The sequence below is a fragment of the Lissotriton helveticus genome, chromosome 5_1 (genome assembly GCF_964261635.1).
Source record: "Lissotriton helveticus chromosome 5_1, aLisHel1.1, whole genome shotgun sequence".
Taxonomy (NCBI): domain Eukaryota; kingdom Metazoa; phylum Chordata; class Amphibia; order Caudata; family Salamandridae; genus Lissotriton; species Lissotriton helveticus.
In genome coordinates this window covers 1,101,005,963-1,102,159,395 of record NC_136065.1, presented here as the reverse complement: position 1 = coordinate 1,102,159,395, position 1,153,433 = coordinate 1,101,005,963, and the positions used below count along the sequence as shown (strand labels likewise).

At 45.5% G+C, this 1,153,433-nt stretch overlaps 1 protein-coding gene and 1 long non-coding RNA gene across 2 annotated transcripts; one reads left to right on the top strand and one right to left on the bottom strand.

Moving 5' to 3' along the window:
- Positions 1-389,759: 389,759 nt before the first annotated feature.
- Positions 389,760-1,092,024, bottom strand: CFAP58 (cilia and flagella associated protein 58). The gene is made up of 18 exons (XM_078641175.1): positions 1,091,857-1,092,024; positions 999,853-1,000,143; positions 947,585-947,733; positions 898,287-898,443; positions 865,879-866,073; positions 841,944-842,081; positions 836,988-837,147; positions 829,301-829,383; positions 804,361-804,552; positions 802,922-803,083; positions 787,926-788,072; positions 721,968-722,108; positions 713,330-713,553; positions 626,766-626,877; positions 594,856-594,960; positions 421,236-421,355; positions 392,884-393,017; positions 389,760-390,292 (listed from the first exon to the last, which is right to left on the bottom strand). The coding sequence occupies exons 1-18, from the start codon at positions 1,091,863-1,091,865 to the stop codon at positions 390,172-390,174; spliced, it is 2,640 nt and encodes an 879-aa protein (XP_078497301.1). The 5' UTR covers positions 1,091,866-1,092,024; the 3' UTR covers positions 389,760-390,171.
- LOC144753511 (uncharacterized) lies at positions 652,283-799,064 on the top strand. The gene is made up of 3 exons (XR_013594393.1): positions 652,283-652,390; positions 790,641-790,838; positions 798,818-799,064. It is a non-coding gene; the product is annotated as an uncharacterized LOC144753511 (long non-coding RNA).
- Positions 1,092,025-1,153,433: the final 61,409 nt, after the last annotated feature.

The window sequence follows — 1,153,433 nt, the reverse complement described above, 5'->3', positions numbered from 1 at the left end:
TAAGCCAGGCAGAGACCACCAGTCTAGTCAGGGCAAGGGAGATACACACTGATGATAATCCCTCCTCACCCCTTGGTAGATTGCCTCTGGGATAAGCCTAACTGCTCGTGCCAAAGTGTTAAGCGTTTGCGCAACACACTCACACAGCAGCAACACACTCGGCACACCACAAAAGAAACTCCACACAAGGTTATATAAAAATAGCCTTTGTATTATCCAAAACACATTAGAACCATAATCACACATATACACTGTGCCAACTGGCCCTAGGCAATATACACAGGACAGAGACAATTGGGCCACTGTCAGAACCTTTAGAAAGCACGAGTAACACATGTAAAACACAACCAGTAACTACTGGCAGAATACTGTACTCAGTATTAGCATGGGCAACATGAACACATTATGTCTGCATCACAATTAGGCATAAAACACATTGTGCATAAACCTCCTAAGCATAAACACATTGTGCATAAACCTCCTAAGCATAAACACATTACGCAGTAGGCATGATCAGCAGCCTAAACACCTTATGTCCTAGGCATCACATAACTCACACTAGGGCCTTGCGCCCTACCAACCTACAACTGACCCCAGGCCAACTGGAATTCTCTGGGGCTCAAAATGCCCTTTGTCCCGCAAAGTCAGGGCTCAAAATGAGGCCTCTCAAATGGCCCCCTGGCTGCCTCGGCAGCGAAAACACAGTGCACAGATGTGCTGGGGCGTGGGGTGCAACTCACCCCTTCCTCAATAAAACATTGCAGCTATCCACGCTCTCGCAGTGCATCTGGGATCAACACTGGCACTCACTGTGCCCTGAGAAGAACTACAAATGCTCAAATTGGAGCCCCATTCACTGGGCTCATCTAACTGCGGGGGGAAGGCACCAACAATGCGCCCCGGCAACCCCCCCACAGGCTCACACCTCAGGTTCCGACAATGTGCCTCAAAAAAGCCCCCACTCACCGGGGCTTTGCGCGTAGGCTCCTCCGGTCTCCTTCTCTGGTCGGAGAAAGGGGCACCGGCACGGTGCCTTGTCCAGCTCTGCACGCAGCTAGGCTTCCCCTGGCTTCCAGGGGCTCGATTCCGGCCCCTCCAACCTGGCGTCGATCTCCAGGGAACACGCGGGGCTCTCCGACCGCTACTTCGGGCCCGGGACGGCCTGGGAGGCGGGGTAGGCTCCCGTCCTCCTTCCGACACCACTCTTCCGTCCGCAACTCCGCCCACAACCAGGCACTGGTGCCTGACTTCCAGGCCGTGGCGGTGAAGAACACAAGCCGATGCTCGTGCTCACAGTGGCGGCTCCTTCTACCGAGGCATTAATGCGGGGTGGGCTCCTGCTCCAAAGGGGCACAAAAATGCGGGGTAGGCTCCTGCTAGAAAGTGGCAGGAATGCGAGGTGGGCAACAGCTAAATAAACAGCCCAAATGCGGGGTGGGCTCCCGCTTGGCCCCACAGCAGCATGGGCGGTCCCCACGAGGGATTCCCCTAGCAGTCTTTGCAGCGGCACGCTGCCAGGCACCAGTGCTCCTCTTGGGCTGGAAATAAAAAGATAGTGCTCATGAGGTGCTAGAGTCCTTAAAAGTCAGGGGGCACAGTTGGGCCCAGGCAGGCCAGCACACAGGGCACTCCAGCAGGGAGGCAGCCCTTCGTGGCGGTTCCATCTCGGGCCCAGCAGCAGCATGTCCTCCAGTAAGCACAAGAACAGCACATATTTCATGGGGTCACAGCCCCAATATTTATATCAACATTTGATTTGCCTGCCCTGGCACAGGGCTTGGGGGAACCAGCCTAAACTGGTTCTGGGGGGTTTTGGAGCACTTTGTTGACAAGACTCCTGTTCCCCTTTGTCAGGTGGGGGCTCATCATCAGACACACCACAGGGGGGCAGAGCCAGCATTCACCTAGGCAGGCACAGAGCTATTCACGGTCAGGGTACTACTCCTCCCACTACTCCAAATGCAAATCCCCTATTCAACCTAGCGCTGACTCACCCTGCCCTCCCTGGAGCCACATACACCTCACCAGCCCCTGCCACTCCAAAGCCAGACAGGCAATCCACATCAGGCAGGCAGACACATAGCACACAGAAATGCCAACTTCTAAAAGTGGCATTTCTAAAATAGGTATAATAAATCTGTGCACAATCGCGTAGCATTTTTTATCAGTATTCCAAATACACCAAACTTGACCACGCTGCTCCTCTCATATCAGGAATTGCCACTGAAACACTTATCAGGGAATCACCAATGCATTCCTATAGGAGGGCAGCCTCACAACAGTGAGAAACCAAAATGGCTGTTTGTCACTACCAGGACATGGCGCACACTAAAGGTACCTGTCCTACCTTTTAGAATCAATCATTTTTATTATGCGGGACAAGCACTGTACACAGCCCAGCTGCCTACATCAACTAGCCGGCAGGGCGCAATCATAAAGATTCCACACGACGTCTGGGCCTACATCCTGGAGGTCGACCCCGCGAAATGATATGAGTCAAGACCACCGCCCCGCCTATGCAGTGGTTACCGCTTTTCAAAACGGAACAAATGAAACAACAAGGAACACCAGTCTCCCCTCCCACCCTTCCCAGTTCTCCACTCACGCACATAAGCATACACACCCCAGGCCCAGACTCGCCCCCCACCTCAGCCCACCCACCTCCGAGTCAGCCTATCGCAGGGTTATCACTGATGGTAGCCCAGCTCGGCCGGAAGAGTCATACATCTGGGACGGCTCTGGCCGGCGCTAAGGGGATAAGTTGTAGAATCTGTAGGTATTTCGGGCAAGTTACTTCTCTCAGGTCTTTAGACAGCAATCGTAAGAACGGGTCCCACAACTTAGCATACTCCGTGCCTTTCCCGCCTATCCCCATCGAGAGTCTCTCCATCGCTAAAATAAGCCATAGCCTTTGGAACCAGTCTCTAGGATCAGGCACCATCTGCGAGCACCAGTTGGCCAGCAATACCTGCCTTGCAGCCAAGAGCGCCAGCGCAATCTGCTTACCCCTCAGCAAGCGCAGTGGGAAATACTTGGGATGCGGAAGCCCCAGCAAGGTATGCTCCGGTAAACGGGGAAGTGTGATCTGAAACGCCTCATCTATCTCATCTAAAACCATAAGCCAATACCTCCCCAGCTTTGGGCAGTGCCATAACAAGTGTGCCAAGGTCCCTGTTAGACCACAACTCCTCCAGCAAAGACCCGATTTATTGGCGTCCCAGGCAGGTTGGCGTGCTGGGGTGTAATACCAATAGGCCGCTACTTTGTACGCTGATTCAGCTCCTGCGGTATTGATGGCCGTGTGTTGCGCGCGGTAATACACATGTTCCCACTCTTACTTTGAGAGCAGACACCCCAGCTCTGTCTCCCATCGGACCTGCCCCAGGGTACACTGCTTCCGAGAGTGGCTGAGAATCATAGCGTATAACTCTGATATGAGCCACCGCTCGTCCTTCTTGCAGACCAGCCATCTTTCGAACTTGGTCAACTGTCGGGACATATCAGCCATGTTGGCGGGCTGGGTAACCCAGTGAGCTACCTGCGCGTAGGCAAAGGCATCGCCTCAGGCAGCTGGAAGAACTCCTGTCACAGCAGGGAGAACGGCATGAGACCATCCAGGTCGAGGAGGCAACCCACCCTCTTACAGCCTTCCTCATGCCAACGGTGGAAGACCGGGGACGCGCGGCCCGGGGGGAAGTCTGGATTATCGACAATGGGTGTCATCGGTGAGGGAAACGTAGTCCACCCCTTACGGGACGCCAGTTGATCCCATGCCTTAAGGGTCGGTGCCGTCACAGGAGACAAATAGAGCCCCCACGGTAAGCATGGTAAGCATGGGCGGATCTAGCGTATCTCGCGTACGCGAATTTGCGTATTTACGGATTCGCAATACGCAAAATCTCGCGGATTAGCGGATTTTTAAGTTTTTTGTGTTGGCGAGCGTTCGCGAGGATTTGTGGACCATTTCGCAATTGCGAACTTACTTTTTGGCTCGCAACGGCCACGACTATGTTGTTTCTACGTCTGGTTTATCATCACAGGTTCACAGCACCCTCTGTTTCACCACTGCCACCCTCTGGTACACCCATGCCACCCTCTGGTACATCCTCACTGCCACCCATTAGGTTTGTTTATCACTGTAGATTATGGGGGTGAAAAAAAGCAAGCACACCTACCCTGCTTCAACTGCCATGAATTAATTTGGGGTTGATTAATGTGTCACTTATTTTTAAACTTCCAGTCTGGCTGGCACCTGCTTCCTTCCTTATCTGTAATTTGCTTTCTGTTGCAGTGAAAGCAAGCACACCTGCCCTTCTTCTAATGCCATGAATTAATTAGGGGTGATTAATGTGTCAGTAATTTTGAAACTTCCAGTCTGGCTGGCACCTGCTTCCTTCCTTATCTGTAATTTGCTTTCTGTTGCAGTGCAAATTTTTTTCACAGGACCTTTATGGTCTACTTGTAGCTATTCTATGAGCCTGCTGTTTGGGTCATAGCAGGGTCATGGAATAGTTGCAAATAGGCAACTGAACTCTGGAGGGGCCCCTCAGGCAGCACTAGAGTGAATGGAACTTTTGCACCTGCTGATTGCTTTCAGTTTAGCAAAAATCGTTTTTCTGCAATTTCGCGCGATTTGCTGGGCGCGAATCCGTGCGAGATCGATTTCGGAAGCCGCGAATGCGTGCGAATACACTATTTTTTTTTGCGGCATGTATGTTCGCGTGATTTTTTGCGTGTTCGCAAGGCGCTTGTAGCTATACGTTTGCGAAGTTACCCTAGCGGTCGTACACGGGCGCGGCCATCTTGTTTGCGTGACGTAATTCCGTTTCCGGCCGCTATGTGTAATCTCGCAAAGTGTGCTGCTCGCTAGTACAATTTCGCGCGTGATCGCGAGGAAAATCTCGCGCGAACTTACCCACGCGGTCGTGAATGGGCGCGGCCATCTTGTTTCTCATTCATTGCTATGGTTCTGGGCATGCTTTCTGTATCCTCTCTGAATCTCTGCCATCCTTTGCTTGTTTGAAGTTTATTTGATCTATTTTACTTATTATCTATCCCTCTATTTTTCTAGGTCTATATTTTTGTGTTTTCTGCTACTTTTAGTTAATTTTAAACTACTCTTTTAAACTCTTTTCTTTTCTTCTTCCCTATTCTATTTCTTCTTTGTCCTTTAACTTCATTTCTGCCCAGACCATGGTAAAGGGATCCGGGAAGCACCCTGAGAAGGGGAAGGGTCCCGCACCCCGTGCCCGGCTCCCGTGCGGGCGTTTGAGGGGGGAGCAAGTGATGCCACGGGAGATCTTTAGCGCGGAGGAGGTGGGCGCACTAATCTTCTACGTCCAGCGCCGCCTCCCCAAGACCATCCTGGGAGGCGGCAAGATCGCAACCGGCTATGGCATCCGGGAGCGCCGGAAGCGGTGGGAGAAGGTGTGCCGGGCCATGTTTAAGCTCTCTGGGGTCCGGCGCACCTATAACCAGGCCACCCACCGCTGGACGGATGTCATGGACCGGGAACGGGACTTGCTGGACGCGCTCGGCGTAGAGGTCCCCGGGCTTGGTGAGTAGTAGTAGCTATTTCTAGCTATTTCATCACTACTCTGTTTTATCCGGCTCTGTTATTTGCAAATCTTTGTTCTTTACCAAGAGCAATAATGCTGCCGATTACATTGTAGGTAAATTATATTTCAAAATCTTCTATGCATTTCAGGTGCACTGCTCTCCTTCTCAGTAGCCTTGCTTGCTACTATGCTTATTTGTTTTGTATTTTGTGTTCATTTCATTGGCCTGAGAAATTATGTATGAGTGTAGTGTAAAGAACTGCGTAATGCTAGACACTAAAGGTCATATTTTCAATTACCGGCGCATCCCTGCAAAGTAGCAGGGATGCGGCAGTAATTGTGCGCCATGCCACCACCACCACCCATGGGCCCAAAACGTCACAGAAGCCTTACGCATCTGTGCCGTAAAGGCGGCGCATTTCTGGAGTTGCGTGCCAACGATGGCGCAGCTCCAGCAATGCTCTGGGGTGCCCTATCTCCCCAATGCTGCATCAAGCCGTACGTCGGCTTCAAGCAGGCGCAGGGTTTCAATCACGCATCATTGTCCTAAAAGTGACTGATTGACATCTTGTAGATTTCCCTCAGCCACTTTTAGGATTCGTTCCTGCGCAGGAACGCCCTCCCTTGCGCCGGAGGAATGGAGGAATGTGAGCCGCAAGGGACTTCTAAATCAGCCCCAACAGACTGAAGTCCAGTACTTCCTTTTAGACACATGGCTATAAGAAGAAATAGTGGTGGTGGTCGGTGGGTTGATAGTTTGAGTATTCACTGATCTGCAAGCAGGATGGACTTTGTCTGTCACTTCGCGTGCTGCGGACTGCTGCCTGCCAGGCCTAGGCAAACCTTTTTAGTAGTCTGTTTAGTGAGTTACATAGGAACTTTCAAAGTCAACGGTCCGCAAATCAGGCAATACGAATAACGTAGTATACCACATGAGATAGGTCAATATATCCCGTGGAATAGTTGTCTATCTATTTGCTATTTCTCCAAAATATTTTGTTATTGTTCTTTTGAAATGTTTGATTTGGTTGACAAATCTCATCCATGTTTTCTGGTCTTTCTTTCTTTCATGTTGTACATCAGCTCCCCCCAAGGGCAAGAGGACACAGGAGGAGGAGGAGGAGGGTGCTGTTCAGGAGGATGCAGGCCAGGATCGGGCAGGCGAGGGCTCCTTTGCTGGCCCCAGTAAGTTTTAATTTTAATATAGAGTACCTATTTTTTCCTAGCGTTCCTCATTCGATTTTTTCTAAATCGTCTTTGATCTTCTTGTAGACTGGATCTAAATTCTTATCCTGCCTCGACTATGACTCCCTGTGGTATTACTAGATTATTCTTATTAGTCTGTCTGTGTAGCTAACTAAGATTGCACATTTGGCAATTCCATTGGACTCCCATTCTAGTCAGCAATAGCTCTATGCACTGAGTGCAGTCCTCTGGGATTGTCCATAATGTCTTTTCAAGTCTTCTAAATGTTTATGCTTTGACAATTGCCAACAATAAAAAGGTGAATGACCACCAAGAAAGAATAAGATACTACTTTACTTTTGGTTTGGATAGGAGGACAATCCATTCTACTACTGTTGCAGGGACAAATCTGCACAAACCGAACTATGAACACTAAATAGTGCATTGTTTATCAATTATAATAGGCGCAGGTAGACTTTCTTTCCACATACCTCAGTGATATCAGACTTTGAAGAACCCCCAATCTCCTTACTGACTAGATAGTGTGGCAGAGTCATTTAGCTCCCAAAGTCACCGATGATTGATCCCCAATGATCATTAGATTATCCAACGCAGGACAAGAGTACGGAGTCAGAGTCAAGAAGTGCCAGAGGCACTCATGCTTGCAAAAATTCCAAAACCTTTAGCTCATCCACTCTAGTCTGGAGGACCAAAAACCACAGAGTCTATTTAAGTTTAAAAGCTTTATTAAAAGTAAACACATTTATTAAAATCAAATTTGTCATAAAAGTAAACGTTTAACTGAAAATGGAAAAGTGCTTAGTGCTAACGATTAATTGGACACATTTCTTGTGGAAAAAGGGACATTTTTACTTTAGAGTAGACAGTTACAAATTATTACATTGTATTTCGTTTTTTTAACATTTGTTTATTCCTCCTAGACCAAATATTATATAGTAGTGAGTGGTGTATTCTAACATTCTTAAATGTACTTTGTAGGTGGAACATCTGGTGGCGGGGCCAGCGCGGAGGTGGTGGTGTTGGGCGAGGACTCTGGGGAGGAGGCGGTGCAAGTGCCGGACGTTCCTGTGAGGGTTCGCACGGTGGTGGCGGGAAGAGGTAAGCTATATATTCCTTACTTATTGAGATTGCAGACTGCATAGTGTGCTTTCTGCACGGGTGTATTATAAATCAACCAGGTAGTAGCCTCCTCTAAATGTACTTCGACTTAGCTGTGCAGTTTTTGGTGAGAAGAATCCCAATAAGATCTTAGATGAACTTGATGGATGGGATGAACGAAAAGCGAAAGAAGGGTGTAAGTAAGTGTGGAAGGACGAGAAATGTTATGATGGCTTGCAAAGAAGAATGATATGTGTTTGCTTGGCCCCCGAGGTGGCTGGGAAGGAAAGAATATGGTATTGTGCATGGCTGGGTCAATGATGAAGCAAGGATAGGTGGAAGGACAACAGCCTGGGTGAGTGAAACAGAAATTGTATGTGTGCATATACTTTGAATGGATGGATGCCTGGAGCATGGTATTATCTGACTCTTAGATAGCACATGTGTATCTAGAGAGAGTAGATGGTCACTGGATGAACTAAGTGTTACCTTGAAGAGCATGTAACACCGCACCTGCACGTCCGTTCCAGTGTAGGGAAGGCAAGGAAAAGAAATTGTAAATTTGTCCAATACTACCATGAATAGTAGCAGTAGTTTGTATTGCAACTGCAAGCACAGCATATATCCGGTTATTACGGTGGACACTCCGTACCTCTCTTAATAACTTTAGTTTAGTAGTAGTACGTCATTCATGTGTGGGTGTATCACTGTTCACTCAATAATAAGCAAAGCATCTAAAGTCATCCCATATGTCATCAAATACATCCCATGTGAAGTGATAGATAATCAAATTATTTAGCTTCTTAATTTTCCATTTCTAGTACTCATTTGCACAGTAGGGTGAAAGGTAAATTAATTAAGCAGTAGCCCTTTTAACAGAGTATTCTCAGTGCCACCCGTAATAGAAAAGTAATAGCTTCACCACCTGCATGTACTGGACCGGTACAGTAACGCAAGTCTGTCTCACTCATCATGGTGTGCGTCTGTTTTTCTCGGGTGCAAGTTCACTGCGCTGGCATTCTGCCGGCTTGCATAAGATAACGTACCAATTTTCCTAAACAAGAGAGAAGAAGAAGAATAAGACTGGTGTACTGTCATAGTCTACTGTAATGGAAGTCCATAGTGGTCGTATAATTTGTTCATTAAACTCCCACTAATGTTAGAGCACGGATGCAGAAGTGGGAGGTTAGATAGATACTGTCCTCAATAGTTATGTACTGTGCTTTCAATTTGCTACTTGTACTGTGACACAACTTTCGGCTCAATCACTTTGTGTTATTAATGTTAAGGAGCATTGGTTACAGACTATGTCTTTCTTTCTTCATATAGTTGCTCCTTCCAAATCGACATCACGGAGGGAGCAGGCTCGAATGGCCCGGCAACGGAGGCTGGATGCCACTGTCGCCGAATATCGGCGGCTGGTGGCCCTGGAGGAGGAGGACACGCAGTCAACCGGTGGAACCACAACATCCTCCACTGGGACAGCTGCATCCTCCTCCGTGCCCCCACGGGCTGCCAGCCAGCGCAGTGCTCCAGCGGTACGGAGCCGGGCTAACAAAGCCAACCGCCACCGCCAAGCAGCAAAAAGACCAGCTGCCCCCCACAGGAGTTGCAAGGCACGCCAGCGCCGCTTAGGACACAGAGTGTCGTACCTGGAGCAGGAGGTCCATAACTATAAGAACTTGGTGGAGGGCCTCCGCTTCGACCATGCCACCCTCCGCAAGGAGTATGATGCCCTGGCCGCAAAATTCACCAGCACCCTCCAGTAGTGGAGTGTCCCTTGCCCTTTTTTTAGAGACTTTTGGGGGGTGGGATTTGGGAGTTGGGTTCTTTTTGGGACTTTTGAAAGACAATCGTTGGGGTTAGGGAGGGTCTTGAGGGAGATTATTTTGTTAGGGCTACATAAATATACTTTTTTAAACTTTATCTGACCATACCTGTTTTTTACTGCTTTTCAGTCTGGTGGGTGGGGGTTTAACAGTAAGTTTGTTTTCCTGAAGAGTCCTAGGACTTTAGTAGTACTACCGTCAATCTCTCGTCTAGTCCTAATACTCCATTATACTACCTCCCACCAAACGCTTATCTTACCTGTAATTTGTGTTAGAAATTAGGGCTAGGCCCAGGGCTGGCTCCACGGGAAATGGGGATTAAGGTTGGCAATCCTGGGCGGATGAAATTTCCTCGTTGCGGTGGTACTAGTGGTGTGACACAGTGGCAGTTGCATGCCTATGGAAAAAAAGAAAACGAAACCTGGTTTGTCCTTACTGTAGCATTACAACGGTTACGGTACGATAGAGAATATAGCAGGTGACAGTACACTAGAACAGTGCCACAATGTAGCCTAACAAATGGTAAAGTATTGCAAGTATAACTAGTACTTGCGTTGAATTTATTTGACATTGGCTCCTACTACTACAAGAAATAGTACTGAAGCTGAGTAAGTCTAGAATATATCCTCGTATTCCTTCACCAGCCTGTTGCTATGACCTTATCCTCCCCAGCAAGTGTGTGGAATTATTGTCATTTAGTCAGACATCAAGCAAAACCACACAGCCCGAGGGAAGAGGGTTAGGGTTTGGAAGATGGATGGGAATGGGGGTTTCTTTTTGGGTAGGTTTTGTTGAGAGAAGAAAAAAAAAGCACAGTATGGACAAACAATAATTGAAGATAAAGAAATCTTTGGGTACAAACTAAAGCTAACCACATGCAGTCACACTCATAGAAGAAAACAATGGATACTGTATCTGTATTCTGTATGTTGTTGGAGTTGTCCTGTTGAATTTGGTAAGTAAGTTGCATGCAGCAAACAATTCCTCTTATTAGCGGCACTCCTCCATTCCAGCTAACGCTTCGTCCATCAATGTTGGTGACCAGTGACCACTGACAGAAGACACCCTGTCCACTGCCTGCCTGGCGGATGTTGACTGAAACCCGGCCTGTAATTATTGAACGGAAAACAGGAAGTGCTATTACAATACCACTGATAAATAAATATAAGGTATGTACGCTGTGTGGTGCAAAAAGTCACACTTTGATTTTCCTAATAGACAGTACAATATTTTTGATATTGCGTAATCTGCCTGAGTCACCTTTTTAAGGATAAATAAGTATGGCCAAATTAATTTAGCGGATCTTTCCCCTCAAGCTAGGTGTACTGTAAACTGTGTTTTAGAACAAAATTAGACCTTCCCAGCAATGCTCCCACCAAGACCCTTACTAAAGCCAGCCGCAAAAATGTAGAAGACCCCCAATCAGATCTCAAAAAACGAGGCCTAGCAGAAAAATGGTGACAAAACGTACTTTGAAAGTAAAAGTAGGCCCAAATACACCCTTACCCACCGTGGATTGTATTCAAACCACTTGCAAGCAAGCAAAAGTATCCATAGCCAGCATCGCTCCAAGAGTGCTCTAAGACCCCAGAACTCAGTTGCAAAAATCTAGAACACCTCGAAACACATGCAATCCTTCTGCTAGGGCTAACCCTAACGAACCCTAAGTTACAAAAAGTGCCAAAAGGCTTTTCCTTATGGATTTTGTCCAAACCACTCTATCCGGTATTAGACCTTCCCAGGAATGCCCCAAGAGACCCGCCAACCCACCCGCAAAAAAGCACGCGACAACACCCCCAAACAGCCAAAAAGCAAAATCTCATACTTACAATATCTCTCGGCCTTCGGTCCAAAAGCGCTGTGCAGCTAGGTCATCATCATAACTCCTGTTTTCCACCACGGATTTCCTGAAAAGCAAATGCAATCAAGATTAGACTGTCGCAGCAGTGCTCCCAGACCCCAAAACTCACCCACAAACACCCGGAACCCCGCCAAAGAGCACCTCAAAGGCAAGCAAGTCAGCAAAAATGGCAAGAAATTTCCGCCTCATATTTGGTCCAAAACACTTTTATCCGTTATTAGAGCTTCACAGCAATGGGCCCAGAGCCGTCAACTCACCCGCAAAGAAGTAGAACACCCCCACAAGTGCTGAGTCTTTCTTCATTGGGCGTAATCCAGCCCTCTGCTTTGAGGGAAATAGGAGGAGGAGGATAGAGGAGCATGTTCTTCTGAACTTGTGAACCTGAGGAATGTAGACTGCGGCACCTTCAAATCAATAAGCAAACAAGTGAAGACAGTTCTGCTGATGGGCTTGTTTTTGTGATTAGGTGATTAAAGTTTGAATTAAATTAACTGTGCAAAACAAAGAAAGACAGACACACAGGAATAAAAGTGAATAAGTACGAAAAAGAAAGTTATTGATTCATTGTCTCATTTTCAGTGCTCGGTGTCAGGGAATAAGAAGAAGATTTCGTCATCATACTCTGCGAATTCAGGCAGGATGAGGTCAGCGTCACCGAACAGAGAACAAATCCCCTCATCTACGTTGCCGTCCTCCTCGTCTTCATGCGGCGTGCTTTCTCGTGTTTTGTAATCTGGTGGTATGAGGTGCTGATTCATCTTGATCATTGTTAGCCTCTCCACATTTTTGGGCGAGAGGCGGCTCCGTTTGGGAGTTACAATGCCACCAGCAGCACTGAAAACACGTTCAGAAGACACACTTGCGAGTGGGCAAGACAAATAGTTTATAGCCAGGTTGGAGAGCTGTGGCCACAATTGTTTTTTCCCATGCCAATACTGCAATGGCTCATCATTAAGAAAGACCTCTGTTGAGTCATTCAGATAGTCCTGCACCATCGACTCAAGGTCCTCAACGGTTCCTCCACTTTGCTTACTTTTTGCTGTGCCTGTGACCTTTTTTTGAGAACCATACCCAAGCAAAGTTAGCCAATCCGCTTCAGCAGCCACTGTTACTCTTGTGTGTGGTGCAGATGATCCGGTTGCCAGTGTCTTTAACGGCTGAGAGGTCACTTGTACCACAGCCACAGGTGCAGAAGTGGATTCTTTTGACTGGGGATGGCCTGCTGATGCTGATGCTGATGTACTGCCTTCTCCTTCAATATCCTGCCGTTCTTTTTCAAACCTCTTGGCTGACCAGGCTAGCCAACGTTTGTACTTTTTAACATCTTCATCAGCAAAAGGAAAGAATGCTTGGCCTGCCAGCGCCTTTTTGTAGCGTGGATCCAGAATAGTAGCACAAATGTAATGCTGTTCTGAGTTGATCTTTTTAAGACGTTCATCACCACGTAGGCGCTCTAATAATTTCTCCGACAAAAGAAAAGGGTCTTTGTTTTTTTCATCTTTTTGTAACTCAGAAGACACCGCCTTCAGTTGGTGCTCCAGCATGCACAACAATGGGATAGCTTTTCCCAAATTACAGTCCTCCTGGCTGACTGCACGCGTGAAGAACTCAAAAGGACGAAGCATGTCTGTCAGGCTTTTAACTATGTCCCATTGCGCCGCACCCATCCGCAGGTCCTTCTGAGCTGTACCCTCTTTTAAGAAATAGTGATCGAGTACCGTATACTGCTCATACAGACGCTCAAGCATGTAGAAGGTTGAGTTCCAACGTGTTGCCACCTCCTGGATGAGTGCTTTCACTGGCATTCGACGTTCAAGTAGCAGGCTCCTCAGATGCTTCCGGACCTTAAAAGAATGGCTGAAATGGTTGCACATTTTGCGGCAGGTGGCCATTACCTCGCACGCTGGACTGTCTTTATCACTCAAGAATTTTTGAACTACCAGGTTGATACAGTGCGCCAAACACGGCACTCTGAAATAGTGACCCAGCGCCATGGCCTTAACTACATTGGCGCCATTATCCGTGGAAACATAACCAATCTTGCGTTTTTTTGGGGACAGCCAGTGAAAGACCTTTTTGTTAAACTCATCCAAAATGTTTTGTGATGTGTGACTTTTCTCCAAGCCAAACATGGCTAGTGTTGCATGTTTACGAGCAGCTTTAAAAACTTGGTCCGGGTCAACACCTGCGTTTAGCTTTGCTTTAACACCTGAAAAAGAGACCCAGTGTGCAGTGATGCACATGTAATCAGCGCCTGCGCCACTGGTCCACATGTCTGTTGTCAGATGTATTGTGTGAACAGCACTCTTCTGCAAAGCTGCCCCAATCGCCTCCAGCACATCTTCATGTAGTGCTGGAACCGCAACTCTGGCAAAATAGAACCGGCTAGGAACCTTCCATTTAGGGCAGAGCGTTGCCACTAATTCTAGAAAACCTACCGCTTCTACAAAAGAAAAAGGGAGAAGGTCCACAGCTAGCATTTTAGCCAGCTTAGTGTTATACAGACGCGTCAGTGGGTGGTTGCGTTCATATGGCGCGTCTGAAGAAAACATGGTTCTAATGTTGCCCTGGACCAAGCATTTACGGGATGATAATGACTTCGTTGACTTAATTATGCTCGCTGGTGAACTTTTGCGCGTTGGTGTCTCACTCGCTCCAACACTCTTAGTGTGCCTCACATGGGGTGTGCTGCTGACAGGGGTACTGGGTGTAAGTGAAGTGTTTGACACGTCTTCTCCCTCCTTGTCATCATCAGATGCAACATCAATGTTTTCTTGACTTCCAATTCGGGCTTCCTTGATCGCATTTAGGTGCGCAAACCATAGGACAGTGTGCTGTCTCTCAAGATGACCTCTCTGGCCTCCGGTACCATAGTTGGTACCTGACATACCACGACTAACTGCAAGCTTACAAAGGGTACAAATGGCGAACTTTTCCCTTTTTGGGCAAACAGTAAAGAAGTCCCAAACTGGTGACTTGAAGTGTCTGTGGGGCCTGGAGGAGGCGGCGATACTGGTGGTGGTGGTCATGCTGCTAATGCCAGATGAAGTGGAGGATCTGGAATGCCCAACTTTTGTACGTTGTGCACTTTCACCGCCACTAATTAAGGTCGAGGTGGATGGAGGTCCCTTCTTGTGAGAAAGAAATATGGAAGCGGTACGAGTTGGTGTACTTAACACCAATGATTGTGGTGTTTCCACTGCCTCCTCGTCGACAACATCATCATCATCACGCTCAGCAGCTTTTCGGGCTAGGGTCAAAATGTCTGTTTGCTGCATGCCCGCTGGGGCTGCAGTGACCTTTATGATGACTGGGTCGTCGTTGTCAGAGTCTTCATCAGCAGCAGTATCCGCCACTTCTTGTTGAGCCTCATCATCACACTCCATAACTCTGAGACTTTGGACGAGCTTCCTTTTACGCTTAACTACCTTTGTCAGATCATGTGCCTCACTCTCAGACGGAAGTGGTGCTGGTTCCCAATTTTGATCCGTATCATCAGAAGGAGATGTGCTTGAAGAAGATGTAGACACCACCCTTGATCTCTTCCTTGCTAGGGGTGTGGAAGACAATGAATGATCATCAGGAGGAGTGTCTTCCTCAAATGATACCTCGCCTTGATTGTCGATTTCCTGATGTGCCCCTACTTTGGGAGGAACAACTATTGTGGGCACTTGTGACCCTCCATGCACCTCTGCTTGCGCATCTCCTTGCGCTGCCTCTCCTTCCACATGTACTTGGGCTTGTACTTGCACATGTGGTTTTTGTTGCGGCTGTGGTTGTTCAACACTCGTCAGATGAGTTACAACAACCTGTGTTGATTGAGGGACATTGCTGCTACTTTCTTGCGATGAGCCAACATCACTGGTCGATGGTGATTGAACAACTATACTAAGTGCCTCTGCAGCACTGAAGGGCTTGGACTTAAGGTGGCGTGGTGGTGGTGGTGGCACTGAGCCCAATGGAGCGGGGGTGCTGCTCCCAGCTTGGTCCCCAGCAGATCCCGCTGCTGCTGCAGGCATACTTTTTTTTTTACTCCCAAAAAAAGGGGCGGCCGGCACACCAGTCTCCTTGGTAACTTGCTTCTTCTGCTCCTTACTGGCAACTTTCTTGCTAGAGGAGCTACGGGTAACTTTTTTTGGGGCCATCTTCTTCAGAACAGCAGGCAGCAGTTGCATGAGTTGCAGAGTTGTCTGTGTCCAGACATGACGTCGCGTGACGTTATGCTGCACACACACACCGCTGCAGGACTTCTTCCTGGCACTGGTGGTTCTCTAGAGTCTTGTGCACCTAAAAGCAATGGAAGACAGAGGAACATCAGTTCAGTTATACACCCCAAAAAATGGAAAAACACAGAAAAATAAGCACAATCCCATGCCATCCATGATGTTTACATTCAAGACACCACACAGAAAGACTAGGCCCATGCAACACTCACTACCCCTGATGATAATGGATGAAAAGTAGGCTAAATAAGTGCAGGCGTCAGACACTGCCTCTCTTCAAAATGGCCCCTTGCACCCTAAGCACATGTTGCCTGTACCAGCCAGCCCTCAAGATGGCCCCCACCACCACCCACATGGCCAGTCCACATCAACAGTACACCCCAAAAAAACAGAAAAACACCCAAAAATCACCACAATCCAATGCCATACAGGATGTTTACCTTAAAGAGAGTGAGACCCCACAGGCACACTCAGTCCATGCACCACTACCCCTGGGCAAAAGGCCACACCAGCAGCCCCAAAAAAACGACAAAAAACACAAAAAACAGCACAATCCCAGCCCATCCATGGCCTCAATGGTGTTTAAATTCAAGAGTACACCCCACAGAAAGACTGGGCCCAAGCAACACTCACCACCGCTGGGCAAAGGGCCCCACCAGTAGCCCCAAAAAACGACAAAAACCACAAAAATCAGCACAATCCTAGCCCATCCATGCCCTCAATGGTGTTTAAATTCAAGAAGACACCCCACAGAAAGACTAGGCCCATGCAACACTCACTACCCCTGGGGATAATGGATGAAAAGTAGGCTAAATAAGTGCAGGCATCAGACACTGCCTCTCTTCAAAATGGCCCCTTGCACCCCAAGCACATGTTGCCTGTACCAGCCAGCACTCAAGATGGCCACCACCACCACCCACATGGCCAGTCCACATCAACAGTACACCCCAAAAAAACAGAAAAACACCCAAAAATCACCACAATCCAATGCTATCCAGGATGTTTACCTTAAAGAGAGTGAGACTCCACAGGCACACTCAGTCCATGCACCACTACCCCTGGGCAAAAGTCCACACCAGCAGCCCCAAAAAAACGACAAAAAACAGCACAATCCCAGCCCATCCATGGCCTCAATTGTGTTTAAATTCAAGAGGACACCCCACAGAAAGACTGGGCCCATGCAACACTCACCACCCCTGGGCAAAGGGCCCCACCAGCAGCCCCAAAAAACGACAAAAACCACCGACAAAAACCACAAAAATCAGCACAATCCAAGCCCATCCATGGCCTCAATGGTGTTTAAATTCAACAAAACAGTTGTATCATGCACCCATAACCAACACTGGTCCTACTGGATACTGTGGCTACCCACAATATATTTTATTTAATGTTCTGAAAAAGTTCCAAAATTGTAGTTGCAGCAACTGTAATGCCCCAAACAAACTTACTTGTGAAAGTTGATTTCTAATCCAAAAGTGATCCAAAGAAAGTCAAAAAGGCCTCAAATCCAAATATCCAGCAGCACCCACAAAAAGTAATCCTTCCAGGTCAAGGTCCAAATGAAAGTGACCAGCACATGAAGAAAGCACTGGGAGGAGCCTGCTGGACAGGAACAGGAAGTTGGAGACTGTGGGGCACTTCCTTCCTCCCCCCCCAAAAATGGACTCCTTGCAAAAAAAAAGGCCATGCAAATGTCAACCTGAGGAGTGATTCTGATAAAAATCATCATTTTCTGAAGGTTTATCCTGTTTGCTGGTGGATTTCTTGTGCAGAAATGCTAAATCTCTATTTCGCGAGTGCGAGATTGTTCCTTTCCCCCGCAACTACGTGTTCGCAATTGCGAACTCTCGCGAGGCGTGCTGTGCAAGGTGGCAAGCCGCGATTACGTATTCGCGGGCGCCAAACTCCCGCGGGATCCCGCGGCAAGATCCAAAATGGCGCAGCACTCGCACAATATGATCGAGAAAAACAACTCGGCAAACGCTGAATGACGGAAAGTGAACGCCGTGAACCACGCCGCGCGCCGCAATATTGTATCACCAAGCAAAAAATCCGCCGCGAGCGAATTCACGGATTTTCGACAAATTCGCGAGAGTTCGCGGATTGCGAATTTGCCGAAAATCCGAAAAATCTGCGAGCGGAACGGATTTTACACCCATGCTTACGCCCTGTGCTTGCGAGGCAGCTAGAGCTCTCGCCAGATGTTACAGCCCGCCACCGTTTGATCCATGAAATTCCAATGTTTACTGGACATGGGCCTGTCCAATTCCACTATACATCTCAGGACAGAGGCCTGATAATAGGCAGAGAGAAGGGGAAAACCCAGTCCTCCAGCCGCCCTCGCGGCAGTCGTCATGGCCAACGCCAGCCGCAGCTTTTTATTGTCCCACAGGAATTTGGTAAGGGATCCCTGTAGTTTTCTGAGGGCGCCGGGGCCAAGGGCAGCATCGGAAACAAATATAGTATGTGGGGAAGTACATTCATCTTCAGGGCAGCCAATCTCCCGAACCACGATAGCTTGAGGAGGGACCAATCATTGAGGACCTCACCGACCTGTTCCACCAGTATCTTGTAGTTAAGGGATACAGTTTTAGTGATGGACGGTGCTAGCCGAATACCCAGATACTGGATGTCGGCGTGCTCCCAGTGAAAGTCAAAGTCCTGTTGCAAGTCCAGGACGCTTTCCTCCGGAACAGACAGTTTGAGGATATGCGACTTAGTGTAATTAACCTTGAAGCCCGCCACCGCTTGGAACTCCCTGCGTTCTCGGATAAGGCCCCGTAGTGAAGAGTGCGGGTGAGTGAGTGAGAGGATGACATCGTCTGCATAGAGACTGATCTTATGCGTGTCCACCCCGAACTTGATCCCCGAGATGTTGACATTGGCCCGGACCCGTTGGGCAAATGGTTCCATATAGAGCGCGAAAAGTAACGGGGACAGGGGGCAGCCCTGCCGCAATCCTCTTGCTATTGGAAAGAGAGCCGATTTACATCCATTGACACGCACCACCGCCTTGAGGGCCACATATAGGCACTTAATCCACTGAATGTAATTATTCCCCAGTCCGAACTGCCGCAACACAGCAAACATGTAATCCCAGTCCACACGGTCGAAGGCCTTCTCCGCGTCAATCGAGAGCAGGAAGGCCCGCGACCGCTATCGGTGGACGAGGTCCATGAGGTGGAGCAATCGTTTGGTATTGTCTCCTCCCTGCCACGTAGGGATAAAGCCCGCCTGATCTGGCTCAATACGGCCGTCCATCAAGGGGCTGAACCGAGCCGCCAGCACCCCCGCGAACAACTTGGCATCAAGGTTGAGGAGCGAGATCGGTCTATAGGATCCGCATTCCTTGGGCTCCTTCCCGGGTTTAAGAATGACCGTAATGGCCGCTTCCATCATAGATGGGGCTACAACCCCGGTGTCCAAGAAGGAGTTGAAAAGGCGAGTCAGGAGCGGGGCCAACTCCTTGCAGTATGTTTTATAAAAAATTGCCGAGAAGCCATCCGGCCCCGGCGATTTTGTTACCTTCAACCTTCAAATGGCTGAGATGACCTCTTCGAAACGAATAGGCATGTCGAGGGCCTCCGCTGAGCATTTGAAGAGGGGTGTACATTGCAAGACTCGAGATATTCTGCTATCCCGGCGGAGGGCGCGCCCTCTTTGCTATAAAGGTTCTGGTAGAACCGCCGAAAGGTATCCACAATAGCGGAGTCCGTAGTGTGCTCTGCCACGCCGCGGTCTCGAATCACCTGAACGGCTTGCATATGAGAGCCCGCCCTTAGCCTGTGGGCTAGCATCCGACCGGCCTTATCTCTGCAAAGATAAAACTTGTGTCGCAGGCGCAAAAGGGCATGCATAGCTCTGTCCGTGTCCTGATGCTTCAACATGCGTCTTTTTGTCTCCTGTTCCCGCCAGATTCTCGGCGCCCCAGTCCGCTTGTGGATCGCCTTAAGGCCACTAATGTCGCCTTCCAGCTCTGTCCGTTTTTCCCTGTGCAATCGAGAATACGTCGCCGCCAGAGCAATAAATTCGCCTCGCGCCACCAACTTCAGAGCCTCCCATACCGCTACCAGAGGAGTACCCTCCACCTCATTCTCAGCCAAGTAATGGACTATCGTCTCTCTGATCTTCGCGATCACCGGCTCGGAATGCAGCAGGGAATGCCTAAGGTGCCATCCCGCTGCCGGCGGTCGAGTGCCGGTAGAAGCGAAGGTCACCGAGATGAGCGCGTGGTCCGATAAGGAGCGCTGGAAAATATCCGACTCTGCTAAGTGGGGCAAGATGGAGGTGGAAGCCAAAAAGTGGTCTAATCACGCATAGGTCTTGTGAGCTGCCGAGTAGTAGGTATAATCGCGCTGCTGGGGATGGTGAACGTGCCAAACATCATGCAAACCCCCATCTATCAACCACTGTTTCCCTCCCTGGGACAAACCTCCTGAGTGGTACACCCTCTGGCCTGTCCGATCCATCTCCGCCTCCATCACTACATTTAAGTCACCTCCCACCAGTATCTGGGGATCCGGCGTGGCCAAAACCTACGCAAGCGCCGACTGCAGAAAAGGTTCCTGATTAGCGTTCGGCGCATAAATGGTTCCCACTGTGAACTGAGTGTCCCCCCATTGTACCCGCACAGCTAGGAGTCGCCCTTTGATATCTGCCACCTGGGCTATGATTTTGCACTGCGCCCGCGCACTAAAGAGGATAGCCACCCCATTTTTCTTGGTGGACCCTGAGGACCAAAGCTGTAGCGGGAAGCGCTTATCTGCCATACGTCTCGTATCTTTGGAAAGGAGGTGGGTCTCTTGCAACAGACAAATAGCTCCTTCTGAGCTCCCTAGTAGGGACAAAATGGCGGCATGCTTTATCGGGCTATTTAGGCCACGGACATTTAGGCTCACTATTTTCAATTCCCTACGTTGCATGCAGGTAGACAGAGAAACTCTGAGCACCTTATTCCGCTGCATGCTCTATAGGCCTCCCTGCCCCACCACCCCTCCCCCCGGCTGACTCAGAGAACCCCTCGCCCCCAGTCCCCGTCCCTCCTCCCCCCATTCACACAGCACTCATCCAGCCTAACTGTAACAAACAAGAGAAAAGAGATAAATAAACGACAGTTCGTCAAACAGGCCCCAAGAGCTGGGGAACATGGCACCAACCATCCAAGGAACCAGTCCTTACTGTAGAATTCAGGTCTCGTCGAGGACATAAGAAGAGCTACAGCAAAGTCTCACGGACAGTTCCCTCCAGCGCCATCGGCTATTCCTAGAAGTGCCATCTAGAAACTGCCCCGCTCAGGAGCCCCCAGGCGCCTCTGTCACCAGCGCCACTGAAGCAACCGCCGCTCCCCTCTCAAGGCGACTCGTGGAAAGATCTGGTTTTGCTGTAGGGGTTAGCTTCCGACCTTTTGCCATTCGGATGAGCGCCTACGCCGTCTGGTGGGAGACCCCGAGCCATTGGGCGAGAGAGTAGCCTTCTCTAGCCACAGGAGTTCAAGGGCCGATGTTAGGGAGCGGGTCTGGATTGGCTTACCATTGAGCTTAAAGATTAGCCTGAACGGGTGCCCCCAAGAGTAGGGGGTGCCCTGCTCTTTCAAATAAGCGGTGACAGGTTTGAACTCTCTGCGCTTGGTCAGGGTAGATGCTGCCAGGTCCTGGAAAAGCAGCGGACGGTGTTCTCGAAACTGGAGGGGGTTAATGTCATGAGCCTTCCGTAGAATCCGCTCTTTTAGCTGGAAAGACCCCCCTGCCGGGGGGGCTTTAGGTCCCCTCGGCAGGCCCACTCGATGCACTCTGTCCAGTTTAATGTCCGGTAGGTCTTCCTCATCCAGCACTTGTCTGAAGAGAGCTCCCACATACTCCCGCAAGTCGGCCCCCTCACCTTTCCAAGGCACCGCCCGAATCTGGATGTTAATCCTGCGTGATCTATTCTCCAGATCCTCAGCATGTGCCTGAAGGTCTAGATTCTGTTCAGTCAACCTGAGCACGTCCTGCTGAAGGCGATGTATGTCTCCCGCCCTCTCCAAGTCATGCTCTTCCAGCGTAGCCACCCTCTCTCCGATCGCATCCACATCTCTCCGTACCTCCCGCAAATCAGAGGCCAACTGGGAGCGCAACTCTGAAATGTCTTCCTTAATGGCCGTAAATAACTCCACCATGAAGGCCTTGGTAGCCGGTGCATCGCTGTCCTCAGACTTTGGCGACTTCTCCACCGTGTTTGGGGTGGCCTGCCCTGCCAGCAACGCTGGTGCGTCTTTCGGAGGTTTATCTTTCCTGTTCCTGTTCATCGTCATCCTGCCTCAGCCGAAGGCAATGGTACTGCTGTTGGCCAATGCGAACACCACGGCCAGGCAGATCATGCTAGCCTACACTGATGCTCCCTGCAGCCTCACGGTGATAAGTCTCTACAGGTGATGATGAATAGGGTTGGGGAGCGTAAGGGCCGCAATCCTCCTCAGAAGAGGAGATTAGGGGGGATGGCGGCTCTTCGTCACTAGCGCTCCCCCAAAAGCTACTCCAGGACCTCTTTGTAGCCACGAGCACAAGGCACAGGCCAACAAGCTCAGGGAGGGGGCCCTGACAGCACCCCTCTATTGTGAATGACAGGCCAAGCTTCAGCCTCTCTGGACCATCTTAGGCCTGCCGTCCGCTGCCCCGACTACATAGCCACTCCTACGCTGTCCGCCGAGCTACGGACCGACCCACCATGCTCTGCTGTCGACAGCCTCCGCTCTCCTCAACTCAGTGTTCCCCCGGGCCGCTGTCCACCGAGGCGCGGGTCGAAAACCTCCCCGATCACCACTGTTCCAAAAAGGCGGGCCTTACATGCACCTTCATTCCCCCGGGCTTTCCCTGCCCATCGAGTGTCGAGTGGAATCAGGCACTCCCTGGGGTCCGTGTGTGAGACTCCTCGCACTGCCGCCAAAGCTGGGGGGGGAGCGTGCTTCACACCGCCACCGGGCCCTGTCCCCGGCGGCAGCCGCACAGGCCCTCACTGCCGTCCAGTGCTAGGCCTAAATTAGGCCACGATCACGCTCCACGGGGGGAGGGGCAGAGCCTCTCCGAGAGCTACCCTCTCCTCCCGCCGAGCCGGGGGTCGATGCTGAATTCCGTGGGCAGTCGACGCCGTTGGGGGGGTCCCTGCAGTCACTAACCTCCGCTGTAGGGCCGGGAGAGGTCCCACCTTGCCCATCGAGCCACGGGCCGAAAAAGCAGTGCGGCGGCCCGCCGCTGGTCCTCCCCCTCCACCGGACCTCGGCTAATGGCGTCTGATCACGGAACGTCTCCTGCAATCACGATGTCGTCTCAGGAGAGTCAGGCCCCCGACCGGCGGCAGCCCAATGCGTTGCCTCCACCGCACGTAGCTCCGACACCGGGCAAACGGTGCTCAGGCCTCAGCACTGTCCCCTTGCGAGCCTCCGTACATGCGCCCGGGCAGCTCCGGGAGCTCCGAGGAGGCACCGCAGCGGAAGGGCAATCGCCTGCAGCCCGAATCATACCCAGGAGACTCCTGAGCACACTTTTAGCAGCATGGCCGGGCACCAGGTACGGCTAAAAACAATGCTATTAAACAGGCGGCACCGGAGGGACTGCAATGCACGTCCTACTCCGCCGCCATCTTGGCCACGCCCCCCTTGTCCTACCTTTTACCTACTATGCACCCTGCCAATAGGGCTAACTAGGGCCTACCTTAGGGGTGTCTGACATGCAGTAAAACGGGGGTCACAGCCATGGCACACACTTTAGGTGCCATGTCACAGTGGTAGTAACACTGCGGACACAGGCCCAGCAATGGCAGAGGCCTGAGATAGGTTTGAAAGGCTACTTTGGTGGGTGGCGCAACTAGCGCTGCAAGCCCACTAGTAGCATTTAATTTACTGGCCCTGGGTATCTGAGATTCCACATTACAAGGGACTGACAGGTAAATTAAATGTGCCAAACAGGTGTAGACCAATCTTACCATATTTACCACAAGAGCACACGCATTTTACACTGGACAGCAGTGCTGAAGTGCTCAGACTCCTAGAACCACCAACACCATGTCACAAACAAGGCTAGGAGGAAGGCAAAAAGTACAGGGATGACCCTGCAAAAAGGGCCAAGTCCAACAAACCATGTCTGAACATACACATTTCTCACCCCTTGCGTGGAATGTGCGATTTGGCAGAGAAGTCCATACTCGTTAATGCATATACATCTGCCAGGAATCGCTCTTAGTTCATGGCAGCTGTGTGCAAAAGTTAAATTCGGCCATAAACATACATTTCTGCCTAAACATACCTTTGTGAATCAGACCCATAGTTCAGCTGTAGCATGGTTACATTAAAAAAGAAAACATGAATCTAAGAATTTCTCAAATTGGTTAACATTCTCCCTAATGCCAATGTTTACTTAAAATATACCATAAAATTATTACATATGTTTAATTTGTGTGCAAATCATGAACGTCATCCCCACAAAGAATGCAGGTGAACTGAAACATTTTATAAATAAAACGCTGAAATGAGACAAACAGGACACTAAACTTACTTAATATGTAAAAGGCATGGTGACATTTCTATTTATTGGATCTGAGGGGTTACCTCCTTTATTAGTTGCCTTGAACTTTCCCTCTGTCCAAGCCTGCTCTTCCTGGTTCCAATTTCTAATGCAACTTAAGTCCTCTGGGGAGCTATAATGTTGCAGGACGGGTTGACCAGCTGGGGCTAAAATCTGCCATCACCAACCAAAAAAAATAACACTGTCACTGCCAATGATAGCATGAGACCGAAACATTTTCTCTCTTACATCTACAACTGCAAAGAGAAAACAGGTCAGATAAACTCATATTGGCCTCTTTTCAATTGTTGATTTACCACCGAAGCCCAGTAGGCCTCTGCACATCTCCAAACCTATTGGAGCACAAACACACATCGTTGCATTGCCCCACCTCTGCCCTCAAACAGCACAAGCAAATATGAAGGCTGCAATTCAATAGATAGGCCAATACAATGCAGCCTACATTTTACATCTGACTGCCATTTGCCACCTAGTTAGGGAGAATGAGGTTTTTGGAATGTTGAGTGTTTTGTGATGACTGGGAAATAAAAATGAAGGGAGAAGAATGATGGATTATGAATGACAGATGACAGACTGTGGATGATGAATGAGGGGTGATATAGAAAGGATGAGAGATGAGGGATTATGAATGATGAACAGGCTTATTGATGAGGGATTATGGCTAAGGAATTAGGGGCTGGGAGTGATGGATGGGAAACAATGAATGAAGGATGAGAAGCCTGGTTTAGAAGCCAGGAATGAGCGATGAGAAGTGTGGAATGAGGGATCACGTGAGGGATGAGGCATGATGCATGGGGTATAACAAATAGTGAGGAGAAGTGAGGCATAAGTGATGAGGAGTGATGGAGGGTGCATGAGGGATGAAACTTGAGGGATCGTGTATGTGAGGTGAGAGATGAGAGAGGGATGTAAACAAAGAATGGAAGCTAGGAATGAGTAATGAGGAGTGAGTAATAAGAGATGAAGCGGGAGGAATCAGAGCTAAGGATGAGAATTGAGTAAAGAGGGATGAGAAGTAAGGCATGATGGACCATGGATGAAGGATGAGAGGTAGGGCTGAAAAATGAGACTTGATGGGTGAAGGATGATGGATACTGGATAAGGGATGAACAGTGAGGAATGAGAATGCCTTGAAGTGGATGGCTTCTGCATAGGAATCTAAGGCAGTGGGGCCTATTAGCAAACTGCATTTTGTAGTACATTTTATAGGACATTACATGCTAGAAAATGTAATTCACAAACCTATGTTCAGAGTTTCCGCCTTCACCACTCCTATCTTTTCCTGTGCAGAGATCTCTGCTCCTAGTGCAGCATCTCTGGACATTTCAGTATATGTTTTTGCAGAAAATGCGGGAGGAATAGTAATGAGTGATCGGACAATGAGAAATACTACTAAAGAGAAGGAAAATAGAGAAGAATAAGGAGGGTTGAAGGAAGGGTCAGGGAGGAGTTTAGGTAGGGACGTGTACCCACCCACAAAAGAGTAAGTCCATAGCTGTTTGCAAAGGGCACAACCATAGTTAATACAGGCAAAAGGAGACCCAAAGCTCTCAAAGACTCCCTCCAATAGAAATCATTGGAGGTAGGAACTTAAAATAAAAAAAAGGAAATAATTTTAAAATACATTACAAATATTTAAATAAAATATAAACAAATTTAATTAAATGCTTAAATATTTTCGGAAAATAATACTTGTCGTTAATAGAGTTATTTAATAACATGTTTATTATGAAATAAATGTAACAGTTTTTAAGAAATATACTTAAATATTATTTCTAGACATCACTTTTAATCATTAATAAGGCATAATAAATGATTGCAAGTTGATTCCTTAAGGTTTTCTTTTTTTATTTAAATTTGAGAAAAAGATTTGTTTAAATTTAATGTAAATATTTTAAATAAATATTTAATTACAAATTATTTTAATGGTGCTGTAGCATTTGTTCAGCCGTTGTACATGTAAAATTGATATATAAAATAATTTATATTGATATTTATCATTAAAAAAAATTACGAGTTTAATAAAAGTATTTAATTTTCCCTATATTTTACCATAAGGAGACTCTGCAGTAGCGGGAAGAAATCTTTTGTAAGGTAAAGTATAGAAAAAAGTAAAAAAGTTCATGACTCTTGTTTATTGTAAAATATTTTATATATTTATTTTAAATGTAGGAATAAAGAAAAGCAAATAGGGAGACTCTGTGGAAATGTGTATTTGTACAGATTTGCTATTGTTCCTTACAACCAAATGCTTGACAAGTAAATTACAAGGATTAGAACACTGATAATAAAATGAGTGATTGTTCTGAACTCCATCATTCATCTCCAGATGAAACTCATGTCATCATGTAGAGGGTCGTTGCCAAGTACCCTCAACTTTATGTGGGTCTGCAGTTGAGCAAAGCACTGCACGCCCAAATCTGGCAGGACATCTCCATGTGCTGCAGTGCAGTGGGTAGCCACACCTTGTAGTGGAAGTTGTGCATAAGTACTAGGAGAATATTTTATTGCTGGCCTCATATTAAGGCCCATGATATAATGCGCTTCTTCTCCAAGCCACATACACATCATCCTTGTATGACAGCTCTGTACCAGTGAGCCCTGAAAGCTGCCTGGCCAACTCTCCATGCTCAGTGGGAAGAGTTTTGATCAGCAGAGGGACAGTAAGCACATGTATGTTGGTATTTGGCACATAGGTGCACATGAGTTTTGAGAGTGCTGACGTTTCATGTTTTGACTGTTAACTTTGTCATAAAATTCTATTTAACATTTTGGTGATGTATGAAAGTTTTGAAAGTTCACATTTAATAACATGTAAGCTTACTGTTTGCTTTCTTTGCCTTGACTACAAACCTGTTTTGACATGGAAATTATGAGATTGTGTACCTTTACCGTACTTCCTATCCACCATACATATGCAATGTTTCACTTTCTAAGTTCACTCAATTACAGAATAGTGTGCTGAATGTTTGATGTCCAAAAATAACCAGTTTAATCTCCTTTAAAATTCTTTATAGGAAGATGGGAAACATGTCTCCTAAAAAAACAATGTGTGGAACCTGTTGTGAACTCAGATTTTAATAAGTGAGAATTGTTTTTGCCATAACCCAACAAGTAGCAACCCATTCAGCGTCTTTGACTGGCTGACTCCACAGTTATATTGTGAAGTATCAATTTTAAGGTCAAATTCTGATGTTACCATTAAAGTAAAGGATAATGAGACGTTTTGTAATGTCTCAACATTGTTACCTAAAATGTTGTTGATAAGTATTATTGACCTAATATTCCAACAAAGTCTCTTTTGTCAACCTTTTCAGGTGACTGAGCTGTCCAACAAAGACTAGAGCAGGAGCAGGGGCAAGAACAGACATTTTCTGCTCAGAGTTCCACACGACCACTTGACACCACCAGTGGGGAGGAGGAACCCACCGCACGCGGAGTAGTGCACCCACCCAGAGAGTTACTAGATCTGCCTCCAAGAGACTCCGGTGCAGGCTGAACAGTTGCCTGGGGAGGCAGTGGCTGTGGGCATCATCAGCCAGTTGCAGAACGTTGTTGGTTCTCCAGCTCATGGCCTTGAGCAAGAACTATCTATTGGGCCCCAAAGGCAGGGACCTACTCCATCTGAAAAGCCCAAACCCTCCATAATGCATAAGGTCTCCATTCCATCTGGGCCTTCAGCTGCACCCCTTGAATGCTCTCCTCGTCCCAATGCCTACCTAATGCCCATCCAGAAGAACTTGTGTGAGGGACACTTCTGCCCCCAACAGTCCACATTCCTCATGTGCTGCCAATCCCTTTCCTCAGATTCCTTGTCATTGAGTAAATTGAAGAGTATCATGATGCTAATTGTAGAGGCTCAGGGAGTGCTCTCTCCAGATATCCAGACTTAATTGGAGAGGTCTGAATGCTCCAAGAGACAATCTTTGTGCTGCTACAACATTTAAGTGGTGCAATGTCTAGTCTGCCTCCACAACCTGCACAACCTCCTGCAGTCCTATACCCCAGTTTATCTTTCATCACTGTTTCTCCTGCTACCCCACAGTTTCTTTCTTCTCATGGGGTGTCAGGCCTGCCAAAGCAAGTCAATGTACATGTTTCAGAGGGAGATCTAACATCATTATGAAAACCAAGAGTGAGGATGGCCTGTGACCTTTGTCCACAAGCCACCGATCTGAGTTGGGTACATTCTCTGGCTTGGGGGTTTGACTTTATTTTAATTTTTGACAGTGGACTCTTGTTTTTGTACTCTTTATAAACTATTGGCCTTTTTCCCCCCTTTTCATTTAGACTAGTTTCCTTGAAACTTCTTAGTGTGTTTTAATATTTACCCAAACCCCCTCAAGTTAGCAGTTCCTCTCTGAATTAAGACTACCTCTTCTTTCCTTGTGGCCCCTACCCAAGGACAGATTTGACAGATTTCTTTACCCCACAATATATGTTTTTGTGTAAAAAAATATTGAATATATATATAAAATATATATATATTTATATCTCAAATATAAATATCTTTACACTGAAAACATACATACAACTGTGATAAACATACATACCACTGTGATATCTGGTAAATGCAGCAGAAAACATTCAACACAGATAAAAGGTTGACACAAGTTTGTGGTGTAAAAAGTGCGCGAATTTCTATTAAGTAAAGATGTTGACAATAATACATGAACACACTTATTACAAAGGTTTTCTTTTATTACTCCCCTTACCCAGCGTTGGTGATGATTCAGACTGTACACATGTTCAGGGTGGTTTTGCAAGTGAGTGTGCAGCTGGTGCAGAAGGGTGGATGTGGTGCATGTGGTGTAGGTGTCTGTTATAATCTCCTGCATGCATTGTCCATGAAGTTGGACATTGGCATTTGTTACTCTTCTTCATGACCAAGTCATAGTATCTCACGCTCTATCTTCCTTACACTCTTACAGGCTATTAGATGGTCTTGGTGCATCTTTGGTATGTCTTGGTAACATTGTGTAACATTATTTAAGGCACAGGTCTGCCTCTCAATCTTTTGAGGGAGTTTTTTTCAGTGAGTCTGCTGTCTCACACAGAGTAGGCCAGATATTGCACAGCACATGACTCTGTTGCCTGGTAAAACTATACAAAAATTAAACGGGGTTAGAGAGGTAGGAGAAATAGGTTCACTTAGCCTCCCAACTTAAAACACATAATCTAAGAAAGTGAACCTAGGCACAAAAAACAGAATGTTGAAAAAAGTATGTAGAGGACTTCTTTCAAGACCCTCATCCAAGTGTTCAACCTCAAAGTGATATGTTTTTCCCCGCTAGGGTTGATTTCATGGGTAGCATCTGCAGTCCATCAGTCTTCTTCACTTCTGTGTCCCGTTCTCCAAATGAAGGAATGTTGTCCTTCCTGGAGGTCAGCTGTCTGCTTGGAGGCAGTGGTGAAGTTTGAGGTAAATTTAAAATAATCTTCTATCCCAGATGAAAACTAGTTTTAATTTTGAAAACAAAATAACGTGAGATAAGGTTAAAAGCAAGAAGCAATGGTGTTAGGCAGAATTACTTATCCCATACATCTGAGGTGTGAGGTCTGGCAGATATGTTTCAGCCATGAATAGGCTTGGTGGATATGTGGCTTTCATCCGGACCGGGTGAAATGGGAGCCCTCAGATTCTGAAGGAACCTATGAAAGTGGCTTTCCCTTACATGTATCTTTGTCCACAGAATTGCTAATAAATGGACATGTTGAAAATGTAAACCCAAAAGTGGCCGAAATAAGATAAAACACAAACACGATAAGGAGAGCACAAAAAGTGACAGGAGGGAATGCATTGTGCATGAAATACCAAATCCCCAAAAAAAGAAAATCCTGACTGGTGTGTTCTTAAAACAACCCAGTGACATGATGGTAGAATGATGGTAGAATGTAGAATGTACCTTTAATAAAGTGCAGATATTACTTGTTAATCCTTGTGCATTAACAAAGAAAAATTATGATAAGATGCAAATTTTGTCTTCCTAATCCCTTTATCTTAAAAAACATAGTAATGATACGAGGAATTGTAGCTAACATAATCACACTGTGGAACCGTGTTTTTAAGGTGAAAAATAGTGCATTGAAAAACATATGTGAGAAGAAAAAATATCCATGATTAAAAAGTACCTTTTTAAAAGAGAGGATATTGCCTCATGGGGTAGGGGAGGACCTATGGGTCCATTCACATCTGAATTGTAAAAAAAAAGGGGATAGGCAAGGTTTCATTACCAAGGAAAACCGAGAGCTGGATAATCAAGGGGAACAATGTGCTTGTATCAAGGCTGGTGGGCATGGAGCTTATCAAGGAAAAGCAAGGTGCTTATCTTGATGCTGGTGGACATGGCACTTACTTCCTGGATGGGTAGTGAGAATTGGATGGCGGGGCTTTATATATCTCTCAGAGACTGAATAATTTAGAGAGGATCGAGTTCAGCTGCAAGGAATGCAGGCTGCCTTCACTGCATAGAAAAGGGGCTAAATGTTTTATAATCCTTAGAACGGATTTAGGGGAAACGCTGTTGCCTGGCTGTGAAGTGGCATTCTTTAAGGTTTTATGTGTGGGGGCAACAATGCCTTCCTCTTCCTTCGGGTCCCTCTCCTCCTCCTTGACCTAGAAAAGCTCAGTCCTCCTCTTCTTCCTGGTAAGCTGTGATGGCCACATATATTGTTGATTGCAGGTGGATCAGATTTTCTCCTCGGATTGCCCAACATCCTCTGCTTGTAGATGGTTCACCATCATTATCCCACTCAATGTCCCCAGTACTTGGAAGAAGATTTCAACAGAGGAAGTACATCCCATCCAGCTTCGTTCAAATTCTCAACACAGTACTTTAAGTAATTTAGACATTGTTTTGCAAATAAAGAATAAAGTTAAAGTGCCATGTGTGCTTAAGACAATGTCTACTATTAATGGCTGATCCATGGATGAGAGTGTTATATATCAACAAAGTAAACTCATCAGCTGCAGCCCCAGAGATGACTGTTTTAAAGATCCCTGTGAGGTCAATTGCTGAATCTGGGCCCTTGTAGAGGGTGTTTCCAAAATATGTCCAGATGCAGCAGCTATATAGTAAGATGTAGTGAGATATTTAAAAAATTTGGGCAACCCAGGGCAGCAGGCGAAGTTGCTGTGGCACGTTGCTTGAGAGCAAAATAACAGAAAAGTACCATATCTACTAAGATATGGCACATTTCTGCTGTCTCGTAGTGCGGGCGCTCTGTGTGCTGCATTGTGCCAATACAGTCAACTCTACACCATAAATCCCAAGTTTACTCACATTAGTAAATATGTAATTGTGTCAAATTCTATGGGTGGATGCATAGGAACACCCATGCTCCACTCATCAAACACCTCCCTAACGTAAAGTAATGCTAACCAGCGCTATGCACCGTGTTGCAGTACTTTATGTTTACTAAACTATGCAGAGCCACACAAAGTGGCTTTGCATGGCTTAGCAAATATAAAATAATTTTGAGTAGGGGGTGCACCACAATAGTGACACAACTCCAAAGCAAAATCTTAGTAGTTCTGGCACGTAGGTTCAGTTAATATTGTCAGTCTAACCCAGTCATCATGACCACAAATCCAGATACATTAGAGAGACTTAAAGGAGCTTAAACACCACCATGAATTAAATGAGTAAATGTAATATAGTAACAAATAAGATAAAAAAGAGTGTGCAAATGATGAGATACAGAAGTTCTGATCATAGCTTTCCATAATTATCTGATGGATGGATGGTAGAGGGCCTAGTTGCTGCTGCTAGAATATCCCCCGGTTTCCGAGATGAGGAAGGTTTGAAGTTGATACCAGGGGCTGTTATATGGCAGAAGCTGACAGGAGAGACATAGAGAGAGAGAGAAAGATAGAAAGAGAGAGAGAGAGAGAGAGAGAGAGAGAGAAAAGGAGAGAGAGAGAGAGAGAGAGAGAGAGAGAGAGAGAGAGAGAGAGAGAGGGGCATACATGGGGATTAGGTCATTGAAATCAAAGAAGGATATGGTAGGTGCATGTTTTCACTACTCGTCATTGTTTTTGTGCTAGGTAGAACAAGGCCTAACTTATCATAGTGCTAGCCTTACATTATTATATTCCAGTGCCAATTTGGATGTCATTAATTTCTTTTTTAAGGAATATGCTAACTTATTGAGGAGAATATCAACAGAGATGTATAAGAAAAGATATATGGCTACCCTGCTAGTTATAACTAAAAATATTGGTGCTTCATGAAAAAGAGAAGATATTCAATTCACCAGAATGCACCATTCGTCTGCTTTGTGTCGCCAGTTCCAGATTCACAGCACTTTTAGGAGCAGAAGTCATGTTGTGGCAGATAATGGGAAGGAGAGCCTTAGAAAAATATTATATATTAGTGTACCTGTGTACATGAGAAGGTGAGATTTGAGTACAATTAAAAGACATGCCCAAACGCATATTTCCATTTCTGTTTTGGATACAAAAAAAATAAGTGAAACCAACCCTATATAGGCTATTGTTAAAAGACATAGCAAAAACATGTTGACACTTTAGTTTTGCATACAAAAACAGTGAGAACAATTCTCTATTGCAGGGTTTTCCAACCTTTTCTGTACTGAAGGCTACTTCTGGCACCGAAAAGCAAACTGAGCTAACGCCTAATATATGGGTGTTAAACAAATGCACATAAAGTTCACATACCTAAAAAACTGTCCCTAGAGTATACCAGTCCTGCTCCAGTAAGCACACAGCATTAATGAAAGGTGAGCTCTATAGCAAATGTCAACTTTAGAGGTCCACAGGGATCAGTTGTGTCCTTTGTTTATGAATCACACTGAGAAATTAGAGTCTAATTTAGATTTGGTTTCTAATTGGCATGCAATACATAAGAGGACACTGCCTTGTGAGTCAGGGCATGAGGGCCACTAAAAATAATACATTTTGTTAGGCCGATGCAGACTTCATAGGTATCCACAAGTAAGCATACATTGGCAATGACAGCACAAAATACAACACCTAGTCAATAATCACGCACACATTAATGAATGAAGAGATTGCTTTAGGAAGCTAGGCACTCTTTAAACACACGAGGAAAGAAAACAGGAAAGAAAGAAAGAAAGAAATGAAGAATGGAAAGATGGAGAGAAAGCCAGAGAAAGAAAGTAAAGTATACAAAATAGAAAAGTAGTAAGAATGGGGTGCTATTGAAAAAGTTAGATGAAGGGAGAGAAAGGTGGGCATAGCATGAAAGAGGGAAGGAGAAAGAAGAAGAGAGAATAAAAGAAAAAGGAGATGAAGAAAGAAGACAACAAGAGAAACAAACAAAAAGGAGGGACAACAAGGGAAAGCAGAAGAACAAAGAAAGAACGAGAATAAAAAAGAAGCTATACAAAGGAGATAAATTAAATAAAGGAGAAAAGGAAAAAGGATTAAAAGAAAGAAACAGTAAGAAGTGAAAGGATAGGTAGCAAAAGAAGACTAAATCAAGAAAGGGGAAGCCAGAAAGAAAAAAGGGTGAAGAAAAGAAATAAAAAATGAGAGCAAGTAGAGTACAAGTCAAGATACAAATACAGGGACAAAAAAGTCGAACAAGAAAATAACAAATTGAAAGAAAAAGAACTGGTAAAGATGATAAAGAGGAAAAGAAGGAGGAATGCGATGAAGAACAAAAAAGAAAGTAACAAAGAAAAAAGGAAGAGAAGTAAAAGAAAGGCTAAAGGGAAGAAGAGAGAAGTTGAGAATGAAAGAAGAGAGAGAAAGTGGTGAGAAACAAGAATAAAAAAATGGAGATAGGACATCAAAAGGAAGTGAAAGAAGAAGGAACTAACGAAACAGAAAGATGGACAGAAGAAAAAGAGTAAATAGCCAAAGAATCAAACAAAGAAGTAGCAAAGAAAGCAAATGAAAGAAAAAAGATAAAAAACAAACATAGAAATAATTTTTCAGAAGAGTGTGGGCTACATGGTCCTACATTTTCAGCTTCCCAGGCCTTACCGAAAGTGGTGCACTGTTTTTTAAAATGATTCCTTATCATTTGGGCAGTTGCAGATTGTCGTAGCAGCTGACAGGTAATTATCATTCGCAAGCTACGCAGACGTACTACTGGTAAGTCGCTATCGACCTGTTGCAGACCCCTGCTCTATAGACTGTTATTAAAAGACATGGCAATACACATATTGACATTTCTGTTTTGGATACAAAAAACTAATGAGAACAATCCTCTTTAGTCTGTTATTAAAAGACGTGGCAAAACACATATTGACATTTCTGTTTTGGATACTATAAACAAGTGAAAACAATCCTTTATAGTGCGTTAATCAACTTGTTTGCAGAGGGACATTCCTGTCTGTGTAGGTAGTTTGCATTGTAAGGTCTGCTCTGTCTGTTGCCCTTCTGCAGTGGCACTTACTTGTGCTCCAGCTAAAGCAATCAATCCGGCCTTACAAAAAGTGATAAAATAAACATGAACACAACAAGTATACATTTTAGGACTAGTATTTCCTGGCATTTTAGAGGGGTATATATGTGGTGTATAATTAACAAGGCAGATATCAGCAAAAGACAGATATAGTGGAGACCATGTAGGTTTGCAGTTACAGAATTAGAGAGAGTTATTGCTGGCACATTTTCCAGATCCATGCCCAATGAACTAGGACAGTGGCAGTGATTCTTTTAGAACTCTGTGACTTTTAGTCTTATTTAGCCCAGCATAATCCCAGTCCTATTATTCAAAGAAAAACTGATACTACCTTATCTTGTCACAAATGGAACTGGAAAATTTGCCCGTTATGGAGAGTAGGGGATTGTGAAGGTGGGGGTGGTTATGATTGTATCTGCCACTAAACTACTTTTTAATCAAAGAACTTTTAGGAAGAGAGATGGATACAGAGGTATCCAAAGAATTAAATGATTGTGTAAAATACGCTTGTTTGTTGCAACTAGGTTCATGAGATATGTCACCCTTTAAGACATCCCCACATTCATCTCACCATTGCAAATATAACCCTATTTAACTGATCATACAGTACTTCACTTTCCTTCGCAAACATCACCCAAGTATATTCATTTCAACATGAAGCACACACCAACACTGAGCTGAATGCTAACCCATGTCTATTACATACAGGGAAGGATGCCCCTGTGCAAGGCTTTCACATAGGGAAATAAATTGCAACGTTTGGTCCTTTTTCATTTTCATTGACGGCAGGCGGAACACGCACACTTTCACCTACCAAAATCTATAATAATGCTATGATGGCTGGTCACATCCTTCTGGGGAGGATAAACTTGAGTTTTAAGGGCAGACAGAAAACGGTAAGTCACGCTTCAAGAGAGCACCCATTACAAACTTGTTATACCTGATATCAGCAGGACCATAACCAGTGACAGAGATGGTGGCATGGTACTAGATGTGAATAACTAAATGACACATCATATCCTGCTTGTGAACAATAGCTACATGATTGCAAGCATTCACATTGATAATTGCAGTTTATCTTCACATGGCAATCAATAGATACAACGTCACAAGACACTGTGTATGTTAATCGGCCTGTACACCGCCCTGTTGCTCCAGATACATTACCTCCAATTTTTTTTTTTTTTATGTAAGAAGTTTCTCTGGCTGTATTGTAGGATATGTAATCAGGTGTCCGGGATGGATTTAATCCATCCCTAGACATGAGGTTTGGGCACACAATTGATATTTCTGGATTCTCCATCAAGAAATAAAACTTTGAAAATGACAACTCACAAGTGGTTGAAGCATTGGCCCCTGAGAAATTGTAAAGTTACTTACTGGTGAATGGCTAATGCCCTGAAGAAGTCTGTACACAAAACGTGTTGACTGTAACACCTGCATTATGGAAATAAGAGGACATGTTGGAAAATATAAATAACGGAAAAAATACAGAAAATTCAAGGACTTCAGTGGACCTTGTTTCATTTGGATATTGATTTATTTTGGGTGCACCACTATAACTATATTATTACATTACCTATGATGTTAGAAAAGTGCATGTATACACATTAATACCTACGTAATTAAGAGACTGAGATCAGCTCATTTTAACTATGAACATCGTTATGCATTGTTTTATTGAACTTTACTGACTCAGGTTTAAAAAAGATAACATGAGAAAATGGAGAATATTTTATCGGTATTGCATGCGTAAGTGTTTGACCTAGCAACCTTGGTGTGGTTTCCCGTGACTTTTTACCTTCAGACCCCGCTGTTTTTATTGTTTTTTGCTGATCTCGTTTTCTGGCTTTAAGAATCTGCACACTTTACTACTGCAAATCAGTAGTAGAGTGCATGAGCTCTATACTTGAAAACATGGTAACATTGGCTTATCACAATTGGCATATATAATTTACTTATAAGTCTCTAGTAAAGTGCACTACATGTGTGCAGTGTCTGTACATCTAATGCTTCTAGTGGGACTGCAGCACTGATTGTGCCACCCCCTTAAGTAGCTCTTTAAACATGTCTCAGGTCTGCCCCTAAAGAGCCTGTGTGTGCAGTTTTAAACTGCCATGTCAACCTGGCAAGTTAACTCACTTGCCAGGCCCACACTTTCCTTTTTATTAAACATAGGTCACCCCTAAGGTAGGCCATGGACAGCCCATGAGGGTGCAGTGTACTTTTAGGATTCACATGTCCTGGTAGTAAAATACTCTCAATTCATTTTTCACTACTGCAAGGCCTATGTTTCCCATTGGATAACATTAGGATTACCTTATTACATTTTAAAAGTGTATTTTCAAATTGGGAAGAGATGGGAATGCCCAAATGTGGTGTATCTGTAATCACAATTTAAAAATACAACTTATGGTGAAATTGAATTTTAAATTGCAAAACTCAAAATGCCACTTTTAGAAAGTTGGCATTTTCTTACTGTAACCATTTGGTGCCTTCTCCCTGCCTCTGATTACATGCCCGGAAGGTTACAGCTGGCTTTCTGCATTCCCTCTAGACATTCACTCACAAAGGGAACTTAGGTGTAACTGATGGGCCATCCACATCTTGATGAGCTATCCTGGGCAGGACGGAAGTGAGCAACAGACAGACCTGAAAGGGCTGTGCCCTGTCCCCACACAAAAGGGGTCCATACTCCCCTGTGGTGAGTCTGGAGCCAGGGCAGGAAAGGCAGGTACTTGTGCACTTCAAAGACATCTCTTTGAAGTCTCCCCACTTCAAAGGTCTCAAAGGGTATAAGTACTGGACATCTGACATCACCAACTCAGAACACTTCTGGAACTGAGTACATTCTACCAGGAAGTAGCATGGCTGTGCTGCTGGAGGGAATGCCATTCTGCTAGACTGCTTTGTTGTGCTGGCCTGCTAACTGCTGCCCTCTTTCCTGGAAGTGAGAAGGACTGGACCTTCATTTCTACATCCTAGACCCTAAGTATCTCCAAGGGCTTGTTGGCTTGCCCACTGTTCTGAAGTCTCAAAGATATCAACAACATCTCTTCAAATCACAAACAGCACCTGGACTTTGCTGGCTACAAGTCTTGCTCTTACAAGTAGTGTCAACCCAGTCCTGGCCCCTTGGAAGTGAGTATAAAGTGCTGCAACTGCCAGAACCCATGCATCGACAACGCTGCACAGATTGGAACTGCCATACCACCACCTTTGCAGGAACCAGATTGGCACATCACACTTCGCTGCATCATCACCAGAACTGCCACTTCGGAACCGACGCATCATCGCCACCTCATAGAGAAGATCCACTTATCGCCTCTAGAGCCTGGAGAAACCTGATGCATCACATTCAGCACTGTTGCACCTAGGAACTAGAAATGTACTGATGGAACCATCACATCATCACCACTGCATGGAGAAATCCAGCAAATCACTCCAACTGCAGGGGGACCACGAGTGCATTGCTCAGCTGCACCCCCCCATCTCATTGTTGGGGACCAGAACCAAGATATTTTTGCTCAGTGGGCCCTGCAGGGTCCTTCATCCAGTTTTTCTCCATTGTGGTCGGCCTGAACTCTTTACTTTTTCCCGGTTCAGCGCAACCAATAAACTCTTTAAGCACGTACTGCTTGATTGCTCTATTTTTGCATTTCATCTTAAAAAATTCATATCTCAACTTCTACTGATGGGTTTTATGTTGTTTTGGTCTTGTTTTATTTATAAAATCATCCACTATGTGTCTAATCTGGTGTGGAGTATTTTTGGGGCATTTTCACTGTGTTACTGTTTAATGTGTAGCAGAAATACACATTGCCTTTTACGTTAAGCTTGACTACTCTGGGCCAAGCTACCAGAAGGTGAGCACAGGATCATTTGGAGTGTGTTGTGACTTACTGTGACTAGGATTGTGGTTCCTGCTTGGACAGGGTGCATACCTCTGCCAACCAGAAACCCAGGGCCAGATGTACAACCCAATTTTGCACAGTCGCAAAACACTCGCAATTTACCGCCCTCTTCAAGAGGGTGGTAAAGCACTTGCAAAAGTGATGGGTCCCCAGGGGACCCCTTCCCCTTTGTGAATGCAGGGGAAAATATTTTTTTAGGGCAGGCTTCTGTCTCAGGGAACACTACCTGTCCTTAAAAAATTAAACAAAAAAGTTTAATTGTTCTTTTTTTTTAATGCATCCTGTTTTCCTTTAAAAAAAACTGCTTTATTGAAAAGCAGTTCCAGACATGGAGTTCTGCTGAGCCCAGCAGGTCACCATACCTGGGAGGACCAGCCATTCCCAAGGGTGTCGCAAATTGCGAGTGCCTCATGAATATTGATGAGGCATGCAATTTGCGACCCCAAGGGGAATCACAAACAGTGTCTCAGACACTGTTGTACATGGCGTTTTGCGACTTGCAAATTGCGACTTACAATTGAGCGCAATTTGCGAGTCACAAAATGCCATTGTCGTACATCAGGCCCCCAGTTTCTAACAGTAAAGGCATGACATGATGAATGCTAAATGAATAGAGACATTGCTTTCTTTTGATACTCTCTGACCAAGGTCCAATATGGGTTCAAAATGCTTCTGGGGCACAGATAAATGAATAAACTTTGATACACCAATGAAAGAAGCATGTACATGACCAATTGTGAGAAAAAAGATTTATGGAAAACCAATGTTATAGCTAGTAAACCTTATAAGAACTGTGAGTAAACGGGAAACCTGAAAAGGTACTGCACAAGCATTGCTCCACAGGAGACACAGTACTAATTCCTGCATGTGCATTGACTTACGAAATTGGCTCCCAAAAACAGACGGTGACAGAGAGTGAGACACAAGATACACACCAATAAACAAACAAATATTTATATACTCAAGAGTAGGAGAATTACAGAGAGTGGGCAGGCTCCCCAAGAAAGATTTCTGAATTTACTGATCAACAGTTCTGCTGCACCATCAAAAGAATGTTATTTGTTGAAATTTGAAATATCGAAAAAACAATGATTACATTGGCTTCACAGCTGAAGAAGCCAAACAAATATACTAATTGATACAATAAACCAAGGAAATCACAAATAGTTCTGGAACTATAGAGAGCAATGTCAAATGGCTTACTAATCTAACAAAAAGAGAGATTAACTAACGGTTACACACCACAGCACTCATCAGGTACCAGAAGGCTAAACAAATGCCAAGGGGTTTGTAAATTTCATTAAAGTCTCTCCAGATTTCCCTCGCTGACGCTGTTCTCCGGATCAGCTGATCAGAGGGTCAGGGGGGCGGGGAACTCTCTGGTGATTGGGCAGGCGGGCGGGCTTATCAGCAGATTTAAGCCCTCGCTGACGCGACCGCGCAGCACTGACTTCTGGGCTGGGTTATGTTCAATACCCGCCAGGTCTATCATGCTACACATCTTTGTTTGTTTCTATGCTACCACTGTGTTGCCTCGGATTTTAATATTGTCGCATTGTTTGTTTTAAAACTTTAACGTTCTTACCGGGGTTCACTGCGGAACTCAACCCTCCAGATTTCCCTCGCTGATGCCATTCACCGGATTAGCTGATTGGAGGGGTAGGGGGGCGGGGAACTCTCTGGTGATTAGGCGGGCCGCCAGGCTTGGCAGCAGATTTAAACACTCGATGGCGTGACCGAGCTGCTGGCGCACCGTAGGCGCACCTAAGGCAAGCCCGTCTGTACCCATCCGCGCTCGGACCGGGCTTAGAGCCAGTCCTCCTGGTTCATTCAGGTCAGACGCTCTAACTTATTCGTCCAACGTGCTTAGAAGTCTGGATCTAGTAAGCGGAAATGCCCACTGCCCTAGATTTTTGCCCAGTACAAGTCCGGGAGATTCAAAAATGGTTTGCAGTCAGTGCCACCATTCCCTCCCACATATTTTGGCTCTTTCCAGCAATTATCCTTTTAAAAAGGTGGAGAACCCTGTGAAGCTTTGCCCAGCTGCCCACCTTAAGTGCCTTCTGTTAAATGCCAGGTGGCTGGTTAAACATAGACTGGTATGCAATCTATTTATTGAAGATCACCAGATTATGATGGCATTTATAACGGAGGCCTGGACTGACAACACCTCAGGTCCTGATATTGTTAAGGCCTGCCTACGAACTTTATGTGCTATACTCTTGACAGACCTTTAAGAAGAGAAGGGGGGTTGGCCGTCATATATCATAGTAGTCTAGAACCCACCTTCCCAATCGCCTCAAATCAATCCATTAAGGTACGTCTCTCCCCCAAGACACATTTAAAGCACTGCTAATCGATCGTCCTCCAGGGAGTAGGTGCATATTTTTGGACCTGATTGGAGCTCTTTTAGAGGAGGGGCTGTGTGCGAAGTCCTTTACAGTTATGGGAGACTTTGATTTTCATTTAGAGAATGTATTAGACCTAGATAATAGAAGACTTATGGAAATCATGAGTGAAAGGGGCTTAGAACAATGTGTAGTGGGCCCTTCACATGTTGCGGGCCACTCCTTGGATGCCATTTTTTCTAATAATAACGATCTGGCCATATCTGAAATTGTGCCGGTCCCATGGTTGGACCATGCGGATATTATCTTTATACTCCGTCAAACCCCTCTAAACCTGTCTAATCAAAAGCCCAGGGAAAGTATCTCTATCCAGGCCTGGAAAAACATAGACAGCACGGAGATAGGGAATTTTCTGTCTTCGCCAGTTCTTCCAGCAAATGTTGACACAGCAACGGACCTGTACTCTAGGTAGATTAAGAGAACATGTGACAAATGTGCCCCAATTAAGCTTCTTACGCCCCAGGAGAGCCCAGCCCTCGGCACCTTGGTTCTCAGTGAAACTGCAAGAGCATAAAACAGAGTGCAAAAGGCTTGAAAGGGCTTGGAGGAAAGGGTATAGCATTAATAATAGAGAAAAGTATAAAGAAAGCCTCAGCAGCTACAAGAAACTACTCCTAGAGACCAAGAAAGTGTATTTTGTGGAGCAGATAAAGGAGACCAACTCATCCTTCAAAGATTTGTTTAGGACCATCTCCAATCTGACTTAGCCTACCAAACCCACTTCACATAGTAGCCCAGCACTTTGTGAATCCATTGCCTCTTTTTTCAGAATAAGGTGGAGGCTATCTTCTCTTCCTTTTCTAAGGGTGAAGGGGCGATGGGCGAGGCAGCAGCTAGCCTTGTCTCAGGGGTGATATCGGTGTCTGATAGATTGGAGGGTTTTAATCCGCTTCAGATCTCAGAGGTTACAAGCCTTCTCTGGGCATCGGGGTCTGGTTCGCCCAAGGACCCCTGCCCAGCTGCGGTACTTAAAAATATTCATGAGGTTGTGGCTTCCAGCCTTATGCCCTTGTTTAATACCATCATAGACGTGGGCGAATACCCTAGGCTTTGGAAATCCGCCTCAATACTCCCGCTATTAAAAAAATCTAATTTGGATAAAGACAATCCCAATAATTACAGACCCATATCTCGTCTCCCGCTGCCAGCCAAGTTGCTGGAGAAAGCCATTAACAGGCAGCTCAGCTCTGTCTTTCAAAGCACTAAAGCGCTCGACCCCACGCAGTTTGGGTTTCGTGCAGAGCACAGCACGGAGCTGGCCCTGATCAGGGCCACTGAGGAGGTAAGAGCGGCGGTTGATCAGGGAGGTTGTCCTGATCCTTCTGGATCTTTCCGCGGCCTTCGATACGGTCCCTCACCTTGTGGTGATGGACCGTTTGTCGGAGGTAAGGGTGGAAGGGATGGCCTGGCACCTCCTGAAATCGTTCTTGGCGGTCAGAATCCAAACAGTTGAGATGGGGCAGGACAAATCCAAGCTGTTTACCCTCCCATGCAGGGTGCCGCAGGGTTCCTCCCTGAGCCCCACGCTTTTTCATGTCGATGCCAGTCTGTTTGGGCTGAAATTAACATCTTAGGCAAATGAAACACAAATGTGCTGTCCATCCAACAAGGGACCAAAGACATGATGGCAGCAGGATGTCATGACTGTCATGTCATGACTGTCTGAAAGGTATCTCTGGCTGGATGGCCTCTAATTGCCTGATATTGAATGCAGGCAAGACCGAGGTCATTATAACTGGGATCAATCCCCACATCTGGTCTCCTGACATGTGGCCTGAGGTTATGGGAAATCTACCAGCTCTCGCAGATAAAGCCAAAGATTTGGGTGTGATCTTGGATCATAAACTCGATTTTGGGGATCAGTTCAGAGGAGTGGTATCTACCTGCTTCTATCTCCTTAGGACACTGAGAAAAAATCAATTTCTCCTTCCAGTAGATGGTTTCAGGACAGCAGTTTTGTCACGCCTTGATTACTGTAATAGTCTGTATCTGAAAATGGAAAAAAAAACATCTGGTCAGACTACAGTACAAAATGCAGCGGCGAGACTGCTAACTGGGATACCTAGATTTGCTTCTGCTCGAGATGGGCTCCGGCAACTGCACTGGCTACCAGTTACAAAACGATCACAATTCAAGGTACTGAGTGGCAATGGCCCGGAATTTCTGACTAGCTGCTTTGAATGGTATGTTCTGGGTGGAGCGCTGCGCTCCACCGATTAGACTAGTGGCCTCCCCTGAATAAAGAAGGCCAGTTGGGGAGGCAAAGGTTTTTCCTATTGTGCGGCGAAAGCCTGGAACAGCTTGCCAGTACATCTAAGGAATGCCTCTGATCTCCTTTCCTTCAGAAAGGGGCTGAAGACTTGGCCTAACTTCGAGGCTCTATGTGAAGTATTTATGCCACACACAAACAATAATAAAGTGAAAAAACAACACGCACAAAAGTCCCAAAATACATTTGAAAATCAAAGTAGATTTTAATTAGTAAAATGATACCAGAACAACAAAAATTCTGTAGAACTGGAGAGATGCACTTTAAATATTTTAGGTCAGTATAGACCCTAAAAGCAGGTCATCTGATCATGCTAGACCAGGGGAAAGTCACAAGTTTACGCTGACCATGAAGCAAGATATAGGGACCAGGTTAGTCCCACTGAAAAATCTTACTTCTCAAAGTTCGGCATGAAGAATCCAGAACTTCAGGATTTCTCCTTTCCTTGTAGAGGAGTGCACTTTGATGCCAACCAAGGGGCCAGGCTCTAGAGAGGCACCTCTTGAGGATCAGGGACTTACTCTAGCAGGGACAGCAGGGCTCAGGCAGGTCCAATTGCAGCACCACACATGTCCAGTTGCAGCAGGTCAGCTGGGCAGTTGCAGTGAGGCATCTGGAGCTTGTTGTGTCACTGTAACTCAGAACAGGTGGTCAGCCAGCTAAATCTTGGAGTCCCTTATATAGCCTAGCATGAAGGGGCAGGTCCAGTCTTCTTTCACAGAGAGCATGGCAGAACTCAAGCAGCAGGGCAGTTCTCTGGGAAACAAGGCAAGCATTAAGCAGCAGGGTAGTCCTCTGTGGAACAAGTCAGTCCTTCTCCTGTAATATCTACAGGTTCAGGAGTGTACTGAGGAAGTCCAATCTTCATGCCTCGTGCCTTCTTTGAAATGGAGGATTTTTCTAGGCTACCCTCACATCTGCTTATGGAAAGTTCTTCTCCTATCTAGGCTCAAATAGGTTTATGGTCACAAAAGACTAGTGTAAGGATGCTTTATGTGTGCTAAAGGCAAGCCCTTTGAAACGTAAATGGGGCCAGGAACAGCTTCACCCCTAGTCATCCTGTATTCTGCCCACATCTAGTCCACTATTTTTTACTGTCTGGGCATAGTTAGCATACTAAATGTGGGAGTCATTAACTTGCCAAGGAAGCTGGCAAATTCTAGAAGGTCTCAAAAGAATTTGGGCAGGAAAACACCAACTTTCTAAAAGTCCAATTTTCATAATCTGTATATGAAATCAGACTTAAACATTATAGATGATTTTAAATTACCATTCATTTGACCCCAAACATGATGTTTCTACCTGCTCCCAATTAAACATTAGTACTTATAAAATGTAATAAGTTAACCCAATGTCATCCAATGGAGGAGGTGGGCCTTACAGTAAGGAAAAAAAATTAGGAGTTTGTTTTAATTAAAATGCAACGGTCCTATGGGCTTTGGGGGCCTACCTTAAGAGTGACTTGTATGTATTAAAAAAGAAAGGCGTATGCCTGGCAAAAGGTTTATTTTGCCAGTTTGAATTGGCAGTTAAACATCTCACCAAGCTGGAAAGACAGACCTGAGACTTAATGAGTGCTGCAGGCCCACTAGTAGCATTTAATGTACAAGCCCTGTGAACATGTAGTGCATTATACTAGGGAATTATAAGTAAATGAATGGGCCAATCAGGTGTAAGCCAATTTAACCACGTTTTAGGGAGAGAGCACCAGCACTTTGGCGCTGGTTAGCAGTGGTAAAGTGCACAGATCCTAGTATCAAAAGAAAGAATTCAGAAAACGGGAGAGGTGAAGGTAAAAATGTTCGGTGCGACCCTGCATAGAAACTGAGTCTAACAGATCTATTTAAAAAAATCAGAAATCAATTAAATCAAAAGAATGGTATTCGCTCCGCAATTATTCTGCCAACAGCCCATAGATAAAGAAGATAATATTTGAATGTTAGATGAACCAGATCTAAACCAGACTATCAAGAAATGTATAGTACACCACATTGTTTGCGAAAACCTTAAATAATAATTGAAGGGCGATAAACATACTTCTAAGACAGACTACAAAGAAACGAGAAACCCTATTACAATTGTAAGAACATCATAAGAATCACAGAAATCATGCATACGCTGAAGGGAACTAAAACTAAAATCAATACCACAGCTTCCTGTGACTCACAGAATCGTGTTTATGTGGCCAAACTGAAAGAAATATCAAAATCTGACTGCTAGAGCACCAAAGCACTATTAGAACAAGGAATGAAAAGTCCTGGATAGCAGTGCATTTCAATGAGTGGAAACACAACATCAGTCAGTTGTGAGTCACCATTCTAGAAATCGTTGAATGAAGAAAAGGTATTGATGAGAAAGAACTTTTAAAAACAGAATTTTTGGGGAGAAAGAAACTGAATACGCTCAACGTTAAATATTACTTCTCACCAAAAAATAAAGATCAAATTGAAAACATTTCCCGAAATCATTTGTACTAGCAGTAAAAAAGAAAGTTTTCTAATGCTTTTTGGAAAATTGCTAAAATACTTTAATCTGATCGACACATCAATCATTTTGCGTGAAACAAACAAAGAACAACATTTATAATAATAAAGTACATTACTTGTGAAATATTAATATACTATTACTAATAGCACAGTATTTTCCAAACAGAAAAAAGTCGTAAATGTCAGAAAACTGGGAAAGTTACTGGACACACTGAGGCGGGCAGATCTGCTATGCCCTACTCTACCATGTGCCAACTCGGGGAAGGTTCTGGAAACTGTGAGGGGGCAGATTTACTATACCCAACTCCGCCCAGGGCTAACTCAGAGAACGCTCTGGACACTGGGGCAGGACAGATTTACTATTCCTAACTCCACCCTGTGCAAACTTGGGAAAGATACAAAAACACAACATAAAAGATTTACAAATTAGTTGTTCATGTGTTGTCATCTACGTCTAAAAAGTAGTATTTCCAATTTAGTAATTCTTTTTTCAAACCTGAAATTTAAAAAAAATAACAACCATCCCACGTTTGAACACAACCTGTGTGGGGATCTAAAAGTGGTTAAAAGTAACATTTCATACATGTAAACACCATTTAACATCAACCTACCTTATGGTTTAAACTGTGTCTGGAAAGTGCATGTAGCACTAGTTTTTGGCCAGAAAAAGCGATTTGTTTAAGTGCGCAAAAAGCATCATTTTGTGTTACCTTAGGCCTTACCTGCAATGCTATAGAGGAACTACAAAGTATGGATTGAGTCTGTCTGTATTCAAGGAGATTCTGATTTCAGGAGAACGTCCGTGCCTCTTGCCCACCAGTTTGTTTTTAAGGTCACATGCCCCTTTTATGAGTTTTTACTGTTTGATGCAACTGTGCTATGATTGGTTCCTATGGCTTCGATTGGAGTTAGGACTTAGGGATAGAGTTCTGACTGGCTGATAGGTCTGGGGTTCTGATTGGTTCCTAAAGCTTGGGGCTCTATTGGCTATGGAGCTTAGGGTTTAGCTTTTGATTGGTTGTTAGTGCTAGGGCTATGATTGGTTGAAAGGGCCAGGTCTACCATTAGACCTAGACCTTACAGCTAGGGCTCTGATTGGTTAGGGTTAGGACTCCCATTAGCTGAAGGTCACCTGACCTAGGGCTATTTACCCTTAGTGCTCAGGGCATCTCAGCCTAGTGTCTGACCTAATGGTGGAGATGACAAGGGCAGTTGCCTGTTTTGGCCTGTTTGGGCAAGGTCAGGTCTAGGTCAGGAATGCTGCCCTTTGCTGCATTCATCAGCCACCATCTTCACTCATCAAGACCCTCAAAAATATTAACACACTCATAGCAAATGCACTCTACTCATGTATTACAAACAAATGCTATTCACCCTTTAATGTCTCAACAAGTACTACAAAACCCAGAACCCACCCCTATACATCCTTCTACCCCAACTATCACATAATGTCACCTTCATTCTCACACAAAACACCACTGTGTCCTATACCACTAACACATCCACACTTCACCAACATTACACAAAATCACATTATACATAACTTCAATCCATCTAGACAAACACTCCCTGTTCTTTTTTTATTTTTATTTTTTTATTTGACAGACAAGACCAAAATATACAATACATATTCTTAAACAAACAGATAAAGAAATTAATTTTTAAATCATTTCAGGGACAGATCATTATTCAGCATGTACAACAATAAAAAAAAAGTTAATCCACATAAGTTTATATTTTTGTATACGCAAGATATACAGCTTAGACCCTTTATAAATTATACAAAATTAACCCATATCTTTTCAGTTTTAACTACAGCATTTAAGCTTCTGCCCTTTGCAAGAGCCTTTTCCATAGTATATATTTCATGTAACAAATTCCACCACTCGATCGTATGCGGGGGATTTTGCGATATCCAGGCTCTGGCTACGACCAGTCTAGCACAGGACAAAGCTATGTTTAGCCAACTCCTATTGTTAATACCCGGAGGGTGTAACGATAGTAATACCATAGGTGCAGTGATTGAAGTATTAATCATATGTTTTTGAAGTAAAGCTTTTTCTATTTCTTGCCAATATTTAGTAAGCATAGGGCATGAATAGATCATATGTATGAGATCTGCTGCCACCAGATCGCATTTAGGGCATTTTGTACGATCACTGCTTAAAATATTCTGTGACCATTTAGATGTTTTTAATGGCGTATGGTATATTTGGCTAACCGTCCTGTATAATTGTAGCTTCAAACTAGAGGAATGGACTAATTTATTAATATTAACAAAAGCATTTGAAATATTCTGTGATGTCACAATAATTCCTAAATCAACCGTCCATTTTAGCTACAGTCTTGGGCAGTCATCCGCTTTGTATTGTCCAAGACAATTATAACCCATGCTAATTAGAGACGTCTTGTTCGTACTGTATAAACAGCTCCAAATGTCTGAGCTGTTTATATTTTTCAACTTCATTTTCCGTATCAGATAGTCCTTGATTTGCATATATTTGTATGTCATTACTACGGGCAAGTTATACAAAATTTGTAAAGTTGAAAACTGTAAGAAGCCCTCTGGACCGTACAGATCCCCTAAAGTCTTGATTCCGTAATTAGCCCAGTCCCTCCCCGTCTTATCACTAAAAATATCAGGAAGCCCAGGATTGTCCCAAATTGGCAGTTCAGTATGAAAAAAAGAAGTATCACAATAATTCAAAATCAAATTGTAAATACATACAGCATCTCTTGCGGTCTTAAATTTTACCCGCTTAAAAAAGTTAGGATTTTGAACTCTTGCTAAAAATTGATTTGAATTTGTACCAAGCATAAACTGGTAGATAAATATTGTTTTTTATCTAGCAAACTCCTAAGCCGGCCTAGAAATTATGCAAAAAAGTAGGCTTTAAAGTCCGGGAAGTCCAAACCCCCTCTTTCTGGTGGTAATTTTAGTATAGCCATGGGCCTTCTAGCTTTTTTGTAGCTCCAGATAAAACTGCTACAAATTCCGTCTAGTTTTTTAAAGAATAAATTGTTAACTCGCAAAGGAATGGAACGAAAAAGGTATAAAAATTTAGGCAAAATATTCATTTTAATCAAATTAATTCGACACAGTAAATTGAGTGGAATTTTGTGCCATTTTTTTTAGCAATATAGTCACTTCTTTTAGTAAGGGGTCATAGTTTAATCTATTTATTTCATTAGTCTTTGAAGAGATTTTCACCCCCAAATACACGGCCGATTTGCAAATTCCTGGTACTCTATAGTTAGTTTGATAATTCGTAATGATTTGTGTTTTGTTAAGGTTTAATTTGTATCCTGAAATGGCTCAACATTTTTTTGCTTCTTCTTTAATTCCAATTAGTGCATCTGTCACATTTGTGGTATAAATCGCTAAATCATCCGCGTATGCAGTTATTTTAAGAATTTTATGTTCATGTTGTACCGGTATTATCTTAACTTGGGTTTGCAGGGCATTGATAAAGGGTTCCATAGAGAGAGCAAAAAGCAGGAGTGAAAGCGGACACCCCTGCCTGGTCCCCCTTAAAATTGCAAACGTTGGTGAAAGTGACCCGGCATAGCTAATTTTAGCATTGGGATCTCTGTATGAGGCCTGTATGCTTCTAAGAAACCGCTCTTTAATACCAAACTGCATCAAAACTGTCCACAGGTAATCCCACCCCACTCGATCAAACGCTTTTTCTGCGTCTAGAAGTATCATCCGAGTGGGGTGAGATTGGTCGCTGCCACATCAAAAGCCGTAATGGCCATGTTAACGTGAGTAGTAGTATCCCTTCCGACTACAAAACCATGTTGTTGGTCATTAACTAAATATGGCATAAGGGGTGCCAGTCGTATAGATAGCAACTTTGAGTAAGCCTTAGCATCAGTATTTATTCAAGATATTGGTCTGTACGACCCGCATTCTGTAGGTGTTTTTTTTTCAGAAAAAACATGATTTTACCAGTTTTCCAGGATTCCGGAGCCTTGCCGGTAATATTAATTGAATTAACTACTAAACAAAAGAGGGGTAAAATTTCTTCCGCACAGATTTTATAAAGTTCGACTGGAAGTGTGTCTTCTCCCGCCGCCTTGTTTGATGGAAGGGAAAACACTGCTAAGCGTAATTCTTCTAGAGTGTAATTCTCTTCCAGTTTATCAAGGTTTTCTGATCTAAGTATTGTTTTGCTGGGAGTTTATCGTTTATGTATGATTGTATCTGATCTTCAGTATTCCTGCTCTCTGGAGTATATAATTTTTCATAGTAGGAAGCAAATTGTTCCATAATTTGTATAGGCTGCGAATATAGAATGTCATTAAAGCCTTTTATAGATTTGATTAACGTTGATGCTCGGTCGTCAGCAACTTTGTAGGCCAAAAGCTTCCCTACTCTATCCCCACATTCGTATTGAAAAAGTTTATATTTTAGTATTTTACAGCTATTTTTTTCCCTAAGTGAGCTTTTGATAATGGAACGCAAAGTCAGAAGTTTATTTTCCAACTGGGCAATGTCTGGCCTACTCAGCACCTCAGCTTTAAGATTATCAGCTAGCTGTTTCTCAATATGTGAAATGTTGGCCGTCACTATCTTTGTCTCCTTCTTTCTTATTGCATTTTGTTTAAATATATATTGTTGTGCTATTCCTCTAATAGAGGCCTTACATGCATCCCATACTGATAGAACATTGGCAGTGTCAATATTATTTGTGATAAAATCCTTTATATGTTTCTTAAGAGATGTTACAAAAACCTCGTCCGATAATAAATATCTTGGGAATGTGAAAGGGCGTACTTCTTTTGGCCTTGGGGCTAAACCAAATGTAAAAATAATAGGATTATGGTCAGAAGAAATTTTTGGCATAATCTGCATGTATCCTGAATTCATGAGTACATCTGAGGCCCAAGCTAAGTCTATCCTAGAGCATAATTTATGAGGGGATGAATAGTAAGTATATCCTGGTATACCTGGATAGAGGCTGCGCCATATGTCTTTTACGTTATGAATCTTTGCTAGTTCCAGTATTGCTACTCTTGTTTTACGCATGCGTGGGCATATCCCTTTCTTCGTCACATCCTGATCGTAATTTAGTACACAATTAAAATCCTCCATCAGAATAAGTTCTCCCTCCCAAGATAGTAATTCTACATTCAACCAGTCATATATACGTGGCTCATCTCTATTTGGCCCATATATAGCACAGAAAACATAGATACATTTTCCTATCCGCATTTGCATAATTGCCCATCGCCCCCCATTATCTGCCGCAGTTTTAATAACTTCTCCCCGCAATTGTCTCTTCTTTAATATTGCGACTCCTCTTATTGGAGCATTTAGTGTTGTGCAGACCACTAGTTCGTACCCTAATTGATTAAAAAAAAATTGTCTTTAAAGCAAATATGTGTTTCTATTAACATAACCACCTGTGCATCATACATTTTCAATTCTTCTTAAACTAAATTTCTTTTAATCTTATTATTCAAGCCTGATACATTCCAAGCTAAACAACTACAATACGCCATTTCGAATGTAAATGAAATCATAAATCTCTGTCCCTTTCTTATCGTTCCTATAAACTTTACATCTTAGTTCCAATTTGTCCTCACTTTGGCTTATCATGTCTTTTTTTGTTTTTGCCCCCCCATTCCCCTCTCCCACTCCCTCCCCCTGTCCCCCCCTACTCTGGTCCCCTCCCCCCGTACCATAGGGAAATACCCCCCTTTTATACCTACTGCCGTTGGTTGGGCAGGCTCTTGAGGGTGCAGCTATCCGCGTGCCCCTCCCCTACTTTATTAAGTATGCCACTCTACACCCCCCTAAAACAAAATCTATTTGTTATTTTGTCAGACCTAGTAAAATAAGTTTCTAACAATATCATCTATCGTACGTCTTGTACCTTAAGCATTGGTAAGTTTTGCTAAGACCAACTCCGCCTCTTTAAACTGAGTAAGAAAATACGTGTCACCAGCTTTAATAACTTTTAAGCAAGCAGGTTCCTGAAGAAAAACCTGAGCCCCTGTTGCTTTAAAAGAATCAATTAACTGTCGTAAGTTCCATCGTCTCTCCATAGTAGTCTTGCAAAGGTCTGACCTAACAAAAAAAGTCACATCTTCTGTAACAATAGGGGAGTTCGGTTTCGCTTTTAGAGAAAACGCCTGCCTCAATAGATAGTTCCCCAAAAAATCAAGAACGGACGAGGAAATTTGTTTCCTTTATTTCTGTTGACTAGCGGTAGTCTGTGAACTCTTTGTAGCTGAGAGTCCCAATCCCAGTCCGCCAGATCCGGGAATGCCCGTTGGAAAAGTTTGACAATATATGCGCGAGGGTCTGAACCTTCCGATCCTTCTGGAATCCCAAAAAGTCTAAGATTCTGTCTTCTTTGTCTATTTTCCATATCCTCGATTTTATATTGTAGGGCCCGAATCTCTTCGTCATGACGAGTATTTTTTTGCTCACTTTTTACCGATTGTTCTTCAATTTGCACAACCCTCTGTTGTAACTCTTCTACTTCTTGGGTTATAGTACTCATTTTACTATTAACTTCAAGTAAGTAATTTTGTGTCTTTGTTTTGTCCTCTTTCAATTGCAAAAAATATTGCTGTGCTTCATGTCGTTGTTCGGTCAACGTATTTAGGATTAAGGCCAGAGAGGGGATCTCCTCCAATGGTGTATCAGGTAGAATAACCCCCTGAAAAGTTGTTTTCGGGGATAGGTTTGGAGAAATTTGGGCCTCCTTTTCAGAATAGTCAGTTCCCTCACCCATGTCAGTAAGATTGAGAGCCTTTCCAATAATCTTTTCTCTGCCATCAATGGCTTCATGAAAGCTCTCTTTCCCGATAGATTTGTCCAATATTGGTTGATTTAAGGGAATAGAAGGAGTTACATTATCTAGCTCTTCTTTTGATAGAATTGGCAGTCCCGTGGAGCTATTTCCTGATAATCGTGAAGTCATTGATTTTACTCCTCCTTTAGCTTGCATCCACTTACGCAATGGGCTCTCATCTATAATTGGTTTGCCTCTCGTGTTTGCATATGTTATTGCCGAGGAGAGAGTGGATGGGTTAGTATTTTTCTTGTTCTTTAATTTGTTTTTAGCCTTCCCTCTCCCTTTTTTTCGAGCCAATATTTTCCAAACATCCTGAGAGGGGTCCACCCCAGCGTTCTCTTCATCATCATTCAGTTCCTCATATTCATCATTAGACTCATCCTGTTTCTCATTATTTTCCAGTATAGAGTCCCCATGGGACCCAGTTGCTTCACGTCCTTGAATAGTGTTATGCGCCTCTTCCTCCCGAATACCCACATTGGTTTCCAGAGTCTCGTAATTCAGATTGCTAGGTATAATGTTTGATTCAGCACCACTTAAATCTGACTCCACATCCATTGTCTCTATTATCTCCCTATCCTCTACGTCAAGAACATGTAGCGGTGACTGTACTGCATCTTTATCAACCTTATCTGCCCTATCTGCCTCTGACAATTCTATAGCCTTTTCCATAGCCTTTTCAGCAATGTCAGCTTCTTCATTTCTCTCCATGTCTTTAGTCTTATCCTTATCCGTTAGCGCTATAGCATCGGTGTTTATAGAAGGAGCAGGAGCAGTGGCAATATTAGTCCCTTTCATTTTTGTGACATTGCTTTTTTCACCACCAGTAAACAAAAAAAAAGATGGCGGATTGAAGACGCCGCCCGGAGCAGCCTGAGTCCATAGCTCTCCCCGTTTCAACAAAAACGAATGAGAAACGGCACAACTGCCCTAATGCCAAATTGAGAAAGTAATGACCGCAACTTTATTTTCTTCAAAAGAATATAAAACTTTTTTATGCTGATATACCTTGGCCTTGTAAGAAGAACGGATGCGGCTTTTGCTCGCGGGAGGACACGCCGGCCGAGATCTGTGGGCGGAGGCGGGCTGGGCTCGCTGGGCTCGCTGGAGGCTGTTGTCTCGGCTCGGCTCTTCACGTCTGGGCTGTGGCTTTTCCCCCCGCTCCTGCTCCGACGCCTATGGTGATTTCTCCCTGGTAGCTGGTGGTCCGGCGAATAGCTCGGCATGTGCAATGGCTCCGAAAAACCCGCCATGGAGCACAAGGACTGCGAAGGGTGCATCGGCTGCAGAAGAGAACTGCAGTCAGGGAACCGCCGCGGCGGCTGCTGCTTCTGCAAACAATGCCGCTACCGAGAAAAGAATGATGGCCGAAAAACAAAAGACTCCAGCCAAGTCTCTCGGGAAAGAAGGAGCTGGATTGAGCTCACAGAACTTATTTGTGACTGGGAAACAAGATAAGGCTGCAATAATTGCTGGTAAGCAACAGATTATACAAACACTCCCTGTTCATACAAAATACTAACTCTACCTCTACTTGCCCCTAACAGACCCCTTTCTGTCACCACCAAACCTATACTCAGCCCTCCATCATATTATCAACACCTTCCTCTTCTTTTTATAAAAACACACAGACAATCGTTACACCCCACCACACATATTATCTCTTCCAACTACCAAATCTAACACAAACACTCTTGTCCATCCATTTCACACACCACATACACTCTTTTCCAAAACACAAGACCACTCTCTTTACCATTCAACTTCCGCTTACCAACACTACTTTACATGCATATACTTCACAGAAAACCACTACATCAATATTTCCTCCCAAAACTCCACAAAAACAATACATAACACCCACACCAGCACATCAAAATCTTACACATACACAATTTTAAAATACATTCAGTAACACATTAGAAACATACACCAATTCCCGCCCTCATGACTACACAAATAATACACATTTTAAACTATCTTTACTACCACATTCTCTCTCTATACCAACACCTACCACAAATACACAAACGTGACAACTCTCATTCATCTGCCTCTCATCCATTGTACAATTTAGAGCCTTAAAACATAGCCCACATGCTCCACAAACACCCCTAACCCATACACCTTCCAACCTAAACAGAAGCAAACAAACTAAGCAACATGCCACTCTTGACAACTTTGGCACTCCAATCTATTACACAACAAGACTGCTCTACAAAAGCAACACAGCTCACCAACTCACTCTCAACCACCATCTTTAACAGCTACACAAGCAGACCCAACAAAATGCCTTCTAAGCCTGTTGGATGAGGAATACGATATCGGAAAAGAAGACTATTGCTATCCTTGTAGAGTTAATACCAGCACTAATTACACACCTGCTACAAGTTCAAAAAGGTTTGCACACTCTTTTAGGAAGCAAAGCAAGCAATTATGTGAATTATTACCTCAGTGTTAATACACTTCTCCGCCCAATACTATATCCCTTGCATTCTATCCCTTAAACCTATTACTCTTAATTTATAGCATGTATATATATATATTTTTTAATCAAATAATACTTTTATATAAATATATTTTTTTTTAAATCAATACCCAAGTATTTAAATTAATACCTGTTAGACCAGACCTCCTTGGAGTGGTTCCCCCCTAACTTTTTGCCTTCAGACCTCCTGTTTGGCTGACTGCGTTTTTGCTGGCCTTAGGACTATGGGCCAGATGTACGACTCACCAATTTGTGACCCGAAAATTGTGCCGCATTTGTGACTTGCAATTTGCGACTCGCAAATTGGGATGTATAACAGTGTTTCAGACACTGTTAGCGATTCCTAATGGGGTCGCAAATTGCATGCCTCAAGAATATTAATGAGGCTGTTGCAATTTGGGACCCCATTAGGAATGGCTAGCACTCCCATGGATGATGGCCTGCTGGGGTCAGCAGACCATCATGTCTGGGACTGCTTTTAAATAAAGCAGTCTTTTTTTTTTAGATGCAGCTCGTTTTCCTTAAAGGAAAACAGGATGCATTTAAAAAAGAAAAATTTAACTTTTCAGTTTTATTTTTTAAAGGACAGGCAGTGGCCCCTGTAAACACTGTCTGCTCTTAAATATATTTTCTCATCAACTCACAAAAGGGAAAGGGACCTCCCTTCCATTTGCGGCCGCAAAAAATGGTTGTACATCTGACCCTATGTGTTTTAAAGAGACAAGGGAACACTAAGGTACTTAAGGGACCTTGGGTGTAAGTGTTTCAAAGCAACAGGGGTCCCTCACTGTAAGATAACATAAAACACATGCCATAGAAGTATAATGAAATCTAATTCAAGCTGCCAAATGGAATTTCAAATGCATTTATTAAAACTTATCACGCATAAATGAAGTGGGGAGCAACAACAGAAGGAAAGAACTTCAAGGCTCAGACATTTTTTATTTGACTATAGTAAAGGCAAGAAAATCATGTCACGTATCACCTAAAGTGTCAATGCTCACATATCTTATTTACATAACAATTGAAGAAGTCATGGTACTGTTTGTCGATTATGTTTCGATCCTTTCATAAAATGTGGGGACAATCATTAGGACATAAGAGATTATGCCTGAGATGAAAATGTCTGGGTGAAATTACCCAATTGGGTAGTTCAATTTCACTATAGGGTGGGAGCCTATCTATCCTGAAAAAGGGACACTGTGGTTATTCCATTAAGGCACTTGACATAGACTTCATATTATCTCTATGAAATATATTTTATGTTATCTTACAGTAAGTGGCCCTTGTTCCTTTGGAAGGTCATCCGCCTCTGAGCACTTTACCACTACTAACCTACATTGAAGTGCAAGTGCTGTCTGCTTAAAACACGATGGAATTGGTTTATACCTAACTGGCATACTTAATTTACTTATAGGTCCCTATTAAAGTTGTACAATATGTACCCAGGGCATGTAAATTAAATGCTACTAGTGGACCTGCAACTAAATATCTGTATTTTGTGGGTAATCCAATATGCCCACAGGACATGGGTAAATATATTGATCAATTTGCAGAAAAAGTGATGTGGGACTCATAGAGATCTAGAGGACTCATCTAAAGGTAAGAGGGCTCTGTAGTACACTTAATCACATTCAGTACAAATGTAAATCTCTAGGAACATTACAGTAGGCAATAATTAATAATAATGTGGTGGGCAAAGTAAGAATTTCCATAATACATCTATTGTATTCATACATATACAAACATGAAGTGTAAATATGTATAAGTAGTTCATACAACACAGAGCTCATGTGGTGATTAAATAAACAACATACAAAACACAAGGTCACTGTACAATCCCTAATGGTTGTTTCCAAGTTCAAGTAAATATGCGGAAGCTGCCATACAATTAGCAAGCCCTTCATGTTAATTGTAGATGTCAATCAATTGGGAGAGGGGGGTTGTTGATGTTTTGACCCCAATTTATTGAGAACAGTGTCATCCACCTACCACACCTATATGTGTATGGAACAGAGAATGGAACAACCTACATTTCCGGCACTAACCACAATAAAGTTTAAAGAAATTAAACAAACTGGGTGGTAGCCACCACCACAACCGTTACTCACCACCTTGGTGTAGATACTGCCAACAACCTGTCCGTCAATCATTCTAGGATAGACTCAAAGAGGTCAAGTGCCTTGCCTTAGTGGTACATAACCAAATGTCCCAACTTCATGTATTCCCTACTGTGAATATAAATCGAGCCAATGGTAACTACACCTGTGTATGTCCTCAGAGAAGTGGAACACAAAGATTCTTGAACGAGCATTGCGCTGCAGTGACTACTACCCTGCAGCCAAGCTGAAGCTCAGAGCCAAGCAAAACACTTATTATGAGGCCAGAGCCCAGACTAAAAGGGAGTTCTTCATTGCTCGTATTAACTCTGCTAAAAATAATGCTAAAACAATTACCTCAATAGTGCAGAGCTTCACATCACCTTTAGTCCAGGCGAGGGCATCTCCATCTTCAGTCGCCTGGTGCGAGACTCTCTCTACATTTCGTCTAGACAAAAACTGCACGATTCAGGCGTCTTCTTTACCAGGCGCTAACAAAACTGAGGCTCTGTCCCCGACTCTTCTGGCGGGTTCTATTCACTGCTTGGATGCCTTTAGTCCAGTGAACTTGGTGGACTCACTTAAAATCCTGAAGAGTCTTAAATCTGGCTCTCCTACTGATCCTTGTCGGCCAGGCTGCTAGCAGCAGCCGCCGAGACGATTAATCCTGAGGTGAATAGCATTGTCAATCTGTCCCTCCTCACAGCTAGCGTTCCTGGATCCTGAAAACAGGCCAAGAGTTTACCACTCATAAAAAAGCCATCATTAGACACTCGCAGTCCAAGGAACTACAGGCCTATCGCTCTATTACCTGGTCTGGCCAATGTGTGTGAGAAGGTTGTCACCAAACAACTCACGGAGTTTGTCAAAGGAGAGGGTCTGCTGCATCCCGCTCAGTCAGGGTTCCGAGCAGCTCATAGCACGGAATCTGTGCTGGTGGAGGTGGTGGAGGCCATTCGGGAGTGTTTGGACGCCGGCGGGAGGGCTGCTCTGATTTTACTTGATCTCTAGGCGGCGTTCGACACGGTTCCCCACTCTCTTCTCCTCTCAAGTCTGGCCAGTATAGGTGTGTCGGGGACGGCCTTGAATTGGCTTAGGTCCTTTCTTAAAGGTTGGGCCCAGCAGATCTGGCTGCCTCTATCTGCCTCTCTTCATCAGGATGTGACGACGGGAGTCCCTCAGGGGTCCTCCCTCAGTCCCCTTCTCTTTAACATTTATGTGACCCCCCTGGCCTATCTGGCTGAGAGTTTGGGAGTGAAGGTGATGGCTTATGCCGATGACACACAGCTGCTATCCACCTGGGAAAGTGACGACAATTCTGTCACCGTAGTTCAGCACTGTCTTTCCTCCATTTTCAGGTGGCTCGCGGGTGCTCAGCTAAAAATGCAAGGAGGAGAAATCCGAGATTTTGCTGTTTGGAAAATTCCCTCACAGGTTCCGGGAAGCTCTGTAGCCACTTGACTTTCCCCTGCCCTCCTCTGAAGGGAAGCCGGCGAAGAACCTGGGGGTTTGGTTGGACAAGATTCTTTCTTTCTCTTCTCACATCATGAAGCTTGCTGGCTGCTTTGGCCTTCTCAAGACATTAAGAAAATTCTTCCCTCTCCTGCCTCAAGCAGCTAGAGAAACCTTCACTTGCGCCCTCATTCTGTCACGGCTGGACTATGCCAATGCACTTCACATCGGCATTCCGGGCTACCTGATTAAAAAGCTGCAGGTTGTCCAGAATTAAGCAGCCAGACTTCTGTTGGGCATCTCCAACAGACATAGCGTGCGGCACCACCTGCGCTCCCTTCACTGGCTTCCCATAGCAGAACGGGTAATGTTTAATTCGCTGGACCTAGCCCATCGTGCCCTTTACGGCATTGGCCCATCGTATTTGCAAAAGCGTTTTACCTTCTATGTGTCCTCAAGACGGTTGAGATCGGCTTCCCTCCGATTCGCAATGGTTCCCCGATTTCAGTTTCAGAGGTTGGGAGGAAGGTCTCTGTCTTTGAGGGCAACAGCAGCATGCTCTTCCCCTGGTCCTACGCAGTATTGAAGACCTCTCAGCTTTGAAGAAAAATCTTAAATCGTATCTTTTCATCTGCTAGTCTCCTGCTCCCCTTCAGACTTCGCGCCGGGACACTCATGAGTAGCCGTGCGCGCTATAAATCCAAATAACATAACATACCATGTCACTCAGAGGGCCAAATTTTGGTGAACATATACACTCTACCAAACATCCACTATTGGGGTGTATTAGGCCTCTTAGGTGTTCTGTACATAAATAATGAAGTCCAATTTCAAGTGCATGCTGAATTCACTAATGCCTACGTGCTAACTATGGCCACATTCCACATAGGACCCAGATAAACAATGATGATTAAAAACCAACGTGACAATACTCATAAATACACCATGGTGCGATTCATTTTTTTCACCCTTGAAAATACTCTGCCGTTATGTAAAAAAGCGTGCAATTCCAAGGTTATTGTGGTATTGACAATACACCATTGTCGCATTAGTGTCACTGTTTCGTCATAGCTGTGAATGAGAACAAGTGAGATCAATCTCAAATCTAATCTCAACAAAATCTCTGATTTGAAAAAGGAGCACCCATCATACAATTACTTGTGGGAGGGAGACCTTTGTGCTCCTCGCTCAACCATTTTACTTGTGCAACCGATGCAGAATGAGGACACAACAGATGCTGCCCTACTCTCACAGTTTGTGTCAGGCCAAATCCTAAAGCACTGAATTTGCGACCCCCATCTTGAACTTCCAAATAAGCGGCCACCCAGAAAAGTCAGTTGGGATGTAACTCAGTCTTCAATACTCAGCCTTATAGACATGCAGGAAACCTTATTAGGATGAGAATTTCACGGCTATTATGCTGACCACTAGCAATATAGTGAAATCCAAATTACTCTGCAGTACTGCAAAAAATACACAAGAAACTAATGTTCCTCAATGTGGAAGTAAATGCACTGAATCTAAAATATTGTCACCAATCAATTAAGCCCCGGCCCTGCACCCTGCAAGACCAAATCAGCAACGGTGCTACATAAGACGCCACTATTAATCAGGCAACAACTGGGCCAGTCAACATGCATGATGAATCCAGTGAAATTGTAAACCGGTGTATGTGAAAGGAGAATGTTGTCTAGGTGGAGGACGCTGCATTAATCCACAGAAACATGCGGTGATGATGAGGATATTCAGCAGAAGTTAATAAATTAGCAGACTTTTTTGCATATTTGTCACATTTTAAGAAGATGAATAATAAGGATCAAATCACACAGTATGCCGTGGTGATAGTATGGTATAATACAATACATAAATAAATATTGCAAAGTCACAAGGCACATAGACAATGTGATCAACTGCATTTGAACAAACGTTTCTACCTCAGATTACATCAAAACTAAACAGAAGACAATCTGCACATCATTGATATAATCCCACTCCTTATTAGTGCTATACAAGAGATCCATCCATCCATGCATGCCCTTATGTTTAGTTGATTTTGGATATCACCTCCTCTGCTGGACAAGGTGATCACCTCCATCACATTCCAGTAGATGTAATCAGTGATGTGGCCTTGTGCAATGAAGTGTCATACCAAAGGGGCACCTTCTGTTTCACATCTTATCTGGCTTCTATGTTGTGAAATGCATTTGTGTCATTTTGTCTACATAGAATTTTATTTAATTATATAAATCACAATTGGAGAATGATCGTACGTTGAATTCCCTGTTGGTAGTACTGAGACTTAGGGCCTGATTTAGATATCAGTAGATGAAATACTCCACCACAAACTTGTTGGACATCCCCTCCACCGTATTACAATCTTCATAAGATATCATTGGATTGTAATACGGTGGACAGGATCTCCATCATGTTTATGATAGAATATTCCCCTCTGCCAAGATCTAAATTAGGCCCTTAGTATTCCCAGTGAATGTACATACTACAAATCCCCCACATCTGTAATGTTTTACTAGACCTGGGATGTCCTGTAGTATCTGATATCACCTTTGCTTGTGAGTTCCTTAATAAGTCTTTACCACAAAATCTCTGATTTTTTAATTCCTCTTGAAGGCAAATAAAGGGGCTTCCTCACAGGTATCACTGAACATAGGACCAGTGTTTGCTGATGATAGTCTTGGCTTCATGACTTACTGGGAGAGTATGCTGAACATTACAATTCTAATATGTTGCTCAACTCTTGGTTTGGGAGTAAGTAGACTTTCTCTAGGGCAGAACCATGCTCTCTTGATTGCTCTAGAGATGATTTTTGTGGGGTCCCTCCTCTCAAAACGTTTCTGTCTCAGTGTTTCTCCCTCTTTGAAATAATCATTTTTGTGTGTGCAGCTCCTATATAAACGCAGGAACTACCCATAGGGTATATTAACCTTCAGCACTCTAGGATGGTGGCTTTTGTAATGCAGTAGATATTTGATGTCTATGGGTTTTTTATACAATGTGGTGTACAATTTCACATGTATATGTCTAATCCATAGATCTAGGTAATCGATCTCCTGATTACTATGATGCATAGTGAGTTGCAGATCCTGGCTTTGGTCATTTAACCATGTCACAAAAGCTTTAGGTTCATGTTCATCACCATTGCCAACTGGACCTGCAGCACATCTTGAACCCAGGACCCCAGAGTGACTCATAGGGCTAATCTGCTGGCCTCTTTATCTGATCCTCAGGGACATAAAATACTCCACAACGGCCCCTAGACCTGTCTCCTTCATGTTCCTGGCTCTCAAGGGGGGCCCCTCAGGTCCTGGACTCTTGGGGTGGCTCAGTCAAGCTTTTGGGCTCTTCACAAACATGAATGCGCCTGTTTGCATTGAAACTGTGCTGCTTGTGCCAAAACTCAGTGCAAGCTGCCACCAGCCCGTCTCTTTGCACAGCAGCATAGACATTTCACAACCGCAAGCACAAAGCATCAGCCCGCCCATCCGCGAAGCCCGCCAGCTCCACATGATCACCATCTGCAACACTCTTCTTGCTCCTCACAACCCCGTCCAATTAGAATGGGACTCTTGGCAATCGCGGTGGGCTTGAACTTTTGACTCTGACCCAGTTCAACAAGACCAGATATCCCTAGTTGGCTCCTTTTGCCTTTTGTTTCTATTTTACTGTTTATTTTTAAAAATTCATAACTCCGGGTACTACTGCTTGGATTTTTTTCCATTTTGGCATTGTTTTATTTATAAAGGTTTGCTCTATGTATCTAACTTGGTGTGGGATATCTTTGTGTGTTGTTTTTACTGTTTTACTGGTTGAAGTGTTGCACAAATACCCTAAACATTGCCCCTAATTTAAGCCTTATTGCTCTGTGCCCAGCTACCAGGTGGTGGAGCAAAGGTTAATTTGGGATCGCTTGTGTCGTACCCCAATTAGGATTGTGGTTGCAGCTTGACCAGGGCTCACATCCCAGGTGACCTGTAACCCACTTTCTAACATTGATGGCAACAGTAGGGTAAGACTTGTATTTGTGCAGTTCCATACAGTGTTTTAGCATACACTACCATCCCAAAGCTAAGACCAATTTGAGCTTGAAATTCTCCCTGATTGGCATCTTTGCTTATTTTAAATCCACCCTTACGCTTCCTAACTGATTGCGTCTGTGACCTCATGTGGTAAAACTTTGAGCTTGCTAAGCTGGAGGGCCATACTGTGATTGAGCGCAAGGAATTTTGCCAGGTGAAGGCATTGACCACCAAGATGGGTACCAAGAAGGAGGAATTTCAAAAGGCCTTGAAGGCATGGGCAGAAACCCGCCAGTTGCCAGTCACAACTGATGACCAGTAGGAAGAGGTGGATGAAGAAGGATCAGAACAGGACCCATAGGAGGGTCTTGGGATGCAACCTGTTGAGGGACGGGCAGACGCGGCCCATGGAGGGAGTTCCGTGGGGCAGAAAGGCGGGGCAGGGGAGGGGCAGGGTTTCTCGAAATGCGATGCAGGGTGCGCTACGAAATTCGTTGTATTTATTAAATTGTTTACTTACCTCACATTAACCATACCTCGGTGTTTAGCACCCCCCACTCTGCCCCTCCCCCGCTTTGCCTTTCTGCCCCAGGAAACTCCCTCCACGGGCCGTGGCTGGGGAAGGGGGATAACCTACTCCCATAATGGGAAGTTCCCTCCATACAGGGAGCAGTGTGCCCTCTTGTAGCCTGTCCCTAGTGGAGCTAAAGATGGCCAAGATCAGGGTGGAGGAAAAGAAACTGGCAATTGAGGCGAAACAAAGAAAACTTGCCTTAGAAAGAGAGAAGGCTGAAAGGACCTTGGCAAGGGAGAAGGCTGAGGCTGAGAGAGCCTTGAAGGAAAAGAGATTAGCCATGGAGGAGAGGATAATGGCCCATGAGCTACGTCTCAGAGAGCAGGGCATCAGAGCAAAGCAGGTATAGTCCAGCAGCAATGGTATCAGCAGTGCCCTCCGGAAACAAGAGGTTCCAAATTCCTAAAGGTCTGGTGCCTGACTTTGATGTGGAGGACGATACTGACAAGTGGTTTGAGGCTTATGAAATTGCCTCACACATGCACAAGATCCCTGAGGAGGGTTGGGGGCTTGGATTCAGGGACATAGCGAAGGTATTGACACCGTACCAGTCCGAGAGAAGGAGGACAGAATAAGGTATCCCCCATGAAGGAAGCCCTTGTCAGGAAGCATGGACTGACTCCAGAAAAGTACAGACAGACGTTTATGGACAGCCAGACCGCCGGTGGGCAGTCTCTGGAGTTGGCTAGTGCAGCGCTTGGGGAGGAGTTTGTCCCAGATAGTGTGAGGAACATAGTAGAGGTTACCCTAGTGTACCTGGGTGATGTAGAGATGATGCAGAGAACTCACATGTCTAGTAATGCTAGGAAGTAAAGGCAGTGTGTCTCCATCAAAGGGCAAGAGGTGGAGGCTCCGAGAGACACTGAAGCCAGTAAGACAACTGTCAGGTGTCACCTGGTGACCTTAGAGCAGGTAGTCCCTAATACATTCCACCAAGTTGTTACTGCTGATAACCATGAGAGTCACTATTCAGTTTCTCTGGTTCCATTTGAGTGAATGGTGGTACCAGGTTCCTGGAGGATCAATGTGAGTCCGTCCATGCCTGGTGATTGTCTGCTTGGAAATGACCTGGAGCACACCAACTGGAAGGAAGTGGAGCTGAGGTCCCACTTGGAGATGTTAGGGTTGCCTGCATGGGTGTGCCTTACCACATGGTCCATGGCAGCTCAGGAGCGCAGTTAGTGGGACCTGGATCCTTGAAGAATGGCCCAGGTGACTGCCAAAAAGAGGAATGCAAGTGGTGCAGGTAACCCTCTCCTGAAACTCCTGCAGTCCAGGAGGAGGCTGACCCTGAGGGGGACGCCCCGGAGCCTACAGGAGAGGAGATTGCAGACTTCAGGAAGTTACCTGAGCTGGCCATCTGGCAGAAGGAAGGGGGTCCCACCAGGGTGGAGTTCTACAAGGCACAGAGGGGATGCTCTGCCCACGTGGGCCTTTGGCAGCATGCCAAGGAGCAGGCAGCAGGTGACTCCTCTGGTGATCACCTACTTTACTGGGAGAATGATCTCCTATATAATGAGCCCAAGGTTCCTGAGCCTGGTGCAACTTGTGTGTTGGTGGTCCCCCAGTGCTACAAGACCTTCCTATAGCACCCCGGCTATTTGCCTACAGGGAGGTACCACAGAAGGGGTTGGCTTCAGCTCCTTTAAACTTCTGTATGGGAACCCTATGAGAGAAACTTTCAGTCTGGTAAAGGAGGGTTGGGAGCAAGCTCCCAGGAAGGCCCCCAGGATGTGGTCAGTTTATGTGCTGGCACTCCATAACCAGATGAAGCGCTTCTAGAAGCAGGCAAAGGAGAGTCTAGAAGCCAGTCAGGAGGACATAAACGTAGGTGGGACCAGGATGTCACTTTAGTTGAGTTATAACACGGTCAAAAAGAGTGGGCTTTGGTGCCAGTGGAGTCAAGGGCACTATAAAACTGCTAGTCTGGGCCTTATGATTTGAAAGAGCATAAGAGTGATGTCACCCACCATGTGGACCTCAAGACTCCAAGGAACCCTTTAAAGCTCCTGCATGACAATCGCCTCAAACGCCACTTTGAGAGGTTTGAGTTAACCATACTCTTAGTCATGGATGATGGTGTGGAAGAGGATTTTGAGCAGCTCCCTGGCATCCTATCTTCAAAGAAGCAGAATGGGTCAGTGGAGGGTGTTAGCCTCTCTCCTACACTGACTCTAGAACAACAGTGAGAGAGCGGCCAGGTACTGGGGCAGTTTCCCTCTTTATTCTCCTTTACCCCAGAACTCACTATATGGTATACCCATGATATTAATCCTGGAGTGCGCATGCCTGTCAAGAGAAAAATCTACAGATTGTCTAATAAGGTGTGAACAAAGAAAAACCAAAGGTGGTGAAGGACGGAGCGTTGACAATACAAACACTCACCCCCAGTCAACTGATCTGGGTTTAATCCATCACCGTTCTTTAGCTCACTCCGCCACCCGAGTTCAGACATGGCCATATGCAAATCAGTCTGACCCTGTGCCTCATGGGAACAGTCCAGCCCGAACTGCCAAGCCATGTCTTCCCTGGACCGGAATCAAGCTTCCCAGGACCGGTTTCTGGCATTACAGCCGTCTTCAGCCGGGCTTGCTTGACTCCAGTGGCAAAGTGAGCAAGGGACTCACGTCTGAGCATACCCTGCCAAATTAGGGCGAACAAAGAAAAACCAAAGGTGGTGATGGACGGAGCGTTGACAATACAAACACTCACCCCCAGTCAACTGATCTGGGTTTAATCCATCACCGTTCTTTAGCTCACTCCGCCACCCCAGTTCAGACATGGCCATATGCAAATCAGTCTGACCCTGTGCCTCATGGGAACAGTCCAGCCCGAACTGCCAAGCCATGTCTTCCCTGGACCGGAATCAAGCTTCCCAGGACCGGTTTCTGGCATTACAGCCGTCTTCAGCCAGGCTTGCTTGACTCCAGTGGCAAAGTGAGCAAGGGACTCACGTCTGAGCATACCCTGCCAACTTAGGGCGAACAAAGAAAAACCAAAGGTGGTGATGGACGGAGCGTTGACAACACAAACACTCACCCCCAGGCAACTGATCTGGGTTTAATCCATCACCGTTCTTTAGCTCACTCCGCCACCCCAGTTCAGACATGGCCATATGCAAATCAGTCTGACCCTGTGCCTCATGGGAACAGTCCAGCCCGAACTGCCAAGCCATGTCTTCCCTGGACCGGAATCAAGCTTCCCAGGACCGGTTTCTGGCATTACAGCCGTCTTCAGCCGGGCTTGCTTGACTCCAGTGGCAAAGTGAGCAAGGGACTCACGTCTGAGCATACCCTGCCAACTTAGGGCGAACAAAGAAAAACTAAAGGTGGTGATGGACGGAGCGTTGACAATACAAACACTCACCCCCAGTCAACTGATCTGGGTTTAATCCATCACCGTTCTTTAGCTCACTCCGCCACCCCAGTTCAGACATGGCCATATGCAAATCAGTCTGACCCTGTGCCTCATGGGAACAGTCCAGCCCGAACTGCCAAGCCATGTCTTCCCTGGACCGGAATCAAGCTTCCCAGGACCGGTTTCTGGCATTACAGCCGTCTTCAGCCGGGCTTGCTTGACTCCAGTGGCAAAGTGAGCAAGGGACTCACGTCTGAGCATACCCTGCCAACTTAGGGCGAACAAAGAAAAACCAAAGGTGGTGATGGACGGAGCGTTGACAATACAAACACTCACCCCCAGTCAATTGATCTGGGTTTAATCCATCACCGTTCTTTAGCTCACTCCGCCACCCCAGTTCAGACATGGCCATATGCAAATCAGTCTGACCCTGTGCCTCATGGGAACAGTCCAGCCCGAACTGCCAAACCATGTCTTCTCTGGACCGGAATCAAGCTTCCCAGGACCCGTTTCTGGCATTATAGCCGTCTTCAGCCGGGCTTGCTTGACTCCAGTGGCAAAGTGAGCAAGGGACTCACGTCTGAGCATACCCTGCCAACTTAGGGCGAACAAAGAAAAACCAAAGGTGGTGATGGACGAAGCGTTGACAATACAAACACTCACCCCCAGTCAACTGATCTGGGTTTAATCCATCACCGTTCTTTAGCTCACTCCGCCACCCCAGTGCAGACATGGCCATATGCAAATCAGTCTGACCCTGTGCCTCATGGGAACAGTCCAGCCCGAACTGCCAAGCCATGTCTTCCCTGGACCGGAATCAAGCTTCCCAGGACCGGTTTCTGGCATTACAGCCGTCTTCAGCTGGGCTTGCTTGCCTCCAGTGGCAAAGTGAGCAAGGGACTCACGTCTGAGCATACCCTGCCAACTTAGGGCGAACAAAGAAAAACCAAAGGTGGTGATGGACGGAGCGTTGACAATACAAACACTCACCCCCAGTCAACTGATCTGGGTTTAATCCATCACCGTTCTTTAGCTCACTCCGCCACCCCAGTTCAGACATGCCCATATGCAAATCAGTCTGACCCTGTGCCTCATGGGAACAGTCCAGCCCGAACTGCCAAGCCATGTCTTCCCTGGACCGGAATCAAGCTTCCCAGGACCGGTTTCTGGCATTACAGCCGTCTTCAGCCGGGCTTGCTTGACTCCAGTGGCAAAGTGAGCAAGGGACTCACGTCTGAGCATACCCTGCCAACTTAGGGCGAACAAAGAAAAACCAAAGGTGGTGATGGACGGAGCGTTGACAATACAAACACTCACCCCCAGTCAACTGATCTGGGTTTATTCCATCACCGTTCTTTAGCTCACTCCGCCACCCCAGTGCAGACATGGCCATATGCAAATCAGTCTGACCCTGTGCCTCATGGGAACAGTCCAGCCCGAACTGCCAAGCCATGTCTTCCCTGGACCGGAATCAAGCTTACCAGGACCGGTTTCTGGCATTACAGCCGTCTTCAGCCGGGCTTGCTTGACTCCAGTGGCAAAGTGAGCAAGGTACTCACGTCTGAGCATACCCTGCCAACTTAGGGCGAACAAAGAAAAACCAAAGGTGGTGATGGACGGAGCGTTGACAATACAAACACTCATCCCCAGTCAACTGATCTGGGTTTAATCCATCACCGTTCTTTAGCTCACTCCGCCACCCCAGTTCAGACATGGCCATATGCAAATCAGTCTGACCCTGTGCCTCATGGGAACAGTCCAGCCCGAACTGCCAAGCCATGTCTTCCCTGGACCGGAATCAAGCTTCCCAGGACCGGTTTCTGGCATTACAGCCGTCTTCAGCCGGGCTTGCTTGACTCCAGTGGCAAAGTGAGCAAGGGACTCACGTCTGAGCATACCCTGCCAACTTAGGGCGAACAAAGAAAAACCAAAGGTGGTGATGGACGGAGCGTTGACAATACAAACACTCACCCCCAGTCAACTGATCTGGGTTTAATCCATCACCGTTCTTTAGCTCACTCCGCCACCCCAGTTCAGACATGGCCATATGCAAATCAGTCTGACCCTGTGCCTCATGGGAACAGTCCAGCCCGAACTGCCAAGCCATGTCTTCCCTGGACCGGAATCAAGCTTCCCAGGACCGGTTTCTGGCAATACAGCCGTCTTCAGCCGGGCTTGCTTGACTCCAGTGGCAAAGTGAGCAAGGGACTCACGTCTGAGCATACCCTGCCAACTTAGGCCGAACAAAGAGGCACAGGGTCAAGACTGATTTGCATAAGGCCATGTCTGACCTGGGGTGGCTTGGTGAGCAAAATAACGATGGATTAAACCCAGATCTGTAAAAACCACCGCAATGGAGCGCACACCGCTAGCCCCTCCTCCGGATCGCCCCTCGGGATTCTGGTACTTGTAGTTCAGTAGTGGATCACCCAGGTGGGTGCAAGTCGGTACTTGTTGGACTGATGAATCTCTAGACCCGATACATGTCCCGGGTTTTTGGGTATCGCCCGAGACATGGCTCGGGTTTCGGGATAACTTCCCTCATCAGTAGAGAAAATGGTTTAGGGGTGGAGGAGAAGGCCGCCAAACAACAGTCAATGGCCTCGATGCCCGAACCGGCACGCAGGGCAGCATCCAGGAGCCCGTCGGCTCAAAGCTCAAGGGAGCCAATTAGTAAAAACCACCGCAATGGAGCGCACACCGCTAGCCCCTCCTCCGGATCGCCCCTCGGGATTCTGGTACTTGTAGTTCAGTAGTGGATCACCCAGGTGGGTGCAAGTCGGTACTTGTTGGACTGATGAATCTCTAGACCCGATACATGTCCCGGGTTTTTGGGTATCGCCCGAGACATGGCTCGGGTTTCGGGATAACTTCCCTCATCAGTAGAGAAAATGGTTTAGGGGTGGAGGAGAAGGCCGCCAAACAACAGTCAATGGCCTCGATGCCCGAACCGGCACGCAGGGCAGCATCCAGGAGCCCGTCGGCTCAAAGCTCAAGGGAGCCAATTAGTAAAAACCACCGCAATGGAGCGCACACCGCTAGCCCCTCCTCCGGATCGCCCCTCGGGATTCTGGTACTTGTAGTTCAGTAGTGGATCACCCAGGTGGGTGCAAGTCGGTACTTGTTGGACTGATGAATCTCTAGACCCGATACATGTCCCGGGTTTTTGGGTATCGCCCGAGACATGGCTCGGGTTTCGGGATAACTTCCCTCATCAGTAGAGAAAATGGTTTAGGGGTGGAGGAGAAGGCCGCCAAACAACAGTCAATGGCCTCGATGCCCGAACCGGCACGCAGGGCAGCATCCAGGAGCCCGTCGGCTCAAAGCTCAAGGGAGCCAATTAGTAAAAACCACCGCAATGGAGCGCACACCGCTAGCCCCTCCTCCGGATCGCCCCTCGGGATTCTGGTACTTGTAGTTCAGTAGTGGATCACCCAGGTGGGTGCAAGTCGGTACTTGTTGGACTGATGAATAAACCCAGATCTGTGACTGGGGGTGAATGTTTTGCCATTGTGCTACATTCCGTCCATCATCTTGTATGTTTTGCTGTTCACCCTATGTGGGAAGGGTATGCCCAGACGTGGGTCCCGTGCTCACTAAGCCACTGGAGTCAAGCTATCCTGGCTGAAGACGGCTGATAGCCAGAAACTGGTCCTAGGATGCTTGATTCCGGTCCAGGGAAAACATGGCTTGGCAGTTCGGGCTGGACTGTTCCCATGAGGCACAGGGTCAAGACTGATTTGCATAAGGCCATGTCTGACCTGGGGTGGCTTGGTGAGTAAAATAACGATGGATTAAACTCAGATCTGTGACTGGGGGTGAATGTTTTGCCATTGTGCAACATTCCGTCCATCATCTTGTGTGTTTTGCTGTTCACCCTATGTGGGAAGGGTATGCCCAGACGTGGGTCCCGTGCTCACTAAGCCACTGGAGTCAAGCTATCCTGGCTGAAGACAGCTGATAGCCAGAAACCGGTCCTAGGATGCTTGATTCCGGTCCAGGGAAAACATGGCTTGGCAGTTCGGGCTGGACTGTTCCCATGAGGCACAGGGTCAAGACTGATTTGCATAAGGCCATGTCTGACCTGGGGTGGCTTGGTGAGCAAAATAACAATGGATTAAACCCAGATCTGTGACTGGGGGTGAATGTTTTGCCATTGTGCAACATTCCATCCATCATCTTGTGTGTATTGCTGTTCACCCTAATAAGGTGTGAGCCAGAATTACAGAGGAGGTCTTCAAGATGCGGGAGTTAAGGGTTATTGACCCCTCAAAAAGTCCTTGTCCCAGCCCAGTGGTGTTGGTTCCCAAGGCTGCCCCTCCAGGTGTCCCTTCAGTACCTAGGTTCTGTGTGGACTACAGTGAGCTCAATGCAGTCACCAAGACTGTTGCACACCCCATTCCCCGAGCTGATGAGCTCATAGATCAGCTTAGGGCTGCCAAGTTCCTTGCCACATTTGGTTTAACATCTGGGTACTGGCAGAATGCCTACAGTGGGGGCCAAAGAAAGGTTTGCATTCTCTACCCCAGACTTTGTGGTCTAGTTCAAACCCTTCAGGTTGAAAGATGCCCCATCTACTTTCTAGAGGTTGGTCAACCAGGTCCTGGTTGGATCAAATCTTCAGTGCTGTCTAGCTGAACCGCATTGCGGTCTTCAGTTCCAGCTGTGAGGACCACATGGGCCACCTCAGAGAAGTTCTTTGGGTTCTGCAGAGGGCAGGTCTCACTATCAAGGTAAGTAAGTGCCAGATAGGACAGGGGTCTGTGGTCTACTTGGGTTACCAAGTTAGAGAAGGCAAGGTGCAGCCCTCCAGGCCAAGATTAAAAGCATTCTGCCTTGGGAACCCCTAAGACCCAGACAGAGGTCAGTGCTTACTTGGGCATCACTGGCTACTACAGGAGATGTGTCAGGGGGTATGGCACCATTGCTTCCCCTTGACAGTGCTGACTTCCAAGTAGCCACATCAGGTGACCTGGAAAGAGTTGTGGCAGAAGGTGAAGGAGGCCATGTGCACCGCACTGTGCTGTGCTCAAGGCCCCTGATTTCCCCCAAGAATTCATTGTGCAGACAGACACCTGGCATAGTGGCTGTGCTCTCACAGCTAAATGAAGAAGGGCTGATTTAACCTGTAGCCTTCATCAGTAAGGGGAGGTTACATCCCAGGGAAAAGAGGTGACATGCAATAGTGAGGTAAGCCTTTTCTGTGGTCTCGGTATTGAAGAAGCTGAGACTATACATATTTGGTGCTCACTTCTGGGTTCAGTAAAGGCTTACAGGAGTGTGACCCATATACCTGATTAGGACTGGGTAAGGAAGGTATATTAAAAAAACAATGTCCCAATAGGTGAAAATATACAGGTAATTAATTAAGCATGCACATCGCATTGCTAGCAATGAGTGTTCTCCTTTCTCCTTGCTAGCAATGCGATGCGCATGCTTAATTAATTGACTGTATATTTTCACCTATTGGGACATCACTTCTGGGTTCAGACAGACCATAGACCCCTCAAATGTTTAATGCAGATGAGGAGTGAGAATCCCAAAACTGTTGAGGTGGTCCATCTCCCTACTGGGTATGGACTTTGCAGTGGAACACTATCCTGGAACAGAGAACACCAATGCTAATGGTCTATCCAGGTTCTTCCGCCTTAGTGAAGATTACTCCCAAGGGGTTAGGTAGTACTCCCTACTTTCAGATGGGGGGACATGTGATAGACTTGGCTTATACCCAATTGGCCTACTTAATGTTCTTATATGTTCCTATTAAGGCAGCACTATGTATGCCCAGGGCCTGTAAATTAAATATTACCGGAAGATCTGTAGCACAAATTGTGCTACACACTTAAGTAGCCCTTTTAACATGTTTCAGGCCTGCAATTTCAGAGTTTGTGTGTGTTGCTTTAAACAGCCATATCAACCTGGCAAAATAAACCTTTTGCAAAGCACAAACCTTCGCTTTTTATACATATAAGTCACCCCTATGGTATATCCTGACAGCCCTGAGAGCAAGGTGTAGTATATTTGAAAGGTAGGATATTTACTTTAGGTTTTGCATGTTGTCATATTGATAAACTCTTAAATTCATGTTTCACTACTGCAAGGCCGATCCATCCTTTAGGATAACATTGGATTTACCGTATTACTTTCTCTAAGTGTAATTTCCAAATAGAAAGACATAACCCCTTCAGGTTCGGTGTCTCTGGAATGACAAGTTAAAATCCTAATTTAAGATGAAGTCGGATTTTATTTCCAATTTTGAAAATGCCACTTTTAGAAAATTGCCATTTTCTTGCCTTAACCATTTAGTGCCTGCCTCTATTTAGATGACTGGGTGGGGAGGCAGTTGGGCTTTGTGTATTCCACCTAGACAGCCACAAGAAATGGGAGATTATGTGTGACTGGATGGGCCATTATTGGCTGGATGGGAGGGAGGAGCTGGGCCCAACCTTACTTACACTTGTATAGGCTGTGTCCTGTCTCCACAGAAAGGGCTTAACAGCCGTGCATTGTCACTTCAGCCAGATTGGAGACAGGGTATTGGAGTTAGCGAATCCCATGCACTTCAAAGACACTGTCTAGAATCTTCTCCCACCTTACAGAACTAGGGCACCAGTGTATAAAAGACTATCGTCAGATACCACTATTTCTGTACACTTCTGTACTTGTGGATACTTTGCCAGGAAGACAGACTGTTGCACTGATGAAAGGACTGTCACTCTGATGGACTGCTACTCTGAAGGAGTTGCTGCCTTGCTGTGCTCAATTTCTGCTTGGTGACCTATGGTCAGGGTTGGAAGAACTGGACCTGCAACCCATCTTGAACCCATGGCCTCAGAGTGATTCAAACGACTAGCCTGCTGGCCTCCTGATCTGTGCCTGAGGGACATAAAAGTCTCCTCCACATCTCCTGGACCTGTCTTCAGGATCCCCCTGTCCCCTAAGGGGTGCCCCGCAGGTCCTGGACCCTTGGTGTGGCTCACTGGGCTCTAAATGTAATCTTTTGGGCTCTTCATGACCGCGAATGGGCCCATTTGCACTGGAACCACACTGCTTGTGCCACAAATCAGCGCGAGCTGCCATCAGCACATCTCTTTGCACAGCAACATCAACCACTTCTGGGGACCCCCAGCGCTAAGCACCAGCCTGCCCATCCACCACACACAGCCTGCTCCTCGTGCCACACCGATCACCACCTGTGACGCTCTCCCTGCTCCTTGGGATACCCTCCAATACAAACAGGACTCTTCACACAAAACTAATCTTGGACTGTAACTGACCTGCGATCCAATCACAATAGACTTGAACATTTGACTTTGACCAGGTCGTACATGACCAGATATCCCCGGTTGGCGCTTTATGCTTTTAGAGGCTATTTTACAGTTTATTCCTTGAAATCCATAACTCCAGTTTTACTGATTGGACTTTTTTCATGTTGGTCTTGTTTTATTTATTACATGTTGCTCTATTTTTCTAACCTGGTGTGGGATCTTTTTCAGTGGTGTTTCACTGTTTTACTGTTTGACACATTGCACAAATAACTTACACATTGCCCCTAAATTTAGTCTGATAACTCTGTGCCAAGCTACAAGGGAGTTGAGCACTGGTTAAATTAGGGTTGCTTGTGCCTTACCCTGACTAGGATTATGATTGCTGCTTGACCAGGGCTCACACCCCAGTCAACCAGTAACCCAAAGTATAACTATACCTGAGTTTTAATACATGTCAACACACAATATCTCCAAATCCCTTGCATTCTATCCCTAAAATATATTACTTTTAAGTTAAAAAAAATGTACAACTCGTATTTAACATTGTATCTGTATATATAAAAAATAACAAATGTTATGTTTATAAAACTTCTAAAATGACTTAACTATACTTACCATTAGGCATGGTAAAGGCATGTGTGGCAAAGGCAGGCACGGTTGTGGCAAAGGCAGGCACGGTAAAACCATGCACATTAAAAACATGTGTGGCAAATACATGTGTGGTAAACAAACATGTGTTATTAATGATTGTATAGTAAGGCCTTCCATTGTGAAGAGTCTGTGGTAAAGGCTGTTTCCCGATAACCAATTGTGAGTTGAGGATTTGTTGAAAACCAATAATATAACTGTTAAGCTTCATAAGAACTGCGAATGAACAGGTACTCCATTAGTAGTGCCCCACAGGATTCACGGTCCTAATTCGGACATGTACACTTACTTATGAAATTGGCATCCAAGATAAGAAGGTGACACCCGAGAAGCACACCAATAAAAAAAACAATCTTTGTACAATCAGGAGTAATAGAATACCAGAGAGTGCACAAGCTCCCAAAAAGAGATTACTACTGTTGTCATGAAGTGGAAGCCCATAGAGCAGGTAAGAGTGCTTGGTAGGGATGACATCCTTCTTGATACTGGTGAGACGGAGGTGGGCTCCAATTGGTACTCCGTGAAGACCTTGGGCCAGCTGAATCTTGGAGAAATTTTAATTCTATGGCAGGACAGGAGGCTCAGATTATGCTTTCTCGATTTCTTTACTACAAACAGCAGCCAATAGGAACACAGTAAAGAAACGAAAAACTACAGCTCCCATGAGCACTTAGGTAACCATAGAGAACATATCCCTTTATAAAGAACCATAGAGGGCAAGACTTCCTCTTTCTTTGCTGCTTCGCAGCCAGTTAAGTCATTTTTCATTACTGCTTCTTGTGCTTGTAGCGTTACTTGCTTTGTATTTGCATTGTACGCGCTCATTGCGCTTGCCTGCTTGCTGAGTGTGTTATTTTGCAGTCTTCGGCGTCTGCTTTATATTTGCACTGTGCGCGCTCATTGCGCTTGCCTGCTTGCAGCGTGTGTCCTTTGCAGGTGTCCCTGCTGCGCTCGTGGCGCTGTGTGTTTTTTCGGCTTGTCTTCTCGCCGTCTGTTGGGAGAGCGCGGATTCGCCTCTCTTTCGGCTCGGGCGCCTTTGTGCCTGCGTCGCTGGTGGAGTGGGACTGGGGACAAGAGCGGTCGCGCGTTTCAGTCGCGCGCCGCTCTATATCCGCATTTGCCGGCAGGCGGGCATCTGCGCATGCGCGACGGCCCATTTGTTTACTTTTCCGTGTGCCTCACGGATTCCCTGACACGCTGACGGCGGCGTTATTTACAGCCTGTGCCCACAGCCTGCCGGAGCGCTCCCCGCTTGACACCCTTTCTTCTTTAGAGTTGGGGTTGGATAATTTATAGAGGCTTTTGCCTAGAGTGGCTTTCTGCAAGCCTCTCCCTCCACTTTTCAATTTCTTTGCGTGGGGAGTGTGTAGCTCTCCATTGTTGGCTTGCAGAGGGGTTGTCACTCCCCCTGACTGGGTCACTTCGGTGTCCTGTTCCATTTTCTGTGTGGGCTTCTTGTCTGTCTATCCTTTTTCAGCCTTGCTATTGTTATCATTGCTGGTTATGAGGAAGACGACTCTTATTCTTACGACGCGGAGCCTGGGGACTCCTTTGAATCCAATTTGGTCGAGGCCCTTGATCAAGGGGTGCAACATTCTGTTACTTCTGCGCTAGTCCGTGCCATTGGGCCTTTGAAGCGTCACCTGACGGACTATGCTAAACAGCAGGGCTGGGTTCCTACTTCTGCGTCTGCTACACGTTCTTCTAAGTCCCCGGGGAATCCACACAAATCGGATTTTGTAAAATTGGCCAAATCTTTGTCAAGCTCCAAGAGTTCTAAAATGGCTATGCCCTCTACCCCAGATACTGATGATGCCTCTTCCTCGTCCTCCTCTTCTGGTCCCTCTGCTCCTCCGGCTAAGAAATCGAGGAAAGAGCATTTTGTTGACGCATCGGCGCATCCTCCGGTGCTTACCTTTGAGCCTACAGACATAATCCATCCGAGTTCGAAGTCTTGGCTCCCGGCTCCTGAGGTCGCAGAGTACGTCCAAGCCCATATTCGGGACTCCTTTGACCAGGAGGTGCGTTCTCGTCTGCGGTCCGAATGTCCTCGCCCGGATTTGGCGGACAAACTCGCAGAAACACCTGAGGTGGATCCCACAATCCTTACCTACCTTAGGAAGTTCACCAAGGATCCCAAGAAGGGCATTGATAGATCCTGGCGTCTATGCCAGGATAAATTGTTAGATCTCCTTGGACCACTCACTAAGATCCTGGACATAGGATACCAGGCTCAAGGGTCTGCTTCTGGCATCGACCCGGATGAGCTGATTCGTTGGGCCCAACGGGCTATTTGCCAGTTGGGCAATGCGAATTGTGCTCTTTCTACGGAGCGCCGCCGCTCCATTCTTCTTAAGATGGACCCACGTTTAACGAACTAGCTTCTTCGGAATCTGGGCCCCTTGCCCAGGGTCTTTTATTTGGTCAACCGTTCCTCAAGGAGCTGACGAAGTTCGTCTCTCCATTTAGTGGTCTGGATAAGGCGCAATCTCAGCTACGCAGGGCGTTCCGCCCGGTTTTTGGCAGGGCCGGACGCTCCCAGGGACGTTCGTTCGGCCGTGGTTCAGGCCAACAACGTGGCACTCAGTCCCAGCAGGGTAGAGGTCAGCAGTCTTCCTATTCCGGTTCCAAAGCCAATTTCTACCCCTCCCGCAAAGGCCGTGGGCAGGCCTCTAAAGGCGGTTATGGCGGACAACAGGGAGGACTTCAAGATTTCGCAAACACAGGTGAGCCTAATTCCTTACGATTCAGTTGTCCTGGGGGGCAGGGTGCAATATTTCCTCCCCAATTGGCGTACAATCTCCAGCGATGCTTGGGTCTTACAGACAGTTCAAGGTTACCACATAGAGTTTTACCATCCTCCCCATCAACCTCTCGCCCCTTCTCCCCTTGTTTTTTCCCAACGAGATCAGGCCGTCATCTCCACGGAAATCGAGTCCCTTCTGACAAAGGGAGCCATTGTGCGGACTTCTCTGCATCCGCAGGGCTTCGTCAGCAATGTGTTCCTGGTGGAGAAGAAGGGGGGAGGTTCTCGCCTGGTGCTCAACCTCAAAGAGTTCAACAACGGAGTGGTCTATCGCCACTTCAAGATGGAGGGCATCCATCTTCTCAGGGATCTCCTTCGCAAGGGCGACTGGATGGTTCGCCTAGATTTGAAGGACGCTTACTTGTCCATCCCCATCTTTCCGCCTCATCACCGTTTCCTTCAATTCCAATGGTTAGGGACGTGGTTCGAGTACACGGTTCTCCCGTTCGGTCTCTCGTCCGCTCCGTGGTGCTTCACAAAGCTCCTGAGACCTGTCATGGAATCGCTGAGGGCGCGCGGGGTGCGTCTGATCGTATATCTAGATGACATTTTGTTGATGGCTCAGTGTCCTGTCCAACTGCAGACCCATTTGGCATGGACGGTCGAACTGTTGCAGTCTCTCGGGTTTCTAGTGAATCCTCAAAAGTCTCTTTTAAATCCCTCTCAGTCGATCGAGTTCCTGGGTTTCCTAGTCGACTCGGTCTCTTGTCAACTGCTCTTGCCCTCCCAGAAAGTCAGGTCTATCAAGAGAGAGTTGAGGTTACTGTTGTCCAAACAGAGTGTCTCCTTACGATCGATCGCTCGGATTGGCGGACTGTTGGCTTCATCCATTCAAGCGATCTTTCCGGGTCCCTTGCATTATCGGGCCCTGCAACGTCTCAAGATCAGGCACTTGCAGAAGGGTCTTCGCTATTCCGATCTTGTTCCTCTGTCACCAGACGCAAAGTCGGAGATGATGTGGTGGCTCAACCACATGGAGGCTTGGAACGGGAAAGCCCTGTTCGGCTCGACTCCGGATGTGGTGCTGGAATCGGATGAGAGTCTTTGGGGCTGGGGAGCCCGGTGCGGGTCTGTGACAACGGGCGGCCGTTGGTCACAGGACGAACTGAGTCTTCACATCAATTGTCTGGAGCTCCTGGCGGGATCGTTTGCGATCCGCAGCCTTGCTCCTCAGGCCACCAGCTGTTGCATTCTGCTCCGCATGGACAACATCTCTGCGGTGAGATATGTGAACAAATTGGGAGGGACGAGGTCGAAGCTCTTGGCCGAGATTGCAAAGGACTTCTGGCACTTCTGCCTTCAGAGGCAGATCACTCTTATTGCAGAGTATCTCCCGGGTCGCCAGAATCAGGTGGCCGATTGGAACTCTCGCCATCTGCAGGATTTCAGCGATTGGCGGCTTCATCCCCGTGTGTTTCGGCACCTGTCTCGCCTGTGGGGTCGGCCTTGGATCGATCTTTTCGCCTCTCGCCTCAATGCACAGTTGACCAGGTTTTACAGCTGGCGTCAGGATCCTGAGGCTCTGGCCACAGATGCCTTTCTCCAGACTTGGCCCCCTCAACTTTGCTATGCGTTTCCCCTATTCACGATGATTCCGCGAGTCTTGGCACGAACAAAGCACTTCCAGTCGGAGGTCATTCTGATAGCTCCTCTTTGGAGGGCTCAGGCGTGGTTTCTGGATCTTCTGGAGATGAGTTGCTCGACGCCGTTCCTGCTTCCACAGAAGTGGAACTTATTGTTAGATCCTCTTCTCCACCCACATCCTCTGGTTCTGTCGGGTCAGCTCCGGCTGGTTGCGTGGCGTCTTTCGGGGAACGCTGGAAAGTCCCTGGCTTATCTGGAGACGCTACACGATTTATCGGTGAGGCTTGGGCCCCCAACACGCACAAGCATTATGCATCAGCTTGGCGACGATGGAGTGGTTGGTGTTCTGAAAGGAACTTGGATCCCGCTTCAGCGGATGTTACTTTAGTAGTTAATTTTCTTGCCTCCATAGCGTCTTCTGGTTCTGCTTATAGGACAGTCAATTCTTTTCGCTCCGCTGTTTCTGCGGGCCACGATTTTGTTGACGGGAAGCCTATTGGAGAGCATCCCTTGATTTCTAAATTACTTCGTGGCATTCGGCTGGTTAAACCGCCTTGTCCAAAGTATGTGGCCCTTTGGGATGTCTCCATTGTCTTACGTTTTCTGGAGGCTTGGCCTCCCAACACTTCCTTGTCTCGTAAACAACTTTCAGCGAAGCTGACGATGCTACTTTGTTTGGTGTCTTGTAAACGCATTTCGGATGTGCAAGCGGTGGACCTCGCGGGGCGTTCGTTTTCTCCGGACGGGGTCACTTTTACAGTTTCCCGGCGCACCAAAAGTAACATGTCTTCTGTGACATATCCAGTTTTTCATCAGAATCCTCAGTTATGTGTGGTCCAATGCATAAAGGATTATGAGGTAAGTACTGCTCCTTTTCGACAAGATTTGTCTGGTCAGTTGCTGATTGCTTTGCAGAAGCCTTTTAAGCCTGTGGCGCCGGCTACCCTGGCCCGTTGGGTACGATGGCTTATGTCTGAGGCTGGAATTGATGTCTCCATTTTCGGAGCTCATTCCGCTCAGGGTGCCATGGCCTCTAAGGCTTTTACTGTTGGTGTGAGTTTGACGGACATTATGAAGGCCGCTGATTGGTCTTCCGATACTGTGTTTAAAACGTATTATATCAAACCCATTGTGGATATTGCTTCTGTGGTGGTGAACCAGCTTTGAACAAGCATAATCTGAGCCTCCTGTCCTGCCATAGAATTAAAAATTTGCAAACATTCGTGACAAGAATTTTCAATTCTATTAAGGACACGGAGGCGAGGATTATCCCACCCAAATGTAGTTTACTGCATGTATCATGTATTTTCTCATTGCTATGGCATTGTGACATGTTTTTCTTGCACTGTTTCCCTACCCTTTGTATTTGACCTTATGGTACTGGGATGGTGTATTACGGCTCTGGTTTTCTTTTAGGTTCTGACCTGAAGTGAGATCCTTCCGTTTTCTCCTGCCTTGGTTCCGTTTCGGATTCTGGACCTGTGGAGTTCTGCCTGCTCCAGTCGTCTGCTCCTTGGTTTTCTTGGAAGGTCACCTGATGATCGTTCTCCTGTTGCCTACGGATGTTTCCTCCAGGCTGTTCTTCGGTTCCACGTGAATTGACTTTTTCATTGACTTATTTGTTTATTTTACTGACCAAAGAAAGAGGAAGTCTTGCCCTCTATGGTTCTTTATAAAGGGATATGTTCTCTATGGTTACCTAAGTGCTCATGGGAGCTGTAGTTTTTCGTTTCTTTACTGTGTTCCTATTGGCTGCTGTTTGTAGTAAAGAAATCGAGAAAGCATAATCCTCGCCTCCGTTTCCTTAATAGAATTGAAAATTCTTGTCACGAATGTTTGCAAATTTTCAATTCACCTGTCTCATCTTGTCACACCAGTTTTTCTACACCTCCTCCCTCAATTCATTGACAGAGTTAGTGACCTCCTACCATAAGACTGACTTCTGGATTCCACTGACAAGAGAATAGGAGGCAGCCTATTTGATTGTGTGTAGTATTTAATCATAAGTGAAACTACAAGGGATGTCTCCTCCTCAGTGAAATTTCTCTTCCTCTACAATACAGCCTGTATTTTGGATTTTCGAAGATGCAGAGGTGGTCACATTACTCCAAAGTTGGAGAGGGAAGAAACAGATGCTAAAGAGTGGGTAGTATTTATGTGGTTTTAGAATGTGTGTCAGGTGTTTCTGATTTCATTCAGGCACATATCCTTTTGATATTAACTGCCATGCAGAGGCGTGCTATTAACTGTCATGTACATGTCTCTGCCCCGTGAGCGGAGATTCTGCCCTGTCTCACGTGAACTCGTATTCACTACCATCGGTAATCTCTGCTCTCGGAGCACAGACTCCGATACAAGTGTGGCGATTCCATCAGACAAAAAAGTTACCTGGTAACTTTATGATTACAATAATTTATAATTATTTTGATCCCACCCTCTAAACTGAGGGGTTGGAGACACCTAAGTCTACCCTTTTGAGGAAAGTAACACTCCAATTTTGTGAAAAGCCAAAAGAAGTAAATTTATGCAAAAGTGTATTACACATGTAAATTTACTCGCAAGTGTAGGGTACCATTAGGAATAGCCTTGCATGTTTCTAACACCTCTCACCTTTTGGCGCAAATTGTTCAACGGTGCAGGATTAAAGTGGAAAGTGAAAATATCACATGCTTTGATTCAATTGTACAAACTTTCAACAGCAGATTTGCTTTCAGAAGCATGTCAGAAACTGCTAAGTTTGCCCAGGTTGCTTTACAAGCCTTTGAGATAATATTTATCAGAACTTTGACTATCATTCTTTACATTTCTTTTATTTCTTGGAGTGCTATGTACATGCCAACTACAGAATATTCTCTCCAAGAGTATGTTCTGTGATTGAAAGCCGGCCTCAAGAGCCTGAGTTCCAGCTTTCATTTCTGAGTATATGTACAGGAGAAACAAAATCAATCACTACTGAGGGTGACACCCAATAATCATATTGTCCTCAAAGTGTTGCCCATCACATAGGACCAGGTGTATCAACGAGCCATATTGCCGCCGGGAAGCTTACCTGATAGACGCTCTTCTGCCTTCCTGCCCCTGGGTTCCTGACGCTGTGGGTCTCGCCGCCGCCGCGTTCTCCATTCCTCGCGGCTGGTGGCGGCTGGAGACTACAGCTCCCAGAGGGCAGTGCGACCACTTCCGGCCACTTCCTGCCGCTGCGCGCCTGGAGGCGCTACTTCAGCAGGACGCTCCCTCGGTGGAGCGGGGAAAACGAGCCATATTGCCGCCGGGAAGCTTACCTGATAGACGCTCTTCTGCCTTCCTGCCCCTGGGTTCCTGACGCTGTGGGTCTCGCCGCCGCCGCGTTCTCCATTCCTCGCGGCTGGTGGCGGCTGGAGACTACAGCTCCCAGAGGGCAGTGCGACCACTTCCGGCCACTTCCTGCCGCTGCGCGCCTGGAGGCGCTACTTCAGCAGGACGCTCCCTCGGTGGAGCGGGGAAAACGAGCCATATTGCCGCCGGGAAGCTTACCTGATAGACGCTCTTCTGCCTTCCTGCCCCTGGGTTCCTGACGCTGTGGGTCTCGCCGCCGCCGCGTTCTCCATTCCTCGCGGCTGGTGGCGGCTGGAGACTACAGCTCCCAGAGGGCAGTGCGACCACTTCCGGCCACTTCCTGCCGCTGCGCGCCTGGAGGCGCTACTTCAGCAGGACGCTCCCTCGGTGGAGCGGGGAAAACGAGCCATATTGCCGCCGGGAAGCTTACCTGATAGACGCTCTTCTGCCTTCCTGCCCCTGGGTTCCTGACGCTGTGGGTCTCGCCGCCGCCGCGTTCTCCATTCCTCGCGGCTGGTGGCGGCTGGAGACTACAGCTCCCAGAGGGCAGTGCGACCACTTCCGGCCACTTCCTGCCGCTGCGCGCCTGGAGGCGCTACTTCAGCAGGACGCTCCCTCGGTGGAGCGGGGAAAACGAGCCATATTGCCGCCGGGAAGCTTACCTGATAGACGCTCTTCTGCCTTCCTGCCCCTGGGTTCCTGACGCTGTGGGTCTCGCCGCCGCCGCGTTCTCCATTCCTCGCGGCTGGTGGCGGCTGGAGACTACAGCTCCCAGAGGGCAGTGCGACCACTTCCGGCCACTTCCTGCCGCTGCGCGCCTGGAGGCGCTACTTCAGCAGGACGCTCCCTCCGCGTCGCGGACGCGCGCGGACGTCGCCGGGCTAAGCCCGGGCAAAGGGCGGGCCCTCTGAGGCCCTCAGAGGTCGAAGTGGTCGGGCGGGCCACCCCACCAACATTTTTGAAAAAGGTTAGTCCTTAAATAGGTCTCCCATAATGGCTGACTGTACTGCTACATGCATAAATGTTGACATTCTTACTCAAGATGCAGAGTCCCCGGTAACATTGTTAACGTCGTTTGAGGCATTGATAGACACTGCATTCAACGAGATTGTTGAGACTGAAAGGAGATTTTCTATGGGTCCATTGAGCACAAATCAACCACATGCCGTGAGCAGTATCAATGGCAATACCCACACCCATATAAATCCTGAGATAATCGTCGTAAAATCCTCACATCCTATTGTTGAAATACCAATTGTCTTAGACGATGAGGATACCGTCACGTATATAGCACCAGAGGTGACTCTTGGCCATGCCCCAGAAATACCATCTATTGAGGCTGCTAATAAGGTACCTGGTAATGTTGCAGCAAAGAGAAAGAGGGGCCCTGCTAAAATAACCTATAATAAACGGAAGCTGTCACTAAGGACTGTCAACCAACCAACTCCACAAAGCATGTGGAATAAGGGGAAGAGACAGAAGTTGGTCCAACATATAGCACCTACACAGGATCAACCGTATCTGGGTGATATGGTCATTATAAATAATGAAGGGTCAAATCATATATCTATCTCCACCCAGACTGAGCCTCCCCACGGAACTGACAAATCTAGTCATTATGCTAAATCAGAGGGGAACCTTATTGAGACTATTGCAGAGACAATTTTTAAAAATTTGGAAGGTCAAATGATCAAACAATTTAATAATATTTTTAAAAGACTTGATAAATTGGAGAATTTAATCAAAAACGAGGATGCAAAGAGAAAAGGCATAGCAAACTTGGACAAAATGAGAGTAGAACGTCTGTTAAAAGACCTTGAATCCACTACTCGTGTCACCACCACTGGTGACCATGGTAATATCAGGACAGTGGAACAACAACCCATTTCTAATCCCATACAGTCTGTTACACCTAAGGCGTCCAACAATAGGGGTACAACTGGCAGTAATCTGCCTGATCGTCAAACCAACATTCCCTTATTACCATGTAACCCTATACATGGGAACGTCACTTCATCTAAACCCTCTGTCTCCACTAATGATACAAGCGGAGTATTTATTAATTCCACAAAAAAGGGCATTACAGTGAAACAGACCACACTAGTACAGAAGGGTCCTGTTAACTCCAGCCAGCACGATAGAAAGATCACGCATGAGGACAATAGACCTAATAAACATCAAGGCCCGGCCCTACATCTTCCACCTGAGGCCTGTCCTTATGTCTTAGTTCTGGCTGGTATCCCACCGCTTAAGGAAGATCAAGGAGAATCATGGGTTCAACTCCACAATAAGTGTATAGACTGGTTAACGAAGCACAAGGGAGTGGGGTATGATATCTCAAAAGAAATCATAACCACACGGCGTGTAACCTGGATCGGTCCCCTTTACAAAAATATCAACGGGGACTGTATTGTAATCAATTTTAGAAATCCGGGCACTGCAAAATTCCTGCTGAACTATAATCCTGGTCGACACGGCCCATCCACTGTGGTGACACCACTACCATTAAAATATTTCTACCGTCCTCCACACAAGATGATGCAACCCCCCCCTGTTTTCCCATTGCAGAATAGGTTTGGAATTTTCCAGGACCTGGATACATTGGACTGACTGCCCACTAAAAAGACCAAACTACTTTCCGTGTGCCCTGAGGCAGTCCAGTTAAAGGAACCATCTCGAGAAGCGGAACCGTTAACACAGGAGATTTCTCCATCTAGTCCATTATGTGTTCAACAGGGATATGTTACATCTAAATCCGCTTCAAGCACTTACCAGGGTCTCAGTCCGAGGAACAATAAAGATAATAACTTAAGTATCCTCAGTTGGAATATTGCGGGCCTGAAGTCCAAGTTGGGAATTGCTTCATGGAGGGATTGTGTCAATTGTTATGATATATTGATGTTTCAAGAAACTTGGTGTGTGGAGGATCTACTGCTTGAGGGGTATAGTTGTCATAACAGGACTGTCCCGGTCCCTTTGGTTGGTCGTCCTAGTGGTGGATTGTCCATTTGGATAAAAATATGTGCTGGAACTAAAATTGACGCGCTACAAACAAATTGCCCTAGTTTTATGGCACTCTCGTATACCGAGCGGATAAAACTGTGTTTAATCAATTTCTATAATAATGATTTTTTGTCTCAACCTAACCGAAATTTTATTCTCTTATTTGATTTTATTAATGAAATCATGGATGGACAGGTATATGGGAAATTTGATGGCATTTGTTTAGGGGGGGATTTTAATGCACATGTACATCTAAGGAATCCCCCATGTAAAAGAGGAAAAGAACTGTTAGATTTCCTTGCTACTAGTGAACTTGTCAATTGCATGGAACATGTAGGTATGGAAGACTATGCATCCCCATTCCCTACTTTTATTGGACATGGGGGTGGAACCACAATTGATTATGTTTTCGTTTCACATGCCATTGCAAATTCACTAGAAAGGGCTGAGGTAGTGTGTGAAATTCACAGTGACCACTATCCAATTGCCATCCATTTATCATTGCCGAAGGGTAAATGCCCAAGACGTGAAATAGGCGCAATGGGTTTGGAAGTTTCTACAGATAAGTTAAGGGTAATCTGGAAGGGAGTGGACAATAAGGGAATCCTGGCAGGGGTATGTAAAAAATACCCAAGTTTGATCAAAGATTGTCTAAGCACAGAGGACCATGGGACCGACGTGGTTAAAGCGTTCTCTGAACTCTGCACCACAATTAAAGACGAAATTTCCAGACCAGCCTCTAGTAAGGCTGTGGATTCACCTAGATGGTTTGATGGCCCATGCTCTAAAGCAAATAGGATGCTTAGAGCTGCCTTAAAAGCTGAACCGAGGGATATACCACTGGTAAGGTTGCTCAGAGCAGAGTATAAGCGTGCTTTACGTACTAGATCAAACGATCTACTGAAAACCCACTGGGATTCCCTGGTACGATCTGCTGACCTAAAAGATACCACTGGGTTCTGGAAGGAGGTAAAGGAAATAAGATCTATCGGTTCGACTCTGACCGAAATTAATTGTAATATTACTGGTCCCATCTGGGTTGCACATTTTGGTAAAATCTATGCAACACCAGACAATCCTCCTTTACTGTTACCCCCCCCACACTCAATGTCTATTTCTATATCTGAGGTATTTGATGCCATTTTAGAAAGTGCCGGGAATAAAGCGCCTGGATCCGATGGGCTCTCTATAGACCAGTTAAAATGTGAGCCAGATTTTTGGGCTCCATTGCTGTGCAATGTTTTTAACAATTTAACTGAAGGGGAGATCCCAGAAACATGGTCACGTAGTATTATTGTTCCTATTTTTAAAAAGGGCGATAGGCTGGACCCTGGGTGTTACCGCCCAATTTCTTTAATAGATAACACTTTAAAGGTATTGGGGCGGATTTTATTTAAAAGGATAAGAACATGGACCGATGAGAATAACATCCTCCATCCGAGCCAGTTCGGGTTCCGTAGTAGTGTCGGAACGGTGGAGCAATGTCTGAATCTGAACCTGATCATGGCAAAATACAATATCGCAAAGAAATCCCCTTTATATTTTGGTTTCATGGACCTGAGCTCGGCTTTTGATTTTGTTAATCGCTCCCGGCTTTGGTTTACCCTTCTTGAATATGGTTTAGATGCCCATCTGGTACATTTTTTAGCTTTTTTACATCATGATCTTAAAGCCTGTGTACGTGTGAATCAAATGGGTGAAGTTTCTGATGATATTAGCATTGGTAGGGGGGTCAGACAAGGGTGTGTGCTGGCCCCTCTCCTGTTTATTTTGTATATCAATAAGCTAAGCAGCACTTTGAGCACCTTAACTAGTGATGTGCCTTACATTAATGGAGTCCCTATACCCACACTTCTTTATGCGGATGATGCGGTTCTGATGGGCCGCACTCCCAAGGCACTCCGTATTTTAATTTCAGGTTTTGTCCTTTTTATGGCCGATTTAGGCCTAACAACTAATTTTAAAAAATCTTTAATCATGAGCTGTGGCCCAAAAAATCACAAAATCCCCCAGATCATTTCAGGGTCAAATGTTTTAAAAAGCACTAGCACTTTTCCCTATTTAGGGTTGCTATTTTCAAATAGTGGTACGTGGCATGCACATGTTTCTTATGCCAGGAACAAGTTGGGCAAGTCTATTAATTGTGTAACCTCTTTGAGACAGCCCAACCAAGCTGATGTAATAACTTCCCTGGTCAAGATATACCAAACCCAATGTATGCCAACTGGCACTTACGGCGCTGAGGTTTGGGGTTATACCAACTGCTCCCCTATTCAAATAGAAGAGAATAGATTTTGTCGTAAGGTATTGGGGGGGGTTATCTGTTCTTCAACCTATGTATGCCATAATGAATTAAATATCCCTTACATTGAAGATTTCGTGAAGTCCAGACCAGCTCTATTCTGGATAAAGATCTGGAATAACACGGCTGCTGCATTAACCCGTGAAATTATTTTGGATTGTTTAAAGTGTGATAGGGGACACCATATACCATGGCTGAAAGCAGTAAAAGAGTGCCTTGTAAGTGTGGGTTTGGCTTCTCTGTTCACATCACCAAACCTAATAAACCGCTCCCATAAAACCATCATTTCAAGGGCATTGTATGACTTATATAGAGAAGAGCGTGACAGGAAGAACCTGACTAAATGCACGGTTGTAAAATATCTGGCCTATTCTGAACCACACGTCAAAAAACCTGGCCCACCGTATAGATACTTGTGTTTGCATCTTGGTAGATGGGTAAGGGGTTTACTGTTTCGCTTCCGAGACGGGAGTATAGTCAATCTATTGAACTTCCCGATGGGATATAATAAACATCTCGAAACCTTAAATTGCCCCTGTAACCCTGACCTGAAGCAAAGTCTTATGCATTTCTTGTTCTTTTGTGGTTTTTATAAAAAATTCACTGCACATTTTCTTATGCCCTATTGCAAGAAAAACGGATTAACTAACTTTAAATTGGCACTCCGGTCCTTTTTGATATTGGGATCAGATGAAGTCATTTTTAGGATAAGTTGTTTTCTGAAAGCTGCTGTTAGATCGAGAATCACCCTTAATATTGATGTTTAACTACTGCACACTGCACTTTCTATTTTGATACTCTTTTCATAATGGTTTAATATTGGTTTTAATGATTTTAATAATGTTTTTATACAGTGTTTTTAAATAATATTGTAAGATATTCTCTTCTTTTACAAAAAATTAAATGATTTACTATCACGAAGGGACATATGTTGTATAGCTGGGACATTGTAAATGGATTCCGATTTTGCTCGTTTGTTCCCGGATAATTCTCCAATTGCAATTACTGATGAATGTTTAAAAATGTATTGTGTTTTTTCTGTTTTGTACTTTTATGGATGTTCTTTTACTCCGAATAAAGATCTTTTGACTTGACTTGACAGGTGTATCAAATGGTTTTACCCATCAAGTGTCTATGGGAACATGTTATCTGTGTTCCTACATATGCCCCATACTTTGTAATTCAGTGTCTCATGAGTTCTCTGTCTGGTGACATTAGATGTCTGGAGCTGGCAATTTGGAAGTGGCTGTCATTTTGAAATTAGTTAATCACTTTACAAACTTAAATGTGTGTTCAAATAAATTGAACTCGATAAATTACAGGGTTCATATCACTTTTGCTGATTTCATTTAGGTTGTGTTGATGATTGGGGCGTAAAAAGGCATGTGTAGATTGAAGGTGGTTCAGAAATCCGAGAAATGAGGAGCTGTGATCAATCTGCTTAGATCCTGTCCAGAGTCTTCTATGTCTATCTACATGTACATGCATATTTTGTGCAACTCGCTGGCATTTATACACTCCTTCGGCTAAAACTGTGTCCCCATAAAATCAGGAACAATATGGTCTTCATGGCATTATTGCATGCTCTGTGGTAAAAAGTCATATCAAAACCAGATATTCTTGCACATAGGCTGGTGTAGGAGAATAGAATATGATGTTAAGAACCCTGCTACTTATGTAATTCAATCAATGATAATATATAAGAAATGTATATATGGACTCTTCTGGCAACATCATAGTAGAACCCTAGCATCTTAGAGGTAGGACACCCTATGCAGTTGACTTGGGTGAGAGAGCAGGACTGCTCAAAGTGTGTGTCATCCCTGTGGGAACTCCCTTACCCACTTTCAAGCTCACACCATTTACTGCAAAATCAAGGTTTGACCTGGAGAAGGTATCTATTGTAACCCATTGTTCTGAACCAGCAGGCTGAGTCAGGGCTAGATTAAGACATTTAGAGGCCATAAACACTTAAAAGATTTGGGTTCCCCAGACATATATCATTCAAAATATAAATAATAACAAACTATAAAATAAAATGCGATTTTACAAAATGAAACAAAACGATGGAAAATAATGTTTTTTGGTAAACATCCACTTTATTTATAGATTCAGCTGCATCATTTGCAGTTTTGCACTATATAGGCCACGGTAAAACCGGCAATGGAAAGTTTCTGTAATGCCCCCTTCCCTGGATGCCCTAGGCACGTGCTTATTTTGCTTAATGGTTAATCCAGCCCTGGACTGAGTATTACAGCATGTACAGTACAACGGAAGGCCTCTAAGGAATAATTTACATGCATGCTCTGGAAAGGCAGCTCATGGATTGGTGAGTGAATATACATCACAGTGTGAAACCTGAGGTATTCTTGGTGGCTCTTGGGTATCACATGATATCAGTAGCTGTCATTATCTCATGCAGTTTTTGTCTGGATTGAGAGTAAATGAAAATTAGTAAAATACACGTATCTATAAACTGCTATGTAGAAAAGCAACTTTGAACACAGTGCTGTAGTCATAAGCAGTTTGGCCAGAGCAGATTCAAAACAGCTAGGTCAGGCCTCTGCTCTCTTATCCTATACCCCGTGGCTTTTGGGATTGTCTTTGATGGTGTGGCCTCGTCGCCAAACACTGCTAACTTGAAGATTAGTATTTTTCATCCTGGGTGCCTCTCCTCGACTCCCATTTCTGACCTTCCCTTTGTGATCGTTACAAGTCCTACACAGAGGACAAGCTTCCAGTGCACTGTACGTCAGCCCCCATCTACCACCCCTGTGTCCAAGTATTTTGCTCCACCCAGGTCAATTATCGTGACGAGCCCACAGCTACCACTCCCCTTTGCTAACTCTCTTCCTACCTGCCAATTACCATATTTTCCTCCCCCTCCTCTTCCTGTAGATTTGGCTCTTGTCTGGCTAGTGAATGTGGGGTTTGAGTGATGGGTCAGGTACAGTGCAACACCCTGCCGGAAACCAAGTCGATCTGGAGAAAAAAGAATCTGTTGAAGTGACAATACCTTCAATCACAGTCACCCTCTATTCTACGTCACTAAAAGGCAGGTACAGGCAAAAATAGCAAAGCAAAAGACGGTTTTTAAAAAAGAGGCCTTCAATACCCGGTGCAGAAAGACCCATCTTGGATAACGTCATGTTGTCATGAAAGACTCAGTTTTACTTGTCTTTAGAAAACTCATTCAGTTTCTGACTTCAAGTGCCACCTCTTGAATTGCTTTCAGACTGCAGCGCTTTTTGACGTGATTCCAGAAGCCAAATTACAGAGGCGTACACCGTGGGTCTGTTGAAATGTCCTTTCTTCTCATATCATTTGCCCAGTGACACAATTACCGCTTCCGTTCTATCTTTGTCTGGAACACTGAAGAGCCAGCACCAGGCAGAGCTCGTCACTCAAGGAGATGGTTCAGATTAAATACACTTGCCTGGACAATCAGCAGAAATCAGCCACTCATTAGAATGTGAATGACACTCCCCCCCCCCCCCCCCCCGTTCCTTAACTCTGTTCTCTATCCCTTAACAGTTTCACAAATGAGATATAAAGACCAACATTAGCACCTGTTTTGTGCGTGCTCATCTGTAAGGTGATCGGAGCTGGAATAGGAAATGAAAGAAAAACCTGCAAAAAAATCTTAAATTAGCCCCACATCACGCCGAGCCAGTACTGAGAGCAGGCTTAGCACTCTTGTGCCTGTATTTCGTAGAGGGGTTGTCCCTTCAGAGAAATGCAGTTAAATTGTGTTCGACAGGCCAGTATGAAGGAGAGCTAATGGAATATTGCAATATTTCTGTAATGGGACACAGTAGCACTGCTTCTCCATGGCAGTATTGGGGATCAGCAGACGAATATCTTTCTTCCATGTTTAAAGGAGTGTCTGTCTCACACACTGAGGGTCAAATTTACAAGCCCCTATCGCTACCACAACATCACTTTTTCGGGACATTGTGGAGGCGATAGGGGCTTCGCTGTATTTACGCTGCCTTGTAAATAAGCTACAGTTTCACACTATATTTAGCTTGAAAGTGGAGGGCAATGGGTGTTGCGGTGGGCTTTCTACCACAACATCCATTGATTTTGACACTGCCCCATATTTACAAGGGATAATAAACTTGGGGCAGCACTAAAATGAAGGCATGGTAAAACCTGGTCTTACCCTGGCGCAACAAGGAGAAATGTTTAATTTCTCCTCATTTCTGCTGTTTCCATATGTGCCGCGTTGTGCAGCACGGATGGAAACAGCTAAATGCCACTTATTGTTTATGTGCAGGAAGGTGTTCCTTCCTGTACATAAACACCATTTAAGGATTGTGGCGGAGCGCGGCATCAAGCCAAGGAGGCTAACGCCATCCTCCGCCACTTCTATTGTAAATATGGCCCTGACAGTTCAATATCACGAAAAATTCATATAACACCAGCACAGAATATGTAATATTTACAAGGAGGTAATGCCACCAGAATGTCACTTTTTTCTGATGTTGTGGTGGAATTAACACCAGACTTAAGCCCCCTCATAAATGATGTCCATATTCACACAGCACTTAGTGCAATGGGTGTTGCAGTAGGCGTTACACCGCAACACGCATTGCTTTTTGATGCTGCCCCATATTTACAAGGTATTGGGCAGCACCAAAAATACAGCCAGGTAATACCTGGTCTTACAGAAAGGATCACAACACCGATAATACACCAATAACACCCGTGAGGACAATTTGTGTATTAAGGAAGCCAGGCCAAATCAAGGCTCAAGAGCGTATGGAGAAAATGATTCCCATCAGAAGCCACACCAATAACGGGTGTTATTGGTGTATTATCGGTGTTGTGATCCTTTCTGTTTGACTTATGATTTTGACCCCCAGGTATTCCCGTGTTGTGATAGTAATGTTTGGGGCCTGTACCTGGTTGGTCGTTAAACCTGCCCTGAGACCCTCCACCAAGTATTTGTTGTGTATATAATACCTGGTCTTAAGCAGGCGATGCGAGGAGAAATGTTTTATTTCTCCTCGTATTTTGTGTTTTCCACGTAAATAGAGCAAATGACCTGTAAAGATTGTTTATGTGTTGGAAGGTGTCCCTTCCTGCACAGAAATAATTGTCCCAGCAGCACAGGCACACTAGCGAAATGGCTCTAGGGTGCCAGCGCTGGTGCGTTTTTAGCCCCAGCGCCATGGGTAACACATGGGTGCACCGCATTCTTGAGAATAAGGCGCATCTGTGCGCTTTGAAACTGTATAAGCGTGGTGTTACCAATTTTGGCGTAACACCACGCTCCGTCAGTTTTTGGAAATTATGCCCCATTTATGCCCATCAATAGCTCATCCAAATGTAGCTGGTAGAATAAAAAATAGTACTGGAATGTGCTTCATTATATGCCAGGGCACCACCACCATCATATTCTATGTTCACATCCAAAAAACTGAGTGCTGCTCTAATATTCCTGCTTGCTGATCACATATATTTGGGAGAGCTGCTAAAACGGTTGTGAGTGCCCAGAATGACAGTATGCTCAATGTGTAAGCCTGCCAAGATTACATGCCAAAGTAGTGCTCAGTTTGCCATCCTGTCTGGGGTGATCACTGATGGTCCAACGGGTGTGAGCTCCGTGTTGTGCGAGAGGTTTGCTCACAGTGCTAAGGCAACAGGATGCTCAGAGCTGTGGATACCATCACTCAGCTCAGCTTACTTCCTATATTATAGGCTTAAGAATAAGGCAATTCAATTATCGATTAGGTTAGAGCAGGGTTCACCAATGTAGGTCCTGGAGGGCCGGATCCATGCCGGAGTTTTAGCATATCCACATTTAGATAAATGTAGTTATTTTAAAATCTGGCATGAATACGGCCCTCGAAGATGTACATTGGAGAACTCTGAGTTAGAGGCACTGTTTTGCTTGCTAATGTACAGAAGTCTCCGGCATTCCAGTATCAGCACACAATCCTATTTCAAAGCCCTGATAAACATTTTGAAAACGGGTCTGCAAAAGTTCACATGTGACAAAATGTGAGACCCTATACTGCTCTATTTTTATTTATTGGTGCTAAATTAGGCATCATATGATACTGCATGGTGTATGAGAGGGCCAAGTAATGCATGGTACAAGCGATAAAGGAATGGGGTAGAAGATAGCTAGTGAGGAAAAAATAAGCAACAATCACATTGCCTGGACAGTTGCATTGCAGATTGTGGCATATTTTTCCTGATTCATAGTTTTAAGATGGTCCACTTTAACACTGGGCACTAGGCACTGGGTACATGGGAGGCTTTAGGTAAGAGAAGTCAACATTTTTCTGAATGGCCAGGGCAGGCACTGTGATAAACCGAGGCTTTAACAATGATTTTAGTTTTTAAATCAGCTGCCAAGTAAAGTATACAAGAGGCCAGATAAGGTTTTGTGGTTACTCACCATTTTGTTAACTGAATTCAATCACATCGGATCTTTTTTGCCTCTGATAACCATATGCTGAATTACACTTTTTTTGTCGGACTCTTGCCTCCTTCAGTATCACTTCAAGTCGATATTACACATTGTTTCTTCTTCTTCAATCCAGATTTCCAGCAGTGGCATTCTGTGTAAATATCTGGGTGAATTACGTATTTACAAACTGGGGATGAGGTTTGAGATTTATTTGTTTGACCAAGACCAAAACATCAAAGGTTCGTCTGTTCCTTTGACCCTTTTCTTGAAAACTGTTCAGGTGTGCCTCAGTTTCATCACTTGGTTTTTGAGTTGCATGTTTATTAGAGAATGGCCCACATAATATTGAGATGTGAAGGGTAAATCTTCAAGGTACAGTCCAACGTGGAACTGTAGGTTTAGTGTTGAACTGACTACCCCTGTAGGTATGTAAATTAGTTGTTCGAATCCCAATGTGAGCATGTTCATAATAAGAACTGGCCTTTTTAATAGATAATCAATCCATACATTAAAGACACCAAATAATAGGACCCTATTCGATGTTAACAGTAGAAGTCAGGCAATGTTTAACAATTCACCCAAAATTTTTAATCCTAGCAGGCCAGAAAACATTTAGGGCCACATATATGAAAGAATGTAGCATTTGCAAATGCAATTCCAGTCCGTTAAGCAATGCTAAACTGCCTTTCCAAATGTACAAAGGCAGATAGGGAATCGCAAAATGCGATTTCTACCCAAATCACATTTTGCAATTCCCTATATAGAAAATTGCAAATAGGGATTTCCTATTTGCGATTTCTTAAGCCCGTGTACAAAGCATCTCCTAAATGCGAAATGGGAATCTAGGAAATGCTATTACCAATGATTTCTGGTCAATGATAACCATGTGTAATTTTAAAATATGCTTCCAAAAAGCATTTTTTAAAGTGGCATATATTGCACACATCCCCCAAGGGCATTTGTGCGCTTTACATTTGCATCACTTTTTTGGGGGGTGCATCAATGGGGGCCTTTGGCCCATAGGCACCCATGGATTTCCATTTCCTATTTTGTGATTTCCTATTAGGAAATTACAAATTCGTACTTATGCTCCTTTAGGCCCATAGGAATGAATGGTTTAGCATTTCCTAAATTGCGATTTCCTAATAAAAATTCCTACTCTGTAGCAATCTCTATTAGGAAATCTCTATTTTTGTACATTCCATGTTGCATTTCCTAAAAAGCAATTTATTTGGATTCACAATTTAGGAAATAGAAAATGGGAATTTCATACATATAACCCTTAGTGTGCAGAAGGAGGTATTGTTATCCATTGGGCATTTTGTCATCAGTAGCTCAAATGTAGTCACCTCTTTCTTAAGTATTTCTGAGCAGAATAGCTTCTTTGAATATACCAGAGCTGTTTCTCTACCTGCTTTATTTTTGGAAGGTAACATGAAGTCATATGCAGTGGCAGCTGGTAATTTTACCAGGAAGGAGTGCAGGGGGCCACACAAGCACATACGCACACACATCCATTCACAACACTCACTCACAAATACACATTCATTCATACATACACACACTAAAAAAAAAACACATAAAACTTACCTTCACTGCAGCACTCCGAGAGGGAAGCCTCTGAGGTCCCAGGAGGGTTGGGACTGCTGTCTTCTCTCATTAGCTAACTTAGGTCAGCCAATGTGGGAAAGCTGAAGTCCCTCACTCGTCACAGAGTGGAATAGGTTCTGTGAGACTGCTGACCCCACCCCACTCTGTGAGGAGCTGTCAATGATTGACACTCAGACCCGGACACTTCAGGACTTAAAATTGAAATGTCCAGGTCCGAGGCAATCAGTGACCCTCCCCCTCATCATCGCTGTGAAATTCTCAGCCTGGCAAAGTTCATCTAAGGCAGCCAGGAGCATGTGATGTTAGCTCATGTCCATTTCCTAGGTGCCTGACTTGAACATGAAGACTGTGTGTCAGCAGGCCTTTGTTCAGCCTGACAGACACTCTTCTTGACTTGAAAAAGGTGAGGGGAGTTGCCCCTCAGACCACATGGACGGATGGATGGATTCAACCCTGACATACAGGCGTGTGATGTAGACACCAATGCACAGTGCCTCGGGTAGGGCTAGCAGATCAAAATTGTGAACAATAATTGTATCTAAGATATTGGCTAAACCATTCACTGCAGGCTCTTTTAGGGAGTGCATTTTTCCCAGTGAGTCAGCAATAGTTGACAAGTCGTGCTGTTTCAAACAGTTAGCTTGAATTTTCATCAGAATGTGGCATTGCCCCTTTTTAGGTTTGACAGTAATCCTAGTAATGCGGACCTTAGCCTAGAGCAATGTTGCATTTCTATAAGCAACATGGTTGTCAGCATTAGATGCTCTATTATTAGTGGTAATTTTAAGCTTCATGTTGTACGCTTGGTTCTTCAGCCTGCATGGAAGACACTTATAACCCCTGGAAATAAAGTTATTTACATGAAAAGGGATGGGCGTAATCCGATAGTTTGGTAGACAGCTCCTTGCACTAACATAGGGAGGTGTGTGCTGTGCTATGCTTCCATAATGAGCTCCCTCAGTGAGTCTGAGCCTTTTTCCCAGCTGTAGATTCAGCCGTGATTATTTTTTCTTCGCTTAAATTGGCTCTCCTGATCTACCATGTAGGGTTGATGTTCGAACCCTTATTTGGGATTGATGAGTTGTGATTCCAGGAGAAAGGCTGTTCCAGACAAATCTGCAGATGGATCTGAAAGTTTCGCCCTGAGTTAAATGTCCTTTGAGAAGTAGTATGATTGGTGGTAAATTTGTATCAAGTTTTGAGGTGTGTCAAATTGTGAATAAAAAAATTCCGGCACCAATCATCAATGTTGCTCATAACTGCCCCATTGTTGTAGATACTAAGGGGGGTAATTACTTACAATTCACTCAACACAGTGCAGCAAGGTAAGTCCTGTTAACGCGGGGTTTCTGGTCACTAGTTATCTTACCAGATCCCTAATCATGTCGACTGAATCGTTGGTACCTGTCATTGAGTAAAAGACAATCTACTACTAGGTTAGTCAATTAGGAACTTAGACCACTCTAAAGAACCACTTACCACTGGGAAAGGTTAAAAAGTTTTAATTCAAAGCCAAAAGTATCTGGAGATACAAACATCTCAGAATAAGATTCAAAAGATACACAGGTATTAGTACAAAAAGGTACTCTCTAAATATTCTCAATCGACAAAAGGAAATTATCAAAACTATTTCAAAGAGCATAAGCGTTGCAAGAATCGCTGTGAGTTGCAACCTGAGAGTCATTTACAGAAAGGAAAAGTACAAGTTAAATCTGTCCCTACACTAGACTAAGTGACATCCCTACTTAACAAGATCTTTACCTAAAAAAGGTGTCAGCCGTGGTGACTTCCAAAGAAGATCACACACTTCCCTTAGTCTTTGTCTCAAAATTGAAGTCTGTTAGTTCTCTATCTGCCTACCCATCCGCTCTCTTAGGTTCCTCAGATCATCTGCTCTAACTCCTCCCCGGGGTGCTATCCCTAATACCAAATCACATTTCCAATAGGAACGCCCATGTCGACGCCTCTCACGTGGTACAGTTTTGAGCGGCAAACTCCGTACTGGTGCTCCTCTGGACTCTTCATTAAAGTTGACCTTGCTTCCCAGGCTTCTCTCCGTCCAAGCAGTACCCCCTAAAATTCCTGAAGACTCCTACAGGCCTGTGCCTGGCACTTCTGAACAAGGGCCTATTCATTATTTCTGATTTAAGTCCCCCTTGCACCTGCAAACAGACACTCTCTCGGTAGGCCTCAAATTCCAGTCTCTATCATATCTCGGACTATAAAACATGTATAAGAATTCTCAGTTAGTGCCTAGCACATCTTTCCCCTAACGAGCACATTTTAGATCAAAGAGAATGACTTGGTCTTTTCAGGCCTAATTGATTTACATAAAGCAGGTCTCTGCCCTCTAAAACATTTCCTTTCTTTGGTTTAAACAGTATTTTAACTAACACGTATTACTATAATATAATGCAACACATCTATATAAAACACATAATTTTAATACTATGCCTAATAATACATTTGCACTCAAATGACATTAGAATCCACGTCACTAAAAGTGTAGCAGCATCTTTCGTTTCCTGTGAAATGCCATGTGGCCTACACATTTTCATGGTTTGCAGAATTACATTTCGTTTCACTTAGTCATCTAACGTGTGACTCCAACATCATTTTAACATTTCTACAACCTCTACATTAGTTTTCCACACTTATATATGCATCTATTCTAATTAAAACAAACACTCATATATTTTCTCTATATAAATTGACACTCTTGTATATTCCACACTAAGCTAATACTACGTGCTTGCAAATATGGTGTACTTATACATTTTTCAGATTTGTGCTCTCTCAGTCCCCCCTTTGATGACTTTCAGGAGTCATCACCATCAAAACAACATCCCTAAAATGTAGAATCTTTCAGATTGAAGTTGTTGCAATACCCCCTCGTTTCATTGTCTCTAGAGCCTTCAGACTCTTGTATTGAGTATCCTGCATCGCAGTCAGTCTTTTCTCCTGTTCCCTCATGGATCTCTGCAACCTGTTTGCTCTATACCATTGGTACAGTCGCACCAATCCCCACAAAGTGATTACACAAATCACAATTATGATGATGGGTTTCAATATGTACCAAACGATACCCCTTCCTAGGTTGGCAAACCAACCTCCAACTTTACCCATTCCTTGGCCTACTTTTTCCCACACATTTATCTTTGTCAGATCCTCAATTTCATGATGAATCGCAGTAATATTTCGTATGTAATTCTCTAAAGGTTTTGAATTGTCTGGAATGTAAGTGCAACATTCCTGGACCTTCAAGGCCTTACAAACTCCGCCCTCTTTGGCTAACAGAACATCTAAAGCAAGTCGGTTCTGAAGAACCATTGCTCTTATCGATTGCATCTCTCCCTCCACCAGCATTAAGGATCTAGCAGTACTGGCAGATAACCTATCTACGACTGTAGCCAATCTTCTAATTTTGATGTCATTCAGTATCAATCCCAAGAGAGGGAATGCAGCACCAAATACATCCCCAATTACCTCTTCAGCACCTAGACCTCTCCTCTCTCTTGTTGGTATTGCTCTCTTTGTCGTTTCTAAATTCTCAACATGGTATATTTTGGGGAAGACAATTGCTAAATAGCATGATCCGTACCAATTATCTGGTAGCTTCACATATGCATTTCTTCCACATACAAAATATACATTTGGGATTGCTTGCATCTCCTTTAAAAAATCCTTGGAGTAGTACTCCAATTGGAAAGCATGTTCACAACTGACTTGACCTACATACAGATTCTCATAATAGGAGTAACTTCTGTGAATGCACAGTTTCCCCCGTTTCTCCTTGTCTAAAGCAATTGGACCAAAGCTACCCTTTCTTTGCTGTATCCTTTCTTCCTTGGTCCAATCTGTTTCCCATTGTCCTGAAGCTTTTAGAATCTTCTGCCTCCTGTATCTAGTATCCACCTGCCCTATAAACTTTTTCTCAATTTCTGACACTTGACAAGTCAGATTATTTCTTCGGGCATGTGAAGTATCTAACGTTTTCCATGGAATGAAAAATTTCTGTAACCTGTCTTCGCTCTTGTAATAGTCCCACTTATTCAGATGCTTATAATTTGGGACCTCTGGCAATGTCGAGTCAAAATTCGAGAAATAATACTCGAATCCATCTCGTCCATAGAATATGCTCAACAACAAACTACATGTGATTCCATACGTCAATGGAAGATGATGGTATCTGATATCCTCATCCACAGAAGCTGGTAATTGTATACAAACGTAGCAATTCTTCGCCTCCATGACATCAATGTATTCGTAAAGCAACTTGGCATAAGCATTTGACCTAAAGTTCCCCTTTGATTCGTCAACATGTAATCTTTTGATCTCAGCATCTAACAAAGCCTTTTCTTTCTCAGTGTTTTCTCCTTTTACCGCAGCAACAGTGATAGGCTTTTGTGTTGATGCTTTCTTTGTTTCTAATCTTGCCTTTGTTTCATTTTCATGTCCCACTATATATGATACAGTAACTACTAAAACTATAAGAGAAATCACTACCACTAAAAGTGTGCCTATTATGCATTTTGCCCTGCGGTTCGGGTTGCCAGTCTCCATGATCTCAAACAGTGTAGCTCTGGTCGTCGTTCCCAGCAAAGTCTCTTACTTCTTCTCAATGTCCTTTTTGCTTTGCACAAAGACTCTCTTCATTTGAACCACAATGTCTTTCTTTGAACCACACTTGGAAGCTGACAATTCTCTCCCGCAAGAACAGTCATTAAGTTCTGTAACAATAGACAACCCTAGCCCTTCTCCATCCACTAAAAGGAAAGTCCCTAATTCTTTCTTCTTCCACTCGGCGCTAGGTTATCTTCCAATCAATATTTACAAAGTTCTTTACAAAGTCTTTTTAGCAATCTGAAACTATGCGTGGTCCCAGAAGTTCCACCACTAGCTCAAATATTTCCATACGGAGAAGGACTCCCTCCAGTATTGGACTCCTTGAACAGCAACACGGAAACTCAACAGTCTCAAATATCAATTTTCTTATTCCACTCAGGAGAGGAGGATAGACGATGTTGAGTGTCAGCAGTCTTTCAACCTCCAATCCTGGCAACAGAAATCTTATTTCCACTGTGATGATTGGGTCAGTTCTGGTCAGGGTCACTTCCCTCACCCTCCCAGCTCTGCGTCCCTCGGACATCTGCAGCGAGGTAGGTCCACTCAGGTGTAGAGTATCTTCTGCTAGGCACTCGTACTCTCCTTGATCTCCTTAGACCCTCCTGCTCTTGGTCCGATACTTCTTCTTCCAGATCCGAGTCTTCGGATATAGGAGCAAGAGTTTCTTCTCGAGCTAGCTTCAGGCTCGGCCTCCTTCTTCTTTCAGGCCAAGTAGCTGCCCCACTTCTTGTTCTCCTATTGCTTTCCCTCCTACTCGGTTCCTGATCACTCTGTTCCTGATCTGTTTCCAAATCACATTCACAACTGCTCTCTCCTTCTGTTGCAGCTTCAGTTTCGCTACCGCCTTGCCCTTCTTCTTCTGGATCTGCAACGCTCCCAACTTCTTCAGACACCCCCACAGCTTGACTGATCCACTCTAATGGTTCACCGTCTTCAGCTGGATTCTCATCTGTGAGAGGAGCTGTTTCTTCCAGGGGTGCTGGAACTCTTCGGGTGTGGGAAGCGTGTATCCAATTCGGCAGGCCTCCACACTTGACAGCCGTATTTGTGGTCAGTATGACCTGAAAAGGTCCTCTCCAGCGCACGTCTAGGCAGTTTTTCCGGACGTGTTTCTTCACCAGCACCCACTCTCCTGGGCACAGGTCATGACACAACTCTCTTGAAGATGGGACCTCAGCAGCCTGCACCTGGAAGGACACAGAATGAATGGCGTCAGACAGTCCTTTGCAGTAATCCAGGATCAGGTCATCTGTAATGTTTAATAGTGTCGCAGTTGGTACAGAAGGAAGCCTCATTGCCCTCCCCATCAGCACCTCGTGTGGAGAGAGACCTGTCCTCCGGTCGGGTGTGCTGCGCATGCTCATCAACACTAAAGGCAAAGCATCTGGCCAACTCAAGGAAGTTGAAGAACACACTTTGGCAATTCGACACTTTAGTGTCCCATTTATCTGCTCCACAATTCCTGAAGCCTCTGGTCGATAGCTACAGTGCAACTTCTGATCAATGTTCAATGCGGCACAGAGCATCTTCACAATTTCACTGTTAAAATGTGTTCCTCGATCAGATTCCAGAGAGCCTGGCACCCCGTAGCGCGGGATCAATTCTCTAAGTAACAGTTTTGCTACGGTGAGTGTATCGCACCTACGTGTAGGTTATGCTTCGACCCATCTGGAAAATATGCATACAACCACCAACACATACCTAAGGCGGTTGACTCTAGGCATTTCAATGAAATCTAATTGCATTCTGTTGAAAGGCCCCCCAGACCTCCCAATGTGACTCATGGTAACTGGTGTTCTTTTCCCTACATTCAGTTGCTGACATGTGACACATCTCCTACAGACTGCTTCTGCTGCAATCCTGAATTTTGGGCAATACCAAGTTTGCCTAAATACTCTCAGCATGGCATCCCTTCCTAAGTGTGTTGGACCATGTATTTGTCGTGCCATTGGATTCACTAATTCCTCCGGTAACACTGCTCTTCCATCTGCTGAAACCCAAAAATCCATTTCACTTCTCTCACAACCTGCTACTTCCCAGGACTTTTTCTCTGACTCAGGTGCATTTTCTTGCATTTGTTTCAGATCTTCCCATGTATCTACGGTCTCTAACATCATCTGGACTTCTGTTTTTTCTTTTGCCCCACCTACTTCCACCTCCATGAAAGTATACCCTTGCTCCGCACAATAGCGGGCAACTTCATCAGCATATCTGTTTCCTTGTGACACAAAATCTGTATTTTTAGTGTGAGCTGTACACTTGACCACTGCAATTTCAGCTGGACCTTGCAATGCTTCTAACAGTTGTCGTACAAATTCCCCATTTCTGATTGGCGAACCAGAGGAGGTCATGTAACCCCTCTGAGACCACAATTGCCCGAAATCATGAACTACACCGAAACCATATTGGCTATCGGTATAGATGGTGACTCTCTTTTTGCTACCTGCTATACAGGCACGTGTTAATGCAATGATTTCTGCTACCTGAGCGGAGTGTACTCCTTCCAGGCAAGCGGCTTCCACAACTCCAGTAATGGTGCAAACAGCATAAGCTGCTCTCAACCGACCAGTATCGTCTCTTAAACATGAGCCATCAACAAAGTAAATTTCATCAGGGTCGATCAATGGCTCATCCACAATATCTGGTCTGGGCTTCGTGCATAGTTCAGTCACATCTAGGCAATCGTGATCTTCACATTCTTCGCCTTCTATATCATTAGGAAGTGGCATCAATGTAGCAGGATTCAAGACCGAGCACCTCTTAAGGGTCACGTTCTCTGCAGCAAGAATAACTTGCTCATAGCGCGTGAGCCTACTATTGGTTAAGTGCTGCGTCTTGGTCCTAGTCATTAACAATTCTACAGAATGCGGTACATACACCACTAATTGATGTCCCATGACTATGTTCTCACACCTCTCAATGCTGACACCTGTTGCAGCAACGGATTTGAGACATCCGGGCAACGCTGCGGCTACCGGATCTAATGTAGCCGAAAAATATGCAACTGGTCTACGGGCATTTCCGTGTACTTGCACCAACACTGATAACGCACATCCTTCTCTTTCACAGCAGTATAATGAAAAAATCCTCTCATAATCTGGCATTCCCAAAGCCGGAGCACGACACAAGTCCTCTCTCAGTTGTAGGAACGCCATTAGGCACTCGTTGTCCCATGGTACCGGATCACTCACCTCCTTGTGCGTCAGTTTCTGTAAAGGTTTTGCTTTCAGTGAAAAGTTAGCTATCCACTGTCGGCAGTAACCAACCATTCCTAAGAACATCCTAACTTCTCTCTGTGTCGTTGGCGCATTCATTTTCATGATGGCCTCTATCCTGTCTGGAGACACCTTGCGCTTCCCCTTCTCTATTCGGTGACCCAGATACTGTACTTCTGTCAGACAGTACTGTAATTTGTTTGGAGATACCTTATGTCCATTCTCAGCTAAATGATTCAGTAAAGCAATGGTGTCTTCCTTACAAGCTTCCTCTGTTTCTGACGCAACAAGTAGGTCGTCTATGTACTGGACCAGAACCGAGTTCTGTGGCAATACCAGACTTTCAAGGTTCTTCTTCAACAGCTGACTGAAGATCGAAGGGCTATCTGAGAACCCTTGTGGAATTCGACACCATGTTAAGGCGCGATCTTCCATTTTAAATGCGAAAAGATACTGGCTGTCCGCATCTAATGGGATGGAAAAGAAGGCTTGACAAAGGTCTATCACTGTAAACCACTCAGCTTGGAATGGTATTTGAAACAGTATCACTGATGGATTCGGTACCACTGGACAACATTAAACCACAATGTTGTTAATCTTTCGAAGGTCCTGAACTATTCTGAACTTCCCACTAGGTTTCTGCAAACCCATAATCGGGGAGTTACATGGACTACCCACGATTTCTTTCAGTATTCCCTGTTGAATCATTGAATCAATCACAGGTTTTATTCCTGCAATCGTTTCTTGGGACAGTTTATACTGAGGCGTTCTTGGAAATTCAGCGTTTGGTTTTATCATGATCTTCACTGGTTCCACCCCTTTGATCAGTCCTATCTCTTCCCCAGTAAAATCCCATACTTCAGCTGAGACAACATCTCTTAGGTCCCAAGGAAGGTCTTCCACAGTCAGAGTAGGATACAGTTCTATACATGTTTTCTCATTGGCAATCTTAAAGGTAGCATCATCATCTGCGGTCTGTACCTCCACACCCTGAGGTGTGCAGTATATGGTGCAATTCAATTTGCACAACAAGTCCCTCCCTAACAGACATACAGGACTAGAATCACATACCACAAACTGATGTTCATTTGTGTAATTCCCTATTTTCACTGACACTGGTTCTGTCAAAGGACTAGTCATTCTTCTATTTGCGACTCCAACCACCTGAATTGTTTCCCCCGACATTGGTAGGTCAGGAAACACTGCTGATCTCAGAGTTGATCGAGTAGCTCCAGTATCCACCAAGAATGTCATCGGGCACCCTGCTACCTCTGCCTCAACAAATGGCCCTCTCTGATCTACTTCTAGAACTGCCCCGAGGGTACAGTCCTCTTCTCTGTTCACACGTTGACCGGTCATTGGGTATGTAATAACATTTTTCTTCTTCAATAAAAAGAGGCATTTGTTTATAGACTTTTCCCCCTGTCGCAATCTTCGGTGGCTGTAGAAACTGAGCTCGTGGAGCCGAAGTCCCCCCTTTGACCACCTTGCTTCCTGGGACTGTCGCCCTTTGAACTGGAACCTCCTGAACTTCCTGTTCTAATTCTAGTTCTCCACTTTCAGGGTTAAAGGGACACTCGCGTCTCCAATGTCCCACCTGGTGACACTGGTGGCACTTTGTCGTTTTCTTTAAAGTGGCAAAATCTATTCTAGGTCTCTGACTTTCTTCACTATCCTTGTTCTGACCATTCGACTTCCGTCCCATTGTCCCCGTTCCCTGTTTCTGCTGTCCGCCCTTTCCGGCTGACTGCATCTGTACCACCATCAGCTTCTCCTTCATTTTCTTTGTCTTGGAATCTATCTCATCGCTACAGTATCTGGCATACCTTAAAATTTCATCTAGTGGTTTGTTTTGCCAACAAATTAAATGTTGCTGAATCATCAAACAAATATCAGGTCTCAACCCCAAAACAAACTTTGACACAAACTGTCCTATATCTTTGGGATCCATTACATCGAGTCCACTGTATTGTTTGAATGTTTTCAACAACCTTTCATAGAACTCATGAACTGTCTCCTTTGGTTCTTGTCTTGTTCGGTCAATTTTTACCCAATCTATGTCCTGGGGTGGTACCTTATCTTTCAGCCAAGTTATTACCCTTTCATACTTTTGCATGACAATTTCAGACGGTCCATTTGTCCGAGCATCCCTCACTGGTTCAGTAGTTGGCCATTCAACACTAGTCTTGCACGATGTCCACAAGTCAGATGGGACCACAATGTCAAACAAAGTGTTCAAATCAATCCACAATACTTTCGAGATCTTTACAAACCTTTCTACCTGCTTATACCACTCTACTGGATTGTCCCTTAACTTCGGAAATGAGTTGATAAATGCAGCTAAATCTCCTCTACTCCAGGGTACATGTACATAATTCCCATTCGATATTTCTCGCAAAGGGAATGCCTCCATCTGCATTACCCTTCCTTCCGGAGACATCACACTCGTGCTCCTCCTGACAGTACCCCTTTTGGACCATCTCTCTTCCCATTTGTCCAGATCTCTCCACACTCTTATCCCTGCTATCAACTCCCTAATGTGTGTTTTTAACCCTGTAGTTCTCTTCTCATCGAAGTCTTGATCTGAATACTGCAACCTATGGTTACTCTGTAATGTTCTCGTTTTGGACAAGTCTACCATGTACTTGTCTGCCAGTCCAGACAGTTTCTCATGAATTGCCCTTGCCTTTCGGGTAACATCCTTTGCTATGAACAGTAACTCATCCTGTTCATACAAGTCAATCGTTTCTAAGGGCAACGTCCCATCTATTATCTCATCCAGGTCAGATTTTAAGCTAGTGACATCGAGTCTTTTGGCCTTTATTGCAGCTCTCAGTATACTAGTTCTAGGGGGTCCATTCACATCTCTCCCATCCCAGCTCCGAGTCCTACGTCTAGGCTCAGGCGAGTTATGGGGAGTCCTCCCTTGTTCCCATCTCTCCAGGTCCCATGCAGTTCCATCCTCTCTGGGTGTATAGTGAAACACTTTCCCATTTCTCGTAGTCCCACCAGTCCCATCCTGCATGATTTCCCTAGATGCATGGTAAGACCTTCTATTTATCCCCCTGTCCTCGTCATTTGCCGGTGGTCCCTGATCTCTCGACCCATGGCAAGATCCTTCACTGTTCCCCGTGCTCCCGCGACTCCAGTGCTGTATACTCTCATTAGGTGCATGGTGCGTACATCTAAACCTCTCTCTGTATTCTTGAGTCCGCTGATCTCCCTCGCTTTGGATGAGACGAGGTGTCTCTCCACATCTTGTACTCCTCTCCCTGCTCTCTTGCTCATTCCCACCGTCAGTATGACGTATAACCCCTCTACTCTCCGGCCTGTTACCTTCACACTCTTGACTACTTGCACTAGCCCCGCAGTGAGACAATGTTCCGTTGCCTCGGCTTCCCCATTCTGCTTCTGTCCTAGGTCTGCTGGTTGGTGCTTCTGTGGACCCCTCCCATTCTCTCAAATCGACTCTCAGCTCCTTAAAGGATTGCGGACGTGGTCCCCTTAGGTCCATCGGTCCTCTTTGACCCCCCTGCTCTGTTGCGGGACTCACTGTCGGTTCGAATGGGGTGTTCCACGTTACCGGTCCTGGCAATTGCTTCCAGGCATTTGTCATGTCATTCCTCCTTTCCATCTCAACCCTTTCACTGTCTAACCGTATCTGTTCTTCCTCTCTCCCATTCTCTGGGTTGTAAATCGATACTATGGGTCCTATGGTAACGGGTACTTGGAGAGCATCTGGCAATCTACAAGGTTCCGCCCTCTCTGCGGTTGGCGTTTTCTGTACCACAAACCTTCCGACTACACTCTGTGCTGTACTATGTTGAGGTGTCTCCCCACCTTTGATAGGTGTCCATTCCGATATAGGAAGTGGTACATACCCCTCTATGGCAGCCCCATCTTCCCTTGCGAGTCCTCTACTTTCTATCTCCCCAACTCTCGGAGGCGGTCTATCTATCAATAATCTATTTATCAAGTTGTCCTCCGAGTCGCTCTCCTCATCTTCTTCCATGAGTGTCTTTTCACCTGCCACCTCTCTCACTGTGTACAACTTATCCACCTCAGTAGCCTGTACCCTCCACCTCTTGGCGTCCTCATCCCATTTGGAATCTCGCACTGCTCTTACTGATCGCGTCAGCCTTTCTTGACGCCTATTCAGATTCCTATCATGCGCCGCCCTAATCCATGCGTTAAGGGCCTCAAATTGGGTCGGTCTAGGCGGGGGTTTCAATGCGGACATGGTTGCTTTTAGCCGATGTAACACCTCTAGCTTAAACGTCCCATACTTTGGGAACGACATTTCCTCATTCCCTTCCGTAAGCTTGTTCCAGTACCCAATCCATAATATCGTATGCAGCCCAACATTCGCTGCCATATAATGAGCTGGTGTACCCTCTGGCGGTGCCTCTTGCCCGTAAAAAGACTCTCTCCTTTTTCTTTTAAAAATATCCTTCAAACATTTTCAATCTACTAGTTTCTGTTTTCTCCGGTTTGTTTACTTCCTGATGACAATCCACCAATCTCAGCTCTGTTCTCGCCAACTGGCCTATCAGAACGCACCTTCTCACTGACGTCGCACCAGCCGCCCAATCCCGTCGCGGCTCTTGCCGACGTCACACCAACCGTCCTATCGCGTCGCGGCTCTTCACTCGCCACCCTATCTCAGCGCGGCTCTTGCTGACGTCACTCGTCCCCCTTCGCAGCAGTTCCCCTCCTTTTTCAGCTCGTCTCCGCGTTTATGCATGCGTCCCATTCATACTTCGAAAAAATGATTACTTCCGTCCAAGCGATCACTTTTCTTTGACTGTACGCCCACAGTCAATCTGTAATTGTCACCTTAACTGGCGAAATGTCTTTCCGTTTACGTCCAGACAATCGCCTTCTCTGATAGGTTACTTACACACAGTAACTTTCGACCAGCGTCCGTTACTCACACACTCACTCACGCGTTCCCCCTATCTCGGTTCCACGGACGATCAATGGTACCTCATGACCCCCGTACTATGGTTGACAACTACTCTGGATGTTCGATACACCCGAACCACTTCAGCTCTACCTTGAACTTAAGATTTTTACCAGGTTGCGCGTGCTCACAACCTTCTCACAATCACACTACAGGCATTCAACTCCGCAAGACATTACAATACAAATACAACACAAAACACCGCAATCTGTTCACGCATGACCCTTGTTATATTCACTCTCCTCCGATACTGCTGCTTTTCTCGCACCGTCAGCACCCTCTTCGGCACGCGATTCTTCCGCTGCTCATCTCTCGATGTCTAGCTCTAGGGGCCTTGGGGTAAGCTAACCTAGTCTAGATTACCTTCCTCAAGAAGATAACCATCCTAAACTGCTACCAACTGTTAACGCGGGGTTTCTGGTCACTAGTTATCCTACCAGATCCCTAATCATGTCGACTGAATCGTTGGTACCTGTCATTGAGTAAAAGACAATCGACTACTAGGTTAGTCAATTAGGAACTTAGACCACTCTAAAGAACCACTTACCACTGGGAAAGGTTAAAAAGTTTTAATTCAAAGCCAAAAGTATCTGGAGATACAAACATCTCAGAATAAGATTCAAAAGGTACACAGGTATTAGTACAAAAAGGTACTCTCTAAATATTCTCATTCGACAAAAGGAAATTATCAAAACTATTTCAAAGAGCATAAGCGTTGCAAGAATCGCTGTAAGTTGCAACCTGAGAGTCATATACAGAAAGGAAAAGTACAAGTTAAATCTGTCCCTACACTAGACTAAGTGACATCCCTACTTAACAAGATCTTTACCTAAAAAAGGTGTCAGCCGTGGTGACTTCCAAAGAAGATCACACACTTCCCTTAGTCTTTGTCTCAAAATTGAAGTCTGTTAGTTCTCTATCTGCCTACCCATCCGCTCTCTTAGGTTCCTCAGATCATCTGCTCTAACTCCTCCCCGGGGTGCTATCCCTAATACCAAATCACATTTCCAATAGGAACGCCCATGTCGACGCCTCTCACGTGGTACAGTTTTGAGCGGCAAACTCCGTACTGGTGCTCCTCTGGACTCTTCATTAAAGTTGACCTTGCTTCCCAGGCTTCTCTCCGTCCAAGCAGTACCCCCTAAAATTCCTGAAGACTCCTACAGGCCTGTGCCTGGCACTTCTGAACAAGGGCCTATTCATTATTTCTGATTTAAGTCCCCCTTGCACCTGCAAACAGACACTCTCTCGGTAGGCCCCAAATTCCAGTCTCTATCATATCTCGGACTATAAAACATGTATAAGAATTCTCAGTTAGTGCCTAGCACATCTTTCCCCTAACGAGCACACTTTAGATCAAAGAGAATGACTTGGTCTTTTCAGGCCTAATTGATTTACATAAAGCAGGTCTCTGCCCTCTAAAACATTTCCTTTCTTTGGTTTAAACAGTATTTTAACTAACACGTATTACTATAATATAATGCAACACATCTATATAAAACACATAATTTTAATACTATGCCTAATAATACATTTGCACTCAAATGACATTAGAATCCACGTCACTAAAAGTGTAGCAGCATCTTTCGTTTCCTGTGAAATGCCATGTGGCCTACACATTTTCATGGTTTGCAGAATTACATTTCGTTTCACTTAGTCATCTAACGTGTGACTCCAACATCATTTTAACATTTCTACAACCTCTACATTAGTTTTCCACACTTATATATGCATCTATTCTAATTAAAACAAACACTCATATATTTTCTCTATATAAAGCGACACTCTTGTATATTCCACACTAAGCTAATACTACGTGCTTGTAAATATGGTGTACTTATACATTTTTCAGATTTGTGCTCTCTCAGTCGCTGTCCTGTGTTGTGCGAATGGGAGCGAGCCGCAAAGAGTTATATCACCTAAGATATGGAGTTTTCGGCTCTCTCCCTGCGCTGGCTCACTTGTGGCTGCCTAGCGGCAAAGCAGGCACCCTTGCACCATGGTCTTTGTAAATCTGAGAATGCTTGGATGGATGCATGCGAACGTCTATGCTCTATCAATGGAATGCCTCCCTAATGCAAAGCAATTCTATTTACAATGAACCTGACTCAGTGCTATCATACACTCCTATAACTCGTGGAGTAACGAACAGTCTATTCTTTTCTCTGTTCGAATGGAATTTTTATTAAGCCCTTCCTGTTTTTTAATAGTCAGAATCATTTTTTTTTAAGACTGGAAAATAAATCATATACCACAAATTAACAAATAAACTGTCACATATACAAAACACAATTCACAATCGCCTATACCCAAAGACAAAACTGCACATACACATTATAAAACATTAATAAATGCGAACTACAGACATGACAAAATAAACAAAATAATTCATACAATAACCAGATACAAAACCCTGTTTTTGAAAAATTTGCATCATATACAAAATCAATATTTTTCATGAAAAATGTCCAATTTTATGAACCACACATGCTATAACAACTGCAATCTCTACGGAGTGTCTGGATAATGTATCAATCCGTATCCAATTTCCTTCAACACTCTACATATTCAGAATTAACTAAATGCCTCTCGAATTGCCTCTGGGCACAGTCTCACACTTACACCTGAATGGTCTATGTCCTGTCCCCACATAAAATACTGCTTAACCCCCTGTAGTTAGCCTGATGCCCGGGCAGGAAGGGAGGATCTCTGTGCACTTTAAAGTCCCTCTTTAAAGTCTCCCACAATTCAATGGTTACAACTGGGTTTAAGTACTGGACCTCTGACACCACCAACTCAGTACACTTCTGGACCTGTGGATACTCAGCCAGAAGGAAGTACTACTTTGCTGCTGAAGGACTGCCACTCTGCTGGACTGCTGCTCTGGAAGAACTGCTTTTCTGCTGTGCTGACCTGCCTGCTGCCCTCCTTGCCTGTGTGAGATGGACTGGACCCTCATTACTTGAACCCAGAATCAGAGTGACTCCAATGGCTTTCTGGCTTACCTCATAATTGAAGTCTCAGGGACATAAGAGACTTCCAACTCACCTGCTATAGCACCTGGACTATGGCATGTTAGAGCCTTACCCTGCCAAATGGTGCCAATCCAGTCCTGCACCCTAGGAAGTAGTAAAAGGTGCTGCTCCAGTTAAAATCCATGCATCACTGCCCTTCCAACTCTCGGAATCAGTGCATCTCCATCTGCACAGAAGCATTGCCACTGCTGGGAGGATCAAGTGCATTGCATCTCCAGCAATGCAGACATATCACCGTTGCTGTGAGGATCGATGACATTTCATTACCAGCCGGGCAGCGCATTGCCTCTATTTATGATACATCACCAGCATCCTATGGATCGAAGTCGATGCATCGCTTCCTTTGCTCCTCAGATCTCATCCTCAGCGCAACTGTGAACCAAGGTGTTGTTTCAGCGGGCCAAGGCTGGTTTCTGTATCCAACCCACGTTCTATTGTGGTTAGCCTGAACCTTTGGATGTGACCCGGTCTAGCGCGATCAGATAGCCCCGGTTGGCGCTATATGCTTTAAAGCACTACATTTCAAGATATTCTTTAAAAAATTCATAACTCCGGTTCTACTTACTGGATCTTTGTCATTTTGGTCTTGTTTTGTTGAATAAATTAAGCTCTATTTTCCTGCACAAGAGGGTATATTTTTGTGTGGTGTTTTCAGACTGTTTTACTGTTTGAAGTGTTGCACAAATACTTTCCTCATTGCCTCTTAAGTTAAGTCTGACTGTTCTGTGTTTATTTTTCAGGGGTGATCATAGGTTAATTTAAGGTGTGTATCTGATTTACCCTGACTACAACTGTAGTTCCTCTTTGTACAGGGTGCATACTTCTGCCAACCAGTAACCCAATTTCTAACAGTCCCTATGCTCTCAGGTGCACCCTCAAACTACGGTGCTAGCATCAGGCTGTGTCTTCTACACTTAGAGGTCAGATTGTAACAGTCCCAGCCTTTTATTCTCTTTGCATGCTCTAATCTTTCAGAAAAAAACTTACCAGTTCTATATGGGGCTGAAGAGTTGGAGTTTCTAGGGATTGGCAGTATAAGAAGCATGAATAAGAACCATTTACAAAAGGGATATATTAATACATCTGGCCTAGACTCACAAAGGTCTACTCCTGCTTCTGGTCTTCTTCCTTAACTTCCAGGTTCTTTTGTGCCTTGAGGCTTTGGCTTTCCTCCTAGTCCTTTTACAAGTCATCCTTTTTTGCATTGTTTTGGTTCTTTTGATCCTCATCACGGTCCTGGTCTAACTAGTTCTGGTCACCCTGGCACTTGTTTCCTGAATCTGGGGTCCTGGTTGTTGTCTTTCCTGACTGTGGTCTTTCTGGCCCTGCTTCTGGCTCATCCTTGTATTAGACCTTCCTGGGCCTCCGGATCCTGGTACTGCTGATCCACACCCTGATCCTGCTGGTTTGTTGGGTCCTTATCCATTTAGCCCTGTTCTCCTAGTTCTCCTACGGCTAGCACTCCTAATCTTCCTGGGTTTGGGTCATCCTGATTCTCCTTGCCCTGGTATTTGTGGTCCACTGGTACTGCCTCCACTGGTCCTGGTCATGCTAAATAGGTCCTCTTGAACCAGGCCTGGTCATTTTAGTCTTGGTCTGGTCCCATTGGTCCTCATGGTTCTGTTTGTCTTGGCTCCCTTGATAATTTGCCACCCTGATCCTAATAATCTGGCTCCTAGTACTCCTGCTCTACTTGGAATTGCAGGTCCTGGTCCATTGGTTCTGCCTCTCTGGTCCTCCTAGCCTGTCTACCTGCTCCTCCTCATCTGCTCCCTGTCTTAATGACCTTAGTACACCTACTCCTGGCCTCACTAGTTCTCCGGGTCCTCCTCCAACATGTGAAGATACTCTTGGCCCAGGTTCTCCTGCTCGTTTTCATCTGGGGCAAAGTTGTCCACTTTATCCTGGTACTCCTTGTTCAGAGCATTCTGTTCTCAGTCACCAAATTATTTTATTTATTTATAAAGTTTTATATAGCGCAAACTTGACCCAAGAGGGTATCAGAGCACTTTACATTTAGGATTGTTGCGTTTAAAGTTTCATCAGTTACAAGAGCATAGTAAGGTACAGTACACATAGACAATGTTGCAAGAATTCGTAGGAGGGAGGGGAGGAAGGAGTAATAGTGGGGAGACGAGGAGGAACTGTGCCCAATACCCGGCTGGGTAGGTGATGGTCAAGGGAGAAACCAGGGCCAATCTCCTCATTAGCTGTCAAGCAGCTCCACCGGGCATCAGCCATGTTGCTCAGGTCTCAGCGTGCAGGAAAACCAGTTTTGAGTTTACTCGATTTGAGAAATGTATATAGCGCTGGCTAGACCCAGAGGTATCAGAGCACTTAACCAGAGGATCGTTGCATTACAAGGTACATCTAAAAAGGTTTATATAGCGCTGGCTAAACCCGGAGGTATCAGTGAGCTATACCAGAGGAACATGGCGTTACAAGTTGCATTAGTTACAATAGCGTAGTAAGGTACAGTAAACAAACAACGAGGTTGAGAGAATTTGTAGGAAAGGAGGGGAGGAAGGAGCCATGGCAGGGAGACGATGAAGAACTGTGACCAATGTCCGGCTGGGTAGGTGACGGTCGAGGGGGGAAACCAGTGCCAATCTCCTCATTAGCTGTCCAGCAACTCCACCGGGCATCAGCCATGTTGCTCAGGTCTTAGTGTTTGGGGAAAAACATTTTGAATAGATACATAGGCTACAGTAACAGAGTCAAGTAGCGGAAGAGCATGTCCCCACTAGAGGATTGAGGTAAAAGAAGGAGGTTGGGGGGAGGGAGTAAAAACAAACCAAAGGAGAAGCTGGGGCTGCTTTTCAGGCCAATGGGGGATGTGTTCAAGGTCTGGTCGGAGTCCGGTGGTAGGGAAAACTGTGGCAGCCATCTTGGGGTCAGGTAAGGGATTCAGACTCTACATCTGATGTGTATTATCCCTGTGCCAAGGTTTGCTGGATTCCGTGTGGGGACAAGTTGAGTTTGCGTGTGCATCACCTTTAATTTATTGCTTTGTCCCTTCACTTGCTGTAATTGGCTCCGTGAACTGTAGGAGCGTAACAACCGGGCACCATCTTAGGGTCAGGCAACTGGCTTCCCCAAGTCGGACCTCTACTACTTGGGCCCCCATGCTGGATTATCTTGCTCTGATCAGGTATTTTGTGCCCGTTTCAGTGTGGGCATACCCAGGGTCGTCGCCTGGCTCTCGGGCTGGATCCCCTGCTTTATTCTCTATGTGGGCACCTTAAGGACTCAACGTGCGGCTCATACTCATCTCCGTACCAGCCGGATGGGCCCACATTATTGTCTGTTAGTCTTTGTGCGGGAGTGGAGGCTCTCGCGTACCCGGCTCCTCACCCTGCTCAGGGCTCCTCTTTCGCCTCGGTCTAACCGCCAAGGCCGCAGGCATCTTTCCGCGCCTCAACCAGGCTGCTCCCGATTCTTCGTGATCGGGTGCAATCAGTTCTTCTCTCTTCACTTCTGATTGACAATTTCAACTCTCCCCAAGCGCTAGCCGTGCACCAACACGGTTCCTCCACAGAGATCAGCAGCCGTCTGCCTCAACCGGACCTCAGAATCAGAGTGGGTAAATGAAATTACACAATGTGGCAAAATCTCCCCAGCTGGGTCAGCTGGCACTTCGAGATGAGGGCTGAGGGGAGGGGGCATTGATTGTAGGATAGAATGGAGGTCAGCGGCATTACGGTGCACTACATTCGGCACCGGGGCGTTCTCACAGCTCCCCACACGCCATCTTAGAATATTCAACGGCGGGGACGTCACAGCTGATATCTCAGCGATGCTCTATCTGAGAAGGGCGATAATGCACTCCAGGTGAACCACCAGCATTCCGGTGGCGGAATAATTGTTTTGGGTGGGAGAACAGTGCGGCAGAATGCCGCTCAGGAAACTGGAAGACGGGTTCACCACGGAGCATCAGCTCTGAGTGGCCATGATGGTGGCAGGCTCCACCAACTTGGTCATCATGGCCCCTGTCATCCTGACCTTCCTTGTCCTGGTCCCCCTTTTCCTGCTCATCCTGGGCTTGGTTGTCTTATTATTTATTTATTTATTTATTTATTTAAAACACTTGTATAGCGCGGCTGTCACCTTGCAGGTATCCTGGCGCTGGAGAATACTCCTAAATGCGGCGTACCAAGATTGATTGGCAGGTAGATAGGATTAGGGGAAAAAACAGGTTTTGAGACGTTTTCGGAAAGGAAGCAGTTGAGGTGTTTGGCGGATGTCAAGGGGCAGATTGTTCCACAGTTTTGCAGCTGCGACTCTGAAGGATCTACCCCCAGTCCTGACCTTGTTGAATCTAGGAACTGTGACAAGGCAGGCGTGGGCAGAGCGGAGCGCTCTGGTGGGGGTGTACCAGGAGAACATGGCTTGCAAAGGTCTGGGTCCAATTCCGTGCAAAGCCTTAAAGACGAGGCAAAGGGCTTTGAAGGCCACTCGTTGTTTGAGAGGGAGCCAGTGCTACTCGGCCAAGGCCGCTGTGGCAGAGGACCTCCTGGTCCAGCCCAGAGCTAGCTTGGCGGCAGCCGACTGAACTCTTTGGAGTCGGTCCAGCAGCACGACTGGGGACTCAAGTAATAGTGCGTTACAGTAGTCCAGGCGACTGAGAATGGTACACCGGACTATTAACGCTCGAGCTTGTGCGGGGAGGAGTGGCATGATCTTGCGCAAAGAGCGCAGTAGGGCTGAGCAGATCCCCACTGTTTTGCAACCTGGGATTCCATACTCAGCTTGTTATTCATCGTGACACCCAGGTTGCGAACCATGGTGACTGGCTGTGGTTTTTCTGGTGCTTCCGGGGGCCAAAATTCGGTAGGGAATAGGCATGGGATTCAGCTTCCAGCGCAAAACAAAACCTCAGTTTTGGAGGAGTTGAATTGCAGGGAGTTAATATGCAGCCAGCCAGCCGTCTCTCCTAGGCAGTCGTGAAATGATGTTAGAGAGATGGATTCATCTCCCTCCCAGGAGAGAATGAGCTGGGTGTCGTCCGCATAGTTGATGGCTTTTACCCTATGAGACTTTATTAACGTGATCAGGGGCTTAAGGTACACGTTAAAAAGAATGGGGCACCCCGTGGGGCACTGAGGTAGAGGCGGATTGGAAAGGGGGAAGGGACACAGCCTGCTTCCTGTCCCGTAGATATGAGTGGAACCATAGCAGTGCCGTACCATCCACTCCCGCCTCCCAGAGTCTCTTCAGCAGAATCCCATGGTTAACCGTGTCGAATGCGGCAGACAGGTCCAGTAAGATCAAGGCTACTGCCTGGCCCCTGTCTGCACGCATACGGAGATCTTCCAAGGCTGTCAGGACAGCCGTTTCGGTGCCATGCGCTGGACGGAAACCGAATTGGACATCGTCCAGGATGTGATTCTGCTCCAGGTGTTGAGAGAGACAGGAGCTCACCCATCGTTCGGTAATCTTTGCCGGGAATGGCAAGAGGGAAATAGGCCGATAGTTCGACAGGCACTCAGGGTTTAAGGAAGGTTTTTTCAGCAGCGGGGTGACAAGAGCATGTTTCCAAGGGGTTGGAACAAATCCGCAACCCAAAGATTCGTTGCAAATCCTGCGCAGGGTGCCGAAGAGTTCTGTTCCAAAACTTTTCCAGATTTTTGGAGGCAGAGGGTCGAGAGGGGAGCCCGAAGTGATCCCAAGCGCCAAACTGTCAAAGTCAGTTTCTGAAATGGGGGGAAATTCCCGTAATCTTTCTATGGGGAGGTGCCCGGTGTGAATCTGGTCAGGAACGGTGATGCCGGTTCCGGGGCCAGCATGGTTGGAACTGTCCAATGGTAGGGACGTGTTCAGGTTGTGGATGATGGTCTCAATGTTATTTTTTAAAAATAATGCGAGATTGTCGCAGAGTGCTTGTGTGGGTGGGGTAGTATTTTTGGCACTGTCAGGTTGGGTAAGATTATTGAGAATCTGAAAGATACTCTTCGAGCCATTGGTAGCGTTAGCTATGGTGGAACAAAAGTAGTTAGCCTTACTATGATCAATAGCAGTTTTATATGCCCGGAGTTTGTTTTTCCAGAGTGACTTATTGCTGTCGGAGTATCCTTGCCTCCATTTCCTCTCTGCTTGTTTGCATGCTAATTTGAGGACTTTCAAGGCGTCGTTAAACCAGGGGACTGGTGCTCTGCTCTTAGGTTTGCATTTTTTCTCGGGGGCAAAGGAGTCAGAAGTAGAGGATAGCTTTGTACAGAAGGCTTTGTAGTTGTCCTCCACCGAATTAGTGGGGGAGAAACTGTTTTCCACAATAAATACGGGGCCGGCTGATCTTAATTTATCCAGAGCTTTCCAGTCTCTGTACAGAAATTCGGGAGAGGCACTATATGGCGGCCTTTTGGCATCATTGCTGGTTATGAAAAATGTAATGAGCGCGTGATCGGTCCAGCACATAGGCAGGATGTCTATCAGGTGTACCAACTGAGGGGAGGAAAAAATTAAGTCAAGTTGGTGCCCTGCTGTGTGGGTGGGTTTGTTAACCTGTTGAGAAAGTCCTACGCTCTCACACGAGAGTACCAGATTGTGCAGTGCAGTGTCCAGGCTGCCGTTTGGCCAAAGGTTGAAATCACCTAGAACGATCAGTTTGCTATGAGAAGTGGCCATATTAGAAAGGCAGGTGAGTAGCGACTGTTGTTGTTGGGAATTAAAAGCTCCCGGGGGGCGATAGCAGACGATAGCCGTGAAGGCGGCTCCGGGGTGGCATTTTATGGAGAGGCCAAGGAGTTCGGTCCCGGCAACTGGGTCCATGTCTAAGGTGTTTATAGACCAAGAGGCTCTATAGATAATGCCAACCCCACCACCACGGCCTTTGGGTCTAGGTAGATGTAATATTTTGAAATCTAGGGGGCAGGCCCAGTCGAGTTCAATATTACAGTCGGCGTGGGTCCACGTCTCGGTAAGGAAGAGTGCATCTAGGTGGTGAGTATCAATAAGTAGTTGGATTTCATTGGCGTGCTTTGGCAATGATCTAACATTAAGCAGGCCTCCCATGAACAAACCCCTAATAGTGAAATCATGCAGAGGATAGGCAGTGTCTGTAAAACATGGGTGACCTTCATGTGCAAATTCTCTAAGATGGAGCAGGGACTCGCGAGTTAGATGCAAAAGGGGGGAGGTGGGCAGCGTGGGAGTCACGGCAGAGTGGCCTGCGCTAGTCGCGTCCGAGGCGCGGACGAGCGCAGACGAGCTTGCCTTATGCGCGCCTTCGGCGCGCAATCGTCGCGCCCGCTGCGCTCGTCCGCTGCGCTTCCGGCAGAGACTCATATTATATAGTGGAGCTCTGTGCGTAGGAGGGGGGGCGTGGCCAGCCGCGGTGGGCGTGTCTGACAGCTCCCTCGAGCAAAGGAATGGCGGCAAGACGAGAGACCAGGGCGAAGCAGCAAGCACTCTGCTGCTCAGCCTAGTGCAGGTAATGCCAGGCAAATAGTGCAAGAGTCTTTAAAAACACAGATTATACAATGTTTTAAAAAGTGATTAGCGTTCTAAAATAACAGCTCCCGGCTATCCGCCTCAGGAGTATCTCAGGATGTAAATGCAGCGCTAGCCTTCAGCGCGCCTTTATTTGTACCTGGGAGAGGGGGGGCGTGGCCAGCCGCGGTGGGCGTGTCTGACGACTCCCTCGAGCAAAGGAATGGCGGCAAGACGAGAGACCAGGGCGAAGCAGCAAGCACTCTGCTGCTCAGCCTAGTGCAGGTAATGCCAGGCAAATAGTGCAAGAGTCTTTAAAAACACAGATTATACAATGTTTTAAAAAGTGATTAGCGTTCTAAAATAACAGCTCCCGGCTATCCGCCTCAGGAGTATCTCAGGATGTAAATATGTAAATAATATGTCAGGTCCTCATACTCTGGGTTCTGTGTGGTCTACTAGTCATTATTCATCCTCGCTCTCAGTCTGGTTTGCCTAGCAACGTTTTTCCTATTCCTAATCCTCACAGTCCATGTACTCTTACTAGTTTTGTGTCCACTGGACTCGATACTTTTGTTTCTGGTCATCCTTGATTGGGTCTTTAAATGCTTAATCCTCTTAGTTCTGGGCCTTCTAGCCACCCAGGGCATTTTGGCTTTCTTCTCCTAGCTCTTTCTTTTCTTTCCCATTCCTCTTGACCCTCTACCATTTAACCTGGTTCTTCTGATCCTTCTCACCCTATTCGTCTGTTACCCAGTATATCAGTTCCTGGTCCTGCCGGTTCCCTCAATCCACCTGGCCTCTTGTGTCCCAGCCGTTCCCTCTTAGTGCTTGTCTTGCTGTGTTTGCTCATCTTTGTCCTCCTGGCCCAGTCACTTGTCTCCATAGTCCTTCTGGCTCTGCACCCAATGGTCTGGGACCTCTTGGTCCTAGTTATTTGTTTAGGTCCTTCTAAGCTTCGTAATTTTTGGTCCTGGTCTTCATGGACATCCAGGTCCAGTCCCTTAGTATTCATGGCTCTGGCTAATCTGGTCCTCCTCATCTTCCTCACCCTGGCCCTGGTGGTCTTTCTGCTCCACTTGGTACTCTGGGCCCTAGTCCTCTGGGCATGGTCCCCCTGGCAGTCCCAGGCCCGTTCCTGGTCCTATTGGTGCTGATCCTTCTAATCCTCTTTGCTCTCATCCTGGTACACCTGGCTCTGGTGGCCCTGGTATTCTGGGTACTTACCCCCCTTATATTCCTTGCTTATTCTGGCCCCTGGTTCTATTGGTCTGGATCTTGCCTTCCTGGATCAAGTCCTGAACCTCTTGGACCTGGTCTTTTGCTGCTTGCCCTCGTCCTGCTACACAAACTCATTGTGGTACTCCTTTATTTGATCCTCCTGGGCCTGGCCATATTTTTGCTCATCTTCATGGCCATCCTGTTCCTAGCTGTGGGGCCTAGACCTCCAGGCTTTGTTCATTCTGGCCTTGAAGTCCCTGGTACTGATCCTTATTTTCCTCATGTTCCTCCACACCCTGGTCCTTCTTGTCCTACCACTGAAGGTCATGTTCCTCTATGCCCTCATACCTCTGGCCCTCTTAGTCCTTTGATTCCTGGTTCTTTTAGAACATTTCCTTCTAACTCTGGCTACCTGTGTCCCTGGCCTCAGTTACCTAGCACTCCTGTGCAAGGTCATGTTATTCTTGTTTTTCATAGTCCTTCTCCTTCTCAAGATTATGTGCCCATTGTTACTGATCCTCTTGGCCCAGTTCCTTATAGCTTGGGTTCTCCTAAACCTGCCCCCCCTGCTGCCTTAATTGTGGTCTCCTTGGTCCTGGTTGTCCTGGTCCATCTTGTCCTATTGTGCTTGTTATCATAAAGTTTGCCTTTTGACCATTATGGCCCTTCCTGGTTCCCCCAATCTTGGGGCATATGGCCTTGTTCCTTTGCGATCCTCTTGATTCTAGTCACCTTGTCCTGGTTCTCCTCACTGTCAACCTCCGATCCCTTGAACCGCATATCATGGCCCATCATGTTTCTTGTGTTTCCTGTGTCTTCGTCCTCCGGTTTGAGTTGTCCTTGTTCTTCTGGATCTGATCCTTTTAGTCCTACTAGTACTGCAAACATTGATCCAGGTCCTGTTGGTCCAGGTTTTCCTTGTTTGGGTCCACTTGTCCACTACTGTCCATTCTACTTGGTCTTCCAGATACTGGTTGGCCTTCTTACCTCAGATCCCCCTCTCCCTGGTCATGCTAATTGTAATGATTTCTCTGCCTCACTTGGTAATCCAAGCAGTGGTCGCCTAGGTCCTTGTCTTCATGACCCTCTTATCCCTGTTTCGAGTCCTTCTAGTAATGATCCTTTTAGTTTGTCTAGACATCTTACTCTGGTCTTTTGGGTGTCCTTGGTACTGCCCTCCTCAGTCTTCCTAATGCCTGTCCTGCATATCCTAGTATCCTGTACATACTGGCCAGTGCCCTTCAGGTCCTGATCCTCTTGGTTCTCTTCAATCTGGTCCTGATCCTCCTGGGCCCCGTCCTCCTGATTCTTGCCCGCATGGCTCTGCAATAATTTGTCCTGTCACAGATAACATTAGCCTTTCCTAGTTCTGATATTCCTTGACCTTTGGTTCACACTAGTCTAAGAGCTTCCTGGTCCTGGTTTGATTGGTTGCCATTCCCATGTACTCCTGCCCTAGACTATTGGATCTTGGGTCTCCTGTTTTACAGGCTACCGGTCCTGGAATATTTCATCTGCCTCACCCTAATTCTCATCCATCACTCCTACTGGTCTGGCACCCATGGTTTATCTAGTTCCCTTGTTTGTCTGTTCTTAATCCTTCTGACCCTGGTCACCTTGATTCATGTGGTCCTCGTCTTAGTTCTGGTGCTCCTTTGTCTGACCCTCATATATTGGGTCTTTTGATGCTAGTTCCACTGGCCGTGGTTTCCATAGACCTTCTAGTCACTGTTCCTCCTGGCCCATCCTACTTCTACTAGTCCTCACGGTCTCCTGGTTTGCCTATTTACCATGTTATTGTCCATCTGACCATAGGCCCTTCTATCATGGTCCTCCAAATAAAAGCCCTATTGAGGCAGGTCTTCCTCATCCCTCTGGCACTGATCCTCCTGGTTCCTATGCTGTTGGTCACCCTGGTTCAAGCAGTTCTTGTCACCTTGGTTTAGGATCCCCCTGGGTCTGACACGCCTGGACCTTCTGATCCTGGTCCCATTGAAACAAGGCTTTCTCTTCCTTTATAGCCACCGTGTTATTGAAATCTAGGGTCTCCAGGTCCTGCTAGCCCTGGTCCTTTCCAGTTGTGATCTTTCTGGTCTGGCCCATTTGCTTCTGGCCCCTTGGTCCTCCTAGATCTCATGCCTGGGGCCTTTGCTTTCCTGTCACTGGTCCATCTCCCCATTTATCTTCTGGTCCTCTTTGGTCTGTTTACTTGGGTCTGCAATGCCTGGACCTGGTTGTCCTCTTCACTCTGGTTGGTATGCATAGGTCCTCATAGCCCTTCTTGTCATTATGGGCCAGAGCTGTTTGTTCCTTCTACCTCTGGTACTTCTGTTATTTCAGGCCTTTTCCCCCAAGTTCCACATTCTCCTGGCCCACATGATCCTTCTCATCAGAATCCTAGTACCCTTTGTCCTGTTCCTCATCATCTCTGATCCCCTCTGGAATTGGTAACCCTGGTCCTCATAGATTAGGTTTCCCTGGGCCTGGTTCTTCTTGTCCTGGTCCTTTCAGGCTCTGGCTGTCCTAGCCCTCCTAGTGGTCCAGCTCTTTGCTCTTATTCTCCTACTTTCAATCCTTCCCCTATTACTACTGCTTCCTTCCCTAGGACTGCCTCCACAATGACTTTAGTCAGGTACAGCCTCAAACCATGTGACACAGATTATCTTTTTTCGGTTTGGCTTACAGATTTCTTTTGTTAAGACAGCACTGTCAAGTAAAGAAAATGAGGGCCCAGTTAAGACAGAACCTTGCCCATTTAAAACGCTGCTTAATATTGTAAAAATAAAAACTAACATTTACAAGCTGCATTGTGCTGGTGACTAAAATGTCAGTGTGGCATGTGGTGACATGTGACCAATAACAATCAATGACCTAAACTTACTCTGCTGGGTGAATAGTATGAATAGGTGTGTTCATTCATAGGCAGCAGAGTAAACTCCTATTCTTAATTCCCCATATGCTGTCTTCTGCTTTCACTTCCCCATTCCACAGAAGCCCCATCACATCACAGTGTCTCATTCAATGTGCATCCTGCATGTGCCTCAAAGTACTCTGCCCCTAAATACCAGTTAGCTACTGTACGTGTACCTTCCTCTGTTTTCTGTTGTTTGTTGACTGCTGCTGTGTTGTTGGATTTGATATACTAAGCAGGTGATATATACAAATGAGATGTACAAAAATAGGGGCTGATAAGAATATAAATTTCAACGCCACTCAGAGTATGCTGTGCCACATCATAAGTAAAATTAGTTCTCTAGTACATTTGTCAACATTTCAACCATATGAAGCTTAATGTGTGAGGGTCAACATCAGGACAAAAATTAGTCCTAAAGTAGCACTAACAAGAGGTGATAGATCCAGATGTATGAGTTTCTCAACCACTTAACACTTTTGCATTGTTCTTGTATTCTTATCAGTCCCTAGTTTTGTACATATGATTTGTAAATAGCACATGTGCACTTTAGTTCACTCATTCACCTTCACTGCGTTGGTTTTGTGGGAACACTTTTATTGTGATACAATGTTTTCTTAAAATATTGTCATGATGTTTGAATCACTGACAGAATATCGAAGGTCAGAATATTGACCTACAGTAAAATCTATGCAAGAATATCGATGTCAAGAAAATCGACATCCTATCTACATTATGGTAAGTACAAAAATATCTGAGAAAAAATATCAATGTCAAAAATATGGATGTTAAAAATATTGTATTTTATTTAAGTAATGTAAAATAAAGTAAATAATACATATAATTAAAAAAACATAGTTAAATGTATTTTAAAATGTTTTAAAATTATAAGAAATATATATAACGTCGAAATAAATTAAACATATACATATAATATATATTATATATATGTACTTATTTTTTTATAAAACATTTAATACATATATTTAAAAATAATAAAAATACATTACAATTTTTTTTAAACATGCATACTAAACTACATAACACTAATATAAATATCGATATTATTAACAGATATTTTTGCAACAATATTAATTACTTCGATATTACTTACTTCGATATAAAAAAATACAATAATATTTACCTTAAGGTCGATATTCTGGTCACCAATATTCTTAAAATCGATATTCTGTCCCTACGATATTAAACACTCAATATTAGTGTAGATCGATATAAAAAAAACAATATTTTGACTGCGCACTTATGATATTTATATAAAAGACAATTTTCATTTGACTCCATGTAAAACCAATCTGTTGATTGGTTGAAGCTTACACTTTCCCCAAGAAGACCAGTTTTTCACTTCATTACTGATTTGCCCAGTTCCAGGGTTATAGGGCTGCCTCTTTATTAAGCAAGCATAGTAAATAGCAGATATTTTGTACCATTTGGTCAGCAGCCGGGTAAATTGACACTCCCTTTCTACATACGACAACTGTGAGAAATTGGGTTGTTGGTTGACTGAGGTTTGAGCCCTGGTCAAGCAACAGCCAAACTCCCTTTCAAAATGAGCTACAAAAAGTCACTAAATTAGCCTGTGCTTAACCCTGGGTAGCTTGGCACAAAAAACTGTCAGGCTTCATTTAGAGGCAATGTGTAAATTATGTATGCAGCACACAAACAGTAATAAAGTGAAAACACAACACAAGAAAAATCTCAAACTAATTTCGAAAAATGCAGTGCATTGTAATTAATTATTTGACACCAAAATGACAAAACTCCAATCCGTAGAAATGAAGTTATGAATATTTTCAATTTTTAGTCAAAACTAGTGCTTATAAAATCAAAGTTCCACTGCTAACCACAGACACATATCCGGATCAAAACTGGGCCAGAGTCAAAAACTATGACTGACCGTGATGTGGCAGGATTCGTATAGAGAAAGTGGATTGGGCCTGGTACTTTGAATTTAGAAGAAACTCTGACAAAAAGTGCCTGAGATTGTCATTGGGGCAAGGCTGCAGGAGGTGTCCGAGGAGGGAGCGTCTTTGTCAGTTGGCCTTTGGTCAAAGCAACGTTGAAGATTCTACGTTCAGACTTAGTTGCCGAAACGGAAATTGAAAATCCCCAGCAGGACAAGGCAGAGGGCTGTAGCCAAAGATAATTCCACGAGGTCAGGTAACACTGGCCAAGGACAGCGGAAAAGGATTTAGTGCTATGGATAAGATTGTAGCGGGAGAAGCTGCAAAGTCAATGTGACCAGCGATGTTCCTTGGGAGGATAGGCAAGCAGGTTGGCCCAGGCTCCTCCTTGTTCTCAGGGTACTTTTTAGCCAAACATTTTCTTCCAAGCCCTCACTTTTGGATTTTAGGTATCTGGATACTTTTAGCACCACTTCCAAGGTTCCAGGACAGAAGGGGCACCACGTGAAGGATCAAGACTCACTCAAGCTGGGTCCAGATGTGGGTTCAAGATGGAGAAAGTGTAGTAATTCAATCCAAATCCAGTTTTACAAAAAGAGGATTTATTCAGGAGAACACAGTACAGCAACTGCTCAGTTCAGCAGATCCATGAAGTCTGTTGCATGGAACACAGAATCCCTTTAACCATGGCAATAGATCACTCACCAGCTTTAAGTATAAACCTCTAATATGATTACATTAAAGAGACAGTATGAATTACTGCTATGTACAATATAATGAAAATGCAACACATCTTATCCCTTAAAAAAAAACAGAATATAACAAAAACAAATAACATGAAACAAAATACAACACATCTCTAAAAGGAAACAAAAGATATTAATCTCTAAATCTTGCTGGAGTTTTAATAAATCTTCTGTCATATTTAACTCTTGACGAAACTGAATCTTTAACTTTTGACAAAACTGCATCTTCATCATACCCAATATTAGGATGACCATTCCCATTCCCATTAAAAGAGATGGCATTCTTGGGAATATTGTGACATTTGACAACCCGTCTGACATTCCAGACTTTCCCATCATTAGTCACAATACTGTTGAGATTGACTTTCACAACTTTCCGAATGGGCTCAAACTTCGAGGAACCTTTAATCAGAAAGCCAGGTGTGCATATCTTCACAAGATCTCCAACTACAAAGTCAGGAATTCTTACATTATATTTAGTCTCATGATACGCGTTCATCCTATCCTGATGATGTTTCACCCTAAGTGAAGTCCTATGAACATCAACAGGAGTAGAAGAACTACATTTCTATTTCATCCTCCAAGGACACAACTTTGACACTGGCTCTCTTCCTCTCAGCAAATGGAACGGACTAAGTTCAGTGACAGAATGAGGAGTACTCCTGTACATCCACAATCTTTCACGAAGTATACTTTTCCACACATTGGGAGTCTTCCTGGCCCATTCTACAAAATCTTTTAACACACAGTTAAATCTCTCCACCTGTCCATTTCCTTGTGGTTCATATAAAGGAGTGATAATATGTTTAATTACACAATAACTAAGAACATCTTCTACCTCCTTGGATATTACCTGCATTCCATTGTCTGTAATAAGTATTTCTGGACTTCCCTCACGAGCAAACACCTCTTTGAAAAATTCCACAACAACTTGTGAAGTGGCACATGAAACAAATCTAACTTCGGGCCATTTTGAATGATAATCTATCAAAACTAACGCAAACCGGGCATCTTGAGGCAAACCACTAAAAGGACCTCAAATATCGAATGCTAATTTCCTCCGTGGATTTTGGGCCAAGTAATAGGTATAAGCGGAGCAGGATGAGTCCTCAACATTTTATTACTATCAATGCAAATAGGACACTCTCTAACTACTCTATCAATCATTTTGTCCATCCCAGGCCACCAAAAACTAGTCCTTACCAACATTTTCATAGAAGACATGCCTAAATGGCTTTCATGAGCAAGCTTTATGATTTACTCCTGCATCTCTTCTGGAGGTACACATTTACCACTCTTAAAGATAAGATCACTATCTACTTCCAACTCACTTAACACTTGATGAAACGACTTCAACTCTTAGGACACCATATTACTTCTGGGCCAACCTTTTAAAATATAATCCTTTAACACATCCCAACTCTTATCTCGACTGACACAATCCTTCCAAGCATTTTCAGAAATCACAGAAAACTCACTAGCTACAAAATCCCCAAGCGAAGCAACAATTTCCACTTCATCCTCTCCTTCCTCCATCTTTCCAGAATTGAAATCACACGGTAATCTGGACAAACAATCAGCTGTCACATTGTTCCTTCCTGGAAAGTACTCAATGTCAACACTGTACTCTTGCAATCTGGACATCAATGTACCAATGCGTGCAGTAGCATTCCGACCACCACCAGGAGATAATATAGAGACCAATGGTTTATGATCCCTCCCTAAAAGAAACCGACTTTCCCATAAAAAATTACGGAAGTGTTCAACACCCCACACACATCCCAAAAGTCCTTTTTCAATGACAGAGTACTTTCTGTCTGTTTCACTCAACGTCCTAGAGGCAAATGCCACACACCATTCATCTTTGCCACATTTCTGATACAAAACTCCCCCTAATCCATACTCACTAGCATCCACAGTAACAACACATACAAAATGGCTTCAATGTTGGAGCATTGGCAATTTCATGCTTAATAATCTGGAACGCAGACTCTTGTTTCTCCCCCCATTGAAATTCAACTTGCTGTCTAGTTAGCTCTCTTAAGGGTTCCATTTTAGTCGCAAAACCCTTAATGAACTTACTGTAGTACTCACATAAGCCATTGAAAGATAAACGTTTTTCTCTGTTATCAGGACATGGAGCCTTAACAATTGCTTCTAGAAGAGACTTTTTGGGAACAACACCATCTCCCGATAGAGTATGCCCCAAATACTCTACAGACTCTCGAAACATTTTGCACTTATTATCTTTGAGAGTGAGGCCATGTAATTCCAGACGTTTGCATACTTCTATTACATGTTCCTTATGAGAAACATCATTGGGAGAAAACACAAGAATATCGTCTTGAAAGCACCTGACAAAACCTTGAAGATCTTTAAAAATATGATGCATTGTGCGTTGAAATACAGATGCCGCAGAGGCTAGCCCAAATGGCATCCTTTTATACTGCTAAAGACCCTCAGGTGTAAGAAAGGCAGTTAATTGTTTGGATTCCTCAGCAAACACAATTTGGTGATATGCTGAACGCAAATCAAATGTGGAAAAAATATTTGCCCCTTCCAACATGCATACCACCTCGTTTATGTTTGGCAAGGGATGACAATCCACAATGAGATTGGGATTGAAGGCTCTCAAATCCACACATAATCTCAGGCTTTGATCCGACTTGCGAGCCAAAACAATGGGCGAAACTCATTCTGAGGACTCAATTTCCTCAATAATATCTTCATCTATGAGACCTTTCAACAACGCTTTAAGATCTTCCCTGACATTAATAGGAACATTCTCTAGTTTCTATCTGACAGGAACAGTTCCATCTCTAAGTTTAATCTTGTGTTGAAAGTTATGTAATTTCCCTAAATTTTTAGAAAATACTTTAGGAAAAGAATTGACAATTTCATGAATGTACTCACCAGCATTAATTGTACTACTGACTGTTTGATTGTGATCCAGCTCATCATTTACAACAACAACAGGGTCAGATTTCCTAGGATTGAGACTTATTTTAAGACGCCACTGGTCTCTCCACCCAAGCACATTCACACCTTTAATTACTACATAGATTTTCACAAATGCAACATGACCTCTAACATGCATTTCAACACCCAAATAACCATCCATCTCAATAATCGATCCATCAAATGCTTTGGCAATTATATCTGATTTCTTAAGATCTTTAAGTGTAGCTATACCTTCAAATGCTTCATTGAAATATTCCCTAGTAATTATGGTCCAAGGTGACCCTGAATCTGCCATTAATTTGTGAGAAATTCCAAGGACTTGTACATGGCACTCAGGTTGCTTAAGAGAAAATTGAGAGTTATTTTCCCAAGAACCAGTTATGGATACAACTATTCCTCTTTCACAAACATCCTCATCACAACTTGCACTGTTTTCATATTCTTCCCCATTGTTTACATATGAAACTCTACTTCTACTGCCATTCCCTGTGGACAAATTGCCTCCCATATTGGTTTTACATACATTACTAAAATGTCCACGTCTACCGCATTTTTTACATTCCTTCCCAATGGCTGGACACCTAGAAAAAGAAGCAGCATGGTTAGTTCTACTCCATCTGAAACAGTGAAAATCCTTGTATTTTTTTTTTGAAGTTCCATTGAGAATTGTTATTACGTTGTATATTGTTGGTAGTAGAAGTATTAGGAACAGAATCTGTCTTTACAGCACAAACTTCATCAGTTTTATCCTTCGATTTATTATCTAGAGATTTCATCCATGGATCTGACTGTTTCATAGCTTTTGCTGTAACAATAACATCCTTTAAATCTGGGTCACCCATAATCCACAATTGTTCTTGTATCTTTTTACTTTTGGTATGGACTATAATTTGATCTTTGATCATCTCCTCAGTTATAGGACCAAAGTTACAATTTGTAGAAAGATAACGTAAACCAGTCAGAAAATCATCAAATGTTTCAGACTCTTCTTGAGCCCTTGTATAAAAATGTTATCGATTTAAAGCAACACTAAACGTAGGTTTGAATCTAGCTTCCAAACGAACCATGGCTTCTTAAAAAACATTTCTGTCTCCTCCTCCCTCATGTAGTGGAAGAGTTCTGAAAATAACTTGTCCTTCAGAACCCAATGAATGTAGAAGAATATTTTTTTTCCTTTCCGCTGAAAATCTATCGCTATCAATTGCTTGGAATTAAGTTAGAAACTCCTCTTTCCAGCGATTCCATGGAATAGGAGGTTCTCCTTTATTTTGCAAAAATTTAGATGGTGGATCAAACTGCGTTTTTGAAAATAAATGTGCTTGTACTTCTTATTTTATATATAAATAGAGGCACAAAGAAATGGAATCAACAAAAATAGTCCAAATATCCAATGAAAATGGTAAAAACTGAGAATTATAATGAAGGAGAAATAAATACATGAACATTAAATAAAAAAAAAATATATAAAAAAAATTGGTCAAACCTCAACCAAAGTGTAGCCACAGCAATCCAAGTTCCATAGTTCAAATACCTTTAACACTCGTCAGCCGATAAAATGTAACCCGATTAAATTGGCTCTCTACGTATGCGTGATTACTCAGCACACTAAGTGCACCATAGAAACAGGAAGCAAGAGTGTCTACGTGACAATAGACATCAGAGTCTAGAGTGTCAAAGAAGATGCAGGGTAAAGCGCAAGGCTCAACGCTCATTAAAACTTCAAGAGCGCGAGGCTGCAGCAGGTCGAAAGTAAACAAAGCGCGTTCAATGAGGAGGAAAAGCGCGAGTTGCAGTTTTCAAAATAGCCACATAAGCGATCCAAAATAACCAACAAGGCAGAAAGAACTTCGAAATGTGGCTAAAAAATCAATCGCTATGGAAAGGTTGACAACAAGCACAATAAAACTGTTCATGAAATAAGAATTAAAAAAAATAAAACTTCTCTCCTTGAATATTTCTGAATAAATAAGAAATACTTGCAGTATCAAAAAGGGTCCAGAAAGTAAAAGAATGAATCCAGAAGCAAGTTATTTTGAAGAAAATTCCTTTGTAGCCAAGTAAATCTTGCGTAGGTTCATGTTTCCTGGTCGCTCCTGTGTTCCATATGTAGCAGACCAGGAAAATCGTCACCAATTTTGTAGTAATTCAATCCAAATCCAGTTTTAAAAAAGAGGATTTATTCAGGAGAACACAGTACAGCAACTGCTCAGTTAAGCAGGTCCATGAAGTCTGTTGCATGGAACACAGAATCCCCTTAACCATGGCAACAGATCACTCATCAGCTTTAAGTATAAACCTCTAATATGATTACATTAAAGATACAGTATGAATTACTGCTATGCGCAATATAATGAAACTGCAACAGAAAGCCTTTTCTGCCCCTTTGGCTCTGAACAGGAGTACAGCAAACTAGTCAAATCACTCTGGTGGTCTTGGGACCGATATAGATTTAGTCCTTGTACCCTGGCAGAAGGCAGCAGGTTAGCAGGGCAAAGGGCAGTAATCCAGCAGGACAGCAGTCTTCCAGAGCATCAGTCAAGTATAGTAGCTGTCCTTCCAGCAGCACAGCAGTCCTTCTTCCATAGGTCCAGAAGTGTACTGAAAAGTGGGAATAAAAGTCTTATATTTATACAATGGTGCTCTTCTTCTGGGAGGTGGGAGAAGCTTCTGGAAAGGTTCTTTGAAGTACAAGGAATTTCCTGCCTTCCCTGCCCTGGCTTCAACCTGACAATGTGGGATCGATAGGCCCTTTTTGTGAAGGCAGAGCACAGGCTAGTCAGTTGCAAGTGAGGCTGTGCTCATCTCTGCCCCACCCCCCATCCTGCCAGAAGTTGGCCCATTCCAGCACAACTAATCCCTCTACTGTAAAAACACCAACATTCTAAAAGTGGTATTTTCAAAATTGTAATGAAAAATCTGACTTTACCAATAAAGAGGGTTTATCATTACAATTTCATAGATACCAAACATAGAGTGAGAAAGAAACTCCTCACAAAGATGTGCGCTCAATCACACATGGAACCGATTGTTCCTTTAAATTTCACAACTGATTGTAATCCAAAACATCATTCAACTTTATTGATGATTTAAGCGTTCACGGAGACGCTCTGTTCCTTGTCTTCAAACCCCTGAGGAAGGGTCCTTTTTCTTTGACCCGAAATGCATTGGGTGTTGTTGGAAGATTGAGAAATGAATTAAAAGATGAAAATACTATAAGATGAATGCAATGAATATCAGAAAGATGACAATAAACGCTTAAATCATCAAAAAAGTTGAATGATGTTTTGGATTACAATCAGTTGTGAAATTTAAAGGAACAATCAGTTCCATGTGTGATTGAGTGCACATATTTGTGAGGAGTTTCTTTCTCACTCTACGTTACTGTTGTTTCAAGGCACAGATTGATGACGTGCAACAGATGTAGCGCCAACCAGAGCGTTTGAACAAATCCTTAAGTATAACGTTTAACGAGTGCAGAGGGATAACACAGATTTATAGATACAAAACATGGCATAGTTATCTGCTCCCAATTGAAAATTGCAGCTTATTAAATGAAATAAAGGATTGCCAGTGTTATTATATGAGCAGGGTAGGTCTCACAGTAGTGAAAAACTAATTTAGGAGTTTTTCACTACCTGGACTTGTAAACCTTAATGTACATGTCCAACCTTTTAATTACACAGCACCCTGCCCTATGGGCTACCTAGGGTCTACTTTAGGGGTGACATATGAAATAAAAGGGAAGTTTAAGGCTTAGCAAAAGTGGCTTAAATGCCAGTTGACATAGCAGTTTAAAACTTCATTCAAGGATGCAATGGCAGGCCTGGAATATGCGTTCAGGTGTGTTAAAACTGGGACTCCTGGTTGGCTAAGGTATGCACCCAGGCCAGCTGAAAGAACCACTCTAATCATGGAAAGCTAGATACACACTAAGGGGCTTATTTACAAGACCCTTGCAACACCCATATGTCACTTTTTCCCATGTCAAAAGTGATGCACCGGCAGCACAAGGGGCTTGTTTATAAGCCCCTAAAATATAACCTGTGTGAAGCCTCTGGTGTCTTGGCACAGAGCAGGACAAATTCTCAACAAAAATTCCGCAGCCACGCAGTCAAAATGTACCACGTAACCACTGGATTATTATTCCAAACAATTCTATCATTTATTTTTAAAGTTTTTCAATTTTCAAACAAAAGCACAAACAAAATGACCATCAGAACAGTGGGTTTTCATATGCACAGTATCTACAAACATACAATATATACAATATTTACAACAATCGAATTAAGCGACACACATAGTGAGACACCAAAACAAATAAGCGTATATTGATTCAACTCAATTGTGATTATATACAGTGCATTAAAAAATATGAGAATAAACAAAGAACCAGTCCTTAAAGTGATGAGACCAAGGGACAGGCGGGATTAAGGTGGAGAAAGGTGCCTGCCTGTCTACCATAACCTGTGGTCAAGTCTTTTTTAGGGGTTGCACTGCTAGGGTCCGGCACACTCAAACTTGTTGTGTCCTAGCGGCACCCTTTAGGATTACCACAGGGTGGAAGTGTCGACGCGTTTAGAACCCGGATGTTATGGGTTCTCTTCAGGACAGGGACTGGGGACAGTGGATCTGAAAAAACATACGGAGTAGGTGTCAATTATCTGTCTCATGATACTGTAGAAGTCTACTCTGGCTCCAAAGAAAAAGAGGGGAGAATAATTACCTGCACAAGGCCACAGACGTTGCCGTAGTGTAGGTTAGTCGCAAAAGATATTCAAGGCTGAAAAAACATGTACACAAATATATATATATATACACTTAGCACGATCAGTTGCATCTAGGGTAGTTAACACTGCAATGGATTGGCGTGAAGCCTTTACGGAAGTGCATCGTACCTGTTATTTTCACACTGTTCAACTGAAAGCGTGGTTTCCGCGACGCGGAACACACTCAGGGCTGATGGACCACTATCTTTTTTCAGCGCGGATGGTAGTAACTAAAAAATAGTAAAACAGGATTGCACACATAAATTGTAGGTCACTGGTTGCTAAGATTGTCCGTTTACACAAGAACACGAGTGCGGTCAAGCCGTCAACAGTGAGGAGCTTCCTACCTGAACTCCAAACATGCAGCGCGTTAAGCGGCGCCCAATGCAGGCCAGCCAGCGGTATCGATTTCACCGTGTCTCGCTACAAGGGAAGGACACAATCTGCGCATTAGTCTCCTGGTCGAAAAGCCAGAGAAACTCATCGTGTATGAAGTTGCTTTTAAATCGCGCCGTCCACTTACTCGTTTGGAATGAATCAATCTCACTTCCTCGCGGAGTTCAGTCTAAGGGTAGCTCGCGGTTCCTTCTAGTGGTATTTAGGACTGCCGGGTCGGAAGATTAGTGGGAGTGGCTAGTGGGGCTCCTATGGAATGCTGGAGATTGTAGTTCAAGTGACCCATGATCACAGGGAAACCCGGGAACGCATCACTTCTTCTAGCGTTTTTCATACAATACAGAGTCCACATCACGAGGAATACAATCTTATGTATCAACAATAGCAACATTTTTCATACAAAGTCCACATCGCGAGGAATACAGTCTTATGTTTCAAAAATAGCAACATTACTGTTGGGCACCGCAAATGTGGGACATGTTCCGTTTGTGATCTCACAATAGAAGGCTCATTGTTCACTGATGGTAATAAATTCTGACGCCACAATGAACATATGAATTGTAAGACCAAATACACGGTGTATGCCATACAATGCCCGTGTAAGAAGCTGTACATCGGGAAAACCACGCAGGAGGTCCGGCAAAGAATCATTCAACACCGGTCAAGGATCAACAATAAAAATATGACAGCACCTTTGGTCCCGCATTTCTTGCAACAAAAACATTCAAGTCTTGACATCAGATGGACTGTCCTAGCGGTCATCAGGGGTGGTACGGGTGACCCTGATCTTCGCCTTTCCCAGAAGGAGGCTTACCTTATACTGAAATTTGATACATCGAACTCCGGTCTGAATGAAATGTCTGAGACCGCTAGTCTGTGAATTCCTTCAGATCTGCGAAGTTGAGGTTGGCTGTGCTGCTGTTTTTGAATTGAATTGAATTGAAATTGCACTTGTATAGCGCCATCTACCCGGAGGCCTCGTAGCGCTTATGACTAAAGCTAGCTTAGCACAGGCTCGGGCAGATTAGCGGGATGTGGCAAACAAGTGGGTTTTCAGGGCTTTTCTGAAGGAAAGATGATCGGTGGTTCCTCGAAGGGAAAGGGGGAGGGTGTTCCAAAACTTGGCAGCAGTGTATGAAAAGGAACGGCCTCCCCAACGGGCTTTCCTCACTCTGATAGAGGAGGCCAGCTGGAGGGTACTAGAACGGAGGGAACGTGAGGGAACATAGGGGGTGATCAGGGGTTGCAGAATTGCAGGACCAAGATGGTGGAAGGCTTTATGTAGAGTACACATAGCTTTAAATTGTACTCTGGCGGCTATGGGGAGCCAGTGAAGTTCCACGATGGCGGTCCTTGCTGACTCCCAGCGAGGGAGATTGTAGAGCAGACGGGCCGCACTGTTCTGGGTGACTTGAAGTTTCTGAATGACATAGGAAGGGGCTCCCATATAGAGGACATTACCATAGTCCAGGCGGGATAGTATAAGGGCCTGGACTAGAATCCTCCTGGCCTGGAATGGGAGCAGAGGGAGCACCTTCCGTAGCATCCTCATCAAGCCAAAACAGGTGGCTGCGGTCTTTGTGGCTTGGGCTGAGAAGTTCAATGCGGTGTCCAACCAAACCCCCAGGCTTTTTATTTGGGGTTTGGGAGCAGGAGGCGGGCCCAGACATGGAGGCCAGATGGATGAAAAGACAGAGGGCGAGGGGTTGCCCAATAAGATGACATCTGTCTTCTCCCCGTTAAGTTTTAAACGGGAGGATTGCATCCATCTGGCAACAGCCTCTAGACAGGGACCTAGGGTGTTGGACGATACCTCTGAGTGGTCCAAAGAGACCACCAGTTGGGTATCGTCCGCGTAGGTGACAATACGCACACCGAAGGGCTGGACAATCCTGTCTAGAGGTTCCATGTAGGCATTAAACAGGGTGGGGCTCAGGGAGGAGCCCTGAGGAACCCCACACCTAAGAGGATGTTTGGGTGACACCGCCTCGCCCTCAAAGACCTGAAAGAAACGGTCAGCCAGAAAGGATGTCAGCCAGTCCAGCGCCGGGCCCGACACGCCCATGTCTGCCAGACGTTGTAATAGCATGACATGGTTCACCGTGTCGAACGCGGCGCTGAGGTCTAACAGGATGATTGCCACTTTGCCGCCCCGGTCCAGCACTGCTCTAGCTTCCTCAGTTACGGCCAGAAGGGCTGTTTCGGTCCCATGTAGGGGCTTTCTTATGAATTTTAATCCTATTTGTGTTATTACATTATGAGTGCCCCACACGATCATAGAACCGGATTTGGGATAATATAGCTGCCTTTGCTGTTTGTAAATATGTGCCTGTCACGCTGTCAATTTGTGTTCATGTGCTCTTGTCCAACCATGCAATAGGGGTATTGTCGAAACATCTAACTACAATTCCTGTTGTGCATATGCTGCCTTGTATGAAAAACGCTGTATGATCACATATCAGGGTATGGCATCACAGAGTAGTCTCCACTGTGGGTGGTCCTTTGCATTATGTTGAAAATTAGGGCTATGAGCTGGTTCAAACAAGTAATGTTGCTATTTTTGAAACATAAGACTGTATTCCTCGCGATGTGGACTTTGTATGAAAAATGTTGCTATTGTTGATACATAAGATTGTATTCCTCGTGATGTGGACTCTGTATTGTATGAAAAACGCTAGAAGAAGTGATGCGTTCCCGGGTTTCCCTGTGATCATGGGTCACTCGAACTACAATCTCCAGCATTCCATAGGAGCCCCACTAGCCACTCCCACTAATCTTCCGACCCGGCAGTCCTAAATACCACTAGAAGGAACCGCGAGCTACCCTTAGACTGAACTCCGCGAGGAAGTGAGATTGATTCATTCCAAACGAGTAAGTGGACGGCGCGATTTAAAAGCAACTTCATACGCGATGAGTTTCTCTGGCTTTTCGACCAGGAGACTAATGCGCAGATTGTGTCCTTCCCTTGTAGCGAGACACAGTGAAATCGATACCGCTGGCTGGCCTGCATTGGGCGCCGCTTAACGCGCTGCATGTTTGGAGTTCAGGTAGGAAGCTCCTCACTGTTGACGGCTTGACCGCACTCGTGTTCTTGTGTAAACGGACAATCTTAGCAACCAGTGACCTACAATTTATGTGTGCAATCCTGTTTTATTATTTTTTAGTTACTACCATCCGCGCTGAAAAAAGATAGTGGTCCATCACCCCTGAGTGTGTTCCGCGTCGCGGAAACCACGCTTTCAGTTGAACAGTGTGAAAATAACAGGTACGATGCACTTCCGTAAAGGCTTCACGCCAATCCATTGCAGTGTTAACTACCCTAGATGCAACTGATCGTGCTAAGTGTATATATATATATATTTGTGTACATGTTTTTTCAGCCTTGAATATCTTTTGCGACTAACCTACACTACGGCAACGTCTGTGGCCTTGTGCAGGTAATTATTCTCCCCTCTTTTTCTTTGGAGCCAGAGTAGACTTCTACAGTATCATGAGACAGATAATTGACACCTACTCCGTATGTTTTTTCAGATCCACTGTCCCCAGTCCCTGTCCTGAAGAGAACCCATAACATCCGGGTTTGAAACGCGTCGACACTTCCACCCTGTGGTAATCCTAAAGGGTGCTGCTAGGACACAACAAGTTTGAGTGTGCCGGACCCTAGCAGTGCAACCCCTAAAAAAGACTTGACCACAGGTTATGGTAGACAGGCAGGCACCTTTCTCCACCTTAATCCCGCCTGTCCCTTGGTCTCATCACTTTAAGGACTGGTTCTTTGTTTATTCTCATATTTTTTAATGCACTGTATATAATCACAATTGAGTTGAATCAATATACGCTTATTTGTTTTGGTGTCTCACTATGTGTGTCGCTTAATTCGATTGTTGTAAATATTGTATATATTGTATGTTTGTAGATACTGTGCATATGAAAACCCACTGTTCTGATGGTCATTTTGTTTGTGCTTTTGTTTGAAAATTGAAAAACTTTAAAAATAAATGGTAGAATTGTTTGGAATAATAATCCAGTGGTTACGTGGTACATTTTGACTGCGTGGCTGCGGAATTTTTGTTGAGAATTTGTCCTGTCCAGCCAACTGTTTCTGTTTTTCCCATTGTTGAGATCCGGGCTGGGTAGATGTAGGATCCAAAACCTCCATTGTTTCACTGTTTGGCACAGAGCAGTCAGGCTTCTCTAAAGAGGCAATTTTTAAAGTATTTGTGTATCACACACACACACAGTAACACAATGAATACACCACAAAGAAGTCTTCACATAGGTTTAGAAAAATAGATTATTAAATTCTATAAAGAACAAGACCAATATGACAAACATCCAATGAGTAGAAGTCAAGATATACATTTTGAAAGATTAAATGCAAAAACAGTGCTTAGAAGTCCCTAGTGGTCAAAAAGCCACCTGAGGTCATGAGGAACCGGTGCAAATCCAAAGTTCAGGCTGACTGTGATGGAGGGCAGGCCAGCTACAGGACCCCTGCAGGGTCCGCTGAGAAAGTACCTTGGATGGAGCAAAGTGTTGACGCTGAGGGCATGATGCATCCATCTTTTCTATGCATTTGGGTCACAACGTCGTCATCAAGCTTTGCTGAAGTGAAGGCAATGCGTTGTCATCGAGCCACACAGAGCATCTTCACTGGGTGACGTAGGCTGTAGAGCCACTGTCATCGAACAGCCTCTGCTTTGGCGTTGAAGGGAGATGCGTAGTTTCGGATCAGCGCAGTGGTGACAATGCATCTATTTTGTGGCAAAACAGCTGCAGAATCTACTTCTGAGGCCTAAAACTTGGAAAGGGCACCTCAGGCAAGGGTAAGATTTACAGAAAGAATAGTCCAGCGGCACCAGCAGCATTTCTGTAAGTCTTTTGTGTCCTTTAGGCTTCATAAAACAAGAAGCAAGCCCTTGTAGATCACTTTGCGGGAATGCAGAGTCCAGCTCCCCTCAGCAGAGTCTTGGAGCAGTAGGCAGCAGGACAACAAGCACAAAAGCAGTTCTTCCAAAAAGGCATTCCAGTCGAGTCCTTTAAGCAGCACAGCAGGCCAGAGGTTCACTTCAAGATTTAGAAGTGTCTGATTTTAGGGGGTCAGAGACCCAGTAATTATTATTTCCAAAAGTGACTTTGACATGGGGTAGGACTTCAAAGCAGCTCTTTGAAGTGCATAAGTATCCCTTTCAACCCAGTCCTGTCTGGCAATCTATCTGTCCTTTGTGTGGAGAGAGGACACGCCTATTCAAGTGAAGTGTTAGCCCCTCCCTTCCATCCTGCCCAGGTACTGCCATCAGAATGCAGATGTATATATATGGGTACTCAGACACACCAATCCTGCCTGTGTCGTGGCTGTCTAAAGAGAATGCACAAAGTGTAGCTGTCACCCACTCCCAATGTGCATTGGAGATAGGCTGTCAAGTACACAGAGTTATAAGCAAAAACAGTAGTGTTAAATCCAACTACACCAGTAAGGAGGATTTGTAATTACCATTACATAGACATGAAACATGAAAAATGAAAAAGCTACTCCTCTCTAATCAGGAATTAGAGCTTGAAAGTGTTTTCAGGAATTTCCAATGCTTACCTATGAGAGGAGTATGCCTCACAACACTTAAAAGTTAAATAGGCTGTTTGTCACTACCAGGACATGCAAAACATAAAAGTACATTTGTACTGACATAGCATCCTGCCATTAGGACCATCAAGGGCCTTCCTTAGTGGTGACCAATATTTAATGAAAGGGAAATGTAGGTCTTGCAAATTAGTTTTGAAATGTCGAGTCGAAGTGGCAGTAACTGCACACACAGCCCCTGCAGTAGCAGGCATGAGACTGGTTTTAAAGGCTAATCCTGTGGGTGGCACAATCAGTGCTACAGGCCTGCATTCTGTCCATCAACTGTGTTTTTTGCAATTTTCACCCCGAGTGGGCTGGGTATGCTCAGACGTGAGTCCCAGGCTCTCCACACCACTGGAGTCAAGCTATCCAGGCTGAATGAAGGCTGATAGCCAGAAACCGATCCTTGGATGCTTGATTCCGGTCTGGGAAAGACATGGCTTGGTAGTTCGGACTGGACTGTACCCATGAGGCACAGGGTCAGAGCTGATTTCCATATAGCCAGTGTCTAACCCAGGGTGGTGTGGAGTGCAAAAAAAGGATGGATTCAGGCCCAGATCCTTGTACTGGGGTGAATGTATGTCATTGTTCTACATTCTGTCCATCAACTGTGTTTTTTGAAATTTTCACCCCGAGTGGGCTGGGTATGCTCAGACGTGAGTCCCAGGCTCTCCACACCACTGGAGTCAAGCTATCCAGGCTGAATGAAGGCTGATAGCCAGAAACCGGTCCTTAGATGCTTGATTCCGGTCTGGGAAAGACATGGCTTGGTAGTTCGGACTGGACTGTTCCCATTAGGCACAGGGTCAGAGCTGATTTGCATATAGCCAGTGTCTAACCCAGGGTGGTGTGGAGTGCAAAAAAACTATGGATTTAGGCCCAGATCCTTGTACTGGGGTGAATGTATGACATTGTTCTACATTCTGTCCATCAACTGTGTTTTTGCAACAGGCCCACTAACAGCATTTAATTTACAGGCCCTGAATTTATGGTACGCCAATTTACAAGGGACTTCCAAGTAAATTAAATATGACAAACAGATATAAACCAATGATACCATGTTTAGAGGAGAGAGCGCATGAACTTTAGCACTGGTCAGCAGTGGTAAAGTGAACAGAGTCATACAGACAACAAGAAGAAGGTCATAAAAAGAAGAGGAGGAAGGCAAAAAGTTTGGGGTGACCCTTCAGAGAGGGTGAGTTTCCAAGAAGGTGCTACTTTAGTGGGTGGCACAAAAAGTGCTGCAGGCCCACTGGTAGCATTTTATGTACAGGCCCTGTGTAAAAGTAAATTAAATATGGCAATTAGGTGTATGACAATCAAACCATGTTTAGGGGAGGGGGCATGGCGTTGCCGAGCTGCAGTATGGCCACCTTCTAGATGGGCTCTGCATGTCAGGCTAAAGTATCCTAAGATATCGCCATCCTTACTTGGAATCCACAGCCGCAAAATACTGGCAATAATTTTAAAATACCACCTGCTTTATTTGTGCAACTTTGCAGATGAGAAAGCGGGCCGGGTTTACAGTATCAGACCCGATGTGCTGTGGCCTGGCTTGAGGGGTAACTTAGCCACCGAGATTTTATGAGGATGGCGAAAAGAACCGGGTCCATTTCCTCTTCACACTGGGTTGTGGTGTTCCAGTGGACAGTGCTTGGGAGCCAGATCGCCGGCGGATGCGGGCTACTGGCCCCAGCGGTGGGTTGACTGTTGTGTGTGGGGTGGAGGCACCGGTACTGCTGCCTGGATCTGGAGAATACCGGGAAGTGGCAGCAAGATGCCGGAGCTTGGGTGAGAGAGCCCCCTGCCAGGCTAACTCTGACAGGCATATGCAAGTGAACCAGCAACATAGTGGTGTGCCAACTGCTGATCGACCGGCTTTCGGAGGGAACTGCAGCAGAACAGCGGAGCTGCTTGCTGTAGTGAGTACAGGCGTGGGTCGGGGTGCGTGGCCGTGCACGCTTGCCAACTGGACCCATGCCCCATTTGGTACCCGGTGGCTGCTGGGGCTGGGTTCAAGTTTGTGGGAAGTGTGCTTGGGCTCATGCTCTGCCGTACTCCGTCCGATCCCCTGGGCTAGAGTAGAGCTGTACACAAGAGTCTCCCCATGAGAGTAGTGGGCCTGCAAGCGGGCTTCTGTTCCCCTCCTGCGCTGTGTAAATAGTGTGGGGGATTGAAGTTAGGGGTGCGGGTGCTGCTCCTACTACACCTGCTCGGGGACCCACTCGCATGAAAGACCCCCCCCATGGCTCTACTGGTGCATGTTCCCCTTCAGCAACAGGCCTTGGTGCTCTTTGATTCTCCAGGGTGTGGAGTACCAACACCTGGGGCGTGGTACTAGCTCACAAACAACGACAGAGGTGGCACCCAGGTCACAGTAGTGCCTGATTGCACTGTATGGGCCCGCTGAGTCTGTAAATCCACATTGCCCTGTGCTGCTCTTGAGCCGCCTGGTACAATGGGTTAGACTGACCCCAGACAATCTAAACTCCCATTCGAAAACAAGCTCCAAAACCTGCACGACTGACGCATAGTGCTTGATATGCGCTCGAGCATTAAAACCATTGACAATAAGACAGATGTGCTTACCTCGAGCCTAGACAAGGTTAAGCGGGGGTAGACGCTCATGAAGTCCACCTAGATACCCTGGAGAACAGAATTTCAGACACCCAAGATTTCCAAGCTGAATCTAGGGTACAACTACTCAATATGAAAAAGGTACTGGAGGTAATTAAAGCAAAGAACGAGGGCTTGGAAGCGACCTCAAGGTGCAACTACCTCAGAATTATTGGTCTGCCAGAGTCTACCGCCATCCCAAAAATGGAACCATATATAGAAAACCTACTACACAACTGGTTGGGCCGGCACATTCTATGATCGTTGAATGTGACCACCGCTCACTGGGCCCCAGACCACCAGTGGGTACTGCACCACGTCCCATAATCACGAGCCTTCTGAATTATAGAGACAAAGACACGATTCTCAGAGCAGCCAGAGATAAAAGCCCTATAAACCACCAGGTGAACTCCCTCTCCTTTTTCCCAGATTACACTCCATCTGTGCAAGCCACATGTAGAGGAAGCGCACCGGCAAAATGCAACCTACAAAATTCCTCTTTTCCCTATGCCATGCTATGCTTGGCCAAGCTCAAACTAACACACGTAGGGCAATCGCATTTCTTCACTGACGTTAAGGCAGCCCTAAAGTACACCAAGCATGTCTGCACCAAAAAGTCACCTCCTCGCTCCTCCCAGCAAACTGAATCAGTACAGAACCTGAGCGAAAATGACTGACATGCTTATCCTGTTTTTGTGAGTTGCGCTACTAAGCCTTGTATGCAATTTTACATAGTATAACACTCCTGGTTGAAAGGACTGCCAAAGTCAGAGGTTATTTACTTCCTCTGGCTCTATAATGACACAAGTTTCACATCTGGTGGATTCCTTACAAACTGGTACAGCCTGGCCACCCTGCCACCAGGTGTCCCAAGCCCCACAGGGAGATCTCCCACTTGTTTTTGCTTTCTTGTAATAGGGGGACTGCGGGGATGGTGGGGGGTAACATGCCCACCAACCTAATTGGCACGTTGGTGTGGGTGGGCTAGAGTGTTCACAGCATTCTCAGACACACAGTTGTTAACTACACTGAATTTGCTTACGGTGGATCGCAACTTGTTTTATTCAATAGCCAAGTTAAAAACCTGTTTGAAATCCAAGGTTAGACTAGTAGAATCATCTGTCTGTTTTTTTGCTCCAATGTGCACTTTTTCTACACAAGTAACACACTATATAACATACCAGTTGTAACATGACTGAGGCTAAATTCCCTACCTGGAACATCAGAGGGCTTAATGATTTTAGAAAATCAAGATTAATGCACACATACTTAATCAGGCACTGCATAGATGTGTGTTTCCTGCCAGAGACTCCCTTGAAATGTGGCACAGACCCCAAACTCCACAACCGATACTGGGGAGAGATACACTCGGCCCCGTACTCCAATTATGCGAGAGGAGTTTCGGTGCTGATCAGGCGTGGGCAGGGCGGGTCAACTATTCACACGCAGATCGACCCATATAGGCGCTATGTTATTTTAAATGGTACACTAATGTCCACACAGGTTACCTTAGTGGCTATATATGTGGATTACCCACGATTTTTTCTCACCGTGTGGGCTAGGGTACTGGCAATGGGAGGCGACACGGTCATTTGGGGCGGGGATTTTAATGCAACGCTAAAAAATGAATGGGACAGGGTAGAGGCCACTCGCAGCTCACATACAAGGGCAGCTCAGCAACTAAACATCATTATACAGGACCACAGTCTTATTGATATCTGACGTAGCAGAAATCGAGAAGCCATGGAGGGCACATGCATCCCTTCACTTCACAGTGCCTGGTCCAGGATTATTGGCTTGTAGTATGTGACATTGCATCCTGGACCATAGACATGCTGCACCTGCTGCGCACGGTATCTGACCATGCCCGGTCATATTGCGTTGGGCGATACCACAAACATTGCCCCGCGTGTTCAGCTGGCACCACCTACCACACGTTCTTTTAGATGCTGCATTTAGAGAGGAGATCAGAATAGAAATCAGCCAGTTTGTTTCCACAAATAAAGGGTTGGTGGACTCTCTCTCCACCTTGTGGGAGACCTTTAAGGCAGTTATAAGAGGTGCATGTATCTCTAAGCAATCAGGGGTTTTGAAGTCTATAAGAGCAACATTATCAAATGCTGGAACATGACATTAGATCCACAGAACTGCTGTTCTATCAGTCAGGGGCATCCATACACCTTGCATCCTTACAGGAGAACATTTCAGAATTCGGGGTCGAGGCAGAGAGAGAGACCCGCTTCCTGTGGAAAAACAAGAGAGCACGCAGCTATGGCGAAGGCGACAGGCCGGGCAAAACTGTCGCTAATGCACTCAAACAACACACACTGGACGAAGATTTAACTCCCATCAGAGGACAACAAGCCACACATATACATCTCACCAGATTCTAGTCCTCATTATACTCGGCCACGCAAAGCGCACCTCACCCGGAGGTAGGTGCATATTTAGACTTCATTGAATTGCTTTGGCTCAGCGAAGCCCATAGGGCCTATCTAGACAAACCTTTTTTCAGTGGAAGACCTAACATAGGTCATATGTAGCTTGCCAGTTGAGAAGGACCCTGGCCTGCATGGGTTGACGACCTCAATTTATAAGACATATGCAGAAGAGCTGTTGCCCCAAATACTAGAAGTATACCAAGAATCGTTAGAGTATGGATCCCTGCCAACAACTATGCGGGAAGCAGTGATCTTCTCTCTACTAAAACCTGACAAGAAAATAAATATTTGTAACTCATACCGACCTCGCTCTTTAATTAACGTTGATGTAAAAATTCTCGCCAAACTGATTGCTAATAGGTTACAGCCACTCCTACCGCTTATAGCCAGGCCAGACCAGTCTGGATTTATTCCAGGCAGATCAACAGCCCATAATCTACGTACCTTTTTTGGCACTGTTCACCAGATCAATCCTCAATTGCGAGCCATTGCAGCATTTCTTGACGCCACCAAGGCATTCGACTCTCTGGAGTGGCCTTTCTTATTTACCATACTACCTAGGCTGGATTTAGTCCCAATTTCATCAAGCTTATCCAGTCCAATCCAAACAAGCTTTATTCAACAAATAGTCATAAAAGCATATTTACAATAAAAATGGCAAACACAGTTATAAACAATAAGCTTGTCCGGCCGATGGACAAATGCAAGTATTTTGTGAGCCAACAGTGATTCATGGTTTCCTGAAGCATTCTCCACTTTAACAGTGAATCAAGCCTAACACGGACATCTCATTTCCTAAAACAGAATATAATAGGATTCCTAAAAAACACTATACATAGGAATTCATACTACTAGGGAACACTGTGATGTAGGAATGGATATGGTTTTTAAAAAAACATTTAACCAGAGAAATATTTTAACACAATTTTACATACCCATTTTAACAAGAGTTACATTTCGACCTGATTATCCACATCCACCCTAGATATTTAGAGACTGCTAAAAATATAGGAGATGAGGAATTCGTACGCAGGATTCTTTCATCTGCCAAACTGCTTCTTGTCGCATGAGTTTACATATGGGCCTCAGTCATACCCTGAGAAGGGTTTCATAGGCTGGGCAGGCGAATAACATGTTCACAACTGATTCATAGCAGGCCAAGCAACTAGGACACTTGCATTCACATACTTTATTCCACCTTGATGTGAAGGACCTCAAGGACAGCATGCCCGCTCTCAGCTGAAAGTAGAGCTTCCTATCTAGTGGTTTTGTGACAGTGTCCCAGTATGGTTCATAACTCGGGGTGAGTTTGAATTTCAAAAATAATCCTGTTAGTGAGGATGCATCGCTGATACTAAGGGCATTGAGTGTAACCATCTCCCAGTACTTTTCTTTTACAACCTTCTTAGTGGGAAAACGAGCTGTAGTGGGTTCATCCCATTGCCTTGACATTCCAATTATAGCTAGGATTAGGTTAGGAATACGGTCGAGACTCTGCGATGGGCTTGGAGGGTCTAAGGAAACGTGTCAGGACCTCATTGCTATACGCACCCTCTAACCCACTTGCACATCATCCACTTTTCCCTTTTCTCCATGATAATAGCACCATAGCACATGCATGTATCATGGGCCTTCCACGCTAGGCGACCTATACCCACAGGATACATTCCTTGAGACGCCGAAAACCAAGAAGGTAATCCAATACCTATCCTGGAATTACTTCTATACTACCAGCTCAGAGTGGCTTGCAAAACACTGCACCCCTCCTTCCTATCATCTCCTGCTACCATGACACCACTAGAGCACTTACTAATCACCCCATCTCCTCTAAAAAAGGATCACCAGGCTATACAACCTCAAGCAGGCAAACACCCCATTTGTCACCTGAAGGCTCTGACCCAGTGGAAGACCTGAACGAACTGCCTATAAATGAACAATGCTAATTCTGTTGCGCCCAGCTTAGACACCTATCCCCAAACTACAGGTTGAGACTTATTCATTTTAAATTTATACATAGGGTGTATCGCACCCCCTTGCAATTACAAAAATTAGGGCTACGTCCAGACGCGAGATGCTGGAAATGCAAGCAAGATAATACAACATTTCTGCACGTTGCATGGGACTGCCCATCCATAGCCGGATTCTGGGGGCAGGTTTATGCAACTATACATGTGGTCACAGGGATATCCCTGGAATGCACGCTGCAGGTAGCCCTGCTAGGTTACATAGAAGAGGCCCTGCCTGAGAAACATCAACTCATAGCTATGATGTTACTACTTGCAAAACGTAGACTGGCCATACACTGGGGCACCCCTAGAACCCCACGAATAGATACTTTGGTGCAGGACATCGCGTATTGTTAAGAGCAACTAGCTGCATTCTGAGACCTTATGTCCTTGGCATCACGCCTGAAAGATATTTAGAAACCCTTCACGACCTGGCTTAGAGAAAAAGACGAGACAATCCCAGATGACTCAGCGCCAACCACAGACATATAATCGCCAGCATTGCCCCACTCGCCGACCTGATACACGCCATCTTATACACACTATTCTCCCATGGGTTGGTTAGCATACTCTGTAATATTTATGAGACTATAAATATTGACACTTTTTTGAATGTGTTAAAGGATTTGCCAATCAAAACTATAGGATTTAAAGGTCAACCTCCAGTCATTATATCCTATGGACTTGGTTTTTCAGACAATAAAACTAGGTCTCCCTGTTTTCAGTTTTTACTGATTTTTACAGATTAATTTAGACAGAAAATATTTATTTTCTTGTCAGTATTTATTTTTAAATGTGGATTAAAACGGAAATTGGGTTGCTTTTTGAATAATTGTAAATACTGTCTGCCATGACTGCCAGGTGATGTACAGATTGATATATAAGGGGTTTAAAAAAGAAAGGAATTTTAGTAAAGAGGCTTTTACAGCAGTAGATATGCACAAGGTTAATACTGAAATTTGCATATTTTCATAGAAGTGCACTGATTTATCGTCTGCGGGTGTAGACAGCACTGAAACATGGTGGACTTTTAAGCATGAGTGCATATTTATCAGTTAAATAAATGTGGAAATATACTAATTTCAGCTTCATTTTTCCACAGAACCCCAAATAAATATGAATAAATACATATAAAATTAGCGAAAAATAAAAATGGATAAATACAGACGGAAATGGCAAAAAAGAAAAAAGGCCATAAAACCGGGAGCCATAAATATAACATACATTAAACAGGAGCTGTAATAGTTAAAGTGATGTAACATGATCTTATTTTGTACTGGTCCACCAATAATCAATGTAGAGTTACAATCCTGTAAAGAAGCTGTGTGGTTTGATACTACACATTTGTTTGTACCATGTTTATGCCTGAATAAAACTTCAATCAATAAAAAATAAAAACATGTTTAGGGGAGCGAGCACAAGCACTTTAGCACTGGTTAGCAGTGGTAAAGTGCACAGCGTCCTGACATCAGCAAAAACGAATTTCAGCACCAAAATGGAGGTAAGTAGTCAAAAGGTTTTGGGAAGACCACCCTAAGGCTGACAGTTATAACCACATCTAAGCCTGCCATGGTGAAAATAGCTTTTAGGGCCTTGTCACTATACGTGCATGGTGACATTAATTTTTGTACATGTCCAACTTTTAAATTCCTCCGAAGACCCACAGTGTCTACTCCTCAGAGCACCACCCGCAAACCACTAGGCCACAAACTCTATTTGCAGTGATGGAAATGCTCAAGTAACAGAGAAGCAGTTACCTTGTGGATTCTCTCCATGAAAAAGAAAATAATTTTAACACATGCCTCACTCCAAAGATGGCACTCGCTCCTCATCAACGGAAGACTTTCGAGTGTGGATCTGCAAATGTTTAAACTGCTTAAGTATTACGGCTGCAGTTGTCGAGGACTATGAGAACGTTTCTGCTAAAATAGTGTATAATGCAAAACGTGAAGCAGCCCCATTGACCATTAGACAAAAATTATCAGATTTGCCTTTAGCACAAAGGCAGTGAAGTTGCCCACAATAACATCACAGGTCTATACTTGAATCAGAGGAGATACTTAAGTTTCTCGACATCCCAAACCTCAGCTAAAACCAAAAACAGAATAAGAATGATCTTATAGAGAGAAGAAGAGAAAACCATTCAGGAAAGGGCAGTGGCAGATACTTCACTGGAAATGTAAATCCCAATGCGAGGTATTGTTCTGTGGGGGTTACAAATCAACGGGTTGGAAAACACTGACCACAGCTGTTCCCAGTTATCACACCATCAAGGCATGGCAGATGCTCAGATAAATACACCAGGCAGAAACGAAGTGGCAGATTTACAAGCCCCGTACGCCACATTTGCGCCACCGTTGCATCACTTTTGTGACGCAGCGGCGGCGCAAAGCAAGCACCATACTGCGGGGTATTTACAACGTGAAATATCTAGGAAGATGTGTTACGTTGTAAAGCCCTGCGCCACATGTGTGCGTTCCGGCACAGGGGGGGCATTCTGGCGCAGGAACGCCTCCTAAAAGTGGCTGAGTGAAATCTACAAGATTTCACTCAGTCACTTTTACGGCCATGCTGCATCAAAACCCTGCGCCTGCTTGAAGCAGGCGTAAGGATTGACACAGCATGTTAGGCATAGGGGCACCCGAGCCTTGCTGGAGCTGCGTCACGCTTGCGACGCAACTCCAGCAATGCATCAACTTTACGGCAGCAGATGCGTAACGCATCTGTTTATTCTTGCCCCATGGTGGCACAAGAGGTGTCTGCCGTGACACAAAATAACTGGCACATCCCTGCTGATATGCAGGGATGCGCCAGTTATTGTAAATCTGTCCCGAAGTGACCAAGCAGACTACCCCGAGAGTGAATATTCTTCAGAAGTGGAACAAGCCAGTCAACTAACCCAAAATCTACCTGCAATAGGAAAGAGAAGGAATGAGTTTGCAACTCATTTTAAAAAGAAGAAAGTAGTCATAGTCACAAAGAAAAAGAACAAAAGATAAGACAAGACAAGACAAGTGCAACAATGCAACCGGACAAGTCAACAGAAATGACCATAGACCACAAGAATCATTAGCCCTTTTGGAAAACGACCCCAGACAATAAATGTAAATAGATAGAAGCTCTTGATGGGTGTGTAGAAGAACTATATCAGTATATTTTTAGGATTGAAGCTAATTAGACAGAAATGCCTAGTGCAAATTAAGTTGCTCTCCAATTGTAGGCACTGATAGCCCCAAAACAGCACAATAATAACTACAAGTTTGAAGAGCTTTGCTTTAAATCCTGAATGTGTTTGCCTGTTGCGAAGTGAGGGGCAATTAAGAGCCCTCCACTCTTAAATTTAGAACCACTAAATGTCCAGCAGTCACTTAGTAACTTTTATTAGAAGTGTGCTTGCATTTAAAAGAACAGAAAATTCTACATATTGGTACCACTAATTAACGTGGTTGACATGTTTTCACTGCACAACATGCACTATAGAAGTTCTTCGGCCATTCATTCATTCATTCCGAGAATTAACATGCAGAATAAGACCTAACAATAATGTTTTATTTAACAAAATAGGACTTTCCAACCATTAAACAGCAGGAGCATAGCCATTAATAGGGCAGCCGGTGGTGCCCATCAATATGTGAGGCACTGCACGTCTATTATAACAGTTTTTACTACTGATAGTAGAGTAAAGAAGCACATTTTCTTTGTTTCCACTAGGGTCCCTTGGCATCATTGATATGCCACTCACTACTAGCCATGGGGCTGTAGGGTGTCAGTGGGGATAAAGAATGAGGAGGGTCGCCCAACAGCTACTCAAGGGTTGCAGCAAAGGAAAGTGGTGTAGTTTCACGAGTTAGGTGAGCTATTTGTGTAAAAATAGAGGAAATAAAATAAGAAAAATACGTTTTGATGTTAGCGGGGGTTCCAATACAGAGAGGCAAGGCTGTCAAAAGAAAGTGGGTAGCGAAGCACAGTAGCAGATGGGCAAACAAATGCTGGATATGGGTAGATAATTAAGAATTACATATTGGATTGTGATGGGGCTATTGCACAGCTATAAGGAACGAAGGACAGTTATGCGGGTTCTCCGGGTGTCTAATACAGATATGAGGGAGACTCCGGTTCCCCACTGCTCCCAGAGACATTTAAACACTTGCTGCACAAGCCATGTGGCAAGCTCTAAATTATATTAAATAAAAGCCAGATTGGTAAAATGATCAAATTTGCACTTTCCAGTGGCACTTCTAAAATGTTGTGGGATATCAACCAATCACCCATGTAAAATAGTATTTTGGATGTAAGCACGCAATTGAAGCAAACCTGAAAGGCTGATTACTTGAGGGTCACTAAATCTGTCCCAAAGGTCAAAGGGACATCCATGAATCAATGCTTAGAAAAACTGTCTTCCTTGCTGTAACCCCACTCGCAGTTTCTCCATTAAGGCGCAGATGTTTTATGGTGTGCACACAACACATATTATTACAACTGCTCAGATAGAAAAAAAACGTAATTAAAAGGTTTGACGTCTCAGGAAACAAATAAGTTCAAATCGTTGCAAAATGTTGTTGCTGCGAGAATGCTGCTTCTAATGACAATATCGGCCGATAGAGTAAGCGGCCAGCAATGTTATCCTAACTCCATCCCCCGTGCCCCGCCTCTCTCCCCCCGCTGTTGTTGATGCAGCTGTAAACATCAAGTAAGGCAATGGAATATCTCAGGATTTCAGGCTCCCTTAAGGGTAATTTATCTGAGAGCTGCATTAAACTAATAGCTCCATAAAAAGACTATTGTGAGATGTAATTGGTCTGCGGGACTTTCCTATTAAAATAATACAAGGAGCGCCAGAGGCCATCTCCAAAGGTCAGGTGCGTTTGTGTTGCCTCAGCTGAATGCGGGTCGGAGTTCCCGCTTATAGGGGAGTTAATCAAAGCCGCAGCACACTTCTGACATCATCAGCGAGTGCAAATGGAATATTCAAAAGCTGTTCCGGGGTGAGAGATGAACCGGACCGGTTGTTGCCTTTTGCATTTAACAAGCAGCAGGCATAGCTCCAGTCAGTGTGTAAATATAACCAGAATAATAGATGGGTAAGTGCGAATAACGAGGGGTCTGAATGACATCAAATAGACAACAAGAGTGAAGCTCGAGTTTTATGTAAAGCACTCAGAATCCCTCAGTGAAAAACATCCCTGTTATTCAATGCTGAGAGAGCGCAAATTAAGAAAATATAGAAGTGCACCATATTTACAAGCACGTTGTATTAGTTTAGTAAACATTTTATAAGAGTGTCGAATTTATAGAGAGAATATATATAAGAGTGTTTAATTAAAAATAGACTACTTATATCAAGTGTGAAGAACTAATGTAGATGTTTGTAGAGATGTTAAAATGACATTGAAATTCCATGTTATGTGGCTGTTGTAGGGGAAAAAGTAATTCTGCTAAATGTAGAAATGTGTAGGCCACATGGCAGTTCACATAGAGTACAAGATGCTGTTACACTCTCATGCGATGGTGGATTTTAATGTTGTTATAATTCAAAGTATTACTGATCATAGAACTGAAATATATGTTTTATAGACGTTTATATAATCATTGTGTGAAATAAGTTAGAATACTGTTTAAACTAAGAAATTAAAGGTTTGCAGAGTGCATAGGTTCGTTTCATGTAATTCTAATAGGCCTGAATAGACAAAAGTCGTTTCTTTGATCTACATGTGCTCGTTAGAGAAAGGTCGTGTTAAACACAAACTGTGGAGCCTGCTCGATGGTTTACGACTTAGAAGATATGGTGGAGGTCGGAATTTGGGGCCCACAGTACAAGTGTCTGTTTGCAGGTGCGAGGAGGTTCCAATCAAGGGAGTGATGAATAGACTTTTGTTCAAGAGAGCCAGGCACAGGTCTGGAGGAGTCTTCAGGAATTTCCTGGAGGGTATCGTCCTGCCGGAGAGGAGCCTGGGAAGCAAGGTCAACTTTAACGATGGGCCCAGAGGAGTATCAGCATGGAAAATACCAGAACCAACACCACGTGAGGGGCGTCTCTAAAGGGCGTTTCTATTGTAAATGTGATTTTGTATTAGGGACAGCACCCCGGGGTGGAGTTAAGGCAGATGGTCCGAGGAACCTAAGAGAGCGGATGGGTAGGCAGATAGGGAACTGCAAGGCATCGTTTTGCAACAAAGACTAAGGGAAGTGTGTGATCTTCTTTGGAAGTCACCACTGCTGACACCTTTTTAGGTTAAGATCTGGTTAAGTAGGGATGTCACTTAGTCCAGTCTAGGGATAGTCTAATCAAAATCTTTCCTTTCTGTAAATGACTCACAAGCTACAGCTTGTGTCCATTCTTGCAACTTTGGTGATTCTTGAATTGGTTTTGGTAATATTCTTCTGCCGACTAAGAGCATTTAGAAAATTCATGTTTGTATTGATACCCGTATATCTTTTGAACCTTATTTTGAGATGTTTGTATCTCCAGTTAACTTTGGCTTTGAAATAAACTTTTAATCTTATTAAGAGTAAGTGGTTCTTTAGAGTGGTGTAAGTCTTTAACTGATTGACCTAGTAGTGGATTGCCTTTTACTCCATGACAGGTACCAACGGTTCAGTTGACCTGAGTTGGGATCTAGATCTATAACAATAGACCAGAAATCCCGCGTTAACAGTTGGTAGCAGAGTGAGGATGGTTACCTTCTTGAGGAAGGTGATCTAGACTAGGTTAAGTTTACCCCAAGGTCCCTAGAGATCGAGAGGTGGCCTGCCGAAGAGGGTGCTGACGGTGCGAGAGAAAAGCAGCAGAATCGGACGAGAGTGAGTATAACAAGGGTCATGCGTGGACAGATTGCGGTGTTTTGTGTTGTATCGGTATTGTAATGTCATGCGGAGTTGAATGCCTGTAGTGTGAATGAGAGAGGGTTGTGAGCGCGCGCAACCTGGCAAAATCTTAAGTTCGGGCAAGAGCTTAAGTGGTTCGGGTGTATCGAACATCCAGAGTAGTTGTCGACCAGAGAAAAGGGGGTCATGAGGTACCATTGATCGCCAGCAGGACCGAGATAGGGGGAATGCAAGAGTGAGTGTGTGGGTAACGGACGCAGGTCGAAAGTTACCGTGTGCAAGTAACCTATCAGAGAAGGCGATTGTCTGGACGTACACGGAAAGACATTTCGTCAGTTAAGGTGACAATTACAGTTAGACTGTGGACGTACAGTCAAGGAAAGTGATCGCTTGGTCGGAAGTAATCATTTTTCAGAGTATGAATGGGACGCATGCATGACCGGGAAATGAGCGGAGAAAGGAGGGGAACTGCTGCGAAGGGGAGACGAGTGACGTCAGCAAGAGCCACGCTGTGATAGGGCGGTTGGTGTAGAGCCGCGCTGGGATAGGGCGGTTGGTGTGAAGCCGCGCTGTGATAGGGCAGTTGGTGTGACGTCAGCGAAGAGCCACGCAGTGATAGGCCAGTTAGCGAAAAACGCATTGAGATTGGTGGATTGTCATCAGGAAGTAAACGAACGCGGAGAAAATAGAAATTTTGTAGATTTTGAACATGAAGTGTTTTAAATGTTTGAGAGGGATTTTTAAGAGAAAAAGAAGAGAATCTTATTACGGGGAAGAAGCACCGCCGGAGGGTACCCCAGCTCACTATATGGCAATGAATGTTGGGTTGCATACTATACTGTGGCTTGATGCTTGGAGTAAGATTACAGAGGGGAATGAGGAACTGACTTTTCCGAAACAGGGAACGTTTAGACTAGAAGTGTTGCATCAGCTGAAAGCAGTTATGTCCTCATTGAGGCCTTTGCCTAGACCAACACAGTTTGAGGCCCTTAATGCGTGGATTAGGGCGGCGCACGACAGGAGTCAGAACAGACGCCAGGAAAGGGTACGGCGATCAGTAAGGGCAGTGCAAGATGCCAAATGGGATGCAGAAGCCAAGAAATGGAGGGTACAGACGATTGAAGTGGATAAGTTGTATCCAATGAGAGAGGTTACAGGAAAGAAATCCATGGAAGAGGATGAAGAGAGCGAGTCGGAGGATGGCCTCATGAATAGGTTATTGATAGATAGACCGCCCCCGGACTATAGGGAGATAGAAGGTACTGAACTGCCAAAGGGAGATAGGGTTGACATGGAAGGAAATAGGCCACTCCCTATTGCGGATTGGGTACCTATCAAAGGTGAGGAGATACCTCAACATAGCCCTGTACAAAGAGTAGTCGGAAAGGTGGTGGTGCAGAAGATGCCAGCAACAGAGAGGGTTGAGTCTTATGGATTGCCAGACGCTCTTCAAGTACCCGTTACCATAGGTCCTATAGTGTCGGTTTATAACCCAGAGAAAGGGAGAGAGGAAGAACAGGTACGGCTAGAGAGAGAGAGAGTTGAGATGGAAAGGAGGAATAACACGACAAATGCCTGGAGACAATTACCAGGACCGATAACGTGGAGCACACCATTGGATTCAGCAGTGGGTCCCGTAACAGAGCAAGGAGGTCAGAGAGGACCGATGGACCTGAGGGGACCACGGCCAAAATCCTATAAAGAGTTGAGGGCTGGCTTGAGAGAATGGGATAGGTCCACAGAAGCAACGAGCAACAGGGCAAGAGCAGAAGGAGAATGGGGAAGTTGAGGAAAAGGGACATTATCTCACTGCGGGGCCGCAAAAGCAGTCAGGAGTGGGACGGTAAAAGTCAGGAGAGTAGAGGAGTTACATGTCATATTGACGGAGGAAATGGGCAGGAGCAAAGAGGCAGAAGTACGGAGTGTGGGGAGACATCTTGTTTCATACAAAGTGAGGGAGACCAAAAGACCCGAGAATACAGGGAAGGGTTTAGGTGCACTCACCACGCACCTAATGATAACATACAGCACTGAAATCGTGGGAACACTGGGAACAGTGAAGGATCTTGCCAGGTGTCGAATGATCAGAGACCACCGGCAAATGGTGAAGAAATGGGGAATAGCGGAATGTCTTACCATGCACCTAGAGAAACCAGGCGGATTGGGAAATGTGGGACTATGGGAAATAGAGGAGTGTTTCACTATACACCCAGAGAAGATGGAACTGCATGGGACCTGGAGAGATGGGAGCATGGGAGGACTCCCCATAACTCGCCTGAGCCCAGACGAAGGACTCAGTGCTGTGATGGGAGAGATGTAAATAGACTCTCTATAGATGGCATACTGAAAGCTGCAATAAAAGCTAAAAGACTCGATGTGACCAGCTTAAGATCTGACCTGGACGACATAATAGAGGGTGCGCTGCCTATAGAAAGGATTGAGATGTACAAACAAGATGAGTTGCTGTTTATAGCAAAGGACATCACTCGAAAGGCCAGAGCAACTCATGAGAAACTGTCTGAACTGGCAGACAAGTATATGGTAGATCTGTCCAGAACCAAGGCATTACAGGGTAACCATAGGTTGCATTATTCAGATCAGGACCTAGATGAGAGAAGGACAACTGGATGAAAAACACACATAAGGGAACTGATCACAGGAATAAGAGCTTGGAGAGATCTGGACAAATGGGAAGAGAGGTGGTCCAAAAAGGGAACTGTTAGGCGGAGTGCGAATGTGATGTCTCCGGAGGGAAGGCTAATGCAGATGGAGGCATTCCCTTTGCGAGAAATAGCTAATGGAAGTTATGTGCACGTACCCTGGAGCAGGGGAGATTTGGCTGCATTTACAAACTCATTTCCGAAGTTAAGGGAGAACCCCGTAGAATGGTACAAGCAGGTAGAGAGGTTTGTCAAGATCTCAAAAGTATTGTGGATTGATTTGAACACCTTGTTTGACATTGTGGTCCCAGGAGACTTGTGGATAGCATGCAAGGTTAGTGTCGAATGGCCAACTGCGGAACCAGAAAGGGATACTCGTACTAATGGACCGTCAGAAAGTGTAATGGTAAAATATGAAAGGGTGATGACATGGCTGAAGGATAAGGTGCCACCGCAAGATATAGATTGGGTAAAAATAGACCGAACAAGACAGGAACCCAAGGAGACAGTTCATGAGTTCTATGAGCGATTGCTGAAAACGTTCAAACAATATAATGGACTAGATGTAATGGATCCCAAAGATATAGGACAGTTTGTATCGAAGTTCGTTTTGGGGTTGAGACCTGATATTTGTTTGATGATTCAGCAACACTTAATTTGTTGGCAAAACAAACCATTGGATGAGATTTTGAGATACGCAAGGTATTGCAGTGATGAAATAGAGTCCAAAGCAAAGAAACTAAAGGAGAAACTGATGATGGTGCAAATGCAGTCAGCTGGAAAGGGAGGGCAGCAACAACAGGGAACAGGGACAATGGGACGGAAATTGAATAGTCAGAATAAGGACAACGAGGAAAATCCGAGACCTAGAATAGACTTTGCTACATTGAAAAAAACGACAAAGTGCCACCAGTGTCACCAGGTGGGACATTGGAGACGTGAGTGTCCCTATAACCCTGAAAACGGAGAACTAGAAGTTCTAGAGGAGGAAGTTCAGGAAGTTCCAGTCCAAAGGGTGACCGTGACAAAGGGTAAGGTGGCCAAAGGGGGGACTTCAGCTCCACGAGCTCAGTTCCCACAGCCACCAAAGATTTCGACAGGAGGAAAGGTCTATAGACAAATGCCTCTTTTCACAGGTGAAGAAGAGCGTTACTACGTTGATCCATTGACGGGACGACGTGTAAGTAGACAGGAGGACTGTACTCTTGGGGCAGTTCTAGAGGTGGATCAAAGAGGACCGTTTGTTGAGGCTGAGGTGGCAGGGTGTCCTACAACATTCTTGGTGGACACTGGAGCTACTCGATCAACTTTGAGATCGGCAGTGGTTCCAGATCTACCAATGTCGGGGGAAACGATTCAGGTGGTAGGAGTTGCAAATAGGAGAATGAATAGACCTTTGCCGGAACCAGTATCAGTGAAAATAGGAAACTACACTGATGAACATCAGTTTGTGGTGTGTGATTCTAGTCCTGTGTGTCTGTTAGGAAGGGACTTATTGTGCAAACTGAACTGCACAATATACTGCACACCTCAGGGAGTGGAGGTACAGACTACAGACGATGATGCTGCTTTTAAAGTTACAAATTCAAGAACATGTATAGAACTGTATCCTACCCTGACAGTGGAGGAGCTCCCATGGGATTTACGAGATGCAGTGTCATCAGAGGTATGGGATTTTACTGGAGAAGAGATAGGACTGATCAAAGGAGTAGAACCAGTGAAGATTATGGTAAAACCAAATGCTGAATATCCAAGAACGCCCCAATATAAATTGACCCCGGAGACGATTGCAGGAATAAAACCCGTAATCGACTCTATGATTCAACAGGGAATACTGAAAGAAATCGTGGGTAGTCCATGCAACTCCCCGATTATGGGTTTGCAGAAACCTAGTGGGAAATTTAGAATAGTACAAGATCTTCGAAAGATTAATAACATAGTTGTTTCATGTTGTCCAGTAGGACCGAATCCATCAGTGATATTGTTTCAGATACCATTCCAAGCTGAGTGGTTCACAGTGATAGATCTTTGTCAGGCTTTCTTTTTAATTCCATTAGATGAGGAGAGCCAGTACCTTTTTGCTTTTAAACTGGAAAATCGTGTTCTAACATGGTGTCGTATCCCACAAGGGTACACAGAAAGCCCATCAATTTTCAACCAGCTGTTGAAGAAAAATCTTGAAAGTCTAGTACTGCCACAGAACTCGGTTCTGGTTCAGTACATAGACGACCTCCTTGTTGCGTCAGGAACTGAAGAAGCTTGCAAGACAGATACCATTGCCTTGCTGAACCATTTAGCTGAAAATGGACACAAGGTATCTCCGAATAAATTGCAGTACTGTTTGACAGAAGTACAGTACTTGGGTCACCGGATAGAAAAAGGAAAGCGCAAGGTGTCACCCGATAGGATAGAGGCGATAATGAAGATGAACGCGACTACGACACAGAGAGAAGTCAGGATGTTCTTAGGAATGGTTGGTTATTGTCGACAGTGGATAGCTAACTTTTCACTGAAAGCAAAACCTTTACAAAAACTGACGCACAAGGAGGTGAGTGATCCGGTACCATGGGACAAGGATTGTTTGATGGCGTTTCTACAGCTGAGAGAGGACTTGTGTCGTGCTCCGGCTTTGGGGATGCCTGACTATGAAAAACCATTTTCACTTTTCTGCTGCGAGAGAGAGGGTTGTGCGTTGTCAGTTTTGGTACAGATTCATGGAAATGCCCGTAGGCCAGTTGCATACTTTTCGGCTACTTTAGATCCGGTAGCCGCAGCGTTGCCCGGATGTCTCAAATCCGTTGCTGCAACAGGTGTCAGCATTGAGCAGTGTGAAAATATTGTCATGGGACACCAGTTAGTGGTATATGTACCTCATTCTGTAGAACTGTTAATGACCAGGACCAAGACATAGCACTTGACCAATAGTAGGCTCACGCGCTACGAGCAAGTTATTCTCGCTGCGGAGAACGTGACCCTTAAGAGGTGCTCTGTTTTGAATCCTGCTACATTGATGCCACTTCCTAATGATATAGAAGGCGAAGAATGTGAAGATCACGATTGCCTTGATGTGACTGAACTATGCACGAAGCCAAGACCAGATATTGTGGATGAGCCGTTGATCGACCCTGATGAAATTTTCTTTGTTGATGGCTCATGTTTAAGAGATGATACTGGTCGGTTGAGAGCAGCTTATGCTGTTTGCACCATTACTGGAGTTGTGGAAGCCGCTTGCCTGGAAGGAGTACACTCCGCTCAGGTAGCAGAAATCATTGCATTGACGCGTGCCTGTGTAGCAGGTAGCAAAATTAGAGTCACCATTTATACCGATAGCCAATATGGTTTCGGTGTAGTTCATGATTTTGGGCAATTGTGGTCTCAGAGAGGTTACATGACCTCCTCTGGTTCGCCTATTCGAAATGGGGAATTTGTGCGACTGCTGTTAGAAGCATTACAAGGTCCAGCTGCAATTGCTATTGTTAAATGCGTAGCCCACACCAAAAATACAGATTTTGTGTCACAAGGTAATAGATACGCAGACGAAGTTGCCCGCTATTGTGCGGAGCAAGGATATTCTTTCACGGAGGTGGAAGTAGGTGGGGCTCAGGAAAGGACAGAGTTAAACATGATGTTAGAAACAGTAGATACTTGGGAGGATTTGAAAAACATGCAAGAAAATGCACCTGAGTCGGAGAAAAAGGCCTGGGAAACAGCAGGTTGTGTGAAAAGTGAAATGGATTTCTGGGTTTCAGCAGATGGAAGGGCAGTATTACCTGAGGAATTAGTGAGTCCAATGGCACGACAGATACATGGTCCAGTACACTTAGGAAGAGATGCCATGCTGAGGGTATTTAGGCAGACTTGGTATTGTCCTAAATTTAGGATTGCAGCAGAAGCAGTGTGTAAGAGATGCGTTACTTGTCAGCAGCTGAACGTAGGGAAAAGAACACCAGTTACAATGAGTCACATTGGGAGGTCTGGGGGGCCTTTCAACAGAATGCAATTAGATTTTATTGAGATGCCAAAAAGCAACCGCCTCAGATATGTTCTGGTGGTTGTATGCGTATTTTCCAGATGGGTCGAAGCATACCCTACACGCAGGTGCGATACACTCACGGTAGCAAAGTTGTTGCTTAGAGAATTGATCCCGCGCTTCGGGGTGCCGACCTCTCTGGAATCAGATCGAGGAACTCATTTCAACAGTGAAGTTGTGAAGAAGCTTTGCTCTGCATTGAACATTGATCAGAAGTTGCACTGTAGCTATCGACCAGAGGCTTCAGGTATCGTGGAGCAGGTCAATGGCACTTTGAAGTCCCGAATAGCCAAAGTATGTTCATCGACTTCCTTAAGTTGGCCTGATGCTCTGCCCTTGGTACTCATGAGTATGCGTAGCACACCAGACAGGAGGACAGGTCTCTCTCCACACGAAGTTTTAATGGGGAGGGCAATGAGACTTCCGTCTGTACCAACTACAGCTTTGTTGAATATTACAGATGATCTGATCCTGGATTACTGCAAGGGTCTGTCTGACGCCATTCATTCTATGTCTCTTCAGGTGCAGGCTGCTGTAGTTCCATCTTCAAGAGATCTGTGTCACGACTTGTGCCCAGGTGACTGGATCCTACTGAAGAAGCATGTCTGGAAAAACTGCCTAGACGTGCGTTGGAAGGGGCCCTACCAAGTCATATTGACAACAAATACCGCTGTGAAGTGTGGAGGGCTGCCAAACTGGATCCACGCTTCTCATACTCGAAGAGTTCCAGCACCCCTGGAAGAAACAGCTCCTCTCGCAGATGAAAATTCAGCTGTGGACGGTGAACCACTAGAGAGGATCAGTCAAGCTGTGGGGGTGTCTGAAGAAGTTGGGAGCGCTACAGATCCAGAAGAAGAAAGACAGGACGACAGTGAAACTGAAATTGCTACAGAAGGAGAAAGTTGCTGTGAATACGGCTCAGACTCAGATCGAGTCCAGAGTGATCAAGAACTGAGTGAGAGAACAAGATACCGGAGAACAAGGCGTGGAGAAGCTAGTTGGCCTGAAGGAGGAAAGAGGCCGAGCTTGAATTCAACTCCGGAGAGAACTCTTGCTCCTATATCTGAAGACTCGGATCTGGACGAAAGTGCACAAGGACAGGAACAGGAAGGTCCGAGAAGATCGAGGAGGGTGCGAGTGCCTTGCAGAAGATACGCTACTCCTGAGTGGACCTACCTCGCTGCAGATGTCCAGTGTACAGGGATCTGGGAGGGTAAGGGAAGTGACCCTAACCAGTACTGACCCCATCATAACAGTGGAAATTGTGTTGCTGATACCAGGAGTGGAGGTTGAAGGGTTGCTGACACTCAATATCCCCTATCCTCCTTACCTGAGCGGAATAAGAGACATGATTTTTAACAGACTAGATTTCCCGACTTGTTGTCCAAGGAGGTCAATACTTGGGGAGATCCTTCTTCGTTTGGAAATATTAGAATGCGTGACTAGAGTTGCTGGATCACGTATAATTCTGGATTGCTAAAAGACTTTATAAAGACTTTGTAAATAAACAGATGGAGAGATAACCTAGTGCCGAGTGGAAGAAGAGATTTAGTGACTTCCATATAGTGGATGGAGAAGAGCTAGGGTTGTCTGTTGCTATGGAATTCAAAGACTGATCTTGCAGAAGGGATTTTCAGCTTCCAGGTGTGGTTCGAAAGAAACATTGTGCTGCGAAAGAAAACTGGAACTACACTGTTTGAGATCATGGAGGTTGGCAACCCGAACCGCAGGACAAAATGTATAGTAGGCACACTTTTAGTGGGAGTGATTTTTCTTATAGTTTTAGTAGTTACTATATCTTATGTAGTGGGACATGAAAATGAAGGGAAAACAACAAAAGAAGTGGAGATTGCATCGATACAGAAACCTACTACTACTGGTCAAAAGGGGAACAATACAGAGAAAGACAAAGCTCTACTAGCAGCTGAGACTCGTAGGTTACATGTAGATGAATCACAAGGAAATTTTAAATCAAATGCATATGCTAAATTGCTTTATGAATACATCGATGCCATGGAGGCTAAGGATTGTTATGTGTGTATGAAATTGCCAGCTTCTGTAGACGAAGGTATTAGATATCATCATCTTCCATTGAATTATGGAATCACATGTAGTTTGTTGCTGAGCATATTTTATGAACGCAATGGTTTTGAGTACTATTTTTCAAACTTTGATGCAGTGTTACCAGAAGTGCCAAACTACAAGCATTTAAATAGGTGGGATTATTATAAGAGTGAAGACAGATTACAGAAATTTTTCCTTCCCTGGAAAACATTAGATACTTCACATGCCCGAAGAAATAATTTGACTTGTAAAGTGTCAGAAATAGAGAAAAGGTTTGTAGGGCAGGTGGATGATCGATACAGGAGACAGAAGATTTTGAAAGCTTCAGGTCAATGGAAAACAGATTGGACCAAGGAAGAAAGGTCACACCAAAGAAAGGGTAGTAATGGTCCAATAGCTCTAGACCGAGAGAAAAAGGGGAAACTGTGTATATATAGGGGTGAAACCTATTACGAGAATGTGTTTGTGGGAGAAGTAAGTTGTGAACATGCTTTCCAACTAGAATATTACTCTAAGGACTTCTTGAAGGAAATGCAGGTGATCCCAAATGTATATTTTGTTTGTGGAAGGAATGCATACGTGAAACTACCAGATAATTGGTATGGATCATGTTATTTGGCAATTGTCTTCCCCAAAATATACCATGCTAAAGATTTAGAAATCATAGAGGGAGGAAAACAAGCCAGAGGAAGAAGGGATGTAAGCAATGAGGAGGTAGTTGGAGACGTATTTGGCGCTGCATTTCCTCTTTTGGGGGTAATACTGAATGACATCAAGATCTGAAGATTGGCAACAGTTGTAGATAGGTTGTCCGCCAGTACTGCTAGATCACTAATGCTGGTGGAAGGAGAAATGCAATCGATAAGGGCGATGGTTCTTCAGAATCGACTTGCTCTAGACGTTCTGTTAGCCAAAGAGGGAGGAGTCTGTAAGGCTTTGAAGGTCCAGAAATGTTGCACTTATATTCCAGACAATTCAAAACCTTTAGAGAAGTACATACGGAACATTACTGAAATACATCATGAGATTGAGGATTTGACAAAGGTAAATGTTTGGGAGAAAGTAGGTCAAGGAATGGGTAAAGTTGGAGGTTGGTTTGCCAACCTAGGAAAAAGTTTTATTTGGTACATACTGAAACCTATTATCATAATAGTGGTTTGTATAATCACCTTGTGGGGATTGGTGCGGCTGTACCAATGGTATAGATCAAACAGGTTGCAGAGATCCCTGAGAAAGCAGGAGAGGAGATTAACTGCGATACAGGATAATCAGTACAGGAGTCTGAAGGCTCTAGAGGGGATGAAACGAGGGGGTACTGCAACGACTTCAGTTTGACTCAATTCATACCTTGTGGAGGGTGTTGTGATGATGATGACTACTGAAAGTCATCAAAGGGGGGATTGAGAGAGCGCAAATTAAGAAAATATAGAAGTGCACCATATTTACAAGCATGTTGTATTAGTTTAGTAAACATTTTATAAGAGTGTCGAATTTATAGAGAGAATATATATAAGAGTGTTTAATTAAAAATAGACTACTTATATCAAGTGTGAAGAACTAATGTAGATGTTTGTAGAGATGTTAAAATGACGTTGAAATTCCATGTTATGTGGCTGTTGTAGGGGAAAAAGTAATTCTGCTAAATGTAGAAATGTGTAGGCCACATGGCAGTTCACATAGAGTACAAGATGCTGTTACACTCTCATGCGATGGTGGATTTTAATGTTGTTATAATTCAAAGTATTACTGATCATAGAACTGAAATATATGTTTTATAGACGTTTATATAATCATTGTGTGAAATAAGTTAGAATACTGTTTAAACTAAGAAATTAAAGGTTTGCAGAGTGCATAGGTTCGTTTCATGTAATTCTAATAGGCCTGAATAGACAAAAGTCGTTTCTTTGATCTACATGTGCTCGTTAGAGAAAGGTCGTGTTAAACACAAACTGTGGAGCCTGCTCGATGGTTTACGACTTAGAAGATATGGTGGAGGTCGGAATTTGGGGCCCACAGTACAAGTGTCTGTTTGCAGGTGCGAGGAGGTTCCAATCAAGGGAGTGATGAATAGACTTTTGTTCAAGAGAGCCAGGCACAGGTCTGGAGGAGTCTTCAGGAATTTCCTGGAGGGTATCGTCCTGCCGGAGAGGAGCCTGGGAAGCAAGGTCAACTTTAACGATGGGCCCAGAGGAGTATCAGCATGGAAAATACCAGAACCAACACCACGTGAGGGGCGTCTCTAAAGGGCGTTTCTATTGTAAATGTGATTTTGTATTAGGGACAGCACCCCGGGGTGGAGTTAAGGCAGATCGTCCGAGGAACCTAAGAGAGCGGATGGGTAGGCAGATAGGGAACTGCAAGACATCGTTTTGCAACAAAGACTAAGGGAAGTGTGTGATCTTCTTTGGAAGTCACCACTGCTGACACCTTTTTAGGTTAAGATCTGGTTAAGTAGGGATGTCACTTAGTCCAGTGTAGGGATAGTCTAATCAAAATCTTTCCTTTCTGTAAATGACTCACAAGCTACAGCTTGTGTCCATTCTTGCAACTTTGGTGATTCTTGAATTGGTTTTGGTAATATTCTTCTGCCGACTAAGAGCATTTAGAAAATTCATGTTTGTATTGATACCCGTATATCTTTTGAACCTTATTTTGAGATGTTTGTATCTCCAGTTAACTTTGGCTTTGAAATAAACTTTTAATCTTATTAAGAGTAAGTGGTTCTTTAGGGTGGTGTAAGTCTTTACCTGATTGACATAGTAGTGGATTGCCTTTTACTCTATGACAGGTACCAACGGTTCAGTCGACCTGAGTTGGGATCTAGATCTATAACAATAGACCAGAAATCCCGCGTTAACAATGCTTTCAATGGGCTGGTACTCACCAGTAGTGTGTACCAGCACTTTTAAATTGTCTACTCTTGAGTACCGGAACTTCTCCTCAGACATACACAGGGGGCCAGCATCAGCACAGATGCTCTGCTGCACATTCCCTCATACCTGACTGAACCACATCTTCTGAGTGGCTAACAGCAGCACATTTCAGCCAATCAGAGAGCAGTATGAACATATAGGTAAGGTTATGATTGTGCTCATGCTTCATAAATCCTGGTCTTGAAGCCAGCCTACCTATCTGAAGGACTTTCAATTGTCTGGTTTGGTGCCACCGGGTCTATGTGTTGCCGAGTCAGCCTCTGTCTGTTCGGTAACAGACTGTCCTCGTGCCATCCAGCCTGGCCTAGGAGAACGTAACCAGGTGCATGTTACCTGGCTGAAGGACCGCGTCCTGGTCCCGAGTGCCACGGCTCCAGTACTCTGGATCGAAACCCAGAAGGAGACAGAAGGATTAATATCGCAGTCAGCTTCCAGAAAACTAAGGACCACAGCTAGTAAAGCAATACACTTTCTTAATTGCAGGAATTCTGGCTATATTCAGCAGGCCCCCATAGACTCTAATTCTTTCAACAAGAACAATTGAAGCTAACTCTGTAGATGTGTATTTGTGTGCGAAAAAGAAAGCATGAATAAGGGCATATGAGAGACAAAGTAAAAGCCAAAAATATGAAAGTGAGTATGAAGTAATAAAAAAAGAAGTGAAGAGTAACATGTAGGACTGTCAGGTTTTGCGGCTCGCAAATTGCAATTTTTAGCGACTCGCAATTTGAGATTCGCAAAACGTGATGTACAACAGTGTCTCAGACACTGCTTGCGATTCCCAAATGGGTTGCAAGGGACCTGCCTCATTAATATTCATGAGGCAGGTCGCAATTTACAATCCATAAGGAATGGCCAGCACACACAGGGATGGTGGCCTGCTGGAGTCAGCAGACCACTATGTCTATTTAAATAAAGCAGTTTGTGTTCTTTTTAAATGCAGCCTGCTTTTCTTAGAGGAAACAGGATGCATTTCAAAAGTTAAAATGCAAGTTTTCTTTTTATTTTTTTGCAGTGGGCAGTGATCTGTGGGGCCTTGCCTGCTCTGAAAAAATGTTGGCACCCCCATTAACAAAGGGGGAGGGGTCCCTTGGGGATCCCTTCCCTTTTGCAAATGCTTACCATCAACTTGAAATTGGTGTTAATTTGTGAATGTTTTGCAACCACACTCCCTGTGGCAAAACATTCATACATACCATTGAAACTCGATATTAGGAATGGCCGCCCTTTACATGCCCCTTCCTAATAATGACTCGCAAACCCTAATTTTCAAGTTGGTAATAGACTACCAACTCGCAAAATGGGGTTGGTACATAGGAAAACGGTCGAGAATTTTTTAAAGTACTAAAGCTAAAGGGGAGTTTAAATGAATGAAGAGGTGTATTTGAATGTGTTTAGGCTCACAAGTGAAAGATGGAGGCTGTATTTTGGCATGCACGAGTGAGAGAGTACACACAAGTCTTTAACAGTCCATCTCTTCCATTTCCAGACCAGCCAAGTTACAATCTTCCAGTATTCCGCATAAATAATTAACCAAGCAGTGTAGATTAGAAATGAGGTGTTTGCAGCAACATTTCAGATGCTACAAAACTCGAAGCCTGGGTGCAGAAAATGCTTTTTCCCTTTTCTTTGCAGCGGACATTTAATTGACTGTTGGAATTATTGACATTTCATGTGAATTTCAGTAACACAATGTTGGCTTTGTGAACAAATGATGCAGCATGTTTACCATAGTAGAGTCAACGGTATTTTAACAAGCATTTGCAATGCAATAGGTCTCGCATTATGAAAGTTTGAGCTATTGGTCTTGTAAATGACAATTTTTTTATTTATGTGTTGATTTTGAAAATAGCTAAATTAATAGCTTTGTCATTTTCAATGCCAATAGTTATAACTTTCGCACATGTGACGACTATAGCATTTGTAATGCAACATGTTTTGCATTTACGTGACTTAGATGTATTGATATTACAAATAGCAACGGCTTTTATTTTTTTTAAATAATTAATACTTAAATAAAAGTGATTGTAATTTATATTGGCAATAGCTTAAACTTTTGTAAATAACGTTTGTGAAGATTATGTTCAGTGTATTTTATTGTGATGAAAATCCAAGAACAGAAGTGAAATAACATCTTTTTGTGACATTTGTAATAAAGCTTGAAACATTGAGAGAACATAATTGAACCAGTTGTTGTTGAATGGTTGCACAGATTGATGCTGTGGTGGTGGTGCTGCTGAGTTTTCTCTGAATCTGCACCCACAATCTGCACCCACAATCTGCACTCACAATCTGCACCCACAATCTGCACTCTGAATCTGCACTCTGAATCTGCACTCTGAATCTGCACCCTGAATCTGCACCCACAATCTGCACCCACAATCTGCACTCACAATCTGCACCCACAATCTGCACTCTGAATCTGCACTCTGAATCTGCACCCACAATCTGCACTCACAATCTGCACTCACAATCTGCACTCTGAATCTGCACCCACAATCTGCACCCACAATCTGCACCCTGAATCTGCACTCTGAATCTGCACCCTGAATCTGCACTCTGAATCTGCACCCACAATCTGCACCCACAATCTGCACCCACAATCTGCACTCTGAATCTGCACTCTGAATCTGCACTCTGAATCTGCACCCACAATCTGCACCCACAATCTGCACCCACAATCTGCACTCTGAATCTGCACCCACAATCTGCACCCACAATCTGCACCCACAATCTGCACTCACAATCTGCACTCACAATCTGCACTCTGAATCTGCACTCTGAATCTGCACCCACAATCTGCACCCACAATCTGCACCCACAATCTGCACCCACAATCTGCACTCTGAATCTGCACCCACAATCTGCACTCTGAATCTGCACCCACAATCTGCACCCACAATCTGCATCCACAATCTGCACCCACAATCTGCACTCTGAATCTGCACTCTGAATCTGCACCCACAATCTGCACTCTGAATCTGCACCCACAATCTGCACCCACAATCTGCACCCTGAATCTGCACCCACAATCTGCACCCACAATCTGCACTCTGAATCTGCACCCACAATCTGCACCCACAATCTGCACCCACAATCTGCACCCACAATCTGCACTCTGAATCTGCACTCTGAATCTGCACTCTGAATCTGCACCCACAATCTGCACCCACAATCTGCACCCACAATCTGCACTCTGAATCTGCACTCTGAATCTGCACTCTGAATCTGCACTCTGAATCTGCACCCACAATCTGCACCCACAATCTGCACCCACAATCTGCACCCACAATCTGCACCCACAATCTGCACTCTGAATCTGCACTCTGAATCTGCACTCTGAATCTGCACCCACAATCTGCACCCACAATCTGCACCCACAATCTGCACACACAATCTGCACCCACAATCTGCACCCACAAGCTGCACCCTGAATCTGCACCCTGAATCTGCACTCTGAATCTGCACCCTGAATCTGCACCCTGAATCTGCACCCTGAATCTGCACCCTGAATCTGCACTCTGAATCTGCACTCTGAATCTGCACTCTGAATCTGCACTCTGAATCTGCACCCACAATCTGCACCCACAATCTGCACCCTGAATCTGCACTCTGAATCTGCACCCTGAATCTGCACTCTGAATCTGCACCCTGAATCTGCACTCTGAATCTGCACCCACAATCTGCACCCACAATCTGCACCCACAATCTGCACCCACAATCTGCACTCTGAATCTGCACCCACAATCTGCACCCACAATCTGCACTCTGAATCTGCACCCACAATCTGCACCCACAATCTGCACTCTGAATCTGCACCCACAATCTGCACCCACAATCTGCACTCTGAATCTGCACTCTGAATCTGCACCCACAATCTGCACCCACAATCTGCACCCACAATCTGCACTCACAATCTGCACTCTGAATCTGCACTCTGAATCTGCACCCACAATCTGCACCCACAATCTGCACCCACAATCTGCACTCTGAATCTGCACTCTGAATCTGCACTCTGAATCTGCACTCTGAATCTGCACTCTAAATCTGCACCCACAATCTGCACCCACAATCTGCACCCACAATCTGCACCCACAATCTGCACCCTGAATCTGCACCCTGAATCTGCACCCTGAATCTGCACCCTGAATCTGCACCCTGAATCTGCACCCTGAATCTGCACTCTGAATCTGCACTCTGAATCTGCACTCTGAATCTGCACCCACAATCTGCACCCACAATCTGCACCCTGAATCTGCACTCTGAATCTGCACCCTGAATCTGCACCCTGAATCTGCACTCTGAATCTGCACTCTGAATCTGCACTCTGAATCTGCACCCACAATCTGCACCCACAATCTGGACCCACAATCTGCACTCACAATCTGCACCCTGAATCTGCACCCTGAATCTGCACCCTGAATCTGCACCCACAATCTGCACTCTGAATCTGCACCCTGAATCTGCACCCTGAATCTGCACCCACAATCTGCACCCACAATCTGCACCCACAATCTGCACCCACAATCTGCACCCACAATCTGCACTCAGAATCTGCACTCAGAATCTGCACTCAGAATCTGCACCCAAAATCTGCACCCACAATCTGCACCCACAATCTGCACCCACAATCTGCACCCACAATCTGCACTCTGAATCTGCACCCACAATCTGCACCCACAATCTGCACCCACAATCTGCACCCACAATCTGCACTCTGACTCTGCACCCACAAGCTGCACCCACAATCTGCACCCACAATCTGCACCCACAATCTGTACCAACAATCTGCACCCACAATCTGCACCCACAATCTGCACTCTGAATCTGCACCCACAATCTGCACCCACAATCTGCACCCACAATCTGCACTCTGAATCTGCACCCACAATCTGCACCCACAATCTGCACCCACAATCTGCACCCTGAATCTGCACTCTGAATCTGCACTCTGAATCTGCACCCACAATCTGCACCCACAATCTGCACCCACAATCTGCACCCACAATCTGCACTCTGAATCTGCACCCACAATCTGCACCCACAATCTGCACCCACAATCTGCACCCACAATCTGCACCCTGAATCTGCACCCTGAATCTGCACCCTGAATCTGCACTCTGAATCTGCACCCACAATCTGCATTCACAATCTGCACCCACAATCTGCACCCACAATCTGCACCCACAATCTGCACTCTGAATCTGCACCCACAATCTGCACCCACAATCTGCACTCTGAATCTGCACCCACAATCTGCACCCACAATCTGCACCCACAATCTGCACCCACAATCTGCACCCACAATCTGTACCCTGAATCTGCACTCTGAATCTGCACCCACAATCTGCACCCACAATCTGCACCCACAATCTGCACCCACAATCTGCACTCTGAATCTGCACCCACAATCTGCACCCACAATCTGCACCCACAATCTGCACCCACAATCTGCACCCTGAATCTGCACCCTGAATCTGCACTCTGAATCTGCACCCACAATCTGCACCCACAATCTGCACCCACAATCTGCACCCACAATCTGCACCTACAATGTGCACCCACAATCTGCACCCACAATCTGCACTCTGAATATGCATCCACAATCTGCACCCACAATCTGCACCCACAATCTGCACTCTGAATCTGCACCCACAATCTGCACCCACAATCTGCACCCACAATCTGTACCCACAATCTGCACCCACAATCTGCACCCACAATCTGCACCCTGAATCTGCACCCACAATCTGCACCCACAATCTGCACCCACAATCTGCACTCTGAATCTGCACCCACAATCTGCACCCACAATCTGCACCCACAATCTGCACCCTGAATCTGCACTCTGAATCTGCACCCACAATCTGCACCCACAATCTGCACCCACAATCTGCACCCACAATCTAAACCCGCAATCTGCACTCTGAATCTGCACCCACAATCTGCACCCACAATCTGCACCCACAATCTGCACCCACAATCTGCACTCTGACTCTGCACCCACAAGCTGCACCCACAATCTGCACCCACAATCTGCACCCACAATCTGTACCAACAATCTGCACCCACAATCTGCACCCACAATCTGCACTCTGAATCTGCACCCACAATCTGCACCCACAATCTGCACCCACAATCTGCACCCTGAATCTGCACTCTGAATCTGCACTCTGAATCTGCACCCACAATCTGCACCCACAATCTGCACCCACAATCTGCACCCACAATCTGCACTCTGAATCTGCACCCACAATCTGCACCCACAATCTGCACCCACAATCTGCACCCACAATCTGCACCCTGAATCTGCACCCACAATCTGCACCCACAATCTGCACCCTGAATCTGCACTCTGAATCTGCACTCTGAATCTGCACCCACAATCTGCACCCACAATCTGCACCCACAATCTGCACCCACAATCTGCACTCTGAATCTGCACCCACAATCTGCACCCACAATCTGCACCCACAATCTGCACCCACAATCTGCACCCTGAATCTGCACCCTGAATCTGCACCCTGAATCTGCACTCTGAATCTGCACCCACAATCTGCATTCACAATCTGCACCCACAATCTGCACCCACAATCTGCACCCACAATCTGCACTCTGAATCTGCACCCACAATCTGCACCCACAATCTGCACTCTGAATCTGCACCCACAATCTGCACCCACAATCTGCACCCACAATCTGCACCCACAATCTGTACCCTGAATCTGCACTCTGAATCTGCACCCACAATCTGCACCCACAATCTGCACCCACAATCTGCACCCACAATCTGCACTCTGAATCTGCACCCACAATCTGCACCCACAATCTGCACCCACAATCTGCACCCACAATCTGCACCCTGAATCTGCACCCTGAATCTGCACTCTGAATCTGCACCCACAATCTGCACCCACAATCTGCACCCACAATCTGCACCCACAATCTGCACCTACAATGTGCACCCACAATCTGCACCCACAATCTGCACTCTGAATATGCATCCACAATCTGCACCCACAATCTGCACCCACAATCTGCACTCTGAATCTGCACCCACAATCTGCACCCACAATCTGCACCCACAATCTGTACCCACAATCTGCACCCACAATCTGCACCCACAATCTGCAACCTGAATCTGCACCCACAATCTGCACCCACAATCTGCACCCACAATCTGCACTCTGAATCTGCACCCACAATCTGCACCCACAATCTGCACCCACAATCTGCACCCTGAATCTGCACTCTGAATCTGCACCCACAATCTGCACCCACAATCTGCACCCACAATCTGCACCCACAATCTAAACCCGCAATCTGCACTCTGAATCTGCACCCACAATCTGCACCCACAATCTGCACCCACAATCTGCACCCACAATCTGCACCCACAATCTGCACCCTGAATCTGCACCCTGAATCTGCACTCTGAATCTGCACCCACAATCTGCACCCACAATCTGCACTCTGAATCTGCACCCTGAATCTGCACTCTGAATCTGCACCCACAATCTGCACCCACAATCTGCACCCACAATCTGCACTCTGCACTCTACATATGGTATGTTATGCTTACATACGTTCCATATATTATCCATGTATATGCCACATTTAGTTAAGAATATATGTTCTGTTTAGTTACATTACTTTGTTTGTATACCCTTTTATGCTGCTCTAAAGTTATTTAAATGGGTGAAATGCGGAGCCTGGGTAGCAGGAAGGAGAAGAAAACAGTACAACTTAACAATACTAAATATATTGTAAAAAACACAAAACGCTCGATTTCAAAGTGCTGTTGTTTCAGCTGCTGTATTGTAATTGTTGTTGATAGTTTAAGAATCTTCTAATAAACGACTAACGACCAAGTAAAACGGTTAAAAGGAAATGTAAAGAAAAAGAAAATAAAGGGAAAACAAGGCAGTGCTGGGAGGGGGGCTGCGCACCAACTGAAGTGCTCTAGTTGCACGGCCTGCGGCCGTGTGAAGTGATAAGCCTTTGAAGTATGTCACGGCGCCTGAGGGGAGAGCAGAGTTCTGACGGCAAAGTTAGGGGAGGAGAAGTAAAGGCTGTGTTTGCGAGGGGAGGTGCTGGTGTGGGAGGAGTGCTGCTAGGGCCTGGGGGAAGCTGGCTATACAAGTTTATGGCCCAAAAGCGCGTGCCTGTGGCCACGTGAACTTCATGAAAACGCCAGCAAAAAGCTGGTGGTTTCATGAGGATTTTGAGCACTTGAATTCTCGATCCCTCAATGCGCTTGCGCGCATTGTAGGTCACGAGACCTAAAAATGGGCACTTCTGAGGCCAACACCAGTTTTATTAATCAAGAAGGTCCACAATGAGTGTTGAAAATGGTAAAAATTATTTTGTGAACCCATAAATCGGGACTAGCAGTTCGCCGCAGAAAGCGGATAAACTCACAAAGAGTGGAGTCTGACACTCAACTTATAAATTCTTGTTTGTAAACTCAGCCCCAAATAAATTGGTGATAAGGACAAATGTGCGAGTAAATATTCATTAGGATGAATTCAGGAATTTGGTTACTCTCTAAGCTTCTAGCATCATTATGGGGTTATCAAATTGTTTTCAAGAATGCTTTATTAGCTATGGAATCACCACCGAACCCAGATATTGAGTTTGTGTGTCTGAATGGAGGGAGTCAGTCATATATATTATTTGTTAGAATTGCTGAGATGATTCTTCCTTTTCCACATCTCATGCAAAATTCTTACAAAGCATTCAGATTTCTTGCATTCAAAGCTTGGAGAAGATGAAATACCTAACCCCCCCCCCCTTGCCCCTCCAACTAGTCCACGCTCTATTTAGTGAGTACCTGCACTTATTTTTTTCCATTTAAAGCACTGCTGTTATTCATATTTCACCCACCTATAATGTCGTGCTTTATGTGCTGTCCCACCCCCTAATCACCTACCCCTGTTTCCAACGTATACAAAGGGGCAGAAAAGTAACAGTGGAGCAGCAATATTTTTAAAGAAAATTTAAAAATCCTAGCTTATTGCCGACGAACCCCACCAGCCTCTGAAAAAAACCTCCCCTTCTCAAATACAAAAAGATACCTGGGGCCATATTACGTATCGGCAGTGTTTTTGCCCGGCGCTCCTTTGAAATGGTGCACCAGGCGCAAACAATGCCAATGCGCCCCATTATGGTGAATGCGCTGCCCACAGGGCAGCCCCGAACTCACGTTGCCCCCAGGGCAACGCATTCATGTGAAAACACAGAGCAGCCGCTCCGTGTTTTTACAGTGCAGGCAGCATCTGCCTCCACTTTTAAAGGGGTTTAGAGATCCCCTTGCAGGTGGGTGCAGTCAGTGACTGCACCCGCCTGCATGGGGATGTCTGGGGCATCCATGGGACCCCTTTACCCCCTAAAGCATGCTGCTGTAAGGAGGAACATTTACAGTGCATCACCTTTTAAATGGTGCACTGTCAGTGCGCCTCCTGAGGGCTTCTTTGACTCTGTGCCTGTGTCTGTAATATGGCGTGGGTGCAGAGTCAAAGGAATGCCCTCATTTGCATAGGGCACACCCCTATGCAAAAGAGGGAACACCCTCTGTTGAAAGCGCTGGTGCTTTAAGTGCACCAGCGCTATTGGTATTATAGAAGGGGACGCACAAGAGTCTGAACCCCCTTCTATAATTCCACAGTGCCCCGGGGTGTGGAAAATGGGCGCGAACGCCAGTTGCGCCCCTGGGGCACTTTATGTAATACGGCCCCTGGTCATCTGCCAATCTGTATATACTGCTTTCATTTACCCTCTGCTCTTCCTTCCCCCACCCAACTGGGAAAAAACATGGCCTCTTGATACCCATCCCACTAACCTCGGCACCATCCAACCCCTTCAACCTAAAGCCACGCTCGCTACTCTCAAATTGAGAGTGGAGACTTGGCACTGCACTGAGAGCTTCTCGACTTGAGCGGAGGAGCGTTGCCCCACAAGCCCCAGAGCTGAGAAAATAAAATGGTAATAATTTTTATTTATTACTGTTTTATTTTTCAGCAACCTGTCCTGAACTGAGTGAGGACAGGGCTGGACTATTGTTGCTGAGTGGCAGCATAGAGCTATGCGCTTTAAAATGCACATGAATCTTTGGCCAGCCGCCTTGGGCCCGCCAGCCAGGAATGCACATTTAATGTTCTCTAGCCCAGCTGTCTTAACAGCTGGGTTAGAGAAAGCACAGGCCTCCAGGACTCATAGGAACGCTGAGAGAGTCTGCTCTATCCAATCCTGACGCTGCTTTCATGCTGTGAAAGCAGCACCAGGATTAGGTAGTGCAGTTTCCTCTTTCCGGGACTTACAGAAGACGCCAGTGGGAGGAGGAACCAGTGGGAGGAGGACATCAAAGAAAGGAAGGTAAATATATTTTATCATTTTTTGGCTGCCCCCCGCCCCCACACCCTTCCACCCTCGGTACATGTCAGCCACCACTGGAGCTGCTCTGTGACAGATGCTTGTCGAACACATTTTGAGAACTCACTCATGAGGGGTAAGAGAAGAAGCTTAGATTGGGCACAGAAGGAGTAGTGGCAGGTCATGGCAAAGGGAAACTTCTGCACCGACACAGAGTATGTAAAATGTACTTTAGGAACCCAGTCCTATCACATCTATACTAGTATTGCCAACATGTTTCCATACAGTCAATGTTACGACACTACAGCTCTTAGCTGGTTGCTATGCTACTCTTGTTCTTAACAATACTAGGAAATCTCCGCTGTGCAGCTTTACTTCCAGTAGGAAAGTGAGCGGCTGAGCAGGGCTCACTATGAGTATTGGGCTTTGCAGCTCTTTTCAGAAATGCTCCTAAACTCTTAGCTGGACTGTGCCTGCACTTCTGAACTTGGCTGGTGTACACAGCGGTGGCCAGCATAGGTAAACGCAGTGGGGTGGTGGGCAGGGCATGGATCGGCAGAGAGGAGGCTGACAGATGACAGAATAGGTGTTATTTATTTATTTATGCCTATTCCGTCGTCTGTCAACCTCACCCACACCCCGCCCACCGCACCATGTTTAACCTGTGCAGGCCACCTCTGGGTGTACACCTAGGCCCTCATTGCCAGGTGTCCCTGAATTAGAGGGGATATACTGGGAACAAAGTGAACGATTCCAACAGGGCCTGAATGGAAATCAAAAGCAACCCTGTCAAAAACTTTAAACCAGAGCTGTTCCACTCCTCCTCGCCCTCGCCCTCTCACCACTCTCTCTCTCTCTAATCTCTTTCTCTACTGAAGCCCCACACATGCCTGCTGTAATTAACAGAGGAAGGTACAGAAAGTGACAGAGGTAGAGGCTCAGTGGCGTAAGGGCTCAATGCCCCCCCCCCCGAACGGTTGGGCACCTGCTCTATAAAGTAGAGTGGCTTTTCCGAGCGTTATTCAATGCTATGGCATGCATTCTTCAGGGCACGCAATAGAGGTTGAGAGTGTCCCCTTGAACAGAAGAAATCCTGAGGTCCCCCACATCGCCGGCGCTGCAGGACCTCCGTTGGGCTCCTGCTTTGCCCTAAAAACCATTCTCCAAAGGCTGCAACCCACCAGGAAAATGCCAGATGGAAAAAAACAGGCAGTTCCAGTTAAGGCACGGATTCTAGTCAGTTTCACCCACCCATCTACCAGGCTTTGCATATTTCAGCCCCCGAATGAGGAGTACACTTTTCACACCAACTTTTCAGGAAGTGCACGTGGCAGACAGAGTCGGATTGTGACAGAAAATAGGCCCAAGCACCAAGCTAAATGTGTCCGCCCAGGCCCGGACTGGCCATAGTGGGCACCGGGCAATCCCCCGGTGCGCCGCACAGGTGGGGGCCGGTTTTTGTTACAGGGCCGTTTTTGCAAACCAAAGAGCTCGGCGGCACCTCCAACACCCCCCTGAGGGGGTGGGGGGGGGAGGCGGTCGAGCACTTTGCCAGGGCCGGTTCGGTTCTCAGTCCGGCCCTGTGTCCGCCATCATGAGTAAGAGATGTAAAAACGTGGCCCGTGTTTGCATAGAAGGGCCGTTTTAAACTTGTAAAGTTTAAACAATGCAATGGTCTCGGCATTGTTAAAGTTAGAGCCATTGGCATTGCTAATGACATTATTTTTATTTATATTTTTGTTTTGAAAACATAAATAAATGACATTGTCATTTACAATGCCAATAGCTTAATCGCTCGCAAATGCGAGACCTATTGCATTTGCACCCACACAGAGCCACCCACACAAAGCCACCCACACACACATACAGAGCCGCCAACACAGAGTCATTCACATAGAGCCACCCACACACACAGAGCCACCCACACAGAGACACCTACACAGACAGAGCCACCCTTGCACACACAGACAGACAGAGCCACCCATGCGCACACAGACATAGCCACCCACGCACACACAGACAGACAGAGCCACCCACGCGCACACAGACAGACAGAGCTACCCACGCGCACACAGACAGAGCCACCCACGCGCACACAGACAGACAGAGCCACCCACACGCACACAGACAGAGCCACCCACGCGAACACAGACAGAGCCACCCACGCGCACACAGTAGCAAGTAAACAAGAGTGCCAAAAAAGCCAACCAGATGTAAGCAATGGGCTGGCTCCAAGTCTAAGCCCATTTAAAGTTGTCGGACCGAACGTGGAAAGCAAAGCAAGACTTCATGCTATCTGTTCGGCAAGACTTAGCCCGAGGGAATTCCAAATCTAAACTGAGGATCACCAGCATGGAGCGAACGAAGCAATGCGGAAGAAGAGTAGTCCGTGTAAATGCAAGCTCCATGGAAACATGACAGAAACAATGCAAAAACCAAACACAAAATACACTGGTTTTAACCGCTTGTCAATTAGACGGTACTCACAGTGGCAGGGCATGAGGTAACAGCAACAAACAAAAGCAGCAACAGCACCAAGACATTTTCTGCCACAAATCAGATATCTATTTATCAAAATAGTACGGTCTGTAAAACTGTTCTCTTAATGCATGTTGAACCCTCCATTCACGCTATACTCAATGCAAAGAAGCAAATTACTTACTACACAGTAGGCTTTTTCTCATTAAAATAATCTTTACTCCTGCGTACATAGTTAGTTTTGAAGCACAATCTCTGCTGCACATATTATCCTCGTTTATACTATATCACTATTCAAATAGTTATGTGAGTAAAGCAAACCCTGTAAATCTGTAACTTAATGCTAAGCTAACAACTGCTTATCATCTCAAAGATTCGGGCCAGGATAGGAGCGGGTACGTTTAAAATGATTCAAACAGTCAACTGCACGATACAACTATCAGAAGGCTCTGGCGGGCGATTTTAGGTCATTATAATATCATAGTAAAATGTAAATTCTTATCGCGTTGGTCAGGCTACAAAAACATCTGTCTCTTCTCAGGCCTGTGAGGGTAGCGTTCAGTGTCTTTCAGATGACCAGAAGCATGAGAAAGGCCTCTCTTCCGTGAAGCACGACAAGAGAGGCCATTATTCAGAGCAGCCCTTCTCTTCTAACCCCAGGGTTATGGCGTGTTTGCCAAAAAGGAGTAACTGCAAACGTAGGTTTTATTTGGGTCTTGCAGTGGCCCGCCTTGGACGCAAACTCAATGTTTCTGTCACCCCCGGTCTAATATCCAATGAAAGAGCCGGCAAAGATTTAATATATGAGGAAGGAAAGTGAGTGTCGGTATGAAATGAAGAAAGAGTGGCTTCGAGGTGCCCAGGGGAAAAGAAAAATATAAACATTTTTTTGGGAAGGTGGAAAAAACGGAGCTGGCGCTGCAAAATGCGTCCAGAGCTCATGAAGAAAAAAAACCCCACCAAAAAAACAAAGTTCAAACACTGGCCAGGAGGGTGGGGAAGACACGATTTAAAAGGAACTTGGGGAAAAGATACGAGTGAGGGAAAAAGCAAAACGTTTGGCCACGTCTTCAGATCTTCTCGTATAATGCCAGGAGGGGAAGCTTAGGGAGTATTTTTATGTGTAAGGGGAAAAGAATGCACCTCGTTCAGAAATGAAGTAATGTATACAATGACCCATGCAACAGCACTGCTGATGAATTCTAATTGAACAGCTTATGGCAGTCAAAGATTCAAGATGACTTAAAAAAAAACAAGCACAACGAACGCGGGGGTCGGGCAGCACAACCAAACGAGGGAGAAGGGACAGCAAGCACAACGAACGTGTGGGGTGGGGTGGTGGGCAGCACAACCAAACAAGGGAGAAGGGACAGCAAGCACAACGAACGTGCGGGGGGGCGGGCAGCACAAGTAAACGATGGAGAAGGGACAGCAAGCACTCACCTTGTCATACTCCCGCTGAGCGCCGCTGACATGCATGGAACTACATCTCCCAGAATTCCAAGAGGAAGCAGGAAGTGATAAAGGAGACCTGCAACCTGTAGAGGGCGTCGGATATTCGTGGTTCTTCCAGGATTGTTGTTGCTTGCCTGTGGATGTTCCTGTTTTCCTGCCGATCCGCCTAGTTCACATCTGTTGTGTAATCAGACGGCTGTCTGATTAATTTTGGCATCTCTGAATTGCCCTCCGTTGGAGAGTCGGCTTGGCTCATGCGGAGGACGATTGTTTTGTTTGGAGAAGGGTTAGATCCTTAACCCGTTTGGTACCGCTGTGTGTTACGCGTCTCTGTTTCCTTGGAGAGCGCGAGTTAACCCGTTTGGAAACCGCTGTGTGTGAAGCGCCTCTGCTTCTGTTGGGAGCGCGAGCCGTGGTACTCACCTGCAAGTGGGCTGTTGCTTCTTTTGCCCTCCGTTGGAGAGCCGCTTTCCACGGCTCATGCGGAGGACGAAACCTCTACAAATACCCACCATCGTTACCAGGCTTGGTAACCATCCTGTCATTTGTTTGGAAACTTGGCGTCTTGCCACCCCGGCTGGGGTTTCTTCATTGGGTTTATCTGGAGAACAGATTGAGAAGTCAAGTGGGTGAAAAAACGATCACTGTTCAGTTCTTAGTGCCTCAGGCTCAGAGAATCCACAAGGTACTGTGTCATAGAGTTTATTCAGGGTGACGTTAACCCAGCATTATGTGTTTTATACGCAGACATTAATCTTGGCTACGCCCCACAATCAAGAAGCCCCTTTTACGTTCTGTCTAATGAGAAGGGGGTACGTACGCAATCTGTATATGTGTTGGTTAATTTAATCACTGGTATATGAGTGTATTCAAGAAAAGTGTGTTTGTGTTCACAGGTGTGGTTGGCGTGGTCCCTATATATACTGAAGTGGATAAGGGTGAAGAGACTTATCTTCACATGAGACCTGATGATGTTTATTATTTACAGGTATATAGACATATGGTCAGAGTATCTAACATTTAGTGTTTTGGTTATTGTGTATGAAACAAAACAGAAGAAGGGGTTCTTACCTTCCTTTTCTTTTGTCGTTTCAGATCTCCCTCCCTGCTGTTCCCTCCCCTTCCCCGCGGGCTTTATTGCCCCCGTCTGATCCTTCTGTAACCTTTGGCTATTTTAGCATTCAGGGTTTGGATAGATCAGGAGGTGGCCTATCTTTTGCATCACGCTGATCCTGAGGACGAATCCGGATAACACACCTGAGGACGACTTCTTCCGGCGGCGGTCGGGGGAAATGGCAAAACAAAAGCGCCGCAAAAAAAAAGTAAACGCCCACCTCGGAATGATGAAAAAAGGGGCAGGGTTTTAAAAAAAGCAAGAAACGCCCACGAATCTGCTCGAGCCGGGGACAGAAGTGAGTGACACACATCTCTTCCAATGGCTAGCCTTGATTTATGAAGCTAGCCAATGGAAGAGAAGGCGGGTTCAAGCCCCAGTACTGGGGAACATAAGATCTCGGCTGCGCAACACTGCTGCGCAGTGTACACTAGGCCGAGCCCTAAAAACGTGGCCCGTGTTTGCATAGAAGGGCCGTTTTAAACTTGTAAAGACACGTTGTGTAGGTGTTTTGCAGGCTGTGAGAGATTGTATGCACTTCTGCTTGCTACAGGCAATGTTTGTGGTAAAATCAGACACATCAACAGCAAAAAACGGCTCACCAGACAATAAAAGTGTCCCACCAGCAATCAGAAATACAGCCCATACACTGATCAGTCAGACCAGCCCTTTGGGCGCTGTCTGATTGCCCTATAGGCCAGTTCGACCCTGGTGGCCAACAACTTTTAATAATGGTTAGTCACCTGTGGGGGGTGTGTTATTTTATTTTATTTTTTTAATCTTTTTTATTGTTTTACCCCCCTTTTTTTCCTTTATAAACTCCCCAGGCACATAGGTAACAGAACATACAATTTGAAATGAATGTGATATACTTTAAACCTAACAAAGAAAGCAGCAAAAAAAATATAAAAACACAATAAAAGGGAAAATACAGACCTGTTAAAGAAGGAAGTTAAACAATCACAGTACAAAATACAAGCAGATATGCCTCAGACCCCATTTAAATCTACATGTATCCTTTGAACCTGTACTGTACTTAGCTTACTCATCGCCATTCGGCCCACCGGGCCCCCCCAGCATCCAATCACGGATGGGCTCCCAGATTTTAGCCCCTATTCTTCTCTTCCTTCTCCCTTTGATTCTATAAATTGATTCTTCAAAGCTATACATAGCCAACAATCTAGCTCTGTAATTCAAGAATGTTGGAGGCTCAGAACTAATCCACTCGCTAGTGATACATGCTCTGACTGCTGCCATCATAATAAACAGTGTGTTATAATAATTTCTTTTATACTTGTTAGATGTCTGCCTTGGTGATGTGAACCCATCAGGTGATTCAGGTGTGAGGATAGTGACAAGGAAGAGGAGGGCTTGGTGTTAGAAAATCGGCAAATGGCACATGTATTTCGTCTCCATAATTGAATATTATGGAAGGGAAATTAGCAATATAGGAATTTAAATAATTCAAATCGTGCATGTGTCTCTGGGCCTGATTACGAGTTTGGCAGTCCTTGAGTCGACCACCAAGGCAGGGACACGCTCCAACGCCGCCAAATCCATATTCAGACTGTCCATCAGATTAGGATTTCTCTACTGTTCTGGTAGGTGGTCCTTTGGCATTCCCATGGTGGTGCCTATTAAAAAGGCACAGCAATAGGAACCCCAAAGCCTTTTCTAGCATGGCATGGACTGTAAAGTCCATGCCGTACTGGAACAAGGGGTGAATGCAGACAGGGGGCACATCATGTGCCCCCCTGTAAGCACCCCTTGGCCATAAGGCAACAGAGATCCCTGTAGGGCCCCCTTTGTTTCCTCACCACCACACTTTTTATGGCAGCCTCACCGCCATCAAAGTTACGGCAGTGAGGAAACTCTAAATAGACATGGCGGTGCAGCATCAGCACCACCATGCATATTAGAGCCTCTGACCATCGCGTCATCACCAGGGATTGAGACCCTTTCGGGTGAGTAGCTACGCTTTATAAACCCCTCATTGATCCCACAGTGTCTGTGGTCTTGTGGAGGTGACGCTGCCACACTCAGAACGCAGCAGTCGGACCACCAGTATGGCGGTTCCCGCCACTCCACTGCCAGTACGGCGGTCCTATTGACCACGGTACTAGTAATCAGGGTCTCAGTGAAGAGTGGTATGCAGGCTGAATGTCAGCCATAATGGCAGACCCTTAGAGGCCTGTGGCCTTATAAAGAAAGCAATAGAAGCCTTCTGCCTACCCTATACTTCTGGTATGACCTAATCTTGCTTCACTACCAGAATAATCTTCCATTTGGGTCAAGCTGCGTTCTCATAACCAGAAGTCCCCTTTCTCAAGGTTCTGTAAATATCTGCTGTACTTTTAAGTCATCTGCCCATACCTTTTGGCAGCACCTCAGTTTACCAAAATCATTAATGAACCCTAAGTCAGAGCTTAATATGGCTCTATATATGTCTAGCAAAAACTGATCCAGCCTTCACTGCACTTCGAGAACTGATCAAATGATGCATTGCTGATTACTAGTGATATGTGTGGTACTGTTTTTAATCCTGTGAAGACGTCTGGCTATGGTAGGCTAGGCACCAGAGGAGCAAAGTATTACTAGAGCAACATAGATTGGTGTAGAGTCCAGTTCTGTACATGCACTTAAGTGTGCGCAGCACAACCACTCGTGACACAACTTCTACTTTTGTTGTCATAATCTTGTGAATTTCCAAAGAACGGATTGACAGTAGGAATGTACACTTACTTACATATCAGTCCGCTGCAATCCCACAGCAGCCGTCTACACTTGGAGAAGAGTTAAATGTAATACATATCTGAGCAGCATGAGCTACATTAGGGATAGTAAACAACATTCACAATGTACAAATTAGTCAGGTGGCCGTGCCGAACCCCAGGGCATTCAAAGACACATTGCAAGGAGTTGGTCTAACCATAGTGCTCTGTGATGTGGACTCTGCAGGCAGTCAGCAGATAGGTAATTAGTGAACAGTGGTCTAAGAGAACATACCATTGTGGGTGCGGGGAACCCTTAAAAAGTACATTCCAAAATATTTCCTCAACAGCACACCCACGGATGAATGAATCGGAGACGTTGTCAAAATCTCAAATTTTATGAGGCAACCTTACAGCACCTCAAACTTACAGTCAATTAAGTAAGCATTGACTCAATATCTCAGATCTAAGGCAAAGCTACATTTTAAGGATTTATTAGAAAAATTCTAAAGGTGCAGTATTGAACTAATGAATGTAAATACATAATATAATTGCCATAAAGGCTATCTGTAACTAAGCCATACAGAATAAAGTGCAGAATTAGAAATATCCCAAGAGAGCAGGAAACTCAATAGAGAATCGGAGAGCATCTTTAGTGGCATTCAGGAAAGCTCTTTTAATAGCACTTGCTCATCCCCCAAATCAGGGGTTTTATATAATTCTCTTGCGTAGAATATCATACATTTCAGCTAAATCGTCATGGTGTGAACAAAATAACTACATTCTCAGTAATTCAGATCACAGTTTTATTGAACATCATATGGCTTTTGCATTTAAGCACTATCTCACTAAAATTAATATTTATTCTGACCACTCTATGCTAATCTCACCTGGAGATGGCAGGAAAAACCTAGATACATGAACAACAGTAAACTGTTAAGAATGCGTAGGGTACAGAGATCTAGTGGAAGTGCCTTGAGGAAATAAACATTATAGTAACCACACTGGAAAGTTTTCTTCGAGAACAGCAAGAACAATGTCAATGGAAATAAACAAACATGATTCGGCTTGACTGTGTGCTGCACAAATAATGAACAGCATACATATAGGAGGAGACATTCTTTCTAAACAAGATGGCGTCAGCGCCTAAATTGAGGCCTTGTTAACATGAACTAGAAACACACACTTCTATAAATCATAGCAAACCTGGTTGAAATGCATTAGCACCAAGTCAGTGTGTACATTTAAATCAAGAGTAAATCCACATTCTGCATGTTGTTAATAATGCACAAAAATGTAAATATACAATACCTTCAACACCAAAGGGGAAGATATGAGTCCTAGGCAAAACTTCCATTACGTAGTCTTAATCTCACATAATTTTATACATTTTGTGTTACACTTGCTGTACAAAATTCCTGAAAGACACAATCATGCCATGTGGCCACATTTTAGCATGGAAACAACGCAATGACCAGAACGTGAGTGGCTGTTGTTTGCAGCACTCGAGTTTTTACAATTTCTTAATTGTAAATACTCTGTTATGTTCGAAATTTGCACGAGTTCACATTATGAGCAAATATATATCGCTAAAGGCTGGTTTTGCATTTCATGTTCTTGCTATTTTGTACTAGTTTTGGTGTGATTATATGGGTATATGCAACACAAGGACAGCTGTGGCGTGCCGCATGCAACTGCAGAGTGAATTAATTGATTTACACAAAGTCAGATTTTTTAAATGCGTTGGATTATTATTGCTCATGAGGCTTTGCTTGAGTGGCTATCTGTGTGAGGAAGCGCCCAACTTCACCAACATTGCTGCGGTACAAGTATACAATTGTGTAATAACATCATACACTTATTAGAGGAAAATCTAATTGGATCCTCAACACTTTAAGCACAGCAGCCTTAATGCCGTATGGGCGGAGCGGAAGCCGCATGACAGAACCACGCCGTCATGAGCACACACCGCCCGTGACTCATGATGGCGTGGTTCCGTCATAAGCATGCAACGGGTTAACATGGGGAAAATGGAATGAAGGCTTGGATGCTTACATAAAAGCTATAGGTGGGGATATATTTGTAGCAAAAAGCAAACTAGCAATTTAAAAACACTGTTTAGGAGCTGAATGTAGGACCATTTTTAAAACATCTTCCTTCTGTACAAAATAATGATGAGTATTGTAACAAAGATGAATTGGATGAATATGAAGAGGCAATAATGAAACTTGTTACAAAATATGTGAAAAAGAAAAATGATGTAGTTGAAAGACATAGGTTCCTGAGTAGAGGTCAAATGTCGGGTGAGTCAATTGATCACTTCATAGCTGCATTGAGAGCATTGGCTGCAGCACATAATTATAGAACTTTTTTTAAAGAAATGCTAAAAGATGAGATTGTCCATAACATTGCCAAAAAATGAACACAAGAAAAGTTATTGTTGTCAAAGTAACTAATATTAGAAAAACTATTAAAATAGTGAAGAGCCTTAAAATACATGTCACATGATATTAGACAACTAGGAACATGTGTAGGTGATCACATGTCCATTCAAGAAATTAAGTTAAATTAATGTCAGCTCAGAAACATATACAAACCTAGTATGAACAAATGGACTACTTTAAATGGTAAATAGTTTGGGAATGAAGATGAAAGAGAACATAGATGTAGTGTGTTATAGATGTGGTGTTAAGGGATATTTATTTGACACAGTAAAAGGGTGTCCAGCATACAGTAAAACAAGCAGAAAATGTAATGCTCAAGGACATTATGCTCAAAGGTGTTGTGGAAACAAAGTCAAAACATATAATAGGGGAAACAATTTGGTTTCAGACCTCAAGGAAGTAATTGAAGAAAAGTATCCTGAAGAGGATTTTACACTGCAGATTTGTGAGATGGGAGGTGATAATGATGTGCCATCCTGTAAGATCAACGTAAATGGAAAACCATTTAATGTGATGGCAGATTTGGGTGCATGATACACTGTAACTGGAACTGATATGTTATATGTATATCAGGATGAAGCGTGAAAAACATCTGATGTTCAGTTGGTTGTGAATGGAAGTAGAGAAATTGACATTAGGTGTCTTGATGCTGAGATTGACTTCAAGGATAGGTGTCTATGAAGCCGAATGTTTATGTAGCCACAGATGGAGAATGTTTGTTGGGGAGGCCTCAACAGAGAGGACTTGGCATTACACTAGATTCTAATAATATGTATAAAGTTTTATGTATATAGTAACTTTCTGCTGGAGAGACTCTGAACAAGATATGGGAATCACAGTATCTGGAAGTTTTTTCAAATAATCTGGGATTATTGAAAGGATTTAAGCATCAGATATTTTTTAGTGAGGGTGTAGTGCCCAAGGTGTATAAGGTTAGAACAGTGTCCTTATCCTTAAGACCTGAACTTAAATAAGAATTGTGCAAAGATGGGACCATACAATCTATTGACACCTCTGAATGGTTCTCCTCAATTGTTTTGGTGAAGAAACAAGGAGAAAAAATTAGGATGTGTGTAGTTCTAAGAGACTTGAAAAAATGTATCTGGATAGATCGTGTTCCTTTGCCTAACATAAATGAAATGCTTGGAACATTAAAGGGAGCAACAGTATTCTCAACACCAGATATCTCTTCAGCCTACAATCAAGTAGCTGTTGAAGAAACCTCTAAGCCATTAACATCATTCATAATACCTGAGGGGGAATTTAGGTTTTGCAGAATGTCCTTTGGACTAGCCTCAGCATCTGTGGTGTTCCAAAGAGCCATGCAACAACTATTGGCAAAATGAAAAATGTCACATATTTTTATGATGATATCTTGATTGATAGCATGGCTAAACAAGAACACGACAAAGTTTTGGAACAAGTGTTGGACATTTTGAAGATGGTTTGACTACTAAGTTAGAAAAGTGTAAAATTGAAATGACTAGTGTATATTATTTGGGTCATCACATAGATTGCAATGGAATCAGACTCAAATCTAATCTTGTAGAGGCAATTCAAAAGGCTCACCGTCCACAAAACAAAGAACAGTCACGCTCCTTTTTAAGTTTCAGCAGATTACTATGAAAAATACATAGTAAATGTTGCTGACAAGACTGTCAGTATGAGGAAGCTTCTAAAGAAGGACATAAAATGAGTGGAATGAAGAGGGTAAAGCAGAATTTGCTACCTTGAAGCAAGAAATATGTAGAGTGCTGTATATTGAACCATTTGATACCAAGTACCATTATATAATTGTTACTAGAGTCTTTGGAACCTTGTGCCACTTACTGGAGGTGATTTTTGGGTGCATTGTGTTGTCCTGCCCAGCGGAGATGCCTCTTTCCCGCCGACCACCGCCGAGAGAGTCATTTGGCCACCCTCCTCGTGCCGGGACAATACACATTTCAGAGTCCCTAGCGGCACCACCGGGGAGCGCCTCACTAGTCACGCTATTGCGCCAGGGGGCGCTTTTAAGCGAAGCAGGGCTCCCGCAGGGCTCCCGCAGCGCGGGAGTCTTTGGTACATTGTGCCACTTACTGGAGGTGATTTTTGGGCGCATTGTGTTGCCCTGCCCAGTGGAGACGCCGGTTTCTCGCCGACCATCGCCAAGAGAGTCATTTGGCCACCCTCATCGTGCCGGGACTACACATCCCAGAGTCCCTAGCGGCACCACGCGGGAGTGCCTCACACGGCACGCTATTGTGCCAGGAGGCACTTTTAAGCGAAGCAGGGCTCCCACAGCGCGGGAGTCTTTGGAACCTTGTGCCACTTACTGGAGGTGATTTTCGGGTGCATTTTGTTGTCCTGCCCAGCGGAGACGCCGCTTTCTCGCCGACCACCGCCGAGAGAGTCATTTGGCCACCCTCCTCATGTCGGGACTACATATCCCAGAGTCCCGAGCGGCACCACTGGGGAGCGCCTCACACGTCACACTATTGCGCCAGGAGGAGCTTTTAAGCGAAGCAGGGCTCCCGCAGCACGGGAGTCTTTGGAACCTTGTGCCACTTACTGGAGGTGATTTTTGGGTGCATTGTGTTGTCCTGCCCAGCGGAGACGCTGCTTTCTCGCCGACAACTGCCGAGAGAGTCATTTGGCTACCCTCCTCATGCCGGGACTACACATCCCAGAGTCCCTAGCGGCACCACCGGGGAGCGCATCACACATCAGGCTATTGTGCCAGGAGGCGCTTTTAAGCGGAGAAGGGCTCCCGCAGCTCAGTTCGCGCGTGGGCGCTGCCCGGGCCAGATGTGGGCCTGTCCGCACCCGTCGAAGCCAGGAGGAGACAGGACATGGCCACCCCCTTTTCCGCTGGACATTGGATGCAATTAATGAACTTGGTCAGTGTTTTTTGGACTATAAATATATTTGCTGTTCATTTGTTAATTTAGCCGTCGTCCCAGTATTCCCTTTTAGTTACTAATCATGAGTAAGGGCAGTCGAAAGGGGGTAGGGGGGCAAGGTGTTGTAGGCACACTCAACGCATTTTTATTGAGGGCCGAATCTGTCCTCATACACGAAATTGAGCTTACACAAAAGAGATTCTCTCTAGAGCCTCCCCGAACCTCCTCTGAAGCTCTTCCTGCTGGCCCCCTGTTAATCACTTACCCATCTCCTGATCCTGCGCCTCCGCAGGGCACTTTATCCCCAACACTTTCGCTTGCTGACCCCCCACTCCAGTTAGTGTGCTTTCTCCCACTCCCCCACCCCCAGCCAAGATCCTTACTCGCAACCAGCGAACATCTCACGCAAAGTGCAGGGAAGGTGCCATAACAGTTGCTGCAAAGAAAAGGAAAGCGGGTGGTTTGTCACTTACTACTATCCAGGCTAACAAAGTGGCAAAAACCAGAGGGGTGGCACGTGGCAATAAAGGTAACTCCCAAGGAATCCAAGATACCAGTATACTTAGTACACCAGAGACCAGTGCACAGGCCCCACCTAGCGAGGCGTCAGGTGATCTGGAAGCCCGCTTTTTGGCTAAAATCGGAAAAAAACTAACAGCTTTGCTCAATCCTCTACTCACTAAGTTGTCTGATATTAAGCTAAGACTGGATAAAATTGAGCAACAACTTCTTCTTCCAAAACCTGCTTCCTCTGAAGTAGTTAGTAACTACACTATTGATCCCATTAGAGCTCTATCTTTGCCAACAAATCCATCTAATAAGGTAGATGGCCCTGGAACCAATCCAGCAGTTCCACCCTTGCTTGTAAACTCTAGCACTATATCCCCCAGTATCCCAACGACTGCCCCCATGAGGGAACAAATCGAGGGCATTAAATAGGGTAGAAGGGGCTGGAGTGGCTAACCCAAAAGACTATCTTAATCTACCTCCTGCTGCCACGCCCTACACTATTATATTATCTAACATACCCCCATTACAACTGGGAAATGGGGAACACTCGGTGTCTTACACTTTCTAAATAACAAAACCGGGTTGGGCAGTCATTTATTCCATGAATTTAAAATGATTCGTAGAATCTCATGGATTGGGAGATCGCCAAAACATGTAGAGGGGATTGTGTGGTGTTGAATTGTGGGTCCCCCTTATTAGTGAAAACCATTTTAGATAGGGCAGGGTCAAGGCATTTGAGCGAGGAAGACATTAGCATTCTACCATTGGGGTTCTTCTACCAAAACCCTCCAACACTGTCTACTGGGGTGGGTGACTATCGAGCTATACCCCATCCCCATGGATTTTATGAATATAACGTACCTATCCACAATAGTTTTAATTTGCTTTCCAATTTGGAAGAAATTGATTGACTGGGTCATCTGCCTTCCTGCGATAAGATTCCATCTTCTGTGGCTGTCTTGAGCTCGGGTGACCTAGTTCTGTCCCCCTCACGGACAGACCTTTCTTTTTCCCATGCTATTTACGGCCCATTACAGCGTAATAATTTTGGATCACCTGGACAAAGTAGGGCATCAGATTGTGGCTCACCCCCAATTATTAATCATATTCCAAACACTGTCGACCCCCCTGTGACTAGAAGTGGTCCATCCCCACATCCAAAAATCAGAGACCTCACGCACAATTGTGCTGGTTTAAAAATTATATCGTGGAACATAGCGGACTAATAAGCAAAACTGCCTCACTTGATTGGTCATATTTTATTGAGGAACAAGATATGTTGCCCTTCCAAGAGACTTGGGCGGTGGATCAGGTATTTCGCCCAGGTTATATTAATTTTTATAAAAGTGCAGAGAAGGGTGAAAGGGGAAGGCCCAAAGGGGGTCTGATAATTTGGGTTAGGCAGTGTTTGCAGTACAGGATAGAGGAAATCTATATTGACTCCAGGGATATTCTTATCATCAGGTTTGATCAGGGTAATTTTTCTGCAAGGTGGGAAATCCTCAGAAACCCCTCAGAAACCATAGCATTGCTCGATGCTTTTTTAACCAATCAAAGAGGCCAAAGCAACATAATAATAGCCGGAGATTTCAACTGTACTTTCGAACCGCTTGATTTCCATGATATGAATTTTAGTGTTGAGGAGGATGTTAAATGGTCGATCCCTTCTCTTGACTAAGTGTGGGCGCAAAATCAGTTCCGCTCGCGGGTTTTCGGCAATTTCGCGATCCGCGAATCGTGCGAAATTGCCGAAAAATCTGCCCGCGTGCGGATTTGCAGATTTTTTATTTCTTATTTTTTTCAGTAGAGGGTGGCATCTTCGTGGATAAATATGCAGGCAGGACTCTGGCACGATGCTCCTGTCACAAAAATTAAACCTCAACAGGAAGCACTTACAGATATACATAAAGCAGGTGCTCGAGTTGAAGCTCAAATTCAGTCACGCATTATAATCAGCCCAAACAACTAGTGAGCATGGTCGAGACTAGGCAGGTGTGCTTCCTCCCCATATCTACCGCCTACAATTAGATGTAATCCTTGATGGAGGTCTATGCATCCACAAGTTTCTCGAGCGCAATCCCTGTGTACTTCCTGTGACCCGGAGGCTGCTTCCTTCTCATCTGCTGATCTGATCGGTCTCTGACCCTTCAAACAAGAGGCATGTGAACTCGCATGGAAGCCCCGCCCATTTGGCCCCACACACACTAGGGTATGCAACGTCTTCGCGCCCTTTCCTCACAATGGTGGACAGCTCACTCTTGGGACCTCTGTGCCTTTCGGCACGGTGGCAAAATTACAGACACATGTGGTCACTGGAGACAACTCTTCTGGCCCTTTATGCAGCAGTAGTGTAGCAAAAGTACTTTACATTTACCCAACGAGGTAGCACTTACTTATTAGACAGTAGAAAGTACTCCAGTTGAGTAGAGGTATGGCACGACACGGTGGCATCTTCGTGGATAAATATGCAGGCAGGACTCATTCTGGCACGATGCTCCTGTGCTCGCGTGGAAGCTCAAATTCAGTAACGCATTATAATCAGCCCAAACAACCAGTGAGCATGGTCGAGACTAGGCAGGTGTGCTTCCTCCCCATATCAACCGCCTACAATTTGATGTCATCCTTGATGGAGGTCTTTGCTTCCACGAGTTTCTCGAGCACAATCCCCTTGTACTTCCTGTGACCAGGAGGCTGCTTCCTTCTCATCTGCTGCTCTGATCGGTCTCTGACCCTTTAAACAAGAGGCATGTGAACTTGCATGGAAGCCCCGCCCATTTTCCCCCACACACACTAGTGTATGCAACGTCTTTGCGCCCTTTCCTCACAATGATGGACAGCTCACTCGAGGGACCTCTGCGCCCTTTGGCGCGGTGGCAAAATTACAGACACACGTGGTCACTGGAGACAACTCTTCTGGCCCTTTACGCAGCTGTAGTGTAGAAAAAGCACTTTACATTCACCCAATGAGGTAGCTCTTACTTATTAGACAGTAGAAAGTACTCCAGATGAGTAGAGGTATGGCACAACACGGTGGCATCTTCGTGGATAAATATGCAGGCAGGACTCATTCTGACACTATGTTCCTGTGCCCGCGTGGAAGCTCAAATTCAGTAACGAATTATAATCAGCCCAAACAACTAGTGAGCATGGTCGAGACTAGGCAGGTGTGCTTCCTCCCCATATCTTCCGCCTACAATTAGATGTCATCCTTGATGGAGGTCTTTGCATCCACGAGTTTCTCGAGCGCAATCCCCGTGTACTTCCTGTGACCAGGAGGCTGCTTCCTTCTCATCTGCTGCTCTGATCGGTCTCTGACCCTTTTAACAAGAGGCATGTGAACTCGCATGGAAGCCCCGCCCATTTGGCCCCACACACACTAGTGTATGCAACGTGTTCGCGCCCTTTTCTCACAATGATGGACAGCTCACTCGAGGGTCCTCTGCGCCTTTCGGCGCGGTGGCAAAATTACAGACACACCTGTTCACTGGAGACAACTCTTCTGGCCCTTTACACAGCTGTAGTGCAGCAAAAGCACTTTACATTTACCCAACGAGGTAGCACGTACTTATTAGACAGTAGAAAGTACTCCAGTTGAGTAGAGGTATTGCACAACACGGTGGCATGTTCGTGGACAAATATGCAGGCAGGACTCATTCTGGCACGATGCTCCTGTGCCCGCGTTCAAGCTCAAAGTCAGTAACGCATTATAATCAGCCCAAACAACTAGTGAGCGTGGTCGAGACTAGGCAGGTGTGCTTCCTCCCCATATCTACCGCCTACAATTAGATGTCATCCTTGATGGAGGTCTTTGCATCCACGAGTTGATAGATCGCAATCCCCTTGTACTTTCTGTGACCAGGAGGCTGCTGTCTTCTCATCTGCTGCTCTGACCCTTTATAAACAAGAGGCATGTGAACTCGCATGGAAGCCCCACCTGTTTGGCTCTGCCACACACACACTAGGGTACACGAAATCAGATTATTGCAAATGGCAAAAAAATCTGTGAGTTCGTGGGAAAATCCGCGAATTCGCAGATTTTTTTGCCATTTCGCGCGAATTCGCGGACCGCGGATCCGCAAAATTCCCCCATACCTACTCTTGACCTCACGCCAATAAAGAAATGGACAAGCTCAGCACTTCAATTAAAAGTATTCTCTTTGGAACATGGGATAAGAGCTGTAAATGGGCGTACTATATCAGATAAAAATGGGTCGCCGACCTATGTTAGTGGCCAACATACTAGTCGCATAGACTATATTTTTATTAACAAGGAGCTTTGGACCTACCTGCTAGACATGAATGTACACTCTAGCTCGGAAAGTGACCACAATCCTTTGCTTCTTTCCTTATGGGACCGGTACCCAAATCAGGAAGGAGGGGGGATACCATCTGTCAAATGTGTGGAAACTTTCACAGCAAATGACACACGGCGCCTTAAATGGTCAAATGTGGCGAATAAGGTTGAACATTTGAGCCAAATGAGCATACTAGTAACTAATGCTATAGCTTCCCTTCAGCTTGATGCTGAACATGATGAATTCTCCTCCAGAGCCACACAGGTTCACGAACAGCTTTTTAACGGTCGGAAAAGTTTTTTTATCGCCAAACCCAGAAAATTTGCTATATAACCATGCCAGAAATCTGCTCCATGGTACAATTCCTCCTGTCGCGCAGCTTACAGATCTTTAGTGGCTGCCATCAGGAGCAAGGATGGTGGCTTGATTAAAGTAAAAAGGTCAGCCTATAATGAAGCCCAGTCCCAGGCTAAAAAGGACTGGAATGAAGAACACTGGGCTCACCTACTTAATGCATGTAGCAGGAAAGATATGACTGCTTTCTGGCACTTGGTGAAGTGAGGGAGTGGGGATCTAAGCAAAATTCCAATGAATTATGTGGCGCCTTAAGATTGGGTTCTCCATTACAAAGACCAGTTTGCATGTGGTTCAGTAGCTCAAGATATTTTTGTAATACCGTCCTCTATCCCCGCTATACACATAACCAAAAAAGAAGTGGAAAAGGCTCTCCTCCAAAGTACCGAAAGGCCTGGCTCCCGGGCTAGATTGCATCCCTGCAGACTTGTTTTTACAAGAACTTGATTCCTGGGCACTGTGTATCCAAAGTTTGTTGAATGCCATCGCTAAAGGGGCATCGCTGCCCAGCTCTTGGCAGGAGCAGTAATTATTCCGATTCACAAAAAAGGTGATTGTTCGTTACCAGGTAATTACAGGTCCATAAGCCTGATTGACTGCATCCAAAAAGTCTTTGACCAGGTGTTGTTATGCAGAATTCAGGCATGGATGGAGGACTGCCACATCCTTTCTGACTTGCAAGCGGGGTTCCGGCAACACATCAGCAGAGTGGATCAGGTTTTAAAGTTTATTCTTATATATTGGCGGACGGTAACTTTGAGGAGAGGCACCATTTATGCTGCCTTCGTAGATTTGAAACAACAAAGAAACAATTGACCAGATAGGTTATTTATACAGCGAAGTCTGGTACCACTTACCAAATTAATCTAAGTGGACACACTTGTGGTTTAGTATTTTTACTTATTTTTCAGTTTTTAGCACTTCATTTCGTAAATGGCTGAAGAAGGGTACATTAAGTGACAACAAAAATGCACATAAAATGTATGCTCATTAAACATAAACTGTACAATCACCATAAGTGAGACATATTTACAAATATACATTAATACAAACCAAACAGTATAAAATGAGAAATGCCTCTCCTCATTAAATGTTCAAGGCACCAGTCCTAACCTACAAGCCAGCAGGAGGCTTTTTTGATGTAGTTATTAGCCCGCTAGCTTGCCTATACTGGAATGCACAACTTTCTAGGGTCAAAAAATCAGGTTAAATAAATCTTGAATCACACTCCTGATATGCCCTTTGTGTAAATTCTTCCAGTATGGTGCCAACGCGTTTCGGACCCACACGATAATCTTGGGTACTCCTCAGGACCTGGACTGGAAACTTGTCCTGTACTGTAAAGTGTAAAAAATATCGTGTAAGACGCTGACCTCCTCTTAGTTTTCCCATCAAAAAGAATCTCAAAATATGTACCTGAACTGTGGCGTGTTTAGCACTGTGTTCCTTCTTGTCAGGGAAATTACGAATCTGTGGATGTACAAAGAATCGTTTCAGCGCCACCCTACTTGGCCACAATAATTTCAAGTGAGCAGCACGGGCAAAACAACATGGGGAATTCAACAGAATCCTACCTGTAGGCGGGATTTTCAGTATTCACCCTTGTAATGTCTGTAACAAGAATGGAAGCCACTTTTAGTATGTCCATGTACTAGGCGAGCTCACTACCTAATACATCCAGCATTCCATGTGTTCACATGCACATACCTCCTCGCTGAGATCGCTCGCGTTTTACTCGGCGGTGTCTCTTCAGCGTCTGCCTTTCGGATCTTCAATCTTCGCCTCTGTCTCACGATCAGCTTGCAATTCGGCGTCTGACGTCAGTTAGTGTGGGCGGGCGAGCCGTTGTGCTTCTTACTCGCGTTGCTACTGCCGGGCCGTCTGGTCCTTGTAGTTCACTCTTATTAGCAAGATGTTTTTGTACATTTGCGACAGGCAGGGATATAGATTGTTACAGCGATGATCTTATATGGAGGTCAGGTGAAAGCACATTCTCCATGTAAACATCAGATTATAGTTAGTTTGTCAGGAAGGTGAAAACATCCGCGCTACCTTTCGCTCAAGTTATTCAGCTCTGACATTTCATTCAGGCCAGTGCCAGTGCCTTGGGCGATCTTGATCGATGATAGAACAGTCCATTTGAAGTCGTTCGGGCCGTGCTTTTGTTCCGTGTAATGGGGCACCAGGGGGGCCGACATGACTTTGTTTTTAATCCTGGAGCGATGCTGTATGATTCTCTGTCTCACCTCCTGCGTAGTCTTCCCGATATATATCAGTTGGCATGGACACTTGATGGCATACACCACGTATTTCGATTTGCAGTTTGTAAACACATTGTGTCTCCAGTAGATTTTTCCATCGCTGAACAGTGTACCTTCTTCAGTTGTCTCACAGACTGAACACGTCCCACATTTGTGATGTCCCATTACTGGCCCTGCCCCCAAGATTGTGCTTTGGACTGTTTTTTTCACCACCGATCTCGTTGACACTATTTGTTGACCAATGCTCCGGTTCTTTTTGAGCGCGAAAAGTGGTTTGCCCACCTCTGGAAGGACATCTTCCACCAAGTGCCAGTGGTTGCGAATGATTTTCTGGACGGACGGAGTGTGGGGTCCGAACGTGGACACACAAACCAGTCGTTCCATCGGTGGTTTGACTTTCTTTTGTAGCAGATGTTCCCTGGGTGTCCATCGAGCCCTCTTCATTGAGTGCCTCACCAATTTCCGTGGGTAGCCTCTTTCTTGAAGTTTTTGACACAAAGCTTCCCCATGTAATTCAAAGTCTGCCACCCTCGAGCAGTTCCGTCTCACCCTCAGGAACTGTCCGTAGGGGAGATTGTTTCTTAGATTTCTCGGGTAGTAGCTGCGGTAATGCAAGGCGTTGTTCTTGTCTGTTTTTTTCAGATACAAAGAGGACATCAATCCTTCAGGAGTGTGCTTTATTTCAACATCAAGGAACGGGAGGGATTTGCAGTCATATGTGAGGCTGAACTTGATGTCAGGACTGCGATTGTTTAACCATTGGTGAAAACTTTCCAATGACGTGGGTGTACCTTCCCATATACACCACACGTCATCGATATATCTCAGCCATTGCTTAATCTGGTGCCGATATGGATTATTATTGTACACGAACATATCCTCGTATTGCGCCATGTACAAAATCGCCATTTCCGGCGCAAATGGACATCCCATCGCCGTGCCTTTGATTTGTAAAAACAAATCGTCCTCAAATCGAAAAAAAATCCTTTTCAGTGCCAGCGCCGCCAGATTGAGAATTAGGTCGGTAGGTACCCGATGTGGGCGAGGTCTCCTCTCCAGAAAAATTTCCATGGCATCCAGTCCGTCCTGTTGAGGTATCTGGGTATAAAGTGATGATACATCCATTGTTGCTAGAATCTGTGTTGTTGGATCAAACGGAAAACCCTCCACTCGATTTAGGAATTCCATTGTGTCCCGTAGATGTGCTGGGACACCCGATATGCAAGGTTTTAGAAAAACATCTACAAACTTAGAGATAGGTTCGAGAATTGAATCACATCCCGACACGATAGGTCGGCCAGGGGGAGTTGTTGCATCCTTATGGACTTTAGGAAGAAAATATAGATGAGGTGTGCGAGGGTGTTTCTTCACAAGGTATTCTGCTTCCTTTTTTCCTAGTATTCCTTTGTCCTTCGCAGCATCCACTATCCTTATGATTTCTTGTAGGATCTGTGTTGTAGGATCGATTGAAATTGGACGATACCATTCCGGGTTACCTACATGCTTGGCCCCTTCAGATTTATACAAATCTTTTGACCACAGGACCACTGCTCCACCTTTATCTGCGGGACGGATCACTGCTTCCCGTTGATTTCTTAGTTTGTCAATAGCCTCCCTTTGTTTCTTGGTGATGTTTACTGGCACAAAAGCACGTTTTCTTTCAGAAGCATTGAGGGCTGATAGTACGGTATGCTCGAAGGTTGTTATTTCTTTGGGCATGTTGTAGTTGGAGGGGCAGAACACTGATTTGTTTCTTAGTCCTGATGCCTCCGCAGAAGTCTTTTCTACAGAGTCTTTGAAGAACCACCTTAGCCTAACTTTCCGGAAGAATTCGATAACTTCCATCTTGACTTTAGTGAAGTCCATCATAGTGCCGGGTACGAACGAGAGCCCTAGTTCAAGGACCTCCATCTCGGCTTTGCTGAGTACCATATCCGAGATGTTGATGATTGGGGATTTGTTCACGATTTGTAATGTTGTTTCCGTGTTGTCATTTCCCATTGTGGTTTGAACCTCGTACGCGGTTGTTGCTGGCCCTGGCCTAAAAAAGGCCGCTTTTGTTGCTGATTTCTGTTGGAGGATCCTTCGCCCGGATCAGAATCACTTGTAGTGCCAGAGGATGAAGTATCAGAGAATGTCAAGAACTTTTTCTTTGATCTCCCCTGGTATGCACCAAGAAACCTTGTGCAATCAGATCGTGTATAGAACTCGTCTTTTAGATAGGGATAGACAGTCTCTAAATTGAAGTTTTTTTTATCTTTTTCAAATTTTGTAGTTTTAAAATTTATTGTTTGATCTTTGAATGTTGCAAGTTCTTTTTCAATTTTTTCTAAAAGGATTTTGGCTTCAGACTCCGTGTGACTTTCCTTAATCGCCTTCAGTTGTTCCTCAATCTCCTCCTGTTCTTTCTTGCAAATTCGTTGGGCAGTTTCAATTGTATGCACCATAAGGTCCCTACTGCATTTGGTGCTGATGCAGCTAAAACCTTTCCGATATACAGGGTCGTCCGTGAAAATCACTGGCACGTTTTTCACCTGCAAACCCCAGGGGATCACCCCTGCTCTGAGGTTCGCTAAGAGGAAGTGGCCGTGCAATTCAGTGCGCACGTTTTTCTTTTGTAGCCTTAAGAGCTTGTCACTAGTGTTTTGTTGTTTTGCCGTGTTGCTCAAATTGATAGAGGAAAAGAGTGTAGAATCAGCTATTAGTTTCTGTATGTGGCACTATGATGGACTTCACTAAAGTCAAGATGGAAGTTATCGAATTCTTCCGGAAAGTTAGGCTAAGGTGGTTCTTCAAAGACTCTGTAGAAAAGACTTCTGCGGAGGCATCAGGACTAAGAAACAAATCAGTGTTCTGCCCCTCCAACTACAACATGCCCAAAGAAATAACAACCTTCGAGCATACCGTACTATCAGCCCTCAATGCTTCTGAAAGAAAACGTGCTTTTGTGCCAGTAAACATCACCAAGAAACAAAGGGAGGCTATTGACAAACTAAGAAATCAACGGGAAGCAGTGATCCGTCCCGCAGATAAAGGTGGAGCAGTGGTCCTGTGGTCAAAAGATTTGTATAAATCTGAAGGGGCCAAGCATGTAGGTAACCCGGAATGGTATCGTCCAATTTCAATCGATCCTACAACACAGATCCTACAAGAAATCATAAGGATCGTGGATGCTGCGAAGGACAAAGGAATACTAGGAAAAAAGGAAGCAGAATACCTTGTGAAGAAACACCCTCGCACACCTCATCTATATTTTCTTCCTAAAGTCCATAAGGATGCAACAACTCCCCCTGGCCGACCTATCGTGTCGGGATGTGATTCAATTCTCGAACCTATCTCTAAGTTTGTAGATGTTTTTCTAAAACCTTGCATATCGGGTGTCCCAGCACATCTACGGGACACAATGGAATTCCTAAATCGAGTGGAGGGTTTTCCGTTTGATCCAACAACACAGATTCTAGCAACAATGGATGTATCATCACTTTATACCCAGATACCTCAACAGGACGGACTGGATGCCATGGAAATTTTTCTGGAGAGGAGACCTCGCCCACATCGGGTACCTACCGACCTAATTCTCAATCTGGCGGCGCTGGCACTGAAAAGGAATTTTTTTCGATTTGAGGACGATTTGTTTTTACAAATCAAAGGCACGGCGATGGGATGTCCATTTGCGCCGGAAATGGCGATTTTGTACATGGCGCAATACGAGGATATGTTCGTGTACAATAATAATCCATATCGGCACCAGATTAAGCAATGGCTGAGATATATCGATGACGTGTGGTGTATATGGGAAGGTACACCCACGTCATTGGAAAGTTTTCACCAATGGTTAAACAATCGCAGTCCTGACATCAAGTTCAGCCTCACATATGACTGCAAATCCCTCCCGTTCCTTGATGTTGAAATAAAGCACACTCCTGAAGGATTGATGTCCTCTTTGTATCTGAAAAAAACAGACAAGAACAACGCCTTGCATTACCGCAGCTACCACCCGAGAAATCTAAGAAACAATCTCCCCTACGGACAGTTCCTGAGGGCGAGACGGAACTGCTCGAGGGTGGCAGACTTTGAATTACATGGGGAAGCTTTGTGTCAAAAACTTCAAGAAAGAGGCTACCCACGGAAATTGGTGAGGCACTCAATGAAGAGGGCTCGATGGACACCCAGGGAACATCTGCTACAAAAGAAAGTCAAACCACCGATGGAACGACTGGTTTGTGTGTCCACGTTCGGACCCCACACTCCGTCCATCCAGAAAATCATTCGCAACCACTGGCACTTGGTGGAAGATGTCCTTCCAGAGGTGGGCAAACCACTTTTCGCGCTCAAAAAGAACCGGAGCATTGGTCAACAAATAGTGTCAACGAGACCGGTGGTGAAAAAAACAGTCCAAAGCACAATCTTGGGGGCAGGGCCAGTAATGGGACATCACAAATGTGGGACGTGTTCAGTCTGTGAGACAACTGAAGAAGGTACACTGTTCAGCGATGGAAAAATCTACTGGAGACACAATGTGTTTACAAACTGCAAATCGAAATACGTGGTGTATGCCATCAAGTGTCCATGCCAACTGATATATATCGGGAAGACCACGCAGGAGGTGAGACAGAGAATCATACAGCATCGCTCCAGGATTAAAAACAAAGTCATGTCGGCCCCCCTGGTGCCCCATTACACGGAACAAAAGCACGGCCCGAACGACTTCAAATGGACTGTTCTATCATCGATCAAGATCGCCCAAGGCACTGGAGGTGATCCGGATTTGCAACTATCACGTAGAGAGGCCCTCCTTATCCTGAAATTCAACACGACGAGCACTGGCCTGAATGAAATGTCAGAGCTGAATAACTTGAGCGAAAGGTAGCGCGGATGTTTTCACCTTCCTGACAAACTAACTATAATCTGATGTTTACATGGAGAATGTGCTTTCACCTGACCTCCATATAAGATCATCGCTGTAACAATCTATATCCCTGCCTGTCGCAAATGTACAAAAACATCTTGCTAATAAGAGTGAACTACAAGGACCAGACGCCCCGGCAGTAGCAACGCGAGTAAGAAGCACAACGGCTCGTCCGCCCACACTAACTGACGTCAGACGCCGAATTGCAAGCTGATCGTGAGACAGAGGCGAAGATTGAAGATCCGAAAGGCAGACGCTGAAGAGACACCGCCGAGTAAAACGCGAGCGATCTCAGCGAGGAGGTATGTGCATGTGAACACATGGAATGCTGGATGTATTAGGTAGTGAGCTCGCCTAGTACATGGACATACTAAAAGTGGCTTCCATTCTTGTTACAGACATTACAAGGGTGAATACTGAAAATCCCGCCTACAGGTAGGATTCTGTTGAATTCCCCATGTTGTTTTGCCCGTGCTGCTCACTTGAAATTATTGTGGCCAAGTAGGGTGGCGCTGAAACGATTCTTTGTACATCCACAGATTCGTAATTTCCCTGACAAGAAGGAACACAGTGCTAAACACGCCACAGTTCAGGTACATATTTTGAGATTCTTTTTGATGGGAAAACTAAGAGGAGGTCAGCGTCTTACACGATATTTTTTACACTTTACAGTACAGGACAAGTTTCCAGTCCAGGTCCTGAGGAGTACCCAAGATTATCGTGTGGGTCCGAAACGCGTTGGCACCATACTGGAAGAATTTACACAAAGGGCATATCAGGAGTGTGATTCAAGATTTATTTAACCTGATTTTTTGACCCTAGAAAGTTGTGCATTCCAGTATAGGCAAGCTAGCGGGCTAATAACTACATCAAAAAAGCCTCCTGCTGGCTTGTAGGTTAGGACTGGTGCCTTGAACATTTAATGAGGAGAGGCATTTCTCGTTTTATACTGTTTGGTTTGTATTAATGTATATTTGTAAATATGTCTCACTTATGGTGATTGTACAGTTTATGTTTAATGAGCATACATTTTATGTGCATGTTTGTTGTCACTTAATGTACCCTTCTTCAGCCATTTACGAAATGAAGTGCTAAAAACTGAAAAATAAGTAAAAATACTAAACCACAAGTGTGTCCACTTAGATTAATTTGGTAAGTGGTACCAGACTTCGCTGTATAAATAACCTATCTGGTCAATTGTTTCTTTGTTGTTTCAGTTAGAGTGGTCTAGGCCAGATAGCGTAAAGACCCAAGCCTCATTTGTTTCTCCTGTTCGTAGATTTGAGTCAGCTTTTGATTTGGTTCCACGCCCTAAGCTGTGGCAAACCCTGCTAAAGCTGGGCATGCCGCCCAAACTTTTAGCTCTTGTGGTTAAGTTAACTTCACCCAGGTTAGATGGGACACGGCAGGTGGTATTACGGAAAAATTCCCTGTCAAAAAGGGTGTAAGACAGGGATGTGTCCTAGCTAGTTAACTATTTTGAAGATTTCCCCACAGATGCCCCGGTTTTAGCTGGGGTCAAGACCCTATTGCTAATGTTCGCCGATGACACTCTCATCCTCTCGAAGACAAGACAGGGACTTCAATGTGCCCTTTCAAGATTCGAAGAGTTTTGTGCAGACCACGACCGTATAGTAAATGTCGACAAAACAAATTATATGGTCTTGCACAATTATAAAAAAGTCATCGGCGATGTCAGAATTAATGAAGGGTTACTGGAGCAAACAGAGACCTTTGCGTACCTGGGGTATTTCATTGATAGAAAGTTGACCTGGAAGCCGCAATTAGACTGTCTGTCTGTAAAACACGCACAACTTTCTGGTGCATTGTTTAAGGAGCACAGACGCTCTCATACTAAACCTATAGCTCCTGTGCTCCAGATCTACAACGCAACAATTGATGCATCAATCCTGTATGGGGTGGAGTTGTGGGGACATGCCAACTTGGAAACTCTAATGGTGGGGCAGAGTAAATTCTTAAGGTCCCTAATCGGCCTCCCCCAAACCACTCCTTTAGTTCCTCTTCTTCTGGATTTGGGATGCCATTCAGTGAGAGATGTGGCACATTACAGGCTTTTAGCTTATTGGAGGAGGCTTTGGGTGACTCCAGAGCTCACACATTACGCTCAGGCCCTGTTAGAATTGAGGGACTTGGATGTCAACTGGAAAATTGGGTGGTTTAATTGTGTTAAAAACTTATTATGTGAGCTGGTTATGGCTCATTTATGGTCCGCCCCAGCAGGAAGTGCATTCCCTAGCAAATTGGAGCTAAAGGCAGCTTACTGGAACTTAACTAATATGAAACGTTTTGTATCTGTATCTTGTTCTAGGGGCCTCTTGTCCAAAGCTTTTCTTGAAACAAAATACGAGCCCAAGTATGAGGGGTACTGGGACCTGATCACGTCAACACGGGATAGGAAATTATTCAATCAGTTCAGGGCGGGATCTTTGCCTACACATTCTTTTATCTCTAAATGGAGAATTGCAAATAGCAGAACGTGTCCTTTCTGCCCAGATATGATTGAAACGTTGCCTCACTTTCTTTTTGTATGCCAAGCATACATTAAACCAAGACAGATTTGGTTGAAACCTGTTTGCTCTAATCTGGGCACTAGGTCCAGTAGCGAGGCCTTCCGAATCTTAAAAACCTCAGTGGAAGGCCCGACTGTGGTTGCAATAGCAAAGTTTCTGGGCTGGGAGTGGGTGATTAGATGGAATAAAACTAGATGCTCTAACTGATTATGTGCTTCATATCTATGTAACTTGACTATAGTATTATTTACGTTTTTTGTACAATCAAATTTATTGTAAATATACATTTTTAAATAGGGCCTTTTAAACTATGGGTTTGTTTTAAAACTTTTAATTGTATTTATTAACTGTTTTATGTAGAACATCCAGGGTGTTAGCTTTATACATGAGAAGTCTCCTGTCAATGAATTATGCTGTACTGTTTAATAGGCTCCATGTTCATGCTGCTTCAACTTTTATGATTGTTTTTAACAAATCGAAATAAAGTTCATAAACAAGCATAAAACATAATTGTGACTGATGCAAGTAGTTATGCAATAGGATCAGTTTTGTTATGGGTTAGACATGAGCCTGAAGTTGAAGTGGTCTATGCGTCAAGGACATTAAAACCATCTGAGAATAGACACTCGCTAATTGAAAAGGAAGCATTGGCATGCATGCTGGGAACTGAATATTTCCATCACTATGTATGGGGTACAAGATTTTTGACCCAAGAACCTATCATAAACCCTTGATTGAGTTTTTCATGAATAAGGGTGCAGGTAGAGCAAGAACTTGTATTGCCAGGTGGAAGTTCAGATTTCTAGAGTATGATTTGGAAGTGCAGTACATGGCAGGAATCAGGAATGTCACTGCAGATTGTATCTCTAACCTGCCTGTTGACACCCATGAAATGGTAGATGAAGAAGAGCAATGTATGGTTGCTATGGTGAGGGAAGTTACAACAAGGTGTGTGTCACAGCAAGAATGGAGGGAAATGGTTCAAGAACAGGATATATTGTGACACATTTTGCAGCATATTGTAGAGTGTTGGCCCAATAAACAGGGTTTACCAAATGAGGTGAGTTTTAGAAATGTAGATATGGAATTATCTCATCAGGATGGAATTTTGAGAAGAAGGGAGATTGTGTTGTTTCTAAAGGTTTAAGGGCCAGGATTGTGCATTTTCTGCATGAAAGTCACAATGGTATGAGTGATATGAAGAGGAAAATACGTGCAGATTTCTTGTGGCCTACCCTAGACAAGAATGTTGAAGATATTGTAAGATCCTGCATCCATTTTGAGAGGAGTAATAAATCCCAGAGGTTGACTAATCTTCCATTAAAGCATGAAGAGAGGCCGGATGGTCCATGGATGAAAATTGGGAGTAACAACCCTTACAACGCAACTATTACAACGCACACCGTTACAACGCACACCATTACAACGCAGGATCCGTTACAACGCATGCCTTTACAACGCATGACATTACATAGCAGATGCTATTACAACGCATGCCATTACAACGTAAGTATTGGTAAGTATGTTATTTTTTTTAATCATTTTTTTTAAATGTAAATTAAATAAATTAATTTAAGTAATAGTATATATTTAGTTTTGGGTTATGGGGTACAGGGTTTTTTTTAGGTTTCAGGGCTAGGTTTGGGTTTTGGGGTACAGGGGTATTTTTAGGTTTCAGGGCTAGGTATGGGTTTTGGGGTACATGGGTATTTTTAGGTTTCAGGGTTAGGTTTGGGTTTTGGGGTGCAGGGGTATTTTTAGGTTTCAGGGCTAAGTTTGGGTTTTGGGGTACAGGGGTATTTTTAGGTTTCAGGGTTAGGTTTGGGTTTTGGGGTACAGGGGTATTTTTAGGTTTCAGGGCTAAGTTTGGGTTTTGGGGTACAGGGGTATTTTTAGGTTTCAGGGCTAGTTATGGGTTTTGGGGCACAGGGGTATTTTTAGGTTTCAGGGCTAGGTATGGGTTTTGGGGTACAGGGGTATTTTTAGGTTTCAGGGCTAGGTATGGGTTTTGGGGTACAGGGGTATTTTTAGGTTTCAGGGCTAGGTTTGGGTTTTGGGGTACAGGGGTATTTTTAGGTTTCAGGGCTAGGTTTGGGTTTTGGGGTACAGGGGTATTTTTAGGTTTCAGGGCTAGGTATGGGTTTTGGGGTACAGGGGTATTTTTAGGTTTCAGGGTTAGGTTTGGGTTTTGGGGTACAGGGGTATTTTTAGGTTTCAGGGCTAAGTTTGGGTTTTGGGGTACAGGGGTATTTTTAGGTTTCATGGCTAGGTATGGGTTTTGGAGTACAGGGGTATTTTTAGGTTTCAGGGCTAGGTAAGGGTTTTGGGGTACAGGGGTATTTTTAGGTTTCAGGGTTAGGTTTGGGTTTTGGGGTACAGGGGTATTTTTAGGTTTCAGGGCTAGGTTTGGGTTTTGGGGTACAGGGGTATTTTTAGGTTTCAGGGCTAGGTTTGGGTTTTGGGGTACAGGGGTATTTTTAGGTTTCAGGGTTAGGTTTGGGTTTTGGGGTACAGGGGTATTTTTAGGTTTCAGAGCTAAGTTTGGGTTTTGGGGTACAGGGGTATTTTTAGGTTTCAGGGCTAGGTTTGGGTTTTGGGGTACAGGGGTATTTTTAGGTTTCAGGGCTAGGTATGGGTTATGGGGTACAGGGGTATTTTAAGGGTTCAGGGTAACGGGTATTTTTAGGGTTCAGTTTTTAAATAAATAATTTTAAATAATTTAAATAATTAATTTTAATAATTGTATTATTTTTTAATATTAGTTCTTTAATAATAATTGTTCTTTTTAAGATATAATATTTTTTAAAGTATATATATTTACAAATTAATTATTAAAAAATAATTTAATTTATTAAAATAATTAAATTTTAACAAATTACATTAAAAAAAATAATAATATACTTACCTATACTTACGTTGTAATGGCATGTGTTGTAATAGCATCTGCTATGTAATGTCATGCGTTGTAAAAGCATTCGTTGTAAATGTATCTGCGTTGTAAAAATTGCATTGTAACGGTGTGCGTTGTAAAAGTTCGCGATGTAACGTCATACATCCATGAAAATTGCCTTAGGCATAAATGGAATGTTAGGTTCAGGCATGACGTATGCTTAAGTAATTATTGTTTTTTATTCACGATGCCCAGAAGTAGTGACATTTTTGGAAGAGGTGTTTGGCACAGAAGGGGTACCTGCAGAACTGGATACGGACAATGGGGCACAATTGATGTCAAGGTAAATGAAGGACGTCTTAGGAGGATTAGGTGTTCAGCACATGACAATGTCACTTTATGATCCCCAAGGAAATGGATTGGTTGAGAGATGGAATAGGGTATGATAAGAATGCATTCAAGTCAGGAATAACTTTATTCGGGTCAAAGAATTGACCATAAAAGTATAATGTACATACAAAAAGAAATGAATAAAATTTGCATATTACATTTGCTCATCAATACATCATATGACTCAAATACTACATAGTGAGTTTTTTTCTTTATTTTAAAAGATTCAAGGTTAAAATTATTAAAAAAGGCAAACAGTCATTTCATTTACATTTCATACCATTTCCTTATTAAAAATGCAATTCTAATAAAATGTAATACTGTAGCGCAAATAATTTCAGAGGACAAAAGAAAATAAAGTGCAGGGTGCTTTGTTGTGCTAATACCGTCACAGGGGCAAGGAGTAAGGTTATTGCACCAGCCAGCCTGTTTAGAAAAGGCCACTAAAAAGTGCAATGTGCAAAGCCGAAACCTAGTCAATAAAAATCTGTGCTGCGAGTTCGTAGTAAAGGACAAGTAAAATTGTTGTTGAAAAAGGTGCCGATCTTGGAGGGGGTGCGGCCCTAGTTGCTGCTGGGGGTTGTTATGCTCAGCAAAATATGCATTTTTTATGATGAGTTTCATATTAGTGTCGATGCTCGATGGGTTATCGTAGTATTGCCCTAGGCCTATTTCATAAAATTTTCATTTTACGTAGCAAAGCCATGAAATGGCCTCAGCATTATCCAGCGTCATACAATCCTTAATGATCGCTCTTGTGAGATTATAATCTTCTGACAACCAGACTTTGGCCCAAAGCATCAATGGGGCAATGTTAATCACATCTGAAATGAAGCCCATGCCTACCTCAAGATGACTAAATGCTGACGGTGCACTTTTTGGGACCATCAACAATCTTTAAAAAAATGTATTTTCTAATTTTTGCAGTTGAGTACTTTTGTAGTCTCCCTATGCTCCCACCCCGTAGGTAGCAGTGGACAAACATTTGGCTTTATATAAGGTGATCAGTTCCATTATTGGTTTGTGGCCTAATTTACATGCAAAACTAAAAAGGCCTTCCATGGTACGGCTCGTAATCAGCATTCGTGGTGTGAGAAGAGTGTCCCCGTTCAGTTTATTTTTAAAAACATTCCCCAAATAAGTAAAATTAGAGACCTTATCAATTGTCTTGCACTTTACAGAAAATTTTCTATATTTGGTGTGTTTTCGACAGCAGACCATAACATAAGATTTAGTGAAGTTTACTTTTGGGTCCAGGGCTGGCATAAAACCAGTAAAAGCATTCAAGGAACTCTGTAAGCTATTTGCAGTTAAAGCCATTAAAACCATGTCGTCCGCCTATGAAAACAATGAGACCGGGTTGCCACCAAGTTTTTGGAAAGTCTATTTTCTGGTCTATCAGGGCTGATTATAGACCATTCGTATACACGAGAAAAAGAAAGGGGGCCAATATGCACTCCTGTCGGACTCCCTCAGTGGAAACAATGGGTCTAGTCCTCTTTCCCCCTGGACCATATCGTATGGCTACTGTAGTGAATGCATGCAACCTACGCAGGAGGGTGATGAAAGGTTCCTCAAAGCCCATTTCACCCATCATGGACCACAGCTTTCCCCTGTTAACTGTATCGAAGGCGGTGGACGAGTCCATGTAGGCAAGGTGGATTGATCCCTTCCTAGCCTTCATGTACTTGCCCATAATCAAGGCCAAGTTGAGACACTGTTCGTTTGTCGCCATGCCTCTCCTAAATCGGTATTGGGTGTGTGATATTAGCCCAGTTGCATCTGCCCAGGATTCCAGTCGTGCTAAAATGACCCTCCCAATCACCTTGACCGTAGCATCGATCAAGGAGATGGGACTATAGTAGGCCGGGTCTTCCTTATTACCCTTTTTGTATACAGGTACCACTATAGCCTCCTTCTATGAGATTGGGATGGGGCCAATGATTGCCGCCCTAAAGATACTTGATAGGAAGGGTGACCACAATTGCATATTGCTCTTAAAAAAATCAAGAGGTACCCCATTCGGCCCTGCACTTTGAATTGTATACCTTTCATAAGGGCATCCTCAACCTCACTTACAGTTAGGGAAGAGCTCAAGTGGTGGGCAGTTACTGGATTTAATGGGACTACTAGACTTAATTCCTTGCCAGTGATACCCTTGGGGTTAAATATGTTTGTAAAGTGTGATTCACATACTTGGACTGGTATCAGTGAATCCATCCCCCTTGAATCCATTGTGAATAGGGGGCAGTTTATTACCTCCCAAAAACTCCTAGCTCCTAGAGTCCTTTAGCGCACTCGCCCTCTCTAAGTCAGCCCAGGCCAGCTTTTTCGGTTCATTCTTCCGCTTAACCACTGCACTCTTGTAAACCTGTCTTGCACTCTTGATTAAGGATTTATCTCTGGGGCCTATATGTAGTGCATTTTGATATCTGCCACAATAGCGCCTACTCTGACAGAAAGCATAAGGTTTTTAAAGCTACAAAGGGGATTGTTAACGAGTTTGGTTTAGTAGATGTTTGGTGGCTGAAAAATCCAGGCGCTCCCGGCTATACTTTTTACTCGGCCCCTTATCAAAAGCATGTTCGTATTGATTACTTTTTTGCCCCCACAGAACTACTAACCAATGCTAAAATTGACATCTATCCTAAGATAATTTCTTACCACAATCCAGTCATTCTTGAATTAGTAAGTGACACTGTCCCATACTCCAATAGGAGTTCATGGCCTTTTATCGTCAGCTACTGGTGGACCAGGCGTACGTACAGCACATGGTCAAATGGATACCAGACTTTTTCGAGTTCAACTTAAGATCAGCTCCGATTGGCATTGTTTGGGATGCTTTTAAAGCCGGGGTGCGGGGGGAAACGCTAAGTTTCAATAAACAACGCAGTATTAGGACTAAACAAGCCACGGAATTGATTAAATTACGTTCTTTAGAACTGGCCTTGGTGCAAGCCATTAATTCAAACCCGCTATATGAACAAAAACTGAAGGAGTTGGCAATTCAAAGAATCAACATTTATGAAGCTTTTGTTGAGAAATTGTCGGCTCAAATAGCAATCCATCGATCTGATATGTATGAGGTTAGTGAAAATTCAGGCCGTGTATTAGCCAAGCGGTTAAGACAGAAAGCAGTGGCCAGGAAAGTGGAGGCTATACAGGATTTTAATGGTGTAATTCATACCGAACCGGGACAAATCTTAGAAACATTTAGAGAATTCTACACTAATCTATACTTAAACGAAGACTCTCTATACATTGTAGAGTAGGTAGCCGAATTTATTGGTGACCAAGAATTCCCTAAACGTACTAATATCCAGAGAGAAGTGTTAGAGGAGGAGTTTACAGCAAAGGAGCTTGAAGTGGCGATCTCTTCTTTGGCCATGGGGAAAGGAGTAGGTCCTGACGGGATCCCCTTGGAATTTTTTTCGTACGTTTTTCTCAATGCTGAAGGATCATATGCTGGAAATCTTTGTCACGGCACAAAGAGGCACATCTCCCGCTTCCTGGCAGAAATCTACAATTACGATGTATTTAAAGAAAGATAAACCTCCCTTGCTCCCATCCTCATACAGACCAATATCTTTAATCAATGCTGATAGTAAGCTTTATTCCAAAATTATAGCCACTTGACTCTCTTCTTTGATCTCCTCTTTGTATCCCATCTACAACATGGGTTTATCCCCGGCCGTGACACGACAGATCATGTGCGTCATGTTATCGCCCTAATGGACTGGGCAGGGATGACTAAAATAGCTATAGGTGTGACCCTGTTGGATGTCGAGAAGGCATTCGACAGGGTCGCCTGGCCCTATCTCTGAAAGGGTTCGGGCCACGAATTATTCAGGCAGGTAAGATCCTGTATTCGGCACCTAAATTTCAAGTCCAATTTTGGCATGCAAAAGAAGGACTTTTTCAAGTTCTTACAAATTCGTAGTTATTATGGACAACTGGGTCAATACGATGTACGGTTTAAGGTTTTTTTTCTTTGAAAGAGGGGCTGGGAAAGGGGCTCTCAATTGGTTTTTTTTATTCTCAATTAATTTCCCTACTCCCAGACGATTTGGAGCAACTTCAAGAGAAATGGAAAACCAAACTTAGGGGTCGATTAGGATCGCGGACAGACTTGAGTCCGTCCGCGACCCCAGAGTAGGAGGTAACGTCCGCCTGGGCTGCGGCGTTCCCTCCGTGCAGATTAGGATGTGACCGCCAGGGTGGCGGTCACATCCTCCATCTTTAACATTGCGGCGGGTGCAGCTTCAAGCAGCACCCGCCGCAATGTTAAAGATGCATGCATCGCATTTGCGTGCACAAAGCGGCAGGCACCGTGCGGTGCCTGCTGCTTTGTTCACGCAAATGCAGGGGGGTACTATAGGTACCCCCCATGTGCATCCCCCAACCCCCTTCACCCAGGGGGCCTGCAACAGGCCCCCGAAGTGAAGGTCCGTAGTCTTTTCCACGGCAGAAAAGCCGCCGTGGAAAAGCATACATCTTACACCATCCTAATATGGCTGGCGGTGTCTGATAGACACCGCCAGCCATGTTAAAGCTTTTCCGCCGCGGTCGGAAGGCGACCGCGGCGGAAAAGCTGCGGACGGAATGCAAGACCCACCAGCCATCCTAATATGGCGGTGGGTCTTTCTAGGCTCCGCTGCGGTTTTCCCGCATCCTCCCGGCCGGCGGTGGCTTCTGCCGGCCCGGAGGATGTGGGAAAACCGCAATCGTAATAGGCCCCCTAATGTTCAGATAACTGAACTTCACTTCTCGATCTTGTTAGCTAATGATGTACTGATCTCAGGTAGAATGAGGGCTCAACATTATATGGTTCTCTACGATATGTACTACTCCCCAAGGAAAGTGTCTAAATGGAGCACTGGCACCGGAACCAGTTGTAGTAGATGTGGCTGTTATGCTGCAGATACGCAACAATTGTTTTTCTCATGTTCTAAGTTGGTTGGTTTATTAACGTCTATTCGAGAGTTTTTGAAAGAAATAATTGATCCCTCACTTGTTATCTCAGTGGAGCTGGTTCTGTTCAGCACAGACTCCGAAGTTCTGTCTAGATCGGAGGAACGCTCTGCCTTTTTATTTATATGTATGGCCGTGCTCCGTGCTTGTATTTCTAAAGAAGCATGGGCGGATTTTGCGGATTGGCAATCCGCGAACTTGCGTATTTACGGATTGGCAATCCGCAAAATCCGCGAACTCCCGCGAATTTGCGGATTTTTTATTTTTATTTTTTTGTTCGCAAGGGTTTCTGCCAGTTCGCGAGGTTTGTGTACCAGTTCGCAATTGCGAACCTACTTGTCGGCTCGCAACGGCCGCAACTATGTTGTTTCTACGTCTGGTTCATCATCACAGGTTTGCGAAGTTACCCTAGCGGTCGTACATGGGCGCGGCCATCTTGTTTGCGTGACGTAATTCCGTTTCCGGGCGCTATGTGTAATCTCGCAAAGTGTGCAGCTTGCTAGTACAATTTCGCGTGTGCTCGCGAGGAAAATCTCGCGCGAACTTACCCACGCGGTCGTGAACGGGCGCGGCCATCTTGTTTCTCATTCATTCCTATGGTTCTGGGCATGCTTTCTGAATCTGTATCCTCTCTGAATCTCTGCCATCCTTTGCTTGTTTGAAGTTTTTTTTAATCTATTTTACTTATTATCTATCCCTCTATTTTTCTAGCTCTATATTTTTGTGTTTTCTGCACATTTTTGTTAATTTTAAACTACTTTTTTAAACTCTTTTCTTTTCTTCTTCCCTATTCTATTTCTTCTTTAATATTTAGCTTCCTTTCTGCCCAGACCATGGTAAAGGGAGTCGGGAAGCAGCCCGCGAAGGGGAAGGGTCCCGCACCCCGTGCCCGGCTCCCGTGCGGGCGTTTGAGGGGGGAGAATGTCGCGCCCCGGGAGATCTTTAGCGCAGAGGAGGTGGCCGCACTAGTTTTTTATGTTCAGCGCCGCCTCCCCAGGACCATCATGGCAGGCGGCAAGATCGCTAGCGGTTACGGGCTCCGGGAGCGCCGGAAGCGTTGGGAGAAGGTGTGCCGGTGGGATTTGGGAGTTGGGTTCTTTTTGGGACTTTTGAAGGACAATCGTTGGGGTTAGGGAGGGTCTTGCGGGAGATTATTTTGTTAGGGCTATACAAATATACTTTTTGAAACTTTATCTGAGCATACCTGTTTTTTACTGCTTTTGAGTCTGGTGGGTGGGGGTTTAACAGTAAGTTTGTTTTCCTGAAACTTAAGTCTGTGTCATTTTCTTCCTTTAAGTGTAAATGGCTAAATGTTTTCAACACTAAGTGCCTCTCACAGAGTAAGTGATCCCCCCTTTCCCACCATGGATTTTCTTCAAATCACTTGCAACCAAAATTACACATTCCCACGAGTGCTCTAAGACCCCAGAACTCAGTTGCAAAAATCAACAACACCCCGAAACACATGCAATCCTGCTGCTAGGGCTAACCCTAACGAACCCTAAGTTACAAATAGTGCCAAAAGGCTTTCCCGCATGGATGTTGTCCAAACCAGTTTTATCCGGTATTAGACCTTCCCAGCAATGGCCCCAGAGCCGTCAACCCAGGCGAAAACAAGTAGAAGACCCCCAAACAGCCAAAAAGCAAAAGTACCAAAATGTGGACTTAGTCACTTTTCTGAAAATTTCCAAAATCACTCAGTGCGCGCTCTGCAGCTAAGCCCTAACTCCCCTCTGCCTTCATGAATTTCCTTCAAACCTCTTGCTATCAAAAGTATCCATACCCAGCGTTGCTCCCAGACCCCGAAACCCACCCACAAACACCGGGAAGCCCCCCAAACAGGCCCCCGAAAACGCTACATTGAGCAAAATGTCAGAAAATGCAAAAACTTTTTCCTCATGGATGTTGTCCAAACCAGTTTTATCCGGTATTAGACCTTCCCAGCAATGGCCCCAGAGCCGTCAACCCAGGCGAAAACAAGTAGAAGACCCCCAAACAGCCAAAAAGCAAAAGTACCAAAATGTGGACTTAATCACTTTCCTGAAAATTTCCAAAATCACTCAGTGCCCGCTCTGCAGCTAGGCCCTAACTCCCCTCTGCCTTCATGGATTTCCTTCAAACCTCTTGCTATCAAAAGTATCCATACCCAGCGTTGCTCCCAGACCCCCGAAACCCACCCACAAACACCAGGAAGCCCCCCAAACAGGCCCCCGAAAACGCTACATTGAGCGAAATGTCAGAAAATGCAAAAACTTTTTCCTCATGGATGTTGTCCAAACCAGTTTTATCCGGTATTAGACCTTCCCAACAATGGCCCCAGAGCCGTCAACCCAGGCGAAAACTAGTAGAAGACCCCCAAACAGCCAAAAAGCAAAAGTACAAAAATGTGGACTTAGTCACTTTCCTGAAAATTTCCAAAATCACTCAGTGCGCGCTCTGCAGCTAGGCCCTAACTCCCCTCTGCCTTCATGGATTTCCTTCAAACCTCTTGCTATCAAAAGTATCCATACCCAGCGTTGCTCCCAGACCCCAAAACCCACCCACAAACACCAGGAAGCCCCCCAAACAGGCCCCCGAAAACGCTACATTGAGCGAAATGTCAGAAAATGTAAAAACTTTTTCCTCATGGATGTTGTCCAAACCAGTTTTATCCGGTATTAGACCTTCCCAGCAATGGCCCCAGAGCCGTCAACCCAGGCGAAAACAAGTAGAAGACCCCCAAACAGCCAAAAAGCAAAAGTACAGGTGATTAAAGTTTTAATTATATTAACTGTGCAAAACACAGAAAGACAGAAACACAGGAATAAAAGTGAATAAGTACGAAAAAGAAAATTTATGATTCATTGGCTCATTTTCAGGGCTCGGTGTCAGGGAAGAAGAGTTCATCCTCATACTCTGCAAATTCAGACAGGAGTAGGTCAGTGTCACCTAACACAGAAGAAATTCCCTCATCTAAGTTGCTGTCCTCCTCGTCTTCTCCCGTCGTGCACTCTGGTACTTTGTAATCTGGTGGTATGAGGTGCTCATTCATCTTGATCATTGTTAACCTCTCCACATTTTTGGGCGAGAGGCGGGTCCGTTTGCAAGTTACAATGCCACCAGCAGCACTGAAAACACGTTCAGAAGACACACTTGCAAGTGGGCAAGACAAGTAATGTATAGCCAGGTTGGTGATCTCTGGCCACAATTGTTTTTTCCCATGCCAATACGTCAATGGGTCAGCATAGACCTCTGTTGAGTCATTCAGATAGTCCTGCACCATCGACTCAAGGTTCTCCACGTTTCGTCCACTTTGATTACTCTTTGCTCTGACCTTTTGAGAACCAAACCCAAGCTCAGCTAGCCAATCCTCTTCATCACTCGATATTTCTGTTGTGTCTGGTGCAGATGATCCGGTTGCCGGTGTCTTTAACGGCTGAGAGGTCACTTCTGCCACAGACACAGGTGCAGAAGTGGAGTCTTTTGACTGGGGATGGCCTGCTGATGCTGATGTACTGCCTCTTCCTTGAATTTGCTGCCGTTCTCTTTCAAACCTCATGGCTGACAAGGCTAGCCAATGTTTGTACTTTGTAACATCTTCATCACCAAAAGGAAATAATGCACTGCCTGCCAGCGCCTTTTTGTAGCGTGGATGCAGAATAGTAGCACAAATGTAATGCTGTTCTGAGTGGATATTTTGAAGACAATCATCGCCAAGTAGGCGCTCTAATAATTTCTCCGCCAAAACAAAAGCTGCTTGCTTTTCTTCATCTTTTTGAAACTTAGAAGAGGCCGCCTTCAGTTTGTGCTCCAGCATGCGCAACAATGGGATAGCTTTTCCCAAATTACAGTCCTCCCTGCTGACTGCACGCGTGAAGACCTCAAAAGGACGAAGCATGTCTGTCAGGCTTTTAACTAGCTCCCATTGCTCCGCATCTAGCCTCAGGTCCTTCTGAGCTGTACCCAGTGTTAAGAAATACTGATCGAGTACCGTAAACTGCTCATACAGACGCTCAAGCATGTAGAAGGTTGAGTTCCAACGTGTTGGCACCTCCTGGATGAGTGCTTTCACTGGCATTCGACGTTCATGTAGTAGGCGCCTCAGATGCTTCCGGGCCTTAAAAGAATGGCTGAAATGGTTGCACATTTTTCGGCAGCTGACCACTAACTCGCATGCTGGACTGTCTTTATCCAAGAATTTTCTAACAACCAGGTTTATACAGTGCGCCCAACACGGCACTCTGAAATAGTTACCCAGATCCATAGCCTTAACTACATTGGCGCCATTATCCGTGGAAACATAACCAATCTCGCGTTTTTTTGGGGACAGCCAGTCAAAGACCTTTGTGTTAAACTCATTCAAAATGTTTTCTGCTGTATGACGTTTCTCCAAGCCAAACATGGCTAGTGTTGCATGTTTCCGAGCAGCTTTAAAAACTTGGTCCAGGTCAGCACCCACGTTTAGCTTTGCTTTAACCCCTGAAAAAGAGACCCAGTGTGCAGTGATGCACATGTAATCAGTGCCTGCGCCACTGGTCCACATGTCTGTTGTCAGATGTATAGTGTGAACAGCACTCTTCTGCAAAGCTGCCCCAATCACCTTCAGCACATCTTCATGTAGTGCTGGAACCGCAACTCGGGCAAAATAGAACTGGCTAGGAACCTTCCATTTAGGGCAGAGCGCTGCCACTAATTCTAGAATACCAACCCCTTCTACAAAAGAAAAAGGGAGAAGATCCAGCGCTAGCATTTTAGCCAGCTTAGTGTTATACAGACGCGCCGTTGGGTGGTTGCGTTCATATGGCGCGTCTGAAAACAACATGGTTCTAATGTTGCCCTGGACCATTTTACGGGATGATGATGATGACTTCTTCGACCCAGTTACGCTCGCTGATGAACTTTTTCGCATTGGTGTCTCACTCTGTCCCACACTCTTAGTGTCGCTCACAGGGGGTGTGCTGACAGGGGTACTGGGTGTAAGTGAAGCATGTGACGCTTCTTCCTCCTCGTCATCATCAGATGGAACATCAACGTTTTCTCGACTTGCAATTCGGGCTTTCTTGATCTCCTCTAGGTGCGCAAACCATTGGACAGTGTGCTGTCTCTCAAGATGACCTCTCTGACCTCCAGTCCCATAGTTGGTACCAAGCTTACCACGACTAACTGCAAGCGTACAAATGCTACAAATGGCTTGGTTTTCCTTTTTTGTGCAAATACTAAAGAAGTCCCAAACTGCGGACTTGAAATGTCTGGGGGGCCAGAGGAGGCGATACTGGTGTTGGTCATGCTGCTAATGCCAGATGAAGTGGAGGATGCGTATTGCTGAACTTTACTACGTTGTGCACTTTGCCCACCACTAATTGAGGTCGAGGTGGATGGAGGTCCCTTCTGGCGAGGAAGAAATATGGAAGCGGTAGGTGGTGGTGTACTAGTTAACTTCAATGATTGTGGTGTTCCCATTGCCTCCTCGTCGACTTCATCATCACGCTCAGCAGCTTGTCGGGCTAGGGTCAAAATGTCTGTTTGCTGCATAGCCGCTGGGGCTTCAGTGACGTTAGTGATGACTGCGTCGTCGTCGTGAGAGTCTTCAGCAGCAGGAGTATACGCCACTTCTTGTTGAGCGTCATCACACTCCATAACTATGAGAGTTTCGACGACCTTCCTTTTACGCTTAGCTACCTTTGCCAGATCATGGTGTGCCTCAGCCTCACTCTCAGACGCAGTGGTGCTGGTTCCCAAGTAAGATCCATATCATCAGAAGGAGGTGGGCTTGAAGAAGATGTAGACACCACCACCCTTGATCTTTTCCTTGCTCGGGATGTGGAAGACAATGAATGATCATCAGGAGGAGTGGCTTCCTCGAATGATACCTCGGCTTGATTGTCGATTTCCAGATGTGCCCCAACTTCGGGAGGAACAACTATTGTGGGCACTTGTGCCGCTCCATGCACCTCTGCTTGCTCCTCTCCTTGCGCCGCCTCTCCTTCCACATGTACTTGAGCTTGTACTTGCACATGTGGTTGTTGTTGCGGCTGTGGTTGTTCAACACTAATCAGATGAGTTACAACAACCTGTGTTGATTGAGGGACATTGCTGCTACTTTCTTGCGATGAGCCAACATCACTGGTCGATGGTGATTGAACAAGTAGACTGGCTGCCTCTGCAGCACTCAAGGGCTTGGACTTAAGTTGGCGTGGGGGTGGTGGCACTGAGCCCAATGGAGCGGGGGTGCTGCTCCCAGCTTGGTCCCCAGCAGATCCCGCTGCTGCTGCAGGCGTACTTTTTTTTTATTCCCAAAAAATGTGGCGGGCGGCACACCAGTTTGCTTGGTAACTTGCTTCTTCTGCTCCTTTCTGGCATCTTTCTTGCTAGAGGAGCTACGGGGAACTTTGTTTGGGGCCATCTTCTTCAGATGTCACTCAGAACAGCAGGCCGCAGTTGCACAAGTTGCAGAGTTGTCTGTGGCCACACGTGACGTTGTGCTGCACACACCGCAGCAGGACTTCTTCCTGGCACTGGTGGTTCTCTTGTGCACCTAAAAGCAATGGGAGACAGAGGAATATCAGTTATACAACCCAAAAAATCGACAAAACCCACAAAATTCAGCACAATCCCAGCCCACCCATGCCCTCAATGATGTTTAAATTCAAGAAGACACCCCACAGAAAGACTAGGCCCATGCACCACTCACTACCCCTGGGCATAATGGATGAAAGTTATGCAAAATGGGTGCACCCCAAGCACATGTTGCCTGTACCAGCACTCAAGATGGCCACCACCACCCACATGGCCAGTCCACATCAACAGTACACCCCAAAAAAAATGAAAAACACACAAAAATCACCACAATCCAATGCCATCCAGGATGTTCACATTAAAGAGAGTGAGAGCCCACAGGCAGACTCAGTCCATGCACCACTCACTACCCCTGGGCAAAAGGCCCCACCAGCAGCCCCAAAAAATCGACAAAAAACACAAAATTCAGCACAATCCCAGCCCACCCATGGCCTCAATGATGTTTAAATTCAAGAAGACACCCCACAGAAAGACTAGGCCCATGCACCACTCACTACCCCTGGGCATAATATATGAAAGCTAGGCAAAATGGGTGCACCCCAAGCACATGTTGCCTGTACCAGCACTCAAGATGGCCACCACCACCCACATGGCCAGTCCACATCAACAGTACACCCCAAAAAAAACGAAAAACACACAAAAATCACCACAATCCAATGCCATTCAGGATGTTTACATTAAAGAGAGTGAAAGGCCACAGGCAGACTCAGTCCATGCACCACTCACTACCCCTGGGCAATCCCAGCCCACCCATGGCCTCAATGATGTTTAAATTCAAGAAGACACCCAACAGAAAGACTAGGCCCAGGCACCACTCACTACCCCTGGGCATAATGGATGAAAGCTAGGCAAAATGGGTGCAGGCCTCAGACACTGCCTGTCTACAAAATGGCCCCTTGCACCCCAAGCAAATGTGGAGGGCCTGCCTGTACAAGCACTCAAAATGGCCACCACCACCCACATGGCCAGTCCACATCAACAGAACACCCCAAATAAAACGAAAAACACACAAAAATCACCACAATCCAATGCCATGCAGGATGTTTACATTAAAGAGATCCCACAGGCAGACTCAGTCCATGCACCACTCACTACCCCTGGGCAAAAGGTCACAACTAAGCATGAGCGCAAAATCCGTTACGCTCGCGGATTTTGCGAATTTTCGGTAAATTCGCGATCCGCGAACTCCCGCGAATTTACCGCGAATTCGCAAACCCGCGAGCGGCGGATTCCGGGGGCAAAAGTTCAAGCCTTGCTGGCCTGTTGTAACTAATTTACGATGGCGCCGGCAAGCTGCCAGTGCCATCCTAAAATAGTTACTAAATTAGCTTCAACAGGAAGCTCTAATAGATAAAATAAAGCAGGTGCTCGAGCGCCTGCTTTATCTTATCTATTAGAGCTTCCTGTTGAAGCTAATTTAGTAACTATTTTAGGATGGCGCTGGCAGCTTGCCGGCGCCATCGTAAAATAGTTACAACAGGCACAAAACGGTGGCGTCTTCTTGAATAAATATGAAGGGCAGGGTTCATTCTGGCACGACGGTCCTGGCACAAAAATTAAACCTCAAGCGCAAGCACTTACAGAGATCAATTAATCATGTGCCCTAGTTGAAGCTTAAATTCAGTGACTCATTCATCGGCCCAAAAAACAATCGTGAGCGTTGTCAAGGCTGGGCAGATGTGCCTTCTTCCCAAATATACAATCGAAAATCAGCTGTGATGCTGGACAGAGGCCTTTGCATCCTTCACTTTCACGAGCGCAATCCTCGTGCTGTTCCTGTGGCCAGGAGCTTCTGTATCTTCATCTGCTGCTCTGATCGGTCTCTGACCTTTTATACACACAAGAGGCATGTGCACTCGCATGGAAGCCCCGTCCGTTTGGCCCCGCCCACACACTCGTGGTGTGCACCGTCTTCCCGCCATTTACCCACTATGATAGCTCACTCAAGGGACCCCTGCGCCCTTCGGCGCGATTGCATAGTAACACACACCTGGTCGCTGTAGACAACTCTCTGGCACTTTAGGTAGCTGTAGTGTAGTAAAAGCACTATACATTTACCCAACGAGGTAGCACTTACTGATTATCCAGTAGAAAGTACTCCAGTTGAGTAGAGGTATGGCACAAAACGGTGGCGTCTTCTTGAATAAATATGAAGGGCAGGGTTCATTCTGGCACGACGGTCCTAGCATGGAAGCCCCGCCCCAAATCCGCCGATCCGCAAAATCCGCGGATTTTGCGGATCCACGATCCGTGAATACGCAAATCCGTGAATCGTGGATCCGCCCATGCTTAGTCACAACAGCAGCCCCCAAAAAATCGACAAAAAACACAAACTTCAGCACAATCCCAGCCCATCCATGGCCTCAATGATGTTTAAATTCAACAAAACAGTTGTATCATGCACCCATAACTAACCCTGGTCCTACTGGATACTGTGGCTACCCACAATATATTTTATTTAATGTTCTGAAAAAGTTCCAAAATTGTAGTTGCAGCAACTGTAATGCCCCAAACAAACTTACTTGTGAAAGTTGATTTCTAATCCAAAAGTGATCCAAAGAAAGTCAAAAAGGCCTTAAATCCAAATATCCAGCAGCATCCACAAAGAGTAATCCTTCCAGGTCAAGGTCCATATGAAAGTGACCAGCACATGAAGAAAGCACTGGGAGGAGCCTGCTGTACAGGAACAGGAAGTTGGAGACTGTGGGGCACTTCCTTCCAAAATGGACTCCTTGCTAAAAAAAGTGCAGGCAAATGTCAACCTGAGGAGTGATTCTGATCAAAATCATCATTTTCTGAAGGTTTATGCTGTTTGCTGGTGGATTTTTTGTGCGAAATTGCAAAATCTGTATTTCGCGAGTGCGAGATTTTTGCTGCCCGCCGCACCTACGTGTTCGCAATTGCGAACTCTCCCGATGCATGCTGTGCAAGGTGGCAAGGCGCGATGACGTAATCGCGGTCGACAAACTCCCGCGGGATCCTGCAGCAAGATCCAAAATGGCGCAGCACTAGCAAAATATCGAGAAAAACAACTCGGCAAACGCTGAATGACGGTAAGTGAACGCCGCTCGCCGCAAAATTGTATCACCAAGAAAAAAAATCCGCCGCGTGCGAATTTACGGATTTTCGGCAAATTCGCTAGAGTTCGCGGATTGCGAATTTGCCGAAAATCCGCAAATTCCGCGAGCGGAACGGATTTTACGCCCATGCTTACTCCTGATCCCCCGCTATTTTCTACTTGTAGGGCTCAGTTGTTATCTATGTATAATCTTGAAGTTGCTATATTTAAAACGAAGACCATTCGTAAAAGGAGTAGAGGGTTAAAAATATGGGCCACTATATTCGACTGGATTTAATCAATGAAATCTTGTTGCCTTGTTTTCCTTTTTCCATTGTAGAGTATTATTTAGGACTCGCTGTGTTTATATTGTCTTTTTTCTTCTCTTCATTTTTTTCGAATATATTTGATTGTATTATATACATGCTTTGTTCACTGATTACTTTTTTGTATTTTTCTCTCTGTATCCTGCTTGTTCCTTGCATAAAATCAATAAATTAAAAAAAATATATATATGTATATATATATATATATATATATATATATATATATATATATATATATATATATATATATATATATATATATATATATGTAGTGCATTTTTCAAATCCTTTTGGGCCCCTGTGCACTCTGTGTTGAACTATTTAGGCTCCCTGGGTTCTCCTTGATACTATTGGGGATGTCAGGTTTTCAAACACATTCCTACAGATTCCCTCAAATCCCTGCATAACCATTTCTGGGGGGGAATCATGGTCTAAGCATTGCAGTATGGAGCTTAGGTTTGCTTCAACGATGCTCTCCTCAAATTGTTCCATTTGATTCTCACCCCCTTATTTCGATTATACTGGAGGGTGCGACCATCACCTATCTCCTTTTGTGCAGTTATGTATAAGGAGGCAGTGATGGGATTATGATCGCTGGTGTTGTTGGGCTCCACTTTAAAACTGTCCACCAGGAAACTAAATTTACTGGATATTAGCATGAAGTCAATAACACTTCCACTCCTTCTGCCCATGAAGGTAGGATATTGGGTCATGTGTTACTGACTAAAGAGTCAACAAAAAGTAAATCATTCACAATAATTATTTCTTTTAAGGCATCTCCCTGTGGTGTGTGTACGAAATGTGTCAGGGGTTGGTCCTTGGGGTCCGTTAGCCTGCATGCTCCATTTGTGCTATGCCGACATAGGGAGCAATTAAAGTCCCCCACCCAATAGATACACAGGGGCTGCCACTTCCCCGCAATCTTGTCAATTTCCACTTTAAGATTTACAATAATGTCACTACTATTTGAGTCAAAAACAATGTAGTACCAATTAATTAAAAGAGCCTTGACCTGAAACAAGTTAGAAATTAAAATGAATTGATACCAGGGTGAGACTTTAACGGAATTCGCTTTGATTGACCCATACTTAACGGATATCAATGTTGCTAATCCTCCTTTCGCTCTCCCTGCTGGTGAGGCAAAAGCATGAACATTAAGGGATCAGAATCCATCTAGTTCGATATTCTCCCTGGTCCATGTTTCCTGAATGCAGATAATATCAAAAGTATTTATATAGTCTAACCACTTTTCGTCTTCTAGTTTCAATTGGATACCTGCAATGTTCCAGGAGAGAATACTGAAAGGACAAGTTTTATTTGCACTTGCACCTGTGTTCTTCCTCTTGCTAACAATCATGAGGTTTAAACCGGACCCCGCGTCCCTGGACTGTGTGTTGTCGAAGGACTAGATATAATGTCCACAGCCTCCCCCTCCTCGTTGCCAATATGAGTATCAGGTAATTTAACTGTAGAGTAGTCTGAATTTATCATCACCCGACTGTTACCTTCTAGTCTACCCTCTCGGAGAAGGTTATCCCTAGTTACCCCCCCCATCCAGCTTGAGCTATATGGGTCCCAGGGTAGTCAGTCAATTTCTGATAATCAAGATAATGCCTCAAAACGGTTGGGGTGGAACCATGTGAGGGGGCCAAGGGAAAGGGGGTGGGTTTCTATTCTGGGGACGCAAATGAGGCATAATGCCCCCTTGATAGGGAGGTTAGAAAAAACCCAGTGGGCGGGCCTGTATGTGCTCGAGAGGGGAGTCTCCAAGATGGCATAGGGCAAAGTCCACCCACCTTTCTTCGTTAAAATTCGGGACCACACAATCTCCCTCTCTGTGTTTATATGTTTTCCCAAACCAACTTACCTGCCTTGCCATTATAATGTGGTTACGCCACTTTACCTGGGATCCGATTTTACTGGTGCACCAGTAGGCGAATTTATTAATGAGGCTCTGACAGCTTTCGTGATGAACAGGTGATACGTGTGGAACCCCTGTCAGGACTAATGTGTACGGGGTTCACTCCGGAGGAAGATTTAATATGATGTTTTCGTCCTGCCTTGTAGACTCAGAGCCCCTGTTTAGCCTTTTCCTGTTCCCTGAGCTCACTCTACGATCACTTTCAGTGCTCAGTGAATAGGATTCCTTGTGTTCCATCAGACTACTAGGAGCCCTCCTCTCTTCACCCCTTGCCTGGGTTTGTGGCTCTATTTCAGGATGTATGCAGATGGCCCTATCCCAGGATAGATCTAATGTGTTGGCCTCTGCACCTCTATTTAAGGGACCCTCTACGGGTAACCTCCCACTTTTTGGAGGCCCTGGGGTGGCCTGAACACCCCTCTCTCGCAATCCTTTTCCCAGGGGACATCCATCAATGAGACCACTTTGCTTGGATGTGTTCTCCTGAGAAGACAAGAGTTGGGCCAGTTGCTCCTCCATGCTGGACAGCCGAGATAAAATAGGTTCCAGGGAGTTTGACACTAATTTACCAAAATGCACTGACATCATGTCCAAATCAGAGAAAGTCTTTGTTGTTGCAGGACCTCCTCCCCAACGGGGTTTCCCCCCCCTAAGGTAGGGTTTTTTTGCTTAGTTCTCTTTGTCTTTGGCATGAGACCCTGTGTCCGTTGATCAGTCCTGTTTACATTCCGGTGACTGAGCTTCCTTTTCCCCCCGCCACATTGTGGTCCTCCGTGGTTGTTGGGGTTACAACTCCCCTACCTTTTGGCTCTCCATCCATAACTCCTTGGATCAAGATAATAATGGTGGGTGAAAGGGCGATTGGTTGTCCCTCCTGGGGGGTATGTGAGGATACAGGTATTATTCGATTAGAGTCCTCTGCAGTTGTTAGGAAGACAGACTGAGCAGAGCACGTATTCATGACTGGGAATGGGGATGATGGACCTAGCGAAAGCCTGCGCTCTGCCAGTTCAATTTCCTTATTCAGGGCCCCCACAGCCTTCTGAAGGAAGCCATCTAGAGTGGCTTCAGTACCCTTAGGCATGGGCATTGGTTTCTTCCTTCCCATCCTAGTTTATCTCATAAGTTCTCGTGGTATACAGTACCAAATACAGTGCATGTGAGGGTTAATATTCCCCACCACCCCAGTCCCACTCCTAACTTTTGGCGCTTTTATGTCTCCGAATAATGAAACCAGGAGATGTGGCCCAGCCCAGCCTTCTCTGGCCGCGGACGGGCTCAGACGGGCCCGCCCTTGGCCCGGGAGCAGCCCAGGCAGGCCCGCGCGCGTCCCGCACTGCAGGTGTGCAGCACAGCTTATACGCACCTCCAGGCACTTTTGCGACACATTGGCGGCCCTTCCTGCTGCTGGGACCGATGGATGTTGCAGTTCTCTGCCTACGTTCTCCTAGCGTTCTCCCCCAACCAGTTTGTATGCCCCTTTAAGCCTAAAGATCCTTGCCCCTTTAAGCAAAGACCTTGCTGGTAGACGGGGCTTGGACATTGCAGTTGGGCCAAGTCCGCGTTTCAGATGACCCAACTTCCTCCCGCTGGATGTTACAAGAGGCGCACCCAGGGCACAGTCGCCGTCTTCCCCCAGGTATGGTGGTTGCCCAGCACCTCTAGCCTCACTAAATCACAGGCAGCGAGATCCCCAGTCGTGCAGCTGCCCGCTCCAACTTGTGCTCAAACGGCCTATGCCTCGCTGATTCTGCTCCCACAATACGGCGTTCATCCTCCCGCCATGCAGCGTGCCTAGCTACACGCCCCTGCCTCAGTTGACGGGGTTCTCTTCTCACTGCCTGATGGAAGTGCCTCGAATCTCCGCGTCCTGTCCAAGGTGCTACAATTCTGTCAGGATGGGGGTTTTATTCTGAAAGACCCACCAAGTCTCTTGACCCGCTCTGCGGGTCTGTGCTCCCCAAAGGTCCTGCAGTGGGCGCCTAGTCTCTGCTGGAGTTGTGCGCACACCGCTGAAGTAAATCATGGGCCCGGTCCACACCTATGCCCCTGTGCATACAGGACCCCTGCAACAATGGTGGGGGCCCAGCAAACACACACTCTGTGGCACTGATGGGGAGGGGCACCCCCAGCATCGTGATGGAAGCCCAATTTGGGGAAAGCGGTCCCAGTCCTGCTCCTCACCTCGCAACGCTGGTGTGTATGCCTGGGGGGGAGGGAGGAGAGACAAGGGCCCCCACGGCTTCTCCAGTGCTTGGGCGCAAACTTACTGCCTCGAGTGATGGCGTCCTATTCCACACTGCATTCATTCGCACTGGAGCCCAACTGGTTCAGCGCCACCCCCAGCAGCCAGCACATCCCCCAAACAACACCAGGGACACCTCTTGTGTCGTGGCAGCTCCCCCGGTGCCAAGGAAAAGCCGCACCAAAGGCCGAGAGCCACCCCGCACCAAGGCCCGATCAAAGTAGCGGCCTTTGAGTTAATCGGCTCCGGACTCCATCACGGCCAGCGCATCCTCACAGCCGTGGTCCGGAGCTGTAGTATCGTAACTTCAGACCGGAGGATCCAAATTTTGCAGCATGTTGTAGAGTGTTGGCCCAAGAAACAGGGTTTACCAAATGAGATGAGTTTTTAAAATGTTGAGATGGAATTATCTTATCAGGATGGAATTTTAAGAAGGGAGATGTTGGTGTTTCTAAACGCTTAAGGGCCAGGATTGTGTAATTTCTGCATGAAGGTCACAATGGTATGAGTGATATGAAGAGGAAAATACTTGCAGATTTCTAGTGGCCTACCCTAGACAAGAATGTTGAAGATATGCTAAGATCCTGCATCCATTTTGAATGGAGTAATAAATACCAGAGGTTGACTAATCTTCCATTAAAGCATGAAAAGAGGTTGGATGGTCCACGGATGAAAATTGCTTTAGACATAAATGGATCTTTTCATACGTTAGGCTCAGGCATGACTTATGCTTAAGTAATTATTGGTTATTATTTAAGATGCCCAGAGGTGGTGACATTTCTGGAAGAGGTGTTTGGAAAAGAAGGGGTACCTGCAGAACTAGCTACGGACAATGGGGCACAATTGATGTCAAGGTAAATGAAGGACGTCTTAGGAGGATTAGGTGTTCAGCACATGAGAATGTCACTTTATGATTCCCAAGGAAATGGATTGGTTGAGAGATGGAATAGGGTACAATAAGAATGCATTTCATTGGCACTAAGTTGTGGTGAGAATCGGAAGGTTACTACTAGGAAGTTGGTATAGGCACTGCACCCAATGTGGCCAAAGGTAAACACCTTACAAATTGATGTGAGGTACAGATTTATGCACTGAACTTAACTCCCCCCCCAGTGCTGCCGTCAGCCAAGGCCGACGCAGCCCCGCCCACCCTTTAGAACGCCCGTACCGCGGCGGAAAGTTAAGGCGTTAAGCAAAGAAGGTTTATGATTTTAAAGGCTATCTCCAACACAAAATAGTCTTCTGAAGATATGGGAAGGACATTTGGGGTTAATTGTGGAAAAATGGGTGTGTGTAAACTGTGGTACAAAGGCGAAGAAGGGTTTGTTTCTTTTCTCGACACCCATACAGATGGTTAGAGTGGGATCACGAGTTCTGAAATTGTCTAATGGAAATGTGTGGAATATGAGGAATGTAGGTCATGTTTCGTAGGGGTAGATGTTAAGTAAGAGGGTGTTGCAGGAAGGTGGAGAGAAAAATAGTGTTGTAAATGTTACACCGAATTGGATAGAAGACACTGGGCCCGATTCACAGAATGAACTTAAGACTCAATCCTAAACTTACTACTATTTTGGTATTCACAGAATGCACTTACTACTTTTGGTATTCACAGAAGTTAGGATTTTGTCTTAAGTTTCGCTTAAGACAAACTTAAGACAGACTTAAGACAGACTTAACACAAAATCCTAACTTCTGTGAATACCAAAAGTAGTAAGTTCATTCTGTGAATGCCAAAAGTAGTAAGTGCATGCTGTGAATACCAAAATAGTAGTAAGTTTAGGATTGAGTCTTAAATTCATTCTGTGAATCGGGCCCTATGTAACTTATAAAGGTTAAGGGGCCAAACTTATCAAAGACTTGCATTGCTCTTATGCCACATACTGGGGCGCAAGAGTGACACAACTCTCAAGTTATATTTACTGGGTGTTCCCAAACACCCACCCATATATTTTGGCACATTCACAGAGTTACCATTACTGGCAGATCTGGAAATGCATCAAAATGCTATTGTCTCCCAAGGTGAGGTGTAACAAGTAGAAATATCTTTATTTCTCCATGTTACTCCTCTTTCCAGGTGCCCTTAATTCTGCAGCACAAATGATGCAGGGCTGCCTCTGTTGGCGCTAGGCAGCACATTGTGTGTCAGAGCAGGGAAAAAACAGGAATGTGCTGTATAATGTTACACACTGCACATTCCTGCCCTTTCCCTATCATGTAGCACAGCAAAGAGACTTACTGCACTGCTGAGTTCTTAATAAATATGCCCAAATACCTGTAGGTAATTGACTAATTTGGGAATTAACATTGCATGAATATTGTTTAGCCATTATCACTATACTAGCAGCCCGTCCCGACGTTGTCCAGGAGCAACAGGCTTCCCCGACCCCCGCCTGCCCCGACATTGTCCAGCAGCCCGGCCCCCGCCCGGCCCGTCCCCCGCCTGCCCCGACCCCCGCCTGCCCCGACCCCCGCCTGCCCCGACATGGGTCCTCTCTGCCCCGGCATGGGTCCCCTTACCTCAGCCGCCGCTCATCCCGCCTGTCCGCTGCTCGCACCGCCGCTGGCCTGTCCGCTGCTCCTCACGTCAGCGCTCCTCCCCCGCGCCATGTCCGCCGCTCCCTTACCTCAGCCGCCGCTCCTCCATCCTGTCCACTGCTCGCAACGCCACTGGCCTGTCCGCTGCTCCTCATGTCACCGCTCCTTCCCCACGCCATGTCCGCCGCTCCTCGTCGCGCTCCTGGACGCCGCTCCTCCCCGCGCTCCTGACGTGAGCACGCACGTCGCGGCCAGCGCTACTTCGGACGACTACTTTTTTTTTTACTGTAAATTTTTTAAATAACGTTTTTTAAAAAATTTATATAGCCTATAACCATCTACACACCCTGACGATTCCAGCGGTGTATCGGGTGTGTGGATTGGCGCTGTGGTTCCCGAGTTTACCCGCCTCAAAGGCTGAAAGTTCTTCCTTTATTATAGTAGTATAGATTATTGTATTGCTAATTATCTTTATTTATTCATTTGTTATTAATGTATTTACTTATTATTTTCCTTTTTTTTTTTATTTTTTTAGTCAGGTATATTTATTCCCAATATGTTTTCATCTGTTATTTTAAAGGCAGAGCTGACTAACATTTGAAAAATGCATTTGCCACTCATAGGGGTAACTTCTGTTTTTATATAAACACAAATGTATCATTAACTTGACTGTGCCTAGCCTATGCAGGATCTTCTCACTGCTTATAGCTTGTAGAGCCAAAGGGATTTGCATCCCTAAAACATACTCTTCTGCTAGGTGACACAAATTTGCAATCAGACTGGAGTGGAACACAAACTTTGGAAAGAATGATGGACCAACAATCAGCAAGCCCAGAAGACATGAAACAGATGGTGGGTAGGAAATGTAAAGGCAAAACATAACAGGATTTCTAAATACAAATCACTAGCGTCTACCACAGATAAGCTTTTCAATAAATCATAAGCAGCAGTGATGGCCTTAGACCTGCCACAAGTTATTTATCTTCCTCTGGAGTATGTGGCTTCCAACAAATAATGGATTGTGCGCCCCTGATACCTCTCATCATCACAAAGGCTTATTTTGATAAAAGAAAATCAGTGTCTGTATTGGAGAGCCACAACGGCATCGATGTCATCTACTGTGCCAGGCATGCATAAAGCAGCTCAGACGATGATAAGCTGTCACACCGTATTGTGCTTAAGTGACATCTCTCCTGCTCGGCTGCAGCTGTTTGGCACGACCTAAGAGTCGTCTGCTCTCAGGAGAAGGCTTTTCTAAACATACTGCGCTTTTGTAAATTAGGTGGAAGGAAACGTTGACATATAAGAAAACCCTTCATTAAACTTATATGAAACCATCTATTGAACTTTATTTTCCAGCCAAGAGTTGGCATGATCAGTAATGTTTCCCAAATCTGATTACATCCCCATATGTTTTGTAGCTTTTTCTTTCTCCTTCCGGGTAGTGTTTATTTGTGTCGCATCTACTTTGGCTGTGCGAAACTTGTATTAAAAGGTGTTCTTAGCCAAAAACAACAGGTAGCACAGGATGAGGAAAACACACAGTTAGTGCTAACAGTTCTTTGGTTAGGATAGTTAAAGTCTAAACAGGAAAAACCTGTCAAAGGAATCAGAGTACGTGAGTCTTTTTAAAGAATGGGATTCAATCAATATGGAGGTGAGAGATGGTACAAGACGAGACAATATTTCACGCGGACATATGAACTTCCAGCTGATACCTCATTGTCTTCAAGACATAAAACTGGGCTGGAAAACTATTTTTCCAGGTATACTGTTATATGTCCCATGCATGACCATTGTCCTTTTCACTATGTTAGCATGAGCACGTTTCAAGCTGCTCTCTGCTTTGCTCATGTTACTATACAAACGTATTTTGCTTTGTGCCACACTGTACTTTCACACAGAATCTGCTGTTGTTTTTGTGTTCTCTTCTTTACTGGGATATAGTCTGAACACCGTAGACAAGGTCAAACAACAATGCCCCTTGTTATCCTGTTTTGGCCAGGCTCTAGGACGTAGACAAAACACACAAATGCAGCTGTTGTTTGGAACACATACTTTTTGTCATATAGATATGCACAGACATGCAAATATACACTTGGAGAGAGTTTTTACATGGAAGAGATCGTGAATACACCTGAGATGTAGAACTTTTATCTGTGCATCCTCAGGTACGGGGTCCACTGCAAACACACTGAGATCTTTTGATATATAATCACCTTGCTTCCATAAAAGGGGAGGAGGGTTAATCACCTTGCTTCTATAAAAGGGGAGGAGGATTAGTTTACCCTTTCTAATACCATGACAGCTTCATTTATGATTTATGGATTACTTACTATGCTGATCGTATTTGTGTTAGGCATCTTCTTGCTGATTGTGGCACGTATACTGCATACTAGAGCACGATAGTTAAAATAAATATTTTAAACCTTTCTCGTGTCTCCGTCACATCTTATTGTGGACAAGTACGAGTGTGAGAGCAAAAGGGTGTGTTGTGTCACCGTGATTCCTGAGAGAGTTGGGATTGTTGTGTTCTCGAGGGTCTAATCACTTTTTCCCTTGTGAGTGAGTAGGAGGGCAAGTGAGACAATAAAGCTAGTCGGTCCCGGGTTCATTGGTACTAAGGTGGTAGGATACCAGTCCCTGCATACTAAGGTTCTATCAGCCTGATTCATCATTCTCCCGTTTTGCGAGCCCCTAATAGCGATTCATAAGGAATCGCTATTAAGGACTTGCAAAACGGGATTCATGTAGAAATTGCATAAAGAATTGCGATTCCTACACATTCCTTATTTGCGATTAGCAAATTGCTAATCGCAAATAAGGAATAACTGAATGGGGAGTATTCCTTATTTGCGATTAGCAATTAGCTAATCGCAAATAAGATAGCGATTTAAAGGGTGCCAGGGGTGTCCAAAGGACACCCTGTAGCACCCCTTAAATGCAAATTGAAACAGGTGTTGCGCACACACATGTCCAAAGGACATGTGTGTGTGCAACATGCAACTTAGAAAAATGCTTTTAAAAGCATTTTTCTAAGTTTTCGCTATTTACCACGAGGTTTGACCTCGCGGTAAATAGCGGGCCAAAATTGCGAATTCGCAATTTTTAAATGGATGATGAATTGCATTTAAGGAATCTCAAATAGAGATTCCTTAAATGTAATTCCTCGCAAAATAGCGAAATCGCTATTACCGATTTTTGCATTTGGGATGATAAATCCCAAATGCAAAAATAGCGCTCGCAAAGGGCCAGATTCTCAGAATCTGGCCCTTTGCGAGCCGATTTCGGCTTGATGAATCAGGCTGTAAGTTCGCAAGCACTGATCTCTGATTTTGCAGAATCCCTGCAACATGGCGCCACAAACGTTTGGTATGGTACTTATTTGCTGGACCCCTGAGTAGTGCTTGTGCCTGTCCACAATCCCTCACACCATTCCCCAGAGACGTCCGTGGTGTGGTGGCTTAGCCTTCTCAGTTTGTAGGGATTTCCTCTTGTTGTCGGGTTTTCAAGCTTGAATTTTAAAAGGTTTTTGTCCTCTTTTGTGCTACCATTTGCATCCCTTTCTTTTCATTTCAGTTCAGTTCAGTCATCTTGATTTTGGTTTAAAAAAACCATACAAGATATACATACATACATTATAAAAACACTTCAAAATGTATCGATTGTCCACTACTTTACCAATGGAAATACATTCCCAAAAAAGACCTTTCTTGGCAATTAAAAATAATAAATATGTATTAATTAATTTAAAAACGCTGAAGAGCAACAGTAGAACACATACACATTAGAATAAAAAAGAGTGCAAATAATAATATATACAAAATCCACTGTGCAATTAATTCATTTTCCTCTAATAAAATATAGAAATCAGTCTATATGGTATTATGAATGAATTCCATATAAACAACTTAAAGTGCAGTGCAAGACTAAGAGTAATTGGTATACTTTCCATTAAATTTTCATGCCTTCCTTTTCCTTAAATTCACACCAAACAAATACCTACTCAAACTAAAAACTAAAGGTTGGGATATCTCTGAACTCAATATTCTCTCTGCCTCAATACAGGATCTTGTACCCAATAATCGGCAAATGGGTTTGATCCATTTCCTTCTACATTTTTGATACGCTGGGCAGCAGAATAGTAGATGTAATTCATTTTCTTTTACACCCATGGTACACCGATCACAACATTCAGAACTTGCATTTTAATTTTTTTTTGACCCATTTCAATCTGTTGGCATTTATCTGTAACACACCATATCGAAATTTAAGATATAATGATTTTGCTAACTGTGGCTGGACACCATCTAGAAATTGCTGAAAGTTCCAATATGGTTTCATTAAAAGAAACTGCATTGTCAAGGTACCTGGCACTGAACTATGTGATAGGCCATCTTCAATAGAAGCCCAAAATTCTGCTCCATATAAACACGCCGATTGTACCCTATATTTTTACACCTCAAGGGCCGGGGAGAGTGCTTTGGATATAGAGCTCTCATGTTTCTTAGCAATTGGTATAGCATTTTGATATAGAATAGCCCTGCTTTTCTACAACTGTGTTTTCCAATTCATTCTAGTATCCAGGGTAATACCTAAATAGCTAAAAGTATAAACATATTCCAATATCTGTTTTTTAACAGTTAAAATCTTTTTTAAAGTTTTATGCGGATTTATTGCCATATATTTAGTTTTACTCGAGTTTATCTCCAGGCCTTTAGACTCACAGTAAGTCACAAAGGTATCTTATAAACTTTGCAAACCTTTGGGAGTTTTGAAATTAAAATAGTATCGTCAGCAAATAAAAGAGCCGGTACTGGCACACCACACAATTTGGGAGAATCGTGTTCGGAGCCCAACAAATATTCTAGAATATCATTAACATATAATGAAAAGAAGGTGGGTGCCAGTACACATCCCTGCCTTACACCCCTGCTGATCTTAATGGGATCCATAAGTTCATCCCCCGGTCCCTATCTGACCCTTGCAAAGTTATCCTCATTCAGTCTTATTATCTGCAAGAGTATTTCTCCCGGTACTCCTTGTTCCTTAAGGTAGTTCCACCGGAGATTTCTGGGGATGAGGTTGAAGGCGGCCTTTAAATCAACAAAGGCAATGTACAAGTGTCCCTCCTTAAATATTGTGTAATTCCAATTTACACAAAGGAATCTAAAAACCTGGTCAATAGTACTCGTTTTAGCTCTAAAGCCTGCCTGATACCTTGATAAAATGCTATTCTCCTCAATCCAATCATTCACTTTACTTAAAATTTGACAAGCATATATTTTCTGTAAAATATCTATTAAGCAAATCGGTCGGTAGTTTGAGGGTTCGTATCGGTTACCTTTTTTAAAAATAGTTGTAATCTCAGTTCCTAGGAGCTACATTAGTTACATCCATTTCAGTCGTAGCATCTGCATTTTTTACACCCCCTTGGACAGGGAACGGCAGTACACCCTCAGTTTGCGTGACAAGGGAAATACACCTCAAAATGTCACACTTTCCATTGTTCACACAGTGAGCGCAATTAGACCCCATAAGTCCCTTAAAAGGTTTTTTATTTTGCACAGCAGTTCACGTTTCCATTTTGTCACGGGTTCTATCATTGGCTTCTTAGTGACGCGGTTCTTGGAGGTTTGTGTCTTTGTAGTCCTAGTAGACCTACTGGGCTTATCTATCGGAACAGGAGCTTGAACTTTTAAGGTTGGTATCGGGGATTTAGAGGATTCAAAAGAGGAAAAATGGTTAGTGAAGCATTCGTTAAGTCCACAGGCAAGGGCGCTTGTACTAGGTCCCCCAAGCCAGTCTGATGATTGTCTAACGATAAGCGCTTGGAAAAAGTGGCCGGATCCAAAGAAAGGTGCCGCTCTGTCAGCTGTATTTCATGGGTCAGTAACGATTCTGCTCTCACTAGGAATGCATCCAGTGTTCCTGCCACTCCCTTTCGTTTATCCATTTAGTCTCTCTTGTATCAACTAGAACGATAATAAGTATTTAACGTATTGTATACAGTACCTTTCCATGCGATGGAAGAGTTCCAGTTGCACCTCATGGAAGATTGATTCTCAGGGGGGTGGCTGAGCCCAGACTCTTCCTGTCTCTGAAGGGCTCGGACGAGCCCGCCCTCGGTCCGGGCTTCACTTGCGCGCAGCACGGGCACGCCCGTGCACGTCCCGCACTGCGGGAGACCTAGCCCCCTTTTAAGCGCCTCCTGGCGCGTTGGTCATGGAATGCGGTGTGCGCACCGCAAGGGGTGATGGTAAACGTAGTTCCTTGGTCGTTAACGGCACTTTACCCTGGTCAGCCCGGTCAGCGGCAAGTATCCCTGGTTCTCTGTGGGTCTCAGCGGCAACAGCAACCCGGCACTCACTCCTCAGGGTCTCCTTCCCATGGGCTCGGTCTCACAGCTTTGCTATGCTCCCCTCTCTTCGTTCTTCCTTCTTCTTCTTGGCGGGCGACACAGGAAGCAGCACTGGAGCCAAAAAGCAAGCCCAACCGCCAACGAAAACATGAACTGATCCTTTCTTTTCCATGTGGCTCAACCGGTTGCGATTCCAGCTCATTGCGGTGCAGCAGTTACTCAACACTTGTTGCAGCATGTAGTCCCCAATGCTGGGGTCTCCTGTTATATTTGTGGTCAAAGCCTATCCTGCATACCGCTTCAAGGTGTTTTACTCCTGGGTTACATTCCCAGCTGTTGATGCGTATGATAATACTTTTCATTCTTATTCTGTGGCCAATGTTCCTGCTGCTTATAGCCCTTATGTGGTCATTGAGCTTCCTCAATGGGCCCCTTAAGTATTGACTGGGCCACATGGCCTGTCTTGGCCGGTTTTACTCCGTATCCACATAATCCCACTGCTACTGTGGTGGATGTGCGTTTGTTGTATGCTCAAGTAATACATCTGTATAGACACTTGATTCAATTTGTTACTCATGCCTTTCTGGCAGCTCCACCTGGGATAGCGCCTCCTTTGCAAACTCCACACAGTGGTGGGCTTGTTATAAGCTCTGTTATTATCAACTCTGTTATGGGTAAACGTCCTCTTAGCTATGAGGACTTTCCGGTTTTGGATTGCTCAAAAAATTTATTAGCTTGATGCTGTTTTCCCTCTTTCGGGCCTCTGGAAAAGCAATGAATTCTTACCATGTGTTTACTTAGTGGTCTAATCCCCCCCTTGACCGACGGCAACACCTGAAGGACAGAGTTTGCTACAGTGTATAAACTTTGTTATGGTCCCCCCTTGATGAGCGTTCTTCCAAACATTCTCAAACATGTACACAATGAACATGGGGCTGGTCTTACCCTAGATTTGGGGATGAGGCTACTCAGTAACTTTCCGGTAGTGTCCGAAATTATTCTTTCTAATGTTAAAGGTGGGGTAGTGTCCTTGATTATACCCAGCAACTTTCTGCTGTGGCAGTTGTCGACAGAGTGCATGAGTTTGCAGTTATTATCTCTGATGCTTAGACATCCTTGGGTCATAATAGTTTGGGGTCCAGACTATCTGCGTAATCTCTGGGCAAACCTCCTCCTGAAAAGGATAGTTGGCCGTTTTTTCCTAAGAAGTCTTGGGATAAATCTAAGCAACAACAACAGAAGCGTAGGTCTTGTGGTGGGTCACCGCTGCCAGACGCTTCTGAACGATGATCTGATTTGCGTGGTCGCTCTAAAATTAAGACTCCAGAGCATTTTCAGGTTCCTGATCCTCGTTCCCCCGTTCTTTTTAGGAATCATCTAATCAACAGTATGACAAAGGCGGACATCAGGTTCACAGACAAGGAGAGTCCGGGCAGCCCAAACAGGACAAGCAATGCTCTTTTGATGCAAAAGTAAAGCGAGAGGAACCGCCTCCATATAGAGCCCCCTTCCAAAAGAAGAATATTGCTGCTTTAACAGCGAAATATGCCCCAGACAGTGAGAACCCTTCTCCTGGACAAAAGGTGGGCGGTAACTCTCCTCGACAGAGCAGCGGAATTCACTATAGTGCACTAGACACACTGTCAGTTTTTGGTGTCAAGAGCAACTGACACCCTTGTTACAGTTGAGACCGCGGACACCCATGTTGCTCCGCCTGATCACCTTTATCATTTAGATTTTGAGATTGAAGTTGATTTTAAATGAACAATTTATGCTATTTTCTGGGATAATTTGACTTCTTCCTATAACATTTTACTGCGGAGGTCGATTGGGCTCCTGCTTTTGTTTTCGCTTGTCCTCATGGTGAAGATGTAATCGTCCCTTCCTTTTTGCATCTCGTCCCTGATGAGATGAAGCCTGCTTATGCTTCTGAGTGGGCCCTGGGTTTGGCCCCTTCCTTACAACCAGGCTGGTTGGTATAAGGACTCTCCACTACATGTTATTCCAATACGTTCCACCCCTCAACCGCAACCTCAATATCCAATTAAACATGATGCAAAGTGTCTGTTAAAGACATTCTTACTCAGCTGGAGTATCAGGGTGTAATTGAACCTTGTGTCTCACCTATGAACAATCTTATTTTTTGTGATTTTCAAACCTCACAGCTCGTATTGCATATTCTTGGATTACAGCCATACACACACCTTTGCGGTGCAGACATGCACCTTACAGCTCTGACTAATAATATCGTCCCTAAAAAATGTGAAACTACCCTTGATATTTTTTTTATGTTTTTTTCAGTCACAACCTGCCTCCTGAGAGCTGTGATTGGTCTGAGTTCACCGCCTTTGGCTTCCAGAGGCAATACACCCATTAACCTATTTATTTATTTATTTTTTTATTTATTTTTAATATTTCTTAAGCGCGAACAATTGCCCGCAGGCATCTCGGCGCTGTAATGTCAACAACTCTCCTGAGGTAAGCAGTGGGTTCTAAAGGTTAAACAGCCACGTTTTCAACTTCTTTCGGAAAACAAGCAGGTTTGGACTAGATCTGATAGATTGAGGAAGTGTGTTCCATAGCCTTGGAGCCGCAACCAGGAAAAGTCTGTCTCCCCAGTTGACTAACTTGGTCCGTGGAACAATCAGATCATTCTGTTTAGCTGAACGGAGTGGGCGAGAAGGAATATATGGAACCAAATGGTTTCTCAGAAATTGAGGTGCTTGGTGATGTAGTGATTTATAGACAATACACAAGGTTTTGAATTTAATTCGATTTCTGATTGGCAGCCAATGATAGCTTCTCAGGACTTCAGTTATTGGTTCAAACTTGGGAATGTTAGCAAGAAGTCTTGCTGCAGCGTTCTGAACTGTCTGCATTTTCTTGATGACTCTGATTTGAGTATTGGCGAACAGGCCATTACAATAGTCCAATGCTGACAGGACAAGAGCGCTGACTAATGTCTTACCGACATTTTTAGGGAGGAAAGGCAGAACCTTCTTTACCAAGCGTAGTTTATAAAATGCTGTTGCAGCTATTTGGTTGGCATGTGCCATGAAGTTCAGGCTATCATCGAAGATGACGCCCAAATTTCTCACCTTCGTAGAGGGTTTCGGCAAAGTTCCAAAAGATGATGGCCACCACACCTGAGACCAGGTGGGACTGAGGTGGCCAAAGGTTACCACCTCGGTTTTCTCGGAGTTCAATTTTAAGCAGTTTGCCGACATCCACTGTCCGATAGCCAACATACCTGTCCTAAAATTCTCCGCTACTCTATCCCCATCGTCTCTGACGGCCAGGACCAACTGAGTGTCATCCGCATATGAGGTAAGGTTCATCCCATGTGCTTTGATGGTCTTAGCAAGGTCCGACACATAGATATTGAATAGTGTCGGACTCAGGGATGAACCTTGAGGTACCCCACATGGCAAGGACAACTCAGCTGATTCAAATTGTCCTAAGATGACCGCCTGAGATCTGTCCGTCAGAAAAGATGCCAGTAATTTTTTAGCTAAACCTTGCACACCCATCTCCTCGACACGGTTGACCAAGATCTTATGGTCAACCGTGTCGAAGGCAGCCGACAAGTCTAGTAGCACCAGCAGTGCTGCACCTCCTTGATCCCGGATTAGACGGATGTCATCTGCCGCTTTAATGAGAGCCGTCTCTGTTCCATGAAACTTGCGGAATCCAAACTGGGTTTCATCGAGCAGCTGGTATTGCTCGATGAATTCCGCAAGTTGATTATTCATGGCCTTTTCAGCTATTTTGGCCAAGAGTGGAAGATTGGCTATGGGTCTGTAGTTTTTCAACTCCGTTTTATCTAATCCTGTTTTTTTTAAAAGAGGCTTTAATAGGGTTTTTTTAAAAAGGCTGGGGAAAATTCCTGTGCGGAACATTGAATTACAAATTTGTGTTATAACAGGAATCACAGTGTCCATCAATGGACGGAGGGTTTGCAGAGGACACGGGTCTAGTGCTGAACCGGATTTAATAACTTTGAGAATGTCGTGAGTTTGAGTCTCTGTGATTTCTAAAAATTGGGAAAAAATATTATTATCTGAACGGGGCATTGTCGTGTCCTCAGTGTCTAGATTATCTGCAGCAGTAAATGCAGAGAAAATATCGTTCACTTTAGTGAAGAAAAAGGATGCTAGTGAATCACAGAAACTTTGCGAACATGGAGGGTTCAGATCGGGAACGTCTCCTGCAAGCTGTCTTGTTATATCAAAAAGTTTTTTAGAGTTTTTTGCACTTTCAATTTGTTCGCAATAATATCTTTTTTTTGCCTCCATGATCATAAGTTTATATTGGTTCTGGAGCTCCTTGTATTTATTTTTACTTTCATCATCATAATTCTTCCTCCAGTGCCTTTCTTTGTTCCTACATATCTGCTTCTGTTTCCTAAGTTGTTCCGTATACCAGGGTGCTGATGGAGAACTTCTATTCCTAGACATTCTTTTGACAGGTACCAGTTCATTAGTGGCTTGTTCTAGCCAAATTTGATATTGTTCTGTTGCTATTTCCGGATCGTTGGACCATGTAGGATTGGAAGCGTCTAATGCAGCTTTGAGATTAGGGATATTGATGTCTTTCCACACCTTAAATGACTCCTGCTTAAGGGTAGGCGTTTTATCCGTGTGGAACTTAATGATTTCTATCATACCTAGTACCAGATAATGGTCCGTCCAAGTCATTGGCAAGACCTCCGTGACTAGCAGATTATTTAGATTAGAAAATATGCCGTCTAATGTGTGTCCTCCATTATGAGTGGGACCTGTCACTAGTTGTGATAAGCCAAATACTTCCATTTCTGACTGTAAGGACAAGGTATCTTTATCCTGAATACAATCTAAATGGAAGTTGAAGTCTCCTAAGATTGTCATGGCTTTCTCTGTAGCAAAATCTTCTAAAATGGTGGCAATTTCTAGAAGAAATCCCGACCGACTTTCAGGCCGTCTATACAATAGTATGCCTTTGAAATTATACGAAGGAGACAGATAGATGTCAAATTGGAGCGCTTCGCACGCAGTAGTTGGTATTGCCTTGATGCGGATTTTAAAAGTGTCTCGAGCAATAATAGCAATCCCACCTCCTCTTTTGCCTATTCTATCCAGTCTGTAGGCTTTAAACCCATTTGGTATGGCTATGACCAGGTCTGGGTCTGATGCTTTGTCCATCCATGTTTCTGTCAGGAACATTATATCAATGTTCCTGTCTTGAATTAGATCGGCGATTTCTTGCCTGTGTTTAACCAAGGAACGAACGTTAATGAGAGCTGTAATAAATTTTTGTGTTTTCTGATTTTCATTATTATTGCCGATAGGCTTATTAAGTAGAGCAACGGTGGTCTGGCAGTGATTACATTTTAAGGTGGTGAGAGAGGAAACTAAGTCCGGACTATGTCTGGTGCATTCTTCCCTTACCTGTGGACGCAGGCTGGTGAGCATCGAGTTAGAGTACAATAGGGGGCGAATGCTGTTTGTAGAGCCAGGGGTAGTGGCCCTAGGCCCGTGTCCGGCGCGGACGGGCGCAGACGGGCTGGGGCCCTATGGGGTATAAGAACAACCCCGGTGTCTTTGCGGCATGTATTGTGTCCCATTTACATGACATTGATTCTGACGTTTTGTCCTCTGTTGATGACATATAGCTTACTGATGATGAATTAAATCCCCATCTCGAGAGAGTAGATCACATCATAACGTGATTCTCTGAATTTGGTTACAAATTACATTTTCAAAGTCTCACATTGCCTTTCTTGCAGTTAGTTTTCATGGTTATGAATTAACCAATGAGGGAAGGGGTTTGGTTCCCCATTTTTTGAGAAATGTGCACAATTGCAATTCCCTTCTACCCTCAAGAAATTGCAGTCTCTGCTTGTTTTTTTTAAAATTTCAGCAGAACTTACATTCCTGATTATGCTCAGCAAATTAAATCCCTTTATGGCTTGATTCAACAACTTTTTCCGCTTCCACATGGGTTCCGGAACATACTGCAGTCTTACGCGATTTACAGTCTGATCTACTTACTACTCAGTTCTCACAGACCAGGCTTAATACCACTAATTTGGTCATCTGGAGAGTATCGGGTGCAATTGGTTTTACTTATGTCACTTTCAATGAGGGTGACACTGTTTCCATTGCTTACAAATCGCATTTATACACTCCTGCTGACATGCTTTTTTCTTCCACTGAAAATATTTTGACAGCAGTGCAGATGGCTATCCTTTAAGAATGGCCTCTCGCTCAAGGTAAAACATCTTTGTCATTTCCCCTGTGCCTGCTTTAGATGCAGTCACAAAGGCTAGCATTCACAATTCTAAAGCCCTTCACCCACGTTGGATTCAATGGGCTAAATTTTTAACACCTTTTGATGTTTCCTTTGTTTTTGAACCTTCCTTGCAAAAGCAAGAGATTCTTCAATATGAACATGTTCATCCTCTGCCATCTTTTCTTCTTCCTCTTGATCAGAATAAATGTATCATTTACACTGATGGTTCGGCACAACCGTCAATTGGTTCTAAGCAGACTTATTCTGCAGCTTATGCTATTGTTGTAGGCACTATGATCAACATAGTTTTCCACTCCTCCTTGATTCATACTCAGTCCCGTGGTGACTGTATGGCACAGTTGGCCCAGCTGAAAGCACTGATTTTGGCTCTCGAGCATTCTGATCCTGAGTCGCTCACACTCTTGGTGTGTGATTCTTTGTACTGTGTACAATTCTTTAATGACAATTTACATTTTTGGAAACAAAATGACTTTTTGGTTTCTAAAGGTAGCACAATAAAGCATAAAATGCTTTGGGTTAAAGTGGCGGGCCTCAAAGATTGCCTGCCACTTACACATGTTGTACATACATTAGGGCATCAGCGTGCGGGAGTGCACGCTGTTGGTAATTCAAAGGTGGATGAAGCAGCAAAATCTGTAGTAGCCACAACTAAGGTAGCTGTGTAACACATTCTGTGACTAGGATTGATGATGATATTCTAGCTGCCATCACCGCATCTCAGGATGGTACTTCCTTTCCTCAAAGATTTCCTTCCAAATATACTTATCAATGAACAGTTGGCAAAGTTCCCTTTGTATCAGTCCCAGGGGTTGGTGATAGTCTGATACCCAACCTTGATGGCAGACACTCTTTGATAGTGGCCACCCATGAAGGTATTGTTTTCAGGAAATGAAGAAGTAGCTGCCACTGTTTCCCTCTTACAACGTTATTGGTGGCTCAGCTTATACCAGCATCCTCGCCGTTATGTCCTATGTTGTGACATTTGTCAACAAATTAGGAGTTGTACTGTGTTCCGTACACCTGAGAAACACATATATTTCAAATCAGTCCTTTGGCTGTATTTATCTGGATCATTGTGGTCCACTTCTTTCTGATAATGCATTCAAATATATTTTGGTTGCCGTGGACTCTGGGTCTGGCCACAGCGCTTGGCTGACGCTCAAACTGATTTCCATGTCTTTGTTGGGACTTATGGCTGTGGCGCTTTCCATTCAGACCTCTGAGGTCCATGATTCAATGACATCCATGGGGGTGCAGTTGTATTTCTCGTTTCCATGTAGCCCCGAGGGCAAATCTATTGTGGAGTGGATGAACCGAGACTTAAAGCAGTCTTTAACAGTGAGAGTATCAGGTAACTCATCTTTATGTGGTTCAACGAAAGATGATGCATCGCGAACACTTTACTACATTGATCAGAGTCCTTAGGGGCCACACCGCCGGTGTGTGAGTAGTGTGCGACCCCACCCCCATTTGAAACTTTAAAGCTCCCGTGAGCAGTGGGCTGACGAGCCTGGGATACCGCACCTACGCGCCTGAGTGGTACTATACCTGGCAGATATTGGCAGCCATCGGCAACCCCAGTACACGGCCTATACCTGCTGACGAGAGGTGATACCCCGAAACACGTGTCCAGGGATGGCGAAGACAGCGAAGATAGCAGAAGATCGAAAGATGATGCATCACGAACACTTTACTACATTGATCAGAGTCCTTAGGGGCCACACCGCCGGTGTGTGAGTAGTGTGCGACCCCACCCCCATTTGGTTCAACAAGCACTTAATAATCTCCCTAAGAGATCTCTGGGTGGGTGGGCAATGTATGAAATGCTCCTTGGCATCAAGATGTATGTTCTTGACCTTGATGGTCCATGCGCTGTGGTGGCAGCCGCAACGTTTGACGTAGATAACCACTGTGCTGTCTTACAGGATCTACAAAAATGCTGTGATGCGCTGGTTAACAGTCATTTGCCTATGACTCACTCATTGGATGCAGCTGTTCAGATTCCTGTTTCCGGCTGGCTTCCTAAAGTAGGTGATTTGGTTCGAGAAAAGGTGGCAATCAGGAAAGAATTCAGTCCCTACTACTGTGCTCATGTTCCAGTGCTATGTGTTCAGGGAACCCAAACCGTGATTTTACCTCTACTTCCAGGATACAAAGAAAAATGCTAAATTTTCATTGAATATGTCAAGTTACACCATATTGCCAATCCTAAATAGTATACCTCAAGGTGTTCCCACGCAGAGTATTGCTTTCCAGCCTGTGAACACCATCCTTGGTGATTCTCCCCGGCTGCAGCAGGGGAATATCAAGTCTTCTGTTGACCTGGTACCGGTTACACTTTCTTCACACTCCATTAAGGAAATTCTTTATTCTGATGCTCCAGTTGAGGCCCCATCTGCGTTACCAGAACCGAGTATCCATTCAGAATCGCAGCCTCCTTTATTCCAGCTGAGTTTATCTGGTTACTATATTGTTCAAGATAACTTTTCTTTGGACAGATCTTTGTTGTCTTCTGTTTTGCCCGCACCACCAGCGTGGATTTGTGTTTTCATCGCCTGGTTTAAATGCACTTATCTGGTTCCACCGTGGATATATAACTGGATCGTGTTTTCAATGGTATTTTTGTTCATGAGGATTGGTTTTGTGACTTTTTCTTTCCTTTTGATCAGTGGCCATTACCTCCCAGAATGTTCTGCAGTAGAACAGGTTGACAGGGTGCTGGACCCACATTCTTTCTCACATAAAATGAAAAGAGGCCAGTCCCTTGTTAACATTTCTATGGAGACCCTGTAGATACCATATGTGTTCTGAGTTTCCAAGGGTGATATCATAGTACCTGGGTTGGATTCAGATGATTGGGATGTTGATACTGTGAATTCCATGTTTTCTGAATTGCAACATTAAACTGTCTTTGAGTCTGAGGATTTATATTTAATTTCGGCTAACTAAGCTGATTTGTTCTGTTATCAACATTATGGACATACTGTTTTTTACTAATGGACAGCATCAGCAATATAATTATACTCAATGGGAGCATTGCCCAACTCCACTTCAGAGTAGCTCTAAAACACAAAAAATGAAGTGCACATATGTCACCAAATATAAAGCTTCCGACCCAAAATCATAGTATTTTAAATTGGTTCCTACTACCTGAAATAAATATATGCTTACTCAAACCAAGCTAATGTATACAGCGTCCTTCATTGAGGAACTAGCCCTAAAGGGCTATGATTATTGGAAAGAAAATATTGACATTAAGTCAATTTAGGGCACTATGTCCTGGCAAGTCCAAGGTATAGAGTCTCTATTTAGTGCATATCTCATACCTACATAAATAGGTTTTCTACATGACACAATCCAACAGATTACTGGTCTGGGACTGGCTAAAATTAAGGAATTGAATACTCCAGCTATTCCATATGTTGCCTCTTTTGATGATTGGTAATCTTATACAAATTATACTGAAGACCAACTAAATAGTATGAAACAAAAGGGTACATTCAATTCTTCAGTTATGGCTCCAGTGGGTGATTACTATGGGCGGTAGACACTAATGTTGCAAAGCTAGTTTTTTAAACTTCACATCTGAGTTCAAATCAAATAGACCTGATCCCTGACATCGACAATCCACGCACCATTAACACTGTTACTACTTACTCCGTGGGTAAATTGTGCCAACAATGGTTAGAACATTCCATATTGGCTGCAGTGAAATAACAGCTTTCCCTCCTATCCGAAGATAAAAACCTGTCTGATTTCCTTTTGGGTCCAAAACCTCCCCATTCAAAATGATTTGTTTATGCTGCTTATAATGGAATTTGGAAATTGACGCAATTGGAAGCTGCAGTATGTTTACGCCAAATCAATCAAGATAATTTAGATAAAGTGCTTGCTGTGGTAGACAGCAGTACTGATACTTTGTCATCTCATATTTATAGTTTAGATAATATTGTATAGTCTGTAATTGATATTGTGCAAAGTGATGTATCTACATTGTATCATGGTCAGACTCATCTTAGATCAATTATTCAATTTAGCTGGACACTCCAAACTCTTAAGAACTGGCGTGTTCCAAGGCATTACCTTAATTCTATTGCTTTGTTTTACCCTTTAATTTAACAAATAAACAGCAATCAATGGTTATGTAAGATGCTAGTTACATGATGTTACACATGGAGAAACTTGAACAACTTCCCTTCACTATAGCGGAAACACCTTCACCAGTCTGGTTAATGCACTGGGTTATTTCTTTGCCCATCTCTATACCTTTCAGTTCACTGCCTGCATGAAACATTTCCCAGTTGTTAGATACAATACGAATCCCTTGGGAGCACCTACATACATAAATTGTGGTCTCTGCTCTTCACACATCATTGTAAACGGGCTGAGATAGATGTTTTTCTTACAGATAGGCACAACAGCCCAGCACGGAGGTTTCCATGAAAAGAGAAGATTACATTGCAGGAGGCAGAACGGCCAACCCACCCCAAAGTTGAAGAGTTCCATCTACCTGTGCCGGTTTGAGTGAAAAGATTGGAGAATCTGCACCTCAGCCGAGATGCTCGCTTGATGCCTGTGCCACTGACATCATAGGTACTGCTGGAGGGCCTTCATCTTCCATTTAATGTGCAGCTTCAACAGAATACAAAAGTCTATGAGTCCAAGCAGATGCAAGAACAGCAACAATGGGAGTCATGTCAAATTCAGAAATCTCAAAAGAATAGCCTGAATATTCATGATCCTCTGAGAAAGGGGGAAAGCATTCATGCAGTTTCTGTGCAGCACAGCTTTTATGTAGGTTAACCTCTGCAATTAACTGAGGTGGGAAATGTGCACAATGGCAATAAAACTTAAGTTGTGGAAAAGGAGGAGAAACATTGTGAGATGAATGTGTTCCTTGGCCATCATTGGGGATTCTGCTTTAACTAGTTAGTCGTTCAAGTATATAAATATATGACAGTCCTGACTGTCAGATTGAAGCTGTCAGAACGTTTTTTGCAAATGCATTGTGCTCTTGTCAGCCTGAATATCAAGATTGTGAACTGAAAGTGTGGGGACCTCCCAGCAAACCACCTGGAAACATCTGTAATCAGAGAGAGTAGGAAGAAGAATATAGGTAGCCTAAGGATCCAGGGACACAAGCAATTTCCTACATTCAGGGCGGTAATACTTATCTCAGGGACATCATCTTGAACTGGTCCTGCTGAAGGAAGAAGTTCAGAAGGTGGATATCTAGAGTGGATATGAGACTTCTGTTCTTCTTGGGTACCTAGAGGCAAAGGGAATAGAACCATAGGAGTAAATCACCTCAAAGGCCCTTTTCTTCATCAGGGCAAGAACATCTGCCTCCAAAATGTAAGTGTTTGCTGCAGACTACATCCTGGTATATAAAGGGCAGTCCAGAGGGAGGGACAGGTAGGGTATAGCATAACCCTTTTGGATTATCTAGGTTACCTATAGATCCTGGCAAAATGGGGGATCCACTCCTCAACCAAAAATGGTGATGTAAAGGGAGAGGCACTAAAAGTGTAGAGGCAGCAAAGCCAGAAGAGCATGGTGGAGATTGGATCTACAGTAGATGATGGTGGTGTCATCACCTAAACCCATACCTGCTCCTAAAGATGTGTTACATGTGATGTTGCAATAGGAAAGGCATTTGGATTTTGCTTTGATGAAGAAGCTTGAACTAGGAGACTTTCTTGTGACGGGTCAGAGGACAAAAGGTCTAATCACCAGGAGCAGGCCTTGGTGCCTAGCTATTTATCAGTGGTCTTCTGGGCACAAAAATGTTTTGCCCTTGCATCCATGTCAAGAACCAATAGAGCCTCCTCATAAAATGGAATAAATGGCACCCCCACTGAGGATGGGGTGTGTAGGAAGACAGTCATACAGTAAAAACTTGCCTCTGCAAAGGACGGCAATTCAGCTCCTTTTTTCACCAAAGTGGAAAAAGAGACTTCATCTAAAGGAGAGCCAGATGAATATCATATTTTTCCTTCTAGTAAAGTATCCAGGACACCTGAATTTTGTAAATCAAGGTACAAGCTGAAATCAGTGCTATAGCAGTGCAGCAGGCTATTGGCCTCTGAATCATCATGTTGTATTCGTCCATAATCCATAGCAGGCATATTAAGGGCTTTCGACTAGGAACCAAACAATGCTGTTATGATGGCAAATCTTGAAGCCTTAGAAGACTTTCCACCAAGGGTTCATTGTTAAAGTGCACCCTATATTTATTAGCTGACTTTCAATACTTCAAGGACTGCATTATAGATGCCTCTGAGGGCACTGGCGGTAAAGGAAGCTGAACAGGGGCAGCACCTGGAAATGCTCTGACTTCTTATCATCTGGAGGCTGTGAAAGTGCAGTGCTGGAAGGCATCAGAGTCATAGCCGTCATCCCCAGAAGAGTATGCCCACCCAGAATATACAGAAGAGATCATCAATAATTCTAACACTGCCAGTTGTCAGGCTTCAGCCTGCGAGGAGTCAGCTGATAGAGTCAGGTTTGTTAGTCCCACTTTTTTTAACATGAAGTCTTGTCTGATGATGAGTCTAATGTTGAGGAATGGTTTTGAGATACTGAACCATCCTGGAAACTCTAAGAGGAAATTTCTTTCCTATAGTGCTTTTTGCAGGAAGATCTTTTGGGAAATCTTTTCCTGCCTGAAGAGTTAGGTGGAAGGTAAGTGGATTGCCTCAGCATATCCTTGCGTGACATGTACATAAATAGCTTTCAAGTATATTGATGTGTATGAGCTGTAGTACGCGGTAAGGTGATCCAAGCCTAAAGATGAATCGTAGATGTCATGTGGGTGTGGGTGTGACAAACATATTTTCTTAAACATCTCTGACAGTTTTTAAGCCTTGAGAACTTTACAGGAGACATTTGACCTAGCTGTTGTCAAAAAGTGACGAAATGTAAATTGCTGAAGGACCAAGAGTATTCCAGACTGCATCAATTAGGCACAGAAAAACAGAAACTGGCATAATTGGTGCTTTTGATGTGATACATTCTCAAATACCATCATCTCTGGAGAAGGGAGTCACACATGAAGCCACATGGTGCCACCTGAAGCACTGAAGGTCTTTGCTAGAAGAAAAAGTTGCCAGACCATTTTAACACCTGGAGTGATATTCTTAAGGTGAGTAATATGCAGGAGGAAGAATGGCCTCTGATAAAAGTAGCTTCCATGGGGTAGTTGTATGTCAAAATACCAGAAATGAGGCCATGGCTGTGGACACTTTTTGTATTTTTACTGAACAGACATGTTTGGCCTTTTGGTTAAATTTAGGTCTCCATAAAAGGCAGATGGAGTCATTTGATATATGACTCTAGAAATGGTGACAAAATCGCTTCTGTGTCACCCATGGTTTACTTCAGCAATTTTAACCGATGCTAATTTAGTGATAGTGACAGTTGGGTTGAGGTGGGTTGAGGTGGGGTTATCACTGATTCAATAACACTTTACTGACTTGGGGTAGGTAGAAACAGTCTAACTTTAACTTTGTCCTGGTGTCAAGTCAAAAGAAATTTACGATAACAACTTAGGGGTATATTTACAAGCCTCTATCACCACAGGAACATTACTTTTAGTGACGTTCCTGTGGCTATAAATCCTTTCATTATTTACAAGGTGGCATTAAGCCAATTAACATGGCTTAGCGCCGCCTTGTAAATAAGGCCCCCTTTCATGCTACACTTATCATGAAAGGGGCGTGTAATGGGTGTTAAGGTGGGTGTCCGCCTCAACACCTATTGATATTGACCCTGCCCCCTATTTACAAGGGTGGCATAAATAGGAGACAGTGCCAAAATGAAGGCTAGGGAAAACCTGATCTTAACTTGGCGAAATGGGGAGAAATGCTGTATTTCTCCTCGTTTTTGCTGTTTCTAGGTGTCCCTTCCTGCACATAAATAATAATAAAAAAATTATGGTTTGCAACTTCTACATGTACTGCACAATGCAGCACAGATAGAAGTTGCAAATTGCCATTCTGGATTGTTTTTGTGCCAGAAGGGACACCTTCCTGCACATAAACAATCATTTCGTCAAAGCAGGCACCCTTGCACCATGCTGCAAGGGTGTCTGCGTTGGTGCTAGACAGCTGAATTTAGCGCCAGCGCAGGAGAAATGCAAGGGTTTACCGTATTATTGTAAATACGGAGCATCCCTGCGTTTCTAAAGTGAGTGTGACGTTGGCAATTTTGGAGCTAACCAGTGCTCAGTAACTTTCTAATACATATGTCCCTTAGTTTTCACCTTCTCAAATACCTTGCCACACTGTGGAAAAATCTAGAGAAACTTTTACATAATTACTTAAGTGTGAAGAATCTTCATTGTAATCTGGGAATTGCATGCTTCTTTACAGCTTTATATGGGTAAGTGCAGTGGTGGTAATTCTGCTGAAAGAGTGTGGAATCTGATCTACAAATAGAGCAGCCTAACTTCCCTATTGGTAGTTCCTTTGAGGAACAATGTCTCTGCTATGTCTGCCAAGATATGGTGGTAGCTCTACTAGAAATGGTAGAGCAAATGCCCAACATAAAATACTGGTCCATCAATTTGCAGTCTATGAAAGGCTGACTAGAAAGTGTGGTAACTTTCAACATGTATTGGGTCATTAATATTCTTGGAACCCTCTACCCAACCATGATCGGGAGACTGGATATATGCAGATAGCAACAGAGTATCTGTACCTTTGGGTACATTTCCAGTTTCTACAAATGGGGAATGGCATTCTGCAAAATCTACTCAGGTATTTCAGTCAACTCCACCCAGATCACAGACAGCCATTTTGGTGGAGAAACCTCCACCAACTGTAATTTGGCCAAAATATTGAGTTGTAAACATTGGGATACATAAATATCGGCAAACAAAATTGTGATACAAGAATATCGTAATGCAGAAATGTCATTGTCAAGAATCCACATTTTTCAGATAAGTAATATTGTTGTTAAGGATATTGTTGTTTTTAATATTGTTTTCAATAAAATAGTTGTAAAAATATTATTTTTAATGATCCTAATGTGTTTTAACTCATATATTAATTTTATGTGTTATTATTGTTTATACAATTGTTAATTATATGTTTAAATAAAGTTTTTTAATTTAAGTGATTTATAATTTTTTATTTAATTGCTAATAGTAATTTATAGTGTTGTGGTAGGTTCTTAGGTTTGTAGGGGTATAGGATAGGAAGTTAATTAAGTAATAATGTATTAAGTATTAATGATTTAATTCATTTTAAATTATGTAAATTGTGTAATCATTACATTTTTTGCTATAATTTTGGTGTGTACTGCTGGGTTTGTAAGGGTATATGGGGGAAGTTAATTAATTTATAATTAATTGTAAATTAATACATTATTGATATATTAATTATTTAATTGATTATAAATCATGTAAATTGTGTAATAACTTTATTAGTTATATTTTCGCTGTGGGCTATTGGGTTTGTAGGGATGTATGATGAGAAGTTAATTAAGGAATAAGTAATCATCAATTACTTAATATTTATTATTATGTAATGTATGTATTGTTGATTTATTTTAGTTATATTTTAGTTGCGGGTTGCTAGGTTTGTAGGGCTATAGGGTGGGATGTTAATTAAGTAAAACTAATTAACAAATAAGTATTAATTGTTAATTAGTTAACAATTATGTAAATCGTGTAATATTTATTTTAGTTATATTTTAGGTGTGGACTCCAAGGTTTTTGCGGGCATAGTATGGGAAGTTAATTTAGTAAAAAATAGATTAAAAATAAAATGAATAATTAATTAACTAATTTCTTCACCACTCTGCAAATGTGCCTCCTGGCTCCAGTGGGGCCACAAAGCCCTCATGGTACCTCCTGTAAGTCCTACACAGCGTAATTCCTTTGAGGTGGTCGGTGGTCTGCCCCCTTTCTGCTCTACTCTACAAACATGATTACTACCTTAAAAACCATGGAAAATCACTGAAAAAAACTAAAGGTTACAGGGACGTTATAGTTAGGAAATAGCATTTAAAAAACCTTAGAAATTTACTGAAAAAACTAACGTTACAGGGGCATTATAGTTAAGAACTGGAATTAAAAAAACCTTAGAAATTCACTTTAAACAACAAAGATTACAGGAACGTTACAGTGATATCATCAGTGATATCATCAGTAGTGTCACTGACCATGTCATGAGTGATATAATATGTGAGGTCATAAGCAGTGCATTGTGGGGGTGCGAGTATAGTTAGCTCAGCTAACAATAACTGCTGAATTTCTCTGGTTTTGTACAAGTGAAATGTCAGCCTATCAGCCTAACTATAATGTCCCTGTAACCTTTTTTTTTCAGTGAATTTCTAAAGGTTTTTAATTCCATTTCCTAACTATAACGCCCCTGTAACCTTTCTTTTTTTAGTGAATTTTCATATATATATATATATATATATATATATATATATACATACACACACACTCGCACATACATGTCATATATGTGTGTGCGTGTGTTGAACCAAGCTTGTGTATGTAGCTGAAACGTGTCAGGACTATGTTGGGAAAGACACATTTTGCCACTTTTTATTGAGGGGAACTAACAGAGTTATTCCAAAGATTTTGCTTCTGCCTTCCTTCTGATTGATGTCACTACAGGCTACCCTGTAAGATCTATGGCTCCTGTAACAGATAAACGATGCATGCTTTGATATATACAGCACCAGTAGGTATTTATAGTTAGAACCTACTTTCCCTAGGGAAAGCATTTTTGACTGGTCTATAACTTTGTTGTCGTTTGACTGATCTTTATGATGTTTTCCCAAAAAAGTGTCAAAGTAGGTTCTGGTTCTCATTGAAAGTTTGGGGGTGATCTGTGCAGTGGGGAATCGAGAAATAGGGGTGCAAAAAAGGGTGCATTTGGAATACTAATTCCCATTGTGATGCGTTGTTGAACCTACAGCTCGAACCGCTGTACAAAATTACACCAAATTTGGCAGAAAGGTAGATGTTGTTACGCAGATTGTGCTTTTTGCTTTTGTTACAAATCTGTCCAGTAGTTGTGGAGAAATGTAAGCTGAAAATTATAGCTATTTCTCTGGCCATGGATATTTCGTGACGATTTCGTGATTAATCGCGAATGTGCGCCCCAACAGAAATGCTCTGATTGGCTGGACACAACCTTAACAGAAAGTTGCAGATGCCATTTTATCATTTAGGTAAAGTTCCCGGGGCTGAACATTTGTGTGAAAGCTAACATAAGGGGTCAGAGTGAACTGACACAAGTTATGTGTCCAAATTAGATTTTTTTAATCATGCGCGATAGTCGCAACAACATCGTGACTGCCTGCATGGTACATTGGGACATCGCGACTTTCATGTTGTCAGCTCGAATCTAGGTGAAAATATATAAAAAATACACATTTGTACACACTCGCCAGTCACTGTCACACACATGTACGCACTTACAAACTCACTTAGACTCATATACACCTATTCACATATCCACTCATACATCCAGTCACTTACCCACTCAGATACGGATGCACTCACACACATACCAATTCAGGTTCCTATGCACCAACATACATACTCACTTGGAGAGTCACAACCCCATGTACAGACCCACTCAGAGACACATGCACCTACTTAGAGACTCAGTCATAGACTCAAGTTTACAGTCTCATACCTAGTTAGAGACTGTTACACCCACTCACAGACCCAGTAACTCAGACACTCAGTCACAGACACTCTCAGAGACATATGGACTTAAAACACACTCACTCATACACTCAGAAACTCAAACCCCGCTCACAAACTCACTCAGATATACATGCACCCACTCACCCAGTCAAGGCTTAAGCATTCACTCACAGGCCCACCAAGACACTCACCCTCTCAGTCACAGACCCACTCAGACACTGATGCATGCACCCATTTGCTCACCTACTCAGCAGACTTATGCTCTCACTCACAGACCCATTTAGACACTAATACACCCACTCACAAATCCACTCTGACAGTCAAACATCCACTCATGGACCCGCTCAGACACTCACCCACCCATGAGGTCACACACAGCCACTCATTCACCCACTCATAGACTTATGCACCCAGTTAGTGTACACTCAGAGACTCATGTACCCATGGACAGTCACAATCACAGACCCACGCACCCACTGACAGAATCACTCAGATACTCATGCTACCAGTCACAGACTCAGTGAGAGATTATTGCACTCACTCATAGATCCACTCAGACACTCATGCACCACTCACTCACCCATTCAGACACCCCCTTAGACACTCATGTATCCACTCACAGATCCAGTCAGAGAGTCATATACTTACTTACAAATGCACAAAGGCACTCATGCACCTACTCACAGATTAACTGAGAGACTTACACGATCAATCTGAGGCCCATTGTGACACTGATGCACCTGCTCATAGATGCACTGAGGCAGTTACACAGTTCTTTACAGAAGCTGATAGAATGGATGCACCGTCTTGCAGATTCACTCAAATACTTATATAGTGAGTGAGAGACTTACTGATACAGTGATGCATGCAGCTATAGATTACACTGAAAAAATGATGCACTGTGATATAGAGATATTAAGGGAGTTGTACATACTATTATACAGTCATTTAAAAAATAATGCTTATTTATGTGCCCCAGGTGACACTTTTGTGCCTCTGTTGTGTAACTTTCTGTGTCACAATGGGGGCGTAAACAATGCTCCACGTTGCACCATATTTACAAGGGGACACATCTAGGCAGATGCTGCACCTTGTAAAACCCAGCGCCACATTATATCTGAGTCAGGTATAATGGATGCAGGGTGGGCGTTCCCACGCAACTAAGCAGTGGAGCAGTGAAATCTATCAGATTTTACTGTGCCACTTCTAGCACGCCACTGGGTCAAAACCTTACGCCTGCCTCATATGGGGCATAAGGGTCACGCAATGCTATGTGTGTTGTGTCATGCATGTGACACAACTCTAGCAATGAGTGACGTTTGCGCCAACAGAAAGGTCAGGATTCCTGGTGCATCTGTCACACCTTGCAACATGGAGTGCTGTATAGTAAATACAAAAAGAACAATTGATGGACAGAATGCAGAACAACGTCATACATCCACCCCAGTACAGAGATCTGGGCCTAAATCCATCTTTTTTTGCTCACCATGCCACTCCAGATTCAACCCAGCAATATGCAAATCAGTCTTGACCCTGTGGCCAATGGGAACAGTCCGGCCCGAACTGCCAGGCCAGGTCCTCCCTGGACTGGAAACAAGCATCCTAGGACCGGTTTTGGGTTTTAACCGCACATCAGCTAGTAAAATAGGCAGGGGCCGCATGGACACACCCATGCCATGGGGACCACCACCTCCCCAGGGCTAAAAACAAAGAAATAGGGTGCCTCACAGACCCCCCCCTCCAGGCCACGGCCCACCACTTCTCCAGGACAAGTAACTTAAAAAAGTGGGGCCTCACATCCTTCCTCCTGGGCCACATACAGCTCCAGGGATCCCTGCCTCCCCAGGACCAGGCAGTGCAACCCGAAGGAGGGAAGCTCTTGATATGTTCTGGGGTGCCCACCACCCAGACATAGCTGTTTGCTTTTGCTTGTTGGAAGCGGAGAGCTCCCACCAAGTAAAAGAAAACACTCAGGTGCCAGCAGGCGGGAGCTGTCATAGTGCTCCAGCCTGCTGAAAGCAGACATGTGGGCAAGAAAAGAGATGGAACTTTTGCTCTGCCACACAGGGTGCTGCATTTCCAGCAGCTCCCTCTATGCAATTACAATGCCATTCCCACAGGAGGTGGGGAACCAGCTGGGACTGCAGTGGCCTTGAGGCTCCCCCATGACCCTGATCCTGCACACTGGGTACCTTGGGTGAGCTTCCGGGCACCCAGGAGACATGGCGAGGCCCTGGGGGTGGGGACCCTTGGAGGCCAAAATCGGCCCAGAGACGGTGGCTGTGCAGCCCTCCTCTACTTCACATTTTGGCATGGCCGCGGGGATCATATCCCTGTGTCTGAAATTGACCCAGGGACAGGGGCCCTGTGGACCCTCCCCTTTTGACTATATGTATATTAAGGCCGGGCCAGGGGATCGGGTCACTTGGGCCAAAATCGGCACAGGAAGGGAGGTCATAAAGCCCCCTTCCCCATTGTATTTTGGCTGGGGACTGGGGGATGGAGTTCCTGGGGTCATAATCGGCCTGGGGTGGGTTCTGCGTGCCCCCTCCATATCATGTTTCAGGCAGGCCTCTGGCGATGGAGTCTTTGGGGCCAAAATCGCCCGGGGAGAGGGTCATTCCAGCCCCCCTCCCCTAATCAATTATGAGGATTCATGTTATCACATTTTTCTCGATAAAGACACACCAGAAACAATCACATTGCCTATACGCATATACTGTCACTGGTGACATATCCCAGTGCTCCTTTATGCTGCCATTGTGTAGAATACTTTCTGGACATTTACCCAAGGAGGTAGCACTTAATAATTAACCAATAGAAGGTAGTCCAGTTGGGTAGATATTTTGTGTGAAACTGTGGACTCTTAATGATGAAAAGGGCAGGTGCAGGCCCTTTGTGGCTGAGCCACTCACACAGCTACTGACACACCCACACATTCACTTAGACACCCACTCAAACACTCAGGCAGTCACACACCACTGACAGACCCACTCACACTGATACACCCACTCACAGACTCACTCAGACACTCACACACCACTCACAGATTTACTTAGAAACTCATGCTCCTACTGACTGACCCATACAGCCACTCACAGACCCACTCAGACACTCATGCACCCACTCACAGACCCACACAGCCACTCACAGGCCCATTCATAGACTCATAAACCCACTCACAGACCTACTTAGACACTAATGCACCCACTCACAGACCCATTAAGACACTCATGCTCTCACTCACAGACCTACTGAGACACTCTATCAGACACTCATGCACCCCCCTTAGACACCCACTCAGACACGCACGCACTCAGGCACTCACGCACCCAGTGAAACACTCACGCACTCCTTCACACACCCACTGCGACACTCATACACTCACTCACACACTCACTCTCAAATGGTACAGGTTACAGTTAGGAATCAAAATTTAAAAACTTAGAAATTCACCTAAAAACTCAAAGGTTACAGGGATATTATAGTTAAGAAACAACATTAAAGAAACCTTAGAAATTTTCGGTTAAAACCAAAGGTTACACGGACGTCATAGTAAGGCTCACATTTCACTCATGCAAAACTAGTGAAATTCAGCAGTCAGAGTTACCTGAGCTAACTACAGCGTACACCCTCGCAATACACTGCTTATAACCTCACATATTACGTTACTCAAGAGATGGACAGTGGCATCACTCATGACAACACTGATAACATCTCAGATGACATCACTGATTACATCAGCCAGTAATTGTGAGTGTTTTCTAAACGGTACTGAGTGTTAAACATATATACTAAGGTAAGTGACTGTGGGACATTCTATATGTGTGAGTGAGTGGGTGTATAAGTAGTGTATACAAGAGTGAGTGGGTATGTGAGAGACTGGTTGTTTCAGTGGGTGTATGAGTACGTGTGTGGCTGTGTGAGTATGTGTATGGAGGAGTGAGTTGATGTTTAAGTGGGTGTAATGGTGAACGAGAGGATGAATGAGTGGCTGTATAGGTGAGGGTACAGGTGTGTCAGTGGCTGTAAATAGTGAACAAGAGAGTGCATGAGTAGCTGAATGGGAGACTAAGAAGGTACGAAAACGTTTGTAAGGGTGAGTGGCAGGGTACATAAGTGACTGTATGGGTGCATGAATGGGTGTGTAAGAGGGTATATGGGTGAGTATGTGATTAGATGTATGGGTGAGTGATTGGGTGTGTGAGTGGCTGTATCTGTGAGTAAGCGAGTGTGAGAGAGGTTGTATGGGAGAGTATGTACTTGTCTCAGTGACTGTATAGCTGAGTGAGTAGATGTGTTAGTATATCTATGAGTAAGTGAGATGATATGGAGTAACTACGGGTGAGTGATTGGATGTGTGAGTAACTGTATGGGTGAGTGAGTAGGTATGTGAGTACTTGTATAGGTCACTGAGTATGAAAATGGCTGTATGGGTGGGTGTGTAAGTGTTTGTATATCTGTATGGCGGATGTATGAATCGCTTTATTGGTCAGTGAGTAGGAGCATGATTGGCTGTATATATGAGTTAGTGGTTGCGTTAGTTGCTCTATGGTGTGTTGATGTGTGAGTGGCTCTAGGAATCAGTGTGTAGGTGTGTTAGTACGGATGATGTCATCAGTGATGTAATTTGAGACGTCATCAATGATGTCATGAGTGATGTCACTGACTATGTGATGAGTGATGTAATATGTGAAGTCATAACTAACTATAACTGCTGTATTTCTCTAGTTTTGTACGAGTGAAATGTCAGTCTAACTATAAAGACCCTGTAACCTTTAGTTTTTCTGTGAATTTCGAAGTTTTTTAAAATTCTATTTCTTATTTATATTGTCCGTGTTACCTTTGTTTTTTTCTGTGAATTTCTATGGTTTTTTAACTAGGAATCGCATTTGCAGAGTGGTGAAGAAAGGGGGCGGGCCTCTGACCAGCTGCGCCGGACTTACTAGTGGCAACAGGAGGGCTTCTTGGCCTCTAAGGACCATCAGCTTTCAAAAGCATTTGCAGAAGTGTGGAGAAACGGGGCGTGGCCTTGAAGACCTATCAGCAATCCTGCTGTGTGGGGCTTACTGGAGGTAACAGGAGCTTTTGTTGGCCACCAAGGACCCTCTGGAGCCAAAGGGACTTCATCTCTCAACATGCAGTGCACCAGGAGGTGCTTTTACAGAGTGGTGGAAGTAGGGGGGATGGTGTCCCAAAAACCTCTCAGCAGTCCTGTTGTCTAGTGCTTACTGAGGGTAACAGAAGGGTTTCCTGGCCCTCAAGGACCATAAGCATCCAAGGGGACTTCGTCCCCCAACCAGCAGTGTACCAGGAAGCACATTTGCAGAGTAGTGGAGAAAGGGGGCAGCCTCCGGGGATTTGCTGCTACTGCATTCTATTTTTTTTTAAATTGTTTACAGAGCAGGCTGCATGGCCTCCCTTCCCTGGACTGTTTTGGGCCCGAGGACCCCATCTCCCAGGGCCCAGCCATTTTTTAAAAAGTATTTATTTACAATTGAAGGGAGTTGGGCTGCACAGGCCCCTTCCTGGGCGATTTAAGCCCAGGGGGCCAATCTTGCCGGGCCTGGCCTCAATTGTGGGTGACCTAGTCCCACCCCAGTCTTACTATATAGACCCTGTAACCTTTGGTTTTCAGTGAATTTCGAAGTTTTTTTAAATTCTATTTCTTATTTATATTGTCCGTGTTACCTTTGTTTTTTTCTGTGAATTTCTATGTTTTTTTTAACTAGGAATCGCATTTGTAGAGTGGTGGAGAAAGGGGGCGGGCCTCCGACCAGCTGCGCCAGACTTACTAGAGGCAACAGGAGGGCTTCTTGGCCACTATGGACCCTCTGCTTTCAAAAGCATTTGCAGAGTGGTGGAGAAACAGGGCGTGGCCTCGAAGACCTATCAGCAATCCTGCTGTGTGGAGATTACTGGAGGTAACAGGAGGTTTTGTTGGCCACCAAGGACCCTCTGGAGCCAAAGGGACTTCATCTCTCAACCAGCTGTGCACCAGGAGGTGCTTTTGCAGAGTGGTGGAAAAAGGGGGCATGGTGTCACAAAAACCTCTCAGCAGTCCTGTTGTCTAGGGCTTACTGAGGGTAACAGAAGGGGTTCCTGGCCCTCAAGGACCCTAAGCATCCAAGGGGACTTCATCCCCCAACCAGCAGTGCACCAGGAAGCACATTTGCAGAGTAGTGGAGAAAGGGGGCAGCCTCCGGGGACTTGCTGCTACTGCATTCTAAATTTTAATTTTTTTAAATTGTTTACAGAGCAGGCTGCATGGCCTCCCTTCCCTGGACTGTTTTGGGCCCGAGTACCCCATCTCCCAGGGCACAGCCTTTTTTTTAAACATATTTATTTACAATTGAAGGGAGTTGGGCTGCACAGGCCCCTTCCCAGGCGATTTAAGCCCAGGGGGCCCATTTTGCCGGACCTGGCCTCAATTGTGGGTGATCTAGTCCCACCCCAGGGCACCCACAGCCAATGTTGGGGACTGTGGGGGGTGCCTGAAGGCCCCTGCAGTCCCTCCCGGCTCCCCGCCTCCTGCGAGAGCCAAAATTGCATTGACACTGAGGGAGCTGCTAACATGCAGCTCCCTTTGTGGCAAAGCAATTGTGATCTGCCTGGAGCAAGCAAGAGCAAAATGCACTCATTTGCACAAAGCGGAGCACCGCTTGCTATGGATTGGTGAGAGTGGTAATGTTCCAGCCAAGACATAGCACCCCGGGACACAGCAGGAGCCAGCCCGGTGGGTGGCGGGTCACAGGGCCATCTATGGCACCATCAGAGAGGCCACGGGGCCACCCCTTCTTTTGAGAATTTGCCACGGGGAGGTGGTGATCCTTGGAGCTACAGGGGGCTGCACAGCTCCCGCATTTAATTTGGCAAAAGCCATAAAGCCATGATGGAGGCAGTGGTCCGGGGGTTGGGTATCTGCATGTCCCCCCCCCCCCCCCGGCAATTTTCAAAATTGAAGCCCTAGGGAGGTGGCCACCCCCAGGGCTGTAGGAGCGTGTCCATGCGCCCTCCTGCTTCGATTAAAAGATAAAGCCCTGGGGAGGTGGCGGTCTCTGTGACTGGGGGGATCCACGAAGCCTCCCATTTACAAAAAAAATAAGCCCCTGAGAAGTGGCAGTACTCCGCATTTATTTGAAAAGAAGCACAGGGAGGTGGTGGTTCCTGGGGCAATAATGAGCCCCTATGAGGGGAGGGCTGTGCATCCCCCCTCCTTTATTACAATGCTCCAGGACCTGGCCCATCTGGGGGCCAATTAAAAATGAAGTACAGGAGCCTGCAGTTAATTTGTTTACAATTTTTGGTAGGATCTTGTGGGACCGCGCCAAGAGGCCTTGGGGGTCAGGGCATTTCTACCCTGCCCCCATTTGTTTATTTTTACATTTTTTGTGGAACTTGGCTTCAACCTAAGTTCCAAGATGGATGCCAACACTTTCTGGTTGAAGTGTTGGCAGCCAATCAAATTTCAGTAGGATTTAAGGCTTCCAGATATCTATATTTCCTAAACTTAAATATCTCTTAAACTACTGAATGGATTTATAGCAAATCACTAAACTTAGGCTTTCTGAATCAACATCTAGCTTTCTGCCAAATTTGGTGTAATTTTGTTCAGCGGTTCGGCCTGTAGTTTTGTTTAAAAAAATGAAATATCCCCATAGATATAACATGGGAAAAAGATGTTTTGGGACCCCCTTTTTTCTCAGCCCCTGATTGACGGATTACCACAAAGCTTTCAACTCGGCAGATGATCCCGAAACGGTACTTTTTTTGAAAATTTCATGAAAATTCGTCAAGCGGCGCGAAAGTTATTGTCAAAACAAAAATCCTGTACCTACAGCCAGTAGGTAGTTTTAGTTAGGACCAAAGTTTCTATAGGAAAAGCGTATTTTGTTTTGACAATAACTTTGGCGCCACTTGACGAATCTTCACTAAATTTTCCAAAACGTTCCCTTTTTGGATCAGCTGCTGTGTTGAAAACTTTGGGGTGATCAGTCAACAGGGGCTGGTACATATATATCCAAATAACAATGTACTCCTTCCGGATCCCTCGGCCAGTAGGAAGCTGGTGCGCTGAGCTGGCGGAGCCTGCCGGTCCTAAATGTCACACAGATAGTCCAAATGAAGCACACACTCAAGGAGTAACAAGTAGTGCAGGTTTATTTAGTCCAGTTACACGTTTCAACATCAAGCTGTCTTGCTCACACAAATACTAAAGGGTAAGGGTTCAATGCATAGCCTTATCCTGACATAGAAGAGGACTGCAGCTGGAAACTGCAGAGTATCAACACAGATAATGTTGGTCATCTTGTAACATGCTAACAGTACAATGGATCGATAGGTGACAATCTCACTGACATCTTGTTTGCTCAAATGCATTTAAACAAAGTGAAGTACTGTTAAGAACACAAGGCTCAGATTATATAAATTGATATATACTGTATTGCGATGTCCTGGATGCACGATTGCATATGTAATTAATGATTCCTGTCCAAGAGCAGAACACACGTGGCTGCAAAAAAGTATTCAACCCAACATGTCACAATTGGAGAACGAAGATCATAGAGGTGAGACCCGCACAATTCATCCCATAGTGGGTTCAAATAGCAGGCCTAAACTCAAAGAAACTCAATGTTCGAGATAATTAGCCAGCAGTCCGAATATGGTTCAAAATTCATGAGCCAAGTGGCAGATGAAAAATTGACTATCAAACACAGCCCTAGTGGGAATAACATGCAGGATAAGCATGAAACCTAATAATTACATAGAAAACACAGTGCAACGTAATGTAATGCGACAACCACACACAAGAAGACAGACATACTGCATATGCCTGGTATACAAATTGGCCCTTATCAGCTTTGGTGCCAATTTTGAAAATGTTCAACAGTGCCTATCGAAAGGGCAATCACCAGAGAAATGTCAGTGTACAGAGCCAAACAATCTGGTGTCCTTTTTAGGGAACCAGGATTTGCTCCAGAGATGAGGTCCAGCATCAAGCAATGGTAATGCGTGGGTCCTACAAGGATTGGGAGCAAGGCCATTTCTGAAAGGAAGAAGACCTCTCTTTCCTATGGCATTTTTCTGTGCTTCTGATAGCAGGCTTCATTAGGGGACCACTCCTTATCAAGTAATTTGTCTGAAGGAGAGGAAAGGGAACAACTAGGAATATCCTTAAAAGCCCTCGCAAAAAATGGTTTGCCTTTCCACTTCCGTATTGCCATCAGGTACATGAAGAAGCAAAAGTTTCAGGCTTAGGTGTCATGGTTGGATGCCAGGGATCACATGGAGAAGCCATGTGGACCTGGTAAGGACAAATCTTATAACGCCGTTGCAAGGGTTTAAACCCTGAGACCTTGAGAGAGGGCATGTGAACATCTTGCTATTAAATTTACTGAGGAATTGTATCAGTAGACACTAAAGAAGAACTCTGGACCTGCGGCGACAAAGCATGGGAAAACAGGTCCTGATCACAGAAAGGCAATTAACACCATATACAAGCCAACATCACAATGGAATCATGTGGCACAGCTTGACAGCACTGGTGAACTGGGAGGGTTCCTTTTATAGCGTGGCATTTGGGGGGTATTCATGCGATGAGGAATCTGCATGAAGCACTATCCATGCAAAACAGTTTAGAGCCAAAACAATTCTGTCTTATTCAATGAAGCAGTGGTGTGTTGGGATGCACTGCTGGACAATTGGAGTACCCTAAACTTTAGTGGCCAATATCTTGAAATATACTGGTAGCTGTCAAAAGGTTCTAGTGGGAGAGGGACACCCACGGGGGGCACCCATGATACTGTTACACCCACGGGGACTAAGTGCTCTTTTATAATTGCTTCAGAATTTACTTCTAGCGTTGGTTGATGTTAGTGCAGGCTAATCAGATCACCAATGACAGAAAACGTTGCATCTAAATGACCCATACAACGCAGTTCTTTAATTGCCTTTCTACTGAACAGTTGGGTAGAAAAGTCCTCTGACTCCTACGAGGCCTCAGTCTGATAAGCCATTTTCTGGAAACAGATTGCTACCTGGCAAGCACTGTGCACCTCTTTGTCTCTCCTTCGGTCACAGCAACAAAGCTTCACATATAATTCCCAGTCCAAAGGGAGATTAGCAGCCCATGTGGCTCTAAACCTAATTCAATGTTCTTACCAACCCTACTCTCGCAGGCCTTGTCAGTATTCAGGCAATCTATGAAATGGTGGCTCAGGAGGGTCAGGATTTTTCATTCTCTGGTGTGCAAGGTGCGAAGCCAGATCTAAAGAGAAGTCTGCTTTATTCAAAAGCTCAAACAATCATCCGGTCTTTACAGATATCGAACAGTAGGTGGTAAAAGTGTCATCTTTTCTTTTTCCTTACACTTAGACGTTGTTGTCGAAAGAAAGGCAAGGACTTCAGTCCTGATGAAAGCCTAACTGACTCTTTAGGCGCTGAAGAGAGGCTGAAACATGTCAACCATTTAGGAGAGTGGGGAAGACATCATACTAATATCAACAGTTAGCCTCGAATGGCACATTGGAAAAACAACTGGTCTATACTTGCCCAAGACTTCACTGCGGGTAATATACCTGAGAATTGGACAAAATTGGTTCCGGAGTTGTATCATCTCCTTTCAGGCAAAGAACCAAACCTTCAGTCCATATGTGGAGAAAGGGTATGCTGCCAATTTCAACCTAGGTGTAAAAGAATAGAACTAAGCAAGCGGGTCTTGAGGCAAGCCAATCGCAATCACACGCGACTGAGAGACGAACGAACACTCCAAAATTTGCTGACAGCGAGGAAATTACACAGAAAAAATGTACGGGACCATAAAAGGCAACAGCAAGACTCCCAGTGGTTGCACACTTTCAGTCTGTTAACCCCAAGCAGACAGGCGGAATTCTGGCTATATATTAATATGTTATCCGCGCATGGCCATGACCGGCACAACGGGGTCGCCAGTGACACATGGATTATACATGTGAACTCATTGTACTGCTTAACTTCCAACTATATCCTGTCACACCACCAATGCCCATTTAGAAGTACAAGCACGTTTAATGCCGATCATGCAATCACCGAAGAAACAACTGAAATTATTGATGTGGCCAAACGCGTGGCATTAAGAATGAAGAACATCAGAAGAGACGGGGCTCCGAGCCCCAATGGTCTACCGGGACACCTTTTAAAAGAAGACCACAAATTCTGGGGAACTATATTCACTCCGCTGTACCAGTTCTGTATGGCTCACTCAACGATTCCTGAAGCTTGGAAAGGCTCCCTGTTACAACCAATTCACAAAAAAATTGATACCTGAGAGCCAACCAATTACAGGTTAATAGCCCTCCTGGATACCAAGGCAAAGGGATATGCAAGCCTCCTCCAGCAAGATAGGCAAAACTGGGCTAACGACAATGACATCCTACCAGTCTATCAATTTGGCTTTAGAGCAGGAGCGTCAACATTGGATAACATCTTAGCCCTTGAATACCTGGTAGAAGAGTCTGTTCAGGAAAAACTGCGCCCGCTCTTCTCTTGTTTTGTTGACTACTCTGCGGCATTTGATTGTGTTAACAGGAACCTACTTTGGCAGAAACCACAAAAGTGGGGGGTCCCAACTATGCTGCTAAAATCCATCATTTCCCTCTACACCGAAACTTGGGTACGGGTGAAATTATCTTCGAGCACAGCCACAAAAGAAATCTATACGAATCGAGGGCTGTAACAAGGCTGTGTATTGGCGCCCTTGCTTTTTAACTTATATACTGCAGACCATGGCAAGACAATATCTAAAGCCAACTTGCTAGCTCCCACAATTGGGTCAATGAAACTGTTTTTATTGCAGTATGCAGATGACATGGTGCTAATGGATCATACCAAGATGGGCACGCAAAGAGCACTGGACGCATTAAACATCTACAATAATGGAAATGATTTAACAGAAAACGCAGGCAAACCGAAGGTAGTCATTTTTGGAAAGCACCCTAATAAACTCAAAGAACAATGGTGATTAGGCAATTTGAAAATAGCAAAAACAGCTAAATACAATTATCTGGGGGTTTGGATCATGAGTAATGGTAAGCCCACAGCACACACTGCTTCTTTAGAATCAAAAGCTAAGGCGGTGAAGTATGCCCTATGTAAATTATACTCCAAAGTGTGCAGCTCGACAACTGAACCCATACGAAAGTTCATAAGAGCCAAGTTACTTCCTTCAATCACACATGGCCAACTAGCATTTCCTGTGGTATTAATTAACACCGTGGAGCTCGACAACTGCCGTGCACTCAAACGGATTTTCCAGAAACCTGCCCATGCCCGGAATGCCTTGGCATGGCTGGAATTCAGGCTAAATAATCTATCCTACGAACATTGGGCATTGATCATAGGGTATTACCGAGGGGTCTGTGCAGCACCACCAAATACGATAAAAGAAATTTTAAAGGAAATTTTCACTAAAGGTAAAAGTTCCTGGGCTAATGGCCTTCTTACCACCTGCAATAAACTGCATCTTGACCTGTCCAACTGGCAGGATTGTATCTACCAACCAGGACTTTTCAAATCTATTTTGAAGAAACAAGCTAGACTATTATCTAAAGAAAATGACATGAAGGTAATAGAGACCTCTAAGAGCAATATTGGGTTCTTAGTTAATTCCTTTCGGGATAAACTGAGACAGCCATACCATGACTCAGCCTTGAATAAAACAATTTTAAAGCAAATCCTGTCAGTCAGACTCATGGTACTGCCAATAAAAGACATAAATATTCACTGCAAAATACTAGAGGCGGTTACCACGTGCAGACTGTCTCACCAGCACGAGGAATCTATGGCTCATTTGGTTTGCATCTGCCATCGACTGAACCATGCACGTCACACTTTACTGAAACCTCTGTTTTGAAAATACAGGACACGGACCTGCACAGATGCAATGAAAGTTCTCTTTAATTTGGAGATTTCAATGGAACTGGCTAGCCTACCGAAATTTGCACACCATTTAAAAGAACTTATAAGTAAAGACTCAGCCAAGAATTTGAGTTTTAAAACAGTTTATAAATTAGTGAATATACATTTATTCAACTGTTTTTTTTCTCCTTGTAAGGGGTTGGGTAAGGGCACCTGACTGGAGCTGGAAGTTACTAGCGCTGGTACTGGAATTAAGGTGGATTCAATGGAAGGAGAGGCGACATACGTTTGTATCCTTTTCAAGGACGGTTTTATTTTTATGGGTACAGTATAGGTTTTCCGTCGGCGGCTGGTAAGTCGCTCCCTCGCAAAAGCGGCAGGGTCATAGGTAGTCCGGGGAGTATCCAGGGTGCCTGGGTCAGAGGTCTGATCTTCTCCCACAGTCAGCTCCGTCGATACCGAGGAAGGAACGGAAACCGGAAGTTAGGAGCATATAGTGTACGTTTCTCAGGGACCGGGGGGGTGAGGGTAACCAGTGCACAAGTGTCTCGTTAACCTAAAGGCGAGTAAGTGCCTAGCGTGCTCGTGGTGGTGGGGGAGGGTTTTGCAGGAGGACGGGCACACGTGCTGTACAACTAATCACAGGGGGGTAGGGTACGTTGTCCCAGCCAACCCGCCATACGGCCCCGTACCTGTTTGAGCCACACACCTCCCGTGGGCGTGTGGCGGGGCGATTCGTTTTTCCTCGGCTCTCCTGGCCGCTGTCTCTCCTCTCCTGGGCTCCTTGAGGTCTCGTCTTGTGGGCTCGTCAGGAAGGCGACTGCTGGGCACGTCCGTGATTCTTCTCCACCGGGGCAACGCCTGGAACACCTCTCTCGTCCACTCGACTCGGGGCTCGCGTTGTCCGTCTCTTCCTCTTCGCTCAGTCCTTTTGACGTCGTCGCTTTCCCGATAGGGGGCGGGGCTTCCACGGATGTTTCCCAGTCCTTAAAGGCGTAGTGTTCCGTCTCCCGGTTCGTAGGCCACCAGTACTCCGGATCGCCCTTCATCCACTCCTCTGGGTCAGGACAGTCCCGGGGCTGCATGGAGGCAAGGGAGGCACGTAAGTCAGGGGCGGCTGCCCACCACAGGGTATTCCGATCTCCTGCCTCGGTGTCTCGCACGCCCACCCCGTCACACTCCTGTACTATAGATTGGTTAAAAGAAATTATAGAATTACGTTTTTTCCCTGGTCCTTGTAATAATTTTAACCAATTGACTCATTTTGCAGTTCATTGTAACAATTTTAATTAATTGAAACAATAAAATAAATTCATTAATTTATTTACTCAGTTTCGTTTTGCTTTTAACCTGATATAGAGAAGTGTGGCTCACTGGTTAGAGGCGGCAGACCCTGAAGCAGAGGTCAGACCCGGGACCAGGGTTCAATTCCTGACGTGGCAGGGTCTTGAGCCCAAATATCCACGGACTCAATAATTCTCGCTTCGGTGCCTACTCGAGTCACAGGTTCACGCTCTGGGCATTAGCTTGCTTAATCTCCACTACGGCCCCCCCGCGGCTGGATGCCTGGCTTTCACCTTGGAGATGCCCAGTACAGGTATCTCACAGGGAAAAACCAGGATGGGTTCCCAAGGCAAGCACCGAGATGCCTACGGGTAATCGAACGCTTAATAATATAGGACAGGCATAATTTGAATAAAGCTTACAGAAAGCGTTGTTCGTATGTAATTTTAACTTCCAGATACTCACTCACAAGCATTAGCTAAACTTTTTGCCAAAAAAGAGCTCACGGTGAAACCTCCAAGCACCAATCTGGTGCCTGCGAAAAAAGAGGGCCCCATGGAGACCATGAATAAGTGAGGGGTTCCATCCTGTACAGTTTTACCTTGCTAGAAACAGTCGGATGATGATGGAGGGATAATATATTGATGAGGGTCCTGGGCCATTTTATTGTGTTTATAGATTGATGATAGGGAGGCACTCACTACAAGGTTAACTCCTAAATACAGCCCTCTTTGTTCGTCTGAACAGTCAGTCTGCAATGCCTACAGATAAAGCCAGAAGAACAGTATGCTAAGCATTCCACATTTTAGGGGTTTGGCCATGTGGGAGAGGTGCAGAAATAAATCGATCTTCAAGAATCATTCAAAATTGCATCATGTTGGTTTTCTAACAACAAAGAAAAAACTGTAAAGGCTACACTTTTTGTATATATATAACTGGCAATGCAATGTGAGACGAATGGATGGGAGGAAGAAACGTATGATATTTAAAAACTGGCTTTTCTCCAGAACTGGAGGACAACCAAAGTACCAGCCTACCAAGAATGGCATAAAGAAATGATTGGAACAAGAAATTTTGAAGAGGGTTATTCTAGAAGAGTGGGTGCCATTAAAGGATACACTTCTGTATGGTAATACATGGACGAGGTAGAAAACAGGTGTTGTGTAATATGTGGTATCCCCTTGGGATCGTGTATCCCCTTGCTTTGGCAGACTCCGTAGACCCTGCCTATTGGACACTTTGGATGAGCCCCCAAGCAGCCCCGCCCGCCTCAGGAGAAGGCAGCCTCGACTCTAGCAGACAGAAGCAGCAGCGCACCGAGCCGAGCAGCTGTCAGTAATATGCATATCTATCAGCTTTCAGGCTTACTGGGGCACTCGAAAAGGGTGTCAATATATAACATAACTCTTTCATTTCTTTACTCCGCCGTGACCTCTGTCTGACTATTTGAACGGACACCCTCCAGATATTAACTACTTGTAAAACAAAGGAGAAAAATAACAGGATAGCTCGAATGCAAAACGAAACGAAAACATTACTTTAAGGAAATGGAATGAAATCAATATGAGTTAAACATAATTAAAAGGGAGATGACAGTTTCACAGTAATGGGAAATCACGGAAATAATGCAAACATTAAACAGGGAACAAGGAATAATTTCAGGATTGGAAAAGAACAGAGAGAATGCATGACAGGAAAATAGAGAAAAAAAGATTTTGGCTTTTTAATAAAAAACATACTCAAAGCCTTAAAGATAATATATGGAAAGAAGAGCCTGGGCATGAGCTGGACCTAGAAAATTGTACGCTTTGACATTAATAGGTCACATGACAGCGCTGCACTGAGAGGTACTTCTTAAAAGTGATGGGGCAGATTTACAAGCCCCTTGCGCCTCTTTTACGTCGCCGTTGCTTCACTTTTGTGATGCAGCGATGGCGCAAAAGATGCGCCATGCTGCGGGGTATTTACAACGTGACGCATCTGGGAGATGCGTCACGTTGTAAAGCCCTGCGCCAGAAGTAGGGGTCCCTGCGCAGGGGGGGGGGGGGGCGTTCCGGCGCAAGAACGCCTTCCAAAAGTGGCTGAGTGAAATCTAAAAGATTTCACTCAGTCACTTTTGAGCCCATGCTGCGTCAAAACCCTGCGCCTGCTTGAAGCAGGCGTAAAGCTTGACGCGCATTGTAAAGATAGGGACCCCCAGAGCATTGCTGGAGCTGCAACTCAACTCCAGCAATGCGCCGCCTTTACGGCACATATGCGTCATGCATCTGTGCCGTTTTTTCCCCATGGTGCGCCGCATTGTAAATGCGGTGCATCCATGGCGGCGGAGCCGTGGCGCACAATAGCTGGCACATCCCTGTTGATATGCAGGGATGCACCAGTTATTGTAAATCTGCCCCCCCCCCATTCGTTCAACATAGATTTAGAACCATTTCTCTCCACTCTTAACCTGGTGACAGTGCCATGAGTAAAATAAGAGGCAGGGTAGTTTTTATATGAATCCTGTCTGTGTCCTAGATCACTATCAAGTAGCATTATGGTCTATTAAATCAATCACAGTAGGCTTTTGTGCAGTTAGTATTCTGAAATCATATATTTGAAAGTGCTATGCCTAAGATCACAACATTTAAGCAAGTAAACTGTGAGTTATCCAGGCTTTCTGGTTTCACTTTGTGAAAATCAGTCACTAAATGGGTATAATTTTGTCCTTTGTTTTGACCTCTTTGTACAATTTTCTGCAATTTTTATATAACGCAAACTCAACCCCTAAGATATTATAGCACTTTATATCAGCAATAATTACATTAAACATGGTCACGTTTCTTTTGACATGGGTAGGTTAAGTGATTTGCCTAGAAGCAGGTGTTGAGACTTGAACCTGGTTACTCAGTTCCAATGCCGACAGCTCTGGCCGTAAATGTCAGGGTAGAGCAGAGATGAGCAGAAGGGTAGAGCATTTGGGGCCTGCTGCCTGTGCCCTGGGTCAAGCATAGCCGTCAAGGTTTCAGATTGCGTATGTGTGACATTATCATAATTTCCGTGTAATTATGAGTGACATTCAACAACCATGAGTGACACTTTCTCACGAGCAAAATCAAGCAATGAAAATGAGGGAAACATTTTTAAATAAATGGAAAGACACCAATGGGGGCGTGGCTTGGCCGGCTGCAAGATGGCCACACTCTAAGTGGGTTCTGCCGGCCAAGCCCAAGATCTGTTAAAATCCTGCAGACGACGGCCTTCTCAATAGTTGCAACTGGTGCACCCTGTTAGATCCTCACCAGCGGCATCGCTTAGAGCTGTTTTCGCCTCCCGAGATCGTTCACGGACTGGGAGCTGCTGCCCGTTTGAGGTGCTGGGATTACACCTCATGGGCCTTTGGGGGCCCGACCACTCCGCTTCTGCTGTCAGCGGGGCTACCTGGGGCTCCGTGCAGCCGGAGGGTCGATGGTGGGTTTTCGCTGCCATCCGGTGAGTGTTGCCGGGACCGGGGGCTCTCTGTGGCAGGGCTGAAGGCGCACGCGCTGAACTGCCTTGCCCGGGCCTAGGGTGCTCCGGCGCCATATTCCACCCTCGCTCCTGCTTGGCGCCACCCCTGCACGCTCTCAGTGCCCGGGCCTGGTAACGCGAGTGGTGTGCCCCCGCGCCTCCCTGTCGCATTTGCCCCCGGTTGTGTGCGCTCCTTGCCCCACTGCTGCGGTGCTGTGCAGGGATCTCTGGTCCCGCTCTCACCTCTGCGGCCTCTCTCGGCGGATTGTAACGCCGCCGCCCCCACCACACACGACATCAGGGGCCTAGCCTCACAGTGGCCTATTCTGTCTCCCCGCGCCCAACCTGTGCCCTGACGCTGCACGCTGGATCTGTGCATCCTGTAGATGGGCCTGCCCAATCCGCCACATCTGCTGCTGCTGATATTGGAGGTGGGGTGTGCCCGCTCCCCTAGGCCTCTGCCCGGGCAATTGGTGCTGCTCCCGCCGTTGGCAGTGCTAGGCCCCGCGCCTAAGCTGCTGCTGGGGGCCTGCCTTTTAGCTGGGTCTTGTATCGCCACAGTACCGCTGCAGAGCTGCTTTCTGGTGCCTCTTGAGACTGGTCCATCACACCCCTGCTGAGGTGCCGCATTTGTACTCCTGGCATTGAGGTGGCCTCTTTCCTATTGGGCCCATCTCGGTGGAGGCTTCATCTGTAGGGCCTGGGCGCAGTGTGGCGCACGTCTTGATCTCTGGGCCCCCGTCGAGCTGGGTCACTGTGCTTCCTTCTTGGGGACCTATGGATCCTTCAAATCTTCCACCTGCTGTCTGCCTGCCCATTTGTCTTTCTCCGAGGTTTTTGTTCGCTGAAGAGTCGCGACGGTGGCGCCCTTTCCAGCTGGGCTGCCACCCTGAGGTCCACCCTGCAGGCTGTTCTCCTCTGTCTAGGTGCCCTCTGTTCCGGTCACTGTGTGTGCTCGGAGTTGGGATAACGGTTCCTCCTGGCGCCAACTCTGCTCATCTTGGGCGCTCTGTTGCTCCCTCATCTCTTGGTGGCGCCTGCTGTGAGACTCCTCTGCCATGGGGAAGGTCAACCCCAAACAGCCCAAAATTGCATTAAAAAATCTCAGGTCGACCCGCCAGGACGGCGCTGGCTTGGGCGGTGGTGACCCCGCAGCAACTATGGACACGCCCCCCTCCCGCGATGATGACCTAAAAGCTATCATGTTGGATGTCAAATCGACAGTCACAGGAATAGCGACTCAACGGTACCAGCTTTCTGCCTGGCTGGACTCTGTGAAGGCCTGTGTTGACTCCCACGACAATCGTCTCCTCCACGTCAAATCCAGAGTCTCGGACTCTGAGTATGCAGCCACGCAGGATCATCAGAAGCTGCTACAGATTGACAAAATTCTTGCTCTTATCCAGGAGAAAAACGAGGACTTGGAGGCGCGCTCCCGTCGGAGTAACCTCCGCATAACTGTCTTTCCAGAGTCCACCAACATAGCCCGTATGGAGGACTTCGTGGAGCAACTGATCAAGGAACTCTTCAGTGATGTGCTCTCCTCAGTTTTTATTGTTGAATGCGCACACCGCTCCCTTGGTCCACGCCCTGGTCCCGGACTACCTCCTCGCCCTATCATCGCAAAAATACTAAATTTCCGAGACTGTGATGCCATTCTCCATGCGGTGCGGGACATGGGCAAAATAAATCATCAAGGCAATATGCTCTCTTTCTTTCCAGACTACACTCTCACTGTTCAGGCTGCCAGATGTAAATTCCTTCATGCAAAGCGGATTTTGAAATATCATGCGGTCTCCTACTCATTGGCATACCCAGCAAAGTTGAGAGTTCGGCAGGGCGTAAAAACGCTTATTTTCCCGGATCCCAGAGATGCCCTTGCCTTTGCAAAGAAACTTGACAAATCAACACGCCCCTCTTCATCCAGCTCCCAGCCCGCTGGGGATGATCGCCTTAGCAACAATGACTGACTGGTTGTACTTTCTAGGTTTACTAATCACTGATTGTTGTCTGATGCTCTGGTAGCTTGGCCACCCTGCAAAACTGCAGGTGTGTACGCCAAGCTCTGCCATGCCCTCACAGGATAATTCCCTTTCTCCTTATGGTTTCCCTCCTGCCAAGTTGTGGGTTCCTGGGGTGGGAAGGGGTGGTGTCTCAGCCTCATTGGGGGGTTGGAGTGGGTGTGGGGGTGGTGGGTCTTCTGGGGTCTGATTTGGGGGCGGGAGTGGGGGTGGGGCTTGGGGTCCTTTTGATGCTGCTGTTTGGTTTGTTAGGGTGGGATTGCGGGGTGGTGGTTGAGACATTTGAAAAGCATCTGGGATTGTTTTTTTAGTTGCTGTCGTGGGAGGATTAGCTGAGTGGGGGGGTTTTGGTATGTTACCTTTCGTTTAATTTTTATTGGTTCTGTGTGGTCGGATCGCTTCACTGTACTGTATCCGATTTGCCTTGCCTCTTGATGTGGGTGCCTTCCTTGCTCACTTGTCGGTGGGTGATCCCGCACGGCTGCACTCTATTTAGTTCTGTACGATGTCAGTCCTACTTGCACTGCGCCGCTTTTCATTCAGATATAGTATGACATTACTGACACCATGTTTTGGACCTGGAACGTCCGCGGTCTGAATGATCAACGAAAAGCAAGGCTCATTCCCTCTCACTTGCAGCGACAGAGGGTAGACATATGTTTCCTACAGGAGATGCACCTCTTGCCTGAGTCTGCCTCCAGACTCTGGTCGCGTTACTGGGGAGAATCACATTCCTTGTTTTATTCTTCTTACGCAAGGGGGGTCTCCATTTTGGTATGCAGGGGTCTCCTCTGGCAAACTACTCAGGCAAATACGAACCCTGATGGTAGATATGTAATTCTACATGGCTCCTTGTTGACTCAACCCATGACGATCGCTGCTGTGTACAACCCTAACTCAGACAATCCCGATTTCTTTACTCAGATTTGGCATCTTATCTCTTCCTTTGGCCTGGCGGTTTTACTCTGGGGGGGTGGATTTTTATGTTACTCTTTCAGTGGAAATGGACTGCCTGGTCCCCATTCATCCCATCCACGTGCTACCACTTTACTACAGTCCATACCTACTGACAACTTGCTTTATGATGCCTGGCGTCATATGTGGTCCAACACCCGCGAGGGAACTTGCATCTCGGGGGTTCGGGGTAGCTGGTCATGCATTGATTTTTGGCTCGCCTCCAGGAATGTCTTTACCTGGCTTAACTCTGCCACTCATATGGCGTGTACCTTCTCGGATCATGCACCAGTTCAAATCGGTCTTCGTCTCCCTCACTCCCCACAGCGAGCATTCACATGTTCACTCCCTCCGAATGTGCACTGCGACACAGTCTTCAGCGATGAGATCCAAACAGCCATCACCAATTATTTCGATCTAAATGTGGGTTCGGTAGACTCTCCTTCCGTACTTTGGGAATGCTTCAAAACAGTAATAACGGGCAAGTGTATTTCTAAACAGGCCGATGTCCTCCGTTCAATCCGTAACACTCTGGCAAAGTTGGAAACTGAAATTAGGACTCTGGAGGCCGCTCAGGGTGCACACCCCAGGCCTGAGACCCTCGCACTTCTAAGACAAAAACACACTGAATTTACGAAGAGGCTGATAGAGAGCTTTCCTTCCTGGGCAGAGAGGCCCCAGCCCGTTGCTTCGGGGAGGGTGATCGGCCTGGAAAGACCTTAGCCAACCTCTTACACCCTTCTCGTGCTGCGTCGTATATTACGGCTCTTAGTGATGAGGGTCCCACTAGAACCACCTCTCCTGAAACAATTAAGGCCCGTTTCAAGAATTTTTACTCGCAGCTCTATACTGCTGCCCCCCCCCCCCTTCGTGCGAGGCCTTCAAACAATATTTTTAGACTATCGCGCTGGTATGGCTGGAGGATTATCATCGGAAATTCTTAGATGAGCCTTTCACTAAGGAGGAGATACTTGCTGCCATAAATAGCTTGCCTGGCGACAAGGCTCCCGGTCTGGATGGTCTTCCAGCTTCTTTTTATAAAAATGTATGCATCGCTTTTAGAACCACATTTGGCATCTATGTACAGCGATTCTTTTGATAATGGACTCTTTCCTCAGTCCCTACTTGAGGCCATGATAACGCTGTTACTCAAGCCAGACAAGCCAGTCGACTGTCGCGACTCCTTTTGCCCCCTCTCTCTTATTAATACTGACAATAACATTTTCACTAAATTAATTGCCTCTCGCCTTCTACTACTTATGCCTCTCATTGCTCTCCCTGATCAGTTTGGTTTAATTCCTGGCTGGGACACCTCGCACAACCTCTGGAACATTTTTTCAGTGCTTCACCAGATCAACCCTAGTCTCCTCGCAGTTGCCGCTCTTCTAGACGCCACTAAGGCGTTCGACACGCTTGAATGGCCCTTTTTATTTTTTCTCCTACCTCGCATCGGTTGTAGCAATATGTTTATATGAAAGACATCTCTTCTTTCTACTTGCCCCTCGGCTGGTCTCCGAATTAATGGGCAGATATGGGATCCCATCTGCATTGAACGCAGCACCGGGCAGGGGTGTCCACTATCACCTAATCTCTTCGCCATCGTGATCGAGCCTCTGGCGGCCAGACTCCGGCAGCATCACACTCAGAGGGGCATAGGTTTCTCGGTCCGCTCCCTCCTGGTCTCTATGTATGCGGACTACATCACTCTGTATGTTCGCCACCCCAAGACAATCTTAGCCCTCTTGTACGTGAGATAATACTCTTTGGTGGATTGTCTGGCATACAGGTGAATTGGAGCAAGTCTTTGCTGTTTCCCCTTACAAATGCCACCAGACCATTAATGCCAGACTTTCCCTTTATTTGGGCCTCCGGCCCCACCCACTACCTGGGTATCTGGCTGAGTAGGGACTTGGACGACCTTTGGAGGTCTAACTTCGGGCGTGCGGTGGATTGGTTGAAATCCAAAATTCCACATTGGAGTCGGCTTCCATTGTCTCTTGCCGGTTGCATAGCCATTGCTAAGATGGTCGTTCTGCCGAAATTCCTTTACCTTTTTTTGAATATCCCTATCCTCCTCACTGCTCATTTCTTTCGCAAACTATGTCCTTTGATCATCTCACTCGTCTGGGCCGGTAAACAACCTAGAGTCACGTATGATATTCTCACTCTTCCTATGTCGGTAGGGGGTATGGGTGCTCCTAATTTTAAGCTATACGCCCTATGCGGTCAGGCCAGTTTTCTGCATTTCTGGATCCATCCCTCTCCTTATCAACCGCACGTGGCTGTGGAGACTGACATCGTGTCCCCCTGGCCGTTGGCCACGGCCTTATTTTCCCTGGCGAGTCGCCCGCATGCGGATGTAGACACGGTTGAGACATTGTGTTGGGCCTGGTCCGGACTACGCCGACTCTCCAACTTCCCGTTACTATCGGCTAATGCCATGCCGATTGTGCGTCATCCTGATTTTCCCCCTATTCAGCCATCTGGCATGTCTAAACATGCATCACACTTGTCGACCTGGCGACTTTGGCAGATCTATATCTCGGAGACACCTTCTATTCTCTTCCCGCCGCTTCTGGTCCGCTGGACACTCTATTGTTCTATCATGTCTATATGCCGGGAGTTACATCCTACGTTCCCCCAGCCTCCACTCACGATGCCTGCCCTTGATTTCATATACACATCCCCGACTCCTCACAAAATAGTCACTAAATTATATGCCTTCACGTAGTCGTCCACTTCCATCTCCACAGAACGGGCGCGCGTGGCGTGGGGTGAGGACTTGGGCATGGACATCGCCCAGCTGACTGGCTCTACTGCTGCAATCAGACGAAGAAACCGTCACCCAACTACTGGCTTCGTCTTGTTCATTTCAAGTATTTACAAAGGTTATATCGCACTCCTGCCCAGCTTCACAAATTAGGACTCATACCCAGTGATAGTTGCATGCGCTGCGCTGCCCCAGCTGCAGACTTTGCTCATCTAGAATGGCTGCGCCCCAAGGTGTCGGAGTTCTGGCAGGCGGTATGCACCACTATCTCTGAGATTACCTCCGTGCCGGTGCAGCCTGACCCTACGTTGAGTCTGCTGGGCTTTGTAAAATTCTGCCCGGATGCTTCTTACCGACTGATTGCAATGCTGCTTGTCTAGGCTAGGCGTAGGGTGGCCATGTGCTGGGGTCACAGACAAGTGCCCAGGTTTGCTCACTGGCTTGAGAATGCCTCAAGATGCCAGACCTTGCTAACTGAATTCTGGGACTTACACCCTGCGAGGTCTCGCCCAATTGACATATGGGGACCTTTGGTGAAATACCTTCAGTCCTGAAATCCTTTGAGCCTTGCTGCCTCTCCTGTGCTCCCCGCCGGCACCCCGCCCGCGACGGCCGCCGGTGCTGGTCAGTAACTGTCTCCCTCTATCCCTCTGTCTCCCTGTTCGCTGCACTCATCACCATCACTGCGGCTGTGCCACGCCTCCTTTAGGGTGGGAATTATCATGTTAATTTTGGTACCATGGCAGTGCCTCATGGAATTTGTCTCTTGCATGTTGGGAATGTCTTTACATTTTCGTTATTCGACTCAAAATGTGCTGTGTTTGTTGTTCGGATCTGATGCAAACTGTATTTTGACTGCATTGAAGTTGTCAATAAAGGTTTTGAAAATAAAAAAAATTAAAAAAGAAATGATTTCGATTACCTTTGGGAGCTTGCTGCACACATGTGAAGGTCGGGGAGTTAGACCTGAGCTGATGGCGATAAAGCAACATTAAGTTGTGCCAAGGCAGGTGAACTGCTTTGCAAAAGTAGCCTTATAATGTGTTTTCAGCCATTTATGACAATTCTTATCCAATATAAAATTGCATTCTAGGACATGTAGCATAAATTTTCTTTGAACTGTTGACTATAAAGCCAGACCTTCCTGAATATGTTTGATATGACAGATTATGCAATAATAAATACAAGTTGTTTTAAAGACAAGAAGATATGGAATGTATTCCGTTATTGAAACATGGTGCTCCGCATATTGTGTACTCATGAGAGAGCCCATTTGTACATGTTGCTGACACCACAGCTTTGAGGACACATCTTTGGTTCTTTAAAGCATGCATATGCTTTATTCTGAGAAAGAATTAACTCAGCATGTTCTTATTGCCTGTGCATGGCCCCTTATTACCTAATTATCTCCCACTAGGTCTCCCGATTATTAATTAGAGTACGCCGTTCTCCCTTCCTGCACATATAACATCACAGACAGGTCACTGCCCTTATATATAGGGGCTACTGCTTGAAACCCTTGCTACATCTGTGGCATCTCTCACCTTTCTGGGGGTTGCAGAGGGATCCTGTTGCTGGGGGCATACACATGTGTATGGACTGGCCCAGAGTTCTGCTGACAGCTTCGGCCAGGTGGAGCCAGCCGCGGGGGATCGATTGCTCCACAGTGGCGGTTCTCCCCTGTCCGAGTCGAGCAAGTGTTCCTCTAGACCATCCAATGGCACCAGACAAGGCTGCAGGATCATGCACTCTGCCCCCGCAGTACCTACTCCAAAAGAATGAGGAGGTGCTACATTACACCGGGGATTCAGAATTAGAGGTCGAACGCACTGCTCCCCCTCCCAAGGATCTCCTGTCACTGGCTCCTTCTTCTTCTGGGCTCACCGCGAGGCCTCTGCAGTGTATTGTATCAACATAGTGACCAAAATGACATCAGGGAGCATTCCCTAAAGGAATTGGTAGTTTATGAAAGACACAGGACCTTGTACCTTGATATCAGAGGAAGAGATATGAATTACAAAAGGAATGACATTACAGAAAGCTGCCAGGCTCTGAAGCTGTGAAAATCACAAACCTGGGGGCGAGGTTGCAGTGATAAGGCACCAGAGCACCACTCCAGCAGCGGCCGCAAGTACGCTGGGGGGGGGGGGCAATCCGGGTGTTCATTACGCTGCTGGGTCTCGTACGGCCCAAGAGATACAATGCGGTAGGAGTTACAGCACTGGCAGCAGGCTCCCAGTTGTGCTGTCAGGTTTCCAAAGTTAAACTATGCTACACCTGCGGCCTACAAGTCTGGGTATCACAAAGTGCACCCTGCAAGGCTTTCTCAGCAGTAGCGATTGTGCAATGGCACTCATGACATCCTGAGTTAATCGGAAGTGCTGCGCCAGAGTGTCAGTTGAATATCATGTTATACTTTGTAGGCATCTGAGCGAGTTGTTGACTTTGACCCCAAGCCTGCCAAAAGCAGTGCAGACATGCAGCTGCCAGCTAACAGGCTTTACTCTGTCAGTGTGGTTTAATTAGCAGCGCTCAGCTCCAGCGCTGGACACTCACTATAAACAAGTCCTTGAGGAGAAAAAACTGGTTTTCTCCTCAAAAAAGACCTAGCAAAGAACAAAAATAAGGACATTTTCAGAATTGTCAGTGAATTCTCCTCTCCTATAGCGGTGGCCAAGTCATTTATCCCTACTGAGGCATGGACGGACAGTTTGGCCACCTATTTCCATGACAAGATTAAAAATATTCAGGAGACCTTCCCGCTGAGCGACAGTGGAGAGTCAGACTTCTCCTTAACTCATGTGAGAGAACCATCTTTGAATCAGTTGCTATTGGTTCCCTTGGAGAAATCATTAGAAATCATGAAAGTCCTTAAATCCAGCTCTCCCTCTGACCCATGCCCGGCCAGCATTATAGCATCAATAGTGGAGATTATCAATCCTGCGGTTAACCGGATCCTTAACCTGTCTTTGCAGATGGGGGTCTGGTCCCCGATAGTTGGTAAAGGGCGAAAATGATTCCCCTATTAAAAAAAACAACTTTGGGCCCAGAATTGGCCTCTAATTACAGGCCAATATCTTTGCTTCTTTTTTTTTTCTAAGGTCTTAGAAAAAGTCGAGAACCAGGTCACTGCCACTTTTGTTGAAACAAATTCAATTCTCCACCAGAGTCAGTCTGGTTTCCGGGTGAATCTAACCCCTGAACAGCACTGCTGGTAGTGTCAGAAGCCATAAAGAAAGTTTTGGATAAAGGCGGCAAGGCTGCATTGATATTATTGGACTTATCTGCGGCCTTTGAACCGTCCCCCATTACCAACTCCTGGGGAGACATAAAGGAATGCGGTTTGGGGGGTACGGTACTCAACTGGTTTGACTCCTTTCTAAAAGACCGCAATCAAATAGTTTGGTCCCCGCCTTTTGGGGCCCCCACCCCCACTATGGTGGCGGGAGTTCCACAGGGCTCAATGTTGAACCCCACCCTTTTTAATATATATGGCACCACTAGCATCTTTAGCCGAGGCTCATGGAGCAGAATTTGTGTTGTATGCGGATGACACACAGCTTCTCTTCACCTGCGATAAAGACTCAGATGTTATATGAGATAGGATTAACTCCTGTCTGACTGAAGTGTTCTCCTGGCTACATGCTAATCAGTTTAAATGTAATCCCGAAAAGTCAGAGATCATTTTCTTCGGCCACCCCCCAGCAATGTATGGCGCATTTGGTGGCCAGCTGATATGTCTCCCCCTTCCACTTCCGTCATAACAGTGAAAAATCTAGGGGTGACGCTGGACGAGAACTTCTCTATGCAGGCCCAGGTTCAGGCAGTGGTTGGCTCTTGCTTTGCCATGTTGAAGATGCTAAAGCAGTTCCTGCCTCTCCTGCCTATCATTCATAGAAAAACGGTAGTCCAAGATATGATAGTCTATAGGTTGGACTACGTGAACATAATGTACTTAGGTTTCCCGGAGTATCTATTGTCAAGGCTGCAAGTGGCCCAGAATGTGGCAGCCAGAGCAATACTCATGCTGGGCCCAAGAGCACGGACGTCCACATGCAAGAGGATCCATTTTAAGGCCATGGTCCTGGCTTTTTAAGCCATTTTAAGGCCATGGTCCTGGACTCTCTTCATGATGTACCCGGCACCTATGCCGGGTACATCATGAAGAGAGTACAGTTCTATTCCCCCTGCCGTACATTAAGGTCCTCAACACTTCAGTCGGCACGTGCCCCTAAATACCACGAGCGCGGATAGGGGGGGCGCTCCTTCCAGGTTCAGGCGGTGCAACTGTGGCACAATCTACCGGTTGAATTAAGTCTGACACAAGATCTCCTAGCGTTAAGGGAATCACTGAAAACCTGGCTATTCCAGCAATAACCATGGTTGTCACACTACATAGTAAACTGTTTATTCTCACGCCTCAGTGCTGTGACACTCTATTGAGTAGCTGTGTGCTTATAAGTACCCATTTAACTTAACATAACATAAGGAGGCGCTATAAATGCATGACAATGCATTTTAGTGCAGAGATGTGGACCACCACACTGAAATGCTTTAATCTACTGCATTATGAGTGGTACTTGGCTGGGCTGGTCACATGACTGTGATTTACTTGCTGTTGGTCTTTGTGTATTCCTCTCAGTGAGAAAAAAGGGGATTAGTTGTTGGCAGACTTGGCCAGCCTGTCAGGATGGCTGGGGGCAGAGCTGTCCCCTGCCCACCTACAGTTCAAAGGGCTGTCTCCAGCACACACACACTAAGGAACCTGGTACTGGCCTTTTTTCACCCCAGACTTCTGGGAGCCTTGGTAGGTTAAGCGAAGAACGTTCCAGAACCAGATGTGGGGATAGCTTGGGAAATTCCCCCACTTCAAAGGCTGGCACTAAGTATAAATATTGAACCCCCACAATAGCTCTTCAGGACATTTCTGACCTTGTGGAAGACTTCAGAAGGACTTCCTGGACACCTAGTGGACCACCCTGTTGCTATAGGCCTGCCTTGGTTCCGGAGGTCTGCACTGCTTGCTACTAGAGGACTGCTCTGCTGCTTGAGGACCTTGCTTCCCAGAGGACATCCCTGCTGCTAGAGGCCTACCTTGATGCTTGAAGAAGAACTGGACCATCTCCATGAATACAGGACCACCAAACATGAGTGCAAGGGATAGTTGGCTAGCCTCTGTGTGAGCTACAGGTGCATAACAAGCTCCAGAGACCTTGAAATCTATACCTCATCTCTGCTGGACTGAGTGTTAATCCCCACCCCACCAAATGGTGTCTTCCAGGTCTTGCACTCTTGGAAGTGGTATTAGAGGTCCTGCTCCTGCCTAGCCCTAAACGTGAGACTTCTAAGAAGTTTCACTGAAAGTACTAGAAGAACTGATAGAAGACTAGGTGCTACCTGACAGTGGATCCACGCAAGGTGAATTGCCAGTTGGTCTGACTGTGCAGTAGCTCCTGCTACGTTATTCTATGCAGCAGCAAATCCTGCTCACCAGGACCTCTCAGTGATAGTGTCTGGCCTCATGGAGCCCTCTTCTGTTACAGATTGTAGCTGTGTCACGCTGGATGTTTCGGTCTTCCAAAATGTTGTCTAAGTCTGAAGGTAAACATTTTCATTGGGCCCGATGGTGACCAGCTCCCAATTGATGATGACTGTAGGAAGCTGGCTCTGTATATATTATACCAAAGTGAGGTATAGTGTGCACAGAGTCCAGTGGATCCCCAAAGATAGGCAGAGGTAAAAGTAGATAGTACCTCACTCTCTTTTTGCGGTTGTGTTGTCGAGCAGTAAGGCCTTATCAGAGGGTAGTGTTAAGCATTTATTGTACACACTCAGGCAAGGAATGATTTCACACACTCAAGGACTGAACTCAGACCAATTTGTTTGTATAAAAATAATATTTAGTTGTGGTTTATTTTTCTAGAACCAAGCCAGGCCTGGTACAGGTATGTATAGCAATACTTTGAAGAAATATATGCAATCAAATGACAGTACAAATGCAGTGAATCAATATACAGTTTGATTACTTTTTAATTACTTTTCCTGCTCAGTCAGGTATTGCAAGATACCAGGCTGGTAAATTTCCTGGGGGAAGGAAGAACATGGTCAATGTTTCTGCAAATTGTGTCAGTTTTTATAATGTACTCATGAGCAAATATTTAGTTCTCTGAAAGCAGAACTGGGGTTTACGGGTCCATGGGTAAGAGTAGGTTCACAGTGTGGCAGCAAGTTGCCCCACCAGCGGCACTGAGGCGACCAGGTGCAGAGTGCCCGGTCCGTATGTTAGCCAATGGGCTAGCATGGCTGTGGGAGTGGTGGACTGCGGCAAGCAGGCCACCAAGTTGGATAAATGAGGACTCCTGGGCTTAGGGACAACACAGAAGCAAAATGGCCCACACAAGAACTACACCACCAGTGGCACAGAGGCGGCTGGGTGTAGTATGCAGTCCCGGCTGTGGTTGCAGACATCGGTCAAGGATTCCTCTGAATCGGTCAGTGGCTGAGGGCGAATGAGATCTTTAGGCGTTGCTGCTTTTGGGCCTGCTTCGTTCGATGACGGAATCAGTCGGACAGTTGTGGCTGGTTCCTCTGGACTGCTTCGACTCAGAGTCGTTTGGTGTGTTTGCCTTCGGTTGAGGGGAGATCCTCAGTTGACGACTGCGTGTTGGGTTTTAGGAGCTTGATTGTCGGGCGTCACTATGATCCAGGCTTGGATCACTGGTAGGACCTCCTTGAGAGTTTGATTCACTCCTGCTCGGGTTGTCAGGTACAGAGTGGAGGTGACCCACGGAGTCGGCCAGAGTCAATGTTGGCTTGGCTTGAGCAAGTCCGATGCTCACAGTTGACAAAAGTCCTTTTAGAATTTGAAGGCAGGGTGAGTTCTCTGGGTTTTTGAGGACTGCCAACTGCAGGACACACCAAAGTTCTTTTGGAGGAGTCTGAGGTTGGGAAAGGCCGGTAGGGCTGGGGCCAAGTCAGTAGTTGTCCTCCTCTTTGCATGGCTTTTCGGTCCTTCTCCTTCTTTTCTCCTATTCGGCTCTGGTCTGAGGAGGCAAAGTTTGGTGTTGCCCCTAACTACTAAATTTTTGGGTGTTACTGGTAGGGACAGGTCGAGGCCAATGGGCCCATTCCTTGGGGTGGGTACAACCTCTATTGTGCCACCCTCCAGTGCGAGTGGGACCCAGGCCTCTTTCTGGTTGGGGGGTTCCCCATCTGCAAGATGGCGGGGACTTAAAGTTGTGCTTCACCTCGCCTACCCCCCCGAGGGGTGGCATTGGCAAAGTTAGTCACACCTCTGTTCCTGTCTTGGTTTTCCCACCAACTCTCCCGCACAGAGTGGGGGTCAGAACCGATGGGGGCCATTTGCTGAAAGCAGCAAATGGCTGGGGTAGCCCACCAAAGGCGGCAGGCCTTTGAAGATTCCCCTTCGTGGACCCAGCCGTTCTTTGGGGTAGGAGGCTTGGTACCTTGTCCTAGGATGGCTTTGTTTCAGGACCCAGAGAGTTGTAGGCTCTTGAACCAGGGGTCCAGAAACATGTCTGGTGGTGGCAGCTGGCAAACAGCCACTCAGCCAGGACACTCGAGTTAGGTTGTTTTTAGGGGCCACCTCTAAGATGCCTTCTGAGTGCATTTCATATTAAATCCTACACTGGCATCAGTATGGGTTTAATGTGCTGAGAAGTTCGATACCGAACTTCCCAATTTTCGGTAAGACCCTTATGGCGCTGTGGAGTTCGTAATGACGACCTCCCATACCATATACACTTAATGGCATTACTGCACTTACAATGCCCAAGAATGGACTTGGACACTGTAGGGGTACAGGGCTCATGAACACGTACCCTTACCACTGGCACAGTGCACCCAGCTAGAGGGGTGGCTTGCCTGGGCCGTCGTTTGTAGGCATGACTCACAGGGATGTGGGCCATGCCAACTCTTCTCTTTTGCTCTGCACCAAAACATGGAGCCTGCAATGGCAGTGTCAGAGTGTAAAGGCACAGGGCCTCTAAATATGGCACAATAAGTGCTGCAGCCCCAGAGGCTTTCCCTGATCACAGTGCCCTTGGTACCTTGAGTGCCTTTAACAAGGGACCCACATGTGGCCAGAGAGCGGTCAATTGGGTTTGGTGACATCATTTTTTAGGGAAAGAACGTAGGACCTGGGTATCTATATAAGTTATCAATGGAGGAACAGGTGAAGACGTAGTCAGGCACCTGTTTCGGAACAATGCGGATGCTTAGAAAGCTCTTCCCTTGAATTCCACTTTCAGCAAGAAAACCCCTCTTTCAGTCGCTCTTGGTTAGTCGACTGGATTATTGCAACTCTGTGCTGGTTGGAATAAGGAAAGACTTATTATCAAAACTAAAGGGGGTGCAAAACACAGCAGCCAGCCTCGTCCTCAACAAACCGGCGCGCACCCCTTCTTTACCTCTCCTACGCCAACTATATTGGCTTCCTATTCGGAAATGAGCCATTTTCAAGCTGCTATGTATGGTCTTCAAGTCTCTGCAGGGGAATGGCCCAGCCTATTTGAAACGAAACTGTCCCAGTATCGACCCGTGCGTCAGTTAAGATCCAGTAATAGCAATCTGCTTTGCACGCGGAGAATAAACAAGGTTAAAATGGGTGGTCAAGCTTTTTCTCATCTAGCCCCCAGCCACTGGAACAGTCTCCCTGAGGAGATCCGGGCCTGTTCCGATCTGTCTCGATTTAAGAAAATGCTCAAGAAATTGATGTTTTAGGATTATTCTGCTCATTAGTGTTCTCTTCTCTGGCGCCGAGAGATCCCCCTGGGGATGATTCCCAGCGCCCTACAAATGAGTATAATAATAATAATAATCAGGTGGCAGGAACCCAGAGCACACTCGGTCAAAGCACATCAAAATTGGCAAAAAGGGGGGGGGGGGGCAACCATGCAAAACAAGGGCACTTTCCTACAACGACAAACATCTTGCTTCTTCTGCTCAGAGCTTTTTCCTGCCATTGTCAATGGCTTTATCGAGTCTTTGTCCAGTGCTCCCTGGTGACAACTCTCTTTGGATGCAGCCTGCTGCCTTGCCCTGGTGAACTCTACCTTCTCCTGGACTTTTTCTTCAAAATGTAATCTCAGTCTGAAGCTCAGCCAAACCCAGGCCTAATCCACCTTGAGTATCTGACTTGTGCTCCATTGTGGTCAACCTTAACTTTTGACTTTGTCTCGGTCTCACGCAACAAGAAACGCGTGGTTGGCATGTTGGCCTTTTAGGTGCTAGATTTCAGTGAAATCTTAAAAAGAATCTGATTGTATTGATAGGGTTTTTTTTATTTTAAACAGATTTTATTTGTCAAAATAGCACAGGTAATGCAGGTACAGGTAATGCAGACCTCTGATTCCCAGAGACAGCTGCCACATGTAAAATACAAAAAATTGACTTTGACCTTTTTGCATATTTAAGGACAGGAGAACATGAAATACAAATAAAATCAATTCCTGCAAACAACCAACTTCCCCACCCCCCAGCGCACCGTCTCGATATTCCGGAACAACACATTACTGACCCAGGCTGCCATCAATTTACACAAGAGCTCAACAATCACAATACCATTTTCTACTGAGGAATCGCGAGCCACACATAAGGGAGTGCAAAGAACGGGAGAGGCCAATGGTCTCGACTCTGGCCCCCCGTGGTGGCTCCAGCTCCATCCCTCGATAATGTGCCCAGCGCTCCAGATCTTATAGTGCTTCCTAGGGCACCCTCTAACCTCAAAAATGGGGAGCACAAGGCCCACACAAAAGTCCAGACCATTTTTCTAAATTGAGACTGAGGGGGCAACAACTGCCTTCCTCTAGCTATGTCTCTCTTCGCTAAGGTAAAGCCCAGGAGCACGAGATGTCACTTTTAGATGTTGCCCCCGATCCCTTCCATCACATGAAGGAGAACAAGCTTCGGTGAGTGAGGAAGCTCCACCACAGAATTTCAGAGAGGCAGGCCAGTACCCCCCTCCAGAAGCTTGCTTGCGCAGTGACATATAGTATGTATCAAGGTCCACTCTTCATGCCCACAGTGAAGACACACCAGGGAAGCCACCAAGCCCGCCCTCCAGAGCCTAATTCTGTTAAAATAAACCCGGTGGAGGTATTTAAATTAATAAGCCGCAGGCGCAATGCAATAGCCGTCCCACACAGGGGAAACCAAAGCTTCTGTCCAGTCCTCTTCTTCCATCTGGCCCACATCACCCTCCCAGGCCTCCCACAGACAATGCAAAGAGGGGGAACTGTGTGTAACCAGGGACTGATAGATTTTGGAGATCTTATGGTCTAGGAGGTCCCCCATAAAAACCTTAGCCGGGCTAAACTCCAGCAGCAAGTCGAGACCCTCCAAGCTGGGAGCAAAAGCATGCCGAATTTGTAAATATTTAAAGAACTGAAAGCCGTCAGGATGTCTTGAAAGGATTTCAACACCATGCCTTCAATAACATCCCCCAGAGTAGATATCTCGATGTTATCCCAATCGCGAAACCCGGAGAGACGGCTGTTGTGCCATAATGGGGTCTCCCAAGTAAATCTATTCCACCAGCCCATCTTCCGCAATGCCTGCCTCCAGATCTGAAAACTAATCTACGTGACAGGCAGAAGGAGACGCTTCAATGGAGCAGAGTAAAGAATAACATGTAGGGACTGGTCCCCCATGCAGCGCCGCTCCACGGTGTATGCTGGGTCTGCCCTGTCTCCATACCACCACTTGTTTAAGACAAGTAGATGCAATGCAACATTTATTGGACCAAATATCGGAGGTTGCCAGTCCCCCGCTATATGTAGATAGGAAACACGTCCGGACCGCCACCCTCACCGCCCCACCCTCCCAAAGGAACAGTCCCAGAACTGAATTCATCTGGCGGAACCACCGTGGGGGAATCGGCTAGGGATGATTTTGTAAATGATACAGTACTCGTGGGAGTGACACCATCTAAAAGATGGCTGACCGGCTGTAGTTGACAGGGGTATGTGGGACCGGGTCTTAATGTCCTCACGCACCCGCTCCCATACAGGTGCAAGATTATGTTCCCAGGCCGTGGTGGGAGAATCGGACAAATACACCACCAAAAATGTCATGCCTCCTTGTACCACCTGTACAGACGACGCCCAAGAACCAAGCTTGCCCGACCTCCCAGCACCCACAAGGTGGACTTCCGAGGGTTCATATATAAACCAGATGTTTCCCCGAAGATCTGTATAATACGCAACAGCCGAGGGCCTGTTCGTTCCAGGTTGGTAAGAAAGAACAAAACATCGTCAGCATAAAAGGCGATCGGACAGTCCATGCGTCCATTCAAACGCGGACACCTGAACGTCCATCCGAACCCAAGCAGCCAAGGGTTCCATTGCTAAAGTGAAAAGATATGGGGCCAATGGACACCCCTGCCTGGTGCCCCGCCCAATAGAGAATGCAGAAGAAACTAAGCCTGGCACTCGCACCGAGGCCGTTAAGTCAGTATACAAGAGGGTGAGGTAGGACAAAAAACGCGGTCCGAAATTCAGCCACCGCAGTAGCGCACATAAATAGACCGAACTCAAGGAGTCAAACGCCCAGTCCATATCCGCCAACAGAAGCGCAGCCCGTTCCCCCAGTCCCTGGATCGTCGAGACTCCCACATGAGCCTGCCTGATATTATGGAGTTTTGGACATAAACCCAGCTTGGTCCGGGTGTACCAGTAAGGCTATGTGTAGGCAGAGGTGGTTTGCCAAAGATTTAGCTAATATCTTGGCCTCCATGTTCAGTAGGGAGATAGGGTAATACGAGGCGTGGCGCTGCGGCGGACTACCAGGCTTATGAAAAACTACTATCTCCGCATATTTCTAGTCGCTGGGCAGACACCCCCAGTCCCTGGCCTCCTCCACCACCCTGCGGTAGTGGGGTCCCAGCTGCAAAAAAATATATATTTTTTTAATTTGCAGGGAAAGCCTTTAGGGTCTGGGGCCTTTGCAGAATTAAGATCACCCAAGGCCGTCCCAGTTGTTCTTCAGTAAGTGGGCCTTCCAATTTTTCCCTACCCGCATCCGAGAGTGACTTCGGTGGGAGATCATCCAAGAAACGATCAATGACTTCCGCTGGGAGGCATTTCGTAGGGGCATATGACAGAGCATAATACTCTGCAAAACTGCATGCAATAGCCGACGTGACACAGGTCGCCCATCCGACCCCACGACACCCGGAAGGGCCTGGGGGCGAATCGAACCCTGACACAATCGGTGCAGCATTTTACTTGATTTGTCACCCCATTGGTAGATCCTACTACGGGTAGTAGGCCAGGCCTGTCGAGCCTCATATAAGCGAATATGAGAATATTTCTGCTGCGCTAGCAGTAACCGATGTCGAGCCAGCCGCCCACCCTCCTCCCTGCCGTGCTCCTCCAACTCAAGAACAGTAGCTTCCACTCAAACCAGGGCCTCTTTATGCTGTCTTTGGGCCGCGGCAAAATGAGATATCTACCCACCGAATGGTGGGCTTCAAGGCCTCCCAAAGAGTCCCAGCCCCCAAGACCGAGCCCAAGTTAATGGCCATATATTGATCAAGGGCATCTTCCATTCATTCTTTGTAGTCCTCCTTCTGAAGTTTCCAGACTGATAGGCGCCATCGGAATGGCCCACAGGCTCCCATGGCTCGTATAGTAAGTGCCACTAGAGAGTGGTCAGAAAGTCCCCGTGGCAGAATGTCCGCCACCGCCACTCTGCTGTCAAAGACCCATGGGATGAACAGATAATCTAGGCGGGAAAAGGGACCATGGACTGCCGAAAGGTTTATATAGCCCTGCGCAATACCATGCATCCTGCGCAAGGGGACAACCCAATCAAGACTCATCACTAAGGAGTACTGTTTAGTAAGATGGGGGGGCTCAGATAAACATCAACCTCCATGTATCTCTGGCCACATCCATCACACCATTCCATTCTCCTCCCACCACCGCAAGGCCCTCGGGTATATCTGTCCACAGGGTAAGAATCTTTTCCGCCAACCCCCAGGAAAGAAGTGGGGGCATAAACGCTCCCCAGTAACAAAATCTCACCCCCTACCATGCCCTGTACAAACAAGTATCTGCCCTGCAGATCTCCTAAAGTCTTAACATGTGTGTATGCAGTCCTACAGTGTATTAAAATAGCAACCCCTCTGGAACTCCTCACAAACCTGGAATGAAAGACCTGTGTAAATCCGAAGCACTGAAAGCATACTGCCTTGGTCCCCATGAGTTGGGTCTCCTGCAACAATAATACATCTGCGTAGGCTCCCTTGGCTGACTTCAGAATAGCCCCCATTTGATTGTGTCTGGTGCCCTTCTAACATTCCAGCTAAGAACCTGAAGAAGACTAGGGGTCTCCTGTATACTAACAGACATTCCTACTCCGTGCAGATCCAATACAGTACAATGGCAGCAGCAAGAATCTTCAACAAGACGTAACAGAGTCCAGAACACAGGTAGACAGTGCAGCAACCCCACAAACCCCCCCAAAAACACACCCCACAACTCCCCCCACCCTGTACCTCCAAAACAATGAAGTACCTGTCGCGGCAGGCAGAGCAGCCTGACCCCAACAGGAGGTCCCACCCCTCACCCACCAACTGATCCCCACGTCACAGCCCATTGTCTAGTGGCCTCGTCTCCTTCTGTGGAGTCCCACGGAGAGACTGGCCAACCTACATGGCCCTTCGGTCTATAAGCAATACTCGAATTTGGAAAGTAGCATGGTCATCCTGGTATCAGTCCGATGAGACATGTGGCCGATAAACGGACCCTCCCGGGCCGTGGGACCTGCAGACTGTGAGCGGCGCCTGGATTTGAAGTGTCTACCCCTTCTTCCCCTCGGCCCGTGCTGATTCCGGGCAGGCCTACCTGAAGAGGAGTCGGATTCTCTTCCCAGGGGAGAGTGAGGACGCTCCCGCACAGTTTCATCTGTCCAGTGAAATACCTCCTCCGGTGTGTCAAAGAAGTGGGTGCGGGACCGGTATACTACACACAGCCTGGCCGGATAAAGTAGAGCATAAGGGAGCTTGAGTTCATGGATGCGGGCCTTGGCGGCTAGGAACGATTGCCGCCGCTGCTGCACCAACTAAGTATAGTCCGGAAAAATTAAGATGCGTGAGTTATTGAACAGCAATAGCTCCTTAGCCCGGGCCTGTTTCAGGATGGTGTCCCTGTCGCGGTAATTGAGGAGCTTGGGGATGACAGGCCACGGGCACCCGGAGTGGGGGGCTTCTGCATCAGAGTCCTGTGTGCATGGTCCATCACAAAGCAAATCAAAAGTTCCCCAGAAGGGAGCCAGCCCACGATCCAGTTCCCCTTTTCGCAGTCCTGCGGAAAACCAACAAAGCGCAGGTTGTTGAGCTGCGCCCTCCCCTCCACGTCTTCCACTCTCAGTGTTAGGCCCCGTTGGGTAGTCTCTAGTGATGATACTTTCTGGTTCAGAGTGGCGACCACATCTTCCATACCCGAGATTCTTGTCTCTGTCTACCGCATTCCTCAGGTCCTGGTATAGGAGCATTACATCAGAGCCCACACCCCGATCTTGGCTTCCAATGCGTCTCTGGATTGCACAATGGCGGCCATGAGGGCTGCAATATCTGGTATAGCATTTTGAGACCCTCCGGGCAGCGCCGCCGGACCCCCTGGTCCGTGAATTTATCCATAGTTGAGCCACCGCCGGGCTTGTCTCTGGTCATAGTGCCCAATCACTGCCACCGACCCTGGCCAGAAAAGCTCCAGGAGGTGACTATGTAGCCATTCCGATGGAGGTGGGGTCCCACTCCCGGTGTCATCTAGGTGGAGGCAGGCCACCCCCCAATCCCCTGGTGGTGCTACCCCCGAAGAGATCACAGATGGGGGGGAATGAGAGGGGGGGGAGATGAAGGAGTGGGAGGCACCCGCCGATGCCGGGCCGCCCTCCCAGGCAGTGCGGCGGTACTCATGTGCTGGGTGCCTGATTAGTAGAAACCCCGGCTGTCCCAGGAGGGCCCCTCTCTACCAGGAGCTGCCCAGGTCGGAGCTGAGGCACCAAGATGGCAGTCAGCCGGCCGCATCCCACACTCCCAATGTCTCCACCACTCAGCACTGCGACCGGAGCAGGCCACCGACAGAATCCGCTCCCCCGGCTGGGAACCAAAGGAACACCAATGTTGCAGGGTGAGCCCCGCATCACAAGCCCTGCACCCCCACTGTGGCCGGGCAATGCGGCAAGGAAATGCGAGCGATGCCGCGGCTGAGGATACTGCTGCATCGCACCCAGGCCGCCACCGATCACCACACCTCCACCTGCGAACCTCCGGCAGCCCCAAAAATCAGCTCAGGGCTAGTCCTCAGCGGGAGATGTTAGCGGGGCAGCCCAGAGACCAATTTGAAAGCCAAAGAGGCAGGATATAGTAAAGATCAATGTGAGGGTGGAGGGAGCGCACTCAGCTCACATCCGCCATGCTGACCTGCCAAGCCACGCCCCAATAGGATTTAATTTTGTTTTGGTGTTATTTTATTTATTAAAATGTATATTATTTTTCAAAATTGGGTTGGGGTTTTTCTTGTGTTGTGTTTTCACTTTATTACTGTTTTCTGCATAAAATCTTTACACAGTGACTCTAAGTTTTAAAGCTTTTTCACCAAGCTACCAGATGGCTAAGCACAGGTTAATTCAGTGACTTTTGTGGTTCATGCTGGCAATGATTCTGGTTGTTGCTTGAGTAGCATTTCATCCAACTCAAACAATAACCCTATTTCTTACAGTATTGTAACTCAGTATTTTAAACAGACATTCTACTCTGCTTCTAGAGAAGCAGGGCGATGACCTGTTCACATTCTTACTCTAAAATATGTTCTTCATTACAGCTTGAAGCCAATATGCTTCCTCCACACTGTTAGAAATGGGGTTTCCGGTTGGCAGAGATACGCACCCTGTCCAAGCAGGACCGACAGTCCCAGTCAGGGTAAGGGTTTTCAAGATTAACTCAAAATGCAGTGCTTAGAAGCCGTTACCTCCTCGTAAGTCTTCTTTGCCACCTGAGTTACACAATGATCTTCTGCTCCGCAACAGAACCCTCAAAGTAATTTTACGCACCAGTCCTCCCATTCCTCCTCAACATGGCCGGCCACGTTTACTCTTGACCCAGTACAAGAGGAAGCACAACCCACCCCTCTTCCTGTTTTTTGTTCTGGCCTGGAGACTCAGTGAGCACGATTTTCAGGCAATTAGGGTGAGGTTATGCCTTAGCTGGCCCTAACGCCCAGGGTAGAGGCCCTGTGAAGCAGGTTCTTGTTGTACCCCCCTTTTTTTACCTTATTCTACTGGGCTTTTCAGTGAAGGCTCGGCAGAGAAAGCCCTGCTACAGTGGGCTAATTCTGGGGTGTGTGGGCCATGCATCACGGCCGGTGATTGTGGCACTGCCCCAAAACCCGCCCCTTTTTTTCATAGAAAAGTCCAGACTATCCGAGGGATTGTTGACTTTCGTGGAGACTTGGGAAAGGTCTGTCTACAACCACTGGATCCTGCGTATTGTCAGGGAGGGTTACTCGATTGTCTTCAACTCTCCACCCCCAGGATTCTTTGTCCGCACTCTCTCACCATCACCTCCGCCAAAGCGGGAGGCACTTTTGGTGGGTTTTGGGGATCTTCTTGAGAAAGGGGCTATTCGACCTGCTCCGGCCTGTAAAAGGGGTCAAGGGGTCTACTTCATTCTTTTTCTGGTAAGGAAGGTTTCCGGGGACTTCCGACCTGTGCTGGATTTGAAAAGGGTGAACTTGTTTGTACTTAATGTTAAGTTTAAGATGCTGTCTATGCAGGAGATCCTTCCCTTACTGGTTCAGGGGGATGTGGTTGTAGTGTAGTTCCTATATCCCTACTAGGCTCTGCGCATTGGAATAATATACACTAGAGATTCGACATAGGACTTAGGTCAGTGTGTCTCTATCAAGTACATTCAACTTAATTGTGTGTGCCAGCTAACTCAGAGGTCACTAGAAACTTTCTCGAATGAACAAGAAGAGATTAGTCTCTGACAACCGCATAAACATGACAACTTTGTTTCCCTTAGAGCCCGAACAATATCTTCAGAGTCGTGTAAACAATAGATAACTATTTCACTAAGTCAATCGTGCATGCTCCGTTTCTAAAGAGTTGCATAGTAATAGAGAGACGGGCGTTTCAATAAAAGGGGTTTATTGAACAGTCTTATTTCTCATGCAAGAGATATGAACTGCTACAATCGTTAGACAATGTGTGAAGTATAATGCGTACAGCATAAACAGTAATATAAAATAATACTGTAATAGCATTGTCTGTTGCTATGACATATATAAAAATACATACATAAATAACACAGGCTAAAATACTCAACTGGTGCTTCTAAAATGCGCCTACAACAGTGTACCTAACCTAGGTCTAGTACGGGGGAAGAAGTAGGTGCTGGTTTAGCCTAGGTTTAGTTTTGCCAAGAATTGCCAAAGGTTTCATCAAGGTTCTAATCAGCTCCATACCTTAGAATGAGAGAGGTTGGTATCTCTTTCGCGGGACTCGATTTCCCAACACCCCGCAAGGGGAGTCAGAAACACTGGAGCTGGATTCTCAGCAGGAGGATGACAGCATCTAGTCAGTCTAGTCAGCTGGGGAGTTGGCTTCCTTCGATACTTGCTGTTGCGAGCTTCGTCGTGCAAGTAGGTAGTCGAACTGCACCGAACCATACCGTGCTTTGCCATAGCAAGGGAAGGTGTATTTATACCTTGAAGGTGTTTAGAAATGCTGGTATTGACGTAAAAGTCAGGCATATGAACGTCATGAATGAACCCCTAAGGAATAGATGTTCATGCATAATAAATGAGTTCTTGGAGAAATCAATATCCAGGCAAGGGGAAGTCCCTAAAGCTTAAGAGTCTGGTTTTCCAAGAAATCGTTGTGACGTAGATGAACGGATGTAAGTAGCCATGCCTGTATTTGGGTAGCATGGACTATGCCTAAATATTGACTGGATTCCTATGCCTATATAAGGGCAATGTGAAATGTACCTATATAAGGGCATGAATCGGGAAATTCATACGGAACCTAAATCGATACACAACATGGTATCTTCTTTGGATCTGCTTGATGCCTACCTCCAAGTGCCCATTCACCCTGCATTCCAGCAGTTCCTCAGGTTTTGTGTGGGGCCAGAGTATTTCCGATTGCAGGCACTGCCATTTGGTTTGTCTTCTGCCCTGATGGTTTTCATTAAAGTCCTGGCTCCCTTGGTTGGGATAATCCATAGGGAGGAAATTTAGGTATTCCCATACCTTAATGACTAGCTGATATCTGCCTCTTCTTTTTCCAATTGGACTCTTCAAGTCAAGGGTGTCTGTGATATTCTGGAAAGGCACGGCTTTCTGATCATCCACAAAGAGTTGCATCTGGTTCCCACCCAGGAGTTAGTGTTTATTAGGGGTCACCTGGACATGGTCAAGGGGCGGGTGTTTTTGCCGGCCGTGAGGAGGGCAACCTTGAGGAGGGACCTGGGTTGTCTGCTGGCCTTGGATTCTGCCCCGGTGCATGAGTGGTTGAGGTTGCAGGGTTTGATGTCAGCAGCAATAAGTGTACTGCTGTGGGCTGATTTGCATCTGTACCCATTGGTAAACCATCTCCTGTCCCATTGGTCCCATTGGTCCCCTTGTTCCGCTGCTTACGATCAGTCAGTGGTAGTGTCCCCTCAGATTCAGATCGCCCTGGGTTGGTGGATGGTGGAATCCAATCTGACCAGGGGTCTTCCTTTTTAGGTGTCTTCCTCCTGGGTGGTGATGACAGATGCCAGCCAGTTGGGCTGGGGGTTGACGTTGGATTCCTGGTCTGTGCAGGGTCTCTAGGATCGCCTGCACGCTGGTTGCTAACCCAACTTCAAGGAGGAGCTGAAGGCAGTTCAGATGGCTTTTCTGGAGTTTGCATCAGCCGTTCAGGGGCATCATGTGCTGGTCCGGATGGACAGTCAGGTGGTGATGGGTTACCTCAATCATCAGGGGGGCTGCAGGGTTCGGTCCCTGTGGCTCCGGGTTCAGGAAATTCTCACCTGGGCAGAAAGCACTGTGTTGTCTCTGCTGGCAGTGTATCTCCCAGGGAGAGAAAATTGCGCGGCAGATCACCTGAGCAGGGTTTTTCCCCCTATGTCTACGATTTCACTGTCTGGGGAGGTGTTCCGTGTATTGCAAATGCAGTTTGGGTATCTGACAGTGGACTTGCTTGCGGCCAAGGGCAATGCTCAGCTGCCCTACTTCTGCACGATTATTCCCTGTCCAGAGGTATGGCGGGTGGATGCGATGTCATTCAAGTGGCCAGACATCCTGCTTTACACATTTCCGCTGATCCATTTGATTGCCCAGGTTCTGTGCAAGGTATTTGTTCTGCTGATTGTGCTGGGCTGAGCTCACCGCTTATTGTATAATCTTCTGAGGGAGCTGGCCATTCAGGAGTGTTGGGTGATTCCTAATCTTCCTTATACGCTGAGGGTTTGTGTCTTCCTGCGGGGGTTGTGGGTTGGCTCCATCTTCAGGCCTTGATCTTGAGAGGGTGAGCCTCTTGTTCCGTGGCTAGATGAGGAAATGGTTGATTTTTTTCAGGGTTCCAAACATATGGCGACTCTTCAATCTTATTCCCGACATTGGGGCTCCTTTTCTAGGTGGTGTGTTTCTAAAGGCTTAGAGTCTGGTTCAGTGGACCCGTCCTGGGTGCTGGATTTTCTGTTGGATAGCTTTACGTTGGGCCTAGCTCTTTCTATATTTCGGGCTCAGTTGACGGCTTTGCGGGCGTTCTGCAGTCTTCATTTTTATTTGGCTGGATCCAATGGTAGGTTTTCAATGTCCTAGAGTGATTTGTCCTGCCCCAGCCTGGGATCTCCCGTTGGTGTTACAGGCCCTTCAGGTAGCTCCTTTTAAGCCGTTGGGTTCTGTGGACATTAAATTCTTGACCAGGAAGGTGGTGATTCTGATGGCCATTGTGTCAGCTGCTCAGATTGGAGAGTTGGGGTCATTTTTGTGGTCTCCTCCTTTCTTGCGTGTCTTGCCGTATTGTGCTGTCCTTTGCCCGACCCTAAGTTCTTGCCCAAGGTCCCCTCAGTTGCCAACCATTCCAGGGTGGTCATTCTGCTGACTTTCTCCCCGGTGCCTGAGTCTGGGGTGGAAGCTGATCTCTCCCTTCTGGAAGTCCGTCCGGCACTGTTGGTTTATCTGGAGCCGACTTTGGATTTTTGCAAGTGTGATAGTCTGTCACATTTGGCCCAGTTAGATCGAGTCATAAGCCTTCTCTTTCTACCCTGAGTAGATGGATTAAGCAGACAATCCTTCTGGCCTATGGTTCTCAGTGGGCGGAGGTGCCAGCCTGGATCCAGGGTCGGTCTACCTGGGGTATTTTTGTCTCCTGGGCCTCTTTTAAGGGGGTATTTATTGTGAATATCTGTAGGGCCTCTACGTGGGCCTCTCCATACATGTTCATGTACCACTATTGTGTGGTGTTGGGTGATCCTGCTTCTGAGGGTTTTGCTGAGGCTGTTCTACACGCTAGCCCTGCCTGCACTTGACTGCCACTCCTTCTTTTGGGTGTCTGTTTGTTTTTTTCCTCTGTTTTGCTGTTTGGATTAAATCATGGTATTTGCCTCAGCCTTTGGCATATGGTTTATTGTTGGTGACCATGAAGCTGCTTGGCTTTGGGATATGCTCACTGTGTGACTCAGGCAGTGAGGAAGACTTACAAGGAGGTAATGCCCCAGTTACTTACCAGTAATCTTTATTACTCTGAGTATAGTCTTCCTCGCCACATGAGTTCCCATCCCTCCCTCCCTGTTTGACTATCGGTTTCATGTGGTTGCTTGCTGCATTGGTAGTTGTACAGGAAGTGGGGTTGGTCATGCCTCCTCTTATACTGGGGCAAGGGTGGAGATGGTTGGCCATGTTGGGGAGGGATGAGAGGACTGGAGCGTAAAATTGCTTGGAGGGTTCTATTGTGAAGCTGAAGCTCACTGCGTAACCCATGTGGTGAGGAAGACTATAGGCAGAGTAATGAAGATTACCAGTAAGTAACCGGGGCAAGAACTCCAACTGAGGCCATCTAGTAGTGCTTGCCTGGGGCAAACCCAAAAGTTCAGTCCGAACGTGATGGAGAATGGCCCAGAGACAGGAGTCATGCAGACCCTCTGACAGTACCTTGGATACGTCGATGCTTGGGACAATGCGATGATCAATGGAGAGGATGCATTTCAAGTGCAGGTGATGTGGCGGTTCTGCAGGAAGTACAAGGTCGTTGAGGCGTTGGCACTCGGGAGTGATGCACTGTGCAAAGTAGGTGATGCCCCAGTTGCGGGTTCGAGGCTTTGGTTAGCAAAGACAGTGCAGTGCCAGTGATGTGTCAATGTTAAGAGTGCAGTGAGTCAAATGTGTGGTGTTGTAGTTGAGCCACTGGGCTGAGGGCGATGCGCTGGTCGACAGCCACACAGGGCCAGTAATGCATCGGAGCCGGGATGGTGCACCACAGATGTTGGTGATGTGGCGTCTGAGACACACGCAAAAGCAGTTCTTCGGAGGTGCTGAGGCAAAGTCGGGGCTTTGTTGAAAGGCACGGTCAAGGTCATTGCGTTGTGGGCTCGGTGAGCATTGTCCATGGCTTCAGTGCAGGCAGCGCCAGTTTTGCCTGGATGTGCAGGATCCAAAATGACGTTTCATAGTCGTAGCCATGGATGGGATTACGAGCGGGGCCCAGCCAGACCATGATGTGCTCTGGACCCCCAACTGAAAACCCACACCTTTCTGTATCTGATATTTGTGACAGTGCCCATGATCTGCGGCCTCAACTCTGCCTGCATTACTAATAGTGAAACTGAAAGAACCGTTGCTGTCTCTAGAGTAAGAGTGAGGTAAGGAGACAGACAGAGGGAAGGGGGGCTAGGCACAGGCTGTCATGCACACCCTGGTGCACTGAATATGATTTATGAAATGCCTCTCCTGAAGCTTCGCTACCATCAGTGAGGGCACTGTATGCAGGCAACAGGTTGATATGCAGCATGAACACACTGCTTGTGGGTGGCCTCCCTTATCCATCCAGCAAAGATGGTAGAGGAGGCATCATGTTTTAAAGCACGGTCAAAATGGGCAATTGCCCAGAGCCCACACAGGGGGCCACCTGATATGTGGTCGGGACAGTCACATGGCAATAGTTTTCAATGTAACAGCTGTGTTTTTTTAACCGCACATCTAAAACAAAACAGATAAAGTGAAATACTGTCACTTGACCCTCTGTTGTAAAGCCATTATAAGGGTTAACATGTTGGGCTGCTTATGTGCACTATGTATCTATTAAAGGTGCAAGACATGTGCACATTGTGTTTCAGTCTGTAGACAGGCTCATTAAAGAGCCAGAACTACAAGACTGCAGTGGAAGAACAGTGTACATGTACACTTGCTTTATGAAACCCTCACTCACTCTGCTGATCTCACATGAATAGTATACTTCAACCAACTCTGCCATAAAACAGTTAGGCACACAACTTTGACAGCAGTAGGATCCCAGTCAGGCTGATGGGTTGGGGTCTGAGCCTGAGCTCAATTTGTTATACCAGCTTGAGCAAGAGCCACACTTGACATCTTTTAAATTTACTTCCTTATCTCACAGTACAACTTTTTTTTAGAGACATCAGATATAGACACTTACGCAGAAAAATATGGACAGCCATACACACATACATAAAGCCATCTGTATAGATAGAAGAGAACCACAAACATAAAGGTATCCGATCACACAGACCAACATGCAGCATATATAGTCACAAATACCATCCATGCAGACGGACTAACAGATACAGGTCCTATGCACACCTGCCCACAGTCTGATCAATGTGTAAGCATGTGGCTATGTAGAATGCCTCTGGTAGCAATTTCTTGTGGAACTGGAAGTGGTATTTAAAACCTTCAATAGCTATTCTTTCTAAAGGATGGAGCCATTGTTTTGAAAGAATGCACTACTGATAAAGGGGAGTGTTAGTTTAAAGTTAGAGGTCTGTTTGTCTGTCTATACATTTCGATCTTACAAACACCTAGAGCTGAAATCTCTTCTTTGTTAAAATCTAATAAATGTCATGGATGAGGGTGCAGTCTTTCCTGTCACTGAGAAAAGGTATTTATGCTTGCTGCTGATCAACAAATATATACACACTCATGCTCACAAGCATGCAGACACACAGGCTCCATGTGCACAAGCCAACACCCATATATACTATTTTGTTCTGCAGAAGGCTCTGATATCACCATGTGCACATCTACCAATGGACATTAAGCATGTGCACATCAGCCTGTGCTCACTTCTCTACATCACGCTATGTCTGCAATGTATACCAGTCTGTGCCCCTCACTGTCAATCACCCTGTCCTCCTAAATGCACACCATTCCTTGCTCCCAATGTACATCGGCTTTCACTTTCCTGGGCTGAAGCATGCTATCCTTCACTTCCATCTTGCAGAATACCGGTTAGTCTTTTGCTGCATATTATCATTTTAAAAAAATTATCTTTTTTTAACCATTAATGAGTTCGTCAATGAGTATAACATAAATGAGAGTTGTACGACAACAAAGAGCTGACAACAGTTTGTTACAGAGCACCTTTCAAAGAGACAAGGCAAGTTACAGTATTTACGGTGATGTTGGTTCATCATGGGGGGGCCAAGCAGGTGCAACACAAATATTTCCCCGATAGGCATTCCATTTGCCCCATATAGCGGACTGTTGGACTTGGCCCTTTTTGCAGGGTCATCCCTGAACTTTTTGCCTTCCTCCTGTATTTTGTCTGACCTGTTTTTGTTGGATTTATGACTCTGGGCACTTTACCACTGCTGATCAGTGCTAAAGTGCTTATGCTCTCCCTATTGTAAATTGTTGTATGGATTAGTGATTCCATGATTGGTTGGTTTGGTTTACTTATCAGACCCTAGTACAGTGCACTGAGTGTGCCCAGGGCTTGTGGACCAAATGCTGCTAGTGTGCTTGCAGTACTGGTGTTGCCACCCACAGAAGCAGCCTGTAATAGTGTGTCCAAGGCCTGTCATTGCAGAGCCTGTGTGCAGTCTGGTACTGTCATGCTGACTGGGCAAGTGCACCCACTTGCCAGTCCCTAAACCTTCCCTTTTCTTCATATCAGACACCCCTATGGTAGGTCCAAGGGCAGGGCGCATTGTAAGTATAAGGTATGACATGCCCCGGTGTGTGACCTAGTAGTGAATTACAGCCATTTTCGTTTTTCACTATTGCAAGGTTACCTGTTCTCCATAGGCCAGAATGGGCAGTTAGATTATTACATTTTATAATCCTAACTGACTCAGGGAACATGGTAGAAATTCGAGTTTAGTATGCCTGAATTCAGAATGATAAAATACATTTTTTAGTGAAGTTGGTTTTAACATTCTGTGTTTGAAAATACCACTTTTAGAAAGTAGGTATTTTCTTGTCTTACTATCCAAACCTGCCTCTGCTAGGTTGTGTATTCCTTGTCTGGAGTTTGAGTGACAGGGCTGGGGGATTCCAAGAAACAGGATGAGTCAGCCCAGTGGTGAATAGAGAGATCTGCATCTAGATGGAATGGAAGAGTTGCACCTGGGACCTGAATAGGACTGTGCCTGCCCCCCACAGTACTGGCTCCACCCCCTGTGGTGCGTCTGATATTTCTGCCATGCACTGTGAAAGGAAAGAAGGAGTCATGTAAACAGAGTGCTCCAGAACTGGTTTGAACTAGGCAAAGGCCCCTCTGCCTTCAGAGGACAGAGGATTTTTGGGGTATAAATATTGGGACCCTGATCCCAAGAAATTAGATCACTTTTGGACAACAAGAAGAAAACTTTGCTGAGGAGTGGAACCAGAAGACACTGAAGAGAGACTATCCCTAAGCTGAAGTGCTGCTTGGGGGATTGGCCTGCAGTGGTTGCCGGACTGCCAAAGAAAGGAGAAAGAACTTTGTGTGCTTTACTTTCAACTTGTGAAGGATCTCCAAGGGCTTGGAACAGAGCTTGCCTCCTGCTGAAGTCTCAGGGAAAAGAGACTTCAAACCCCAGCTCCACAGAGTTCTTTGGAATGCCTGCTGCTCTTTTTGGGCCTTCTGAGGGACTGCGTGTCGCAAAGAGCTGGAAGCGCGACTCAAGAGGAAGAAGCGTGTCGCCGTTGCAGCCGCTGCCGTTGCAACTCCGAAGGAGGGTGTCGCCTCTGTAGCTGACGCATTGCACCGCATCGAGAGAAGCATCTCGCAACGAAGAAGAAGCGTGTTGCCATCGCAGCCTCTGCTGTCGCAACTCCAAAGGAGGGCGTTGCCACTGTAGCTGATGCATTGCACCACATCGAGAGAAGTGTCACGCAACGAGGAAGAAGCGTGTCGCCATTTCTGATGTTGCCATCGCTTCATGAATGTCGCTGCTGTAGCTATCGTATTGCACCGCATCAAGAAAAGCGTCTCGCATCCATGGAGAAGTGCGCCGCTGTCGGAGCTGCTGCCGTCACATCTTGGATATCACTGCTGTAGTTGTCGCATTGTGCGGAAGCCTCTTGCAACGTCGGAGAAGAGTGTCGCAGCTGAGGCTGTTGCCGTCGCATCGCTGAACAAGGGTGTTGCTGCTGCAGTTGGCCCATCGAACTGAGACTTCTCGCATCATCAGAGAAACGTGTCGCATCTGGAAGATCTTCATGTCTTTTATTTCTTTGCACCGGAACTTTGCCGCATTTCCATCGCTGCCACTCTGTTTGTAGTGGAAGCACCCGCATCGAAAGGTACATTGACTTAAAGTATTGCATCCTAAGAACTGAACTGAACTAAGCCAAAATGACCATTTTATGTATAGTGCTGTGGATTTCTGTCGTTTGTGGTCTTGTATTAAGTCTATATAAAGAATAATTATTTTTAATATACAACTGTGTGGTGTCCATCTGTAGTGTTGTCACTGGGTTACTGTATGTGGTCACAAATGTTTTACACACTGCCTCTGAGATAAGCCTGTCTGCTCGTGCCAAGCTCCCAAGGGGGTGGATAGGGGTTATTTTAGGAGTGTACACCCTTAACCTGACTAGAGACAAGGGTCCCTATTTGTCAAAAGTACCTATCTGTGCTAACTAGAGACCCCCAAATCTAACACGGACCATTTATGGGGGCTGTCACATTCAAGATACACTGTTTTGACAATACACCAGTCCATATCCGCTTTCCAAGCCTCAAGTTTTGGCGACACTGCTGCCCCCCACAACTGCACTATATTTCTGTTGGCCAACATTAGACCCAGAGTGACCCATAATTTGTCTTTACTGTTGAGGTCCATGGGTTCCAACACATTTAAGAGGCATCTTTTTGCTTCGGGCCTAATTACGGTTTCTAACACCTCACCCATGTATCTTCTTCCAGTATTTCTGAACACCCCCACATTCACATATTATGTGCATAAAGGTGCCCACTTGGCCACACTGTCTTTGCATTGTCCCTCAGTCACCCTTCCCATTTGCGCTAGTCTGGGTCCAGAGACGTATACTCTATGTCAAATTTTGAGTTGGATGAGACATAACCTAGACCAGATCGCAACTTCCTGTGGGGAAGCCACCACCTCCTGCTACTCCTCGTCATCCAGCTCCAGCCCATACCCCTCGCAGTGCTCTCGTTTCGGTCAGAGGGGATCAGCAGTGTTATTAATTAACTTTTTGCAAGTCAGGGCTATTGCTTTTTTTGGAAGGTAGCCATCTTATAGACTGTCCTCCAATGGAGAGGATTCCGGAGGGGAGGTCACCTCTGGAACATTTGACTGGAGGGCATGCCAGACCTGTAGGTATCTAAAATATTTGTTGTCGGCTAGCTCTTGTTCGTGCTGGAGTGATGTGAATGACACCACCTCACACTTTTCCCTTAGGTCCCCAAATTTTGAAATCCCAATGAGGTTCCATTTGTCAAACCCCCTTGAGGTCCCCAGGGTGCCCAGCTGTTCCCATAGGGGAGCTACTAGCGTGAGTTTCTGGTCCCACCCCAGGCTTCGGTTCGCTTCATGCCAGACCTAAACTGAATGCTTTGTTGGTCCTGTTAGGGGATACCGTCGGGGTCTAGAATAAATCGATATGTAGTGTAGCCATTTATCCATTCTGTGGGTCGTCCTTGAGGCGATAGGTACAATGATTGATGGCGGCCAGGTGGGCGGCCCAATAGTACTTTTTGATGTCCAGAAGCCCAAGTCCCCCGTCATACCACCCAAGTACAAGTTTGTGCTAAGCTATTGGGGTCTACCATCCCACAGCAGTTCTCTCTGCAGGCTCTCTATCTCCTTGAAATATTTCACTGGGACCAGATCTGGGGAGTTCTGCAAGACATAGAGGAAGCACTGTAACAACATCATTTTAAAAAGTACTGCTCTTCCCAGCAATGAAAGTGGCAGTGCTTTCGAGTTCACGACATCTCACATCAGTCTCTGCAATGGGGGAAGTAGATTGCGTCCGTATCGATGTTTGGGGTCTGAGGTAATGAAGACTCCCAGATACTTGAAGTCCACTTTTGTTATTTGAATAGGACAACCCCTGAGTGGAGAGGGAGGGTCCACATGAAGAACATACAGCAGGGACTTGCTCCAGTTAATCGTGTACCATGAGTTTTACCAAAGGTTTGTGAAGATATGGAGCACTATATGAAGCAATTTTTCTAGGGAGGCTAGGTACAGAAGAATGTCGTATAATGTGATGCGGTCTTCCCATCCCTCCATCCACCTGAGTCCCCTAATCATTAGATCCCTACGGATCCATGCCGCTAACCGCTCTAGGGAGGCAGTGAAGAGTAAGGGCGAAAACGGACAGTCCTGGCGGGTCCCACTAACCAGAGCAAATACCCCTGATTTCCTATTGTTGACCACAACCTGCTGCATATCATCTTTGAGGCTTTGTTGCACACCACACTATGCTCCCCTGATATACATAGATGTCGCCCCTTGCTCTTGAGTGCACTTATGTTCTTCCATATCATTATGTGAGAAATTGCACCAGTCTGATCTTTCTTGGATTTCTGGTGCTTGTTGCAGGGTCATTTTAAGGCATGAGCAAATTGGCTGATTGCACAAGACCTCCAGCATCCAAAGGGCCCTTGGTAAAGTGATCAAGATAGCCAGAAGAACAGATTTGTGTTTGTCAGATGGGCATGCACGCTTCAGAGAATCTTAAACCACATACCTAACTACCCCATCTAAGCCTCATGCTCCCAGGTAATTTGTGGTCATTAAGTTAAAGAATAAACTTTCTGTCCTATGTCTCTCTTTCAATCATCATATCACCTCTTCTATCTCATCACTCTCTCTTTACTCCTCTACCAAACCCTAAATTATGTACCTCTGTACAGAGTCACTGTGTCACTGAATCAAAGAGCATCCTTTGAAGTGTATAGGTGGGGCCTAGCTCTCCTCTACCAAGTGTGTCCCACCCAGCTCACATAAATGCAGCAATACACAAATCTGTCTGGGAAGATTCCTCTACAACCTCATGTCTTTACCATACATGCCCGGGTCTTCCAAAAGGGAACCTAAGGTCCTCAATTACAGACAAACCTGTACTCACTGTCCAGCACTGTTACCTATATGTATTGTGCCTCCACTGGGACGCACACACCCAGCACACACATTCATCAAGTACACAATGCACAACACTATTTCCTTCATGTACTGTACTTCTTGTGGGTACACATACAGCCCCTACATGCATTCACCATGCATGCACTGCACAGCACTCCATCCTCATGTACTGTTCTCCTCGCAGGTACACACACACCCAGCACATACACTCACCATGGATGCATTTCTCAGGGCTGCCCAATTCCTGTATTGTACCCTTCCCAGGCACACATACACCCAGAGCCGAGTGACAACTCTTGAGCTGCATAGCACTTCCACATCTACCTGATATAGGGTAAGCGTGAGTTAAGCACACAGCTGCGGAACTTTTAAAAAGGTGAGTGAACCTGTAGGCTTATGTCATGGCATGCATGTGTGATCTGTGTTTGCCTATGACAGCAACAATCAGCAGTTGGGATTCAGACAAGAGTACAGTTGGGCACTCAGAGTAGGGGTACAAGTGCATTACCATGCAGAGGACTTTTCTGTCCCAACCATTTGCTTTTCAGAAATGATGCAAAATGCTGATCCGGCATTTTGTGTTAATTTTAGCATGAAATGCTTCCTTACATTCATTTTTAGGGCCCATTTGACACTAAAAAAGTTAATAATTTCATATCACATGAACAGCCACCGATGTTCTATTATTTCACATTGTTACCGTGCTCCCACAATCACATTTTGGAATAAATGAAAACTGAATATGCAGCATGGTGCAATACTGCAATCATGGCATTTTGTGCATAACAAATGCAGGAAAATGTGTGCGATTATGCCACTCCAAACTAAATTTTACCCATGCCTACCTTTTACCCAAAATGATAAAATGAGGACCCCTGAGTTACTTAACAGCACACATTGCCATCAGTATCAAGAGATCCCTCTGGGAGTCGTTGTGCACTTTACAAAACATATTTTTCTATACTGACCTTGTTGAGATACTCTAGCCACAAGCTCTGAAACAGAGACGGCTCACATCTTAGGGGTTCATGAAGTGAATCATTTAGACTTGCTCCAATTTTACTATAATAGTCCAAAGTTGTGCAGAACTACTTTAGCACCACAGTACCAGACACACATAGTGACATGAAAAAAAAAACTGCCTGTTTGAATGATCGGCAGGCTATGCTCAGTCTATCACACATGCACTATTTGTGTTATATAGATTGCTGACACACTTGCAATCTGTTAGTGATCTGTGGTCTGAAAACATAGCCTGCAGCTTTCTGTATGCCATTGATTGAAAGCAAAATACAAGCCCTGCATCACACTTACAATGTGATTACACAATCAAGACCATGCAGTTCAAGCCACAAGGTGGTTTAGTGTTTTATACACCTTGGCACTGTCAATCACTTTGCAGGGATATAGGGCCTCCCACACGGTGGCAAGAGAAACCCAGGGGCCTAGTTACAACGGGATCATCTCCAGAATGTCCCTATTAGCGACGTTCTGTTGGCGATATGTCCCTTTCCAGATTTATAACTCAGCGTTAAGCCACTTTTTTGTGACTTACAGCTGCTTTGAAAATAAGGTCTGTTGGAAATGGGGGTCTCTAGTTGGCAGAGATTTACACCTTTGCCAAGTAAGGACCCTTCGTCCTAGTCAGGGTAAGGGGGATACACTTCTAAAATAACTCCTGCTTACTCTTTTGGTGGCTTGGCAGGAGCAGATAGGCTTATCTCAGAGGCAGTGTGTAAAGCATTTGTCCATGCATACAGTAACAAAGTGAAAACACTACAAATGGACAACACACCAGTTTGGAAAAATAAGCAAACTTTATCTAAACCAACAAGACCAAAACTGACAAAAATCCAATATACGATACTTTTAAAAAATAGTTACTGGGTAAAATAACCTTTAAATTGCAGGAAAAACTGACTTGGTAGCTCCGTCTGGGGCTACCGCGATCCTGAATATGACAGAGTCTAACAATTCCGGCCAACGGCATCGATACGGGTTACCTAAAGCGTCGACAGACTCGGAGACAGTACCTTTTGTTGTTACGGCTGACACAATGGTACAAGCCGATCTGGGGTAACTGTTGCGGGTGCGAGGTGAGATGGAAGCGTTGCAGTGTGCAGTGTCCTCACGGCTCGGTACAGGTAGCGGCTAGTTGACAGAGTCGGTGAGACCAAGGCTTGCGGCTAGTTGACAGAGTCGGTGAGACCAAGGCTTGGGTTTCAGCGTGAGACGGTGCTCGATGCGGTGCTGGGAGGTCATGATGCGGCGACGGAGGCGGTCAATGTTCGAGTCGGGCAGCGACAGTCGATGACATCAGTGCATCGTGTAGTGAAGCGGTGCAGAGTGCGATGCTCTCAGGGCATGATGCAAGCAGTGGCTCATTGACGGAGTCGATGAGACCAGCGTTGCATTGCAAAAAGAGGCGGTGCTTTCTACGGTGCCTTCAGGACATGGAATCCTGCGACGGACTCAATGACAGAGTCGGTTACCCTTTTCTTCTCCAGGTAAAGGAAACCAGCGGTTCCTGAGACTGTGCCTAGAAGCTTGGTGAGATCTATGATATTCCTGAAACCTCATGAACAGGGGGCAAGCTCAACTTCAAGCCCTTGAAGATCTTCCTCAAATAGGGGACACAGCACACAGAAAAGTCATCTCCTTTCCTTTGCAGAAGCAGCCACTGCAGGCCAATCCCAGACAGTACACAGGAAAGGGGCAGTACTCCTCCTCCAGTTTCTCCAGCTCTTCTCCTTGGCAAAGGTTCTTCTTGATTTCCCAGGAGTGGTCTAAATGCCTGGGGTCTCGGCCCCTCTTTTTATAAAGCAAAATCCTTTGTTCTCTGGGGGCAGAGAATCCCTGTGCTCAGTAAGAGCCAGTTTTGTCCTCCCTGGTGCAGCTTCCTGGTAGGAGATTGAGACAGCTGTGTGTCAGGCAGACCAGGCCCATTCAGCTGAAAGAAAATCTCCTCCCCCTACTCTAAATGCAGCCCAGGTCTATTCAGCCCAGCCCTGGCCAATAAAATTCTCTGGAGCCACAGCTCATCCCCAGCCTCTGTCACTCCAAGGCCAGCCAGTCAATACACATCCTAGCAGAGGCACACTGGATGGCTAAGCAAGAAAATACCTTCTTTCTAAAAGTGGTATTTTCAAACACAGAATGTAAAAACCACCTTCACTAAAAGATGCATTTTAACATTCCGAGTTCAGGCATACTAAACTTTATTTTCCAACATTGTTCGCAGAGGTAGTTATGTTTATTATGTGTTAAAAGCAATCTCCCAAATTCTATCCTATGGGAACAGGTAGGCTTGCAAAAGTGAAAACGAAATTGGCAGTACTTCACTATCAGGACATACCACACACACCAGGCCATGTCCTACCTTTTACATACACTGCACCCTGCCCACAGGGGTACCTTGGGCTTAACTTAGGGGTGACTGACAGGTAAGAAAAGGGAAAGGTAGGGCCTGGCAAGTGAGCATACTGGCCAAGTCGACATGGTAGTACTAGACTGCACACAGGCTCTGCAATGGCAGGCCTGAGTTACATTTACAGGCTGCTTCTGTGGGTGGAACAATCAGTACTGCAGGTCCACTAGAAGCATTTGATTGACAGGCCCTGGGTACACACAGTGCACTGTACTAGGGACTGATTAGTAAATCAAATATGCCAAACAGGGAATCACTAATCCATAACAATACAAAGGGAGCACTTGGACTTTGGCACTGAACAGAAGTGGCAAAGTGCCCAAAGCGTCTAGACCAGCAAAAACAAATTCCAACACGCAGTAAAAACACAGGAAGCAAAGGCACAAATACAAGGGAAACCCATGCCAATGGTGCCAGGTCTAACAAGGCCCCTTTACACTCATCACTTAGTGTGAAAGGGGTGTGCAATGGGAGTTGCTGTGGGCGATCAACTGCAATACCCATTGCTTTTAAAGCTGCCCCAGATTTTCAAGGAGGTGTACATCTGAGGCAGCTGCAAAAATCAACGCCATCCAAGAGCAGGCATTAGAATGGTAATACAAGGAGAAATACTTTTATTTCTCCTTGCTTTTCTCTTTCTATGTGTGCTGCATTCTGTAGCACATGTACAGACGCGTACATCGGCTCACATAGCAAAAAGGGGTGGGTGGGGAAAAGCCTACACCCTGTGGCGGGCACCATGGCCACTGTGCTTGCCTGGATCAGGGGGGACCCATGTGCATATCCCTGTGACAGATTCAGAGGACCTGGGGTGAAGGGGGGCCTGCTACGGCTCCCGAAGTACGATTCCGACAGCCTTTTCATCTTGCTGAGACCGAGGACAAGCAGCTGTCTGAATCGTCCATCGTGTTCTCTCAGTCGAAATTCGGCTCCATAGCGCTGCATGATTCAGATAACAACGATTCATACGAACAGGTTTGGGTCCCGGAAATGATTTGGCCAATGCGTACGTGATCTTCGCATTGTACTTTGCCGTTCGGACCTGTGTACGATTCGGTCATAAACAAGGGCTACGAATCAGATCTGGGAAAGCCAAATCAGACTAGGAAGCCTTCCAAATGACATAGTAATCGGGCCCTATATTTTGTACATCGATATTCTGTCAGTGAACCTTAAATATTATAGCCTGTATGGGCCATTATTTTTGGTATCCCCAAAGGAACCTTATGTAAATGTTTGTGGAAGGAAATCAAAAATACGGACAGATACAGTAATTGGCTATTAATTACAAGGCAATTTCAGTTGGTCAATAGCTAAAGGGTAACCCATTAAAAGTAGGGAATACAAGATATTATAGCCTTGCATAATCCGTAATATTTGGTATCCTCATAGTAAGAGATGTTAGAAAACTCAAGAAAGGATGCCAGTGGGCAGAAAAATACTGTTCTCACCCAGCCAAAATAAGAACATGTCAAATTGAATCCTGATAAGTTCTAACCAGAGAAACATAGATGATACCAAATATTATAGGCGGTAGAGTCCATTATATATGGTATCCCCTAAAGTAAACAGATCTGAAGTATTGGGGAATTACATGAAAAATGTGACAAGATACTGTAGTCTGCTAACAAATACACGGAAATTTCAACTGGGAAATGGCTAATGGGTAACTCAAGAAATGTAAGGTATACGATATATTACAGCAATGCGTAAGCCATAATATTTGGTATCCCCAAAGTAAACAATGTGGGAAAGCAAAAGGGAGGGTGCTATTTGGCACAAAAATACTGTGCTCACCAATCCAACACAAGACCATGTCAAATTGAATCCTGGCCAGTTCTAACTTGAGAAACATAGGGGATACCAAATATTACTGACGGTATAGGCCATTATGTTTGGTATCCATATGGGAACCGCATGTGAAATCTTGTGGAATGATATACAAAGTATGAAAAAATACTGTAGTCTGCAATCAAATAAATGACAACTTCAAGTGGTCAATGGCTAAAGGGTAACCATGGAACGTAGGGGATACAAGATAATACAGCAATGCATGAGCCATAATTTTTGGTATCCCCATAGTAAATGATGTTAGAAAGGAAAAAGAAGGGTGCTTTTTTTGGCATAGGAATACTGTGCTCACCCATCCAACATTAGACCATGTCAAAGTGAATCCTGGTAAGTTCTAACCTGAGAAACACAAGTGATACCAAATATTATAGGCGGTAGAGTCCATTATATATGGTATCCCTTAAAGGAAAGAGATGTGAAGTCTTGGGGAATTATATAAAAACGTTGTTGTCTACTATCAAATACATGGCAACTTCAAGGGGTGAATGGCTGAAGGGTAACTCGAGAAACATTGGAGATACAAGATATTACTGCATGCGTGAGCCATAATATTTGGTATCCAATAGTAAACAATGTTGGAAAGCAAAAGGAAGGGTGCTATTTGGCATTAAAATACTGTGCTCACCCACCCAAAATCAGATTATGTCAAAGGGAATCCTGGCAAGTTCTAACTTGAGAAACATAGGGGATACCAAATATTATAGGCTTTATAGGCCATTATGTTTGGTATTCCTAAGGGAACAGTATGTACAAAATATGAGAAGGGATTGTAGTCTGTTTTAAAAATAAAAAGGAAACTTCAATTGGTCAGTGGCTAAAGGGTACTCTTAGAACATAGGGGATACAAGATATTACAGAAGTGCATGTGCCATAATATTTGGTATCCCCATACTAATTGATGTAGGAAAGGAAAAGGAAGGGTGCTTTTTGGCATAGGAATACAGTGCTCACCCATCCAACATAAGACCATGTCAAATTGAATCCTGGTAAATTCTTACCTAAGAAACACAGAGGATACCAAATATTATAGGCGGTAGAGTCCGTTATATACGGTATCCCCTAAAGGAAGCTAATGTGAAATCTTGGGGAATTATATAAAAAATGTGAAAAGATACTGTAGTCTGCTATCAAATACATGGCAACTTCAACTGTTGAATGATTAAAGGGTAACTCGAGAAACGTAAGGGATACGAAATATTAAAGCAATGCGTGAGCCATAATATTTGGTATCGCCATAGTAAACGATGTTGGAAAACAAAAGGAAGGGTGCTGTTTTGCATAGATATACTGTGCTCACCCATCCAACATAAGGCGGTGTAAAATTGAATCCTGGTAACTTCTAACCCGAGAAACGCTGAGGATATCAAATATTATAGGCTGTATCGGCTATTATATTTCGTATCCCCTAAGGGTACCACAGGTAAAATCTTGTGGAATGATGTACAAAATGTAAGAATATACTGTAGTTTGCTATCAAATTCTGGTCAATGGCTAAAGGGCGACCCATGAAACATAGGGGATACAAGATATTACGGCAATGGGTGAGACACAATATTTGGTATCCCCAATGTAAATGACGTTTGAAAGCAAAAGGAATGGTGCAATTTGGGAATGAAATACTGTGCTCCCGCATCCAACATAAGGTGAAGTCAAATTGAATCCTGGTAACTTACAACCGGAGAAATACTGGTGATATCGAATATTATAGGCCGTATACGCTATTATAGTTGATTTCCCCTAAGAGTACGGAGGCAAAATCTTGTGGAATGATGTACAAAATATGAAAAGATGCCGTAGTCTGCTATCAAACAAAAGGCAACTTCAACTGGTCAATAGGTAAAGGGTAACAAATCAAACATAGGGGATACGAGATATCACAGCAATACATAAGCCATAATTTTTGGTATCCCCATAGTAAATGATGTTGGAAAGCAAAATGAAGTGTGCTATTTAGTTTAGAAATACTGTGCTACTTCATATAACATAAGGCGAAGTCAAATTGAATCCTGGTAACTTCTTTTTTTTTTTCTTTTACTTCTTCATTTATCTAATTTTTATTCAAAGCAAAACTTTATCATGTCTGACATTTATGCATTAGTAAATCTTTATTCAGTAAAATCTTTTTTTTTTTATTTCTTTTTATTAAAACAAGGCATCAATAAATACATCGGTACAGAGTACAGAAGGGGGCCAATCACCGTCAACATTACATACAAAAATTCTTGGTCGGGGGGGGAGGGGAGCCATACATCAATATCATAAATGCACATTAAATCGGGTTATGGGGAAGTTGGAACATCCAGGACTACATTTGCAGGTGGTACACAAATATTTCCCCTGTATTCGTTCCAGGGGCCCCAAATATCATTACACTTCCGAGGACGACCCCGTGCCAGGTAAACAGTTTTTTCACGGAACATACACCAATCCATACTTTCTTTCCATCTCTCTATTGTTGGCGGCCTATCAGAACCCCACAGTTGTGCTACATTTCGTTTAGCGATCATGGACCCCAACGTGACCCATTGGGTCTGTGCAGTATTCAGATCCGTGACTCCCAGATATTTAGCAGGCATCTCCTAGCCTCTAGCAAGATAGCCACCCCTGTAACTTCATGCATAACATAAACAGAGCCCCAATAATTCACCATATGTCGACATTCCCAGATGATATGAAGGAACGTCGCCAATAGGCCACATCCCCGCTTACACAAACCCTCCTCTGATAGACCCATCTTAATCAAACGTGGACCCGTAATATAGATTATATGGAGTATCTTAAGCTAGACAAGTCGCAATCTTGCTGGGATCGCGACCTCCTTTGGAGAGGAGATCGCCGATTGCCAGTCCTCGTCATCAATTTCAAGGCCATCACGGGTCCACCTCTCCCTCAAATCTACCAAAAGATCAACTCTATGATTAATCAGTTTTTTATATACCAGGGAAATGGTGCTATCAGGCATATGTCCATCTAGTATACGGTCCTCCAAGGGGGATGCCTCCGGTATCTTCTCCCCCTCGGGGAAGACCGATCGCAGTGCATGTCTGACCTGCGCATAACGAAAATACTCCGTACCACTCATCTCATATTCCTTTTGTAGGTCAGCAAATGATTTAATCTTCCCCTTCACCCAGAGATCACCTACAGTGGTTATTCCAATCAATTCCCATTTATCGAAACCCTTCGTGTTCCATAGTTTGCCAAATCTATCCGAACTAAAGAGTGGGACAGCCAGAGTCAAGCGGTCTTTCCAACCAAGCGAAGTAGTAACACCCGGAAGCAGCCACCTATCCATGGCATAGCCGGGATCAGTCGCAGATCCATACATACCATGATTTATAGCCCCCAGTTGTGACGGCCAATAATATCTCCTGATGTGGGGGAGGGCAATCCCTCCGTCATACCACGGAAGCGTTAGTTTGGCCAACGCAATACATGGCCTGCCGTTCCAGAGTAATTTACGCTGCAAAGCTTCCACTTCACGGAAATAGCCTGCAGGTACTACGTCTAAGGTGTTTTGGAGGGCATAGAGGAAACGTGGCAGAGACATCATTTTAAAAAGGGCCGCTCGTCCCGACATCTAAAGTGGATGTCTCTGCCACCCAATCATGTCACTTTTCAGCCGAGCTAATGGAGGAAGAAGGTTTCGCTCAAACCGGATCGTAGGATCCATGGAAATATAAACACCAAGATATTTGAAACCTTCCCGTACAACTGAATGGGGCAGTTCCAAGGCAAAACTGGGGCGTCGCCATGTAAAACATACAAATACGACTTCGTCCAATTTATAACCAATCCCGAATTTCTGCCATACGACGCCAAAACATCACAGAGGACAATTAGAGATTTCCTCGGAGAGGAAAGATAAAGCAAGATATCCGATCCTCAAACTGTGGAGACCAACGAATACCCTTGATCGAGGGCTCCCAGCGGAGCCAAGCCGCCAAAGGGTCAAGAGCCAGTGAAAACAGAAGTGGGGAGAGTGGGCACCCCTGCCTAATCCCCCGCCCAAGACAAAATGGCGCAGAGACACGACCATTAACGACTACCTGCGCAAGTGGCTCAGTATACAAAAGACGCACCCAGCTAATGAACTCCGAACCAAAACCGAACTTAGCCAAGACAGCCCATAAATACGACCACTCTACCGTATCAAAAGCCATTGTCGCATCGAGTGACGCCACGATAGCAGGCTCCTGCAGGGTATGTGCTCTCGCAAGAACCCCATGCAATAGCCTCAGACTCAACGCCGTATTTCGATATGGAATAAATCCCGAGTTCACCGATAATTTTTACCAGTCTATTGGACAGTATCTTACCCAAAATCTTAGGCTCTGCATTCAACAATGAGATCGGTCTGTACGAAGCGCAGCTATTTTTTGGCTTCCCTTCCTTATGGATCACCATAATCGATGCCAGTCTCTGATCTTGGGGGAGAACACCACACTCTCTAGACTCCAAAAACATATCTCTCAAATGGGGGCAACTATATCGGGGCGGAGCTTATATAATTCGATAGGGAGACCGTTGGGACCCATCGCCTTTCCAGCATTCAAGGAGCGCACAGCCAAAGCTACCTCATCGGCGGTAAGTTTACCGTCCATAAAGTCTCGAATCCTGGTAACTTCTAACCAGAGAAACACTGGGGATACAAAATATTTTAGGCCACATAGGCTATTATCGTTGGTATCCCCTAAGGGTACAGATGGAAAATTTTGTGGAATGATGTACAAAATGTGAAAAGATACTGTAGTCTGCTATCAAACAAAAGGCAATTTCAACTATTCAATGGCTACTGGGTAACCCATGAAACATAGCGGATACCAGATATTACAGCAATGTGTGAGCCATCATATTTGGTATCCCCTTAGTAAAGGATATTGGAAGGCAAAATGAAGGGTGGTCTTTAGTATAGGACTACTGTGCTCCCCCATCCAACATAATGCGAAGTCAAATTGAATCCTGGTAACTTCTAAACCGAGAAACACTGGGGATACAAAATATTATAGGCCATATAGGATACTTTATTTGGTATCCCCTAAGGGGACGGATGCAAAATCTTGTGGAATGATGTACAAAATATAAAAAGATACTGTAGTCTGCTATCAAATAAAAGGTAAATTCAATTGGTCAATGGCTAAAGGGTAACCCATGAAACATAGGGGATACAAGATATTATGGCAATGCGTGAGCCATAATATTTGGTATCCCCTTAGTAAATGATGTTGGAAAGCAAAAGGAAGGGTGCTATTTGCTGTAGAAATACTGTGCTCCCGCATCCAACATAAGGCAAAGTGAAATGGAAACCGGGAAACTTCTAACCTGAGAAACACTGTGGATACTTAATATTATAGGCCATATAGGCTATTATAGTTGGTATCCCCTGAGGGTACTGAAGGCAAAATCTTGTGGAATTTAACACAAAATATGAAAAGATACTATAGTCTGCTATCAAACAAAAGGCAATTTCAACTGTTCAATGGCTCAAGGGTTAGCCATTAAACATAGGGGATAAGAGATATTACAGCAATGCGTGAGCCATAATATTTGGTATCTCCATAGTAAATGATGTTGCAAAGCTTAAGGAAGGGTGCTGTTTGGCATAGAAATACCTTGCTCCCGCATCCAACATAAGGCGAAGTCAAATTGAATCCTGGCAAGTTCTAACCTGAGAAACACTGGGGATACCAAATATTATAGGCTGTGTAGGCTATTATAGTTGGTATCTCCTAAGGGTACGGATGCAAAATCTTGTGGAAAGATGTACAAAATGTGAAAACATACTGTAGTCTGCTATCAAACAAAAGGTAATTTCAACTATTCAATGGCTCAAAAGGTAACACATGAAACATCGGGGATACGAGATATTACAACAATGAATGAGCCATAATATTTGGTATCCCTATAGTAAATGATATTGGAAAGCAAAAGATAGGGTGCTATTAGGTATAAATAATACTATGCTCCTCCAGCCAACATAAGTCAATGTCAAATTTAATCCTGGTACCTTCTAACCCGGGAAACGCTGGGGATACCAAATATTATAGGCCCTATAGGCAATTATATTTGGTATCCCTTAAGGGTATCAGATGCAAAATATTGTGGAATGATGTACAAAATGTGAAAAGATACTATAGTCTGCTATCAAATAAAAGGCTAATTCAATTGGTCACTGGCTAAAGGGTCACCCTTGAAACATATAGGATACAATATATTACACAATGGGTGAGCCATAATATTTGGTAACCCCTTAGAAAATGATTTTCGAAAGCAAAAGGAAGGGTGGTATTTGGTATGAAAATACTGTGCTCCTCCATACAACATAAGGCGAGGTCAAATTGAATCCTTGTAACTTCTAACCCGAGAACGATGGGGATACCAAATATTATAGGTCGTATAAGCTATTATAGTTGGTATCTCCTAAGGGTACGGATGCACAATCTTGTGAAATGATGTGCAAAATGTGAAAACATACTGTAGTCTGCTATCAAACAAAAGGTAATTTCAAATATTCAATGGCTCAAAACGTAACACATGAAACATCGAGGATACGACATATTACAACAAAGGATGAGCCATAATATTTGGTATCCCTATAGTAAATGATGTTGGAAAGCATAAGGAAGGGTGCTATTAGGTATAGAAATATTGTGCTCCTCCAGCCAACATAAGTCAATGGCAAATTGAATCATGGTAACTTCTAACCAGAGAAATGCTGGGGATACCAAATATTATATGCCCCACAGGATATTATATTTGGTATCCCTTAAGGGTATCAGATGCAAAATATTGTGGAATGATGTACAAAATGTGAAAAGATACTATAGTCTGCTATCAAATAAAAGGCTAATTCAATTGGTCAATGGCTAAAGGGTAACCCATGAAACATATGGGATACAATATATTACACAATGGGTGAGCCATAATATTTGGTATCCCCATAGAAAATGATTTTGGAAAGCAAAAGGAAGGGTGCTAAATAGTATGAAAACACTGTGCTCCTCCATCCAACATAAGGTGAGATCAAATTGAATCCTGGTAACTTCTAACCCGAGAAACGCTGGGGATACCAAATATTATAGGTCGTATAGGCTATTTTAGTTGGTATCCCCTAAGGGTACGGTTGCAAAATCTTGTGGAATGATGTACAAAATTTGAAAAGATACTGTAGTCTGCTATCAAATAAAAGGCACATTCAATTGGTCAATGGCTTAAGGTTAACCCATGACACATAGGGGATACAAGATATTATGGCAATGTGTGACCCATAATATTTGGTATCCCCTTAGTAAATGATGTTGGAAAGCAAAAGGATGGGTGCTATTTGGTATAGGAATACTGTGCTTCCCCATCCTACATACGGCAAAGTCAAATTAAATCCTGGTAGGTTCTAACCCGAGAAACACTGGGGAACCCAAATATTATAGGCCGTATAGGCTAATATAGTTGGTTTCCCCTATGGGTATGGATGCAAAATCTTGTGGAATGATGTACAAAATGTGAAAACCTACTGTAGTCTGCTATCAAACAAAAGGCACTTTCAACTATTCAATGGCTCAAGGGTAACCCATGAAACAAATGGGATACTGGATATTACAGCAATGCGTGAGCCATAATATTTGGTATCCCTATAGTAAATGGTGTTGGAAAGCAAAAGGAAGGGTGCTCCTTGGTATCAGTATACTTTTATCCCCCATCCAACAAAAGGCGAAGTCAAATTGAATCCTGGTAACTTCCAACCCGAGAAACACTGGGGATACCAAATATTATAGGCTGTATATGCTATTAAATTTGGTATCACCTAAAGGTACGGATGCAAAATCTTGTGGAATGATGCACAAATATGAAAAGATACTGTAGTCTACTATCAAATAAAAGGCTAATTCAATTGGTCAATGGCAAAAGGATAACCCATGAAACATATGGGATACAATATATTACACAGTGGGTGAGCCATAATATTTGGTATCCTCATAGAAAATGATTTTGGAAAGCAAAAGGAAGTGTGGTATTTTGTATGAAAACACTGTGCTCCTCCATCCAACATAAGGCGAGATCAAATAGAATCCTGGTAACTTCTAACCCGAGAAACGCTGGGGATACCAAATATTATAGGTAGTATAGGCTATTATAGTTGGTATCCCCTACGGGTACGGATGCAAAATCTTGTAGAATGATGTACAAAATTTGAAAAGATACTGTAGTCTGCTATCAAATAGAAGGCAAATTCAATCGGTCAATGGCTTAAGGGTAACCCATGACACATAGGGGATACAAGATATTATGGCAATGTGTGACCCATAATATTTAGTATCTCCTAGTAAATTATGTTGGAAAGCAAAAGGAAGGGTGCTATTTGGTATTGGAATACTGTGCTTCCCCATCCCACATACGTCAGAGTCAAATTGAATGCTGGTAAGTTCTAACCCGAGAAACACTGGGGATACCAAATATTACAGGCCGTATAGGCTATTATAGTTGGTTTCCCCTATGGGTACGGATGCAAAATCTTGTGGAATGATGTAAAAAATGTGAAAACCTACTGTAGTCTGCTATCAAACAAAAGGCACTTTCAACTATTGAATGGCTCAAGGGTAACCTATGAAACAAATGGGATACTAGATTTTACAGCAATGCGTGAACCATAATATTTGGTATCCCTATAGTAAATGGTGTTGGAAAGCAAAAGGAAGGGTGCTCCTTGGTATCAGTACACTGTGATCCCCCATCCAACAAAAGGTGAAGTCAAATTGAATCCTGGTAACTTCCAACCTGAGAAACACTGGGGATACCAAATATTATAGACTGTATATGCTATTAAATTTTGTATCACCTAACGGTACGGATGCAACATCTTGTGGAATGATGTACAAATATGAAAAGATACTGTAGTCTGCCATCAAATAAAAGGCTAATTCAATTGGTCAATGGCTAAAGGGTAACCCATGAAACATATGGGATACAATATATTACACAATGGGTGAGCCATAATATTTGGTATCCCCATAGAAAATGATTTTGGAAAGCAAAAGGAAGGGTGCTATTTGGTATGAAAACAGTGTGCTCCTCCATCCAACATAAGGCGAGATCAAATTGAATCCTGGTAACTTCTAACCCGAGAAACGCTGGGGATACCAAATATTATAGGTAGTATAGGCTATTATAGTTGGTATCCCCTAAGGGTACGGATGCAAAATCGTGTAGAATGATGTACAAAATTTGAAAAGATACTGTAGTCTGCTATCAAATAGAAGGCAAATTCAATCGGTCAATGGCTTAAGGGTAACCCATGACACATAGGGGATACAAGATATTATTGCAATGTGTGACCCATAATATTTAGTATCTCCCTAGTAAATGATGTTGGAAAGCAAAAGGAAGGGTGCTATTTGGTATTGGAATACTGTGCTTCCCCATCCCACATACGTCAGAGTCAAATTAAATCCTGGTAAGTTCTAACCCGAGAAACACTGGGGATACCAAATATTATAGGCCGTATAGGCTATTATATTTGGTTTCCCCTATGGGTACGGATGCAAAATCTTGTGGAATGATGTAAAAAATGTGAAAACCTACTGTAGTCTGCTATCAAACAAAAAGCACTTTCAACTATTCAATGGCTCAAGGGTAACCCATGAAACAAATGGGATACTAGATTTTACAGCAATGCATGAACGATAATATTTGGTATCCGTATAGTAAATGGTGTTGGAAAGCTAAAGGAAGGGTGCTCCTTGGTATCAGTACACTGTGATCCCCCATCCAACAAAAGGCGAAGTCAAATTGAATCCTGGTAACTTCCAACCTGAGAAACACTGGGGGATACCAAATATTATAGACAGTATATGCTATTAAATTTGGTATCACCTAAAGGTACGGATGCAAAATCTTGTGGAATGATGTACAAATATGAAAAGATACTGTAGTCTGCCATCAAATAAAAGGCTAATTCAATTGGTCAATGGCTAAAGGGTAACCCATGAAACATATGGGATACAATATATTACACAATGGGTGAGCCATAATATTTGGTATCCCCATAGAAAATGATTTTGGAAAGCAAAAGGAAGGGTGCTAAATAGTATGAAAACACTGTGCTCCTCCATCCAACATAAGGCGAGATCAAATTGAATCCTGGTAACTTCTAACCCGAGAAACGCTGGGGATACCAAATATTATAGGTCGTATAGGCTAATATAGTTGGTATCCCCTAAGGGTATGGATGCAAAATCTTGTGGAATGATGTACAAAATGTTAAAAGATACTGTAGTCTGCTATCAAATAAAAGGCAAATTCAATTGGTCAATGGCTTAAGGGTAACCCATGACACTTAGGGGATACAAGATATTATGGCAATGTGTGACCCATAATATTTGGTATCCCCTTAGTAAATGATGTTGGAAAGCAAAAGGAAGGGTGCTATTTGGTATAGGAATACTGTGCTTCCCCATCCAACATACGGCAAAGTTAAATTGAATCCTGGTAAGTTCTAACCAGAGAAACGCTGGGGATACGTAATATTATAGGTCGTATAGGCTATTATAGTAGGTATCCCCTAAGGGTACAGATGCAAAACCTTGTGGAATGATGTACAAAATATGAAAACATACTGTAGTCTGCTATCAAACAAAAGGTAATTTCAAATATTCAATGGCTCAAAAGGTAACACATGAAACAGGGGATACGAGATATTAAAGCAATGAGTAAGCCATAATATTTGGTATCCTCATAGTAAACGATGTTGGAAAGCAAAAGGAAGGGTGCCATTTGGTATAGAAATACTGTGCTCCTCCACCCAACATAAGGGGATGTGAAATTGAATCCTGGTAACTTCTAACCCAAGAAACGCTGGGGATACCTAATATTATAGGCTGTATAGGCCAGTCAGTCAAATTTGCTTTATTCGAGATAAAAACTCATAAAAGCACAACAGATTTGTTCTATGTACAATACATTTGCAGGCTACAATAGATATGGCTCAATTTCAAAGTTAAAAAAAGAGCAATTTTTATAAAAATAGATGTACAAAGCATTTTGATAGACTATTAAAAACCAGCAATAAAACAAGCAAGACACATAAAATCGCAAAATGACTCTCATAAGAACAGAAATAAAATTGGTCACAGCTCAGGATACAAATTTCCTTCTAATTGCCCATGCCCACCCCAAGAATTTGGCAGCTGCCACTGAAATGACCGGCAAAGTGCTAGTGCAAATTAATCTTTGGGCCACCTTGCTGTCCCTAGTGCCTAGCAGTTTGCACATTGCTCTTAACCAAACTCTTCGTGGCATTGAGTAGGTCCTACAGACAAAAAGTAGATGGGCAATGGTCTCAGGACCATTTTTACACGTCGGACAAACATTGGAATTGGCTTCAGCCCATCTGCCTGTTAAAGATCTAATTGGGAGTGACCCCACTCTGAGCTGGAAATAAAGTTTCCGATCCCCAGGCTTTGTAATGTCATCCCAGTAGGACTCCAAACTGGGAGAGACTTTCACTTCCAGGTAACGACCTTCCATAGAGGAAGGGTCAGCATCATTCCATTTCTGATAGGCTACCATTTCCTAGTACTTGGCTTTTAGAACCTCTTTGGATTGGAACTGGGATGTCTCGGGGTTCTCCCACAGCCCCTTCATGCCCATTATAACCAATGTTCTGGACAATTCCTTCAACCAGCTGATCTTATGAAATGTGTCGGTTTTAATTACATCCACGAAACCCTGGGCATAGTGCGCAAGTTCGGGGGTGACCCAGATACGACGCCAGTATAATATAGGTCGTAATCTGGCCATGTCCGAAAGTGCTTTCCTACCTAATTCATAGCGCAAAGGCTTCATGGGTGTACTTTTGGGGAGACCGACAAGATTTCGCAGAAATTTATTTTCAACAAGTGTTAATGAGACTAAGTTGTCATAGCCCCAGATTTCAGCTCCGTAAAGAGCTGAGATGAGGGCTTTTGCCTCGTACACTTGGAGTGCTGGCTGTATTGGCTTTGTCAAAGATTTCCTATGCTCAACAGTTATAGCACCTGCATTTTGGCGGAATTTAAGAGCTGCCATTTCTATGTGCTTCCCCCAATTAACCACATTTGCTATATGCATGCCCAAGTAGACAAAGTCCGACACCATTTCCACCTTTTGGCCATCCATAAAAAAGTTCCCTTTAAAGCTGGGATGGGGATTAAAGACCATGAGCTTTATCTTTGTTACATTAACTTCAAGCCCGCGGTCATTACAAAAACCCTCGAAGATCTTCAGAGCACTCTGTAGGCCACTAGGGGTTTTGGAAACTATAAGCGTATCGTCTGCAAATAATAGGATCGGGATATTCACTCCAGCCAGGGTCGGGGAATCTACAGATCCTAACAGCATACACTCCACAACCCCGTTGATATACAGAGAGAAGCGCGTGGGGGCCATGGCGCATCCCTGCCGGACTCCATGCTCAACTGGAAATTCGGTAGTGACCTGCCCGTGCCCCACCACTGGATTTTTGCGTGGTTTGACTCATGCAACCTCATCACTAATGATAACATTTCCAGCGGCATACCCATCTGGCTTAAGACTTCCCACAGCTGGGACCGAGGAACTAAGTCAAATGCTGCTCGTAAATCGATAAAAGCAGCATAGAGGCTACCTTTCCCTAGCAGGACCGTCTTCCAATGAAGTAAAGTGAAGCGAAATATCTGATCTGTGGTGCTAGTTAGCTTACGAAAGCCTGCTTGAAAAGGAGACAGGATTTTTTCTTCTTCTACCCAGATCATTATTTTGTCTAGGGTCATTTTCCCTATCATCTTTTGTACCGTGTCTATTAGGCTAATAGGCCTATAGTTCCCAGGCAATGTTTTATCGCCTTTATTGTGCACAGGAATTATAACAGCCCCTTGCCACGACTTTGGTACAGGGGCCCCTAGCGCCACAGCATTAGGCTGTATAGGCTATTATAAGTGGTATCCCCTAAGGGCACGGATGCAAAATCTTGTGGAATGATGTACAAAATTTGAAAAGATACTGTAGTCTGCTATCAAATAGAAGGCAAATTCAATTGGTCAATGGCTTAAGGGTAACCCTTGACACATAGGGGATACAAGATATTATGGCAATGTGTGACCCATAATATTTAGTATCCCCTTAGTAAATGATGTTGGAAAGCAAAAGGAAGGATGTTATTTGATATAGAAATGCTGTGCTCTCCCAGCCAACATAAGGCAACGGAATCCTGGTAAATTCTAACACGAGAAACACTGGGGATACCAAATATTATAGGCTGCATAGGCTATTATATTTGGTATCCCCTAAGCATACTGGATGTCAATTCCTACGGAATGATGTACAAAATGGGAAAAGATACTGTAATCTGCTATCTAATAAAAGGCAACTTCAAGTGGTAAATGGCTAAAGGGTACCCCATGGAACGTAGGGGATGCGAGACATTACAGCATGGCTTGAGCCCAAATATTTGGTACCCCCTTAGTAAATGATGTTTTGAAGAAAAAGGAAGGGTGCTTATTGGCAAACGAATACTGTGCTAAGCCATTCAACATTAGACCACATCAAATTGAATCTTTGTAAGTTCTTACCCGAGAAACACAAGGAATACCAAATGTTATAGGCGGTAGAGTCCATTATATACGGTACCAGATATTACAGCAATGCCGAAGCTGTAATATGTGGCATCCCCATAGTACAATTATAAGGGAAAACGGAGGGAAGGATGACTTTTGGCAGGAGAAAACTTTGTTCACCCAGACAACAGAATGTCATGTCCAATTGAATTCTGGTAAGGTCTATCCCGAGAAAAATAGGGGATACCAAATATTATATAGCCCTTATAAGACATTATATTTGGTATCCTCCAAAGGAACCAGATGTGAAAGCTTGCACAATGAAATCAAAAATGTGAAAAGATGTAGCAGTCTGCTAGCAAATAAAGAGCAACTTAAGTTAATATGTGGCTAACAGGTAATGGTTGAAAAGTTGGGGATTCTAGATATTACAGCACTGCAGAAGATGTAATATGCGGTATCCCCACAGTAAAATATTATGGAAAACACAGGGAATGGTGCTATTTGGCAGGAAAATACTTTGTCCACAGAATGCCATGTCAAATGCAATCCTGGTAAGCTCTACCCCAAGAAATATAAGGGATACCAAATATTATAGCCCAAACAAGGCATTATATTTGGTATTCCCGAAATTAACCAGATGTGAAAGCTTGTGGAATCAAATGAAAAATGCTAAGAATTAGCTTAATCTACTATCATATAAAAGGTAACTTGAATTGGTCAGTGGCTAAAAGCTAACCTGTTGAAAAGTAGGGATATCAGAAATTACAGCAATGCAGGAGCAGTAATATGTGATATCCACAGAGTAAAATATGTTGGAAAACACAGTAAAGGGTGCTATTTGGCAGAAATATACTGTGTTCTTCTAGCCCAAAGTATGCCACATCAAATTGAGTCCTGGTAAGCTCTAACCCGAGAAACAGAGGGAACACCAAATATTACAGCCCTTGTAAAGCATTATATTTAATATCCCCAGAAGAACCCTGATGTGAAATCTAACGGTATGAAAAGACAAATTATGAAAAGGTACTTCAGTCTGTTTTTTTTTTTTGTTTAAATTTGTTTATTGGGTTTTAGGTTGCATTACATAAACAATATGACGATAATCAAAAAGGTAGACGAGCATTGCAAAATGGGATCATAAAAAATACAGTTTTAGAAATAGTCACTTTGCGGTTCTTCTCAGTTCAGGGTCTGCCGTCTGTCGATCGCCATTATCCGTGCGCTCAATAGCACGTACCACGTGGCCTCCCACCAGAGTGTGTGTACCCCCCAGGGGGGGAGCCGTCCCGTTCATGTAAATCTGTCAAACGGTATCAGTGAGGGGGTGAACTCTTGATATGGCGGTCACTATGGGCGTGGTGCTGGAGGCGCCAATTGTGTGGGTTTGATTCGTGATGACATGTGGTATCGTGGCATCGTTATCGGTGGGTCTGGCCAGTGAGCCATATGCAAGGGTAGCACCCTGTCTAAGTTGAGCTTCCTAACCTACCCAGGAACTGAGGGGTGAACTGAATAACATGGGATGAGGGAGAAAGTTCGGGAAAGGCGGGAGGGAGAGGTCTGGGACTCCTTATCGGAGCACAGTGGCAGTGCTCTTTGGTCGCCTGGCGTAAGTATGTGGCGGGCGTGGTTGGTATGTGTTCGGGTGTTAGGGGGCTGCGGGGTGCGGCCACTCATGACGTTCGTGCAGTATGTGTGGCATATTCATGGAGGTGTGGGGGTTGGTGTGGCCGGTCGTGCTTGGGATTGCGAGGCGGTGGGTGACTCTTGAGGGCGCGTCGCCTGTGTGTATTTATACAGTAGCTGAGTCCACTCCAGGGATATGGGATGCTTGCGATGTCAACGTACCTCCTCTTCCCGGAGTATCTCCTCCTCTGCCTTACCCCATTTATTTACCGCGCCAATCCACGCTGCCTCTGGTGGTCCCGTGGGGGCTCTCCAGTGCATGGCGATTCGGCGCTTCGCCAGGAGGATGGCTAGTGATAAGAATCAGTGTTGTGTTTTCTCGGCTTTCCGTCTACGGAAAATTCCGAGTGCGCACGCCTCCCACGTGTTCATGGTTGCAATGGCCGTGACCTTGTCCAGGGTTCGGTGGACTGTGTCCCAGAAACGGCGGAGGGTGAGGCAATCCCAGAACATATGTCTGAAATCCGCTCCCGGGGTTCGACAACGAGGACATTCGAAGTGGGTGTCCGGAAAGAACCGCTGGAGGCGGCCCGGTGTGAGATAGGCTCTATGGAGGATGTTGAATTGTATATTGCGGAACCTAGCGTTTCTGGAGACTTTTTTGGGAAATTCCAGGGCTGAGCTCCATTCCCTATCGTGGACCACTCTGCCGAAGTCCGTCTCCCACTTCTGGCGTAGAGATTGGAGAGATGGGAGGAGTAACGAGCGCACCGCTCTGTAGAGCCATGTTACCAGGTGTCTCCCTACACCCATGTGCATGATCGCGTGAATCACTGGATGTGTCGTGGGTTCACCGGTATCTGGGTTCAAGTGTGTGCGGCTGCTGTATAGTAATTGCCTATGGAGCAAGAACTGCCCGGGGGGGAGGTCATATTGGTCCATCATCTGCGCAAACGTTTTAACTGTCCGTCATCGAAAAAGGATTCGATCTCCGTGACTGACAACTCTGTCCAGACTCGAAGTGTGCCCGGGGAGTAATATGAATCTTTGCGAGGGAAGCCCACTAGCGGCAGCAGGGGCGAATAGGGTGGCTGCGTTTTGGACATGCGGTGGATGCGCATCATGCAAGCACGGGCAATGAACACTTGCATGGGCCGAGTCCGTAAGGGTTTAGTGCCCGGCAGTAGAAGTCGGACGATCGCGGCCTGCATCATAGGACCATTAACTGTGATGGTTTCCCCTGTGTGACGTCCCGCCGTCCAGTAGGATAGCCACTGGAGTTGGGCTGCTAGGAAGTATGCTTCAAAGGCCGGCGCACCCAGTCCCCCCTCCATGGTAGGCAGGTAGAGCGTGGATAGCGCCACTCGTCGACGGCCCCCTCCCCATATCAGTTCTATCAGGAGAGTGTTTAGTTCTCCGAAGAACAACTGTGGTGGGATCACTGGGAGGTTCACGAAGTTATACAACAGTCGGGGGACCATAACCATTTTTGCTAGGGCCACTCGGCCTATAGGCGCCAGTGGGAGTGTCTTCCAGAAGCTAACCGCTGATCGTAGGCCAGCTAGAGTTCTACGGTGATTTCCTGCATATATGTCCCCTGGGGTGTGATACAACCGGACTCCCAGGTAACGGGGGGCCTCAGCATTCCATGCGAGTGATTGGATGCCCACCCGGGCTTCGAAGGGGGCCATATGGGGGCTCAGTGGGTATATGGAGGATTCCCCCCAGTTGACCTTGAGGCCCGACACGTCCGCGAACTCCTCTAGCGTTTTTCAGATGCATGTCAGGTCACTCGTGGCGTCCCTAATATAGATTAAGAGGTCATCTGCGTTCAGAGATACACAGTGCCACGTGTGTGCTAGAGGAATACCCCAGCCCTCGCCCTCTCGTCGTAGGCGTATCGCTAGGGGTTCAACCGCCAGGGCGAACAAGAGGGGTGACAACGGGCATCCTTGTCTAGTCCCTCTGTCCACGGTGAATTCAGGGGAAATGTAGGTACCTATCCGGACCCTGGGCTTGAGTTGCGAGTAGAGGAGCCTGGTGTAAGCGGTCAGGCGTGGGCCAAAATCGTTTCTCGCGAGGACCTCAAACAGATATGGGCACAGGAGGGTATCGAACACCTTCTCGAGGTCTAAGATGAGGCAAGCTGCATTCGGGAACTGTTCATGTGCTATGTCTTGGACGTGGAATAGCCTACGGAGGTTGTGAGATGTATTGCGGTTTGGCACAAACCCATTTTGGTCGGGATGGACCAGTTGGGGTACGACCTGGGCATATCTCATCGCTAACATTTTACCAAGGATTTTACAGTCTGAGTTGAGTAGTGCGATCGGTCTGTAAGACGACGGGAGCCGGGGGTCCCTGTGTGGTTCAGGAACGAGACTATTAGCGATTCTCTAAGGGAACGTGGGAGGACTCCCACCTTGAGCACGTCTTCGAACATGGCCGCCAATCGTGGGGCGAGGTGAACTGAGAATGCATGGTAATATTCGAGGGGGAAGCCGTCCATGCCTGGGGCCTTGTTCCTGGCAAGCGCTCCTATCGCTGCCTTAATCTCGGTTTGTGTTATTTTCCGGTCTAGGTCTTTTCGGACCGCTGGTAAGTTCTGGGGAATGGGTAGCGTGAGGAAGAAGTCGGTCATCGCAAGGGGATCCCCCTGACATGGAGTCTGATATATGTGCGAGTAATATGTGTGAAAAACTTGCATGATCGCGATCTGGGAGGTCTGGAGTCGACCGGACCGGTCTGTAATTTCCGTGATAGGTTTCAAGTCGGGATCCTGTCTAGCTAACCAGGCTAAGAGTGTGCCTCCCCTGTTGCCCTCCCGGTGTACCCTGATGGCGTATTTTCTGAAGTTATATTTACGCAGGTCCCTCAGTGTTTCAGCGTATTTTGTCTTGGCCTCTGCTACTCGCAGTTGGGTCACCTCGCTGCGGTCGTCCACCTGTAACAGGGTCGCCAGCGCGCGCTCTGCAGTATGTAATGTGCATTCTAGGAACATTCGTACCCCTAGCACTTGCTGTATACAGTGCCCCTTGCTGTCACTTTGTGTGCATCCCACTCTATGAGGCTGGAGGACGCTGATCCCGTGTTGAGCCTGAAGTGTTCCTGCAGGTGTTCCCCATGGTCATGTGTGAATACCTGGTCTGTTAGGCACTCCCGAGGGAGCTTCCATGTCGGCACTGGAGGGTGGGGCGGTTTCCATCTGAGGGTCAGGGTATGAGCGTCGTGATCTGAAAGTACTCTGCCAAGGTAGTCTGTGTGTCGAGCTTTGGCATGTATGGCAGGTGAGCATAGGAACCTATCAAGTCGCACACGAAGGTCGTGCGGAGTGGAATGGAATGAGTACAGTTTTGTTGTGGGGTTTAGTGCTCTCCACGTGTCAGTCAATGTCCAGTGTTGAACCCATGTATTGAAGAACTCCGTCTGTTTGTGAAGTGGTGAGCGGGGCGGTGGGGGGCGGGATCGGTCGAGGGTCGTGTCTAAGACACAGTTGTAATCCCCTCCCAGTAGCCACGGGGTGTGTGTGTGGTGTGCCAGCGTGTTCGTGAGGCGAGACCAAAAAACGTTCTGCTCCACGTTGGGGGCATAGATACTACCTATCAGGATAGACTGTCCATCCAGTTGCCCTTCCAGTAGTACATAGCGTCCCTCCCTATCCACCACTCTGGTCTGTTCACGAAAGGGGACTCCTGGTCTGACCCAAATCAGTGTGCCCCTGGCGAATGCAGAGTACCCCGTGGCACGGACTATGCCCCTCCACTTTTTCTGTAATCTGCTAGCTTCCGTCGTCGTCAAGTGAGTCTCTTGTAAGAGAGCTATGTGGGCCTGCTGTCTCTTTAGATAAGCATAAACCGCATAACGTTTGCTTGCCGTGTGCAACCCTCTGACGTTAAGTGTGATAAAGGTAACATCCGTATTAGCGGATTTTGTCATGTGAGATTGTCAGTTGTGTTGGTCGGTCTTCCTACCACCAATCGTCCGTAACCCGAGCCTCTCTCACCCGTATAACCTCCCTCCAGACATGTATCCACAGCGACCAAATGTCCTCTCCCGTGAGGGTATCAGGGTAAAATGGGAAGGGGTGTAACATGAAAACAACATTCGGGAAACAGTCCCAACCAAAGGGGCCTTTTGCGAGGCACAATAAGTCCAAACTGTACATCTCGGTGTTGTGTTTTCTCGGCTTTCCGTCTACGGAAAATTCCGAGTGCGCACGCCTCCCACGTGTTCATGGTTGCAATGGCCGTGACCTCGTCCAGGGTTCGGTGGACTGTGTCCCAGAAACGGCGGAGGGTGAGGCAATCCCAGAACATATGTCTGAAATCCGCTCCCGGGGTTCGACAACGAGGACATTCGAAGTGGGTGTCCGGAAAGAACCGCTGGAGGCGGCCCGGTGTGAGATAGGCTCTATGGAGGATGTTGAATTGTATATTGCGGAACCTAGCGTTTCTGGAGACTTTTTTGGGAAATTCCAGGGCTGAGCTCCATTCCCTATCGTGGACCACTCTGCCGAAGTCCGTCTCCCACTTCTGGCGTAGAGATTGGAGAGATGGGAGGAGTAACGAGCGCACCGCTCTGTAGAGCCATGTTACCAGGTGTCTCCCTACACCCATGTGCATGATCGCGTGAATCACTGGATGTGTCGTGGGTTCACCGGTATCTGGGTTTCAGTGTGTGCGGCTGCTGTCTAGTAATTGCCTATGGAGCAAGAACTGCCCGGGGGGAGAGGTCATATTGGTCCATCATCTGCGCAAACATTTTTAACTGTCCGTCATCGAAAAAGGATTCGATCTCCGTGACTGACAACTCTGTCCAGACTCGAAGTGTGCCCGGGGAGTAATATGAATCTTTGCGAGGGAAGCCCACTAGCGGCAGCAGGGGCGAATAGGGTGGCTGCGTTTTGGACATGCGGTGGATGCGCATCATGCAAGCACGGGCAATGGACACTTGCATGGGCCGAGTCCGTAAGGGTTTAGTGCCCGGCAGTAGAAGTCGGACGATCGCGGCCTGCAACATAGGACCATTAACTGTGATGGTTTCCCCTGTGTGACGTCCCGCCGTCCAGTAGGATAGCCACTGGAGTTGGGCTGCTAGGAAGTATGCTTCAAAGGCCGGCGCACCCAGTCCCCCCTCCATGGTAGGCAGGTAGAGCGTGGATAGCGCCACTCGTCGACGGCCCCCTCCCCATATCAGTTCTATCAGGAGAGTGTTTAGTTCTCCGAAGAACGACCGTGGTGGGATCACTGGGAGGTTCACGAAGTTATACAACAGTCGGGGGACCATAACCATTTTTGCTAGGGCCACTCGGCCTATAGGCGCCAGTGGGAGTGTCTTCCAGAAGCTAACCGCTGATCGTAGGCCAGCTAGAGTTCTACGGTGATTTCCTGCATATATGTCCCCTGGGGTGTGATACAACCGGACTCCCAGGTAACGGGGGCCTCAGCATTCAATGCAAGTGATTGGACGCCCACCCGGGCTTCGAAGGGGGCCATATGGGGTCTCAGCGGGTATATGGAGGATTTCCCCCAGTTGACCATGAGGCCCGACACGTCCGCAAACTCCTCTAGCGTTTTCCAGATGCATGTCAGGTCACTCGTGGCGTCCCTAATATAGATTAAGAGGTCATCTGCGTACAGAGATACACAGTGCCACGTGTGTGCTAGAGGAATACCCCAGCCCTCGCCCTCTCGTCGTAGGCGTATCGCTAGGGGTTCAACCGCCAGGGCGAACAAGAGGGGTGACAACGGGCATCCTTGTCTAGTCCCTCTGTCCACGGTGAATTCAGGGGAAATGTAGGTACCTATCCGGACCCTGGGCTTGAGTTGCGAGTAGAGGAGCCTGGTGTAAGCGGTCAGGCGTGGGCCAAAATTGTTTCTCGCGAGGACCTCAAACAGATATGGGCACAGGAGGGTATCGAACGCCTTCTCGAGGTCTAAGATGAGGCAAGCTGCATTCGGGAACTGTTCATGTGCTATGTCTTGGACGTGGAATAGCCTACGGAGGTTGTGAGATTTATTGCGGTTTGGCACAAACCCATTTTGGTCGGGATGGACCAGTTGGGGTACGACCTGGGCATATCTCATCGCTAACATTTTACCAAGGATTTTACAGTCTGAGTTGAGTAGTGCGATCGGTCTGTAAGACGACGGGAGCCGGGGGTCCCTGTGTGGTTTCAGGAACGAGACTATTAGCGATTCTCTAAGGGAACGTGGGAGGACTCCCACCTTGAGCACTTCTTCGAACATGGCCGCCAATCGTGGGGCGAGGTGAACTGAGAATGCATGGTAATATTCGAGGGGGAAGCCGTCCATGCCTGGGGCCGCAAGCGCTCCTATCGCTGCCTTAATCTCGGTTTGTGTTATTTTCCGGTCTAGGTCTTTTCGGACCGCTGGTAAGATCTGGGGAATGGGTAACGTGAGGAAGAAGTCGGTCATCACAAGGGGATCCCCCTGACATGGAGTCTGATATATGTGCGAGTAATATGTGTGAAAAACTTGCATGATTGCGATCTGGGAGGTCTGGAGTCGACCGGACTGGTCTGTAATTTCCGTGATAGGTTTCAAGTCGGGATCCTGTCTAGCTAACCAGGCTAAGAGTGTGCCTCCCCTGTTGCCCTCCCGGTGTACCCTGTTGGCGTATTTTCTGAAGTTATATTTATGCAGGTCCCTCAGTGTTTCAGCGTATTTTGTCTTGGCCTCTGCTACTCGCAGTTGGGTCACCTCGCCGTGGTCGTCCGCCTGTAACAGGGTCGCCAGCGCGCGCTCTGCAGTATGTAATGCGCGTTCTAGGAACATTCGTACCCCTAGCACTTGCTGTATACAGTGCCCCTTGCTGTCACTTTGTGTGCATCCCACTCTATGAGGCTGGAGGACGCTGATCCCGTGTTGAGCCTGAAGTGTTCCTGCAGGTGTTCCCCGTGGTCATGTGTGAATACCTGGTCTGTTAGGCACTCCCGAGGGAGCTTCCATGTCGGCACTGGAGGGTGGGGCGGTTTCCATCTGAGGGTCAGGGTATGAGCGTCGTGATCTGAAAGTACTCTGCCAAGGTAGTCTGTGTGTCGAGCTTTGGCATGTATGGCAGGTGAGCATAGGAACCTATCAAGTCGCACACGAAGGTCGTGCGGAGTGGAATGGAATGAGTACAGTTTTGTTGTGGGGTTTAGTGCTCTCCACGTGTCAGTCAATGTCCAGTGTTGAACCCATGTATTGAAGAACTCCGTCTGTTTGTGAAGTGGTGAGCGCGGCGGTGGGGGGCGGGATCGGTCGAGGGTCGTGTCTAAGACACAGTTGTAATCCCCTCCCAGTAGCCACGGGGTGTGTGTGTGGTGTGCCAGCGTGTTCGTGAGGCGAGACCAAAAGACGTTCTGCTCCACATTGGGGGCATAGATACTACCTATCAGGATAGACTGTCCATCCAGTTGCCCTTCCAGTAGTACATAGCGTCCCTCCCTATCCACCACTCTGGTCTGTTCACGAAAGGGGACTCCCGGTCTGACCCAAATCAGTGTGCCCCTGGCGAATGCAGAGTACCCCGTGGCACAGACTATGCCCCTCCACTTTTTCTGTAATCTGCTAGCTTCCGTCGTCGTCAAGTGAGTCTCTTGTAAGAGAGCTATGTGGGCCTGCTGTCTCTTTAGATAAGCATAAACTGCATAACGTTTGCTTGCCGTGTGCAACCCTCTGACGTTAAGTGTGATAAAGGTAACATCCATATTAGGGGATTTTGTCATGTGAGATTGTCAGTTGTGTTGGTCGGTCTTCCTACCACCAATCGTCCGTAACCTGAGCCTCTCTCACCCGTATAACCTCCCTCCAGACATGTATCCACAGCGACCAAATGTCCTCTCCCGTGAGGGTATCAGGGTAAAATGGGAAGGGGTGTAACATGAAAACAACATTCGGGAAACAGTCCCAACCAAAGGGGCCTTTTGCGAGGCACAATAAGTCCAAACTGTACATCTCGTACTGTCTCTAGTTCGTTTGGTGTAAGGGGGTGGTGTGACGGTGGTGCCGTGGGCCCAGGTCTAGGCCGCCCGCCGCACCGCGTCTCTACATGTGCATATGCTGCCACCAGTACCTTAAGTGTGGCTTCACGACGTCCCTCGCCGGCGAGCAAGTTCTGTCATTTCGGTCTTACCGCAGTCTGTGTCAGCAGCCTTCAGATGAGCGTGTCCGCCGTCTGCGGAGTCACCAGTGGTGGAGAAGCTGAGCCGTCTCTGGAGGTGCGGGCATCGCTCTGGCCTTCGTCCTCGGATGTGAAGATGTGAGGGCCTCGATCCTCCTCTCGTTCGGCGTCTGGCTGCCGGACCTCCGCTGCCGCCTGTATGGCCCTCCGTCGGTCCGCTATGATTTGTTCCAAGTCCGGGACGCGTTTGGTGCTGGGCGTCGGCGGTCGATTCATCTGTTTGAGAGTGACTTTCTTGGATCGTAGCCGCCGCCGTTTGTTAGATTCGGAACTCGACGGTGTATCCTCACGGTCTGACCGGGGCTGATTACGATGATCTAACCAGTGTCTCGCCTCCGTGGGGTCCGTGAAGAAGTGTGTCGAGTCCTCATGGATAATTTTGAGGCAGGCTGGGAAAAGGAGGGCATATTGTATCTTGTGTTGACGTAGGGTTTGCTTCACCGCCTGGAATGTGGCACGTTGGCGTTGCGCTGCTTCGGAATAGTCCGGGAACACCATCACATTTTTGTCTTCCACTCTGAGGACTTTCGCTTGCCTGGCCGCTCGCAGGATGGTGTCCCTGTCTTGATAGTGCAGAAGCTTTAGCAGGAATGGTCTGGGTGGGGAGCCAGTCTGAGGTCGTCCGGTCGGAACCCTGTGCGCTCTCTCCACAGAGAAGAATGGCGTGAGGTCTTTGGCCCGCTGAACGTTTTTATCCATGTCTCAATGTAGTCAATCGGGTCTTCTCCCTCCACTCCCTCCGGCAAGTTGATCAGGCGTATGTTACTCCGGCGGGAGCGCCCCTCCAAATCGTCTGCTTTGCGTTCCAGGAAGTTGACCTTCTCCTGCAATTCTTTGATGGCTTTTTGGTTGAGCTGGACCTGTGGTTTCAGTTCATGTAGCGTGTGACTCTCTTGTTTCACCTTATCCGCCAATTTTCTATGGTCGTCACGTAACAGGGTAATGTCCGAGGCCAATTCCCCGAATTTGGTTTCCATGGACACCCGGGAGTGTTCGATGGCCGCTAGAACTTTGTCAAGCTTTGTGGACTTGTCTGACTCCTACAGCGGCCCTCCGGACTTCGAGCCGCGTGAGGGACCTGGGGAGGGTGATCGTCTCTGGGCCGGCGCCGGTGTCGTGGTCACCGTCCTCTGTGGTCGTCCCATGGGTGGCCTGGATGACCTGTCGGTCCGACGCAGTCTGCGAGAGACGTCTCGAGCTGCCGCTTGCGGTGATGTCAGCCGGTCGAAGCTCCCAAGGCTCTCCCCGTGCAGTCCTTCCCGATCGGGTGGGCCGGTCGCCGCCGGGCTACGGGGATTCTGTGGCGCACACTCGCTGGGGGTCAGGGAGGCTCTCGTGTGTTCTCACTTTGCCTTGCACTCCCTACCTTTCTGCCGCGTTGTCGGGTTGGCCGGGGGCCGGGGAGGCCTTCGGTGTGTTCCCACACTGTCACTCGCCTCTTCCCACCACTCCGCTGCTCAGGGGGGTGGTTGCGTCGGGTCAGCAGCTCCCAGCGGGTCGCAACAGGCCGCCGTGGGGCCCGGTCCAGGCAATGGGGTGTGGGGCTCACCGACTGTGGAGCGCATGGGCCGTCGCACCTAGGCACCTGCTGCAGCCGCGGTCTGCCAGAGACGTCTCGAGCCGCCGCTCGTGGCGATGTCAGCCGGTCGAAGCCCCCAAGGTTCTCACCGTGCAGTCCTTCCTGACCGGGTGGGCCGGCTGCTGCCGGGCTGTGGGGATTCTGTGGCGCGCACTCGCTGGGGGTCGAGGAGGCTCCCGGTGTGTTCTCACTGTGCCTCGCACTCCCTACCTTTCTGCCGCATTGCCGGGGTGGCCGGGGGCTGGGGAAGCCTCCGGTGTGTTCCCTCTCTGTCGCTCGCTTCTGCCCACCGCTCCGCTTCTCAGGGGGGTGGTTGCATCGGGTCAGTAGCTCTCAGCGGGCCTCAAACTGGCCGCCGTGGGGCCTGGTCCAGGCAATGGAGTGTGGGGCTCACCGACTGTGGAGCGCATGGGCTGTCGCGTCTAGGCACCTGCTGCAGCCGTGGGGTCCCTCGGTGGCAATGCGTCGTTGAAGACTCGGGCTGCTGGTCTCAGGGGCCCCGGCAGGTCGCTGGGGCTTCACTGCCCGGCTCCCCCGCAGGACTGCTCGGGCGGCGCCATTTTGGATCGGGGAATCCGCGGGGACATCTACTCGTCACCGCTCCGGTTCCCAACACCAGATCTCGGGGGCAGCGAAGGCACACGCATGCACTCACTCTGTTGTGTCTTCAGGGGCCGCACACATATGAACCCAGGCCGTTTAGGCGCGGCGGATGTGCGTGTCTCACGGGTCCGCTAGGGGTCCTCGGCGGGCCGGGGAATCGCGTCCTTGCCGAGAGACCTCCTCTGATGGTACCGCTGTGTCTGGTGCCTGGGAGGCAGCGCCCTCCGGGCGTGCAGGATGCCTTCTGGGGTGTTCGAAGTGTTTCGGATCCCGTTAACGGTGGTCCGCACCGGTCGCTCGGGACCTCCGACGTTAGCCCCTGGGTGCCACCATTTTAGGTGAGATCCGGCGGCGATCGGCTCAGGTCCGTGCGGGTGCTTCGCGGCCACACCGCCGCATTCCGAGGCTCCCTGGGTGGTCTCGGGGGCCTCTCACGCCAGCGGGGGGTGTCGCATGTGTGTGGTGGCAGTTGTCATCTTCGGTGTGGCGGCCAGCCGACCGGAGCTCTAGGGAAGCCTGTCCGCCATCTTGGCCGGCTTAGCCACGCCCCATCAAAAGGTACTTCAGTCTGCTATCAAATAAAAGGCAACTTGAGTTGAAAAGTAGGGGAAATAAAGTTTACAGAAATGCATGAGCTGTAATATGTGGTATCACTTCCGGAAAAGATATTGGAAAACTCAAGCAAAGATTCTATCTGGTAGAAAAAGTAATGTGTTCGTGGAGCCTACATAAGGTTATGTCAAATTGTATCCTGGCAAGTTCAATCTTCATAAAAATAGGGGCTACCAAATATTTTAGGCTGTACAGGCCATTATATTTGGTATACTCCAAATGAACCAGATGTGAAAGCTGTGAAATTATATCAAGACTGTAGGCATCTAACAAATAAAAGGTCACTGGTCAGTGTCTAAAAAGAAACCTTTGAAAAGTGGGGACAAAGATATACTAATGCATGAGCAATTTTGTTTGCTACCCCCATACAAAACGATATTGGAAAACACAAAGATTCGTACGCATTGTTAGAAAAAAATAGTGTTCACTTAACCAATATGGAACTGTCTAGTTACTTACCCATTTGAAATGGTTTCTAAATATGAAATACAAAATGCTATAGAGCAAAGGGAGAGTGTGCTGTAACCAGTAACACCCAAGATGGGCTGCTAGTCACTAACCAGACTAAGTATAGGGAGTATCCACCACCTAAAACCAAATAACATATTAAGGCTAAGGATATTTTATAGCTTTCAGTTTTTTTTTAATTTGCAATATTTCCCCTTGAAATTGGCCTGCCCTTCCCTTTGCACCTGAAGCAACACACCTATAAACTCTGACTGTAACTTTTATGTGTTAAACTGAAGCTTGCACTGCAGGTATTTGAACGTCTGGATTCTCTTCGGGTTGTTGACCATAACTATATTCATTGCCACACAGCACTTTTAGTGTTCCCAAGCCAGTCAGTCTTCTCTTTTAAACTACAAAAGCACTTTGTATGCTGCAATTTTTCAGCCATACTGTCAATCTTAAAAGAGAAACTAAAAGTCCCAGAATGTCTATGTAGATTAAAAAGAGAAAATTGACATCTCTCATAATAAAGAGAGACTTGACACTGGGGCTGCACCTGAAACAAATATCATTTGGTTATGTTTACTATTCCGAAACAGTGTTTACACATTAATAGGTATTTGTGTAAAATGCCCTATATTCATTTGTAACAATTACGCTTCCTTTTAAAAATCATTGTCGAAAATGACCATATTTTGTGTGGCGTCCCTCCAGATTTTTCCTATATCTGCTTTGCTGGCTTTACAACTCTGTGGAATTTACCCCTTCTAGTAGAGTGCCTGTGTCCCCTCTTAGATATGGTTAATTTGGCTTATTCCTCATTGGCTGTCCCTACTATATGATGTAGAAAGTGAACACAGGATCCAGAAATGTAATGGCATTAGAGGACTGCAGTGCCTATGGTGCCATCAACTACAGCGGCAGGGCAAATATGGCTTCAGGCCTACCCTGTGTATTCCTGACTGCTTCACTGTAAAAATCTACTGTGCATTCATTCTACAAAACGTTTTTTGTTAGGTAAAATCATTTTGTTTAAATATCAAAAAGTCACTCCTGTGTAGGCCGTATAGCTCACAAGGCAGTGTGCATGGTCTATGAAAGTAGAACAGTAGAAATATACCTCCTAAATACAGTTTCTTTCTGCTTGCATTCTTCATCTGTTGTTGGGGAGAACTATTCTTTCTTATTCTTGCAGCGCGGCACGCCATGCTTTATCACTGTGCAACAAATGTAAAGCCCAGCTCGTATGTACAGACGCCCACCCCTACATTTCTCTCATTCCCAGCCCACAACCCCCCATTTCTCTCAACAGTCAGTGGTGAGAATAAAATAGTGGAGGCTCACCTGGATGCTTTGAACTTAAATGCATGAAGTCTGCCCTCTGTGTGAAAGTGCCTCAGCTAAGAGCTGTCTCGCTTCTTTCGCTAGTACTTGTTTTGTGTTGCTGCCGCTGCATTAGATTTGCAACCCCTCAACCATGATTACGCAGTTTGCGATCCCTTAATAAAGATGCTGCATCCTAACCTGATTATCTTCAGCTTTGATAGTATCTTAACTAATATGGCGCCCTTAGGGGGACAATGTTCGGGTGCTGCTCTGGTCAAAATAAGCCAGTTTTTGCCTTCCTTCTGTCTCCGGTGCTTGCTGAGCTGCTGAAAGCCCCTGAAGGCAGCAATGAGCCCATGGGGTCCACGCTGCTGCAGCAGCAGCAGGTGAAACTGGGCCTGGCGAAGCTGGAGCAGGCAACGCGCATGGCCTTGGAGCTCCATTTGTTCAGGTAGGGCAGGGGTGGTGGGCTGTCCGGGCAGGTACAGTATCACAAGTTTGGCAGGAGTGTTTTTTAATACAATACATGCTGAACACCTGAAACTGTTATCTGCATTTTTGCAAGGCATACAAAATGTTTCTGGAGCGTGCTTTGGGTATAGTTATACTTCTGATTTAAGAGGCTAGACTATTGTTTTTTCAGAGCACAGTGCAGCCTTATTTCTTCTTCGTAGTGCTTCAGTGAATGTATGGGTCAGGCTTTTGATGAGAGAATAAGGACTTTCAGCTAGCCCATCAACAATAGCAGTACATTAAACATTCTGGGACTGTACTACAGATGAGTGCGCCAGCGCTAATTGTCGCTGTGCGCCAGAGTATGTCTGTGCATTTGCGTCTGTGCGCTAATACAATATGCGCACAGACGCAAACACTTATAAACACAGAGTTCAAAGTCTTCAACAACATCACGGTGCATTTTACACTGATCCTCTGTTTTTTTGTTTTTTTAAACACACTTCATTGCCATTTATTATCAGTCTGGTTATCCACATATCCTGATACAAAAATATTATGGCCATAGTTGTTGGCAATATATCCCCCAACCCATCCTGCATTCCACTGCAGTTTGTAATGGATGTGTCCTTGTCTACTCTCATTTTCTGTGGGAATAATGTTGCGGTGGACCCGTGGTCCCCCCCACACCCAACCAATCAAAAACAGTGAACTAGATGCCCCGCACTGCTGTCTCCCCATTGTATCCCTAGAGCTCTGAAGGTTACCTCTCTCATGTCTGACCGTCTGTGGAAGCCCTTCGCGGGTGCCCCCGTTCTGAATGTACCCTCCCCTGTGATGGTAATTTATATATCCCTCAATGTCCGGGATCCCCCTGTGCCCTCTCATCCTGCCTTGGTCACTAGGGATGCTCCTATTGTGGTGGTCTCTCAGGGGTAGAAGCGTCAGACTCCCGTCCGTCTCACTGCATGTCGCCCATCATCGTCTCCCAAGCCCTGGCTCTCTCCTCCTTGCCTATCCCTTGCCTCGCATTTCTCAAGAGGACCCTGCTCTCGCATCATGCCCACGTTACTAACTCCCGTTTCCACCCTTGCACACTGGGGCCTCTCGGGTCTTTTCAGTTACAAGTGATTTCCCCCTGCACCAGGACAAAGGCGAGGTCTAGGTACCCGTCTGTGGTCCTAGTTTTGGCTGTGTGTGAAAACAAACTCAACAGTACATGTGTAGGTGTGCATGGGATTACCCTCTCCGTGATCCTAGCCGTATCCTGTGTCACTTCCTGCCAATAATGTAGTACAGCTCCACATCATGTGGATGTAGGTCGCTCCCACTGTAGTACATCTCGGGCATCGGGTGTCCTCCCTTGCAAAATATCTGTTAATACGTTCTGGGGTTAGATATTTATTTAGTTATTTATTTATGAGACGTATAAAGCGCGCAAATACCCGTGAGTGTCTCGGTGCTGAGGACAGCAGCATCTACCAGAGCAGAGGGGATTATTGATTAAACAGCCAGGTTTTTGTCATTTTCCTGAATGCTAGTAAAGACTGTCATGATCTGATATTTAATGGAAGGAAGTTCCAGAGTTTTGCAGTAGCAACGATGAAGCGTTTGTCGCCCCATGAGGCAGTTTTGGTACGTGGCACCCAAAGCAGAAATGCATTAGAGGAGCGAAGGGCCCTATTAGGAATATAAGTAGCTAGCTGCTCAATTAAAAACTGAGGTCCAATGTTACGTATAGCCTTGTACGCAATGCACAAGGCCTTGAACTTTATGCGATTTTTCACAGGGAGCCAATGATACTTCTGAATGACTTGGGAGATGGGCTTATATATGTGGGTTCCTGAGAGCATTCTGGCCGCTGCGTTCTGGACTGATTGTAGTTTGTGAATGACCTTGTTTTGGGCATTCACAAGTAGCCCATTACAGTAATTGATGGTGGACATAACAAGTGTACTGACCAAAGTTTAACCCTCGGTAAAGGGTGAAAATTGAAGAATCTTTTTGATCATTCACAGTTTATGGAATAAGGGCTGAGACCACCGAATTAGCATGAGGAGCAAATGTCAGCCTGTCATCAAATATGACGCCCAGATTACTGACTTGGTGACTGGAAGAGGAGGGGATCCTGTGAGGACGGCCACCAGGCAGAGGACCAGATGGGGAACAACTTGCCGAAAGTCATTACCTCTGTTTTATCAGAGTTCAACTTAAGGCAATTGCTGGACATCCAACTGCTAATGGCCAGCATGCCCTGTTGAAAGTTGGCTGCTACCTTACCTTACCACCATCATTGTATATAGACAGCACCAGTTGCGCATCATCAGCATACGATGTTAGGCCCATCCCGTGTGCCTTGATGACTCTGACTAAGTCAGACACATGTATGTTGAAAAATGTCAGGCTTAGGGATGATCCTTGTGGCACCCCACACGGGAGGGACAATTGGGCAGAGTACAAAAAGTGCCAAGGTTTACCGACTGGGTGCGGTTGATGAGGAAAGAAGTCAGTCGGGCTCTTGCATTATGTTGGATGCCCATTTTGGTGACACGGTCGATCAGGATGGTGTGATAGACCGTGTCAAATGCTGCTGAGAGGTCCAGTAGCATGAGAACGGCCGCACCTCCCTCATCAAGAGTGATTCTGATATCTTCAGATGCTTTGATAAGTGCAGTCTCGGTTCCGTGGTCCCTACGGGAACCGAATTGAGTGTCGTCTAGCAGATGATGATCTTCAATGTACTTAGAGAGTTGAGTATTCATCACCTTTTCAAAGATTTTGGCTGGGAAAGGCAGGCTGGCTATTGGCCTGTAATTCTTAGTGTCAGATGGATCTAGGTTTGTTTTTTTAGCAACAGATTTATAATGATTTTCTTCCAGGTTGCGGGGTATATACCTCAAATAAACATAGCATTACAGATGCTAGATAGAACAGGTGCAACCTGTTCAATGTCTGGTAAAAGTACAGCTGGAGGACAAGGGTCGGTGATGGAGCCCGATTTAACGGAGATAAGCAAGGTGGAATGTATAAATGCGAATCAGGTCATGGGGGCATTTCTGGAGACTTTGGCTGCATGTTCGAGTAATTTCTCCCAATCCTTATCCAGTGGACTGGCGATGCAGGACTCCCAATTGTCTTCGCCCACCGATTCTCGCTGTTCCACCTCACGTACGTCTTTTGTTGACTCTCCCCATACCTGGAACAGTGTGGAGCAGGCCGATCAGTAAAGGCACCAGCGGGTACCCACTTCGGATTTATATAGTCCTCTCCTGCGGCAAGGGCAGTCGAGTCCAAGCACGTGGGGTGTGGAGCCCAAATGCGGTGCACGGGAGCAGCGCAGAAGCGATGCCACAAGGAGTTCCCGAAAAGGGAACAATCTAACCCGGCACCTGTTCCCCACTCTCCACACAAGTGGCATTCGATCAATGTGGCCGGAGGTCATGTGGCTGCTCAGTATGTCAGTACGGGCAAAGCCCCCAACCCCGGTCCCTGTCTCTCTTGGGCCTACTCCCCTCACTCAGCCCGCATCGGTGTGGGTGTTAGCTCGTCACCTGCTGCAGTCGGAGAGCACCTCCACCAGAAGTTCAAATTCACGGTGTCCCGGCCCTCCTCGCCACTCCAATATCCTCTAGACCTCCCGCTGCCACCTCTCCTCACAGCTCCATGCGCAGCAGCCCCCTGCTCTCCATCTGTCAAGTCGCCTGAATGGTGGGGGTTGTGATCTCAGCTGAGGCGGTCCGACCCGCCTCTCAGTCCCAGGCTTAGGAGGTGTGCTCCCTCCACTAGCGACTCTGCCGGCTCCCAGATATGCAGCCAGTTCCACTGGCTCCACTGAGTATCCCGGGCACCTAGACCCTGGTAGGTGGGCCCCCGCTCTCAGTCGGCTGCCCCGCAGTACTCCACACATGGACCCTCAATGGCTCAGGGCACCTCTGCCTCCCCTCCTCGCTTCTTCACTGTCCAGAGCTCCCAGCACGTGCATTAGTCCCAGCGGCCCCCGCTCCAAACTGGCGCCGGTTATCCGTTCGGTACCTGGCTTCGCAACGGAGGTCACCCCCAGGTCCTCGGTGTCATTTTCTCTGGTCGCTTCTCCATCTCCACCTAAGCCCAGCTCCCGCCTCTTCATTCTGGAGACCGCGAAGTCCTGCTCATCCAGCGCTCCACCAGCTCAGATCGCCCCTCAAATCTCCATTGTGCGGGAGACGGTCACCCGTTGCTCCCTCAGAGTTGTAGCTCAAAGAGCGAGCGCCTACTGGGCTATCCCGCGTCACCTCCTTTCAGCTCATTTCACAGTGAAGGTGAGCTGTTGCGCCCCGATTTTCGATTCCTGCCTGCTCCCCCGATCTTCACCTGTCCGGGGATGACTTTGTTAGGTGAAGGGCCCCTCTATATCGGGCAGGAAGGGCTGTGATGGGGGATCACCCGCAGGAGCTCCGGTTCAGGCTCCCCGCCCCATCGGCGTCCAGCCACACCCCCCACAGACTGATCGTCGGTAAGGCCGTTGGGAGCATAATCTGGCGCACAGTGACAATTAGTGCTGGCGCAGTCATCTGTAATGCGGCCCCGGAATATGATATCTTTTGTTTGGTCTTACAATCGAGTAAGCAACAGAGATACTGGGAAGCTGCTGCTGTGAAGGCTCACTCGGAAATGTTGCAGTCCTCAGAACAAAAAGACTGTAATGCTGCCCCTGCTGTGCAAGTCATGGCATCCCTTCTTTGGCCTCACACGGTTACAAGTTGCAAGGCTCCGGAAACATGTAGCATGCCTTTTGTGTGTATGACATGCACCTGAGAGTTTACATATAGGCCTATATTTAGCAGTCTCAATGCCACAGAGTGGCATAATTGTGTTCATCAACAGGGCATTGTCAACGTGTCCTTGCAACTTGCAGAACACCACATGCAAGTTCTATCAATGGGACCAGTCATCAGACTTTTCCTTCATCAGTCATAATTAGTAACTGTCTCTTGTAAGGTTTGATGGAACACAGCATTTAAGATTTGAATGGGTTAAACCAGCATCCAAATGTAATACTGTGTTGGAAGACTGCAGATTAAGCAGGCATCCAAGAAGCTGACAATGAAGCATAGTTTTGGCGTCACAGCACCAAACCACCACCAACTTCTGAATTGTAAATGGGATTTTATGTTTAATGAGATCTTGGCCACAATGTAGCCTGATATATCATACAGTCTTGACCAAAGGTCCAATAATGTACAAAACTTTCCTTTTTATAAATATTTTCTATATGTATCCATCTTTTTCTTTCCATACCAACCATCTGTAACTTTCCTACCCATGCATCACCTACCATCTTTTCATTCAACTGATCACCCAGACATCCATGCATGTACTCATACAGCTGTCCATCCATCCAAGCATTCATACAAATAGCCATCATTCCACCAACCCATCTATCCTAACTGCACCTCTGCTTCGTAAATGCTCTCATTACCTGGATGGTAGCCACATAATTCCACTACAAACCACATACACCGACTTTACTCTATAACACATAAATATTTACATTTACAATGCCAATAGCTCTAACTCTCTTTTCCTAAGTGATCACTCCACTGCAAACAAAAACAAGCATTTGCAATGCCATAGGTCTCGCATTTGCGAGAGTTTAAGCTATCGGCATTGTAAATGAAAATGCCTTTTCTTTATCTGTTTTGTAATTAACACATAAATAAAAAATATTGTAATTTACAATGCTAATAGCTCAAACTCCTGTAAATACGAGACCTATTCCCTTGCAAAGAATCAGCCGCCATTGTCCCGGGCTGCTTGGAAAGTGAAAGCACCCATGGCGCGCTGAATGTTGCAGGAAAGCCTGTTCTGTCTGCGGTAGGAGAAACTCATTTGAAAACCAGCATTAGATTGTGCTGTGCAGCATGAGGCATAAGCACGCACCAGGTTCCGTGCGTGAAAAAAGCCATGTGGGAAACCAGCATTAAGGTGTGCACAAGGACCTGTGCCTTAAAAACAGCATTATGGAAAACCAACATTAGAGTGTGCTGTGCCGCATGAGACACGAGCGTGCACCAGGGTCCACGTATGAAAACTTTCATTAGTGTGTGCTTTGTAGCGTGAGGCATGAGAGTGCACAAGGATCCATGTGCGAAAACCAGCCATGTGGGAAACTAGCATTAGAGTGTGCTGTGCAGCGTGAGGCATGAGCGTGCACCAGGATCAGTGCACGAAAACCAGCTCTGTGGGAAACCAGCATTAGAGTGTGCTATGCAGCGTGAGGCATGAGCATGCGCCAGTCTCCGTATGCAAAACCCAGCCATGTGGGAAACTATTATTAGAGTGCTGTGCAGCACGAGACATGAGCGTTCACCAGGACCCTTGCATTAAAACTGGCCCTGTGAAAAACCAGCATTAGTGTGTGCTGTGCAACGTGAGATACGAGCTTGCACCAGGATCCGTGCGCGAAAGCCAGCCATGTGAGAAACCTGCATTAGAATGTGCTGAGATGCGTGAGACACAAGCGTGCACCAGGATCCGTGTATGAAAGCCAGCATCAAAATATGTGCAGTGCTACATGAGACACGAGCATGCACCATGATAAGTGCATGCAAAAATACCCCTGTGGAAAACCAGCATTAGTGTGTACTGTGCAGCATGAGACATGAGCGTGCACCAGAATCTGTGCATAAAAAACAGACATGTGGAAAAGTAGCATTAGAGTGTGCTGTGCAGCATGCAACACAAGCGCGCACATGGATTTGTGTAGGAAAACCTGCCGTGCTATGTGGAAAACCAGCATTAGAATGTGCTGTGCAGTGAGTGACATGAGCGTGACCCAGAATTCCTGTACAAAAACCTGCCACGTAGGTAGCTGGCACCAGAATTGATGCTGTGAGCCCCCAGCATGCACCAGGATCCGTGTACAAACAAAGACAGTAGGGGAACTAGTCCCAGAATATGTGCTTTGTAGCCTGAGACACGAGCGTACGCCAGTATCTGGGTTAGAAAACCAGCAAGGTGAGAAACAAACATCAGAATGTATGCCACCAGTGTGCACCAGGAACCATGTATGACAAGCATTTGCAATGCAGTAGGTGTCACATTTGCCAGAGTTTACGCTGATGGTATTGTAAATGAAAATACCTTTTATCTATCTGTTTTGCTAATTAACACATAAATAAAAGGCATCGTCATTTACAATGCCAATAGTTCAAACTCTTGTAAATGCGAGACCTATTCAAAGAAGCGGTCCCCATTATCCCTGGCTGCTCGGAAAGTGAAAACATGCATGGCGCACTGAATGTAGCAGGAAAGCGTGTTGTGCCTGACGTAGGGGAAACTCATTAAAGAAAATAGAGCTTCAAGACTAAAAAAGACGTAGCGTGTAACAACTGAAGTAAAAGGGCCAGTCCTCATGGGAGTTTACAAATGAAGACAAGGCGGTGCTAAGGAGGGACTTACAAGCCTAATAACGAATCAGAAGCCACCATTTACGAAGGACAATGACACAAGCCAATACGAAGGACAATGACGAAACCTAATGGCAAATAGGAGAGGAGAGTGGGCGCGGCTTCTATTCCATGCTCCAATACATCATGCCACAGAGTAGCGCATGCGCTGCTGCTCAGGCTCATCCTAAAAAATAAGTAAAAAACATTGCCATTTACAATGCCATTAGCTCTAACTTTCACAAAAGTATGAGACCGATTGTGTTGCCAATGCTTGTTTAATTAGCATGGACACAAAAAGATAGAGCAGCTGGTAAAATGCCAACTATGTTGTATGAGTCAAACTAAACATGCACTGTTATTTAACTTATTTTGCACGTTATGTTTGTCATTAACACCTTCTGACATATTCATTATATGAAAATCAAAACACTTTTTTCAGAGCGCTTTACACAGCACAGGTTACGTTTTTTTTTTGTATGAGGACACACACTTTCATTTTTAGGCACGGGGAGATCAAGGGATTTGCCCAGAATCACAGGAGGTTTTGGCGTCGTTAACCGAGACTCGAACCCAGATCCCCAGGTCCGAGGTCGAGCGCCTTAGCCGTTAGGCTAAACAGTTTTCTTTTCCGTATTTCAATACTTTGTTTATTTTATTGCCTTTTTGTTAACCTGTACCCTTTAATCTTTCGCTCGTTTTGATATTATTTTTCCCCTTATTTGAACCTCTGCCAGTTTTTATTCTCTTCCTCTCATGTTATTTCGTTACAATTCGATGTGCTTCAGCAATAGTTTCTTTGCTTTCACGTTTATTAACTTAATTGCCATTTCCATTACGGTTCCAGTCCTGCCAAGTATCACGCATCAGGTGTGACACTAACGCATTTCAGTGTGGTGTTCCGCATCACCGCACTGAAATGCGTTGTCACGCATTTAATGCCACTCTGAAACTGGGTGCTAGCGTGTGCCACCAGAGCCTTCTGTGACCTGTGCGTGGCTGCGCCGGCTCTGAGCTGCTCGGCAGACTTGCCAGCACTAGCTGCAGTGAGTGGCTTAGTAACAGTTAAACATCTTGTTTCAGCTCTCTGGCTGAGAGTGCACTGCGCTACAATGTTACAAACGCGGCGCCTGGCTGCATCATTTCCCGCCCGCGGCGCTGTTGACACGGACTGTCGAATTACCAAGACCCGGGCACTGTCTTGTGGCACCATGGGAGGGAATATCCGGATGTGAGGTCCTCTGCCGCTTCGTCACGTCCTGGAACAGAGGAGGAGGGAAGTGAGGTTGTTGGTCAGAAGCGGCGGCGGACTTGAATCTGAGAGCTGTCGCGTCCGCCGTGAGTACTGGTGCGCATAAATTAACGCGTTGGACCCGGCCGGCGGCAGGAACCTGGCCAAGATCAACCACCAGTGAGAGACACTCTCAGCAGCTCTGATGGCCGCCGTGGCGCATAATGAACTAATTAAGTGCTGCAGTTGTGCGGCCGACGGACCGGGGACGCACTCGCAGGTAGAGACACCGGCCAAGTCAGTGAAAAGTAAGTACTTTGGTCCCACGCTGAAGCCAGGCAGCCTGCGGCCACTACTTAATTTTAAGTGTAAACTGTACTTCAGTCACACAGCGCCTGCACCGCGGAGCGCACCACCACTGCAGATCTGCATCGATTATTTCAGGCACAATAACTGGTTAAAATCTGACGGCAGGTCTGCTCTGCCTCCTCATTATTGAGGTATCTGCAAGTTCTGATTGATCATGATTTCCAAATTAACATCTGCACTATCTGCCGGCCGCAGTAGGCCTGCTCTGTCTCGGCCGCCTGACCCTCGCTTTTTCTCACAGTTGAGAAGCGAGAATGCCAGAATATATTGTACAAACTCCTTAAATTCAGGGTAAATGCAAAGGTAGGCCTTGCTGCACCTGTCACGTGTCGAAATATCCGAAAGGAGTAAAGACAGGCATTGGTAATCTTGAGGCTTGCCTGGTACTGTATCCACGCTCCGAGTCACGGAGTCTGTCAGCTGTCATGGCTACTATTAATAATAGTCTACTATCACAATTTATTAACAGGCGGCTGAGATCGAGGCTGGGGCCTCTCACATGATCCGGTTTCAGTTTGCTTACATTGAGGGCCCACGTGGAGAGAGACCCTGGGACAGACTCCTTAGTGCCCTTCCATGTCTGGTTCTTTTTTTTGCAATTTTCATACCTTAGAGTTTCTTGTTGCTCAAATGGATGTACTTTCTGATATGCTAGATTTTTGCTTGCTCGCGAGTGTCACTCATAGTCGTTGAATGTCACTCATATTTGCACTGAAATTATGAACATGTCACACATAAGCAATCTGAAACCTTGGCAGCTATGAGCTCCTCTGACTGCTCTCTGAGTTGCACTTGAGTTTAGGTGCATCGAAAGGACAAGCACGTAATAAAAGTCCAGCTGAAGCAACTAAATCTAGTATCATGATTAGATGAATCACTTCTGTATAGTCCTCTCTGTGCAGTTCTCTGCTCAGCTGACAGTAAGACCTGCTGCCGGAGACTCATCGCGGCCGTGGCACACATTTACTTAGTGCTCATTCTCATTGAATTTAAAGCTGAGCTTGCGTCAGCATGAGCCTGTAGCTCACTGCTTGTGCCCTCGGGCTACTCTGAAATGGCGCCTCTGCAGGCTGGGCAGCGAGGTCATCTACAGTGGCTCTAGATAACTGATTTATATTATAGCAGCCAAGATCTTTTACTGGGTAATACGATTACGTTTGGGAGCAAAGCTAAAGTTACTGCTTAAGATAACTGCTAAAATATGTTAGCACCCTTCCATTTTTGCTGCTTTACAACACTTTATAGAGCTTCTTAGAGTTCTTGTTGCTCAAATGGGTCAAATTAGTGATATTTATGTATTTACCTCATCTTCATTGCTTGATTTTGCATGCGAGAAAGTGTCACTCATAGTTGTTGAAATGTCACTCATAATTACACTAAAATTATGAAAATCTCACACATAGCAATCTGAAACCTTGGCAGCTATGCGGTTCATTCTATTGATTTCTGTCTGTCTCTCTTCGTGTAAAAGTTTCTGATTATTTATTGCCAGAGCCGAGTTTGGCTTCCTGTTGAATCGTGTATCCCTGCACTCAGCCCGAGCAGTGATCAACTGCTTCTGTCTGAACCTGCCCGGGCTGAGTTTCATTTCCGAAAAGTGCCGAAGAGCAGGCGATACAGGATATTGTCAGGTCGTGGTTTGACCTGGGGTCGCGCTGGCATGCAGCGCATTAACACAGAGACTCACGCGGACACAAGTTTCAGTCTACGCGTGGTCCCGACTAACCCGGGGACACGCCCACCTTTATTTTTATATCGTACGCGGCGTAGTACGCCGCCGCGTATGCGCACGCCTACGTGCGCTTAACAACTAGACCGCAACCGTGCGGTCTAAACATTACATTCCTTTCCACCTTTAATAAACGACAAAAATCAGCAATATCAACACATGGTAGTCTCTTGGGGTCAACAACCCAAATAAGTAAGAACAATGGCCATCCGGCCTGTTACCAGTCTCTAGTCTCTGCGAGTGTCCTCAGCCCACTGCATAGTCAGCCATCTGGGAATTGGGCACCGGGTTTCTCCTCAGTCCGTAGCCAGCTGCTTCCCCACGGAACAGCACTCTCCGGGGTGGTTCACTGCTGGGAGCTCCGGGGCTCCGGGAATTCTGGGACCGCCCCGGCGTAGCAGCGCTGAGTGTCGCAGAGGCACGTGTCTCCTCCGCCGGGCTGGTATTCCACTCCTGGTCTGCGCCGTCCGGCGAACTTTGGGTGATTTCTGGCTGAACGGGTGACTCTTCATTCCTCTCGGCGTCAGGCAGGTCATTCCTCGGGCTGACGGCTTTCTTGAAGAACGAGACATTCCTGGTGACGGATTCACCCCCTCGTTGGGCAGTGATCATTGTTCCATTGCGGCTCGTGACTGTCCATGGTTGCGGTTCGAACGGGAGTCGGAACTTGCTCCCGGGATACCTGTCTCTAACATAGACCCTGTCGTTTTCTGCAATGGATGATTCTTTGGATCTTCGTCGGAAACTGGCATAATCGTTAGCTTTCTTCCTGTTGGACGTGGTCCTCCATGACTCTGCCTCAGTGGGGTTCCATGTGTGGTGATTCGGGATGGTGTCTCGGATTATGCGTCCCATCGTTGATGGACCCGGTGCTGCCTCTGTGGTGCGGTGTGGTGTTAGTCTATATTCTCTGAGGAATGAGTAGATTCCTTTTTCCACAGACGTTCCTTCCGCATGGGCAATTCGGATTATTTTGTTTAATGTGCGCATAAACCTCTCTACTTCTCCGTTCGCCTGTGGCCACCTGGGTGTTATTTTCCTGTGGTGTATACCCCACTCGGTGAGGTACTCCGAGAACTCTTGACTTTGGAAGGGGGGTCCATTGTCAGTTTTGACTCTCTCGAAGATGCCATGTGTTGCAATTGTCTTCTCAAACTTGGCGATCACTTCCTTTGCGGTGAGGGATGATATTATTTCCACCTCTGGATATTTGGTGTAGTCATCCATGATGACCAGCATGTGCCTTCCATCTGGCAAGTGACCAAAGTCAGCGCTCACATGTTCCCACGGCTTCTCCGGGCCCGCCTCGGTGACAATCGGGGGCGGGCTCTCTGAGGGTCCCGCGGCTTGGCACCACTGGCACTCCTTGACGGCTCGTTCCACCTGTGAGTCCATGTCAGGAAACCACAGTTTTGCCCGAAGTCGGCTCTTTGTTTTCACCACTCCCTGGTGTCCTCGATGCGCAAGCGCGACAGCTTGTTGGGTGAGGGATGAAGGCATTACGATTCTGGGTCCCCTCAGTATGCACCCTAGACTGTCCACAGATAGTTCCTCACGGACCCTCAGGAATGCTTCCAACGCTGTTTTCGCTTGCGGTGTTCTCCTGCCCAGCGACGCCTGGAGAGCTTTCCACTCATTCGTGCGTATGGCATCCGCTACAAGCTGGGAAACTTCATCATTCCTGGTGGCTTCGATGATCATGTCCAGGCTCATGGGGAGCGGTCTGGACCTCTCGACCACTGCATTCACGTAGGACTCTGTATCCTCTGCATCCTCTTTTTCTCCTGGGGTCGCCGCCCTGGGGTGTCGTGAGAGGAAATCCGCTGGGTTGGAGGCTCCCGGTCTGAATTCCAACAGGTAATCATATTCCTGCAGCTGCAGTATCCATTTTTCAATCCTGGGGGGTGGTTTGGAGACCGAGCCCCGGAATAGTGGAATGAGGGGCTTGTGATCCGTCGAGACAGTGAATGGGTGTCCATAAACATACATGTGAAAATGCCGGCATGCCCAGTGAATCGCTATGGCTTCCCGTTCTATCTGAGAATACCTCTGTTCTGTCTCGGTGAGAGACCGGCTTGCATATGCGATCGGTGCCCAGTCGTCTCCATTTTGGCATTGTGTGAGGACAGCCCCTAGGCCGAACGGACTGGCGTCGACAGCGATGTTGGTCTGCTTGGATGGGTCGAAATAGGAGAGTGTCTTCTCCGCGGATAGAGCCGCTTTGGTCCTGCGGAATGCTTCGTCCTGCTCCTCACCCCACTGCCATGGTGTGGATGACTTCGTGAGTTCTCGGAGGGGTCGGGTGATATTGGAGAGGTCTGGGATGAAGCGGCCACAAAAGTTGACCATCCCAAGAAAGCTCCGCACTTCAGAGATGTTGGTAGGAGCGGGAGCTGCCTGTACGTCTTTGACCTTCTCCGGATCGGGAGCAATGCCTTTGTCCGAGAATGTGTATCCGAAGAAACTGATGGTGTTGCGGAGGAATTGGCATTTTTCTCGGTGCAGGGTGAGGCCCGAATCTTTGAGTCTTCGCAGGACCCCTTTTAGCCTCTGGTGGTGTTCTTCTACCGATTGGGCATATATTAGCAGATCGTCACTGACGTTCAGTACACCTGGGAGTCCGCTGAGTACCTCACGTATCGTATTCTGGAATACTTCTGCCGCACTTGATATGCCGAAATTGAGGCGGCGATATCGCCGTAGGCCCACATGTGTGGAGAATGTGGTGATGTACCTGGAGTCAGGGTGTAGGGGCAGCTGGTGGTAACCTGAGCGAAGATCCATTTTGGAAAACCACTTGGCGCCATTGAGTTCACTCAGGATGTCGTCGATGGTGGGTGTTAGGTGACGCTCCCTCTTCACCGCTGCATTGGGCAGACGCATGTCCACGCATATGCGGACCTGCCCTGGCTGTTTGGGTTTTCTTGCTACCACAATCGGTGACACCCAGGGCGTGGCCCGTCGACTTTCTCAATTATTCCCTGCCTCTCCAGGCTTTCGAGTTCTTCTTCCGGAGATGGAACGCTATCCGCCGGTGTCGGAGGGCCACTGGCTGGATGGAGGGGTCGATATGCAGCGATACCTCTTTGCCTTTGAGGCATCCTATGCCTCTGAATGTGTCTTCATACTCTTCTAGAATGGCATCTAGTTCATCCTCTAGGACCGCCATGGCATAGAAGATGAGTCGCAGTTCCTCGGCTGTCCTCCCACTTAGTAGCATGCCGCTTCCCTCTTTCGTCACATAGATGGTGGAGGGGACTTTCTTGTCCTGATGGCAGATTTCAGTTTGGAAGCACCCGACCAGTGGTATGGGGGTTTTCTGTCCGTAGGCAAACACTCGTATCTTCGCCTTACACAGCGTCGGCTTGTCACGCAGTTGATTGTACACATCTGCTGCCATCAATTCTATAGAGGCTCCCGTGTCTATGGTGGCCCTCACTTCTTGTTGGTTCACTCTTATTCGACACTTTGGGAGACGCTTCTTCTTCCTGGATGGGTGGTCGATGGCAAAGACATAGTGTATGGGGTAATCATGGACGTCATCATCCATGTCCTCGCTCTCCGGGCTGTCCCTGATGGCATGTGCTGCTTCCGGCTTTGGTTTGGATGATCGGCACACCGAGGCGAAGTGATTCATCCGCCCGCATGCGCCACACTTCTTGCCGTTTGCCGGGCAGTCTTTCGCTCTGTGAGGTGTACCTCCACAATAGCCACAGTCTTTCCGCCGGTCTTGTGGCTTCTTTCCTCCAAAACGGTCGTTGCTTGGGTCGGACAACATTCACTTGTTCTGCCACATTGACTTGTTCGCTCTTTACCGGCCTGTGCAAAGCTGCCTCCATGTGCGACGCTCTTGCTCGCGACAGTTCCTTGGATCGGCCTAGTTTCAGGATCTCGGCAAGGGGTTTGCCATCTTCTTGGAGGATTTTGACCCTGAGATCGGACGAGTAGCAGTTTTGAATTATTTGGCCGCGTATCTCTTCTTGTTCATCCCTGAAACCACAAGTGCTGGCGAGTTCTCTAAGCCTCCCATGGAATGCATCAAGAGATTCATCGGCTTCCTGCCTGGCCTGGCGAAAAAGGAACCTCTCGTAGTCCTTGCTGGCCATGGGCTCGAAGTAGGCGTTGAGCGCCTGCAGCAGGGTGACATAGGTGTGCGGCGTGGCCTCTGTTAAGGTCTTGTAGATGCGGTGAATATCCTTACCTCCGAGATGGAGGAGGAGCGCTCTGCGCCGGTCCCTCGCCGTCCCTGCACCTTCGAAGTAGAAATTCAGCCTTTCTGTCCAATCCTTCCATCTGGGCGCTAGAGATGCGGGCGCGCCGTCGACCACAAAGGGCTCGATAGGGGGAATGGCCGTCATCGTGGCGCGGGCAGGGCAGCTCCCTCTCGTGGGCACTCAGGGCGGACGGCCTGGGCCGGGCTGGAGGCGGTCACTGGACGGCCTTGGTGGAAATTTCCTCTCCTGGACGCTTCACCACCCTAGCGCCGGGTGTGCCACCACCGGCAGGTTTGGCGCCAAACAGCACGTGGCGCGGCCTATGGGCGTAGCGGGGCCACCCCCTTGCAACAATCACTCGCTCACCGGGGCAGGAGGAGGCACGAAAATAGGCTGCGGGGCGCACCAGGAGCGAGCGTGACGCCACCCTTCATCAGCCAAGGGCAGGGCCGTCAGAGGCACCGGAGAGCAGGGTGTAGCTGCGAGGAGCACAGCGTGGGGTCAGACACCCCTCGTCGCCATTGTCAGGTCGTGGTTTGACCTGGGGTCGCGCTGGCATGCAGCGCATTAACACAGAGACTCACGCGGACACAAGTTTCAGTCTACGCGTGGTCCCGACTAACCCGGGGACACGCCCACCTTTATTTTTATATCGTACGCGGCGTAGTACGCCGCCGCGTATGCGCACGCCTACGTGCGCTTAACAACTAGACCGCAACCGTGCGGTCTAAACATTACAGATATCACATATTACACAACACCGGCTAGTGTAAGAACGTGGCAAAGTGCTATGACAAGGGGGGGGGATGTTCATTTTTTAAGCACAAATGCACTTTGTTTTAGGAATTGATTGCTGCTAGGGGTAGAACATGAGCTGATGCACTTTATTAAGGTTTAGAACAACCCGAATGGGAGACAGGAAAAGGAAAATGCAAAATGCACTTTAGGGGAGTTAAATACACTGCACTTTATTAAATGCTTTACCCTTGCCTACTATTGAATATAGAAGATGAAATCTAAATAATTTCGTAGGTTGAACTTTAGATAACGAATTAATTGAGAATATAACATTTTTGTAAAAGAAGATTCTAATATTTAAGATAATGATGTTCATTCGTGAAATTGACCTTGTGTAATTAGAGTAATGGTTTAATCTATGTTTCTGCTCAATAAATATGTGTGTGCGCTTGAGTGCGTGCGTGTGTGTGTGTAAAAACTGGCTCAGAGACACTATGCAGAAGGGAGGAAGGTGCCAAACAATTGGACGGGGGGGAAGGGGGGGGGGGGGGGGCAGAACAAAAGTGTTAAAAATGTAAACTATCAGTGATTAGCGTGGCAGTTTCCATCATCCAAAAACTTTTTGAACGTAAATCTCAGTTGCTTTTTGTGGGGGATTGGGCCATTCATGTTATACGACAGCACGGCGGCGTTATACAGATCGTGGCCATTCTAATGCGGCCCATGGGACTCGTGTACCGTTGTGAGACAAACCCTTTACTACACACCATAACATCTTTACAGCCGTTTGGATAGCTGCGCTGGCCAGGCAAGCATGCTCTTGATGTTTCCTCATCAATAATTCTACACCATAGGTGTTCACATATCAGGCAAATGGTTACTTCCTTAACATTCAAATTAATTCCGCGTGCTGCTAGAGTCCGAATGTGTGGTATGAGGACAGCGTGAATGGAACGTAATGTACGTGCTCCTCACTCTCCAGCGGTAAATCCAAGTACATTTTTAAGTGCGTTTTACGGTTCTGCCATAATTTATACACCAATCTGCTGGTCTTGCAGGGTGTAGTTTTTATTACATATGCAGCAGTCCTCAGAGATGAAAATTCATGGTATAGTGACGTGTAGTTAAAAATGGAGAAGTGACACCAATTTAATATGCATTTGTGTAAATCTAGCGTGGTGTACCGAGCTTACTGAACATTAACTGATATAGGGTTGAACTTGTGACGCAGCTGAGCGCATTCCAGTACATAGTTCTCATTCTTAAAGTGCACACAATTTATGGCAAAAAAGTTTCAAGAGGTTAATGAGAATAACTGGATCCTGAAGAATTAGAAACACATCTCTCTCAGACATTGAATTTCTTGACTCTCATCTCTGAGCAGAAAGGCGTGATACAGATTCCAGAGTTGTCCATTTGGACTACACCACTTCATTTTAGCGCTCGTACATTCCCTGGATATATGGAAAACGAAAACGGAGATTACTGTGAAAGGCCTGATGCATGCTATAATTTTCGAACCACGATCCGTACTGAACACCTACACCCTGACGCCTAAGGGGTTTCTTTATTGTCCCATGTTGCTCTATAAGCAGCAATACCCATTGCCTAGCCAGCTGTAATGTGCCTGTTTTTAACTGTACACTGTATGCACATTATCTGCCCATTTTGTGCTTCCACTCCTTTTTAATATTAATAGTATATCCTCCTGTTTTGTATTTTATCTTTATTTTTCCGGTTGCATTTCTTTTGTACTTTACAGATTTACACCCTGTCAAGTGACTTGTACATTTCCTTTGCATTTTACCTTCATTTTTAAGCTTTTCCTGTCCCTATTGTGCGTTGTTTTATTATATTATAGCCTGTACAGATTGTATAGATTTTTTCAGTCTATTATGTTTTATAACCCAATAGCTTGAACAGGCTGTATACATTTATTCAGTCTCTTAAAAAATAAAATATAAAACATTTAACTCCTTATATTTGAACCTCCATTTTTCTTGGAGCTCCTCTCAGTTTGTCTGTGCTATAAAAAACTCAAATACAATGTACTTGGACCCACGGTACTACTATAGTCCAGTCGGAAATTTTTTCTAGAAAACCTTCACAATATGGTTAGGACTCCAATGAAAAATGGGTTAAACACCGTATTGCTCAAAACCTGCAAACCTACCTTTATGATTAGACCCACATTTTGTTAATCAAGAGCACTAAATGAATGAGGTGAGGGGGAATATATTATCTTTCTGATTAAAAAAAATAGATGAGAGCGAAGAACGTTTGGTCGCAGGGTACCCCTACATTCTTACATCCCAAAAAAAGACATCTTAACCATAGGCCCAGGTGTGGATAGATACCAGATGGTGTTCAACCTCTATTCCATGAAGCAAAGTGTCCCAAGATAAGGCCCAACACAACATATAAAATACAGTCAATTAAGTAAGGACAGACACAATGAGTGAGTACTAGGAGGGAGCTATAATATGCAGAAAGATTTATTGCAAGACATGAGACATGCATTTTTAACAATAGGGCGTTGAACCCTAACTAAGGCCTAGTTGGTATAAATCCGGAATATTCACTTGAGAGGTCACAGCAAAATCGTTTCAAAAGCAATAACATCTGTGTTGGAAATGGCCCGTTTTGCAGGGTTATCCTTCAGGGTTATCCCCAAACTTTTTGCTTCTTCCTGATCTGTGGTTGTTGGCAATAGGACTCTGGGCACTTTACCACTGCTGTACCAGTACTAAAGTGCATATGCTCTCTGTGTAAATTGTTATTGTAATTGATTATCCATGATTGGCATATTTGTATTACCTAGTAAGGTGCACTAAGTGTGCCAGGGCTGGTGATTAAAATGCTACTACTGGGCCTGCAGCACTGATTGTGCCACCCACAGGAGTAGCCCTAAAATAGTGTCTCAGGCCTGCCATCGCGGTGCCTGTGTGCAGTCTGTGAACTGCCATGTAAACCTGGCCAGTGTCCCCACTGACCAGGCCTAACCCTTCCCTTTCTGTACACATTGGACTCCCCTATGGAAGGCCTAAGGTACCCTCCTGGGCAGGGTGCAGTGTATGTGAGAGGTAGAGCATGTACTAGTGTGGGTGGCATGCTCTGGTAGTGAATTACAGCCATTTTAGTTTTTCACTGCTGTAAGGCTATCTTGCCCAAAGGCTATAACGGGGAATGCTGTGTACAGTGGTTACCTGCATATCTTCCCATAGGAGCAAGATAGGACATAAAAGTCGGGTATCCCTGAACTCAGAATTTAATAACACATCTTTTATGAAAGGTGGTTTTTAAATCCTGTGTTTGAGAACAGCACTTTTTAGTGGCTGTTCTCTTGTCTGACCTTTCTGTGTGCTTTGGCTGTTTGTGAATTGACTGTCTGGTTTGTGAGTGACAGGGCTGGGGGATTCCAGGAGACAGAATGAGTCCGCCCAGTGTTGAATAGAGAGATCTGCATCTAGATGGGAGGGAGGAGTTGCACCTGGGACCTGAATAGGACTGTGCCTGCCCCTGACATTGCTAGCTCCACCCCCTGTGGCGAGTCTGATGTCTCTGCCCTGCACTGTGAAAGGAGAGAAGGAATCATGTCAACAAAGTGCTCCAGGGCTGTGCTTTCCCTCCACAATGCTGGATCCACCTCCTTCTGGGCGGCTAATGACCCTGCCCCTCTCTCTGAAAGGAAAGGAGAAGCCAGGAAAACAAAGTGCTCAAGAAACACCCAGAACTGGTGCAGACTGAGCTCAGAGCCCTCCTGCTCAAAGGTAACAAAGACTTTTTGGGTATAAGTACAGGACCCCAGACCACTGAACTTTAGATCATCCTGGAATCAATAAGGAACCTCTGCCAAGGAGAAAGCTGGAAGACTGAAGAGGAAGGACTGTACTGCTGTGTGTTTGTGGCCTACCCTGTTTTGCTGCCAAGGAGAGGGGAAGGACTCTGGTTTGTGCTGTGTCCCCTTGCTTGAAGAGATCTCTAAGGGCCTGAGTTGAGCTGGCTCCCTGTCAAAAAGTCCCAGGAACAAAAGGATTTCCCCCCCCAGCTTCCCTGAACTCTACTGAGAGAGTTTTGTCCTTCCTAGAGTGCTTGGGCAGTTGTGGTGCCTCTGGAAGTTGTACCTGTGTTTGGGAAGCTGGAAAAGAAGATACTAAAGACTTTCTGCAAAGTTTCACGCATCGCTCACTTGCGGAGCGCATCCCCGTCAGTGCGAGCAAATTCCCGCTGCCGCGAAGATCAAGATCGTCACAGCGCCTGTTGCCGCTGAAAGAACCGACACATCCTTCGCTTGCGGAACGCATCGCTCCGGTGCGGGAACAGCACTATTGCTGCGAGTATCGTTGCTGAGCCTGTCGTCACTGGGTGAGATCATCACACCGCTTGCTTGCGGACTGCATCACGTCACTGCGAGAGTCATCGCAGAGCCATCGCATCGAGGGGCCGCAAGACTAGAAGATCGACACTGCGCATTGCCGCCGCACCTGAGATCGTCGCCGTCCCGAAGATCGTCGCATCGTACCTTTTGCGAGATGCTTCCTACGAAAACTGCGCACCGGAATCCATACAAGGTATCTCCTCCCTTTCCATACAGACCGGATTAGTCGCAACACTCCCGCTGCGTCCAGGGGGGTTGTCGCATCACCTCCCTAGGGTCTCAGGAGTGACGCATCCCTTGTTTTTCAACGCTGCAGCTTTCACTTGGAACCTTTGTCGCATCTAAAGGTACTTTTGGCTAAAACGTGACGCAACTGTGGATTATTTTAACGCAATCTTAAGAACTCTTTTGAAACCATATTCTTGAACTGTGTATGTTGAATTTTTGTCGTTTTGGTCTTGTTTAATTTAGATTAAATACTTCTATTTTTCTAAACGGTTGTGGAGTCCATTCGTGGTGTTTCACTGTGTTACTCTGAGTGTTGGTACAAATACTTTACACATTGCCTTTGATAAGCCTGTCTGCTCGTGCCAAGCTACCAAGCAGGGGTTATCTAAAGAGTGTATCCCCCTTACCCTGACTAGAAGCAAGGGTCCCTATTTGGACATTGCTACCTACCTCTGCCAACCAGAGACCCCCATGTCTAACAATCAGATAAGGGTATACGTGTGAATTCAAGTGTAAGTTCACATTCTGCACATTGCTAAAAACTCACAACTTTAATAAGTGCACAGAAAAGCCTACAAGAGATACTGCATCTCAAAGTGAGCTAAGGGGTAGCCTATTTCATCAAGGAACACTTAAACTTCCTGGTACTCAAGCGTAAGGATGCACATTGTCCTCTGTGTTTCTCCCTTTAAAGTCAAATCACCAGTTATGGTCGGGACTGGGAAAACAGGGCTCGTACGTTTAGATTTTTCTTGGCTATTTACGGCCTTTAAACAACTACGGGGTTCTTGAAGTATAGTGACAAACTAGACCAGCACAGGGGACTGATTATTCTGCTTCAGTACAGCTGGCGTGTTTTTCAGCAGCTGGCCTCTATCGAAAGAGCCAGCTGGGTGTTAATGGTGGCCACTAATGTGCTATAAATAACGCCTTCTTCAGAGTGTCCTTTTTGATGTGACTCGGCACAACCCTGACTGCACACCGCCTTTATGCTAGCGTCATCATCAATGCAACCCTGTACGTGCTTTCTCGCACTTCTTGGCACGTGAGCGATCAGCGATGTTTGATCTTTAAGCAGTAGGGGGAGAGGTGCCAGGAAGCTCTTTTACTTTCCGTGGCTTAGACGCATCAAAGATATGTCGTAGTAACCTGAAGTACATAACAAGTCACCCAGTGTTGACGTCGAAATTAAAAACGCAAAACGAAAGTGGGTTATTTTAAACGTCAGACGATGTGCACATCTTCCACTTGAATGGACGGTCTTTTCACGAGGCTGTCATTCTAAACGAATCCGGGATGTACACACCATAACGCCCTTTCACCATTGTTTCCCCATCTCTTCTGAAATAATATGACAACATGCAGGTGCTAACATTTGCAGACATGTATTCCGCTTTGTTTTCATACTAAAACAAGCTACCAATATATTAGGACACGTATCATTTAGAATCTTTTAGGCTTTAGAGTCGACCAATTCAGATTACATTTTGTTTAAATAACTAGCCCCTCACATTTACCTGCATCAAGCAATTTTTAATTAGCAAATCGGTAACTACGAATCCAACAAATGTTTTCTGACAAATACATCAAGTATTTTGGCAGATAGGAAATAATTACAAATCTATTTACAACTCTGCAAAGGGAGTCAGTGACTACTACTGCCTCCTTAACACACGAAACCCAACCCACGAAGGTATTTACTATACTCAGAAAACATACCAAAAGCTGAATACCAGCAAACGTCTTGGACCCAGTGACGTAAAAATGTAGTCTTGTCTGAAGCATATATTTACATTTACAACTCCAGCTTCGGCCAAAACCGTGCACAAGACGACAACCAAAGCTTTTAAGAACGACAACCCACATTTTAGTGCAAATAAAGCACATTTGTTTAAAGCAAGTTTAAAGGGTGAAAGCACTTAACACAGCAAGTGAAGAGTAACAATTTGAAAACGTTGAATGGCCGGAACTTTTAGGGTTATGACGAAAAGAAGAGTAAGGCAGCCAGCAGACCCATGCCAGCTTTTGATGGCAAGTTCTCTTGTTGTAACACCTTTTTAAATATTAGAATGGAAGGCATGATCTCTTCGTTTTTCATGTTGCTAATGTCGCAACACCACTGTGGGGGGTGGGAGGGCGGAGTTGGGGGGGGTATTGGAGTTTATTTTATTTATATTTATTTATTTTATGCGTTTTTATATAGCACGGACTTTACCCGAAGATGTCAGAGCGCTTCACAATAGGAACAGCAATGATACATGATGAGAGAATTACATGAGAACAAATTACACAAAAGCAAACGTTAAGTTACATGAGGCAAAAGTGACAATTGTGAGCAAACAAAATACAAGAGGTAGCAAACGGTACGTTACAGGAGGAAAAAGTGGCATGTGTGCAAGTTACAAAAGCGTACAAAGAACAAGTAGAGGTATAATACTGCAAAAAATGGCAGACAGTCAAGCACAAGAACAAACGTTATGTAGGCAATGGTGGCACTTGTGCAAGTGTCTAAAGCAAACAAAATGTAATAGTTAGCAAACAGTATGTTACAAGAGAAAAGTGACATGTGCATGTTACAATAGAGTACCAAACACAGGCAGAAGGATAATACTGCAATAAACGGCAGACACTCAAACCGCAAGAACACACTGGGAAGGCACGTTTATAGTCTAAGGACAACAGCATTTTCTATAATGGAAGTCCTTCCTTCAGATAATAGAGAGGGTGTGAATTAAATTTGCAAGTGTCTTTGAAAGAGGAGAACTTTGAGGTCTGTATTGAAGGCCTAGTAGGAGGTGGTGGTGGTCTGGAGCTGAGGTGGAAGTGAGTTCCAGATTCTCACTGCGTTGCCTGAAAAGGATTGAGCCATCGATCTTTCCTTCTTGACTTCGATCAGATACCAAAGAGAGGTTATGTAATGCTAACAGGCATTTGTAGAGCGCAGCTATCACTACGAGGAGCATCATGGCACTAAGCGGAACAGTTGATAGATAAGGTAACTGAGGCTGGAGACATGGATTAGATGAGTGCTCTGCATAGTGCATCAGGGACCATAAAAATCCAGGTTTTCAGGACCTTCCTGAAAAGGGTTTCTGATTGGATAAAACAGAGGTGATTGGGAAGTTAGTTCCAGGCTTTGGAGCCAATCACTGCAATTGATTTTCCCCCTTTTGGGACTCATCTAAAAACTGGGGGTTTTAACCAATTAGCGTTAGATGATCTAAGAGTAGGATATGGTACATAGCACACAAACCTAGGCCGAAGGTAGTGGGGGACTGAGGAATGCAAGATTCAAACTGTAATAATCAGGATCTTGAACAGGATTCTTTTGTGGATTGGTAGCCAATGTAGTACTTCCAGTGCAGCCAATGCTGATGACCTCCTGGGCCATTTTAGTACCAGGCGGGCTGCTGTGTGTTGTACAATCTGTAGTTTGTGTAGGACCGACTTGTTAGGTCCTGCATAGAGGCTGTTGCAGTAGACCAGTCTAGATGTGATTAAGGCCACTGCGACTGCTTGTTTCGCTGTGCTGGGGAGTAAGTCTAAGAACTTCTTAAGTGATTTTATCATGTGGAAACAGGTGCCGGCTACTGCTAATGATTGCTGGTGGAAGGATTGTGTTGAGTCAAATTTGACCCCCAGATTTCTGGCTGCCGTTACTGTGTTGGGGGGAGGGGGGGATGTTAGAGGGCCACCATTGATTGGGGGAAAATGTATTCCCTTTCCCTAATGGCATGATTTCTGTCTTTTCTGAATTACATTTTAGGCGTTTGGCTTTCATCTAGTGAAAGACCGCTGTGAGGCATTGACAGAGGTTTTCCTCAGCCAGTGTGGTGTTTTTACCTAAGATCAGGATTAGCTGCGTGTCAGCCGCATATGAGATGGTCTCAATGTTAAAGGATGATATCAGACTAACCAGCGGGGCATATAGGCATTAAAGAGCACTGTTCTGAGGATGGACCCTTGTGGGATCCCGGAGAGCAGAGGTTTTTCTGCTGACTGGTATTGTCCAAGGATAATGACTTGTCTACAGTTTTGTAGAAACGATTTTAGCCAGGCCAGGGCGAGATGAGAGATACCGTAGGATTTGAGACGGTCCAAGAGGATGACATGTGAGACCGTATCAAAGGCGGCTGATAGGTCTAATAAGACCAACACAGCATTCTTTCCTTGATCAAGGGCGGCTTTAAGGGATTCAGCAGTGTACAGGCGGGCTGATTCCGGGGAGTGCTGAGGCTTAGAACCTGATTGATGGTAAGTCATAAATTGAGAGTTAATTAGTTTTTCAGAGAACTTGTTTAGACATGGAAGTACAGAGATGGGTCAGATATTGGTAAGGATGGTGCGATCAGCAAGTTGTTTCTTTTGGAGAGGTTTGACTGCTGCAAGTTCATATTTATTGGGGACTTTGGCTAGTGACAGGGAGGCATTTATTATACTGTTTATGACTGAATTAACAGTATCTATCATAGCATGTAGCATTAAGGGGGGACAAGGGTCAAACAGAGAGCTTGATTTAACAGCGAGGGTAGCCTGGTGAGTTTGTTCTAGGCTAAAAGCTTGAAAAACCCGGACGGATGGTCTGTTGTTTCCTAAAAAAGAGGTCCCGCCAAAATTTCACCTCTGATACCACAAACGTTTTTGAGATTCGTTTTTTAGGGGTCTGGAAGTGGTTTTGACCAGCTACCAATGATTCGTCAGTTTCTTTTTGCAATGCATCGATTCGGATGCAGATGGTGGTGTACACGTGGTCACTGCCCTATATATGTACACACATTCCTAACTTCATGATATTATGGTTGTCAGTATTAAGTCACCATTGTTCTGCACATCTTTCTTTTGGTATTCTGTTATATATATCTATATATATATATATTTTTTTTTTTTAAGGATACATTCCAGATTTTTAATTCTTACAGAGTTTTGTTTGCTAACAAAGATAAGCATGGTAAAGTGTTTTTTTTTCGTTTTTTTCTTTAAAACCTTTTATTCAGCTTTTCAACAAATTACACATCACCAAATACATTTAGAAGTAATTGGTCAGTTATACATTAGGTCGCATCTCCACTTCTCAATACATTGCTAGTACATCAATCATGACTATCATCGTATATACGGATATTGTTCGGGTCCTCGCGCTGGTCCCACCCTCCCATCAGTTCTTACGTTACATATGTCTCAGTTTTAGACCCCATCAGTGCGGGAGTACCTCCCCTCCCTCCCCTCTAGAACAACATAAATCTTACACATTCATAATAATCTGCTTCTAGTTCAACCCCTCACGGACTAGTTTCTGGGTCCGACAGTTCCGGTGGGGGAGCACATATCTGTCCTCGGTGTTCGTTCCACTTTCCCCAGATCTTGGACCATTTCTTGGGGCAACCCCTATGTATATAGACAGCCCTTTCAGCAACCATAGTCGTGTCCATGTCCTTTTCCCATTGCGCACGTGATGGAACCACTCCAGAGCCCCACTTTCGAGCGATATTGCGTTTCGCCAGTGCTAGACCCAGTGTAGCCCACGTTTGCAATCCTCGGTTCATATCAGTTGGCGACCACATATTTAACAAACAACATCTAGGTTCCCTCTGCAGTTCCACCCCTGCTGCCTCAGAGATTTCTGATAGTATGTGGTCCCAGTATCTCTCTATCTTTGGACAGTCCCATAATCTATGATAGAATGTACCAGGGGAGCCACAGTCGCGCATGCAATTTGGGTCTTGTGAACGGCCCAGTTTATGTAGAAGTGTACGGGAATAGTAAACTCTATGCACTATTTTCAGTTGTATCAGCTTAAGCCGTGACGGTATGGAAACCTCCCTGGCCGATGCTAGGGCATGTAACCAGTCTTCGTCCTCGATGTCTCCTAGTTCTACCTCCCATTTGCTACGAAGCACTACTGTAGGATCCGGGAGATTGTTGATCAGTTTCTGGTAAGTAAGCGATATTGCTTTCTTGTCTATCTGGTCCGTAAGGAGTCTGTCTTCTAGGGGGGATGATTCTGCAAGTGCCGTACCTGTCGGGACGGCGCTCTGTAGTGCGTGCGTAATTTGCATATATCTATATTTCTCTGTGTCTGCCATTCCGTATTGCTCTTGAAGGGCGGGGAAAGAGATAACCGCCCCCCTGTGCCATAGATCACCTATCTTAGAAATGCCAATAAGGTCCCATTGGCGGAAGCCCTTAGTGTTCGCTAGTGTACCGAGACGGCGCGTGTCCCAAAGGGGCGTGGCTAGCGTAAGCACACCGTCCCATCCCAGTGCCCTCTGCGCTGCATGCCAAATTTTGACCGTGTGGGCTGTTGGGCCTGTCAGTGTGTGACGTCTTTTGTTGGAATATAGCGCCTTCATTAATTGATCCGGGGGCAGTACCTCCTTGTCAAGACGAAAGGCTGGGTCCTGTTGTGGGGCATGTAGCCACCGGTTTACTATCATCAACTGTGCTGCCCAGTAGTATAGTTTCGTGTTTGGCAGGGCGATACCCCCATCATACCAAGAACGGGACAGTTTGGAGTGCGAGATGCGGGGTGGTTTTCCGTCCCACAGGAGCGTAGAGACCTCCGCATCTATAGATTTGAAGTACTGCAGTGGGACCGGGAATGGCGTGTTCTGTAGAATGTATAGGAATCTGGGGAGTGCCAACATCTTAAAGAGCGCAGCCCTCCCCAGTAGTGTCAGCAGTAGAGATCGCCAATGGGAAACATCCGCTTTCAGCCTCAGTAGAGGTGTCTGCAGATTTTCTTCCATAAAAGTCGATTCTTGAGGTGTTATGTAGATTCCTAGGTACTTGAACCCTCTCGTGACCGTTTGGATCGCACAGTCCGGGGGTAGTACCGGTGGGTCACCCCGTAGGACATATAGCAATGATTTTGTCCAATTAATGGTGTAGCCCGACACCTCACCATAGGCGTTGAGTATGTCCAGCAGGACGGCCAGGGATGCGGAAGGGGATGTCAGGTAGATTAAGACGTCGTCCGCATACAAGGAAATGCGGTACTCCCAGGCTATCCCCCTGATTTGAGTGTCCAGCCGGATTTTCACCGCTAGTGGCTCTAGGAGTAGCGCAAACAGGAGTGGGGCGAGCGGGCATCCCTGTCTTGTTCCACGCCCCAATGTTATGACACGTGACGTATGGCCGTTTGCCACCACCTGTGCTTGGGGACCAGTGTAAAGGAGTCTCACACATCCACAGAACCTTGGACCAAACCCCAGTTTTCTTAACACAGCGAAGAGGAATGGCCACTCTACAAGGTCAAATGCCATTTTCGCGTCGAGAGAGAGAACGGCTTCATCCTCCCGCAGTAGAGGTATACGGTGCATGACCCCGTGAATACGCCTCAGGTTAAGGGATGTGTTTCTTCCCGGCATGAAGCCGGATTGGTCCGGGTGAACTAAATTCGTGAGGTGGGGTTGTAGGCGGAGGGCTTGGATCTTCGCAAGGACTTTTGTATCAACATTCATCAGGGAGATTGGTCTGTAGGAGGACGGTTGGTCAGGAGGTTTGCCCGGTTTGTGCACTGAGATAATCGTAGCCAGTCTCTGGTCCGGCGTGAGTGTACCCTTTACTATACATTCATTATACATGGCCAGCATGTGTGGATTGAGCTGCTGAGACAGTGTTTTATAAAGTTCAACTGGCAGCCCGTTTGGACCTAGGACCTTTCCGGTGTGCAGTGCTGCTAGGGCCTTCCCTAATTCCTCCCCTGTTAAGTCCGTCTCTAGTGCCTGCATGTCCTCTGGAGCTAATGTGGTCATGGGAATGTCCTGGAGGAATGTCATGCCGTCCTCCTCTGTTACCCCACTACGCGCGGCGTAAACCGTTTCATAGTGGGTAGCTAGTACTTCCACTATCGTTGCGGGAGAGGTCTGGGAGTTCCATCGTTGCAATCCACCGATTCTCCCTGTCCTTCCGTTCAAGCCAAGCGAGCATTCTCCCAGTTTTATCCCCCAGTTCGTATACTCTGTGCAATGTGTCAGTCATTCTCGTTTTGGTCATAGCTTCTGCGTACGCCCTGTATTCGTGCTTCGCCATCTCAAGGGTGTGGGTTGTGTCATCTGTGGCGTCTAAGGCGTGTGCCCTTTCAGCAGTGTGTAAGGCTGTTTCTAAGGACCCAATGGTTGCCCTCTGGTCTCTCTTGTGGTTAGTGATCGAGGAGATGGCCTGCCCTCTAATCACCGATTTGTATGCCTCCCAAAGGGTGGAGGGGGAGTCCACCGAGTCAGTGTTTTCGGCAAAGTAGTGAGTGGAGGAGGTCGTAATGGCCTTCTGAATCGGTCTATTTTTTAAATATCCCGGATAGATTGGGAATATTCTCTGCCGTCTAGAGGCCTGCACTGTGTAACTAAACTGTATGGGGGAATGGTCCGAAATCCCCCGGGGGAGGTGCTCTATGACAGACACCCTCTCTGGGGGGACTGTCTGAGTCAGCATGTAGTCAATCCTGGAGAGACTATTGTGTGCTCCCGAGTGGAAGGTGTATTGGCGGTCATAGGGATGTTTCAGTCTCCACATGTCCACCAGTCCCAGGGCCTTTAGAAAATCTTTAAATAGGTGATGGGGTCTAGTGGGCTCTCGCGGCAGGTGTCGGTCAATCGCAGTGTCTAAGACTGTATTGAAATCGCCCCCCATGATTAGTTCCCCTTCAGGGAGTTCGAGCAGTAGTTTCCCCAGGTCCTGGAGAGTGTCCTGGTGTAGTGCTGGGGGGACATATATCGACAGGATATTGTAGGGTTTGCCCTCCCATTGACCATTAACTGCTGCGAATCGTCCCCTGTCATCAGTCCAGGTGTGCTTAATGAGAAAAGGGGCGCTTTTGTGAACGAGAATTCCCACACCGTGGGAGCCGGAGGAGAATTCTGCATGGGCGACCATTTGGAAGCCCCACCGGTTAAGCGCTTTACAGGCAGTCCCTACTAAGTGCGTTTCCTGCAGCAGGGCCAGAGTGGGCGCCTTCCTCTTCAAATAATGTAGAACTAATCCCCTTTTAATTTTATTCCCCAGTCCGTTTACGTTCCACGAGATAACCGTCAGTGGGGGGGACACTAATGTTTGCGATTGTGGGTCCGTTGTCAAAGTGTCCGGATCAGCCATACTCTCCATAAAAAGGGCATATCTGCTCCGACTGGGCAATGACCCGGTCCGAGACCTGGTCGTCGACTATTGTGAAAGGACCTCCTAAGGCCCGCCGCGACGGGAAGGCCAGATATGATCCAGGACGACCCAACCATGGACATTCGCTCTTGTGCAGTAGCCTCCGTCCGGGGCGTGTGTCCGTGTGTGTGTCATGGAATTCTAGTGGATATGGTGTGTGCTCAGGAAAAGCTAAACCTTGCAGTAACAAAAAACTAAAACTAAAACAAAGGAAACTCAAAACGTTGTGAACCCCGACCCCCCCACCCTGCCTCCCTGCCCGGCGGACAATGAACCTTCCACCTCCCCAACTGAGCAGAGTGCTTATAGTCCCAACTGTTGAACATTGTTCCTGGGGGTGAGACTTCTGTGTCCGTTGTCGAGCCCCCCCCTCTAGGAGCGGCTATGCAGTGCCTTGCTTAACTAGATGTCCTACCTGCATGGAGTCAACCGCATGCGACCAGCGTCTTACCATCAGCCTTCTGCCGCAGTTGCTGCCACACTGTCCCATCTCCCCCTCGCATGTCTAGGAAGTCTTATCTTCGGTCGGGAGGAGTGGGCAATTGTTGAGAAGCAGCGGTTTCAAGAGACGCAATCAAATCGCAGTGTCTATAGTTCCTCATCTTGTCCACGTTCCGCTTCGTCCTGCAACCGTGGGCTTCCGTTCTCGCGATGTCGCTGTCTTTCGCGGTGCTTAGGTCCCTTTGCCGGTCTCCATCCCTCCAGCCATTCCTGGGTTGCCCGTGGCGTATCAAAAAACCATACTTTATCTTCAGCCTCAACACGCAGTTTCGCAGGAAATAGCATCGAGTACTTCAGTTCTCGAGCGCGTAGTTTTTTCTTCACCTCTGTAAAGCCACGTCTTTGTTGGGCCACCGCCGCCATGTAGTCTGGATAGATGTGGATCTCTGTATTCTCAATTTTGATTGGTGGTTTCGTGCGAGCTGCTTGTAAGATCGCGTCGCGGTCCCTAAAATTGAAGATGCGAGCCAGTATGGGGCGAGGTGCGGCCCCGGGTTTCGGCTGACCCCCAGGCACGCGATGAGCGCGTTCTACTGAAAAATAGTTCGACAGACCTTTGGGTTGCAACTGTTTATAGATAAGGTCCTCCACGTATAGGTCCAGGGCCGGCCCGCGAACAGATTCTGGCACACCAATCAGGCGGATGTTATTGCGTCTTGAGCGGCCTTCTTGGTCATCCAGCTTCGCCCTGAGTACGAGGTTATCATCTTCCAGCCTCTGGACCCTTCGCTGCAGATCCGACGTGTCTCCCACAAGGTCTGTAGTCGTTTTTTCGACCTCTAGTACGCGGTCAGACATTTTGGCGAAATCAGCTCTAATCAGTGATACCTCTGTAGAGATCGACCCCATTGACGCCTGCATCGTCTTCAGGGCCGCCATGACGTCATGTAGGGTGACTCTGTCCGCAGCGGTCGCGTCCCCCGCCGGGTGCGGCGGCGTCTGGGCCAGGTCCCCCTTCGCCGTGTCCGGTGGGCCCTTGTGGTAGGCGAATTTGTCGAGTTTTGAGGTCTGGTGGCCTCTGGTCCCCCTGCCACTCATCTCGGCTGGTGTGGTGCGTAGGTTGGCTGTAGCGTTTCTGGCCACCTTCTGCGTGGGTTACTTCTTCTGTGGCCACCTAGTAGTGAGGTGCCGTTCCTCAACCGGTGTAGGCGGCCTCAGTGGTCGGCAGTGCGTTTCAATCGCCGGTCTTCCGCCCTGGTCATGTGGCGCTGCGTCTCCTGTGGCCGGTGCGCAGGGGGGGGGGGAGCAAGTGATAGATCTCTCCGTCTGTGTTTCGGCGCTTTTCCACCCTGTCCTCCGTCGCAGCCTTTCACAGCCCGTAGTGTAGGAAATCGCGCGTAGGAGGCCACCGTAGCTGGGAAATGGCGTCAATAGTCCAGCGCTTACCTCAGCCGGCCGCCAGGCCTTCGTCACCGGGATCTTCGTGGGCAGGCAGTGTTAAACGATCTTTCCCGCCGGTGCTGGGGACCCACACCCCCTTCTCGCAATCACCGGCTTATTGGGGGCTGGTAGTGGGTGTTCCCTCACATCGGGTTATTCCCTGTGTAGTCCAGGAGTGAACAGTCGTTTCTTTTTCCCCTTTTTCGCCCCTGTCAGCACCTTGCGCCGAGGAATGGACGTCCGCTGCGGCGCCAGTGTCGCGCCCCAGTGCCCGGATCCGGCCGTGTCGTATCTCACTGCGCCGCACGTCGGTGATTGCCGGTGGCCGCCTGGTGTGGGGGAGCTTGAGCGCAGCAGGCAGGAAGGGCGCCTCCCTCGGTGTGCCGCTTGGGTGCAGGAGACAGCGTTTCCTGCGGCGGTGGTACTTCGCCAGGGCACTCTGTACTCAAGTCCCCGGTTTCAACCTCCTAGTAGGCCCCGCAGGTGCACACGGTGTATCTCCGCCAGGGAGGCTCGCAGAGAGTCGCCGCAAACAGCCGGGTGCACCGGATCGGTTGGCGCTTCAGGTCACACCGTTCAGGCAGTGCCAGGCGTGCGGATAATTGAACGGATTGTTTGAGGGAGGCTCGTTACTCACAGAGCTCGCTCAGTGTGCGGCCATTTTGGCTGTTGGCTAGCCACGCCCCCGGTATTCTGTTATTTGACGAAAACTGGTCCACACAAAACCCAGTACTCAAACAAGCCCATGGAGAAACTTGGGTTCAACGATGTAAATAATTGGTACAGTCCTTCTCACTCCCAGACAAGAAGCAGCAGGCCAACACAGCAGAGCAGGTAGCTAAGTGGCAGTCCGTCCTACATCACAACAATCAGCAGGCAGCAGGCCAACACAGCAATGCAGGTAGCAAAGTGGCAGTCTCTCCTACAGCAGCTCTTCTTCCAGGCGGAATGTCCTTGGTTCAAGCAAAGTTCTGATTTGGTGGTGTCAGGGGTCCAGTACTTGTACCCAAATGTCCCTTTGAAGTGGGGGGAGACATTAAAGAGGTCTTTGGAGATTACAAAGTCCCTGCCTTTCCTGTCCTGGCTCTAGACTCACTACAGGGGGGCATGCAGCTCTTTGTGTGGGTGCAGACACAGCCCCATTCAGGTGCAAGTGTCAGCTCCTCCCACACAATTTACCTCAGGAAGACCCATCCGCCTGGTGATGGGCCACCAGGAGGCAAATGTCACACCCTTTCTCCCTTTGTGTGACTGTCTATGTCTAGAAGGAATGCACAAAGCTCAGCTATCACCCAATCCAGACATGTATTTCAGAGACAGGCAGAGGCACAGAATTGTTGAAGTAAGAAAAGTGGCATATTTAGACTCACAATTTAAAATCCAACTTCACCATGAGTTGTGAATTTAAATTGTGAGTCCAGAGACACCTAACTCCAAATCTCTATGTTTCCAATTGGAAATTACACTTTTAAGATGTTTTAAGGCAATCCAAATGTTAACCTATGTCAGTGATAGGTCTTGTAGTACTAAAAAATGAATTTAGCAGTTTTCACTACCCTTGATATGTAAAACTCAAAGGTACCTTTAAATACACTGCACCCTGCCCATCAGGCTGCATAGGGTCTACCTTAGGGAGACTTATATGTAATAAAAGGGAAGGTTTGGGCATGGCATGTAGGTTAACTCACCTGGCCGAAATGGCAGGTTAAAACTGCACACACAGGCCCTGCAGTGGCAGGCCTGAGACATGTTTAAATGGCTACTGAGTGGGTGGCACAATACCTACTGTAGGCCCAATAATAGCACTTAATTTAATTGCCCTGTGCACATATAGTGCACTCTGCTAGGGACCTATAAGTATGTTAAATATACCAATTGTGGATAAGCGAATGTTGCCATGTTTGGAGTAGAGAGCATATGCATTTCAGGGGAAACCATGCCAAGAATGGCAGGTCTAACAGTGAGAAAATTAGGAATGGAGATTTCAGGGTTACTAATAAATAGTAAAAGGTCCATTCTATAACCAGAGGTTTTAACAGTAATATTTTAATAACAATACCTTGAATGCTATTATAGGTTTGAATGCTAGATATTAAAGATTCAATTACCAAGACGAAGCGTAAAGGCGACAGTGGGAAGCCTTGTCTAGTTCCTCTGAAAAGTGAATAAGATTTAGAAAATTGTCCATTTATAAATAATCTAGTAGACAGGGATGAGTAAAGAGCAGAAATCATTTGCATGAATGATTCACCAAAATGAAAAGCAAACAAGGTATAAAATTGGTACTGCCAATGAACTTTATCAAAAGATTTCCCAGCATCAAGTGCTAGAAGGCCCACAGGTATAGCTAAAGATGGAATAGCTTCAAATGCATGGAATAAAAGTCTAGTACGTTTAACAAAATATCTATTTTTCATAAATCCAGTTTGATTCACGTGAATGACATTCAATGGAATGTTAGATAATCTAGTGGAAAAAGGTTTTGCATACATTTACAGTCTTGATTAATTAACGAGATAGGGTGGTCATTTGCAACTTTAGTGTGATTTTGATCTAGTTATGGGAGTAAAATATTCAATGCTTCTGTGAAAGAACCTTGGAATTATATCTGTATTACTGAAGTTACTAAATAAATTAAATAGGTGAGATCTAAGAAGGGGAGAAAAGGTGTTGTAATATTCTTCGGGGATACCTTTAGGTCCAGGTGATTTCTGTGGTTTCAGGGAATTATTGGTGGTCTTAATTTCCTCACTGGAAATCAGTATGTCTAAATTACATATGTCAGATTGGGAAATTTGCGGGAGATTACAGGATGCTAACAATTCATCAATAATTTAAATATCATTAGAAGGAGGTTTGCAGTACAGGGAAGAGCAAAAGTCAAGAAATTCATTAGCAATATCAGTGGTGGACAGAGCAATTTTCCCATCATTACCATGAATTGCATTAATTTGAATTGTATCTTTTTTAATCCGAAGATAATTTGCTAGTAGCTTTTCATATCTATTAATATTGAAATAATATTTAGCTTTACTATTTGAAATGTGTAATCCACCTCTTTTACTAATTACTGAATTATATTCATAGCGTAATTTTTACAATAGCTGATTGTAACTACTATATTTAGAGGTTATAAACAGACATTCAAACTTGTTTTTTTAGTGTTATTAATTATATACTTTAAAAAAAAATCCAAAACCTTTATTGACAAATTCAGCATAATCGAAATGCACTGTTGCATAATCAAAATACACTTTTTCATCAGATCAGAGCATTGTACACAGCAGGTTGTTTGCGTAAAATCATAGACATACTGCAAATACAATCAGACAAAAGCCTTATTCTGTACAAAGCGACCATGGCACCATAAGCAACACATGGCTAAAGGAGGTGGTGACACCATTGGAGGGTTAGGAGCAGGCTCGGTCAGAGGGGGAGGCGGGGACATGGAGGAGGGTAGTTACTGACCAGCGCCGGCGGCCGCCGCGGGCTAAGTGCCGCCAGGGAGCGCGGGAGAGGCAGCACGATCAGATGCAGTCGGGAATGAAGGTATGTCACTAGGGGGCCCCATATGTCAATTAAACGGGATCTCACAGGCAGTAGGTCGCAGAATTCAAATAACAAGGTCTGGCATCTCAAAGCATCTTCAAGCCAGTGAGCAAACTTGGGTGCAGGTCTAAAACCCCAGCACATGGCCACCCTGCGCCTAGCAAGGACGAGCAGCATTGCAATCAGGCGGCGTGAGGAATCTGGGCAAAATTTGACAAAGCCCAGCAGGCACAATGGCAGGTCGGGCTGAACTTGTGCAGAGGTAATCTCAGAGATGGCGGCACAAACCACCAGCCAGAAATCCGACACCTTAGGGCACAACCACACAAGATGAGTAAAATCCACGGTAGGGGCAGCGCAATGCATGCAACTATAGTTAGGTCTGAGTCCCAGTTTATAGAGCTGAACATGGGTACGGTATAAACAAAACAATTGGAGGGAGGTAGAGTATAGATGTAGGATTCTTACTCCACGGGCACTGTTACATAAACAAAAAGAATCCTACTCACAGTGAAGGGGACGGCGAGTGTGCCACAAGTGTGGGGACACTCAGTGTTGTGTTAAATACCCCTCACACACCAACAGGCCCCTTGGTGTCATGCTTCATCTTTGGGGTCTTCGCACCCCTCTAACGGGATGCGGCGTGCTGTGACCTACGACTACGCGGGAGCACTTAGAGTTGGACTATGTGTGGTGTGTGTGATGCAAGTGAGGGGGTAGTTAAATGTGAGTGGTGGGGTTAGTGAAGGTTTAAAAAGTACCTGGCTCGTGGGTGTTGGAGAAAAACTTTATTCACAACCCCGGGCTGGCACTGTTAAAAGGGTGCAGGGTGAGGTAATTATCTGTCGTAACTATGAACAGTACCTCTGGTGTGCGTCAACATGTTTCGGAGCTAGTGCTCCTTCTTCAGGACGGGGGCACAACTTCCCACCTTACTCACGTATTTCTAACATATGTGTATTTTACAAAAAAGTGCAGGACTATATACAGTGAATTAATATTAAATACAGGCTATAGTGTGCCTACAGCGGGTTTTGTGACCATGCACTTGCATGACCTACAAAGAGAAAAATAAAAATAAAAATAAAAACGAATGAATGTGGTTGCCCTGTTCAGGGTGGCTCAACAAGGTGCAGTCACCTGGAGCACCACTTGGCGTAGTCGCCCTGTGAAAAGAAAATGACAAACAACACACATAACATAGATAGACACACAGATAGTAGTTTCGAAATATTTGGTCATTCTCATTATGTAGTGATGGCTTGCTTCATGAGCATTTCTGGACGTCAGGGGATGATTGCTAATTATGCAGTTTACAGGAACAAAAGGTTGTTTTCAGTTTGTTTACTCACTTTTTTGCTAGGAAAAAGGTGTTTTCTGCAGACTCATACTCACTAACTCGGGACAGAATGTGTCTCCGTGTTCCCCTCACGCTGCTCCGCTGGTTTTAACTCGGAACGGGAGCTGGGCGCCTTATGTACTGTGAATTCCCAAAGACTACCCTCTCGTCATTGGCTTATTGTCGGATATCGCTAATGCCCATATATGGCAAATCCGATCCTTGTTACCGTCACACCATGTATGGTATGTCCGGTTACGCGTAAGGTGCCAGGTGTGGTTTTTGATGGTTAGAGTATGCGTGCATCTAAGCTCGATGGAATTCACCTGCGTGTGCTGGGGATTAGCGGCGCAAACGCATGTGCGATAGAGTAGTGATGAGCGCATGTGCACACCTGCGAATGCTGGGGATTAGCAGACGCATGTGCAATGGAGTAGTGCTGAGCGCATTCGCACACGCATTAGAGATGCTATCAATGCGCATGCGTGTAGTTTAGTATCTGCCAAATGGAGCTGTGTATCGCGCCTTGGTGTAATGTGACCAAACGTGGATTATGGCTGACATTACTTCTACCCAAGATCATTACTTGTGGTATGGTCACAGTTATGTACCACGATCATTATGAAGATTTGGTTTAGCCACAGTTGGAGATACAGTGAATTCCTAAGTTCATACTCAACCACGTTCATACTCAACTCAGCCACTGCAATGATATGTGGCGAGGGGTATCTTTATGCACTGCATACTGGTATAGAGCAACCAAGGTTATTGCAAGGAGTTGGTCACTTATGTTATTTCCACAGTAGGATGGAAAGGCAAGTTAAATCACTGGGTTATTATACATGTCCCTTAAATGTGCCATAGTCTTGATGAATGGCATGGGGTGTCGCTATCAACTGGTTAGTTGCCCCCAGGGCACATCATCATTCAGCCCCTCGATATGTGTCCCTAGACGGAACACCCATCGTTGTTCCTTTTGAAAAAGACCCATTTCTGTTGGCAGGTGTTCGATTACTGTCCATTTTAAGTCATTCACACCATGTTGTTTTGCCAGGTAGTGTGTTGCCATTTTTGTCGTTGATTTCTTGCAGCGGACATTGCTTTGGTGTTCGCCTATCCTAGTTTTTACAGGTCTCGCGGTCATGCCCACATATTCCAGACCACATGGACAGGTGATCATGTAGACTACATTATTGGTGTTACAATTCGTGAATTGTCTCTGTTCCCAATTAGTGCCATTTCTGAATGTCAAGTTCTTACTTTTCTTCGTGAGGTGACAGCTGCTACAGTTCCCACAAGGAAAGTGTCCCTGTATTCCAATGGCGGTCTGTCTGGTAGTGGTATTAGGCTTGGGTCTGGTATGTACCAATAGGTCTCTCAGGTTCCTACCCCGGCGATGTGCATACATTGGTTTTTCCAGATTGAGGCCGCCACAGTTCAATATCCTCCAGTGTTTATTTACAATTTTGGAGATTTCGTTTGACATTGTGGAGTACGTGGTGACACATATAGGTCTTTGTTTCTCGTCAGATGACGGTATTTTGTCCTCCAGGAGCGCTTCCCTGTGATTGTTCTTGGCCCTTTTCATGGCCTTCTCAATGATTTTAGGGGGATATTTTCGCTGTAACAATTTTGTTTTTAGTTCCCCAGCTTGTGACTTAAAGTTGGTCAGTTCTGTGCAGTTGCGTCTTAACCTTAAGAATTGTCAATATGGGAGATTTTCCCTTAGGTGCCTGGGATGGAAGCTATCATATCTCAATAAGCAATTTCTGGCTGTAGGTTTGAAATGCGTGGTACTCTTGAGTCTGTTCCCGTCAGCATATATATTGAGATCGAGAAACACCATAGCTGTGTTGGAGATGGTGCTAGTGAATTTCAGATATCTGTTTTGGTTATTAAGCCAATTGACGAAATCGATGGCTGTGTCTGTCTCCCCGTCCCAGATGATCAAGACGTCATCAATATACCTTTTCCAGGTATTGATGTGGGTTCTGTATGGGTTAACTGTATGGAGTATCCTGTTCTGCTCAAGATGATGGACGTAGAGGCCCGCCAGGCTCGGAGCGAAAGTACTGCCCATACTGGTGCCGTGGCTCTGTAGGTATATGGTCTTATCATACTGGAAAAAGTTTTGTTGCAGTGCCAGGGAGATACATTCAAGAACTAGTCCTTGCGGTGTTTGGTACTTCCACTGGCTAGAAAATAGTACTTCCTCTATTATTTGGAGTGTCTCGTCGTGAGGTAGGCTAGTGTACAAACTCTCCACGTCTAGGCTCAGTAGCAGTTGTTTCGTTGGGTCGAAGCTTTTGTTCTCCAACAGTTGTAGGACCGATTTGGTATCTCTCAGGTAGGTGTCAGTTGATTGTACCAGTGGGCGAAGGAAAGCGTCCGCAAATTTGGAAAGCGGCTCAAGGATGGAGCCGATCCCTGATGCTATAGGTTTACCTGGTGGGTTATTAATGTTTTTGTGGATCTTAGGGATACAGTAAAAATACGGAATTCGTGGTGAGGGTTGTTGTAAGAAATCCGCTTCTTTTTTGCTTAGCCAATCATGGGCCAGTGCCTCTTCTACCATCCCTCCAATTCTGATGCGTAGTTTTTCGGTTGGATATTCCCAGAGGACTCTGTAGTTCCTTGTATCAGACAGTAATCTCGTGCATTCGCTATTGTATGCCTCTAAGGTTTGTAGGACAATTGCTCCGCCCTTATCTGCTGGTTTTATGATCAGCTCCTTGTTGTTAGATAGCTCTCTGATTGCCCTTTGTTCCTCTCCACTGGTGTTGTGATAAATGTTGTCATCCCTCAGGTTTAGTTTGTTAACTTCTGTGATGACAGCTTTTTCAAAAGCTAGTAGTTCTATTGGCATAGCGGAGTCTGGAGGAGTAAAGGTTGACTTGAGTTTCAGGCCAGTATCCGTCTTCTCCGTGGTTGATGGTTTGTCTTGGAAGAATGCTTGTAATTTCAGCTTCCTTGTGAATTCCTGAAGTTCTATGTTTAGTTTGAAAACATCTGGTTTCTGAGTCGGTACGAAACCTAGTCCTTTATTTAGCACTCTCCGTTGTGCGTCTGTTAGTGGCCAGGGTGTTAGGTTGACTACTAGGTCCCCCTCTTGCTCGTTGACGGCTGGTTCGGGAGGGATCCGGTCATGCTTCTCGTGGTTCGTGAGTTGGCTTGATCTTGATCCTCCCATCCAACATTGTTGCCTTTCCGGTTCCTTCCACGTGTTGTGGGACGCGTGCCTAAAAAAGGCTGCTGTTGGCCATAGTATCCATCATTGTAGTCCGGGTTCCATTGTTGGTAATTCTGGCCACCGGGCGGTGGTCCATATTGGAAGGGATTGAATGGTGGTGGGCCTAAGAATGGTTGTGGATATTGTTGAGGTTGGGGTTGATAACCTCTCCACCCTCGTTGTCTCGGGAACTGTTGTCTCCTTTGTCTCCACCCTCCTCTCCATTGTCTGGATCCTCTATTGCCACTGGAATTGGAGCCCGAGGATCCATTGTCTGAAATGTCGCTGTCAGCATCACTATTGGCATTTTTTGGAACATGGTCGGGTTTGGTATAAGGGTACGCACTCTCAGGTGTGAATTTAGCTTTGTCTTTGGCTAGTTTGTTGGACTTGCTTTGTTTGAGGGTGAACTCAAAATCCGTCATCTGTTGGTTTAATTCGTCTAGTCTTAATTTCAATTCCTCCGTTGATATGTAGGTTTTTAGCTGTACTTCTATTTTGTTGATTTCTATTTTTAGCTCATGAGTGATTCTTGCTGCTGTTTTTATTATTAGGACTAGCCAATCTCTTGAACAATGCCAGGATATTAGCGACCACTCCTTTTTAAAAATTAAATCGTTCTGAAAAATGAGTGGTTCATTCTTAACTATTAATCCTGGTGGTGCCATTTTGTTCCGTAAATATTCCTTCATGAATAAGCCGTGAAGGGCTGCCTTGATTTGGTTCCGCCTGAGGGTCATTAGTTCATTCCATTCATTAGTGTTTGGGCCGGGTTCCGGGTTGCTAAGGCCTTCAAATGGGTTGAGGTCCATGAGAATTTGATCGATCTCATCATCCCCGAATGTAAGGCCATGTTCATGGCCACCCTGCGCCTAGCAAGGACGAGCAGCATTGCAATCAGGCGGCGTGAGGAATCTGGGCAAAATTTGACAAAGCCCAGCAGGCACAATGGCAGGTCGGGCTGAACTTGTGCAGAGGTAATCTCAGAGATGGCGGCACAAACCACCAGCCAGAAATCCGACACCTTAGGGCACAACCACACAAGATGAGTAAAATCCACGGCAGGGGCAGCGCAATGCATGCAACTATAGTTAGGTCTGAGTCCCAGTTTATAGAGCTGAACATGGGTACGGTATAGCCTATGCAGATTTTTGAAATGTATGAGACAAAGCCAATAGTTGGGAGAAAGTTTCTTTGTCTGGTTGCAGAAATAAAGCCAGTCAGCTTGAGCAATGTCCATGCCCAAGTCTTCGCCCCATGCCGCACGTGCGTGATCCGTGGAGATAGAGGTGGACGACAGCATGAGGGCGTATAGTTTAGTAACAAACTTGCAGGGAGTGGGGGATGTATATATAAAGTCAAGAGCGGGCATCGAAGGTGGAGGTTTGGGGAACGTTGAGTGCAACTCCTTACAGATAGCTCGCAGCTGATAAAAGAGCAATGTGTCCATCGGACCAGAAGAGGCAGGAAGAGAATAAAATGTGTTTCTGGGGTAAAGATCTGCCAATGTCGTCAGCCCCAAGCGGGTGGCGTGTTTAGCCATGCCGGTTGGTTGGAGAGGAGGGAATGCAGGATGACGAACAATCGGCATGGCGTTAGCTTATAACGTCGGAGCATTGGAGGGATGGCGAAGTCCATACCAGGCCCAGCGTAGGGTCTCGACCGTGTCTACCTCAGACTTGCTCCAGTTCACCTGTATGCCGGACAGTCCACCGAATCGTATTATCTCTCGCAAAAGAGGGCTGAGGTTTTCTTGGGGGTGGCGTGGAGATTAGGAGGGAGCAGGCTGAACAGCCAATACCCTTCTGATTGTGGTGTTGCCGGAGTCTGGCCGCGAGAGGCTCCATCACAATGGCGAAGAGCATAGGGGATAGCGGGCAACCTTGCCGAGTGCCGTGCTCAATCAGAATGGGATCTGATACCTGACCATTGATTCGAAGACGTGCGGAGGGGCGAGTTCTTACGGATGAAAATGTTACTAAAACCAAGGCGCGGTAGTAGAAACATAAAAAAGGCCACTCCACTGTATCGAACGCCTTGGTGGCATCGAGTAGGGCCGCCACAGCGGGGAGGCTAGGGTTAATTTGATGAAGGACCAAGATAATAGTCCGAAGGTTATGCGAGGTGGCCCGGTCAGGGATGAAACCAAGACTGATCGGAGAGGGCGATGAGGGGCATAAGGAGGAGAAGACAGGAGGCCAGTAAGTTTGCAAAGATCTTATTATCGAAAATAATATGGGAAAGGGGGCGGTATGAATAGCGGCAGTCAGCTGGCTTGTCCAGCTTGAGTAATAGCGTAATCAACGCCTCGGGGAGAGACTGTGGAAAGAGGCTGTTATCAAAGGAATTGTAATACATGGCGGCCAGATGTGGCACCAGGAACGAGGCGAAAGTCTTATAAAACGAGGCAGGTAGGCCGTCCAGACATGGGGCCTTGTCACTAGGTAAACTATAAATGGCAATAAGTATCTCTTCCTTGGTGAAGGGCTCATCTAAAAATTTACGATGGTAGTCCTCTAGTCAAACCAATGCGAGGGTGTCAAAATATTGTTCAAAAGCCTCACGGGAGGGAGGGGAGCCGGCGGTGTAAAGTTGCACATAGTAGTCCATAAAACGAGCCATGACTTCGTCGGGGGAGGTGGTTCTAGTGGGGCCGCTATCTCGGAGAGCCGCAACATATGACGCAGCACGGGGGAACGCAGGAGGTTGGCCAAGGTCTTACACGGCCGATCGCCTTCTCCGAAACGACGGGCTAGGGTCTCCCTGCCAAGAAAAGCGAGTTCCCTGTCGGCCCACTCAGCAAATTCAGTATGCTTTGCACGCACGCGCGCAAGGGTCTTATTCCCGGGGTGGGCCGCATGGGCAGCATCCAAAGCCTTGATCTCTGATTCCAGCTTGTCCAAGCTGGAAAGAAGGACTCCAGCTTGCTTGGAAAAACACTTGCCACTTATTACTGTTTTAAAGCCTTCCCACAGGATGGACGCAGAGTCCACAGAGCCGACGTTTAAATCAAAACAGTTGGTAATCGCTGTTTGGACCTCACCACAGAAGATGGAATCACGGAGAGCGTTCGGAGGAAGCTGCCATGTGAAACGCGCCGCGGGGAGTGAGGAAGACGAAGACAGATCTGGACTGGCGCTTGATCCGACAAAGTGCGTGTCATATGATTAGCAGAGGTAAGCCAAATGAGGACATCCGGTGAGGTAATCCATAAATCAATATGGGACTAGCAGCCCCGAGCACTAGTGAAGCAAGTACCCTCACGGGCCTCGGGCCACATGTGACGCCAATCTTCATATAACAAGTTGTCGGTAAGTATGGACTGAAGTAGAGCAGTGGAGCGAGGGTGGGAGAAGTGGGGCCAGAGTGGTCCAAGGCTGCAGAAAGGGTGACGTTAGAATCCCCTCCCCAAAGAAGGGCCGCCGGGCCCAAGGAAGAAATTAGTTGCCATATATAAATGAAAAGATCAGGGTCGTCCGAGTTAGGGCAGTGCACAGCAGCAATCGTCATGGGTTAGGACAGCAGGGAACCATGCAGAATCACATACCGTCCGTCAGGGTCCGTAAGTACCTGAGTAGTTTACCAGGGGAGCCCCCTTCGTATTAGAATAGACACCCTCCTAGAGTAGGAGGAATAAAAAGAAGAGTGCGATTCACCCCAGTGGTGCAACAGGAGTCTGGAGGAGATCGCAGGCAACCGATGGGTCTTCCTCAAGAGGCAAATGTTGACCTTATGCCGGTGCAAGTGAGAGTGAATGAGCCTGGCTTTACGGTGATTATTAAGACCACGGATATTCCAGGTCCAACACATGATGTCAGTCATGTTATTCTATAATTAAGTAAAATGAGACGCAGAGCAGGAGGCCTGACATCTGAGAAAGCCAGTGAGTGCGCTGTGGCAGGCAGGACCTAACAGAGGGACAGCAGGGCAATCGCCTAAAGCAGATAATGGAACTAGCTGGTAGCCTACAACGCTAGAAGGCCCAATCATGGGGGGAACCTCCAGTACGCTAAGGACAAAAAGGGGAGGAGAAACAGTGCAAGTCGGGAAGAGGAGGATGTTGTGTACATTCCTGATGCATTTTATAAGTCTAGCGGTGAAGTGATGCAGTCTGATTAAAAGTAGAAGATAAGGACAAAAGAGTCCCCCCAGAATGATGGGCAAATCTGAAAACCCCTCCCCAACCCAACCCAACCCGCAGAACAAAATGCAATCTGAAAACCAGGTTTTGGCAGGGAAATATCAGACAGAGTGCAGGCAACAGCATTTCCAAAAAACACCCACCCAAACAACCTCCACACCAATGCAACCCAAAAAATATTTCCAGAAGACCCGCCACCCCCACACCCACTCCAACCCCCCAATCAGGCTGAGATACCTCCCCTACCCACCCCAGGAACCCACAACCTGGAAGAAGGAAAACAACGGTAAGAAAGGGACTTATCCAGTGAGGGCATGGCAGGGCCTAGCGTACACCCCCGCAGTGAAGCAGGGTGGCCAAGCTACAGGGACAACACACAGCGTTCAGGTAAGAAATCACCAAAAGTCACAGCAGATCAGTCATTGTCACAGAAGTGGTCGGATGCAGTGAGCTGAGAGCCAGACGGTGACAGGCGGGAAGATTTATCAAGTTTCTTGGCAAATGCAAGGGCGTCTCTGGGATCAGGAAACATGAGCATTTTTGGGCCCTGTCGGACTCTCAGCTTTGCTGGGTAGGCCAATGAATAAGCAACATCATGTTTTTGGAGGATCCGCTTAGCCGGGAGGAATTTGCGGCGTGCGGCCTGGAATGCCAGAGTATAATATGGGTAACATGAGAGCGAGTTTCCTTGATGAATGATTTTGCCCTTGTCGCGTGCTGCACAGAGGATAGCGTCCCGATCCCTGAAATGTAATACTTTTGCAATAATGGGGCAAGGGGGTAGACCGGGACCAGAGCGTTGGCCGAGAGAGCGGTGGGCGCGTTCAACAATGACGACTGAAGAGAGAATGTCACCGAAAAGTTCCCGGACAAGCTGTTCCATAAAATCCTCCATGCGCGTAATATTGGTTGATTCTGGTACCCCTGTGATGTGGAGGTTGCTCCGACGAGAACGCGCCTCCAAATCCTCATTTTTATTTCTGATAACGTCCAGTATTTTGTCCATCTGCAGTAATTTCTGATGATCCTGAGTGGCGCCATCCTCAATGTCCGAGATCCTGGACTCAGCGTGAAGGAGAAGATTGTCGTGGGAGGCCACCCGAGCCTTGACCGAGTCCAGGTGTGCGGAGATTTGGTTGAGTTGGGCCGCGATACCGGTGACCGTGGACTTGATGTCTAGCATAATCGCCTTCAGATCATCGTCAATAGCTGGAGTGGCCTCCATGTTTGCCGCAGAGTCGCCCACGTCCGGTCCCGCACTGTTCTGGCGAGTCGATCTGCGCTGGTCGATGGCGATTTTGGGCTGCTTAGCGTCAGTCCTCCCCATGGCGATCGGACACAGGAAGCAAGCGGCACCAGGTAGCAGAGGAGCTGTATAGTGGTGGAGAGGAGCAGCGGCGCAGGGCACAATGGGCAGACAACCAATCCACATTCGGCACAGACAGTTGTAGAAGAACTGGCAGAGACCCCAGCACCAGGAACCACCCCGGCCGACCTCCGCAGGCAGAAGGCGCAGAGGTGCGCCAAAGGAAAGTGGCGGGAGGAGCAGGCACCAGGGAGACACAGAAAAACGCCGCAGCATAGCGCTGCAGGGTCGCACTCACCACATGCAGAAAGGCTGTCCAAGGGCCACGCTGGGGCACCAGTCCATTGGCAGAAGGCAGGCCCGGGGCTAGAGCAATACCGGACTGTGGGGTAGGGTCAGCCCAGAAACAGGGAATGGCCAGACCACGAGGGTAGTACCGGACACCAGAGGCAAAAATAATGAGGCAGGAAAGTGTCTAATCACGGAGTGAGGCAGCAGGGAGTGCATGTGGGCACCGGACTTCAGTCACCACATGCAAATCACCTAGGGCAAAGCCGGGTGGGTCAGAGGCAGTGAACGGCCACCCCAGTGTCTGCAGCAGTCGTCGCTGGGGCCCGGCACTCCAGGGGAGTAGAGTGGGCGGCCGATGTCAGGGCCGAGGAACGGCAAGGCCAAGGTGCATCAGGGTGGCAGGAGAGGTGGCAGGGGGCGGGCACTCTCAGGGCACCCCACACAGGTCAGCAGAGTGGTAGCCGGGAGCGCGCGCCAAACTGAGGCAGCTACGACGGGGAGGCGCGGGGGTACACCGCTCCCGTCACCAGGCCCGGGCTCCAATGGCCGCCAGGAAAGGCGCCAGATGGGAAGCAGTATGGCGTCGGAATCGCCGGGGCCTGAGCTGGGCGGTGCAGCTCGCAGATCCCCAGGTCAAGAAGCATGGGAGCCTCCGGTGTCCTCCAAGCGATGCGGCTACCCTAGGCGTCCAGCCAGATCACGGGAAACGGGGAGCCAGGCCGGGCCTACCTGAAGGAGTGCGCCCAGCGCAGCCATCGGCAAACAGATCGCGGCCTTTACAAGTCACCAGGAGGCAAAAGCGGTACCAAACGACACCTCAGGCAATGATGATTCGGGAAACGCTAGTTGTTGGCAGAAACGGTGCTGTCTCATGCTGGATGATGCCGGATTATTAGCTTGGCCGGCAGAGCCCCCTTACAGTGCGGCCATCTTGTAGCCAGCCAAGTCACACCCCCCCAACAGACATTCAAACTTAGCTATTTGTTTTTCAAAGTTAGAAATATTTGTTGTCATGTGCCATAATGGAAATGTTTACTTCCATAATATATTATTTAAAAGCATCCTTTGTACAATATTATATGTTAAACAATCTATTCACGAGTATGAATTATGAGTCTTAAGAAAAAGTGAAACTCACAAAAAATGTGTAGGAAAATGTAATCACCATATATCAGTAAGTTTGATATTTTTAAATAGTGTTTCGAGTAGATTAGGTTAAGATCACCTTCAACAATAAGTGAAACACTACCTAGATGAACATTTTCAGAAGTAATACTATTCCAAAAAGTTGGGTAATCATCCGTTGGTCCATAAAGATTAAGTGTAAAATAGAAGTAGTAAGTTTAATTTTAGCATACAGAAATCAAGCCTCAGTATCAGAACACTTATCTAAGAATTCGAGTTGAAGTGTGTTAGAGAATAGAATTGCTATGCCACTTTTCCCCCAAAATCTGGAGAGGATATAATATGACCTACCCATTTTCTTTTCATGTAATACAGTATGTTGTCATTCACATGTGTTTCTTAAAGCAACCAAATATCAGCTTTATGAGTACCATTGAGTTGGGTAACAATAAACATCTGCTATTCAGCGCCAAGAGACCTGCAGGTGAACGTGCACCTTACAAATACACGTTATGTTATGTTATGTTATGTCTAGCTATATATTCTAACATTTTCACACGTTTAACTGGGTTTCCTAAACCTATAACATTAAAAGGTACAATTTTGATCTTACACTACTTATCCATAACTGGAAACAGTAAACCAAGAGAAGGTATGGCAGGAAGCCATCAGAATCTGCAGGATAGGACAAATATCAATACAATCGTGAGATTGAAGTAGCTGAGAGAAAATAAGAAATAGGAAAGAAAAATAAGAAAGACAAACATATAGAACAGAACAAACATCAATAGTAGTAGGGAATCACACAAGCATGGACAAGAAGAGCCAGGGGAAAGTACACCCGGATGTTAAATAGCATAGCAATGGGCAATAGTTGAAGTGGAGATGGATGTAAGTGAATATCAGCAGAAGGTCTCCTGAGTCTACCTGGAAAAAGGAAAATGAAGATCCAGAAAGGCACGAAGTTTGCCAAGGTAATGAAATGATTTAGAGATGTCATCCTTCCAAATACTCATAGTAGACGGGTCGAAGAGGCGATTTTGAATCCTGATTTCCGTAGTCAGTGGAACAGTAAATTTGTTAAGTAAGTTAACTGTCTCTTTAGCAAAATCATGATGAATAAAGATCTTATTGCCACTGACCATTAGGGATGGAAATTCTCTTGCCTCTTTCCTTGTCATTACTAAATAGGGATGATGCAGGAATTTTAAAATAACTTGACATGGTTATGCTTGACCAGGTTTGCAGCGTGATGAAATATGGTGCGCTTTATCAATCTCAAATAATTCTGGGAATTTGAGATTCAAAAGGTTAGGTAGTAAGTTCTATATAATCAAAGGAGGGAGGGAGAAGCTCTGGTCCATTCAGCTTCCTGTCAAAGGTTAATGATCAAAGGGGAATGGATCACTTATACCTGTAATCCCAGGGTCAGGTGAAGTAACCATCTTAAAAACCCACAGGAGCGATGGTGGTATATCTTGGTTCTCCGCCTCTAGAAACATGAAAGCATCTTCATTGGGTTTTATTATGAAATGCTTTTCCTCCACCTGGAGGCTTAGACCACTGGTTTTAGCAGTAGTGACCAGGAATAGGGGATGAGGAAGTACAGTGAAAGTAGGGGAAAGTGAAATAAAATTGCTTCACTCTGCTTCATGAACAAACTTCATTCGGAAGGAGTGGTGGCAAGGTTAAAAACAAGTTGGTGCTACTATAGAAATATTAGCTTTCTATAGTACCATGCTGTGCTAGTGAAGGTCAAAGGTCGACATGTTTCAGTTCCTGTGTCTTTGCCCAGGAGGGGTCTATGGGCTTTCTTCAGGACCTACGAGAGAGTGTAGGGTCATAGATACTGGCAGAACACTATTGAAGGTGGTGTATTGACTCACCTTTCTTCTTGGGCACAAATCAATAGTACCTGTAACTTGCTACTTGGTCACAGGTCAATAGTACCTGTAACTGACAAAAGTAAACAGAATACACAATTTCAGATTTTTATGTGTCACAAACATTAGTTCTAAGTAGAGTAGTGTTGAGCCAGGTGGAAAAAAAACATTGTGACATCATAACGCAATGGTGAGATAGCAAAAAAGGTATCGAAAAAGTTAACACTTACAAAGAGAAAGCCTGTAATATCTTGCGATACTTAGTGAGCATATAAAAAAAACCAACATGGTACAAGAAACGTGGAATATGTTAAAACATTTTTTTCCACCTGGCTCAACACTACTCTACTTATAACTAATGTTTATGACACAAAATATATCTGAAATTGTGTATTCTGTTTACTTTTGTCAGTTACAGGTACTATTGATCTGTGACCAAGAAGCAAGTTACAGGTACTATTCACCTGTGACCAAGAAGAAAGGTGAGTCAATATACCACCTTAATAGGGTTCTGACAGTATCTGTGACCCTACACTCTCTCGTAGGTCCGGAAGAAAGCCCCTCGACCCCTCTTTGGCAAAGACACAAGGCTGATACATGTCGACCCTTGACCTTCACTAGCACTGCATGGTGCTATAGAAAGCGAATATTTCTATAGCAGCACCTACTTGTTTTTAACCTTGCTACCACTCCTTCCGAATAAAGTTTGTTCAAGAAGCAGAGTGAAGCAATTTTATCTCACTTTCCCCTACTTTCCCTGTACTTCCTCAACGCTATTCCTGGTCACTACTGCTAAAACCAGTGGTCTCAGCCCCAGGTGGAGGAAAAGCATTTCATAATAAAACCCAATGAAGATGCTTTCACGTTTCTAGAAGCAGAGAACCAAGTTATACTGCCCTCGCTCCTGTACGTGGCTGAGGGTTTTAATGACGGTAACTACACCTGACCCTGGGATTACAGGTACAAGTGATCCATTCCCCTTTGATCATTAACCTTAGGTAGTAAGTTCTCCATATATTTTCTGCAATCATTGCCCACTATATCTTCAGGTAATTTAATGATTCTCAGATAATAGTCTATTTTGATTTTCCAAATCCAATAAATGCTTAATCACAGGATGAATTTTGGCTGTATTTGGTCTCTTTTACTTTTGTTATCTTGTATTTTAATTGCATTGTCAGACATTTTCATTGATGAACCAGTCACATCTTTGCGAAATTATTAAGCTCTGTGGCTATATTATCGGTGTTAGACCTAACAACCTGTATTTCTTCCAAAAGGCTAGATAAGGATGGTTTAGCCCAGTCAACAATTTTTGGTTTAAGTGGTGGCAGAGAAATCATTTGTTTACACTTATTAGTACTTACAGCGACATGTCTTCCTTGTTGAGCTATTTAAGAAATAGCAATTCAATCCGTATAATGATATAGAAAGAATATTAAAGGAAATCAAAGCAAAGGAGGTTGCAGGCGCAGCAGCTAAAACCAGCTGTGGGAGGATTTCAGGCCCCAAGCTGCGCCCTTTCCTGGAGTGTGCTCTGCCTGTCATGACAGGAGTTTTAGACACTGGAGCAGTGGGGCCTTGTTGAAGGTCCCAGGGGGTTCAGCAGCCCCAAAATGCCAAGAATCACAAACAAAAACAAAACCTCATGAAACCCAAGGCCACACTTGGCCATGAAGGTAAGGCAGGAGTGATAATGGCCCCATACAAGCATAAAATATGATCAAAGCAAATGTGGGCACTGTGGAGACTATTGGGAGGTAGTCATCTTGCTTTGTGTACTTGCTATAGCTTCCACTTCCTACCCTGTCATAGTAACACCAACCATACCCCTTTCCATAGATACCTGTAGATCAATATGCTCATCTGAAACCCGCCCAGTCAGACTTCCTTCGCAATTACGTAATAAAAACAATTGGTAGTGAGCATCAATAAGCAATCACTTCAAGCTCCAATAGTGCACAATTTCAACTAGGCCTGGGCGGTAAATTCCGTTCCGCTCGCGGAATTTGCGGAATTTGGGTAATATCGCGTTCCGCAGAGAACGCGAAATTGCCCAAAATTCTGCCTTCCGTGACTTCGCGAAATATTTGCTTGTTCGCGTTCTCAAAATGCGTGTTTGCGAGATATTTCCCCCGAGCACGCAAACATCGATTGCGAACAGTATAAAAGCATTGCGAACAAGCAATTCTGCGTGTTCCCAGAATTTCTGCTTGTTCGCTGAGATTTGCGAAGCACGATAACGCAAATTCCACCCACCCCTAATTTCAACCACAACACAGGTGCCAAAATAAGGCAACCCGTGTAATACAAAGTATGACTATACATTACTAAAAGGATCTCTCAGGTGTAAGCCAGTATGTAGGTATCCAAAATGAAAAAGGTAGGTGAATGCTTGAGAATCCAGCTGTGGCATAAGATACTGCAGTTAACCTCTCTGTAATTTGTTAGCCTCACTCTACTCATGTTAAAATTTTCTAAATTGCTGGTTTCTACACATATAGGGAATCATAAAACAGTTAGAGTTTAGATTGAAATAGCGGAAATGTCATTGACTACAACTGGTCATTCAGCTGTTTGCTGCCCTCTTTATAACCTTGGATTAGCAAATGTCAACCACGTAGACCTGCAGACACAATGCAGACTCGCTTTTCGACCGAACAGTTCCATTTAAGGCAGAAGGATCACTAAGTCTTTGGATCCAAGGGTGCTAGTGCAGCCCATTGGACAAGAGGTGTTCCAAGCCCAATCAAATAATCTACCGTTAATAAACAAAATACCTTCCCCAATAATCATCTCTACCATCTAACATACTCAGGTTTCATATGCCTAAATGCAGGAGAGAAAACTTCCAGCTTGAAAACAACAAAATTCAACATGATTGGCTACCCTCAGGACAACCAACCTCCATGTGGAACAAAACATTGTTCACAATGACAACTCGCTACCTTACTGTCAGCTTCGTGGAAAGATTTCAACCTCTGCTTGGGAAACAACTTTTCAATACACTTGGCCAATGTTATCGCTTTCCAAAAGACAATAGCTTACTTCAACATTGTTCCAAACAAATCAATAAAAGGCCCTCTCCTTTGTTGCATCACCTTTACATTGTTTAGCTAGCCGTGCACGTCTGTGATTCTTGTTCATCGATCAAATTATTTCCAGGTACCATTTCCCCCAGTCACTGTGGGAACCTGACAGTGGATAGTCTACTTTCCTGCTGCAGGCCTATCAAAAAACGAATCAAATATCCCTTTAGTCAGTAAAACTATTTGTAGTGCCCAAGTAGACATATGTGTGCAATAAATATAACATCCTAAGTAAATGCTGTTTAGCTAGAACAATCAACAATAAGAATGATAACACAATATGAAAAATTATCATGTAAATATTTTATTTGTGAAAAAATATGTAAAAACTTCAGCTGTTCAGGTCTCGATTTCAACCAATGACCAGCACTTTAAATCAGCAGTCTTTTGAATTGTATAACGAAGGCCCTAAGGTAAGTCTGCTAGAGTGATACAACTGTATAACTTAAAACTACATAAAGAGTGTACTGAAAGAAGTGTGGACGTCTTCGTTAATGTATGAACTGCTAGCAGTGAGTGGACGGGGAGTGTTTTAACATGTTGCATTAGGAGAGAATAAAGTACCAGTTGTAAATGCCTTAATATGTACAGGACCTTGTCAAACTAGATTTCTTTAAAACAACTGAGACAGAATTTAGAGCAGAGTAGAAATGTGGGGATAGAGAGAGGGATAGGCTTAAAGTGCAGCACAACTTTCCAAAGCTTTTTAAGCCATTATTTTTGGTGGGTGCTTTAGAGTGAAGCCTCCTCCAGTGAACCGCGGTGCATCTATGTTCTGGGGCTGAATGCAAGATGATCCTGTGTCATGCAAGCTCCGTTCTCTTTCCCTGAGAATAAAAGATTGTTGTTATTGTAACTTAGCATCTATATAGAGTACATATTTGATTTACAAACAAAGCATGACTCACATCATTTCTCTCTGTTACATGCAAGTTAAAAAGTAAACATACCAAGTATAAACATTTTAAAATTACTTAACTGATATTCGAAAAAGAGTGTTACAAAATAGTTTATTCCACAGAGTAGAGCTACCTCCTGAAATGTCCTCAAACATGCTACAGAAATGTTAGAGGATCGACAGACTCATCATAGAATAACACCAGTCCTCAACAGACTTTATTATTCAGAGTCACAATTAAGGTACCCTAAAGAATCTTGGAAATATTAGGGACTATTCACAAACTGCATTTGTTGTACTATTAGGAGCTGATTTCACTCCAACCAACACCGTTTCAGTGTGGGAACTGACTGACCATAGGTCAGCAGTTCCGCACACCACTTTACTATGCGATCGCACCATCCCATTTATCTTAGAAAGCTTGCTGGGCGGGCGGAAACCGTTTCCATTGGGAAATGGGAGTTTGTGTATATCCCTGCACCGTGTGGCAGACACCATGATAGGTGCCCCCCAGTGTCACAACTGGAGGGTCGGGGGGAAGGGAGCCATGCTAAGGGCCCCCAGAGACACTTTCCGATAGCAGTTCCATGTCGGAAAGGCCGACATAGTGCTGCTGTTGGAAAGTGCCATCATAATCTTGACGGCAGAAATGCCATCTGTTAGGGATTATGTGACCCTTCCAGCTGGCCGACGGGTTCCTTGAACTCGCTGGAACAGAGTTGGATTCATCAGCCTGTTTGCACTCCGACCACCGTCATTGTAAGAAGGCAGTTGGAGTTCAAACCTACGATGTCAGTCAGAAAGCCTCCGACCAGCGGTCTGAGGCTTTCCGACCAAGAATGAAATCAGTCCCTTAGTGGTAAATACAACAGTTCTACTAACCGACAACAAAATTAAATTAAAAAAGCTAGGCACAGTGTTTCAGCCTCCGCTTTTCTGTTCTGCCTCCGCTTTTCTGTGTGGTGATCTCCAGCCCGACTGCAGAGTCTCTGTGCATTTACATATACGCTTTAGAGGTAAATGTGCTCAGATCTGAAGTAAGTCCAATACCACACATGGCCAGCCATTGGTACTGTAACACCCTGATATAGAAAATAATGGAAGTAGGAGCTTAAAATAAAATACCATAGGTAATAATGTAAAAATAACTCAGGTAATAATGTTTAATTAAACTATTGAAAACAGCTATCAATATAAATGACTTACATTTAATACTAAAACAGATCTAAAAATAAAAAAATATACTTTCTTTTTAGACCTATTTCTTAATTCAAAAATTAATGTACCATTAATTGGTATTAAAGTATACTTTACTTAAATTACTGTTAATTATTTCTAATATTTCTATACACCATTCTAATAATTATTAATACATCATAAAATACATATATATTTTTACGTTAGGTGGGAATTCGATATTTTATTTAAAAAGTAAAATTAATATTGTTTCAATTCAGTGTATTTTATTTAAAATAAGTACATTTTGAATTTAAATTAGGGTATTGATGCTGTAATTTGTTATTCTAGATTTAAAATATATGTAAAAAGAATTTACATCAATATTTAACATGAAAATATCTGTACAATATTTTCAAGTTAAATTAACGTTTTTACTTTTCCCTTTTTCTTACAATATGGAGATCTCCACAACCTGGATAAAGAATTTCCTATTGCACAATATAGAGAAATGTAAAAAGTTAATTAAACTTGAAAATAATGATTACAAATATTTTGATATATATAAATGTCAATGAATTTGCTATATATTTTTAATGTTTAAACATTAAATGACATTTTTTTTACAGATTTATAAACAAGAGAGATCCGACCTGAAGAAAAAAAAACATACACACGCACATATATATGCACATACATACATACATATATATATATATATATACACACATAGCATTATTAATTAGCAAAAGAGATAAGTAGAATTAAATTAGTTGTATATTTAATTTTAAAATAAAAAAGTTTACTAAAATATTCAAACTGAAAAAAAATGTTTCATTGTGAGATAATTTTTGAACGTTGAATTTTAAATGTGTTTATAGTTAAGGCTATATAAAGTATTTTATTTTAGTTTAAAGTTATTTGCCATGGGGTTCTATTTTAATCACCTGCCTCCATTTTTTTGATGGGGGACTTTGCTGCATTAGTGATTTGTAATGTATGGTGCTGGACTTACTGCTTCTCCTTTTTGGCAGTAGTGACTTACACTTGTAAATTTGGCTTCACACCCTATGTTGGGGGTGGAGACATTCAAGTCTACACTTTTGAGTAACTTTACATTTGTAATTGGTGAATAGCCAAAAGTAGTAAAGTTACTCAAAAGTATAAATGTAACTTCAAGATGAACTTGCAAAAACATCGATCTGTAAAAATCCAAATTGGGTGTATATTCTTCATTTAGTACATGCCCAATGCCCTTTCCCTGTTTTGGTTTAGGTTTTGTAGAAAAACACCTAAATAAATATTAGCAACAGTTTGTTATTTTTTAGCCAAAATATTTCATACTTAGACTCTTGCTCCTTGCGTTTTGGAGTAAGGTATTTCTTCTTGGTGTTTTGCAGCTCATTGGCAAGTCTTTCAATTTCATACTTATATTCTTGATTCTGAGATTCATACATGTTCAGTTCTGAAGACAAGGCCTGACAAAGAAAAAGGTATAATTGTTAAAACTGGGCAGCCACTTTTGAATATGATACTCTTTTGAAATATGCAATTTTCCACTTTTCATGGTAGAAGACACAAGAAACTGTAAGACGTTTAAGAGATGTTACCCCCAGTGGTCAGCAGTTGAGTTCAAGCATGTGTGAAGTGAGTTCTTAAAATTGCCCCCACCTTACCCTTTACTCCGGTACCTATTACACTCCATCACATCAAGGAGGTCCTTAGACCCTGTCTCACTATGCAGAGGTCCTGCTCTCAGCTGACTTGCACATGGGCCATATTCCAGGTCCTGCAAAGTTATGTGTGCCCTTTGTTTCTAAACATATACAAATCTTTAACCCGCACTGATCATGACCCCCTTTAAAATCACAAAGATGTATCCTCATTCCTCCTTAGTAAGTTCCAAATGCCACAATGAGAATTCCACATTCAAGCATATGATGTGGGATTGCTCCGGGTTATTTCTTTTCAGATCTGAGGTCTCAAATACCCGTAGTTAGGCCACTGATTTAACACCCTGATTATAAGGCCAAAGAAAGATAAGGTAAAGCCTACATTTATTGACCTTGCACTACTGGTGGCTAAGAGAAAGTTGACACTTTGATTGAAGGCCCTTAAATATTTCTTGTGCATAAGTGGAGGATTCATGTCTTTTCGACAGAAGCTGAAAGTTTTTCTTTGGCCTGAAAAGATAGCCGGGAACAATTTAAAAATCCAATTGCTGTCTAGAGAGATGAATTGGTTTTAGCCTTTACTGAACTTAGTAAGAACGATGACAAGCTTCCCAAAATTGATAAGTTTTCCATGGTCATTGAATTGTAGTTCCATTCAGACAACCCAAGCACTCATACCAGTTATCCTTGGTGGTGCATTTTGTTATTATATAACTTACACTATATTATTGCCTTGCTTGTAAATTCCAATCAAGGGCCCAATTACGATCTCACACGGAAAGCCCTACAGCCGACTCGGTCCTTAAGAGCTTTCCGAATGATTCCTGCTCCTGGGCTCCGAATACCAGAGTACAATGCAAGTATGCGCTGATGTACTCGGGTCGCTCGGAGTCCCACTGAAGTCAATGGAAGCTTGTTGTACGTTGTGTACATAGACTTCCACTGAGAAAAAAGTACGTCAAGGAAAAGGGCGCCCCCTGTTGTGGGGACGCGTTGGTTCCCCCCGGCACTGTACATGCACGTGTAGGGGGACCCTTGGGTACACCCTGTGTCCAAGTTGTAGAGCTACAGATGAATGGGGGCCCTATGGCCCCCAAAGTCCCCTTCCCGAAGCTTTTTCAAGTCGGAGGCTTCGAGTTGATCCGGCTGCTCGACGCGCGCATCGTACTTGGTCGCTCGGAAATCAGACCCATTGCGTGCAGGAGTCGGCCATGTTGTAGTCGTCCAGAGGGCTTTGCTTATGGGTACAAGTCGCTTGGAGCGCGAGGCGATATTCACATCGCACTCACTCGCTCGTATGGCGGGACGAGTCAGTGGGACATCGCACTCACAACTCGGACTCGCTCCTGGCGGATGTCGTCAGGAGCCCTTCCAAGCGAGATCGGATTCGGGCCATAAAAGTTAACATTCAGGTGTGGCTTGCTCAACCTGTTGGGATGGGTGCTTTAGTCTTTTATTATTTTTCCTTTAACTTGCTGCATTTATAACGCAAGATGCTGTAGTCCCTGTGGCATTCAAATTGTAACTGTCGAGCAGAACAATGAATGTATCCTCTAATGCCTCAAGAGTAATGTATTTGACAAATGTGATATTATATGTTTAAAAATGTAATACATTTTAAAAAACCAAAGAAAGCTGGATGGACCTTACGTGTGTCCCTTCTGCCTCTGCAATCAAACCTTAACTTTCCCCAAGTGTCAGGTTCCTACTCAGACCCTTCTCCATCCACAAATCGGTTTTAAAGCTACTGACTTGGTTTTGTTAGCTCCTATTGACCATGAGATATCGAGCTTTAATGTACTGTACCTTGCTGATATTCACCATGGGATAATGCAGATTTCCTGGGCAAATACAATTTTATTGTGAAAACGGAGACACTTTGGGTCATATTACGGCGTCGGTCGGACTTTCCTCCGACCAACACAGTGGCGGAAACGGGATGACCAACCTCCAGTCGGCGGTCCCGACGGTCTGATTATGATGCGACTGCACATGGTGCGGGCACATTCACATATTTCCCTATGAGAGCATGTGTTACTGCCACAAACCGGCTGTAGTACATGCTTCCATAGGAAAAAGTGAGGATACGCTAATCCCTGCACCCCGTGGTGCAGTACTTGAGACAGAGGACCATCCGTCTTGACAGGGAGTTCTTTTGCACCACCTTACCTTTCTTTGCACCCAAAAACCCAATGAAGAGCTCCCCTATGGTCTTTTGTGCGATTGATTTAAACTTCACGCCCTCTTTGAATCACAGCGATGGAGCTTTTCCTCAGATAAGGCAAAGCAGATGAGGCAAGGCAAAGAACGCTGGCAAAATGATTAATTGCTTAATGTGGATCAGTGTCATAACTTTAGGAAGCAAGATTGCCCATGTCCTTAGTACCAACATTTCCAGAAAGTAGGTGGTGTAGGGAGGTTGTAATGGCAACACTTGCAGTTTGTTCCTGTAGCAGACTGAAGTGATGCCAATAGGGAAAACTGTTATCAACTTTAAGAGCCTTAATGAGCATCTATACATAGGACGGAAGGCAATGCACATAATTAATGTCAAGACCAGGTTAAGGTACTGAGGTATACCAAATTATTTGGTGGGAAATGTGGGCAAAACCTTTCATAAAATGCATCATAACTGCCGACCAAAACTGTTGGTCCGGGGAATAAAGAAAGGCCAAAAGAGCCAATAAATAACCATTTGGTGTGTCCACTGCAAAACTTTGCTGGGCTAAAAAACTAACAAATAAAACAACATCAGAAAGTTTGGCCTTCATTGGGGCCATTATTTCAGGCATCAAAGGCAACACATTTCTACCAGTGCCCTGCATAGATGGACTTTGTGCTAGGGCTTCTGCCCACAAGGATGACACCAAAAACTTTGGTGTGTAAATCAAATGCAATCAGTTGCCGCAATCCAATCTCTAATGCTTAGAGGTGCAGTTTTATCTCCACCGGGAATGAGTCTACTAACAAGTACCTTGGAGGAAACCGCACTGTATAAAATTGTTGTCACTGCACATTTGTGACTGTGGAAAACAATTTGATCCAGGACCTTCTATACTGATCGAAGACACCCTGTGCCACAGAGGGGTGGAGGAGCCCCTCGTAATCTTGCAGTCAATACCTGCTTAGTTTGTCTGCTCTGACATTCAAGGACCCGCTAGGTGGTTGACTACCAGAAAAATATACTGCTAGTCCAGCCAACTCAAAAGATTAAGGGCCTCCTGTCACAGGATCAAGAAACCCACTCCCCCTTGCTTGTTACAGTACCACATGGTGGTAGTCTGTGATGATGTGCACCAGCCTCCCCTTTATGGATGGCAGGAAGGCTGTTAGGGCCAGATGGATTGCTCAAAGGTCCAGCAGGTTCATATGGAGTGGGCATTTCGCCGGAGATGGGAGGCCCCTGATCTCCCCTATTTTGCTACTTCCCCTAACCCAACAGTGAAGCATCTCCAAAACCAGTAATTCGGATAGGGGATGGAAAGTGACTTGTGACAGGTCTGGTTGGCATCCACCAACCACCACTGTAGATCCTGAGCTGGAGAGGCAGCCCTGATGCTGAGCCTACTCGGGTCTGAAGTTCAACTGCAGGGCCCACATGTGCCACCTGGCATTTGGAGTGAAGAGGAGACAAAGAAGCCCCTGAGCCATCGTTAATGAAAGCTAGGACTGATCCTGAAATATCAGAATCATTTATTGAATGTCCCGGACTGGCTCAATGTTCGAAGGGCCTTGAACACCACAGTATTCAGGATTGCCTCAATGAATGGGATCCATTGCATGGGGTTTAGGTAGGACTTCGGCTCATTGATGTAAGGAGTATGCTTGTTGTCTGAAGGCAGATTACGACTGACTGGAGAGAGCCTTCCATCAGCAGCCAGTCGATTATGTAAAGGAATACACCTACTCCCAAACTCTGAAGATGGGCAGCAACCACCACTACCATATTTGTGAACACCCACCGGTCTGAGGTAGACTGAAGGGTTGGATGGCAAATAGAAATTGCTCTTAGCCTGCCTTGAACCACAGGTAACACCCCTGGGACTGCAGGACGTGTAAATCGGAATATGCATCCTGCAAGTTCAAGGACACCATCCAGTCTCTTGGAGCCAGCGCCTAGAGGATCTAAACCAGCATGGGGATTTTGAATCTGTCCTTTCAAGGAAAGGTCTCTATTCTTCATTGGAATCAGAAAGCAGTGTGAATGGAACCTTTCCCTTTTCACTGAGCCTGATATCCATTCAATGGCACACTTGGAAAGTAAAGCTCAACCTCTTGCATCTGGATTCCAAAATGCTCCTCTATAATTCACTCTGCTGTGGGAGGAAGATCGGGTGTGCGATCTCTGCTGGTGCCATGTTCATGGCCTCAAAATGACTGGGCTGGCTGCTATACAACCAGGGAGGAGGGCTGGTGTGGCCTCTAAAGTAGCCCCTTGGAATTGCCTTTGAATTCACAGAACTTGTGTGGAAATTGTTTTGCTAGTGGCACTAATCCTCAGGATCATTATGTGGTGTGACTGTCTTTGAATTGCTCAAGTGCCAAATCCGTCTTTCTATGAAGTGCTTGAACCCTTCAAAGGAAAATATATTAAAATGCTTGGACGTTACCAGAAAACCTAGCTAACGCCATCCAGGCATAGTTTGTGAGAATGACATGTGCCAATAGCATTGGCAGAGCTATTGGCACATGTCATTCTCACAAATTGTGCCTGGATAGCGTTAACTAGGTTTCCAGGCTGACCTGGAGCACGTGCTTTGCTACATCCTGGCCACCCTGTATCACTGGGCCAGCAAAGCTCTGAAGTCCTTTGTGGCTGCCGCCAAGACATTGCTAGCCATGACCCATAATGTATGTATGTACCTAACCAATAAGCAAACCACACTGAAGAATTGAACAGCCGGGCTCGCTGATGAAAACATTAATTTGCTAAAAGCATCACTCTGTGTCAATCCTCTACCCAGGCGATTGGTCAGAAAAAGATTTGGACTAACCCCACTAGCTCAGGCCTGAATTAAAAGGCTTTTCAGTTTAGGGTGTTAAGTTACAAAGTCATTGGCGCAGTGAAGGATACAAGGACGCACGTGCAGGCCACTGCTTCAATACATCTGAATTTGGTGGCTATGCAGGACAGCAATAGAAGCACTCTTTTAGTGGAAGCACACATATTTTGCTGAATTAAAATCCATACTCGTGATCACCAAAAACTGAGCGGAGCCACAGTCCCGCTCAGTTTAAAAGGTCTGTTGATCACATAAGGCACAGCGACACTGGCCAAACCATAGAGGGCAGTTCGAGAGCTGCGTAATTGCAGCGTTGGACTTTGGAAGTTTTCTTCAGTCTGCTTTCACTGCTTACTGGCATGGGAGTATTGCTGGCTTGCTTGTTTGAACATGATTAGTTCTAGAAAAGGAATTAAGCTGTATACCAACTCCTGCTGCCATCCTGAAATCCTCCTGTGTGCTGAGTCTTTTACAGAACTGCCCTTTAAATTAGCATTCTAATTATATTATTATTTTCATTTTCTCAATCACATAACCATATTGGTTTTACATCTTTTTTCTCAAAGCACTTAGCAAGTGATCACACAAGGAAAAGAAGCATTGTTATTTCCCAGAAGAGAATCCATGGATATTAGCTCTCGATTAAGCACATGATTGTAGTCTAAAATACTTCTGTTCAAAGGACTGCCTCACTGCTCTGTATAGAAGCTGGAATATAGCATGTATGAAAAGAGACGTGTTATTTACGGAGTGACTTTGACGAAGTAGAAAAAAGAAAAGTCAACCACAATTAACTCTTACTCGTATGCTGGGAGAAGGGAATTCATGTGTTTTATAGTGAATGTTCAAATACGTTTTGTATATTGCAGAGAATTTCCATAAAACACGGTACTTTGGTATGAGTCCGTCATATAAACACATCTTCAAGCATATATGATATTATAAAGAACCACGTTATGCAAGTTTCAAAAGCACTCCATGGTAAAAAAACACATTTCTGTAAAGTGTAGTTTGGAGTCATGTAATGTATCTCTATTATATTTAAAAAAGAACGGATGATGTCATTTCAGATATGAAAATTCAGTCATATTTTGATTATTCTTCCTACTCCTAAAAACTGCATACAGCTTCAAGTCCTTTGTGGTTATGTCACATACTCAAGTCAGTTTCTTCCAAAAACACCGTAAAAACACAAAAACAATAACGTTTTTCAGAGTGGGCATGACCTATATACCCCCTGGGGTTGATCGGTGAGTGAACATAGTCAGATACAAGATGGAGGGTTGCTCCTGTGAAGGTTTCTACCTCACAATGAAAAAAAATATGGCTGGAAAAAATGTCCACTAGGACCGACCTGAAGGCTGCGTCCAGGCTGAGTTCAAGAAGGCCAGGTTCCTCTATACCAATGTACGAGTCAAAGACACATGTTCAATTACAAAAGCTCCAAGCAGGACAGAATCAATGGTTTGGGTGACTCACAAGTTGGTTGCTTGCCCCCCGTAGTTTTTGATGTGAGGACCTAGGGTTTTACATTTTTTAGTGGAACTAATCTGCATGCTGTACCCACAAAAGGCCAGTAGTTGGATCTGTATGAAGAGGTCATCAGTCAGAACTAGACATCTGGTATGAAAGCTTTAAGCTCCAACGTCCCGAGATGGGTGATTGTACATAGCCGGAAAACTAGCTGCTAGGTTCCCTCAGAAGACTTCTTTTTTTGGGACGCCAATGCCTTGAGAAGGTCACATCAAACATTGGTACTCTTCAAAAGGATACCACAGTGCTAGATATAATTACCTTATACCCTATTGAATATAGCTTGGATGTTTTAAAAAATCATGAGTGGGTTAAAGACTTCAGACCTTGTAGTGCCCATGGCTGGAAAGAGGATGATAAGTATGAAGGTCAGTTTAGGCACTGGATCCTCAACTGAGATTTCTTATTTTAGGAGGTGGCATTTTCCATTCATCAAAGCTTCATCAGGCCTCCTTTATCCACTTGATATAAGATTTGTTGGGCTATTACTTCGACCTTATTGTTGCAAAATTGCATAAATGCTTCTCAGTTTTCCTTTGGGGCACCTATTTCTCCTCAAGATTTTCTACAGACCTTTTTCTCACAGTCAGCAATATGATGTCAATCATGGGAGGTTTTAAAATATTGGGTGGCATCGCTGACATTGCATTCTGCATCGAAACTGATTTTGCACTAAGCAAGATCATTTGTTTTTTCTCCCCTCAGCAGTCCATAGCTGAGGACAAGTCACCAATGCTTTTCTGAGGCAGTCAGCAGCACAGGGGTTGAAACATGCGGCCAGATTTAGAGTCTGGTGGATGGATTACTCTAGTACATTATATCCAATAGTGCAGATTAACAGTCATGTTTGTGACAGAATAACCCGGCTGCCAAACTCTAATAAGGTCCTGTTAGATCTGTTAAGCTTAGAGCGATCTTCCCACAAAACGTTTTGCCTTATCTATCCATTTTGGCTGATCTCGTTTTTGTTGGCCTTACGACTCTATGCACTTTACCATTGATAAACAGTGCTAAAGTGTGTGTGCTCTCTCCTTTAAACATGGTAACACTGTCATACACCTAAATGGCACATCTACTTTACCTGTAAGTCCATAGTAAAGTGGTACTACATGGACCCATGGCCTGTAAATTAAATGCTACTAGTAGGCATGCAGCACTGATTGTACCACCCACCTAAGGGGACCTATTAAACATTTCTAAGGCCTGCCATTGCAGTCTGTGTTTGCAGTTCAAACTGTTGATTCAACCTGGCAAATTAAAACATTTGCCAGGCCTAAACCTTACTTTTTAATACATATTAGTCAGCCCTAGGGTAGGCCCAAAACAGCCCACAGGGCAGGGTGCAGTTTATTTAAAAAGCTGGACATGAACGTTTAACTTTTACATATCCTGGCAGTGAAAAACTCTTACATTTGTTTTTCACTATTGCAAGGCCTACCTGTCTCATAGGATAACATTGGGTTTACTTGTTACATCTAATGAGTGATACCTTTCAATTGGAAGCAGATAGGAATATCGATTTTGGTGTCTAAAGAATTATAATTTGAAATCCTCTTTAATGGAAAAGTTATATTTCAAATCACAAGTATGGAAATGCTACTGTTAGAAAGTTAGCATTTTCTTGTCCCAACCATTTGGTGCCTTCAGTCTGTTTACTCGATTGCATGACTAGGTGTAGCTGGCAGTTGGTCTTGGGTTGCATCACTATGGGTAGTTGGCAGTTGATCCTCGTGCATTGTTCCCAGACAGTGAGACAAAGGAGCATAGGTGTTGGTAGGATGGGCCATCTCTGACTTGATATGGGGAGGAGCTGTCACCTACCACACTTGCACATCACAAAGGTTCTGCCTCTACACATTCACAAAGGGTCTGACACTAGTCTACTGTAACTTCAGGAAAGCTGGGGCCAGGGCAGGGAGACTGGAAATTCCAAACACCTTTGGGATGGAAACCTCCAGAACATTCTACTACTTCAAAGTAGTCACCAGGTATAAATATTGGCCCCACGGACCCAACCAATACTCCTCTAGACTTGTGGAAGCCTCAAAAGGACTGCTGTACTGCTCTGCAAGAAGGAATGCTAATATGTTTATGTGATTTGTAGAGCGCATAGCTGCCCAAGGGCTTCTCAGCACTGCAGAGAGGAGGACGGGGTGCTATGGAGGAGTAATCATGGGAAGAGCCAGGTTTTGAGCTTCTTCCTGAAACTGCATATGTCCTTTGGTACCTTGCTACTTGAGTGAAGGGACTGGACCTGCATCTTGAACCCAGGACCACCAGAGTGACTATAAGGGCTAGTTGGCTGGTGTCCTGATCAGAGAATCAGGGACAGAAAAGGCTCCAATTACATCGAACCAAGCACCTGCACTCAGTCTATTGTTATTATTCGCCCCCTAGTGGTGCCACCCTAGTCCTGGATCCTTGGAAGTGAGCCTGAAGGTGCTCTGCCAGCCCAGCGGTGGTCTTGTGGGCACAACAGATGCAGGACAATGCATCTCCCACAGCTTTGCTTTGTAACCACTGCTACGTGACGCATCCATGATGCACGACCTCGCACCTCAGCCTGCAGCTTCCTCGGAACTGCTGCTCCGCGATGCATCCTCTCTTTAGGCCTTCGCATTGTAAGTGTTAATATTGATGTCGATGTACACAATGATACATGTGTGCATAAAAACAAAATCAAATCACTTTTGTCGAAATAACTCAAGTTGACCTCTCCATCAACCCCGAGTCAGGAATAAGTGGTCAGGCAGGCCCTCCGCCACAGGTCTGAGGCAACTGATTGACGAGATCACATGTGGGGAGGCATGTAATCAGCGGAACAAATGTGCAAACAGGAAATTGCCAGAATAGTCCTACAGATACGCCGCGACACCACAACGGTCCAGGGAGATTGGCCCTAATAAAACGCACATGGCCTGAGTGGCGTGTGGTTCCAAAACATCATAAAGTTAAATGCTACATAAAGCTAGGAACACTCTGTCAATCAGGACACAACACACACAGCACATGTAGTGATCACGCGCTCCCCATGCTGGACATCTGGACGTGTTACCCACTGGCCCTCATCGTGTCCACAAAAGGTCGAGACCCGACGGCATTTGTCATCAAGTGGGAGTCATTTATGGCTCCATGACTAGGCCCACATTCCTTTCCCTGAAACAGGATCTATGAATTGTTTTATGATGCTCCAAGAAATGTATATAAAAGTGCTCAAAACAATTGTACTTTAAATCAGGCCACAGACCCGTTCCTGTATGCTGTACTCCCAGCTGCAGTGTTTAATTAAACCAACTGTTACTGTTTTGCCAAAAGCCTCTAGTCTTTGTTTTCTCAAGGTAAATTCATATTCAAGGAACACAAGCCCCTCGTTGACGGCTTCCTCAACGACAACACAGGATTCCACATTGCAACCCCGCAGCTTCAAGGGAACTGCCGGTGCATGATGAATGTTCGACACAGGACTTCTCATCGCAAGTTGCTTGTTGACGGCATCCTCGACGATTACGCAGAACTCCTCATCGCAGCCCTGCAGCTCCATGGAACCGCCGCTGCGCAATGCATCTTCGACGTGGGGGACTCCACAAACCAGGATTTAAGGTACTTTTGTTCAGCAGACCTAACAGTGTCCCTGTATCCGGGTTCTGCTCCATCGCAGTCAGCCTGAACTTTTGTCCTGGTCTGGCATGACCGGATAACCACAGTTGGCGCTTGGTGCTTCTAGGCACTATTTTTACTTAAAACTTCAAAATTACATATTGTTGGTTCTACTGATTAGACTTTTGCTGTTTTGGTGTCAAATAATGTATTATATGTTGCTCTATTTTTCTAAATTGGTGTGTGATTATTTTTGTGTTGTGGGTAAACTTTATTACTATTTGAAATGCTGTATAAATACTTTACACAAAGTCTTTAAGTTAAGCCTGACTACTTTGTGTCAAGCTAAGAGGGTTTAGCACAGGTTAATTTGGGGTTTGCTGGTGCCTTCACCTTGACAGAAATTGTGGTTGCTGCCTTAGAAGGGTTTCACCCCCTTCAACCAGTAACACAATTTCCAACAGGTCCTTAGTGACTCTGAGGGGTTAATGGGTGGCAACTATGGTGACAAAGTCTAGTGAAAAAACAGAACTTTCTCATGGCTGGCTGTGAAGAGACAGAACCACAACCCCTGTGGCTTTGACTGAGGTTTCTCCAAGAGAGAGTAACATAGGTTCAGAAAGGGAGGAAGGTGTATATTCTTTAGAAGCTCATCTTTGTTCTCTATGTTCCATATGACAACAGTTTATACTTCTTCCATTTGATGGAGACTTAAATTTAGATCTGTCGAAAGCCATAAACATCTTCATATCCTGTTCTCGGTTGGCCATTGACTGCATTAAAGAACAATGCTCATATTCAGGCACATTGTGAATCTTCCCTATGTAGGAAAAACAATTTACACAGGATTCAGTCACTGTCATATGTCAAGAAAATTTGTTGAAAGGCTTGAAGAATGAAGTCTTAGGTAGAGAACATGTTTCAAAATAAGAAACATTGTTAATAATTTCTGCATCTTTTGACCCTGCAGATCATGAAAAAAATTGGCCTGAAGTCATAGGCAACCGTGATGCACTATATGTAATCTGTGATGTTACCAACCAGATGGTCTCAAGGATACATGAGTAAAGTAGAACTGAGCTAGAGAATGGTGCCTTTTATACAGTGGATCGAATCATGCATTTCATGGTTCACACAGAAAACAGCAAGAAAGACTACGCATTAAAATTAATTCATAGTGAGAATTCCTAGTTTGTGAAGCAATTTTTCAGTCTAGGCACAAGCTAGTAGGGTACAAATGAAGTTGAGAACGAGAGAAAGCAAAGATGTTGGTATATTATTTTTGCTGGAACCTGACACCAAACATGTTCACACTGCATCCAAACAAGGCATATCATACCAAATAACATGTATTAGACAAATAGTGTATAGTAATGAGAAAGTACCACTGCATACCCTGATGTGAAATAACATCTCACAGACTGCTAAGTTTTGTTGTGGTATGTACAGAGAGCCAAATGATGTTAAAGTGAAGAGTGTATTCATTAAAGTATTGAGAGCAACCTTCGAGCTTCCTCTTCTCAGTCTTCTGCAACTTTGACCCTGATCTCACAATGCCAGGTTACAGAAGCACATGAGAGGAGGAAACCTGGACGAAAGTAGAGACTATGCTACACATTGTCACCAATCAACAAATGCGCAAAAAGGAGACGGTCAGAATTGTTTATTCTTATGCAAAGTGAACGAACACACTGGGTAGAGCAGTACTTGATAAAAAGGTTAAAAAGATGTATTTATATATATTGAAATATATAAAATATAATACATTGGAAACCTATGTCCAGCTTAGGGAACATTAAGGGCCATATGTATCATCAACCTGATTTGCGATTCTCAAATAGCGATTTTTAAGAAATCGCTATTTGAGAATCGCAAATAGTTACGTATGTACAAAATCGCATTTTTTTTGCGATTTCTTAAAATTCCTTAATTGCGATTAGCAAATTGCGAATTGCAATTAAGGAATACTTTCCCATTCATTTCTATGGGCCAGGAGGCCCATAGGAACGAATAGGAAGTTATTCTCAATTTGCGATTCGCAATTTGCGAATCGCAAATTGAGAATCGCAAATTGAGAATAATTTCAAGGGTGCAGGGGTGTCCAAAGGACACCCTGGTGCACCCCTGAAATATGCATGGGTGCACATATGGCGCACATACATGTCCTACGGGCATGTATGTGCGTCACATGGCACTTTAAAAAATGCAAAGCTGTGCATTTTTCAAGGAATTCGCAACTTACCACCAACTAGAATTTGGTGGTAATTTGCGATTCCTTAAGGACATTTTGCACATTTTTTTTGCTTCATACATTGCATTTAAGGAATCGCAAAATTTGCGATTCCTTAAATGTAATTGCAAAATAAGGAATCGCAAATTTTCATGTTTTGCACCAGATCTTGCTTTATACATACCATTTAGCAAATTCGCATTCGCAAAGGCCGAAATTCTGCGAATTTGGGCCTATGCGAATTTGCTTGATACATATGGCCCTAAGTCACTTAAATTACATTGTAAGGACAGCCTCACATATGAATTAAATAGGAATTTTCCAAATTTCATTTTTACAATAACAAAACCCCTGCAAATGAATGGCCTTCTCCAGCATACCCAACCAATGTGTTGACAGTTGACAAACTTGTGCTCATGTTAGCTCAGGGCTCAAACAATCCCCATATAGCAACAGCTATTCTCCATGGTTTGACACTGATTTGCAATTAGCCTAGATCAGTGCACCTTCAATATTAAGGTTGACAAGAATATTTAAAAAGTAACTAACAATGTAGACAGGAAAGAGGTATTAGACCAAATTCCAGCCTAATCTGAGCCTGTGTGGATTCATTTTGAGGTGTGAAATGGAATGGACAGATTTAGGGCCTCGTTCATAGTTTAGCTGACTGTGAGCCGTGGCAAGATTTAGCAGAGTTCCCACTTGTGGTACCCTACCTCATTTTGAGTCAGAGTAACTACAGTTTCCGATGGCGGAGCCTCAGCAAGACCTGGTTAACAGCAGGTTGTGACCATCAGTGGACTTCCCTGTACACTCCCACTCAGCATTAATCTGTGCCTTCAGAGCATCAGCCACACCGGTGGATGCACTAAAGCCATATAAATCCACGCAGAGCAGGCTTTCTGCTAGGTGAGAGGAGGCCGGAGCCTTTGTGAACCTGATGGGCTGATGAGTCAAACTCCAAGTTTTAAATGAAGCGTCTAGTCTGTCAGATTGAAAATGCATTTCAATTTCCTCAAGCAGCAGATGAATAATCGACTAGTGGCAAATTAAACTGGCAGAAAGTGTGTGCAATACTGAAGTATAGATCGAACTAGCCTTTGCTATTAAAGAATTTAACTGCTTCACCCAAGCTAAGGCAAACGAAGCCCACACAGAAGATATATTATTCCATACCTTCCAATGACCTCTGTCAACATACCATCAGAATTTACTGGCTTACTTCCCAAACATTATTACTTTCGTTTTTATTTCAAGTCTGTTTTATTAAAAAGAACCACACCCATAATAGGGTCTCAAAAACACAGCGTTAAGCCTACAACCCCAGACCGGGGCCGGCTGCGACAGTTGTCACTAAGCAAACGTAGTTGCCATACAGAGCGAACTATTGGACACAGCGCCTTGCCTACAACCCCAGCGGGTCCGGCCGCATGGCCTAATACAAGCTGACATAACAACATGGTACGTGTACAACCCAGATCTCGCAGCCCTTGGGAATAATGCATCAGAAGATTGATCCAATATACTGTAAACGGCTCAACAGGGCGCCACAATCATATAAAAGGTCCAAGAGCAGAATAGGAAGAAGAGAGAGGCAGGGGGAAAGCGTAGAAATGGAGAGAGAGAGAGGTCTTCATGATGACTGGATAAGCTCACGCCGCATGGGGGTCAGCCTGAGGGGGGTATCCTAGCTAGCTTCCATGACGTGCAGGTGAACTAGTGAAGCAGTCTGTTGGGGTCTATAGGGGCAACAGCATCGTCAAAGAGGTGCAGGGTTCTAAGCCGGACAGGCATGCAGCGCACATGTTCTATTGAACAGAGATAGCGGATTAGAGGCTTCCAGACCGCTCCACAGCGTGTGTCTCTCGCTTGCAATCTCGCAGTTAGGAGTTCCATCGCTAGGAGGTGCCAAAGTCGTGTGAACCAGGCTGCTGCGGGGGGAGCTTCAGGCCTTTTCCAGTATAGCGCTATGAGCTGTTTGGCCGTGCCAGCATTTGGAGTGTTAGGATCCAATCACTACTAGTAAGTGCCTTGAGAGTAGAGGGCCTAATTCCAAGTAAAATAGTGGTCACGGCTTCAGACAGGGGAAACCCTAGGACCCCTCTAATGTGACTGAGAACCTCCTTCCAAAAGAAAGTAATGATCGGGCATGCCCACTGTTGGACAGGCCGCATGTTCGAGCTGTCCCCCCTCCCCGCAATGGGACCAGGACCCTGGCTCTCCCTGCATCCCCAGCCAGAGTCCCCAAACGACCACCCGAAGTACCCTGCAATCCCTCCACTACAAGACACCAGCTCCGGACCCAGCTGGCCCGGGTCACCATCTACCCCACGACATCGACCCGGCCGCCATCTTGGGGCACTGCAGCACGAGGCCGCGTGGCCTCAACTCGACCCTAACCCCGGGCCCGGCCGGCCCCGACATCGAGGCCCCACCATCCTCCCAGGAGGCAGAGTGACCACTTGGCGAGTCAATGGGAGAAGGAATCGTCAACGGCTCTCCTCCGCCAGGTGTCGATCACCCCAGGCCGCCTGGGCGCTGGCTCCACCCCCCTGCTGGGTGTCTGGACTCCCTCATCCCGGACCTCCCGGCCCCCAGGCGCGAGGGTCCGGACATCAAAGGGGACCAGACCTATAACTGGGGCAGGACCAGACCAGGAAGGCAGTTGTATCCTGGAGTCGAGAGACCCGAGAAGAACTCATCCGTGACTTGGCCTGCTGGCGCTGCCGCGGCCCTCTGCCTCGTGAAACCATCGTCTTGGCCTGCTGGCGCTGCCGCGGCCCTCTGCCCCGTGAAACCATCGACTTGGCCTGCTGGCGCTGCCGCGGCCCTCTGCCTCGTGAAACCATCGTCTTGGCCTGCTGGCGCTGCCGCGGCCCTCTGCCCCGTGAAACCATCGACTTGGCCTGCTGGCGCTGCCGCGGCCCTCTGCCTCGTGAAACCATCGTCTTGGCCTGCTGGCGCTGCCGCGGCCCTCTGCCTCGTGAAACCATCGTCTTGGCCTGCTGGCGCTGCCGCGGCCCTCTGCCTCGTGAAACCATCGTCTTGGCCTGCTGGCGCTGCCGCGGCCCTCTGCCTCGTGAAACCATCGTCTTGGCCTGCTGGCGCTGCCGCGGCCCTCTGCTTTATGAGACTATCACCTTGGCCCGCTGGCGCTGCCGCGGCCCGATCCACAGACACTCCAGCTCGAGGATTGTGAGCTCGCCTTTTTACCACTACCTGTACCGATCCGGTACCAAGACTGTCCCGCTACCCCCTTTCCCTACAGAGACTAGAAGTGAGAGGACCCCCGGGTCCAAGATATCCTGTATCGCTGATATCCTTGCCTTAAGAACCTTATATAAAGCCTTGAACTCGACTTGGTGTGGTGCCTGTTTGTGGGGAGGGAGGTAACTTGTCTGTACGATCGCCGGAGACGGTCCCCCTCGGGGATCTCTCCCTCGGTATCCGGCCGACCCTCAGGGTCCCCGTCTAACATTGGTGGCCAGCGACGGGATCCGAACCTACGCATAATCGTACAGAAAGTCACTCGCCCCACCACACACAACAACCATGTCAATAGAGAGCGGAACAACGGAAAAATTTCAGATGGAAAAATTGGAAGACTACAACCACCGGGAACTGAAGCAATATTGCATAGAACTTGGACTTCCAACCACAGGTCTTAGCACAAAGGAAGACTTCAAACGAGCCCTAGAAGCTTGGGCAGAAACGGGTACGGCCGTACCCCGAACACAAACAACCGAAACGAGCCCCGCACCAACTAAAGAAAGAGCGGATCTCTCCCTGGAAGAGATCCGAGAAAGAGAAAAAACCAGACTCCACGAATTAGAACTTGCCCGACTTCGCTTGGATGGGGAACTCAAGCTGGCAGAACAAAAAATAACCCTGGAACACTTACGGCTCAGGGAAGAGCGGGAAGACAAGCAAAGACAGAGGGAGCTAGAGGAAAAGAGACTAGAGTACGAACATGAGCGCAATCTCAAAGCACTGGAGATCCAGAAACAGAATAAAGACCTCGGGCTCCCCGAACGACCGACCCCGTCTGCCTCGACCGAACCCAAGGTTCACATCCCCAAAGATGTCATCCGGGAATACCACAAGAACGATGATATCCAGCAGTGGTTTAAAGCCTATGAGGTGGCAATGACCTCCCACCGGATTCCCCGAAGCGATTGGGGAGCCGGATTATGGGGGAGGTTTGTCAACGAAGGGCGGGACGCCCTGCTGCAACTCCCGGACCAGCTGATGACCTCCTACGACCACATGAAGGCCGCCCTCCTCACTCGATACGGGCTCACACCTGAGATGTACCGCCAACGGTTCCGCGACTGCAAACGGATTCCGGGTACAACTTGGGTGGAGTACGTGAACTTTTTTAGCCGAGCCTTCGAGGGGTGGATCAAGGGCAACAAAGTAACCACCTACGAACAACTCTTTGACCTTATCGTATGGGAACACCTGTCGAACAACTGCTTCGTGGAGCTCCGGCAACACCTCCTGGACAGCAAGCTAACCGACCCTCGACAACTCGCCGCCGAAGCCGACCGGTGGGAAAGCACCCGAGTTGGCCGGAGCGCACCCAGCGAAGTATCCAGATCGTATCGCCCCCGAGGGGGAGGAGGAAGTCAGGGTCGGGGGAGAGACCCCGGCCCCTCGTCACCCCCCAGAAACCCCTCGACCCCGGTTGGCCGGGGAAGCCCTGCCGTCCGGGCCGGTTTCCGGGCCAACATTACGTGCCACAGGTGCCAGCGACCCGGCCACTACGCCAGTGATCCCAACTGCCCAAAGAATCCGAACACTACTCCCCGCCAAGTTGCAGCGGCGGCCCTAGGGGAAGAAATAATCCCGGAAGACCAAGAGGAGTACGAGACCGATCCCTCTGAATGGGCACCCGCCGCCATGGCACTGGTCTGCTTAGGGGAGAGAGACATGATTCCGCGGGCCCCCCTTCCCGCCAACACACAGAAGTACGGTCAATGGGTCAACATCAATGGCCGCCGGGCGGAAGCCCTCCGCGACACCGGGGCCAGTGTAACGGCGGTCCGACGCCACCTCGTCACTCCAGACCAAATCTTGCCGAACATTCTTTGCCCTGTTCGATCAGCCGACAACTCCGAAAGCCTATGCCACATGGCCTGCGTCCCCTTCGAGTGGGGAGGAGTAACAGGGATGTTAAAAGTAACTGTCCGCGATGATGCCCCCGTGGACTGCCTCCTAGGAAACGACCTTGAAAGCTCTCCCTGGGCAGCTGTCGAACGGAGGGAGCACCTGGGGATGCTTGGCCTCCCCGAATGGGTCTGCGTCACGACCCGGTCCATGACCGCCCGCGCGGTCCCCAGCCCAGAAGAGCCCGAGTGGCCAGAACCTCCTCCCGCGCTCATCCCAGAGGAGGCCGCCCCAGAAGCCATTCCCTTGACCCAAACCGAAGAAGGACCCGACCAGCTTCGGGACGTCCCTGACCTGGCACAATGGCGGCAGGAGGGAGGCCCCACGCAGGAACAATTCCGGGCCGAGCAAAAAACCTGTCCTTCTCTCGAAGGACTCCGGCAGCAAGCCCTGGCCCAGAGCACCGGGGATACCTCGGGGGCCCACTGGATCTACTGGGACCAAGACCTGCTCTACAGCGAGCAGAAAATTGCAGAACTAGGGGCCAGTCGGGTGCTGGTGGTGCCCCTTCGCTTCCGAGACTTCCTCCTGAACTTAGCCCACGATGTCCCCCTTGCCGGACACCTGGGGCAGGATAAAACCTACGACCGCCTGGTGACCCATTTTTTCTGGCCCCACATGCGGAAGGATGTCACCAACCACTGCAAGGCCTGCCCCACCTGCCAGGCCAGCGGAAAAAGTGGCCGAAAAATCAAAGCACCATTACAACCCTTTCCTGTCGTCACCACCCCGTTTGAACGAGTGGGAATAGACATTGTGGGGCCCCTCGACCCTCGAACAGCCCAAGGACACCGGTTCATCCTGGTCCTTGTAGACCACGCCACCCGCTATCCCGAGGCCATCCCTCTTCGGACTGTGACGGCCCCCGTGGTGGGCCGGGCCCTGATGGGGATCTTCTCCCGGGTGGGGTTCCCCCGGGAGGTCGTCAGTGACAGGGGCACGAACTTTATCTCCAGATATATGAAGTCCCTCTGGCAGCAATGCGGGGTCACCTACAAATTCACGACCCCCTATCACCCGCAAGGAAACGGACTGGTCGAGAGATTCAACCGCACCCTCAAGGGGATGATTATGGGTCTAGAAGAACCCCTTCGACGCCAGTGGGACGTACTGCTGCCATGCCTCCTGTTTGCCTATCGGGAGGTCCCGCAGAAGTCCCTCGGCTTCAGCCCCTTTGAACTACTGTACGGACACCCCGTCCGGGGCCCCCTCAGCCTAGTCAAGGAAGGTTGGGAGCAGCCTCCCCAGAAAACTCCCCCGGACATCTACCGGTATCTCCTGGCTCTCCGCAACCAGACCCGGCGGTTCCGAGACACCGCCAAAGCCAACCTCGAGGCCAGTCAGGAGGACATGAAGAGGTGGTACGATCAGCACACGTCCTCCATTGAGTTCGAACCTGGACAACAGGTCTGGGTGATGTCCCCGGTTGAGCCCTGTGCCCTCCAAGACAGATGGTCCGGGCCCTTCAAGGTAATCGAACGCAAGGGGCCCGTCACCTATTTAATCGACATGGAGACTGCCCGGAACCCCCTACGGGTCCTCCATGCCAACAGGCTCAAACCCCATTTTGTGCGATCCGAACTCAGCCTCCTGATGGCTACCGATACTGGGACAGAAGAAGACTCCGAACCCCTTCCGGACTTACTGAGGGCCCTCGAGCAGGATGGCTCAGTGGAAGGGGTCCAGCTCTCCGAGGCCCTGTCCCCGGAGCAACGCCAAGACTGCCAAACGCTCCTGAGGCAGTTCGCCTCCCTGTTCTCCCTCACCCCCGGAGTCACCCCCTGGTGCCTCCACGATGTGGACACCGGGGACAGCCCTCCTATTCGACACCGAGCATACCGCGTACCAGACCGGGTACGAGCCTGCATCCAGACCGAGGTGTCCAAGATGCTGACCCTAGGAGTGATCGAACCCTCAGACAGTCCCTGGGCGAGCCCAGTCGTCCTGGTTCCCAAGGCAGCTGCCCCGGGCGTTGCCCCTGAGCTCCGGTTCTGCGTGGACTATCGAGGGCTGAATGCAGTTACCCGGACCGACGCTCATCCCATCCCCCGGGCAGACGAGCTAATTGACCGGATGGGGGCCGCCCGCTACCTGAGCATCTTCGACCTAACAGCGGGCTACTGGCAGATCGGCCTCACCCCTAAGGCCCAAGAACGATCCGCCTTCTCTACCCCAGACGGGCACTACCACTTTAAAGTCATGCCCTTCGGCATGAAAAACGCCCCGGCAACGTTCCAACGGCTGGTAAACCAGGTACTGGCGGGCCTGGAAGACTTCAGCGCCGCCTACCTGGACGACATTGCGGTGTACAGCCACCAGTGGACCGACCACCTCCGCCACCTGCGGGAGGTTCTACACGCCCTCCAGCAAGCCGGGCTCACCATCAAGGCCAGCAAGTGCCAGGTTGGCCAAGGGTCCGTGACCTACCTGGGACACCAAGTGGGAAGCGGGCTGGTGGCCCCTCTCCAACTCAAGATTGCTGCCATCCAGGCCTGGCAACCCCCTACGAGCCAAACGGAGGTCCGGGCCTTCCTGGGGCTCACCGGATACTACCGGCGGTTCGTGAAGGACTATGGCAGCATCGTGGGGCCCCTCACAGAGCTCACCTCCAAAAAGAGCCCCAAAACCGTCAACTGGACCCCGGACTGCCAATCAGCCTTCGAGAAGCTAAAGACCGCCATGTGCACGGCCCCCGTGCTCCAGGCTCCCGACTACAGCCGGGAATTCATTGTGCAGACGGACGCCTCCGATCATGGTGTGGGGGCCGTCCTCTCCCAACTCAACGCCGAAGGGGTCGACCATCCGGTGGTCTTCATCAGCAGACGCCTCTTGCCCCGAGAACAGCGCTGGAGCACCATTGAGAGGGAGGCCTTCGCCGTAGTCTGGGCACTCAAGAAGCTCCGGCCATACCTCTTCGGCACCCACTTCCGGGTGCAAACAGACCACCGACCCCTGCAATGGCTGATGCAAATGCGGGGGGAGAACCCGAAGCTGTTGCGCTGGTCCATCTCCCTGCAGGGGATGGACTTCACGGTGGAACATCGTCCAGGCCAGGACCACGCCAACGCCGACGGCCTGTCACGCTTTTTCCGCCTCAGCGAGGAGAGTCCCCAGGAAGATGGCTGACTCTCCCCGCCTTCAGCTGGGGGGGACGCATGTTGGACAGGCCGCATGTTCGAGCTGTCCCCCCTCCCCGCAATGGGACCAGGACCCTGGCTCTCCCTGCATCCCCAGCCAGAGTCCCCAAACGACCACCCGAAGTACCCTGCAATCCCTCCACTACAAGACACCAGCTCCGGACCCAGCTGGCCCGGGTCACCATCTACCCCACGACATCGACCCGGCCGCCATCTTGGGGCACTGCAGCACGAGGCCGCGTGGCCTCAACTCGACCCTAACCCCGGGCCCGGCCGGCCCCGACATCGAGGCCCCACCATCCTCCCAGGAGGCAGAGTGACCACTTGGCGAGTCAATGGGAGAAGGAATCGTCAACGGCTCTCCTCCGCCAGGTGTCGATCACCCCAGGCCGCCTGGGCGCTGGCTCCACCCCCCTGCTGGGTGTCTGGACTCCCTCATCCCGGACCTCCCGGCCCCCAGGCGCGAGGGTCCGGACATCAAAGGGGACCAGACCTATAACTGGGGCAGGACCAGACCAGGAAGGCAGTTGTATCCTGGAGTCGAGAGACCCGAGAAGAACTCATCCGTGACTTGGCCTGCTGGCGCTGCCGCGGCCCTCTGCCTCGTGAAACCATCGTCTTGGCCTGCTGGCGCTGCCGCGGCCCTCTGCCCCGTGAAACCATCGACTTGGCCTGCTGGCGCTGCCGCGGCCCTCTGCCTCGTGAAACCATCGTCTTGGCCTGCTGGCGCTGCCGCGGCCCTCTGCCCCGTGAAACCATCGACTTGGCCTGCTGGCGCTGCCGCGGCCCTCTGCCTCGTGAAACCATCGTCTTGGCCTGCTGGCGCTGCCGCGGCCCTCTGCCTCGTGAAACCATCGTCTTGGCCTGCTGGCGCTGCCGCGGCCCTCTGCCTCGTGAAACCATCGTCTTGGCCTGCTGGCGCTGCCGCGGCCCTCTGCCTCGTGAAACCATCGTCTTGGCCTGCTGGCGCTGCCGCGGCCCTCTGCTTTATGAGACTATCACCTTGGCCCGCTGGCGCTGCCGCGGCCCGATCCACAGACACTCCAGCTCGAGGATTGTGAGCTCGCCTTTTTACCACTACCTGTACCGATCCGGTACCAAGACTGTCCCGCTACCCCCTTTCCCTACAGAGACTAGAAGTGAGAGGACCCCCGGGTCCAAGATATCCTGTATCGCTGATATCCTTGCCTTAAGAACCTTATATAAAGCCTTGAACTCGACTTGGTGTGGTGCCTGTTTGTGGGGAGGGAGGTAACTTGTCTGTACGATCGCCGGAGACGGTCCCCCTCCGGGATCTCTCCCTCGGTATCCGGCCGACCCTCAGGGTCCCCGTCTAACACCCACCATATATGGACAAAGTCTCCATCTTGTGTAGCCTTGAGGGCGTGTAGTACCACTGGGTCAGGAGCTTGTACGCGTTTTCCCTCTGCGGGATGCTCCGATAAACCTTGGGTATGTCTCCCCACAGTCTGTCCCACTGTGAAGGTGTAATGTCCGACCCAACCGCCAACTGCCATTGGCGCTGATACTGGTGAGCAGGTTCAGTCGGCGGGTGTTGCAGGATTTGATAGATCTGAGAAGTCAACCTTTTTAGGCCCCCCAAGGAGCACACCAGCTTTTCAAAAGGGGTAAAGTCTCGTGTGGGTGCCTGAGCCATTTCCCGGTCCGCGACCCAGTGGCGCAATTGTGCATACTGCAGCCTTGCGGCTTCTGGTACTCGGTACTCCTCCCTACAGTGGTCGAAGGTTTTGAGTGTACCCCCGTCATAGAGGTCGCAGATCACTCTACAATCCCCTTGCGTCCAGTTATCAAATGCCCTGGATTTAAAAGCTGGCGGAAAATGCGGATTCCCGGTAATGGGAGTATGCGGGGAAGGAAACGTGGTAAGCCCCCTGGACACGGCCACCCTGTCCCATATATCCAGGACCGTCTTCGTGGGCACTGCCATATAAGCGCTCGCAGAGCGGGCTGATCGATGGAGCCACGGCAGTCCCCAAATGGTACGCCCCGTCACTGCCCGGTTCATATGTAACCATCCTTTCTCGCTCTCTCGCACTCCCCACTCCACCACAAAGCGGAGATGAGAGGCCCAGTAATAGTGTATTAGGTCAGGGCATGCCAATCCCCCCCTATCCCGCGGTGCCATGAGGATCTTCTGTGAGAAGCGGGGTTGTTTCCCTCCCCATATAAAGGACGTGAGCTCGCGTTGTAGACTCCGTATGCTGTGTAGCGGGATCGGGGTAGGGAGACATTGAAACACATAAAGAATTTTGGGAAGGATCGACATCTTAACAGCGTTAAGCCTACCCAGCCACGATAACACCAGGGGCTTCCATCTGCGCAGATCTGCTAGGACCGCTTTCCGGCATTCCCGCCAGTTTACCGAAGACCATGCCTCCAGCGTGGGTGTCAAGAGGAGGCCCAGGTACCTAATATGGTGATCGGCCCACTGGTATGGTGCAAGCTGTCCCAAGGGGGTCAGCTCTTCCACCGGGATGGTAAGGTTGAGGGCCCAGGACTTGTCGTGGTTGATCTAAAGACCAGAGGCCTCCTCGTAGAGGCAAAGCACCCTGTGCAGGGTTGGGAGGGACTCCTGCAGTCTAATAAGCATGAGGATCAGGTCGTCCGCGAATAATGCCACTTTGTTGTCCCGTCCGCCATGCACGATCCCGTGGATGCTCAGTTCACGGTGTATCATTTCCGCAAGGGGCTCCACTGCAAGAGCGAATAGCAGGGGTGAGAGGGGGCAGCCCTGCCTCGTGCCCCTGTGAATAGCTAGTGGCGGCGTCAAACGGCCATTGACCCGGATCCTGGCTTGCGGCTCTATGTAGGGGCCATAATCCTGGTGATCATCTGCGGGCCCAGACCGAACTTGACAAGGGTCGCCCTGAGAAAGGTCCAGTCCACCCGGTCAAACGCCTTCTCAGCGTCCAGTGACAGAAGGCATGCCGGGATTTTCCAGTGGTGGACCTTCCCCACGAGATGCGCAAGCTTGCGAACATTATCCGCTCCTTGTCCGCCATGGATGAACCCAGTCTGGTCAGGGTCTACAAGTCCCGGCATGTAAGGGTCCATGCGTTTGGCGAGAAGTTTGGTGTAAATCTTAAGGTCCGAATTCAGGAGAGCAATAGGGCGATAGGACGCACACATCGTGGGGTCCTTCCAGGGCTTCGGGATCAGCGTGATTTCGGCCATGCCCATATCGGTAGATGGACCTACGTCATCCGTGAAGGAGTTGAACAGCCTCAAAAGGTAGGGCCGAAGCTGGGCCTCAAAAGTACGATAGAAAGACAGGGGCAGACCATCCGGCCCTGGTGTTTTCCCCAAAGGGAGGTCCCTGATTGCCGCCGTAATCTCCTCCGCAGTGATAGCGCCCTCTAGCTCCGCTGCACAGGCCGGAGGCAACGGGGTGCCCTCGTAGTTATCAAGGACAGTCACTAGCGCATCTGCCGAGATGGGTTCCTTCTCATACAAGGTGGTGTAGTACACCAGGAAAGCATCCTGTTTAGCCTTCTCCGAGACAGCTCTGGTTCCTTCTGGGAGCTGGACGTTAGAAATGTGGGCCTTGGCCGCCCGTACTCGGAGCCTCCCCGCCAGCAGCCGCCCCACCTTGTCCACGCCCTCGTAATATCTCTGCTTTAGCGCCAGCAGAGAGTGTTCTGCCTTGTTGGTGCGTAGAAGCCGAAGCTGCCCCCTGAGGTTGGCCAGCCGCCTCCTATACTCTAACGTGGAGCGCTCTCGATCCTGCACCTCAGCCCTTTTGATGTCCTTCGTCAGGTCTACTTCCAGCTTACCAGCTTCACGCTATCGTCAGAGAAGTAATATGACCCCGGATCGTGGCCTTGAAGGCATCCCAGATCACAGGGAGGGTAGGGGGTTTCCGGGATGTCGTTACAAGCAAAATAGGAGTCTATGGCCTCCCGGATGCTGTCGACATCCGCGGCGTCTCGTAAGATGCTCGGCGGCAGGTACCAACGTGTCTCACTACCGGCGCACACATTTGGGTCCCGTACGAGCAGCTCAACATGAGCGTGGTCGGACAGTGAAATGTCCGATATAGAGGCCCCCAACATGTCACGCATTAGATCCAGCGAGGCAAATAAAAAGTGTATACGGGAGTACGATCAATGGGCATGCAAGTAAAAGGAATAATCCCGCAGCCCCGGGCAATGATAGCGCCACGTATCTATTAGCCCTTGCTCTGAGATCTGCCTACGTAACGCGGATGACATAGCACCAGTGCTGTTAAACGTGGCGTCGCTACGATCCATGTCCGGGTCCCAGACTAGATTGAAATCCCTTCCCTGAATCAAGGCGGGGTCCCCGCACAGGATCTGTTCCCGCAGAAGTGTCTGGAGGTATCTGTCTTGCATCTGGTTGGGGGCATAGAGGTTGCATAGGGTAAACTGGCGCCTCCCCAATTGCACTTTAGCTTTGAGAAAGCGCCCATCTCCACCCTTAAATGGCCCCGTGTCCCCCCGCCTGAAGCCAGCCCTGCACAGTATTGCCACCCCTGCCGTTTTAGTGTCTGCAGCAGCCCAGAATTGGACAGGATACTTGGAGTGCGCCATATGCTTTGTGTCCGCTTGCAGCAAATGCGTTTCCTGTAGGAATATAATATCAGGGCAACGCTGGAGAAGGTAACGCCATACCTGCCTACGCTTATTAGGGGAGTTTAAACCTTTAACATTGAGTGTCAAGACCTTCAGGGCCCCAGGGAAGTTCGCAGCCATTGCGCGTAGCAGCTAAAGTCCGCCCATGCCCCCCACTCCTGCCGCTCCGGAAAGAGGATATGTGTGGGCATCCCTACCCCCCATCCCACCCAAGAAGCTGCAACCACCCATGTCCTGCCCCGTCACACACGAAGAGAAGCTGGAGAAAAAGAGAGAAAGTCAGAAAGGGGTTAGGAAAGAAGCCAGCTGTAAGAAGTTCCATAAACAGCCGAGCAAGCCGTCTAACAAAAAAGGTCAACAAAGGCCAACAGGGCCATAGTGGACTGTTCCTGTCACCGGGCATCCTCTACCCAAGGATTCGGACGCACTCAGGGATGTCACTTCCTAGGGGACAGTATGGGGGAATACCTACAGAAAACCCAGGAGACAGCAACCCCCGGGCCCCACTACCCCTGCTGCCCGATCTGAAGAAGGGGGCTGTCATACATTTGCACACTCCAGGGGAATGTGACACTGTTCATCATATGACCACACAGAGCGGCCCGATCAGGACGACTAAATTGGACTCTCCGTGGGACCGGGGGCGCCCCGAGAGCTGTACAAGAAGGGCCCATCCTTTGTTGTTTGCAGTGCAGCATCGTCGTCAAGAGGGGGTGCCACAAGCATCAGAGGGCACAGGACATTCGCACAGCAAGGGGGTCAGAGTCGTTCCCTGCAGTGGCGGTAAGAGTCGTGCGTTATGGCAATTCCGGTAAAGCATCCTGTTCGACGTCTGAGGTGTGGACAGACTGGCTCTATAAGGGTGGTCATAGCAGCCGTACATCTCGCCGCCGGGCCCAGGGGGCAGAGGGGACGTCCGCAGCATCAGAGCCGTAGAGGCATTGGTTCCTGCCGATCCCCAGGTCATGGGGTAGATGGATGCGACGCCGGTCTGTCGCGATCGCCCTCGAGAGATCGAATGTGCGCTATAATGTCCTGCTTGGCTTGCGATGCAGATCTCTCATCCACCGGGGGGAGCGGCGTCGGCGCTATACCGTGGTCCAAGCCGGGCGGGACGGGACAATCTCTTGGTGTCTCGGCCGAGAGGGGCTGCGCGCCGGCGACTCCGACAGCTTGAGCAGTTGTGCAGCTTCATGGTAAGACCGTATGACCCTGCGTTTGTCCTCACAGTGAAAGATGAGGGCGAAGGGATGGCCCCACTGGTAAGCGATGTTAAGAGCCTGCAACTTCTCCATCACCAGTCTGAAAGCCTTCCGCCTGCGCAGGGTATTGAGGGCCAGGTCCTGGAAAATGTTAATCTTGTGGCCTCCGTAACTGAGGTCATTTGGATACCTTTCCTGGGCAGGAAGTGGGAAAGGGAGCTAATGCTTACATCTGAATAGGCTGTGTCCTGTCCCCACACAAAGGACTGATAACTGCCCACAGATTGCCTGGCAGACTGGGCTGGGATGTAAGGGGACCTGTGCACTTCAAATAGCGGCTTTGAAGTCACCCCCACTTCAAAGGCACATTTGGGTATAAGTACTGGGGCTCTGACCCTACCAAGACACTACACCTGTGAAGAAACTCTGCAAGAAGTAAGGACCCCTGTGCTACAAGGATTGCCACCCTGCTTGACTGTCTGTTCAAAGGAACTACTTGACTGCTGTGCTGGGTGGCCCTGCTGCCTGCTGATCTGTGCCCTGCTAGGGACATGGACTGGACGAATCTCACTTGAAACCAGAGTGACATCAAGGGCTTTCTGGTTTGCCTCCTGTTTTCTGCAGTTTCAGGGACATCAAACACTTCCTGCAACTCTCCAAGCAGCACCTGTACTCTGCCATCTGTGAGTCCAGCGCTGCCAAGTGGTGCCAATCCAGTCCTGGGCCCATGGAAGAGGGTTTCCTGAATCAATCTTTTGGGCTCTTCACAAGCACACAAACGGGTGCGTTCGCTCTGGAACCGCTTCGCTCGCTCGAAGGACCTGCACGAGCGGGCGCCAGTTCGCCTCTTCGCACAGCAGCATCACCAACAGCGAGGCCCAAGCCTGCCTTTCCATGACGCCCGGTGGCTGTTGGGGTCCGTGGACCACCATCAGTGACGCTCACTGTGTTCTCTGCGAACTTCTTCCCCGCAAATAGTTCTCTTGGAACTGATCTTATCAAGGTAAACCTTCAGCGAGACTTAACCTGAAACTTTATCCGACTCACGCTCCATCGCGGTCAGCTTGACTTTTCAGATTTGACCCAGTCCTGCATGACCAGATAACCCAATTGGAGCTTTGTGTTTCTAAGCACTATTTTTTTATTTAGTCTTTAAAAACTCATAACTCCAATTCTACTTATTGGATTGTTGTCGTTTTGGTCTTATTTTACTCATAAAAGTATACACTATTTATCTAAACCTGTGTGTTTTTTGGTAGTGTTTTCATTGTGTTAGTGTGTATGTGTTGAACAAATACCTTATACATTGCCTCTTTAGATAAGCCAGACTGCTCTGTGCCAAGCTACCAAGCTATCAGAGGGTGAGCACAGGTTATCTCTTAGGATGTATCTAGCTTACACCGACTAGGATTGTGGTCCCTACTTGGACAGGGTGCATCCCTCTCCCAACTAGAGAGACAATTTCTCACAGCTTGCTAATAAATGATTTTGTTAGTTAAATTATACAAGCAGTTGTTTACTATCCACCATTCAACTTACTTTCAGTTGCTTTGTTTTTTCTCTTAATGTTTGCTGATAGATTTGTAACTGCTCAGCTGCTTCAGGGCCAGGCTGTCGTGCCAAAATATGCTTCAGTTCCACATACAGTTTTTCTTTTTCCTGAAAAAGCAAAAACAAAATACATGAAATATCGCAATTCAGGGTCTAAGTTACTCTCAAATGTCATACCCAAATAAAGGTCAAAGGAAAGATTCCCTGAGTCACTGCCACGTGACTAATTTCAGCTAGCAATCATTGTACCACTTGCATCAAAAATCACACAATATTTCTCATCGCCATTGTGCACTTATTAGAATCACTGACTCATAGAACACAATATTAACTGATTACCCTTCACAGTTACATATAAATTAAGTTAGAACTTCAATAAACGAAGTCCTCTGAGCATCGACTGATTCTGTAATTAAAGATATTTTTCTTATTTGCCTTTCCCTTTGTAGCATTTTGTTCACAAAGATGCAATAAAAGAGTCCGGACCCTTGGAACTGTCATTTATTTTAAGAGCTTTTTAAAAGTACACATTTTGGTGAAGCTCACTCTTAGGTGCGTCTTTCTGTCCAATCACTGCCACAAACGACCTATGCAGATGAGGAAGAGGAAAGCAAAGGCTGCAAAATGCATACATTAAAAGCTTCAAAAGTGTAATGTGGGGGGGGGGGGGGGGGGGGGGGGCGTGGCTGACGGCCGAACAAGATGGCCGCTTAGTTTCTGAGCTCCGGGGACGACTCAGCCCTTTACATCGATCCGTTCACTAATCCGTCACTTTCAGCACTCCGACGGCTGGAGCGGATGTCCAAACCCAAGCGGCAGTGAAGCTGATTACGGCTGGAATCACCGTCTACGCGGGAGCGGCCTGCGCGTAGCGGACAGACCGGGGACTAAAGTACCAGGCGGCGCCCAAGACAGACGCGAGTGCCGCACGGTGGCAAGCACGGCTGGCGTCTGAAGGTGAAAAAACAACGCCGGGCTTACCTTCCACCGGCGCCTCAAATTCAGGGTTGTAGGCACCTTCCCCCACGCGGGCCCTGCTGTGTGTGCTGACGTTGTTGCCTGGGGGCCTGTGGCCGGCGTTGCCACCGGGTGTATGCAGCTGATTTGGAGACCAGTCTGCGGCCACCGCAAACGCTGCAGATAAGCGCTAGTAAGTGGCGGGGACTACTGTGGTGCTATTGCTCACAAAACGTCTTGGACTGCCTCAACTCCCCACAACTTCAGGCATACGACCACGGGTGATACTGCGGCCGGAAAACCTATGGCGCTTTGAACTGAGGCGCGGCCTCGTGAAGGTGCACCCTGCTATCCGGCGCTACAATCCTGGCGATTGGTGGGGCATTGGAAGTTGCCCGACTTTGAGCAGGCGGCACGCAGGGGCCTAATGGTGGGCCTCACAGAAGTGATGGCATGAGACAAGTCCCGCTGGCACACAGCATCACACTGTGAGGAGTTGACGCCCAGAGATGTTGTAGATATCACGCAGGACCAGGGGGAGAAGAGCAAACCAATCCACTGTCTCAGTGATACGCCGGTTGTTGGGTTTACGAGGCGCAGTGAGTTCATACACCCCCCGTGCCCCCTGATTGCCTCGGAACCCAACCCCACAGAAGTGGTATCCGAGAAGGCGGCGTCGTAGGGCGGGGACGTCGGTGCATAACTGAAGGACCAACGTCAGTTGAGATCGTGAAACTGTGAAAGATTGCAACCCCCGATAGCTCATCAAACTATTAAGCCATGGCGGGCAGGGGTCCGAGAAATCATGCTGCGCAGATCAAACTCGATAAATTTGCGTTCGATCAAAGCTCACCTCCAGCGTCGGAAGGACGACCGTCCCTGAATAAGGTACCGGATGGAGAAGGACCCCAAAAAGTCACACTCGAAGACATTATGAAAGCTCTCGCGAGCGTCCAGACCACAGTAGGAACAATCTCCACGGATGTCTCCTTACTACGGGCAGACCTCCACAAAATGGCGGATAGAGTGAAGGAAGTGGAGATAGTTGCAAAATCTCTAGTTATAGATACTTCAGAATTACAGACAACGGTCGCACAACTCGAAAAGGCGAACAAGATGCTCGCTGAGGAGCTTGATGACCAGGAGGGGCATGCAAGGCGGAATAACATAAGAATTATTGGTATTCCGGAGACTGACGGCGCCCAAGTGATGGATTTATATGTGGAAGACTTTGTAAAAACTAAACTACAACCTAAGGGCCACTCTCATTTCCACTCAGTGGAACGCGCCCACACGGTGCCTGGGGGCAAGCCTAAGCCGGGAGCACCCCCAAGACCAGTACTCACCAGGCTATTCAATTTCAGAGACAGAGACGCAATTTTGCAACCGGCGAGGGTCTCTCCTCCCATCCGGATATTGAATTCCACTATCAACTATTTCCCTGATTACACTGCAGCTGTATCCAGACGCAGGCGAAGTTTCTTTGAAATTAAAAAAATGCTCCGGGCGCAGGAGCTGCCTTACTCTATGCTCTTCCCTGCAAAACTCAAGAGTGGTAGCTGGTGGCCGGACTTGGTTCTTTGAAACGCCGGAGGCAGCGCATGACTGGCTGGAGGGATGGCGTCCAGTGAGCCATGCCGATCGAGGGAATAGAACTCACCGCCGCCAGGATGGGGAAGATGATCCAGGGAATCAGGGTTCCAGAAGCCAAGGGCTGGACCATTTGATGCCGCTGGAGGAGGAGTAAGCCAAGCGGAGGTACCGATGTTCCCCGACGCACTGAGCGGCTACATAGACTATTGTGATTGAGCCGTCTTGAGGTTTTGGACTGAGGCAGGCCTTGGAGATTAAGAAGGGCTGGTGCCTCGCTTGGCTCGTTACCCCCAACAAGCAAGTATCGTAGTTATGGGTGGGAAGAAGCACTCTGCTGAGTTGGGGTGGCGGGCAGTTGTAGGCTTGCTAGGCAGGGAGGCAGGGAGGGTGGGTGGGAGCCGGCGTAGGGGAGTAACTGTTTGTTTAATTTTTTTGAATTGGTTGTGAGTAATGTTGACGGGGCACCAAACTGTTTCAATAGTGGATCCTTGCGGGACAAATGTAACTTTGAATGTTTAACACCTTTTATTGTCATTGATGGCCACGCATGTCTCACAAGAGCTTAAGGCTCCCCAAACAGCCTTAACTGTATTGACCTGGAATGTCTGAGGGTTGGGAGACAAAGTGAAGAGGGGCCTGGTGCTGCAATATTTAAAGCGATGCGGCCGAGCAGTGGTTCTACTGCAAGAAACGCACCTAGTGGGCTCTGCTATCAAAGTTATGGATAGATGGGGGTATAAAATGATGGCACATACGGAATTTTCCTCAGGTTCTAGAGGCACGGGGATACTTATTAAAAAAGAATTTCCCACTGGCGATACAACAGAAGCGAGTTTATGACCAAGGCCGTTTTGCGGTGCTGACATGTCAATGGGAAGGACAGTTGTTTAATTTTGTCTCTGTTTACATCCCACCTGCCCTTCACACACAGGCCCATTCCGCTCTCACAGCATTCCTGCTGACACTACCTGCTGCGACGCTGCTGATAGGAGGCGATTTAAAGATATACTTGATGGCACAGTAGACAGACATCCTATCAGACTGGAGGCACAGGGTGGGCGACGTCTCCTTGGTCTTGTGGACGCCCTGGGACTCACGGATAGCTGGAGATACAAACACCCTGACGAAAGACAATACACTTTCTACTCTGGGGTCCATAATTGTCTCACACGCATTGATTATTTTCTGGTATCCGCAGACGGGCTGCAGGGAATAGAGGAAGTAGATATTCGTCCTAGGGGCATATCAGATCACTCCCCACTGCTACTAAAGTATACACATCACCAGACTCATAGAAGACGTATGTTCCCGGTTCATGCGGGTTACCTACATGTGTCACCGCTAATGAAAAGCCTCACAAACACTACCAGGCACTTTTTCCAGGAAAATGCTGGCTCGGTGGACTCCCCCAGTACGCTATGGGAGGCCTATAAAGTAGTCCTACGTGGGCAAGCAATGGGCTCAATTACAGGTCACAAGCGAGCGCAGCGAGCGGATTTGGATAGACTTGAAGTAGACCTTGCCACTGCAATAACAGAACAGGCGGCACACCCATCAACGGGGGCCGCCTGCGAGGTTCAACTTTGGCAAACTGCGTTTGTAGCGTATCAGAGGGAAATGGTGAAAGGCAAACTCCAAACAACTCGGCATAGAGTTTACGAGATGGGGGACAAAGCGGGGAAGATGCTAGCCTGGCTAGATAAAAAGGAAAGAGCGAGCATAGTCATTGCAAAGCTGGCGTCCTCCACGGGCTCCATGATCTCTGATCCTAATGGTATAGTTGACATCCTAGCCGATCATTATGAAAAAATATATGCTCCCCGGGCGTCCTACACTGTTGAGGAGACGCACGACTATATTAAGGTTCTGGCGATCCCTCAACTTTCCCCTGAAGCGGCACTCCTTCTAGAGGCAGACATCACCACTGAGGAAATACAGACGGCAACCTTCTCACTCGCGTCTGGTAAGGCGCTGGGACCCAATGGACTCCCAGTGGAACTGTATAAAAAACAGTGCAAACAACGGCTGCCTTCTTATTGAATATGTTTTGCGATAGTCTTAAGGTAGGGGAGTTACCGAGGGATCAGCGTCTTGCCACGATTGTCGCACTCCATAAGCCTGGCAGGCCAGAGACGGACTGCACTTTCTACCGCCCAATTTCCCTAATAAACACGGAACCCAAGATCCTAGCCAAACTGCTAGTGTTGTGGTTGACTCCCCACCTCTCCACCTTGGTGAATCCGGACCAGTCTGGATTCATGCCACGTCGTAGCACGGCACTCAACTTGCGTCGGCTATACGCGGTCATGGCGCGCACAGCATGTATCCAGGAGCCTGCAGTCATCCTCTCTCTGGACGCTACTATGGCGTTCGATACAGTGGAATGGTCTTATCGGCACGAGTGCTCCAGCAAATGGGCTTCGGTCCTAAATTCTGCGCCTGGATCCGTCTGCTTTATAATAAACCCCTGGCGCACGTGGCTGTCAATGGGCACATCTCAAGAAACTTCCCACTTGGCAGCGGCACGAGGCAGGGATGTCCATTGTCCACTTTACTTTTTGCGCTGATTTTGGAACCGCTTGCGGTCTGGATTAGATGGAAGCCCTCTATCAAAGGACTCCGCTGGACCGACGTGTGGGAGGACCGCATATCCCTATATGCGGATGACATCCTGCTGTACCTCACTTCCCCCCAAAAATCCATTTTGGAATTGCTGAACGTATGTGAGAAGTTCGGAAGAGTGTCAGGTTATAGGATTAATTGGTCCAAGTCTATCCTCTATGTCCTGGCTGGCCCCCCACCTGTCCTGCCCATGAGCTGCCCCCTACGAACTACTGCGAATGCAATCAAATACCTGGGTATATACGTTACGCCGGACCCAGACGAATTTTATGCCCTAAATGTAAGGCCCCACCTGAAGCGTTTTAAACGTGATGTTAAGGTATGGCAAGCTGTCCCTCTTACGTTTTTGGGTAAGGCGGCACTATATAAAAGGATGGCACTCCCGGGCTACTTGTATGTATTTGAGAATACGCCGTTTCTGGTCCCTGCATCATACTTCAAAGCTATAGCTGCGGCAGTTTCCAACCTATTGTGGGGTGGGAAACCAGCGCGCATCGCGCAAGATAAGTTAATGAGAGGCAGGTATGATGGGGGTATAGCGCTTCCAAATATTGAGCTATATTATTGGGCAGCCCATCTTAAGCAGATAAATTATTGGCTGCATGCCCCGCAGACCGAGCCGGCATACTTTGCGGACAGACAGTGCTTGGAGTGTAAAGGGCTGATGGGAAATCTATATAGCCGCCGCATGCCGTCAGACCTAGTTGGCCCTACGCAACACTCTGTACAACTTTGGTACAAAGCGAATAGGCGTCTTAGATGCTCTGGGACTATCACGCAAATGACACCGCTGTGGGATTCATACAGGTTGGGCTTTCTTCGTAACAGTAAAGGGTTCCAGATCTGGGACAATATAGGCATCTCTGTGGTGGGTGACCTCTGGAAGAAGGGAAAGGTGGTAGAGTTCTCCCACCTGCAAACACAATATGAAATGGTACAGACAGAAAAAGTCAGATACTTCCAAATTAGACATGCACTTCAGTCGGCCATACCGACAGGTACCGACTTGCAGGAATCTTCCCCTCTAGAAGACAGGCTTCTGACAGAACACATGCCGGGTAAGGCCACATCTTTGACGTACCGGAAATTGGTCAATAACCTTCCTGACATGACGTCCAAACTGAAACAGAACTGGTCCAGAGACGTGGGCGCCTTAGATGAGTCTGAGTGGCAGGAGGCCCTTTCCTCCCCTCGAGAAACAGCAATTCCCTCCAGGTTAAAACTGGTCCAACTCAAAATATTACATCGTACATATCACACTAGAACGACGTTGTACAAGATAGGGAAGGTGTCACATAAATATTGTCTACGAAACTGCGGGGAGGAGGGGACATTCTTTCATACTATCTGGGACTGTAGACACGTGGCTTTATACTGGACAGCGGTAATGCGTACAATTTCCCAAACCATAGATGTTTCCTTAGTGCCGGAGCCCCGACGCTGTTTGCTGAACGTCTGGGAGCCCAATGATTTAAATCACCGACAGCAAGATTGGGTGATGTTGGGTATGATAGTGGCAAAACGCAATATCGCCATGTTGTGAGGCTCGGAAGTGCTGCCTACACTCCGAAAATGGTGCAGGGATATGGACGAAGCAATGGTGGCGGAGAAAGCAGTATTTGTCCACCGTGGATGCCCCAGGAAGTGGGATAAAATCTGGGGGGCCTGGAATAGGTTTCGAGGTTATATTTGTGAGCCACCAAGCATTGAAGAGTGATGGCAGATTGGGAATTCAGATGTGATAATGTGTTGCTGTGTCAATATGATTGTTTTACTATGTAACTCAAATACTGGATAAGGTTGATTTGTGCTTGCAATATCCACGCTACATATTGATTCTATTGTATGTATCTTTGCCCTGATTGTTCTTTTAATAAAAACATTTTTAAAAAAAGAAAAAAAAAAGTGTAATGTGGGTCTGATGAATCCCGCACCAGAGTGTTCTGGGCAACACAGTGAATCACAAAGAGGTCACGGTTAAAAACACTGGTCACACAGGTTGTGAATACTCAATGGTCACAAAATGCTGCACAGATGCACTGCAGACATGGGATTAGTTCAGTCTCAAGTTTTAAAGATAAAACCCTTCTTTACTCTGATGAACAGTGACAGGAGGCCCTATAGACTTAGGCTTTCTGTGGCCACCATGTACTATCTCAGTTCAGTGGTTGGGGCATTCTGGATGACCATTATTTTTATTGGTTGGTTGGTGAAATGTAATTTACCCTTGCTAGGCTCTAAGAAACAGGGTCTGACAAAATACTATTCAAGGCAGTATCAAAACACAGAGAATAACAATGCTGTAGTCCCAGGGAGGATCTTTTTGTTCTCAGATGGATTGTAAAAATTAATAAGTAAGCAGGCCTGTCTTTGTTTCCCAAGAAGAAACTGCCCAGTTGGATTCAGATATTTTGTTTTAACCTTTTGCTTGGAAAATTGGGTGAAATTGTCAAAGAAAGGTCTTGAAACTATTTATTTCCCTGTGTTCGCTAGGGTAGGTACAACGGCTTTATAAGTTTCACTGGCATTTAGCTTTGGCCCAGAAACAGCATTTGGGGACAGATATACTGGCACAGGATTCGCAAAAAGTGGTTTCAAACTACACACCAATTTTTTTGTGAATCCAATGATTTTATGCAAACTGGCCTATGTACTATTAGGTTGGTGTTAGATCTGATACACTATGCTGCTAGTCCCCCAAGCTCTTTGCCCCTACTGTTTTGCTGAATTTGTTTTGTTGGCTTCAGAACTCAGTGCACTTTATTACTGTTAATCAGTGTTAAAGTGTGTGTACACTCTCCCTAAAACATTGTACAACAGGTTTACCGCTGATTTGCACATTTAAATTACTTGTAAACTTCTAGTAAAGTGGTACTACATGTACCCAGGGCTTGTAGGTAAAATCCTATTAGTGGGCCTGCAGCACACATTGTGCCATTTTAAACATGTCTCAGGCATGTCCATACCCTGTAGAGTAGTTTTAAACTGCCAATTTGTCCTGCAAAAATAATTATTTTGACAGGCCCAAACCTTCCTGTTTTAATGCATATAATTAAACCCTAAGGAAAGCCCTAATGGCTGTTAAGGCAAGCTGCAGTGTATTTAAAACATAGGACATGTAGTTTTAAGTTTTACATGTCTTGGTAATAAAAAACACCTAAAGCTGATTTTTACTATTGGAAGGCCTATCTCTCCCATTGGATAACACTGGGTTACCCTATTACACTTAATAAGAGATAACTTATGCTTGAGAACAGATTTTAAGTCACAATCCTGAAAATGCCTCTGTTAGGAAGTTTTTATAAGAACAGAATGCCCCCCCACTTGTTTTTCAGAGAAGCTCTTGATTTATGAGCAACACATCCACTAGAATTAGATATGTTCAGTATATTTATTTATACCTTAAATCCAGCAATTATTTAGAAAGTTCTGTACATTTCATGTCAGACAGAGAACACCACAGATATGACATGAATTTTAAACATAAAAAAACGAAAAAATCAATAAATACATGTACTGTACACAACAAAGCATTACATCAGTATTGCAAAAATCACAAAAAGTCAATAATGAGAAATTATTTACACAGTGATAATCAAAGTCACAAATGAAAGGAGATATCACGACACATAAATTGTGCCAGTCGTTACACAACACCAGTGTTTTGGTCGTGTTAATTATTTATTATCATTGCTTGATGTTTATATCCCCTTTCTTTTTTTTTTTTTTAAAAACCTTTATTTGAGCAAGCAGAAACGTACAAGGATGGGCCTACAACCACACGGGCCAGCCGCTAAAAAGGAGTAGACACATATCAAAGAAGCCCGCAGAGGTAACCGTCAATCAACAATGCAATACTCCACATTAAATACAGGACCAAAACAGGTTTTATATATATGAAAGAACAAACATACAAAAAGGCGAGAGTGTATCACTGAAGGTCAGCCCAAGGGACGCAAGGGGGGGACAGCAGCGGAGGTGCAGTAATAATATCCTAAGCACTAAGGAGTATGGAGCGGGGGGGGGGGGGGGAGGGGGGCAGATATCAGGAAGAAGAAGGGGGGGAAGAGCCGGTGACACCAGCTCAGTCCCTATATGAAGATTCCGGGAACGCTAGCCTAGGGAGATAGGGTAATCTCGATAGTGTCCACAAGGGGAGGAGTACAAATGTCGCCACGGTATTCGTTCCATTGACCCCACACCTTCACCCATGCCCTGGGTCTACCCCTGGCCACATAAACAGTTTTCTCACGGAACATGGACCAGTCCATATTATCCTCCCATTGCGCGAGGGCAGGGGGCCTGGAGGCCCCCCAGAGTTGCGCAACATCTCGCTTCGCAATCATATAGCCCAGGGTGGCCCATCTAGTCTGTGCCACCGAATAGTCCGTGGGCTCCCAAACATTCAAAAGACAGCGACGAGGTTCCGGTCGCAAGGATATCCCCGTCACCACAGTCATCAGATCAAGCACGGCCACCCAATAAGCAGCCACCATCGGGCACTCCCAAAGAATATGCAGGAAAGTAGCACGCAAACCACATCCACGCTTACACAGTCCATCAGAGGAAAAGCCCATCACCATCAGTCGCGGTCCCGTCACGTACACCCGATGAAGGATCTTCAATTGGACCAGACGGAGTCGAGCCGGTATAGCCACCTCCTTCGGAGAGGAGAGGGCCGATTGCCAATCCTCATCATCAAGTTCCAACCCATCTCCCATCCACTGTTCCCGAAGTCGGGCCAATAAGTCAGTCCGATTGTTGATCAACTTTTTATAGATCAGGGAGATAGTGCTATCAGGAAGATGTCCGTCAAGGATACGGTCTTCAAGTGGGGAAGAGTCAGGCGGAATCTCACCAGGAGCAAACACCGAAACCAAAGCGTGCCTGATCTGTAAATAACGAAAGAATTCCCGACTACTCAGGCCATAGTCAGCCTGGAGGGCCTGAAACGGGCGCACAGAACCCTTAGAATATACATCCCCCACTTTAGAGATCCCAATCAAGTCCCAACGGTCAAAACCCTTGGAAGACCAAAGACCGCCCAGACGTTCCGAAGCATAAAGAGGCGTCGCCAACGTCAAGCGATCCTCCCAGCCCAGGCTCACATTCGCAGCACGCCACACTGTCAAAGCAGTCAAAGTAGGTCCCACAAGATGGCGCCCAGCGGAGCGAGAATAGAGTACTCTATTAAAGTCACCTCCCGGAAGCTGAAGTTTATCCATCTCAAACGCCGGATTACGACCCGGAGAGAACATAGCGTGATTAATAGCGGACAGATGGGAAGCCCAGTAGTATCTCTTAATATCGGGGAGCGCCATGCCCCCATCGTACCACGGGATAGAAAGTTTCGCGAGAGCAATGCGCGGTCGCCCATCCCAAATAAGTTGCCTCTGAAGGCTCTCAATCTCCCGAAAATAGGTCTTGGGGATAGGATCGTAATAATTCTGGAGAGCGTAGAGAAACCGCGGTAGTGACATCATCTTAAACAGGGCCGCCCGACCCAGTGGAGACAGGGGAAGTTTGCGCCAGCGGGCAACGTCCAAACGGAGCCTAAGCAACGGGGGAAGGAGATTACGATCAAAACGAAGGGACGGATCCAAGGTAACGAAAACCCCCAAGTATTTAAAACCATCCCGGACCACCTGAAGAGGAAGTCTACTCGGCAACGGAGGCAAGATACCAGATAAAACGTATACACAGGATTTAGACCAGTTGATGACGAGGCCTGAGTTAGCACCAAAGGACGCAAGAACGTCAAATAAAACAGATAAAGACTTGCGAGGGGAAGTAAGATACAAGAGGATGTCGTCCGCATAAAGCGAGACGCGGTCTTCGAAGTCCGGGGCCCATCGAATACCTTTAAGGGACGGTTCCCAACGGAGCCAGGCCGCCAACGGTTCAAGAGCGAGCGCGAACAACAGAGGGGACAAGGGGCAACCCTGACGGGTACCCCTGCCCAAGGAGAAGGGGGTCGACACTCTACCGTTCACTACAACTTGCGCCAGAGGTTCCGCGTACAACAGTCTAACCCAGCTAATAAAATCGCATCCGAATCCAAATTTCTCAAGTGTCGCCCATAAATAGGGCCACTCCACAGTATCAAAGGCCATGGAGGCATCCAGGGACGCCAAAATGGCCGGTTCAGTCAAAAGCCCCGCCCTCGCCAGCGCGCCGTGGAGGCGACGTAAATTCAGAGCAGTGTTGCGATGCGGGATAAAGCCAGACTGATCCGGATGGACCAACTCCCCAAGAACCGAAAGGAGACGGGTCGCCAAAAGTTTAGCCAACACCTTAGGTTCAACATTTAATAGGGATATGGGCCTATACGAGGAACAGAGGTCACGCGGTTTACCCTCTTTGGGAATGACGACGATTGTCGCCAGACGCTGATCATAGGGAAGCATGTTCCGCTCACGAGATTCTAGAAACATGGCGCGGAGATACGGCGCCACCTTATCGGGGCATAATTTGTACAACTCAATAGGCAAACCGTTCGGGCCCAGTGCTTTGCCCGAACGGAGCGATCGAACTGCATTGGCTATCTCATCATTCGTAAAAGGGGAGTCCAAAGCAATACGGTCCAAGTCGGTGACACAGGGCAAAGTGATATCACGCAGAAGAAGGCGGGAGCGGCAACATCCCTCACAGACACGGGAGCATATACCACACGGAAATATTCTGCAAAACGATCAACAATGGCGGTCGGATCAATCACATTCTCACCACTCGCAGACTGAATCACGGGCACCACACGATTAACTCTTTCTTTCTTGTCCAACCACGCCAGGAGTTTGCCCGCCTTGTCACCCACATCGTACAATCTGCCCTGCTGCTCACGAAACATCACCTTTGCAGCGTCAGTGACCAGAGATTTATATGCAAACTGTTTTAGACCCAGGGCATGGAGTTTGTCAGGCGTGACACCAGATTCCAACTCGTCCTCCAAAGCAGAGATCTCCCCCTCAAGGTCCACCACCTCCTTCCTCCCTGCCCTCTTAGCTTCAACAATCAAGGAAAGGGCCTGTCCACGAATCACAGTTTTAAAAGCTTCCCACAGGGACACAGCCGAAGAGACCGACCCCTCATTTTCCAGGAAATATGCATCCATGGACTTGAGCAAGAGGGTACGAGTCTCAGGGGAGGAAAGATACCAAGGGTTAATGGGAGCCACTCGGCCCGCCGCCTCTACCCCAACCTCGAAACGGAGCCAGAGCGGCGAGTGATCAGAAATACCCCTCGGCAAGTGTAAAATCTCACGAACCGCCGATGATTGGGCTGCGGGCATCAGGAAATAATCCAGCCGGGACAGACTGCCATGGGCCCCAGAATGAAAGGTGTATTGGAGCTGAGTAGGATGCAACAGTCGCCAGCAGTCCACAAGGCCAAAGGTATCTAAAAACCCACCCAACCACTGCTGAGCTTGCGGGGTATCTCTAGGGGGATGGCGATCGTGAAGGCCGGAAAGCACCGAATTAAAATCACCGGCAAGAAAGAGAGTGCTATCAGGGAGATCCAACAGAACACGGCCCAAGTCAGTAAAAGTAGAGGCCTGCAAACCCGGGGGAACATAAACATTGAAGAGAGATAGGGTGCGGCCTTCATATCTACCCACCAGGACAGTATATCTCCCACGGTCATCATGAATCACCTCATCGATAGCCAGGGGGAGGGAGGTTCGAACAAGAATACCCACACCCCTAGATCCGGAGGTAAACCCTGAGTGCGCCACAAGGCGGTAGCCCCATCTATTCATCGCATAACAAACATTACCAATCAAATGGGTTTCTTGCATGAAAACAATGTCCGGTGACAAACGTCGTATACATTTTAAGACCACACTGCGCTTAATACGATCTCCCAGGCCATTGACGTTCCAGGAAAGAAATTTCAACCCTCTACCCCCCATCCCAACCACCCGAGCCAAGACCCCTCGTCCATGAGCTAGACATCAGGAACAGCAGCAAACACAGGAGCAACTCGCCTTGTAAACAACACACAGAAAAGAAAAAACTTCCCAACCCCCCTCCCCCAAACTGAAGAGAAACACCCCCCACCCTGCACCCCTGCAAAAAGCTAAAGAGCCACCCCAACCTGCAGTGTGCCTGTCGCCCAAGAACCCCTATTCTACACAAAGACCCCGGAGGAGGAAAGGTCTCCGTTCCATCCACCCCCCGACCTCAGCAAGAACAAAAATAACAAACGAAAAGACAGAATGATCACAATGTAGAGGGACGCCGGCCAACACTCCTGAGAATGTATTCAAAATAAGACATAAGAGCCGAACAGTTAGATCTCCACACCACCTTCGGCACCGCCAGGGTGAGCGGCGGAGTCTGTCTCAGGAGGACAGTCAGGCAATGAGTCCAGCCAGTCATTAACAGCATCTGGCCGATCAAAGAAAAGGGTACGTTCATTGTATTCAACCCGGAGTCTAGTGGGAAAGAGCATGGCGTAACGTAGGCCCCGATCCCGGAGACGTTTCTTGGCACCACGAAACTCCATACGTTGTCTCTGAACCTGTTGGGAAAAGTCCGGGTAAAAGTTCACCGTAGCATTCTCAAAGGCCACCGGGCCCTTCGCCCGCGAGGCCTGCAGGATAGCGTCCCGGTCTCTATAATGAAAAAGCTTCGCTACAATGGGTCTCGGCGGGGCTCCCGGCTTGACTTTGCCCCCTGGAACACGATGTGCACGTTCCACCGTGAAAAACTTTGTGAGACCAGAAGGGGCCAAATGGTTCAAGACCAGATCCTCAACCAGGAGATCCACCGAGTGGGGTTCAGGGTTTTCCGGGACACCAACCAGGCGAACATTGCAGCGACGCGCCCTATTTTCAAAGTCCTCCAGGCGACGGGTCATGAAGTCGTTCCCCCGACGGAGATTTCCAATCTCTTTTTGGAGCTCCGAGACGTCATTCGTAAGGCTAGAGGATTTAATATCCAGTGATTGTACCCTCTCATTCGTCTTGCCGAGGTCAGCACGAATCAGATTCACCTCGATAGCCACGGTGTCAAGTTTGTGGGCCAAGGCCTCGTACTGTAGGCCGATGGATTCCCTCACACCCGAGATGGCGCCCATGATATCCTGTAAGGAGGGCTCCGCCGACTCTTCCAAAATTCGTTCAGACGCAATACTAGAACCAGGCAGGGCAGCTCCGGGGGACCCCTTAGAATGGGTATAACGGTCCATGACATTTGATTGAACTGGAGCTCCGCGCAGAGGTGTTTTCGTCTTGCGCGTCTCTCTGTCCCCTCTGCCCGCCATTTTGAAGATGCGTCACAGGACAAGCCACCAGGTCCGACGGGCCCGACACCCAAAGTACAGGATCAAAAGTACAGAAAAAGGGGGCACAACTCGGGTAGAGGTCGCCAAACCAGCAAATAGGTCACATGAAAGCCCAACAGCCGATCTGCCTCCAAGTCTCAGTCGCAACACGACATCCACAGCCGTGGCCCAAGTCGGAACGGAATCGAAACCGAAACTTAGGAAGGGGGGACCCACAAGGCCAGATCTCCTGCCGTTGTTGTTCAATTGCAGGACGGCTACAGTACCGCACCCCGTCCCGGGCGCACCTCAAGGGCGGAGCCCAAAAGTTCAGAGCACCATATCTCAGGAATACGAGATCCAAATCGATTTCTGAAAAGTGCTAGGGTAATCAGCCAAACGTCCCCTACACGAATTCTTGCAAGAAATCAGGATTCAGCCAGGATAAAATGTCGGGAGCGGCGAGGGTCCGGAGAGCGCTGTGCTCAAGCGGCCATCTCGGATGCCCGCCAAGCTCCTCCTCTCTATATCCCCTTTCTTGCCGACGCGTTTCGAACTCCATACATCAATTACGAGTTCTCTTCAGGGCCTTGTTATTACCATATGCCTGTGTGTGAAAGGAAACGCTATTTAAATATCAATGTTTGTGGGCCTCATCTCCTAAGATCACTTAGGGTCTACTGCATTGTTTAAAACAACAAACAAATTACCTGGGTGATGGCCGGGTTTATCGTGTGTCTTGTTCTGGGTAATCGAAATATCAGTCTACAAGACGTTAAGGAATCAGTTTAGAGTCAGATACCAGTATTAACCCTGCAATCACATACGCAGACATTGCAAGACATACCTTAGTATTAGTTTGTACGGTGCTTGGGGGCGTCTCCCTATGGCACGGGGAAGCTTCAGTAACCTGGGGAGGGCGAGGAGGAAATCAGTACCCGCAGAGTGAATCCCCTCAAAATCCGAGGCATTGCATTAATATTTAAATAGCGTTTCCTTTCACACACAGGCATATGGTAATAACAAGGCCCTGAAGAGAACTCGTAATTGATGTATGGAGTTCGAAACGCGTCGGCAAGAAAGGGGATATAAACATCAAGCAATGATAATAAATAATTAACACGACCAAAACACTGGTGTTGTGTAACGACTGGCACAATTTATGTGTCGTGATATCTCCTTTCATTTGTGACTTTGATTATCACTGTGTAAATAATTTCTCATTATTGACTTTTTGTGATTTTTGCAATACTGATGTAATGCTTTGTTGTGTACAGTACATGTATTTATTGATTTTTTCGTTTTTTTTATGTTTAAAATTCATGTCATATCTGTGGTGTTCTCTGTCTGACATGAAATGTACAGAACTTTCTAAATAATTGCTGGATTTAAGGTATAAATAAATATACTGAACATATCTAATTCTAGTGGATGTGTTGCTCATAAATCAAGAGCTTCTCTGAAAAACAAGTGGGGGGGCATTCTGTTCTTATAAATACTTTAATCAAGGTCCAGCCTTCCCCATCTTTTAAGGACCTAACTCCTTCACTGTAAAAAATCTGTTAGGAAGTTGGCATTTTCTTCTAACCATTTGGTGCCTGTGTCCTGGGTCACATGACTAGACGTGGTTGACAGTTCGCCTTAGTGTATTCCTTCCAGACATCAAGACAAAAAGGTGGTTGAGGGCGGAGCAGTTCCATGCCTCTATTATATTTCAAAGGGCTTTTCCCAGCACCCACACAAATTAACTTGGCACCAGCCTATTGTGACCCAAGACCATTCAAAGCCTGGGCAGGGAAGGTAGGAAGTTTCCAGAACCAAATGTGTGGTGGTATAGGTGTTTCCCCCATTTCAAAAGCTGGCACAATTTATACATATTTGACGTCTTGAACCACTCGTCAGATCACTTCTGGACCTGTGGAAGAGATGCTCCTAGATCCATGACCCTTGGCTAGCATCAAAGTATATTCCTACCTGCCTGTGGGTTTCTTTAGAACCAATGAAACCTGATGCATCTCGATGCAGGACCTCGCCTCCGAGCACCTTGCAGTTCCTCATCAGAGGCCTTATCTGAACTGATGTAGCGCAGTGCATTGCATCTCTGATAGACACCCTCATCGGGACCAATGCAACTCAAAGCAACACAACGCAGGACCTTAGAACTTAGTCCAAGTACAAACAGGGACATTGTTCAGCTGGCTGAACTCAGTCATGTACCCGGCTTGCACTCCATCGTACTCGGCCTGAACTTGTGACTTTGTACCAGTGCAGTGTGACCAGATAACCACATTTGGCATAATGTACTTTTTGGAGCTACTTTTTCCCAAGACTTTGAAATTGCTTTTCTCCCGCTCTACTGATTAGATTTTTGTTGTTAAGGAATAATTTTATTATTTAAATGCACACAATTTTTCTAGATTGGTGTGGGATTTTTCTCGTGTTCTGTTTTCACTTTATCACTGCTTGAGTGTGACATAAATACTTTACACTTTGCCTCTAAGATAATCCTTACTGCTTTTGTGCAAGCTACCACAGGGTTAGGCACAGGTTAATTTAGTGACTTTTTGAGGTTCACCCTGATGAGGATTGTGGTTATTGCTTGAGAAGGGTTTCAACCCCATCAGCCAATAAAACAATTTCTCACAGTCGTTTCTCAAAATCATCATTAGGAGTGGGTCACAATTGAACCTCCCTAATGGATATTAATGAGATAGGTTGCAAATTCTAACATACAACGATTGGATGACATTAAAGGGAGGGTGGCCCACTAGGGTATGGGATCTCATTTAAATAATGCAACCTTTTGGATTTCTAAATGAAGCCACAGTTTGCCCTGATGGAAACGGGGCTGTGTTTAAAGAAACAAGCCAACGTTTTCAAAAAAGTATGTTTGAGAGATGACTGTGGTCCCCTGTACCTATGCCTACTTCCCCAATCAACATTTTTTAACATTTAAAAAGGTCCCTTGAGGACCCCTTATACTTTGCAAATGGGCAAGGGATAAGGGGTCCTTTGATGAGTCAGTAACTTGTTAATGGTTTGCAACTGAAATTGCAGTTGCAAACCATTGACATGCTGCACTATGAATTGAAATTTTGAAGGAACGCCCAAAACACACTCCTTCCAAATTGTGATTGTTTTGGCATTTCCAAACCAGTTCTCGGTTCTGGAACCATTTACGGAGTCACAAAATGGATTTAGTACATTATAAAAGGCCATTTAGGGTCACAAATCCTGTGATTTACTGAAGAGCAAGGCTTGTGACCAATAATTTGCTTAGTACATGGGTCCCATAGTTATCCATTGTGGGGGTGGATTAGGTCAGCATTTCAGGTCAAATTTACCTGGTCAGTTAAGAGAGACAATACGGAGTGTCACTCGAGTAGTATTTAGATATGAAACAAGCAAGTTAATAAGAACTCTCAAAATAAAGTACGATACATATACGGTAGACAGAACACGTAAACCAAACTGTGAGGAAAAGCCTGATTAAGGAAAAAAACTACAATTACACATTTCTGCATTGGAAGTTTATAACGATTTAAATGTTGGCAGAGAGGGAACTGTGTTGCAATCATGAGGGAGTACCCGTCCCTCCTACATATTGGTCCTCTGGCCCAATTTTGATTCAGGCGAACCATAGTTTGACGATAGCGGAAACAACTCACAGCTGTGGTCAAACCTCTCCAACGGAGTAAGGGCCGTCGGAGAATTGGCAATATATCTGCCCACATAATTTAGATGGGCAGGCATACAGCTATTTTTCAATGCCTGTCACTGCCAACAAAGGCCAAGCAGTAAGGAGCAATGAAAACTGGTCAATGCCCCCCTCGCCATGGAAGGAAACTCCAATGGTGAGGGAGCCAGTGCTACTTTTATTTCCAAAACGAAAATCACACTTACGGATTATCTTTTTGAAAATAAAAATAAATTGTAACTTTGCCATACAGCTCCTTCATGTTTGACAAAGCCGTCTGGAAAAGTTACGATGCATTGGCAGGAGCCGCCTATATGGTGGTTCCTGTTAATGCTTGAAATGTCAGTCGGGCAGATAGACATTTCAAAATTTAGTGGTGGTGCCTCCGTCAAGGTCGTGGAGTAATTTACTCCATCACCCTTGCAGAGATGGGCCGGCAGCCAAATTTTAAATCTAGCCCTATATGAATGTATATAATTTCAAGTGAATGCGAGTCGCAAAACAACCTTTTCTATAATTAGACGTGCATAGATTTTTGACCTTGTATTTATATATGTAAATTCTGTGCGATCAAGCATGAGCATTAAAAGCTACATTAAAGTTTATAAATTTGCACATTTGTGGGACTTCATTTCAATATGAAGAAATTAATGCACATATATTTAATTTGTAGTGCATCTATGAAATTATATGTGGAAATTATATTTGGCCTCGGTCTTCTCTCAGTTCTCAAAGCAGTTTTAATCCAAAAATATTTTGTGCCCCAAGTTTTGAGTTTTGGCTATCTGTGTACCTTTAGTTGATCCGTCAAAGGTCCAGGACTGGAGGGACACTAATTGGGGGTCAGGACTCACTCAGGCTGGGTCCTGAGTGAAGTTTGAAGATGGCTGGAGCCTTTCGGGTCCCTGAGGCTCTGACAAGCCTATGAATCACTCTGGTAGTTTTAGGTTCAATAGTAGAACAGGGCTCAAACAACAGGACAGGCGTCTGAGGGTTAAAGGCAAGCTTCAAGCAGAAAAGTAGCACTTCTAGTTGCAGCAAAGCAGTCTTCTAAAGTACAAAGCAGGCCAAAGTAGCAGGCAGTCCTCTGAGAGTCTTAAACTTTCCTGCTTCCCCTGTCCTGGCTTCAAGCTGGATGCATGAACAATGAAGGGGTGAAAAGTCATTTGTGTAAAGGCAGAGCACCGCCTATTCAACTGCAAGTGGGGCTGTGCCAAACTCAGTCGCCCATTCAGCCAGTTGATGAGCCATCCAAGCACACCTAATTCCTCTACTTTGTGGCTGTTCGGGAGGAATAAAGAAAGTCCAACTGCCAACTACACCCAGTCACGTGACCCAGGCTACAGGCACCAAATAGAAAGGGCGGGAAAATGCCAACTGTCTAAAAGTGGCATTTTCGAGGATTATTTATTACAATTTATCAGACACCAAACATGAACTTTTCACTTGTTGCCAATCAAAGATTAGCACTTATTAAATGTAGCAAGGCAACCCAATGCTATCCTATCAGGCAGGTAGGCCTCACAGTAGTGAAAAACCCATTTAGGAGTTTTTCACCAACAGGACATGTAAAACTTAGCAGTACATGTCCAACTTTTTAATTACAATTCACCCTGCCCTATGGGCCACCACGGGCCTGTCTTAAGGGTGACTTATGTGTCATAAAATATGGGTTGAAGGCATGTTACAGGGTTATATTACCAAAGCAAATTAACAGTTTAAAATTACATTCAGAATGTAATGGCAGATCTGTGAAATGTTTTAAGGTGCTACTTAAATGGGTGCCACTATACGTGTTGCAGGCTCTCCAGCCACATTTAACTTACAGGCCCTGTGTATATGGTATACCACTTTACTAGGAACATACAAGTAAATTAAATATGCCAATAAGGTTTAAGCCAATAGTACTATGTTTTAGGTAGTGAGCATAGGCACTGGTTATCAGTGGTAAAGTGCACAGAGCCCTAAAGCCAACAAATTCAGAAATATAGGAGTGGGATTCAAGATGTTTGGGGGAGACCACCCTAAGGCTGACAGGTCTAAACTGAGCTACAGCCATCTAGCTATGCAATAATCTCTTGGCGGGGGAAGTGGAAGTTCAGTTGTAAGTGGAATGATTAGATCATGGCATAACACAATTTCCAGAGTAATGAGATCCAAGTGTGTGTCTTTAGCTAGAAACACTTTGGTACTGCAGGTTCCAAAGATGAGACTGTTGGAAAAATGCATTGTAAAGTTTTTTAGATGTGTCTAAGAAAGGTGGCCTACTTCTCTTAGCAACGATTCAGAAAAGGGGGTGGTGATGAACAGAGTGTCTGAATTAAGCAGACCACTCTTACCCAGTCCAAAGATCAGGGCTTGATCCATCACCGTTATTTAGCTCACTGCCCCATCCCAGCTCAGAACCTGGCTATATGCAAATTAGTCTGTCCCTGGCCCAGTGCATCATGGGACCAGGGCAGACCAAACTACCAAGCCAATTCTTCACCAGAAAGGAGACAAGCTACCGGGGACCGGTTTCTGGCATTTCAGCCTCGTCGGCCCGGCTTGCTTGAATCCTGATGGAGCAGTGAGCAAGGGACTCATGTCTGAGTATACCCTGCCACACCTATAGTGGCCAAAAACGATTCAGAAAAGGGGGTGGTGATGAACAGAGTGTCTGAATTAAGCAGACCACTCTTACCCAGTCCAAAGATCAGGGCTTGATCCATCACCGTTATTTAGCTCACTGCCCCATCCCAGCTCAGAACCTGGCTATATGCAAATTAGTCTGTCCCTGGCCCAGTGCATCATGGGAACAGGGCAGACCAAACTACCAAGCCAATTCTTCACCAGAAAGGAGACAAGCTACCGGGGACCGGTTTCTGGCATTTCAGCCTCGTCGGCCCGGCTTGCTTGAATCCTGATGGAGCAGTGAGCAAGGGACTCATGTCTGAGTATACCCTGCCACACCTATAGTGGCCAAAAACGATTCAGAAAAGGGGGTGGTGATGAACAGAGTGTCTGAATTAAGCAGACCACTCTTACCCAGTCCAAAGATCAGGGCTTGATCCATCACCGTTATTTAGCTCACTGCCCCATCCCAGCTCAGAACCTGGCTATATGCAAATTAGTCTGTCCCTGGCCCAGTGCATCATGGGAACAGGGCAGACCAAACTACCAAGCCAATTCTTCACCAGAAAGGAGACAAGCTACCGGGGACCGGTTTCTGGCATTTCAGCCTCGTCGGCCCGGCTTGCTTGAATCCTGATGGAGCAGTGAGCAAGGGACTCATGTCTGAGTATACCCTGCCACACCTATAGTGGCCAAAAACGATTCAGAAAAGGGGGTGGTGATGAACAGAGTGTCTGAATTAAGCAGACCACTCTTACCCAGTCCAAAGATCAGGGCTTGATCCATCACCGTTATTTAGCTCACTGCCCCATCCCAGCTCAGAACCTGGCTATATGCAAATTAGTCTGTCCCTGGCCCAGTGCATCATGGGAACACGGCAGACCAAACTACCAAGCCAATTCTTCACCAGAAAGGAGACAAGCTACCGGGGACCGGTTTCTGGCATTTCAGCCTCGTCGGCCCGGCTTGCTTGAATCCTGATGGAGCAGTGAGCAAGGGACTCATGTCTGAGTATACCCTGCCACACCTATAGTGGCCAAAAACGATTCAGAAAAGGGGGTGGTGATGAACAGAGTGTCTGAATTAAGCAGACCACTCTTACCCAGTCCAAAGATCAGGGCTTGATCCATCACCGTTATTTAGCTCACTGCCCCATCCCAGCTCAGAACCTGGCTATATGCAAATTAGTCTGTCCCTGGCCCAGTGCATCATGGGAACAGGGCAGACCAAACGACCAAGCCAATTCTTCACCAGAAAGGAGACAAGCTACCGAGGACCGGTTTCTGGCATTTCAGCCTCGTCGGCCCGGCTTGCTTGAATCCTGATGGAGCAGTGAGCAAGGGACTCATGTCTGAGTATACCCTGCCACACCTATAGTGGCCAAAAACGATTCAGAAAAGGGGGTGGTGATGAACAGAGTGTCTGAATTAAGCAGACCACTCTTACCCAGTCCAAAGATCAGGGCTTGATCCATCACCGTTATTTAGCTCACTGCCCCATCCCAGCTCAGAACCTGGCTATATGCAAATTAGTCTGTCCCTGGCCCAGTGCATCATGGGAACAGGGCAGACCAAACGACCAAGCCAATTCTTCACCAGAAAGGAGACAAGCTACCGAGGACCGGTTTCTGGCATTTCAGCCTCGTCGGCCCGGCTTGCTTGAATCCTGATGGAGCAGTGAGCAAGGGACTCATGTCTGAGTATACCCTGCCACAGCTATAGTGGCCAAAAACGATTCAGAAAAGGGGGTGGTGAGGAACAGAGTGTCTGAATTAAGCAGACCACTTTTACCCAGTCCAAAGATCAGGGCTTGATCCATCATGGTTATATAGCCAAGTTCTGAGCTGGGATGGTGCAGTGAGCTAAAAAACGGTGATGGATCAAGCCCTGATCTTTGGACTGGGTAAGAGTGGTCTGCTTAATTCAGGCACTCCGTTCATCACCACCCCATTTTCTGAATCATTTTGTCCACCATAAGCGTGGAAGGGTATACTCAGATGTGAGTCCCTTGCTCATTGCACCATCAGGATTCAAGCAAGCCGGGCCGACGATGCCTGAAATGGCAGAAACCGGTCCCCGGAAGCTTGTTTCCTTCCCAGTATAAGAATTGGCTTGGTAGTTTGGTTTGCCCTGTTCCCATCATGCACTGGGACAGGAACAGACTAATTTGCATATAGCCAAGTTCTGAGCTGGGATGGTGCAGTGAGCTAAAAAACGGTGATGGATCAAGCCCTGATCTTTGGACTGGGTAAGAGTGGTCTGCTTAATTCAGGCACTCTGTTCATCACCACCCCCTTTTCTGAATCATTTTGTCCACCATAAGCGTGGAAGGGTATACTCAGATGTGAGTCCCTTGCTCATTGCACCATCAGGATTCAAGCAAGCCGGGCCGACGACGCCTGAAATGGCAGAAACCGGTCCCCGGAAGCTTGTTTCCTTCCCAGTATAAGAATTGGCTTGGTAGTTTGGTTTGCCCTGTTCCCATCATGCACTGGGACAGGAACAGACTAATTTGCATATAGCCAAGTTCTGAGCTGGGATGGTGCAGTGAGCTAAAAAACGGTGATGGATCAAGCCCTGATCTTTGGACTGGGTAAGAGTGGTCTGCTTAATTCAGGCACTCTGTTCATCACCACCCCCTTTTCTGAATCATTTTGTCCACCATAAGTGTGGAAGGGTATACTCAGATGTGAGTCCCTTGCTCATTGCACCATCAGGATTCAAGCAAGCCGGGCCGACGACGCCTGAAATGGCAGAAACCGGTCCCCGGAAGCTTGTTTCCTTCCCAGTATAAGAATTGGCTTGGTAGTTTGGTTTGCCCTGTTCCCATCATGCACTGGGACAGGAACAGACTAATTTGCATATAGCCAAGTTCTGAGCTGGGATGGTGCAGTGAGCTAAAAAACGGTGATGGATCAAGCCCTGATCTTTGGACTGGGTAAGAGTGGTCTGCTTAATTCAGGCACTCTGTTCATCACCACCCCCTTTTCTGAATCATTTTGTCCACCATAAGCGTGGAAGGGCATACTCAGATGTGAGTCCCTTGCTCATTGCACCATCAGGATTCAAGCAAGCCGGGCCGACGACGCCTGAAATGGCAGAAACCGGTCCCCGGAAGCTTGTTTCCTTCCCAGTATAAGAATTGGCTTGGTAGTTTGGTTTGCCCTGTTCCCATCATGCACTGGGACAGGAACAGACTAATTTGCATATAGCCAAGTTCTGAGCTGGGATGGTGCAGTGAGCTAAAAAACGGTGATGGATCAAGCCCTGATCTTTGGACTGGGTAAGAGTGGTCTGCTTAATTCAGGCACTCTGTTCATCACCACCCCCTTTTCTGAATCATTTTGTCCACCATAAGTGTGGAAGGGTATACTCAGATGTGAGTCCCTTGCTCATTGCACCATCAGGATTCAAGCAAGCCGGGCCGACGACGCCTGAAATGGCAGAAACCGGTCCCCGGAAGCTTGTTTCCTTCCCAGTATAAGAATTGGCTTGGTAGTTTGGTTTGCCCTGTTCCCATCATGCACTGGGACAGGAACAGACTAATTTGCATATAGCCAAGTTCTGAGCTGGGATGGTGCAGTGAGCTAAAAAACGGTGATGGATCAAGCCCTGATCTTTGGACTGGGTAAGAGTGGTCTGCTTAATTCAGGCACTCTGTTCATCACCACCCCCTTTTCTGAATCATTTTGTCCACCATAAGCGTGGAAGGGCATACTCAGATGTGAGTCCCTTGCTCATTGCACCATCAGGATTCAAGCAAGCCGGGCCGACGACGCCTGAAATGGCAGAAACCGGTCCCCGGACCCCAGTATAAGAATTGGCTTGGTAGTTTGGTTTGCCCTGTTCCCATCATGCACTGGGACAGGAATTGACTAATTTGCATATAGCCAAGTTCTGAGCTGGGATGGTGCAGTGAGCTAAAAAACGGTGATGGATCAAGCCCTGATCTTTGGACTGGGTAAGAGTGGTCTGCTTAATTCAGGCACTCTGTTCATCACCACCCCCTTTTCTGAATCATTTTGTCCACCATAAGCGTGGAAGGGCATACTCAGATGTGAGTCCCTTGCTCATTGCACCATCAGGATTCAAGCAAGCCGGGCCGACGACGCCTGAAATGGCAGAAACCGGTCCCCGGAAGCTTGTTTCCTTCCCAGTATAAGAATTGGCTTGGTAGTTTGGTTTGCCCTGTTCCCATCATGCACTGGGACAGGAACAGACTAATTTGCATATAGCCAAGTTCTGAGCTGGGATGGTGCAGTGAGCTAAAAAACGGTGATGGATCAAGCCCTGATCTTTGGACTGGGTAAGAGTGGTCTGCTTAATTCAGGCACTCTGTTCATCACCACCCCCTTTTCTGAATCATTTTGTCCACCATAAGCGTGGAAGGGCATACTCAGATGTGAGTCCCTTGCTCATTGCACCATCAGGATTCAAGCAAGCCGGGCCGACGACGCCTGAAATGGCAGAAACCGGTCCCCGGACCCCAGTATAAGAATTGGCTTGGTAGTTTGGTTTGCCCTGTTCCCATCATGCACTGGGACAGGAATTGACTAATTTGCATATAGCCAAGTTCTGAGCTGGGATGGTGCAGTGAGCTAAAAAACGGTGATGGATCAAGCCCTGATCTTTGGACTGGGTAAGAGTGGCCTGCTTAATTCAGGCACTCTGTTCATCACCACCCCCTTTTCTGAATTACTTCTCTTAGCAAAGCATTCATGGCATCACAGATGAGTCCTCAAACAAATGGGATATCAAGACATGCCTAGGTTTACCATTAGGAAAACAGAAAGGATAGTCAGTTCAGTTCAAAAGACCTTTATTCGAATTTCGTAAAATTCATAAAGGTAAGTCAACATCAACGAGCACTGAGGAGCTACTACATGTGCTTTTGTGTCCAACATCGAGGGGTGTGGTCATATAGTAGCTAGTGAATGCCCTGTGTGAGTAGAAAGGGGCACTGTTGTTTCCTTTATGGCCTTGTTCATAGCATGCAAGCATTCACAAGCATTCACCTGGAGAAAGCAAAGATTTGGCAGTTGGGAAGCATGCTAGCAAAGTAAGTGGAGGGAAAGTTTTAAGATGTAAGAAAAGAGAGGAGGTTGCCTCAATGGTGGGAAAGTAAGGTGCTGCATGTAAGACACACGTCTGAGGGGTGTCATAGGAAGGAAATGAGGGTGCTGCATTAGAAGTACAAAAGAGAGGGACTCCAGGTTCTAGATTTATGAGATTAAGAAAGGAGTTGTTTGTAGGGAGAGTATATGTAGGTGGGTTGGTAGTCTGTGAAGAGTGAGAGAAAACAAATTGAGAGAAGGAGGGAGAGTGAGGATGGGGTGAGTCATGGAAAGCCTCCTCAGTAGCATAAGGAGAAAATCAAGAACAAGCTTCTTCATAGCATGAGAAGGACAGACCGAGAGGGTTAGTGTCCCCTGGTAATGATGTTAGTCTGTTCATAATGGAGTCTCAAAATGCTGTGAAATGAAGATCACATTTATTGAGGTTTGGATAATCCTATTGATAAAAAAGTATTTAATAATGAGAGCACCATGAGTTCAGTTCATTGTGGGAATGGCACATCCTTTGTTCATCTGCCCATAAACTGGACTATTTAAACAGTTCAGTAAGCAGAAATGGCAGCGACCCCTGTAAAATATTTGGCCCTTTTTAATGGAATGGGTCCTACCATGATCAGTCCAACTAGCTGCCTCCATGAATAATAGAGGCATGCTTCACTGCCACCAACACTGTGCAGAGTCTTAGAGACGACTGACAAGGACTTAGTCATCAACATTAGGAGGCATACACTAGCGAGAAAGAGCCCAGGAACCCCCCTCTTGCTGCTGATTCATCAACGTGCCTGAGTGAAATTGGATCTAGTCAATTCAATTAGTCTTTATTCAATCATAACGTTTAGTTTAGTTTTTACATTTATAGTGTGCAACAGCTACCCAAAAAGGGTTTCCCGGTGTAAAAGCAGGTCAAGGCATGTTAGACAGAAAGCTTTCTATTTGTCAAACAGCCAGGTTTTTAATGACTTGCGGAACTGGATATGGTTTGTCTTGTTACGAAGAGCTGTGGGGAGCGAATTCCAAAGTGAAGGGCCTAGGAAAGAGAGGATTTGCTGCTCATCCAGGTTAATTTAAATTTCGGGACACTGAATCTTCCTTGGGCGGCTGACCGAAGATTGCGAGAGGGAAAATATGGTTTAGCCAGTGCTAGCAGGTAACTGGGCGCACTACGGGATTTGATTTTGTACATATAATTAAGAGCTTTGAATTTTATTTGGTTCTCGATTTTCAGCCAGTGTAATTTGCGTCGATAGGCCAAGATGGAAGTGGTTTTAGGGACTCCACATAAGAGTCTAACCGCGGTGTTTTGGGCAATCTGTAGCCTATGGGTTACAGATTTATTTGATCCCACATAGAGCACATTGCATTAGTCAAGCCTTGATGTAATTAAGGCATTGACTACAGTTTTTCTGGTTGCTTCTGGTAGAATCCAGCAGATTTTTTCAGCCATTTAATGATGGCAAAACAAGTTGCTGCGACTTTAACTGATTGTGGATGCATAGTAAGTGCATCATCAATCATGATGCCTAAGTTGGGAACTTGTGGTGAGGGAGATGGAAGATCACCCATTTTGCATGGCCAGTGTTGCTGGTTCCAGAGATCTTTTTGCTTTCCCAGTACTAGTAGCTCCGTTTTTTCTCCATTTAGTTTAATTAAAAATGTTTGCATCCATGATGCTATGTTATTTAGACCAGTTTTTAGGGTGGAGGGGGTAGTTGTGTTATGTGAAGATAGGGAGAAAATAATGTGAGAATCATCGGCATAGGAATACATGGATAAGCCAGATTTCTCAGCCATTTCAGCCAGCAGTCTTGCATAAAGATTAAATAATAAGGGGCTGAGGATGGATCCCTGTGGCACCCCATGGGGAAAAGAATGGACTTCAGAGCAGCCAGTTTGGGAGAAAACTTGGAAGGTACGATTTGCAAGGAAGGCAATGAGCCAGTTTAGGGCGGTCCCTCCAATGCCCTGTGACTTGAGTGTATTTATGAGCACCAAGTCGGATACCGTGTCAAATGCGGTGCTCAAATCCAATAGGATGAGTGCCACTCTATCCCCGTTGTCTAAATGGTGTTGTATGCCTTCCGTGACTCCAAGTAGGGTGGGCAGAATATCATGTGTAATGGCATATTGAGTTAGGTGTATATGAATGTGTTTTTCCAAAATTTTAGACAACACAGGGAGCAATGATATAGGACGATAGTTGCTGGATCATCGCATGTTTCCATGTTGAAGAAATCATAGATTCCTCTATTGATGAATTTAGGAGGTGGGTTATCACCGATAATACAGAGGAGTTTAACTGTTTAAGTACAGATACGGGTAATGGGTCATTTGGGGATCCAGATTTGATGCTCTATAAGAGTGTAATTACACTTTCTGTTGTAAGTAGAGGTCAAGTCATTAGGGAGTGATCTAAGTCATTGCGTTTTTCATCCTGGTTAGGAAATGAATGCGCCATATCTAGCGGGGGTTGTGATGGATGAGCTATGATCTGGTGTGATATCTGTTCCAAAACAATATCTTGGTAAATTTTGTCGACTTTGTGAATGAAGAAGGACACATTTAGTCTGAGTCAATGCAGGAGGCTGCATTAAGGATTTGGATCCGGCAAGTTCTTTTACCGTGTTGAACAGAGTTTTAGAACAATTAGCAACATAAACAATCATAAAAGACACATATAAACAGCAAAATAAAAAAAAATCGGGAAATTACTTTTTAAAACAATTAAAGTGTCACATGATAAAATTCAATAAAATTCCATTAAAACGTATCAGACTGATAATGCATGTCATAAAACCTTTTGTCTTAAGACTAGATGAGAATTCCTATAAGGAAAAGAATACCATTATTACGCAGGTTTAGGAAAAAAAAAGTTCAACATCTTATAAGCAGGTTAGATTAGAAGAGACTAAAAACACCATAGCTCATTGAAATCATCTACATAGTTACATAATTACATAGTGCCCTGCATCCTATTCCTTCTAAGGGCCCACGTCCAGCTCCAAAGTTTAGCCATAGCAATAACTATGACTTTGCTGGTGTCAGTTTTTAGAATACACAAAGCCATTTGGAAAGATCTTGTTCCTATTTTAGCACAAACTGGCTTTAGCAATTTGTGGCGAGGGGCCTTATATGCAGGGCAAACAAAAAGCATATGCCGCAAGGTCTCTTCCTCACATGAACACGAGTGGCAATTTGTGTCTTGAGCATTCCCCCACTTTTTTGTGAACGATTTTATGGAGAGAGTGCCCACTCTGAATTGGTGATAGAGCTTCCTATAACCAGGACTTGTAATGGTATCCTAGTAGGCCTTCAGTCTATGTTCAATTTTATGACCCAGAAAGAGACCTGTTAAGGAATCGCCATTCGCCTGAGAAAGAGACTTCAGACAGACCATATCCCTATATAAGGCTTTAAATTCTGATTTTAAGGGGAAAGAATTCCCGTCTGGGTCCAACCACAAGTGGTGAGGCCCATATCCAATAAGGTAACCTTAATCCTTTGTAGCCATGAGATTTTGTTGAATTTGTCAGCTTCTCCAATATGCTTAAGAGCTTGCGTGTAGGGAGCTAAATCCGGGGTAGTCCAAAGCCGTCGCCAATAGGCGAGAGGTCTATAACCCGCTGCCTCCTCAAAGGAAATACACCCCAGGTCTAAAAGTAAGGGTCTAAGTGGTGTCGACTGGGGAAGGCCGTTCAATGCCCTCATAAACTTGTTCTGAGCTTGGACTAAAGGAACTAGTTCAGCTCCATAAATTATTGAAGCTTTAACCTTTCCATGGTAAATAGCCATAACCGGAGCTACTGGTTTGGTTTAGGATAAACGATGTTCTTTAAGGAGGGCCCCTGCTAATTGATTATGCTTTAAGACTAGCAAATCCATCTGTGGCTTCCAATTCATTCTTTTGCCCATTGTAACACCTAAATAGGTAAATGAGTCAGTTTGTTCAAGGGACGCAGTATTCACTTCTACTCTGGCATTCACTGTTTTGTTTTTATACAAAACCATGAACTTTGTCTTGTCAACATTGACTACAAAATCATGGTCATTACAAAAAAGAATAAATCTGTCAAGGGCTCTTTGCAGACCAGCTTGTGTTTTAGACAAAATTAAGGTGTCGTCTGAAAACATTAATAAAGGAACCCTCAAACCAGCGGGAGTAGGAGCGTCCGTGGGATATTCAGAGTAGTATGAGATAACATTATTAATGAGCAAAGAGAAGAGGGTAGGGGCTAACACACACCCCTGATTCACTCCCTTGTTCACCGGAAAACATTCTGTTGTCTCCCCCTGTTGGCCCCACCTGACTTGGGCATAGGTGGAATCATGTAGTTTAATGATGAATGAAAGGATCTCAGTGGGCATCCCAGCTTCCCAAGGTTTGTTATGGGGCACTAGATCAAATGCAGATTTAAGATCTACAAATGCTGCATAGAGGGTGCCCCCAGCTGAGACCACAGTGTTCCAATATAACATCATGAATCTAAAAACTTGGTCGATAGTACTAACATGGGAACAAAATCCTGCTTGATAGGTGGATAGTATTTCATTATCATCAATCCACCTATTTACCCTGCTTAGCACTAATCTAGCCACCAACTTTTGCATAGTGTCTATAAGACTAATAGGCCGGTAGTTGGATGGACATACTCGTCCCTTTTTTAATATATGGGGATAATTTCAGCCCCATTCAAGGATTTCGGAATAGGGGCTCCCCTAGCCAGACCATTGGCAAAAATAAAAATATATTTCAGTCAATTCTCCCGGTCAGATTCAAATATGTCCACCGGGATACAATCCGGACCCGGGGCTCTACCTGCAGCTACCCCGTCAAAAGCACCTTCTATTTCCAATAAAGTAAATGTTAAGGTTGACTCCGGAACTACACATTGGTATTGCCCAGGATCATTTGCGTGCAAAGAAAATTGGGTCTGATAATGAGCAACCCAGGCTTCAGGGGGGACATTGTTAACAGGTGCCGGACCGACATTATTGCCACCCCACTTAATTAAATGCCAGAATTGACACCAGTTTTTCCCATTAAATTCAACCAACAAGTCCCTCCATCTATTTTCGTTGTGGGTCTTCTTTGCCCGTAATTGGGTGGCCTTATATTCAGATCTCCGTTTCCTTACCTCCTGCGAAGAACCTGCCCTTATTTCGTTAGACAAAGCCCTGTAGGCATTCCTGCATGCCCCGTCGTACCATTTTGCTGACTTATACACTGGGCGCCTATTACTTCTTATTTTGGGTTTTACAATATAGGATCTCAACTTGGCGAACAGGGCCTCGTAATGTGCTGTATGGGCTTGAAGTGTGTCCTCAATAAAATCAAGTTGCGAGAGGGCAGTAAGGGAATCTACAAGTGTTAACTTGATTTGGGTCACAATGCCCTCATCCTCGGACACCTGAGCCCCTTTTAACCTGCGGCAGTCATTGGACATAATCACATCTGGTATTGCAGTATCCAGACTGCCACTCCTAATCAAACAACATTTCACATCTACTGTTAATAAAAGGGGATCGTGGTCGCTCTCTGATCTTTTCACAACCTCCATAGCCCTCACCCTTTGCCAGAGTTCTAAGTTAATAAGAAAATAATCGATCCTACTTTTCCTTAACCCGCTAATAAAAGTGGAATTGCCTTGGTTGTCCAATTTGGATCTTCCATAAACTGCACAAAGCCCCCTCTCCAATGTTAAGCTTTTAAGCTGAAGAGCGGCTTCTGTGCAGTTCTTAATTGGGGCAAGCAATAAAGACGGAATGCCTACTACCCACTTCTACCTGGAAACCCGCCTGTTGTCTAACCCAATTAGTTAAACCGCCTGATGGACGCCCTTTGGTGCTAGGAATTGCTGGCTTGCCAAATGCCAAGTAGCTTGGCCGGAAGATCTTTCTCAGAGACCAAGTTTCCTGGAACGCAACATTGTCGCAAGACTCGATGAAATTATAAAAATCAGATAATCTAGTCTTCGTTAACAGCCCAGCAAGATTTCAGGATTAAATATGTAATGTCCTGAAGGGTGAACCTTCACTTTGTTCTAACAGAGCCATGTTCTTGATACCTTGTGTCCCACTGTCAGTAGCTAACTGGGGGTTTGAATCCATCAAATGGGAAGTAACGGGATCGATAAGGGTGTTCTCTGTCCCAGGTATCAGTCAGTCGCAGCCATCTAAGCCGGACAATGGGGCAAATCGGTTAAATAAGTTTAAATCAAGGGGGTGCCCTATAACCCTCTGATGGGCACTGCAATAGTCACTACAGACCCTCCCTCATGGCAGGGAATGATAATGTGGTCTGTAGAAGAACCCTAGGGGATGGAGAGATATTTTTTCCGGGACAATGCCCTTCATTCCTACTCCCTAAACACTCCAGTAAGAGCCTAACTACATGCTCATAATTGAAATTAGCAACTACGCAGTCACCCCCTGTCCTTAGTGGAGTATCCAACCCAAGATGAACGTCTAGCCATTATCAATTGGTTGCAAATACCCCAGCCCCATACCCCTGCTTCCTTCAATTGTACATTAAGCCAGTGCATTGTTTTTGCCATTAACTGGTTAGTAGATTCTATCTGACCATCCTGAAAAGTAGGTCCTCCTGAGGACCAAAATCAATGTTGCGGCAGCAGGAGGAAGATTTACTACCCTTGGATAGTGTCTAGTCAAGCCGATTCCCAACCCGGAGTGTATTGCAGGGAAAACACGACCAGTACCCTCAGGGGCAGTAGTTAATTGGTTATCTAGGCCAGACATAGGACACCCTTGTCTGAGCAGCACCGCGGCTCCTCCTAGAGACCGGAGAGCTGTAGTCGCTGTATCCATAGCGCAGTCTATGACTTCGGCCGAAGTCCTCTTCCCCTCCTGATGAATCTTTCTGGCCTTTTGTTTTTCTGCATCCGGCACGTGATCAATATAAGGTGACAGGTCGCACCACAATTGCCTGTCGTACCTTCCCAGGATGGCTAGAGCATTTGCGGCCTTTACCAATAGAGCTGACATCGAGGAAAATCTCTTCCCGCCGTTGTCCAGCCTCCTTCCTTCTCTGTCCGGGGGTGTCGTAATCAGAGCCGACGGGTTTCTTAATTTCTGTGTCGCCACTTGTGTAATCACCAAGTCCGGTTTGGGGTGACCCAAAAGGCAGGCTGGGGCATCTGCTGGCGCTTTATACTTTTTATCTAATCTCGCGAGTACTGTAGCTGGTGTCTCCATGTTAGGGGGCACTAGGCGTTACGAGGGCACAGCCCGCCACAGACTACATTTCCCAGAGGCAGAAGCGCCATGAGCGGCCGTGATCGGAGCACTTCCGGGTCACGTGTGCGCAGCGCATAACTTCGCAGAGACAGGGCAGGACGCTGCTGATTATTCCGTGTTGCTGGCGTTTGGAGGTTGGGTTCTGGTGAACGGCTGCTGGTAAGGGTGCCATCGGCACCGACCTCTGAGTTACTTTTAACAGACGGCGTTTTCCTTTGTTGCTGTGGATTAATCAGTTCTGGAACTTCACACTCTTTTGAGACAACATTGTGTTTATGCTCGCTTCCATTGGTTGTAGGAGCATTATTCTTCGTTGGTTCCTTTGAGGCTAGTGATTGCCAAGTTGGCGATCTGGTTACATGGAGCCTCCTTTTTTCTTTAATGATTTGGAATTGTACAAGGCTTCAGTACAAGGCTTCGAGTTTGTGTTTCATCGTTGCTAAAGAAACATTGCTAATGCTTTATAAAACACTTCATGCTGCGGAGTGACGTAACTCCAGCAGTGATATATAAGCCAAATGGAATGTCTGTTGTTATTACATGCAATTGATCAAGGAATGCATATTGTTTAAGACAATCCTTCATGCAGTACCTGCTGTTCTTTTCTTTACAGGAGTTGTGTATGAATGACGGGGTTCATCTATACTTGACAGGTAGTGTGATATTATCTATTGTTGAGGAGGTTTAAAGTGTACTCAAGGAAATGTCTGATATCCCTCATTGTTGTTACAGCCTCCCATTTGAAAGCCTATGTATTTTACTTTACAGGTCAGTGGTAGTTGATACATACACATGGTTATAGTGTAGAAGAAGGATACAAGAGTGGTTAGTAATTGTTTGTTATTCTCTCTTCTTGTGTCTTCTAAGGTCTCCCTCCCCGCTGTTCCCATCCATTCCTTCCCAGCTTTTTTCCATCTTTCCCTCGCTTAACCAAACTTTAGTCTGCGTATTACATATAGCAGATTTGGGGCGGTTTAGAGATGGATTCTATTTGACATCGAACCAACCCTGAGGATTCGAACGGCCATGGAACACTCCATCACCTTTAGGCCTTCTTCCGAAATATGACTCACAATCGGCAAAGATCTAACCGATTTGCGAAAGGTTTCTTTAAAATCATATAAGAAACATTCAGCCTTATCCTCTTGCATGGAAAGTGCGAATCTTTTAGTGGCCCTTTCCATCAGGTTATGTAACCCCGCCAATGTCCTCTGGTGGGGAATCCACGGGTTTCGGTTAAGGGGACGAAGGTGAAGGAATGAGATAATCGTCCCACTCCTTGCTAGGATCCGTAATCTTCCCATCCTCATGTTCCTCATCCGTAGTGTCAGGATACCGCTGAGGTCTTGATGGCGGAGACTTAGGCAGAGGCTCTGGCAAGATCTCTCGCCTACGCACTGGCGTACCCGCTAGAGAGCGTGGTCAAGGTGTAACGTCAGGGATTTCCTTAGACATTAGAGGTGTAGGATATCTTTTCCTATAATCTTCCAGCATAGATTGAAGATTTTTCAGTAAAGAAGAGGGCATACTTGTCATCTCTTCTCGTTGTTCTTGGTGGTGATGTTGTTGGGGATGACTTTGAAAATCCTCATACTCATCTTGTGAGTCTTCCTCTTGGTACTTCACCCTTAGTTGAGATGGGCTACTAGCAAATCCAAAAGGACCACTATTATCCTCTTCCTCCGAATCTTCCTCCTCCAGAAGGTGAGAAGGAACCAATGGTGCTACCTTACTTGGTGACGTAACTTCTGGCGTTATTGTTCTTTTCCAGGCCAAAAAACGCTTCTCCGGAGTTTTTTCCCTCGTCGACGAGCCCATCGCCGAGATCGTCGTCGCCGCCGAAATCATAACCGTCGACGCTATCGTCGACATTGTCGTCGACGACGGTCCCATAGTCGATGTCGTCGCCGACGATCCCATGGTCGATGTCGTCGCCGACGATCCCGTCGACGATGCAAGCGTAGTCATGGTCGTCACTGCCTTCGTCGACGAAGGACTCGTCGTCGATAGCGACCTCGACGGCAGAAGCGTAGACGGCGATACAGCTTTTACCTCAGTTTTCATCGACGACGATGGTGTTTTCGTCGACGATGATGTTCTCCTCGTCGACGACGCAGTTTTTTTCACCTCAGAAGGTGTAGAAAAAGATTTCTTGATGGTAATTTTTACCTTTGGAGGAGATTTCGACGGCTCTGATGTAGTTTTCGTAGCCTGTTTCTCCTCTGAAGCATGACCCTTCTTCTCCTTAGACTTTCCTGAAGGAGATTTTGCAGGACTGCGACCCGAAGACCCTGGTGGGGTCTTATTAGGGTTTTTTTCAGGCCTCTCACCTGAGGTATGAGCCTGTGGAGATCTGCTCCTCTTTTGAGCTATCCTTGATGATGCTGACTCCTCCTCACTGTCACTTGAGAGGATCCCCTTCCTGGCCTCAACCTTCTGGAGGCAGAGCAGGAGCCTTCCTTCATGATCCCTCAAGGTCTTATTGGACAAATCTTACAATCCTTCGCCGGATGATCTTGGTAAAGGCAATATATACAGTCTTCATGAGGATCATCTGTATAAAGCTTTTCTTACAGCAGGTGGCACAAGCTCTAAATAAACTTTTCTTCTCCTTGTCAGCCATGGTAGAAGAAAAAGAGAAGCTTCCAATAACTCAATCTAGAAAAAGGGGAACCCCAAATTCCAGTCAAAGTGAGTAGAAAATGAAGAGTTTGAGCAGAGCTCAAAGGAGACTCCCTAGCACAACGTGCAGTAGAAAATCTGAGGGGCAAGAGGTTCTCTCAGGAGTGTTCTAGAGGGTGAGGACAGCTGATTGGTTCAGGGAAAAGTTTGGGCCTTTTTACATAACAAAGGCTATGGGTTGCAAAAGGGAAATGGGCCTAGGCCTATTTTCAGTTTGCTATACTGCTATGCATTGCTTTTTTATGTACCGGAGACTCCCGTCTCGACGACAGGGAATAATTCAGGCATGTGAATCTATGAAAGTTCCAACACTGGAGTAACTTGCTTTTCTGGTGTGCCTGAATCCAGCTCATGAGCCACCTTTCCTGATAGGCACCCCTTTGACAGGCTAAGCCACACTGCTCTGATGAGGTATGAAGTAGCCTGAAAGGAAAGAAATATATATATGGAGTGAGGAGATCTAGAAGCTGCAGATCAAAAGGCAGGAAGGGGTCTGGGTAGCCAAACTTGTCTTCAAAGAGGGAAAGGCACTTAGGACAGGACCCGGGCCCATTTCCTGCACCCCCAGCCAGATGGGAGCCTCTGTAATTGGATTAGCAGAGGGGATGGAAGGGGAGTGCTAGGGAAAGTTAGTCAAACCTGTAGGTTAGGTTAGACAGACCTTAAGCTTCAGGGGAGATGTTCTACATTTTGGATTTTATGAAACAAAGCTTTCTGGGCCAAGAATTTGCCACACTTCGGGGGAAGTGGTAATCATTGAGGGCGGCACCCTGCACCTCATTAGTCAAGTGTGCTTCCTCTGCTTACCAGCCCAGAAACTGGGATAAATATGGGAAAGCAGCCCAACAACTAATATCCTTGCTTGGAAGAAACAAGAAGAAAGACTGCCTGCTGAACTCCTAGCATGCACCAAAAGGACAGCTTTCAGGAGGACTGCACCTGCTGCACATTTTGGGACTTCATCAAAAAGGGGACTTTACCTGACTCTAAACGTTTGAGAAGTGGACTCCCTGACAGCAACAGGCTAAAAGAGCTTCACCTGAATTATCACCATCAAGAAGGACCCAGCTGGACAGCGCTTAGTGGACTTTTAAGGATTTTGCCAGGTGCATTGTGGGTCTTGTAGTCCTAGTTTCCCAAGGCACAACTCAGAGATTCTGGATCCTTGGATTGGTGTTGTGGAAACTTCAAGAGCCCAAACGTACCTTCCGGTAGAAATCCAGAAGTTTGGAATCATTCAGAGATTTTTTATCAAAAAATCCATAAGTTGTCTGACCCGTTGTTAAGAGTGAAGGCAGTGGCCTCAAACTGTGACACAACCTGAGATCCAGGTGTGCCCAGCTGAAGCTGAAGCTGAAGACTTCTAGGAGTTCATTTAGGCATCACGCTTAGCTAAGCCGATGTCATCGAACTGCAAGCCAGCCTGATGAAGAGACCCGCTCAAAGTCGAGAGAAACAGCTCCAAAAAAGTGACTGAACAAAAGGTAAAAACTAAGCCTATCTGCTCCCAGCCAAGCTACCAAGTGTTGAGTTAGTATTCATTTTTTGAGAACTTTACTGGACCTTATTTGTGATTGTAGTGTCATTACTAGTTGTACGTTCCTACCTGCACCTGATAATAAACCACCTTGCAACAGCCATTTACCAAATGTTTCCAAAGTTTTTGTTTTTCAGGAATAAAGAAAGTGTTTATTTCTTAAATACAAAAAATGAATTACCCTAACACTCTAGAAGTACCCTCCTAGAATGATGGAGTCATTATTCTTTTTCTTTTCTGTCCCTCACCACCTGATTTTTCCTTGCAGCAATGGACATAAAAAAAGACATGCACCCTAAATAAGGCAGGTGATGTCAGATCCTTCCTCAGATGGTCCCTACTCCTTTGGGTCTTCAGAGGAAGCTTTCCATCAACAAAACCAAAGAATCCTCTGTCTACAGACATGATAAGGCCTCTTGATCTCTATCACCATTGCAGGTACCCAACGATAAATACCTTCCTGCTAAACCAGTTTTTAGTGTGTCATAAAGCTCAGAGTTGAACATACATGGGTTTTCTTGCCAGTGTTGGGTGCAACCTCAATGGGCAAGCCTCAGCACCTTCACTTGGTCCTCCAGAGGGTTGAAAAACGGATTTGTTTCCAATTTTCTCAAAGTTGTCTTTAGTTCCTTAGGCATGCCGTATTTTGAGGAGGCCTTCCATCTGAAAGGGTCAAAACTGGTTCTCTTCCTCACTGTGATCAGAGCCAGATTGTCAGTGATGGTTCTAGGAATGGTTAGGGGACGCTCTCCTTGGCACCTCCAAGTCAAAGAGGTAGAGCTAGACTTATTTCTACCAACTGTTCCTCTAAAATAGCTAATCCCTGCTATGTGGTCAGCAATTAACACCGATTTCATCCTCCTGGGCTCAGAGGTAGGCTATTGTCCTCTCTCAACCAATTATGTGTATTCCAGCTGTGGAGGAGTGTTGAGTGGCAGAAATAGTTTTAATCCAGTTCTGGCCTAGGTAGCCAAAAGTACATATTCACAGAGCTACTTTTCTACTTTTTTTTACCAGAAATCTGAAGTAGAAAGACACTTTAAAACATTTTCCAGTAGTGACAGGAAATTGCGATTTTAATCCCATGCAGGCCTGTTTAGGCAAAGCCCATCAAAGCACACACAGTTGGCTTTTACTTCACTGTGAAAGCACATCACCCCAATATGTATTGTGCCATATATTATATGTTTTCACCCAGCCCTGTGTGTTTATTAGGCACATTTTAGAGGTGCTTTATGAATACATAAAAATAGTTTTTCCTAAATGTTAAAGGCACTTTTACCTAACATGTGCCACTGCACACTGCATTTAAACTGCAGGCCAGCACATTGATGTTCCTGGTAAGCATTGATTTTTGTCATATATGTGGGTAGTGTAAATACAGTTTCAATTCTCAATTGAATTCTCATCAAATGTCAGAATATTTTTTCATGTCTTAGTGTCTAAGTAATATTCAGATGTTACATTAATTACCATAGCAACCAGCTAAAAGGTCCAATGCATCAAATTCTTTGCAATCATATCTGCTGTGCCACATTTACAGGTCCCTATTGGCTTCATGCACAAATCTGTGTTACGATAATTAGGTTTCTATTTTGCTACTTCTTTAGGAACGTTCTATTTCTACAGGCTCCTAATGTCCTAAGCTAGTAATAACACATTTTCCTCAACATTCCATATTACAGAGTTTTCAAGAATATGAAGTTGCTAACAAAGATATGGGCTAAAAGATCAGAAAATACGAAGCGTAAACTGGTGCCGCAAGATGTGTGGTGGCCTAATTAAAGAATTAAATCAATAATTATGCAATTAAACATCGTGGGTAAATAAACGGATTCCAATGAAAACCTCAGAGGCCCCATATGCTTATGTTGTCATGATTTTCAGACAGTAACCTAACACATGAATGAATTTTCTCCTGGAGTACATAACATTGAAACTATTAAAATCTGTATTTGAAATCTACAAACAGTATAATATTCAGTAGTAAGTATTCAGAATGCTTTATAATCTCGATATACACAATCTGCATGTACCCAGACCTTTTAAATCTTGTGCAGTAGCCTTTAGCTATTGTCTTAAACATATTGTGAATATTCAGGTAATCAAAGTGGTAGACAAAGAGTAAACACCTGTCTTATAAACTAGTAGCAACCATCTCTGCATTGCTACTTCATCAACAATGACTACGGATTCTCTTGAGGATGCCAAACTATTTGTCTTTCTCTTTAGATAGTAGATTCAGTAGCTTAAAATAAGTAGCAAAACATATCTGTACTACACATAAAAGCTGGAACGAGAGGCATATCATTGCAAGGTAATCAGATTTGTGGATAGTCCTATATATTTACTCTCCCACTACCAGTGGTCTGGATGAATTCCTATTATTTCCCCACCTTTGGAATAACCCTTACAAGGAGTCCCAGTAATTTCAGGGATTACAAGCTTTTAGGGAATAACATGGCTCAACTGTTTTCATGTCACTCACAGCCTTTATTCTCAATTGTAACTTACCTTCCTGAACCATCGGAATTGACAGTTCACACCTAATGAGGACCTTAGTGTAGGGAAAGAAAACGAGTTTCTTTCCTGTAACTTCAGGTATCGAGTTTTGGTATCTTTCATAGATTCACATGCTTAAATCATCCCTGCCGGCGAGGTGGGAGTCTCATAGTTAAAAAATATATATATATAATGTATATCATAATATGCTATAATGCACTGCATAGTCATTGCAGTAGCCCATCGCTGTCCTTTTGTAAAAAAAAAGAACCAAAGTTGAGACACAGCCAATCAGGCTCTAGGACCCTCTAGAACACTCCACATAGAGGCAAGTCCCTCAGATTTTCTAGCAGAAGTGAACAGACTGATATATCAGCAATAAGGGAAGCCTCTCTGTGGAGGAGGATGGGTTGCAAGATACCAACACTGGATAACTGAAGTTACAGGTAAGTAACTCGTTTTCTTATCTAGTATTGGATCTTTCATAGATTCACAAGCTTGAATCCAAATAGCTAGCAGTTAAACTATTTTAATTTTAAAGGATGGTGGGTATCATATGAATGACAAAATCAATATCCTCATAACTAGATACACATGTACATATCTACTACATACATAATACAATATGAAAAATAAGTATTTATGCATAAAGAGAACATAAACCAGCAATTACATGTGAAGCAAATACAATGACTTTAGCATTTAACAATGAATCACCTCCAAAACAGAGGCTTACCTTATTGGAAAAGATTACCTAAGACTGCTTGTCCTACAGCTGCTACCCTCTCTGTAGCCAAATCTAAGCAGTAGTGCTGTGTAAATGTATGCACTTTCTTCCATGTTGCAGCACTGCAAATGTTATCCAATGGCACTCCAGAAAACAGTGCAGCTGAGGATGACACTACTCTTGTGGAATGAGCCTTACGTTAGACAGAAAGCAGACTTCTGCAATCCACCTTGCAATTGTTGTCTTAGTCACTACCGTACCTGGCTATTGCGCATGAAAGGACAGAAACAGTTGATCAGATTTCCAGATGGTCTTAGTATGTGAAAGATAACATTTGAGGCATCTCTTTATACCCAGTGTATGAACTGCCTTTTCAGCTGGAGGAATTGTGATTAGGAAAGAAAGTTTGTAGAATCAATGGCTCATAAAGATGGAAAGTTGATGGTACCTTTGGAATAAATGCAGCATTAGTTCTGAGGAGAACGTATTCATTAGTAAAGTGAAGGTAAGGCTCTTTAATTGTAAAGGCTTGAATTTCGCTGGCAACAATAAAACAACTTTCCAGGAAATGTATGAGTTCAGCTCTGTGAATCGGCTCAAAAGGATGTTTCAGAAGTTGCGCCAGAACCAGATTAAGTCTCCATTCTGAAGGAGGAGCTCTAACAGGAGGATATATTCTAAAAAGTCTTTCATAAACTGTTTTACCAGTCGACTTGAAAAAAGAGGATCGTCTGGAGATGGGTGGAGAATCTGGCCCCTGCTCAATGTTAACAGTGTCGGCGATACTGGAAGGCAATGAGGTCTGCATTCTGGGAGCAGGAGAAGCTTCATGAACCAGTGCTGATGCAGCAACGTGGAGCAATGAGAATCATTTGACATGGCTCTCTTTTCGATTCAATCAGGAACCTAGGAATTATTGGAAAGTGGGGGGACGCTTAGGTGAGGATCCCTGTCCATCCCATCAGAAACTCATTTCTCCGTGGACCTTTGTTGTGGCTTCCAACTGGCAGAGAATTGACATCTCCAATTCATCTAGGAAGCAAAGAGATCCAAGTTGGGCTTGCCCCACATCTGGAAGATGGACTCGAGACCTTCTGATCCAATTTCCATTTGTGGCAAGAGTTGGAAGTCCTGCTCAAGGTATTCGCCTGGGAGATGTTCCACTTTGATAGATATGTGGTGAGAGAGAAGCCACTTCCATATTTCCTGTGCTTCCTCAATAGGATGAGCGAGAGTGTGCCTCCAGTTTCTTCATGTAATGCATATATGTGGTATTGTCTGACCTTATCAGAACTGAGGATCTCTCAATCCTTGGGAGGAAAGCCTGAAAGGCTAGAGAAATGGCTCGGAGCTCCCCCAAAAATTTTAAGTGCTTTGGACCACTTGCTCCTTATCTGGAGGTCTTGAAGGTGAGCCCCCCTCATCCTTCTAGAGAAGCGTCTGTAGTGAGGACAAAATTTGAAGTCAGAGAAAGGAAAGTTAGCCCTATTGAGGGGTTCCTGGAGAGCTGCCACCAAAGAAGAGCTGACTGCATGACTGGAGTTATTCGAACCAGGTCGGCGAACGATCGGGTCACCTGAAGCCATTGACTGTCTAGTTCATCCTGTATTGGTCTCATTCTGAGACAAGTGCAAGATACAATTAGAATTGCAGAGGACATCATGCAGAGTAGAGATTTTATCAGTCTCACAGAAGTGAACGTTCTTCCTCTTAACTTTGTAACCAGAGAAATGAGATATGTTTGCCTTTCTGTGGATAAGAATGCCTTGTCATGGACAGTGTCTAAGACTGCTCCGAGAAAAAACATTTTTTGAGAGATATGCAGGACTAACTTCTGAAAATTGAGAGTTAGACCCAGAGAACTAAACATTTGGAGGCAAATTGAAGTTGCTCTTGAGGTTTGTCGAAAAGAGAGTGCTTTAACTAGTCGTCTAAGTAAGGAAACAGCTGCAGGCCATGCAGCCTGAGATGAGCAACAACTGGAGCCGGACACTTGGTAAATACTCTTGGTGCTGACCGCAGATCAAAAGGGAGAACTCTGAACTGAAAATGAACACCTGCCACAGTAAAATGGAGAAACTTTCGATGTTTGGGATGAATAGGGAAGTGGAAATATGCAGCTACAGAGAAAGGTAACTCACTCTAAGGAGTAAATAAGGTCAGGGAGAAAGAGGGGAATAAGCAATGAAAACAACCAAACAAAAAATGCTCCCCTTTGACCTATCTAACTTTACAAAACAGAATGTATCTGGTATGGGTATTTGCAAAGTCACTTAAACTTAACTACACAATCATAAGATACAAATTTGATTGTTTATTTTTATATTTGTCTTTGACCTTTTACTTGTGATAACTTTTGCCATAATCAAAACATCTTTAGAAACATCTTACAACATTTTTAACACATTTTTCCTTTTTATCCATATAATATTCTTATATTGCTTTAAAAGATAGTACAAAAATACTTATAAAGATACTGACCCCCTATGAAATGAACAACACTATACCATTATCAACCACACTCATTCATTCAACACAAATGTATCACAGTCATTGAAAAAACACATAACACATCTGGGTGTAAAGAGGAAACACAAATGTCAAGAGTCTTCAAAACAAACTTAGATGACCAAATACAGCGAGGTCTAGATAGATGAGGTCGACACACGTGTTGGTGGATTGAAACAGGATGTGAACCTCCTTCTTCAGGACCTTTCCCAAATTGCATGCATTTTCACACAAACTTTCGAAAAGGGGGTACTAATTTGATCCAAACACGGTAAGCATACACTGTAGTATATAAGACTTGGGTCAGTCGTGCCTATTATACTGTGGCCATAGTCCACTGCAATTGCCTGTGGCACTAATATAAGTGCTTATATCCAAAGTCTCTTATGAATATTAGCAGAAAGAGGTAACAACTGAGGTTTACACAAGTTTCATCTAACCAAATATAACTGTGTTGTGCCTTTAGTCCAAATTAGGGATGATGCTAGCATTAATGTAGGAACAAACTATTGTGCCATTGACGAGAGAGAGTATCTCAACATTCCCTCAGTTGGTGTACCAAAATTAGCGAGTATGTCCTCCCTGAAGCTCTGCTTCCATCATGATCATGTGGTCATAAGGAAGTGGAGATATGCATCCTGCAAATCTAGTGTTGTCATAAAATCTGCATGATTGAAAAGCTGCAGTATCTCATGGAGAGTGACCATGTGGAGGGACTTTTTCTGCAGATATTTGTTCAATTTTCTTAGGTCTAGAATTGGCCTCCACTCCCGACTTCTTTCTTATCAGAAAGAAACAGGAATGAAAACCTTTCCCCACCTGAGAGTGAGGCACTCTTTCTGTAGCTCCTTTCTGGACCATGACCATGGCTTCTTTTCTAAGAAGTTTAAGATTAGGTGGAGGCTTCTTTAGAGGCAGATGAGGCGGTGGGATTTTTATGAATTCCAGGGTATGACCACACTTTACTATGTCTAGGACCCATTTGTGCGAAGTAATTTTTCTCCATTGGTCGAAACATAAAGAAATATTTGCGGCATTGGGAATGATGTGTGGCCAAATTGTTGCAGGCCACTGGGGAGGTGTCACTGCTTTCTAGCATTGTCTCTGGCCTGAAGAAGCTGCTTTCTTCTATTTTTCTGTCTGCAGTAAGCGTAAACTTGGAGGGGCTCTATACGATTGTTGGAGTTGATAGCCATATCTATATCAGTAAGACTGCGGCTGGTATTTCTGAAAGCTCCCTCGAAAGGAATATGACCCTCTGCCACGGGCCCCTCAAAAAAGTGCCTTCCTATACTGGAGCGTTCCTAAAGCTTTAGCTTTGTCCATGTCCTTCTTAATTTCCTGTAAGGCATCATCAATGTGTTTGCCAAACAGTGATTCCCCATCGAATGGCATGTCTATGATCTTACTTTGCACCTCAGGACGAAAGGTGGTAGACTTGAGCCATCCTTGGCGATGGAGAACTGCTGCTCCGGTTAGTTGCCGAAAACCTAACAAAGCCAAATCCATAGAGATGTCTATAATTTCAGATGCTGTCCTTTCCCCTTCAAGCAGAATCTTCTTTGCTTCTTGCTTTTTGTCGTCTGGCAAAAACTTGAGGTACGGTGCAACATCAGACCACATCTAGCGGTTGTATCTACCTAGAATGGCTAAGGAATTTGCTGCACGCACTGAGGCACCTGCCATGATGATAAATCTCTTTCCAATATTATCCAACCACCTTCCATCCTTATCAGGTGGCTCAGTAATGGGCTTCGAAAGATTCCTAGATCTCAGCTGCGCAGCCTGGGATATTACTGAATCCAGCTTATGTTGTCCAACCAGGCACATAGGTGCATTGTGAGGGGCCTTGTGTTTTTTGTCAATTCTGTAGAGGATTTCTGACACTGAATAGGGGTTCTTCATGATTTTTACACCTTCTTCCCAGATATGGTAAATGGTGGCAATTGCGTGAACAGATTTTCTCTTTTGGTCCTTAAAATCATATAAGAAACAGTCAGACTGCTTAACAGGCATGGGTAGGTGGAATCGATTTGTCGCTCTCTCCATAATAACACGAAAGCCCCCAATATCCTCAGGAGAAGCATCAACTGCTTGAGGAGCCGGTAGGGAAGGTGTTGAAGTAAGTAGTCCTCCCACTCATCTATGGTAGCAGGCACCTTAGGAATTTTACCTTCCTCAGCGATATCATCATCATTATCCTGCAGCCTCTGATCTTGTGGCACTGGAATAGCATCATGGGCCTCCGTCATGGGTACCTAAGGTGCTGAAGAGTCTGAAGCAGACAGATGAAACCTTTGTTTTTCAACAGAACCTTCTGCAGTAGGGAAGCGATTGTTTAATCCTGCAGCATAGATGTTAAGTCCTGTACTGTTGCCTTATGCATTTGGATCATGGGCTCTTGAGGAGGCATCAACACCTGTGGTCTTTCCATAGGTTGATAGTAGTGTGTGCTATAATAGTCATCCTCATTCTCCTCCTCTTGAAACTTTTTATGGGGTTGAGAGGGGCTGCAGGCCGGACTGAACAACCCATCATCCACAGATTCCTACAAAAATTTACTTGCAGGCAAAAAAGAGATGTAAGAAGGGTCCTAGTAAAAACCTGGATGACAAAATTGGGGTGAAGGCCTTTTTTGTTGCGGCGTCGATGAGATGTTCGTAGACGGTGAGACAGATACTGTCGATCTTGACATAACAGTTGTCAACTACTGTGTCGTCATAGTCGAAGCTGTCGACGGCAGAACTATTGTCAATGTAGTGGTGGTTGTCGATGAAGTGCTCGTCGTCGACGAAGGCGACGTTGACGATGGAGGCATCGTTGAGACAGGGAGTGTCTTCAACAAAAGAGATGTCGACGGTGAAGAGGTTAATATTACGATGGCACAGTCTTCGTCGATTGTTCCGTCAATGATGCAAGCGCCGACGAGGAATGTTAAGGTGCCAACTCCGAAGGTGGTTTAGTCATTGACAATGCCTTTTTCGACAAAGAGGAGATCTTGACAGACTCTGACCGAATCTTAGGATGTTTGAAGGCAGTCTTTGGGGGCCATTATTTTAGCAGATGTTCCCACAGATTTCTCCTCAGAAGGGAATGGTAGCTTCCCTTTTTAGAGGCAGTATGCTGAGACTCATGATGGGTCTTTTTTGAAGATTTCTTGTGTCCCTCAGGGGATTCCTCAGATATGCCCCTTTTCTTTGCCCGATGGGCTGACACCTGGGAACTACCACTGCCTTCGTCATCAGACACCACAGAGGTCTTTGATGTCAGCCTTTTTAGTAATTTGCCTTCCCTGACTTTTAAGATTTTGGAAGAAAAGGTCCTGCAGATCTTACAGTCCCTAACTTTATGAGAAGGGTACACGCAATAAATACATTCCTTGTGGGAATCTTCAAAATGCAGCATTTTTTCCCAAATGACCCATAAGGCCTGAATAATCCTTTTTTACCAGAATCAGACATTATGTACTCACAAAATCCAAAAGATGAAAGCAAACCGCAGAGCCCAGGGAGACTCCCTGTCACAACGATGTGCTGTAGAAAATCTGAGGTACTTGCCTCTCTGTGGAGTGTTCTAGAGGGTGCCAGAGCCTGATTGGCTGTGACTCTACATTGGTTCTTTTTTACTAAAGGACAGGGATGGGCTACTGCGATGGCTATGCAGTGCATTATAGCATATTATGATATGTATTACTGCTATTATATATATATCATTTTAGACCAAGATCGGTGTTTGCACCAAACACACTGTTTGACACCATTGACGTATTCGAAGAAGCAGTAAAGAAGGATCTAGTACAAATGAGGACAAAAATATCTGTCAAATTCAAGGAATCACAGGCCAACTTGAACGTAGAACAGAAACAAGCCCTAGAAAAAATATACGAACAGACCCCAATATATTCTGCAAACCCTCAAACAAAGGGGGAAAACATTGTGCTCATGACACAAGACTTTTACTGCAATGAGGCATTAAAACAAATGTCAGATACCACTTGCTATAGTAACATCATCAAGGAGGAATATAACATCAGCATCTGTGACTATCATGAAATGATTGAAAAGTGGATGAATAAAGGAATGATTGATATCAACGAATTAAAATCCTTGAACTGTCCGCACCCAGGGACACCGAATTCTGTCATTTACCTAAGATCCATAAAAACTCCATAAATCCACTGGGTCGTCCCATCATTTCATCTACAGGTAGTCTGATAGAGGCAATGTCAGAACATCTGGACTTCTTTTTGAATGATTTTGTAAAAACATTAGCCTCCGACATCCGTGATACAACTGATTTTATCCGGATAATTTCGAACATCACTTGGGAACCAGATATGTACACAATAGTTCTGGATGTAACCAGTTTGTACACTTGTATAAGGCACAATGATGGTAACCGTGCAGTGAAATATTTCCTGAAATGAAGGTCTTTAAATTTACTGAGCGCAATGCTGATTCATTTTTTATGGTTTTGCCTGACCAATAACATTTTTCCATTTCAGAAACAGCATTTTAGTCAGGTCAAAGGACGGCGATGGGTACCTGCTTCGCCCCCAGCTATGCAAAATTGTTCGTAGGCTGGTGGGAGAAGCAGGTGGCGTGGGCCAATGGAATGAACCAATAGGTAGCATTGGTCATTGGTTGGTAATGGTACATCGATGACCCTTTAATTTTCTGGAAGAGCACAAAATCTGAGGCAGAATTGTATATTCAGGAGCTTAACATAAATACAGTGAACTTACACTTTAGTGGACAGATCAGTTGCACAGAGGTCACATTTTTGGATCTAAAGGTGTTTATCAAGGATGGGCAAATCTGCACCGACTTGTTTAGAAAAGAAACAGCAGGGAACTCGATTCTTGAGGCCAGCAGTAGTCACCCTAAACCCCTAAAAGACAGCATCCCATATGGAGGACTGTTGCGATTGAAAAGGAACTGTTCAAGAAACAGTGATTTCATATCAGCAGCAAATTATGCTATCGAAAGATTTAAAAAACGTGGTTATTTAGACCAGCTGCTTCAAAAAAACGTTGACACGGTCAATAAATACCTAGACATTGTCTCCTAACTGATAAGCAGCAACAAGGTGATGAACAAATCAATACCTTTAGATTCATTACCACTTTCTCGAGAAACTGAAAGATTGCAACATGTGCAGACACGTAACTGCCATATTCTTATATATGATTTTGTGACTGGGCAGGATATACCAGACTACCCCAAAACAACATATAGACACTGTCGCTCTTTAAAAGGTTCACTGAGTATATGACAGAGACCCGCCTATACAGGAAGGAGACAGCAGGCAACTCTACCCTTCAAGCAGACAGTTCACATCCTAAACATCTGATCAACAGCATACCATATGGCGAGATACTGCACCTTAGACAGATATGCAGTAATGAGGTTGATCTGAAAAGAGCTCAGGAGAACAGTGAAGTGAGGTTTTTGGAGAGGAGGTCATCTCGCAATATCATCAATCGAGCCATATCTAAATCCATGACCATGACAATAGAAGACCTCCTGAGAGATAATCAACTCGAAAATGTCTCCAAAAAACAGATTACACCATGGACCGGCCACGCTATAAAATAATTCAGAATGATTATGGGCTTCAGCAGACAGCACAAATCTATTCATAAGATAGTACAATCCAGTTGGCCTTTGGTCTTGAGTGACCCCGTGATTGGACCCCTGCTACCCTGCAGAGGGTGTCCATCGCGTACATTAAAGCCCCATCAATGAGAGACAGTTTAGTCAAGACCAATCCTGAGATCATTAAAAGCTCCACCTGGTTACAAACACACAAGGGATTTTTTAAGTGCAAGACATGCAAAGCATGTATACATGGCATTAACAAAGACACATAATCCACCCCGTTTAGAAATAGGGATGACAAAATCCCAAAACTATTAACTTGTAAACATGAATTTGCCGTCTACGTGTTCATGTGCCCACATGGCCTGAAATACATAGGCTGCAAACACAACAATGATGGACAGAATGTGGATCAATGTCACACATTCACCCCAGTCCAAAGATCTGGGCCCAAATCCATCGTTTTTCCACTCCACACCACCCTGGGTTAGACAATGGCGATATGCAAATCAGCGCTGACCCTGTGCCCCATGGGAACAGTCCAGTCCGAACTACAAAAGCCATGTCCTTCCCAGAACGGAAACAAGCATCCGAGGACCGGCCCGGTTTCGAGGTAACACCTCTCTTCAGCCCGGCTAGCTTGATTCCAGTGGTGTGGAGTGCCTGGGACTCACGTCTGAGCATCCCCAGTACACTTAGAGCGGTAACTGCAAACACAACAATGATGGACAGAATGTGGATCAATGTCACACATTCACCCCAGTCCAAAGATCTGGGCCCAAATCCATCGTTTTTCCACTCCACACCACCCTGGGTTAGACAATGGCGATATGCAAATCAGCGCTGACCCTGTGCCCCATGGGAACAGTCCAGTCCGAACTACAAAAGCCATGTCCTTCCCAGAACGGAAACAAGCATCCGAGGACCGGCCCGGTTTCGAGGTAACACCTCTCTTCAGCCCGGCTAGCTTGATTCCAGTGGTGTGGAGTGCCTGGGACTCACGTCTGAGCATCCCCAGTACACTTAGAGCGGTAACTGCAAACACAACAATGATGGACAGAATGTGGATCAATGTCACACATTCACCCCAGTCCAAAGATCTGGGCCCAAATCCATCGTTTTTCCACTCCACACCACCCTGGGTTAGACAATGGCGATATGCAAATCAGCGCTGACCCTGTGCCCCATGGGAACAGTCCAGTCCGAACTACAAAAGCCATGTCCTTCCCAGAACGGAAACAAGCATCCGAGGACCGGCCCGGTTTCGAGGTAACACCTCTCTTCAGCCCGGCTAGCTGAGTCCCAGGCACTCCACACCACTGGAATCAAGCTAGCCGGGCTGATGAGAGGTGTTACCTCGAAACCGGGCCGGTCCTCGGATGCTTGTTTCCGTTCTGGGAAGGACATGGCTTTTGTAGTTCGGACTGGACTGTTCCCATGGGGCACAGGGTCAGCGCTGATTTGCATATCGCCATTGTCTAACCCAGGGTGGTGTGGAGTGGAAAAACGATGGATTTGGGCCCACATCTTTGGACTGGGGTGAATGTGTGACATTGATCCACATTCTGTCCATCACTGTTGTGTTTGCAATTACCGCTCTAAGTGTACTGGGGATGCTCAGACGTGAGTCCCAGGCACTCCACACCACTGGAATCAAGCTAGCCGGGCTGATGAGAGGTGTTACCTCGAAACCGGGCCGGTCCTCGGATGCTTGTTTCCGTTCTGGGAAGGACATGGCTTTTGTAGTTCGGACTGGACTGTTCCCATGGGGCACAGGGTCAGCGCTGATTTGCATATCGCCATTGTCTAACCCAGGGTGGTGTGGAGTGGAAAAACGATGGATTTGGGCCCAGATCTTTGGACTGGGGTGAATGTGTGACATTGATCCACATTCTGTCCATCACTGTTGTGTTTGCAATTACTGAAATACATAGGCAGCACGAAGTTACAAGTTCATAAACAGGTACTTCAACATCTGCGTGCAATCACAAATCAGGATAACACATATCCATTGGCTCGACATTTTAGGGAGTTCCATCAATCCAACAACATCAAACTCAGCCTCATTGTCATTGACGCTATACCCCCTAGCAGACGAGGTGGAGATAGAGACCACAAATGTAGAAAACTGGAGACCAGGTGTATTTTTAATTACTGCGGACCCACAGCGTCATGAGGTTCAGTCGCTGATGTTGGGACGGAAACACTCGATAGTGAGTGTTATATTATTGACAGCCACTTTGCATCTTTAGCTGATATCAACCCACGGAGGATAGTTATTAATACAGATTAAATGTAATGAGCAACTTTAAAACCCACTTGGGATGTTATGATTTTGATGGGACCGCAAATACTAGAATACCGTTAGCATACGCCCACTGAGGCGGGAGAATGGGACCACTTGGACGGGATTATTGTCAATAAAATGCAGGTGCTCAAATAAGTTGCTGTTGGCTGTTCAGTGTTAGGCTTGTGATCAAGATGCTTATTCGAAACGCATAAAGCCGAAGATACATATGATTCAAGCGGTGTGCAGAGATCGCTGTAGACCTCGCCGGAAGAGGTGAAGTTTCTGGGAGGGCGTCCTCAGATGGGCAACTTTGTTGATGGATGTTTAGCAGGGACAGACTGGCCGTAGCAGGCACTGGGTGTTTTCCCGGTGGGCCGCTAGGGTGGGGGCCGGTTTTTGGCCCCTGGGGGGCCATTTTTGTTATCGGGTTTCGGCAATTTCTGCCCCATGTAACAAAATCAACCGAAACCGGCCCTAGAAAACAGCTCAGCTGCTCCCCCCTTTCCCTCCAGGGAGGCCGGCTGAGCAGTTTGCAAGGGCCAGTTTCGGTTCCCAGTCCGGCCCTGATGTTTAGCAGCTGTGCCCGAGCAGCGAGGACGAACTGCCGCTGAACGGCGGACCCACAGCGTCATGAGGTTCAGGCGCTGATGTTGGGATGGAAATGCTCGATAGTGAGTGTTATATTATTGACAGCCACTTTGCATCCTTTGCTGATATTAACCCACGGGGATAGTTATTAATACAGATTAAATGAAATGAGCAACTTTAAAACCCACTTGGGATGTTATGATGTTGATGGGACCGCAAATACCAGAATGTCGTTAGCATATGCCCACTGAGACGGGAGAATGGGACCACTTGGGCGGGACTATTGTCAATAAAATGCAGGTGCTCAAATAAGTTGCTGTTGGCTGCTCAGTGTTAGGCTTGTGATCAAGAATGCTTATTCGAAATGCATAAAGCCGAAGATACATATGATTCAATCGGTGTGCAGAGATCGCTATAGACCTGGCCGGAAGAGGTGAAGTTTCTGGGAGGGCGTCCTCAGACGGGCAACTTTGTTGATGGATGTTTAGCAGGGACGGACTGGCCGTAGCAGGCACTGGGCGTTTTCCCGGTGGGCTGCTAGGCTGGGGGCCAGTTTGTGGCCCCTGGGGGGCCATTTTTGTGTTACCAGATTTCGGCAATATCAGCCCCATGTAACAAAATCAACTGAAATCGGCCCTAGAAAACAGCTCAGCCACTCCCCCCCCCCCCACCATTCCTTCCAGGGAGGCCAGTTGAGCAGTTCACAAGGGCCGGTTTCGGTTCCCAGCCCGGCCCTGATGTTTAGCAGCTGTGCCCGAGCCGCGAGGACGAACCGCCACTGAACAGCAGACCCACGGCATCATGAGTTTCAGGCACTGATGTTGGGATAGAAATGCTCGATAGTGAGTGTTATATTATTGACAGCCACTTTGCATCCTTAGCTGATATCAACCCATGGAGGAGAGTTATTACTACATATTTAACGAACTGAGCAACTTTGGGTTGTTAGGATGTTGATGGTACTGCAAATACCAGAATGCTGTTAGCATATGCCCACTGAGGCAGGAGAATTGGCCCACTTGGGTGGTACTATTGTCAATAAAATGCAGGTGCTCAAACAAGTTGCTGTTGGCTGTTCAGTGTTAAGCTTGTGATCAAGAATGCTTATTTGAAACGTGTAAAGCCGAAGATACATATGATTCAAGCGGTGTGCAGAGATTGCTGTAGACCTCGCTGGAAGAGGTGATGTTTCTGGGAGGGCATCCTCAGATGGGCAACTTTGTTGATGGATGTTTAGCGGCTGTGCCCGAGCAGCGAGGTAGAACCGCAGCTGAACGGTGGACCCACGGCATCATGAGGTTCAAGCGCTGACATTGGGACGGAAACTCTCCACAGTGAGTGTTATATTATTGACAGCCTGTGACGAGGTACCCTCACAACCACTGGACGCTGCCACAGACTACTTTCTCCCTCACCTCTCCCCGTGTCCACTCCTCTTTCTACAGACTTGGACAGCGGAAAAGGAACTGGACTGTTGCTTTAAAAAACTCGCATTCTGGAGCCCCTTACCCGGTCACGTGACGGGGTCTTGTGACCCGCCGGCCCTAGAAACGGAAGAGACAGGGAGAAGCCGGTGTTCATGGTGAGGCAGAGGAACCATAGGCAGAGACCAGGAGGAAGAAGAGGAGAGAGATGTCCAGACCTTCTTCGTTGTGCCAAGAAGCCTAAGAGGGACAGAAACCGAGGACGAGGAAGAAGAAACGCCGGAGCCGGAGCCGCAAGAAGCCACCGGTACCGAAGAACCCAAGAGGGAGCGGGACCCCGCCCGGCACCGTGGAAAAGCCCGCTGCGTCCCAGGAGGGATGTGGCTAGACAAGGTATGGGGTCGGAATACATCCATGTGGGGCACGGAGCTTGGAGCTCCCAGGGGAAGGACGGGTGGAGGGAGCTAGAAAGCCACAAAGCGTCAGTTACGCGCCCTTCATCTCAGCTGCACGTAATGGCTCTCATAGTATAAACGCAACCACAAGAGTACTGGTGGTGGTATTGGGTGTCTTCTCCCTTCACTCCTCACCACCTGAGCACCTAAAGGATATCAGAATCTTGTCCTCATGTTATTTTCTTTATTTTTTTTCTTCCTTGGCCGCTGGGAACCCCGGATGACAACGGGACCAGAGAAACACGCCCGAAGTCTGCCCTCCCATACTCTCTGACATAAGAGTGAGAAAACGTAAGTCCTCCCAATAATCACGGGAAAACCGTGAAAGTACTAAAAGACTCCCTATATACTTGTGCTAAGAATAAAGCTACTTGAATCACCTAAAGAGTGTCCCTGTCTGCTTCTCCACCGCGCCACACAGCCACTTTGCATCCTTAGCTGATATCAACCCACGGAGTACAGTTATTAATACAGATTTATGAACTGAGCAACTTTAAAACCCACTTGGGATGTTATGAACTTGATGGGACTGCAAATACCAGTATGCCGTTAGCATACGACCACTGAGGCGGGAGAATTGGCCCACTTGGGTGGGACTATTGTCAATAAAATGCAGGTGCTCAAACAAGTTGCTGTTGGCTGTTCAGTGTTAGGCTTGTGATCAAGAATGCTTAATTGAAACGCGTAAAGCCGAAGATACATATGATTCAAGCGGTGTGCAGAGATTGCTGTAGACCTCGCTGGAATAGGTGACGTTTCTGGGAGGGCATCCTCAGATGGGCAACTTTGTTGATGGATGTTTAGCGGCTGTGCCCGAGCAGCGAGGTAGAAACGCCGCTGAACGGTGGACCCACGGCATCATGAGGTTCAAGCGCTGACGTTGGGACGGAAACTCTCCACAGTGAGTGTTATATTATTGACAGCCTGTGACGAGGTACCCTCGCAACCACAGGACGCTGCCACAGACCACTTTCTCCCTCACCTCTCCCCGTGTCCACTCCTCTTTCTACAGACTGGGACAGCGGAAAAGGAACTGGACTGTTCCTTTAAGAAACTCGCATTCTGGAGCCCCTTACCCGGTCACGTGACGGGGTCTTGTGATCCGCCGGCCCTAGAAACGGAAGAGACAGGGAGAAGCCAGTGTTCATGGTGAGGCAGAGGAACCATAGGTGGACACCAGGAGGAAGAAGAGGAGAGAGATGTCAAGACCTTTTTCGTCGTGCCAAGAAGCCTAAGAGGGACAGAAACCGAGGAAGAAGGAACGCCCGAGCCGGAGCCGCAAGAAGCCACCGGTACCGAAGAACCCAAGAGGGAGCCGGACCCCGCCCGGCAACGTGGAAAAGCCCGCTGCGTCCCAGGAGGGATGTGGCTAGACAAGGTATGGGGTCGGAATACATCCATGTGGGGCACGGAGCTTGGAGCTCTCAGGGGAAGGACGGGTGGAGGGAGTTAGAAAGCCACAAAGTGTCAGTTACGCGCCTTTCATCTCAGCTGCACGTAATGGCTCTCATAGTATAAACGCAACCACAAGAGTACTGGTGGTGGTATTGGGTGTCTTCTCCCTTCACTCATCGCCACCTGAGCACCTAAAGGATATCAGAATCTTGTCCTCATGTTCTTTTCTTTATTTTCTTTATTTTTTTTCTTCCTTGGCCGCTGGGAACCCCGGACGACAACGGGACCAGAGAAACACACCCGAAGTCTCCCTCCCATACTCTCTGACATAAGAGTGAGAAAACGTAAGTCCTCCCAGTAATCACGGGAAAACCGTGAAAGTACTAAAAGACTCCCTATATACTTGTGCTAAGAATAAAGTTTCTTGAATCACCTAAAGAGTGTCCCTGTCTGCTTCTCCACCGCACCACACAGCCACTTTGCATCCTTAGCTGATATCAACCCACGGAGTATAGTTATTAATACAGATTTATGAAATGAGCAACTTTAAAACCCACTTAGGATGTTATGAATTTGATGGGACTGCAAATACCAGTATGCTCTTAGCACACGACCACTGAGGCGGGAGAATTGGCCCACTTGGGTGGGACTATTGTCAATAAAATGCAGGTGCTCAAACAAGTTGCTGTTGGCTGTTCAGTGTTAGGCTTGTGATCAAGAATGTTTATTCAACACGTGTAAAGCCGAAGATACATATGATTGAAGCGGTATGCAGAGATTGCTGTAGACCTCGCTGGAAGAGGTGTAGTTTCCGGAAGGGCGTCCTCAGAAGGGCAACTTTGACAAAGTCCGTCCGCCACCGCAACGGAGCACGGGACCGACCGCTGAAGTTGCGGCGGTCCCACCATGCAAATTTGGCGCATTCTAGACATTAACATTGCAGCGGGCAGTGCTTTAAGCAGCACCCGCCGCAATGTCAATGCCCATGTTGTGCATTGCCATGCACAACGTGACAGGCACAGGGTGGTGCCTGCCACCTTGTGCATGGCAATGATGGGCGGTACCATGGGTACCCCCCAGTGCAACCACCCTCACCCCCCGGGGGCCTGTAATGGGCCCCGCAGAGATTTCCTGCATGCCTTTCTATGGCAGAGTCTTTGCCATGGAAAGGCATGCATCATAATAATCATGCCAGTGCCTGTTAGGCACCGCCACCATATTGAGTCTCTTATCCGCCCGGCCGGCAATCCCAACGGCGGAAAAGCGGCGGACACTCTTCCCGTTGGCCGCTGTGCCCCCGCCATACTAATATGGCGGGGGTGAATCAGGGACATTTGGTGGGCGGATCGCCACCACCAGCCCGGCGTTAGCAATCCGCCCGATATCATAATGGGCCCCTTTATTATTTACCTGAAAAAGTGATATTCCAAACGATATTTTTGCATCACAATATTTGTGTATCACAATATTATTTTCCCAATATTCCTGTGAACCGATATAAATAACTAAATATGTTGTCCAAATACCGCCCCTTAGCAGTTTCCTACTTTCTCCCTTTGTACCGGTTTTCCGTCTTTCTCTTCCTCTGTCTTTCTGTTTGCTCTTTCTCTTGTAAATTTCTGCTGTGGTAACATAAGGGACAGATTACGATGCCGATGGGTCCGCCAAAGACAGGCCGTCGGTGGCAGTTCAACCAACATACAGCCCTTCAGGCTGACTGCTGCATTACGATGCAGGTGGTCAGACCCTAAACTCTTGAGGGACAGTCCCCTGCCTCCTACTGTTTCCGCTGGGCTGGTGGTTGGAATTGTGATCCTGAATGGAGGCGGTACCTGCTCAGGCACCCTGGTCACTATCACAATATACCTTTCCGAATGCCTCTTCATGGCAGCCAACCGCCATGAATTGGCAGACGGAAATGGACTTTGAGGGGCCCAAGCAGGGGCCCTGTCCCCCGTGGGCCCCTGTTAAGTGGCATGGGGGGCACATGTGGTGCCCCCCAAACATCCATTCACATGGTGCCTGACTCACCTGGAAAGCATGGATGTTTGTAAATTACCTTTTTTTACTGCTGAACAAGCCACAGTAAAGAAATGCATTTTCCAACGGCCTACACGACGGTATAAACAAAATATGCCGGTTGGGATCGCCAACTACTTGTCTGCCGGTCTCACTGCTGCAGCAATGGTGGTCGGACGCTTGTCTGACCACCATCGTGATGTACCCCTAAATGCTGGTCTCTAAAAATGAGTGCCGGTGGCCCCCACTGGCTCAAATTAAGATCTGACTAAGTTAATAAAAATCATTATTCCAGTGCTGATATATGTTCCAAGTGAAGGAAATCACATTCATAATCTACATGGAGACAACCACAACTGTGATGTGAGACGTGACTGAACTTTCACCAACCCCAAACAAGCGGTCTCCTTATGGTGTGACTCGAGCAGCACATCTTTTCTCTGAGCTAACAGTCTTTCCTCTAAGCAAGAACAAAAAACTCAACGTGTCCAAAGTAAGTCAGCTTAAAAAAACAGAAAATGGTGGGAAAATGAAGGAAATTAGATGTGGGGTTCAGAAGGTATTACAACAAACACAAAAAATTCCATCAAAAACAATGGCAAAGTGAAAAAAGCAGTGTTAGCCTACAGAGTATAGCTCTCAAGTGACTTATGATGGATCATCGAAGGGTAGAAGAACTTAGTTACTATTTATAACTTCAGTTTTCCAGCATTGGTATCTTTCAAATATTCAATTGCTTGAATCATTCCACATTGTCAGACGTAATAGCATTAAATGGTGTTAAAGTAGCAGTAGGTGTTTGTTTAGTAGCACATCAATCTCATTGGAATGATCCCAAAATTCCGCCAATGAGGTAGAATGCTGAGCTCTCCAACTTCCCATAAAGTCCACCAAAGCTCAGATTTCGTAGCATAAGTGTGTAGAGTACTTATGAAAGAAGTGGGCCTCTGAACTGGGAGGAGGTAGGGTCGAATGGGGAAATATGAAAGATGCCAACACTGGGAACTAGAGCTACAGATCAGTAACTAATTCTTCTTTAGCATTGGATCTTTCATATATTCACACACATGAATCAGTACAGTGATCAGAGACAGGCAGCAGGCACCAAATGGCTAAAGTAAGAAAATGCCAACTTTCCAAAAGTGGTACAAAAGGGGGTGGTGATGGACGGAGCATCTGAACCGATCAAACACTCACACCCAGTCAACAGATCTGGGGTTAATCCATCACCGTTCTTTAGCTCGCTCTGCCACCCCAGTTCAGACATGGCCATATGCAAATCAGTCTGACCCTGTGCCTCATGGGAACAGTCCAGCCCGAACTGCCAAGCCATGCCTTCCCTGGACCGGAAACAAGCTTCCGAGGACCGGTTTCTGGCATTTCAGCCGTCTTCAGCCCGGCTTGCTTGAATCCAGTGGCAAAGTGAGCAAGGGACTCACGTCTGAGCATACCCTGCCAACTTATGGCGAACAAAGTGGTACAAAAGGGGTTGGTGATGGACGGAGCATCTGAACCAATCAAACACTCACACCCAGTCAACAAATCTGGGTTTAATCCATCACCGTTCTTTAGCCCACTCTACCACCCCAGTTCAGATATGGCCATATGCATATCAGTCTGACCCTGTGCCTCATGGGTAAAAAAAGGTATGTTACACAGGGTTGGATCGGGATCAAAAATCGGGCCAGGTACACCCAAAAAAAGGGCCCACATTTGTATATTGATTTTCCGCAAAACACTGCTGCAGTGAAGTTTTATGAAAAGAAAGGGGGTGGGGAGCATGTCTTATTAACTTCACTTAGATTTTTTTAAAATGCACAGATTAGTTCACACTGCTGAGCCACACATGAATGCAAGTTTTTTTTTTTTTTTTTTTTTTTTATTGAAGTTTTGTATAGCGCTAGCTGGACCCAGGGGGTATCAGAGCGCTTCACAGCAAATAGAGAAATGCAACCAGGGCAATAAGCATAGAATACAAGAATCGGAAACGATAGGCGGGGAATAAAGCCTGTACACCAACAAACAACAGCAATAATAACGCCATAAGAGGCTGAGTTTGGGGGCGAATCGGTTAGATTTGAGTTCCGCAAAGGATATCAGATTTCTGCTGTTGGGAGATGGGCTTCTCGCTAAGCACCGGAGCGAAGTGAGACCACTTCAGGCCCCCTGCCCTCCCTCAATCAGCATACATTAGTGGGCCGGCCCAGTGAGAGAAAGGGAGTGACACCTCTGCCCATCTGCCTCTAGAAGGGTTACTCCGGCACCCACTGGGCCGCTGGCAGCATCCTAACAGCACAGACAGCCCCGGGCCTGCCCAAAAAAGCAGCCTACAGCTAGAATTCGGCTACCAACCCTTCGGCCATTTCCCGAGTGCCCGCGTTACCAATCCGACCCTGTGTATGTACAGTGCAGCTGCAGGGGTGAGGTTACACATGTACTGGTTGCTGAGGGGGGATGCTGAACTGCTGAATTCTGACAGCTGACCTGGTCACAGCATAAGGTATGCAGGGGCTACTATAGGTGGCTTGGTATATTTAAGCCTAAGTGAACTAATGCAGCCAATGGCTGACAATATTCAGACACTTTAGTGGGTAATTGACTAGTAGAAAAAGGATGTGTGATGAAATATGATTGTGGTTTAATTATCACTCACTTTGATTTGCATATTATCTGCTGAGTTATTAGTAATAATTATGATCATTCTAACACACATGATTTGTAGACAAATACTAGAAAATAGTTATATAAAGGTAATATACCATTCTTGCGTGTGAGTACTGATTTGGGAGTACGAAGGTGTTCCTCTGCTTTATGATAACATGCAAATAAGAGATTCTCTGGCAAGTTTGTCTGTCTCCTAACTCTCCCAGTCCAACAAAGTATAACTCACTAGAAAATTTGTGGTAGATACCTGCCAATTCATTTTTTCTTCATCAAGGGCACATCCCTTTTGGGGTTAAGGACATCTACCATTCATGACCCCATTAACATTGGGATGAAAAGAACACACTGTCAGGTCGATACATCAATAGCTAGCTGTGAAGACTATATTACTATAAGCAGTTTGTAATCTTATGTGGCAAAACTCAGGGTTACTGCGTCTTTTGTCATGTTCTATGCTGTTTAGACTGCATTCCCTTGTTGCTTCTCCTATCGCTTATTGAAATTTCTTAACAGGTTTTTTGTACCTTGTGTATTTTTCTCACTTAAGTGCATTTCTGCCTTTTTCCAGATTCATATGAGTCTTCCCAGGAAGGGTAAAGTGGTGTCAGGGAATGATCGCCCCTAGCAACGAATAATATATATGGTAAAAACTGCAATTGGCTAAAGCTTGAACATTCTCGATTTTGTGAATGTGTGTACTGGCCCAGTATATGCTGCTACTTGCTCACCTTTGTAACATGTTGGCCCTAATTACAAATAGTGTGGTATTCGGTGGGGTATTTATGACACCCAGTAAATACCATAATCCTGGATTGAGGTATTGATTGGGTATGTTAAATATCTCATGTTTCTATTTTCCCAACTTTTAAATGTGTCAGAACAAGGAAAATCAGTATTCTACGTGATTTTAGTATATTCTGAGGTTGTCCTAGGCCTTTCCTGCCTTTAAAAATCTACGTTTGACCTGTTTGACTCTATCAGGGGAAAAATTGCAAGGGTGTAATAAATATCACACGACTTGAAATTCTGATTGCCTTACAAGCGCAACTTAAACTTGTATTTAGGGACCTAAAGAACAAGTTACTTACCTTCGGTAATGCTTTTTCTCGTGGATACAGTATCTGCCTGTGGATTCTTCACCTTATGAATTATCCCTGCACCAGCATTCCAGAGACTTTTTCCTAGCTCTCCACGCCGATGAGGTCGTCATAATACTATGTCTCCGCTCGCGACTCCGTATGACGTCACTGGAGCCATAAGAGAGCCTCGTCGGTGTGATGTCAGTTCCACCCATTTTTGCCATGCCTCCGAGGCGAACAGGTGGACCGACAACAGATTCAAAGTATACACAGTACACAATATTCAAACAACAAAAAAAAACTTGTTCTTCTGATGAATACATCTGCCTGTGGATTCCTCATCTTATGAATAGATTCCTACAGGAGTCCAACTCCAAGAGGAGGGTTTACACCCTTCTATACCAAAACGTCTTGTAGGACAGAGCGTGCAAAGTGTCCCTCCCTCCTCATTTCGAAGTACAAGCAATAATGCTTTGCAAAAGTGTGGAGGGAGGCCCAAGTCGCTGCCTTACAAATGTCCACTACAGGTACCCCTCTGGCCAAAGCAGAAGTTGATGACTTGGCTCTGGTAGAATGAACTCTTAACACCTTCAGGAGGATCCTTGCCAGTCAGGGCGTAGTAGATCTTGATGCACAAGATGATCCATCTGGATAGAGTGTGCTTGTGCACAGCCTTGCACTTCATGCGTCCAATATAGCACACAAAGAGCTGATCATCCAATCGCAAGTCTTTAGTCCTATCCAAATAAAAGCTCACTGCTCTTTTTGGATCCAGGCGGTGAAGTCTCTCCTCCTCCTTGGAGGGGTCAGGGGGGCGGATAAAATAAAGGAAGAGTAATAGACTGTCCTAGATGGAAAGGAGTAACCACCTTAGGCAGAAAAGCAGCCCTGGTCCTGAGGGCCATCGTTTCAGCATGTATGGTCGAAAACGGGGGCTTTCAAATAAGAGCCTGAAGCTCACTCACCCTCCTAGCTGATGTAATAGCCACAAGAAAGACTGTTTTAAAAGAAAGGAGTTTCAAAGGACAACTATGCAAAGGTTCAAGAAAGTCAAAACAAGATTTAAATCCCATTGAGGCATAACAAAGGGAGAAGGCGGAAACCTATTGGTAAGGCCTTTTCTAAATCTCAAAACAATAGGAGATTTAAACAAAGACGGCTGTTCTGGCAAACAAAGAAACGCAGATAAAGCCGATAAACAGCCCTTAACAGTGGCCACAGCACAACCCTGCTGAGCCAAGAAAAGTGAAAACTGAGGAACATCTGACAAGTGGGCCTATAAAGGATCAATGGATCTCTCTCCACACCATTTAACAAACTTAGATCACCTATAGAAGTAAACAGACTTAGTGGAGTGTCGCCTGGATGATAAAATAACATCCACCACATCTGGCGGGAGAGAGAAGGAACTCAGGTTGCCCCGTTCAATCTCCAGGCATGAAGGTGCAGGCTCTGGAGGTGAGGGTGTAGAACCTGTCCCTGCGACTGCAAGAAGAGGTCTGCGATGAGAGGGAGACAGGGTGGCGGGTGCTATGAGAGGTGAAGTAGATCTGTGTACCACACCCTTCTTGGCCAATCAGGGGCGATCAATATAACTTGGGCCCGGTCTTGACGAATCTTCCTCAGAACCCGAGGAATCAAGGGTATGGGAGGAAACGCGTAAAGAAGCTGAGAGCTCCAATTAATTTGAAACGCGTCCCCCAGCACTCCCTGCATCAGATACTGGAGACTGCAGAACAACGGGCAGTGCGCTTTCTCGCAAGTGGCAAATAGGTCCAACCGAGGAGACCCCCACATCTCAAAGATGTGATGGACCACCTCCGAATGAAGCCACCACTCTTGATCGGCCGAGTAATGCTGACTGAGACTGTCTGCACGAACATTCAGCACGACGGCTAGATGATTTGCAAACACACAAATCTGATGATTCTGAACTCAGAACCAGAGTCGCAGAGCTTTTCGTCAGAGACGATACAACCCTACACCTCCCTGTTTGTTGATGTACACATCGCGGTAGTGTTGTCTGTCAGGACCTGAACCAACTGACAGCGAAGGGAAGGAAGGAAAGCCTTTAGTGCCAAACGTATTGCCTGCAATTCCAGAAGGTTGATGTGAAGCAACCTTTCCACTGGAGACCAAAGACCCTTGATCTCCAGATCCCCCAGATGAGCACCACACCATAGAGTGGAGGCGTCCATGATCACTGGGCCACCGGTGGAGGATGCTGAAAGGACTTTCCTTGAGACAGGTTGCCCTGCACACTCCACCAAGTCAGCTCCGCTGCAGCTTCTCTGGAGATTCTGACTGACTCCCTGAGATCTCAGTTGTGTTGATACCACTGCCTGCGGAGGCATCACTGGAGTGCCCTCATGTGCCAGCGTGCATGGTTGACCAACAGAATGCAGGAAGCGAACAGACCGAGCAGTCGAAGGACCTTCAAGACTAGAACAACCGCACCATTGTGGAACAAAGGAATCATTTCCCAAATGTTGAGAATCCTCTGAGGAGGTGGAAAAGGTCGACACACAGTAGTATCCGGTACTGCCCCTATGAACAGGTTGCGCTGGGAAGGCACCAGGTGAGATTTGAAAAAACAAAGTTGAACAACAGTTGAGCTGTCACTTGCAGATGATGAAGTACCATCTCTGGCAACTCCGCCTTGAGCAGCCAGCCGTCCAGGTAAGGGAACACCGGGATCCCTGACCTCCTGCGATGAGCTGCCACCACTGCCACCACCTTTGTGAAGACTCGAGGTGCAGTAGTAAGGCCAAACGGAAGGACCGCAAGATGGTAGTGCTGCGACTGTACCGTAAAACGGAGCTTCCTCCTGTGCGACTTCAGGATGGGGATTTGAAAATACGCATCCTGCAAGTCGATCGACACCATCCAGTCCTCTTGCTGCAGCGCTCGAAGAACCTGTGCAAGGGTCAGCATCTTGAATTTATCCCGTTTGAGGTCAAAATTCAAGACCCTGAGGTCCAGGATCAGACGTAACCTGCCATCCTTTTTGGGGATCAGGAAATACCGGGAGTAGCATCCCTGACCCCTTTCCTGCTACGGAACCACCTCTGTTGCACCTTTTTGTAATAAAGCCAGGACCTCCTGCTGTAGAAGAAGTAAATGGTCTTCCGAACACAAACCTTGGCAAGGAGGATAAGGAGGAGGAAATTCCCAAAAGGGAAGGGCGTACCCATTCTCTACAAGGTTTAAAACCCAAAGGTCTGACGTGACCGATTTCCAACCTTGTAGAAAGTGAGACAGCCGACCCACATGATCCAGGATGGGGGATCTAGGGCGGCTTTCCTGCGTTACCAGGGCTAGCAGGGGAGGTAGAAGAGGAGGAGGAGAGATTGCGGGCCGGCCCACATTGGCGACCCCTGCTTCTTCCGCTATAGGACTTATAAAGAGGATTTTACTGCTGTTGCTGTTGTCGCAAGCTACGAAAGACAGACCTTCCATACCCGCAATACTTTTTATATCCAAATCCCCTTGACTGGGTTTGTAATCCTAAGTATTTTGCTGTCGATTTGCTATCCTTGAACCTTTGAAGAGCAGAATCAGCCTTCTCCCCGAAAAGTTTTGAACCATCAAAGGGCAAATCAAGAAACTTAGCCTGTACATCCGGAGAAAAACCAGAGGACCTACGCCAAGCCTGTCTCCTGGTAACTATGGAGGAACTCATAACTGTGGCCACTGAGTCAGCTGTATCCAGGCCAGACTGTAGAACCTATTGAGCAGCAGCCTGAGAATCCGACAGAACCTCCATAAAATGTCCCCCCTTTTCGTCAGGCAACTTGAGCGCCAATTGCTTAGCCAAATCCATCAATGCATGAATGTCACGTCCCAATAAACAGGTGGCATTGGTTGATTTTAGTGCCATCCTAGATGAAGAAAATACCTTTTTAGCCGATTGCTCCAACTTTTTAGAGTCCCTGTTGGCAGGAGCCTGAGGAAAAGCGCCTGTTGATTGTTTTGAACCAGAAGCCTGCACAACCAAACTTTCCGGAGACTGATGTGTAGAAAGAAAGGGAGGGTCTCCTGGAGGAGATCTATACCTCCTTGCCACAGATTTAGAAACAGCAGAAGAAGATAGTGGTTTACACCACACTTCCAGTATAGGTTCAGTTAAGGCATCATTAAAGGGCAACAATGGCTCAACTACTGAAGAAGGCGAATGCAAAATTTCTGTGAGCAAATTTGGCTTATATTCAGCTGTAGGTAGTTGCAAATCTAAAAGCTCCGCAGCCTTTCTGATAACAGTATGATATGGAGCTACCTCTTGAGGTGGAGAAGCCCTTGAAGAAGAAAACTCCCACTCTGGGGAGGTGCCCAGGCCACTTGCCTCCTGAACACTTTCAAAACCATCGACAGATTCCTCCATCTCACCTTCTTGAACCTCCTCCCTCTGATACTGTTCTTCCTCCAACAGTATCTGCGCCTCTCTACTCGAGCGAAACCTCGGTTGCGGCGTCGGCGGTGCCACACGCAGCGCCGACAGCTCCGGAGCAGGCGTTAAAGGAGGATACGAAGGTGGAATCAGTGCCGTACGAGGCCGAGAGGAAGGTCCACCAGACGGCGCCGGAAACTGCCATGATGGTGCCATCAGCATGAAAGGCACGAAGGGTGCCTGGACATCATGTTGAGGCATGCCCAAATTGAAGGCCAGTGGACCCACGGGACCCAAAGTTGCTCGGGCAGGGAAGGCTGCCTTGGCAAAAATTTTCTAAAACAACAATGGTCCCATGCAAGGATAAAATACAGTATCAATAAACATAGACGCAAATCCAATCTATATTTTAGAGTGACATGTCCAGCCGGACAGAGGTCATTCAAGTTTACTTAATAAACGAATATCCAGAATAAAACAAGGATACCTTCCACAATGCCCCTGTGAGGTACACAAGCCTGTGCCCAACACTTACGGGGTGAGTACAGTTGGAGAAAGGTTTAAAAGGCAAACCAACGTTTTTCTGTTTACACATTCATTGTACAGAAAATATCAAATAGCACCATTACATCAGATTAACCAATCAAATATGTTTGTATAAGGTGCATGAGCAAGTCGACGGCGTTTCGGTTCCCCTAAAGGATAATTGGAACCATCATCAGGACAAAAATAAATAATTGCCTTATTACACTAAACCTCAAATTGCCGAGGCAGTGCGTGAATGACCAAGGGCGAGTCGAGGCTCAGTGTGGCCCGGTCCAGCAAGCCTCGAATTAAAGGCTGCCGGAGTCCGTGTTACAGAGTCGCAACCGGACGACGCCAGGGTAAGCCCGAATCGGCGCCCTTGGTCATTCACGCACTGCCTCGGCAATTTGAGGTTTAGTGTAATAAGGCAATTATTTATTAAGTAAACTTGAATGACCTCTGTCCGGCTGGACATGTCACTCTAAAATATAGATTGGATTTGCGTCTATGTTTATTGATACTGTATTTTATCCTTGCATGGGACCATTGTTGTTTTAGAAAATTGCTCCCCGAGGTCCCTAGCAGACTGATTTGGGGTCCCTTGTTGTTACAAAAAGCCTTGGCAAAAATGCCATACATTGCATTTAAAAAATGCGTTGGGTCTGAACCTGGAGTTGGAAACTGCGGATACAGAGTAGAATCTGCTTCCACACGAGGAGCATCCGTTGTCAGAACAGCCAAATCCACTGGCGGAGCTACAAGTTCAGTCTTGTGTACAGGAGAATGATCATCCTGAACTGGCAAGCCCTACGAATCCGGCGAGCGCCTCTGCACCGGCGACCGCGCCGAAGTACCTTTTGGAGAAGGAGATTTTTCCAGAGTCACCCTTGGAAATGGCAAAGGAGACACCAATTCTTTCTAATAACGTGAGGAGTCGGAGATGGAGATCTCAAAGTCTTCTCCTTCGACGAACGGCGCCAAGAGCCATGCCTCCTCTTCTTGTGCTTCCTTGACTTTGAAGCATGCAAAGTCGACGACTTCGACTTTGATCGTTTTCCACCTCTCTTCTCCTTCCTTGCTTTTGCCTCAAAAAGCTTGGCCTCCTGTTCTTTCAGAGCCTTTGGGTTACTTTTTCACAGCAGGAACAGCCTTTCATGTCGTGATCCGACGACAAACCTCACAAACAGTAGTCATGGCGGTTAGTGATGTACATATGACCCCACACTCTCAACAGGGCTTAAATCCTGACTTCCTTGAAGTTGCCATCTCAAAGCAACAGTTAAAACTGGAGATAACAACAAAGTAACTTGACACAGTATGGAGAGTCCCAGAAAACCGTTACGCGTTGACGGCGCGGAAAAAAGGGAACTGACGTCATCACGCCGACGAGGCTCTCTTATGGCTCCATTGACGTCATACGGAGTCACAAGCAGAGCCATAGTATTGTGACGACCTCGTCAGTGTGGAGAGCTAGGAAAAAGTTTCCGCGGGATGCTGGCGCAGGGGATATTCATAAGGTGAGGAATCCACAGGCAGATGTATCCATCAGAATAGGCAATAGGAGCTTTATGAATTGGGAGCAGTCTTTACAATGGACAACCCTGGATATTGTTTTAGGCACCAGCACCATCCACAGAACATGCCACTTACTAGGTTATGCATACCTCTGGGTTGCTCAGGAACCTAGTGGAAGAGAGTATTTGTGAAGTGAACTGATTGGTTTGCGTATGCATGGGCATGCTGTAGAACAGGGATCTCCAGTATTTTCTCTGGTAGGAGCTACTTATGCTGACTGAAAATCAGCCGAGCTTCCAATATTATTAGTTTTGTAATAGTAACCACGTCACACACTATAACATTAGTGGCCACCAATTGCACGATACGAGCAGCAATCACCTCAGTTCATCAGACATGGTTCCCAGGAGTAATGTAAAAAAGGCTTTGATTTGGACTGCCTCTACATTGGTAATACAAAACAGCCATAGCTGAAGTGCCCCTAGCACCAAAGTCATATATTTTGACCTTGGTGGCCCTGGCCCTGCCTCTGGCGAACGCTATGAAAATGTAACTATGCATGGAATGTTAGTGTTTGGGTTCTGGTTGATGTCTGGCAGTTCATTAAAGTTGGGAGTAGGATGGAACCCCAACAGAAGCTATCAAGCAGTGGGTGAACCTTAGGACCTAACTTGAAATAAATAACTCACCTCCTACCAGAGTGGCTCCAGACCATCATATGAAGACGGTGCCTTCTAACTAAAACATTTGGTTTTAAGGCCCTCTGTGTTCTTCCTCAACTTTTTTCTCATTGAAGCAGATGTATCTCAGCTCCATAGATGATCATACTCTGCAGAAATGATCTTTAGCATGGCCAGGCGCTTTTTAAAAGTCATACAACAAAATAATTCTCTGTCAAAAATACACTTGAGATGTGGAAAGGGTGAGAGGCAGGCGCTTGATTAGACGTTTTTGCCACGGTGACAACACAACACATTTGTTGCCACAATGGGGACTTGGGGGGGCAGCCGACCAGCGGGAGGCTTGCCCCCACGGGATTTTTGGGGCCGGTAGGAGGGGAGGGGGACACGGGACGGACAGGAAGGATTTTTGGGCTGTTTGGGCTGGGGAGGGCAGTTGGGCTCTTTTTGGGCTGTTTTTGGGCTGAGGGGTGAATATAGCTGGACATCGTGTGTCACTGTCCACCATTTTGTGGTGCAGTGACACAGCAGCCGGCAGTAGGCAGTTGGGGCACGTGTTTTTGCCTGCCCAGTTTATGGGGGAGCTCGGTGGGGGGGGGGGGGGTTCCGGGGGATTGTAGTCGGTTGGAGGATGTTTTCTTGGATGACGGTGCACAGGCGGTTGAGGGTAGTGAGGGACAGCTGTGTTGTCGCTGGATCAGGTGCTGGTATTCTGCTCTCTTCATTGGCGCTTCTCATAGTTAAAAAGGGGGTAGTTGGGGGTATTGGAAGAGGCCTGGGTTGGCTTTTGGTAGGCGGTGGGGGACACTGAGGTCTTTTGCAGTTGTAGGCAGGGGGGTATGTTGCGGACGGGATGTTATATGATGTTGTATGAGTTTGCAATGTTGGGGATCCATTTAGGGGTGGTGGGGGGGTTGTTAGGCATTCACTTATTTAGTGAGACATAGTTTTGTGCGGCGCAGGCCAAGGTTGGGATTAGGCAGGGTGCACCTGATTCCAATAAAGCGGCCTTCATCACACCATTCCTGTGTCTGTGGTCAGTGCCCCCCCCCCCCCCACTCCTACTGGTGGGCCCCAAATGAATTGCCCTTGAAAAATATGTCCTCGAGGATTCGCTGATATTATGTGTGACATGTACATTCCTTTCCCAATATGGAATAGTGCAACGATTAATATATAAGGTGCACACATAAACTGGACCAATACCATATTCCTGAAATCTGGAAAACCCATAAACGAATAATTCTCCAGCGTAAATTATTTTTTAAGGAAGAATGAGTTTACTTTGTGGGTAGATTACACATTGCCTCAGTTCTCCAAACCAGGCCTCATGTTTTAGCCCGGCCTAATGACTACCAGACATGTTAGCTTAGTTTCCGCTGCTCTCCCACCTCTGCAGTGCCATTTGCCAGCAGTGCTGAAAGACAGAAAGGTCCCCTATGAGCCCTTGTGTTGATCCATTGTTTTCTAATTTCTAAAACAAATTTGCAGCGTGCTGCTGTCCGGAACCATTTATCACTGGGAATATGTTTGAATTGGAAGCGTAATGTAATTGCACAAAGACTCAATAAGAACTGAAATGTTCCAGCGCGAAAATTCTTCACCCAGAATAGGTTTCTCTCCGCTCTGCCTTAGCTCTCAATTATCCGCTTACAAGTCCTGCTTGCGATACATTATCACAGTTTGTTTTTTATCGAAAAAGCTATTTTCTCATTGATTAAACGCACCTGATTGTAAACGACCGATGCACAGCTACAATGATAGAGTTTTTTGATTTCTATCGTGCTTATAAAAAATACGTTCCGGGAAAGAGCTCTTCCCTTCCTCAGTCCCTGCGCGCGCGCTCTCCCTCCATTACCTCAAAAGCCATCATTGTTATAAATGGATTCTCATCTGAAATAAATTCAACACGATATATAGAGGTGAACATCTCTTTAGAAAACCATTAATCGTAAACCAACAGATGTTACAGATGGCGTACTTCTAGAGAGATTGCTGCTCAGGAACCATGGTAAATTGGTCCACTTTAAACTAAGTGCGCGCTTGTAACAGGTCAGGACAGTGAAAGAATGAGGGGAAGGGTTGTGACATACACCGCGTCATCCAAGAGGCGCTTTAGTTTCAAGGAGCAAAGTTTGCAGTTTTAAGGAAGCAAGTGTTAAAATATCCGCAAGGATTACCATTTTACATAAACACACAGTGTCATAAATTCTCATTTTGCTTTCTGGTTGATTCTCTGGAAACGGGCTTCGTGAAGGGAGTGTATGTACCTGAATATGAAGAATAGACGCTGCTATAAGATTGCACACAGGGGACAGAAAGTCGGACAGGGGCAATTGATGTTCGTGAGGCAGAGAAATCAGCAGAGTTATGCCGGGAGTTTAAGATCTGGTAGAAAAGGCGAGTTTTGAGAAGTTTATCAAAAGCCTAGGTGGCAACTGGTTTGCGGTGTTGGAAAGAGAATTTCCCCACAGTTGATGAGCCGTTGAGGAAAGTGCGTATAAAGCCAAAGGCAGAAGATGCAAAAAAGCCAGATCTAACGTATGACATGCATATACTTGTGAGAAAACTAAGGAATCTGCACAGAAATTATGTGAGAATGTTACGCTTGCTTAAAGTTACATACAGCACACATACGATTTACAAAAGTTGAAAATGATGTGAGCAAATTAGAGGCACTATCGAACACGTTACTTACCTTCGGTAACAATATATTTATAAGAAACATAGGTTAGTTATAGATTCCTTACCTTAGAATTACCCCCAGGCATCAGACTGGATCTGGAGAATTTTTTCGTCAGCAGTATCCCTGGGCGTCGGTCGGCTCCGCGTTCGTCGTTGGCGTCGTGGTCGCCGGGATGACATCGCAGCAGCTTCTTAGCCGCTGCCCTTGCGCGCTGACGTCAGTTCTGTACACGACTTTCCATGCCAGAAGCGCAGAGCCATGCAAGACACTGGCCACCGGTGCACAAAACTAGGGCCCCGAAAGGAAATCGTTAACCCTAGAAGTCAGTTTGCAGAACGGGGAGGATGGGTGGGGCGGGAAGGAATTTATAACTAACCTATGTTTCTTACAGCTATATCATTACCGAAGGTAAGTAACTTGTTCATCTGAAAGAAAGAGTTAGTTATAGATTCCTTCCTTAGAATAGATACCCCAGCAATACTAGCCCCGGAGGTGGGTCTGCGAGCCAAGCTCACACCAGAAAGTCCTGGAGGAACAGAACGGCCAAAAAAGCTGTCTCTCCGTACTCGGCTTTCCAGGCAGTAGTGTTTAGTGAACATGTGCAGAGATGCCCACGTAGCTGCATGACAGATATCATTGAGGGGGACTCCTCTTCCCAAAGCACTAGTAGCTGCCGTCGCCCTGGTGGAATGGGCGTGCAGCCCCACTGGAGGCTCCTTCTTTGCCAAGGAATAGCAAGCCTTAATGCACAAAACCACCCACCTAGAGATCGTTTGAGATTGTTTGTGAACAGCCCGACCTTTCTTGGCGCACACATAGCCAACAAAGAGCTGGTCATCCACCCGGAATTGCTTGGTGCGATCCAAATAAAATGAAAGCGCACATTTTGGGTCCAGGCGGTGGAGCCTCTCTTCCTACTTAGAAGGATTCGGAGGCGGAAAGAAGTTGGGCAAAGTGATGGTTTGACCAATATGAAAAGAATTAACCACCTTGAGAAAAAAGGAAGTTCTGGTCCTCAGGACGACCATGTCCGAATGAACAGCCAGTAAAGGAGGGTTTGAAGAAAGAGCTTGTAGCTCACTCACCCTGCGAGCAAAGGTGATAGCAACCAGAAAAGCAGTCTTCAGGGTAAGAAGTCTGAGATGACAGTTATGAAGTGGCTCAAAGGGAGCGCACATAAGGTAAGTAAGAACCAAGTTCAAGTCCCACTGAGGCATTACGAATAGAACAGGAGGAAAAAGATGAGTAATGCCCTTAAGAAAGCGATTTACAATGGGGACTTCAAATGAGAAGGCTAATCGGGAAGCCTAAGAAAGGCTGAAATGGCTGAGAGGTAGCCCTTAAGAGTGCCCAGTGCAGAGCTCTGCTGGGCCAAAGAAAGAAGGAACAAGAGAACCTTAGAAAGAGGGGCAGAAAGGGGATCCACAGCCTTTTCTGCACACCATGCCACAAATTTGTTCCATCTACAGGCGTATACCATCTTAGTGGAGGGACGCCTTGATGCAAGGTAACATCACAGACTTCGGGAGGCAGGTCAAATGACATCAACTGCTGCCACTCAATCTCCACGCAAGGAGGTGGAGGCTGGACAGGTACGGGTGGAGCACCGTCCCTGCTGCTGCGACAGAAGATCCTCCCGAACAGGCAGTCTGATTGGAGGATCGATGGCCATGTGTAGCAGCTCGGGATACCAGACTCTTCGTGCCCAATCCGGAGCCACAAGAATGACTTGGGCCCGGTCACACTTGATCTTCTTCAGCACTCTGGGCTGAAGTGGTATAGGCAGAAAGGCGTATAGAAGACCGCAACTCCACTCGTGATGAAAAGCATTGCCTAGCGAGTGCCGCCTTGGAAATTCCAGCGCGCATAATAGCTGACATTGCGCATTCTCTTCAGTGACGAATAGATCTAACCAAGGCTCTCCCCACTGTTGAAAGAGACCTTGCACCACATTTGAGTGAAGACGCCAATTGTGAGCCATCATGGACCAGCGGCTGAGTTCATCAGCCCTGGTGTTAAGTGAACCTGCCAGGTGTTGAACCAACGCAGAGCCTGCATATGCCATCTGGCATGGTCCACCAGCAGGATGCAGGAGGCCATCAGGCCCTGTAGCCTGAGGCTCATCCTGATGAAACCCGAGATAGAGGCTGAAAAATCTGAATCATAGCCTGAATACCCCGGACTCAATATTTGGGAAGATAGACCCGAAAATGTGTTGTGTCCAGAAACGGTCCGATGAAGAGGAGCTTCTAAGAGGGAGTCAGGTGTGCCTTTGGCACGTTGATGGAGAACACCAGCAAATGCGGGAGATCGCCGAAGTCTGGAGGTGGGAGACAATTGCCTGGGGCAAGCCTGGCTTCAACAGCCAGTCGTTGAGATAGGGAAAGACTGGAACCCCTGATCTGCGCAGATGAGCTGCGACCACCGCCATCACTTTCGTGAACACGCCAGGGGTGCTGGTAAGGCTGAAGGGGAGCTTGGAAAACTGAAAATGCTCGTGGCCTATCGTGAACCGGAGGTAACGCCTGTGGGCCGGCAGGATGGGAATGTGAAAATAGGTTTCCTGCAAGTTCAACGCTACCATCCAGTGTCCAGGGTCAAGGGAAGACAGGACCTGAGCTAGCGTCAACATTTTGAACTCCTTCTGGAGGAAGCGGTTGACGTTCCTGAGATCCAAGATAGGACGCAGGCCTTTGTCCTTCTTGGGCACCAGAATGTAGTGGGAGTAGCAAGTTTGACCTATTTCTGGGGCAGGAACTCGTTCAAAGGCTCCCTTAGTCAAAAGAGCCATAACTTCCTGTTGGAGAAGGACCAGATTATCCTCCAACATGCGATGGTGCTGAGGTGACATGGGTGGAGGAGTAGTTTAGAAGGGGAGGGAATAGCCCCTTCGGACTATTTGCAAAACCCACCTGTCCGACATGATGGTGCGCCAGTGGGGAAGGTGATGGAGAATCCTGCCACCCACCGGAGGCTGCTGCAGAGGGGGCAGTGGTTGACTGGCTCGCCTGCAGGCCCCCAGAGCCCCGGCGGTGGTTCCCACGTCCGCGGCCTTGCAGGGGCTGAACAGCTTGCGCTGGCCTGTGGCTCTGGGTGCAACACGGTGGGACACCCCTTCCATAGCCACGAAAGGGACGAAAAGCAAAACTGCGCAAGGCAGGTGGTGGAGAGGCCCAAGGACTTGGCCGTAGCCCGAGAGTCCCTAAAGCGCTCTAGCGTGTTATCTGCCTTGTCGCCGAACAGGCGACGGCCATCAAAGGGCTTATCCATAAGGGTGGATTGGACATCCCCTGAAAAGCCAGTCGACCTCAGCCAGGCATAGCGTTGAAGGGCTACCAATGTGGAAATTACCCTGCCTAGCGAGTCGGCGGTATCCAGCCCACAGCAAATGGTAAACTTTGCTGCATTTCTCCCGTCGGCAACTGCACGGGAGAGTACGGCCTGGGCCTCCTCCGGGCACTGGGGCAGCACTTGCGCCACCATATCTTACACAGAGTGGGTGTAACAGCCCAACAGATATGCAGTGTTTACCAACTGCAGTCCCAAGCTGGAGGAAGAAAACATCTTCTTCCTAAGATGGTCGAGCTTTTTGGATTCCCCATCAGGTGGTGCGTTAGGGAATGCGCCTTTGGATGTAGAAGCTTGGACCACCAAGAACTCAAGGGTGGGGTGTTGGGAGAGGAAAGTGGGGTCACCCGGGGCCGGGCGGTAGCGTCGGGCAATCATCCTATCCACAGGAGCCCCTGTGTTGGGACTTGACCAGGTGCCCAAAAGGATATCAGTGAGGGCTTCAATAAACGGTAGCAGGAGCTCCGAATAGCTCGCTGCCGGTTGAAGCACCTCTGTAAGGAGGTTAGTCCTGACTTCCACCATAGGTAGCTAGAGGTGGAGCACCTCAGCCACCCTAAGTAACACCATGGCATAAGATGCTCACTCCTCCGTAGCCACGGTAGGAGGAGACCACATGTCAAGATCTGGAGAGGTACCCAGATCACTGGCTTCACCCAGTTCCTCTCTCCAGTCCGGTTCATAACCTAGCTGGTCAGTCAAAGGGTCTCCAGAACCCTCCCAGTCCTCCTCACTCTCCTCTGGCTGCCAATCTGCTCTCAAAGAGCCAGGGTAGAACAGGGGCGCAAAAGTACCCGTCAGCGCTGGATCCGGCGTCAGTCGACGCCAGTTCGGCACTGTGTCTACATCGGGGTGGAGGCCGGGGTTGACGCCGGCTGGGGACACAACCGGGGTCATCTGGGACGTGGTGCCGTTTAAATCGGCGCCGGGGCAGGTATAATCAGGCTGACCAGCACCAATCTGGATCCAGGCCTGGATCTAAGGGGGCCCTACAGTGCTGGGGCGTCAAAGGCCCAGGGCCCCCAGCCGAGTCCGTGGGGCCCAAAGGTGCACCGGCGGAGTTGGGCTGCGCAAAGATAGCATGCATCGCTTCGTGAAAAAGCTAAAAGCTGGGCAGGGATCGCTCCGGGTCCCAGGAAGGGAGGGAAACTCTGAGTCGACCATTGGGGCTCCTCACACAGAGCTGTGGGAGGGGCACTACCCTTGCATCCCTCGTTGCGTCGGCCGACGACGGGGAGAAGTCAGAGAGCGACAGTGCTTCTTCGATTTCTTCTTGTGCTTCGACTTACCTGAGGAGTGCGAAGACTTTGAAATAGACTGGCGGTGGTGGTTCCACGACCGGTACTTCGACCTCCCACGGGACCAGGACCTCAAACGGTGCGGAGTTGACTGCCGGGCCTCAAGAAGCTTTCGGGACCACTCCGGCAAAGACTTTGGATTCATGGTCCGGCAGTCGGAGCACGACTTGGGGTTGTGGTTGCACTCCAAGCAAAACAGGGACATGCGGTGCAAATCTGTAACCGACATCAGCCGGCTACAGGAACCCGAAGTCTTGACACCGGGCATCCGTGACGTGCACCACAAACACTTAAAATCGCCAAAAGTCGGCAAAAACTCAGTCAAAAATTAACTGAAGGTACCGCTCTCTCTGGATCTGCGCTGGCTGGCGCGGAAAAAGAAAGAACTGACGTCAGCGCAGGAGGGCGGCGTCTAAGTAGCTGCTGCGACGTCATCCTGACGACCACGAAGAACATGGAGCCGACCAACGCCACCTTTCGAAGCGTATGGGTACTGCTGATGAAAAACGTCTCCAGATCCAGTCTGAAGCCTGGGGGTAAGTCTAAGGTAAGGAATGTATAACAGTTTGTTTCAGATGGTGGAAATGCAGTCAGAAATTGTGCAGCGACAAAGGTGGAAAAAGTCTTAAGTTACACAGAAATAGCCTAAAAAACATAATACAGGTTCTGCACGTAGGACCAAATTACAGGTCTAAAAAAAAAAAGCGAACATGATTTGGAATAATGCAAAGCCATGGGTCGCTTATTCAATAGCACAAGTGCACATCCACAACAGACAGCCCAGGGTGATAGTGGCAAGCCTTCTGTAATGGGTATAAAGAGGAAGAGGTATTTCACTGATGGGGAATTGGACATTCACCTCTATTATGTTCTGAAGCTCAGTGATCTGTACAGTGTGGGGCCCGCCTTCTGAATGCAGCAGCCATGTGGGCTCTGTGTCGTGATATCACAGTGTGAGGGAGTGGAGAAGATACAGCCCACCCTCTAACTGAAGCAGCCACGCGGTCTTGTGTCATAATATCACAGTGTGAGGGAGTGGAGAAGATACAGCCCACCTTCTAACTGCAGCTGGTGTGTGGCCATGTGTCGTGAAATCAGTGTGAGGGAATGGAGAAGATGCAGTTACGTATCTTCAGTAATGCTGGTTCTGTGGAAAACTCTCTGCCTTACTTTTGAATTATCCCAGCCACACAGCAGGACCTTTTTACATGCTGACAGTGACATCACACTGCGTGGTCCCATTTAGGCCACATGACACTAGACAGGACTGATGACACCCTGCATATAAATGAGACCACGCCACCTAAGCACATCCAAGTCCCAGGATTATCATCTCAGAAAGCACATGAAGATCCAACATAGCACAGAGAAGCTGTATGGATGATGGGCACCGTAAGGGGAAGTCTTTGGCCAATTAAAAAAACTGAAATGGGATCAGAGGATGGCTCACAAGACTGCCAGGTCAACATAGGCCTTGGCCCTCTCTCCCTTGGTGGAGGACTGACAACCATATTTAGAGATTATGCGGTTGCCTGTGTATCCGCAGGGGCTGCAGATGCTCTTGCATTCATTTTGAATGCCAATTCAATGGTCCATTCTTTATTTTGCGAGTGCGCACTCATTAACATTTTTCACGAACAGACCCTTAAAGCAGAATGTATTTCTGGGAACCATAATTCAAGGGATCTGACATGCAAGAAATTTTCTCCCTATGCCTGAGGGTATTAGATTGTTTGCCATTCCTCGGTCATCCATGCATTGTATTCCTAGCAGGAAAACACAATGACAATTGCCAACTTCATAAAAGGGGGTGGGCGAGCAGTCATGGGACCAGGTAGCCCAGTTACAGATGTCCCATCAAGTTGAGGTGGTCCGATGGCAGAGGCAGCTGAGGCTTGTCGGGAGAAAACTAGTTCCCCCCCACCTCTAAATGAGGTGGGAACTATGACTTTTTTTAACTGTCCTTTTTAAAGAACCCTAGAGGATTTATGAGAACCGGTATTACCAAAGGCACATAACTATTCATGGATTCTATTTGATCAACACATTCTTTATCTTTAACTAAACAACACTCTTAACTCCAGAAGAATACGAACAAGATAAGCCAACAAGTAAACTCTGAATATGAAAAACCACCAAGGGGCCATTCTGCAAATCACTTGTAAAGTCACCCTTCTCCAAAATGTAATGGTGGCTACTTAGCTCTTGCACAGCAGGCAGTTATTTAATCTGGTTTAATCCTGGAGGTCGCTTCCTGGCCCTCGCAAGTGCACGAGGCAAAACTTTGTCTGCTGGGTAACAGCTACATTATTGGAGGCTTTCCACAGGGACATGTTAAGGATTTTGGGGGCCCCTGTTCAGAACAGATTTTAATTTATGATCCAATTTCAGCTTCTCTATCCCTCTTTGGCCAGGTTATGAAAGTGCACAGGTACACTGGTTCAAATTGTAATATTCAGGGATAGCGAAGTGTGTTTTCAATATTGTAACACAGCAGCAACACACTAATATTATTGCAAATAATCTCTGTGATGCCCACTCATTTCCCATATGTAAAGTCTAGTTTTAATCTAAAAGAAACTTGTTTTTATGGATTTTGCATGAAACATAAACACACATTTCTCTGCAAAATGTCTGCAATAGACTCTCTCACATCACCCACATTAAAACTAATTAAAGGAAAATTCTATCTTCAACAAAAATCAGTTTAAGAATAATTCAAACAGAGCTGGTTCTACCAGTGGGGCCCCTGAAAGGCTGGGCCCTGGGCCAGAGCACACTTTGCCCATTCCTTAAAAAGTCACTGGCTTTCCGGCATACAAAGAACACATTATTTACCAGTGTGTATTGCTCATCATATCTAGAAATGATTGACGGGACGCGGTCTGCGAGTCCAGACTATGCAGTCTCTCCAACTTAGAGGAATGCAGTGCCAAGAGGAAGGCTGGCTAATGAAGTGTTTCAATGAAAATTTGTCACCTTCTTCATCAGAACAAATTGTTTTAGTCTCCAGGGTATTTTATCCTTCGAGAATAATAAGTGATTAATCTGCTAACAAGGCTTGCAACTCACTAAGGACCTCATTTTTTATCAGCTTGGCAGATGAGCCACCGCACAGCTAAGGCAGCAGGGGCCCGTCTGCCATATTGAGAGATTTTGCCACTATGGTGGGACTTTTTTGATAAAAGTGTCCCTGTCGACATGGTAGGAGCACTTTCTGTGAGAATGTAATTCCAGTCATGGAGGCACACATTTTGTTTTTGTTTGACAGAAACCCACAAAGTAGGCGTCTGGTTCACCGCTATAAAATAAAAATGGCCATGCAATGCAGGGAGTTTTTCTTTAGCATATGTGGGATCCCCAGTGCTTAATTTGCAAAAGAATGAGTGCCGGTGCCCAAACCTGTGCTCCAGTAGTGCTATTTAAAATTGTTGCGCTGAACACCAAGGCTGCATAGAGCTGAATTCACATCAGGCCTCTTTAATCCACTACCAGACAATCAATCAATCAATCAATCCATTTGTAAAGTGCGCTACTCACCCGTGAGGGTCTCAAGGCGCTGGGGGGAGGGGTGCTGCTACTGCTCGACTAGCCAGGTCTTGAGAAGCCTCCTGAAGGTTAGTAGGTCCTGGGTCTGCCGTAGCGATGGGGAGGGTGTTCCAGGTCTTGGCGGCGAGGTGGGAGAACGATCTGCTGCTGGTGGTCGCTGTTCGGATGCGGGGGACGGTGGTGAGGGCGAGGTCGGCGGAGCGGAGCTGTCGGTTCGGGGTGTAGAAGGTGAGTCGTCTGTTGAGGTATGCCGGTCCAGTGTTGTGGAGCGCCTTGTGTGCGTGGGTGAGGAGCTTGAAGGTGATCCTCTTGTTGACGGGAAGCCAGTGCAGGTATCTCAGGTGTGGTGTGATGTGGCTGTGGCGCGGGATGTCGAGGATCAGGTGAGCAGAGGCGTTCTGTATGCGTTATAGTCATTTCAGGAGTTTGGCTGAGGCTCCTACTTAGAGGGCGTTTCCATAGTCCAGCCTGCTGCTGATGAGGGCCTGGGTGACCGTTCTTCTTGTTTCGGTGGGGATCCACCTGTAGATCTTGCGGAGCATGCAGAGGGTGTTGAAGCAGGAGGACGAGACGGCGTTGACTTGCTTGGTCATGGAGAGTGTTGAGTCGAGGATAAACCCCAGGTTGCATGCGTGGTCGGTGGGTGTTGGTGCTGCTCCCAGTGTGGATGGCCGCCAGGAGTTGTCCTGGGCTGAGGGGTGTAGGCGAGGATGAGGACCTCTGTCTTGTCTGAGTTCAGCTTCAGGCTGCTGTTCTTCATCCACTCGGCGACGGCTTTCATTCCTTCCTGGAGAATGGTTTTGGCGGTGAGGGGGTCCTTGGAGAGGGAGAGGATCAGCTGGGTGTCGTCGGCGAAGGAGATGATGTTAAGGTCGTGCAGTCGGGCGGCGTGGGCGAGCGGAGCCATGTAGACGTTGAACAGTGTTGGGCTGAGGGATGATCTTTGGGGTATGCCGCAGACACTGCTGCCCCTTCATCTCACCCTTGGCAGGCCCTGCTTTCTCCAGTTGTGTCTGTTTAGTCCGTCTTCCTCCTTCTTCCCCATTTGAGTCTTTTTCTATCCTTGCTCGCTGTCAATACTTGAAGAGGAAAAGTAAATGGTGATTCCTAAAAATGAGTGCCAGTGTGCCCACTTGCAACCACTGGCTCAAATTAAGCACGGGGGGTCACTGCTGATTGTTTCTGCCGGGAAATGCAGTGCCACACATGAAAGACCTGAACAGGATAAAAACAACGTTGAATTCCCAGTGATTCTTCTGTTGTACTAAAGCCGGTGGGCCTGAGACACATGGACTGATGGCTATTGGTTTAAGACTGGAGAGCTGACTTTAAGACGAGGCTCTGCTGAAGAAAACACAGCAGTCCTGGACCTCTAAATACAACGGTGGAAAAACAAGTGTGGCAGAATTGGGAAATTCAGTACATCTAGCACAGCATTCATGACCATGATCCATAACGCTTCTACCTAAAGACTCTGCCCAAAGGAAAGCCATTTTACCTATGAGGGACATGAGGTCACAACTGTGCATAGGCCTGAAAGGCAGAACCATCAACTAAGCTAATACCTAATTAAGGTCTCACTGAACAGTATCCAGGAAAAATGTTGGAATATTTTAGAAATGATGCATGTTAGCCTAGTAAAAATACATGAAACGCCTTTCTATGTTTCGCCTGCACACCGCTTGAGCTGTGCTTGTGAAATCTATTGTATTTAATATAAATCTTAAAAGGGGCTTACATCCCACCTTTACTTTTCATTGGTTGATGTGCTTGCCACTTACTTTTCCTCCATTTCTATTGGCTGTAGCATACAATTTCCTTTTGTTCCTGTCATCAGTGTTCCATGGTCCAAGTACTGTTTTCATCCGCTTTTGTGGAACTCTTTTTTAGTTTTTGCCTGCACAGCACTTGCTCTGAGCTTGTTTTTCAAGTGCTGGCATTTCTGTTAGGAGGCTTAGTTAGTCAAAAGGTTTAGTTCGCTCTCCGATCCGGTGTCTTTCATTTGCCTGACTTGTTATTATTTCTATCTTTTCCTAATAACACACCAGGACATGCTCTCTCCATTGCAGAATTCTCATTTAGCCTGATCTCCATGAAGTTTATCAAACGGGAGCAGACAAGTTTGATGCAGGAGCTTTTAAAGCCTGACGCCATATGTAAAAGTGAAAGACAATGGGCTCGGGGGGTGAGGGGGGAGGGGGGCCGGGGTGCCCACCAGGACCTGTCTCATCACACTGCTCAGATTCAGCTGCAACTACCCGGGGCCGGCTGGCGTCAGATCTCTCCCCCGTGTTCCACTAAGGACTGCTGCAGAGAGACAGAGTGAGCTACATGATTTTCCAGCTGAGTTACTTATTGCACCCTCAGCCCCCTTCACCTGCCCGGGCCATTCACACATAGCATCACAGCATCAAATATTCATGTAGGGCCTGGTGCTGTGGCCAATGGCTCGCTTCTGCAGGTGGTTGCCACATTCAGTATTGCCCCATATCTCCCTCCACAGCGTAAAATTGTTTTCATTATGTATCACGCACACTGAGCAAAAGCCAAACCCTCCTTGAATGCTTTCTTTTCCAAGGGGTGGGTAACACTTCACTTAGAAATACATCAAAGTGAACTAGCTACAGGGTAGAAGCTCCCAGTGTGTTTGTTTGAAGGAAGTTTTTTTATGAAGACCCTCACCCACCAACCTAGTTGGTAGCATGCTTCATCATCGGGTCCCACCCAAGGTACTGAGTGTACCTCGGGTGTGCTTTGACGCCTGGTTACAGCGGAGGAGGTTTTGTGCTGTGAGTGTGCAGTGAAGGTGAGTTGTGTGTGAGTTGAAAAACTGTCCAATGGGTCCCAGAATTCAAAAGACTATTTTAATGTTGGGCCCATGGCAGTGATTAAAAACTGAGAAGTGGATATCAGTGGAGCTAATAAATGACTCCGATATCCAGTGTTCTCAACATGTTTCAGCCAGGTCTCTGTGTTAAACTGGCTTTCATCAGAACCTATGTGTGTAAATTTAAAAGGTGGTCTAACAATAATATATTTAGGACCAGCTATGTGGCACACACACTAAGGTGCGATATGTGGAAGTGGATGTTTTCCTCTAATGGCTCATTTCCTGTAAGGGAAAAAGTTACAGACATACAAATACATATAATAATGGCTTCTTTTTGACATATTATATTAAGTGACTCGCGAGCATCGTGTCCGTGATCTATGCGGAAAATTGGCGCAGTGAGGACCGAGCGTGACGTTTTTGTGCGTTGTGGTTTAAGAGCAACGCCTTGAAATATACGCTATAGAGTGGTAAAAAATAGCGTTATATGTGATTCATTTCAAAAGATGCCAAAAGGCAGTTAATCTTACTCTGAAAATTTCAGGAATGTCCCCCATGAGTTCCGTGGAGGGCCGACCTATAGTCACACTCTGTGCCTGTGAGGGAGAAAAAAAGACACAGAGATTGTTTAGAGAGGAACACCGGGCAGCGTGAGGACTACGCATGTCGGCGTGTCAAGAGGAAACAGGAAAAAACCTCTTTGCGTGCCCCACTTACTTAGTCAAAGTCTGAGGCCCGCTTTCCGTACCTGTTGCGGTCGCATCGGAACTCCGTCGATGTGTGCCATGTGTGGAATGGGTGCTTAAATACCAGAGAGATTCTCCAGGTGCAGTCAATCTGCATCTGTGAATAGCGTCTAAACCTCAAAGGAAAAGACACAGAAAGAGAGCGGACACATGTTTCTGTATATGTTCTACGCTCCTGTTGTACATCACATAAAGTTTTGTTGACGGAGTGAGAAATCCTGAATGCGTATGCAGGAATTAAGTAAATTAAATGAAGTGAATTGTGGTGCTACCTGGCCACTTTCCACCTGACTGCAGTTCCCATGGTTCGCCGTGCAAGGCGATAAGCAGGTTTCAGCAATAAACGCCTGCTCTGTGAAACCATAATGCACAGTCAGGTCCCCCATTTTGATTCAAGGGTGCCTTTTTCTTGCCCCCTGTGGCGGACTAATCACAGCTCCACTTTGTTCAATTGCAGCAAAGAGGGAAACGTGTTAAGGAAGCCATTTTGAACCCCCTCCTCCGAGTCAATGACGGGCCTTCTTCAAACACAACAAACAAGACACAGGATAAATAAGACATGGCTTCTAGGTCAAAATAAGGCTCTGTGACAACTGACGTGGGAGAGGTGCTTTAATAAAGAGGCTGTAAAAAGGAAGCAACAAGTGGGATGGAGTAGTTTCTTACCTGTAACTCCAGTTCTGTAGTAGGGGTATCTCTGTTATAGTCATAATCTAGTGAATAATCCCGCCCATGTGCGTGGACCCCGGAGCAATCAAAAATAATCTCTTAAACTGTCTTCATTGCAGTCCTGCATAGACACTTAAGAGAAAATTAAAGATAATAATGCAGCCTGTACCTACAAGGCTACACTGTCTAGTGCTTCAGATAGAAATGCCAAGGATATAATATCAATAACACATTTAACACAATCTGCTAAGTTTCACCCATAGAGAAACCTTCCTCCCCTCACCAAATCCTTGGAATGATAGAGAGGAAGGTAGGGACAGACAAGCCTCCATAGGCTGCCATTATGTGTCTGGAAAAGGGATACCGTGTCTTTAAGGAACTCTCTGGAGACCCTCGGTATCCCAGCATGCTCAGCCCCTTCCTTTTACTTTCAGTTCTGTTTGAAGGTGCATAAAGCAAGGCCTGTAGCATACATCACAGTACCATTTTCTTCACCGGGGAGGAGGGCGGGCGCTTATGACTGTAACAGAGATACCCCTACTACAGAACTGGAGTTACAGGTAAGAAACTACTCCTTCTGTAGTAGGGGATCTCTGTGTATAGTCATAATCTAGTGAATAGAATAGCAAACCCATCCAAAAACAATCCGGCGGTGGAGAAATAAAGACAACACCACTTATTGTGCGAACAGATTCCGCAGCGAAGCCTGCCCAACCTGAGCATCTGCTCTGGCATCCGAGTCCAGACAGTAGCGCTTAGCAAAGGTGTGGACCGACTTCCAAGTGGCCGCCCTGCAGATCTCTGCAATGGGATAATTTTGAAGCAAAGCTGTTGTAGCTGCTTTGCCCCTGGTAGAATGAGCCTTAGGCTTACCCCCTAAGGTCTTATTCGCTTTCTGATAACAGAGCTGGATATATGACACAATCCACCTAGAGATGGACTGTTTCGAAGTAGCCAGACCAGTCCTAACCGACCCATAGTTGACAAACAGCTGCTCGGCTATCTTATCCAGATAGAATTTCAACACCCTTCTGACATCCAGGGAATGTAGAGACCATTCCGCTGGAGTGGAAGGATTCTGGAAAAATGTTGGTAAAGTTATAGTCTGATTAACATGAAAATCAGAAATCACCTTGGGAAGGAACTTAGGGTGAGTACGCATAACAACCTTAGCAGCATGAAATACAGTATAAGGTTCCTGGCAACACAATGCCTGAATTTCACTCACCCTGCGGGCCGATGTAATGGCCACAAGGAACGCCGCCTTCCAAGACAGGTGCTGCAGTGAAGCCTTATGAATAGGCTCGAAGGGTTCCTTCATCAGCCTGGACAGCACCACATTCAGCTCCCATGAAGGCGAAGGAAGCCGAACAGGAGGGAACACCTTATTCAACCCTTCCAAAAAATCCTTAATCACAGTAATCTGGAAGAAGGATGTCTGTGAAGGGCATTTTCTGTAAGCAGTCAATGCAGCAAGATGAACCTTAATGGATTGGAAATTAAGGCCAGACTGAGCTAGAAGCAGAAGGTACGGAAGGATAACATCCTCCTTGCAGGTCGTTGGATCATAGTTCTTAGACATGCACCAGATGCAGAATCTCTTCCATTTGTAAGCATAAGAGGTCCTCGTAGATCGCCTCTTAGCCTCCTTCAATATGTCCATGCAATCCTCAGGAAGATTCAAGTGGCCATATTGCACTATCTCAGGAACCATGCCGCCAAACTCAACGATGAGAGGTTGGGGTGCACCATCTGCCCCCCGAACTTCGTGAGAAGGTCCGGCCGACACGGCAGCCGCCGATGAGGCAGGATTGACCGATGAAGCAGGTCCGTGAACCACCACTGCCTGGGCCATTCCGGAGCAATGAGGATCATCCGCGCCCGGGACTGGGCCAGCTTGATGAGCACCACCAGAATCAGGGGAATGGGTGGAAAAGCGTACAGAAAGCTGTTCGACCAGCTGATCCATAACGCGTTCCCCAGGGTCCCCGGTTGGTAATACCTCGAGGCGAAGTCGCGGCATTTGCTGTTTTCGGCGGTGGCGAACGGATCCAAGTCTGGAGTGCACCACATGGCGAAGATGTCGTCGAACACCTCGTCGTTTATGACCCATTCGTGGTTTTCTTGAAGCAACCTGCTGAGGGCGTCTGCCTGAACATTCTGCACACCGGGCAGATGAGTTGCCGTTATTATCAGTCCTCTGGCTAGAAGCCAGTGCCAGATCACCTGCGCCTCCTGTGACAGTGTGCACGACCTTGTGCCCCCCTGCTTGTTGAGGTAATACATCGTGGTCGTATTGTCCGTCTGCACAAGCAAGGAGTTGGTCTGGAAGGACGGATGAAAGGCCTTCAGTGCCAAGTGAACCGCTCTGAGTTCCAGGAAATTGATGTGATATGTGGACTCCGCCGGAGACCACGTTCCCTGGATCTGTAGATGGTCTGAATGCGCTCCCCAGCCCAGGAGAGACGCATCCGTCACAATAGTCTGAGTCGGGATGTCCTTGTGGAAAGGCACCCCTCTGAGGAGATTCTCTGCCGAGCACCACCATCTCAGGGATTGTTGGGCGTGAAGAGACAACTGAATCCGGTCGTCCCAACACCCTTTCCTCTGGTCCCACTGGTCCTCCAAACATTCCTGTAGCGGCCTCATGTGTAGGCGCGCGTGCGGAGTGAGGAAGATACAAGAGGCCATCGATCCCAGTAGAGAAGACACCGTCCTCACTGTTGTAGATGGAGCAGCTATGAGAGCCTGAGCCTTCCGAAGGATGGATAAGCATCTCTCCTCCGAAGGAGACACACTTGCCGACAGCGTATCGATGGAGGCTCCCAAGTACTGCAGGCACTGCACAGGAATCGGGCCAGACTTGGACAGATTTATGTGCAACCCCAGACTGTTCAACAGGACGGCTGTCCTGTTGAAGTGCAACTGTGCTTCCTGGAAGGTGGAGGCTTTGATCAATCAGTCGTCCAGGTTAGGGTAGACAAACACCTTGTTCTTTCTCAGGTGCGCTGCTCCCACAGCCATGCATTTCGAAAAAGTCGTGGGTGCAGACTTCAGTCCAAACGGTAGTAGGTTGTACTGATAGTAATTGGCGCCGACGAGGAAGCGCAGGAACTTCCGATGTTTCCGTGCAATGGGTACATGGAAGTACGCATCTTGCAGATCTATCGCACACAGCCAGTCTCCTCTCTGCAGCTGAGGATAAATCTGGCGCAAAGACAGCATTCAAAACTTTTCCCTGCGGATCCACTTGTTTGCTTGTCGCAAATCCAGAATGGGTCTGAACTCGTTCTTGTCCTTCTTCTGGACTAGGAAGAAGCGTGAGTAAACGCCCTTTCCCCTTTGAGACAGAGGGACGTCTCCTATCGCTCTTTTTCTTAACAGGGTATCGGCCTCCGCCTGGAGCTCGCACAGCCGGAACTGCGAGCTGACCGGTGGTATCGCTGGAGGCGTACTGGTGAACCGAAGACTGTATCCATTGCAAACAATATTCAGCACCCACTTGTCTTGAGTAATGTTTCTCCACTCTGCCAGGTAATGTTGGATGCTTTCCCCCACCGGAGCGGGTAACCGATGAGGGGGAAGAAGCACCTCAGGGCCTAGACCCAGGTGGGCCTTTGGTCGCGTACGAAGCCTGCTGACCACCACGGCCCCTCTGGAGCTTTTGGAACGGGCGCCGCTGGAACTGCTGCTGCTACTGCTGCTGCTGCTGTTGCTGTTGGAGCCCAGCCTGTCGATCTTGCCCTCTACCTTGCGCCCGTACCGTCTCTGGAACAAGCGGAAGGTCTTCTTCTGTTTCTTCGGCTACTCCAATCTGACAGCCGTCAATGTCTCCGCCTCCGCCTTCATGCGGGCCATCTCCTCGTCCGCATGTTTTCCAAAGAGGGTCTCACCCGAGAAGGGTAGATTGGCAACCCTCTGCTGCGCCTCGGGCTTCAAGGACGTCAGACGCAGCCAGACGTGGCGCCTCAGGTTGACCCCATGGCAGTATTAATGCGCTGCAAGGAGGGAGGAATCTGCAGCTGAACTAATCACCTGGTTGGAGACCATCAGTCCTTCATTAAGGATTTCTTGGAAATCCTTACTGTTATCCCGGGGAAGGAGTTCCACGAACCGTGTTAGGGACTCCCAGAGGGACCGATCATAACGTCCCAATAAGGCAGAGGCACTTGCGGCCTTCATAGACGTGGATGCTGTCCCGCAGACCTTCCTGCCTGCCAAATCCATCCAGCGGCTCTCCTTGTCAGGAGGCACTGTCGATGACGGGGTGGTGGCGTGTTGCTTCCTCGCCGCTGTCACAATCACTGAGTCCGGCGCAGGGTCCAAGCGAAGAAACACAGGATCCGAGTCAGGGGCCAGATACTTCTTTTGCAGCCTGGAAGTCGCTGACTTCGTAACCGCCGGGGTGAGGAAGAGCTCCATGGCGGGTTCCACCAGCCCAGGCACCAACGGCAACAAGGGGCGAGACAACTGCTTCTTGTGCAGGGTGTCGAAGATGACGGACGTCAAGGGTGTGGGCACCGTGAGTGTGATGCCCAGCTTCGCCGCACCTCGCAGCAACACCTCCTGGAAGGAGACAATGTCGTCGATCGGGGACACCCTCGTCCGAGGAGAGTCCGACAGAGTCGGCGAGTAGTCCCTGGCACTGGACAAATCTGTGTGGCGGGATCTAGACCTGTCCCTCCTACGGCGCCGCCTGGAACTCCTAGACGAGCGACGGCGACTCCTGGACCTATCTCTCCGTCTTGTGCGAGACAACAACCTCCGTGGCTTCGGACGTTCCGCGGGCCGGAAAGGAGGGCGCTGTGGAGGCCGAACTGGGAGCCTAGGTTGCGGAAGCCCCGTAGGCGGCGTCGGCAATCGAGGTAGCGAGGCTGACCATGGCGGAGCCGGTGGAGGAGGACGGTGAGGAGGAACCGGAGGCGGTGGAGGAGTAGGAGGTTGTGGAGGAGGAGTCCGGGTACGGGGAGGAGGATCCACGGGCAAAGGAGGTGTAGGCAACCTCGGTTTGGAAGGTGAGTAAACTTGAGAGTACTCCGAGCCCGGAGACTGTCCCACTCTCCTTTTCTTCTTCTTCTGTCCAGAGGGGGGCGATCTTGAGGCCCTACCCCTCGTAGACGAGGGACGGCGCCGCCGCGACCGTGTGCTCGCTGAAGCCGAAGACTCCGTCCTGGTCCTAGAACGTCTAGGCTTCCTCCTCGACACTGAGTGTCCTTTTGACGTCGACGAGCGTCTCCTTGACGAAGACGAACGTCGGCTCGACGTCGACGAGCGTCTGCTCGGCGTCGATGGCCGTCGCTTCGACGTCGACGGTCGATGCCTCGACGGCGATCATCTTCTCGACGACGGCGATCCCCTCGGCGTGGACGACCTCCGTCTCGACGCTGATCTTCGCCTCGACGCCGCTGACTTACTTGTCGACGGTGACCGGCGGTGTCGCCTCGACGGCGAGCGCCGACGTCTTGACCCCTCTCGACATCGATAATGGCTCGACGACGAGTCAGTCCTCGACCTCGTCGGAGGTCTCAACGTCAGTCTCCTCGACGTCGAACGTCAACGGCGCTTTGACCCAGAACCCTGGGGAGACGGGGAACAGACTGTGGTCATTCCTTTCGACGCCGACGTCGAGGCCATCGATGCCGATGGAGATTGGTGGCGTTTTCTGGCCTTTTCCTTACTGGGGAGCCCCCCAGAGGCTGCGCACGGGCAGAGGAAGGAGCCCATTCATGCCCAGACCCACCTTGTCCTTGCTGCCTTCTCTGCTCCAAACCTTGGAGCCTAGTCTTCTCCCTGTCCTTCAGGGTCCTTTTAGGGAACTGTAGACAGATATCACACTCCTCAGGAACATGAGAAGAAGGCAGACACAGGATGATCACCCTGTGAGGATCTGATTTTGCCTTTTTCCTAGAGAACTCAGGGCATTTAACAAATAAGGCAGGCATATTTGATAAAAGAGCAGTCAAAACACCAGAGAAACTCCAGCAAAGATGAGAAAAGGCAAAAACACGTCGAGTGAACACACTCTAACACTTTAAAAGTGTAAAAATTTCTAGAAAAACCCCAAAAAAGGGAGAGCTCAATGCTCCAGGGTCCTGCTAGCAGGAGCCGGAAAAAAGAACTGAAAGTAAAATAAAGGGGCTGAGCATGCTGGGATACCGAGGGTCTCCAGAGATTTCCTTAAAGGCACGGTATGCCTTTTGCGGACACATAATGGGAGCCTATGGAGGCTTGTCCGTCCCTACTTTCCTCTCTATCATTCCAAGGATTTGGTGAGGGGAGGAAAGTTTCTCTATGGGTGAAACTTGACAGATTGTGTTAAATGTGTTATTGATGTTATATCCTTGGCATTTCTAGCTGAAGTACTGGACAGTGTAGCCTTGTAGGTACAGGCTGCATTATTTTCTCTTAAGTGTCTATGCAGAACTGCAATGAAGACAGCTTAAGGGATTATTTTTGATTGCTCCGGGGTCCACGCACATGGGCAGGATTATTCACTAGATTATGACTTTACACAGAGATCCCCTACTACAGAATAGAGTATTTTTCGGTGTACGCAGAACACATTGGTTTTGCATGTGGGAAGAGACCATAAAAGGGAAAAAAACTCTTGATAATTGACACAATTTCCCCACCATAGCCTTCACCAAAAGCTTGCAAAAACACTAAAGTGTAATGATTTGTAACTTATGGCTCTAGGTACATGAAGTCTGGAGGGAGTAGAAGGGGACAGAGTCCATCAATCAAAGGCTTTCCCTATGACAAAACCAGGCCACGGCCCGGGCTTTTGGCTGGGAACTTACATTTGTTACATTTAAAACAATATACCTCTTTTTCAGGTTAGTTTTATGGACCTCCTTGAAGGGGGGCCACATTCACAGGTGCTGAAGTGGGTCGCCCAGTCCCTGCATCTTTATCCCCCTCTTTTGTAAAGCATGCAAGTGGTGGGGGTGGCCTTTTAAACTTACTGAATGCCTGGTGTTTCTCCGTGTTTGGAAAGACACAGCCTCCACAAGAAGGGCTCCCGACCCCCCTCGGCTGATATGTTTTAATGACAGTTCATCTTGGCCTCTATTGGAAATCTGTGGGCCAAGAACTGATTTCAAATGGCATAGAATGCTTTTTTCAGGCGCACTCCACATTAGGATCAAAATAAATAATTTCAAAACTCTCAGAGCATGTTCTGATTCACCCTCTTCATGACCAAAATGCACAGAGCTCCGACACTTTGCAGGCTCGCTGTCCCGGCCTTGCATGGCATGTTAAGAAAATAAAATGCGAGAGCATCTGCTGCATCTCCTCAGAGCGTGGCGCAGTTTCCAACTCGGCAAGCACCCAGGCTCAGCAGAGCACTTCTCTTCCCGAGGCACACAACAAGTGCAAGCAGGTTCTTCTTCTTGGCCTACCTGCTTTAATCCTTTTGTAAACCCGCCGACTGGCCCATTTCAATGTGAAAGGCATGCTGTTTGAAACTGCAGCAGTATGCCCTGTTGCTTCTTTGAGCAAAAGGGTGTTTTTAAAAGGTAGGTGCACCAATTCCAACAAGGGCTAAATAGTTTTGTTGGCTTTAGCAGAAGGGTTGCGTTATTTAGGCCCCTCAGCTGAAGTCCTGTTCCGGGCAACTGTGAGTGACTTATCACACTTTTTATATGGCTATGTATGTTATTGATAGGCAATGAACTGAGGATGAAGAGCCCCCAATGCAAGGCACTCTTGTCAGCACACATCAAAAGGACCACAAAGGAAGCAATAAAAGAGTCGGGGATGGCCAAGGCCCCACTTTTGTGCGCTGAATTAGTTCTGCATGAAATGAAACTGATCTTTTCTCCAGGCCAGAAAAAGTCTAGTGAGTCTTAGGTCTCTGATCCAGATGGCGCATGTGCTGTCTCGAACTGAGACGAACAAATTACTTACCTTCGGTAATGCTTTTTCTGGTGGATACAGTATCTGCCTGTGGATTCCTCACCTTGTGAATATCCCCTGCACCAGCAGCATTCGGAAATTTTTCGTAGCTCTACACGCCGACAAGAACGACGTCACAGAACCATGGCTCCACTCGGCATTCTCCACTGACGTCACTGGAGCCATAAGAGAGCCTCGTCGGCGTGATGACGTCAGTTCTGCCCTTTTTTCCCGTGCCTTTGAGACACACGGACGGACCGACACAAATATACACAGTATTCAAACTAACACACAAAGTGTGAAGTCAATGCGGTAATGGAAAAAGAATTAATAATTTTCTTTGAAAACAACAGTTATCAAACAACACCATTGCAGGTATACAAGGGTGGACAACGGGGATGCGGGTGGGTCAGTGAGGTATATACAGGCAGATACTGTATCCACCAGAAAAAGCGTTCCCCACGGAACGCGCAAAGTGTCCGTCCCTCCTCACTTCGGAATCGAAGCAGTAATGCTTCGCGAAAGTGTGGAGGGAGGCCCAAGTTGCTGCTCTACAAATGTCCTCAACAGGAACACCTTTAGATAAGGCAGACGTAGAAGACTTTGCCATGGTAGAATGAGCTCTTAAACCCTCTGGAGGTTCCTTACCGGCCCAAGAGTAACAAATCTTGATGCACAAGACAATCCATCTGGAAAGTGTGCGCTTGTGTACCGCTCTGCCTTTCCTGCAGCCAGTAAAACTCACGAAGAGCGGGTCATCAACACGATAGTCTTTAGTCCTATCGAGGTAAAAACTCACTGCCCTCTTAGGGTCCAAATGGTGAAGCCGCTCCTCCTCCTTGGAAGGGTGAGGGAGAGGATAGTAGGAAGGAAGGGTAATGGACTGTCCCAGATGGAAGGGAGTTACCACTTTATCCAGAAAAGCAGCCCTGGTCCTCAGAACCATTCTAACAGCATGAATAGTCAAGAATGGGGGTTTTGAACTCAGAGCTTGAAGCTCACTTACCCTCCTTGCCAAGGTAATGGCAACAAGAAATAAAGTTTTAAAAGACAATACTCTCAAGGGACACTTGTATAAGGGCTCGAAGGAAGAACCCATCAAGTATGTAAGACAAGATTTAAGTCCCATTGAGGCACAATAAATGGAGTAGGCGGATATTTGTTGGTAAGGTCCTTAATGAATCGCAACACAATGGGCGATTTAAACAAAGACGGCTGGTCCGGCAGGCAAAGGAACGCTGACAAAGCCGATAATTAGCCCTTCACAGTAGCCACAGCAAAACCCTGCTGGGCTAGAGAAAGAGCAAATTGAAGGATTTTGGATAAACGAGCCCTCAAACGGTCAATAGACTTCTCCCCACACCAATGAACAAATGTGGACCACCTATAGGAATATAAAGACTTGGTGGAGAGACGTCTGGCAGACAAATAAAGTCCACCACGTCAGAAGGAAAGGAAAAAGAATTCAGGTTGCCTCGTTCAATCTCCAGGCATGAAGGTGTAAGCTCTGGAGGTGGGGGTGTAGAACCTGCAGCTGCACTGCGAGAGGAGGTCTGCCCTGAGAGGTGAGATGGAGCGGAGGGCACGAGGAGAGGTGGAGAAGATCTGTGTACCACACCCTTCTTTGCCAATCCGGGGCAATCAATATGACTTGGGCCCGGTCTTGGCGAATCTTCCTCAGAACTCGAGGAATCATGGGTATGGGAGGAAATGCGTAAAGGAGTTGTAAGACCCAAACTCAACTGAAACGCGTCCCCCACCTGCTCCCTGTAAAGGAAACTGGAGACTGCAGAGTGACGGGCAGTGAGCGTTCTCGTGAGTGGCAAACAGGTCCACCCGAGGAGTTCCCCCACATCCGGAAGACGTGACGAAGACCTCCGGATGAAGCCTCCACTCTTGGTCTGCAGAGAACTGCTGACTGAGACTGTCTGCACGCACGTTTAGAACTCCGGCCAGATGATTTGCCATCAGACAAATCTGATGGTCCCGAACCCAGGACCAGAGACGCAGAGCCTCTTTGCAGAGACAATGCAACCCCACTCCTCCCTGCTTGTTGACATACCACATCGCGGTAGTGTTGTCCGTCAGGACTTGAACCGACCGACCGTGAAGGGAAGGAAGGAAGGCCTTGAGCGCCAAACGTATCGCCTGCAACTCTAGAAGGTTGATGTGAAGCAACCTTTCCTCTGGAGACCAAAGACCCTTGATCTCCAGATCCTTCAGATGAGCACCCCACCCTAGAGTGGAGGCATCCAGGATTACTGTGGCCACCGATGGAAGTAGATGGAAGGGCTTTCCTTGAGACAGATTGCCCTCCACGCTCCATCAAGACAGATCCGCCGCAGCTTCTCTGGAGATCCTCAAAGACTCCCTGAGATCTCCGTTGTGTTGATACCACTGCCTGCGGAGACACGACTGGAGCTCCCTCATGTGCCAGCGTGCATGGTCGACCAACAGAATGCAGGAAGCAAACAGACCGAGCAGGCGAAGGACCTTCAGGACTGGAACCACCGCTCCATTGTATAACAATGAAATCATTTCCTGAATGTCGAGAATCCTTTGTGGAGGAGGGAATGCTCGACACAGAGTAGTGTCCAGTACTGCCCCTGTGAACAGGCTGCGCTGAGAGGGCACCAGGTGAGACTTGGGCACGTTTATCGAGAAACCCAATTTGTACGACAAAGGAGTTGCAACCTGCAGATGGTGAAGCACCTTCTCCGGTGACTCTGCTTTGACCAGCCAGTTGTCCAGGTAGGGGAAAACAGGAATCCCGACCTCCTGAGATGGGCTGTCACCACTGCCATCACCTTGGTGAAGACTCGAGGTGCAGTAGTAAGTCCAAATGGGAGGACCGCAAACTGATAATGTTGCGACCCTACAGTGAAACAGAGATACTTCCTGTGCGACTTCAGGATTGGGATATGAAAATACGCGTCCTGCAAGTCGATCGACACCATCCAATCTTCCTTTTGCAACGCTTGAAGAACCTGCGCAAAGGGTGAGCATCTTGAACTTCTCCTGCTTCAGAAAAAGGTTCAAGATCCTGAAATCCATCAATTTGAAGACCAGCACATTCTAACGTTTGTAACTATAGGGCTGTCGCCGATATGTGCTTGGAAATCATAGAGTTGGTGCTTGGAAATCATAGAGTGCATAGGGTTGCTTCTCATCCGACTGCTGTGATCGGCGCACACTGAAGATGGCTCAGTTACAATAGGAGGCAGCGCAGGAGATTTTGGCAGTGACCGGGTCCAAGGAGGAGAGGGTGCGCTTCTTCATGGTTGAAAATTTATGATAGCTGCTTTTTTTTCTTCTAGGGTGATGAGACATATAATGGTCCTTGTTCTGTTTTGGTAAGCAATACTAGAGTTGCCCTATCCGGGTATGCATTTTTTTAATCAGTAAAGCTAATATTTTGGGAAGAATATAGTTTCAAGCAATAATGGGTGAACGTTTAAAAGATTTCTGAGGTACGGTACTGTCGTAATCCCTCTTCCGAGTCTATCCAGACTACATCTTCAGCCACCCAATGTGGCCGTATAGGAGTAGCTAAAGTGTGCCCTTACCGTTCCCCTTTGCCAAATCTCCTCGCAACTGCATAATTCCCCAAAAACGCAATCTTTTTCTCTCAGCATGCTCATGAAATTCTTTAGTTTTCGGGTGCAAGTCCAATAAGACTTTTGGATTCTTGTTCTTCGTGTATGTGCCTTCCAGCTCTTTGAGGTTTTTTTTCTCAATCCCCTTTAGTCTGTCACACATGGGGCAGAGGATACCACTTCATCACAGTATCGCTCATGTGTCCATCACAACCCCATTATTCTCAAAATATGTATCTATAACTTTATAAATGTCTTCCTTAAATACATTATCCAATAGCATGTTGGGTTAGAATCTCCATGGGGCATGCACTCTACTACCATTGGGCATTTTGAATATCAGGATTAATGGTGAGAGGTCTGAGTAAATTTTGGGGGGATGCGTTGTTGAGTCTGTCCACCCTAATTTCATCTCAGGAGCCCAGCTAGAAATCTAGCCTCACTTCTGTGCCATGCACTGTAGAAAAATGATTGAATGCATGATCTGTAGGGTATTGTGGTCTCCAAATGTCTAGCAGATAATACTTTCACATCTGAGCGAATACCATTTCCCTCATTTTTATGTTTTGTCTGAGCCAGAGCATGCACTGCTCGGCGAGACATTTAGTAAGTGGAGTTTTCAAAGTGCTACCCCACGCTTTTGCTGGCCTAGCGCTTGCGGTTACGCGAGCAGCCGCCAGCTTTCAGCGCCCGAGGCGCCATCTTGAATTAGTATGCGTTCTTTTTTTTCGGATGTGAGTAAGGGCATCTTTCTGAGTATGCTCATCATTCTGCCTGCCAATGGAACTGCTGACATGACCTGAGCCTCGCCAATAATTTGGTAAACCTTGCTCCTGCGCTAACATCATGCCTCCACACCCCAGCTACTAGCCTCAACATCGCCTTAAACTATTATTGACGTCTTCCATCCAGACAAGTCCTTGTCTCACGTTAGGCTCCTACTTTTCACTTAAACCCGTTTTTCTCTCCCAACATTCCTTCCCAATTACTTCACTCTCCAGACTCCTCCCTTTCTCTAATGCACTGCATCCCCTTCTCCCCAAGACACCTCCCTCCGCCACCCCTTCCACTCACCTTTTCCAAAGCCTGCAGACTCTTCATAGCCCCCACCACCTGCTGGTGATCCAAACCGAGCTCAGCTGCCAGTCCTAGACTCTCCAGTCCCCCATCCTGGGCCTGAAGTCGGTGCAAAAGCAGCTCCGGTACCCGGCTTTCCCGCCATGCTTACTCAGAAAAAGTCAGTGGCATGCGCACAAACTGCACTGACTGGTCATCGTATATCGCCGCCCTCTTAGAACAGGACACAGGTCTGTAAGCCAACAGCAGTCCTAGGCTACAACCCGTACAAAAGTTGGATCCGGGTGGAGTCCATCTTGCATTAGGCGAGGCTCCGTTCAAAGTAGCCTGTTTCATCGCAATCCCAATAGAAGTTGCCTCATTGTGGCGGCCACCTTGCAACAGGAGAGGATTTCTTTTCAATGTGGGCTCCCCAGGAAATTCTGTCACGGGACACGTCAGCTTAGCAGCCATCTTGAAATGGCAGAGTTTGTTTCACAATGGGGTTGATTGCATACCATACAGCTTTAAGGTTCAGGACTCTTTAAAATGTTGATCTTTGTCTCCAGACTGTAATCCAATTTGTAAAGAAAACAATTTGCTTTCAGATGGCTATAAGAAGAAATCTTATTTTTTGTTTGAGAAAAGTGATCAAAATTTGACCAGAATTTTGTTTTTAATTTTAAATTAAAAAACGTAGGATTTCAGAACCCATCGTTTTCAGGAGTCTGTTTGTGTGTATACATGTATGTGCACACAAACAGGCTGTACCCACATAACAGATATTATGTCTTCTTCTACATTCTTCTTTTTCAGTGAACTTGCCATTTTTATTGGCCTGGTAGGGCATTTCTGTTGTTTTACATGTTTTTGGTTAGTTTTGTTACTTTCTACATTTCCCTTGTATACTTGGAATAGGAAGAAATGTGACCACGTGGATACATTACCTACTGCACAACTAGTGATTTTTACCTAGCTGATTTGTAACCTAGCTCTCTCTCTGAAAACGTTGTGATCTTGGTTACAGCACTGTTGTTACCTTATGTCACAGTGTCCATATCTCGCAATAACGAGAGCTCGAGAGACAGGTTAATGAATTCCGGAATTAAAACATGAATAGAAATACTGGGTATTACTAGCTACTCTCTGCCTAACGCTTGTAACAACTGTAGAGTCCTTTAACTAATTCGGTGCTCTGCTCTAGATTCACTGATGTAACCTCTTCACTGACACTTCACAGGATGCGCTGTTTTATTGCGGGATCACCACAGCGCCTACCGAGAACAAGCATTGGCATAGCCAATAGGTCTCGCCTTTGGGACCTTATAAGTGTTTAGCCATGCAACAATTGATGTTCTTGCACCAAGGATATTGTGCTGAATAACTAAATACTTATAAGGTTCCAAAAGCGAGACCTATTGGCTATGCCAATGCTTGTTTATGTTACAACAGGCTCACTCGGTAGAACTATCTACTGTGGCATGTAGTGTAATGCTGTGGTCATCACCCTAGATAATAGTTTGCAGCTCAAGAGCCATGCATTTGGCTATTTGCAGAAAACTCTGGATTATCATGATTCGGCCTACACATGTACAGAAATGTGACATGCACTTTTTGGGGTATTCCCTGCAGTATGAGATACATGCCTTCCAGATCTGTTGTGTGCCAATATCCTTGAAGTGCGTGCCACACTTGATCATAATAGCTATCCTCCTAGCATATGTCGAATCTGCTGCAAAGTACCTGTGTGTTGCCAATTAGTGGCCAATTTGACTGGTAGCACCCTGTTGGAGATAAGTCTCCTGTGAAAAGAGTATATCAATGGTATGGTCAGTTTGCATGTACTATGATGTGGTGGGTTTTCCTAGAGCTCTTTAAAACACTCACGTTTCAGGATATTAATTTTAGTTTGGTTAAGGTCATTGTGTCATTTTCAGAATTGTATATCATGTAGTGTGTATTCTGTTCTCAGTGTAGTCAGCTCTACAATTGCTGCCATTTCTCTGCGCCTGGTTACAGTTGGGATGCATAGTCATTGTCTTGCTGCTAACTCCCCCCCTCCTTCTTCATACCCTCTCCACCCCATGCTGAACATGAACTCTCCGGTGGTATCCCAACACAATATCCAACAACCAACATGGTCAGGCAGCACTTTCATTGGGGTTGTACTATTTGACAATATGGTGGCTCTTCTTCTCATCTTATTTGTGACAATGTATATATTCACAGATCTGAATGTTGGAAGGCACCCATATTGTGATATCCTGAGTCCGAAAATGTTTCCATGAGTATGTAGGCATGTTGCATAATATTATCTAATACCCCCCACCCCGTGAGAAATTAATTGCTTGCACATCAATAGGTCTGGCTGTGCTGCTGTCACTTTTATTTTTAGGTTGTAGGATATAATGTTGATGTTTAAACGTTAAAACAGCACTTTATTTCCCCCTTTGCTGGTGCATGGGTGTCAATTTCCTTATTTTATATTGCTGAGTGATTGCCCCTCTTTCCGTTGACCGCGGATTTTTTGTTTTCCCTATTTGGATGAGTTCTTGATGATGGTTGCTGCAGCCTTGTAACGTGATGTGCATTTTGCCTTTTATTGTGAACTTTAATTTAGCTGGGAAGAAAATAGCATTTTGGATTATCAAGTTTTGTAGTTTCTATTTGGCCAAATGTTATTTTCACCTCAAAGACGTTTTGTGTAAATTCTGGGTAAAAAGTGATCTCTAAACCATTATGGGTGATTTCTTCTGTTTCTCTTTCCACTTGAAGTATTTTTTCATGATCTCTGTAGTTGAGAAGTTTGGAAATTGGCCTTGGTGGTGCTTCTGCTATTGAGAGGGTGCCAGAAAATGGTGTGTGCATTTGATTATGAACATTTTGCAACAGGTTCTCACAGCCAAATATGTCCAACAGCATACCTTCAACATATTTCTCAGGTTGGCCCTTTGACATAGTTTTTGGCGCTCCAAGTATTTGGAGATAACTTCTTCTGGACCACCCTTCAAGATATTCCTTTTTCTGCTTGATGCATTCCAATTGGGCAGCCACATCCATTTGTGCCTTCATCAGCCATCTTCCATTTCTTAAATGTGCCTCTTCACCATGTCAACCCTTGTTTGTTGGTTAGCCATGCTTTCTTAGAGATGATCCAGGCAGTGAGTGAGGGTGACTCTTGTGGTGTCTATGGATGCCAAACTGACCCCCATCTCTAGGAAGAGCACAATGATGTCTCAGTCAGACAACATTTCATTTCCTGTGTTCCTGCTGCGATGTTATCCAGATTACCCATCACCACGCTGTGGCATCCTTCCCAGTCCGGGTACTCGCCAATGACTACGCCACACATGGAGCTTAGTATAACACATCTTTATTCTTCTGCTTGGAACCATGAACTCATCATTCTCAACGTGCCTTCACTTCACTAAGCTCTAATGCTTGAGTCACTATGCCACATTATTCCACTACACAACTCCACTCAATGCAACACAATTCCAGGCCACACAATTCCACAACAACTCACATATTTTCACACCACATAATTACAATTCACTCAATATAATTCAACATCATACCACATAATTCAACTCCACTACATGCCACTCCACACCACACAATGACACTCCACGTAAATCCATACCAGGCAACATAATTACACTCCACATAAATCAACTCAGCATCATGACACATATTTACACTACACATATTTCATCTCCACACCACATACATCCACTCCATCACACATGGCTTAAAGACATTGACAACGCCAATATCTCTCGGATTGCTGAGACCTATTGTCTTTGCCAATGCTTGCTTTGTGAGTGGTCCTCGGCACAAGGGGCATTTGTGAGGATTATAGACTGATGGGGACACTGCTGGCTATTGCAACAATGGCAATGCTCTGCCTTCATTGAAAGTGGGGAATTTCTCCCTTCCTTGCAGGAAATTCCAGTTACAAATGTTTTTTGCGGCCTTGTAAATTGAATTATACATGTCCAATGGAAACAATATTGAAAACTCTAGTGGTTAGAAAGGAAGGAAGCACTGGCACAACAAGAAGCTAATTGCCAGTTACAAGATCCAACTGGAATCAACCCAGCAATTCAGACGATATTCAAAAACCAATATGCTACCAACTTGATTCAATGGAAACCATTTGTGACTGTTCAATGGGAATTTCCCCACTAGCTGTTGCTACAATATCTCCTGTGCATTCTCTAATCGTTTTTAAACTAGGAGGCGGGAAAGGGAGTGCTCAGTCCAGCAACAATATTCCAAAGTACAACATGAAACATAACCGTTATATCTTTTTTCACATTTACCCATAAATGGTATACATATCGTTTCTATTAGTGACTAACTTCACCAATTGTTTTCATTTGGTATTTATACTTTACCAATACACCTTCTTTGCCATTTCTAGCTATATACCTTTTAAGAACTTGTAGGTTTTAGACTGGTTTTTAAAGACTGAGACTAATGTAAGCCTCACAGATACTTTGGATGATCAATCCATCATTTTGCACTATCTGATTTCAGGGTCTCTCCACACCCACCCAGTTTGATCATATGGTGGGATATGTTGCTGGTTTAAGCCTTAAAGCCCCACTGGGCTCCATCAGATGTTCTTTCTTTCTTATTTTAAAAGTTAATTGAGGGTGTTTTTGAAATGTTTATCTGCTTTAAGGCCTTTTGCAGATAAGCGGCATACATTTGTGCTAGTTAATAAACATGAGCTATATTTGGGCAAAGGTCCTGATCACTTTGAAAACCAACAGCTACCACACTACGGGCCAGCCAAGAACACAAATCCTTCTCTACTCATTTGAGCCAACAACGGTCCTTTGAAAGACTACACTTCGGTGCAAGATCCGTACATGTTCGAAACCCGAAAGTCTGGGACAACTTCTGTAGTGTAGTTCCTATCATCCCAATAGGCTCTGCGCATTGGAATAATACCTACAATAGTAAAGGCCTAGACCAGACGTTAACTAGGTCTACTACTGTCGATACTAGACTTAAAGTTTTGGGTTTGCCAGCTTAGCTCAGAGTTCACTAGAAACTTTCTCGAATGTTCAGGAAAGAATTAACTCCCCTGATTAGACAAGAAGGGATTTAGTTTCTGACAACCATAGAACATGACAACTTTGCTCTCCCCTAATCAAGAGTATATCTCGAGAGTCGTGTGAACAAAAGGCAATTTATTTTACTCAGTCAGTACGTGCATTCTTAGTCTCATCAGAATGTAGAGAAAAGGAAGAGACGGGCGTGTTCAATAAAAAGGTGTTATTTATTGATCAGTCTCTTTTCTCATACAAGAGAAATGGATCGATATTATTGCAATACTTATAGTTAAGTAAAGTGCATACATTAAAAGCAATAGTATAAAATAATACTGTAAAAACATTGATATGGTTTCTAAGCCATATGATGTTTTAAATTGAATAAAATATATTACATACACATATACATTTGACTAAACGTACTCAACTGGTGTTTCTAAATACGCCTACCCCGTGTACCTGACCTAAGCCTAATACGTGGGCGGGAATAGAAAGTTACAGTTTAAGTTAAGTTTGTTTTTGCCAAGTGAATAACTAAAGAATTCTCTGTGAGGGGTTATTCAGTTCTGTACCTGGAAGTTAGGATGAATGAGGGATGGTATCTCTCTCTCTGGTCTCGATATTCCAGGCTGCCTGCGAGGGCTGCCCAGAAACGCCGGGGCTGGAATTCTCGGCAGGAGAAAGCAGCTTCTCTCAGCGCGTCAGGAAGGCGGGGCTGCGCCAGCGGGGTCTGCTCTGCTCTTCGCTTCGGCAAGTATGGCTGCTCCATCTCGTCACCACGCGTGTGTTTGCATAGGGCAATATCGGTAATATTTATACCTTTAAGGTGCCGAGATTGACGTAAGGATGGACATAGATACGTCAATAAGGATGTCATATGACTTGCTCGTTAGCACATTCTTTTACTGAAGTTCTTGGTGAAATCAAAACAATGGCCGCAGGGTTTTGCCCAGGTTGTCATAGGTTTGATTTGTTATGAGAACTCCGTATGCCTTATCAGGGGCTGGAGGAATATCGCTTGTCTAATTAGATCGCAAGCGTTATGACCTAATCAGATAACACGTTCCTGAGCCGTAGTGTGACTGCGTCAGATAACGGTATCTGCGTCATGGGGATTTTCTGCCTCATGGGCTGATTACTAGTTAACTTGTTAGTTTACTAACCAGAATAGGGTCAGGAATAGGGGGATCGATTCAGGACCTATAGGAATACATCACATCCACTCCACGCTAACTATGGTCATATTTACTAATCTAGGCATAGTATAACATAGTACAACATACTACAGAGTATAGTGTATACCTTACCACCCCAAAATACATAAATGCATTTCGAAATTTTTCAAATATACGGAAAAAATTGCAGTCATATGTATTGTATGCACTCAAGCTGTATAATTATGCCAAAGTAATCGCATTTGTATACATTATTGCTATTTGGTATATGAGAATTACACATGAAATGGCTCTTAATACAGAAAAAAAGTTCGAGACCATTCCATCACATAATAAAGTATTTGTGAACATACCTGCGGGCAGCTAATGTCTATAAGCTATGTCTATAAGCTATCTAAAATTTAGAAACCTTAGTTCTCTAAGAATAGTTCTTACTTTAAGCAGAAGATAGTGTCCCGAAAAATATGAAAAAATGTTTTGGGGCTGCTGAAAAATTGCTGTCCGTGAACTGGAGGAAAGATTGTTCATGTGACTTTATTTTTAAAGTTGAAGGCCGAATTCAGGGAACGCCGTGTGCGAGCTTGTTCAAAAGTCTCTATTTCTGCTCTGGTGAGAACATCATATCATTTAGGCTTTCGGAAATAGGTGTAATCATGCATTCGTGCGCATGATTGTCTCCATTGACATTCTGATTTGCATTGCTGACAGAAGGTCGTACCTGTTCGATGCTGCTTTCATCTTGAACTTCACTACCCATCAATCGTAGTGGTGAAGCTTCCACGAATGCCGTCATCAGGATTGGTAGCCTTTGAGGGCAGCACAAAGCATGAACCTTGATCGGGCTCAACAATGTTTCTGCATCCATTGGCGCATCCGATTGTAGCGTCAGACAGGTGTCTAACACGCATTCTTCTCCGCATAGCAGACACCTTAATACAGGTAAAACACATCTTTGCCACATTGGTCGAAATGATAGAAACCAAGTCATATTTAGGTCTCTAAGCCGGGAGAGTCCCAGGATTTTTGATATCCGGTCCCGGTATCCAATGGCTAGGATTGTTTCTTCCCTTGTCGCAAGAGTTTTGTCTGTGACATGGGTTGCCATAACGAAAAATAAGGACTAAGAATAGGATTCCTGCAATTAGTCCCAGGATCAGGGGAAGTCCGCCAAAAATCGAATGGACGAAATCTGGAAAAATACCCAGTATGGCTTTGAATGGTGTTAATGCCATCGAAAATACTGTTTTAAATACCTTTGAGATCCCATTGGTATCAGAAATATTTAAGATTTCATTTAGAATTTCCGCGAAATGTATGGGGGAATTAGTTGATAACAATGAATGTATCTCTGCAGTCGTCCTTGCGACTTGTAGATCATATGTTTCTTTTGATGACGAGAGCCTGGTAGGCGTCTGAAGAAGCACTGTTTTCATTCTGCTTAAAGTATCTATTCGAATAGAAGTAATTTTCAAATTGGGCCATGCCCTTGCCTCCCTGTCTGGAAAGGAGCTGGGGAACAACGAGCGTCCACAGCACTTGACCTTCGCAGTCGTAGTTACTAGATAAGGAGTCCCGGGCATAAGACTACAACATCTGCGGTTTACAATTAGAATGTAACTCCCATTATAGAGTCTTTGAAAGAATGGTTCTATTTCTGTTGCAGGTGCGCCTTGCTGGTGACATGAAAGGTTGTATGAATTCCCTTCACAGGCTCCATGCAAACTAATTCCGTTACACAGAAGTGTGCCGCTTAGTGACATCGCACAATTATTGCCACTAAGAAACACTTTCTGTCCTTTATTACTGACACATGCATGTGAATAGGGCAGGTTCCATGTTGTTTTAAGGTACCCCTTTCCCAATTTCTCGTACATGCCAGCCTGTATATATTTTTGGCAGTATTGAAACCTGAAGGTTGAAATTGGAATATTAATTATCCCATGTATTATCCATTCACTGACAGGTCGTTCTGACATTGTCATTGGTAATCTCTCAAGTTTCTCAATGCTCAGGATTGTATAATCAGCACCCCTCTGCGCCATACTGATTTGTCTATCAGTAAGGTTAAAGATTTCGAATAGTGACGTTGTGTTGATTAAACGGCAAGGCACATAGCCTGAACGCAGATTTTGTAACGTCCAGCCAAGCTGTACAATAGAACGCAATTGTGACTGACCGTGTTGTAATAACAGTAAGTCCTGCGATAATATGTCGATTGCTGAAGACACAATGCTGTCCAAAGAAAAAATTCTGGAGGACAGAGTCATTAACCCATTGTCCACTACAGAAAGTGATTTTTCCAAATTAATACGGTCAATTTCCCGTATTTTCTCTGCTGTTTCAATTTGAGTAACCTTCCAGGCCTCATTGTATGCTGCATATACAGAGGCTGCTATGAAACGTTTTTGACGCTGTTTGCGCGGTCCCATAATGAAATCACGCAAGTCAGCACCATCAGTAAGTAAAGTTAGGTGTTGTTTAATTTCTGCCAGTGTGGAAGTTTGTAGCCATTGAAGGCATAATTTGCCCACACTGTAGGTGGTTATTATCCCTGGGTGATGTCTTTGGGGATATCTAGGGTCTGGCCTGGTCATTTTGAACCCCTGTGTTTTATTCAGGAATCTGTCTTGACAGTTATTAGTATCTGTGGGCCAGATCAACCACTGTTTCCAATCAGGATGTGTTCTGTTTTGGTTTAATATATGGTTTACGTCTATCTCTTCATCTGTAGAAGTGTTGCTAAACATTGTTGGTTTTGGAATAGACGGTTTAATTAAATCTTTGATTTTGGCTAGGCCAAGACAGGTGGTTTGTTGAACAGTGTCATTTAAAAATATCATTTGTTCTGGGATCATGCAGGCTCTAAACAAAGCTTCTATACCCTGTACTTGCCAATCTTTTGTACCCCAAACACTTTTCAATTCAACATTTTTGTCCCAATAATCAAAACCAAAGGTATTCAATTTTTCAAAAAATGAGTCTGAATAAATCAATATTGTGTTGGTTATCATGGTCTTGGTTCCTGTCTTGTTAGACAATTTAAAATAGAATGCTTCAGCATTACTTGTGTTAAAACCTGAAAAGCATGAATATTTGTCATAGAAGGTTCTTGAGCTTCCTTTTGGAGGGGTTGCACAATGTTCCCATTGATTATAATTTAAAACATTTCTAGGCTGTGCAGATTTATGTAGAAAATGGTTACCATAATGGTTATAACAGTACATACTATCATAATTTGTAGAACCCTGCAAATAATCATGTTTGGTAAATTTAGCAGACATTACTAAGTCAGACATCATATTATTAATGCTTTCGAAGTCCCAATCATCAGCAAATGAGCTTGGTTTTGCAAAGTCACTCAATGAGATCTTAATTTGGTGTGGATATTTCAGGATTTCGACCGGACCATAAATTTCATAGTCAGTGTTGTCCCAGGCTACCCCACCAGGTATCGGATTGGCTGTGAAGTTGGCTGAAGAAAGTTCTCTTTTCTCGACGTGTGAAGATGTGTGTGGTTTGAGGATCAAGTTGATTTTCTGACTTGCTGTGTCCATTTTAGCATATTTTCCCTCAATGAAGCGTCCCAAAGTTAGTACCATGATGAGCCAAAGTATGAGGATAAATGCACCAAAACCCACCCAAAATTCAATCCATGGAGAAATCAGATATGTTTCTTTCAGTTGTTTCAAAAGTTCTTTAGCTTTATCTTTAAAGGTTTTTGATGATGGCTGTGTTTTTGATTCACTGAAGCCTTCAGAGGAATCATCGAAGTTTATGAAGTAGCCGGATGCAGTTCTGTCAATTGTTCCAATTGGTTCAGGATTTCTTTTTCTTGCATTTTCACTTGGTACTTCATTATAGATTGGTGTGTCTCTGCTAAATGTTTTTATTTGGGTTTTCAGAGGTCTGAGTTCTATTGCATTGCTGCATAGTCCTTGTTGTTCTTCTGTAGGCGTTTCGAATGTGATGAGCCTTTTCGTTAGGACCTCTGTACTGGTAGCAAACCTAGGTGTTCTGCTACTTATTGGGAGTCCACTTGGCCTACTGTTTGTTATCGGCCACATGTTGTGGTTTTACCAGGTCGATTGATACAACTCGGTTCTCCTTTTTTCCAGCAAGTGGCGGTAGTACAACTGATCTTGTCCCGTTGACAGACAAGACAGGAACTGCTTTTCTGTAAGAAGGCCCAAATTCCTTCTTTACCGCGATCTTCTCCCTGACTAGATCCCCGACTTTTGGAATCCAGACAGGTCTTGCTGGGACAGGTGGTGGTTCTTCAGTGGTTGTTGGCTGTTGTTTCAACTTTATGTTGCTCAGGTCTTTTCTTGTTTTGTTTAAGTCCTGCAAAATAGCCAAACGGTCTTTGATATCAAAGCTTTTTTCTTTCACCACTGAAGTCTGACTATCAATGTCAGAGATCATCATCCTAATTCCAAATAATAATTCGTACGCACTGAATCCCTTCAGAGAATTTCTTGGTAAGTTATTTAGACTACGTTGGACACTTATTAGATGTTTGACCCACCCAGCTCCCGAACCTAATACCCTTTCCGCTATAGATTGCTTTATGCCTTGGTTTTTTCTTTACACCATCCCGTACCCTCAGGAAGGAAGTGAGAAGATTCCCGCTGGACTATGCTCATTTGGTCATGTTTCCCCTCAGGCTGGAGTGCTAGAGTGAAGACAATGGTCAAACGTAGCATGCTCTTAGCGTATATGCCATTTAGACTCGCAAATCTTTGTATAACAGTCCGGACGTCAGCCGAGTGCTGGTGATCTACATTATAAGTGGAAACTTGCCTGTATATGTTAATCGCAACCCTTCCTTTTTACTCTTGATTTTTTCCGGAGTAAAACGATGAGGTATTAAACTGTTTCTCTCCCCACTGCGATCTCTGTTGCAGTTTGGGCAGTTTTTTACAAACATGGTGTGACGCAGACTCATGCCTGGCCACCAGTACCGTGATTGTAATTCTTTCAGAGAATCTTTTAGTTTGAGGTGTCTGAGACCCTCGCCCATATGTGCGTCTGCGATTAACAAGTTTCTCCTGTCCATGTTTGGAATCACCCTATCCCCCACTCCAGGGATTCGAGCAAAAGGGACGGAGTTTGCATCGATTAAGTATGTATAATTGAGTGGATAATTGATCGGTAACGCTGAGCAGTCGCCTTTAGATGACGTTTTCACTGCCAGCACTGTTTCACCGTCAATGTATTTTAATGTACGCTTTTTTCGAACTACGGGAGCCGATTTAGTTGCTGCCGCTGTGGCTGTTTCAGCCAATGAATTCCCTGCAACGTGAACGCCATCACGCTGATGACTCAGTGAGTGTGTCACGTGAGTCTTTGGTAGTTCTTTTTTCAAAAGAGCTATTTGTTCCCAGAGCAGTTTCTGCTTTATTGTTGCATCTGTGTCATCTTTGTAACCGTTTTGAATCCATGTCTGCAAATCCTTGTTATATGATTTGACGCAGTAATATGAATCTGACACTATAAGTGTCGGGAATTCGCGATCCGCATTATCTAGCGCCATTTTCAAAGCTACTATCTCAGTTTGTTGTTCTGAATTAGTTTCTACTGAGTGTGTTTTTGTTAATAGAGGTTTTAGTTTACCTCCGCGCCACACTTCTTTTGTAATCCCACATGTGGGGTTGTATGCTTGTTCTCCCCAAACGGAAGGTTGAGCATGTCCGTCTGTATAAATTACACAGGCGTAATGTCGTAAAGGCAGAATATCGATTGGCAGAGGGAATATTCTTTCATATTCTAGATTTTTCAACTCTTCTAGTTCTAGAAAATTGTCAGCCAAGCTATACTTGATAACTCATATCCTAAGAATAGGACTGTCAGATGGGCAATTCTGGATTTTTTAAAGTTGAATTTGTAACCCTCTGCTGCGAACCCAAGTATTATGGTGTTCACTCTCTTCAAGTGAGTCTCCAAGTCATCATCTGTTAAGTAAATGTCATCGACATAAGATAATGCTTCATCGTCATATAGTTGTAGTAATTCTGTTACTCTCGCTGAGAATACTCCCGGGCTGTTCTTGTACCCCTGGGCTAACCGACAGATTTGTTTTTGAGTGCCATTTATTGAGAATACAGTTAAATATCTGCTCTCTGGTGCTATGTTTTGACAAAAGAATCCATTAGAGATGTCCAAGGCTGTTTTGTATTTTTTGCGCACTATGTTATTCATTAGTGCAGCACTGTGTGAGTTTTGCACTGCAAAAGTTTTGCAACATGTGTTAAGGTGTCGGTAATCCAAAACTAGACGATATGAATTGTCTGGTTTGGAGACCGGAAAAAAAGGGTTGTTCATTTGTGAGGTGCAAGTTTCAATCACCCCCTGGTATTCTAGCTGATCTAGTATTTCATTTACCTGTTTTTTAGCTTCTTGCTTAATTGGGTACTGTCTTTGTGCAGTAGGTTGTGATTTTAACTGGATTTTGTGAGGAGGGGAGTCCTCATCCCATCCCACGTGATTTTTATATAAAGCAGGAGCTAGAGCTACTGCCCACTTTCTAGCAAGTGTGTATTTTTTATGAATAGGAATTTGATTTGAGAAGGCAGGCATAATTACTTCTTCGCCATGAGGGCACTCCCTTACAAACTCTGGTGGCCAGTCTTTTTCAGCTAGAAGGATATCATAGCCCTTGGAGAGATTATCCCAAAATAGTCCCCTTATTTTCCTAGTCTTATCTCCCTCTATATGCAATGTTATTTCGTATATTTTGTGAGGTTTGCTAACTCTGGTGTCCGCAGTTTCCACTTGAAGATATTCATTCGTGTCCACTGTCTCCAGATGATTCATAAGGACTTTGCGAGCTATGCTCACTTCTGCTGCGCTGTCTAGCATTGTCTGAGCCCATTCCCCGTTTTTCAGTTGTGTCCTCAGTATTCTCGGCATTGTTAACTACCTTGATACTGGCTACCTTCTTTTTCGGAAATTGTAATTTCTTTTTTAGCTGAGCAGGTTCCTTGTCTTTGGACTTGGCGTGCTCTTCTCTTTGTTCTGATCGTCCTCTTCTTTCCGATTTCTGCGAGGAAGTCTGAAAAGATTGAGAGGGACGTGTATCAATGTCTTGATATCTATCAGGCTTTTTTATATTATCCCTATTTCTAAGGTTATATCTATTCCCAGAGGGGTCACTTTGTGGTGACCTGTGTCTCTGGTTCGGAGATTTTTCTCTTCGCCTAGGAGACCTTCCTCTGGACTGGAATTTCTTTTCTTTAGGATTGGATTGTTTGTTTCCATCCCAGTTCTTTTTTGGTGATGTAGATTTATTGTTATAAAATATTTTTTCAGGACTTTCAATCAGTTGTGGTTTTACTGGTATCCCACCTAAACTATCTCTGCCTAGTTCCTTATAGGATTTTTCTATGATTCTGGCTATTTCAGCTGGTTGGTCTGCTATATCTGTCTCTTTTAACCTCTGGCGGATCGCCACGTTTGCTGCTTCTCCTTTTATGTTGGCTAATAGTATAGCCGAGACCTGCTTGAAGTCTTTCAGTAATTTCATACCAAGAGTTAAAGCGGGTTCTGGACCATATTCATCTTGAATTTGTTTTAGCACATCTGGTATTACCGAAATGGATGGAACACCGTGCGTTTTTGTGTAGATGGAAGCAAAGACTGTACCCCAAGTGTCACAGTCCTCTATGTGTGGTGCGATTCCCATTGGGAGACAGATAGTCAGAATCCTGTGTTTTTCTAATGGAGTGGTGTCAGGAAACACCGCCTCTATTTGGGTGATTTTCTGTGCCAACCAGAATGGTATTTGTTCCCGTTTAGCCGGTACCTTCCCTAGACAGGACTGGATGTTCTGTGGTGTAATTTTATTTGTGTTCCCCTGGTGAGGGGTCAGCTGTGGAAGTTTAATCGCTGGCTGAATTGTTGAAGTCCGCATCACATATTGGACTAATTGTCTATGTATTTTTATTAATTGTTTTAGCTGTGTTAACAGCTCTGCTGCAGACATCCCTTCGATGTCTGGATGTGGTGTGTATCCGGCTAGGACCGGCCACGTTGCTCCTGGTCTACCTAAAGGACCGAGCCTGGTGATGTGATTGTTATGTTTTAGGGCGCCATCAAATAAGAGCAGGTGCTCTTGAAATTTGAGTGGTACTTCCACCTCCTCGAAAGGAGTGTACGTTTCAGGAGGTTCCTCTATTTTGTAATAGTGGAAGTACTTTGTTACAGCATTTGCTGCTGGAAAATGTATCCATGAATAGTATACCTCTGTCTGCCGATATTCGTGTGCCTCAATTACGAATATGACTGTGCCACCTCTAGGTGTCAGTCCATTTTCTATAAGTTTTAAAGTTATAGATCTCATTTTGATGACCGGGATGAGTATTATATCCTCGTCTGCTGCCTGCATGGTAGCGTCAGCTGCTGCGAGTTCAGTTGCTAATCTAACTGCCTCTCTTTCATCCTCATTGTCTGACATTTTACTATCCAAAAGGTTATTTTGTTTGTTTGCAGATCAGGTTTCTTGTGGAAACAAAGATTAGATGCACAATATTTTGGAACTGTGTATCCTTCAACGTTGACTATACCAAGAACCATACATAGGAGTTCCCTCCTGCGAGGTCTGGCGGATATTACCTTTCACCCACTCCAGACGTCTTTGGAGTATTATGGGAAAAGGGGTCTGAGTGAGAAAGCACGACTGAGTTACTCTAAATGTCTTACGTTAGTTTTATCGCCCTTTCCAAACGCGTTGGGCGCCATGTAGTGTAGTTCCTATCATCCCAATAGGCTCTGCGCATTGGAATAATACCTACAATAGTAAAGGCCTAGACCAGACGTTAACTAGGTCTACTACTGTCGATACTAGACTTAAAGTTTTGGGTTTGCCAGCTTAGCTCAGAGTTCACTAGAAACTTTCTCGAATGTTCAGGAAAGAATTAACTCCCCTGATTAGACAAGAAGGGATTTAGTTTCTGACAACCATAGAACATGACAACTTTGCTCTCCCCTAATCAAGAGTATATCTCGAGAGTCGTGTGAACAAAAGGCAATTTATTTTACTCAGTCAGTACGTGCATTCTTAGTCTCATCAGAATGTAGAGAAAAGGAAGAGACGGGCGTGTTCAATAAAAAGGTGTTATTTATTGATCAGTCTCTTTTCTCATACAAGAGAAATGGATCGATATTATTGCAATACTTATAGTTAAGTAAAGTGCATACATTAAAAGCAATAGTATAAAATAATACTGTAAAAACATTGATATGGTTTCTAAGCCATATGATGTTTTAAAATGAATAAAATATATTACATACACATATACATTTGACTAAACGTACTCAACTGGTGTTTCTAAATACGCCTACCCCGTGTACCTGACCTAAGCCTAATACGTGGGCGGGAATAGAAAGTTACAGTTTAAGTTAAGTTTGTTTTTGCCAAGTGAATAACTAAAGAATTCTCTGTGAGGGGTTATTCAGTTCTGTACCTGGAAGTTAGGATGAATGAGGGATGGTATCTCTCTCTCTGGTCTCGATATTCCAGGCTGCCTGCGAGGGCTGCCCAGAAACGCCGGGGCTGGAATTCTCGGCAGGAGAAAGCAGCTTCTCTCAGCGCGTCAGGAAGGCGGGGCTGCGCCAGCGGGGTCTGCTCTGCTCTTCGCTTCGGCAAGTATGGCTGCTCCGTCTCGTCACCACGCGTGTGTTTGCATAGGGCAATATCGGTAATATTTATACCTTTAAGGTGCCGAGATTGACGTAAGGATGGACATAGATACGTCAATAAGGATGTCATACGACTTGCTCGTTAGCACATTCTTTTACTGAAGTTCTTGGTGAAATCAAAACAATGGCCGCAGGGTTTTGCCCAGGTTGTCATAGGTTTGATTTGTTATGAGAACTCCGTATGCCTTATCAGGGGCTGGAGGAATATCGCTTGTCTAATTAGATCGCAAGCGTTATGACCTAATCAGATAACACGTTCCTGTGCCGTAGTGTGACTGCGTCAGATAACGGTATCTGCATCATGGGGATTTTCTGCCTCATGGGCTGATTACTAGTTAACTTGTTAGTTTACTAACCAGAATAGGGTCAGGAATAGGGGGATCGATTCAGGACCTATAGGAATACATCACACTTCAACCATCTACTCTGAACACAAGCTTGTTACCTTTAGTCCTGGAAATTTCACAAACCACACTGTTCAAACAGGCCTTCAATTAAGACTAAAATCTATGTGGGAAAATGTGATATTTTAGCATTAGGGTGGACTCAGGTCTATTGTTTTCAGACTAAGCTGTGAATTGTATTGTAATAGTATCTTTATTGCCCTCAATACCCTTGATAAGACATCTTGGAGCATCAAACAACCAAGCATGCACAATTAGTGCTGCATCAGCGGGCATTTATCACCGCTCCACATATTACTCCTTTTTTCCTCTCATTCTGCCACCAGGAGCCTGCAACAGTATCTGAACCCACCTGCTCGTGGCAGTAATACATACTTTATTCTTGGTAAGTCGCTTGCCCATGCATTTTAGATTTGTCCTCCGCCCTTTCTCTAATGCCTCTGCAGCTGCACACATTTTTTTTAATTATTTACAGGATTTTGAGCCTCCCGCCGAGACTCAAACCTGGTTCCCCAGCTTCAAGATCAGCCACTCTAGTCCTTATGCCACATCGTCTCTGCTCTCTGTGGACTTTGAGGAACAAGTTACTTACCTTCGGTAACACATTACCTGGTAGAGACAATATATAGCTGTAGATTATTTACCTCTGAATTTTCCAGACATCAGACTGGATCCAGAAATGTTTGCGTGAGCAGTACCCCTGCACGCCGTTGGGTGGCTTTGTTCACATGTATACACCACTTCTGGTGCCAATGACGATGAGGCGCAGAACTGAACGAAGCCACCTGATGGTGCAAAGGGGTACTGCTCATGCAAACGTTTCTGGATCCAGTCTGACCTGAGCGAAATTCAACGGTAAGGAATCTGCAGCTAGAATCTCTATCAAATCTCACCATATAAGATGGCTGACACTCCTTTGAAACACAAAATTAAAAAGCATTTGAATTATGCATTCCAAAACAGCGTCGGCCATCTTGTACATTGGTGGAACACACTGTATAAAACACCTGCCCAGTGACAGTAGGATTCAAAGAGTAATATGTAATTCTGCAAAATCTGTAAATCTGCGTTCGTAATCACTTTAATTACCTCAAGCCCAAACATTTTTGGGGCCCTTGGGTCCTCCTAACACACGTTGCACAGCCGACCAGTATTGTAATTATTTTGCTTATGTATATTTAAACCTCCCGCTTGAACTCCTACTATGCTCCATAGTTTCATTGCCCTCAGCAACTCCAATCTCTCCTGCACCTTCCCTTGCCCTCCACACCCGTTACTCTCCCCTTTACCTCTCACTTCTCTAACTCATGTTACTCTTATCTCTCCTCTCTACCTCCCACCTCTCTCCTACATGCACCGTCCCTGCTCCATCTCTCATCTATGCATTACTTACGAAGCCTTTAACCATGTGCCTTTCTTACTGTTAAACAGGGTAAATTGTATGGCAGCCTGCTCAGCTCACTGGCTGTTATTTCCATTAGGCTATTGTAATTTCATTTTTATCAAATTGCCTTTTTGCAAGTGCCTTAAATCTCTGTAGGTGTCTCTTTTTTGCAGACTCTTTGCTGGTTTATTGGCAGATCGTTGAAAGCACTAAAAACGATATAACTCTGCCAATGTCCTTAGCCTGCTCTACGTCAAATATAGATGAAGTTTTACTGGCCACACACCGATTTGTAATCATTGTTCCAACTATTTTAACACTTGGCCCTGTTCACAATTCACTAGCAAATTCCATTTCAATTCTGACAGGCCATACAAAAGACACATACACAACACTACACAGGTTCCTCAAACCCAAAATGCTGAGATCCCGCAATCCTAGAACAGAGGAAATACAGCTCTATCAATGCACCTCTATCGAACACACAACGCTCCATGCTGTTTCGGTGCTGACCCCCATGCACGGCTCAACCAATGCTCTGCTGGTCCAGTCCCACAGATAGGCACCTTCAAAGTGATTTGTTAAACCTCTGAAAATCCTGTACTGAAAACCAAGTATCACCTGCCTAAGACAGAGTCCATAATAACTGTGTGGATAGAGCTCAAAAGTGGGAAATCAGGACTTGGACCAGGAGTTCAGGACCATCTTAGAGTGCGCTCTCTGTTGCCTGGCCTTACAAAATTGCCACATAAGTCAACAGAGTGGCAAAAAGTAAAATGTAGAAGGCCTTAGCAAAAACTGCATGGACAGGAGACACTTATTGAGAAACACTGGATCAAGTGTCTCACACTACCGTTGTGGTCTCCTGACGCAAATCTGCAGGGCAGTCACATTCAGACAAACATATAACATGCTTGTTATATTTTAGCTGCATACGACTGTTTACTCATTCTTTTCACTTCACCGAATCTCCCTCTGTTTGTACGCCTTCAATCTATTTTGGTTAACAACTTCACGGACGGTGTAGATATTTCATTAGGACTGCATATGATTTGCGTGCTTTTCAGCTGACACTTTTAACCCTTTTGTTGCTGCCGTCGGCCAACGGCTGTCGCGAGCACTACCTTGGTAGTGCTGCGCACGTCCTTTGGCTGACGCGGCCCCGCCCACTTAATAGAACGCCCCGCACTGCGGCGAAATTATCGCCGCGGTAAACGGGTTAATTTAATCTCCTCATGTCCGCACGCATTTGAACCATGCTTGTGAGCTGTATGGTTTCTTTTTGTCTCCAATGCATTTTTAACTCATCTTCTCCTACTTTCTTCTACAACATGTTTCTCACATTTTTATTTGGAGAACATTTTCGGCTACATTTTATTTTAGTTGAATCCTTCGTCCTTCATATAGTCTCCCTGATTTCAATTACCACAAGTTACTGGAGAATATATTGGCTTTCTTAATAAGCAAGTCATAACACGTTAATAGAGTTTTTGGTAACTTGTACTGCACAACTGCTCACCAAGCTAAATTTTACAATAGAAAATAACATTATTAATCACATAGGCGAGACCTATTGGATTTTTGTATATTTCCAGCCTAATTTATTTACAAAATTATTATCAAACATAAAATACCCACAAGATAGAGGATTAGTTTACAAGTAACACTTGGATTATATGGGAAGAGTAAGGCATGTATCAAGAAGTAAGGGTACTTAGTGCCAGATGTACGACCATTTAGAATTGTGACCCATAGATTGCAAAAAAATAGCGAGTCGCAATTTGTGAGTCGCAATTCAAATGTGCAACAGTGTCAGAGACACTGTTAGCGATTTCCAATGGAGTCGCAAAATGCAAGACTCATCAATATTCATGAGGCACTCGCACGTTGCGACCCCATTGAGAATGGATGGCCCTCCCAGGGATGGTGGCCTGCTAGGCTCAGCAGACGCCCATGTCTGGGACTGCTTTTAAATAAAGCATCTTTTTTTTTTAATGCAGCTGATTTTCCTTAAGGAAAAATGGGATGCATTAAAAAAAGAAAAAATGAGACGTTTTCGTTTCATTTTTTAAGGGCAGGGGACCACTGCCTCCCCTTAAAAAATATTTCCGCAAGCATTTGCAAAGGGGAAGGGGTTCCCTGGGGTCCCTTTCCCATTTGCAACTGCATTACCACCTACTTAAAGTAGGTAGTAAATTGCGACTGTTTTGCAACTGCAATCGCGGTTGCAAAACAGTCATACATAGGGATCAGAGTTGCAATTAGGAAGGGATGCCCTTGAAATGCCCCTTCCTAATTGTGATTTGCTAAATAGCGTTTGTACATGGCCCTGTAGGGTTTTTGCAAGCGCAAACCGGTCACAGACCCGTTTGCGCATGCAAAAACGGGTCGTACATCTGGCCCATTATCCCTTAGCAGACGAGACATTTTCGAAACATATAGGTCTTTCGAGTCTCGTAAAAAGAGGTCAAAGAAAGTTGAGTCTGGTGTCTTCTAGCAGCTAATTCCAGAGTTTTGTGGCAACACAGGAGACTCCTGATAGATGTTCTGGATTTAGATAATTTAAGTTTTGGATGGAGAGGTAATGTGCTCTTTTTAGGGCGAGAGCTATCCTCAATGCTATGTTTTTCATGGAGGGGCAGTCAGTGTAGGCCAGTGCTGAAAGTGGTCACAACCATGACGTGAATGACATGGACAAAAGCTTCAAGTGGAACATAAATATTTTTCCATGTAGAATGGAGTTCTAATTAGTCTGGCTAGGCGCTCGGACATGTTTTAATTCCTCCCAGTAGCGAGTCCCTGGCGTTTGGCAAACAATATGGAGATTGGTGCAGTTCCAATTTATTTGCAATGCTCAATCCGTATTCTAATGTCTAAACCGCCTTTGTCAATGTTTAATTCAATCCTGCTAGGATTTAAATTCACTGAGAGAGCATTCGTTCCATTTTACAAATTTATGAACATGTTTCAAGCCTAATTATGTCCTCCAGCGAGGACAAACATGTAATTTATGAAAGGATATTAGGATGTCTGATGAGATTAAAGACCTTAGCAGAAGCACACAGAGGCTGAAAATAGTGGCTAGCAGAGCGGAGGCCCCAAGCGCTCCACACACTTAGTAAACAACAGGGATTGGGAGAATTCTGTCTGAACAAACTGAACAGCACCCAATCATCCCCCTGGTATCTTAAGGAATGTCAGTCACCCAGCACCGAGCCCACCTCCTGCATTTGGAACCAGAAGTCTGCTAAAGACACCTCAGTAATGCCAGTGAGGAGCGGACACCCCCTGCACAAACAGCAAACTCACTGGGCAGCAAAAATACAATTATGAGAGGTGCCGCACCTTGTGACAACAGTATGCATAAAGGCTGTACCCGCATAATTCAGCATGGGGTACCACATCACACAACCCACAGGCTGTCCACAGCATAACAGGACATCACCTGCCCATGCACACTGTGCATGTGGCACTTAGAGGGAGGACATAAAAGAGGCAGACAGACCGAGCAGGACAAACGAGATAACGCATGTGAGACGGAGAAGGAAAGAGAGAAAAGGAGAAACAGTGGCTAGATGAGGAGAGGGGTTTCTCTGAGCATCCTTTCGGCAGAATCGAGTTTTATTTATGCAGCAAAAACGGGGAGAAAGAGAATAATGAACAGAGTTTTCCACATTGTAGGATCACTGAATAATTTGAAATGGTAACATGAGAAGATCGGATGCATTGGTGAACTCAATCAATAAAAGAAAAAACACAAATCAGAACAAGGTAATAGAATGTGGATTGTCACGCATTATGCTCTGAAACAAATTTAGTAGGACAGGTTTAGTTTAAATACTGGCTTACCTGACACACTACCAATATGTACATGTTGCCACTGTTGATTGACAAAAAATAAGGGAAATAAAACTGATAAAAGCAAAAGTGGCTAAAAGTCACTGAACAGCAATTGCTGAAAAGTGTGGGTTCTAATTCATTTATAAATGGCAATGCCTGGGATAATGTGAACCTAAAGAAATCATATCAAAATGTGTGAAGTAAAAGAGAGTGGAAGGCACTAAAGGCATTTAATGTTAAACAGCATATGCTGATATATTTTTACAGTGTTCCTATGTTTGTTTGAGAGTTTGAAAGCACAACATGCAAACTGAAAGCCACCATCCCGCTTACTATGACAACGTTCAAAAACAAAGATTTTGGTAACTCGTAAATGAAACATGTTGACTCCCTGAGGTTTTGTGGGATGATAAGGGACCACCCCAGAGGAGGAAATCCAAAACTAAAATGGAGGATGAGAGTGGGAAGACGCATTCCAATTTCAGTGCTATGGCACTATTTGCGTTAAATAAAGACGAAGAAACATTTGTACAGATATAATATTATGAAAACGATTATATATGTGATAATCATTAGACCACTGGAGTTGACAGATCATGGATATAAAGTGCATGGAATTCTAGCATACCATGCAGTTTTGCGAATAGATGCTTGGTAGAAATATTATTGTTATGAAAAAAACCTTAAGCATTACCTTGAAATTAATAGAAAGGCTGCATTTTAAAACTTGATTTAAATGTTCAGTCTTCATTTACTTAATTGAGAGTTTTTGATTTTTTTCGGATTATCAGAATTCAGTACTGTTTTACGCAATTTGTGATTGTGATATATAAGCATTTAATGTCCGAAACGTTTTAGGCTTTCCTGAGGGTAATATGAACAGGCACACAAGGTAGTACAATGGGTAATGATAAAAAAAAACTTCAATATGTAAAATTTGTTTTCCCTTCTGGATTGTTTAATAAGTCTTAAGAAAGGATGTGAGTGACTGATATACATAGACTAACTATACCTATGGTCTCTGAGATTAAATGTGCTCTAATGGCCAACTTGAGTGCCAGTCTTTGGATTTAGTAAAAAAACCCTCATAAACATAGATATGCAACTCTTTCCAAAAAAGAAATCCAAGGATTGTGTTTCCGGATTTTAAAGACATGATTAAAGTGGCCTACTATAATTTACCAGCTATGATTCTTTAAAAGTCTGAAAGAGAAAAAAGATGATGATGTGGACGTTTTCCTTTCTATGTGACAAAATCTCTATATGTCTCTCCATTTTGTGATTACATGGAATGAAAGCACGGGAAGGCCCACTAAAGTAAGGAATTTGTTGTATTATCTGACTAGTTGTACACCCATTGCCGGACAAGTCGAATTGTTTGGATAGATGGCAGCCATTTTGGCAAAACTAATATAATATGTTGCACTTTTAAATACTAAAGAGTTGAGACTAAGGGCCAGATTTAGAGCTTGATAGATGGATTACTCCGTCACAAAAGTGACGGATTCCCGTCCGCTGTATTACAAGATCATTATATCTATTGGCACTTGTAATACAGTGGACAGGAAATCCATCACATTTGTGACAGAGTAACCTGTCCGCCGAACTCTAATTCAGGCCCAAAGTGTGCCATTTGAGCTAGTGTGGCCCAAACTCAACCCTCCTAAAATTTGGGAATGCTAAAGTCTGGGGTGAAGAGTGAAGAAGAAGTCCAACTTAAAGAAACAAATGGATTAGTGCCAAGAAGGCTTCAACATTTCATTAATTGATGATGTAATCTGGTTTTAAACATGGCAAGTTCAGCCTGCAAAACCTACAGGGCCTTGCTGAAAGAAGCAAAAATCGTTGCTATATAAACAAGAAGCAGAAACACTATTCTCACATGGCTGGCCTTCTGAACTAAACTAAAGATGCATTGATACAGCTGATAGAGCCAGCGCCACTTCCCTCCCCCAACCTACCATTTTAAAAACATATATTAAATGTGAAATCTAAATCTAGAGACCTGTGGAGCATGAGTCTATTCGTTTTATACTCTGCTGGTGCCAAGGACTCCGTTGGAAGCATTTTCACTATCACAAAGACTCTACACTAAGGACTTCTAAAATTAGGATCTGAGTCCCTGTGACTGTTAATCATAGAAGCAGCAACAGAAGTCCAATCCAAGAGAAGCCACCTAAAATGTACAATGACTATGTACCCAGCTTTAAACACTGAAGGTACCTCTTAGGTAGAAGTCCTCTTAGGTTTTTCCTAATTACAAAGGTCCTTCTCTATGACCTCACATCAATTCAAATAATGTCACCATTATGTCACCAGGTGTCATGTCTCCATGACACCTTCCAATCAGGATTTAGGCAAGTCTGTAGCACAGACACTGCCATTCTCAATATCTATTGTGATGACTTCCACAGATCCTTAGATGAAGATGCTTACTCATCCAACTTGACCAATCAGTGGCTTTTGACACAGTAAATCACCCAGCATTACTTGACACACTTAAGATATGCTCTAGCATTAATGGTACAGTCCTAAAATGGTTCACATCTGACTAGCAACACTGATCACAACAAATTAAAAACAACTACTGCCTACGCAAACCCACACAAGTTACTCTTGTGGTACCAAAAGGCTCAATTCTCTTCCTTTCACTTTTCAATCTCTTCATGGAACCCCTTACTATCAAACTGAAACAAGCAGGGGTCAAATATCACCTATATGCTGATGACACTCAACTCTACTTCAAAATCAAAACTTCCAGTGATATTCAACACGTCAATGTCACACTAATCAAGATACAAGCTTGGTTTAATCCGAACCATTTAAAGTTGGACCCCAACAAAACCTAATTAATCTGTTCTCCCCTAAAAGAAACCCCCTACCAATCCAAGACTGGCTCCAGAACCTAAATGCCCTAAATTACACTTTCACTCTGTCCAAAACCATAAAGTCCTTAGGCATCACCCTGGACAAAAACATATCAATGAAGAATCCCATCAAAAACGATGCCAAATGAGTGCTTTACACACTAAAACACCTCAATAAAAATTAAACCATTCATTCCCTCATCGATTTCAAGATGGTAGTACTATCTCTAGTCCTCGCTAAACTGGACTATTGGAACGTCATCTTCACAGGGACACCGAAAACTCACCTCGCCCCCCTGAGATCACTTCTAAACAATGAGGCCTGGCTCATAACAAATGGTAAACGGTATGAACACATCACTCCAGCCTTCAACTGGCTTCCCATTGAAGGAAGATGTATTTACAAGACTGCCTACATCACCCATAAAGAGCTTCACACACATACCCCAACTATCTGCATAACAAACTTACGAAAGAAGGAAGAACCAGAACTCTGAGAAGCTCTAACTCACTTCTTCTCATACCTCCCAAGGAAATCCACCCACTTTTGTGGAAATGCACCTAGGATATGGAACTCACTCCCTAGAGATCTCCGATGCAACCCCTTCTTCCCATGCTTCAAAAGAAACTTGAAACTCCATCTCCTCAACAAACACTTTAACACATATGCCTACTGAACTTAGTTTCATTAGCTCACTCTCTCTAGGAGTCGTCCATTTGTGATAGTTGGTTGTATGATTGTTTCAGCTGGCTAATATGTAATTTTTATAATTGTTTTGCTGTTCTAATTGTTCTGTATACTTTAACCACCCTTTTTGCCTTAGCATCATATGTAAAGCTAAGTCATTCTACTTCCTTTTTATGTAAAGCGATCTGATAACTGTAGGTCTAGCTAGCGCTATATAAAACGTATTATTAATAATAATAATAATAATAATAATAATAAATAAATAAATAATGTCCTAGTCTCCTCACAGGATTCTTCCTTGATATGACACCAAAGGTAGAGCAATCTGAGCTACAGCATAATTTCTAAGCATATGCAAAACGTTTTATATACAGACCTACCCCTGAACCTCATCAGCCTACCTCCCACATAACCCTGCCTGACCTTTCCCGTGGTCCCAATAAAAAGACCACCACAATCTATATTGTCAGAATTTTCTGAGCGTATACCATTCGTCCAACCTAACCATTTCGCAGCATTCAGTTTACAAACGTTTATTGGAAGTGAAGGCATCTGTCTTGTATACTACAGCATCTCCTGCAGTTTTCACCAAAGTAGCTTTTCTTTATGATTTTGCACTCTGTTTTCAATTGATGTTTCGCTTTTCTTTCAAACAAAATCATTATTTTTCATATTTATTGGATGCCAATACAGGGTACATCCTGGACACCAGTAGTAGAACAACTTTTTATTCTCTGTTTGGCTATCTCAGATGAGAGGGCTTTTGCTTTCACTGCAGGTTTACTAGTTCAGTAGCAGCAGGGTGTCAGAGAACTGCAGTGCTCGTTTCTAGGCCAGCCTTTCAGAATCATGAATCAATGCAAGGCTATCTACTGGCAAACTGCACACTTTGCACAGGTCAGTTTTAAGGAATTTCATTCAGTTTGTTAAAGTGCACTAATGCTGTAGACACATTAATAAACTTTTTCGTGGGATCTAATTAAAATATTGTATTACTTTTATTCAACTTAGTTTTGGCCTCACGCTTTTCCTTAATTGTACTGCTTTTTGAGGGGTTGGTGCATGCATTTTCTACTGCCCCCAACAGTAAGCCTTGAGTTCAGCTAGGCACTAGGGGCAGGAGCCGAGACGGACGGACGTGGACCGGTCCGCGCGCTGCTCCGGCCTGGAGCCCAGCGTCTTAAGGAAGCCCTCCGCGATGCTCACGCTCCCTAACTGAAGCGGAAGGTGTGGGGCACCTGCAGGGCTGCCCCGATCGCTGCTGGTGCCACTGGAGCGGCGTTGATTGCTCCCGATCCCTGCCTCGGACCCAACATGGCGGCCGCCCGTTACCAGCCCGGGCTCAACAATGACGAGGAGCGGAGCCTAAGGCGTCCTGCCGGGGGCGAGTCTGACAGGCGCTGGACACCCGAGCGGTACGTAGGGCTCTAGCCGCGTCCCCCGCTGCCACCCACCGAGACTCTGCGGTATTCCAGGGGCACACCAGAAAAGGGCCGGTGATTGACGGCGGCGCCCTCTGCTGACGAAGGTGCCGCTTCGAGACCATCCTCACTCACCAGCTCCGCGGGCCTACCTCCGCTCTCCGCGACAGACGGGCGACAGACCGCGCTGCTTCGCGCCAACGGTGCCTGACTCCAAGATGGCGCCCTTGGGGACACGCTTCCTACGACCGGCAGCCACAGGCTCCAGGGACACCAACGCATGACAGGGCCGATGAACCCACACACAACTCTCCGGGAACCAGCGCGACCGCATCCATAGCGTCAACGCGGCCTTCACCCCACACGCTCAACGCCACCACTCACATTGTGATTAACTGGGCTCTGGTGAGAGGCCCATCCTTCCCTTCAAACCTTGTTTCAAAATGTTCTACCTCCCATCTCTGCCTGGGCGCCTGTGGTCTTTCTCCCCTGACCCTCTGGTCTCCGGATTGATCTCCTCTGCCCCAGCTCCTCTTGAACGATGAGGCTGCGACTTTGCTGCGGACTGCCCTTTTCCCCCTGGATCTGCTGGCTATGTCAGCCCTCTTCCTGGACTTTCGGACTTGGACTTTTGTGCTCCCTGCCATTTTCTCTGTATGACTCGCCTCTTCTTCTACCTTTCTCTTCCGCCATTTTAGCGATCTCTGACCTCCCCCTCTGTCCTTTCGACTTTCCTATTGTCTCTCCTGTTGCCTCTGACACACTCCTCACTGTCTTATTCACCACTTTCTTCTTCCCTCTCTCATTTATCTCACGTGCCTGCCCTTCTCTGTGACTCTTACAGTATATCCAGTCCTATCCCTTCCCTATGTATATAGAGATAACTCTAATCACTAGTATATGCTGTAGACCGTTGTGCTCTCCACCATTCCTATGTGACTCTTAGAGTATACCCAGTCATATCCCTTCCCTATGTATATAGAATAACTCTAATCACTAGTATATGCTGTAGACCGTTCTGCTCTCCACCATTCCTATGTGACTCTTAGAGTATATCCAGTCATATCCCTTCCCTATGTATATAGAGATAACTCTAATGACTAGTCTCCTATGTGACTGTTAGAGTATATCCATGTGTATCCCTTCCCTATGTATATAGAGATAACTCTAACGACTAGTCTCCTATGTGACTCTTAGTGTATATCCATGTGTATCCCTTCCCTATGTATATAGAGATAACTCTAACGACTAGTCTCCTATGTGACTGTTAGAGTATATCCATGTGTATCCCTTCCCTATGTTGATAGAGATATCACTAGTATAGGCCTAGAGTATATCCATTTGTATCTCCTCCTTGTGTGATTTTATCTCTTGTACATTTGCAATTTTTTCTGTTTGTACCTTTTTTGTAACGCATGTAATCCTAAGTCTGTATGCTTTCAACTGGTTCTTATGTAATGCAAAAATTTGCAATCTTTTTATGCATGTAACCGTCAGTCCTTATGTTTTCAACTGGATCCTATGTAAAGCGCTCTGACACCTTCGGGTAAAGTTCGCGCTATATAAAATTGCACAAATAAATAAATAAATAAATACATAAATAAATAAAAGGTGAGCTTAAAGATAGCTTAGGAAGTCCTTGGGTCCGCTCTGCGAGAGTTGTCTGGCAGGAGGCAATGCACACGTTTAGTTACTGAATTTTTTAGGAAATCCTTCTACAGCTGTACATTGGACTAGTTTCTTTCACTCTTGCGGTCTTTGAGGACTAGATATTTGAACCTCTGCGCAGTTGGGATTGAGTAATTAGAACCAAGATGCATGTGCATTTTACTAAACATGAAACAACAGTGCTGAGGTTAAATAAGCAGGTTTGAGCAGACCATTTCACAAATCAGCTGGAATACACATAAGTGATGCAAGCTGCGCAAAGGTCAAATTTCAGATATAAGTCTAGCCAAAATTACAACTGAAGAATAATTTATCTGAACTTAAAAACAACAATGTAGCTATACAGTCTTTCAAACTGTGCTAAAAAAACATAGGAACACAATAAATAACATACAGATTTAACACTTTAGAATGTCATCTTAATTGTGCTCAAAAAGTGCCACACAGCTGCATCAGGTTTAAACCGGAATTATAAGATGTTTTCCCACTCACATTTAAAAAGGTAATATGGGCAGCTGCCCAGACTTCCTGTTCTACTGAGCGACGCAAATCGACTGGGTTTTTTTTCAAGTTCAATTTTTTTTTGTATAAATCCTATGTTATTAACATTTGCTAGGAAATACCGGATAACATCATTTTTGCTACTCGTTTGTGAATAACTGTAACAAATCAATGAAAACATTGGATTTTGATTATCTAAATGCATTAACTGCATTAATCGTTAACTAGAGTTAAACCACAGGATAATCCTTTTCCCGTGCTCTTCCATAGACCTCATTACCATTGACGAACATTGGCTAATTGCAATATTTTAAGGCTGATACACAAATTCCCTGAAGGGATCCGAGTCATATCCTGACCTATATTCACTGTCAATAGCTGCTATTATACTTTCTTCCCAAGTGGAAGGGGCCCTAGAATTTTAGTGGAGCCCTTTACACAATGCAGGGTTTTTCGTGATGCCTTTGTAGGCTGATGTTCACTAGCCTTGGGCAGAGTTTAGGAAGATCCGGATAAAAGCTTGGGGAAGGGTAATGATTGCCATTGTTTGGTAATTGTAGCAACAAAACAATCTGGCGTAAAAGTTGTTGTTATAAGGCACCTTTAAGAGACAGTCATAAGGTCACAGTGTGGAAGAACATAACCGGTGGTCAAAGCTGTAAGATGTTTAATTTAAGTTTACTCTTCATTCAGCTTTTGAAAACAGGTTCAAATCCTGCTCAAGGAGAACATAGAAGAGAAGACTTCTGCAGTTGCTGGAAGATTTCCCTATGTCTGATAAAGGGATGTACAGAGAATTGTCTTCAGCTTCATCTAGAATTTATGGCACTGGAAGGATGCCCCAAGAGCTACAGATGGTAACCAGATGCCAACAGACTAGGAGAAAAGCATACAGGCCATGCCAAGGGGTGCCCGATTTCGAAAAGCATTGGGTACATGAGTATATAAGGATGAAAGATGTAACATCATATTAAAAGTACTATATCAAGGAAGAAAACAAGTTACTCACCTGTAACTTTGGTTCCCCAGTATTGGTAACTTTCATAGATTCCCATGCTTTTGTATCATTCCCCGTCGTCGGAATGGGAGTCTCGGTAATAACAAAATACCATAGAGTAGGTACAAAAGAGAGAGGAAAGGCCTAGGCCTCATTCCCTTTTGTAGCATATCAGCCTCTTTTTGTAAAAGAGACCAAATATCAGGCATCAGGCATCAGCCAATCAGAAGAGCCTCACCCCTGGAACCTTCCTGAAGGAATCTCTGAGCCTCAGATTTTCGTAGCCGTTGTGTGCTAGACACCCTACTTGCTGAAGGCTGAGCTTTCCCCGGGGAGGTGGGTGGGCGCATGGGAATCTATGAAAGTTACCAATACTGGGGAACCAAAGTTACAGGTAAGTAACTTGTTTTCTTGCCCCAGTATTGGAACTTTCATAGATTCCCATGCTTTTGTATCAGAATAGCAAGCAGTAAACCATCATAAAACACATTTTGTAAATAAGAAGCATCACAAATAAAATTACAAAATGTGTTACCACTGGAAGGTGGGATAGAAAGGAAAGCTCACCAATCACTGGAAGAGGTTCCTCAGGACAGCCTGCCCACTGCTGCATCATCCTGCTGCAATGACTCTAAGCAGTAATGCTTAGTGAAAGTCTGCACGCTGCTCCAGGTAGCAGCCCTGCAAATGTCTTTTAGAGGCACCCCCGCAAAGAGGGCCGTTGAGGATGCCACTGATCTCGTAGAGTGAGCCCGTATCCTGCCCACCAGAGGTTTTCCTGCTATGTTGTGGCAATGCAGAATAGCACTGGAAATCCATCTGAAGATCCCCGGTTTAGACAGAGGAAGACCTTTGCTTGGACCACCAAAGGCGATGAACAATTGCGAAGTCTTTCTAAATTCCTTGGTACGGGCCAAGTAGAATTTAAGACACCGTTGTAAGTCCAGAGTGTGCAATGACTTTTCAGCTGGAGTGACTGGGTTTGGAAAAAATGTCTTTAGAATTACTGGTTCGTTCAAGTGAAAGTCTGTGGGAACTTTAGGAATAAATCTTGGGTTCGTTCGCAAGATGACCGTGTTCTTCTTGAACTGTAAAAACGGCTCTTGGATAGTAAGGGCTTGTAATTCTCCCACTCGCCTAGCCGATGTTAGGGCTAAAAGTAGGGCCAACTTCCATGACAAATATTTCAGGTCTGAGCGGTGAATTGGCTCAAACGGTTCCTTCATCAGTTGAGCCAGGACCAAGTTCAAATGCCAAGTTGGAGGAGGAGGTCTCACTGGTGGATAGACCCTGAACAGACCTTTGAGGAATTGCTTGACAATTCTTGAAGACCACAATGAAGGACCAGAGTCAGCTCTCCTGAATCTGGAAAGTGCCGCCAAATGGACCTTGATCGTAGAATGGGTCAGATTAGACCTTGCTAGTGAGAGTAGGTAAGGCAAGATCTGATGAGGTTTTGACGTAAAAGGAGCAATCTTTTCCTTATTACACCAAATACAGAACCGTTTCCATTTTAATCTGTATGTCTTGTTTGTTGAAGGTGCTCTTGCCTGGGAAAGGATGTCCTTGATCTCCTTGGAAAGAGGGACATTCATGAATTCTCGCTGGTCAGGAGCAATGCCGTCAGGTGCAATGATCTTGGGTCTGGATGCCACACCTGACCTCCGGACATGGTCAGAAGATCCGGAACCTCCTCCAGCTGCAATGGAGGGACTAGTGACAGCAGATGTAGTTCTGTGTACCAAAATTGGCGCGGCCATGCTGCCGCTATGAGGATCATTTTGCATGGTTCTGTTTTCATCTTCCTGATGAGGCGCGGAATCAGGGGAATCGGTGGAAACGCATAGAGAAACCTCCCTGTCCAGGCTAACGACAGGGCATTGCCCAATGAGCCTTGATGGTGGAACCTGCTGGCGTAAGAGCAGCACTTCTTGTTGGTTGGCGTTGCAAAAAGGTCCACCTCCGGTATGCCCCATGTTTGAAATAGTCGAACTAGAACCTGCTGTTTTAGTTCCCACTCGTGACTGACTGATGACAATCTGCTCAGTCTGTCGGCGCCTTCGTTCAGCACTCCTGGTAAGTGCTCCGCCTTTAGCGAAATTCTCTGGAGAATCGACCATTCCCAAATCTGCTGAGCTTCCCGCGACAAGAGGAGTGATCTCGTTCATCCCTCCTTGTTCACATAATGCATAGCTGTGGTGTTGTCCGTTCTGATGAGCACCTGTGAACCGCGGAGTCGCGGAAGAAAAGCTTGAAGAGCTAGCCTGATCGCTCTCAGCTTCAACAGATTGATATGCAGTTTTCGTTCGCGAGGGGACCAATGGCCGCTGACCTGCAGGTCCTGCATCACTGCTCCCCATCCCTCCAATGATGCATCCGTCGTCAGTATTTGAGGCGACGGGACGTTTGCGAAGGATAGACCTTGGCACAAATTGTCTTGAAGTGACCACCACATCACTGCCTCCTTCATCTCCCGAGTGACAACTACCTTGTCCTCGAACGATCCGAGCACTTGTTTCCATTGGAGGTCCAGTTGTTCCTGCAGGGGACGCATCCGAAGTCTGCAGTGTGGAATTAAGGGGATACATGAGGACATCACCCCTAGCAGCGATTTGTAACTGCGGACAGAAAGACACCTTTTTACCCGAAGGTTTCGTGACAACCGTTGCAGTTTCTCTATCCTCTCTTGAGTAGGAAACGCCCTCGAGAGCTTTGAATCTAATACTGCTCCTAGGAACCGTGCTCTTCTTGAGGGCATCAGCGTGGATTTTTCTCTGTTCAAAGTGAGCCCCAGATTTTGGAACAGATTGGTGCAAGCCTGCACAGCGTCCTGCGCTAACCTTCTGGACGGGGCCTTCAGTAACCAATCGTCCAGATAAGGGAAGACCTGGAAGTGGCTCCTTCGCAGAAATGCCGCCACCGGTGCCAGCACCTTCGTGAAAATCCTGGGGGCAGAGCGAAGTCCGAACGGCAGAACCTTGAACTGAAAATGGCTCTTGGCTACTGTGAAGCGTAGGAACCTTCTGTGTGCTGGGTGAATCGGGACATGGAAGTATGCATCCTCCAGATCGAGCGTGGCCATGAAATCCCCCGGGCTGACCATCTTCAATATATCCTGTAGGGATACCATCCGGAAGGATAGGGAGACGAGATAGGTATTTAGCTCCCTGAGGTCTAAGATGGGGCGCCATTTCTCCAGCGTCTTTCTCACCAGGAAGAACCTGGAATAGAAACCTTGGCCCTGTGTTTTGGAGGGAACCGGCTCTATCGCCCCTTTGCGGAGCATGTGTTGCACTTCGAGCCTGAGGAGACGCAGATGTTTCGACGGAACGGCTGCCGGGGGCCTGGGTGGAGGTACTTCCATAAATTCCAAAGTGTGTCCTCGCCTTATGATGTTGATCACCCAACGGTCCGATGTTATTTTGGACCAATTCTGAAGGAATTTTGACACCCTGCCTCCAACTGGAGATTTCTTGGAGGAGGGAACAGTAGGCAGAGCCAGGAGGCCGCTATTGGCGCTTGGACGTGTCCCATCCACGGGCAGCTTGCTTGCCCTTATTGTAAGGCCTCGAATAACCTGAAGATTGGCCTTGCCTTTGTTGGAATGACTGGCGATTTTGCTGGTATCCAGAGCTGTTCGAAGAATAGCGTTGTTGCTGTTGTTGGTATGAACCCCTATAACCACCTCCTCTGCCTCTCGAACCTCTGAAGGGAGATTTGCGATACTGGAGGGTACCTAGAGACCTGGCTGTTTCTGTGTCTTTTTTGATCTCTTGAAGAGTATCATCTATTAACTTCCCAAATAGGGCTTCGCCATCGAAGGGCAGATCAAGGACCTTGTTCTGAATCTCCGGTCTAAACCAAGTCGCCTTCAGCCACCCTTGGCGTCTCAACACTGCCGCTCCTGCTAACGTCCGAAAAGACGTTGTCGCGATGTCCATGGCACAGTCTATAATTTCCATGGAGACTGCCTCACCCTCCTGTAAAGCTTTCTTCGCTTCCGCCCGTGACTCCGGTGGAAGGAGTTCCAGATATGGGGCTACATCACACCATAATTGGCGATCATATCGTCCTAATATTGCCAAAGCATTGGAGGCACGTATTAGTAGGCTAGCCATGGATGAAAATCGCTTGCCCGTGTTATCAAGTCGTCGCCCATCCTTATCAGGAGGAGCCGTTAATGGAGCCGAAGGGTTCCGCGACTTCCTCTGTGCTGCTTGTGAGATGACAGAGTCAGGTTTTGGATGGCCCGTCAGTGCTGCCGGTCCATCATCTGGTGCTTTATATTTTTTATCCAGACGCGGTAGCACAGGGACCACCGTCGCTGGGTTTTTCATAGCTTTCAAACCTTCATCCCACAAATGATCCACAATTGGAATCGATCTTGTCGTTTTGCGATGAGTTTCTTTGAAGTCATATAAGAAACATTCAGTGGTTTCCGCGGAGCCTGGTCTGGGATGATGTAGTCATCATATTCATCCCGATCCTGATCCGAATCTTGGTTACCATCAGATGAGTCATCATCATCATCATTATCCCCCTCTGTCCGATTGGCTGGGTCTGATGGAGCCTGAGGTGTAGGCCGCTGAGGTTGAGGTGACGTCCGCGCCAGAAGCACCAAAGGGACTGCTGATGAGGGGTTCCTGACTGACGTGGAAGGAGCAGACCTACGTGGTGTTGGTCTTTCCGCTTTCGACTTATAGTCCTGCAGCATCTTGTGGAGGTCATGCAGGAATGTGGTAGGTACCGAAACCATGTCCTGTGGCACATAGCCCTTAGAGTGGGCCACTTGATGATATCCCCCCTCTCCTTGGTCATACGCCCCATCCGAATCCGTGTCCTGACTCTTGATTAGTAGCTGAGATGGGCTATTGGCATAGTCATAGACATCCTGTCCGTCTTCCTCAGAGTCGTCTTGATTCAACAACAAAGTTGGCGGTAATTCGGTCACCTTTCCTGGGGATGTCATTTCCGGAGTAATCCTCGTCAAGGAAATCGTCACTCGTCTCTCCGTAGCCAGAATCGTCGATGGCTCCGTCAAAGCCGGAGATATTCTCGTCGACGATATTGGAATCACAGATGTCGTCGTCGACACCGCCGTCGACGAGCCCGCCGACGTAGTAGATATTGTTGTCGTCGTCGATGCACTTGTCGACGACACCACCGTCGTCGATACCGTCGACGACGCCGTCGTCGTCACTGCCGTCGACGATGATGGTTTCTTCGTCGACGATGGTAATGAAACCGTCGACGACGTCTTCGTCGACGATGTCGTCGTCGTACCTCTCGTCGACGCTGCCGTCGGCGCTACCTTCATCGACGACGACGAAGTCTTCGTCGACGATTCCCCCGCCGACGAGCCCGTCGACGGGACCAATTGGATCTTGGCCTTAGTCTTCTTCGTCGACGGACCCACCGTCAACGATGTCTTCGTCGCAGAGGACTTAGAGCTCCTCTCAGAAGAATGTGATGAGGGTTTTTTGAAGGCTGGGTCTGTCTTCTCACCCCTTGGAGGCGAAACCAGTTCTGCCTTAGTCTTCCCACTGCGGTGGGGGGAACTTCCTGAACCCCGGCTCTCAGACTCTCTGGGGGTCTGTTTGGAAGCCTTTGAGGGGCGCTCAACAGAGGAAGATGGGGAACCTCTACCCCTTTTCACTGACCTTTTTGAGGAAGCAAATGAAGACGATTCCTCCTCATCACTGGAAACTCCATGTTTCCTCTCCTTTTGCTTCTGTAGCCATGTAAGCAGTCTACCAGCACGATCTCTCAAGGTCTTGGTGGAGAGAGTGCGGCAAATTTTGCAGTCCTCTGCCTTGTGATCTGGATAAAGGCAGTAAATGCAATCCTTGTGTTTGTCCTCTACAAACAGCCTTTTCTTCCCACAGGTGGAACAGGGCTTGAAAAGAGCTTTCTTTTTCTCAACCTCAGACATTTTGAAGAAAAGGAGATATTTCTGAAGTAGAACTGAAGAAATCCTGAAGAACAAACTGTAGAAATCTACCTGAAAGAGTTGAAAATAGAGCAGAGCTCAATGGAGACTCCCTAGCACAACGTGCGGTAGAAAATCTGAGGCTCAGAGATTCCTTCAGGAAGGTTCCAGGGGTGAGGCTCTTCTGATTGGCTGATGCCTGATATTTGGTCTCTTTTACAAAAAGAGGCTGATATGCTACAAAAGGGAATGAGGCCTAGGCCTTTCCTCTCTCTTTTGTACCTACTCTATGGTATTTTGTTATTACCGAGACTCCCATTCCGACGACAGGGAATGATACAAAAGCATGGGAATCAATGAAAGTTCCAATACTGGGGCAATTACCTGTTGTGGATTATCGCTGTTGGAAACAGTACACTGCTAATAACATCCTTGAAATGTGAATGTCTTCGAGCTCAGCTTGTTTGGACAGTTACAAATGGACAAGAATGTTAAAAGAATAATGAAAGGAAATGTTGAAAAAAGATGACTTGGTTTATTTTCTGGATCAGAAGGGCCTAAGGACCCTCTGCAGAGGCTGTGCACCTCTTACTGCTGAGCCAAGACGGTCACAGTTATGTTGAAATCATTAGTTACAAGCATAGGCTGAATCTTCAGTCTTTGAGCATTTGGTTAAAGTATGTTTATAAATATGATAAATAGGGTGTGCATTCTCCTTCTTGGATGTGTGTTACATAGTATTCTGTCTAAGTCTGTGAGTTTGCACCTCATCAAAATGTAAAGCTCTTAAGGACTGAGCAGCAGACATTCCTGTTAGTTCAAGCACAACCTTTATACTACAAAGCACCTTTGGGGAATTATTGATTAACATGTAGATTTATGTTGAGCAAATTATTGTGGATTGAATTAATGTTTTTGTGGAATCTGTTGGCATGAGGCAATATTTATTGTTTTATTTGATTTGACTTCGTTTTGAGATTGTGTGTAATTTATTAAGTGTGTGTTGCGGTTTGTTAGCATACTTTGGAGCAGTTCCTTTTTGGGTGGGGTATGTTGCGTGCTCAGCACGTTGGGCGGATTCTAATGTCACGTGGCAGCAAAGCACTGAATGTGTTTAACCCCTTCACTGCGGTGCTATTCCGCCGCAGCGCTAAGGGGGAGGCGGGGCCGCGCGGCGGTCCCGTGCTCGTGACGGAACCGCTCCGTCACGGCCCTCGGGTGAGCTGTGCTTGTGACGGAACGGTTCCGTCACGGCCCCGCCCGCCCATTAGAACGTCAGCGCAGGCGCGGAATTCGCGCCACGCAGGCGCGGCGAGCGGGCCGTGACGGAACCGTTCCATCACCAGCACAGCCCACCCGAGGCTCGTGACGGAACGGTTCCGTCACGAGCATGGGAGGGGTTAAAGTTAAAGTTGAAAGCGGGGGGGAAGAACAATGAGAATCAGGCCACAGAAAGGTGGAGTGTGTTCACAAACCAAGTTGAAAACTGTGCCAACTAGAATGAATGAAAGTGTTCTCCATTAAGGTGTGGAACAAGCACATCGACAGTTTTTCCATGAAGGCTTTTACTGTCGGTAAGAACTAGGCAAGTTTCCTGCACCTTGGCATAATGTGATAACTGGCTGCAGTTTACATCGTACATTTTAGTCTGTTTTGAATAGATACTTGTTTTGTAACACGATGCAGTAGGAATTCTGGTGGTTAATTTTGTATTTGGTTAATAATGGTGAAAGCTTTAACGAATTTGGGAATTACACAGCAGTGATTATTATACATTTTCTTATTTATGGAGGCAGGGTTTTGGTTATATTTGTTACACTGAATTTTTATAGAGGGATGGTAACTAAAGGGGAGAGAGACTGTTTTAGACTGGTGGCTATAATGGTGGGTTTTTCACTTTCATGTTACAGTTACCCCTGAAGAAGAGAGTAATTCCCGAAATGCATTGGGTACATTAATTTACAAGGCTGAAAGATGCAACGTCATATTAAAAATACTACGTCAAGGAATTACCTGTTGTGGATTATCGCTGTTGGAAACAGTACACTGCTAATAATATCCTTGAAATGTTAATGTCTTCGAGCTCAGCTTGTTTGAACAGTTAAAAATGGACAAGAATGTTAAAAGAATAATAAAAAGAAATGCTGAAAAACGATGATGACTTGGATGACTTTCTGGATCAGAAGGGCCTGCTGACCCTCTGCAGAGGCTGTGCACCGCGTACTGTTGAGCCAAGACTGTCACAGTTATGTTGAAAACATTTAAAAATACCTATATGGCAAGACCAAGTGGTCTGTTGAGTCCCAATATTACTTGGGGCAGGGATCACTGATAAATAAAACCAGAAGTAAAAAAGGGTATAACTTACCCCATAGGTTGTTCACAGAGTGGGGAGGATGGGCAGGGCGTTAAGGAATCTGTGGCTAGACTCTGTCTCTACCAGATAATGTTACAAAAGGTAAGATTCCTTAACTTTGAATTAAATACCATAGCTATTCCAAACCGGAGGAGGGCCAGCAAACTAATCCTACAAAAGCTCTCAACCAATTGACCAAATATAGTAATAGAAGAAAAAGATTGTGGGCTCTTAACAAAAACCATGGCAATAACCACAGACAATATAAAGAAGAAACAACCCCGCAGGCATGAAAGAACCGAGCCTTTAGGGAAACCGGATAAAACCCTGAGCAAGAACAACTGACAACAGTCAGACATTAGTAAATAACACGCCAAAGGGAAGGAAAACTCCTAGACCAGAAGGACCAAGGACAATACCAATGCCATGCCACCGCATTCTCTACATCAATAAATAAATATTTATAGAAGGCCTGTCCCAAAAAGTCCTGAAAGAAGGACTTCCAGAACGTATTTCCTTTAAAACCATTATTGAAAGGTCTGGAAACACAATCCATTTACCAAGAAAGATGAACAATAGCCCATCCTTGGAACTAAAAATATTCTTTAGGCAAAATGACCACCCGAAGATTTACATAATGATAGGAAGGGCGTAAAAATTACAACCAAACAGATTTGAATCTGCTATAGATATTGATCAACTATATCAAATTAGTAGAACATACCCATACACACAAATATGTATGGTATATGTATTATTTATGGAATTTGATTAAGCGCACGGCTACCCCCGCCGGGGGTGTCCCGGCGCTGTGGACAGCAGCGGTAGTGATCAAGGCGACTAGTAGCAGGAGAACAGGTATGTTTTCAATTTGGATCTAAAAAGGGGTTCCAGTTCAATAAGTCTAAGGTCCAGCGGTAGGGAGTTCCACAGCTTAGCAGTGACCACCGCAAAAGCTCTGCATCCTCTTCTCGAACGCTGGAAGCGAGGAGGTAGTAGGAGACAGAGATGGTTGGATCTAAGGGAACGGACTGATTGGACCTGCCTCAATCTGTCTCTTAGATAGCCTGGTCCATACCCATTAAGTGCTCTGAAGCCCAGGACCAGGGCTTTGAACTGGATGCTGTGAGAGATTTGAAGCCAATGCAAGTTTTTCAGGTACGGGGAAATGGAGTGACGATAGGGAACGTGGCAGATCAGTCTAGCCGCCGCGTTCTGGACAATTTGTAGACGGTGACGTAAGTATGCATGAGCCCCTACATTAAGACTATTGGAGTAGTCCAGGTGTGAGGGTATGAGGGCGTGCACGACAGTCCTCATCGAGTCCCTAGACAGATAGGGGGAGATTTTTGTAATCATTTTTAATTTGCCAAAACAGGTGGAAGTAACCTTCTGGATTTGTGTTTTGCATGAGAGTTCATTGTCAAAATGAAACCCTAGGTTCCGGGCTGAGTTGGTGGGAATGGGAGGTGGGTTCAGCTCCGTCGGCCACCATGCGGAAGACAGCAGAGGGGTTTTAAGATTAAAAAATAGCACCTCAGTTTTCTCAGTGTTCAGTTTTAATGTATTAGATGTCATCCATTGTACAATGTTGGTGAGGCAAGATTTAAAGTTGTCGAGTCCTTTGTCAGAGTGGTCTCTGAAGGAAAAGATTAGCTGAGTATCATCAGAGTAAGAGACCACTCTGACACCACAGTCCTCAACCACTCTTGCCAATGGAGACATGTAAACATTAAAAAAGAGGGGGCTGAGGGCCGACCCCTGGGGGACTCCACAGTTCAAGGGCATCTTATCTTTCGACAGGTAGGGGCGACACCATACCTGTTGCGTTCTACCTGACAGGAATGACTTTATCCAAGCCAGAGGAGTGCCTTGTATTCCTAGGTCATGCAACCTTTTCAGTAAAATTGAGTGGGTCACGGTGTCAAACGCCGCGGACAGATCGAGGAGCACCAACATGGCCACCTCATCTCTGTACACGCTCTCTCTGATGGTCTCTGATACTTCCAGAAGGGCCGTCTCTGTGCTATATCCGGATCAGAATCCGGATTGCGAGTCATGTAAGAGGGCGTTGGATTCCAGATAGTCTGACAATTGCTCCTGTACTATTTTTTCATCATATATATATATATATATATATATATATATATTCCACTAGTTGTTGCTTCCGGTGAACAGGCGTACACCACTAGTATCCCGCAACAAAGAGCCGACCCAAAAGGTGCTGGTGCAAAGTGAAGTTTATTCTTGTAAAGCCAGCGCTGCCGCCATGACGCGTTTCGCCTCCAGGGAGGCTTGATCACATGACAAACTACACATGCTCTGCAAAGCTATTTAAAGTGACAGTGCAATCGATTAGACCATAGGCATGGACGAAATACTATACAATAAGGACGCCACTATCGTGCAAATAGTCAAAGAATGTCTCAAATAGAGCAAATGTATCAATGAAAAAAGCACAATCCATAAAATCATGTAAAGCAGATTTCATAGAAAAAAGAGCATATTTACAAGGCAAAAAGACATGATAAACAACCAAACGAAGTATTTACATGACAATTGATATTATCTATGTACAACGGGTGTTTTTTTCATAATCATGTAATGCCCCATGAAAAAACAGCTCATATATGAGTTTTAGCAGCGTTTATCCAAAGCCATATGGAACTGGATCTCAAAAGTAAGGCCCAAGTGGGCAAGTCACATTAGAAGACTCAATAGCCAAAAAAAGTGCAAGAAGAGATAGTGCAAATATATCAATAAAGTGCATAAAGATTTAAAATTCCTCAAATGTTAAAAATATGTACCAAAATATCCCAAATTGTAAGAAATTCAATTCATCAGTAAATACAGTTAAACAATATGGGAAGAACCCTATATCAAGAACAATGAAAACTACTGCATCCGGACAGGTCTTATCTATGAGAAACTCCTAATTCCTAAAGACAGGTGTATAAATCCTCTCTATCATTGAGGCCATTAGGGTTCTTGGTGTTGAGCTCCAAGATGTACCTCGTCTCAAGGAGGCGGAGTTTGGCCTCACGGTCACCTCCCCTCCTTGACGGCTCAACACAATCAATCAGAAAGAATTGGAGTTTGTCAGGGATACCAAGATGTTTCTCCTGAAAGTGCCTGGCAACCGGATAGTTCTGATCATGCCCCGTTATTGCCCGTATGTGTTGAAGTATACGCTTGTGGGCGGGCAGCTTAGTGCTGCCCACATATTGGAGCCCACATGGACATTCCAACACATAGATGGCAAACTCGGTTTTACAATTAAGCCATTTGGAGATGGCGGTGGGATGTTGTTGAAAGGGGCTTTGGAAGTGGGTTCTGCTGGTACCCTGTCGGCAGGCTTTGCATTGTGGGCATGTCTTAAAGCCCTTCTTCAATGCTCCCCAGGTTGCAGAAATCTTGGGCTCTAAGGTGTTACTAACCAAGAATTTTGACATGGAAGGGGACTTCCTAAAGGTCAAGATGGGGTTGGTTCCTATTTTGTGACCAATTACTGGGTCACTGCGGACCAAATTCCAATTCTTATTTACGATTTTACGTAAAGCCCCATGTTGACGATTGAATGCTAGGATGAGTCGTGGAGAGCTCGTTTGTCCCTTTACTGTTGTTTGATCCACCAAGTTGACTTTTTTGGATTTGGGGATTAATGCCTCTTGCCTGCTTACTGAGTTAGAGCGTCTGATCGCTTTCATAATAATTTCTGAAGAATAATCCCTGTCGAGGAAGCGTACTCTACATGCCTCCTGTGCGGCCGCACATTCGGCATCTGTGCTGCAAATCCGCCGGATCCGGAGCATCTCCCCGAAAGGAATGCTCCGAATCAAATGGGCAGGATGTTGGCTGTTGGAGTGCAGTATGGTATTGCCAGCACTGGGCTTCCGATAGAGCCGTGTACTCAGGGCGGAATCCTTCACAAATATTTCCACATCCAAAAAACAAATTAATTCAGAACTTAGATTAGCAGTAAAATAAAGATTGACATTGTTCACATTGATCAAATTGACAAAGGCCCTGGCACTATCCTGATTGCCTCTCCAAACAATAAAAACATCGTCAATGTAACGTAAATATAAGGCAATGTTGTTGCACATGAACTCATGGTGCTGGGTGGCGAGGACCTGCTCCTCCCACAGCCTAACGTGTAAACACGCGTAGCTGGGTGAGAAGCAGGCCCCCATCGCCACACCCCTTATCTGATGATATATTACGCCATTGAAAATGAAAAAGTTCTGTTTCAGGCACATTTTGGTCATTTCGACCAGCATTTTATTATGTGCTGTTGGTTGAGGCAGATCTTTATTGAGGTAATAGTCCAAGGCCTTGAGACCATCACCATGCCTGATAGAAGTATAGAGAGATGAAACATCCAATGTCATAAGCATCATATCGTCTTCCCAATCAAATTCTGCAATTTTACTGAGAAAATCAAAAGAATCCTTAACAAATGAACTAAGGTTCCTAACATGATGCTGCAGGAAAAAATCAATGTATTTGGAAACATGTTCCAAAGAGCTGTCTACTGCTGAGATGATGGGGCGTCCCGGCGGTGTAGTAATGTCCTTATGAACTTTGGGAAGTAAGTAGAAGGAGGGGATTACCGGATGTTCTTTTTTGAGGTATCTAAACTCCTTATGCGATAAGAGCCCTGCACTTCGCCAAATCTGAAGCTTATGATATTGCTCGGTCCAAGTATTTTTCACAATTTGGATGTTACTCCTTCGGTAGCATGATGTATCATTCAGTTGCAGTTCCGCTTGTTCAAGATACATGTTTTTCGGCCAAAGGACAACGTTGCCGCCCTTATCGGCCTCCTTTACAATGATGTTGTGATCTAATTTAAGTTTCTTGACCAGTTGGTAGTAACATTGGTTCTGTTTCGAGATGTAAAATTTCTTTTTGTTGATAGCGGTATACAGATGTTTCATATCACGCACTACAATCTCTTGAAAAGAATCCAAATTGTCATGAGCCATAATTGGCTGGAAAGTCGATTTGGGCTTAAAAGGTGTAATTTGTCTCCCAGAATGTTCAAGTGGTACTTCCCTCAGGTTACCCGCTGAGGATTGCTGTTGTAAGTCCCAGATAGTATTGAAGGTTGTCTGGCTTTGGGTACTAGAGAAGGTAGGACTGGATACTGTTTCTGATGGATTGGGATCTTTTGGATGTAATTCAAAGAATTTTTTGAGTTTCAGTTTTCTTGTGAATTTGTAAAGATCCATTCGAGTATCAGCATAATTCATATTGCACGGCGGGCAATATGAGAGTCCCAGATTTAATACAGCTGTTTCAGCTGATGTAAGTTTCAGGTTTGTGAGGTTGATTACTGATTTTGTTTGGTTTTGCGAGTCCTTCTTTGATTGCGCTTCCAATGACTTTGTTTGCCCTGATTGCTGTCGTTTGATGTTCCTGGAACAGCATTTCCGGCGTTGCCAGCGTTTGTAGTTTGCCCGCTGTTTTTTGGTGCGCGGGCTTTGTGTGATCGAAGAGTTTCGCCTCGATCCTGACACAGGCAATCCACCTCCTGTGCCAAGGAGAGCTTGGTAAACCCCAAAGCTGCGTCACGGCTAGGGTCCATTTCAAGATCACTTTCTACCGCCGAACTTAAGCTCGAGAAAGAAGTTGCAGGTAGCAGGGTTTCTTCCCTTGCTTGTTGGTTGGTCAAATTGGAGCGCGCTTTGGCTTTTACTGCATCGTATTTTTTAGCAAATGTAAAAACCTGTCCATTCGCATAATCAGCTCTATCTCTTTCAAACTTGAATGTTTTCCTTTTCTTTATTGTTTCTTCTTCCTTGGCCAGGCGAGTCATCATATCATCCCGTATCTTAATAATAGCATCATTGATTTCAAGTTTGGAGATCTCATCCTCTAATGCATCTATTTTTAGCTGGAGCTTAATGCGGTCGCTTTCGGCGTACTTTACCAAAATGCGTAGATATACTTTGGAGCAGTCAAGGTTCGCCTCTGCCCATTCTGCTAGCATTGCAGGATCCGGGTCGTCGTAGCTGGAGGCAATGGTGCTTCGCAACCCCCTAGGTACACGGCCCACCTCCAGATAGCGAGAGAGAGACCGATGCTCCCACCATTTCGACTGCTCTGCACGCATTAGCCGCTCCAGTTTTTTGAAGAGGTCTCTGACTGTGGGAGTTCCCGTTTCCTGTATTGTTGGTGTGGCACTAGTTGATCCCCCAGCCGGGGAATTAAGAAACATGGATTCTGCTGCCTGTGCACGATTGCGTAGTCTGTCGGCGGCCATATTATAAAGCGCTATTGGTTATGGCTAACGTATCAAACGGCACCAAAACGGCAACAAGGTAATGGGAAATGAATGTCCTACCCGTTGCCGCGCAACTTCGCACTGCTTACTCCTGAGTGTTCTCCGGGGTTTCAACGACTCAGCTCCGGTCCTTCAGCCAGTAGGAACACAGATTCTGGTCAGCCACCCGCTGAAACACATTTACGGCCAAGCAGGGGCGTTGCGGCTTTCTCCTCGCCGGAGAACGTAACCAAGTCCCAGGAAACCGGAACTGCTGCTTCCTGCCGCGTAGCCCTCGTCGAGAAGGGGTCTTGCTCGTACCTGGAAAACCTCGGTACAGTAGATTCCACTAGTTGTTGCTTCCGGTGAACAGGCGTACACCACTAGTATCCCGCAACAAAGAGCCGACCCAAAAGGTGCTGGTGCAAAGTGAAGTTTATTCTTGTAAAGCCAGCGCTGCCGCCATGACGCGTTTCGCCTCCAGGGAGGCTTGATCACATGACAAACTACACATGCTCTGCAAAGCTATTTAAAGTGACAGTGCAATCGATTAGACCATATGCATGGACGAAATACTATACAATAAGAACGCCACTATCGTGCAAATAGTCAAAGAATGTCTCAAATAGAGCAAATGTATCAATGAAAAAAGCACAATCCATAAAATCATGTAAAGCAGATTTCATAGAAAAAAGAGCATATTTACAAGGCAAAAAGACATGATAAACAACCAAACGAAGTATTTACATGACAATTGATATTATCTATGTACAACGGGTGTTTTTTTCATAATCATGTAATGCCCCATGAAAAAACAGCTCATATATGAGTTTTAGCAGCGTTTATCCAAAGCCATATGGAACTGGATCTCAAAAGTATATATATATACATATATATATATATATATTACCTACTGGCGGTCGCCAGTAGGTATATATAGTTAGGATTTTTTCCCTATGGGATTTTTGAAAATTCTATGTCTAATAACTTTGGCGTTTGTGGACGGAATTGGCTGAAATTTTTTGGAAAATGGAACATTTTGTTTCTGAGCAGCCCCTGGAAATTTGGGGGGGGGGTTCGTCCAGGGGGGGTCGAGAAAAAAGGGGGGTCCCAAAACGTGTTTTTAACATTGAGTTTTCCATAGGGCGGTTGGCCTCACTTTTAGCCTGAACGGCTGAATGGATTTGCACGAAACTTGGCAAAATTGTAGGGATTGGTAGCCCGATGTGCCTTTTGTAGGTCTCAATATATGTGCTCCAGTGGATTTTGAGAAATTAACGTTTAAAAAAAGATATATATCTGTAACAGCGGACCGGGCAGCGCCCCGGTTCGCGGACCTTACGCGTACCGGAACTTCGCGTAGCGAAGCTGATTGGTTCTCCGGTGTCTGTCAACATTCTAAACAGTCCGGAGCGGCCGCCATCTTGTCTCTCGGTAGGATTGAGAGACAAGAGGAGGCCAAAACAAAGGGGGAAATAACCATAAGGGGGCATACTAGATCCTCCCTGACCCCCTAGGTTTAATGTGGAGGTTTTAAAAGGGCCCCGTGGGTAGCGCCCGGTCCGCGAACCGGGAAGCGTTCTGGGCAGCGTACTGCAATGAAAAATGAATGATAGACTTTTCAAATACTGTATGTTAATTGATTGTTGGTTTTGTTGATTATTTTTTATTTTTTTTATTTTTCAAGCAATTATTTATTATTGTGATTGTGTTTCAAAATTTAATAACATTTCTAACATTTCACTGTCTGAAATGTTGTCATTTTCATTGAACATAGCTTGTAATCTATGAGGGTGTAAAATGTCCTCATTTTGAAGGAGGTCATCCACTGCTTGCACACATTGCAGTAGTTCTTGGTCCCAAGTTTCATCCATAAATTCTATATAATTTGGATCAATTAATTCTTGGCTGCTCTCTTGCAGGACAATTTGAAATGAAACTTTCTGTTTGCCTTCCATGTTGCCTGAAATTTGGATAAAAAAAATATATATTAGTAGAGATAGGGCACTGTTGGGATTAATTTTAGATAGGCATTTTTTAACAGAGAATTTATCTTTGGGCAGTGTATAGTATCAGAGTGGAAGTAGGAATATAAAAAAGTGTATGTGATTTAACGTAAGTAAATTCATAATTATAAAAGAGAAGCCTAACTCCATCCATAACTATAACAGAGAAGTCTATCTAAATCTATAACTACTACAGAGGGATAGTATATAACTATCAGAAAAAGTTTACCATATTAACTGATAGTGCACAATATAGTTCAGTTTTTAAAATAACAACTTACCTTTAGAAAGAAGTTGAAGTGATTAGTGAAAATCCAATTGAAATGTACACCAGGAAGTAGTAGTCAAAATGGCTGTGTTTCATTCTCTTCTTTTATATATATTCAGGTACATAACCAATCAAATGTCAGGTAAAAAAAGTAGAAAATGAAAGTAACATTTTAATTGGTTGTCAATTCCAACACTTCAGATGTGTTTTGAGAAGTAATTTACCTCAGGGTATTTAGAGAGGTCTACAGGCTAAATGGCTAAATGGAATTCCAATCAAATTTGTGAAAATGGTAGGGATTGGTATGTAGTATGAGCTAATCTATATTTGGTGAAATTGTCTCCAGTGGCTTTTCTGTAAACTACTTTCCCACCTTTTTTGATGGTGCGCTTCCCAGGGAGCGACCCGGTACGCGAACCGTTGAGCGCCCCGGTTCGCGAACCTTAAGCGTTACGGGAGTCCACCATTTTGTGTTTCGGTCGAATTAAGATACAAAATGGAGGGCAAATAATGTTCAGAATGGGTAGAAGGGGGCACGGTAGACTTATCTTGACCCCCTAGGTTTTGTGAGGGTGGCTGAGGAGGCTTATATGTGCGAAAAAAAACCATTTTTTAAAAAAAATTCGCGAGGTTAGCTCCCGGTTCGCGTACCGGGTAGCGCCCCGGGGAGCGTACTTTGTTGAAAATTAGTGAAAAAAGTTAGAGTAAAATAATAATTGTGAGTGATCAGATGTAGGGTAGCTCTGAGAAGAGCTTTTGGGTTTATGGTACATTTAGGTACTTATAAGTAGGTACCAATGCACAGTCTTAAATTCAGAGTGAAAATTCTGTTGCCCTCATCTGAGAAGTGAACTCCATCTCCTCTGTAGATATCTTGCATGTAGTAACGCAAGTTATTGTTGTACATGGAGCCCATTCCATGGTCTCTCATGTAAGCTGAAACAGATTTGTTTACATGCTTCCTCGACTTCTCAATTTGTGGACAAAATTGGTTTGACCACCTCCATTTCTGTCTTTGGCATATATTTGAATATACCAAGGCAGTCTGAGGAAAAAGTGCCATTAATTGCTCAAAGGTGTCCTTTAAAAGCATTTCCAGACCTACCCCAGTCAAAGTGCCCAAATCATTACCTCCACAGTGCACAATTAACAGGTCAGGTTTGGGCAAATGCATAAAGGTTTTCACCAATGGTATCAATTGGTGACATTTTAATCCTCTGTGGCCAAACCACTTAATTTCCACATCTTGTAAATTGAGGTTAGGTAATTTTCTGTTCTCAGCATACCTGTGAGCCCAGTGGATATAACTATGTCCAACAATCCAGACAGAAAACATGGTGAGAGAAGGTTCTCCTGCAGTCAGATGAAGTGTGGCAATGAAATGGCAGTTGAAAAAATGAGAGTTTAAAATGAAAAAAACTGTGGAGTTTCTGTGTTCATGAAGCAGTAACAGTGATTGGTGGATTTTGATTGCTGAAAACAGAAAGTTAGGGTGCATGGATGAGGTATTTGAAAGATGTATTTTGAATGGTCAATAAAAAATCATTAAATGAAAGAATGCACTGGATATGCAGGTGCACTGAGAGTTCAGAGTTCAATTGCAACATTGTTGTGTGAACTTGCAAACACCAGACGTCTTCCAAGAGGTGGTTGCCATGCAGAAAAGGCATGAAATGGCAGAGGGGGGAAGGGTTTTCATTTGAAAAAAAGTGAGGGAAGAGTTTTGATTGGGTGACATGAGAGATATGTGTGAAGAATTACAGCATTTCTGTGCTTTTGATAGCTGCAGACTCTGGAGTGCATACCTTTTGCTCTGCTGAAGACAAATTGGTGTGTTTCTGAGACTGTTTTCAAACTCAAAGTATTTGCTAAGGTGAGAAAATATTTCTTTAATTTAGATAGAGAATAGTGTGCTTTAAGGAGAAAATTATGAATTATGTGGCGCAAATTGCTTGTAAATATGCTCCCACCTGTGCATGGAAAATTTAGATTTTGAATGTTTGTGTTACATAGCCATGTTAAAAGTGATACAAACATGCTGCAAAGGCAATCAAAAAACGCTTTTATGTGTCTTAAGGACATTTTAAGTAATTTTCCCATGTGCAGTGTTTTGAAATTATGATTTGAAAATCGTTTTTGGGGAAAAGGAATTGTTTTTAAATTTATGACAAGGACATAATAGTGTATGCTTCTTTATAAGGCAATTGACTGTCCCTGATGTTATTTTTCCCATTTTAATGTAAGACCTTTCTCTGTGGCGCAAATTGCTTGTAAATATGCTCCCACCTGTGCATGGCAAATTTAGATTTTAAATGTTTGTGTTACATAGCCATGTTAAAAGTGACCCAACCATGCTGGAAAGGCAATCAAAAAACACTTTCATGTGTCTTAAGGACATTTTAAGTAATTTCCCTGTGGGCAGTGTTTTCAAATTATGAATTGAAAATCGTTTTTGAGGTAAAGGAATGTTGTTAAAATTTATGTGCGCCATATGCCCCCAAATTTCTTTTTCAGGGGTGCAGCAGGGTGTTCTTGAGACACCCCTGCACCTTTGGAAAAATTCCTAATTTGCGATGAGCTAATTGCTAATCGCAAATTGCACCTTCATTCATATGGGTATCCTGGCCCATGGAAATGAATGGGTAATTTGCAATTAGCAATTTGCTCATCGCAAATTTGGAATGGTAAAGAATCGCTATTTATTCCTTAAAATTCGCTATTTAGGAAATGCAAAATAGTTTGATGGTACATATGGCGATTGATGTCTAACAAGATAAGAAGCTTAGGGATACATTTATGATGACTGGCGCAGTGAAGTGGACATTACTTACTTCATTGGTAGAGCTTTACATGTATTATGTCCTCTGTATTCTTCATCAAGCGTAACTTTAATCTGCAATCCTGAGTAGGCCTCACCTTAAACAAACCTCTGGATAGGCCACACCTTATCGTCATCATGAATTAATCATTTAAAATGCTAGGGACAGATTTATGATAGGTGTATGCCTCTTTTGCGCCACTGTGCGTCACTTTTATGATGCAGCGGCGGTGCAAAAGATTTGCTATGAGGCGACAAAATTACAAATTGATGCATTTAGGCAGATATGTCATGGTGTAAAAAAAACGTACCACATGAAACCGATGCAGCAGTGATGCAAAAGATGCACCATGTTGCAAGACAGGCCTCACTTGGGGCCATATGTATCAAGCTAATTAGCATTCGCAAAGATCAAAATTCTGCGAATTTCGGCCTTTGCGAATGCTAATTAGACAAATGGTATGTATCAAACAAGTTTGATGCAAAATAAGGAATAGCAAAATTTGCTATTCCTTATTTTGCGATTGCACTGAAGGATTTGCAAATTTTGCGATTACTTAAATGCAATGTATCAAACAAAAAATATGTAAAAAATGACATTAAGGATTTGGAAACTACCACCAACTTCTAGTTGGTGGTAATTTGTGAATTCTTTTCAAAAAGCTTTTTTTCCAAAAAACAAAAGGTGCCATATGACGCCAATACATGCCCTTAGGGCATGTATGTGTGCCATATGCCCCCAAATTTCTTTTTCAGGGGTGCAGCAGGGTGTTCTTGAGACACCCCTGCACCCTTGGAAAAAGTCCTAATTTGTGATGAGCTAATTGCTAATCGCAAATTAAACCTTCATTCCTATGAGCCTCCTAGCCCATGGAAATGAATGGGTAATTTGCAATTAGCAATTTGCTCATTGCAAATTAGGAATGGTAAAGAATTGCTATTTATTCCTTAAAATTCGCTATTTAGGAAATGTAAAATAGTTTGATGGTACATATGGCGGTTCATCTGTAACAAGATAAGAAGCTTAGGGATACATTTATGATGACTGGCGCAATAAAGTGGACATTACTTACTTCATTGGTAGGCCTTTACATGTATTATCTCCTCTGTATTCTTTATCAAGCTTAACTTTAATCTGCAATCGTGAGTAGGCCTCACCATAAACAAACCTCTGGATAGGCCACACCTTATCGTCATCCTGGATTAATCATTTAAAATGGTAGAGACAGATTTATGATAGGTGTATGTCTCTTTTGCGCCACTGTGCGTCACTTTTATGATGCAGTGGCAGTGCAAAAGATTTGCTATGAGGCGAGAAAATTACAAATTGATGCATTTAGGCAGATGTGTCATGTTGTAAAAAGAACGTGCCACATGAAACCGATGCAGCAGTGATGCAAAAGATGCACCATGTTGCAAGACAGGCCAACTTGGGGTCATATGTATCAAGCTAATTACCATTCCGAAAGATCAAAATTCTGCAAATTTCAGCCTTTGCGAATGCTAATTAGACAAATGGTATGTATCAAACAAGTTTGATGCAAAATAAGGAATAGCAAAATTTGCTATTTCTTATTTTGCGATTGCACTAAAGGATTTGCAAATTTTGCGATTCCTTAAATGCAATGTATCAAACTAAAAATATGTAAAAAATGACATTAAGGATTTGGAAACTACCACCAACTTCTAGTTGGTGGTAATTTGCGAATTCTTTTCAAAAAGCATTTTTTTAAAAAAAACAAATGGTGCCATATGACGCCAATACATGCCCTTAGGGCATGTATGTGAGCCATATGCCCCCAAATTTCTTTTTCAGGGGTGCAGCAGGGTGTTCTTGAGACACCCCTGCACCCTTGGAAAAATTCCTAATTTGCGATGAGCTAATTGCTAATCGCAAATTGTACCTTCATTCCTATGAGCCTCCTAGCCCATGGAAATGAATGGGTAATTTGCAATTAGCAATTTGCTCATTGCAAATTAGGATTGGTAAAGAATTGCTATTTATTCCTTAAAATTCGCTATTTAGGAAATGCAAAATAGTTTGATGGTACATATGGCGGTTCATCTGTAACAAGATAAGAAGCTTAGGGATAGATTTATGATGACTGACGCATCACCAGGGATGTGCCAGTCATCCTGCGCCGCTGTTCCGCCACCCATGGTGTGCTGCATTTACAATGCGGCAATTGCAAAAACAACAAGTGATGGACTGAATGTGGATCAATGTCACACACTCCCCCAGTCAAAAGATCTGGGCCCAAATCCATCGTTTTTTTGCACTCCACACCACCCTGGGTTAGACAATGGCGATATGCAAATCAGCTCTGACCCTGTTGCCCCATGGGAACAGTCCAGTCCGAACTACAAAAGCCATGTCCTTCCCAGAACAGAATCAAGCATCCGAGGACCGGACCGGTTTCGAGGTAACACCTCTCTTCAGCCCGGCTAGCTTGACTCCAAGTGGTGTGGAGTGCCTGGGACCCACGTCTGGGCATCCCCAGCGCACTTAGGGCGGCAATTGCAAAAACAACAAGTGATGGACTGAATGTGGATCAATGTCACACACTCCCCCAGTCAAAAGATCTGGGCCCAAATCCATCGTTTTTTTGCACTCCACACCACCCTGGGTTAGACAATGGCGATATGCAAATCAGCTCTGACCCTGTTGCCCCATGGGAACAGTCCAGTCCGAACTACAAAAGCCATGTCCTTCCCAGAACAGAATCAAGCATCCGAGGACCGGACCGGTTTCGAGGTAACACCTCTCTTCAGCCCGGCTAGCTTGACTCCAAGTGGTGTGGAGTGCCTGGGACCCACGTCTGGGCATCCCCAGCGCACTTAGGGCGGCAATTGCAAAAACAACAAGTGATGGACTGAATGTGGATCAATGTCACACACTCCCCCAGTCAAAAGATCTGGGCCCAAATCCATCGTTTTTGGAGTCAAGCTAGCCGGGCTGAAGAGAGGTGTTACCTCGAAACCGGTCCGGTCCTCGGATGCTTGATTCCGGTCTGGGAAAGATATGGCTCTTGTAGTTCGGACTGGACTGTTCCCATGGGGCAACAGGGTCAGAGCTGATTTGCATAAAGCCATTATCTGACCCAGGGTGGTGTGGAGTGCAAAAAAACGATGGATTTGGGCCCAGATCTTTTGACTGGGGGAGTGTGTGACATTGATCCACATTCAGTCCATCACTTGTTCTTTTTTGCAATTGCCGCCCTAAGTGCGCTGGGGATGCCCAGACGTGGGTCCCAGGCACTCCACACCACTTGGAGTCAAGCTAGCCGGGCTGAAGAGAGGTGTTACCTCGAAACCGGTCCGGTCCTCGGATGCTTGATTCCGGTCTGGGAAAGATATGGCTCTTGTAGTTCGGACTGGACTGTTCCCATGGGGCAACAGGGTCAGAGCTGATTTGCATAAAGCCATTATCTGACCCAGGGTGGTGTGGAGTGCAAAAAAACGATGGATTTGGGCCCAGATCTTTTGACTGGGGGAGTGTGTGACATTGATCCACATTCAGTCCATCACTTGTTCTTTTTTGCATTTACAATGCGGGGCATCATGGGGCAAAAATGGCACAGATGCGTGACGTATCTGTGCTGTAAAGGTAGTGATTGCTGGAGTTGTATCGCAAGTGCGATGCAGCTCAAGTAAGGCTCAGGGGTGCCCCATCTCCACAATGTTGCGTCAAGACCTATGCCTGCTTAAAGCAGGCGCAGGGTTTTGACGCAGCTTTCTCCTATCTGATTGTAAATACGGCACACCATGGGTGGCAGAGCAGCGGTGCACGTTAACTGGTGCATGCCTGGGGATGTGCCATTTAACATAAATCTGCCCCTTTACATTTAAGTATGTGCAGGGGACACAGAGTTGGTGAGGCTTATCCAAGGTTAAGAAGAGATGAGTCCTGTTCACTGAAAAATTAGACATAGCTTCACCTGCTCAGCATCGCTGGACATGGCTAAATAATAGCTGCAAAATGTTACTCTTGTTAAACAATTTTACTATTATAATCTCTGAGATTTGTCTCTTACTCTGCAACATCTCATTGTTGTTATCTTTCTTTAAAGATTAAGACAACATCAACATGAGCGACAATCTGCAATCAGTTGATTTTGACCTCATCATTGAACTTGTAATTGAAACATCAGTGGATGTTGATCCCTTGGATGATTTAAATCCTGAGGATGAAGAAGAGCGTGATGAGGATGCAGATTTGTCCGAATTATATGACATAGGGTGGGAAGCTGACCTGCTTGAGCCTATGGAACTATAAACATTTATTTTTAAAATTTATAATAAATAAAAAGTAAAAGTGTAAACCGTTTAATTTAAAAATAAAGACACCTTGAAAAACAGGTTATGTGTAGTGTCTTCAATAAAATATTAAAATATGCTCATAAAATTAGATCAGATTCACATATAAAATAGCACAGGTAACATGAATATAAATTCCATTTCTTTTCTGCTATTTCTGTATTGTAAATTTGCCAAGGACTAAAAAATCTTCTATTTAAAATGTCAAGTAGTGTGTTAAGTTTTTGATCACTGTTATTGATTTACTGTTTGGTAATAGTGGTTAATAACATTTTTTAATATATTTAACCACAGATTCAACTGCAGATCATTTCAACATTTCACCATGCCAACGAAAGAAAGAGAGAGAAAGGCTGCAAAACGTCAAAGACAGCAGGTGAATCAAAAGAAGCAGCAGTCCTCTAACAAAAAGATTTGTCAAGTCACGAAGAAAGCACCGGGTAAGAGTACAAAAACATTCATAAGAAATATGTGTAGTAAAAAAAATATTACTACAGAAAATGTTTCAGTCCATAAAAAGAGAAGCAATTCAAATGGAAAGGAAAGGCCAATCAAAAATGTTACTGCTAGAGCAAGAGATAACTCTGTGCATGATAGTAGAAGGAAACAACAGTTTAGGGACATTCGTAAACGAATGTTCCGCAACAGGATAATTGGCAATTTGTTAAAAAATATTAAGAAAGGTCAACAGAAAGTGGTTTTTTATAAGAGAAAAAAAAAAGTTGAGAAAGTTATTGATCAGGCATTTGAAATTAAACGTAAGTTATTTATTTTGATAATCAATAGAATTAGGAAGCTAAACAAGGCAATTTATGATTTCAAAAGAAATAGTAGATGGAAGTGAATAGTTAATCGTAGTAATTTTTGTGAAGTTTTTTCTGGAGAATGGATTCATAGTTCAAGCTGTGAGGCATTTTTTAATGAGGAGAGTTATTTCCAGGATAATGATTTGGTGCATGCAGTTGACACCAGTGGTCGTGCTTATGAAGTGAAAGATGGTTGTCCAGTTGAAAAAGAAAAACTTGTGACAACAGAGGCAGAAGAGGTGTTAGGTAATGAGGTTTTAGGAAGAAGTGCTAAGGGTCCTGTGTACACCTGGAAGTGTAGTAGTATTTGTAGTGTGCGACAGGATTCCATCAATTTGCTTTGTGATTTTGTACGGTCATTTAATAAGAAAAGTTTGAAGCAGAAAATAAGGTTGTTGCAAGAATTAGATCCTTGCAGAGTGAGAGAAGTGACAGGTTTGCATGGTCATTCACTGGCTTGTCTTTCCAGGAGAGTATGCCAGAGTGTTTTTCATCATTTCAGGATGCTAGCAGTGCATCATAATAAAGTGAGGAAATTAGTTAGAATGTTGTATTATGCTAAGAGTCCAGCAATTATGCTTAAACAATTATGCGCTGCTCTTTTGCATGGTTCTGAAATAGATGTGAAGAATATATGTGAAGAAATTGAGTTTTGTTACTTTGGAAGTAAAGAGGAGAATGTTGAAATTGACCAAGAAGAAGCGGGTAATGTGGAAGATAGTGTACAGGTTTCCAGTACAGATAATTTCCAGAGGGAAATTGTCACATTTCAGGTCAAATCAAGTGAGAGGCCAAATTTCACTTGTGTGTGTTGTCGACGCACTTATTATAAGAATCAGACTAAGTTAGTGGATTTATATGCAAAAAGTGAAAGGGAAAATAATAGTGAATGGAAGGATTTTGCAACATACTTGATGGTAGAAAATTGTTTTGATTTGGGATTGGATCAACATGTGTGTACTTATTGTTGTTGCAAATTAAATCAAAACCAGATGCCTGCTAGAGCAGTTCATAATAATCTGGAATTGGTTGAGATTCCTTCTGAATTGAAGGATTTAAATACTTATGAATCTATTTTGATTCAAAGTATCCATCCCTTTCAGGCTATTGTAAGAATGGAGCCAAAGACAGGGAAATTGCCTCCATCAGATTTACAGAGAGGATTAAAGGGAAGAGTTGTTTATTTGCCTCTAGATTTCAAGAAAAACATTAACACAATTGGAGTAGAAAAAGTGGAAGAGGAACCTCTGGTTATCTTAGTTAATGGGGTTCCGACAAAGAATAAGAAAATATGGCAAGATTTAGTAGATGTTAGGAAAGTTAAAAAGGCAACATTGTATTTGAAAAAAAATAATAAATACTATAAGAATGTATATGTTGCAGAAGAGGAAGTAAGTGAGGAAGAGGATAGCGATTTGTGTGCTGGTCAAATTGAGAAAGTAGAACCCTCTACTAGTGAAGAAATATATGAACATTATAGTGTTCATCCTTTGCATTCCAAGGAAGTCATGGGGAATGCTATTGAGTTGTTTCAAGTGAAACAAGCCAAAGGGAGTCCCATTAGTGTTTGGGAGGAAAGTTTGGAAGCTCGGTGTTTCCCACAGCTTTTTCCAACAGGTCAGGGAGGAAGATATGATGAGCGACCTCATCAAATTCCTGCTTCTGAATACCGGACTTTGCGATTGTATGCAGGAGATGCTAGGTTTCGACAATGCATTCCTTATTTGTTTCATCTCCTGTTTGAAAGCGATCTGTCTGGACTGTCATATGCAGTGAACCACATCTTGAAAAGTGGTATACACATGCAAAACATCTCGGCAAGTGACTTTATGGATAAAGTCAATATCCAAGACAGTATTTTGGATTCTCACCTGATTAATCTCATGGCGTGTCAGCGTGGTACTAATGAGTACTGGTACCGTCGTCATGGTGATTTAAAATGTATGCTGAGGAACTTAGGTACTCCCACATGGTTCCTCACTCTGAGCTGTGCCGAGTATGGCTGGGAAGACTTACTTGAATTTCTACGAGAGGCAAATGCTAACGTAGATAACATCGAATTCAAGACACCCGGAGAACTGTGCTCTTTGGATCCAGTCAATGTATGTAGGTACTTCAATCATAGATTTGAAGCTATGATGTCTTTCATCATGAATAAGAAGAATCCACCTCTTGGAGAGGTGTTGGATTTCTTCTGGAGAAAGGAGTACCAAGCAAGAGGTGCTCCTCATATACATATGTTGCTGTGGATCAAGGATGCACCTAAATTTGGAACGGATCCAGAAGACTCAGTGATGAGTTTCATCCAACAGTATTCTACGTGTGCTGTTCCAAACGCAAAGGAGAAGAAAAGCCTAAGAGAAAAAGTTCTGCGTTTCCAAAGCCATCGATGTGGAAAGTACTGCCGTCGTAAATTCCGAAACAAGGACAAGTTCTACACCAAATGTCGTTTCGGCTTTCCACGACCGGTGATTTCTAAAGGAAGAGTAAACAGTTTGATGTCTTCGCTGCGACATAATGTCATGAAGAAATCACCTAAAAACACATACAATTTGAAGAGGAACGAAGAGTCCAAGTACATCAACGACTACAACCCGGTGATTTTGTCCATGTGGAATGCTAACATGGATATACAGTTTGTGGCTGATAACTGTATGGCTGTGGCTCGGTATGTGACGTCTTACATCACCAAAAAAGAGAAGACAGAATTGAAGGATATGTGGGAGGACATTTCCCATGAAAAGAGCCTCAGCAAGAAGTTGTACAGTTTCAGTCTGAAGATGTTGTCGCATCGAGAAATTGGAGCTTACGAATGCTCTGACCGGTTGTCTTCAGCAAGTCTCTATGCCAAGTCCAGGAGTATCGTTTGGGCGAGTCTTGGTCTTGCTGCAACGCGTAATCGAGTTCTGAAACCTGTGCGGGAAATTGAGTATTTGGCGGAAAAGGAGCCAAACAGTACAGACATTTTGAAGACCAACATGTTGGATACATATTATCCAAATAGAAGCAGTCACCTCGACAATGTTTGTCTGTATGAGGTTCTTCAAAATTACATATTCAAGAGGAACATCAAAGAAGATACTGAGAAAGGAGTGTATGCTGTAATAGGAAGTGAGGGATGTCTGGTCAAGCAAAGAAAATGCCACTTGGTAAACCATCGAAAATTGAGTGGCGAATCTCCTGAAAAAAAGGAGTTTTTCTATTTAGCACTTTTGCAACTTTTCAAGCCTTGGCGTGCAGAAGAGGAACTGCTTGGAGATTTCCTCTGTTACGAAGACTCTTTCAATGCCGCCAAGGAGACCATAGAATGTCCTGCTTTTCCCAAATATGTAGAAATGTTGAATGCGGAAATTGAGCAGGAAGCAACGATTGCAGCCGAGATTGCCAGAGACAGTTCTCAGGACAGTCAGAGTTCTGCTTCATTGAGTCAGGATCCACTAGGAGGACCTGTTATCGAAAATGAAGCTGCCACTGCCATGAATGAAGTGGAAAGAGCCATGGCACATGCTCAGGAGGATGCGGTTAACTTAGAAGAGTTGGAAAGACAACTCAACGTTGAGCAGAGGAAAATATATGACGAAGTTACCATGCAAATTGATCATGGATTAAGTCATGACAAGAAAGATTGCTCATGTACGTCGTTGAAGCCTGTCCGACTGTACGTGAGTGGAGAAGCGGGAACTGGAAAAAGTTTCCTCATTAAAGCAATTTCATGCTATTTGCAGGAAAGGACAGAGTCATCGCTGTCTTGTGTTGTCACCGCTCCAACTGGACTGGCAGCACATAACATTAAAGGGATTACTTTACATCGTTTACTGATGCTGCCAGTGGAGCATGACAACAAATTACAATATCACAAGCTATCTGGAGATGCTTGTTTTGAAGTTTCAAGAATCTTGAGGAAAATGAAACTTCTTATCATTGACGAAGTAAGCATGGTTTCCAATGTCATGCTTGCCTTTGTGCATTTGAGAATGCAAGAAGTTCTCAAAACAGAGTATGATGTGTTATTTGGTGGCAAACACATCATTGTTTTCGGAGATCTTTTGCAGCTGACACCAGTGAAAGGGCAACCTGTGTTCAAAATGCTCACGCATGAAGATACCAGGAAGTGCCTAGGCAGCATTGGCAACGTCAATATATGGTTAAACTTCAATTATGCTGAACTGCATGAAAATATGCGTCAGGCGAAGGATGAAGTTTACAAGACTATTCTACAAGTTGTTAGAATTGGAAAAGTGACCGAGCATGGGAAAGAAGCTTTACATGCACGATTACTGTCAAATTTATATCCAGAACAAGATGTTGTGCCTGAGAATATTTTTCAGAAAATTACTGATAAGAAATCTGGAATATGTTTGATGCCAACTCTTGCAGAATGTGCCAAATTCAACAACAAAATGTTGCATTTAGAAAAGCAAGAGATTGTGAAACTGGAAGCTATTGACAGAGTAGAGCATATGGGATCAACAATTATTTTGTCTGAGAATCTGAAAACAAAATTGGATTCATTAGAGAAGACTATATCTAAAACTGCAGGTTTTGAAAAGACTCTGAATGTGTGCTTGAACTGCCGTATAATTTTAAGAAGGAATTTACATGTTGAAAGAGGTCTGGTAAATGGATCAATGGGTAATGTTGTTGATTTTGTAAAATACAGAAATAGAGATGAAATTGAATTTTTAAAAATTAAATTTGATGGCATTGAGGTAGTACAGCTAATTGGTCGTTGCTCTGCTAGATTTTTGCTTGTAAAAGACTTATATGTTCGCCGTAAGCAGTTTCCTGTTTGCTTGGCATATGCGGTGACAATCCATAAATCGCAAGGTTTAAGTGTAGACTGTGCATTGGTGAATATTGGCAGTTCTGTGTTCAAGGAGGGTATGGCATATGTGGCATTGTCACGAGTTAGAACTTTATCGGGATTGTACTTGATTGAGTGTGATGTCACAAACATTTGTGCGGATCTAGATTGTGTTAAGGAATACAATAGGTTAAGAAGAGAGTATGCGCCACATTTGCCTCAGTATCCTTTGTTTGAGAAACGTGTGGTAGGCCGGAAACGAAGAAATGTGACCAATACTGGGGAGGTTGTAGCAAAAAGACGAAAAGTCGATGAACCTAAAATTACAAGCAGAAACAAAAAGGATTCTGTTGAAGATGTTGTTGGTTTTCAATTTGAAAACAGTTCTGGTGTCAACTGCTATGCTAATGTAGTGGTTAATGTTTTGTTTTCTCTAGAAAATGTAAAAGAAGAGATTGTGGTCAATTCTGATCAAAGATTTTGCAGTTTGTTAAATTCTGTGTTAGAGAAATGTAGCACTGATAGAACAAACATAGAAAGTGTGTCTGAAATTCGAAATCTGTTAGACAGATGTTCAGGCCAAACACAATTCTCTCAAAATATTCAGCAAGATTGTCAGGAGTTTTTAATGTATATGCTTGATGTATTGCATGCTGAAGGTGTAGATGTAGATCAGCTGTTTGGGCTTTCTTATCAATGGCAGCATGACTGCGAGAACTGTATGGTATCAAGTACTACTAGTGTAGACTCAGAAAGATTTATATATTTAACTTTGCCAGACAGTAAATCAGTCTCCTTTAATAAGCTAGTAAAAGCAGCTGATCACAACATGGAGTGTAGCCAATGTAAATCTGAAATGATGTCCACATTATTTATACGAACATATGGCCAGTATGTCATTTTAATGTTCCAACGATGTAGGCCTGATGGAACAAAATTGACAACTTTAATTAAAAAATTTGTAGCTTCGCAGTTGTCAATATCAGGAAGGACTTTTGTAACTGCAGCAATTATATATCATGACGGCCCTTCAATAACATCAGGACATTACACAGCTTATTTAAAGTCTAGAAATGGCTGGTCATTCTGCAACGATTCTGTTTTAATTTTCAAAAAAAAATTGCCGTATGACCTTAAAAACTCTTACCTGGTGTTTTTAAAACCAAAATTTTAGGGAAATAATCTCGGGATGTGCTCTGTGGAATTTCAAGAAGTTCTAATGGCTCCTACACAATTTGGCCTTGAGGATAAGTGTAGTTCAGAGACATAACTTCTAACCATAAGACTGGACGTCATGGAGAAATAAGTGCACTTTGAATGAGTTCAGAAAAACTATTTCTTTTTATAAGCTAATTGAAGCAGCCAATCAAAACATAGAGTAGAGGGAATGTAAGTCTGCAATGCTGTCTACTGTTTTACATTGCTTTGTGATTGAAAGTGATGTAGAGAATTAAATAATTGTAGTAGTCATAGAGTTAGTGTAAGTCTGCTTCATAGTAAGCAGTATCAGTGTCATAGGAAATGTAGAACATGACTGAGCAAGAAGGGGAAGATATTACTATTCCTGGATTGTGAAAATGATCTTCAACATTTTAATTCTGAAAGTTGCAGAAATGCCAAATGACGGGATTGGCTTACAAGAAATCCAAGAGTTATAAATGGCTCTGACAAGATTTGGCCTTGTGGAAACTTGTGGTAGAGAGCAAGAAGTCATTTATTGCATGTAACATGTTTTTAAAAACGATGGAGATTTTCTTTCAGAAAGTGGCGGGCTGAAAGTAATAACAGCACAACAGAGTGTAAGCTGTTCATAGGACATCCTTTGACGTCATGGAAAGTAAGTTAACTTTAAGGAGTTCTGAATTCTGATTTGTTATGTTGTATGGGTTTTTTAAACACAATCATTTTGATTGTGTTTTTTTTTCCCCGCTGTTATATGATGAATACCTTCAAGTCACTGTTTTTAGTGAATTTTGATACATTCTGAGAACAGCAAAAATAAACCATTTAACATGTATAATTAATTCTGTACTGTTTGCATTTATGATGTATATGTAGAACTGTGTAGGAGGCATGGAGAAGGTGAGGCTTCTGTAAGTGTCAAAGTTGTTGCATGCAGTGCTGCACTTCTGCGTATTCTTTCATATGCTAGACTACATCTGCACAATGAGATACCTAAGCAAAGGAAACACAAGTGATGTGATTGTGAAATGAGCAAAATAAATTGCACGTATTTCATTTACATCACCTGTGTTTCCTATCATTACGAATCACATTGTGCAGATCAAGTTTAGGTCTGTCCAGGGAAACATAGGAGGTTTGGACTTTGTTCAAGAGTGCAGTGGACATGACTCACTTCATTGGTAGACCTTCACATATATTATGTCCTCTATTCTCTTCAACAACTCGAAATTTCATCTGCAACCCTGAGTAGGCCTCACCTCAAACAAACCTCTGGATAGGAGACATCTTATTGGCATCCTGAAGCAATTATTTAAAATTTTAGTGTCTTGCGACATTTTTCTGAGACAACAGCAATGCAAAAGATGCACCATGTTTTAAGATAGGCCTCACTTCATCTGCATCAAGATACTGTTAGTTTAAAATGTATATCTTTAGGACTGTGTAGGGGGCCTGGAGAAGCAGAAGCTTCTGTAAGTGTCAAAGTTGTTGAAAAACTGTTTGTCCTTCAATCTTTTCCCTTGTCTTTTGTAATTTTTAAATACATGTTTTAATATTTTTCAAATGTTTGTTCTCTCTTTCACAGATTGAAAGTATAAAAACAAAAAGTGAGTAATTTAACGACAATTATAAGGTAAATGTTTTGTACTCTTTTCGTTACATTTCTATCACATTCACCTACTATTAGTTCCACAGCTTCATTTCTTTAACCCTCAGTTTCCTGCCTTTGCTACTTCCCTCATTCTTTTCTCTATTACCTACTTACTCAACTCCTTCCACTCTTTTTGTCAGTCCCTCTCTTCTCATAGTTCCTCACTCTTGTTCACTCACTCCGTCTCTATTACTCTTAGTGTCTTTGACTGATCACTGTATCACTATTTGTTCATAATGCTTTCTCTGTGTAGTTGAAGCACACTAAGGGGCATATTATGAACACAGCCAATAAAATTATTGCTCTTTTTATTGGCAGAAAACTGGTGCAAAAGTGGTTTTAGCGGCAGTTTTCTGCCGCAAAAGCAGCTTTAGCGACACATTTCTGCCAATAAAAGCTGCAAAACTTTTATTGCCTATGTTGATGATATGGCTCTATGTTACTTACATTTCTTTGCTGTTTCAATTAATCTTTTTCTGTTATTTTTTGTTTTCTGTTTTCTATTTTTTCTCTCTGTTATTCCTCATGTTTTAATCTTATTTTGAACATTCACTCACATTCTCCAAGAAACTCTTCTTTGTTAATGTTATACTCTCTTTTTTTTTCTTTCACTTCGTTATCTATTTTGTTTTTCACAATTATACCCTCTTCCGTCTTTTCTTCGGTAAATAGATCTATTAAACAGTATCTCTTCTTTACTCCCTATAGCTGTCTTTCTTTTAACATCACTCTCTGTTTACTTTCCTTATACTTACTCTACCGGAAGCTAACCGGGAAGCGAACCAAAAGAAATAGAGCTTGCCAGAGTGCTAAACATTCTAGCAATTTTTTTTGAAAGGGAAGGTAGTTCTGAAAAGAACTTTTTTTTTTATATTTTTGTTGTTTTATATTTTTTTTTATTTTTTTTTTTTTTTGTATTTTTTGAACGATTTTATATTTTTTTGGGGGTTTTTTGGGGGGGGGAAACAACAAAAAACAGGCATTGAAAAGGGCTCAACAGGAGCAAAAAAAAAATTACTGGGGGCGGTTAGGGCAATTATGATGTTCATAAGCCAGGTTGATAGCATTTATGCTCATATTGCCACATGCTAACAACGCACGACAGTGCATACAAGTGTGTATCATGTGGCCAAAATTTTCTTGTATGTTTGGCACAGTTTCCCGTGCCTCTGCTGGTGTCAATGAAATTGATATTCTTGATCTGGCCACAGGAGTTGATCTTGGATTTTCCTGCAAATCCCGTATTTCCGCCCGGCTATAATTGAGTGGATGCTTCCTGGTCATGTGCCTGTGCATAGTATGGTTCCCATAACTATATTTCTTATCCGTCCCTCTGGATAATTGTTCTTTGCAGATGAGGCAGGTGACATACCTCGCATTCCCTTTTTTTTGGCCAGGAGGAATCGAATAAAACTGCCAGATGAAACTGGCTTTCTTATGGGAAACCCGGGGCACCTCTTCTAAGAACTGTGGTTCTTCTCCCTCCTCTTCCTCCATTTCTTCCTCTTCCTCCTCAGTGTTGGTCATGACCTGGGGAGGTGGTCCTCTCTTCCCATGAGGAGGTGGAGGTGGTGGTGGTGGTGGTGGTGCACCAGCTGAAGCAACTACTGAAGCCATTTCTGATATAGTAATAAAGGTCTTCCTCTCACAATGATGAAAGTCAGAGTGAGGAAAGAAGGAGGGGTTTTCATCATTTGGGAAAAACAATACTTCTCAACCAATGAAAAGTGTTATTTTTAGGTCACCTGACCTAGCCTTACATGATTATGAAACCAAAAGTGAAATGAACCAATGAAAAGTGTTATTAACAAGTCACATGACCTGTTATGCTTACGTTACGCGCTCCGGTCCGCGCCCCGGATAGCTTCCGGGTCGCTGCGCTTCGCGCCTCGGTCCGCGCCCCGGGGCACTTCCGAGTGTGCTAACGCGGTACGTCACAAGACGCATTACGCGGCAACGCGATACGTCGCGCTTTCGCGACGCGCCGCGGATCGCTTTCGGGGAGCTGCGTTTCGCGCCTCGGTCCGCGCCCCGGGGCACTTCCGGGTGCGCTAACGCAGTACGTCATAAGACGCATTACGCGGCAACGCGATACCGTCACTATGTTGATTTCTTACCGGTTCGCGGACCGGGTCGCGGCATCAATTTGAGCTAACGGAAAGCTTTCCGGTTCGCGGACCGGGAGCGAAACAAAAAAAATATTTTAAAAAAATTATTAATAAACATATAAAATATATTTTTGGATTTAAAGAAGAATACATTTTACAGCTATAGATATTAGCTTTTAAAAAACCAATGAAATTCACTGAAAAAACCATAGGTTATAGACCATATATAGTTAGGAATTAGCATTTACAAAACCTTGAAAATTCACTGAAAAAACCATAGGTTATACACCATATATAGTTAGGAATTAGCATTTAAAAAACCTTATTTTACTCACACAAAACCAATGAAATTCCATATATAGTTAGTTGTACTAACTATATATCGCGCACCCGCAATCCACTGCTGATCATGTCACATATTACATCATTCATGACATGGTCAGTGACATCACTGATGACATCACTGATGACATCTCAAATGACATCACTGATGACATCACTGATGACATCTCAAATGACATCACTGATGACATCACTGATGACAACATCCAGTGACTGTATTTTTCTGTAAAGTTAAAATATGTCTTACATATTTAAGAATGAGTAGATGTATAAGTGTCTGGATGAAGGATTTAGTAGGTGCATGACTGACTGTATGAGTGAGTGGTTAAATGTGTCTCACTGAGTGCATGGTTTAGTGACTAAACTGTCTTAATTTGCGCATCATTATGTCTGTTGTTCTGTAAACTGCTGCATGTGTTGATCAGTAGCTATATGAGTAACTATATGGGTTATTGATTGGTTGCCCAAGCATTTGTATGGGAGACTGAGTGTGTGTGTGGGTGGCTGGGAGGTGTATGACTCTGTGCATAGATGTATGGGTTCAAAAGTGCATGTGGAAACAGCTGTATGGGCGGTTGACTGTGTGCATGACTGTATTGGTGAGTGAATAGATATCTCAGTGCTACATGTCAAAGTAAGTACATATGTAAAATACAGTACATGTGAGAGTTGACATATATAAATAACTGTGCATAAGAGCCAGTGAATGTGTGAGTGGCTGTATGGATCATTGTGCACTTGTATCCAGGATTGTATAAGTGAGTAAATATGTTTTAGTATATGTTTGAATAAGTAAGGTGTGTATAACTGTATAGTTGTGAAAATGGAGGTGTGATTGATTCTTTGCATGACTGACTAGGTGTGTAAGTAACTCCATGGATGAGTGACAGTCTGTGAGTGTCTGTTTACACTGAGTGTATCTAAGGTTATATTAGAGTCTGAAGAGGTTCATCGTATTATCACATGAATGATGTCATCAGTGATGTGATCAGTAATGTCAAATGAGATGTCATCAGTGATGTCATCAGTGATGTCATTTGAGATGTCATCAGTGATGTCATCAGTGATGTCACTGACCATGTCATGAATGATGTAATATGTGACATGATCAGCAGTGGATTGCGGGTGCGCGATATATAGTTAGTACAACTAACTATATATGGAATTTCATTGGTTTTGTGTGAGTAAAATAAGGTTTTTTAAATGCTAATTCCTAACTATATATGGTGTATAACCTATGGTTTTTTCAGTGAATATATATATATATATATATATATATATATATATATACATATATATATGCACAACAGGAAACGGAACTGGAAGACCAGACACACAAAACCATAAGATCTATCATCAAAAAGTATATTGCACCATCAATAAACCACTGCAGGTGACTTGCATAAAGATAACACTGTCGCCAAGATCTCGCAAGGACTGTAGATTATAGAGAATAACAGATGCTTACTAGAAAACAAATGTCCTCAAGGAGACAGGTAATATCTAACCTCCAGACAGAATAATGCATGTCAAGAACATTACAGGAAAATAAATAAGAAGAATAAGAGTTTTTAAGAAAGCCTAAAATTCTCTTCTATGAAAGGCATGGCTGAAAACAGCCTGAAGGAAAAGTCTATCAGACACTGCCTCTTAGACAACATTAGATACATAGTTCACACAACCACCATGTTCCAAAACTGAACACAGGAATTACATATATCCTCTAATGAAGGCGGAAACCAAGAGTGTGAGTAGTCAAAAGAATACAAAACATAGACTATGAGCTTACCAGCGCATCGCTTCAATAAAGCGAAGTACCCACAATAAACATGCACTCCACTTAAATAGCAAAAACAGGATTGTGCTGATTATCCTGACAAGGAAAATAAGAGTATATGAAAAAACAGGTATACATCCTATGTACTAGGTCTCATAACCGCCAAAACTATATGTCTCTATATGAAACACTAAAAGACAGAACTCACGCGAATTCAGCAAACTGAACTGCTTCAAAGAAGCATGTGAACAGATAAGCTTCCCGACCAGAAGACACTCATTCAATAAAACTTGTGAGCATAAAGCTCATACTCGGAGGTAAAAATAAAAAGGGACACAACCCTCCTTTAGACACCAATGAAAATGGTATTGAAACAAACACATCTGCTCCTCGCAAGAACACCATTTGGTGCACCAAAAGTTGACATGACAATGCCCTAACAAGTCTTAACCCTTAATAAAGATAGAGCTTGCATCACCTATACAATCCAAGTATGGGTTAAATAGCATATAAACAGGGAATGAGGAATTACGACTCTGTATTCCTTTGCCTGTCACAGAGAAGTCTTAGTGCTGCATAGGCTTTAGCCCAAAAGAGATGGGCACCATCAAATGGCATGTTGACCAAAGTCAACTATACAGCCTCCAAAAAACATGAAGCTGCCAACCAAGCACGACGCCATAGCACCACTGGAGATGCCATGGCTCGACCTACTGTATCTGCAGTGCCCATGCCACAACTAATTGAAAGCTTAGCTGCATGTTGACCATCTCTTAGCAAGCCACCAACCTCAGAACGGAGATTATCTGGACGAGATTGCAACATATTATGCAAAGAATCCCACAAAGCATGGGAAAAACGCCCCAACACACAAGACGTGTTGGTGGATCTCAAGGCAGAGCTGGTAGAAGCAAAGATATGTTTGCCACATGCACCTTGACTCCTATAATCCTTATTCACTGGAGTCTTAGGTGCAGAATCCATATCATGTGAAGATGTTCCAGCCTGAACCGCTAGGGTACAATTGGAAGCATGTCTATGGAGGAAAACTGGGTCCCCAGGTGCAGGCAAATGTCTGTGAGCTATATCCCGATCTACTAAGACCCACAACTCAAGCTTTGCCGAAGTCCCTAATAGAATATCAAACAGAGCCTTACTGTATGGAGAAACAGGCTCTTCTCCCATCTGTCTTTCGTAAAGGACCTCATTCAGAGGGTCAGTAGACCTCTGCACAGTAGGTATAAATGAGTCCAAAACTGTCAGCACTATCCTCAGCATAGCTGCGAAGGAGGAACTTGCCTCAGTAGCGAGACTAGGGGGAGAAAGTAACCCCGAAGCTGGTGAAGATTCCAGCCACTAGCCTCTTCAGGAGCAAAAATCCAGCTCTCCTCCACCTGAGATGTAATATCATCAGAAATGGGCTGAAAAAGCCCTGTCTTGGCTGAAACAAGGTGACTTTCAGAAGTCTCATTCAGAGAAGGAACCAACAACAGCACATCTCTCTCAGTCTGTACTGTCAGCTCCGCATTCAACGCCGAGAAGGTAATGCCTCGATGTCGGTAGGAAGATGAGAGATGACTTCATCCTGCACCGCTGACGTCGGAGTCGGTGGATCGAAAACAGGCCCCATAGGTCAAGAACCCGAAGGACTGTATACCTCCACCGATGCGGAGCCAGCCAAAGACAAATGGGGCTGACCCAAAAACTCCGATAGCCAACTGTCACTGGGGTCGAACCCTCCAACAGCACCCCACTCACTTCCTTGGGGCTTGAAGGCGCTCCAGAAGGAGATGGTGTCGCAAAAATGAGGTATAAGGAGCTATAATACTCTCTCATCTTGCCCATCGACTCCCAGAAAGACGTGGAGACACAGTGCAGAGTTTTTCAAGGCCTCCACAACCGTCAAGTGGGAGGAGCCCGGGGAGACCGGGAGATGGTGCGACTTTGACCGCTTCCTACCTTTTGACATCTCTGGAGAACAGCATCCTCTGGACAGGCTCCAACTTTTGGATTGACCCAGCAAATGGACCTCTTTCTGGGACGACGAAGACTGCGGCCAGGAAGTCTCCAAAGATCCCGACATACGTGCCACCAGCAACTTCATCTGGTGCTCATTAAGCGTCTTTGGCTTCAGCTTTTGACAAGAGACACAATCCTTGGTGTTGTGGTGTTAGCCCAAACACCACATACAAACCATATGCAGTTCTGTAACTGACATTTGCCGACTACATGACTCACAAGGCATAAGTCTGGTGACATGGAGAAAAAAGGGCACACTTTTCCTAACAACAAATAACTGTCTAAGTAGGCCGAAAACGGCCTGAGGAACTGCTTCTCCAGATCCGCTTTACACCGCAGAAAAGAAGAAACTGATTTCTATGCGCCGGAGGGGCTTTATATGACTCCACTGATGCCATGACCGGAGTTGACATCATCACGGAGCTGTACGGCACCTTCTCCCAGTGTGCAGAATTACTGCTAAAAAATATCCAGATCCAGTCTGACGCCTGGGGAGAATTCAAAGTTAAGGAATCTGAGGCTAGATGTTTCTATCAGGTTGTACTATTCAGGTGTAGGCTAATTTTTCCATGTTTTAGGGAGGCAGAAAAAGTACTTTACCTCTACTTGTAAATGTAAATGTCAAGGTACTTATAGAGCGCACTGTCACCAGACGGTCACCTTGCGGTGTCGCCTATGCGGCTTCCTGGCGCTGATACTCATACCGCTGTGGAACCCCTCCTGGCTTTCCCTGTGAAGTGTCCACTCCTGGGCACCCCCAGGGTGAAGCTAGGCATCCTTAGCGCTGTTGGGGCCAGTGTGGAGGTTAAGCAAGCTATTGCCCAGAGTTGCAGCGTGGGGCCCGTGATTAGAATAGGCACCGAGGCGAGAATTAACAGGTCCGAGGAAATTGAGCCCAAGACCCCGCCGAGGCGGGAATCGAACCCTGGTCCCTGGCCAGAACTCTGCATCAGGGTCTGCCGCTCTAACCATTGAGCCACACTCCTCCACACTTAGCAGGGATAGAGTGCACAGAGTCCTAATGCCAATAAAAACAGGTTCAGCAAAAAAGAGGAGTGAAGTCAGAGTCTGGGGGAATACCATGGCAAGGATATTCTGTCAACAATTTACAAACTCTCAGTGCAGCCTATTCATCTGAAACAGAGCACTCTGCACTCTCCAAGGGTTTCCAGAATCCTTTCTTAGTCTGATATTTTTAATTAGGTAAAGTGATCGAAGAAAACATTGACAGTAATGGCTGTATATGCAGTAGAGGTATTTCCTATGCGCTTTTTAGCTATGCATGTAGGAATGCTCTAACAAAAGCACATCAACTAACCAAATGCTTATGTAATGAGACCACTTGAATGGAAGACTCAGTTTGAAACAGTATGCTTATTAATCTGATAGCACATGTTCAAGCTGACAGATTGAGGGTATCTAGTGACTTGTGAAGTAATAGTACACACATTTAAATCATAGATTTATTCTTACTGGAAGGTTAATCTCTTTATATGTTGTATGTATACATGTGGATTAATATGGTGCATTCTAGTTTCACATCAATAGTCTAGTAAGGAAAAGCAAATATGATGTATATTCAGCCCAAAGATGTTAGACTGGGAGAAAAGGAAGAGAAGAGGGAGGGTTAGGGTTAGGGTAAGATTAACAATAGTATTTGAAGTAACATGAAAGGTCAAAGTTGAATGAGGCTGTAGTGAAGAAGGGGATTCTCTTCAGGGAGTCTGGTCAGTGGGTGTCCCCTGTGTGATCAGGTGAGGTTTAAAAACATGAAGAGAACTAGGTCTCTAATAAAAAATAGTGTTGAGGTTAAATGGCATGATGAGGTCTTAGATGTCTGGTGGGATTAGGACTGTGATATGAGTAATGGTTCGAAGGAAGTAAAACGTCTGTTCAGTGTTGTGCTTGCTAATTAACATTGTGGGTGAAATGATATTAGTTATTACAGCAAATTCACATTTTCTGCATTGCCATCCCAGATATTTCGCCTTTTTCTGGATCCTATTTTTCTGTTTTTTAACTCTGTGCATTTAACCCCTGCTAAACAGGAATAAAGTGCCTGTGCTCCCCCTTTAAACATGGTTACATTGACTTACCCTTGATTGACATTAACTTGCCTATATGTCCCTAGTATATGATGCTGGAAATACACCCAAGCCCTGGAAGTTAAATGCCACTTGTGGCCTGTTGCATGTTGGGTGCCATCCATGGGGTTGCCCGGTAAAACATGGCTTCAGACCTACTATGTGTAGTCTGACTGCAGCAGCCTAATAACCTGCTTTTAAACCTCTCAAAATAACCTTTTTGACAGACAGGAAGCCCTGCTTTTAAATATTAACAGGCCATCTCTAAGGACGTTGTGTCAACGACAAGCCAGGGTGTCTGACATTTAAAAGTGGAACATATAAGAAATTAAAGTAAGCATGTTCCTCCAGTGTTTGGCCCCGAAAAGGGTTTTGCGCTGACAGGGCTGTAGGTGGATCCTAGATAATGTCAACATACAGATTCTTTACTTTATTCTGTAATTTTTTACGGGAAACAGCTAGAATGGTAATTTCATTTTTCATATTAATTGTAAGTCTAATTCATTGATGTCGCTGAATTTGTTAATGGATATTTAGGAAAAGCAACTTTTAGAAAATTACCTTTTAACTGCCTGAAACTTCATAATGCTAATTAGCATTAGTCTTCGGAAAGCTGGTATGCAGTGTAAGGTATGAAAATTGCTACCAGAGCAGAACAATGGCTTGGAACGGGTAGTAGGGCAGACTGGGTGTTGAGTATTTGATCCCTATCATTTCACGAAGGACAGGTGGGTTGTGCCCGAGAATGTCATTAACTTGAAAGGATCAGAGGCGAACCTATCTATTCATATTTTAATGTAAGGGAAGACCCAAAGACGAGAACGCCTTTGTCCCCAATGCCCACACTAGCCGTGCTGGCACCAAACTCAATGGGATGGAAGCTATGCCCATAACTGGATTGGAGTGAACACATGGAAGGAGACCATTGATTTCCCCTGCCACACCTGTGAGTGGACACAAGAGTACTAAGCATGGGAAAAAAGGGTTTCCCCATCTTGGATTTTAGATTTGAGGGGCACTGTGGAATTGTTGCAGCAGGACAAATGAAAACTGCTGAAAACGTGGGTAGAGTTGCCCTAGGAAACAGTTTCCCCATTGGTTAGGGAGTGCCCAGGAGTTACCCCTAATCACTGGCTAGTGCCAGTCATAAATATAGCACCCCAAGTAACTCTCCACAGAACACTTTCTAGATCTGTGGAAGAGCATGAGAGGGATGGACCTGCTGTTTTTGACCCAAAAGGATACCTGAAGTACTGTACCGTCTCCTTCTTGTTCCAAGGACAAAGAAGTGGATTCCAAGGGTCAGTTGGCTAACGTCTTGTTTGCCTATAGAGAAACAATCTCTAAGAGGCCTTTTTCCTAAAGTACCCAGTTGACCAGTGCCAGCTGGACCTTGATGTTGCCATTTGCTCGAGTCAGTCCTGGCCCCTAAGTGCTGTCCCTAAGGCCCAGAGAGCATTAAAAGTGACCCAGAGGTTCTGCTCCAGAAAACCTGAACAGTTAGAACTTAGAAAATGTTTGGACTTCCAAGATGCCCTTGTGGAAAATATGTCTGATTTGGATGCACTTTTCTCAGATACAGCTTCAGGCTTGCCACGCTGAAGGATTTTCAGCTCAATAAGAAAATACTAACTCAGAATGTAAAATCCTTGACAGGGATTTGACCTCTTGGGGTATCCAACCAGTGCTCCATTGTGGTCGCCTGAAATCACACCTAGGTCCAGGTCTACTGTTTCCATAGACTATCATTGCAACTTAATAAATGCTGGCACTATATTTACTTAAACATTTTAAAAATCATTTCTCTATTTCCCTTCATTGGATTTTTGTCATTTTGGTGTCATTTTGTTTATTAAATTATACTCTATCTTTCTAATTTGATTTGTAATTTTTATTGTATGGTGTTTTGACTTTAGTACTGTTTTCATTTGCATAAACACTTTACACATTGCTTTAAGTTAAGTCTGTCTGCTTTGTGCCATTGCTCCCAGAGAGTGAGCTCAAGTTAATTTAGTGACTTTGAGGGTTGGTCTAACAAGTCAATGTCACGATTCATCCCAAATAATAATCCACTTTCTTTCAGTTCCTTAACTTTAACTCCAGTTCTCCAGTGTTGACATCTTTCAAAGATTCACATGCTTGAATCATTCCCTGTCATCAGGCTGGGAATCCCCAGTAAATTTGAATACAAGTAAACAATGCTAATATGGCCACAGGACCAACAAGAGTGGTCAGTATCACATTCACTTATTTTGAAACAATCCATAGTTCCGCCAACTAGGGGGACGTTTGGTGCTCTTTGCTTCCCTAGGAGGTCACCACTGCTCAGATTTCATAGCGTGTAGGTTAAGGAAGAGGAATGGTTTATTGTGAATCAAAAAACATACTGAAGACCTGGGGTTAGGGGTAGGTCACTACATTCTTGTCTTTTGTGCAATTATTCCTAGATTCACATGCTTGAATCAGAATAGCAAGCACTACATTGAAATTAAACAAAGCAGGAAGCAGGCTCACCTTTGCTGAAAAAGGTTGTGTACAACTGCTTGATTGACTCACAAGTCAGCTACTGCATTCACATCCAGGCATTAGTCCTTGGTGAAAGCACGCATGCCTTCCAGAACAGTGTGGCTGTCATTGCCATACTTCTTGTGTGATGCTCCTTCACGCTGCCTTGAAGGGGGTGCTTCACTTTGGTGTGATAAAAGGCATTGCAGGCCGACAACCAATGAGCAATACCCTGTTTGGACAATGGAGGGTCTCTGTCTGGGTGGCCGAAATAGAAATAATTGATCAGACGTATGGAAGTCTTCAGTTTTATCCATGTGTAATCTGGTGCATTTCAGGTCGGGAAGGAAAATTACTTTGTATTTTATAAAATGAAGGAACGACTGCTTGCAACCGGCCAACTCTTTGTGCTGAGAAGAGAGCTAACAACAGTGAGTCTCCTATGAAATATATTTGGGAAGAGACCTATAAAATAGTGCAAAGAGAGGAAGCATCGATTGACTAAGTTGTTTATTTAACTCACTTGGTACAGGATGGTGCCTCACTGGAGAGGAGAGGGCTGGGGGCCCTAAATAGTCCCTTCATGAATTGTTTGATTATTTTCCAAGAGGATAATGATGATTTCTCTGGTCTTCTGAATCTACAGATAGCAGGCAAATGACTGAAGCGTATATAAGACTGTTCAAGGCCATATCTAACATTGATTGAGCTATATTGATAGAAGCATGACCTCATATTGTACCGGCACCGATAAAAAAAATTTGCATTAGTATTTTTATAGGAGCTCCGTTCAAGGATCCCCACTTGAGCCCTTGGCAAGAGGGTCTCAAGGCCAGCATGGACTCCCGGGCTGGCACCGTGGAGTCTATCAGTGGGTGATGGACGGAGGAAGGCAGGCCGCTTGCATCGCTAGTGGGGCCTGGGCTCTTTCACAATCAGCTACTGCTATGTAGTGCTTGGTATGGAAGTGTGTGAATAGGTGCAAGCAAAGGCTGCTTCTGGGGAGCATTAGGCTGACAGCCAGCGCGAGGGATGTATGACGATACAACGCATACCATTACAACGCATGCCTTTACAACACATTTTTTACATCGCAACATCCTTTACATCGTATGATTTTACAGTGCATGTCACTACAACGCATTTTTACAAACTACCTTTACAATGCATTTCATTACATCGCATAATACATTTACAACGCATACCATTACATCGCATTTAAGGTAAGTGTTGGATAGTGTTCACGTTCAGGCTGCTCACCCACGCACACAAAGCGCTCCACGACTCGGGCCCCGAATACCTCAACAACCGCCTGTCGTTCTACGCTCCCGCCCGCCAGCTCCGCTCCACCAGCCTCGCCCTCGCCACCGTCCCTCGTATTCGCAGAACCACCATCGGAGGAAGATCGTTCTCCTACCTGGCAGCCAAGACATGGAACTCCCTCCCCGCACACCTACGAGTGACCCAGGACCATCTCACCTTCAGGAAACACCTCAAGACCTGGCTATTCGAGCAGTAGCGGCACCCCCTACCCCCCCACCCTTCAGTGCCTTGAGACTCACAGGTGAGTAGCGCGCTTTACAAATTGATTGATTGATTGATTGATAGTGTAGGGGGTATAATTCATATTCTAACTCCAGTGAGTGCAACAGTAGGGTAAGTGTTGTATAGTGTAAGGGTACTATGCATTGTAATGGTATGCGTTGTAATGTCTTGCGATGTAATGCCTGCGTTGTAGTGACATGCATAGTAATGGTATGGGTTGTAATGACATGCTATGTAATGTCTGCGTTGTAATGGCATGCTCTGTAAAGGATGATGCGATGTACAAAATGCGTTGTAATGGTTGTGCGATGTAAAAGTTGCGTTGTAAAGGTTGTTTCCCCAGCACAATACCGGGTGTCTGCCGTTCGCCCTGTGTTTCGTAAATAACATTCTTTAGGTTACCTCACAAAAGGTTAGTAGCAAATGTAGACGGCTCAGATTCTGGTTATTAATATTTTAATACAAGTAATAAAATCCCAAATGGACGCAGATTTGAAAGTAATTAATTGTATGGGAAATTCAAATACTTTCACAGTCACAATTATTGGAATAAAAGGTTTCTAAAACACCTGTTAGATAGCTAGATAATAAGTGAAGCACTGAACATGTCCATACCATTTTACACACATATTAAATAGAATTTGCTTCAGAGTTTGGTGTCATCCGCTGAAATACCCGAGAGCTTCAGTCAAACATGTTGTCTTGTTCTTACAGACACAGGCCTGGCCATTTTGTCCATCGAGTTTGGCTCAACCGAATGATCTAGTTTGAATGTTTAAGACCCTCCTGAACCAGCTGTTTCAAAGCCTCCAGCTGTGTATCAGGTAACTGATACCGTATTTTTCTACCAACAGTCATACCACAAATTGAAGGTGAGGAGGACTGCTGGCAGAGTTGACAACTCGCTGAGCTTGTGATTCAGATTAGCGTTTGTTATTAACGAGGTAGTCATTCTTTTTAACTATCTGGGGGAGAGTGGGGGCTTTTGCGTTCCTGAACAATGATAAACGTTCCACTAGATGAACAACAGGTACTAAAACCTTCCAGCAGCTAGCCTTAGTTTCTCAACGTTCTCTAATATAGCCCTGGGACAAAAGTTAACTTTCCAGACAGATCTACGGTTGGTAAGCTAAACTCCTTGTTAAATGGCAGAAATGAAGACTCGTGTGAAATCCTTGGTACAACGTACATTTTTGCTTAATCCATGGATTAACCAAAACTAAGATGAGACTATGTGACTACTGGAACTAAATTTATTTCATCGGTCTCATTCAGTGTTTTAGGAGATGTGTTCTCTGAAGTTACTATAAAACTCCTGAGCCTATGGAAAGTGGCAAACAGTGACGTACAGAACCCACAAAAGGAGCGGCAACAGTAGGTGTCACATCCCCTAACTCCTAGTTCACAACACAAAAATTATTTCTTTGAGCCTCCTATTTCAGCAGAACCACTATCCGTGCCTTCCTGACGTTGGAGAGGGATATACCATCATCCTAAGATCCCGGTAGAGGGGATAAGAACTTTCAGCGGACATTGTGGTCGAGTTTGGAGAGATTCCGCACGGACAAACGGAAGGCTACTAGGAGTGGATGCTTGAAGACGCACTGCAGGGGCTTGCATCACAAGGTATGGTGCTTAAACATTGCACTGGAGGCAAACACTACAGCCACGTCATCTCAACACTGTCCATATAAAGTGTGTCCTTCATGGAAACAAATTAGCACTCAGTACCAGAGGGGTAGTATGACGATCTCAGACTTGTTCCCATAGAAGCTCTCTTCCCTCTACGTAACTTTACATGGACTGGCTGCAAACCTTACAGTTCTAGCATTATGGACAGCCATACATCAAATTTTCAAGTGGAAGAGTAGAAAAAACCGACTTCAAAAACATGTCAAACAAGTGACTTCAGGAGATCTTGCAATGTGTGTTGGGCGAGACAGCCCTCTACATCAAACCATACCCCATGCACGTCGGACCTTAACAACGTTTACAGTGCTGCAGCTTATAACTCTAAAATGTAGGGATTTTATAATCGAGAGTGGTCTCACCAAAAACACCAATCAGAGAGTATGGCCTTCAAACATGCTGATCTCCTGTGAGCCAGCAGGAACAGTAAACATGGCCAACATTAAGGTTGAAATTGGTTTTTTTCCTGCGTGGCTAGTCAATAACTAAATAGAACAATTGTTTAACCGTTTGTGGTACCCGTAGGTGTGGAATGGGTAATATATTTTAAGGCAGCATGGAGCAACATCAGAGATTCCAGGACGACGACTTCTACACAAGCATGTCCCAAGTTGGGCATTCTTCTGAACTGGTTTGGGGCAAAAGGCACTCAGCCCCGGAGCCACAACTTTTATATCAATGAACTTTGTCTCTTAAGAGTCATCCCAGAAAAAAAATCTTGAGCATGGAAAGAAATTAATAAACCTAAGCGAAAAATCATAAATACTTAAAAAAACACAGAAGACAAACAAGTTAAAAATAATGAAAAAAATATCAAAGTGGTACTTTGATCGGGAAACGTATACCGAGATCCCAAAATGTCCACGTGTTTATAAAAACAGTAACGTTTGGATGTACACGCTGTGCTATTTGTACAGCACACTCAAATGGGGGTGGGAGGGAGAGGGTGCAGCACTTCGGTTTTTCGGGGGTCAGGTCCGTAAGGTGTCAGTCTTTTACATGTGTAATCACAAAACAATGGAGTAACCCAAAATCAAACTGAAGGACCTGGGTACCTTAAGACACATACACAAAATTGCATTTCTGAAAGTTCAGTTCCATATGTCAGTCTCAAACAACATTCGTATTTAAACATTATATCGAAAAGTCTTAGATCCACAAATGGATAGAATACATTTTTGGAAATGCAAATTTGTGTATGTGTCTTAATCTTCTGGTTTTGAAATCTTGTCTGCTGCCCTAACCTCGTAACTGTGGATTGTATCTACAAGACTGTTTTTCTTCTTTTACATATGGTGGTAGGAGATCTTTTGACATATTCAGTTCTTCTATGCCTCTTGTTGCTTTTTCCGATCGGACCTAGTCTTTTACTTGCGGACACACCGGTGAAACGTTGCTGCCAAGAGCTAAAACTCAAATTTCGCTCTGTAATGGCGAAACGTCCTGTGCTACAGGTTAGGGCATTCTAAATCATAAATACAAGAGTAGTAATACATATCAAAAGGGTTCCCTATATTGCTTCTCCCAAACAATGAGCAGGTTTAGCATTCACTCATAACTTTTCACATAAAACCACCTAATATGCCCGATATTATCACGTCTAGAATCGTTCAGAATATAAATATTTCTCTTCTGGCTCCTCCGAGTCATTATTTTGTACATTCTAGACATCACAGAGTGGCAGTGAAATGCATTCTTCCTAAGGCCCCACAGACTTTATGAAAAACATTTTAATGAAAAGAAATGAAACGTGTTTATCAGACATTACAGAGAGGGTTAAATGGGAGATAAGGGGGATCGCATGGACTTAAAAGCTTTTAGAGCTGGACGACTAGAATGCAGTATATCAAAACTTTATCTTTGATCTTTAAACCTCGCTGGGTGCAGTCTCTGTGATTAAGGTACAAAAGAAAAGCCATTATGCAACGTGCGATCAGTTTACGTTAGGCACTGCTGCCATCTACAGCGCAGTTCAGAAATAGCAGCTAGACAGAAATGATAAATCGTGTGAAATTCAATAAAGAAAGTTCCCGTCTAGGCTTGCACCGATCACGGCTAGAAACAGAGCTTGATGTTCAAAGGCACTGAAAGTAACAGGTTACCTGTAGCAGCAATTCCTTCTCGACCACCTCCTCGGTCTTGCTGATGAGTCGTTTCTGCAGCGTGTGTATCTTCTGAATTAACTCGTAAGTGCTCGGGTCGCTGGCCTGTACGAAGTATATATAACATGAACCTCAATCTCGATGCTTGTGGTTGAACTGAATAAACAATTACTGGCTATACAGCAGAAAATATATATTTTTGCTAACAGTGTTATTATACAGAATCCTAATTATGATAAATTAGATCTATAATTAAACCCTCTTCGTACACTTACAAATCTTAAATGAAACGTTTATTTGGCTGCTAATCCGAAAGAAAACAAGAGCAACATTGATTGATGGACATCTGTCCTTCTAGGTCCATAAAGAGTATGCCATTGAGTTAAGTATAATATCTACACTTTACAATGCTCCGTGGCAGCTAGGTCCATATACTATGGGGCAGATCAACAAGGAAGTGCTGCAGCGCGGCAACGCAAGCCCTTTGGCTGCGCTACGCTGCGGCACTTCCACCGCACGGGAATGCAACATATTTACAATATGTCGCATTCCTGTGATCTCCCCTGCGCTGGAGCACAAACTGCAACTATGCGCCGGCGCAGGCACCCTTGCACCATGGTGCAAGGATGCCTGCATCAAGTGAAGATTGTTTTTGTGCAGGAAAGGGCACCTTCCTGCACAAACACAATCACTACAGGCATTTTCCTCTTTCAATGCGTGCTGTGGAATGCAGCGCGCTTTGAAAGAGGAAAGGCGTAGCATTGACACGCATTCCCAGATTTACAATTCCTCGCAAATCTGGAAATGTGTCTCGTTCCATGGGTGTTGCGTGGGAACACCCAAGACAACACCCATGAAACGCTCCTTACATGCAAAGTGCTACTTGTGAAGGGGCCATATTTACAAGGAGAGGAAAAGTCACGCAGGGTGGCTTTTCCTCTCCTTGTAAATATGGAGAAGTGAAATGCGCCTCTAGTACGTCACAAAAAGTGACGTATTGGTGGTGCAGGGGGCTTGTAAATCTGCCCCGAGTTCTCATCAACTATTTCCGCTATTTAAAGATCAGCTCAATATGGGGAAGATGTCAACACGCAACCAGTGAGGACATGCATGCGCGGTTAAGGGCGGCGTACCCAGTAAACATAACACAGTATTCAGGGCCCAAGTCGGGGCTACACGCAGGTACACAGTGTCCACCCTCTATTTTCACACACCGTCCCCCCTGCCAAGAACTTGGGCCCCACAGAAATATGCAGAACTTATCCCGGTGTAATTTTCAGACACCGGGAGACGTTCAGCAGCGCCGGCACGTTGTCTGCTTTCCATTCCGAGCAGCAACCTGCAGGCAGCAAGGGAGCTGTTTTTTACCTCCAGCTGGGTCAAAGTTAAGGGGTCATCAGGCCTCCTTTTGTTTGAATAGCCTGACGGGTGGTGGCCTGGAAATGTATGAGAGGAAACAAAGGCAGCTTGTTATCTCTTTACAGGTACTTAAGAGATGCATGCTTTTTACTTTGTTCAGACCCTGTATGTAAGTGCATGCACTGTGAGAATGCCAGGTGTGTTGGTCAGTCCCAGTATTTACACAACAATTTCAATAGCAGTATTTTATTTCTTTTATGGCGCTAGGCAACCCAATACAGGGAGCTCTTTACGTAACATGCACATTATACATTGACAATAAATCATGTACATATGTAAATCAATGTACAAGATGAGTTACATGAGACAGTGTTACAAGGTGTAGGAGTCACATGTCCTTCATAGCTCACTGTGCTATATTACACAGATTACAATTTATGAGCTGCAGGCAACAAAAGGATCTCTGTGTTAAAAGCAGCAACCCACTTTACTATCTACATAAAATAGAAATATATAATCTGCATGTTATGTGATGCGCTTTGCAGGAGACACATTAACCCACTATGCTACTTTGATTCAAATCTGAGACTACACAAAACACACATCTCGCCAACAAACGCATTCAGCTCCAGAGTTATCTCATCATTATTATTATTCCCTGAGACTTGCTCTGCACCTTTCACAGCAGATACCTTAACCCATAAATATTTTAAAATGCAGACTGTGCAACCAATTAAGCAGAACAGATCTACTGCCATGCTTCTCCTTGTTGCCAATTGCTTTGTGACAGTGTTAAAAAAAATATATATATTAGGTGAGGCCTAGATTATGTGTCGGGACTGTGCCACTTTTATGGCACAACCCCGACCCCAAATCTCATTTCTTAAATCTCATAATGTGCTTAAATGTACTCAGGATATACCTGATAAACATGTATGAAGTCTTAATAACTGATGTCACTTCTTGGGATGTCACATCCAGTGAGGTCAGTTCCTGTTATGTCAAGTGCAATGTAACGCGTTGTGACATCATGCACTGTGATGGCATGCATCATGATGTCCCTTGCATACTGCCGAAACTGGTCAGTCCCCCCACTTCTTTTTTTAGGGCTTGTGCCCTGACAGTATGTGTTTGCAAAGCGCACATTCAACCTCGGTCCTCTTGGCGCTTAAATAACAGACTCATATTACTCATTTTTTCGACCTCAGGATGATGAAAGATTTAGTGGAGCGGCGAGGATTCGAACATGTGACCATCAAGTCAAATGCAATGCTACTGAGCCACCATGATGCTGGTCAGGTCTGAATCTTTGTACCGGGAAAAACTTGCAAAACTGTGCTTGTTTGTGTAAAATGGTTCATGGCATCAAATAAACTGTAAGTTACAAGGTGAAATTGTTTCATTCATTTGCTTCCACACCACAGTGTGTTTGTATTTATATAGCGCACTTCTACCCAGAGGTCTCGTCGTGCTGTATTCATACCGCTGTGGAACCCATCCTGGCTTTCTTGTGAAATGTCCACTCCTGGGCACCCCCAAGGTGGAGCCAGGCATCCAAGCGCTGCTGGGGCCGTTGTGGAGATTAAGCTAGCTATTGCCCAGAGTCACAGAGTGGGACCCATGATTAGACTAGGCACCGAGGCAAGAATGATCAGGTCCGGGGAAACTGAGCCCAAGAGCCGCCGATGCGGGAATTGAACCCTGGTCCTGGGCCAGACCTCTGCATCAGGGTCTGCCGCTCTAACCATTGAGCCACGCTTCTCCTTGTCATATCGTGCCACTTCAGACTGCTGATGGTCGTCTGCGATACTGTCACAAACTTTCGACAACCGGGCAACCCCTGAACAGAAGTATCTAGAACGTGTGTGGGAAGTAAAAGGAACGCAGGAGGCAGGTGCCATTGAGGCATCCAACAGACAATGGACTCATTTAGGGGCCGCGACCCCTGGCTTGCTCTTTGCTACCCCTATCACTGACTGTGCGACCCTGCCAGCAGAAGTGGAAAATTCAGTGCCAGGAACACAGGGTCAGGGTCAACTGGGGCTCCACTCTTTAATTTCAGTCACTTTTTTTCTAACACTAAAAGTGAATAAATAAAATATATTATTCACTAATAGTATAATAAAAATGGAGTACAATAAGCTGGAATAAGCCCTTCCATGGCAGCTGAGGTGAAGTAAAAAAAAATTGCTTTTAAATATGTGTGTGGGTGCTTGCGGTGAGAGTGTTTGTGTGAGAGAGTGTATATGTGTGAGTGTGCAATCGAGGCCTGTGGAGGGTGTTTCGGTGGGGCAGAGAGGCGGGGTGGGGGATGCTAAAAACCGGACTATGGATAAATGAAGGTAAGTAAACAATTTAGTTAATAAAACGAATTTCGTAGCGCGCCCTGCATCGCAAAATGTGATGCAGGGTGCTCTACGAAATTCGTTTTATTTATTCAATTGTTTACTTACCTTCAATTATCCATACTCCGGTTTTTAGCACCCCCACCCTGCCCCTCTCCGCACCGCCTCTCCGTCCCACCGAAACTCCCTCCATGGGCCGTGGCTGTGAGTGTGTGTGTATATGTGTAAGTATGTGTGTGTGAGCGAAAGTGGAGGTCAAAGGGCATGTGATGTCACTTCTGCTACCCCTGACATTTCGGTGAATTGACGTACATGCACTAGAAGGCAGCGAGCTCGTCATGCTAACGCCAGGGGCCTTTTTACACAAATGGATGGCGTGTGTCATTTTCATGTGTTGTGTGTGGCCAGACAGGGTACAGCGGGCGTTAAACAAATTTCATACCAGCGGTCCACGGCCTCTTCTTCTGCAGTACTGGAGCAGCTGCACCAATTACCCAGGCATTTTTTTCAGCTTAATGAAAAGCTAAGTGAAAAGGAATTTGACATATATTTCAAACTCATCCATTCTTTCCAATACTAGTTCTCAGACGAAAATGGAAAACTGAACTGTTGACCGTAGAGCATGATCCCAGTTTTCATATTACTTGTATTTATGTTACAAGGTACAAATGATAGACGGAATGCAGAGCAAATCAAATATTCACCCCAAGTCAACAGATGTGGGTTAAATCTATAGTTCTTTTGCTCACCATGCCACGCCAGTTGAAACCCAGCCATATGCAAATCAGTTTTTACCCTCCTCCTCATGGGAACAGTCCAGCCCGAACTGCCAAGCCAGGTCCTCCCTGGACCAGAAACAAGCATCATGGGATTTGTTTTGGGGTATTACCCCTCATCAGTCAGGCTAGCTTGAATCTAGTGGCACAGTGAGCCCAGGACCCACGTCTGGGCATACGCGGTGCACTTAGGGCGAGAAAGAAAAAGATACACAAATGATGAACGGAATACAGAGCAAATTAAACATGGGTATGCCCAGAAGTGGGTCCCGTGCTCTCCATGCCACTGGAGTCAGGCTAGCCTGGCTGATGAGGGGTGATGTCCCGAAACCGGACCCATGTTTCACCTCCTGCTCCATAGCTATCTCGTTCCACTTCTTAGGAAACGCTGACTTCCATTAACCGACACAAGTCCCATGGCCACGTTCTTCGGAGACTCTGAGAGGTCTGAACATAGTTGTTTGCGGTAGGAAGAGGATTGTGTGTGCTTCAATATATTTCTGCAGCTCTGACACTGTACCAAAACAAATAGCTGTCTTGGCATTTGTTTTTGCTGTCTTTTCACTATTACAGATTATGGTCTATAACTTCTGGAAAATTTGAGCTTCAATAAGAGTCCCATGACTCCAGCAGTTGGCCACCTCTGCTGTATTTTCTCTAGGGAGGTAGCCATATTTTCTCAAACAACTTTTCAAGGGGAACCTTTCATCTTTCTTATGAGTACATTTGCCTAATAATAGTTTCTGCCTCAGGGAAAATGTTGGACAGATCTCGTCAAGGTTACTAGGTGACTCCAGGTAACGAAAGGTGTCGTTCCTCTGCCCAGGATTTTTGTTTAACAACTGATTACATTCTGGAATTGGTAGTTCTGGTTCACTCAAATTGATCCAATTGAACAAACATCCATGAAAAGAATTGTTTGTAAAAGAAAAGGTAAGGACTAGACGACTGAGTCACAAAGGACGGATTAATCTGGTAACCACAGATCTGGCAGAATTGTGAACTTAGCCTGATTGTTGGATCATAATACTCATACTATCCAGACGGTCTCTGTCCTTAGAACACTTTGCTCAGTTTATGGCTAAGCTCATAACCCCAAAAATACCTCTGGTAACAAGTCTAAGTAGTTTATAAAACAAAGCTTTACCTCTATGGGCCAGTAAATTCTGTTGCCCACTAATTCTAATTCAATCCTGATCCCAAGCTTGCCTCTTTGAACAATACCAGCGTTTATGAGTAAATGGCTTTCCATCTACGAAGGGTAGCAGAGAAATTAACTGAATCATTGAGGGTAGAGGCACCTTGTTACGAGTCTCAAATATATAAAAGCCTGCAGAAAAAAAAATGTCTTTCTTTCCTAGAGACAGCTTCACTATGGGAAGTTGTAGCACATTTGACACCATAATAACGCCTACGAATGTCATACTTTAAATGTAGGTGATTGTTAACATTTAGAAGTTTTCAAGAAAACATAAAGGTGTGCTTGGTATCCGAGACAGCATGTCTATGATTACTCTGGTTGAACATCTGGATTTTGACCCTGAGTATGAAACCCTGTGCACCCTAGATGTAGAATCTTTATACACTAACATCCCCCAAAATGCTGCCTTACTAGTCATCCAAAAAGTCTTAGATACACGGCCACGTCCACATAGGGTACCCACCCTATTCATTCTGCAACTACTCGAGCTTTGCTTGACAAAAAACTTTTTCTGTTTTGACAACAACTACTACCAACAGATCAAGGGGACATCTATGGGGGCTATTTTTGCCCCCAATCTGGCCGTACTGTTTATGGACCAGCTAGAAACAGGCTCAATCCTGGTGCCAGGCAACCCATTCCATCCGGGCATTAAACTATGGCGTCGATATATAGACGACATTTTTATGATCTGGACTCAGCCCTCTGAGACATTACAACAGTTTCTCCATTGGCTTAATAATAACTGCCTTGGTCTCACCTTTTCTCTTACCCATGACAAATCTTCAATAGCATTCCTAGATCTCACCATTTACCATGCAGAAGGTGAGCTTCTCACAAAGCTATTTCGCAAACCCACAGAGCGTAACACGCTTTTGAATTATAAAAGCAATCATCCCAGGGCCCTCAGAGATTCATTGCCATACTCACAATTTCTGAGGATTAGGCGAAACTGCTCTGATAAGAGAGACTATTTCAGAGAAGCAGAGGTACTGTCCACTAAACTCAAAGAAAGAGGCTACCCAAAACGAATAGTGAAACAAGCTTCCAAACGTGCATGGTACTGCCCGCGGGAAGTGTTGTTAACCCCAAAAGAAAAAACCCAGAGAGAGAGAATAGCGTGTGTCACCACCTTCTCCCCAATATCTAACAAGATCCGCAAATCGATTCTGAAGCACTGGCCCACTCTGAATGTGGGGAATATCAAGATTGATAAACCCCTCTTCGCATTTAAGAAAAATAAAAATCTTAAGGACCATCTGGTGAGGGCAGCTCTCCCAGTTGCTACACAAGGGAATACACTAGAAACAGCTTGGAGCTTGCCACCCATTGTAGGTCATGCTAAATGTGGAAAATGTAATGTTTGCGATTTCACGGTGGAGGGCACAAAATTCACGCACCAGCACATCACATTTGATAGACGATCTTTTTCAAATTGTAACACATCAAATGTGATTTATGTCATCGAATGCCCTTGTCCAAAACTCTACGTGGGACAAACAACGCAGAAAGCAAAGACCAGAATCTGCCAACACAGAAGCCGGATCAGATGTAACACTGCAAATGCCCCTCTGGTGGACCACTATAATGCAGTGGGACACACTGAGAACGACATCAAATGGTCCATCCTCAAAGTCGTGAAACTTCCCCATAGAGGTGGCAATTTGGCCCAGTTACTGAACAAGGAAGAACTTAGAACAATGATTCAATTTGACACTATTCGGAATGGCCTGAATCGCCTAGAGGACTGGACAAGCCTACTTTAAATGACTGTACAAAATGTGGTTTTCCTGTAACTATTGTCTGAACCACATGAAAAAACGGTTTAACACTCCTACAAGTTTTGTACTGGTAAAACATTATGAGAGGTTTTATAGAAATGGTATGAAGAAATGTCACTAAATAGATTGGCACTCGCACTTTAAACAAGCACTAATTCACCACTGTAAGTATTGTTTAATGCACAAATGTCACTTCCACCATGTCTCCGCTGCAAGGCGCTTAAGTAAACCCAATTGGGTCCCCCTCCAAAAGATGGCGCTCCCCCTAGGCACCTATCCTCGGAACAATGGCTGGCCCACTGGACGCACCGCACCAACCCAACATGGCGCTCAGTTCCTGTCAATGACTCCCATCCCAAGATGGCGCCCATTGTTGACGTCAGCCGACGCTGCTCGGCATGCTTACTTCAGCGCAATGGCCCCCATTGCACACACAGCGCTGGACCGGACATTGACTGCCCCGCCCGCTGCTCGACTATGTCGACCGTGACATAGCTTGGTCTCCACACGCCCTCAGGTAAGATTGCTCACAGCCAACGACCCCGAGTGGTCCCGGCTTCCCGATATCTCAACTGTGCTCGTTTGCTTTAAACACCACCACCCTTATGCTATTCCGTTTCCCCACAGGGAACGTACTCAATCTACGAGCACCAGACTACGCCAAACGGAGCTTGCTCAGTACGAGTACATAAGGTAATTTTTGCCCCGGGTAGTGAGCCCCGCACAGCCCCGCCCTCAGTAGTTTTGGAAATCTAAAACTCCCCTTTGATTTCAGGTGGATGCCTTACAATTCCCCCACCACCACGAAGAGGGTCGCCACCCCCACCGACCCTGGGTAAGCCCTTACTGCCCCTCCGGTCACTCCACAAAGGACGCCGACTGCATGTCTTAGTCACTTATAATAAGTTCAAACGAAGTGTGCAACCGAGTTGATCTTTATTATCTTTATCATCAATTCGTTTTTAACGTTACATGGAGCTGCACACAAGTCACTACCACGTCGGTCTAATTTTAAACAAACCCACCACGAGTATTTCACCTGTATAGACACAAATAGATCGAATCCGAGTACAAGAGTTTCTGTTATCATGTGTGATCCTAGAATTTTCAGGTCTAATGAACACTCTCTTCTTGAAAAATTGTTTGAATTCTAAAACAGTTTTTTCTTTCGTCTTTTTCCTCCTTTATTTTCCTACAGGCGGTTAACAATTGCTTAATAAGTGATTTTGACGGGCAAATACTTCAAATTTGTCAGTCCTGATGATGGTCCCAATTAACTGAGCACTAGGGATCGAAACGTCGACTATGTAAATTGCCTCACAACCTAAACCATTGTGTAAAATTTGTTGTGTCTTGGCAGTTGTTTGGCATACCTTGAATGTAATACTGATTTAAAAGTGGCCAACATTTGCTCTTTCTTTTGCCTGTTTTCTCAAAAATTCTTCATTTTTCTTGTGTTTCCTTTTTTGTGTGGTACAGGATTGTGCCTTGTTATCCCTTTTACAAGAATTACATTGTTAAAAATAAAACGTCCTGTCCGGCTGGACAGTGACAAAATATAGTCTCCAATTATGGCCTATATTTCATCACTTTTGAGTTTTATTTAAAATGCTAAGGACCCTTGTTCTTGTATAATGGTATCCGATTGGGGGCATCAAAAAACAAAATGATAGTGGGAATGCTTGTATTAATATGATCAACGGGTGATCGCTCAGGCCGCATTGAAAATACGAGATTTTTTATCCACCATGCCACCGCAGTTTGGACCCAGCAATATGCAAATCAGCTTTGACTCTGCTCCAATGGGAACAGCCCAGCCCGAGCTACCAGGCCAGTCCTTCCGGAACTTGAAAACAAGCAACACAGGACCGGTTGCTCATACAACACTCCACCACTCTCGTGCATATTCCTGCTGCACAACCATGCCCCAAGAACTGCTATTCGTCACAGAAACTTGGCTGAACCCACAAGTGGTACCGGACCTGAGGATATTTTTTGGCAGCCTACGCAGCACCCCTACATATATGCCTATTCCCTGCTGACGAGAGGTAACAACCTCAAAACACGTGTCCAGGGATGGCCAACGCGACAGTGATTTTTTGCTCAAGACCCTGGCAGAGGCGCACCTGCTGATGCTTACTTCATAGACCACAATGCTTTGGGGCAACACGCTGATAGGACAAGCAGTGTGCGACCAATTGGACTTTCTTTTGTAATCAAGCTCCCTTGAGCAGGTGGGGCTGACGAGCCCGGGTTACGCACCTGCGTGCCACAAGTGGTACCGGACCTGAGGATATTTTTTGGCAGCCTACGCAGCACCCCTACATATATGCCTATTCCCTGCTGATGAGAGGTAACAACCTCGAAACACGTGTCCAGGGATGGCCAACGCGACAGTGATTTTTTTGCTCAAGACCCTGGCAGAGGCGCACCCGCTGATGCTTACTTCATGGACCACAATGCTTTGGGGCAACACGCTGATGGGACAAGCAGTGTTCGACCAATTGGACTTTCTTTTGTATTCAAGCTCCCTTGAGCTGGTGGGGCTGACGAGCCCGGGTTATGCACCTGCGTGCCATGAGTGGTACCGGACATGAGGATATTTTTTGGCAGCCTACGCAGCACCCCTACATATATGCCTATTCCCTGCTGACGAGAGGTAACAACCTCGAAACACGTGTCCAGGGATGGCCAACGCGACAGTGATTTTTTGCTCAAGACCCTGGCAGAGGCGCACCCGCTGATGCTTACTTCATGGACCACAATGCTTTGGGGCAACACGCTGATGGGACAAGCAGTGTGCGACCAATTGGACTTTCTTTGGCTGAACTCATCCTCAGCACTGGACATTGCTACAGCCACCCCCAGGTCAGGACTATCAGCACAAGCCCAGAGGTGGGTCACCATCATTTTCAAGGACATCATCAGCTGCACCACCACCAAAGATGCACCCTCTAGCTACATGGAATATATCTCACATTCAAGCAAAACATCACAGCCAACTTCACTCTGAGTGGGACCCCATTATACCGACCCCCAGGACCCTGCACCAACTTCCCTAGTGAAAGCACAGACTTTGTTGCACTGCTCATTATCAACTCCAGCATCTTCATCATCCTCAGAGACTGGAACTTTCACCTGGAACACCGCACCGATCGTACTCAACAGTCCTTCTGGAAAACCTCAGAAACCCTGGCCTCACCCAACACATTACGGAACCCACTCACGCTGCTGACACCTTCTGGATCTGATTTTTACCTCCATCAACAACATCACAGACCATCACAGATCACCTGGTCAGATCAAACTCTCGTCAGATTCAGCATTTACAGCCCGCACCAATAATGACTTATCACAACGAGTCATTTTCCACAGGAGCTGGAAAAACTTCCCAGAGGAGGTCTGGAACACCACTATCTCTACACACAGACCGGAACACACCAGTAGCCTGCTGGAAACCATCAAACACAGCGGGATCACTGCATGACACTCTGGCACCCTTCAAGTCCAACAAAATGAGCAGAGCTTGACCATAAGCAAGCTGATACATAGAAGAACTTAGGCTAACAAAACATCACTGTAAGCAACAGGAGCATAAATGGAGAATCAGCCAAGAAGCTGCAGACAAGGACACCTTCAAATCTGACTGAGATGGTACCAACAACAGATCCATAACGACAGTATGCAGCTCTCGCTGACCGCAACAATGACAGCAACAGCACCAGCACAGAAATCGCCACCATTGTGAAAGATTTCAGAACTGCAGCAGCTGCCTCCAACAGCATCACCTCCTCACAGGACCTCTGCAACATACCCTCAGAATGTTTCTGCAACAAGATCATCTCCTTCTACAGTAACAATGACCCTCAAACTGGCCATGTCACCCTCACAGCTCCACTTCTCATCTCAGCTAACAAAGAGACCTCCTGACATATCATCACCAAGGACGAGACCGCAGTCTCTTTGGGCCCCATAAGACACCTATCCCCACTGCGCCTTCACCAAGGGACCCCATCAGTGAAGCTCTTGCACCCATACTCAATGCCTTAATTTCATCAGACACATTTCTGGCTGCCCGGAAAACACAGCACTGTCCTCCAGCTTCTCAAGAAACCCTCGGAGGACCAATCCACACTCACTAAGTAAAGCCCGATCTTCTTTCTTCTGTATCAGGCCACAGTCTTGGAAAAACTCACCAGCAGACACCTTACTGACTACTTCAGCCACCACCCAACTACAGTATAGAAACAGCACTCATTGCCGCCACTGATGACATCTGCATGATCCTGGACACAGGAGGCATTGTGGACCCTCATCCTCCTAGACCTTACCACAGCATTTGACATAATCTCCCACCGAATACAAAGACATGATCACCACTGGACCTTCTTCTTCGTGACAGGCAGAACACAAGGGGCCAGCCTGACCTCAATCTCATTGCAAGCTCGTAAACTCATCCATGGAGTGCCATAAGGCTTGCCCTTCAGCCCAACCCTCTTTAACGCCTACATAATCGTCCTGGCCAATGTCATCCACACACGCATCAACATCCTCTCCGAAGCCAACAACATGCAACTCATATGCTCCCTCTTGGATAAGAGTGGTGGCTGGCCAACCTTGGCCCTTCACTCCCTTTCCCTTTCTCACCCCCAGCACCCATTCCAAGTACTTTTGACTCATCATTGACAGAAACAGAACATGACTGCACAAGTTAATGTGGTCACATCATCCTGCTTCCATACTCTGGAGATGCAGAGGAAAATCTCTAATAGTTCCCTAGCAACACCCAAAAGACCGCCATATAGGCAGGACCTTGTCACAGCTAGCTGGACTATGTTAACACCATCTACGCTGGAAGCAGCAAACAACTCACCAGAAGATTACAGTCCATCCAGAACTCAGCAGCCGGACTCTCCCTCAACCTACCACATAGGTCTCACAACACACCACACCTTAGTGAGCACCACAGACTCTTGGTACACAAATGCGTACAGTTCAGATTCATCACTCACACCTTCAAAGACCTACACACACATTCTTGCCTACCTGAACAGGTGCAACTCTTTCCACAAACCCTTCAGACACCTCCACTCTGCTGGATCCCTTCTCACACACATCCCAAGTATTCACAGAAACAGACCCGAAAGGTGGGCCATCTCCTACACCACTTTAAAAACCTGGAATGATCTCCAACTACACATCAGGGCTACCTCATTTCTTCTGGATTCCGCAATAAGCTGAACACCTGCCTCTATGTTAAACTCCCTGTAGCAGGCTTAGTTGCGCATCTGCTCAGTACCAGTATACTGTCACAGGTGATAATGCGCTCTACAAATTCTCACACGATTTCATAGCATAACATTACCAAATCCTTTATGCCCTAAAGGCTAGTCCGGCTGTGTGCTTCGTCTCCCTGTATGCTAGGCACTACCAGCACATGTGAATACAGAGAAGCCCTCTGGGTCAATACATGTAAACTTCTGGATAAATAAATATAAGTATTCTTAAGGTCCCTCTTGTGGCAGCTCAGATCAATCTGATCATATTAAGATATTGTATGATTTCCAATAAAACACACTGTTTTTACCCGAAGCAAAGCAATGCCCTGAATTGGCCATTGGCCTCTAAATAGACAACTTTATAATCGTCTGTCTGTCTTCCCCGGGACAAGAGCTGCAGTGCAGGGTCCAGTCTGAGCATGGGAACCTCTGAAATCCCTCACCACTGCTCTGCCTTTAAAATAAAAGGGAAAACAAAACATTTCAGAAAACTCTTACCTGACGCCGGGGGGCCACCGCAGTTGGCGCTGCTGTCACCGTCGGAGCCGCTGGGTCCCTGACGCTGCGAGGTGGAACTGCAGCTCCCAGCAGGCTTCACGAGTCCAGCCCACCTGCTTCCTGTCATCACGCGCCCGGAGGCGCTGTAAAAGGCGGAGGCTCTCACTGGAGAGCGGGGGCATTTCAGAAAACTCTTACCTGACGCCGGGGGGCCACCGCAGTTGGCGCTGCTGTCACCGTCGGAGCCGCTGGGTCCCTGACGCTGCGAGGTGGAACTGCAGCTCCCAGCAGGCTTCACGAGTCCAGCCCACCTGCTTCCTGTCATCACGCGCCCGGAGGCGCTGTAAAAGGCAGAGGCTCTCTTCGCATCGCGGACGCGCGCGGGCGTCGCCGGGCTGAGCCCGGGCAGAGGGCGGGCCGTCTGTGGCCGTCCGGGGACGTACTAGGACGGGCCGGGCCATCCCCCTTGGCTTGACCGTTGAGAACCCGTAGGTGATTACCACATGTGAAACTTTGTTTTTATTGAATAACATTCATTTGAGGCACCTGACCAACCCTAAAATGTCTGTCCAAACTACTTTACCCGATAACTATTTGTTGAAAGTAGTGTCTAGAATTAATTGTGACAGAAGGAAATCATTGGGGAAAAGTATTGTTCCAGACCTTTCATCGATTCCATCTACAGATGTAAATAATGCAGTTATTGCAGATACTGACATTGTCAGCGAGACTGTTGCATTAGCGGAGCATGATAATATTGATGTTGATTTAACCACGGCATTAGATAATTCAATCAGGGTGGAAAATGATCCAAGTGAGAATTCCGAAGGTACACCACAACCATCTGTTAGGGCTACTAAATATATGCGTGCCTGTAAGAAAATGGCACCTAAGCGGGGAAATAACTCTAACAGAAAGAATAGGAAAGATGCCTTACATAAGGAGAGTGCCGATGAAATGGGGGCATTAGCAAATGATAATTTTGTTTCTATTATGCCTGACCAAATTGACCTGTTACTGAGCAGTATTTACGATAAATTTAATAGGGTAGTAGACCCCCTGTTAACTAAAATCGATGATCTGCAGGCAGAAGTAGTAAGATTAAGGGCCGCGGTGGATCAGCATGCCGGCAAATTGGAAAAAACTATATCTAATTTCAAAATGCCGGCGTGTGCAACCACTGTATCTACTACTACTACTAACAGGGCGCTACCACAATTACGACCTACTAATAGTGCCCCGTCCTCTAATACTAGGAAACAACAGCCCAATGAGCCACCTATACCTAGCCATATAATAGCTCAGGAGGCAGGCAGACCTTTACAGCAATTAAGCGTGGTGTCGACAAGCTCAAGCTCAAGCTCAGGGTCGGGTATTTTATTGAATGATGTTAGACTTATACCGGCCCCAAATAGTGTAAGTGCAGCTCCGGTATCAGCTGGTTTATCTCTGCCCGCTGCAACAAGGGGAACGAATGGTGTACCCATGCGGATATGTAGGCGCCCAGTTGACCTTCCACCTGAATGTGTACCTTATGTAGTGGTACTTACTAATGTTCCGATTTTAACCCAGGTCCCTATTACCCAGGAGTCAGCGGAATCTTTGAAGAATAAAACAATTTCCTGGTTAAACCGCCACTGTGGTTTTCCAGTTGGCTACTCTGACCAAATTGTTTCGATCAGAAGAGTCAATTGGATTGGTAATACAAGAAAAACATGTGGGGGGGACTGCGTGATTATTAATTTTAAACATCCGCAACACGTTGCGACTGTTCCCCTTAGAGCAGCCTCACTCACGCAGTCAGAGACAGATGTAGTTGCTAGACCTCTGGGCTACTTTTATAACCATCTTAGCAGGCCACCCTCTGTTGATTGCGGGGAGGGAATAACAAGTAACTTCACCTGTCCACCATTTGTAAATAGACCTGTGTTGCCTAATCCCCGTCCTGGTTTCCATGATGGCACATTTACCCCGCTGATGCATGCGATGAGTTCTGCGATAGGTGGGAACAATTTGGGAAACAAATTTGTAGCTTACTCCCCCAATCCTCTTACCAACTATGGTATCATCCCTCCGCCTGTCAATGGGATGGTCTACCAAGTCCCTATTCAGAACAGGTATCAGTCGTTGAGCTTTCTGGATCAGAATGATTGACATGAGACTGACCCCTCCCGGGGTGATGTACCTAGTAATAATTGCGGAACAGTAGCTACCCACGTGAATGAACCAGATGATAACGTGATTGTAGAGTGTACATTAGTAGGGGGAGATGTCTCAAATACAATGCATAACATAGAGCTTTTTAATCTAGAGGATAACATGTCCATACCCAGTGATGAACCGCTTATTATTAGCCATGAGAGTGATAGAGTAACTTGCCACATTGCCAGTTGGAATATTGCAGGCCTAGTGGCCAAGGAGGATATGTTGGGATGGATAGATTTTGTGAATTTATTTGACATCATTTGCCTTCAGGAAACCTGGTGTAAAAACTTTAAGGGCATTGATGGCTTTGTATCCTATGAACTTCCTGCCTCGGCCTCAACCCACGGTAGAGCTAAAGGAGGGTTGCTGATGTTGATTTCAGTAAAGTTGCCTATTCTGGTGAAAAAATATGTTAAAGTGGGGGACCATTCACAAATTTTATGGCTAGCTCAAGAAGCGGGTAGAAATATACTTTTAATTAATTTCTACAATAACATATTTGATGGCACTAGACATGTTGTTATTAATGAACTAGATAGGGCATTGACCAATTGTGTCAACAATTTTAATGGTGTTTTTGAATTTATTTTTGTGGGGGATTTTAATGTCTCAGTATGCCCATTATCATCACAGAAGTTATGTGGGGTGTATAATCGTCTGGGGGATGCTGAAGTCCACTTTCCCCATCACTCCTATGGAGAAACCCTGAATAACTTCTTGATAGACCATGATATGGAAATTATGGATAATGCCAAAAATGATGAGGGCGAGAATATACCGACTTTTAAAGGAAGGGGCGCTAACACTATTATTGATTTTATATGCATGTCCTCAACCCTTACCCCGTTATGCTCTGTGATCAAGGTGGTTGATGTTATGCTAAGTGATCATAACTGTTTAACTACTGATGTAATAATATGGAACCGTGTCCCTATATGTGAACAAGGTAGTATTGTTAATATTGTACTTCATAGGCGGAATGGCCATAGGCTGAGGTGGAAGGGAGACAAAGCGGATATAACATCTGAGGCCATCATTACAAGTTGTCTAATAGATATTACGGCAATTTTAGAACAGGATGACACCTCGGTCGACAGTATTGACCACTTTGATAGAATTAATTCAACCATCAATAAGAGGTTTACCAAAAAGGTTGGTCACAATGATAGATATAAAAGGGGGTGGTTTGATCATGCGTGCACTATTGCCCGAAGGAATCTTAAAAACGCCTTGGCAGTTAAACCAAGAGATAGGAGCATGGTGATTAATCTTAGGCAGGACTATAATTTGATCCTTAAACGTAGAAAAACCGAATTACAGCAAGAAGCATGGGACAATTTGAACCAAGCAGCAGAATTGAAGAATTGCACTCTGTTTTGGTCTACAGTAAATAGCCAATTCCTAAAAGATGAAAAGGTTCCAGAACTCACATCTAACGTGAGTATGGAATCTTGGATCCAACATTTTTCTATTATTTTTGATACGAGTAATAGACCTGTCCCCAATGAAGAAGGCTGGCCTATTACAGCCTTAATCATCACCATTGATGAGGTTATGGTCAGTATTAGAGCCAGTAAGGGAGGTAAGGCCCAGGGTCCCGATGGAGTACCCATAGACGTGTATAAGACTGCACCGGAGATTTGGGGTCCATTGTTGGCGAAAATCTTCAATGCAGCTATTTGTTGTAAAATACCGTCTACTTGGGAGGAATCAATAATTGTTCCTATTTATAAAAAAGGTGACCGGGCAGATGCCAAGAATTATCGACCAATATCTCTACTGGACTCATCTGTCAAAATTATGAGTCGGGTCCTCTTAATAAGATTAGAGGAATGGGCAGAAACAAATGAGATTTTAACTAATTGTCAGTATGGGTTCAGAAAAGGGCGTGGCACCATTGAGCAGTGTCTGAATTTAGAGCTTTTGGTAGAGAAATATACCCAGGCCAAACAAGGGTCGCTTTACTTATGTTTTGCTGACCTAAGCAGCGCTTTTGATATGGTAGACCACGCTATACTATGGGCCAAACTGATAGAAATGGGGGCTCCCAAAGGTATTATTTATTTCCTAGCCCGCCTATACGAAAAGCTTAGTACCAGTGTCCGATATGGACCTAATGGGGAGTGCACGACTAAGTTCCGGATCGGGAGGGGAATTAGACAGGGGTGTGTTCTAGCACCCCTGCTTTTTACCCTCTTCATAAATGAGATGGATTCTGTCCTGCAGACAGTCACGGCGGATACCCCTAGAGTTAACAATCTTAACATACCCGTGTTACTCTATGCGGATGACGCCGTGTTACTGTCTAGGACCCCCTTAGGTCTTCAACGTTTGATGGACAGTTTTGTGCAGTTCATCAAAGATAGGAAACTGGTGATTAATAAATCCAAAACATATGTGATGGAGTGCGGGCTTGGACGAGCTAAACTGAAAAATAAATCTCATTATTTTATTGATGGTGAACCGGTCCAAAAAGTTGAAAACTTCTGCTACCTGGGAGTTAATTTTTCGAATAATGGTCGATGGGATATCGAACATAAATCTGTTAAAACAAAGATGATCAGGAGCGCTAATGGGGTTTTTGTATTTGCCAAGAAGCTGGGGAGTAGACGCATCAAAGACATGTTAAAAATCTATCAATCTAGATGTCTTTCTGTAGCCCTTTATGGGGCAGGTGTATGGGGTGTGTCACCAGCAGGGAGCCTTCAGGTAGAAGAGAATAACTTCCTGAAAAGGCTCCTGTGTTTACCCAAATCTACCTCCAACTCCTTGGTTCACAAGGAAACAGGGTCTCAACCTTTAAATGACATGATCTTATTGAGACCACTATTATTGTGGCGCTCTATTTGGTTGAGAAATGGCACCTCATTGAATAGAGCTATTATTGAGGATTGCCTTTCTTTGGACCAGCATCTTAAAATCCCGTGGATTAGATACATTATTGAATGCTTCCTAAAGATCTATGGACTTAATGTGATCAATGATCCTTACAGTACCTCCGATATCTCCAAATTAAATATGAAAATTACTTTCTTGAATCATTGCAATGAAAGGCATTGTCTTGAGGATTCTAAATTATCCACATGTATACTGTACAATAGCATGAATGATTTTATTGGATTTCATCCGTACTTGTCACAGGTAACCAGAGTTTTGCATCAGTTTGTACTAACCAGAATGAGGATGGGAACAGTACATTATCTTGTGCGTGCCCAGATATTAAATTGCGTCCCATGGGACCCTGTGCTTGTGATAATGAAACGGAACAGAGCACTAAGCACTTTCTTTTACCTTGCAAATTGTATAGTGAATTACGGAAACTTTATTTAAAGCCAATGCTGAAAAGATTTGGAGTGAGAACAATCACGGACTCTATGAAACTGCTTTTTAATTTGCACAACCAGGACATTTGCTTTTTTACTGCTACATTTTTGCTTAAATCAATTAGCGCAAGGAAAAGTATGTGTTTTTAAGCTTTTTTAAATATTTATTCCATCCCCCCCTGGATAATATATGTATCATGTGTTTTTCTTTTCTTTTTAAAGTAATGCTTGTATCTGTAAGTCTATGTGCTTTTATGGACATGTTTTTTAACGTTCCGAATAAAGCTTTATGAAATGAAAAGGGAAAACAAAACAAAGGCAGGCAGACTTCTTACCCCCATGACAGCTGAAATTCAGATGGAAGTATCATGTGGGATTTAAAGTGCCGGAAGCTTAATGTGTCAGAATATGATGAGGTCACTCTTCAGTAACAGCACATTAGACTAGATTACAGAAAGCTAACTATTAATACAGTACAAGATCAAAATATGAACACTGCTCTTTTCTCCAAACGAACATTGTCTTTGTACCAGTTTTGGTTCTTGGAAACTTTCCTGCTTCAGCAAACAAGACGTGCAGACCTTCCTAGCTAAACTTTGATTGACTCCCAAAGAAAACCTCAAGTGCATTTGATGACAAGCACATGTCAGAGGATCCATTAATGCTGCTTTAACCCTCAAAGAGTGTGCCTCGACGTTTGGATCGATGAAAAGTGTAGCAGCAGGTGGTGCGAGATGTTATCCAGGTATGTTGTCCTTATCAGTGGCTAGGCCAGCATCACTGGCCCACAGGCGGCCTGAGGACTGAAAGTCTTTACTCTGAACAAGTGTAAGGCGCAGTGAAAGCTGTACCGCCAAGTTAAGGAGAGTCTCTTCCATCAAGGAGGCGTGAGAAACAGAGAGAGAACTGAAAGAACAATGTCTTGATTCATGTGGAACTCCAACAGCACCAAGGCTGTGTGAGTACCTAGAATCACGATGCCCTTGAGAAATGTGGGGAATGTTTCAATTGCAAAGCATTAAAGCTAGTTTATACACCTGACCAATGTTATAGCTACTATCCAAGCTGATTTTCATTTTTTTTAAAGTCTCAATTAACAGGATGCCATTTTTTTAGCCTGTCCTATTTATGGCACAGAAGGGACTAAAAGCATGGCGCAGGGAGGATGTTGGCTGCCACGTTGACCAAGATAACTGGGCCTGCGCTAGAAAGCCAACCATTCAGGAACAATGACAGCAAGAGGTAAAGCTGTCTTGCTGTCTTTCCATGCAGAGAAGAACAAGTTACTTACCTTCGGTAACGCTTTTTCTGGTGGATACAGTATCTGCCTGTGGATTCCTCACCTTGTGAAATCCCCTTGCGTCAGCAACATTCAGAAATTCTTTTTGTAGCTTTGCGCCGACGTGGACGACGTCACAGTAGCACGGCATCGCGCGCGCCTCCGCTGACGTCACCGACTCCATAATAGGCCCACGTCGGCGTGATGACATCAGTTCCGCCCTTTTTTCCGTGCCTTAGAGGCACACGGACGGACCGATCACAGTAGATATATACACAGTATACACAGTACACAATAGTCAAGATAACACACATAGTGTGAAGACAATGAAGCTAATCAAGTAGAATAACACACTACTTTTGAAAGCAACACATATGCATTAAAACATTGCCAATAACTTAGGTATAGAAGAGTGGACAATGGGGAGGCGGGTGGGCCAGTGGGGAATCCACAGGCAGATACTGTATCCACCAGAAAAAGCGTTACTGAAGGTAAAGTAACTTGTTCTTCTGATGGATACATCTGCCAGTGGATTCCTCACCTTGTGAATAGAGTCCCACAGCAGTCCACTCTCCTGGAGGAGGGTGTCAACTCTCCTAAACCAGAAAATCCTGGAGGACAGAACGCGCAAAGGGGCCGTCCCTCCTCACTTCAGAATCCAAGCAGTAATGCTTCACGAAAGTGTGGAGGAAAGCCCAAGTCGCAGCTCTACAAATGTCCTCTACAGGTACACCCCTAGACAAAGCAGATGTAGCAGACCTCGTTCTAGTGGAATGAGCTCTTAAACCTTCAGGAGGTTCCTTACCCGCCAGAGAGTAGCATATCTTGATACACAAGACAATCCATCTCGACAGCGTGCGCTTGTGCACCGCCTTGCCTCTTCTGGCTCCAACAAAACCAACAAAGAGCTGGTCATCCACTCTGAACTCTCTGGTTCTGTCCAGGTAAAAGCTCACCGCCCTTTTCGGGTCCAAGCGGTGAAGTCTCTCCTCCTCCTTGGAAGGGTGAGGGGGAAGATAGAAGGTAGGAAGGGTAATGGACTGCCCCAGATGGAAGGGAGTTACCACCTTAGGTAGAAAAGCAGCCCTGGTCCTGAGAACCATTCGTTCAGCATGAATGGTCAAGAAAGGGGGCTTTGAACTAAGAGCTTGAAGCTCACTTACCCTCCTTGCCGAGGTAATTACAATCAGGAAGACCGTCTTAAAAGATAACAGTCTCAAGGGACACTTGTGCAAAGGTTCAAAAGGTGAACTCATCAAGAAAGTGAGCACAAGATTCAAGTCCCATTGAGGCACAATAAAGGGAGTAGGAGGAAATGTATTTGTAAGGCCTTTTAAAAACCTCAAAACAACAAGAGACTTAAATAAAGACGGCTGATCTGGCAAACAGAGAAATGCCGATAATGCCGACAGATAACCTTTGACTGTAGCTACAGCAAACCCTTGCTGAGCCAAAGAAAGCGCAAACTGAAGAATGTCAGATAAACGAGTCCTCAAAGGATCGATGGACTTCTCTCCACACCAAGAAACAAATTTAGACCACCTATAACAATAGATAGACTTGGTGGAGTCACGCCTGGCCGATAAGATGACGTCCACATCATGTGGGAGAGAAAAAGAATTCAGGTTGCCCCGTTCAATCTTCAGGCATGAAGGTGTAAGGTCTGGAGGTGGGGGTGTAGAACCTGCCCCTCCATCTGAGAGAGGAGATCTGCCCTGACAGGGAGACGGAGCGGCGGGCAAGAGGAGAGGTGGAGAAGATCTGTGTACCACACCCTTCTTGGCCAATCCGGGATGATCAATATAACTTGGGCCCGGTCTTGGCGAATCTTCCTCAGAACCCGAGGAATCAAGGGTATGGGAGGGAATGCGTAATGGAGTCGTGAGTCCCAACTCAACTGAAACGCATCCCCCAACGCTCCCTGCATCGGATACTGGAGGCTGCAGAATAACGGGCAGTGAGCGTTCTCGTGAGTGGCGAACAGGTCCACCTGAGGAGTTCCCCACGTCCAAAAGACGTGACGAACTACCTCTGGATGAAGGGCTTTCCTTGAGACAGATTGCCCTCCACGCTCCACCAAGAAAGATCCGCCGCAGCTTCTCTGGAGATCATCACTGACTCCCTGAGATCTCCGTTGTGCTGATACCACTGCCTGCGGAGGCACCACTGGAGTGCCCTCATGTGCCAGCGTGCATGGTTGACCAGCAGAATGCAGGAAGCCATCAGACCGAGCAGACAGAGGACCTTCAGGACTGGAACGATCGCTCCACTGTAAAATAAAGGAATCATTTCCTATATGTCGAGAATCCTTTGAGGAGGAGGGAATGCTCGACATACAGTTGTGTCAAGTATCGCACCTATGAAAAGGTTGCGCTGGGAGGGCACCAGGTGAGATTTGGGTACATTTATCGAAAAACCCAACCTGTACAACAACTGAGTTGTGACTTGCAGATGATGGAGCACTTTCTCTGGAGATTCCGCCTTGATCAGCCAATCGTCCAGATAAGGGAATACTGGAATCCCTGACCTTCTGAGATGTGCAGCCACCACAGCTATCACCTTGGTGAAGACTCGAGGCGCAGTAGTAAGACCAAACGAAAGGACCGCAAACTGGTAGTGTTGTGAACCCACCGTAAAACGGAGATACTTCCTGTGCGACTTCAGGATTGGGATGTGAAAATACGCATTCTGCAAGTCGATCGACACCATCCAGTCTTCTTCCAGCAGCGCTTGAGAACCTGTGCAAGGGTGAGCATCTTGAACTTTTCCTGTTTCAGATACAAGTGCAAGATCCTGAGATCCAGGATTGGACGAAGTCTGCCATCCTTCTTGGAAATCAGGAAATACCGGGAGTAGCATCCCTGACCCCTTTCCTGCTCCGGAACAACCTCTATCGCACCTTTCATTAACAATGCCAGGACTTCCTCCTGCAGAAGTAGCAGGTGGTCCTCTGAGCAAAACCCTTGACAAGGAGGGTAATTTGGAGGGAATCCCCGAAAGGGAAGTGCATACCCATTCTCCACGAGATTGAGAACCCAAAGGTCCGAAGTGACCGATTCCCAATCCCGTAGAAAATAGGTAAGCCGACCCCCTACAGGACCCACATGATCCGGAATGGCGGATCTAGGGCTGCTTTGCTGATGTTGGAGGGGGTTGGGATGAGGAAGAGGAGAAGGAGGAGGAGACCTGACGTCCTCGAGGACAAGCTTTTTGCCTACCCCTGTATGACTTATACAGTGGATTTTGTTGTTGTTGTTGTTGCTGCTGCTGTTGAGACTTTCTATAGGGACGAAAGGAGGACCTTCCAAAACCCCCATATCTTTTGTTCACAGTTCCTCTGGACTGAAGACCCAAAGATCTGGCTGTAGCCCTGCTGTCCTTAAACCTCTCCAAAGCTGCATCAGCCTTTTTCCCAAAAAGGCCTGAGCCATCAAAGGGCAGATCTAACAATGCAGCTTGGACATCCACAGAGAATTCAGATGATTTTAACCAGGCTGCTCTTCTCGTAGCAATTGAAGTCCCCATAACTCTCGCTACCGACTCAGCAGTGTCCAGTCCACTTCGTATGACAGCAGCTTGAGTGTCAGTTAACACTTCATTAAAACATTTTCTGTCCTCTTCTGGCATCTTTGGGGCCAATTGTCTTAGAGTCCATCAAGGCATGTATATACCTCCCCAAGAGACATGTGCCATTCGTAGACTTAAGAGCTATACTCGCCGATGAAAAGACTTTCTTAGCAGTTTGGTCCTGCTTCTTTGACTCTTTGTCCCCAGGCACCTGAGGGAAAGCCCACACAGATTTCTTTGAACAGGCTGCCTGTATTACCAAGCTCTCTGGAAAAGGATGCGATGATAAAAAGTCTGGGTCACCAGACGCCACTCTGTACCTCCTTGCAACACCTTTTGCAACAGCAGGAGCCGTAAGTGGCCTATTCCATACTTCCAAAATAGGTTCCGTCAAAGCCTCATTGAAAGGAAGCATAGGTTCCACAACAGAAGTCGGGGAATGGAGGACTTCAGTCAACAAATTAGACTTGAACTCAGCAGTAGGCAGACTTAAATTCAAAAGTTTTTCTGCCTTTTTAATGACCATATTGTACGGAGCATTATCCTTTGAAGGGACATCCGAGACAGAGGATAACTCCCAGTCTGGCGAAAGTTCCAATCCGCTAGCCTCCCTCAGGTCATCAAAATAATCATCCTGCAGCTCACCTTCTTCAATCTCAGCCTCTCTATACCTTTGTTCTTCAAGAAGACGCTGAGCATCACGGCTCGACCTCTCCTTCAAGGGCGGTGCGGCGGATCCGCGATTGACTCTGACGGAGCCGGAGCCAGCGTCGAGATCGGATCCGGATGCATAGGTCGATGCTCACGAGGTCGGGCTGGTGCCGGCGACAAAGGTATCGGTGTCGAAGACCTCGGCGGCGCAGAGAAATGCCAAGGTGGAGTAGACACCGGCATAAATGGCATAAAGGGAGCTGGAGCATAAGACTGGGGAACTCCCAGGTTGTATGCCATTGGACCCATGGGACCCGCAGGTACACCAGAGGGGTACATAGCTCTCAAATAGACACCATACATCGCGTTCAAAAACTGTGTAGGGTCTTGACCTGGGCCCGGAAAGGGTGGGTATGGACCCACAGGTTGCCCTCGAGGAGGTACCGGATTTGTCTCCTCTTCTTCGGGTTGATGAGCCGGAGTCGTCGAACCCTCTGGTAAGGGAGCCTCTTCTTCCTCTCGAACCAGAGACGGCGCCGGAGAGGGATTCGACGCCGGAGCCGGCGAATGCTCCGGCGACTCCACAGGTGAAACCTCACCAACCGGATCCACAACTGGAGAAGGAGATAGCTCTTTACGACGTCTCCTACTTGGCGACTTCGGTCTCAAATCCAAATTCTTGCCTGAGTGATGTCGAGACTCATGCCTTCTCTTCTTGTGCTTCTTCTTTGTTGATCTAGAAGCATGCCCCGACGATGACTTTGAAGGCGACGCCGTACGAGACCTCGACCTCGTCTTCGACCGCCTCAAACGCGGCCTCGAATACTTCTTCTCCTTTTTACCTTTAAACTTGGCTACCAGAAGTTTAGCCGCTCTTTCACAAAGAGCCTTTGGGTTCATCTTCTTACAGGAAGAGCAGCCTTGAACATCATGATCCGAACTCAGGCACCACATGCAATCCTTATGCGGGTCCTTGATCAACATCATCTTCCCGCATTCTCCGCACGTCTTGAATCCGGTCTTCTTCGAGGACATCTCGACAGGTGACAAAGAAGCAAGAAGACACCAGTAGAAACAGACAGTAACAAAGTTACTAAACAGCTACAGAGGATCCCTCGAAAACCGTTAGCGTTGACGATGCGGAAAAAAGGGAACTGATGTCATCACGCCGATGTGGGCCTATTATGGAGTCGGTGATGTCAGCGGAGCCGCGCGCGATGCCGTGCTACTGTGACGTCGTCCATGTCGGCGCGAAGCTACAAAAAGAATTCCCGAATGTTGCTGACGCAAGGGGATATTCACAAGGTGAGGAATCCACTGACAGATGTATCCATCAGAAATCAGAGTACACTGGTGTGTGACTGGTAACATACTTCATGTCTCGTTCTTTTTTTTTTTTCTGTCCTCATTTGCCTTGGCTCTCTTTGGGAAGCGCCAGCCACCATGCGTATCTATCACAAGCAATTTCTGGGGTTTTTATCTGGATGTTAAGACCGGACCAAGATACGATGGAATAAGCGGCGGAAGGAACATCCACAGAGAGAGGATAGAAGGTTTTGCTCCATCAAGGTGTTTTATGACCTGCGGACCATACTGTTTAAGCGAGGAGACCCACGGAACTGGTCCATGGAGCTAAAGAAAGGCATAATCATAGGACCCGGGGGAAAAAAAAAACGGAAATCCTACTACCAATGTATCAGGAGATCCCAGAAGGCACACTTTTTCCTACTACGAGATCTAGCTAAATCCAACCTAGACACTGCGTATAGTGAAGCCAGCCAGCCTGAGTGAGACGGGGCAGCGCAATCCACCCAGAATTTACATATTTCTCTTCTAGACATAAGAATTGCATAAAAGAGGAGAGATCTAGCTTGGCCTGTGACATTGTCGTCAACACCGAAGATAATTAAAGGAAGATTGAAAGTCAGTGAAGTCTTCAAGATGGAGTCCAGAGTTTTCTTCACCTCAGCCCAGAAGGAGCTGATTAGCGGACAATCCTTGAACATATGAACATCCGATGCTTTGGGAAGGCCACATTTATTACAAACTTTCCCAAACAAAAATTTTGAAAGTTTTAGAGGGAAAAAATATGTCCTATGTGCAGTAAAAAGATGATTACGTTTCAGCCAAGCAGGTTTTACTATTTTATGCAAGAGACTGAATGACTCCACTCAAGCATCCTTACACTGTAAGCTTATCTCATCTCCCCATAATTTGTCGGCCAATTTAAAGTCGCCATCTACCTCCTCCTCAATTGCCCAGTACCAACGTGCAACCTCCTTTGTACCCTGGGGCCTGAACACAAGAAGTTCCTCAATGTTACTATCCTTACCCAGGAGATTATCTTTCCTAAATTGTGCCTGTGCCCAGCTCTTCATCTGTATATATTTGAATCTGGAAAGACCTGGGCCCACTAATCCCCGTAGATCTTCCCAGGGCAGAATATATTGCCCGCACAGCACATCACCCCAGTTATAGATACCCGCGTCCCTCACCGGGACAATCAAGTTTTCCCGGAAACAAAGGGGTGTAGCAGGGGAGTCCCATATTGGTGCAAAATTTGAGTAATAGCTGAGCCCCACCTTCTTTCTTATAGATGCCCAGCTTTTAGCTAATGAATAAAGAATTTTTAACTTATTTTTAAAATAATATTTATAATCTCCAAATTTAAACAAAAAAACCTTGTCCTTTCAACATGGCCCGAAACAATTCACCGCCTGATGAGTTAGTAGGTACCTTTAGGAGCATTCGCGAATGCGAAAGCTGGAAGGCCCAGGCATAATATTGTAGGTCCGGTAGAGCCAAGCCTCCTTTTTCCCTCCTCCGCCTAAGCTTCTTCCACGCAAGTCTTGTTGTTTTGTATTTCCAGATGAAGGAATTTAATTCCCTTTGACATTTCTCTATTTGCTTGGTGTCAAAAGCCAGAGGGATAGTATTAAAGAGAAATGTGAACTTAGGCAAGATGGACATTTTTACTATATTAATCCTCCCTAGAATAGACAAAGGGAGGAGAGCCCAAGACTTCATCTGCTTTTGCCACTCCCTGAACACCCGATCTAAGTTCTGTTTAGGGATCTTGCCTACCTCTTGCGTGATTCTTATCCCCAAATATCTCAAAGAGGAACCTACATTAAGTTGTGTGCTAGGAATATTCCATGTCATAATTTCAGTCTTGTTGGGGTTTATTTCGTATCCTGAGAACTTGCCGAATTCAATCGCCCGATTAATCACTGTTGGAAAGGCTAAGTCGGGGTCAGCTGTCATGATGAGGATATCATCGGCATATAATGCCACCCGCTTTTCCCATCCTCCAAATTTAAAGGGAACAATGTTAAGCTCTTCCCTAAGGACCTGAGCAAAAGGCTCGATGTAAAGGTTAAAAAGAAGAGGGGAAAACGGGCAACCCTGCCTTGTACTTCTTGTGATGTTAAATATATCAGACAGAGAGCTGTTCATCAATAATCTGGCGGTCGGGGCCTTGTACAAGAGTTTGATGGCTCGACAGAATCTGTCTCCCAAATTAAATTTTGCCATGACCTCAGAAAGATAAGCCCAATTAACCTTGTCGAAAGCTTTTGTTGCATCGAGGGTAAACACAGCAAGCGGGAGTGAGAAGGTGGATGCCATATCTATAGCACCAACCAGATTGTACGTTAAATCCGATAATTGACGGCCCTTGATAAAGCCTTTTTGATCCGAGTGAATGATGTTCCCTACAACACCCCCCAGCCTGTTTGACAAAATAGAAGCAAATATCTTATAGTCGCTATTGAGGAGGGAAATAGGACGATAGGATCCGCAGTCAGTTGGATCCTTCCCGGGCTTAAGAATCAACACTACTGTGGCCTCACTCCACGGGTTAGGGGGATCCTCTCCTTTGATAAGGATATCATTGAAGATTGTCACCAAAATAGGAACAATGTCTTCCTTAAGTATGTGGTAGAGCTCACCTGGCAGCCCATCCGCACCTGCCGCCTTTCCTCGTTTAGACTGGGAGATGGCTTTGCTTGCTTCCAACTCTGTGATCTCAAGTTCTAAGCCTAACATCTGGTCATTTGAAATTTATGGAAGAGAGACCCCTTCTAACCAGATTTTCCTATTTTTGCTATCCTCAATAATATCTTCCTTATATATTTTTGGGAAGAAATCCCGAAATACTTTACCAATATTTACATTAGAGAGACAGGGGGAGATCTCACCTTCTACCACGATTTTTTTAATATGGTTTCAAATCTGGTCAGATTTTAAGTTTCCCAGCCGCCTCGCCATATTCGAAGTGGGAGATTTTGCTCACTTCCCATCTGCACGCAATTCTTTCTTGCAGTATGGTTTCAAGTTGGGTCTTAAGAGAATCTAATCTCATTCGATCATCTCTGATTTCTCTTCCCGTGCCTATTTTTTGCTCAATACTGCTCATCTCATCTTCTAGGCCCCTGATGGCATCTCTGTATGTCTTTTTTCTATAAGAGGCTCTGTTAGTGATAGAGCCACGCAAGAAAGCTTTCAAAGAATCCCAAACTATAGAGGTCTTAGTCGAATACAGATTTGTGTCGAGGTAAAACTTAGTTTCGGCCTGTAGGAAACTAATTTCATCTTCATCTAGCAAAATAGTGCGATCAAAAGACCAGGAACTGTGAGGGCACTGCTGTGTCAGAGTCAAGTTAAAAGAGATAGCAGAGTGGTCGGAGAGATGAGATGGGAAATAGCAAATATTTTGGACTGAGTCTTTGATGTTATGACTGAACAGAACATAATCTATTCTTGATTTGTGTTTGTATTTTAAATTTATAAATGAGACCCCTAGTTGATCCCCCGCTCTATCTCTCCATATGTCAGCTAACCCAAGCTGCACCATCGATGTAAGGAGGAGTTGTCGTGACTTGGAGGGTACATTAGCTCTTGAATTAGGTGATTTATCCAAGAGGGGGTCTAACACAATGTTGAAGTCCCCTACCCAAATTACAGGGTCCAAAACACCTAAAAGGTGAGAACGAATAATTTCTAAGTATGACGGATCGTCCTGATTCGGACCGTAGTACCCCACCAGGGAAATAATCGTCCCCCCTAGAGATACTTTCAAAATTAGCCATCTGCCACTACGATCTCCGTTGTACTGCAAGATATGTGCATTAACTGGTTTTTAAAAAATAAACAGTAGCCCCCTAATATTTGCAGATTGATCATGTCTCGTTCTTGTCGGCACAGCCACACAGATGGACCAAGGTAGAGCTACCAAAAAGCAGAGAGGGCCTGTTCCCTGCAGCCTTGCGCCAGAAGAGACCAGAGGAGTCCATGTAGAGAAAAATTTCTCTTTTCTTCTCTGATTCTGTCTCTCCCTTTCAGACAGGTTTTAACCATTATTTAGGAGAACGGCCATAAGCAGGGCAGACAAAGGCAATGTGATGTAAAGTTTTGTCAGCTAAGTTTCATGAAGGGCACTTGCCAGGGCTACAATATTTCACACCCCATTTAGCACAAAAACTGTTCACAGTCAAAATACCATACCTCCTTTTTAGATAAAGTTGCAGTGGGGTACCATCCTGGAAGAGTAGCAAAAATCAGTTCAAATACAGCGATGATCTTGAAATCTAAAAACGAGCCTGCCAGGCTGCCAGTCTTTACACAATTCAGTTCTTTCAAACACAATGCTCCTTTAAACGGTCTTTGACAAGAGAGCGAGGAACTAACTTAGCTGTATCAAGGGTGTCCCAAATGGAGGGCAAGCCTATCTCATACAGCATGGATTTGATGTAGGAAAAACAAGGGATCTTCTTCTAACCCGGAGATTTTAGAAGCTCCTTATTCGATACTCGAAAGGATTCCAATCCATCTGTAATCCATAGTCTATGCCAGTACATAATGGGTCAGAGCATATCACTACGAGGAACCAGAAAAATACCCATATTCATGAGTTGGGGTATACTCTGCAGGAGATTAAGAAGACCCCTAACAAACCGGTTTACTATTTTACAGAGATCATGGACCCTCACAGTATCCCAGAGTTCTGCTCCATACATAACTGAGTTTTTCGTTTTAAGGTTATAAATCTGAACTGCTGGAGCAAGGGATCATGCATGGGCTTTCTTGTGCATTATGAACATGGCACCAGATTGTTGCTGAAGTTTCAATGTACTCTTACTAAGGTCTGAGGTCCAGCTCATTCTGTGTGTTAAGCAGAACCCCAAATACACAAACTCTTGAACTTGTTCAGGCACCAAAATATCTGCCGGGACGGTGCAGAGAGCACCGCCCGCCACAATGCTGAAAATACAGGATGTGCCCGCCACTGTGGCGGGCACATCCTAATGGCACCCCCGGGACCCCCGCCCTTATGGCGGGCGGTCCCGATTTACGATAGGATGACGGGCGGGCAAAGTCCGCCTGTCATCCTAATGGACCCCTTAGTGTGGAAAGAACCAGGCCCTGTACAGTCAAAGACACGTCTCACAGGAAGTTGGATCACTGGGGATGCATAAGTATGGGGGGTGTCCATTATATTCGGGCCTACCATCCTTTGCTTCCGCCTCTGAAAAGAGCTGAGACTATTGGGAGCTAGGGGTATACCAGTGGTCTGACCTTCAAAGGACTGCATGGACGATTTAGAGAGACAGAGAGCAGATGATTCTTACCCACTATGGGGGCGTCATCAGCTTTCGGATAATGGAATAGAAGCCTGGTAGCTTTTTGTGAGTCAGTTAGCAACTTGATCTGCTCCTTTAAACAAGTCACCTCGGGTTTAAGGTCCGCAACAGATCCTATCACGGTTTGAACCAGTTCAATCAGAGAGCCATCTTGCTTCCCTCTAGACCCCAGGTCCACCACAGATACTGGCTCAGCGGCCTCAGCATGCCCCAAACTTGCCAAAGGGGTGAATCGATTACTGCATTATAATCTTGAAATGGAAGGAGGCTGCGGTGAAGCGATCACTTGGGTAGGATTCTGATTCTCTCTCTCCCTTTGATTACTCCTTTGCTCTCTCTCGGTTCTCAGCGCTGGGACTTACAGTCAAAACCACAAGGAAGCAAGAATGACCCCAAAGAAGATAAAAGAACCATTGGCAAGTCACTTATTCAATGCAGACTCTTTAAGATTCTGGAAACCATTAATAATAAATTAAGCTCTGGAACAGCAGAGCAAAGTCTCCACGTCATGCACAAGGAACCTGTATGCCTCAACACAGACTCTTGGATCATCAGTGGGTGATGTACATGTAATAAGAATACCTGCTCTTCTTGTACATTTTTTGCTTTTTTGAGTTGTACGCGTGATAAGGGATGCTATATGATGTAACACGAAATACGTGCTCCACATTAAATTAGCTAATGGAAAAATACCAATTTAATAAAAATAAACAAAAGACTGATAAGAAAATAAAACTTCAAAATGAAACCTAGCCAACACATTTGAAGACTACTTTTTGAAAAAAAATAGAGAAATGTCTAATTTATATTGAAATATCAAGCCTCTGATGCAGAGCACTATTTTCAGTGGCAGGTGCCCGCAATCTGCATGCAACTATTTTATAATTTACATTTGTACTGCCCTTCCCCTTTCAATAGCAGGGTGCACGCTTCGTGACGTCACATTGGGTCTGTGCAAACATGCGCCTTAAGAGCTCCCGAGAACAGCACATTAGAGCACCTCACCTCCAGTTTTCTCCACCTGTGCACGTTCATGGGGTTCTCCATCTCCTCCTCCAGCGCGCGGCACCGGGTCCTCTCCTTCATCAGTTCTCGCTGCATGTGGTAAACCTCGCGCCTTAAAATGAGACGACAAAGCGAGAGTTAAATCTGGGCGCCCATCCAGCTCTCTCGGCAGACGCTTTTTTCATCTCTCACGCGGCATAAATACATACTGATGAGAATCAAACACCTGTCAATGATCAGTTTAGTTTTTTAAAATAATATCTGTGCGGAAGTCAAGAAACGCGTCCTCGGCGAAAGGACGACCTACCAACGAGGGCAATGCCATTCATTTTAGATCATATATATAGGAATGGGGTAATTAAGTGCCTAGAAGCCTTCTGCATCAGTCCAGCAGTTCTGTGGCTCATGGCACTGTGCCCAGATAATGGAATTGTCTCGTTTTCTATGCCCCCAAGATCCCTAAATTGTCTTGGCCGAAGGGCTGTGAAATTTGCTCTTAAGAGACGAGAAAGGAGCAACATGGCACTGAGATGATTGGCAGGTCGAGGCTTTGAAGCCCAGTGGGGCTTACTCGCTCTTTCATTCTTCCCAAGTTGATAAACTATGTAACTTTAAAGTGGGTAGCAGTAAATCTCGCTATGTAAGGCACAGAACAACATCATCTGTGGTATGTGGCGATGTATAGAAAAAAAAGTCCTAAGCCGCCTACACACATTCTTATTTGGAAAACGCAGTTTTTAGTAGACAGTAATCTACTTCTTTTCCAACACTGAGTGAACATTCTGCCTGAATCTTCCCAGCACCAATACATTACTCATTCGTCTATACAACTGTCCATTGGTCCTTCTATCTGTCCATCCAATCGGTCTGGGATTGTGTGCATACCTGTGTGCTGCCAGTCTTTGTGTTGTGTGTGATTCCGTGTGGGTAGGTATGTGTGTCGTTTGCGCGTTTCTGCCTCTATGTGTTGCCTATATCCATCAATGCTGTGGTGGCAGTATGTTTGCGGATGGCATAAGTAGGCGCAGTGGTTTATGCAACATTATATGTATATTATTGGGTTGTGTTTGCATGGGTGTAGGTAGCTATGATGCTGACGTCATTGCACATCTCTTAACGAGTGTGTCAATATACTCATGAATGTTCTGTGTCTCTGGGTGCAAGAGGTGAGCTCCATACAAAACCAAACCTGTCTGCGTAGCTAATGCTGGCTTGATTGTCAGTTTTAGTGAGAGTGGTACCCCGACATTGAGGCGCTCTATGCAGCCCCTCCTTTTGTAGGCACCTCAGTCTATCCCCGCTAGAAGAGGCACAGCAGCATGCTTCCCACTAGCTAACTCAGCTCTTATAGACAACACTTTGGAAAGCACGGTCAGGCTGGGAAACAATGCACAGCTCTTCTTTCTTGCAAGGAAAGACTCCATTTGCTGATTTTTGTAAATTCCAATTATTTCTTCTACAAGCAATTACATGGTTATTGGGGTTTTCTGTTTCGTCGAAGATTTGTGAGTTCATTAAAACTCAGACTTGTGCTGGAGTTAGCAAGAATTGATCCATTCATAATAACTGAAGCCGCACTGGGCCGCAAACGCCTGGATTTTAATACAACTGCTGTTATCTTCTAATTTGAAAGAGGAGGAAAGTTCATGCAATGCTATTTTCAAGGTAAATTTGAAAAATACATAATTTGATGCTTCATTTAATTTGCCTATGTAAACGCTGGTGCTATGCTCATCTACTGAATTTTCAAATACCTCTATAGACGGCATAATATAGCTCTTTATATTTTTTCTCTTGTAGGAATTTCCAAACAAACCACGCCCAACGCACCTTCTTAAGTTACATTTTTTGCAAGCTGTGAGCAAATGTATCCGTAATCCATGCTACAAACTGCTCTCAACTATCAAAAGAGTATGAAAGACCAAACGAAATACAAAAATCGTCAAAGCCTAAAGGTCTTCGCCGTGAAACCTGTTGACTTCGCCAATATGATGCGAATACGCGCATCCGTCGTGGCCATCATGGAATGCGTTTTAATACATTGCCAAATTTGTTAAAAGATGGCCGTCTAATGCAGCCAGAATATATTTGTAATGTTTTAACAAATGCTATGCAAAGATGGCTGCCGTGGATTTGCACACATCAACAGCGCCATCTTTGAATGCATTTTGGTTTATTTTAATAGAACCCATTCAAAGATGGGTGTTATGGATGCACAGCTTTGCTGAGGAAGCCATCCATTAAATGGCATTTCATACATTAAACTGAAAACATTCATAGGTGTTCACTTCGTGCCCACACGTGCTGCCATCTTGTGAGGCAACTTAAAGGCAGGCAACTTAAAGGGGCAGTGCAGATTTTCCCTTCTCTGTGCATTGCAATTTAAAGGAATTTTTTGCTTTAAACATCTTTCTTACTGAGTTGACAACTTTGATGTTTTATTGCAGCGCTCTCATGATGCTCGTTGCTTTATTGCTTTAGAAGTTAAAGAAAGAATTCAGAAATAAATATATCTCGAGAAGTCTTTGGAAGGTTTTGTCTGCATTTGAAAACAAGCATTTACAATGCAATGGTCTCGGCATCATTAAAGAAAGAGCTATTGGCATTGCTCATGACATTTCTTTTTTTTTCTTTAAATCATAAACAAATGACATTGTCATTTACATTGCCAATACACAGCACTCTGCACTCAACAGCACTCTGCACTCAACAGCACACAGCACTCTGCACTCAACAGCACACACCGCTCTGCACCTACACTCACTGCTCTGCACACTCACTCTGCATTCTGCACTCACTACTCTGCACACTCACTCTGCATTCTGCACTCACTACTCTGCACTCACAACTCTGCATTCTGCACTCACAACTCTGCACTCACAACTCTGCACTCACAACTCTGCGCTCACAACTCTGCACTCTGCGCTCACAACTCTGCACTCTGCGCTCACTACTCTGCACTCTGCGCTCACTACTCTGCACTCTGCGCTCGCTACTCTGCGCTCGCTACTCTGCGCTCGCTACCCTGTGCTCGCTACCCTGTGCTCACTACCCTGCACTCACTACCCTGCACTCACTACCCTGCACTCACTACCCTGCACTCACTACTCTGCACACACTACCCGGCACTCACTACCCTGCACTCACTACCCGGCACTCACTACCCTGCACTCACTACCCTGCACTCACTACCCTGCACTCACTACCCTGCACTCACTTCTCTGCACTCACTTCTCTGCACTCTGCACTCACTACTCTGCACTCTGCACTCACTACTCTGCACTCTGCACTCACTTCTCTGCACTCACTACTCTGCACTGACTTCTCTGCACTCTGCACTCACTACTCTGCACTCTGCACTCACTACTCTGCACTCTGCACTCACTACTCTGCACTCACTACTCTGCACTCTGCACTCTCTGCACTCTGCACTCTCTGCACTCACTACCCTGCACTCACTACCCTGCACTCACTACTCTGCACTCACTACTCTGCACTCACTACTCTGCACTCTGCACTCACTACTCTGCACTCTGCACTCACTACTCTGCACTCTGCACTCACTACCCTGCACTCACTACTCTGCACTCACTACTCTGCACTCACTACTCTGCACTCACTACTCTGCACTCTGCACTCACTACTCTGCACTCTGCACTCACTACTCTGCACTCACTACTCTGCACTCACTACTCTGCACTCACTACTCTGCCTGCACTCACTACTCTGCACTCTGCACTCACTACTTTGCACTCACTACTCTGCACTCACTACACTCTGCACTCTACTCTGCACTCACTACTCTGCACTCACTACTCACTACTCTGCACACTCACTACTCTGCACTCACTACTCTGCACACTCACTACTCTGCACTCACTACTCTGCACTCACTACTCTGCACTCACTACTCTGCACTCACTACTCTGCACTCACTACTCTGCACTCTGCACTCACTACTCTGCACTCTCTGCACTCACTACTCTGCACTCACTACTCTGCACTCACTACTCTGCACTCTGCACTCACTACTCTGCACTCTCTGCACTCACTACTCTGCACTCACTACTCTGCACTCACTACTCTGCACTCACTACTCTGCACTCACTACTCTGCACTCACTACACTCTGCACTCACTACTTTGCACTCACCACTCTGCACTCACTACACTCTGCACTCACTATTCTGCACTCACTACTCACTACTCTGCACACTCACTACTCTGCACTCACTACTCACTACTCTGCACACTCACTACTCTGCACTCACTACTCTGTACTCTGCACTCACTACTCTGCACACTCACTACTCTGCACTCACTACTCAGCACACTCACTACTCTGCACTCACTACTCACTACTCTGCACTCACTACTCACTACTCACTACTCTGCACTCACTACTCTGCACTCTGCACTCACTACTCACTACTCACTACTCTGTACTCACTACTCTGCACTCACTACTCTGCACTCACTACTCTGCACTCACTACTCTGCACTCACTACACTCTGCACTCACTACTCTGCACTCACTACTCACTACTCTGCACTCACTACTCACTACTCTGCACACTCACTACTCTGCACTCACGACTCTGCACTCACGACTCTGCACTCACTACTCTGCACTCACTACTCTGCACTCACTACTCTGCACTCACTACACTTTACACTCACTACTCTGCACTCACTACACTCTGCACTCACTACACTCTGCACTCACTACTCTGCACTCACTACTCACTACTCTGCACACTCACTACTCTGCACTCACTACTCACTACCCGTCACTCACTACCCGTCACTCACTACCCTGCACTCACTACCCTGCACTCACTACCCTGCACTCACTACCCTGCACTCACTTCTCTGCACTCACTTCTCTGCACTCACTACTCTGCACTCACTACTCTGCACTCACTTCTCTGCACTCACTTCTCTGCACTCTGCACTCACTACTCTGCACTCTGCCCTCACTTCTCTGTACTCACTACTCTGCACTCACTTCTCTGCACTCACTTCTCTGCACTCACTTCTCTGCACTCTGCACTCACTACTCTGCACTCTGCACTCACTACTCTGCACTCACTACTCTGCACTCACTACTCTGCACTCTGCACTCTCTGCACTCACTACCCTGCACTCACTACCCTGCACTCACTACTCTGCACTCACTACTCTGCACTCGCTACTCTGCACTCACTACTCTGCACTCTGCACTCACTACTCTGCACTCTGCACTCACTACCCTGCACTCACTACTCTGCACTCACTACTCTGCACTCACTACTCTGCACTCACTACTCTGCACTCTGCACTCACTACTCTGCACTCTGCACTCACTACTCTGCACTCTGCACTCACTACTCTGCACTCTGCACTCACTACTCTGCACTCACTACTCTGCACTCACTACTCTGCACTCACTACTCTGCACTCTGCACTCACTACTTTGCACTCACTACTCTGCACTCACTACACTCTGCACTCTACTCTGCACTCACTACTCTGCACTCACTACTCTGCACTCACTACTCACTACTCTGCACACTCACTACTCTGCACTCACTACTCTGCACTCACTACTCTGCACTCACTACTCTGCACTCACTACTCTGCACTCTGCACTCACTACTCTGCACTCTCTGCACTCACTACTCTGCACTCACTACTCTGCACTCACTACTCTGCACTCACTACTCTGCACTCTCTGCACTCACTACTCTGCACTCACTACTCTGCACTCACTACTCTGCACTCACTACTCTGCACTCACTACTTTGCACTCACTACTCTGCACTCACTACACTCTGCACTCACTACTTTTCACTCACTACTCACTACTCTGCACACTCACTACTCTGCACTCACTACTCTGCGCACTCACTACTCTGCACTCACTACTCTGTACTCTGCCCTCACTACTCTGCACTCACTATTCTGCACACTCACTACTCTGCACTCACTACTCACTACTCTGCACTCACTACTCACTACTCACTACTCTGCACTCACTACTCTGCACTCACTACTCTGCACTCACTACTCACTACTCACTACTCTGCACTCACTACTCTGCACTCACTACTCTGCACTCACTACTCTGCACTCACTACACTCTGCACTCACTACACTCTGCACTCACTACTCTGCACTCACTACTCACTACTCTGCACTCACTACTCACTACTCTGCACACTCACTACTCTGCACACTCACTACTCTGCACTCACGACTCTGCACTCACGACTCTGCACTCACGACTCTGCACTCACGACTCTGCACTCACTACTCTGCACTCACTACTCTGCACTCACTACACTTTGCACTCACTACTCTGCACTCACTACACTCTGCACTCACTACACTCTGCACTCACTACTCTGCACTCACTACTCACTACTCTGCACACTCACTAATCTGCACTCACTACTCACTACTCTGCACACTCACTACTCTGCACTCACTACTCTGCACACTCACAACTCTGCACTCACTACTCACTACTCACTACTCTGCACTCACTACTCACTACTCACTACCCTGCACTCACTACCCTGCACTCACTACCCTGCACTCACTTCTCTGCACTCACTTCTCTGCACTCACTACTCTGCACTCTGCACTCACTACTCTGCACTCTGCACTCACTTCTCTGCACTCACTACTCTGCACTCACTTCTCTGCACTCACTACTCTGCACTCTGCACTCACTACTCTGCACTCTGCACTCACTACTCTGCACTCACTACTCTGCACTCTGCACTCTCTGCACTCTCTGCACTCACTACCCTGCACTCACTACCCTGCACTCACTACTCTGCACTCACTACTCTGCACTTGCTACTCTGCACTCACTACTCTGCACTCTGCACTCACTACTCTGCACTCTGCACTCACTACTCTGCACTCACTACCCCGCACTCACTACTCTGCACTCACTACTCTGCACTCACTACTCTGCACTCACTACTCTGCACTCTGCACTCACTACTCTGCACTCTGCACTCACTACTCTGCACTATGCACTCACTACTCTGCACTCACTACTCTGCACTCACTACTCTGCCTGCACTCACTACTCTGCCTGCACTCACTACTCTGCACTCTGCACTCACTACTCTACACTCACTACACTCTGCACTCTACTCTGCACTCACTACTCTGCACTCACTACTCACTACTCTGCACACTCACTACTCTGCACTCACTACTCTGCACTCACTACTCTGCACTCACTACTCTGCACTCACTACTCTGCACTCTGCACTCACTACTCTGCACTCTCTGCACTCACTACTCTGCACTCACTACTCTGCACTCTGCACTCACTACTCTGCACTCTCTGCACTCACTACTCTGCACTCACTACTCTGCACTCACTACTCTGCACTCACTACTTTGCACTCACTACTCTGCACTCACTACACTCTGCACTCACTACTTTGCACTCACTACTCCGCACTCACTACACTCTGCACTCACTACTCTGCACTCACTACTCACTACTCTGCACACTCACTACTCTGCACTCACTACTCTGCACACTCACTACTCTGCACTCACTACTCTGTACTCTGCACTCACTACTCTGCACACTCACTACTCTGCACTCACTACTCTGCACACTCACTACTCTGCACTCACTACTCACTACTCTGCACTCACTACTCACTACTCTGCACTCACTACTCTGCACTCTGCACTCACTACTCACTTCTCTGCACTCACTTCTCTGCACTCACTTCTCTGCACTCACTTCTCTGCACTCTGCACTCACTACTCTGCACTCACTACTCTGCACTCACTACTCTGCACTCACTACTCTGCACTCTGCACTCTCTGCACTCTGCACTCTCTGCACTCACTACCCTGCACTCACTACCCTGCACTCACTACTCTGCACTCACTACTCTGCACTCGCTAATCTGCACTCACTACTCTGCACTCTGCACTCACTACTCTGCACTCTGCACTCACTACCCTGCACTCACTACTCTGCACTCACTACTCTGCACTCACTACTCTGCACTCACTACTCTGCACTCTGCACTCACTACTCTGCACTCTGCACTCTGCACTCACTACTCTGCACTCTGCACTCACTACTCTGCACTCACTACTCTGCACTCACTACTCTGCACTCACTACTCTGCACTCACTACTCTGCACTCACTACTTTGCACTCACTACTCTGCACTCACTACACTCTGCACTCACTACACTCTGCACTCTACTCTGCACTCACTACTCTGCACTCACTACTCACTACTCTGCACACTCACTACTCTGCACTCACTACTCTGCACTCACTACTCTGCACTCACTACTCTGCACTCTCTGCACTCACTACTCTGCACTCACTACTCTGCACTCTGCACTCACTACTCTGCACTCTCTGCACTCACTACTCTGCACTCACTACTCTGTACTCACTACTCTGCACTCACTACTCTGCACTCACTACTTTGCACTCACTACTCTGCACTCACTACACTCTGCACTCACTACTCCGCACTCACTACTCACTACTCTGCACACTCACTACTCTGCACTCACTACTCACTACTCTGCACACTCACTACTCTGCACTCACTACTCTGTACTCTGCACTCACTACTCTGCACTCACTACTCTGCACACTCACTACTCTGCACTCACTACTCACTACTCTGCACTCACTACTCACTACTCACTACTCTGCACTCACTACTCTGCACTCACTACTCACTACTCTGCACTCACTACTCTGCACTCACTACTCTGCACTCACTACTCTGCACTCACTACACTCTGCACTCACTACTCTGCACTCACTACTCACTACTCTGCACTCACTACTCACTACTCTGCACACTCACTACTCTGCACTCACGACTCTGCACTCACGACTCTGCACTCACTACTCTGCACTCACTACTCTGCACTCACTACTCTGCACTCACTACACTTTGCACTCACTACTCTGCACTCACTACACTCTGCACTCACTACACTCTGCACTCACTACACTCTGCACTCACTACTCACTACTCTGCACACTCACTACTCTGCACTCACTACTCACTACTCTGCACACTCACTACTCTGCACTCACTACTCACTACTCTGCACACTCACTACTCTGCACTCACTACTCACTACTCACTACTCTGCACTCACTACTCACTACTCTGCACTCACTACTCTGTACTCTGCACTCACTACTCTGCACACTCACTACTCTGCACTCACTACTCTGCACTCACTACTCACTACTCACTACTCTGCACACTCACTACTGTGCACTCACTACTCACTACTCACTACTCTGCACTCACTACTCACTACTGTGCACTCACTACTCTGCACACTCACTACTCTGCACACTCACTACTCTGCACTCACCACTCACTACTCTGTACTCTGCACTCACTACTCTGCACTCACTACTCTGCACTCCTCACTACTCTGCACTCCTCACTACTCTGCACTCCTCACTACTCTGCACTCCTCACTACTCTGCCCTCACTACTCTGCCCTCACTACTCTGCACTCACTACTCTGCACTCACTACTCTGCACTCACTACTCTGCCCTCACTACTCTGCCCTCACTACTCTGCACTCACTACTCTGCACTCACTACTCTGCACTCACTACTCTGTACTCTGCCCTCACTACTCTGCACTCACTACTCTGCACTCACTACTCTGCACTCACTACTCTGCACTCACTACTCTGCACTCACTACTCTGCACTCTGCACTCACTACTCTGCACTCTGCACTCACTACTCTGCACTCTGCACTCACTACTCTGCACTCTGCACTCACTACTCTGCACTCACTACACTTTGCACTCACTACTCTGCACTCACTACTCTGCACTCACTACACTCTGCACTCACTACTCACTACTCTGCACACTCACTACTCTGCACTCACTACTCACTACTCTGCACACTCACTACTCTGCACTCACTACTCACTACTCTGCACACTCACTACTCTGCACTCACTACTCACTACTCTGCACTCACTACTCACTACTCACTACTCTGCACTCACTACTCTGTACTCTGCACTCACTACTCTGCACTCACTACTCACTACTCTGCACTCACTACTTACTACTCTGCACTCACTACTCACTACTCACTACTCTGCACACTCACTACTCACTACTCTGCACTCACTACTCTGTACTCTGCACTCACTACTATGCACTCACTACTCACTACTCTGCACTCACTACTCACTACTCTGCACTCACTACTCACTACTCTGCACACTCACTACTCTGTACTCACTACTCACTACTCTCTGCACTCACTACTCTCTGCACTCACTACTCTCTGCACTCACTACTCTCTGCACTCACTACTCTCTGCACTCACTACTCTCTGCACTCACTACACTCTGCACTCACTACACTCTGCACTCACTACTCTGCACTCACTACTCTGCACTCTGCACTCACTACTTTGCACTCACTACTCTGCACTCACTACACTCTGCACTCACTACTCTGCACTCACTACTCACTACTCTGCACACTCACTACTCTGCACTCACTACTCTGCACTCACTACTCTGCCCTCACTACTCTGCACTCACTACTCTGCACTCACTACTCTGCACTCACTACTCTGCACTCAATACTTTGCACTCACTACTCTGCACTCACTACACTTTGCACTCACTACTCTGCACTCACTACACTCAGCACTCACTACACTCTGCACTCACTACACTCTGCACTCACTATCTGCACTCACTACTCACTACTCTGCACACTCACTACTCTGCACTCACTACTCACTACTCTGCACACTCACTACTCACTACTCACTACTCTGCACACTCACTACTCTGCACTCACTACTCACTACTCACTACTCTGCACTCACTACTCACTACTCACTACTCTGCACTCACTACTCTGTACTCTGCACTCACTACTCTGCACACTCACTACTCTGCACTCACTACTCACTACTCTGCACACTCACTACTGTGCACTCACTACTCACTACTCACTACTCTGCACTCACTACTCACTACTCTGCACTCACTACTCTGCACACTCACTACTCTGCACTCACTACTCACTACTCTGCACACTCACTACTCTGCACTCACTACTCACTACTCTGTACTCTGCACTCACTACTCTGCACTCACTACTCTGCACTCCTCACTACTCTGCACTCCTCACTACTCTGCACTCCTCACTACTCTGCCCTCACTACTCTGCACTCACTACTCTGCACTCACTACTCTGCACTCACTACTCTGTACTCTGCCCTCACTACTCTGCACTCACTACTCTGCACTCACTACTCTGCACTCACTACTCTGCACTCTGCACTCACTACTCTGCACTCACTACACTTTGCACTCACTACTCTGCACTCACTACTCTGCACTCACTACACTCTGCACTCACTACTCTGCACTCACTACTCACTACTCTGCACACTCACTACTCTGCACTCACTACTCTGCACACTCACTACTCTGCACTCACTACGCACTACTCTGCACACTCACTACTCTGCACTCACTACTCACTACTCTGCACTCACTACTCACTACTCACTACTCTGCACTCACTACTCTGTACTCTGCACTCACTACTCTGCACTCACTACTCACTACTCTGCACTCACTACTTACTACTCTGCACTCACTACTCACTACTCACTACTCTGCACACTCACTACTCACTACTCTGCACTCACTACTCTGTACTCTGCACTCACTACTCACTACTCTGCACACTCACTACTCACTACTATGCACTCACTACTCACTACTCTGCACTCACTACTCACTACTCTGCACCCACTACTCACTACTCACTACTCTGCACACTCACTACTCTGCACACTCACTACTCACTACTCTCTGCACTCACTACTCTCTGCACTCACTACTCTCTGCACTCACTACTCTCTGCACTCACTACTCTCTGCACTCACTACACTCTGCACTCACTACTCTGCACTCACTACTCTGCACTCTGCACTCACTACTTTGCACTCACTACTCTGCACTCACTTCTCTGCACTCACTACTCTGCACTCTGCACTCACTACTCTGCACTCTGCACTCACTACTCTGCACTCTGCACTCACTACTCTGCACTCACTACTCTGCACTCTGCACTCTCTGCACTCACTACCCTGCACTCACTACCCTGCACTCACTACTCTGCACTCACTACTCTGCACTCGCTACTCTGCACTCACTACTCTGCACTCTGCACTCACTACTCTGCACTCTGCACTCACTACTCTGCACTCTGTACTCACTACCCTGCACTCACTACTCTGCACTCAATACTCTGCACTCACTACTCTGCACTCACTACTCTGCACTCTGCACTCACTACTCTGCACTCTGCACTCACTACTCTGCACTCACTACTCTGCACTCACTACTCTGCCTGCACTCACTACTCTGCCTGCACTCACTACTCTGCACTCTGCACTCACTACTCTGCACTCACTACACTCTGCACTCTACTCTGCACTCACTACTCTGCACTCACTACTCACTACTCTGCACTCTCACTACTCTGCACTCACTACTCTGCACTCACTACTCTGCACTCACTACTCTGCACTCACTACTCTGCACTCTGCACTCACTACTCTGCACTCTCTGCACTCACTACTCTGCACTCACTACTCTGCACTCTGCACTCACTACTCTGCACTCTCTGCACTCACTACTCTGCACTAACTACTCTGCACTCACTACTCTGCACTCACTACTCTGCACTCACTACTTTGCACTCACTACTCTGCACTCACTACACTCTGCACTCACTACTTTGCACTCACTACTCTGCACTCACTACACTCTGCACTCACTACTCTGCACTCACTACTCACTACTCTGCACACTCACTACTCTGCACTCACTACTCACTACTCTGCACACTCACTACTCTGCACTCACTACTCTGTACTCTGCACTCACTACTCTGCACACTCACTACTCTGCACTCACTACTCTGCACACTCACTACTCTGCACTCACTACTCTGCACTCACTACTCACTACTCTGCACTCACTACTCTGCACTCTGCACTCACTACTCACTACTCACTACTCTGTACTCACTACTCTGCACTCACTACTCTGCACTCACTACTCTGCACTCACTACACTCTGCACTCACTACTCTGCACTCACTACTCACTACTCTGCACTCACTACTCACTACTCTGCACACTCACTACTCTGCACTCACGACTCTGCACTCACGACTCTGCACTCACTACTCTGCACTCACTACTCTGAACTCACTACTCTTTACACTCACTACTTTTTACACTCACTACTCTGCACTCACTACACTCTGCACTCACTACACTCTGCACTCACTACTCTGCACTCACTACTCTGCACACTCACTACTCTGCACTCACTACTCACTACCCGGCACTCACTACCCGGCACTCACTACCCTGCACTCACTACCCTGCACTCACTACCCTGCACTCACTACCCTGCACTCACTACCCTGCACTCACTACCCTGCACTCACTACTCTGCACTCACTTCTCTGCACTCACTTCTCTGCACTCACTTCTCTGCACTCTGAACTCACTACTCTGCACTCTGCACTCACTTCTCTGCACTCACTTCTCTGCACTCACTACTCTGCACTCACTTCTCTGCACTCACTTCTCTGCACTCACTTCTCTGCACTCTGCACTCACTACTCTGCACTCTGCACTCACTACTCTGCACTCTGCACTCACTACTCTGCACTCACTACTCTGCACTCTGCACTCTCTGCACTCTGCACTCTCTGCACTCACTACCCTGCACTCACTACCCTGCACTCACTACTCTGCACTCACTACTCTGCACTCGCTAATCTGCACTCACTACTCTGCACTCTGCACTCACTACTCTGCACTCTGCACTCACTACCCTGCACTCACTACTCTGCACTCACTACTCTGCACTCACTACTCTGCACTCACTACTCTGCACTCACTACTCTGCACTCTGCACTCACTACTCTGCACTCTGCACTCACTACTCTGCACTCACTACTCTGCACTCACTACTCTGCACTCACTACTCTGCACTCACTACTCTGCACTCACTACTCTGCACTCACTACTTTGCACTCACTACTCTGCACTCACTACACTCTGCACTCACTACACTCTGCACTCTACTCTGCACTCACTACTCTGCACTCACTACTCACTACTCTGCACACTCACTACTCTGCACTCACTACTCTGCACTCACTACTCTGCACTCACTACTCTGCACTCTGCACTCACTACTCTGCACTCTCTGCACTCACTACTCTGCACTCACTACTCTGCACTCACTACTCTGCACTCTGCACTCACTACTCTGCACTCTCTGCACTCACTACTCTGCACTCACTACTCTGCACTCACTACTCTGCACTCACTACTTTGCACTCACTACTCTGCACTCACTACACTCTGCACTCACTACTTTGCACTCACTACTCTGCACTCACTACACTCTGCACTCACTACACTCTGCACTCACTACTCCGCACTCACTACTCACTACTCTGCACACTCACTACTCTGCACTCACTACTCACTACTCTGCACACTCACTACTCTGCACTCACTACTCTGTACTCTGCACTCACTACTCTGCACTCACTACTCTGCACACTCACTACTCTGCACTCACTACTCACTACTCTGCACTCACTACTCACTACTCACTACTCTGCACTCACTACTCTGCACTCACTACTCACTACTCTGCACTCACTACTCTGCACTCACTACTCTGCACTCACTACTCTGCACTCACTACACTCTGCACTCACTACTCTGCACTCACTACTCACTACTCTGCACTCACTACTCACTACTCTGCACACTCACTACTCTGCACTCACGACTCTGCACTCACGACTCTGCACTCACTACTCTGCACTCACTACTCTGCACTCACTACTCTGCACTCACTACACTTTGCACTCACTACTCTGCACTCACTACACTCTGCACTCACTACACTCTGCACTCACTACTCTGCACTCACTACTCACTACTCTGCACACTCACTACTCTGCACTCACTACTCACTACTCTGCACACTCACTACTCTGCACTCACTACTCACTACTCTGCACACTCACTACTCTGCACTCACTACTCACTACTCACTACTCTGCACTCACTACTCACTACTCTGCACTCACTACTCTGTACTCTGCACTCACTACTCTGCACACTCACTACTCTGCACTCACTACTCTGCACTCACTACTCACTACTCACTACTCTGCACACTCACTACTGTGCACTCACTACTCACTACTCACTACTCTGCACTCACTACTCACTACTGTGCACTCACTACTCTGCACACTCACTACTCTGCACACTCACTACTCTGCACACTCACTACTCTGCACTCACTACTCTGTACTCTGCACTCACTACTCTGCACTCACTACTCTGCACTCCTCACTACTCTGCACTCCTCACTACTCTGCACTCCTCACTACTCTGCCCTCACTACTCTGCACTCACTACTCTGCACTCACTACTCTGCACTCACTACTCTGCACTCACTACTCTGTACTCTGCCCTCACTACTCTGCACTCACTACTCTGCACTCACTACTCTGCACTCACTACTCTGCACTCACTACTCTGCACTCTGCACTCACTACTCTGCACTCTGCACTCACTACTCTGCACTCTGCACTCACTACTCTGCACTCACTACACTCTGCACTCACTACTCACTACTCTGCACACTCACTACTCTGCACTCACTACTCACTACTCTGCACACTCACTACTCTGCACTCACTACTCACTACTCTGCACACTCACTACTCTGCACTCACTACTCACTACTCTGCACTCACTACTCACTACTCACTACTCTGCACTCACTACTCTGTACTCTGCACTCACTACTCTGTACTCTGCACTCACTACTCTGCACTCACTACTCACTACTCTGCACTCACTACTTACTACTCTGCACTCACTACTCACTACTCACTACTCTGCACACTCACTACTCACTACTCTGCACTCACTACTCTGTACTCTGCACTCACTACTATGCACTCACTACTCACTACTCTGCACTCACTACTCACTACTCTGCACTCACTACTCACTACTCACTACTCTGCACACTCACTACTCTGCACTCACTACTCACTACTCTCTGCACTCACTACTCTCTGCACTCACTACTCTCTGCACTCACTACTCTCTGCACTCACTACACTCTGCACTCACTACACTCTGCACTCACTACACTCTGCACTCACTACTCTGCACTCACTACTCTGCACTCTGCACTCACTACTTTGCACTCACTACTCTGCACTCACTACACTCTGCACTCACTACTCTGCACTCACTACTCACTACTCTGCACACTCACTACTCTGCACTCACTACTCTGCACTCACTACTCTGCCCTCACTACTCTGCACTCACTACTCTGCACTCACTACTCTGCACTCACTACTCTGCACTCAATACTTTGCACTCACTACTCTGCACTCACTACACTTTGCACTCACTACTCTGCACTCACTACACTCTGCACTCACTACACTCTGCACTCACTATCTGCACTCACTACTCACTACTCTGCACACTCACTACTCTGCACTCACTACTCACTACTCTGCACACTCACTACTCACTACTCACTACTCTGCACACTCACTACTCTGCACTCACTACTCACTACTCACTACTCACTACTCACTACTCTGCACTCACTACTCTGTACTCTGCACTCACTACTCTGCACACTCACTACTCTGCACTCACTACTCACTACTCTGCACACTCACTACTGTGCACTCACTACTCACTACTCACTACTCTGCACTCACTACTCACTACTCTGCACTCACTACTCTGCACACTCACTACTCTGCACTCACTACTCACTACTCTGCACACTCACTACTCTGCACTCACTACTCACTACTCTGTACTCTGCACTCACTACTCTGCACTCACTACTCTGCACTCCTCACTACTCTGCACTCCTCACTACTCTGCACTCCTCACTACTCTGCACTCCTCACTACTCTGCCCTCACTACTCTGCACTCACTACTCTGTACTCTGCCCTCACTACTCTGCACTCACTACTCTGCACTCACTACTCTGCACTCACTACTCTGCACTCACTACTCTGCACTCTGCACTCACTACTCTGCACTCACTACACTTTGCACTCACTACTCTGCACTCACTACTCTGCACTCACTACACTCTGCACTCACTACTCTGCACTCTCTACTCACTACTCTGCACACTCACTACTCTGCACTCACTACTCTGCACACTCACTACTCTGCACTCACTACTCACTACTCTGCACACTCACTACTCTGCACTCACTACTCACTACTCTGCACTCACTACTCACTACTCACTACTCTGCACTCACTACTCTGTACTCTGCACTCACTACTCTGCACTCACTACTCACTACTCTGCACTCACTACTTACTACTCTGCACTCACTACTCACTACTCACTACTCTGCACACTCACTACTCTGCACTCACTACTCTGTACTCTGCACTCACTACTATGCACTCACTACTCACTACTCTGCACTCACTACTCACTACTCTGCAATCACTACTCACTACTCACTACTCTGCACACTCACTACTCTGCACTCACTACTCACTACTCTCTGCACTCACTACTCTCTGCACTCACTACTCTCTGCACTCACTACTCTCTGCACTCACTACTCTCTGCACTCACTACACTCTGCACTCACTACTCTGCACTCACTACTCTGCACTCACTACTCTGCACTCTGCACTCACTACTTTGCACTCACTACTCTGCACTCACTACACTCTGCACTCACTACTCTGCACTCACTACTCACTACTCTGCACACTCACTACTCTGCACTCACTACTCTGCACTCACTACTCTGCCCTCACTACTCTGCACTCACTACTCTGCACTCACTACTCTGCACTCACTACTCTGCACACTCACTACTCTGCACTCACTACTCTGCACTCACTACTCTGTACTCTGCCCTCACTACTCTGCACTCACTACTCTGCACTCACTACTCTGCACTCACTACTCTGCACTCACTACTCTGCACTCTGCACTCACTACTCTGCACTCACTACACTTTGCACTCACTACTCTGCACTCACTACTCTGCACTCACTACACTCTGCACTCACTACTCTGCACTCTCTACTCACTACTCTGCACACTCACTACTCTGCACTCACTACTCTGCACACTCACTACTCTGCACTCACTACTCACTACTCTGCACACTCACTACTCTGCACTCACTACTCACTACTCTGCACTCACTACTCACTACTCACTACTCTGCACTCACTACTCTGTACTCTGCACTCACTACTCTGCACTCACTACTCACTACTCTGCACTCACTACTTACTACTCTGCACTCACTACTCACTACTCACTACTCTGCACACTCACTACTCACTACTCTGCACTCACTACTCTGTACTCTGCACTCACTACTATGCACTCACTACTCACTACTCTGCACTCACTACTCACTACTCTGCAATCACTACTCACTACTCACTACTCTGCACACTCACTACTCTGCACTCACTACTCACTACTCTCTGCACTCACTACTCTCTGCACTCACTACTCTCTGCACTCACTACTCTCTGCACTCACTACACTCTGCACTCACTACTCTGCACTCACTACTCTGCACTCACTACTCTGCACTCTGCACTCACTACTTTGCACTCACTACTCTGCACTCACTACACTCTGCACTCACTACTCTGCACTCACTACTCACTACTCTGCACACTCACTACTCTGCACTCACTACTCTGCACTCACTACTCTGCCCTCACTACTCTGCACTCACTACTCTGCACTCACTACTCTGCACTCACTACTCACTACTCTGCACACTCACTACTCTGCACTCACTACTCTGCACTCACTACTCTGCACTCACTACTCTGCACTCACTACTCTCTGCACTCACTACACTCTGCACTCACTATCTGCACTCACTACTCACTACTCTGCACACTCACTACTCTGCACTCACTACTCACTACTCTGCACACTCACTACTCACTACTCACTACTCTGCACACTCACTACTCTGCACTCACTACTCACTACTCTGCACTCACTACTCAATACTCTGCACTCACTACTCTGTACTCTGCACTCACTAATCTGCACTCACTACTCACTACTCTGCACTCACTACTCACTACTCACTACTCTGCACACTCACTACTCTGCACTCACTACTCACTACTCACTACTCTGCACACTCACTACTCTGCACTCACTACTCACTACTCTGCACTCACTACTCACTACTCACTACTCTGCACTCACTACTCACTACTCACTACTCTGCACTCACTACTCTGTACTCTGCACTCACTACTCTGCACTCACTACTCTGTACTCTGCACTCACTACTCACTACTCTGCACACTCACTACTCTGCACTCACTACTCTGCACACTCACTACTCTGCACTCACTACTCACTACTCTGCACTCACTACTCACTACTCTGCACTCACTACTCTGTACTCTGCACTCACTACTCTGCACACTCACTACTCTGCACTCACTACTCTGCACTCACTACTCTGCACTCACTACTCACTACTCACTACTCTGCACTCACTACTCACTACTCTGCACTCACTACTCTGCACACTCACTACTCTGCACTCACTACTCACTACTCTGCACACTCACTACTATGCACTTACTACTCACTACTCACTACTCTGTACTCTGCACTCACTACTCTGCACTCCTCACTACTCTGCACTCCTCACTACTCTGCACTCCTCACTACTCTGCACTCCTCACTACTCTGCACTCCTCACTACTCTGCCCTCACTACTCTGCACTCACTACTCTGCACTCACTACTCTGCACTCACTACTCTGCACTCACTACTCTGCACTCTGCACTCACTACTCTCTGCACTCACTACTCTCTGCACTCACTACTCTCTGCACTCACTACACTCTGCACTCACTACTCTGCACTCACTACTCTGCACTCACTACTCTGCACTCACTACTTTGCACTCACTACTCTGCACTCACTACACTCTGCACTCACTACTCTGCACTCACTACTCACTACTCTGCACACTCACTACTCTGCACTCACTACTCTGCACTCACTACTCTGCCCTCACAACTCTGCACTCACTACTCACTAATCTGCACACTCACTACTCTGCACTCACTACTCTGCACTCACTACTCTGCACTCACTACTCTGCACTCACTACTCTGCACTCACTACTTTGCACTCACTACTCTGCACTCACTACACTTTGCACTCACTACTCTGCACTCACTACTCTGCACTCACTACACTCTGCACTCACTACTCTGCACTCACTACTCACTACTCTGCACACTCACTACTCTGCACTCACTACTCACTACTCTGCACACTCACTACTCTGCACTCACTACTCACTACTCTGCACACTCACTACTCTGCACTCACTACTCACTACTCTGCACTCACTACTCACTACTCACTACTCTGCACTCACTACTCTGTACTCTGCACTCACTACTCTGCACTCACTACTCACTACTCTGCACTCACTACTCACTACTCTGCACTCACTACTCTGCACACTCACTACTCTGCACTCACTACTCACTACTCTGTACTCTGCACTCACTACTCTGCACTCACTACTCACTACTCTGCACTCACTACTCACTACTCTGCACACTCACTACTCTGCACTCACTACTCACTACTCACTACTCTCTGCACTCACTACTCTGCACTCACTACTCTCTGCACTCACTACTCTCTGCACTCACTACTCTCTGCACTCACTACTCTCTGCACTCACTACACTCTGCACTCACTACTCTGCACTCACTACTCTGCACTCTGCACTCACTACTTTGCACTCACTACTCTGCACTCACTACACTCTGCACTCACTACACTCTGCACTCACTACTCTGCACTCACTACTCACTACTCTGCACACTCACTACTCTGCACTCACTACTCTGCACTCACTACTCTGCACTCACTACTCTGCACTCACTACTCTGCACTCAATACTTTGCACTCACTACTCTGCACTCACTACACTTTGCACTCACTACTCTGCACTCACTACACTCTGCACTCACTACACTCTGCACTCACTACACTCTGCACTCACTACTCTGCACTCACTACTCACTACTCTGCACACTCACTACTCTGCACTCACTACTCACTACTCTGCACACTCACTACTCACTACTCACTACTCACTACTCACTACTCTGCACACTCACTACTCTGCACTCACTACTCACTACTCTGCACTCACTACTCACTACTCTGCACTCACTACTCTGTACTCTGCATTCACTACTCTGCACTCCCTACTCACTACTCTGCACTCACTACTCACTACTCTGCACACTCACTACTCTGCACTCACTACTCACTACTCACTACTCTGCACACTCACTACTCTGCACTCACTACTCACTACTCTGCACTCACTACTCACTACTCACTACTCTGCACTCACTACTCACTACTCTGCACTCACTACTCTGTACTCTGCACTCACTACTCTGCACTCACTACTCTGTACTCTGCACTCACTACTCTGCACTCACTACTCTGTACTCTGCACTCACTACTCTGCACTCACTACTCTGCACTCACTACTCTGCACTCACTACTCTGCACTCACTACTCTGCACTCACTACTCACTAATCTGCACACTCACTACTCTGCACTCACTACTCTGCACTCACTACTCTGCACTCACTACTCTGCACTCACTACTTTGCACTCACTACTCTGCACTCACTACACTTTGCACTCACTACTCTGCACTCACTACTCTGCACTCACTACACTCTGCACTCACTACTCTGCACTCACTACTCACTACTCTGCACACTCACTACTCTGCACTCACTACTCACTACTCTGCACACTCACTACTCTGCACTCACTACTCACTACTCACTACTCTGCACACTCACTACTCTGCACTCACTACTCACTACTCACTACTCTGCACTCACTACTCTGCACTCACTACTCTGCACTCTGCACTCACTACTTTGCACTCACTACTCTGTACTCACTACACTCTGCACTCACTACTCTGCACTCACTACTCACTACTCTGCACACTCTCTACTCTGCACTCACTACTCTGCACTCACTACTCTGCCCTCACTACTCTGCACTCACTACTCACTAATCTGCACACTCACTACTCTGCACACTCACTACTCTGCACTCACTACTCACTACTCTGCACACTCACTATTCTGCACTCACTACTCACTACTCTGCACTCACTACTCACTACTCTGCACTCACTACTCACTACTCTGCACTCACTACTCACTACTCTGCACTCACTACTCTGTACTCTGCACTCACTACTCTGTACTCTGCACTCACTACTCTGCACTCACTACTCTGCACTCACTACTCTGCACTCACTACTCTGCACTCACTACTCACTAATCTGCACACTCACTACTCTGCACTCACTACTCTGCACTCACTACTCTGCACTCTGCACTCACTACTTTGCACTCACTACTCTGCACTCACTACTCTGCACTCACTACTCTGCACTCACTACTCAGCACACTCACTACTCAGCACACTCACTACTCTGCACTCACTACTCTGCCCTCACTACTCTGCCCTCACTACTCTGCACTCACTACTCTGCACTCACTACTCACTAATCTGCACACTCACTACTCTGCACTCACTACTCTCTTCACTCACTACACTCTGCACTCACTACTCTGCACTCAATACTCTGCACTCACTACTCTGCACTCACTACTCTGCACTCACTACTCTGCACTCTGCACTCCCTACTCTGCATTCACTACACTCTGCACTCACTACTCTGCACTCACTACTCACTACTCTGCACACTCACTACTCTGCACTCACTACTCTGCACTCACTACTCTGCCCTCACTACTCTGCACTCACTACTCTGCACTCACTACTCACTAATCTGCACACTCACTACTCTGCACTCACTACTCTGCACTCACTACTCTGCACTCACTACTCTGCACTTAATACTCTGCACTCACTACTCTGCACTCACTACTTTGCACTCACTACTCTGCACTCACTACACTTTGCACTCACTACACTCTGCACTCACTACTCTGCACTCACTACACTCTGCACTCACTACTCACTACTCTGCACACTCACTACTCTGCACTCACTACTCACTACTCTGCACACTCACTACTCTGCACTCACTACTCACTACTCTGCACACTCACTACTCTGCACTCACTACTCACTACTCACTACTCTGCACTCACTACTCACTACTCTGTACTCTGCACTCACTACTCTGTACTCTGCACTCACTACTCTGCACTCACTACTCACCACTCACTACACACTACTCTGCACTCACTACTCACTACTCTGCACACTCACTACTCTGCACTCACTACTCACTACTCACTACTCTGCACTCACTACTCACTACTCTGTACTCTGCACTCACTACTCTGTACTCTGCACTCACTACTCACTACTCTGCACTCACTACTCACTACTCTGCACTCACTACTCACTACTCTGCACACTCACTACTCTGCACTCACTACTCACTACTCTCTGCACTCACTACTCTCTGCACTCACTACTCTCTGCACTCACTACTCTCTGCACTCACTACACTCTGCACTCACTACCCTGCACTCACTATTCTACACACTCACTAGTCTGCACACTCACTACTCTGCACACTCACTACTCTGCACACTAACTACTCTGCACACTCACTACTCTGCACACTCACTACTCTGCACTCACTACTCTGCACTCACTACTCTGCACTCACTACTCTGCACTCACTACTCACTACTCTGCACACTCACTACTCTGCACTCATTACTCACTACTCTGCACTCACTACTCACTACTCACTACTCTGCACTCACTACTCTGTACTCTGCACTCACTACTCTGCACACTCACTACTCTGCACTCACTACTCACTACTCTGCACACTCACTACTCTGCACTGACTACTCACTACTCTGCACTCACTACTCACTACTCACTACTCTGCACTCACTACTCTGCACTCCTCACTACTCTGCACTCCTCACTACTCTGCACTCCTCACTACTCTGCACTCCTCACTACTCTGCACTCCTCACTACTCTGCACTCCTCACTACTCTGCACTCACTACTCTGCACTCACTACTCTGCACTCACTACTCACTACTTTGCACTCTGCCCTCACTACTCTGCACTCCTCACTACTCTGCACTCCTCACTACTCTGCACTCACTACTCTGCACTCACTACTCTGCACTCACTACTCTGCACTCACTACTCTGCACTCACTACCCTGCACTCACTACCCTGCACTCACTACTCTACACACTCACTACTCTGCATTCACTACTCTGCACACTCACTCTGCACTCACTACTTCACACTCTGCGCACTCTGCACTCACACTCACCTTCTGCCTCACAGAGGGATGAAGTGAGCGCCGTTCTACTGGGCAGACCTGGGGTCGGGCGTGAGGGTCACCAGGGGCGCGCATGGCTTATAGAGCTATACCGATCAACACAATATTCTCCGGAGTGCCATCCATCTACCGCAGTAGAAGAAATTAGTTTGAAAGCATTGTCGAAGAATGCAAAAAAAGCGCCTCATTTAGAAGCGATGAACAGAATTCCATTTTTAGAGCTCCCATGATGTGAAAACAATTTACAATGTACTGTGAACAAACTATTTACGAAGATAAAATATTAGTGAGATAGGTAGTAATCCTTATGCATATTGCCAGATAAGCAGGTGCACCAATGGTCCTCTACACTGGAAAGTCATTTTGAGGATGTAAACACTTCTCAGAAGACAATCTCCTTGACTACAGCGGACCTGCAACAGTGTGCAAAATGTCATGACATTTTGTGTTTATGTACTCTGCTGTATAGATATTTATTGCCCTAATTTCTTTTCAGTATTAGAGGATATCTTTGAAAATACAAGCCTATTATGGAAGTGGATAGAAATGATTATGATCATCGTGGCTAACACAAAGGTGCAGTGAGGAAAGTGAGTGGCAGATATCGCCACCTCATGGTAACTGAGTATAGTGGGTCCAGTGGTAGCTTGCACAGCCACGTTCTTTCACTCCGTGTCCGGACTTTGACACTGTGGAATGGGGTTCAAGTCCCAGCGTCGGCTCTCCCAGAGATTACAAAAAAACATGCTGATCGAAAGAAATAAAATTAAACAATACCGATTGGCGATGACAAGGATAAATCCATGTGCAGTGCACTGCCCCCTTGCCTTGTAGACACCGCAGCCCAAGAAAACATGATTGACGGAGCAAAACGGTGGTCTAATTGTCCATAGCCAAAGTATATAACAAACTGAGGATCAACGGGCGCGAAACAGCGTGGTGGGCGCGCACGTGACGCAGCGTGGGCGTGCACATCAGCTGAAGATCGCCGGAGAAGACACCGAGTCTGCCTGCTGCCGTGACTGACCCGCTGGAGGGAAAGAGCCCGGTGAGTGGGGGTAGAGGGGGGGAGGGCGGCAGAGAGGGAGTGGGTAGAGAGGGAGGGTGTGTGTGTGTGTGTGTGTGCGTGTGTGTGCGTGTGTGCGTGTGTCTGTCTGTCTGTGTGTGTCTGGGGCGTGCCTGCCTGCCTGTGTGTGTGAGCGTCCACAGACCCTGGTAGGCTCGTGCACCGCTCTGTCCTCCCTTGAGAGCGAACTCAACTGCAATAGGGCTCGATGCAGAGCCCTAAAAATGACAAATGAGTATCTCCTATGTATATACATGATATGTTGTAATTGACGTACTCTGGGGTTTGTCACACGTAGGCAGGTATATTCTACATTTATGATCATCAGAGAAGATCCTTCAATGAAAAATAGGTTGGTGCATTTTTTTCTGTATGATTCCTGATTAATCTACCTATCAAAGTTTGGTGTAGAATTTCACTTGCCGACGTCTTGTCAGATAAGGTGATTGGTAGTATATGATGACATTGTGAATCTTAAATGAGTTAGATTAGATCTGAATTTCTCCAGCCATTATGAGTGTTGTCTTTGCTCAACCCCTTGACTTTCCAACGTACATTTTTTGTAGCTGGCAGCCATGACTTATGTACAGAGTGTGTAATGTGCCCGAGAAGGGCCTTGTACCAGGCCAGATAAGCTTAGAGGGCTGTGTGTAAAATTCCAACGGTATCCTCACTAGTCCACTTGTTAGTCCACTGGTTAGTCCACTGGCCGGGGCTGATGGCTCAGTGGACTAATGCTTCCACTGCAGGGGCCTGTGTGCGACCTCATGGTCACAGGTTCAAATCCTGGCGGGTCCACTCAGCCTTTCATCCATCTGAGGTCGATAAAATTAGTACCATTGAGTTGGGTAACAATAAACATCTGTTATTCAGCGCCAAGACACCTACGGGTAAGCGTGCGCTTTACAAATACACATGTTATGTTATGTCCATACTCACCACAAGCTGTTATCTGCATTAATTGAAGAAGTACAAATATGTTCTTTAAACAGGCCCATACAGTGCAAACAATAAGGGTAACAAGATGGGACCCTACAGGAGACCTACAACTGCAGGACTGTTGGGTGGGGGGGATTTGAATAGCAAAGCATCCGCCGCTAATTATATTGGGAAATGATGGGGTTGCGAGAAACCTTTAAGGGTAAGTTGAGGACTTACCACTGATCACTAGTCAGTGGCTACTATAAGAAATGCCTCCTGAGCTCATAACCTAGCTACTAAGACTAAAAAGAACTTCTGCCTGCATATTCCTTAACGGAAGGACAGAGGTCTTGCCACCTTTCCCCTTATACCAAAGTGCTTCTTAGGGGTCAGACCAGCAAGCCTCACATGGTCCAAGGGCCCTAAAGAACAAGAAAGGCTTCTTTAGAGACGATCCACTGGACTAGCGGGGAACTGAAACCTATACTGGAACCCCGACTGACCTGCATCCCATTGCTAAATGTGTCCTGGGATCCACATTGGGAAATGTAGGAGTGGGCAGATCGAATATATTAACCAATGTAAGACATCAGGCAGTCATTGTGGGTCTGAGACTAGAAAGTAACTGAACACGTCTCAGCCCTTCCACCCTGCATGGAGCAGTACAGCATGTCTGTAAAAGTTTTAGTTTAGATGAAGAGGGTCCTCTGGTAGGCACTTTTGGACATGCAAATAGACTGTCATTGATTTCCCCCCCCACACACTTTTCCTTGGGATTTTTTCCACATTTTCATAAAAACGTAATATCTCTGGATTCTCCTGTCCAATTTGTACCTCTTTGGATTTGCTTTAGTTAATAGACTCCTCTCTTCTTCATTAAATTGATTAGTACATTTTAGTAATTGGTAATTAAATTGAATATTTGTTTGATGCTGCCTAAACCTCTTAACTCACCTCTTTCCGAGGAAAACCCAGCATCTTTGGAGCTTCCTATCAGGGCTATTTTCACTGAATCTGTATTGTACCAAACAGGGCACGGGTTTATGAACTTTGAGACGTTCATAATTTCATCTCCCCTCAGTTAATAATTCAGGATTTTACAGCTTCCATGCCTGGAAATGTTCCACTTTAATCAGATTTTTTCACTAAGAGCATAATTAGAGCAGTTTCTGAGCAGTGGAACCAGATTCATATTCAGTCTGTGTCTCCATCCACCTGCATACTCACCAGCAAATGCAGCCCAAAGGCACCCCCACATGTCAATCACAGAGTATCAGGCATGCCAAGTGCCTGTGTCCGCTGTAGTTATCGTAGTCACCCTCGTTATGTTACGTTTTCTCCGTGGACATTTCTTCCAGTACATTTCATAGCTCACTGTGTTCTGAAGGTCTCTGATAACAGAGAAGACAGGGTTTGTCTGTGCGAGTCCTGTTGGATGTATTGGGTCCTGACAGTCCATAATCTGCTCCTAGCTTGAGAGAAATTAGCTCCATAATTTCTTCAAAGTCCAAAGACAATATTTGCCATGGGTCAATATTCCATGTCTAAGCTGCCCACGAATACTTGCAGCTTGGCTGCCCATTGATCATAGTCCTGTCAAAAGGGCCCAAGAAGGCACAGACAAGAAAGTCCTCTTATCCAAAACTATAGAACACCTATGTCTACATATACCTTAATGTCTTCCATTTACGCCATCACACCTTTGGTGGCATCTACAGAACATGTGTTTACAACACTTATAGCCGGATGTATGACGTTACAACGCATACTTTTACAACGCATACCGTTACAACGAATTTTTTACAACGCAAAAACTTTTACAACGCATACCATTACAACGCATGTTTTTACAACGCAAGTACTTTTACAACGCATGCCATTACAACGTAAGTATTGGTAAGTATATAATATATTTTTTTTAATTAATTGTAATTAATATAATTTAATTTAATTTAATTTAATTAATTTTTTTTTTTACCCTGTACCCCTGTACCCCAAAAAACCCAAAGTAACCCAGAACCCTAAAAATACCACTGTACCCCAAAAACCCCAAACTGTCCCTGAACCCTAAAAATACCCTTTTACCCAAAAACTGAAAACTGACCCTGAACCCTAAAAATACCCCTTTACCCAAAAACTGAAAACTGACCCTGAACCCTAAAAATACCCCTTTACCCAAAAACTGAAAACTGACCCTGAACCCTAAAAATACCCCTTTACCCAAAAACTGAAAACTGACCCTGAACCCTAAAAATATCCCTTTACCCAAAAACTGACCCTGAACCCTAAAAATACCCCTTTACTCAAAAACTGAAAACTGACCCTGAACCCTAAAAATACCCCTTTACCCAAAAACTGAAAACTGACCCTGAACCCTAAAAATACCCCTTTACCCAAAAACTGAAAACTGACCCTGAACCCTAAAAATACCCCTTTACCCAAAAACTGAAAACTGACCCTGAACCCTAAAAATACCCCTTTACCCAAAAACTGAAAACTGACCCTGAACCCTAAAAATACCCCTTTACTCAAAAACTGAAAACTGACCCTGAACCCTAAAAATACCCCTTTACCCAAAAACTGAAAACTGACCCTGAACCCTAAAAATACCCCTTTACCCAAAAACTGAAAACTGACCCTGAACCCTAAAAATACCCCTTTACCCAAAAACTGAAAACTGACCCTGAACCCTAAAAATACCCCTTTACCCAAAAACTGAAAACTTAAAAAAAAAAAAACATATAAAATATTAAATATAATTATATACTTACCAATACTTACGTTGTAATGGCATGCGTTGTAAAAGTACTTGCGTTGTAAAAACATGCGTTGTAATGGTATGCGTTGTAAAAGTTTTTGCGTTGTAAAAGTTTCGTTGTAATGGTAGTGCGTTGTAAAAGTTGCGTTGTAAAGGTTGTTTCCCCTTATAGCTACCCTTTGTCCTATACCTTTAGTTATTTATGTCTTAACTGTTTTGCATTGATCTGGTTGATGTCAGGAACATTACACCAGTGTGTCTCACTTGCTGTCAGTGTAAGAGAGGACTGAATACAGGGGCCAATAAAGGTGGATGGGCAGCAATATACGAAAAGGCTAAGTCGTGAACTAATGTATGCTTCTTAATACCATGCCTTCCCAGAATATTTATATCTCTGATGTAATGCTTGAATTAACCTTGCAGATATTGAATACAGTGACAGTCTATGTTTTCAACCAAGATGGAGGTGTTTGTGTACAGAGACGTATGCTTTTCCCAATCCAAGATGGTTGCTGATTCTGAGAGAGTTTTTGCATCTTGAATAAGAATCAAGGTGAACTGGTAAGTGGCTGCCATTTTTAAACCTCTAATATATTAAGACACTTACTATGAAGATTTTTGCTTCACAATGAGTTTCTGTCTGCTCGCGTCTCAGTCTGCTTCAAAGCAGTTTCTTCTATTATCCTTGGATTGGTGTTTTGTTTATTTTTCACTCCAGGGTTTAGCATATTTTTGTTGACAATTTTTGACCCAGACATCTTTTGACAGTTTTTGAGTATGTAGACATTTCCACAAGGGTGGTATTGCATATAAAGCATATGTAGCTATTGAGGACTATCCAACTCTAAAAGATAAGCCATGATGCCATATCCTAAGGTACTTTAGCCCATAAGATCGTCGAGTTAATGTTCTGCCTTTGTTTACTTCTTATAGGACCAGAGATTTTTAAGCCACAGGGTGGGAGAAGAATCCATTCCAGCTGCAGATGAGGGCATTAAGCAGCACTTATGCATTTTCCTAAACTGCTTCGCCCTGTGTCTGCGAGTGTGCCTCATTCTAGCTTCACAAGAGAACACAGTAGGAGAGACAGAGCAGCCATGGACTTTGCATCCCCACAGTGAACACGTGAGTCTGATAGTTGATTAGTACAACCCCTGAACCTCTGAAGAGTTTAAATATTGAACTATCAAGGTTTCCTGTAGTGGGAACCAAGGGTATCTCCCTAGCCCATTTTTGTCTGCAAACATCTGGGTTTTGCTGTTGTGAAAGCTCAGCTAAATAGCACAAGGAGCCTAATATATCTTTCCTCTACTCTGACATCGATTTCCTCGTGTGTATATTTCATAATAGGGAAGTTGCTGTGGGGCTGGGGCACAGGACCAGGAATGACTCAGAATAATGTTTCTCCATTTTATGATAAGCATTTGAAGTAGAAGATATGTTATTACTGACACCGTGGCTGTATTCACAGAGCAACAGCTATCCCCGAATGTTTAGTAAGAAAACGTGATACTACTCAGACAAGGCATCACATGCTTTTGCATAATTAAGCTGTAGGTCCTCTATGAGATCCCAGTGTATTCTGGTATTTGCATTCTTTAATCTCAAATCTATTTCATTAATCCATTGTTGCTCCCTAGTGAGGCCCCCAAGTTATTCCAGTTCTTGAGCGTTTACATGCTCTGTATGTTCTATATTGTGACAGTTCTGGACAGAGATGTTTAGACAGTTTTCTCTGGTGAAGTGCAAGATGATTGGTCTGACACCAATCACTTTACGAGGTTTTAATATGGAGAGGAAGTAGGAAATCCTAGAGATGATATTAGATTTGCATACTTAACTGCAGCTACATTAACTGTATTATGTAAAAGGAAGGGTATTCTGCCTCCAATGTCATTAATGAATGTAAAAGTAAGATAGTTAAGAAAAGGCAGTTAATGAAGGGTTTTATTCTGAATATCATCCTTAGAGGAACCTGGAACAGGCCAATCAGAATGCTCCTTTTTTCCGGCTACATCTAATGCTACAGGCCCACAAAGGGAGCATTATGTAGCTACAAGCTAACTACATTCCTCTGATGTGCTGTGGAAAGCATTGGTCCTAATATTGTGTGCTGCAATAAGTGGCAGGAGCTGCCTTTTATCGAAAGGGGTGAGTAAAACAAGCACTGGCAACGCCATTGGATCTTGCCTAGGTAAGAGCAATTTTTTTAAATTTGTATTTTTGAGAGTTTTATATAGCGCAAACTAGACCCGAAGAAATCAGGTATCTGCGAGCTTTACATGAGCACCAGTTTAGTTATAGATGAACAATTTTTTTTTTGTTAGGCTCAGGGAGTTTAAGTGATTTGCCCAGAATCACAGGATGTTGAGCGTCGTTGCAGAGACTCGAACCCAGTTCCCCAGCTTCGAGGTCGACCACTCTATATGTAAGGCTACATCCTCTATTGGCTTTGCCACCAATATGTTTTAGCCATGTTGTACACCAGCATGGCTGCTGTTCAGTATGACTAAAGTTAGTGTGATAAAGGAGAGTGGCATGGAGTGGAGCTTTGCAAAGTAGAGTAGAGTGGAGTGTTACGGACTGGCATAGAGTACTGTAGAGTAGAGTTGAATGGAGTGGAGTGAAGTGGAATGTCGTGTCATAGAGTGGTGTGGAGTGTCGTGGAGAGAGTAGACTGTTGTAGAGTAGAAAGGCCTAGAGTGGAGTAGAGTTGGGAGGCGGAGAGTGTCAGAGTACATAGAGTGTTGTAGAGTGGAGTGGCACAGAGTGTGTTTCTTGGAGAGGAGTAGAGTGTTGTAGAGTAGAGAGGTGGAGCAGATTCTCGTAGAGTGGAGTGGCATAGAGTGCAGTAGTGTAAGAGAGTGGAATGGCATCGAGGTGAGTAGAGTTTTGCACCGTTAATTGGCAACGAGTAGAGCAGCATTGAGTGTCAGTGTGGAGTAGCGTGGGGTAGTGTGTTGTAGAATACAGTAGAGTAAAGTGGCATTGAGTGGCATAGAGGGAGTTACGCAGAGCGTTGTAGATTGGAGTAGAGTGCTGTAGAGAGGAGTGGAATAGAGTAGAGTATAGTGTCAGAGTGGAGTAGAGTCTAATGGAGTAAAGTGTCAGAGTGTAGTGTTGTAAAGTAGAATAGAGTGGACTAGAGTGAAGTGACAAAGTACAGTGGTGTAGAGTAGACTGACAGACTGCAGTGGCGCAGAGTGCATTGGTTTTTAATAAAGTGGCGTAGAGTGCATTTGTGGAGAGTGAAGTGAGGTAGAATAGCATAGAGTGCAGTGGCAAAGAGTAGAGTAGTGCAGAGTAGATTTCAGTGGCGTAGAGCGAGGGCGATTGTTTCAGACTAAAGTGAAGTGGTGCAGGGTGGAGTGGAGAGGTGCAGGGTAGAATGTACAGGTACAAGTAGCGTGTAGAGTTGCATAGTAGAGTGGCGTAGAGTGCAGTGACATATTGTGGGGTGGTGTAGAGTGCACGAAGGTAGGGTGCAGTAGAGTGGTGTAGAGTTGAGTGGTGCTGAGTGTAGAGTGCAGTGGCATAGAGTGTAGTGGCATAAAGTGCAGTGGCATAGAGTAGATTAGTGCAGAGTAGAGTGGTAGAGAGAAGAGTGGTGCAGAGAGCAGTGGCATAGAGTACAGTGGTACAGAGTAGAACAGAGTGGCGTAGAGTGCAGTGACATGGAGCACAATGGTGCAGAGTGGCGTAGCATGCAGTGGCATTGAGTGCAGTGGAGTAGAGTGGCGTAGAGTGTAGTGGCATAAAGTGCAGTTGCATAGAGTAGATTGGTGCAGAGTAGAGTGATAGAGAGAAGAGTGGTGCAGAGAGCAGTGGCATAGAGTACAGTGGTACAGAGTAGAACAGAGTGGTGTAGAGTGCAGTGACATAAAGCACAATGGTGCAGAGTGGCGTTGCATGCAGTGGCATAGAGGGCAGTGGTGTAGAGTAGAGTGGCGTGCAGTTCAATGGCAAAGAGTTCAGTCTTGCAGAGTAGAGTGGCGCAGAGTAAAGTGGTGCAGACAGAAGTGGCATAGAGTACAGTGGTGGAGAGCAGAACTGGGAGGCGCAGAGTGCAGTGACACAAAGTGCAATGGTGTACGGTGAGTAGAGTGCAGTGAAGTACAGTGCAGTAGTGTAGAGTATAGTGCCGTTGAGTTCAGTGGCAGAGAGTGCAGTCTTGCAGAGTAAAGTGCAGTATTGCAGAGTAGAGTGGTGCAGAGTAGAGTGGCGCAGAGTAGAGTGGTGCAGAGTAGAGTGGCGCAAAGTAGAGTGGCGCAAAGTAGAGTGGCGCAAAGATTATATGGTGCAAAGAGTAGTGGCGTGGAGGACAATGGTGTAGAGCAGAATAGAGTAGCATAGATTTCAGTGGCATAGAGTGTTGCAGAGTATAATGGCATAGAGTAGAGTGGTGCAGAGTAGTGGACGCGCGCTGACACAAATTTTCTGCTGATACTAAACACGTTTGGGTAATTGTTGGAACCCGACATGCTACATTTTTAATCGTACTGTTTTAACCTGTATTGTTGCACTGTACCTGGCACTTTGCACTTTTTAAAGGTACTGTTTTAACTTGTATTGCTGCTCTGTACCTGGCACATTGCACTTTCTTCGTTCTTCTCCTGCTCGCGCCCCAGTCCACCACTGGTTTTTCCAGATTGTTGTGCAGGGTGCAAGTGAATCTGGGATTCTATTTCCGGCTTGCTTGGGGCAGAGCCTAGAGGTTAGCATCCTAGCGCTCACAGCCTATTTAAACGACATGCTTTTCCGGCGCGCCAAAGGCCAGCCCGTATGCGCCCGTCCATGCAAAGACCGCGCCTTGTGCCAGGGAGGCTGTGGAAATTACGCCAGAACAGACTAGAACTAATATCTACACCAGGGAAGAACTTCTGGATCTACAGCAGGGCATAGCCCCTTGCCACCATATTGTTGACCCTGAGATTCTAATTGTTAATCATCCCTTTACGAGTCCCTTGTTCAGTTTCTGTTCTGCACAGGTAGGGGCTGGTTGTACCCTCCTGGAGGAACTGAAACCTATATATCTCCTTCCCAGGAGCATATGCTCTTGGGATATCTTATTAATGCCAGATCCCTGATCAAGAATACAATTGCTTTCAGGGACTTTGTCTCACTTTGTAATCCGGATTGGATGTTTATTACAGAGACTTGGGACATGGATTGTTCTGGTCCTGATCTTGTGGACGCTATCCCTTCCGGTTATAGCCTAGCCAGACTGGATAGAGTAGGCAAAATGGGAGGAGGGTTGGGTATTCCTTATAAGGACGTCTATGCCTGTCGGACCGAGCCACTTACTAAACCTTCTGACCAGTACCAGGCTTTATATTTCTCTATAAATACTCTTCCCTCTGAAAAATTTTCTGGGGTCCTATCTTACCGGCAACCTGGATCCAGATCTCAGTTCAGCCAAGACTTCAGTAATCCCTTAGAACCCTACTTGTCAAGAGCTAGTCTTACATTTTTGGGGGATTTTAACTTTCATTTAGACAAGTTTTTATGTAAAGACACTCATACCCTTCTGGATACCTTAGGCTGCTGTGGTCTTTCACAGTTAGTTACTAGTCCCACACAAATTGCTGGACACATATTGGATGGCATATATTTCCCAACGATCTACGGATCAGGGCGGGAGTGCCTATACCTCTCTCATGGTCTGATCACTGCCATCCCCTTTACACTTCATACCTCAGCACATAGCATTGTCTTAGAAGGTAAAACTATGAGGGGGTAAAGAGAAATCTGAGCACCATCAGTAAGGATGACCTTGCTACCTATTTTATGAATTTTTGGTTTCCTGAGCACTTGGATTCTAATCTAGCGGCAGATGAACTTTCTCAATGGCTGCAAGGAGCCATGGATGCTTTGGCTCCCGTTACAAAACATTATGTAGCAAGGAAAAAACCCTCTGCTCCATGGTACTCAGATAGACTCAGAAAGCTGAGACAATCATGCCGCAGACAGGAAAGATTATGGCACACAAATCTGGCGCCGGCGGGCAGAGAGCTACATAAACAGTGCTTGAGGGAATATAAAGCTGCTATTACGGAGGAAAAAAGACTGTACTATTCTAAGGTTACTGAATCAATCAAATCTTCTAGAGAGCTGTTTAATGTTATCAACTCTCTTATTTCCCCTCCTGTTACTGATTCGTCGTATTTCTCTCAAGAACTTTGTGACAGAATGGCAGACTTTTTCCGCGCAAAAATCACTGGTATATATTCCACCTTGGAGGTCTATAATGCTGAAATTGCTACATCTGCGCTTCCTAATTTCGACTCTAATGTTATAGAAAGCATAGGAGATGAACCGCTGCTACTCACCTTCCCTTGCATTTCATTAGAAATGACGGACCGCCTGTTAGAAGGAGTCACCTCTGGGTCCCCCATGGATGCTTGCCCCCTAAACGTCTTAAAAATAGGTAGGGAGGTAATTATCCCCACCTCACCTCAGTACTGAATATGGCTATTTCTGAGGGGCACTATCCCACCTCTTGGAAAACCTCTGTGGTCAAACCGCTTTAAAAAAGCCTTCTCTGGATCCTACGGAATTAAAAAACTATTGCCCCATTTCTCCACTACCGGTCCCAGCCAAGATCATAGAAAGGTACCTGAACTCACACCTTAGCTCCTATCTATTGGACCACCAGTTGCTTGACGGCTCCCAGCATAGCTTTAGAAGCCATCACAGCACTGAGTCAGCGTTAACAGCAGTTTTCTATAACATTCTGGTTCAGGTTGCCGCAGGGCATACTACCCTGCTGGTTCTCCTTGACCTCACCGCAGCTTTTGATACCCTGTCTCCCTTGAGGCTGGTGAAGCGCCTCATGGAGATAGGGATTTGGGGCACGGCCTGTGAGCTTATTGCCTCCTTCCTTAGTGAATGGACACAAAAAGTGAAAATGGGCCAATATTACTCTGCTTCTAACCCGTTGATAAGTGGCGTTCCGCTGGGCTCCTCTTTAAGCCCAACACTTCTTAATATCTATGTTGCCCCATTGGCCAGGGTCATGAGATCCTTTGGATTTGAGGCACTGTCTTACACTGATGACACTCAAATCATGATGTCCATTACTAACAGCATTAGGGAATCTGCCGCAGATTAAAAAAATTGCATGAAGGCAGTCTCATCCTGGATGGTGGAAAACGACCTCAAATTGAATGGGGAAAAGACAGAGATCTTGATTTTTGGCAATCAACATGACATCTGGTCGAATGATTGGTGGCCTGATACCCTGGGCAGCTGCCCATTCTCTGTACCTCATGGAAAGAATCTGGGGGTTGTAGTGGAAACTTCTCTGTCTCTTAACCTTCAGATAAGCAGAACAGTGTCCACCTGTTTTGGATTAATCCGGCTTCTTAGGAAAATCTCCCATTTCCTCTCATTTGCATCACAAAAGAAGGCAGTGATTGCATTGATAATATCCAGACTTGATTATTGCAATGCCCCCTATCTGGGCATTAACAAAGGCTTGCTGTGACGGCTACAGCTAGTCCAGAATGCTGCAGCAAGGTTGGTGATGGATCTGCCAAAGTACCACTCAGTTTCGGCCTCCCTCACTTCGCTGCACTGGCTACCTCTGGATCGAAGAATTCTCTTTAAGACTATATGCCTGACCCATAATGCCTACTACGGCCTAGGCCCTGAGGGCATTAGAGCAATGTTCGAGCGCTATACCCCTACCAAGCACCTAAGGTCTGCCCGCAAGAATTTGCTGGTAGTTCCCAGGTATAAAAAGGTTGGATGGGAAGGCAGGGCTTTTTCTATAGCCTCTGCTAGGTTGTGGAACTCTCTCCCTGTTGATCTATCTGGTCTTGAATCACACTCTCTGTTCCGCAAAGCCTTGAAAACCTGCCTTTTTACACAGACCTCAGTATGAGCATTTTATTCGGTTGTGCATCTGTCCTCTGTAGCGCCTTGACACCCTTGGGCTAAGTTAGCGCTTTATAAATGTAATATTCGTTCATTCAGTAGTTGGCATAGAGTGCACTGTATGGAGGGAGGACTGTTTTTGAAAGTGGTGTTGAGTGCACTGGAGTTGAGTGCAGTGGTTTAGAGTAGAGTGGTTTAGAGTGCAGTGGTTTAAAGTAGAGATGGGGTAAAAGACAGTGGTGTAACAAAGAGTGGTGTAGACTAGAGTGGTGTAGAGTGGCACAGCATAAAGTACAGTGGTGTGTAGTGCAGCAGAGTGGAATAGAGTGGCATAGAGTGCAGCGGCGCAGAGTGCAATGACGTACAGTAGATTGTTTCAGAGTAGAGTGAAGTGGTGTAGAGTGGTGCTGGGTAGAGTGGAATGGTGCAGAGTAGAGTGAGTAGAGCACAGAGTAGTGGTGTATAGTGCATTAACATAATCAATCAATCAATCAATCATAACATTTGTATAGCGCGCTACTCACCCAGAAGGGTCTCAAGGCGCTTGGGGGAAGGGGTCCGCTACTGCTCGAACAGCCAGGTCTTGAGTTGTCTCCTGAAGGCGAGGTGGTCCTGGGTCAGCCGAAGGTGGATGGGGAGGGAGTTCCATGTCTTGGACGCCAGATAGGAGAAGGATCTGCCTCCGGCGGTGGCTCTTCGGATGCGTGTTACGGTGGCGAGGGCGAGGCTGGTAGACCGTAGCTGGCGGGTGGGAGTGTAGAAGGTCAGGCGGTCGTTGAGGTACTTGGGGCCCAGGTCGTGGAGGGACTTGTGTGCGTGGGTGAGGAGCCTGAATGTGATCCTCTTGTTGACGGGGAGCCAGTGTAGGTCCCTCAGGTGGCCGGAAATGTGGCTGCGACGGGGGATGTCCAGAATGAGTCGGGCGGAGGCATTCTGGATGCGTTGGAGTCTTTTCTGTAGCTTGGCTGTGGTTCCGGCGTAGAGGGTGTTTCCGTAGTCCAGTCGGCTGGTGACGAGGGCCTGGGTGACCGTCTTCCTGGTTTCGGTCGGGATCCATCGGAAGATATTGCGAAGCATGCGAAGGGTGTGGAAGCATGATGAGGATACGGCGTTGACTTGTCTGGTCATCGAGAGGGAGGAGTCCAGGATGAAGCCCAGGTTGCGTGCGTGGTCTGTTGGCTTGGGGGCGGTGCCCAGGGCTGGGGGCCACCAGGAGTCGTCCCAGGCGGAGGGTGATGGTCCCAGGATGAGGACTTACGTCTTGTCTGAGTTTAGTTTCAGGCGGCTGTTCTTCATCCACTCGGTGACGTCTTTCATCCCTTCGTGTAGGCTGGTTCTGGCGGTGTCGGGGTCTCTGGTGAGGGAGAGGATCAGCTGGGTGTCGTCGGCGTAGGAGATGATGTTGAGGTTGTGTTGGCGTGCGATGGCAGCAAGAGGTCTCATGTAGACGTTGAAGAGGGTGGGGCTGAGTGATGATCCTTGCGGGACGCCACGGTTGACTTCGGTGGCCTTGGATCAAAATGGGGGGAGGCGGACTCTCTGTGTTCTTCCGCCGAGGAATGAGATGATCCACTTCAGTGCCTTCTCTTGGATGCCGGTGTTGCCGAGGCGTTGGACTAGGGTGCGGTGGCAGACCGTGTCGAATGCCGCGGAGAGGTCCAGGAGGATGAGTGCCGCTGTTTCCCCGTTGTCGAGCAGGGCTCGGATGTCGTCGGTGGCTGCGATGAGGGCGGTCTTGGTGCTGTGGTTGGCTCTGAAACCGGACTGCGAGGGGTCGAGGGATCCGCAGTGCAGTGTTGCAGAGTAGTGCAGCATAGAGCGGAGTGGCGCAGAATGGGGTGGTGCAGAGTAAAGTGGAGTGGCCTAGACTTGAGTGGTGTGGACTTCAGTGGTGCACAGTAGAGTGTGGTAGAGTGTACTGGTGTAGAGTAGAGTGGTGCAGAGTACAGTATAGCGGCGTAGAGTGCAGTGTCAGAGTATAGTGGTGCGCTGTAGATTAGAGTGTAGTGGCGTAGAGTGTAATGGCCTAGGGTGCATTGGTGTAGTGTGCAGTAGAGTGGCATAGAGTAGAGTGGGGCTGAGTAGAGTGCAGTTGCATAGAAGAACAAGTTACTTACCTTTGGTAACGCTTTTTCTGGTAGATACAATATCTGCCTGTGGATTCCTCACATTGTGAATATCCCCCTTGCGTCAGCAGCATTCGGAATTTTTTCTTCGTAGCACGCCGGCGTGGACGACGTCACAGGAGCACGGCATCGCGCGCGACTCCGTCTGACGTCACCGACTCCTTATTAGACCCACGTCGGCGTGATGACGTCAGTTCCGCCCTTTTTTCCCTGCCTTCGAGGCACCCGGACGGACCAACGACAGCAAATATGCAAATATACAATGTACACAGTACATACAAATCAAAAACGCACACAAAGTGCGCAGCAAAATTAGCAAAATAGCAGAAAATATACACAGGTATAGCAGAGTGGACAAAGGGGAGGCGGGTGGGCATGTGAGGAATCCACAGGCAGATATTGTATCTACCAGAAAAAGCGTTACCGAAGGTAAGTAACTTGTTCTTCTGATAGATAGATCTGCCGTGTGGATTCCTCACCTTGTGAATAGAGTCCCACAGCAGTCCCTACTCCCGGAGGAGGGTGTCCACTCTGCTACACCAGGAAATCTTGGAGAACAGAGCGCGCGAAGTGGCCGTCCCTCCTCACCTCGGAATCCAAGCAGTAATGCTTCGCGAAAGTATGGAGGGAGGCCCAAGTCGCGGCCCTGCAAATGTCCTCAACAGGAACACCTCTAGACAAAGCAGATGTTGCAGACTTTGCTCTAGTTGAATGTGCTCTAATACCCTCAGGAGGGTCCTTACCCGCCAGGGAGTAGCAAATCTTGATGCACAGGATTATCCACCTGGAAAGTGTGCGCTTGTGCACTGCTCTGCCCTTCTTGCAGCCAGCAAAACCAACCAACAGCTGGTCATCCATCCGGAAGTCTTTAGTTCTGTCCAGATAAAAAGACACCGCCCTCTTAGGGTCCAGACGGTGTAGTCTCTCTTCCTCCTTAGACGGGTGAGGGGGAGGATAGAAGGTAGGAAGGGTAATGGACTGTCCTAGATGGAAGGGAGTTACCACCTTAGGCAGAAAAGTAGCCCTGGTCCTAAGAACCAGTCTTTCAGCATGAATGGTCAGGAATGGGGGCTTAGAACTAAGAGCCTGAAGCTCACTCACCCTCCTTGCCGAGGTGATTGCAACCAAGAAGACCGTCTTAAAAGAAAGAAGTCTCATGGGACACTTGTGCAAGGGCTCGAAGGGAGAACCCATCAAATAGGTCAGCACAAGATTCAAATCCCAATAACAAAAGGAGTAGGAGGGAATCTATTAGTGAGTCCCTTCAAAAATCTTAAAACCACAGGAGACTTAAAAAGAGAAGGGTGATCCGGCAAACAGAGAAATGCCGACAAAGCCGAAAGATACCCCTTGACCGTGGCAACAGCAAATCCTTGCTGCGCCAAAGAAAGAGCAAACTGCAAAATGTCAGACAAATGAGCCTTCAAAGGGTCAACATCTCTCTCCCTACACCAAGAGACAAATTTAGACCACCTATACGAATAAATGGACTTAGTGGAGTCACGCCTGGCAGAAAGAATGACATCCACCACATCGTGAGGGAGAGAAAAGGAATTCAAGTTGCCCCGTTCAATCTCCAGGCATGAAGGTGTAATGTCTGGAGGTGGGGGTGTAGATCCTGCCCCTCCATCTGAGAGAGGAGGTCTGCCCTGTGAGGGAGACGGAGCGGTGGGTGAGAGGCGAGGTAGAGAAGGTCTGTGTATCACACCCTTCTTGGCCAATCCGGGGCGACCAATATGACTTGGGCCCGGTCCTGGCGAATCTTCCTCAGAACCCGAGGAATCAAGGGTATGGGAGGAAACGCGTAAAGGAGTTGATTTTTCCAACTCAACTGAAACGCGTCCCCCAAAGCTCCTTGCATCGGAAACTGGAGACTGCAGAATGATAGGCAGTGAGCATTCTCGCAAGTGGCGAACAGGTCCACCCGAGGAGTCCCCCACATCTGAAAGATGTCGTGAATCACCTCCGGGTGAAGCCTCCACTCGTGGTCGGCAGAAAACTGCCGACTGAGACTGTCTGCACGAACTTTCAGAACTCCGGCCAGATGATTTGCCATCAGACAAATCTGGTGATCCTGAACCCAGGACCAGAGACGCAGAGCCTCTCTGCAGAGACACTGCGACCCTACTCCTCCCTGTTTGTTGACGTACCACATCGCAGTCGTGTTGTCCGTCAGGACCTGAACCGAATGACCGCGAAGGGAAGGGAGGAAGGCCTTGAGCGCCAAACGTATCGCCCCCAATTCTAGAAGGTTGATATGAAGCAACCTTTCTTCTGGAGACCAAAGCCCTTTGACCTCCAGGTCCCCCAGATGAGCACCCCACCCGAGAGTGGATGCATCCGTTATCACTGTGGCCACTGATGGAGGAAGTTGAAAAGGCTTTCCTTGTGACAGATTGCCTTCCACACTCCACCAAGACAGATCCGCTGCAGTTTCTCTGGAGATCCTCTCTGACTCCCTGAGATCTCCGTTGTGCTGATACCACTGCCTGCGGAGGCACCACTGGAGTGCCCTCATGTACCAGCGTGCATGATTGACCAACAGAATGCAAGAAGCCATCAGACCGAGCAGACGAAGGACCTTCAGGACTGGAACAACCGCTCCATTGTAGAATAAAGGAATCATTTCCTGTATGTCGTGAATCCTTTGAGGTGGAGGGAATGCACGACATACAGTAGTGTCCAGTACCGCACCTATCAACAGGTTGCGCTGGGAGGGCACCAGGTGAGACTTGGGTACATTTATCGAAAAACCCAACCTGTGCAACAACTGAGTTGTCTCTTGCAGATGATGAAGCACATTCTCCGGCGACTCCGCCTTGATCAGCCAGTCATCTAGATAGGGGAACACAGGAATCCCTGATCTTCTGAGATGCGCAGCCACCACTGCCATCACCTTGGTGAAAACTCGAGGCGCAGTAGTAAGCCCAAAAGGAAGGACCGCAAACTGGTAGTGCTGCGATCCCACCGTAAAACGGAGATACTTCCTGTGCGACTTCAGAATGGGGATGTGAAAATACGCATCCTGCAAGTCGATCAACACCATCCAGTCTTCTTCCATCAGCACTTGAAGAACCTGTGCAAGTGTGAGCATTTTGAACTTCTCCTGTTTGAGATAGAGGTTCAAAATCCTGAGGTCCAGGATTGGCCGAAGCCTGCCATCCTTCTTGGGTATCAGGAAATACCGGGAGTAGCACCCCTGACCCCTTTCCTGCTCTGGAACCACCTCTATCGTACCTTTTCGGAACAGTGCCAGGACTTCTTCCTGCAGGAGAAGAAGATGGTCCTCCGAACAATAACCTTGGCAAGGAGGGTAATTGGGAGGGAACTCCTGAAAAGGAAGTGCATAAACATTCTCTACGAGATTGAGAACCCAAAGATCTGATGTAACCAATTCCCAATCCCGTAGAAAATGAGTAAGCCGACCCCCTACCGGACCCACATGATCCAGAATGGTGGATCTAGGGCTGCTTTGCTGATGTAGGTGGGGGTTGGGTATTATTGGAGGAAGTAGAGGAAGAGGAGACTTGACGGCCACGTCCACGACCCTTCTGTCTACCTCTATAAGATTTGTACAGAGGGTTTTGCTGCTGCTGCTGTTGTTGTTGTTGGCCTTGTCTGAAGGGACGAAAGGAGGATCTACCAAACCCTCTAAACTTCTTAGCGGTAGAACCTCTTGTCTGGAGACTCAAAGATCTTGCAGTAGCCCGGCTATCTTTGAATCTTTCCAAAGCTACATCCGCCTTCTTCCCTAAGAGGCCAGTCCCGTCAAAAGGCAAGTCCATCAACGTGGATTGTACATCTGTAGAGAAATCGGAGGATTTCAGCCATGCTGCCCTTCTGGTGGCAACAGTAGAGCCCATAATCCTGGCAACAGAGTCCGCTGTGTCCATGCCACTCTGAATTACCAAGCGGGCTGCAGCTTGAGTATCGGAGACCACTTCATTAAAGTTCTTTCTATCATCCTCTGGAAGCTTAGATGACAATTGTTTCACAGAGTCCATCAATGCATGAACATATCTCCCCAAAAGGCAAGTAGCATTAGTAGACTTTAGAGCCATGCTACCTGAGGAGAAAATCTTCTTTGCAGATTGATCCAACTTTTTAGAGTCCTTGTCTGCTGGCACCTGAGGAAAAGAACCTGCAGACCTGTTGGAACAAGCGGCCTGTACTACCAGACTCTCCGGTGAAGGATGTGAAGAGAGAAACTCAGGGTCACCAGGTGCCACCCTGTAGCGTCTTGCTACAGATCTGGAAACCGCAGGAGCAGTCAACGGTCTCTTCCAGACCTCCATTATTGGTTCAGTTAAAGCCTCAGTAAATGGAAGTGTAGGCTCTATAATAGATGAAGGAGGATGTAAAACCTCTGTGAGGATGTTAGGTTTGTACTCAACAGTAGGTAAGGTCAGAATGAGTAGATCTGCAGCCTTCCTAATACCAACATGGTAGGGTGCCACGTCCTTAGATGGTGCATCAGAAACTGATGGTAAACCCCACTCAGGAGAGAGTTCCAGACCACTAGCACTATGTAGGTCTTCAAAACAGTCCCCTTGATCTAGAAGTTCACCTTCCTCTACATCAGAATCTTCATACCTCTTTTCCTCCAAGAGACGCTGAGCTCTGCGTCTCGACCATTCCATACGAACCGAAGTCGATGGATCCGGTAACGACTCCGAAGGAGCCGGATCCAGCGTCGAACGAGGAGCCGGGGCAGCTGGAGGACGAGACTCACGGACTGGCGTGGCACCTCGATCCAAATCACAAGGTCGATCCGGAGCCGGCGAAGCCGTATGCGGAGTCGATGACCTCGGTGGAGCCGTACCGAGCCAAGGTGTATAAGGCGCCGGCATAAACGGCATAAAAGGAGCTGGGGCGTAAGTTTGAGGAATGCCCAAGTTGTAAGATAATGGACCCATGGGACCAGCCGGTGCACCAGTGGGGTACATTGCTCTCGAATAAACTCCAAACATCGCATTAAGGAAATGCGAGGGGTCCTGTCCAGGACCAGGAAAAGGAGGGTACGAACCTACTGGTTGTTCTGAAGGAGGTTGCTCCGACATCGGTTCATTCTGACCCTCTTGATTTACAGGGACTACTACCGGAGTCGGAGCTCGAGGAACTTCCTCTTCTTCTTCATGCTCCGAAGAATGGTGTGACTCCGGATCCGGTTCTTGTTCCAGAATCGGGGAACCTCCAAGAGACTGCAAAGGAGGAGATATGAAGTCCTTATGATGCTTACGAGACTTCTTCTTCGAATCCGAAGACTCTTTTCCAGAATGATGTCTTGAGCTATGTTTTCTCTTGTGCTTCTTCTTCGAGGAGCTCGAAGCATGACCCGAAGCCGACTTGGATCCAGACCTCGACCTCTCTCTGGATCTCGACCTCGCCCTGGACCTCGACCTCGAAGCCAACCTCGACCTCGACTTCGAACGCGACTTCTGTCTCGACTTCGAGCGTCTGGACGTCGACCTCGAAGATCTCCCAGTCTCTCTTCCCTTTACCTTCGCAAGAAGAAGTTTAGCTTCACGTTCTCGTAACGCCTTAGGATTCATCTTGAAGCAGAATCGACAGTTTTTAACATCGTGGTCCGATCCAAGACACCATAAACAATCGTTATGCGGATCGGTAATAGACATCATACGAGCACAATACCCGCACTGTTTGAATCCTGTCTTCCTCGACGACATTCTCGACAAAGAAGAATTACTCAATATAGAAACAGTAACACAAAAAAGACACTATGTGTCGCAGAAGATCCCAGAAACCGTTAGCGTCGACGACGCGGAAAAAAGGGAACTGACGTCATCACGCCGACGTGGGTCTAATAAGGAGTCAGTGACGTCAGACGGAGTCGCGCGCGATGCCGTGCTCCTTTGACGCGTCCACGCCGGTGTGCTACGAAGAAAAAATTCCGAATGCTGCTGACGCAAGGGGGATATTCACAAGGTGAGGAATCCACACGGCAGATGTATCTATCAGAATGCAGTGGCATAGAGCGCAATGGCACAGAGTAAAGTGGTGCAGAGTAAAGTGGCACAGAGCTCACTGGCACAGAGTGCAGTGTTGCAGAGTAGAGTGTTGTAGAGTGCAGTTGTGTAGGGTGGCATGCAGTGCATTGGTGTAGAGTGCAATAGTGTAGAGTTGTGCAGAGTAAAGTGAAATGGTGTAGAGCAGAGTGGCATATAGTGCAGTGGCACAGAGTAGAGCAGTGCAAAGTAGAGTGGCACAAAGTAGAGTGCTGCAGAGAGTAGTGGCATAGAGTACAGTGGTGCAGAGTAGAATAGAGTGGCATGGAGTGCAGTGGTATAGAGTTCAATGTTGTAGAGTAGATTATTTCAGAGTAGTTGGGAGTGGAGTGGTGTAGTGGAATATAGAGTGGAGTGGTTCAGTGTTGAGTGGAGTGGTGCAGGGTAGACTGGAGTGTTGCAGGGTCGAGTGGAGTGTTGCAGGGTCGAGTGGAGTGTTGCAGGGTCGAGTGGAGTGTTGCAGGGTCGAGTGGAGTGTTGCAGGGTAGAGTGGAGTGTTGCAGTGTAGAGTGGAGTGTTGCAGGGTAGAGTGCAGTGGCATAGAGAGTGGCATAGAGTAGATTGTTTCAGTGTAGAGTTAAGTAGCTTACAGTGCAGTGGCGCAAGGCAGAGTGGAGTGGTGCAGGGTAGAGTAGAGTGGTGCAGGGTAGAAGGGAGTGGTGCAGGGTAGAAGGGAGTGGTGCAGGGTATAGAGAAGTGGCACAGACTGGTGGAGTAGAGTGCATTGACATGGAGTTCAGTAGCATAGAGTGCAATGTTGCAGAGTAGAGTGACAAAGAATGACGCAGAAGGGGGTGGTGCAGAGTAGAGTGAAGTAAAGTGGCATAGACTGGAGTGGTGTAGATTGCAGGGGGGCACAGTAGAGTGGGGTTTAGTGTACTGGCGTAGAGAAGAGTGGTGTAGAGCAGAGTATAGAGGCATAATATTAAGTGGCATAGAGTGCAGTTTCATAGAGTACAGTGGTGCACAGTAGATTAGAGTTGCATAGAGTGTAGTGGCTAGAGTGCATTGGCATAGATTGCAGTGACTGGCATACAGTAGAGTAGTGCAGAGTAGAGTGCAGCAGCACATATCAGAATGGTGCAGAGTTACTGGCGAGAGCACAGTGTTGCATATTAGAGTGTTGTAGAGTGCAGTGGTGTAGAGTGGCATACAGTGTATTGGTTTGGAGGGCAATGGTGTAGAGTGGTGCAGAGTAAAGGGATTTGGAGTGAAATGGCATAGAGCAGAGTGGAGTAGAGTGCAATGGCATTGAGTACAGTGTTGCAGAGTACAGTATAGTGACGTATAGTGCAGTGGCGCAGAGTAGAGTGGCGCAAAGTAGAGTTGTGCAAAGTAGAATTGTGCAAAGTAGAGTGGCACGGAGAGAGTGGTGCACAGGGTAGTGGCATAGAGTACAGTGGTGCAGAGTAGAATAGAGTGGTGTAGCATGTAGTGGTGTAGAATGTTATACGGTTTAGTGGCATAGAGTGCAGTGGGGCAAAGTAATTGGCAGAGAGCACAGTTGAGGAGGGTGCATTGGTTTTCAATAAAGTGGTGTTGAGTGCATTCATATACAGTGGCGTAAAGTGCAGTGGTTAGAGTAGAGTGGCGTAGGGGAAAAGTGGCATAGAGTAGAGTGGATCAGATAAGAGGAGCATACAGTGGAGTAGCGCAGAGTGGAATAGAGTACAGTGGAACAGAGTGCAGTGGCATAGAGTAGATTGTTTTAGAGTAGAATGAAGTAGCGTAGAGTGGAGTGGTGCAAGGTAGATTGGAGTGGTGCAAGGGATAGTGGAGTAGTGCAGTGTTCAGTGGAGTCCTGCAGGGTAGAGTAGTGGCATACAGGGCATTGGTGAAATGCAGTGGCATAGAGTGCAGTGCTGAAGAGTAGAAAGGCACAGAGTGGAGTGGCGTTGAGTGGGGTTGCTACAGAGCAGAGTGGCCTAGACTGGAGTGGTGTAGATATCAGTGGTGCATATTAGAGATGGTATAATGTACTGGCTTAGGGTAGAGTGGTGTAGAGTATACAGACATAAAGTGAACTGGCATAGAGTGCAGTGTCAGATATTTAGATATTACAGTGGTGCACTGTAAATTAGAGTGGTTTAGAGTGTAGTGGCATAGAGTGTAGTGGCCTAGAGTGCATTGGCACAGAGTGCACTAGAGTAGAGTGCAGTAGGGCACTCTAGAGTGGCAAAGAGTTCAGTGGTGCAGAGTGCAATGCTGCAGAATAGATTGTAGTAGAGTGCAGTGGAATAAATTGCCATACAGTGCATTGGTGTAGACTGCAATGGGTAGAGTGGTGCAGAGTAAAGTGACGTAGAGTGAAATGGCATAAAGCAGAGTGGTATAGAGTGCAGTGGCATTGAGTAGAGTGTTGCAGAGTAGGGTATAGTAGCGTGTAGTGCAGTGGCGCAGAATAGAGTTGCACAGAGCAGAGTGGCACTGAGTAGAATGAAACAGAGCAGAGAGGTGCAGAGAGTAGTGGTGTAGAGTACAGTGGCACAGAGTAGAATAGAGTGGGAGCATGCAATGGTGTAGAGTGGTGTAGAGTCGAGTATAGTTGCATAGAGTGCAGTGGTTCAGAGTAGTTGGAGTAGAGTGCAGTCGCGGAGAGTACATTGGTTTTGAATAAAGTGGCGTTGAGTGCATTGGTGTAGAGTGCAGTGGTCTAGAGTAGAGTGGCATAAAGTGCAGTGGTTTTGAGTAGAGTGGCATAAAGTGCAGGGGTTTTGAGTAGACTGGCATAGAGGACAGTGGTGTAGAGTGGTACAACATAGAGTGCAGTCACGTAGAGTGGAGTGGCACAGACTGGAATAGAGTGGCGTAGAGTATGGAACAGAGTGCAGATCCGTAGAGTAGATGGCTTCAGAGTAGAGTGATGTTACATAGAGTGGAGTGGTGCAGACTGGAGTGTAGTGGCATTGAGTGCTGCCATACAATGTATTGGCGTAGAGTGCAGTAGCATAGAGTGCAGTGTTGCAGAGTGGAGTGGCATAGAGTGGAGTGAGCTGCTGTAGAGTGGAGTGGCCTAGACTGGAGTGGTGTAGAGTGCAGTGGCATAGATTGCAGTGGTGCAGAGTTCAGTGGCAGAAGTGCAGGGTTGCAGAGTAGAGTGCAGTGGTGTACAGTGCATAAGTGCAGAGTGCAATGATGTAGAGTGTTGCAGAGGAAAGTGATGGAGAGTGAAATGGTGTAGAGCAGAGTGGAGTAGAGTGCAGTGGCATCAAGTGTATTGCTTTTGAGTAAAGTAGTGTAGAAAGCAGTGGTGTAGAGTACAGTAACGTAGATTAGAGTGGTGGTGTAGGGTGATGTGGGGTAGAGTGGGGTGGTGAAGAGTGCAGAATTAAGTGCAGTTGCATACAGTGAAGTGGCATGGAGTGCATTGGCATGTATTGCAGTGCCGTAGAGTGCTGCAGAGTAGAATAGAGTGTCGTAGAGTACAATGGCTTAGATTGCAGTGGCGTAAAATGTTGCGGAGTACAGTATAGTGACGTGATTGTAGTGATGCTGAGTAGAATGGCATTGAGTGCAGTGGCATAGAGTGCATTGGTTTTGGGTAAAGAGTGCATTGGCATCGATTGTAGTGATGCAGAGTGGAGCGGAGCAGAGTAGAGTAGAGTGGTGCAGTGTGCAGTGGTTCCGAGTGCAGTGGCATAGAGTAGATTGTTTCAAAGTAGAGTGGAGTGGTGCATGGTAGAGTACGGTAGCTTAGAGTAGAGTGGCGTAGAGTGCAGAGTAGATTAGAGTGGGACAGAGTGGACTGGCATAGACTGGAGTGGTACAGAGTAGAGTGCACTAGCGTACAGTGCAGTGTCATGCAGCAATGCAGAGTAGAGTGGCATAAAGTGGAGAGGCACAGAGTAGAGTGGTGTAGAATGCAGTGGCGAAGAATGCAGCGGTGCCTAGTAAAGTAGTGTGGGGTAGAGTTCATTTGCATAGAGTGGTGTAGAGTGAAGTAGCATAAAGTGGAAGGGTGCAAAGTAGAGTAGAGTGCAGTGACGCAGTGTGGAGTGGAGTGGCAAAGTGTGTGGTGGTGCAGAGTGGAGTGAAGTAAAATTGGAGTATGCAGGGTGTGGCATCGCACTGCAGCACTACTTCAACTGAAATGACCATTACATTTGCACAGACATACACTTCTACTGACAAAAGTATACAGGGCACAAACTATAAGGTGTGGAAATGTCAACACCTAGTGTATTGATTTGTTTTGATCGTTTACAAATTTTGATTCTACCACACTTCAGAATGACCAGAAATGTGCTTAATTTGTGTTTTTCTAATTCTGATATATTCTGAAATACCTGCACAGCTCCTTCACAGACAAAAGTTGTGTTTGTGTTCTAAAAAGAAAAGAACATGGCACAGCTTTCATCAACCACATCCCCAGTGGCCAGTATAACTGTCACATAAATCCTCTCACTTTGAAGTGAGAGAAAGAAAAGCAAACACCAAGCTCCATGACAGATAGAGCCTGACTGACATATGACCTTTCTCTTTGAATGCACAGCAAATGTGACAAGATAGGAACAAGATTTAAAGACCTGTCTACCAGTACTGGTGAAAGAATGCAGTAAATAGGAATTAGCTAATGAAAAGGACAACTCAAACTGGACTGCCTAAAACAAACAGAGCAAGGAAACAGAAAGGGAGCAAATGTGAGTTACAAACCACAAAGCCAAATGTAAGCAATGAGCGGAATGCTTTTTCAGGGAAGCTGTGTTAGAAAATCTGGCAGCTTTGCTGTCTGGTAGGTTTCAACCTAAAAACACCCATAGTTCGCTCTAATTTTGTTGGTGATGGACGGGGGAAGGGGAGGTGATACTAGCCTAACTGTCCTTATTTTCAGAGAAAGAACAGGTTTCAATTACCTCCCCGACCCCAGCCTAGAGCTCGACCCTCATGTGCGAGTAGGGTAATTAACAGCCATTATGTGGGCAATATCCCCTTATCTCTCTGTAAAGTGTTTTGGGAAATCTATATGGTTTACCTTTGTCCTATTAAGAGAGTTAATGTAACAAGCAGCAGTTCATTGGACAGAATCTATTGAAAAAATGCAGTGCCATTTACAACACTTCAGTATTTTTAAAGAAAAAAGCTATGCACAACTCGCTCTCTACAGGCTCATCAGAAAAGTGCCCCTGTGAAGAAAAGCAAAAACAGTATATATATATATATATATATATATATATATATATTACCTACTGGCGGTCGCCAGTAGGTATATATAGTTAGGATTGTTTTCCATAGGGAAATCGCAACATTCTATTGGGAATAACTTTGGCGCCGGTTGAGGAATCTTCCTGAATTTTTCCTTAACTTTGCCTCGCGGCGCTCCGGTCCTTCCCTGAAAGTTTGGGGGGATTCGTCAAGCGGGGGCCGAGATAAAAGGGGGGTCCCAAAACGTGTTTTCCCCATGTTAATTTCCATAGGGCGGTCAAACTCACTTTTAGCTCGAACGGCTGAATGGATTTTCACCAAACTTGGCAAAATTGTAGGGACTGGTAGCCCGATGTGCCTTTGCTATGTCTCAAGATATGTTCTCCAGAGGATTTTGAGTAATTTGGGTTAAAAAAAAATATATATCTATAGCAGCTTACCCGTGAGCTTACCCGTGCGCTTACGGTACGCGCACGTACGCGTACCGTACGCGTACCTCTAGTGCGCGAGCTGCATTCTGATTGGCTGCCAATGTCTGTCAACACTCCAAAACAGAAACTGTTGGCAGCCATCTTGTGCCTCGGTAGACTGAGGCACAGGAAAGCAGAAAAACAAACGTGTAGAACTCAAAAAGGGGGCAGGGTAGCAGCACCCTGACACCCTAGGCCTGCTCAGGGCGTACCCCGCGACTTTTAAAAAAAAATATATTTTTTTTTTTGCCTTGGGGGTCCTTGTGGGACCCCCTGAGCAGGCCTAGGGGGTCAGGGTGCTTCTACTCTGGCCCCTTTGCGAGTTTCACACCTTTGTTTCACTGCTTTCTTGTGCCTTGGTTCTAACAAGGCACAAGATGGCTGCCAACACTTCCTGGTTTTGAGTGTTGACAGACAGTGGCAGCCAATCAGCATGCCTTCCCGAGAAAGCTGCATGGTCATTGGCTGTCAACACTTTGAACCAGTAGGTGTTGGCATCCATCTTGTGCTAGTGTTGACAGACAGTGACAGTCAATCAGCATGCCTTCCCAAGAAAGCTGTATGCTCATTGGCTTTCAAAACTTCTAACCAGGAAGTGTTGGCATCCATCTTGGGTCTTAGTAGACTGAGGCACAAGAAAGCAGAAAAACAAATGTGTAGAACAAAAAAAGGGGGCAGGGTAGAAACACCCTGACCCCCGAGGGCTGCTAAGGTGGTCCCACTAGGATATTAATATATTTAAACGTTATCCGCTAATAGAATTAGCATTTAAAAAACCTTGCAAATTCACTGAAAAAACTATAAATTTAAGGCCTTTTATAGTTAGAAATTAGCATTTAAAAAACCTTTGAAATTCACTGAAAGAACCATAGGTTTCAGGCCTAATATAGTTAGGAATTAACATTAAAAAAACTTTTGAATATATAAAAACGTTATCCGCTAATAGAATTAGAATTTACAAACCTTGTGAATTCAATGAAAAAATCATAGGTTTCAGGCCTGATATAGTTAGGAATTAGCATTTAAAAAACCTTTGAAATTCACTGAAAAAACCATAGGTTTCAGGCCTTATATAGTTAGGAATTAGCATTTAAAAAAACCTTGCAAATTCACTGAAAAAACCATAGGTTTCAGGCCTTATATAGTTAGGAATTAGCATTTAAAAAACCTTGCAAATTCACTGAAAAAACCATAGGTTTCAGGCCTTATATAGTTAGGAATTAGCATTTAAAAAACCTTGCAAATTCACTGAAAAAATCATAGGTTTCAGGCCTTTTATAGTAAGGAATTAGCATTTAAAAAATCTTTGAAATTCACTGAAAAAACCATAGGTTTCAGGAGTTATATAGTTAGGAATTAGCTTTTACAAAACCTTTGAAATTCACTCACAAAACTATAAGTTTTAGTGGTGTTATAGTTAGCTGGACATTTTACTCATACAAAACCATTGAAATTGCTCCTATATAGTTAGTTGTACTAACTATATTTCGCGCACCCGCAATCCACTGCTGATGATGTCACATATTAGATCATTCATGACATGGTCAGTGACATCACTGATGACATCTCAAATGACATCACTGATGACATCATCCACGTGACAATCACATACACCTTTTCATACACTATTACAATTTTTCATCACTCTTTGTAAAATACAGAGTATCATATTTAAATCCATTGTCACAGCAATACAAGTATCTAAAAATCCACTCAGTGATTCATAGATGTATACACACATCTAATCACTTACCTATGGATTCACTCATACATGCTGTCAATGAACAATAGAACACTATCAAAAATACTTATACATCTATATCGACATTAAACAACAGCACGCATCCTATTCACATATGAAGTCATCCTACTCACTTATGCAAACAATGGATCATACTTACATATTTACTTAGCAAAACACTTATACAAACACCACTTCTTCTATTTATTTAGATAGTAAGTCATACTTAGTGAATTATAAAATCATTATTACAAGTATACAGTTATCCAGACAGTCACTCACACAATCATTGTGTCTTATGTATACTTATTTATATACAACAACTGACACATACACTGGCTTTTATTTTTCTAGTTTGTTGGACCTGTACCTTTGAGAAATATATTTGCTCATCAGCACACCCATAAAGAGATTCCCTCACCCAAACTGTTAAAACATGTAGTTTTAACTTCATATATCTACTGAATCAACTATTCACACATCTTTGGACAGTCACACCCCCCCCCCACCGAACCACACACACTTTCACACTCCCATACAAATACTCAGTTAACTAATCAATAACTAATATAGACTTTCACATAGCTAGTAACCAACTGTAGAATCAGTTTACACAACAACTGACAAAGTGATACAGATATTCACACAGTTTAGTCACTAGCCACTATATTTAGTGAGACATTATAAATTGGTCAAGTAAACAGTCAATTACACTGCTACTAAATCCTCCATCCAAATATTTATTTATATATATCCACTCATTCTTCAATGCAAATTGCTATATATATAATGCATATTTAAATAACGAAGCAAACCACATTCACTGGATGATGTCATCAGTGATGTCATCAGTGATGTCATTTGAGATGTCATCAGTGATGTCACTGACCATGTCATGAATGATCTAATATGTGACATCATCAGCAGTGGATTGCGGGTGCGCGAAATATAGTTAGTACAACTAACTATATAGAAGCAATTTCAATGGTTTTGTATGAGTAAAATGTCCAGCTAACTATAACACCACTAAAACTTGTAGTTTTTTCAGTGAATTTCAAAGGTTTTGTAAAAGCTAATTCCTAACTATATAACTCCTGAAACCTATGTTTTTTTCAGTGAATATATATATATATATATACTGCATATCTGGTCACAATCTTTTTCATGCGTATCACACAAGATTTACACTATAAACTAGACTCAAAGGTTATGTGTCCCATGGGAAAATATACTTAGGGATAATATTCTAATGGAAGATGTGGCCTGGTAAAAAGTCCAACAGAGTGCTTTCTAAGGATAACATTTCTAGATCTCAGCTCAAAATCTGGCTTCTTGATGATTAAGGTTAACTTTGAGGAGCACTCTTCACTTCTCAGCGACGGGACACAAGACTGGGCAGTGATGTGCTCTATAAGCCTGATCCTTAAAAACTTTATGTTAACCTTGGAAACCTAGGAGTCACTTCCTAAGAATCACTATTGGTTCAAGGTATTAATTCAGGGAGGACGGACGTGGAGTACCATCAGCTCCAGACAGCCAGGTGCACACAGGTCCATCGGACCAGTACAAATGTTGACTGTTTTTAAGCCCTAGGCTAATATGACAAGTGAGTATTTACAACCCTATGCCCCAGACCACCAGGTAACGGCCGACACAGTTAAAATGCTTGCTGTATGCCATGCATCTTTGCCATAAACTCAATATCCTTCATCTATCGAAAACTAATCATTACGTCATTGGGATGCAGTAACAGCAGGTGTCACTTCATGTCAGATGACATAATATCGTGCTTACCAGTCAAATCCTTGTTTCTTAAGTACATACATACAGGGCAGAAATACTGTCCAGCCTCCAAATTTTGATTATTTTTACTAGTTGGGGGCATTCTTTTATGAAGTCCCAAAAACGCAGGAGCACTAGTACTAGCTAGACTCCTCCATTATACCCAGGCACATGTACCCTTTATTTCCCCTCACAGCAATTTAGTTCAATTTGAATGCATCACTCGCTATGCATTAATGAGACATAAGACACCTTGAACAAACTTCACCCCATTATTGCAAAGAAAACAAGTTTGTATTTACCAGATGTTTAATGGTAATGTTTCTGAAGAAGATGCGTACCAAATTTTAGAATTGATTTTTCGAAGTGATACACTTACTTGGATCCGTATGATCTGTTTGGAGGATGAAGCAATGCACTGGGTAACTTGGTAAACCCTGGAGACACCATTAATATTCCCAAGTTCTCGAAGGTCTTAAATAAAGTTCCACCAGCATACAGGCAGTGAAACGTGGATCTCTACATCACAGAGGTTTATAAATGTGGCATGATCGAGGAATTTTTAGTATGTGATCAAGTACATCCTAATAAAGGTTTTAGGTAACACAGATGTTTTATAGGCTACAGGAAAAGTATAATATTTATAGGAGAATTCACACCATTTTCTGACTGCAGCTTCCCACATCAGATATAGGGGCAGCCTTAGGGCAAGCTTAGGAGGGTCCTTCTGCTCAGCAAAACATGTGATGGACAAATACAGGCAACACACGTATCCACCCACTAATGACAGGGTCCACAAACGGACAGAAATAACAATGATGAGATGCCAACGACAGCGCAGTCAAACTCCCCTGGGTACCCACTAGGACGCTCCATTGAGGTGTCTCCTTCAGCCTTTAAAGGCCTAGTGGCCGATTTAGAATTTGAAAGACAGAGTACTCGTTTTCAAAAGTGACAATGCCCTTGTTTAGAGTTGGGTGAACCTAATGCTTTCTGTTGGCGGAACGCCTTTGGCACTGTCTACAGAGAGCTTACTCCAACGGCGTGATGGAGTAGGGACCATAAAAAAATGTCCATTAAACTGCCTGCTCTATTTGGAGCAGATAGAGTGATGGAGTATATTTTACTTACATTTGAGAAACCTCTTTCTGGTGGACACTTTGTCTTAATGCAGATTTCATACCATAGAATAGGGATTATGGGTTGGGGCTGAGCTGAACTCTGACAACTTTGCTTATGAAGGGTCAGTCCTCCAAAGGCCACACCAGGCCACAAATTTGTCCCAGCACCCAGACTAAATGAATTTTGTCTAATGGCGGCAAAGATGACAACCACCACTTCAGGCAGCAGACCAAACTGAGTCGGTTGCCACTGCTCAAACTCCAAGCATATAGGTGTACATTGCACAGATTTGGGTGGCAAAACCGGCCCTATTGCTGAGACAGGATGTCTTCATGAAGATGTAGCCTCATCGGAGAACAGATGCTCATGTTCAGAACTTCCAAGTACTCCAATCTCCTAGCCCAGTTTCGACAAATATATATATATTTTTTTTAAAAGTCGCGGGGTACGCGTACCGGTACGCGTACCCCGCGACTTTAAAAAAAAAATATATATATTTTTTTGCCTTGGGGGTCCTTGTGGGACCCCCTGAGCAGGCCTAGGGGGTCAGGGTACTTCTACTCTGGCCCCTTTGCGAGTTTCACACCTTTGTTTCACTGCTTTCTTGTGCCTTGGTTCTAACAAGGCACAAGATGGCTGCCAACACTTCCTGGTTTTGAGTGTTGACAGACAGTGGCAGCCAATCAGCATGCCTTCCCGAGAAAGCTGCATGGTCATTGGCTGTCAACACTTTGAACCAGGAGGTGTTGGCATCCATCTTGTGCTAGTGTTGACAGACAGTGACAGTCAATCAGCATGCCTTCCCGAGAAAGCTGTATGCTCATTGGCTGTCAACACTTCTAACCAGGAAGTGTTGGCATCCATCTTGGGTCTTAGTAGACTGAGGCACAAGAAAGCAGAAAAACAAATGTGTAGAACAAAAAAAGGGGGCAGGGTAGAAACACCCTGACCCCCGAGGGCTGCTAAGGTGGTCCCACTAGGATATTAATATATTTAAACGTTATCCGCTAATAGAATTAGCATTTAAAAAACCTTGCAAATTCACTGAAAAAACTATAAATTTAAGGCCTTTTATAGTTAGAAATTAGCATTTAAAAAACCTTTGAAATTCACTGAAAGAACCATAGGTTTCAGGCCTTATATAGTTAGGAATTAACATTAAAAAAACTTTTGAATATATAAAAACGTTATCCGCTAATAGAATTAGAATTTACAAACCTTGTGAATTCAATGAAAAAATCATAGGTTTCAGGCCTGATATAGTTAGGAATTAGCATTTAAAAAACCTTTGAAATTCACTGAAAAAACCATAGGTTTCAGGCCTTATATAGTTAGGAATTAGCATTTAAAAAAACCTTGCAAATTCACTGAAAAAACCATAGGTTTCAGGCCTTATATAGTTAGGAATTAGCATTTAAAAAACCTTGCAAATTCACTGAAAAAACCATAGGTTTCAGGCCTTATATAGTTAGGAATTAGCATTTAAAAAACCTTGCAAATTCACTGAAAAAACCATAGGTTTCAGGCCTTTTATAGTTAGGAATTAGCATTTAAAAAATCTTTGAAATTCACTGAAAAAACCATAGGTTTCAGGAGTTATATAGTTAGGAATTAGCTTTTACAAAACCTTTGAATTTCACTCAGAAAACTATAAGTTTTAGTGGTGTTATAGTTAGCTGGACATTTTACTCATACAAAACCATTGAAATTGCTCCTATATAGTTAGTTGTACTAACTATATTTCGCGCACCCGCAATCCACTGCTGATGATGTCACATATTAGATCATTCATGACATGGTCAGTGACATCACTGATGACATCTCAAATGACATCACTGATGACATCATCCACGTGACAATCACATACACCTTTTCATACACTATTACAATTTTTCATCACTCTTTGTAAAATACAGAGTATCATATTTAAATCCATTGTCACAGCAATACAAGTATCTAAAAATCCACTCAGTGATTCATAGATGTATACACACATCTAATCACTTACCTATGGATTCACTCATACATGCTGTCAATGAACAATAGAACACTATCAAAAATACTTATACATCTATATCGACATTAAACAACAGCACGCATCCTATTCACATATGAAGTCATCCTACTCACTTATGCAAACAATGGATCATACTTACATATTTACTTAGCAAAACACTGATACAAACACCACTTCTTCTATTCATTTAGATAGTAAGTCATACTTAGTGAATTATAAAATCATTATTACAAGTATACAGTTATCCAGACAGTCACTCACACAATCATTGTGTCTTATGTATACTTATTTATATACAACAACTGACACATACACTGGCTTTTATTTTTCTAGTTTGTTGGACCTGTACCTTTGAGAAATATATTTGCTCATCAGCACACCCATAAAGAGATTCCCTCACCCAAACTGTTAAAACATGTAGTTTTAACTTCATATATCTACTGAATCAACTATTCACACATCTTTGGACAGTCACACCCCCCCCACCGAACCACACACACTTTCACACTCCCATACAAATACTCAGTTAACTAATCAATAACTAATATAGACTTTCACATAGCTAGTAACCAACTGTAGAATCAGTTTACACAACAACTGACAAAGTGATACAGATATTCACACAGTTTAGTCACTAGCCACTATATTTAGTGAGACATTATAAATTGGTCAAGTAAACAGTCAATTACACTGCTACTAAATCCTCCATCCAAATATTTATTTATATATATCCACTCATTCTTCAATGCAAATTGCTATATATATAATGCATATTTAAATAACGAAGCAAACCACATTCACTGGATGATGTCATCAGTGATGTCATCAGTGATGTCATTTGAGATGTCATCAGTGATGTTACTGACCATGTCATGAATGATCTAATATGTGACATCATCAGCAGTGGATTGCGGGTGCGCGAAATATAGTTAGTACAACTAACTATATAGAAGCAATTTCAATGGTTTTGTATGAGTAAAATGTCCAGCTAACTATAACACCACTAAAACTTGTAGTTTTTTGAGTGAATTTCAAAGGTTTTGTAAAAGCTAATTCCTAACTATATAACTCCTGAAACCTATGTTTTTTTCAGTGAATATATATATATATATATATACTGCATATCTGGTCACAATCTTTTTCATGCGTATCACACAAGATTTACACTATAAACTAGACTCAAAGGTTATGTGTCCCATGGGAAAATATACTTAGGGATAATATTCTAATGGAAGATGTGGCCTGGTAAAAAGTCCAACAGAGTGCTTTCTAAGGATAACATTTCTAGATCTCAGCTCAAAATCTGGATTCTTGATGATTAAGGTTAACTTTGAGGAGCACTCTTCACTTCTCAGCGACGGGACACAAGACTGGGCAGTGATGTGCTCTATAAGCCTGATCCTTAAAAACTTTATGTTAACCTTGGAAACCTAGGAGTCACTTCCTAAGAATCACTATTGGTTCAAGGTATTAATTCAGGGAGGACGGACGTGGAGTACCATCAGCTCCAGACAGCCAGGTGCACACAGGTCCATCGGACCAGTACAAATGTTGACTGTTTTTAAGCCCTAGGCTAATATGACAAGTGAGTATTTACAACCCTATGCCCCAGACCACCAGGTAACGGCCGACACAGCTAAAATGCTTGCTGTATGCCATGCATCTTTGCCATAAACTCAATATCCTTCATCTATCGAAAACTAATCAGCACGTCATTGGGATGCAGTAACAGCAGGTGTCACTTCATGTCAGATGACATAATATCGTGCTTACCAGTCAAATCCTTGTTTCTTAAGTACATACATACAGGGCAGAAATACTGTCCAGCCTCCAAATTTTGATTATTTTTACTAGTTGGGGGCATTCTTTTATGAAGTCCCAAAAACGCAGGAGCACTAGTACTAGCTAAACTCCTCCATTATACCCAGGCACATGTACCCTTTATTTCCCCTCACAGCAATTTAGTTCAATTTGAATGCATCACTCGCTATGCATTAATGAGACATAAGACACCTTGAACAAACTTCACCCCATTATTGCAAAGAAAACAAGTTTGTATTTACCAGATGTTTAATGGTAATGTTTCTGAAGAAGATGCGTACCAAATTTTAGAATTGATTTTTCGAAGTGATACACTTACTTGGATCCGTATGATCTGTTTGGAGGATGAAGCAATGCACTGGGTAACTTGGTAAACCCTGGAGACACCATTAATATTCCCAAGTTCTCGAAGGTCTTAAATAAAGTTCCACCAGCATACAGGCAGTGAAACGTGGATCTCTACATCACAGAGGTTTATAAATGTGGCATGATCGAGGAATTTTTAGTATGTGATCAAGTACATCCTAATAAAGGTTTTAGGTAACACAGATGTTTTATAGGCTACAGGAAAAGTATAATATTTATAGGAGAATTCACACCATTTTCTGACTGCAGCTTCCCACATCAGATATAGGGGCAGCCTTAGGGCAAGCTTAGGAGGGTCCTTCTGCTCAGCAAAACATGTGATGGACAAATACAGGCAACACACGTATCCACCCACTAATGACAGGGTCCACAGACAGACAGAAATAACAATGATGAGATGCCAACGACAGCGCAGTCAAACTCCCCTGGGTACCCACTAGGACGCTCCATTGAGGTGTCTCCTTCAGCCTTTAAAGGCCTAGTGGCCGATTTAGAATTTGAAAGACAGAGTACTCGTTTTCAAAAGTGACAATGCCCTTGTTTAGAGTTGGGTGAACCTAATGCTTTCTGTTGGCGGAACGTCTTTGGCACTGTCTACAGAGAGCTTACTCCAACGGCGTGATGGAGTAGGGACCATAAAAAAATGTCCATTAAACTGCCTGCTCTATTTGGAGCAGATAGAGTGATGGAGTATATTTTACTTACATTTGAGAAACCTCTTTCTGGTGGACACTTTGTCTTAATGCAGATTTCATACCATAGAATAGGGATTATGGGTTGGGGCTGAGCTGAACTCTGACAACTTTGCTTATGAAGGGTCAGTCCTCCAAAGGCCACACCAGGCCACAAATTTGTCCCAGCACCCAGACTAAATGAATTTTGTCTAATGGCGGCAAAGATGACAACCACCACTTCAGGCAGCAGACCAAACTGAGTCGGTTGCCACTGCTCAAACTCCAAGCATATAGGTGTACATTGCACAGATTTGGGTGGCAAAACCGGCCCTATTGCTGAGACAGGAGGTCTTCATGAAGATGTAGCCTCATCGGAGAACAGATGCTCATGTTCAGAACTTCCAAGTACTCCAATCTCCTAGCCCAGTTTCGACAAATATGACCTGGGCTGGATCGTTCCTGAGCTTTTTCAAAACTCAGGACAGCACAGGCAGGACAGTAAAGAGTACAGGAGTCCTGTGTTTAGTTCCAGCCTGAATGCATCTACTACAAGTGGTCTAGTGGAAGCCCCAATGCACAAAACATTTGATAATTTGCACTCTCAATAGAGCAAAAAAGATCTAGCCAGAATTCTCCCCATTGGAATGATGCGATTGGAAGGTACCATCCACCACCTCAGGAAGTAGATGCCACTCTTGGTCCACCAAACACCCCCTGCTCAGTTTGTCTACTCTGGCGTTCAGGGACCCTGCCATGTGGTTTGGGATCAGGAAAATGCCCTGATATTCCAGACACTTCCACAGCTGTATAGCCTCTTGAGAAAGGGCCCAGGACCCCACTCTGCCCTACTTGTTGCAGTACCACGTGGCAATGGCGTGGTCCATGAGAATCTGCGTCAGCCTCCCTTTAATGGATGGCATGAAGATCTTTAGAGCGAGACGCATGGCCCTCACCTCCAGCAGACTGATGTGGTGCCAGCCCTCAGCAGGAGACAAGAGTCCCCTGATCTCCACCTCCCCCTGATGAACTACTCAGCCCAGAAGGGAGGCGTCCATCACCGCCATCAGCTCTGGGTGTGGAAGGGAGAGAAGCATGTGCTGGAACAATTGCAGTACACCAGACACCATGCAGATCTCTAGCAATCTCCTCCAGGATCTGGATATGCCTTGATGCTGGGCCCATTGGAAATTCAAATTCCATTTTAGAGTCTATTTCTGTCACTTGGCATAGCTGGTGAGGAGGATGCAGTAGGCCAAGAGGCCAGTGGCAGGAAAGCAAGGAACTCTAATGGTCCAAGATGGCTCCAATAAATGGAAGCTTCTGCGAAGGTGCCAGATGGGATTCTGTCTTAACGATAATTAATCTACGACCAACTGCAACTAACTGCAACCAGCATGTCTTCAACAGCCAGGTGTTGAGTAACAGGAAGACTCATATCCCCAAACTCCAAAGAAGGGTTGCAACTACTTTGGAGAACACTCTGGTGAGGCCGAAAGAGCACACACAAATTGGAAATGCTTGTGGCCTACCTTGAGCCATAGATAATGTCTGTTGGCATGTAGGATGGGTAAATTAAAATACACATCTACAATCCATTAACCCAGGTTCAGAGAAGACAGGTACTGGGCCACCAAGCCTTTTGAATGTATCCTTCTGCTGGAAGGCATTCAGAAGGTCCAAAATAGGACTCATGCCCCAATCCTTCTTTGGAAAGAGGATGTAGCGATAGTAACAACCCTAAAGTGATTTATTGGCTGTAGCAAGTAAAAATAAATTGGAGGTCTGATGCCCAGCATGCTACCTGTCAACACCACATCCACGGTCTCGAATAGACTGGGGCACCTGCTGAACTGGTTGGGAAGACTGTCTATCTATAAGTCTGCCTTCTCGATTAGCCTCTACATTTCCTGAATGGAATACACCCCCTGAACACTAAAGCTAGAACATCAAGGTATAAAAATATAGAGGACAAAATATTGACTCCACAATATCGAGAGGAACCTATAGATAGCCTGATTGTTCTTATTTATACCTAACGTCACATATATGTACCTTGAAAATATATATGCCTTCAAGTTACGTGGCTGTGGAGTTAGGAATAATAACAAAAGGGTTACTTACCAGTAGGAGTAGTTATGCAGCTTGAAGAACTCTCTGGATTCACATGTTGTATATTATTCAGCCATCCAGTGGTTGTACTGGAAACTTCTTGCTAGTCTTCTTTTTTCCTCTGTGCATCATCTGTAGCAATTTGGTTCTATTTTCCTCCTGTTGTGACATCAGACGTGTGGCTGGGAAGCATATGTGCGACCACGCACATAGGATTCTTTTTTCCTCTTTTTTGGCGACTACTTGTCCTTCGCTCTCCTCTATCTGTTAGTATTGTATTCTCTTTCTCTCTTTGCCTCACCTCATTTCCTGAGGAGGATCACATGTGAACCCAGAAAATTCTTCAAGCTGCAAACTACTCCTACGGGTATGTAACCATTTTGATTTGTAGCATTATTCCTTTTCTGGATTCTTGTACTGTGCATTGAATTTGTAGCAATATTCTGGGTTCACTCATGATGGCGATATTAAAATGAGGTTAAAAATGCAAACGGATGTTTCAGAACTCCCTGTCCTCTTTGTTTATTTGGATGTCCACACAAAAGTGTTTTGTGATGGCATGGATTGATGCACATGTGGCTGCATACATATGTTATTTAGAGGTACGTTTGCTAGGAAGGCCATGGTTTATGCTTCTTCCTTGTTGAGTGTGCTCTAGGCTTCTCTTCCAGGCATTCCTCTGATCTGATAACCCAACTGAATTGTTTTGCGGATCCACTTTGCGATGGGCCCCTTTGCTACAGGTGAGCTCTTATTAGGGTTTGCAAAAGATATGAAGAATTGAATTCCTTTCACAATATCCATTGTTCTATCTACATAGTACATTAGAGCCCTGTGCATGTCTAGTGCATGCAGTATTCTCTCCATTTGGGTCCTTGGATTTTGGAAGAACACCAGTAACTGGAAAGCTTGGTTTACAAGAAATTGTGACATGATCTTTCGAAGTAAATGTGGGTTGGTCCTTATAGCTGCCTTATACTTGTGTATGTGCAGGTATTGTTCTTCAGTGGCTAGTACCTGTTGCAAGCTCACCCTGTGTAGTGATGTGATTTCCATTAAGAAGACGGTCTTCCAGGTCAGGAACCATAGTTCTGCCTTATGCAGTGGCTTAAACTATGCTATCATCAGCTGCACTAGTACCAGGTTGAGGTTCCACATTGGCGTCTGTGATGATTTTGGTGGAGCTATTCTCTTTGCTCCTTCCTGGAATCTCTTGATAACTGGAGTTGTCAAGAAACTCCTCCCCATGTGGCCTCTAATGTAGGCTACTATTGCCAACAAGTGTATCTTTAGTGAAGTGTAAGTCAATTTGTTATGTAGCAGGTGGGTAAGCTACCTGATCACTGTGGTATCCTCTGTCCTGTTGAGGAGCTGGCCCCTGTCTTTGCAACATAGTACTTATTTATGCCATTTTGCCGGGTAGCATTTTAATATGCTCGTCTTCTCACTTCCTTTAGAATGTCAATTAGATGTTTTGGACTATTCAAGTGCACAAATTCTTAAGTCCTTGGGAGTGAGCCAGCAAGACTCAGGCTGTCTACTTACGAGTGGCAGACCTTGCTTCCCTACATGGAGAGTAGGTTGTTTTTTCTTGGTAACTTCGTTACATTTCCTTGCGCCAATTCCACCAGGTCTGAGAACCATTTTTATCTTGCCTACTGTGGAGCAATTAGGATCATTGACATCTGGGATTGTTTGCACTTGCTTATCACTGAAAGTATGAGGGGAGTTGGTGGAAAAGCCAGTTTGTCAAAGAGACATTCCCCAGGGAAAGGCGATGAGTGTGCCTTGATGTAAAGTCTCTGCATTTTCTGTTTTTATGGTCGCAAATAGGTCAATCTCTGGTGTGCGCCACGGCCGGTAGACCTCTTGGAGACCTTCGCTGTTTAGTTCCCATTTGTGTGATACTGATGCTTGTCTGCTTCGTCTCTCTGCCTCTCCATTTTCTACAGCTGTCAGATGTATTGTTATCAGGTTTATTCTTTTCTGAATGCCCCATCTCCAAATTTCCTGGGCTAGTTTTGACAGGACATGCAATCCTGTCTCCCCCTTGTTTGCTCAGATAGAAACAACATCATGGTTGTGATGTCAGTCTGAATTTGTACTGTCCTCCCAGTAACCTATGTCTGGAAGGTTTTTAGAGCCAGAAAAACTGTCTTTAGTTCCAGGACATTGATGTAGAGGATCGCTTCTTCTGTTTCCGTACCCCTCTGACTCTCAGCTGACCTATGTGTGCTGCCCAGCCCGTGTGGGACACGTCTGTGGTGATGGTCATGGACCGGGTTGGTTGTATAAAGGTCCTGCCCACAGTGGTATTGTCTATGTTCCACCATGCCATCTCAAACTGTTCTCTTGGAGTTACAACCACTAGATCTTCCCAACTGCCTGTCGCCTGTGACCATTGGTTTGGGATCTACTCTGTAGCTTCATGTGCAATCTTGCATGTGGATTTAGCGGAATGCATGAGACCATCATGCCCAAAATCTTCAACACACTCCTCATTGTCAGAGAATGAACCTTGTGGTAACAGCGAGCTTGGTCTGTTATCACTTGAATCCACTTGAGGGTAGGGAAGGCTCTTACCATCAACTTATTGATTCTTGCCCCCAGGAAGGTCTTTTCTCTCTCCGGTTTCATAGAGGATTTTTGAAGGTTGATTGTGAAGCCTAGTTTGTGGAGAGTGTCCATGACTATCCTGGTGTCATTTTTGCACAGTGTGTGTAAGCTTGCCTTGAATAGCCAGTCATCTAGGTAGGGGTAGACACGTATACCTTTCCATCTTAGATAAGCTGCCAATGCACTAGGTATTTAGTGAAAACTTTGGGTGTATAATTGTTATTCGAAATGAGAGTACAATGTATTGGTAGTGTGTCTTGTCAACCACGAACCAGAGGTATTTTTGCGCTTGCGGTTCATAGGGATGTGCAGGTAGGCATCCTTTAGGCCTGTGGTAGTCATAATATCTTCTCCTCGCAGCCGTGGGATGACCTCTTACACTTTAGTATGTGTGGACTTTTGCGTCTTTATGAACTTGGTTAGGAAGTGAAGGTCCTGAATTGATTGTAGTGGCCTATCTGGTTTTGGGACGAGGAAGCAAACTGATTAATTTCCTTGATTGATTTCTGCCATGGGCACTCTTTCTACTGCCTTCTTTTGCAGTAGTTCCTGCACTTCGCTTTGCAGGCAGCACCTTTCCTCCTCTCGATGTAGCCTTTCCTTTAATCTGACTCCAGGTAGCGTCCCTATCTGTTTGATGCAGTAACCATGTTGCATGATGTTTATGATACATTTGTTTGTTGTGACCCCATCGACTCCTGGAGGAAGGCCTTTAATCGGCCCCCCACTAGTGTTATGTGGTGGGGCATCTAGCAGACAAAGTCACTTGCTGGCGAAGCTGGCTGCTCTGGAAGGCTGCCCCCCTCCTTTGGCTCTGCTCAGAAAGGACTGTCGGTGTTATGTTGGGAATTGCCACTTTTGTTGAGCACCATGGCGTTCACACGGCTGGACTGACGGCTGGGGCGTTGTGCCTTAAAAACCTCACCGCCTTGCGGGTCTTCTCACTGGAGTTGTTCCTCTTCTTGGTTGTCCACTGGACTGGAATGTCCCCATGGCCCTTCTGGCGTCATTATCTTTCTTAATTTGATGCAGTGTGTTGTCCACAGCGAATCAGAACAGGCCGTCCCCTAAGAAAGGTATGTTTATGATGTTCGTTGAACCTCATTTTTAAAACTAGATACCCACAGCCAGGCCTGCCTGCTCATAGATGTTCCTGTTACAAGTGGTCTACTGGCTGTATCTGTCGCATCCAAAGGCGACTTGAGGCAGGTACTCCTTTTCCCTCTTATACCAGTGCGGCTCCCCTCTTTAGATACTGTTGAGGGAGATGTTTCAGGAGTTCTCCAACTTCCTCCCACTGGTTATGGGCATAACTGTTTAGCAGTGTGTTGAAGTTTGCATTCCTCCATTGTGTCGCAACCCCCCGATATTAAAGTCTTTAAGCATAGGATTAGCACAGTGCCATCCACGCCGAGATAGAAAGGGACAAAGTCTTTTGCCAATCCTACAGCAAATTATATCTCGGCGTGGATGGCACTGTGCTAATCCTATGCTTAAAGACTTTGATAGAAGTGCAGATATTTGGGGTGAGCAGATCTAGAGTGTCGCTGGTGTTGAGGGAGCTCTATACAGGAGCTTCTTTCCACCTAAACTTGATAACTACCCAGAGTTCTCTGCTTCTTTTTTGCATAATGTATGCATCACACCATGCCTGAAAGGGTATTGTTTTGAGCAATGTATATTACTGCAATAGACAGAATGGCAATGAACTATTGGCTTTATATCCTCTCTATGTCTTTTTTTTTTTTAAGTACCAAACTACACACTTTAGCCATTCGGGCGACAGCACACTCTAGAACACTACCAAGAGAGGCTGAATGCCTCAGATTTTTGTGTTTGGAACTGTTTTTTTAATTGCGGATTGAAATACCATGAGAATGACCTACCTTGATTTTAATTAATATTGCTATGAACATTTATGCCCCTTCACAATGGTGTAGCCCCTCAGGAGAGAGTGTTTGCATGAACTGTGAAGTCAATCCATTATGGTTTGTATTTTAGTGTTGTGCATGAGCATTGCCTAGTCGTGCATTTGCTGGGGTCTAATTGTGAGGATCCAACACTTGTCTATGGTATTGTATTGGAGGTTCTCGCTATTTAAAAATATCAACGTGCAGGTTACTGGACCAAATGCAGTTGCTCAATGTTATGGTTGTCCAACAACAGTTGAGAGCCACTCAGACACATTTTGTATAGAGCGAACGGCAGCAATATTGGAAGCAAATTTTTATGTCTATGAATCACATGTACTGCATTAGTGTATATATGGTGAAACCAATATGGTGTCTGCTATGTCAAAAAGGCCGGTTCCGCATCTGAAATGCGTTCATTATGGCAAAACAGAATTGAATAAATATGTGCAATAGGATTCTGAGCTGTGTTGGTCCACTTTTTTATTTGTGAACATCATATATAATACGGGAGCATCTCGGGAGAGGAGGTTAGGTCGCATGTGAATGTATGAAAGATACCACTACTCCAGAATTACAGCTACAGGGAAGTAACTAATTTTCTTTTCCACTATTGGATATTTCATAGTTTGAATCAGAATAGTAAGCAGTAAATCAAGTGAAGAACAATATTAGCATATAAACATATTTTGTGGACGGTGAGAAAGAAGGTAAGAGAGGCTCACCTTCATGCAACAGATGTCACAACACTGCTTGTCCCACAGCCGCATCAGTCTTATGACTCTCATTCAGGCAGTAATGCTTTGTAAATTTGCCTGCTGGACCACTTTGCTGCTCACCGGCTATGCTGAATGAGCACACCAGCTAACAGAGCTGTAGAGGTGGACACACTCGGGTGAATTGGGCTTTTACTTTGTCTTGCAATGTTGTTTATTCTTGTGAGTCACAAAAATGTATGGTGGTTGCAATCCAACCGGCAATGGTCTGCGCTGCTTGGATACTGGGAGGCCTTTTCTGATACCACCATAAGCCAGAAAATATTTATCCGCTTTGCGGATTTGATGGGTACATTTTTGTTAGTAAAATTTGAGACATAGTTTGATGTCTAGAGATTTTTCTGCAGCTGTTTGAGGATTTCGGAAGAATGTCTGTAGAATCATTGGTGTGTTTAAGTGGAAGTCTGATGGAACCTTAAGATTAGTCCGAAGTATTACACTGTCTGACTTGAACTGAAGGAAAGGTTCCTTAATGGTAAAGGCCTGAATGTCACTTACTCTTTAGGCCGATGTGAGAACCACTAGAAGTGCAGTTTTCCACGTAAGGTACTTCAATTCTTCCTTGTGGATGGGCTCAAATGGTGTTATCATTAGCTGTCCCAGCACCACATTCAGTTACCTTGATGGTGGAGGTTTTATTACTGGAGGAATAGTTCTGAATAGGCACTTGAGGAATTGTTCTACATTTCCACCTCACCATAAAGAAGATGCTTTACTGCATCACCTAAACCTGGGAATTGCTGCCAGGTGCACTCTGATGGAAGAATAAGTCAAGCCGGATCTTGTCAGGTGAAGTAGATATGGGAGGATTTGTCCTGGCAGTGATGTGAGCCAGGCAGATAAATGTAGTGATATCGGGTTGGGATGATGGACCTGGCTGGGTACATGGTGCAGCAACGCTGGTATCGGTTTGAGCCGGACATGAAGTTGTTCCGAGAGGAGCCAGGGCTCTGTGAACCAGAACTGTCTGAGCCACTTAAGAGCTATGAGGATAAGATGGCAAGGCTCAATCTTCAGTTTGTTGAGCACCCTTGGGACCCAAGGGATCGGGGGGAAAAGCATAGATTCCTGACCATCTCATCATAAAAGCATTCCCCCATGATCCCTCTTGGGGATGTCACCTTGCAAAGAATGGGAATTTCTTGTTCTCCTTCTTACCAAATAAGTCCAAGTTTTGATTTGCACCACAGCTGGTGGAAGAGATTGTCTAGAATGTGCTGGTCTGTTTCCCACACTTGGTAAAGGATACTGGTCCTCCTTAGCGTGTCTGCAAGGATGTTGGAAACTCTTAGGCACATGTTCTCCTTTGAGCGCTATCTGATGTTAAAGAGCCCAGTTACAGGTCATCGAAGGACTCATGTGCCTGGAGCCATTGCTTTTCCAGTTCCTCTTAAAGAGGACGCATTTGTAGTCAGCACTTTGGAACATGCGGGATGCGGGAAGAAATTATTCCCATGAACAATTTGTAGATCCGGACAGAAACTGACTTTTTTGTGGACAGTCTATGAGCTAGTTGTCGAATCTTTACTTACCTGTCTTGGGAGGGAAATGCTTTGTTGTGCACAGTGCCTAGGAATACTCCCAATAATGTCAACGCTGTGGGGTTTAAGTTAGATTTCTGATGGTTGACAGTGAGGCCAAGTGTGAACAATGAGAGACTTGAGGACTTGGTTGTTGCTGCTTGTTGATGTGTGGAAGCTTTTATGAGCCAATCGTCCAAGTATGGAAATACTTGGATTGCTTTCTGTCTGAGATGGGCTGCTACTGGAGTCAGCATCTTCTTAATATCTGTGCTGATTTTTGCCTGAATGGAAGGACCTTGAATTGGAAGTGGGTGCTGGCTACCTTGAAGAGCAGGAATGGGCAGTGTTTTGGGTATATCAGAATGTGGAAGTATGCGTCTTGGAGGTCTTGTAAGTAGACATATCCAACCACATTTGGCAGTCATAATGGCCAGAGATAGCCAAGGACTTTGCCGCTTAAACTGTCCTGGCTGCCATTGAGGAGAATCTCTTCCCTATATTATCACGCCAACGGCCAACCATGTCAGGAAGGGAGGAAATTGGTGTGGACGGGTTTTTAGAGCGTTGCTGAGCTACTTGGGAGACCACTGCGTCTGATTTCAGCTGCCCAAATCAGACAAGTTGGAGAGTCATTGGGGGCTTTATATTTTTTGACTAATCTTTGGATGACTGCTGGAACTGTGGCCGGGTTCTTCATGGCTTTAATACCTTCTTGCCAAATATTATGAATAATATGGATAGCCTTCACTGATTTCTTGGTAGGTTCTTTAAAATCATAGAGGAAACAGTTTGATTGTTTGGTGAGCAGTGGAAGTTCAAATCGTTTGGCTTCCCTCTCCATCAAATTATGGAAGCCGCTAATGTCCTCTGGCGAAGAGTCTACTGGTGCCGCCACAGGTGGGGATGGAGTGGGGATGATATAGTCATCCCACTCATTGGGAACTGAGGTAGTGTTTCATATTTCACTCTCCTCCCTGCCTTCTTCAGTAGACAGAGCATCATCAGCTGAGGGGGTCAGTGAAAGTATATGTCAACTCTGGTAGAGTGGCAATAGGTGCCTCAAGCTATCGTGATGGTTGTGGTAGCGATGTAGGAGTTTGCAGCAACTGCACCAGCCTTGGTGGGTGTGGCATAGGAGCCACGGGTGTAGATGGTGAGAATCTGTGATAATAGTCTTGGAGCATACTTTGTAAATTGGTAACCAGAGACATAGGCATTGGAATATAAGGTTCCTGATGGTTGTGTATTGAATATTCATGTTGATATGGTTATCAGTGCTCTCTCACAGAGTGATAACCCTCTTGATATTGTTCGTCATCATCCTCAAAGTTTTAGCATTTGACATGTAGTTGTGGCGAACTAAGAGCCACCCCAAAGGGACCTTCAACATCAGTCATCATCCTCATCTAAGAGGTGTGCAGGTGGTTAGGGCAACACCTTACTTGAAGAGGTGGGGGCTGACAGAATTGTACCTGCAGACGATTTATCCCTTATTTGGATCAAAGACAATGGAGGAAATGTCAACTTTGCAGGGGTCTTTGCTCTTGGCATTGACTGTTTCATCATCAATGGTTTCTTCGTCAATGGTATGGTCGTCGTCGATGGCATCGTCGACGGTATCATCGCCGACGGTGATGGAGCAAGAATTTGCACGTAAAGCGACTTGCTTGTATTCAAGAACCTCGAATAACTTTAATGAACTAAATCAATCTGTTTGTCTCACTAATTTCCCCCCTTATTCTGACATTTGGGGTGTCCAAGAGAAGCTTGTATGGTGCACAGACATAATATCGACTCCACAATATCGAATGGACAAAATATCGAGTAAAAAATATCGAACATAATAAAATATCGAGAACAAAAATATCGTTGTTAAAAATATCGATTACAATAATGATAATAAAATATCGAGTCCAAAAATATCGACTCAAAAATATCGACATGACAAAATATCGATTAATAGTCAAAGTAAAAAATATCGATAATATGTTGAAAAAAGGTAAAAAATATAAATAAATTGTAATACTAATATAAATTGTAGTTAATGTTTAGGAGCGGGATGTTGGGTTAATAGGGGATAAGGGTGGGGAGTAATTTAAAATAATTAATTAATTTATACATGTTTGTAAATATTTTTATATTTTAATTAATTGGGAAATAATTAATATTAATTAGTTAATTAATTTATATAAATTTCTATAAAAATTGTATTAGTAATTAATTGGTAATTAAATAATATTAATTAGTTAATTGGAAAATAAATCATATTAATTAGTTAATTAATGAATATAATTGGTAATACAATTTTATGTAGTAATTAATTGGTAATTAATTATTATTAATTAGTTAATTGGAAAATAAATAATATAAATTAGTTAATTAATTAATATTATTGGTAATAAAATTGTATGTAGTAATTAATTAGTAATTACATATTAATTAGTTAATTGGAAATAAAATATTAATATTTATTTAATTAATTAATATAATTGGTAATACAATTTTATGTAGTAATTAATTGGTAATTAAATATTAATTAGTTAATTGGAAATACAATATTAATATTTATTTAATTAATTAATATAATTGGTAATAAAATGTTATGTAGTAATTAATTGGTAATTAATTAGTATTAATTAGTTAATTACATTATTTAGAGTAATTGTTATATATATAATATTTTGTTATAGTTCATTAAAAAATTGGTGAAAAATTTATTAATAATTACATGAAAATAATTACAGCTAATGTGCTAAAATATTTTCATCTTTGTTATTGGTATAAATTGTAGTTAATGTTTAGGAGCGGGATGTTGGGTTAATAGGGGATAAGGGTGGGGAGTAAATAAAAAGAAATAATTAATTATGATATGTTTGTGATTAATGTAAATTATGAATTAATTGGTAAAGAATAAATATTAATTTGTTAATTAATTCATATAATTTGGTACATATTTATCATTAGTAAATAAATAGTAATTAATTAATATTAATTAGTTGATTTAATTATAAATAAATAATTTTTTAAATCATATTTTGCTATTATTAAATATTTGTTTGGGAATAAATATTATAAATAATTATATTTAATTAATTACAGCTATTTTGCTAATATATTAATTTCTTAATTATAGTTAATTAATCATTAATAGTTAATTAAATAATATTAATTACATTTGGGTACAGGAGGAATTTTTGTGTTCAGGGTCAGTTTTCTCTCTTTAGGTAAAGGGGTATTTTAATGTTTCAAGGTCAGTTTTCAGTTTTAGGGTAAAGGGGTAATTTTAGAATTCAGGGTCAGTTTTCAGTTTGTGGGTAATGGGGTATATTTAAGGTTCAGGGTCAGTTTTCAGTTTTTGGGTAAAGGGGTATATTTAGGGTTCAGGGTCAGTTTTTAGTTTGTGGGTAAAGGGGTATATTTAAGGTTCAGGGACACTTTTCAGTTTTTGGGGAAAGGGGTATAATTAATGTTCAAGGTCAGTTTTCAGTTTTTGGGTAAAGGGGTATTTTTAGGGTTCAGGGTCAGTTTTCAGTTTTTGGGTAAAGGGGTATTTTTAGGGTTCAGGGTCAGTTTTCAGTTTGTGGGTAAAGGGGTATATTTAAGGTTCAGGGTCAGTTTTCAGTTTTTGGGTAAAGGGGTTTATTTAAGCTTCAGGGTCAATTTTAAGTTTGTGGGTAAAGGGGTATATTTTTAGGTTCAGGGTCAGTTTTAAGTTTTTGGGTAAAGGGGTATATTTAATGGGTCAGGGTCAGTTTTAAGTTTTTGGGTAAAGGGGTATATTTTTGGGTTCAGGGTCAGTTTTCAGTTCTTGGGTAAAGGGGTATTTTTGGGGTTCAGGGTCAGTTTTTAGTTTTTGGGTAAAGGGGAATTTTTAGGGTTCAGGGTCAGTTTTGGGTTTTTGGATAAAGGGGTATTTTTTAGGGTTCAGGGTCAGTTTTCAATTTTTGGGTAAAGGAGAATTTTTCGGGTTCAGGGTCAGTTTTCAGTTTTTGGGTAAAGGGGTATTTTTAGGGCTCAGGGTCAGTTTTCAGTTTTTGGGTAAAGGAGAATTATTTGGGTTCAGGGTCATTTTTCAGTTTTTGGCTAAAGGGGTATTTTTAGGGTTCAGGGTCAGTTTCCAGTTCTTGGGTAAAGGAGTATATTTTTGAGTTCATGGACACTTTTCAGTTTTAGGGTAAAGGGGTATTTTTAGGGTTCAGGGTCTGTTTTGTGTATATAAAGTGTGAGAATTTTTTTTATAAATATTACAAAGAATTGAAAAAATTTTGTGAAAAATAGTTGCTCATTTTTATGCTAATAATAATTTTTTGAACTACTCAGCAAAAAATATACTACTAATATATGTTAATAATATTTATAAAATATATATAAATATTTGACAAATTTTACACTATAACATTATACTAAAGTAGCTATTCTAATTTATACATGGTCAGTCTTCACCACCTTTCCAGATATTACTTTCACTTGAGTAGGAATAGTAAATAATAATTGGTAAGTGTCCAGCAACTTCTCTGATAATACTTTGACTGGAGTAGGAATAGCAATTATTAATTGGTCAGTGTCCAGCACATTTTCATATAATTTTACATTAGTGTGTTATTATATTACAAGACAATGCAAAATGGATGTTTTCACAAAACTTTATTACAATTTTCCAATTTTTTCATGTGTAATACAATACAATCACTATCAAATATAACATAAACATTTTTGGAAATGTTGTATTTGCAGAATAACACATTATCATTTATGTACATGTTTTAATTTGTCACACAAAATTTTTTCACAACATTTTTCATGTCAAAACAAAATATTATTATCAATCACTTTGTGTAACAAGTATTTATATAGAAAAAAATTAAAATCAAGTTATTGTTCTGTTTCTTCCATTTATATTTAATATTGTTAATATTATATATTAATATTATTAAATATTTAATTTTAATATATACATTTTTATAAAGTAACATGACAATTATTATATTTGCTCAAGATATGGAAATAGTAATTAAGACATTTTTTTTCACATATTTCTGACAATGTTGTTTTTAAATTATACATATAAATATATTATGTTGTTAACTTTATAACTGTAAAGGGGAATAATATGTTTAATAATAATATCTGGTATTGGTAAAAGATTATTTATGCAATTATATACTTTTATAATACTTAGACATTATTATAAAAAAATAATAATTAATAAAAATAATAACAAATATATTTATTATTATTATTATTAATTAATAAACGTAAACATTTATTTTTTCTTTTCAGAAATATATACATTCAAAGAAATAAAAATACATTATTTAAGGGCATTATTTATATAGTAAATGGTTATAATTTTTATATTAGTAATAATAAATAAGTTATATTATTTATTATTATTAATTATTTACAAAACAATTAATACTTTTTTGTTATAAACAAACACAAACTTATTCCTATAAATGTACACAAAAATAAAATGTTTACATATATTATTTCAAGTGTTACATACTTATTTAATATTAATAATATATATTAATTACTATATATTAATTAATATTAAAGAAATTTTAATTTTTTTAACACTTTAAATTATAATGAGTCTACTGTATTAATTTGTTACAATAACAATGTGTATGTATTATATTTTTATACTATAACATTGTATTTTCTATGATACCTTTTCAAAATTGGTTTAAGGGGACTACTTTTTTACCGTGTAAGGTTATTGCGCTTCATTCAAGACTGGAGAAGCTCGCGGTTGGGAGTTGCTTCGTGTGGAGAGAGGTAAGGTAAATTTTATATACCATTTATGACTGAGTGGTAATGTTTGAGGGTATATTCGAACTGTGTAGTGTTTTTGTGTGTATGTATGATTTGTTAATGTAGCGTTTAGGTGTAATGTCGTCGTTATAGATGCGTCGTGTATGTTTTAGTTCTAGTGTTATTTGAATTGTTAGGAAATGTCTTCTTACATGGTTAATGTTAATTGTGAGTGTATTTACAAATTTTATGGGCTATTTGTGGGTGGGTTTCGTTATGTATGTTTTTTAACAGGTTCCGGTTCCTCGCATGAAAACTACATGGAAGGAAGCGTGTTTTTTTTCGGAGATACTAATGTATGACTTATTATGGTTATATTTTTACGTGTATCTCCTATTTTTCGTGTTTGCCAGGAGCGGATTTTAATAATTTTAACCTTTTTTCGGGATTTTTGACGGTTTCGTATTGGATTGATACATTGGTATGCGTCACCGTTTTTTTTAAAGTTGTGTGTATATCACTTTAAATACTAAAGTGTCCACACTACTGTTTTAGGGATTTCCAGGAGCGTTTATTTTATTTTTACATAATTTTCGGGTTTTTGATGGTTTCCCATATTGGATTTTTCTTACTTTGTAATGGATTGTATGGATTGTATTTTGCTTCATTACGTCTCTTTCATCTACAGAAATTGTAAGTATTTTTATATTTCTATTTATTGGGTGGGAAATGTCGATCTTTATGTAATGTGTATGTGTGATGTAATTATAAATATTGCATATTTGTTCAGAAATATTGTGCAAAATTTTGATAAGTTTGTAAAACAAATATGTCTTATTTATAATTGTTTAGAAATGTTTATGATTGTTATATGTATCATTATTGTAAGAAGATATTAGTATATTTTGTCGACATTTTTATAGTAGGGTTTTAGCTATTATTGACAGATATTCTAATCCTCTAGTTGTAGGGTATAGTGTGACTTGACTTTGCAGTAGTCGGAACATTTGTTTAGTTTGTTTACTTAGTTTTGGACCAATTTGGGTCACAGATTGTTCCACTCTTAGTTCTTGATAGCTTTGTTCTTTTATCAAAGCTTCTAGTAGGTTATGGAATGTGGGTCTTGTTCTGCTTGTGGTAGCTTGGAAAGCATTATGCCACCCTTCTACACTGTTGTTGGTTTTAGACTCTTGGTTTAAAGTACTAAGATAGACATTCCACCAAGGGATTTGGAATTTGGGTTGGCGTCGATGTCCAGACCTGTGCAACCTTCCCACCCAAGTATCTTCGAAATAATCCAGTAATGGGGTTAGTTTATCTTCATTCCTCTTGTAATATGTGCTGTCAATTAATAAATTATAGTGTTCCGCTACATCGGTAACAGGAACGTAGGCCAGTGCTATCAATTTTTTAATTTGATAGGCAAAGGTGCTATCTGTTGAGTACAAAATACTTAAAGTTGATTTTTGGAGATGTCTCCATATGCTCTGATTGAAATGATAGTAGCAACCCTGGATTGCTGTGTGGGGAAATATTTTCAAAATGCTATTAATCATAGCTAATTCGAAATCAATAATTATTTTTTCTGGAAAATAATTATTGATTTCATTTTTGAGAACATTTAATATTTCTGTGTAAGTGTTTTGCTGTTTGTTTGGTAGCAAACAGTAAATGAAAGGGATGTTATAGTTATGGTATAACCCGTGGATGGAATATAGTTGATAAAAAGGTTTTGGGCATGGTTTAAATGTTCCATCCATCATCCATAGGGGACACTGTTGGATTTTTCTTAAATTACTTGCAGTTGCAAACATTATGATTCTGTTTGTACTGCTTTCATTGTCAAAAAGGATACATTTGTCTTTATTGTGTGTGATGGACATTTCTAGTGAAATAATAATTTCCTCAAAAGTAGTAGGGTTGGGTGGGGTAGTGGAAGTGTGTCTTTTAGTGTATGCAATTGTGCGTTTTAGGGAGTCAATAGAGGGTAGTTGACCTGAAGCATGGGCTGGGACTTTTAACAGTTCCTCTTTAAGGATTTGTGTTGTTGGTCTATCACTTTGTGTGCTAGCAGTCTTTATACTTTCTAAAGCATCTCTTATTTCAATTTCTGTGACATTGGGGGGATGATTGTGTTCCCTGGTAAATAGCACATTAGTTTCCTCTGTAGTAGCCCTTCCATAACATTTGTTTGAGTAATATTTTGTACATTTCCAAAAAACTTTTCTACCACTTTGTCTTTCCTGGCTATAAACATAACCCATATAACATAACAGTAATTTATTTTTCTGTGACATAACAAATTCTGCACCTTCTGTCATTTTGTTTTACTTGTTCTAGGAAAGAGTAGAAAGAAACAAAATCAAATAACATATATTTCACTTAGTGGTGCTAACATAATTAATGTTGTATTTATACTTACGTTTACTAAAAGTAGTAATCACAAATGCAGAACTGTATTTTGAAGGAATTTCTTGTATGTATTTCTTTATTTACTGTTGGTATGAAAATATAGAAATGCTAAATTAATGTTTATACATAACAAACGTTTTTCCTAGGAAAAAGCAGTTTTTTAATTTGCTTAGTACTACATTTGATGTGAACATTACATATACTTACTTGTTTAAATAGTTGAGTTGTAGTATTTGCTGGAGTACATCAAGGTAGTAAAGTTTAGATCTGTAGAGAAGATAGAATAAATACATGTCACATATGATAAAAATTATTTTGAAGCGTTGGGAAATTGGAAATATTTAAAACTATACTAACTTCTAAATATGTACTTTTCTTTGCTGTAGGTGGTAGAATAGATGTATGATGTATTCACAATATCTGTAGAGGAAATATAAAATACATAACATGGTGTTAAGAACATAGTTCTTGTTTTTATATGAAGTTTTAGACAAATTGAAGTATACTTACATTTTTTACAAGGGTAGTCTTGTCTTTTGGTATAGTTGATGTAGGATGTTTTTATTGGATCTGTAGGGAAGATGTAATATGCAACATATGTTGTTTAGAAAATAGCATTTTGAATATTGGTTGTTTACTAACAAAAACATATATACTTACATGTTTAATTAGTGTAGTTCTATACATTTGTAGTGTTGAAATCGGAAAATCGCTGAATATCTGTGAATAAAATGTTTTAAATTAAGTATGAATCTTGTGAAATAATGTTTAAAAACAGCTGTTGTTGTATAACAGACCATTAATATATACTTACTATCTTATTTTGCAGGGGAAGAAATAGGAGCATGTATTAGGAATTTTTTTGTAGTAGTTTCTATCAGAAAAGTAGGAGGAGATAAAAATTAAACAAGTGGAAGAGTTAGGAGATATAAGTAAAATAATAGACTACTATTTTAGATTTTTAAATAATGGAATGTAACTTACTTGAATGATTAGCTAGTGAGCTGGATCTTTAAAGATGTTTGTTCAGGAACAAAATCTTCAGAGTGTTGGCATCTTCTTTCTATGGAGTTAGCAGCAGCAAATGGTAGAATGCATTTATCCCTTTTATAGTATGTGTTTTTTGTGTGCTTGGATTTGATTGGTTGTAGGATGAAAGGAATGATTGTATAGGCTAGTTTGAATTTTTTTTATGTTAATTGGTGTGTTTGTTGATGTGAGAATGGTGGTATGTGTTGCTTTCCGCATTAAAGCAGGTTAGTTGTTAAATAAAATACATGTAAAAGTGTAAAAATATTATGACAATTTTAGTTACATGTAAAGATTCTTTTTAAAATGATAGAACGCATTTAATATAATGTATAGCAAATGATGTCACAGGTATTATATGTAAAATGTTTTTTGTATAGAGCAATGACTTTTATAGACCATTAATATGGTATTTTAGACATGAAAGGGTACAAAAAATAACTCGATATTTGTTTAGAAACGATATTTTTGTACTCTATATTTTAGTAGTCGATATTTTTGTAGTGTTAGGTGTAATTTCATGAACAACGATATATTAGTAGTCGATATTTAATAAGACGATATTTATGTACTCGATATTCTAAATACTCGATATTTTTTAGTCGATATTTTTGTATTTTGTGTAATAAGTATACAAAGTCGATATTTTTGTAGTCGATAATTATTCAACGATATTATTGCTAGTCGATAATGTGACCGTCGATAATATTTCAGTGATCCAGCTTGTATATGTGTTTATTAACCGTAATACGCTTGCCACTAAAATGGCCGCTGCTTAGCGGGAATGTCGTCTGCGCATGCGTTGGTCACACTCACGTGACGTGACGTACTCGCAGTTCTGGTGGGAATCTTTGCGCTTGCGCACTAGCTTCAAAATGGCCGCTTTGTGTTCTCACATGCCGAAGCTTGCCCTGCAGCTTTTTGCACTGCTGTTCGTTTTGCACTAACATTAATGCTATAGTTAAGATAAAGTAAGGGGAGTCATATAGGGATTCCTGGTATACAGTGTATTCATTTATTTCTATGTTCTAAATTGTTTTCCTTTACTTTTCATGTGGGGAGTCTTTTGGGCCGGGGAGGTGTCTGAAACCCCATCTTAGGAGTCCCTACTGCGCATGTCACCCTGGCAGAGGGAAGAAAACCTTGTACCAGTGGAACTCAGCCAGCTGGCAGCCACAGTCAAGATGCTCATGAGAACCGACCTGTGACCCAGCAGGACGAAGCTGAACTGTACTGCATTTGTAACAATTGTATACTAAATTGTTTTTGCCATTGTTAGGAGAAGAGCACATATCCTGGGAACCCCAAATTCAATAGGCGGTCCCAAAAGATGCAAATTGGGGCTTGTAGAAGTCTAATCCTGGTTGGTGTGTTGACCTGTCCTACTTGAGGACCAATCGAAATTGGGGATTCTTACACTTGCAACATTTGGGGGGTGGTACACTGACCCGAAAACAGTATAACTAGCCTAGGTTTAGCTAGAGAAATTGTCCGACTTGTCCGAATAGCTGACCTGTCACTGACCCAACACACTCAATAGGTGACTGATACAGAGAGCTGCGGAGCACTCTGTCCGTATTTTCCATAAGACCCGAGCGGGGTTTTAAGAACCTTAAGTGCTGGCGGAGCACTTTTGCTGGGGATTTCGATAACCCAATCGGGGTTCTGACTGATAGCTGGAGAGAGGGTGTAGCGCAGGCGTTGCTACCGAACTGCGGGTGCTGGTCTTTCCTGATCCTAATCTGGTTTTCCTGTCCTGTCCTGGGGTGTCCATTCTGCACCTGCTGGCCTACTGGTGACTGTCCTTCCTTGGGGTTTCTCCTGTCCTTAACGGACCGGTGGCCAGGGTTGGTCTTCACACCGTTCTAGGTAAATATAGTGCTGGGAAATCTATTCTGCATCCTTCATTCTTTTTCCTTGCTTTAATAAAGACATACTCTTGCATATTGATTTTCCATGCTTTCCTTTTTGCACTGACAAATGAAAAAGTCATACATTATAGTTATTATACTAGCATGTTCCATTTTTTACCCATCCTTTAAGTACGTTCCTGCATACAGTTCATGAAATATAGATGTTCCTTTTCTTTACCTTCCTTTTAGCTAAATGAAATGATTGCTTGGAATATTAGCGTGGTCCACTTTTTACCTTCCCCATAGTTACATGTTACTTTTCGAGTTTCCATAGACTGACTAAATTCTCGTACTTTGCCCACTTTTGAAGGGTATACCAACTGTGACATTCTAGCATGTTCCTTATTTTTCCCCGTCCTTTAGTCACTACACGTCTAGTCTAAATTCCTGAAAATTCTTACTAGCATGTTCCCTGTTCTTACCTTCCTTTAGAGTCCTAAATGGTTGGTCTGATTTACTTTTGATATGGATACGTGCTCTTTATAATCTTAGTTATTGACAGTTTAATTGCTGTAAACCTTATGTTTTCTGATCTTGACGAAAACTAGATAAAGGTTTTAAAACTTCCTGAGTCTGTGGTTATTATATGAGTGCAAATATAGAAAAGGTATTTTGGTGTCTGCCTTTCTTTTACAGCTAGCTCCCTGATCCATGGTGGTCATTAGGTACCCATAGCAGTGGAGTGGTAAGTCGGGTACATTGGAAATACATTAGGAAGGAACAGGATTACTGGTAGTAGAGTGCAAGGTTACCCGATTAATAAATATGGTGTATTGAAAATATATGGGCCCAAAGTGCATATTGTAAAATTATAGTCGGGTGACCTGCGCGCTCTATCAACGGCATCATTGATGGTGGGATTGTCGACTGGTATCTTCGTTGACGGGATCATCATCGACGAGCCCCTCATTAGTGGTATAGCCACTAACTGTGGCGTCGAGGGTAACTGGGATTGCGCCGGTGTGGACTGTGTCATTGATGGGATCTTCGTCATCAACGATAAGTTGAGAAGAGACGCCATCAGAAGAATGTACGTTGAACGGCGTTTTATTATCCTTGTCATTATGATCATCGTCTATGATAGCGGGGAAGAGGAGTGTAGTGTAGTTCCTATATTCCCAATAGGCTCTGCACATTGGAATAAAATATTCTATAGATTTGACGTAGGACTTATGTCGACTAGGTCTCTATCGAATATACTAAACTTAATTGTGTGTGTGCCAGATATTCAGAGGTCACTAGAAACTTTCTTGAATACACAAGAAGGGATTAGTTTCTGACAACCGCATAAACATGACAACTTTGTTTCCCAAGAATAAGAAATATATCTCTCAGAGTCGCGGAAACAATAGATAAGTATTTCCCTCAGTCAATCGTGCATGCTTCGTTTCTACAGAGTTGCAGAGAAATAGTGAGACGGGCATTTTCAATAAAAAGGTTTATTGAACAGTCTTCTTTCTCATGCAAGAGAAGTGAACTGCTTCAATCGTTATGCAGACTGCAAGGTATAATGCGCACAGCGAGGATAGTATTATAAAATAATACTGTAAGAGCATTGTATGGTTTCTAAGCCGTATAAAAATACATACATAAAAAACATTGACTAAAATACTCAACTGGTGCTTCTAAAGTACGCCTACCCCAATGTACCTAGCCTAAGTCTAGTACGAGGGAAGAAGTAAGTATTGTGTAGCATAGGTTTAGTTGTTTTTGCCAAGAATCTACCAAAGGTTTCTCTAGGTTCTAATCAGCTCCATACCTTTGTTTAGAATGAAGGAGGTCTGGTATCTCTGTCTCGAGACTCAATTTCCCAACACCCCGCAAGGGGAGCTTGGAAACACTGGAGCTGGATTCTCAGCAGGAGAAGAGCAATCTCTTAATCAGTGCGTCAGGTGGAAAGTCGGCTTCCTTCGGCTTTTGCTGTAGCAAGCTGCTTCGGGCAAGTAGATAGTCAAACTGCTCCGAACCACCGTAGTTTGCTATAGCAAGTGAAGGCAAATTTATACCTTGAAGGTGTTTAGGAATGCCATAGCTTGACGTAAAGTCGGGCATATGAACCACAGGAAAGAACCCCTAGGGAATAGTTGTTCTTTGTAAAGTAACTGAGTTCTTGGAGAAATCAATATTCAAGCAAAGGGAAGTTCCCTAACTGCTTAAGCTGGTTTTCCAAGGAATCATTGTGACGTTTGGTACGTGTGGAAGTAGCCTTGCCTGTATTTGGGTAGCATGGTCTATGCCTAAATAAGGGATTGATTTCTATGCCTATATAAGGGCAATGTGAATTGTACCTATATAAGGGCATGAATCGGGAAAATTCACTCGGAACTTAAAACGTCACACAACAGGAGATGATCATAGGAGATGATGAGCGGTAAAACATCAACATTGACGAAGAGAATACAACTGCAGAGCTTGATGCTTTCTTCATGGATTTTGTGGTTGATGGCAAAGACTGGAAGCACATTTGGGAAGTGCTTTACTCAGGGAAGGAGTGGTAGGCTCTGAGTGAACCTTTTCTGAGGCAGTGTTTCCTTTTTGGAGGAGGAAGGAAGGTCCGCATGCCTCTTTTCATGCCCAGTTGTAGTATGTTTATATTCCCTAATGGCCTTTGAAGGTGGCTCTGAGGCAATTTTTTCTTTAGATTTCTGTCTTTTGAGGGAAGGTGAAGTCTGTGAAGACTGAGAACCTTCCTCCTCAGATAAAAGGCACTCTTCAGTTTTCAGCTTTTGTAGCCACAACAAAAGTCATCTGAATGAAACCTCTTCTTCCCACAAGTGTCACTGGGTCTGAAAAGTCCTTTTTTTGGTGAGTTGGGACATGGTGTCCAGTCAGAATACGCATGTAGTAGAAGAAATGAGGATTTTTTGGAAGTAAATTTCTCTGAAATAATGAGAGAAAAATGGTAATTTGAGCGGAGCTCAAGGAGACTCCCATCAAACGATGTGCTGTAGAAAATCTGAGGGATTCAGCCTCTCTTGCAATTATCATGGAGGTGCTGTCGCCTGATTGGCTAAAGGTTGTAGTTTGGTCCTTTTTTAAAAAGGACATAGATAGGCTATTAAACTTATGGTTTATTGCCATTCTGTCTATTGCAGTAATACACATTGTGGGACTCCCACTCCGACAATCGGGAATGATTCAAGCATTTGAATCTATGAAACATCTAATACTGGAGAAAGGAAGTAAACCAACAAGTGAAGAATTATTCACCTAGCTCTCTAAAGTTAGGGATTTGAGCAACCATGCGATGTGGTAGCAAAATGTCTCTCCACACTGTAGCCACTGCTAGAAGTTAACACTTACTATTATTTCACACAGAGACTTTTTTATATGACAGTTTTCACAATACATCAAACTGACATTGACAGAGAGATATAGGGACTGACTTCCCGGATGCCCCAGAGGGACAGAAATACTTTTTTCTGTTTGGGTCTCGTGCAAAGAGGAACACTAATGTCCAATACAGAGTGCAGAGGATGGGCAAGGGAGGTGGACCAATGAAAGCTAGAGTGCAGTGGGAGGCAGACTGCCCAGAGCCACTCAAAGACAAGGAATGGGTGCTAGTAGCATGCTCACATGTTAAGAAACTTTCAATCAATGCCAGGTTCAAACTAGTGAAATTCAATCACTTGCACAGACATTACCAGACCCTAGTAAAGTTAAGGCAGGTACACCCTCAGTGTAGCTGAGATGATGTGCAATGGATGCACGCTTCTTCCACGTGGTGTGGACCTGTCAGATAGTAGAGGGATTTTGGGAAGGGGGTGATGAACAAATTACATCCAATAAGGGGGTATGTCTGCACTAACAGTCATAATACCAAGAAGAGAAAAAATGAGACATAAACTTGCAGCATTGGGGCAATTTCTATACACTGGTTCAATCAATCAATCAGGAGTTTGTTAAAGCGCGACTACTCACCCGTAAGGGTCTCAAGGCGCTAGGGGTGGGGGGGGAGTTGGGGGGGTGCAGGTTCCATTCCATCAAGGAGGGGGTCTGTCGAAGAGCCAGGTTTTGAGGTTTCTTGCGAAGATGGGGAGCGATGTTGTCTGTCTGAGGTGGAGGGGAAGGGCGTTCCATGCCTTGGCCGCGAGGAAGGAGAAGGAGCGGCCTCCCGATCTGGTCTTTCTGGTGCGGGGGACCACAGCGTAGGAAAGCTGGGCTGATCGTAGGGTCCTTTGGGGTGCGTGGAATTTGAGTCGGCTGTTCAGGTATGCTGGTCCGGTGCCGTGGAGGGCCTTGTGTGCGTGGGTGAGCATCTTAAAGGTGATTCTCGCCTCGACGGGGAGCCAGTGGAGTGTGCGCAGGTGCTGGGAGATGTGGCAGTGTTTTGGCAGGTTGAGGACCAGTCTTGCGGCGGCGTTCTGGATGTTCTGTAGCTTGCGGATGAGGTTTTTGTTTATTCCGGCGTAGAGTGCGTTGCCGTAGTCGAGTCTGCTGGTGACCAGGGCGTGAGTGACTGTCTTTCGGTGTTCGAGGGGGATCCATTTGAAGGTCTTACGAAGGAGGCGGAGGGTGTGGAAGCAGGAAGATGAGACAGAGTTGATCTGGCGGTCCATTTTGAGCTCGGAGTCCAGGATGATTCCCAGGTTGCGTGCGTGGTCTGTGGGGGTTGGCGGGTTTCCGAGGGCGGTGGGCCACCAGGTGTCACTCCAGGCGTCGGGGTTAAAGCCATAGGGACCACGACAGAAAGCATGGGAGAGAGACTCACTGAATTGACCATAGCAAAGGAAACGTATTATAAGGGGACCAAAAAAAATCAATTTACGGCCAGATACAAAAGCTGTTGGATCCGTTGGATGGCAGACAGCCTTGAACAGACATGCTGTTCTGGGTTGTGGGGTGAGAAGTGTTGTCCACAAAGATAGAAAACAGCTACAAGGGTATGGTGCAGGTTTAGGAACAAACACAGGAAACTTTTGGCACTATTTTAAATACAATGCTGCAGCAGCTGGGAGAAAAATACACTTCGAACAGCCAAGACATATCTAAATAATATATGAGGATCTGTGCCCGGAAGCTGGCTTGCCCCAAAGGAAAATATTAGTGATAGCAATTATAACTGTACATGGTGAACCTAGAGAGATGATGGTAAGATATGTGGTATGTTTCCTGTTAATTATTGAAAAACTAAAATGTAATTAAAAAAGAGTTGACATTCTAAGTTTAACAAGTGAGGGTTTTGTTATTTTTAATAACTTTTGGTGCTTGGTGTGAATTAATTGAAGCACAATGTTGACATGGGACACTGATTAATTGGAAGCAACTGACTGCACAAAAATCCTTACAGATGTTCAGCCATGTCTCAGTGGATCCTTTTCTCAAAGCAAATCTTTTTCATGAGGCTGGAAAAGTAAAAAACGTGCGAACACAGGGACGTACTGGCCTATGGGCAATCAGGCAGTGCTGGCCGGGCTGGTCTGATGGGTCAGTGTGTGGGCCAGAATTTTGGCTCTTTGTGGGCCTGTTTTATGATCTCCAGGGCCGGTTTTATTGTTCATTTCCCTGATATTAAAACAAACATTGACTGCAGCAAGTACAGGTCCATGAAGTATGGCACACCATGCAAAAAACAATAATACAGCGTTTTTTCTTTGGGACATAGTTTTAGCTATCTAATTCACTAATGGAGGGCCACTTTTATTTGGTGCCCGGGCCTTTTTTCTGTCCAAGTCCGACCCTGCGCGGACATGTCAGCATCTGTTAAGGACATGCGAATCACTGGCAGAACTTCAGCAGTTTTATGAGAAAAGCCTTCAGAGACCAGCCGCTCCGAGGCAGCCAAGTACAAACACTCTTCCGTTGGACGAGTGTCAAGCTTCTTACAACCAAGTGTTGGGAAAGGCGATATTCATAATTTGATGCCAACAGAATCGTCCGACGCTGTTCTCTTGCTGCCTCTAAATCCAAAAAGGACCTCACGCGTGAAAATAAATGGAAGCGGTGAAACGCAAAACATTCTTGGGAAGTGCGACAGGAAGTGAGGCCACATGCGACATGTGCTGACGTACGCACTTACGCACTCCCCTTACCTGAGTTCTTCCACGTTGGCCACGCTCTTGAAGAGAATGCCCTTCTCTCGCCGAAGTTTCTTGATCTCCAGTTTGAGGAGCCGGATGTCCTCGACGCGCTGCCGGTACTGGCTCTCCCCCTTGTTCAGGATGGACTGCTGGATCTTGATCTTCTCATACAGCAGCGCCAGCTCGTCGTTCCGGCGGACCAGCTGAGTCCCGAGGATGTCCCTCTCGCTGATCACCTAGAAAACACCGATGGGGAAAACCTTTACATTTGATAATTGCTCGTATGACCTTAAATGCGAATCAAATGATCTGCAATAGCCATAGACAAATCTAGTAAGAGGCATAAAATGTCAATAACTTTATTGGTGGCAGGGCTCGTGCTCTGATATATGTGCGTCAAAGATTCTTTCAAATCAATTGCGTAAATGTTGCTTTCGAGCACACAAGTAATAAAATCATACTTTAAATAATATACCGATTAACAAGGTCACCCCTCCCTGATTAAATATTTGGCTGGTGTTATTTGAGGAAAGGCTAGGATCAAAAAGACCTCATCTGTCCACTTCCCATTTGGATCTGAACAGAAAATACACAAGACAGTTTTTTGGGTGAATGTTGGCTCCACTTAAATCGGGCACACAAATAGAATAATATCAATGGTCCTGGTGTTCCCCTGGGCTATTCCTATCGAATACAAATGTATGGTAGAGTTAATATTTAACTAGGAATGAAGCAAAGCAAGGAGACAAAAATTCCCTAAAACAAAAGGGGGTGCAAGCAATGTAGTTATGTATATCAAAGTTATAGCCCAAAAAGTATTTCAATCACTGTTTTTCGACTCCTAGAGAAGATGAAACTCTCAAAAGCCAATTTCTGGGCAGGCAATGATGATTCAAGCCTAACTGCCTAGCAAATGTGTGTATTGATCACTAAGTGGCTTGAGCTCCTTTTATGGTCGTTTAAACAGAGTCACTGCATCCATAACTCTGGTATTACCCTGAAAGATAAATCCAAGAATTAAAAATGTTCTCCAACAACCACAAACCTGGGAATCTTTTTGTGACACAGAATACTGTTGATGTGAAAATAGGCACCAAAGATTTATTTACAGAACCACATTTTCACTGTAGAAAACTGTGAAACATTCTAAGATGATGTGGGCCAGCAGCACACCTCAAGAAAGTGGCCTTCCACATAAATAGCTGTAAGTCACAAAATCCAAAGTGCTCAAAAGTTTTATGCACAAACCTGGCTAGGGCAATAAACAGCTTCAAGGAGGCTGCAAGGTGCCCAAATAAAGGGAATCGTTTTAGATTACTGTTGGCAGACTTGTGGCAGTGGCGAAGGGACTTTAAACCTGCTTCACTAAGCTGCCGTGGCCATCAGGTACACCTTGGTGTTCTCCTGTAACCAGTTCCGAGACAGGTGCTGTGAAACACAAATACCATCATTCATTGAGCATATGAGCCAGTTGATGCTCACTGCCAGTGCACCAAGGCAAGCTAGGAGCTGCTTGTTCTTCTTCGGAGTCCTGGTGGAAGACATTCTATCAGGTGCTCAGACCTCCAAGGTCTCTGATGAAGAGACCCAAGTGTGAAAAGGTTAGCTCTTCAAAGCATTACACTCAAACTGAACTATTATAAAGATGGGTGCATGTGTCTTCCTCCCTCCTTCAACAGGAATTCTCACCTTTGGGAAGTAGCAAATACTTCTAAGGATGGACAATGTCAGGTTTTGAGAGATTTTCCAGGTCGTTGTGCAGCATTCTATAGTCATGGTGACAGAAGACAATTACACAGCCTGCACATTTTTATATTATTTATTCCTTCAATGTAGGAGACTAGAAGGAAAATATTGAGTTGTAAGGCCTGTTCACAAAGGGCAACTGCCAGCCGGTAGAGCTATATGGGGTAGGTGCTACCTCAATTTAGAAAGATCAGGGTTGTGGCATTATCTGTGTGGTTTATCACCACTCTGGATTTCACCACTTGTAAAGAAGGCTTTCAATGCCAGCAACATTTCCTTTAGCTCCAGCAAGCTTAAGAGAAGGAATTACTCAGACTTATCCCACAAGAAAATGGTGGGGAGTTCCCCAAAATGCACCCCTTACTCACAGGAGCCATTGAGTGTTGTGATCTTTTAAAGGGACATTTCACCAAGAGGTTGGGAACATGTGTCTGCTACGGCAAGATAAGAGACATGGACGTCCGAACCTCGTGGCTTTGAAAGGTCATCAAACAGATGGTCCTAGGGCTCCAGCAGTGGTAGCTCCAGTTTATGCCTGTGAAGTTTAGCAATTGGGCACCACGAAAAGCAGCATCCTAGCAGGGGCAGCTCCTCTGCTAAGGCGCAGGAGCATCGCCCCACTGCTTTAAAGCAGTGCAAACGAAAAATAAAATGATAATAATGGAACTTTATTATCATTTTATTTTTAGTGCTGCAGTTGCACTGCAGCCAGGTTGTTAGGGTGGGGTGGGCCGGGATCCCCTGTGGGAGGAGCAGTGGTGGCTGTACCTTAAGTGCGCATGAAAGTTTGGCCTGCCGTCTTGGGCCAGTCAAACCATCATGCGCACTCTGCATGTTTTCCACATCTGTATTGTACAGCCTGGGTGGAGAACATGCACAGCCTCCCAGTCCCTCTCGGGGCACCGAACTACAGCACTCATACCAATCACAATACTGCTGTAAGGCGGCGTTATGATTGGTTGGGGATTCTGGGAGGGTTTGTGGTTCCTGCAGGAAGAGAAGTGGCGGCCGGCGGCGGCGCCTACCAGGTAGGTTTTCTTTCCTCTTTTTTATTTCTTTCCTAAACCCCCCCACCTTCTCCCGTACTCACAGTGTTGATTTCCCATTGTAAAATGGAGGTACTGCATGTTTTACTGTAGAACTAGGAGATGAAAATATGGGATTATTTAGAGTTTAGAGAGATGCAGGATACCTGCCAAAATTGTTAGCTGTCCCCTCCACCCTCTCTGGGCCTCGATTAGGATTGCCATGTTAAATTGCTGCACCTGTGCAAACCTGTTTACCTGGGGCCTTATTACACATGGCTGCGCCGGCACTAGTTTTCGCTGTGCGCCAGAGTATGTGCCCGATTGCATTACAGAGGATCGGTCTGTAATGCGCCGTGATTTTGGTGCAGACTTTAAACTCTGTGTTTATGTGCGTTTGTGTCTGTGCACATATTGTATTAGCGCGCAAACACACAAACATACTCTGGCGCACAGTGACAATTAGCGCCGGCGCAGCCGTGTGTAATACGGTCCCTAGTGTTGCAATTACAAGTTGGATGGAGTTTTTCTCTGATTTCTATGTCGGCATATCGACATGTCAAACTCTGACAATATTTATCAGGGAAAGGGCATGGAAAATATAAAGTCTTGTAGATTTTGGCGTGGTGAGCACTAAAATCTGCAAGTTTATTTTGCATTATCACAGGAAAATATATAATATGTTTTATCTGCGTTATTTATTGGATATGATAAACAATGATCTCTAGGGTATCATTACTTCTCAGCTGTGATAAAACAGCACAATGTTGCTGAGGCACTCATAATCGAGGCCCTAGAGTGAAAAGCCAGGCATACACTCTAAATAGGGTGTAATGGATAGGCCCAAACTTTAAATAACCATGTGGTATTCTATAGGTCCACTGAACAAAGCCAGTCATTGTTATGGACAGCTGCCAGGACCTGACTCAAAATTAGCATCTTAAACATTTGAAGGGAAAATACTTGCTTGAGATCATAGAAGTCCAAAATGAGATGGAGCCCTCCTCCATTTGTTCAAATAAGGTAATAGTGGAAGTAGTATCCCGATTCCCTTTCTGGAGGTGGAATTGCCTACTGCTCGTTAAAGGAGACCTTTCACCACCTGCAGAAGTGGCTGGGGTGTTGACTTGAAAGGTGTGGCTTGGGTGGAGTCAATGTCAGCTAAACACTAATGAAAGGATGTGCAGCAATATTTATTTTGGTCCATTGGTTTTAGTGAAGAGAAAACCCGCCGTCTTTGAAGTGGAATGGACCTTCTTTAGAATGAGAAAGGGCATTTCTTTGGGAAAGCCATAGGGACATTCAGGTCTCAGGTGGGGGAGGGGGTCTGTTCTTTCCCATGAAACAGGTCATCTTCAGCCATAATTGAGTGAAGAAAAAGAAGCTTCAGGCATAACATAACAAAACATGTGTATTTGCAAAGCGCATATATCACCCTAGGGTCTCAAGGCGCTGAATAACAGACGTATATTGTTACCCGACTCAATGATACTCATTTTATCGACCTCAGATGGATGAAAGGCTGAGTGGACCCGCCGAGATTAGAACCTGTGACCATGAGGTCGAACACAGGCCGCTACAGAGGATGCATTAGTCCACTGCACCACCAGACCCGGCTCACAGAAATTTAGTTGAATAAGCGACCACTGTGCCCTCGGCCTGGTTGCCCCCTCGCTCCCCGCCTGCTGCCTGCCTCGTACCTGCCTGCCTGCTACCTGCTGACGCCGATCCAGTCCGGAGCCCCAGCAGCAGCAGGGCCGCCCGCCTGGTTTTTCGCGCCGGTTTTGCCGCGACCCCGCCCCCACGCCTGCCGATAGGACCACGCGCTCCACGCCTCCCTGCTGACCCGCCCTCCCGGCTCCCTTCTTAAGGGGACCCCGACCCCAGATCAGTAGCGACCACTGTGCCCTCGGCCTGGTTGCCCCCTCGCTCCCCGCCTGCTGCCTGCCTCGTACCTGCCTGCCTGCTACCTGCTGACGCCGATCCAGTCCGGAGCCCCAGCCGCAGCAGGGCCGCCCGCCTGGTTTTTCGCGCCGGTTTTGCCGCGACCCCGCCCCCACGCCTGACGATAGGACCACGCGCTCCACGCCTCCCTGCTGACCCGCCCTCCCGGCTCCCTTCTTATGACGCCCCCTCAGCGACCGCGCAGCGAACGCGCGCAGCGGGAGCACCGATTGAGCGCCGAAGGTGCGCCAAAGGTAAGCCCGTCTTCGCCCGTCCGCGCCTGGACCGCGCCCAGTGCCAGGACCCTTGGCCCCCGCAGATCTCAGCCCACCCGTCGGACGTACGACGCCGCCACCCTCAACGACGGACGAGTCCCAGGATGCTACCGAGCCACCCCGAGACGCACCCACGGACCCTTCATCTGCCAGTCCTGCAAGTTCACCTGCCTCGCACCTGCACCCGCCAAGCCGCCCAACAGCAGCAACCACCTCAAGTGCATCCTGCTCAACACCCGCTCCGTCCACAGACACGCCATCGAACTCTGGAACCTCCTCGACACCACAGCTCCTGACGTCGCCTTCCTCACGGAAACTTGGATGAACGCCTCTTCAGCGCCCGACATCGCCATCGCCATCCCAGAGGGCTACAAGATCACCCGGAGGGACCGCACCGCCAACCAGACAGGAGGAGGCATCGCCATCATCCACAGGGACACCATCCGCATCACGACCAGCACAGACGACATCCTGACCACCGCCGAACACCTACACTTCCAGATCCACACCGACCCGAAGACCACCCTCAGAGGCACCCTGATCTACCGACCCCCGGGACCACGCACACGATTCAGCGAGGACATCGCCGACTTCGTCAGCCCACATGCCCTCCCCTCCGCTGACTACATCCTCCTGGGGGACATCAACTTCCACCTGGAGAACAACAACGACCGCAACACCACCACCCTGCTCGACAACCTCGCCAATCTCGGACTCAAGCAGCTGGTGACCACCCCCACCCACCTCGCCGGACACACACTCGACGCCGTCTTCTCATCCAGCAAAGACATCACCTTCAGCCACGCCACTGGACTCCACTGGACGGACCACAGCTGCGTCCACTTCACCTTCAGAAGAACGACGATCCACCACCACCAGCAACAGGTTGCCCGCAGAAGCTGGAGTAAGATCACAGCCGACCAGCTCGCCGCTTCCCTGAGCCAGCACCCTCCCGCCAGCTCAGCGAACCCCAGCCAGGCCGCCGACAACCTCACGGAGTGGATCAGCAACTGCGCGGACGAACTCGCCCCCCTGAGGACCCCGCCCAGCAGACCCGGCAGCAGAAAAGCCCCATGGTTCACCGACGAACTCAAGAGCTCCAAGAAGAACTGCCGAGCTATCGAGAAAACCTGGCGCAGAGACCCAACACCGGACAACATGACTGCCCTCAAGCTCGCCACCCGAAAACACCACCAACTGATCCGTGCCACCAAGAAAACTGCATTCAAGGACCGGCTGGACAACAACGCACACAACAGCAAGGAACTCTTCAACATCGTGAAAGAGCTCTCCAACCCCAACGCCGGAAACAACGACATCACCCCATCGCAAGAACTCTGCAACTCCCTTGCCTCCTACTTCCACAACAAGATCGCGGACATACACAACAGCTTCAACACCCAACCGACGAACGCCACGTCCGACAAGACCGAACCAACGCCCCCCCCCCCAACACCCTCCGCGCCTGGACCCCGATCAGCACCGAAGACACCGTCTGCATGATGAACTCCATCCACTCCGGATCACCGACCGACCCCTGCCCTCACCACGTCTTCAACAAAGCCGACGCTGTCATCGCACCCCACCTACGGGACATCATCAACACCTCCTTCACCACCGCCACCTTCCCGGAGAGCTGGAAGCACGCCGAACTCAGTGCTCTACTCAAGAAACCAACAGCGGACCCCACCGAACTCAAGAATTACCGCCCCATCTCGCTGCTCCCGTTTCCGGCCAAAGTCATCGAGAAGACCGTCAACAAGCAGCTGGCCGCCTTCCTCGAGACGAACGGATCCCTCGACCCCTCACAGTCTGGCTTCCGAGCCAATCACAGCACCGAGACCGCTCTCATCGCTGCCACCGATGACATCCGAACCCTGATGGACAACGGAGAAACAGCGGCCCTCATCCTCCTAGACCTCTCCGCGGCCTTCGACACCGTCTGCCACCGCACCCTAGTGCAGCGCCTCTACAACGTCGGAATCCAGGAGAAGGCACTGGAATGGATCATCTCCTTCCTCGACGGAAGGACCCAGAGAGTCCGCCTACCACCGCACAAATCAAAGGCCACCGAAGTAATCTGCGGCGTACCCCAAGGATCCTCGCTGAGCCCAACCCTCTTCAACGTCTACATGAGCCCCCTCGCGGCCATCGCACGCCAACACAACCTGAACATCATCTCCTACGCCGACGACACCCAGCTGATCCTCTCCCTGACCAACGACCCCGCCGCCGCCAGAGCCAACCTTCACGAAGGAATGAAAGAGGTAGCCGAGTGGATGTCGACCAGCCGCCTGAAGCTGAACTCGGACAAGACGGAAGTCCTCATCCCGGGATCCTCGCCCTCCGCCTGGGACGACTCCTGGTGGCCCCCCGCCCTGGGAACCGCACCCAATTCGACAGACCACGCACGCAACCTGGGCTTCATCCTGGACTCCTCCCTCTCCATGACCAGGCAAGTCAACGCCGTCTCCTCGTCGTGCTTCAACATCCTGCGCATGCTACGGAAGATCTTCCGGTGGATCCCCACCGAGACCAGGAAGACTGTCACCCAGGCCCTCGTCACCAGCCGTCTGGACTACGGCAACTCCCTCTACGCCGGAACCACAGCCAAACTCCAGAAGAGACTCCAACGGATCCAGAACGCCTCAGCCAGACTCATCCTCGACGTCCCACGACACAGCCACATCTCCGGACACCTAAGAGACCTGCACTGGCTCCCGGTCAACAAGAGAATCACCTTCCGCCTCCTCACCCACGCACACAAAGCCCTCCACGATCAAGGCCCGAGCTACCTCAACACCCGCATCAACTTCTACGATCCCAAACGACACCTCCGATCAGCCAGTCATGCCCTCGCCGCCGTCCCCCGCATCCGAAGAACGACAACAGGAGGAAGGTCCTTCTCCTACCTGGCCGCCAAGACCTGGAACTCCCTCCCGACCGACCTGCGTCTGACCCAAGACCACCTCGCCTTCAGGAAGAAGCTCAAGACCTGGCTGTTCGGGCAGTAGCAGCACCCGCCTCCCCCTAGCGCCTTGAGACCCTCCGGGTAAGTAGAGCGCTCTATAAATGTCTATGATTGATTGATTGATTGATTGATAAGAGCCCCTGGCCTTGAAAAACAGGAAGGCGTTTGCCAGCTCTAAGAAAGGCCGAGTTTACAGCAGTAGTAGCAGAATGGCACTTAGCAATTTGGCATTCACCATGATCACATTGTATCACTGGAGGGCCTTATCTATGAAGGGCTAGATCAAGTTCTTATCTACGGGGGCGGTAGGGCGGTCAATGGCTGTTTACTTCTAGAATTTCCAGTGCACAAACAAGCAAGAGTTCATTGTACTAGTTCCATTGTTAATGAGGTTCAGCAAGATGCATATTGGCGCTAAATAACAGATGTGTATTGTTAGCCAACTCAATGGCACAGATTTTATTGACCAAAGAAGGAAGAAAGGCTGTGTGAAACCACTGGGATACGAACCTGTGGCCATGAAGTCAAGACAACTTCCTTGAGTGAATGAATACGTCCATTAAGCCACCAGATACAGTGAGACAGCTTATCAACCAATACAGTTTCTGAAGTTTACATATAATGTAGACCACAATATTGCAAATAATTAACTTAGGAAAAGTCAAACTAAGTCAAATTGAGCATCCTACCTGGTCCAGTTCTTTTTTCTGCCTTAACCGCTCATTATCAGCCTCAGAGATGATTTTCAAAAGCTTCCGTTCTTCAGCTTCCTGGTTTTCAATAAACTGCTTGGTCTCAAGGCTTTGGTGCTTCATCTTTTGCAGTTCAGCCTGTAGAAGTCAAACAATGTCAGCAAATGATATACCAGTAACAGAACAGGATTAAATGCATGATGATAAAGCACAACATGAAACATGCATTGGCAAAGCAAATAGGCTTAGCCTTGACAAGCCAAACTTTCTTTATTTATATCTTTTTTGCAAGCAAATGCACAGTGGCAGCTCCTCGGAGCACTGCCCCACTTTAATTACCCCAATTACCCCCATAGAGTAAAAATAAAATGGTAAGTCAGTGCCATTTTATTTTTCATCCTCCCATCCTGAACCGGGCGTCAGGATGGGGGTGAGGCCAGTGTTGAATAACAGTAGAAGGGAGGAGGGTGTGGCTGTTTGTGCACTTTTCAAAGTGCGCATGCCCCTGTGTCTGGCTGTCTTCTGATGGCTAGCCAGACATGCGCAGTTTGAAACCTCTAACCCTGCTGTCTTAAGACAGCTCGGTTAGAGTAAGTGCAGGCCTCCAGGGGACTAAAGAGAGCACAGTGAGACCACTTCCTCCAATCAGGGCGCTGCTCTCACAGCATAAGAGAAGAGCCAGGATTGGTGCCCGCACTGCAGCATTCAGTTCCTCCGAAGAGGTCCGGAGCGGAGGACGTCAGTTAAGGTGAGTTTTATTTTTATTATTAATATTTGCATACGCCCACCGTCCCCCTACCTATAGACGTAAACTGCCACTGCATATGCAATAGATATTAAATGTGTAAAAGTAGTTAAAAAAGTAGTAAAACATAAAAGTGTCTAAAGGTGAGGTGCATATCTTTGCAAAAAAATAAATAAAATAAGCCATCACAAAAGTGACCCACTGTAAAAATAAACGTAAACAATTGAATGAAATTAAAACAGAGACTGGACTAAAAGTCCTAGCACTAATATGGACTATTGTTAGATGGATGTGCAAATGAGCAAGAGCAAAATGCAGTCACTCAAGGTGAAGGGAGCCAATAGTTGAAATGGACTGAACAATTGCCCCAATCCATAAGCTGTGGTGGGTGAAAGCAAATTGTGATTAGAACTTGACCAGACCACTGGGTGAAGAGGCTGACCAAAAGTCCCTCTATGTATACAGGTGTTTGATTTTAGTAGGATTTATTTTTAAACATGAGCCTGGTAAACAACTAAAGCTGCCTCTAGGTCAGTTCTTAATTAGAATGACATCTGCTGTAATGTAGAGTGTTTAGAAGCTCTATGCTCCATGTATTGTAGATGGCATGGCAAACCTGGTGGTCCTCATTCAGAAAGAAGTAAATCTGCACTTGCAGGTTCACACCATGTCATGGGTAAGATTTACACATTTCAGTATTCACAAAAATGTTAATGTTCATGTTGATGCGAAAACTTGAGTTCATTGCAGCTTTTCATTACTTACCGTAGAAAAATTAAGTTTTTTGCATGTGAGAATAGACATGTATACTGTCACAAGAATAAAAACAAGCATTTGCAATGCAATAGGTCTTGCATTTACGAGTTTGAGCTATTGGTGTTGTAAATAATAATTACCTTTACCCATGTGTTTTTGTTTGGAGTGGAAGGGATGTATGTGTTGTGGAGTAGAATTATGTGGGTTGCATTGGAATTATTAGTTGTGGAAGTGTGTGTGGAATTGTGTGGTGTGTAGTGTATCTGGGTCATGAAATTATGTGGCATGGCGGATAGATAAGGGGGAGAGCTGCACAGAATAGAGAGGAAGATAAAGAAGGATAGGTAGTTTGTGCAAGAACTGGTGAATGAACTCTAGATAGATGAGCAGAAAGAGTGTGTGAGAAAGAGAGAAAGAAAGAAGGGGAGAGCAGGACACACACGCATAAAGTGGGAGCTTCTGCGTATGCTGGAAACACCCTAAGAAGAGGAGGAGAGCTTGGGTTTAAGGGATGGAAATTATGAAAATACACAGGAAAGAAACTGTACTCGAAGACCTGACGTGAACCATAAGAGAGAGGCGGGACTAGTGTATGAGAGAGCGAGCAAGAGAGATGAGTGGGAGGGGCAATTGGGGGGTGGCAGCAAGAGGTGGACTAATGCACAGCGTGAGGAGGTGTAGGAAGTTAGTATGTGTGAGCATGTAGTATAAAAAGGAGACAGGGAGCGTGAAGGAGGGATGAAAGGGTCTCAGTGGAATTGCTAGATGAGAAGGGGAAGTGTGAGGGAGAGATGAGAGGGGCAGTGGTTGTGTAGGGAAGAGATGACAGGGTGGTGGAAGTGTGAGGTAGAGATGGGTGTTTTTGAATTGTTTGTTGTGGAATTGTGTGGTGTGAAGTGGTGCATAGAGTGGAGTACCGTGCCGTAGCCTTTAGTGCAGTGGCAAGAGTGCAGTGGCGCAGAGTGCAGAGGTGCAGTAACTTGTAGAGTAAAACGAGGAAAAATATTTTCCTCAAGAAAACTTCAGCTTCTGAGATCTCACACTTTGGAGACTTATAAAGATGGTACATAATCTGCAAAGCCTAAAAAGATAATATTACAGAGGAAAGGCTCTTCTACCTAGCGCCGAGTACATGTCGTCAGAAGTCCTTGCAAGATATGCGATACTCAGGTTAAGTAAATGCACTACTTACTATGCTGTTTTTTGCAGATTACCTGTGTATATTCCTCATCATCTGCTTAATTTTTGAGATATTTGAATTCAGTTATTTGAGTCAAACAGCTTGGAATTTGTTGTATTGTGTTTATATAGAGTGAGACATAACATATTTTACACATGATATTTACACACTCATGTTGCTGTTTGATGTTTTGGATTATTTATGAATCTATATTGTAAACAATAATTATAGAAGTAGCCTTAGGTATTGTGCTAATCAGCTTTGCAATTGTTTTTTGTCCTGCTAAGCTGATTAGCTTCGCTTATCTTACATGGCTAAGCGTGGTGATTTTGTGCTTACTAACTGGTTGTGTTGTTTTATGGTAGGTGGCAATGCTTGACTATGCCAGGATATCTATTGCTGTTAGCATGGGTAATACAAGCGATCTCATTTATTAATGCATTCAAATGTAGTATTGTGTAACCAACCGGTTGAATACCCCTGAGGTTAATGCTTTAGAACTATTGCCCCTGTCCGTGTATTATGCATATAGCCCCCTGGATACATGCATTTTATCTGTTTCATTATGAAGTGATATGTTTTCAGTGACATGGTTGCTGGAACGGAAATACCGGCTTTTTTGTCTTGATATTGGATTTGCAATTGACTGCAGGGTTGTTATGCTCTCTGATTCTTTAAAACAATAGCGGTTCCTTCTTAAAAATAGTCTTATTAATTTAAAACAGAATGTATTGCTGTGATGTCTTGCAGTATGGAACGCTGATACACATTCGAGACAAAAGGGCGTTCCTTGTTTTTATGGCTCTAATAAGACTGTGCAGAAAATTAAACGTTCTTTATGGCAAAGTGGGGCCAAGTAGGACGCCTGTGCTGAAGATCTGACATCAGATGAGAATATTTGTTTACCGCTTTGTGGACCCAACTAGTTAGAAGAAGATAAATGGGTCTGACATGACATTTTGCGCAAGGGCACACATTGTGTCATAAAGGCTGATGTTAGGTATTTGATGAAACTCATGAACAGAAGCAGAAAAATAAAAGAAAGGGATGTGCACCAACATTTCTCAGTAATACGGAGATTCTGTAACATTATCTTGTCATATGTGAATGATGAGTGCGAGAGACAGCTTCATGAAAGGGGGAGGGGGCGGCTTATTACAATATGTGACCCCCCTTCTTGAGATTGAACCAGTTGATGTGCGTTGCCTACACAATGCCAGACTTTTGTTATTTGAACCAAATGTGTAGTTTGTAAACTCATGCAGGTTCGTCAGGGGACATACCCTGGGGGTGTGTAAATTATATGTATTAATAGAAAAGTTTTATATCAGTTAATTGATGCACAGTAAGCACAAAATGAATTTAACTGTCCTCTATCAAAGAAACAACGCAGTTAAATTAACAATGCCTGCTGGTAAAACAAATGGAAAACTTACAAAGCCACTCCTCTTTTCTGAGGCCCTACACCAAGGTCGTCCTAATTCAGATGTTAGAGGTACCACTTCTTCGACGCTAAATCAACCTCATTCTACCGCCTCACCGTCATCTGACTCAACTATGGAGCGTATACTCCAAGAACTCTCTGCTGTAAGTCGCCGTCTGGAGGGCATGGAAATGTCAATATCAACTTTAACGAACAAAACTAAATCTATTCGAGCAGATATTGCTGGATTCCAGAGTTGTATGGACAGTCTCACCGCACGAATAGTAACAGTAGAGAATCGCCTTGATGCTATTCCAGATCGAAATCAGGAACTCCTTTTTCTCAGAAGTAAAATTGTCGATTTGGAAGACAGAAGCCGTCGAGATAATGTCCGCTTCCTTGGATTTCCCGAAAAAATTGAAGGATCAGATGCTAAATCCTTTCTCAGAGAAATTCTTCCAAAGATCACTGGCCTCACTTTCGAACAGCCGTTGGAGATGCACAGAGCCCATCGTATTGTACCACCCAGCACGGGGAAAAATAGTCGGCCACGTCCACTCATTGCCTGCTTCTTACGACATGAACAGGCCGTCAACTTATTGCTGCAGCTCGGACTCAAGGCCCGTGCACATTTGAAGGTCACGAAATAAGAATAGCTGCAGACTTCTCAAAAGAAACTAACGAACGTCGCAAGGCTTTTCTGTCTCTTAGACCCCGTCTTCGCTTACTTGACATTAAATATGGCCTTTTCGAACCTGCGCGTTTGCGGATCACCAAAGATGGAATCTCCAAAGATTTCTTTGACCCAGGAGACCTTTGTCATTTTCTAGACAATATTTCTCCTCAAAATATGGAGTGTACACAATTCAATCCAGATCCTATCTCTTATCCTGCATACTCAAAATCTACGACATCTTCTAGTGAAATCCGACATAATTTAGATCGTTCTCAAAACAGAGGAAGAGGCCTAGACCGACCTGTACGTTCTTTGGGAGATCGAGCGCAGGCCCTTCAAGCAGTAGCCACACTTACGAAGGAAAGAGACAGAGATCCTGAACTATAACCAATGGATTGTTTTCTTGCATCCAGGAAAGAATGGAAATTCATCCATTAAAATTTACCGTAGTAAACGCTCAGATGAGTATCAGATGACGGCTTAGACGCTCCATAGACAACGTCTCTCTCCCTAAAACTGGTTTACACTGACTCTCTCTCTGTGATACACTTTTCATTTTTCACGTCATCAACTAAAAAGGTCTTTGTAGTCCCGAATAAATAAGAATGTTCTTAAAACAGATGGAAAGACTCAGATAGAAATCTTTACTTGTTTAGGGTTCAGTCCTGTTTTAATATTCTATTACTTCATATTAATGTTGTTATGATGTTAGCTCTCTATTAATACTTCTCCGATATAATAACTAGATTAACATCTTTTTTCCTTCTTTCATGGTTTGTCTGTCTTTGTCTATTGTTCTAGCTAGATTTATTAATCTTTCTTCAAATTTTCCCTTCTCATTTTCTCTAATACTTTTTTATCTAAATCTTTTAAATGTTTTCAGTCTTTTCTCTTATTATGAATTATAATTATTACCTAGATGTTTTTTCTCTTCTAAATCTCCTTCATCTACTGAGGGTGTACCTTGAATTCTGATTTAATATTCTATTATTTCATATTAAAGATGTTATAATGATCTATATTATTAATTCTGTGATATGATAATTAGTTTACCATCTCTCTCTTTCTTCCTTCAGGGTTTGTCTATCTTGGTCACCTGTTCTTGTTAGACCTATTCACATTCATGTATTGTTATTTTATGTACACTTTCTTTCACCATCTTTTGTTATATAGTATATTTGATGACACTATATTTCCTTACTTCTTTTCCTCTTTGCTCTTTATTACTCGTGTTTCTACTTTTTATTCTCAAATTTCTCTATTACTCTCATATTGAATCCTTTAAATCTTCTCAGTTCATTCTCCTGTTATAAATTATAATTATTATCTGTATGTTCTTTTATTCGAATTACTTCTATACCTCTTCTTTAATTAGTTAATCAGTTAATCAATGAATTTGTTGTTAATTAATTGTTTCAATGTTTGATATTCACTTGTTCAGCTATTTACTTATGGTACATTTTTGAATATTTATGATGTGATAGCTCCTTGACATAGTAATATTCAAATATTATATTTTCATATTTGTCATTATAGATAATAGGATTACTGGTATAGTAATATATGACTACCTTTTGACACAAGCAAGTTACCTTATTATTGATTTGTCTTCTTATTTTCTACACTGTATATATATAGGATAATGTTATTCTGATATGTTTCTGGTTAGATGAGTTAACCATTTTTCTAGTGAATATTCTATATTTTGTTATTTTGTTTGGTTCACCTTAATATGTCATGCATATGCCTTATACCTTTCTTTCTCCTACCCTGTATTCCCATGATACATGTTTCCTTTTCTTTCTTCATTTCAACCTCTAAATTTTAAAAGAATATATTAGAATGTGATCCATATTATATCGTAGATGTGTCCCTTACCACTGATAGTCCTATCGAATGGGGCTCCCCCGGCGCGAGTAGCACGCAAGTCTAGACTCGCAGCTAAAAGATCCACTTTATTGACACTGTGTTAATTCTGCACAGTACAGTACATTCATCTTCTTTTCTTTTTTATATTTTATCTTTCTTATTTCTTCTTCTTATTGCTTTTTCCTACATATAAATCACAAGTGGTTCTTCTATATTCTTGGACACCCTTATATCTTATAGGAAAATGGTAATTCTTTGACTCTTTAATTTTCTTATTACTTCGGATTTGGAACCCATCCTCTTCACCTTTTTCCCTAGTTTCTTTTATCCTACCCTCCCCTCACATTGTCTCTGTATACTTTCTTTCTTCTTCTTTTACTTCCATCTCTCACAAAAAACTGCTTCTTTTCTTTTCTCATCCTGTTTCCTACAGTTCATCTGCTTCTTCCTTCTATTATCTTAATACCTTGCTCTCTATTCTTTATATCAACTCTTTCATTCAAACTAATACCTTTTCATTTTCAACGCTCATATGGCTGTGAATACATCCTCCTCTCCCCGACCCTTGCGCATAATTTCATGGAACGTTAATGGCCTTACACATTTCATAAAACGTAAAAAAGTTCTTTCCTATCTTAAAACTAAAAGAACAGATGTAGCTCTCTAGCAGGAGACTCATCTAAATGCTTTGGAATCTTCCAAGTTGCAACGGGAATGGGTGGGAAAGGTCATTCACTGCGGACTGTCTGTGCAGCCTCTCTCCGACAAGAATCCACCAAGAAAATGTGGTGTTGCTATTCTTTTGCACAAATCCCTACCTTTCTCAGTCATCAAAACTTGGACTGATCCTGAGGGTAGATACGTCTTTGCTAAATTGAAAATTGGAGGGAAAATCTTCTGTGTTGGGTCAGTTTATGCCCCAATAGGTGCTAAGCGTTCTTACTTTCTCAACCTTAATCGTCTACTTATTGAAATTGGTGCATCCAGCTATATTATTGGTGGTGACTGGAATTTAGCTTGTGATGCAATTCTAGATAAAACTGGTCCTTTAGACAGATGTAATGCTGCTGACAGAGCATTATTGGGGGATATCACGGTGGACCATGGATTAGTAGATCATTGGCAAATCTGTCATCCTTCAGATCAAGAATATACATTTCTCTCTTCGACTCATGGCTCAAAATCTAGGATAGATTATTTTCTTGTCTCCCATCCTGTAGTTACACTTATTACTGAATCCCATATCTTGGAAGCCGCAATTTCAGATCATTCTCCCGTTCTCATTGCCCTAGAACTTGGTCTAACTTTTACCGGTCAAAAACCATGGCGCATGAATATCCAAAAGTACCGTTCACCTCAGGGCAAATCTCAGTTACGCTCCCATTTGACGGAATATCTAAACAACAATAAATCATCAGTTTCTTCTTCAAGAACTATTTGGGCAGCTGCAAAGGCAACTATCCGTGGTCAATTGATGAGAGACGCAGCTTTGGCCAACAAAGCAGCATCTTCACGCCGTACTGAACTTGAGGCTCAAATCATCTCTTTAAACTCGTCTATATACCTCCCAAGCCACCGTAAGTAATCGCAAAACTTTGAAATTAGCTAAAATGGAACTCAATAACTTATATACCTCCAAAGCAGAATATGCCCTTCAACGTTTAAAAGGGAGACATTACGAGCACTGCGAGAAAGCAGGCCGATTGCTTGCGGCACAACTTAAACAACGTGAGGCCTCCATGGCCATCCCAGCAATAAGTTCTGAATCAGGTGAAATTTTCACTAAACCGCAGGAAATAGCCAATACTTTTGCTTCTTTCTATAAGAAACTTTATACTCCCGAAAATTCAGTAACTGACGACCATATATCCACTTATCTTAAAAATATTGATCTTCCGTGTCTTCCAGATGAGGATAGGCAGCTACTTTGTGGTGATATTACTAGAGAGGAGATTGCTGCAGTCCTTTCCAAGATGCCTTATCATAAAGCTCCAGGTGAAGACGGTTTTCCTGCAGAATACTACAAGTGGTCTGGAGAGGAAACAATTGACGTTCTTCATTCTGCTTTCCATGAAGCTATCCAGTCTTCTTCTCTTGGTCCTATTTCGAATAAGGCATTAATTGCGGTTATTCCCAAACCAGGCAAGAATCCACTAGTCTGCGGTAGCTATCGACCTATCTACTTAATAAATGGAGATGTCAAGATATTGGCAAGTATCTTAGCGGCAAGGCTTAGAAAAGTCATCCCCTCTCTGGTACATCATTCGCAGGTTGGTTTTGTCCCGGGTGGATCATCCAGAAATCATCTTAGAACATTAGCCCATACCTTATGGTCTGCTAGAGATTTGACGGAGGATGCGGTCGCTCTTTCTCAAGATGCGGAGAAAGTGTTCGACCGCATTGATTGGGTTTATTTGTTTGCCACTATGAGGCATTTTGGTTTAGGTGAGAAGTTTATCTCCATGGTTCGCTTACTATAGGACAATCCAACAGCTCAGGTTAATTGTGGAGGTTTTCTTTCCGATCCTTTTTCAATTCAAAGAGGTACCCGTCAAGGTTGCCCATTGTCTCCCCTCTTATTCCTACTAGCGATGGAACCTCTTGCTTCGCTTATTCGTCACTCGCCCCAGATTCAGGGTATACCGATACCGGGAGGAGTATCCAAATTATATTTATACGCTGATGATATCCTTCTTACGATTAAAGATCTTCCCCGTTCCTTACCAAATTTGCTTGAAATTATTAAACAGTTCTCTGTGATTTCTGGTTATAAAGTGAACTGGGACAAAAGTGAAGCTCTACCACTCTCTCCTTGTACCACAAAGGCTTCTATTGATGGCTATCCTTTTTGCTGGAAATCATCTCAATTAAAATATCTTGGAATTCTGATCAATCGTGGTTTGGAGAGAATGGTTTCAGATAACATCTCTCCTCTCATAGCACAAATGGAAGTTGATTTTGCCAAATGGTCTCTTTTGAGTTTCTCCATTTGGGGAAGAATACAGGCGGTGAGAATGGTTACTTTGCCCCAATTTACTTATGTTTTGGGAATACTCCCAATTATTATACCTTTAGCCACACTTCGTCGCATAGATTCTCGCATTCGATCCTTTGTCTGGGGAAATATGCATCCTCGTGTGTCTGCTGCTAAACTAATAGCACGCCGCTACCATGGTGGTCTAAGTCTACCATTGATAGAGCACTACTCTCTAGCTTTACACCTTTCACAGCTGTCTTACTTGCTCCCAGGTGCAACTGACTCTCCTCAATGGGTTTCAATAGAACGCTCAATACTTGAATGTGAGGATGGTCTTAATTTTTTGTACAATGTTCGTAAACCTAGGACTACTTCTGCACATCCTGTGCTCAATGCCACATATCAAACATGGCAACGTGCACATCGTCTACTGCGCATTGCCCATCGTTTACATTCTAAAGCTCCCATCTGGAAGAATAAAAGCATTCGAATTAATGGACAAGCACTTTCTTGGCCTGAATGGAGCTCAAGAGGAATCTTAATCTTAGATCAACTTATAGTAGGTGGTGAATTGAAATCTTTTGAGATTCTCTGTGAAGAATTTGATCTTCCTTTACATCAGGCTTCGAGATATTTACAACTTCAACATTCTCTGAAGAGATCTCTTGGCCTTCCCCCTTGGACACTGCAAACTTCACCGATTTTGACTTTTCTTTGCACTTGGGGCCGACATAAAGGTGTCATGTCAGGTTTATAAAGATCTCTGATTAACTATTTATATTCGCAGCCACTTCTTGCTACTCTCCGCGATAAATGGCAGGAACGGCTTCATATCACCGTAGATGAAGATACCTGGACAGACATATTGGAAGCCCTGGATAAGGGCACTCGTGAAGCACAAATGAAGTTCTGTGTTTTTAAAACTTTACATGATTGGCATTGGACTCCCTTAAAGTTGCAACGAGCTGGATTATCATCGCATTCTAGGTGTTGGAGATGCTCTGAAGCTAATTGTGACCTCCTGCATATAATTTTTTAATGTCCTTTTATAAAACATTTTTGGCAGCAAATAGGATCTACACTACTAGAAACTATTCCTCTTTCACTCCCTTTCACACCTGCCACTATTCTGCTACATGACTTTAGAAGTTTTCCTTCTATTTCACGACCTCAAAGTCGCCTCTTACACACTGCGCTTACTGCTGCTAAACTTTGTGTTTTAAGGCTTTGGCAATCACCTAGCCCTCCCTCCAAAGAGGACTGGATGGTTGCGATGATACAGACAGCATCCTATGAAAAGGTAATTTATAGGATACAAGACCAAGAACAAATATTCCAGCAGGTGTGGACCCCCTTTCTTTGCGATTCCTGAAATTCGAATTCTCTTTTCTTTCCCTCCCTATATATAGCTTTTTCCCTTCTCCTTTTTCCCCTTTCCCTCCTTTTTTCCTCTTCCTTAATATATTACAGGTGTATATAATTTTTCACATACTGATTTATATTTATTATATTGTTTTGTAACCTATGAAATTGCCTATCTTTGAACTCCAATAAAAAATTATGACACAAAAAAAGAAAAGTTTTAAAGGCAGGATAACAGTGTAAAATATAATAGGTGCACACATGTATATGCAATACAAATACATGCATAAGCAGCATTATCAACAGGTGCTCGTACATAATGCAATTCTCCACAAATGCTCACTTGTCTGGAACAGAAATGCTGTCAAAAAATTGCCACACAATGATCAGTTTATAGAATGCGATTGCGAAGAAGTAGCGCAGCGGAGTCTCTCTCTTCCATAGCAAAGCCTACAACAAAGCGCCAGGCGTATGACTCACCTTGAAGCTCGCTGTATGTACACTTTGAGTGCCAACTCTGATGGGTGGTAGAAAAGGGGCGTTGTGAGGGGCGGAGCTAGCAGCCGCGGAAGATGGCCGCATAGTCCCTGAGCTCCGTCGGCACCGTTTTTCTATCCTCAAATATCCTGCATCAACCTGCACTTTGTAACTTCCCCTACACCCCTGCTCATTGCGGGTTGTGCGGTGACCTGGCGGACCCGTCCTGGTGAAGCTCCACACTGCTCCGACGACGTTGGCTGGCCGGCTCTCTGAGGCGTTGTGAGGGCCAGAGATCCACGGACTCGGGTAACAACGAGGCCGCGATACGTGACGCGACGTGCGGCAGCGCACGGGCAGACGCCCCGGGGGGGCGGTCGGACCTCCTGCTAAGGTCGGCGCCAGGACGGGAGAGACACATTGGGGTCTACGGCTGCCTGTGACTGCACCACGGATCTGCTCCTCGAGACAACGGACGGTGAGACTGTGTGGAGAGAGTGGGGAGCGCGCGAGAATTCCATTGGCCTTAGGGGTCCGGGGACACGCAGATCGGCGCGGACAAGGTGTGCACACCGCTGGACAGAGGGTGTGCGGTGCTGTTGAACTTGCGTCCCCCCCCCTTCCTACTTCTGCTGTGGGACGTTGGCTTAGCGCCCGGCTCGGGGACTGTCGGTCTCCTGAGGCCGGCACACAGAGACACCCGGGACTGCGCGGCTCCCCCTGCCCTCCAGCTTCTCACTCAACTTGGGTGTGCGTTCCGGGACACTTCACACGTGGCCCGGGCCTTGCCGAGTAGCTGCTGACAATCGCGATTCCAGGCGGGGACAGGCCTGCAGCTCCCCCGGCTAGGCTGAGACCCTTACCTGGTGGCGGACATTCTTTTGCGTGTGCCAGGCGTGCCGCATTGGAGGTCGGAAGGCTGCTCCAGCAGGGGGTTGTTTACAGGCTGGTCTTCCTCCACGCAGAGGCGCGGGCATTACAGGACGCAGGGCGGCATGGGGAAGGGAGACAGGACACAGAGCAAGCTCCCTTTTTCACAGCGACGAGTGCAGGTGCTGAGTCCCCAGATCCACCAGGAGGAGGTGCAGACAGCAGGGGAGCAGCCGGAGGAAAACTCGGACATAAAGTCCATGCTTAGATCCATGGAACTAAACATCCAAACAAATATCACGGCGCTGGGGACAAAGATGGACGCCATGTCCTACAGAATGGACCGCATGGCGGAACGGCTTGACAAGCACACGGAGAGACACGACATGGCGGAACGGCGCATAACGGAGGTGGAGGAGGCTCAGACGGACTTGGACACAGCGAGACGCCGGGCAGAGACGCTGATCAAGACTCTGCAGGACAAAACAGAGGATTTAGAAGCAAGGTCACGTCGCTGTAACCTCCGCATACTTGGTCTGCCGGAGACCACTCAGACCGGTAGAATGGAGCTATTTGTGGAAACCCTGCTCACCAAGCTACTGGGAGAAGGAGTGTTCTCTGCAATGTTCGTGATCGAACGCGCACATCGGTCGTTGGGCCCGAGGCCTAATCCGGGTCTCCCTCCACGGCCGATAATCGCGAAGTTGCTGAATTACAGGGACAGGGACACGGCGCTTCGGCTGGCGCGGGCCAAAGGCGATCTGCACTTCGAGGGATCAGTGATCTCCATTTTCCCGGATTTCAAGGCTCGGGTACAGGAGGCGCGCAAACACTTTGCGCCGCACAAGAAACGTCTCAGAGACATGGGGCTCGATTACGCGATGCTGTACCCGGCCAACCTTCGTGTCAACAGAAAGGGCCACTCTCATATCTTCACGGACCCTGCGGAGCTGCAAAAAGCCATGAAGAAGTGGGCCCGAGACAGGCCGGAAGAGCAGGCAGAAAGCCAAGAGGAAGCAGATCAGCAACGTATGGACGACCAGGAGTGACTCTGCGAAGTGTGCCATGTGGTACGGTGATCGCCCACTCTTCCTACGGTGGTCGTGGGTGACTCGAGAGACCTAGATCCGGAACCGTCCTGCACAGACGTGATGTTACAGATAAGAGGGGTTGGGGCTATGGCACTGTTATTTTCCATTTGTTGCATTGGCCCACACCCACAGTGCCTGTTACGTTCCGCTGGACTGTTGATGTTGGGTGGGCTGTGATGGCTGCATTTGGAGTGGGGAGGGGGAGATTTTCTGACATTGCTGGGGGAAAATGAAGATACTGTTGCTCAGGTTGATGTGACGACGCATTACTGGTGGTGCGCGACGGGGGGTGGGGGCACTGGGCACCAGAGTTGTGAATTGTTGGTTGGGACTGAGTTGGCTGGCTACCTTCGCCCACGCGCTGTTGGCTAATGGGGCAATTGACCTGGTGGTCGGGGAGGGGCGGGTGGGATGGGGACCTGCGTGGCCGAGTTGGGGTGGGTCAGCTGTGGGAGGGGGGCGGAATGTTGGGGTTTGTTTTTGAATCCGGGCTGTTTTTCTGGATAAGTGAAATTGTGCTTTGCCGAGCTTTGCTGAAACTTTCCACTGTTTATGCTGCTGTTGCTCCCTCTCAGATTCGCTTCATTGAGTATGCTACTGGGGTTTACATGTGTCTATCGCCCGATTGTACCACAATCTATCATGGTGGATAGGAATGATACTGGGGAGCTCACATCTTTGAGGGGGCCGGAACCTGCTCGCTTGAGAGTCCTAACTTGGAATGTGAGGGGCTTAAATGACTTCAGAAAGCTACGCAAAGTCCTCAGCTATTTGCGCAGACATCACATAGATCTCGCCCTCTTACAGGAAACACACTTGCCCCTGACCAGTAAAATGCTCACTTACAAGGGTCTGGCAAATTGTAGTGTAGCTTCGGGCTTCACAACACACTCACGGGGGACTCTCACTTGGGCGAACCCTGGCTCCAAACTCGAGTTAACGCCCTTGGAATCAGACACTGAGGGTAGGTATGTACTCTGCAGGTGCAAGGGCAGGGGTCTGGACTGCATGGTGGTGAATGTATATGGCCCTAACTTTGACTCCCCGGAGTTCTACTCAACACTGGCTCAGAAATGCAGGTTGTATGAATGTTCTGGAATGCTCTGGGGTGGGGATTTCAATCTGGTGCTTGACCCGCTGCTGGACAGATCAACGGGACCTCACAGGAGCCCGTCGGCAGCCGCCACGGTGCTACAGACTGCAATGGTGCGCCTGGATTTACTGGATGTTTGGCGCAGTAGACACCATGCCAGAGGGGGATACACGCACTATTCCGCCTACCATGACATTCACACGAGAATAGATTATTGGCTTGCGACACCACTTTTAGCTAATAGGGTGAGGGATTGTCAGATTCTTCCGCGCACGCTGTCAGATCATTCTCCTCTTCTCCTGATCATTGAACTTCCGTCGCCTAGACTCCCCCCCTTCACGTGGCGCTTCCCCCCATATTCCTTACTAGATGAGGTGTTCAGGGGTGAGCTCGCGGATGAGATCCAAACCTTCTTTGACGTTAATGTGGGCTCTGTGGATAACTTCCAGACGTTATGGGAGACATTTAAGGTGTATGTGCGCGGTGTGGCGATGGCCAAACATTCAAGCGTCCTTAAATCCATCAGGCAGAGGCTAGAGCACCTAGAATCCCGGCTGGCCGACCTTGAACAGCAACAGCTCGCTGACCCTACTGGGGAAGCACTGGATCAGATTAAACTGCTGGTGTCGGAATATAATGAGGAAGCCGACAGGGAAGTTAAACACATGGGTAAATACGCTACTGCCCGCACTTATGGCGAGGGCGAGAGACCTAGCTCCCTGCTGGCCAACCTGGTCCGCACCGAAAGACGTCAGCTTGTAGTTGGCGAATTAGTGTCGGGCACGGGAGAGATACTTACTGACGAGGAGCGAATACTTGACGAGTTCAGACAATACTACGCCTCTCTTTATGAGTCTAAATCTACCGGTATGGAGGGGGCGATAGACGACTACTTAGGTTTCATCAAAATGCCACAACTGTTGAACGCTCAGAGAGAATTTCTAATGATGCCTATTCAGAGGGAAGAAATAGTGGAGGCTCTGGACGGCATGAGATCTGGCGGTGCCCCGGGGGCTGACGGGTTGACGGTTGGCTTCTACAAGGCCTTCAAAGACCAACTGATACCCTACCTCTCGACACTGTTCGACGACATATGCCTGGAAGGTAGCATGGCCCCATCCATGCGGGAGGCACTTATTATTACTCTTCTAAAACCAGGGAAACCTTCGAATGAACGGGGTTCGTATCGGCCACTCTCTTTGATCAATGTCGATGCTAAACTGTATGCCAAGGTCTTGGCGACGCGCCTCGCTCTCTTGGCCCCGGAACTGGTTGCTCCGGAACAGGCCGGCTTCATCCCCACTAGGAACCTCACATATAACATACGTACGGTGCTGGGAACGATGCAGCACGTGAAGCCAGAGTGTAAGGCGTTGGCAGTGTTCTTGGACATGGAAAAGGCGTTCGACTCCGTCGAATGGCCGTTCATGTCGAGAGTGTTGCGGAAACTGGGCTTGGGTGAACCCTTCCTCCAAATGATAGGAGCATTGTACTATGAACCAGAAGCCAGGGTCCGACTAGGTAACAGGGTGTCAGATGCGTTTGCAATACGTAGGGGCACCAGACAAGGCTGCCCTCTCTCTCCATTGCTATATGCACTTGTCGCGGAACCCCTGGCGTGTGCTCTGCGAGAATACCATAGTCACGAGGGAATCAGCTTCCCAACCTACAAGATCTGCATATCCACGTACGCAGACGACACCCTTTTATATGTCAGAGACCCGGAGCGCAACTTATCCTCTGTCCTGCGTGAAGTAGTGCAGTTTGGAGCGTTATCTGGACTGAGGGTAAACTGGAATAAATCTGTTGCGTTTCCACTGACCCCGGTGACGAGCAAGTTCGGGATGGATTATCCACTGCAGTGGTCGGATGACCCGGTCCGCTACCTGGGTATACAATTGCACCCTGACCCTTATATCCTGGTGAGGGAAAATTATGGGGTGGCATTTTCTAAACTGACTGATGATGTGGACAGATGGTGCAGATTGCCGTTATCTCTGTCGGGACGCATTGCCCTGATGAAAATGATTGTCCTCCCACGGTTCCTGTTTCTGTTCAATAACATCCCGGTGACGTTGCCGAAGGTCTTCTTCAAGACTCTGACACAGACACTCACGCGGCTGGCGTGGGGTGGCAAGCAACCGAGAGTACAGTGGCAAGTCCTAACGCTTCCCTATGAACTAGGGGGTTTAGGGGCTCCTGATCTGGAAAGATACTATAGGGTAGCCCAAGCAACGCATTTGCATACCTGGACGCACGGGGATCGTAATATCCCGCATGTGCTACTGGAGACCCTCTTCACTGCCCCTCTCCCTCCACCTGCTACGGTGTTTGAGCAGGCTTCGCGTCGGGTGGGTAGGTTGGACTCCATTGCCGCGACAAACCATGCGTGGCACTCGCTGGCCCGGGGGCATGGACACGGAATACTGTATTCCCCTCTGGTCCCTATAGAATGGGCGGTTTGGCTCTCACCGCTACGAGAGAAGGGGGTCACGTGCGCTCTTCGACAATTGGGGGTACTCAAAATGGGAGACCTGTTCCGGGACGGGACGGCAGCCACCTGGACGCAATTGGTCCAATCCCGCCCACCGGCCACGCTACTGCAGCGTTTCCTCTTTCACAGGGTACGAGCGGCGTTGCGGACCTTGCTGGGTTTGACCATGCGGGAGCCTCCTGAAACTCCGGAACTAACGTACGTCCTCAAAACCAAGTCCTCAAGCCATCTTATCTCCCGGATGTATAGGGCAGGCCAGATAGGCGGGAAACAGCCTGCCTCCAAAGCCCGTTCGGCATGGCAACGAGATCTGCAGGCGGATATCAGCGATTCCATGTGGGAGTACTGCTGCCGCAACACTAAAAGAGTGTCCCTTAACGCTCGACATAGGCTCATACATTTTAAATTTTTGCAAAGAGTGTATTATACTCCTGAACGCTTACATAGGTATGGCCTCAGACAATCAGCGGAGTGCGAGCGCTGCCACGCTCAGGTGGCGGACTTTATGCATCTGGCGTGGTCCTGCCCGGGCATCAACAAATTCTGGGCTGACATTTTTGGGGAACTAGGTCGAATTTTGGAGACTGAGTTACCAGTTGACCCAGCGTTGGCGTTACTGGGTTATTCCAGACTCCTCCCTCCGGCGGTGCGTCGCCTGGCGGATATGGGACTGATTATGGCCCGGCGTGCGGTGGCGCGGTGCTGGATGCGGGGTCCTCTCCCGACTAAAGGTGGTTGGTCCAGAGACATGTTGTATGGGTGCACCCAGTCGCAGCTCTATAGTGAGCTTCTTCCGCCAATCAGTAGACCAAAAAATTTCTGGGACCTGTATCTGACGTATGCTACAAACACGGAAGGGACGGATTCAGTTCAGGAGGAGACTGAAGAGAGGCAGAACGGGGGAGGGAGCACTGAGGTTTGAGGTACACAGTGGTCGGGACAAGTGACTCAGGTGGGCCTGAATGCGTTGATGGGCGAGTCTGCAAGGGCATTGGAGGTCTAGTGGATGCGGGTCACCTTGAGGACAATTGTCTGTGAGCATCTAGTGGGGAGGGCCGATCGAGCATGAGGGGGTCACAATGGAGCGGGGCGGGTGGAGAGTGGGTAGCGGACTGGGTGGACAGGTAGAGGTAGAGTTACGGTTAGGGGAGCGAGGCAAAGGCGAGCATAGGGGAAGTTGTGGGGGGGTAGGGGCGGAGTTGGGTGGTAGTTGTAGGAGAGGTTCTAGAACTGGGTTAGTGGGCTGGACAGGCATACCACACACATACAGCTGGCCACATAGTGCCATTGAGTATGCTTCAACAGAGGGAGGTGAGGTCGCTCCAGGGCGACCATGATACCTTTGGGATATTAGATGGGCGGTGGGGATGAGGACCTGAGGCTACTGGTCCCTGGGAGGCGGCTATTCTGCTTGATTTACTGGTACTACTGTGATGGTATTGGTGTTCCTTTACATTGCTGCCGGCCTCAGGGTTGTAGGCGTAGAGCTGTGTGTATGCACTGACACCGAATAAAAGTTTATAACCCAAAAAAAAGAAAGGGGGCGTTGTGTGTGGCAAGGAGCATTACAATTTTGTTGGCAATAGAAAAATCATGCATAGAATCGGCTTTTTAAACAAAGTTCCATCCGTCCCTCCACAAAAACAATATATATGTATGTATAGATTTTATTTTATAAGTATAGAAATAGATATATATAGGCTCTGACCATTTCACCAAAATATATATATATATATATATTTATTAAAGAGCGCTGTGGGCGAGGCAGGCGCTATATGGTCCACATGGGCGAGGACAGGAATGGGGTGGCGTGTAGGGCAGGATTCCCAACTTTATAACCAAGATAAGGAGGAGCTGCTAACAATATATAACATACAAACAAAAGAATAAAACAAGTTTGTGATATGGCTACCAAACAGTTGCAGATTTTGGGCCTGGGTAACCTGGGTTCGAGTCTCGGCATCGGCTGTATAAAGCAAGGGTGCAACAAACTGAAAGGGGGTTGGCTCCCAAAGCAGCCAGTTTGAGAGAGAGCAGAGAAAGTTATCGGACGGCCACCTTAAGCAAACAACAAGCGTGGTGTTCATGAGGAAAGAGTCTGCACACGGCAAAGGAAGCAGAGCAAACAAAACATGAATGATTTTCACTACAAGGCCACATTCCAACAAAAAAACTAGGCACACGTACAAAGCATGGAAGACCCGTGCAGCTGGGAACAGCGACGTGGGAGGTAAATAAGCTGTATATAGAGCTGCAATACCCGTACAGGAGGAGAGGCCCTCACACGCTGTACTGTGTGATGGCAACCAAAATGCTTTCTGAGTGAAGTTGCCGGAAAGAGAGCTAAACACACAAAGCAGGGAATTTCACAGAAATGCACCAACAAAAAGCTTTCATTTCTGAATGCTATAGATAACAGCTAATGGCAATAAGTGGGTGTGCCAAAGCCCATAGAAGAGGATACAACAGGTCTTCCACGCAGCGCAGGCGCTGTCGAGGCTCGACCTAACAAGCAAGGGCATGTGCATTTGCTTGCTTTTTCCTTTTTTTCCCTCAACAGTGAAATTACCTCCTGTCTCTACAAGGCTGTAATGACAAATGCATTAGCTTACCTTTTATGTGGGATGGGGAAGGCTGATAGAATGCACAATACAGAAAATAAAGAAAAAAAGCCATATAATGACTAGCAAAATAAATATTCAAATTCTCAAAACAGTAAAGAATATATAAAATGTGCAGACTATGATACATAATTAATGGCCATTGCTTAGTCCAGAATTTATTGAAATGTATCACTCTGTCTACGATAAAGTATTCATGACAAAGCAAGAAGTACTTCCTGCCACCACACAGCAGATGAAAGCTGATCTTCATCTAGCCAACCTTGTGCTTGGATTATAAAACCGACAGCCATACAGTTACTCAGAAATGCCTTATGCGCAGACAGAATTTGATCACTGGGACTCAACCCGAAAAGAAAAAGGGCAGTTGAAGGAGAACAACTGGTACTACAAATATTGTAGATATTGTAGATCTTGCACATCACCTTGCCTCAGAATCTCGAAATAACCCTGTGAACATCAGTGAGAAATCAGTATGCAAAGTTCCACGTGAGGCACACCTGGCTACAAGAAGAAAATTATAACCCACACCGAAACATCCATCGAGGGATACAATAAATGGTAGAAGAGTTGCGATAAATTTGCAGATGCACTGGCCTTAAATACGTCATAGAAGTAAATGACTTACAAAAGATGGTTGAGGCAAGCAATGAGGAACTGCAGCTACCCCTGTCACCTACTGTCATTTCAAATAAGTCCACAAGAGAAAAATATAGGGACAGGTGCATGAGTATGAGGGAACAGCCATCACAAAATATCATTATATAAATAGAAGGGGAATGTTTCTGGGCTGTACTTCTTGGAAATCATCACTGCTAATGTGTCAGTATTTAAAATAGAATCATAAATGTGAACAACTGATATCATAAGGAATGGCTAATTTTGTAAAATTCATTAACCCGAGAGTGGTCATAGATATATAATGAGACTGATATTTATTTATTCATCAAAAGTGTGGATAAGGAATTGCTAAAACATTTTACATTTGGACATGTCTGCATCATGATAATTATCTCTGTGAGGTCAAAATGATGACATGGATTTATAAGGTATTGCTTCCCTTATTAATATTTATTGTAAAGAATGTGTTACAGGAATGCATATGGGATGGTTCGCCTATTGTGAATGCAATAATATTGGAATTGTGTTGATGAATTATCATACTGGTACATGGACAATGAACCACACTATTACAACGGTCATCATGCTTATAATCGATAGTGGGATGATTATTGGTCCTATGTTTGGTGATATGATTGTTTATTTTACCATGTATATAATTGTTTTTATTTGCATAAAACTATTTTGTATAGGTTTATGTATATTTTGTTGCCCACAAGAAGGTTCAAGAGTAAAAACACAATCAAACTGATTTTATATAAAGAATAAGACAAAAAAGAATTGAATATGAACTGCATTTTGGGCCATCCTTACGTTTTTCTTTATACGAATGAATGTTGGATACTGGTTAATGCTATATTGTCATCAAGACATTGAAGTTACCTATACACACAGAGTGCTGAGTACTATTGTTCACCTCATAAAAAAGTAACAAATGTTTCCATAACAGCCTTTTTATTTACTGCAAAGTACAGCATCTTAGACCAGATTAAGGCAATCTTTCAACACAAAGCAGTGAGCAGAGATTTGGTGCAAACTACATAAAAATCATTGGCAATGACAGGAGGGTCACTGAGGTATTGTACCAAAAACAGTCCTTCCGTTTTACGTATTGTACCCACTGATCAGTGGTGATTTTCAACCAAAGGTACAATATTTAAAAAGACAGGAACCCGTTACCTTATATCAATTGGGCAATATAATGAATATCCTGCTGGATCCAAATCTGGGAAGAGCTCTCAGTAACAAGGGGAAAAGATCAAGTATTACTCTAGATCAGGATCTCTTAAGAAATACTTGCAATCCAAAATGACTTTGAAATATCATATACGACTCTAATTAAAGACAGAGCAGCTTTCAATTTGACCTGCATGAAAAAAGTGTGGATGGTTAAGTTTACCAAAGAAATTTTAGTGAAACAGATTGCGGTTTCTTGATTAGGGCGCAGGGCTCCGCCCCGCCCCAATTTCGGCCTCAGTTGCTGTCTGATATTTCTTTTTACGTATGTGTAATTCATTATACCTTTGACCCCCGCTCTGCGCGAGAGTCAGGCAAAGCTAGACACTTTTAAAAGGCACATGCGCCAGAGCGCACGAGCCGGTCGTCGCAGAATTTGCAGGGCTTACCTGGCTTCAGCCCTGACCACCGGTGGCTTCCAAGCAAGCTGAGCTATTACTGTGCTGTGCTCTTTATTTCTGAACAGCACTCATTAAGCAGCACTGCTCATTGCCAATGTTGTTTGCTGTTATTTTCTATCCTAGAGAGTTTATGAATCCTTCTCAGGAAAATTCAGATGTTTTCTTTTTAACTTGAGCCAAATATTTATTCAGCCTTGTGTACTCATGCATATCCATGCATATGTCCTTTGCATATGCGTGTTTCCCATTACGTTATGTGCCTGAACATACAAGTGGGATACAAGTTTGGAAAGCAATGTGGTTTGTGGCCCTTTATTAGCACTGCCCCTGATGACGCACTGCAGCCTCGCTGATTGGAAACAGCCTGGGCGCTTTAAGCAGAAGCCCTGGGTTTCCGAAGCTGCTTTTCAATCAGCGAGGGTGCACTGTGTATTACTGCACTCCACCCTCTCATTTCTTAACTCGTCACAGTGTGGGGTGGAAACAAGCCTTTAAGGCCCCACCCCATCCTGGGAAGAGCTGGGAAAGGTCTTTGGGGAACACAAGGCTGGCTGTCCATGACATGCGCCTCATAAAACCAAGCAACATGCTCGGATCCAAGGACAACTTGCAGTTAGTATGGCAGGCAAGTGTTTTAGCCATTCGGGGATACAGAGGGAAGGGGCCTAGACCAGGTTTTAAAAAGGCTAAATAATTCAGGTGCTAAGCACTGGGAGAAGAAAAAAAACACGGACCTCGAAATGTCCCCCTAACAGGATCTTATTTCGTATGTACATGTAAATCTATGCGAGGGGGTCAATTTAAGTTACAAACCCCCGCTTAAGAGGAGAGTGAGTGGGTATGGGTACTAGCCCCCCGGCCGCGAGCATGTGTGTGTTGTGCAAGTATGTGTGTGTTTGCGTGTGTGAAGGACAGCTCTGAGAAGCATGACGTGTATGGAGTTAAACGAATGCAAATGAGTGATTGTCCTCACATTACTACATTGACACCTTTTTCTATATTCACGGTCAGCAGCTGCAGCACATTCACTATGAAGTGTCAAACCAGCATGGTCGGTCTCGGTGGCCTGTTACACAGATACTAGAAGCAACACTTAATGGCCACTATATCCCGAGGAATTTACTAGGTGTAATTTTATCATAGCTGATAGAAACTTATATTTAAACCTGTGAGCACAGCTTCAAACTTACTTGCATTTAGTGAACATCAAATCCATGTGTTATTTTATACGCTACGTTAACTGTGTAAATCGAATTCTTTCTAAATACTTAAAAAAGTTGAAAGGGCTAAATGGCTTGAAACTAATTAAAAGTTCACCTGTCTTAGCTTTTCTGTACTGGATCTGAGAAAATCCTTGCCTTTTGTGTGTGTAGATGAAAGCATGTAGATGAAGTGGCAGTATATATGAAACTATTGCAATATGAAACTAGCAGCAGATAGCATTTAGCTGCTGCCAGCATGCACTGCACCCACGGTCGAGGAGAGGTGTTTGTCACAGCTGACAGTATTATGATATGGTAACCTGGCCCCTCTGCCTCTTGTGCTCTACTGGTGCTGTTCATTCATCAAGTACTTGTTTGAGAACCCACTGGGACAATTGGCACGTCACCTTTAATGCCGAGTTGCACTTCAAATGAGATGGGGTAGCTTCCTGCTGCATGCAGACTCGGGACACCCTGGAGGTCAGTCACACACTGAAGGTATGAAATAGGTCTGGAATCCCGGACTGGCCGTTGCGGGCACCGGGCAATCCCCCAGTGCGCCGCAAGGGTGGAGGCCGGTTTTGGGCCCTGGGGGCCGGTTTTGTTACAGGGCCTTATTTGCAGCATAGCTGCGAAATCGGCCCTGTAACAAAAACGGCCGAAAACCGGCCCCGGAAAGAGCTCGGTCGCACCCCCAGGGGGCCGGCCGAGCATTTTGCCAGGGCCGGTTTGGGTTCTCAGTCCGGCCCATGTCTGGATGGCTGGGAACGTCAGTGCAGAGAGAAAACTGGGGTGCTGGGTGAATTGGAAGGGGTAGGTAGGGGTTGTTTTTGATCTGGTGAAACTGGGCATAATGATCTGGTTTATTTGCTTGATATGTGTGATATGGGTTATGCCATGGCGGGTTAAGCAAGCTGAGCTATTACTGTGCTGTGCTCTTTATTTCTGAACAGCACTCATTAAGCAGCACTGTTCATTGCCAATGTTGTTTGCTGTTATGTTCTATCCTAGAGAGTTTATGAATCCTTCTCAGGAAAATTCAGATGTTTTCTTTTTAACTTGAGCCAAATATTTATTCAGCCTTGTGTACTCATGCATATCCATGCATATGTCCTTTGCATATGCGTGTTTCCCATTACGTTATGTGCCTGAACATACAAGTGGGATACAAGTTTGGAAAGCAATATGGTTTGTGGCCCTTTATTAGGACATATAAATGTCTTTGTACAAGCATTCAAAGGACTCATTAATTTTCAAAAACCTTTCAGACCTCAAACTAAGTGATCGTACATCAATCTACCTTCCATCAAGATATATTTATTTAGTGTAGCCAGTGTGATGAAATGGGATGGCCGAAACATATTCGGGCATATGCATCAACAGTCGGTAATACCTGTCGGTAATACCGAAAAATAACGACTCGCTATTATGAACATGCAAACCGCGATGCATCAAACTAATCGTTAAAAATTACCGAGTCGTTAATAATCGCTATTAAATAACGATTATACGCCAGCGAGAGTAGCAAAAACCGAAATCGGTAATACCGAATCGGTATTAGTGAATCCGGTATTAGCGGATTCGATATTAACGAAAACGGGAAATTTACGCGACGCTTCGGAAGCAGGCCGATGACATCACAACCAGGAAGTAGGACAGCCACGCTGCATTCAGTGTTCGGAGTAGCACAGAGGAGGAGGCAGAGCACAGGAGCTGAGGACCCTGACAGAACCAGTAGCAACCAGGAAAAGGCAAGCAGGACAAGATGGAGAAGGAGGCCCCCCAGCATGGAAAGGACACACCCCGAAAGCGAAAATGGAAGTTTTCAGATAAGGATCTGGAAATCTTAATAGAGAGTGTGACCAGCAACCATGACCGACTCTTTGGAAAGTTGTCGCTGAAGGTGCCAGAGGCTGAAAAAAGAAAGATGTGGCTGCGCATCAAGGACAAGGTGAATGCCTGCGGAGTCACCCACCGCAGCATCGACGACCTAAAAAAACGCTGGTACGACCTGCGTAAGAGGGCCAAGGAGAGGATAGCGCAGAGGGTCAAGGATGCTGCTGGCACAGGAGGGGGCACATCCAATGTGACGCCTAACACAGCCCTGGAGGATCTAGTGGAGGCCACCATAGAACCGGAAGCTGTTGTGGGGGTCACAAGTCTGGACACCTCAGGTGCTGCGGAAGGAGGACAAGGTAAGAAGCATGGCAGCGTAACGATGCAGCGTGTACTAAGTCCCTGCCCAATCCCCCATGCCAGACCCAGTGCACATGTAGCGTTGCCCTAGACACACACCCTCACCACTGTGTTGCACCATGGGAGATGTAGTCAATACATGAATGGGTGCATGCCTGAGCCCAGAGATGAATACAGCAGCCAAGGGTCAAATGTCAGTCACAAAAAAGTAATTTATTGTGAGATGCCACAGCTATTGTCACATACTATACCATGATAATAACTATGCACTGTTTCACACACAGATGCATCCCCCATCGATTCTGACGACAGTGGCCGCCTTGTCATCTCGGAGACGCCAGAGTTGTCAGATGCGGAGTGCTCACAGGGAGCTGAAGTCATGTCCTCCCCTTCACCACCACGGCGGACAACACCTCCACCGTCCTCGCGGTCCAAGCCAGCGCCACCACCACCACCATCCTCGCGGTCCAAGCCAGCACCACCACCACCACCATCCTCGCGGTCCAAGACACCACCACCACCACCACCACCACCACCACCACCAGGGCGGGCCACTCCGCAGATGTTGCCGCCCTGTCCGTGATGGAGTCAGATCAATGTTCATCACACCCAAATGTTCCACGCCAGGCTGTCGTCACTCCAACCAGCCAAACTGCAGGCCGACAGCGCATCAGGCAGAGGGTTGTGCCCCCGGGTCGGGCTGCTGCAAGACCGGTCGATCTGTCCGAAGGGTACGGAGTTGTGGAGACCCGGATGCTGCGTGTCCAGCGCCTGCAGGGGAGACACATGTAGTGAAGTAGTGTGGCTCACTGGTTAGAGGCGGCAGACCCGAGAGCAGAGGACGGCCCGGGACCAGGGTTCGATTCCCGGCGCGGCAGGTTTCTGGACCAGGGTCAGCGGACTCGATAATTCTCTCGCCTCGGTGCCCACTCTGATCAGCGATCACACTCGGCAACTCTGGGCATTAGCTTGCCTCATCTTCACTAACGGCCCCACCAGACCGCCGGGGATGCCTGGTCTCACCCTGGAGATACCCATTAAGGGACCATCTCTCAGGGAAGCCAGGAAGGGTTTCGCAGCGGTCGAAGCGCCTTGGGACCCTACGGGTAAGTAGTGCGCTATATAAATGCCTATACATATACATACATACATGGGTGCCATGAAACTCACCATGACAAAACTTTGCAACAAACTTGGCAACATGACTGACGCTGTGCGTGAGCACACCACTGCCGTGTCTGCCGGCAACAAAGATATCAAGCTTTGCCTGCAAGAACTGACACGTGCCATAGTCGCAGGCCAACAGAGTGAGCGCCGGCGTCACAGGCAGATCATGCTGGCAGTGAATACTACTAACAAGGCCATCAATAAGCTGTGCAACAGCACGGCTGTGCTGTCCCGCAGGTCCGTGTCCCTGCAAGTGGAGCTAGGTCATTATTGTGGGGATGTGGCAAAGGCCCTTGAGAGGGTGACCACTGCAGTGGAGCAACTGCAGCCAGGGTCAGCCAGTGTCAGCAGTCTGGGAGCGGAAGAGGGGAGTGAGGCAGCCTCCAGTGTCAGCAGCGTCTCCCTGCCGGACACCAGCGTGAGGAGGCGCAGTGGCCGCAATGCAACTGCCACTGACTCCCATCGTGTAGAACCCGAGGAGTCACAGGACAAGAGACTGGGGGTACGCGGCAAACGGAAGTGAACATGTGGCAAAGTCACACTGTCCTTGGTGAGGTAACCATGGCCAGACCAAAGTGCCGCACGCGTCACCTGTTCTGAGAAGGGACATTTATAGTTTTAATTTAACTGCAGCAGCAGCATGTTTGTGTTACGTATTTCTGCACCAGTCGGGTGTCCATGCCCATTAAACCCTTGCAAATCTGTTCCTGTTGTCAAGTCACTCTCTTACCTGTCTCAGAAATGATTCTGTGTGATGTATGTCCGCCTCCTTTGCCCTTCAGCTGTGTTGGGCACATGTGCCTGTCGGTGTTGTGGGGGGGTTGCTGGGCACGTAGTTCATCCTCTCCCTCCACCTCTATGTGTATCCCCCTGCGCGTGGCGATGTTGTGCAGGATGGCACACACAGCAATGATCTGGCAGCAGGTCACTGGGTCATACTGCAAGGCACCTCCAGTCTTGTGCAGTATTCGGAAGCGGCTCTTGAGGATGCCGAATGTTCGCTCAACCACATTCCTTGTGCTGATGTGTGCTCTGTTGTAGCGCTGCTCTTGCGGGGTAGCTGGGTTGAGATAGGGAGTGAGGAGATATTCACGCAATGCGTATGCGCTGTCACCTGCAGGATGGGGAGAGAATGGTAATCAGCATGAATGAAATTATACACGTGGGGATGGAGTGGATGGGGAGTACGATGATGCAGCTATATGTACCTAGTAGGTGTCCCTCTCCGAATTCACCGTTGATCAGGCGCCTGTGGAGGCCACAGTGACGGAAAATGTAGGCGTCGTGTGTGCTCCCGGGGAATTGGGCTACAAGGTCCGTAATGATGAACTTGGCATTGCACACCACCTGCACATTAATAGAATGATATGATTTCCGGTTGCGGAAAATGTATTCGGTGGCTGATGGAGGACAGATGGGGACATGCGTGCAGTCAACACACCCTATGACATGGGGGAATTGTGCCACCTGGTAGAATTCCCTTTTGGTGCGGGTAAGCTGCTGGGGGGTTCTGGGGAAGGTGATGTGGCGATTAATAAATGTCAGCATGGCCTCTAGGAACCGGTGGAAGAAGCGTGATAAAGCACTTTGCGACACGCCTCCTGTCTCAGCTATTACCCCCTGGAAGCTTCCAGATGCAAGCAGGTGCAGGCAGCATAGGACCTGCACATGGGCTGGTATGGCGTTGGTCCGACGGGTCTCGTGCTGCAGTAATGGTGCCAGGTCTGCTATTAGGTCCATTATCATGGCACGGTTGAGTCTATACTTGGCGTACACCTGTTCCTCGGTCTGCCCCAGCAAAGTGATGCGCACCCTGAAGATCCTGTCCTGTATCATCCTCCTGCGCTGGGCCTGGGCGTTGATCCTCCACCTCCTAGCAAGCACGTAGAGGGCAGCCATTTTGGTGTACATGTGGGGTTTCCCAGGGCATTTATGAAGGGTTACTGATTGTCAGCACCTGCTGATGGGGTTAGTTTTTTTTTTTTCTGTCCTTCTGTTAACTTTACCTCCTGATTGTGATTCCCCTTATTTTGCTCATGCTAAATAGCGATTTTAGGGATTTCCGGTATTAGCGACTGTTCATGCATTCCATTTCGATTCGTTATTGCCTATTCGGTATTTCCGAAGTATGCTTTGGGGTTCGGTATTTCCGAATGTCTGTTTAACGAATCGGTAATTTACCGCGGAGGATTTTAGCGGTTCTTTATTTTTTTCCGATTTTTTGTTTGATGCATTGCGTTTTATGGTTTTGCGTTCGGTTTTTTCCAAGCGATCCGTGGAAGATGGTTATTCCAGATAAAGGATGAGATATTAGACTGGAACTTAGCTAAAGTAGTTTGATCAAAGTATAAAGGAATGGTATTAAATAAAAAAGAAATTTTAGGAAGGATAGTCATTTTAATGAGATTGGCTCTACCTAGTAATGAAAGGAGCAAATGTGACCATGATTGGAGAAGCTTACGACAATCTTTGACAACTGTAGATAGGTTGACTTGGACAAGTTTATTAATGTCCTTCACTATCGTTAAGCCTAGGTATCGCATTGAAATGCCTGCTTGAAGTTCTGTTACGGAGTCCTCATCATTCCATACAAGCATTTCAGTCTTGGCTGCATTAATCTCATATCCCGACACTTGTCCAAAGGCATGGGACAATTTCAAGATAGCCGGGAGAGCAGTGGTGACGTCTGATGTTAAAATAAGCACGTCGTCGGCATATAATGCTACCTTCCTCATCCAACCTTGATAGGAAAAGGGTTTGATGGTGACCTCCTCCCTTAGATGTTGCGCGAAGGGCTCAATATAAAAATTGAACAGCAAGGGAGAGAGCGGGCATCCCTGTCGGGTTCCCCTAGAGATGGAAAAGGGGCTCGAAAGGTCACCATTAACAAGAAGACACGCAGATGGATTGCTATATACCAGGTCTATCACCCTACGGAACCTTTCCCCGACACCAAACTTGGCCAAGGCTTCCGACAGGTACACCCAATTGACCCTGTCGAAAGCCTTAGTTGCGTCCAGTGTAAGTGCGGCCAATGGGAGATTGTTGGTTATTGCCATATCTATGGCACCAATTAAATCATAAGTTAATTCATAAAGTTGTCTCCCTTTCAAGAAACCCTTCTGATCCGAATGAAGGACAGAGGGCGCGATAGAGGCTAATCTAGTGGATAGAACTGTGGTGAAGATTTTATAATCCACATTCAAAATGGAAATCGGCCTATACGAGCCACACGTCTCCTTGGGTTTACCCGGTTTTAAAATAAGGGTGATTGAGGCATTATCCCATAATACCGGAGGGAGCATTCCTTCTAAAAGGATTTGATTAAACAGAATAGTGAGGAAGGGAACGATTTCTGACTCCAGGAGTTTATATAACTCAACTGGAAGCCCATCAGGTCCAGACGCCTTCCCCTTCTTACCCTTCCTAATGGCAGATCTCACCTCATCCTCTGTAATGGGGTTATCCAAATATTGCGATTGTTCAGAAGAAAAAGAGGGTAAAGTGATGTTACTCAACCAGCTCTTAATAGCCTCAGCAGTGATTACCTTATCTTCTTGATATATATCTTGGAAGAATTCCCTAAAAACCCTCCTAATTTCATCATCTGATGTAAAGTTGTCATTTCCTACTTTTATAGATGCTATGTTATTACGGACCTGATCTACTTTGGTCTTCCAAGCCAGTAACTTACCAGCGCCTTCACTATATTTGAAATGCGCCAACTTACTGGCTTCCCATCTTTGTTGAACCCTCAGATTTAAAATCGAAGCCAGGCTTCCTTTTAGAATCAACAGTTGATTATGCAGAGGATCTAAAATAGACCCTGAAGCTGTACAGTTAATATCAATGTCATGTTGAATACAAGCCCTTTCTGCTTCAATGGAAGAGATCTTTTCGTTATATTGCTTCCTTCGATAAGCAATTTTAGCTGTAATCAGCCCTCTCAAGGTAGCCTTAAACGAGTCCCAGATAATTCTATTTAAGGCAGAACCGTTGTTTAATAGAAAAAAATTCTGAGTCTCCGACTTAAGATATGAGATATCCTCATCATTAGTAAGGAGAGAGCGATCAAAGGACCACGTGCTCGGGGATTTCTTAATACGGAGACCTAACTCCAATTTGACTGCAGAATGGTCTGAAAGGTGAGAGGGAAGGTAGTCAAGGGTGATGCATCTGTGTTTTATCACAAGCTGTTGTAGGAGCGAAAAACATGGCGGCAGCAAACTAGCTCGCCGCGGTGCTCCGGAATAGACTCCCGGTAGGATCGTCTCCCGCCTTGCAGCAAGAGTGTTTTTTCAATGGATTCGGCTACCTGAAAATGATGGTCTCCTGTGCTCCTTTTGAGAAGAGTGTAGTTTGCCGGTAACCTTCTTTTTTCACCGGGCTTCTTTCCCCGTGCGGGATGCGGTATCCCTCTCAGTGCAACGGGCACTGCTGCGGAGTCCTCTCTCTGTCTCCATGGTTCTTGGGCCAGAGTGAAGGTAGAGCCGAGGACGGGCACGGAGGACGCCGACCGGAGTTCCAAGGTAGAGGGTGTAGCGGGGGATCTCGAGTCGTGCTCTGTGGTGCAGGCAACTGGCTCTTGGGCAAGTGTGATATTCAGGGCACCTGCACCGCTGAGGAAATTCGGCATTTGAAGGGCTCGCCGACTCGAACAGAGAGCGGGTGTTTAACCTCCTCCTCTCCCTTTCCCAAAACTCTCCCAGAAAACTTCCCAGAAACTCAGGGCACTCCTGAGCCCAGCCCGAGGATCTGCTTAGCCGCGCTGGAGCTAAGGAGAGGTAGGAAGCTAAGAAGCTTGATCTCCCTTCGGGGGTTAACTAACGCAGGAAATGCTACGCACACAATCGTAACCTCCAACGGCAAAGTAGGCTCACAAGATCAGCAGCCTCACCTACAGCATCCCGGTCTTTTTGTCGCAGTGGAGGGGTAGTTGGCACATGAACCCGGGGATGGGAATCTTACAGATCTGTCTCAAATAGTAACTAAACCTACTCCCCTAGATTGCACCCCCTGTGTTGAGGACAATTTACAGACTTCTCCTATTATAAATACTCCTAATACTCCCAATTCCTCAAAGATCTTTAACACCTCACCTAATACTCCCAGAGGGGGGCTTAAACAAGGTCGAGGCCGGGGGTGAAAAAAGAAAACCGGAGTAAGCAAAGTCGGGGCCCCGGAGGGGGGTGCAGAGGTCGGAAAAGGGGTCAACACTCCATCTAAGAAAAAATCCTCTTCTTTTTTGAATACTGAACTTAAGACTAAAAACACTAACGTGAAGAGTAAAACTAAGGTGAAGGCTAAAGACTCTAAATCACTGCTCCCCTCAGGTTCAAGAATTACTCCTTCACTTCGCTCCTACTTCAAAGCCGTTCCTCAGATTTTACATCTCTCTGAAGAGATTGACGACACGGATATGGCATCGGTCCCAGAGGCCAGTTCCTCCTCTTATTGCCAACCTTTTGTGCCAGCAGATATACCGCCGTTGGGGGTAAATGATGCAACTGAGAAGAGCTCTAGTCAGATTATTGAAAGCGCAGCAACTACAGGTTTAGCTGGGGACCTGCATGATCTAGAGATAGAACAACAGCCTGCGCAGTTCGTGCAGTCTGTGCAGTTTGCACAATCTCCGCTACAATCTTCATCGGTGATAGAGCAGAGTTTACCCCTAGTCCCGATTACAGAACTGGCCGAAAAGACAGATTTTCTTGAGCTAGGAGGCGCATCTGGGGGTGCAGATATGGAAACCTCTTCTGTTCCTGCTCTACCTGATTCCAACTCATTACTGGCCCCTTCTTCTCCTTCTCCGATGACAGCAGCCTCCGTTCTGGAGATGTTTTCGGCCCTTAGCCTGGAGATAAGAAAGGGATTCGCGGAATCATCTGCTAATCAATTAGAGTTTAGGAATTACTGTGAAACGCGTGATAATAAAATTGATGGGCTCACTATAAGAACCGGAGTGCTAGAGGAAACGGTTGGTGCGCACTCAATTTATTTGGATCAAGTGAAAATGGACATGCAGAAACTCACAAGGGAAGATCTGGCTCTCAGCGAGAGGATGGAGACTCTTGAAAATAATGCAAGACGGGGGAACATTCGTATCTTGAATGTTCCTGAAGGATCTGAAGGGTCAGATCTTAAACAATACATTGTGTTGCTATTGAAGGAATCCCTGAGCTTAGAGCATACTCTCGCAGAATTGTCGGTTGACATTCAGAGGGTTCACAGGGATCCCTTCAAACTCAACCCCCAGAGATCCAAACCTCGTAAAATCTTAGTTAATTTTCACACTTACCTTTTAAAGGAGCGCATCCTAAATATGGCCTTGAAACAAAAGTCTCTGGCTGGGAAGGGTTTTACTTTTTTGATAAGATCAGACCTCTCTAGAGCTACACTTGAAAGGCAATGGGAATTTGGGAGGCGCCTGGATGCCTTTAGAAATTTAGGCGCAACTGCTCAGCTCATGTTTCCGGCAGCCCCTAAAGTAATGTACAATAACAAGATGTTTAACATCAGGTCTGTACAAGCAGCTGATGAGCTACTAATGGAGCTGGGCAAGGGGGCTCGTAAGGTATAACATCAGGCACCTATAACTCTACCTTACGAATTTAAGGAGACCTCCCTTTCAATTCCCTATTTTGATCTGGAAATCTAGATGTTGACGTAGCTTTTCTCTTCTTACTTAAACGTATTAGTCAACATGGTTACAGTCTTATCTATTCTCCTCTTTTTCTTGAATTCTTTTTCACTCCTTATTTGTTATTTGAGAATAAGGCGGGTGATCTTTCTTGCCGGAAGTCAACCGGTGGGGCACTATCTACTGGACATTGTTCCGGTTAGATATTGCAAGGGTTTTTCATGGGGGGAGGGGCTCACACCTTGGGTGGGTGAGTGCTGAGGGGTGGCAAAAATATAAAAAAGTCCTCAATAACCTAAATAGTAGTTTAAGGAATGGTAACTCATACATTATACATAATTGTTGTAAGGAGGTCATGAACCTGATCATAAAAAACTTTTTTCGGTATAGTATTTTTAGTCGTCTTGGTTTACTGGATGAGAGATGAGTAGTGTTGGGTTCCTCTCCTGGAACGTCAACGGCCTCTGCACCAAGCCCCGAGTCAACAGAATCTTACAATATCTGAAGGACTTGGATGTGCAGGTCGTGGTGTTGCAGGAGACCCATTTAACTCATAGTGAATTGATTGCACTTACCAAGAAGAATAGATGGATCGACTTTGTGGTCTCTACCACTCAAACATCTCATACTAGGGGGGTGGCGATTATTTTTAAAAAAAGGAGCTAAAGCTAAGCTGGTTTCGCAGGCTGTAGATTCTTCTGGTAGATGGGCCATGGCGTCAGTTCTCATGGTTGGGTTTTCAGTTACAATCGTGGGCTATTACGGCCCGAATCAGGATGATCCTTCTTGTCTGGAAACTGTTTTTTCGCAGTTACTTTCCGTTTCGGGCCATATAATACTAGCCGGCGATTTTAACATAGTGTTGGACTCTGTCTTGGACAAGTTTCCTAATAATCGATCTTTGTTTTTGTCTAAGACTAGATCCTTCCTATTGGACGCTATGAGGTATGGGTTTGTTGATGTCTGGAGACAAAGATCGGGACAACAACAAGGGGTTTCTTTACGGAACCTTAAATACCATCACAAGTCAAGGATCGACTTTATTTTACCCTGGGAGTGCTTAAGAAACAAAATTGGTCCAAACTTTGCCAGACTTAAATACTTGGAAATATCCAGCTGGTCTAGATCATATAACGCTTTACCATCTACTGGAACTAAATTTCCCTTGGGTATACACAGTCACCTTATCACCCTTCTAGTTGACAAGCCTCACACTAAGAAGGAGATTTCATCTTGGTATAATCTAATTCGGGGAGAACTGGATGGCGAATTTCTGTTACCGGATCAGCTTTGGTCCCCACATCTAAGTAACCCCAACCTGCAAGACCTTTGGAGTACATCATGTGGTATGATGTGGGATATCATCAAGCCGGCATGGTTACGTAGAAACCATATCTTTACTATACACCGAGCTTACTATTCGCCCCTACGACTTTCAAAATTTAATCAGGGAAACAGGGTGGCATGTGCGAGATGTGGGCTCTTAGCCGCAGCTGACACCCACATGTTCTTCGAGTGCCCTCATCTGTCCCTATTTTGGGAAGCCATACGTAAGACCCTTTCAATATCAGTTGGTACCAATATTGTTCTTGACCTTACCTCAGTAATTTTTGGCATTGTAGAAAGGGTTCCCACATCTGCAAGGAAGTTGATCTTTTATTCTATTCTGCTTGCTAGGAGGGAGATATGCAAGAAATGGAAAGACTCTACCTCCCTCAATTAATGACTGGTACACCTCGGCCTTACAGGTCTCTAGGTTAGATTTGGCGAGAGCTGGGAACCGTGACAAAAGATCTTTCTGGCATCTCCTGAGGTGGGATCATTGAGAAGCTGTTTTTTTTTTTCCCAGGTCCAATGATTAAGCCATCATTCCCATCTTTGGGTATAGCCGAATGTTGATGCTCTACTAGCATCTTGGCTGCACTCCTGAGACCTCCATATGGTTTTTGTCTTGGCGATCAATGCTGGTCTAGGCACTATTGCTGAGGGATGAACTCCCCGTTCCATTTCTACACCCACCAGTCGAATGAACTGAGGCAGTATGTTGCTTGTATACCGGCAGGTTGCACAATCAGAACCTAGGTGGCATATGAGGACAAAAAAAAAAAAGCAGTCACTGCAATGAGTCTTGTGAAGATTCTGCTCACAGCCTTGTATGTCCAGCCGATTTGGCTCCGACCCTTGTACCCAGCTGGGAGTCTCGGCAGACACTGCTGTAAGTCTCGTGAAGACCCTGCAGACAGCTTCTTGCTGGCCCATAGACACTTGCTGTGTACTGAGACCGACACGCCTATGCAGAGTGCCCCTTACATGGAACTGTGAATGAACCCTGCTCTATGTGCGCACACACCCTTGTGCAATTCCTTCCTATCCCAGGGCCGGGCATATATCTCCTAGCACAGCTGTTCATGATGCAATGCCTGTAATTGAACTGACACTGCCCCAGCCTGCTGACCATTGAAAGGCACTGGCCTGAAGTGACTGACACTACCTCAGTCCAGCTGGTCATTATGGCACAATTTGAACACGTGACTGACACTGTTGCACCCTGCTAACCTTTCAGACGATCAACCTGACAAGTGACAGACACTGACCCAGCCCTGCTGACCTTTCATATGCACCAACCTGACAAGCCACTAAGCAACTGACACCACCCCAGTCCAGCTGGTCTGCTGGGGGAACCAGTCAGGCATGTGACTGACATATACTGTCACCTTCCCTCCCACCCAGCCTTTTAGTCGATCAACCTGACAAGTGACAGACACTGACCCAGCCCTGCTGACCTTTCATATGCACCAACCTGACAAGCCACTAAGCAACTGACACCACCCCAGTCCAGCTGGTCTGCTGGGGGAACCAGTAGGCATGTGACTGACATATACTGTCACCTTCCCTACCACCCAGCCTTTTAGTTGATCAACCTGACAAGTGACAGGCACTGACCCAGCCCTGCTGACCTTTAATATGCACCAACCTGACAAGCCACTAAGCAACTGACACCACCCCAGTCCAGCTGGTCTGCTGGGGGAACCAGTCAGGCATGTGACTGACATATACTGTCACCTTCCCTCCCACCCAGCATTTTAGTCGATCAACCTGACAAGTGACTGACTCTGCCACAGTCATGCTGGCCTTTCAGAGACACTGGCTGACATGTGATTGTCTTTTCTCCATCCCTACTAGCCTTCAGATGTTCTAGCTTAGCATATTACAGCCCTATCTGCCCCAATGTACAGGTACCTACAACAACCTGGGGCCTTTGTAATAGACGTCCAGAACACCTCAGCTTGCCACAGTGTCTGCAGTTCAAGTAATGCCACCCAGAGGCTCTTTATTGATGTCATAACTGCAGTTTCACAATTGCTTTATTAACCTTCATGCTTTCTCAAATTTGCTTGAAAATACACTATTTCCCCACTCTTTTTAAAAAAAATTCTCGGGGGAGAACCCCCCCCAAACCCTCCTTATCAAGGTTGCGCTTGCTCGCTGCGCTTGCTCGCCACATGACACTCCTCCCACACTTTTGCGCCACACCACTTTCCAATGGCACCAGCCGCCACTGGTAAAGAGATGTTTGATGAACGTATGAGCTGGACCGTGGAGATCAGAGTTATTCACCTGAGAAATATGGCTGCCCAGTGATTTTCAATAATATCAACAGAAGTCTGGAATTGACAAGTTACCACTCTGAAACAGCTTGACTCAACTATTTGTAGACCCTATGATGCCACCTCGCTCTCCAGATATATGAAGTTGTACTTACTTGCAACTGCTTGAAAAGCGATAGAAGGATGAAGCAGGTAATGGTGCGATGAAAACAAAGGACACGCAGAAGAACAGATACCCTCAATAAGTTAACCCTCCTCATTAAGGATAGAGATAAGTTCAGCCATTTGCAGCTGGGCTTTGAATGACAAAGGCACAAAATCTTAGAGACCAAATCCTATCGTATTCTGATTGCAGTTTAATCTCTGGCTACCTGATCACAGAACTGGGTGGTGAAGCATGTATGTGATGTTTATTATGAGAGCAAATAATATTTCTGTTTTTACAGGTCTGGTATATCCAGAAAGTGAATAACCCTGGGAGTAGGACTACGCTACCCTTGCGTAGTTTGCGTAGTTTGCGCACTAGGTGCTACGCAAATTGCACGTACCACAGTGCCAAACGTGTAGTAGGCATTTTTTGCTTGCTCACAGCCATCAACGTCAAGTTGGCGACCGCGAGCGAGCAAAATAACATCCCAATGAGACTTTTTTCTCGTTCGCGATCAGCAACATCAAGTTGCCGATCGAGAGCATGGAAAATAAACCTCCCGGTGAGATTCTCAACGCGGGGAGGTGAGGTTTCTCATTGCGAGTGGTCGCATATCCTCGCAACTGCTTGCGCTGAGAAACTACCAGTCTGCGTTGAGAAAGCTGCCACTCGAGTATAAATCTACTCGAGGGGCAGAAAACAACCGCTTGCACTGTGCAAGATGCTGTTTGCAATGATTGCACAGTGCGGACAAGCATCCGGCACTGTGCAATCAGTGCGAACAGCATTTTGCACAGTGCACTACGCAGTTCGCGTAGCTACGAGTAGCTTGCTTAGTGCGAAGTGCACTTCGTGTAGCTACGTGTAGTGCTACTACGCGAACTTCGCCCAGGGTTAAACGTGAATGAAATACTTCAATCTGTGAAATGATCACAGGAAGGGCACTATCGGGATATACAGTAATCATAAGTAACTAATATTAACCTAGCACCCGATTTAGAGTTTAGCGGAGAAGGTATTTGATCATAACAGTGACAGCAACCTCTCCACCAAACTCCCACTCTACTCACATGATTTACAGCTGGATAGATCAACAGTATGTCGGCAACAGAGCCTACTCCGCTTTCGTCAAGGCATATCCGTCTGATAGCTTGATGGATGGAGGTATTTAGAGTGGGCAGTCAGATGGTTATTTTTTCACTGTCTGTCACCACCAGGTAAAACTCCCATGGTGTGGGATCAATGTGTTTTACATTTTCCTTGCTTTGGGAGTCTGTTTTGGGAAAATGTAAAACTTTGGAAAAATTGGATGTCCAGTACTAATGTTGAAAACAGCCCTCTGTCAAACTTTTCCAACAATGACAGGAATCGTCATGACAGTGGTTCCTGTCAACTATAGTAATGTCCCGGGTTCCGGCAGACATTTATAAATTTGGCAGGCAGAGAAAAAGGCAGGGTAGCAGATGTAAAGTCCTTCTCCACCTTGGCTGCCGTTACTCCATCCACCAAACCTTAAATCAGGCCTGCAATTGGCATTAACATTAAAGTGACTGAGGTGTGCCGATAGCAGAAAGGAATAATAGAAGTGGCTCCAAACATACATTAAAACTGTTATTCAATGAACAGTACAGATGGGAAGCAATTGACAGTTCTACATGAATGGGGAGCATTAATCAGTGTGCTAATTAAAATGAAGAATAGTATAATTAAGCAGAGGGGCATGGCACAAATAAAAGGAGAAGGAAAAGCTACTGCCTTTGGCAATGTCGCTTCTGATGGGTACTGTGCTCATTCTGATGAATCTGAGGATAATTCGCCCCTCTCTAGATTCCGCATCTTGAAATACCACTGCTGCAGGCGTGATCAAGTTCTGCATCAGCCAAATCTTAAACGCAAATCTCAATATTCTGATGATTCAAGATTTGATAAACCCTTTAACTTGTCTAAGCCTAAGGACCCATTGTAAGCTGTACAGGGAAGGGAAGGACCCTGCAGGAGAGTGAATTCGATATTTGTCCTGACAAACCTTCACGCGAGATCCAGAAGGGCAGTGTAGAATTTAAAAGAAACAATGTTTCCTGTACTCACAGCCCCCTTCTATTGCCAGTTTATAGGGTCCATGTAACTACATTGGAGATACAAATATTCTGATTATTTTTGCTTATAAATTGTTGATGTTGCTCTGTTTTCCTTGGCGGGGGAAGGGCGGAGGAGAATGAATTACTTCATGTATTTGAGTCCTAAAGTTGCAACCCAAACCTCGCTTGTAATGGATACAGTTTATCATTCTATCTATCTACCTTGGGGAAACATTCCACTGATTTTTAATTTAAAATGAATATATAATAATTCGCCCAGAAGTTGGTGAGGTTTTGTGTATTGACTTGGACATGAAAATAGAAAGATTTGAAAGAAATTCTAACATCGGTCTTGGAGACCTAGTCTGGTTTTTGAACCAAGGAAAGGAGGACCAGGCCAGTTGCCAGCTGGCTTGCGACTCATTGTTGCACCTAAAGCTGATGGCAAAGAGGAGCATGGCAGTTACCTGCTACTCTGGTGTCCTGTTTCCAATTGTGATCTGTAAACTTCATCAGTTGTCATTAGACATGCCCCTCCTTCACTCTCATAAATGTGCTTAAATGATGACTGCTGCAAAGGTTACTCCAAGTGATATGCGGTCACGGATTGCCTTTACTGCTCTTGGGCCAGGTGGGCGATTGAAATATTGTAAAGAATAGGGGGTTGGAGGAGTTTAATGGCACCCTGCAGTGGTCTTTGGGCAATACAGGAGGGTTTGTTTGGAGGTGGAATTTGGAGGGTTATTGTATTTTTTAAGGGAGCCATTAGTATGTCTCTCAGGCCACCGGGAAAGGCCAATGGGACAGTGAAAAACAGCAGTCAGCCGCCTCCACAAAATATCATTTTTTAAAGGAAGGGAAATCTACTCTGACCCTTGGCAAAGGCTGGATGGGGTCAGTAGCCAAAGAACACTTGCAGCCCATCGTCAAGGCTAAGGGGGGGAAAGGGAGGACAAAATGTCCCTTCGTTAAGGGTAGGCACCTAATCAGAAACAACAACACACTCGTTCTGAAATGTTATTGCATATGAACAGAACAAGAGAACAAATGCAGATTTCTCAGGTAAAGTTTCAAAAGACTGAAAGAAAATGCTCCAAACAACTGAAAGGCACAAAATGGAGGACAGCACTATATGTCTGCCATCTTGGTTGAACTTTCGTTAAGACTTTTTTTTTTTTGCTTCTTGCTTATGTAAATTTTGATTCCTACCAGTACTTTACCCCTTGCCCCAGAAATCTGCAGCAAATTTGGTATGATTAACGCATATATTTCGAACTAACTGTGTTTTTAATACAGTGTAGCATAAAGTGGCCAAAGGGAGAGGAAGGAGTTGTCAAACATAAGCACAGGGATGAGAATGACAGGTCTTTAATATATATTTGTTATAGTCCCTGCACTTTGCGGTGCTAGTCTAGCTCCTTGATTCTTTTTCCAGGTAGATGCTGATGTGGGTGTCATTGGCGTAGCTGTCTGACGACCTGCACCAACTTGAGCATCCATGTGTTCAACAATAAAGGCAACCCTGCATTAATTGGCACGGGACACTTAATGTAACAAAAAGTGCTTGATTTGAGTTGGGATTTAACACATGCTGGAGAAATAACAATAAATATACACATGTCTGAGAAAAATCATGAATGTTTGTATGTTCATATTTTGTTTGGTGTATAAGAATAAGGAAGGAAGGGTTTGAAAGGAAAGTGTGGAATACAGAAGCTATTTTACATCCAAAATCTTAAACAGACGCACCTTTTTATTGGTTTTGTTAATAATAACACAAGATACATTGGCTTCCACTAGCAGTAGGGAAGAGCGATAGACCATTTGGAATACCACGCTGCCCAACTACAAATGTCCTGGTGTTTCTGCACTTGGGATTATCAAGCATGGGATGGGAGGAGGGGGTCATTTTTATCGGGTGTGGATCCACACCTGATAAAATCATGAGTAATTTGAGGCAGGGCCTGTGGCCATCAGTGCATACCAGCCCCACAAGAGCCCCTCAAACAGCACATGGGCAGAATGCAACACTCTCCCCTTTCAACAAAAGACATCCTTTGTCCAAGACACCCGCGCCATTCCCTACTCCCCGCTTTGATTGACCACTCACACACTGAGTGGCTTTGTCTCTGAAATTAGGCATTACTATCTGGAACAAGCATTGGTAAATACATTCTGTTTCGCCTTTGTGATTAATAATAATAATTTTTAAGTTTTAGCTAGCTGAGCAGTTGTGTAATATAATTTTAAGGCACCCCGTAAAAGTGTTATTACTATTTAATTGAGAAAGGTAATATCTTGTGAAGTAACAGGTGATAAGGAAGGTGCTCACCAGCAGACAGTATACATATTGTATGCTCTCCTCTCAGCAGGATGTACAGCAGGTAAGCATCTAGCTCCTTTACCTGTTGCAGGGTGGTGGTCAGGTACTCCGCAAGGAAGCGGGACACTACTGACAGCACGAAGGTCGACTTGTTTGACCATAACTTCACAGGGGCGAACTAGGGAAGGCGATTTGCTGAATGAGCAAAGAAATTCCCCACCTCAGACTACCTATGCGTAGGAGCAACGACACCAGCTGAGTAGCCTTGGTGTAGGTTTAAAGATCAGATGACATTTGCACTGTCCAGCCAGACCTAAAAATCCATGTGGGTTAATGGAGAGGTTGTCCTGCGTATCAACACTCGTCAAGAATTTCTGGCTGCACTGGAACCCTCAAATCTATAGCATTATACTCAGAAGGAATGTAACTTTATGTTGTCACTGCTCATCACTACCTTCACTTTACAGATAGCAGTTCCAGAAAACTGGGGTGGCAAGCTCAATGTAAAGGCATGTTGATACATTATTTGAGAGTGAAACGCCGATTCTCTAAAGAGAACGAAGCCCTTGCTAACTCAGAATGAGATTCACATTCATCCTTGAGGTTCACTGACAAGTACAAGGTAATCTATGTGAAAGAAAAATATGCCTTTGTGCATTAACTTGCTTTCTGTGATGGTACTGCTTTATAAAATATATTGCTGGAAAACAACACTTAGCTCTGTTGTCTGCATGCTCATATAATTTCACAAATGAACAAATTCACCAAAAATCCAAGTACAGAAAACTACTGTTTAATCCCACAAGTAGTATAAAACATCTCCTTTCCGGACCTACATTTTGATAAAAGGCAAAAGCAATAACAGGGACCTCGTAGTAATATAATAGATTTCCCCTAAACCATTTTCCAATTGAACATGCTTTGTTACAACCTGCAAAGGTTCCCTTCTTGTTTCATTGGAGATGTGTGGGGTCGCTGTGATAAACTGATTCTGATTAAATGGTGTGAGATTGTTCCTAAAAGGTTTAAAAATCCAGAGAGCCTAAGTGCAGGTTGAATCCAAAGCCCTGAAAGAAGTTGTCAGGGAGGAGACCGGCTGCAAAATGACAGTAAAGTAGGACTTTGAAGGCTTCCACAAAATGCAGGGATCAGCAAGGCATACATCAATGCAGTTAAATGTGCGTTTACTATGCAGGTCATTTGTCAAATGAGCTGGCCTACATGGAGACAGAAACGTTTCCTGACACAGGAGACCGTTCACTATACTGTTTACATAGCAAGTAAATAGTGAGATTCTCCCTGAATTGATCTGAACAGCTCTTCACCTGCTGCATTTGGTTTGCCCAAAGAGGAACAGTAGGGAGTTAGTATAGAGCTACACAGATCTGGGGATGCTATCTTGACCCGAAATGCAATAGCCATAGAAAGAGAGAAGTTTTTTCAGTTATACTCTAAGGAAGAGAGACCTGAACTTGGTATGCCAAAGCCCAGTCGATGAAGCCTCTATGCCTCGTTCACCTCTGGCAATGAAGGACTAGAGAAAAGAGGGCCGCCATGTTAGTGATCCCAATGGGGGTGTGATTCAGGCACCTATGCTGGGTGATGCTCCCAATTACCAACTAAGGCAACATTCTTACTAGTAGCCCATAGGGCACTTATCGACCTACTGTGACCTAAAAGGCTAACCCAGCTATCCATCATCAGTTGCTTGCAACAGTGGACGGGGATACTCAGCCTCCAGTCTTGTGGCCCTCGTAAATGACTCTTAAACAAAGAGAGGGACAAGGAGGGCTGTTTAACGGGGTCCAGCGCACATGCCCGAATACAGTAGATAAAAAGAGCGTACTCTCTTTTTATCTCCTCTTAAATGACTGACATAATTGTGATCCACCACCATATATTTTTTTCCCAGAACTACCAATGTGGTCCCTGAGCCAGCGGTTCAGACTATCATAAATGGCAATCCTCAAAACTGTTGAAGTCGAATATGGGGGCACTGTTAGAAAAGTATAAAGCCGTGTTTCAGCTTTCCTGTTCTAGTTGCCAAAGGCTTGCAGCAATTGAGAGGTCTAGCCACAGTGCCTCTAAGAGCTGAGGATGTGGTGTCATCCAGTGGATTTGGCACCAGTGCTAGCTTTAGTGGGGTCACAATGGAGTCAAAAGTCAAAGTGTGAGAAGTTTAATAGGAAAAGACCACCGTTTTTCAAAATTATTTAAGCCTTTCAAGAGGTATTTCAGGTACATTCAAACCTTCTATTTTATCATTATATAACAGTAGTGTTGACGTTTGTTTTAACAAGAAACAAGAGCAGTCAAAGTGAGCAAGAGAGAATGTAGGAAGAGATGTATTAACCCACAAAGCTCTACGGCACATGATGTTGCATGTGTACATAGCTTTTTTTGTGATTTTAGTGGTAACGAACAGTTTCACTCAAAAACCTGTGAATTTGTTAGGTTAGGGTCACTGCATTATCAAGTAGTTTCAGTTTCAAAATGCTTTATTCGGTTTGTACAAGTACAACCATATAGCAACATTCATGGATACAATTGAAGTTACTTTTATAAGAGATTAAAGAATGATGAAACTTGCTAACAATTACATTAATTCAGCCAATCAAGTTAAAACCAAAAATAGAAAATAATCACTAAATGTAGCGTCAATTTAAACATAAGGTGCAAGGCATGCCAAAGGCGATAGTACTAAACAAGAAACCTATGCTGGACGTAAAGTGCAGTAATATGTGCAAAATGCAAAATTTGGACATAGTATTTTAGCAGCAATTGAGCAAATAAGTACAAAGCATATCACATTAGTATACCATAGAATCACTTATATGTAGCAGCCGTTTTAAGCGTTTGATGCAGAGCATGCAAGTAAGATGGTACTAGACAAAAGGCCTATGCTGGGCATAAAGTGCAATAGTATGTGCAAAATATACAAAAAGTTGAACATTGTATTTAGCAGAAATTTTGAAGTCTAGTGCAAAACAGGCTAATTGAGGTAGTACAAGTCAAAGAGAGGCCTAAGCTGAGCATAAAGTGCAATAGTATGTGCAAAATATGCAATGTGCAATAGTATGTGTAAAATGTGCAATGTCTATAAAATCTCTTACGTATTTTAGCAGCAATTATGTACAAAAAGCATGAGTCCAGAGAGGTACAGAACCAAGGGAACAATCGATACCCGGATATAAAAACATAATAATAACCAAAGTTCGTGTATAAGAGAAATGCAAAAGGTTTGGCAATAGCTCACAGTTGGTCAATAGGTGTCTTTCCCAACGGAGATCATATAATGATTGATTTCCTGTGCCCGATGCATTTGAGAACATAAGTGGCTACACGGTAACACACATTTGGGGACGACAGGTCAAACAACAGTTGCATTGCAGCTCTTATATCGCACGTACTATATTCTAAAAATAGTTGCTTTAGGTAAAACTTTCTAAAACCAGTATAAAAATTACAAAGTAGTAAAAAGTGGCAAGTAAATAAAATATGATTCATGGTAGCTTGATTTCTGGACAGATAGCCCCAAGGAAGGCCTGTAAACCACCCCAGGTCTCTATTGCTATTCGTATCTACAGAAATGAAGAAACATCAGAGGCGAGGTCTGATTTTAAGTCATCAGTTTAGATTGGCATCAGTGGATTTGGCAACAGTGCTACCTTTTCTCTGCTGCAATATTGCAACATAGTGTTGTCTGCAGATTGGCCTGCCATCGAGTGGAGTTTGTGGCTTCCCAAATGTGTAGTCCCACTGCATGAGGTCTTCCACACGAGGCAAGCGTGATTGCATGCACCAGCCTCTCATCCCCAGTGTCCGAAGGATGGCACCAGAGCTCCATCCCCTGGACACTCACCATGATCAAATCAAGGCTTGGAGCGCATGTGTTCCAGGCCTACTGGTTCCCATATGGAACAAAGAGTGGGCAGTACAACAGCAGCAAACTGTTACCGCTGCTGTAACCATTGGAACAAGGCACGGGCTGCACTATGTCATGCTCTGAGTGGTGGATTTCCAGGCAATTAAGGGGAACAATGGAGCAAAAGCAATTGCGGAGATAAAGAGTGAGACGCTCAAGTTGGAGCGAGGTAAGGGGCAGACTGGGGATAATGTGCCAACTAAAATAAATGCCGAATAGAGTGCCATCCACAAGGACACTCACTATGATCAACTTGAGGCTTGAAAAGTGTGTGTTCCAGACCTATGGACTCCCATATGAGCTAAGAAGTGGGTGGTACAACAGGAGCAAGCTGTTACCGCTGCTGTAAACACGGAAATAAGGCACGCACTGCATTGTGTCGTGCTCTGGAGTGCAAAAGCAATTGCGGAGATAAAGAGTGATACGCTCAAGTAGGAAGGAGCATGGCAGGGACAGAATGGGGATAATGTAACAAATTAAATAAATGCTGAAAAATAGTTCCAGAAAAGCAGATGGAAACAGAACTTCAGCACAGGAAACTAATAAGAGAAGCACATGAGGAACAACAGGAATGAGTATTCTACAGCCAATAGGAACTGTGAAAAAGTAAGTGGCAAGCACAGGAACCAATGGAAAGCAAGAGGGCGGGACGTAAGCCCCTTTTAACATTTACATATTAAATATAATAGATTTCACAAGCAAAGAGCAAGCACTGTGGAGGCGAAACCTAAAAAAGGCCCCTATAGTCACAGGTCCCATTGTTATTCCTCATTCCAGGGACAATATTGTTAGGCCTGACATCCTTAGCATGAGTTCCTCTGTCTTTTTTGCCTCTACCGCATGCATTTCTGGACTGTGTGCTGCATTTTGTTTTTGCTGATTTAGGTACTCTGAGCACTTTGCCACTGCTTATAAGTGCCAAAGTGCTAATGCTCCCTGGGTAAATTGTGATTTTGATTGGTTATCCATGATTGGCATATTTGATTTACTGGTAAGTCCCTAGTAAAGTGCACTGTGTGTGCCCAAGGCCTGTAAATCAAATGCTGCTAGTGGGCCTGCAGCACTGATTGTGCCAACCATACCAGTAGCCTTTCAAATGGGTCTCAGACCTGCCACTGCAGTGTTTTCAACTGCCATTTCGACCTGGCAAGTACATCTACTTGCCTGACCATAACTGTCCCTTTTCTACAATATAAGGCACCTCTAAGGTAGGCTCAAGGTACCCCCATGGGCAGGGTGTAGTTTATGTGAAAGGTATTACATGTGCAGGTGTGTTTTACATTTCCTGGTAGTGAAATATTGTGCAATTTGTTTTTCACTATTGAAAGGATGTCTGTCCCCTAGGTTAACATTAGAGCTGCCTTGTAACATCTTACAAATGTAACTAACCATTGGGACAAGATAGAGATTCGGAGTTTTAGGCTTTCTGAACTCAGAATTTGATAACACACATTTTAGTAAAGGTGGTTTTTAAATTGTGTGTTTGAAAATGCCACTTTTAGAAGGTGGGCATTTTCTTGATAACCATCCTGTGTGCCTCTGCCTGTTTGTGTATTCACCATCTGGTTTTGTAGTGATAGGAGCTGAGGATGTGCATTCACTCTAGACAGTCACAAGCGGGGTTGAGGTGTGCCCTGCCTTTCCTGGGGAAATTATAGCCAGGCTGAGTAGACTTTTCTGCATTTAGAATGGTGGAAGGAGTTTTCACTAGCACCTGAACAGGCTGTGTTTGCTCTGCAGAATGCTGTCTCTACCTACTGTAGTGAACCTGGACCCGGGAGGACAGAACAGCTATGTACTGAGGTAAGACACTCTTGAAACAAAGACTACAAAGAGAAAATGGGGTATAAATATTAGACCTAAAATCCCAGAACTTTAGATTACTTCTGGAGTCAAGAGGAACCTCGGCCAAGGAAGAAGCGCTGAAGAGCTGTGAGGAGACTGCTGTGTGTTGCTTTGCGGGGTGGGCCTACAGTTGCTGCTTCTGCCAAGGAGAGGACAAAGACTGGAACTTTGCTGTAAAACCTGCTTGTGAAGAATATCCAAGGGCTTGTGTGTGCTTGTATCCTGTTCTGAAGTCTCGGGTGCACAAAGACTTCACCACCAGCTTCCTTGAACTCCACTACTGGGAGTTCTGACCTGCCAGAAGGTGGCTATTCCAGTTCTGGGCCACTGGAGATTGTACCCGTTGCTGGAAGCTGAAAAACCTTGAAGAAACCAAGAAAATTGACGCACCACCCTTCTAGCACCTGCTCTTCCAACTCAGCACCAACGCACAGGAAGAATTTACACGCACTGCCACCTTGCGGCCAAAGATTCGACGCAAACTCTGTCAGTGGCTGAAAACATCTGCCGCATGCTGAGTCCAGTGCACCGACCTCCGAAGCCGGAGATCACCACACTGACTCCGATGCAGGCCCTGCTGTGTGGCTGAAAGTATCGACGCATCGTGGGACCGCAGCTAAAGAAATAAACGTAACGCCTGTTTTGCTGCCGCTGCCTTGACCTCCAGCTCATCCAGAGATTTCCAGACATCTGTGCTGGAAGTTTTCCAAAGCATCACCATAGACCAGAACAGTCTTGGAATCGAAGCATCACTTTCCCCCACAGTCCAGATTCGACGCATCGCTTCTCCTGGCGTGCAGCAGAACTGTTGCTCCGCCTCCCCAAGGACTCAGGAACTGACACATTGCTGGGTTTTCCAAATCTTCCCTTTTCTGCAGCTGTTTTTCCATGTGGATTTTGACGTATTTGAGGTACTTTGGGTAAAAGTCATGCATCCATAGTTTTCTATGAACATTATTGCTTGAAACCTTTTAAAAGTCATATTTTGAATTTTCTAAGTTGGATTTTTGTTGTTTTGGTTTCCCCTGTATTACTGTGTGTCTGGGTGCAAATACTTTACACATTGCCTCTGAGATAAGCCTGTCTACTCATGCCAAGCTACCAAGGGGGTGACCAGAGGTTATCTAAAGTGTGTAACTCCCTTATCCAGACTAGAAGGAAGGGACCCTACCAGAGAAATTAAATGAAATACCAGCATTTGTAACGTACACAGCTACCTCCGGAGAGGTGTCCCGGCGCTGGGGGCCGTCTGGAAGATTAAGCAAACTATTGCCCAGAGTCACATGGTGCTGGGCTAACCTGCCACCGGCGCTGGGGATCGAACTGTGAACCCCTTGGTCTCCGGAGTCAGGCACCCTGGCCACTGCGCCACACCTCTTACAGTGGCGTAACTAGGGGGGACCCGAGCTCCAGGGGGTCCCTCAGCAAAATAGCCTGGTGTGACAGTTCCTGACTGAGTTTCAGAGGAGGAGGGGCCTCCATCTAGTTTTCAGGGGGCCTGTTAAGTTTCATTACGCTAGTGGTCCCTACTTGGACAAAGGTGAATACCTCTGCCAAATAGAGACTCCCATTTCTAACAAATATCTTGTGGTTGCAGGGTTTAGATCCAGGGATACATAATCAGTAATTTCGGCACCAGTATCTTCCCAACCTTAATCCAGCCAACTCGTAAAGGGACCTATAGTGCTTTCACCATAGATAGACCCGCCAAATCCAACAGAGTTCAGAGAACTAGCTGCTTCGCTAGAGAGTACATTATAAACACGATACTTATATTTAGTAAAGCAGTAGCCCGCCTTCTTGTCTTTAAATCCAGATTCAAATAAAGAAAAGTAACAAAACTGGAGAAGTGAACCTTTTCATTTCACTTCACGTCCTCTGGCAGACTAAGAACTGGTAATTCATAATTGGCCTCTTTATAAAGAGACGTGTGAGCTCTGTAAAGGGATGCTTTCACAATGGGCATGTACAAAGGATGTGAAAAAAAGCACATTAGCTCCGAAGCATCAATCTGGCGCTTGGAAGAAAGCATCTCTGATTGCAATTTGCCGTTCTGCAGATATAATTTTGCGTAAATATACTTTTTTGCAGAAACCGCACAATGCTTTCATGCCACGTGCACTTAAACATTTGAACCATTGTACTATCAGCCCATCTGACTTTCTTAGCTAACGTTTCTCTTTGTGACGGCTTCAAAAACTTTAAATTCGACAAATATTTAGCGGTGAAAAGAATACAATTTCGTCTTGACTGCGACTGGTGGGATTCCAGGCGCAGGATGCCTTTGCCGAAGTAGAATAAGTAGCTCGAGCCCGGTAAAGCAAACTGTCGTTGAATGGAAGGGTCATGGTGTGAGGACAGCGGGCAGCTCTGGGACTCGTTAGCAGTGGACGAGTTTCAGAAATTGAATGCTTTCTTTATTGCTAATTTGACATGGGTGAGGCAGCAGCTGGACACGTCAAACACCCATCAATATTTTACAAGCACCTATTGACGTTCAGTCACAACAGAACGCGCCAAGGAAAGTGTCAGGAAGGTAAAGCAGGCAACAGAGCATAAAGATGATTTGACAGAAGGGGTCCAGACAGAAGGTCGTAGATATTTTTATATAGGTGGTGGTTAATCAAGAGATAACAAACTACGTCTAAATATACCACAGACGCAACATGCTATTGAATGGAGTGGGAGCTGTATCCCGAATTAAAATGCGAACAGATTTAATTGCCGACATTTACACTATGACATGTAGATTTTGCACTTTTATTTTAATTAATTAGTTTGCATCTTCGTTTGTTTCATTATGGAACTTTCAGTAAGAAATTCCTCAGACAGCATTCGGTATCGGACTGGACACAAGTCCTCGATAAGATGAATTGGCTGGAGAAATCTTTTTTAGAGTACAAATTGTTCAGGCAAATTTGATACTGTGAGACCTGGCATCCTTAGTGTGGTTTCCACCCAACTTTTTGTCTTCAGACCTCCTGTTTTTTCTGTCTTCGTTTTTGTTTGCTATACGACTCTGCACGCTTTACCACAGCTAATCCGTGCGAACGGGGAAACCACCACTACAACGCAGTCGTTTCCATGCATTACCATAACCACGCATGCATTACAACGCATTACAACGCATTACAACGCATGCGTGGTTACCACAAATACCATGCATACCTTTACTACAAGATACGTAGTAAAGGCATGTGTGCTAAAGTATACAAAAAAAGGGGGGGAGCTTGGGGGGTATCCCCCCCCCCCCAAAAAAGCGTGGGTTTAAAAAAGGGAGCTTTTTCCGTAATTTTAAGATAAAGAATAAAAAAGATGTGGAGGCAATCGGGGTCGTTAGAGGATACGGAAAGACACTTTTGCTTCCTCTTAACAACGTGTAACGTCACCTCAGAAGATCATGGAGATGAGAGGTAAGGGGAAATGAGGGGGTGGTGTCGCGCAGGGTTAATTTGAAGGGGTCGGAGATATCATTTAAAATGAAAATGCCATTAACATGCATAGTTTAAGAACGAAAATCGTTGTAAAAGTATGTGTGTAAAAGGCATTTTTGTGGTAAAGGATATGCGTGGTGATCATATTCGCGTTGTAAAGCATGTGTGGTAAAGGCATGCGTTACAATGGAATGCATTGTAAAGTCATACAACCGTGCTAACGTGCTTGTGCTATTTCTCCAAAACATGGTAACACGGGCTTATACAGAATTTGCATATTTAATTTACTTGTAAGCCTCTAGTAAACTGCACTACATGTGCCTAACGCCCAAAATATAAATGCTACTACTGGGTCTGCATATATATATTATATTAAAGTCAACAAGGGGACCCCAAGTAAATCAGCATAGGACCTCGGGGAGTATATTATTTCAAAACAACAGTGGTCCCATGCAAAGAATAATATTCTTAGAACAATAAATATAGACACACTCGATTCTATATTCAAAGTGACATGTCCAGCCGGACAGAGGTCTCAGTCTTTACTTCAATCAAAAAATACACGGAAAAAGATTCCTTCAACAGATCAGCGTAGTGGGGCACAAGCCTGTACCCAGACACATACCAATCAATACAGTGAGGGAAACACAAGACAAAACAGGGCTTTTAAGGCAAAAGCTGCAGTTTTCTGGAGTATTACAAATCCACAGAAATTTTAAACTGACACCTTCAAAAATATGTAACATATGATATACGTTTTTGCGTAAGGTGCGTGAGGAGGTCGACGGCGTTTCGGTCCCACTACAGAGTCATGGGGACCATCATCAGGACATTATATTAATGCCTATTGGTTGAAAGCCTCTATTGCCTAGGGGGGAGAGAGAAGGAAAAAGGCATATACATATTTAGTTATGAGCCCTCACAATACTTGTTGTAATAGGTGACTGTAAGGCGTATGACACTGCGGTGTGACCCACGTGAGAGTAGTCCAGACGATTACCAAACTACAGTCCTGGACTAAGAAATAGAACGCTTGGACTGCAGTAATTAGAGAAGCGTAGTCGTCACAAGGGTGGATTTGGACATGCCAGGGCAGTGTGGGTGGAGTTGTGCCACTGATTGATCATCATCAAGGGTGTCATGAAGAACAGTGCGTGGGCGTCAAGCTATTGGAGTGACTAAAATTCTTTGACAGACAAGGACATTGTTTTTCAAATTGAAGGCTAGAAACCAGTGAGGAGGTCATTAATGCCTAATAACTGAACGGTGAGACAGCGAGGTCAAGATAGAGTTGAAAGTGATAGCGGCGCAGTGTATTAAAAGCAAGAACCACAATGCAATTAATGATGCAGGTATTTCAATCAGACTGTACATTTTGAAACTTTGGCGATGGCGGCGCAGTGACAGTGACCAGAGAATCTGGAGAGAGAAGCGCTTACCGAGGGGGGGCAGCCCCGGTTTACTCAGGATGGGAGCAGGGGTCGTAGTATTGGCCTTGGTCAGGCGGTTTAGTAATAACCTAAAAGGGGAAATAACGGGGAAGTTCAAGGTGTCTTGAAAGTTAGAGTTAACTAGGGCGGTACAAATGTGAACATAAAAACAATTCAGTCTTACCCGGATCAGGGTTTCGGTAGATACGTGTCGACTTGTATGTCTGAAAGCGGTTTAGGAATTGCCTGGAGGTAGGAAAAACGGGTGATTAATTGCTCGTAAAGGAAGTTAGGCGAAATTTATACTCGGGGCGGGGCTACAGAGCTGGACTTACCGGTTTAGTCGGCTTAGATTCCCTTCCGTGCAGTGCGGGTTCTGGCTTGCCCGGAAACATCGCATATTGGAAGGGCGGGAGAAACCCGATTGGTTGTGGGAACCGGTGCATGAAAATAGAAAGGGGCAAGGCCTGCTACAATCTGTAAAGGCATGAAAATAGATGATGGCTTGGGCAGCCATATTGTAGTGGTGAAATTTCACGAGGGGTGGGAAATGGAAATAATAATGGATGGCTCCATCGTACATTAACTGGTAATGGTGATTAGAAGGGGGAGACCGGGGGACATAGTTTAGGAAACGAAGATTCCATGAAGGGATAGAAGAACAGTCGCTATCATTAGGGTATAGTCAATGATAGGACTAGAAAGGAGGAAAAGAGTGCAATGTGTGAGGTGAAAGTGACATAAAAAACATTCTTGTGTAATAACAGCAAAAATTATATATACACAGTGAAATTTCTACATCTGGCTGGCCATAATTGTAGTTGCACAGAGAACAACGTTTAAATTGTTAAATTGAAACTCTAGGTTCGTTCAGATCCTAGTCTGTTAGGGAGACAAAAGGCTTCTAGATCAGGGTAGTCCAATCCTCTTGCAGATTGAGTCCAGAGTTTAGACTGTCCGTTTTGAGTATCCATTTAAGTATCCTCTTTATTGAGTATTCGGTTGAGGTCTCCACCTCTGGGTGGTATGATCACTTGGCTTATGACTGTCCAACGGATTTCATTTTGGCCGTGCTCTTTATCCAGAAAATGTTCAACCAGAGGGGCATTGGCTGTTCTGCATCTAATCCGGCTCCGGTGTTGGGAAATCCGAAGTTTGATTTTTTTGTTTAGTCTGTCCCACGTAGATCAAATCACAGGGACAAAAAATAGCATAAACAACGTTGCAACTGTTACAGTTAGTGAAAGTCTTAAGTTAGTTTTTTACATCCTTGAATACACCGCAGTTTCATACGCCTTACAGTCACCTATTACAACAAGTATTGTGAGGGCTCATAACTAAATGTGTATATGCCTTTTTCCTTCTCTCTCCCCCCTAGGCAGTAGAGGCTTTCAACCAATAGGCATTAATATAATGTCCTGGTCCCCACGACTCTGTAGTGGGACTGAAACGCCGTCGACCTCCTCACGCACCTTAAGCAAAAACGTATATCATATGTTACATATTTGTGAAGGTGTCAGTTTAAAATTTCTGTGCATTTGTAATACTCCAGAAAACTGCAGCTTTTGCCTTAAAAGCCCTGTTTTGTCTTGTGTTTCCCTCACTGTATTGATCTGTATGTGTCTGGGTACAGGCTTGTGCCCCACTACACTGATCTGTTGAAGGAATCTTTTTCCGTGTATTTTTTGATTGAAGTAAAAACTGAGACCTCTGTCCGGCTGGACATGTCACTTTGAATATAGAATCGATTGTGTCTATATTTATTGTTCTAAGTATATTACTCTTTGCATGGGACCACTACTGGGTCTGCAGCACTGATTGTGCCATCTACTTAAGTAGCCCTTTAAAAATGTCTCAGGCCTGCCATTCCAGAGCCTGTGTGTGCAGTTTAAACTGTCATTTCCACTTGGCAAAATAAACCTTTTGCCAGGCCCAAACCTTCCTTTTTAATGCATATAAATCATCCTAGGGGTAGCCCCTGGACAGCCCAGAAGGCAGGGTGCAATGTACTTAAAAAGCAGGACATGTACTTTTACATTTTAAATGTCCTGGTAGTGAAAAACTCTTGCATTCGTTTTCACTACAGCAAGGCCTACATGTCCCTTAGGATAACACTGGAGTTGCCCTATTACATTTCATAAGTGTCATTTCCAAATGGGAAGAGATGACCAGTTCATGTTTGGTGTCCCTGGAATCCTAATTTAAAATCCTAACTTAAGGTGAAGTCGGATTTCAAATGACAATTCCAAAAATACCACCTTTAGAAAGTTTTTTTTTTTTGCCTTAGCCATTTGGTGCCTGCTGCCTGTCTCTGGTCACATGGCTGGGTGTAGTTGGCAGACGGGCTTTGTGTAATTCTCCTAGACAGCCACACACAATGGGGGCTTAGGTGTGACTAGGCCATCAGTGGCAGGAAGGGAGGGGGGCCATCAATGGCAGGAAGGGATGGAGGAGCTGAGTCCAGCCTCACTTATAGCTGAACAGGCTGTGCCTGTTACACACAAAGAGCTGCATATCCCCTGTAGTTAGTCTGGAGCAGGGCAGGGCATTTGTGCACTTCAAAGGCACAACTGTGTATAAAAGAAGGACCTTAGACACCATCCCTTCAGTACACTTCCGGACCTGTAGATACTCTGCCAAGAAGAAGGACTGCTATGCTGCTACAAGGACTGCCACTCTCCTGGACTGCTGCTCTAAAGGAACTGCTGCCCTGCTATGCTGACCTGCCACCCTCATGCTGGGGTAAGAAGGACTGAACCTGCACCTTTGAGCCCAGAACCAGAGTGACTCCAATGGCAAGTTTGCTGGGCACCTGATCTGAAGCTTCAGGGACATAACAGGCTTCCTACAACCTTGCATCTGCACTTGGACTTCTATGAGTCTACCCTGCCAATTGGTGTCACCTCAGTCCTGGAACCTTAGAAGTGGGCTTAAGGTGCTTTGCCAGCCACTGTCATACTAGCGGCGCGACCCTGACCAGAACAGACATCTCCGCTGCTGCATGGCTTGGACATTTTGCAAAGACTCACATCGCCTCCTCAGCCTACATCACCTTCTGAACCACCACTGCACGACGCATCCTGAGCATAGGTCCTCGCATCTTTCGTTGAAGGCAGCCACGACGACAGACTCCGCATCTCAGCCTCACAGCTCTTCAGAACCAGGTCCTGAAGAGAGCCAGGGAGAGTTATCCCATTGGCTGAAACATGTCGACCATATAAGCAGTGATTAGTTACACCTGCTTCTTTCATTTGCACTGTTTTTAAGCAGGAATACAATTTGAGATTGAAAATAAGAGGAACACTACCCTCGGTCTCTGTTGTTTATCCCATTTTAAATTACACTTATTTCCTTTTTCTTGCACTGCACTTTTCAGAAAAGAAAGGGTTCCCTCTATGCTCTTTCCTCCTGTAAGAACCCTACAAGAGGATACAACTCATTCAGTTTGTTCTCCTCTTTGATTGAGGAAGTAAGAAGAAGAGTTGTTTGGAACCCCAGATGATGACACTGGGCACTTTAAGTGAAATGATGGGATACCAATAATCCTGAAGTGGTTCTCTCTAGTTCTCTTTACTTCACTGTCTACATGAAATTTCCACTCTGCATCTGGATTTTCTTCTTCTATCCTTTGTTGGCACTTAGGATAGCAGCACTAGAGGCTGCTAGTGACTTTAGAATTGCATCTAGAAGCACTTTTTTTCCTGTTTTGTTTTCTATAGACCACGGATTACTCTGTTGTTGAATACTGGGAATTTCCCCTGATAAATATCAGCAGGTTTGGCCTGCTGATACTTTTCACAAGCCCATAATTGCTAATTGTGCACTAAAAGACATTACCATACATATCACACTTAATCTGGACACTTATAATAAGGGCCCATATGCTCCATTCTTTTTTTGATCTAGGCTGTGCTTTGGTTTCAGACTTAACTGTTGGATGAACAATACCATTAAATTATGAAATCACACAACTGTGCATTTGGGACCAACATGGTGCCACCAGAGGAATTACTGGTACTGCACCAGAAAGAAATGGCTCAGGATTTATATAATGTTTTTGCTGGTGTCCCTTTTATCTCTTTTAGCTCCTTTGTCCTTCATTCATGACTAGGTCTTGGGTAATCACAGCCGCCAGGCCTTCTGTCTCAAGGTTTTTGATATTTGGCTTACAGTAGTACCTGTATTTAAGGAACTAGACACGCCCCCTCACTCCCCCAAACCTTCTCGTACTCATCATAATGTCTGTGATCAATGGACTTGGGAAAGCAGTGGGATTATTCTCCAGAGCATGGTAGCAGCGCATATTTGGGACATGACTGTCACATTAATATTGAACAGAACTCTCAGGTTTCTTGCCATCAATGTTGCAGTTGGGAGGATATCCAAGAGCTGAAGGCCATTCAAGGGGAATTGTTTATTAACCTTCTGTACCAAGCATAAAGATTCTGATCCATTGAGACAGAGTAATTATTCATTTATTCATTTCATTGTATTTATGATCTAGCCACTCCATAAATGTGTTCTGGCCAAGGTGGATTTGGTTGTAATCCACAGACAATTGGAAGTGAATGTCAAACTGCACTTGGACTTGAGCTAAGGGTTGACAGAATATTGTCAACACCGTATAAGTCAAAAGACCCTTGCCAAACAAATGTGCTTGAATATTTAAATCACACATACAAATCAAAATCTACTGTGGAGTTTCAAAAGTACTCATGCCAAGATCCTTCACAGTTGGAGTTTATTCATTAGGAACAACAAAACAATTGTTATTCTTCATCCAGTGTACACAGTATCCCCTCACTTATGATCATCAATGTTTTTATTTCCTTTATCCTTTTGAGGGCCTGAAAGCTGACTGATCATCATGTGAAGTGATTCTGTCCCACTTAATCTTGTAAATAGTGTGTCACCTCTCTTTCCAGGACTTTGCAGGAACACAGCATGTGTTAAAAAGGTTAGGGAACATTACTCCAACAATGAGAAAGACCCACTCTGGAAGCCCACTCTAGTAATTGGCAAAGAACATAGGACCTTGCTACCCTGAGGAGTACTTGAGGATGGTGGTCCAAAGAAATCATTTGAAGGAAATTTTGACACAGCGACTATTTCATCTTTCAAGCTTCAAAGAAAGCCAAATACTTTTCTCCTGCAAAAGGACGCCACTTTTTCTCTACGGTATGGCAGGCAAAGCAGTACATATGAAATAGTAGAAAATATCTCCCTACAGTGCGTTTCCTCTATCCTTGTTCTTGGTAGAGGCTCATATGGTCAAGGAGCATTATAAGGATCGCTGGCCCTGTCAAAGAAAACGTTTCATATCCCAAACCAGGAGCTCCTTGATAAACCTAGATAATAACAATAAGTAGGCGTGTAGAGAAACTGCAAAAGTAACAGCCAGATGAAGGATCAGGAGTCCTTCATCTGTTTGTGGTACACATAACTGCTTTAGCTTAGTTTAAAGCTCAAATTTTCACCATCGCCATAACTTGCTAGACTTTGAAATGTTCCAGCTGGAATTATCAGTTTTTATGATTCTATATTTTCCACCAATTTTAATTAGAGGATCCTGAATTCTCTGTGACAATTTTAAAGTGGTCTAACACCTATTCAGCTTTCAAAAAAATGATGCTACATTACCTCCCCATTAAGCATTCCTCATTCCATTCCTTAATATTTGCAGTTCGGATGTGCTGATCTCCAACAAGAATCCCACTGAAGCATTCTATTACCAGCTTTATGATAGATCAGTGACCCCCGAATTTTCAGTTTTTGTTTCTTTGTCCTTTGAGTGTTTGTTTCTGTCTACTATGCACATGGTGCTTGCCCTATGTGTTTATATGGATTATTTCTTTTTTCCGCTTTTCCCTTTTGATTTCAAGGGGTGAATGAGTTTAATTCACTAATGGTGGTGCAGAGGCCATGTGATAGTTTTTTTTTTTTAAACCAAGCTTTTCTTTCCTAACTTGTGCACCGGCCAATAGGAAAAGAGGAGGTGGGCAGTGCGGCTCCTACACCAGGGTGGAGGAGCGCTGCCCCACTGTTTTCTTACAGTGCAAGAAAGCCAAAACATAAAACAATAATAACTCAAAGTTACTCCCATTTTATGTTTCCTTTGCCCATTGCAGGTGTGCGGGTGGAAGGGGCTACTCTGCTCTTTGAGCAGGGCAGGGGAGGAGTGGTTTGCCCACTACTGAGTGCGCAAAGACTGTTTGGTCAGCCCTTTTGGGCCGCCCAAACCAGTCATGTGCACCCTGCCCTTCACAATGCAGGCTGGAGAACGGTTCAGTGACTAAATATCAAGGGACATAATATAGAATGCACAAAATATCGACTCCAAAATATCGAAGTACAGAATATAGAATCCCTATCTACAAAGAGGTAAGTACTAAAATATCGAATACAAAAAATCGATAGTTAAAATATAGCTAACTAAAATATCGAATTTTTTAAATGCATTAAAAATAATATAAAAGTAATTTAATATTTAAAACAATGTAAAAAAGCTTAAAATGTAAAAATAATAAATGTAATGTAAAAAGAGATTTTATTGGATAGTGAGAGGGTAAAAATTACTATTCCCACTCCAGTGAGTCAACAGTAGAGCAAGCGTTGGATAGCGCAGGGGTAAAAATGACTATTCCCACTCCAAAGAGTGCAACAGTAGGGAAAGCGTTGGATAGCGGGAGGGTAAAAATGACTATTCCCACTCCAGAGAGTGCAACAGTAGGGCAAGCGTTGGATAGCGGGTGGGTAAAAATGACTATTCCCACTCCAGTGAGTGCAACAGTAGGGGAAGCGTTGGATAGCAGGAGGGTAAAAATTACTATTCCCACTCCAGTGAGTGCAACAGTAGCAAAAGTGTTGGATAGCGGGAGGATACAAATTACTGTTCCCACTCCAATGAGTGCAACAGTAGGGAAAGCGTTGGATAGCGTAGGGGTAAAAATTACTATTCCCACTCTAGTGAGTGCAACAGTAGGGAAGAGTTGGATAGCAGGAGGGTAAAAATTACTATTCCCACTCCAGAGAGTGCAACAATAGAGAAAGCCTTGGATAGCGTAGCGGTAAAAATTACTGTTCCCACTCCAGAGTGTGCAACAGTAGGGAAAGCGTTGGATAGCGGGAGGGTAAAAATTGCTATTTCCACTCCAGAGAGTGCAACAGTAGAGAAAGCGTTGGCTAGGGTAGAGGTAAAAATTACTATTCCCACTCCAGTGATGTGCAACAGTAGGGAAAGCGTTGGCTAGCGTAGGGGTAAAAATTACTATTCCTACTCCAGAGAGTGCAACAGTAGGGAAAGTAATGATTTAGTATTAAAAAAAGATTAGATGAATTATCAAGACCAATAAAACATTAATTGAAAATAATTACCAATTAATAAAAATTAATTAAAAATTAATAATTAATTATCAATCCATTAATTATCAATACATATAAATAAAAATAAATATTTACGTTATTGCAATTAAATTACTTCCCACCCTATTCCCCTATAAACCCACAACCCGCTCCAAATAATAAATAATACAATTAACATAATTATCGATTAATCCATTAATAAAAATGAATTACCTATTAATAAAAATTCATTACCAATTAATAAAAGTAATTACCAATTAATAATTATCAATCAATTAATTATTAATACATATAAATAAAAATTAATATTTCATTTATCGAAATTAAATTACTTCCCACCCTATTCCCCTATAAACCCACAACCCACTATGGAATTAAATTACGCAAAAATTAAATTACATAACATTCACTACTCTTAAAAAATTAAACATACATTACAAAAATAATATATAATTTTAACACATATACTACCATACAAAACACAAAAAAAAATCAATATTATGGAAATCAATATTTTAAATTCGATATTATGGAAATCGATATTTTCTACCTCAATTTCGATATATTGACAAACTATATTTTGGTGATTCGATATTCAGGCCTATCTATATTTTGGAGTCGAAATTCTGGCCTGTCGATATTTCGAGTTCTGTATTTTGGGCGTTTACCTTGGAGAACATGGCCACCCCATTAGCCCCTGGCTGGGCGGCGTTGTGATTGGCTATGGGGAGGGAGCCTGGCTGCCTGCTTCCTGTTCCTGTTGGAGGGAGGACAGCAGGAGCAGAGAAGACGCGGGACCCGGTGAAAAGGTGAGTTTAATTGTATTTTATTCTTATTTTTTATTTCCCCGTGATCTCCCCCACGCGAACCCCCCTCCCCCCCGCGAATCCCTCCGCGGCCCCTCGTGCCCATCCCCCCAGCCACGAGCAATGTCGGCTGCTACTGGAGATCGGAATTACAGAAAACCCCTGGGGCAGCATGTCAGCTGTGCAAAGAGAGTTTTTACGGATTTGTGGGGCCCTGGGTAAGATATATTTTGGGGCCCCCCGTTTGCAGCAACTTTGAATGTATTACTCCATTTTGGTCCATTCAAGCCCTAGTGATTCCAAACATTACTGAATTATATGTTAAACCTTCAGAAACTGGAGTGCTGAATAACAGCAATATGCTCAAACTGCCTGGTGCCTGACAGCCCAAAAGTGAGAAACAGCCATTTCAACGCTGCTGTTACCCGCATGGACTTTACCATGCATGCATTACAATGCAAGCACCGTTACCACGCATAGCCTTTAACACACATTACTTTACAATGCAGATGCCTTTACCACGCATGCCTTTACAACAAATTATGCTGTAAAGGCATGTATGGTAAAGGAATATTGTGGTACAGGCGGTAAGGTCATATGTGTGGTAAGGGTGGTAAAGGCTATCGGCATCATAACAGGAAATGGAGAGACCATTCCGCTTCCTCTTTACGACATGCACCGCATCTCAGAAGAGCTGCCTGGTCGTTGTGTAGAGGTAAGGGGGAGTGGGCTTTGGGCTGGGGGTGGGTATTTAAAAAAAAAGGCAGGGAGCCAGGAGGAGGTCCTGCAGGGGTCTGCTTTTAGGGCAAAGGGAAGGGTTTTTTTTACAAGGGCTGGGGGCCGGGTGGGGTGGGGTGGCACTGGGTGCGTTTTTAAGAATTAGGGGAAGGGTATTTTTTTACAAGGGCTGGGGGCCAGGTGGTCGCTTACGGGTCCGCTTTTAGGGCTCCACATTTAGGGCTCAGAGGAGGGGTATTTTTTAAAGGGCTGGGGACAGGAGGGTCGCGCAGGGATCCACTTTTAGGGCGCAGGGCATGGCTCAGGAAAAACCTTTACCACATGTATGCCTTTAAACATTCATGCTTTTACAATGAAATTCATTGAAAAGGCATGTGCGGGAAAGGCTTATTTGTTGTAGACAAAAGTGTGGTAAAGGTTATGCGTGGTATTGGCATTCACATTGTAACACATGCGTGGTAAAGGCATGCGTTGCAAGGTAATGCATTGTATCGTCATACATCTCCCAATAGTACTAAATATGTTCCTGCATCAAGCAATCAGGAAACCTCTTGGGCGGAGGACTGACCAGTTGAGTGGAAAGGACAGGCATATGGGCTTTAGTTATAAGCGCTCTTACAAGATTAAGCAGTGAATAGCCCCTCATTGAGTAAGACAGCTAAAGGAACAATTGATGGACAGAATGCAAGACAATCGCATACATTCACTCCAATTCAGAGATCTGAGCCTAAATCCATTGTTTTTTTGCTCCCCATGCCATTCCAGTTTGAACTCAGCCATATGCAAATCAGTCTTAACCCTGGCCCAATGGGAACAGTCCAGCCCGAACTGCCAGGCCAGGTCCTCCCTGGACTCGAAACAAGCATCCTTGTACTGGTTTCAGGGTTTCACCCCTCATCAGCCAATATAGCTTGACTCCAGTGGCATGGAGAGCACGGGGCCCACGTCTGGGCATACCCTTCCCACTCGGGGTGACAAATGCAAAAAGAACAATTGATGGACAGAAAGCAAAAGCATGTCATACATTCACCCTAGTACAGAGATCTGGGCCTAAATCAATCGTTTTTTTGCTCCCTAAGCCATTCCACTTTTTAAATTTTTGACACAATGCAGAACAATGTCTTGTTTCTGGTCCAGGGAGGACCTGGCTTGGCAGTTCGAGCTGGACAGGGTCAAGACTGATTTGCATATGGCTGGGTCCAAACTGGGGTGGTTTGGTGAGCAAAAGAATGATGGATTAAACCCAGATCTTTGTGAATGGGGGTGAATGTTTTGCATTATCCAGAATTCCGTCCATCAATTGTTTCTTTTGCATATGTTGCCCTAAGTGGGGAGGGTATGCCCAGACGTGGGTCCCATGCTGACTACACCACTTGATTCAATCTAGCCTGGCTGAAGAAGGGTGATGCCCTGAAACAGGTCCTAGGATGCTTGTTTCCGGTCCAGGGAGGACCTGGCTTGGCAGCTCAGGCTGGACTGTTGCCATAAGGAACAGGGTCAAGACTGATTTGAATATGGCTGGGTTCAAACTGGGTGGTGTGGTGAGCAAAACAATGATGGATTAAACCCAGATCCTTGTGACTGGGAGTGAATGTTTGCATTGTCCAGCATTTCGTCCATCAATTGTTTCTTTTGCATATTGATTAAGAAAGCACTGGAAAAAGATGCCAAAAGGTTCTCACCTATTATACCCTTGGAAGCCCTCAGTGTATGGCATGATGTGAAGGGAAAAACAGGAAGGGTAAAGAGCCCTACCTTTATGTACCAAGTGAATGACCAAGCATTTGTGATTTGGGTGCCCTTGCTATTGCTTGTTAAAAAAAATTGTATGTTGAACTATTGATATGGTGTACTTTTAGGACTATGTTTATTTCAAGTTTTATAAAGTTGTAAGGACTAGATATGTTTTCACAAAACAATTGGGTTTAATTTAAAACAAGCCCAAATTCAAAAAGGGTTTTTAGAAGCCCCGATAGAAGAAGAGAAAGTGTAGTTTGTGCCTGACTGATAATATGGGAAGCAACTGAAGTGGATGCTGACCTTTGCGGTACAATCTGCAGCCACTATTCTCTTTGCATCGGTTGTGTGCTGATTCGAGATTCACAACACAGTGGTAGTTTCCTCAACTTTCAGTCAAATAGAGTGACATTATTTTCTACATTTCAAATACACTAAATTTTGTGATCATTCAGCCTTTCCCAATAATCCTTGGTTATGCTCAACATTCAGTTGTCCTGATGATGACCTTCTAAATAATTTTTCTGGTTCACAGGACAACAGTACAAGCACAACATCATCTGTTCATTTATTTATACAGCAATTGGGTTTAACTTACAGTTCTCATTTGCATAATACAACCATAATCATGACAACATGCTTTACTAGGAATATTTTCGTTTTGACATGTCCTATTTGCAGTGATCTATGTCCCGTGCACCTCGATAATGTACATGGATAATATCAATTCAGACTACACAGTTATCCATCACTTTACGGTAGTTACAGTGCTGTGAGAGGTGTGCTGGTGTTCAGAGCAGCCCCTGCACCTACTCCCACTATCTCTTCTCCATCATCTGCTGATCGGGTATCTGATTGTCGTTGTAAGTATACCATGAGGGGCTGCCAAAAGTCCTTTGGCCTTGAGGCCTGCGGCAGTTCCTCCTCATAGGTTCCCAGAGTCTCTTTACAATATATCATATCTGATAACCAGTCCTTGAACCGGGGAGGGCGTCTGCTTCCCCATTTGATGGCCACATGCCTCTTGGCCAAAAGGAGTGCCAACGCTAGCAGTTTGCGACGTCTAATTGTCTTAAGCCTGTAGGGTCCGAGGCAGCACGTCAGTGGTGTGTTTGGAATAAATTCTGCCAGCATAAGAGTTAGCGACTCCACTACCTCCCGCCAGTACGTGTCCAGCACAGGGTAGGCCCATGCCGTATGGAGGAAGTCGGCCTTAGGGGCCGCACATCTTTTGCACTTATCATCCGTTCGAAGCCCATACCTGTGCATTTTTTCTGGAGTGTAATATGTTTGGTGTAAAAATCTAAAATGTATGATCCGTAGGTTGCAATTTGGAGTAAGTAGGTGTAACTGCGTGCAGCTGTAAGTCCAACCCTCTTCGGATATAGGGGACCCGATCGCCTCCACCCACATGTCCTCGCCCTGTCTGCGTCAGTGTGCTGTTCATTTTGAGATGTCGTGTATAATCTGGTCACTAGTGCCACTCGTGTCGGCGCAGTCAGTAGAGTCTGTAATGCTTTCAGTGGTGTTGGTTCATTTGAGAAGTCCTCATATAAGTCTCTCATTGCCGCTCTCAGCCTAAAGTATGCGAATCTTTTCATCGGCGTCTGATGCGCACATAAAGATGGGTCTTGGTATCATATAAATGTATTTTGCGGAAAGACCTTCTAAATAATTAAGGGTCTAAATGCCAGTGACGTGTTGAAACTAGACTATGAGAAAATATTCTAATATGATTAAACCATATTTTGATACCGTTGATCAATTTTGTACACTTTACCAGAAGCTTATCCTATGGGCCATTGCCATTTCTGCAGTATGCACATCCTTGTTTATTGAATTTCTACATCTTGTGAATGCTTGCACACTGAGCATCTACCCTCTGGTTCTGGGAATACTATATTCAAGCAACTTATTTGAGCTTCAAGTGTGCCCTATGCTTATGCATACATGTCTGGATAATGTTCTGGTTGGTACATTACATGTTGTACGGAACCATCATTTATATATTAGTTCTACGTCCGCTGGCCTTAGATGGTGACTGGGTAACACTGTGGTTAACGCAGTTCACATGTTCATATATCATTAAAACAGGTTTCTTTTAACTCTAAGTTTTTCACAAGTGATGGTTCCCCATAAACTTCCGTTGGCCCTTAGTATGCGTTTCATATTTATAACCAGTGTGATACCAACCTAAATATGCAGAAAACATATGGGTAATAATGTTGCAGGAAGGAGCATTGGAGAGGGAAATAGAGTGATAATTTAAGACCATGGAACAATACCACAGATGATGAGGTGTGAAGGGAGAAGATGAGGGTCTGTAGGAAAATATCAAGTACATAATATTCTATTTGGTGCTACTGCACTTGCATTTATGTAACACGTCCTACCCTGACAAAGCACTGAGGCACAGTGACAGATGGGTACATGCTATAGAATAGTAAGTGCTTGGATGGAAGGATGTTGCTTTGAAGTATGTCCTATGTAGGCGGTGTTTCGGTATTGTACGCGAGGACCAGAATGATGCTCTTGGGAGTAAAAGTAGCATGCGAGATAGCTGTTCTGTGATCTAGCCTATCATCCGTGTTGGGGAGTGGATTCGGCCCCAGTTCTTGATGCATTTGGAATGTTCTTGAGAGATAATCTCCTATGCATAACCTTCTCATGTGTAACAGTGTGTTCTTCTCCAATTTGGTTTAATCCTGAAGGATCTATTATTTAGTAAGGGCAAGTCTTTAATGATATTCAAATTAATTCCTAAAATTCAGACACTGAAAATTTGCTTCTGGTTCTTGGTCAGTGTGGTCCAACATTAACTATTGGGGACAAGCGAAATCTTTACCACATTCCTGCATGCCTAATGATCTTGACTGGTTCTCTTTTCTGGTATGGAATGGAGTGGGTCAGATGAGAGGTGACAGGGTCAAATCACAAGGATTCAGGGAGTACCAAACCCAAGACCTAGTTGATTGACCAAGACTGACATCAAGAAAATGTCTAAATAAACATAATGCGGCACAGAGGAAGTGGAGCAAGAAGTCAGTAAAAAAGCAGGTGTCAAATTCAAAAATAGTTTGGAGAAGAAAGAACAGTATGATTCCTAGATTTAATCTTAAACGTTCCAAAACTTAAATTTTGAAAAGCAATAGATAGAATAAAATATAATATTGAGGCAAATCAGGGGCTTATTTACAACCACCTTGCGCCACCCGTACATCACTTTAAATATGGGAAAAAGTGATGTACGAACGGAGCAAGGGGCTTGTAAATAAGCCCCACAGTTTAAATAAAAGCAACAAATAAAAATGGAAATGTCATAAAAATTATATGGGGGAATAATCTTATTTACCAGGTGAAAACAACGTTACAGGCACTGGAATCACTGTTGTAAACTCAATCATTAGTGCTGTCAAGTCTTTACCTTCAAAGCATCTTTCTCCTTCTCTATTCTTTGGTGGTCCAGATGCACCTTTACCAGAGCAGCTTCTTTGGATGTGATTTCTTCTTTTAGTTGATCTACTTGATGATTCATGATCTTCAGTTTCCTCTTCATTTCAGTGATTTCATCCTATCAGAACGAAATAGAGTAACACAACATGAGCTACATAAAAAGCCTTGTATGCTCATAGTTTGACATTGTTATGCAAATTGAAGACCCAACAACATAAAAAATAAATCTATAAACCTGGAGGTGGATTTACTTCTACAAAACAAATCTAGTATATTCACATAACTCAAACAAATAAATACTGTACTTTAGATCAGCCGCGGCCAGTGCAGGTAAGAGCGGTGAATCGGTGAGGCCGGGAAAGGGGGGGGGGGGCATGATGGGTGGGTTTGGGGGATTTCCACAGACTATGGAAAATTAATTATATATAATTTATTATTAATTTTTCCTCTGCGTTGTCTGTTGAACCCCCACTCCACCGCTCTTACCTGCACCGGCCGCGCCTGCTGTAGCTAAAGAAGGAGGTTGAAGGACAACTAACTAGGTATCCTTGCAGACTGTACCACCAAATAAAAGTACATTACGTGATCTACATGGAATGATATGTACCAAAAATACAATCTTAGTGCACCCATATTGTGTTTTTATTTAGCCAGTGTGTGCTGTCTTATCGTTTAAAAGTGCCAAAATATCTTGAAATAGTACGGGCATACATCTTGACCTTTCCATAAAGTCTCTGGGATGTCTGATTACATTCAAATCTTTTAACTAAACACCTCAATGATTGAGGATCTTTATATATATAGACAATGCTGAACCAATACAGCCAAAATGAATGTGATGACGTATGCTACAGTAGAAATTCACTTGTCTTTATAAAACTGTCTACAGAGACACATCCCTCCTGCAGCCTTATATCCATATCATGCCAAACACAGTGGAATATCGTTTATATACGATACTATGGGTCACACCAAATGTGATGTCACTAATAATGCCACGTGTGAGGTCATGAGCAACATATTGGCGGAGGTGTACTAATAAATGCATACATGAGCCTAACTGAAGAGTTTCAGGGGTCTTTAGGATTTGGATTGCAATTATAATGTTCCTTCAATGTACGTATTTTTTTAGAATTCTTTCAGTTTACTTAATGATATGGAGATGCTACAAATCTAGGTATCAAAGAATAAAGCACTTTAAAGTAGATATTTTAATGAACAGATGTATTTTGGGTGGTAATGGTGCTGCCTATGTGGTTATGGTTAGATTACTTTGTTCACAAGGAAAGACTATAGTTACCTTTATGATTACTTCATTGCTTTTAGTCCATAAGCTCTTGACCATTATCAACAGCTACCCAATGAAGGAACTGGACTGCTTCTACAGACCTTAAATAAACCACTTTGTAGTCCTCACATGCTTGGGTACATCATATGAGGTACAACATCATCCCAGAGCGTATGTCTGTTCTTGCTGGGTTTTTCACTTTAAAAAAGAAGCCAATGATTGTGTTTTCTAACCGATGCCCTAAGAGTCAGTGGGAGGGTACTGATAAAGGGAAAGAGTATACAGATAAAGAGAAATTTACATCCTGACTCTTTACCATTATCCACTTAGAGGATCCCACTTTGAGAAAAAGAAATGGAGGTGGAAAAAGAAGATATTGGCTGCTTAGGCATAGGTGGATCAGTTGTGGGGAACCACCTAGCCAAGCTCTGAGTCTGAGTCAGTCCAGGAGGAGTCCTCAAGAATTAAAGCAGAATATACATGGAACAGCATAAACAAACTGTGGGTGAATATCACCATTGCCACATTAACATGGTGGAGCGTACCCTGATAACGGAAGGAAGTTGGGCTCCAAGCACAGTGTAGTACTGGACAAGATAAGGAGAAGCGCAATGGCTAGAGTGGTCAAAACCGAAGCTGGGAAACAGGGTTCCTGTCTCGGCAGGGATGCTCAAAATTCTTCAATTCACGGCAAATCACATAATCTCCTGTGCCTAACAAAATAAATGCATCCATCTGTAATGCAACTGGTACTCATGTAAAGCGCTCTGATACCTTTGGGTCGAGTTTGCGCTATATAAAACTTTAAAAATAAAGAATTATCTTGATTTTCATGTGGGTCTCCAAAATTATTTTGGAATGAAAGGGATGTGCATTCTAAACATCACTCTATCTTTTTGAAAAGTTTTGAATGGCTCTTAGCCACAAAGGGCATGAATCTCCTTACGTACCTAGCCATTGTCAAGGCCACAAAAAAGCTTTTTTCCAAGCTTTGCGATGACGTTGGCTCAAAGGGCTTATGCATTAGCCAAGTGAAAAACATATTTAGATCATGGGAGGTGGCAGGGTGCCGTACCAAAGGACTTAAGTTAATCAGGCACCTCACATGTTTTAGGTCTTGCAGGTGTCCACTTGCACTTATTGTCTGCCAGCAGAAGGACATTGGATCATCTACTTAACATATGAGTCGATTGATGTTCCTCCCAAGTGTCCAGTGGTAGAGCGTGAAGAATATGCTCTTGTAGTGGATTTTAGTGCAGGGTTTTCTGGCAGGCATCAAAACCTCCAAGTTCTCTGAGGAGAGGCCTAGGAGTAAAAAAGGTCAACTCCTCAGGAACCATGCATTCAATCTGAATGCTGCAAGGGAGGGGAACTGACCTCTCCTTCTCTTTATTCTAGACAATATGGCTATGATTATTCTGATGAAGGAGGAGAAGATGCAGGTAACAGACCAAGCAGGAGGTGCACGAATGGCAGTGAACCAAGGGTTGTCCTGGATCTTTTGGAGAGATGCAAAAATATTTATGACAACACCCCCATCCAGACCTTTATCATACTATCCCTTCAAGAGGCAAGCGTTCAACAGGTGCAGTTTTGGTGAGTTGTAAAGGTATTTATGTTTGTTCAAAACCAAGCTTTAAGGATGGTTCAAGGATTTCTCAGAAAACACAGGCATGTGGGTTGAACTCTATGAATTGCAGCACACCACCTCTACCTGGAATGGCATTGCCCACAATTAGTCTTCCGCCTCTAGTTTGAGCTTGTCAAATGCTCACCTCATTACCCTGACACAGGGAGATAGTTTCCTCTTCTGGAAAATAAGTGCAGGGATTCATAACAATCCTTTCTGGGATTCCTGCATTCAAACCTCCTCTCTCAAAACCTGAAGCCTCTACTGACTCAGTAGAATCGTGTTCCAATATTCAACTGGGCTTTTGCTGGTGCTGTACCTGTTAGTTTCTCCATTTTCATCTGCTCTCATGTTGGGTCATCAGAGAGTAAGTTTCTTATTAACCTCAGTTACATACTTTTCTGAAATTAAAATACAGTGTGCTTAAACCTCCATTGGACTCTATCCGTTGCTCCACCCTGACCTAGGCACCGGTAAAAAAGAGTTTGGTCCCCAGCTATGATCTTCAAGTTAGACAAGAGAAGCAACATAATGCATTTGTGGATGTCTCATAGGGTGTTTTCGTAGAATTTTTAACTGCTATTTTATAAACTGGAAATATTGGCATGTGCTGTTTTCTGCTGCTATAAAAGTAATCCGTATTGCAAGTTCGATCAAGAAAAGATTCCTTAGGCAATACATCACAGCTCAGCCATCCTTCTAGACAGAACTCTACGTTTCACTGTTCAATTTTCTCAGGTAGACCCACTATACATTTTTTATTTCTTCTTGGTCACCCCTTAGCTGATTTAATTGAAAGAGTGTGGTTTCTAAAATATCCTACAAGAAGATGCTGTGTGTACTGAAGATTTGGTGTTAATTGAATGACTAGTTGCAGTTCGGGCAGACAGAAACGAAAACCCATCAGGAGACTGCGAAAGAGACCCTAAAATTTCAAGTTTGGAACAAAGCACTGGTAAACTAGGAAGAGTTAGGAATGTTTTTCCCTCAGCTGATCCCAGTGCATCACCAAGTGCAAATGTAGGGCAGGCATGCAGAGTAGTGCATGATGTACCAATCCCATGCCAGGCCACCTGTAGCCCCAGAAGACTCTGGAATACCAAAACGTGCAATGTCTTTTGGTCAGGAAATGAGGTATTGCTTTGCTGATAAACATAATCCTCTTAAATGAGTAAAGACCAAGATGGGAATGAAATACTGCCTTGTGAACTGAATCCTTCAGGAGGAAAACAGAATGGCTTTTGGGCACTCTATGGAGGATCCAACCATGTAAAGGGTTTACAATTCAGAACCAAAGCTCTTTCTAAACAACACTAGTTTAGTATAATTGTTTTCCTTGTTAAAAAAAAGTGCCTCTTCCTACTTGTAAGCAGAAACTTTTATGACTAATAATGAAGTTCCAACAACATTTAATAGCACCCTGTGCTTAATGTCCAGATTACATTAGAGAAACAAAAAGCTTAGAACAAATTCACTGACTACTGCTGCTGGCCTACATTCCAAATTCAACAAAAGCATTACCTAAGTATATGACCATCAGGATAACTTGCATTTATGCCTGTATATGAGGACGATATTCAGAGGACAACTGTTAAAAGTATTATTTCCCACATGCTGCCAGGCGTAAGCAGCTGTAACTTATCAACTGAACCTCCTAATGTGCCCCTATCCACTGACTAAGCCCCATAAGTGCATTTGAGCGTTTAGCAGAAGTTACTGCCCTTAACACTGGGCAACAGCACTTAACTGCACATTCCATATAGTTTCTTTTTCAAGCAAAGACTTTTTAAGGCATGGGCAAAGAGGGCAAAAATACAATTTTATTCATCTGACCCCTCTCTCTCTTGGTGGTCTGGATTAAGGCTTTACGATCATAAAACCTCGCTCTCTTAAGTGAGTGTGATAGCAATTTTCTTGGGTACGCTCGATCCTTGAATTTATTCTTAAGCACCTCTGCATGCTTATAGAAGTCATTGACATCAGAGCAATTTCTTCGAAGCCGAAGAAATTGGCTGAAAGGAATACTCTCCTTCTGGGACTTGGGATGGAAACTCGAGAAGTGAAGGAGAGTATTCTTGGCCATGGGTTTAATGAATAGCTCCACTGATAAGGGGCCATTCGAATTCCAATGGTGAGATCTAAAAAATCAACCTTCTTGGTGCTATAAGAAGACGTAAACCTAAGATTGGGGTGTCCTAAATTAAGCCAAATCAAACATTCTTCAAGGAGGTCCGTGGTACCTTCCCAGATGAAAAAAATATTGTCAATGTAGCGGTACCAGCCCGCTACATTTTCGAAAAAAGGGGCCAATTCATTGTATATATGTTTAGTTTCAAAGTACCCTACATAAAGGCATGCCAGACTGGGGGCACATGTGGCCCCCATACTGGTCCCCTTGAGCTGCCTAAAAAATTCAGTCCTGATTAGGAAAACATTGTTGGTAAGAATTAACCTGACGCAGTCCACAATAAAGTCCTTATTGGCACCACCCAGGTCCTGATCGGTCAGCAAAGCCTTGATCACATCAACTGTGTCAGACTGAGGTATATTAGTGTAAAGAGACTCAATGTCAAGGGTAACAAGACACTGAGTCTCTTCACAAAATGGTAGCCCTTCAACCAGCGAGATGATATGTGCCGAGTCTCTTACATAGGATTTCAAGCCACAAACCAAAGGTCTTAGAAAATGGTCCACATATTTGCTGACCGGCTCTAATAAGGAGTCTATACTGCTGACAAAAGGCCTCATGGGGGGGGGGTTTCCTTGTGTTTGTGCACTTTAGGTAGGCCATAGATGGCCGGAATCTTAGGTTCTTGGTTATTTAAGAATCTAAATTCTTCTTCACAAATGTAGCCAGCCTCTCTTGCATTAGTTAAAAGGTCAAGGCAATCGCGTGCTATTTCTGTTACACAGGTGACATTCACACGCACATAATGTTCTTCAACCTTGAGTAATTTAAGCATCCTATCATCATAATTAATAGTGTCAAAGACAACAACACCACCCCCTTTATCTGCAGGCTTTATTGTCAGGGTGGTATCGTTACTCAACTTGTTCAATGCAACTTTTTCATTCTTACTAATGTTGAAGCTGTGTGGTCTATTTTTGTCATCTAAAGGTTTGTGGATCCCACTCTCCACAGCTGCTTCAAATGCTTCAACATTTTTACCCACCATCCCTAGGGTGGGTGTAAAAGATGACTTTGGCCCGAGTCCTGAAATATTCTCACGGTCTCTACTCTCTCTATTTTCAAAAAATCTCCTAAGTCTTACTTTCCTAAAAAATGACCTAAGGTCCTTTTCTAATTGAAATTTATCTAGATTGGTGGATGGGACAAAACTAAAGCCTCTACTTAAAATACCAAGTTCTACCTCACTCAGATCTTTGGAGGATAGATTAATCACTGGTAATCGGCTGGACGCCAATAGCGTTTACTCCGGGTGCTGATGTATTCCTGCTGAGGAGTTGCCCGGTAGTCCTGTTGTGGGTGACCTCGATTGAATTGGCCTCTCCCTTGATTCCCATTGAATCTCTGGGCTCTCCTCGGGCGTGACTCTAAAAAATGGCCTTGATCACGCGCATTTCTACCGGGGTTTTCACTTCCATGACCACTCTCATCTTCGCTACTAGAGCCAGATGACTCAGAGAAGGTGACTTGTTTTCTACCTCCTCTGGAATAAATTTGTTTATTTTGTGGTCTCTCCCAGTTTCCATCATTTCTCATTTGGTAGTAATTCTCTTTTAAGTAGGGATATACTCGTTCTTCTAAGAAATACTCAATATCTTTCTTCAGTTTATTGGTCTTCTTGTTTAGTAAATAGTCACTATATCCCTCCACATCTCTATTAATATCTTCAAGTTTTCTTTTTGCCTCTTATAATGCAGGGCAGTGTTTTAATTCAGCCTCTAACTGGTCTATTGCATCTTTTTCTATAATGATAAGATGTTCTGCCGTTTCGATAATTAAGAGCATCCAATCTCTACTGCATCTGTTAGAGATCAATGCCCAAGTCTCGAGAAACTTCTTATTATCAATAAATAGACCAGGTTCGTTTCGTATTTAGATTCTTAAATAACCAAGAACCTAAGATTCCGGCCATCTATGGCCTACCTAAAGTGCACAAACACAAGGAAAACCCCCCCATGAGGTCTATTGTCAGCAGTATAGACTCCTTATTGGAGCCGATCCGTAAATATGTGGACCATTTTCTAAGACCTTTGGTTTGTGGCTTGAAATCCTATGTAAGAGACTCTGCACATATCATCTCGCTGGTTGAAGGGCTACCATTTTGTGAAGAGACTCAGTGTCTTGTTACCTTTGACATTGAGTCTCTTTACACTAATATACCTCAGTCTGACACAGTTGATGTGATTGAGGCTTTGCTGACCGATCAGGACCTGGGTGGTGCCAATAAGGACTTTATTGTGGACTGCGTCAGGTTAATTCTTACCAACAATGTTTTCCTATTCAGGACTGAATTTTTTAGGCAGCTCAAGGGGACCAGTATGGGGGCCACATGTGCCCCCAGTCTGGCATGCCTTTATGTAGGGTACTTTGAAACTAAACATATATACAATGAATTGGCCCCTTTTTTCGAAAATGTAGCGGGCTGGTACCGCTACATTGACGATATTTTTTTCATCTGGGAAGGTACCACGGACCTCCTTGAAGAATTTTTGATTTGGCTTAATTTAGGAGACCCCAATCTTAAGTTTACGTCTTCTTATAGCACCAAGAAGATTGATTTTTTAGATCTCACTATTGGAAATTCGAATGGCTCCTTATCAGTGGAGCTATTCATTAAACCCATGGCCAAGAATACTCTCCTTCACTTCTCGAGTTTCCATCCCAAGTCTCAGAAGGAGAGTATTCCTTTCAGCCAATTTCTTTGGCTTCGAAGAAATTGCTCTGATGTCAATGACTTCTATAAGCATGCAGAGGTGCTTAAGAATAAATTCAAGGATCGAGCGTACCCAAGAAAATTGCTATCACACTCACTTAAGAGAGAGGTTTTATGATCGTGAAGCCTTAATCCAGACCATCAAGAGAGAGAGGGGTCAGATGAATAAAATTGTATTTGTCAGCAAATTCTCAGACCTTAGCAACAAGATAAAGAATGTAGTCAATAAGAACTGGCATATCCTAAACCATAATGAGGAAATTGTCTTAGAGAGACCTCTTTATGCGTTTAAGAAGAACAAAAATCTGCGGAATTTGCTGGTCCATACATACAGGGACAATGTTGTGGATTATCAAAGAACACTTGACAACACCAGAGTGGTAGGCAATTTTACATGTGGTAGTTGCAATGTGTGCCCCCAATGTATAGTAGCCTCTGAGTTTACTAATAATGAAATGACTGCGAAATGTAGGACACATAATAATTGCAGGAGTAAAAATATTATCTATCTACTTGTGTGTCCTTGTGGGCTTTGTTACATTGGAGAGACAGGGAGAGAAGCCCGCATTAGGTTCCAAGAACACAGATCAGCAATCAAAACTAAGAAGATTACAGCTCCCATTGTTACACACTTCTTAGAGAAAAAGCATGGAGAGAGTGAATTCAAATGGTTCATCCTGGAGAAGGTTAAGATTGGTAAGAGGGGTGGCAACATTGTCACCATGAGGAAACAAAGAGAACAATGGTATATCTCCTATTTCAACACTGTGAGAAAGGGACTTAATTCCAGAGAGGAGTGGGATAGGATTATTGGAGCAGTATAGTTATTTTGCTTTGATGTGAACAGTTATGCTTACTCTGAGTTGTGAGCATTTAGTATCTCAGTAAAGTAGGGTCAATCACGCCTAAAAGAAATTGAGACATTTGCAAACTTGACTGCTTCTGCTATCTTGTGATAGCAGTCGCTACTATGTGGACATCCTATTGATCACCATTTGTGGTGTTTTGTAGTACACTGATATCCATCATTTTTTGCGAAGAAATTCTTTGCCCAGAAAACGATTTTAGTGTGCGGACTTTATACTACAGTCACACATAATTTCTGGGCTGTACATGTCGGTGAAATGTATATTTTCATCATGCTTTGTAGTATAAGGGATGTGACATTCGACAGCTCCAGTACATATCGCTTCTATAAGGTATCTTATATCCTGGGTACTTGTCAGTGTTCTTTCTGTATTGTACTCATTTGATGGCTATTTTATCTTATCACAATATCTGTGGAAAGTAATGTGTAGCCTCTAGTGTAATAAAATTGTCTCCTTGATGCATCCTCGCGTTTTGCAGGGAATGTGTCATTGACTCATGTCCGTAAATGTTTTTATGTGTGCTCCTGATTAATAAATTTACAAGAGCATTGCTCTTTTTACAGGGTCACTCTGTGGTTTTTTTAATTAAATGTTGACTTCTGTCTGTGGATAACAAATCGGTCAGAGCAATGTTCTTTTTGTGGGTCCACTACGCGATTCATTTTTTTGACAATGTGCGTGAATGTGGATACTATCCATAGTCTTGTTTCTATTGCGAGTTTCGAAGGAGAAACAGGAAGTTTTAGCGTTGTGGGCGTATTACCCGGATTTCCGTGCATACGTTCGATTGCGGCGCATAATATGGGTATTTAAAGGTCAGTGTTTGGGTGGTCGGCTGACCTTGCAGGCTTGATTTGGATGACACGCGGGACGCCGTTTATCCTACGAAACCGGTAAATATATAGTCACGGACGTTGTCTCTTTGGGGCGCTAATTAGGTATTGATATTTCCCTAACTATGTTCGTTTTTATTTTTATAGGCGGTATCTCTTCCACATGAACCGCTACGAAATTTTGAGTTACGCCACTATTTAGGAGTGTAAGTATTTTTTAACAACGTTAGCTTTACTGGGCAGGAGGCTAGCAATATTTGTAAGAATAAGCAGCGATTCGTAAATTGAGTGTACCTATCTACTTCTTTAGGTGGATGAGATTTATAAGTATACTGAAGAGTGCTTGGTTACCGCGTGTCTAGGAGCTATAACATTTTATTGATGTGAGTATATCTAACTTTACCTAGGCAGTGAATAGTTGAAGGAAAGTAGATATTCATCCCTATTTATGGGCTATCTATCTCTGTCTCTTGTAGTTTCTATTCGTATTCCTAGCAGCCCATTTGAACCAGAGATATCGATCCTGGGTTACATTGATATTGCAGCCCTGATTATCAAGAAAGGTGGGTCTGCAAACGCAGCTTGTTAGTGAAAGGGTACCGGGAACTGTATACATATATATACACCGCTTACTCCGTATCCTTTAATTATAGATTGCTGGCAATAAGAAGAATTTCCGCAATAACACAAGAGTCTTATCAAGGACATAGGAGGTATCTGCCCGGAGGTGTCCTTTGTAATAATACAAGGTATGTGTTTGCGAGATTTGCTATATTAAACTATATTAGGCTTTCTGGGACAGGATGACTATGTTGTGCCCCTCAGCGATCTGCCTACCAGGATGAACCTGTTTGTGTCTCTTACAAATTTTTTTTATAAAAAAAGGTATTTTAACCGATAGTAGTAGACGTGACTGGCGGTATCTATGATTGGTGGCATAATGTAAATAGGCCCTATTAGACGATAGCCTATCACAATTAGAGCTCATAAGGGTAGCATTGGAATAACACTGACACCCGTTTGATGTATTGAGACCTATTTGTTGGTGTATAGATAGAGGTAATTAATGGTTTGTAGAAATGGAACAAAGGTGATATCCTTGCTTTTATCAAACCATTTGTATATTGTCTGTGATTATTATCATATGCTACTCTGTGCTGTGTTTATTCTGTTATTTATGTTTAGTATGTTCATGTGTGTACCTGTGACACTATCTAATAATTTTTGAGGCAATGTAACTATGAGATTTGCTTAATAGGATGTTCATTATGTAAATGCAATTTTGTTAAAATGTAATGTCTTGTTTTTTAGAAATGTTATATGTATCTTTCTTAAATTACAGAACTAACTGGGAAGACATTATATGTATTCCTGATGAAGGTGGCTTTATTAGAAGGTCCGCCGAAACGCGTCGCAAGAAACAAAGGAGGATTTTGTCCTACATTAATTGGAGAATAATTCTGACTCTTTCGCTGAATTGATTTTCTGTGTATTACCTCCTTTTTACAAGTAGGAATTTTATTGTTTCCTTATTTTAATTGTCTATCCCCCCTTTTTTTTTATTATTGTATTATAAATGAATAAACTGTGCAGAATGGTCTCATAATTTAGTTGTTGTTTATATTGCTTCACAAGTATAGTGTCATGGTATTGTTGGTTTATGTTTATATGTTTTTGAGAAACTTGTTCCTACATTAAGGTGTCCCAAAGGGAATATTCTTTTGACGAAAGTCTATTGTGGTACTCCATCCCTTTGGTTGCTGGGGTCCCTCTCTTTTATTAGAGATACTATGTACGGCCTTGTTTGGCTGGAGAGTTTTGCTTTCTTATTGGAGTGTCAAAGATTGCAGATGGCTTTGGATCAGATGAGGATACTGTGTTAAAGGTAAGACATATACCGATGTGTTGTACATGTCCTGATAGTGAAATACTGTGTATTTCGTTTTTCACTATTGAAAGGCTGTCTGTCCCATAGGATATCATGGGCGCTGCACTGTAACATGTTACAAGTGTAACTTTCCATTGGGACAAGATGGAGAAACGGGGTTTAGGCTCTCTGAACTCAGAATTTACTAACACATCTTTTAGTAAATGTGTTTTTTAAATTATATGTTTGAAAATGGCAGTTTTAGAAAGTGGGCATATTCTTGTATAACCATTCTGTGCGCCTTTGCTTGTCTGTGTATTCACTGTCTGGCTTTGGAGTGACAGGGGCTGGGGATGTACATTCACTCTAGACAGTCCAAAGGGGGCTTGAGCTGTGCTCTGCCTTTACTGGGAGACTTATATTTGAGTCGAATAGACCTAGGCTGCGTTTAGAGTAGTGGGAGGAGTTTCACTAGCATCTGAATAGGCTGTGTCTCCTATGCACAATGCTGTCTCTACCTCCTGTAGCGAAGCTGGGCCAAAGAGGGCAGATTTGGTTTAGACTGGGCTGAGAGACCCTTGCCACAAAGAGAATAAAGAAAAAGTGGGGTATAAGTATTGGACCTTAAACTCAGTGAATAAGATCACGTTTGGACTCAAGAGGAACCTCTGCCAAGGAGAAGAGCTCGAGAGCTGAATGGAGGAGTACTTCCTCTTTGCTGTGTGTGCTTTGCTGGGTTGACCTGCAGTTGCTGCTTCTGCAAATCAGAGGACAACGACTGGAACTTTGCTGAGAACCTGTTTGAAGAAGAAATTCCAAGGGCTTGTGTGTGTTTGCCTCCTGTTAAGAAGTCTCAGGGCCACAAAGGCTTCACCTGGGCCCACTGACCAGCACCTAGACCACTCTGTGGACTCCTGTATTCAAAAGGGTGCCTATTCCAGTTCCTGGGCCCTGGGAAGTGTGTTGTTGGTGCTTCAAAGCAAGAAGAACAGCTCCAATGCCATCAGCAATGCTGCTAGTGAACCCACAAGCTGCACAGTGGCTGATGGCACCATTCGTGAAGTGCACAACGCACTGCCCCATCTGCACCTCAGCTCCGACGCCTGTTGATGCCTTACGATGCCTGCAGTTATCGGCCTTCCCGATGCCAGGGCTCGTACCGACGCCATCACCGCCAGCACCAGCATCACATTATTGCGGAGTTGATAACCAACGAGGGTGACTTCAAGAAATCTTCGACGTAGCATTGTCTCAAGAGAACCGATTCCTCATTGCCGACGCTGCCCAACCTCCCTGTCCTGGACTCGACGCCTCACCTCCTCCTGGACTCAACGCCTTGCCTCCCCGGTGGCAGAAGGGAACCAGCTTCGCCTAGGCACAGACACCTTACCTCCACAAGACCGTGCATCACCTGTTCACTTTGTTTCCAAGGTACTGTTGTTTGGGGGGACCGTGTGACTCCGTGCCCGGCCCGCGTACCTCATGGTCAGTGTCATACTTTTGATTTGTGCCTTGTCACAATGTTGTAATAGCCCCAGGTGGAGCTATTTTGTTTGTACGGTTCTATTTTTGAAGTAACCGTTCTAAAAATGATATCTTGATACCTGTATGTTGGGTTTTTGTTGTTTTAGTCTGGTTTGGTTTAGATAAAGATACTACTTTTTTCTAAACTGGTGTGGTGTCCATTTGTGGTGTTTTCACTGTGTTCCTGTGTGTTTGGGTACAAATACCTTACACATTGGATTTGGGATAGGCCTGTCTGATCGTGCCACACTACCAAGGGGGCGAACAGGGGTTATTTAAAGTGTGTAATCCCATTACCCTGTCTAGATGGAAGGGTTCCCTACTTGCACAAAGGTGCATACCTCTGCCAATTAGATAACCCCATTTCTAACATGCACAATGTATGAAAATACCCACAGCAGCGAAATACACTTATACAAACATACAGTTGAAATAGATTCATGCCTGGGTTAGGTGTATGCAGAACATATATGCAATAAAGCCTTAAGAACTGTATCCAAAAGTAGAGCAGTGGTTGCATCGCCCTGCATGCACATCAACTCAGGGCACCATTGGCAATCTGTTTTCACAACCACATCACGTGTGTGTGTTTTCTGTACTCTACACTAAAGAAGCTGTGCAATATTCATAGATTGTATGCTTGCCTCCATCTCCTTACTGAATAAATACACAAAGGATATGCAAATGAATTATGAATCTGCTCAATAATGCATTTATTTAGAGAGCGTTTCATATTGGAGTGAATTCTTGCAAATGCCAAACAACTAGGTGGATTTTTACACTGGTGGGGCAATGACAGATCTAGGCACATAAAGTTCTCCTTCCTACTCTGTACACATTTAACTATCAGGCCCATGCCGCAATTTTAAAAAGGAGTTTGCTATTAGAATAAAACAAACATGCATAGATATTACTAAAATATTGATCCAATTTCAAGAACTCATTTAAACGGCATTTAAACACGACATTGGTGCGGCATCTTTTCCTACAACCCCTGTTTGGCTTCGAGTGCCAGATTGTAGTATTGTAAGTGGTAAAAGCAGCCTCTTTCATAGTCATTTAGGAATATCATATCCTTTCCACTTTCTTGTCAGCCGTATTTGTGAAAACACTAATTAGGCAATGATTTGAAGTTGGTCAGTGTTTTCTAATCTTTGTACAAACCCGTTTCTGCAGAAGTTGAAATTTGGAGTTTAATTCGCATGTACAATGGCCAGTAATTAACAAGTGCATAAAATACCTCACCCTTTGTTAAATTTCAGCTGCAAAAATCTGCAAAAACACAGGAAATCAATATGGTATGCATATTTTATCTGTGGATAGTCATTGTGAAGAGCAAACAATCATAAACTTACACAAAGTGTAAGTTTAGCTTTGTGAAACAGGCCCTTACTCTTTTGAGGGTGGTCTGATGAGCCTAAACCTCGTGCTGGCCCTCCCTAAAACCATGCATACTCCCCACCCATCCTCTTACCTCTATTCCTAAGTGTTTCCTATTTTCAAGCCACTTCCCTCTGTTGCTCCCACATTTACCACTAAAAATCATACCTATGTGTGAGGAGATGCCGCAAGCAGTGCAGAGATCTCCAAACATATATGTATAGGAGAGGTGGAGAAGTAAACTTTGCATGTAGGTTTGTGAATAGCATTCTTAGTATCTGTTGCGAACAGGAGCGGCCCGTGCAAGTAAGATCAGTGGGGCGGGGTGGAGAGTTAGTCAATTGATGACAAGGAGTTAAAATAACATTTTTTTTTAAAAAGAAAACCACTTACCTTGAGTTTGCTGAATTTGCTGAATTTGCTGAATTGCCAATGTGGCAAGCGCAAGGTGAGTGGTTTTATTTTATTTTTTAAATTTTTTTTCCTCCTTGTTGTCTATCTACTCCCTCTCCACCCAGCCCCACCGATATTACCTGCACGGGCCGCTCCTGACATCAAAACGTACTACAGAATGCAGTTTAGGAATAGTCCCCTCACCCTAGTTTACAAGATTACGCAGGCTCAGGTGAACCGCCAGGCTACCAGCTAACAACTGAGGTATTCTGAACACCGTACCTGAGCTTCAATGAGATTTTTGCTGTAGAGGTTCCGGTCTGATCTCACGGCTTCGTACAGATTCTGCTGTTGCTTTAATTTCGTCTCTGCCTCTGCTATCTTCTTCTTGTGGTCGAAGATCTGCATCTCCCGCACTTTAATATCCTCCATGTACTGCAGGACCTGAAATAGAAGGTAGGAAATGAACAAGGTATAACTGACTACTGAGATGATCAAAACAACTTGGACGCCATCTTATCAGGTAGCTGCATATATTTGTAACTTGAACATTTAATTTTTAAATTACACATTCTCAGACCCATAAAGATCTGGCCTACGGTTACTGTTTGTCTCAAAATATAGGTCACATGCTCCCGTGCCAAAGGCATTAATGTATGCTCTGTAAGGAAAGACAGGGTTTGAAATTCGAGGAGCTGGAGTGCTGCTGTTGAAATATTAAATCCGGAGTTAAACAGGGCGGAAGTGAAGACGTGAGTTGTGCCTTAGATCAGTGTCATTCCACGAAGCCCTTGGATGTGACTCGCGACGTGCGAGACGTCATTAAGGAAGTGAGTTAAATGAGAGGACAAGTGTCCTTTCTGTGAACTCGAAATACAACAAGAACCGAAACTTAGCTTCAATCTATCGTTCGACTAATAACTTGTTAATGGTACATACTGTATGCTGCACTTTCAACTTCCACATTGAATACATTAAACTATTAGTACGTGAACCCAGTTCATATAAATTAGATAATCATGTCTAATCACAGTGATGCCAGTTCAAACATATTGTTCTCTGGGGTTTCACCAAAGGGCAGGAAGAATTGTGTCTGCGCAATAATTACTGCGGTTTCATTCTCGAAATCAAGCTCTTGTTAATGTCTGCGAGTTGATGGTCTTTAAGGGAATCTGTAAGATGTGCAGATTTGTTTAGTCTTAAGAATCAGGCATAGATGGGTGAGGAATGGAACTATGTTCACAGAGCCCTTCGGCTGTGCGCAGTGGTGAGGGTTGGACCCAGGACCCTACCACTGGCGCACGCTCTTTGCCTGGGCACAGCAGCCTCTGGAAGCTAGGCTTGGACTTTAGGCAGGTTCGGCCGCCACTCTCACGTTCAGAGAGTCTACTGGACAAAACCTTTGCTGTGCACAGAGGTGCCAATGCAGAGGGCATGGTATTCAAACACACCCTAAGCCCAACCCCATAGCAATCAACAAGCTTCACATGTCTTTTTACCCTGAACAGGAGGCTCTGACTGCTGCAGCCCCCTATCCTTAGCCTTGTGGGCTTACCTTGTGTTAATGTATTTTATTTAAATCATAGATAAAACAAGGCACCTAGGATCTGTTATGGGCACTCCCTGCACGTTATGCATCAGCAGAAGTGCGTGGTGTGTGTGCATGTCTAGCTGTGGTCACCGTTTGATGGAAACGTATGTACAACAAGTCCACTCTTTACCTTCTGTGTCATATCACTGGCTTCATTGATGTATCGGTCTCTCTCCTTTTCGAGCTGGTAGATGATGTTTCTCTGCTTTTGAGCCTCCTCTTTGAAGCTGTTGATGTCCTCTTCCAGGTTTTTCTTCGACTGCTCATGGAGCTTCACCAGGTTGAGTTGTTTCTGAGTGGCACTGGTAGCCTTTATCATATTCTACAAAAGAGGAAAGCAGGACCTTTAATAGTGAATCACAGTTACCACAAAACAAACATCAAAACTACATTTGACTTGAAACCTTTCAAGGTCTTATATCTGCCCTCTTCTACCAACATAACGTCCACTTGCAACAGCAGGAGATATTAGGTATTTATGCTAATTAAGAGTGAGCTACAGTGTTTCCTATATGCATACTGTCAGTCCAAATGTATAAGAACAAGACTAGGGGCATTGCACAACTGGGAGGCAAAAATGCTCTGACGAAAATACACTATTTTAGGTGCAACTCCCCACATATTCTGTAAATTGTCAGAAAATATACTCCACGCGCTTGCACTTCTAGGCAGAGAGAAACACGCAATTCATGTAGATATGGCCTTGCAACGGTGCGTCCTACTTTCTTTTGAACACAGGTCACAAAGCATGCATGAGACCTGCTGCCTGTTGCGCATTTGGCATAAGTACTACATCCCCATGCTGAGTCCTGACCTCTGTGGACGTAAGTGCAGTGGACACAAGCCTACCACTGTAGCACACATTGGCATCCAACAGCACCATGATATGGGGAACAAAGCAAATGACTTCAGAGGATCTCACGACTGATCGCTCACATGCTACCCTGAAGAGCAGCATCGACATGTATGGGCCTTAAAAGACCAACATGTATCAATGCGTTTAATTACATTGTCACCCAAAAGGTATGTGTAGAAAAGCAATTCTGTGCTCCATTGCTCATGGTTTACATGGCAAGTGAAGGAAGGGGATACTTCCTCTACCTGTACCCTCTCCTGTAGGAGCACTGCGCTAGTTTGGAACTGCCAATGGGAACAAGAGGTGCACCCGATGGAAATCTGAAGGCATTCCTCTGTGAATGAGGGGTGCACAGAGATTAGGTACCATCCCAGAGTATAGATTTCTCACTGGGACTCAAGCCACTTGTAAGCATCTCTCCTGTGTGTAGACAACCTACTAACCTAGCAGCTTTTGCTTGGTTGAATGTATACACATATACCAACATTTTAGAATGTTTATTTGAGACGAAAATGTATAACTCATAAACTGATGTTTGAAGAAAAATGGTTGGATTTCCAAATTATTTTAAAGCTGACATTTGAGTGATAGTTACTTTGGTGTCACAAGCACTGCACTATGGCTGTAATGTATTACCGATGTAAAGACACTCCAAAGAGACAAAAAGCCTTTTTTACATTTCTACTGGCAACCCTGCCTGATGCACTGAGGTGACTGCTGCTGGTAATCTTGCTATGAGTGGCCATCAATGTAATCTTGTCTGATGTGTTCACTATTAGAACACTAATATTATTAGTAGATTGGGATGATTATTGCTAACATAAGTAGCTCTTATTACAGAAATGTTGGGGACTCTGAAACAGCACATTTAGTGAATATGCAAATTCGCCGAGTTGATTAGTACACATACAAAATTAGCTGTTTTTCTGACTTTTTGTACATGTCCTAAGGTGCTTGGAAGCACTAGAGAGTAAGAAATCATGAATGAAGACAAGGAGGCGTAACCTTTGAAGCAGTTATCAACATGAGCCAGGAACGCCGACAGCCACACAGTGATCCCTGATAAGACAACCTCCCGGCCGGAGTCGTTCAATCACACATCCCAGGCACACTTCTGTTCCCTAGAAGGGGACAATCTCTGCACGCTTGCTATCAGTTCCTCATTATGGAAGGTGTATGGGTGTGATAATTGTCACAAGCTCTCAAAGAGGGGCTGAGGTAGGTGTGGTGTTGTGTGAAGCTCAGGGAAATGCGAGTATGGGTGAGAAATACCCTTTACACTCACACTTACAAAGTGAGGGTGAGGAATGCCATCTGAAAGTGGGACCGAGAACCAGGCTTGGGGACGTAAAAAGAGGAACCTGGCGAGATCTGCTTGGATTGGCAGAGATCGTGGCATGAAGAGAAAAAAAAGGCACTGAGGAGAGATCTGATTGGGTGACGGAGATCCTAGTAGGAGGACACACAAAAAGGGAGAGGGGATAGATCTTTTTAAATGACAGAGATCCTGGCATCAAGAGTCACAAAGAGGGACTGAGGAGAGATCTGTGTGGGGTGACATAAATGCTGGTGTGAGGAATCAAAAGGGATCTTGCGAGGGGTCAAGACCCTGGCATGAGGACCCAAAGAAGGGCTTAGGACAGAACTGCATACAGTGACAGATCCAGACACGAAGAGTCATTAAGAGGGACTTATCAATGGTTTGGTAGAGTGAGAGGAATGCCATTAACCATAACCTGCAGTGGTCACTCCTGTCCCTGTCCCTGTCGTCTACATGCCACATGATCACTGGGTCACAGTGACATTCATCCCACCCTACTGAGCACAAGACTTCTGTCACTCATTTTCCATGTTATATCTGTCACAAAAGTTATAGAAAAGTTAAATTAGCCACACACATAGCAAAAGAAGCATTGGCATAGCCAATAGGTCTCACCTTTGGGACCTTATAAGTATTTAGTTATGCAGCACAATATCCTTGGTGTAACAACATCAACTGTTGCATGGCTAAACACTTATAAGGTCCCAACGGCGAGACCTATTGACTATGCCTATGCTTGTATATTTCTAGTGATGGGTTAGCCTAGCATGCAAATGTATATTTAGTAACTTTCACTGAATAATCTATTTAATTTGTACCAGACCCTAAAATATTTAAAGTTTCAAAGCTTTACACAATATTTTGTGAATAGTAGCCTATTGATCAATTGTGCAGCTGCCTGGTAACACCAGGCCTAGAGGTGGGAGCCTGCCCTGTACCTAGTGCAGTAATTGTAGACCCCACTCAGAAACTGGTAATCCCAGAGCCTGTCGGTTTACTCTTCGGGGAGATTGGGTAGAGTACTGTGGGAGATAGATGAAAATGAGCGAAGGAGGAGAGGAAAAGGATTAAAGAAATGCAAAGAAAAAAATTATAAGATTGAAGAAAGGGATAATGATGAGAGAAAGAACATAAGGACGAACAAACAAGGCAAGGGAAGAGGATGTCAGAGAGGAAGAAGGGAGGAATAAGGAAGAAGAAACAAAAGATGGGAAGAAAGGAAGAGAAGAAAGAGGAAAGAAGTGGAGTAATAGGACAGGAGACAAGGTTGGTAATAGGGAAAAGTAAATGAGGAACTTTGAGACCCTTAAGAAGGAGCACACCTTTTATTAGCAGCAGGGCCCAGAGATGCACCCTCGTCTATATTTGAATATGGACTTGCATGAAAACACACATGCACGCACGAACGCACACACACACACACACAGACAGGTACATTAAAAAATGCAGCAAATTTTCTATTTCCTCCCGGGCCCACCCATTTGCATGGCTGCTAGCTCGTGTTTTTTCAGGCACCATGAAAAAAAACCTAAGTCAAAACTGAGAAGTTTTGCCACATTCTTTTTGGCTGCATTAGGAGAGTGGCAGAAAGGGCAGATGCAATCCGGGGAAGAAATCCCTCCCTCCGAAGCTCTTACACAGAGATGCAGGAAAAGCAGAGGTCTGACGCAGTTTTGCGGAAATCAGAGGAGCAGGTAAGTCAGTTTGGGGATTGGAAGGGAGTAGCTCCTTCTCTGGAACGCTGTAGAGGCGGTGGCTGGGTACAGCAGAGAAAGGCCGACTCCTGGTGTGGGCAGCATACCCATCCTCCCGGGCTCCTTGGGAGGGGGGGTGCATGCCGTAAAGTCCGTCACGGGTCCGTCCAACGGGTCAGCAACGAAAACAGACAGAAGGAGAAATGGGCAGAGAATGACGAATTAAAAAAAAAAGGTAAAAAAGCAACAGAAGAGAACAAGAGTGCTAAAAAGAAGGGAAACAAGAGGGAGATGGGTAAAGAGAAAGACAAGCGTGCACTCCTCCATGGGCAGAGAAGCACAAGTTACTTACCTTCGGTAACGATATATCTGTAAGAAACAGTAGTTAGTATTAGATTCCTTACCTTAGAATATCCCCAGGCTTCAGACTGGATCTGGAAAATTTTGCGTAGCAGTATCCCTGCGCGTCGGTAGGCGTCGTCGGCGGCTCCGTGTCCGTCATCGGCGTCGTTGGCGCCGGGATGACGTCGTCGGAGTACTTAGACGGCGCTCTCGCGCGCTGACGTCAGTTCTTATGCACAGCTTTTCCGCGCCAGAAACGCTGAGCCATCATAAAAACCAACACTGGTGCCATAAAAACTAGGGCCCTGAAAGGGGATGACCTTAACCCTAGATATCGGTTCGCAGAACGTGGAGGATGGGTGGGGCGGTAAGGAATCTAATACTAACTACTGTTTCTTACAGATATACCATTACCAAAGGTAAGTAACTTGTACATCTGAAAGAAACAGGTTAATATTAGATTTCTTACCTTAGAATAGATACCCCAGCAATACCAACCCCGGTGGTGGGTCTGCGAACCAATGATCACACCAGAAAGCCCTGGAGAACGGAACGGCCGAAAAAGCCATCTCTCCAGACTTGGCTGTCCAGGCAGTAGTGTCTTGCGAACGTGTGCAGCGAGGCCCACGTTGCTGCCTGACAGATGTCCTGCAGGGGGGCTCCCCGACCCAGGGCAGTAGTAGCCGCCGTGGCGCAAGTGGAATGGGCACGTAGCCCCACAGGATGCTCCTTCTTAGCCAGAGAGTAACAAGCCTTGATTCACAAGACGACCCATCGAGAAATGGTCCGTTTGTGCACTGCCCGTCCTTTCTTAGCGCCCACGTAACCAACGAAGAGTTGGTCATCCACCCGGAACTGGCGTGTGCGATCCAGATTATATGAGAGCGCACATTTTGGGTCCAGATGGTGGAGCCTCTCTTCCTCTTTCGAGGGATGCGGAGGAGGAAAGAAGGTGGGCAAGAGGATGGACTGCCCGAAGTGGAAGGCTGTGACTACCTTGGGCAGGAAAGAGGGTCGCGTCCGCAACACAACTTTGTCCGGATGGACAGAAAGGAACGGAGGTTGAGAAGAAAGAGCCTGGAGCTCCCTAACTCTCCTGGCAGAGGTGATGGCAACCAGGAATGCAGTCTCAAGAGTAAGGAGACGAAGAGGACAGTTATGAAGTGGCTCGAAGGGAGCGCACATCAGATAAGTCAGAACAAGGTTCAAGTCCCACTGAGGCATCACGAAAGGAACAGGAGGAAACATATGAGTGATGCCCTTCAAAAACCTATTTACAACCGAGGACTTGAACAAAAAGGGCTGATCAGGGAGCCTTAAGAAGGCGGAAATGGCAGAGAGGTAGCTCTTTAGAGTGCCGAGCAGAGCCCTGCTGGGCAAGAGAAAGAAGAAAGAGGAGAACCTCTGAAAGAGGGGCAGAAAGGGGATCCTCAGCCTTAGCTGTGCACCATGCCACAAATTTGTTCCACCTGCAGGCGTATACCAATTTTGTGGAGGGACGCCTGGCTACCAGAATCACATTACAGACTGCAGGAGGCAATTCAAATGGCCTCAACTGCCGCTGTTCAATCTCCACGCATGTAAATGGAGACTGGACAGGTTCGGGTGGAGGACCGTTCCCTGCTGCTGCGACAGAAGGTCCTCCTGAAGAGGCAGATGAATTGGGGGATCGACTGACATGCTGAGTAGCTCGGGATACTAGTATCTTCGTGCCCAGTCCGGAGCCACAAGGATGACTTGGGCCCGGTCGCGCCTGATCTTCTTCAGCACTCTGGGCAGAAGTGGTATAGGCAGAAAGGCGTACAACAGACCGCAACTCCACTCGCGACAAAAAGCGTCACCGAGCGAGTGCCGCCTTGGAAATTCCAACGCGTGAAACTGATGACATTGCGCGTTCTCTTCTGTTCTGTGGCAAATAGATTTAACCAAGGCTCTCCCCACTGCTGAAAGAGGCCTTGCGCCACGTCCGAGTTCAGACGCCATTCGTGATCCATCATGCACCGACGGCTGAGTTTGCCCGCCCTAGCGTTCAGGGAACCTGCCAGGTGTTGAACCACCAGGGTCATGCCCTGATGTTCCAGCCACTGCCAGAGGCACAGAGCCTCCTGGCAAAGGGTCCACGACCCCACCCCGCCCTGTTTGTTGCAGTACCACATGGCGGTGGTGTTGTAATGTAATGTAATGTAGAAAGTATTTGTACAGCGCACGGACACCAGGCGGTTTCATGGCGCTAAGAACAACGGAGTGAGGATGGACGCCTAATTACGCATAGGCCTGCTGAAACAGAGGAGTTTTGAGTAATCTCCTGAAGGAAGCATAGCTAGGAATTAGTCTAAGTTCACTCAGAAGTGAATTCCATAACCTGGGGGCCAAAAGCGAGAAGCAAAGGCCACCATGTTTTTTCCGCTTAAATGCTGGAATGATAAGCAGGTTATGGCTAGAGGAACGCAGCTCACGGGAAGGGACGTACGGATGGATCCTAGAAGCTACAAAGGCAGGGCTTTGATCATGTAATGCCTTGAAGGTGGTGCAGCCAAGTTTAAAAATGCAACGTTTGGCGACCGGGAGCCAATGGAGGTTCTTCATTAATGGGGAGACGTGTTGATGTTTTGGCTGACGAAAGACTAGCCCAGCTGCTTGATTTTGAACAAGTTGGAAACGGTGGAGCTGGTAAGCAGGGATGCCAGCATAAAGAGCGTTGGCGTAGTCAATACGAGAGGTGATCAGGGCCATGATAACGAGTGTGAGAGCCTCCGTAGACAGAAACCTACAGATTTTGCGGATTCTGCGAAGGTGGAAAAAACAAGCAGAAGTAACCGCATTGATCTGGGGTTTCATTGAAAGATCTTTACAAATAATTACGCCAAGACTCTTAACGGAGTCTGTGGATGGGGAGGGGTGCCCAGAGAGGAAGGCCAGAAGCTAGCATTCCAAGGGTTAGCAGGTCCTCCGGTTAAGACAAGCTCCGTTTTATCAGGATTTAGCTTCAGCTGGCTTTGGTACATCCATTCGCTAATGGAAAGCATAGTAGATTGAAAATTAGTGCGGGATGCAATGGTGGAATCAAGATTAAAAACCAGCTGAAGGTCATCAGCGTAATTGAAAATGGTGACCGGGCTATTGCGGAGAGAACCAATCAAAGGTTGCATATAAAGATTAAATAAAAGGGGCGATAAGGCGGAGCCCTGAGGGACTCCACAAGTCAAACTGGAGTAGGATGCAGCAAAGGTGGACAGGTGAACCGCCTGGGTGCGCTGGTGTAAAAAAGATCTGATCCACTCGAGTGCCCGACCCTGAACGCCCGCATTATTGACTCGATCGATCAGCAGTTCGTGGTCGACCGTGTCAAAGGCCGCCGATAAGTCCAACAGCACGAGTGCTTGGAAAGTGTTATTATCGGCTCCCTTCCTGAGCTCATCCATCACAGCCAAGATAACGGATTCGGTGGAATGGGCTGGCCTAAAGCCCGCCTGGTGGGAGTCAAGAAACTGGGAATTCTCAATAAATAAGCTCAGACAGTTGGTAACATGGGTCTCTAAGATCTTACCAAGGTAGGGGAGCAGGGAAATGGGACGAAAATTACTTAAGACCAAATGGTCAGCATTAGGCTTTTTCAGGATGTGGACCACTGCAGCGTGTTTAAAGGAGTCAGGGACAATTCCTGTTGCTAGCTATTCGTTGAGAAGAGTAAGCGGTGTAGCAGGGCAAGCAAGAAAAGCCTCTTTAAGGATCTGCGGGGGGGAACAATCATTAGGTGAACCAGAGCTCACTTCATTCAGAAGAGCCACAAAGTCTGTCATAGAAATGAAAGGAAAGGTGTCCAGTGAAAATGAGTTCTTACAAGGTAAGGCTGGGGCTGTAGGGGAGGAAGGGATGGGAATATTGTTTTTTTATAGTAACGATTTTATTGATAAAGTAAGAATTCAGTGAATCACAGAGTGTTTGTGAGGGGACAGCTTGGATAATCACCCGATCGGGTTGTGTAAGCTCGTTCACAATAGAAAAGATGTCTTTCGCCTTAGATGCAGTGTCTATGATCTTTTGCGAAAAGTATGCAGTTTTGGACTGAAGAATGGAGTTTTTATATAATTTTAGCAGGGCATCGAATGTTACTTTTTCTTCAAAGGCATATGTACGCCGCCAACGGCGCTCAGCTTGGCGGAGGCTCAATTTGTCCCTCTTTAGTTGTTCAGTGAACCAGCATTCACCTGCACTACACTCCCCGGACAGAGGGGAGGAATGCCTTCAGTGCAAGCCGGATCACCCGCAGCTCCAGAAGGTAGATGTGGAGCCGGGACTCTGACGGAGACCAGATGCCTCTGATCTCCGCCTCTCCAATGTGGCCCCCCCCAGCCCGGGAGGGACGCGTCCATCACAACTACATGCTCCGGTTGGGGTAGGGAGAGGGATCTGCCGCTGACCCAATCGCGGTCCGTGAGCCACCACAGCAACTGTCTTGCAGTGCTCTCCGAGATCAAGACATGTCCGACAAGTTGCCCTGATGCTGGGTCCACTGAAACTTCAGGTCCCACTGCAGAGCCTGCATCCGCCACCTGGCGTGATGCACCAGAAGGATGCAGGAGACCATCAGACCCAGAAGCCGCAGCGTCAACCTGACCGAGACTCGGGATAAAGGCTGAAAGATCGGAATCCGAGCCTGAATATCCCGAACCCGCTGTTCGGGAGTCTAGAACCGCTCCAATGAAGAGGAGCTTCTGAGAGGGACACAGGTGCGACTTCGGCACATTGATGGAGAACCCCAGCAGGTGCAGGAGGTAGGCCGTAGTCTGGAGGTAGCTGACGACTGTCTGGGGGCGAGCCCGCCTTCAACAACCAGTCGTCGAGGTAGGGGAAGACTGAAACCCCTAACCTGCGCAGATGAGCTGAGACCACCGCCATCTCTTTCGTGAACACCCGTGGGGCGCTGGTAAGGCTGAAGGGGAGCACGCGTAAACAAAGTGCTCGTGGCCTATCGTGAACCGCCGGTAACGCCGCTGGGCCGGCAGGACGGGGATGTCGAAATAGGCGTCCTGCAAGTCCAACGCTACCATCCAGTCTCCTGGGTCTAGGGCAGCTAAGACCTGAGCCAAAGTCAGCATCTTTAACTTCTCGTTCCGGAGGTCTAAGATAGGGCGTAGGCCCCCTTTGACCTTCTTGGGAACCAGAAAGTAGTGGGAGACATTACCACACACTACTTCTGGCCCAGGAACGCGCCCGATGGCCCCCTTAGCCAAGAGGGCCGTAACTTCCTCTTGCAGAAGTTGCAAGTGATCCCCCGACACGCGGTGGTACTGCGGTGGCATGGCTGGGGGGGTCACCTCGAAGGGAAGGGAGTAGCCCCTTCGGACGATTTGCAGCACCCACCTGTCCGATGTGATGGAGCGCCAGTGGAGGAGGTGATGGCGAACCCTGCCCCCCACTGGCATCAAACCGGCCTGAAAGCTCGGACTAGGAAGGCTTTAAGGCGGATGCTGCGGGGGTGGATGTGGACTGGCCACGCCGTTGTCCCCTGTTACCACCGCGACGGTAATCACGTCCGCCACCATGCTGAATGTTAGTCTGCGACCCGTGGCTGGCAGGACGTGTCGGAGCACCCCTTCCGTGGCCACGAAAGGAGTGTTGGGCTGAAGATTGCTGGCGCGGGGCCGACAGACCCAAGGACTTGGCCGTAGCCCTGGAGTCCTTAAAGCGCTCCAGCGCATGATCTGCCTTGCCACCAAAGAGGTGGCTGCCATCGAACGGCATGTCCATAAGGGTGTTTTGGACATCAGCCGAAAAGTTGGCGGACCTCAGCCAGGCAGGGCGGCGAACTGCCACAGACGTGGAAATCGCTCTTCCTAGCGAGTCCGTGGTATCCAGTCCACATCTAATAGAGTTCCACGCTGCATCTCTTCCCTACACAAGGGCTTGAGAGAGTTTCATCCGGGCTCCCTCTGGGCACACAGGCAGCACGGCCACAACCGTATTCCACAGAGAGTGGGTGTAACGGCCCAAGAGGCACGCGGTGTTGACTGACCGCAACCCCAAACTAAGGGAGGAGAACATCTTCTTTCCGAACTGTTCATACCACTTGGATTCCCGATCTGGTGGTGCCGTCGGGAATGCGGATTGGGAGGTAGAGGCTTGGATAACCAGACTCTCTTACAAGAAATGAGGGTCGCCCGGAGCTGGGCGGTGGCGCCTTGCGACATTTCTATCTACAGGAGGGCCTGTAGTGGGCCTGGATCAAGTGCCCAAAAGGACGTCTGTGAGAGCCTCATTAAACAGCAGTAGAGGCTCTGGGGAGCTTACCTGCGGTTTAAGGACCTCTGTGAGGATGTTGGACCTCACTGTTGCGACGGGGAGTTCAAGAGCCAAGGCCTTGGCTGCCCTCATCAGCACCACACTATAAGCTGCCTCCTCCTCCGTAGCCACGGTAGGAGGGGAGACAAAACCAGTGTCTGGGGAGGTATCCAGGCCACTGGCTTTCCCTAGTTCCTGTGTCCAGTCCTCATATTACTGGCACTCACGTGCCAGGGGGTCCTCAGCCCCCCCCCAGTCTCCCTCGTCGTCCAAGTCCTGAAATTCAGGAATAAAGGATGGACCCAGATCCTCGAAGAATTGCTCTTCGGCCGGCATCAAATGTGGCGTCGAGCGACGCCGCTCCGACGCCGGATCCGGACCAAGGGTCGGACCAGGGATGGCGTCGTCCGAGGACGGCGCCGGGGGTGACACCCTAGGGGTCGACGCCGGCGGGGTCGTAAGGTCGACCAGCGGCGACCCGGATCCGGAACCGGATCCAGTGGGGCCTTGCGGCGTCGGGACTGAAGTCGCAGACAGCGCCGGGGCCGGAGCACCCGACGGCGCCGGGGCCTAAGCACCCGGCCCGCTTAGGCTCCCAGTCGGGTCCGCTGGGCCCGAAGGCGCCACTGGACCCGACGGAGGAGAGAGCGAACTCATGGCCATGAGGAAGGCGTCGATCTCTTCCGGCGTCGCGTTATGCCCAGGGACCAGCGGGTATGGAGCAGGCTGCGATTCCTGCGGCTCCGGCGGAGCCGCGTGGGCGGTGTCACTCGATCCCCCGGCCGCGTCGCGCGAGCGTCAGGGGGAGTTAGAAGAGCGATGTCACCTCTTCGACTTCTTGTGCCTCTTACCTGAGGACTTGGAGCCCGACAAGTGGTGTCGACTCGCCGAGCTGTGATGACTCCGGCCCCGCGACCGGTCCCTCGACCTCCTTCTGGACCGGGACCTCGAGCGGCACGGGGCCAACTGCCGGAGCTCGAGGCGCTTGCGGGACCGCTCCCACTTAGCCTTCGACGTCAAGGCCCGGCAGTCGGGGCACAACTTGTCATCGTGGTCGGGCCCCAGGCAATGTAGGCACCGGCGGTGGGGGTCGGTAACTGACATCAGTCGGTTGCAGTCGGCACAGGGCTTGAACCCGGGCATCCCTACCGGCACTGATGGAGTCGTAGACTCGAAACGGATCCAAAAACGATCGGAAAAGCTTAGTCAAAAAGTGACTAAAGGGTACCAATTTCTCCGGACCTGCGCTTGCTGGCGCTGAAAAAAGAAGAACTGACGTCAGCACGCGAGGGCGGCGTCTAAGTACTCCGACAACGTCATCCCGGCACCAACGACACCGAGGACGGACGCGGAGCCGCAGACGACGCCTACCGACGTGCAGGAGTACTGCTACGCAAAAATTTCCGGATCCAGTCTGACGCCTTAGGATATTCTAAGGTAAGGAATCTCATACTAACCTGTTTCTTTCAGATTGACGAATTAGAAAAAAACAAAAAGGTAAAAGAGCAACAGAAGAGAACAAGAGTGGTAAAAGAAGGGAAACAAGAGGGAGATGGGTAAAAAGAAAGACAAGTGTGCGCGCTGAAAGTAAAAAAAAAAAAAAGCGTGCAGCCTGCAGCGGGAGAGAGAGGTGGAAAGGAGCACCCGCGAGAGGTGCGTGCGCGCTGGGGAGAGCAGTCAGCTCTTTTTCAAAGCACATACTCGTGCTTGTGGCACGCTGCTGCGCACTCCCACAAGGCATATGCCGCCACAAACACAAGCATGTGCACGACGGTTAAAGATCTCCTATGCAACGCATGCACGCTGGGTAGGCCAGACCTAAAAAGGTCCCTGTGCATTGGGGCTATTCACTATTTGTTACGAGGAAACAAACTCCTGTATTTTGAGATTGTTTTGTCTGATTAAAAATTTTTGATGTGTGGGAGCTTTAAACATGGCACCTACTTTCAAACTTCATTCCTTTGAAGGGAACTGCCATGGCACTGGCTTCCTTCAAAACAGAGAGGTACCTGATAGACAGGTAGGGATCTCTAAATAGGGCGGGCAGAGAGCAAAGGACAAGCCTTGGCTGAACTGGCAGGGAGGTGATATGTCCGACAAGGACTAAATGAGGTCCTAAATGTTTCAACCCACTTGTCACTAAATATCCAAGAATTGTGGCAATACATAAATAAAAGCACACTTTAATGTAGCGATTTGTTTTTGATATTACATTTAAAACCATTAGTGTATATTTTTACAATTTTTCTCTAGACGTTAACACCATTGATTCAAAAAAAATTAAGAAGATGCTTGAAAGAGATTTTCCGTACAGTAAGAGACTCTAAACAAGCCTGACATGGCATTAAAGAAAATATTTCTCATTGCTCATCCTATTTCTTTACTTGTTGAAAACTTTGTTCAGCAGGTGAGGCTTGGAAAGCCCTTTGAAGAATATGCTGTTGAATTAAATTTGAAATCTCAAAATCTTGCGCACACCAATCTATGCACCTCAATATGATACATCCAAGAAGGTCCGTTTAAGTTAAACTCGAGTTTACAGCATGCTATAGAAAAATGTGGGCAAAGAAGAATAAGTTACATACTTATGTTACTTTACTCATCGTCCAGTCCACAGAGGGTGGACAGTGACCAATCTTTGGGTAGACAGAGTATCCACTAGAAAAAGTGTTACCAAAGGTCAAAGGTAATGTAGGAGGCTGGTTTAGTATATGGTGCCCACTTATTTGAGTGAAGCACCTTCTGCGAATACAAACAACGCTTATAGTGATTTAAGTGGTCTTAGACAACCTTAGAAAGCTCTCCAAGTGGTAGCTGTGGAGAGCGGTCCTCAGGCTTACCCAAATGGAGTGTTAAGCAGCATGGTTTACTGGCTATAATCACGTACTGTAGGTTAAACGAAAAAGAACCACACAGTGTATGTATAAAAATATGGCTATTTATTACACAACACTCACTAACACATTGGTATAACTCCTACCCAGAGATATAAACACAAATACACACAATACTTCAATTATAAATAGGTAAGTAAGAACAATACACAGTAATCTCCAGGGGAGACCAAACCATATACTAAAAAAGTGGAATGCAAACTACGACTGAATTCGGGACATAGACTAGGAAGACTCATAACAGCTCGGGACACAAGGAGCCATCCAAGGTAAGTACCCAGGAACCCCACAGAGGCTGTTAGCAGAGTGGAAACACAGCTGCATACTGCGTACTGCATACCAGCCGACTGGACTACGGAAACGCCCTCTACGCCGGAACCACAGCCAAGCTACAGAAAAGACTCCAGCGCATCCAGAACGCCTCTGCCCGACTCATCCTGGATGTCCCCCGACGCAGCCACATCTCCAGCCACCTGAGGAACCTGCACTGGCTCCCCGTCAACAAGAGGATCACGTTCCGGCTCCTCACCCACGCACACAAGTCTCTCCACGACCTGGGCCCCAAGTACCTCAACGACCGCATGACCTTCTACACGCCCACCCGCCAGCTACGGTCCACCAGCCTCGCCCTCGCCGCCGTACCACGCATCCGAAGAGCCACCGCCGGAGGAAGATCCTTCTCTTACCTGGCTGCCAAGACATGGAACTCCCTCCCCATCCACCTTCGGCTGACCCAGGACCATCTCGCCTTCAGGAGACAACTCAAGACCTGGCTGTTCGAGCAGTAGCATACCCCTTCCCCTAAGCGCCTTGAGACCCTCCCGGGTGAGTAGTGCGCTATACAAATGGTATGATTGATTGATTGATTGAATAGAAGTCAATGGCAAAGACACGGTTGCAGTTTTGAAGATGAAGGACCCTTCCCATGGCCCAAAGAAACCCTGTGGAAGACAAAAGTTTGGAGAGTCACCCACCCATGGATACCCCAGAAACTAGGATACCTACATCAGGGAAGCCGGGTCTATTAGTGCAAAGTGACGTCAGAAACCGCAGTAGACCACAATGGAAGACTTCAGTAAAGATGCCACTGGTGAAGACTGTGCAAGAGTCCGGTGAAATACAGGGGTGGATTCTTGAAGAGATAAACCTGCATGCAGAGGGGAAAGAGTTTATGCCACTTGGAGGTGATCAGGAGGCACAGAAGAACAATGCCCACTGATGACAGACGGTGCAAAGGAGTTGACGTGACCTTGTCGCTGGAGCTATGGGGACCAGACGATGCTGAGGAAGACCATGAGCTGTCCCACGTTGGAAGGCAAGAACCAGGGGATCGGTGTCCAGCGGGAGCTCCAACAACCCTCGGTAAATGCAACAGGCGTGGAAAGCGAAGAAGGGGCAATGTTGGGACCGGCAAGGTCCAAAGAACTCACCACAAGCAGGAGAATCAGAGAAGGCCCCAAGCAAACAGGGGAGCCTACTGAAGCATGAGAAGACACTCAAGTGGACCCACAGGCCTAGGGAACTGGAGTCACAAAAGGACATTGAGCAGCTCACCAAAGATGAAGGCCCACGGTACTGAGGATGTGGTGAGGATGCTGATCTTGGCAGGAGGAGATGCTGGAGGCTGGAGCTTCTTGTAGCCCGAAATTCTTTAGAGTGCAGGGCCAACAAGACTTGGCAAGAGCAAGTCGACGCAGTGCACAGGGGTTCTGGTCCCAGCAGTCCGACAAGGGATACTGGTCTCAAAATTGTAGAAAGGACAGGTCAGGCCTCGAGGGAGTTGCAGAACCTCCACCTGTGTTGCTGAGCCTTTTCAAAGTCCGCGGGACATTAGGAGCAGCAGACCGGTAAGCTTTGTTGCGGTGCCTGCAGAGGCAGGGGAGGGACTCCTTCCCTCCAAGGGAGATTACTTTGGATGTTCTTAATGCCCACAGGTATGTTGAAGATCCTTGAAGAAGCACAGACAACAAAGAAGACTTGCAGAACAGCGAGACCAGGAGCAGCAAGAGTCTTCCTTGGAGCAGTCTTGACTCCAGGCAAAGTCCAGCGAAGTCCAAGTGTCCAGAAGGTCGAAGAGTGACATGGTTTCAGGCTTGAGTCTTGTTGAGCCTGAGGACCCGCCCACAGGTAAGCCCTTTTATACCCTAAGAAAGGGGTTACAACAACTCAGGGGTCCCTCCCAGAGGATGGGGCTGGACAGAGGGGAGGATACTACGATGTTCTTTGTCCAGTTTCTCGCCAGAGCAGAAGACAAAGGCTCCCAGAATTGGTTCCAACTGGAGTATGCAAGGAGGCCACCAAATGTGCCCTTTAAAGCAGTCTGGTGGCGCTGGCAAGCACCCCCACCCCAGCCCAATCATTAAGTCCTGTCTGGGAGGCGGTCACACCTCCCTGTGATAGGAAACCTATTGCTCTACCTTCCCCTTCTTGAGCTTGGCTCAGCAGCAGGAGGGCAGAATCGTGTCTGGGGTCAACAGCAGCACTAGCTTGCAGGCAAACCTTGAAAGGCTGTTACTGGGAGTACTATGGGTTTCCCATGAGGAGCCCCCTAGTGCTTGGAATCATACCTCCAACACGGGTAATTGTGTTGGGGTATGAATCCAACATGTTGAATACCGAAGTTGGCCATAAGTTGGCAGGGTATGCCCAGTCGTGGGTCCCTTGCTCACTTTGCCACTGGATTCAACATAGCCTGGCTGATGAGGGGTGTTACTCCGAAACCAGTCCCAGGATGCTTGTTTCCGGCTAAGGAAAGACTTGGCTTGGCAATTCGGGCTGGACTGTTCCCACGAGGAACAGGGTCAAGATTGATTTGCATATGGCTGGGTCTAAACTAGGGTGGCGAAGTGAGCTAAAGAACGGTGATGGATTCAACCCAGATCTGTTGCAACAATCCTGTGCACACATAAAATCAACACATGATATGTTTGTTTCTACACATAGACAAATTCATTGTAGTTTTTCTTGCTTCTTTAATGTTTGTTAGCACAAACAACAGCCAGCCGACACGTGTTTCGTCAGAGAAACAGATTGTAATTGACTGTGTGTGACACCCCTGTACCAGTAAGAATTCCAACCCGGTCGGGGTCAAGGATAATGAAGATTGGTAGAGGAAATTGCACACGCCGGTCCTCAAAGACACGAGATAAGTGTCAACGAATTATCTCTTCGACGTGGACCCCATGTCTTGGCGGTTGCAGCAGTAAAAAATGGAAGTGTCTATTTGACCATGGTTTACTGTGCAGAGCACCATAGGTTCCTTTACACCAAAACCCTAGATCTTAGCAACATAACTCAACCCAGATCTGTGACGGGGTGAGTGTCTGAAAGGTTTAAGCACTATGTCCATCATCCCCTTATGTTTGCTTTGGATACCAAACATGCCCCGGTTCGGCACAGCCACGATATAATTAGCAATTCCGTAATGACGGGTAGCCACAATATGTATCAAAATGGCTGACCGCACTTACAAGGCCTTGCGAATCGACTCTGAAGTTTGTATTGGTGTCCTGCTCATGCAGGGGCACTCACACACTTATAACCCAGAACCATGCCTTTCAGGATTGAAAGGCCTGCCTTAGGGGTGACTTATAGATTTTAAGTGAAGTGACCTCAGATATAAGATAATTTATATCAGTCGTAAGTCGTGCTGGCACCAGCTTACACATGCTGCAATGGCAGGTCTGTAGTCACAGTTTGAGTGGTCTCTAATGGGTGGCATAATGCATGCTGCAGCCCATGAGAGACCCCTGATGTATCTATGCCCTAAGTACCTCAGTATTATATACTAGGAACTTATAGGGGTACATCAGTAGCCAAGTGTGGAGGCACAGAACTACTTACTATGTCAAATTTAGACAATAAGCACAATGACTGGGGTCCTGACTAGTAGGATCCCAGGCTTACTAGTAAAAAAAAAAAAAAACTGACACCAGGACAAAATGGGGATAACCATGAAAGCAGAGCCTACCTTCCTACAGTTAAGTATCTCATTTATCTAATGGGTAATTCTAACCATAGATTCTGCACCGTATGAAATAGTACCAAAACAATGGTCTCTTCAAGGATGTGGTCTGAGTAGTGGACTTACACAAAGAAGTCCTGCAGAACTAAGTCAGGAAAAGTATCCTCCCTGTGGACATGAACATCTATGCAGTAGTGCTTGGTAAAAGTATGGACATATGCCCATGTGGCATCCTTGCAGATGTCCAAGACAGGAACACCCTGAACTAAGGATATAGTGGAGGTTTGCACTCTGATGGAATGAGCCCTATGGCCCTCAAGAGGATCCTTTTTGGCAAAGATGTAATACAGCTTGATGCAGAGAACCATCTGATCCAACCAGGTTTGTTTTTGTACCCTTTCTGTTCTTCACACACAACACGCAGTTGATCATCAATAAGGTACTTCTTAGTCCTATCACTGAAGAAACCTAGTGCATGAAGTGCATTCAACTGGTCCTGGGTCAATACTTCCTTAGATGAACAAGTTGGAGAAAAAAACACAGGGACTGTGATAGACTGCCCCACTTGGAAAGGTGACACCACTTTCAAATAAAAGGATGTGCAGGTTCGGAGTACAAGCTTGTCAGGGAAACACATAGTATATGGAAGCTGAACTATACAGGTCTACAGCTTGCGGATGCAACATGCAGACGTGAAGGCAATAAGAAATATTGTTTTCAAGTTAAGGAGGCTGGAAGAGAGCACACATCAAAAAGGTCAAAACCGAATTAAGGTCCTACTTTGGAATAATAAAGTAAGCCGAGGTAAAGATATGTGAAAGCCCTTCTAGAAATGAAACAGAACCAGTAACTCGAATAATAAGAGCTGATCAGGAAAACAAAAAAAGGATGAAAGGGGTATTACAATCAGGAGTTCGAAATACCATACCCTCTGGGATCAGTCTGGGGTTTTCAAAAAGAGCTGTATGTGGTCTTGCTGGACATACTCCAGCAGTCGTGAGATAAGGGTTAGAGGTAGAAATAAGCTCAATGGGCCAAAATCCCACAGATAGCAGAACATGTCTCATAGAGACCCTCAAGAGGGAAAGTTCAGAGCACAAAGTGCTGGGCATGGAGTGTTTTTGAGCTGTCAAAAAGTTCTAGAGGGCTCACTCCAGTGTACAAAGGCACCCTGAGAAAACGCTAGGAGCAGATGTCACACATGGTGAGCACAAATATATCAGCTAAGTTCACCCAACCTTACACTGAGGGATCCCACCATATGACCTACTGACCAGTAAAGTGCCAGCCAGGGCCACAAACTCAATGCCTCCAGACAGAGGGCCTGCAACCCCACACAACCCTGTTAGCTGCAGTACCACATGGCGATCATGTTTCCTGCTAGCATCCGGATTGACCTACCATTGATGGAAGCAGAAAGATCAACAAGGTCAGCTAAGTGGCACAACGTTCCAACAGATTTATGTCATGAAGCTTCTCTACTGGAGATCAGAGGTCTCTGATCTCCAGATCATCCAGATAACATCCCCAACCATGGGGTGACGCATCTGTCACCACTGTGACTTCCCGAGGTGAGGGAGTATAGAGAATGGTCTGTTGCAGGCCAGAGACATTAATCTTAATGGAAAGGTGTATCCAGTGCTGGGTTCACTGAAGGGCCACGCATGATGAGGCACCTGCAGGTTGCAAGATGCCAAGAGGCCTGAACATCTCGGATCCATCAGGGTTGGAACTGTATTTTTCACCTGCACCCATCTCAATAGGAAGACATCTTCACATTTCCCATCATCAATCTCTACAGGAGGTGACATCACTGAATTTCCCAGCTTCTACCATTCCAGGAAGTTATATCAGTGATTTCCCCCAAAAACTATCATTAATAGAAAAAACTGGCAGATGTACCTTATTTCCCAGTATCCGCCTCATCAGGAAGTCTTCTACAGATTTTCAATCATCCATCTCTACAGGAAGTGACATCACTGTATTTACCAGCATCATTAGCTACAGGAAGTGATAGTACTGCTTTCCATCTGTCATTTCCTGCCACCTGCCCTTTAGTATACTCTTCAGTGCACCTTATCGACTGAATATTCCCAGCCACGGGCAGACAGAGACAAGGGACAATATTAGGCTGAAAGGCAGAACGGTGAATTGGAAGTGGTCTGATCTCATCACAAATCAGAGTCCCTGTGGGTCACAGGATAAATATGTGAAAGTATGCAGCCTGCAGGCCCAGGGACATCATCCAATCCTCGAGGTCCAAGGCTAGCAATAAATTGTCAGAGCCCTGCACCGATTACAACATGAGTGGCCTTTGGTAGTGCACAAAGGGAATATGCTGCAGATCATGGACGTTGGCCAGGCTCAACACCTGATATACCAAAGGTTGCCACACCACCCTTATTATTAAAGAAATTTTGCCATAAGAAGCAGGGTTTAACAGCAAGCCTTGGCTAGGCAAAAAAGCCATCCCACTGCAGGCAGCCAACCACAGTTACGCAAGGTCTTTGGCGATTCATAGTAAGGGTTAGCGGCAGGGCAGCCAACCCCCTCTGTGCCTGGCCTTCAGGTACATATGCAAGGGGGGTTGACCAAGGGACCTCATTAAAACCCACACCCTGCACCAGACCTGTTATGTTAGGCCATCCCCCGCTGTGCATGTTTTCAGCAGTATGGAGCATCAGATGGCCACAAGCCATGTGCTTGACTCACCACATGCTTTTGTTTGGATCTTGTGAGTTATTAGAGATAAGCACTTTAATTTTTGTTGAAGGTTCTCACAAGAACCGTCTTTTGTGATTTTTGGAGGAGGATTTTGTGCATTTGTTTTATTCTTGGTGTTTTACGTTTCTGGCAAAAAGGCCACTTACAAACTTTTCTTTTTTTCTACACATTACATTTTATTACAATGTTCCTCCACCATTTCTGCCCTAGGCTTTGGATTTTATTCTCTGCACCATATATTGATCTTGCACTACATGCAGTACAGCTCAAAGATTTTGAGGTGCAGATTGTTTTCCTGCACTCCTTGCTGCAGCATCTCTATAGGAATGCTGCAGAAGCCCTGCTTCACGAGTCTGTCACTACTACTCTCCAGCTGGACCGCGGGGGAGCCTGAAGGCCCTGCGGTCCTTGCCGGTACCTCGCCTCCTGCAGGAGCCAGCATTGCTTTCAGACCTTGGGAGCTGCTGGAAAGGCAGCTCCCTGTGTCTGAAAGCAATTCTGCTCCACTTCCAGCAAGAAAGAGGATTTTCAATGCCCTCGCTAGCTGGAAGCAGAGCATTTGCTGTGGTTTGGTGGAAGCTGTAAAGTTTGGCGGTGTACGTGTGTGGACGGCATCTACCCACTCTTTTCACAGGGTGGACCCCGTCTACTGTGCAACGCGATTGGGCCCCACAGAAATATGATACATTTGTCTTGGTGTCATTTTCAGACACTGGGGCACATGCAATAGCACCAGCCAATTGTCTGCTTTCTTTCAGAGCACCAATATGCAGGCGAAGAAGGGGCTTATCAGATTCTAGCTGGGCCCATAACAAAACCAAAATTAAAGGGTCATCAGGTCTCATTGTGTTGGAGTATCCTGGCTGGGAGCTATGGAGAGCCTCACGCCTAAATGCAATGGAGGGGATACAAAGGCTCACAGCTTATCACTTCACAGGTACTTAAGAGAGGCTTAAGAGAGGCTTGCATTTGACTTTGCTCAGTCCCTGTATATGAGAGATATGAATGCACTATAAGAGTGTCAGATGTGTTGGTCAGGCACAAAATGCACACACATGACAGTTTAAATGCATACATTGACAATAGGTGTGTGAATCAATGTACAGGGTGTGTTGCATAAGACAGTGAAGGTTACAATGTGTAGGAGTCACGTCTTTCATGGCTCACTGTTCTATATTAGAAGGATTACAATTTATGAACTGCAAGTAACAAAAGGATCTTTGTATTAAAAGCAGTAACTCGCTTACCCATCTACATAAATTAAAAAACTATCATCTGAGTTTTTAACATGAGGTGCTCTGCAGGAGACATATTAACCATCTGCTGCTTTGATTCGAAACTGGGACTAGACAAGAAACCGATCTCTCCAGCAAATACCTTAATCTCCGGAGTTATATTACCATTATTATTATCCCCTGAGATTTAGTTGGCAGACTAAGGTTTCTGCAGCAGGTGCCTTAACCCCAGAAGATATTTTAAAATGCAGACTTTGCAGACAATAAAGCAGAACTGATTTACTGCCACATTTCTCCTTGTTGCCATTTTCTTTGTGGCAGGGTTTAAAAAAAATAAATGCATAAACTGAGGCCCAGATTTTGCGTCAGTGTTCGGTCACTTTATTGGCACAACCCTGACGCAATATCTCATTTGTTAAATATTGTAATGCGCTCAAATGTACTCACGAATGACCTGCAAAACATCTGTGTGAGGTCTTAAGATCTGATGTCACTTCTTGTGATGTCACTTCATGTGAAGTCATGGGTTGTGTTGCCACTTCCTGTGTTGCCACGTGAAATGTCACGCAATGTAATGTCACACACCATGTTGTCACTTGCATACTGTCTAACTTGGTTAGTTGCCTCACTTCTTTTTTTAAGACTCTGTGCCCTGGGGACATGTAAATAAATGTCTAGAATACAGCACCCAGTCTGCTTTGTACATATTGCATTGCACCAGTGTAAGACTGGCATGCAGGTTCTCCTGGACACTGCTGGACAGTCTGAAGACACTATGATTGTTCATGTATGATGTTGTTTATGTCCCTGGAATATATACTTCGCAGAAAACCAAGAACATGGCTTTGCTCCTGTACGGGTTAGCACCAGAGACACAGCTACCCGGGCCAAGGGAGGAATGTAACTGTCACATATACTGAGTAAACAGGGCTCTAGAATAGAGATCACTGCTGGTCTGCCTGCTGCTGGGATACTATGGTTGCTTGGTGTGCACCCTGCTCAGATGTTGTCTGCACATAAGGCATCCATTCCTCTGAGCTCGGGGGGGGTGAGGCGGGCAGCCTGCTGCTGTTTGAAGTCCAGACTAAGCTAGGGTCCTCAGACTGAACAAGTGCCTGACGAGAGGCTTAGTTGTTTAGGGTCCGATCACTGGAAGGAAAATGCAACAACGCCTTGAGGATGGAGCATTCAAGAAGAACTGGTGTCTTCTCTGTTCCTGCTCCAGGTGTACACAGGTCAGGTTGGTGTCTGGACTCATTTATAGGACTAGAGATGCCGGTATTTGTCACAGTGACACCTCAAGAAAAGTGCAAGCACCGCTAGCTACAAGGAAGGAGCATGAGTCCTACCCAACAAAGAAAAGTGACTCGTGGCACTTGTCCTTAAGGCAAGAGTTTAAAAGCGTTGCAGCCATGAGTATTCAAGTTATGTACTGAATTAAGCAGACAGAGCACTCCGCCTGTGAAGTTTGTAATATGAATTGGATGCTTGTCATAAATGTATGTAGTTGAATGAATGTGTCATGTGGGGACTGAGGATGGCTATTGATACTTGAGTCGAAACATGTGTGCACAAGGTATGGTAACTAATGTCTGCATGTATGAATGAAAGTTTCCTCATTGGTCCAAGGGGATCTATTCAATAGCATGGACGTCTGCATGACTATAGACTGCCTAGCCGGATCACAGCTAGCGTTAAGAGCCCTAAGAAAGGTACTGGTTTGGAGGCCCAAACAGAAGCTCACAAATGTATCTGTACAACGTAAGGAAGAACGATGAGATAAAATTCATGCTATTGCATAGAACAGGATGCTTGAGAGGATTTGTTGTGATCTGCAGAATGTGTTTTTGATGTAAGGTCTGGAGGTCACCGAAGAATGCCTAGTCGGGAACCATACTCAGAGAAGATATGAGTAAGGTATCTGTGGGGCACTGCTCGAGGGGCAGCTCTGGGGTGCCTTGACCCTGTCTAGGCTGGCATAAGTGGCATAAGAGGCGAAAAGAACTCCCTTCACAGTGGCCACATTCTTGAGCCAGGCCCCACCTGAAGAATGTGCTGGACCTCTAGAGACAGAAGGGCTTAGTCACCATCTGGCAGGTTACCTGGCACCATCCCTATGGAGGTATGTAGTCAGAAGGCACAAGGTGCAAGGGATGGAAATAGTTGCTGATACATGGAAATACCGATTCCTGTGTAGACAGTAATTGTGGATCATTCCTGCAGGCATGCTAAGGGAGCAGGACGAGCTTCTGGCACAAGGCGTGATCCCAAGGGACTAAAACCTTCTCATGACTTTGACTCACATCCATTGACACAAGCATTGCACTTTTTGAACAAGAATTCAAGACAAAGCCAATTTTTAGTTGAAACTGAACAGATTCAGGAGCGGCTGCCCTAACACCAGCTCGCCCACACATTTACTGGCAATCTTTTCCAGAATAGGTTATAGACACTTCTGTGTATTTAACACCTGAAGGTGTTGATGGCCATGGTCTGGTGGTTTTGTGGGCTAATGTGCCCACTGCAGGGGCCTGTGTTTGATCTCATGGTCACAGGTTCAAATCCTGGCGGGTCCACTCAGCCTTTCATCCTACTGAGTTCGATAACGTGTGTACCATTGAGTTGGGTAACAATAAACATCTGCTATTCAGCGCCAAGGTACCCTTGGGTGAACATGCACTTTACAAATACACGTTTTTGTGCAGGATTTTCGGTAACATTATTTTACATGTGTGAATGTGAGCCACAAGCGTTGGATTGGCAAGGTACCAAGTGTTTCTGTAGTTTCCTAAAAAAGGTGCTTGTCACCCCAGCCTTCCAGAGAACCATGAACTTGAGAGTAGTTAGGGTTATGCACTGCTGGGACAGGGCGTACATACAAAATTCTACCAGCCTATGGCACCTGGACAACCGTGTACATATTGTCATTGTACCCGCTTGCCAACCACATGGATGGTTTTCTGGACTCTGCTGACAAGGATGGATGCACTATGGCTTTTCATGGCAATATTTGTTTAAATACGTGTAGCACATGGTCCAGGAATGTGGGCTAAGAAAATATTTGTGAATTCGCAAAACAAGTATTTTTATGGGCGCTTCCAAACTGCAAAGTATTTCTGCCCTGGAATACCTACCACCCAGCCCTGGAAGAAGATTTACTCATACAAAACAGTATGTGCCAGGAAATCATTTTACCATTGTAAAACCAGAGTTTATAATTCAGAAAGTTGCCTTAACTCTTTAACAAAAAAGGAAACTTGCATGTGTTAGTTTCAAGTAAATATACAAGAAGCTGTGGGAATAAAGCCCTGCGTTGTAAGTTGAGCTCACAGAAGCTACCTGCTCTTTCCACCAGGCCCACAATTCTTACTAAGGGGAGCCCTGAAGACTTATCTTTTAGTATTAAATCTGTAACGACAATACTTCAGTACTGTTTGCTTTATGCTGTTCAAAAGCGAGACCAATTCAAATAATCTTTGGAGAAACCAAATATGTGTAACACGTAAAAAGGAGACCCGTGCCATTATGGAATAACTACTCTTTGCCCATGAACTCCTACGCACACTTTTATGTGTTTCTGATTACCACTTTCTGCACACTGGCACGTGCATGCTCATGTCCTTAATTAGGGTGCCAGGTATTTGCTCTGAATAAACTTGGAATCTGCTCTCCGCAGTGACTTTCTTCAGTTTCTTATGGTTACTGCGTTTCCTAGGCAACGCATATATCCTGCAGCAGCGTTGGAAGAGCGGACTCACCTTATTCAGCATGTCTCGCTCTCTCACGAGGTCCTCGATGGCCTTCCGGTCCAGGTCCGCGTGCCTCTTCGCAGTGTCCAGCCCTGAGGTACAAAACACAGGGGGGGTCTTAGAACTGGGCAGCTCAAACAGCACGTTACCGGCAAAAAGCGCAGTGATCCTACTGACTACAAACATAGGGACGAACATCCCGTTTTCTACGTGAATCTAAAATGCATCTCTTGACACCAGGCTTCGTATCTCTCTGCTGCAGCACTGCATAGAACTTCCACTGGTCATGGTTCTATTACTTACCGGTAATCACATTACTCCTAGTCCTACTCTCGCTTATCTCCATTACGCAATGAGTCCCCTGTGCTTCGTAGACACACCCCGTACCAAAATAAAAAGGCATCGCCCCCTCCAGAACAACTGTACGTACCAAGCCACCGTAGAACCACAGACAGCACAAAACCCAGCCCACCAGGCACTGAAGCAGAAAGGGCAAGAGGGAAAGCACCCGAACCAGACCAGCGGCCTACGGAAGCACCAGGAAAGCCTTGGAGGAAGTCACAGACACCCCCAACAAGAACCGCAGACGCAACCCTAAAGGACACAAGAGAAACCGGCACACATGAACCACTGGCACAGCAAGGCAGACCAGGCACAAAATGGGAGGCCGACGAAGGACCGACAGACCAACGCTCACCGGACAGATGGCAAAAGAGCTGCAGGACAGAACCAGAAGCGGCCCTAAGGCGGAATCAGATGGAACAACCAGGCAGGAAGGAGCAACGATGGCACCCCACCAACCAGCATGCAGGGGAAGCTGAAAACAGAGACCACCACCAGATCCAAGAGGGAGAAACCGCACAACAAGAAGCACCCAGAGAGACGAGCAAGAGGCCAGCCACAAACACATCAAAAAGGGACTCCACCAGTACCACACCCGCCCCCAAAGGCACCGACTGCCACAGCCCACAGGAAGCTAAAAACAGCCAAAGCACAGAACATAGGAGAAAGGCAGGCATGAGACACCACCTGGCAGTCACCACGGATGCCCAGCAGCCCGGGGGAAACCCCCAGAAAAAAACACAGACCTGCAAGCACCACAACGCAGACACAGATGCAGAGCAAAGGAAAACCCACAAGTAATGGGAAAAGGAGAGCCCACCGGTCAGGAAACAACCCAAAAACAAAAGACATAGTACCGCTATACCCAAAACAAAAAATGACGTACTACCCAGCGGGATTGAGGGGCCAACAGAAAGGAGCACTGCATTTGCTACCAACAGACACCCACCCCAGAGGCTGAGAGGCCCAGCACCCGAAACAGAAGAGCCAGAAAGGTAGCAGTACCCGAACCAAGGTGCCTAACCAGCCACAGCCACAGCAACAGCCAGACCACCGCACCGAAGCGCAGCAACAAGCCCAGGGAAAGCCCAAAGGCAAAGGAGGCCCCAAAACTCAGGAACCACCGCATAGCCGAACCCGCACGGGGAACAGAGCATCACCAGACCCGGGAAGACAGAATACCAGGACATAGGGAAGCCTCCGTAGCCACGGCCAGAGGACAAGCTCTCACAAGGAAGGAAAGAGTTGAAGAAAAAATCAGGCGGACAGGGAAAGCCACATAGGCGACCCGGCAAGACCTAAGGCCAAAAGCAGCAACCTAACCCCATCCGGCTAGGGCAGAGCAGGTGATTCAGGGCAGACTAGCTGGAGGCCCAGGCACCCACCGCCAAATGCAACAGACACCACAGACCAGACGCTGAGCCAGCCAGCACAAACCCCAGTGACAGGATACGAACACCGGCACAAAAGCCAAGCCCCAGCAAGAGACAGGAGCAGCACACAGGGAAACCCAGCAGAGGGCTGCAAGTAGGCCTGCACAGCATGGACCCATAGGAACGAGAGCCAACCCCTGAGGGCCCAGGCTCCAAACACCCACACAGGCTGGAGTAGGCACTACACTCCCCATAACACCACTGACAAGGAAGCCGAGTGCCAGCAACAATGACCCCTCCCACCCCGGAGAAAGGCACCGCCGATCTCCTGCAGGGAGGACAAAACCAGCACAGTCAAGGAGAAGTCTGTCACACCGCAAACAAATGAAGTCTCTCCCCCCCACCCCCTATGGCCGACAGGGTACAGAACACAGCACCCCTGGGCACAGAATAAAAGAAAGGGACCCTGCGAGCCCTGACAGGGAACCAGCAGGCAGGGAGATACCAAAACTGTGCAGCTGACCCACACAGCGGCGCCAGCAGGACCAGAGGGGCGCCGCAGACCAACAAGCGCACACTCTGCGCATGAGAAAACCTAAACTGCGCCTCGGCCGTAGGCGAGGCATGTGCAGCAGCAGAACCCGCAACTGCCCACCCTGAAGCCAGCACTGAGGCAGGCTCGACCACAGGCCACGCCCAACCAGACCGGAGGAAGGCACAGCCAACCTCCGGTCAAGGCAAAAACAGGCAGGTAACCAAGAACACGCCGAAACACTGGAACTCCTCCCCGCAGAGGAGACAGACTCCCCCGCACTGTCACACGCCAACAAGGGTGCCCTAGGCAATCAGCACAGACATCCAGCCTGGCAAGATATGGAAGGAGGGAGGAGCGCCGAATCACTGCTCATAGGCAGACCCAATCCCCCTCTTACCTGAAAGGACAGCCAGAGGAGAAAGCAGAAGCCGATCCCTATGACCACCGGCACTGCTCGGCCAGAAACAGGTCCATCACGAACGCCAGAGCATGGGGTTGTGGACATTTTTATGTATTGTACAGAATAGTGATTATTTAAAAAAACTTTTTAGAAGTATTTTCTATATGTTGTACTCATGAAAAATGATAAAAAGAGTTGAACAACTTTTAAAAAAAGGAAAACAATGAAATATGGAAAAAAAAAAAAGAATTCAAAAATAGAATCACTTAAAGTGCAATTGTTGTGCTTAGAAGGTCTTTGAAAAAATTATGAACTATGTTTCATTTTGTAAAGTATATAGGCTATGAGGGAATATATTAGTATAGTGCGCACCCCGAACCAGAACACATGCCCAAAAACAAGGCACAGCTGGAACCGGGACGCCGCCCAGCACGGTGAAAAGGCCGCATCTGGCACCGTCCAAAGAAAACAAATAAATAGAGCAAGACAGAGGCGTGCGCACCACACCCACCCCACCGTGTCTACAGACACAAAAGAACAGGTGCTGTGGAGGGGGCTTTTCGCTATATTCTTTGACGAAAAAGTGAAATCACTTGTGGATCAGGTCATTCATCCTACCCCTCCAGAGGAGCGCAAATCCTTAGCCATTTGGCAGAACTTTGACCCATCTCTGAAGATGACCTCCTCAAATTCATCCTCAAAACAAAGCCCTCCAACCATTCTCTTGACCCCATCCCTAGTGCCATTGACATTGACTTCTATACCCACTCTCTTTCATATTGGACCACTCTGGTTAACCTCTCCCTCTGTCAGGCTCCCTTCCTGTTTCCTTCAAAACTGGGCAGGTTACTCCTCTGCTTAAAAACCCGCCGCTGATGTGAACGGCCTCAACAACTTCCGCCCCATCACCAACCTACCTTTTCTTGCAAAAATCACAGAAAGATGTGTAGAGAAACAACTCTCCCGTAATATCAAGGACAATGATCTTCTAGACAATTTCCAGTCTGGCTTCATTCAAAACTGCAGCACTGAAACAGCCCTGCTGCAAGTGACTGATGACAAACTGCGGATACTAGATTCGGGGGAGTCTTGTCTTCTAATTCTCCTTGACCTTTCTGCAGCATTTGACACTGTCAATCAATCAGAGTACTTGTAAAGCGCACTACTTACCCATGAGAGTCTCAAGGAGCTGAGGGGAGGGGTGTGCCGCTACTGCTCGAAGAGCCAGGTCTTGAGGAGTCTTCTGAAGGCGAGTAGGTCTTGGGTCTGCCGTAGGTGGGTAGGGAGGGTGTTCCAGGTCTTGGCGGCGAGGTAGGAGAAGGATCTGCCATCGTTCGTTGGATGTGGGGGACAGCGGCGAGGGGGAGGCTGCCGGAGCGGAGCTGGCGGGTGGGGGTGCAAAAGCTGAGTCTGCTGTTCAGGTAGGCTAGTCCGGCATTGTGAAGTGCTTTGTGTGCGTGGGTGAGGAGCTTGATGGTGATCCTCTTGTTGACGGGGAGCCAGTGTAGGTCTCTCAGGTGTGGGGTGATGTGGCTGCGGCGGGGGACGTTGACGATCAGTCGGGCGGAGGCGTTTTGGATGCGTTGTAGTCGTCGTAGGTGATTGGCTGGGATTCCTGCGTAGAGTGCGTTGCCATAATCCAGTCTGCTGGTGACGAGGGCCTGTGTCACCGTTCTTCTTGTTTCGGTCAGGATCCACTTGTAGATCCTGCGGAGAGTGCGGAGGGTGTTGTAGCAGGAGGAGGAGACAGCGTTGACCTGCTTAGACATGGAGAGTGAAGAGTCGAGGATGAATCCTAGGTTGCGTGCATGGTCGGTGGGTGTTGGTGCTGTTCCCAGTGTGGTCGGCCACCAGGAGTCGTCCCAGGCTGAGGGGGTGGGTCCGAGGATGAGGACCTTCGTCTTGTCCGAGTTCAGATTCAGACGGCTGCTCCTCATCCAGTCGGCGACAGCCTTCATTCCCTCGTGGAGGTTTATTTTGGCAGTGTGTGGGTCCTTGGTGAGGGAGAGGATGAGCTGGGTGTCGTCGGCGTAGGAGATGATGTTGAGGTCGTGATGGCGGGCCATTTGTGCGAGGGGGACAATGTAGATGTTGAACAGCGTCGGGCTGAGGAATGAGCCCTGGGGGACGCCGCAGATGATGCTGGTGGCTTAGGATCGGAAGGGTGGGAGGCGGACGATCTGTGTTCTGCCGGAGAGGAAGGATGTGGTCCAGTCAAGGGCCTTCTCTTGGATTCCGTCTTCTTGGAGGCGTGTCTTTAGAGTGCAATGGCAGACCATGTCGAAGGCGGCTGACAGGTCCAGGAGGATGAGGGCTGATGTTTTGCTGTTGTCTAGTTGGTGCCTGATGTCGTCTGTGGCAGTGATGAGGGCTGTCTCTGTGCTGTGGTTTCGTCTGAATCTGGACTGGGACAAGTCCAAGATGTTGTTGTCTTTGAGGTGGCGGGTCAATTGCATGTTGACGATTTTCTCGGTGAGGAACGGGATAAGGAGATGCCCGGGAACGGGAGTAGGGAGATGGGCCAGACGTTCTTGAGGTCCTTGGGGGTCCGCATTGGGCTTCTTGAGGAGGGCGTTGATTTCGGCGTGCTTCCAGCTTTCCGGGAATGTCGCTGTTTCGAAGGAGATGTAGATGACCTTCCGTAGTTGGGATGCGATTGCTGCGTCTGATTTGTTGAATACGTGGTGTGGGCACGGGTCTGACGGAGATCCTGAGTGGATGGAGTTCATGACCTTGCGTGTCTCATCGTCGTTCACGTTGGACCAGGAGGACAGGTGGTTGGCGTTGGTGGTGTTCGCAGGGGAGGTGGAGTCTGGCGTAGTCGGGGCGGTCGTGGTGTTGAAGCTGTCGTGGATGTCAGCGATCTTGCGGTGGAAGAAGATGGCCAGTGAGTCGCACAGTTCTTGTGAGGGCAGGATGTCATTGGCATTGGCGCTGGGGTTGGAGAGTTCTTTTACGAAGCTGAAGAGCTCTTTGCTGTCGTGTGCGTTGTTATCCAGGCGGTCTTTGAAGGGGGATCTCTTGGCTGATCTGATGAGGTGGTGATGTCTGGGGGTGGCGTCCTTGTGGGCTGCGTGGTTGTCCGGTGTGCGTTCGTGGAGCAATTTCTTCTCCAGTTTCCGGCATGCGCGTTTGGAGGTCTGGAGCTCATCGGTGAACTAGGTGGCTATCTTGCTGGCGTGGCTGTTGGAGGGTTTCTTGAGTGGGGCGAGGGTGTTGACGCAGTCGTCGATCCACTGTTTGAGGTTGCGGGCTGCGGCGTCTGGGTTGGTGGGATCGGATGTGGGTTCTGGGCGAGGGTGGTGATAAGCTGATCAGCTGATCACAACACTCTCCTTAACACTCTTCAACAGAGAATGGGCTTGGAGGGCACTGTGCTTAAATGGTTTGCTTCCTTCCTCTCTGATGGATCACAAATGATCAAAATAGCAAACAGTCTTTCATCTCCTTTGGCGGTAGGTCAAGGTGTTCCTCAAGGCTCTATACTTGCACCCACTCTGTTCAACCTCTATTTGGAACCATTGGGAAATCTCCAAGTAAATCCGGGATCCGCTATCATCTCTATGCGGCGACACTCAAATCTACCTTAAGGTGGGCCTCCTCTCACGATCTCTCCATCCTAAACTCTACTCTCGACACCATTCAAAACTGGATGTTAACTCATCAACTGATTCTGAATCCTCCAAAACTGAATTCCTCCTCCTCTCCTCCTCACTTTCTCCTCCTACGGTTCAATCATGGATGGATCAGATGAATTTACTTAACATTAAACCCATCATTGTCGACAGCGCAAAATCCCTTGGTGTCATACTCAACAAAAAACTCAATCTACTCTACCACATCAATTCCATTGCAAAGTCTGCTCGATACCAACTGCGCCTTCTTTGGGGGATTCGCCGCTTCTTCCCGGAGCAAGACCTTAAAACCTTGGTCCAATCGCTGGTTCTCTTTAGATTGGACTACTGCAATTGTCTTCTTACTGGCCTCCCCAAATCCCACATGTCCCCCCTTAAATCTGTTCTCCATTCAGCAGCTCGTTTCATATATGAGGCCAAAAGAAGCAACCACATCACACCCAATTTATCCACCCTCCGTTGGCTTCCCGTTGAGGTAAGATCTAGGTACAAGACTGCCTGTATCACCCACAAAGCCTTGCACTACTCCTCTCCTCGCTACCTGGTGAATAAACTGAAACTCTCTGGTGGCTCTAGACCATCACGTAATGCGGAAATTGTATTGCTTGAACCTCCCACTTTCAAAAAGGAAAGATCGATGGCCCAATCCTTTTCAGGCAACGCGGTGAGAATCTAGAACTCACTTCCGCCTCAGCTCCGGACCACCACCTCTTCCCAGTCCTTCAAAACTGACCTCAGAGTTCTCCTCCTTCAAAGACACTTCCAGATCAAATTCACGCCCTCTCTATTCCCTGAAGGAAGTTCTTCCACTATAGGAAATTCTGTAAACCATGCCTATAGAAGTGCCGTCCCATTGAGTTCTTGTGTTTTGAGGGTCTGCCATTTATTGCAGTATTATACCTCTACTTGTATCTTGTACGCCTATGTAACTTGCACACATGTCACTTTTTCCACTTATAACGTATCATTTGCTACCTCTTCTTGTATTTTGTTTGCTTTGATACATGCACTGTTGTCACTTTTGCATCATGAAACATAACGATTGCTTTTGTAAAATGCCCTCTTGTAATTTTCTCCTCATGTAACGCTACTGTTCCTATTATGAAGCACTCTGACACCTTCGGGTAAAGTCGGCGCTATATAAAAACGCATAAAATAAATAAATAAATAAAGGGGGCGGTGCCTTTTTATTTTGGGAGGGGGTGGGTCTACGAGGCACAGGGGCCTCATTGCGTAATGGGGATAAGCGAGAGGGACATGGAGGTAATCATGTTTGCCCCCTCCCCTTCGTCCTATCCTTCCAGTTCCCCTCCTAGTGCCCCCAACTCCACACCGCAGAGGTCTTTAGTCCAGTCAGTACATGCACATAGCAAATGCTTAGTAAAGAAAAACACAATGCAGGTACTCTCACCCCTCTCGAGACCAGTGATTTGGTTTTTTAGAGTCTCCCTCTGATGTTCCACTTCAATCTTCTGGTCCTCCAGCAGGCGGTATTTCCTCTGGATTGCTTCCCTCAACTTGGAAAGTTTGGCAATCTCCTGGCGCATTACGCTTACTTCTTCCTGTTTGGTCTGTCATCACAAAAATGTGCAAAATCAGAAACAACGTCAATAACAAAGAATTACTTCTACTCTTTTTTCGTATACCACAAGGTTAAAATGCTTGATAGACAGACAACTGAAACTTAATATGTATAATGAAGCTTAAAAGTTAACCGAGCCTCTGTAAGCAAGGGTAACAATATATTACTATTCAGATTCATATTATTGTTAATCATTCAAATTCAGAACAATATTAAAACAAAGCAATAGGGTTTTGATATCACCTACAATCCAGAAGCTGAAAAGGGAGGTTAAAAGTCATTCAGACATTACTGTCACCAAAATGGTTTATTATCACTATCAACAATCAGGTTATTGAACAGTATTCTCCCCAAGGGTCCAAAGACCTAAATCAGGATTCAGGGTCAGATGTACAAAGCCATTTACCAGTGGGAAACAGCTGAGATTTGGTAAATCACAGGATTTACGAACATTAAATTGCTCACTGACATGTAAAAAAAAACATTCTGCGATTTGGTTACCGAATTGATCAAATAGTTTAAGAATGCATTATGAATCGCTATCTGAAAGAGGCATGTTTCGGGTACCCCTTCAAATTAGCAGTTCGTAACGTGATGTATCCATGTTTTGTGATCAAAATCCAGTTGAAAAAATCATTGAGAGGTTACCCACTCCAAGTTGGGGTGGAAACACAATAACAAAGGGGAAGGGGGTCTGTCTCCCTGGCACCCTTTACCCTTTGTGAATGTGAAAAAAAACTTTGGAAGTTTTTCCATTAAATGCTGACCTGTTACCATTAAGGAGATTGTTTTTATTGAAATGCGATCACAGACATGGTGGTCTGCTGACCCAGGCAGGCCAACTTCCTTGTAGGTAATGGTGAGGGGTGTTGGATTGAGACCTGAACTATTTGCACACAGGTTAGTTTGCAAACTACTTGTGGCAAATGTGTAAGTATTTATTAACTGTACAATTAATTAAAATCATTACAGTGAAAAGTGCTCATCATATTGCAGCTAGAACAATAATTAAAAACTATTATTTGTAACAGAGGTTTAAAATGCATTTTGATAAAAAAAAGTTTGACTCCCCTCCCCAAGTTCCACCGAAGTCGGTCTTCCCCAGAGTTTGTGTTTATGGAGGTGTGGCTTTGAAAGTGGCCCTGGCTCCCATGTTGTTCTATGGGTGGCATTGTCAGGTAATGATTCCTTCCCCTTGGCCTCTAGACCATTCACCATGAGAGGGGTTTTCCTGGCTGGGATGTTGGAAGTGCCGACAAGCATCGATGCACGGAATAGGCCACCTCAGCATCCTTGCGCTGGGTTTGTAATGATCTTCTCCAGAGTTTTATTACATTCATTTGCCAGTTTTAAGGCAGTCCTAATATGATGGATACATTTCCCCAGTCTGGCTTGGATCATCATGCTGTTTGCGAAAAAAAACATGGCTGATGCTTCGCTACAGGATTTTGTTCCATTGGTGGAGCAAATCGGACGCAGTAATCGCCTTCTTTCCTTAATAAGACTGGGGCAACAACATAGCAGGTGGAGCCACGATTCCCTCTTGTATGGGCACAGTCTGCATTTAGTGGCTTCCCCTATGCGAGCTCACACAGGAATTAAAACCCGCGATTCCTAGGGTGATTAGTCTCATGGACAAGATTTTACTTTGAGCTGATGGTGTAATAGCGTCTCTTAAATAAGCCTGGGCTTTGCCTACTGTGTAAGAACTATTCAGGGTGTCTAAAAGTGGACTTGATCGAAGGGATTTACAGTCCAGGTCAAATGAGATTTCACACACTTGATTATTTATCACTTTTTTCCATGTGTTCAGGGGGACGTCCGGCCTCGATATGCTTTCTTTCACTATATTCAATGTCTCAATCGCTTTGTCGAGTGCAGAATGCCAGGGCCAGGGGCAAATTGCAACCTGGGTTTAGTATATTTGGCCCACACATCCTTCTCAATTCATGTTATAGTATTATTCGTTAACCTATTAGCAGAGCGAATGTATTTTGCAAAACTCAATTCATTTGGCCCATCCAGACAATAAAGTATGGCTCCCTGGTGGAGTCAAACCCAGCAACATTAGGCATCGGTTTTGGAAGGCGACCTATATGCGTCCCTATAACAAACTTTTCTAGGTCTAGGGTGTATATTGCTCTAATCAGCTGCTAAGATGTATGAGAAATATTTAAAGGATCACTGATTCATATTTTAAGAGCCGCACCACACTTATTCATGCCTCCTACATTTGATCTGTCCTGGTCCACATTCAAAAACTACATTAAATAAAAAAGTGTCTTTAGGACGCCTGCTAACAAGAGACTGGACTAAATACTCGTGATCCCCTCCGAATGACTGTCCTACTCATGAAGAGAAATCCCTCAGGAGGTCCTGGGATCCCAGATCGAGGACTGTAGCAATGCCCGACTTGTTCAAGAAACTTATAAGCTGTCCTCCATTGGTTCTTGGATAACACAACTAACAGTCCGACTGTACCGGTCGATTTAGCATAAGATGATTTATATTTGTAAATACTCTCGAATGTTTTATCAACGGCGAGGTACAGGGGTGTGTGCAGAAGCCTAGTGCGCTGCAAGCGCTTCTAAAAGACATGCAGTTATCCAGCCTTCCATTTGTTTGCTGAAACGAAAAACCAGCATCTCGGATGTATATATTTACACAGGAGGCCTCTTCAGGGACGTTTACCTTCCTTTTAACTATTCGTAGGATAACTTCCTTTTTATGTCTTTGTAAAATGGAGGAATACGGGCATTCACGGGTCTCCTGGGATACCCCGGGTGAAAATACTGGGACGAGGAGGTGATAAAGCAGCAAGTGTGGGTAACCACCAGACCACTGGGGAGTGCCGGGGGAATCCCTGGGCCGGGGAGACACATTAAAGAGGATTCAGTAATTGGACACTGAAGATGCAACGAGGGCTTTTCTCAATCCCTTGACCACCAGTATTTTTAAGAGAAAAATAATCCATAATGGCCAGAGAGAATATATGATGTTACCACGAATACAAGTTCCACGCATGGCAATACCACGCGAATTTTAGTTCGCAAGTGGCTTTACCACGCTGGAATTTGCAACGAAGGATTATACCACGCATTTTAACCTTCGTTTAAACACAAATAATAAAGAATATTTTCTTACCTGACACCTTCCCGTCTTTCACGAGCAGCCCGTACTTCCATCCACCATCGAAACAAGCGTCAAAACACGTCTGCCAAAATTAAAAAAGGACTACTATTTTGACGTAACGGCACGTCTTTGGGGGAGGCACTTTCCTTTTACCTCGGTGGTACTGAAGTGCGTTTTTTTTAAATTTAATTAACCCGCTCCTTTGTTTATTTTTGGGGGGGAGACCCCCCCAGGCCCCCCCAGCCGACCCCCGCCAACCCCCCAATCCCACGCTGAACGACTGGAAGGAATTCCACGCCTCCCCCTAGCCAGAACGTATATGCGTGGTAAAGACTGTCGTTGAAGGCATACGCGTGGAAAAGACGTTTGCGAGGTAAGTGCCTCGTAGTAAACGTCACGCGTAGAAAAGCCTTCGTTGAAAATGATGTTTCCCGGCCAGAGACTTACCTAACATCGCCGCAATGCAATAAATAAAAGTTCGATCAACAACAGTAGTACAAAGCTTCAGAATGCTGGACCCTAACCACAAGAAGGCCAATCGCCTGTAGAGGTAGGAAAACATAAGGGGCCTGATGCACGACTATTTTTGTGGTCGCAAATGGGGAATCGGCAAGGTTGCAACTGCAAAATTGGCTCTCCCGTTTGTACAAACCCTGAATTGCGAGTCGGTAACCTACTACCGACTCGTAAAATAGATTTTGTGACTCGCTATTAGGAAATGGCGTGCCAAGGGCATCGATTCCAAATAGTGAGTCACAAGTTAATGTACGGTCGTTTTGCGACCGCAATTTACCACCCATTTCAAAAAGGTGGCAAGGTACTCGCAAATGGGAAGGGGTCCCCAGTGGACCCCTTCCCCTGAGTGACTGGTAATGAAAATATTTTTTAGGAGCAGGCAGAGGGGCCACTGCCTACTCTTAAAAAATGAAACAGAAATGTTTAATTTTTCTTTTTTAAATGCATCCCGTTTTCCTTTAAGGAAAATGGGCTGCATTTAAAAAAAAACTGTTTTATTTAAAATGCAGTCACAGACATGGTGGTCTGCTGATCCCAGGAGGCCACCATCCCTGTGAGTTCTGGCCATTCCCAATGAGGTCGCAAATTGCACGCCTTGCCTCATGAATATTAATGAGGCAGGTCGTTTGCGACCCCATTGGGAATCGCAAACAGTGTCTGAGACACTGTTGTAAATTACATTTTTGCGAGTCGCAAATTGCGAGTGGCAAAACGATGCAATTTGCGAGGGGCAAAATGGAAAGGTCGTACATCTGGCCCCATGTCTTTATGGCCTAACTGTGTGGTTCTTCCACTGCGAGGGCAAATCCTTCTACAGTAACTAGGGTACCCACGCCCCAATTCTGAATGACAGTGCGAGGTGGCTTCAGGGCACCTCCAGCTATGCCACACTCCACCGTCCACACATCCAATCACAGTGAAGGAGACTAAATAAACAAAAAACAATCACAGTGCAGGCGACCAAATGAACCTCGTCTGTAATACTTCATTGCTGATTAGCAAAGACAACAGTGTATCAATAAAATCGTTAAAGGGGCAAACAACTTCTTTCTTATACCCAAATGTACGCGGTAAATAGCCCAGAGCAAGCGCACGTTAGGTGATAAAGTATTTCGAAACTCACATTGTAATACTTACTTTGAGCTCTAGCGCCCTCTGCTGGTTCTCTTGAAGAAGCTGCTCATTCGCTATGCTGTTTCCTTCGTTCTCTTGCTGAAGTTTTGAATTTTTCAATTGAAATTGCTCCAGTTCTTTGGAAACTCGTTCATTTAAGATCTGGCAAGAGTGAAACAGTAGTTAATAAAACCTCGACGTCTATATGGTAACCTAATACATAAACCCCCTCCCCTTGAAACTTTAATCCCGGAGCAGCGCAGCCGGCATGGCAGAGTGCTTTTCGTTTTATGTAAATAGCCCCTTATCGCGGCAGTAACTGCCAAACATCGTCCAAACGCGAGAGCTAAATCGCTAGGGGAAATGTCAACATCTGAAGCGGACTGCGGGCCTCGGAAGTAAAGAGGTCTCACTTGCAGGTGGTGGATTAATATTTTAAGAACCATTTTCCATTTGGCAGCAATCTCTCTAATCATTTCAAATGAGCGTAAAATGACGGCCCTTTTATCAGCTGGCAAGCAAAGACGCTGTTCAGATCTCAGCAAGGAATTTTGTTTCATATGTTATTCACAGCATATGCGCTGCCAACAGGACATACCCACTCCATTTCCTGATTTTCTACAAACATTCTGGTTTATAGCTTTAAGATTAATACAAGTGTTATTCAATATTGACAGCAATTTGTGAAGCATGTTGGACTGTTGGAGCTAATTAGTTATGTAAAACAGGAGTAATCTGACGCAAATACGGTGTGTAGCCTCGTTTGCACAATCCTGGACAGCTAAGGTGAGTGTAATCGCTAGCCCAAGACAGTGTTTAATTGGAACCGGTGGTTGTATGTGCACAGGGCCGGCCCTAAATCGAACTGACCTGCACAGCACCCTGAGCGGAAAGAAAATGTGGTGTTTGTTGTGGGAGTGAAGGGTCGTTAAGGTGTGACAGCGGGAGATGTGAGGAAGAAGGGAGGAAGGCGAGAGGATGATTGGGTGCTTACAATTACGCTGAGGTATGTTAAGTGCTGATTACAAACAGCCTCATTTATGAAAAGTGTTGCATCACTGCGCAAGAACAGAGATGCAACACTTTTCAGTGCGCCCTCCTTACGACATGATGGATGCTCCGTATTTATTGTACGGCGCACCATGTTGAAAGGAATGACATACACGCATCTGTCGGTGTAAGACCCATGAATTGCTGGAGTTGTGTCATAAGCATGAAGCAACTCCAGCAATGCATGGGGGAGGCCTAGTCCCAGTGCCCTGCATCACCCTTACGCCTGCTGTGAGGCAGGCATAAGGTTGTGACGCAGTAGCGTTGTAGAAGTGGCGCAGTGAAATCTGATAGATTTCCCGATGCCACTTCTATGAGACTTTATCACGTGGGAACGCCCACCCGGCATACATTATACCTGACGCAGGTTTAATGTAGCACAGGCATTTACAAAGTGACGCATCTGCTTATATATGTCACTTTGTAAATATTGCGCAATGTGGTGCATTATTTACACTACTGTTGTGTCACAAAAAGTGACACAACGGCTGGTTAACCCCTTCGCTGCGAGGGTAATTCCCCCGCTCTGCTGGGGGGGAGGGAGGCGCGCACAGCGCCCGCATGCTCATGACGAGCTCAGCTCGTCATGAGGCACGGCACTCCTGTGCTCATGACGAGTTGAGCTTGTCACAGGTGCACTGGCTCCTGTGGAACGCTCAGCACAGCAGGGGAATTCTCCCCGCACCTGAGAGTTCCACAGCTCATGACGAGCTGAGCTCGTCATGAGCACCGGAGCACCGTGCCTCATGACGAGCTCGTCATGAGCATGGAAAAGATTAAAAGTGTTGCAAGCCTTCATAAATAAGGCTCAATGTCTTTAACAGGACCCGATTGAGACCAAGTGGGATGGACAAGCTGCTGTTTGAATGTAATCAAGTCAAGCAGCTCCCTGCTGCGTCCCTTGGAATATTTGCGCCACATGCCTTGGCCCAGCTCGCCTGCCTGTGCGGGCCACCAGCACTTATTTTTGTGGACCAGCACTTATTTTTCTGCATCAGGTACTTACTGAGTGTAATTGAGGGAAAAACACACATATCAGAAAAATGACAAGAAAGACGGCAAAACCCTCACAAAGGAAGAAAGCAGGAAGCTGGAAGAGTGAGATTTTTAGTCCGGGAGTGTCTGGTAGTAGATTCAAGAAGCAGAAGGTGGATTTAAGACTGCGTAGCCTAAGTATTTTGTGAGCTGACATTCAATTACACCGGCAGCGGTCTTCGTAGTAGATCTTCGGGCATCAGCACTCTTTATTTTACAAATTAAGCACTGTAACCTCTATGTTGTTACTTTCAAGTTCTATTATCTAACAAAAATGGTGCTGATATTTTAATCATTAGATAAATAACTCATTCGGTGTAGTTCTATTTTAATTTCACTATTACAAAGTTGCGATTTTGATCGTATAAAATATATCGACCTAAAAGGAAGAATATATAAAGTATTTAAGGGAACGGCGCTAACATATGTTATGTTATGTTATGTTAACTTCGGTTTATATAGCGCCAAATCACCTGCAGGTCTCTAGGCGCTCAAGACCGATGACAGACAGCAATGATTCAGAGCGTAAGAGAGGCCCACAATACAATACTATTTAAGTGGGCCAAACGCCTCTTTAAATAGAAGCGTTTTTAGCAGCTTCCTAAAACGCAGGAGATTGCTTCTCTCCGGAGCGGTTCTGGTAGTTTGTTCCATATCTGTGGAACCAAAACCGAAAAAGATCTCCCTCCCTTAGTTGCTAGCTTATATCGAGGGCAGACCAACAACTGGGTAGCAGAAGACCTAAGTGTTCGTTTGGGGTTATAGATCTCCAGACGTTCTTTAATATAGGCGGGGGTTTGCCCATAGATTGCCTTGTGGGATGTGCATAAGCTTTTGAACTCCACCCTCTGCTCAATAGGGAGCAATGTAGCTTAAGCAATAAAGGGGTGGCATGGGTTCTTCTTGGTAGCCTGAAAGTTAGTCGCGCAGCATCATTCAGGACAACCTGCAATCTATTGGTCAAGGTTTTAGGCAGACCTAAATAGAGAGCATTCCCATAATCCAATCTCGAAATGATTCTAGCAGAGACAATCATACGGAGCATGGACAAAGAAAGAAGGGGAGCTAACTTGCGCAGCTGTCTGATCATGGTCTGTCATTCGCTCATTGCCCATCTCAAATGGTGATACTGAGAACTAATAAGCATGGTCAGCTCCTATCATGATACTGGATGTCTGGTGCTTCGCTCACCTTGATCTACTTTTAGATAATTGCTACGTGCATTTGATGGCTTCACTCTTTACATTCGGGCAAGTTGCCCGCTTCGGCTATACCCATTGTTTCCGAAGGGGTTGAGTTCTTGTTCTGTGGTACACTAAGAGCATCCTGTTGATGGATGTCTCTATCTCTGTGCCTGATGAGGTCAGTCATGCAGGTGGCTTTCATGTTCACAGAAAGGGCATAGCTCACTTTTTCACTGAAGGACGGTGTGTCAAATATGTATGTTGCCATACATCAATACACATGTATTGTTCTCACTCATAAATCGGGTGTTGAACAGAGAGAGGACAATTAAAAAAAAGAATTGAGTGCTTATTCATAAATGAAATACCATATGGGATTATGCACAAAGTAGTGTTTTTTAAGTAAAAATGTTGGCGGTTTGATAGAAAGGAAGAACAAATTCAAGCCACACTGGTGTATCCCAAAATTCGGAAAAAAGCTAAATTTATCTCCACCGATAAATTGCATAACTGAATAGTATACCTGTAAATCTATTGATCAAACTACAACCCACTTTTACAGCTTTGCATAAGGCATCATCTATCTATTTGTTGCCCTATATTTGTCTCAAACTTTCTTTAAGTAGACAAGTGCCTTTTGTTGTTGGTCACCCCAAACCCCCCCCTTTCTTTTGGTATATTTTTTTATTTAAAGTTTTTTCCAATGCCAAAATCCCACAAAGAGACTCTGGCATAGCACCCCCGTAAATATCATATTGCAATCACTCCCGTATCCTCCCAACCCCCCACCGTACACATTTGTATTGTTACATTCCGGTGAGTCACCTTACTCTGCGGTGCTGGACATCAGATAGGAGTCATATATGGACCCCACAAGTCTTTCGGCCTTGACAAAGGAGGAAGTTCCTCGGCTATGTTTCAAGCTGAGTCTTACAATATGCCAGGTATTGGAGACAGTCTGTGTGTTTTGTTACCCTCCTCCCGCCCCAACACATTGACACTCTGTGTTTGGATGACAACAGTGACACTGCTACTAGTTTGTGATTCGTGGGTTGGAGGGATTTGACAACTAGGGCCTAACAGGCACACCTTGGGCGAGCTGTCCAAGTGCTCCTCTACCATCGTCGATATAGTTTGTGTGACGTGTGTCCAGTACTGAGCCGCCGGGTTCCATAGTCACGCCAGATGGAAACAATCTCCCTCAGCATGCCCAGATCGCACAAAGGACACTTCCGTCCGCAGCCCAAATTTGTACAGTTGAAGGGGGGAGTAAATGGCCTGCTGCCGATATTTAAAATGTATGATCCTGAGATTGCAATTGGACGTGAGTTTGTCTAATAGAGTACAGCAGAATTCCCATTCTGTCTGAGTCAATGGGTCGTCTAGGGCCTCGTTCCTTTTATCTCTGGCCGTGCCTGTTGAAACCCACTGTGTTCTGTCTGGGAAGGGTCCTATAGTCTGGTGACGAGTTTTTCCGGTCTGTACATGAGAGTAGGGTCTGAAAGGATCGAAGTGCAGGTGGTCCCTGTGGAAAGGTGGGGTATAAGGTTTTCATAGCTGCTCCCAATCTGTAATACACAACATTTTGTAGGGGTGTGAAGTCCCGATACCCCCACAAACTCCATGGACGTGATGAAGGATCCGTCCGGGAATGAGTCCCCCATGACCTGCAGCCCCACTCCCTTAGTATGGCTGGTGCCCCATGCTTCCTCATGACCGATAAGGATCATGGGTGGAGTAGTAGGGGCAAGGACGGAGCATACAATGGAGTCTTACCCGCATGTGCAGCTAATGCCTGCCATACTCTGGTCGTGCTGTTTAATGGGCTGATTATCTTAAGCGTAGTTGTCGGTGATACATGCGGTAGGACAGCAGTAAGAGGGATTGGGTAAGCTTAATCGTGTTTGATAGCGGTGTAGGACATGTATCGTTGGGTGTGAAACCAGTAGTGGGTAAAATGGCCTGGGCGCACAAGTAATATAGGTAAAAATCCGGGGTGTTAAATCCTCCATGGATGAAGGTGCATGTGAGCGTCTGCCAGCTATCCCTCCCTTGTGTACCAGCCCAAGTTAGGGTCATCAAGCAGGATTGTAACAATTTAAAGAAGGCCTGTGTCAATGGAATGGGAATATTTATAAAATAGTATAAAAACTTGGGTAACACGACCATTTTGTGCCAGCCAGTCCACTAGCGACAGAGGGAGGCGGCTCCAGCGGGCCACCTGATCTTGCAGTTTCGAGATAGCAGCGGACCATTTTGGCGGATCACGACTTCAGGGTCTTGATGTATCCATACGCCCAAGTATTTCAGTGGTACCGTACATCACTCTAATGGGTATTCTAGTACATGGGGTGCTGTGGCAGGGATCAGCGGGAAGATGACTGATTTGGATCAGTTAATGCTCAGGCCAGAGTACTATTCATATTTAACATACTCAAGCACCGTTAGATCCAGGTCCACCCTTGGGTCTCTCACATACACCACCATATCATCTGCATATAGGGAGATGTTCAGGGGGCGTTGACAAAAGCATAGGGCTGCAGACAAGTGTTTTTGTCTGACGATGCAAGCGAGGGGCTCCAGTGCTAAGGCAAATAGAATCAGGGAAAGCGGCCATCCCTGCTGCGTTCCCCTACAGATAGGCATGGGGTCGGACATTATGTAATTCACCCGGACTCGAGCAATTGGATCGGAGTATAGTAGGCAGATCCAGAATATGAAGGTCGGCGGTACTCCCATCCGAGTCAGTACAGTGAACAAGTATGGCCAATGTACAGAATCGAACGCCTTCGCAGCATCAAGGAAGGCTGCGCGGCTGGCAATGATGGGTTTAATTGATGCAAAACTGCATGTAGCAAACAGAGGTTGTGAGTGATGGATCGTGAGGGGACAAATCCCGCCTGGTCTGGTAGGACCATGGATGGCAACAGGGGTTGCAGTCGGGATGCAATGCTTTTTGCGAGGATTTTGACGTCAGTGTTGATTAATAATAGTGGACGACATGAATCAACCTTCTCGGGCGATTTGCCTGGTTTCAGTAGTGCAATTAACAATGCCTCCCGCTGGGTAGGAGGCAGCGAGTGGTCTCATACAACTCCTGGAACATCTCCATGAGGTGGGGTATAAGTATCTGTGCAAAAACTTATGAAATGTGCCAGGAAGGCCATCACCTTCAGGCATTTTCCCATTTGGTAATACATGTATGGTGTCACCAACCTCCTCTGCCGATATTGGCTGGTACAGAATTTCCCGCTGCCCTGGCAACAGCACACCAGTGCAATATCATTCAGATACATTGTTGTTTCACACTCATTCGCAGAGGGACGTGCGCTGTATAGGTGTGCATAAAAATCAACAAAGCTATTTTGGGACACCCGGGATTCATGACATTGTTCCCCATCCAGGGTGGTAATGGTTAGTACATGTGGCGCATCCAGAGCGTCCCGAATTCTGGCTGCTAGGCTATGCCAGGGCCGACTCCTCCCCTCCCTATAAGCCTGTACCACCCAGCACTTGGACAGTTAGCGGATCTCTTGGTCTGCCACCTTGGTGTATTCTGTCAAATGTGTTCTATGTCTGCTAGCGTCTTGGGATCCGAATGGTCTGATAAGCCCTCTCTAGTGTCTGCAGGGTATTTTCAAGAGAGTGCAGGCGAGAGCGAACGGACTGCAACACCCCAGCACAGAGCCCTATACAGGCACAACGGATGGTGACCTTGAAGGCTTCCTACAGGACGCTGGCTACCACGACCAAGCCTTTGTTTTCATCGAAATATTCTATAGTTCCCTTTCCCACCCCGTCTCTAAAAACCGCATCTAAAAGGGCGGTGGCCTGCAATCTCCTTTGAAACAGCTGAGGTGCCCTGGATGATAGCGCCAGAGACAGGAAAACGGGAAAGTGATCCGACAGCATTCGGGGTAGGTGACAAACGTCCACCACCCATACGTTGGCCTCCTCGGACACCAACCAGTAATCCAGTTGTGACCACATCTTGTGCGCAGTAGAGATGAATGCGGCTTCTCGGCCTCCTGGGTGGCAAACTTGACACACATCTGCTAGTCGGAAGTCTCCCATTCCCTCTATAACAGGCACATGCATCAATATTGCATTTTGCGATTCCTTAATTGAGAAAAATAAGGAATCGCAATTAAGGAATTGCAATGCAATGCATTAAGAAATTGCAAAAAAAATTGCGATTTTTTAATATTCCTTAATTGCGACTCGCAATTTGAGAGTCGCAATTAAGGAATACCTCCCCATTCATTCCTATGGGCCTAGAGGCCCATAGGAATGAATGAGAAGGCATTCTCAATTTGCGATTCGCAATTAGCGAATCGCAAATTGAGAATGCGATTTCAAGGGTGCAGGGGTGTCCAAAGGACACCCTGTTGCACCCCTGAAATCAATCTGTGCACAACATGAAACTTTGAAAAATGCACAAAAGTGCATTTTTCAAAGTTTTCGCAAATTACCATGAGGTTCAACCTCATGGTAATTTGCTCCCCCTAATTGCAAAATCGCAATTTTTTAAAGTTTCATGCATTGCATTTAAGGAAAATCGCAATTTGAGAATTTGCAAATATTTGTGAATTCTCAAATTGCGAGGGCCTTCACCCTTCATGCATTCCAAAAGCAGATTTTGCGATCACAAACGGCGGATTTTTGCGATTCCCACCGTTTGCGATCGCAAAATCCTTTGATGCATGTGCCTATGAGTACTTTGGGCACCTGGCGATCCTGTCCCAAGGCTACGGCAGATCTGTCCATGTGAGGGTCTAGTGGGAAGTTAAAGTATCCACCCCAGAGGTTAGTGGATGGTTGTAGGTCATATATTCGGGTGCAGAGAGTGGTGTATATTTCGGGGTTGGCAATGTTAGAACCATATATGTTGATTAGGGTCAGTTCTGTCCCACCACAGTTGCCCTGCCAAATGATGTATCTTTCTTGATCGTCCGACTCGGAATGGAGCGCACTAAAGGGGGTACCTCTATGGACCAGGATGAGAACTCCCCTAGAATAGGAGGAATAAGAGGAGGCCAGGCTTGTCTGTGCCGACCTCATCGCGACCCTGGCGGCCAATTGCACAATAAGATGTGTCTCCTGTATGTTCCAGGTGACCAGATTGAGGCAACCACCAACTGCACTCATCCCCCTCTCTGTCTGCATCGTCATGACGGGTGTGGGGTCCGCGAGGCAAGGAGCGTCTCAGTATATTCAATTGCTAGGTAGCATGTACACTGAGTCTCAACAAAGGAACAGTATATCCACCCCTCTCCCACTTCAGCGTAAAGAACTTGCCAAAGCCATACCCAATGCAATAAAAACTCACAATACATTGAAACACACATTAGTACTGGAGGAACAATATAAACTGTTACGCACATCTTAGCCCAACGGGGTGTACCGTCTCGGGGGGAGCGAGATACAATCTACCCTCTGAAGAAACAGAGGGGGCCAGGAAATTAATAATCATTGCCGGGTCATTGAGCAGATTATCATGAGGGAGAGCAACCCCTAGTATTAATTATACGTCATTGAATGTTATCTAGTACGACATTTTATGCTATGTGCTATAGCGTAGGGCTGCCTATTGGATTATCAACTGGCCACAACAGGCCCTGCAATTCCAGGCTCACAAGTTTATAAGTATACAGTATATAACAAAGGACCATGCAAATCACCAGACATCTTACAACTTATCTACAAGAGATTTTGGTGGCTTTAGGTAAAGTACATTAGTCCCCAGAATCCATACTATCTGTATCGGAACGTGGAAAGGTGCGATGGCTCCACCCCTGATTCTTGATGAAGTCTGTGACTTCTTCCAGAGAGGTGAATATGGTCTCCGTACCCTCGTGGTCTACTCTCGGGTGAGCAGGATACAACATGGCATAAGAGAGACCCAAGGTCTGCAGTTTTATTTTTGCTGGGATGCATTCCCTATGCGCTCCTTGCATGGTCACGGTGAAGTCGGGATAAAAAGTGATCACATTACCCTGGTATTGTGTGGCTCCCTTTTCTCAAGAAAAGCATAGTACAGCATCCCGATCTCTATAATTCAGGAGTTTTGCGATGATTGGCCTAGGGGGCCCTGGCGGAGACCGCACTTGCAGGCATCTGTAAGCATGTTCTGCAATTAGTACTGCCGACATTTGCTCTCTTCCAAACACCTCTCTTAGCATTTTCTTCACATAGTTTTCTAGGCAGCCAGTATTTGTGGACTCTGGAATGTCATTATGCACAAGTTTTTGCGGCGCTAGCGTCCCTCCAAGTCCTCGTTCTTGGCCTGGATGACAGCTAAAATGTTTTCCATGTTCAGCTGTTTACGAGTAGGTCGTCTTCAGGTCAAGATATGCGTTGACACGCAGTAGCGAGGCAGGCGGCATGCTTGTCAAGTTTGGCAGCCATGGTGTCCATGAGGATATTGAGGGTGTTGATCTTGCCATCTATCAACTGTAGGCTTTGCTGCATAGTCAGAACGGTAGCTTCCAAGGATTTTTCAGTCTGAGGCAGCGACTCCTGCTCAGTGTCGGAGTGCACATGCTGTGAGGGGTTGGGCGTCTGTTTCGCCTCGAAAGTAAGGCAGGACTGCTGGTTTTCTGCCTTCCCCATGTCAGTTAAATGGTGATCTATGTGCCTGGTGCAAAGATGTGTTAATTCTGCCCCACAGTGAGCCAGGAATCTGAGAAGCCTTCCTCCTGTGTCCAAGTACTGTGGGTCTGCAGTAGCAGTTGAGGGAGGGCTATGTTTTGCAAGTCCTCGCATGTCAAGAGTATGCACACTCTGACTCTGGGTTCCTTTGCACTCCTTTAGAGCATCCACAGTCTATCCAATCGTGAGGGCACAGACAACCAAGGGAGGAAGAAAGAGGCGATGTGCGGGCCACCAGTCAATGAGAAGGCCCCAACACACCAGCCCCAGGTGGACACGCTCTTCGCTGCTGCGCCGTACCCCCGCAGCTCAGGGCAGACTCATGCAGCAGCCGCAGCACTCAAGGCCGGTGGGAAGGGGAGGCCTCATGGTCACCACAAACAAGCAAAGCATCCTCCAGAGCACCAAGCACAGCAGGCATCAGAGTATGCTAGCAGTCACCTCACCTCAGATCCACAGCGCAGCTCTGCTAACGTGCCCGCCGAGGCCCGGTTAAGCCCCGCAGGTCAGCAGCCCAGGGACGCCCATGCGATGGTCCGCAGTCGCCGTTCAGCAAGGCCTCAGGCAGTACCACGGCCGGAGGTTGGAGCACGCTAGCAATCCACAGCCCTTAGCTTCACCGCAGTGGTTGCACCTCTGTTCGTCGGGGCTGTGGGCCGGGCCACCCAGCAGCTCCCCGCTTCACTCCTCGTCCCGGGCACCAACATGTGCCCCGTGGGACACGCCGCTATTCTCTCAAACCCGGCGCTGCCATTTTGGGTGGAGAGGTGCATGCTTGTGGAAAAATACAAACTGGGGGGGCACTACCAACCAGAATATAAGATCCTTAATTATTGCCCGGCGATGTCGCCTCTTGAACCCACAAAGAAGTTAAACTATTGAAGAGGCAGGCGCTGGAGACTGGAAGGCAGGAAACAAGGTTTTTATTCGCTCCGGAGGAGAACACAACGAAAACGGACAGAAGGTATCGTTCTGATGTGCTCTAACTGCATCCCGGAGGCCTGGCCTCTTATACACGAGTTTATCTCTTTATTACATGTAACACATTCTCGTCGATACTTTGATGTACGGAAAGACATCCTCAGAATCCCCCCTTCCCAGCCCGTTCCCATGCAAGGCTACAGTGGAAGTCCCCGCCCCGTTCACAACAGGTGATGATCATTGCGCAGCTGGGTATTCCGCCGATTCACGGAGTGTGCGGGTTTCGATCGGATCTCGTGGGATGGGGGGGGGCTTTGATCATCTCGGGGGTCCTTTGAGGAGGGAAGCTTCCTATTGTATGGGGAGGGGCAAGAGAATGGTATCGGCAGAGCTAGGTGTCGGCCTGGGAACGGGGAAGACAGACGGGCACACGGGGAAAAGGGGTTTGCATCAAAAGGGCCGGAGGTCATGACGGGGAAGCAGGGAGATGTCGCGCTGGGAACAGGATGAGAGCCTGGGGCAGAGCAGTGCCGAAGAGGGGTTTATGACTCAAGGCAGGTGCAAGCAGGGGGGGGGTTGCCAGCGAAGTTAGGAGAGAGAGAGAGAGACGCGCTGGCTCTCGGCGAGAGCGGGGAAGCCATGGTGTCCAAAATGGCGGCTGTTTTACGCGCACAAAAGGTTTAAGGAGAGCAAGAGGGCGCCGATAATGTTGACGGTTTTCAGCCTAACTTTTAACAGTCCTCCCTTTTCAACATATCTAGCCAACTTGCTTACTCAATGTCAATTTTCATCAAATTCCTAACTTCGGCATCATATAATGCCCTCATGTGTTCGCTTCCAATGTCCACAGTTTTGGGAAAAATACAACTCGCACATAAAGAACACATAGGTGGCAAACATTGAATCCCTAAGCATAGGCCACATATTACAACTACGGGAATCAGGATAATGGTGAGCAGTCTCCAGCCCCAACTTTTGATGGTGTCCCAGAACCAACCACCAAGCGACCATTCTTCTTGCTCTTGGTGAACTTCCGAGGAGAGTCTGTGAAGATGTTCGATGGCTTTGTACACTGAGGGTGAGTTGTCCGGTATGTATGTACAACAGCTGGCCCCAATAATGCGGCATGCTCCTCCACGGTCCGCCAGAACCACATCTAGAACGAGGCGGTTCTGAAGAGCCACCAAACGGACCGCTTGGAGCTCGGCAGTGTTGTTGGCAAAGATGCCCGCTGTGATGTTCATGGTTGTCTCGACTGCCTGAGTCAAATGTCGGATGGCACGGCTGTTTGCCATCGGGCCCCAGAGGGGGACGAGTCCTTTCATAGCATCGAGGAACTGTGCTCCTGTTGAGTCGGCTTGCTCAACGTCTTTTGCTCGTTTTTGCCTGTGGTGATTCGCTGGGGCCACATAAGTTGGAGGAAGGACGAAGGAGATGTAGCAAGTGCCCCCCCAGCCTTTGGGGAGCCAGGTGTAGGCCTTCGTGCCACAGATGAAATACATGTTTGGGGATGACACAAAGGAAGGTGGATCCGTGGAGTCCAAAGTTCTGGTAAAGCGGCAAGCGCTGTGACCCACCAGCTGTGTCCCACGTCCTTCTACACACATGTGGCCTGTGACGTTGATGACCGTCAGGGCTACAGTCAGAGTGGCAGCCGTTCATTTCCGCAGATAGGAGAAGGTGGGTCTGGTTGGATTGTTGAACACCTGCATTTCGATTCGTTCTTTGGCCGGAATGTCCATTTGGATTGAGTCGCTGGGGGTCAGCGGGCAGAAGTGTGTCTTTGTCTTGTTTCGCCCGGCCCCATGAGAAGAATGTGCTGCAGCTCTGCTGGAGGTGGCATTTTCCGTATAGCTCTCTTGCAGGAGGATCAGCCAGGCAAGGCAGGAGCCGTGGACGGAGAAGGGTGAAGGGATGAATGGTATTGAATGTCCAGTGGCATGGGGTAGCAACCCACAGATCCAGCAGTTGGTGGCGTTGGTGGCAAGATTGTGCTGGTGAAGTAGCTGCACGAAAGAGTTGTTCCAAAACTCCTTTCGCCTCTCTCTTAGTTGAGGAGAGAGCGAAATTAGATAATGTTCCTTCATGGTGGTAGGCTGAGCAGTGGTTAGGAATGTTTCGTGAGCAGGTGTGTGTTCTTCCATAATCCAGAGCGTAGTCATGAGGAGAAAACAGAGGAGGATTACGGTGAAGAGTGCAATTGTCTTTGAGCTATGGAGTCTGTCTGTTCTCAGATTTCTGTAGCGGGTATTTCCTGTTGTCTCAGTCGGCTTCTTGTTTGGCGCTTCCATCATCTTCTTATCTGGCGCTTCCATCATCTTCGTCTTCAAGGTGCTCGGTAGTGGGCAGGACCACAGACTCAGTTTTAGCTTCTCTCCAGGTAACCCTTGGTAGTTTGGGTCACCGTTCTGAGATTCTTTAACCTAGTCCGTGGCCTACTTAGCCGAAGCTCCCTCCTTTCGACGCAGGAAATACCCTTCTCGAGATGGCACAGTGGGGTCAGGATGTTTTGAAAGTTCAAGTGTCTTTGTATCCGGGTAGCAGTTCAACGATGGTCGGTCCCGGTTCAGGAGCTCTTCTTGGGTGTTGACGGTGTCTGTCGTGGCCAGGGCTGGAGAGACCTTTTTGCAGTGATGAGCGTGCAGCCAGTGTTTCTTCCCCTCCACTCGAAGTGCGGTCCGAGTGGTGATCAGCACTTGCCAGGGGCCCGTCCACCGGGGTTCCAAACTCTTTGATCGCTGAAAGTTTCGGATCAGCACGAAGTCCCCCGGCTGGATGGCGTGACCCGGACCCCTGGAAGCATCGGGGATGGCCTGCCGCACCTGCTGATGAAGGACAGACAAAGTTTCAGTCAATTTGTACAGATAATCAGACATTAGGACATCCGGAACGTCATGAATGGACGTTGGTTTCGGGGCAGACCAGACGCTCATGGGTCGACCGAAGACAACTTCATAAGGGGTTAAGTGATGTCGGGTGGGGGTAGAGCGCATCGATAGCAATGCCAATGGGAGGGCGTCTGGCCATTTCAGGCCCGTCGTAGCCACTATTTTGGCCAGTTTAAGCTTTAGTGTGGCGTTGTGTCGTTCGACCAGCCCAGCAGATTGAGGGTGGAAGACTGCGTGGAATTTCTGTTTGATACCCAGCCCATTTAGGATGAGCTGGATAACGTTGGCTACAAAGTGGGGGCCATTATCACTCCATAAAACACGACAGAGGCCATAACGGGGGAAAAACTCTTTTAACAGGACCTTTGCAGTGGCCATAGCGGTGTTGTCACGGGTCGGATATGCTTCCACCCATTTGCTAAATGCGCACACCACGACAAGTACATATTTCAGGCCTTGGCATCTGTCTAGCTGGATGTAGTCCATCTGCAGGACTTCAAATGGGTGGTTTGGGACCCCAAATCCCCCCCGGGGTACTACAGTTCCCTTCCCGGGGTTGTGTTGCAGGCATATTAAGCATTGTTGGACCAGGCGTTTGGCGGAATCTGGGATCTTGTCATTGTGCCAAACCCTGGAGACAAGTTCGATCATGGGGGCTGATCCTATGTGGGCTGGGGAGTGTGCCATGGATAATATGGGAATCAAGTATGAATCAGGTAGCAACCATCTGTTCGTGTCTTTTGTCCGCCAGCAGCCTTCATCGTCTTTCAATCCCACCCGTGCCCATTCAGTCAATTCGTGTTGTGTGCTAGCCATTTGTATGTCTCTAATTGTGTCCTTGGCGTCAGTCCAGTTTTCTGCTTGTGACCTGGTCACGTACATACGTGTTGTCGTTCTATTTTCTGCTGTCGTTCGGGCGGTGATGTCGGCTAGTGCATTTCCCTGTCCAATAATGTCTGTCACCTTCTTGTGTGCCTGGCATTTGATAACGGCAAGTTTGTTGGGGAGGAGGACAGCTTCGATTAAGGCGGAGACTAAATCCCCGTGCAGGATGGGTGTGCCGTGTGAGGTCAAGTATCCTCTCTCCCTCCAGAGGAGCCCAAAATGGTGAACCACCCCGAAGGCATACTGGCTGTCGGTGTAAATGTTCGCCGTGGTTCCTGTTGCCAGGATGCAGGCTCCCGTCAAAGCAATCAGTTCCGCTGCCTGGGCAGATCGCTGGGTGATGCGGGCTGTTTCTACTACAGTTCGAGCTGTGGTGACTGCATAGGCAGCGGAAGTGGTACCATCGGAGAGTTTGATGCAAGAACCGTCCACCCACAACTCCCCGTCGGGGTCAGGGAAAGCTGTGTCTCTGAGATCGACCCTACTCCTGGTCTGTTCGTCCGTAAGAGTCACGCAGTCATGTACGGGGTGCACATTGGGGTCGTTCTCTGGCAAGGGTAACAGAGTTGCTGGGTTCAGTGTGGTGCATCTTTTCAGGGTGATATGGGGGGCAAGCAAGGTTAGTTCGTATCCAGTCAGTCGTGCACTCGTCAGATGTTGCGTCTTGGTTTGGTTCAGGAGGGTGTCGACTGCATGGGGTACCAGTACCGTGAGGGAATTCGAGAGTACAATCCCCTCACTCTGTCGGATAGAGACTGCAGCAGCAGCTACAGCTCGAAGGCAGGCAGGCAAGGCTCTGGCGACAGGGTCAAGAGTGGCAGAGAAGTAAGCGCACGGTCGTTGCTTAGGACCGATGGCCTGGGTCAGGACAGATAAAGCGCACCCCTCCCTTTCGTGAGTGTAAAGGGAGAAGGGCTTTCTGTAATCAGGGGTACCCAGGACAGGGGCTGAGCAAAGGGCATCTCGTAGTTCTGTGAAGGAGGTTTGACACTCAGGAGTCCAAGGGAGTGGGAAAGGGACGTCTTTGTTCAAGAGAGAGAGCAGTGGTTTTACAACGAGGCTGAAGTTTGGCAACCATTGTCGGCAGAAGGAGGTGAGGCCTAATAGGGAGCGAACCTGCTTCTGGGTTTTAGGGACAGGGGTGTCTAGAATGGCCTGGATTCGATCAGGGGCGAGTTTCCTTCCATCTTTGGACAGAAGGTGGCCTAGGTAGGTGACCTGGGGTAGGCAGAATTGCAACTTCTTCTTGGAGACCTTGTGGCCATTTTCCGCAAGGAAGTGCAAGAGTTGAATGGTGGCGGTAACCGCTAGAGGGGTGGTGTCGGCTGCCAAAAGGATGTCATCGACATATTGTACCAACACCACCCCGTCGGGTAACCGGACTTGGTCTAGTTGCCTTTTGAGGGCCTGGCTGTAGATGCTAGGGCTCTCCGTGTAGCCTTGAGGGGCTCGGCAAAACCTATATGAGCGGGATTTTAGGGTAAAGCCGAAGAGATATCGGCTGTCTGGGTGGATGGGGATGGAGAAGAAAGCGTTCTTGAGGTCGATGACGGAAAAGGTGGTGGCAGTGGATGGAATCAAGGTCAGGATGGTGGTGATGTCTGAGACCACAGGGTACTGGGGTACCACCACTTTGTTGATCTCTCGGAGGTCGATGATGAAACGGTATGCTTTCTCATCTCCCTCTCCCTGTTTCTTGATAATGGGCAAGATAGGGCTGTTGCAAACGTTGCTAACCACTTCCTCTACCACTCCTGCGTCTATCAGTGACTGGATAATCATTACCAATGCCTTCTCGCCCTCTGGCGATATCCGATATTGTGGGAGTTTTGGGAGTGTTGCGTCTGGTCGGACAGTAATGTGCACTGGGTCAATTAACATACGCCCTACGTCCGAATCCGCTTTGGCCCACAGATACGGAGGTAGGGTGTCAAGCAGGGACGCGTCGACGTCGGTGATGGAAAACATGTGTCGGGGGGAACAATGTTTAAGCAGAACGGGGTTGTCGTAAAGAAACACTCGAACTCCATCTTGAGAACACCTAATCGTCGCTCGGAAGTGTTTCAGTAAGTCAAGTCCCATAATGGCGTCAGGGCTATTGGAGGAAAGCAAGAACGTGGTGTCGGTGGTGTTGTTTTCTACGTCAAAGAGAATCGGGGCAGACAAAGGGTTGGTGGAGGGCGTTCCATCGAAACCTGTCGATGTTATGAGTGAGCCAGACAAGGGTGCCCTTGGAATCAGTCGTTTAGATAACGCACTACGTGTTGCGCCAGTGTCTACCAGAAATGGAGACTTGGTACCCAGGACCTTAGCAGTGACATAAGGGCCCTGCTGGTCAACATAGAGCTCGACTGGATCCCTCCCTCGCCCTTGGCTGTCCTATGCAAAGGTGTGAGTGTCGTCATAGTCAGATTGTTGATATTGGTTCTGTCTGGGTCGATCGAACGTATTCGGTCTGCTTGATCTGTCATTAGTCGCGTCATTTGGGGGCCCTCGTTGTGTTCCCTTAGGTCTCGGTCCGTTTACTACATCCCTGGGGTCTCTGTTCCTGATCATTTCCAGGAGAACTGGGCACTGGGATTTCCAATGGCCAGTCCCTTTGCAGAAAGCGCACTGGTCATCTCTAAGGTCTGTGCGTCCACTGTAGGGAGTCAGAGTGCGGTCCTGGGGAAATGCAGTCTTAGGGGCGTTTGTCTGGTAGTTTCCCCGGTATTGGTCTCGTCCTATAGTCACCCCTTGCAGTTTGGCAATCATCACCCTCTCTTTTAAGTCTTTCTTCTTTTTCTCTGTCGCCCTATCGTTTTCATTTTTCTGATGCTCATAATATTGGGCCATTTGAAGAATCGCTGTAGGTTTGGAGGCTGCCCAACTACTCTCGCTGGCCTGTAGTTTCTGGGAGATGTCCAATGATAGGCCCTTAACATAATTCTGGACAAACAGATGGTGTCCGGTTGCAGTGGTCATGTCCTGGCCGCTGTAATCGGAGAACACCGTTTCAAACCGGGAGAAGTATTCCGATACATCCTCCTGGGGTTTTTGGCGACAGGCTGTTACTATCGACCAGTCCACTTTCTTTTCTGGGATCAGGGTTTTTAATTTCTCTACAATTTTATCTGGGAGGTCTAGAATGGATTTCAATGGCTTTTGTCCTGGTCCCCGTTGTTTGTCCAAGTCATCGAGTTGTGGCCAGGTATGTCCGAACAGCTCAAGGTGGTCGACTTTCCGGATTTGCTTCCACACATCAGCTGGTAGACATAACCCGAAGAACAAGTCGATGTCAGCCAGGGTCATGATAGTTGAACCCAGGGCTGTACCCAATTCAGTATAGAAGGCAGTGGGGTTTTTACGTAGGTCGGGTAGAGATTTTCGGAATGTCAGTATCTCTTGCCGGTCCCATGGCTGGTAGACCCAGTTGTATACTACCCTTCCCTTCGCATCTTGGTTGTTGGCATCATCGTGAGTCCCTGTACCCCGAGGAGGAACCCAGTAAGGGGCAGCCTCACGTATCGGCATCATGGGGTTGGATTGCTCGGTTGGTGGTTCGGTCACTACGGGGGCCGCGGATTTAGCTCCCGGCTTTCGTTCAGTGAGGTGGCGGAAAACCTCAAGCGTACGCGTAAGGAGGTCCGACACATCACACTCGCCCTCATCCCCGATATCGACCTTCCGGTACAGAGTCCTTAGGCTCTCGGGACCTTTGTCTCGATATCGGTCCTCGTATGCATTCAAGACATGATAACACAGTCGTACGGTAAAATGTCGTCTGTGACTCCCTGTGTACGAGCTGAACATATCTGTGATGTACTCTTCATCATCCTTCCTTTCTACCAGTGTCCTTGCTATTTTGTCGATCCCCGCTCGCTCATCTTTGTCTAGCCTGTTTGTTCTTGCAAGGCCAGCCCCTCGAGTCTCATGCTCGTCTAACGTTGTCGTTGATGCGGGTTTTAATACAAGGGGTTCAGCTGGCACAGAGGCCATTGGGGCCGACGCTGCGGCGGTACCTTCGTTTGTACCTGGGGGTGGCGCGGGCTGCGCCAAGGGCCGAGAAGGGGCGTATGGAGGGGGCATGTAGATGATAGGAGGACCTAACAGCAGGTCCTCATTGGCTTGTCGTTTCGAGGGCAAGTCAGGGTAGAGCATGGAGGGGGTTCTAACCGGACACTGGCTTGGCGTTTCCCTTTCTAGTTTCTGTTTAGCTTTCTCTCTTTCCTCTATCTCCCTTTTTAGTTTCTGAGCAGCTAGGTGGGCTGCTTTTTGCAGCTCTTTTTCCAACCTACTCTCAGTTTTCTTTTTACGCTGTTCAGTTTCTTTTCGCCACATGCCGAAGCTATCAAGCATAGTGGGTGTTGTCTTGTTTTTACCTAGGGCAGTTTCTAGCATTTTTATTTTATCATCATCGAAGGATCCTGTCAGGGGCCATTGACTTTCTTGACCCTGTTTTGTATATTTATGCCATAGTTTACTATAGGCAATAGCGGTCAATCCATGCTTCATGAACATGTCCTTATTAGGGGTGCCTTCCAGTGGGGCTGGATGGTCCATCTCTAATAAGCGGTCCGGGCTAAACAGGCTACCAATCAGTGGGGAGAAGACAGACATGACGGCTCGTAACGAGGGACTAAAAAGTCAGCACTGCCTATCTTATCACTAGGTGCAAAGACTGGACAGAATATTTCTATTCTACGTTGTTTGCAGGCAGTGAATACCTCATGGATCACAATAACCAAAGACCAACAAATAACAATGGGGAGAATGAGTAGGTCCGCAAAGATCTGCGTTACCTACCTTTTTCGCTATCTGCAAAAAGGGTGGTCTCTTCCCTGTTTGCAGACAGGGAATCTCCAGGAAACAATAATTTTGCGAACAACAGTTCAGTTTCAAGCAATTATAGGGTGAGGGAGAAAAAAATAAGCACGGCTGCTACCCTACCTATCCTCCACTGCTTGCAAAGAGAGAGACCTTTGTTTCTCCGTTTGCAGACAGTGAATCCCTCGTGGATCAAGATAACAAAAGACCGACAAATAGCAATGGGGAGAGTGAGTAGGTCCGCAAAGATTTGCGTTACCTACCTTTTTCACTATCTGCAAAAAGGGTGGTCTCTTCCCTGTTTGCAGACAGGGAATCTCCAGGAAACAATAGTTTGTGAACAACAGCTCAGTTTCAGGTGACTATTGAGTGGGGGAGAAAAATAAGCACGGTTGTCTGCCCTACCTATCCTCCACTGTTTGCAAAGAGAGAGCCTGTTGTTTCTCCGTTTGCAGACAGTGAATCTCCAATTAAACAAAAAAGAGCAATACTAGTATTTAACAATCAAGCAATTTTTTCGCAATTTGTCGTGGTAACACGACCTTACCCGGACCGCATGGACAGTTTCCTGACTTCCGAATCCAGCGCCCGATCGTCCTCTCTTCTTCGTTATCCTCGCGGCACTCCTGATGGTTCCCAGTCAGGACCGTAGATCACTCGAGAGAGGTCTGTTCGGAACCAGTGAAGTTCGGATGATCGGCTGTCAGACGAGGGTCTATCGGACAGACGCGTTCCCGATCGTTGCAGTCGTTCACTTTGTCGTCAGGACCTCTCCCACTGGATCCATGGGTCGCTGATGGGCCCCACGCTTGGGACGCCAATTGTGGAAAAATACAAACTGGGGGGGCACTACCAACCAGAATATAAGATCCTTAATTATTGCCCGGCGATGTCGCCTCTTGAACCCACAAAGAAGTTAAACTATTGAAGAGGCAGGCGCTGGAGACTGGAAGGCAGGAAACAAGGTTTTTATTCGCTCCGGAGGAGAACACAACGAAAACGGACAGAAGGTATCGTTCTGAGGTGCTCTAACTGCATCCCGGAGGCCTGGCCTCTTATACACGAGTTTATCTCTTTATTACATGTAACACATTCTCGTCGATACTTTGATGTACGGAAAGACATCCTCAGAATCCCCCCTTCCCAGCCCGTTCCCATGCAAGGCTACAGTGGAAGTCCCCGCCCCGTTCACAACAGGTGATGATCATTGCGCAGCTGGGTATTCCGCCGATTCACGGAGTGTGCGGGTTTCGATCGGATCTCGTGGGATGGGGGGGGGCTTTGATCATCTCGGGGGTCCTTTGAGGAGGGAAGCTTCCTATTGTATGGGGAGGGGCAAGAGAATGGTATCGGCAGAGCTAGGTGTCGGCCTGGGAACGGGGAAGACAGACGGGCACACGGGGAAAAGGGGTTTGCATCAAAAGGGCCGGAGGTCATGACGGGGAAGCAGGGAGATGTCGCGCTGGGAACAGGATGAGAGCCTGGGGCAGAGCAGTGCCGAAGAGGGGTTTATGACTCAAGGCAGGTGCAAGCAGGGGGGGGGTTGCCAGCGAAGTTAGGAGAGAGAGAGAGAGACGCGCTGGCTCTCGGCGAGAGCGGGGAAGCCATGGTGTCCAAAATGGCGGCTGTTTTACGCGCACAAAAGGTTTAAGGAGAGCAAGAGGGCGCCGATAATGTTGACGGTTTTCAGCCTAACTTTTAACATGCTTGCCGAGTCCCGTTCTTATCATCTATCTGGCCATGCGGCAATCGGACTCCTTTTCAGTGGCAACGATTGTATGAGGGGTATCTATTGCTCTCCCAGTATCTTGGATGTTTTATTATAGCCTGGATATTAGGCAGATTGGAATACTGGACGGCAGTGCTGCACTAATGTGGGGCCATCTGGCCGTGGGCTCTCTAGTGCCTCCCCTAACCCCACCTTTTTCTTGCTCCAATGCTGATAGTTATGACTCCGTAAGCACATTGGAGCCTGCTGCCCAGGCTCCAGTGCCAGTGCTTACTCCATAACACTATGTGTAAATTGACAATCCCATTTGCCAAGGACTTTCCCCCCTTATAAGTCCATGGTATACGGTACCTGTGGTACCCAGGGCATGGATGTTACAGTGGTCCCCAGGGCCTGCAACACTGTTTGGGCCACAGTGAGTGACCCAAGTAAACTACTGACAGCAGGCCTGCCATTGCAGACGACAGAAACAGTGTAACTGCTTCATTAGCCTTTGCCCTCACCATGTGTAGCAAAGCTAATGTACTGCTTTTAACATATGTCAGCAACCCCTAAGGAAGATCTCTTGCGCCCCGGAGTCAGGGTGCCTTATAATAAAGGTATGGGCATATAAGTGAAAACTCATATGTCCCTATAGTGGCCCTTACCATTAAAGTACACTATAAGTGGTAGGCGGTCCATTGCATAACATGGGCTTGCACCCATGGTACCACTTGAATATGTCGAGTTTGGTATCAAACAACATGCTGATTCAACCCTGATATGAATCTCGTGTCAAGGGTGATGTGGAATGCACCCATATGGCTACCTTAGAGATTGCACACCTATTTACCCAGCTTCTCTGTGCTCTGGATTCTGACCTCTTACCAGGCAGTGTGTTCACTCCCAAAAGGTAGGGACAAAGATCACACCTCCTTCCTTCCAGGAAAGCTAGTGAAGTGGCACATCAAGGCAGCGAGCTTCAAATGCTACACCCCCTCTGATATGCATCATGGCCGACTCCCAAAGTAGGAAACAGCACTCCCCCTGACCCAGGAACATTTACTCCCAGACAGGTGGGAAATTAGGTATGCAGGAGGTGAGCTGCCTGGTGTGTACAGCTAATGAAGACTTCTGTCATTTTCAAGAGTGGTAGAAATAATGGTCTCTGGGTAGAAAATGTCACTACACCCCCAGATGTGGTCACCTCATGGGGGATTCGCTGTTGGGGCTAGCAGCCCATTGGCCACTTGCACCCCCACCCCTAACACCTCTAAATCTAGGATTTAAGGGCTATCCCTGATACCAGAACCTCAGTTCTGACTCAACTGCATCAAAGAGGATAAAGAAGAGACCTGTGTCTGCGACAACAGAACTTTGCACAAAGCAAAAGAGAGATACTCTGTCCCTGTGGTAAAGCTCCTGGCACTGCCTGATCGAACCTCGTTCTAGGCTAACTCTTGGTTCCCTTAGACAGAAGAATTCCTGTGAGAGCCTGAAGAACCCTCAGCCTCCCCTGGACTAGTGGCACACAAATCCAGATGGTCTGGTGCATTGTGGGAACTGTAATCCTGCCGTCCATTACGTTACAGGCATCTACTACATTCCCCAGAACCACAGAACGAAGTACCTTTTTTCAAAGATTACCGCTGCCAAAGTTTGTTGGTCCAGCAACTGACCCATACACTCTGCGCTGTACCTAAAGGGAGATGCATCTCACCTTCGCCTGTCGTCAGCAATGACCTCATTGTGATTTTTTTGCATCTTTTTACCCACAGCATCGTGTAAGCGGTTAAAGCAGCGCTCCCAAGGCACCCGTTCGGCACCAGGAACATCCAGGACAGCTCTACACAAGGGCTGTACGGACCAGGTAAAATTGAACTGACTGTCATAGCCTGGCCAAGGAATGGGAATCACCTTTACCTTGCAAGGGTTCCACACAACTCGACCTGCAAGTGACTGATTGTCACTAGTGGTTTTTACCTTTGACTGCAATGATGAAGTTTCACTGTATTCTTCTGCACTGAATTTACATTGCTTCTTAAATCCAAACTTTGGTTATTTGTATCCTATTTTGTTCATTTGGTGTCTAAATTAAGATAAAAAGACATCTTTTTATAAATTGGAGTCAGATTTCTGTTGAGTGATGCCAATTACTTATCATCCATGTGTGTACTCTGAAATGCTTAACACGTGTTCCTCTAGTAAAGCCTGACTGTTCTTTGCCACTCTACCAAGACTGAGCTAAGGGTTTATTAGTGTGAATCCAAAGACCATCTTTGGGTTATTGTGATAATATTACACGGCGAAGCCTAAACATCATCACCACATAATTAATATTCCACTTTATTACAGTTTAGAAATCACTCCCCTCAATCTCTCCTAGACCCTTCCGTGCGTGGGGAATTCCCGCGCTGTGCAGGCGTTTCTATTAATGGGCGGGGATTCGGACGGCCGGGGGCCGTCCTGCGCACACGGCCAGCGTGACGGCTCCCGGCTGTTACGAGCATGGAAGAGGTTAAAGAATGCCCTGAGGAGGAAAACAGTAAGCACTGAGCGAAATGAGCCTTTAGCATAGGGAAAAACTACTCTGAAGAAATGACAGGAAAGAGAATCAAAAGTGGGATGTGGCGAGAACTGAATCTGGTATGTGGAAAAAATTAAAAATGGGATGTGGCATGGTTTGTTGTAAAGAGGACTACAAGAAGGAAACTCTATTCCCACTCTTAGCTTCAAAGGAGTTCTTCTTTCCTGCTTTCCCTCTTGACTTGATCCCAGCCACCATTAAATGTTCTGCCCAGGTCTGTCTATAGGTTACACATCCACCCTACCTTCTGTTCTTTGAGTTGTTGCTCGTTTTTCTGTAGCTCCTCTTTGTTCTTTAGCATGTACTGCTGCAAGGACTTGATTTCGGTCTGCTTGCTGTCCAAGTCACCTTGGACCTGTTTCAGCTCTTTCTCCAGTTTTTCTTTTCGCCGGATATCCCGGGAGGCCTCATTCTGACGCATCTGAATCTCCTGTTGGAACTGCAATCAGGGAAGAAAAAAAAGGAAACAAACGTATCATTATATCATGATTCCCATTCTTAAATCTAGAGGGGCTTCTGTGGGTTTGGGTAAAAAATAATATTTAACAGTTATATTCCTTCATCAGGTCTGACTGCTTCAATCACAACTTAGGGCCTGATTTACATATTGGCAGATGAGTTACTCCATCACAAACGCGTCGATACACTATCCGCCTTATTAAGCGCATTATATCCTATGGCATAGTAATAAACCAGAAAGAATATCCATCAGTTGGTGACATAGTAACCCGTCCGACAAACTTTAAATTAAATTTGGCGCTTAGTATTGAATAGGTACTACCCAATTCAAAACGTTTTATCATGGCGTAAATTAGACTTACACTATAAAACAGTGCTAAACAACTTATATAAATACAATGCATGAGGTTGACTTTACAAAAGAAAAGTTCAGATTTCAAGTCCAACTGCATGCTACGTTTGTGTAATTTATGCTAAAGACAAGTACATTAGGCATGCAAAATTTTGAATGGACTTGCAAAATTGGCGCTAAACACCAAAGGTCAGACCAGTGCCTATAAATAAACAACGATTTGGGGGATTTAAATACATATAAAAATGCACAGAGCACACTCATGCGAGCTCCTAATTTATATAATAATGGTCCCTGTGCGAGTTGTGCAAAGTAAAGTGAACCGCACCATTTAACACTTTAATAAACAATGTATGTGTGTGCTATAGGGGAGGGGAAGAGTAAAAAAGAAATAATATTGGAGGCAAAATTAAGTTAAAGAAATAAAGATCGCTTGATATGTTGTCGCACACTGCATAAGTAATGCACTCAATGTACATGTCCCACACACGTAGAGTCAGGAGGTGCCATTTTAGTGAAGTTAAAAAACGTACAGGTTTATTGAATGGACTGCGTATGTTACGCAACAATAGCAAAGGTGTTTGCCAAACAGTAAAATGCATACGCTTTTCACTTGTAGACATAGTTTATGGTTCGTGTAAGTTGCTCTTTTTTCTCAGACTACTATGAATCAGCACTCCAGTGTCTCTGGAATGCAGTCACTCTGGAGCTGCCAGAGGAAAATGCCCCCACTTGCATGAAGGTCATTTATGACATTAGCAGCAGCTTATTAAAGGCAGGTAATTGGCTTTTCTCCTCTTAAAAAGTCCCCACCTTTGGCTTCAGCTGCCTCACTAAATAAACAGCCAATTATATTGTTTTAACTCATGCAGTTATCAATATTCAAACACAGGCAAACCCGACAATCCAGACATTTTAAAGTTGGGCTCGTGTTCTTTTTAACAGTTCCTAAAACTGCGAGCTGAATTGTGTTCGTTGACTTCAGGTGTGAGGTGTCTGTCCAATCCTGAGCGCACACCGTCCAACGCCAGTCTTAACATCCACCCCGAATTTGACCCTATCCAGCCTCCCCCTCATTCTGGCATTCCCACTGGCGAGCATATGGGTAATTCCTTCTTTCTACTGACTGTCTGCTTAAGTCATCCACGGAGAGCCCAAATGCAAGCCTTCTCTGAAGAGAAGGGGACAGAAAGGAGCAAAGATAGGCTTCGTAGGTCGGAAGTGGAGATGGAAGTAGGACTACGGTCACAACTGGTCATTAGGACATGAGGATGCATGGGATACCAAGCACTCTGATAGTGAGTGCACCGGGGTCCCCAGTAACGAGTGCTCCAAGTCTACCTTACATTTCAAAGGTCAAACAGTTGGACAGCAGCAAAATGCCAATGACAGTGAAGCACATTTCACAAGTTCAAATTTCCAACCAATCAGTTTCAGAGAGGAGGGTGGAAGGTAATTTTACAGCGCTGCCCTGCAGGGGCCTTCACGTATGTAAAGAGGTCCAGGTACACCTTTCTGGTAGTAGCTATGGCAGGGAAACTAAGAGGATTTCCGCCAGAAAGGCCCTAAAACAAAGAAGAACAGGGGAAGCAGAAATAGAGATAGGTTTGTATTTTGGGGCAGGAATCATCCTCCATCTTGAAAACAGCAGTCTTACACCAAAGTAAATGATTGAGAATACTGATGACCAACCTAAAATTAATCAATCAGGGATTTGTGAAGCGCGCTACTCACCCGTGAGGGAATCAAGGCACTGGGAGGGGCTTGGGGGGTCGTGCAGGTCCGAGTCATCCAAAGAGCCAGGTCTTTGAGGCTATTCCTGAAGGTGTGCGATTGGGGGAACGTCTGATGTCGAGCAGGAGTTTGTTACAGGTCTTAGCCACGATGTTGGAGTAGGCTCTTCCACCCGTTCTGGCTCTACGGAGGCGCGGGGTTTCGGCGAGGTCGGTGGACCGGAAGTTTCTCTTGGGTGCGTGGCAGGAGATTCTTTTGTTGAGGTATTGGGGTCCGGTGTTGTGGAGGGATTTATAGGCATGAGAGAGTAGCTTGAAGGCGACTCTTCCAGACGGGCATCAAGTGGAGGTCTCGTAGGTACTGGGTGATGTGTTTGTGTCTTGGGATGCAGAGTACGAGCCTGGCAGCAGAGTTCTGGATGGTCTGGAGTTTCCAGAGCAGAGATTTGTTGAGTCCGGTGTAGAGGGTGTTTCCGTAGTCCAGTCTGCTGGTTATGAGTGCGTGGTGATGGTCTTTCTGGATTCGGGGTGATCCACTTGAAAGTCTTGCAAAGGATGCGGAGGTGTTATGGTTCTCACGAGTCAGGTACACTTTAATGAAATGCACAAACCCCTGATACCATTCCCACTCATATACTCATGAATGAATGGTAAGAGAGTATGAATGAATGAGGAAGCAGGTAGCATACAGCTCCCACAAACCACCATTCTGGTAGAACAACAGTACTAGTGGGGAGGATGAGTCTGAACTACATAAGCCGCTCCCTTTCCTCAAGCCGGTGCTTGTCTATCTGTATCCAGTTTATAGAGAAGCAGCCTGAGGATTGTGTTTTTACCTGCACTTTTGTTTCCCGGGAGACATGCCGAAGAGTAGTCATTCGCTCTTCCTCCCACCTTCAGCAGATTTGTGAAAGCTGCGTGCAGAGTCCCATGGCCATCCTGTTGAGGAAGCTCCATGGTCTAAGCGTCTTCAACCGATCGGTTACCAGCTTTATTTCGGATGAGGTAAGTGCAGTTGTGGTGCTGGCGTTTGGAGCTGGATTTAGCAGGCAATACGGAACCGCAACGCAAGGGTTCTTTTTAGCCAAAATGTACATTGACTTTCCCGCGAGTACCGCTGGTATATCATCATCCGTTATTGTCTGTGCAACTTCTGAACAGTTCTTATTCGAGTGTTGCGGTTTGAGGGTCCGTGTCTGGAGGAACTATTTACATTTCTGGGAGTCTTGACTCTTATGCTATTAACAAAAATTGCCTGGAGGCATTTGGGTTACACTTTTCTACAAGGTTGAGGGAGCGAGGTTGAGGGACCTCGAGAAGAACTAGATCTGCAGATTGATGGGTTCTATGGAGTAAAAGGCATCCACGCTATGAAAATGATGAAATCCAGTAAAATATCTTGGTGAAAGTAAAGTTGGGGGCGGGAGTTGACCTAGTCACTGATCTGCTCAGAGACTTTTGTCCCTTAAGAGACCAGAAGATATTACATGACTGATGAGAAGGCAACATCGAAACCCTGTTGCTGGAGAATTCAGCAAAGGAACAGTGTTGCTAAGCCATAGCAGATGGATGAAACAAGACTGTGGGGATGTCCATGTACAAATGTGGGAGGAGGCAAATACGACTTTGGTGAGTTATTCATTGACTGACACAACAACCTGGTTCACACTTACAATAACAAAATGATGTAATAAACAACATACAGCTCACACCCTTTTGTCAATTCAGTAACAGACATATTTTTTTAATGATTCTTCATGGAGAAGAGGACCTGAAGTAGGACCGTTTCAGATATAGATTGGACTGTGCATAGACATTCTACTCTATTTAGCTGCTCCAAGCAAAGGAAACTTGGGTTCTACTGTCTCTGAGGAACAACCAATCCTCAGTTCACCACCAACAGCCATCGGACAATTGCCAAGTTACAACAGGATAGAAGGGAAGAAGGCACATCAGCGAACAAACCTGCATATTGAAGGAAATTAAATGATATAAAATTGCCACCTGGAAAAAGTTTGGAAACTTATCAAAACATTTGCTCCAGAGCCAAGGGGGCCTACAGTAAAAAGTTGCCAACCGGTAGTTGTACGTCATTGAATTGAATTTAAAATTCACCCCTTTGAAAGGCTCAAGCACCTCTGAAAAATGCCATTACCCTTCTTTTATGGGACTTAGAAACTTTCTGAACCAAAAATCTCATAAGCTCCAGAGCCTTAGCAGACCAGCCTGCTGCAGGTATCGAACTGGAAGTTCAACGGTGGCTACAATTTCAGCTTTGTCTAATGAGGAAAGACGTTTTTTCTTTAAAAAAAAATGACCATGTCCCTTTTTGATTTGGACTTTGAAGTGTTTTCAAAGTTTTTGACTTCCGGACTTTCACAGGGACCAATCCACTTGGTGTATCTTACCAGGGCTTCATCGTCCTGGGCCTCAAATCTAACCTATGTCCCAGTCTACAGAGATCATTGAGTACCATTAGTGCGTTGTGCCTTTTTGTGCTATTTTCATTTAAAGTTTGAAAAATTCATATATCTGATTCATCTACCTGGATTTTTTTCGTTTGGTGTCATTCTGTTCTCTGAATTTTTCTCTATTTTTCTAACTCCATTTGGGATTTTTATTGCTTGGTGCTTTTACTTTATTACTGTTTTGGTACTGTATACATACTATATTAAGCAAGTCTCTTTTCAATGCCCCAAGTACAAGGGGATTGAGCTCAGGTTATTTTAATGGCTTTAAGAGTTCGTCCTGACAAGATTTGTGATTATTCCCTGGGGTGGGAATCCCCCCACCCCAAATACTAATCTAGCTTCTTATACTTTACATACCACTAGTTAGTCAACTGCATGCCGTGGCAGTGTAAGGCTCATGAAACAGAGGTAGACAACATTAAAACATGATTCCTGAAGACCTCCATTGATAAATCAGTGGTATCAACTGGAAAGTCAAATATACACACACTTAATGTGCCAAAGGCAAGCAAAGACAAACCTGGATACTGGGCATATCACTAGCATCAGGACACATGGAGAGAAACGTTCTTACACCAAGAAGAGTAGGCACAAAGTGCCGATCCTCTTGGATCTTCAATTGGTATTTGACCCCGTCGACCATGATGTTTTGTTGGACCATCTGTGACCACTTAGATTTCTGGCTCACGGTTAGATTAGTTCACTCTCTACTTGTTTCCAAGTATTAAAAAATATTACTGCCCATCTGGTTTGAATATGTAAAACACCTTCTGCTAGATTTTATTGGCTACCAATTGAAAATTGAATCATTATTAAAGTGCTCTGTAATGTTCATCGAGCCACCTATGTAAATTTGCTGACCTTCCTTCATCGGTACTCATCCATGTGTCATCTTAATCCTTGGAGTCAGGTTTGCTCATAATTTTTAAATTTAGATAAGGTGGGATTAGGGGCCACACATATACAGTCCTTAGCACCCCAACGTATGAAACACTCTTCATTTAGCTACCCATTGCTTCTCTTCCAGTATTTGATAACATCTTGACTTTTTAGTGAGTTGTGTATGATTTGCCCTTATAGTAGGAACCTTCTAAATTAGAGATGAAACAGTCGGCGTACCCTAGCACCAACAACCCACAAATGGTGATGCCTTGATGCCCACTGGGCTAAGTTTGCGCACTATAAGACTCCTATCATTTCATTTCATTTCATGGTGCACTCTAGCAGGAAATTATTAAAATAATGTAGCATTGCTCTGGCTAAAGGCAAGAGTAAGTGCAATTCCAGAGTGAGAACAAAAAGGGAACACCATCACATATAATGAGAGTGAACAGCAAAGGAATCCTCTATGGGGAAAAGGATTTCCCCCATGTAGAAACTGACTAGCGTCGTTTTGTCGAGGTGCACCTGAAACTCTAGGACAATTCCATAAAAACACAGTAGTTTGCTTCAGATATAGGACTTCATTTCTGGCTTTTCACGCTGGTTTCTGGAGAATCGAGCCATAGCACACCAGGTGATACACTCCAGCATTGCTACACACTAGGCTTCTGTTTATATATTAATGTAGAATATTTTACCCAATCCGATCCCCAAATATATCACACCTATTCTTTGTGGTTCACAATAACAAATAGGTGAAACAAAGCTGATACGATAACACCCCCATGGTCATTCAACTCCTCCCTTGCTATTCCTTTCATCTTTCAAAAACAAAAGCCATAGTTTTCCGAATGCATATTTTCACAGAGTAACACCAAGTTTATTGCTGCAGTAGTTTCAAAAATAAGCTTCAAGTAGTTTCATAATGTGAATAAGAGGTACCTTAAACGTAGCTTTTTTCGGTCACAGAAGATTCACAGACGTATTAGTCAGTCTGACCTTATGCATGGGCGAGTAAGTGGCAGATAGTTCTGTCTGACCAGTAGTATGGCAGCCGTACTGGGAAGTACTTATGCTGTTCCCTTAGAAGTGCAGCAGCACTACTAAAAACGTGTTGGTCCTCTTTGATTTAAGGCAAAGAAGCAATGCTGAGAAATCATGGCTCTCTTTCTTTCAAATTATGCCCCGCTCACAGAGGAGAGGTTTAACAGTTCCATTGAGAGTTTAGTAGTGCACTACTTGGTAGGGAAACCATGTATACAATGATTAGGGTGCCATGGTCTCTCTATATACTCCCGAATAATCTCTTTTGGGCACCATGTGGTTTCTTCTTTCAGCTAGAAGGGCTACTACGGACATTCCTAAGAGACTGGTCCCCCCCACAGACTTCCTTAAAAAATGATATGAAGGTGTATATGACAGAGCTATAGAACTCCAGGATATTTGGACATATTTACCCGGTTGCCCAAAAGATGTAATTTAATGACTGGATTTTTTCATGATTTGTTTCCATGGATGAAGCAGCTTTCTAGTTAGATTGCAGAGTAATGGGAATTAAAGATCTACCCGCACATGCCCAGAGCCGACATAAAAGGTGAGGCTTATCTAAAGGGCACCCACATTGATGATCCTTTGGCTGAGAATCATCACTAGAGAAACTTGGCTCTGGGATAACTATGCCCTGAGGGAACTGGGCTCACTCAAGACGTTTGGGAAATGGGACACAATACGAATATGCAAAGTGTTGGATATTTGAGGGGCACAGTAATGCAATCATTTGATCAATTTAAAAAGGAATACACCCTTCATGACAAACAGTTCTTTAAATATGTGAAATTACGACATGAACTGGGCAGGGATGAAGAGCAACTTCAGGGTATATCCCCAACTGATGAATGACTCACTGGAAAAGTTAGCACCAGTAAAGGCAAAGAGGGAAAGGGACTTGGGTCTGAAGGACGATGAAGACTTGGAGAGGGTCAACTGGGAGTCTAGAGAAGTAGCAATCAAAGCAGGTTTTCTACTGATTAAGATATTACATCAAATATACCACACTATAGCCATACTCATCAAAGCATTTGGGTATGTGCAGTAGACATCTGTAGAGGGAGTTTGACCAGCGAGGAACCTATTTCCACACTTGGCTTGTGTGCCCCAAACTCTCTAAATATTGGCATAAAATTGGAGCACGTACAGGTCCAGAGTGGGAGCCCAAAAGTATGTTACTAGGAATACGATGCAAACAATCACCCAAAAAAAACTACTGTTGGTCTGTGACACAGGACTGGTGGTGGCTAGATAAAAAATTGCCAGATTGTGGGTGGGAAGAATGTTCAGTAGTTCCTGTTTAGGTAAACACAAGGTCAGGCAATGGAGTTCAATCACCTGCCCCACTTTTGAGGCAACCACCAAGTTAAAGGTTCCTCCTTATATTTAAAAAATAAACGTGCACAATGTCCATATATTTCATCTTCTTATTCATACAATCAAAGCTTTTCACTGTCAAAAAAAAATCTCTTCTGGGTTTATCACTGGTTATTAAGGAATGGTCCTGCGTACCCAAAGTGCTTCATTCATATCTGAGTCAAAGTAAACCAATGAATAAAAAAAAAATAAGAAAGAGTGAGCTCTGTGCTCTCTAAAAAAGATGTTACACAGAGCTACATTTGAAGTGTTCTGCACGTCTTATAACCATCTGCTGAATATTAAGCTGCATTTGAATAGCATAAAGAAATATTTGCCAGCAGGAGTTTAGATGTTGTAATTCAGGAGGGCCAGTGTTTGAGTAGATAAGGGGTACACATTGTACTGCACTATTTGACTAAAGGTTGTGTTCGGTCCTTTAAGGGCCATTTAGGATTATTCGGCTGAGACATAAAGCTCTAAAAATATGAATCCTCAAGTAAAGATGAAACCAAAACGTTTAAGGTTCTGGTAAGGAAATTGTGAGAGAATAAAATACCCAGTGCGATGAGTTGTGGAAAAGAAAATAGCCCAACGGCCATTCACAACCCTACCTCCCCATTAATCCTTTACAAACAGCTAGTGCCCGCATGTCAAGGTAGAATTAAAAGGTTGGTGTGTGCACATTTGGACCAGGTATTATAAACAGGACTGTAGCATCCTGCTACAATAATCACAGACACAATTACTTATTCTTACTGGAGCTTTATTATCATGCTTCCAGCCTGTCTCCTGTCCCTACTCTAACTGCCCTCATCCTGTCCTGACTCCTCCTCTTCCCCTCAGCCCACCTAGCTCCTCCCATCCCAGCTACTAGACTGTCAACTATATTACATCTCCCCCCTTCTTAACAAAATGAGCTTAATGTCTTCAATGTTCGCAATTCTTCAATCCACCACACGGGTCGGCAGACGGCCTGTTTTTCAAGCTTCAGTAGTGTTGAATCAGTGGTGGGCTTGGCTTTGGTCAATCTTCCTGTTGTCTTGATCAAGGCATTCTTGACTGTGTTGCGTGTAAACTGTTGACTCTCGCGGTCCCCAGTCCTCATGTTTCCTTCCGGTGGTGTAACTACGATTGGTTCAGATGCTCGATCTCTTTCACGAGTGGATAATGTTCCGGTCCTCTTCCGAGCACCCGCATCTACTTTTGCTTCCTTTTGTCTTGTCCGGCCGAGGGCAACACTGCCCTCAAATTCAGAGTCATGTATACCAGACAGTACGGTGTTACCTGATGAGACTGTCTTGGTTTGGTTTGGTAACTCATTCGCCACATCTACCCTTACTTCCTTTTGGCTAGTCCGGTCGAGAGCAACACTGCCCTCCAATTCAGAGTCGTGTATGCCAGACAGTACGGTGCTATCTGATGAGACTGTCTTGGTTTGTTTCGATAACTCATTCACGGCCTCGGGTTGTCTGGCGAGATCGTGAGCTATCGATGCATGGGCATGTTTCTCTCTCATCTGATGATATTTCTCTACTGACACGTCCGGCTTCTGTGCATAGGCATGTTTCTCTCTCATCTGATGATCCCTCTCTCCTGACGCATCCGGCTTTCCTTGCGGAGTGACTGGCTGGTCCTTTCCCATCCGGTTACTAAGGTCCACTGTCTCTGTCTTCCTTTTGTAGGTCCTGTGAGTCAACCTTGCGGACCCCTTCAGGGGTGACGGTGTCTGATCGGTGTCTGAATATACTTGTGCCTGACATGACAGGTTGTCCGGTGGGGTGACTGAGTATTCAGAGACCTTAGTGTGTGACATGTTGCTCTTGACGGGAAGGATGTCCTTTGGTTCCATGGTGCGTTCGGGTGGCTGACGCCATGTCTGTTGTCGGGACCATGACTTGGTCGACTCACGGGATTGTACAGACATGTTCTCTGGGTCAGAGAAGTCTTTTGTCGACTTCCATGATTGGATGGATGTGCGCTCCGCATCAGAGAGATCCTTCTTCCCATTCCTTCTCAAACATTTCTTTGAAACTGTCTCGGGTAATGGATTTTTGAATTCCGTAGTCCGTGACAAATTGCTCTTTCCCTTTGAATTGTCTTTGAGAGGCTTCTCCGTGTGCCTTTGTTGGAGCATCTTCAATGCTGTCTCATTTGGGGGTTTGTTTAATGACCCCGTGCTTGTTCCTTGTGCTTGATCCCAAGCTTTTGCCTCTTTGTCCTTCTCGCCTGAAGTTAACGATTTCCCCTCCGTTTCTTCATTGTCGCGGGAGCCAAAGATGCATGGATCTTTTCTGGTTCGTTGTTGTGGAGGATCAGTCCGTCTTGTGCGACCTGTTTCTCCTTCACGCTTGTTTGATGCTCTAACACCTCTGGTCTGGGGGTGATGCGGTCTCCTGCCAGATGTTTCCTTGGACTCGTCTTCACTGCTTGACGACTGATGTTCCTGCGCCGACTTCAGGTGTTGACCAGTGCGACCCCTTCTTCTAGGGTTTGTCTTTCTCTCCCACTTGTTGTGCAGGATGCCCTCTTGTCCAGGAGTGCGATCTGTCCCATTTGACTCTCTTTCCTCATCAGAGTACTGTGTGTCATACTTTGAATGACTCCTTGAGGAACTCTTGAGGGGTGAATAACTCTTTGGAATTGTCTTTTGGATGGTTGACTCTGAGTCTTCTGACTCTGAGTAATCCTTGGTTGACTTTAAGTAGTCAGACGCTGAGGAGTCTGACTCTGAGTAATCGTTGTCGCTTCCTTTGTCGCTGTATCTTTCCCGTTGTCTTTTTGAATGACTCCTTGAGGAACTCCTGGGGGTTGAATAACTCTTTGGAATTGTCTTTTGGATGGTTGACTTTGAGTCATCTGATTCTGAGTAGTCCTTGTCACTTTCTTTGTCACTGTATCTTTCCCGTTGTCTTTTTGCTGGTCTGCCTTCCCTCTCTCTCCTTTCAGTTTTGTTTGTTTTCTGAGTGCTATCTTTCCAGGTATCTTGATGGTTTGCTCTCAGGTGCACGTCCTTGAATCGGTCTCTTGCTTTAATTGCATTCCAATTTCGGCCTTCTTGATGATTTCCTTTAACGACCAATGCCCTTGCAGGATCTTGCGCTTGGTGTCAGGGTTTGTGCAACCTTCAACGATCCGAAGTCGGACCGCATCCTCATTTGTAAAAGTGTTGAAGTGGCAGCCTCGTACCAGATTTTGTAACCGAGTGATGAAGTTTGGCAACGGTTCGCCTGGTTCCTGCCGTGCTGTATTGAAAACTATGTGATTCTGATCCACATCTGTCTGTGCGTTGAGATGGGCACAGAGCTCCCTTTGGAGTCTTTTGTAGATATCTGTATCCTCTTTGGAAAATGTCCTGATTGGGCAGCGGCCCTCAGGACCCACCAGATGGAGGAGTAGTATTAGACATTTTCTCTCTCTTTGCTCACCATTGGCTTTTAAGAAATCTTCCAAAGCTTCGAGCCACCAGTGTCGTTTGAGATCCGAGATCCACTCATCAGTCTGCACCGCTGGGGGCGGTACTTCAGTGTCTGGAGTGACCCGTGGTGCTACGTCTCTTCCCGCCATGAGAGAGGGAGATTCTGGTCAAGGTCTTTGGTCTGGTCGTTTGCTTAGAAATTGATAGTCTTTGTAACCATCCCAGTATGCGCTGTATGTGCTGGTGAACGAACTTGGATGGTTCTACTTTCTCCGGGGTCCTCTGTAGGACTGCCCTCCTCTGGGTCTTCTGCAGTTCTGCCCAGCAGCTCTTCTCTCTTCGGCGCTCTTTGGTTTGTGCTCAGTGTCGTCTTTATCGGTCTCTTGCATTTGCTTATGCTTGTTCCATTGTGCTGTTGTCTTTGCTTGGTCCTTGTGTTTGCTTGTGCCTCTTTTATTTTAGAGACACGTGCTACTTCATTGCATTCGCCACTGCGCATTCGCTTGCGTTTCTCAATGTTCGCGTTTCCACCCGTGCTGACATTTGTTTTGTCAATGCATGTTTGGTAAATCACTCTTGTGGTTGCTCGTGCTTGTTAATTGATTCACTCTCGTGTTTGCAAGTGCTTCTTCTGTCTTGGTTGCTAAGACTTGTTCATTGTTGTTCACGCGCCGTTATCCACGCTTATTTACTTGCCTTACCAATGCCTATTTCTTGGCATTTACCAGTGCATGTTTATTTGCATATACCAATGTTTGTTTATTTGCATGCACCAATACTTGTTTGTTCCCTTTCGCCACTGCTTGTTGGTTCCTACTCGCCACGGCTTGTCTGTTGGCTCTTGACAGTACTTGTGTGGTCTTCGCCAGTGCTTGTTTGGCCTTCGCCAGTGCTTGTTTGGCCTTCGTCAATGCTTGTTTGGTCTTCGCCAATGCTTGTTTGGTCTTCGCCAGTGCTTGTTTGGTCTTCGCCAGTGCTTGTTTGGTCTTCGCCAGTCCTTGTTTGGTCTTCGCCAATGCTTGTTTGGTCTTCGCCAGTGCTTGTTTGGTCTTCGCCAATGCTCGTTTGGTCTTCGCCAATGCTCGTTTGGTCTTCGCCAATGCTTGTTTGATCTTCGCCAATGCTTGTTTGGTCTTCGCCAATGGTTGTTTGATCTTCGCCAATGCTTGTTTGGTCTTCGCCAATGCTTGTTTGTTCTTCGCCAATGCTTGTTTGTTCTTCGCCAATGCTTGTTGTGAAACTCAGCTCGCCTGACCTCAAAATGGCCGCCTACAGTTTGCACAGGGAGGATGTCCCAAAAGTTGCCTGACTCAAAGATGGCCGCCGTGATCATCCACAGGCACTACTTTCTCAATCTTCATTCGACCCCTTTTCTTCACACAGGACTCACCGGCAGTCGTTTTCAGGGTCAGCACACTCCGGATTTGGCTCCCTCTGGTCAAGGCCACAGTCAGGTGAGGATGGGGTGGGCTCCCGCCTTACTTTGCACGGTCCTTCGGCGGGGCATGCCAAAACCCACGCATCCAGCGTGAGGTTTTCCGACGTCTGGATTCACTCGGACTCCAATTTTGCCGCGCTCAGCAGCGCTTGGCAGTGGACCTTCACGGGGGCAGTCCACACAGGATTCACTCCTTACCGGCCACAGCAGTCATCAGGTGAGATTGGGGTGGACTCCCAGCTCACTTTTGCAGTTCCCGCTCTCTCGCGCCGACGACCTGCCAAACCTCACGCATTAGGCGTGAGGTTTTCCCGATCTCCGACAGCGCCCGGGCTCAAATTGCAGCGCTCTTAGCAGCGCTTGCTGGCGGCACGTCGTGGACGCCGTCCACGGCTCTGGGGCACTTCTTCTTCCTTCCTGGGCACAGTACAGGGTCGGAGTGGGCTCCCGACTCCTGTTACTTTCTGGCTGCTGGGTTACACACACTCGGCGGGGCTCGCACTTTCAGCGCCACAGGGTTTCTTCGACCGAGCGTTTCAGCGCTCCCAGGTCGGGATTTCCTCGGGATTCCCTGGCTTCTTTGGGTCGCGGTCACTTGTTCTGGGCCACAATCATCAGGCCTCAGCTTTACTCGGCAGCGGAGCTCTTCCCTCGACGCTGCATGGGACAGGGTGTCTGTATGTGGTCTCGTGGGCTGCAGTCAGTGTCATCCCACCCTCGTCGCCAGTTGTAGCATCCTGCTACAATAATCACAGACACAATTACTTATTCTTACTGGAGCTTTATTATCATGCTTCCAGCCTGTCTCCTGTCCCTACTCTAACTGCCCTCATCCTGTCCTGACTCCTCCTCTTCCCCTCAGCCCACCTAGCTCCTCCCATCCCAGCTACTAGACTGTCAACTATATTACAAGGACCAAGAGACCTGTTTCTAATTCAAACCCTACATGCACATGTGATGTCAGTGGGTGCTTGTGAAGGAAGGACTTACAAGGGAAATGTTTCTTTGTTCTGCAGACCGCAGTTCATTTTGTTTACGTATATATTTTACCCGGCCATTTTAAAAACGTGTTCGATAATCCCCACAAGATAGCTTTTATGGCTGACAATGCAGTTTGTGGTTTAATATCTGTATAGTTCCAGAACTGATCATCCGCACAGAGGAAGATGACATTCAATGTAGTCTTCAAGGTCAAAACGACAACTACACAAAGTAGTTAATTTCTACTTTTAGATTGGGACAGGTCATATCAAATGATGTCCATGCGTTTGGAAGTCTCCACCTGCTGAGGCTCCGCTTGACAGGTCAGAGCGGCCGCTTTATGCAGAATTGAACTTAGCCATGGTGAGTGGTTTCCGGCAGCGGAGGATGTGCTGACCTTCCCGGTTCACCCTTTGAGCAACTCCAAGACATATTTGCCCGAGAAAACGCTCTCCTTCTTCAAAGTCAGTGGCGCGCTGCTTGCGGCCACCATTTTGAAACCGCCGTTTCCCTCAGCAAAGTCATCGGTGAGAAGATTCCTGCTTTTAAGTAGAAGCACCGTATATCACAAATTCTCTTTCTTCATGTGTACATAGAGCTGATTTGCCTACTTTGAAATATTAACGTTTTATTTGCCCATGAATCTTTGAAAAATTGATGAACAATTTTAATCTTTACCTGAATGGTAAATGTTTGGTGTTGGAAAATTCAAATGTTTGAGGAGGCTATTCCTGAATATTTATGCAGAAGATTAGACAGTTAGCTCGTTATTATATTGTCTCATAGCACGATCCATTCATGACTAAGAGAAGGCATTGGCAGGGCCGTGGCTTGAGGGCTGATGCCTGAGGTAATTAGTGACATTTTGCTGAAGCTCTGCAGGACGGGTCAGGACGCCTGTGTTTGGCAATCTCCTACTTGGTCATGGTGGGTTGCTTTTGGAAGCGAAGAAGGCAGTGACCCTCCCGGTCCTCATTTTGGTGCGCCTTTTATGGGAAAGTTGAGGAATCTTAAGCTTGCTGCATCCTCTAAAGCTTCTAAGGTGCCTGCGTGGTCAGATTTCGATTCAAAACCTAACAGTTCTGAAATGGAAGACCTTCCCCTTCAAAAACCTGATATTTCTTTAGGCGCTATTTCAAAAATGCAGTTCTGTAGTAAGCTTCCTGCTATTTCTACCAAAAGACCCAAAAAAGATCCACCTTCTCCTGAAAAATCCTCTCCGTCAGCCATGGAGGTGATACTAGAAGAGATCCGAGCTCTGAAATCCTTCATAGAGGAAACCAATAAAACTTTGCAATTTTTAAATGATAATTGGTCCTCTTTGGAGTCACGAGTGCTCATTATTGAACAGCGAACTGAATCTCTTGAATCTTCATGCTAACGTATTTCATCTCTGGAATCTGAAGTGTCTCTTCTTAAAAAACAGGCAGAAGATTTGGAAAATAAGAATCATAGATACAACCTCCAAATTTACCACTTCCTGAAAACATTGAAGGTTCCAACCCCGCCACCTTTATTCAGTCCTTCTTGCCCAAACTCTTGGACTTACCTGCTACCACTTCTCTCAATATTCAAAGAGAGCACAGACTCGGCCCGAATATCTCAGCGAAACCTAGTGGTGTGATCATACTTTTTCTGCAGTACACCGATCTCCTTCAAGTTCTTTCAGCAGTCAAGTCCAAAAAAAGGTATTTTGGTAAGTTCATCGTCTCTTCTTTTGTAAAGATGTAGCTCAAATCACAGCAGATCGATGGGAAAAAATTCTTGATCTTCGTCCTCAAGTGCGTTCACTCAATGCCAAATATGGCCTTCTTCATCCATGTATCTTCAAGGTTACGTATAAAGAGCGAACTACAACTTTTGATAACCCCGCAGCACTGCAGAAGTTTCTTACTCTTCATGGAGCTGATACTATGGACATTTCAAGACCTGCTTGAATATTATATATGTTTCATGTTACGCTGTTGTTCTCTTTTTACTGGTTCTCAAATTGTTTAAGTGATTGTTAACTCTGTTTGTGTATTTGTAATGCCTCTCTAATGTTATACTGTTATTTCTCTTTCATCTCTTTTATCAATTCATAATTTTCTTATATTTTCCACTTTATGAATATTTCTTTTTCATTAATTCTTCACAGGTGTTTTTCCTTCAACAATGTTGTTCTCTCCTGACCCTCCTGTAACGTTGACATCCTTGATTGTGGTCCTTTCTGGATTCAATGGATTTTCACAGCTGTCGTTGTCTTCTCCTGGTGTAGTCTTACCCGAGTCGAGTTGTTTTGTAGGTATGATGTTCAGTCGTCTTTGTAAGACATGTACTGTCCCTTTGTTCTCTATTCTCTTATTTTTTCTATTTCTTTTTTGTCTCTCCTTTCTCACCTGTTCCGATTTTCCTTCTTTCGTTTCCCCTTCATCTTTTTTACCTATCTCTTCCACTTTCTCTGTTCTTTTCTTCAAACTTAGTATCCTATACATTTTTTACACTTTACATATTTCTAAATTCTCTTTCATCTTGGAAATTCTTTCTTCCCTTCAATTTATTTTCCTCTACATTTATAAAGTCAATTTATGCTTTTCTCGTGAGCATAAAGTTTGTTCATACTCTTCTTAGTAAGTTACATTTCAGATTACTACCTGAAATATTAAAGGACTGAATAATCCTATTAAAAGGCAACGGAAGTTATCTCACCTAGCAAAGTTGAAAACAGACATTGCGTTACTTCAAGAACCTCACATTTCTGATAATGAAGCTTCCAAGTTAAAGAGATGTTGGCTAGGTCATGTGTTTAATTCCTCTGCCCTAGGTAAGAAAAATTGTGTTTTGATTCTATGTCACAAAAAAATTAATGTTTCTGTAGTTCATTAAGAAGTTGATACGGAGGGCCGTTGGGTTATTGTTAAGTTGCTTATAGATAAAATTCCTATTGTTATTTTCAATGTATATGGTCCAACTTCGATTGATAAACTTTTTTGGTAAACTTATCAGACAAATTACTTACATTCGACGATGATTACGTTATACTTGGTGGAGACTGTAATCAAATTCTAGACCCCACTTACACCTTCTAAAATGCACGCTCAATTTGTTTCCTCCATTCGTCGTAAGCATTAGTTGATATCTGGAGATTATGCCATCCTGACCTTAGGGAGTAGTTTCTATTCTTCTGCTCACCACTCACAATCCCATTTTGATTATCTTTTCTTAAGTAAATCACTGTCACAACATGCCATTCACTCAGAGATTTATTTCAATTCTAATATCTGACCACGCCCCTGTTCTTGTTGATATAGACTTGATCCCCTATTCCCCTCACCCTGGTAGACTTCGTTTTAACAAGTCCCTATAACTCAACCCTAATTTTTGTCAAAAATGTAAATCCTTTGCCTTGGAATTTTTCGCCATCAACAGCACTTCAGAATCCCCTTTCGTGATGGTATGGGATTCCTTTAAAGCAGTCGCCAGAGGTTTTATTATGAGTTTTGTGTCACAAAAAAAGAAGTCTTTTGAAGCCCAGTCTTCTCAATTACTTAGCAAAATTAAACAACTGGAATACGCATATTACCACTCTAACAATGAATCTCATCTGAAAAATCTTCCTGATGCTAAAATTACTTTTAATAAATTGCCTACTGATGCAGCTTCTAATTACCTCCTGAAAAGCAGTTCTCGTTACTATGGTGGCCAAAACAAGATATGTAAACTTTTGGCTAATTATTTAAAGATCAGAAAGGATAGAACTAAAATAGAATCCTTACAAGGTCCTGCGGGTACCCCTATTTATAAAGATAAGCAAATGAATTTGTTTCTTTTTATAAAAATTTCTACACACTGAATCTGCGCCGGATAATTCTGATCTTCTTTCCTATTTTCGGTCCATTCCTTCTCCACCACCAAATCACATTGATTTTGATTCTTTAGGAACTGACATTTCCCTGGCAGATTTAACTCAGGCTGTGTCAGTATTACGTCGTGGGAAAGCACCTGTTTGATGGTTTTACTATTGAATTTTATTCTCATTTTGCAAATATTCTTTTACCTAAGTTTTTATGTCTCTTTCAATCCTTTGGGGCTATGGGCACCTCCAGTGGTACCTTTCAGGAAGCATTGATCTGTTTAATTCCCAAAGATGACAAAGATCACTACTTGGGATAAAAATTGGTCTAAACTCCATAAAACCTCTTCAGCTGCAAATACCATGCAAACCTTTTTTTTCATTTATCACAGATTATTACTCTCCCCTATGTCCTTAGCTTCTTTTTCATCAGACTCATCCTTTGTTTGCTGCTCTTGTCCCTGTCCCACTGCAGATTTAAAAAATATGTTATTTGAATGTTCCTCAATCCATCAGTTTTGGCAATTAATCTGTTCCCAGATTTTGGTAATTTTGAAAGTCCAAATCCCATTTTCCTTTACTAATATATTTGTAGGCACTCTATCTCCCCAATGGCCTGAAACACCTCTAAATGTTACGCTTTTGGATTTATTAATAACAATTGCCTTCCACTTAATATCTTCCAACTGGAAACAAGCTGATAAAGTCACTTTTCGAGCATGGTGGAACGGTCTCTGTTTCCACCACAGACTAGATTCTAATTATGTCTCCCTCATCTCTCTAGCAATTAAAAGAGATCTTTTATGGCTTCCCTTAGCAACTTATTTATCTCATTCTGCCTCCCCCTCTGCTGCACTTACAAATATACCTGATGACGTTCAGAAGCTACCTTAATTTTGCTAATTTTGTCTTTTTATGCTTATCTGTTTAATGATACCTCTTAATTAATGAAAGTTCATTACAGTATTCTTTTCACTCTTTCATTCAATAATATGCTTACAAAGTTATATACTCTGTATATTTATATGACATTTCTGACTGTTTTATATTGATGAGTTATGTTTACTGCCCTCTCTTTATCCCCTCTTCCTCCTCCCCCCCTTTTTTTAGTTCTCCAAATCTATTTTTTTTCTTATTTATATATAGGTATAAAGTTCATTCCTATATTGGCTTCTCCTTTTATTTAATCATTTTATTTTTTAATAGTATGGATTTGTTCATTTTTATTGATATTTATTTCTTCTGTTATCTTTTAATAAATCAAATTGAAAAAAAGTAACCTCTGCACTGATTCTGTCTTTATAAAGTGCTGGCAAGGTTTAAAAAGCAAAGAGGTAATTATGAATGTGGATGCTAAGAGCTGGCTATCTGTCCTCCTTTCAATATCTAACCCACCCTCCCCCCCAAGGACTTTGAAGCAGCGCTGGTGTACATGATGCTATAAAATAAAACGAATAAATAATGGTTTTGTAGGAAAAAGCACTCTATGTACTCATGTCATAAAAGCTTCTAATAGTCCATAGCGTGTCCAGGAGAGATTTCTACTTCAATGTAGTATTGTCAGTATTCCCATCATTGAAATATTTCTTTATTGTGACATATCAAGCATATAAAGAGTGTTGGCTACGCCCAGCTGGACTATTAGATGCATTGATAACATTAGAACATTCAGTGCATTTTTCAACAAAATGATTTTGTGGAAGGATTTGTAAAGGCTGGGTTCAGTAGCAGCTGAGCCTGAAGAAGGTTAAACACTGCATAGTCTAATTTACCCATAGCTGCTAGATTATTCACAGAATGATAAGTAATGGTCTTATTTCTGCCTAACAAAGTCAGATGTGGGACCTGGACAAAGTTAACTTGATGGTAACTTCAGTTCCCTTTCTTGGAAATAAAGGTGTGTGTGTTTGGGCAATAGCTGAGTCAACAGCTGCATGGCAATGATAATGAAATTGAATCTGCAGACTCCAATTAACGGGGGTTAGCAAAAATGTAACATAATCATCCAGCCTATGCCTCTGACAGGGAGGGCAGGGAGAAAGCAACCAGCACTACATTATTCCTGGATTATTGAGCCAGGATCCATGATGCAGTCTGAGCTGCAAGCAAGCTGTAGCAATGCGTTACATATGATATTATTCATGGTATAGGATGCTCACTAGTTCTAGTGATCACCTTGTACCATGCCAAGCAACCCTTATGGTGCAGGTTGTAAAGTCAACCTTATAGACAAGCTATCCTAGGGGTAGCATGGACTAAGCAGTCTTAGGCTAAACTCTGTAAAGGCATGTGAAGCAAGCTGTTTTACCATACACAATCCCTTGAATACCAAATGAAAGGACACCACACAGATATATATTAAAAATATATATAGATTTATTTCTACAAATATCCCTGATACTCTTTATGAGCACAGAAGCAAATGCGTTAAAACAAAACACAGTTTAAATACACAAAAGTTGCACAATTATGGATGAGCCCTAGGGGCCACCTAAACCATATACTAAAATAGTGGTATAAGAACCACTATGGGGAAAGTGAAGAGGCCTAGGGCCTGGGGAATCGCTGGAGCTGTTCGGGACTAGCAGTGAAGAAGTCGGGAAAGGCCCGCGGGACTCGGGTGCAGTGCGGAAAGTGCACGCTTTACCAATGCAATGTCAATGGTGCGTAAAAGTTACAAAGTTAGTTATTAAGGAACCTTCCGAGTGACCTAGAAGGATGAAACTTTACAGACACTAGAGGTGTATACCAGTGTGGGAACACCGGCGTTGCTGAGTTACCTCACCCACAGGAAGCGGGTGCACAGGGTCGAAGTAGTGTCGGGTTTCGTCACGCAGGTCGATGGTGCTTGGAGCTGAAGATGCTGCAGGCGACTCGATGTGAAGAGTTCCGGTGGATCCAAGGGTGGATCTGAAGAGGTGAAGACCTGAAAGCAGAGGGGACATTGTTCAAAGTCACTAGCCAGTGACTACCGTGGAACCAGGAAGGAACCAGGCGATGTCGGGTGCAAACAGGTGATGTCGTGAAGATTGTCTCTGCAGCCAAGTGGACATGAAGAGGTCAAGGACGTCCAGGAGTCGGTCACGAGCTGTCCCACGTAGGCTCTCGCTGATGGCGGTGTCGGCAACTTGATTGGAGCAAAGAGGCCTTGGCTAAAGCAAGCCACGCAGGAAGTGATTCAAGCTTCTCACTCGGACCAGCAAGGTCAGAGCGGGGGCTCCTTTTCAGGGGAGTAAGGGCCAATCTGGAGCAACCAGACCAGCAGTGTAGTTCGTCGTTCAGAAAAGGGGGTGGTGATGAACAGAGTGCCTGAATTAAGCAGACCACTCTTACCCAGTCCAATGATCAGGGTATACTCAGACATGAGTCCCTTTCTCACTGCTCAGGGACAGACTAATTTGCATATAGCCAAGTTCTGAGCTGGGATGGTGCAGTGAGCTAAAAAACGGTGATGGATCAAGCCCTGATCATTGGACTGGGTAAGAGTGGTCTGCTTAATTCAGACACTCTGTTCATCACCATCCCCTTTTCTGTATCGTTTTTGGCCACTATAGGTGTGGCAGGGTATACTCAGACATGAGTCCCTTTCTCACTGCTCCATCAGGATTCAAGCAAGCCGGGCCGAAGAGGCTGAAATGCCAGAAACCGGTCCCCGGTAGCTTGTCTCCTTTCTGGTGAAGAATTGGCTTGGTAGTTTGGTCTGCCCTGTTCCCATGATGCACTGGGCCAGGGACAGACTAATTTGCATATAGCCAGGTTCTGAGCTGGGATGGGGCAGTGAGATAAATAACGGTGATGGATCAAACCCTGATCATTGGACTGGGTAAGAGTGGTCTGCTTAATTCAGGCACTCTGTTCATCACCACCCCCTTTTCTGAATCATTTTTTTGTGTTCACAGGGTGGTCACTCCTTGGCCACAAGGGAGATTCTCTTCCGTCTTCTGTGCAGCAGAATGTCGAAGTCCAGTCTTCTTCTGTATTTCAAGTTGATTCAGGATGATCTGAAGTCTCAGGACACAGCTCCCACTCTTATTCGAATCTGGGGGGCCGGATCACCTACTAGGTCCCTCCTCTGGGTGGAACCAGAAAGGGGGGTGGTTACACCCCCTTTCCTTTGTCCAGTTTCGCGCCAGGACTGGGGCTGGAAAGCCCCAGCACCGGTTTGAACTGGCCTATGCACAGGGACACCTTGTGTGCCCCAGGCATGTCTGATTCTATTCAGCCCTGTCCTACCCAATACACAAAATCCTGTCTGGAGTGGTGCTAGCACCTCCCCAGGAAGGAAACCCTTTGTCCAAGCTGCCCTCGCTGGAAGGACTCCCAGCAGCAGGAGGTCAGACTTGTGTCTGTGGTGGCAGCATCCATTTTGTGATGCTGAGGCTCTGTTTAACTTTAACCGGGGTTCAGGCTAGGTACATGTCGTGTCCCTCTAGAAGGGTGGAATGCTACCCTCGTCGCCAGAACTGGCGAGGGGGTAGTATTCCAATTCGTATGACACCTTACTCGACATGTTTTGATAAAGCCAAACCCAAGATAGCATAGCGCGGTTCATAATGCACTTAAGAGTATATGGTATGGCAGTATCATGAAACAGCTAAAGGACATGGTTCCGAAAGCTGCAGACAGGCTCAGCTCATGCCAGAGCACCATCTCACATATTTCCAAGCACTCTGCCTCCAGGATTAATGAGGCCTTCCATAGGAGTGACTGATAGGAACATATGTGTCCATTTTAGGTTAGGTATAGGCATACTACACCTAAGTAAGGGGTGGTTACACCGACTTACCCCAGCTGAGTGATCAGCCAGTTGTGTCAAATATGGAGGCCAGGCCAGGGGTGGCACAATACATGCTTCAGCCCCTGGTAGGCCTTGGTAGCACCTATGCCCTGGGTACCTGGGTACACTGTTACAGGGGCCAATAAGGTGAACCAATTCCAATTTCGTTATGCACCTAAAGTACATGGGTAACAATTTAGAGAGAGAACAGCAGGCTGTGGGTCTGATTAGCAGGCCCACAGCCACATTAAGTCATAAACCAGTGAAGCAAAAAGCAAAAATTTGGGGTGACCAGAGGATAGCAGACCCTACTCTCCTACACAACCACCCCCCCAAACGCAGGGACATTAGACTAACCTTGACCAGTTGTGTCTTCATGTTCTAAGTGGAAGTACCTGGAGAGACCATCTGCATTACCATGGTCAGTCCCTGGGCGGTGCTTCACTGTAAAGTCCATCCCCTGTAGGGAAATGGACCACCTGAGCAGTTTGGGGTTTTCACCCATCATCTGATTAAGCCATAAGAGGGGCTTATGGTCGGTCTGAATCTTGAAGTGAGTGCCAAACAAGTATGGTCTCAACTTCTTCAGGGCCCACACCACAGCAAAGGCCTCCCTCTCAATGGCTGACCAACGTTTCTCTCTGGGGGTCAGCCTTCTGCTAATAAAAGCAATGGGCTGGTCTTGACCATCTACATTAAGTTGTGAAAGCACAGCTCCCACTCCCAACTCAGAAGCATCTGTTTGGACAATAAACTCTCTTGAGTAGTCAGGACTCTTCAGGATAGGTGCAGAGCACATGGCCTTCTTCAGGTCATCAAATGCCTTTTGACAGTATTCTGTCCACTGAACCTTTTTGGGCATCTTCTTGGATGTCAGATCATTAAGAGGAGTCACAATGGACCCATAGTTCTTAACAAACTTCCTGTAGTACCCAGTCAGGCCCAAGAAAGCTCTGACCCGAGTCTGGGTAGTTGGAGGAGTCCAGTCCTTTATGGTCTGAATCTTACTCTCCAGTGGTTGAACTTGGCCTCCACCCACAAGGTGGCCCAAGTACACAACCTTACTCTGCCCTATCTGGCACTTGGTTGCCTTGATAGTGAGGCCTGCCTTCTGCAGAGCCTCTAGCACTTCCTTCAGGTGGACCAGGTGATCCTCCCAGGTGGCGCTAAAGACAGCAATATCGTCCAGATATGCTGCACAAAAGTCATCCAACCCAGTAAGGACTTGATTCACCAACCTTTGGAAGGTGGCAGGGGTATTTTTCAAACCAAAGGGCATCACCACAAACTGGTAATGCCCACTGGGGGTAGAAAATGCTGTTTTGGCCTTAGACTCCTCAGCTAACCTGATTTGCCAGTAGCCAGCTGTCAAGTCAAATGTGCTCAAATACTTGGCAGAAGCCAATTTGTCTATGAGCTCATCTGCCCTTGGAATTGGGTGTGCATCTGTCCTGGTGACAGCATTGAGTCCTCTGTAATCCACACAGAACCTCATCTCTCTCTTTCCATCTTTGGTGTGAGGTTTGGGGACCAGAACCACTGGGCTAGCCCAGGGGCTCTCTGAAGGCTCAATGACACCTAACTCCAGCATCTTTTGCACCTCAGCCTTGATACAGTCTCTGACATGGTCAGGCTGCCTGTAAATTTTGTTCTTTACAGGAAGACTATCACCAGTGTCCACCACATGGGTACACCAGTTAGTCTGACTGGGTGTCAGGGAGAACATATGTCGATATGACTGCAAAACCTGTCTACAGTCATGTTGCTGATGTTCAGTGAGGCTGCCATCTAAGGCTACACCATCAACTGAGCCATCCTCAGGATTCTGAGTCAGCAGGTCTGGGAGAGGGTCACTCTCTTCCTCCTGCCCCTCATCTGTAGCCATGAGCAAGCCCATGTCTTTCCTGTCAACATATGCTTTCATCCTGTTAACATGGAGCACCCTGTGGGGGCTCCTGGGAGTTCCAAGGTCCACCAAGTAGGTAACCTCTCCCTTTTTCTCAAGGATTGTATGGGGTCCAGACCATTTGTCTTGGAGTGCTGCTGGGGCCACTGGCTCCAACACCCATACCTTCTGTCCAGGCTGGTACTCAGGCAGGACAGCCTTTTGGTCATGCCAGGCTTTCTGTAATTCCTGGCTAGCCTCAAGGTTTTTGGATGCCTTCTCCATATACTCAGCCATCCTGGAGCGGAGACCAAGTACATAGTCCACTATGACTTGCTTGGGCTTTTTGAGAGGTAACTCCCATCCTTCCCTCACCAGACATAGGGGTCCTCTTACAGGGTGTCCAAACAACAATTCAAAGGGGCTAAAGCCAACACCTTTTTGTGGGACCTCTCTGTAAGCAAACAGAAGGCAGGGCAGAAGGATATCCCATCTTCGCCTGAGCTTCTCAGGTAAATCTTTGATCATGCCCTTTAGGGTCTTGTTGAATCTCTCAACAAGCCCATTGCATTGTGGATGATAGGGAGTGGTGAACTTATAGTTGACACCAAATTCCTTCCACATAGCTGTCAAGTATCCTGACATGAAGTTTGCACCTCTATCAGATACTACCTCCTTAGGAAACCCCACTCTGGAGAAAACTCCAAGTAAGGCCCTGGCCACAACAGGAGCTGTTGTGGTCCTAAGTGGAATTGCCTCTGGGTACCTGGTGGCATGGTCCACCACCACCAGTATGAATCTGTGCCCAGATGCTGTAGGGGGATCCATTGGTCCAACAATGTCAATCCCTACCCTTTCAAAGGGCACCCCCACCACAGGTAATGGTATTAGGGGGGCCTTTGTGGTACCACCTGCTTTGCCACTTGCTTGGCAGGTTACACAGGAGCGACAAAACTCCTTTGTATCTTCTGACATGTGAGGCCAGTGAAAGTGACAGACAAGTCTGTCCCATGTTTTGTTCTGACCTAGGTGTCCTGCTAAGGGAATATCGTGTGCCAAGGTAAGAAGGAAGCCCCTAAATTGCAGAGGTATGGCCAACCTCCTGGTTGTACCAGGCTTGGGGTCTCTACCCTCTGAATAAAGGAGCCCATCATCCCAATAAACCTTATGGGTACCTTGAGCATTCCCAGCAGCCTCAGAAGCAGCCTGCTGTCTGAGGGGTTCAAGAGAAGGACAGGATAACTGAGCCTGCCCCAAGTCTGCCCTAGAAGGTCCCCCTGCCCCCAGAAACTCAACCTGATCAGGTTCAAGCTCTATAGGGACAGTTCCTTCAGGGGTCTCAGAATCATCTTCCTGTGAAGGCTGATCCTCACTTGTAGGCATTTGGGAAGGCACAGCCTTTACCCTCCTGTTCCTTGTCTTGGAAGGTACTTGGTCCATTGTTCCAGGATCCAAGACCTGAGGTTCAGAGAGGCACTTTTTGGCCTGTGACCTGGTCACAGCAAGGACATGTGATGATATCCCTAACATCTCTGCATGAGTCCTGTACTCAACTTCTGACCATAGAGAGTTCTCCAGGTCATTGCCCAACAAACATTCTACTGGGAGATCAGCACTAACCACAACTCTTTTTAGGCCAGTTACCCCTCCCCAGGAAAAGTTAACAATTGCCACACTATGTGTAGTAGTGACATTGCTGGCATTGGTCACCAGGTAATTATCACCTGGTATGTACTGTCCAGGGTCCACAAAGCTAGGCGTCACCATAGTGACACTGGCACATGTGTCCCTGTATGCTTGAGCCACCTTTTCATTAATTAAAGGTGTCTGTCTGTACTTGCCCAAATTATTGGGACTGACAGTAGGGGAAAAATCAATCTCCCCATCACAAATCAGAACAGCCTGTGTGGGGATCCTGACTAGGTCAGAATCTCAATCAGTTCCCAAGGTGATACCCACTACCCCCTTAGTCTGTGGACCAACACTGCCAACTGTACTAGTGGGTGCAGGTGCCTTAGGGGCTGCAGTGTTGGGGGCTCCACCCTTTTTACAATCACTTGTCCAGTGAGTGGTGTTTTTGCAAAAGCTACACCAGGGTTTTCTTTGACCTTCTTTCTTCTTCTTCTTGGAAGGTTGGGACCCACCCTCAGTATTAGTTTGGGGCCCTGTTGAAGACTTCTGGTCTTTAGCTTTCTGCTCCCCACTCTTCTGGTCTGTTTTCTTTTGGTCACCACCCTGGTTCTGGTTCTGGTTCTTTTGCTTAACTCCGGTTCTAACCCATTTGTCTGCCCTCTTTCCCAATTCTTGGGGAGAGGTTAGATCTCAGTCAACCAAATGTTGATGCAACTGCTGGTTCTGACAGTTATTTAAAATCTGTTCTCTCATAAGCAAATTGTACAATCCTTCATAGTCTGTAACCTTACTTCCCAGCAACCAGCCCTCCAGAGCCTTAGTGGCACATTCAACAAATTCAGACCAGTCCTGAGTCTGTGTCTTCTGGGTGTCTCTGAACATTAACCTGTACTGTTCAGTGGTTAAGCCTAACCCATCAATCAGAGCACTCTTCAGGACCAGGTAGTTTCTAGAATCCCCATCACTAACTGTGAGGAGTCTGTCTCGGCCTCTACCTTCAAAGGAGAGCCACAAGATTGCTGCCCACTGCTCCTGAGGGACCTGCTGTACTTTGCAAGCTCTCTCAAGTGCAGTCATCCATTTGTGGATATCATCCCCAACTTTGTAGGGGGGCACAATCTTACTCAGGTTTCTATTGTCATAGGACCTGTCTTTATCCTTAGGGATAGTGCTGCCACCAGTGGATTCTAATCCACTCTCTCTAGGCTGCCTTGCTCTAGCAAGTTTCTCTTTGGCCAGGGCAACTTCTAACTCTTGCCTCTGTATCCTAAGTTCAGCCTCTCTCATTTTGGCCTCATGTTCCCTTCTCTGAGGGCTAGTCAACTCCCTTCTGGAGTTGCCATGAGAACCTCTAGAAACATGGGAAGTATTGGACTCACCTGAGTGATTCCTCCTCCTCCTATGCTCCTGGTTAAGTCCATTTGGGGGTCTGAATGGGTTGGACCCACCTTCAGTCCCAAATAAGCTTAGGTTAGCCTGGTTAAGCCTGCTGACTAACACCTGGCTATTTCTACCATCATCAGAATCACTTTCTTCCTCCTCCTCCTCTTCTTCTTCTTCTTCCTCAGGCTGAGTATTCCCAGGGGTCTGGTCTTCCTCATCTATCTGGATGACAGGGGCAGGGGCATCAGGGTTATCATCTTCAGTGGGAGAGCCTCCATCTCCAGTCCCTGAGGGGCCTGGTTTGGAGTTCTCTAGAGCTTCAGACTGGTCTAACAGCTCTCTGAGGTGTCCTGCTGTAGGAGTAGGACCTGTTTTGATTCCTCTCATGGAACACAGTTGCCTCAGTTCCTTAAATGGAAAGATAGCAAATTTGGATGGTGCCCTTGGAGGGTCACTCTCAACAGAGATGGTTCCAGTGGATCCCTCTGCTCCAGACATTGCTCTAGTGTGGTGGATGTGTTGCAATCTACCTACACTTGTGTTTTCCTACAAAACCTATCTAGTAGTTGTAGTCAGGGTGTGCTACTCCCTATCCTCTACAACAACTAAGTTCAGTAGAACTTAAGTATATCTAGTCTTGTTTTAGTGTACCTATCAGGTACCTGTATAATTTTTCAAATGATATTTTCAAAGATTGTAATGGTAAAACAACAGCAAGCTCAAATCCCACCGCTGCCACCAATGTGAGAAGTTGGCCTGGTATATGATGCTCACTAGTTCTAGTGATCACCTTGTACCATGCCAAGCAACCCTAATGGTGCAGGTTGTAAAGTCAACCTTATAGACAAGCTATCCTAGGGGTAGCATGGACTAAGCAGTCTTAGGCTAAACTCTGTAAAGGCATGTGAAGCAAGCTGTTTTACCATACACAATCCCTTGAATACCAAATGAAAGGACACCACACAGATATATATTGAAAATATATATAGCTTTATTTCTACAAATATCCCTGATACTCTTTATGAGCACAGAAGCAAATGCGTTAAAACAAAACACAGTTTAAATACACAAAAGTTGCACAATTATGGATGAGCCCTAGGGGCCACCTAAACCATATACTAAAATATGGTATAAGAACCACTATGGGGAAAGTGAAGAGGCCTAGGGCCTGGGGAATCGCTGGAGCTGTTCGGGACTAGCAGTGAAGAAGTCGGGAAAGGCCCGCGGGACTCGGGTGCAGTGCGGAAAGTGCACGCTTTACCAATGCAATGTCAATGGTGCGTAAAAGTTTCAAAGTTAGTTATTAAGGAACCTTCCGAGTGACCTAGAAGGATGAAACTTTAGACACAGACACTAGAGGTGTATACCAGTGTGGGAACACCGGCGTTGCTGAGTTACCTCACCCACAGGAAGCGGGTGCACAGGGTCGAAGTAGTGTCGGGTTTTGTCACGCAGGTCGATGGTGCTTGGAGCTGAAGATGCTGCAGGCGGCTCGATGTGAAGAGTTCCGGTGGATCCAAGGGTGGATCTGAAGAGGTGAAGACCTGAAAGCAGAGGGGACAATGTTCAAAGTCACTAGCCAGTGACTACCGTGGAACCAGGAAGGAACCAGGCGATGTCGGGTGCAAACAGGTGATGTCGTGAAGATTGTCTCTGCAGCCACGTGGACACGAAGAGGTCAAGGACGTCCAGGAGTCGGTCACGAGCTGTCCCACGTAGGCTCTCGCTGATGGCGGTGTCGGCAACTTGATTGGAGCAAACAGGCCTTGGCTAAAGCAAGCCACGCAGGAAGTGATTCAAGCTTCTCACTCGGACCAGCAAGGTCAGAGCGGGGGCTCCTTTTCAAGGGAATAAGGGCCAATCTGGAGCAACCAGACCAGCAGTGTAGTTCGTCGTTTTCGTCGCCAAGATGGCCGCTAGCCACGTGGCAAGTGGCCGGGATGGCGCGTCGAGTGGCACGGTGCAAAAGGGCCCCAAGCAGATCGTGTAGATGCTGGGGGGCTGATCTTCGGTGCAAGGGCTGCTCGAGGTTGGGGCTTCTCAAACCCCAAAGCACAGCGTCGAGGGTACCTCAGGTGCTGCGCAGTCAGCTTCTCGGGGGTCTTTCAAGAGGTCCGGTCCCACGTCTCTCGGTGCCTCCACGGGTCCCTTCTTTGCAGGGACTGTGGATCGGGCTGTGAGAAGTCTGGGAGTCTGGGTCTTGTCAGGCTCTGGGCTCGGGCTCCGGCGGGAGGCGGTGGCAAAGCAGACGTCGAGTTGCTGGTTGGTGCCTGTGTTCACAGGGTGGTCACTCCTTGGCCACAAGGGAGATTCTCTTCCGTCTTCTGTGCAGCAGAATGTCGAAGTCCAGTCTTCTTCTGTATTTCAAGTTGATTCAGGATGATCTGCAGTCTCAGGACACAGCTCCCACTCTTATTCGAATCTGGGGGGCCGGATCACCTACTAGGTCCCTCCTCTGGGTGGAACCAGGAAGGGGGGTGGTTACACCCCCTTTCCTTTGTCCAGTTTCGCGCCAGGTTTGAACTGGCCTATGCACAGGGACACCTTGTGTGCCCCAGGCATGTCTGATTCTATTCAGCCCTGTCCTACCCAATACACAAAATCCTGTCTGGAGTGGTGCTAGCACCTCCCCAGGCAGGAAACCCTTTGTCCAAGCTGCCCTCGCTGGAAGGACTCCCAGCAGCAGGAGGTCAGACTTGTGTCTGTGGTGGCAGCATCCATTTTGTGATGCTGAGGCTCTGTTTAACTTTAACCGGGGTTCAGGCTAGGTACATGTCGTGTCCCTCTAGAAGGGTGGAATGCTACCCCCGTCGCCAGAACTGGCGAGGGGGTAGTATTCCAATTCGTATGACACCTTACTCGACATGTTTTGATAAAGCCAAACCCAAGATAGCATTTAACCGCAAGGTTCATAATGCACTTAAGAGTATATGGTATGGCAGTATCATGAAACAGCTAAAGGACATGGTTCCTAAAGCTGCAGACAGGCTCAGCTCATGCCAGAGCACCATCTCACATATTTCCAAGCACTCTGCCTCCAGGATTGATGAGGCCTTCCATAGGAGTGACTGATAGGAACATATGTGTCCATTTTAGGTTAGGTATAGGCATACTACACCTAAGTAAGGGGTGGTTACACCGACTTACCCCAGCTGAGTGATCAGCCAGTTGTGTCAAATATGGAGGCCAGGCCAGGGGTGGCACAATACATGCTGCAGCCCCTGGTAGGCCTTGGAAGCACCAATGCCCTGGGTACCTGGGTACACTGTTACAGGGGCCAATAAGGTGAACCAATTCCAATTTCATTATGCACCTAAAGTACAAGGGTAACAATTTAGAGAGAGAACAGCAGGCTGTGGGTCTGATTAGCAGGCCCACAGCCACATTAAGTCATAAACCAGTGAAGCAAAAAGCAAAAATTTGGGGTGATCATAGGATAGCAGACCCTACTCTCCTACATCCACCTGCATCCCCATGGGAGATATGTGATGTGAGAAAGACATAAAATTAGACAACGAGCAGGTAATGAAACATTTAGTTTGGGATTTTGCTCTGAGTTCCGATGAATAGCTTTCATTCAGCTGCCAGGACCTCCAAATTCGCAGAGCAAAGCACTACATACATAAAGTTTAAGGGCCTGATTTAGATCTTGGCAGAAGGGGTACTCCGTCACAACATTGACGGCTATACCGTCCACTGAAATATAAATCTCATAAATCCCATAAGATATAATAGGATTTATTTTTCGGGAGACATGGCTTCACAGTGATATCCGTCACCAAGATCTAAATCAGGCACTAAACCCTCATGAGCGATGTGGTCAGGCTGACCAGTAGTAGGGAGGGGCGGATCACTCTCTCCCCCTCAATGGAAAGGAGGTCTTTCTCTAAGGAAGGAGTGTGGGGGTACACTGACTCAGATAGTAAACATCTAAAACCAAACTTGGGCGCCTATTAGGATGGCGGACGGACGAAAGCGGTCCTGGGAAGCTTGATTCCGGTCCAGGGAAGACATGGCTTGGCAGTTCGGGCTGGATGTTTCCATGAGGCACAGAGTCAGACTGATTTGCATATGGCCATGTCTGAACTGGGGTGGCGGAGTGAGCTAAAGAATGGTGATGGATTAAACCCAGATCAGTTGACTGGGGGTGAGTGTTTGTATTGTCAACGCTCCGTCCATCACCACCTTTGGTTTTCCTTTGTTCGCCCTAAGTTGGCAGGGTATGCTCAGACGTGAGTCCCTTGCTCACTTTGCCACTGGAGTCAAGCAAGCCCGTTTGAAGATGGCTATAATGCCAGAAACCGGTCCTGGGAAGCTTGATTCCGGACCAGGGAAGACATGGCTTGGCAGTTCACGCTGGACTGTTCCCATGAGGCACAGGGTCAGACTGATGTGCATATGGCCATGTCTGAACTGGGGTGGCGGAGTGAGCTAAAGAACGGTGATGGATTAAACCCAGATGAGTTGACTGGGGGTGAGTGTTTGTATTGTCAACGCTCCGTCCATCACCACCTTTGGTTTTTCTTCACATGCAGGTTCCAGGCACACTGGAAGGTGTGTGTCCATGTGTCTGAACAGGCACTGCCTTACAGGCGGATAATATTTAGAGTGTTATGCTTGGCAGTACTGCAGCAACAAATAGTAATTTTGTATTGGAAACCTGGTAAGAAAATGGAACAGTGTGATCTTTGAATGATAACGAGGGATCATTGTTTTCTACTGGCAGCATGTTTGCAAAGAAGAAGTGGGGTCATCTCCTAAAATAATCTCCAGCTGCACGGCCCACTTTTCCTACATTGAAGAGACGACGTGAGAATTTCTGAAACACAATTTCAAACCAAAAAGAGACGTAGTTCAGAAGGTTGAGCCAGGTCCTGCATGGGATACTAGGCAGACCATTTCATTCGTAGGAAATCCATTATCTAGACATAGCCATAACAAAGGAAAGGTCTACCCTCAGATGGATAAACAAATAGCATTCCTGACATTCACACAAAATGACTCACCTGGGAAATCATTTGATCAGCTTCTTCTTTTGCCGCCTCTACTTCCTGTTGCCTGCCTGATGCGTCAGCCAGCTTTTGGCGCAACGTCACTACGTCTGCCAAAAGCTGATCTCGTTCTTTGGTGAGCTCGTCTTTGGCTTTCATCAAATCATTTGCACTACACCCAAAAAAATGAAAACATATTTTAGTGGACGAACGCAAATCTTCATCAGAGCTTTCTGATGGGATGTAAAACTGTTTTTTATATTGTCTTCATTTTATAACCCAGTTTGTGCTTGAGAATTTTGGAAATTACGTGTATTCTTATCTCAACATCACAGTCTATCAAGTTGGAAAGCTATAGCATGGGTTAGAATTAACCTAATCCAAGAAAGTAGAAAGGTAGCACTCCGAGGAATACCCAGAATGCACATCGTTAACCCAGTTTTGCTAATCAACACCTAAAACAGTTTAAGGACACCCTTAATCCTTCTCAGATACTTAGATTATACCAGGCAGCGAGGTAAAACGGTCTGTTGCTTGGGGTACCAGACATTTGTACTACTCCACCACATGGTACTATTGCCTTTAAAACCATGTGACCTCACAGTAATTATCAGTAATGTTTTCACCAGTTAGTGGCTTTCAGTAGACAGACTTGTGAAGATGCAGAATATACTGGTGATTGTTGTGCTACTGTTATTAATCTTCCATGAAAAATAGCTAAACATGGCAGTAATAGCTCGAAGAAATGGTATTTCCGTCTTTGGTTCTTACCAGCACTTTTACTAGCAGATCCCCAATTTAATAAGTATAAGAGGCAAGGGAGGTAAGAACACTATTACTATAGGATACTATTAAAACGAATTGATGGCTGAGCATGATATATATTTTTTTAATAAGTCACAAACGTTATCTAGGACTGTAGTCCTAACCAATGCATTTAAAATGTGTTGGCCCGTTTACAAATCGTATTTGTGAATGGGCAGTTTTCTTCAAGTATTGTCATTAGCTGATATATTGATTTTACAAGTCGATGTTTTAAAAGTTTTATTTAGGTTTTTTTCCTTTCACAAATTTCTTGAGGTGAAATTTCTTTTACAGCAAAGGGCTAACATTTGCCAAAAATATTGTGAGAGGATAATTAATAATGGTCAATTCATAATGTGGAAAAAATAAAATGGCTCTTCGCTTCATAAGAAATGCAGATTTCTATCCAGTCCCTACTTCTTGCAACATTCAGTAGTAGGCAGAGGGAAAGGTCATATTGTTTTGGTCCCAACAATTGGTTAACATTTTCTGTTTAGGTCTGGTTACAAACCGCTTTAGCTGCCTGCTCAGAGATCATGTTAACACAATAAAATGTGTACAACAAATAATGTACTGCGAGGAGCTTTGGGTCAGTTCCCAGCAGCCACAGGCTTGTTTGGGTCAGCATACTTTAAACATTGCTTGCTTTGCAGTCTCCACAACGTTTTGGGTCAATCCAGGAAGTTCAGCATTGGTTATTTCCTTGAAAAGTAGTCTGGCATTGCTGAGCCCATGGCTGAAGGAAGGAATACGTGCAGGAGCAGCCAGAAAGCCACTCCACTACTCACCAATCGGTTGTTTCACTACCCACAGACAACAATCATAATAGGAGTGGCGAACGCTTTATCATGTCCTGCGTATCATGAAGCATTCCTGTGCTTTCACGACATGTGTAGATGCTCACCACCCTTTGCGAAGATAATGCTTGCTGCCAGTGTCTCCCAGCAGGAGTAAAGGGCCCAGACCACAGGATAGGGTCAGGCTGGCTGTCGCATCACCGTGATGGGTGTTTCATCATTGAGCATCTAAGGTAAGTTAGGGCCACTGGAACAACTGTCATCTACCAACAACCTGCAGTGTTCTCCCACCTTCTGCCCATATGTGGGGAACTGTGTCTATGGTAATAGAGGACTCGCCAGCTACCTGACTCCCTTATGTGGCACTCATCCCTGCCTGCTTCACCATGCAATTGGTCAGCCTCTACTGCTGTAGGCAAAATAGCCATTATTCACAAGTCAGGAAACTCTCAGCAATGCATGTCCTGTTTTTAAGGCAGAGCACACTCACTGTCTTTCCTCCAGAACAACTTACATACTCAGACTGCACACTAAGCCAAACACCCAGGCTGCAATACCTGAGCTGGATTCATCACAGAGCCTACAGAGAGTGTCAAGTACTTTGCAACCAGATCAGAGGCCATAGCATGCACTATCTCAGTCTGCTGTCTGCCCGGTAGCAATTCACGGACTGAGCTTAGCGGTAGTAGCTGCAGAGAAATATCCACCATGGCACTCTGCAAAAGTAGTTCTGAGATAGCCCTCATCAACCCTGTGCAGCAACCACCGCTACTACTGGTTCCAAAAATGGACTTACTGAGAATGCACACTGAGCCAAACACACAAGATGGGCGCAATACCTCAGCTGGACTAATCACAAGTCTTCAGAGACAGCCATTTTAGTACCTTTCAAGTACTTTGGTACTAGAGCAGAGGCCACAGCATGCACTATCTCAGGCTGCTTTCCGCCAGGCAGCAACGCTCAGACTGAACTCAATGGTCGTAGCTTCAAACAAATAGACACCTTGGCGCTCTGCAAAAGTAGTTCTGAGTTAGCCCAAATAGAAATCTCCTCTTTCACCCTCTGCAACCACAACTACCACGGTTAAAAAAAAAAAGTGAATCCACCTTGACATTTCTAACACTGGAACTTCAGCCGAGAACGGTGTGGAGATGGACACAGCATCTGGCCTAAGGCCAGGCCTTGCACCCACTCCTCCATGGGCAGCCAACACCCCATGGCACCCACTCACATATATTTATTTGGGGGGGGATTCATTTTTCCACTGGATTGTAGCGACCGCCTCAAAATTTCCTTTTCAAATTTGAGGCTCAGCTCCCTCTGGGACTAGCCCACATGGGCTAGAGGGCTAGAATATCCTGCCCCCTTATGTAATTTTTCGAAAACCATTTTAGGACAGGTGTTAGACCTGTCAGGCTTAGGGTAGACTTCCCCCAAACTTTTTGTCTCACCTCCTCTATTGTTACTGCACTTATGTTTGTTGTCCTTAGGACTCATTGCTCTTTACCACTGCTAACCCATGTTAACGTGCTTGTGCTAGCTTGCCTAAAACATGGTTGCATTGACTTGTACCCAATTGACATATTTAATTTACTAATAAGTCTCTTGTAGAGTGGTATACCATATGCCACGGCCTGTAAATTAAAGCTACCAGTGGGCCTGCAGCACTTATTGAGCCACCCACTTATATAGCACCTGAAAACATGTACAAGGTCTGCCATTGGATACTGAATGCAGCTTTAAACTGCCATGTCGACTTGGTATTAAAACCCCCTTGTCAGGGCTTAAACTCCCACTTTTTCACATAAATCACCCTAGGTAGCCCAAAGGACAGGGTGCTGTGTAATTACAAAGATGGACATGTACTTCTAAGTTATACATGGCATTGACAGTTACAAATTTCCAAATTCTCTTTTCACCACTGTGAGGCCTACCCCTCCCAGAGGATAGCATTGGATATACCTTTTACATTTAATATGCTATAATTTCCAATTGGGAGCAGGTAGTTATATTATGTTTGCTGTCTTCAGAATTGTGATAAGGATCCTTATTTAATGGTAAAGTAAGGTTTTTCATCACAATTTCAAAAATGGCACTTTTAGAAAGCTGACATTTTTCTGCCTTTAGCCTTTTTGTGCCTGTAGTCTGTGATAAAGTGTGCCTGAATGGGCCGTCTGCTTGCGGGATGGGAGGCAGAGCTGAGCAAAGCCCCACGTGCAATTGAAGAGCCTGTGCTCTGCCGTCACACAAAGGGCCTAATAAACAAACATGGCCACTGCAGCCGGCTTGGAACCAGGGCAGGAGCGACAGGAGATTACATGCACGTCAAAGCCAAAGTCTGTAAGCTTCTTCCACCTTTCAGAACTAGGCCAGCAGGGTATAAAAAGTGGACCTCAGACACCAGCTCTTCAGTAAACTTCTTGATCTGTGGATACTCTGTCAGGAAGGACTGTTGTGCTGTTAGAAGAACTGCTGCTCTGAGAACCAGGAGGAAACCAGGACCAACTTGTTCACCTATCCGCCCGAGGTGCTTCACCATTCGGATTTTATTTATTTATTTTATTTTAAAGGTTTTATATAGCGCTGGCTAGACCCGGAGGTATCAGAGTGCTTCAGATGAGCATCAGATCATAGTTACAGGTTACATCGTTGCAAAGGTTACAAAGTTATAAGAGCATGGCAACATAGTTACTTGTAAGGTCGAAATAAAACAATAAGTACAAATACGCAAGGGGAAAAGCAGGCAAGGGGAAAGATTCAGGGGAGGGGGGTAGGAGCTGGGGAAGTAGACAGGTAATGAAGGCAGGAAAGAGAAGGGGAGGGTGAAGGACACAGCATGGAAAGAGGAGGGGAAAGGGCGATGGGGACACAAACCGGTAGACGAGTCAAAGCAACGTTCAAAGTCCAGTAAGCTGTGATCCCAGGGGAAGTGGTATCACTTCTCTATCTCTGTTGCGGGAGGCTCCCTTTACGCAGTTGACTCTCTCAGAGGGGCCTCTTAGACTCCAAGGCCTACATACTGGATCCTTCCTTAAAAAGGGGAGAGGGCGTGCTTTGGCAAGGGGTGCCATACCATACCTCAGCTGTGAGTGGCTCCCTTGGGGCAGTGGACTCTCTCAGCGGGTTTGCTGAGATTCCAGAGTATAAATACTGGATCTTTCCCCAACAAGGGGAGAAGGAGTGCTTAGTCAAAGGGCACAAATGACAGGGGGGTAGGCAGACTAGCAGGCAAGGTGAGAGATTCAGGGGAGAGGGGATAGGAGCTAGGGAATTAGACAAAGAGAGGAAGAGTACTAAATGGGAACATGTTTAATTAATGAGTTATTATATAGCGCTGGCTAGACCCGAAGGAAACAGAGCGCTTTACATGAGCATCAGATCATAGTTACAAGGTGACATTGTTACAAAGGTTACACAGTTATTAGAGCATGGCAACATAGTTAATTGTAAGGTCGAGATAAAACAATAAGTACAAATACGTAAGGGGAAAGCAGGCAAGGGGAAAGATTCAGGGGAAGGGGGTAGGAGCTGGGGAAGTAGACAGGTAATGAAGGCAGGAAAGAGAAGGGGAGGGTGAAGGACACAGCATGGAAAGAGGAGGGGAAAGGACGCTGGGAACACAAACCGGTAGACGAGTCCAAGCATCGTCCAAAGTCAGTAAGCTGTGATACCAGGGGAAGTGGTATCCCTTCTCTATCTCTGTTGCGGGAGGCTCCCTTTACGCAGTTGACTCTCTCAGAGGGGTCTCTGAGACTCCAAGGCCTACATACTGGATCCTACCCCAAAAAGGGGAGAGGGAGTGCTTTGGCAAGGGGTGCCATACCATACCTCAGCTGTGAGTGGCTCCTTTGGCGCAGTGGACTCTCTCAGCGGGTTTGCTGAGACTCCAGAGTATAAATATTGGATCTTTCCCCAACAAGGGGAGAAGGAGTGCTTAGTCAAAGGGCACAAAGGACAGGGGGCTAGGCAGACTAGCAGGCAAGGTGAGAGATTCAGGGGAGAGGGGATAGGAGCTAGGGAAGTAGACAAAGAGACGAAGAGTACTAAATGGGAACATATTTAATTAATGAGTTATTATATAGCGCTGACTAGACCCGAAGGAAACGGAGCGCTTTACATGAGGAACAATAATGTTGCAATTTACATCAGGTAAAAGTTACATAAGTTCAAGAAAAACATTTAAAGAACATAGGGGACAAGGTGAATGGCACAAGAAAGGGTAAGGGGATAGCGTAAAGGGGTAGGAGGAAGATAGGACACAGAGACGAGGGGAAAATCTGCCCAAGGTCTGGCTTGGTAGGTGATGGCGGGGGGGGAGTCCACAACCCATCTCCTCTTTAGCTATATGGTAGCTCCACCCGGCATCAGCCAAATCGCTTGGTCTCTGCAGTCCGGGGTAAGTTCCGCAGGTTCCAGGTCCTGATGTGTAAGCAGGTTAGGGGATAGGTTCAAGGTCTGGTCAATGTCCAATTGTTGTATGAGGGAAGTAAAACAACGTGGAGGGGACCACTATGGAAGCCATCTTGGGGTCAGGCAGGGGACTGTACTGTACACTGGTAGCCATCTTAAGGTCAAGCATCTGGCAGTTAGAGTCAATATCCAGGACAGTGGCTGCCAGAGAATAACAAATCCAGCGTGCACACACCATCACACGCACAGACATGCACAAGCACATACAAATGTGAGCACACACTCTCATATGCGCACATACGCACACACACAAGCACATATACAGAAACATCCAAAAACACAAGTGCACATAAAATCCCATGCTCTAGTACAAAAACACCCAAGTACATGCACACGCAAACACCATCACATGCACAGACATGCTCAAACACACACAAATGCACTCACACTCTCATACACGCACAGACGCACACACACACAAGCACACATACAGAAACCACCAAAAACACAAGCACATATACAATCACATTCTCCAGAACAAAAATACCCAAGGACGTACACACAGGTACATGCACACACACACACACCATCACACGCACAGACATGCACAAGCACACACAAATGTGCGCACACACTCATATGCGAACAGAGGGCACACACATGCCTGCATACAGAAACATCCACACGCACAAGCACACATACAATCCCATGTTCTAGTACAAAATACTCAAGTACATGCACACACCATCACACGCACAGACATAAGCACACATACAGAAACATCTGTGCGCACCAACACAAGCACACATAGAATTGCATGCTCTAGTAGAAAAACACCCAAGTACATGTCCACACCATCACACGCACAGCCATGCACAAGTGCACAGTACCCGTGGGTCACTTGTGCACCAGGATGCCTTAAGAGAGCGTACAGGGGTTCTGTTCGGTTTGTCTTTGCTTCTAGCCTGCTCACCCACTCTGCCTTCAGCTCAGGAGTTGAGGGAGTTTTCGCTGCTGGATTGAGTGTCTCGTTGGGGGGAGCTTCAAGACCTCCTCTTTGGCCTCCATGCAAGGCAATCACAGCATCTGCCTCACAGGTCCTGCAGCATGTGATCTGTTGTATGGGGGCAGAACTTCGGTAGAGCCGCATGACCGCCAACAGCCAGCTGCACCACAGGTCGCCTCCCAGCTCAATCAATCAATCAATCAATCAATCATAACACTTGTATAGCGCACTACTCACCCGGAAGGGTCTCAAGGCGCTTGGGGGAAGGGATCCGCTACTGCTCGAACAGCCAGGTCTTGAGTTGTCTCCTGAAGGTGAGGTGGTCCTGGGTCAGCCGAAGGTGGGTGGGGAGGGAGTTCCATGTCTTGGCCGCCAGGTAGGAGAAGGATCTGCCTCCGGCGGTGGCTCTTCGGATGCGTGGTACGGCGGCGAGGGCGAGGCTAGTAAACCGTAGCTGGCGGGTGGGCGTGTAGAAGGTCAGGCGGTCGTTGAGGTACTTGGGGCCCAGGTCGTGGAGAGACTTGTGTGCGTGGGTGAGGAGCCTGAATGTGATCCTCTTGTTGACGGGGAGCCAGTGCAGGTCCCTCAGGTGGCCGGAGATGTGGCTGCATCGGGGGAGGTCCAGGATGTCGGGCGGAGGCGTTCTGGATGCGTTGGAGTATTTTCTGTAGCTTGGCTGTGGTTCCGGCATAGGGGGTGTTTCCGTAGTCCAGTCGGCTGGTGACGAGGGCCTGGGTGACCGTCTTCCTGGTTTCAGTCGGGATCCATCGGAAGATCTTGCGAAGCATGCGAAGGGTGAGAAAGCATGATGAGGAGACGGCTCACTCCGCCTCTGCAAGTTTTCTCCTCAGCAGACGCTATCTGCTGATGCACAGCCCTGAGCAGTGATTGCGGCACCCCCGCAGAGAGTCCCCGCAGACCGGCGCGCTCACAGAGCATTATGAAGGATGCCGTATGCTCTCGTAAAATCCAGCCAACAGTGGCTATGGGCCTCTCTCTCTTTGCTAAAGATCGTATGGTGTGGCAGGCCGAGTATGGAAAAGATAGACCGTCGCACTCAGCGAGCCCGGATTAACTTTGTGGTTTCACCCGCTGAGTTCTCTTTCGTAGCAGCAAATCCTTGTCAGCGGTCTTTCACTAAAGGGGTATCCGGTCTCGCGGAACTGTCTTCACCCTCGTACTACTGGAGGTTTTCAACTTTCATTTCAGAGAATAAGTCCAAACATAAAAATCTTCATTGTGGCTCCGACACAAGGCTATCAAATGATAATCCTCCCTCTTCAGACACCACCTGCAGCCTTGCCCCACGGAATTCTACCTTCTTTGTCACTTTTTTCTCAAAAGTTCTTCTAAGTCTGAAGGTAAGCATTGACAAGGCCAAATCCAATTCTTGTATCACGCTCCATCGTGGTGAGACATACTTTTAGGATTTTACCTGGTCTCCTGCGAATAGATGTCCGCAGTTGGCGCTTTGAACCTGAAGGTGCTAGTTTTTACTAAAACTTTAAAAACTCATAACATTGGTTCTACCAATTGGATTTTTGTCATTTCGGTGTCAAATAAATTATTAAAATGAACTCTTTTTTTCAAAATTGGTTTGGTTTAGGATTTTTCTTGTGTTGTGTTTTCACTTTATTAGTGTTTGTGTGCTGCATAAATTTACATATGGCCTCTAAGTTAAACCTGACTGCTTTTTGTGCTAAGCTACCCAGGATTAAGCCCAGGTTAATTTAGTAACTTTTTGTGGTACACCCTGCAAGAGACTGTGGCTGTTGCTTTTACCAGAGCTCACATCACAGTCATCCAACATCCCAATTTCTAACAACAGGGCACCAAGTGCCTGAGTCCTGTAATGGCCACGATAACAATATATTTTCATGTCGCTGCCAGCCAATCAGAGCGCTGGCTCTGAAAAAGCCCCTTCAACCAATCAGAAGGATTTCAACTCTACGGTCTAGGTACCTATACAGTCTGAACCCTAATTTACACCACATCACATAAGCAAGCTTTCTTGGTAAAGACCTAGCTTTCTGCCAAATTTGATGTAATTCCAGTTTAGCTATTTTGGCTGTAGCACAGTTTAAAATTCCCTAATATGACAATGCTGAGGTGGATGCACTTTTTGGGAACATTTCGTTAAGATTTTGCAAATGGCGCCAAACTTATTAGCAAAACAAAAAAATACATGTTCTATCGACAGTAGGAGTCATGACTGTGTGCATATATTTAGATCAGAGTTTCCATTAGAAGGGTGTTTTGTTGCGCTAATAACTTGGAGTTGTTTGACACATCTTCACAAAACTTTCCCAAGAAAAGTTAATCCACCTCAGCTCATGCCTGGAAAGTTTTGGGGTGCTCTAGCAAGCAGGGTTTGAGAAAAAGGGGGTCCCAAAATACATTTACCCCACACAATTTAAAATAGGAATTTTAGACAGCATTTTAGAGACAATTACACCCAATTTAGCAGGAAGCTAAATCTCTAACATGTAATGATAGATCTAATATATGAAGCCATAAGCAGTGCTTGACAGATGCGCAAGTTAAAGATAGCTCAATGAACAATAACTGGAAAAGTTCTATGTTTTTATGGCTTGTTTGTTTTTAACTCATTTTAACACCTAAATAAAATCCGACTTTAGCCTTAGTTTTTTTGGGGAATATTATATATATATATATATATATATATATATATATATATATATATATATATATATATATATATACACATACATATATATATATATATATATATATATATATATATATATATATATATGAACAACACCTTCCTCCAAAGAGAAAATCCGACTTTAGCCTTAGTTTTTTTGGGGAATATTATATATATATATATATATATATATATATATATATACACATACATATATATATATATATATATATATATATATATATATGAACAACACCTTCCTCCAAAGAGCAAGCAGAGGCCAGAGGGGAAATCCTTTGGTGAAACTTTTAATGCTCAGGTGCACAAAATAACAGTGGCGGCAAATGCATTTCGGCGATTTTCGTGCCTTCATCAGCGCCCATCACTGTGTGAGGCCAGTCGAAATAGTCCAATAGTCCTGCCCCTCTGTTTTAAATATTGCTGGGGCCAACACACTCCTCCCCTTGGTGAATGCAGCTCACCTGTTGGTAGTTTAGGGTAAATGCCGAACTACAACTCCCAGCATGCAACATGGTATGCACCTGGGTTGGCGATGTGGATGGAGATTTTTAAAATGTTGATTCAAGTGTTGGCTTGGTGCAGGAATGGCGATAGGACCCCCACGCTAGCATCAGAGCCTCCAAAGATCACCTCGGGTCCCTCGTACCGCCGCTGCCATCTTACAAGGTAAGTCAATATATATATATATATATACACATACATATATATATATATATATATATATATATATTATTATTTTTATTTTATTTTTTTAACACAAAGGACGCTGCACTCTGGAATCTTGTACTGTGATCTTTATTACTGATACAGAGCCAGTCTGTCACACCGACGCGTTTCGGCCAACTTGGCCTTTCTCACGGTGTGGGGCACTACTCTCATCTCTGCTTTTATGTCATTTCCTGTGAATACCCATCCCATAGACTTCTGGGAGTTGTAGTTAAATTAAAAACAATGCTAGATCCCTTTTGACAGACTCAATTTATGCAACACTAATTTAAAGTGGACATTAGATTGGTAACAAACTCAGTTTCTATATAAAGTGAAGAAAAGAAATTTTAGCTATAGTAGCCAGTTATTCAATTCTCACTTTAGGGGGTACTAAACCCAATACATTGCTAAACTGATAATCTTTTACATAAAAAGAAGATAAAGGGACAATTGAAAAACTGGCTACTATAGCTAAAATTTCTTTACTTCACTTTATGTAGAAACTGAAAAAACAATACCATCCAAAGTTGCGCCGGTACCTAAGCCTATGTACCAGCACAACTTTTGAATGGGACACATAAATTATGCAAAAAAGAAGCACTCTCAACACCAGCGACTCTCTAGATCTGCTCACCTCTAGAGTGTTGCCGGTGTTGAGAGTGCTCTAACAGGAGCTGCTTTCCACCTAAACTTGAGAACTACCCAGAGTTCTCTCCTTCTTTTTTACAAATACACACACACATATATATATATATATATATATATATATATATATATATATATACACATATATATATATGAATATATATGTATATGTATATATACATATATATATATATACATATATACATACATATATATATATTTATATATACATATATATATATATATATATATATATATATACACATATATATATATAAAAGCAGACCCCTCCGATAGTAAAAGGAAAGAGGCCACACAGGGAAACCATCGGGAGCCGTTTAATAAAGACAGCAAAGCATGATGCATTTCGGTATTCATAACCTTCCTCAGATGCTGCTGCTTCCGTGATGAAACTCCACCCACGCCTTATGAGTGTCCTGCCTTGCCCTCATTGGAAGGTAAGTTACGACCCATAGTCACCTGATGTTGATTTCAGAAATGTAGTCCATATTGGCACTTCATGTCCCAGCAAGCATTGCGCCCAAGTGGATGCTGCGTGGAAAAGGGGTCAATGTTCAGGGTAAAGGCGCGGCAAATTTAAATGGAGCATCCCGGAAAAAATGAAAGTCTCAGGCTCCCTTGGGTTCCCTTTCTACTCCAACCTCGTGTGATGACGTCATGGCCGAGCAGATGTCATCACACATATATATATATATATATATATATATATATATATGCATATAGATATATATATATATATATATATATATATATATATATATATATATATATATATTCCCAAAAGGACAACACAGGGCACTCACAGGACACTACAAGTCCATTTATTGCTTTGAGTTGACTTGGCCCCGCATTGTTCTTTTGGGAATATCCTTATTCAAATTGTGAACCCCTCCTCACGAAACGGAGTGGACCCATCATGAGTTTGGGCAAATCACTGGGTGCAATGAGGAGTGCATATATATTTATATTTTTATATATATATATATATATATATATATATATATATATATATATATATATATATATATATATATATATATATATGTGACGCAACCTAAATTATGTTTTAAAAAATGACCTCCCGCCCACCTGTCATCTTCCTCTCCGTAACCTAGCTCACACGCCTAACGCTTGCTGTGTGCCTGCTGCAGTGATTTCAGACTTCATACGTTATGTCACATAGAAATGTAGAGTGGAATTCTGGTCAGCTCTCTTCAGACACTGGCTCATTTGAGGGTTATTCGTGTCTTTGGTCAGCCCATGGTATCTGGCACACGTCTCCATTTTGTCTGCCTACATTTCACAGCGGTGATAGGAAAGCACAGTAGTCTGGTATTGCTCAGTCCATAGCAGTCGTAAACACAGACAGCTAAACAGCCACCTGTGAAAGTACGCCACACCTGCCAAGTTTTTAGGTTGCTTATGTTTGACATTTCAATGCCATATGTGTGATATTTATGAGTGACCCCTTAAGACGTCCAGAAAATAGCAGTCATGTCCATGCAATGAGATGTTTCTGAAATATCACTTTTCGTGCTTTCAAATGTTCTGGAAACAGCTGTATCACATCTGAACAGCTTAAGCCTAATCTTGAACCTAATTCCGCAGGCTGTTTCTCTCTCAGTATGTGTGAACGGTGCTGTGTAGAAACAACAGTCAGAACTGCATCCTGGACGAGCACTAACGGACAACGGAAGGTTCCACTTTACATGGGGACCATGACATAAACATAAACCCAGCGGACCACACCAGAATTCGTTCCCTAAACCCTCCATTAGCAAAAATGCACCCCGAGTTGGAGATGTGTCGCAGTGGCGAAGCGTGCCTTGAAAAAGGAAACCAGTGAGGTATGTCCATCCGAAGCTGACTTTACGTTTAGCCAGCAGTGCTACAACGGATTCAGGGAGTTTCGCTTTTCATAAGGGCTGTTGTCTAAAAAGCTGACACTCACTAAATTTGTGTTACATGAATCATTCTATGTAACGATGCTCCAAAACTTGAATTTAAGACCAAGCTAAGAAGCAGAGGTGGTGGGTAAGTCTGGGGTGGTGATTTGGGTGGGGAGGAGAATGTAGCAGATACAGAGATTTCGTGGGTGTAAGCTGTTGTGCGTTTATCACCCACAATTATCGCAAATGCAATTGCCAGTTTTTGTTGCACAATGCAAATGAAATCATGCAGAAGAAATGCTCTGTAGCGCTGCTTTCATCCAGATGAGTTCACGACTCAGCTGCCCATCTCAGTTTTCGTTGGGACGGCCGGCGAGCTGCAGCACGTGGTCTTCTACAGGCCCTGCATTACGTGTCACATGCACTACATGCATTGAAGGTCCCAGGGAGTGACTTTACATCCACCCAGGAACTGCTGCATCGACGCCCCTCCTCACTAGATCTGCTGCAACAGTAGCCCAATCCTCGACCTGCATCAGAGGCCTTAAGCCAGAGGTCTTCAAACTTTTTGATGCCGAGACTCCCTTGTAAAACCTTTTTAGGCGCAAGGACCCCCTTCCGACAAAAGTTTCTAGAAACTGGTACTCCTCATCATCAACTTTTGACAACCTTAAGCGCTACATGCATTAGTGCCACAGCACAATAGATGCTTCAGTGGCCCCCTCATGTTGCATCCATCCATAGACTCTCGTATTACATGAATTAGTGGCTGCTAATAGTACACACATTAGTGATCCAGCAGTCTTGAGGATAAAGGACCAGCAGTTTTTTCTCCTCCACAATAAAATCAAAGTGACGAGCCAGAGAATAAGTCTGAACAATGTGAACATCAACATAAATAAATCATCTAAAGTGAAGTGGTGCTCACCGTTATCAGGGATTAAATGACCAGTAAATAACCATGCAAGAAATATAGTTTTGAACACTTATTCGATCTGACTTGATGCGTACTCACTACAACAAAATGGATTGCAGGATATCCCTTGGTCAGCTTTGGCACAGCAACTTGTTTGCGCTGGGCAATAAGCTACTTTTCCAGTGAAAATGTGTTAAATCATGCAGATCTGTCTGCAGAGGATAGGTTAAAAAGCCTGGTACAAAACCTTTGCTCAATCTATTCTGCCTTGATTTGAAGTATTAGCAAGAACTTTATATTAAATTGTCCAACAACTGCGACAGATGCTGGAGCACTTAAGAGGGCTCACGCCGTATACACTGTAGCACCTAAATGCCCAGAGATGGCTATGAGGTTCTTTGTAAATGAAATTGCAACTGCCTGCATCATTCCATTCACTTATGCCCTCTTGTTCCTCCTCCATGCATCACTCTTCGGATGGCCATCATAATTTCATTTCCTCTTTTTCTCTCTCTCTTTTGCCCCTTTCCTCCCTCTCTGATTTCTCTACAGTCTTTTTGGACTCTTCCCATTTGTTTTCTATAACATCTTTTGTTCTACGTCAAGATTGAATCACTTTAATCTTTATTTTCCTTCCACCCATTCTCTCTCTGCTTTCTTCTCCACATTTTCTCTCTACAACTTGCCTCATTCGGAAGCAAGCAATCCTAAGCTTCCAGTGCTTCCTTCAAAAATGTGAGGAGATAAGATGTTATATTTGTCATTTTACCTCTAGATCTGTCCTTTAAGTGGGATGAAAAGAGTAGCAGGACACTAAAACGGCTGTGGTTGGAGAAGCCTTTAGTCACAGCATGGCGTATGGAATGAATACATGTGAAATAGCATCCTGCATTTGACATATTCATAAATGTAGTCTCGCTGGACAAAATATAATAAAAAACAACAGAATATGTTATATTTACAAGTTTACATGTCATGTTTATTTGGGAACAAAAACAACAAAAAAATGTAGGGTAAGTTTAAAAGTAAGTGGGTAACCATTAGTTATTCAGTTGAAAGGAAATAATGATTTACGCTTTTAAACACCAATGGTGAACATCAGTAGCTATCTGTCACTTAGTTTCAGTGTTACAAAATAGCCTTCTGGTGACTCTGCATTGCAGCATTAGCATGTGACAAGCAGAAAGGTATGGGGTTTTGTCTTCAACCAGTGAATGATAGAAATAGAGGACCCTAAGGGGCCGTGATTCAATGTAAATTTTTAGTTTTCATCTTCACAGTGCTTGCGCTGTGCTTGTGAAATCTACTGTATTTAATAAATCTTAAAAGGGGTTTAACATCCCGCCCCTTCTTCTTATTTGTTTGTGTACTTGCCACTTTACTTTTCCTCCGTTTCTATTGGTTGCAACATTCTATTTCCTGTTGTTCCTTGTGTGTTTCTCTTATCTGTGTCCCGTGGCCCAAGTACTCATTTTCATCTGCTTTGGTGGGTTGAACTTCTTTTATTAGGTTACTGTTTACCGCTAACTGTTTACCTTTACCTAATCCTTCCCAGGCTGCATGCATTTCAAGCATGCTTGCCAATGCTTTTTTTATTTAATCTCCTCCGTTTTTTTGTTCAACTCTTTTTTAATGTAATCTTGTTGTGTCAGCACGCATTTCAAGCGTGCTTTCTGCCGTCTTTGCTCCACAATTTACTTCCTCTCATTTGGGAATGGTTCGCCAGTTCCTCCACTCTTGCATCCTCCTCGTGTGGCAGGCTGCCCTCTCCTGCATGCTGCCTTGCCTTCTCTTTGTAGGGGGATGCCTCTAATCTGATGGGGCACATAACCATGCAATCTTTGAGATGGACAGTGTTTGTTTTGGCAGTGACCTGGGGGTAGAGCTGTACTGACGTATGGAGAGACTCCTTCTTCTATCCAACTTTCACCGGTGTCAGGGCAGGGAGCCTGGAGGAAGGAAGTTGGGGCTGGGAACTCTTGTTGCAAGCATCTCTGTAGCACTTCTTCCACTATATACATTATCTCTTGGATGGAAAATTGAATTAAAAACGTGCACAATGCCCTTTTAATTGCTATACTAGACACCTACCATGGCCCTTAACATTTAACATTTTTGAGTGTTTATAATTTTTTTTTATTGATTTCATTACTTTTGAACAGCTAAACTGGAGAACACAGTCTTGTAAAACACGTTTGTGCTTTATGTGTGGGTGCGGAATAAACTAAAGAAATGTAGTCTATTAACCCTTACCAGACTGCGACGTAATTATAGCGCACCCTTATCTTTTTCTTACACCGTGCGGTAGGAATAGGCATGCATTCGAGTGACCTTGCACAAAACGTTCTAAAGAAGTGAATGAAAGAATTTCACAAATGTGAGTGAGCTGCACTTCCAAATATTTTAGCTCAAGCTGCGTGGTTGTTGCTTAATGGATCTCTGGCGTCCAAACACAGTGCCCTTAGCTGGGGGTGTCATCCCTCATGCTCTGCCATTACTGGGCAGCCAAACCTTCCTGGGAGTGTCGCTCTCATAGGCACCTAACTCTGCCCCCTTCAAAGGGATACCATGCTCCCTCCTCTTGGAAGGACGCCACCCTAACAAAACAGCTTTCCCGCACACATCTCACATTCGGCTGAATCGGACAGGTTATTGCAGGGCGGGCACCCATCGAAGTGCTTTACTGGGCTTAGTGGCCCGACCCTACCTTGTTTTCACTAACCCCACCTTGGAGATCACTGCTGCTTGTTATTTCCAGTCCAATAGTGATATCTGGACATGAAGGAAAGCTAGTGAACAATTTTGGAAGCTCTGTTTTGTGGACCATTTGAATGGCACTTAGTGACGCTGTATATTTGGTTGAGTACCTTGAGTGAATATTTTTGCCCTAAAGAAGTCCATTTTTATGGACCAAATGCATTGGCTGTCTTCAGCATATATGTGTGATACTTTTGAAGAAAAGAAGTAAATAAAGGCAAGAATCACATAAAGTTTAATTGTTTGATTTGGGTTGGTATCTCCCCTTTATCATTCTCGTTATTTGTTGTGGTGCACTGCTAAGTTTTTCTTTTCTCACGGTTTTAAAGTGTGTACACTTCCCCTTTACATTAGGTCAATTCCAAACCTCTTTCTGTTTCGAAAGAAACTAAAAACCTGGCTTTTTCCTAAGTAATTCATTATACATGTGTCCTCTCTACCTTAGAGTTAGCGCCTTGATACCTTCGGGTATTTTTGGGCGCTCAATAAATTACTTTAACATAACATACAGTATAGACCCAGTGCTCGTACACATGTACGTTTATTGTCCTGGGCACTTCGTGTCTCTTGTCACCAAAGTACTCAGACATGCAGTATAACACACAGCTCACACTAGTGGAAATAGGGAGTATCACAGGCAGACAGCACAGTGACTGGAGTCAGACCTTGGCTGGCTGATCTCACTCTAATGCACCACAGACCCCTTCCGCTCGTGCTTCTTTCTCACACTGCGTGCCCTAAAGACCGGGCATGCCTGTAGCCCATTACACAGACAAGGATTGTACCTTAGAAGCGCTGTGCATGTGTGGGTCCTGTAGTGTCGCCCTGCCTGACTTCCTGTGTGAGACAGGACAGGCAGCAGGAAAAGGAAGTGAGTCACAGGGAGGAGTTTAGTCTGTAAGCCAGTGTGAGGCTGGCAGGGAATAAAGTAAGACGTGCATTCCTTACCTCTGCCTCGGTGTGTTATTGCGATGAGCGCTAGCGCTGCGACAATGGCGACGAGGGTGGGATGTTTATAAACCCCACAAGCAGCACCGCTCAGCCACCCAACGTGGCCGACCACCGAACCCTGCAGCGGAAAGAAAATCCGCCGAAGCCCAGAAACCACCCGACTGCAGCCGGTGAGAAGCGCTCGCCGCTACTGCCCTGGGAAGAGAGGCGCGAAGAAACAGAGCGCGGGTGCTCGAGCAACACCCCAAGCACCCAACTGCCGCACCAGGAGGTAGGCGCGTATGCCACAGCGCGACCCCATGTGCCAGAAGTGAGCAGCCGAGTGTGCAGCGCCAGAGAACAGCACCCGATCCCAGGCGCGAGCAAGGAGAGAAGAGCCAGAACGGGACACAGCGTGAGGCGCGAGGGTGAGTCCAAACCCGGCCGCTCCCCTCACGCGTGTTGTCTACCTGGTCCCAGGGACAGAGACACGAGGCCTACTGTCCCGCGCGGCGGCCATTTTGGAGTCAGGCGCCGCCCTCCAACAAACCCACACTCTCTCTCCGGCGGCCATCTTAAGGTCAGGCGCCATCTGCTAATAAGGACACTGCCAGTCCACAGAGGCCACTGAGAAGCGCAAATGCTCAAGAAAGAGAATAATAACATATAAACACTGCATGCAACCAATAAGCACTGGATAAACGCTTATACAGCCAGTTAAGTGCAGATGTCCAATCCGGGCCCTGACAGCTCATCAGGCACTGCCACCACAGCATCAAGTGCATCGAGCACAGTGAGTTTAGGAAGCCCAGCTCCCAGTACAGGAAGCCCAGCTCCCAGCACAAGAGGCCCTGCTCCCACGGTACCTGCAATGGCGAACAACCCAGTGGGAGCCTCCTTCATGCGCCAACCTCAGCCTTTACCACTGACGCCAGGCAACAGCATGGGCCCATCGTGGAAAACATGGAGTGAAGACTTTGAGGACTACATGGTCGGATCCCTAGTACAAGATAACAAGCAAAAACTTGTGGCTCTGAGAAATCTGATTGGTCCGGACATTGCGCAAATCATCAAAGAGCTGCCTAACGCTGCAACAGCCACCTATGATGAAACCAAAGCTGCACTTGACAGACGCTTTCTCCACAAACGCAATGTAGATTATGAGCGCCACACGTTCAACCTTGCCACGCAGGAGAAAGATGAATGTATGAGTGACTTCATCATGCGCATACGTAGACTCGCACGATACTGCGACTTTGATAACTTTAAAACGGAAGACGCCCTGAGGCTCCGCATCATCGATGGCTGCTCATCTGAAACCTTGCGCCGGAGACTCCTAAAAAAACCATACACATTAGATGAAATCGAGGAACTGACAAGAATCAATGACCAAGCGGAGGACTACGCGAAGCGGATGGGGACACAGAAATCGTCGGATCACAAAGACCATGCTTTGCGCATTCAGGCACACAGGTCCTCCAAGTCCGCCAAGCCCACTTCCAAGTCCCACAGGTCTCAGCCATCACGTCGAAGCTCGCGACACACGAGACCCACAAAAGCATCGCCTACCTGTTATAGATGCGGGCAGGACTACCCACACTCAGGACAGTGCCCAGCCATCGGGCAACGATGCCACCGCTGTGGAAGAGACAATCACTTCGAGATTGCATGCCAAGCCAAGCAACCAAGTCACAGATCATCAACCAAGGGGCATGAGTCACGCCATCACGCCCGAGCCATAAAAGACAAGGGACGCAGGTCCTCCAGCTCGTCCAATTCCAGCGTCCAGTCAGCATACTCGCATCAGTCAAGAGGTCGTTCCGGAAGTAGCCATCGCTCAAGACGTCATGTGACGGACTCCTATCGGTCACGCAGAGACACATCCAGTGAGTCACCATCGCGCACCCCCACATCACAAGACAGTGATGAATACATATGCATGGTAACTACTCTGGAACGTGATGAGTACATATGCATGGTTGCTGACCCGGATCGACTGAAGCGATATCCAAAGCTCGACATCCTGATAGGCGACCACCCAGCTAAATTTGTCTTGGACTATGGAGCGTCTTTAAACTACATCTGTGCTTTAGAACATCAATCCATGAAACACAAGCCCAAACTGGAACCAGCTGCTGTCCGTGTCTTCACGTGGATGTCACGCAAGCCACTGCCTTGTCTAGGCCGTTTCCGCACCACTCTCACGTTCAAGGACCGGACAATTGATGCCTACATTCATGTAGTGGAGGGACCAGATCTGGCAGATTGTCTCCTCAGTCTCCCCACAGCAGAAAGACTCAAACTCGTAGAACTCCTCTACATGACGGAGGACACTCCCGACATCGTTGCAAAATTTCCCAACTTATTCAAAGGGCTCGGGAAGCTCAATCACTTCAAAGTAAAGCTTCACATCAACGAGAATGTGACACCGGTTGCCCAACACCACAGGAAGGTGCCATTCCATCTACAAAAGGCCGTTGATGACGAGCTCCAAGATCTCCTTCGAACAGACATCATAGAACAACTTGGCCTTTCTCACGGTGTGGGGCACTACTCTCATCTCTGCTTTTATGTCATTTCCTGTGAATACCCATCCCATAGACTTCTGGGAGTTGTAGTTAAATTAAAAACAATGCTAGATCCCTTTTGACAGACTCAATTTATGCAACACTAATTTAAAGTGGACATTAGATTGGTAACAAACTCAGTTTCTATATAAAGTGAAGAAAAGAAATTTTAGCTATAGTAGCCAGTTATTCAATTCTCACTTTAGGGGGTACTAAACCCAATACATTGCTAAACTGATAATCTTTTACATAAAAAGAAGATAAAGGGACAATTGAAAAACTGGCTACTATAGCTAAAATTTCTTTACTTCACTTTATGTAGAAACTGAAAAAACAATACCATCCAAAGTTGCGCCGGTACCTAAGCCTATGTACCAGCACAACTTTTGAATAGGACACATAAATTATGCAAAAAAGAAGCACTCTCAACACCAGCGACTCTCTAGATCTGCTCACCTCTAGAGTGTTGCCGGTGTTGAGAGTGCTCTAACAGGAGCTGCTTTCCACCTAAACTTGAGAACTACCCAGAGTTCTCTCCTTCTTTTTTACAAATACACACACACATATATATATATATATATATATATATATATATATATATATATATATATACACATATATATATATGAATATATATGTATATGTATATATACATATATATATATATGCATATATACATACATATATATATATTTATATATACATATATATATATATATATATATACACATATATATATATATAAAAGCAGACCCCTCCGATAGGAAAAGGAAAGAGGCCACACAGGGAAACCATCGGGAGCCGTTTAATAAAGACAGCAAAGCATGATGCATTTCGGTATTTCGGTATTCATAACCTTCCTCAGATGCTGCTGCTTCCGTGATGAAACTCCACCCACGCCTTATGAGTGTCCTGCCTTGCCCTCATTGGAAGGTAAGTTACGACCCATAGTCACCTGATGTTGATTTCAGAAATGTAGTCCATATTGGCACTTCATGTCCCAGCAAGCATTGCGCCCAAGTGGATGCTGCGTGGAAAAGGGGTCAATGTTCAGGGTAAAGGCGCGGCAAATTTAAATGGAGCATCCCGGAAAAAATGAAAGTCTCAGGCTCCCTTGGGTTCCCTTTCTACTCCAACCTCGTGTGATGACGTCATGGCCGAGCAGATGTCATCACACATATATATATATATATATATATATATATATATATATATGCATATAGATATATAGATATATATATATATATATATATATATATATATATATATATATATATATATATATATATATATATATATATTCCCAAAAGGACAACACAGGGCACTCACAGGACACTACAAGTCCATTTATTGCTTTGAGTTGACTTGGCCCCGCATTGTTCTTTTGGGAATATCCTTATTCAAATTGTGAACCCCTCCTCACGAAACGGAGTGGACCCATCATGAGTTTGGGCAAATCACTGGGTGCAATGAGGAGTGCATATATATTTATATTTTTATATATATATATATATATATATATATATATATGTGACGCAACCTAAATTATGTTTTAAAAAATGACCTCCCGCCCACCTGTCATCTTCCTCTCCGTAACCTAGCTCACACGCCTAACGCTTGCTGTGTGCCTGCTGCAGTGATTTCAGACTTCATACGTTATGTCACATAGAAATGTAGAGTGGAATTCTGGTCAGCTCTCTTCAGACACTGGCTCATTTGAGGGTCATTCGTGTCTTTGGTCAGCCCATGGTATCTGGCACACGTCTCCATTTTGTCTGCCTACATTTCACAGCGGTGATAGGAAAGCACAGTAGTCTGGTATTGCTCAGTCCATAGCAGTCGTAAACACAGACAGCTAAACAGCCACCTGTGAAAGTACGCCACACCTGCCAAGTTTTTAGGTTGCTTATGTTTGACATTTCAATGCCATATGTGTGATATTTATGAGTGACCCCTTAAGACGTCCAGAAAATAGCAGTCATGTCCATGCAATGAGATGTTTCTGAAATATCACTTTTCGTGCTTTCAAATGTTCTGGAAACAGCTGTATCACATCTGAACAGCTTAAGCCTAATCTTGAACCTAATTCCGCAGGCTGTTTCTCTCTCAGTATGTGTGAACGGTGCTGTGTAGAAACAACAGTCAGAACTGCATCCTGGACGAGCACTAACGGACAACGGAAGGTTCCACTTTACATGGGGACCATGACATAAACATAAACCCAGCGGACCACACCAGAATTCGTTCCCTAAACCCTCCATTAGCAAAAATGCACCCCGAGTTGGAGATGTGTCGCAGTGGCGAAGCGTGCCTTGAAAAAGGAAACCAGTGAGGTATGTCCATCCGAAGCTGACTTTACGTTTAGCCAGCAGTGCTACAACGGATTCAGGGAGTTTCGCTTTTCATAAGGGCTGTTGTCTAAAAAGCTGACACTCACTAAATTTGTGTTACATGAATCATTCTATGTAACGATGCTCCAAAACTTGAATTTAAGACCAAGCTAAGAAGCAGAGGTGGTGGGTAAGTCTGGGGTGGTGATTTGGGTGGGGAGGAGAATGTAGCAGATACAGAGATTTCGTGGGTGTAAGCTGTTGTGCGTTTATCACCCACAATTATCGCAAATGCAATTGCCAGTTTTTGTTGCACAATGCAAATGAAATCATGCAGAAGAAATGCTCTGTAGCGCTGCTTTCATCCAGATGAGTTCACGACTCAGCTGCCCATCTCAGTTTTCGTTGGGACGGCCGGCGAGCTGCAGCACGTGGTCTTCTACAGGCCCTGCATTACGTGTCACATGCACTACATGCATTGAAGGTCCCAGGGAGTGACTTTACATCCACCCAGGAACTGCTGCATCGACGCCCCTCCTCACTAGATCTGCTGCAACAGTAGCCCAATCCTCGACCTGCATCAGAGGCCTTAAGCCAGAGGTCTTCAAACTTTTTGATGCCGAGACTCCCTTGTAAAACCTTTTTAGGCGCAAGGACCCCCTTCCGACAAAAGTTTCTAGAAACTGGTACTCCTCATCATCAACTTTTGACAACCTTAAGCGCTACATGCATTAGTGCCACAGCACAATAGATGCTTCAGTGGCCCCCTCATGTTGCATCCATCCATAGACTCTCGTATTACATGAATTAGTGGCTGCTAATAGTACACACATTAGTGATCCAGCAGTCTTGAGGATAAAGGACCAGCAGTGTTTTCTCCTCCACAATAAAATCAAAGTGACGAGCCAGAGAATAAGTCTGAACAATGTGAACATCAACATAAATAAATCATCTAAAGTGAAGTGGTGCTCACCGTTATCAGGGATTAAATGACCAGTAAATAACCATGCAAGAAATATAGTTTTGAACACTTATTCGATCTGACTTGATGCGTACTCACTACAACAAAATGGATTGCAGGATATCCCTTGGTCAGCTTTGGCACAGCAACTTGTTTGCGCTGGGCAATAAGCTACTTTTCCAGTGAAAATGTGTTAAATCATGCAGATCTGTCTGCAGAGGATAGGTTAAAAAGCCTGGTACAAAACCTTTGCTCAATCTATTCTGCCTTGATTTGAAGTATTAGCAAGAACTTTATATTAAATTGTCCAACAACTGCGACAGATGCTGGAGCACTTAAGAGGGCTCACGCCGTATACACTGTAGCACCTAAATGCCCAGAGATGGCTATGAGGTTCTTTGTAAATGAAATTGCAACTGCCTGCATCATTCCATTCACTTATGCCCTCTTGTTCCTCCTCCATGCATCACTCTTCGGATGGCCATCATAATTTCATTTCCTCTTTTTCTCTCTCTCTTTTGCCCCTTTCCTCCCTCTCTGATTTCTCTACAGTCTTTTTGGACTCTTCCCATTTGTTTTCTATAACATCTTTTGTTCTACGTCAAGATTGAATCACTTTAATCTTTATTTTCCTTCCACCCATTCTCTCTCTGCTTTCTTCTCCACATTTTCTCTCTACAACTTGCCTCATTCGGAAGCAAGCAATCCTAAGCTTCCAGTGCTTCCTTCAAAAATGTGAGGAGATAAGATGTTATATTTGTCATTTTACCTCTAGATCTGTCCTTTAAGTGGGATGAAAAGAGTAGCAGGACACTAAAACGGCTGTGGTTGGAGAAGCCTTTAGTCACAGCATGGCGTATGGAATGAATACATGTGAAATAGCATCCTGCATTTGACATATTCATAAATGTAGTCTCGCTGGACAAAATATAATAAAAAACAACAGAATATGTTATATTTACAAGTTTACATGTCATGTTTATTTGGGAACAAAAACAACAAAAAATGTAGGGTAAGTTTAAAAGTAAGTGGGTAACCATTAGTTATTCAGTTGAAAGGAAATAATGATTTACGCTTTTAAACACCAATGGTGAACATCAGTAGCTATCTGTCACTTAGTTTCAGTGTTACAAAATAGCCTTCTGGTGACTCTGCATTGCAGCATTAGCATGTGACAAGCAGAAAGGTATGGGGTTTTGTCTTCAACCAGTGAATGATAGAAATAGAGGACCCTAAGGGGCCGTGATTCAATGTAAATTTTTAGTTTTCATCTTCACAGTGCTTGCGCTGTGCTTGTGAAATCTACTGTATTTAATAAATCTTAAAAGGGGTTTAACATCCCGCCCCTTCTTCTTATTTGTTTGTGTACTTGCCACTTTACTTTTCCTCCGTTTCTATTGGTTGCAACATTCTATTTCCTGTTGTTCCTTGTGTGTTTCTCTTATCTGTGTCCCGTGGCCCAAGTACTCATTTTCATCTGCTTTGGTGGGTTGAACTTCTTTTATTAGGTTACTGTTTACCGCTAACTGTTTACCTTTACCTAATCCTTCCCAGGCTGCATGCATTTCAAGCATGCTTGCCAATGCTTTTTTTATTTAATCTCCTCCGTTTTTTTGTTCAACTCTTTTTTAATGTAATCTTGTTGTGTCAGCACGCATTTCAAGCGTGCTTTCTGCCGTCTTTGCTCCACAATTTACTTCCTCTCATTTGGGAATGGTTCGCCAGTTCCTCCACTCTTGCATCCTCCTCGTGTGGCAGGCTGCCCTCTCCTGCATGCTGCCTTGCCTTCTCTTTGTAGGGGGATGCCTCTAATCTGATGGGGCACATAACCATGCAATCTTTGAGATGGACAGTGTTTGTTTTGGCAGTGACCTGGGGGTAGAGCTGTACTGACGTATGGAGAGACTCCTTCTTCTATCCAACTTTCACCGGTGTCAGGGCAGGGAGCCTGGAGGAAGGAAGTTGGGGCTGGGAACTCTTGTTGCAAGCATCTCTGTAGCACTTCTTCCACTATATACATTATCTCTTGGATGGAAAATTGAATTAAAAACGTGCACAATGCCCTTTTAATTGCTATACTAGACACCTACCATGGCCCTTAACATTTAACATTTTTGAGTGTTTATAATTTTTTTTTATTGATTTCATTACTTTTGAACAGCTAAACTGGAGAACACAGTCTTGTAAAACACGTTTGTGCTTTATGTGTGGGTGCGGAATAAACTAAAGAAATGTAGTCTATTAACCCTTACCAGACTGCGACGTAATTATAGCGCACCCTTATCTTTTTCTTACACCGTGCGGTAGGAATAGGCATGCATTCGAGTGACTTTGCACAAAACGTTCTAAAGAAGTGAATGAAAGAATTTCACAAATGTGAGTGAGCTGCACTTCCAAATATTTTAGCTCAAGCTGCGTGGTTGTTGCTTAATGGATCTCTGGCGTCCAAACACAGTGCCCTTAGCTGGGGGTGTCATCCCTCATGCTCTGCCATTACTGGGCAGCCAAACCTTCCTGGGAGTGTCGCTCTCATAGGCACCTAACTCTGCCCCCTTCAAAGGGATACCATGCTCCCTCCTCTTGGAAGGACGCCACCCTAACAAAACAGCTTTCCCGCACACATCTCACATTCGGCTGAATCGGACAGGTTATTGCAGGGCGGGCACCCATCGAAGTGCTTTACTGGGCTTAGTGGCCCGACCCTACCTTGTTTTCACTAACCCCACCTTGGAGATCACTGCTGCTTGTTATTTCCAGTCCAATAGTGATATCTGGACATGAAGGAAAGCTAGTGAACAATTTTGGAAGCTCTGTTTTGTGGACCATTTGAATGGCACTTAGTGACGCTGTATATTTGGTTGAGTACCTTGAGTGAATATTTTTGCCCTAAAGAAGTCCATTTTTATGGACCAAATGCATTGGCTGTCTTCAGCATATATGTGTGATACTTTTGAAGAAAAGAAGTAAATAAAGGCAAGAATCACATAAAGTTTAATTGTTTGATTTGGGTTGGTATCTCCCCTTTATCATTCTCGTTATTTGTTGTGGTGCACTGCTAAGTTTTTCTTTTCTCACGGTTTTAAAGTGTGTACACTTCCCCTTTACATTAGGTCAATTCCAAACCTCTTTCTGTTTCGAAAGAAACTAAAAACCTGGCTTTTTCCTAAGTAATTCATTATACATGTGTCCTCTCTACCTTAGAGTTAGCGCCTTGATACCTTCGGGTATTTTTGGGCGCTCAATAAATTACTTTAACATAACATACAGTATAGACCCAGTGCTCGTACACATGTACGTTTATTGTCCTGGGCACTTCGTGTCTCTTGTCACCAAAGTACTCAGACATGCAGTATAACACACAGCTCACACTAGTGGAAATAGGGAGTATCACAGGCAGACAGCACAGTGACTGGAGTCAGACCTTGGCTGGCTGATCTCACTCTAATGCACCACAGACCCCTTCCGCTCGTGCTTCTTTCTCACACTGCGTGCCCTAAAGACCGGGCATGCCTGTAGCCCATTACACAGACAAGGATTGTACCTTAGAAGCGCTGTGCATGTGTGGGTCCTGTAGTGTCGCCCTGCCTGACTTCCTGTGTGAGACAGGACAGGCAGCAGGAAAAGGAAGTGAGTCACAGGGAGGAGTTTAGTCTGTAAGCCAGTGTGAGGCTGGCAGGGAATAAAGTAAGACGTGCATTCCTTACCTCTGCCTCGGTGTGTTATTGCGATGAGCGCTAGCGCTGCGACAATGGCGACGAGGGTGGGATGTTTATAAACCCCACAAGCAGCACCGCTCAGCCACCCAACGTGGCCGACCACCGAACCCTGCAGCGGAAAGAAAATCCGCCGAAGCCCAGAAACCACCCGACTGCAGCCGGTGAGAAGCGCTCGCCGCTACTGCCCTGGGAAGAGAGGCGCGAAGAAACAGAGCGCGGGTGCTCGAGCAACACCCCAAGCACCCAACTGCCGCACCAGGAGGTAGGCGCGTATGCCACAGCGCGACCCCATGTGCCAGAAGTGAGCAGCCGAGTGTGCAGCGCCAGAGAACAGCACCCGATCCCAGGTGCGAGCAAGGAGAGAAGAGCCAGAACGGGACACAGCGTGAGGCGCGAGGGTGAGTCCAAACCCGGCCGCTCCCCTCACGCGTGTTGTCTACCTGGTCCCAGGGACAGAGACACGAGGCCTACTGTCCCGCGCGGCGGCCATTTTGGAGTCAGGCGCCGCCCTCCAACAAACCCACACTCTCTCTCCGGCGGCCATCTTAAGGTCAGGCGCCATCTGCTAATAAGGACACTGCCAGTCCACAGAGGCCACTGAGAAGCGCAAATGCTCAAGAAAGAGAATAATAACATATAAACACTGCATGCAACCAATAAGCACTGGATAAACGCTTATACAGCCAGTTAAGTGCAGATGTCCAATCCGGGCCCTGACAGCTCATCAGGCACTGCCACCACAGCATCAAGTGCATCGAGCACAGTGAGTTTAGGAAGCCCAGCTCCCAGTACAGGAAGCCCAGCTCCCAGCACAAGAGGCCCTGCTCCCACGGTACCTGCAATGGCGAACAACCCAGTGGGAGCCTCCTTCATGCGCCAACCTCAGCCTTTACCACTGACGCCAGGCAACAGCAGTGAAGACTTTGAGGACTACATGGTCGGATCCCTAGTACAAGATAACAAGCAAAAACTTGTGGCTCTGAGAAATCTGATTGGTCCGGACATTGCGCAAATCATCAAAGAGCTGCCTAACGCTGCAACAGCCACCTATGATGAAACCAAAGCTGCACTTGACAGACGCTTTCTCCACAAACGCAATGTAGATTATGAGCGCCACACGTTCAACCTTGCCACGCAGGAGAAAGATGAATGTATGAGTGACTTCATCATGCGCATACGTAGACTCGCACGATACTGCGACTTTGATAACTTTAAAACGGAAGACGCCCTGAGGCTCCGCATCATCGATGGCTGCTCATCTGAAACCTTGCGCCGGAGACTCCTAAAAAAACCATACACATTAGATGAAATCGAGGAACTGACAAGAATCAATGGCCAAGCGGAGGACTACGCGAAGCGGATGGGGACACAGAAATCGTCGGATCACAAAGACCATGCTTTGCGCATTCAGGCACACAGGTCCTCCAAGTCCGCCAAGCCCACTTCCAAGTCCCACAGGTCTCAGCCATCACGTCGAAGCTCGCGACACACGAGACCCACAAAAGCATCGCCTACCTGTTATAGATGCGGGCAGGACTACCCACACTCAGGACAGTGCCCAGCCATCGGGCAACGATGCCACCGCTGTGGAAGAGACAATCACTTCGAGATTGCATGCCAAGCCAAGCAACCAAGTCACAGATCATCAACCAAGGGGCATGAGTCACGTCATCACGCCCGAGCCATAAAAGACAAGGGACGCAGGTCCTCCAGCTCGTCCAATTCCAGCGTCCAGTCAGCATACTCGCATCAGTCAAGAGGTCGTTCCGGAAGTAGCCATCGCTCAAGACGTCATGTGACGGACTCCTATCGGTCACGCAGAGACACATCCAGTGAGTCACCATCGCGCACCCCCACATCACAAGACAGTGATGAATACATATGCATGGTAACTACTCCGGAACGTGATGAGTACATATGCATGGTTGCTGACCCGGATCGACTGAAGCGATATCCAAAGCTCGACATCCTGATAGGCGACCACCCAGCTAAATTTGTCTTGGACTCTGGAGCGTCTTTAAACTACATCTGTGCTTTAGAACATCAATCCATGAAACACAAGCCCAAACTGGAACCAGCTGCTGTCCGTGTCTTCACGTGGATGTCACGCAAGCCACTGCCTTGTCTAGGCCGTTTCCGCACCACTCTCACGTTCAAGGACCGGACAATTGATGCCTACATTCATGTAGTGGAGGGACCAGATCTGGCAGATTGTCTCCTCAGTCTCCCCACAGCAGAAAGACTCAAACTCGTAGAACTCCTCTACATGACGGAGGACACTCCCGACATCGTTGCAAAATTTCCCAACTTATTCAAAGGGCTCGGGAAGCTCAATCACTTCAAAGTAAAGCTTCACATCAACGAGAATGTGACACCGGTTGCCCAACACCACAGGAAGGTGCCATTCCATCTACAAAAGGCCGTTGATGACGAGCTCCAAGATCTCCTTCGAACAGACATCATAGAACGCACGACGGGTCCCACCCCGTGGGTATCGCCAGTTGTAGTAGTTCCAAAACGAGGAGAAGACAACAAGGTCAGGCTGTGCGTTGACATGCGTGCGCCCAACACCGCCATCGAGCGGGAACGCCATCCTGGGCCGCATATCAGTGACATGATCACCAAATTGAATGGCGCCACAGTATTCTCCAAGCTCGACCTTAATAAAGGCTATCACCAGCTGGAGCTCCACGACAAATCGAGATATATCACGACGTTTACCACGCACCAAGGCCTCTTTCGCTACAAACGCCTGAATTTTGGCATATCCTCGGCTGCCGAGATCTTCCAGGAAGCCATCAGACGGGTCATCCAAGGCATCCCAAATGCCTTCAACTACAGTGACGATCTGCTGGTATTTGGGAAGGACAGAACAGAACACGACACAGCCCTGGACAGGGTCTGCCATGCACTGATGTCGGCAAACCTAACACTTAATGCCAGCAAGTGTGAATTTCATAAAGACACCTTAAAATTCTACGGACACATCTTCTCGAAGGAGGGCATGAGACCAGACCCTGAGAAAGTGGCAGCCCTGGCCGACACTCAGAAACCCCGAGATGTCACTGACTTACGCTCTTTCCTTGGCATGGCTAGCTATTGCGCGAGGTACATCCGCGACTACGCCACAATCAGCTACCCACTGCGAGAACTCACTCGCCAAGGTCAGCCATTCGACTGGACGGAAGCGTGTCAACATGCATTCTCTGTCATCAAACATGCCGTGGGGTCAGCTATCAATCTGGCGTACTTCAAAACGAAGAAGAAAACTGAAATCACCGTGGATGCCAGTCCAGTGGGCCTGGGTGCCATTCTGGCCCAATACCGAGAAGACTCAGACCAACGACACATCATCGCTTACGCAAGTCGCAGTCTGACGGATACAGAAAAAGCATACTCCCAGCCGGAGAAGGAAAGCCTGGCTGTGGTGTGGGCGTGCGAACACTTCCACCTTTTTGTTTATGGCAAACATTTCACGATCATCACGGATCATCAGGCGCTCATTACAATCTTTGGCAACCCCAATGCGAAAATGCCACCACGCATTGAGCGGTGGGGCCTGCGTCTCCAAGACTACGTCTTCTCCATCATCCATAAACCCGGGAAAGCTGAAAACCCAGCTGATTTCATGTCACGACACCCACTGGCGGGTGCCCGTTCTGCACTCTCTGTAGCTGACGAATATCTTCACTTTGTTGTTGACGCTGCGTGTCCTCCCACTGTTCCTGTCGAAGCCATCCAGGAGGCGTCCGCACTTGACCCCCTCGTCCAAGCAGTGATGACCCGAATTCGCTCCAATTCCTGGAGGGACGTGAAGCAATCCTCCTCCGAGTCCGCTCAACTCCGACAAGACCTAGCCGCATTCCAACGAGTGCGTGAAGAACTCTCCATCAGTGACAATGGTCTCCTCTTGAGGGGGGGGAGGATTGTGATTCCTCTCAAATTACGCCAAGGGGTCATCAACCTGGCACATGAAGGACACAGAGGCATCAATGCAACCAAGAAAGCCCTGAGAGAACGAGTCTGGTTCCCCACCCTTGACTACATGGTCGAGACAACCCTGAAGGACTGCGTCACATGCCAAGTAGTCAGCAAGGAAGAACCACCGGCACCGTTACAAATGTCAGAACTGCCAGACGGAGTATGGCAACAGATAGCGGTCGACTTCTTTGGCCCACTACAATCAGGACAGTACATCATTGTTGCCATGGATGAATACTCCCGCTTCCCATTCGCACAACTGATATCATCAACTCGAGCAACGACAGTAATCCCAGTGCTTGATGAGATATTCGCAGCCTGGGGCATCCCACTGCGAGTAAAAACAGACAATGGACCTCCCTTCAACGGTCATGAATTCACGAACTTTGCAACCCACCTAAACTTCAAGCACCAGAAAATCACTCCGCTATGGCCACAGGCAAATGGCATGGTGGAGCGATTTATGGGGACACTAAAAAGAGCAATCCAGCAGGCAGAACTGACTCACCGAGATGTCCAGCAGACATTAAATGAAGTACTCAGAGCGTACCGGAATACGCCACACAACACCACAGCTCAGTGCCCAGCAACTGTAATGCTAGGAAGGACACCCAGGACAAGACTGCCCATGCTAAATGAAAATCCGCAACAACGGACAGTCACGGTCGATCACAACACCCTTGTGGACATTGATCACACCCGGAAGCATCGAATGAAAACATATGCCGATCAACGCAGACATGCCAAAGACTCCAACATACAAGAAGGAGACTGGGTGATAGTGCGAAGTGATCGGCGATCCAAGGCAGACAGTCGATACCTCGACATTCCCATGCAAGTCACCAAGAAGAAAGGAACAATGGTCACAGCCAAAGCTGACCACAAACAAGTGACAAGAAACATCTCACACTTCAGGAAATGCAACCGACGCGGCGGCCACGACACCGTGCCAAATCTACTCTCAAGTGACTCTTCCAATCAGAGTGACAACAGTGACCCAAGCCATCATAGCCCCACGCGAATGGTGGAAACCACAAATCACCACAGTCCCCACAGCCACAGTCCCACGCCGAGACACAGAGAACGACCGCAACGTCTAATCAGGAAACCCCGACGTCTGGTCGAAGAGATATAGAAGAAGTGAGACTCTGCAAAACAGGGGAGATGTAGTGTCGCCCTGCCTGACTTCCTGTGTGAGACAGGACAGGCAGCAGGAAAAGGAAGTGAGTCACAGGGAGGAGTTTAGTCTGTAAGCCAGTGTGAGGCTGGCAGGGAATAAAGTAAGACGTGCATTCCTTACCTCTGCCTCGGTGTGTTATTGCGATGAGCGCTAGCGCTGCGACAGGTCCATCTTAAAATGACAATGACCTATTGAATGTATGCAAAGTGCGCACCAAAGAGAATAGCAGTTACTCCTCATCAGGAGTTAAGGGAGCCACTGACACAGCAGTAGGACAGGAGGCCACAGCGGACTGTGAGTGACTGCAGTCATGTGGAACGAGTCACAGGTGTCACTTTCGAGCTACATGGATATCATGTGTGGCTTACACACCCGCTTCAGGTTAACTTTCATTGAGTGCGTTACTGGTGCCAGGGCGCACCATATGCTTGTGGTTTCTGTCCTTTGTGGCACCTGACGCTACCGCAGTTCAGTCTTAAAACCATGTTCAGATGCTGAAACGGAGTACCAAAGAAAAGACACATTCACACTACCACAGCATGGCGTTGGCGTGGTGAGAGCCTGCTTCATAGCGCTGTGTGTAAAGTGAGGAGCAGCAGCAGCTCGATGCTTCTGAACAAGTGTGGGGTTTAAGGAGGTGATGCTCTTTGTGGCTTTAGAATTGTGTTGGCGGCTTCTATTACTCATTGAGGTGATGCTGTTTGTGGCTGTAACAAGGTGTTGGTTGCTTCTGTTACTGATTGGGTGTTGGCAGCATTCCCTTCCACAAACCTACTGCTGAGAAAAACACAAAAAGACTAGCCACTGGACACTCAAGACCTACAGGTTCGATTGGGAATCTATCCATGAAGTTCTAGATGGAATCAAAGTGCAAAATGAACCAAACCAGAACATGAGCACTTTTCTACTCGCACTAGTGACATGAGTCCGGGTGTGGCATAACGGCCAGAGCAGACGACTTAGGAGCTGGTGATCCAGGTTTGATTCTCGGCTTTGGCTCAACATAGTGTGATTCTGTGCGAGTCATTTAATCTCTCCATGCCTTGTGATAGCACCTAGAGACCTCACTGGCGATTAGCCACGCAAATCCAAGTATTATTGCTCATGGCTGCTGGCATGTCTCAGCCTTTATTGTGCCACAGTTTGCAAACACCTCATCTGTCATGTTGGGAGACATGCACAAGTGTGTGACCTTTATCTCTGGATCTGTAGAAAACAGCAACAATAAAGTAGAGTTCATCTACTCTCTAAATGTGCAAATGGTTACTTGTTTTGTGCACAGTTTTTAGAAGAGGGGATTTCTTTAATAGTTACAGACGGTGGCAGTGCAGTTAATACCGAACTGTGCAGTGCACATTCAGGTGAAGGGTCACTGACCCTAGAGTCCGTTTTCACAGCAGTATTATTCATATCCACACATTTTAAACATGGAAACCCACAGGGGTGGGGAGTACCACAGCGGGTACCCCCACATGTTAATAACATTGTCCTCTTGGAGGAAAACAACAAAGATAGCTGGGGTGGCCAGCCTCCTCTATGGCACTGGTACGAGTCGACATTGGCATTTTGCAGCTCTTGTCACATCATTAGTTTTGTTTTTGGGTTACAGTGGATCCCCCTGAACAATCGACATGTTACTCCTCCTGCTCTCTGTCATGTTTCACACCCTCCTTCCACATGTTGCTTAACCCCCAGACCCCGTGCTGTTTTTATACCCACTGCACAGCACCGCAGGCTGCTATGCAAAATGGCATACCGGAAATAAAAAAACACAACTCTGTGACCCTGTCAATGCTGGCCACGTCATGGAGCTTGCAGTAAGTAAGTAAGTAAGTAAAAATGTTATTGCAGTTATTTAAAATCATTGCAATATGAACATACAGAAAATGACATTTTAAGTAAAAAAGAAGTATTCAAGTCTGTTAAAAAGGTCAATAAAGTTAATGAATTAGGTAAAAGGAAGGTAAAGCAGAAAAGCCAAGGAAATGTCACTTAGGGGGGTTAAAATTCAAGCTTGCTCGGATGATAGAGTCGAGGAGTTCATTTCTGTGACGAATTTTACAAAACGAGTCGCCAATTGTGGCGAGTCCCCTCTCATGCATGCCTCGAGCGCTTCTTGACAAGTCCTGATGCCTAGAGAAAGCCAAATTGGTCTCAGCCAAAATATTCTTTGCGCCCGGAGGTGATGGCAAATGCATAGAATGTGGATTAGGCTTTCCTCTCCCTGGTTACAGAAACGGCACTGAGAGGAGGCTTCTTTCTTGTATCCTTGGCCAAACTTGTATGCCTTCAACGGAATTAAGCCGAAACGAAATCTCATTAATTGATGTTTAATATACGGCTTCATTGCTGATGCGATATAAGATGGTAATATTTTCGGGGCATATAGTTTGGCAGCCCAGGAGCCGTGAAAAAGCTGGAGAACCTGTTGCATATCTGATTGATTTGATAGAATTTTGGCTTGCTTGGTTAAAAGCTTCGATTTCATTTCATCGGGCAAGGCAGAGGACCATATGTCCTCCGCTTCAAAGGGAATTGAGGCAGAATGTCAAATATTTATTCCATGATGTAGTTGGGTTGCTAAGCAGGAGCCATATGCAGTTCTTCAGCGTATGGGAGTTAGCTTGTTTCGCTTTCAGACAGTATGAGACGAATCTTGCTCCCATAATCCAGCGCATAGAGAATAAGGAAAATTCTTTCCGGATTTGGGCATGGGAAGTCGAATTTGGCAATCGAAAGACCCGGCGATAGCATGATGATTGTGCTCTATCTAGCCAGTTGTTAATTTTGTCTTTGAAGATTATTGCGCCAAAGGAGATTGTAGGCAGGAATTTTGCGTTTATTAGTTTTATCAAAGGGACAAAATCTTGGGAATGCAGAGCGCTCTTCGTTCTCATGAAGGCCCCCTCTAAACTGCGAGCCACTGCCTGCATCTCTGTTGTATGCTCCGAACATCTCCCTTTATGATCAATCCAGACGCCCAGATATTTGTATGCAGTGACAGTCTCCAGTGGTTTCCCTTCTATAAACCACTTGGTCTTTTTTCCATTCGCAGGTGAAATTGCCATCATTTTGGTTTTACTAACCTTTAGCTCTAGCATATTGTTTTTGCAATACTGGGTGAGGGAATTGAGCAGTCTTTGGAGGCCCACCTGGTTTTGATCTAGAAGAATGGTGTCGTCTGTGTATTGCAGAATTTGGATTTTATTTTGACCGATTCCTGGGGGGAAGGCTCTTGATCGGGACAACCATTCAGGTAGGTCGGCAAGGTACAGATTGAAAAGTAATGGTGCAAGGGTGCATCCTTGTTTTAGGCCCCTATTTGTAAAGATTTTATTGGAGGTAGACCATTTCGATGTTACTCTGACTTTTACCCAGGTGTCCGTGTGTAGGGCTATTCATGCGTTTACTAGTGCCCGTGGGATGCCCCATCTTGCCAGTTTTTCCCACAATTTAAGTCGCTGTCAAAGGCTTTACGAAAATCGATAAATCCCATATACATTGATTTTCCTTTTACAGCTAGGGTTATTTCCATCAGATGGGCTATGGAAATCAAGTTGTCCTCAATGTGGCAACCTTTTCGGAAGCCAGTTTGGCTAAAAGGGATTAAGTTTTTCGTTTCCACCCATTTTGTAAGTTCTATTAAAAGTACACTTGCCTAGGCTTTCCCATCCACATCAAGCAGGGCTATCATTCGATAGTTATCGGGGTTGGAGCGCGAGCCTTTTTTATGGAAAGGTACAAGGAGTGATCCTTGCCAGGAGGGCGGGATTGTGTGTCCCAATATTGCATCCTTGAAGAGAGGGGTCAGTATCGCGGCCCATTTTTGTGTGGAGGCTTTGAGTACTTGCGTAGGGATCCAGTTGGGTCCGGGGGCACCGCTGGGGCGCATTTTCTTTATGACTCCTACTATTTCTTCTGTTGTTATCTTGATGGTGGGGGTTGTGCCACCCTCAGTGATGAGCTGATCGAGTGTAAGTTGGATACTACTGCTGTTAATTGATGTGTACGGTGCTGTGTATAATATTTTAACGTAATCCTCCCAGTCAGCAGGGGAGATATTAGCTGCAGTGGGTGGTTTAGTGGCTTTGGTTGCCTCATTTACCCAATTCCAAAATTTCCTTTGGTCCTTGGTTTTGATTATCTCAAAGACTGTCGCCCAGCGGAGCTCTTCTTCCTGTCTTTTTAGGGCGAATCTGGCCTTTCTATAGTCTTTTCTGGCAGCAGATATGTCACTCCTCAGGGATTTATATTAACTTTTGTTGCTCGCATGGACTCTTTGCAGCTTATTTAATTTACTCTTTGTGGAAATTATAAGTTGTTTTTGCTCTAGCAGGGGAGTTGGGACCGGAAGGTCCTTCGGAGGGCTAATTGTTAGTTTTAATGCTAATTGGTCTCTAAATTCGCTTAGTCTTGCCTCCCAGGAGAATCCTGTCTGGTAATCAGTGCCATCCAGACGCTGTTCAGAGAGAAGATTGTCAACTTCCGCTTCTATTGCTTCACGATTCCATTCAGACCATCTTCATTTTCTTACATTCTGGAGGTTTGATTCCTTTCCAATCAGGCGAATTGTCGGGCGATGTTGCTGCCTAAGGGCAATCTTGCATACTAGAATGGCATGATCGCTATCTAAGGATGGTATTATCGAGAACTGACGTGCCAGAAGGAAGGCAGTAAAAGATATCCATATATAATCTAAAGTCGCCATACGGGATGAAGATATATGGGTATATGCAGCTGGTTGATCAGAGGCTAACCTTCCGTTAAGAATGCGCAGGCCTGATTGATTTAATTTTGTTGCTAGTTTTATTCCATTGGCTTCCTTCCGTTGGTATTGGGACTTTATCTCCGGGATTGCCCACTCTTGAATGAATGAATGAATGAAATGTATCTTGTATCGCGCTAACTTAGCCCAATGGGCGTCAAGGCGCCTAAATCAAATATAGAAACAAGCCGGGTCAGACAGCAGTATCTCATTGGTACGCTCTGGTGAAAAACCAGGTTTTCAAGGCTTTTTTAAACAAATCGATGGAGGGTAAGATTTTTATTTCCAACGGAAGAGAGTTCCAGAGCTGGGGAGCGACAACAGAAAAAGCTCTTGCTCCCCATCTAGTCCGTCTAGCACGAGGCACTACTAATTGATGTAACCCGGCTGATCGCAGGCATCTCGTGGGTACATAACGGGTAAGCAAGGTACCAAGTGCATCTACAGGGCCAGCCGCAAGTGCTCTATATGTGAGACATAGGAGCTTAAAGGAAATTCTAAACTGGACAGGAAGCCAGTGGAGATCTCTCCTAGCAGTAGTGGCAGAAGATGCTATAGGAAGAGCCAAGACGAAGCGCGCAGCGGCGTTCTGTACAGTTTGCAATCGATGGATAAGGCCCTTGTTGGACTCCACATACAAAGAATTACAATAATCGAGTCTGGATCCAACAAGAGCAATTGCAATCTGTTTGCGCGCCTGGAAGGAGAGATAATGGAGGATTTTCTTTAAGATCTTGATAACACCCCAGCAGGTGGCCACGGTCCTATTCACTTGGAGTGTCATGGAAAGTGAGGTGTCAAAAATAACGCCTAGGTTTCTGGCCGATTGGGAGGGAGTGGGGCAGATGCCAAGAGATGAAGGCCACCACTCGCTCGACCACATGTCTTGGTCTTTACCAAAGACCAAGACCTCTGTCTTGTCGCCATTCAGCTTTAGCGAGTTGAGAATCATCCACTCCGCCACGCATTGCATGCATGACCTAAAGCTGAATGCGGATGTACTGACAGAGTGAGCCAGTGACACCATGATCTGGGTGTCGTCGGCGTAAGACACCACCTCCATCCCCTGCGATCTTACTAGTCTTGCAAGTGGGGCCACGTAAATGTTAAATAGGGTCGGACTAAGAGCCGACCCCTGTGGCACCCCACATTGCAATGACTTGGCAGGGGAGAGGAAATCTCCAAGCATAACTCTCTGTTCTCTGTCATGGAGAAAGGAGTTAAGAAGACTCAGGGCTGGTCCAGTGACCCCTGCCTCCTTAAGCCGAGATGTTAAAATGGCAGGAGACAGGGTGTCAAACGCAGCCGTGAGGTCTAATAGGACCAGTACTGTAGTTTAGCCAAGATCAACTTTGCAGCGAATATTATCCACCACAACAGTGAGAGCGGATTCAGTGCTATGATATTTTCTGAATCCGTGCTGCGAGCTATCAAGGTATTCACTAGTCTCAAGAAAAATAGAAAGATATGTATTAAGATGCATTTCTAGCATTTCTCTTCATTTACTAAAGATATTTGAGAGGATTGGGTGGGGTCAATATCCATTAAGTTGGAGTTAAAGTCGCCCGTTATCAGCCACAGATCATTTGGGAATAAAGCTTCAAGATTATTTATTATAGGAAGCAAGTTGCTTAAAGTAGTCTCCCGACGAATTTTTACGGGATGTAAGTAGACACAGCCAAGAATGATTTTTTGCTTTATTTTTCCCTTAACATGACTCCTAATCTCAATGCTGAGGAAAATGTAGTCGCCTTTGCCGTTATAAAGTGTCTCTAATTTTGCAACCAATGTATTTGTTACGGCGATCAGCACACCTCCAGATGCATGGCCACCTGCTATAGATGGAATAGCGAATGATTCGGCTACAGTGAAATCTTCCCAGATGGTATTCTCCAGGGCCCAGGTCTCTTGGATGGCGAAGATATCGTTTGACTTCCGGAGGTTCGTGGTTAATCGGCCTATTTTCTCTTTTGTTAGGCCCCGGATGTTCCAGGAGCAAATATTTAAGCAACAGGCTGTATCATACTTTGGTTCATTTTCGTGCTGAATTGTTTGTACACTACCCTAAAGCCTTGGAAAGCCAGGACCAGTCTTGGGTTTTGTTTGATTTAAGTACACATTTACGTGGGCCGCCTGCTGTTGTGGCTGTTACTTTGAGCGGAGTATCAATCCAAGGGGCTGTTTTTGATTCCTGTGCTTTCTGGCCGCGTAACATCGGGGGAAGGTGCTGTTTGCTCCCTTCCAAATTTAAGTCAGGGCTAATGTTGTTGGTCAGTAGGGGTTCAGGGGTGTTTTTCAGAAAGGTTGGATAATTAATGGTGGTATAAAGGCTAGCTTGAATGCCCCATTCGCTCAGTTGCTTTACGTTCTTAGATAAAGTTGCAGCCAGTTCTGGGTTGAGAAAAGTTACCAAGGTTGACTCATTTTTCTGGCCCATAACAGGATCTATAAAGGCCACTGTTTCAATGTCCGCTGAGACACTTTCTAAGCCTGGAAGATGCTGGCATAGCTTTAAAAGATTTCCCCTGTTTAGAATGTCCCATCGACCCTGGGATTCATATTCCGGGTATAATAGTACTTTTTTGCACTGTAACTGTGTAGGGCGAGACTCTTGGTTATTGCTATTGACTTTGTGCAGTTGTGTCCAGGACGGGCTACATGTTAATCGATCTGTTTTGGACTTTTCATTGTCTAGATGCTCTGGATTATCTTGAATGGTTGGCTTTAGAGTCGTGCGGCAGTTGTTTATTGACAAATTGCTTGTAACTAGTTCCTGGGTAGGGGGTGTCTTGTTGTCTAGTCGAGCATCCTCTAGTTTTTCGTCTATTCTTGGTAATAACATTTCTGTGATAGAAGTTCTTTTTATTTGTCCTAGGTCTTCAATAGTCGATATGCTTTTTCCGTTGGTGGCTACGGAAGGGCTTTTGATCACCAATTTATTAGACTTGTCATATTGGATGGAATAATTAATGCAAGATTTTTTATTGTTACTGCTATTTTTGGATACTTTATCCTCCTTTGGATCTAGTAATTTCTGCGTGAAATTTAGAGATGGCTTCGGATTTTCAGTGGAGTCTTTTTGCGGATCAATTGATTTTTCATGGAGCTTGCACAACATCTCACACTTCTGTGCAACATGTAAACATTGGCAAAAGCAAGAGATTTCCCATAGACAAAAGCTATTGGCATTGTCAATGCATGTTGTGCTTTAATGGGGAAGGCCAAGGCCCAAGTCCACTAAGAGCACTGATGTAGACTTCTAAAGATAAAGACACATTAAAAGCAGTAACAATGTTTCTAATAGCGCAGGACAGGCCGCCTCAAAGGGTAACATTCGTGGCGCAAATACGTGGCCTACACAACAAGAAAAAATACATCTCCAGTAACCATTACCTAATCATTTTTCGTAGTGAGTAGCTAACTTCAGTTTATGGACAAAAAAGACCAAAATGTAAAGTGATTATTTGCCTGCCTTGTGGTTATGAAAGTGGAATGTTGACGAATGCATTCAATAAATAAAGATAGCTAGAGTATGCATCATACTATTTCACAAATGTCATAGATTTAAATATCGCTACTTTGTATTATCTGCTGTATATGGTTTGTGTTATTTGTGATATGTTATGTTACACAGTTCCTACAAACTATTTCAAGCTTCCATTTTCATTATATGGTACCAGACTGAAACTATTGAAACAAACAAAACTAAATTATAAATATTTTCCAGGAACACAGACATATATCCTACATGTATAATAATATTATACCTAATAATGGGCTGGGATCTATGGATATGGTATTTCTGCAGCTATAATGTAGCTTCTCCAATAAAAACATTCAGGGGGGCCAATGTAATCCATGTGATAGTATTTGACTGCTTGCAGATTGTTTCCCACCTAGGAAAGCCTCATAAATGTACTCTTTCAAATACACAAATACGTGTTCTTCCAGGATGGGAAATAAAATGAGAACAGTCTGGGGATATTCATATGCAATGAGTACAAATACAACGTCTATGTGCTCTTTGCACTTTTTTAACAGGGAGTTGGACTTTTCGGCCAATTCACGAAGCCATTCAAGAGTACATAAAAGAGCACTATACTAGAACTACACCCCATTAGTTGTATATGGTAAGGCAAATCCTGCATACTTTCTCTCTCTCTTCTTAATAAAGAATAAGATAACCATACCCAACGATGGGGCAGGAAGTCTCCGTTTAAAAAGATGTTGCCACATACGTTGTGTGCAGCCTAAGAGTGCCATTTTCCAGGCAAAGCGTGCGTAATATCTGCTGGAATTCTATTATGTGAATCTGAGGACATTTCAGGGATTTGCCAACAACTAAAAAGGAGGGTCTTTTTGCAAGCTCGATAATCTCAAATCTAAGATGTAGGTGGAATAGAGACAAGAGATAAAGGAGAATTACCTAAGTGTGGAAGAGATTATGTTGGAGCTGATGGTCCTGCTTGGTAGGGGTTTAGACTGCCTACGGTTCCCCAAGTTTCCTGTAGGTCTTGTGGTTACAGCATATTCTCGATTCTCAAAACCTGGTTACAGAATGGACATGCTTTCCATCAAAGGTAGAACCATCCTCTATTTATTTTATTTATTTTATAGTTTTGTAAAGCACACAGCTACCCCTAAAGGTTTCCCGGCGCATAGTATGATGAAACAGAAGAACTATCTATTTAGAACAGCCACATCTTCCAACCTTGGCAGAACGCAAGAAGAGCGGTACTGTCCCTGAGGGATTTTCAGAAGGGAATTCCACAGTTTTGGACCTAGCACTGCAAAAGAACGTCCTCCCATCCAGACCTGAAGGAATCTCGGTACCCTGCAGAGAAACAAGTTGGAGGATCTCAGGGGACGAGATGGGATATAAGATGTCACTACTTCTTGGATGTAATATGGCCCTGTTCTGGCTTTTGCCTTAAACATATAGCAAATAGCCTTGAATTGGATCTATTTAGGGATTGTCAGCCAGTGCAGTTCACGAAGGAGGTATGAAACTGAGGCATGTTTTGGAAGTCGGTACAGTAGTCTAGCTGCTGAAATCTGGATCATCTGCAGATGCCTCATGGATGCCTGGTCTGCTCCCAAATATGAGACGTCACTGTAATCCAGTCTAGATATAAGTAAGGCCTGGATCAATGTCTTCTGAATGGATTGAGGGATCAACCAGAGGATCTTCCTCATCCATTTCAACCGAGCGAAATAGTGAGACACAGAATCAAAAGCTGTGCTAAGATCCAATAAGATAAGGGCAGCAGTCCCGTCCTCATCCAGAAGTTGTCTAAGATGCTCAGTGACTCCAAGGAGGGCGGATTCCGTATTGTGTCTTGCTTTGAACCGTGACTCTGAAGGATGAAAAAATTATTGGGCATCTACCTAGGATGTGAGATGGCATTATTATGCTAATTTTTGGAAAGCCCAGGTAGCCGAGAGATTGGCCTGAAGGTCAACCAAATTGAAGCGTCCATATTTGGGGGTTTTAGGAGTGGAAGCACTATAGCGTGCTTTCAACTCTGAGAGACAAGGCCTTTACGTAACGAGGTGTTTCTGGAGATCACCCATCATATGTAATAGTATTGGATCCAGTAGGCAAAGTTTGGATGGTGGTAGAGGATCCAATGGTGAGTCTGATTTGATAGCTTGCAAAATAGTGAGAAAGGTGGAAATGTCAAGAGTAGGCCAGAGTGACATAGTGTGTGTTAAATCAAGACTATTTACACTGTTACAAAGTTCTTGTTGAGGCTGGTTCATTCGCTGATTAGGAAGGTCTGAAACCCCAAGTAAGGAGTCGCTCTTGATGTCTTTGGACAGTTGAAGATTGATGTCAGCGTCTTTTTGGATAAAGAACTGGCCCTCGCATTTACTTTTGGAAAGGGAGGGAGCAAGAGACACATTACAAGAATCAGCAATTTCCCTAACCACCTTAAAATGCATCTTAGGACAGGTATGTGCCAATGCAATTTTATCCGAATAGAATTAGGTGCACGCTGTTCTACATAGTTTATAATATTTTTTAATTGCTGATTTATATTTCTTTTTGGCATCTTCAGCATAAGACTTTCTCCAAAGTCTCTCAAGTCTCTTGAAGTATTTTTTTCCTGCTCAAATTCATTAATTAAACTATGGAGCAGGCAGAATAGCTCTTGCTGGGTACAATGAGGAGAGTGGCAGGATGGCGTCCATTGATTTAACAACCCAACTGTCAATGAGTTTCAGATGATGATCAGTCTTCTCCATTAAAACAGGTTTTGTGTGTAAAAGTTGGGGGTTTAGCATCGAAACATCCAGTTTAGACCAGACCCTAGTCTTAATAGCTGTTTTATTCAGCACATTCACAGGGTTAGCCGGAGTTTGAATAGGGAAAAGAACTCTAGCGGCTAAGGGATGGTTTTCGACAGCAAATAGAACATGGGTTCTACTGCAAGCAGCTATTGGCAACTCTCTTTCTGTCTGTGAACTACATGTGAGTAGCTCCCCAAATGAGCAGCCCAACCTATTAAAAGAAAATATTTTCTTTGGTTGAATTGGTTAAGTTTCCAAAATTGAAAGGATTAATGTAAAACTAAAATATGTGTACTTTTGGAAGTGATAAGCTGACATTTGGAGAAAAAAAAAATGCTAATTCATGCTGCTTTGGGCAGCCTTGTTAATGGCCCTAGGTGACAGGCGGCACTGTGTAAATGACTGCAAAGTCATTCAGAAGCATTGAAAATTGAAACTCATAGAGGTTTTTTCACAATTTTGCTGGCGAGTGACCTTGCCTGGTGCACTCAGGTGGTCACAGCTTGTAATAATGCATGCAATGGCCACTAATAGAATCTTGTCTGAAGTGGTCACTGTAACGTTCATGATTTGCATTATTAGCTTGGATTTTCACTGAACAGAAGTAGCTCCTATTATAGAAAAGGTGGGAGATCCATGCCCTAGCCTCTTACAGGGAAGGACAAAAAGGACTTGCTTTTGCTAACCATTGGAATGTGGTTTTGTATGTTGCAATATGGTCTGGTTTCTGGTGCACGTTAGTAATAAGTAATTCAACATAACAGAGCGATCATACTGAACAAGAGGACACCTCTGAAAAAACAACCATTAACTTTGCTGAAAAAGAGAGATCAAGAACCCCTTCTATCTGGTGGAATGCATATATAAGAGGTTGTGAGGATTTAAAAAAAGTAGCATCCATAAAAAAATACTCATCAGTTGAATTGCAGAGAGCCAAAAGTGATCACACTGGTAAATATGTCAATGATTTCTTCAGTTTTATATTGAAAACTGATTTCGGGGATCCATTTATATCTGAATACGAGTCTGTCAAGTTAGAATGAGAAGAGTCTGGGAACTATATAACCCACCGAGTTTTTGGTCGTAATGCGTCCTTACACAAGCAAACAAAAAGTCATTCAATTAGTCAAATCATTAGGTAATGTATTCTTCCATGACCAGAATCTATCACTTGTTCACAATTTATCACAAGTAAATCAGCAACTGTCTCAGGCTTGACTGCTCTGTAACTAAAAGCTGAAAGGATAGAAAATAACATGCTGCTTGGGATGTGGTGCTCATCTTCAAGAGAAGCCTGAGTGCATCCAGCACAGCATGACACCACTGTGGAAGAGTCTTCCACCAACTGATAATGAGGCCGGGTCAGAGGTGGCAAGGCCATAGAAAATGTACAAGGCACTTTCTTTAAGCGGAGACTTGTGAAACATCAAAAGCATGATGTCCTATACACAACTGTTATGGTTCAATCAGATGTTGTCCTTAATACAACTGGTATGGCTTTAATTGCCGTTGAATGTTGAATGTTGTATTTTGAACTCATTAAACTCTTTCAGTGGTATTCTCTGAACAAAAAGTTCTTCATACCAGAAACAAGCTCTGATGGTGAGATCAGAATGAATTAATCTGTGCAAGAAAAACAACCGATGGTCAGAAAGCTGAACAATATCAAACATTCACGCCAGTACAGAGATCTGGGCATAAATCCATCTTTTTTTTGCTTCCCATGCCATTCCAGTTGAAACCCAGCCATAGGCAAATCAGTCTTGACCCTGCTCCCCGTGGGAACAGTGCAACCCGAACTGACCAGCCAGGTCCTCCCTGGACCAGAAAAAAGCATCCTGGGACCAATTTCAGGGGTTCACCCCTCATCAGCCAGGCAAGCTTGACTCCAGTGGCATGCAGAGCATGGGACCCACGTCTGGGCATACCCGTCCCACTCAGTATGACAAATGTAAAAACATCAATTGATGGACAGAATCCTGAACAATGCCAAACAATCACCCCAGTACAGCGATCTGGGCCTAAATCCATTGTTTTTTGTTCCCCATGTCATTCCAGTTTAAACCCAGCCAAATGCAAATCAGTCTTGACCCTGCTCCTTATGGGAACAGCCCAGCCCAAACTGCCAGGCCAGGTCCTCCTTCGACCGGAAATGAATATCCTGGGACAGGTTTCAGGGTTTCATCATCAGCCAGGCTGGCTTGACTCCAGTGGCATGGAGAGCATGGGACCCACGTCTGGACACACCACCCCACTCAGGATTATAATTATAAAAAGAACAATTGATGGACAGAATGCTGAACAATGCTCTACACTCACCCCAGTACAGAGATCTCGGCCTGAATCCACTGTTTTTTTGCTCCCCATGCCATTCCAGTTTACACCCAGCCATGTGCAAATCAGTCTTGGCCCTGCTCCCCATGGGAACAGTCCAGCACGAACTGCGAGGCCAGGTCCTTGGTTTGGTCCAAACTGGGGTGGTATGGTGAGCAAAAGAATGATGGAGTAAACCCAGATCTTTGTGACTGTGGTGAATGTTTGCATTGTTCAGCCTTCCGTCCAAAATGTGTTCCTTTTTGCGTTTGTTGCACTAAGTGGAAAGGGTATGCCCAGAAGTGGGTCCCGTGCTCACTGCGCCACTGGATTTAAGCTAGCCTGGCTGATGAGGGGTGATGCCCCGAAACTGGTCCCAGGATGCTTCTTTTCAGTCCAGGGAGGACGTGGCTTGGCAGATGGGGCTGTACTGTTCTCATGAGGAGCAGGGTCAAAACTGATTTGCGTATGGCTGGGTGAAAGCTGGGGTGGAGTGGTGAGCAAAAGAATGATTGATTAAACCCAGATCTTTGTAACTGAGTTTGAATGTTTGTATTGTTCAGCATTCCGTCCATCATTTGTTCTTTTCACTTTTGGTGCCCTAAGTTGAAAGGGTATGCCCAGATGTGGGTCCGAGTTCACTGCACCACTAGATTCAAGCTTGCATGTCTGATGAGGGGTAATGCCCCGAAACCAGTCCCAGGATGCTTGTTACCGGTCCAGGGAGGACCTTGCTTGTCAGTTCGGGCTGTACTATTTTCATGAGGAGCAGGGTCAAGACTAGTTTGCATATGGCTGGGTACAAACATGGGGTGGCATGGGGAGCAAAAAAATGATGGATTAAACCCAGATCTTTGTGACTGGGGGTGAATGTTTGCATTTCCCAGGGTGAAATTCCATGAGTTTTGCATGCCCTAGTCTCTTTCCTTCAAACAACTGAAAGAGGAGGCGAGGAAAAGGGCAATGATGGAGAGGCTTTATGATAGAAACACCACAAATCACCTGAAAAGAATTACCAGAATCCTGTGGCACAAGAACGATGATCTGGGCTTGACAGCGTTTTTAATTGGAGCCCTTTCTTCATCAGCCACCCATATTCTCAAACGACTGCTTATGAACACACTCAAAGGAATAAATAAATGATTTATGAGGCGTGACATACTGTTGCAGGCACAAATACCTTCGGAGGTTTATGTAAGCTATAGAGTCTCTGAAGGGAGACATTAAGAGCAAAAGTCTAACAGGGATCCTCCACATCAACTCCAATTAGAAATCCATATAGATTTGAAAACCTCATCACACAGTGAAAAATGTTAGTCATGGACCAGCACTCAGTGGGTATTTACTGTCTCTTGGGAGTGCTAAGGGCCTGGAAGGAATTCTGGAGAAACTTCATAGAATATAGTTAATATGTAATTGTGGTTAACAACAGAAAATAAAAAATAACCGAAAACTTAAAGACAGTTGAGCATTCTTAGTTTAATTTTTGCTTTTGGCACAGAGCACCTTGTAGATTCTGTCTACCTGAAACATAAAAGAATTAGAAAGAGGATTACTTGTGAAAGGACCAGATACAACAGCAGGATGTTACTTTTCTTTCGTTCTAATGATACATTTTAAGGTATCATTCAAATGACCACTAGCACTGTGGAAACATTACTGATAGGATCACAGTAACTCTAAGCTCGATTACTTTAATTATAGGAAAGACGCTGTATTTTTACAAATCAGATGGTGGATTCGTGCAGGAGATGTAAAGTTTGATTAGCATATTTGTATTTTTAATTGTAATTTTACTTCACACTGAAATCTCTAAATCTTACCCCAAAATACAAAGGTTCGTTTAAAAACCATAAAATGGAATATCCCAAGCCCGAGATTTAAAGAAAAGACCTAGGAAATGAATAAAAGACCCGAGAATGGTAAATAGTCGACACAGTCATACTCAGAAATCAGAAAATCATTAAGATGATACTACCATAAATAAAAATAACAAAGAAGATGAACAAGGGTGAAGATAAAAGGGAATAGGATATTTGAGGGAAAACTGTATAACAGTGTTAAAAAACAAAGTTCTTACGGTCTTTAGCATGCATCAAGGTACTGATTTCTACTTTCTCTTTATCTGTGACAGAAGACCAGTCTAAAGCTAAAAAGCAACCTAAAATAATTCCAGTTTCATACCAAGAGCTTTTTTTCACCACCATGATCACTATAACTGTAATCTGTTGACTTTTTTCAACTATTATAAGTCACTGAAAATAATTAGTTGGAGCTCCAAGTCGATTACTTTGCCCAAGTATCAAGGACTACCTTCCAAAAACCAACTTCCACAAGGTGTCTGCTGTTGAGCTGGTTGTAAGCAGTTGTGATCAGGTGTGATCACAACATCTCAAAACCTTGCCAATTTCATTCAAATGCAGTCAGGACATCTTTTCAAGTAACCATTGCATGTGTTGAGTAACTCGTTGGATGCAGCATGCCTACAGTAGGACAAGTTGTGCATATTACAGGAAGACAGTTATTCCACAGCATCCCATCATGCATTAGGCTTGCACCATTTTTCTTAAATCCAAAAAAGGAACATATAACCAGCATCTTCAATGAGCACCTATTGTCCTAGATACAGCAGCTATGGTTGGATGGCAGGAGTATGATGGCCCCTGATGGAACCAAAGGCAATAGGCCCCAACCCTCCTGGGGAATATTATGGGAAAACACCCATAATAATCGGCGGTCCCCTCAGACTGCTGGACCCCAGTGCCACTGCTCCTGATGCACTGACGATGCCTGTGCCCCTTCCGTCTTTAAGCGCCCTCAAGTTCCCTTTGTCTCCAGCCCACATGTAGAACACTCTCTTCATCACTTTTGTAATGTTCTTGAGTTCTCGCCCAACCATGGGTTTGCCCTCTGTCCTATGAATGAATGAATGAATGCATGAATGAAGAAGCACTTGTAAAGCACCTGGTTACCCGAAGGCGTACTTTACTCTGTTGATGACTCGCCCCCATACAGCCATTAGGAAAAACAATGCAAACATTAACAACAATATTAATAGCATATTTCTTCAGTTCCTTTAGCCCCTTTTATACTGTCCAACCTTTAAACATTGTCCAGAGAAATGCGATTATGAAATCTCATGCCTGATAAAAATGGGATAGGAGAGGTGTAAATAATAGTACATGCTTGCACACATAAACCCACAACTCTTTATTAAGAACCCAAGAAGTAAGCTTTTGAATGTAGTAAACCTATCACTAACCATTTGGCCCAGCCGGACAAACGCTCTGCTTCCAAGGAATTCCACACAGCTTTATACACAAAATATGTATTTCAGGAGTGTCCAACAAAAGGTGTATATCCAACAAGTATGGTCTGGCATAATGTTTAGAGAACACTTGGAAAAAAGGCCGTTCGATCAGCTCTGATGGAACCCATGATGTAAACCTACATATAGCGGTCAGAGAAGAGCAGGGCGACTCTGATTGGATGTAAGCAGGCACGTTTGGAGGTTGGCTGTTGTACTTATCATGCCATCGAATCAAGGTCACGTTGTTGTTTTGTATCTACGCCTGGCTTGTCAAAAATGCATATAACAACTACATACCGAAAAACACATAGGATTCCACCTACCCATCGTCTTGTCCAATTGGCAGTCCGGATCCCTGGTGCACTAGTTTTGTTAGATTATTTATTTCTTCTTTCAGCACTTGGATTGTTTCCTTTGCTTTCTGTTCCTTCTCGTACGCACTATCCACCATCTTCCACGCTTTTTCAATCTCCTAATGCATAAATGAGAATGTGCATCATAATAAATAAAAAATAGCTTGCGCCACAGAATTTTACATAACATCCAATGTGAGCAAAACATCTGCCTTATTAACTGTCCTAAGAGAGAAAAGATGTAAAGAGATAAAACGTTTAAAGCTGCGGTAACAGAAAGTTCAAAACATATATTTTTGCAGGATTAGGCTGCTGTGACAGGGTGGTAAGACACCCAGCATTCTAAATGTCACAGTATTTCACACCCATTGATGATGCTGTAGGCTGGACGTCATATATCGAAATCATGTTCCTCCAGCACTTCGCTCATTTTCTTTCCTTTTTTATTTTACAATATTGCTTTCGGTTCTCTCTCCAATGAAGCGCACTTCCACAGAAGCCTGCATTAGTATTCAGATCATTCAGATTTAATACTTATCAGGCTGCGTGCACTCAGTGCATTAACTGGAATTATACACAGTGGTGATACAATTTGACAATCTGATTTTCAAAGTAACATGTTAATGGCTTCCTGGCCACCGACGAGAGTCTGCAGCTGTACAGGAAAGCTTTTGAGAGGAGTGTGGGGGTTTGGGATGCAAATACTTCTGGCACCAAGTACTAACAAGATAGCTCTGCCAAGAAAACCCCCTCTGAAAACTCACACAGAAGTTTTTAACACTATAATTACCAAGTTCTGGTTGGTAAACTGACGATCTCTGTGTAAAAAAAAAAAATTCAAAACAACCACTGTTAAAGCCAATAGGTCTGGTCTGTGACAGCAGGGCGCACAGTTAATGGCATTGCCAGGGTTTGTTTGCTTTTGCTATGGTTTACGGCACAAACTATTGAAGACTGGCCGCATAAATGAACATACTTGCATCTGCCCACACATCAACTACATTTCAATGGTTTTTGTTATATTTTAGGAGAAAAACCACTACAAGATGGACACCAATAATTATTAATTAAGCATTCCAAGATGGCTGAAAGCCATTTTTGAATGGTAAATAAAGACTTATACGCAGAAATCCACACACATAATTCTAAGTAAACATCCAGTATGGAGTTGCACAACTCTAATTAAAAATAAAACAAAAACAAGGTGGGGGATATGGAGATGGAAGGGTTGGGAGAGCACTGGACACGTGAAAAGAAAGAGGGTGAAGGCTGAGCTGTGGGAGGACAGCAGCAGTAAGCAGGGAAAGAGGGAGATGTAAGCGACAAAACATTCCTCATTCAATGGAATGGATGGACTACAAAGAAGGCAAAATACACAGACATAACCAATACAGTGAAGCGAGAGAGCAAAATGCCTGTGGGTTGATCAAAGATGTGACTGACAATGTTTCAAACCAGTTGATGCAAGACTAAGACCACGAAAAGTGCATGGTTTAAAGTACACATTCCACAAAGCCTACTCAAAGTAATTGCAATGAGGTGAGAAAGTAGGTTGCAGTAAAATGTGATTGATAATCTCTTAAGCTAATGAGAGAACACATACATCAGATGGTTTGAAGAGGGGTGACCCAAAGCCAACTCTAAGTATATGTTAAAGTATTAGATAGATTATGTCTGGCAATACATTAGGTCTGTTAATAACAGACAGCTGATGTCTGTAATAGAGACCTAAAAAGATTGAAATCTTAAACAAAATGTGAAGCTTTTTTATTGCAATAAGTACAAGCGTGTTTTTAACAGTTTTACTGATTCCACTGAGAAAGAATCTGCCCATCTATAATGGTGTTAGAAATCAGGACTCTAGTTGGCATAGGTATGCGCCCTGTCCAAGTAGGGACCGCAATTCTAGTCAGTGTAGTCAGTCACAAACTTGAATCAGCCCGTGCTCACCCTCTGGTAGCTTGGCACACAGCAGTCAGGCGTCACATAAGAGGCAATGAGTAAAGCAGTTGTGCATATGTGGCTATCGCAACACAGTCAAAACACCACAAAAAAGAATTGACAATGTTGTATGATAATAGTATCTCTTTTACTCTTCAAAACAAGATAAAAACAATAGGAATCCGAAGAAAGCATCTCAAGTTAGGAATACTTCAAGAATGTACAATGCTGAAAGTGCCCTGGCGCTTCCAGCAGGTTCTTTACGGTTACGCTGAGCAAATGACAGCGATCCACACCATGGGTCGGATCAGACTTTCTCCCAGGGTCAGTGCGAAGCAATGCTTCCAAAGTTACTAGAGTTCAAATACAATGTCAAGTTTGTGGGAGACTGTTTTACTCGCTCCGTCCGGGGCCACCAGCAAGAGCACTGGTGGGCAGCAGGGACCTCGTAAGTCCCGGAGTGCACAGTACCTTTCTCGGAGGATTGTAGTGGTGCCGTTAGCCTCAGGACTGGGACACAAATTGCTGGAGTTTTCCCTTGCAGGATACAATGCAGTGATTGGAGTCGCAGAGGCAGACATCCGCCTTTCCTATATTCGTGCAGAGTGCACTGGGACTGCCTTCAGGTGCTGTGGCTTTGGCAGAGTTGACAAACACAATGGTATTCACTCGAGCAGGCAGACAAGGCAGTACTTGATCAGTGCACCAAGCCGATGCATGTGGATGCCCAACAGTGGGTGCCAACACTCTGCCAAGGCCCAGGACTGGTTGAGGGCAAGTCAGGCAAACCAGATTCTGGATCAGCAGAGCCAAGCAGCAGTCGTTAGTGCGAACAAAATCTTTGATGTCCTTGAGATTTCGTGAACAGGGGGAAAGTCAACAAGCCCTTGGAGTAACTTAGGTTGCAATAGGTTGTAAAGAACAGGTTCAGTGCTTATCACCGCCCAGGTCAGAGGCAGCAGGGAGCAGGCCAACACAGCACTCACAAAAGCATGATGGTAATTTTTTTAAAACGCATATCGCGTGCTGAACAGGACCACCTCTTTCCCCGGCGCTCATAGCCATGGTCTAGTGCTGCAAAGTCAAGGGAACTGGTCTACGCACCCCTGGACTATCCATTCAGTGCACAGGCAAGGAGGCTCCACTCCCTTGGCCCTCGCAAATAGTTTGCCATCCGAGGTCCTAGGGAAGGGCATCCTTTTCTTGGACCTTGCAACCATGGTCCAGCACTGGGGAACTCAAGAAAGGGACCCTTTGGTCTCACTGCCATGGTCCAGTCCTTCACTGGTCCAAAGAGACGGCACGGCCTTAGAGAGACACAATTTTCCAATGCTATTCACAGGACTTCCCATTGCAAGTGCAGTCCAGGGCAACACTTTCACCAAGGATTGCCATCCGATGATGATTTTACCGCCATAGTCAGTATTTTTGCATTAAAGGTGATAAGAGGGACAAACTGCCAAAATCTGGTATTTCTTCCAATTGAAACAAAAATGCAAAAACAGAAAATACAATCGGAAATTACTTTAAAAGTCCTAACTATTCTTAAATTAGAATGAGAGCAAATATCGAAGAATTGCAGGGTTAGAAAATAGTCAAGATGATTTTACATAAACACTTTTTAAAGTGACAAATTTAGATATTTCCAAAATAACGAAATATGAACAAATGGTAGGTATGTTTTGCTGACAAAGACACCACACAACTTTCAGCTCTTCGATATATGCCATCTGCCTAGGGCTACCAACTGTTCAGTATGTTATCGCCATGGCTGTTATTCTCAAATCAGGACATATATAAAAACAGGTAGAGGCTAAAAATTCTGTACTTTCAGGTGTGGATTTCAAACGGGAGAACCAAAAAATACGGGACAAAAATGTATCAATGGTGTTGCACTTCTCCAAATTATTCGAAATACATTATATACACTTGCCCCGTATTTTATGTCAGAGAAAGCTGGCAGCCCTGCATCTGATTGGGAATGGACCCCTCTTTCCAGGGCATCCCAGCCATGGATCAGCGTTATGAGGCCATGGAAGAGGGTATCCCCTACTGATAGCCTCCCAGCTAAGATCCAGTGTCGGAATCCTCCACACCTAAAATCTAGCCCTGTGAGGCCCAGGGGAGGACCCCCACCTCTTGGCCTGACTGGTTTAACAGCTATGACCCAGCGCTGGAATTAGAGAGGAAGGTTGTGGCGCACTGGCATGAGGACCCTTGGTAATGAGCTAGATGGAGAACAGGGTCAGCTACCCACACAATGCTTCCTGAACAGATCCCAATCCAAACATTAAAGGTGCCAGAAATTCTGATGCTCACCTTCATGTTGTTAAGCACATAACTCATAACTGACTGACGGCAGCTCTGGAGGCAGTTGCCACTCGGGCTCACCTTGTGACATCTGTCAGGCGAGATTCTTCACTATGCTTTCTCCCTACTTGAAAAACCAATTCACCTCTCTTTTTAATAATTCTCTGGCATATGGAGCATTTTTCCAGTGGCAGTAAAGCCTTCTCAAACCTTATGCTCTAAGCAACATCCATCCTTTCTCCCCTTTGTCTTATCAAAAGAAGGTTTCTGAAAACTGGCTTTCAAATAACTATAAAACTGACTGAGGACTTAAAACTGCTATTTCCATTCCAAGAAGTGTATGCCCCACTCACAGTACCAAGTTAATGGTACTATCTGCACAAAACAAACTTCGACATCTATTAGATGGAAGTGGCGTTGGAGCACTGATATTAGTAAATCTGTCAGTTGCCTTTGACACAATAGACCATTGGATCCAGCTCTGAAGCGCATCCATATTTGGTGTCAAAAGCTCATCAAGGTCTGATTTTTCCTTGGTATGCTGTTACTTGTAATCCTGCAATCAGAGTTGCAAAATCAAAAATACAAATATCAGAAGACAAGTTAAAATCACAGTGCTAGAAAAATGTCTCTCACCTGACGGCACAACTCAATACATCTTCTATATAGTGAGTGGGATTAAACGATCATTCTATTCTAAAGAAATCCATCCTTTTGCTGTGTCCCTCACTATACTTTTCCCCTGGAGACCTGTGGACTATTCACAAAGAAAAATGTACTTGTTTACATTTACTCATCAATAAATGTACTCTTACATTTTGATGTAACTTTACTACTTTTGCCTTGTCACTCTTTCCAAGTGTAAAGTTTCTCCCAAATGTAGACTTACATCCCACCACCTGAAAACATAGGTTGGAGCCAAATATTAGATTGTAAACTTAGTACTAGTAGCTTTTCATTTGCCGGCAGAGGTTTCCGCCACCGGGGCAGAGATCTCCCTATAGTAAAGTGTAGGGAAAAGCAAGTTTCGTAAAAAAAAATTTAATGTTAACTATTAATGTAAAATAATTGTATCTTTTTCAAACCTAGAACAAATTAAAAACATATTCTACAACTATTATCTTAAAGTGTATAAAACCTGAATTTAAATATATTTAAAAGTATGATTTTTTTATTTGAAGATGTATTTGAAAATAATCCCAGCTACAATTAAATGCTTATATTATGTATTCAAACTAATTTGAAAGTTATGTACATACTTAACTTGTATTCGTTTTTCACTAAAAATTATATTACATTTATTTTGCAATTTAAACATTTTATTCACCCACACAATAAAACAATATTCATATGTAAATTGCATATAATATTTTGACATAAAATAAAATGTATGTATTCATTTTAAATGTCGAATAATGTATTTATGTTAACGTTATTTCCCATGGAGTTTTATTTATAGTCCCACCTTCTTATTTTCTGTGGAAAGACGTTACAGTTCCAGCAGTTGGCAATGTGTAATGCTGGATTTACTTTAGGTGTGAGCTAAAATGCATTTAAAATGCTTTTGATACCTTTTTTGACTGTAAAAGTTTTAGAAGTGCAGATTTTGAATAGCATTGGACTTACCCTTTTGCGTTTTAATCGCTCCATAAACCCCCTCCTTAGCACTCCCGCTTAAACCCCTTCTAAGCTCACCCTAAAACTATGCCAATTAGCAGTAAGTATTGCTCTTTTTCAAGCCACTCCCTCAACCCTCTCGCATTTATTAGTAAAACCTAGGCTTATATATGTGGCGATCCCTGCATAGAAATGACAGTGGCGGTGGATACGGAGGTCTGGGCAGGTAGGTCAGTGAAGAGTATTTTGTACTACGTGAGTAGTGCTATTGTAGTAGCACTAAATGTACTCCATTATACTGTTTGTAAATAGCCCCTTTAGTGTTTTGAGCTCTGGTGTAGATGCAGCCTGCTAACCACATGGTTTTTGTTAGAAGAAAAGGCATTTATTTCCCAAAGTGCCACAGAAGTCACTCTGAGAGGCAGGTCTCTATGTGCAGGTCACTTGCACAATTGCACTGGCTTCAGAACATGGGAAGTAGGAGTTACACATATACTTGGCCTGCATACTTCTAAAACATAACATATTCTTTTATACTGCTTGATTTCATGATATTTCACTCAGCCTAACGAAAGCTATTTTGTTCTGCTTTATCGAATATGTGACTCCTCTTTTCTACCTTGTGATTGGAAAATTCTTTCAAAACCAGATTCCAAGCATAATGGAAACCGGAGCTAAAAAGATCAATGTAGAGTTAGATTGTAGTTACTGTTTGAGGAATATAGTTTGCTGGCATTCAACTGAAAAGCATTCCAGTTGCACAACAACAGTCGTGTCGCTTTGGACCTTCTGCTGACTCCTCTCTACAGCCACCACTTGACACAGTGCCTCGGACGGGGAGGGAAGGCTATCTGTGGTCGCGCGACGTGGGACATTGGTGTCTGGCCACATCCTGTAGCAGATTTTGGCATTCAGAATGAACACCAAAGAGACGGCCGTCCTTAGCACCAAATAAGAATATATATCATTAACAGTAATAGTTAATCGAAACCTGCGCTTGGGTGTGTATAAGTATTCGCCTAGCCTTCTTAGTTTGTACGTTTTCTCAACTCTAACTGAAAGCGTTTTATAACACTGACTTTTTCTTCGGATAAAACGCCATTTTATTCAAAGGTTTAAGAGGGCTGTGCCAATTGTTATTTTTAACAAATTGTTCTGAGGATAGGTAAGCATGTATGTTGGAAAAGGGGACAAAAGGAAAGAGGGGAGTAAGAAAATGTTCCTCTAGGAGAGAAGGAAAAGGAGGATAGAGAAAAGCCACAGAAAGAAACCCTCCTGGCAAGTACTACCCCAAACAGTTCTACTTCTCACATTTGTTGTGGTTGGAACTGCAGGTAAGTATTTACCTTCTAACAGTGCCTAATTTGTAAAATAATGAGTGCCGGTGGCCAAAGCTGTGCTGAAAAAACCGCAGGCGACGCTATTACCAGATACCCCTTTCCCTTTTATCTCACTCTAGCATATGTCTTCTTTCTCACTTTGTGGCGGTTTTTACATCTGTATTTTCCTCCTTATTTCCGGTTTGAGTGATTTTCTCTCTCTTGCACGCAGAAAATATCTTCTGAGGAAAAATAAGTGTCGTTTCCCATAATTAAGTGTCTGTGGGCCCCATCGGCAGCCACCGTCTCAAATTTAGCACTGTCTTCTTATAGATTAGTTCCCCTTGTCCTTGCTGAAGCACATGGGCATTTGCATGCTAGCCCCATCATCTTAGAAGGTAGTCACTAACAGACAGACTTGCAGGGGTGTCAGTGCCAGAACTCACTGCTAATAAGTCATCCCATGCTGAAGTGGGTGCTTGGAGTGAAAGACACCTTGTTGAAGGTGTGACAGACGCCAGGGTGAGGCAAGTGCAGTGAGAAATTGATACTGTGAGATCACAGGATCAAGGAGGTGAGAGAGCGCAAACTGATTTAAATGTATGAGTACATCACACTTACCTGTAGTAAGCACAAATCATGAAGAGAAATGCCATGAGTGCTAATAGTATCTGCAAATATATCAAAAATGTATAGCTAATGTAGAGATTTAATAGAAGTGGAACTAATACAGAAATGTGTGACATTATATGACTTTATTAGATGTGATTATTTTTGAATCCATGTCGTGAAGCTGCTAAAACATAAATAAGATGGTATGTGGTTAAACGCAGAACGTGGTAGGCCTCAGGGCCAGAGCTGGAGGGAAAGGGAAAATGGTTCTTTTCACGACACAGATTATATTAACGTTTTTGGTCATTGCATTAATGGGCCATGATTTATAGAAATGTTTACTAAATAATAGAATAAGAGTATTAACATGCTTTAATTAAATGAAGAAGTTGAATGCTATAATCATAATGAGAAATATTGTAGGCCTGAAATGTTTTAACGTTGATTTACACGTACATGTCTGGGCTGAGAAATGTTGCAAGCCTTTTAGAAATCTATGAGAGTTGGGTTCTTGGCGGCAGATATCTGTCTGCAACAGGAAAGGGGGGATCCAATTATAAATGAATGAATAGAGGTCTGTTCAGTAGACGGCCCAGACATGGAGGAGGGTTCTGGAATGTTTAAGGGGTATCAGCGGGCCGGAGAAGAGTCTGAGAAGCAAGGTCAACTCTAACGTCTGAGGCCCAATACAAAGCATCATGGAAAAAGCCTGAAGTTGCACCACGTGAGAGGCGTTTCGCAAGGGGCGTCTCAAATGTTGTTGACTGTTTTGTATTAGGGACAGCACCCCTGGGTGGAGTGAGAGCAGATACCTGAGGACCCTTTAGAGAGCGGATGGGTAGGCAGTGAGGGGTCATGACTGGAGAACTTTAGGTTTTCACCAAGAGACTTAGAGTGAGTGACTTCCCTTGGGGTCATTCACTGCTGACACCTTTGTTAGGTTGGGATTTGGTTAAGTAGGGATACCATCTAGAACAGGGTAGGGACGCCTAACCTGTGTTTGTTTTCCTCCAACCTAAATGAAGGAGAGATATGCGTCTATGCTGATAGCTTTATTATTCTTAGAACTTGTGTTAGTGATTTCTGTTGCTCGTCTGAGAGCTTTTCGAGAGCACATGTATGTAATTGGACCTGTGTATCTCGTGAATCTCATTCTGAGATGTTTGTATTTGCAGCTTATCATTTCTTTACAATAAACCTTTGAAAACTAGAAGTTGTCCGTGGTCTTTGGGAGTAGAGTCCTTTATTGGGTGAACTAACTTGCAGATGGGTGTACTGTTTTCCTCCTAGACAGGCAACAAAGGTTCAGTCGACCAGATCGAGGTTTGGATCAATAGATATAAGGTATCGATCAAAATCTCGCCCTTTCAGTTGGTAGCTATAGAGGATGGTTGCCTTCTTGAGGACGGTAACCTAGGCCAGGTTAGCTTACCCCAAGGCCCATAGAAATCGATGATCGGAAGAACAGCCCGCCGAAGAAGATCCGGATGACGTGAGACAGAAAAAGCAGCAGTATCGGTCGAGAGTGAGTATAAAGGGTTATGCGTGTTAGATTGCGGTGTTTTGTATTGTATCTATGTTGTAATGTCTGGCGGAGTTGAATGCCTGTAGAGTGACTGGGGAACAGGTTGTGAGCGCGCGCAACCGGTGGAAATCTTAAGTTCAAAGAGAGCTTAAGTGGTTCGGGTGTATCGGACACCCAGAGTAATTGTCAACTAGTGTGAAGGGGGTCATGAGGTACCATTGATCACCCGAGAGACCGAGATAGGGGGAACGTAAGAGTGAGTGCGTGAGTAACGGACGCTGGTCGGAAGTTACTGTGTGTGTAAGCAACCTATCAGAGAGACGATAGACATCTCGTCAGTTGTGTTGACAATTACAGATAGACTGTGGACGTACAGTCGAGAGAGAAGTGACCGCTTGGTCGGAAGTAGTCATTTTTCGGTGTATGAATGGGACGCATGCATAACCGGGAGACGAGTTGAGAAAGGAGGGGTGCTGCTGCGAAGCGGAGAAAAGAGACGTCAGGTGGTGTCGCGCAGTGATTGGCTGACCGGAGAAAGACCGCGCTGTGATAGGCCAGCTAGCGAACACGTCAGACAGGGTCGCGACGTGATTGGCCGACAGGAGAAAGACCGCGCTGTGATAGGCCAAGCTAGCAAAGCCGCGACAGGATTGGTGGATTGTCATCAGGAAGTAAACAGAGTAGCGAGGCTGGATTTTGTGCGCATAATTATGAAGTGTTTTAAATGGTTGAAAGCGCTGTTTAAAAAGGAGAAGCGAGGATCGTATGAAGGGGAAGAAGCCCCGCCGGAGGGTACGCCAGCTCGTTATATGGCAGTAAATGTTGGGTTGCATACGATCCTTTGGATATCAGAGTGGAGTAAGATTACTGAAGGAAATGAGGAACTGACGTTCCCGAAGTACGGGACGTTCAGATTAGAGGTGTTACATCGATTGAAATCAGTCATGACCTCAAAAAGACCCTTGCCTAGACCAACCCAGTTTGAAGCTCTTGAAGCATGGATTAGGGCAGCGCATGAAAAGAATATGAACAGACGACAAGAAAGGGTGAAACGCTCGGTAAGGGCAGTGCAGGATGCCAGGTGGGATGCGGATGCTAAAAGATGGAGAGTGCATAATTTGGAAATAAATAAACTGTACCCAGTGTTAGAGGCGCCAGTAAATAAAAGTCCCCTAGAAGAAGATGATGAGAGCGAAACAGAGGATAGCTTGATAAACAGATTACTGACAGACAGGCCACCCCCGTATAATAGAGCAGGGGGAGAGGTCGAGAATACTGAAGGAGGAAAGGGGGGCAATGCAGGAGAGCATGGACCGCTTCCCAGTTCAGAGTGGGATCCTGAGCCAAAGAAAGAGTTGTTCCAGCCTAGTCAGGTGCAACAGGTAGTCGGTAGGTTTGTGGTACAAAGAGCGCCGGAAACGGAAAGCGCCACATCCTACCCATTACCAGATGCACTACAGGTACCTGTTACCATAGGTCCTATAATATCGATATATGACCAAGAGAGAGCAAAAGGGGAAGAACGGAAACGGAAAGACAGAGAAAGAGCAGAGGAGGCAAGGAGGAACGATACCACTAATTCCCCAAGCCAGATGCCGATACCCAGAGAGTGGAGTACACCGATGCACACAGCAGGGGACCCAGGAGGAGATCCTGGGGGCCCTAGATGGCCAATGGATCTGAGGGGATCGGGACGAAAATCCTTTCAAGAGCTAAATGAGTACATGAAGCAGTGGGATGAGGCAGTGAAGGCTCAAAAGTGCATAAATGCTGCAGAAGCAGAAAGGGAAAGTCAGGACAGCAGAGCACGGACTCACTGCGGGGCTGGGGAGAGTAGCCCGGAGTGGGACTGTAGAGGGAGTAGGGGAGTCACCCATTGGGCCCGGAGTGGAGGTAGAACAGACCTGGAAAACGGGGGCCCCGGGAGTGAAGGGGTGGCGTGCCCAATACTCAGTGAAGGGGAGAGGAGAGCGCAAGAGTACAGAAACAGCTTTAAGTGTCCACACTGTGTGCCTGGCACCAGAGAACCGAATGGGAGTTGTGAGAGGTCGCACCATAGGCCCTGTGATGATGGAAATGAGCGCAGCCCAGGGAATATGGGGAACCAGGAAGGATCGTATCGGATACTGAGCGATACGAGGCAAAGGGAGTGTAGCGACCAGAGGGAAAATAACAGAGAAGTGTGCGGTGAGAGGAGAGAAGAAGATGAGAGTGGGCAGAGAGAGAGTAGGGGTAACAGGCCCGTGTTCCATCACCTTCCAAGATCGGATGGCCGAGCCTGGGACCTGGAGAGATGGGAGCAAGGGAGGCCACCCATTAACTCTCCTGAGCCCAAACGCAGAGCTCGAAGTTGGGATGGTAGGGAGACCAGTGAGCCCCCTTCGAAAGACATATTGCGAGCTGAGATAAAAGCCAAGAGACTTGATGTCTCCAGCTTAAGGTCAGATCTGGATGACATGGTAGATGGTACCCTGCCTTTAGAAAGAATGGAAATGTATGAACAGGATGAAATACTGTATATGGCAAAGGACATTACTCGAAAAGCGAGAGCAGTCCATGAGAAGTTAGTCGAACTAGCAGGCAAATATATGGTGGACTTGTCAAGAACCAAAGCATTACAGGGTAACCACAGGCTACATTACTCAGATCGAGACCTAGATGAGAGGAGAACGATTGGGCTGAAAACACACATAAGGGAACTGATCACTGGAATAAGGACATGGAGGGCACTAGATAAGTGGGAAGAGAGGTGGTCCAAGAAAGGGACCGGCAGGAGAAGCATGATTGGTATGACACCAGGACAGCAGGGAATAGAAGCTTACCCTTTGCGGGAAGTTGCAAATGGGAACTATGTACATGTCCCTTGGAGTAGGGGAGATTTAGCTGCTTTTACCACCTCTTTCCCCAAATTACGAGAGAACCCTGTGGAGTGGTACAAGCAAGTCGAGAGGTTTGTAAAAATCTCTAAGGTCCTTTGGATAGATCTGAACACGCTGTTTGACATTGTAGTACCAGGCGATCTGTGGACAGCATGCAAAGTTAGCGCTGAGTGGCCCACAACGGAGCCAGAGAGAGATGCCAAGACTAATGGGCCGTCCGAGATTGTGATGGCAAAATTTGAGAGAGTGATGACTTGGCTGAAAGAAAAGGTGCCAATGCAAGACATAGATTGGGTCAGAATAGACCGAACGAGACAGGAACCCAAAGAGACAGTTCATGAATATTACGAGAGATTGCTGAAGGCGTTTAAACAGTATAGCGGCTTGGATGTAATGGATCCAAAAGACATAGGGCAATTCGTGTCCAAGTTCGTCCTGGGACTGAGACCGGATATTAGTTTAATGATTCAGCAACACTCGATTTGTTGGCAAACTAAACCCCTAGATGAAATACTGAGATATGCCAGGTACTGCTGTGATGAGATAGATTCCAAGGCTAAGAAACTAAAAGAAAAGTTGATGGTGGTACAGATGCAAGCAGCAGGAAAGGGGGGACAACAGCAACAGCAGCAAGGGACAGGTACAGGAGGAAAGAAGCAGTACAGTCAGAACAAGGGTAATGAGGAGAGTTCCACCTTTAGACCCAGAATAGACATAGCTACCTTGAAGAAAACGACTAGGTGCCACCAGTGTAACGAGCTGGGGCATTGGAAACGCGAGTGCCCTTACAATGTAGAGATAGGAGAGCAAGAGATAGAGGAGGAAGAGGTTCAGAGCGCGCCTACAAGAGGGGTAACGCCATACCAAGGAAAGGTGCTAAAAGGGGGGGGGGCTCCTCCCCGAGCCCAGTTCCCGCAACCTCCTCGAGTAGGGAGTATGGGTAAGACCTATAGACAAATGCCCCTGTTTGTGGAAGGGGAAGTGTGCTATTATGTGGACCCATTAACCGGACAGAGAGTGGAAAGAGAAGACTGCACCCTCGGGGCAGCCTTAGAGGTAGATCAGAGGGGACCCTATGTGGAAGCAGAAGTAGCAGGGTGCCCTACGACATTTCTGGTGGACACAGGAGCCACTAGATCCACGATCAGATCAGCTGCAGTTCCAGACCTGCCCATGTCTGGAGAGACCATACAGGTGGTAGGGGTCGCAAACAGGAGAATAACCAGCCAATTGACAGAACCGGTGCAGGTGAAAATAGGGAAGTACAGCGATGAGCACCAGTTTGTGGTTTGCGATTCAAGCCCTGTGTGTCTGTTAGGAAGAGACCTGTTGTGTAAATTGAATTGTACTATATACTGTACACCTCAGGGAGTGGAGGTATTGACCAATGATGATGATGCAGACTTCAAAGTTGCAAACTCAAGAATATGTGTGGAGCTGTACCCTACTTTGACAGTAGACGAGCTTCCCTGGGACTTGAGAGAGACAGTGGCATCAGAAGTATGGGATTTCACTGGGGAAGAGATTGGATTGGTCAAAGGGGTAGACCCAGTGAAAATTGTAGTGAAACCGCATGCTGAGTTCCCAAGAACACCCCAATATAAATTGACTCCAGAAACGATTGCAGGCATAAAGCCCGTGATCGAGTCCATGATTAAACAGGGAATACTGAAAGAAATCGTGGGTAGTCCATGCAACTCCCCGATTATGGGTCTGCAGAAACCAAATGGGAAATTTCGGATAGTGCAGGACCTTCGAAAGATTAATAACATAGTCGTTTCGTGTTGTCCAGTGGTACCGAATCCATCAGTGATACTGTTTCAAATTCCATTCCAAGCTGAGTGGTTCACTGTGATCGATCTTTGCCAGGCTTTCTTTTCAATCCCTTTGGACGAAGATAGCCATTTTCTTTTCGCATTTAAGCTGGAAAATCGCGTCCTAACATGGTGTCGTATCCCTCAAGGGTATACAGAGAGTCCATCGATCTTTAACCAGCTTCTGAAGAAAAATCTTGAAAGTCTAGTGCTGCCCCAGAAGTCAGTTCTGGTCCAGTACATAGACGACCTCCTTGTGGCGTCAGAAACAGAAGAAGCTTGCAGGGAAGACTCCATTGCTCTGTTAAATCACCTAGCTGCCAATGGGCACAAGGTGTCCCCGGGAAAATTGCAGTACTGCCTGACAGAGGTGCAGTACTTGGGACACAGAATTGAGAAAGGCAAACGAAAGGTGTCACCAGACAGGATAGAGGCGATCATGAAAATGAATGCGCCTAAAACACAGAGAGAGGTCAGGATGTTCCTAGGGATGGTGGGTTATTGCCGACAGTGGATCGTGAACTTTTCACTGAAAGCAAAGCCCTTGCAAAAACTGACGCACAAAGAGGTGAGTGATCCGGTACCATGGGACAAAGACTGTTTGATGGCGTTCTTACAGCTGCGAGAGGACCTGTGTCGTGCTCCGGCATTGGGAATGCCTGATTACAATAAACAATTTTTTCTTTACTGTTGTGAGAGAGAAGGTTGCGCGTTGTCTGTGTTGGTCCAAATCCATGGGAATGCCCGTAGACCAGTTGCTTATTTCTCGGCTACTTTAGATCCAGTAGCCGCAGCGTTGCCCGGATGTCTCAAATCCGTCGCTGCAACGGGTGTCAGCATTGAGAGATGTGAAAATATTGTCATGGGGCACCCGTTAGAGGTGTGCGTGCCACATTCTGTTGAACTGTTGATGACCAGGACCAAAACACAGCATCTGACCAACAGTAGGCTCACGCGCTATGAGCAAGTTATTCTTGCTGCAGAGAACGTGACCCTCAAGAGATGCTCTGTTTTGAACCCTGCTACCTTAATGCCACTTCCAAATGATATTGATGATGATGATGAATATACAGACCATGACTGTCTCGATGTGACTGAACTATGCACCAAACCCAGACCCGACATCGTAGATGAGCCACTGACCGACCCAGACGAAGTTTTCTTTGTCGATGGCTCATGTGTAAGAGACGAAGTTGGGCAGTTGAGAGCAGCTTATGCTGTTTGTACAATTGAAGGAGTTGTGGAAGCTGGGTGCCTGGAAGGAGTAAACTCCGCTCAGGTAGCCGAGATTATTGCCCTGACACGTGCTTGCTTAGCAGGCAACCAAATTCGAGTCACCATCTACACCGACAGCCAGTATGGGTATGGGGTAGTTCATGATTACGGGCAGTTATGGTCTCAAAGAGGGTTCATGACTTCTTCAGGCTCTCCCATTCGCAATGGAGAGTTTGTGCGCCTGTTGTTAGAAGCATTGCAATGCCCAGCAAGTATCGCAGTTGTAAAGTGCATCGCACATACCAGAAATGAGGACTTTGTTTCGAAAGGCAATAGATATGCTGATGAAGTTGCGCGGTATTGCGCGGAACAAGGTTACTCTTTCACAGAGGTGGATGTGGGTGGAATAAATGTAAGAACTGAATTAGCCATGATACTGGAAACTGTTGATACTTGGGATGAACTGTCAACCATGCAAGAAAATGCTCCTGATTCTGAAAAAGAAACATGGGAAAAGGCAGGATGTGTAATGGGTGAGACCCATTTTTGGGTCTCAGCAGACGGCAGAGCAGTGTTGCCCAATGAGATGGTGAGCCCAATGGCTAGACTCATACATGGTCCCGTACACTTAGGGAGAGATGCTATGCTGAGAGTGTTTAGACAGACTTGGTACAATCCTAAGTTTAGAATAGCAGCAGAAGCAGTGTGCCAGCGTTGTGTGACCTGCCAGCAGCTGAACGTAGGGAAAAGAACACCAGTTGCACTAAGTCACATAGGAAGATCTGGAGGTCCATTCAATCGAATGCAGATAGATTTCATTGAAATGCCAAGGTGCAACCGCCTCCGCTATGTCCTGGTGGTTGTTTGTGTGTTCTCCAGATGGGTTGAGGCATACCCTACACGTAGGTGCGACACCCTCACAGTGGCTAAGTTACTGCTTAGAGAACTCATTCCTCGCTTCGGGGTGCCGGCCTTTTTGGAATCAGATAGGGGAACACATTTTAACAGCGAGCTTGTGAAGATGATCTGTGTAGCACTAAATATTGACCAAAAGCTACATTGCAGTTACCGACCAGAAGCCTCAGGAATTGTGGAACAAATCAATGGCACAATCAAGGCCAGAATAGCGAAAGTGTGCTCCTCAACGACCCTGAGTTGGCCTGATGCCCTGCCATTAGTTCTCATGAGCCTTCGTAGTACCCCAGACAGAAGAACAGGGGTGTCACCACATGAGGTGTTAATGGGGAGAGCAATGAGGCTGCCATCTATTCCAGCTACTGCACTGTTAAATATCACAGATGATATGATCCTGGACTATTGTAAGGGGCTGTCTGACGCCATGCGTTCTGTGTCCCTTCAGGTGCAGGCCGCAGAGGTTCCAGCGTGCCAGGGCCCTTGCCATGACCTGTATCCTGGGGACTGGGTCCTGGTAAGAAAACACGTGAGAAGAAGCTGCTTGGATATTCGTTGGCGTGGGCCCTTCCAGGTCATCCTGATCACAAACACGGCTGTAAAGGTGGGAGGCCTGCCCAATTGGATCCACGCGTCACATACGAAAAGGGTTCCAGCACCTCTGGAAACAGCTCCTCTCTCGGATAGACGTCCAGCTGAGGACCAAGAAGCCATAGAGGGGGCTAGCCAAGCTGTAGAGGTGCCAGCGGAAGCAGGGAACGAGTCTGACCAAGCTGAGGACGGTAAGTACAACAGCGAAACAGACGACGCTACAGAAGGAGAAAGCAGCTGGGAGTACGAGTCTGACCCCGACAGGTCTGAAAGAGAGCGAGAACAGACCAGAAGGAGAAGGAGTAGAAGGGCACGTGGAGAAGCTAATTGGCCGCAAAGAAGGAGCTCTAGCCTGAGGTCAACTCCAGAAGCAACCCTTCCTCCGATATCAGAAGACTCAGATCCAGAAGAAGGTGCTCAGGGCGCTGAAGCACCAGACCGAAGAAGGTCAAGAAGAGTGCGAGTGCCTAACAGAAGATACTCCACACCTGAGTGGACATATCTGGCGACAAATGTCTGTGAAACCGGAGACAGGGAGGATCCGAGCGGTGGTGGTGTCCAGTTCTGAGCCCATTATCACCGTGGAAATACGACTGTTGGTACCCGGTGTCGAACAAGAAGGGTCGCTGACATTCGTGCTCCCCAGACCTCCCCGCCTCAGCAAGTTAAAACATATGTTTCTTACAGAATTGCAATTCCCCGACTTTGGTACAACGATAACAGCACATGAAGAGCACAATCTTCGTTTGGAAATACTGAACTATGCTATTGAAGCTGCAACCACAAATCTGATAGTAGACTGTTAAAGGACTTTGTAAATATAGCAAGCAGAAAAAGAAGATTACCTAGCGCCCAGGAAGCAGAGAATTTTAGGGAATTCCCCTTGAGTGGATGGAGAAGGGCTAGGGTTGTCTTTTTTGGAACTGTGAAAGGACTTTTGCGAAAAAGGCTGTCAGCCTCCAGTTGTGTGGATTCTAAAGACAAAAGGATTGAAAAGAGACTGTAAAGGAACGAGAGGAAAAGAACTTTTTGCAAAGATAAAGAGAGAGCTAGATTGTCTGACAAAATGGAGGCCGGCACCCCGAACCGCAGAGCTAAATGTATAATAGGTACACTAATAGTAGGAGTGATAATACTAATAGCTTTAGTGGTAACAATTTCTTATGTAAAGGGAAATGAAGAAGAGGTAAAGGTAACTGATGTGAGTTCTGTAGTAACGCTTACACCTATTGTTGCTGGTGAGAAAAGGGAAAACACTCAAGAGAAAGCGTTATTAGCTGCAGAAGCCCGCAGGTTACACGTAGACGAGTCCCAAGGAGACTTTAGGTCAAATGCTTATGCTAAACTTTTATATGAATACGTGGATGCCATGGAGGTTAAGGATTGCTACGTCTGCATGCAGTTGCCTGCGTCTGTAGATGAAGGAATTCGCTATCATCACCTCCCTCTGACATATGGCATTACATGTAGCTTATTGCTTAGTATATTTTATGAGAGAGATAGTTTTGAATACTATTTCTCTAATTATGATTCAGTGTTGCCGGAAGTCCCAAATTATAAGCAGATGAACAAATGGGACTACTGGAAGAGTGAAGACAGATTGGCCAAGTTCTTCATTCCTTGGATTACCTTAGATACTTCACATGCCCGTAGAAATAACCTGACATGTAAGGTGTCAGAAGTCGAGAAGAAGTTCATAGGGCAGGTGGATGATCGTTACAGGAGACAAAAGATTTTGAAAAAATCAGGACAAGGGAAAATAGATTGGACCGAGGAAGAGAAGTCACATAAGAGAAAGGGTAGTAGTGGTCCAATAGCTTTAGATAGAGCGCAGAGAGGAAAGTTATGTCTTCACCGAGCCAAAACGTATTATGAAAATGTATACGTAGGTGAAGTTGACTGTGAACATGCTTTTAATTTAGAGTACTACACTAAGGATTTCCTGAAGGGAATGCAAGTGATTCCAAATGTGTATTTTGTCTGTGGAAGAAATGCTTACGTGAGACTACCTGATAACTGGTATGGATCATGTTACTTGGCAATTGTCTTCCCCAAAATATATCATGCACAAGACTTAGTGATCATTGAGGGTCAGACATCATCGAGAGGAAGGAGAGATGTAGGTGATGCCGAAATGGTTGGAGATGTCTTTGGAGCTATGTTTCCTCTTTTGGGAATAATCCTTAATGATGTTAAAATTAGACGACTGGCAACAGTTGTCGACAGGTTGTCTGCCAGCACTGCTCAGTCCTTAATGCTGGTAGAAGGAGAGATGCAATCGATAAGAGCTATGGTTCTTCAAAATCGACTTGCATTAGATGTCCTATTAGCAAAAGAGGGCGGAGTCTGTAAGGCTTTGAAGGTCCAGGAATGTTGCACTTACATTCCAGACAATTCGAAGCCCCTTGAGAAAGTTATTAAGAACATAACTAATATTCACAAGGAGATCGAAGACTTGAGTAGAGAAAATGTTTGGGAAAAGGTGGGCCACGGAATGAGTACAGTTGGAGGGTGGTTTTCCGCCTTAGGCAAAAGCTTTGTATGGTATATCCTGAAGCCTATCATCATAATATTGATCTGTGGGATAATATTGTGGGGATTGGTGAGGGTATTCAAATGGTACAGAGCAAGAAGGTCAGAAAGGGCCCAAAGAGAACAGCTGCAGAGATTGGCTGCCATACAAGATAATCAGTACAGGAGCCTGAGAGCTCTGGAAGCGCAGAGAATGCCAGCAATAACTGCAGTTTAAATGTTAGTGATGACCCCGAGAGGTCATCAAAGGGGGGAACTGAGAGAGCGCAAACTGATTTAAATGTATGAGTACATCACACTTACCTGTAGTAAGCACAAATCATGAAGAGAAATGCCATGAGTGCTAATAGTATCTGCAAATATATCAAAAATGTATAGCTAATGTAGAGATTTAATAGAAGTGGAACTAATACAGAAATGTGTGACATTATATGACTTTATTAGATGTGATTATTTTTGAATCCATGTCGTGAAGCTGCTAAAACATAAATAAGATGGTATGTGGTTAAACGCAGAACGTGGTAGGCCTCAGGGCCAGAGCTGGAGGGAAAGGGAAAATGGTTCTTTTCACGACACAGATTATATTAACGTTTTTGGTCATTGCATTAATGGGCCATGATTTATAGAAATGTTTACTAAATAATAGAATAAGAGTATTAACATGCTTTAATTAAATGAAGAAGTTGAATGCTATAATCATAATGAGAAATATTGTAGGCCTGAAATGTTTTAACGTTGATTTACACGTACATGTCTGGGCTGAGAAATGTTGCAAGCCTTTTAGAAATCTATGAGAGTTGGGTTCTTGGCGGCAGATATCTGTCTGCAACAGGAAAGGGGGGATCCAATTATAAATGAATGAATAGAGGTCTGTTCAGTAGACGGCCCAGACATGGAGGAGGGTTCTGGAATGTTTAAGGGGTATCAGCGGGCCGGAGAAGAGTCTGAGAAGCAAGGTCAACTCTAACGTCTGAGGCCCAATACAAAGCATCATGGAAAAAGCCTGAAGTTGCACCACGTGAGAGGCGTTTCGCAAGGGGCGTCTCAAATGTTGTTGACTGTTTTGTATTAGGGACAGCACCCCTGGGTGGAGTGAGAGCAGATACCTGAGGACCCTTTAGAGAGCGGATGGGTAGGCAGTGAGGGGTCATGACTGGAGAACTTTAGGTTTTCACCAAGAGACTTAGAGTGAGTGACTTCCCTTGGGGTCATTCACTGCTGACACCTTTGTTAGGTTGGGATTTGGTTAAGTAGGGATACCATCTAGAACAGGGTAGGGACGCCTAACCTGTGTTTGTTTTCCTCCAACCTAAATGAAGGAGAGATATGCGTCTATGCTGATAGCTTTATTATTCTTAGAACTTGTGTTAGTGATTTCTGTTGCTCGTCTGAGGGCTTTTCGAGAGCACATGTATGTAATTGGACCTGTGTATCTCGTGAATCTCATTCTGAGATGTTTGTATTTGCAGCTTATCATTTCTTTACAATAAACCTTTGAAAACTAGAAGTTGTCCGTGGTCTTTGGGAGTAGAGTCCTTTATTGGGTGAACTAACTTGCAGATGGGTGTACTGTTTTCCTCCTAGACAGGCAACAAAGGTTCAGTCGACCAGATCGAGGTTTGGATCAATAGATATAAGGTATCGATCAAAATCTCGCCCTTTCAGAGGCTTGCTCTGGTTTGCATGGGACCACCACAGCCTCGGTTTCACTGCTACTTAGGAGGATCAGCCATTTTGCCTCTTCGAACATGGCAGGCCATAGCTGCAGCAGCATAGCGAGGCATTAGGATTCAGAGCAGTTTACCAACTCAGGTAAGAATGACTGCAAAAAAATTTAACAAAAAATAGGCATTTTCCCCACAGCCTCCTCTTCCACAGCGGTTGCCTAAGGCACATCCTGGTACAAAGATGTTGGCCGTCCCATTGCCTCAGGAGGTTCATGCGAATACGATGGTGATTTGCCCGGCTCAGTTACACTAGCTGGCTGATCTAGTGGCTGCAGCAGCATTTAAGGAGGTGGTCAATCATTCCTACCCTCAGCCAAAAACAGGACGACCATTGAAACTGAAGATTAGGACAGAAAGGAACCAACTGAGTCCTTTACCTGGTATATAGAGAAAGGCATGCTGGAGGAAGTCCTAAGGCATTTCCGACATAGAGAGGTATTTGAGACCCATCAAACTAATTGTTGTAGCTAAAATACATTCACAGTCCATAGAATTCAACTTGTTGACGTTTCGATCCTAATCTCAACTTTTTCTGTTTAAATCTGCAAGGGCTACTTTCCCTTAATGATTATATTATTTGGATAAGGGTCACTACCCCACTGTCTTTTGACACCTGTCATAAGGTTGACCCCGTTAAGTTTCCTCATGGCTGTTGAAACTAGGGGTGTGTGAAATGTGCATAATTTGTTGCATAGTTACATAAAATACTGTATAAATGAGGAGAAATTACATGAAATAAAAAACCAGCATTTAGCACTATATTTTAACACAAAATGTTTGTGTCCTTGCATCTATTTTGGATTTTTAGGATACATTTTGTACAAAAAAAGTGCAAAAAGCACAAATGCTGCAAACAACACCCACTCGCATTCTGGTGGCTCACACTGTACCAGTGAATCAACACTTACATGGATTTAATGTACCATTATGAGGTGTCATAGCATAATTTCGGTCATTTTCTATAACAAGAGTAATGCGAAATTTGCTAAATAATGCGAAATAATGACGATCTAAAGGAAATTTAGCATTTTATGTATTGCAAACATATATGAGTTACAACAGTTAATGGTAACAGTTCAAACCATCCCTCTTAATTACTCATATGCATCTATGTTTATGTTGAATAGTGTGCAAGATTTGCCCATGCAGTTTCATGCATGTGTGACTATCACGAGCACTGTGCCACGTTTATCTTTTCATGCTTGAAGCAACTTAAAAATACTTTTAATATATGCATTGCTGAATTTAAGATTGAATACAATATTTGCGAGAGTATGAATATTTGACTTTTGTCTTTCATCTTTTACGTGCTGTATGTTTTTGTGTGTACGATCATTGATACCCTTGAAAGGAGGATTAATTCACTTCTCAAACCCATAGATTATTAGTTCCCATGGGAAACATTCTTTGATGTGTGATGCTGGAAAAGAGAATCATCACTCAAGGTGCTCTCCCCTCTTGCACACATTACCAGGGTAAAGGTTTCTACTTGATATTCTTCTTGGTGTTAAATGAATCAGGAGATTACGTCCTGTGATACAGCTCATGAGTTTCCAAAGAAACTCTCATTTAGGATCTCAAGGCTTTTGTCGACAGAGACGTGTGCATTGTTGATCGCCCGCCTGAACACATAGGTCCATAAACACATCAGGAAGCCAAACGCTCTTCAGGTAGTCAATGAATAGGGCCAGCGCTAGGGATTGAGTTTCCTAATTCAGCTCAACTCCTTGCACGTTTGCCAATGTTTTGCTTCAGGCACGGACCTTTTGCATGCAAAAGGGTGGTCAGTCAAAATATTGATTTTTAAATATACATTTTCATTCATATCGAGTTTTTAATATCGTAGGGACAGAATATCGAAGTCAAAAATATCGTAGACCAGAATGTCGACCCCAAGGTAAGTAATATCGTTTTTCTTAATATCGAAGTAATATCATAAGCAAAAATATCGTTGTTAATAATATCGGAAAAAAATCTAGTGGTATATATTTTAGTATGTATTTTACATGTATGTTAACCATTTTAATGTCTTTTCATACATTTTAAAATAAATGTTAAGAAATTAGTAATTTTGTTAAAGTAAATTTTGCGTTTTAGTATCAGAGCGGGTTGTGGGTTTATAGGGGAATAGGGAGGGAAGTAATTTAATTATAATTAATTAATTAATATGTTTTTATTAATTGGTACTGATTATTAATTAATCGTTAATTATTTTTTATTAATTAGTTAATTATATTGATTGTAATTAATGTATTAATAATTTGTATTACTTGTTATTGTTAATTACTTTACTATTAATTAATTAATTGGTGCTTAATTTTTATTAAGTGATTAATTGATAAATTAATTATGTGTTTTTTTATGTGTACTGGGTTGTGGGTTTATAGGGGAATTGGGCAGGAAGTAATTAAATTAATTGATGAAGTTTTTATTTATTGGTATTTGTTATTAATTCATTGTTAATTAATTGATCAGTGGCAATTCATTTGTATTAATTAGTTAATTATATTAATTATAATCAAGTTATTAATATTTTTATTTGTTATTGTTAATTAATGTATTGTTAATTATTTGGTAATTAATTATTATTGGTAATTACTATTTATTAGTTAGTTAATTTATAGTAATATTAATTATAATTAATTGTTAATTGTTATGAATTGATTAATTGATAGTTACATTAATTGTGTTTTTTGTATGTGTAGTGTGTTGTGTGTTAAAGGGGGAATAGTGCGGGATGTAATTTAATGTTACTTAAGTAAATATTCATTTGAATGTATTGGTATTTATTAATATTTTGGGTAAACTAATTATTAATGTTATTTTTCTTATAAAAAATTATTTAATTGATAAGTATGTTAATTTAACCCCTACGCTATCCAGCGCTTTCCCTATTATTGCACTCTTAGAAGTTGGAATAGTAATTTTTACCCCTACGCTATCCAGCGCTTTCCCTACTGTTGCACTCTTTGAAGTGGGAACAGTAATTTTTACCCCTATGCTATCCAGCGCTTTCTCTACTGTTGCCCTCTCTGGAGTGGGAATAGTAATTTTTACCCCTATGCTATCCAACGCATTCCCTACTGTTGCACTCACTGGAGTAGGAATAGTACTTTTTATCCCTACACTATCCAGCCCTTTCCCTACTGTTGCACTCTCTGGAGTGGGAATAGTAATTTTTACCCCTATGCTATCCAGCGCTTTCCCTACTGTTGCACTCTCTGGAGTGAGAATAGTAATTTTTACCCCTCCGATATCCAACGCTTTCCCTACTGATGCACTCACTGGAGTGGGAATAGTACTTTTTATCCCTACACTATCCAGCGCTTTCCCTACTGTTGCACTCTGGAGTGGGAATAGTAATTTTTACCCCTATGCTATCCAGCGCTTTCCCTACTGTTGCACTCTCTGGAGTTGGAATAGTAATTTTTACCCCAACGCTATCCAACACTTTCCCTACTGTTGCACTCACTGGAGTGGGAATAGTAATTTTTACACTTAAGCTATCTAGCGCTTTCCCTACTGTTGCACACTCTGGAGTGGGAATAGTAATTTTTACCCTGACACTATCCAACGCTTTCCCTAATGTTGCAATATGCGGAGTAAGTATATATATATTAATTTATATGTGGATGTTTAATTAATTTTAACATTATTTGTATTTGTTATTTTTTAAATATGTTTTAATATTTATATCTATAAAAAATGTACATGTATTTTTTACTTATTTTACATTATTATTAAAACATTTTAAAAAACAATATTTTTAACCTCGATATTTTTGACAACGATATTTGTTTTTCCAATATTTTTGTACTTACCTTTATGTAGATAGGACTTCGATATTGTTGACCTCGATATTTCTGTGTCGATATTTTTGTAGGCCGATTTTCTGTCTGTCGATATTTTGTCAGACAATCATGCAAAGGGTGTCCAGCTACATCCTCATCTAGACAAGTAATCCACTCGTACCATCATATCAGCTCAGGCTGGAACACATAGGGATGGAGTACATGTTCCTGAGAACATCTGGATGGATGACAAATCTGCAAAAATGCCACCTTGAACTATTCATTAGGATAACTTATCAATCTGCAAACAGTCCCCTTCAAACTGAAGTACGAATTGTAATTCTCAGAATTCAATGCCATCCACGCAAGGGTTTTCTTTCTCAGCAGATATGGCTCATAGTCCAGGATAATGTACATGCTCTTCTATCTTCAGAAGCCCGTGGCTCATCAACGGTTTCAGGTGCAGGGAGTTATGCCAAGCACTGAACTAACCATGCATTAGAATCTCTTTGGGCTCCAGGACACTTGGATGCTGTGATCCAGATAACAGCAGAGTTGCGTGACAACTGCTGTGATGGCTCATTATGTCCATGTGGGTGGTTATAGACATTCGAGTGCCTCTGGTATATACTGTTAATGCCAGCATGAAAGGGAGACGAACACTCTGCACTCTGTTTATGAGGATGCTGTAGTCCTGGTGTGAGGGCCTTTCACTAATCGAACTTAAGGGAGCTCTCAGCAGTTCACTGGGCCCTTTGCTTTGTAGTCCTCAGCTAAGGGTCGATGTGGTCCTTGATCATGTGAACAACCTAGCAACCAAGTGATATGTGAAGTAATAGGGTGCACAATTTAGCATCCCTGATGTTATCAGGAGAAAGATACACATCCCTGGGGTGGAGAAAATCATGTTCACACTCTTAGCCACATGTTTGTGCCCTCCCACTTTATGTTCCGGAGGGTAGAAGTCTTCAGGGAGATAGGTCGATTTTGATGTACTCATGCCTCAAAAAGGTCGCTTCCAAGTCAGACACACTCCTTCCCAATCACTACTTAAGGCACAGAATGGGCATGCATGGAAGGTAGATGTCATCCTTATTTCAACACACAAGAGGCCTACTGTTTGCCTTTCTGCAATTTTCAGTAATTCCGAAGACTAATTAAAAAGGACGAATAGGGGTCTTGATAGGCAGCTAATGCTATGGTTCCTCACCTCGGTCAGAGACATTGCTGCCTCCCTGGTGGTCGTACTTACTATTCCAGTCTAAGAGAAAGATGAGTTTGACAGTGTGGAGCCTAGAAGGCTTTGAATGGTTATTAGTATGACCAGAGAGGCAGCATTACTCTTTGCCAAGTGATTCAAAAGTAGCGGTGGTTTTTCTACAAGAGGGCTTTCCGTTAGGTCAGCGTGTAAGTTTTTCTAACAATGCCAATGTCTATAAGGGAAACATAGGGGGATGGCAGAGACATATGCATCCCGCTTCCCGAGATGTACTTCACTTCTTATCCTCCCTTTCAGTCAATGGTGCAGGAATGCATTTTAACATTGGTTCTATGGGTGCTTCAGGTTCTTCTTTCATGAGCCTTATTTAGGTACTTTTGAAGAGTCTCATTTAAAATGTTTCCAATGGCCATTACCTCAGTGAGAAAACTGGGGAAAGTTTGAGGCAGTGCTCAGTGTAAGGATTAAAGGTTTCTGCTATATGTTCTGGGTCTGCAAATTCCTCCAGGCATTCTCCCAAGAATCTTGGCATATATCCACTGTTCACACAAGTTGGTTCTTCCATCTTGAGTTTTTTCCCCCTGATGATAAGGCTGAGGGTCATCTACTCCTCCTGGAGATGGGATGAGTCGTCTGCATGTATTTTCTTTACTGAAGTCAGGTGGTCTGGTCTAACTTTTTGGTTAAGGGCACAAGGCAAATCTTCAACCAAAACCTTGAGCCACTGACTTAATCCGCTAGCTCTTCTCTATGGACGCACAGCAATACTAACTATAGCAATTTTGTAAGCATATCACAGAACTGTTTGGTGGTTTGAAGTGAAATGAAAAATGTCCGTAATAGAAAGTTTAAATTCTATTAAGGACATTAAGGTGAGGATTATGCTCAAACTTTCTTCTTTAATTCCAGCTGCGTTCAACATTAAACTACCTTTCCAATCAAACATCGGGAATGGACTGCAAAACAAAGTTCAACCAATTAAGGCAAAAGTCATATCCATATATTCAACTGAGTGCTGGCCAACCTCCTCTTGCTTGAGTGCGACCAAAGCCTCTCCATTACCATTCTTTACCCTCCTTTGTTTGAATAAGACTCTTGGAAAAACAACAACTGTAACCCGTATATCCTACAGAAGATGATATTGCAAATGCAAACAACTGTGCGATCACAGTCATTTTATTTTTTAATACCATATACTCCCAAACTTCAAGTTGAAAAAGAAAAATCATACATAGACCTTACTAATATCCATAAAGAAAGCTATGTCTATTGATCACATTTTTAATAAACCCAGACAGGGCGGGAAGTTTGTAGAAACCCGAGCGGGAATAATCTGTGCCTCTGTGTCCTTAATAGAATTGAAAAAATTGTGACAGTGTCCCAAGAAGACAGAATGACAGTGGAGAAGAAATCCCTACGGATTTGGGTTCTTCCTATACGAGTTCGATTACTGGACGCAACCACTAAGTATCACAACCAATGCTGTAGTCAGGTAGATATTAAGAACACCATGCAATAATGCTAAAAATAATGCTAGTATCTATGGCAAAGATAAATTACAAAGTTTTTGTGACAGGAAAAGGAATACAAAAGTAGTTTTTAAAAAGGTAAACACAAATTTATTACACATATTCAAGATGCTGAAAACACAAACTTTAAACAAATTAAAAGTACATTGTAATACACCAAAGTTTCATAAAATGTTAAAAATGTTCTTGAGAACACAGGTCGACGCGGCGTTTCGGTTTAAAAAACCTTCCTCAGGACAGTGTCTACAAGGAAACATAATATTACTACAACATAATAAAAATTGTGTACATCCAAAAAACGTGTCTAGCTGTCACATAATTAACAAAACTAATTTATTTTCTCTTCAAGGTTAGGACAGTGTTCTAGCATTGGACAATTACAAAGATTTGACATTTAATTAACAAACTAAACATATTATACTTGTGGTTGTGCCATTGAACTCGTGGAATTGGGTGTGTGGTCATATCACTAAAGGTCCCTGATGTAAGGGGACCAGGTCACTTATTTAAGGTGAGTTTTTAAATTACCCAACCAGTGATGTGGAGGTGTCTTACCTCAGGATATTCGTTGCGATGTACCTCTCAGTTTATGATTCTGAGGTCTGATGTCTGATAGACAGTAGTATGTGTGTCCTGTTTTTGGTCCACATCCACAAGTGCTGTGGTCCCAGTTATTCGGGAGATGATTTAATGTGCCTTAATCTATAAAAGCAAGATTGAGAATAGTGTATAGTTTGAATCCCACTATAGGTTGTTCTGTAAGTGAACAAGAAGGCATTGATTGGGTTCCTACAGTAAATGTAAGGCCAGAAAATTTTTCACTGTATCGGAGGGGCCACCAGTAAGGATAAGTGCATCAATAAATTCGCGTGCACTAAAAAGGAAATAACGGGTTGTTCCGGTGAATATTTCAAGGACTTATTCTAGCTACCAGAGATTTACCCACTGAGGGATAAAACTTACCAATAGTGTTGCTTTTCTAATTTCTGCAGCCGCGTGCTGAATATGCTTCAACGGCCAGCTTTTGGTCATTTCAATTGCAGAAGCATCTGAAAGTCAATGGAAACCAGTTCTATGTTCGGTTACGTTGATAAAGATCTACATGGAATATTTACAAGGTATTCACCTATTGCGTCTTATTTAATATACTCCGCTGTCTATGTTTAATTCATAAACTTCACTGTCTAAGTTTCATGTAGAGGCTTCACACAAGATTGCCTGTTTGTACCATAACGTATATCGTTATCTACAACTGCCTATATACATTACATTCACTGACCTAGTGTCTTTGTAGTTATAAACATCATATGGCATCGCAATCACGAGTGGCTTATGCTTTTTTCTTTAATTATGAATGTTTAGTATCTATAGGCCAAAGATATCCTCTCTGTCTTTTGTTGACCGGGCACTAGCTGCGTGCATGCCATACAGTAATTATGGGGCCGGAGTCGGGCTTTGACTATTTTCGTCAGACCCGTTTTTAGATTGACCGGACCGGGATTGTGGATATGACAAAGTATATATCCCTTTGTTTAAAAGTACAGCATGAGGAGACATGGCGCTTGCGCTTTCTATACATATTAGTAGTCCCCAGCGGTACTGGTTGGTACAGTCTAATTTCCAATAGTTCTAACGCAGCACGAGTTATACTATACAGATGAAATTCACTTAACTAATTTTTACCTAACAGATATCTAATTTTTGCCCGGATCTAGTCTTAAGCTCCTAATCTATTACTTACTTGGATAAAAACGGCTGGCCTCCCTGCTCCTCCGTATACAGCGTCTGGGGGTTCTGTGTTTCCAGTGAAAGACATTGCTGCCATGTTTTTAGAACCTTAAATAGCAGCCGTCTTTCTATTGGTCAATACTAGGGACCGATCTATTGGTTGAGGTTTCATCACATGATCGCTATAGCAAACTTTATTGTTTTTATGTTAACATGTTTAGTGCCATATCAACGATCACTTAATTCAATCTTAAGGGAGATTATACGGCGTAATTTATATATTCAACATTAGTAGATGCCGTTCTGTTTTAAATATAATTGCAATTTTCGCCGATTTTTTTTAAAAAGTCAAAAAGTTTTGTTTTGTAGTCCCTTATTGAGCCTTTTTGTAGGGCGTTTAAGTACTACACCATCAAGCAAATATTATCATAAGATATTACGAAATGAAGGGGAGTATATAACCACCAGAATTATACTATTGTGTATTTGACTCACAGAGTCTCTCTAGTGGTCGATGTCGGGGACTATTATACTGACTAAAATTTTATCACATGGTCACAGATTCCTTGCTAGAATTGAAACATTCCGTAACAACAGCTGGGAATTTTTTCATTCGATGTCAGGACCGGAGGTGAGGATTACACCTGTTCACAGGCCGTCCACCACAAAAGATGCCATATCAATCACTGGTTTAAAGATAAACCGTTTAAACATAGAGTCCTAAGACTGATCTGCCGTACTAAGAATGTTCTCTTGTTGAACCCCTAGAGGAAAAGCTTTAGATGCCATAGCCCCTTTTACAGAATGAGCTCCGAAATGCAACACATCCGTGCCTGCTTCCAGTATAACCCAACACATCCAATGGTGGAAGAAGACTTCTTTGATGCTATTAATAATTGTCGCTCCCCGTGAGGGAAGACTTCTTCCATCATACTTTCATAAGCCTTTAAACACCTCACCACACACAACTTGGGAGACTTATCAAAAGCCAGGTAGGATATCACTCGTGAGTTGGATTAAGTTACAGCGAGATATTAAAGGTAACCCCTTGTGGGGTAAAAATGTGCCCGGTAATGTCGAACACTCTCACTTCCGAAACCCTGAGACAGGAGATTAGGCATAACAACATTGCCAACTTGGCGGCAATTCCTTCCTTGACAGAAATTAATTGGGTTGCCAAGACTTAAAAAGGTGAAGCACTTTATTAACATCCACAAGAATGAGTACCGCGGCTCTGGTGGCAGGGCCAAATGAATCCCTCTCATAAGCTTGCACACCAGTAGATGTTCCCCAACATTCACACCTTGGAGGGGCACATGGCCAACTGAATTGGCTGATCCATACGAACGGATCATTCGATACAGCAGGCCTCAAGAAGCTAATGAGGCCAATAAATTTATGATGAGTACAACTGCGCACACCAAGGGATCCTCACCGAGTTGAAGACACCAATGAACCCATGTGGGCGGTGCAAACTTATATCTCTTCTTGGTTCCATCTGCACCTGCTGTGGCCAACACACTTTCAGCTTCTTGTGAAAGGTGCAGGATTCCCTATTGTTCCTTGTAATCCACCACACCATAAGAGGCATTCTCTCTTGCAGAATGAGCAGGTGATGATTACCCAAAGGATCCTGAAGGAGATCCGGAGCATGGGGTAGAAGGATTAGAGAATGCCAGGAAAGTTACAGAAGAACTGAAAACCACACTTGAGATCTCCAGTATGGTGTGATCAGAACCATGGCCACATGCTGAAGTCGTAGCTGTGTCAAGAGGCGCATGATCATTGCAAAAGGGGGAAACGCATACCCTTTCTCTGTTGTCCAAACCTGACGGAAGGCGTACATCGCCAGCAGGTCCGGCTTCCAACTGAAATATCTGGCCACTTGATGGTCCAGCCGAGAACCACAGAGGTCTGCCAGGAACAGGCCCCAATGTTCTTCCAATCTCTTGAAGACCCTTGGGTCTAGTTGCAAGAGGCTTTCACCCTACCATTTTCTCGAACACTAATCCACCACCCTGTTGGAGGTGCCTGGGAGATACTGCGCCATTACTGGTACATTGTTGGACAGGCAAAAAGGCCCAGAAATCTTTGGCCAAATCCACCAGGATTTTTGATTTGGAGCCCCCAGATGGTTAATGTAACGTACCTTCAAAAGGTTGTCCATCTTGAGAAGGACACAACAATTCACGCAGACCTTAGTCCAACATTGGACCGCAAAAAAGCTGCCACGACCTCCAGACAATCTACATGTAGTGGCTGCTCTTCAGCAGACCACCAGTAAATGAGTCCCCGCAGCGAGCGCCCCATCCAGACTTGCTGGTGTCAGACTTGATGAACAGACCAGGATCCGAGTCAAAAATGGTCCGTTCCAGGCCTCCATGTGCACCAGCAACCACTGCATTTCATTCTTGACCTCTTCCATCAGCAGGACTTGTTACGAATACTGGGAGCCTCTGCAAAGGTGGGAGGCTTTGAGCCATTGCAGGGCCCTGAAATGTAGAGGGCAGCAGCAGCTCCTGTAAACGGGTGCAGGGCTGCGCCCCCTTTACTGTTATAGCTTCCTAGAAGGATAGGCTTAAGTAAACACAATTAAAACGAAGGTTACATTACTAGGCATTTTTGCAAGGTGTTGACCCCGGATGTACCTTATTCAGCACTAGCAGGGCTTATCCACGCACATCACAGCACCATGACGTTGATTCCATTTCTCCACCTTTTTCCAGAGTGCAAATTAAAAACAGCCTTGGGCGTTTAGCTGACAAGCCCGGGCTCCACAAGTTTGCATGCCACTCAGCAGCAGTTACCCTACCATTTAATATCTCATCACAGGGTGAGGTGGGGCCAGCAAGCTTGATTGACCAAACCCTGCCGTCTGACTAGATGTGAAAGGTAATGTTTAGGAAGTTTCCAAAAGATGCTGCAGACAAACCTATTTTTAATGGATTGTGGTGTCAGGTCACACTAGCTTTGGTGTATTTACTAGCACTTTCCCACTCAGCACAGCATGCATAAGAAGCTGAAAACTGGTCCAGAACGATGCGCTGCCCAGAACAGGTTGTGTTGGTGCTATATAAAATAATAAAAAAAGAAATAATGATAGGTGTGACCTAAAGTAACCTTTACAAGCAAGATGAACAAATCAGCAGCTGCCTCAGCAAAAAAAGCATTTCACAAGTAAGTTTGGAGAAAAAAGAAAAAATCTTTTCCATCTCTCGTCTCTTTTTCTTTTCCTTTCTATCTGAGGTCTCCTCTGCAGCACCAATGGGGTCAGCACAAAACGTTTTACTGCCACAGCTACATGTGGTTGTTTTTTCTCCATTCCAGGTTATTTGTGCTTATTGTTGTGACAGTGGGCATCAAGATGTACTCTGCAAGGAGAATAGAACAAGAGCTAACAAAGTAACAAGGAGTAACTTTTAATAATTAAATTGCTGGCTGCTCAATGAGTGCTGTTTGGTGTGTTTGTGTGAATGGGTGAGTCATTGGATGTGGGGGTTGACTGTATAAATAGGTAAATATGATGGGTAAATGAATTTTGGTGTGAATGACGGTGGGAAGCTTGATGTGAATAGGTGAATATGAGTGGGTAGGTGAATGATGTAAGGTGGGAGAAAGTGAAATAATTGTTGAATGGGGTAGGTAGGGGAATGTATGATTGAGTGCGTGAATGAGTATGAGTTAGTGGGTGAACAGCCAAAGGGGTGAGGATGTAGATGGGAGTATATTGTTCAGTGGGGAAATTAGTTTGTATAGATGGGTGGATAAATGCGAGTTGATGAGCAATTGTACTGATAATTGGAATTATTGGTTAAGGTTTGAAGGAAATCTGGTCAGTCTCAGGCCTCTTGTCTCTCAGCTGTATCCAAAGGCTCATTGGACTAATGCTTCCACGAAGCCTGCTGACACGGCTGATGATCTATGTTTGACCCCACGGTTTGAACTACATCGCTCAACTCAGCCTTTCATCCTCTCAAGGTTGATTACAAAGAAAACTATTGAGTTATGTAAAAATGAACATCTATATTCACCCTCTCTTCCCAGACAGACTTTCTGAGAAAATTAGGCATCAGGTTTGCTCCCTATGCTCATTTGCGTGGTGCAGTGCTGTGTATGGACTTCCACCCCACCACTTTTTGCAATCACCATCTGCCACTGGTAGCTGGCCTGGAAAGATTACTTAGATTAAGGAGGATAGGAGACCTACGCTCCGTGCAATCTGTCACAACGAGGATAGTATCTTCTGGAGCTTCCATCAGATTTTTGTAATTTTCCGAGATAGGAGACTTAGACTTTCCTCCTCAGAGTTGACCACAAAATCCAGAAAGGTGGTCTGCTTGGATGGGGTCAGAAGTGATGATAAACCCCAAGCTCACCAACAGATGAATTGTCGATTGGAGTTGTTGTTCGACAGTGTGACTGGACACTGGCTCATTAGAAGGAGATCGTCTAGATAGATAATCAGGTGATCGATAACCTTGGGCCCTGAGAGTATCTATGACTGGTTTCAACACCTTGGTAAAACACCAAGGGGCTGAAGAGAGTCCAATACGGTAAGGTCCTGAACTCATAAACCTGATCTCACTACCTGAACTGGAGACATCTGTTGTGTGGGGAAAAAATGGAGACCGTTAAGTACACGTCTTTGAGATCTAAACGCACCATAGAGTCTTCTGGTCACAGAAGATCGTGCTAAAGGAGTATGCCCTCCATGCCTTGAAGTGGTGATACACTAGCCATCTACTGAACTCCATGAGGTTGATCACAGGCCTCTGGCCCTCATCCTGCTCGGGATGGGTGAACCATAAAACTCTATTTTGGAAACCTTATATAGTTTGCAGTACCCATGTGTCAGAGGTAAAAGCCTCCCAGTTGTGCAAGAACAGAGACAAACAACATCCCACCTTTAGTTGGGAGGAAGGGATAACACTCACCAGTTTGGGACAACTGGAACTGTCCCCTGGAGGCTCCTCTGTAGCTGCGGCCTCTGTAGCCTCTCCTGGTGGGGAAGAATTTCCCAGAGCGGCACTGGTCCTATGCTTTGTGGAACCCTTGAACCCGGGAAGGTCCTTGTGTGTAGAAAAGGCCAGCCGAGCACCCTCTGCCATGGCCAGCCCCCACAAAAATCCGAAGGTGGAAAACTTTTTTAATTGAGGGTTGCGCCTTATCAAGAGAAGTAAATGTGGCAAAATATGTGCCTAACTCTGATGAAAGGCTACCCGAAAAGCCGTCCTTGCGCGACTCTGCCTGCCTCACTCTTGGCTAAATCCCCTAATTTAGGGTACACCTCTATTAACAGAGAGCGGCACCTCGCTACTGATAGGGCACAATTATCGTACCCCAGGAAAATGACTGTGCGCTGCGCCCAACCAGATAGATACTCGGGAGATTTCTGTACCAGAAGCCTTAGTCTCTTCTGCCAGCTCCAAAATTGTTGTGAAGATACCGATGACGTCCAATAACATGTCCCGACAGGTCTTCCATGATTGTCTATACTTTTTTTGAGGTCTCAAATATATTTCTGAAGGAAAGTATCCATACTAGTATCGATTTCCGGCATAAGGGTCACCTTGCCGGCTAGGGAGGGGTCCAGACACTCTCCAAGTGCTTCTTTTTCCAGAGGTTTACATAGTTGGCCTGCCCCATAATTGCTTACCTTGGCTGATGGGAACCAATCCGCTGACACGTGGATGAACCAAATCGTCTGGGACCACAATGTCGGAAGCATCTTCCATCTGGACGGCTGAGGATACATCAGGGGGAGGTTCAGTCAGGAGGTTACAGGGCCTGTAGGGGCCTGCCTCATCATTAGAATTCCTGTGGGAATCCTCATCCTCCCCAAGTGGCAGTGAGTGGGAATAAAGCAGCGCAAGCAGCGCGCCAAAGGTGTGCTTTGCGTTGTCTTCAGGGGGGCTAGTGTGCGTAAGGGAAGCCTTCTTCTATCTATCTAAGGCACTGACGTCTATGGTAGTCCCCTTTGGCCGCATGGGGTCGCAGCCTGGGCAGCTGGGGATCTTGCAGCGCTAGAGAGTGTTGGATTAAGCTCAGTACAGGTCTAAGGGGCCTGCATAGGAATGTGCCAGTGGCATCAGAAGCACTTCAAAGGACCTAATAATGACTTGTAGATTTGGTCATCCAAGGGAGGACCATTATGAACTCTTCCTCTTGGTATTTCTGTATGGTATATATCTATGGCAACAAGGGACGCACAATGAGTTAAATAAGGATCAGGCGTATCTCTGGGGAACCAAGTAGGTTTAAAAGCACAGAACGCTGTAGGAATTTAGGTCATAATTTAGGTGAGCCCTGTCGGCTTGATTTTGGGGGGTCCACGCCCCAGGGCAGGAAAGAAAGAGGAGGTGGACCAGGACACAGTTGAATATATATGGACATGACCCTTGCCTTGATTGGTTGAACTTTGTTTTGTAGGCCTTTCCCGGTGTTTGATGGGAAAGGTAGTTTAAAGATGAAGGCTGCTGGAATTAATAAGAGAAAGAACGCTTGAGCATAATCCTTGCCTCCGGTCCTGACATAGAATTCGAACACTCTCAGTTATTGCCCTCTACTAGAATTCAAATTAACAGTAAAGCTTTACTCTACATGCAGCGAACACTGTGAGGTTTCACTTGACTCTATACAATAATATGTGCTGGGATGCACCAGGCAATTGACATGCTTGTTGAATATAAATTTGCATTGTAGTTTTACTATTTATGTAGTGATACATTGAGAGGTTTCACCTGACCTTATGCGCTGACAGATGCTAGCATAATCATGCACTAACAGAGACAGTTATTGTGAGGCCATACACAGTGATACACGTGCTCTTACTAGTAGCGGTACAATAAAATTAATATCTGGTCCTGGTTTAGACACAGGTCTGGATAGATAACAATGTGCTATGCACACACTGTGCTCAACTCTACGTAGAGCAGCCCCGATTGCAAGAGCACGAGATCGCAGAATATATGGGCAATTTGTCCCAACAATGATAAATTATGCAAGGCCCACTTCGCATATATTAAAATATGGCAGATATAGAGTACCTATGAAATTATTCCTGGAAGGTCAGGTTCACCTTAACTCCCTATACATTATTCTTGTGATAAGACTACTGAAGAATATAGAGAAACTATTTGGAGATGGAATATGTTTAATACTAGAAATCTGAGATATCCTACTCCTTGTACATGTACATGGCTACAGACACTTTAGTGTTTCATTAATACTATGGACCACATTTTTAGATTCTATTTTTAATAGGGTTTTGATACGCATGCTCACTTGAATCACATGGGTTATCTACACTTGTTCCAGTACTCTTTTAAGCATGTTACCTGCTACCTTACTTTGCACTAGACAACAGTACTTGGGACAGCTGGTGTTAGTGCCCAGAGTTCTTCATATGTCATTCGTTAATAATTAGTTAATAATGTTACAACACAATGCATGTTACTAGTTTGCATCAGGAGGTATTCTTTTGAATCACAAAATTTTTATGGCAACTTTCAAGTAAAAGAAGATGTATTAACCTGTGTTTTGGTGGAATGATCACCTAATGATGACACAGTGCATTATTATAAGACTGATGGTATCATTTGTATAGGCTTTCCATAGCCCTGACAAAGTCATAGGTTAACACTCACGTTGACAGCCACAGCCAGTCTATTGGGGCTGAATGGCCACGCCCTCACCTTTTGCCCCTCATGAACAGTGTCTGTCAGGCTGAACCAGGGTCCACCTGACAGACACTGTTCATTATCAGGTCAGGCAACCAGGAGCCAGACATGCGCTACATGCGCAGGCTCCTGGGTGCCTGAGCTGAACTTTGCTGAGCTGAGGAAGTCCTAGCTCCTGTGGGCGTGACCTCTTCAGCTCAGCAAAGGTTCCTGAAGCCCTCCCCTCAGTGATGAGGGGTAGAGTCACAGATTGCCTCGCCCTTGGGCGATTCAGGTTTAAGCCCTAAAGTGCCCTGGGTCGAGATTCCATCAATGGCACTTCATTACAGAGTGGAGTGGGGTCATCAATCCCACTGACCGCATCCCACTCTGTGATGACGTAGGGCAGCCAATGAGGGAAGGCAGCAGTGCCTAGCCTCCCGGGACCTCCGAGGCAGGGCTGAAGGTAAGTGTGTGTGTTTTTTTTTAAATTAATGTTTGGTGCATGCCTGCATGCATCTCCCCCTCTGTCCTAAACTTACCAGCTGCCACTGCACTTTGACAAAACACATGCTGGCTGGCTGGAAGTGTACTGACTGAAAGCACGGAATAAAAAGTACCAAATTATGGACTACTGAGAGACCTTTCATTTGTAGAGTGGTGTGCTAGCAACCCATTTTAAATAGTTTTGGGTGGTTTGTTTCCAAGCTGGAGAGCATAGGAGTGGCTGCTCTCCTTACCTGCTGGGCAGTACCCAGGTCAACATTCACTTGAGTGGCATTTACTTGTGTTGGATTGTTATACACAGAAATTAGAAGGGTGTGCAGACTTTTCTCCAGCCACACCACCTATTATTCTCCTTCTATAGGTACCCCCTCCATTTCCGGCAGGGCCTGTTTAGAATCTCAGTTTTACTTAAACTTCAAGATTATCAAACTCATGTCCACTTGCTTACTCTGTCTCACAGTAATGAGTAGTTTCTGGTCTTTTATCTACACTCAGCTGTGGCAATTCACTCAATCTTGAGTTCGCAGACTACCTAACAGCTAACAATGATCAAAATGCAGCCTCTCATCTAACTGGGTCGAGGTTTCCCATCACAATGTCCTGTTCTTTTATAATTAGACAGTTGTATGTCTTGACACATTGGATTGGATTGGATTGGATTTAGTTTTTATATAGCGCGATAGCTACCCGCAGGCGTCCTAGCGCTTAACTAAAGACGGGTGTGAGTCCATATGGATTGTTTTTGAAAGATCATTACTAATGGATTTTGCTTTTAAAGATGTTGTTTGTATGTCTAACTGCCCTTTTATTTTAAACTACAGTAATTTAAAATATTTACATTTTCTGTTAAACATGGTCTTATTTGGGTGGTTAGTAACATTAAGTGGTACAGTTAGAGTACATAACACTTTTACGATACTTGATTCCACATATGTACATACAGTGGTATCCAGATCTCGTTAATCGGTCTCTATTTCTCGATTTATTGCTGCCATTGTGCATATATCCCCCCTATAGGTGTTCCAACCGCCCCACAATCGCGTCCACTTTTTGGGGCAACCTCTGCGTACATATACTGTTTTTTCTGCCACCATAGCTACATCCATATCTCTACACCATTCCGTGACCGTGGGAGTGGCCAGGGCGCCCCAGTGTTTAGCGATGTTTCGCTTGGCTAGCAATATTCCTAGTGTTGCCCAAGTCTGTGCCATAGAATTAAGGTCTGTCGCCTCCCAAATATTTAGAAGGCGGCGTTTGGGTTCAGGTGGGACTGGCTACCGCACACACTCGCAATGATGGACATAACTGATTCCCAATAGGTTACTATTGTAGAACAGTTCCAAAGTGTATGAAAGAAAGTTCTGGGCGCCCCAAACTGTCGCAGGCAGAAGGGGCTGGTAGTCTTCCCTATCTTGTGGAGTGGAGTTCTAGTGTAGTAAATTCTATGGAAGATCTTAAGCTGTACCAGTCGCAAATTGGATGTGATCGCAACTTCTCTAGGGGATGATAAAGCCTCCTGCCAGTCTGTATCATCAAGGTCTCCCAACTCCTCCTGCCATTTATCACAGAGATTTTGCATGGAATCGGGTAGATTATTGCCGATTTTCCAGTATGTCATGGATATGGCCTTTGTGCCCATGTAGTCTGTCAGAAATCTATCTTCCAATGGTGAGGCATCGGGGAGATATGTTTCGGGGGGGATTGTCGCCTCTAGGGCGTGTTTGCTCTGGTGATAGCGGAATCGTTCTGTGGGTGCCATTTCGTATTGGTCTTGGAGTTGCGCAAAGGGGACCACCCCTCCCTGTGCCCAGAGATCTCCCACTTTCGATATCCCTATGTTGTCCCAATGTTTGAAACCTTTACTTTTGCCCAGTCTGCCTAGCCTGTCCGTGTCCCAAAGGGGCGTCGCTTGTGTAATTTTATTGTCCCATCCCAACCCCTTGAGTGCTAAGTTCCATATCTGGAGTGTGTGTTTCGTTGGGCCTATTAGGGCCCGGGTTTTATTATAGAGTGCCCAATACAGCCCTCCCTCTCCTAGCTCTAATCTATCAAGGTTGTAGGCTGGATCTGTGTGGGGGACATGCAACCATTGGTTAATCAAGTCAATTTGGATGCCCAATAGTACGTCTGTATACTTGGGAGTGCAATGCCACCATCATACCAGTTTCTGAACAGTTTCGACAAAACTTTGGATGGTGGTTTGTTATTCCAAAGGAGTTTGGTGACTTCTGCCTCTATGGCTCGGAAGTAGGACTGGTCAACCAAGAACTGTGTATTTCCTCACATCCCTCAGTCATCGGAGCCCACAAATGACAGGATCTTGTCGTATCCAGGCAGCCAAGGGCTCTAGTATAAGGGCGAAAAGGAGCGGTGACAGCGGGCAGCCCTGCCTCGTACCTCGGTTCAGTGGAAACTCTTTGGACTTATGCCCATTAGCAACCACATGGGCCAGGGGATTGGTGTATAGTAATCTAACCCAGAAACAGAATCTCGGTCCAAACCCCATCTTTGTGGGGACAGCAAAAAGGAAGGGCCATTCGACCGTGTTGAAGGCCATTTGCGCATCAAGCGATAATATAATGGCTTCTTCTTGGATGTTGTGATTACGTCCCAGTACGTTATGGAGGCATCTTAGATTTAGGGCTGTGTTTCTTCCTGGCATGAACCCTGACTGATCTGGGTGTATTAATGCGGACAAGTGCGGAGTGAGTTTGTTGGCCAAAATCTCGGCCAGTATCTTGGCCTGTGCATTGATCAGGGATATAGGCCGATACGAGGCACACTCCTGAGCGGGTTTACCAGGTTTGTAAATGGCTACTGTTGTTGCTGTTCTTTTGTCTCGCGGGAGTTCCCGCTTTTCCAGACTAGCCTTACTCATATCCATAAGGTAGCACGTAAGTGTAGTTGCACTACGCTTGTACCACTCTATAGGAATGCCAGTTGGGCCCACGGTCTTCCTTGATTGGATTTTTCCAATCGCTATCGATATTTCTTCTGTGGAGAGCTCTGCCTCTAATAGTTGGGAGTCCTCCTCTGGGAGCCTAGGAAGTCGGATGTCACGGAGGAACTCCTCCGCTTCCTCCTGTGTTATGTTGATCGCAGAAGTGTATACTCGCTCGAATTGAAGTGCTAGGAGGTCTACTATGGCTTGGGGGTTTGCCGTAATTTCACCTGTGGGGAGCTGGATCCATCTATCTGCCTTGTCCCGCTTGTCGAGCCAGGCAAGAAGATTGCCAGCTTTATCACCAACTTTGAATATCTTGTGTTGAGTCGTGGATAGTTGCATCCTCACCTCCTCCCATAGGTGGTCTTTATACTCCTGTTTTTTGAGGAGTAATTGATGCGTGTTTGCGTCAAGTGGGTCCTGCCCATGGGACCTCTCCAGGTCGCTGATCTCCTGTTTGAGTGTCACTTATTCCTGAGCCTTGTCTCTTTTGTAGTCTGTTATAAGTGAGATCGCCTGTCCACAAAGCACAGCTCTATATGCTTCCCATAAAATAAGAGGGGAAGAGACCGAGGTGGCGTTCTCATTTAAGGAATGTTTGGTGGTGTTGGTAAGTCCCTTCCAGATCTCATTGTTTTTAAGATACCCCGGGTAGATAGGGAGTACTGGACGCTGTGTTGTCATATGCCACGTGTTGGTAAGAGAAATTGGAGAATGACCCGCCGGTGCCAGTATGTGATCTATTCTGGAAAGACTGTTATGTGCGCCTGAGTGATATGTGTATGCCGAGTTTGTGGGAATCGGAGTCGCCAGACATCAACCAGGCCTATGGTGTCTAGGAAGTCTGTTAGGTGAGAGTGTGTCCGATGTTTCTGCGGGGGAGGCGTTCGGTCTAGGGCGTCATCTAGCATTGCGTTAAAGTCACCTCCTACGACTACGTCCCCTTGTGGAAGTTGGGGTAGGAACACGCTGAGCACTCAGCACAGGGTCAGGTTTTAACCAGAGTGGAAAATGTCTCTTATCTCGGTCTGTTACTCATTTCGGGTCTCAGTTGGAAACCACTACTGATGAAAAATGGAGGGACTCTACAAAGAGCCATCTCTGAGTTATATGATTTTGCAAGACGTATTGTGCACAAGCCCCCCCAAACATTTCTTAGATGTATACAAGGCTAGTTGCGTCCCAATGTCCACCTTTGGTTGTGAAATCTGGGGGTATGTCAATATTGACCATCTCCAGGTGATTGAAATAAGTTTTTGAGAAAAAAATTGCCCATTTATCAAGGAACTCCCACTGAAATTATTCATGAGGAACTAGACATGTCCTTTATTGCATATTTTTTTTCTGTTCATCCACTTTTACTGTGGTGTTATCTATGCAAAACAATTGATGGACAGAATGTAGAACAATGCCATACATTCACCTCAGTACCGAGATCTGGGCCTAAATCCATCGTTTTTTTGTTCGCCATGCAATTCCAGTTCGAACCCAGCCATATGCAAATCAGTCTTGACGCTGTGCCCCATAGGACCAGTTTTGGGGCGTCACCCCCCATCAGTCAGGATAGCTTGACTCCAGTGGCATGGAGAGCACGGGACCCAAGTCTGGGCATACCCGTCCCACTCGGGGTGACAATTGGAAAAAGAAAAATTAATGGACAGAATGCAGAACAATGTCATACATTTACTCCAGTACAGAAATCTGGGCCTAAATTCATTGTTTTTTTTCTCATCATGCCATTCCAGTTTGAACCCAGCCATATGCAAATCAGTCTTGATCATAGTTCCCTCGAACATACGCGGGTGTGCACGCACGCACAGGGCTTCCCACCAGCGCACAAACTCACTTCCAAAGCGCACAGGTCACAAAGAGCCCGTTCCTGAAACCACATACTTGTGATATGGAACGGTGATAAAACTGTCACTTTCTTGGTGAAGTGCAAGGAGCAGTGGCCGCACGTTTAAAAAGACAGACAGAAAAGCAGCTGTTACGGGCACGTAAGATATGCTGCACATTAGAGAGCTCGCAGCTTCTTCTTGCTCTGTTAATGTCAGGTGCTTTTACATTTGTAACGACAGTGTGGAGTAGTGGCAGTGCTTCTGTCTTTGGAACAGGGGAGCCAAGTTCAAGGTCAGGATTGCATCAAATTTTATTTTTTGTGCATCCCCCCCAGAAAATCTTCTGAAAAGCCTTTAGAATCAAAAAGGCAGCGTTAGCCTCCAAAGAAAAATGTTGCCGAAGTGTGCACTTAATCCCCCCATATTTAAAAAAAAAATGAATGTGTCTTTGTGTAAAGCAACTGGTGCTCATGTAAAACACTCTGAGGTTAACGTTATATAAAACTTTGTTTTTTAAAACTATCAGCAGCAGCATTTGGGGGCACAAAGCAGGAATTAATGTTTTGTACACAACATTTATGATTTGCAGTTTACATTCCATCCATAGTATGCACAGTCGCTCCTGTTCTGTGACTGACTGTTTCTCAGTTCATGTTTTTTAACTATTTAATTTTAATAACTACTTGCTGTGGTGTATGCTTCTTGAATATCTTCATGAGGAGATAAAGGTAAAGAAACAGCCTTTTCATGCTGTTGTCCTGAGCTGAGTGGCGGCTCCTCTACCAAGGCAGAAGAGCCTCGCCCACTGCTGCACAAAGAAAGGAAAAATAAAATGATAATAACGTGATGTTATTGTCATTTTATTCTTCCCTACTGCAGCATCATGAGGGCGGGGTGGGGCTGCTTTACTGACAGAGCAGGGAGAGTGGTGGGCACAATAAAGTGTGCATGATGCCTTGACCGGCCCTTTCGGGCCGGTCAAACAGTCATGTGCACTTTAGCATGTTCCCCATGCCCAGGACCCCAGTCCATGTCTGAGTACCGAACACGACTCTCAGACCAATTACAAGACTGCATTGCAGCATTGTGATTGGTTTAGGGGAGTCAATCACAACACTGTTTTGAAGAGTTGGCTCAGGGGGAGCCTAGCTGCTTCCTGTTCAGTGGAGGACAAAATAGGTAAAAGCAGCGAAGAGGTAAGTTAATTTTTCTTTTTTTATAATTATACATCCTTACCACCCCAGATCCATGCAGGCCTCTGCTGCCTGAGCCAAAGCAGATGCCATATTACAGTCAGTCAAAAAAAACTTTATTTCGGCAATACTGCCATAAAAGCACAATAAAAGATAACATACTTTTAACAAAAGGCATAAGATAGCTTTTTACAAGGTGTCATCAGTTTCAATAATTATTTATACGCATTTAAACCCTTGGAGAAAAAGAAAGCTCCCCGACTTAAATTTGACCCTAGGTGGCTTTTAGGGAGAAACAAATAGATAACAGTCTTTAAAATCAGCTTTAAAACTACCATCTTAAAAATAGTATAAATGTAAGTTTCCTTTAAAAAGATAAATAAGCTAGGATAAAAGGTAGAAAATTACAACATCAATTAAAACCTTTTGGTATCGGGAAATTCACCAATAGGAGGGCGACACACAGTAATTTCTAGTCCGTACATTTCACTAACCATCTACGCCTGCACCACATAGCAAATAAGAATGTTGCTATGGCAACTGCAACAACCGGGTACGTTTCATACTTTAGTAATCTATAAACCTCGATGTAGTTCCTTACTCCTAAGTTCTTACAGAGTTAAAGAATCCATTTTGATCTAGACAGGTAGTAAGCTCGACAAAAAAAGATCACATGGATCTCCGTCTCTTCTTTCTCGTTGCACCCGGGACATAAGTGTTTAGTAGCTCCCTCCCACTTGTTGTTAAATGCAAGGAGGGGGAGCGTCCCGTGCCTGAATTGGACATACAATTTCTTGGCTACAAGGGGTTTATCATATCTAAAGCTGACTCCAAAGTATAATGCGATTTAACATCCAGAAATCTAGATGTTAGACTTGATGACTCGTTTGGATAATTGTTGTCAATTTGTACTCCTTCAGGGCAGATGTTAATAATTTTTGGGAGACGGCAGTGGAAGGCTCCTCTGGGGCGAACCACAGGTCACTTCTCCCTATTTTACAGGCAGTTTCCCTAATGAATGACAGCCAAGGGATCTTGCCCGCCCGCCAATAGAGTAGTGGACGGGAGGCGATCAGGTCAGCACTGGGGCGAATTCCCAAGTCCATCCTCAATGGGATTAACGGAGTACTCTGGGGTAAGTTTCCTCAGGAAACGATTTTCAGTGACAGTCAAACTATTAGTTGAGCAGTGGCCCCAAAGTTCTGCGCCATATATGGAAGCAGCCCTTATCTGAAGCTTATATATTTCAGCTGGTGGGCCAATAACTTTAACCGCACAACTACTGTACACTTTCAAAATTCTCCCACTGGCTTGAATTAGTTTTAGGTTTGCCTTGGAAATATGTGGCCCCCATTCCATTCTCTCATTCAATGCAAGACCCAAGTAATCAAAAACGGGCACCCTTTCATGGGATCTTAAATCCATTTTAGGGTGGGGCAGTTGGTGGAATCTGCATGAAAAATATTAACCTCCAAATTCCTTGCCATATTACAAAAAACAGATTACTGAGCACCCCAGGAGTTAGGACACATTATAAACTTCAAAAACACCACGTTATAAAAATGTTTCCACACAGCCACAGTATGCAATACCCCCTCAAGGTAATGGGAAAAGACATCCTTGATAATCAGTTGTTAACTGTCTTAAATTATGAAATTATTCTCTACAGTAGTTAAGGTTTGAGAAAATAACACCACTGGATGTACAACAAGGATGCATCGGTTTCAGCAATGAGGAGCAGGCCTTCATCTGGATCGTTCAAAATAGGGTACACCATAAACAGTTCCTCGAATTGTGTCACATGCCATTTGAAGGGTTCCTCTGACCTGGTCCACTTTATCATAAAAAACCTTGTTACTTCTAACATGATGTTTGTTGAATGATTTGCATTCCAAATATTTTCAAGGCTCAGCTCATACAGAGTGCAACCCTTTCAAAGTCATACCATTTACTTATAGTGCTGTTAGAACTTGGAGAGGTAGGGGAATGGATGGTTGCTGATCTTAGAACAGCATGCACTTGTTTTGCCAATTCACCATGAACCCACTACAAAGACCTCATAGATGTGACAATCTATAAATTGGTGGTCAAGCCGTGACAACAGAAAGGGGGTGCAGTTTCGAGAAACGGAGTCATGAAAATCAGTGTGGCTGTCAACTTATACTTTTACTTTTTTCAAACCCTGCAGCAAAGTAATTGGCTAAAAGTACTAATGTGACAGTAAATCTGTTCTGGCTACACTGATTTCAAAGGCTGAAATTTTAAATATCTTATTGTGTTAGGAAACCTGCAGAGATATTTGGGTGCTCACGAAATCTTAGGGAGCAATAATAACGGCAGGAGAGCTCTAGTGGTTAATGCAGTTGCTGGAGAGATCTGTGTTTTGTCTAGTTACATTTTTGATGCATTATGCTGCATAGAGGGCTAATGTATCTCCTGTGAAGCACACTATATGACATGCAAATCCCAAATTTAATTGTAGATAGGTAAGTGAGATTTTGCTTTTGACACATATCCTTTATTACTTGCAGTTCATAAATTGCAACCCATATAATATAGCACAGTAAGCTATGAACCAGCATAAACAAGCTGCTTGCAAACTGAAAGGCATGGGTTTGGAACCTTATGGTTTTCTTTATCAATTTGTTTTACAATGCTGCTAAAAAAGGTTCCATTGCATAGTAGTAAAGTCTTATAAATATAGACATAGCCCAGGCATTGTTACATTTTAAATCCATACTTTTTGTTTCTCCCAGCTATGCACTCTTAACATATGCCTACCTTCTTACAGTACCTGCATACAGTTCCTATACAAGGGGTAAACAAAGTCAAAAGCCTGCCTCAAATGTTTCTCTTAAGTACTTGACTTGTAAAGTGATAAGTTATGTACCTTTTTCCCCCTCCATTGCTTGGTGTATATGTATAGGGCTCCCGTGACCCCCAGCCAGGCTTATTTTTTAATAAAAGTAGGGCTGATTGCCCTTTGAATGAGGGTTTTATTTTGGGCCAACTTAAATTGTAAATAAGAGAGCCCATTCACAGTCTGCATATTCTTGTTCGTAACAACAAAGCAGACAACCTGCGGGCACTGCTTAATGAGCCTTGGTGTCGGTAATTTACATTAGGAAAAATGTCATCATATTTCACTGATATGTCCAGCATGGATCTTGGTTCAAACTCAATAATAACTGCCTCCTTCTAACAGCTTGCATCAACCCTGCTGTTCAGATACATATTTATAATGGTTCAACCTTCTATGTTCAGTCCTTTTCTAAACCTAGGGTGTAGGTGCTACAGGAGTAAACAATTCATGTCACAAAGGAATGTATGTACATTGCAAAACTGTCTGAAGACCCTATTATATAGAGCTAAATGTGTGTGTAATGCACCGGTTTTCGCTCTTGTTGTAAACAGAAGTTTGGAGTGGTACTTGCCATAGATTTATACTGCTGAGCACAGCACTCGCTTGCATGTCCAGTTGGTTGGCGCACATAGCCTTGGTTGCAGTGCACAGGGAGCTTGCACTGCCGCATACAGAGGAAAATAATTAGAGGGAACATTGGTCTTGACCCTGTGCTCCATGGGAACAGTCCAGTCAGAACTGCCTGGCCAGGTCCACCCTGGAATGGAAACAAGCATCCTAGGTCCGGTTTCGGGGTTTCACCCCTCATCAGCCAGGATGCCTCAAGTTTCCTGGCGATCGGATGAATGGTGTTTTAATTCTATTTATTTATTCGAGTGCTTGTGGATACACACATTTTTTTTTCCATCTGTTGCGTACATCAATATTCGAAAGATTATGAGGGCCCTGGGGGGCCGATATTTAAAAAAAATGTTATGCCAGAAACCTTTGCGGGAGTGTACTCAACAACTTCCCAATGTTTAATGGCAATTGGATGAATGGTGTAGTAATGCATAAAGGACAAACAGACAGACAGACAGACATCCTTTCGTTTTTATATATAGAGATTTTTCTTGTGTTTCCCATTATTGCTTCTTCTTAACTCACCTTTTCTTCCTCTGTCTCCTCATTTGTCTACTTCACCTCCCTTTCATCTTTTCATTTTATATTTTTATTCTTTTTAAATTTCTAAAAAATAGTTTTCTCAAAATCTTAGGATGTGCCTGTTTTCCAATAATTTAATATTAATCAATTATAAGGCTGTAATTCTATTTATAGTATTGCTTTATGAAAATGCTAATAAAAACGATTACATTTAAAAAAAAAGAGGTGCTACCATAAGCCCAGGTTTCCTCCAAGTCTGCTTTGCCATGTTTTACCCCAAGCAAGTACTCTCCTGTCTCTTCCTTTGTTCTGAACATGCTAGGGTCCACATGACCCGCCTCAGGAGCCACTTCTTCTACTTTCTAGCGCCCAAGCTTTAGCACAGTATGCCTTTTCACCTCCATGCTATTTTTTAGAAGAGCTAAAAAAAGTATTACTAACTCTTTGCCGCTTGGCTGAAGCTGATTCTTAACACTAGTTTACAGCCGCGGCCGGTAGTGGGAGTACCTGCCGGGCGGTGACGTGGGGAGGGGCAGGGTGGGGATTAGTAATGTATGGATTACGAAGCTTTACAGGTAAGTAAACATAAAAATGAATAAAACGAATTTTGTTGCGTGCACTGCATCACCAAATGCGATGCAGTGCATGCAACTAAATTCCTTTTATTTATGTATATGTTTACTTACCTGTTAAACTCCGTAATCCATACATTACTATCCCCCACCCTGCCTCTTCCCCTCCCCACGTCACCACCCGGCAGGTACTCCCACTACCGGCTGCGGCTGCTAGTTTAGTTCCACTGGTCGCTGTCTTGCTGTACAAATCCACATTACATTCCATAAGCAGAATTGTTTTACATTACTGAAGTTTGTAAGGCCTACTCTGAGGGCAGATCTTTTTCTTTTCTGCCCACCAAATATTGGAGGCTGGTCCTTTTTTGTGCTGCCTCAATCGCAGTTGCAGCCAACACAAATAACAAGCATTTACAATGCAATGGTTTCGCCTTTGGAAAAGTTAGAGCTATTGGCATTGCTCATGACAATTATTTTTTTTTTTACTTATAAATAAATGGCATTGTTATTTACATTGCCAACAGCTCTCACAGCCCACACAGCCCACACAGCCCACACAGCTCTCATATCTCATAGTCAGAGAAGGGACGTATATCAACATAGGACCAGTTCTAGGTATGCAGATCTGAACTGCCACTCCGTATGAGTGACAAGACAGGGGGTATGAGAGTTTCATAGCAAGTGTTCCTGGGGACTTAAGTCGTGATATTCTTGCCTCTTCTAAATGATTGAAAGCACAAAAAATAAACAGGACATAGTTGGTTACTATTTTCTTCTAAATAAGGTATTAGGCAAAGATGTCATTCGCCTTGCTTGTCCTTTCCCCCCTGAATGTGCAGCGTGTTACTTTTGATGCGGTTTGGGGTGCAGACACTGGGAAAGGTAGATTTAAATGCTCTGAGACCTCTGCTTCTACTGACTGCCCTGTCTGCCATCTCAGAGACCGGTATTTAACATGTCTGTCATTGAAAGGAAATGAAGTTTGAAAGACTTCATCTGTCAGTGTGGGGATTTGAACCCATGACCCTCACATTCTTAGTGCCATCACCACCTGAACCCTGCTAAGCCCCGCCTTCCCTCAGCTGTGGCGAGGTACCCCAGCCAGAAGCACAAACTGAGCGCAAGTCACAGCTCCAAGCTTTCCCTTCCATCCGGTTTCCCATGAATTCGGTCTGCAAACATGACATGAACACCTGCAAGGGAATCTGCATATGCATTTCACCTCAGGGGCCTCGATTAAAAACTGCAGTGCAAACAATCCAGCGTGGAACGGCTCCTAGCACAGACTACGAGAGAGCAAACAGGAAAACGGAGAGCCGTGCTCAGACAGGGAGGGTGCTGCTCAGGGCTTGTCTGTGCATCTTGGAATTAACTGAAATGTATCATATATATCTCGCATGTCGCACACACAAACAACTCTGGACAAGTCTGACCGCTTTCATGCATGTTTCATCTAACTTCCATGTAGTTAATTTAATATATTTGGTGCATTGGCAAACAGATAGAACTGGTTTGGTTGATTTTATTTCTTGAATGCCCGTTTTGTTGACTTAAACCTTAGCTATCAGTTTTAAGAAGCTCACTTTGATGGATGAACTGTGAAGTCCCGCCCCTCCCCCATCATGCAGTTTGTTATACACAACTAAACAATCGACAGGCAATTAAGTGCCCCACATAAGAGTAGTAAGCGCTATATAAATGCTAAAATACAATACGGCCACTAAAGTGGGTAATAATCTCTCTTATTTACAGAACATAGAAACGGACGTTAAATAAAAATAGCGTCTATTAGCATGTCATTCACCAGATGAACCGCTGAACTTTATCAAAACTCTAAAAAAAATATGTCCCTTAATCTTACTCCCAAACCTGCTCCCCCAGGTGAGCAAAGGTGCCGCCCACAATCCCCAAAGCACAATGCCACGCAGGAGTTTCTTGCGTAACAACAAAAACACATTCTAAACTTAAATGCCGACTTATTTAGTGAAAGGAAACATCCCCACGCCTCGCAAGCAAATGCAGTCTTAAGGTGCAGAAGTTCCCAAATAAACCGGTATCCGTGGAGTGCATGGGGACCGAGGACACCGGGGCTGCAGCCTGCAAAGCGTGCCTTACATAAGCCCCCGCCCTCTTTCATAACATCTGCGTTCTGTGCAAAAACGTCAGGGGAGTTCGCTAACTACCCTGCGCAGTAAAGGGAAACTCCACCATGGAGGCGCTTTAGCCAGTACTGTGCCCTGGTATATGTCTCACTCTTACCTCATATGCAGCGGGTCCCGCGGTCCCTGGTGCGCTTCTCCGAGTTGGAGTGTGGACAGGAAGTGGCAACTGCAGTGGGAGGGGGGCGGGCACACGGAGAGCGGGAGGGGGGAGGGGCGAGGGGGGACAGGCTCACGGAGAGCGGGAGGGGGAGGGGGGACAGGCTCACGGAGAGCAGGAGGAGGGGAGGGGGGGACAGGCTCACGGAGAGCGGGAGAGGACACGGACGGCGGGAAACTTGCACAGGACAGCGAGGGGGGCGGAAAGGCACAGGGAGGGGGCGGGACGGACGGCGGGAGGGGGCGGGAGAGGACACGGACGGCGGGAAACGTGCACAGGACAGCGAGGGGGGGCGGAAAGGCACACGGAGGGGGCGGGAATGGACAGCGCATCTGAAATCACTTTCAGTGAAAGGGGAGGGAAAGCACATTTCTAATAAAAAATAAATGCTGCTTACCTGATCGCGTCGTGGAACAGCTTAGGCGGGAGGGAGGCGGGAGGGGGGCGGGAGAGGACACGGACGGCGGGAGGGGGCGGGAGAGGACACGGACGGCGGGAGGGGGCGGGAGAGGACACGGACGGCGGGAAACGTGTACAGGACAGCGAGGGGAGGCGGAAAGGCACAGGGAGGGGGCGGGACGGACGGCGGGAGGGGGCGGGAGAGGACACGGAGGGGGCGGGAATGGACAGCGCATCTGAATTCACTTTCAGTGAAAGGGGAGGGAACGGGAAAAAACGTAACTCCGCCCTGGGAAAAAATCTCCGGAACGCCCCCGATTCTGGTCCGGCCTTGACGGACAGATCCGGCACTCAATGGCTAGCCTCCATTTATGGAGCTAGCCAATGAGAGCCGGGGGACGTTCCAGAAGTCCTTATTGTCGACATAGGATTTCACCTGCGCTGAAAAGCTGCGCAGAGCGCAGCCTTCGGCAGGCGAAACCCAAAAAGTGGTGGGGTGGGTGGAGGGGGGTTTAACAATAAATAAAATGTACCTGATGCTGCCAGCCTCCTCGTGCTTGTGTGCTCCTCAGCTTCCTGTCCCAGCTGTCCATCGGACAGCATCAGAGACTCTCCATTGAATACCTACTTTGCTCTCATGCTTTTTTATCAAGCATGAGATTAGTGCAGGGATTGGCCTGAGTGGGCTGTTTTAGCGCTCGTTCAGGCACATGGAGTCTGTGCTGTTTCTCCAACACAGCTGTGAAATGAAACCTAACTGTGCATGTCTGTTTGACCGGCCTAAGTTGGCCGGCCAAACCAACATGCCCACTTAGCAGTGCACATCACTCCGCCCCAATCTGACATGGCCCGGACCCACCACTCCCTACACACGCTGGCTCAGCCAGCAGCTCAAAAATAAAATGATAATAAAATATTGTTTTATTTTTCGACTGCTGGCTCTAAGCCGGTGAGGCGGCGCTCCTTTGCTATTGCGGACGAGCTGCCGCTGCCAATCAAATAATCTTGTATTTTAGAGGCAGCTGAAAACGTTCACGCATCAGCCCATCCGAACACCACGGTGCGCCGCACTGTAAATGCGGCGCATCAGTGGTGGCGCACGGGTGGGTAGATGCGTTGCAACTCTTCTGGCGCATCCCTGCTGATTAGCAGAGATGCGCCAGAAGTAGTAAATCTGCCCCTTAGTCTTTTGATCTCACGTTTGCAGTTTCTTTTCCATCTAGTTTTTATTTTTCAGCACTATTTTCTATCTTTGCCTTCTTATTGTCTTCCTTTTGTGCTTTTCACTGGTTCAAAGTTTACTGACGAGAAACAAGTTCACAGACATGGGAGCCGGCGTTCACTACCTGCACATACAGAACGGCTCCATGTGCATACTGTGTAATATATTAACTCAGAACTTAAAGTGCTAAGGGAAACCGAGCGGTGAACAATATCTGTGAACGCTATAAGAACACCTAGGATTACGAACAAAGAAAGCACTGAAGATTTTTTTTTTCAGAAAATGCCAGTGACACTAATTAACAAACTAAAGCACGTACCTTTTTCAGGGAAGAAATTGTTGTTTGATCTTCCTGGGACAACTTCAGTGCAGTGGCCACTTTGGTAGAATTCGTCACAATCTCGGCATTCAGCTCCCTGCATTTCGACATAAGGCGCTTTTCATTCTCATACGACTTCTTCAAGACTCGGTGGAGCTTTTCATATTCCGTTTTAAATTTCTCCAAACTTTTGTCGCCAGCGAGTTCTTCAAGGACAGCTTGGAAGTCGTTTTCAAGGGCCTCAAAGGCGCCATCCTCAGAGATGTGTTTGTCCTTCTTGTCTCGATTTTCCTGTAAAAAAAAAAAACGAAAGTTATATTAATTCATTAGATAATGTGCAATACATGTACATCCTTTAACTCACAAGTAACGGCTGGCAGATAATATGGAAATAGCTATGATCTTTGGTGACTAACCAATAATAAAACTGTATTTTTGCAAAATGTTTAATTCTTGCAACCAACTCTGCAAAGCTTTTTTCTCCACATCGAATCAAAATATGTTATTATAGTGTTTGACCAGTAGATGGTAGTGCAGGACAGATTATAAAATAACAGCTTGATGTGAATATTCCCGGTGGTTATACATTTGATTTTACAGCAAGCTGTGCGAAACGGTTTTAGGGTTCCAGAGCCGTACTTTACATAATAGCAGGAACTGCAATCCCAAAACACCACGTCGCAGAGTACACGGTGTGCTTCGCGACCCACACTGAATTGCAAAAGAAAGGGGTGATAGTTCATTTGAGGGAACAGGGGATACTTAAAATGAAAGACCGCCTGCAGTGAATGTAAATACTGAGGTGTAGTAGATCTGTACAAGAGTGCGTGCCACATACGCATTTATGAGACAAGCGTTTTCCAACGCTTCATGAATGTGCATGCTGCAAAGCTACTGATTAGAGCATCATTCGCATCGCCAAATTAAGGTGGGGTCACAAACCAGTCCCTGTGCCAAAAACGTTAAAGGAGATTTGCAAACCACCTTCATAAACCGAGTCCACAGTTCAGAATAAAGCAGGTTCTTGGAGGGAGGCTTTGCGGGGTGAAGAAGAGGCGGACACAGTGGTAAAGTTTAAGGTATTTATTGTCTGAGGGAGAGGGCCGGGAGAACTGCCCGCCAGTCGCACGGCCGGGCGACCAATCGCAATATCGCCACCCCTCGCTCCTAGCGTCTTCCGTCACGTTACGACCGAGACACTAGAGCGCGACACTACATATCTCCCCCCTTTACAACATTACGAAAGAATACAAAACTATTAGGTAATAACAAGGATAGTTCAGTCCGAGTTGTGATTAGGTCTTCATGTCGAACTCGCGATACTTTTTGGGCAGTACCACGATCCTACCTGTTCGGGGCTGTCTCAGCGGGGTGCCTTCCCTCATGTCTCTACTGCCACTGGGTGGTGCAACGTTGATGGTGTCCTGTGATGGGTCCCTGGTATCCGTGCCACTCACACCTTGCTCTACTTGTCGTGGCTGCCACTTAGCGTCTCCTCGGTTCTCCTGTGTTCTGGTGGTATTCGCCTCTTCTGTATTGGTGCCTTCTGTGCTCCCGCTAGGTGTTTCTGTGTTTCTGTTATTTTCTTCTTCCTCCAGGTTCCCGTAGTTACTTTCATCCAGTGGAGTGTCTTCTGTCTTGGCCCACTGCATAACCTTGTTGCACCTGGACATTCTGTCTAGGGACCATATCTTCCCATCACTCAATAAGACTGATCTGGTGTACATTTCTTTGACCTGCAGAGGCGTGCTGTATTTGCTGTCGCCTTTCCTCCTCAATTGAACGAGCTTCACTCCGACTCATTCCCCCTTTTCCAGCATAGCTTCTTTGACATTGTGCTTCTTGTTGTAGTGGTCCGTATAGATGTTTTGCGCCTTTTCCAGATTGCTGCGTACAACCGCCGGAGACCATTTGCTTTGTACTGTGCGTTGTTTCCACGCCACATTGTCTCTGGTGAATGGGTCCCGGCCTCTCAATATTTTGAATGGGCTGTACCCTGTCTTAGTGGGAGTGATTCGGTAGGCCCATACAGTGCACTTGAGTTCCTTCTCCCAATTCTTCCCAAAGTTGATGGCTGCTTGGACGGGTCCCATGATGACCCTGTTAAATCTTTCGGCCAGGCCATTCGTTGCTGGATGGTATATCGGGGTGTGTTTGATCTGTATTCTCTCCATGAATGCGTTCCATTTCTCAGACGTGAATTGGGGTCCATTGTCACAAGTTATGACTCGTGGGATTCCTTCTCCCTTGAATGTAGACGTGAGGAAGGCCAGTACAGCGTCGGTGTCCACAGTCTCACATATCTCAACTTCCGGCCACTTGGAGTACCTGTTGATGAGCACGATGGCGTACTTGGGTACACTGTTTGCATCTAATATGGGGCCCAATATGTCCACTGACAATTCTTCCCATGGGTTGGCTGGGTTGGAGTACTTTCCTAATGGGGGTCGCATCGTGGTCTGTGTTTTGTCTGCATTGCTGCACTGTTTACATTCTCAGACATGCCTCTCCACTTGGCTCTCCATCGCCGGCCACCAGTATGCTTGCTTGGTTCTTTGTTTTGTTTTCACTATTCCCAAGTTTCCTTCATGCAAAATAGTAAGCAACCGGGTTACCAGCTGTCCTGGGGGCACTACCTTTTCTCCTCTCAGCACGAACATCTCGTTGTCTCCTACTGACAGCTCTTCTCGAACTTCATATAATTTCTGCTGTTCAGTGTTTAAGTGTTTCTTTTCCGGCCACCCCATGATTATGAACCGTTTGATTGACGTGAAGCGTGTGTCCTCTGCGTACGCTTTCTTCCATTCTTGTGCACTTATGACCGCTTTCTGGTCCTCCATAAATGCTATGGTGTAATCATCTTCTTCCGTTGGCACCGGTGCATTTTCCATTCCTGCTGCCCTGCTGAGGTAGTCGGCAACTTTGTTCTTGGAGCCAGGAATGTATTGGACATCGTACACATAATCCAAGAGCCGCAAGGTCATTTTTGCTATCAATCAATCAATCATTCAGAGTACTTGTAAAGCGCGCTACTTACCCGTGAGAGTCTCAAGGCGCTGAGGGGAGGGGGGGCCGCTACTGCTCAAAGAGCCAGGTCTATGAGAGTACACTTGACGTAAGTACCTTCATTAACAGCTTGTGATCCGTCCGGAGCAGGAATCTGGAGCCCCACAGAAATTGGTGGAATCTTTTCATTGCCCAAATTGCTGCTAGCATCTCCTTCTCTATCACACTGAATTTTTCTTCATTAGGGGCCAAGGACCGGGACGCAAAGCTGACCGTTATCATTTCACCTTCTGCGGACTGCTGCATCAAGACCGCTCCCAACTCTCTGTCACTCGCGTCTGTGGTGAGAATGGACACCGCCCGTTGGTCAAATCTGTTTAGGGGCACGGCCTCACATATGACTTCTTTGATTTGCTTGAATTCTTCCTGCGTTGTTTCCGACCAAGTGAAGGCAGTTTTCTCTTTTAATAACTGACGTAAGTTATGTGTTTTGGTGGCAAAATGAGGCACAAACTTGCTGTAGAATTCTGCCATTCCAAGGAATGACCGCACAGCGTCCTTTATAGCCTTCGCATTTGCCTGTTTTGGTGCGATGCCTTTGTCACTTATTTCATGTCCCAGGTACGTGACCAATGACACTCCAAACCTGCACTTGTCCCATTCTGCAGCAAGGCCGTTCTGTCTTAGTATGCTCAGTACCGAGGAGAGCTTGGCATCATGGTCTGCCTTGGTCTTGCCCATTACCAGTATGTCGTCTTGGAAGTACTGCAACCCGTCCGTGTTTCGGAAAAGTTGTTGCATTAGTTTTTGGAAAACTGCAACGGCAGACGCTAGGCCGAATGGCATCCGTCGGAACTGGTAGCATCCAAATGGTGTAATGAACGAGGTTAATTTCTTGCATGTGGGGTGCAGTGCGATCTGATGGTAGGCCTTGGTCAGGTCTATGGTGGAAAACATTTGATGCCCTTCGTCAGGGCTAACATCTCATTGATCCTGGGTAATGGGAATTTATCCACTAAGATGTTTTTGTTGAGCTCCCGCAAGTCGATGCAGAGGCGTACCTTGCCGTTTGGTTTCCTGGCTACGACCAAGGGCGCCAGCCATTCTGCGCTCTAGATTGGCTCAATAATTCTATTCTCTTCTAAGCATTGTAACTCTTGCTGTACTGCTTCCCTGCTCTGAAATGGTACCTTGTGGCTTACTGGTTTTGCTCCTTCCTTGAGGCAGATCTTATTAGTGAACTTTGTCAACTTGCCGATGTTGCCTCTGAATACCGTCGGGAACTCCGCCTTCCTTTCTTCTGCTTCATATGCTTGCGCTGGGGACGTCATCAGGACCTGCGTTGTGCCTCTCTGGTTTAGTGAGGCTGTGCTGCAATACTAGATTCTGGTGTGGCCTCCTGGTGCCTGTTGCGGGGTCTGGCAAGCTTGGGGTGTGGTTGGCCAGGGCCGTGGTCAGTGGTGCCTCCTGTGTGCACACGAAGGATGTGGACCGATCCCCTCGATGAGCTGTCACCCCCTTTTGGTGCTGGCCCTGGATGCAAGGCCCCTTGTGCTGTGCTTGCCTTCAGGCCCCTTATGCAGTACTTGTCTTCAGGCTCTTTGTGCTGTGCCTGCCTTCAGGACCCTTGGCTGTGCTGGCCTTAAAGATGTGGGTATGTGTCCTTGTACTACTTGACATCCACTCCTTAGCTGTCTTAGGCAGTGCCTCTGAGGCCCTCGCAACGCTCCCAGCGTGTGTTATTTGCTGCTGTGATGCGCGTCCCTAATGTCCCCCCCCACGGGGTTTACTGACACCTTCCTGCTGGTGCGAGCAGTTCCGCGCTCTGGGCCGCCAGTCGCGCGGTGTTGCTATGGTTCACCTCTCTCTTCCAGCGTGTGCGGGGCTCCCGCGTCTCGGGGCCGTACGTGGCAGCTCCGCTGCCACGCTCCCCCTGCTTGACTCGGATCCGCCGACGCAGATGAACCGTGCATCGCGGGACCGATGGTAGAGTGACCGCCTCCCCCAGCCTCATCGCCAATTTGTAGGGAGGCATTACGGGGTAAAGAAGAGGCGGATACCGTGGTGAAGTTTAAGGTATTTATTGTCCTCTATGCTGCAGAGCCCACTGGGCAAAGAGATGTGGAGTTTGATCTAAAACATGTTTTTATTTTTTCAATGTCTGCGCTGTGGGACAAAAGCACAAGGTTTAAAAATGTCGTTGTGAGTCATGAACATCTTTTTGACTGGCACAACAAGCTGACGTTTCCCCCTTGCAGGGACAGACAGACGCCGAAGGTGCCCCGGACTGGAAGTCCCTAGTGCAGCCCTGCGTGCTCAAAAAGAGTTGAGCAGAGCTGCCTCTGAGGGGCAGCATTTGTTTCATAAAATATATGAGAGGGATGAGAGGCAACACTGAAAGTGTCTGCAAAATAAAGATTTAGAACACAGTTTTTAGTGATGCAAACAAGAATGAATGTGAAAATCAGCATTATAAAGACCCTAAACCAGCTGGGAACTGCCCGAACCCCTTTACCGCAGATCAATCTATCTGCTGATCGTCAGATCCATTGATGATCAGTCAACCCTTCTCCATTCCTTGCGATTTATAAGGAAATGCATCAATGGTTTGTTTTGAAGAACCCATTACCCTGTTGCGTAGGGTACATGTGTCTACCACTGTAGCTATTCGCTTTGGTCCTGGAGGAGAGAAGACTAGGCCCATTGCTTCCACTGAGGGGGTACGCCAGCGTTGCATTCTGGCCGCTTTTTTATTCCTAATATATACAAATGGATTAGAATCATTCTTGTTAGAACAGCAATTGGACTTCCCAAGCATTGAAGGTAAACGGGTTCCATTGCTGTCTTATGCAGATTATACAGTGTTGATGTCCTTAACGGCCAATAGGCTCCAAAAAAGTTTGAACGCATTTTCCAAATTTATGATGGAATTGGATTTAAAGGTAAATTTTAGTAAATCATTTATTATGGTGTGCGGCCCCAATTCGACAAATACAAGAACATTTATCTTAAAGGAAAACATTATTGATAAGGTGTCAAATTTTACTTACCTGGGGAATGTTTTTAATAATAAATTAAATTGGGATAATCTAATTGTGCCTAGGAGTCAATATACCAGCAGAGTACTAGAGGGGCTTTTTCGCTTTGCTGGTTAACTCGGACATAAGCCGGTAGCAGAAATATTAACTTTATACGAAATGTTTGTCAGTAGCCACCTTTGGCGCAGGAGTATGGGGCTACCATAAAAGTTCCCAGATCCAGATTCTAGAGAACACATTTTAAAAAAGGTTACTGATGATTCCTAGCAGTTCTTCAACATTTTTCTGTCACTCTGAAGTGGGTCTGGATTACGTAAAAGATAGGATAAATATTGCCCCATTGATTTTATGGGGGAAAATCTGGAACTCAGAGGACCTATTGTTCTCAAGGAGAATCCTTAGAGATTGTATGAATCTTGATAACACAATGGCACTCCCTTGGCTACGTTAAATCAAAAATACTTTTTAGGTCCCGCCTAGCGATGTAGCGCATGCGCTGATTGCCTTGGCGAGACCTATAGTCGTCGGTTTGGTGGCCGAAGGGGGACAGGGATGTGCACGCTCACGGCGCCTGGACAGCCCATGCGCAAGCACACAGCGTATCTTAACTTTTGAGCGCTCCCACCACGGACAGCACATTGGCATGCGTACGGCGTCTCTTCACTTTCCAGCACTCCCAAAAAGGACAGCACATCAAGGAGGTGGTCGCCCTCGCACGTATCATGGCCCTGCAGCCATATGAGCATCACCCGCGCGTCACCCCTCACGCCTCTATTCTGCAGCATGCGCCAGACCCCACGGGAAGGGCGGTAATTAAGCTCCAAAGACAGCCACAGATTTTGAGCTAAAAGCAGATCTTTAAATAGTGGAAGACTTGCGACGCCGGCTGGAATGCCCTTAGGTGCCTGTTGACACAGTGTTGGAAGCTGGCGCCTGCTCCTATTGAACAGCTAAACCGAAGGAATCGCGAGGCACTCATCTGCATAAAGCAATATGATTCTGCTGGAGGGTGCAGGCAACAGGGAGTGATTAACAAGATGCCTTTTTTTTTGCTGCTACTTCATTGCTCTGCTAACACGCCACTTGTCACCGAGAATGCTGCGACTGTGCCATATGCCAGGCCGCATCTGCCGGGACCCCCTTGCTGATTACACAGTGAAGATTTCATCCTCGGCGCGCGAATTGCTGTCAGGAGAAATTCTGAAAAACACTGCAAGCAGGCTGCAGCGGCAGAGCACCTGCTGCTCCACCACCCTCTCCTTTTGCTGCAGACCCCCTCTTTGCAGAAGGGTGAGGAGAAGAAGGAGGCGTGCCTCGGCTTGCTGCCGCAGGTTCTGTGACGCAGAAGCCTTGGGGTCACTCACGCGCCATTAATATGTGTCACCGATTGGACAAGCCATGGTGACTCTGGTGACCCGTGAGATTGGCGCATGCAGCAGGGCGGGATCACATTCGAGGTGCTGTGTATAATTAGTACACAAGTGCCACATTAGCTCTGTGAGTTTGCAGCAGCCTTACAAAAAGTGAGATTGAAATCTAGGCCTCTGAATAAATTAACTAATAATGTGCTTTTTTTCTGCAGTTTTATATAGCGCAAACTCGATCCAACGGTATTTGGTCACTTTACAGTACCAGGCATTTACAATGCAATAGGCCTCGCATTTTCAAAACTTTGACCTATTGGTATTGTATATGAAAATATCTTTTATTATTGCAGGTTTTTTAAACATAAATAAAAGGCATTGTCATTTACAATGGCAATAGCTCAAAATCTCGCATATGCGAGACCTATTGCATTGCAAATGCTTGTTATAAAATAGGTTTGGAAAATTACTATGATAATCCAGAGGGACTCCAGCAAAACAAGAAACAGGTTGTAAAAAATGCATTTCATACTGAATTATGTATGTCTAACCCTGATCATGGATTACTAGATTGTGTGTTTCCAAGTCAACAGCAATTTTACTTGTCTTTTAGCATGCACGTTCAATCATGTTTCCAAATGACCAGATTCCGTCTTTGCACATTGCACTTTCTTGTGGCTTTCCCCAATCAGGCAGGTTGGTGTGAGAAACTAACCCCCTGTCCCTGTAATAATTTAATCCATAAGAGCATAATGCACTTTATGTTGTTTTGCACACTTTATAAAAACCCAAGGACATGTTTCGTCAAGCCTATTTTAAAAGAAATCCGTCTCTGTTCCTATCAGGAGGGTTTTAATTATTTGAGGTCATTATCTACTGCAGCCATCTGCAATGCTGTGCTCAACTTCATTAGAACTGCACTTTTAATCGGGAGACATTATGAATCGTAAAATGAATTTAAATTTGAGTGATTTTAGGGGTTTTTAATATCTTGCATAAATATGTTGTAGAATGGTAGTAGGTTTTCTTCAAATTCCTAGAATCTTTGCTGGGATAATATGACCTAGGAAAAGAAATTAAGTGTACTGTATATTTAATCTTTGCACAACATTTTTCCTATGTATATTAAGTCTTGTTTTTTAATGTATGAATATAAACTTTAGTGACTTTAGGGGTTTTTAATATCTTGTTTAAATATGTTGTAGAAAGGCAGGAGGTTTTCCTTTAAACTTCTAGAATCAGTGCTGGGATAATATGACCTAGGAAAAGAAAATAGACGTACTGTATATGTAATCTTTGCACTAAATGTTCCTATGTATATTCTGTCTTGCTTTTTTAATGTATGTATGCAAACGTTTAAGATTCAATCGAATCGAATAAAGTTATTTAAACTGAACTGACAGGTTGTTCAAACATCACTTACAGTGTAGTGCACCCATGACCTTGTCAGCTGGTGAGCATTTGCACAGTGAAAGCAGTTCTCATGGGGGGTGGGGGGATGGGGGGGGCAGACTTTCTCTTAAGCATTGCTGCGTATAGCAACCTTTTGCAATAATCCACTTGTCTCAGTACCACCCAGTTGCATCTTCAAGGGACAGGACTGCCATGTAAACCTTCAGTCACTAGTGTTGTGTTGTGGGCCCTAGGCCATAGGCCACCACGGATCTCTGGTGGCCGATGGAAATAGGACCATCCCCTGCCCCTGCAGCTATTATAAAAAATGCAGGCGTGAAGTGGGAGGTTGATCTTTCATTCTCGGCTCAAATACGGCAGGTGACAGCCACCCGTTTCAGCAAATTGAGAAATTTACGGAAAATTCTGCATCTGCTGCAAGAGGATTGCTGCAAAATCATTGTCCATGCATGGTGACATCTAGGCTGGATTTTGCAAACAGCCTCTATTTGGGCCTGCCAGAGTACTTATTTGACAACTGCAGATGGTACAAAATACGGCTGTAAGACTGATTAGACGTGTACCATTTCGTCATCATGTCTCTCCACATATATAAAAGAGCTCCACTAGCTACCGGTAGCAAAAAGAATTGTGTTCAAGGCTCTGACTTTGGCATTTCGAGCTATGCATGGTAACTGTCCCATCTACCTGAAACAAAGGTTATGCTGCTATAAGCAGACTTGCTCATTGAGGTCCAATTCATAAAAGCTGCTCTGTATCCCTTGCTTTAGGAAGGTTTGCCTATGCGGCAGATCTTTTATGGTCTGGGTTGCCAAATTGTGGAACTCCTTGCCAAGCAACTTTCATCACATTGATTCAGAGCCTCTAGGAATGCGGTTAAGACTTGTCTCTTTAGGTAAGAGTAGTGGTTTGGGGGTCTTTGCTAGGAGCTTTTTGACTGCATACTGCCCATTGCTAGACAAGTTTACGCTTTTTCAGTATTCACAGAACTGCATTTTGATAGTAAGTTTAAGAGTGCAGAGACTCCACAGTCGGGACGGAGCACTCCACACATAAAAAAGATAGGCTATAATATAATTACAACTTCAGAAGCCATGTGGACTAGAGGTACGTTAAAGTGTATTTATGATTTCAATACCATGAACTTAGCCACAAGGACAATGGAGTGCTTCAAGTTTAATCAAAACAGTAGCAAAGTCAACGTTGCAAAGATTATAGGGGACAATTAGTCTTTGGACATCTTCGCGGCCGGACCAGCCGCACTATTTCAAAACCAAGGGGTGCCCCAATGAAGACATCACACCCGAATGGGTTACCGCACATCACTGCCAGCAGCAACAGAAACAGCCATCCCCCACTCCTCCAAATCAAATGGCCATACGCGTTTTAAGCAGTCTATTTGTTCTTCCTCAGTGGCTTTGATAAAATCACGGAGACAGGGTTAAAGCGGAAACACACCTTTTATTCAAAATCCCGCCCAAGTGGGCGCATGGCATGCTGGATATGGTAGTCCGTAAAGTATATATTCAGAACTTGTAAATCCATTATAATCCCAGTGGGTACAGCATACTCCATGAACAATTTAACCCAAGTGGGAACATGTTGATGATATCTCTCCCATGTGGGTGGAGGCAAGTAGGGAAATAGCTGTCCCGCTCCCCATAGTGTGCCGACAGTGAGGCCCCTTTCGTTCCACACAGTGACCACCATTGCGAGCACCTAGGATCCGCCTTGCACGCGGCAGGACATCTTCGCGGCCGGACCAGCCGCACTATTTCAAAACCAAGGGGTGCCCCAATTAAGACATCACACCCAAAAGGGTTACCGCACATCACTGCCAGCAGCAACAGAAACAGCCATCCCCCACTCCTCCAAATCAAATGGCCATACGCGTTTCAAGCAGTCTATTTGCTCTTCCTCAGTGGCTTTGATAAAATCACAGAGACAGCGGTTAAAGCGGAAACACTCCTTTTATTCAAACTCCCGCCCAAGTGGGCGCAAGGCATGCTGGATATCGTAGTCCATAAAATATATATGCCAGAACTTGTAAATCCATCTTAAACCCCAGTGGGTACCGCATACTCCATTAACAATTTAACCCAAGTGGGAACATGTTGATGATATCTCTCCCATGTGGGTGGAGGCAAGTAGGGAAATAGCTGTCCCGCTCCCCACAGTGTCCCGACAGTGATACCCCTTCCGTTCCACACAGTGCCCACCATTGCGAGCACCTAGGATCCGCCTTGCACGCGGCGGGACATCTTCGCGGCCGGACCAGCCGCATTATTTCAAAACCAAGGGGTGCCCCAATGAAGACATCACACCCGAATGGGTTACCGCACATCACTGCCAGCAGCAACAGAAACTGCCAGCAGCAACAGAAACAGCCATCCCCCACTCTTCCAAATCAAATGGCCATACGCATTTAAAGCAGTCAATTTGCTCTTCCTCAGTGGCTTTGATAAAATCACGGAGACAGCGGTTCAAGCGGAAACACTCCTTTTATTCAAAGTCCCGCCCAAGTGGGCGCATGGCATGCTGGATATCGTAGTCCATAAATATATATGCCAGAACTTGTAAATCCATCTTAAACCCCAGTGAGTACCGCATACTCCATGAACAATTTAACCCAAGTGGGAACATGTTGCTGTTATCTCTCCCACTTGGGCGGGACTTTGAATAAAAGGAGTGTTTCCGCTATATATATATATATATATATATATATATATATATATATAGAGAGAGAGAGAGAGAGAGAGAGATAAAGAGAGAGAGCGATTACCTACTGGTGGTCACTGTAGGTAGGTGTAGTTAGGATCTAGTTTCGACTGCCGGCCACGCCCCCTCATAAGACTACAAAACGCGTGCGCCGAATACAAGCGCCGCACGTAGAAAGCAACCTCCTGAGGCGGAAGCCGGGAGGGCCGATAGCACGTTGTTTTAAAACTGTATAATTTTGCGCTCTTGTTTTAAACTGTTAGAAACCCCCGCTCTGGGCACTCATTGCTTATTTGCACTTACCAGGCACCCCCCGCACAGTGGATTTAGCGCTGTCGCGGGTCCAAGATCACGATCTTGCCGCCATTCCTGGGACTCCCCAGGACACGCCCACGACAGCCGGCCACGCCCCCCTCCAACACCCCCGGCCGCCTATAAAGCATGTGTATTTTCCGGATGCGCAGCGGACGAGCGCAGCGGGCACGCCGTTTGCGCGCCTAAGGCAAGCCCGTCTGCACCCGTCCGTGGCCGGCCGGGGCATGTCTCCCTGCCGGTTTTATCCAATACACCTCTTCAGATCTGATTCGATTACATCCTCATAAGTCTACCCCCCCCCCCGCGACTCTGTCGGACTTTGAGCCACTGGGGCTCCTCTGTACTAGAGACACATTCCCTGAGATAGTAACCGGCTCGCCCCTAGATCACCCAATAAACAGACCCCATACCTTAATCTCACAGTGACCTACCTCAACACACGATCACTGGTAAAACACCAGCTGGAAATCTTTGCTCTGTTAGACTCTGAGCAACCGGACATACTGCTGTTAACGGAGACATGGCTTAACAAGGAATCTGCCCCCGATATACTCGCTGCAATCCCCGCTGGTTACTACATCCTCCAGGCAAACAGAGCCCCCGGGAGTCCGGGAGGCGGGGTAGCAGCGATTATTAAAAATTCCATTCGGTTCTCCGCCTTGACTTCAGTCGGCATCCCCTCGGTCGACTATCTTGTGCTGAGACTGGAATCCTCAACAACCCCATTTATCTGTGTTTTAGTCTACCGCACCCCCCAACCTATGCCTGATTTTCCCAAGTTGTTTGGGGACATGTTATCCCAACTTATCATTAACAATTCAAAAATTTTGGTCTTAGGCGATTTTAATTATTGGCCTTCTGACGCAAAGGAGAATGCTTGCTCTATCTCATTTACCGATCTTCTATCCAGCATGAACTGTCTGACACACATAAAGTCAGCCACCCACATTAAGGGTCACATTCTGGACCAAGTTTGGACATCCAACCTGGACATATCTACCCCTCTCATCTCACCCTGCCTATGGTCAGACCATTTTATAATTTCCTTCTCCATTACGGCTACTCCCAGCCTTGGTAGACCTCTGGAAGGCAACCTTCTGGCCCGGAATTGGAACAAGGCCGATCTCAGCGATTTTGTCACCCTACTCAGAACCTCCACCCCCTCTAATCTGGGCTCCATCGACACCCAAGCCTCTGCCCTCACACATTGGCTGGAGTCAGTCAGTGACATTGTGGCTCCACTCAGACAGATTAAACTTAGACGTCTGCACGACGCCCAAAAGTGGTTCACGGAAGACCTCAAAGCCCTGAAGTTGGGCCTTAGGCAGGCCGAGCGCCAGTGGCGACGTGGTTATGCTCCAGACATGAAACTACGCTTCACTATCCTGCTCAAAGATTATAAAGTAGCGGTCCTGCAAGCTAAGACCACTTATTTTTCAAACAAGATTGCTGACTCTGCCACCAAAACCAAAGACATTTTTTCTATCGTGGAGGAGCTGTCAAACCCAGATAGGGTCACCGCTAAACCTCTCCCCTCCCGGGCACTCTGTGACTCCCTAAATCTTTTCTTCGTCGAGAAGATAGCCAACATCAAAAACAGTATTTTATCTTCAGCCCTGCCTCACCCCCTTGGGTCCGACCTCACCTTGCCTTCCCCCAACCCCAGGCAGTTGACCCAGATCCCTCTAATCTCGGAGACAGAGCTTCCCGCCCTCCTCAGGAAGGTTGCCTCTGGATCTCCCACTGACTGTTACCCTTCCTTGATCCTTCGTAAGGCCTTTACAGCCTGTCCTTCCCCCCCTCTGGCACTGCTGAACAATTCTCTTTCCTCTGGCACTGTTCCCGGGTCATTCAAATGCGCCGAGGTCATGCCCATCCTCAAAAAACCCACTGCAGACCCTACGATTATGAGCAACTTCCGTCCCATTTCCCTCCTCCCCTACCTCAGCAAAGTCCTTGAGTCCCATGTGACTAATACCCTGAGTACCTTTATCGAAGACTCCCACTTCCTCGATTCCCAACAGGCCAGCTTTAGACCCAATCACTCTACTGAATCTGTCATACTTTCAGTCATGGAGGAACTGCGGAGAGGAGCGGACTCTAACATCAGCCAGGTTCTGGTGCTCCTGGATTTGTCGGCCGCCTTTGACACGGTCGACCATGACATTCTGGTCGACCGTGTCGGAGAGGCCGGCATCCAGGGTTCTGCCCTAGCCTGGGTTTGCTCCTTCTTGAGCAATCGCCGCCAGGCGGTTCGGCTCTCGCAGTTTTCTGCGGACGAGGTCGAGCTAACTTGCGGCGTCCCGCAGGGCTCCTCCTTATCCCCTCTTCTTTTTAATTTATACCTCACCCCCCTTATTCGTTCCTTACGAGGCAGCTGTGTCACCGCGTTTAATTACGCGGATGACATCCAGTTGGTCTTCGACATCAACCCTACGGACCAATCTATCGACAATTTTCAAACCACTCTTTGTCACATCAGCGACTGGATGGGGGCGAATCATCTGAAACCTAACCCCAACAAGACAGAACTGTTGCTTGTCGGGGTGCAGTCAACCCCTGGAACTCCACCTTTTGGCCCACAAGGTTGCCCCCCCCCAATCCTGTCAGCTCAGTAAAAAGCCTTGGGGTCATTAGTAACGACCTTACGATGAAACCCCAGATCAACGCGGTAGTGTCCTCCAGTTTTTTTCAGTTGAGAAAAATCCGAAAGATTGCCCGCTTCCTGACCACCGAAGCCCTCACCCTGGCCCTATTGGCCTTAGTCATCTCTAGGATAGACTATGCCAACTCTCTTTACGCTGGCATACCGGCATACCAACTAAAGAGGCTACAACTGGTCCAGAACCAGGCCGCACGGCTCATTAAACACCAACCCAAACACCAACACGTACGCCCTCTCTTAAAATCCCTCCACTGGCTCCCTGTCTCTGAGCGGTGCAAGTTCAAACTGGGCTGCATTATTTTTAAGTCCCTTGCCGGCACAGGTCCTTTGTTTATCTCTTCACTACTGCACTCATACGTTCCTTCTCGCAATCGCCGTTCCTCCCATCTGGCTCTACTCCAGACCCCGACCTTCAAACGTAAAAAACATGAAGGACTGAGGTTCTCATTCCTTGCCCCGTCCTTCTGGAACGCCCTCCCTCTAGGCTTAAGACTGGCCTCCCCCCACACCCACTTCAGGTCCCTTTTAAAAACCCACCTGTTCCGCAACGCCTACAACTAACGCTCTCAGCCCCACGGATTGTTTGTTTTCTTTATGCTTTAGCGCCAAGAAACCGCCAGGTGTTAGTTGCGCTTTATAAGTTCTTTTTACATTACATTACATTACATTACAATAGGTTTGTAGTATTTCGCCTTCTGGGCCCACTTTGGTTCTCCCCTGGTTGTTTGTATTAGCGCCTTTATGCTGCCTTTGCTTTGCACAGCCACATATAATAAATTTCTTTGTGACATGATATGGTTTTAGAAATAAGCTGCGCATATTATTTGTTATTCAGTGACTTTTTGGGGGATTCAGCCTTAACTTTTCAGACAACCTCAAACAAAATGGTGTACTGTTTTTCCTGTGCCCAGACAGCAACATCTCCTAATGTTTTTATACACAACACAGTAGCACAGCTGCAGTTTTATAACACAACAGTTCTTATAATATAAACTGTATCGGACCCTTGGAGGTTAGGGGGAAGAATTCCTGAAGAGAGACCAGTCTTCGAACAGAGGCAGCAGCCTTGCGTAAACCGAGTTTACACCTGTGATGCGGACCATCTAACCACACATTCTAGCTAATAGGTTTAACGCTAATCCCAGAGATCACTAATAGATTCCTATGCCCACATAGTAAGGGTAGGTCTAGATAGATATATTAGTTGCCATAGTCGGTTAGTTCATTGTTTACAGCCTGTTAGTAATGTTGACTACTTTTCTTAGTTGTATCTGTTTACTAATCACAGCAAACCTGCTTCGAAATAGACTATGATAATTTCAATGTATACATTGTAAACTTCCTTCGTGTCTTTCTTTGTTTTCTATGGACATGCATGAGTGAGAACGAAAGGCGATGATTACTTCCAAGGTTCTCTTGAGACTAGATGCCCTTGTTCTAGGTTTGACGAAATCACCTGCTCTTGAAAGGTTAAGACTGCCGTTGAGGCACAGTGAGATAGTCAGATGTGGGCCTACAGGTAATGACGTGGTAGAGAGTCTAAGTCCTTACATTTTGACGTTGTGTTCTCCCAAGGCACAGTTCTGTTTACAAACAGAATCCCTGCAACATGGCACCACCAATGATGGTCTGATACTAATTCAGTGGGTCTCCAGAGTAGCGCTTGTGCATGCCCATTGTTACCTCAAACTTACGAATAGAGACATCCGTGGTGTTGGGGATATATCCTCCACAGCATTTTTAGGGAGCTCTTAGTTTTCTTTTGGTTATTAAAGCCTGGACCTATAAAAGGATTACCCATATTTCGTGTTTGCACTTTGTAATAATGGCACAGCCACAACCTATACCAATTGCTGATAATTGTTGGCCTGCAGTCTTTGCACATGTAAATTTGCATGGTCCTGGGGCTGCAGACAGTGACTTAACCTTCGTGGTTGAAGCTCGCGACGGCTATCGCTTAGAAGTATCTTACTCTTGGGTCAATTTTTCGGAGGCGGATGCTAATTCAGGCCCATTTTATGAATACCCTACTCCACCCCCACCACAACAATACAGAGCACGTCCGCTCTTAGAAACTTCACTTTCACACTGGGAACATCAAAATTGGTTCTGAGGTACCCTTATAAATGTATTACACTTGTATGCCTGGGTCCCCTTAGGAATTAGGGGGCCACCTGGCCAGCATTAGCTGGTTATACACCATACCCTAAACTACAAGGTCTGAATGTTAATGAGCTACAAGCATTATATAATAATCTTGTTAGGCTCTATAGGCACTTAACTCAATATGTTTTGCGCACCTTGCTGGCAGTGCAAGCCCAGTTACCCGCATTGCTAACTATAAGTCCTGTAATCATTAATTCCACCATGGACAAAATTCCCACAAATCAAAACAAAATCCCATTGGATTGCCCCCCAAAAAAAAAATATTCAATCAAATTGAAGCCTTGTTTCCCCTTACGGGACCACAAGACGAGCGCAGAATATTGACTATCACAAAGATTCTGTCTAACACTAAAGGCGAAGCAGCTGCTCTGGCTATAAGCCAGCTGCTCCTGCAGGTTGCACCAGTCAACTAGGAACTCAACCTACCTATAATTATTGCTGAAGTATATACTTCTGTAGGACACAATAACTTGGGAATCAGACCCAATAATGCACAAACTGGCAAACCTAGTTCTGACAAGGATATGGCCAAGCCAAACCTGGAGTTTGTTTAAAAAAAACAATGGGACGAATCCAAACCTAAAGAAAAAGCTACATCTTGCAGGGGATCTCTGCCTCTAGAGTCCTCTGACAGACGCTAACATTTGCATGAGAGCACTTAAATCACAGCACCTAATCAGTATCAGGTCTTTGATACTCATCCTTCTCATTCCTTTCAAGACTTATCTGAGAAACAATATGAAAGAGAAGGGCGTTCTGACTGCAGACAGGAGAAGTATGTGAAACTGAAGAGGGACTGACAATGCTCATCTGGCGTGCAAGTAAAGAAGGAGAAACCTCCTCAATTTAAGCCCCAATTTCAGAAAAAGAAAGTTGTGGCTATAACCGCAAAATATGCCACAAACACTGAGAGTTCTCCTCCTGAACACGACGTGGGAGGTGACTCTCCTCAACAGCATGGCAGAGGTCAATATAGTGCGGCAGGAACTCCTGGAATTTGTGGCAGCAGCGGCAACTGACAACTTCGTTACAGTTGAAGCCCCTAATAGGCGTGTAGCCACTCCAAACAGAATATATAATTTGGATATACAAATTGAGGGTGACATACTGTGCAACATTAGTGAAATATTCTGGGAAAATGTAACTTTATCCTATGACATTCTACTAGCAGAAGTCGATTGGCCCCCATAGCTTATCCAAACATTCCCCCAAGGTGAGGGTTATTTATTTTTATTTAAGAAGTTTTCTATAGCACTGGCCTGACCCTAGGGTATCGGAGCGCTTTACAGCAGATACTAACAGATAATCACCATATACATAGCAGATAGTCACCATATACACAAAAGAAGGGAAAACATGTTAAGAAGAGCGCACAATAGAAGAGCAACACATTGTAGTGCAGGACAGATTTGTCTTCCGGGTTATTCAGAGTTATTGAGTTTGGACAGAGTTAGATGTCCGCTAGCTGCCTCGAGCTATCCCTTCCCTAGGGAGCGGTTGAGGAACAGGGTTTTAAGTTGTCTTTTGAATTCAACAAAGGGGGACATGTTTCTGATGTGAGGGGGAATGGAGTTCCAGATTTTTGGAGCGCTTCCGGTGAAGGATCGATCCGCAGTCTTTTTTCTTCTAGTTTTTGGAGGGATGAGTAGGAGGGAGTTTGAACTTCTCAGGTTCCTAGTCTGGCTGGCTTTTTTGAGTTTTTTCGCCAGGTATTCGGGTTTGCCAGTGTGAAGGGCTTTATGGGTGAGGCAGGCTGTTTTGAAGCTGATCCGCATTTTGACTGGAAGCCACTTAAGTTCTCTGAGTGCAGGTGAGATATGTTTGAATTTCTTGATAACGGTGATTTGAAGGGAGCCAAATGCACTTTAGGAACTCCAGAGAGGACTGTGTTCCCGTAGTCCAGTCGTGACAGTACTAGTGATTGTGTGGCCTGTTTGAGATCACTGTGCGGAATGAAGGGTTTTATTTTGTTCAGTAGTCTGAGGTTAAGGAAAGCACTTTTGGCCGAATTCTTAATATGTCTCGTCATGTTCAGTTTTGGGTCTAGGGTGATGCCTAGAGATTTGACGGAGTCTGCTAGAGTGAGATTCCCATTGAGCGCATCAATGGCTTTTAACCATTCTGCAATTTGGGGGTTCTCTTCCTTATTCGAGATGAGGAGAATCTCCGTCTTGTCGGGATTTAGTTTAAGGTGGTTGCATGTCAGCCAGTACATCATTGAGTCTTTGAATGTTTTTGAGAGAAGTAGTTTCCAGATAGATCTAGGTGTCATCAGCGTAGAGATGGAAGCGTGTGTTGGCTTTCCTAAGTAGTTTGGAGAGCGGTTCCATGTAAATGTTAAAGAGTTGCGATGATAGCACCGAGCCTTGAGGGACGCCTTTATCAACTTGTTGGAGGTCGGAAGTGAAGTTTTTTATTTTTATTTTTTTGTGAGATTGTGCAGAAAGGAGGAAAACCATTTCAGGACTACCTCGCCAAGACCAGCTCTTTCTTGGATGGCCCTTATGAGGAGTTTATGGTCTACAGTGTCAAAAGCTGCCGAGAGGTCAAGGAGAATGAGGAGGCAGCATTGAACTGTGGATATCGTCGATGATGTTGAGGATCGCGGTGTCTGTGCTACAGCCTTTTCTGAAGCCGGACAGGTGGAGGTCAAGGAGGTTGATGTTGTCCAGTTATTGGGTTAGTTGTTGTAATACGCATCTTTCTAGGGTTTTTGAAAGAAGGTCGAGGTTCGACAAAGGTCTGAAGTTGTTCAGGTCCGTAACATCTAGGCTGGGTTTTTTCAACAGGTGTGTGACTTGACTCATTTTAAGGCAGTCTGGAACGACTCCGTTTTCCAGGGAGCGGTTTATGATTGTGCTCCAGAGAGGCGCTAGGGAGTGTTTCAGTTTTTTAGTCAGTAGGGGAGGAATGGGGTCTAGGACATGCGCTGAGGGTTTGGAGGAGGAGATCAGTCGGACTATCTCAGTTTCCTGAATGGGGTGGAAGCTTAGCTAGAAACTGACGGAGGAACCAGGAGAAAGATCATTCGATCCAGCCAAGATGCTCTTCGTGGGGTGCGTGCTGTCGATGTCCAATGAAAGTTTGATTTTCGTGATCTTATCATTGAAGAAGTTGGCGAAGTTATCGCATAATTCTTTGAAAGCCTGTATGGAGGGGCACACGGGCTTGGGGGTAATACTTCCGTCTTTTTCTGCGCTTGTCCCTGGAGAAGTCAAGCAAGCCTATCCAGCAAAATGGGCTCTAGCACTAGCCTAAGGTTTGTATCGCAATCATGTCGGCTGGGATAAAAATTCTCCTTATCATATAATATCTGTGTGGTCCAGCCCACAAGTGCAGCACACAATACCCAATAAAACAGGATGCTTAAGCACCTGTTAGAGAAATACTCTCCCAGTTGGAGTACCAAGCAGTAATTGAAGCTGTATCCCTCTAAACTAATTATCCAGTTTCCTGTTTTGAAATCAGATCATTCATATTGCAAAATCTTACACTACAGGCATTTAATAAGTCATACACGCACTTTTGCAATACAAATTACACACAGTACAGCACTTGTAAATAATATGGTCCGTAAAAAATACAAAATGACCTCGGACATTTCCAATGGGTTTTTCTGCCAAAATATAGCAGCATGTGAAATCAGAGATTGGAATGCCTTTTCGGCACTCAGCTTTCAGCATTGTTTTTCACATCTTCCGATGGGGCATAAGAACAGTCCTGGACTTTTTGCTGCCCGCATAGAATCAATTCTACAAGATATTGATCCAGAGGTTCTAATTTCAGAGGTTTTCCCCTCCTTTCCTTCACCTTTCCCCTCTCCACCCCACCTATCCACTGATCTAGTGAGGCTCTCCCTCTTTTAGTACTTCTTAATGTGGACCTCCCCACTCCTGCTGCTTGGGTTCACCAATATTTCTGTTGGAATTTTTGTCTTTTGATTTTAGCCTTAATTCATCCTCCTGTACCTCTTTCGGCTTTCTTTCCTCCTCTCCTTTCAGTCTCTCACTCTGTTGTAAGTCCAGGTTTCTATCTGTGCCCCCCGCAGTGCTTTCTGAGCCTTCTAGGTCTCCAGCTTCCCTTCTTGGTGCTTTTGGTCCCCACCCCCTCCTCTCCGGAAGGGGATTCTTGCTGCTGCTTTCCTCCCTCTCTTCACTTCCAGCGTGGCTCTTGACCAGCGCTGTTCGCTGCCTCCCCTGCCGGCAGCATTGTTTTTCACATCTTCCCTTGGGGTATAAGTACAGGCCTTGACTTTTTGCTACCCGCATAAAATCAATTCTACAAGATATTGATCCAGACACATTGTCCTATGTGGAAGATATCTACTTAACAGATGAGGAGTTAAACATACATTTGGCCAGGGTGAATTTTATAATATCGACTGTGGCTACAAGTTCAACTTTAAGAAATCTAATATAGCGTTTCTAAGTGTCCTATTTTTAGGTTATGAACTTACACATGAAGGCACAAGCCTTGCACCACAGAAGTGTGCTCTGCCGCATCCTCCAAACGCTTCATGGAAACTGCATTCCTTGGTAGGATACCTTGATTTTAGTAGAACTTACATTCCTGGTTACTAACAACGCATTAAATCATTATACGAATTGATTAATCATGATTTTTCCAGTTCTCATTGGACATCAGAACCCACAGACATACTCAGATTGTTACAATATGATTTGCTTGCAACACAGCACTTACGGCCAGATTCATCAATGACCCGTTTTGCGAGTCCTTAATAGCGATTATTAAGGAATCGCTATTAAAGACTCGCAAAACGGGATTCATGTAGAAATCGCAAAAAAAATTGCGATTTCTACAGCTTCCTTATTTGCGATTAGCAAATTGCTAATCGCAAATAAGGAATAACTCCTTATTTGCGATTAGCAATTTGCTAATCGCAAATAAGGATGCGATTTCAAGGGTGCCAGGGCTGTCCAAAGGACACCCTATAGCACCCCTGAAATGAAAATGTAGACTGATATTGCGCACACACATGTCCAAAGGACATGTGTGTGTGTAACATACAACTTAGAAAAATGCACTAAAGTGCATTTTTCTAAGTTTTCGCTATTTACCACGAAGTCAGACTTTGCGGTAAATAGCGGCCAAAAATTGCGAATTCGCTATTCTGAAATGGTTCATGAATTGCATTTAAGGAATCTCAAATAGAGATTCCTTAAATGCAATTCCTCGCAATATAGCGATTTCGCATTTTGCGATTTTTGCATTTGGGATGATGAATCCCAAATGCAAAAATTGCGCTCGCAAGGGCCAGATTCTCAGAATCTGGCCCTTTGCGAGCCGATTTTCCCTTGATGAATCTGGCTGTTAGATATACGTCAATACAACAATCCTGGTCATCTGTATAATTTCGGGTGCCATTGGCTTTACCTGCGTCACCTTTACCAAAGGTGAAACCATGTCAAATGCAAAAAAAATCGCATTTATAACCCAGTGCAGAAATGCGTTTTGCATCCACTGAGAAAATACTGACTGAGGTGCAGATCACTATACTTAAAGAGCAGCCACTTGCACAAGAGAAACGCATTATTGTCATTGGTCCTGTTCCAGCCTTGAGGCGGTCACAAAAGCTAGCTAGCGCTAAAGCCCTCCATCCTAGATGGACACAATGGCAACATCCTTGGCCGCTGTTGATGTAGACTTCATCTTCTACCCATCTTTACATACATAATAGTTTCTTCAATATGAGCATGTTTATCCCATGCCCAGCAATATTTTACCTCTTGAGCAGTATAAATACATTGTTTATACTGATGGTTCAGCCCAACCCATTATAGGTACCAAGCACAAATATTCAATGGTGTGCACCCCTGTATTTGGTTTGATGTTGGACGGTAAATTCCAACCACAAAAAACGTGCACACAATCCTTATGGGACTGCACTGCACAGTTACCTGAACTAAAAGTTTTGTTACTGCACTGGAAAATAGAGATCCCGCATTCTCCACAATTATAATGGGTGATTTTTATTACAGTGTCCAGTCTTTTAATGACCATTTGCATTATTGGCGCCGAAATGGATTCAAAGATTTTAAGGGCAACACAATAAAGCATAAAATGCTTTGGGTAAAGGTGGCAGACCTAAAAGACAGGTTGTCACAGGCTCATGTCATTCATATATTGAGTCATCAACGTGTGAGACCACATGTTATAGGAAATTATTTCGCAGATGAAAAGGGCAAATTTAAAGTTGCGACTACAACAGTTCCTGCAATTACTCATTCTCAAACGAGGGTAGACAATGATATGCTAGCTGTCATTAATGCTACACACGACGGCACCCCTTTGCCTAGGGGTTTTATGACTAAATACACATACCAATTAGGTGAATAAGACATTCCCTTTGTTACAATTCCTAAAGTTGGTGATTGATGGATGCCTAACCAAGACCGTGGGCTATCCTTAGTGATAGATGCACGTGAAGGTATTGCTTCTGCACATGCAGGTGTGGCGGTCACAATTTATTTGCTACAGCAATGTTATTGGTGGCACGGCTTATACAAACTGGCCAAGAATTATGTTATTTGTTGTGACATTTATCAACAAATTAAATCTTCCACTGTGACTCGTCCACTGCAGACACACTTGAAGAGTTTCAACAAACCGTTCAGCTGCATTCAAATGGACCACTGTAGTCCACCTAATTGAGATGGAGCATTTAAATGTATCCTTGTTGCAGTTGATTCTTGCTCCAGGTTCCTCTGGGTGTGGCCAAAACGTTTGACTGATGCTCACACTGTTGTTAAAGATCAACAAGTCTTTATTGAAACACATGCATGCACTATATTCCACTTAGACCAAGGCCCTGCTTTTGCTTCAAAAGTGTAGAGGGATCCTATCGCTTCACTAGGTGTAGAGATACATTACTCTTCTCCATATCGGCCTGAGAGCACTTCTGTTGTAGAAAGGATAAACCATGACTTAAAGCAGTCCTTAACAACTAGATTTTTAGGTACAGGGCGCAGTTGCATCCACCACCAAATGGGGTAAACTAACCATTAACAATCTCCCTAAAAGAATCTCTGGATGGCTGGACCCCATACAAGGCCTTTTGTGGCATCAAAATGTAAGTTCCAGACCTTGACGGTGCAGAAATTGCGGCGGCAGCCATGCCCTTTGACATAAATGTTCACTGCGCGGTCTTACAGGACTTACAAAACTTCTGTGATGGCCATTCCAACAAGCAGTTGAAGACGTATGACTCTGCAGGGATCTAGGAGCTGCCTGCACCTTTCGGCTGGAATCCACAGCTTGGGGATCTCGTTGAGAACAGAGTGCAATAAAGAAAGAATTGTGTCCATCCTACCAAGCACCGGTTCCAGTCCTTGGCATTCAAGGTACAAGAACTGTAATTTTGCCAGTGCTTGCTGGTTCTAAAGGCAATCGTTTTGTCTCCATTGATCAAATCAAGTTACATCATATGGCCAATTTTAAACAGTAGGCCACAAGGAGTCTTTGGTAGTTCCCTAACTCCTTGCCACCATACAGGAAATTCCTCTGCAGCTTGTGCGCACCATTCAAAACTGTTTCCACCCAACTGGGTGGGGAGGGGGTCAGAGGACAAACTTCAGTTGATTCCTAATCCTGCTACAAGTTCTAGCTACGTGTCTGAAGTGAGTATTGTACTTATTACTGCATCTACTGCCGCTGATGTTTCTTCTGATTCACTGCTTGTTATGTTATGTTATGTTATTGCTATTTGTAAAGCGCAACTGTTACCAAAAAGTTGTCCTGGCACTAGGAGAAGGCCTAAAGAGGAATCAAGCCAGACAGAGAGATACGCATATCAGTTTAGATCAATTTGTGAAAAGCCAAGTTTTTAGTGTCTTCCTGAAAGCAAGGAGGTTGGTCATGCTTCTTAAAGAGAGAGGAAGCGCATTCCAGGCCTTTGCTGCGTTAACTGTGAAACTTCTGCCCCCCCCCCCCCAGTTGGCCTTCTTCAACCTAGGTACTGTCACCAATTTGGCGTCAGATGATCGTACAGGACTTACAAAACTTCGTAATGTTCTAGTAGGAGTGTACCAGTAGGTGAGTTGCTTGAGGAATTCAGGCCCTATTCCATGAAGGGCCTTGAAAACCAAGCACAAGGCCTTGAATTGGGTGCGTTTCCTCACTGGCAGTCAGTGCAGGGCTTTAATTTGGGCAGAGATGGATTCAGACCTAGGTGTGCAAGTAAGTAATCTGGCCGCTGCGTTCTGAAAAATCTGCAGTTTGTTTAGTGACTGTTGCAGTAATCCAGTCTCTGCATAATCAAAGCAGTGGCAACTGTTTTTTGTGCCGCTTCGGCGAGTAATGGCAATATCGTTTTGCAAGATTTTAGAATATAGGCGGTAGTGGAGATCACCTTATTAACCTGGTCCCTGCAGCTCAATTTCTCATCTCTTGTGGACTTTACTGGTTCTCCTACTGTAATTGTAGCTTCAGTTTTTTAATAAAATGCTTCTGGTTATTGGGAACCGAGGGTTTTTCATCTGACTCATTTGACAGTTCCTCAGTTTTAGACACTCTGCCTACACAGGCCTGTGTTTTCTTTTCATGGCTGAAACACACTTATCTGGTCCCTCCTTGGATATATGTTTGGGTAACATTCTCTTTGGTTTTTCTATTCATTTGGATTAGATTTTCAAATGTTTTCATCTTGCTGACAATTGCCCATTACCTTCCAGAATGCTCTGTCACAAAACTGGTCGATGAGGTGATTAGCTAAAAAGAGACTTGTCCCTTGTAAACATTTCAGCTATTCCAGTAACTGATGGAAGCGTTTGGGATAAAGTGCCTTACGATATCTTCTGACCGACGGAAATACTGCAGATTACTTATGTTTTTAGGGTTTCAATCGGTGATGTTATTGTATCCGGGTTACATTGTGATGATTGGGATTTTGAGACTGTAAACTCTGTGCTCTCAGAGCTAGAATACTATACTGTTTTCAAATCAGAGTTCTTGTATTTAAATTCAGATAATTATGAGTAAATGTTCTGATACCATCATCATGGAAATCATAATTTACATCGAGCTAGTGTTCAAAGCACACTTTTTAATTACACACAATGGGAACACTGTTTGAATCCCCCGCAAGGGAGCTCCAAAACATATAGGGATACATTCACATATTTTTCTTGATAAGATGCATTAGAACCAAAAACTTTATTTTAAACTTGTCCCTACACCACCAAAGAAATATATGCTTACGCAAACCAAACTAATATATACAGACTTGTTTGTCATACAATTAGCAGTGAAAGGCTATGATTATTGGAAGGATGCTATTGATATGAAAAATATTTGGGGGACCAAATCTTGGCAAGTTCAGTGTACAGACACCTTGTTCTCTGCATGCTTAATTGCCACACAAATGATTTTTCTAAATGATACAGTCCAGCAGACTACTTGTCTAGGACTAGTGAAAATTTAAGGCTTGATTGCACTAAACATTCCTTCTTTTGCCCGATTTAATAATTGGCAACATGAAACAAACTAGACTGAAGAGCAACTCAATAGCATGTTCCAGAAGGGAACATTTAACTCCACACTTTCAGGTCGAAAAGAGTGGGTAATTGTGGCCAGGAAATACAAATGGTTGCTATGCTCATTTTTTTAATTCTAACTGGGGTTTAAGGCAAGCATTCATTATTTCCATTCCCAACACTAAGGTATAGTCACCACCTATTTGGTAGGGAAATTGTGCAAACAACAGTTGGAACATTCCACACTGTCTGCAGTGAAACACCATCTTTCTCTCCTTTCGGAAGACATGGGTCTATCTGCCTTTTTATTGGGTCCAATGTTTCCACGATTAAAAAGATTTATTGATGCTACATGTAATGAAATTCGGAAATTATCACAATTGGAAACAGCTGCACATTTACGACAAATTGATCAAGATAATCTGGATAAAGTACTTGCTGTTGTTGATAATAGTATAAATATGTTGTCTTCTTGCATTTACAACTTGAATAATATTGTGTCTTCTGTTATCGATATTATGCACAGTGACATATCTTTGTTATACCAAAGTCAAAGTCAGATTAGATCTATCATGCAGTTTTTTTTGGACACTTCAGATCCTTAAAAGTGGCCGCATGCGTTATCTTAATCTACACAGCTATTCTTGCCATTCAATCTGACATGCAAAAAAAGGCTTAAGGCCATGAAAGATGTCCCCTACGCAATGTTACACCATGAGAAGTTAGAACAGTTCCCATTCACAAAAGCGGGAACACCATCCACAGTGTGACTAATACATGGCGTATTATCTTTGCCAATTTCAACATTACAGTTCACAGCTTGCATGAAACACTTCCTGTTGGGTAGATATGAAGCTTTAGGGGGAGCTTTATTCATGAGTTATGGTTACTGCCATTCTCTTATCAATGTGAGCGGGCTGAGAAGGAGGTATTTCTTACAGAAAAGGAATGTGATTCTTTTGTTAGTCACTCACTTGTTTATAAAAACATAACCATTCATGGAGCATACAATGTTTCGGTAGCAAATTTGGCCTGTTGTCTAAAAGGAATACCAGCCCTTCGATTCTCCTCCTCATCACTGTCCTTTCAAATGGAAGCTATTTAATGTTAAGCAACCAAGACTGCCTGCAATCCCATATTTTTTATCAGTCTCCCAGATAGAGACCAGCTGCAGTAATGTGCTTTTTCCACTTAAGCATACGGTCTCCGATATTTCATTGTGGCTTTCAATTCCAACTTCCAAGGCATATTGTAACGAGCTAAGCCGACTCAAAGACTTATTGTTTCAAAAAGATGTGGCACTAACATATGCCAGAGAAATATTTGAACTGCAGGTTGCAAAGACATCCAGTGAAATACAGTCCTTGTTGAATACCAATCTTCCATTGCACTTCAGCGAACTAGTGTACAGAATTTTCAATTCCTCATATACTGCCGGTTTTGCATACTTTTTTTTAAGTAATCATGACTGGCTTAGTCAATACCTTCCAGAAGACTTTTTGGAGTAATCCTGGCATTTATTCATTCATTATTTTCCAGTGTGTTCAGGGGCATACCCTTTGCTGTTATTGTTAATTTGCAGCATTTTGGTTCTATTTTTGTTGCTCCGCAATGGATGTACCTTTTCGAAGACCATTGGTACTGGAACTACTGCCGGTCCAGCTGTGCTGTGAGCACATACTATGACTCCTTGGAGTCCCTTTATAGCAGGAACTGAAAACTGACTGGTCATTGTCATTCCAACCCGCTTGGTTCACTTGCATACAGCCCGTGTTTCATTGCCTATGGTGCCCCTTTGAATGGGTACTGGATGTGTGCTTGGCTCTGCAATTGCCTGTTCCTGTGGACATGAACCTGCTGATGAGTCCGATAAAGACCCATTTCCGAAGTTCTCTCATGAACTTGCAGCTGCTTCAAGATGCATGGTATGAGCCAAGATGGGTTCCTCAGCACCAGGGATACCAAACTCTGTCTCTAATAACATGGATGCAGGTTACCAGGCTACTTACTCAGCATCGACTGTTAATGAGGATCAGGTCTGCTCTTAGGAACTTTTAAATGTGACAATTGCAGAAGCATTGTCTGCGGAGGCAGAATCATTATGGATTCACTAAACATTGATCTTGAGGAACAAATCGTAGGTGCCTCCGGCTCACAATAATATGGCCACGTTTTCCAAATTGTCATGTTATATTTTTTATTATAATCATATATTTTTTGTATGACATGCTTACTAGCATTGCATTGAATTTGCTGGGATTGTGCTTATATTTTTATTATTTAGTTAGTCGCTAGGTTACTTTACCGACCAAGTAGGGGGTGTAGTATTTTCCCTTCTGGGCCCACTTTGGTACTCCCTTGGTTGTTCGTATTAGCAGTTTGAGGCTGCCTTTGCTGTGCACAGCCACACATAATACATTTGTGTTTGTGCTGGGTATATTATTTGTTATTCAGTGACTATTTTGAGGATTCAGTCTGAACATTTCGTGCAAGGTCGAACAACATGGAGTACTGTTTTTCCTGAGCCCGGTCAGCAACACCTAACATTTTTTATCACAACACAGTAGAACAGCAAGGGCCCTATTATTTATAGGTTGCATTTTCCCTGCTTGAGTCCGGCACACCTTAAAACAGATGCGCAGGGCACAAACAAGAAAAGTGCGCCCTATTACATAGAATGTGATGCCCCCAGGGCAGTCATGAACTCGAGCTGCCCTGAGGGCAGGTCATTCAAGTAAAATACGGAGCAGCCGCTCCTTGTTTCACTGTGCAGGCAGCAACATGCCTGCACTGTTAAAGGGGTGGTCTAAGGGGTCCATAGGTCCACCTACCCCCACCCAAAGGCCTGCAATCAGGGGGTGCACTGACAGTGCACCCCTTGACAGCTTCTTTGCCTCTTCCCCCACTCTACAATACGGTGCGGGCACATAGTGTGACGTGGTTACTAGAATCATTATAGACATCTTTAAGATAGCATGAGCCTGGTAGCCATGATGCTGCTTTTGCGCACGACACTGCATGTCTTTATGTTGCAAGCCTCTGTTTATGCCTTTCACATGAGAACTCTCTGCAGGGGTCGTTCTCTGTCTGTACCTGGAGTTTAGTCTGAACAGGGTGAACAAGGTCGATAAACACTGATTCTGTTATTCTGTTCTGGTCAGGCCCTGGCACTTAGACAAAACATACTAATGCAGCTGTTTTTGTTGGAGACTCGTACTTCGATATTATAAGGATGCATGTTTAGGTAACACACACTTGGAGAGGGACCTTTCCAGGGAGAAGAGTAAAGCGCATCTGTGATGTAGAAATACGATCTATGTCCTGAGGTAGGGGGTCTGCTGACAAAGCCCAGAGATGTTCTATTATATAATAATACTTTTGATTACCAAGATGAGGGTGATTAGGCCTTATAGTCCTTTATCCACTGTCTTTGTAAAATGATATCTCCCTTCATGATATATGGCCTTGCTGCAATGCTAACTGTATTGATGTTATGCATTTTGCTGCTGGTGGTGGTTCGTATACTGCATTTTAGAGCACATTAGTTAAAATAAATATTTTCAACTATTTTTGTGTTTCTATCAGATCTTATTGCGGACAAGTACGAGAATGTGAGCAAAAAGGTGTGTCTGAGAGATCCGGTAGTGTTGTGTTCTGGGGTGTCAAATCATTGGTTTCTCCATTTGTGAGTAGGAGAGCGAGTGCGACACTATAGCTAGTCGGTCCTGGGTTCGTGGGCACTAAGGTTGTGGGAAGGCTTAGCCCCTATACACCGAGATCCCATTTTCCTGTGCATAGTTCTGTGTATGTGCAGAATCCCTGCAACAGGAGTTTAAGGGATTCCCTCATTTGCATGGAACCACAACCCCATGCAAATGAGGGAAGGCCCTCTTGAGAAAGAGATGGTGCTGTATGTGCGCCAGCTCTTTCCGTATTACAGAAGGGCTGCACAAGTGTCTGCAGCCCCTTCTGTAATACCAAAGTGCCCCGGGAGCATGCAAAGCAGGCGCAAATGCCCATTGAACCCCCGGGTTACTTTTGTATTATACTGCCCCTGGAGTTTTGGAACACAGCGGTTCTTATCATATAAACTATGTCTCGGTCCCTTGGAGGTTAGAGGGGAGAATTCCTGCAGAGAGACCAGTTTTGGAAGGGAGGCAGCAGCCTTGTGTAAACCGAGTTTACACCTATGATGCGGACCACTTAACCATACACACCAGATTTGGGGTTCGGCACTAATACCAGAGATCACTAATATATTCCTGTGCTCACATAGTGGCTGTACACCTAGATAGATATATTAGTTGCTATGGTTGGGTTGTTCATTCTTTACAGCCTGTTAGTAATGTTGATTAATTTTCTTAGTTGTATTTGTTTACTTATCGCAGCAAACCTGCTTCAAAATAGAGCACAATAGTTTCAATAAATACATTGCAAACTTCCTTTGTGTCTTCCTTTGTTTACTATAGAAATGCATGTGTGAGAACAAAAGGGTGATGACCCCGTTACCACGGTTCCCTAGGGGACTAGGGGTTCATGTTCTAGGTTTGCCGAAATCTCCTGCTACTCTGCAAAGGTTAGGAGTGCAGGTGAGGCACTGTTAGCTAGTCGGATGTAGGCCTACAGGTGCTGACGTGGTAGAGAGCCTCAATCCCTACATTTTGACGTTGTGTTCTCCACGTCACAGGTCTGTTTCGAAACAGAATCCCTGCAACAGGTTGAACGTTTTTTGTTTTGCTAATATCTTTGGTGCCATTTGACGAATCTTCATAAACATTTCAAAACTAGTTTACCAGTCCCTTCAGCTGCTGTCTGGGAAGTTACGGTGTGATCCATCAAAGGGGATGGCTAGAAAAAGGAGAGCAATTTTCCATATGGATTTTAGACATGACTACACCCCAAACAGCTGAACAGAATTACGCCAAAGTTGGTAGAGAGCTAGATATTGGTCCAGAAAGAGTGCTTTTTGTAATCTGGGCTAAATTTGGTAAGTAGTTTTGGAGTTATTTAAGTAAACCAATTTATGTATATCTAGAAACGCAGATCCACCGCAACAGATCCGCAGAGCCACGCGTAAACATTAATGCCATCAATGGCTGGCCACAACCTGAGAGGAAAGTTGCAGCTGTCATTTTGTGCCTTGGGACTCAGTTCCCAGGGGAGAACATACCATTTTAAAGTGTTAGAAAGGGTCACGGTAGAGTTATCCTGACCCTGAGGGACTGATGGAGGGGTCAGTGAGGAACTCCTCATGGGCAAGAAATTATCCACAACTGTATTTTTTTGGGCACACTGGGGTCCGTGGAGCCACTGCAGCATTCAGCGCGAGCAACTGTGTGCTCCTCCGTGGATCTGGACTCCAGACCCAAATAAAAAACACATACACCAACTCACAGACCCTCACACCTATTCTCACACTCACTCATACACTCACTTACACATCCACACAACCACTCACACACCCATACAGCCACGGACACACTGACAAAACCATTCACACACACACTCACAGACCCACACACCCACTCACAAAACCACTTACATGCACACACGCATACAGCCATTCACAGACCCACTCACAGACCAACACAGCCACTCACACACCGCACTCATACACTCGCTCACAAACTCACACACCCACTCACACATCCACAAAACCACTTGCACACCAACTCACACACCTATACAGCCATTCACACACCCACTCATACATCCACAAAATCACCCACACACCTACTCACACTCCCACACCAACATACACACCCACATAGCCACTCACACAACCACTGACACCCATGTAGCCACTCATACACCCAGACAGTCCCACACACAGGCAGTAATACACTTATAGAAATTGCAATAACATATGTTTGTATTTAATATGTTATTGCTTTAGTATTGAATGTGTGCTTTTGGTTGGGAAAGGATTCGAAAAGCCATAGAATGAATTTTAAAAAAAGAAAGGCTTGGTGCATTGCATTTATAGAAAGACTACATATGGTACCATACCTAAATATTTTAATTAGAATGAATATGTGAATAAAATTTATTTAAAGGTTCTGAAAATATATTTTAGTAAATGGAAGTTATGGGTCAAATTGTAGTCCAATTTATATTTAAAAAACGGTGAAATTCAATGAAAAAAACAATAGTAACAGGTACATTATAGTTAGAAACAACATTAAAAAAGTTGAAATTCACTGAAAAAAAGAAAGGTTACAAGGACAGTTAACCTAGGTTCAGATTTTACAAACACAAAACCATAGGAATTCAACAGTTATAGTTACCATAACTAGCTGTAACCAATGCCCCCCGCAATGCACAGCTTATGCTCTCACATATTACATCACTCATGACATTGGCTGCGACATCACTGATGACATCTCAAATGGTCTTCCTCCGCATTTAGTTATGTGATGGTTTGTTGGTAATAATCAGGAGAATATAATCTCCGACTAACCAAATAGATTAACACTTCTTCACTCAGGAAACTGACAAGGCACAAAATTTGCAGCAGGGGCGTAACACAGGGCCCCGCAGCCCCCACATTGCGGGGGGGCCCCTCACTCAGCTGAGCAAGCAAGCCTCTTAGCTCATGATTTAAATGGTGCGCACAGCCATGGTGCGCATAGCCTCATTAATTAAATGGGGCGCACACAGCCAGGGGCTTAACACAGGCCCCCGCAGCCCCTGTGGTCCAGGGGCCCCTCACTAATTAAAATGTGCGCACGCCCGACCTCTTAGGGATCCTGCCTATAGAGTTGGAAGGGGAGCTTGGAACAGCTCCTATCGCGGGTGTGGAGGAACGAGCTGTTATGTACACTTATGAAGAGGGGCGTGGCCGAGAGCCGTGCATGGCGGACGTGTAGCGCAGTAGCTCCGTCTTCGCCCTTACTACACTCGCTTACTAATCCTGTCTTCCCTTACTGCACCCACCCCAACCGCCAGCCCGGACCTGCGGCAGAGGTGCGGGGGGCAGTAACTACGCGTGGACCCCACCGGACGCCGCCAACAGCCGAGGACGCCGCGGAGATCACTGGGGCCTGCTGCGGGTGGAGAAGCCGCGGCCTCAATTGACTCTGGGGCCGGCCTGCCGTGGACTTCCGGCGGGCCGCCAACGAGACCCCGACCGGGCGCCAGGACACTGACCTCCCCGCGCTGCAACCGGAATTCCGGCAACTCATCCTGCACCCCCCCAGAGCCGGCCCCCACACTGCCGGTGGACACTTGAGGCCCGCGCTGCCCCTGCATGCCCGACTTCTGACGGAGGAGCGCTGGCCTGCGCTGCGCCGTCTGCTTCCTGCGGGAGCGCCTGACACTGGCTCCTGGGACTGCTGGCCGAGCTACGTGGGGGCCGATAGAGACCTGGGCCCCCTCTACCACTGCGTGACCCGTCGACGGCGGCCCGGCGGGCCCTCGTACCAGGGAGGCGTCACGAGCGCCATTTTGCCTGCTCCCTGACCGGCGGCGGCTCCGGGAGGGACGCGGACGGCATCGCCATCGCTTCGGACCCATTGAAGGTAGCGAGGGAGACACGGTCCCAAGGTAGGGACGAGGCGTCACCACAGCACCTGCAGACGTGCTACCATTGGGGTCATTAACCAGCGCGGAGGGTTCCAGCAAACGGGGAACCCAGGTGGCTCACTACTGACCGCGAAGGCTGCCCTCGCTGGACCAGGAGAGGAGCGCGTTACTGCTGTTCTGCCTTGGGTGTTCCCCCGTCTCACCCCCCCCTCCTCCGGTGGCCGATCGCCCATACCTACCGCCACTCCAGGACCACTGCGGCGACCACAGAGCGGCTCCCCCCGGGACGCAACGACGCGCAGGCCGGGTGCCACCTCTCCACACTTCCAGCGCCAGGGGGCCGCTCCTCCTCTCGCCTTCCCCGCTGGGATCTTGGTGACCACGTGGACCTCTGCCGAGCACAGAGCGGTGCTCTGAGGGCCTTTCATCGGCGGTCGGAAACGCGAACACCCCGACGCCGCTCTGCATACTAGGTCGATGGGACGGCACAGGGGTAGAGCCCAGGACCCCGGTGCATCGACAGACATGCAATCCACCGGATCAGAGGACCCTCTTTCCTCCTCGAACATGGACGTCATTCCTCCAACTGGGAAGGGGTCCCAGGACGCCAAACTTGATCTTATTCTTAACGAAATACGGGCTACGAGGGAAGCGTTGGAAACGCGCATAGACAATATGGCGACTGGTCTCTCGTTGCTCCGTGCAGACCACAATAAACTTGCTGAGAGGGTCTCCGAACAGAAACTCGCGCTGGACGACCTCATACCCCAACAAACGGAACACTCCGCAAAACTGGAAGGCGTAGAAAAACAACTGCGGCAGCTATGGGACAAGGTGGATGATGCGGAAGGACGTGCCCGCCGCAATAACGTCCGCATCTTGGGCATTCCAGAACGAAGTGAAGGGAGGAACCCCACCCAATTTGTGGAAGACTGGCTTCGTCGACTGGTGGGCCCACAAGATCTTACCGCTCTCTACAGCGTGGAGAGAGCACACAGGATTCCGTCCAAACCACCGCAACCGGGAGCGCCCCCGTGCCCTTTGATCGCACGCCTCCTCCATTACAAAGACCGAGACACTGTGCTACGAGTGGCCCGGGAGAAGGCTCCAATCCGCTATGAGGACAAGAATATCTCTGTATATCCTGACTTCACACCCACAGTTCAACGGGCCAGATCCACATTTCTGGGCGTGAAACGTAAGTTGCGCGACAGAGACTTGAAGTATGCTCTTCTATTCCCTGCACGCCTTAAAGTACTGCACAATAACAAATCATACTTCTTTGACTCACCGGAGGAGGCGGCGGAGTGGATGGAGGTGACATTAACCCTGCCTACCTCACAGGACCCTTTCCTGGCCGACGACCGGAAGGGCCGCAGGCCTCACTCGGATCGGCGAACTACCGCTTCGGAAACTCGACAAACCCCACCGCAGAGAACATCATCAACGGAAGCGTCCGCTACGAACCACCCAGGCGACCCCTCACCAGTGCTGCAGCTCACGAAAGAGGCGCTCGCCGCCCACAATGCGGACACACCTAGGGACCTGATTAGCGACTCCGACACACGCACTGAGATTTCGGGGTCAGCAACCAGCGTCCAACTCTTCCCAAAGATCACGGCGCAGACAGCAGAAGAATTTTAACGTCGACATCATTCCCGCACTCCAGGTGGTAACGTATAGACTGTATTTTCCCTTGCACTCGGGTGGGCTGCTCAAGGGATTGTTTTGCTAAGGGCCGCCGTACCACCGCAGGCCAGTACAGGTACGGCGACAGCAGCCTACGCCCCCCACCGTAGGCACATGAAACTGTTTGACTTTTGCCCCTGTTGGGCATCCTGGTTTGGACCTCAAGCCCGTTGGCCTGGGGACCTTGGTGTTCAGGGACTGATTCTTAGTTTGACACTCCTCCTCTGCAAGAAGAAGTACCAGGTACGCGCGCCCACATGCACGTTCCTACTGCAATACACGACAGGACATGGGACCACTTAATGTTTATAGTTTGTGCACATGGAATGTGCGGGGTATGGGCTCGATTCATAAACGACACAGGATACTCGCACAACTGAACCGAAGGGGCATTATGATGGCCTGCCTACAAGAAACACACCTGAACTGTGCCGAGAGCCTGAAATTACATAGAAAGTGGAAAGGCCAATTTTTTGCTACGTCCTATTCTGCATTCTCTAGAGGGGCTGCTATTTGGCTCCGTAATTCTGTTCCCTTTAAGCCACTGGAGCAACGAATTGACAAAGAGGGTAGATATGTCTTTGTGAGGGGATTGCTGGATGGGGCTACTGTCATGCTTGGCTGTGTGTACTCCCCGAATTCGGGAAAGCCGGATTTTTTAATTGCTGTCAACAGGGTCATTGCGGATTGGGCAGAGCACCAATGGGTGGTGGGAGGGGATTTCAATGCTGTATTGAATGTAGACATGGACAGATCGCACCCCCCGCTGCATGCCACGGAAAGCAGGCGCCAAGCAGAGGCACTGACACAATGGGCGGAGGGATGGGACCTAGCAGACGCGTGGCGATATACGCATCCACGTGACAAAGAATACACTTTTTACTCCCCCCCCCACAACCTCCACACCAGGATAGACCGAATTTTCTGCTCCCGTTCCTTGCTAGGGTCGGTTCTCCAAACCCAACACATGGGGAAGACCCTTTCTGATCACAATCCAGTTGAACTGACTTGGCGATGGGGACGCCAGACGACCCCTATCCCGACCTGGAGATTACCCACAGAACTGCTGGAGGATACGGTCTTCAAATCCGCTATGGCGGGTGCCATCGAGGGTTATTTTGCTACGAACGCTAACACTGCCAGCTCCCGACAATTGGAATGGGACGCCTTTAAAGTTTGCATACGGGGGGAAGCGATGGCCGCTAAGGTGGGCATGAGAAGAGCAGTCGTTGCGGATTTGAAAGATGTAGAGGGTAGACTAGCAACCCTGGAATGTGAAGCTGCGGGCACGAATGCGTATTTCACCCCGCTGCAGGATGCACATATAAAACACGCTGAACTGCTAGAAGACTTGAGATTATTGGACTACAGGGAATACACACTGAGACAACACACACAAGCAGATAGGGCAGGCGCTCTGCTGGCTCGTATCTTACGTGACTCCCCAACACAACACCCCATCCTAGAAGTACTGGCCCAGGACGACATACTAGTTACAACACAAGCAGGGATAAACGTCGCGTTCAAGGACTACTATACGACGCTCTATGGCCCTCACGTCTGCCTCTCACACACCGCATTCGAGGGTTTCATGCGGGATTTGGACCTGCCCAAGCTCACTGGCGGACAACGCGACGATCTGAAGCGTACTATTTCCATCGCGGAAATTAGACAGGCGATGCGTGCCCTCCCCAAAAACAAAACCCCCGGGACGGAAGGCTTGCCGGCCGAATTCTATACCACATTTATAGATCTATTGGCCCCGCGCCTCCATACCCTTTATTTGGAGGCGCTACGGACTGCATGCTTGCCGTAATCCTCCCTTCAGGCCTTGATTACCTCCCTCCTAAAGCCGGGCAAGGACGGGCTGCACCTTGCTAGCTACAGACCCTTATCTTTACTTAACACCGATTACAAGATACTGAGTAAAATTCTAGCGACTAGACTGGCACAATACATACCGCATTTGATTCACCCTGATCAGTGCGGCTTTGTGCCCGGCAGGAGCACGGCCATGAATCTCAGGCGGCTAGCCCAACTGATGCTGAGAGATCAGATGGACCTAGGCTCGGAGGGATGCATCTCATTGGACCTGAAGCAGGCTTTTGATTCCCTCAGATGGGATTACATGCTCGCTGTGTTCGTGAGATTCGAAATCCCTCCGGAGTATATAGCATGGGTCCAGCTGCTATATACACGCCCCACAGCCCGGGTACGCACGTCCAGATACGTCTCGGATCCCATAAATATCGCAAGGGGCACGAGACAAGGCTGCCCCCTCTCCCCGCTCCTCTTCATTCTAGCGCTCGAACCACTACTCTGTAAACTACGGACTGTGGCCCCCCACCGTGGAATTACAAGAGGTACCACGACGCATATCGTATCAGTCTATGCTGACGATATTATCCTCTACTTACGTGACCTAGGTGGCGACCTGGACCCTATCCCTTCCATATTTGAGGACTTTCGATCATTATCTGGCCTCACTATCAGCGAGTCCAAGTCCTACGGGTTTACCTTTGTCGCCTCTGCCTTGACTACACCGCTGCTCTTTGAGCCACACGCATTTCAAATAGCGGATACTACATTCCGATACCTCGGGATACAGGTTTACAGGGATGCCGACATGATGATTGACGGCAACCTTGGAAGGGCTATTAGGACTCTGAAGTCACAGATACAGTTCTGGTTGTCACTCCCTCTCTCGGTGGCCGGCAGGATTGCCATCTCCAAGATGGTACTGCTTCCCCGTCTCATTTACTATTTTACAAATTTACCGTTCCTGATACCTGCCACGACGTTTAAAATGCTTGACACTCTCCTCACGGAACTCATATGGGGACAAGGGCGACGACGCATAGGTCTCACTAAGCTACAACTCGCAACCAGTGCGGGAGGTATGGGAGTACCTGACTTTAGGGCCAACAACTTTGCATGTCAACTGCAGTGGCTGGCCTTCTGGCTTGCTGGTAGGAACCTCCATGAGATTAGCATGGTGGATGACGATTGTGCTAAAGGGAGGATACATGCCCTGCTCCTCCCCCGCTCGGCCTTGGCGAGAGATGCCCCGCCGCTTCTCCGACTTGCAGTACTTTACTGGCGGAAGGCAGTGAAATACACGACCCCTCTATCGTCTTACGCCCCCACCATTCCGCTGCTGGGATTGCCATTGGGGACAGGTCCGCTTACGACACACAAACTAACGCCATGGCTTGACGCAGGTGTAACGCACGTAGGAGACCGTTTTGCTGACGGGCGGATGTTATCATTTGAAGACCTAAGGTCCGCGCATGACGTACCCAGGGGTTCGTTCCTCATGCATGCTAGCCTCCGCCGCTACGTACTAGGACATTGGGCGCCTGAGGGGGTAGAACCACCCACGAACCCCTTGCTGACAATGCAGTACCTCATGGGAATGGGAAGCCATCTCACAAAATGGCTCACTGCTGGCATTAGAGCGGGACGAGCGGTTTCACTGTCACCTCTCAGGACCAAGTGGGAAGAAGATATTGGGAGGCCATTACGGGACAAAGAATGGGAGAGGATCCTTCAATTTCCCAAAAAGGTAGCTAGAAACCCTAAATTTAAATTTATCCAACTAATGGTCCTGCATAGAGCTTACTTAACGCCACGCCGATTGCATACCATGTTCCCCAACGCCGCTGACACCTGCCCTAGATGCGCTTTGGATGATGCGTCACTGACACATATGTTGTGGAGTTGCCCCAAACTGGGCTATTTCTGGACTACTGTTAATGACACGCTTACGGACGCAGGTGCATTGATGCAACCTCTCACCATGGAATACACGCTCCTGGGGTTGGGTCCTACGGCGCGTAAGAGAGGCGTGGCATCACGTTTTACTGATATAGCAATACTGCTTGCGAAGCGTGCCATTACAATGAGGTGGAAGTCTCACACGCCACCTGACCCTGACTTGTGGAAAACGGAACTAATGCGATGGGGTAAGGCAGAGGGTGCAGCGCTACAACGTGAGGAACGCAGAGGCCTCAGAAAAACACCGATCTCACTGGATTGGTTTACCATATTAGGGAGGTTGGAATCAGGGAGTGATGAAGAGTCTGATATTTCAATGCTGTCATCTGTACTGAGCGAAACTGTTGAAGGGCCTCCATGCACCTCGCATGACCATGTTGCACTAAATTGAGGCACGAGTTGACTTGTGCTACAAATGCTTGTACCATTGTCTAGTTGTGTAAAACACGAACATATGAGTTGTAGAATTGTTCTGCCTGTAGGGGGCGCCCTGGTACTGACTACTATATGCACTAGCTTGATGGGAGTGTCTAGGGTGGGACTTTCTGTGGGTGGAGGGTGGGTTTTTCTATAGTTCTTCCGGGGATTCTTGGATTGTCTGATGACACTACGAAAGCCTTAAAATGTTTAATATACGTACTGTTACTGAGATTGATGGAGCGGTCTTGATCCTGTTTGATGTTATACTATTGACAATGTAATCTTGCTCTAATTAATCCTGTTAATAAACAGATTTAAAAAATAAAAAAAAATGTACACTTATGAAAGCTCTTCTGCCTGTCCCTTGCCCAATAATATCTTTTCTACCTAACTGCTGCTGCGGAACCACATGCCTCACTTCGTACAGCTTGTAAGTATTGTATCCCTTCTCAGCTGGGAAACATTACCAGAAGTCTCGCGGGGATACTCTCCTTAATTCAATCAATCAATCAAAACGAGTTTTATTCGATTTCAAGTAGTAAAATCATAAAAGCATACATACATACAGAAAAAAAAGTTTATCATCACGGTCCCATTTAAAACAACTATAAATAACAATCCAATCAATTATACTGACAAATTGATAAAAAGAGGTTATAGACATATAATGCTCCCTCAAGAGTTTTCAAGTGGGTTTTTCCCTGAATTCACTGATTAATAGCTTTTCTAGTCCTTATTACACTCTTTAAAAATTCCACCATTGAACCAATAGGATAGAAACTCTCCAACATCTGCAAATAGATAAAAGCAGGGCGACATTGCCTCCAACCTCCCTATTTAAGTAACGGCTTTAACCATCTTGACCTTTCAATAGAATACAGCTTGCAGAATAAAACCACGTGTATCGTGCTTTGTTGTGATACACCGTCGCAAGGGCATTGGGATAATACTCTCGACCAGTCGTTAATATTCGAGTACGAGGTTAAATGATGGAAAATCCCAAATCTAAATCTGGTCAGGAGAAATCTTTCGTATCTATTCAGAACATAATGCAGGTACGGTTGGATGTTACACGTAATTGTTATTATTTGGTGATCGATCGTCGTAGGTTTATTCATGACAAGTCCTAATCTGGTTTCTTCTAAGTGGTTTATAATAACTCCTTTAAACTCCTTATGTTTAATCGCATTCAGGTTGTCGGGGAAGTTTAAATATTCTGGGTGACCAATGTCCTGCATAAAATGCTCCACATATTTCAGCCATTGGATTTTGCGGACATTATCAAGTTTCATGGCATCCCTCATTATGTCCCTGTTAAGGGCAGCACTCTCAGTGGTCCAATTTCTGTTCCAAAAAAGACTGGTTGGGCCCTGATCAAGCCTGAAATGTGTACGACTCTCCTTAATTAATTAAATGGTGAGCATGGTCCACCGGACCCTGGGCGGGCCTCTGAGGCAGGCTCTTTATTAATTATGGTGCGCGAGCCGCGGCGCGCAGAGTCTGCATCTTCAGGGTAGGGCAGCTGGTGACTATACCACTGTCATGCACAGAAGCGCAATTTAAAGTGCGCATGAGCGTGACGAGTGAGGTGAGGCATCCCACCCAGGACCCAGCCAGAGTGACTACTGAGGAAGGCCGTCACCGACTCACCGTGCGCCGCCCCCGGCCATAATTTAATTATTACTAGCCCCTGCCTGGCTAGCCCTGCATTGCCCTCGCTCTCTTCTGCTGCCGTCTCTCCCCTGCCACTGAAGCTGCAGGCCGGGCCTCAGGTGAGTCTGTCCGAGCCGAAGCAGGAGTGAGTGGTCCTGTGGTGGCAAAAGTCTCAGTGGGTGGGCGCGTGACTGGCTGCAGGGGAAAGAGGAGAGGGCGAGCTGCCAGGGTGACTGTGGTAACTGAAAGCAAGCATGGGCTGCACACAAAACCGTCGGTATACGGCCATTGACGCATATGGCTTGGCGTTGAAGCCTGGTACAATAATTGTGTCATCGTACCCCACAAGGCATGTCATGGGTTTCAAGGCTGGCACTCTATCTGCTCCCCATTAAATGACCATGCATTTCTAAATCATATTTTTGGCAGTGGAGCGGTTTGGCGTTTTCACCTCTTCCGTTGCCCACGCGTGATTTACCTGCCGCCCCCAGGAGCAGCCCCCTGTTCCACTGTGGGAGGCCGATTCAAATTCAGTAGGTGGGTGCATTTGGGTCACCTACATTCCGGACTCACTAGACACCTTATTAATTGTTTGGAACCAAGAGTCCCTGCTCAAAGTAGGGTGCTGCCTATGACACCTCCACTATTCACCCCCGATATTTATTTATTTCACAATATGTATATAGCACGGACGACGTCACTGACATGAGCTCTCTCACTGACGTTCTCCTCATCCTCCCACGCGTGTGCCACTTTCCAAAAGTTAAACAGTTGTAGGAGAAAGCTGACGGACGGCTGCACGCAGAACACAGGGGTAGAATATGATAAAAATCCGGAATGTCGTGTGGTACGATGGTGACTTGGCATTTGTGTACTTCAGGTGGCTTGTGGTGCCAGTTTCCTCCGCGGTTCAAATGATGACCATATTACATACCACATGGGAGGACCAATTTGCTCCGTTTATGCTACTTACAGTATATTCTATCTCAGCGGCGGCTGGTCCATAGGGGCAGCTGGGCAGCGCCCCACTAAGCAATCACAAAGAGAAACTGCTCACTGAATCGGGCAAGAATGCAAGCAGACTATCGTCTGTTTACATTTCCGACCTGTGCTGGCAGCAGCTTCACAGGTGAAAGTGCGCATGAGTCAGACGCACAGCGCACGCAGGTGAGAGCAGCAGGAGTCCAGAACTGGACTCCGACTGCGCATCTGCGAGAAGGGCGCTTTCGTTTTTCAGCTCCCCACTCCATTGACATTACATTAGGTATGCTGCGCATGCCTAGTGTAGTGGTGGAGTCTGAGGATAGGATCCTGCTCGGGCGGTGACGTGGGGTCGCCCTATGCCCTGTCTCATGCCAGGATACAGCCGAGTAGCCGCCCCCATTCTTCTGATTTGCCAGTCCACTTCAAAGAAAAGAGCGGGGAGAAGTTAATTCCACTGACATCTTGTGGGTGATGATACACGGTACCGGAGCGGAAGATGCCTGGTAAGTTTATTTATTTGTTTTTATGTAATCATTAAATGAAACGCCTTCCCTATCCCCCCCCCCCTCCAACACCCCTTCCCCCCCCCTCCCCCCACCTTCCCCAACCGCCTAGGTCATCCAGTTAGACGTCACTTTGAAATCTGGTACTTGTAGTTTAAGTTTTGTAGCAAGACCTCCCTCCTGCACCACAGAGCAGCTGAACGCCCGGCGCTGCCTTCCAAGAAACCCTCGAATGTGGCAGCGGCACGTCGGCTCTGAGTCTGAAGGAGGGAAGATAGTAAGGGATGCCGAGGTGAGGGCGTGTGGCAGGAGCAAGAGAGAGAGAGTGAGAGCAACACGGCCAATCATTATGCAATCATTACGCACAATGCTCCAGCTGACACCAGGCATTCTCTCTTATTATCTCCCGGTCTGCGAAATTGAAGCTATCCTATTGAGGGTGGAGAGGGGAGAGACTGAGAGGGTGCGGGGCCTCGGAGGTGGAAGAGAGAGAGCGGCTGAGACTTGAAGATGGAGAGAGAGAGAGACTGGAGGGAGAGTGGAGCAGGCGCGGTGCGTCCATTGGGGCGAATGAATGAATGATGGATGGATGGATGCAGGATGGATGGGTGGATGGGTGGGTGGATGCATGAATAAATGATGTATGGATGCAGGATGGGTGGGTGGGTGGGTGGATGGATGGGTGGATGCATGAATGAATGATGGATGCAGGATGGGTGGATGGGTGGATGCATGAATGAATGATGTATGGATGCAGGATGGGTGGGTGGATGGATGGGTGGATGCATGAATGAATGATGGATGCAGGATGGATGGATGGATGCATGAATGAATGATGGATGCAGGATGGGTGGATGGATGGATGGGTGGATGCATGAATGAATTATGGATGCAGGATGGATGTAGGATGGGTGGATGGATGGATGGGTGGATGCATGAATGAATGATGGATGCAGGATGGATGGGTGGATGCATGAATGAATGATGGATGCAGGATGGATGGGTGGATGGGTGGATGCATGAATGAATGATGTATGGATGCAGGATGGGTGGGTGGATGGATGGGTGGATGGATGGGTGGATGCATGAATGAATGATGGATGCAGGATGGATGCAGGGTGGATGGATGGATGCATGAATGAATGATGGATGCAGGATGGGTGCAGGATGGATGGGTGGATGCATGAATGAATGAATGATGTATGGATGCAGGATGGGTGGGTGGGTGGATGGATGGATGGATGGGTGGATGGGTGGATGCATGAATGATGTATGGATGGATGCAAGGTGGTTTGGGCTCGCTCGCTGCGCTCGCTCGCTGTGGTGCAATATGCAAATTAGTTTACGCCCCACCACTTTCAAATGTCACCAGCCGCCCCTGTTCTATCTCAAACTGCAAAAGTCTATGTGGGCCTCTGTCAACGAACTACCAAAATGTTGTTACTAATGCAATACATCATTGTCTGCTGCAAAAAAGAGGAAATAAAAAGCACACACTTAAAATGGTTCTAAACAGAGCCTCAGTAAAAACGAGTACCGGCCAGGAGGTTTAATCCACGACTGAGGTTTTATGATATCCAATGTTCACCTTTCATCCTTGTTTAAGATAAACGCCGCAGTATTTATCTTAGGAGTTAAATGCATGTTTTATTTTTGCCTTAGTCTCTTTTTTTTCCCAGACTGCACGTTCCTGTTTCCAGTACCGTGTCCAAGAAAAAAAGCAATTTCTTACTGGCAAATAAGGCCCTTATAATTTCCCGTGGTTTTAGTTGTGTTCTTCTGCAGCAAATGCTTGAATTTCACGAATCTCAACTGGGTTTATTACCTTGTGAAAGAGGAAGGATTTCTACATTCCTCCTTTTATGTTTTCTATTACTACATAGGTTTTGATTTTTGTGCGTCCTCTTATAGGGCCCTTCGTAGCAGTCAAGTGGCCTCAACAGTTGAGGCTCTTTAGCCAACAGCATGATGAACTCTGGGACTCATAAGTTTGCTATAACAAGTCTTCCTTCCAACATCCCAGCACAGTAAGTGCTGCTGGCTTAAAAATCACGACTGGCTGAAGATCCTACACTTAAAATGTCACCACTGAGCAGCTGTGTGGATGCACTCTGTTTAAACTCCTCCCACAGGGTCCAGCTGATGCAGACACTCACTTTAGCACCCAGTCCCCAGTGTAGTGCTTACCCGATTCTTGGCTCACAGTGGGCATGGAGCTTCCCTTCACATTGCATCTCTGATCTCTTCATTACAGTCATTGAATTAATGACAACACAGGAGTGTGAAGCTGCTTGGCACCCACAGAGCTACCACATTGCGGACTTGGTAACTTTGTGAATGCAAAGTGGCCATTTCCAATGTCTGTAAGCTATAGCCATATTGAAACTTGTTGCAGGTAGTAAAGGGTGGGGTAGGAAGTGGACATGCCCCTTTATTTGTGATTCCCAAGGAGTTGTACCAATGCTTTTAACAGTCATGAGATCTCACAACAATGAAAGATAAAACCTCAAATCTAAGGTGGTGGGAAGTTTCATAAAATGGAAAAGGTCCAAGGCAGAATGCCCGCAATTTACTTTGTGGGGCTGCCACATGGTGTAGACTTGCGTTCCCAGCCACCATTATTTATTTCTTTATTTATTTTTTAGTTTTATAGAGCGCGAACTTGACCCGTTAGGGGTATCAGAGCGCTTTACAGGAATCGGCAGCAGTATACAATGACTTGGACCATTAGCCAGACCGTTAATGGCTGTAAGGCAACACGTCATAATATATGCCTTTGTGCCCAATGACCTATTTATGGGCATGTGTCATGTTGTAGGCACTCCGCAAGTGTGAACACATCAGTACAAGCCTGATGTCCCATGACACGGTAAACAGCCATGACAACGTGGACTTTACCCCGTGCTGCCATTACGACGCTGCCATCACAACGCAAGTCGTTACAACGACTTGCGCTGGAGGGCTCTCTTGGTAAAGGAATAGTTTTATTTTCTATTCCAACACCTTCCCTACTGTTACGTGGGCTGGAGTTGGAATAGAAAATTAAACTATTCCACAATCCAGCACCTACAGCGCAAGTCGTTGTAATGACTTGCGTTGTAATGGATGCGTCGTAATGGCAGCGCGGGGTAAAGCCCACGTTGTCATGACATACATCCCATGATACTTCCTCATTTGTGGACAGCAGTTTACTTAGCCCTTTGTGGTGTCCCTCAGGAATCATCTCTTCCCCTTTCCTTTTTTAAAAATACTTATGTGCTGGACTGTACATAAATATTAAAAAGTTAGTTTGGATGAATGCATTCGCCTATGCTAATGTGACTCAGTGGATCCAGTGTTTTGATTTACCCTCTGAAGAGCTTGATCAGTCCTCTGGGCATGTCTATTGGCCGGTAGTGCTTGCATCAGCACTAATCTTTTACAGCTTAACCGCATGCTTTTTTCGCGCTGCGCGGCTTTTTTTAAAAAGCCGCGTTACATGACGAGCTCAGCTCGTCATCAGCGTGCGAGCGGCACAACTCATGACGAGCTGAGCTCGTCATGAGCGGGGAAGGGGTTAATGGCAGTGAGACAGGTGTTAATCATTGGGGAGAACCATCTTTGGGGAACCTCTTTCTGTCAGGCTCAGTTTGTTGGAACTCTTCGACTACTGCCTGAGGCCAAAAGTATTCTCAGTAGGGTAACAAGAGGCCCTGCAACCCCCACTGTGCGAAGGGGCCCCCTCTGGCAATGGCAGATCCCTGGACTGAGAGATCCAGACTGATTCTGTAGCATGGGGGTCCCATGCATGCACTTTGCAGGGGGGGGCTCAAGATTCGTTATGCCACTGAGTTGCAGGCCTTAATAGGCACATATCCAACACATCAAGCTGAGGAAATAAATATCCCTAATTCAAAGCCAATCTGTCGCACAGAGACCAGTGATGCATTTGGGTCCCTCTTCATGGTGCTTACTTACTGAGTTTCATGCAATGCAGATCCTCCCTATTTACTGTCATTAACACTCTTGAGCAAGAAGAAGTTAAAGGTTGCAGGATCACATTTGCTTCTTGTGTTTTAGCTTCAGCAGCAAACCTGCTTCTCTCTCACTGGAATCAGCTGGTTTTGAGGACAAGGTGCATTGTGTTCACAGCACTTCAGTGTCCCTGTTCTGCTTGACTGCCCCACGCATAGAGACTGTCTAATGAGGTTCACCTGACCCAATCTCACAAAAATAAGCATTGAAAACCTGAACCGCCCAACCACAGACCATTCAAGGATAAGTTTCAATAGTAATTGGGGGTTAGAAATCTTAAATGGAATGAAAAGGCAGATATCTTGGGAGTTATGCTGTTGGGAACGGAGAGGACAAGCATTTGCAATGAAATAGGTCTGGCATTAGCGAGAGTTTGAGCTATTGGCATTGTAACTGAGAATGCCTTTTATTTATGTGTTTGAAAACCTGCCAGTGGTGCGTAAACACACACTTTGTACCTATAGTCCCTGCTTACAAAGCAAGACTGTCAGTAACTGCGCCTCTTTTACTGACAGCCTTGCTTCTCCTAGGCAAGGACTATAAGTACAAAGTGCGTCTTTACACACCTTTTGCAGGTTTTCAAAACACACAAATAAAAGACATTGTCATTAGTATATTGTCTTTCCTATTGTTTTCCGACAGTGCTGTTTATCATCAGAAAAAGAAACGCCTTCTGCAGAGGCTGCAGTGTTGGGAGAAAAAAAGAACAAAAAAGTGCAATGACAACTGACCAACATGACGATGAATGCATGTTTCACCATGCACGCACGTGCTTTTGGTTTGATGCGGCTCCCATTTAATTTTGTTTATTTACCAATCCAGGATGGCAAAAGCCAATCTTGGAGTGGTAAATAAAAAGAAAATAATTTAAAGTGCCCAAAAGCACTTTTATAACAAGGCGCAAAGAAAGAAAATGCAGTGCTTACAGGCGAGAGGGGTGCCTTGTGCGTTTGGGGTAGTGTAGTGAAGGAGGTGTGAGTAAGTGCATTCAGGGGAGAGTGAAAAGAAGGTGCTGAAGAGGAAAGAGATGAGGTGTAAAATATGTAGATGGAGGAGAGTTGGTGAGAAAAGGGAGGTACATGTCTAACAGTGTGAAAAGTAGCAATTGAGATCCACTCCCTCTTCGACTTTTCTTTTAGATTCCCACACTTTGTCCACCCCAGTTTATGCCCTGCTCCTGCAACTGTAGTAAACAAGCATTGGCATAGCCAATACGTCTCGCTTTTGGGACCTTATAAGTATTTAGTAATGCAGCACAATATCCTTGGTGCAATAACATTAACTGTTGCATGGCTAAAAACGTATAAGGTCCCAAAGGCGAGACATATTGGCTATGCCAATGCTTGTTGTTCTTGTCACTTGAGGCTTGCACTCCAGAGGGTGACATGGCCTATGTATGCTGTTGATTGCCTTCTGTTAGCTCGGTATGTACGTTGGCTTTACTCATTACTAGGAGATTTCTGGGTTGGTTTGACTTTAGATTTCACTGCAAATCCGGTTTCTGTATGCAATACGCAAGTCTGTTTGTCGAGTTGTGGAAAGTGATTGTTAGCTGGCCGAGCAGTACACATAGTCGGGTAACCTTCCACTGACAGCTTAACGTATTGGCATATAACACGTTTTGTCATATTTGGAGATTAATACTGTGTTCCTGCCTAAACTGGCAAATATTTGCATTTTACCGCAATGTGGTGTGGTTATTCTGGAAAGAAATTAAAAATGCCCGCAAAAGCAATGTAATACACCTAGCAATTGTCAATGAGAATAGATGGCCTTTTACCTGTTAAGACAAGAGTGATTTTGTTAGAAGGAACTCAAACCTAGGTTGGCGTATGGACACCAGGGGTACCATGGCAGTACCAGAGGTACAGACTGCACTTTTAGTTATCTGCGGCTACCTTAAACCATATGTAGATCGCTTGCTTAGAAATGGAGATACAATGTGCTTAAATGTTTGGCAAACAAAAAGGATAGTAGTGAAAGTCCGTGGCATAAAAGAAACTTTAAATAAAATCAACAAAAGATGACGAGGCTTCTCTTCATCTGAGAATACATTTGTTTAAAGTCCTGACCTGCAAAAAATAACTTAAACTCTTTCTTTCCCTGTGGCCTTCAACATCTTAAGAGTCCTGCCTGTCTGTGTAGATGCCATCTGACAATGTGCCCATGTTCTTGGTCGAACAAGCTTTTTCATTCCTTGTAGGTACAAACCACAACACATGCCCTATGTAATGCTGTCTGAGGGGAAAGGTGTATGTATATAAAGAGCCAAAATAAATGACAATCAAGCTCATTGGTGCAATCATATTGGTAAATAGTTGCAATATTTGCAAACTGTTCTACTAGGCGATACATAAGTGATTCTATTTTTTATGATCCTCATACAGAAGGACGTGCTCCTCAACAAACGTGGGTTATTGACACTATGGGCTACGAATTGCTTCTTTTCTAACAGAAGCTCTACTGTTGTGTATAAGCACGAGCAACTGACCGAGCCACACCCAATATAATGTAGAGATACGTTACATACATTTTAAGTGGTTTTATGTAGACTCCTGGCAACTGGGTCATGCAGATCCTTTTCAAAGTACCTAAACAGTAGACTGTTAAAATGTACAATTTGATGGGAGAACGTATGGGGAACCCGTGCCGTGTGTGTCTGTTCTGGGAGTGGACGCTCTGCGTTGTGCGAAGTAATTTGTTTCGATGAAATGAATGGCTTGTTAAGTCCACTTTTCCGAGATTTAACAACTAACTGACAAGACAACAGTACACAGCATGAATGAGTCATGGCTGGCACTTGTTTTGCATGTAGGTTGTTGGAATGAGAACAAAGCCTGGGAATTGGTTGGAAAAAGTAGTGCAGAATTTTTTTTTAGGGAGTTCCAACATCACCTTCTCCCGTTGAAGACCCATTTGGTGCCAACTCCTAACCTAAACCAAGCTCACAGTCACTTGTAAAAGTCCACTTATGGGGTTATTTTTTACTCTTATCTCGGTCTTATCTGGTTTCAAACTGACCAACTGTGTCGAAGTGTTTTTTCTAAAAAGAATTAAGGTGAAATCTTCAAACGGAGACAAAATGGGGCATAAACTGCAACCTATAACAAGCACAATCACTTTGAAAGGTGGGCAAAATTACACGTATTGAACAAGCATTGGCTGTGCGGCCGTGAAAGCGAAAGTGATAGCAATCGCGATCAAAGCGAAAGTGATCGCCATCGCGAGGATGCGCTCTGTGGTGAGCACAAGAGTGGTGCGCGCGCAGCAGTGATCACGCTGGAAGGGAGGCAGATGGTGGCTGCACGGGTGCACACTCGCGTGAACGCAAGCGTTAGGCCAGCGAGATCTGGTAGCACTTTTAAAACCTGTATACTAAATGTCTCGCCGAGCAGCACATGCGCTGGCTCAGGCGAGACCTAAAAACAGGGCACGTTGCCAGGCCAGCTGTTAACCCTTGAGGGTAGTCGGATTTTACCAGTTGAATATCAGAGCCAGTATTATCTCTTCACTCAGAGGTATTATGTAAGGAGCTGTAACAACCCTTCCTCCTCATCCATCCTCTAGCATGTCCTTGCCAGCAGTAGTGTTACTAGTGTGCCATAGGCCCTATTTCAAGGAGGGAAATGGAAACCCTGGCTGCTGTTTTAATAATAGAGTACACTGATGATCAGGGTTGAATTGCCGCTCAGGCTTGTGGGCCTCGGTGCTACTGCACCCCCTGCATTAACTGAAGCTATGCTTCTGCGTGCCTGCTTTAAGTCACTGATTGGCTCCTTGGCATGACAAGACTGATGCTGCAGGGGGCACCACAAGAAAATGGAAAGCTACAAGCTCCTTTCACGTTGCAAATTAAACTGGTTTTTTTCATCAAAGCAAGGAGATCTGCTGATAAGAAACAGTCAGAAAAGGCACACCTTTTATTTCCACTGACTTTTCATAACCTTGCGTGATGTGTTAAAAAATCAAAACACATCGAAATATACTCAGCTCCTTAAAGAAGGTAGTGACATCTGCTGCGTGTCTTGATGTAATGTGCGACACCTTCTGCTAATACCACCTTTTCAGCCAATATCAAAAATGCTTTCTGGGGATTGTAGTTCCCTATATGTGTATATAGGGTCACAAAAACCCTATCAGTCTCACACACCTCCAATATTGTCAGAGCAGCACCATGCAAATTCATACATCAATATAAACATCATGTAAAAAGCAACCACACAGCTAGTTTTCACCCAAAAACCATTGGTGTAGTGCTTGCATTGCCATAATATTGGCACTTGCTTATATGTATAGTCGACATTTTCACAACAGTGCAACGTTTTCGCTTTCCCAATGTTCACGCTTTCATTGTTGCTCACAGTTCTGGTGAGGCGCCACTCTCTCCCGCGTGCCATAGATAAAAGCAAATCGCTTTTTGAAAGGAAAGGCCACAGACTAAGTCATTCCTGAATCAATATTTATAAAGCTTTTCTTCAAAGGCCGTTTCACACCTACCTGCCCCCTCGTGCAGGCTTCCCAAAAGGGCCACCATGTGAACACACACCAACAAAACAGAAGCTGATTAAGCACGACGGACAGAAGAGGCCATCGCTGACCAGGCCATTAAAAAACATTACCTTTCTTCCTCGCTGGTTCCGGGCCCACAGCAAGGGGCTTTGCACTAAGCCCTGAAACTGGACATTCACTTACAGCCTCGACGTAGACTCTTGTGGGCTTGGCTACATCTCTGCATTTAATTAAATGAAAGATTAATCACCAAGCCCCTTTTGATGTGCGTAAATATTTAGAAAAAATACAAACTGAGCCATTGACTTTGTTGCCAGATCTTCAGCCTGCGTTTTCTTATGAGCACTGAGGCATGCAAGCGCTGTGAACTAAGGAGGCAGCTGCAGCCCGAGATGGAAGGAGAGTGTTTTCTCATGAGCGTGACCACGTGAGCGGGAGCAAAATCTTCAGTCCAGGTGGGGAGGGAACAAAGAAGCCTAACTTGCAATAGAAAGCGAGCGTTTCTGAGGTTCCTAAAATTTGTGTAGGAGTGAGGTGACGCGCGCGGCCTAGGTGCTGGAGTGACCCGACGCCGGTAGTGTTCCCTGGGATGCGGACACGCACATTGCCCCGAAACTTATGCAGGTCCGCAGACAGCTGAGCGCACATAGTGGGCCGTGACACGCGAATACATTGAGACGTAAGCGCTGCTCCAGGGCATCGGCAGCTGACCTGCTGCACTGCCGGAGGACTTGGCGAGAGCAAAATAGACGCCTGTACGCGCGCGTGCACATCTCCTGACCGCATAGGCCCAGCAAGCAGGACACAGGGAGGGATAGGAGATGTGCACTCCTGTGCGTATAGAGACGCCGTGAGCGTGCACATCAGATGTCTGCGAAAGTGCACATCTCCTGTCCCCCTTCCAAACTCAAGGCGACAACAATAGATCTCGCTAGCGACAGCGCTTCGCGCTGCGTCGCTAGGCGAGACTTAAAAAACTGCACATAAGGATACAACAAAGTTTCATATGGATGTTTCTTGCCTAGGAAAGTATAAGAGGCCGGATTGTAATGGACTGATGTGTAGAGGTGACATCAAATGTTGTGAGCAGGTGGTGCAGGGATGGTTTAGTAGGCAGTAGTATGTTCTGACAGTGTGTGGCTTGAGGCTTGGTGGTGTGAAGTTATACGATTTGGTGTGCCAGGCTATGTTACATTTGGGCGGGATGTGAAGTTGGCGGTGTCTTTGGTTCACTGGAGAATGAAGTGGTGAACGATAGTGATATGATGGCGGGTAGTGCCACGGGACTTTTACAGTGTGTTGTGATGGGGTATATTGTAAGTGGTGTCATTTGGTTAGATGTACAGAGTTATGTGTTGATACTGGGAAAGAGTGTGGCAGATGTGGTTGTGATTTTGTGAGGGAGAAGAGATGATGCTTTGGGAAGCCTGCTCTGATGGGCATGTTCACAAATATGTTGTACTATTAAAGTGATAGGTTGAGTGTTGAGGCTGTGGAGTAGTGTGTAAAAGTGTGATGCGGTATGAGTTGTGCGCAGGGGATTGTTCAATGTGGGTAATATGTTGCATGGTGTTACATGAATGGTGGCCTGATTAGATACAGTTTTGTGGAATATATGAAGAACATTTAAGAGCTGTATTATTTATAATGACAGACTGTGATCTGGGGAAGCATGGCATGAGTTGCCTTTTGGGGTGCAATCATTTTTGTGGTGTGGTGTGGCGTGGTCGATGTGGTATGGCATGGTATTACATGTGTGGTATGATGTGTTGTTGGTTTGGTAGGCTGTTGTAGAGGTGAAATCAGAGGTGCCATGTAAACTGATATTGTGAGTTAATTTAGGATGTGATTAAATGGGGTGAGAATTGGGTATATTCGAATGATACGGTGGACCACCAGATTCTGCTCACTAGAATCAGGGAAGCAGGAGTCGGAGGGACAGCCCTGAAATGGTTAACCAGCTTTCTATCTAACCGTTCCCAAACCATCAATTTAGGCCCCTTCAGATCCCCTCCCCAGGAAATCACCAAGGGGTACCACAAGGCTCATGCCTGAGCCCATCAATGTTCAATATATACATAGCCCCGTTGGCAACCCTCCTGAGAAAGCATGGGTTTGTGTTAATATCTTACGCAGATGACACACAGCTTACCTTCTCCTTTGACAGAACTTCTCAATCTGCCCAAAACTCCTTCTCCCTAGGAATGCTGGCAATCTCACGCTGGATGGAAAGAAATTTCCTCCAACTGAATGCCGGTAAAACTGAGGTTCTGCTCTTTGGTGATGCCCCCCGCCTATGGTCACCCTCCTGGTGGCCCCCCGAACTAGGCACACCCCCAACCCCGGCAACCACAATTAAAAACCTCGGTGTACACCTTGAACAGTCCCTAAACATGAAAAAGCACGTCAATCACACAGTTGGATCCTGCTTCCACTCCCATGGTTTACTAAGGAAAGCTTTTCCTTACCTCCCTGACACTATAAGGAAGACCCTCACACAGGCCCTGATACTAAGCAAGCTGGACTATTGCAACGCCCTGTTGATAGCAGCAAACGAGTTCTCCCTAAACAGACTACAAATGATACAGAACACAGCCACCCGCACGGTTCTGAATGCCCCCCCCCAGAACAGCTTCCGCTCCCCTCCTCCACCAGCTGCATTGGCTACCCATACGAAAACGTGTGGAATTCAAGTTATGCTGCCTTACACACAAAGCTATCTGGGGTAACGGCCCTCCCTACCTAGCAGAGAGACTTCACCGCTATCACCCGGCCCGGACTTGGCGCTTCTGCTCCCAATCTCTCCTCAAAACCCCCATAATAAAAAAGGCTAGATCCGGAAGCAGGTCCTTCTCGTACCAAGCCCCCTCATATGGAATCAACTTCCTCTTGCCCTAAGACAGTGTCCGGACTATCTTAAATTCAGAAGACTCCTGAAAACTGCCCTGTTCTAATCATCTTCCTTTACCAATGCTGCACTTCCAAGCGCTGAGATACCCCCCCCGGGGTTGATTCAAGCGCTATACTAATAATTAAATCAAATAGGCTGTATATCCCCAGCTAAAAGAGAAACTCACAACAGTACCCAAAATACACATATTCGGTACAATGGCGACCTGATATCATTTCACGCCACCTGCAAGGCCCTCATCACAGCGAATAAGGAAGCAAAAAAACTTGGGAGTAATTGTTCACCCTAATAAACAGAAGCCTTCTATAAAAGTTGATTAAGGCATCCAAATTTGTGACGTAACTATCATCGGACACTAATCATTGTGCAAACAAGCTTTCCCTATAAGACTAACATTTAATACAAGCCAAACAATTTTACAATACTTTCCATTGTAACATATATTTCCGGAAATTCACTCCACCCCAAATATCTATCACCAGAAAAAAGATAAATTCGAATATATATTGGAATAAGTAGATCTATGTAAAAGCCCGCATAGTGTGGCGTGCCTATACCCAATGGATGGGAAAATGATGCCGCATTTGATCAATTAAGATTCAGTTCAAGACAGGGTAGTGGGGTAAAAGACAGGGGGGCTTATTTACAAGCCCCTTGTGCTGCCGGTACGTCACTTTTTCCCATATTAAAAGTGACTCACCGGAGGCGCAAGGGGTTTGTAAATAAACCCCAGGGTTATTAAGGATAGAACCGTCGTAAATGAACGTTTACATTGCTTTACACACTAGTATATTATTGAGGGGATAAATAAAATAAATGCACCAAATAATATCTATAATTGTATTGTGAAATATATTTGGAAGGAAGGACAAAGAAAAATATGCTCTGCTTACCACCGCACAAATTAACAACTAGGAATATTTTTCTCACTAAAACAAGCAATCAGACCCCGACAGGCACGAATCAAGCTGATAGTGAAATAAAACGATCCACGCAGGTGCGGCCAGAGTACTTATAAAATGCAGCAGCAAAATAACAAATTCGAAGCACAACGATAATCTAGGCTTATTGTGGAGAACACATTTAACAGGAATGAAACATAGGCAGGCATTAGTCTAGCCAATTACATACATTCCCGGAAAACCCTGAGTTGCGAAAAACACAGCAGAACACTAGGTAGACATACCAATTAAACAACAAATTCATCGATACTAGAGAAACATGTAAAGAAAGATTCTGCAAAAGAGGAGAATAAATTCGCATAGTTATGAGAAACTTAAAACGAATAGGGTTCTCATTCTAGATATCCAGAAATTAAAAATATATGACTTCAAACTTTCACTTAAAACGTCACACGGGTCCAAAAATTAATGCAGAAATCTCTGAACCTCATGGAGAAAATGGTGCTCACTCTTTCCAAGAAGGCTAGTGACAGCTCACTTCTCATGGTCTGTGACTGCCGGCCACCCCCCCCCCTTAACGTGCATACTACAGTTACACATTCATCAGACCAACAACAGAATTCTTTGGAAGGCAGGGGGTCTCGAGCTGGAGACCCCCCGGCCATGTTTATTAAAATATGAAACAAAATTAAAAATTTAATAAATTAACATTATTTACATAATTATTAAATGCAAAATTCAGACATTAGATTTACATCCAGTTTAGACAGGTATGGTGGGCTAACCTTAACAAATGTCTAATACAGCGTGGTTCCTAACCGAATCTAACATCCTGATTCAATTTGCATTTTAATAATAATTCTGGTCCTACGGCAAGGTCGCTAACCGGTGTCAGATCCTTTTACCCAGCTACGCTCTCACGTCCGAGATGCGCATGCGCGACAAGGGCCCGTTTACCCTTGTGCGCTCCGTGAACTCCATTTAACCATAACAGGAGGGCCCTTACACTCGCGCCCTTAGCGTCATAGTGCATAGTGTATGTGTGGGGTGGCTACCAGCCTGAGGAAAGCGTGACTCCCCTCCCCCGCACCCAAGCAAGCGGATATCCTGCCCCTGAAGTTCTGGGAGAGACCAATGGCCCCTCCCCCTGGGCGACCCCTTTCGTGAATGGGGCCGCCCCCACCTAAGGACCTTAAATTGCTGCTCACCGATTATGACCTTAAAGGCCCCACATCGGGGCGAGGAGCGAGCCTGGGGAGCGCGGGCACAAAGAGGCCGCTTCCCGCGCTCCCCAGGCTCTTAAACCCCCCCATGCCACGATCCCGCCCCCTCGACCCGGAAGCGCAAAACTGCTTGCGGGTCAACTGGCGGGACGCGCAGCCCAACCAGCACTGGTGGAGGAGGGGGCTGGGCCCAGCCGTGTGTGTGTGGGGGCCGAGCGGCCCCCCCTTTCCTTTCTGCTTCTTCCTGCCATTTGTTTACAAAACCTCTACCTGGAGAGGAGGGGTCTCTTTTAGTTCTTCCTTTCCGTGACTTTTTACCCTTGTTCTCTTTTTGCTGTCAGATTTCCTCTCTACTCCTGCTCCACACATTCTATTACACTTATCTCGCATTTGTCAACACTAGACTCCCATCAGGGGCCCTATTACACTAAGAACATACTGTCCCTAGTTATGCCCCAGCACAACTTTAACTGGGCTTTGCTGGGTGCTAACAGGGCAGTGTGGCTGCTGTATTACAAATAATGCGACGCTCCGAGGGCAGATGTGAACTTTTAGTGAAATTTGGGCCAGCTGATTGAAGCAGCCAGTAAACCTTTCTCAGAGCAGGTAGCGCCCAGCCTGCCTTTTCAGAGATCCCCCTGCAGACAGATGTAGTGAGTGGCTGCCCCTGACTTAAGGTGGATATCTGAGGGAGGGTCCACTGGAATCTCTTTACCCCGTTTCAGAGGGCACCCTCGGATAGCACAATGTCTCTGTGTGCTCTCTTTATCGCACACAATCAATACATTTTCTTACGGTCCCTTTGCCTTTCCACACACAACCATAATACAGCACAAGTGCAGAGGCAAAGTGCATCCCGTATTTCCATAGAACCAAGTCCCAAAGCAAATGAGGGAATACCTCTTTAGGGTAGCGCTGGTGCTGCATATGTGCCGTGACCATCTGTATTAAGAAAGGAGCAACACAAAAGTCTGAGATCCCTTCTGTAATACCGTAGTGCCCAAGGGGCACAGAAAGCAGGTGCACATGCCTGTTCTTGCCGACAGACCTGAATTAGACTTCAGTGAGTGGACGTCCTACTTGCAAAACCATTCGGACTCGCTAATTAAAGGAGGATTCGCTTACACTACAATTCATGCCATGAGGAAGCCCCTTGGCCTGCTGGCCGCACGAGGGGGCGAAACACGTGTTGGCTGTTCTATTTCTTAACTGCCCTTTGATCTATGCTCGCTGTAATTGACTACACACAAGAGTCAAATACCAAATAGATCCTCTAAAGAAACAATAAATTGGAATTATCCCAGATAAAAGGATGACGACTTCTACTTGTTCTGGCACTTCATTAAGCACATGCCTGTTCTGTCCCAGCAAAAAGAACAATTGATGGACAGAATGCTGAACAATGTCATACATTCACCCCAGTACAGAGATCTGGGCCTAAATCCATCGTTTTTTTGCTCACCGTGCCATTCCAGTTTGGACTCAGCCATATGCAAATCAGTCTTGACCCTGAGCCCAAAGGGAACCATCTAGCCCGAACTGCCAGGCCAGGTCCGCCCTGGACTGGAAAAAAGTATCCTAGGACCGGTTTCAGGCCTTCAGCCGTCATCAGCCAGGATAGCTTGACTCCAGTGGCATATGGAGCCCAGGACCCACGTCTGGGCATACCCTTCCCACTCGGGGTGATACATGCAAAAAGAACAATTGATGGACAGAATGCAGAACAGTATTATACATTCACACCAGTACAGAGATCTGGGCCTAAATAAATCGTTTTTTTGCTCACCATGCTATTCCAGTTTGGACCTAGCCATATGCAAATCAGTCTTGACCTTGCGCCCAATGGGAACAGTCCAGCCCGAACTGCCAGGCAAGATCTTCCCTGAGTGCGGAAGATAAGTGGTCGTATTTCTTAACCCCGGAGACCATTCTGGCAGCTGCATTGAGGGTGGTTTTGAGTGGCGCTAGGTGGGATTGAGCTGTACCGGTGAGGACTGCATTCCTGTAGTCGAGTCTAGATAGAACTAGTGATTGTGTGGCTTGTTTCAGGTCTTTGGGCGGTATGAAGGGCTTAATTTTGTTGAGAAGCTTTAGATTGAGGAAGGCACTCTTCGCGGAGATCTTAATGTGGTTGGTCATGTTCAGTTTTGCATTGAGGGTGATTCCTAGAGATTTTACCGAGTTAGCTAAGGTGAGAGTGCCATTGAGAGCATCGATTGATTTCAGCCATTCTGCGATTTGGGGGTTTTCTTCTTTGTTGGAGATGAGGAGGATTTTGTTTTTCTCTTGATTGAGTTTAAGGTGGTTTGTTGCTAGCCACTGTTGAAGTTCTTTGAGAGTGTTTGAATGTCGTTAATGGAGGAGGTTTCCAAGTAGATCTGGGTATCGTCTGCGTATAGGTGAAAAGGGATGCTGGCTTCTTTGAGAAGGGTGGTAAGGGGTTCCATGTATATGTTGAACAATTGAGGGGAGAGCACAGAGCCATTGGGGGACAACTCTGTTGACGGGGTGTCGGTCAGATGTGAAGGTTTTGATTTTTATCCTTTGGGCGTGGTTGTGTAAGAAGGAGGAGAACCATTCTAGGACCACCTCATCCGCACCTATTCTGTCTTGAAGAGCCTTGATGAGTAGATTGTGATTCACCATGTCAAAGGCTGCCGATAGGTCTAGGAGGATGAGGAGGCAGCATTTGTTAGCATGGAGGGATTTGTGGATGTCATCCACGATGTTAAGGATCGCAGTTTCAGTGATACAGCCTTTTCTGAAGCCCGATTGGTGGTGATCTAGTAGGTTGATGTTGTCTTTGTGCTGCGTCAGTTGTTTGAGAACGCACTTTTCAAGGATTTTGGATAGGAAGGGGAGGTTGGAAACAGGTCTGAAGTTGTTCAAGTCGGTGTTGTCTAGGCCTGGCTTTTTCAATAGTGGAGTGACTTGGCTGACTTTAAGGTATTCTGGTATGCTGCTGTGAGGTCCGCACCCCAAGACCCCTCCCCCCCGTACCTGGTTATGTTACCCGGACATGAGAGGCACCGAACGGCGTTCGTGGCAGCCGCCTTCCTAAGCCTGCAACATACGATCGGCGGCGCGTGGCGCAGGCAAGGCGTCTCCGCCGCGCTACAGGGACTACAATGCCCAGCAGACCGTGCGCGACGCATGCGCAGTCCTTTCCCGGCATAAATGGCGGCCGCCAGACAGAAGCGGCGTTGGATATTGCCGGACGCTAGCTGTAGCTAGCTTACCACGGGAGAAACGTTAGGCTGGTGTTTGTCTCCCTCTCTTCAGAGCGTGATCTTCAGAGCTTCTATGAACATTTCACCGGCAGAGTTCGCGGAGTCGTCCGCCCTGCCTTGTTTGGCCTCAGTGCTTGCCAGCTACCTCAAAAAGGGGGGAATTGGAACTATCGACATTGGCCGTGGGCAGTCCTTCAGAGCAGGCAAGCCCCAAAGAACTGCTAAGGGGTTCTAAGCGGTGACGTTAACCGCTGATGCATGAACCCCGCAGTATAACTCATACTCTGCCGCAGCAAGCGGAACTCGAGCGGCATTTTCGGCCGCTGCTTTGCACAGTGTCCTCCGTTGGTGAGCTACCAGGACGGGGGCTCTTGCGGAGGACGGTTGGTCCCTAAGGTTCGCTCAGCATTGTCGGCTGAGAGGGGTTCCGCAAGGAGTTGCTGAACGGTGAAAGGTATCGTTGACTTTTCTTTATTGTTCATTTCCTGGATGTGTGATCTTTACTTTGGTAATGCATTAAACCGCCTAACAGTACTATACCTCGTTGTTGTCTGGGCGTTTGTATTTGCTTTCGTATGCAGAATAGGGAATGGCCATCTAGTTCTTTACCTCTGTCTCACTCCCACAGGAATCCCGCAGGCAGTCGTTGGCTTTTTGCACTGCAGGCATTCCTCTGTGGCTGTTCTCGCTGGCGTCAGGTCGACCCTGAGGACCAAGAGGTTCACAAAATATCCGACCTATAATCAATTGTCTTCCTGGTCGGTTTGACGACGCAATGGCCACGATGGACGATATCCTGACTGCATTGGCTGCAGTCAGAGTGGAGCTGGATGTTTCACGGCAGGAAACCGCTGACCTTAGGGCACGGTTGGATGGGAACCTGAGGAACCCTTTTGGTGCAGGGGCTGCACACACCGCCCCACCGGCGGCAGTAGTAGTGTAGATACCGGTTTCCATCCTGTTGGCAACACCAGAACGCTTTAATGGGGAGTCAAACAAAGTGCAGGTGTTTCTGACACAAGTGGCGTTACACTTCTCGTGCAAGCCCAAGTTGTTCCCCACCAACCAATCCAAAGTCGCTTTCATGATCTCCTACTTGGCAGGAGACGCTGCTCAGTGGGCTGTGCCTTTTGTGAGCCGGGACGATGCTCTCCTGCACGACTGGGAAGCATTCAGGGAGGAGTTCATCAAGGTGTTCGACCGCAGAGCCGACTCCTACATGGCGGACAGAGAACTACTGGAACTCCGCCAGGGCAGCAAGGGTCTGCTGCACTACCTAAACGCATTCAGGCACCTGGTGGCGGAAACTAAGTGGCCTGAGTCCAAGAGGGCTGCACTCTTTCATCAAGGATTAAGCGAGGAACTGAAAGAGGTCATCGCGCAGATAGACCCCCAGCCAGACACCTGTGAGGGGTTGATAGGTCTAGTCCTGCGACTGGAGCACCGGATGGGTGAGCGACGAGGCAACCACAAAAAGAAGGGCAAAGCCCCACTCCTGAGTAGCTACCTGGGACCGTCAGAAGCTCCTCCAACTCAAGGGCCTGAACAGATGGACATCGGGGCCATCAAAGCCAGCCTTACCTCCACCGAAAAGGAATCCCGTCGCAAACAGGGCCTTTGTCTGTACTGCGGCAAGAAGGGCCACTTCATGCGCGAATGTCCTGCTAAGCCTAAGACCAGTCGTTTTCGTTCCAGTAGGCTGGTTACTGCGGCAGTAGACCCGATGGCGGAAAACTAAAGGACTCCCGGAATAGAGAAGGGGCTTCTCGGAGTCGCAGCTATATCCCTTCACTGCTAAACGCTGACCAGCTGAATCAAGGGCATCTGTTTATCCCCCTGAAACTACTAGTACAGGACATCTGGTTTTCGGCAGCGGCTATGGTTGATTCTGGAGCCACAGGCTTGTTCATGGATGCAGAAGAGGCTCGTCGTATAGGCGTTTGCCTATTATGAAAGGGAGTACCAAAGGACGTATACGCAGTGGATGGGCGCAAACTGGTCTCTGGTCCTATCGGCCAACACACAGGAGAGGTACAAGTCAGGTACGAGGGAAGACACCAAGAAGCGATAGACTTCAGCATCATAAGGGCCCTTCAGTACGGAGTCATTCTGGGGTTGCCCTGGCTCCAAAAACACAATCCGTCGATCGACTGGATAACAAGAGAGGTTACCTTGGATTCACCGTATTGTCTTCGGCATTGCAGACCGCCACTGAACAGGGGGAGGCAAACACAAGCCCCGTCTCAGGTGGTCGCCACGGAAGCCGAGAAAGCTGCGAGTCTTCCGGCAGAGTACCACGAGTATGAGGATGTTTTTGATAACGTCCGAGCCGAAGTACTTCCTCCCCATAGGCAGTATGATTGCCAAATCGACTTGGTGCCAGGGGCATGCATACCAAGCGGGCGTTTATACGCCCTCACAGAAACAGAGAACCTCCACTTGCGCTCCTACCTGGACAAGCTGTTGGACCTGGGATTCATCTGGCCATCCAAGTCTCCGGCAGTGTCTCCCCTTGTTTTTTATACCGAAGGCCAACGGAGAGCTGCACGCCTGTGTGGACTTCAGGGCCCTCAACGCCATCACTATCAAGAACCGTTACCCCTTGCCCCTCATCAATGTACTACTGGAGCAGGTAAAGACGGCCAGGATTTACACCAAGCTCGACCTCAAGGGGGCGGATCACCTGGTTCGCATGAGGAGCGGGGACGAATGGAAGACGGCGTTCAAGACGAGATATGGTCTATTCGAGTACCTGGTGATGCCCTTTGGGCTCTGTAACGCCCCTGCTGCGTTCCAGTACTTCCTGAACGACATGCTTCGGGAGATCTTGGACGTCTATGTAGTGGTGTACATAGATGACATCCTGATATATTTGGATACAGTGGAAGCCCACGTAGGACACGTAGGGCCTAGCCGTGAGTGACGCCTCATCACGCCCTCCTATCGGCACGTTCTGTCCCGCTTCGAGCAGGAGCCTTCCCCAATTTGATAGGGTCGAACAATCGGACATCCTTGCCCTCCTTAAATCACTTAAATCTGGATCCCCCTCTGACCCTTGTCTGGCGAGAGTTTTAGCCGGAATAGCAGACTGTGTCGGGTCAGAAGTTACAGCCATGGTCAATTGGTCACTGCAGTCTGCAGTGGTGCCCGAGCAATGGAAGCAGGCTAAACTCCTACCACTCCTAAAAAAAACATCGGCTGATCCACTTATTGCAGCCAACTATCGTCCCATCTCCCTGCTTCCTGCACTGGCCAAAGTCTGCGAAAAGGTCGCCTTTCGGCAGCTGAACGCCTTCGTGGAAGACTCTGGGGCTCTCCACCCGGCACAGTCAGGCTTCAGAGCCTCCTTCAGCACAGAGACGGCCCTAGTTGAGGTGGCAGAAGCCATTAGGGAATGTTTGGACAAGGGCGGCAGAGTAGCTCTGATTTTATTGGACCTCTCTGCCGCCTTTGATACGGTTCCCCACCAACTTCTCCTGGCGCGCCTTACATCCATCGGCCTCACCGGGTCAGTGCAGTCCTGGCTGGAATCTTTTCTAGACTCCCGCTCCCAGCAAGTTTGGATGCCCCCGTACACCTCCTCAGCCAGGGAAGTTCAGACAGGGGTCCCACAGGGCTCAACATTGAGCCCGCTCCTCTTTAACATCTATATGACCCCGCTGATCTTCCTGGCTGAAGAGCTGGGTGCCAAAATTATGGCCTACGCCGATGACACCCAGCTCCTGTTCACCTGGGGCAACTCGATGGTGGAAACGGACGCGGCACAAAAATGCCTTGTTGCCGTATTCACTTGGCTGGCTCAGGCCAAACTAAAATGCAATGAAGGAAAATCTGAAATAATACTATATGGGCAATTCCCTGCCCTGTTCACAGAATCACGTCCCCTTTCGGAGGGCGGCCCAGCCAAGAATCTTGGCATTTGGTTTGATGACGATTTAAGGTTCTCAGAGCATATAAAAAGACTATTTATGTTCTGTCACCAAGCCATTCCACAGGTTCCTTTTAACCAAATTTAGATTTAACCTTATACATTTTTATTTGGGAAATTTTAACACATGGATGAAACCAGAGTCAGCACCGCCCTGTACTTGTGATAATTTTTCTGTACAAGACACCATGCACTTTATTAGGTTTTGTGATTTTTTTTCCGATGAGAGGAGAAAATATTTGTTACCTGTTTTAAGGGAAGCAGGTTTCTCCCAGGTGAGACCAGCCTTGTTTTATCTTCAATCATTGTGTAACATTCGCATCACATTCTGTATGGCAAATTTTTTTGTGGCGGCAGCTAGATCGAGAACACGTAAGACGTTATAAGATTTCCCCGTATGAATCGTTTTTATACTCCTTTTTAATTCTGTTTTAGCTGATATACTTCGCCATATGAATTCGATTGTCATGAAATTGTTTAATTTGTGTTTTACTTGTACATAAATGTTTTTATGCTCTTTGTATGATTTTTAACTAAATCGAATAAAGATTCTTTGACTGACTTACGGGCGTCTGCTTTGGGACCCTCAAATCATTAGGCAGATTTTTTCCTCTGCTTCCCCAACCGGCAAAAGAGACGGTCGCCCGAGCCCTCATACTGTCCCGCCTGGACTACGCCAATGCTCTCTATCTGGGCTCCCCCTCATTTCTGGTGAATAAGTTGCAACTTATCCAGAACGCGGCTGAGAGACTTCTGTTGGGCATCCCTAAACGCACCAGCATAAGATCTCAATTGGCCACACTCCACTGGCTGCCGGTGGCCCAAAGAGTCCAGTTTAAGGCCCTGGTTCTAACTCATAGAGCCCTGCATGAGACTGGCCCCGCCTACCTAAAGAAAAGAGTGGCCTTTTACATCCCCAGCCGATCACTTAGGTCGGCCTCCCAGCGTCCGGTGGCAATCCCCCATTTCCGACGAACCAGGCTGGGCGGTCAATCGTTTTCGGTGTAAGCAGCCACTCTCTGAAACTCCCTCCCACTAACACTCCGCCACACTCGGGATCTAAGAAGCTTTAAAAAACTCCTCAAAACCCACCTCTTCAGTCAGGCCTACTAAAATGCTTCTCTCTCGCTATCTATGTAGTATTGCTCCGCGCCAGGATACTCAAGAGTAATTGTGCGCGCTACAAATACCAATATAACATAACATGTGTTGAATGTCCTGAAGATCCTAAAGGACAACAAGCTGTTTTGCAAACTCTGCAAGTGCGATTTCCACGTCACGACGGTGGAGTTCCTAGGAGTGATGTTGAGTCCCGATGGGCAGGCGATGGCAGAGAGGAAGGTCGCGGCGGTGAGGGATTGACCTGCTCCTCAAAGCGTCAGGGATGTACAGTGCTTCATCGGCTTCGCCAACTTTTATAGGAGGTTTATTGACGGGTTCTCTGGTCTCGTTGCTCCTATCACACAACTGCTGCGCAAGTCACAACCGTTCCTTTGGACCTCTGAAGCACAGGCAGCATTACTGGAGTTGAAGCGGGCTTTCATAACAGCTCCTATCCTTGCACACCCTGATCCGGAACAACCGTTCATAGTGGAGGCGGACGCCTCGGCAGTGACCCTAGGGGCCGTTTTGTCTCAGAGACATGCATCTACAGGTGTCCTACACCCAGTGGCTTTCATGTCACGGAAGCTGAACGATGCGGAGAGAAACTACCACATCGCAGAAAAGGAGCTTCTGGCCATAAAAGAAGCGTTCACAGATTGGAGACAGCTGTTGAAGGGGGCGAGACATGTGGTGACGGTGTTCACGGACCACAGGAACCTCCAGTTCATGACCGCAGCTAGACTCCTCTCTCCCCGTCAGCTGCGGTGGATGCTCTTCTTCTCTGGTTTCCATTTCAACATCACATACAGACCGGGTGCTGAGAACAGAAAGGCAGACGCTCTTTCGCGTCAAACAGACCCCTCATCACAACCCCCCTCGACGATTGGTCCCATCATCCACCCGGCTAAGGTGTTAGGGATAATACAACCGAACACGTTTCTACGGGGAGTACAGAGGGGTGTCCAGTCATTTGCATGGAAGACCTGGCTGCGAAGACACAGGGAGTGGCAGGTGAAGGATGGTATTCCCACTCACGGACGACAGCTGTTGGTTCCCACCTTGCGTCTTCGGAAGCAAGCTTTTCGTTGGTGTCACGATGCACCCAGTGCGGGACATCTGGGGGCGGAAAAGACAGTTGAGTATCTCACCAGACAGTTCTGGTGGCCTTCCCTGAGAGCAGACGCTACGGAATGGGTCAAGGCATGTGACACCTGTGCCTCCATGAAATCCGATCATCGCCGCTCACAGGGACTACTGCAACCCCTTCCAAGGCCCTTGAGGCCTTGGGAAAACATATCGTTGGACTTCATAGTGGGGCTGCCGTTGGATCAGGGCTGCACCGCGATCCTGGTGGTAGTGGACTATCTTACGAAGATGGGGCATTTCGTGGCATGTAGACAAGTGCCTTCTGCAGGACAGCTGGCCAAACTGCTGTTGGTGCATGTGGTGATTGCACGGGCTGCCAAATGTGATAGTGTCCGACAGGGGTTCACAATTCACGGCCCAGTTCTGGAAGGCGTGGTGTTTTTCCCTCCACGTCCACACCGCACTGTCCACAAGCTACCATCCACAGACGGATGGCCAAACAGAGCGTCTCAACCAGTCCCTCAAGCAATACCTGCGATGTTTCATAGACGGATGTACGTTGTTACAACGCATGCTTTTAGCACGCATGCTGTAACAACGCGGTTTTTATAGCGCATTCTTTTTCAACGCATAACAGAAAGGGGTGTTGGATAGTGAATATTTTAATTTACTATTCCAACACCAGTCCCCGTTGACACTAGGGAAGGTGTTGGATAGTAAATTAAAAGTATTCCCTATCCTTGAGCGCCCCCCAGAGTCATGCGTTGTAATAGAATGCGATTTAAAAACCGCGTTGTAATAGCACTGCGTGCTAAAAGTTGCGTCGTAAACGACGTTCCCCTTCATAGACCAGGGCAAGGAGGAGTGGGTGGACCACCTGTGGCTTGCAGAGGTTGCGTACAATAACGCCACACACAGCTCAACAAAGGTATCCCCTTTCTACAGTAACTATGGGCATCATCCGCAGTTTCTCCCGTTCCTGCATTCACACCAAAACCACAGTCCGCCAGAGGCAACACGGAGAGTGGCTCACATTAAGGGAAATCTGCTGCACCTGCGAAAGAACCTGGTCAGTGCCAAGGCAGCGTACAAAGTGTCCGCCGATAAGCACCGGAGGCTGGGGCCGCTGTACCGGGTTGGGGATCACGTCTGGGTGTCAACCAGGAATCTGCGCTTCCGCAAACACAGCGTGTTCCACCCGCGGTTCATAGGTGCGTACCGCATCACTGAATGTGTCAACCCGGTGAACATGGGGCTGCGTCTGCCATCTCATATGCGCATCCATCCGGTGTTCCATATCTCTCTGCTCAAGCCGGCGACAACACTCAGGCGGAAGGCCCCGTGCCCGATGGTGGTAGACGCGGAGAAGGAATACGAAGTGGAAGGAATACAAGACTCAAAGTGGCGCAGGGGCAAGTTGTGGTATCTGGTGGCGTGGAAGGGCTACGGCCCTGAAGAGCAGTCGTGGGAACCAGCTTCAGGGGTGCACGCACCCCGACTCGTGGACTCATTCCACAGGAAGCACCCTGCGAAGGCATGCCCGGCACTGGGCCTTTGATGGAAGGGGGATGTACTGTCAGGTCCGCACCCCAAGACCCCCCCCCGTACCTGGTTATGTTACCCGGACATGAGAGGCACCGAAGAGCGTTCATTGCAGCCGCCTTCCCGAGCCCGCAACATACGATCGGCTGCGCGCGGCGCAGGCAAGGCGTCTCCGCCGCGCTACAGGAATACAATGCCCAGCAGGCCATGCGCGACGCATGCGCAGGCCTTTCCCGGCATAAATGGCGGCCGACAGACAGAAGCGGCGTCGGATATTGCCGGACGCTAGCTGTAGCTAGCTTACCACGGGAGAAACGCTAGGCTGGCGTTTGTCTCCCTTTCTTCAGAGCGTGATCTTCAGAGCTTCTATGAACATTTCACCGGCAGAGTTCGCGGAGTCGTCCGCCCTGCCTCATTTGGCCTCAGTGCTTGCCAGCTACCTCAAAAAGGGGGAATTGGAACTATCGACATCCGCCGTGGGCAGTCCTTCAGAGCAGGCAAGCCCCAAAGAACTGCTAAGGGGTTCTAAGCGGTGACGTTAACCGCTGGTGCATGAACCCCGCAGTATAACTCATACTCTGCCGCAGCAAGCGGAACTCGAGCGGCATTTTCGGCTGCTGCTTTGCACAGTGTCCTCCGTTGGTGAGCTACCAGGACGGGGGCTCTTGCGGAGGACGGTTGGTCCCTAAGGTTCGCTTAGCATTGTCGGCTGAGAGGGGTCCGCAAGGAGTTGCGGAATGGTGAAGGGTATCGTTGACTTTTTTTTATTGTTCATTTCCTGGATGTGTGATCTTTACTTTGTTAATGCATTAAACCGCCTAACAGTACTATACCTCGTTGTTGTCTGGGCGTTTGTATTTGCTTTCGTATGCAGAATAGGGCATGGCCATCTAGTTCTTTACCTCTGTCTCACTCCCACAGGAATCCTGCAGGCAGTCGTTGACTTTGTGCACTGCAGGCATTCCTCTGTGGCTGTTCTCGCTGGCATCAGGTCGACCCTGAGGACCAAGAGGTTCACAGCTGCTGATTTTCAAGGAGCTGTTTATGATTTTGCTCCAAAGTGGGGCGAGCGATTATTTCAGCTTTTTGGATAATTGGGAGGGTGTGGGATGCAGGCTTGGAGGAGGAGATTAGTTTAAGAATCTCCGCTTCAGGTACAAGGTCAAAGGATTTCCAGGCTTTCGAGGGGAGCTTGCTCGTGGTGGTTTTGATTGTTGGGGTTGGATTTTTGCGGAGGGGTTTGAGGTTGGTGTCAAGAGATAGTTCAATTTTGGTGATTTTGTCGTTGAAGAAGTTGGCGAAGTTGGCGCACAGGTCTTTGGAGGCCTGGACTGGGGTTGCAGAGGTCTTGCAAGTCTGTTGCCTGATGATGTTAAAGAGTTCTTTGGGCCCGTGTTTCGCGTTGTTAAGGGCGGTGCAGAAAAAGTTGTTTTTTTCCTTGTGATATGTTTTTTGTAACTCCTTCGGGTTGCTTTGAGTTGCTCGCAGAGGCTTGTAGAGGGATTGTTTCTCCATAAACATTCAGTGGCTCTAAGTTGTCTCCTTTCAGCGTTAATGTCCTTGTTAAACCAGGACCTGGAAGGAATATTCCTAGTTTTTTTCAGTTTCAGGGTGGCAAGTTGGTCTAAAATGGACACCATGGTTGCGTTGTAGTGGGATGTGAGTTCTGTTGTGGAGCGACCGTCAGGGGAGATGGGCAGGAGCGCGCTTATTTTTTCTTCTAGGGCGATCATGTTGATCTGTGATAGGTTTCTCGTCCACGTGGGAGGGTTTTGGATGGGAGGTTGAAACATGATTGGTTGCGTGATGTGGAATAGAATTAAGTGGTGATCTGACCGGTCAACTGGTAGGATGTGATCTATTGTGATTGCGTCATGTTGAGCGATTATGGCATCCAGTATTGACTTTTTGTTGTGTTTAACTTCTGAGCAGTGCTGGGTAAGGTTGTTGGTTTGTAGTAGCTCGTTCAGGTTTTGTTTAGGTGGACTGTTTTTGTCATTCCAATGCAAGTTCAGGTCACCCAGAATTAGGTTGTTATTGTCTCGGAGTGAGCAGTGTGCAATCAGGTCTGACAGGTGTTCAGTGAAAGTGGGGGTGTTGTCTGGGGGATGATATAGGAGATGGCATCGTAATATTTTGTTGTTGCTGGTGTTGATGTTGGCGGTTAGACTTTCAAAGGAGTTGTAGTTGAAGGTATCCATTTGTGTCACAGACAGGTTGTTGTTGTGAACGATTACTAAGCCCCCACCTCTTTGGTCTTTTCGGTCTTAGTTGATGATTGAGAAGCCTGGAGGTACGAGGGTATCCAAGATTGGAGGCGAGCAGTCATTAAACCTTGTCTCTTTGATGAAGGTTATGTCTATGTCATGGGTGAGGATGAATTCTGCAAGCTCTGTGGCATGTTTGGTGGCTGATCTGCAGTTTATGAGCATGCAGTTAGTAGGTGGTGTCTCTATTATTGTTTTTTCTTTAAGGGTGCAGTGAGGATGTTGATGAAGGAGGCTGGGGGTCTACGGGGTTTCGGAGTAGAGTGGTCTCTTCTGAATCCAGTGATTACCTGAATCATGGATTGAGGAATGGAAGCAGCGGGGTGTCATACAAGGAGGCCAGATCAGCCGCTTCATCCGAGGACATAGCCTCCATAGTTCTTTTGGGCCTCAGTGTATGACTAGAGAGGGGGTTGAGGTCCCGCTGGGTCGCATAGCCTTGACGTTCCTTTGGTGTGTAGGGTTGGAGAGAGTGGGGGTACTGTGGTCGTTTTTGGAGGGATTGCGAAGCGTAGCGAGGTTGTTTAGTATATCGTGTTATAATAGCTAATTGGCTTTCAAGCAGGGAGAGCCGACGCCCCGTCTCATCTTGGGTTAGGGTGGGTGGATTTTGGGCGGGGTCGACCTGGAGGGCCCTCCCGTTATTGACCTCAAGAGAAATAGCCCCTCCCAATTAGGTACTGTCAGAAATAGGTTTTTAGGTCTCACGCAGCGCACAAGCGCTGCTTTGGTGTAATCTCTTGGAATCACTCCAGGCTTTTGTTGAAACTGGTACATGTTTTGCACTGTTTCCTATTGGTAGTCGTGCATGTATGGCGTTTACCTTGCAGGAGCGAGCAGCGGCGCCACCTGTTTGCAATTTTCGCGCCCGCCGCTGCTCGCTCCCGCAAGGTAAACGCCGTACATGCACGAGAGGCCGCGCTTGTCTTTCAGCGCCTGTTAGTTATTGGTGCGCCGCTCACTCTGCTTAAGCCACTTGAGGAAGTTGAGGAGCAGCTCTTTAGTCAGCTCGTTTTAGTTGACCGGCCTTCACATCCACAATTAACGTCTGGTTTCTCTTTCTCCCCCAGGTGAGACAGGCGGGGAAGCCCTGAGAAGATGCTGGCCTCCGAACGGGGTGTGGTGGAAGAATGGCTCTCCGAGTTCAAGGTTAGCCGGGTTAAAGGTTGCGTGTGTGTGCCCGAGCAGGGCATTGACTTGCACCCTTCTGCTTTACCTGCAGAGTGTTTTCTCTGCTTATGTGATTGAAGCAGACTTTTTGTGTTGTGTTGTGTGGTTTGTTTTTCAGTCCTTTGTTAATCTGAACCCCTCCACTGAATGATCCATGCTTTATTTTGAAGTATAGCCAACATCTTCGTTAAGTTTGGTGGCCTAAGTTTGTCTCTGCAAACTGGTTTCTGCCTAGCTTTTTAAATGAACGCCGTGGAAACCGCAACTGACTAACCTTACACTGCTGATTCAGGGAACCAGCGTCCGAGAGAGTTTCCACGAGCGTCTTACGCCCGCCCAAGATTAAGAAACGTGGCACGCTCCTAACCATTCATTACTAGAGGCAATGTTATGTTCTTTATAGTTGTAAGCCTTTCACATATTTCCTTTTTCCGACACACTGTAAGAAAAACAGATTTATTTTTGTATATAGAGCAGTATTGCCGGTCTGTGTCCCCGAACACCCCAGGTTAAGGTCAGCAGTGGGAGGGCCCGTGGTGGGATGTCTCAGCCGAGAGACTGCACTAGGCCTGACCTCCCTTGCCACAACATTCCCATTTTAACTATTTACTTCCATCCCTCCAGCACTTTGTTCAGAAAATGTCTATGGGAAGAGAAGGAGAACAGAGAGTTAAAAGTACTTCCTTTCCATTCAGACTCTGTGTTACTGAGGTCACATATGTTTAGATGTCACACTCGTGCTCACGCATAGGTCATAAAGACATGCACACATCGGGTGAAGGTGTCAATCAGTGAATGATTTAACAATAGGCCTAAAAACCAAACCAATATCATGAAGGGAATACCCCGGAATGAGGATTGTTAGTGATTGTTAGCAATGCACGACTTGGTAAAGAGACAGGTTCTTATTTACACTAGACATAGATCTTCCTTAGTCTCCTACGGTCCAGGTAGCCAGTTGGAATGGACATGCATGTCAAATCTTGCTGCCATACGTGTCCATATGGATCGCAATCCAGAATGTCTCTTTTTCTTGAATGTAGGGTTATGGGTGGGTTTTATGGTAAAGGATTTTAGATTATTGGGTGGCATTTAATGAGAAGGGAAACGTCTGCAGAATTTCTGGTCCAGGTTAACTGTATGTACACTTTGAAAATATTGTATCGGGTAATATTCTGCTCCATTAGCAGCCCCTGTTATCACTTACAGCTCGAACTAATGTGATTGGAGTTTATTGGCTTTAGGCTCAGTCTTGCTTCAGAGTCTTTGGTGTTTCTGCAGTTTCTCTTATTGGGATGCCCGCCAACCAAATATTGCATTCCATAAGAGACAACATTGATGCTCTAGTGCATTGAATCTTAAGCTATGTGTCAGTGGTAGCTACGAGAGACACAAAAACGCCACCCGCATACACCACCAACTGATCCGGAATGCCAAGAAAGCCGCCTTCAAGGACCGAGTAGATAACAACGCCCACAACAGCAAGGAATTATTCAACATCGTCAAGGAATTTACCAACCCCTCAGCCAACTCCAACGACATCACCCCCTCTCAAGCCCTCTGCGACTCCCTAGCCTCATTCTTCCACAACAAAATTGCAGACATCCACAACAGCTTCGACAACCGACCCGAAGACCAACCCACCCAACCCCCTGCAGGACCCCCACCCCCCTTGAACATCCTCAATGACTGGAAGCCAATCTCCACTGAGGACACCATCCGTCTGATGAACTCTATCCACTCAGGATCCCCCACAGACCCATGCCCTCACCACATCTTCAACAAAGCAGACTCCATCATAGCACCTCACCTCCGAGACGTCATCAACTGCTCCCTCAACTCCGCAACCTTCTCGGAAAGCTGGAAACATGCCGAACTCAGCGCCCTCCTGAAGAAACCCACAGCTGACCCCACCGAACTCAAAAACTACCGCCCTATCTCACTCCTTCCATTCCCGGCCAAAGTCATCGAAAAAGCGGTCAACAACCAGCTCGCCGCATTCCTCGAAACCAACAAATCCCTCGACTCCTCACAATCCGGCTTCCGAGCCAAGCACAGCACTGAAACCGCCCTCATCGCAGCAACAGACGACATTCGAACTCTATTGGACAATGGAGACACAGTCGCCCTCATCCTCCTCGACCTCTCCGCAGCCTTCGACACAGTCTGTCATAGCACCCTGCTACAACGCCTCAGAAACATCGGAATCCAAGGAAAAGCACTGGACTGGATCACCTCGTTCCTTGCAGGAAGAACCCAGAGAGTCCGCCTCCCACCATTCAAGTCAGAGGCCACTAAAGTCATCCGCGGCGTACCACAAGGATCCTCACTTAGCCCCACCCTCTTCAACGTATACATGAGCCCCCTCGCGGCCATCGCACGCCAACACAACCTCAACATCATCTCCTACGCCGACGACACTCAATTGATCCTATCCCTCACCAGAGACCCTAACACTGCCAAAACCAACCTGCATGAAGGAATGAAAGAAGTAGCCGACTGGATGAAGCTCAGGCCGTCTGAAACTGAACTCAGACAAAACAGAAGTCCTCATCCTAGGCACCTCCCCCTCCGCCTGGGATGACTCTTGGTGGCCTGAGGCCCTTGGAAAAGCACCCATCCCGACAGACCACGCACGGAACCTGGGCATCATCCTGGATTCCTCCCTCTCGATGAACAGACAAGTCAACGCCGTTTCTTCATCTTGCTTCAACATTCTTCGCATGCTCAAAAAAACATTTCGTTGGATCCCCACCGAAACTAGAAAAACGGTCACCCACGCTCTGATCACGAGCCGACTGGACTACGGAAACACCCTCTACGCCGGTACCACCGCAAAACTCCAGAAAAAACTCCAACGCATCCAGAACGCTTCAGCCAGGCTCATACTAGACATCCCGCTTAAAGAACACATCTCTGGTCACCTCAAAAACCTCCACTGGCTCCCCATCAATAAGAGGATTACTTTCCGGCTCCTAACCCACGCACACAAAGCACTCTACGAAATCGGACCCGAATGCCTCAACACACGACTGTCCTTCTACACCCCCTCCCGCCAGCTACGATCCTCCAACCAAGCCCTTGCCACTGTACCTCGCATCAACAAAACCACCATGGGAGGTAGATCCTTCTCCTACCTGGCAGCTAAAACCTGGAACTCACTTCCCACTCACCTTCGCCTCACTCAGAACCACCTAGCATTTAGAAAACAACTTAAAACGTGGATATTTGACAAATAATTTCCCACCCTTCTTCAAGCGCCTTGAGACCCTCTGGGTATGTAGCGCGCTATACACATTTTTGACTTGACTTGACTTGAAAAAGGGCACAGAAATGCCTCACAGATGTGCTATTTGTTTGCACAGATTCAACCTGGCTTGTCCTCCAGCTGTAGCACTGCATATTTCCTTGTCTGAAGTCACGTGTCGCTGTTCAGATATATAAGACTGTGTTTCGCTGGTAGGACCCAGCTTGTCAGTCATTGCTTAACTTTATTATTAAATTAGCTAAGAAAAAACATGCATTGGCAGAGCCAATAGGTCTGGCTTTTGTACCTTATAAGTGTTTAGCCATGCAACAGTTGGTGTTGTTGCACCAAGGATATTGTGCTGGATAACTAAACACTTCTAAGGTCCCAAAGGCGAGATCTATTGGCTATGCCAATGCTTGTTTAATGTGGCAAGGGAAAACCCTTCCCAATTTATGAACATAATATGGTTAGGCGAAAACAGAGTTTTTATGGAAGGCCTGTTCAGACCAGGGTAGCTATGACAAAGCAGCTAGCAATCCCCAAAAAACTACATGTGAAGCAGCCCAAACAATTTTAAAGTCAAGAACACAATACAATAAAATGCAAAAACTAAACTCAAAAAACACCAAAACATTTAAAGTTGGATAAGGAGAACTTAAAATACATATTTTTAGGACATAAAGCCCCTAGGAAAAGTAAAGAGCAATTGAAAAATATAATTTTGCTGTTGAATGGACAAAGGCTCTATTTCAGGCTGTCCTCGATAGAGTGGAGCAGAGGTTGGACATAAAAGGCAGACAGCCCTGGTCAAACATTTTCCCTTCTGAATTCAACCTTCTTATGGAAGTCAAGGTCTTCCAGTGGGACAGTGACGAAGGTTGAATCCAGCATTGGTCCCTCGAAATTGGATACATCGTCATAGAGTTCCTGCTGAAGCCATTGGTTTTGGTTCCAACAACTCCAACAGCTCCAAGAAGGACAGAGCTGGCTTACATAGCTGCTGAGGTTGCTTTGCCATTGGGATATATTTGGAACGTTGCCCCATTTCAAATATTTACTTATGGGCTTAGTCACTTTACTTCTCTAAATTCTCCAGTAGGGCAGTGTCTGGAAGCTGTAGCCAGGCAGGGATCCACAAGGTTGACACCTTTTCTCTAGGTCCGTCTGAACCTGTTTTCAGTGCAGCAAAAAGGCCTGAGTGAGACAACCTTAGTTTTCTTATTCACCTTGGGTATACCTTTCCTCTGCAAGACTCAGCACTTTGTCTTGGTGCTTTTTTGGTGGAAATAAGTCCCAGTTTTCTGTGGAGGCGTAGCCAAGATGGTGGAGAAGCTGGACATGTAAGCTCGAGCTCTGCAGGGAGCCTGACATTTATCCGTGTTAATTCCATCCATCCCACCAAATACCTGCAGCAGGACTGCCCGGGTGTCTCCTGTGGCCCCACTTCGACACTTACGGCCACTGGCGAAAGTAAAAACCAAACTGGTTTGCGGCCTGTTGTGGGCCGCGGCCCGGCTGGGCCCAAGCGCATCCTGCCTGCCTACAATCCACTGCAGGTTTAGGAATCAGCTGTCACTGAATGCCAAGGGAACACGGTGAGGGTGCACAAAGAGCAGGATCCTGCGATTGCTGCCCCCACTCAGTGCAAAACTCTGAGATCTGTCGGACGTTTTGCCCTCGATCAGTGCCTGGGAGCAGCAGGACCTGTCAACGGGCCGCGAGCACTGTGGCTGTCGGCATCCCCGATTTGACCTGGAGGGCTATGGAGCCTGCCGATGGCTGGAGATGGCTGTGCCCATTGTCCACACTCGGCAATGGTCCCCGCAGAACACCTGAGGGCTACAGCATGTTAATTACAACTATGTCTGGAGATCTGCCTGGGATACTAGAACCGACTGCTGTGGGGCCCTGAGCATCGTGTATAACTCCAATACCGGCCATCACCTGAGACCGCTGAGCACTGCTGGCTCACGGGGGCCACTCTGCCTACCACTGCTTAATCCCACACAAGCGAGTGTGGACGTGGCTGGCTCTGCCCAATGCTGAGCACAGTCTTTGACTCTGGGGCCCGGTAGCGGGCACTAAGCAACGCTACACCATTGATGACTGGAACCTCGCGGTGAGTCACAAACAAAAAGCAGAGCCTCTGCCCTCTCCCGCAGCGTCTTTGTGGTGCGGGCACGCCCGTGCACACCCTCCTCCTTGCCCTTGTTCACAGGCAGCTCTACAGCACCTCAATACAAGACGCATGGTGGGACCCCCTTCCCAATCCATGTGCCTTAAATGTTGCAACCCGGCAACTCGGGTGGCGCCCTTGATCCGGGATGGGAGGGCCCTTGATGGAACGGCAAAGGCCACTCAGAGGCTGGTCCTGCCTGACAAGGGAACACTAATTGGTCCACTATCAGACCTGGACCTGGATTAAAGACTGAGCCGACCAGCCTTAACATAAAAGGGTGACATACCACCTCCGTTTCCCCGCTGGCACCTGGGCAGGTGTGACCCCAGTGCCTGCCGGTTACTGCCTGAAGAGACCACCTACCTTGACATACTCACAGGGACCCCAAGATGTGGCTGATCCCAACTCCCGGCACAGACCTGGAGTGACCTGGATGATGGCCTCACTGTGACCCATGGGACTCCTACGCCCTTGGACGGGCCCTCTCGCTGACCCTGCACCAAGGGCCGAAGCCTGATCTACACCCTCCCAGCTACCCCGGTTGGCCTGCACAACCCTACGGACATGATGAAACCCAAAGGTGCCAAAACTCAGCACATGGGAGGTGGCGACGCCGAATTGGATCCAGCACAAGGGGACAGGACCCTTGGTAGCCTTCAATAATTTGAAAGGACCCTTCAAGCTCACTGCACACAGCTTGACAAAGTGCTTCAGGCTATTTTGGACACTAACACCTCCCTGGGGGCTCGTATTGACTCAGTCTCAGTGGAGGTAAACCTGCTCTGCGCCGATCACAGCAAGCTGACAGATTGAGTGGAGGAAACTGAATCTGTGCAGGCCGTCCTACACCCCTAGACACAGAAACTGCAGGAGTGCTTAAAGAAAGTTGAGGCAGAGGTCACCATCATACACCAGAGTGGGGGACGCCGAGGGCAGGTCCAGTCGCACCAACATTTGTCTGCTGGGCTTTCCCAAAAGCTAGGAGGGCCCCGGCGCAGAGCTGTTCTTGGAGGAATGGCTAGTGAAGAATGACCTCGATGGCCAAGCACCAAATTTCTTCTTGGTTGAAAGGGTGCGTTGCACCCCGGGCAGTCTACCCCTCCCAGAAGCTCCTCCACACCCATCATAGCACATCTCCTCAACTATCGCGACCATGACCTGCTCCTGCAGCGCTTCCACACCAAGGGCCCATGGAATTACGAAAAAATGGTCAGATATCAGCATACCCTTATTTCACCATGGAAGTGCAGTGTCGACGTGGGTCGTTCTCCTGAGTCAAGCAACGCCTTCGGGAACTGATCCTAAAATATGCACTCTTATTCCCTGCCAAACTACGTGTTGTCGATGGGGACAAGACATATATTTTCTAATCACCAGCGGATGCCTGGATGTGGCTACATGCAAAGGATTTGTTGCGATCAACACACCGGGAGCAAGCAAGGGACGACTGGCTAGCTCTCAAACAGCGACACCACAGACGACGTCCTCCAAGACTACGCCTGGACAAGGCTCAAGCAGCAGAGGAGCAGGCCTGTGCTGTGGGGAAGCCTCTCTCCATAGCGTGAACTCCTTTGCTCCTCTCCTGGACAGGCACCCTTTGGAGTCAGGATCGGGCTCAAGTGGTTCACACTCCTCAACAAGCGGGGTTCACCATGGGCTGGAAGGCACCCCAAGGTGGGCGGACTACCTGTAGGCGGAAGACTGGGACTGTGGCTGCATCCAAGCGCTGGCTGGTTCTCCTATGGCACCTGCCACCATCATGTAGCTAAGGCATCCTGGGCACGAGACTGTGAGGTGTTCTTGTCTGCAGAACCCAACACAACTGACTCACAAGACATTGCCACTCCACTACACGTGCCCAATGAGACTCCTTCCCAGATGCCATGCCACCCACCAACTCCTAAGTGGACTGTATCTTTCATTGCTTTTTGTTTGCTGTCTCATATTTCTTGTTGCCTTCGTTAAATAGATTAGGGGTGTTGTTCTGGCCATGGCGCGGTAGGGCAACTGTCCTGGGGGATTATGTTTTTCACTATTGTTATGATTTTACGTATTGCTCTATTAGTGTCGGAGATGATGCTCACCACCTGGTAGCATGCCAAGAGTTCACACTCCACTGCATTGATACTCTTGGGTTGGCCGGGGGGGTGTGAGTGGGAATCGCACACCCTTTCCCCTTTCTGACTGGCATAACACACATGGCTAACACACGTATAACGCACATGTTCCCCAATACCACATCATCACCTGGAATGTGAGGGTATGGCCACACCATCAAAGCGCTACAGTGTTTAAGAGGCATCACGTCCACATAGCTATGCTTACAGAACACATCTCTCAGTCACGAACTACACAAACTCCGTGCTAAGTGTGGGGGGAGGGTGCACACCATTGTGACATCCTCCTTTGCCCCTGGGGTCCTAATATGGATTTCGCCTGGAGTACCATATGTTGTGACCACGCACAAAGTGAATGTAGCGGGCAGATACGTGGCATTGGAAGATGAGCTGGATGGCTCACCCCTAGCTCTGGCCATGATATATGCTCCCAATACCCGTCAGGGTGAGTTTCTCGACACCCTGACTCTGGTACTCCTTAACTACTCATCCTACCCTGCTTTCTGGGGTGTAGACTTCAACTGTGTTCTGGACATGGCTCTTGGCGCATGCACACCCCCTTTCAAGCAGCCGCTTCCGAGCACACCGCTCAACATCTTCGCCAATGGGTGACCCACATGCAACTTCAGGATGCATGGTGGCTCACTCACCCGACGAGCTGTGAATATTCCTTCTATTCTCTTGTGCACGATGTCCACACTCCAATCAATCTTCTACACTACACACCCCACCTCGGCGTTCAGTTGGCTGGAGCGGAATTACTGGTGCACACTTTGTCAGGCCATTGTCCACTATTACTAACAGTACAGTGGGGGCATTCACTATTTGACCCGCTCTTTCGGGCAGAACTTGCCCAGTGCGTAGAGCACTACTTTACGCTTAACACTGGCACCGCAACCTCTAGTGCTGTTGAATGGGATGCTCACAAGGTAGTAATCCCTGGCCACTGTTTATCGACCTCATAGGGGATATGTAAGAGGTTATTAGAGGACCTTCTGACCACTGAGCGCAAACTTCGTTCCTAGGAGAAACAGGTGGCCATACAGGTGGGCAATCAGGCGGCCACAACTGAACATCTACATTGACTGTGTAAGCAGCATAATGAAACAGAACAGATTTTGAGTAAGCATGACTAAAGACAACACTCAGCCCCACTGCATGCTGAAGGGGACTGTGCAAGGAAATTGCTAGCATCGCTAGTACGTGATGACTAACAACACACCCCCATAGGTGCGATACGTTCAGTTGATGAAGAGCTGCTGTCCATACAATCAGATATTAATGGGGCCTTCCGGGATTACTACCGCAAGCTTTACTCTGCCCCGGGCGCTCCAATACCACACAACATGTGGGAATTCTTTGACACCCAACACCTGACGCATCTGAATTCTTTACAATGGGCTAAACTGGTTGAACCACTGCAGCCCAAAGAGAGGCATGTGGCCATATTCCAGATTGCCCATGGCAAAACCCAGGGCACTGATTGGCTACTCATTGAATACCATGCCACCTACCACACCCAGGCCACCCAATGTCTCCTTGACAATTTCAATGAGGCCTGGGTGCAGGGTTGTATGCCAGACTCGCTTCGAGAGGCCCTCATAGTTGTCTTACCCAAACATGGTAGGGATCCCCTAGACGTCCGTTCCTACCGACCCCTCTCCCTGCTCAACCTCGATTGCAAAATCCTGGGCAGGATCCTGGCAAACCAACTCCTTTCCATCATATAGTCACGGGTCCACCCTGACCAATGTGGGTTCATCCCGGGCCGCAGCACTTTCCTGAATGTGTCTTGCATCTTGCGCCTTCTGCAGGGCGCCCCATCAGATGCTTGAACTTGGGTTGCAGTGTCGCTTGACATAGAGAAAGCATTCGACACCCTGGGATGGGATTAGTTATTCATGGGGTTTGGCCCGGGATTCCTAAAGCTGGGTACACACCGCCTAATTGCCAGCATTGGGACAAACCATCCAAATGCAAGAAAAACCTGCAAAAACAGGACGGTTGTCCACTCCCAGTAAAAGGATTTACAGTAGTTGAAATTGTAGTTTTGGTGGGAGTCTTGTGGGCAGTGCTGAAAGAGAGTGGGAACCACCAGCACTCGAACTCCAGCAAATATGTATATGCTGCAATTGAACTGCATGTCAGCACCCCAATAATCATGGCGACTGTAACATGGTGTGAAAAGCCAAAAGCAGAACATATGCTGTGACATCACTGCACATTCACTGCACGCCATGTGGCGCAGAGGTCTGTATAAGGTATGGGGGATTACAGACGATATTCCCAACGAGCATCCATATCAATATGTCTATTTTAAAGGATCATCAGTAATTCCTAGGGTGTTATGGCTTGGCGGGGGGGGGGGGGTGGAGTCATTGAAAGTCAAAAGAAGACTACTTGGAAACTCCCACTTGGCCACAAATGTTAGCCACATGAGCATATTTTATTAGATAATCTAAAGATAAAGCACGTTCACAGAGTCGGAGGCCGTGTTCTCCTTAAGAACATATGAGGAAAATGTGCACATGAATAAATCAAGTAACATAATCAGTTAAATAGGCCTTGAGCTTATATAGGTTAGAAACCATAAAGGTTTCAAATCAGCCAAAACAATCTCATATACAGGGAATTAGCATAAAGCTCAGTTAATGGAAAAATGAATTATCAAATGCAGCTAGAAGCCTGACCTTTGGCAGTATGGTTTCAGACACAATCACAGCTTGGAAACTGCTCTCATCATCACCATGGACTCTGGGTGCAGGAGACATATCGTCCAGATAGCAAGGGTTGAGCTTAGGATGTTGGTAGACTCGTTATATATATCTTTTTTAATATATCTTTATTAATCTTTTATTCAAAACAAGAATCACAAATATCGGCATGTACCACAACATGGGCATACATTACTGATTGTTCAAATTCCAAATACAATCAGCCGTGGCCCAAGTACAACAGCATCAAGTTCAATCTGTATTCGGGCGTCTCCCCCCCTGTATCTCATACATGATGCCTTGATCATGAACAATGCCCTGCTATGGCGCATGGCCCCATGATTCTGTGCTACAGATCAGCCAGTCTACCTCCCTCCCAACCCCCTTTCCCCCAACACAACTCTCCCCCACCCCACCTTCCGTGTTTGGTGTACAATCCCTTTTGATGTACCTTGATGTACCAAGCACCTCTGCTCCTTCTTTACCCCTTCCAGAAGTACTGTGCTACCCTGCCTCTCTCATCTTCTCAGTATTGTCTGTCTCCTGTCATGAGTGTATTCGCCCCCCCTGCTACATCTCTATCTGCTCAGTCTCTTCCTCCGTATACCAGCTCTGCCACCATTGCTCTCCAGGCCTGTATGTGATCTTCTAGTTTCTCATTGTGTCTGGTCCACTGCATTCGAATTACCTCAGCGGTCGCCAATTCCTGCATATCCCATACCCATTGTGACATTACTCGTTATATATGTTGTTAGTAACAGGACACACAACTGTCACTGCAACTGGTGTGGCTAATAGCTGTCAGGCAACTATTATGTATCACTATCATTTTGGGTGAGCGTAGTGATTGCTTGAGTAAAATATAACCCCAAACAACATCGTACCATTGGGGAATGAGAGTTACAACTGACATGCATGCATTCTTATTGCTGTATACATATTCTCTCTCTGACATAGAGCTTAGTAACAGGAAAAGATGTGCACAAAGGTCAGGGGCCAGTGCAGAAACACGCTGCAAGGCTTGAGTTTGCCTCCATATCATATTGCCCCTATTGTTGGTTCGTTACATATGGTGCTAGAAACCGGGCAGAAAACTGACACTGGAAAGGGTGTCGTCATTGACTGCCCAGTAGGTAGTTCATATAATTATATTTGAGGATGAGTGACGTGTTTATTTAGGTTTAAATCTGATCCCAAATGAAATTGTACCGCTGAGGAATGAGCGGTACAACAGCAAACACATATTCATTAATATTGCGGTGTACGCAATCAGTCTCTAATATGCCACTAAGTAGTACGTTGAAACATGCAGACAAGGTCAAGAGCCAGTGTACTAACATGTTCCAAGACTCTGGTTGGCCCCCAACTCAGGCGGCCCCCAGCAGGGACACACAACAATCACTTTCTATGTCAAAAGGCCCATTGTGTAGTTCTACCTGAGCAAGTCCACTCCCAGCTTTTGGTATGGCTAGGGGGAGCAGCTGTTCTGTATTTGAAGCAAGGCAGATGCTGCACTTCCAGTGTATTGGCCCACATGATGTGTAGTGTGACAACATCACGTGTGGCAAGGTGCGGTAGTTGGGAGTTGTAGGCTCCTAGTCTGCGATTAGGCTCACAGGATGTATGAGCTCCTCCAGGGTTTGGGTCGTTTATATTGTTAAAAAGCCAAAAGCAAAACAAGGATCCTCTCCTACACCAAGTACGCACTACTCATTCTCTTATCACAGACAAGACACCCATTACCTGTATCAAGTTGAATGTCTGCATGACTGAGATCGCCCACTAGAAGAAGACCAACTGTCTGAAGCTAACAAGACCAAAATTATGTTCTTCGAAAAGAACACTTCACTGTGGGACTCCACCTGGTGGCAAACAGAGCTAGGTTCGACAGCTAACCCTGCCAAGGACTTTGGGATTGTCACTGGCACCAAACTTGACATGACCACCCAAGTCAAAACCATCACCACCTGATGCTTTCATATCCTGAAGACCCTAAAGATGCTGAGGATGATTTTCAAATGGCTCCCCATCAGCACCTCCAAAACTGTCATGGACAACATGATCACAAGAAAGCTGGCCTACGGGAACACCTTCTATGCAATGTTCAATAACAAACTCACCAGAGCTCTGCAGGCAATTCAGAACTCAGTGGCCAGAATCGCTCTATCACTGACAACCTCCCACCCCACACTTGCACCACACCACACCTAAAGGAGCTCGACTGGCTCCCCATTCACAAACGAGCACAATTCAAACTCCTCACCAAACTTTCAAGACACTACATAACACTGGCCCAGCATACCTCAACAATAGCATCTACTTTCACAAACCTTCAATACACCTCTGCTTGTCTGGACGCTTACTTGCACAAATCTCACGCATACGGAAAACCAGATCTCGTGGACGAGCCTTCTCTTACATTGCTCCTAAAGCGTGGACCCACCTCCTGCTACCCACCTCCGTCTCACTTCTTGAATACCATAAGAAGCAGAAGACCTACCTTTTTGAGTAGTCCAACTAAGCCCTAGGTTTAGCTAGACTCACATCTGCTCAGCGCCAAGATACTCTCTCAGGTAATAGTGCGCTCTACAAATCTGCATAACAAAGGTTTTGCCTTAAGAAAATGGTTAAACTTATCATACGTCCTCAGCACGATACAAAGCGGCATGGATCTGCTCTAAGAATCAGGCAACCTACTCCAAATTACTGTGATTCACCTCCAAAATCAGCCCCCTTTTATGATAAAATATACAGTAATATCATACAGTCAGCATGAGGTGAGCAAAAATATGCAGTTGCTCAGTAAACCTAAATACAGAATTAAATACAACAATACCTAATATCACCCCTTAAATGAATAATAATTAGTCTGAGGTTCCGTGAATTCTGAACCTGGGTCATAAAGGTTGTGGTTCTGTTACGATTTTGGTAACAGCGAACCGTAAACAGTGAGCTCAGCAAGTATGAGTGTTTTCGTCATGTTACACCGATGGATTCACTGTGTTTTTGAAGATTTCGTTCTGAACCCGTGGGTTCCATTTTGTGCATGGCAGCCATTTAGTGGTTGCCCTCACATAGGCCGATGACTTTAGCTGACTTTTAGATGACCTGAGTGAACTGACCCTGTTGCCTGAAGCTGACCTTGTTAGGCCAGTTCCTTGCCCAGTAGCTGATCAAGATTAAGGATCAGAGCACAGGAGATTGTAAAGTTTGGTATGCACATACACACCCCTTATCCTACTTCTCATCTGTTTCTGTTCCTTCTTTTATGACCTGTTTACGATATGGGTTGTGGTCTTTTATTATGGGTTTGGCCGGATTGTGTAAGAAGGAATGTTAGGCATTTTGCATGCTTGCAAAAGCAAGGACTGCCCCTTTCTTTTATGCTGAGTTTTGTATTCCTAAACATATATAAGGCCTCTGTTCTCTGTATTCCTCAGACTACCTCATTCAGTTGCTACGGCTTCTGTGTGACGTGGCCTCACTTATTAAAATTTAATAAAGATGTCTTTTCATATTTTCAGCTTCTGTGCCAAGTTCTCTTTTTATTAGTAAGTATTCCCTGAGAATGAAGATTACAGTTCTTCAAATGGCGCGGCCAACGTGGGCTTCATCAGAGAAGTGACTTTCTGTGGGAGTGATCTTGTCAGAGGACTGAAATCTACTGAGGAGGACAGAACAGGATTCTACTAAGGAGGTACTCTGTGCACAGGGATTCTGGAGATTCTTTGATTCTGCAGCCCAGTATATTTCTGATCTTCCTGATTTTGATCCTCCACATGATGTCACTCCTGACTGAGAACCTTTTTGGCGTGAGTATTCTTAAAAAGACCGTTAGGTCATGTAGAACTTGACAGTTAGAATTTGGATAACCTTTTGATTAGTAAAAGTAAGAGTGAAGTATAAGTGGGTCGCTCCCAGTCCTTTGTTCTTTGGTTCTTTGGTTCTTTGAGTCCTTAGTTTTTGGTTCTTTGGTCCTTGGTTTGATTGGTTCTCGGTCCTTAGTTTGGTTCTTAGTTTGTTTGGTCCTTAGTTTTTATTTGAAGATTGCAATTTTCAAAAACCGAGGGTCTTGTATATTTACGAGTGTATCGATAGAGATAGCCCCTTGAAGTTTGAAGGTAGATTAGTGAGCTATAAAATGCCTGATCTTAGCAAATTTGGAGCTTTGCGTTGGCTAACTTTGTATACGTTTGGATTAGCCGGCTTCCCCTAAAGGGAATATCTAAATAGGTTTAGATTTACAAACATATTTCTTCCTTGGTGATTTTGTATCCCCAGGGAATTAAAATATGACATAATACATATAAGGACCCTTTGTTCTGCGCAGTTTTATGAATGAAGATATGCAGAACGATTTTATTTGGTGTTCTGCTAACCAAAGCTAGTGAATTGAGTGTATTTTCGCTTCTTGGACATACATCAGTCTGTTGGGCTGTTTTTGCTGTATTTTAAAACACAATTGAGAAGCGTTTCTTGTAAATATGACTTACAACTAATATTTACAAATGCTTTGGTTTAAGTACAGTCTGTGGGCTGTCCTTTATTTTTGTTCTGAGTATTGGTTTGTGGGTTAAATGTGTGTTTAAATGTCTATGTGGGTTTCCCATTAGACCAATTTCTGTAAGTGAATAGCGTTGGCGCTATTCATGAAATGCATGGCTAAAAGCGCACCGTATTGTGTGTCCTGAGTGTTTCACCCCTTTCTGTTTATGTCTGAAATGAGCTCAATGTCTGTTCGTAGTTTTTCTTGATGTTTTCAGTCTATTAAGCAACATTTTGTAAGCATATTCTTGGGTCTGTTGCTAAATAAAATTGTCCTTTTTAGAAAGGAAAAAATGGCGCAAACATTTTGTCATGTTTCAAATGAGGCGTCTGTGCTTCGGCTTATAAATGAATGCGTCTAAAAATGATAGGCAAGGGATGCAGCTTGCTCTTATATGTGGAATTATCAAAAATAATTGGGTTTATTAAACAAAAAAATATTAATTATGAAAAATAATTATTAAAAATAAGTGCTACAAAATTCGTTTTTTACTATTCATGAAGCTTAATGCTCATACTATGACATCCTAGCATTAAAATGTAATTTAAGTTGTGCTATACCGCATGATGAGAACATTAGCATATAGAATTTCACTTAGCGCAGGCGTAAAAAACTAATTTTTCTAAAGATTTACATGGGATATGTCTGATTAAAAATCTCTGTAATTTGTAAAGAACATTCTGAGGATGATTAATATGTATCACAAGTATAGGATATTTATTTTTAAGTGCCCTAAACATCAAAGTCGAATTTGGGTATTTTTGCCATTTAAAATAGCTTTAAAGTGCTTTAGGCTTCAGTAAATGCATACATTTAGGTATAAAACACAAATTTGCAGGTTGTTCCCATTTGGGGTTGCGTTTAATGGCTCAGTGAGCCAATGTGCCTGGTGCAGAGGTTTGAGTTTAATATCAGGATTGAAGGTTTTTAACTTTGGCTGGACCTAACTGAGACCTTCATCTATTTAAGGTTAATGAAATGAGTACCATTGCAAACAAGCATTTGTTCTAAAAACTGGTATGTGTGTTTATGTTCTGCGAATTATTCACAGTAAATGTTTTAATAATATAAGTATAGAAATAAATTATAGCCCCTAACAGGAGTAATATATATAACATGTGTTTTAAATAGAGTGAATTATTGCAGGTTAGGAGGAATCCGGAACAGGCTGCTCAGGTTGCGCTAAGATGCTATCTTTAGTTTTCCTGTAAACAATGGAAGGAGGCTGTCATGATGACATTTGTGACCTTTTAAATTAGGACTTGTCTCTGTGAAATGCAGAATGACCTTGCTAAACAGGCCTCTAAAAGGAAGGGTTTCTGGTTTCTCCACAAAATTAAAGAACTTAATTCCAAAGGGAAAAATATGAAAAAGGTTTCTTTGAAAGTCCCAACACATGCTAAATACTCTGCAGAAATGATATATTTGTATCTCTGCCTCTAAAAAATAATGTCTGCTAGTTGCTTTTATTTGACCAAAAATGAGGCATTGCATTAAGTTTTAGACAGAAAATAAGAGGAAGCTCTTTATTCAAATTTTGAAGGCTACATGCCTAAGTGAGAACGATTTGCCAATTAAGAATTATTTTTCAAAGTGAAAATTGTGGCACAAGGCTAACATGGAGTGTCAGCGAAAGAATTTTAGTTTTAGCTTAATGTTGCAAGGAGACCGACAAGATTGTAACAGTTAAGTAATGGAAATTTATTTTTGTGTCTGTTCATAAGTATTATGTTTTGTCTTCTGAATAAAAGTTATAATTGATGTCTGTTTGTTAAGAGAAATGTCTCTCTTTTGTGTGTTGTGTATTTTTTCTTTTTTGCTTCTGCTCACAGATCATCCATGGATTGCTCTGGGGGATTTTAAGTCTGACAAGACACGTGAGTTTGGTTGGTTGAAATGAAATGTGTTTTTTCCGTAACTCCTTTGGAAAGAAATGTCCATGCGTTTTTCATGTTTGTGTATTTGGTTCTATCATGAATTCTTCTTGCTGGTTCTGTGTGTCTGAAAGTTGTATTTGACAGCAGATATCCACTAATTGGTGATCTACTGTCAAAAAGGAGGGTAAGGATTTTAAACCTGACACGGTATTATGCGTCACCGCTCATTTATATATGCTATTGTTTTGTCTATACTTTTTTTGTGCTTGATATACAGCGAGTATATCTGATGGCTTGACATGTCCGTTTTGTGCGTTTTATTTGCATGTTTTATGTTTTATGTTGCTGCTTATGATACTATTACAAGTTTCCCTGTGTTGTGAAGGGATATACATGACGATGTGTATCCTGCAAACAGTTGGGTAGATTTGCTTTGCCACTAAATTTCACAGAAAGACAGACAACACTTCATCAGTGTATGTCAAATTTGGCTTTAATGGTATTTGAAGGAAAATAAAAAAGATATACAGGAAACAAGGTTTCACCTACAGTCACATTACTGCCCCCTTTCCTGTAAGGAACAGGCAGCCCTAAAATTATGTATCCTGAATTGGACGTAAGGATAAATTATAGATCTGTGACTTTTGTGCATGGTGACCTAATTTTTATATTACATTAGTCAGTTTTGTTCTGCTTCCTGAATAGTGTGTGGCTTTGTACCATAAAGGAAACAAGGCTTAATTTTTCCCCTGATTGATGTTGCATCGTACCTAGTAATTGGGGATGTTAGCTGTGTCTTAGTCCCATTTTCCCTTTTCCATATTCCTTTCACCAGTTAGCCTTCTTTTTGTTATTATTGTATTAGGTTCACACTTCCAGATTGCAGTAATGTACCAGAGACCCCCATATTATGTATAAATCCCTTTTGTATAACAAGACTGGTTCATTGATAGAAAAAATGTCTTTACCCCATTAGACGATGTCACTATGTGTGAGGACATCCATTTAGATAAAATTCTCATATAGTTATCTACCCTTAGATGGTAGGGGATATGCTCTCACATGGAAACCCAATTGAAGAAATTAGAGGCACTGTTTTGCTTATTGCCTTTGTCTTTGTATTCTATGAGAATGACAGTGTATTTTAGATCACAATTGTTCCATGGCGTATAGCCACTCCTTTGAAGATTGCAGGCCACCTGTTAGCAGTCCCTTTGTTAAAATGAACTGTTTTTGTGCTGAATTGAAGGAAAATAACAACTATGCCATTTCCTACGTCACTAGGTTCTGCGGGATTAAGTAATAATAACATGCGGAACTCACCCACAATCCCATTAGCGACAGCTAACAGATGAAAAGTCCCAGCACCCAGACAGTGATCGCCAGCGTGTCATCAGTGATATCTCCAAAGAATCATACTTGCTCCATCAGACGGCATAGGACATCACAGAACCAGTTTTCAGTGCAAAAGAGCTTAAGAGAAGAATCCTTGTTGCTTCGAGGCTTAAGTTTTTCACCTGTCATGTGCTGGTAACCTCTGACAGTAGGCAGTCCATTGAGCCCCTTGGCCTGAGTTTTGGCCACACACACACCCTTTTTTCCTTTGCTCCAACGGAAGTGCAGTGCACCGGAGGATCCAAGATTGTCAAAAGGCACTCCATTCTGGTGCCCATGAAAGAGCAGCCCGAGCATCCTCTGACACTGAAAAGCGAGTGTTGGAGTCTGAAAGTGTTGCTGAGTATGAAAGCCTGTTGCTCTTTCCTAATTAATAGTACTTGGGTCTGCATGAGATGATCTGTGCCCTTGATCAATGGAGAGCACACTATCTGTAGTGCCTGCCGCAGAGAAGAGATATTGGTGCACTGCCTTGAGACATTGAGACTTTCAAATAAGCTGTGAGTGTTTGGCAGGAGGGCACTCCAGCGGATACTGAGAAGGACCATTTTCATGAAAGGCCTGAAGGAAGAGGCCCATGCGGAAGAAAACAACAGAAGAGGATTTTGATGAACAATAGAAGCCTGCTGGAGAGGCTTGGACGGACTCTGGGTATTTCCCGTGCAATTGCATAAAATGGGTGTTAGGAGACTCATTTTTGCTGGCATTGTTTTAGGGTGGTATTCTGTTTGGTAAAAGCGGAATAAAGTCCATTCTCTGTGGAAGAGTATCCCTTTTCATCTGAGAGCATTGGTGAGGATCGCCACTGTTTCACCTAAACATGTAGTGAGTTGCTGAGATGCATAGGAACCATAAAAAAGTGTTGCTAGATAGTTTTGGGATTTGCTTTCTGCTTAGAGTTGTGAAAAATGATGCTTTTGTTTGTAATAGTGGTCATTACTTTCTCCTGTTGTCTATATATTCTTAAAAATGTGTTTTCTAGTGTTTTTAAGCATGATGTTGTCACTGATGGGTGGGATTGTTTTTTGCTACCCATTGAGATCTGTACCCACCTCCCAACCAATGTCTCTTCCTACTACTACTTCTTCGCATTCTTTCCATATTTTATCTGAACATGAACTGGTTAGGAGGTCAGAGTTTATTAATAATTCCTTTGTACAGCTTCTGCATCAACACCAGTTAGTAATGAACATCGCTAATTGTTGGGTGTGTGGTCTTATGCCACATACTACAGATAGAGGTATTCCCTATTTTGTCCTGCCATATGCGGCCTTTGTGTTACTACGTGTGTAAGGAGACCTGTCCCGAAGAGTTGCTAAGTAATAGGATTATTCTCCAGCAACATCTTGATGATCTGATGAATATAGACCTGCATTCAGATTGACGTGAGTTTAGGTTATTGCCTATGTAAGGGCAAAAGGAGGGTCTGAGGTTCCGTGAATTCTGAACCTGGGTCATAAAGGTCATGGTTCTGTTACGATTTTGGTAACAGCGAACCGTAAACAGTGAGCTCAGCAAGTATGAGTGTTTTCGTCATGTTACACCGATGGATTCACTGTGTATTTGAAGATTTCGTTCTGAACCCTTGGGTTCCATTTTGTGCATGGCAGCCATTTAGTGGTTGCCCTCACATAGGCCGATGACTTTAGCTGAATTTTAGATGACCTGAGTGAACTGACCCTGTTGCCTGAAGATGACCTTGTTAGGCCAGTTCCTTGCCCAGTAGCTGATCAAGATTAAGGATCAGAGAACAGGAGATTGTAAAGTTTGGTATGCACATACACACCCCTTATCCTACTTCTCATCTGTTTCTGTTCCTTCTTTTATGACCTGTTTACGATATGGGTTGTGGTCTTTTATTATGGGTTTGGTCGGCTTGTGTAAGAAGGAATGTTAGGCATTTTGCATGCTTGCAAAAGCAAGGACTGCCCCTTTCTTTTATGCTGAGTTTTGTATTCCTAAACATATATAAGGCCTCTATTCTCTGTATTCCTCAGACTACCTCATTCAGTTGCTACGGCTTCTGTGTGACGTGGCCTCACTTATTAAAATTTAATAAAGATGTCTTTTCATATTTTCAGCTTCTGTGCCAAGTTCTCTTTTTATTAGTAAGTATTCCCTGAGAATGAAGATTACAGTTCTTCAAGTCCCCATTTGCACTAATGTAAATGTGACTGTAAAAATCATGTTACGCAGAACAAACTGACAATGACACACATATAAAATGAATTGGCTCATTTAGCTTCAACCAGAGAGAACAGGAAGAACCTTGAACAGCAACATTTTGAGAGGAAAGCTTCCTTTAAAGCTTACAAAGAGCAACATCTTATTATGAAAGACTCAATAAGGTTTCAGTGCAAATTTTGCCGCGTGTGAAGACACTAAGAATAAAAACATGATGACGATTTGAATTTCACAATAGAGTAAGTGGATAGTCAGGCCAAATTAAGAAAACATGGTTCTGTTGAGAACAGCATATTTGTTTCAAATGCAAATTATTCAAGCCACAAATTTGTCATTATTTAATTAGAACTTTACTGTAACACACCCATCAGAGGAACCAAAGATACACTCTATGAAGTAACTTGACGAGTTGGTCAACATATAAACTAGAGAGTATTTTACTTCCTCACCCTAATGTGCGTTATTATACTAACGGAGACAGTTATGTAGCACATAATAGAAGAGGAAATATATTTGGTAAAGGAATAATACATGTTTACTACTACCCAACACGACTGACCCCTGGTATCAACCTTTAAAAAATCAAATAGTGTTTTAAATTTGTATTGATTTAATGTGTGACATGCGGGTCAAATACTGCTATCTGCAGCAGGCTCGCTGCCCCCTAATCTATTCTACCATACCAATATTTCAACCTGAAAGGTAATGAATACAGCTAGATCTCTGTAACCGGTGCCTAAATTAACTCCCTGGGTAATTACAATTCTTTGTTTGTGACGAATAAGGTAATCAAAAACATCTTTAAAATCGCACGTATTGTTGTTGACACATTCTAAGTCAGACTTTGTCCAAAATAATGCAAGTGTACCAGCACACCATATTTTGAATGTCATTCGCTCTCTGACGCTGCCGATCACGACTGCCGCCCTTGATGATATCCACTTTAAATCGCCCCCGCCCAATATATGAGTTCCCTGAACAAATATTTTTCATTTCGAGACTACTTGTTGGCTTTTACCCCGCTGCCATCATTAAGGGGGGGGGGGGGGGGGGTTTACGAAGTGGTTGGCGGTGGGTGATGCGCGGCGAGGTGTAGATGTTCCCTAGAAAAATGTGCACTGGATGCTCACCTCGTCCATTGCGATTGCTTCGCCCTTAGCGTTTATAGCTTCTCATTTAAACTGCACCTAGTCTCTCTTCGGCCTGTGGGCAGGCCGCCCGCTCGAATCCCCCTTGAATTGGTAACGGAGCAGAGGCTGTGTAAATGAGAGCGTCCTTTAGGTCTCCTAGCAACCGCTCTGCACCCTCACGCATTCCTTGAAGCGCCAGCAAGTCCGGCGAAAGAGAAAAGGGACACAAGTTAAAGGCACTCCAGGCAGTCTGCACTGAAGGGCTCAAATAAAAGTCCGCCATCCTAGAATGGAGAGCGTTTTGTTTTAAGTCAGCCACTCTGTTGAAAAAAATCACTCTGAGCTTCTCAAAGACATTAATATTGTAGGTTACTTTCTTCTTAGTTCCACCTTTCTGCATCTCGCCCAGTCCAGGTTATTTATTGCTTTGCATTCTATGATTTGTATTCGTGTTTATTGTTTCAGTATACAAAGCAAAAACCTGGACTCGATTAGATACTTGCGCAACGACCGAAAGTACCTTATGAGCTCTGCTGCATCCCAGTTCCTTCTGATTTGTTTTATGTTTATGATTAAGGGGACTGTGCGGCTCCCAGGTTGCGTGCCTTGACATCGCAAATTTTACAACTGCGGTAGCACCATTATCTCTACAAAATCTTGGTAAAATGTGCAATGAGTGAGCAGGTCGTTGAAATGGCAAAAGAAACGCCTCCTAGTACCTATGTTCCTTTATAGCGCTGTTTTTCACTTGTATCTGACACCCAATGGGTGCTTGCTTCTCCTAGCATATCTGCCCCAAAACTAGTCCTTTATAGTTGCCTTTTTCTACACCTCCTTCACTTCCCTTCTCCTAACAACCTCATGATTGGGCCATGGGCATATTTGCTTGAGCCGGCCCACGTAATTTAGTGCTCCACATTTATTCATCAAAATGTTCACCTGTGTAATGAAATATGAAAGAGTGCAAACGTATTATTTATTTATTTATAAAGAGTATTAGCAATAGGCTGTATTTACACTCAGCAGAAGCCACGTTTATATATTTGAACTATAATCAAGATATCGTTCATGTTAACTTTATTCACTTGACTGTCATTTTCACTCTTGTTGTTGGTCTGGCTGTGATTAGGTTCAAGCAACTCAAATTTCATCTGTATAAAATGCACTATAAGATTCACATTTTCTTTTTGCTGAAGGTGCATTATCAATGCTCATTATTTAGAATAGCAAAAGGAACAAATGATGGACAGAATGCTAAGCAATGCAAACAGCGACCCACAGTCACAAAAATCTGGGTTTAATCCATCGCTCTTTTTCACATCACGCCAGCCTAGTTTGGACCCAGCCATATGCAAACCAGTCTTGAAACCCCGAAACTGGGCCCAGAATGTTTGTTTCCAGTCCAGGGAGGGCTTTGCCTTGCAGTTCGGGCTGGACTGTTCCCATGTGGAGCAGGGTCAAGACTGATTTGTATATGGCTGGGTTTAAACTGGAATAGCATAGGTAGCAAAACAAGCATTTGCAATGCAATAGGTCTCTCATTAGGAAAGTTTGAGCTATTGGTCTTGTAAATGACAATTTTTTAATTTATGTGTTGGTTTTGAAAATAGCGAAATTAATAGCTTTATCATTTACAATGCCAATAGTTATAACTTTCGCAAATGTGACACCTATAGCATTTGTAATGCAACATGTTTTGTATTTACGTGACTTAGATGTATTGATATTACAAATAACAATGGCTTTTATTTTTTTAAAATAATTAATTCTTAAATAAAAGTGATTGTAATTTATAATGGCAATAGCTTAAACTTTTGTAAATAACTTTTGTAAAGATTATGTTCAGTGTATTTTATTGTGACGAAAATGCAAGAACAGAAGTGAAATATTAACATCTTTTTGTGACATTTGTAATAAAGCTTGAAACATTGAGAGAACATATTTGAACCAGTTGTTGTTGAATGGTTGCACAGATTGATGCTGTGATGGCGCGGAGTGATGTTGTGGTGGCGACGAGTGATGCTGTGGCGTTCAGTGATGCTGTGGTAGCGCATAGTGATGCTGTGGGGGCTCTGAGTGATGCTGTGGAGGCCCTGCGTGATGCTGTGGAGGCCCTGAGTGATGCTGTGGATGCCCTGAGTGATGTTATGTAGGCCCTGAGTGATGCTGTGGTGGCGCATAATAATGCTGTTGTAGCGCATAGTGATGCTGTGGTGTTCCAGAGTGATGCTGTAGTGTTCCAGAGTGATGCTGTGGTGGTGCTGAGTGATGCTGTGGTGGTGCTGAGTGATGCTGTGGTGGTGCTGAGTGGTGCTGTGGTGGTGCTGAGTGATAATGTGGTGGTGCTGAGTGATAATGTGGTGGTGCTGAGTGATGCTGGGGTAGCGCTGAGTGATGATGTGGTGATGCTGAGTGGTGCTGTGGTGGTGCTGAGTGATGCTGGGGTGGCACTGAGTGATGCTGTGGTGGTGCTGTGGTGGTGCTGAGTGGTGCTGTGGTGGTGCTCAGTGATGCTGTGGTGGTGCTGAGTGGTGCTGTGGTGGTGCTGAGTGATAATGTGGTGGTGCTGAGTGATAATGTGGTGGTGCTGAGTGGTGCTGTGGTGGTGCTGAGTGATGGTGGGGTGGCGCTGAGTGATGCTGTGGTGGTGCTGAGTGGTGCTGTGGTGGTGCTGAGTGATGCTGGGGTGGCGCTGAGTGATGCTGGGGTGGCGCTGAGTGATGCTGGGGTTGCTCTGAGTGATGCTGGGGTGGCGCTGAGTGATGCTGTGGTGGTGCTGAGTGGTGCTGTGGTGGTGCTGAGTGATGCTGTGGTGGTGCTGAGTGGTGCTGCTGAGTGATGCTGTGGTGGTGCTGAGTGGTGCTGTGGTGGTGCTGAGTGATGCTGTGGTGGTGCTGAGTGGTGCTGTGGTGGTGCTGAGTGATAATGTGGTGGTGCTGAGTGATAATGTGGTGGTGCTGAGTGGTGCTGTGGTGGTGCTGAGTGATGCTGGGGTGGCGCTGAGTGATGCTGTGGTAGTGCTGAGTGATGCTGTGGTGGTGCTGAGTGGTGCTGTGGTGGTACTGAGTGATAATGTGGTGGTGCTGAGTGAAGCTGTGGTGGTGCTGAGTGGTGCTGTGGTGGTGCTGAGTGATGCTGTGGTGGTCACATCATGTTCACATTTAGACAAGTGTTTGAGAGGGTTGAAGTAAGATGAGCAACCTGCCAGAAACAAATGGGGAAGATAGGAACTGACGGGGAAAAAGCTGTGGCAGCAATTTAGGGCATTACATCAAGAGTGAAACAAGGACAGTGCTGTTGTGGTGCTGCTGAGTGATGATGTGGTTGGGCTGAGTGATGTGATGGTGTATTTGAGTGATGTGGTGGTGTCCCAGAGTGATGTGGTGGTGTCCCAGAGTGATGTGGTGGTGTCCCAGAGTGATGTGGTTGTGTCCCAGAGTGATGTGGTGGTGTTCCAGAGTGATGTGGTGGTGTCCCCGAGTGATGTGGTGGTGTCCCTGAGTGATGTGGTGGTGTCCCTGAGTGACGTGGTGGTTTCACTGAGTGACGTGGTGGTGTCCCTGAGTGACGTGGTGGTGTCCCTGAGTGATGCGGTGGTGTCCCTGAGTGATGTGGTGGTGTCCCCGAGTGATGTGGTGGTGTCCCCGAGTGATGTGGTGGTGTCCCAGAGTGACATGGTAGTGTCCCAGCGTGATGCGGTGGTGTCCCTGAGTGATGTGGAGGTGTCTCTGAGTGATGCGGAGGTGTCCCTGATTGATGTGGTGGTGTCCCCCAGTGATGTGGTGGTGTCCCTGATTGATGTGGTGGTGTCCCTGAGTGACGTGGTGGTGTCCCTGAGTGGTGTGGTGGTGTCCCTGAGTGATGCGGTGGTGTCCCTGAGTGATGTGGTGGTGTCCCCGAGTTATGTGGTGGTGTCCCTGACAGTGTTCCCTGTAACGCGCGCGCGTGCGCTCGCGCGCACCTTGCTGACCCCGAGCACGCAGAGTCCCGAGGAAAGTGCGCACACATCCTGTGAGTGCTTTCGCGCCGCCGCATTTAAAACGCGAGCGGCGCGAAAACGGCAATTCCATGTTTGGGGGAAATATTAAGAACATAAATTGCTCCGCAGTAATGGGCTGTGGCTGCGGGCTGTTTGTGGCCCTTTGTGAAAACATTTGTTAATTGCAGCACCGTCATGCGCTGCAATTAACAAACATTTTCACAATGGCTCACAATCAGCCCCCAACCGCGCTCCCTGGTTGGGGGCTGATTGTGAGCCATTGTGAAAATGTTTGTTAATTGCAGCGCATGACGGTGCTGCAATTAACAAATGTTTTCACAAAGGGCCACAAACAGCCCGCAGCCACAACCCATTATAACACAAATTCAGCTAAGGAAAAGACGGGATTAGGCGGTGTCTCCCGCCTCTATTTTGCCGCCACTTTCAACCATGTCACCAGCCCCTCCTCGCTAGTGGTACCATACAGGTAGGTCTCTGTTGTGGCTGGCTCGGGCAGATAAATGGGCGCTCTGCTCAGCTGACAGCTCAGGCGAGACAGAGGCCATAGCTGCCAAGCGAAAGTGAAATTCACCGCCTCACTGTGCTGATGCTGAAGCCATAAAGCTCTTTGTGACCGGGATTAGAAGTCAAGCTAGAAGTCCGTATTTTTGCTGATGATGGTCACGAAAGGCTCGCCAATTCCACCACCAAGGAGGTATCTCTAGGGGTGGTTGTGTTTTGGCTGCAATCAGCTTTGTATGTACCGGCGCAATAAAGTGAGGCAGCGCTGCACTGGAGGGAGAAGGAAAAGCGCCTACAGCAGCTGTTTAAAAACCTCAGACATAGAAAGCGAAGGTGGAGGTGCAAGGAAAGGAAAGCACATGTAGTGAAATCCTGTGATCGACATTGGCATAAAGTTAACTGCAGGCGTGTGCTTATGTGGTATGGAAGGGCGCTTTTTGACAGAGTACAAGGAGCACTGTCACAGTGAGCCACATATTGTTTTACTTTGCAACTTCAGCCGCGCCGCGCTCCGAGCAGAGCAGAGAATGCCCAAGGCGAGTGACGGGGTCACAGGGAGGCACCAGATTTACCTCTAGCAGAAACCTTGGTTTTCATTCTGAAAACTACAATGATCGCCTTATTATTGTATTGGCGCCTGCCAGAATAATGTCCCATTTGCAGGCTCTGCATTAGTTAACATATCATTTAATATGATTTCTCGTGCAGCTGCAAATAAGTGCTACAGTTAGAAATAAATAAACGTGTCCAAGTTGCGTAATGTAACTGGCGCTCATGTACAGTGCTCTAATACGCTCAGGTCGAGAATGCTATTCGCGCTATTAAACTGCAAAAAAATTGTAATTCTTTGACTGTAAATGCACTCTCAGTCTCAAGGTCATATGCAAGTGTAGTCAAGTGTTAAAATAACTCGGGCTAGGATATTTAGAAACAACTGAAATCGGGAGGTGGTCAGGAAGATATGAAGGTTACTACCATTAAAAACAAGCATTTACAATGCAACGGTTTCGACTTTGACAAAGTTAGAGCTATTGGCATTGCAAATGACAAATTGTTTATTTATGTGTTGGTTTTGAAAACAGATAAATAAATGGCATTGTCATTTACAATGTCAATAGCTTAATCTTTCGCAAATGCGAGACCTAACAAAAAAAATTACATTTGGATTTGATGGTACCGGCCTGAACCATCGGCGCTGCTGTAAAAAGAAATGGAAGGATGCACGTGCGGTATGCAGCAGAGAGAGGCCCGGGGAACCCCCCCGGATAGGGCTGGTTCGTGTATGGATGGAGACTTGTGTGCCAGAATGTTTACATTGACGAGGCCTTCTTTGCTATGTGTAGATTTTAGTGTTAGGTGATTATAATAGTGCAGGGATAAAGTCATGTGGCTTCTAATTGGCTGACAGTGCTCACAACATTAAGGACTGGTGTGCTGGCAGAAATGGGACCTATTTTGCAAAGATGGACAAATACTCCGTGTGCCTGTTATTGTTGAGCTGCTTGGAGTAAATTTCACCCTATTGAGCAGTGACTGGATTAAAGTTAACACCAGCGCCTTGTCCTCCTCGCTAATTTGTTTTCACACCTGTCCAGGCCTTCCCCGGGGCACTTTATGTAGATGTGTGCAGCCCCAGGCTATACATCACCCTGATTAAAAGATTACAAGATTATTCGGTCAATAAGGACACAGCGCTCCGCTCCTGGGTTTTAGTTTAAGAACAGAGTGAATTCTGGGAGTTGTAGTCCTGGTGCACTTCAGTTGACCAAGTGAAACTAAAGCGCTCGAAAACATTGGTTATTAAAAGACCTCAGAGGACTGAAGCAACGTGGAAAAAAGGACAACTTTGCATGTAATTGAAGCTGGGAGCTTATCGGTGAACACTTCGCCAGCACCCCCTGAATAAAAACATGTGCAGGAGGGCGCATGATTATCACCGGTGAGTGACACACATACAACACTCACGCCCCCCCGCCCCGCCCTCCCCCATCCCCCATCCCCCGACACCCCCCGAACTTTTATTCTGACCCTCTTGTTACAAGTAACACACAGGACTTGATGGGGACACCATTGTTCGGCTCTTTCCTGTCATTTCTAGACTGGAGAACAAATGTTGAATTGCTTTAGAGAACAGACGTCTTTGTTGTTGGACAAGTATTGTTTAGTGTATGATGTCCGAAGAGGATCCTTGTGGGGGTGGAGGTGTGTTTTAAGTTCTAGCCTTGATTTCTGTGCCACGCTTCCCATTGGCTGTCAGAGATGTGCCTAGCAACAAATCAGCCTTTCATTCGACGTCTGACCTACTGGACAGCCCCTCCAACCCTAAACAAGAAAATAGTACACAAAAACATGGTAATACGCAAAAATATGTTTCTGTTTAAACAAATACAACATATGCAGAGAGAAATAATTCTGTGTGGGCGCGCCCTGCTGCAAGGCTGCCAACACGCTCGGTCTATGGTTACACGACTGTGTTCAGATTCCTCGGCGAAGTATGCCAAGGCAGAATTAAAGAGTGTTTATGTCAACAGTGTGCCACGGGCTGCGCGGGGACTGTATATTGTGGCACTGCGAGCAGCTCTGACGGGGATCCCTGGTGAGTGAATCCTACGGAAAGGGAGCCGGCAGGTCAAACACCTGCTGCCGCGATCTGGCCCGGGCCCGAGATCGAACCGGGAGAAAAACGGCTCGGCTCGTCCACGGTAAATAAATAAATAAATCCCTAAAATGAGCACACTGAGAGGTGGATATAACTAAAGCTCCAAGTGTACCTTGTCTTTGTTTTTACACATAATTATGCAGGGAAACCCAACTCTTTCCGTCTGTACTTTTGAACAAGAAAATAGAACACAAAAACATGGTAATACGCAAAAATATGTTTCTGTTTAAACAAATACAACATATGCAGAGAGAAATAATTCTGTGTGGGCGCGCCCTGCTGCAAGGCTGCCAACACGCTCGGTCTATGGTTACACGACTGTGTTCAGATTCCTCGGCGAAGTATGCCAAGGCAGAATTAAAGAGTGTTTATGTCAACAGTGTGGCACGGGCTGCGCGGGGACTGTATATTGTGGCACTGCGAGCAGCTCTGACGGGGATCCCTGGTGAGTGAATCCTACGGAAAGGGAGCCGGCAGGTCAAACACCTGCTGCCTCGATCTGGCCCGGGCCCGAGATCGAACCGGGAGAAAAACGGCTCGGCTCGTCCACGGTCCCTAAAATGAGCACACTGAGAGGTGGATATAACTAAAGCTCCGGGCCGCGCTGTGATTGGCTGACGTCACGGGGGTGTCCCGGGCCGGCAGCCAATCACAGCGCGGCCCGGGAATGACGTCACGGGGGTGTCCCGGGCCGGCAGCCAATCGCAGCGCGGCCCGGGACAAAGGGGCGGGGCTTAAAAAAAGCACCAGAAACGCCCCCGAATCGCGTTTTCGTGAGAAAGCGCGATTGACAGCCTCTGCCTCCCAATGGCTAGCCTCCATTTATGGAGCTAGCCAATTGGAAACAGAGGCTGTCCTAACCTCACTATTGAAAACAATAGATTTCGATCTGGGAGGGGCTTCGCCCCTCGCCAGGTTTCGAAACCTAAAAAGAGACAATGCTGATTTCACTTGGCAGCAGTACATCAAATCTGGTGTGTTAATTTGGTATGCGCTACTTTATACACATATGCAGAGCCTCTGCCAATGAACACACAAGTGGACCACTCTGACTTGTGTTAAACAGGGGAGCCAGGCCTCTATAAATAGCACTTCAATGCACTACAGTTCTGCCTCTAATAGGTCTGCAAATGTACGTTGACGTTATATTATTTAATCATAGTCCGGGATTCTTTGGTCTTTGTATCTACAGTTTTACTTGAAGCAGGTGGATATTGTTTGTCTGTCCGTCATTTGTGATATGGCTGCATGCTCTGGGATAGTCCAGTATTCTGAATAGGTGTGGCTTGTTGGCGACAGATGTTCCTTATTAGTGATCATGATTTTTTTTAAGCAGGGAGTTAAGTAAGTACTGGTTGCAATTAGTTGTGCAGAGTTGTGACATTGTGCAATATCCTTCTTGAGTGCAGAGTTTATTTACAGTAGTTATCTGCAGAATTCTTGACGGTCCATAACTATTGAAATACTCTTTGTGAGAGAGAACCTTGCTTGATTAATTAAAAGAAAGGGCTTCCATGCTTAAATTGTGTGATCTTTGGCAAATATTTTATTTCACCAAAGCTAACATTTTTTTCATAATTAAGGCTCCCTGTTTTCCGTTTTTACTCATTTTTACAGATAAATACAGACAGAAAACCATTTATTTTCTTATCTGTATTTATTTTTAAATGTGGATAAAAACGGAAATTGTGTTAATGTTTCTCTGTCAGCCGGAGCCCTTATGTTTGATGTGGGATTGGAGTAGGTGGGACAAGTGGTTTTTAAAGGACATGTAGATCTCAGTGGCATTTTGTCCCTTGGACAACTAGATTATTTGGAAAATTCCACACCCCTGATTAACTGTCATCAAACAGCTGAGTGTTAACTGCAAGTATTATGTTAGAGCAATATGTTTTATTGCCCAGTCTTTTATTATTCTAATCTTTCCAAAAGGGTTCATTTGGGTAAAAAAAAAATCTTGTTTTTAAGAGAACCTCTAACAATGGGGTCACATTTTGAATTCTGAATTCGTACTTTTCCAGAATAAGCATTGTTAAACTATATTGCCTACTAGTATCGATGACTCCTACACTACACCTTGTAGTCTTGTCTGATGTAACACTTCCAATACACTGATTTACACACCTATGATTGTCTCTGTGCAATGTGTGTATTATGTAAAGTGCTCTGATACCCTACGCTGGTATGAGTGGTGCTATAATACTAAATGAATCAGAGAGCCAGTGGTTCTGGAGACTTGAGGGCCGCTGTTAAAGGGTGCTAGTGAGGGAATCCATGGTAGAGGTGGCCATTGGGGGGGCGCCAACAAACATTGTCGCACAGGGCTCCACCAGTGTTAAAGGCGCCTGGCTTGTGCCTAGTTGAAGTTGGCTGACCAAAGTCCAATTGAACAACCTGCAAAGCACACGTCGTTCTTTTGGACTTGCTGCATTTCTTTTAGATATCACGCAAGTTAGAAATCTCTCTGCTTAGCCTAGTGTGCCGCCTGGCTGGTATTTTGTTGCTTCTTTTCGTCTGTGCATCCAGATATACAATACAACAATTAACATTACATCTACAGCTGTAAAATCTTATAATGGTACTATCATTGGAGTCTTGTGCTTTTCTAAACCCGAAGTGTACTTGCCTGTATAACCAATTCATGTAATGGTGTGTTTCTAAATTGTAAACCTGCCATAAGACCCTTAACGTGGCGATTTATGTGTGAAAATGCAGTCTTTTCACTTGTTTAAGCATGAGTTTCGAGTGATATTTGGCGCTGCACCCACACGCACGGTCTGGTTCCTGGCGCACATAACCATGGCTGCAGTGCACAGAGACCCCACACTGCCGCACACAGAGGAAAAAAATTAGAGGGAACATTGGTCCCTGAGTGATGTGGTGGTGCCCCCGAGTGATGTGGTGGTGTCCCCGAGTGATGTGGTGGTGTCCCCAATTGATGGACCAGCCAGGAAACATGCCCACGTACAACAGGGCAATCTGAGGAATTAATTCAGGGGGCTAATGCGCCTGTTGCAGCGATCATTCTGTAACCGGAAGATTCCTGTCTTTAGGAGGCTGGCATAGCATGCAAACTTTCTGAGGCAGATACTCTGCCATTCAAATGCAGCGATTGTTTAGGTGCAAAAGCAACATACATTTTTAACACGATTAATTCTTGGAATCGTAGGGGGAGGACATGCTGCTGTTTCCGATCTTACGTGAGACTTCACTTTCTGCCAAACCCCTTCAGGCTCAAAGCTGCCCCTTTGCAAGGCGGCTTTTGGGAGGGAAAAAAGCATGGAATGAATGGGACTTTTCCAGTTTTGTTTCTCGGGGTTGGGCAGCGGTGTCAGGCAAGGCATTGAGCGATTCTCTTGAAAGCAGGGCAGGCATGCTGGGCTTAAAATATGCAAATCCGGTGTAATTCTCAAAGGGCTGAATAGAGCCCGGGATTTTATCATATGCCTTTGGAATAGATTCCCACTGTTCCAGCTACCCTTTGACTCGCTGGTAATTGCAAAGGGCATTTGCTCAAGAATATACACCGCAGATTAACCATTCGGAAAATAAAAAAATCTAACTTGTCTGTATGTGCGACACACAGTTTGGATAATGACTAGGAGGAGTGGGACGGTTATTTTTTAATTTTAATTACGGAAGCCGGCATCTGAACACTTACCAAGATAATTAAGGAATGCATTTGCTACGTGTTGTATGTACTGGCAGCCGCGTCTCACAGAGCATGTTCCCAGCTCCAGCGAGGTTGGCAGCTGAAGCGGGTGTACAGTTTGTTGCAAGAGGTACTCTGATCCAGTCTTTTGAGTGCTGGCCGCGTAAGGGGGTGTTGTCAGGCGGAGCTGCTCAGCACACACACACACACACATTGCCACCCCGCATTCTAAAAGGGAAACAAGTTGATGGAGCCCACAGGCGGGGGGAGGGGGGGGCGTTGTTAATTAGTGGCTGGATATTACACGGTGCAAAGTCGGGCTGTTTCTCCATGTGTGTTGTTGTCTTCAAGCTTTGATCAGTTAGGTGGCAAATGGACATGGAATGTAACTATGGCAACCGGCAGCGCTCCCGGCCTGTGCTTTAATCCCGGGACAAGAAAGGACAGTTGTTGAAAAAGAGGTTGTGCCTGAGTGTTAGTATATTAAGATGCCACTTTTTATTGGTGGTGAATTGTCATTAAAAGTAAACGGTCGGTGCCGCGGGGCCATAAAAGTGACGTGAGCCGTGTGAGAGATGCAGGACTATGGGAGGGAGAAGGGGGTAAACAGATTTCATTGCGGGGTCGGGGTGCGCATTCCTTTGAAGTGAGAGCACGGCCTCGCGGTCATGAAAATGAAACTGCAGGGGTGAATTAGGGGGGACGAGAAGTGGATGAGGAAGCTTCAGATGCCTGTGGGAGGGAGGCTGATGGCTTTGATGTGGATGCGCGTTCCGCACGAGTGCACCACACGAACTGTCCGAAATCCGCTATGGTTTCAGACCTTGGTTTGCTCTCGTCTATTATCCCTTGCGGGATTAATAGGCGAGACCTAAAAACGATGGATTTAGTCCTAGATCTCTGTACTGGGGTGAATACTTGACATTGTTCAACATTCTGTCCATCAATTGTTCGTTTTGTATTTGTTACCCCAAGTGGGACAGGTATGCCGTGCTCTCCATGCCACCAGAGTAACGCTAGCTTGGCTGATGAGGGGTTAAATCCCGAAACCGGTCCCAGGATGTTTGTTTCCAGTCCAGGGATGACCTGGCCTCGCAGTCCGGACTGGACTGTTCCCATGGGGACCAGAGTCAAGACTAATTTGTATATGGCTGGGTTTAAACTGGAATGGCATGGGGAGCTAAAAACACAATCTCTGTACTGGGGTGAATGTTTGGCATTGTTCAACATTCTGTCCATCAATTGTTATTTTTGCATTATATAGAATAGTCTTTTGTTTATGCCGAGAAATGTAGCCATGGACATGCAGTGCGTGGGAGTGGGAGAGAGCCCTCTGTATCAAGCAGACCGAACCGTTGCTGCTTTTCATGGCTAGGCAGCCGTGTGCTTCTTTCTTCGGTGATACTGCCCCTCATTGCACTAAGTTTAGAGCTCTGCTGCCGGACTCACCTAACTACCAAGGCAGTCTGAGACTGAGTTGGCAGAGAGCATCTTAGAACTGTGGTCAGACTGGGGGCCACGAGGATGCAGACTGTCTGTGTGCTGCCTTTCTGGGTCTGAATTTCCTGAATGCAGCACCGAAGGCCGTTTTCTTGCTCTGCTGGCAGGCTCTGGTGGAGTCATAGTCACACTGCCATCGATGCCACTTGGGGATACGTGTAGCAGCTCAGGGCTTATTAGCACTTTTAAAGTATGCGCTCAGCCGCCAGCATTGAACTACGCTACAGGGAACCCACACACATGACTGGAGGCAGGAGGGTGTATAAGCCTACAACTTGTTGATTTTGAAGTTAGCAGCATCCAGCTGCCTGAGCTGAATGTCCAAGGGCATGGTGGGGCTGGCTGGAAAGAAGAAAAAACACAGGTCTGACAACGTTTGGAAAAAACATCATATGCTGCCTCCAACCAGCATGACCACCTGCACCAGTGCCAAACAGGGGTCATATGGCACCACCAAGTCGGGCACATTGGCAGACCTGCAAAACACAAACTGTCTGGCTGGTCCAATAATTAGGCGCTGCATCTCTGAAATCAAAAAGGCACCACGTGGGGCTATGTGGGGCTGGCCTCTTCTTTTTGCTCATATCCAGATGGCCTAGAGCCATGCCGGACCAAATATTCATTTACTGGAAATGCTCTGTTGAAGATATTTACTGTTTGACACATTGTTACTAACCCTGAAAGGCTCCCAGCTCCCTGCCTGGGAGAGTCAGCAAGTAGCGGACAATGATAACTGTGGCTCAGCAAGCTGAGGTGCTCTGGCTACCTTACATGATTTCTGCACCTAGTGACACATTATAATTTTGGTCTCAGGAACTATAAAAAGCATGACTAATACATGTTAGTGCAGTGATGAGAACACCAGTGCTAAAAAGCATTAGTCTACTCCCTGTTGTGTGCTACTTTGCAGGTATGACCCTAAATGGTTCATGCAGAATGAGGTAGTGGGACAAAGCTTTCAGAGACTTTTGTTTTAGGATTTAATTGTGCATTTCTTAAATATAGTTAGCAGATACTGTCCTGACTTTGCTGAAGGAAGACCTTACTTAATCTCTGCTGATTTTCCCTACCCATGTTGTTGAGCTTAATGCTTGACCACCTGTGCCCATTCCCTTGAACATTGGCTTAGTTAATCTGAGGCTGACACCTTCCTATTAGAACTTCACCTTCACACCTTAAATGCCTAATTTAGCTTAAGGAAGTTACTTTATTGAACCATTCTATTTCATGTTTTGTGCTCTGTATTTTATTTATTTATCTATTTATTTTGAAGCTTATAAAGCGAGCGGCTACCACCAACGGAGGTGTCCCGGCGCTACGGACTAATAGCAGCAGGGATGTCTAACACGGCTAGAGGTTGGAGAACAGCCAGGTTTTTAAGTTACGCCGGAACAGAGATTCAGATTCGGTCAGCCGCAGACACAGTGGTAGGCTGTTCCACAGTTTGGAAGTCACAACAGCAAAAGCTCTGCCCCCTGTTCTGGAGCGGCAGAAACGGGAAGGGTGAAGAAGACGAAGGTGATTGGATCTGAGAGCTCGGGTAGACTGAACAGGCTTTGGCCTACATTTGAGATAAGCCGGCCCTTGGCCATTTAGAGCCCTGAAAGCCAGGACCAAGGATGCGATAGGTCACAGGCAACCAGTGAAGTTTCATCAGATGAGGGGTTATTGAGTGGCAATAGGGGATATTGCATATCAGCCTTTTTGCTTTGTATCTCTTTTTTATAATATACAAATTCAAACTGTATAATCAAATTGATATATATGTTTATTTTGCCAAATTAGTTTACTGATTGATTGATTGATTGATTGATTGATTGATTGATTGATTGATTGATTGATTTGTAATAAAGTCATTCACATCTGTGGAATGAGCCGATGACTTGGGGTGATAGCCAGCCCAGAGCAACTTAATTATTTGGTATTAGAACATTGTGATCTATATTCTCAGCATCATTAGCAGAAGGTTCCTCCTGGTTTTACTTTGTGATCGTGGTGGGATATCCGTTTCAGGGGACTGGTATGTCACAACGTATCATTCTAGTACCCATGTCACAATCAGGTTCAGCAACTACTTTGTGCTTTGGTTGGGTGTCATCCACAAGCTGAGGAAGCTGAATCTGCCGCACGTTTCCAAAGATAGTTAAAAAGGCCAACTCCTTGTGGACCCCTTTAGACATCTCAGTAGTCTCTAAGAACTTGGAAGAGAGCTTTACGATCCTTGTCAGTTTGTCTCTCTCAGTTTGCTCTTTTTATTGTGAACATAAATCTCTCAGCCATCCCAATGACTTGAGGAGGCTTCTCAACACTCTCTGTCAACACCCTTTCGTGGTAGAGTGAGAGGGATCCATGGCATTCAAGTACATTTATTCAGAACTGTCTCTCATGGACAATGGTGTATTAACCCCTTAACTGCTGCGCCTCACCCCCCCCCCACCAAACACCCCCCCCCCCCCCCCTCCCCACTCAGTGCTGAGCCCTTTTTTGGCTATTTGGGATAGTTCACACTTAGGCCTTCATAACAGTTTGTTTACATGAGGTATTCACACCAAATGTGCACACTTTTTTCCAATATCATGGGAATTGTAAAGGTACCCAGGGTCTGTGGATTCCCTGGGATGGCAGCAAGAAACTAGCCAAATTATTGCTAAATGTTGAGTTTTTCGGAAAAATAGAAAAAATGTGCTTTGGTCAAAAATAAAAGCTGTGTTTTTCCCCTAAAAAACGCATCAGCAAATAGTTTGCTGTGCTAAAGTCACCATCTTCCCAGCTTTCAGAAGCATGAGGAGCTGAAACAAAAAACCTAATCTTTTACACAGTTTTTCCAGTTTTTCAAAGAGGTAGCCCATGTTTCCTGTTTTTTGTGCTTTTACTTCCAGTTTGTGGTGGAAACTATTGTGAAACCCATGGATGATCTGGCAAAGCTATATATTTCTGAAAAGTAGACGAACTTTCAAATTCAGCAAGGGGTCATATGTGTAGATCCCTCAAGGTTTTCTCAAAGAAACTAACTGTTAAAATAAAGAAATATAAAAAACGAGTAGGAAAAAACAGACATTTGTGACAATGTTTTCATCTGTAACTTTATGTCAAGATGGTTGATGTACAAAAGCCATGTGCCATCATTTGGTAGACCTTTTTGGTTGTGGTTATATATACAGTTTGTAGGTTCTCCAAGAACCTGAGATACCAAGAGCCAACAACTGAGCTGCACCTTACAATGGTTATTCGTTGTGTACTGAGTTTAGACAAATGCATATAGTAAAATATGTAAAGTGAAAAAAGTGTATAAGGAAACCTATGTATTTCTGTAATGGACAAAAGATATGGAGTTTAGGAGCAGTGGTTATTTGTACATCTCTTAATCGGTGGGTACCCATACAAACATTTGATTAAGTTGATATTTTTACATAATGGCTTACATTTTGAATGCACAAATGTATTAGAATTAAATTGGTAATAACAAATATTCTACTAATCTATGCTCCCACATGTCTTCTGTTAAAATGGTACCTCACTTGTGATGGACACTTTGCATTTTCCCACTAAAAAGTGACCATTTATTTTGCAAAGTGGGTAGCTGGTGATGTTGATCCCTTACTCAGGTGACACTTAGGGAAACCTAGCAAACCTGCCCATTTTTTAAAACAAGATACCCGGGTCTATCCAGGGTAGGGTGACGTGTGTGGCTCTCACCAGGTTATTTTACCCAGAATCCCTTGCAAACCTCAAATCTTGACTGAAAAAACACATTCCCTCACATTTCTGTGATTGGAAATTATGGAATCTGTAGGAAGCCACAATCTTCCTTCCTCTAGCATTCACCTAAGTCTTCTGGTAAAAATGATACCTCACTTGTATGGGTAGGCCTGGTGCTTGCAAAAGGAAACGGCCTAAACGCAACTTTGATACATCGCATTTTTCCACTGAAAACGGACCATTTTCTGCCAATGTGGATGGCTTTGGATTTCAGGCCCTAGCTCAGGCTGAACGTATGGAAACCTAGCAAACCTGCATATATTTTAAAATTAGACAACAAGGGGAATTCAGGGTGGTGTGCCTTGCATGGATCCCATGAGGTTTTCCTCACCCACAATGACCTGGAAACCTCAAACTTTGCTTGAAAACCCATATTGCCTTAAATTTCTGCAGAAACTTCCAGAATCCACAGGAATCCACAAAATCCATAACGCCCAGCATTACTCCACTTGAGCCGATAGGACCACTTGTATGGCTGGGCCTAATGCTAGTGACAGCAACAGATCAAACCGAAGTCAGTGGGAGTGCCTCTACTCCCATTAACCTCGGTTTTATCTGTTTCTGTCTCGGGCACTAGGCCAAGCCATACAAGTGGTGCACAGTTTTTGTCAGCACAAGTGGGATAATGCTGGGTGGCAGAAACTTTGTGGAATACTGTGTATTTGGGGAGTTTTCAACATAGAAATGTAAGGGAAATGTGTTATTTCAGGCACAGTTTGAAGTTTGTAGGGCATTGTGGGTAAGAACATCTTGTGGGATGTATGCAAGGCACACCACCCTGCAATCCCATGGTTGTCTAGGTTTCAAAAAAGTCTGTGGTTGGTAGGTTTCCATGGGTGATGGCCAAGCATAACCCCAAATCCCGCAGCTACCCCTATTGTTGATCTCTCCATGTAGCACTTTAGGGCCTTTTGTGTCAAGGTCTTTTAGCCAACCCACATAAGTGATGTACCATTTGAATGAGGAGACTTGGGGGATTGCTCTGTGGTAAGACATTTGTGGCTTCCTATAGATTACCGAGGTTTTTGTCACAGCAATGTGACGAAAATGTGTGTTTTTAGTCAAAGTTTGAGGTTTGCATGACATTGTGAGTAAGAAAATGGTGTGAGATGCATGTGAAGCCCACCACCCTGAATTGATCTGTATGTCTAGTTTTGAGAACTGTCTGGGTCTGGTAGCTTTTCCAGGTGTCTGCCAACTTAAGCTCAAAAAGTGCAGACGTTTACCACTGCAAGTGGGACAATATTGGGAGTTAGCCATACTCTCCTGACCCAACACCTAAAAGAATCAAATGTCCTCTGCTTGCCATTGGGATGAGATCCTTTAGTCCACAGGGGAGCAGAGAGACTGTTGAGGATTTAGGGGTCAGGGTGGGGCCTGATTCTAGGATAGGCAAGACCCACCCATTATTTTATTAAAAAATATATATTCCTGCCATACAATGGGCTTTCTGCTCCCCAGGGGAAAATTGGGGGGCACACCTACTACCTGACCTTGGGGAGGTACGACCAGTTTGTCCCTATTGGGGTGGGGTGTGGCCAATGTTTGAGTGCAACACTCACACTACTTTCTTATGCCCCAAAGCATAATTCCTGGTGCCAAGTGGACTTTCTATCCTCCTGACGGCAAGTTTGGGACAACCTCCTCAATTGGAACAAGCCCCCTATCTGCACCATGGGGGCGGGAGCAGAAAGGCACTGTTGGCCTCACTGGGGAAGGTGTATTGTTCGACACCAGAGTAAGCCATCCCATCCTTTAGTTTGTTTTGCCACCATTTTGAAATCTGTGTTGTCTAGTGGGGTTGATCCACCCACCAGGAGAAGCAGAAAGTCTATATAGAACCAAGGTGGGGGAGGACGCCCCCCAAAAAATGTTGCATGAATTCAATCCCTAGTGTCCAGTGGGCTTTCTGCCCCATCAGGGGTAACTAGCCCATCTGCCTCTGGGAACTGAAAGAGATGCTCCATTTAGGGCACGCAAGGGCATAGTATTCCCATGGTGGGCAGCCCCCACCATATACTCTTTAAAAACAATATTTCCCTGGCATCTAGAGAGCTGTTCTTCCCCACCTCTAACCTCCCGGGGAGGAAATTGAGGTAATTACCCCATCTTCCTAGGGGGAAAACTGTTGCCCGATTTAGCTGGGGGGTATAGCATACCCATGGTGGGCAGCCCCCACCCCTATATTCTTTCTTAAAGAACTTTCCCTGTCATCCAGTGGGCTTTCTACACCCCCTGGGGGGGGATACGACTGATCAGGGGAAATTGCCCCTATCTTCCCCCAAAGAGGGGCAGAAAAACTATTATATTAAAATTGCCAAGGGGGAGCACAAGCCGTTGCCCAAGGTGCCACTCCCCCTATCCCTGGTGGCTAGTAGTGTCTCCCTGCTTGGGTATTGCTCTCTTGTGGCGATCCCCAAGCAGAGATCTACTGGGAAGAGGTACCATTGGACAGATTTAGATTCTCCCCTTTCCAACACAACCTCTCCAAGGAGAATCAGAGCTGGGGGAGCTGAGATGTGCCCTAAGCACTGATTCATTAAAAATAAAACAAGCCCATTGGCTAGTTTTACTTTCAGTTTACTATTATGATGTCAGCTCACCCTGAACACTGATCCTCATTGCAGTTAATTAAAAAAAAACAATTAGGCTGCTCAGGAAGCTGTTCCGAGCAGCCTGATGAAAAAATAATGTCCTCCCTCTGGCGCAGAGCACCCAATGGAAATGTATAACATTCTCCAGTGTCGACCAATTGTCAACAGACGCCTTTGGGAAGGGGTTGTGGGTGTCGGCCATTGACGACACCCACACCAAAAGGGCTAATGCACAGATCCAGACAGATTTTCCCAAAGACGGTTTGGCTTAATCTGATTGACATTGTTGACAACAGTTACAGAGGCTTTTAGCACTTGACTGTTAGGTTAGGAAGGCAGAGTATGCCAAATCTGATTTATGTAAGTGCTGTGGTCTGGAAACTCAGAAGTCAGCACCACGTAGACTAATATTCAATACATTGTTGTCTTGTTGAGGCTTTTTTTTTAAAATGGACAAAGTAATTTAATACCCACACAACCTAATACCACTGAACAATGCTGTTCTGTCTTCTCTGGGCTGGTCTCATCCCTCCAAGGCTTCAAAAAGCCCTCCTGAGATGATTGGTGCTGGATTCCACGTGTCCTCCATTTTTCACATGTGGAAACATCCTCCAAGAAAATGTGCATAGTGTTGCTGCTAACAGCTATGTAGAATCCTACCCTGCCCCTTTCCTCTAGCAGGAAACTCCTGATCATTCTGGACTGTTACTATAGTATTCAGCAGTCGCTGGTCGGATAGCTGGAGCAGCAGAGCAATTAACTCTCCCAGCCAGGCAGCTCAAAGTACAAAAATTATTAAGGTTGGCTCAGAGAAATATGGCAAAATCTTAAATATGAGGCTAAATCTAAATATCTTAGAAATGTCTTTACATTTGGATTCCAAACGCACTAATATAACCCATTCCAAACCCAGCAATATAACCCACTTCAATCTGGAATCAGAGTAAAACACAAATTACCCATACAGTCTACAGTGAAACATTAGCAATGCTATACTATATCCAAAACGGGATGTTGGAGCCTTTTTTTGCCTCTAATTTAAATTACAATAAGTTAGTCTGGACCCCATCTGCTACAGTGCTAGTGAGTTAAAAAGCAGTGCTCCTCATTCAGCCTGCACAGGTACACACACATGTGCACACATGTGTGTATGTGTACATGAGCAACCTGTGCAGATCCCCTTACCCTAACTGCAGAGCAGCTGACCTTATTGTGAAAAGTGGGCATTGGAAGTTACAGTTAAAAACTGCCTTACTGCAGAGCTTACAATGTATGACGCCTCATATTGGTGTCCCACAGCATAGCAGAGCTCCAGACACCAGAGATCCAAAAGTGCGAACATTGTGTTTTTTTTCACTGGTTAGAACCCAGTTCCTTACTGTGTGGTTCCCTAGCCTGGATGTCAAAGGGTGAAGCGAGTTTATGCCCCAAACCAATTGCACAGCTATCGGTGCCGTCTTGGCCAATTCATTCCATTATTCATCCATCAATTCATCCATTTTATCAAGTTAATCCAAAGTTTCACTAATGCTTTCTTATAAATATGTGCAACGCTCTACATGCGGGATTCATTCGGCTTATTTTCCAAGTTTCTCATGTCAAAACTGTGCCATTTCAGGCCTCTTGTTAAAACACAAAAGATGCCAAGGTTCGTTTCCAAGCGGTGTTTATTGATAGCCCAATGCATTTCGGGCGGAATACGCCCTTCGTCAGGAGACACTGTAAGGTAACAATAAAACTATTACTATAGTGCATAACTGAATGTTATAATTTCATTCAAAAAGTAGACTAATACATTTAAAACCATGATACATTACATAATCTATACATGTCAAATACATTTTCTATGTTGTTCCTTGAAGAATATATCAACAACGACCCAAGTCTATCAGTGTTGCACTGCTGCCTCTACATATAAAAGCGCCATATTTGCTGGAGAACAGATTCCATGTATATTATTTAATTTAACTCGTGTTTTTCATCCTATTGCTATTGCTAGCAACCAAGTAGATTACCCAACTGTTACGATTTTACCCACACTAAACCCTGCTGATACCTTCACATCCCTCCTCACTTCAGTCTCCGTGACCTTCTATCGATGGTACCCCTAGCCTGGATGCCACTGTTGACAAAACCATTCAAACGTGTCATCTGTGTCAAAGCACTGGTAAAATTGTACAATCTGAGAAATATTTGATCTCTGAAATTCCTTTAGCTCTATGGTTCACATTAGTAACATAGGCCCAGATGCATCAAGCTAAAAACCGCTCGCACAGGGGCAGATTCTCAGAATCTGCCCCTTTTCGACCGGTATTTTTGCATTTGGGATGCATCATCCCAAATGCAAAAATCGCAATGTAAGAAATCGCAAAATTGCGATTACTTAAATTGCGATTGCATTTAAGGAATCTCAAATTGAGATTCCTTAAATGCAATGCATTAAAGTTAAAAAATTTGCGATTTCGCTAATAGGGGGCGCAAATTACCAGGAAGTTGAACTTCATGGTAATTTGCAAAAACTTTGAAAAATGCACTAAAGTGCATTTTTCAAAGTTCCATTTTACACACAGACATGCCCTTAGGGCATGTGTGTGTGCAAGATGTACCCATATGCAGATTTCAGGGGTGCAACAGGGTGTCCTTTTGACACCCTGGCACCCTTGAAATTGCAATCTCAATTTGCGATTCTCTAATTAAGAATCACAAATTGAGATTGTCTTCCCATTCAAGGAATTTTAAGAAATCGCTATTTTTTAAGCGAGTTCTTCATGCATGGTATTTTGCTATTCCTTATTAGCGAATCCTTTTTTTTCCGCTAATAAGGAATCTCAAAATGGATGCTTGATGCATCTGGGGGATATTTCTATGCGCCTTCGTCCCCCCCACCCCCCCCGCGCTCATGACCCTGGTGGTCAGTTATGACTTTTTGATATTCCCTTTGGTCTGCAAATTCATATCCACATCAGCCAGATCTACGCTAGCTATTATCAATGTCTTTTTTGCTATGAGGGAATTCTGTCCAACCTGAAACACGACAACTGTCCCCCGTTTAGTGATGACAATGGAATGCCCAGCTACATAACGCTGTGCTAGAAGCCCAAGTCAATGTAGCAGATACCACCTCTCACATGGGGTGCATACCCTGGGTCCAAAAGCAAGTGCCATGAAATTGGAGAAGATGATCATTTCAGAAGAATGTGCAAATGTGCAAATAAAAGTGCATCAGGACATTCTCGCTCCTCCCCCGCAAAAGGGTTGCCCATCGGAAAACAGACAAGACTAAACACACTTCCAAGTTAGGCAACAGGCCAAGAGAAATAATCGCTGGAAGCAAGACTTCTGAGGCATCTTTTTCCCTAGAGTTCATTAAGTACATTAGTAAGAAAATATTTTTAATGAGTTTTCATCTTCTGTCTGATGATGAGATGGAATCATTTCTGTTAGAGATAAGGACTTCCATTGTTATCATGACTGATGCTGAAATTGCCATCTGCCTTTGATTAATCAGTTGCAAATACAAAAGGCGACATCTTTGCAAATGTATCCAAGACATTAAAATGGCTGCGGATACAGGCTGTGTGTTAAGCATCAAGCCTGCTGTGCTGTGAAACTGAGCCTGTAAAATGTTCACTGCCAACTAATCACTTGAGTTGCATCCTTAGAAGATGTAGGAAAGGTGTCCACATATCTGTTCAAGGGATGAGTCAAGCTGAAAAAATGATACATTTATTTACATATGGATGAACCTATAAACTCAGTGGTGCAAAACTTTAGGTGCATCCCATTCAGAATCCAAAAGCAGGTAGAGACTGAAATAAATAACCTACAGCACGACATCACAGAACTCAAGGAAAGATCCACTCCATGGGTTTCAGCCATCATTGTGGGGACCCAAAGGAAATCTGGTGTACAGACATGCCTTCTTGTGGACAAACACCAGTCAAATCAGGCCATACAGTGAGAGAGGTATATATCTATTGTTCTTTGTGCATGTTGGTCTTTGTTCGCATTAGTGTTTATAGGAGAACTTCTCTGCCTATATTTTAGCACGTATACTGTGTGCTGTGTCTGTTTGCAGTGGCTCAGGTACTGGTTAATATTTCTTGTCTCTTGCCTTCGGAAATTATGCTTTGAAAAAGTATTCACCTGCCCAACAAAATCAATATTGATTGGCACCAAAATCATGTCAGATTTACAGGTAACATATTTAGATATGTTTTTTCCGCGCCAGTGATAGGGAAAACCTGCACTATTTCGATCGATTACTACATGTAAAGTGGCAGTACAATCCTACAATAAATCTTAAAACAATATCCTTAGAGGGATGAAAGCATTGACGTAATAATATTTTAGTACTTTACACTTTTTTCAGTGTTTTCCGAATTATTCGCCTTGGCAATAAACTACAGGTTCAGAACGAGAAAGGACGAACTGGGACTGAGCCCACACCATCCTTAAATGTGCAGTAAACATAAAGAAATGCACCACGGGTAACCAGAGATGATTCATTTTTAAATACAGAAGATGGGAACAGAATTAAAGGATTCTTTGGTGCCGACATTTAACGGGGCTCAGTGAGTCAGAGTCGTGTACATCATTCTTCTTTCATGAGCCAGCCCACATCAGAGGAACTCCACCAGGGAGTGACTCACTCACCAAAGGTATTCATGTGACGCCTCGTTCAGGCTTCCCTTGCTAAAAAAACACACAAAAGCTGTGAACATGTTCTGTAGCTAGGGATAAAATATTATCCTCTATATCTGGCATTCTTCAGTGTACAAAAAGATGTGGCAGAGCTTAATTAAGAGAGTGACACGTTTTCCAGTTGGCACACATCAAACTACTTTTTTCTATGAAAGCCTGTACAGATAAAATAATACTACTGCCCAGAGGCACCACTGCAGAAAACTTGATGAAGTGTAGGAAACACAGAACAGGGAAACACAGGACAGGGGCACATAGTCCCTGTTTGCACCACTGCACATTTTCAATTAGTTGTGCCAGGTGCAAGCAGGGACAATTATTATTATTATTATTATTATTATTATTATTATTATTATTATTATTATTAGGCTGTTTTATAGCGCGCTCCATTACTCCGGAGTATCCTGGCGCGAAATGCACTCTATTACCTTTCATCTACTAAGAACAGGGCCTCCCTGAGGGCAGCACCATACGTGCCAACTCACACGGTGGTGCCACTGTGTGACACACAATATCAGCTCCCATCACATAGTCTCCCGCTGTGGAGCCAATATCACACAGTGGAAGCGAAAACGAGCTGAAAACCACTGTTAATAGTGGTTTTCCAGCTCGTTTTCCAAGGCGTTGAACTGCCGACGTCCATTAAGGGGTGTGAAAACACCCCAGGACATCTGCACCAGCCTCAGCAAGGTTTTGTTTAGGGGGGAAGGGGGCTTGGGGGCTGGGTGGGGTTCAAAGTGCCTTGTAGGTACTTCTCAGCACAAGGCCCCACCCCTTCAAGGTGCTGCTTCCTCCTTGCACAGTGAGATTGTTCTTCAATTTGGCAGTAATGCACAACATTAGTAAAAGATGACCTGGCTCTTTAAAGCAGACTCTCTATCATTGATAGTGCAGGTAGCAACCCAGCCTGATTTATAAATGGGGACATAGGTCCCCTGCAAGCGGGTCTGCCTGGAGGGAGATGTGGGGGTGGGGGGGGGGACTTAAAGGGGAGACCTTAAGATAATTTTGCTACTTCTTTCAGTGGGCACCCTCAGGGGACGCAGTGACTGTGTGCCACCTCTTTGCGGCACACAATCAGTGCACTTCGTGATGGTCATTTTGCCTATGCAGCCAAGAGCCTAAAGTATTTGACCCGACTGTGGAGTCTCCCTACGGTAAACTATAGGAAAAATTAAAAAAGTTTATTTAACATGAAAAAATAATAAAAGTACTTTAATGGTAAATATGAATGTAAATTTATATTATATGTTAATTGTAAATATAGAACCAAAGAAAAAAATACTACAGCACTCTAAACTAATTTTTTATTACATCTTTAATAAATGCAAATATATTTTTATGAAGTTTAAATTAATAAATGAATAAATGAATATCCACCATCACAAAAAAAGTTTGTTTCTTATGTGTTAATAATTATTAAAAGCAGTTCTTAATTTGAGCCGGTGGTTCCCGGTTCTCGGCACCGGCACTTAATTGTCAACACCAGCGTTTGTGAGTGTCTACCACATGGTGGCGCTGTCTGTTGAATTTAGAGATTACTACAACAACAGTTAATAATAAATTAAATATATATTAAAAAGTACTGCTACCTGCTGCCCAAGACATTCTTAAAGCTTTGGGGGAGTAAAATAGTCAGAATTGGCACACTTGGAGGAGTGTGATGGTTGGTAGTTGTGTTGGTACTGTTATTGGCAGCGCTGGCAGAGGCAAGGTGCGGTGCAAGCTGCAGTGGCCTCCTGATGGGAGCACTGGCATGTATGTTTTTTTTTACAAATTAAGCACTGATTAAAGTAATATATAGAATTCATTAAATGTAATTGAATTGTAAGTGTAAGAACATATATTGTTAAATTCAATTTTAAAATATAAAGGTAATTGAAGTATTTTATATTTACATAGTAAACATGTACTAAATACATTATAATTATTTAAATTGTTTATCTACATTACATAATTTAATTTAGTTCAACATTATTTCATATGGGGCTTAAATTTAAGTCCCACCGTCCATTATTTTTTATGGGCGGATGTTGCAGTATGAAAGCTTGGCCATGTGTGGTGCTCGACATACTTCAGCTCTGAGCTGGAGTACTTTACTACTGTTTAGGTCATGTTTGGCTGTCGAACTTTAGAAGTCCTGTTTGTGTTTAGCAATGGGCTTACTCCTCTGTTTATCAGTGGACGACCCACCCTGACACTACCTGGCTCTACCTAAACCCTCCTTATTCCTCTCTAATATCCTCTCCTTTAGTTTTAAGGATTTCCACTTTCTAGCCACTTCCCCCTGTGCCTCCCACATTCACAACTAAAACATGTACCTTCATGTGCAAGGACTCTGCTGCCGGCGCAGAGATCTCATGCATAAAATGATAGGAGAGGTGGCGATGGAAACTCAGCACGTAGGTATGTGAAAAACTTTTTTTGTACGTTTGTAGTACTATTCTAGCACTAAAAAGACACCAAAAAATGCAGTTTGTGAATAGGATTCTCTATGTACAGGTTGGGCCACGAGCATGCTATGGAGCAGGAAAATGCAGTGGCAGCTGCCACAAACAAAGGGGGGTAAGGCTGGTGGAGGGAATGCAGGAGGGTAGTGAGGGGGTGTTAGCCAGGCTGGAGAAACATAAGTGCGCATGTGTGTTTGGCCGCCCTGAGACGGCCTGCCAAACACATATGCACACTTAAGAAGTGCATATAGCACTCCTCCTCCCCTCCCATGCCTCGTCCCACCCCTCCCTATTGTGCTGGCTCAGAGTCAGCAAATGAAAAATAAAGCAATGCTAGAACATTGTTTTCTTTTTCTTTTGCTGGCTCTGAGCCAGGCAGTGGGTGACACTCCTCTGCCATTGCAGAGGAGCTGCGACCGGGAAAACGTAGTCAAGAATACCAATTATACACTGGTAACATTAGAGAAAACAAAAGCTATTGGAAGTTGGTTAGATGACTTACCATCCTACGTCCGACACTTATTTCATATACCTGAAGTTAGCTCCCTACGTTTGGGATACATACACAACAATGATCCCATGCATTTCTTAAATGAAAGCCCTGTGTTTGCTTTCCAAAGAAAGCAGATCGCTCTTTGGGCCCAACTAAAAATTGTTTCCAGGTCCAATTGATTCCCTGACGTCTTTTCCTCTTCTGCACCACACTAAATATGATATGCTAATATCCAATAGTATTCAAGATTTCATCTTGGCATAAAGCCATACCCTGTACACACCTTTTCTATGGTCTTTCGCACCTTATCTTAAAACATTACAATTGTAGCATCCAATGTCTGAGTTATGACTACTTTCTCAGATATTATTTGGCTTTAGGCTCTCCACCCTCATTTTAGAACTAGCACGTCTTTCCACTGAACGTTTTATCTTGGACCTAATGTATTCATCAATAAACAGTGGAGGCACCCATTCCACTGAATGTGGATGCTGAATGACACATGTTCATACATGGGAGTACCGCCCTTGTCCAAAGCAAGGCTGAGCCCCAGTTTTCATCTTTAACATGGCATTAGTACCATCAACATCATCATAATTATAATTGTCATTGTCATAGTATGCATACACAATCTCTGAACATAAATCATCACAGGGTATTTTTCTTAGGCCTCCCATATTACCCACAATAGAGGTTGTTCCTCTTTGACATCAAGTCGTTCTCTCCCTGCCGAATTGAGCCACCACCAAATTAATCTTCCTCATACCCATGAGGAGAAACAATATTTCTCCATCATTCTTTTGTTGCCATGGCTACATAATTCCCTTTGCTTGGGATGTAACCCGCCAGCCACAGGAATTAAAGAACTTTTAACAGCATTCACCACGGAATTTTCTTTCTCAGTGGATACACTCTTAACTGATCCAGATAAGCTTTATGAATAGAATTAGAAATTGAATTGTCCCAAAAATTCAAAATCTTCTTAGAAACCTCATCCTTCTCATTGTTCACAGTGTTGCCAGGTATTGTAATCAGAAAACAACAGGGAATTGATCCTCCACAATATTTTCTTGGAACAAGTTACATCAAATTCACGTAAATCCAGACAGCTACTTGCATAAATACTTCCACCGGCAAGTGTCTTCCTTGCAACAAATAATACAATGTATCTGACCGTAAAATAAATTTAGTCAAAACTCCCTAGCAGCCTTGTGTTGCTACAATATACATAATCACAGTTGAGCCTTGAAAACAGGTAAATCCAACCTTAAATAAACAAAACAGCCACAGCACGCTGCAAATAGAAAAGAAACACTTTCACAGGCAAACCTTAAACACAGACTCAAATTGATTCAACACAGAGTAACAATTTCACAAAGAGCCTTGAAGGCACCTATGTGAAATTGCCTAAAGAAATAAAAATATCAGTTTAAATACTAAACAGCAATAAATAAATCTACGGTAAAACCCCAATCCGGTGCTAGTAAACAGTGTTTTGCAATGCACTCATCTCTAGCAGCAAGAAAAGAAGTCATGGTGTATTGACTAATGCTATTTATAGGTTGGGTGTCCTTTGTTTGCGTGAATAACTTTATGTCCGGGGAAGAAGAATTATGGCAGTGGTAGTGTTCCTTTAAGTGCTATAAAAACTAAAGCAAGAAGAGAGACTGCATGATAGAGCCTACTATCTGGTCATAAAATTAGGAAGTGCAAATTGGCCTGAATATCATAAAGGGCTTAGCACTAGCGCAGGAAAGACTTAAGGGGTTAAAGTTGGGCAGCCACTATGTCAGGGTGCAGCAAAGACTGCCCTCCAAGTCACGGGTGAGACACCCTTAATTCATTATGGACAAAATGTTGACCACAATGCCCCCTATCAAGGCGAAGTCAGAATTGTGCCAAAGAAATCAAAAATGCTATTAAAAATGCCCATGATCTTAAGGTTGGACTACCATTATTCTTGGGATAGACACGTTTTCCTAGTATGTTAAAATGTGTCACTATTAAGTCAGTGGTAGCTAACATGTTGCCTGATCTGTCAGCCCATCCCTCGCATAGCCACTGGAATAGGGTCAGTGTGAAATCGGCCGAAATAGATTAAAGTTCACAGTTACCCAATGCGAGGCGCACTCCACGTTGGTGAAATATTAGGATCAGGAGAAGGGTGTCAGGCATGACGGCGTTTGCAGCTACCTCACGCGTTTCGGGCATCCGCCCTTCTTCATAGGATACGCTGCTCCCACATATTGCCACCATTTTGGATTTCCAGTGTACTCCCTTTTATTGAAAACAGATTCAATCAGCCAATGCCACACAGGTGAGTTACAATACTGCATTATGGGACTGGAAGTCCATTAAAATAAATCCCAAGTGGGGCTGCTGGCAAGATGCGGTAAATTACCAAATGAGTGTTCTCGTTATGCCTCCAGCACCTTTTCACATACTGCCAAACACCAGTTGGTGCGCTCCGCTCCTAAGTTGAAAAGCAGGGGAACCGCTCCTTTCAGCGGCGGTGCACCTCTCGACCGGACCAGCCGAAATAGATTAAAGTTCACTGTTGCCCAATGCGAGGCGCACTCCACGTTGGTGAAATATTAGGATTAGGAGAAGGGTGTCAGGCATGACGGCGTCTGCAGCTACCTGACGCGTTTCGGGTATCCGCCCTTCTTCATAGGATACGCTGCTCCCACATATTGCCACCATTTTGGATTTCCAGTGTACTCCCTTTTATTGAAAACAGATTTAATCAGCCAATGCCACACAGGTAAGTTACAATACTGCATTATGGGACTGGAAGTCCATTAAAATAAATCCCAAGTGGGGCTGCTGGCAAGATGCGGTAAATTACCAAATGAGTGTCCTCGTTATGCCTCCAGCACCTTTTCACATACTGCCAAACACCAGTTGGTCCGCTCCGCTCCTAAGTTGAAAAGCAGGGGAACCGCTCCTTTCAGCGGCGGTGCACCTCTCGACCGGACCGGCCGAAATAGATTAAAGTTCACAGTTGCCCAATGCGAGGCACACTCCACGTTGGTGAAATATTAGGATCAGGAGAAGGGTGTCAGGCATGACGGCAACTGCAGCTACCTGACGAGTTTCGGGCATCTGCCCTTCTTCATAGGATACGCTGCTCCCACATATTGCCACCATTTTGGATTTCCAGGGTACTCCCTTTTATTGAAAACAGATTAAATCAGCCAATGCCACACAGGTGAGTTACAATACTGCATTATGGGGCTGGAAGTCAATTAAAATAAATCCCAAGTGGGGCTGCTGGTAAGATGCGGTAAATTACCAAATGAGTGTCCTCGTTATGCCTCCAGCACCTTTTCACATACTGCCAAACACCAGTTGGTCCGCTCCGCTCCGCTCCTAAGTTGAAAAGCAGCGGAACCGCTCCTTGCAGCGGCGGTGCACCTCTCGACCGGACCGGCCAAAATAGATTAAAGTTCACAGTTGCCCAATGCGAGGCGCACTCCACGTTGATGAAATATTAGGATCAGGAGAAGGGTGTCAGGCATGACGGCGTCTGCAGCTACCTGACGCGTTTCGGGCATCCGCCCTTTTTCATAGGATACGCTGCTCCCACATATTGCCACCATTTTGGATTTCCAGTGTACTCCCTTTTATTGAAAGCAGATTCCATCAGCCAATGCCACACAGGTGAGTTACAATACTGCATTATGGGACTGGAAGTCCATTAAAAATAAATCCCAAGTGGGGCTGCTGGCAAGATGCGGTAAATTACCAAATGAGTGTCCTCGTTATGCCTCCAGCACCTTTTCACATACTGCCAAACACCAGTTGGTCCGCTCCGCTCCTAAGTTGAAAAGCAGGGGAACCGCTACTTTCAGCGGCGGTGCACCTCTCGACCGGACCGGCCGAAATAGATTAAAGTTCACAGTTGCCCAATGCGAGGAGCACTCCACGTTGGTGAAATATTAGGATTAGGAGAAGGGTGTCAGGCATGACGGCGTCTGCAGCTACCTGACGCGTTTCGGGCATCCGCCCTTCTTCATAGGATACGCTGCTCCCACATATTGCCACTATTTTGGATTTCCAGTGTACTCCCTTTTATTGAAAACAGATTCAATCAGCCAATGCCACACAGGGGTGTTACAATACTGCATTATGGGACTGGAAGTCCATTAAAATAAATCCCAAGTGGGGCTGCTGGCAAGATGCGGTAAATTACCAAGTGAGTGTCCTCGTTATGCCTCCAGCACCTTTTAACATACTGCCAAACACCAGTTGGTCCGCTCCGCTCCTAAGTTGAAAAGCAGGGGAACCGCTACTTTCAGCGGCGGTGCACCTCTCGACCGGACCAGCCGAAATAGATTAAAGTTCACAGTTGCCCAATGCGAGGCGCACTCCACGTTGGTGAAATATTAGGATCAGGAGAAGGGTGTCAGGCATGACGGCGTCTGCAGCTACCTGACGCGTTTCGGGCATCCGCCCTTCTCCATAGGATACGCTGCTCCCACATATTGCCACCATTTTGGATTTCCAGTGTACTCCCTTTTATTGAAAACAGATTCAATCAGCCAATGCCACACAGGGGAGTTACAATACTGCATTATGGGACTGGAAGTCCATTAAAATAAATCCCAAGTGGGGCTGCTGGCAAGATGCGGTAAATTACCAAATGAGTGTCCTCGTTATGCCTCCGGCACCTTTTCACATACTGCCAAACACCAGTTGGTCCGCTCCGCTCCTAAGTTGAAAAGCAGGGGAACCGCTCCTTTCAGCGGCGGTGCACCTCTCGACCGGACCGGCCGAAATAGATTAAAGTTCACAGTTGCCCAATGCGAGGCACACTCCACGTTGGTGAAATATTAGGATCAGGAGAAGGGTGTCAGGCATGACGGCAACTGCAGCTACCTGACGCGTTTCGGGCATCTGCCCTTCTTCATAGGATACGCTGCTCCCACATATTGCCACCATTTTGGATTTCCAGGGTACTCCCTTTTATTGAAAACAGATTAAATCAGCCAATGCCACACAGGTGAGTTACAATACTGCATTATGGGGCTGGAAGTCAATTAAAATAAATCCCAAGTGGGGCTGCTGGTAAGATGCGGTAAATTACCAAATGAGTGTCTTCGTTATGCCTCCAGCACCTTTTCACATACTGCCAAACACCAGTTGGTCCACTCCGCTCCTAAGTTGAAAAGCAGCGGAACCGCTCCTTGCAGCGGCGGTGCACCTCTCGACCGGACCGGCCAAAATAGATTAAAGTTCACAGTTGCCCAATGCGAGGCGCACTCCACGTTGGTGAAATATTAGGATCAGGAGAAGGGTGTCAGGCATGACGGCAACTGCAGCTACCTGACGCATTTCGGGCATCTGCCCTTCTTCATAGGATACGCTGCTCCCACATATTGCCACCATTTTGGATTTCCAGGGTACTCCCTTTTATTGAAAACAGATTAAATCAGCCAATGCCACACAGGTGAGTTACAATACTGCATTATGGGGCTGGAAGTCAATTAAAATAAATCCCAAGTGGGGCTGCTGGTAAGATGCGGTAAATTACCAAATGAGTGTCCTCGTTATGCCTCCAGCACCTTTTCACATACTGCCAAACACCAGTTGGTCCGCTCCGCTCCTAAGTTGAAAAGCAGCGGAACCGCTCCTTGCAGCGTCGGTGCACCTCTCGACCGGACCGGCCAAAATAGATTAAAGTTCACAGTTGCCCAATGCGAGGCGCACTCCACGTTGGTGAAATATTAGGATCAGGAGAAGGGTGTCAGGCATGACGGCGTCTGCAGCTACCTGACGCGTTTCGGGCATCCGCCCTTCTTCATAAGATACGCTACTCCCACATATTGCCACCATTTTGGATTTCCAGTGTACTCCCTTTTATTGAAAACAGATTCAATCAGCCAATGCCACACAGGTGAGTTACAATACTGCAGTATGGGACTGGAAGTCCATTAAAATAAATCCCAAGTGGGGCTGCTGGCAAGATGCGGTAAATTACCAAATGAGTGTCCTCGTTATGCCTCCGGCACCTTTTCACATACTGCCAAACACCAGTTGGTCCGCTCCGCTCCTAAGTTGAAAAGCAGGGGAACCGCTCCTTTCAGCGGCGGTGCACCTCTCCACCGGACTGGCCGAAATAGATTAAAGTTCACAGTTGCCCAATGCGAGGCGCACTCCACGGTGGTGAAATATTAGGATAAGGAGAAGGGTGTCAGGCATGACGGCGTCTGCAGCTACCTGAAGCGTTTCGGGCATCCGCCCTTCTTCATAGGATACGCTGCTCCCACATATTGCCACCATTTTGGATTTCCAGTGTACTCCCTTTTATTGAAAACAGATTCAATCAGCCAATGCCACACAGGTGAGTTACAATACTGCATTATGGGACTGGAAGTCCATTAAAATAAATCCCAAGTGGGGCTGCTGGCAAGATGCGGTAAATTACCAAATGAGTGTTCTCGTTATGCCTCCAGCACCTTTTCACATACTGCCAAACACCAGTTGGTGCGCTCCGCTCCTAAGTTGAAAAGCAGGGGAACCGCTCCTTTCAGCGGCGGTGCACCTCTCGACCGGACCAGCCGAAATAGATTAAAGTTCACTGTTGCCCAATGCGTGGCGCACTCCACGTTGGTGAAATATTAGGATTAGGAGAAGGGTGTCAGGCATGACGGCGTCTGCAGCTACCTGACGCGTTTCGGGTATCCGCCCTTCTTCATAGGATACGCTGCTCCCACATATTGCCACCATTTTGGATTTCCAGTGTACTCCCTTTTATTGAAAACAGATTTAATCAGCCAATGCCACACAGGTAAGTTACAATACTGCATTATGGGACTGGAAGTCCATTAAAATAAATCCCAAGTGGGGCTGCTGGCAAGATGCGGTAAATTACCAAATGAGTGTCCTCGTTATGCCTCCAGCACCTTTTCACATACTGCCAAACACCAGTTGGTCCGCTCCGCTCCTAAGTTGAAAAGCAGGGGAACCGCTCCTTTCAGCGGCGGTGCACCTCTCGACCGGACCGGCCGAAATAGATTAAAGTTCACAGTTGCCCAATGCGAGGCACACTCCACGTTGGTGAAATATTAGGATCAGGAGAAGGGTGTCAGGCATGACGGCAACTGCAGCTACCTGACGAGTTTCGGGCATCTGCCCTTCTTCATAGGATACGCTGCTCCCGCATATTGCCACCATTTTGGATTTCCAGGGTACTCCCTTTTATTGAAAACAGATTAAATCAGCCAATGCCACACAGGTGAGTTACAATACTGCATTATGGGGCTGGAAGTCAATTAAAATAAATCCCAAGTGGGGCTGCTGGTAAGATGCGGTAAATTACCAAATGAGTGTCCTCGTTATGCCTCCAGCACCTTTTCACATACTGCCAAACACCAGTTGGTCCGCTCCGCTCCGCTCCTAAGTTGAAAAGCAGCGGAACCGCTCCTTGCAGCGGCGGTGCACCTCTCGACCGGACCGGCCAAAATAGATTAAAGTTCACAGTTGCCCAATGCGAGGCGCACTCCACGTTGATGAAATATTAGGATCAGGAGAAGGGTGTCAGGCATGACGGCGTCTGCAGCTACCTGACGCGTTTCGGGCATCCGCCCTTTTTCATAGGATACGCTACTCCCACATATTGCCACCATTTTGGATTTCCAGTGTACTCCCTTTTATTGAAAACGGATTCAATCAGCCAATGCCACACAGGTGAGTTACAATACTGCAGTATGGGACTGGAAGTCCATTAAAATAAATCCCAAGTGGGACTGCTGGCAAGATGCGGTAAATTACCAAATGAGTGTCCTCGTTATGCCTCCGGCACTTTTTCACATACTGCCAAACACCAGTTGGTCCGCTCCGCTCCTAAGTTGAAAAGCAGGGGAACCGCTCCTTTCAGCGGCGGTGCACCTCTCCACCGGACTGGCCGAAATAGATTAAAGTTCACAGTTGCCCAATGCGAGGCGCACTCCACAGTGGTGAAATATTAGGATAAGGAGAAGGGTGTCAGGCATGACGGCGTCTGCAGCTACCTGACGCGTTTCGGGCATCCGCCCTTCTTCATAGGATACGCTGCTCCCACATATTGCCACCATTTTGGATTTCCAGTGTACTCCCTTTTATTGAAATCAGATTCAATCAGCCAATGCCACACAGGTGAGTTACAATACTGCATTATGGGACTGGAAGTCCATTAAAATAAATCCCAAGTGGGGCTGCTGGCAAGATGCGGTAATTTACCAAATGAGTGTCCTCATTATGCCTCCAGCACCTTTTCACATACTGCCAAACACCAGTTGGTCCGCTCCGCTCCTAAGTTGAAAAGCAGGGGTACCGCTCCTTTCAGCGGCGGTGCACCTCTCAACCGGACCGGACGAAATAGATTAAAGTTCACAGTTGCCCAATGTGAGGCGCACTCCACGTTGGTGAAATATTAGGATCAGGAGAAGGGTGTCAGGCATGACGGCGTCTGCAGCTACCTGAAGCGTTTCGTGCATCCGCCCTTCTTCATAGGATACGCTGCTCCCATATATTGCCACCATTTTGGATTTCCAGTGTACTCCCTTTTATTGAAAACAGATTCAATCAGCCAATGCCACACAGGTGAGTTACAATACTGCATTATGGGACTGGAAGTCCATTAAAATAAATCCCAAGTGGGGCTGCTGGCAAGATGCGGTAAATTACCAAATGAGTGTCCTCGTTATGCCTCCAGCACCTTTTCACATACTGCCAAACACCAGTTGGTCCGCTCCGCTCCTAAGTTGAAAAGCAGGGGAACCGCTCCTTTCAGCGGCGGTGCACCTCTCGACCGGACCAGCCGAAATAGATTAAAGTTCACTGTTGCCCAATGCGAGGCGCACTCCACGTTGGTGAAATATTAGGATTAGGAGAAGGGTGTCAGGCATGACGGCGTCTGCAGCTACCTGACGCGTTTCGGGCATCCGCCCTTCTTCATAGGATACGCTGCTCCCACATATTGCCACCATTTTGCATTTCCAGTGTACTCCCTTTTATTGAAAACAGAGTCAATCAGCCAATGCCACACAGGTGAGTAACAATACTGCATTATGGGACTGGAAGTCCATTAAAATAAATCCCAAGTGGGGCTGCTGGCAAGATGCGGTAAATTACCAAATGAGTGTCCTCGTTATGCCTCCAGCGCCTTTTCACATACTGCCAAACACCAGTTGGTCCGCTCCGCTCCTAAGTTGAAAAGCAGGGGAACCGCTCCTTTCAGTGGCGGTGCACCTCTCGACCGGACCGGCCGAAATAGATTAAAGTTCACAGTTGCCCAATGCGAGGCGCACTCCACGTTGGTGAAATATTAGGATCAGGAGAAGGGTGTCAGGCATGACGGCGTCTGCAGCTACCTGATGCGTTTTGGGCATCCGCCCTTCTCCATAGGATACGCTGCTCCCACAGGTATTTCTCCCGCCCCAATGGACGTGTGCGCGCTAAGCACTGTGGTTCTCGTAGTCTTGTAGTGCAATTAACGTTCATTGTGATTATCGCTCTCTCTCTCTCTCCTTTCATAATATGCTCCCATTGGGTCGTTGACTGGACCAGCCCTCCTTGATGCTCGACTTGTGCCAGACCAAACAGGTACGTTGTTCCGCTGTTGTGCCCTGTAACATAAGACACACGGATCAGCTTGGGAGCAGTGGGGTTGTCCTCGTGACCGGAACAGGATACAAATTTATCCGAAAAAGTTGCTCTCGCAGTGAGGACACCCGCACAACGTTTTCATTCACCTTATTTATTTGGAAGGCAGCAGCAAGGCAAGATAGTCTATCTCAACGTGAATTTCGCACCATCTTCGCCATACGCATTTCGGAACATTGTTTTCCTTCATCTGTGGCGTGGCGCATCTGAAGGAGAGAAGGTCGCGCTTTCAATTATTCAGGTGGTTTTTAAAGGTATTCATCCCGTCCCACTGGGCGTGTGGTTCTCGTAGTCTTGTAGCGCAAATAACGTTCATTTTGCTTATTTCTCCCCTGAGGCGGAAGCCGGGGGTTCTTCACTTTATCCCTCCCGCTTTGCGCTGAAATTTAATGGTAAAACTGTTTTTAAAACTGTAAATATTTTATCTGTCCGTTTTATTTACCATATATCGTGGACCTCTGGGTGTGAGACTCACGTCGCACCGAGGCTCCCTACATCTGATTTCTCTACCGGCGCAGCCGACTGAGGCGCTGACACCGGGAGGCAAAGAGGGTGGCCGCCATCTTGGTGAAAGGAAAGGGTAGCGCTCCAGTTGTAGGACCCCTCCCAGAATACTTAAGGGCCATTCTCTACCAGTAATCATATTTTGCTGATTTCTCCACTGAGGCGGAAGCCGGGGGTGCTGCACTCTATCCCTCCCGCTTTGCGCTGAAATTTAATGGTAAAACTGTTTTTAAAACTGTAAATATTTTATCTGTCCATTTTATTTACCATATATCGCGGACCTCTGGGTGTGAGACTCACGTCGCACCGAGGCTCCCTACATCCGATTTCTCTACCGTCGCAGCCAACTGAGGCGCTGACACCGGGAGGCAAAGAGGGTGGCCGCCATCTTGGTGGGAGGAAAGGGTAGCGCTCCAGTTGTAGGACGCCTCCCGCCCTCCTCCACAATGGATAAAAAGATGATGATCTCCCGTCCGCGCAGCGGGCGCCCCAAAGGCAAGCCCGTCTGCGCCCGTCCGCGCCGGGACGGGCCTAGGGTCATACCCCCTATATCTCAGACACCAAATAGCCGGCATTATAGTGCAGAAGTCCTCCTGAGTATAAGGCCCGCGGAAATGAAAGGCTGTTCGCATTCATGCCAGGCGATAGATTTACCAGTGATTTGCCCGGGGTGTCAACAGACCCTCAAACCCATGCAACTGTGTGACTCAAAACGGGACTATAATATGTTTATGTTAAACTGTAGATCCGTACCAAAACATAGGATGGAACTGGCTCTTTTGCTAGAAGAACGTATGCCAGATGCAGTTTTCCTTACAGAAACCTGGCTTACGAGTGACTCGGACCCAGACATCGTGACAGCCCTTCCCTCAGGCTATCAAATTACTCAGCAGGACCGCTCTGAAGGGAGAGGAGGAGGTCTAGCCATTATTTATAAAGATCAGTATCACTGCCGTGTAACCGCTGAACCAATTCCAGAATGCGAGAGCCTAGGATTTAGCGTAGAATTCTCCCCGAACAACTGTTTTTCAGGTGTTATTGTATACCGCCCCCCTGTACCCTCTAAACAGTTCCATAAACTTCTCTCATCCATTGTAGCTGACCGGGTCACAACTACCTCGAATTATACTGTATTAGGCGATCTGAATTTTCATTTTGACTCTACCCTGGATCACATCGCCGTGTCGTGGGCAGACGATTTAGCGGCGTTACAGTTAAGCCAACGAGTCCAGGCACCCACCCACATTAAGGGTCACTTATTGGACCCAGTATTTAGCAACTGTGCAGAGTTAGCGGTTGGGTTACCAATCGCCATTCCCTGGACTGACCACCTACTAGTGCCTTTTACCTGGACTACTTATAAGCCACTTCTCCCTAGCGTGACTGCAAGAAACGCCAGAATCTGGACCTGACTACCTGTTGATTCTTGGACTAATAGACTCGTGATTGCCCAGCCTTCTTACAACGGGGATCCATGTGTGGCCAATCAGGAATATGAAGATTGGATTGCACAATCCCTTGAGGCCACCCTTCCCCTGCGGAAACTCACTCCGAAACGCTCTCAAAAAACCGCCCCTTGGTATACGGAGGCTCTCAGGGAAAAGAAACGCCACTGTAGGAAATTAGAAAGACTGTGGCATATGGGATACTCATTGGAGGAGAAAACCCAATATAGAGAAGCAATCAAATCCTATAAGACTGCGGTTAAATCTGCCCAGTCTACCTATTTTTCGGATAAGATTCTGCGAGCTAAGTCCAAACCTAAGGAAATTTTTCAAATAGTGAAAAGTCTCACTAAAGTTTCCTCTCCGGGCATGCACTTGGGCAAAACCTCAGCCCAATGCGATGACTTGGCAGATTATTTTCATCACAAAGTCAACCAAATTTACTCCTCTTTTCGCTCTAACGCACCAGAACTCACAGCTCAGGGACAGACAAACCTGGGGGATACCATAGCCCAAGTGTCGACAACCCTTGATCATTTTCCATTGTTAGACTCTGACTCTCTGGACTCCATAGCCCGCCAGGTAAAATTTGGGTCGCCAAGTGATCCTGCACCTCCAGAAGTTATGATGCTGGCAGCTCAGGTTGTGCTCCCCACCATCATGAACCTCCTGAATGCCTCAATCATTTCTAGTACCGTCCCTCCTGCCTGGAAACGGGCCATGGTCCATGCTCTGCTAAAAAAATCCAATCTGGACCCTGGTGACTTCAGCAGTTATCGTCCAATCTCCCTGTTCCCCTGGGTGAGCACAATTCTCGAGAAGCACATCAATAACCATCTGGTGGACTATCTCGAGAATAACCAGCTGTTAGATGCCACCCAGAAGGGCTTTTGCCCCAGACATGGGACGGAGACTGCTCTGCTTGCAGTCACAGAGGCAACCAGAAAGATCTTGGATCAAGGGGGATCAGTGGCAGTGATCCTCCTTGATCTCAGTGCGGAATTTGATACGGTTAGCCATGATACCTCGCTGAGCCGCCTCTCGAATGTCGGAATAACAGGCGGAGCATTGCTCTGGCTCAAATCATTTTTGAGCAACAGGTCCTTCCAAATTTTGGAGGGAGATACGGTATCTACAAGCAGGCCACTGAGGTGTGGAGTCCCACAGGGCTCCTCCCTAAGCCCTGGGCTTTTTAACATCTATATGAGACCACTGGCTGAGGTTGTCCGTCCGTTTGGTGTAAAAATAATTTCTTACGCGGATGACACTCAGCTAGTGGTCTCTCTGGCGCAGGAGGGTGGCCGCCCAGCATCAGTGGGGATGAGGAGGTGCCTGGAGGAGGTAAAGGGCTGGATTACCCTGTCCTCCCTCAAACTTAATGAGGACAAAACAGAGATGATGCTCCTGGGTCCAACAAACCCCACATCCTTTAATTCCTTGTGGCCCCCATGCCTAGGCACCCCAGCAGCCCCCAAGGATAGTATAAAAAGCCTGGGGGTCTGGCTGGATAAAACTCTATTGTTTAACATTCAGGCCACGAAACTTTCTGCCACCTGCTTTGGTCTGCTTAGGATGTTAAGGAAAGTACTTCCTCTTCTGTCTTTGGAGGCAAAGCAGGTGGCCATTCAAGGTCTGATTCAGTCCCGCCTGGACTTTAGCAACGTTTTATATCTCGGTGCCCCTGAATACACATTGCGCAAACTGCAGATAGTGCAAAACTGTGCAGCCTGCACATTACTCCAGCTGCCGCGTAGACAGTCAGCTAAAGCTGCACTGAGCAGTCTGCACTGGCTGCCGATACGGCAAAGAATTGCCTTTAAGGCTATGTGTATATCGCACCAAGCCTTCTTGGACACAGGACCAGCCATCATTCGTGATCTAACTACTCAGTATCAACCCAGTAGGAATCTTCGCTCCAGCCAGGCGTTCATGGCTGTAGTCCCGAGAATAAAAAAGGCAAGAACGGGCGGCAGGATGTTTGCACATAATGCTGCCAAGCTTTGGAATTTACTTCCCTTTCAACTCAGGTCCAATTCGAATCTGTCCTCCTTTCGGAAACAACTGAAAACTTTCCTTTTTAATATTCCTCTCTAATTCCTCATCAACCCTTTCTTTTTAAGCAAACCTTACTTGCTGTTAGCGCTTGGAAGCCTCAGGGCAGCAATTGCGCTGTACAAATACATATTTCATTTCATTTCATTCAGTAATTATCGCTCTCTCTCTCCTTTCATAATATGCTCCCGTTGGGTCGTTGACTGGACCAGCCCTCCTTGATGCTCGACTTGTTCCAGACCAAACAGGTACGTTGTTCCGCTGTTGTGCCCTGTAACATAAGACACACGGATCAGCTTGGGAGCAGTGGGGTTGTCCTCGTGACCGGAACAGGCCACAAATGTATCTGAAAAAGTTGCTCTCGCAGTGAGGACACCCGCACAACGTTTTCATTCACCTTATTTATTTGGAAGGCAGCAGCAAGGAAAGATAGTCTATATCAATGAGACTTTTGCACCATCTTCGCCATACGCGTTTCGGAACATTGTTTTCCTTCATCTGTGGCGTGGCGCATCTGAAGGAGAGAAGGTCACGCTTTCAATTATTCAGGTGGTTTTTAAAGGTATTTATCCCGCCCCACTGGGCGTGTGCACGCTAAGCACTGTGGTTCTCGTAGTCTTGTAGCGCAATTAATGTTCATAGTGATGATCGACCCGTCAGGTTTTGGCACCAACACAATGGGCGAGTTCCAACTGCTGACAGAAGGTTCTATGATCCCCATACGCAGCATCTGGGCTATCTCATCCTTAATAACGGTTCTGCGGGCCTCAGGGACCCGATAGGGTCGTTGGCGTACCGTTTTACCGGGTTTTGTTAGGATGGCATGCTCGCTAACAGAAGTGTGGCCAGGGTAGGAGGAGAACACCTGTTGTAGTGGCCTCAAGGAGTTACGGAGTTCTTGTTTCTGATTTTCTGTCAAATCTGGATCCATACAGACCTCATAGGATAGGACGGTTTCGGGTTCTGTGCTGGACAGAACGGGGCGAGGGCCTACCCATTTTTAAAAAAGATTCACATGGTATATCTGGGAGATTCGCCGGGTAGGGTCTATTTCTATCTCATAAGTAACTGGCGTCAGCTGCCGTAGGATCGTAGGATCGAAAAAGGGCCATGCCATTGACCCAGCAATTTGTGGTCTGAGGATGGCATCAGGAGGAGTACCAGGTCTCCAGGGAGAAAGGACCGTGGTTTTGTGCCCTTATCATATTGTTGTTTCTGGGTTGCTTGTGCGGTCACCATGTTCTGCCTCACGATGTCCCGTATTTGTCCCAGATGGGTTCTGAGGTTCTCCACGTACTCAGGGAGGGGTCTGGTTCGGTCGGGTTCGGCCTCTCTGGCCATGTCTAACAGGGTTCGCGAGGGACACCCATATAAAAGCTCATAAGGCGAAAATCCTGTGCTGCTCTGTACCTTGCAGCGGATCGCAAACAGCGCTAGGGGTAACATCTCTTCCCACCTCTTGCTCTCAAGGGCCAACAATTTCTTCAAGGTGGTCTTTAGTGTGGCGTTGTAGGGCTCAACAAGCCCATTCCTTTGGGGATGGTAAGCGGAAGTTCTTATCTGCTTAATACCTAGTTGAGAACACACCTGTTTCATGAGGGCGGACACAAAGGGGGTCCCCTGGTCCATCAGTATTTCCCTAGGGAAGCCTACCCTGGAGAAGATCGAGATCAGTGCTTTGGCTATATTCTGGGTGGTGGGTTGCCGTAGGGGTATGGCTTCAGGGAAATGGGTGGCATAGTCGACCAGGACTAAAGCATACCGACACCCGCTTCTGGAGGGTAACATGGGGCCTATTATATCCATCCCTACCCTGCTGAAGGGTATGTCAATAAGGGGCAGGGGTTGCAATTATCTTGCCCCGAAGCTTTGGAATGATCTCCCATTCTCCTTGAGATCTAGCTCCACTCTCTTAGCTTTCAGGAAGGATCTGAAGACTTTCCTCTTCCTGTAATATCTTTGCTTGTTGAGCTACTTTCTGTCACTCACCCATTTTTTTTCACCCTTTCTGGACTTGCTGAGGCTCTTGCAGCGCCGGGACAGCACCCCCTTAACATAACATAACATAACATAACATAACATAACATAACATAACATAACATAACAGAGGCACTCTGGGGGGTCGATATCTACTGTTCTTCCGGCAGATCGGGCATTCACGGCAGTACTGTTTTATTTGCTGGTAGACGCCTGGCCAATAGAACTTTTCCAGGATCGCCTGCCCTGTCTTCTCGTCGCTAAAGTGGCCCCCCAGTAAGTGACTGTGGGCGAGAAACAACACCTTATCGCGGAAGGGCTCCGGGATTATCAATTGTGGTGTTTGTCGGGCCCCCCCTTTCTGTACAAAAGGCCGTTCTTTTTATAGAAGTAGGAACCCTCTTGTAAGGGGTCTTCATTGTCCAGGGCACGCCCCCACGCATCCTGTAGGATGGGGTCCTCCTGTTGTGCAGCGCGGAATTCCCTGTCTGTTTCCCAGGGGTATTCTTCCAAATGAATGGGAAATGCTGTAGCGTAGTTCCTCTTCTCTTTCTTCTTTTGGGTTTTTGTTTTGTAGGGTCTGGCTGTCGTTTCTGGGGATGGATGGCCGTGGGGAAACGGGGCTTCCGACCACCACTTCTCTAAGGAGTCCGTAGTATCATGGAGAAGACGAGGAAGACCTGAGTAGTCACTGCCCAGTATTACTTGCTACGGGAGGTTGGGTACTACTACAACAGTCAGCGTGCTTCCGTGATCCATAGGGTGTTGTACCCGAATCCGGGCGGTAGGGTACAGTTTCGTATCGCTGTGTACGCACTGGATGGCTACTGTACCGGTCACTGGTCCCACCGGGGTTGGCAGCTCTTGGGGTCGGAGTACGCTCTGTCTGCAGCCCGTATCAGCAAGGGCTAGAACCGGGTGTCCATCAATTCTCACCGGGCAGTGGAATTTGGGAGGGGTAGCTTCCGCAGTGAGGCAAACAAAGTTCCGGGCGAGACCCACCTCCATCGGTTCTTCTTTCTGGGGGCATACCCGGGCGATGTGTCCGTATCCCCCGCAGTGATAACACTGAGGTCCGGGTGGGGGTGGTCGAGGCATAACAGGATAAGGGAAAAGAGGAGCGGGCTCCGGTTTCCTGGGTAAAAGAGGCCTCGGGGCCCGGTTGTGGTTATGGGTTTGGGGTCGGTGGGTGTGCTCCTCTTTCGGTTTCTGGAAGTCCTGTGCCCGGCTGTAGGCACTGGCGATCTCTATCGCGTTCTCCAGTGTGAGGCGGGCGTGTTGGCGAACCCATTTTTGTGTGGAAGGATGCAGAGACGCCAAAAACTGCTCCAGATATATTTTGGAGAGTATGTCTTCTTTTGTGGCCGTGGCGGGTCGCAGCCAGCGATCGGCCAGATATTTGATGTGAAAAGACAGAGCCCGAGGGGTTTCTTGGGGCCCTTCTCTGGCCTGGCGCAGCCTCACCCTATAGGTTTCGTCGTCTATACCCAGGCGTTCTAGGATGCACGCTTTGATGTCAACATAAGGGGTCTGTCCCTGGTTATTGGCCTGTTGGTATGCTGCTTGTAACTCGCCGGTCGGTAGAGGACCCAGATAGTGACCCCAACGGTCAGGGGGCCAGGCAGCGGCTTGGGCCAGATGCTCAAAATTGGTAAAGAAGAAGTCCGGGTCTTCTCCTGGTACATACTTTTGGAGGACCACCGAGGGAAGAGAAGCGACTGGTCTTTGTTGGCCGAGTACGTCGGTGAGCTTGCCCAACGCTTGGTCCTGGGCTGCTCCCTGGCCTTTCAGGACATGGTGTAACTGTCCTCGGTCCTCCTCGGCCATCTTGAGGAACTGCTCCATCAGCTTCCCCAGCTGCTCCTGTGTCTCCGCCAGTTTTTTTACAGCGGCCTCCATGCTTCCGGACAATCCCACTTCTGACACCACCTGTGATCATGGGGCGTAGGCGGACCGGAATAACAGGCGTGGAGGCCGTATATAGTGGGCTATCTCTGAGTTGTTTTTATTGTCAATACACAGGGTTCAGTAAGAGTTCGGGGGGGAAGGAAAAGAGCAGCTCAATACAGGAAGGAGGGTCCTGAAGTCGTGCTTGGCCAGACGTCGAGACGATGGTTCCTCGCAAAGGGATGGTGCTTGGCCGGAAGTCGGGTTGAGGGCTTCTTCCGAAGGGGTCTAGTCGGCTGGTCACCGGGATGATGGTTCCTCGTAGGTATGGGAAGGAGAGAGAGAAAAGGGCCGTTAGTCTGACTAACTAGGATAGGCCGGTGCCGTATACCTTCACCAGGGGGTGCGGGACTTGAGTGAGCGTGAGGAAGGCAGGGGACGGGTCAAGAGGGGGAAAGAGGAAGATTAGGAGGTTAGAAGGGTGACGGAGTGACGGGCGAGTGCGGGGTCTTCTGTACAGTTGTGTGCGTGACTGAAAACGGGTACTATACACTATATACAGTGCTGGGTGCAAGGTGTGGGCGTGACTGCTTTATACACGGCTATTTACACTCTCAATATACAAGGGGATCGGTACTCACATGCCCCGCCGCAACTCTCCTGCGAGTTGCGGGCGCTCTCCAGCCTCCTCCACTGGACTCCACCAGTCCTCGGTCCAGACTTCATCTTCTTCTTCTTCCGCTTCACCGCTCTTCTCCTCAGTTTCTCCGCACACCATTTCCTGCCACGAGTCCACTTGCTTGAACCAACTGCTGTCTTCGTTTCCGGCTTTTCCGCACTCCACCTCCGGGTTGGGGGAGGGACTTCCGGGGTTACGGGAGAGTCCTTCCGGGTTTCTGCTTGTCGCGATTGGCTCCTGCAAAGAAGGAGAGAGGGGTGGAGTCCGGGTTGCTATGGACGCCACAGGATCAGATGGTGAGGTCCAGGACCTTGAGGGAAGAAGCTGCTTCGACGAGGTAGGGGACGTGACCCTTTCACAATGGCCTACTATGCATAGTTGTTATTTGAGAGAGAGGACACCAAACCTGTTTGTCAGCGGCTGCTTGCCACCACAAGGGACTTCCAGTCCCAGGATTCGCTGCCCCAGGAGGAGGGGATGCAAACACCTAAAGCGTTTTTAAGCGCATAATTACTCCTGCAGCGCGGGACCCCAAACCTGTTTGCCAGCCGCTGCTTGCCACCGCAAGGGACTTCCAGTCCCAGGATCCACTGACCCAGGATGAGGGGCTGCAAATACCTGAAGCCCTTTTAAGAGCTCAATTTCTCCGGGGGCGCGGGACTCCAAACCTGTTTGCCGGCTGCTGCTTGCCACCACAAGGGACTTCCAGTCCCAGGATCCGCTGCCCCAGGAGGAAGGGCTGCAAACACCTGAAGCACCTTAAGCACACAATTACTCCTGCAGCGCAGGACACCGAATCTGTTTGCTGGCCGCTGCTTGCCACTGCAAGGGACTTGCAGTCCCAGGATCCAATGCCCCAGGAGGAGGGCTGCAAACACCTGGAGGTTTTTTAAGCACACAATTACTCCTGCGGTGCTGGATGTGCATGGGACGCACTCCAGCCCGTCCATGTGCGTTATTGCCAGGAAGAGGCACGGCAGGACCACCCCCATCAGTTTTTGCTCGGAAGAAATATATTCTCTTTGTCCTGCTTTGGGAGGCTTTGTCCTGCTACCGCAACCTAAACATATCTTTTGGTATTAGACATGAGATTCAGACCAAGAACAGCAGGTGGTGCATGGCTTGACTTTGTTGCTCCATTGCTCAGCAGTGGGACGCAAAGTTGTCACTTAAACACAGGGATTGTCCATCGACCTGCAAACGGTTGAACACTTGCTAGGGTGTGGACTTATTGGGCAGGGATAGTAAGTGACACTTGATATCTTTTCCTATCTCCCTCCTATTCTACATTTCTTTTAATATGGGTAAAAACAAGGCTATAAAAACATTCAAATAAAAAAATCACCAGGAAAAGCATGTGTTACATTAATGACATAATCACTGGAGCAAGGGGGGCATTTGAAAAACAGATCTCAAATGTGGAAAAGACCTTGAACTCAGGAGGGGAGGGAGCTGAAGTACCAAACGAGCAGGGGGATGGAGCCAACCTCATCACTTCTGCTGAAAGTGATCAGAGACATATAAATCAAAATGGGTGTGTACAACAGGCTCCTGACCTTAGAATTGTTAGTAAACCTGAGCTTGACTTACCACCTCTGTCAAAACGCCCTAGAAATCCGGAAGTTATTGCGAAAGATAATAACAGTGCAGCTATACTTTCTAGCTCTAAATCTAGCGCAACAGTGACCCCAGTTATAGAGGGGGGAAAAGAGAAAAATCTAAAAGAGATTTTCACCACCAATAATCCCCCATTTTGATTTAAGCAAAACTAACCACAGCTGTTAGTAATAGACACATTCATAAGATCAGCACTAGACACACTAACTTCTAGAGTAGTCCAATTGGAAAACGCACTAAATATGTGTACTGATATGATAATGGCAGAAAAGGTTCAGCATATAACACAAAATCAAGTGGGAGGCAAGGTCATAGTTGGAGATGAGGAAACAACTAGGTGAGTCGACCAGCAGGGTCACTCAGCCGATAACCTGGGCATAGAAAGGCACTGTAAAGAGTGTATGTTGAGAAAAGGTAAAAGTACAACAATAGGCAATAATTCTACTCCGCACCATCTTACATCTATAGATACAAACGGGGAAAATAACATGAAAGATGGAGGCCTCCGCATAACTAATAATTATCAACCTTACACAACGCACTCATTACAATATAGGAATCCCTCCAACATAGATCGACTGGTCCTGCCACCAGCAGTAACTCCATATGCAATAGTATTAGCAAATGCCCCAACTGCATTAGATAGAGGGAACGAATCCTGCGATGCCTTGAGTAACAAAGCCCTGCATTGGTTGGGGACCAAAATGGGGCTAACACAGGCTCTCTTCTCTGATATTAAAATGAAAAGAAGAGTGAGTTGGATTGGGAGAAACCCCCCATCTCGTAGAACCGATTATCAAAATGGCCTGTACTTCTATGGTCTCCAGGCATAGCATTAATCTACGACTACTAGGTTTATTCTACCAGACAACGGACAATGTGGAGGCAATAAAGAACAAGGGGAACATATTTGAGAGTGGCCATCATACAGCTTTGAATACTATCCCAGTTAGCAACTGGTTTGAGGGATTACTAATGCTAGATAGCTAGATTTTTTTTTCATAGCGTAGATTGACTCCTTGCAAAAACCCTATAAAGTTTGGATATAATGGGCATAGAAGAACAAGAACATTGTCTACCAAAAGGGCAGATATAGTAGAATGTGCAGGCAACGTATGTGCTACAGCTACTGTAAACATGACAACCCGCTCCTGCCATAATGTAAACAGCATCAAAGATTAGGGGGCCGATTCACACAAATAATCTGAGACAAAATCCTAAACTTACTACTTTTTATATTCACAGTAGACATTTAGCAGTAGTAAAGTTAGGATTTTGCCTTAAATTAGGATTTTGTCTTAAGTTAAACTTAAGTTTGTCTTAAGTTTTGGTTTTAAGACAAAATCCTAATTTAAGACAAAATCCTAACTTTACTACTACTAAATGCCTTCTGTGAATACAAAAGTAGTAAATTTAGGATTTTGTCTCAGATTAGTTCTGTGAATCGGCCCCATAGAGAGTAGGAAAGATGATGTGGTCACTGCTCTATTTTGGAATTTTGCAGGCTTGCGGGCTAAAGCCTCAATACCTGTATGGTCCAATTTTGTTGCCAAATTTGGTATACTCTGCTTTCAAGAAACTTGGGCGGAGGATCCCATTTATCTAAATGGGTATAAGACCTTCCATACTCCTGCAGTATTATTAATACTTGGGAGATCTAAAGGAGGAGGATGTACCTACATTTCCAATTACATGAACGTGACCAAGATTAAGTTCCTGACGTCTGAAATGTTTTACCAAATCAATCATTACAATTGAAATATATAAGTACTGTAGTATAATTGTGATAAATCATTATAATAAAGCTTAGCCTGAACAGATCTGTGTGATCCTCAGGCAACTGTGTAACGATTTAATGCATGTATACAATGGCACAGAAAAAGATATGTTTGAACTCTAGGGTGGGGATTTTAATATCAGCGTGTGTCCATATTAGACAGGAAAAACTTGTGGGTTATCATTTGACCGTGATATAGGCTATACCCATTTTCCTCTCTTGCTCTATGGGGATAACTTAAATGACATATTGTTTAAGTTTAATTTAGTTTTGCCAATGAATTATGTACTCTTCCAGTCCCATTTGATTGTACCTTTAATGGGAGAGGCGCAAGTACAACCATAGATAATGTGATAACAGCAAATAGGCACTCATCAAGAATCAATGGCTTTAGAATACACAATAATCCCCTAAGTGATCACTTCACGCAGAGTGTTACTTTTAACCTTTCTAGGGAAGTAATAAAAAGAAAGCGAAAGTGCTCACATGTGGTCAACGAGATCTCTCTAAATAAAATCTAGCAGCTGGTGGGCAAATATTACAAAGCCTTTTTAGTCTGCCTGGATGAGAACGCGGATTCCGAAAAAGGTTTAGAAGCCTTTCAACTGATTATACGGGATTAAGGAAGGTCTAGCAGCCAAAAATAAAAAAGGTGATAAGAAGAACCATGGGGGGTTTGATAACAGGTGTACAAGGGCCTATAAGAACCTGAAACATGCATTACACAAACCCTTGAAAGATATCTAGAAATTAAAGCATGTTGATTGGAATACAGATAAGCTCTCAGAAAACGAAAGAAGGGCATGTTATGTTATGTTATGTTAATAACACTTCTACAGCACACAGATGTCCCAGCCAAGGGGCGTCCCGGCGCTTCTGGAAGGGTACCCAGACACAACACAGCGGTATGAAGGAGGAGACACACAAATCAAGATCCTAAGAGAGATGAAAGAACAGATGCGTTTTAATAGCTCTCCTGAATTTCAGCAGCTCATCAATTTCGCGGATGTGGGCGGTAAAGAATTCCACAACTTTGCAGCCAAGACTCGGAAGGAACGTCCTCCCGCTCTACACAGTCTGAAACGTGGGACCACTACCAAGTTTTGGCCCATAGATCTCAAAGGGCGTGAAGGAACATAAGGCATCAAAAGGTTGTCAAGAATTGGAGGGGTGGCCAACCTGAGGATCTTAAACGACAGGCACAGGGTCTTAAAATAGATCCTCTGTGCCACTGGCAGCCAGTGTAGAGAGCGGATAGTACTCTCTGCGGAGCAGAACCTCGGTAGCCCCACCAGGGCTCTAGCTGCCGCATTCTGGATATGTTGCATCCGCACAATTTCAGCCTGACTGGCCCCCAGCAATAATGAGCTGGCGTAATCAAGCCGAGATAAAATAGATGCTTGAATGACCAGCTGCCTGGTATGAGAGGGGAAGCATGGAGGGCCTTGCATGACGCAACGCTGGCTAGGGATAACAATGCCTTCTGGAGGGCAGTAAATGCCCCCTTCCTGAACTTCCAGGATAAGCCATCTGTAGATCAGCGAAGAGGAATGGGTGAATCATTACTCCAAAATGTTTAAACTTCCTGGAAGAGAAGATAGGTTCTGATAATGCCCAACAGCTATGTGCACCATTGCTCCTCACAGCCTGCCCATAAATCTACAATTCACTTTAGAAGAGGTTAATCTGGCTCTTGAGGCAAATAAAGGAGAGAAAGCACCCGGTCCCGAGGTATACAAGTAGATCTGTTTAAAGCCAATATCATCTTGTGGGGCCAATTATTGCCATGGGTCATAGCAGCCTGCTGTACCATAGGTTTCATTGATACCTGGTCTGAATCGCTTTTGGTTTTTATATTCAAGAAGGGTGATCGTCAATATCCCGCCTGTTATCAGCTAATTTCATTGCTTGATTCCTTGGTTAAGGTGGCTAGCAATATTGGGCCCGATTCACAGAATGAACTTAAGACTAAATCCTAAACTTACTACTATTTGGTATTCACAGAATGCACTTACTACTTTCAGGATTCACAGAGTGGACTTACTACTTTTGGGATTCACAGAATGAACTTACTACTTTCGGTATTCACAGAATAGATTTAAGACTACTAACTTTACGTCCGCACTCGGGCCGTAAATTCCGGCCCGGGGGTGGAGTTTCTGGTCCAGAGGCGGAGCTTCCGACTTGGGGGCGGGGCTTGCATCCCGGAGGCGGAGCTTGCGGCCCAGAGGTGGAGATTTCAGCCCTGGCTAAATCCCCACCTCTGAGCCGGAAGCTCCTCCCCCAACCCGGAAGCTCCGCCTCTGGGCCAGAAACTCCACCCCCGGGCCGGAATTTACGGCCTGAGTGCGGACGTAAAGTTAGTAGTCTTAAATCTATTCTGTGAATACAGAAAGTAGTAAGTTCATTCTGTGAATCCCGAAAGTAGTAAGTTCACTCTGTGAATCCCGAAAGTAGTAAGTGCATTTTGTGAATACCAAATAGTAGTAAGTTTAAGATTTAGTCTTTAGTTCATTCTGTGAATCGGGCCCATTGAATTGAACAAACTCAAGGACTGGGGTTATGCCAATGATATTTTATTTGAACTGCATTATGGGGTCAAGGGCGAGTGCACTGCTTCATTCAATGTAGAGAGATGGGTAAGACAGGGATGTGTTTTGGCACCCTTTCTTTTTACTTTGAACATTAACAGCCTGGGAGATGTACTGTCGGATCATTCCCTAGACTTACCAAAAGTTGGACAACGTTCAATAACTGCCCTCCTCTATGCTGATGATGTAGTGCTGATGGCACCTACCAGTCGGAGTTACAATGCCTTCTGACTAGCTTTTCCACTTACATGTGGAAGTTGGGGTTGCAAGTTAATAAATCAAAGACTTTTATTATGAAGTGTAGGAAAGGGATCTCAAAGTGCAGGGATATCTTCATAGATCACAAAAAGATTGAATTTACAAAGACATTTCCGTATCTGGGCATCCTTTTTGACCAGAAAGGCGCATGGCATCAGACAATTAAATCTAGCAAGTCATTGTTTCTGAATGCGACGGCTGCTCTGGCAACTTTTCAAGACAATTGGGCAAAAAAAACCTGTTGAAAGTATATATAAGGCTAAATGTATAAAAATGGCTATGTATGGTCTCGGGATATTGGGCTAGTATGATAGGCAGCCCCATACAACTAGTAGAGAACGCATTTTTTTATTAAATTTTTTAACATTTTTTTATTTATTCATTGAGGTTTTGTGAACTGATACAATCAATGCAGCACATGTAATTCACAGGTAGATTTAGGAGGACCATAGTGAAAAAAGAGGAAATTAAGGTAATTACAATAATGATGATTGACAGAGCGTCATGTAGGTTATTATACAAGTAGTAGTCATCCTGCTAGAAGACATACATGAGAGGACGTTGCTACCCCCGAAAGAGATTTATACATTGGCGGAGTTAACATACAATCCCAGCAAGATGTAGGCATCATAGACAAGTAAACAGGAGATAGTCAATTGTCCACAGTGCTGGAAGCCTAGGCGGTGTTGGCGTCCTCCAGTTGGAGAATAAGTAGATATGCCGTAAGTGGGCCTCAGATATCACAGGGCGTGAGGCAAGGGGAAGGAGTTCAGCAAATGTATATGTTTGTTCCTGCCAGAATACCATGTTGTGAATCCAATCCTTGAATTTGGGTGCCCTACCATGACCCCATCTACATGCTATTCTTCGTTTAGCTAAGAGGAGGCTGAAGGAGACACATTTCCGGTGCGCAACTGCTAACTTCTCATTGCAGCCCAGTAAGTTAAACAGAGGAGAAAACGTGAAATGCAATAGTGTCATTTGTTCTAATGCTGTAAGAACTTAGTGCCAAAAGCCCTGGACAGTGCCACAGTCCCAGGCAAGATGTAGGAAATCTACACCTGCAATACTGCAGTGATCACAGTTGTCGCTGTCGCGCAACTTGTATCTGTGCTTTCTAGCTGGGGTATAATAGGTGCGGTGCAAACATTTATAGTGAAGGATGTGGAGGCGGCTACTGGACCAGCTCTGCTCTGTCTGTCTGCAGCAGTAGATCCACTGCCCATCTGTGATATCATGCCCCATCTTGGCAGTCCACTTATCTCTAGCAGTACAGTGTGGTGGATTTGGGCGGTGTACAGGATATGGTACAATGAGGAGACTAAATGTGACGCAGCATTGTTATGCAGTATCATACGCAGCGGGGTGACCTCTGGGTGTTCTAGTGGGTATGTAGGCATGTGCTCTTTGAGGCCTTGCCTCAGTCAGACATAGAAGAAGGTGTCCATGGGAGACGGGCGGTGCTTAGAAAAGAGTTGCTGTGATGTGCAAAACGTGCTGTTGAGATAGAGATCCTCCTAGCATGCAATCCCGTGCTTAATTTTAGTCCTTTTGAAGACACCCTCCTGTAGGACTGGCATCTTCGGATGATAAACCAGAGGGAGTAATGAGGAGTACAACATGGGGATCTGGGAGCATGTGGGTAATAAAGGCCCATGGGTTGCGACTAACATCTTACGCAGATGACACCCAACTGGTTCTGGCGATCCACAAGGACGGCCCAGCGGTGGCAGCTAATTTTCAAAGGGCCATGCTTGCTGTCAGTACCTGGATGTCCTCCAATTGTCTGAGGCTTAACTCAGACAAAACCGAGGTCATGACCTTTGGTAAACTCTCCCCGGACTGGTCTTCCACTTGGTGGCCTAACCAGCTGGGCTCTCCACCTGTCCCAGTTGAAAAGGCTAGAAACCTGGTTGTTATCTTTGACAGCAAGCTGTCATTTAACCTTCATGTCAACAAGGTTGTGTCATCTGCGTTCTTTATTCTAAAGAAAATTAGGAAAATACTGCCTTACCTCCCCACCTCAGCTGGGAAGACCCTGGTCTCCACCCTAGTGTTTTCCAAAATCGACTACGGGAATGCCCTCTTCCTTAATACTCAGAAACTCGTTCTATCTAAGTTGCAGTCCATACAGAATGCGGCTGCAAGAATTCTTCTTGACATCCCCCGCCGCCACCCAACCACTTCAGCCATTCGTCATCTGCATTGGCTAAGAGTAGAGGGCCGTATTAAATTTAAGGCCCTCTGCATCGCCTACAAGGCAGTGCACGGCGTCGGTCCAAAGTTTCTGATTGAAGCGTTCCAGTTGTATAGCCCCAAGAGACAGCTGAGATCCGCCAACACCTGCCTGCTTCCGGTACCTCGCACGAGAACGGCAACTTGGGGAGACAGGCGCTTCTTGGTTGCCACTCCCAAACTTTGGAACCTTCTGCCACTCACCATAAAAACTGCCCCCAATTTGATGAGCTTTCGGAGGCTCTTGAAGACATGGTTGTTCAACCAGTAAGCCTGCTGCTCGGTCTTTCTATCCGCCACATGCGCCGAGACACCTTCGGGTATTTGTTTGCGCAATAAAAATCTCGAAAATAAATAAAATAAATAAATGTGCTGATGTCCTGCCATGCCTTCACGGTGCAAACGATCGGTGATGGGTCCACTCCTCGTGGTGTAGTAGGAGTCAGAATGGCGCCCTCAAGCTGTATGGGATCAGATAGCCAATGTTCTGTGGCCAACTGCGGCATATATTTAGGGGGGTGAAACCAGAAGTGAGCATAGTGGGCTTGTGCACATATGTATTATAGTTCAAAGTAGGGAACATCAAACCCACCCTGGGAGTATGGCTTAGTGATTGTGTCCCAATGCAGTCGACGATGATTGCCTCCGCAGGTTAGTCGGATCAGTTCTGTGCGGACTGAGGAGAAGAAATGTCTACCTGGGTTATACGGAATGTTGAGAAAGAGGTAGAAAAACCTGGTAAGGATGACCATTTTAATGAGGGAGGAGCGCCCTGCGAGGGAGAGGGGAAGAGCGATCCATCTCGTGACATTGTCTTTGAGCTCCACCAGGGCCCTGCCGTAATTGAGCCGCATCAGCTCCTCCCGATCAGTGGTGACAAATACTCCGAGGTATTTCACCTCATCGGCACACCGCTCAATGGGGAAGTCCGGCGTGAATCCTGTCACAGATGAAGTGAGGGGTAAGATCTGGGACTTTGTCTAATTGATGTGAATACCAGAGAGCCCTCCAAAACTAACAAATTCCCTAAGCAACGGATTAAGATTGAGGTGTGGTTCTCGGGTGTATAAGGTGATGTCATCAGCATAAAGGGAAATAAGGATAGGTCGGAGAAAACAACGGAGCGCTTTATCATGGTGATATTGTCTCACCCTGGCATCAAGAGGTTTGACAGCAAGGACAAACAGCAGGGGAGACAGTGGGCAGCCCTGCCTAGTGCCCCGAGTGATGGGAAAAGGAGGGGTGGAGGGCCCATTCATAAGAACCTTAGCTTCAGGGCCAGTATACAAAAGGTGGACCCAGGACAGGAACCCTTCAGGCATTCACATGTTCTGAAGGATAACGAAGAGGTAGCCCCACTCAACAGAATCGAAGGCCTTTGTGACATCTAGAAAGACAGCTACTAAAGGCAAGTGGGGTCAACTGACTGTAGGACTGAGAAGAGCGTACATACGTTATGTGATGTTGTGCGACCTGGTGTAGGAGAACAAGGTTTTACATGAGTAGGCTGAGACAATTAGCCAACATTTTGGCCAGGATCTTCGCGTCTGTGTTGATGAGCAAGAGAGGATGATAAGAGTCGCAGCAGTCTACAGGCTTGCCAGGTTTTAAGAGTGTAGAGATTAGAGCATCCCTCAAGGACGGAGGAAGGGACCCCAGCTCCTGGTCTTCATTGAAGACCTGTTTGAGAATGGGGAGCAGCTGATCGAGGTTTGTTTTATAAAAATCATTAGGAAGTCTGTCCGAGCCCAGGGCCTTCCCAGACTTCATCTTCATGATTACTTCCAGGAGCTCATCGTTTTCGAAGGGTGCGGCAAGAAACTCCCTCAGTGAGTCTTCCAACCAACCGAGAGTGATATCTTGTAGATATGTTGTGAAATCCGAAGCGTGGTCCTACGAGTGCTATATAGATCAGTATAAAATTCAGTCAATATTTTAAGAATATCGAGGCTATCCCTATGGCGTGCGCCAGTATTGTCTCGGATTTCCAAAACATAGTTAAAGAACCTGTGTAATCGGGTTTCCTGCGCTAATGCTCTGCCTGGGCGCTCACCCTCTCCGTATTTGCACGCTGTTAAATACCTCCTTCGAAAGCGAGCCTCCCGGTCAGCTGTTTATTTGTAGTCAGTGAGTTTATCTCTAAATGTTGCTAGGCGCTGACCAGAAGATTCTTTCCAAAGATCCTCCTCCAGTTGTCTAAGTTTGCCCTCAAGTGTACATAGATTGTGACGAAGGTCTCGCAGAACTCCAAAGCTATTTGTAATACAAGTCCCCCTGATCGTAACTTTAAAGGCCTCCCAGACAGTGCCCACCTGCGTGACAGAATCTATGTTGCACTGAAAGAAATGTGTGATTTCTGTTCCCTGCTCAGCCCGAAAGATGGTGTCTAGTAGGGCCTCTGGCATCAACCTCCAAAACCTGGGGGTGCGATCAAATTGGGTGGGGCAATTGTCATGAACACTGGGGCGTGATCAGAGTATGTCCTGGCTAGGTGGTGGGTTTCAGTAAGCCATGGGACGACCCCTCTTGAGGCCACCCAGTAGTCCAGGCGAGGCCAGGATGAATGTGCTGCTGTGTAGTGAGTTCCCTCCCTACCATCCGGGTGCATGTCACGCACACACATCCGTGAGCCCATGAGCAGAGAACATGTCTACCAGTGCTCCTTGTGTCTTGGTGTAGTGTGCGGATAGAGGATTAGACCTGTCTAGGGCAGGGTGGAGAGCGGCATTAAAGTCACCTCCCCAGATAATATGTTTGGAGCCAACTTGGAGTATGCGCCCCCAAAGTGTTGTGAAAAAGTCCGGATTGTCAGCGTTTTGCCCGTAACAGCACACCAGTGTGACTGATTGCGTGCCTAATGTGCCCCATATCATGCAACTCCTCCCCAAAGAATCTTGTTGTGTACCTCCCAGAGTGTTCTTGTTGACCTGGATTACTCTACCTCTGGAGTAGGGGAGTACGAGGAGAATAGGCATGTTGTGGCCCATTTACTGGCAAGTGCGGGACGGACTGAGATGAGTCTCCTGTAACATTGCGATGTGAATATGATACCTATCGAGGTAGGCAAGTATTAGTCTGCATTTCCGGGGGTCTCACAGACCTCTGACGTTCCAGGTGAGAACATTTATTTGTAGTGCCTCAGTACTTGGTTGCATGGTTGAGTAACACTATAGTGCAGTAATATACCCTGAGAGAGAGATATGGATGTGTACCTCTGTTTATGAAGTTTCGAGTCTACCTGCTGTGAAAAAAGAATATTAAGAACAATCTCAAATGAACCCCAATCCACCCCCACCCACAACAGCACCCCAATCGTGCCGGCATCATGTTTCCCACCCAATACCAAACAAACCTTTGTTATTGTAATGTAAAGACAATAGTGACCAGGTGAACACCAGTGTTGGGGGCACTGGTATGCAACAAAGACCTCCCCTCTCCCATATCTGAGAAGCCAGGACCCCAATGGTAGGGGGATAAGGAGGAAGGGTGCTTGGCGTAGTTTAAATTGTTAGCAAGAAGGCGGAGGAAGAGAAATTGCCCTCCAAAAACGACAAATTGCATGTTACAGTGCCATCTCACTTATCTGATAGTGCGTAACAGTCCAGCAGCAGAGAGCATGCATGCAGAAGGGGGGTTGGAACAAGAGGAATAGCAGTGAGACAAACTAATGACCTCCGCTAGATGTTCAGGTTCCACCAGTTACAAAGTGCCCAGCCAGAGGAAAAAGTATAGGCATCTGTGGTGCAATACTCCAGGAGTAGTAGAAGCGAAAAGGGGAGGTGGACAGATTGGAGTATCAATCAGAGCCAAGGAATGGTGATCTCGAGAGGTGCTCCTGGGAGTCTCTGTGTGGTGAGTCCCTTTTGACAATACAAAGGAAATCATTAACTTGTTACCCGTTGGTAAAGAAGTGTTGCTTGCCCTGGTGGGTGACTCTCAGTCAGGCCGGATACAGTAGGGCATAGTCGATTTGCGCTCTGCGGAGCTCTCGCTTAGCTGGTGAAAACTTGCATCTTGCCTCCTGGACTGCAGCCATGAAGTCAGGTTAGATGGTGAATTCGTTGCCTTCGAAGTGTAGATTTCTTTTGTCCCTGGCTAGGTTCAACGCAGTGTCACAGTCACAATAGTTAAGAAGACGAGCAACTATCGGGCATGGGCTACCTACAGGGGGAGGTCTGGTGCCCAGAGAACAGTTGGCGCGTTCCACAATCAATTGGGCAGAGAAAGCTTCCTCGCCAAAGGTGGTGCACAGCAGTCGCTCGATTAAGTCCTCCATGTGCCCAGTGTTGGTGCTCTCGGGTATCCCAATGACGCAAATGTTGTTGCGCCTGCTTCGCGCCTTCAAATCCTCATTTTTGGCCGCAATTACCTTGAGTAGTTTATCCATCTGCACCACCCATGCATTTTAAATATTTGTTCTAGCTGCCCCGGGTGGAGGTTCCACCTATGTAGGCCATGCTGAGCTTGGGTTGCCATATTTATCCGATCTAATTAAAATACAGCCAATCCTATTATGGCACAAAATCTGGTCCTCAGAGAAAACCACCCTTAATAGGGATAACATAAGGGATTGTCTCAAGCTACAAAGGGCATTCAGCATACCTAGACTGGCTATAATAAAGACTTACCGAACGACCTAGGTCACTCGGAATATTTCGATCAGCCGGAATCCATAGAGCACATTAGCAGGATAGACCTTAATAAAGAGTGTATGGCGTTACTCAAGTCATTAAGTCTATCCTCAGAGATGATGAAGCCGGCCGTTCATAGTAATCAAATGATTTTGACTACCTATGATATGCAGCCTTATTTACAAGTTATGGAAGGGGTGCAGGATAGATTTGTCTTAACTCGCCTCAGGTTAGGCACTTTCCATTGCCTTACAAACTTGTCCTGTAGTAAATATTTGGTCTAGCACGCTTTGTAACTATCCATGTGATGGTAACTCACCGCAGACAGCAATCCATCTTGTGCTCTTTTGCAAATTCTATATAAATCTAAGAAAGGCCTGGATTTGACCGATTTGGAGGGCCTATCGCCTTAGGCAATGTCGTCCAGCTTTTATATCACTTTAGTCGTTAGGTGACATGAACATCACATAATCTATGGCAATGTTTTTAAGGCGGGTGATTAGACGCAGGAACGATATCAAATTCAGATTTTTGATTATGTAAATATGTCTGTATTTTACAATACATTATTTTAGTAGTGGCGGCTATTGTTGAATGTTTTCTAAATTTCAAGTAAGACTGTTCTATGCTTAACTAGTTTTTACCTTGTAAACAGTAACTGCATTTTTTATACATGAATTTTGGTTTTCTACCCCTTCATTCGTTAGATGACGAGTAAACTCTGCAATCTATGGCTATGTTTTATAGAAGGTGATTAGATGCAGGAATTATATCAAATGTGATTTTTTTGATGATGCAACTTGTAAACAGTAACTACATTTTATATCTATGAATTCTGCTTTTATGGTTTCCATGGATAAAATTGAATAAAGCGTATTGAATTGAATTGAGTGAGAGGATTGAAACCAGAGGGTAATCCCACCTCATTCCCTAATATGCATCAGTTATCCAAAACAGGAATCTTAGTGGAGAGGCTAGTCCTTCCCATACATTACTATTGTGCTATAATTGTGATGCGATCCAGTGAGAGACTTGTAAGAGTAGCGTGCAAGGTCCGAGGCTTGAAGCATGGGGTTTATTTTCTCCTGCAAACATCTAGTGAAACCTGCATGGAAAATTACTGAGACTGCCAAGAGGTGTTTTATTATCCTGCAAGAGTCTCACAAGATCATATGGGGAGAAATAGAAAAAAGGGCCATGGTCAACTAATAGTCACCATGCTTACTACATAATTGAAGAAATGCTTTGATGTAACTGGGTACAGAACCAGAGACAACTCAGATTGTTCTTGGTGCTTTAAGGAGAGGAAGTCTGTTTGAGTTCTGCTCAGCGTACGTGATTGTTTTGGGGCTAGAAGAGACTGGTGTCTTCAGCTGCACTTAAGAAAGATCTTCAAGTTCAGATAATTAATAATATAGTTTATAAACTTTGTTGTGAAATTTCAGTAAGTGCACCAATGTTGGTAAAATTCAAACTGTATATATTTGCATGTAAAGGAAGCAGTGTTTTTCAAAATGTAAAACAAAGAATGTAGGATGTATTACTGCAAGCCCTGCTGTTCTTATGAAAATCATTGTACATTTCCTTTAGCCCTATGAGATGTTTGAGTAGTGATATTGGTATTTCTGGAGTAAAACATCATGCTTAGTGTTATCAAAGGTGACCCAAGAGGAATATGTTACTTTATAAACTTTTATTAAATGAGGTTTGATGGCATGTTAATATTTCTTTGTGGAAAAAATGCACTAGGTGAAGGTAAGGAATTTTTCAGGAGAAACGAATAATAAGTTAGTGGTGCACTAAATATAATTATGTGATTGTGGGAAAAGATGTAGAAAAGTTTACAGAATATAGTAAAGAATTACTGTTATTTATTGACTAGTATGTAACTTTTCATGTTTTGGTTATTTTGTTCTTTTGTAAGAGGAAAATGGAAAACAGAAATTGTTATATGAGAAAATATATGGAGGAGGAAAAGAAATTGTGTTCAGTTTTGAAAAAAATTGAAATAACTGTGTGGAAAGTCAGGAAAACAACTATTGATTGGAGAAGTGATACTCTTTGAATTGCATAGGGGTACATTTGTTTTGCACAAGCTTTCCCTGTGCAGGTCTACTTGCTTCTGAGGAAATAATTATCTGTTTACATCACCAGCTAAAAAAAGAGCTTTGTTAAGACAAGCAGGATTATTGTATTGTTCAGCAATAATGACCTGTTCAGGCACAGTGTATTCAAGTTGAAAGGATGAGGAAGTTCAGCACGAACTAACTCTGCACGGGCTATCCTTTGTAAACTCTTTTTTTAAAGAACTGTAGTCCATAGAAGTGATACTTTGCTGAGAATATTTTGTCACCTAGCCTGCTATGAAAAAAGTAGTAAACTGTAGACTCGTTGGCAGGCTAGAGTAGCTAAAAGTCAGGAGAAATAAAGTCTGCCTACATAAACATCCAGTAGACAAATGGGGGGAGATGTCCATGCCTGTTGATCAGAATCAGAAAAGAATGTTATAAATTAGTAAAGTTTCTTGTTTTGTTTGTTTTACAGTTGTTAATATAGTTTGTTAATGTAGTTGTTTTCGTTTTCTAATGTTGTCAAATTGGTTTTTGTAATACAAAGTTTAAAGTTACTATTGATTTATTTGCTTAATAGCTATAATTTTCAATGTTATTACAGCATTGCAATATTGATTAAAACTGGCATTTCCATCTTCAGGGACTCTAAATATGGCCCCACATGTATTTGTATCTCTATGGTATTATGCACATCTTTTATCCTACAGTGACTTGGTAGTGGAGAAGCCAATTATTTTGATATGTAGCTGCAGAGATTTGTCATGCAACAGTGAGATGTCAGTAGAGAGATCAGTCCTTGTCCATGCTGTAGTATAGGGACCTCTGATACAAAAGAAAGCTCTTGGCACAGAGGTAAGTGCATCTTCATACTCTAATACACACTCCTGTCAAGCGCTGTGCACACAGTATTATATATGACTGTCAGCATTGGGAGACGTCTGAAAGAGAGGTGAGTATGTCCCCACAATCAAATATGGACACCAGTTGTGCAGGATACTGTTTTCAAGATACTACATTTTCTACTCTACTATGGACATTCAGCACTATGAAGGAAGGTATGTGCATAGGGAATAGTTTTTACCCACAGTCTACTTTGCATATATGTTACATTGGGCAGATGTCTCAACTGAAAGGGCAGTGTGTTTCCATACCATAGTCTCCATAGTTGTTATGGAAGACAGATTTCTCAGCATAGAGGTAATTTCATCGCTGCACCTTATTTGTACATCTGTCATCCTGGGGAGGGCTGCGACCATAGAAGTAAGAACCTTTTCACACTATAATTTGCACACCCTGGACTCCGGATTAAATCCGGAGCGGGTAATCCTCTGTGCACCTGGCAAGGGGGGGCCCTCAACTTTCACTACACCACTGCCCAGCATCCAAAACACAGGTCACAGAAGAGGGTCAAGTGTCTCCCCACACTGTACTTCTCAGACTTATCATGCAAGAGAGATCTGTCAGCAAACGGGGCAGTTCCTCCCCACAGCCATGTATGCATACCAGTCAGCATGGGAAACGGTGTGAGTGGAGAGGCAGTGCCTCTTTGCACCTTACTCTACACAAGGGGTGGGCGGAATTTGCATAATCGCATTACGCAAATCTCCGCGAAACGGTAAAAAATCTCCGCGAGCACGCAGAAATTCCACGAACGCGCGGAATTGCTTGTTCGCGATGCTTTTTTCCTGTTCGCAATTGCTCTTTGCATGCTCGGGGGGAAATATCTCGCAAACACGCATTTTGAGAACGAGAACAAGCAACAAATTTCGCGAAGTCGCGGAATGCAGAATTTTGGGCAATTTTGCCTTCTCCGCGGAACGCGAAATTACCCAAATTCCGCGAGTGGAACGGAATTTACCACCCAGGCCTACTCTACACACTGGTTACCTTCA

What these genes read in the sequence shown, in the direction of transcription:
- CFAP58 (XM_078641175.1), bottom strand. An exon ending in CAATTTCTTCCCTGAAAAAG is followed by an intron (nt 947,734 to 999,852) that starts GTACGTGCTTTA and finishes TTTATGCATTAG; the next exon opens with GAGATTGAAAAAGCGTGGAA. An exon ending in AACAACTCAAAGAACAGAAG is followed by an intron (nt 842,082 to 865,878) that starts GTAGGGTGGATG and finishes CACTCTTGCCAG; the next exon opens with ATCTTAAATGAACGAGTTTC.